At 37.3% G+C, this 1148887-nt stretch overlaps 2 protein-coding genes, 3 long non-coding RNA genes and 3 pseudogenes across 61 annotated transcripts, besides 22 other annotated features; 2 read left to right on the top strand and 6 right to left on the bottom strand.

Annotated features, from left to right (window-relative positions):
* Positions 15317–15891: an enhancer, noted in NCBI's record as "H3K4me1 hESC enhancer chr12:23627863-23628437 (GRCh37/hg19 assembly coordinates)". NCBI's record gives its function as "activates a minimal SCP1, AML or CMV promoter by ChIP-STARR-seq in primed H9 embryonic stem cells {active_cell/tissue: H9 hESC(primed)}" and the evidence as "EXISTENCE:reporter gene assay evidence [ECO:0000049][PMID:30033119]".
* Positions 15892–16466: an enhancer, noted in NCBI's record as "H3K4me1 hESC enhancer chr12:23627288-23627862 (GRCh37/hg19 assembly coordinates)". NCBI's record gives its function as "activates a minimal SCP1, AML or CMV promoter by ChIP-STARR-seq in primed H9 embryonic stem cells {active_cell/tissue: H9 hESC(primed)}" and the evidence as "EXISTENCE:reporter gene assay evidence [ECO:0000049][PMID:30033119]".
* Positions 269411–269705: a silencer, noted in NCBI's record as "tiled region #9485; HepG2 Repressive non-DNase unmatched - State 13:Ctcf, and K562 Repressive non-DNase unmatched - State 13:Ctcf". NCBI's record gives its function as "represses a minimal TATA promoter and a strong SV40 promoter by Sharpr-MPRA in HepG2 and K562 cells {active_cell/tissue: HepG2 | K562}" and the evidence as "EXISTENCE:reporter gene assay evidence [ECO:0000049][PMID:27701403]".
* On the bottom strand, positions 299233–790961 carry LINC02955 (long intergenic non-protein coding RNA 2955). 17 transcript variants are annotated; one of them, NR_187515.1, is made up of 13 exons: positions 790726–790961; positions 629596–629751; positions 602776–602856; positions 521355–521457; positions 519726–519984; positions 518352–518444; positions 444619–444712; positions 436666–436829; positions 433523–433654; positions 432923–433040; positions 323742–323781; positions 305226–305346; positions 299739–302693 (listed from the first exon to the last, which is right to left on the bottom strand). It is a non-coding gene; the product is annotated as a long intergenic non-protein coding RNA 2955 (long non-coding RNA). The 17 variants fall into 17 exon arrangements; NR_187508.1 differs by lacking the exons at positions 299739–302693; positions 305226–305346; positions 323742–323781 and adding exons at positions 316695–317431; positions 621407–621499; positions 703100–703260 and having other exon boundaries at positions 436497–436829; NR_187514.1 differs by lacking the exons at positions 323742–323781; positions 444619–444712 and adding an exon at positions 621407–621499 and having other exon boundaries at positions 436497–436829.
* Positions 351238–351438: a silencer, noted in NCBI's record as "peak1605 fragment used in MPRA reporter construct". NCBI's record gives its function as "represses an SCP1 promoter by STARR-seq MPRAs in K562 erythroleukemia cells {active_cell/tissue: K562}" and the evidence as "EXISTENCE:reporter gene assay evidence [ECO:0000049][PMID:32103011]".
* Positions 429010–432272: an enhancer, noted in NCBI's record as "VISTA enhancer hs1603". NCBI's record gives its function as "enhancer in: limb[7/7] | branchial arch[5/7] | nose[7/7]" and the evidence as "EXISTENCE:transgenic organism evidence [ECO:0001131][PMID:17130149]".
* Positions 464676–465425: an enhancer, noted in NCBI's record as "OCT4-NANOG hESC enhancer chr12:23178329-23179078 (GRCh37/hg19 assembly coordinates)". NCBI's record gives its function as "activates a minimal SCP1, AML or CMV promoter by ChIP-STARR-seq in naive H9 embryonic stem cells {active_cell/tissue: H9 hESC(naive)}" and the evidence as "EXISTENCE:reporter gene assay evidence [ECO:0000049][PMID:30033119]".
* Positions 643599–643799: a silencer, noted in NCBI's record as "peak1603 fragment used in MPRA reporter construct". NCBI's record gives its function as "represses an SCP1 promoter by STARR-seq MPRAs in K562 erythroleukemia cells {active_cell/tissue: K562}" and the evidence as "EXISTENCE:reporter gene assay evidence [ECO:0000049][PMID:32103011]".
* Positions 687579–687779: a silencer, noted in NCBI's record as "peak1602 fragment used in MPRA reporter construct". NCBI's record gives its function as "represses an SCP1 promoter by STARR-seq MPRAs in K562 erythroleukemia cells {active_cell/tissue: K562}" and the evidence as "EXISTENCE:reporter gene assay evidence [ECO:0000049][PMID:32103011]".
* On the bottom strand, positions 768351–768591 carry RPS27P22 (ribosomal protein S27 pseudogene 22; annotated as a pseudogene).
* Positions 790764–791305: an enhancer, noted in NCBI's record as "OCT4-NANOG hESC enhancer chr12:22852449-22852990 (GRCh37/hg19 assembly coordinates)". NCBI's record gives its function as "activates a minimal SCP1, AML or CMV promoter by ChIP-STARR-seq in primed H9 embryonic stem cells {active_cell/tissue: H9 hESC(primed)}" and the evidence as "EXISTENCE:reporter gene assay evidence [ECO:0000049][PMID:30033119]".
* On the bottom strand, positions 800155–865649 carry ETNK1 (ethanolamine kinase 1). Of its 6 annotated transcripts, NM_018638.5 has the most exons (8): positions 865234–865649; positions 846798–847057; positions 831666–831806; positions 829615–829757; positions 819465–819548; positions 817160–817320; positions 806264–806337; positions 800155–805938 (listed from the first exon to the last, which is right to left on the bottom strand). In NM_018638.5, exons 1-8 carry the CDS (start codon positions 865387–865389, stop codon positions 805866–805868), a joined length of 1092 nt encoding a protein of 363 aa, NP_061108.3. In that variant the 5' UTR covers positions 865390–865649; the 3' UTR covers positions 800155–805865. The 6 variants fall into 6 exon arrangements, with proteins under 6 accessions (NP_061108.3, XP_016875069.2, XP_047285056.1 ...); XM_017019580.2 differs by lacking the exons at positions 800155–805938; positions 806264–806337 and adding an exon at positions 806346–812551; XM_047429100.1 differs by lacking the exons at positions 800155–805938; positions 806264–806337; positions 817160–817320; positions 819465–819548 and adding an exon at positions 822120–822222.
* Positions 864526–865215: an enhancer, noted in NCBI's record as "NANOG-H3K27ac hESC enhancer chr12:22778539-22779228 (GRCh37/hg19 assembly coordinates)". NCBI's record gives its function as "activates a minimal SCP1, AML or CMV promoter by ChIP-STARR-seq in naive H9 embryonic stem cells {active_cell/tissue: H9 hESC(naive)}" and the evidence as "EXISTENCE:reporter gene assay evidence [ECO:0000049][PMID:30033119]".
* Positions 865235–865404: an enhancer, noted in NCBI's record as "active region_6100". NCBI's record gives its function as "activates an Ori minimal core promoter by ATAC-STARR-seq in GM12878 lymphoblastoid cells {active_cell/tissue: GM12878}" and the evidence as "EXISTENCE:reporter gene assay evidence [ECO:0000049][PMID:35858748]".
* On the top strand, positions 865774–901813 carry ETNK1-DT (ETNK1 divergent transcript). 2 transcript variants are annotated; one of them, NR_135030.1, is made up of 4 exons: positions 865774–866147; positions 881066–881237; positions 899896–900013; positions 901736–901813. It is a non-coding gene; the product is annotated as an ETNK1 divergent transcript (long non-coding RNA). The 2 variants fall into 2 exon arrangements; NR_135031.1 differs by lacking the exons at positions 899896–900013; positions 901736–901813 and having other exon boundaries at positions 865774–866139; positions 881066–881253.
* Positions 865935–866004: an enhancer, noted in NCBI's record as "active region_6099". NCBI's record gives its function as "activates an Ori minimal core promoter by ATAC-STARR-seq in GM12878 lymphoblastoid cells {active_cell/tissue: GM12878}" and the evidence as "EXISTENCE:reporter gene assay evidence [ECO:0000049][PMID:35858748]".
* On the bottom strand, positions 893730–894819 carry LOC112268094 (small integral membrane protein 30-like; annotated as a pseudogene).
* On the bottom strand, positions 899423–912543 carry C2CD5-AS1 (C2CD5 antisense RNA 1). Its single transcript, XR_001749044.2, has 3 exons — positions 912388–912543; positions 905153–905214; positions 899423–899745 (listed from the first exon to the last, which is right to left on the bottom strand). It is a non-coding gene; the product is annotated as a C2CD5 antisense RNA 1 (long non-coding RNA).
* Positions 906719–906919: a silencer, noted in NCBI's record as "peak1598 fragment used in MPRA reporter construct". NCBI's record gives its function as "represses an SCP1 promoter by STARR-seq MPRAs in K562 erythroleukemia cells {active_cell/tissue: K562}" and the evidence as "EXISTENCE:reporter gene assay evidence [ECO:0000049][PMID:32103011]".
* Positions 907159–907359: a silencer, noted in NCBI's record as "peak1597 fragment used in MPRA reporter construct". NCBI's record gives its function as "represses an SCP1 promoter by STARR-seq MPRAs in K562 erythroleukemia cells {active_cell/tissue: K562}" and the evidence as "EXISTENCE:reporter gene assay evidence [ECO:0000049][PMID:32103011]".
* Positions 915715–916853, bottom strand: LRRC34P1 (leucine rich repeat containing 34 pseudogene 1; annotated as a pseudogene).
* Positions 927891–928185: a silencer, noted in NCBI's record as "tiled region #5250; HepG2 Repressive non-DNase unmatched - State 21:Repr". NCBI's record gives its function as "represses a minimal TATA promoter and a strong SV40 promoter by Sharpr-MPRA in HepG2 cells {active_cell/tissue: HepG2}" and the evidence as "EXISTENCE:reporter gene assay evidence [ECO:0000049][PMID:27701403]".
* Positions 946148–946377: an enhancer, noted in NCBI's record as "active region_6098". NCBI's record gives its function as "activates an Ori minimal core promoter by ATAC-STARR-seq in GM12878 lymphoblastoid cells {active_cell/tissue: GM12878}" and the evidence as "EXISTENCE:reporter gene assay evidence [ECO:0000049][PMID:35858748]".
* C2CD5 (C2 calcium dependent domain containing 5) lies at positions 946278–1042237 on the top strand. 35 transcript variants are annotated; one of them, XM_017020265.2, is made up of 31 exons: positions 946278–946500; positions 946641–946759; positions 955476–955562; positions 962928–963099; positions 965115–965210; positions 966193–966348; positions 967196–967394; positions 972683–972834; positions 975670–975861; positions 977441–977526; positions 984001–984109; positions 988016–988081; positions 989003–989025; positions 993193–993241; positions 997483–997597; positions 1000602–1000697; positions 1005932–1006123; positions 1008077–1008263; positions 1012343–1012507; positions 1015929–1016069; positions 1018013–1018076; positions 1018473–1018534; positions 1018755–1018853; positions 1019332–1019421; positions 1019909–1019996; positions 1021025–1021111; positions 1031278–1031328; positions 1032265–1032336; positions 1033659–1033849; positions 1036778–1036924; positions 1040929–1042237. In XM_017020265.2, the coding sequence occupies exons 2-31, from the start codon at positions 946670–946672 to the stop codon at positions 1041058–1041060; spliced, it is 3456 nt and encodes a 1151-aa protein (XP_016875754.1). In that variant the 5' UTR covers positions 946278–946500; positions 946641–946669; the 3' UTR covers positions 1041061–1042237. The 35 variants fall into 35 exon arrangements, 34 of the variants coding, with proteins under 34 accessions (XP_016875754.1, XP_016875753.1, XP_016875759.1 ...); XM_017020264.2 differs by having other exon boundaries at positions 1032235–1032336; XM_017020270.2 differs by lacking the exon at positions 975670–975861 and having other exon boundaries at positions 1032235–1032336.
* Positions 946518–946637: a silencer, noted in NCBI's record as "silent region_4289". NCBI's record gives its function as "represses an Ori minimal core promoter by ATAC-STARR-seq in GM12878 lymphoblastoid cells {active_cell/tissue: GM12878}" and the evidence as "EXISTENCE:reporter gene assay evidence [ECO:0000049][PMID:35858748]".
* Positions 947518–948037: an enhancer, noted in NCBI's record as "NANOG-H3K4me1 hESC enhancer chr12:22695717-22696236 (GRCh37/hg19 assembly coordinates)". NCBI's record gives its function as "activates a minimal SCP1, AML or CMV promoter by ChIP-STARR-seq in primed H9 embryonic stem cells {active_cell/tissue: H9 hESC(primed)}" and the evidence as "EXISTENCE:reporter gene assay evidence [ECO:0000049][PMID:30033119]".
* Positions 984591–984885: a silencer, noted in NCBI's record as "tiled region #11196; HepG2 Repressive DNase matched - State 9:DNaseU, and K562 Repressive non-DNase unmatched - State 24:Quies". NCBI's record gives its function as "represses a minimal TATA promoter and a strong SV40 promoter by Sharpr-MPRA in HepG2 and K562 cells {active_cell/tissue: HepG2 | K562}" and the evidence as "EXISTENCE:reporter gene assay evidence [ECO:0000049][PMID:27701403]".
* Positions 1052942–1053549: an enhancer, noted in NCBI's record as "H3K27ac-H3K4me1 hESC enhancer chr12:22590205-22590812 (GRCh37/hg19 assembly coordinates)". NCBI's record gives its function as "activates a minimal SCP1, AML or CMV promoter by ChIP-STARR-seq in naive H9 embryonic stem cells {active_cell/tissue: H9 hESC(naive)}" and the evidence as "EXISTENCE:reporter gene assay evidence [ECO:0000049][PMID:30033119]".
* Positions 1053550–1054157: an enhancer, noted in NCBI's record as "H3K27ac-H3K4me1 hESC enhancer chr12:22589597-22590204 (GRCh37/hg19 assembly coordinates)". NCBI's record gives its function as "activates a minimal SCP1, AML or CMV promoter by ChIP-STARR-seq in primed H9 embryonic stem cells {active_cell/tissue: H9 hESC(primed)}" and the evidence as "EXISTENCE:reporter gene assay evidence [ECO:0000049][PMID:30033119]".
* Positions 1080932–1081011: a silencer, noted in NCBI's record as "silent region_4288". NCBI's record gives its function as "represses an Ori minimal core promoter by ATAC-STARR-seq in GM12878 lymphoblastoid cells {active_cell/tissue: GM12878}" and the evidence as "EXISTENCE:reporter gene assay evidence [ECO:0000049][PMID:35858748]".

Genomic DNA, 1148887 nt, shown 5'->3' with positions numbered 1-1148887 from the left:
AGGAGGAATCTGTGACTTGCTTCTAATCAGTAAAATACTGCAAAGGTGACAGCAAGTATGTTTAATGAGCATGTTATTATGTTACTTAAGATTGTAAACTGGTCTTGCTAGAAGACTCTGTCTCCCTTGCTGGCTGTACTGAAGGCAGCTGTAATGTCTTGAGTTGACCATGTAAAGCAGTGGTCCCCAATCTTTTTGGCACTAGGGATAGGTTTCATGGAAGACAATTTATCCATGGACCAGGGATGCAGAGATGGTTTCAGGATGATTCAAGTATATTACATTTATTGTGCACTTTATTTACATTATTATTACATTGTAATGTATAATGAAATAATTGTACAACTCACCATATGTAGATTCAGTGGGAGCCCTGAGCTTGTTTTCCTGCAATTAGACAGTCCCATCTGGGGGTGATGGGAGACAGTGACAGATCATCAGGCATTAGATTCTCATAAGGAATACACAACCTAGATCTCTTGCATGTGCAGTTCACAACAGGGTTTGCACTTCTATGTGAATCTAATGCCACAATTGATGTGACAGGAGGCGGAGCTCAGGTAGTAATGTGAGTGATGGGGAACTGCTATAAATACAGATGAAGCTTTGCTTGCTACAGTGCCACTCATCTCCTGCTGTGAAGCCTGGTTCCTAACAGGCCATGGACCAGTACCAGTCTGTGGCCCGAGGGTTGGGGACCCCTAATGTAGAAGGCCAAATGGCAAGGCATGATGGGCAGCCTCTGACCAACAGCTGGTAAGACACTGAGGACTTCAAGGCCCTGCAAGGAACTGAACTCTGCCAACACCACACAATTTGGAAGTGGATTCTTCCCTAGTCAAGCTTCAGATGAGACCACATGCCCAGCCAACACCTTTCTTGGCTGCAACTTTGTGAGACTCTGAAATAGAGAACCTTACTAAGCTCAACCTGAATACCTACATGTAGAAACTGTGAGAATAAATACGTGCAGGTGTTTTTGTTTGTTTGTTTGTTTGTTTTGAGATAGAGTCTTGCTCTGTCACCCAGGCTGGAGTGCAGTGGCATGTTTTTGGCTCGCTGCAACCTCCGCCTCCTGGGTTCAAGCAATTTTCCTACCTCAGCCTCCTGAGTAGCTGGGATTACCGGCGCCCACCACCATGTCTGACTAATTTTGGTATTTTTAATAGAGACTGGGTTTTGCCACGTTGGCCAGTCTGATCTTGCACTCCTGACCTCAGGTGATCCACCTGCCTCTACCTCCCAAAGTGCTGGAATTACAGGTGTGAGCCACCGTGCCTGGCCAATATGTGTAGTTTTAAGTACTAAGCTTGTGACAATATTGTTATACAGGAATAGATTACCTTAAAGAGGAAATTAATATTTAGAGTGTCTAAATTAACGGACTTCATGAAGTCGAAGAAACACCTCACCAACCTGCCAATGTTTGTTCTTATAGTCATTCTTCATGAGAGAAAGAACTTACTTTTTCTCAGCTTCTCAGAATTTTCTAGAACCCAAGTGGATAAGTGCCACTGTTGGAGATAATCAAGTGATTACATTTCTCATGACATCTGGATGCAATAATGTTTGATAGCTATCAGAGAAGCTACTGAGTCAAGCCACTTGCTAAACATGCAGCACTACAAAAAGAGGAATGAGAAACCAGGTATTTCACAAAGGTTCTCTTCATGAGGCAGTCACTTACCATAGACTAGAAAATGCTTTTGAGAAGATGGACAGAGTAATTCCAGAAAAGGTTCCTGACAAATTGTTTGTTTGAGTGGTCTCAAATTTTACAACGAATAAATCACCACTCAACCACACACACTATTTTATTTCTTCTCCAGACATATTTTAGCCTGATACATGAATATGAGTTAAATTATTCGGAAAATCTTTGAGTGTGCAGCTCTAGGTATTTGAAAATATTCAAAAGAAGGTTTCACAACTTTTAAAGGGCATTATGGTCATTTTTGCTAAATAAAAATGAGCCCTCAAGAAAATACTATTTTCGGGTGACAAAGTGATAATGAAAGAAATGTGCTTAAAATGGACAACAAATATGCCTTTCAAACTGGAATGATTAAATAAAGATATGCCTGTGGAAGTGATTGAAACTAGAGAAGTGCTGAAATTCAGGGCTGTGCTCAGAACATCTAAATAGCTTTAGCAATGTCTGCCAGGAAAATCAAACTTCATTTAAAAATTTTTCTTAGAATTTCTTCATGTCAGTGACATTCTGTGTGTGAGGGCTCCGTTAGCATACAATCTAACAGAAGCTGTGTACAGCTGATTGGGGAAAGAATACCATGGTTTACTCTGGTATTTTAAAATGTGCTATCCTCTCCTTGTGTTCTGAATATTTCTGTTCATGGAAATGTGATTTTTTTTTAACAAGAGCATTTCTTTATGACATTTTAGATCTTAGACATTCAATTTGCCCTACTAAGCCCAAGCAAAGGGCTTTTAAAAGAGGAAAGTGAAAATAGACTGTAGCTCCGGAGTCATGTGACTGGAAGTGGTTTCTCACCTTGACATTTTTCTTTGACAATGAAAGAAAAGAATGAGTGGGTCACAATTACTTCCTGAACATAAAGGCGAAAAGAATGATGGGGAAAAAATATGTTCATGTGTGAGACATTCACATTTGTAGTCTCTTTAATGGTGTAGATGTGTAGTATTACTTTTATCATTCAGAGTTTGGGTTTGATCAAGGGCTGACTGCATATATGACAGTGGTCCCAGAAGATTTTATACCAGATTTTTACTGTACCTTTTCTATGTTTAGCTATGTTTAGATACACACCATTGTGTCCCAGTTGCCTACAGTATTCAGTGCAGTAACACACTGTACAGGTTTGTAGCCCAGGAACAATGGACTCTAGGTTTGTGCCCATCTTACACCACCTAGGTTTGTGTAAGCCCACTCTAGGATATTCCCACAATGACAAAACACCTGATGATGCACTTCTCAGTTCATGTCCCCATCGATAAGTGACACATGACTGTAGTTAACTTTTTATAGTTCTATTTTTCCCTGAGACATCAAATGATGAATTAAACAGAGTTTGATCAGTTCCTGGATTTGCCTGGATACGGCATGTCTTCTTTACAATGTGATAGGAGATGTTCACTTCCTCAGAAATTCTCAAAGGACTTTTATAGTGATCTCCTTGACTTGTTTTGTCAAACTCCAAGAGAAGGGCAATGGGAAAAAATGACAAGAAAAATCTTAATATTGGTTTAAATATTTTTGAAAAAATAAAAACCTAGATGTTAGACCCTTATACATTTGGAAGAAAATAAAATTGGATTGTCTTACACGGTATGGGCCAATGTTCTGCCAACCTGTTTGTTTGGATTAACTCAATTTTGCTACTCATACCCACAGTTTTATCACTTCCTCTAACATGAATAATATCCTGGTAGATTAAAGATTTAAACTTTATCAGTATAATAAAGTTACATATAAAAATGTGAGAGATTATGTGCACAATCTCTTGGGTGAGGGGTGTAGAATTTTTTAACCAAGATGGCATATACCAAAAGCAGTAAGAGAAAAGGTAGATATTTTAATATGTAAAACTACTGTTTTTACAGGAAAAAGTACTGCAAACACAATAAAGAGAAAATTATAGATTTGAAAAAGATATTTGCAATTTAGAAATTAATAACTGTCACAAAACTTTTACAAACTGGTAAGAAGGCAAAAACTATTCACTTAAAAAGTGGGCAAAGAATATGAAGTAACAATTGATAGAGAAGCAAACCCAACTGGCCAGCAAACATCTGAAAAGATGTTCAAATTTACTTGCTGGAAAGACGAATGTGAATTATAGTTAAAAAATGAGATATCACTGTAAAACTATCACAGTACCTGAAGTTAAAAACCTATGTTCATCCAACAAACACATGAGGAATTGCAGTCTTTTTAGAAAGCAAATGGGCATTATCTAGTAAAATAAACACACACACACACACACACACACACGTATATACACACATACACGTATTGATAAAGAATGTCTGCTGCTCTCTAAAAATGTATGTTTCCTCTTCTTACTGGGCATGTGGTTAGATTGCAATTTCTGGTCTCACTTTACAGATATATCCAATGACTGTGAGCAGGATTGTTGTGGCAGGATTGGTGTGTGCTTCTTCCAGGCCCAGCCCATCTAAACCTCCCATACTTGGTATATGCTCCTCTGTTCTCTTTTCTCCTTCCAGCTGCCTAGGCTGGTGAGTGAGGGAGCCCCTGAAGATGGCAGAGCCTGAGTTATCCCACCCAGCCTACTCTGTCACATGCTTTGACCTGGTAATTCGTCTCTTGGGCATCTATCTTAAGGAATGAAAAGCACCAGTGTATATGGAAATATGTACAAGGATAATTATTCCAGCATTATTCATAGTTGTTAGAATTTAAAAAAACTGGAAACAAATGGAATGACTGTGAATAGGGATAGACTGAATAAATTATGGTAAATCCACACTTTAGAATATTTTGTAGTCATTAAAAAGAGTAAGTTAGGATCACACCATTTGACTTGAATGGATTTTCAAGAACTTTTGTTGAAAGGGAAGAATGAGATGTAAGAAGGGTATTTATTGTGTGTATTAGGCTACTCAGGCTGCCATAACAAAATACCACAGACTAGATGGCTTAAACCATAGAAATTTATTTTCTCACAGTTGTGGAGGTGGGAAGTCTGTGATTAGGCTCCCATTATGGCTGGTTTCTGGGGAAGGCTCTCCTCCTGTCTAATAGATAATATGGTTTGGATTTGTGTTCCTGCCCAAATCTCATGTCAAATTGTAATCCCCAGTGTTGAAGGAGGGTCCTAGTGGGAGGTGATTGGATCATGGAGGAGGATTTTCCTCTTGCTGTTTTTGTGATAGTGAGTGACTTCTCATGAGATCCGGTTGTTTAAAAGTGGGTAGCACCTCCACATTCTCTCTCTTCCTCCTGCTGCAGCCGTGTAAGACATGACTCCTTCCTCTTCACCTTCTGCCATGATTGTAAGTTTCCTGAGGCCTCCCTAGCCCTGCTTCCTGCACAGCCTGTGGAATTGTGAGCCAATTAAACCTCTTTTCTTCATAAATTACCCAGTCTCGGGTAGTTCTTTATAGCAATGGGAGAATGAACTAATACCGACGGCTACCTTCTCATTGTGTCCTCACATGGCAGACAGTGAGAAAAAGATCTCTTTCTTTCCTTGTTTTTTTTTTTTTTTTTTTTTTTTTTTTTGAGACGGAGTCTTGCTCTGTCATCCAGGCTAGAGTGCAGTGGCACGATCTTGCCTCAGTGCAACCTCCACCTCCCTGGTTAGGTCAAGCAATTCCTCTGCCTCAGCCTCCCGAGTAGCTGGGATTACAGGTGCATGCCACTGTGCCCGGCTAATTTTTTTGTGTATTTTTAGTAGAGACAGGGTTTCACTGCCGAAGAGGGTGGATTGCCTGGGCTCAGGAGTTCTTTCCCTTCTTATAAGGAGATAGTCCTATCAAATTAGAGTGCCACCCTTATGACCTCATTTAACATTAAGTATCTCCTAAAGGCTCCATCTCTAGCTATCATCACTTTGGTAGTTAGGGCTTCAGCATATGAGCTGGGGGTTGGTAGGAGGGGACGACATTCAGTCAGTAGCAATATCAAAGACCAAAACACCTTAGATAAGTGCATATGCTCATATATACATATATTCATTTAATATAATTACAAATGAATGGAAAAATATATCTATATACTCAGTTATAAATTGGTTTCCTTGTGTTAGTGTTGGGGGGATGGAGGTAAAGTGGCAATATTAGAATAAGAGAGAAGGAGCTTTTGCTTAACACCCATTAAGTAAAAATGTAAATAAAAATTAAAGAGAACATACAAAAAAGATAATGTAAATTTATAATTGAGGGATTTTTATATGTAAAATCAGTAACAAAGTTAGATCATACATGTGTACACTTATAAAATAGTTCTCTCTGTGCTGCCTGAGAACCCTTTCCTCTCTTCCTCACTATCCCTCTATTTAATTGTCTTAAGATCTGTACAGGGAGTTACTTCTTGGCATTGCCATTTTATTTGCTTAATCACTGACTTGCAGAAATTGCCCTTATACATAAATAAATGAAAAGAACCAGTAGAAGAAACACAAGTATATAAGATTGAAAATTCTATACGCTTCCCATGTTCTCACCTGAAGGGATGAAGTAAGAATATTAAGCTTCAGTTTTGTGGAGGATATTCTTCATCTCAAAAGACACCTGAGTACGTAAGTAAGCAAGCATTTGCCAAGAAGAGATATAATTCTGTGATATACAAATTATTCACCAAGACAAAGAGCTTAGGGCAAGAGGTAGTAAATGGGGTTGAGGTTTTTTTTATTTTGTTTGTTTCATTTGGGCATATGCCCAGACAGTATAGGTCAAAGGTTTAATGACTCTGGATGCAACTTTGAGCAGCTTACTTGAGACACTGGAGTGTCCTTCATAAGAAATTTTGTCCACTGCTGCTCCGCAATTAAACAAAATTTCTCTAGCACAGAGAGGGAAGATAACCTTACTGAGCTCAGACTTTACTAGCAATACAAAAGCCTCAAAGATCCACAGAAGCTAAGGATGGTAGCCAATTTATCACCAATGACATACCGAATATTTTCTTTTCTATTACATTTTTAGGGACAGTGCAAGCTAGAAACAAAATCATGTGCTTGTCTTCACAATTTTTATCTTCCACCTTGGTCCACCTTTCCAAAAATTATAGGGCCCTGTTTATCTGGTTCTAGAAATATTGTTTGTTGCAGGGTTAATTGGGAACTATGTTAGGAGGAAAATTCCTGCTCCTTCTTCCTTTTCACAAGTAACTCTAGTGGTCAAATTAATTTGATTATTGATCCTGTTAAGGTAATGATGTGGTTATTAAGCACTTTTCTATGCCAGTTGGACATTCGAGGACCTACTCGTTAATAAAAAGTGTAGATTATATGATACTTTCGGATGTGCTGTAAGTTTGTAATTTTTACAGTAATGTGCCTGGAACATTATATGGAGTCAATAAGTTAGTCAAATGGCGTCTAGTAGCTGTGCAATCTTGGTCAAATTACATATTTTCCTAAGTCTCAATGTCCTCATACATAAAAGAAATATTGATAAATTCTCCCTCTTTAGGTCATTGGGAAGAGTGTATTAATATATGGAAAATACAAGGAATTATGCATTACAATAATAAAGAATAACAAAAACAACATTTTGGAAGGGCATTACTTTACATTTTTAACTCTAGGTATCAGAATCCTGAGTGAAATTTATTGTCCACTAGTAAAAAGAAGTGCTATTCTTTTTTTGTTTTTCATTTTTATTTTTGATACAGAGGGTACATGTGCAGGTTTTGTTACCTGGGTATATTGAGTGATGCTGAGATTTGGGTTAAGAATCAACCCATCACTCATTTCTATTGTTGCCATCTTTATATCCAGATGTATCCAATGCTTAGCTCCCACTTATAAGTGAGAACGTGTGTTATTTGGTTTTCTGTTCCTGGGTTCATTCACTTAGAATTATGGCCTCCAGCTGCATCTATGTTACTGCAAAGGACATAATTTCATTCTTTCTGTGGCTGTGTAGTATTCCATGGTGCACATTTTCTTTGTCTAATCCTCTGTTGATAGGCAGCTAGGTTGAGTCCATGTCTTTGCTGTTGTGAACAGTGCAGCGATGAACTTATGAGTGCATGTGTAGTTTTGGTAGAACCATTTGTTTTCTTTTGGATATATACCCAGTAATGGAATTGCTAGGCCAAATGGTAGTTCCCTTTTAGGTTCTTTGAGAAATCTCCAAACTGCTTTCCTCAGTGCTGAACTAATTTACATTTTCACCAACAATATTTAAGCATTCCCTTTCCTCCATAGCCATGCCAGCATCTGTTGATTTTGACCTTTTCATAGCAGCCATGCTGACTGGTATGAGATGGTATCTCATTATGACTTTGATTTGCATTTCTCTGATGATTAGTGATGTCAAGCATTTTTTCATGTTTGTTTGGTTGCTTGTGTGATTTCTTTTGAGAAGTGTCTGTTCATGTATTTGCCCATTTTTTGATGGGGTTATTTATTTATTTTTCTTGTTGATTTAAGTTCCTTTTAGATGACTCTGTATATTAGATCTTTGTCAGACACATAGTTTATGAATACTTCATCCCATTGTGTGGGTTATCTGTTTATTCTGTTGATAATTTCTTTTGCCGTGCAGAAGTTCTTTAGATTAATTAGGTCCCACTTGTCATTATTTGTTTTAGTTGCAATTGCTTTTGAGGGCTTAATCATAAATTGTTTTCCAAGGCTGATGTCCAGAATGGTGTTTCCTAGGCTTTCTTCTAGGATTCTTATAGCTTGAGGTCTTACATTTAAATCTTTAATCCATCTTGGTGAATTGTTTTATATGGTGAAAGGTAGGGGTCCAGTTTCATTCTTCTGCATATGGTTAGCCAGTTATCCCAGCAACATTTATTGAACAGGGAGTTCTTTCCCCATTGCTTATTGTTGTTGACTTTCTTAAAGATCACATGGCTGTAGAAATACAGCTTTATTTCTGGGTTCTGTAACCTATTCCATTGGTCTATGTGCCTGTTTTGGTACCAGTAGTACCATGCAGTTTTGGTTACTGTAGTCCGATAGTATAATTTGAAGTCAAGTAATGTGATGCCTCTGACTTTTTTTGCTTAAGCTGTTGGGATTTTTTCTGGTTCCACATGAATTTTATAATAGTTTTTTACAATTGTGTGAAAAAAATGACATTGGTAGTTTGAAAGGAATAGCATTGAATCTATATATTGCTTTAAGTAGTATGGTCATTTTAATGATATTGATTCTTCCAATTCATAAGCATGAATGTTTTTCCATTTGTTTGTGTCATCCGTGATTTATTTTAGCAGTATTTTGTAGTTTCCTTTGTAGAGATCTTTCACCTTCTTGATTAGCTATATTCCTAGGTATTTTATGATTATTTTTTGGCTATTGTAAATGAGATTGCATTCTTGATTTCATCCTCACCTTGAAGATTATTGGTATGTAGAAACGCTTGTGATTTGTGTACATTGATTTTGGATCCTGAAACTTTACTAACATTGTTTATCAGTTCCAGGGGCTTTTTGGCAGTCTTTAAGGTTTTCTGGGTGTAGGATCATATATCTATGAAGAAAGATAGTTTAACTTCTTTTCCTATTTGGATGCCTTTTATTTTTTTTCTCTTGCCTGATTGCTCTGGCTAGCACTTCCAGTACTAAGTTGAATAGGAGTGGTGAGAGTGGGCATCCTTGTCTTGTTCCAGTTCTCAAGGGGAACACTTCCAATTTTTCCTTGTTTAGTATGATTTTGGCTGTGTGTTTGCCATAGATGGCTCTTATTCTGAGCTATGTTCCTTTGATTCCTAGTTTATTGAAGATTTTTATCATGAAAGGACTTTGAATTTTATGAAAAGCTTTTTCTGAATCTTTTGAGATGATCATATGGTTTTTGTTAATTCTGTTTATGTGGTGAATCATATTTATTGATTTGTGTATGTTGAACCAACCTTGCATCCTAGGAATGAAGCCTACATAATTGTGGTGAATTAACATATTTATGTGCTGTTGAATTCAGTTTGCTAGAATTCTGTCGAGGATTTTTGAATCTATGTTCATCAGGGATACTGGCCTGAAGTTTTCCTTTTTCAATGTGTTTTTACCAGGTTTGGGTATGGCGGTGCTGCTGGTTCATGGAATGAGTTAAGAAGGAGTCTCTCTTCCTTGGTTTTATCAAATAGTTTCAGTTATATTGGTACCAGCTCTTCTTTGCATGTCTGGTAAAACTTGGTTGTTAATCCATGCACTCCAGGGCTTTTTTGGTTGATAGGATTTTTATTACTGATTCAATATCAGAACTTGTTATTGGTCTGTTCAGGGTTTCAATTCCTTCCTGATTCAATCTTGGGAGATTGTGTTTTTTGAGGAATTTATCCATTTCCTCTTGAATTTCCAGTTTATGTGAGTAGAGGTGTGTGTTTATAACAGTCTCTGAGGATCTTTTGTGTATTTCTGTGGATTGGTTGCGATGTCACTTTTGTAATTTCTGATTGGGCTTATTTGGATCTTCATTTATTTTTTCTTTGTTAATCTAGCTAGTGGCTTATTGACCTTGTTTATCCTTTCAAAACATCAACTTTTGGTTTTCACTGATACGATACTTAGTATGGATTTTTGAGTCTGCATTTCATTCAGTTCCGTCCTGATTTTAGTCATTTCTTTTCTTCTGCTAGCTTTATAGTTGGTTTGTTCTTGTTTTGCTAGTTGATTTAGGTACGATGTCAGATCATTAATTTGAGATCTTTCTGACTTTTTGAAGTAGCATCTAATACTATAAACTTTTCTCTTAACACTGATTTGCTACATCTGAGAGATTTCAAGAGGTTATATCTCTGTTTTCATTTATTTTAAGGATATTTTTATTTCTGCCTTAATTTCATTGTTTACCCAAAAGTTATTCAGGAGCAAGTTGTTTAACTTTCATGTAGCTGTGTGATTTTGAGAGATCTTCTTGGTATTGATTTCCATTTCTATTCAACTGTGTTCTGAAAGTATGGTTGGTGGGATTTCAAGTTTTAAAAAAATTATTGAGACTTACTTAATGGCTAAGCATATGCTCAATCTTGAAGTATGTTCTGTATGAATGTATATTCTGTGGTTGATGGGTGGAGTATTCTGTAGATGTCTATTAGGGCGAAGTGGTCAAGCATCTAGTTTAAATGCAGAAACTCTTTGTTAGTTTCTGCCTTGATGACCTGTCTAATGCTGACAGTGGGATGTTGAAATCCCCCACTACTTATTACATTTTTATTTTTGTGGGTACATAGGAGGTGTACATATTTTTGGGTACATGAGATATTTTGATATAGGTGTGCAATGTGTAATAATCACATCATGTAAAATCAGGTATCAATTCGCTCAAGCATTTATCTTTTGTGTTACAAACAACCCAATTATAATTTTTTAGTTGTTTAAAATGTACAGTTAAATTATTATTGACTAGAGTCACCCTGTTGTGCTATCAAATACTACGTCTTCTTCATTCTTTCAAATTATTTTTTGTACCAATTAACCATTCCCATTTCCCCTGCCATTGCCCCACTACCCTACCCAGCCTCCAGTAATCATCCTTCTACTCTCTGTCTCCATTAGTTCAATTGTTTTGATTTTTAGATCTCACAAGTGAGAACATCCAATGTTCACCTTTCTGTGCCTGGGTTATTTCAATTAACATAATGGATCCAGTTCCATCAGTGTTGTTGTAAATGACACAATCTCATTTTTTATGGCTGCATAGTACTCCATTGTATATAGGTACTACATTTTATTTATTCATTCATTGATTAACAGGTAACTTCCAAATTTTGGCTATTGTGAATAGTATTGCATGAAATATGAAAGTGTAGGTATATCTTTCATATACCAGCTTCCTTTCTTTTGGGTATGTACTCAGCAGTGAGATTGCTGGATCTTATGGTAGGTCACTTTTTAGTTTTTTGAGAAACCTCCAAATTGTTCTCCATAGTGGTTGTACTAATTTACATTCCCAAAAACAGTGTGTAAGAATTACCTTTTCTCCACATCCTCACCAGCATTTGTTATTACCTGTCTTTTGGATAAAAGCCATTTTAACTGGGGTGAGATGATAACTCATTGTAGTTTTGATTTTCATTTCTCTGATGATCAATGATGTTGAGCACCTTTCATGTGCATGTTTATCATTTCTATGTCTTCAAATCTCTTGCCCATTTCTTAATCAGGTTACTAGATTTTTTTTTTCCTGTAGAGTTGTTTGAGCTCCTGATGTATTCTGGTTATTAATCTCTTCTCAGTTTGTTAGGTTGTAAATATTTTCTCTCATTCTGTGGGTTGTCTCTTCACTTTATTGTTTCTTTTGCAGGTTTTTTTTAACTTGATGTGATCTCATTTGTCCATCTTTGCTTCAGTTGCCTGTGCTTGTAGGATAGTACTCAGGAAATTTTTCTCATCCCATATCCTGTAGAACTTTCCCAATGGTTTCTGTAGTAGTTTCATAGTTTGAGGTCTTTGAATGAACTCATTAATGCATTTTGATTTAATTTTTATATATGCTGAGAGATAGGGGATCTATTTTTATGCCTCTGTTTATGGATATTCAGTTTTCCTAGCCTCATTTATTGAAGAGACTCTCTTTTCCCTAGCACTTGGCAACTTTGTCAAAAATGAGTTTGCTGTAGGTGTGTGGATTTGTTTCTGGGTTTTCTATTCTGTTCCATTGGTTTATGTGTCTGTTTTTTATCCCAGGACCATGCTGTTTTGGTTACTGTAGCTCTGTGGTATAATTTGAAGTCAGGTAATGCGATTCCTCCAGTTTTATTCTTTTTGCTTAGGATAGATGTGGCTATTCTAAGTCTTTTGTGGCTCCAGATAAATTTTAGGGTTATTTTTTCTATTTCTGTGAAGAATGCCATTGGTATTTTGATAGAGATTGCATTGAATTGGTAGATTGCTCAGGGTAGTACAGACATTTTTAACAATATTGATTCCTCCAATCCGTGGACATGGAATATCTTTCCATTTTTGATGACTTCTTTAATATATTTCATCAATGCTTTAAGTTTTCATTGCAGAGATCTTTCACTTCTTTAATTCCCAAGTATTTAATTTTGTCTGCAGCTATTGTAAATGGAATTGCTTTTTTGGCTTCTTTTTCATTTTGCTCTCTGTTGGCATATAGAAATGCTACTGATTTTTGTATGTTGATTTTATATCCTGTCACTTTAGTCAATTTGTTTATCAGTTCTAATAGTTTTCTGATGTAGTCTTTAGGATTTCCAAATATAAGATCATATCATCTGCAAATAAGGAAAATAGACTTCTTCCTTTCCAATTTGTATGCCCTTTATTTTGTTCTCTTGTCAGATTTCTCTAGCTAGGACTTCAGGTACTATTTTGAATAACACTGGTGAAAGTAGACATGCTTGTCATATTTCAGATCTTAGAGGAAAGGCCTTCAATTTTTCCTCATTCAGTATGATCCTAGCTGTGGGTCTGTTGTATATGGCTTCTATTATGTTGAGGAGTGTTCCTTCTATATCCAGTTTTTTAAAGTTTTTTATTTTTTAATCATGAAATGATGTTAAATTTTGTCAAATGCTTTTCCAGCATCAATTAAAATAGTCACATAATTTTTGTCCTTCATTCTGTTCCTATGATGTATCCTGTCGATTGATACGTGTGTGTTGAACCATCCTGGCATCCCAGGGATAAATTCCACTTGGTCATGATGATGAATAATACTTCTAATGTGTTTTTGAATTCAGTTTGCTAGTATTTTGTTGAGGATATTTGCATCAATTTCATCAAGGATATTGGCATGTATTTTTATTTTTTTGATGTGTCTTTGTCTGGTTTTGGTATTAGGGTAATATTGGCCTTCTAGAATGAGTTTGAAATTATTCCTGTTCCTCTGTTTTTTGCAATAGTTTGAGTAGGATTGGTGTTAGTTCTTGTTTAAGTGTTTGGTAGAATTCAGCAGAGAAGCCGTCAGGTCCAAGGTTTTTCCTTACTGGGAGACTTTTTATTCCTGTTTCAATCTCATTACCTGGTCTGTTCGGGTTTTGGATTTCTTTTTGGTTCAATTTTGGTAGATTGTATGTATCTAGAAATTTGTCCATTCTACATTTTCCATTGTATTGACGTATAGTTGCTTATAGTAGCCACTAATGATCCTTTGAGTATCAGTTGTAATGTCTACTACTTTATCTCTGATTTTATTTATTTGGTCCTCTCTTTTTTTCTCAGTCTTGTTAAAGGTTTGTCAATTTTGTTTAATTTCCAAAAACCAAAGTTTTGTTTCATTTATCTTTTGGACTGTTTTATTGATTTCAATTTAATTTATTTCTGCTCTGATCTTTATTATTTATTTTCATCTTCTGAAGTCCTCCACTACTATTGTGTAGCTGCCTAAGTCTTTTTGTAGGTCTTGAAGCACTTGTTTTAAGATTATGTGTGGTCCAATGTTGGGTGTGTATATATTTAGGATAGTTAAGTCTTCTTGTTAAATTAAACCCTTTATCATTATGTAATGCCTTTTTTTGTCTTTTTTGATCATTGTTGATTTAAAGTCTGTTTTGTCTGAAATTAGAATAGCAATTCCTTATCTTTTGTTTTCCATTTGCTTGGTAGATTTTTCTCCATCTCTTTATTTTGAGCTTATGGGTATCATTGCATGTGAGATAGGTCTCTCGAAGATAGCATAAAGTTGGGTCTTACTTCTTTATCAAACTTGCCACTCTGAGCCTTTTAAATGGGGGCATTTAGCCCATTTATATTCAGGGCTAATATTAATATGTACTAATATTGATATGTACTACAAATATTGATATTTACGTCCAAGGCTAATATTGATATGTACTGCCATTGTGTTGTTTGCTGGGTGTTACGCAGACTTGATTGTGTAATTGCTTTATAGTGTCAGCTGAACTGTCTATGTTTTTAAGTGTGGTTTTGTGTTGGCCACTAACAGTCTTTCATTTCTATGCTTAGCACTCCTTTAAGGATCTGTTGTAAGGCAGGTCTGGTGCTTAAAAATTCCCTTAGCATTTACTTGTCAGAAAAGGATCTTCCTTCTCCTTTACTTACGAAGCTTAAAGCTTAGTTTGACTGGATATAAAGTTTTTGTTTGAATTTTTTTTTTTTTTTTTTTTTTTTAAGAATGCTGAATATAGGCCTGTAATCTCTTCTGGCTTGGAGGGTTTCTGCTGAAAGCTCTTCTGTTAGCCTGATGGGGTTCCCTTTGTAGGTGACCCACCCATTCTCTCTAGCTGCTTTTAATATTTTTTCTTTCTGAGTGAACTTGGAAAATCTGATGGCTATGTGTCTTGGGGATGGTCTTCTTATGCAGTATCTCATAGGGGTTCTTTGCATTTCCTGAATTTGAATGTCAACCTCTCTAGCAAGGTTGGGGACATTTTCATGGACGATATCCTCAAATGTTTTCCATGTTGCTCTCTACCCTTTCTCTCTCTTTCAGGGCCACCAATGAGTCATAAGCTTTAGTCTCCTTAGATAATCCCTTATTTCTTGGTGGTTTTGCTCTTTCTTTTTTATTCTGTTCTCTTTATTTTTATGTGACTGTGTTAATTTGAAGAACTGGTCTTTAAGCTCTGAAATTTTTTTCCTCAGTTTGGCCTATTCTGCTGTTAATACTTGCAATTGTATTATGAAGTTCTTGTAGTCAGTTTTTCAGCTCTATGAGATCAGTTAGGTTCTTTCTTAAAATGGCTATTTCATCTTCAAGCTCCTGTATTGGTTTGTTGGATTTCTTAGATTCTTTTGGATTGGGTTTAGACTTTCTCCTGAATCTCAGTGATCTTTATTCAATTTGGATCCTGAATCCTATGTCTGTCATTTCGGCCATTTCAGCCTGTTTAAGGATAATTGCTGGGGAGCTAGGGCAGTTGTTTGGAGGTAAAAAGATACTCTGGAATTTTGAGTTGCCAGGGTTTTTTGCTTTTATATTCTTTTATGCCCTTGGGGGTTTAACTATGGTAAAAGTTGGGTTTACCAGCTGCATTTCTGGAAAATTTTAGAGGCCCAAGTCTCAGCTCAGCACTTCTGGGCTGCATGCTCTAACCCTGGGGGACTGATACCAGGCCCAAGGCTTTGTTTTCTGGCCCTTCATGGTTAAGCACCTGCTGTGCTGGAGGGGCTGAGGTGCTACTGGTCTGCTGGCAACAACAGTCTGCTGGAGGGTGTGGGCCAAAGTGCTTCGTCAGGGTGCCGGCAGTTGGGTCTGTGCTTGCACTTACGTGCCAACTGTGGTGGTGTGCAGTGGGATGCATGCGTGTTGATGAGGGTGGGGCATAAGCAGGGGTGAGGCAGGGGTGTCCACACACATGTGCATACATCAGCAGAGTGGCAGTGATGTAGGTTGCATGAGTGTGCCAGTGGAGGCATGGCTGTGGCGTCAGTATGTGTGGCTATGCCATCAGCAGTTGCTGCGTGGTGGAGTGTGCACATGTCATCAGGGCCAGGATGCTGGTGGGGCTGAGGTGGCGCCCTCCACATGGGGGTGGGTGGCAGTCTCTGTGTGCATAGGTGTGCCAGCAGTGACAGTGTGCCAAGGTGCACATGTGCTGGTGGGCCCAGGACAGCATGTCCACACAAGTAAGTGCTGGCAGTGGCAGCAGTGTGGCAGCATGTGTGCGTGTCAGTGGGAGGTAGAGCTCAGGGTGCAGGTGCATGCTGGTGGGGGCAAGATAGCTGTGTCCACAAGCTTGCACTGGCAGAAATTTTCTTGAATTTTTCCTCAAATATGTTTTCTAGTTTGTTTGCCTTTTGTCATTCTCTCTCATAAATGCCAATCATTCATAGGTTTCATCACTTTACATAATCCTATATTTCTCAAAGGTTTGTTCACTAAAAAAATTTATTTTTCTTTATTTTTGTCTGGCTCAGTTAGTTCAAAAGACTGTTTTTCAAGCTCTGAATTTTTTTGTTTTTGTTTTTGTTTTTTTTTTGAGCCAGAGCCTCACTTTGTTGCCCAGGCTGGAGTGCAGTGGTACAATCTTGGTTCTGGCTCACTGCAAGCTCTGCCTTCTGGGTTCACACAATTCTTGTGCCTCAGCCTCCTGAATAGCTGGGATCATACGACCACACTCCACTAATTTTTGTGTTTTTAGTAGAGATGGGATTTCGCCATGTTGGCCAGGCTGGTCTTGAACTCCTGACCTCAGGTAGTCCACCCACCTTGGCCTCCCAAAGTACTGGGATTACAGGCGTGAGCCACTGTGCCTGGCCTGAAATTTTTTATTCTGCTTGGTCCAGTGTATTGATAAAGGTTTTGATTGTATTTTTGAAATTCCTTGAGTTTTTTTGTGTCTTTTTTTTTTTTTTAATTTCAGAAGCTCTGATTGATTTCTTTTAAGTTGTTTATCTCTTCGTTCATTTCCTGTATTGCTTTAGATGTTTTTGTGTGTTGATTTTCAACCTTGTCTTGGATTTCATTGTACTTTCTAGCAATCCATGAATTGAAATCTTTATCTGTCATTTCTGAATTTCCATTTTAGTTAGGAACCAGTGCTAGAGAGCTAGTGCAATCATTTATTGGTTTCATTATGTTTATATTTTTCATGGTGCCTGAATTTTTGCACTGGTTTCTTATCATCTGAAGATGCTGGCACTTCCAATTTTTGTAATTATTTTTGTGCAGGTAGGACTTTTTTGTTCTCGTTCTCTATAATATTGCGGGGTTTTGTTTTTCTTTTTCCCATTTTTTCTTTCCTGCCTTCATAGGGGGTACAACTGAAGGAATGCTGGGTAGGGTCTTTTGGTTTTGCTCTTATAGCCCTATGCACTTTTTTCAGTAGGTTTCATATTGGGCTGTGAAGTTTGACATACAAATCTGTAGTTGATAGCCAGCACTAGGTAAGAGTGGGCTATAGCCAATGCGGCTGTGTTTATACTTAATCCTTGTTTACCTGGCAGTAGCTCTCTGTTGCCTCAGGCAATGGACTGATTTCTGGAATGTGCAGTGGTCTGAGCTCCCTTCTGACCCCTGGGGAGCCAGGAACCATGAAGCGCAGGGCTAGACTAGGCAGGTCGACCTACAGGTCCACTGATGGCAGACATATGCACCAGCAATGAAGGAGTATCCCGTGGGTGACCATCAAGTGCCCAGAGGTTTGCCTAGGCATGCAAATGGGAAACCTCCTCATCCCCAAGTTCTCTGTAAAGGGGCTGCTGTCTGTTCTCTGTCGTAAACTCCTAATCCAAGAGAGTGGGTGCTCCAGATAGCTGGAGATCTGCCTGGGCATGGAGCAGAGAGGGCTGCCCTACACCAGGAGCTCTGCATAAGAGGGTGGGGTGACTCAGGCTGTTGATCCAGGTGATCTGGTGCTCTGAATGCCTGGAGATCTGCCTGGGTGTGGAGGAAAAAGGGCTCCCCTACACCACAATCTATGTCCAGGAGTGGTGGAGTGACTCAGGCTCTTGAAGCAGACGAGTAGGTGCTCCGAATGCCTGGAGATTTGCCTGGGCGTGAAGCAGAAAAGGCCTCCCTGCACCAGGATCTCTGCACAGGAAGGGTGAGATGAATCAGGTTGCTGATCCAGGTGCTCAAGTGCTCTAATTACCTGGAGATCTTCCTGGGTGTGGAGCGGAGGCACCCCAATCCCCCTTCATCATGATCTATGTCCAGGAAGGGTGGGGCAGCTGAGGCTGCTGTCCAGGCAAGCAGGTAATTCAAATACCTAGATTTCTGCCTGGGGCTGGAGTGAAGTGGGCCTAGCTGCACCACAATATCAGGGCGGGGCAGGGGAGGGCACCTAGTTGTGGCACATGCAGATTAGTTCCATGTTGTTCAGCTGGCCCTGGCTGCAAGTCTCTCCACCCAGCAGAAACTTCAGCTGTAGCAGCTCTACTGCCACCCCAGGCTTGTGACAGGAAAGACTGCAATTCAGCAGTGACTGCTGAGGTGCTTTTTACAGTTCTGGCTGTGAAGGTTCCTACCCTACCCCAGAACAGGTGTTCCAGTGTCTGGCCCAACGCTAAAATACCTGCACAGCCACGCTGCCAAGTTGTCAAAGAATGGCTGACTTTGCATGCATCTGGATTAAAAATGGTATCTTGCTCTTGGTCCTGGGTCTGGGAAAATGTCTGCAACTTTTCTTGATTTCTTTCTCTCACAGCATCTCCAAGCTTCTCCCCATGTTATCTCCAGTGCTTGGGAGTAACAAAGGTCTGGGTTGTTTGGGTCCCCAGTGGAAAGGAGAGTGACAGAGGGAGGTTCTTTGCCTTTTTCACTTACTGGGGCTTCACTCACTTTTATCAGCTGTATGCCATCACAACGGCTGTTTGCCGGCAATTCTCCTCTCTGGGATCTGGGGTGTCCTTCACAATTCCAGTGGACTCTCATTTTCCTTCTTGAAATAAAGCACACAGAGTTGATCTTTATGTACTATCTTGCTATTTCCAAGTGGCTGAGGCACACTAAAAGCCTCTAGTCTGCCATCTTGGGGGAAAAAACTCTTATTGATTTTAGCATGTACTTTTAGCGTGTCTCATTTCTGGCTTAAAACATTCTTACCTCCCTTTTTCCCCTTCAGTCACTTCACTTTTATTTGCACTATAATATTAAACTATATATATCTTTGTAAATCATTTTAAATTAAATAAAGATTGGATACCTAAACATATATACAAACATCCTCAATTACCATGTTAGGTCATAGGCAGATTTATATGTTCCAGATATTACCAATCTTCTAATAACATTTCCCAAAATATGTTGGGCAGAGTATTAAATGGGCCTTCTAAATATAGAGTTCTGAGATTTTAAAACTTGGGAAAGTATCTGATTAAACAAAATCCAACAATTTCTTCACTACAGTTCTTTTCAGAGCCTTTACATGCTATGATGAGCTATATACAGTCAGGGACACAGAGGACAGCATTATTCAAACTTAGTTTTTGCTTTTTCAGAATTTTATTGAAAAACATGGATTGTTTGAGAATAACTGAATGCATACTTCTTCTCATTTCCTTTCCAAGAGTGATATGAGAGTGAGCACCTGGGTCACTGTTGGTCAGGGATTTCACAGAATATAAAAACCAGGCTCACTGTGCTTAGGAAAGTCCTGCCATGGGGAAAGGGCCTACATCAAACCATGTCCATTGTCTCCTCAAAATATTTACCAGATTTTGAGGTTGCAGAGTGCAATGCTAGAGAGCTGGGCTAGGAAATTGAATGACAGAACTAAATTTCCTCAAATACTTTATAATGAATGAGATAAAGGTCCATCATCCTCTAAATCAAAAGCCCAAGAAAGCCATGCCCTCAAAACAGGGGGACACCCAAGATAGATTCAGTTTTACCAAAATGGCAATGCTGCCAGGTCCAGCTGAATCCCTGATTGAGGTAATCAGCCTCTCACTCTATTTGTTTAAAAGAAAAAAAGGGTAATATCTCTGGACAAAATAACATTTCTATGTTTATTTTATAGATAATGACAAAATTGAATAAAAATTCACTAAACAGGCCAGGCCTGGTGGCTCACACCTGTGATCCCAGCACTTTGGGAGGCTGAGGCAGGTGAATCACCTGAGGTCAGGAGTTCGAGACAGGCCTGGCTAACATGGTGAAACCCAGCTCTACTAAAAATAGAAAAATTAGCCAGGCATGGTTACAGGTGCCTATAGTCCTAGCTACTTGGGTGGCTGAGACAGGAGAATTGCTTGCACCTGGGAGGTGGAGGTTGCAGTGAGCCGAGATTGCCACTGCACTCCAGCCTGGGCGACAGAGAGATTCCGTCCCAAAAAAAAAAAATTACTAAACATTACAAGAGAAAACAGTAATAAAAACAACAAAATGATGAGTAAGAGAAAACACAGACAACAAATGATTAAATTATTAAAATCTGCACTTTAAAAAAATTTTTTACTTAAAGTGCCAGGACACATGTGCAGAACGTGCAGGTTTGTTACATAGGTATACGTGTGCCATGGTGGTTTGCTGCACCTATTGACCCACCCTCTAAGTTCCCTCCCCTCACCCCCCGTCCTCCCAACAGGCCCCGGTGTGTGTTGTTCCCCTCCCTGTGTCCATGTGTTCTCATTGTTCAACACCCACTTATGAGTGAAAAGGTGGGGTTTGGTTTTCTGTTCTTGTGTTAGTTTGCTGAGGATGATGGCTTCCAGCTTCATCCATGTCTCTGCAAAGGACATGATCTCATTCTTTTTTATGGCTGCATAGTATTCCATGGTGTATAGGTACCACATTTTCTTTATCCAGTCTATCATTGATGGGCATATGGGTTGGTTCCATGTCTTTGCTATTGTAAATAGTGCTGCAATAAACATATGTATGCATGTGTTTTTATAGTGGAATGATTTAACTTCGTTTGGGTATATACCCAGTAATGGAATTGCTGGGTCAGATGGTATTTCTAGATCTAGAACTATCTAGATCCTTGAATAATCGCCATACTGTATTCCACAATGGTTGAACTAATTTACATTCCCATCAACAGTGTGGAAGTGTTCCTATTTCTCCACAGCCTCACCAGCATCTATTGTTTCCTGACTTTTCAATAATTGCCATTCTGACTGGCATAAGACGGTATCTCATTGTAGTTTTGATTTGCATTTCTCTGATGATCAGTGATGTTGAGCTTTTTTTCATATGTTTGTTGGCTGCATAAATGTCTTCTTTTGAGAAGTGCCTGTTCATATCCTTTGCCTACTTATTGATGGGATTGTTTGCTTTTTTTCTTGTAAATTTTTTAAGTTCCTTGTAAATTCTGGATATTAGACCTTTGTCAGATGGGTAGATTGCAAAAATTTTCTCCCCTTCTGTAAGTTGCTTGTTCACTCTGATGACAGTTTCTTTTGCTGTGCAGAAGCTCTTTAGTTTAATTATATCTCATTTGTCAATTCTGGCTTTTGTTGCAATTGCTTTTGGCATTTTTGTCTTGAAGTCTTTGACCATGCCTATGTCTTGAATGGTATTGCCTAGTTTTCTTCTAGGGTTTTTTTATGGTTTCAGGTTATACATTTAAGTTTTTAATCCTTGAGTTAATTTTTGTATAAGGTGTAAGGAAGGGGTCCAGTTTCAGTTTTCTTTATATGGCTAGCCAGTTTTTCCAACATCACTTACTGAATACTTGCTCCTTTCCCCATTGCTTGTTTTTGTCTGGTTTGTCAAAGATCAGATGGTTGTAGATGTGTGGTGTTATTTCTGAGACCTCTGTTCTGCTCCATTGGTCCATATGTCTTTTTTGGTAGCAGTACCATGCTGTTTTGGTTACTGTAGCCTTGTAGTATAGTTTGAAGCCAGGTAGTGTGATGCCTCCAGTTTTGTTCTTTTTGCTTAGGGTTGTCTTGGCTATATGGGGTCTTTGATTCCATATGAAATTTAAAATAGTTTTTTTCTAATTCTGTGAAGAATGTTAATGGTAGTTTGATGGGAATAGCATTGAATCTTTGAATTACTTTGGGCAGTATGGCCATTTTCCTGACATTGATTCTTCCTATACATGAGGATGGAATGTTTTTCCATTTGTTTGTGTTGTGTCTTATTTCCTTGAGTGGTGATTTGTAATTCTCCTTGAAGAGGTCCTTCACATCCCTTGTTAGCTGTATTATTAGGTGTTTTATTCTCTTTGTAGCGATGGCGAATGGGAATTCATTCATGATTTGGCTCTATGTTTGCCTATTATTGGTGTAAAGGAATGCTTGTGATTTTTGCACATTGATTTTGTATCCTGAGACTCATCTGAAGTCATTTATCAGTTCAAGAAGTTTCTCGGCTGAGATGATGGGGTTTTGTAAGTATAAAATCATGTTCTCTGCAAACAGAGACAACTTCACTTCCTCTCTTCCTATTTGAATAATCTTTATTTCTTTCTCTTGCCTGATTCCCCTGGCCAGAACTTCCAGTTCTATGTTGAATAGGAACGGTGAGAGAGGGCATCCTTGTCTTGTACTGGTTTTCGAAGGGAATGCTTCCAGCTTTAGCCCATTCAGTATGATTGGCTGTGGGTTTGTCATAAATAGCTCTTATTATTTTAAGATGTGTTCCATCAATACCTAGTTTATTGAGAGTTTTTAACATGAAGAGATGTTGAATTTTATCAAAGGCCTTTTCTGTATCTATTGAGATAATCATGTGGTTTTTGTCTTTGGTTCTGTTTATGTGATGAATTACGTTTATTGATTTATGTATGTTGAATGAGGCTTGCATCCCATGGATGAAGCTGACTTGATTGTGGTGTATACGTTTTTTGATGTGCTGCTTAATTTGGTTTGCCAGTGTTTTGTTGAGGATTTCCATGTTGATGTTCAGAGATATTGGCCGGAAGGTTTTTTTGTTGTTGTGTCTCATTCTGGTTTTGGTATCATGATGATGCTCACCTCATAAAATGAGGTACAGATGCATCCCTCCTTTTCAATGTTTGCAATATTTTCGGAAGGAATGGTACTACCTCCTCTTTGTATTTCTGATAAAATTCAGCAGTGAATCCCTCTGATTTTGGTTGGTAGGCTATTAATTACTGCCTTAATTTCAGAGCTTGTTATTGGCCTATTCAGGGATTCAACTTTTTTCTGGTTTAGTCTTGGTAGGGTGTATGTGTCCAGGAATTTATCCATTTCTTCTAGATTTTCTGGTTTATTTGCATAGAGGTGTTTATAGTATTTTCTAATGGTAGTTTGTATTTTTGTGAGGTCAGTGGTGGTATCTCCTTTATCATTTTTTATTGTGTCTTTTTGATTCTTCTCTCTTTTATTCTTTATTAGTCTGGCTAGCAGTCTATCTATTTTGTTATTTTTTTTAAAAAAAACAGCTCCTGGATTCATTGATTTTTTTGGAGGGTTTCTTTGTGTCTCTATCTCCTTCAGTTCTTCTCTGATCTTAGTTATTTCTTGTCTTCTGCTAGTTTTTGAATTAGTTTGCCCTTGCCTCACTAGCTCTTATAATTATGGTGTTAGGGTGTTGATTTGAGATCTTTCTAGCTTTCTGGTGTGGGCATTTAGTGCTACAAATTTCCCTCTTAACACTGCTTTAGCTGTGTCCCAGAGATTCTGGTATGTTGTCTCTTTGTTCTCATTGGTTTCAAAGAACTTCTTGATAGCTGCCTTAATTTCATTATTTACCCAGGAGTCACTCGGGAGCAGGTTGTTCAATTTCCATGAAATTGTGTGGTTTTGGTGAGTTGAGTGAGTTTCTTAATCCTTAGTTCTAATTTGATTGCACTGTGGTCTGAGAGATTATTTGTCATGATTTCAGTTATTTTGCATTTGCTCAGGAGTGTTTTACTTCCAATTATGTGGTCTATTTTAGAATAAGTGTCATGTGGCACTGAGAAGAATGTATATTCTGTTGATTTGGGGTAGAGAGTTCTGTAGACATCTAGTAGGTCCACTTGATCCAGATCTGAATTCAAGTCCTGAATATTCTTGTTAATTTTCTGTCTCATTGATCTAATACTGACAGTGAGGTGTTAAAGTCTCCCACTATTATTGTGTGGTAGTCTAAGTCTCTTTGTAGGGCTCTAAGAACTAGTTTTATGAATCTGGGTGCTCCTGTATTGGGTGCATATATATACAGAATAGTTAGCTCTGCTTGTTAAATTGCTCCCTTTATCATTATGTTGGGCCCTTCTTTGTCTTTTTTGATCTTTGTTGGTTTAAAGTCTGTTTTGTCAGAGACTAGGATGGCAACCCCTGCTGTTTTTTGCTTTCCATTTGCTTGGTAAATTTTCCTCCATCCCTTTATTTTGAACCTGTGTGTGTCTTTGCACGTGAGATGGGTCTCTTGAATACAGCACACTGATGGGTCTTGACTCCTTATTCAATTTGCCAGTCTGTGTCTTTTAATTGGGGGCATTTAGCCCATTTACATTTAAGGTCAGTATTGTTATGTGGAAGTTTAATCCTGTCATCATGATGCTATTTGGTTATTTTGCACAACGGTTGATGCAGTTTCTTCATGGTGTCATTGGCTTTTATATTTTGCTGTGTTTTTGCAGGGCTGATAACAGTTTTTCCTTTCCATATTTAGTACTTCTTTCAGGAGCTCTTGCAGGACAGGCCTGGTGGTAACAAAATCCCTCAGCATTTGCTTGTCTGGAAAGGATTTTATTTTTCCTTTGCTTATGAAGCTTAGTTTGGCTGGATATGAAATTCTGGGTTGGAAATGATTTTCTTTAAGAATGTTGAATACTGGCCCCCAATCTCTCCTGGCTTGTAGAGTTTCTGCTGAGAGGTTTGTTGTTAGTCTGATGGGCTTCCCTTTGTATGTGACCTGGCGTTTCTCTCTGGCTGCCCTTAACAGTTTTTCCTTGATTTCACCCTTGGAGAATCTGATGATTATATGTCTTGGGTTTGATCTTCTCATTGAGTATCTTAATGATATTCTTTTATTTCCTGAATTTGCATGTTGGCCTGTCTTGCTAGGTTGGGGAAGTTCTCCTGGATACTATCCTGAAGTGTGTTTTCCAGCTCGTTTCCATTCCCCTGTCTCCTTCCAGTACTCCAATCAATCATAGGTTGAGTCTTTTTATAAAGTCCCATATTTTGTGGAGGTTTTGTTCATTCCTTTTTATTCTTTTTTCTCTATTCTTGTCTGCATGTCTTATTTCAGTAAGGTGGTCTTCAAACTCTGATACCCTGTCTTCTGCTTCATCAATTTGGCGGTTGATACTTGTGTATGCTTCACCAAGTTCTTGTGCTGTGTTTTTCACCTCTTTCAGGTCATTTATATTCCTCTCTAAACTGATTGTTCTAGTTAGCACTTTCTTCTAACCTCTTATCAAAGTTCTTAGCTTCTTTGCTTTGGGTTAGAACATGCTCCTTTAGCTCGTCAGAGGTAGTTTTTTGTAACCCTCTTCTGAAGCCTACTTCTGTCAATTTGTCCATCTGATCCTCTGGTTCTTTGCCCTTGATGGAGAGATGTGATCATTTGGAGGAGAAGAAGCACTCTGGCCTTCTGGGTTTTCACCATTTTTCCATTGATTCTTTCTCATCTTTGTGAATTTGTCTAGTTTCTGTCTTTGAGGTTACTGACCCTTGGATGGGGTTTTTGTGGGGACCTTTTTGTTGTTGTTGTTGTTGTTGATGCTGTTGTTGTCACTTTCTGCTTGTTTTTCTTTCGATAGTCAGGTCCATCTTCTGTAAGGTTGCTGTAGTTTTCTGGGGGTTCACTTCAGTCCCTATTCATCTGATTTGCTCCTGTGCCTGGAGATGTCACTCAGGGAGGCTGGAGACCAGCAAAGATGGATGCTTGCTTCTTCTTGTGGGACCTCTGACCTCAAGGGGCACCAACCTGATGCCAGTAGGATTACTCCTATATAGGGTGTTTGACAACCCCTGTTGCAGGGCCTCACCCAGTTGGGTGGCACAGGGAACAGGACCCATTTAATGAAGTACTTTGTCCCTTGGTGGAGACGGTGTGTTTTGCTGGGGGGAAACCCACTCATCTGGGCTGCCCAGATTCCTCAGAACTACCAGGAGGAGAGGCTAGGGCTGCTGGTCCACAGAGACTGTGGCTACCCCTCCCACTAGGGACTCAGGCTCAGGGAGATCTGAATTCTGTCCTGGCTGGAGTTATTGGAGATCCTGTAGGGAAGCCCCGCCCAATAAGGAAGGATGGGTCAGAGTTAGACCTGAAGAGCCACCCTGGCTGCAGACGGCCAAAGCCGGTGTGTTGGGCTGTGGGGACAAGTCTTGGGACAAAGCCATCCAGCCTCCCTGCCTCCAGCAGGGGAAAATTGCAGCCTGGAGCTATAGAAGTTGGTGCTGCCCTTCCCCCCATTTAGGGAGCTTAGTGTATTAGGCAGTTGCCAGTCCCATTGCTGACTGCTGCCCCTCCCACAAGGAGTTCAAAAGCTTAGACAGCAGGCAGTCCAGGCAGTGCTGGTCACCCCTCCCCCCAGGAGTTCACTGGGCTTAAGCAGATTCCAGCTGAGAGGCTACAAGAATCTCCAGGTTCCCAGTTTGGGGTGCTAGTACCCAGTGGCTTGGGTTCGCAACTGGGATCTTCTGATCCATGGCTTGCATAGTTCCATGGAAAAAACACAGTTTCCCTGGCTGGGTAGTGTGCTCACTCACCGCCTCCCTTGGCTGGGGGGAGGGGGTTCCCCTTTCCCATGTGACTCTCAGGTGGGCCGCCACATCACACTGCTCTTCCTTGTGTCCATGGGTCACACCAGCCTTCTAGTCAATTCTGATGACAGAACCTGGATACCTTGGTTGCTGGTGAAGGATTCACATGCTTATTATGTTTTTTTTTGTTGGTTTTTTTTTGTTTTTTTGCTGGGAGTCTCCAAAGGGCACTCCTTCTAGTTAGCCATCTTGGCCCCACTCTCATTTTAGCCATTTTAAATTGTGCAGTTCAGTGGTGTTAAGTACATTCACATTGTTACACAACCATCATCACCATTCATCTCCAAAACATTTTTCATCTGGCAAAACTGAAACTCTGCACCTATTAAGCAATAACTCCCCATTTCCAGCTCTCCTCAAATTCGGTCAGCTACCACTCTACTTTCTGTCTCTATGAATTCAACCCCTCTAAGTCCTCATATAAGTGAAATCATACAATATTTGTCCTTTCATGACAGGCTTATTTCACTTATAATGTTTTAAAGGGTGAATGTTAATGGTACATCGATTATATCTCAATAAAGAAAAACAAATGAGCATAAGAGATATGTTGGACATCCTTAATAGTTCTAATGTATATATAATTGAAGATTCAGGAGAAGGAGAGTGGTGCAGAAACATAATTTATGGGGATAAAGAACACATCAACTGACAGATTTCAGAATCGCAGAGAGCCCCAGTTCAGAATAAACACAAAGAAAACCCTATGCACAATGGAGTAAAACTTCTGTAAAGCAAAGATTAGGAGAAACTCTAAACAAATCACATTAACTTCAAAGTAGCAATAAGACTGACAGCTGATTTTTCAGCAGAAATAATAAAAATCAGAGGACAATAGGGTGATATTTTTAAGAGCTGTGAAGGCTGTTTAATAACTATTTTTAAAATGAAAATGAAATAAATATATTTTCAAACAAACACAGAAAATGGTCAACAGCAGACTTAAAATGTAAAAACTAAAAACAAAATTAAACAAACAAAAACTAGAACCCTTCAGGAACAATAAAATTGATCCCAGATAGATACATTGAAATGCAGGAAGGATTGGATGAAAACTAGATGAGATAAGTATGTGGATAATTAGAAATGGATATTGGCTGTTCCAAACAACAGTAATAACATCTTATAGTATTTAAAAAGGTATGCACTGCTAAAATGCAAGAGAATAAAAATACAAAAAATAGGAGGGGATCAACAGACAAAAAAAGTTAGAAGGTTCTACATGTTTAGTAAAGTGGTAAAAGTAGTAATTTTAATTATTTCCATTCAAACCATAAATGTGTGTTGTAATCTCTATGATAATCAGGAAACGTATAGCTAACAATAAGTAGTCTAAATTACAAATTAGAATGTATAACTTACAAGTTAATAGATGCAAATAATGAATACACATTTTTTGTCAAGTAATCAAAAAAGAAGAATGAATGAACAAGAAATACAGGTGGCGTATCCCTTACCTAAAATGCTTGGAACCAGAAGTATTTTGATTTTTTCAGGTTCTAGAACATTTGCATTATACTTACTGGTGCAGTATCCCAAATCCGAAATCTTAAATGCCCCAGTGAACATTTCCTTTGCATATTTTAATGTTAGCTCTCAAAAAGTTTCAGATTTTGGGACATTTTGATTTTCAGATTTTTGGATTAGGGATACTCAATCTATAATATAAAAGAGATGTAGGAAATTATATTAAATATAAGTATATACACCAAGTAAAATAGGAAACATCTTAACTGACTGATATTAGAGAGGATTGTACTCAGAATTTCAGAATACTGAGGAAAATAAAGGAATTAGAGAGACTCAAGGGAAAATGGAGATACTGGGAAAGTCTGAGAGGTACTTTAGCAAATGACATGGGTCAGTACTCATACATACTTACTCTCTCAATAGTACATATAGATGAATAAACTTATACTCATCCAAAAATATCAAGCCTCAATTAAACATCGAAAAATAGTAAGTTTGGCGGGGGAGTTTAATATTTAAATACTTACAGTCTTATCTATCAGTTATTTAAATTATGTTTATTTGACATTAATTTTAGTGATAATGATAATGATAGTTTTTTAGTGATAATGATAATGATAGTTTTTTGTTTTATCAAATATCAATATTAGGTAAATATAATTTTCATGTGTTCTTATATGGGTGTGTATGTATATATATGTATATACAATTACATATAATATATACAACTTACAATAAATATTTTTATAAATATAGTTATATATAACAACAGTTTAGTTTATTAATATTAACCAATATATTATCATAAGATTCCATATATTTATATATAGTGTACATATTAGAATATATATTATATAGTATATATTATATAATAAACATATGTATGCTCTACATTTACTATGTTATATATTCTAATATATACTATATACAAATGTATAGTATCACATATTGGTTAATAGTAATATATACTATATAATATATATTTATATGATATAGTAAATTTTTATTAGACTATATTATATATAAAACTCATAATATATTGGTTCATAATAATTATAAACTATGCTTTTATTATTATTATTTTTAGAGCACCTTTAATGAGATATAATTCACATACCATACAATTCACTGTTTCAAAGCATACAATTCAGTGGTTTTAAGTATAATGACAGGGTTGTGTAAGTAACATTACTACCTAATTTTTAAGCATGATTAGCACAGTCAAAAGAAGTCTTGTACCCATCAAAAGAATCTTTTCTTTCTCTCTTTAAGGAAAACTTCTGAAACTTTTAGTAGAACCCTATAACAGAAAAAGGATTTACTTTTTATTGCTATGGTCACTCTTTTATTTTAAATAATATGTATGTAGAGTGCAATGAAGCATCCTGATTAACCTATGATTTGGGAAATTCTCAAGAATTATCAGGAATTCAGACTTCTCTTTCTCCAATGCTGAAGATTGCTGCCTGTTGGGAATATGGAAATCCTATCTAGAGTAAAGCAACATGGAGCAGAGCATCCAGTATACCTGAGATGCACATAAAGCAGGAGTCAGGGGAAAACTTTGTTGAGCCATTAAGATCTAAGTTTGCTTGTAACCAGATTAACTAAGCATTACAGTTAGATTGCATGAAAATATAAAACAATAGCTCAACTAACAAAACTGCAGTGGAGAAAGTGAGAGATAGCTCTTATTAGCTGAGAAAGGAAGAAATATAATATTGAAACATAAACTTTTTCATTATTATTTTTAAATACTGTATTAGCTAATGATTTCCACTGTAAGCATCAGAGGCCAACTAGATTAAGGAAAAAAAAAATGAATGGGTAAATGGAAAGATAATAGAGTCGGTTACAAAATCAAAGGAAATAAAGAAGAAGAACCAGAAGGACAGGAATTTAAAGAGCTTTGAGAAACTAGACAGTCAGAATTAATGAATAGTTTCTTAGGAGTGCCACACTCATATTGAACCAGCTTTGACTACTTTCTGTCTTAGTGGAAGATTCAAATATCTGGGAGAATGCATTGATTTGCCCTGACACCCTTACCCATTCTTTTTTCAGTAACTCTTGCAGATTCATTTCAATTAGTTTTCTTGAAAAATTTAAGTAATTTTCAGGAAAATTATATGTGTAGTACAAACTCATTATTAAAAACATAAAACCTTATTTACAGTAGAGAAACCTGACAAACACTACTATCTCAGGCAGGTGATCAGGGTCAATATCCACAGTGATAAATCATGTTGAGAGCATGCACCCTTGATATGATGTGATGAAAGTGGCACTTTACCTCAGTGTTCTTCTTCCTGAAAACCCATAACCCCCGTCGAATCATAAGAAAAATATCAGACAAGTCCCAGTACAGGATATTCTATAAAATACCTGATAAGTATTTCTCAAAACTGTCACGGTCATCAGAAAGAAAAAAAGTCTGAGAAACTGTCAAAACCAAGAGGAGCCGAAGAGACACAACACCTAAATGTAATGTGGTATCCTGAATGAGATCCTAAAACAGAAAAGGATGTTAAGAAAACACGAAGTAAATATGAATAAAGTATGGGCTTTGGCTAATAATAATGTAATGTATCAACATTGGTATTGTGATAAGTGTACCACACTAATCCGAGATGTTAATAATAGAGGAAACTGGGTGCAGGGTACATGGAAACTCTCTGCTCTGTCTTTACACATTTTTTGTAAATCTAAAAACATTCAAACAATGAAAGCTTATTTTTAAAAATCTTATTTCAGTCACTTTATCATCCTATCTATATCTCTCCATTGAGGATGTCTAAAAATGTGTTCACCAACTTCCTCTGTATTGATAATCCCCAAGTAGTTATTTTTAGTTCCGATTCTTCCCTGATACACACACACACACACACACACACACACACATTATATAAGCATGCATTTGCGTATGTATATATTGCTAAACAAACATCTTGATCTGGTCATCTTTTAGGCATATAAAACTCAATATATCTCTTGGTAAGAAATACTTATTGACGATGTTGTGATAATGTGCTGTAGGAGCATGCTTTTAATGTCCTATAATACTTTGTTTGATGAATGCCTACAGGGCAACTATTATATGGCAGGCACTGCTGTACATACCACAGACTTATAGGTGAAGAAGATATACACATGTCCTGTTGTTAAGGAGTTTAGGATATGCTGAGAGAGGCACATGTTAACAAATAATAGCACTATGAGCTCTGCAATAAAGCTAAATTTGTTTATGTGCTGTGCCTTGCACTTACCTTTATTGTAGCAGCTGTCACACTTTATCTCACTTATGAAGTCACATATTTATCATTCCAACTACACTTACTTATTGAGGATAGCAGATCCTCAATAAAAGTTTGTGGAAACATCTGGTCATCTGGTTCACTTCTCATTCGTTGAATGATTAAATGAATGAGAAGACTGGACTCATTTACGGATTCATGTTTATGACACCAAGGGATATATGGACAAGTAAAAAGCATACAGTCAGTTTTGATTCTATTCCAGGCTCCCTTTTGGCCTGATTCTGACTCTACTAGGTCTTAGTTTCTCCTTAGCAAAGGCTATGGTAACGAACTATTCCAGTTTGCCAAGGACTCTCCTTGTTTTAGCATTGAATGTTTGCATTCTCAAAATAATAATAATAATAATAATAATAATAATAATGATAATAAAAGCCAAGTCTTGAATAAACCTGGATGGTTGATTGCTCTAGAAAAGCCCTACAAAAATTCTGGAGCCTATTTCCCTTCTTTCTTATTCAAGAAGGTATAAAAAGAAATTTTGATTGCGTAGATGTTGATAAAAACCACTCACTCAGCATTTACTGTGTTGATCTCTTTGTGGGCTTCACCTTGTTTAACCCTCACAACAACACTATGAGGTAAAAATTATTATCATTGCCACTTCACAGATGATGAAAAAAGCACAGAATATTAAATCACGGAACTGAATTTCAAACCCAGGGTTGTCAAAAGCTTGCATTAAGCTCTTAGCCTTCATGTTTACATACAGTGAAATGGCAAGTCATGTTCTTACTGAGTTTTTTTCCAACACTCTGAAACTTCCAAGTCTACCCCAAGTCAACTACATTTTTAAAAAGTACCACCTCCCCCCTAAAAAAGTTGGTCCATGTAAACCCTGTATATCTGCCGTGAGAAGTTAGTTTTCTCAAAATAAATACATATAAGGTCTTTTTAGTCTGGTTGTACTGAATTAATCAATTTGGAGAAAAACTGAGCATTGCACTTCTATGGAGAATTTTTTGGTTTGCTTGTATGGCTTACAATTAGCTTACTTCTGTGAGATGTTTCTGGTTAGAGTTTCTCTCTCCAAGAATCTGACTTAAACATTTATAGTCCATCAGCTTCCATGGATTTTGGTGAGCTTTTTCAGACAGGTTAGTAATGTCAAGTTTGGCAAGTACTTTGGCTTTTCAGTCTGTTTTGTTTGAAAATCAATTTACACTCTTTGCAAACTTGTGACAGCATAAATCAGGCAACTGAGTTCACTATTAAAATAAAATGGGGACTTGTTTCATTTTGCTGAGGAGATGGGCAGAACACTTTCTACTAATTTCAAACATATTCCTGTCATACCATGGCAATTTGACAAACCTACTGTTCTACTGTTCTTAATTCACTAGATGAACAAAAACAGAAACAGAGGCAAGAGAGGTTAGATTATCTGTCCAGGGCAGCACACGGGAAGGCAGGAATGGAAGCAAATTAAGAACTCACAGGTCTTAAATACACCAGCCATTCTGGGCCGCTGAACGTCTCTCCCTTAGCACCCCTGATAGCTGATGTTCAGAAATGGTGGCCTCCATTATCCTAACTAACCTCTTCAGAAAGTCTTCTAATTGAGGTATCTTCTCATTGAAGATGGTGTGGAGAAAGTGGAGCCTTCAATCAAACCTCCAAAACAGTTCGGTGCCATAAAACTAATTTAAAATGGAATAGACTGGGCACGGTGGCTCTCGCCTGTAATCCCAGCACTTTGGGAGGCTGAGGGAGGCGGATCACGAGATCAGGGGTTCAAAACCAGCCTGACCAACATGATGAAACCCCGTGTCTACTAAAAATACAAAAAAATTAGCTGGGCATGGTGGCGTGTGCCTGTAATCCCAGCTACTCAGGAGGCTGAGGCAAAGAGAATTGCTTGAACCTGGGAGGCGGAGGTTGCAGTGAGCTGAGATGGTGTGCACTCCAGCCTGGGCGACAGACCATCTCAAAACAAACAAACAAACAATAAAATGGAATAAAGTGGAAAATAAAAGAGCTGGTTACAATTACACCATTTAGGCCTTAGATAGGAAGTAATTCTAGTGATTGAGAAACTACTGATGCAATGTGGCTTAAACGGGAAACAGGGCAAAATGGAGTTAAAGTGCAGCATTTTCCACATCTGTACTGGAAACGCTGATAGTAGACTTAAGAAAATAATTCACTATAGGAAACTAACAATCACAAAAAATATTTATCGTACTCTCCAGTTTTACATGCAAATTTTAACTTTGTGTCATCTCTGCTAAATACATACATTCTGAAACATTCAGCCATTTGCTTCTCAGTACTCTGATAAAAATGATTATTCTGACTTTTATTCCTCAGCTGCTTAGCTGGACTTCCCCAAAGTAGGCCTTGTGTTTTTCAACACAGTAGACTAAATTTCTGACAGTATTTAATAATTTACCCCATTCTCAAATATCTGGAAAATCTCATAAATTTTGTATGTAATACTTTTTCTTTCTATTTTGTTTGTGTTTCAAACTATCTGCATCCTCATCCTGCAGGATTGTAAGGTGAACTTCTCTATTGGGAAAACTACTTAACTTTGAGCTAAAGTAGAGGGCAACTTGGTCCAAAAACAGGATCAGCTGAGTGTGGACACTTACTTACTTACAGCATGATCCTAAATCACTGTGACTCTCTTCTCCAAAATGAAAACCATTGGCTTAAAAGAAGGTTAATCTAACATTCACGGCTACCCCAGTGACTGGCTGGTACTGACTCTCCTGCCTGTCCAAATCATTGTGAGAAACTGTAACTGAACTCATGTTATCTATAGGTCAATGTGGTGGCAGATATATGGTAGTGACCCCAATAAATTAGTAGAAATCAAAAGCATTCTAAATTAAAACAGATGAAATTTAATAAATTACAATGACGTTTAGTTTTCAGAACAATGCTTTCCCATTCTTGTAACCATTCAGAAAAGGGTTAATTTGTGTTCTCCTCTTCAGACCACAGCCTCATTCTAAGAGGCAGAGTAACTGAGACAGTGAGAGAAACTCAAAAGCAAGAAAATGTCTTTGTAATTTAACAAAAAGGTAAACCTGGAGTGGCATTGTTGGGGAACATTTTAAGATATTACCATGTTTTCTAAACTTGAAGTCCCATAGAACATTACCTAGATGTAGGGAATGTGTATAGATGGCCCCCAACTTACCAATGGTGTAACTTGATTTTTCACCTTTATGGAAGTTTATGTTTATGTTTAACTTTTTATTTATTTTATTTTATTTTATTTTATTTTTTTGAAACAGAGTGTCACTTTGTCACCCAGACTGGAGTGCAGTGGCACGATCTTGGCTTACTGCAAACTCTGCCTCCTGGTTCAAGTGATTCTCCTGCCTCAGCCTTTCCAGTAGCTGGGATTACAGGCACGCACCAGCATGCCCAGCTAAATTTTTGTATTTTTAGTAGAGATGGGGTTTCACCATGTCGGCCAGGCTGGTCTTGAACTCCTCACCTCAGGTGATCCACCCGCGTCGGCCTCCCAAAGTGCTGGGATTACAGGCGTGAGCCACTGCACCCAGACTGTTTATGTTTAACTTTAAACAAAAGTTCAACTTTATGAAAGGTTATGTTTTGAGGATAATTCTATCATTAGTCAAAGAGCATCTTGACTTACAATGGTTTGACTGAATGATTTTTTAACTTTAGGTTTTACTGGGATATTACATGCATTTCAACTAGCGATATTTTTATTTTTTACTTAAAGTGGGCTTATCAGGACATAACAAAATGGTAAACTGAGAAGCATCTGTATAAAGTTTCTGTCAGTCCCCACATTTTTGAAAATAATATTCTAAGATAATTTTCCACATTGTCATTTCTTCTTCAATTTTGAGGCCAAGACCTCATCTTTCTACCTCCTATGTAGGCGAGGCATAGTCACATGACCCAGATTTCAACAAGCAGATGAAACAAAGGCAATGACTTCGCTGCAGCAAAGAGCAATGTGAGGAATGAGGCAAGTTCAGCAACCATCCTGTTGATGACATGTGTAGAAGAACATGGGACAGGGACATTGAGCTCTCAGATATAGCAGGGACAGAGATCCTAGCAGTAACTTTTCAAGGCTGTGTGATCATATTCCCAGGGAAGGGCTAAGCTTTCCCTGTGAAAGTGATGTGCCTACAAGCAGTCTTGTGGCATAATTTGGAATTTTTTTCCAGATAGTGTAGTTTCTGAGCCTAATTTGCTGGCCCTTGTGGTGATTATGTAAACTTCAGAGTAATTTGTTTACAGCTTTAACTAGCTGGAGTTGATTCTGTTGTTTACAATTAAGTTACAATTTCAGAAGTTGCATCAGAAGTGCCTACTGCACTCAAAAAACCTTCCAAGAAATAGGAATCCGTGGTTGACTCTTGGGTCTTATTGGTTTTGCAAACAAAACACAAGCTTAATCCACTTAATCCACTTGCTATATAGTGATAGGAGCCTGGGCAGTTCATGGCAAAAAGTGGCAAAACACTTAACAACATCATAGCTGCATTCATCCGGAATTCAGTATCCACGGAGGGAAAATCACCACGCCCTAAAACATTATCAAGGACAGGAGGATATGAAGGCTGTGGAATGGGAAGCATCTTTCAAAATGCACGGGAGACTAAGAAAGAATGACTAATTCAAACTACGAAATTCTAGGCTCAAGGTACAATCAGATTAAGTGAATGCTCAAAAAAAAAATTCCTTTCACTAATACATTAGGAAAAGGCTATCATTTTCTGTCGTTGAATTTCCCTTGTATACAAGGAGAGACTCATCAGTAATAGTACCATAAATAAACTGATTGATGCCCATAATACCTCTCAGCCTGAGCTACAACTTTGCAGTAGAAATTATTTTTACAGTACTTGTCTGCCTCAGTCTAACCAGAACTAAATTGTTCACAAAATTAAGCTTTGTTTCAGGCTTGATATCTTCTACTTCATTTTTTTCTTAAAACCTATTTCACATTATTCAAATAGGCAGAATGAAGACGTGCAAACTTATTTCTTCATGAACTAAAAACTTAACAATCTGATGAGAGAAGAAGTATTTCAATTAAATAGGTGTCTGCTTTGGTAAGTACCAAATGGCCAAGCTGATTCCTTTTTTTTTTTTTTTTTCTTTGAGACGGAGTCTCGCTCTGTCGCCCTGGCTGGAGTGCAGTGGCGCGATTTCCGCTCACTGCAAGCTCCGCCTCCTGGGTTCACGACATTCTCCTGCCTCAGCCTCTCCAGTAGCTGGGACTTCAGGCTCCCGCCACTACGCCCGGCTAATTTTTGTATTTTTAGTAGAGACGGGGTTTCACCGTGCTAGCCAGGATGGTCTCGATCTCCTGACCTTGTGATCCGCCCACCTCGGCCTCCCAAAGTGCTGGGATTACAGGTGTGAGCCACCGCGCCCTGCTGCTGATTCATTTTTAAGAAAATGCTAAAGTGACCTGATAGTCTGAACTGACAATATGGACCAAACATTGGCTTATTTCCCAAACACTTAGTTATTTTCAAATCTTCAAATGAACATTTTTTTCAAGCACTAAATATGTGTTCTCATTTTGTGTTTCTGCTTTGTGTCTATGTCTAAGCTTTTAGAAAGGAAAATGCTTTTACCCCAATAAAATAGCATAGTCATTTATTAGGGTTCAAAGAGAAAAGTGCTAAAAAGTGGCAATGATCTATTTATCTGAACCTGAGGCCTTGTGGTGTTCTCAAGTTTCTATACTAGTTATAAAAGAAATTAATCTACATGATGTAATTTTACACTCTATTTATATCATTATTCTTTATACAACATAAACATAGAACTCAGTGATGTTATTACATGTCATAAATGTCATCATAATTTGTCTTTACACATCATAAATATCTTAGTTTGTGACATTATTACACCTTCGGGTGTCTCTTTCCATATTTATGGTAATTACATCAAAGTATTTACTATAATTATGTCATTTGATGAAATTACAGTAATTACTTCAAAAAATGATAGCCCACGACTAATGAATTAAAATAGCATGGAAATTCACATTAAAAATGACATTAAAATAATGCTAAGGATCTGAGATAACTCACAAGAGCAAGAACATTCATTACTGAGTTTTTAACCTTCAAACTTGATTCTACAGGTTTTTCCCTTATTGAAAAATGTATCTTTGTTGAAGATTGGGAAATGCTTTGTAACGGCACAGAAAACCATAGAGACATTTGAAAAAAACGGAAAGCCCAGTTGCCAGCCTTATTTTTGGCAATGTGGCAAAACAAAAATATGACTTAAAAAGCAACTCATAGAAGATAATTCAAATCCTCCTCAATTCATATTCCCATTCATTCTCTTTCTCTTGTTTGGAGTCTGTCAAAAACAGGCTTATCTAAACTAAATTATATGTATTAGGTAACAGACTGGGCCCATATCGGACTAATGAGGGACTTGTTTTTCAAGTTGAAATTCGTATTCATATATCACAAGACATGGAACTGCAAAGCACCAAGGAATCGTTTTATTCAGCCTCCAGATAGATTACTCTAAACAATGGCTTACAAATGGCTGTCTCTATTTTTAGCAGTCTCCATGGAACAAGACTTTCACAGCATCCCTGGAAAGCCTATTTCAAGGTTTACCTTTCATTATTGTGAAGTACGTATATCAGTGAATAAACCAAAAATCTATATCCTTATGGAGCTTATGTAGAAAGAAAATGAATAAAATTGGAACTCAAGAGAAAAACAAATCCAAAATAAATAGTTATACAATATTTTAGCATGTACTACATCCTATAGTATGCTAAGGTAGATACGAAGTAGGATAGAGAATGCCAGGAAAGGTTGAGGACCATAGAGTTGAAAAATTTAATAAGCATGCAGCTTCTAAATAGGTCTGACTGCAAAAGTGACATCAGAGCAAAGATTCAATAGGGAAGGGGCCGGGGCATATTTGCAGGAAGATCACTGTAGGAGAGAAGAGCTATGGAAGGGTGTTGAGCAAGAGGCTGTGAGGTGTGTTGGAAGGCCAAGGAATCCTGTATAATGAAACAGGAAGGGAGCTAGGAATAAGAGATGGATTCAGTAAGGTGGAGGTAGAGGTTGCTTTTAGACATGTTAAGATTGTTATTGGACATCCAGGTAGGTATGTAAAATAGGCAGCTAGTTATTCATGTTTAGGGATGCAAATTTGGGTTTCATCAGCACAGAGATGCTATTTCAGGCCATGAGATCCACGAGATGGGGCAAAATTGCTTACGGAGAGAGGGCAGATGGATTGGAGAAGGGCAAGGCCAGTGGCCTGGGGATTCGCAACAGTAATTGCTCCAGGAGAAGAGCAAGAGCCAGCAGAGACAGCTGAAATAGAGTCCCCAGGTAGAAAAATAGGAGAGCAGTGTTCTGACTGATAGCCCAATAAAGGCAGCATTTAGAGGGGGAAAGACTGATCAACAGGGTCAAATATTTGGGTAAGGCAACTACAATAAGGACTAAAGCGGATCATTGGACATACACTGAAATAGAACATTCTATTCTCCCTGATCTAGACACCCATATGCTGATTATTCATCCTTTGAATCCTAATTCACCATCCTACTAAACAAAAGTAATGGCAGGTATAAAAAGCTTTATATTTCACAAAGCCTTTTTATATATATTAGCTCATTACATTCTTACAGCAACCTTGGTAAGTGTGGACAATGAAATTGAAATGCCGAAATGTTTAAATGACTCATCAAGTCTCAATTCTACGTCTTTAGACTTGAATTCTTTCCAGCGTAGACACTTCAGAAAACGTCCCATGAAAGTTTCTCCTACTCTTCCAGACTCATCACTCTCTCTGCTGTCTCTGACTCCCTATGTCTGTCCTGACTTTCTATATCAGGGATTCCCAAGGTGTGAAACTGTCACCCTAGAGCCACCACATCCTCTCAGGAGATCAGCAACATCAAAACCATTTTTATAATCATAACAAAACCTTGTTTGCCTTTTTCTCTCTCATTCTTTCATGAAAATAGTGTGGAGATTTCCAGAGGCTACATGACATACAGTATTGCAACAGAATCAATGCAGAAGCAAATGTGAGAATTCAGCTTACTTCTGTTAAGTTGGACATTAAAGAGATTTGAAATAATGTCTATGTGACTCTTACTTTTGGTTTTGACAAATATAGCTTTTTGTCCTCAAAATAAAACATTACTATTAGCCTGTATTGATTTTTAATTATTTTGAGTGAATTAATTCTTTAAAATTTTTATTTGAACTGAATATGGCAAATATCAATAGATATACCTACCAAAAAGAAAGTCCTAAGGGATCATCAATAATTGTGATAACCACTGTCTATATTACTTGGGTCCATGCCACTCCTCTTTATATTATCTTGCGTAATAATTGGTGTTTTTTTTAAGTTTCCTTTTATATATTCCTTATTTGTCCTCCTAGATTATTAGCTCTTTAAATTGTAGGGACTATCATTTTTATTTTTATTTTTTGGCTTCCCCTAGGAATATTCCTACTTCTAGGTAGTTAAGCAATTTCCAATTAACATGTAATGATATTTTATAGACTGGTTGATTTCATAACTTTCTTTACTGGTTAGTTAAAAGACAATAGCAACAACTTTCTGGTTGTAACTTTATTGCTCCTGGAGTTACTTCTCTTAGGGATTCATTTATTTAACACATATTTATGGAGCACATGTTGCATAAAAGGCTCTATGGAAAATACCAGCGAGATAGATGAGACCACAGCTCCCACCTTCAAGGTATTTGTGACTCACTAGGAAAGATAAGATGGGGCATCTTACTATAAGAGCTGGTATGTCCTTGATTCTAAGAACGCACTTCTCCTTGCCCCACATATTCTAACATCTGTATAATCAAAATGAGTCTTATAACTGATGTTGGCATAGTTTAAGTGGCAAAATCTCTTTTCTTCCTTAGAAGTACATAACATAGGGTATATTGTACAATCACTTGAGTCATTGATGTGATGAAATATGATAAAAACCAATCAAATGTGGAAAGTTTAATATGACAAGTACTCAAAGAAAACAAAACAAACGCGTAGAAGAATTTTGGGAAAGGAAATCTACACATCCAGGTAACTGTGCAACTATTTTCCTCTTGGCTATTTCTTCACAGACTGCATTTATGTTAAATTTAATATCATTTTATTTCACTTCTCTACATTACTCTTAAAATATGGAGCCTCTAAACCAACATTTCTTACTGAACTTGTAACAAAACTTTTTTTTTATTATACTTTAAGTTTTAGGGTACATGTGCACAACATGCAGGTTTGTTACATATGTATACATGTGTTATGTTGGTGTGCTGCACCCATTAACTCGTCATTTAACATTAGGTATATCTCCTAATGCTATCCCTCCCCCCTCCCCCCACCCCACAACAGGCCCCAATGTGTGATGTTCCCCTTCCTGTGTCCATGTGTTCTCATTGTTCAATTCCCACCTATGAGTGAGAACATGGGGTGTTTGGGTTTTTGTCCCTGCAATAGTTGGCTGAGAATGATGGTTTCCAGCTTCATCCATGTGCCTACAAAGGACATGAACTCATCCTTTCTTATGGCTGCATAGTATTCCATGGTGTATATGTGCCACATTTTCTTAATCCAGTCTATCATTGTTGGACATTTGGGTTGGTTCCAAGTCTTTGCTATTGTGAATAGTGCTGCAATAAATATACGTGTGCATGTGTCTTTATAGCAGCATGTTTTATAATCCTTTGGGTATATACCCAGTAATGGGATTGCTGGGTCAAATGGTATTTCTAGTTCTAGATCCCTGAGGAATCGCCACACTGACTTCCACAATGGTTGAACTAGTTTACAGTCCCACTAACAGTGTAAAATGTTCCTATTTCTCCATATCCTCTCCAGCACCTGTTGTTTCCTGACTTTTTAATGATCACCATTCTAATTGGTGTGAGATGGTATCTCATTGTGGTTTTGATTTGCATTTCTCTGATGGCCAGTGATGATGAGCATTTTTTCATGTGTCTATTGGCTGCATAAATGTCTTCTTTTGAGAATTGTCTGTTCATATCCTTCGCCCACTTTTTGATGGGGTTGTTTTTTTCTTGTCAATTTGTTTGAGTTCATTGTAGATTCTGGATATTAGCCCTTTGTCAGATGAGTAGCTTGCAAAAATTTTCTCCCATTCTGTAGGTTGCCTGTTCACGCTGATGATATCTTTTTTTTTTGCTGTGCCAGAAGCTCTTTAGTTTAATTAGATCCCATTTGTCAATTTTGGCTTTTGTTGCCATTGCTTTTGGTGTTTTAGACATGAAGTCCTTGCCCATGCCTATGTCCTGAATGGTATTGCCTAGGTTTTCTTCTAGGGTTTTTATGGTTTTAGGTCTAACATGTAAGTCTTTAATCCATCTTGAATTAATTTTTGTCTAAGGTGTAAGGAAGGGATCCAGTTTCAGCTTTCTACATAGGGCTAGCCAGTTTTCCCAGCACCATTTATTAAATAGGGAATCCTTTCCCCATTTCTTGCTTTTCTCAGGTTTGTCAAAGTTCAGATAGCTGTAGATATGTGGCATTATTTCTGAGAGCTCTGTTCTGTTCCATTGGTCTATATCTCTGTTTTGGTAGCAGTACCATGCTGTTTTGGTTACTGTGGCCTTGTAGTATAGTTTGAAGTCAGGTAGCATGATGCCTCCAGCTTTGTTCTTTTGGCTTAGGATTGACATGCTGATGCAGGCTCTTTTTTGGTTCCATACGAACTTTAAAGTAGTTTTTTCCAATTCTGTGAAGAAAGTCATTGGTAGCTTGATGGGGATGGCATTGAATTAGGAAAAGAGGAAGTCAAATTGTCCCTGTTTGCAGATGACATGATTGTATATCTAGAAAACCCCATCATCTCAGTCCAAAATCTCCTTAAGCTGATAGGCAACTTCAGCAAAGTCTCAGGATACAAAATCAGTGTGCAAAAATCACAAGCATTCTTATACACCAATAACAAACAAACAGAGAGCCAAATCATGAGTGAACTCCCATTCACAGTTGCTTCAAAGAGAATAAAATACCTAGGAATCCAACTTACGAGGGACATGAAGGACCTCTTCAAGGAGAACTACAAACCACTGCCCAATGAAATAAAAGAGGATACAAACAAAGGGAAGAACATTCCATGCTCATGGGTAGGAAGAATCAATATCGTGAAAATGGCCACACTGCCCAAGGTAATTTATAGATTCAATGCCTTCCCCATCAAAACTTCTGATAGCTGAACAATAAGAAAGAATCACCTGCCACAGGCCCTTAAGAATCTGTCTGAAGAAAGTTTCCTTTATAGCCCAACTTGGTGTATGGAAGAAAGGACCTAAAGTCCTCATATTTGGAGAGTATGTTAAAATAAAAATGACTGAAAATTGGATCTTTCTTACTTTTTCTACCGTATTCTTTCTGCACAGTTCCTACTAAGATCCCACCTAATTTACCATGTGAATTTATGTCTAGAAAGTGAACTTAGGGATATAAAGTTACTATTTTTAGCTCTCAATTCACTAATTAGTTGGAGCTACTTCGTTTGAACACCAACTATTTATGACCATAAATGAGGTTGGATTCTTTCTCTACTCATTTCTGGGAGAGAGAGAAAAAATACAGGAATTCAATCTCATATTAGTTAGATCTCATATTTGTGAACATAACAAGCTCATGGTAAGTATAAATCCAGTCTACTGTCTCCTGCCATCCAAACTAAGATTCACTAGTAGGCCCTGCAGAAAATTAAATAGTCATTTCCACTTACTATATTGTTGAATTAAATACCTAAACATTTAGATAAGTTGGTAAGACTTGAAACCATAACAAAAATGAAAAGAAAAACGAAACAAAACATTTTATTTATTAGAAAATTACATTTGTCAGAACAAAATAACCTGTCCTTTGGCTATAAGCCTGGTTTTAAAATGTGTCATCTTTCAGATATATTATTCTGTGAATGTTGTGAGTGAGGTAATCGTTGCAATAACCTTTTCTATTTTGGGGTTAACAAAAAGAAAAACGAACATGGCAAATTTTCATTATTTCTGTTTCTGGCTTTTTGAGATGAGGTAAGGGAATATAAAGGTTTACAAAAAACATGATTTTTTTTGGTTCAATATCTGCCTAAACATGTTTTATATTTGCTGTATTGTCCAAATTATGCACCTTAATGCTGCTCCATGGTTTCATGTTTGTTTCTACATGATCGTTGCATTTGTAATCATATCTTGGAAGGAGTGGTTAGCTTGAAAGGATTAGAAGTGAGATATGGAATCTGGTCCCCTTAGGTCATTTGTTTGTATCCAGCTGAAGTCAGCAGTGGCTAAAATTCATTACCATCTGGCAGTTTTTCCATGGCCTCTGTGACAGAACTTGTGGTCCTAGTCTAGTACATACTAGACAGATGTCCAGGTCATAAAAATCACAACGATACTTGGCATTGTGTCACCCCCTTGTTGACAGTACCATCAGACAGGCCAGAGATCGAAGTGGAATAAAGAATGAGCTGTCTTCATCCCATCCAGTGGTCCGTTGGCAAACAGATACTCAGTCCTTATGTATTCTGTGTGAGGAAAAAAGCTTTTGGCTATACTCAAAGGAAATGAAAAGAATTCTAATCAATACAGCATCTCCCAGCACAATATGGTTAGGTGTTCTGACTTATCTCCCTGCACAAACACAAAATTAGATGAAGTGGCTAAACTTTTCGAATCTTTCCTTTTGATGGAAAATGAGAGTTCATGTATTTATGTTGTCTTAAGGTTTTCAAACTACTGTATGATCGTAAACACAGTTTGTAAACTTGAGCTAGCCATGTACACTGTACTTTTTAAATAGCTCTGTATATGCCATTCTGACCACATCTTCTACCTTCCCTAAGATCCCAAACATTTCCCTATTATAGACATATGTTCTGACATAGATATTTATAAAAATCTCTTATATTTTCAGCCTCTTCTCTGAATAATCCCTTTACTATCTTGCCCTAATCACAATCTGCTGGTTCTAACAAAAATGCTCCCTTTTAGTTTTCTCTAGTAGTGGCTGGCTTTCCTTCCACTGGCCATTTTGCAGTCATTATTCTCCTGTCTTTGTGATTTCAATATCTCCATGGACAATCCATTTTAAACAAGTTCTACCCTCTCAGCTATTGGCTTCCTCACCTTCACTGATCTTGTTCTCCATTAACCTCAGCCACCCACTCCCAAGGTCTCACCCTCATCCAAGTCATCACCACTAATTGCAGGATTTCCAGCTGCTCAGTTTAAATTATTATACTCTCTGACTGTTATCTACTATAATTCCCTTTCACATTGTCTTATTTCCTTAATTCTTTACCAAACCAGAACCTCCAATCCATTGGCCCTACTGCCTTTGCAGTGTCTTATCACTTCATTTTTATCCACATATTTCTCCCAACTATGCTCAGATTGTGTGGTCCCTCCTTATCCATTATTATTACATTCCCTTGCATGAATCTCTACTTTCTTTTCTTTCCCCCTCGGTATAATACACCTGGTAAAAAACCAACTTGTTCAACTCCAATTCCCCTCCTGCTATGTGCTTACATTCAAGGGGTGGAATGTGGCAATCACAGTCAAACATCTATAATGTCTGGCCTCAAATTGAATTTGTGACCACAAACTGCAAATGGGCCCTTGATAGTGCCTGCCAATGTCATCATGTTTTCTTAGTTATTTTTCTATTCACTTCACTCCCTCACTGTCCAGGTGACTATTGTATACCTAAAAATTTTATTATTCCATCCTCCTCCACACTCTCAGCTCAGAAGCATGTTTCATATTCCATTGATAAAAACAGAAGCAACCAGGAGAGAACTTCCACATTTTCCCATTAACTGATAGATGAAATTATCTGCCTCTCTCTTGCAGATTTGTTTCTATATGAGTGTTGCCTTTGTAATAATATCTTGGAAGGAGTGGTTGGCTTGAAAGGATTAGAAGTGAGATATGGAATCTGGTTGCCTTAGGTTATTTATACCATCAACTTCTCCAGCTTTACTAGATTGTTCCATTAGTGTTCTATACACCATAATATATCTGATCTTTTAAAAATTACAAAAACACAGCCTTAACCACATAATTTTCTCCAGTTTCTGCAGCATTTCTCTGCTTCTCTGTGTGATAAAAGTCCTTACAGGATTGGGCAATGTTTGTTTTCTTAGTTTTCTCTGCCCTCTCCTTTTCTCTCCTGAACTTAGTCCAACCATTTCACTCAAAGAACTCTGTTAAGATAAATTTATCAACATATTCTGGGGGGGTTTTCAATCCTAATTTCATTCAACCTCTCAGTGTCATTTAATGGAGTTGATAATTTATTTATCTTCAAAATGCTTTTGAAACATTAAAAGAGAGAGAACTACCAGTGCTCTACTCTCTTTGTGTCAGCCTCTTATCTGACTGGCTGCTCTCTCTAGAACTTCATTTATTGTAATATTGTTCATCTATCACAAGAAATAAGGTATTAATATATGCTATAACATAGATGAACATTGAAAACATTATACTGAGTGAAATAAGTAATCAATCAGTTAATGCACATTTGGATTGTTTCCGATATTTGGCAAATATAAATGTTACTATGAACATTCAGATACAAGCTTTTGTGTAGATACATGTTTTCATTTGTCTTGAGTGCATACATGGAGTGAAATTGATAGATCATATGGTAACTATGTTCAATCTTTTGAGGAACTGCTGTTTTGTTTTTTAAAACGGCTGCACCATTTTATATTATCACCAGCGTATATGAGAGTCCAGTTTCTCCACATCCTCACCAATATCTATTATTATGTCTTTTTTATTATAGCCATCCTATTGGGAATCAAGTGATGTCTCATTGTGGTTTTTACTTGTGTTTCTATGATGGCTAATAATATACATCTTTTCTTGTGTTTATTGGCCATTTGTATATTTTCATTGGAAAAATGTTTCTACTCAGATCCTTGGTCCATTTTAAACATTGGGTTATCTTTTCGTTATTAAATTGTAAAAGTTCCTTTTATATTCTAGAGACAAGACTCTCATCAGATACATGATTTGCAAATATTCTCACATTCTGTAGATCATCTCTTTTATGATAAAGTCCTTTGACACAAAGAAGTTTTCAATTTTGAAGGTGTTCGGTTTATACGTGTTTTCTTTAGTTGCTTGTGTATTTGGGAACCTATCTAAGGAATTATTGCCTAATCCAAGGTCATGAAGATTTACTTTAATGTTTCTTCTAAGAGTTTTACAGTTTTAGGTCGTTGATCCATTCTAAGTTAATTTTTGTGTACCATGTGAAGTAGAGGGTCCAATATTACTCTTTTACATGTGGTATTCAATTGTCCTATCATCTTTTGTTAAGACTATTATTATCCATTTGTCTTAGAATCCTAGTTAAAAAAAATCAATTAATAGTAAATGCAGGGTTTATATCTGAACTGTCCATTCCATTGATTTATATGTTTGTCCTCATGCGGGTACCACACTGTCTTGATTCCTGTAGCTTTGTAGTAAATTTGAAAATTGTGAATTCTGAGTATCCCTGCTGTTTACTTTTTATTTCAAGGTTATTGTGGCTATGTTTGGTCGCTTGAATATCAACATGAAGTTTAGAACCAGCTTTTTTTTTTTTTTTTTTTTTTGCAAATAATAGAGATTGAAAAATAAGAACAATAGCTGTCTGAGAGGAGAGGAGAAAAATATGGGACAAATAATAGGATCTGCATAATTCATTATTCACACTACCTGGAAAGCAATACAGACATAATCTGTATGTAGAAACAAAAGAAGAAACAATCTGTTACCTTTCTGTTGATGCTTTTCAATAAAATGAGAACATCTCAATTGAAGTCTAAATGCATCAAATTGTTTAAGTCTCAAGATTATCAGTTTTATCACAGGAGATACCTTGTATAAAGTATGTAAAACCAAAGATCATACAAGAAATAAAATATTTAAAATGAGAATACTCGTGGCAGGAAAACAGATATCTCATGGATTTTAGCAAGATTTCTATGATGAGTAATAAGGAGACATAAAAATCAGACCTGCCTACCACATTTAACATCAATCATTTAAAGGATCTTTATGTAATCTTGCATTTCATTACCTTTCATAAGAATAACATTATTTAGAAGGCAAACAATTTGCTTGATGAGTTTTTAAAAATCATAAGTAGGTGCATTTTGGAGCTAGAAGTTTTGACAACTATTGCTGCAGTTGGCCCATGATCTATCTCTTCCATCTCTAATTTGTTATATAATCTCTATTCTTGATTATGATGCTTTGTAGACAGGAAATCTGTCTTTCATCTTGGATCTATAGTGTCTGACCCATTGCCAGGTGAGTAGCAGGTGATCAATAAATGCTTATTGAATAAGTGAATGAAACATAATATTCTCTTATAAGTAAGACAGATGAAAATATAACTAGTTGTGCTCCATCAGTTTTATTTTGAACTAGGCAAGGTGAAATGAACATGTATATATAATCTGAGTAGCTGAGGGGAGAGATCATAGCTTCATTTCATTCTCAGCCATCTTGCTATACATTTCAGAGTCAGAGGTTAAAATGGCAAGGCGTGAGTGGCAAGGTGACATAGAGCAGTTACACTGCATGTAGTCAAATGTTTTCTATTGCAGATCTTAGCAGTTGTCACTCCTTTCACATTTCAATTTCCTAACTATAATAAGGCTACAAATGTGCAATCTTCCAATTCAGATGAGGCTGAGTTTTTATTCATGTAATCGCAACCCAAGTTATCATGAATTAAGTTATGTGCCATTCAAGAATGTGATGTTCACATTTACGAAAGAATTAATATGTGCAGCTACATTGCCTTTAACAAATTATTATTAGGCAGGGATATGAAATGCATTGGTAAGAAACACTTAACAGATGATACTATGACAATGTGCTATTAAGCATATTACTGTAATGTCAATATTATTAAACCTATGTGCCCAGCTAATCCATGAATATAAATTACTTTTGTATCAGTCACACTTTATTATTTATTAGGATTACTGTAATAGCTGTAACTATTCCATTGAGACAACCTCAGGGCATGTCTCCCTCAAAGCTGCAGCTTAGAGAACCATTGAATTCAGATCTTATCTAACAGTGAGTCCCTTAAGTACCGTTTCTCCAAATCGTTTTGTTGAATCAGATGTGACTAAAAGATGTGATTGTTTTCCACTGAAAATTAAGATAGCCTCCATAGCTATTACTAAAATTTGTTGAGGCCTCCAAGCTACCTGGCACTTAACCAAGTGCTTTTCATATATTGTTAAAAGTTACTTCCCAAATTCTGTAATATATTATCCCCAAATACAGAAGGAAAAATTTATGGTTAAGAGAGATTAGAAAGTAAACATCTAAAGTGTCAATGCTTTAGTGCAAATACCTGGGTCCAAACTCAGTTGTCTTTGTTACCAGTCAGAGATTTTTAAATAGGACTGAATTATGTAAATAAGCCATTAAAATTTGGAACAATTGAAATTCTCTTATTTGAGTCCACTGCCAGCAGATGATATATATTTTTGTTCCTCCCTTTGCAAATAGAGATGGCACCTTATTAAAAAAATTGGGGTAATAAGTGTACAATAATTTAAAAAGGTTTCTCAAAAAATCACTGCTTTTTCTAAAGTACACTTGGATATTTGGTTTTATTATCCCCATTAGAAAGAATCCACTGAAATGCACAAGACTATTTACTTCAACTTTCAGCCCTTCTTACACCCAGTCTAATGCTTAGTTTATGTTTTGAGATTTGAGGATAACTCTTTATTTGGATAGCCTTCTATTTTCCAATATTACCTTTACAATAATTTTTGCCCACTGTTATATATTTTAGCTAATTATATAAATATGTATATGTGTACATATAAAACTTTACACTTATTTGTACCACTCTCAAATACGGAAGGTGAAAACAGCATAGGATGTAGCAGTGCATAGGGTTAAGGAAAAGAGCATTTCCTGAGACAAGAAGTGACTCCAGGGTCTGCATGTCTGTTGATCTTCCATATTCTGCTAAATGAAGCAATAGGCATTGCAGCTGAAACTCTGACTACTTCTTCACAAATTTGCCATCTTCTTAAAAACAAATGCTGTATCTAAGCCTCCTTAGCAGTCACGCATATCCCAAATACCACCACAATCCTTTAGTATTTAGATTTGTTTATATCCTGAACAAGATACAAGCTGCAGGTTTCCTGGAAAGGATGTTAAATCAACAGTTGGCCATTTCTGTCTTCCTCTTCCTATTTCTTTCTCATGGAAATCTGCATGTTGTTGCATTATTCTGTTCTAAAGATGAAATCCAGGGATGAACTCAGGACACTAATCCAGAAATGACTAAAATCTATTGGACATTATTGTCCTGTCCTCATTCATATTAATATTTTTTGCTTTTTTTTTTTTTAACCCAGCTCTTTACTGATTTAACGGTTTAAACTAAGTTCTACAGGAGCACAGAGGGTGGAGAGACTACATTGGTCTGTGAAGTTCAGTGAAGGTTCCACGGAGGATGTGGCAATTGGAGCTGAATTTGGAGTTAGAGAACTGTGAGCTCGTTTCATCTATGCAACAGACAGAATGCCAAATATGTCATGTTATGCTTTGGGAATTGTGCAGAACACCCTCTATTACAACTACTTAAGAGCTGTTGCTAGAAATCACTGTTCAGTTTCACAGTTTTCATCCATTTAGATCAGGTCCTTACCGTCAGGGTGCCTTATGTTTTCTGGCTTAAAAAAAATATTGTTGAATGTTAATATCTCTCTCACAGGGTTAAAATTTCAATCAGATTTTAATAGATCCCAAATTAACCTAAATTAGGGCATCATGATTGTCAAGATTTTAATATTCTTAATTGCTGAGCTGAATGTTTATCACATTTAGCAGCAAATAAGTAGTGCTAAAATCAATGAGATGAAATAGTTACATATGAGTTTTTTATTTAATTATTTTACTTTAAGTTCCGGGATACAAGTGCTGAATGTGTAAGTTTGTTACATAGGTATACATGTGCGGTGGTTTGCTGCACCTATCAATCCATCATCTAGGTTTTAAGCCCCCCATGCATCAGCCATTTGTCCTAATGCTCTCCTTCCCCTTGCCACCCACCACCCGACTGGTCCTGGTGCATGTTGTTCTCCTCCCTGTGTCCATGTGTTGCCATCATTCAACTCCTACTTATGAGTGAGAACATGTTATGTTTGGTTTTCTGTTCCTGTGTTAGTTTGACGAGGACAATGGATTCCAGCTTGATCCATGTCCCTGCAAAGGACGTAATTTCATTCCTTTTTATGGCTACATAGTATTCCATGGTATATATGTACCACATTTTCTTTATCTGATCTATCACTGATGGGCATTTGGGTTGGTTCCATGTCTTTGCTATCGTAAATAGTGCTGCAACAAACATACATGTGCTTGTGTCTTTATAGTAGAATGATTTACATTCCTTTGGGCATATACCAGGTGATGGGATGACTGGGTCAAATGTTATTTCTGGTTCTATATCCTTGAGGAATCACCAAACTGCCTTCTGCTATGGTTGAACTAATTTACACTCCCACCAACAGTGTAAAAGCATTCCTATTTCTTCACAGCCTCACCAGCATCTATTGTTCCTTGACTTTTTAATAATTGCCATTCTGACTGGCATGAGATAGTATCTCATTGTGTTTTGATTTGCATATATCTAATGATCAGTAATGTTGAGCTTTTTTTCATATTTGTTGGCAGCATGAATGTCTTCCTTTGAGAACTGTCTGTTCGTATACTTTGCCCACTTTTTGATGTTTTTTTTTTCTTGTAGATTTAAGTTCCTTGTAGATTCTGGATATTAGACCTTTGTCAGATGGGTAGATTGCAAAAATTTTCTCCCATTCTGTAGGTTGCCTGTTCACACTGATGATAGTTTCTTTTGCTGTGCAGAAGCTCTGAAGTTTAATTAGATCCCATTTGTTAATTTTGGCTTTTGTTGCAATTGCTTTTGGCATTTTTGCCATGATGTCTTTGACCATGCCTATGTCCTGAATGGTATTGCCTAGGTTTTCTTCTAGGGTTTTTATGGTTTTGGGTTATACATTTAAGTCTTTAATCCATCTTGAGTTAATTTTTGTATAAGGTGTAAGGAAGGGGTCCAGTTTCAGTTTTCTTCATATGGCTAGCCAGTTTTCCCAGCACCATTTACTGAATAGGGAATCCTTTCCTCATTGTGTTTTTGTCCAGTTTGTTGAAGACCAGATGGTTGTAGATGTGTGGTGTTATTTCTGGGGTCTCTGTTTTGTTGCATTTGTCTATATGTCTGTTTTGGTACCAGTACCATGCTGTTTTGATTACTGTAGCCTGGTAGTATAGTTTGAAGTCAGGTAACATGATGCCTCCAGGTTTGTTCTTTTTGCTTAGGATTGTCTTGGCTATATGGGCTCTTTTTTTTGGTTCCATGTGAAATTTAAAATAGTTTTTTTTCTAATTCTATGAAGAATGTCAGTGTTAGTTTGCTGGGAATAGCACTGAATCTATAAATTACTTTGGCAGTATGGCCATTTTCATGATATTAATTCTTCCTATCCATGAGGATGGAATGTTTTTCCATTTGTTTGTGTCCTCCCTTATTTCCTTGAGCAGTGGTTTGTAGTTCTCCTCGAAGAGGTCCTTCACATCCCTTGTTAGCTGTATTCTTAGGTATTTTATTCTTTTTATAGCAATTGAGAATGGGAGTTCATTCATGATTTGGCTCTTTGCTTCTCTGTTGTTGGTGTATAGGAGTGGTTGTGATTTCTGCACATTGATTTTGTATCCTGAGCCATTGCTGAAGTTGCTTATGAGCTTAAGTTTTTGGGCTGAGATGATGGGGTTTTCGAAATATAGAATCATGTCGTCCTGCAAACAGAGACAATTTGACTTCCTCTCTTCCTATTTGAATACGCTTTATTTCTTTCTCTTGCTGAATTGCCCTGGCCAGAATTTCCAATACTATGTTGAATAGGAGTGGTGAGAGAGGGCATCCTTATCTTGTGCTGGTTTTCAAAGGGAATACTTCCAGCTTTTGCCCATTCGGTATGATGGCTGTGGGTTTGTCATAAATAGCTCTTATTATTTTTAGATATGTTATATGAATACCTAGTATATTGAGAGTTTTTAGCATGAAGTGGTGTTGAATTTTATCAAAGGCCTTTTCTGCATCTATTGAGATAATCATGTGGTTTTTATCATTGGTTCTGTTTATGTGATGGATTACATTTATTGATTTGCATATGTTGAACCAGCCTTGCATCTCAGGGATGAAGCTGACTTGATTGTGGTGGATAAGCTTTTTGATAAGCTGCTGGATTTGGTTTACCAGTATTTTATTGAGGATTTTCACATTGATGTTCATCAGGGATATTGGCCTGAAGTTTTCTTGTTTTGTTGTGTCTCTGCCAGGTTTTGGTATCAGGATGGTGCTGGCCTTATAAAATGAGTTAGGGATGAGTCCCTTCTTTTCAATTGCTTGGAATAGTTTCAGAAGGAATGGTACCAGCTCCTCTTTTTATCTCTGGTAGAATTCAGCTGTGAATCCGTCTGGTCCTGGGCTTTTTTTGGTTGGTAGGCTATTAATTACTGCCTCAATTTCAGAACTTGTTATTGGTCTATTCAGGGATTCAACTTCTTTCTGGTTTAGTCTTAGGAGAAATTTATCCATTTCTTTTAGATTTTCTAGTTAATTTATGTAGAGATGTTTATAATATTCTCTGATGGTAGTTTGCATTTAGGTGGGATCAGTGGTGATAGCCTCTTTGTCATTTTTTGTCACATATTAATTTATATTTACTTGAGATAGGCATTTTTCAAGGATTTAAATTTTATTTATATTATTTAACCTCTGTTACAAAGTATAGAAATTCAGTCTTTTAGATATTCATTCAACATTTTTCATTATTAATTCATTTAACAAATACCTGTTGAATGGTCTACTCTAAATTGGTTATGTTAGGGTCTTTATTAAGTGCTAGGAAAAGAAAAATTCACAAATCATAGTCTCAATGAAATCTGCTTTCGTTATAAACTAACGGCCTTTTGCAGTTGAGAACTGCTATTTTTTCTTTTAATCTTACTCAGGTCTGACTTTTAAGAACATATGCACTTATCTGGAAATTGAAACAATATTATCTAGTATATCCGAGGAATCTTGAAATTTTAAAATATTTCACATTTGAAGCACGTAGTAGTTTCATAAGCGTCTAGCACTTTAAAATTTATTATTATTGCACTACTTCTATTATTACTATATTACTATTGTTTGTACTATCTCTAAGTTGCCTGTCTGATGCTTGAATTTCCTAGATCCTGGATCCAGAAAAATTAAAATCATATGAGAGGGTTGATATACAAGAAAATTCAAAAGTAGAGTTAGCAAAAGTGGTTTTTAAAAAATTGCTGCAAATTTTGCTGCAAGTTTGAATACAGTCTTGGAATTCTTTGGGTAATATGGCAAAAAATTATCTCAGCTAAATGAAATAAAATATCCATTTTGTATATGATTTTTACCAACAGGTTAGTAGGAACTGGTCAATTTAATTAATGTAGTTATATCTATTGCCTGAGCAAACATGGTCTTACTCAAGCTGAAATGTAAATTTGAGATCTTTCTCCTGTCACACTTGATGGGGTTTGGCTGTGTCCCCACCCACATCTCACCTTTAATTGTAATAATCCCCACAGGCCAAAGGCAGGTCCAGGTGGAAATAGTTGAATCATGGCGGGGGTTTCCCCCATACTGTTCTCGTGGTTGTGAATAAGTCTCACAAGATCTGATGGTTTTATAAATGGAAGTTCCCCTACACAAGCTCCCTTGCCTGCCACCATGTAAGACATGTCTTGCTTCCCGTTCAGCCATTATTGTGAGGCCTCCCCAGCCATGTGGAACTGTGAGTCAACTAAACCTCTTTCCTTTATAAATTACCCAGTCTTGGGTATGTATTTATTAGCAATGTGAGAACAGACTAATATAACACTTATTCTTCCTTTGGTTATAGTATTAATGAGGTTATTGAGTAAATTGGATTAGATAGAGGCCAACCAAAAAGCAACTTCATTTTTTCATACCACTGCATTTCTTTCATGGTATTCTAAGTCTTTTCTCAATCCTGTGATATTCTGGGTTTATCCCAAATCCTTTATCTTCATTTTCAAACATAAACAAATTATCTAATTTTCTATTAAATCTTCAATCTCTCATCAAATTCAAACTTATTTCTTCTCACAGCTCAGCCTGAGAAATCTTATTTTCCCCACCTTGACTTCCTACTCATCACCTCCATTCACTGTGTAGTCTCAGGGTTCTTCTGGGAATGGAATGGTATCTTAGTCTATTTAGGTGCTATTGCAAAATATCATAAACTGAGTGGCTTATAAAAACAGACATTTATTTCTCACAATTCTGGAGGCTGGGAAGTCCAAGATCAAGGCAGACTGGGTATCTGGTGGGGCTCAACCTTCTGGCATATAGATGGCACTTTTTTGCTCTGTCTTCCCATGGTGAAAGGGACTCGCTAGCTTCTAACCCTCTGGGGTCTCTTTTATAAAGACACTAATCTCAATCATGAGGGCAGAACTCTTCCAAAGGCCTCACTTCCTAATACCATCACCTTGGGGATTAAGATTTCAACCAACAAATTTTGGGAAAACATAAGCTTTCAGTCCACTGAAATGGGGAGAAGAAAATAGGTGAGGGTAGATACAAAGATACTGCTTGACTGGTAAATGTGCAGTCTGGCATAGGAACACTTGTCTAAATGCTGATCCTTCCTATAATGAGTTCCTCAGAGATTTGTCCACTAAGAACTTTGGCTTCAATGCACTAGCTCCTTATGCCTCTTACCCAAACCCTGGAGTCTTTAAGTCCACTTTTCCCTGTTTAAGGTTTTGCACAGTTTCTTCCAAGACAATTCAGAATCATATCCCTTCATCAGAGTTTTCATTTGGCCCCAGGGAAGCACACCTTTCCTCCACCACAGATGAGATTGAGGTGCATTCTTCTGAATATTCTATAATAAAAAAGACCCAGCCAGCTTTTTACATTTAGACTGTTTTTCAGACGTAAGTCAGATACTAGTTCCCAAATCTCTCATATTTATAAAACATTGTAGTAGGTACCAGTAAGATTCTCTTGACATCTTCTTTCTCCCCTATCCTTATGTACTCTGAAAATGAGTGATGGCTAAGTGTTGCCTGATATTTTGGGGGTCATCTCTTACAAAGTTCTATAAGGATGTTCTGACACATTTTTTTATTGTGAAAAGGTACTAATATCCTTTGTTCTCAGATTTGGGGATCTCAGCCAATATAGAGACAAAAATAACCATTCCTTTTGACATCAGAATAAACAGAAAAATTTATGTTACTTTCCCCTTTGTTTAACTATTCCCTTGAGAACAGAAGTCATGTTTTATGCAGCATTGTAGCTATTATAGCAGAGAGCACAGTGCATTGCATATCTTACATACTCAATATGTACTGAATGAAGGTATAGTTAGGAGTAGCTTTACTACTTCCCTCTTCTACCAAAACACAGCCAGGGAACTTTTCATTATTAGATGCAGTCAGGTTCCTTGCTGGCAAGAAAGAGATGGCATATTCAAAGAGTTTAACTAAAGAGTGGTAAATGAAGGAATTATTTGTGTGGGCCAAGACTAAGGAAGCCAAGGAGATAAAACACCTTAGAGATTAGCAACAGTGGGAAGTCATTGCCACCCTTAGGTCTGAGAGAGTAAGGGGAAGGAATGATGTTCCTAAACCATGAAGGATGCTGGAGCTGTGTAAGACAAAGGGTCTGATGGGATCCAAGGTCAAAGCAGAAGGTTGTCACTGTCAGGACAGTGGCAAGGCAGGAAGAGCGTATGGGCATGAACCCAGGGTGATAAATACTCAACTTCTGTCTCCTCCCATCCTCCATTTTCCTGTGAGTTCCTGCCATTGGCTGAATCCAACTGGAAGCCAGATGGCAAGAGGACTTGAGCAATGTAGCTCTGGAGGTCAGCCCTGTGGGATGGAGAGGAAGGCAGAGAAATGCACATAATGAATCATAGAAAAGGGTAGGTGGCAGGGAACAACAGCAGGCTACTACAGTTGGAAAAATCAAACTAGTATATTTAAGCCATTAGGAGAAATACTACATAGCACGTAGTTCTCATTTATAGTCAAAACACTCCTTCTGTGGTCTACTTCATTTTCATGACAGAGTAAACACCTTTTGAATAAAAATCTCGGATTTTAACTTTGATTTTTGTTTGCTTATTTATATGCTTTCTTACTTCAAAACACGTTTATAACAATTTACAATGATATTTAGATAAAAGGACAATCTACAAAGTACGTAACATGGTGAGATGAACTAAGATTAATGCTAAAGGAAAATATGGGTAGAAATGTTGGATTAATTGAAGTTAATTCACAGAATGTGGGCCATATTGTAAACCACAAATTTGGTTCTATGATTTCTTGAGTCAGTTCTGAAAATATTTCTCTCACATAATATTTATTGAATATGATGTTTTTTAGATGCTAGAAATATGGCAGTGAGCAAGAAACAAGGTAATGCGGAATTTATATTTTCATGAGAAATAAGAAAAGAAAACAAACATGTAACTTGAGAATGAGGTAAATGTTATGGAGAAAATATACCAGGATAATGAGACAGAGTGACTAGGGCAACTCCAGGTAGTGTGCGTGAGATAAAAACCTCTTTGAGAAATAGTATTTATGCTGAAACTTCAATGATAAGAAAATAATCATGGTGAAGGGGAGTGGGAGCAAATAATGGACTATGAAAATATCTGAACCGGCTAAATCTCACTAGTAACTATCACATTATTCCTAAAGGAAAATATCTTCAAGGTTTCAAACAGTAAATACTTGCAGAATATTTGGAGGTCAAAACTTCCTGTTTACACAGACAGAACCTCCTATTTTATTCACTGTTGGATATGCTGCTTCTTTTTTATAACCATCCTAGATACTTTAATTTTCACCTCTGATCAATTCAACAAAACTTTATTTAACAATTGCCATGTGTCCAAATATATAAAGTGTATTTAGTTACAAGAGTTGCCATCACAGAATATCACAAACTAGGTGGCTTAAACAACAGAAATTTATGTACCCACAGTTCTGGAGGCTAGAAGACCAAGATCAAGGTGTTGTCAGGGTTGGTTTCTGGTGAAGCCTTTCTTTCTGGCTTGCAGATTGCCACCTTCTCATTGTGTCTTCATATGGCCTTTTCTCTGTACTTGCTTGGACAGAGGGAGAGCTCCCTGGTTTCTCTTCTTCTTTTTGCAATGACATCAATTCTATTGGATTAGGGCTCTACACTTATGACCTCATTTAACCTTGCCTCATTAAAGGCCCTATCTCCAAACCCTGTCATATTGGGGGTTAGGGCTTCAACATAAATTTGAGGGTGGGAGATAAAATTCAGTCCATAACAATCACAAATAACTGGTATGTAAGGACTTAAAATAGTATAAAAGAAAATATTTTAAAAAAAATCAGGTTTCAGATGGATTGACACAAACCAAACATTCTAAAGGAAAGCTTAATGAAGGTTTGAGTTTTTTTTCAAGAGACTTTTATAGAGAAAAGGCAACATAATCTGAAAGTCTTCAAATGTCCTGTTTGGGGGACTTTGAATCTGTTTACTGAGTGAAAATAAGTGTCAAAATTGTTTCCTTCATTGGGCTGCCATTTTTTATTATGATGGAACATATACATTGGAAAATCACAAAGAAAGCATGCATGTGATCCATCTACCTGATAAAATGTTTAACTCACTAGTAAATTAATGCAAATTAAAAGAAGAAATTCTGTGGCTTTAACATCAAATTATAGCCCAAATCCAATCATTTGTCACCACCTGCATTGCTCCCAGCTGGGCGAAACTATCATCGTCTCTTGCATAGCTTATTACAATAGGTCACCTACTGGTCATCCTGCTCTGCCCTTGCTCCACTTCAGTCGGAGTGGTTTCTGTACAACATAAGCCATTTCACTCTTTTGTTCAAACTCTCTAATGGCATCCCATTTCACTCAGAAAGAAAAGCCAATTTCCCTACAAGTATCCTCAAGTTCCTCTACCATCCCTCATTACGTGCCTGAACTCATCTTGAAGAAAAGCATCCTAACCCTATTGTGTATGACACCCAAGCTGGAACCTCAGCTTTACATTTAATAGGCTAGCAGGCTCTGGTGATGTGGTTTTCTGTAGGACAAATGTACCCCATAGTTGTGTACACATTGTTATTCTTCTTTCAATGTAAAATGAGTCTTTTGGTCAAAGGATATATTATAAAGGAACCCATGATGATAGATGAGTTATTGGATAACAGTACAGCTGGTAGTGGTGCTAGTGGTAGGCAGGAAAAACAAACCCACAAACAGACTCATGTCAATTTCACCAATGAACCAAACCTGGGTTTCTTCCATCTTCTGGCAACTGATCACAGGAAATTCCCCATCAGGCAATAAATGTGAGCAGAGGAAGAGGAATAAATGTAACGTAGACAGATGACATAAGGTTTGGGTCATGTAATTTACCTGTGTCCAATCTTAATATATACCTTTGCTCCTGTGTCTCATGCAAATGTATGACTTGTAGGTTTGACAATGCCTAGCTCATGATGAGCGTATCTGGTTGCACGGTCGTTCAATGTTTCATGGTTATGTTCATATTCTCTACTGCGACCCAGTGCCATCCAAGAGATGCTTTTTGAATGGTTAATTGTTCTTTGTTACAGACACATGGCCTTGCTAGACAATGGGTTCAGGAATCCACTGGGCCTACTGTAGGATGGATCTGAGCCAAAAGTCCATTTTTCACTTGACTGCCGTAATTCCGCACTCTGATGGGCCAGTGGAACCCAGTGAGATTTGGAGTCCCAAGGGTTTAGCATCATTTCATATATATAGGGTAGTAATCCTTGAAAAGTTTAGGTATTTTCTCCCTTTTTTCCCATGCATGGCTGCCCTAGAAAATGAACACAGGTCCCTTTGGTTAGGCTAGGAGGAATGTTTCCGTGTAAATTTTTGGCAGTGTAATAGGATGCTTCCTCAAAGAGAACCACTTCATTCAGTCTGTGGATTGATTCTAGCTGGCAAGAGCATTGTGGGCTGTGACTCACTTTGCTTTTAGAAATCAAGTAAGACTTTAGTAGAATGTCCATTTATACCAGTTGCAGGGTCACCATGATCATTTAATCATTAACAAAGGTTTCTGTAGGTCAAGCCATTCAGATTATTGCTGCAGCCTGGCTGTACATCTCAGTAATTATCCACACCTTGTCACTGGCAATTAAGTATTCCACTTGACCTCTATTATTCCAGGATTCCATCTGTCTTGTTAGAATCAGGGAGCTATTTTCAGTAGTAATGTTTCCCGGCAGCATTCCTGACTTACAGAGTTTATCAGACATCTTGGTGCTCCCTTTACCTATGCATTTCTCAGGGTTTTGGTGAAAAAAGAGTTCTCTAGATTCACTAGAAAAAATAGATAGGGGGAAGGTAAGTGGACCACACATAGTAAGTTTCACTCCAGCCCCTCCCTTGCCTTTTGGATTTTGGCAGGGGTCAGCAAACACTTTCATTAAAGGGCCACATAAGAAAAATTCGGCACTGTGGGTAATATGATCTGTGTCATAACTACCCACCTCTGTGGTTTTGGTATGGAAGTTGCCAAAGACAATACATAAAATAGCAAGTATAGCTGTGTGGCAATAAAACTCTATTTACTAAAACAGTTTGCAGGCTGGATTTGGTCCATGAATTACATTTTGTTGATCTGTGTCCATTCTACAGTATACAAAGGAAGTTCGGGCATTTATACTTCATTTATTGTTGGGTACTGTGGGTTCAGGTTTATGTTAGTCATTCAAGTAAATTGATAAAATTACTATCATCCCCCTTTGAATTACCAATCTCTGGTTAATGTACCAATAACAATAAATTCAACCAGATCAAATATCACATTATTTGTCATTCTGTTCTATCATCTTTAGAACCTACACACACACACACACACACAGACACACACACACACACACACACACACACACACACGTATTCCTCAGGAATAATTGGCAAAATCTTGAAATTCTCTTGGTGTCTGTGGTATCACCTCCTGTTCACACTTTGTACTTCTGATCTAATTAGATCTGAGTCTAGAGACATTGAGAAGCAGGAGAGATGGGTCATAGGAAGGACCAGCAGTTATTTTCAAAGCCACACCTTCATAAGAAGTCATTACAGGTCTTTAGGCAAGGGGAGGTTAGATTCAGATAGTGGAACAGGGGCTGCTTCTGCCAGGAAGGGAAGCTCAGAGGAATTTGTGAGTTCAACTCTTTAAACTTCACCGAAAACTGTTCAGATGTCACCATCCCAGTTTTTAGGGCCTCTTCATCTAGCGAAATGGTAGCTGAGTTTGGCTCTCTCCGTTAAAAACCCCAAAGGGAAGTAGATAATATACGGAGCAGAGTTAACACACACTTTCTTCCCTGGCTTATGGTACCATCTGAGCCTCACTGTGACATCCAGCACCTTCCAACTGTAGTGATTATATCATATAACATTCAATGGTAGATCATCATCTAACTGCATTTTTAAATTGAGACATTGACACATTCATATGTGTTGTGTATATATATATAACATATATATGCATGAAATATTTATATGTGTATATATATAACATGAAAGAATAAAGCATATTTTCAATATTGCATTGTTTTCCCTTCTTATTTGAGAAAGAGAAAGAACAGAAAATCCTGGATTTTAAAATTTGCTGTAGAATAGATCCTTTTCCAAATTCAATTTTTAACATTCTTGCTTTTTAAATATTGAGCTTTCTAGTAGATATTAACTGTATCATTCTTCAGTTATTTGAGTTGAGACTTTACCTTACTTTTTTCCTCACTGATATACCACAGTAAATTTCTCTAACTAGGTCTTCTTCCAGTCAGACAACTTCCATTCAGATATCTGTTTGGAAATGTTTATAGATTTATAATTGTCCTTTGTGGTCCTTCCTGTGATTAACAATGGTATTGTTTTATATGAAGATGGTTGTGGTGTTGGGCTGCATAACAGGCCGTAATTAAAGGCCCTTCCTATAACCATGCTCTTTGCTATGTGATTTTGCAGATCTTCCCACAATTTTTCTGCTATGGCCAGTTGAATGGGGTAGCAGTGAGGGGTATGCAAATTGCATGACCAGACCTTAAGATACCTTGACTGTTTCTACTTGTCCTCTTGTGCTGTCTGCCATTGACATGAGAGGAGTTTCCTCTCATTAGCTGCTGCCTTGTCAACACGAATTCAAGCATAAACACACGCGAAGCAAATCTAAGCAGAAACCCCAGCAGGTAACCACGCCCAACTTGAATGAGAGGCACCCAGCCGAGCCCAGCCTGGGTCAATAAACTTCCTCCCTACCCACAGATATATTACCTTCAAAAATGTCTATACTAATATGCCACTGAGATTTTTGTTTGTTTGTTATGTAGCTTTGTTCTGGCAGTACCTAGCTGATACAACGGTAATACATAGAGATTTTGCAGCAACTCATGATCCAGCTCCTTTGCATTAGTTTTTTATCATACAAAAAATGATTTCATATACATTTATCAATACAAATACAGCAGAACATTATCTGGCATACAACATGTTTTAAATTTATTTTTTTCTTGAGGTCAGTTTTTCTGAGTAAAAATCTTGGCTATAGTTGTTTACAATAATTTCATTTTTGGATTTGTTTACAATAATTTTGCTTTTGGATTAAATTGCATCAATAGTATCCATTTAGTATTCCAATAATTCAAATAAAAATTGCATTCTTGCTTTAAAAGTTTGTTCTTCTTTATTTAGCCTGAAAGTTTTTAGACCATTGACATTTAAAACAAAGTTGGCTCAATGTAACTATTCAATTGTATTGATAGAGTTCTCACAGTTTTTACTGTTTAAATTAATGTGAAGTAATAACAATTCTTTTCAATTAAGACCCTAGTAACCATGTCCATCATCTTTCAAATATCCTTTTCTGGGTTCTAAAGGAGTTTGCTTTATTCAATTAGTAGAAGGGTGATTATTTCACACAATAAAGACATCTTCCATGCAATACAGTTGGTGGTGAGTAGTTTGCCTGATTTTTCAAGGAAGTTGTTTTGTCAACATTGTACTAGAATCTAGGAGTGTGAAATTGTGGTTTCTATAGAGTATAAACAAGTCTCATAGCTTGAAAATCAAGTAAATTAATTTTAGTTCTTCACTTAAACTACTGCTGAGAAGTACTTCATTTCCCAATTCTTCCTTCTCTAAATAGATTAAGGGTTACATGAAAGTCAAGTTGTGCTCATTTGTTCTTCCTCTAGAGAGATTTCACCTGACTGCTTATTTCAGTTTCTTCTTAACACAATTGGTTTCTCTCCTTCTCTACTGTCCCTCTCTCCCTGCCTCCCTGACTTCTGTTGTTGCTATTCTCCCTTTATTTATTTCTTCCTATCTTCATTCTTTTGATTGACCAAAATTGAAGACAAACAATCTTAATATTCCTGATCTTTTAAAAAAGAAAACAAGGCAAAGAAACAACTCTTCAGAATAAAACAACATAATAACTCAATCTTAGGGGATTATTATAAAATTAGGACATGAATCTTCCTTGTACTCCCTCTGATTCAACTCATGGTGCCCATATTGTGCTAACCTCTCAATTGATTTGGCATTCAAGAAGTCCTTATTGGTCCGTAAATTATGTGTTTTTGAGTGAAGCTCTGATTTATGGAGAAGAAGCTTCATAAAAGAGGAGAAGAATGACTATACTGAATGACATTTATGGAAGAACTTGATTATCATAAACTTCAGGTTGACTTTCATAAAGATGAAAATCATTCTCTTCAAGAATGACTCAGATTCATTGATCACTTTTGTTGTGCCAGACACTGGACAAATATACAAAAATTATTAGTTACTCTAATTTAGTTAATGAGGAACCTAAGGAACAAAAAATTTAGGTATCTTGTTAAGTCACAGAGTCAGGAAGTAGTGGAGATGGGATTAAAACCTAGGTCTTCCTGAATGTGAAGTCTGCGTCTTTATGTTCTCTTCTGTTTAGACCTATAAAGTTGAAATTACCAAAAAGACTCCATTCAAATCAGAAGAATCTCTTTTAAAATTATCCAACCACCAGCACAGACACATACATGAAGCAAGTTAAAATTTTTAGCAGAGACGGTAAACATAAAAAACGTTTATGAGAAGAATTTGTGATGCACAAGTGACACTCAGAATATTTGAAAATATATATATGACTTTTAGCCTCAAATCTTTTACATGCAGCCTTAAAGATTTTGACAGTGCTAATAGATATTTGGAAGGAATCTATTCATATTGCCCTCCCTTCTAATGGAAATAAACATGTTGTGCATCTCTGTCTCAAATTGGATTAGAAAAATAAATGTAGTAAGCCAGATATCCCAGGAATTGTACAAAGAAAGAGGATCTCATATCCCAACCTTTGTGGGCTCACCTTAGAAAGAAGAAAGTATGGATGAGCAACGGCTTCTCCAACTCCAAATGATCAAACACATTAATTGAGCACTTAAGACACACAGAGCATTAGCTTAGGAAAAGGGGTTGATACGGAAGGCTGATGAGACAGGAGAAGTGCAATCTATTTGGAGAGAAAGATATTAACACGGTATGAAAGTTGTCGAAAGATGATACATGGTCATTTTGCAAAAGTATTAGAAAAAATATGTTCTATAATAACTGAGAAACTAGAGAAAGACCTTTTCAGTAGATGTGGTAAGGAAAACGAAGGATCAGCAAAAATAAAACGACTCAGCCTGGGGCAACTAAGGCAGGCCAGTAGAAGAAAAAGGTAACAATTACTCTTGAAGATAGTACTGCAACATAATGTATGTAGTATATGACAGCCAGATAGGATGAGATATAGTAAGCCACGGTTCTACAGTGGATGTTGTGAAATAATAATACTGTACATAGCACTTATTTAACTTTTATTATGTGCCAGGCACTTTTATGACACCTTGCTACTCTAAGTGTGATTCACAGATGAACACCTTCAGCATTATCTAGAGCTTGTTAAAAAATGCAGAATTTCAGTCCTCCCCCTAGACTTACTGAAAGAGAATTTGCATTTCAACATGATTCCCAAGTGATTTGTAAAGAACATTAAAATTTGAGAAGCACTGTATCAGAATGCTTTACTTGGTTCACTCTTACAACAATATGGGAAGGTACTATTATTAGCCTCATTTTATAGATGAGAGAACTGAGGCACAGAGGACACAAAGAAGTTGGATTAATTAAATGCCTGTAGTTAGTCAGTGGCAGAGTAGGATTCAAACCCATGCACCCAGAGCACCTGCCTTTCCTGACTACATTATTCAGTTCCCTTGATCAGCGCACTGGGCACAGAAACTCAAGAGCAATTGCCAGTTGGATACAACCAAATATTATCCTTCAGTAGCAATTACATTTCTTCTTTTAATTCAGGACTATGGGAAAATTTCAGGGTCTCCACTCAGAATAGAGGTAGCCAGAGTTTGAAATGAGAACTAAATTCTGTCACTTATTCAGAACATCTAAAAGGAAATAAATACATAGCTGATTGTAAATAATAGATGGTGTAGTTCTGTTTAATTTCTCCTCAGGAAGTGGTGGATGTGGCATAAAGGTGAGTGTAGCTAAAGCAAGTGTCTTCTCTTAGGGTGTAAGTTTGAAATGTCCCCTGGGCCTCCTCTTTGTTTCCATGTCTGTGGAGCGATTATTGCATTTTGTTACTGGAGTTAGAATTCCAACCACAGAGAACTCTTAGTCTTCCCATCTGCAATTGTTTAAAATTCAAATTCTGAATTCAGATTATAGATTTTTAATTATACTTACATTTAAGTGACAGGCTTCCATTTTAAGTACAGTTGATCCTTGAACACTGTGGGGATTAGGGGTGCCAACCCCCCATGCCATCAAAAATCCACATGTAACTTTTCACTCCCCCCAAATCTAACTATTAGTAGCCTACTGTTGATAGGAAGCCTCTCAGATAACATAAACAGTCAGTTAACACATGTTTTTTATGCTATATGTATTATATGCTGTATTCTTGTAATAAGGGAGCTAGAGGAAACAAAATGTTATTAAGAAAATCATAAGGAAGAGAAAACACATTCACAGTACTATACTGTATATATGATACCTTAAGTTTACATCATCAGTTTACAAGATGAATTGTCCTTCTCAAATGGCGGGCAACTGCAGCTGCAGACCTCAATCTATGGTACATATCAAGCAATTCAACTGTTTCTTGTAATGTCATGACTTTTTTCTGCTTCTTGGGAATATTTCCAGCATCATTAGTGGCACTTCGTATGGGTCCCACCATGGTGTTATTCAAGGTTTACTGTTTTGCACCGAACACAATGAAAAATACTCGAGAACCACGAGAGATCACTTTTTACTGTGACACGCAATTTACTGCAGAGACAACTGCTTACTCAGAGATGATTAGCGTCACAGCATGGCTTAAGCGGACACTGGCAACACTTGAGCTCACCACCATAGTAACAAGAGGTGGCTACAAAGTTATTCCAGTAGTACATTATGTGTACTACCGTTCATTTAATGCAGTTACAATTTCATAATATATCTTTACATTTGTTTACATTTCTCTCGATTGCAAATGGCACCATTACAGTGTGTGTTTAGGTATGTAAGTTTTGGTACATTTTAACTTTTTATAATAGATTTGTGTGTGTTTTATGGTAGCAAATGATGAGACTGGAAGCTACATATATTTTATATATTCATGACATACTCGACATTTTCTTATTTTAAAAAAATATTTCTAGGCTATGTAGTTCATCTGTGAGTTTTTTCAAACTGTCTCAAATCTCTAAAATTTTTTCCAACATATTTATTGAAAAAGTCTGTGTATAAGTGGATCCATGTAGTTCAAACCTATGTTGTTCAAGGGTCAACTGTACATTCTGCAAATTCCTGTTGCCTCTTTTTTTTTTTTTTTGGTGTGAGGGAGGACCGCTCACACCGTCTGTGTGGTGCCATAGCTTTCTTTACCATCTCTTTGAAAAGCTTTCACTGATTTGCTTGGTCTGTTCATGATGTTATTGATTCTAACTCTGGATCTTCGGGTGAGGAAAAATTTCCATGTTGAAATGTAACTGAAAAGTTTCCCCAAGAGGGTAGAGAATCTTGGAGTAAATGATAATTTCTGGGCATCTCAATTTATTGTCCATCTTGCCTTCTTGTAACCCCCTATGGAGCTTTAAAATTAACCATTCTGCCAGCTATCATATAGCCTGCATATGTTCAAAGTGACTTTAGCAAACAGCAAGACAGGTTATCTTTTGAGTAATGTTTGTAGATACTACTAAGGTTGTCAAACTACCAACGACTGTTTTACTATCTATCCTGAAAATAATCTTGTGAAACTAGGTTTAAGAGGAATAAAAATCTACCATCTTAATACTCAAATAAAATTAGGATGGTCCTCATGTGTATCCCATATGAAGGTTTAAATAAATAACATAGAAAACCAGCTAAAATTTTTGTAAACACATTCTTTTCAACACTGTGAAATAAGTCATTGGCAAATTAACAGAACTACCTTCACTTTTCTGTGGATATGGACAACACTGTTTCATTTTTTTTACAGAAAGAGAATGTTGAGTGCTGTAGAGTAAAGCTAGAAATTTCAAGAGCTATATTTTTGAGCCTAAGAAATATCACATTTGTAAAATGTGAGAAGAAAAGATAAGAGGCAAACTCTACTTACACTGTTGTACAGTGAAAATGCATGGCAGTTGAAGGAGACAGGTCGAGATTCTAATCATGACAATGTTACTATGACTTGATCTTTTTTGTGTGCTCTGAGATAAATTCCCTGTTGTGCTCTGTACTTCAAGAAGCTGTTATCTGCAAACTAAAATTCAGCTAAGATCCACCACTGTGGTGGGAAATTTGGGGGCAGGAAGCAGGATGACAGGGCACGTCTTCCCCTTTCTGCTGGATCACCAAAGGGGCTGCATCTCTTCCAGGATCCCAGGACTCCGGATATACCTTTCCAGTGAGGTTCCTGGCGGACAGCTTCTGAGCTCTAGGAATGCCACCGCCTCCTTTTGGATGGTAGCAACTTCCTTCTGTTGCTAACCTTGGGGTTGTCTTACTATACCCTCTTTGGCACTTAGCACTTCTAACATCCTTTTAACTGGTGCTTTGTATCAAATGCCCTCTACCGAATTACTGGTGGTCAGTTCTGTTTTCCCAGTTAGATCTGATGTATACAAAATCTCTTTGAATCCCAGTTTCCTCATCTACAGAATTAAATAATGCCTTTCTTTGATGTTTGTCATAGCGACTATAGAAAACATACATATCATTTGCGAGGCCCCAGCCAAATGCAGGTTTTTATACTGAAAATGTTATTAAAATAAAACCATTCTCATTTGTTTATGTTTTTCAAAACCTGCTTCAATGTCATAATGGCAGGGCTGAGTAGTTTCTAAAGAGACCATATAGCTTGTAATGCCTAAAATACTTGCTATTTGGCCCTTTTCAGAAAAAGTATGCTGACTCCTGGCATAGTTTTGTTTCATAATGAGTGTTCCCTAATTGGTAGCTTCCATTGTTCTCTTACATTGTATATTTCTAGTTATAAGTCTTCATTATGATGCTGCATAGGGAATTATCCTAGAGGTGGCATTAAAGAGCTGCTGTCTGTTAGAATTGGGAGGGGAAGTTAGAGATGATCTTTCTTTCCCCCATTTTCAATTGATTCCTGTGGTTTATTTCCACATTCAGAGTCTTTGACAGTAAATCAAACTCAATAAACAGAAGAGTAGCTTAACATGGGTGATCCGTGTAATAGGTAAAGAAAGCTTACATTATTGAAACAACTATCTCAACTGTGTATGAAGTGCTGAAGTGTCACAAAAAAAGTACATTTTAAGTTCTCACTTGTGTGTGTGCTGCAGTACTCCCCTGGGCTATATGACCCTGCAGGCAATACAGCCAATAAAAACTCAATGGAAGAAAAAGTGCTTAACCTACTCTCATAGATAAAGCCAAAGTGAACTTTAGTTTGGAGAGAATTGGCAGGTTAATTAAGAAGTCTGTTGATAATTATGTTAAGAGCACTGACTGATGTATAATTCATCTTGATGTTACTTGACATATAGATGTAACTGATGTTTGTGTGAGAAGTTTAAAATTAGGTATGTGGAAAATTTGCTGTACACCTTGTTACAAGATCAATGGGTTCATATGCCCACTGTGCAATAACAGACCAGTACAGCAAGACCTCAGGGTTTGCAGAGGAGAAACAGGTTAAGGATCACAGGGCAGCCAAACGAGGAGATGGGAGGGACCCTTGAAATCGATCTCTCCTAGGAGATCCGGGCTAGGATCGCTAAGGGGATCATGGAAGGCAAGGGGCTGGAAAACTGGGGTCGTTGCTTGGTTAGGGTAAGAAGGATGAAATCATTAGGACGTAGAAACTGCATTCTTTGGTGAGTCAGCTCCTCTTTGGGTCCTTCAGATCAGTTGATGTGAGTGGTATGCAGGACCTGAAAGAATAGCTCAAAGGGCAAACAACATTTCACAATGCTTAAGCTATTATCTATAGGGTGGTTAGGGGAACTCTAATCATATGACAGGGTCTACATGATTCTGAGGTGCTAGGCAGCAAACCACTCTGAGGTAGCAGGTCAGAGAGCCGGCTGACCTCATGATGAATGATAAATGTGCTCAGGCTGGGCATATTTTCATTTCTCCCCTCTCTTCTTCCCTGTTAATCTTATAAAATTCACAGGGATGCGTTTAGCCTCTGCCAGTGACTTTTCCCCAAAAGTTGAGTGCGACCTGTCATAATTGGAAGATGTATATATAAATTCAACTCTAAGACATTTTATAAGGATGCAGTTGATAAAGCATGAGAAGATTGCCTTAACTCTCCAAAGTTTATTTTTCTAATTATAAAATTGGAATTATATAACGTTGCATGGCATTTATGAGGAGTAAACAAGTAAAAAAAGTAAAATGTTTAGCTTAGAACCTAGAACACAGCCAATTAGAAAACTGTACTGTAGTTTCATTCCCTGTTTCTTCAGGCCACAAATAACAGCCAGTTGATTCTCATTTAAAACATTATCTTGTTCTAATTGATTAATATCAAACATTGTGTTCTAAATAAGAGAGAATCATGCTTCATATTTCTTTGAATATCTGACTGATGGAAGTCCAAGCATAAAGGCATGGGACAATGGGTTGGTATTAGGACAAAATGGCAATCTAATGACAGCTTTTGCATACTTACAAGTCATAATATGTTTTGAATGAAGAAATAGTAACATTATAAAAGATGTGGTTGGGCACAGTCGCTCACGCCTGTAATTCCAGCATAGGGAGGCCGAGGCGCGTGGATCACCTGAGGTCAGGAGTTCAAGACTAACCTAACCAACATGGTGAAACCCTGTCTCCACTTAAAATAGAAAAATTAGCCAGATGTATTGGCACACGCCTGTAATCCCAGCTACTCAGTAGGCTGAGACAGGAGAATCGCTTGAACCCAGGAGGCGGAGGTTGCAGTGAGCTGAGATTGTGCCATTGCAATCCAGCCTGGGTGACAGAGCGAGACTCCTTCTCAAAAAAAAAAAAAAAAATGACCTCAGTAGAACACATTGATAAGTTTTTAGAAGGAATAGAGTGAAGAGTAAATATTTTGAATTCATGTCATCATAATGCTCATTAGAAAAAAAAGTTGTTCTAATATGTAAAGGAAACTACTAAGTAGCCTTAACTCATTTCTATTATGATTATTATGTTTATATATATTATTATAAATATAGATATAATATATATTATAATGTTTCCTATAAAGAAACTTAGTGCCTATAGACAAGGTTCAGGCATTCACACACACACACACACACACACGAATCTAAAATTGTTGAAATATTTTGTTAAGACTCAAGAATATCACTTTAAAATGATGGCAATGAAACGATATGGTTTTATTATCAGCCCAGTGAATGATTTCAGATCACTCAAAATATTGCATACTGAATTTAGTGGTTTTAAAGGTACTCTTGTGTGTGAAAAAAGTCCTTACTATATAGACAAGTTAAAAAATCAATATCATGAACATCTAAAACTCAGAAAAAAAATGCATGAAGGATTTACTCCATTTGCCAGAAAATGCTGATGCCAACGGATAACCCCACAGACTTATTATAGATACATTCATACTGTGCTACTTATAGCATATCTTGATCAAAGGACACCCACGTTAGGTCAAAATGAATGACTGGCCAGATGAAGAACAACTAAGAAAATATTTTTCATTTTAGTGACTGAAGAGCCAGTGTGATGACTACAACAATGAGATTAAACCTACATTAATTTGGTATCATATTTTAGGCTAGTTGGAAAACAGGTTGCTTAAAAACCAAATATTCTGAGTATTGTGGATCTAGACTTAATTTCAGGGAATTAATTGGGAGCTGCCTGAATTTTTAAAATCTGATCACCTGTAACCAGAACGTTTCAGCTGGAATATCACATTTCAGAATTTCTCAGTTCTCATCACAAGTATCAAGTGAATACAGTGAAGAGAAAGGCAGCAGAAAGTATATTCAAAAGTCTCAGTGGTGCAAATTAAAAAATCAAGCATTGGCGCAATGGCTCACGCCTGTAATCCCAGCACTTTGGGAGGCTGAGGTAGGTCGATCACTTGAGCTCAGGAGTTCAAGACCAGCCTGGACAACATGGTGAAACGCTGTCTCTACTGAAAATACAAAAAATTAGCCAAGCGTGGTGGTGGGCACCTGTAACCCCAGCTACTTGGGAGGCTGAGGCAGGAGAATCGCTGGATCCTGGTGGGTGGAGGCTACAGTGAGCTGAGATTGTGCCACTGCACTCCAGCCTGGGCAAGAGAGAGAGATTCCATCTCAAAAAATAAATAAATAAATAAATAAAAATCAAGCATTACATGTTACTTAGCATAAACATTTAACATTGTATACTCAAAAGCTATGCAAATTTTGTATCAATGCTTCTGAGTTCATCTGATCAAACTTCTGCCCTCCAATGTCTTAATATCTTATTTTTCTCTTACAAACAGTAGTAAAAGATGCCTTACTACTTTAGTTATCTTAAAAGTGAGAGTCAGTTTCCATGTAGTTGAGTAGTTTTGAGTGAGTTTCTTAGTCCTGAGTTCTAGTTTGATTGCACTGTGGTCTGAGAGATAGTTTGTTATAATTTCTGTTCTTTTACATTTGCTGAGGAGAGCTTTACTTCCAACTGTGTGGTCAATTTTGGAATAGGTGTGGTGTGGTGCTGAAAAAAATGTATATTCTGTTGATTTGGGGTGGAGAGTTCTGTAGATGTCTATTAGGTCCGCTTGGTGCAGAGCTGAGTTCAATTCCTGGGTATCCTTGTTGACTTTCTGTCTCGTTGATCTGTCTAATGTTGACAGTGGGGTGTTAAAGTCTCCCATTATTAATGTGTGGGAGTCTAAGTCTCTTTGTAGGTCACTCAGGACTTGCTTTATGAATCTGGGTGCTCCTGTATTGGGTGCATATATATTTAGGATAGTTAGCTCTTCTTGTTGAATTAATCCCTTTACCATTATGTAATGGCCTTTGTCTCTTTTGATCTTTGTTGGTTTAAAGTCTGTTTTATCAGAGACTAGGATTGCAACCCCTGCCTTTTTTTGTTTTCCATTTGCTTGGTAGATCTTCCTCTATCCTTTTATTTTGAGCCTATGTTTGTTGCTGCATGTGAGACGGGTTTCCTGAATACAACACACTGATGGGTCTTGACTCTTTATCCAATTTGCCAGTCTGTGTCTTTTAATTGGAGCATTTAGTTCATTTACATTTAAAGTTAATATTGTTATGTATGAATTTAAACCTGTCATTATGATGCTAGTTGGTTATTTTGCTCGTTAGTTGATGCAGTTTCTTCCTAGTCTCGATGGTCTTTACATTTTGGTATGATTTTGCAGCGGCTGGTACCGGTTGTTCCTTTCCATGTTTAGTGCTTCTTTCAGGAGCTCTTTTAGGGCAGGCCTGGTGGTGACAAAATCTCTCAGCATTTGCTTGTCTGTAAAGTATTTTATTTCTCCTTCACTTATGAAGCCTAGTTTGGCTGGATATGAAATTCTGGGTTGAAAATTCTTTTCTTTAAGAATGTTGAATATTGGCCCCCACTCTCTTCTGGCTTGTAGAGTTTCTGCCCAGTGTCCTTTGTAGGGACATGGATGAAACTGGAAATCATCATTCTCAGTAAACTATCGCAAGAACAAAAAACCAAACACCTCATATTCTCACTCATAGGTGAGAACTGAACAATGGGAACACATGGACACAGGAGGGGGAACATCACACTCTGGGGACTGTTGTGGGGTGGGGGGAGGGGGGAGGGATAGCATTGGGAGATATACCTAATGCTAGATGACAAGTTAATGGGTGCAGTGCACCAGCATGTCACATGTATACATAGGTAACTAAACTGCACATTGTGCACATGTACCCTAAAACTTAAAGTATAATAATAAAAAAAAAAAGTGAAAGTCGCCGGGTGCGGTGGCTCATGCCTTTAATCCCAGCACTTCGGGAGGCCGAGGCGGGCAGATCACGAGCTCAGGAGATCGAGACCACGATGAAACCCCGTCTCTACTAAAAATACAAAAAATTAGCTGGGCGCAGTGGCGGGCGCCTGTAGTCCCAGTAACTCGGGAGGCTGAGGCAGGAGAATGGCGTGAACCTGTGAGGCGGAGCTTTCACTCCAGCCTGGGCGACAGAGCGAGACTCCATCTCAAAAAAAAAAAAAAAAAAAAAAAAGTGACAGTCATTGAAAAGTAATGACTTGGAATTTTCATCCAATAAGCTTGAAAAATTAGCAAAACAATAAGTCAATTTTGTATTTCTGCTTCATGAAAAAAAGGAATTCCACTTCCCAGAGGAAGGTATAGAAATACTGTTCATCATAATTATGACTGTGTTACTAAAAATTGAAGCATAAACACATTTAGTGCAAAATGTAAATATTGCAACTAAGTGGGTTGGGCACCTGGGTCTCATCTGGATTTCCCTAAAACCAGCTATAGTACTCAGGTAAACACAGGTGTAGGTCTTTTCAAACTTGCAGTATGCTATTCTAAAATTATATGCTAACTCATCTTGTAATGGACACTTTAATTAACAGCTGCACAAGCTTCAAAAATTAACTAAAATGCGGTAACTTTTGGCAGTAAATGAGGAAGTTTGTATATACACACACATGCACACATATATGTAAAATAAAAATATATACCTGAAAATAAAACCTTTTTTAAAAAATATGGTAATAGACATATAGAAGCAGATAAACCTAAATGAAATGGAGAGGTAGCAGGGTATTTTTGGAAGGAAAATATATTCTAGATAACGGTAAAAAGAAGTGGTAAAATATAGAAATACAAAGTGCCTTCTTTGTTTACTTATTCAGAAAGGATGCCTGTCTAAAATCAAGATGCCTATTAGCTAAGAGGAGAGTGAGCAATTTATGCTATCAGGAACCTTCTTCTTTTATAGCCCACTGACTTCCGAGGTTCTTAGCACACATGTACTCTCCACAATTAGCTTTTCCTGGGGCCCATTGCATATAAAAATGTGTAAGGATTTGAAAAGCCACCATGAGATAGGAATGGGGTTTCTCATCTGAGGCTTCTAACTGGCCTCATGAGACACAATTTATCACTCAGGACATGATCTAGAAAAATCAAGGGTAGGCCAACATTTTAATACTAATCACTGCAGATAAGGGCAATACAAATTTGGGGATGATTGATGTTGAAATTTCATAAGAAACAATGAGAAATTAAAACAGAATTTAGTAAAACTTTTTGCATGGTAGATGCCATTTAAAGAAATAACTACTTCTTATTTAAACAGTGGGAGGGGCTCAGAAGAAAGAGCTTGAACAGAAATGCAGATGACAGTTTGAAAAGCATGCTTGCAGTGAGTCAGCATTCCTCCATATCTCTACATCTTCCCAGCTCAGGTCAGCCTTCTATACAGTGGGTACATATTTTTTATGGTTAGTAACAAAAGTTGGCAGTTTTAATGGGCTGGGGCTCCTGTGACACTTGGCAGGGAGCAAGGTGTTAGAGAGATCACTACTCTAAGAATACTGCACGTTAAAAACAAGTTTCCCAAGACATTTCAGCCTATGAGTTTTATTGTTGTTGTTGTTGTTTTCTGAGATGAAGTCTTGCATTGTCACCCGGGCTGGAGTGCAGTGATGCAATCTCGGCTCACTGCAACTTCTGCCTCCTGGGTTCAAGTGATTCTCCTGCCTCAGCCTCCCGAGTAGCTGGGATTACAGGCGCCAGCCACCGTGCTCGGCAATTTTTTTTTTTTTTTGTATTTTTAATAGAGATGGGGTTTTCACTATGTTGGCCAGGGTGGTCTCAAACTCTTGACCTTGTGATCCACCCACCTCAGCCTCCCAAAGTGCTGGGACTACAGGAGTGAGCCGCCATGTCCAGCTGCCTATGAATTTTATAGTAAATGTAAAACGTAAACTGCTGTTGTGAGTGAAAGTTAATGAACAACTTCTTCATCCACCTCCAAAATTCTCATTCATTCAGTTATATCTGACAGGACTTCAAGGTGTCTCAGATGTACTCAGAAATAATCCTTGAATCTTCCCAGAATCTGGACCCCGTTCTAATATCTGCTACTTACAATGCTATTTGAGAATGATACAGAGTCACTTCATACTTCTCCCTGTGGCAAAGGTATGAGCTAATACAATCATCATTTATGGTACCAAATAACCCAGAATTTCCTATGCCGTCATTGAACTGAAGCCATTCTGTCTTTCACCCAGAAGTGGGAAGAACTTTGTCTGGCACACACCAGAGAAGTACTGCTTATGACGCCAAGATAAACAAATGTTCGTTATGAAAATAGCTCCTTTGGCTTCAGTCTACAGCCTATTTCTCATGGGGCCCAACTACAGTGCTAGGGGAGGACCAGAGATTTGACATCTTGCAGCATTCTCTGGATATATATATATCTCAAAGGTCCACTATCCCATCATTTCATCAAACATATCAGCTATGATAGAAATCTCTTAGCTTACTGGGACCCTGGCTGCCAGTATTTGACTGAAGTAAACTGATGATTTGTGGCAAGTCCTTTTGGATTTTTACTCATACTGCAGTCAGATGCGTCTCTTGCCTTTATGACTTTGTCCAGCATCAATTTTTATTTCTAGGTAACTTGCTAAAATGAATTATTCTTATGGTTTAATATTAGTCCTTCTCTCCCAACCCCATTCCAAAGCTAAGTGTAATTGTCTTAAATTCACACCTCTTGCCACTCTTCTTAACAGGAAAGGTGGTCTATTTCCTGTTGAAACAACATGGTAGCATTTTTTTATTCAATAAAATTGGCAGTATCTCATAAAATACATTCATGTAAGGAATAAAGATTTGTATTCTAGTCATTCCTCCATCAGCGACGGGTCCTGTGACCTTTGGAAAGTTCCTTAATTATCCCGATTTGATTCTATAAAATGTACATTGTGATAGGCATTACTTAATGATGTCACAGGAAATAGAGTGATACTCCAGGAAAACTTTGTAAATATATCTATTTAAAAGATAGATATATAGAGCGATATATACATGTCAAATCTGTAATATTTTAAATAATTTTTAGATTTAATATTTTAAATTAAATGATTACCTTTCAAATTGCAGGCTTCCCATTCACAAAGACTTCGTCTTTAACAGAATGCTCTTACCTTATTTGAAAATATAGATTTTATCATTCTTAAGTATGTCAAAGTTTGTTTATGAACAGATAAGTCTTGCATGCCCCATAGACTATAATCAAAAAACAAAACACTTGCAGTAGGTTGGTATTGAAACCTGCTGTTCTCTTTCCCGGTTTTTCCTATTTAGTTCAAATGTTCAACTGTTTAGCAGGCTGAGATAACTTAATCAATGAAGCTCTTATTTTTGGCATTCTCAGATTCCAAATTAAAATTACATTATATTTTTTTGGGAAAACCCCCCACCAGTACCATCTGTGAATTGAATGGTGTCATTACATCAAAGTACTGCAATTAGAACAATAGGGTAAAATTAATGCCAATGTTAAGTACAGATGTGCCAAATATGATGGGTAGTTGATACACAATTCAAATTGACAACCACGTGCAATGTGGAAAGTATCCAGGCATAACCCCAGATCCAGTTGGCCAATGGATGTCATGATTGCCTCACAGAGAACATATTTAAAAGAGATTTATTTGGCAGTAAGAAAAAGTTAGTTTCAAAAGACCATAGTCTATCCTTGGTTACTCATGCAAAGCTCTCATTATCTTAGGATAAAAATGGGCCCAAAGAAGATAATCCAAAGAGTATACAACATTCCATAACCATGAAACAAAATTCCCATTTTTTTCTGTTTAGGAATAGAATATTCGGTATTTGCATTACATGGTAGATCAGATGGCATTATTAGTTGAATAGTGCTGCTTTTCCACTTTTGTAGCTGAGTCAAGCTATTAGCTTTATCATGCGATGGGGGTTTCTTAGTATATGTTTATAGCATAGTACATTTTAATATTTAGGTTCACCATCTGTAAAACCAGATTTTTAAAATGAATGATCATAGACTAGAATTCCTTTCAGTTTGGTATCTTCTGATGTTTGGGATGAATTTTAATGCTGAAAGAGTGGTTTTATGCAGATAATCATAAGCTGTTTAATTGCCATCATTTCATGTTGGTGTATTTGAAAAAATGTGGTATTAAAAGGAGAGATATGAGTGGTTTAATGTGTAAAAGTATCGATGAGTCATTGGCAGCTATCTCTATTAGCACTTCAACTACAATTTTTTATGTGAACGTAATTTTGCTACTCAACCTAGAAATTTTTAGCAACAAATTTAAAACAAACATTTTTTTGGGTGAATAGGCATAATTAACCTCTAAGCCTCATAGCAGCAGCTTTTATTTAAGCAAATACGTTTCAAAAATGAGACAATATTTATAAAGCTAGAATAGCAGTTGCTAGGTCAACAATTATGTGGAGATATGAACTGATGTGTTTCTGTTCATGAAGGCTATCTTGAACTGAGGTCATGGTGATATTTTTCTGTAGAACAAAAAAATTGCAGTTCAAGAATGATGGCACATCCATGTTCTTTTCCGAAATTCTACATTTCCACATTCTTTTCCTTCATTATTGCTCAATTTTCTGAATCTTAAGATTTAAAGTGGAGAAGGGAACATGCCAAGAGGCATAAATTCTTATATCGTTTCACCACTTGTCATTATGAATCCAGAAATTTACCAAAAGTCACTTTATAAGTAGTAGTAGCATTTATCATAATATTTCCCCCAGTTAAATACTCTTATCTAAATGACAAAAAGACTAGGTTAATTTATAGTAACTTAGAACAATATGTACTTACTGAGAATGTAATATATACAAGGGGCTACAGATGAAACATTATTGAATAAACAACTCTTAGTGTGATTATCATCTTAAAAGAGATCCAGATAATGGAAGGCAAAGCAAAAATGAAACAAATGATATGAGAAGTGTAAGAATATTTAATAAGGGGAAGTAACTTAGATTATAGGCATCAGGATCCCCTCCAGAGCAGGGGGTAGTTTTGGGCTGAGTTGATGGAGACTCCAGGTGGAGCAAACACCATGAACAAATGTAGGAAAAAATCTAGGGAGTAAGAATCATTTGTTTACTCTACACGGTGAGAAATGAGAATGACTTGGACTAGGATGGCAGAGGTGATGGTGAGTTGGGGTATGACTCCAGAAATAGTTGGATTGTAGAGGTTCAAGAATTGGCTAATTATTAGAATGTGAGGGATGAGAAAAGGTTGACTACAATTTTAAGTAGAATGTGGATGAAACATCAGGAGCAAATGTTAAGAAGCATAATTTGTATCAGCTCTGCAGGTCCCGGAGAATCTTGAATACCCACCCTGTTTTGGCTTAAGCTAAATATATATATATATATATATATATATACGGTTCAGGTTAGTTGGAAGGATTCTGCAGAAATGACCTTGAGGGCAACAAGAACTGTAGACATGGACAATGTCAAGAATACATTCTTCTCCGTCTCCTCTGACTCTTTACTGGCTTCATTCTCTAGGACAGCTTATCCATCTATCAATGAGTTTCAAGCTTACAACCATGCAGTGCTATGATTAAGGAGGAAAAAAAATCCTTAATCAAAAGTTAAAGTTAATCCTTAACTTTTCCTCAAATTCTATTTGAAAATTTCAGGAAAAGACACTCTGTGGCCCAGCTGAATCACATGACCATACCTGGACCACTTACTGTAAGCCACCATGAATCATGTCTTTATTCCTTTGGCCAATGGGCAGCCTACCTCCCTCTGCAGGAGCACCCATTTGGTAGGAAGGAGCATTTTCCAGAATAATAGAATGAGGGTGGAAAGGGAGAACAAGTAAAACAATAACTATTCATTAAGCCAGACTTAAGACTGATGTATTTTATATATAGGTAAATAAATACATGAAACATACATAAATGTAAACATATTAAATATGTGTATATATACACATTATATAAATGTTTATATCCCTGTTATAATCTTTGCTCTTCCTACTTAAAGATAATCCCTCTAGTAGATCACATTTTCATTCATTGACTTGAAGACATTGATCCAGCAATCCCCTTTCTCTGTCCTATGCCAACAGTTTTTCCCTGTCTGTGGTATCTTTCCCATCAGCACACATACATGCTATTGTTCTTCCATCATAAAAATAAACTTTCTCTTAACTCCATTTTCCCCATTAGCTATTACTCTTTTTCTCTGCTACTCTCTTGAAACCAGCATCTTTACTCTGACTTCAATTTCTTTTCTTTTCTTTTTTTTTTTTTGAGACGGAGTCTCTCTTTTTTGCCCAGATTGGAGTGCAGTGGCGCGATCTCGGCTCACTGCAACCTCTGCCTCCCAGATTCACACCATTCTCCTGCCTCAGCCTCCTGAGTAGCTGAGACTATAGGCACCCACCACCACGCCTGGCAAATTTTTTGTATTTTTAGTAGAGATGGGGTTTCACCGTGTTAGCCAGGATTGTCTCAATCTCCTGACCCCGTGATCTGTCCACCTCGGCCTCCCAAAGTACTGGGATTACAGACGTGAGCCACCGCGCCCAGCCCAATTTCTTTCATTTTATTCTCTCTTAAGCCCACTCCACCAGACTTCTGTCCTCAGCACTTTACCAATAGAACAGACTTACAGATTTTATCAATTACATTCATGTTAACTAATTCTTGAACCCCATTTTATATGACTTATCAGCAACATTTACTACATACAATCATTCCCTCCTTGCTACTTTTTTTTTTTGTCTTGCTAGTTGAATTTTCTTCTCCTTTGGTCTCTCCTTAGTTTTCCTTGAGCTTCTTGCTGATCATTGATGACTTACTGTTGGAGGCACGATGGCTCCAACCTTGGCCCTTTCTTTTTCACATTGCCTACTCCAAATCCCTATGCAGACATCCAAGATAGCTCAATTTAATATGCATGAAACTTAACTTTTTCATATCCATCCCAAAACCTACTGGTACACTGTGATGGGCTGAATTGTATCTCTCCTGCCCACATAAATTCATATGTTTAAGTCTTAACCCCCAGCACCTCAGAGTGTGACTGCATTTGGAGATAGGGCCCTTTAATGAAGTAATTACAGTAAAATGAGATTATACAGGTAAGCCCTGATTCAATTTTTTTTTTTTTTTTTTTTTTTTTTTTGAGATGGAGTCTGGCTCTGTCGCTCAGGCTGGAGTGCAGTGGCGCGATCGCGGCTCACTGGAAGCTCCGCCTCCCAGGTTCACACCATTCTCCTGCCTCAGCCTCCCGAGCAGCTGGGACTACAGGTGCCCACCACCACGCCTGGCTAATTTTTTCGTATTTTTAGTAGAGATGGGGTTTCACTGTGTTAGCCAGGATGGGCTCGATCTCCTGACCTTGTGATCTGCCCGTCTTGGCCTCCCAAAGTGCTGGGATTACAGGCGTGAGCCACCATGCCCGGTCAGCCCTGATTCAATCTGACCGGTGTCCTCATAAGGCCAGGTGTGGCGGCTCACACCTCTAATCTCAGCACTTTGGAAGGCTGAGGCAGGCAGATCACTTGAGGCCAGGAATTCAAAACCAGCCTGGCCAACATGGCAAAACCCCATCTCTACTAAAAACACACACACACAAAATTAGCCAGGCGTGGTTATGTGCGCCTGTAGTCCCAGCTACTTGGGAGGCTGAGGCATGAGAATTGCTTGAACCTGGGAGGCAGAGATTGCAGTGTCAAGACTCCATCTCAAAAAAAAAAAAAAAAGAAAAGACAGGTGCTAGACATCAGTGGACACAGAGGAATGTCCATATGAGAACACAGCAAGAAGGCTGCTGTCTGCAAGCCAAGGGGAGAGGCCTCAAAAGAAACTAAACCTGCCAACACCTTGATCTTGATCTTGAACTTCTAGCCTCCAGAACTGTGAAAAAACAATTTATATTGTTAAAGCCACCCAGTCTGTGGTATTTTGTTATGGCAACTCTAGCAGATTATTATACACACAGTCTTCCCCAAGTCAGTTCACTACAGTTTCATCCTTCTTTTGCCCATGCTCAAATCTATAGAGTTATCCTGGGTTTTTCTTCTTCTTGCATCCTGTGTTCATCCATTCAGAAATCCTGTGGTCTCTAAATTCAGAATAGAATCTACTTTTCACCACCTCTTATACTACCCACCTTGCTGCAGATCATCATCATCTCTTGCCTTGATTACTGCAGCAGCTCTTTAACTGCTTATCCTGATTTCATCTTTTCCCCTCTCCCCACCCCTATCCTCCCACAGTCTATTCTTCATACCTCAGCTGGACTGATACTTTAAAAAGTAAGCAAAAAATGTCAACTCTCTGCTCAACAGCTCCCCATTTCACTCAGAGTAAAAGCCAAAATTCTTACACTTGCCTTCAGGGCCCTAGAATACCTCTGACCACCTCTCATGCCATTTCTGACTTCATTTTCTCCAACTTTCTCTTTGACTCACTCGGCTCCATCTATACTGAAGGCTTTCTGCCTTAGGGCTTTGCACAAAGTGTTGCACCTGCTAAAATCCTTATCCTCCAAAATGTTTTATACTTGCTCATTTCCTTTAAGTCTTTGCTCAAATGCCACCTCTAAAGTCCTCCCAGGCTGTGTTATTTAAAATGAATATCCCCTCTAATGCCTGTACTGCTGACCTTCTTTACCACCATCTGACATGCTATGTAATTTTGTAACATAATATTTTAAAATCTGTTTTGTTGTATTCCTCCTCTAGAAAGTAAAATCCACAAAGGTAATGATTTTTCATCTGTTCTGTTCATTCATGTGCCAATTGCCTTGAATGCCTGCCACATAGTAGGTGATCACCAAATCTTTGTGGAATAAATAAATGAATGGAATATAAGGTATAAACAAATGTTAATGAAACAACACCCAGCTTGAGAAATAAAATATTACTAAAACTTTGAAGCCCTCCATATACTTTCCACATTCGCCTTTCCTCAAACAGAAGCAGTATTTCTTACCATTCCTTTGAATATCCTCATAGTTACACTATATACAAAGGTATCCCTATAAGATACAGTTTTTAGTTTTGTGTGCATTTTAAATTGAAAACATGTAACTGTACTTGCTCTTTTCCCCAATATTATGTTTCAGGATTCAGGATTTTTGCAAAATGAGCAGATGATAGCTGCTCTTGCCAAAGGGGAAAAATGGGTATAACTATGTGAAATAATTGATATGTTAATCTGTCTCACTATAGTAACCATTTTGCTATATATGTATCTTAAAAAATCATGTTGCATACCTTAAATATACACCATAAAATTCATTAAAACAATAAAAAGTACTAGCCTCTCATTTGCAACATACATTGCAAATGTTTTCTTCCAGTGTGTCATTTGCCTTTTGAATTTGCTAATGGTGATATTTATCATTCATAAGAATTCTATTTTTAGACATTTGAATTTACCAATATGATAGTACAAATAGATTTTGAGTCACAGTTTGAAAGCCTTCTCTCTCTCATCAGGTTCCAAAGCAATTCATCCACTTTTTCTACTTGTATACTTTTACTTTGTATATTCAGACCTCTCATGAGAGATTTAGACTTAGATTTAGAGTTTATTTTTCTATGTAGTGTGAGGCATGAATCCAATTTCATCCTTGTGCAAGAGGCTGTCCAGTTGCAGACTATTAAAACTTCTATCCTTGTCCCAGATGATCTGATAATTTTTAATATGGTACTAGATATATAAAAGAAGTCACCTTTTATTATCTGTAGCTCCTTGATGACTGTTGCTATGTCCATATTAGTATTCCAAAACACAGTATTACATATTTAACCTTTTCTTTTTTTAGAGTCCACATATAATTGAGATTATGCAATATTTTTCTTTCTGTGTCTGGCATTTTTCACTCAGCATAATGTACTCTATTCATGATCTATTTGTGTTGTGGCAAGTGGTAGGATCTCCTTTTTAAGGCCGAATAATATACCCTTGTATATATACCACCATTTCTTTATCCATTCACCACTGATAAATCGTTAAATTGTTTCCATATCTTAGCTATTGGGAATAATACTTCAATGAACATGGGAGTGTGGATATCTTTATGGGGTGATGATTTCTTGGGTATATACCCAGAAGAGGGATTACGGGTCATATAGTAATTCTGTTTTTAGTTTCTCTAGGAACCTCCACAGTGTTTTCCATAATGGCTGTACAAATCGACATTCCCACCAGCAGCGTACAAGGGTTTCCTTTTCCTCACACCCTCGCCAACGTTTACAATAGCCACCCTAACAGATGTGAGGTGATAACTCATTGTGGTTTTGATTTGCTTTTTCCTAATTATGAGTGATGTTGGACAATTTTTAATATACCTGCTGGCTATTTTTATGTCATCTTTGGATAAATCTCTATTCAGATCTTCTACATATTATTTAACTAGGTTGTATATTTTCTTGCTGTTAAGTTGTATACGTTCTTTATAAATCTTGGGTATTAACCGCCGATTAGATACATGGTTTGCAAATATTTTTTCCCAAGCTTTAGGTTACCTTTTATTTTGTTGTTTCTTTCCCTTGCTGTCCCGAAGCTTTTTAGTTTGATGTAGTCTCATTTATTTACTTTTGTTTTTGCAGCCTGAGCTTTTGGTGTGATAACAAGAAATTATTGCCACGGCCAGTATCAAGGAGCTTTCCCCTGTGTTTCCTTCTGTGAGTTCTACAGTTGTAAGTCTGACGTTTAGGTCTTCAATTCATTTTGAGTCAATTTTTGTGTATGGTGTAAAATAAGGGTCCAGTTTCATTCTTTTGCATATGAAAATCTAATTTTCCCAGTACCATTTATTGAAGAGATCATCCTCTCCTCATTGTGTCTTCATGTTGACCTTGCTAAAAATTAGTTAACTATATGTGTTTAGGTTTATTTCTGGGCTCTCTATTTTGTTCCAGTAGCCTATATGTCTGTTTTTATGTCAGTACCATGCTGTTGTGATTACTATAGATTTGTAATAGAATTTTAAATATGGAAGCGTGATGCCTCTAATTCCTTTTATTTCAGAATTGCTCTGGCTATTTGGGGTATTTTGTGGTTCCACATGAATTTTTGGATTGTTTGTTTTATTTCTGTGAAGAATGCCACTGGGATTTTGATAGGATTTGGTTTCAATCTATATACTGCTTTGGGTAGCATGGATATTTTAATGATATTAATTCTTCTGATCCATGAGTATAGTATATCTTTCTGTTTATTTGTGCTATCTTCAATTTCTTTCATTAACAATTTATACTTTTTAGTGTACAGATTTTTTACCTCCTTGGTTAAATTTATTCTTGAGTATGTTTTAATGCTATCCTTAATAGGATTGTTTTCTTGATTTATTTTTTTTTTTGGCTAGGTCATTTTTTGTGTATAGAAATGCCATAAATTTTTGTGTTTTGAATTGATGTCTTGCAACTTTACTGAATCATTTATTAGGTCTAACAGGTTTTTTTTTTTGGTGAAATCTTTCATGGTTTCTACATATAAGATTATGTCATCTGCAAATAGAAATATTTTCCAATTTGGATATCTTTTATTTCTATGTTGATTGAAGTGCTGAGAGTGGGCATCCTTGCCCTATACTAGATCTTAGAGGAAAAGCTTTGAGTTTCCCCTCATTGCTTATAACGTTAGCTGTGTATTTTTCATAAATGGACTTTATTAGGTTGAGAAACTTTCTTTCTGTATCTAAACTATTAAGAGTTTTCAGGAAGAACAGATGAACTTTAAATTTTGTCAAATGCTTTTCCGCCTTGATATGATAATGTGGTTTTTGTTTTTCAGTCTGTTAATATGATGTATGACATTGATTGATCTGCATGTATTAAACTAGACTTGCATGCGAGGGATAAATCCCCTTTATCATGTTGTATAATATTTTTGATATGATGTTAAATTTGATTTTCTATTATTTTATTGAGGATTTTTGCATCAATATTTATCAGAAATACTGGCCTATAGTTTCTTTTCTTGTGGTGTCGATGTCTGACTTGTAACACATTGACAAGACCAAGTACCATCTTGATACCTGTTAGGAAGTACTCCTACCAGCTCTAGTTTTTGGAAGAGTTTAAGAAGTATTGGTATTAATTCTTTGAAAATTTGGTAGAATTCAGCCATCAAGCCACCTAGTCTGGCCCTTTTGTTTTTGGGAGGTTTCTATTTACTATTTTAATTTCTTTGTTATAGATCTGTTCAGACTTTCTATTTCTTCTTGATTCAAGCTTGGTATGCTAGATTTCTTTAGAAATTTATCCATTTCCTTTTTTATGAAATTTGTTGTCATATATTTGTTCATAATAGTTCCTTGTGATCCTTTTTATTTCTAAGGCATCTGTTGTAATGTCTCTACTTTCATTTCTAATTTTATATGTATGAGTCTTCCTTCTTTGTTTTTCAGTCTAGCAAAGGGTTTTTTGATTTTGTTTTTTTTTTTTAAATCAACTCCTATTTTTACTGATCTTTTCTATGGTTTTTATAGTTTCTATTTCTGTTTTAAACTTTATTATGTCCTTCCTTCTGCTAACTTTGGGTTTAGTTTATTCTTCTTTTTCTAGTTCCTTGTGATGTAATGTTAGGCTATTTATTTGGGGTTTTTCTTCTTTTTTAAGGTAGGCATTTATTGCTATAAACCTCCCTCTTAAAACTGCTTTTGCCACATCCCATGGATTTTGGTATGCTGTGTTTCCATTGCTGTTTCTTTCAAAATATTTCTAAATTTTTATTATTTCTTTGACTCATTGATTGTTTAGGAGACTGTTGTTTAATTTTCACATACTTGTGAATTTTTCAATATTTCTCCAAAATTCTAGTTTTATATCATTGTAATTGAAAACAATACTTAATATGATTTGGATCTTCTTAAATTTGTTAAGACTTGTTTTGTAGCCTACTATATGGTCTATCCTGGAAAATATTACACATGCACTAGAGAAGAATGTGTATTCTGCTGGTGTTGAGTGAAAACTTCTGTATGTATCTGTTAGGTCCATTTTGCCTAAAGTGCATTTCAATTCCAGCATTTCCTTATTAACTTTCTGTCTTATTGATTGTTTGGGAAGTGGAGTATTGATGTTTCCTACTATTATTCTATTATTGTATTGCTATCTATTTTTCCCTTCATGTCCATTAAACTTTGCCATATATATATATATATATATATATATATATATATATATATATATATACATACACACACACACACACACACACACATACATATATGCTCTGATGTTAGGTGCATATATATTTACAACTGTTATGTCCCTTTTGATGAATTGAGCACTTTATCATTAAGTAGTGACCCTTTTTTTGTCTCTTGTGACAGTTTTTGACTTGAAGTCTATTTTATCTCATATAAGTCTAGCCACCTCTGCTCACTTTTGATTACTATTTGCATGGAATAGTTTCCTCCATCCCTTCACTTTCAGCTTATGTATGTCCTTAAATCTAAAATGAGTCTCTTGTAGGCAGCATATAGTTGGATCTTATTTTCTATTTATTCAGCCACTCTATGTCTTTTTCTTGGATAGTTTAATCTATTTACATTCAAAGTAATTATTGATGGGTAAGGATTTACTACTGCTATTTTGTTAATTATTTTAATACTATTTTTACCTATCAGTTTGGCAAAAATTTAAGACTGGCCACACACTCTGTTATTGAGTTTGTGGACAAACAGGAACTTTTATACAGTACCTAAGGAAATGCAATGAAATATGATACCTATAAAATGGAATTTGGTAATATCTAAAAAAGCTCCATTCCTACCTACACTTTTTTCAGTAAACTCTGAATAATTACCTTGAAGGGATCATGTTAATATGAAAAAATGTACAAGGTATTCACTGAACTACTGCAGAATTATTGCATTATATGTAATAGCAAAATTTTGGAAACAATTGAAGGTCTATCTATAGGAGATTGCTTGAATAAACTATGGTATATCTACCCAATGGCATATATCTACCCAATAATAATAAAGAATCAGTAATATCTCTAGAAACTGACATACAGTGATTTCCAGGATATATTTTTAAGTTAGAAAAGCAACATACAAAAGAATATGTATAGTATAGCATATTATACACTTACATAATATGTACTTTATATATTTAGAATATATAAAAAAGTGATAATAAAATTCTATGTGTGTGTATGTGTTTGTGTGTGTTTGTGCTTATTTTCTCTACTTCCTTCTACACCTATTATAGGAAGGAAGGCAAATAAGCTTATGCATGCACAAAAAGAAACACAGAAAACAAGGATAATCCAAAAAAGAAAAAGAAACGGATTGTGTACAAGGGTTAGACAGGGATGAGATAGAAGGATTATGGGAGGGAGCAACACTTGAAGTATACTCTTTTTTATACTTTTCACATGGAAACCATATTAACATTCTGCAGATCCAAGATGTTTAAATCAACAAGGATAAACAACTTCCTAAAAATGAGTACAAACAGAAAAAACCTAACTATACATAACATAGATTAACTATACCTAGTAAAATTAGTTGTTTTTAGTGGTGTTGGTATAGCAATCCTGAAATGATTTTTAATTATTGTGGGAATCAGGAATTTTATAAATATTTTGATATTGTCAGAAACCAGGGTTCTTACTGTTAGTAAAGAGAGATACCAATAAGGAATTAGGGAGTGCAAGAAAGAATTTTGTGATGTAGAATTGTAATTATGGTTAGTAATATGAATCCATGATGCATCAGTGATACACATATTTATGCTTTATGATCTATGCATAACTCAAATGTGTATACATGCATGCAACTCTCTCTATATATGTGTGTGCGTGTGTATTATATTAGTTCTGTCCATTGAAAGGCTTGGAAATAATAACACCTCAGTAGCAATGCACTTATTTAACATTCAAATCTTGGTTTCTAAAGGAACACTAAATGAACAAGGGAATGTTATAAAAATGATTCATTACAGGGCTAAAAAAGAACAAGAACAAGCTGAGCTTGAAACACCTTATTTTACCAGAAAGCAAGAAGATTCTGAGAAACTAAGGAGGGACATGTTAAAACGACATGGGGGCCAGCTTCACGGGACCCTAACTGGACAAACTTGGGTCAGTTTGAGCAGCAAAATGATTAAAATCAGTAATTGATTATGACACATTGAATTTTTTAAAATTTTAATTAAAAAACTAATAAACATAGGAAGGGGGAAAAGATTAGTGGGAAAGATTGGTTTTGTGATAGAATGTCAATCAATAAATGTTGAAGGAATATAGTTAGGAAATCACTATTTACAATAGAATAATCAATTCAGGGAGGAATCACCAATGCATGATGGAACAATGGGAGGATGTATTTTGGAGAACAGGATGTTTTTAAACAGTTTCAAGTATTTCCCAACTATCATATATTAACTACAAAGTGAAATAAACATACCTTTATGATGGAAAAATTTGATGGATACCACCTTAAACCAAGTGATGAAATGCAACAACAGTAATAGGACAAACTTACACCCTGAGACTCTTGTGGTGACATCATGAGAAGGAACAACATTGCTCAGGTGGAATTTATTCCCAAAATGCATAACCTAAAGCTAATCATGAGCAAACAGATGAACCCAAATTATATGAAACTTTGTAAAATGCCACCATTATATCATAAAAGAAAAGAAGAAGAGTTAATGTTTGTGGAAGAGTTACTGTTGAAGATAGAAATTCGGACATCTCAGGGCCTCAAATAAACTTTATTTCAAATAGGCTCAGAACTCTGGAGATTTTAACTAAGAAAACTAATGCATGGTTATAGCATCCAGAGCAGGGAGTTGACCCAGGAATTGTTTGTTCTTTTTTCTCTCCTCCTTTCATCACTACTCTTTTCCTTATTTTGTTATGTTTGAGCAGTTACAGTGCTAAGGTCACCCAAATAAATACATGGTTAAAAAAATAAATTTCTAGGAGTTGACGGCAAAGTTTGCTTTCAAATCCCCAAGCTACTTCACTTCTACATGCCTTATTTTGTTTTAATCTATAAAACGGGGATAATTATAGTATTTACCTTTCAAGGGTTATAAGGATTAAGAGAGTTAATAAGCATTTAAGAAAAACAGGAGGGGCATATTATAAGTATTCAATAAGTCATAGCTATCATTAAAGAACCCAGAGAATTTATTGTTCAAGATAATTTTGACAGTGAAAGAGCAACATGAATAATTTTGCTGGAATAATAGGTGTGAACAAGACTGCTTCAGGCAAAGCAGGATATAAGACCATCCCACCTATTACTTTTTAAATTTAATTAATTCATTAATTATTTGAAATAGGATGTTGCCCTGTTCCCCAGGCTGGAGTGCAATGGTGCAGTCATGGCTCACTGCAGCTGCCTTAGACTCCTGGACTCAAGTGATCTTCCCATCTCAGCCTCCCAAATAGCCAGAACTATAGGTGTGTGCCATCACACCTAGCTGTTTTTTTTATTTTCTATTTTTTGTAGAGATGAGGTCTTGCTATATTGCCCAGGCTGGTTTCAAGCTCCTGGCCTCAAGTGATCCTTCTGCCTCAGTCTCTCAAAGTGCCAGAATTACAAGTGTGAGTCACCGTGCATAGCCCCAGCTATTATTATGCATTTCAAAATAATAATTATTCTGTTTAGTGAGACTTTATGTTTGTGGTACTGAATAAAAATATTACTGTTATAATATTATTTAATTCCATTAAAATATATTTAAGGAAATGTTTGTTATCCGTATACTTTAGATAGAGAAACCAAGTGATAGAAATTTTAATTGTCATTCCGTGGTCACACATCTAGAAAAGGCAAAACTGAGAAAGAAAAGAGGCTGTCTCTGATTTCAAGATCCATGCTCTTAAGGAATGTTCTGTATACTTGCCCCACTCACAGAAATCCACAATCTCATCACATTGATGCATGAAATACATAAAGGTCTCTTCACTCTGGATCATCTTGTCTAGCCTTAATATTTATGTATTAATATTAATATTAAATATCAATTTGATATTGATGTACAGGAACATAGGGTGTTTTTCTTAAATGTTTGATCCCTGCTTCCAACCACTCATAGTACCCCCTAATGAGTAATGGTATCTGATTGGGCACAAAATTATATGTAATGATATTTTTTAAACACTGTGATAAGAAGGCAGTGTAACACAGTAGGCTGGGGTCAGAATAGCCTCAGTGAATGTCTGCATTCCACCATTTGTTATCTGTAGAATTTTGGGCTCGACTTCATCTCAGTATATAAGTTTATGTGTTTAGGTTTGAGAAGATAGAGGGAAGGTGGCAAACTTGATGATGGTAGGGCTTAGGGTATAGAATTCTCATCATTCAAAACACCATTAGCACTGAATTTATATTCTTAATGGAGCAACCTGTAAGTCCCCAGGGCAATCTAAGAAGCTGTATTTTGCCTCCTTCCTCATAAGGTTTAGAGCTTCCATAAACGAATGCCCCATTTGCATTATTGCTCCCTCGTTCTTTCCTTCCCTTAACATCAACCTATTTTTAAAAGGCCATCTTTTCTTCTGCACCCTATTTTTCCCCTCAGATCTCTGATACTATGGTGTGTATGCTTCTTCTATGAGTAATACACCAAATACTGAAATAATGGGTGATTTAACTAATATCCTATAATGCAATATCCATTAGTGCAATACAAAATAATATTATGAGATTTTATTAGCTCATATTAGTAAACACAGATTGCATTAAAGCTGTTCCTGTTTTATTTTTGAAATGCTTGGATACGATAGACTAATATAAAATATCCGAATTATGCTGTTCTGAAACTGTAAAGTTGAGTTTCCTGCTGAGCAGGTTATGTTAAATCTTTTCCTTTTTCTTTATTCTCATGAAGGATAAGGAAATGGTGGCTACAGGGTTTCTCTTTGTTCACCTTCCCTGCTGCATAGGAAACAGTTTAAGAGCACTTCCCAGGAAACTGTTTCTGACCTCCTGTCCCTTGCTTTCTACCAGATACTAGTAACAACATCAAATGCCACTTCTTAGCATTAAAAATTAGATATTATCTAACATTAGACTCTACATAGCACAAGGTAAAGGGGCTTTTTGGCAGATAGCCAGGTAATTAGCTCAATGCAGACCAAATAGGACCATTCAAAGCCTCATTGGAGAGTCCTGTCTCTAAGTCTCCCTCTCATCCTTGCTATAGGAAAACCTGTCAAAAGATGAATTTAATATTTCCACTTTAAGTATTCCTCTTTTGAATTTTTACAACCCCCTACAAGTATGCCAGCTCTTTCATTTAACACAGCCATTATCACACCAAGGTGAAGTCTACCTAGGGAAAAAAAAACCCCACTAAAAATAATAATGACGTATCTATGTTTTCCTGTGTTAATAATTTTGAGGATAAGAATAGAGTGACACCAAATGACCATTTCTGAAATCTAGTAGTCAATATGCTTTTCTTCTATTAAGCAAGGGAAGGGATCAGGTGTTGGCAATAGAATCAAATTTGGTAAGTCTGGAATATTACAATTTTTACTTTGTGAGTAATGGATTTTTAATGTCTGTAAATAGGGTATGAAGTGTTTTAAAGGTTTGTTAAAATAATCATGAATGTTTCAGTGACACTTGTCGATTATAGATCATAGAAAAACATTTTAAAACAACGGCAGGCTACTTCTCGAGCATAAACAGGATTCTTCTATCAGAAACATTATGCAATAACGTAAAAAGGGATCATCCACCAATAACACACAAACATAGACAAAATTCTCTAGCAACCATCTCCAGTTAGCATGTCCTCTTGCTATGCTAATGATTTAACCCTTTGAATTGCTGCACTCTCTCTCTTTAGAAATAAATTTCTCAGGTAAACTCTTACAGTTATTGCCTCTGTTTACTCACCATAGAATTTCTCCTCAGTCCAGTGAAATACAAATTTTGTCCACAGCCTTTTGTAAAACTCTTCCTTTTAGGTTTATTTATGACCACCTAATATAGGTTAACTATTTGGGGGTTCTGATGGAGGTAAGAAGAGGGAGAATTGCAGTGTTTTCCTGGTCAATGGTTCATCCTCTCAGACTTGCTAGATGCTATGGCTTGGGGGTTCCCCATCTAACCTCTTCTGGGAACTCCTAATTGGGTGGACAAAATGCTGGAAGACAGATTCAACCAGGTGAGAGAAATGAAGGAGGCGTGGCAAACAGAAAGCAGCTGCCTAGAGATCCATTCCCCACATCAAGATCCTCAGGGGAGAAAAAAAGTTTTTATATGGTTTTCAGTAGTCATAATTACCAAGGAAGAAACTGTAACTGATTTATGGCTGCTTTCTGGTGCTTTTTTTTTTTTATAATGTATCATTTTCCCAATTATTTTTCTTCTAAAAATTTGGAGACATGATCTCCCCTCACCATAATTATGTCTTTTAATGTCTAAATATAATAATTTTCCTTGACCTCCTCTTTAGAAGTTACTCCACATCTTTTAACTTTATTGGCTAACACTATTTCCCCTTTGAAATACTCTTATAAGATATTTGTATTTACACGATCTCTCATTTGTTCTGGTCCTTTTCTGGTACAGCAAACTTGTTTCTCCTCTTCCCCTCTCTTTGCGTATATTCCTCTCTTCACGGTGTAATTTTATATTTTCTTTTCTGATTCTTTCATTGGAAAATAATAACTTTCAGTCTGAGTGCAACATTAAAACCAATCCTCATCAAATCTTGGACACATATTACGTGATTGAATGTCTCTCTGGCTATAACAGCCAATAATACCTTTTACTTTTAATCTTTCGTGTCCATATTGTTTGTGCTATACAATGTAAAAGCAATACAAGAGATTACAAGGCTATTAAACAAGTCAGGCTGCAAGCCTGTTATATTCAAATAGAACAAATTAGCTCATATTTCCCAATAAGCTTGGGGATATATTAGCAAGCCCAAATTTTCCTTAAGAGTTTGCAGTAGACAATAAGAGAACTGCATATTTGTAAAGAGATAAAGAGGTGTATAACTAAATAATCATTGAAATAAACATGATTAATTGATTTATTTGTATAAAATTAAAGTCTTTATTTTTAAGGATGACATCACTGATGGCAATCATTAGATAGATTTTGTTGCGACAATACATAGAATCTTGGGCTTGCTAGAGCATGGGTTTGGTCCAATGTGGTTTTTATTTTTATTTTTTTGTATTCTTATAAGCTTTAATTTCCCATTGAAAGGAAGTTGTAACTCTTTTTCTCTGAAGTTCTATTTGTGCATGAATAATTGAGGGAGGAATTTTTAGATTTTATAACAATTTTCATTTATCTATATATTTTGCAATTATTTTAAATTATTAAAACAATTCTTGTACATGTTTTGCATTAAAAGGGAAAAAAAGCTAAAATAAGGATATGTATAACAATTGACCTGAGGACTTACATGCTCCTAAAAACAAAAAATATCTCAGTTGAAACAGGCTGATCTTACTGCTCAGTAATCATGTCTTCCCATAGAAGCATATTTCAGTAGCTAATAACTGGATCCTTTTGGCATATTCATTTTACAGTGGTGTAAATGACAAGCTTTCATTTTGCTGCAGTTGATCACACTGCCTCGAACTGTGTTTCATTTTATAGGAACATAGCAGTATGAGTGGAACGCTTTTGATTCTACAGTCTGTGGAATGGGACAGCCAGCACCTCGTCATGCTATTTATTGAAACATGGCCATTCCTAATCCTGAAATCTTAAATTTATAGGATCTTAAAAACATACAATGTAATTTCTTTTCTTTGCTGGAACTTTGCTCACAAATAGACATTTTTTAAAGGCAGTTAGAGCATGGTACTTGATAAAGTCCCTTGAATCTTTAATAGCAAAAGAGGAAGCCAAAAGTTATGTCTCCACGGAAAAAAGCTGCACTGTTCAACAGTGAAGCATAGACAATGGTATTATGCATCCCTTTTTATTTTTCCGTAATATTTTCCTTGAACTGTTCACTCATTATTTTAATTGAAGGCATTCTTTCTCAGAGCTGAGGTTGTTGCAAATGAATCAGAGCAGCTTAACTTGTCAAAACATTTAGGGATCTGGATGAAATAATTAAAAATTATATGGAAACCTACTATGTGGGCAAATGCCAAACAATATCACATGGAGATATTATAATCAAAGAGTTGGCAAAATAAAGACCTAACATGTCAACAAAATTCTGTATCTGATGTCTTGATTCCAGAAGAGGAAAATGCTAGACAGACACAAAAAGATAACCTAAGTTTGGGAATTTATAAGTAAGAAAAAAATTGTTAATGTAACCCATCGAAAGTTTAGGCAAAATATTATTTGACTAAAGAGAAGGCTAATCCAGGAGTTTAACAGCGTAGGGATTTCATGACAGAACTGCCCATAGTCTTTTCACTAATGTGTATGACTCCTCTCTTTCTTCTACCCCAAGCTCTGCCACTTAAGGTGCAAAATAAAGGGTGAAAACATTTGGCATGTATGTTAACCCTTCATGTAGGCCATGACATGGAACATTACCATCTTCAATGTTCTTGAAAGAATCAAATGTCAATCCCTCAGGGTATCTAGGGCATCAATAAATGGAATTAACTCAAATTGCTTTATTTAAAATGGTTTCTGTACATTCTTTCTCAGTTGATAACTTGCTCTTCAGATTGGCCGTCATCTGATCTCATTCTGCTTTCTGCTTAATCATAGATATAATCAAAATGTGTCCCTATTTAACATTTTAAAAACCTTTACTCAGATTTTTTAAAAGACTACAATCACATAAAGAAAATTCCACGTAACCATGGATCCCTGTGTCTCATCTTAAGCAGATAAACCAGATTCAAATAGTTCAAAGTGAGTCAACAAATATGAATCTTCAATCTCAAAAAAAGCAAACAGATGCATCATTTTGACCCTGAGGTTGTTTTTAGTTATATTTTTCAGTGACTACCATAGTTTCAGAGTTGAGAATCAGTGCTAAGATCCTGATCTTTTAACCTTCCTGTATTGTCTTAATCTTACCTATCTTTAAGAGATTAATAAATATTAATTATCCCTTATTCTAGATTCAGACATTTTCATTGCTGCCACCTGGAAAGAATACTTTTGAAGTAGAAACATAGGCTAACAGGTCTGCTTTCAGTTAAAAATAGAATGTCAACCTCTGAACTCTCTCTAAATCACAGAACATAATTCCTAGAAATTACGATCCAACTTTCTCATAAAACTAACATTCATACTTTGAAATACGTATCCTCCACCCTGTCTTGGTGTAATGGCCTCATATATACAGAGAACTGTAAATTTTTCAGGCCGTCAACATCTGACATAAAATTTCAAAAATATTTATGGACTACTTCAGACAAAATAAAGAAATAATTAGTAATATATTGAACAACTTTCTAGACACCAAGCTTGACACCCAGCCTAGACTTGTCATTCTGGGAGTGTCTACCCACTAGTGTCATTCAATAGCACAACCCAAGAAAACCACAATCATGATTTTTAAAATCAACTTCATGGATTTTTTTAAACGATCTTTTTATATGTAGTTTTTTTTTTTTAAACTCTAAGTTCTAGGGTACATGTGCACAACATGCAGCTTTGTTACATATGTATATACGTGCTATGTTGGTGTGCTGCACCCATTAACTCATCATTTACATTAGGTATATCTCCTAATGCTATCCCTCCCCCTTCCCCCCACCCCATGACAGGCCTCAGTGTGTGATGTTGCCCACCCTGTGTCCAAGTGTCTCATTGTTCATTTCCCACCTATGAGTGAGAACATGCAGTGTCTGGTTTTCTGTCCTCGCAATAGTTTGCTCAGAATAATGGTTTCCAGCTTCATCCATGTGCCTACAAAGGACATGAACTCATCATTTTTTATGGCTGCATAGTATTCCATGGTGTATATGTACCACATTTTTTTAATCCAGTCTATCAATGATGGACATTTGGGTTGGTTCCAAGTCTTTGCTGTTGTGAATAGTGCCGCAATAAACATACGTGTGCATGTGTCTTTATAGCAGCATAATTTATAATCCTTTGGGTATATACCCAGTAATGGGATGGCTGGGTCAAATGGTATTTCTAGTTCTAGATCCTTGAGGAATTGCCACACTGTCTTGCACAATGGTTGCACTAATTTACACTCCCATCAACAGTGTAAAAACATTCCCATTTCTCCACATCCTCTCCAGCATATGTTGTTTCCTGACTTTCTAATGATTGCCATTCTAACAGGCATGAGATGGTATCTTACTGTGGTTTTGATTTGCATTTCTCTGATGGCCAGTGATGATGAGCATATTTTTATGTGTCTGTTGGCTGCATAAATGTCTTCTTTTGAGAAGTGTCTGTTCATATCCTTCGCCCACTTTTTGATAGGGTTGGTTTTTTCTTGTAAATTTGTTGGAGTTCATTGTAGATTCTGGATATTAGCCCTTTGTCAGATGGATAGATTGTAAAAATTTTCTCCCATTCTGTAGGTTGCCTGTTCACTCTGATGGTAGTTTCTTTTGCTGTGCCGAAGCTCTTTAGTTTAATTAGATCCCATTTGTCAATTTTGGCTTTTGTTGCCATTGCTTTTGGTATTTTAGACATGAAGTCCTTGCCCATGCCTATGTCCTGAATGGTATTGCCTAGGTTTTCCTCTAGGGTTTTTATGGTTTTAGGTCTAACATGTAAGTCTTTAATCCATCTTGAATTAATTTTTGTCTAAGGTATAAGGAAGGGATCCAGTTTCAGCTTTCTACATATGGCTAGCCAGTTTTCACAGCACTATTTATTAAATAGGGAATCCTTTCTCTATTTCTTGTTTTTGTCAGGTTTGTCAAAGATCAGATGGTTGTAGATGTGTGGTATTCTTTCTGAGGGCTCTGTTCTGTTCCATTGGTCTATATCTCTGTTTTGGCAGCAGTGCCATGCTGCTTTGGTTACTGTAGCCTTGTAGTATAGTTTGAAGTCAGGTAGTGTGATGCCTCCAGCTTTGTTCTTTTGGCTTAGAATTGTCTTGGCAATGTGGGCTCTTTTTTTGTTCCATATGAAGTTTAAAGTAGTTTTTTCCAATTCTGTGGAGAAAGTCATTGGTAGCTTGATGGGGATGGCATTGAATCTATAAATTACCTTGGGCAGTATGGCCATTTTCACGATATTGATTCTTCCTACCCATGAGCATGGAATGTTCTTCCATTTGTTTGTATCCTCTTTTATTTAGTTGAGCAGTGGTTTGTAGTTCTCCTTGAAGAGGTCCTTCACATCCATTGTAAGTTTCATTCCTAGGTATTTTATTCTCTTTGAAGCAATTGTGAATGGGAGTTCACTCATGATGTGGCTCTCTGTTTGTCTGTTATTGGTGTATAAGAATGCTTGTGATTTTTGCACACTGATTTTTTTATCCTGAGACTTTGCTGAATTTGTTTATCAGCTTAAGGAGATTTTGGGCTGAGATGATGGGGTTTTCTAAATATACAATCATGTCATCTGCAAAAAGGGACAATTTGATTTCCTCCTTTCCTAATTGCATACGCTTTATTTCTTTCTCCTGCCTGATTACCCTGGCCAGAACTTCCAACACTCTGTTGAATAGGAGTGGTGAGAGAGGTCATCCCTGTCTTGTGCTAGTTTTCAAAGGGAATGCTTTCAGTTTTTGCCCATTCAGTATGTTGTTGGCTGTGGGTTTGTCATAAATAGGTCTTACTATTTTGAGATACGTTCCATCAATACCTAGTTTATTGAGAATTTTTAGCATGAAGGGCTGCTGAATTTTGTTGAAGGCCTTTTCTGCATCTATTGAGATAATCATGTGGTTTTTGTCTTTGGTTCTATTTATATGATGGATTATGTTTATTGATTTGCATATGTTGAACCAGCCTTCCATCACAGGGATGAAGCCAACTTGATCTTGGTGGATAAGCTTTTTGATGTGCTGCTGGATTAGGTTTGCTAGTATTTTATTGAGGATTTTTGCATCGATGTTCATCAGGGACATTGGTCAAAAATTCTCCTTTTTTGTTTTGTCTCTGCCTCGCTTTGGTATCAGGATGATGCTGGCCTCATAAAGTGAGTTAGGGAGGATTCCCTCTTTTTCTATTGATTGGAATAGTTTCAGAAGGAATAGTATTAGCTCCTTTTTGTACCTCTGGTAGAATTTGGCTGTGAATCTGTCTGGTCCTGGACTTTTTTTGCTTGGTAGGCTATGAATTATTGCCTCAATTTCAGAGACTGTTATTGGTCTAATCAGGGATTCAACTTCCTCCTGGTTTAGTCTTGGGAGGGTGTATGTGTCCAGGATTTTATCCATTTCTTCTAGATTTTCTAGTTTATTTGCATAAAGGTGTTTATAATATTCTCTGATAGTAGTTTGTATTTCTGTGGGATCGGTGGTGATATCCCCTTTATCATATCTTATTGCGTCTATTTGATTCTTCTCTCTTTTCTTCTATATTAGTCTTGCTAGCGGTCTATCAATTTTGTTGATCTTTCTAAAAAAACTAGCTCCTGGATTCATTGATTTTTGAAGGATTTTTGTGTCTCTATCTCCTTCAGTTCTGCTCTGATCTTAGTTATTTCTTGCCTTCTGCTAGTTTTGAATGTGTTTGCTCTTGCTTCTCTAGTTCTTTTAATTGTAATGTTAGGGTGTCCATGTTAGACCTTTCCTGCCTTCTCTTGTGGGCATTCAATGTTATAAATTTCCCTCTACACATTGCTTTAAATGTGTCCCAGAGATTCTGGTATGTTGTGTCTTTGTTCTTGTTGGTTTCAGAGAACATCTTTATTTCTGCCTTCATTTTGTTATGTACTCAGTAGTCATTCAGGAGCAGGTTGTTCAGTTTCCATGTAGTTGAGCGGTTTTGAGTGAGTTTCTTAATCCTGAGCTCTAGTTTGGTTGCACTGTGGTCTGAGAGACAGTTTGTTGTAATTTCTGTTCTTTTACATTTGCTGAGGAGTGCTTTACTTCCAACTATGTGGTCAATTTTGGAATAAATGTGATGTGGTGCTGAGTAGAATGTATATTCTGTTGATTTTGGGTGGATAGTTCTGTAGATGTCTGTTAGGTCCGCTTGGTGCAGAACTGAGTTCAATTCCTAGATATCCTTGTTAACTTTCTGTCTCATTGATCTGTCTAATGTTGACAGTGGGGTGTTAAAGTCTCCCATTATTATTGTGTGGGAGTCTAAGTCTCTTTGTAGGTCTCTAAGGACTTGCTTTATGAATCTGGGTGCTCCTGTATTGGGCGCATATATATTTAGGATAGTTAGCTCTCCTTGTTGAATTGATCCCTTTACCATTATCTAATGGCCTTCTTTGTCTCTTTTGATCTTTGTTGGTTTAAAGTCTGTTTTATCAGAGACTAGGATTGCAACCCCTGCTGTTTTGTTGTTGTTGTTTTCCATTTGCTTGGTAGATCTTCTTCCATCCCTTTATTTTGAGCCTATGTTTGTTGCTGCATGTGAGATGGGTCTCCTGAATACAGCACACTGATGGGTCTTGACTCTTTATCCAATTTGCCAGTCTGTGTCTTTTAACTGGAGCATTAGCCCATTTACCTTTAAGGTTAATATTGTTATGTGTGAATTTGAGCCTGTCATTATGATGTTAGCTGGTTATTTTGCTTGTTAGTTGATGCAGTTTCTTCCTAGCCTCGATGGTCTTTACAATTTGCTATGTTTTTGCAGTGGCTGGTATCAGTTGTTCCTTTCCATGTTTGGTGCTTCCTTCAGGAGCTCTTGTAAGGCATGCCTGGGTTGTCAAAATCTCTCAGCATTTGCTTGTCTGTAAAGTATTTTATTTCTCCTTCACTTATGAAGCTTAGTTTGGCTGGATATGAAACTCTGGCTTGAAAATTCTTTTCTTTAAGAATGTTGAGGCCGGGCGCGGTGGCTCACGCCTGTAATCCCAGCACTTTGGGAGGCCGAGGCGGGCGGATCACGAGGTCAGGAGATCGAGACCATCCCGGCTAAAACGGTGAAACCCCGTCTCTACTAAAAATACAAAAAATTAGCCGGGCGTAGTGGCGGGCGCCTGTAGTCCCAGCTACTTGGGAGGCTGAGGCAGGAGAATGGCGTGAACCCGGGAGGCGGAGCTTGCAGTGAGCTGAGATCCCGCCACTGCACTCCAGCCTGGGCGACAGAGCGAGACTCCGTCTCAAAAAAAAAAAAAAAAAAAAAAAAAAAAAGAATGTTGAATATTGGCCCCCACTCTCTTCTGGCTTGTAGAGTTTCTGCCGAGAGATCCACTGTTAGTCTCATGGGCTTCCCTTTGTGGGTAACCCGACCTTTCTCTCTGGCTGCCCTTAACAGTTTTTCCTTCATTTCAACTTTGGTGAATCTGACAATTATGTGTCTTGGAGTTGCTCTTCTCGAGGAGTATCTTTGTGGGGTTCTCTGTATTTCCTCAATTTGAATGTTGGCCTGCCTTGCTAGATTGAGGAAGTTCTCCTGGATAATATCCTGCAGAGCGTTTTCCAACTTGGTTCCATTCTCCCTGTCACTTTCAGGTACACCAATCAGATGTAGATTTGGTCTTTTCACATAGTCCCATATTTCTTGGAGGCTTTGTTCGTTTCTTGTTACTCTTTTTTCTTTAAACTTCTCTTCTCACTTCATTTCATTCATTTGATCTTCAATCACCTAAACCCTTTCTTCTACTTGATTGAATCAGCTACTGAAACTTATGCGTGCGTCATGTAGTTCTCATGCCATGGTTTTCAGCTCCATCAGGTCACTTAAGGTCTTCTCTATGCTGTTTATTCTAATTAGCCATTCTTCTAATCTGTTTTCAAGGTTTTTAGCTTCTTTGTGATGGGTTCGAACATCCTCCTTTAGCTTGGAGAAGTTTGTTATTATCGATCGTCTGAAGCCTTCTTCTCTCAACTTGTCAATGTCATTCTCCGTCCAGCTTTGTTCCATTGCTGGTGAGGAGCTGTGTTCCTTTGGAGGAGAAGAGATTCTCCCCATCTTTGTGGTTTTATCTACCTTTGGTCTTTGATGATGGTGACATACAGATGGGGTTTTGGTGTGGGTGTCCTTTCTGTTTGTTATTTTTCCTTCTAACAGTCAGGACCCTCAGCTGCAGGTCTGTTGGAGTTTGCCGGAGGTCCACTCCAGACCTTGTTTGCCTGGGTATCACCAGCAGAGGCTGCAGAACAGCAAATATTGCAGAACAGCAAATATTGCAGAACAGCAAATGTTGCTGCCTGATCCTTCCTCTGGAAGCTTTGTCTCAGAGGGGCACCTGGCTATATGAGGTGTCGGTCGGCCTTTACTGGGAGGTGTCTCCCAGTTAGCTACTCGGGAGTCAGGGACCCACTTGAGGAGGCAGTCTCTCCATTCTCAGATCTCAAACTCTGTGCTGGGAGAACCACTGCTCTCTTCAAAGCTGTCAGACACAGTTGTTTAAGTCTGCAGAAGTTTCTGCTGCCTTTTGTTCAGCTATGCCCTGCCCCCCAAGGTGGAGTCTACAGAGGCAGGCAGGCCTCCTTGAGCTGCGGTGGGCTCCACCCAGTTCAAGCTTCCTGGCTGCTTTGTTTACCTACTCAAGCCTCAGCAATGGTGGATGCCCTTCCCCCAGGCTTGCTGCCACCTTGCAGTTCGATCTCAGACTTCTGTGCTAGCAGTTAGCAAGGCTCCGTAGGCGTGGGACCCTCCGAGCCAAATGCAGGATATAATCTCCTTGTGTGCCATTTGCTAAGACCATTGGAAAAGCGCAGTATTAGGGTGAGAGTGTCCCGATTTTTCAGGTACCGTCTGTCACGGCTTCCCTTGGCTAGGAAAGGGAATTCCCTGACCCCTTGAGTTTCCCGGATGAGGCGATGGCCCGCCCTACTTCGGCTCACACTCTGTGTACTGCACCCACTGTGTGACAAGCCCCAGTTAGATGAACCTGGTACCTCAGTTGGAAATGCAGAAATCACCCGTCTTCTGCATCATTCATACTGGGAGCTGTAGACTGGAGCTATTCCTATTTGACCATCTTGGAAATGGTTAAATGATTTTTAAAATTTCTTTTTCTCTCTCTTCTTTTAAATTCAGAGGTACATGTGTAAGTTTGTTACGTAGGTAAACTTGTGTCATGGGGGTTTGTTGTACAGATTATTTTATCAACCAGGTATTAAGCATAGTACTCATTAGTTATTTTACCTGATCCTCTCCCTCCTCCCTTTCTCCACCCTCTGATAAGCCCTAGTGTGTTTTTTTCCCTTCTATGTGTCCATGTGTTCTCATCATTTTGCTCCTGCTTACAAGTAGGAACATGAGGTATATGGTTTTCTGTTCCTGTGTTTGTTTGCTAAGGATAATGTCCTCCAGCTCCATCCATGTCCCTGCAAAGGACATGATCTCATTCGTTTTTATGGCTGTTTAGTATTCCGTGGTGTATATGTACTACATTTTCTTTATCCAGTCTATCAATGATGGGCATTTAGGTTGATTTCATGTCTTTGCTATTGCAAATAGTGCTGCAATGAACATACACATCATGTGTCTTTACAGTATATCTATTACTATATAAAGCATAGCATTGTTTTCTATGATTTAAAATTATATATAAATGGTCTCACACTGCCTATAGACTGTTGTGAATCTAGTTCCTTGATTTTTCCACTGATGTATATTTTACATTGTTGGTTTCCACAATATGTTTAGCCATTTTACTATTGGTAAATTAGAGTTATTTCTAGAATCTTGCTATTTCACACAGTGCTACAACATTCTTTTACATGACTCTGGTGTCCATTTGTAGGAATTTCTTTAGGGTGTAAAACCAGCAGAGGAATTGCTGTGCCATCCGTAGCTTATTAACAGTGAATTGTTTTCCAAAATTGTGCTAATTTTTATTCCTACCAGCAGTACATAGATGTTCCATTTGCTTCATATCTTTGCCAAAACTTTATTTTATTAGAATTTTTATTTCTTGGCTGATTTGGTAGTGAGAAATGTTTTGATTGTGATTTTAAATTGTATTTCCAAGATTACTCATAAGGGTCATATTTTTCACATTTTTATTTTGGTTTGTTTATTGTGGTATAATTTGCATACAGTAAAATTCACCCTTTTTAGATTTCTTAAGATTTTAGTGGCAATTTGGGCTTTCTTTTTCATGATGTGCCTGCCCATAACTTTTGTTCATTTTTCTATTGAGTTGTCTGTCTTTTTCTTAAGGTTTTACAGAAGTTCTTAATGCATTGGGAGAATTCTTAGTAGACTGTTGTAATACAGATATCCTATAATGTATCTTAAAATTTATAATTTTATCATTCATAGATAAGTCTTTATTCCAGCTGGAAATGCTGGTTGTATATGGTGTGAGGTATAGGTCCACTTTCTTTTCCATCACTGATAGCAAATGTCCCCACAACATTTATTGAAAATGCCATTCTTTCTCAACCAGTCTGTATGTGATTTAGAGCATATTGAAATTTTTCATATTTGTTTGATTCTGCTTCTGAGCTCTTCCTTGTTTTGGTGAATTTGTTATGTCTACTCCAATACCACACTGACCTATTATAACTTCAAAATAATTCTTGATATATGAAAAAAAAGACCCCACTTTGTTCTTAAGGAGGACCACCAACAAAGATTGTGGAGATTTTGGTGCAGTTGTATTGAATCTATGTTGTCAGCAAAATTTTAAAATTTCTCCATAGAGATATCTCTAGTTATCTGTTGTTGATGTAACAAATCATCCCAAAACTTATTGACTTAAAAACAATAAAAATCATCTTATTGCCCCTTATGGTTTCTGTGGTTGGGGTTCACCTGGCAGTTCTGGCTCAAGATCTTTCAAATGGTTGCAGTGAGATGGTGGCTGAAGCTGGATGGGGTAAAGATGATGGGGAAGGGGGAATGTCCAGCAGCTGAAAGATAGCCAGACATCTCACTTCATGCAGTTACAGGGCCTCTCCCTGTGGTCTCTCCACACAGGTTGGGTAGGGATTTCCTTGCAGCAAGGTGTACTGAGTTCTAAGAGCCAGCATCCTAAGAGACTGGAAATGGAAGTGCCAGTTTCTTTGAGACCTGCATTTGGAAACTGGCATAGTGTCACTTTCATCAGATTCTGATGGTCAAGCAGTTGCAGAGCCCAGATTCAAGGAAGGGGGCATAGATCCCACTTCAGGATGGGAAGGTTGTCAATTTTGCAATCATATTTTAAAACTGTGCAACTTTTATTAGATGGATTCTGAGAAAGATTTTTTAATGTTTTTTCCAAGTGGTGTCTGGTTTACAGATTGCATTTTCTAATGTTTGGTTGCTGATATATAGAAATAGTGTTAAGTTATATGTCTCACCATATTGCTAACCTCTCATTAATTCTTATAATGTCTTTTGATTATTTTTTATTTCTATGTACAAAACCATGTCATCTCTACATAATGACTCTCTATTTCTATTTTTTCCATGTGTGGCTTCTTTTATTTATTGTTCGTGCCTTATTGTGCCACCTATGCCTCTAATTCAATGTTAATAAAATTGAGGAAAGCAAGAACTCTTGGCCCTAAGTTTGAAAGTAATGATTACACCCCTTTGCAATGTAATGTGAGGATTGCTTTGTTATTGGTAGTTATTTTCTTTCATGTTAAGAAATTATTTTGTATTTCTAATTTGCTGTTTAACTAACAATAATACTTAATAGGTGTTGAATTTTGTCTAATTTTTAAAAATAGAATGAAGTGATTATATGGCTTTTCTTTTTTAATCTGGTAAATTTTTAATGTTAAATCAATGTTGCATTCCCAAAATATGACTTGTTAGGTCATGAGTTATGATTTTTGTACATTGCCATATTTTTGCTAATAGTTTCTTTAGCACGTTTTTCATCTATAATTATTTGTTAGTCTCATAATTTTCCTCTCTTATAATGTCTTTGTCAAAATTTATTATTAAGGTTATGCTGAGTTCCTGAAATGAGATGGGAATTATGCTACTTTTCTGTACTTTAGTATAGTTTATAGTATAGATTAGAATTACTTGTTCCTTAACTGTTCAGTAGAACTCATTTTTTTACAAAAAATCTGAGCCTGGTACTTTTCTGTTTTTTTGTGTGTGAAAATATTTTATTTTTTTATTTGGCTTAACATTTATACAGCTATTCAGGTTTTCTAACTTTCCTTAAAATAGTTTTGGTAAGTTATTTCCTTTTTTCCCCTCCTTTCCCTGCTTTCCACCTAATGTTAAATAAGCAAAATAAAAAACTTAAATTTCTTAATTTCCCTTAAATAATTGTTAGTTTTTAAGAATCATTTAAATAACATTAAGCTTTCTTTTGTATAATGTTTTACTTCTAAAAAGCAAGTGATTTTAGGAAAGGTCTTCCATTCATTATCACTATTAGTTCTTTTTAAATCTTATCCAAAGAGAAAAAATAAGGAACCATACAGAAGGTTGAAGCTCCCCTCCCTCCAAAAATCAAGTGTTTCAGTTCATTTTAAAAGGATAATCATTAGATTTTTTTAAAAGGTTAGCCTTGATTTAGGGCAATGAATAAATGCAGAGACATGTCCAGCTCAGTGAGCAAAGCAGAACCATCTTTTTTTTTTTCCCAAAACTACACAGTATACATGACTCCACTCACATCTTAAGAGATTCTGATGTACTCCCCATTCTGTTGAAAACCAGTCTCTAGTGACTCATCATTTTGATAGGAGTTATTTATTCCTCTGTTTTATTGAAACAAAAAAGCGGATAGATAAACTATTATAAATTATCAATGCTATCTCAGAATTGGTGTCCTAATCTACTGTTTAAATCAGAGCAGAAACATTTATTGGCATGATTATTTTGGTTCCAATTTAAATAGAAGCAACTCTCGATGCCTTTCAAACTTGTTACATAATGTGGGAATCTTTCCTATAATATTCCTGATGAATATTGAGCCAGTCTAGTCCTGTCCATCTTTCCATTCATGAAATATGTTATGGATACAGTCAATTCTAGTGTTCTAATGTAGATAACATTCTCTTTTCTTTCTTTTTAAAAATTTGTACAAATTGAAGGGATACAAGTGCAGTCTTATTACATGGATATATCGCTTAGTGGTAAAATCTGGGCTTTTGTTGTATCCATCACCTGAATAATATACTTCTACCCATTAAGTAATTTCTCATCCTTCACTCCCCTTGCACCTTCCTACCCTTCGGAGTCTCCAATGTCTATCATTCCACACTCTATGCTCATGTGTGTGCATTATTTAGCTCCCACTTATAAGTAAGAATATGTGGTACTGGACTGTGTGGCAGAGTTGTTTAGCTTAAGATAATGGCCTCCAGTTTCATCCATGTTGCTACAAAAGGCATGATTTCACTCTTTTTATAGCTAAATAGTATTCCATTGTGTATATACACCACATTTTCTTTATCTGAACATCCATTGATAGACACTTACATTGATTCCATATCTTTGGTATTGTGAATAGTGCTACTTTAAACGTATAAGTGCAGGTGTCTTTTTGATAGAATGATTCCTTTCCCTTTGGGTAGATACCCAGTAGTGTGATTGCTGGATTGAATGGTAGTTCCATTTTTAGTTATTTGAGAAATCTCCGTACTGTTTTCCATAAAGGGTGTACTAATATACATGCACTGTTAACTTTTAGAATTTCTTCAAAACTTCCTCTTAAAAAAATTTTTAATTTACAATAATAATTGTATATATTTATGGGGTACGATGTAATGTTTTGATATATGTATACATTGTGGAATGATCAAACTAGTTAACATATCCATCACCTCATCTACTTATTTTTTTGTAGTGAGAACATTTGAAAACTATACTTTTAGCAATTTTGAAATATACAATGTTATTATTAACTATGATCATCATGCAGTGCAACAGATCACTAAAACTTATTCCTCCAGTCTAACTGAAATTTTGTACCCTTTGACCAACATGCCCACTTTCCTCATCCCCTTGACCCCAGCCTCTGGTAACCACCATTCTACTCCCCATATCTATGATAGAATACACTTTTGCAAAGCTTTTAATCATTGATCCATTTCATTGTAATCTATTTCCCACACTTAGACCAAGAATTATCTTCTCTAAATTAGAGATGTCTAGCTCCTACAATCACATTTTGCACATTAGTGTACTACTCCCTTCACTATCATTGTTGCTTTCTTCTGACTATACTTAATTATCCTGCCCTTATAATGACAGTAATAAGAACAGGACACATCCTCCTTGCCCTAGAGTACTATCCGTTTCCACCTGGAAAAATTTAAGACTCAATTCTTCCTCCCTTGTCCCTCCCTTCCACCCTCTCTTCCTCTCTTTGCTCCCTCTCTGAAGTGATCATTGAGAACTATGTCCCAGTCATTGTTCTAGAATGAGTTACTGCACAAAATGTTCTTGTCATTATGGTGTTTACATTCTAGCAGCCTGTGATTTAAAACCACAAACAAAAGCTATTGCATATTATGGGAGATAAAAAATTCTATGGAATAAAAACAAAGCAAGGTAAAAAGGCTAGGTGTTTGATATTTATAGTAGTTTCTATTATTGCTTTAACAAATCACACAAGCTTGGTATCTTAAAAGAACAGAAATTTATTCTTACACATTGCTGGAGGCCGGAAGTCTGAAATCAAGTTTTCAGTAGGACCACACTCACACCCGAAGCTCTAGGGCTAGAAACTGTTCCTTAGCTCTTCCAGCTTCTGGTAGTTGTTGGCATTCTTTGACTTGAGGCCGCATTAGTTCAGTCTTTGTCTTCGTCTTCATATCACCATGTTCTCTGTTGTGAGTCTAATTTCTCTTTGCCTCTCTCTTATAAAAACACTTGTGATGGCATTTAAGGCCCACTGGTATAATCCAGTATAATCCAAAATCAAGATCCTTGAGTTAATCACACTTTCAAAGACCCTTTTTCTAAATAAGGTGATATTCACAGGTTCCAGGGATTAAGATATGGCCATATCCTGGGGGGCCATTATCAGCCAACCACAGTATGTATGTTTTATCCAAGCAATGAGTATTAGCATTACTGGTAAAGGTGGTGTTTTACCAAAAACTAGAATAAAGAGAGGAATTGAGCCATAAAAACGGTTTTAGGAAGAGGACACTTGGCAGAAAAAAAAATAGTCAATGCAGAGGCTCTGAGGCGAGGAACTGTTTGTTGGCTTGAGAGACCACAAAAAGCCTAGAAAGACTGGAGTAGAATTAGAGGGAAGGAGAGTATTAGGTGATGAATAAAAATAGGTAGCAGGAGAGTCTGCTTGTGTATGTTCTCCCTGGTTGCTGTATGGATCTTGGCTGTTACTCCGAATGACATGGAAGACATTGGAGGATTCTGACCAGCAGAGTGAAAATGTATGACTATGTTTGTTTGTTGTAGTGATGATATAGTGTGGATGTTTATCCTGCGAAATTTCATGTTGAACTGTAATCCCCAATCCTGGAGGTGTGACCTGGTGGGAGGTGATTGGATCATGGGGGTGGATTTCTCATTAATAGTTGAGCACCATCCCTTTGGTGTTGTCCTCATGACAGTGAGTGAATTCTCCCTAGGTCTTGTTGTTTAAAAAATGTGTGGCATTCCCTCTCACTCTCTCTTGCTCCCTGCTCTTGCCATGTGACATGCCTGCTCCCACTTTGCCTTCTGCCATGATTGTAAGCAGACCAAGGCCTCACCAGAAGATGAGCAATGCCAATGTCATGCTCTGTGTACATCCTGCAGAATTGCGAGTTAATTAAACCTATTTTCTTTATAAATTTCCCAGCCTTAGGTATTTCTTTATAGCAACACAAGAACCAGCCTAACACACATGGTTTGTTTATTTAGTTATTTTATTTTAGATTCAAGGGGTATATGTGGAGATTTGTTACATGGGTAATGCTGAGATTTTGGCTTCAGGTGAACTCATCACTCAAGTAGTGAATGTAGTACCCAATAGGTAGTATTTCAACCCTTGCCTCCCTTCCATACTCTCCCCTTTTGGAGTTCCCAGTGTCTCTTATTTTTTATCTTTATATCTATATGTACCCATTGTTTAGTTCCCACTTATAAGTGAAAATATGCAGTGTTTGACTTTCTATGAGTTATTTCACTTATGATAATTACCTCTGGTTGCATACAAATTGCTGCAAAAGACATGATTTCATTATTGTTTATGGCTGTATAGTATTTAATGCTGCATATAAACCACATTTTCTTTATGCATTCAACCACTGATGGACACTTAGGTTAATTCCATGATTTTGCTATTGTGAATAGTGCTGTAATAAACATACAAGTATATTTTTGGTATAATTATTTCCTTTCCTTTGGGTAGATACCCAGTAGAAGGATTGCTGGGTTGAATGGTAGTTCTATTTATAGTTCTTGGAAACATCTCCGTACTGTTTTCCATAGAGGCTGAATTAATTTACATTCCCACCAACAGGGTATAAATGTTCCCTTTTCTTGGTATCCTCATCAACATCTGTTATTTTTAAAAATTTTGATAATAGCCATTTTTGACTCGTGTGATTGGTATCTCACTGCATTCTCTGATGACTGGTGATATTGAGCATTCATTCTTTTTTGTTTGTTGCCCACTTGTATGTCTTGTTTTAGAAGTGTCTGTTCATGTCCTTTGCCCACATTTAAATGAGGTTATTTTTTTTTCTTGTTGATTTGCTTAAGTACATTATTGATTCTGGATATGAGTCCTTAGTTGGATGCATAGTTGGCAAATATTTTATCTCATTCTGTAGGTTGTTTGTTTACTCATTGATTTTTTTTTTTTCTGTGCAGAAGCTCTTTAGTTTAATGAAGTCCCATTTGTCTATTTTCTTTTTTGCCGTGTTTGCTTTTGAGGAGTTGGTCATGGACTTTGCCTAGGCCAATAATCCAGAAGAGTTTTTCCTCTAATATTTTCATAGTTTCTTGCCTTACATTTAGATCTTTAACTCATCTTGAATTAATTTTTATATATGGTGAGAAATAAGAGTCCCATTTCATTCTTCCGCATATAGCTAATTTTCCCAGCACTATTTATGGAATAGGGTGTCCTTTCCCCAGTATATATTTGTGTTGACTTTGCCAAAGGTCAGTTAGTGGTAGGTGTGTGGATTTATTTCTGGGTTACCTATTCTGTTCCATTGATCTATGTGTCTATTTTTGTACCACTAGCATGCTGTTGTGGTTACTATAGACGTAAGAGGTATGGTTTGAAGTCAGGTAATGTGATGCCTCTGGCTTTGTTCTTTTTGCTTAGGATTCCTTTGGCTATTTGGGCTACTTTCTGGTTTTAAATGAATTTTAGAATTGTCTTTCTAATTCGGTAAAAAATGAAGTTGGCAACTTCATAGGAATTGTGTTGAATCTGTAGATTGCTTTTGGCAGTATAGTCATTTTAACAATATTGATTCTTCTTATCCATGAGCATGAGATGCTTATCTGTTTGTTCATGTCATCTACAATTTGCTTCATCAGTGTTTTGTAGTTCTCCTTATAGAAGTCTTTCACCTCCCTAGTTAAATATATTTCTAGGTATTTTAATATTTTAGGCTATTGTAAATGGGAATAAGTACTTGATTTAGTTCTCAGCTTGAACATTGTTGATGTATAGAAATGCAACTAATTTTCATGCATTATTTTGTATCCTGAAACTTTACTGATTCAGGATTTATCAGATTTAGGAATTTTTTGGAGGAATCTTTAGAGTTTTCTAAGTATTAGATCATATATCTGCAAACAGAGATAATTTAACATTACTCTTCTCTAATAGATGTCTTTTATTTCTAATTTGGATGCCTTTTATTCAACTCTTTTGCCTGATTACTCTGTTTTTTTGTTGTTGTTGTTGTTTTTTTTTTTTTTTTTTTTTTTGAGACAGAGTCTCACTCTGTCCCCCAGGCTGGAATGCAGTGGTGCAATCTCGGCTCACTGCAACCTCTTCCTCCTGGGTTCAAACAATTCTCGTGACTCAGCCTCCCAAGTAGCTAGGATTACAGGTGACTGTCACCATGCCCGGCTGACTTTTTTTTTTTAGTAGAGACAGGGTTTCACCATGTTGGCCAGGCTGGTCTCAAACTCCTGACCTCAGGTGTTCTACCTGCCTTGGCCTTCCAAAGTGCTGGGATTATAGGTATTAGCCACTGTGTCTGGCCTTAATTCTTAGGGGAAATGCTTCTAACTTGTGCTGTTCAGTATGATGTTGGCTGTGGGTTTGTTGCAGATAGCTCTTATTATCTTGAGGTGTGTTCCTTCAATGCCTAGATTTTTGAGGCTCCTTAGCATGAAGGAATGTTGGATTTTATCAAATGCTTTTTCTGCATCTGCTGAGATGATCACATTATTTTCATTTTTAATTATCTTTACTTGTTGAATCATATTTATTGATTTGCATATGTTGAACCAACCTTGCATTCTTGGTATAAAATCCATGTAATTTTGATGAATTACCTTTTTCATGTTCTACTGTGTTTGATTTTCTAGTAGTTTTTGAGAATTTTTGTGTCTATGTTCGTCAGGGATATTGGCCTATTGATATTCATTTTGTGTGTGTGTGTCCTTGACAGATTTTGGTATCAGAATGAACTGGTTTTATAGAATAAGTTAGGTTGCAATAGGTTCAATAAGATTGGTAACAGCTCTTCTTTGTGTGTCTGGTAGAATTCAGCTGTGAATCCGTCTGCGCCTGGACTTTTTTTGGTTGATAGATTTTTTTATTAGTGATTGAATTTTATAACTAATTATGGGTCTGTTCAATATTTCAATTTCTTCCTGGTCTAATCTTTAGAGGTTGTATGTTTCCAGACATTTATCCATTTCCTCTAGGCTTTATAGATTGTGCACAGAGGTGTTCATAGTAAGTCTCTGAGGAACTTTTGTATTCTATGGTATCAGTTTTCATGTCATCTTTATTATTTCTAATTTTGCTTATTTGAATCTTCTCTTTCTCTCTTGGCTAATCTACCTAAGTCTACTTTGTTAATCTTTTCAAAGAACTAACCTTTTGTTTCATTCAACTATTGTATGACTTTTTAAAATCTCAATTTCATTTAATTCTGCTCTGATCCTTGTTATTTCTTTTCTTCTGCTAGCTTTGGGTTTGATTTGTTCTTGTTTTTCTAGTTCTTTCAGGTGTGATGTTAGGTTGTTAACTTGAAATCTTTCTACATTGTAAGATGTAGGCCTTTGATGCTATAAACTTTCCTCTTAACACTGCTTTTACTGTATCCTAGAGATATTGGTATGCTGTCTCTATTTTCATTTGTTTCAAATTTATTTTGATGTCTGCCTTAATTTCATTATTTACCCAAAAGTCATTCAGGAGCAAGTTGTTTTATTTCTATGTACTTGTGTGCTTTGAGAGTTCCTCTTGGTATTGATTTCTAATTTTATTCTGCTGTTGTCTCAGAAAATACTTGATATGATTTCAGGTTTTTTTAATTTATTGAGATTTGCTTTGTGACCAAACATATGGTCAATTCTGAACAATGTGCTATGCACAGATGAGAAAAAGTGTTTATTCTGTGATTGTTGGGTGGAATGTTCTGTAGATGTCTATTAGGTTCATTTGTTCAAGAGTCTAATTTAAGTCCAGAGTTTCTTTGTTAGTTTTCTGTCTCAATAATCTGTTTAGTACAGTCAGTTGGATGTTGAAGTTTCCCACTATTATTGTATGTTTATTTTCTTAAGTCTAATAGTATTAGTTTTATAAACCTGTGTGACCTGGTGTTGGGTGCATAGGTGGGTTTCTTGAAGGCAGCAGATGGTTGGGTCTTGCTTTTTTAAAATCCCATTTTCCAGCCAGTGTCTTGTAAGTGGAGGATTTAGACTGTTTATGTTCAAATTAATATTGACGTATAAGGTTTTGTTCCTGTCATGTTGTTAGCTAGTTGCTTTGTTGTCTCAATTGTGTAATTGCTTCATAGGATCTGTGAACTTTGAACTTAAGTATGCTTTTATGGTAGCAAGTATTGTCCTTTCAATTCCATCTTTAGAATGCCATTGAGCATTTCTTATAGGTCTGGTCTAGTGGTGACAGATTCTCTTAGCATTTGCTTATCTGGGAAAGACTTTATTGCTCCTTTGTTTATGAAACTTATTCTGGCAGTATACAAAATTCTTGGCTGGCATTTTTTTTTTCTTTAAGAAGGCTAAAATTGGGCCCCTAATCTTTTCTGGCTTATAAGGTTTCTGCTGAAAAGTCTGCTGTTAGTCTGGTGGGTTTATCTCTATAGGTGATTTAATCCTTTTCTTTAGCTGCCTTTAAGATTTTTTTTTAGCATTTACCTTGGATAGTCTGATGACTATATTGCTTTGGTGATGTTTGTCTTGTAAAGTATCTCACAGGTGTTCTCTCAGTTTCTTGTATCTGGATATCTACTTCTAGGAAGATTAGATAAATTTTCCTGAATCATTCCCTCAAATATGTTTTCCAAGTTGATTACTTTTTCTTCTCTCTCAGGAATGCTTATTAGTCACAGGTTTGGTTGCTGTACATAATCCCATATTTCTTGAAGACTTTGTTCATTTTGTAAAATTATTTTTTCTTAATTTTTGTCTGACTATGTTAATTCAAAAGACCAGCATTCAAGCTCTAAAATTCTTTCTTCTGCTTGGTCATGTCTATTATTAAAGACTTTAATGATATTTTTACATTCATTCAGTTAATTTTTTAACTCCCAAAGTTCTAGCTTTTTTTTTAAATATAGCTTTCTCATTTTCATAACCTGAATCATTTTTCTGTGTTTGTTTTTTGTGTGGTGGTTTTCATCTTTCTCTTGAATTTAATTGAGCTTCATTGCAATTCATACTTTGAATTATTTATGTGCCATTTCAGAATTTTCATTTTGGTTAGGGTTCATTGGTAGAGAGTGAACGCAGTCTCTGTTGGTGTCAAAACACTTTGTCTTTATTGCCAGAGTTCTTGAACTTATTCTATCTCATCTGAAGGAGCTGTTGCTTCTTATATTTGCATATGCTATAATTTGAAAAGGCCTTTTAAATTTTTTTAATTATTTGTTTCCTTGAGTGTATGAGTGTGGATTATGCTGTCATTTGACTTCATTTCTGGGTTCTTTCAACGGGCTGAGGCTCTGTGTCGGTTTTTTCGTTGTTGAGGTAGCCTTTGTGCGGCTGCCTTCTCAAATGCTGCTTTTTAAAAAGTGATATGTTGGTTATATGTGCTGACACACTATCTTCTGCAGTGCTAAGAGTGTGGAGGTCTCAGGAAGCTTATCTCATATACTAGTGCTATGTCCTGACAGCAGGTTTACTATTTGGTGGTGCAAATCAATCTCCTATCCAGTAGGTGGTGCTTAAGAATAAGAGCCGGCTCACTTTCAGGTGCCCATTAATGAGTGGAGCTGCCTGCTCTGTTCGTGGATAGGGGTGGGAATGAGGAATCATGTTAGGGTGGCTGAGGTCTCAGGGGTAGGGTAATGGTGGGGGCTGCACCAGTTCCTCAACCTAGGCAGGCAGGACTGGAATCCACTTCCCTATTGCCCCTGATGCAGGGTCATGATCTTCAATTCATGTAGATGTCCCTTGACTCCCAGTCAAGGCTGAGGACTGTGGAAACACTCCTCTAGCTGGACCACCAAAATGGGTTTGGGGCAGAGCCTCTCCCCTTAGTCCAGAGCAGACAGCTCTGCAGTTTGTCTGCCCTATGTTGCTGGGACACTGCTGTTGTGTGTGAGGAGAGGGAGATGAGCCCATTCTTTGTGGAAGCCCATGTGGCATGGGCTCACTTTCAACAGGGTGCAGCTGCAGAATAAAATGATGAAAAGGCTGTCTCTAAGTGCTCATGCACTGGCTTCCAGTCAGGGGAGCCTCTTCTCCATCCACAACAGGGTTAGGTGGAGGGGAAAATAATCCTCTCCTCACATGTGTTCCTGGCCACTGGTGCTGACTGCTTCAGTGATTGGTGCCACACCTACATTTCCATTGTCTCAGGGCGGGCTTTGGTGGACTGTGCTCCTCCCTCCCCTAGGGGAAGTTCATGTCAAGGGCTCGATTTTGGGGAATGCTGCAGCTGCAGGGACCTGGCAGGGCCCTACCAGTCCCCTGTTGTTGCCAAAGCAGAGTGAGTTGTGGGGTAAGTTTGTGGGCACGCTGGTGATGCAGTGACCTAAGGGCTGAGGTTCACTGGGCAGGGCAGTTGTTCAGAAAGGATGCAGGTCCAGTATGGTGTCTTCTATTTTGGTTCAGGCCTGAGAGGAGTATGAGCATACCTGTGTGAGCTGGCCACCTGGTTTCCTGTTTCCAGGAAGTTTTAAAATTGCAACCAACAGTGGTGCTCAGGATCACAAGGACAGAGTGGCATGCTGACACTTTGGATGTCAGCAAATTGTCATAGGGGGAGTGGAGCAGAGAAGCACCCCACCTACCATTTCCATATGGTTCTGGGTTCCTCGAGGGTCAATCTCTGCCAAACTTGCTACTTTCCTTTTCTGTAACCCAGCTTCTTCCCATGGGCTCTGACAGGTCCTGGCTCTCTTTCCTCAGCTTTCCATTTGAATCATTGCCATTCACCTGTAACTTGATCTTTCTGAGGAGATTTGGCATCTGAAGTCCCTGGTCAACCATCTTGAAAAAAAGGGTAATTTTATTTTTTAAATTGACAAATAATATATATATATATTTATATATTTATCATGTAAAACATGATGTGTTGACATATGTATACATTGTGAAATGGTCCAATTGAACTAATTAACATATGTTTTCTTACATGCTCCGTTTTTGTGATGAGAACACTTAAAATCTCTCTTAGTGATTTGCAAAATAAAATACCTTATTATTAACTATAGTCACCATGTTGTACAATAAATCTCTTGAATTTATTACTTCTGTCTACTTGAAATTTTGAATCCTTGACCAATATCTCCCCAACCACCACCCCTCCCTGGTAGCCACCATTCTACTCTCTAAACAGACATTTCTCAAAAGAAGACATAAAAATGGCCAACCAGGTTATGAAAAGTGCTCACCATCACTAATCATCAGGGGAGTGCAGATTAAAACCACAATGAGAGATCACTTCACCTTTGTTAGACTAAAGATAAGATAAAGATAAAGACTAAAGATAATACATGTTGGCAAGAATGTGGAGAAAAGGGAATACCCGCACACTGTTAGTAGGATTGTAAATTGGCATAGCTATAATCGAAAACAGTATGGAGGTTCCTCAAAAAATTGAAAATAGAACTATCATATGATCCAGCGATCCCACTACTAGGAATAAATCTAGATGAAATGAAATCAGCCTGTTGAGAGATATCTACACTCCCATGTTTATTGCAGTATTATTTATAATAGCTAATATATAGAATCAACCTATGTGTCCATCAGTGGACAAACGGAGAAAGAAATGTGGTATGTATACAAAAGGGAATACTATTCAGCCTTTAAAAAGAAGGAAACCTGTCATTTGCAACTACATGGAAGAACCTGGAGGACATGGTGGTTTGACTGTTTTAAAGGATCACTCTGGTTGTTGTTTTGGGAATAGACTGAATGGGGGCAATAGTGGAAGTGGTGAGGCAGGTTAGGAGACTATTGTAATAGTACGTGTGAGAGAGGGTGATGACTTGGATCATCTATGATAAGCCTTTTACCCCCAAAGGCAAATGTTTCTCTTCCCTTATTACATCCCCACCAAACAATATTATAAAATTATTCACTTATTTTTTCTCCACTGAGCAGGCACTATGGCTAACTTATATTTTCATATTCCCTTCAGTACAAAATCTAGTCATTTCACATCACTGAAAATAATATTTCTAAAACATTAGTCAGCTAACATAACCCCCCTTCTTTAAAACCCTCTGTTTCCTCATTGCACTAAAAATAAAGCTCAGATTCTTAATTATAAGAAGGAAAATTATATGGTTTCTGCCTAGCTCTTCAAATCATCTCCATCAGTGACTCTTCTAGCTCACTACACTCCCATCAAAATGGTTCTCTTTGTCTTCCTGAAACATGCCAAGCTGGTTCCCACATTAAAAAAAAAAAAAATGAACCAAGGTGGTTCCCACATTAAAAAAAAAAAATTGCCCAGAATGCTCATTCCTAGGTCTTCATTTCCTATCTTATCACTCATTCTCAACTTAAAAGTCATCTTCTTAGAGAGTCTTTTCTTGACCATATTATATAGCTTCCCAGTTATTACATCACATCCCCCAGCTTTATTCTCAGCTTTTATGACCACATTAAGGTTTCTGGTTTAATTATTTATTTATTGCTTATCTCTTGTCTCACCCTCACCCACCAGAATGCAAACTCCATGAATGAAGGAATTATTGAATTTTGTTAAATGCCAATCCCTCATATTTAGAAAAATTCCTGAAACCTATGATCTACCAATACATGTTCGCTAAGTGAAAGAATAAATTAATGATTAAAGATCAAATGCTTAATACATGCCAGATATTTTGTTAACTACTTTATGTAGATTGTTTTAGTTATTTCTCAAGACTCTCCTGGGCCTAGACTCTAGACTCTGCTCATTTCTTTAGTTGTAACTCTTGCAACTCTTCCCTCCTTCATGCAACTCCTACCTTTCCCTTGGCCCCTGACATTCCTTCCCTAACTGCCATTTTCAGTAAGACTATATTTACCTTAGTTTGTAAATACGCTATGATTTTTTTTTTCAGTTTTGTGCTTTTGGGCCATCTATTAAAATGAATTTCTTTCTTTTTTTTTACTGAACACACGTCTAGCTATCCTTGGAGTTCAAACGTGAAATTATCTCTTTCACACAGTCAGCTATTAAACACATGCTAGGTTCCAAGTAATGGAGAAGCAATGGCATACAAAATAGGTGTGACCTTATTCTTTTAGAGCCTGAAATTGCATGGAGGAGACTGAACAGAAAAACCTCTCAAATAGACATGGAGTTTCAAACTTTAAAACTTGGCCTCAAGAAAAGACAAAGGGTGCCAGAATCTAACATACACCAGGCAGTCTAAAAAAGTTTCTTAGAAGGAGGAGTCTTTTCAGCAGAAATCCCTTCTTAAAGGCTAGTTGGGTTCTCTTCTCTGTGTTGTTGTAGCACAAAGTGGTTAACACCATCACAGTCTTATTGAGGTTTTAAAATTGTCTACTTATTTGAGCAACCAGAAACAATGTCTTATTCATTGTTTATTGTAAGAATTATCACAGGTCCCATTCCAAATTATGTGGGTATCTAATAAATATCTGTTGAGAAATGTATTGAATAAATAAAAGCCCATTGCATAATAGGAAAGCAATATTTCTTGAATGAATGATTGAACACAATTCTCCACATACGAGTTTGAGGATCATGTAGAGTGAGATTAATTCACGTTAACTGGACCCTCTAGTACTAATGCAACCTGAAAACATATCAGCCCTTTATAGTGGCCATATCACATTACAGTAATAAAGTTTTAAACAGGTAAACAATCATGTTATCATTCTGCAATACTTATATGGGAATTGATATCAACTGACATATATCTATGAATAATCTTGTATTCTAGTTTCAAAACATAATTTGGATTATAAAACGGCTGAATTTCACTTAAAATTTCATAGATTTTTGTATTTCTCACATCAATTTTTATATTGTTTAAAATATTTTTCATGCTTAATTTGCCTCTTCATTTGTGTAATGCTAATGGGCTGTTATTGACTAGTGTCTCCAGTTCAGTTCATCGCATACTGGGCAGTATTCATAAAACGCTCCTTATATGCCAGCTGAAATTGGTAGTGGTTTGAAGGCAGAGAGCCAAATTCATCAAAAGGATAATGGCTAAATATATTTTGTTTTGTTTTCTGAATTTTAATGACTGAATGGAAGACTTATTCATTATTTATCTATTTTTGAATTTTATCAAATAGTTCTAGTGGTAATTACCCTATCTCTGTATTTATAGAAAAGTGGCACATTATCAACATAATAGCCTGATTCCATATTTATGAAGTATCTGTTAAAATTATAAATATAGATACATGGAACGATGTGATTAATGCCAGGGAAAGCCACTTATAGGTTAAAAATGGGGGAAAAAAACTACAACTAGCTAGCACCTTTGATGAAATTAGTATTCTGTACTTGAGTTCCATTTGGGGAAAAAAATCTATTATTCTCCTTTAAAAACACAATGTATTTTAAAGGGAAATGTACATTTTTTCTTATTAATCAACAATATGAAGGCAAAAAATACAGTAAATATTTCATTATATTCTACATTGCAGTTTAAATTACATTGGACCCATGATTTATTACCCCTTTGGTATAAAAAAGGCTAAAGTAAACTGTGGGTACAGATGTCAATGATTTCACATATCTACATTTTTAGTTATCATAGTTATGAAAATTTTTATTATATTTACCATTTTGTAGAGAAACACCAAACAAACCCTATTTTTATAGAGAAGGAATTTGACAAATGAAAAAAAAATAAAGGCAAATCAACTTTTAAAAGACAATAATTTAGAAATATGGAATGTAGAATAATAAATTTATAAGATTTTTTCTGCATTAGATATAAAATTATATAAATTATGACTTTACATTAGTAAATATTTACAAATTAGAAATTGAGAAATTTGCAAAAAAATCTATATTTTTTTACTTAGGTTCAATAGACTTGGGTAGCTTGCGAGTCTCTCAACTCTATTTTTTTAATAACGCTATATAGCATGTATATATATTTAGTGTGTGTGTATATATATTATGTGTGTGTGTCTGAGTGTATATATTATGTGTATTGTGTTTTTTCTACTGATTAGAAGTAGAGTGAGTTGGAAGTGAGTTTCCCTTTCCCAAAAAAATGAATAGAATTGTACTTCACTTAAACTCCTAGCTAGGGTTTGCCATATAGGCTTTTTGAATAAGGCAGACTGGGCTTCCATCAAATTCAATGGGTTGAACTCCTGATAATTTTTTCTACTCGGTGATCATTTGTGAAGGCATGCTACTTGTTCACCAGAAGAGCAAGAACCACCGAATCCCTGCAAGTTGACATCTTCTACATACAGAACTTCAAAAATTCAACAAAAAGAAGTTGAGATTAAGTGAACCTTCACCATTAAGTAAATTTTGAACAGTTACTCAAATATAATTTTACAGGACAAATACCAGTAACTATCAATCCCTAACTACTAGAGTATCAACAGAACATCTCTTAGTTCAGCACAGTCTGGGTAGTGTCTGTGGGGATTCTGGTTTGAACCCTTTTCATTTCTTTGCTTTGTTTAGTTTCATATACTGATCTACTTCTGTGTCCTGTGATATGCATATCCTAAGCTAATGATAACCCTGTGTCACAGCTGATATACTCATTGAAGAGTGCTTATGATAAAAAACTTTTTAGATTAAATTTTAAAAGGCTCACAAGCTTACAAAAAGTTGCAAATATAGTGCAAAGATAAGTGTTTTTCCTGGAATCATTGAAGAATAAATTTTTGACCTATGCCCCATTGCCCCTGAAACATTAGTGTGTATTTCCTACGAATAAGGACATTCTCTTACATAACCACAATATAACCATCAAAATCAGGAAATTAACACTGATGAATTACTGCCATTTAATCCTCAGACCTCATTCAAAATTTTCCAGTTGTCCTCATAATGTCTTTTATAACAAAAGAATTCAATGTACAATCTTGAGTTGGATTTCTTTTTCTTACCTCTTTAATTCCCTTCATTTTGGAATAGTTTGTCAGTTTTAACTTTCATGGCCTTGATACTTTCAAAGATGACAGGCTGGGTATCTTGTGGAATATCTCTCAAATTGGGTTAGTCTGGTGTTTTCTCATGATTAGGAATGGATTATGCATCTTTGACAAAAAGAATCACAAAATGATGCTCTTCTGTTTTTATTGCATCTTATCTAAGGGTGCATGATTTTGACAGGCCCACTCTTCATATTTATCTAGATCACTTGTTTAAAGCACTGCCTGCCAGCTTTCCCTACTTTAAAGTTACTCTTCTCCTTTTTAGACAATAAGCATTTTTATGGGAACTCTGAAGTGCTGTAACATAGCTTGTTTCTCATCAAATATTAAATTTATTATTTTTGTATTTCATTCGTTCATATATAATTGTTTGAACTCATGGTTTCCAAATTTGTTCAATGAGTTATAATTTGTTATAAGTGTTATTTATTTTAATGTTAAATTATCCCAGATTTGATCAATGGCAATCCTTTCAAGCTGCCCTCCACATCCTTTTTGACATGTTTTTAATCATTTTACAAATAGTTCCTTGATTTCCAGCGCAAAAAGCTATTCCAGACTAATCTTATACTTCCTTTGCTGCAGTCCCGGACTCAACTCTTTCTCCAAAGATCCTTGGTCCTTGTGGTGCAGAATGCTATTTAGAAGCCAAGATCTGGGAGATAAATGTGTTTACTATTACTGAGATGTGCTGCTCCCAAGTCTTCTCAGTGGACAAAGTTAGAGATATATGTATGTATATGTATTTATGGCTATACATACATACTTAGACATAAACTTCTGTGTCTTTTTCTCTTTGTCTCTATTTCTATCCTATGCATTCATAAAGATACTTCTAATTCTAATAAAAAAACCACTTATTCTAGCATCTTGCTTTCAATACTTATAATCTGTTTTCCAAACATGAAAAATCTGATCCCATTATCATTCATATATTTACTTTTTCTGGGATATGTAATAGGTCATTTATTATTAATACAACGTGTGTTAATAATAAATAACCTATTGGTTGATACTATAAATATAAAACCAAAATATACCAGTATAATATTTATACTATAATGTAATAATAAATAACATATTGGTTATATATTTATATTATTTATTATATATGTATTATGTTCACATTGTTATATATGTTATTATATATTTATATTATTTATGATATGAATAATATATTATTAAATAAATAATACTATATTATTATGTAAATAATATGTTATAAATAATACAAAATAAATATAATATAGTAATTGTCATAACACAAGTATCAATTACTCTGTTTTCATGCTCTAACTAATCAGGAACAAAAATATCAAAATGACTGCTCTTTTTTGAACAAAGCGTGATTTATCTTAATGAGTAACTTCCTCTGCTCATTCTGTCTATCACTGAAGTGGAGCTTCTCATGGGGTTTCAAGGGGATGGTTACTTGATGTTCACTACATACACACATTTAGAAATAGTCATTAAAAACATTGCTCACAGTTTGAATAGCAATTCAGAAAAACATTTATATATATTCTGTATCAAAGACTCACATTGACCTAAGCCTAAGAGATTTCAGCTACATGTAACCACACAGATATCCAAGGGTAATATCATCAGCTTACTTCAGCCCACATCTGTGCTGCTTCACTATTTCTTGGGATGGAGTTCATATGAGGCAGGACAGATATTCAGCCCTTAGGTAAAGTAGCTGCTACAAAGGAAGGCCATTCACATGTGAAAGCATCAGTTGTGGCATACTTCATTTCACACAGGCAAAAACAACTTAGTAAATGCTCACATTGGCACTACTTTCTCTAGAAACATACTCATGTGATGGGAGAACTGTAGCGGAATCTCCACAGTCTGAAGCTCCATCCTCAGATCTGCTCCAGGTCTCTGCTATGGGTGCTTTGTCTGGGAGGCATTTTGCTCCCTCTGACCACATTGCAAACCACATTTGGGTCTCTGTCTTCTTTTGGAAAAAATGTGTACCTCTCTGATTATCTTTAGCAACCCTGACTTTAGTAGGAAAACCCTCAGAAATGTGTTTCTTTTATTTATTAATTTATTTAACAAATCTTTATTAAGCATCTACTATGTGCTACACACTGAGAATGGTGCTAAGGATACAAATGTGGGCTGCCTGACACAGTCTCCATCTTCACAGTCTACTGAAGAATATAAACAATGAATGGGCTGAACCTAAATTATCCCAGATAGCTTTACCCTGTGAATACAAATGTAAATCATGTTAGCATTAAATGATCAGATTTCCCACTGCCCCTGCAGACCCATCTTCCATTCCTGTCCACCCTGCTCTGTTCCCTGGAGGTTGACCCATATAGAATAAGTTGACAGTTTCCATTCCCTCTGATTTCTGCTTCTCTTACATCCACACCTTTGTAAATACCACCTTTATAAATAACCCTCTGTGCACTACCCTATTTGAGTGTGCCATCTGTTTCCTGTCGGGACCTTGACAATCGCACAAGATAGACCTTTCCTATGGGTCTCATAAGAAACCATCTCACACATCTTCAAGAACATATTCATGCCCCTCGGGCTAATCTCCTCCTCCCAGCCTCCCTTTGGCATTTCTAGTGTCTGTTGCGTATTTGGAGCATCTGCTTTCTCCCACTAGTGTCCTACCACTTCGGTAACCATCACTCCACCGAGACCATTCAAGACCTGTGAAACACTCCAGGCGCCAAACCAGCGTGCATGACCTTCAGTGAGGACTGACTCACCCAGGAGGCATGGCACCTAGGGGCCCATAATACCATTAGGGGCCCAGGAACATCCTTTCTCTTTTTTAAATCAGAAGAAAAAAGTGAACTATTAGGTTAAAGAAAATGCTTTATTATGTAATATTGATATATTTGTCTTTATGTCAACACAGTCATACATATATTTCTTGATCTCTCTCTCTCTGTCTCTGTGTGTGTGCGTGTGTGTGTGTGTGTGTGTGTGTGTGAGGGGGCCCATGAAAACAAAAGTGCCTAGAGCCCACAAAAGCCATAAAGCTACCTACCATGCCTTCAGTTCTCAAAACCTGTGTATGAATCCTGTAAGGGAACTGGATGCTAATACCAACTTCTCATAATATCCTACTCAAACATTCATGCACCCTTATTTTCTCATTCTTTAGCAGAAAAACACTGTGTTCAACTCAAACATAAAGATATCTTACAGGGCTACCGATCATTGTTCATCCAATTTACCCAGCCAAGTCTGAATGACTTTAGACTCAGGCCAAAACCACGTCTACTACATAGCACCTGCAATATTGTATGAAAGGAGCTGGAAGATTGAAGTTCACAAGTGTTCTGGGATCACCTTATCCAAAGTCTGGGAGAATGGGAAGGGCTGGCAGAGGTAGCATCCAAGTTGAGACCTGTGATATGGGTAGACTATGGATTAGAGAGGAGAGCTGAGGCAGAGGGAAGGGAGTGTTTAAAGGCGCTACAGTGAGTCAGAGAAGGTGATTTGGGAGTGTGGAGTAGGAGGTAGGGGGAGTGGTGGGGTTGAATAGGTAGGGCCAACTCATAAAAGGCCTTAGAAAGAGTTTGTACATTAACCTGAGTGAAATTGTGGAGCTAGGTAATTTTTCATTTTAGAAAGTCATCTCTGGATGCATTCTGGGGAAGCTAGAGAACCAAGAAAAATGGGGCAAGAGTGGGCATGGAGAGGGTCAACTCTGCATCGCTGTAAGTGAATATAAGTTGATTGTCTAAACTCAGCAATGGTACAATTACCTGATATTTAGTATAGGAAATCAGCAGACGTATGTTAATGAATTTTAAAAAATTGAGTGAGAGGAGAGTTTTATTCCTCCCAGACTTATTAAGAGGTCTCTTAGAGACCCCAGAGAAGAAACAGGTTTAGAGGCTGGTAAAGCACAGAGTGGGGAAGAGGAGCACTTCATTTCACCCAGGCAATGATTTTCTACTGATAAGCATTAACTTCTTCAATAAATAGATATTTTTGTGTACCTACCACATTCTAGGCAATCAGGATGTAATAAAGAATCAAGGCAGACAGGATTTATGCTATTTAGAATTTGTGGTATAGTGAGAGACATACACCTTAATCAAATCTAAAACATCAACTACAGGTTATGCAAGGTGGGTACATAGAGCTCTATGACAAAGTACTACAGGTGTGAAAATAAGTAATTCAGAATCAAAGCTGTTGTATCTTTAAATTATTTTGAGCCTTAAAGAAATATAATTAAGAAACTTGAGTGATGTGACAGGCAGCTATAACCTAGAGAACTGTAACCTTATTTCCACTGATTATAGACTAGTGTTTTCTTTACCTACATTGTTTTTTAAGATGTTGTGAAAGACTAATCGATGCCAGAGAAGACTTCTTCTCTCTTAACTGTTGATCTTCCTTGCAGATTAACTTCCCTCTTACTTCCCTTATACAAAGACCCCACAACTAATCACATTGTCTAAGATGGAGTGTTAAATATACTCTGTTAAATTGTAACAAAAAAAAAAAAAAGAGAAAACAAGCTGTAACTAATGAAGTTGCTGTAATTCATGAACTAGCCTTATTTGGAAATGTGTTATTCTGTTAAATTTCTTTGTTTTCTGCCTATATAAGCAAGACCTTAACTTTTCAGCTTCTGAGCACTGACCTCATTCCTTTGGAGTCTGTGTTACCCAGATGTGTATATCAGCTTTGTGCTTCAGTAAATTATTTTAAATTGGGTTCTAATTCTTCTGATGATTTCAGATTGACCCAGGGGACTTGCAATAGTTAAAGATGCAATGGAAGATTTACTTAGTTCAGTAGTGGTTGAACTGACCTATGAAAATCATATGTGTTAGCAAGGCAAAGAGTGGGTAGATCTTTCCAAACAGATGGAACATTTTGTATAAAGGTTTGGTGGAAAGATAGAATACACTGCCTTCATGAAACTGTATGACAGTCAATGTGGCAGGCTCACAGAGGCTGGGGGAAACTTAAGACAGGATGAAGCTAGAAAGGTATACAGAAGCAAGAACACACAGAACCTAGACAAGTTAGTGTATCCAAAGTCACAGTACACAGTAAACTTTGTTCTGCAAGTTTGTCTTAAGCACTGGCAAGGGTGAGGATGAACCAACTTGAATTTTTTTTTTTTTTTTTTTTTTTTTGAGATGGAGTCTCGCTCTGTCACCCAGGCTGGAGTGCAGTGGTATGATCTCAACTCACTGCGAGCTCCGCCTCCTGGGTTCACGCCATTCTCCTGCCCCGGCCTCCCAAGTAGCTGGGACTACAGGCGTCTGCCACCACGCCCGGCTAATTTTTTTTGTATTTTTAGTAGAGGCGGGGTTTCACTGTGTTAGCCAGGATGGTCTCAATCTCCTGACCTCATGATCCGCCCACCTCTGCCTCCCAAAGTGCTAGGATTACAGGCATGAGCCACCATGCCTGGCCACCAGCTTGCATTTTTAGAGCTTCTTCTGACTTCGGGATAAAGAATAAACATATGAGGGTTGAAGAGTTGAGAGTGGAGATCCATTAGTAGGCTATTGCAGAAGTCCAGGCAATGTATTTATCTGACGGGTTCTTCCTGCCCACTGCACAGGCAAAGTCAATTCACTGAGACCCTGGCATTGCAGTAGAGAAAGTTTTATTGACACGAAGCTGACCCACATAGAAGAACTGGAGTTATCACTCAAATCACTCTCCCTGGACAGTCAAAGGTTAGGGTTTTTATGGACAATTTGGTGGGGGCTAGGGAATGAGTGCTACTGACTGGTCAGAGATGAAATCGGAGGGATGTAGAAAATTGTCCCCATGCACCAAGTCAGCCTCTGGGTGGTGACACAGGATGAGTTGAGCCATGAGTCATGAGTCCAGGTGGGGTCAGTCCAAAAAACATCTCAAAAAGCCCATCTTAGGTTCTGCAATAGCAATGTTATCTATAGAAGCGATTGGGGAAGTCACAAATCTTGTGACCTCTGGCCACATGACTCCTGAGTAGTAAATGATAATAGAAGCTACACCTACATCTTTGTAGAGCTCAGGCCCCTCCCATAATCCTATTCTTGAGAACTTTGATTAGTCTTACAAAAGTGGCTTTTGGTCCCTGAGCAAAGATGGGGTGAGTTTTAAGGAGGAACTCTTATCACCCTTGCTTTCACGTTAAACTATCAACTAAATTCCCCCCAAAGTTAACTTGGTCTATGCCCAGGAATGACCAAGGACAGCTTGGAGATCAGAAGCAAGATAGAGTCAGATTTCTCATCCTGTCATCATTTTACAAAGGTGGTTTCAGCAAGAGGTGATAACAGCTTTAACTGTGATGGTGGTGGAGGTGGAGGAATGTTGACAGATTTGAGAGATCTTTAGGAAGTAAAATAAGCAGGAATTAGTGATGAATTGTTTATGGGTGATGAGGGCCAGGAAAGTATCAGTGCTGATATCTGGAATTTATGGGACTGACATGCACTGAGACATGGAATGCTGGGAGGAGGCCTGACGGACATAAGTAGCAATGGGAGGTTGGGAGACTGAGGAGGGTATGTTCCATCTTAGGCAGATTGAGTTGGAAGTGACTTTTTGAATTAGAGTGAAGATCTCTGTCTACTGTGCTGCTTATTATGTGCTAGTTATACAACACTTGTGACCTAGTACTTCATCAGAATATTGCTCCTTTGAGGACATATTCCATGCTTTTCTCAGTCATAAGGGGGTGATTCATAATTTTTCAGATACTTGGAACTGTAGGTCTTGGTGACAAATAAAGTCAGCTTGCCACGGGGTACTTGCAATAATTTCACTCTGTAAGAATAAGTGATAACTTCTTCCCTGCTCAGGCCCTGTATCCTAGCATTAGCTCAATTCAACTCTCATCCAGTATCTCTGAGGAACGAAGTCTTTTGTTACTCCAAAGGTAATGTGCCCTCTGTTCATGGAACTTACATTCAACATTTATGAACACCTGGAGGGCTTCCCAAGGCACTTCTGATACATTCCCCACCCTTTGTGATTTGGCCCTGCCTGTCCCTCCAGCCTCTCCACCATCTACTCCCCTCGCTCAATCGGTTTTAGCTGCTTGGACCTATTTCCAATTCCTTTCACAAGCTCATTCCTGCCTCGAGACCTTCACACAGGCTTTTTCTCACTCTTTTCTTGGCTACCCTCTCCTCATCCTTCAGATTCCAGCTTATATGCCACATTCTCAGAGATATCTTTCCTGCCACCCACACCCCCCATCTAAATTAGCTATTCTATCCATTCCTTATTCTCTTTCTTGTGCTCTGCTCTTTTCTATAAAAGTACATATCACAGACAGTAATTGTATATTCATTTGTGTTTGTCTAGTGTCTGTCTCCCCAACTTAATTATAATCTATATGACAGCAGAAGCCATGTCTGATATGTTCTTCAGTACTAACACTGTGTATATCAGTCATGTTTATTCAGAAGATGAATGAATGAATGAAAACTATAGTGCTGGCTGGGCGCGGTGGCTCATGCCTGTAATCTCAGCACTTCTGGAGGCCGAGGTGGGCAGATCACAGGGTCAGGAGATCGAGACCATCCTGGCTAAGACGCCAAAACCCCGTCTCTACTAAAAATACAAAAAATTAGCTGGGCATGGTGGCAGGTGCCTGTAGTCCCAGCTACTCGGGAGGCTGAGCCAGGAGAATTGCTTAAACCCGGGAGGCAGAGGTTGCAGTGAGCCGAGATTGTGTCACTGAAATCCAGCCTGGGCAACAGAGCGAGACTCCTTTTTTTTTTTCAAATATTAAAATTTTAAATATTAAAAAAAGAGAGAGAGAGAATGGTATAGTGCCTCTGCTACGCAAGCACTAATCAAGACAGAAAGATGCGAGACAGAAAGATACGACCCCTATGCTGGATGTCCAGTAGGGGGAGGTAAATTCAGTCCTGATGTAGCATGGCAGGTGGTCTTGTGGACATATATGTACAAAGTGGTAGTGAAGCATAGAGTCACTACACACCGACTTGCCCTGTGAGTAATGGTAAAGGCTCCATAAAAAGACAGATTTTGATTTGGGTCTTTAAAGATAAAGAGTTTATTGGGAGGAGTAGGAGAGGGCAGGTAGACAGAGATTACAGTCTGTGCAAAGGTGAGAAGTTGTGAAGAGCCATGATGCTTTTGGGGCAACAGTGAAATGTCTGGCCTGTCGGAACATAGGGTAGAAGGAAGGGGATAGAGATAAGCTTTGTAAGGGATGTTGGAACAGTTTGGAAAGCCTACGCTGTTTTGTTTAGGTTTCATCCAACAGGGAATGGCAAATCATTGGAGATTTGTAAGCCAGGGAATAAGGTGAGGCCTCTGTCTCAGTAAAAGGACTCTGCCAGCGAGCGTGTGTGTGGTGGTGGAAGGCGGGGGGGTGGTTGGCGGGGAGAGGGGGTGATGCCTGATGTCAGGAAAGTGGGAGAGGAATCGGTAGCCCACATGGGAGATGACACCACTGACATGGAGGCAGTAACAGTGGAGAAAGACAACAGAGGATGGATTTTTGAGGGATCTTTAGGACTTGGACTATAATACTCTCTGAAGTCACTTTCAGCCCTAAAATTTGATGATCCCTTTATTCACTCTTTTTTGGCTTTAGAGTTTGGACCAAATATATTAGTAAAATGTTTCTGTTTTCCTAAATATAAACTCAGATAATTTATCTCTATTAGATGAAAACACAACTGAACTACGCATTATACAGAAGATTTTATGGTTTCCCTGGGATGAGGCCAGAAATGTCATGAGAAAGCACTCTGACTGGGTCACTTGGGATAGGGTTGTGAAGTGGACAATTTACGCTGAGCCTCAGATCGAAGCATCCTCATAACCCTCTTCTGCTGTCTCCTCATGACTTGGCTTTAGATGAATATGTGGCAAGAAAAAAAAATGTTCCACACTTAATTTGGGGCAGTAGGAGGAATGGACATTTCTGTATTCTTCTGTTTTCGTTGTAATGAATGTGTATTTTTGACATATAAATTTAGTGGAGTTTAATAGCAAGCAATGGATGAATTTAGATATAGTAGACTTATGGACTGCCAGAAGGCTAGGATGGAGGAGAAGGTAATATAAACTAAATGGTAGCTTACATTAAGCCTGGATGAAATTGGGAACCACAAACAGAGGGCAGCTCTGAGGAATGTTTAAGGAAGTTAAGCAATCTTTGAGTGAAACGAAAGCTCATGAATTTGGGGAAACCATATAGATAAGTGATTATTAAGTCTTTGTGAAGTTCTTTCCTGATTGTCTTTGATATATATCATCAGGAGACACCAAAGATGGAAGAAATTATTTCCTTGTCCTAAGGGAGGGTCCTACTGTCAAACGGCAGCCAGAAGACAAGAAGAGAGAGAGTGTGACAAGCCACACTGTAACCATTCAGTGGCTGCAAGGAAAATTTCCTTATCCTTGCCAATGTGGTATTTTTCTTTTGGCAGTGAAAAATTGTGGAAAAAAATATGCAAAGCCATAACAAGCAATTTGAAAAAGTTGGGGGAAGGGGATTATTCGCATGCTTTAAATAGTAATTTGTTGATTTATTTCACTCTCAGGAGAAGAAACATTTCCAAGAATAGTTTCCCTTATTTCCAGAAAAGCCTTTATATATACTTCAAGTGTCTCAGGAACCTTATCTTACACCCCCAACACAAACATTGTATTAAAAATAGTTTCAAAACTATTTCTTAGTTCAAGTTTGTAGCACATGATCCTTGCTTAACATTCTTCAGTTTTCTGCAATGGTTTTAACTAAAATAGATACAAAGTAACAGATTAATTGTGTTACTGAGAGTCTGACCTCAGCATCATGGCCTTCTGAATAATTTTAACCTAGGCCATATGTCCAGTTCCTTCAGCTAATTAATTATTAGCTACTCATTGCTAGCAGTTTCTACACTTGATTCTAGTGCCAGCTCCCCTGGGCTGAGTCATTTAACGTGAACATCTTAGTCTTCCTCATCTGTGAAACAGAATTTATATTATACCCCTCCATATAATTAATAAGTTAACTAAAGCAAAATGTGGTTTTCTTTTTTCTTTTTTTTTTTTGACAGAGTCTCTCTCTGTAACCAGGCTAGAGTGCAATGGCGTGATCTCAGCTCACTGCAACCTTTGCCTCCTGGGTTCAAGCAATTCTCCTGCCTCAGCCTCCCAAGTAGCTGGGACTACAGGTGCGCACCACCATGCCCAGCTAATTTTTGTATTTTTAGTGGAGATGGGGTTTCACCATGTTGGCCAGGATGGTCCATCTCTTGACCTCATGATCCACCCGCCTTGGCCTCCCAAAGTGCTGGGATATGTGTGTGTGTGTGTGTGCACACGCGTGAATGTTTGTGTGTGTGATGATTGGCTACAAAGTATTTTTAAGATGGCCAGTTGATTCTTTTCCTAAAGTCATGCTCCTAGAGCTACACTATTAACTGAAAAATTTTATGAATTATCTCTTACACAATCTAAGTGTGTCTATTATACTTTCCAAAAAAATTCATGTCTTTACAATAATGAAGTTGAAATTCAAATCTTCTCATCCTTTTGGGAGCTGTTGAGGTCACTGTTCCTAGAACAACATCATAATTAAGAACAAGGCTTCTCTGCTTAGTTCTGTGACATTAGGCAGTTTATAACCTCTCTGTGTCTTATTTTCTTCATTTAAAAAGTGGGGATAATCATAGTACCTTCTTCGTTGTATGGTTATTACTTACTGATTAGTGGATGTTTTTGGGAAGAGGAGTCAAGAATGATTTCCAGTTTCCAGACAAGGATGACTAGGAGTGTGAGGTGCCATCAATTGAAATAGGGACTATGGGGGTAAGAGCAGATATAAAAGTAAGATCGCAGTTAAAAATGTGCTCATTTGAGATGCCTGCCAATTCCATCAGACATCAAAGATGTTCAATGTGGATTTGAAAATAAGCTTAAGACTTTATGGGTTTTGGAGATCATTTTCATGAAATAATGTATTGAACAGCTCAGGGAACTTTGAACTATTAAAGGTGGACTTTAACATAGTCCAATGTCTTAGTTTGACACTTGAGGAAACAATTATTTAGGTTACACTATTTGTGATAAAGTAGTGTGGTCTCTTCTCCTTGAATCTGCAACTCACAGTAATGAATAGTATTTGGCAAAAGTGACACTGTGCTACTTCCAGGCCTAAGCTTTAAGATGACCTGGAAACTTCTGCTTTTGTGCTCTTGGAATCCCTTAACCCCATTTAGAAGTCTGGCTACGCTGTAAAAGAGATCAAATGAAGATGCCACAAAGAGAGGGAGTTGTTATGACACATCACAGAGAGAGACAGCATCCAGCTGACCCAGTGTCCCAACCCCAGGTGACCCCCCTGATAAATGCAGCACGTAGGTTATCACCCTCCAGACTGGGCTCAGCTAAGTGTTGCCAACCCACAGAATCATAAGAAATTTAATTTTTTAAAGCCCTTAAGATTAAGGGTAATTTGTTACATAGCACTAGTTAATCAAAACAGTGGAGGAATCAGGACAAAAATCCATGTCTTCTGAGCTCTAGAACATAGGTCATCTAGGGCAAGGAACTCATACTGTTTATTCTTTATATATATATATATATTTTATTATACTTTAAGTTCTAGGGTACATGTGCACAATGTGCAGGTTTCTTACATATGTATACGTGTGCCATGTTGGTGTGCTGCACCCATTAACTCGTCATAGTATTCCATGGTGTATATGTGCCACATCATTTTCTTATTCTTTAATAAAAACTTAATGCAGAATGAATAACTGGGCTTATTTGACCTCAGTTTTCTCAACTGCACAATTTGCATAATAATTAACTTATTGACTAAAATGTACTGTATATCCTGGATTTAATGACTGCTGTCATTTAGCCATGAGACAGATCTAGCCATCTATCCATCCATCCATCTGTCCATCCATCCATCCATCCATCCATATCCATTTCACCTATATATTATCTACCCATTTCTATTTTTTTGGCCATCTATTTTTTGGCCAATGAACTAGACTGCAATTCTATATCAAACGTCTGTTTTACTCTGTGGCTTTCTGGCCCATGAGTAAGTATAGGAGAGTTGAGATGGAAAATGCAAAGTTTTGCCATTATTATCTTAATTTTAAGTCTTTACAATTTTCATAAGGGAAATATCAATGACACCAATGTTACTTTCACCGCTGAGTGTCTAAAACTTTTACTGAATTTTAACTGGTCAAGAAACATGGTTGCTTGAGAAAAATCACCAGAATTTCAAGACAATAGTCAAAATCTTCTGAAAATAAACTACTGTTCAAGTAAGTGGAGTTCAGATAATGACAACATGTCATCTCCTAAGGAGGCAATGTTTATGTGGCATGCGTCTTGGAGGTAAATCATTTTTCTCTTTTTAGTTTTATTTTTTTCAATATACAGTCCTATATGTTTGGGGTTTCAGCATTAGATATTACGGTAAAGCGGCAGGGATCTTATTCATTTCTATATTAGAATTATATTTGTTTGGGAACTGTTCAGGAGTCGGTCTCATGGCATCTGACAGCTTGACGAGGCTTGTTGCCATGGAAAACGTTGATGTTATATAAATATATTCCTAGGTCATGAGTTGCCATGTATTTTTTGGACATTGGCGCTAAGGGGGAAATGACTAAACATATTTTTTAGGAAGGAAGAATGACATAGTAAACAAACAATAATAACAAATAATAAATATATGTGTATTCAGTAAACTGGTGCTCTGTTTTCTTAAGCATTAGACTTGTGTTCTAACAAGCCTTTTAGCTATAAAAGCTCATTTATTGCAAAGGCTTTTTCCCCCCTAAAATATTCTTATTACCAGTCATTTTGCAATATTAATGGTTCCACTATTAATAGACTGAGAGACAAGGGAGCTATTATTCTTGCTCTCTATCTGTTATTCCATTAAGTAAGACTGCCAACCTCTGACTGTTAGCAGCTCTATAATGAACCATGTGCTCGAGCCACGGGGTATATCCTAAGTAAAAGTTTTCCTCACATGTTGTTTTTGGTGCATACTATGACTAGACAGGAAAAAGGTACAACAACAAGATGCAAGGGGAGACACTCCATTCAGGTTAGGATCTAAAATAGTCATTTTCTTTGGATTTGACGAGAGGTGAAGAAGTGTTGGGGAAATGATGTGGAAAGTCATGGGTGAATTTCTCTGTAATTTGTCCCCCCTCATGACTGATGCCCTTTGTGAGAGCTCCAACGGTACCTACAATCTGACATACACAAGTCTGTTATCCATTCTTGCTTTCTCTAACACACTATCATTTATTCAACCTGTAAGGAGACCTGCCAGATTCTTATGCTTGGGCAAACACTGACTATCTTAGGAGTCGGTGTTAGCTTCCTGTGTTGGGATGCTGCCTTCACTATTACCACTGTGGCCTCTGCTGTTGTTCACCGTCTGAGTCAATGACGGATGTTACACACCTCTTCATGCCAAAACAGAGAGTGTGCATGACCCTGATTTGTAAGAAAGCCATCTTTCTCTAAGTGAATAAAAAGTGGCTTTTTACCACAGACTCTAGATCTGTTGTGAGATAAGCCACAAAGGGTTTTCACTAAACCCAAGTACTCACATTTGCAAATTATGTACTTTAAAAAATGAATTTACAGAAATCCAGTTTATTCTTTAATAATACCACTTGTATTCACTTGAATTATGCTGGGTTTTCTTGAATGGGAAGAAATATCCAGCTATCAATTACCCTGGATATTGTGCCACATACAAAGATTGTGCTGAACTAGGCAATGTCATCTCATGTATAGAAAGAAAAATAAACAAGCATAGAGGGCATACTGATAGAGAAACATGATCTTATTTTATTTTTTGTTTGATTTTCATCATTGCAGATTACTTTTACAAACTTCGTCTCCTTTGTTTCTCTCCTAAATCCTGCAAGGTGTGTAGATAAGTAACGTTTTACCCATTTTACAGAAAGGAAAATGGAGATTTAGTAGTTTGCTCAAGTCACACATCTGTAAGTGACAGAGGTATGCTTCCCACTAAATAGTGGAATCTTGCTAGCAATGTGTATAGGTTTAATATAGACAGAATTTGCTTTGACATGCTTTCTCTATGCTCAGCTAGGACTTATTTTCATTAAGAAATTTTCAAGCAAGGATGGAGCCAGGAGAGGAATAACTGGGTGGAAACTAACTTCTCCATGGCTTCTTTGGCTCCATCGCCTACTGTGGAAATTGATCCAGGTAGAAGGTTGCCTATTTTGGCAACCTTTGCCCACTGCGGAGGTTGATCTCTTTGGGTGAGATGTCCTGTTGTTTTTCTCTCTACATGCTTGAAGCTTTCATTGCACTGGAAACTAAAGAGACAGAAATAGGAGGGATTTGATGACTTTCAAACTAAGGAAAGCAACTCATTTTCTTTTTAAACACAGCCTTCTGACTAATTTTTGCTGTAATTTATCCTAGTAATTTTGTCTGCAAGAAGATGAAGCAGAAGTAAATTTTGCTTGAATTACCTCTGTTCTCTAATTTACTTCACAGATAAATGTAAACCATGAGGAAGTAAAAAAGTAAGTCCACATATACAAGTAAATTTGAATTTTTCTTCAAAATTTTTACCTCATTTAACATTAATGTTCTTATTTTTTCATTTTTAAAAATAAAAGATGTATTTTAATTTAAAAAATAGAGCTCCAGTTTATGTTTTTAGAGAACCTCAAGTATACCTTAACTTTTGTGCCTAAGAATGGTGATAAATTATAATAAAATCTGAACTTAAAATGTGATTAAACATGTTCAGTCATTCTATTTCGTATATTACAATTCTTCGGATATTCAGTTTCCCTTTTCTTTAAAAATACAAACAAAATGCAGTCATTGATTAAGCATATTTCAAGCATTTTCAAATAAGTAATTTCATTTATTCTAGAGAGCTAATTATTAGGTAGTGAATAGGACTAAGTATAAATAATCTAGCTTTTCTCCTTTCAGGCATATGGTAGGTTTGTGTTTCCCCACCCCTTTGACGTTAGATACAGCCATGTGACTTGCTTTAACTAATGAAATCTGAGTAAAAGGACATATATCACTTCCAGACAGGAACATTTAATCACCAGAGCAACTTTTCTGCTGCTGCAGCAATCATGAAAGCATGGGAATATACCATCCATAATTCTGGCTCCTTGAGTGACTACCATGAAGAATCATTATGTTTTAGTAATTATTTGTTACTGCAACATAGCCTACCCCATCTTGACTGATACAGCTCTTTAAAGATGAGGAAACAAAGACTAAGAGAAATGAAGTGACTCATTCAAAATAACATAACAAAGTTGTAAACCAAGTTTTCTGATTCTTCTATCCTGAATTTGCAAACTCAACCCAGGATAATTTGGTTCCCCAAGAACCTCAAAATTAAGCAAAACCTGATTTAATGCACATGTGTTATATATGTTCACATACAAAATAATTGGGTCTTTTGATTGAATTGAAAGTGTGTATTAATTAAAAGAAGATTCAGCTTGGGTATTAAAATGAGCAAAGACTTAATCTACTAATAGAAGTCATTTCATATATAAACAAAATTGCAGTGTTGAAGCTTTCTAAATATCAGGAACAGTGAGCTCTCTGGGTTACTTAACCTGCTAAATTTCTTATTCAGTCACTAGATGACTCCAAATAGGTACCTCCACCTAAATACTTAATATGAGAGATTGGGAAGAGAAAAGCAGCCAAGACATTTCTTAGCATATTCTGTGACTGCATGAGACTTCTAACATAATTGTAAGAAGCTTAGAAAATTCACTTGCCATTTACACTAATACCCATAGATCCCTGTCATCTGGACATACTGATCTATGTTTAAGTGAAAATGTACTTCGCAAACAGGCTTTCAGTTGAAATATATTTTTGCAAGATTTCATGACTTGGCAGCCTAATTTCTTTTTTTATGCTAAAGAGATTTTTTTTTTAAAAAAATTAGTTTAATATCTTGGCCACTTCAAAGTCACACAAATTTCACACTCAGTTTTCACTTTGTGCTCGCCGTTACTGATGGTATTTTAATACCCCTTGTTTAACTATTTTTTATGTCATTTGCTTTTTGTTTTTTTTTTTGGCAGACTGTGTCCCATTTCCTTTCAGCTTTAACCAATGCCAATTACTTTATTTCTTTACCTGATGTTTTGCTCACTTCCTCTATAAGCTAATCTTTCAGGATTTATGGGATATATATGATTTCTTGTTCAAAATAGTCTTAGGAGCAACAGAACTCAAATTCCACAGGAAACAGGAAACATTTTTTATAATATCCATTATATGTTTAAGTAGCAGAGTGGTCATAACTCACTTAAATCTTCAATTCCTCAGTTTCTCCACCTAGTAAATATGGACTACTGCCATCTTCTTCATTTAAACTCAAGGACTATTTTGGAAGAAAATGAAATTGTGTTTCTAAATCTCTTCTAGTCTTGTTAAAAGAACCATATATACTTAAGACATATGAATCAGACCTGTACACATTTGGGACAATGACATTTTAAACAATGATGCTGTCACATTTGGAATGAGCTATCATGTTCAAAGTTCAATGGAGCTTTCAAATATTAAGGTAAATCACAAGTTGATTTCACATACGACCTATATCATTTTAGACATTATGTCTAAAAATCCAGATATTCTAATTTTAAAAAATCAGAGCCAAAAAAGAAACTTGATTATCTGATTTAAGTATCAGATTATTTGCCATTTCTGGAAATATTCTTGACATTAATAAAATAGCTCACAGCTCTTCCTATTCTTACTGTATTTCAATTTCCATTCTGATGTTTATGTATTTCATTTATTGTGCTCTCTCTCAACAACCATGTGAACTTGGCACCGTACTTATCATCTTCATTTTATGCATTAAGAAACAAAGCCATAAGAAGTTAATCAACTGGTTCAAGGTTACAGAGCTAGTCATTGGCAGAGCTCAGATATGAATCCAGAAAGTCTAATTCCAGACCCACATCTATAACTGCTGCTACACACATTTGTCATTATTGGTGAAATCATTATGGGAAACTTATGGAAAGATTCTAGATTACTGGACAAAATCTAAAGCACCATGGAAGGTTTTTGACTTCAGAAGTTTCAACAATATTACCCCTCCAGAGTAGAGAAATGAGGAAGTACCTAAATTGGGTCAGAGAGAAAGGGATTACCATAATGTTGGGAAATCCCTGAACGACATCAAATGATGTAGTTGAAACTGGATGCATTTGGTCTTGTGATGAGATTAGAAAAAATATTACGGTTGGGTTAAAACATTTTAAAAGCTATTCTGTGATAAAGGAGGCTGACTCTGGATTGATCCAAAGACACAAATAAGGGCTTTTAGTAAAACTTATGGTGTGGAGACAGATTTGGAATTAGTCTGTTGCAACCATTTATATGAACACCTTATCATGGGTAGCTTCTCTGGAGTGCTGTTCACAAACAGGATACTAGATAAAAACCTATTATCAGAAGTCTTGTCTGTAATCCCAGCACTTTGGCAGGCCAAGGCGGGAGGATTTCTTGAGTTCAGGAGTTAGAGACCAGCCTGGACAACATAGGGAGACCCCATGTCTACTAAAATTAAAAAGAAAAATAGCCAGATGTGGTAGTACACCCTTGTAAAATCTCAGCTACTCAGGGGGCTGAGAAGGGATGATCACTTGAGCCTGGGAGATGCAGGCTGCAGTGAACCAAGACCACACCACTGCACTCCAGCCTGGGCAACAGAACAAGATCCTGTCTCTAAAAAAAGTACAATAAATAAATAAAAAATAAGAAGTCTCTCTGATTTATTTTGGAAGGAAAATAGTGTCTGTATTAGTTGTTGGAGGCAACTTTAAAAGGAATCAGTATAACACTGGCAATGGGAAGAAGACAGAGCTTTATCAGGGAGTTTTCCCTGATAATCAGAGTTTATCAGGGAGATTTGCATGGAACTCAACCCATCAAGCACCCTTAGCATGTGCACTAGGAAGAGTGCTCGATGAACTGTCACTCCTTCTAATTCAGGTAACATTGTTGGAGGTGTTCTCAATTACAATGCATGAGGAAGTTTGACTAATGGCTTAAAATAAAAGAGCACATGTCAGCCCATATCTGTCTATTTCATTGAAGCAAACAGGCATAACTTCTTTGGACATCTATATCTATATCTTTGTTCTTCTCCCCAGTCCGCCAATTGTCTAATCATCTGAAAATGTAAAGTGCTTAGGCTGGGAAACCTATTCAGTCAAGGATTCTGTGTTCACAGTTGAATTCCCAGCACTAGCACAGAACTCCACATCTAATAGGTCCTCAATAAATAATTGCTGAATGGATCACAGTAAATGCAATAGGTAGTCATTTCTAGGAATTATGTAAAAATGTTCAGCCAGAATAAATTGAGTTTATTAAAGTTTCAGGACCTCTGGAAGTATTTTAAATCTTTCCTGTCATTTCATGTTTTGACGCCAAAGACTTGAGTTCCAAACTTAAGGAAATTGAAGATAAGTGGTCTAGAGAGTGCCAGTTAAAACAGCAGAGCTACCCGTCTATTCTAAAGAGTTTCTCTTTTACAGTTAGACCTGAACTTAGCTGTTTTTCCAGAAAGCCCTAATTTCATAAAAGGAGGTTTGCACGGCAACTTAAACAGATTATGGCAATGCTAGTTAACAGACTTCTGGATTTAACAGCTTTCTAAAAAATTAAGAACACAGAACCAGACAGCCTGCAAGGATACCACTGCAAAAACTTCCATTGTATCTAAACAATTGAATGTCAATGCCAATAACAGATTCCTTCTGGGTTCCATTCCTTCCCAACCAAAAGGAAACCATTTATTCACACTGTAATGTGTCCTTCATTTGAAACATTCTAAGTTGTATAATGTCTTGCAGATGATGTTGTCGAGAAAGGTTTCTGACCCTGAACAACTCCTGACCAACTTGGGTTATTCTGCATTTATTCTGTTGCTTTCTCACAACACTTGATATGTCCCTAGCCTCTGAATAAAGGATGTATACAATAGAACCAAGCCAAGTGCAGTAAAGGGAAGTGAAAGGCTACAACTGGTAGCAAAACTACTAATGGTATGACTGGCTTGTTTTCAGGATGTTCTCTTCTTATTTTCTTTCCTCCATGATTTTGAACATGATAAGTTTTAGAAAATGAATTATATGTCTTATTCATATGAAAGCAGGGTCACTATAAACAAAAGTAGTATATGCTTTAACTCATATTATTTCTGCCTCGAATGTTACAAATAAGAAAATGCTAAAAAATGACGCCAATGCTTTAAATACTACCAGGTATATAGTTACATCAATTGCAAACTGACCACCAAATGGTGATGTCCTTGCTGTGGGAACATTCAGGACTGGGGAGCAGTCGTTCTAGCAATGCTGCATACATATGCCACCACATTAAAAAACCGAAAGAAAAATTAAGTGAAGGAACTAGGTCAGTTTAGACCTCCTATGATCTACCTCACATACTGTGAAAGGGACAGAATGTCCCCATTAAACACAGAGACTCTTCATTTCCTTGAAGATAAACAGATTAATTAGTCAACAACTAATTATCAAACTATCAGACACATAAATGCATAGCACTATACTAAATCTAGGCAAGCCATGCGAAGATAAATGCCTTCATTTGCCTTAAAATTAACCCCATGGCTCTAATAATGTAATTTTACAGAATACATAAACCCAAATCAGTGATTGATTTTCAGGCATGTGAATTTGAAAGCTTTGATTGAAAATGTTCTAAACATTTTTAATCGCTTTTCCTTTCTACCCATAACAGTAAAACTGAAAATAAGCATTTACACAACCTGGCCAAATATTTAGATAAAGAATGAGTTCGTAACCAGCAATATCTTAAAATGTGTTTGAGTTATTCTATATGCTATTTAAATAGTTAAACTGTCAGCCTGGGATTTTGTATATATTCCTCATTAGGTTGCCTCAAAGACCCCAGGGTAGGTATATCTGCATTTTAAAATTTTGTATTTTTCCATGGTTTATATATCCCATAAAATGCCTTGAGAATTTTATGAGGGATGTTACATTAATATGTGTTATTATAAATATGATTTAAATATCTAAAGCATTGCAGAGTGATTACTGTTCAGTAAGGCAGTGTGCATAAAAGGGTTATCTCCACACTGTGCTTACGTTTCTACAGTATAATATAATGAATTGTTCAATATAGTTTGCATGCTATTTGTCTCTGTTTCTTCCTAGGCTCTAGGGAAGCTGATGTGCAACCCTCTAACAAGGCGATCATAAATTGCAGAACAATAAACAGCCCTGGAGATTTTTAGATAGTATGTGGTTAGCATGCAATCCATCTTGGCAAACTTGATTTAATAGCTCAAAGGAGCATCTCTGACAATGCTCAACATTGTTTTAAACTGCTGCTAAATCAATTAGTGTATTGGAGAATCCTAATGTCTCTGCCTCTCTCATCGCCCATCCCAAGAATTCTGGCTGGTTATTTTGTAGAGAAAAAGATTTAGGGAGCCACTGCATGGATGCACTTGGGTTCCCTGGAAAACATTAGAGATAATCCTGCATGAAAGGAGGGGTAAGCCAACCTCCTAACCTCCTTAAATCATCAAGATCGATGTGGGCGTCATCTTCAAAATTCATTTCAATTTTTCTGAATTACCACAACTGTAGCCAAGAAGGATAAATTACATAAAAAGTAACTATTATTCTAAAATCAGGACTATGAGGTTAAGTACCAAAAAAAAAAAATAGTCTTAAGAGACAAGTTTGTTTGCTTTATTTATGCATTTCCTTTCCTATTCAAAACATTTATAGATATTATCTAATCCTCCTACATTTATTAACATGTAACTTAAAAAACAAAAGTTAAAAACCAGCAGTAGACAAACCTCTCCTAATAGAAAGAGGTATCAACAATTTCTTAGCTTGTGATAGATTATTCAATCGTTTTCTAACTGCACTGAACGCAATCATTAACATAACAATTGTTATGTGAGGAGAAAGAGCATGACTTCTCTCCAAATTTTACAATATGCCCTCCTTTCCTTGTATTTTTCCTCATTAATTTATTGAAAACCATTCTCAGGCAATTCCCTGTCTTTCTTTTCATTTCTTGTTACAGTGCAATAGTCTTGCTTTTTCAAGACTCACAGAGCCAGGTAGTTCCTGCTTCCTGCAGGGTTGAATCACAGACTGTGTGGAAGTGAAGCCTCCTGCCGCATCCTTCTACCACACTAAAGTTCTTTCCTTTTAGGACAAGTTCACTCAACTTATGTAACCAGGACGAGTTGACTGAATTAAGAAACAAAGCGAAATGAAAATGAAGTTAAATGAAACAGAGGATTAGTCAAACTAATTGTGTTTGTTTTTGTTTTAAACAATGCTAAGTAATTTTTTTACCTGATTTTTAAAAAATTGGTAGCCTTTTATGGTGATGTATAAACACAACGAATGTTTTCCTCAGCCCAAGGTTAGTTTCCATTGGCAAACAAAAAAGTTCATGATTTTAAGCCTCTATTATTTCCTTCAAAGATGCATAGGGTATGATTTTTCTGGAAGTAATCTAAATTTCATATTAACTCCCATATGAAATAAGAAGCCCTACCATATCAGCTTCTATATTTTATGGGAAGCCACAGAATAAAGGCTTCACACCTGCCCTCCAAATAATTGAATGAATATTTAAATAGCCTGATTCATAATTTTGAGCCAGGATGAAGCTCATTTTTCTAATCCATAAGTTCGCTGGACAATGTTATATTTCAGTTTCTTTATAAGGTTATTTCCAAACAAAGTGAGACATAATTGAATAATTTCTCAATTACTTATATCTCTTGCTTCATTCTATTGCTCCTTTTTGGGGTCATTAGTATGTTTGAATAATAAATTACAGTATAAATGAGTGTAATTTTCCTGTGTTTTGAAAATTTCTCTCATATGCATATTTATCTCATTTGCATATTTGTTTGGTTCCCACTACAACGCTAGTGATGAGGTTCAGGACATAGTACCCCAGTATATGGCACCCTTGGCATTTGGGAAAGTAGCAGAAGTAATAAGATCACTCTTACTTTCCCTTCACACCTCTTCCCTAAGGCAAGGTCGTAAGACCCTAACTCAGAGGTGCCCTTCCTATGGAGGAAAAGAACATCCTTATCTCAGAAGACACAAGGACACAGGAAAGAATCTGAACAAATAAGGTTTTCTAAGTTACCCAGAGTTAATTACTGTTAAATTATACTTTTAAAAAATCCATTCATACTTCTCAATGCCTATCCACTTCATCAAACTCAGTATAAACGGATCCAAGTTTACCTGTTTCTTTGGGTCTTCATTTCTGAAGGCTCTTGTGTCACATAAGACATATTAAATAAATGTGTCTGCTTTTCTCTTGTTAATCTGTCTCTTGTTATAGGGGCATCAGGTATGAACCTAGTGAAGGGTGAGAAAAAGAAGTCTTTTCCTCCCCTATACCATAATGAAATTTGGCAGATATTATTCTCATTTTATGTAACTAATAGTGAAGGCACTAAGTGGAAACACACCCAAAAAATGGGGGAAAAGCCAATGCCAAAATCAGGCAATTTAAATATTTTAATAACTTTTGTAGTGTTTTGACTGGAAAAGAGACTTATGGTAAAAATTAAAAGAATGTTTTGATATTAGGTGTCATTTAAAAATTGTTCAGGAGTTCTTTCTCACATTTTCTCTCTTTGTCTTCTTAGGTATCAATGAAACTTTGCCTAAGTCCATAGTGGTGCTAGCCAAATGCAGCTGTATTTAGTTTAGCAGTCCTTAATATGAGAAGAGATTCTGATCACAGAGTTGGTGTCCGTAAATCCTATTCACATATTGTCTTTGATGGAACCTAAGTAGCATTTTCTTTGCGGCCAAACCTTTCGGTGATTTTAAAATCTAACAGAACTTGTCGCATAGCAGGGGCTCAATAGTTAGTGAGTGTTTCATTGGTTATCATAGAAACCACTCTTGTTCAAAACATGAACTCCCAAGATCTACAGGGGGAAATGACATGGCAGAGCTCCTTCCTGTCATTTCTTTTTTTCAATGATCCTATCCAAGTGTCATTTCTACAATTTTCTCCTTTCACGTCATTCAGATGTTTCTGTATCATCCTGTGTTTTTAGGTAATCAGAGGTGTATGGTTCAGTGTGAAGGTTATTCTGGTTCACCATTATTATTGTTTCCTAAAGCTGTTGGCTACCATATGACCGTTTCTTTTCTTGTTATTATCTTTATCAGTGTAAGTAGCTGTGCCAAGGAGAGGAGAGAAAATTAATTCTCTGGGAGAATCTAGGAAGACTTTAAAAGACAGGCAGCTTTTGAGTTTGGTGTTGAATGATGGTATTAGGTTGAGGCAGAACTTGAATACAAAGCAAAGACATCTGATTTTCTTCCATAAGGGAAAAGAGTCATCATTTTTAAAGGCAGAGAATGACAAGATCCAAAACCCTGATTCATAATTTTTAAGTTGTTCTTTAATTACTTTTTTTTTCTTTTTTTTTTTTTTGAGATGGAGTTTTGCTCTTGTTGCCCAGGCTGGAGCACAGTGGCGCAATCTTGGCTCACTGCAACCTCCACCTCCTGGGTTCAAATGATTCTCCCACCTCAGCCTCCTGAGTAGCTAGGGTTACAGGCATCTGCCATCATGCCCCACTAATTTTTTGTATTTTTAGTAGAGATGGGGTTTCACCATGTTGCCCAGGCTGGTCTCGAACTCCTGACCTCAGTTGATCCACCCACCTTGGCCTTCCAAAATGTTGGGATTACAGGCGTCAGCCACAGCACCAGGGCAATTACTTTCTATGTTAAAACTTCCTCCAACAATTTGATATTTAGATTATGATCTCTTATAATCTCATAACAAAATTTTGGATTCCTTGACTTATCTTTCAAGTAAAAACTAGAACTTAAAAGTCAAAGTATCCTAAAGATGCTTTAAAAAACAAGGTCATCAAAACACATTTGATATTAATCATATTTACTTTAAATAAATAATATTTTTAGGCAGGGCACGGTGGCTCAAGCCTGTAATCCCAGCACTTGGGGAGGCCTAGGCGGGTGGATTACGAGGTCAGGAGATCGAGGCCATCCTGGCTAACATGGTGAAACCCCGTCTCTACTAAAAATACAAAAAATCAGCGCAGTGTGGTGGCGGGCACCTGTAGTCCCAGCTACTCGGGAGGCTGAGGCAGGAGAATTGCTTGAATCCAGGAGGAGGAGGAGGTTGCAATGAGCTGAGATTGAGCCACTGCACTCCAGCCTACGTGACAGAGCAAGACTCTGCCTCTAAATAAATAAATAAAATGAAATTTTAAATTAAGTTATGTTCATCTACCCCCACACAGAGACCCTTCACAATTTAAATGCCCTTTGCAGGTACTTAACACTCTCCTCAAGATGAATTCTGCTAATTATTTTATTCCTACCTGAAATATTTTCTTACTATATATTAGGTTCCACACACTGTGCTGGTAGTGGAGGATCAAATATAGAACATGCATGACTTCTGCCTTCAATGATTATAATTCTCAATGAGATTGTTCCCAAAATGAAAATTCTCAAAGACAAGAAACATGTCTCGTGTATCTCTATACCCCAAATAATTATGAGTACTGGCAAGTTACATAACTTCTCTCAGTCTCATGTTGATTTCATGGGGTTATTTTGAGGATTAAATGAGTTAGTGTATCTAAATTCATCATAAACACTATTTATTGTACAAAGTAGGTGTTTTATTGATATTTAGTGAATGCATGACTGATCGATTAGAAGCCTTTCTGCTTTGCACTTTTCAGATTGATACTTAACTTTTTATTGAATTTCTTTTATAATAAAAGCAATTTTGTAATCTCACATTTTATTGACACTGAAATGTGAATTTGTTACAGTCATTGCATGTTAACTTGGCTTGAAAGTAGTAATGTTGACTTCATAAAATAATACTTTGTGGCTTTATCTCTGCTTGCCACTTTTATACTCCAGCAAGAAAATGACGATAAGTTACATTACAGTAAAGGTGACTGTCTCTTCTATTTTTTATTTGCTTGAATTCTGCTTGCAGCAGGAATTTGATGCCATATGGAGGTATGCTTCCTTGCTGTCAGTATATGGACCTGTGGTGTTATACAAAACTCTCTTTTCCTCATTAAGGGCATGCAAAAGTCTAAAAATAAATCTTACGCTATTTCATCCTTCACTTTTTAGCAAACCTCTGGGGACAATCAGCAGCCAGCCAGTTTCTCATGGTTAGGTGAAGAAAGTGAAGCTAAGGTGCTCAGAGAAGAAAGCACGATGTCAGAAACTCACGCCTACAAGATTGGAATCAAAGCCAGAGGAAGGGGAAAAACTTGTTAGTACGGTTTTAAGCCTCAAGTTTTACATTATGGGTTAGTTCTGGAGGAATCTTTACCTCCAAACTCCAGGAGCAGTAAGATAGCTAGACGTAGTCAACTGGACTGGTTGCTATTTAAGAAATTGGACTAGCAGCAAAAGCAATACGCAAGAAGTGGTGAGGATTGCCAAGTCTTCACCTTCCTCAAGGCCCAACATCCATGTAGAAAGTGTGACTTCTTGAAAGAGTAGCCCTCTTTATGTTTTTGATTTCATGGGCACTGATACTCTTGCCCCAAGTATCTGCTCACTTGTCTTGCAACATGCTTAAAGTCTCCGTGGTACATATTCTGCTATTATTATGATGGTCAGGTCATCTGAGAGGAAGAACATCAGATAAAACTGTTATGAACCACTCAAATGTTAAAGTCAGTTAATTGATCAGTTTACTTTACTTTTCCTACTGGAGACAAGGGATTTAGACATGAAACTGCCAAGTTTTGATAGAGGGAGATTTCATTGAGAAAGATGAGAGCAAAATCTGGATCACTGGGCTGCCCACAAAGAATACTATAATAGTGAGCAGTAAAAGGGAAGTGTGTGCACAGAAAGAGCAATGGAGGATGCTGAAGACCAACTTCACCACTTCACCAAATTGCCCAGAGGCTTCCTCTACGCTGTGTTTCAAATGATCAATTTCAAGTGATCATGAAACTATATTATCTCAGGACTGTAGTTTGAAACACTTAATGGTCAATGTCTTTGTCTGTTTGGGCCATAACAAAATACCTTACATGGTAGTTCACAAATAATAGGAATTTATTTCTCATAGTTCTGGTAGCTGGGATGTCCAAGATCAAGGTGCAAGCAGATTCGTTGCCCAGTGAAGGCTCGCTGTTTCATAGATGGCACTTGTTGCTGCTTCCTCACATGGAAGAAGGAGCTAAACTTGCTCCCAGAAGCCCTTTTATAAGGGCGCTAATCCCATCCACGAGTGTAGAGCACTTATTACCAAATCACTTCCCAAAGGCCTATCTCTTAATATTATTACCTTGGGGGTTAAGCTCTAACATATGAATTTTGGAGGGACAGTAACATTCAGGCTATAGCAGTCAGCAAATTAATTACAGAATTCTTAACTCTGTGGGATAGCTCATGTCTTTATTGTCATCCAGATAAAAAGACTATATTCCAAAACAGAAATATTGAGCATCTATCTCTTAAAATGATACTCAAGAAATATAATCATTTGCTTTCTTCCCAGCTGAGTCCTGAGAAGTCTTGTTTACTTTTTCATTAGAAAATATGAGAAAAATCCGTAAGTAATGACACTTTATTAAGGAGAATTCTGTCACAATTTACATTAGGCTCTGGTAGAGTTGATAAAAGTCAGTGTTTTTATTGTAGAAGAAATACATTGTTTAACCTTAGAAGATACAAAACTTGCCATCCTTTTGGACTAAGTTTTATCAGATGAGCTGAGCTGTAGGCTGTCTTGAAAATAATATATATTTCTGAGCCTTTTTTTAAGACAAGAGTCTACAGATATTGTGAATTCAATCAAATAATATATCTGCGTACAGCCTTTGACTATCCTAGACACAAGAATTCCAGATATCTTTTCCTGTATTCTCAATTTCCATTTAAAAATCCGTATGGTCATAATCTCAAGAAATATGGATGGATAGGTGGATATAGATATAGATTTTTTTCCTACATATATACATTTTTTCTCTAAAATGCCTATTCCTTGATCTGATTCAACTGGTACCACAGAGGGCTGAGATCCCTAGACATATGTGGAATATTTTTAATGTTTTGTTAAATTTGAAATATGTCTGTGTTTCCACTCTTTCTTTCAGACTGTTTGATCTTTCAACTATATGAGACATCTTGTTAGAGTTAAGATTTTAGAAAATGCTTTTTCCCCATTCCAATTTTAAACTAACACAAATCCATTTATTCAAAGAAGTTTTATTGAATACAGAAATTGAAAAGAATACTTATAAAACAGCATTATGAAATAAGAGAAGGAACATTAAACTGTTAACTTTATTGATTGACTATGTAAAGCATTCTAAGCTCACTGAGAGAGAAGTGCTGAGGGGCGAAGTTCATTGCAGGGCAATTAAACAGAAATTTCATGCAATGTGAGCTCAGCTTTCAACACAGTATTAAAGGGCTTCAGGAATCATACATTGCACCTTGTACTCAATATATGAAAGACATAAATATATACATTTGCAAAGATAAAAAAGCAATACTTTTAAATGAAGTCTAATATTTTGTTGTTGTTGTTGTTGTTGTTGTTGAGACGGAGTTTCACTCTTGTTGCCCAGGCTGGAGTGCAATGGTGCAATCTCGGCTCATACCAACCTCTGCCTCCTGGGTTCAAGCAATTCTCCTGCTTCAGCCTCCTGACTAGCTGGGATTACAGGCATGTGCCACCACGCCTGGCTAATTTTGTATTTTTAGTAGAAACGGAGTTTCTCCATGTTGGTCAGGCTGGTCTTGAACTCCTGACCTCAGGTGATCTGCCTGCCTTGGCCTCCCAAAGTGCTGGGATTACAGGCGTGAGCCACCGCACCTGGCTGAAGTCTAATATTTTCTTTAGAATTTCCTGTTAGAGGTCTCAAGAAAGAGTTATAAGATTCACAAATATAAAATACAGGTATATATCATGAACACTTTATAGATTCCTGGTTAAAGGCATATTGCAATCTCTTTTATTAATTGTCACAATTATAGCTAAATTGTTTGTAAGAAATAGGTTGATAATAGATTTACTAAAAGAAAAAGACCTATAGAAAACAATGAACATGCCAAGTTCTTACACAGTAACACACAATTATAGGCACAGAAGGCAACATAGGATATAGGGTATGTAAATATAATAAGACTCTGTGGTTTGGTAGGAAGCTTGAAATATTGCTGCAAAGACAAGATAAATACATGAAACATTCAGATAATTGTTCAAGGTTTAAGACTAAGTTTACACATGGAGTGGGAACTGTATTCCAACAAAAAACATCCTATTATAGATCATTCTTTTCCTCTTTTATTTTGACTTTATTTAATGGCATATACTTAGTTGTTGCATATTTCCTTGCATTTTTTTCTCTCCCTGTAGCCTTTCTCACTTACATATTCAGGGGTTTACAGTCTCCCTCCCCTTTCTCCCCTTTAGTTACATGTGGTATCTGCAGATGCAGCCCACACTGTTCTCTCTATGAACATCCACTGATAGACAGGTGCAGAGATTGATCACGGCTCCGTAACAGTGCTGGAAATGGCCGCCAGTTGTGAAGAAGAATAACAACTGGCAGCCATTCTGATTGGTGCTGGCACTGAATCTTTCTTATGGGATCCAAATGCCTTGAGAACCAAATGTTCCTGGGATTCAGGCTTTCTGCAGCCAACAAAGCTTAGGTCAAAAAGCTAATTGGCTACTTGAAACTTTACTTAGACATCTTTAAGAGAAACAAAAGGGTTGTTTCTGTTAACTCACAGAACCTATATATGCATATGCCAGGAGCGATGGCTAAACAGATAGATGATGAAAAGCCAAACGCTTCTTTGAAAGAGCTTTTCTTTCAAGGTAAGGTGAAAGTATGTGAAATAACAATGCAAAATATATTTTCTATAGAAACTTGTACCAAACTGTTATTTCTTACATTCACCATGTAATTATGTCTTTGGTGATATAAAATCTTCTGCATTGTAATTGTTCAAAGCTGAATGGTTCAAGGGAAAGAAAGTAAGGAAGGAAGAAAAGAAGGAAAGAAGGAAGCAACCAAGCTCCTTTGCTGAGGAGCATTTTGTATAATTCAAATGGAATTGCAATTCCCCACCAATAAAACACCATGTTCTAAACCTTCTATATCATAGCCTAACGTGAAACATTGGCCTTCTTTCTCCTTTGCCCCTCACTCAAATGCCAGAGCCACTGTAGGGCATGGCACAAAGAGGGAAACAGTGCTGTGGCATTCTGATTAGACTCTAACAAAAAAAATTTTCCTAAACACTCTTTCACTAGTGGACAGTTCAATAAAAGAGGGAACTGGGAAGACAGAACCTCCTGCACACTGTCATTAATGAACATCCAGTCGACATTGACCTCTGTGTAGTGCTGTGCTGGATACCATACAGAGCAGTTCACAGACATGCTCCCTGCTGCTCTTTAAAGTTTGCAATTGAAAACAGATGACAATAGGCTGAGGAAACTGATAACAAGCCACTGTTAGATTATATGCTGAATTAAAGCATACAGCAAACAGAAAGGAAAAAATTAAGGGTTATCATGTACAATAGGTTAGGATATAAAGAGTTGCTCTATGCCATTAATTGAGAAGAAGCTTTATTTTTATTTAATGAGAAAAAAAGTCATACCATGGAGGTAGAGCCTGAAGAGGTCTTTATGTAAAAGTATCAGATGAGTGATGTTGGCAAACTAGGAGAAGGAGAGTGCACCAGTGGTGGGGATCATAGACTTACCAGGTCAAGCATTGTGTGAAGGGGTAGTGGACAAACTGACATTGGCCAAGTGGAGGGCATGGCCTGAAGCCCAGGGGGAGAAAAGAGACTATAGCTATATGCCACTTTATTGAAAATGAAAGCCCAGTCTGTGTTTGTTTGCTCCAGCATTTTATTATACTGGAACATGAATGAATATATCTATAGTGTAGGTTATTTCCTGCCTTGAAGCTAGGTGGCTGTCGGGTGCTGATTTGCCATTTCGCCTCTGGGTAGCATAGGTAAGGGAGAAAGTAGGTCCTTGGCAGGTGCTGTGAACCAAATTTGACCACTTTTTTCTGACTATGCTTCAGTGCTAAGCTATGGAGTCTGAAGACAGGAATATCTGGAGTGATAAAGAATTTTAAAACTGCAGGAGGAAGGAAAAGGACATTTCTAAATTTTATTTCCCACTTTGATTACCGTTAACAAATAATAATTTGTAGTTAACAATTTGTAGCTTTAATTAATGCTTTATTTCTGTGTATGAATATAAATGTTTCTTATGAATTGATTCCTATTTATTTTCAATGTTACATGATTTAAGAGAGTGTGAATTTTTGTTTTTACAAAGAACACCTCTTCTCCAGGTAACCTGACCTATTAGCCAACCATTATGAATAATATCCTGCTATTTTAAGATAGCTCAATTTGACCCTTAATATGGCACCCTTAAATAAATAAAACCCAAATGCATAATAGTGGGAAGCTATTTGCCTTATTTGTCTCGCCCTGAACCCTTTGGTAGTACAGTGTAATCGTTTTGTAAAAGTCTCTTTCCTTAAAAACCGTGACGTCCTATGAGTATGTGGTCCAGACAAGAACAACAAAAGAAAGGTTAAAGGAATTGTTACTATTTGACCTGGCAAAGAGAATATTACAGACCAACAACAAAGACCAGCCTGTATCTAATCAAGAAAAGATGGTTGATTTGTATATGTAAACACTAGTTAGACCAAAGGGAGAACTCTTCAAATGGGAATGTACTATTGAGGAGATTTTGGAGTTGTAACAATGGATATCTTTAAAACTGGATGAACGAACAGCTAATGCAGAAATCTACCTGTCTACGGAGGCCAGAGCTTGATTCAGACCATTGCAAGCCTGTTACTTGATGCTCCTTCCTTGCCTAATGCTATAAGTAAAATACGTAAAATAAGTAAAATGAAAAAATGAGGTGTTGCTGTAAATCTTTATTGGTGAACTTTCATTCATTGTTTTAAAGAATGAGGGGAGTAAAAAGGTCATCCTCTTTTGACTCAAATCTGATATTATCTCTTATCTTCTTTGACAAATTCAGATTCACTTTCTTTTTATCAGAATTTTCTTGGGAAACTTCAGAGATAATAAAGAACTGTTTATTTGGATCACTACTCATATATTTTCTCATTATTGTGTTTCTTTCACTTGGTTAGTACAGGTTTTTTTATCAATATAAACAGGACCTTTTTTTAAGATTTCCATTTTCATAGTGTCATTACTGACACTGACAGCTGCCTAGCAGTCATGTGAAATATATAATCGCCTAAGGAAGAACATTCCATGACCAATTCCTTCTCTTTTATATTAAAAAGAAGTTTGACAGGCTTGCTAAGCCCCAGGCTTCTGAACTTTATGGCAGTTCAGAAATTCTTTTTATTTTCTAGATATTGTATTCATATATTTTTCTACATATATCAAATGATTTTCTGTGGAATAAGTTTAGTAATACATTTCTTTCTGCCTTGTCTCAGACATTGCCTTTTGTTTTTGTTCTAGATGTTTCTCTACAGCACCTCTCACAGGTCCAAAGACAAATAATAATTCATATTACTTAATATGTTCCTAGTAACAGAATACCTCTCTCTCCAAGTTTCAAATACTATCTAATCTTCTTTCTAAATTTTGAGGTTGAATTTAATGTAGAGTTTTAATGTGTATTTTTTAAAGATGAATTGTTGCACACACACTTTTTGTTGTGTTTGTTATTGATGCTTCATTTTTTTTCCGCTGGTTGCTACAAAGAGTTGTCCTTCAGTGTACACCTCCATTGACATTCCTCTACATCTCCTGTCTGTATCCCCTCTATCTAATCAAAAACTTTTATTCAGGTCTGAAAAGGAAATTCCTGAACTTCTTACGAAGCCATCCTTATTTTTCTTTTCTCAAGGACACATCGCTCTGATTCCTTTAACATTTTCTAATTGCTCATTTTAACAGCCCTGCTCAGTTTTGTTATGATCTTTTGGACCTTCTCCAAGTTATCTGTTAAGCATGACATTCCTTTTTCTTTGCAAACTGGTAAGGTGGAGACGATATTATATCATGACAGAGAGTGATGCCCTAAGGAATAAAACCTTAAGGAGAGTTAGAGAATCGAGGGCTGAGATATTATTACAGGATGTTCAACTTATATCAGACTTCATCTCAGTTGTGAACTTCAGGCTACTGTCATTTTTAGTTACCTTCTTTATGCCTTTGCACATTTTCCCTAGCCACAGCAAACTTGGAGTAAAAATGGAATAGAGAGGAATATTTTGATGGCTCTTTGTTTTACAACCCTCCAATTATTACAGGTCTTCAAGGCCCTGCCGTGTACCCTCCCCCCACTCATTCCTTGGGGTCCTAAGGAGATGTCTGACATATATCCATGAACAAATTGACACAGCTGTTCTTCACTTTCTCCACTAAATATCAATAGGTAAATATGCATATTGTCACTCTCGCTATTGCTGGTTCCTATGATCAGGAGAAATGAGGTTGTTTCAGAGTGTCAAAGCTGCCACTCTCTGGCTAGCCTCTGAAATGACATCGCTGTGCTGAGGGCCTCCCTGAGGAGGTCCCACTGCTGCCACCATGGGTGGTGCCTTCCAGGGCCTCCTAGAAATTGTCTAGTGGAGCTTATGGTGGCTCCAGAATATCCCCGTAGGAGCTATCTGGGCACACCTATTGAGGAGAAGTGGCAACTTGGGAATTTGCTCTGAGGCTTTGCATGTATTTATTTACATCCAGATAGCATGTTTCCTTGCATGCCTTTGGAGGAGAAAGAGTTGATGGATACAAGTGGGTGGGGGGATCTGAGACTCTGCAGCCTCCATCCCAGTGTGCTTAGGGAGCTGGTGGAGCTGCAGGACTAATTCAGGGCTGCAATCAATCCCAGAGCATTGTATTTAGGTTATGAAATGATCTCTAGACACTAACCCATTCCTCGGTGCTCTTTGGCAAACGTTGGTTCCTCCAAACTCACTCCATTCCTAGAAACTCAGGAGTCAGGACTGTCATTCTCAGTGGCAGATTCCTCTTGGCAATGGCATGTAGTTTGTCTCCCAAGGGTCACCTTAGTAAGAATTTGTCTGTGCTGCTCTCACCCTTTTTTGTGTTCATATGGAATCTGAAGGTTGGTGGGAAGTGGAGGGAGATGACAGAGAAGTAATGGCAGTCTGGGGAGTTCAGTTTGAGGAGAAACTATGTTCCTCCAGACATGACTGTGAAAACCAAAGCATCAGTATGGCAAACCCCCTGTGCAGCTGGGCCTGATGAGACTCTTGGAAAGAATGGACAGCACATGCAGTGATGAGAGCACAATGGTCTTTTTTCCTCTGAAGACATTGCCAGCCATATTATGGCTAACAAGATAGAGAACAGGAGAATTACCTAAAGAGGTTTTGAGTTGGGGGGCTGGATAAAAAGTTTTGCTTTTTTTAAGATACCTTATTACTCAAATTATTTCTTGTTCTCAATCTCTTAGTTTGTAATTTAGTTTTATCTTTTACTAGTTTTATCCATTGTAAACCATTGTTAATGTGTATGCTTTTAAACCTTTCCCCCAAGATTTTATAGTTTGTTTGATTTTGCTCTAGAATAAAATTGTGATTTTACCCATTATATTATTTTCATTTAGCTTATTTTATTCCTCAACTTACAAATGTTAACTACTCTTCTCGTATCCCATTTTATTTCTTTACCTCGCCTTTCTAACTTTTATTTTATGGTGTCAACTTTGTTTTAATCATCTTTATTTTTTACCTAGTTTATTCTTTTTTGTTTAGGTATGTATCTTCTCTTTTAAAATTATTTTTACGTTGGTTTTATAAGAAACCAGGAAGGAGACATGGTCATGGAGGCAAAGAGAAAAGTCATCAAAAGCAGGGAGACTCTGAGAACAGCAGCACTACTGTAGTCCCTTAATGGTTTCCAAATCCCTTTTAATGTTGAATCCACTAAAACTTTAACTTGAGTGACTCAAGAGACCACCAAGTTTTAGATTTCCTCCCAGGATAATGCTAATATTACCTGCTCTAACAGCACATTTGAACGGCTGAAATGGCGTTCTTTTCTCAGCTCCTTTATGAAGGGAAATGTTATTTAAAATCCACAGTCTCTGTCATGTTTGATTGTAGACATTGTGCAAACCTCCAGGGCGGAGCTGGACAAAGTTACATAAAGCAGAGGGAGGCAAGTAAGAGATCCCTTTCAGGCAAAAAAACATCAACAAAATATACCTAGTTTGATTTTTAACCAGGACTTAAGTTGTCTTTACATTTTCTTTAAAACACTCAGAAAGGTGACATTGTGGTGGCTTATTGATGAGTATGTCACAAGGAGTTACTAAGGGTCAAGAAAAGGTAACATGCATTTTGGTTTTTTGGCTGCTATTTAGAAAGAATAAAGCATATTCCCATCAAAAAGAAGATCACAACATTGTTTTGTTGTAAAGATCTGAATATTAAAATAAACAAATAAGTAAATAAGTAAAACTCAATTAAACTTAGAAAAAGAAACGTCCAAGCAGGGGAGTTGGAGGAAATGGAAATGTCCTGAGGGAGAGGAAAGGGCTCTCTCTGCAAGTCCCTGAAAATGGCAAGGGTGGAAAAGGTCTTCTCTGGTGGCAAGATCCTTGTCTGTCATGTCCTGCACTTTTTGCACATCCATGCCTCATGTGCTTTTGAAATTATGAATGAGATGTGGAATGCTTGGGAAAATAGACCTAAATGCTGTAGCCCAGATAAAAACAGCAACTGGTTACTCAAGGATCTGTTCAAAATCCAAGAGACACAGAAAGCAATTTTCTTGGGCATGACTGCTAATGAATACTGTATTGTATAATATGCTGTGTTGTATTTAAAATATATCTTGATTTGTCTTCATGGCTTATGTATCATTATGACTTTCTAAATTTAATGATGTTCATCTGTACTTAATTCCCTGAATTTCGTCTTATTTGAAACAGAAAATTATCCCTTTAGTGGTACTGACAGCATTCCTTCCCCACATTTAATTCTGCGTTAGGATACTATCCTAAATCTTTTCCCTAGTGAAGCCCCAGATTTTCAGGTTTCTCTTATCAATATCGAGCTCCATTTTCTCCAGAAGGAAAAGAAAAAGCATTGTGCTTGAAGTTATTAAAGCATTAACTTGAACAAGAAAAAATTAAAAGCAAGCTAAAAAACACGAATAGGATGATTATATAAATTATGAGCAATTGGCAGTATGGAATATCTTACGACCAAATTATGCTAAAGCTGTATAATAAAAAAAATTATTATTTGGGTAGAAAGCAATGTGTACAACTTATTTTCTTTTTGCAGAAAACTCATTAACTAACCAATAACCCACCCCATCTGGAAACTAAAAAGCATATTTATATATAATTTATTGATTAAAAAGAAAACCTACATAGAAATTATAAACATTTACAATTGAATGACCATAGAAACACCATATACAAACCTTCTTAATAAATTAAACATATTAAAAATAAACAAGTTACATGGTCAACTCCTGAAACTGCTAGAAGGAAAATAAAATAAATCCAAATGAAAGAGGAGATAAATATAAGACAGAAATAATGAAATAGGACACAAAAGCCAATTATGGTAATCAATACATTCAAAAATTTTTTCTTTACAAAAACTAACAAAGTAGACAAGACAATAGAAAAACTAATCAAGAGCAGAAAGCAATCATAACATCGGGAATGGAAAAGGAATCTAGATAAAATGAAAAATAAAATAGATATAAATTAATTTTAAAAAGTCTTGAATGAACCAATTACAGTAAGAGAAAGTAAAATGGTGATGTCATCATCCTGCAATAGATGTAATGCGAAGGTAACAGACACATAGACCAATGAACAGACTGGAGAACCCAGGTAACAGACACATAGACCAATGAACAGACTGGAGAACCCAGAAACAAATCCACACACCTACTGTGAACTCATTTTTGACAAAGCTAACAAGAACAGACATTGGGCAAAGGACAGTCTCCTCAATAAGTGGTGCTGGGAAAACTGGATATCCATATGCAGAAGAATGAAACTGGACCCCTAACTCTTGCCATATACAAAAATCAAATCAAAGCCGATTAAAGACTTAAATCTAAGATGTCGAACTGTGAAACTATTACAATAAAACATTGGGGAAACTCTCTAGGACATTGGTCCGGGCAAAAATATCATAAGTAATACTCCCCAAGCTCAGGCAACCAAAGCAAAAATGGACAAATGGGATCACAACAAGTTTAAAAGCTTCCACACTTAAAGGAAACAGTCAACGAAGTGCAGAGACAACCCACAAAATGGGAGAAAATATTTGCAAAGTACCCATCAGAGAAGGGATTAATAACCAAAATATATAAGAAGCTCAAACAACTCTACAGGAAAAAAAAATCTAATAATCTGATTAAAAATGGGCAAAAAATTTGAGTACACATTTCTCAAAAGAAGACATACAAATGGCAAACAGGTATATGAAACAGTGCTCAACATCACTGATCATCAGAGAAATGCAAGTCAGTTCTACAATGAGATACCATCTCACCACAGTAAAAATGGCTTTTATCCAAAAGACAAGCAATAACAAATGCTGGTGAGGAGGTGGAGAAAAGAGAACCCTCATATGCTGTTTGTGGTAATGTAAATTAGTGCAACCCCTGTGGAGAACAATTTGGAGGTTCCTCAAAAAACTAAAAATAGAGCTACCATATGATCCAACAATCCCACTGCTGGGTATGTATCCAAAAGAAAGGAAATCAGTATATTGAAGAGATATCTGCACTCCCATGTTTGTTGCAGTACTATTCACAATAGCCAAGATTTGGAATAAACCTAAATGTCCATCAACAGATAATTGGATAAAGAAAATGTGGTACATATACATAATGGTGTACTATTTAGCCATTAAAAAATGAGATCTGGTCATTTGCAACAACAGGGATGGAACTAGAGGTCATTATGTTACGTGAAATAAGTCAGACACAAAAAGACAAACTTCGCATTGTCTCACTTATTTGTAGGTGCTAGAAATCAAAACAATTGATCTCATGGAGATAGAAAGTAGAAGGATGGTTACCAAAGGCTGGGAAGGGCAGTTGTGGAATGTGGTTTTGGAAAAGAAAGTATGAATAAGACCTAGTATTTGATAGCACAATAGGGTGATTATAGTCAATAATAATTTAATTGTACATTTAAAAATAAAAAGAATAGCTGGATTATTTATAATACAAAGGATAAATGCTTCAGGGGATGGATACCCCATTTTTCATGATATGATTATTGCTTATTGCATGTCTGTATCAATGTATCTAATCTACCCCTATAAACATATACACCTACTATGTATCCACAAAAATTTAAAGAAAAAGATACAAGGCAAAGGTGATTTTACAGGAGAGGTCTACTAAATCATCAAGAAACAGGAATTCCTGCTTTTTATATCTGTTTCAGAATATGAAAAATGATGCCATGTTATAGAACTAACTTTTTGAAGTTAGCATTGTTTAGATACAAAACCAGACAAAAACTTCACAGAAAAGGCCAGCTGAGGGATAATTTCATCTAGAAAGCTAAATGTAAAATTATATATGTTAAATTAATGCAGTAGTTCATTACAGGAATAATGCATTATGATCAAATTTTGGCTCATCTCTGGAAAGCAAAGATAGTTCAACATCAGAATACCTATCAGTGTAAAACATTGTACTTAATTATTAACAGATTTTGGGGCATCAAAACTCACATTGAGCTATAGAATTTTGCCTGAAACAAATGAAAATGTTCCACAGTTGTCCTGGAGCAAGATCTGAAATAAATCTCCATTTTTCTGTAGGCCAAAAGAGATTGGGCCTGCATGTTACAGTTTGGAGATAACTGGAGAACCTGGTGGTCGGCGAGCAGCTGATTACTGCTGTGTAAAGACTGTCAGTGTAACACAAGGGCTCTGATTTTTGCTTTCAATATGGGAGTCTTAAGAAGAGACACAACTTAAAGCAGTTTTAAGATATTTGGTGTATTATCCTTTTTCACAAGCCTACAGCAAGCCTTGTTTACATTCTCCCTTTGGTCTGAGTTATATTCTGGGAAACTTTAAGATCACTGCTTCTTCTCCATGGTCAGAGTGGGACCATCGCCACGGAGCAGAGAAGGGCTTAGCAGGGCACCCATCATCCCATGAAGGTCAGGGTCAGTGTCCACAACTTGACATTGAGACGAAAAGCCTGGAGTGAAATAAACTGAGGGAGACAATTTGAGAGTGATGATTACAGCAAATAGATCAGTGGGGAAATAAAACAATAAATTATATATAAAAAGAATGGGTAATCTCATTCTTCGGCACAATCTGAAAACTCCAGAAGATGTGAATTGCTCATTTCCTCCAAAGCTCTAATATATCCAGAGGTTTTTTTATTTTCTAGAATTTCACTTTTGTTTCCCATGTACATTGTATTTTTCTCAGTTTCATTTATTAGAATTATAATCTGATATTTTTAGACACAATAAACACTATTCATTGTTGCATTTAATTCTCTCACTATACTTAGGGCTTTTTTTTTCTATTATACATATTAGAGCTGAGGACACTGAAATTTGGATAAAGGGACTTTCCAAGGTAACTAGGAGAGCCATGATTTGAACCGTTGCTTATCTGGATCTGAAACTATATCCTTAATCAGTAAGCTATATTGCCTGTTCCCTATCTTTTTGATGTTAAAAATTATAATTGATAGCTTTCTCATTGACTACTACTTCCTGCTCTCCTCAGCAATGCTTGATTAGTATCAGAAATGAAAATTTTTGCCTATAGGAAGGCTGTGAAATGGGCATAATTTTAATTTGCATTAATCTGTTGTATCAATCAATGTTCAGTGCAGAAAAAAAGAAGACTTTCTAGGTATACTGATTAGGAAGAGATTTCAGACAGAAATTGAGAACTTACAAAATTATTGTAAGAGTTGAGGGGCAGCCTTCAGGCTAGCTCTTCAGGAGTAATTTCAGAGCAAAGAACTGCCCTTCTGGAAGAATTACCAATTCTGACGCTATTGCTGGAGATCATGAGTTGAAATCACATATTTCATAGCTGCCAACCAGTGACCAGAAAGCCATAGTCAAGAAATTCTTCCTAGTGCTGCATCAGCTGCAAATACTTCTCAAAGCACAGGTAGCTGCAGAATGGACGTTTGAACCCTGCTGCAGGCAAGATCCTGTTTCTTTCCACCTTGCTTGCCTGGGTCAACAGCTGAAATGGACTGGGAAAATGGCTTCCTTTTCATTTTGCCTTGTGAATTTCTCTTGAGTCCACCTAACAGACAGGACCTAATCTGTATCTAGAATCCTCACAGCTAGAAGGTCTAGAAATCTGTTTTTATTTTTCTCTCCTTCTCCAATTAAGAAGGGAAGAATGGATATAGAATGAGTCAATCCACACCACCCATTTCACCTGCTGAACACTGAAGCTGCGGGCCTTCCAAATGTTTGTTGGGCTCATGGTTTTTTCACTCCTGTGAATTAAATAGTCATATCCTTTGCCAATTTTCTTCTTTGGCAGATTACTTTTTTCCTTATGTTTTGCAGTCATTTATTTATTTATTCTGAACACCAATTTTTGTTGGTTGTATGGACTGTATTTATCTTCTTTCAGTCTGTGGCTTTTATGTGTCTCTGTGTATTTGTGTCATAAAGTAACATTTATTGTAACGTCATTACAATTTGCTCTTTAATGCCTTTTTCAAAAGTTATTCTCTATGCTGAAGTCATAAACAAAGTCTTTGCATTTTCTTCTGAATGTTTTAAAGTTTTACTTTTCCCATTTATACTTTCCTCTATCTAGAATGTATTTCTGAGGCTTGGAAGAAAAAATATAATTTTAATTTTCTACAATGACAATTAACTCTGCACAATTTCACCATCTATTGGGTATTCCATCCTTTTCCTCTTATTGTGAACCATATTCCCTTCTACATTTGGGGCTCTTCCACAGCCCTTTAATATAGTCTAATTATCTTTTTTCTAATATCTACCACAATGCCACATAGTTTTAATTACCAGAGTTTTATACTATATTTTTATGACTCTTAGTGCCAACTTCTTATTCTTTTTCTTTTAAATTACTGGCTCTTCTTGAGCCTTTATTAGTCCATAAGAATTTTCCAATCAGTAAACTCCCATTCAAAACATTGGGGATTGTATTAACTGTACAGATTAATTTGGAGACAATTTACACTGTTAAAATATTGAGTATTCACATCCTCATTCATGAGCCACTTTATTTAGGTGAATCTTCTTTTATGTTTTTAAATAGATATTCTAAATTTCTACATGAAGGTCTTGTATATATTTTGTGAAACTTATTCCTGGGTGCATTACAGCTTTTGTGTGATTTTTGAATCTAAACATCTTATGTGATTAATTTTTATACTTGTTTGTTAATGAGGTATAGGAACACCATTAATCCTACAAGCTTGCTAAACTTTGCATTTGTTCTTATAGATTCACTTGGCCTTTTTTTTCTTTAGAAACTCATAGCATCTGAGAACCCTGAGAATTTAGTTTATCCCTTTCCAATCCTTACACCTCTTATTTCTTGTCTAGTGTGCTAAGAAGTCCAGCACAATGTTGAATAGCAAGTGCTCTCTGAGTGAGGGACAAGCTGGATTCAGGGCCAGCTGGTTCTCACCAGGGGTGCTAATCTGTAAGGGTGCTAAAACTTCAGTGGAATAAATCAAATATGCGGTGCCAAAAAAACTCAGGTTTCCACAAGCAATTCCTTATATTATTGGCAAAATGAATATTGGTCCTGCTCCCGCCAAAGTGGTGCTGCCCTGAGTGAAAATTAAAAACAAAAAAGAAACACCAACACCGAAGTCTTTGCCAGCCAACTTTGAAACTGGCTAGTAGACAATCACCTGAACTTGGCAGTAACCAGCAGCTAAAATTCTGAAACACAATTGTGGCTGCACGGTGCTATTTACTGAGTACAAGTGATTTTTCTTATTATTTAAATTTTAAACACTTTACTATGTTGCTTCCCAAAACATACCTGGTTTAGAAAAGAAATTTGGAGGTGAAATGTAAACCTCAAAAATCAGAAAACATTTTGCCTTTTTACTTCAGTCATTGCAATATATTAGTAAGCAAATGTATATGTGAATTCAATAATTATTAATAGAAAATTGGTACCTCTCCATCTTCACTGAATACATTGGAATGAATATTGCTTAAAGATTATTTTGAAAGGGCCACAAATTATTAGTTTGCTTCCTTTGGGTCCTGAGTGAGGATCTGATAATTACTCCATGAAAAAAATATCTGCGCATGACACTTCTTTGGGAATGTCTTGATTTCCTAAATTCACTCTTTTTGAGAAAGTAAAAATTATCAGAAAATTAGGCATAATTGTGTACACACATACATACATGCAGACAAACTCAAATACATTATATAGGCGTAGAGCAGCAGAGGTTATGGACATGAGACCATCTGCCTGTTGAAAAGGTATTTTTATGTATTTTGACACATCCTTGATTTTCCTTCCTCCTTTAATTCACAGCCAAAACTTTATATTATTTTGGTCTTTGCTTTTGAAGTTTTTGAATCTATGACACTATCTCACAATTTAGCCCTGCCGCTCACTCACTCATATTTCATTTTTGCTTAAAGTTTTCCTTTTTGCCTTTTTGCATCTCCGTGTCACACTGTACTCTCTTTTGGTCTTTGTTAGGTTTTTTTTCCCCCTTTTTTTCTATCACTCACTCTGTGGCAGCTGAGAAGTACTACAAGAGAGGGAGGACAGAGATACTGAACAAGGCTGTGTATATGTGTGGAGGGAGAGAGGAATTGGAAGACTAATGAGACTTTCCTGAAAATAAAGAAAGCTCGTGTGTATCAGTTACCAACTAGGTCTGAGATATATATAATAGGTCAGAGTTTTAGAGTTTGCTTCTGTGTAGGTTGCTAAGTAATAAGTATATATTTTTCAATTATAGACCCAAAAAGAGTTTTAAAACCCTGTGTTTATTAAAGATGAAAGTAAAGTATTAACAATTAGAATAAGTATGAAAAACGATGAAAAGTAAACAAATAGTAGATGAAATCCCCAGTTGAGCATAATATATACATGGAATCATTTTATTCCTAAGAGAGCAAATATTTATCATCTGACTCCACTCCAACATTTATTTGAATAACTGACACAGCCCCCTACCTCCCATGATGTTTGGAGATACATATTTGTTCAGAGGACCTTATTGGAACACTCCCAGCTGTTTTTGAATATTCACGCCAAAAGTAATCACTTCCCAACTGCCCTACATTTCTCCGTTGATATAATCTCAAGGGTGGAAACAGACGCAGAAACCGAAGTGCTACCCACTGTACTGCTTTCTGCAGGAGCTTGTGTTCTAATAGAGAGATTCAGACATCAAAACAAGCCACTGCAGTGCAGTCACAGTGCTATGAGATAAAAAAAGAACACGGTGTAGTAAGTACGCAAGAGGGAGTGGACAGTTCCATCTGGAGGAGGACGATGATCAGGAAGAGCTCCTAGTGGAGGGGTCACCCAGCACAGCACAGGAGGTTTGGGAGTCCGGCGAGATTTTGAAATCCCAGGAGACCTTAGAACAATTCTGCAGTCTGGGGTATGGGATGAAGGGCTACACGATAGGAAGTGAACCTGGACAGGTAGATAGGCAGAGCTCATTTAAGAGCCTTATGACTTGTTAAGGAATTTGGAATTTTTCCTGTGTGAAATTAGAAGCCCTTGGAGGCTGGTGAAGGAGAAATTCGGGACACCTAGATTCTCGTACTGTCATCAATATACTTGATGACTTTAGAAGAGTTGCCTGACTGTGGTTTTCACTTCCTACTTATGAAAAGAGAGGTAACAGAATCTATGAACTCTTTACCAATTTTCATCCATGCTATGATAAGAGATATCATTTTTTGAATGTTTATGATATATCAGACACTTATTTGCTTTGTCTCATTTAAACCTTACAGTAACCCTATGAGATAGATATGACTACACCCATTTATAAACAAGAGATTAAGAATATATATATATATATATACAGCCCAGGCTTGACTTGAACTCCTGTGCTGAAGCGATGCTCCTGCCTCAGCCTCCTGAGTAGCTGGGACTACAGGCATGAACCTACACAACCAGCTAGGATTGAATAATATTAATTTACACATCCAATAAGTGAGGAACCTTGTTTTGAAGCCCTATCTGGTGTTTTCCCAAAGCCAATGAGGTTTTAATAGTTTTTTTTTTGCATCTCTTTAATTCTAAAAATTTTAATAAAATGTGAGAAGAAATAAAAATGATAAAAATGGTATTTGAACGACGGTGGCCAATTAATAATTGTCTGTCTTCTAGAAAAGAGAAAAAATTTGTTGTAAATGCAGTATATCAGCAATGATTCCTTTTAAGTATAAGGAGACATTTTAGACAGGAGAGCTATTAGCCATGGTTAAGGTCTGTATTAGTCTGTTTTCATGCTGCTGATGAAGACATACCTGAGACTAGGAAGAAAATAGGTTTAACTGGAGTTACAGTTCCACATGGCTGGGGAGACTTCAGAATCATGGCAGGAGGTGAAAGGCACTTCTTACATGGTGGTGGCAAGAGAAGAGAGGAAGATGCAAAAGTGGAAACCCCTGATAAAACCGTCAGATCTTGTGAGACTTATTCACTACCATGAGAACAGTATGGGGGAAACTGCCCCCATGATTCAAATTATCTCCCACTGGGTCCCTCCCACAACACATGGGAATTATAGGAGTACAATTCAAGATGAGATGTGGGTGGGGACACATAGCCAAAACCATATCAAGGTCATAGGCATATTTTCCCTAGATTTCTTCCTTAAGTAGAGTCTCACCTGTTTGATTATTTCAGGTGTTGTTCTGACCAGATGTACGCAGTTCAATTTGGACAGAGACTCAAATTTCTTTTTGATTGATGATCTAATCTGGAAACATCTCCTTAAAACCAGATATGCTGCCTAAAAGGAAGGAATAGAATGGGTTTATTATTCTTAAATAATCATAATACTATAACATATACTGTAGGAAATATTTTACATTAAAAACACAGAAGTTGTGGGGAGCAGTGGCTCACGCCTGTAATCCCAGCATTTTGGGAGGCTGAGGCGGGTGGATCATCTGAGGTTGGGAGTTCGAGACCAGACTGTCCAACATTGAGAAATCCTGTCTCTACTAACAATACAAAATTAGCCAGGTGTGGTGGCTCCTGCCTGTAATTCCAGCTACTCAGGAGGCTGAGGCAGGAGAATCGCTTGGACGTGGGAGGTGATGCTTGCAGTGAGCTGAGATCATGCCATTGAACTCCAGCCTGGGCAACAAGAGTGAAACTCTGTCTCAACAAACAAACAAACAAACAAAAAAACCCACACACAAAAAAACCCCAAAAAAAACCCCACAGAAGTCAGTTGTTTTGAATTAGTTTATGAAACTATCACTTAAATTATGTATATGGTAGAAGTATGTGTCTATGGGTACATATATATCTTACACATATATGTGCTTGAAGAAAGAGACCTCTGAAAATTCAAACTTACAATATTGATAAATTAAGAATTTATTTACAGCAATGTTTCTGAACCTTTAAAAACATTTTCACCTTTAGATAAAACTGCACTTTCCATACACACACCTCCCAATACTCTAATCTAAGAGTGTTTTCTTTGTAAAAGAGTCCAAATGTGCTTTCTGATCAGTAAGATATTGATGTTTTGTTTTATTTATTTATTTATTTATTTTTGAGACAGAGTCTCACTCTGTTGTCCAGGCTGGAGTGCAGTGGCCTGATCTTGCATCACTGCGACCTCTGCCTCCCAGATTCAAGCAATTCCCCCTGCCTCAGCCTCCTAAGTAGCTGGGATCACAGGTGCGCACCACCACACCTGGCTAATTTTTGTATTTTTAGCAGAGATGGTGTTTCACCATGCTGGCCAGGCTGGTCTTGAACTGCTGACCTTGAGTGATCCACTTGCCTTGGCCTCCCAAAGTGCTGGGATTACAGGTGTGAGCCACTACACCTAGCTGATAACTCATTCTATATAGTTTTCTTGTTTTATAGGAACAATAGTATTTTTTCCAATATAAAATTATAAAATACAATGTGTTTTTAAAATTACCCTTTATTTGTCAACCTCTTATATAAATTCTGATATGCTATTACTGTGTAATCTCTTACTGAATCTCAGACTTAAGTATTAATATATGCTAGGGTGCTTCCACACAATCTCTACCCACTTTGTAGGGAAGGTGGGTGAGGATATGAAAGAAAAACATAAAGCTAGAATGTGAAGAGTACCTCTGCAGTAACTAGACATGGATATTTCTTTGAAATTGTGATATGCTCCACAACAATGAAGTTAGTAGTTAACTTTTTAAGCTGTCTCACCTGTCCCCAGTCTTGTGGGTTTCCTCTGTTTAATTTATGAGCTGCTTTTTGAACACATACCTAAACAACTTTGCTAGATTTCATTTGAATTCTACTTGTACGCTCCAGCCAGGTTAATTAAAACATAATTGAAATTCTATTAGAAAGGTCTTCATCATTCCCACTCAGAGGCAAGCATGACTGTGAGAATCTTCTACAGTGTTGCTCAGCTGGCATTTCAGATGCATCCATTGCTCCTGAAAAGTGTCTTTGAGAAAACAATATTCCATAAATGAAAGTGAAATACTAGCTTCTCCATTATTACAAAATCAAATTATTTAATGTCTAATTACCCTCTTAAATACAGTTACACATTTGTAAATTGCCATAAATGAAAAAATGAATGATAACACTTGAAATTTGGTCACCAAAGTTACTAGGGATTTGGTTGATTTCGTTTTCCCTGTGCCTCAGCACCAGCTACCAAATATCTCACTCATCGGGTGGCCACCAAAGCATAGAACATCCTAATAAAAAATGTTAGTGGAGTTACTAAGTTATTACTATTCCTATTGCTCCCCCTCTTCTCTCTTCTGCTTTTCTTTCCTCTACTTCTCAAACAGGCACATTGTTTGAGAATATTAATGTTTATAATACCATTAAGACACTTTCAAAGCCAACTGAAATAGCAAAACCCACAGAAAAGTGAGCTATTCACAATGCACATGCAGTAGCAACGGTGATTATTATAAATACAATAAAAATGTACTCATTAAATGGTATTGAGTTCTTACTTTTTTTTCAGGGTTTGAAAGAAAATTCCCTTTGATGAATTAGTAAAGTGAAGAAAGTCAACTGAGCCCTTATTTTGACCTCCTTGCCTCCCTCTGTGAGTTCATATCTCTTTCCCTGTGTGCAAATACCTATCAGATTAGTATTTCCAGCTAGGAACTTTGTGTCTTCCCTTGGATGTCAAAGGAATCATACTCTTTCAATATTTTTAATAGCTTTATTGAGATATAATTCACATATTATGCAATTGATCCACCGAAAGACACAACTCATTGCTTTTTAGTAAGTTCACAGCATTATGCAACCATCACCACAATCTAATTTTACACTTTCTTCTTCCCCGAAAGAAATCAATTAGCAGTCACTTCCTACCCCCAGCCCCCTAGCCTCAGGAAACCACTAATCTGCTTTCTGTCTCCATATAGATTTGTCTATTCTGGTCATTTTATATAAGTTGAATCATACAATATTTGATCTTTTGTGATAGGCTTCTTTCACTTAGGACAATTTTTTTTTAAGATCCATCCATGTTGTAATACGTATCAGTACTTCATTTACGTTTGTGGTTGAATAATATTTCTTTATATGGACATGGCACATTTTGTTGATCTGTTCACTAGTTGGTGAAAATTTGGGTTGTCTCTACCTTTTGGCTATTATGAACAATGCTGCTGTGAACATTCATGTACAATTTTTTTGTGTGTAGATATATGTTTTCATTTCTCATGGGTAAATATAGGGAAATTGACTCATTAGATGGGATTGAGTAGGACATTCGAGGCATTGTCATATGGTAACTCTATGTTTAATATGTTAAGGAATTGCCAAACTCTTTTGCACAGTGGCAGAATCATTTTACATTCCTACCAGTAATGTGTGAGGGTTCCAAGCCCTTCACATCTTTCCCAAAACTTGTTATGAAAATGCTTGTTTGTATTTTTTATTATAGCTGTCCTAGTTGTTGTGAGGTAGAATCTCACTGTGGTTTTGATTTGCATATTCTTAATGACTAACGTTGAACATCCTTTGATGTGCTTATTTTTCATTTGGATATTTGCTTTGGAAATATATCTATTCAAATTTTTGGCCCTTTATTTGTTTTAAAATATTTGTATTAATAGAAAATTAGAGCCAGGTACAGTGGCATGTCTGTAATCCCAGCTACTCTGGAGACTGAGGTGGGAGACTCCCTTGAGATCAGGAATTTGAGACCAGCCTGGGTAACATAGCGGGATACCGTCTCTAAAAAATGTCAAAAATAAAAAATTAGCTGGGCATGGTGGCGTGCGCCTGTAGTTCCAGCTGTGAGGGAGGATCACTTGAGCCCAGTAGTTCAAGCCATAATTGTAACACTGCATTTCAGCCTCCATCCTGGGTATCAAAGAAATACCTCATGGAAGGAAGGAAGGAAGGAAAGAAGGAAGGAAAGAAGGAAGGAAGGAAGGAAGGAAGGAAGGAAGGAAGGAAGGAAAGGAGGGAGGGAGGGAGGGATGGAGGAAGGGAGGAAGGAGAGAGAGAGAGGGAGGAGAAGGAGAAGAAGAGAAGAGAAGAGAAAAGGGAGGGAGGGAGGGAGGAAGGAAGGAAAGAAGGAAGGAAGGGAGGGAGGGAGGGGGAAAGGAGAGAGAGAGAGGGAGAAGGAGGAGGAGAAGAAGAGAAGAGAAGAGAAAAGGAAGGGAGGTAGGAAGGAAGGAAGGAGTGTAGCAAGGCCTATAGATCAGGAGATGACTGCCGTTGAAAAGACAGCTCATTACAGTTGAAAGAGAGGAGGCATGCGACACCACATGGGGCCAGATGAAGAAGCACCAGGGTCAGTGATGAGGAAGAGAGGAGAAAGGAGGGAACTGAGGGCAAGGCCTTTACTGTGGTTTCTGCAGGAAGTTAACTGGTGAAGAAGGGCAAGCAGGCTAGTTTGGCTAATTTTAATAATTTCAGTGAGCTATGGGGTATAGAGGCTATCCCTAGTTGTCTGTTACCTGGCCCTGGGCCACTATACATCAAGGCAGGTGTATAGTGGCCCAGAAGGTGAGAATTTTATAAAGGAGGTGGTTGGGTTGTGGACTCCTGATTGATTGGTTTACATCTGAAAAGCACATCCCTGGGAGGAGGAGCCAACCTGGGAGGAGATGGGGGAGATGAGGAAGGCAGGTGACTTAGGCATATTATCAAGTTGTCCAGAGCAAGGTGTGCCCAGCACACACATGTAGGGCAGATGTTAAAGCATGAAACTAGAAACTAGTTGAACTAGAAACTAGAAACTAGCATGAAGCTAGAAACATAGTTGATACATTTCTAAATTGGATTTTCTTTTTATTGTTGAGTTTTGTGTTCTTTGCATGCTCTGGATATATGTGTTATCATAGATCTAACTTATAAATATTTTTTCTTATTCTGTGAGCAGCATTTTTCTCTTTGTTGATAGTATAGTTTTCAGTGAAAGGGTTTTAATTTTGATGTAATACAATATCTCTTATTCTTTATTTTGTCACTTGTGTTTTTGGTATCATATCTAAGAGACCATTGCCTAACCCAAAGTCACAACAATTTTTAAAAAATTATTATTTTTTAAAATTATTCTGGGTATATAGTAGGTGTATATATGGGGTACATGGGATGTTTTGATAGAGAAATGCAATGTGAAATGAGCACATCATGAAGAATATGGTATCCATTCTCTGAAGCATTTATCCTTTGAGTTACAAACAATCCAATTATACTCTTTAAAGTTATTTTAAAATATACAATTAAGTATTGTTAATATAGTTACCCTACTGTGCTATCAAATAGTAGGTCTTGGCTGGGCTCAGTGGCCCTTGTCTATACTGCTAGCACTTTGGGAGGCCAAAGCGGGTGGATCACTTGAGGCGAGGAGTTTGAAACCAGTTTGGCCAACATGGCGAAATCCTGTCCCTACTAAAAGTATAAAGATTAACCGGGTGTGATGGTGCACGCCTCCCACCTACTCAGGAGGCTGAGGCATGACAATTGCTTGAACCTGGGAGGTGGAGGTTGCAGTGAGCAGAGATTGCACCACTGCACTTCGGCCTGGATGACAGAGTGACACTCTGTCTCAAAAAAAAAAAAAAAAAAAAAAAAGGCCTGGCGCGGTGGCTCACGCCTGGAATCCCAGCACTTTGGGAGGCCAAGACGGGCGGATCACGAGGTCAGGAGATGGAGACCATCCTGGCTAACATGGTGAAACCCCTTCTCTACTAAAAAAAAAAAAACACAAAAAAAATTAGCCGGGCGTGGTGGTGGGCGCCTGTAGTCCCAGCTACTCAGGAGGCTGAGGTAGGAGAATGGCGTGAACCCGGGAGGCGGAGCTTGCAGTGATCCGAGATCGCGCCACTGCACTCCAGCCTGAGCAACAGAGCGACACTCTGTCTCAAAAAACAAACAAACAACAAAAAAAGTAGGTCTTATTCATTCTTTCTATTTTTTTCTTTTTGTACCCATTAACTACCCTCACCTCCCCACAACCTGCCGCTACTCTTCCCAGCCTTTGGTAACCATCCTTCTACTCTGTATGACCATGAGTTGAATTGTTTTAGTTTTTAGATCCCATAAATAAGTGAGAATATGAAATCTTTGTCTTTCTGTGCCTGGCTTATTTCACTTAACATAGTGATCTTCAGTTCCATCCATGTTGTTGAAAATGACTGGATCTCATTCTTTTTTTATGGCTGAATAGTACTCCATTGTGTATTTTCCATTCATTTGTTAATGGGCATACTTAGCTCTTTTGTTTGAGTTTTGCAGTTTTAGCTCTTACATTTGGGTCTATGATTCATTCTGAGTTTGGAATAGTGTATGGTATGAGGTAGGAGTTGAAATTAGTTCTTTGGCATGTGGATATCCAGTTTTTTCAGCAACATTTGTTGAAAAGTCTGTCCTTTTTGCATTGATGGTGTTGACACTCATGTCAAAAATCAATTAACTGTATATGGAAAGGCTAATTTCTAGGCTCTATATTCTATTCCATTGGTTGATATGTCTGTCATTATGCCAGTAGCATACTGTTTTGATTAGCTTGCAGTAAGTTTTGAAATCAGGAAGTGTGAGTTATCCAATTTTGTGCATCATTTTTAAGTCTGCTTTGGCAATTCTGGGTTCTTTGTAAGTTTATATGAATTCTGGGATCATGCTGTTAATTACCACAAAAAAATGAGCTGGGATTATGATAGGGATTACATTGAATCTGTAGATAGACTTAGAGATGTCTAAGATGTCTATCTGTAAATAGACTTACAGATGTCTTTTCATTTATTGTATTTTCTTTAATTTCTTTCAAAAATATTTTTAAGGAATAAACCAGGCACAGAAAGACAAACATTGCATGTTCTCACTTATTTGTGGGATCTAAAAATCAAAACAATAGAATTAATGGTAATAGAGAGTAGAAAGATGGTTACCAGAGGCTGGGAAGGGTACTGGAGGGCTCAGGGACAGATGGGGATGGTTCATGGGTACAAAAAAAATAGTTAGAAAGAATGAATAAGATCTACTATTTGATAGCACAACAGGGTGACTAGTCAATAATAATTGTACATTTTAAAATAACTTTAAAGAGTGTAATTGGATTGTTTGTAACTCAAAGGATAAATGCTTGAGGGGACAGATACCCCATTCTCCATGATGTGCTTATTTCACATTGCATTCCTGTATCAAAACATTTCATGTACCCCATAAATATATACACCCACTATGTATCCATAAAAATGAAAAATAAAAAATTGTTTGAATCATACAAGTCTTATACATTTAAAAAATTTATACTTAAGTATTTTATTCTTTTTGATGCTATTATAAATGGAATTTTTAAAAATTTCATGTTTGAAATGTGAATTTCTAGAGTATAAGATAAGCAATTGATTTTTGTATGTTGATCTTGTAAATTTGTTTGTTATTCCTAATAGTCTTCTACTAAATTCCTCAGGATTTTCTATGGATAAGATTATGTCACCTGCAAAGAGACATTGTTTTACCTCCTTTCTGATCTGGTTCCTTTTATTTCTTTTTTTTACCTATTTGCCCTGCATGGAGCCTACAGCAAAATATTGAATAGAAGTATTAAGAGCAGACGTTCTTGTCTTGTTCCAGATTTTAGGAGAAAGTTTCAGTTTTTCATCATTAAGTATGATGTTAGCTGTGTTTTGTTTTTATATGCCCTTTATCAGGTTAAGGAAGATTTCTATTCCTAGTTTCTTGAGGCTTTTAATTGTAGAAGAGTGTTGAATTTTGTCAAATGCTTTTTCAGCATCTACTGAGGTGACTAGTTGTTATTGTTCCTTATTCTATTGTTATGGTGTATTAACGTCAATTGATTTTTATATATTAAACCAACCATGAATTCCTAGAAAAAAAATCCCACTTAGTCATGGAATATAATTCTTTTCATATATTGTTGAATTTGGTTTGCTAGTATTTTTTAAAGGATTTTTGTGTTTATATTCATAAAAATACTCGTTTATAGTTTTCTCATGATGTTTTTGTCTGGTTTTGGTATCACGTTAATGCAGGTTTTATTTAGAGTCAAGAGGTGTTCCCTGCTCTCTGTTTTCTGGAAGAGTTTGTAAAGAACTGGCATAAATCATTCTTTAAATGTTTGATAGAATTCACCAGCAAAACCATTTGGTTCTGGGCTTTTCTTTGTGGGAAAATTTTTTGATTGCTAATTTAATGTGTTTACTTGTCATAGGTGTATTTAGGTTCTCCTTTTCTTCTTGATTTAATTTCAGCATCTGTATCTTCTCAGGACTTTGTCTGTTTCATCTAAGTTATCTAGTTTCTTGGCATACAGTTGTTCATAATATTCTCTTATAATCCTGTTTATTTTTATAGAGATTGTACTGTTGTCCCTTTTGTCATTCTTGATTTTACTGATTTGAGTATTTTCTCTTTTATTTTTCTTGGTTAACATAGCTAAAGATTTTCAGATTTTTTTGATTGTTCTAAAATACAAAGTTTTGGTGGGTTTTGATATCCGCTATTTGTTTTCTATTCTGTACTTCATTTGTTTTCACTCTATCCTTTATTTTATTTACTTTAGGTGTGTTTGCTTTGCTTTTTTTTTTTTGTTTCTGAAAGTAGAGTATTGCAATATCATTTAAGATCTTTCTTCTTGATTATTATGGGCATTTGAAGTTTTAAATTTCTCTCTAAGCACCAGTGGTAGCTGCATTCCATAGACTTTGATACACTGTGTTTTTATTTTTATTCATATCAATGTATTTTCTAATTTCTCTTTTGTCTTTGACTAATGTATGATTTAGGATGGTGTTGTTTAATTTCCACATATCTGTAAATTCCCCAAAATTTCCTTCTGTTATTGCCTTATAATTTTATTCTATTCTGGTTGGAAAAAATTTGTTTATGTTTTCAATACTTTTAAATTTATCGGCTTTTAAAAATGACCTACCATATGGTCTATCCTGGAAAATATTTTATGTGCAATTAAGAAGACTGTATGTTCTGCTGTTGTTAGGTGGAGTAGTCTATAAAACTGGTAGATCTAATTGCTTTATAGTTGTTCACGTCTTCTATTTTCTTGTTGATCTTCTGCTAGTTATTTTAACTTTTATTAAAAGTTGAGTATTGAAGTCCTCAACTGTTTTTGTTTAAATTTTTTTTTTCTTTTTTTGAGATGAAGGCTCACTCTGTCACCCAGGCTGGAGTTCAGTGGCGCAATCTCCACTCACTACAACCTCTGCCTCCTGGGTTCAAGCAATTCTCCCACCTCAGTCCCCCGAGGAGCTGGGATTACAGGCATGCGCCACCATGCATCATGAATGGGCATGAATAGGCCCTGGGGTGGTAGCTTGCTTCTAGTTTTCCTGGTTGCCCCTTGTGGCATGAAACCTAAGCAAGCTAGGTAGGGGCAGATGTGAATCCAGTATTCTCGGCCTGTCACATCTGGAAAAGGACTTCCACCCTACAAGTGGAGACTGAGTGGGGAAAAGGAGACCTAGTCCTCTACTATACTTACCTGGAACAGACCTTTTGTAACACAGAGCTGAGGGTCTGAAGCGTGAGAAATACTGTTGGCCTGACACTCCCAGGGTAAAACCGTAGCTCCAGAATGACAGATGAAAGGGCGGGGAGTCCTATCTTCATGATTACAACCTGCTGAAGTCGAATGCCTGGGGTAGAGCTTTCTTAGCACAGAACTGGAAGAGGGGTGTCAAAACAGCAACTATGGCTCAGATGCCAAGATTTTTGCTTTTCTCGTTGAGAAGTAGATTTTCTTGAATAACTTTTTCTCTATTCATTTTATGTTCTTATGACAATCTCCAGGGGCTGTTACACACTTATTTTTTTGTAATTTTCAGCAGTTAAATGGTCATTCTGGATAGAGGCTCTGAGGACCTTTGTATTCTCATATTAGAAATCCTGCCTTCTCCAGTATTTCCTATCTCTTTAAGTAGATATTGCAGGTGAAAACCACAATGAGATATTATCTCACACTAGTTAGAATGGCTTTTATCAAAAAGACTAACAATAACAAGTGTTGGCAAGAGTGTGGAGAAAAAGGAACCCTTGGACATTGTTGGTGGGAATGGTAACTAATACACCCATTATGAAAAACATGGAGGTTTCTCAAAAAATTAAAAATAATATGACTATATTATTCAGAAATCCTACTATTAGGTATATATCCAAAGGAAATTAAATTAGTATGTTAAAAAGATACCTGCATTTCCATGCTTATTGCAACACTATTCACAATAGCCAAGATATGGACTCAACCTTAGTGTCCATCAACAGATGAATGGATGAAGAAAATGTGGTACATATACACAATGAAGTACTGTATACCCTTAAAAAAAGAAGAAAATCCTTTCACTTGCAACAACATGAATGAAACAAAAGGACATTAGGTTAAGTGAAATAATCTGGGCACAGAAAGACAAATACATCATGATCTCACTTATATATGAATCTAAATAAGTTGAACCTGTAGAAGCAGAGAGTAGAATGGTGATTACCAGAGGCTGGAGTGAGGGGTGGAATTGGGGAAATGTTGATCAAAGGATGTAAAATTTCTGTTAGGAGGAATAAGGTCAAGAGATCTTTTGTACACAATGGTGACTATAGCTAATAATAGTGTACTACATACTTATAAACTGCTAAAAGAATTGATTTTAAATATTCTTACCACAAAATAATGATACGTATGTGAGGTAATGGATATGCTAATTAGTTTGATTTAGCCATTCCACAATGTATACATATATTCACGTATCAAAACATGTTGTATAACATAAATATACACAGTTTTTATTTGTAAATTAGAGAAAAATGTGTTTATATGTCTATTCCATCAAGTAAAACATTGATTTAGCACCTGCTATATGCCATGCACTATACTTGGGACCAGTGGGTAAGAAAAATATTAATAAAATAATTAATGCTATTGAGAGTAAATTCTATGAACAAGAGATTGGAAAATACAAAACTTGTAATAGAGGAAGATGAGAGAAATCTTCTCTGAAAAAATAATAATTCCACAGGAATCTGAAGGAAGAATAGGAAACAACTAAGATAATAGCACGCAAGCTAGGTGGGGGAAGAGATTTCGATACAATGTAAACCATATCTCAAAATCTCCAAATAAGAGAGAGCATGGTGTATTCAAAGAGTGAAAGAAGGATGTATTAAGGGCTTTGAGAGTAGGGGTACCCTGATAGACAATTAGGATGGAGATGTAAGGAGGAATCAGACCATATAGAGCCATTGAAATAATGTTAAAGAATTTTTGTTCTTGTAAAAATAGGAGGAAGCTATAAAAATATTTCAAGACATTTTAAATTTACATAGAGTAGAATGCACTCTGTGGTGTACAATTCCATGAGTTTTGAGCAGTGCAGTTATGTATCCACCACCACACTCAAGAAACAAAACATTAACCTTTTTATCACATCCCAAATTTCTTTTTTTTCCCCCTTTTGTGTTAAACACACCCTCCACTCCCACAGTCTGGCAACCACTAGCTTGCTCTTTGTCTTTATAGTTTTGTCTTTTTCCAAATGTCGTATAAATTATCTGATGCAGCATGTAACTTTTAGGATCTGGCTTCTTTCACTCAGCATCATGCCCTTGAGATCTATTAAAGTTGTAGCATGTTTCAACAGTCTGTTCATTTTTATCGATGAGGTGTATTTCATTGTATAAATATACCAAAGTTTATCCATTCAGTCGTTGAAGGATATTTTAGATTGCTTCTAGTTTCCTATTATTATTAATAAAGCTGCTATACACATTCACGTATAGGTTTGTATGTGAAAAATGTCTTTATTTCTCTTGGATAAATACCTACTGGTAGTAGCATTGGGGTTATAAGTTAAGTGTGTGTTTAGCCTTAAAACAAATTAATTTTCAAATTTCCATGCCATTTTGTGTGCCCACCAGCAATAAGAGAGTTCCAATTAAATTCCAAGTGTTCATTTCTAGTGTGTAGGAATATGATTGACTTTTGTATATTGACCTTGTAGGCAGTGACCTTACTAAATTCACTTATTTGTTCTAAAAACATTTACTGGAATTGGAATTTTTCTATGAGACAATTATGCCTCTTCTATAAGAAATGGTTTTATTTATTCTTCCAATAAATATGCCTTTTATTTCTTTTTCTTGCCTTATTGCACTAGTTAAGGCTTCAAATACAATGGTGAAAAGAAGTAGTGACAGAGGTATTGTTGCTATCTTCCAGATTTGGAGTGGAGGGGAGTATTTCATTTCATTATATTTCACTGTTAAATACTATGCTAGCTGTAGGAATTTTGTAGAGGCTCCTAATCATAGTAAGGATATTCTTTTCTATTGTAGATTTTAAAAGATATTTTATAATGGACGCCAAATTGTGTCAAATACCTTTACAATTGAGATGCCAGTATTGTTTTCATTATTCAGTCTTTTAATAAAGCAAATTGAGTTGGTTTATTTTTGAATACCAAGCTGACCATGAATTTCCTGAATACAGTCATTTGGTAATGCACATATGTACAACATATTATCTTTTTAATATATTGCTGGTCTCGGTTTGCTAATGTTTTGTTAAAGATTTTTGCATTGATGTTCATGAAATTTATTGTTCTACGCTTTTGGTTTTTTGAAATATTTTTGCCCTGTTTGGTCTCCAAGCCCTGTTTGGGATGCTTGTCTCTTAAAATGATGTATGAACTGTTCCCACCTCCTAGTTTCTGGAAGTGGCTGTGTATATTTGGTACAATTTCTTTTTGAAATATCGGTAGTTTTACCAGAAAAACCATCAGGACCAGGAGTTTTACTTTTTGGAATGTACTTGACTAAGAACTTAATTGCTTTAATATACATAGGTTTGCTTTAAATACACAGATTCCAAACATAATTGTGGATCTGTTGATATTTTTTTCAGCTTTATCCATTTTTGCTTCATATATTCTAAAACTGTTTTTATGTGATTACACTTTCGAATTGTTACACCTTCCTAGAGAATCAAACCTTTATTATTATCAACTTAGTCTATGTATTTCTTTTCCACTAGGTTTTTGTAGTTTGTGTATTTAAGAAATGGATCCATTTTGTCTATGTTGTCAAACTTATGGGTATACAATTATTCATAGTATTCTTTTATTATTTTCTGATGTCGGTTGGGTCTGCAGTGATCTTCTCTTTTTTAATTTCTCATAGTGGTAGTTTGTGTCTTCTCTATTTTTGCTTAGTTAAGCTGGTGAGTGGTTTATTAATTTAGTAGGTTTTTTTTTTTCAAAGAGCTAGCTCTTGGTTTTATTGATTTTTTTCCTGTGATTCTATTTTCAGTTTCACTGATTTCTCTTCTCAGTGATTTAATTTACTTCTTTCTGATTGTTTTGGCTTAATTTGCTCTTCGTTGTCTAATTTCTTAAGGTAAATCTTAGATTACTATTTTGAGACTTATCTTCTTTTCTAATATAAGAATTTAAGATTTAATTTAAGATTGTGTTTTTCTCTAAGCGTTGCTTTTGCTGCATCACACAAAGTTGGTATGTTCTATTTTCATTTTCTTTCAGTTGATAATGGTTTTTTATTTGACTTGAGCATTCCTCCTTGACCCATTGATTATTTAGAAGTATGTTGTTCAATTTTCTTTTACTTTGAATTTTCTAGATATCTTTCTTTTATTGATTTCTATTAATATCTTTTATTGATATCTGTCTTTTATTTCAATTTCTGTTACTATCAGAGAATATACTCTGTTTAAATTTGTTTTATGACCTAGAGTCTATTCTGTCTTTGAACACATATGCTGCTATTGTTGGGTAGAGTGCTCTACAAATGTCAAATAGTTAATAATGGTTGATAGTGCATTTCAGGTCTTCTGTATCCTTATTCACTCATTGTCTTCTTTTTCCATCAATCACTGAGAGAGAAATGTTGAAGATTCCAAACATAGTTGTGGGTTTGTCTGTAGTTTTTTCAGCTTAATCCATTTTTGCTTCATATATTTTGAAACTATGTTTTTGTATGATTACACATTTCAATTGTTATACCTTCCTAGAGAATTGACTCCTTTATTATTATCAACTGGCCCTATTAATTCCAGGTAATATTTATTATTCGAAAGTTCACTTTGTCTAATATTATCACAGCTATGTAGAGTTTGCATGGTATATCTTTTTCATCCTTTTATTTTTAATATAACTATGCCTTTAAAGTGGGTTGAACTTTTTTTTGTCAAATCTGATCTATCTCTGTTATTTACTTAGTGTGTTTATACCATTTACGTTTGTTATAATCTGCCATATAGCAAGCTTTCTTGTTCCATCTGTTCTTTGCTTTGTCCCTTATTATTTGCCTTCTTTTAGATTACTTGGGTATTTTTTGTGATTCCATTTCTCTCCACTATTGGCTTACTATTTACACTCCTCAAACTACTTTTTTAGTCATTTCTTTAGATTTTATAATCTACATCTTTATCATTCTACCTTAAAATAATATTATACTGATTCATAAGTAGATTAAGGACCTTACAACTTTATATTACCAATTTATCCCCCCCATTCTTTGTGCTATTTTTGTCATGCATTTTACCTCTACATATGCAATAAACACATAATACACTGCCATTATTTTTGCTTTAGATGGTCTATGATATATTAGGGGAATTAAAACAATAAAAATTAAATTTTATATTTACCTATATTTATTTTACTTCCAACACTCTTTATTTCTTTGTGTAGAAAAAAATTATTATATGTATCTTGCCTAGAGAACTTCATTAAGAGGTCTGATGGCAAACAATTCTCCCAGTTTTTGTTTTTTAGCTAATGATGTCTTAATTGTTCATTTTTTTTAATATTTTCATTGGCTATAGAATTTTTAGTTGGCATGATATTTCATTCAGTACTTTAAAGCTGTCATTCTGTTATCTACCAGTTTGTATAATTTCTGATGAGAAGTCTTCTATTTTCTTATTTTTGTTTCTCTGTACATAATGTATCTTCCCCACCCCAATCCTTGCCGCTGTCAAGATTTTATTCTGTCTTTAGTTTTCAACAGTTTAAATACAATATGCCTAGATTTTTTTGTTTGTGTTGTTCCCTGGGGTTTTTGTGTCTGTAGTTTGGTGTCTGCCATTGATTTTGAGAAATTCTCAGGCATTATTTTCTCAAGGAATTCTGTTGTCTTAATCTCTGTAGTTTTTCTGTGATTCCAATTTGATATTGTGCTGAAGTTATGGAATGTTTTGTTCCTTTTCCCTTCACTCCTCTCTATTTGCAAACAACATGATTCTCTATACCTGAGTGATTTTATTCTCAGATAATTTGACTTCCTTGTGTTTAACTTCAGATAAATTCAATTGATTTATCTTCAGACCTCTGATCTTTCTTTGTCTGTATTGAATCTACCTGTGGACTCATTGGGAGCATTCTTCATCTGTCTTATTGTATAAAAACAGAATTATAGCATTTCATTGGATCCTTTCTTATAGTTTATACCTCTATGGTAAAATAATTTATCTCATCTTGTTTGTTTTCTACCTTTTTCATTAGGGCATTTCAAATATTAACTATAGTTATTTCAAGTTACCTGTCATGATAGTTTCAACATTTGTCATACCTGAGTATGATTCAAATCAGATATTGCTTTGTCTGTTGTTGTTGTGTTGCCTTTCCTTAATTTTTTGTAGGGCTCTCAGTGTTTAGTTGAAACATGTACATACATCATATTTAGGACAGCAGAGTCTGAGGTTTCATGGCTGGGACTAGGTATGCGTTTCCTTGTTCTAGGTCTTTAGTGTGAGATTTTGAGTCTACTTTTTGAGTTGAGCCGGATGTAGATACATTGCTACTACAGTTATTTTAAGTGCACCACAGACTTCAAATACCTCCAACATTACTTTGTATTTAAGTGGGAGCTGATTTGCTAGAGAGTTTTTCTCAGTATCTGTTCCAACCTGAGTTGTAGCTCTCTACTTTGTTCTATTACTCTGAGAGGATCTCTCTTTGTGTTCTTGCCCCTCTTAAACCACTACCCTGTAGTTACTTCTTACTCTAAACCCATTAATCTGGTGGTAAGAGACAGTGTGGTGTTATTCACTGTTTTTCTCAGTAAGCCTCATGGCAAGTGCTCTCTGTCCCTGGGCTTAAGGTTTGTGGCCTTCTCAGTGCTCCTGCCCTTTTGCAGCCTTACTTCTTGGCACAGTATATATTCCTGCCCCTATCCCAGGTAGAGGGTTTGCTTCTGTTACTCTCTCCCAGCTGCATAATTTACATTACCACCAGCAGCGCATAAACCTTTCCTTTTCTCTGCGACTTCACCAGCATCTGTTAATTTTTGACTTTTTAATAATAGCTATTCTGACTGTCATAATGAGATGGTATCTCATTGCAGTTTTGATTTGCATTTCTCTAACGATTAGTGATGCTGAGCATTTTTTCATATGCTGGTTGGCCACTAGTTATCCCAGCACTTTTACTGAATAGGCAGTCCTTTTCCCCGTTGCTTGTTTTTCTCAACTTTGTCAGAGATCAGATAGTTTAGGAGTGTGGCATTATTTCTGAGCTTTCTATTCTGTTCCATTGGTCTATGTGTCTGTTTTTGTATGAGTGCCATATTGTTTTAGTTACTGTAGCTTTCTAGTCTAGTTTGAACTCAGGTAACGTGATGCCTCCAGCTTTGTTCTTTTGCTTAAGATTGCTTGGGCTATTTGTGTTCTTTTTGGTTTCATATGTATTTTATAATAGTTTTTTCTATTTCTGTCAAGAATGTCTTTGGTAGTTTAATAGGAATAGCATTGAATCTATAAATTTTGGGGGGCTATATGGCCATTATAACAATACTGATTCTTCCTATCCATGAGCATGGAATGTTTTTCCATTTGTTTGTGTCATCTCTGATTTCTTTCATAGACAGTTTATAATTCTCATTGTAGAGATTTTTTACCTCCCTGAGTAGCTGTATGCCTAGATATTTTATTCTTTTTTGACTGTTGTGAATGAAATTGCATTCTTAATTTGGATTTCAGCTTGGACATTATTGGTATACAGAAATGCCACTGATTTTGTACATTAATTTTGTATTCTGAAACTTTGCTGAAGTAGTTTATCAGATCTAGGAGCAGTTGCACAGAGACTATGGGGTTTTCTAGGTATAGAATCATGTCTTTTGCCAACAGAGATAGTTTGATTTCCTCTCTTCTTATTTGTCTTTTATTTCTTTCTCTTGCTTGATTGCTCTGGCCAGGACTTCCAGTACTATGTTAAATAGGAGTGGTGAGAGTAGGCATCATTGTCTTGTTCTGGTTCTGAAGGGGAATGCTTTCAGCTTTTGCCCATTCAGTATTGCCCATTCAGTATGATGGTGGCTGAGCTTTCTCCTATGTCTTAACATTTTTAGCTGAATTATTCTTACCAGTGCTCTGTGTTGGCACATGCTCTCTTTGCAAGCACCTGTATTCCTTAGATTCAGGCTAGTGGTTTACTCTGTGATTTTTGCTCAATATGTGGTTAAAAAAAATCATGTGATTTTGCAGATTATCCTGTTTTTTTAAGATTAGAAGATATTTTCTTTCTAGCATTTTCCATCCTAAACAGAAGCAGAAAATGTATATTGTAGCGCATAATTTTTTTTTTTTTTTGAGATAGAGTGCTGCTGTCACCCAGGTTGGAGTGCAGTGGCACGACCTTGGCTTACTGCAACCTCCGTCCCCCGGGTTCAAGCGACTCTCGTGCCTCAGCCTCCAGAGTAGCTGGGACTATAAGCATGCTTCACCATGCCCAGCTAATTTTTGTATGTTTAGTAGAGATGGGGTTTCACCATGTTGGCCAAGCTGGTCTTGAACTCTTGATCTCAAGTGATCCACCTGCCTTGGCCTCCCAAAGAGCTGGGACCACGGGTGGGAGCCACTGTGCCGGCCTGTAGTGAATTATTTTAATGTTGCAGTGTGGAGAATAAATATTGCATAGCTAGAATGAATGGAGAGAAACTAGGCAGTATGTCTTTAATACTCCAGTGGTAATTTGATAATTATGTAGGCTAAGGTGGTGATGATTAAGACAAAGATGTTTGATTACAGATTGGATGTGTAAAGGAGTATCTTTGCTCATCTTGCTATAACAAAACCATAGACTGGGCAGTTTAAACAACAAGCATTTATTTCACACAGTTCCAGAGGTTGGGTGAATGTGGAAAGTTCAAGATTAAGGTGCCAACATATTTGAATCTGGTAAGGGCCTGTTTTCTCGTGTACAAAAGTTAATTATTGCTTTCTTGCTGTATCCTTATATGGCAGAGCCAAGAGAGATGGATCCCCTGTCCTTTTTCTCTTTGTATAAGGGCCTTAATCCCATCATGAGGGCCCTGCCCTCATGACCTAATCTAAGTCTAATTACTTCCCAAAAGTCCCTGCTCTAAATACCACCATAATGAGGAGGGATTAGGGTTTCAACATAAGAATTGGGGGTGGGGATCACAAGCATGCAGTCCATCACCAGGAGGAGGATGGAGACAATTGTTCAAAATTACTCCTGTTTCTTTTCTATAAGCCAAAATAATGGAAAGACAGGGGCCAGTGAAAGAGGACTGATTTTCAAAGGAGGAGGATGAGTCTGATTTTATACACATGGGATTGGGGTGCCTTTGAAGAAGTCAATTGGAAACCTTGAGTAGACTGTAGCATATAATAATCTAGAGTTCAAAGGAAATGTGAGACATTCAGAAATAAAATTGTAAAAGTATGACCTTATAGGTCATAATAAAAGCAATGGTCCATTGAAGTCATAAAAAACAGTATAAAATGAGAAGAAAAGTGGGCTTAGGACAGAGATTTAAGGAAATCCTTTAAGGAAAGTCCCATGTGTTCTCAACACTCCTGTCGTATTAACTCTCTTTCAGTTCATGGACTGTGGCATACAGTTTCCCTTTTCTAGGCTTTTGCAAAGGTTTTCTCTTCCTGAATTGTTTTTAATCTTCATCAACTTCCTTTTCCCATTTTCAAACATTTTCCCTAACTTCGCAGGGCTTCAGTGATTAATTTAAAGTTTTATTTCCTACTAGGATGCCTTTCCTCACTTTCTCCAAGTCAATTTGTCCCCCCCTAGAATAGTTTAGTTCCTCAGTACATGCTTCTAGCCTATACTTCTCCTTCATGACCTTTGCACCTTAATTTCTTGTTCAGCATTTATCTGTTCTCGACCATAAGCTTCATGAGTGCATGGATTATGTCTGTCTTTCTCATCAGTTAATTTGTAGTACTTGACCAGGGCCTGGTTCATAATGTGAATTCAATAAGTATTTGAATGAGTGAGTTGCTATCTGAGCAGGTTTTGTCCTCTTATTGATTACCTGAAATAGTGTGCCAGGGCTCATCTGAGACTGACATAATAATACTGAATAATTCCTGAACAATTATAGTGGAAGTTGAGATGATATCCTTTAGCTGTTGGTCTTAATGAGTTAAGGAAGAGAAAAATAACTAAAAATTGGGAGATAGAGAAGGAAACAAGGAATAGCATAGGCTGATTCTATGATCTTCTGCTTAAATGACAACCAGAATTTAGATAGTGAGGAAGTTAGATATGGAATAAGGAATGAAGTCCTTCCTCTTCATTTCCCGCTGCTTAACACTAATCTTCTCAACTCTTTCTTATTAAAAGTCTATATTCTGGAGAAGAAGAGGAAAGAAATCTGAAGGTAGTTGGATATATTAGCTATATTTTTTATTCATTTAATCTAATTATGTTCATCATAATTGGTGCTTCTGATTGGAGCCAGGAATTATTAAGGGCTTGTTTTTGTCCATACAGCTGTTAGTCCTGTGTCACACCCCTTCCTTTTTACTAATAAGGTAACAGGGAAGAATGTAAAATACTAAAGTAATAAGGTATGACAAGGTGTGTAATTATTGTACAATAACCTTTTCTCAAGGAGCAAAGAAATATACTGAGCAAAGAGCAAGATACTTGGAAATCTTAGCTGTGCAGTCATTATAACCTAGCTGTGCAGCAGGTATATCATTTTTGTGAAGATTTAAAAAATTATAACAAATTGTTAGGAAAGAAAAACATTGGGAAGAATTGTAAAGAAAATGCCAACTTTTGAAATAAGTTTTACTAATTTTAACTTCATTCTAGTTAATGTTGCAGTAGATGATAATTCCCTTGCCTGTTGGAGACTAGTTTTTTTTTTTTTAAGTCTTCCAAAATTAGGTGAAATGTTGTAACAGAACAACTAATAGTTGAAATGATGGTTTATGAAAAGTGCTTATTAAACAAAATAGAAATAAAAAGTTAAAAATTTTGAGACACCACCATTCAAATTTCTTAGAGCAGAAATTGAACAGCTCATAAGGCTGTCAGTAAGAAACATAAAGAACTCTGAATTAATCTAAATATGACTTTCTGGCTTTGTATCTATATTTAACAGAATGTAGGTGGTTTAGTGGGGGAGGCAGTCTATGAGCATTAGTTGATCTTTAGGCTAATATTGTCTTTTTGTACCCTAGAGAATGTTATTCCTGCTATGAGTCTTTTAGCATTTTCTTCAGATTCAAACATTTTAGAATTTTAAGAGAATCTTTTACTGAGTGAATGGTGAAACTTTCTATAATTGCTAATGTTCTAAGGATAGGATTCTGTCTCCTGTATCTTCCCATTCCCTAAACCCTAAGACAATATTGTATAAATTGTAAGACCACAAAAACTACTTGGTGAAGCAATTAAATATGCTGAGATATAATTATTTGGAGTAGTTTTTAGTGTATTATGACATGTCAGAACAGAAACGAAAAGTTTGGTAAGTTTTCTAAATAAAATTAGGATAAGCCAGACAAAATGAGATTAGATCTTGAAAGTTAGTGAGAATTTAGGGCTGTTGATAGCTTCTATAAAATATATAGACCATTGGCACCTATGAATAGCTATTTTTACCACAAATTTGCTATGAAAATGACTGACTAGTGAAATGTAGATTCTTAGTCAGGTGCAGTGGCCAGTCTGGGCAACATAGTGACCCTGTCTCTAAAGAAGAAAGAAAAAAAAAGGAAGGAAGGAAGGAAGGGAGGAAGGGAGGGATGGAGGGATGGAGGGAAAGAGAAAGAAAGAAATGCAGATTCTTGAATGCAGCAAAGTTCAGATATATAAAGAAAAAATTATGATAAATTACATGCAGATGGCATAATTTTGGGAAAAATTTTTGTTGAGTAATCATCTGAGATGTGAATATTCTCATGTTCTGGTCCCATTTTTAGAGTATTTCTACATATAAACTGAAGACCCAGCCAGATTATTAGTCACTAGCCAGAAATCACTGTAGACCTACTGAGAAGATTCTAGGGTCATACTGAATGGGGCTGTAATACCACAGCAGTCCACTTCAGCTTGTGCTAACTTATCAAGAAAAGCCATTATACTAGGCTTGAGATTTTCTTCATGCCCAGTCAACTGATCATAGGAAATTCTCCATAAAGCCATAGGAATTAAGAAAGGGGAAGCAACGTAGCACTAGAAAAACCAAAGGCTCATGTAACTAACTTTGGCCTTCTGGCCAGCCAGCTTATAACTGTTTCTGTGGATGCTATTTCCATTTGACTGCTACTGTGTGTGTCCAACTTTACAGTCGAAAGTAGTGATAACACCCAGTTCATGATTGCAGCTTGTCAATACCTATGAAGGATCTAAGACTTTATCCTAACTGCAAGCTAAGAGGTTAGACTGCCACAGTTTCACAGGAGGGAGACACGAGACTCCTGGATCAGAGACAAAGGACTTTATGACTCATGGCAAGCAGGGAGCGTAAACTTCATGTTTGTATCAATTTCTTTTGCCCCGAAGTCCCAGGGGATCAATATGGAAGTAGACCCAGATGGTTCCTGCATGCACAGTGGGTTTGTGTTTTAAGGAGGTAAACAAATTAATGTCTGGATTCCACTAAAGAAGTACAATCCTAAGGGTACTCACAGTGTTTCTGGAAGGAAAGTGCTTACAGGTGTTGGGACACTCAGAGAGAGATTAATCAATGACACAGGCTCACAGTGCGTTGTACGTGGCCTCTTTTCTGGCTGGTGAGCCTTATGGTTCTTAGTTCATTGTGAATAATTGGGTCTAGTACTTGTTGGAGGAGCTGCCTGAGGAGGAATCCTATTCATCCATGCCATCAGCTAGGTGTCATTTACCTACCACAGTAAATAAGGAGTGGAGAAGACATCCAGAGCTGTTGACTCATGCTTTGTGTGGGAGGTGATGGAACCCAGGCCATTCCCTGCTGCGTCTGATAAACTTCATGGTCCAGGTACAGGCAGTGACATTCAAGTCATGGTTAAAGCCATCTGGCTGGGAGTGGCATGCCAGCATGCAGTTCATTTTAAGGCACTGGTGTTGTCCCTTTGGAGGAAGATGCTGAAAGCATTAATGTCCCTCCCTTTCTCACACTTTCCAGTGTGTAAGGAGGCCCATCTTCAGGTGCCAGCATATTGTTATCCCTCCCTTACCACAAAATCAGTGTGTCCCATTTCAGTAGCTATAAGTTCTCCTTTTCCCCAGTCATGCTTTACCCAGACTCCTCATCTGGAAGGGTCAGGTCCCAGACGTACCAGGGCATTTTTTAAAATCAAATTACCCAGAATTAAGCTTGATTTCCATAGGCTCTCTTCTGGATAAATTTCTACCTGGAGGATGGGCCCACCAGGCTCACCTGGATTTCTTGTTGGGAAATATAAAGAATGCATCATTTGCAGTCATGCTCAAGATGGAATTCTGAATTTTCAAAATACATCTGTAAGACCTCCCGCCTCTCTCATTCTGGTTATCACCCTGCAAGCAGCTGAAAAGAGATTAGCTGTTTCTGGGAACAGCTGCATCCAATGACCAAACTGCATTGCTAAGGTGCATGGATTAGGGGAACCGGAACTAAGGGAGGTAGCTTTTGTGATAAAAAGCTGCATTATTATTTGATGGCAAATGGTTTGGAAAGCCGAAGATATGTCACAGATTTATTTCAGGGCCTACAGTGGTGCATCTGGAGTCAGCTAATCAGTAGCCTGAAAAAAATGTCAACATTGGTAAACCAGACCCAGGAATTTAGGAGAATCTTTGAAAATCAGGGCCTTATTGAACCAGTAGCTTAGTTTCACGTTGAGGAACAGGAGATAAAGTTTCTCCCAGAAGGATAGCTGTCACGTTTTCATGTAAAACTGAGTTGCTGCTACAGCCAGGCAGGGTACATTCTTAAATATACCATTCCCATTTGACAAGTTCTTCTCAGCCCTGTCTACCTCATTAGTTATTGACTCCAAATTAACCCACTCCAAATGGAACGTCAAGCCAGAGAATCGCAAGGCTTTCGTGGCCAGGAATAAAGTTTTAACACAAGCTCAGTAGCAAGCTAGTAGCTGCTTTTCACAATGTGTGCACCTTGTAGACTTATCTGGAATCTAAAGCCACAAATTTAAAGCGACAAGAGCTGCCTCCAGGGGGAGTCTTCCTCCCTTTGCTAAAGGCTGTATTTGGTAAAATCATCAGTTCCAGAGACTTGTACCCTCTCCAGTACCTAGTTGGTCCAACAAGGTGCTGCACCTCCTTTTTGGTGGTGAGACACCAAAGAAACAACAGTTGTTCCTTGACCAATGATTGAATTGAGCTTTATGAATCCATCCTCATAGCTCCAAAAGGCTTTACTTGGCAATGCCAAGTTTTCTCAGAGTTTATCAGCCATCACTTTTGGTAGAGGTGTGGTGCACATCTTAGTCAGGGTTACTGAGACTGGGACTTCTGATTTGACAAAAGGTCTCCATCTCTATAGTGAACATTTTGGATATCCGAAGGAAGAGATAATATTCATATTCAATCCTGAAGCCTTCCGGTGACAAATGGCAATGGAATTTGTCCCCACTACCAGTTCTCTATCTGCAGCTTTTCCCAGACTGGGATAATCTGCCTTGGCACTAATGTGACAAGGAAGTACAGCAAGGAACACATCAATTAGTGGAAACAAAAACAAAACCAATACTTTGAAGTGGCTGAAGGGCCCACTCAGCAGGTCTTGTTAGCTTCTCTCCCTCATCAGGATCCCTGCTCAAACCGCATCAGTAGGGTCCAGGCTCCATTACTCTGTTCTCACACTGCTATAAAGAACTACCAGAGACTGGGTAATTTATAAAGAAAAGAGGTTTAATTAACTCACAGTTCCACAGGCTGTACAGGAAGCATGGCTGGGGAGGCCTCAGGAAACTTTCAATCATGGCGGAAGCTGGAGAGGAGGCAAGTGTGTCTTACATGGCTGGAGCAGGAGGAAAAGAATGAAGAGGGAGGAGCTACACACTTTTTTTAAACAAACAGATCTCATGAAAACTCACTCACTATCATGAGAAAAGCATGGGGGACACCGGCCACATAATCCAATCACCTCCCACCAGGTCCCTCCTCCAACATTGGGGATTACAATTCAACATGAGATTTGGGCAGGGACGCAAATCCAAACAATATCACAGGTACACTTTCTCCCCTGGGTCTGTGTAGGATGTTCCCCAGCACATTCAGGAAGTAGCTATAGTTGGGGTCACGTGAGAGTGAAGGAATGGGATCACAGAAAGAGAGAGAGCGAGAGAGAGAGAGAGAGAGAGAGAGAGAGAGACAGAGAAAGAGAGATCCTCCAAAAGAGTAAGCAAGCAAGGCACTCTGGTTTTGAGTGACTGTATCATGGCTCAACCCAGTGAAATGCTAATGCTTCTGTTCCACCTAAAACTTTGAGCTTTAAGCTTTAGAAACCCCTTACTCTTTCTCTTGATACCTGGAGGAGAATGAACAGCAAACGTACCATTCAGGCAGCTTGTTACTATCCTACATCCTGGCCCTCAGTCTTGCTGAATAGTAAGGCAGAGCAGCAGATCCTCTGTGTCCCATCTAACTCACCGCTTGAGTGAAAGCATTCACTATTGGATGCTGGGAAGACATCCCATACTCCCTAACCCTGCTCACAAAAGCCCCTTGTCGTTTTCTCTTGTGGAAAGCCAGGTCTCTGTCAGCATCCCATCCTTGTCACCAAAACTTTCAAGAACTTTCAAGGGTCTGAGATTTTACCCTTCTGACAAGCTAACAAAGTAGCCTGCCATCATTTTCATAGATGTTGCCAGAAGACACAAAATTCCTGTGTTAGAGACAAAGAACTCTATTACTCAGGGCAGAGTAGGTAGACAAAACTGCATATCTGTATTGGTTCCCTTTTCCTTCAAAGTCCCAGAGGGCCCAGATGGATCACACACAATGGGTTTGTATAATAGCCGAGGAAGCCTGCACTTAGGAAACACAAATTTTTTTTTTTTTTCCAGAGACAGGGTCTTGCTCTGTCACCCAAGCTGGAGTACAGTGGCATGATTTATCATAGTTCACTGTAATCTCCAACTTCTGGGCTCAAGAGATACCCCTGCCTCAGCCTCCCAAGCAGCTAGGACTACAAGTGCACACCACCTGCCAGCTAATTTACTTCTTATAGAGGCAGAGTCTTGCTATGTTGGTCAGGCTGGTCTTGAACTCCTGGCCTCAAGCAATCTTCCCACCTGTGCCCCAAAAAGTGCTGGGATTACAGGTGTGAGCTACCACACCCAGCTGAAACCCCAATCTTTAAAAGGGGCCGCTAGCAAACTTGCACAAACTTTGCATCAGAGGGCCACATAATCTCTATCTTCCAAGACTGTTTCCCCTGAAAACATCCTTAGAGAGAGTTCAAAACATAGACCTGAAAATGAGATGTGCAGAAACATGAGAGACCCGTGGAGAATTGTCTTCCAAAACGTTTTCACCTGATATTCCATAGTTATGGATTCAGTCTCCATGAGAGTCCAGTAGCAAGCCAAACTATTAGCTGTTTCCCAAAAGGAGAATAAAGATGAAGGCTTTGTTCCAAAACCTTAAAGAATTCTGCTGTAATTCGACATGGGCTTGTTATAAGCCCCATATAACCTGCCTTAGACCTGTGGGAGGCAGAATAGTGCCCCGCCCCTCAAACAAACATGCCCATGTCATAATCCCTGGAGCCTTCAAATATATAACCTTACATGGCCAAGGGAAATTAAGGTTGTGGATAGAATTAAGGTTGTTCATCAGCTGACTTCTACACTTCCATTTCCTTCCTTTTCCATGTCTGACATTTGAAGGGCACTGTAGTATTATTGGAGAAATACGGACTTTGGATAGAACAAACAAGGGTTTGAATTCTGATTTGAACAAGATATTTAATCTGAGTCTCAATTTAGAGCAAGGATGAGAAGACTTACATCACGGAAATGTAATACTTAGATACTATTACCAGGGTGGAAGCTCAAGAGATGCTAATTTCCAACTTCCTGCCCTTGAACTAGATAATCTTTAATGTATATTTGAACTTGAATAACTTAGTATTTGCATTAATTTGCAAAGATGACAATAAAGTAACGCAAACTGAGTGGCTTAACAAAAGAAATTTATTATCTCATACAGTTCTAGAGGCTAGAAGTCTGAGATCAAGATGGCAGCAAGGTTAGTTTCTTTTGAATACTGTGAGGGAGAAATTTGTTCCATACTTCTTGCTTATCTTATACTGGTTTGCAGACAATCTTTAGTGTTTCTTGGTTTATAAAAGCATCACTCTGATCTCTGCTTTCATCTTCACATGGCGTTCTCTCTGTGTGCATGTCTGTGTCTAAATTTCCCTTTTTTATAAGAAGGTCAGTCATACTGGATTAGGGTCCAGCCTATTTCAGTAAGACTTCGTATAACTAATTCCATCTGCAACAACCGCATTTCCAAATAAAGTCACATTCTGAGGTACTCACATTCCAGGGTTAGTACTCGAAGGTATGAATTTTGAGAGAACACGATTCAACCCATAAAAGTATTTTAAGCCATCTCTGCTAGTGACAGCTTTTTGTAAAATTAGGGATTTAATGCTAATATTGGTTAATCTGATATCATTTTCTTCCACTAAAGAGTGCAGGTTTGTCAGGTTGTCAGGTAGTAATTTCTTGTATAACAATCTACATGAGATATTTAATGAAAGCAATTACTGAAATATTTCTTTAGTTAAACATCATTTAATTCTCTTCCCACAACATAGCAGTATAGCCAGAAGAGGTCAAATCGTTATCAATGAAAGAATCTCTGTAATTCAGGGAGCTTCAGTACTTCTTATTATCAGACTAACTCAAACTATGTTGTTTGATTTTCACATTATTATAGCATATTTTTGTGGGCTCTGATTAATAGTGATAAATAATACATGTGCTATGTATTGATTTCCATTTGTTATGTGGCTTTGTAGGCAGCCTTACTTTAAAGTTAGTATTAGAAAGCATTCAACCTTGTGTTTGAAGAGAGTACTGGCAATAACAGTGTTCTGGAGACCCCTATACAAGATGTAGAATCCATTTAATTTTCTGACTCTCTCTTCTTCACTTTTCTGTCATTACAGTCATTTGTTTAAAAAAGTTGTTGAGAAACTACTGTGTGTGAAACACAATACAGTGCCAGGCACTACGCATGCAAAGCCCTGCTATTAAAGATAACAGGGTTTAGTAACACAGTTTGCCTTAGTCGGCTTGGGCTGCTATAACAAAATACCATAGGCTGGGTGGCTTACAGTAAATTTATTTCTCACAGCTATGGAGGCTGGGAAGTATAAGATCAAGGTGCTGGCAAAATTCATTGGTGAGGGCCTCCTTTCTTGTTCACAGATGGCTTTTTTGTTGCTATGTTCTAACATGGCAGAAGGGAATAAGGAGCTTTCTTTTATAGGGCACTGATCTCATTCATGAGGGCTTCACCACTATGAGCTAATCACTCCCCAAAGGTCCCTCCTTCTAATACCATCACCTTGGAGGTTACAATTTCAACATATGTATTTTGAGAAGATACACACATTCAGACCATAGTATAATCAAAATTCAATAATTATAAGACACTTTCATCTCTGATCAAGGCGAAGTAACAGGAATTTACCCTTCTGCTGAAACAACTTTCCAAAAAGGTCGAAATATATAAAAGACACTTTTTAAAAAGACATCTAACATCAGACAACAAAAGTCTCTGAGACGTGAGAAGATCTCTGAGACATAAGGAATATGTAAGACGAGCCATATGTGACAGCCCCAGCTTACTGCCTGGAGGAAGTTTCCAGGCCATGGTGCAGGGAGGAGGAACCCAGTCAGAGCCCAGTGGATCCCTTGAGTTTAGGTTAGTGCTGAGGGTTCAGGGAGACCAAACAGCTGGAGTTCTCATGGTAGACTATAAGAAAGAAAATTACTGCACAGAGAAAGGGCCCTGGAGATTTAAGAGAGTTCTCTTCCAGTCTTCAACCCAGTACTGATTAGCATATGTATCTGAGGGAACCATTCAAGGTCAAGAAAAGAACCACTTGAAAGTATTAGAAGAAATAATATTTGGAGTTCACACAGGATTGAGAATGATTTGTTTTCCCACCAGCCAGAGTGAAGAACTTCATCATTCACAGAACATTAGGTAGACTACTCAGTAGTGGCTCAAAATTAGTCCAAAAGGCTGCTCTAATCCAGGATAACAAAACTTATAACCAAGACCCAAATAGATCAAACTCTTTCTAAGTAACTTAGGGGTGCCTCAGAACAAAGCTCAAACTATTTATAAGAATACAGAAATACCCATACCCAACAAGATTAAATTCACAATGTCCAGCATCCAATCAGGTATCATCAGGCATACAAAGAAGCTAGAAAGTAGGACCCACAGTGAGAAAAATCCTATAATATGAATTACTATAATGTTAGATATTGCTATGGTCTGATCTCATTCATGAGGGCTTCACCACTATGAGCTAATCACTCCCTCTGTCTGTGTCCCTCCACCCCCCAAAGTGATGGTATTAGGTAGTGGTGCCTTTGAGAATTGATTAGATCATGAGGGTGGGGCCCTCATGAATTGGATTAGTGACCTTATAAAAGAGGCTCAGGGAAGCCTGTTTGCTCCTTCTGGCATGTGAGGACACAGCTAGAAGTTACCATCTATGAGGATCAGGCCCTCAGTAGACATCAAATCTGCTAGCACCTTGATCTTGGACTTCCTAGCCTCCAGAACTGTGAGCAATAAATTTCTGTTGCTTATATACTACCCAGTCAATGGTGCATTTGTTACAGCAGCCTAAAGGGACTAAAATAGTAATATTCATAAGAAATTATGGGAATGCAGCAGAAAAGACAGTTAACTCTGCTTGGTGAGTATGGGTGAGGCAGATACTCAAAGGCTTCCTGGAGGAGATGAGAGTTAATGTAAAAATTGCAGAATGAGTAGGTGTTAGTCAGGCGAAGGTAAGAGAAAAGGCATTTGTGACAGAGACCACAGAATGTACCATGGCATAGAGGCCTGGAATTATAGATTCTATTTGACTAAACAACATATCAGTGGTTCAGTCTGGCTGAAAGTAAGGAAGAGAATGAGAAAGATTAGGAGAGCTGTGTGGGCATCAAGACTTAAAGTGTGCCATGTTGGCAAATTTTTTTTCTGTAAAGGTTCAGATAGTAAATATTTTAGGCATTATGAACCACATATAATCTTGTTGGACACTCTTTTCTGTGGCCTTTGGGCTGTAGATTGCAGGTTCTTTTTGTAAGTGACGGGGCATGACTGAATTATTTTTAAAGGAAGAAACCATTTAGGTTTGCATTTCAGATAGATCACTTTGCCTAATGTGTGGAGGATGCATTTGAGGCGATATGGCAGGGAGACCATTTAGGGAACTGTTGTGTTAGCACAGTTGAGAGATAAAAGGGTGCCTGGCTGTGTGAGTCTGAAACTCTGGAGAGAAGGCAAGGTTGGAATTAGAGATTTGGGAGTTATCGTTATATATTTTAGTTTAAATCTCAAGCTTGGATAAAATCATACAAGGAGGGTATGCTGAGAGAGAATACCCTCCTTACATGATTTTATTCTCTTCAATAAAGAGAATTCCTCATTGAAAGAATAATATGTGCTTGATACATTCACTTGTTAGCTCATTTATCCTTAATATAACTCTGTATAGATTGATTTGATGATTAGTCCCATTTTACAGATGAGGAATCTAAAGGTCTGAGAAGTTAAGCAGCTTACCCAAAACTACAAAAGAGAAAGTCTGAATTGGAACGGAAAGCCAGTTCATGTGGTTGTAAGGGTCCTGTTCTACTGTTCATCGCTGTCTTTAAGACATAGAGTGGGTGGTCTTCAGCTACCCCTTTGGTGTGCTCGTCTCCTCACTGCATGTGTCTCACAGCACTTTGCCTTCACCCCTTTTCTGGTGGTCCGGGGAATTGTTGAAGTTGCTCACAAAAAACAGAGGCACTGCGTTGCTGCAGAGCGCCTATTATGTTGCCATTTCCGAAGAATACACCTTGCTTCTTTGCAACCAATTTTGCCTCCAAGTCCTTGCATTTAAACCAACACAACTGCCCTGCCACAAATCCTTCCAAACTTAAAATTTCGTATAGTTCATACACACAGAATTCAAATGATCCTTGAGACACTATCCTGTAGTGAGGAATTTCTAAAAGTCAGTCCTAGCACTGCAACTGTTCGCAAAGAGAAACTGGCCAATATTCATAATTCTTCAAACATATGGTAAGGCAGAGCATATTTTAAATATCAAGAACATTTACTTGAGACCTTCCCACATGGTTTCAAAATTTTATTTGGGGATTGGACACGCATCAAAACATGTATTTACCTGACAGATCGTGGCCTGCCTAAGCCTTTGTGATGCATACGTTTTTCGTGCCATGATATTGAATATACATATTAATTAAATTTTGCATCTATTTCTGCACCAAAACTGAGAATGGCTTTGATAGATATGCAGTACTTCACTAAAGTAACTCTAGCATACTTCTCTTAACACAAGTTTCCCCTTTTTATTTGTTTAGTATAAAAAACAAACACTGAGCATATGGAAGGAAAACAGGGACTGCTGAAAACTTTGAAAAATATTTTGTGTAGGTTTCATTTTGGTTACACAGGACTTAATGTTTTGAAGGATTTAGTGCAAATTTTTCTCCATTCCTAGGAAATTTGCTGATATGAGAAAAGGAGAATTGTGTGAGTCCTTGAACAAACACAAGCTTTGAGGAGAAAGGCACATTGTGGACGGGAGCTCCATTTGACTCATAGGCTGCTGGGGGCAGAGAGGAGGGCACATTTCACAGAATTAGACTAGTCTTCTAGAAAAGCTTGGGAAGACCCTAAATCTTTTATTTCCCAATATTTTACCCTGATTCCAGCAGATCTGATCTTCTAAAATTAGGAAGTTGAATAAAAATACTTAAGAGAAATGTTTTTTGAGTTAATTAGGATTAAATCTCTATACCGGAAATCTTTAGTAACATGAATCATGAAACAGTAAAATGATATAAATATGATAGGAACATGATATCAGTTTAAAAACAAAACTTTTGGAATGCCACAGATTGCTTTAGAAGGATGTAGCTCCAATTTTCTGAATTCCTGGCTTTTCCTCATTCCTATTTCTTCCACGTGTCCTGTGTGATTTCTTTCATATTGTCCCTTTGTTTCCACAAAGCCATCTTTCTCTGTTCAAAGTAGCTAAAATTTCATTTTTCACAAAAAAAAATCTACTTTGATTACAGGGAAGGAGGGGTATACAGAGATGGGAAAATGAAAATATTCTCTTTTCCTAGCAAAGTCACAAACATCTGACCATTCTTTGGCTTTAATTTCATATAAAATGAAATGTAAAGCATCCCCAGACATCTTGTTATACCTGGCTACACCCTCTTCAGACTTCTCTAGGAATGTGACTTATTGATAAATATTCCTGTAATATTAAATCCATAAACAAATGTATTCCTTTTCATTAATGTATCTAAGAGAAAGTGATCTTTTCTTCTATGTAAAATTAAATATATTTGTTACATGTGGAGACATATACACACTCACATACACACACATATTATTTTGCTATTTTTAAATGTTGAATTAAAAAATTCCTTTTTTCAACGGCAAACATAATAACATATTTTGTCTTTAGAACTGTGTTGTTTCTATGAAACATGAGATCTCTTGAGGATTTATAAGCTTTGAGAAATATGAATATAATAAGAGGCCCGTGTCCCTGACATCTCATGAACACCCACCGCTTGTTTTTAAAATAGTAAATGCAAAAACACATTCTAATTAATAGCTATAATCCTCTTACTTGAAAGATTTATCATGTTGACTCTGTTGCAAGTGTACCACCTTATAGATCAGAAATTTCGAGTGAAGTAAAGATTTGCTCTACAAATAAAAGAAGATATGGCTGCATATAAATCTGGGTGTGTGCATAATTGAAAGAGCTATAGAACCGAAAATGGGGAGGGAACAAACGATTCCGGGAATTGATGCCCATTGAATCTCTGCCCATTTCTAAAAAAGAGCCTTGAAAAAAACATATCCTGGCAAAATATTGGTTTCCATTACTTTTCATTTTCTCTTGCCAGGATCAGAACCAGATGTTCTGTAATATAGCAAAGTCTGTTCTATTGGCATTTTTGGTTGTATTAACTTCAGGAACTACTGGAAATTTTATGTGAGAAGATTCACAGGTGATTATCATCCAAATTTTCTGAGACTTCAGGGGTTTTGATGGGGTTGGAGAAGAGATGGCATACAGCATAAGTGTCCAAATATCTTGTGTTCTCTTCTTGATATGCTCATATTCATAATGAAACACATATGCTCATATAACTTATCTTACAACATATGGTACAATATAATTGAAGAAAGTCTATGCAATTATTTCACCCCTCCTAAAAAAGAAAACAGTTCTGCATTATTAATAAAAACGAGTCGGGACTTAGGGTGTGTGCTAGAGATACAGATTTTAAATATAGCCTACCAAAATATCCTCTAAGTTTAAGTGGAAATAAGAATGAAACATTGTCCAACTAGGTTGCAGTTTGGGTAGGTATTGTTTCCTCTTTGTGCCCTCTTACCTCTAACCTGACCACAAAGTAAGCAATTTCAAAACTGGCAACTAAAGCATGTAGAACTTGAACTTATGTGGGTGATCCTATTTAAAATTAGATCCATGACTTTCACCCTTTACAAATTTTGTTGTATCAGTTAATGCTGGGAATGTCCCTTCAAATGCAATATTGTATTAAAACCTCTTTTCCCCTCCCTTCACGCTACATTTGATGAGTTGATCAAAGCACTTGCATTTAATACCATGTGTAGGATTGTATTCTGGCAATAACTACCAGAATCTGGCTATGGAAAGAGGCTTACTACCCACCCGTGAGGATCTTGTCACGATGGTCTAGCTATTGACATGGTGTTGACTGTGTGAGTGGGTTGCAATTAAATATGCTTATGTTTTTAATTTTAGAATGGCTAGTAGGCAAAGCAGCAAAAGGCAAGTGCATTGGCAAAGAAAAACAGGAAAATGTAGATAATAATATTTTGCTTTATAGTGAAATAACCTTTCTGAAGAGGCTCCCAATTCTTCATTTTATTCACTACCTCAATGGCTGTAATATAGCAATACCTCAATACCTCAGTAGAAACACACAGAGCAAGTCTATCAATAAAGGTAGGAAGTGAAGGTGGCTACTAGAGTGTCAAACTTCCCATACACATACACTATACACACACACACATACACCATACACACACACACACACACACACACACACACGAGGCCTTATGAGTGGGTTTTCAGTATAACGTTTCATATAATGTAGGAAGAATGAGGATCAGAAAAGGTTTTCAGTGAAGCCAAACAGGCTATGTCCAGATGTTCAGAGAGTCCCTAGCCACAAGCCTGGGAGGCTGAGCTGGAGTCCTGACATTTTTCAAAAGCCTTTTCAGTAGAAGTGCACCCAGGTCAACTTGAAATATTAGGCCAATGTTCCCCTCAAACATATTAAACCTGTCAGCTATCAAAAGACTCAGCAATGCAAATTCTCTTTATACTATCTTTTTTCTTAATATCTAACAGTGAGCAATACCATAGTTATTACCTCAAGTCTTAGCAGGAATTAGTTGGTAGCATACTGACAGAAAGAGAGAAACATACATGTGCGAAGTCCTGGGTGCCTGAGCGTTGGAATTTTAGGGAACAGAATGATAGAATAGAAAAGGGAGATGCTGAGCTAGGGCAAAGTGTTTAGGGTAGGGATCTATCTGTTTCATAATTTTCCCTGAAATTGGCTTTGACAATGAGACTCCAAATTAAATTTAGACATGTTACAGCTTGCCAATTCCATGGACAATGTTTTGTTTTTCTTTATTTTCATTGCTCAGAGATGAATAACAATTGTGTGTTATTGTTCTAATTCCTCAAATGGGAAATCACCTTTGGAAAGAGGCTGCCTTCCTTCCAAAAGTTGGGTTTTGGAATCTCTGGAATCACCTAGAGATATTTTTCTTAGAAGGTTGGCAAAGTGTCCCACTGCCAGGGGAAAGGGTTTGTTATCATATCTGCCAGAGTATAAAATACAATTACCCCCTCTGTACCAGTATGCTTCAAGCTGCTCCCAGACAGCTGGTCAGAGTTGATTTCAGTTACTATTCCGCCCCTCTCCTTCTCAGATAAAAGAGACTATCAAGCCTTGATGAAGCCATGGGGCTTTTAGGAAAGGGCTTCTTGGCTTTCTGACATTCCCCTGGGGTGGTGAAAGAGTGTGTAAAAAGAGCCAGCCTGGATGACAGCAGGAGCGCAGTCCTTAAAAATATTAAAATTTAAATTGAAATATGTCAAATCAGGTGTGTCTTATATTAAATAGATATGATGACCAGACAACCTATGCTCTGTGGGTTTAAAGAAAATCAGCCCACTCTCTGTAGGTGTGAACACTGCAAAGGGAAGAGGGTGATAATTCTGCTTCAGAAAGACATCAAATACTGGAACAAATCATGTCCCCATGCTAGCTAAGCACTCTGGGAGCCAGTCGGGTTTAGGATTCAAAGAGTTGAACACTAATTGTTGCAACCTAAGAGCTACCCAAGCTGACTCAGATAATTACAATTATTCTCCCTGCTTTAGAGCCATGGCAGGAGGGCCAGATATGTGGACCAAAGGAACATCATTGGTGGGTGGCCTAGTGCCATCTGTCAAATGTGACAGATACCACGTGGCAGCACAAAGCAATAGCAGGAGCACACAGGTGAGACTCCATGTTCTGTCTCTCTCTTTGTATTGCATAAGCCCTAAGGTCAACAGAAGATTCAGGGGAAGAGAGAAACAGATATTCTGGCTAACATGCTACATGTGATATTAGAGCAATTTATTGGAAAAAAAAATACCTATGGCTATGGCTATATTTGCTTACTTGGGTTTGTGGAGAAGTTTATACTAATTATATTCATTAAACACTCTCTCAGCACTTATATTACACAAAGGAAACCTTAGGCTGGGAGAAACTCAATAGTTTGGGATAATTATTGATCAAATATTACACAGCAGTTTAGCCCCATGGCCCCATGCCACAAATAAGAATCCAGTTCTGATGTCTCTTCCAGTGCTCTATTCATTACAAAAGACATTTCCTAATATTTAACAATCTTGATACTTCCCTTTGATGATTGCTGACTTCCTTCATCTCTTATTTATCCACTTATCTAATCAACAAATATTTGCTGAGGAACTATTATGTTTCAAACCTCTCCTAAATGCCAGGAATACAGTTGGCAAAAATATAATTTCCCTGTCCCTATAGAGCTTTGTTTTTAATGAGCTTTTTATTTTATTATTTTTTGTTTGTTTGAGATGGAGTCTTGCTCTGTCAGCCAGGCTGGAGTGCAGTGGTGCGATCTCGGCTAACTGCAAACTCCGCCTCCCGGGTTCACGCCATTCTCCTGCGTCAGCCTCCCTAGTAGCTGGGACTACAGGCGCCCGCCACCACGCCCGGCTAATTTTTTGTATTTTTAGTAAAGACAGGGATTCGCCGTGTTAGCCAGGATGGTCTCAATCTCCCGACCTCGTGATCCGCCCGCCTCGGCCTCCCAAAGTGCTGGGATTACAGGCGTGAGCTACCGCACCCAGTGGCTTAAAAAAAAAAAAAAAAAAAAAAAATGTTCTTCACATGCAGATTCAGGTTAAGAGAAATTTTAAAAAGTTAAGAATGCTTAAGCCATGTTAAAAGCTGTGGCAAGTAGAACATCTCAAAACCTCAACAATTTGGGCATGGCCAATGAAGTCTACCTCCTGAATATTATTTGATCAAATACTCCACCCCCACATAGGACATTATCTATGGAATCACATTCTGATTTGTAGTGGATAAGAAATTATTTGTAGACGAACATGGAGTCTGGTTAATGTTAGCTTGAAGCAAAACTGTAATGTGAGCAAAGACTGCTTTTTGTGTTTATCCTTTGTCTTCTGTGTTCTCTGATTTTTTCCTCAAATAGTAGAAGCATCTCTTTACCCTGGGAATGCAGCTTCACTCCTCAATCTTTCCCTCTCTTCTATGTCTCAAGCCTACATCCTCTTCAGAGGGAGATATAAATATATGATGAGAGTTTTAAGTGCTCTAACCCAAGTGATTTACCAGAAACCAGAGCATTAAGATGAATAAATCCCTAGCAGAATTTAAAACCGACTACTTGTAAATTTGGAATGTCAAGCATGGTTTGGCAGGAGGTAGAGCATAGGGAAGCATTGGAATGGTATTTGATCTTCTAGGCATCTCTTGAGTGCTTTAGTTTGGGAGAGAATCGTTGATGCCATTTTGGATATTATTATAGTACTTCTGATGACATTGATACCAAGTTACGAAATATAAATTTTGATTAATAAATTGAAAATCTTTTAAGGTATAAATTATTATCATTTTGGCTATTGCCTATTACCAAACCATTAGTTGATAGTTGTAAATAGATTTAGAAATTGTCAACAATACAGTCATGTAATTTTTTTATTAGTCATGTAATTTTACATAGCTTAAGTGCATAATTCATAAGCACTACATTTTTCTAAAAACCTGAAAACATGGACATATAAAAATTGACCTCAGCCCTAGCTCTAAATGCAGATCCTCACAAATTCCAATTTAAGAAAACCTACAGAGACCATTAAAAAAAATAAAAACTCACAAACCAACACTGATGTAGAAGAAAGACAATATATGCCAGAATCCCACCAGTGGAAGGCAGACGAGTTTGATTTGGAAAAATATCTTACCCAAGCTTTGCTTTTCAATGGATCCTGCCTATAAAAAAACTAAGAAAGTATGCTGTATTTCACATTATCTGAGAGAGACCCACAGCCTATGCCAAATCAACTCTGCTCATAAGGTGCTGCTTTTGAGGGAAGCCTGAAGACTGTTCCTGTCCATATTATTCAAGCCTAGCTATTCACATCCACTCAGGTTTAGCAAATTACAAAAGCCAAAAAGGCAGTAAGTTGAAAATAAGCTTTCTTTGCCGCTTAAGAGGTATAGTTCTTACAAGTAAAGTGCATTAGGTCAAACAGAGATAAAATGGAGGCTGAAGCACTGCCAGCTTAGTAGTGTAGCATTTTATATGCTCCACTGGTTATTAAACAGTATGTTAATGCCTACCAAAAGCAGAGAATTATATAGGTTCTGTGCAAGTCAACTTGAATCTAGCTAAGAAAAATCATAGGAGAAAATTGATCATCTACCAACTTCAAGTAGTAGTCCAGATTCATATTCATTAGTGAATATTAAGTCTGAAGATATCTCACCTAATTTGAATAAGATCACAGTAAAAAAAAAAAATTAGCTTTAGAAAATGGTGTTTATAAACAATGGAGTAAGAAACCCTCAAAAGAAATCTCTAAAAATGGATCTACTTTGGAAATCAGAAAAGATATTTCAGAAGACAAATTGGAACATTCAATAAAATTTAAAGATAAGGCTACTATAATGCTTTTAAACCATTAAGAGAAAAAATCTAAAATAAGTCAATAGAATAGACTATAAACAGATACAAATAAGAAATACCTCTAAGAAACAAATATGCAGCTTCTCGAGGTAGTAAAATACAAAACTGACAAAGCAGAAAATTTAATTAGTCATTTAGTGTGCAGACTTGCAAATTACCCTACAGCTTAGGAGCTTCAAACACATCTTTTACACTTATGCCTTTATTTTTGTATTTATTATCTTTTATTATGTTTTTATTTATGGTTTAATTTTAATTTAATTTTATTATTACATATAATAAAATCCAAGAGAGATTTGGACAACAGATAATAAAATAAAAATGTAAGTTTAAGAGAAGCATTTGAAGAAGGAGTAAGAAGTGTTGGTCAAAATCAATGACATAACTTGAGAAAATATTCTGAACTAAAAAATACTCATGTTAGCAAATGTATAGGTTTCCCACTTTCTATGCTAAATAACTAGAAGAAGAAGAAATATTTGAAATATGAAGATTATGAAAATCTCCTCAAGCCCTGTGAATATATCACAGGGCATGTGACTTTCCCTTCATAGTACTAACCAAGGGTAATGAAGACATCTGAGTAGATACTTCTGTAGTATAAGAGGACATAAAGTTTCTCTTTCACATATGAAGAAAATATATTCTTAGATATGTAACGACATTGAAAATAAACTGCCTTTCATATATTTGAAATTGAAGGCCTAAAAATCCAGAATTAAGGTTAAATAAAAAAATTCAAGGACATGCAATAAGAAACACATTAAAAATACTCATTTTAAATGATTATTTCACATATAGCTTTAAAATTAAATGTTATGTCAAAATCATTCTGAAAGCAATGAGTGTAATATGTACATTTTAATAAATGATAATCTTATTCTAATATTCGTGTACATGAACAAAGAGAAGTGCATGACTCTAAGCTCAGATGGCAGCAGAATTATGTTTGATTATGTATTTTAAATAAAGAGAAATAAAAAGTTATGAATTCAGTTTATGTTCAGCTGAATGGAGAATTCTAGTTAATGTTTTCTTGAGAAACAAGATAACCTGCAAATGACATAAAATTTATAAATCTTAAAATAAGACTTTTAAAAGATACAGAGAAAATAATGCATTTAATGACTATAGAAGTAGCAAACAAAAATAAAAATATATATGACACAGCAAAATAAATATGTCAATAATAATAAATACACATAACCCATATTTCTTTATGAAGGTAAAATAGATTCTTAAACTCATTGACTAAGATGATATGCATTGTGTTTATAAGCAATTCACCAATATCTAGTGAAATAAAGATTAAAAGTGAAAAGATTGAAAGACTTATACAAATATAAAGTAAAAGGAGGTCATAAAGAATAATTTTTAAAATGTATTGAATCAAAGATTATTTCATATTGATTAAAGTGCACAGTGAAAACAAAACTGACATATAGGACTGTGTTCGGAATTGGTGGGTTCTTGGTCTCACTGACTTCAAGAATGAAGCTGCGGACCCTCGTGGTGTTACAGTTCTTAAAGGTGGGGTGTCTGGAGTTTGTTCCTTCTGATTTTTGGATGTGTTCGGAGTTTCTTCCTTCTGGTGGGTTCGTGGTCTCGCTGGCTCAGGAGTGAAGCTGCAGACCTTCGCGGTGAGTGTTACAGCTCTTAAGGCGGCACATCTGGAGTTGTTCCTTCCTCCCGGTGGGTTCCTGGTCTCGCTGGCTTCAGGAGTGAAGCTGCAGACCTTCGCAGTGAGTGTTACAGCTCAAAAAGGCAGTGTGGACCCAAAGAGTGAGCAGCAATAAGATTTACTGCAAAGAAAGAAAGAACAAAATTTCCACAGCGTGGAAGAAGACCAGAGCGGGTTGCCACTGCAACCTGCTTTTATTCTCTTATCTGGCCCCACCCACATCCTGCTGATTGGTAGAGCCGAGTTGTCTGTTTTGACAGGGCGCTGATTGGTGCATTTACAATCCCTGAGCTAGACACAAAGGTTCTCCACGTCCCCACCAGACTCAGGAGACCAGCTGGCGTCGTCACCCAGTGGATCCCGCACCGGGGCTGCAGGTGGAGCTGCCTGCCAGTCCCGCGCCGTGGGTCTGCACTCCTCAGCCCTTGGGTGGTCGATGGGACTGGGCGCCCTGGAGCAGGGGGCGGCGCTCGTCGAGGAGGCTCCGGCCGCACAGGAGCCCACGGCGGGGGCGGGGGAGGCTCAGGCATGGCGGGCTGCAGGTACCGAGCCCTGCCCCGCGGGAAGGCAGCTAAGGCCCGGCGAGAAATCGAGCGCAGCGCCGGTGGGCCGGCACTGCTGGGGGACCCAGTATACCCTCAGCAGCCGCTGGCCCGGGTGCTAAGCCCCTGCCGGCCGGCTGTTCTGAGTGCAAGGCCCGCCAAGCCCACGCCCACCCGGAACTCGCGCTGGCCTACAAGCACCGCGCGCAGCCCCGGTTCCCGCCGGCGCCTCTCCCTCCACACCTCCCCGCAAGCTGAGGGGGCCGGCTCCGGCCTTGGCCAGCCCAGAAAGGGGCTCCCACAGTGCAGCGTAGGGCTGAAGGGCTCCTCAAGTGCCACCAAAGTAGGAGCCCAGGCAGAGGAGGCGCCGAGAGCGAGCGAGGGCTGTGAGGACTGCCAGCACGCTGTCACCTCTCATTACTAAACTCAGCAAGAAACTTTTAGTTATATGAAGATAATATAAAATTACTAAAGGCCATGAAACAAGACTTTATTAGACAGTTCTACCACATTCCCGATAAAAAAAAAAGACTCACTAATGTATAAAATATAAAATCTCTCAACATTATGTATTTTATAAAAATAACAACTTAAATTCTTAATATTTATTTATTTATTTATGAGACGATGTCTTACTCTGTCACCCAGGCTGGAGTGCAGTGGCACAATCACAACTCAATCAGTCTCAACCTCCCATGCCCAAGTGATCCTCCCACCTCAGCCTCCTGAGTAGTTGGGACCACAGGCATGCACCACCACACCTGGCTAACTATGTTTTATTTTTTGTAGACACAGAGTCTGCCTATGTTGTCCAAACGCCTTGAACTCCTGGGCTCAAGAAATTCTCCCATCTCGGTATCCCAAAGTGCTGGCATGAGCCACCATGCCTGGCCAAATCCTTAATTTTCAAAACTTAAAATGCTCCATCATTCCTCATTAAGCAGATGAATATAAAAACATTTTTCAGAAAAGATGACTAATGGAACAAGATTTACTCTACCAAATACTAAAATATACTATATACTACAAGCAATTATAATGAAAATAGAATGAAGATAAAACACCTGAATGTTAGACTAGCTTTTTTCTAATTCTGTGAAGAATGGTGTTGGTAGCTTGATAGGAATAGCGTCAAATCTGTAAATTGCTTTGGACAATGTGGTTATTTTAACAATATTGATTCTTCCTATCCATGAGCATGGAATGTTTTCCCGTTTATTTGAGTCATCTCTGATTTATTTCAGGAGCGTTTTGTAGTTCTCCTTGTAGAGACCTTCCACCTATTTGGTTAGCTATATTCCTAGGCATTTCATTTTATTTGTGGCTATTGTAAATGGGATTGTGTTCTTGATTTGACTCTCAGCCTGGTTGTTATTGGTGTCTAGAAATGCTGCTGATTTTTGTACACAGATTTTGTATTCTGAAATCTTGCTAAAATTGTTTGTCAGCTCTAGCAGCCTTTTGGTAGAATCTTTAGGGTTTCCTAAGTACAGAATAATCATCAGTGAAGAGAGATAGTTTGACTTCTTCTTTTCCTATTTCAGTGCCTACTATTTGATTGCTCTGGCTAGGATGACTCATACTATGTTGAATAGGAGTGGTAAGAGTGAGCATCCTTGCCTTGTTCCCAGTTCTCAAAGGGAATGCTTTTGGCCTTTGCCTGTTTAATGTGATGTTGGCTATGGGTTTGTCACAGATGGCTCTTATTATTTTGAGGTATGTTCCTTTGATTCCTACTCTGTTGATAATTTGTATCATGAAGGGATGTTGGAATTTATCAAAAGCTGTTTCTGCATCTCTTGAGGTGATCATATGGTTTTTGCTTTTATGTCTGTTTTTGTGGTGAATCACACTTATTAATTTGCACGTGTTGAACAAAACTTGCATCCCAGGAATAAAATCTACTTGATTGTGGGGTGAATTAAGTTTTTGATATGCTGCTGGATTTGGTTTGCTAGTATTTTGTTGAGAATTTTTGCCTCTATGTTCATCATGGACGTTGACCTGAAGGTTTCTTATTTGTTGTGTCTCCACCAGATTTTGGTAGTAGGCTGATGCTGGTTTATAGGAGGAGAAGTAGCTCTTCCTCGATTTTTTGAAATAGCTTCAGCAGGATTGATACCAGTTCTTCTTTGTATGTCTGATAGAATTTGGCTGTGAGTCAATCTGGTCCAGCCTACATAGCCAAAGCAATCCTAAGCAAAAAGAACAAAGCTAGAGGCATCACACTATCTGGCTTCAAACTATGTTGTAAGGCAAAAGCAATCAAAACAGCATGGTACTGATACAAAAACAGACACATAGACCAATGGACCAGAATAGAAAACTCAGAAATAAAGTCTCACATCTACAACCATCTGATCTTCAACAAGGCCAAAAGAAACAAACAATGACAAAAGGACTCTCTATTCAATAAGTGGTGCTGGGATAACTGACTAGCCATATGCAGAATGAAGCAAGACCCTTGCTTTTCATGATACACAAAAATTAACTCAAGATGGATTGAAAATTTAAACATAAGACCTCAAACTATAAAAATACTAGAAGAAAACCAAGAAAATCACTCTTTGACATTGGCCTTGGCAATGAATTTTTGACTAAGCCTGTAATAACAATTGCAACAAAAACAGAAATTGACAAATAGGACCTACTTTAGTTTAAATTAAAGAGCTTCTGCCATCAAAAGAAGCCATCAACAGAGTAAACAGATAAGATACAGAATGGGAGAAAATATTCACAACCTATGCATCCAACAAAGGTCTAATAACAACAATCTATAAAGAACTTAAACAAAACAACATGGAAAAGCAAGTAACCCCATCAAAAAATGGGCAAAGAACATAAAGAGACATTTCTCAAAAGAAGACATATAAGCGGCAAGTAAACATAAAAAACGCTTGTCACTAATCATCAGAGAAATGTAAACCAAAACCATAATGAGATAACATCTCATACCAGTCAAATGACTATTACTAAAAAGTCAAAACAAACAAACAAACAAAAAGAAAACAGAAGCCAGTGAGGATACAGAGAAAAGGGAACACTTATATACTGTTGGTGGGGATGTACATTAATTCAGCCACTGTGGAAAGCAGTTGGGGATTTCTCATAGAACTTAAAACAGAGCTACCATTCAACCCAGCAATCTCAGTACTGTGTATATACCCAAAGGAAAATTGATCATTATACCAAAAAGACACCTGCAGTTGTGCATTCATTGCCATGCTATTCACAATAGCAAAGACATGGAATCAATCTAGGTGCTTAACAGTGGTGGATTGGATGAAGAAAATGTGGTACATACACACCATGGAATACTATACAGCCATAAAAAAGAATGAAGTCATGTCATTTGCAGCAGAAACATGGATGCAGCTGGAGGCCATTATCCTAAGTGAATTAACATAGGAACAGAAAAATCAATACCACATCTTCTCACTTATAAGTGGGAGTTAAATTCTGAGCACACATGGACAAAAACATGGGAAAAACAGGCACTGCAAACTACTAAAGTGGGGAGGAAGGGTGGCATGGGTTGAAAAACTACCTGTTGGGTACTATGCTCACTACCTGGGTGCAATATACCCATGTAACAATCCTGTACATGTACCCTGGTATCTATAATAAAAGTTGAAAAAAGGAATAAAACAATATGCAGATCAGTGGAAATGAATAGAAATCCATCAAAAATTCCATAAATATATGTCATAATATATATGAAATAAAATAACATTTTAAGTCAGCAGATAATAAATGAATTATTTGACAAATTTCTCTAAAATAATTAGGTGTTTGGAAAAAAAACATATTTTGGATTCATCACTTACCACAAACAAAAATAAATCCCAGATTAATTATTGTTAAAGAATAAAGTCAAAAAACATATTAGATGAAAATGGATCTAATTATAGCAAAGGAAAGATCTTATTAAGCATAAAAACAAGGAAATAAACAGAATCAAAGGAAATGTTGCTAGGGAATGAAAATATTGTATGTATTGTTACATCAAATATAAACATAGTTTATTTTAAAATCATAAATTTTAAAAGTCAAATTAAAAGCTGGAACGCAATGTCTATCATGTATGAGAACCAAGAGTGAATATTGGTAATATTGAAAGGGTTCTCAAAATTAATAAAGAAAAGGAAAACAACTGCCCATAAATGAGTAACAAATATGAAGAAATTACTCACAAGTAGCTAACACAAATAATAAAAATGTTCAAATTTACAAGCAAGGTAAATATTTTTAACTTATAAGACAGACATTTTGTCTATTCAATTAATAATTTTTTAAAATTAAAAGCCCTCAGGATTAGAGAGTACAAATTATATTAGACTACTGATATAAATTGATATAACCATTAGGACTGCTGTAAAATATATATCAAGATATATAAAACTATTCATACCCACTGACTAACATTCCACTTCTAAGAATATATCCCAATTAAACAATGAGGAATTTTCCTGAAGTATGTATACAAGGAAGTTAGACTAGGAGTAATGTATTGATTAAATAAATCATCATATACTCGTAAGATGAATTTAATGCACTCATTAAAAATATTTATTCGTAGATGACAGAATATTATATGAAAAAATAATATAGGTCATCCTTATGTAATGTTAAATTGCATATATCATAGATGCTTTATTTTTATTGTGTAGTTATGTTACTATTAGCTAATTCAGCAAATATTTGTTGAGTACCTACAATGAAGTAGATAGTGATTTAGACACTGAAGATACAACAATAAGCAAAACCCAACAAGACAAAAATTCCTGGCCTCGCGGAACAATTATGTGTTCAATTTGATACAATGCATAATACTAGAAGGCAATATAGGCAAATATTAAGTCATTTCTGGATGGTGAGATTATGGATAGTTTTCAAAAATATTTTTACATTTTAGTTCTCTCTCATAAACATATATTACTATCATACTAAAAACATTAAAATTATTTCTAAATCAGATTTCTTATTAAAGATGTATTTCAATAGAACTTTTTAATGTTAATATACTATTAAACTGTTTTTATGATGTTGAAAATGTACCTTGTGTTCATGATCCAAAATTAAAACTAGAAGCATCATTTTAATTGTGGTTATCTAATTAAAATTCTAAAAAGGGGCATTTCTGTAGTCCACTATTTCTAGAAATATCCTCCTTATGTGTGCCAGTGAAATTTACCAGCATGCCAGGTATTTTGGAGGCACTTCTGATACCCTAATTCCAATTATTTTAAATAATATTATTTTGTTTGTAATGCATCTCTTTCCTCTTGCATTGAGGTTCTGTCTGACACTAGCAGAAACAAATTGCAAAACAACACAACAAAGGTTTTCCTCACAGCTGCTTCAACCAGATGGTAGATTTGAGCTTCTGGAAACATATTAGAAAAGCCTATTCCCATATAAAATCTATCTCAAGTTTAGACATCTCTAAGTCCCTTGCAAGACATAGAAGACTAAAGTACTTTCCTATACAGTGATTTCCATCTTCTTACTATCAACTGTTATGACCTCATAGGTTATCTCTGGCTCCCTTATCATCATATATGTATTATATAACACCATAAACTAAAGACATTTACTAGGTAATTCTGTTTTTACCTTTTGGACTCCTTACATTTTATGATTCCTTTTCAGACAATCATTATAATTTATGATAACTCTTTCCTCAATGAGATGAGAGATGCCCTCTCTTCTGGACACTAATCTCTAGATTTTCTTCCATATGGACAACCAGAAAATAGAATAATAAAATCACTTGCTTATAAAATGACATTTATTACCACAATGTAGCAGTGGCTATTACAAGCTTTTAAAATTTTTTAAATGTAAAAGTACATATGATTTGTGTCCCTGAGTTGGCAATTTACTATACCTAAACCAGTGAGCGAAGCATTGCCATCTCTGTGTTGGATGTCTAGATAGCAAGCCCAGAACCTGATTTCCTCCCAATTAGGGAATAATTTCAGTTAGGTTACTGCCTAAACCATCACCCTAAAGACCAGCTCCAATCATGTAATTTTATTGCACAAAAATTTTAGTGGCTCTCTACTGTCTACAGAATGAGGCACAAACTCGTTGGTCCAGCATTTAAGAAGCTACACAATAAGGTCAAGCTGTTTTCTAGTTTTATATTCTTTTAGCCCATAAACCCCAGGGTTTCATAAAATATTCATGGTTCACATTTTGAGAATGACTCTGTCAAAATAAAACTTAGTAGACAACTTGATTATCATTTAAATTCTGTTTCACCTCCAAACTTTACTTAGTTCACATTATTCTATTTTCTTTCTTCAAGACTCGGCCTTAATTCTTATTATTTATTGAAGTCTTTCTTGCCAAAGCTGAGAAGGATTATTTTTAACCTTTGATTCCACATGGATAATACGCTGGGAAGGTAACTGGATTTGGAAACTGGAAGCTATTTGCATAATTTGGGCAAGCCTCCTAACTTTCCAGAAAACTCCATTTTCTCATCTGTAAAATGGGCCATTCATTCATTCAGAAAGGTTTTATTGACTATTTTTATATGTTAACCACTTTTTAAAGAACCAAAGTTCTATAAATGACTATTTTCAACCTCCACCATACTATGTGCTGTCAGGGAGCACCAGAGAGTCTGAAGCTCCCTGGCTTTGAACAGTTGAAGCAGCGTTTCTCAAAGTGCGGACGGGAAGAGCAGTAGTAACATCACCTGGGAATTTGTCAGAAATGAAAATCCTCAGACCTCACACAAGACTGGCTGATTCAGACATTCTGGAAGTTAGAACTAGCAATATAGGCATTAACAAACCTTCTAGGTGATTCTGATGCAAGAAAAATTTGAGAAATACTATATTGGAGAAAAGCTAGAATGAAGTCTCACTCACTTAAAACACTATCAGGAGCTATTCCCCTAATTCACCTGTCTCTGTCTCCTCTGGTAGCCCAAATGTGTTAATTATCATAACCCTGGCACTCTCAGTCCTGTGCGGTTCTCTCTCTCATCTGAGCCTTAGCTTTATCCTGCCCTTTAAATATTTTCAATATACCCTAATCCATTGAGCTCACTGCTTTTTGTCTGGGTGTCGGCTGCTTCCTGTGTTGTACTCTATACAGAACTAGAGTATTAAATTAATCGTATTAATCATATTTTTGGTTTCTTATCATCATTGTTCTGCAAAAGTTTCTTCTTTTGCTTCATTTAATTTCATTTATGTTAGTTCCAGTTCCATTTTCTCATCTCCTCCTAGGCAATTTCTGTAATGAATTTCCTATTTATCTTTGACTATATACACAGTCACACATTGTAGTAACAACTGGAATACATCCTAAGAAATGTGTCATTAGGTGATTTTGTCATTGTGTGAACATCATAGCTTGTACTTACACAAACTAAGAAAGTATAGCTTACCACACACCTAGGCTAAATGGTATAGCCTATTGCTTCTAGGCTATATACCTGTACAGCATATTACAGTACTGAATACTGTAAGTAATTGTAACTATTTGTATATCTAAACACATCTAAAAATAGAAAAGGTACAGCAAAAATGCGCTATAAAATGGGTCCGCAACCCCTGGACTATGGACCAGTACCAGTCTGTGAGTTGTTAGGAGGGACCTGGCCACACAACAAGAGGTGAGTGGCAGGCAAGGAGGGAAGCTGAGCTCTGCCACCTGTCACATCAGCAGTGGCATTAAATTTTTCATAGGAGCAGGAACTCTATTGTGAACTGCTCATGCAAGGGATCTAGGTTGCATGCTCCTTATGAGAATCTAAGGCCTGATGATCTGTCACTGTCTCACATCACCCCCAGATGGGACCGTCTAGTTGCAGGAAAATAAGCTCAGGGGTCACACTGATTCTACATTATGGTGAGTATGTAATAATAATAATAGAAATAAAGCCCACAATAAATGTAATGAGCTTGAATCATCCTGAAACCATGCTCCCCATGGGCCTCCCACTCAATCCATGGAAAAATGTTTGTATTCATCTGTTTTCATGCTGCTGATAAAGTCATACCTAAGACTGGGTAATTTATTTTAAAAAAAAAAAGAGGTTTAATGGACTCACAGTTCCATGTGGCTGGGGAGACCTCACAATCGTGATGGAAGGGGAAAGGCATGTCTTACAAGGCATGTCTGATTCTTAAGTGAGAATGAAAACCAAGCAAAAGGGGAAACTTCATATAAAACCATCAGATCTCATGAGATTTATTCACTACTGTGAGAACAGTATGGGGGAAACCATTCCCATGATTCAGTTTTCTCCCACTGGATCCCTCCCACAACACATGGAAATTATGGAGGCTACAATTCAGGATGATATTTGGGTGGGGACACAGCCAAACCATTTCAATGGTCTTCCACAAAATGGTTCCCTGGGGCCAAAAAGGTATAGAAGATAAACAATGGTACACCTATATAGGGCACTTGCCATGAATGGAGCTTGCAGGACTGGAAGCTGCTCTGGGTGACTCAGTGAGTGAGTGGTGAGTGAATGAATATGAAGGCCTAGGACACACCTACTGTAGACTTTATAAACACTGTACATTTAGGCTACACTAAATTTATAAAAAATATTTTTATTTTCTTAGCAATAAATAAACCTTCACTTACTGTAACTTTTTTACTTTATAACCTTTTCAGTTTTTTTAAACTTTTTGACTCTTTTGTAGTAACACTTAGCTTAAAACATAAACACATTGTACAACAGTACACAGTTTCTTTATATTCATATTCTATAAACTTTCTTCTATTTTTAATTTTTGTTATTACTTTTTAAACTTTTTTGTTAAAAACAAAGACACAATCACACACATTAGCCTAAGAGGCCTACACAGGGTCAGGATCATCAATATCACTGTCTTCCACCTCCACATCTGGTCTCACTGGATGATCTTCAGGAGCAATAACATGCATGGAGCTGTCATCTCCTATGATAACAACGCCTGCTTCTGGAACCCACCTCCCGAAGAACCTGCTTGAGGCTGTTTTACAGTTAACTTTTTCTTTGTAAGTAGAAGGAGTACACTCCAAAATAGTGATCAAAAGTATAGTATAGTAAATATACAAACTAGTAATGAAGTATTTTATTACCATTATCAAGTATTATGTACTGTACATAATTACATGTGCTATTCTTTTATATGACTGGCAGTGCAGTAGGTTTGTTTACACCAGCATCACTGCAAACATGTGAGTAATGTGTGGTGCTACAATGCTATGATGGCTGTGACATCACTAGGCAATAGGATTTTTTCAATTCCACTGTAATCTCAAGGGAACACCATGATATATATGGTCCATAGTTGACTGAGAAGTTGTTATGTGGTGCATCACTGTATTTTAGTTTATGTGCCTAGAACTGTATTTTATACTGTGTTCCATTTATTATTGTTCTCGTTCAGCTTATGTCTATGTGTTTGTCTGTGTTGGTCTGTTCTTGTTAATTGCTTCTAACTGATTGATGACATTTGATTGTGTGCATCCACTCCATTTTAGCTGTATCTTCTACCAATGGTGAACTACTAATGTGCCTCCAATTCTCTGCTAATGAAAACAAATCTTTGGTGAATAGATTTGAACAAGCCTTTATATAGACCTATGAGGGAGGATTGCTAGGTCAAGAGTTTACACATTCTTAGTTTGACTAAGGACTGCTAGATTGTCCTCTGTGATAACTGCACCATCTACATTCTTCCTAAGAAATGATGAGTGTGGCTGTTTTCCCACATCTTCACCAACATACGGAATTATGAAACTTATTAGGCTTGAAATTAATGGTGGTTGGTGGTTATAAATTGTTACTTTGATTTACTTTACCTTTTTCTGATTACTAATGGTATTTAATAGCTCATGTGTGTTAGCTATTTATCTTTTCATAAATCAACCGTTCATCAACTTGTCAATTTTGACATTAGATTTTCTTTTTTCCTATTGAATTTTAAGAGTTCCTTATATATCCTAGATATCACTAACTTTTCCATTTTATAAACTAAAAATATCTCTCCCAATATTTGACTTGCCTGTAAGCTTTATCTATACTGCTTTTCAATACATAAAGGATTTTAATTGTGGTATAAGAAACTCTCAATTTCTAAACTTTTTTCTTTGTCCTTGTATGTTTCTCATTTACTTTTAATTTTATCTGGAATTCATTATTTTTAAATGTGGTATGGGATAGGGATGTGTATATTGTGAGCTAGTTTCTCAACACCACCTGCTAAATATTCTTTCTCTACTGAGTTTTGGTGCCAATTGTATGTGCCTGTAAATATATGTGTATCTGTTATATTGTCTACATATAAATTGTTCTTTGTCTCTATTTTCTTCCATTATATATTTAATACAAGTATATTTCTCATTATTATAGCCTATAGCATACTCTAACTAATCTGGAGAGACAGGTATCCCCTCTTTGATCCCATTTTTAACATTTGAAATGGTTAGGATATTTGTCCCTGCCCAAATCTCATGTTGAACTGTAATCCCCAGTGCAGGAGGCGGGGCCTGGTGGGAGGTTTTTTTTGTCATGGGGGTAGATCTGTCATGGCTTGGGTTCTATCTTCACCATAGTAAGTTCTTGTGAGATCTGGTCGTTTAAAAATGTGTGGCACCTCCCCCACCTCCAATTCTCTCTCTCCTGCTCCTACTTTCACCATGTGATGTGTCTACCTCCCCTTTGCCTTCTGCCATGATTGGAAGCTTCCTGAGGTCTCCCCGGAAGCAGATGCCACTATGCTTCCAGAACAGCCTGTACAACCATGAGTCAATTAAACTTTTCTTATAAATTGCCCAACCTCAGGTATTTCTTTATAGCAATGCAAGAATGGCATAATACAGCTTTTATAAGCTTATGTGGCCCTTAATATTTCTTACGAGTTAAAAATACATTGATCACATTTTTATAAAATGCCGTCTGGGATTTTGATTGACATTATATTCAGTTTATTAATCAATTTGGAGAAAATTGAAGTTTTCATAATATTAAAGCTTTCCATACAAAAGAATAGAGTATCTCATTGTGTTCAGTCTTCCTTAATAGAGTTTTAAATCCCAAACATAGAGATCTAATTTATTCTTTCTGATATTAAATTCCTAAGATTGTACTTTTTTGCTATTTTGAATATTATTTTCAGTTTATCACATATTTGGATGATCCTTGCTGGTGTAGAAAGATATTTATATAATAATAGTTGGTGTCCAAATTTTCTTTTTCTTATGTAGATAATCACATAATAAAAATGGAAGGTTTAACCTCTTCTTTTCAAATTCTTATACTTCTTACTACATTTTTATGTCTTATATTATTGGCCAGCCCTCTTGGATCGTATTAAATACTAGGGGTAATGTTAGCATCCTATCTATTTCCTGTCCTAAAGGAAATATGCTTAAAATTTTCGATTAACATTATTCACTCAAGGTTTTTGTACATGAACTTTATCAAGGTAAAGATGTTATTTTCTATCCTTAGTTTGATATTTTCAAATCATAAATAGGTAATGCAACTTATTCAATGTCTGTTTAATAATTATTGAAATAACTATGTGGTGGTTATGCTGTATTATGTTGATACATTATGTGATATTGAAGCATCCTCATGCACTTGGGATAACCAAGAAATATATAAAAGCCAACTTAGTAATGTGTTTCTTTTATAGTTAGTGTATTTTAAAAATTAAATTTCATAATTCTTTGCCAAATTCAAGTTTGCTGAGATATTCTCCTATGTTTTCTTCCAGGATTTATATAGTCTTAGCACTTATAATTAGATTTAATGTATTTTAAAATTCATTTATAATTCACATACCATAAGATCTGTCCTTTTAAAGTGTACAATTCCATGGATTTTAGTATATTCACAATGTTGTGCACAATCGTCAATATGTAATTCCATAACATTTTTATCACCCCGAAAAGAAACCCAACACCAATTAGCATTCATGCTCATTCTTTCTCCCCTAAGCCTCTGGCAACCTCTAATGTACTTTCTGTCTATGGATTTCCCAATTCTGGACATTTAATATAAATGGATCACTAATTATTTGGCATTTTGTGGTTGGTTTCTTTGGTTTAGCATAATGTTTTCAAGTTTCATTAATGTTGTAGGGTGTATCTATATCATTCCTTTCTATGGTAAATAATATTCTACCATACAGATATATCATGTTATGGGTTTATTCATTCATCAATTGATGAACACTTGGTTCGTTTCCACTTTTTGGCTCTGATGAATCATGTTGCTATGAACATTTATGTGTAAGTTTTGTGTGAATATATGTTTTCAATTCTCTTGGGTATATACTTAGGAGTAGAATTGCTGTATCACAATTAACTCTGTGTTTAGTTTTTCTGAAGAACAGCCAAATTGTTTTACAAAGAAGCTGCACCATTTTACACTCCCATCAGTAATGTATGAGGCTCACAAGTTTTTTCCCTTAACACTTGTTATTATCTGTCTTCATTATAGCTATTAAGTGGGTATGAAGTGATATCTTTCTGTGGTTTCAATTTATATTTTTCTAAAGACTGATGATATTGAGCATCTTGTCATGTTCTTGCTGGTCAATTGTATTTCTTCTTTGGAGAAATATTATTCAAGGTCTAAAATCAAGGAATAGTCTTCCAACTTTATTATTCTTTGCAAAATTCTTTTGGCCATTCCAGGTACTTTTTATTTCCATATACATTTTAGAAACAGTTTGTTAATTCCTACAAATAAAATACCTGCTGGGATTTTGTTTGATATTATGCTGAATTATTAATCAATTTTGTAAGATTTGACATCTTAGCAATCTTGAGTGCTCCATTCCATGAATATGGTATATTTCTGCATTTATTTAGATATTAATTTCTCTTAGTAACATTTTGTAGTTTTTAACACATAGATCAGGTACATTTTTGCCAAACTTACCCCTGAGTATTTCAGATGTTTTATGCTATTGTAAATGGTATGTTTTTGTTTCAATTTATGATTGCTTGAATTTAGAGCTACAATCAATTTTAATAAATTAATATTTTATTCTGCAACTCTGCTAAATTCACTTGTTAGTTTTAGTAGATCTTCTGTAGATTTTGTACAATCATGTTGTTTTTTGGTAAAAAGTTTTTCCCTCTCTACATAATGTGCCTTTTTTTCCCCTATCTCTGGCTGCTTACTAATATCTTTTTATTATTATTTTAAGCAATTTGATTAAAATATGACTTTTGTGTGTGTATGTGTGCATGCCAAGTTTGTGTATTTTAATGTTTATTTTATTTATGGTTCATTGACTTCTTGGATCTGTTGTTTATAACTCTCAAATTTATAATTTTTTAGTATTATGTTTCAATTATTTTTTTCTCTTTTCTTCTGCATCATTTCTTTCTGGGATCTCAATTGCAAGTGTATTAATTTTCTTGTGTTTGCTTGATTTTGTCCTGCAGGTCACTGGTTATATTTTTAGGCTCCTTTTCACTGCGTGCTTTATTTTGGATAGTTTCTATTGCTACATCTTCAAGTTCACTGACATCTTTTTCTGCTTTCTCTGCTCTGTTGTCAATCTCATTCTATTACACAGTTTTTACATTACAGATCTTTCATCTTTATCCTTTCATATTTATGCTTTCTTAAGCATATGGAACATACTAATGATAGTTGTCTCAGTGACTTTGTATACTACTCCATTATCAGTGTCAGTTTCTATTTATGGAGATTTTTTCCCCTGCCTGTCAGTCATATATTTCTGCTTATTTGCCTACCTAACAATTTTTATTGTAAAATTTACATTTGTAGGTACTATATATAGTTATTATTTTAAAGAGTGGTGGACAATGTTCTGGCACATGAGTTATATCTACATTGGGTGGCAGGAGAATCAATTATTCCAACCATATCCCAGCCTAGGTGTTGTCTACTGACTTACAGTAGTTCATCCTTGAGTTTTGTGAAGTTTCTCCCCTTATACACTCAGATCATTATTAAGCACAAAAATAAAAGAGACATCTGTCTGGATCTCCAGAGCTCTATATTTGTATAGCTTTCTTTTCTCTGATCTGTTTCACTCATTCAAACCACATCAACCTCCCTGAACTTTGATCTCTGTCTTTCTAATTGACAGAGACTACAAAACTCTTGATTGGGTTTTCTCCCTCCTCTGCAACCTGGAAACTACCTTCAGGAAGTGAGTTGAAACAATTGTTCACCTCATTTATTTCCTTTTTCCTAAGTAATCATAGTCTCTGACTGCTCTTCAATGTTTGAAAAGAATTGTATCAGATATTCTTCTGTTTCCTAATTTTTATGGGAGGGATGTTAAATCCCAAACACTTTATACCATATGGCTAGAAGTAGAAATCTCTTCTCTCTGTGTTTACTTTCCTTCCTATTCAACTCAGACTTCATGGACCATAGTACATCATTATAGTCACTTCTTGTAAAATCTCTCTTTATCTCCTATAATCACCTGGCTTCTGTCTCAGCTCTACCTACTCACCATCTCTTTTATGTCTTCACCTAATTAGATTAATGTTTCTGAAGAATGTTATACAACTTGGTAAACTAATATTATATTAAATTTATAATTACAAGTCTTAAGTGGCCATCTAACTCCACCCAGAAATTTTACTGCTGCCCTCAATTTTGTCCTCCTTATTCAATCAGATGACCATTTTATAATTCTCCTCTACCTTTAAAAACTCCTATGCCCTCCAATATCCCTTCCAAATCCATTTTAGTTGATCTCCTCATCTTATAGTTTTCCTACATATTAATAAATTAGAAACAGTCTGACAGACACCCCCTCAGTTTTTCATCACTAAAGCTAAAATTCAACCTACATTCTTATTCATTTTTCACCCCCGTAACAAGTGATGATAGGTTCCTTATCTTTAAAAGGCTGGCCTTTTCAGCAAATCTCATCCCCTCTTGCCTTTACAAAAACTTTGACTATGTTTTCACTCTTTCCCATATTATTAGTGTCTCCATCTTATTGGTTCATACATGTGAAGAGAAGACAAAGCTACCTCTACTTCCCATCTTTTAAAAATTTTCCTTGACCCCACAAATCTCTCTGCAGCTATTTCTCCATTTTTGTCTACTCTTCTATACAGCAAAATGTCTTCAAAATCTGGTCTATACAAGTTGGTTACACTTTACCCCCTGTGATTTCCACTTTAGCTTATTCAAGTCAGGCTCCCATCTCCACAATTCCACCAACTGTATTTTTCAAGTCATTATCTACTTCTTTACTCAAACCCAAATCCAGAGTTTTCCTTAATTTCTTCATTTTTTTTCCATTCTTCATATCCAGTTTTTCAGAAAGTGCTGTTGATTTTACATATGAAAACCACCTCAAATCCATACAATTTCAATCTGTCATCAGTACTGCCATCCCAGGCCCCAGTATTATTGCATGCCTTTCTTGCTGCAACAGATAAGCTCTGAACTGATGTCATTTCTTCTATCATTGTTTCTCCAAATCCATTCTTAACGTAGTACTCATGGTGGTTTATACAACACAAAATTATACAACTGTATCATGCAGTTTCCTTAGATCGACCCTCTTAACATGGCTTGTAGCGTCATATATAAGCTGACCTAATGTCATCTTTCTACTCCATCTTCTACAATGGTCTTCCACAGTCACTATTCTTTAGATACGGGACTTTCTTTACTTGGAAGAGCTCTTTTCTGCCTTAGCAACTGTATACAATTAATGATCCTCTGCACATTTTCCTCTTCCCCAGAACTTCACATAGCTGCCTCCTTGCCAGGACTCTAATCTGTAGGTCCTCAGGATGGGCTCCCCTCCATCACCCATCTGTGTGAATCTCCACCTGCATCGTTATTTTCTATCACAGTTGTCCATTTATTTCCTTCACAGAACCTATTTCTAGATGCACCTTCATTTTCATTTCCTGCTCCTTATCTCCTGCTCCCACTTGGATGTATTTTCCTTGAGAGCAGGGACATTGTTTTAGCAGTGCCTAGCACACAACATGTACTCAGGAAATATTAGTTGAATACTGAATTGTAGACCTGCTGCATAATGATGCCAGCTACAAATACTTCACAAGATTGTTGTGAAAAAACTTTGCAAGATCTAAAGAGAAGAGTAGATCAGAATTATTAAGCATTTACTCTGTATTAAGAAAAATACTAAACGCTGTCGATAGATTATTATTTAACTTTATCCTTATAGCTACTTTTATGTATGAATATCCCATTTATATTATATATTATTGTCCCATTTTCAGATAAAAACAAGGTTCAGATGAGTTTATTGCCTTCTCTACTTTCAGATAGTAAGTAGCCAAGCTGGATTTGACTCCCAAGTCCACTCTTTTTTATCTACGTTAGTCATCAGAAACATCTTACAAATTAGTTATTATTTCCTCTGTGTTCTTACTGCACTTATAATATTTTTAATGTTCTAAATACTTGAGCAAATTATCCTGTCCCAAAATAATAAACTTTATTTAGTAGTGGCTTACACTTTCTTATCTTTTTAATTTTGCAGTTCTATCACATTGTCTGGCATACAGAAAATTACTCCATAACATTCTGTGATCTTAAGTGAATTGTAGGCTGTTAACCTTTTGGATAAAGTGCTTACCCTATTTTTTAGTCTGATGTTTGCCTGAGGGTAATGTTCTTGTTAAAAAACTGACCAAGTTCAAAGGATTGATGTATTTTACTGTTGTATTTATTATATTTCTCAGCCCTGGAGATTATCTAAGTGAAGTCACTTGAAAAATTCACTTCAAAGAGAACTCCACACTTGAATATGCATCACAGAAGACAAAGTAAAATAAGAATTCGGTCTCTCAGGGAATGAAGAAAATCAAGAAGTTATTGGCCTTATGGTTGGCAGTTCCTGGTTAAAAAAAAAAAAAGCATTATCTATTCCCAGATTTTTGAAAAGGAATAAGTGGATTTTTTTCAGCCTTAAAGATTTGCTGCTATGTCCAATGTACAAGAGAATGAGAATATCTCCTAATACCAAAACATCCCATTTTAAATTGTGGCATATGATTTAGAAACAGTTTCTAAATCCATAGTTTAACCCAACAATATTCTTGTGAGATATAGCTATATTTCATTAGAAAGACTAAAATCTGAAAGAGTTGATTTCCATAAATCTACCTCTACCATACTAGATTTTAATTTTAAGATTTTGCAAAAAATATTTTTAATAACTTCTAACTATCAACAATGATTAAGAAGTCTTGAAAGTGAACTCCTAGTTTCTAAACTCTTTCTTGCTCATACATTATACATTCTTTCTTTGTGTTTATCTCACTATATGATTTTGTCATCAGTTTCATACTTTATGTTGTATTACATCATTGCATGGATGTATCAAGAGCATTAAATGTATAAAATTATGAGAAAATTAGGTGAGTCAAACTGAACAATTTAAACCTTTAAAGCTTGAGGCAAAATAAATTTATCTTACAGAAATATTAGCAATTCATTCCACAATTCAAGCATTTTTCATAGATATTTTCCCCTGAATATCTTACCTCAATATACATAACAATTACTTATGATCAGCTTCAATATTATCAAAAAGGAAATAATATCAAATATAAACACATTAGTTTTTATGTAATTTATAATTTTTACTGTCCCACTAAGCAAACTGTTTAGTTTAGTCAAACTTTTGTTTTATTTTGTTTTTTGGTACCAAGACTTTCTCGATGAAGGAAGCAGTGTGTCAATTCGCTTTGTGATACAAGCTCTTAATCTGATTGATAACTCCAGACTGTTTTCCTGCTATTACAACGGTGCCATTAGAACATAATTCTACACAAAAATCAAACTCCAAACTTCATTTGTTGATAATGCAATCCTTCCTAGTATTAGACAATTCAAATATTGTTGTTTATCCACAATAAATGTGAACAAAATTCATCCTTCATATTATCATCATGTTCAGACTACACATATACTAAAAGAATTGTCATGTTAGAAATACGTATGTATTCATCAAATTGCAAGAAAAAAATACTTGGGTAGCTTATTTTTTCTATGAGTTGGTTTTCCAATTCGTTAGCTAATTCCTGAATTTGCTGAGACTATATCATGGGGGAGTGATATTTGAGCTACCTCATATGCGACAGATCTGCCCAACAATTCTAAGTAAACACGTTTAATGCAGACTTTCGTTAATGTCTTGACATTTATCTGTGATTTTTTTGTTACTTTTAGTTACCTAAAGTCTTCCTTTACAAGAAATATAATATATTCTATGCAACAGTGACATCTGATTCCTCTGGCTTTTGAAATCAATAATCTTTCCTTTGAAGAATTCTTTTGGCTTTGGACTTATCTTTTTATGTATTCTTAAAATGCAAATACTGCTTATATTATAATGGTTCCATTGTTTCAGTAGCCACTGTATCTTTGCAGTAGGTTTTAACCCTTCAACATCAATTGTGGTTGCAAAATTGAACTCAACATATGATTTATACTTCCAAATGAAATAAATATGAACTCTTTGGGTCTTTATGTATTTAAAATCGTGTTCACAATTATCATGTGATTTATCACTAGTAATACAACTGTCAAAAATGTATCTTTGTTTTTTAAACAAGGAATTTCCAAGCCTGGCCAACACAGGGAGACCACATCCCTACAAAGAGATGATAAGAAAATAAAAAAAAAATTAGCCTGGCATGGTGGTGCACACCTGTAGTCCCAGCTCCTTGGGAGGCTGAGGCAGGAGGATCACTTGAGCCCAGGAGGCTGTGCTATGATGGTACCACTGCACCTCCAGCCTAGACAACAGAGTGAGACCATATCTCAAAAAAAAATAAGAAGAAGAAGAAAGAAAGAAATTTCCAGTGAAGCATGTTTTGCCATCTGCAAATTAAAAATAAATAATATAAAGTTATACTTTATTAATTTTGCAAATAAAACTACAAATTGAAAAGCAATTTTTGCTAAAAATTTTTAAATGAATGCTAAAAGTTACAAAAACAAATGAATGCATTTTAAAGACTTTTACGCTTAATAGTTAATTGTGAAGGTGATCTTAATGTATTAGTGGTTTTTTTTAAATTATACTTTAAGTTTTAGGGTACATGTGCACAACATGCAGGTTTGTTACATATGTATACATGTGCCATGTTGGTGTGCTGCACCCATTAACTCATCATTTACATCAGGTATATCTCCTAATGCTACCCCTCCCCCTTCCCCCCACTCGACAACAGGCCCCAGTGTGTGATGTTCCCCTTCCTGTGTCCAAGTGTTCTCATTGTTCAATTCCCACCTATGAGTGAGAACATGTGGGGTTTGGTTTTTTGTCCTTGTGATAGTTCACTGAGAATGATGGTTTCCATCTTCATCCATGTCCCTACAAAGGACATGAACTCATCCTTTTTTATGGCTGCATAGTATTCCATGGTGTATATGTGCCACATTTTCTTAATCCAGTCTATCATTGTTGGACATTTGGGTTGGTTCCAAGTCTGCTATTGTGAATATTGCCACAGTAAACATATATATGCATGTGTCTTTATAGGAGCATGATTTATAATCCTTTGGGTATATACCCAGTAATGGGATGGCTGGGTCAAATGGTATTGCTAGTTCTAGATCCCTGAGGAATCGCCACACTGACTTCCACAATGGTTGAACTAGTTTACATTCCCACCAACAGTGTAAAAGTGTTCCTATTTCTCCACATCCTCTCCAGCACCTGTTGTTTCCTGACTTTTTAATGATTGCCATTCTAACTGGTGTGAGATGGTATCTCATTGTGGTTTTGATTTGCATTTCTCTCATGGCCAGTGATAATGAGCATTTTTTCATGTGTCTGTTGGCTGCATAAATGTCTTCTTTTGAGAAGTGTCTGTTCATCTCCTTTGCCCACTTTTTGATGGGGTTGTTTGTTTTTTTTTCTTGTCAATTTGTTTGAGTTCATTGTAGATTCTGGATATTAGCCCTTTGTCAGATGAGTAGATTGCAAAAATTTTCTCCCATTCTGTAGGTTGCCTGTTCACTCTGATGGTAGTTTCTTTTGCTGTGCAGAAGCTGTTTAATTAGATCCCATCTGTCAGTTTTGGCTTTTGTTGCCACTGCTTTTGGTGTTTTAGACATGAAGTCCTTGTCCATGCCTATGACCTGAATGGTATTGCCTAGGTTTTCTTCTAGGGTTTTTATGGTTTTAGGTCTAACATTTAAGTCTTTAATCCATCTTGAATTAATTTTTGTATGAGGTGTAAGGAAGGGATCCAGTTTCAGCTTTCTACATATGGCTAGCCAGTTTTCCCAGCACCATTTATTAAATAGGGAATCCTTTCCCCATTGCTTGTTTTTGTCAGGTTTGTCAAAGATCAGATGGTTGTAGATGTGTGGTATTATTTCTGAGGGCTCTGTTCTGTTCCATTGGTCTATATCTCTGTTTTGGTACCAGTACCATGCTGTTTTGGTTACTGTAGCCTTGTAGTATAGTTTGAAGTCAGGTAGCGTGATGCCTCCAGCTTTGTTCTTTTGGCTTAGGATTGACTCGGCAATGCAGGCTCTTTTTGTTCCATATGAACTTTAAAGTAGTTTTTTCCAATTCTGTGAAGAAAGTCATTGGTAGCTTGATGGGGATGGCATTGAATCTGTAAATTACCTTGGGCATTATGGCCATTTTCACGATGTTGATTCTTTCTTTCTTCCTACCCATGAGCATGGAATGTTCTTCCATTTGTTTGTATCCTCTTTTATTTAGTTGAGCAGTGGTTTGTAGTTCTCCTTGAAGAGGTCCTTCACATCCTTGTAAGTTGGATTCCTAGGTATTTTATTCTCTTTGAAGCAATTGTGAATGGGAGTTCACTCATGATTTGGCTCTCTGTTTGTCTGTTATTGGTGTATAAGAATGCTTGTGATTTTTGCACATTGAATCTGTATCCTGAGACTTTGCTGAAGTTGCTTATCAGCTTAAGGAGATTTTGGGGTGAGATGATGAGGTTTTCTAGATATACAATCATGTCATCTGCAAACAGGGACGATTTGACTGCCTCTTTTCCTAATTGAATACCCTTTATTTCCTTCTCCTGCCTGATTGCCCTGGCCAGAACTTCCAACATTATGTTGAATAGGAGTGGTGAGAGAGGGCATCCCTGTCTTGTGCCAGTTTTCAAAGGGAATGCTTTCAGTTTTTGCCCATTCAGTATGATATCGGCTGTGGGTTTGTCATAAATAGCTCTTACTATGTTGAGATATGTTCCATCAATACCTAGTTTATTGAGAGTTTTTAGTATGAAGGGCTGCTGAATTTTGTCGAAGGCCTTTTCTGCATCTATTGAGATAATCATGGTGGATAAGCTTTTTGATGTGTTGCTGGATTCAGTTTGCCAGTATTTTATTGAGGATTTTTGCATCGATATTCATCAGGGATATTGGTCTAAAATTCTCTTCTCGTTGTGTCTCTGCCAGGCTTTGGTATCAGGATGATGCTGGCCTCATAAACTGAGTTAAGGAGGATTCCCTCTTTTTCTATTGATTGGAATAGTTTCAGAAGGAATGGTAGCAGCTCCTACTTGTACCTCTGGTAGAATTTGGCTGTGAATCTGTCTGGTCCTGGACTTTTTTTTGGTTGGTAAGCTATTAATTATTGCCTCAATTTCAGAGCCTGTTATTGGTCTATTCAGAGATTCAGCTTCTTCCTGGTTTAGTCTTGGGAGGGTGTATGTTTCCAGGAATTTATCCATTTCTTCTAGATTTTCTAGTTTATTTGTGTAGAGTTGTTTATAGTATTCTCTGATGGTAGTTTGTATTTCTGTGGGATCGGTGGTGATATCCCCTTTATCATTTTTTATTGTGTCTATTTGATTCTTCTCTCTTTTCTTCTTTATTAGTCTTGCTAGCAGTCTATCAATTTTGTTGATCTTTTCAAAAAACCAGCTCCTGGATTCAGTGATTTTTTTGAAGGGTTTTTTGTGTCTCTATCTCCACCAGTTCTGTTCTGATCTTAGTTATTTCTTGCCTTCTGCTAGCTTCTGAATGTGTTTGCTCTTGCTTCTCTAGTTCTTTTGATTGTGACGGTATGGTGTCAATTTTAGATCTTTCCTGCTTTCTCTTGTGGGCATTTAGTGCCATAAATTTCCCTCTACACGCTGCTTTAAATGTGTCCCAGAGATTCTGGTATGTTGTGTCTTTGTTCTCGTTGGTTTCAAAGAACATCTTTATTTCTGCTTTCATTTCATTATATACCCAGTAGTCATTCAGGAGCAGGTAGTTCAGTTTCCATGTAGTTTAGTGGTTTTGTGTGAATTTCTTAATCCTGAGTTCTAGTTTGATTGCACTGTGGTCTGAGAGACAGTTTGTTATAATTTCTGTTCTTTTAAATTTGCTGAGGAGTGCTTTACTTCCAACTATGTGGTCAGTTTTGGAGTAAGTGCGGTGTGGTGCCGAGAAGAATGTATATTCTGTTGATTTGGGGTGGAGAGTTCTGTAGATGTCTATTAGTTCCACTTGGTGCAGAGCCGAGTTCAGTTCCTGGATATCCTTGTTAACTTTCTGTCTCGTTGATCTGTCTAATGTTGATAGTGGGGTGTTAAAGTCTCCCATTATTATTGTGTGGGAGTCTAAGTCTCTTTGTAGGTCTCTAAAGGGTTGCTTTATGAATCTGGGTGCTTCTGTATTGGGTGCATATATATTTAGGATAGTTAGCTCTTCTTGTTGAATTGATCCCTTTACCATTATGTAATGGCCTTCTTTGTCTCTTTTGATCTTTGTTGGTTTAAAGTCTATGTATTAGTGTTTTAACGTGGTACTACTGTGCATGACACACACATCTTTTTCCACATGTGGCTTACCACATGAGTTCAACAATATACATACAACATTGTCTATTTCCCATACAATGAAACAAGCCCACTAATCAGGTGCTTTAATGTCAGGACAACATCACATTTCCATAAAAGTTTCTGAGCATTAGAATTTCTGTACTTTTCACAGACTGGTAATAAATAGTTCCCAAATCAGAGCTGGGGAAGCTGGTTTAGTTCCTGTCTTTGGGCTGTGAGTTTGGGTACAATTGTATAGTATTTGGGGGTACTGTCTAGTATTGCTTCTTCATGCACACAGTATCATTAGATTCAAACATGCAAAAATTGTTGTAGTCTCTAATTGTATTATATATGTTTTGCATCCTTGCATTTACACTCACTGCTTTCTCCCCGGGAAGCTTCTTCTACCCCTAATCACGTACCTAACACCTGTTTCTCCTTCAGTCCTTGCTTCTAACATCATCTTATCCAAAAACACATCCATTAATCTGAATTCTTTACGCCTCCTCTATGGTCTATAGTGCGTCATAATCTTTACTGTGTAGTGTAAGCAAGGACTCACTTGTTGCTATCAGTCATGGCCTCAGGTGATTTTCTGAATGCTAAGTGTGATCAATTGCTATGACTCAAGATCAATGTGATAAGCTGGAAAATGAAAAAGGATTATGGTATGTAAAGGAAAAGAGTACAATAAAAAAGAAAATATGCAAATGCCTCACATATAGTTAGGAGAAGTATGGTTTTTTTGAAACTTTTGTTTGGGTTAAACACAAATATTTGTTTGCTACATAAGATGTACTTCTTTCTGGGAGTTATTGTCAAAAAAGCTTGAAAGCCACAGCACCAGATTATAAGCGCTTCTCTATCTTGTCTCCTCAGTCCGCAGCAACACTGCTAGCATGTTGTAAACAATGAGATGTTTGTTGAATGACTAAGTATAAAACCTTCCAAGTTAATTAAGTTAGAAAAGTTTTCTTTCATTTACTAAATTCTAGTATTTTAAAAAGAAGTTATTATTAAATTATAATTACAATGTAGTGTTTTTGAAATCATTATAGTGCTTAAGATTAATGCTTGCATGTTCATCTCTTGAAACTTTAAATTTTCTCTAACACATCTTTCCTATATTTAGGAAAGAGATGCCTTAGTTATCAATTTTTGGTCAAACATCATGGAAATTGATAACTCAGAAAGATTAATATATTTTTTCCACTCAAAGGCTCTTGTCTAAAAATTAGCACAAGTATTTTATTAAGAGTTATGCTTAGCATCAGTGATTTTGCACCTCCCTTCCCCATATACACACACAAAGTACAGTTCAGTGCTGTTCTTGCTAACATTTAATTGCTATTTCAATGTAATTATCATAACCCTGTTAACTCCAGGCCTAGGTGGAAAGTTAATTTCAACACACTCTGAATTTCATCCTTAGACCTTTCTGTGGCATGTGGATGCTTCTGGATTCCTATGCTTATGGAACAGTGAAATGTGCGGGAAAGAGCCCACTATCATATGTGGAGCATGCAGGTCTCTAGGCTCTGCTCTTAATCTAACTGGCTTATTAACCTGATTATATGTGGTTAATCTCCTAGCATATTAGTTTCTTCAAATGAAAGGTGCTCCCCAGTTCCAACTCAAGCTCTGATGTTGTGGGAATCAGGCAAGACAATTTCTGAGGTGCCTTCTATCTTGCATTTAAAAATCCTGCTTTTGTTTTAATCTCTAGTGGAAAACATCTTTCTCTAATTGGAGTTTCCAATAAGACATTGTTTGTTTGTTCGTTTTCCTAATGTATTTTTAAATTTTCTTTTTCCTACTCATGTGCAAAAATATAGTGATTGCTAGCATTGAATATCTCCGTATTTCTTCCTCAATAATGTGTTTTTCTTCACCTGATAACCTTTCCATCTTTTTTAAAAAATAAAATTATCTTTAAGTATTCATTCTTCTATTAAGCATTTGGTTTACACCACTGGCTACCAGTGTGACCAAACCTTAGAAACGACTGAGGAATTTTCTAAAATATTGGTGGCTAAACCCCATTCAAAGACAATTATTTGAGACTAGAGGTCAGACTTGGGCATGAGTATGAATTCCACAGATGATTCTAATTTTGGTTGAGGTTGAAAACTTTACACTAATATATATTGGTCTCTTTAGAAACTCACAGGATTACTTATCAACCTTTCTAAATATATATTATTTTTCTAACAACTTTAGCTAAAAGTACAGTGTGTGAGCTATAGGTTAAGAAAATGTTTAATGGGAAAACAGATTTACAGTATCTCAGCCATAGTGTATTTTTATGAAAAGTACCCATGATAAATATGTGAATATGAGAGAAAACGGTTATCCCAATTTTTCCTGGGATAAACAGAAGTAAAGTATCTCCTGGTTATTGGGTAAAATAACTAAAGGATTAGGTAGAACCAATCAAAGGTAAAAAATAAGTTGCCAAGCACCTAATTGCAGGTAATAATCTTCTTCATTTCAGTGTGCCATCCTCTTTTCGATTTGCTACATGGTTGTCCCTAGAAATTTTCAAACAGCTCTTGATGATGGCAATTGCGAACCTTCCATCTCCTTTTCTGCTCTATCTCAATGTCAGCATGTGCCATATTGTTTAAGTGAAAAACAGGACCTTCTTTGGTGGCATTTAGAGAAGAGCTAATGCGTTAATCTTGGACATACTCTATATCCAGGTGACACATTCAAGAAGACATGGTGAGCATGACTTCCCATGAAAACATCAGTGGCTGAGAACCTAGTGAGCAGGACGTGAGAGACACCCACATCCTAAACTAGCATTATTTCTTTAGGAATAGGTTAGTCAAACTGTTTCTTACTTTTAATTAACCAGTAAAGGAACTTAAATATATACATTTTCAATGCTTTTCCATGTTGTGAATGGCCTTTAGAATAAGAATGCCTGTTTTTCCTTTTTAAATAACTTCCAAAATCTAATCTACATGTAAATTTGTCTTTCAGTTGAAGATCTTAAGGGCCACTATTTAGCCAAAATGGCATTTTCATATGGGAAAATCTTGATATTCTTTCAGAAAGTTTGGTTTGGGTGTCATTAGTACTCTCAGAGAACAGTACTGTGGAAATTATAGCAGTGCTAAGTGAGCGTGACTATACATTCAGATCAATATGTGACGGTGATAGAAAATGCAGAGCATACCTAATCCAGCTAACTATGCCCCTGACAGATGCAGTGTGAGCACTGTGTCATTGGTGCCTTTCCTTTCTTTATTCGCATTATCCATCAGGACAGCCCATGAGGAAATGCCTGGAAACTGTGGAGCTCTCTGTAATAAGCCACAACACTAACGAGGCATAACAAATTTAGCAAGTATCGTGTATAATCTTGATCTCTCATTGACACTATTACCCATATAGATTACACATTGCCATTTGTTACCTGCTTAATGCAGATGAAACGAGAGGGTGTAGCTGAGTTACTTCTTTCAGAATTAAACATTTTAAAATAAATTGACATCCTCTGAGACAAAAACTCAGTAATTCTGCCCTCTGTTTTTGCTGCTGTAGCCTATCAGCAGGGTTGGCTGGCTGTTTTTACAGAAGGTCAGCCAGATTTTGTCTTTCTCACAGTTTCAGTTTCCTCCTGGGATTGGGGGCCTAATATATTTCTGTAACACGCCAACTGAACCCAAGATAAACAAGTGCCCAGAGAAACATGGCCCTAGTATATGCTTCTCTGCAGTTCAAAAATTTAGAAATCAGATGTCTGCAGTGATCCTTGTCTGTAGGAATTATTGAGCCTCAGCTGAGAGGAGATTTTGGTGAGGCCCTGTGTCAATGATGAGATGTCTGATATAAACTAATAATAATTTGTAAACAATCTATGCATAATACTATCTCATAGAAGATTTTTAAAAATGTAAATTCATTACTTTTCAGATGACCCCTTTTCAGATGACCTCCTTTTCAGAAAGAGCCAAAGGTTACTTCCATTTTACAGATAAATGCATTTTCTAGACAGAAAAGTCATTACAGGAAAAGAAGGGAAGTGTGTTTACTCTGATTTAGCTTTGAGATTTCCTGCAAGTGGGGAGACAATCATGAGTATGCATACGTACAAAATACATACAGAAAAGTCAAGAGATAAGAAAGATGTACAAGGTCTCTTGTTTCTCTTATTCTAACAAAATTTTTGGAATGAATTTTATGTTTATTTCTGCTAAGTTTTTCTCCACCGAGAAATCTGTGCTGGCTACAGTATTTCATGTAAATTCAGACTCAAGAATGACAAAATTATAACTCATATTTTCATTCCCTCCAAATCCTAAATTTTTAAAATAAAAAATAAATATTTTAGTTAATTGCAAGTTAAGTCTACTTGATCATATTAGATTAAACAAACTGAAAGGGGTTAGACTAGGATAAGGTACCAAAAAAAATAGTGTTCACATAAATTATAATTAAACATGTATGGAGTTTCCCATAAAGGGCAGTGGCCATACACCCAGCAAAAATAAATGCCTGTAACTCAGAACTTTTGCTACGTTTTCACTACCAAATACTGATGTGCTCCAGTGAAAATTCTCATTTAGGAGTTCTGGGTGTTCGGGGTGGAGTGAGAGGAAGGGAAGACAGGGCAGAGATTTACAAACATAATGTTGCCCACATCCCAGTTTTACTTGGTACTAGTCCCAATTTCATAGGTTGAAATTTTCATCTTCATTATGTTGCTGGGCCTATACTTTCTATGTAATTTTCCCTTCTTTTCTCTATTGCCTCTTTCTGTGTTTGTGTATTTCTCTTTAATATTGACAGCTGTTGTTTGCAGTGGTCTTTGGAATTACAAGTCTTATATTCTCCCAGGTTAATGGTGTAACGGAGAAAAGCAAGTCTGTAGAAAACTAGCATTTATAAATTTTCCTTAGCCTATGTGCAAGATTGTTAATAGATTAGTAGTATTGATCATTTTTCTGTGATCCTGTAATGTAAATTATTAAAGATTGAAACAGATAAATTGTTTTGTCAAGTACTGCATTATATAATATCTAAAATCAACTAACTGGAGAGTGACACGGAGGGCTGCCCTCAGGTTTCAGGGCAGAATGGTTAGAGTGGTTGGATTTTTAAGGTCAAAATTGTTCTTGAATGGTATCAATTCTAATTTAATTGCAAAAGCATGAAGAAAGAATGAAAACAAAAATTTTCTTTAGTGTTTTGAAATACATTGGTTGATAGAGTTACCTTTGTAGAAATGAAGATTCAATGGTGTGTAACTGCAGCTGCCTTTCAAGGAGCAGTATCACAGGTGCAAGACTTATTTTCCCGTCAATAAGGTGGCAAATAATTGTTGGGGGCCTACTATGTGCAAGGATCTGGAATAGTTACTCTAATTAATTCAGAGAATGAGATGAATTGCATGAGCATCTAGTGACAGAGGCTGGTGTAGGTAGAGATCTTAATAAGTTTGAAAAACAGAGTGAGTCTTAGCTAAAAACACATTTCATAGTCTGTTTTTCTTTTTCTCAGAATATAGCATTTTGTAATTATAGTGGTTTGTTAAGCACTTGAGTGTATGTTATGTGTGCGCTCCTAGGAAGAAAGCAGACTCAATTAATAGAGTAAACAAATATAAGTGGAAATTTTGAAAGCCTCAAACATTTAAATTAAGTCAAGCCTGACCTTTATTTAAGGTTTATCATCTACTTCCTAGTTGTTTTTATATGTCTATTAAGCAATGTTTCATTGAATATCTTATCACTTAGACATGTCGGATAGAATAATTTGCCTGCTAGCTATGAATGGACAAACTTGCAGATCTAATTGTTTGCTTTGGTATTAACAAAACATTATTGCATTCTGACTAAGAAATATGCTTACTCCATCAATTTGACTGTGAAATAAGCATTCACTCTCAAGACTTTAGACTTTACTTGGGTTTTTAAAAACTGAGCCAACAGAAATTCAGCTAAAGTTGTTTCAATAGACATGTTATTTAAAATTTTTATATTCCAAATGTTTATCAGAATCTTATTAAGTCTTCATTGTTTTTTAAATGGATGAATGTTACTTTTCATGAAACAAATAGGCATATGATTTAAAATGTAGCAGTCTACTATAATTGAACGTATTAATTTTTTTGAAATAAAAGTACTATTTTTAAAAAGAAACTAGACTGCTCTCTGAAAAAAAAAAGTCTTAACAATATATAACTAATGTATTCTTCTTTGAATTAGACATTAACAGAAGTAATAATAAAAATGTTATTTAGAAACAGGCAATTCTCAGGTTTCAGATTGAGTTCTATTGAAATCAATTTCACTTTAACTTTTTTGTGAACTATGTAAGTAGAATATTCTGAAGAATTATCTGAAAAACTACTAGAGAATTTACTTAAAAATAGATTTGAATTAGGCTGAAATCCAGAATTAAAACACACACACACACAACAGTTTGAACACATTGAAACCAGTTTCAGTTTACATTCTAAAAATGCATCATGATTTATTTCAGCTCAATTCCACAGGCAACCATTGAGTGCATACTACTGTATAGTAGTTTATAAATGGTTCATTTTAGAACTTTTAAAAATATTTTGCATTCCTTTGTCTTAATTAAGTAAAAGGCTGTATATTCACATCTTGGAATCCAAGAACAACACTGTTATTGTTATAAGTACTATTTCAATATATTTAATAGATTCATAATTCCCAATTTACTTATTTTAAATAGGACTTGGTGCAACAAAATTCTAGTACACTTATAAAATGTTGTCACTCTTTTGTGCTTTAGTGGAGAAAGCATTTGGCTTGGCATCAGAAATGCTGGAATCTTGACCAGATTCTATAATTCTGTGACTTCAGGTTGGGCCCTATAGCTGGTAAAGAGCTTGTTAGGCCCTGTGGGGCTGGAAGAGCAAGGTCCAAACGAGGAATGTTTTCACGCCTGAGTGCTCTATACTGTGCTGTTCTCTACTGGCTTCTTGTATGCTGGGCGATTCAAAGGTAATGAGGTACACCTGGCTAGGATGAGGGGTCTCTAGCACATCTTCAGATGACTCTAAGTACAGGAGTACTAGAGTCCTACGAATATGAAGCTGGGCTTGGAGGGTAAATTTCAGGTTCCAGAGGTCTGATGAGATTTCCACGCAGGCAGACCTATCATCCTCAAGGTGGCCTACTGCTGAGGATTGTCTGGAAGGAACCCAAATGTTATACCTTCCCCAGTCATTGGATGCTATTGCTGATCTCTCTGTGTATCATAACTGTGCTGACTTCTTTTTATAGTCGTTAAGGAGGAGAATCTTTTTAGATTCATCTCATTGTTTGTGTGTCTGTTTCTAATTTCTTCATCAGTCTGAAGTTTTTGTTATTGATGTTTGCCAAGACAGTAGTTCTACAATGACCCTTGAATATGCCTTTTACTTTTCATAGTCCATACATTTGGCCTCTTCCCCTTTATAAATATAATTGGAACTTGTGGTCTCTAGATTGCCTTTCAACTCTAATATTCTATTGCTCTCCAAGTGGAAAATCCATATTTGTAGAGAAATAAGTTGTATTCTCTATATCCTAACCCAGAGTTCATGCTGTATCTCTCTTGTGATGAAAAGTCCTAGGCTGCCATTGATTTCTAGAAATGTGTGGGTGTTTTATATTGTCCCTAAGTATCATGCTAGGATCTGGGAGCACCTTGGCCAGATAACAGACTCTAATATCTGGGCTGAACCTATGGGTTGACCTTTGCTTTCTCTCCCAGTATATATTACTAGATTGATGTTCATTCTGGAGGGAGTGCCCTTTCAAACTAGGAATGCCAATATTATAAAGTAGCAAATATATATATATTTAGTATAATAGGGTTTTGTGATCTGGTACACAGAAGACTCTTTTTGCTTTATTTGCCCTCTGTGTTTTTTCTCTAATCATGGAGAAAGAACGTGTTCTGAGGAAGAGCAAGAACTGTGTCAGCAGGGATAAAGTTGAATCAGGAGGACACACAGAATCAGCCTGGGCTTGGAAAAAAAATAGAAAATTGCTAGTATGTTAAATGAAGAAATTTAGTACATGATCTTGGTTATGTAGATGTTGTAACATTGGAGGAGCAAAACATGGAAGATGGAGTAATCTAGAAATTAGTAACCACTTTTAGATAGGGAAACACAAAGGAAGACATGAGGTTACCAAAACCTGGGAGTGTGGAAAAGGGGCTGATGCTTCTGGCACGGGGACCCTGATGAGGGGCTACTATGACAGGGCTGGGGAAATGGGAGAGAAGCATCAGGAACTGGAATGGTGGAAAAGACCAGGGATATAGCCACTTCCAGGGATCACCAGAAGAAAGAAAAACAAGAGAGGTAAAAAATAAGAACAATTGCTCCTCTTCTCACAACTGCTGATTTTCCATGAGTGGCTTCTATTAGTAAAACCTAGGAGACAGTGCACTAGCAAAGGAACCTGGAAATGCAGTTTTTGCATTTTTAGCTCCAGCATTACAAAGTTGTGTAAATTAAATGAGTGTATGCATGTAGAATGCTTACCACAAAATACCTAGTCCACAGATTGGATGTATCTCCAATGCAGGAATCAGTATGATGAAATATGTGTTTTCAATCAATTTTAGCTTCTTGTCCAGGTTGGATTTGTAGAGTTGCTTAAGGAAGACCTAGCAGAGCAAGGTCAGATTTCAGACAGTATCTTTGGAACTATCAGATATGCACCATATTGGTCCTCTCCACCTCCCTTACCTGAGGGCTTCAGGCCTTCAAAACTCTGCTTCTCATCTAAGAGGAGCAATGACTTCTGATTGGTCTGTTCCTTGTCAGTCATGTGTGGGATGGGAAACATCACATTAATGAATTTGCTCATTGGAGCAATCCCTCCACCTTTCATCTTTCTTCCCTTTCCTAACTTAAATCTTTGTGTACCTGTACATGTGTGTGAGCGTCTTCATTTCCAGCCACCACAGGACTCCTGAGTGTCTCCACATGACATTTAGAATGTCTTTGTCCTCATCGCACACACATTCACTAGGCACAAGAGATTTCAAGGCATAATTATGCAATGGTTTCTTAATATTTCATGAAGTCTATCCAGTACATGTGTATATTTAAACAACTTAAAATTAACACTCATCCTTTAATACAGAGCAAATAAATACAAGCAGTCAAGCACATCTGGAGGATGAGTGTTCCCTTGCATCATTTCATTCCTTTTCAGGGACAAGTCCATGTAGTTATAAATTCCCTCAGAAAACTGAATCCCTTTTTTATATTTTAACCAGGGGCAAAGATCAGAATTCCTACTAGAGGGAAAGAAGTTAAAGTAAACAAAACTAGTTCTAGAAAATACTGTGGCCAACATGATGAAACCCCGTCTCTACTGAAAATACAAAAATTAGCCGGGCGTGGTGGTGCGCATCTGTAATCCCAGCTATTCTGGAGGCTGAGGCAGGAAAATCGCTTGAACCCAGGAGGCAGAGGTTGCAGGGAGCCAAGATTGCGCCACTGCACTCCAGCCTGGGTAACAGAGTGAGACTGTCTCAAAAAAAAAAGAAAGAAAGAAAGAGAAAAGAAAACAAGAAAGAAAAAGAAAGAAAATATTGTGGCCACATCTAATTATTAGATATAATATCTAATAATTAGATATTATATTTTTCTAATGGTTGTTGAAGGAACTCAGGTTGGCTGTGCTTAGTTTCTCCATTTTATAAAGTCACCATTGTATTAGATTTTGAATGGGAAGGTGTAACCACTTAGTCTAAATAAAATTATCAGATCACTACTAATAATTTTATTCTTGAAAATATATTCATGGAAAGGAAATAGCTGTGCATCCTTGGTGTGAGAACCTCTCTAAAGTCTCATTTGCTTCACCTGCTCTGTCTGGAATCTGGCATTGCTGGCCAGTTCCTCACTGTCTCCCTGGCTGCAGTTGCCAGTAGACAAACACTTCCTGCCCGGCCATTAGACTCACTTTGGTGTTCTTCTCCATGGTGAGTCTGACTCAGCCTGACCTTGTAGATTGCTGGCCCCAGTTCACTTGACCTCAAGAACCTCCTTGCTCACTCCTGCCTTGCACGACTCCTTGGCTTCTAGACCCTCCACTTCCCCTGACTCACTTCTAGCTGCAAAATCCTTAGCGCCCGGCCAGGTTTCCAGGCACTGACCTCTGGCAGATCTGGATGTTTAACCAGCAGCCTGTCTGGCTCTGCCTTAAACTTCTACCTGACTCCAACAGATTTCTTCAAAAACATTTTAAGTTAGCGTTCAAGTGCTAAAGAATGGGACAAATGCAAGTCACCAGTGTCAATGGCTGGCTGGTTGCTTGGGGACAAAAGAACTCACAGGATAGCTTTGCCTGGTAACTTCATAACTTCACTGAGGTCCATGGACAGCCAATGAAACATATCATTTATCACGAGAAGTCACACTTATATTCTCATTTAAATCTGTAGTGCCATCCCGCATCTCTAGTTCCATTTTTCTCTGCATTTTCCTTATTTAGGTTAAGTACTTGTTTATCTCTTTTACTGGTCTTTTAAATAACGTGTTGTGGTATTTACTTACCTGTTTTTTTCTTATATATACTTATCTGTATATCAGTATATACTTATCTGTATATCAGTATATACTTATCTGTTATGATAATAAATTAATTTCATTAATTTTGTTGTTAATTTTATCTTCCTTTTTCTCAGTTATTTAGTAACTTCCTATTTCTCTTAGTTATTTAGAACATAGACTTTGTAACCAGACTGACTGCCCAGGCTATAAACTTGGCTCTGCTGATTACTAGGCATGTAATCTTGGATGAGTTGTTTAATCCCTCATGACTCAGTTTCCTCACCTATGAAACAGAAACAATGATAAACTTACCTCATCAAGTTGACACTCATGGCTACTTTGAAATTATAATAATTATTAGAACCCACCACCAGAAATTGTTAATGCCATCATTATAAAGCATGTATATTATGTTATTACAAATTTATTTTATACATATGCTGATAATCATAATTCAATTTTTTATAATTCTTTGTAATTTATTTTATGTATCTACATTTATTTTGAGATGAGCTTTGTAGGATTCACCAATCTGCCAGAAGTTTCCGTGGCACAAACAAAGTTAACAATTCCCTGCCTTACAGAATGGCAGAGCAGCAGGTTGAGAGGAACTTAGATTCTGGGATTATTCCTTAGAATGCCCTTCATTGTCTTCTCTCCTCTGGAGTATTACAAGAGAGAAATAAATTTCTCTCTTTGGGGCTATTGTACTTTGAGGTATAGCATCAAAACACGTACTCTAACACCCTAAGCCTCAAACTTTCATGCATGCAGATATCTTATTGCACTTTGAAAGTGAAAGCTGTTGGGGCTGTGTTTGATATTTTTGGGTTGCATTCCTCCCTGACCCCTCCACCTCTGACCGGTAGACATTATTCCACCACCTTCTAACATTCAGTGTTTCAGATGAGAAGTACAATGCCAGTGCAATGTTTCTTTCCTTTGTAAGTAATTTCTTTATTTTTTTCCAGAAGCTCGTAACAATTTTCTCGTAGTGTTCAGACTCTAAGACTTTTACAGTTGAATATATTTTATTATCTACTCCTCCTGGAATATAAAGAGCCTTGTCTGCAAACATGCTTTTCATGTCCTTTAGATAATTTTCTTTTATATGTTTATTAACTACTGATATGGTTTCACTCTGTGTCCCCATCCAAATCTCATCTTGTAGCTCCCATAATTCCCATGTGTTGTGGGAGGGACCCAGTGAGAGAGGATTGAATTGTGAGGGCAGAGCTTTCCCGTGCTGTTCTTGGGTTTGTGAATGGGTCTCATGAGATCCAATGGTTTTAAAAATAGGAGTTTTCCTGCACAAGCTCTCTCTCTCTTGCCTGCTGCCATGTGAGACGTGCCTTTCACCTCCCGCCATGATCGTGAGGCCTCCCCAGCGATGTGGAACTGTAAGTCCAATAAACCTCTTCCTTTTGTAAATTTCCCTGTCTCAGGTATGTCTTTATCAGCAGCATGAAAACGGACTAATACAACTATTGTCCTTTATCTTTTTTCTTTTAAAGAATTCAATCATTTTCATGTTAAGTTTCCTAAATGTATCTTGTATTTACCTTAGTTTTTTTTCTCAAATGGCTTTTAACTCTATTTTTACTTGTATTTGAGATATTTCTTGTACTTATTTGGGTCTCAAAACTGACCATCCTCTATTTCAGTTTATCTATAGACCATTTTCAGCTTGAATATCATTTTTCTTTTCCCTCTGGGAACTCTTCTTATTTTGTTTTTCCTGTACTTGACATCTTAATTCTCATTTCATACATCAACTATAATGTATATAGTTGAAAGAAATGGAAAGCATGCATGACAGAGGAATGATTTAGGCAGAAAGGAATTGTAAAAAAGGAAACAAATGAAAAGGCTAGGAATAAAAACAATATCAGAGGGGAAAAAATTCCTCTATGGGTAGATCAGCAGACTGGACACAGCAGAAAAAAGAATCAGTGGACTGGAAGTTAGCTTAATAGAAATTATCTAAACTGAAATACAAGGAAGCAAAAGAGTAAAGGGAAAAACAGCCCATAGCATTCAAAGTCTGTGGAAAAAAATTATATAGTTTAACTCGTATCTAATTGGAAAGCCAGAAATAGAAGAGAGGAAATGGGGCAGAAAAAATATGTGAAGAGATAATGACCAAAAATTTCCAAAATTAATGAAAGACAATAAGTCATAGATCTAAGAATCTCAGATAACCCAAAGCAGGAAAAATACCAAGGAACACACACACACACACATACACTTCCCAGTTAAATAGCTAAGATTTGAAGATAAAAAAAAAATCTTGAGGGTAACAAAGAAAGAAATGTTACTTGTATGAGTCAATCATAAAATTACAACTGAATTGTCTTCAACATGCAATAAAAGCCAGAAGACAATATAAACAGTGTGTTAAATGGCTGAAATACACACACACACAAACACACACGCAGCACCCCCACCATTACCACCACCACCAACAACAACAAATAACATGTCACCTAGAATTTTATTTTTTTTTATTTTATTTTTTTTTTTTTTTGAGACGGAGTCTCGCTCTGTCGCCCAGGCTGGAGTGCGTGGCGCGATCTCGGCTCGCTGCAAGCTCCGCCTCCCGGGTTCACGCCATTCTCCTGCCTCAGCCTCCCGAGTAGCTGGGACTACAGGCGCCCGCTACCACGCCCGGCTAATTTTTTGTATTTTTAGTAGAGACGGGGTTTCACCGTGTTAGCCAGGATGGTCTCGATCTCCTGACCTCGTGATCCGCCCGCCTCGGCCTCCCAAAGTGCTGGGATTACAGGTGTGAGCCACTGCGCCCGGCCTCTTTTTTTTTTTTTTTGGTGGAGTTTCGCTCTTGTTGCCCAGGCTGAAGTGCAACGGTGCGATCTTGGTTCGCTGCAACCTCCGCCTCCCGAGTTCAAGTGATCCTCCTGTCTCAGCCTTCTGAGCAGCTGGGATTACAGGCATGCACCACCACGCCTGGCTAACTAACTTTGTATTTTTAGTAGAGATGGGGTTTCTCCATCTCGGTCAGGCTGGTCTTGAACTTCTGACCTCAGGTGATCCCCCCAACTTGGCCTCCCAAAGTGCTGGGATTACAGGGGTGAGCCACCACACCTGGCTGCTAGAATTCTATTCTTTAAAGTACCCTTCAATATTAAAAAAGAAATAAATGCATTTCAGGCAGACAAAAACTGACAATTTATCCCCAGCAAACCTATACTATAATAAATTCATAAAGGAGTTTTATATCCAAAAAGGACATACTATCAGATAGAAACTTGATTCTAAAGAAAGGAATGGAGAAACCCAAACAAAAGTGATCAGCCAGTAAGCATAAAACATCTTTTTTTTTTTTTTTTTTTTTTTTTTTTTTTTGAGACGGAGTCTCACTCCGTCACCCAGGCTGGAGTACAATGGTGCAATCTAGGCTCACTGCAACCTCTGCCTCCCAGGTTCAAGTGATTCTCCTGCCTCAGCCTCCCGAGTAGCTGGGATTACAGGCGCCCGCCACCATGCCCGGCTAATTTTTGTGTTTTTAGTAGAGACAGGGTTTCACTAGGTTGGCCAGGCTGTTCTCGAACTCCTGACCTCAGGTGATCCACCTGCCTCGGCCTCCCAAAGTGCTGGGATTACAGGCATGAGCCACCGTGCCCGGCCAAAATATCTTTTAAAAAGTTACCCTTTCTTTTATACATAAACATAATTAAATCTCCTTTAAAATCTGTTGGTTATTTAAAGTAAAAATAATAAAATGTGAGCATGAGTTTTGCGGTAAACATAGAACTAAAATGACAAGAACAAAAAATGGGAGCACAGTAATATACATATGTGTATATTGTTATAATGTTCTCACTTTTTATGACACAAAATATTTTTTGAGTATAGAATGTGGTAAGTTGAAGATGTATATTGCAATAAATAAGCTGACAACTAAAAAATTAGCACAAAGAGACATAAATAGAAATCTATTGGAAGAGGTTACATGAATAATAAAATATATTTAATTCACCCCTAGCAAAAAAAAAAAAAAAAAAGACAGAGACAGAGAAAAAGGGAAAAAGAGAGCAGAGAAGACAAAGAAAAATGAAACATAAATACAATAAACTTGAAAAATGATATATTAATTACAGCAAATGTAAATGGACCAAACATTTAAAAGAAAAACATTGTCTGAATAAGAAAGCAAGTGAAATGCATATGCATCCAAAGACAAGGTTCCTGCATATATAAGGGGAACATTTTTAGGGAATTTAGGTGAAACTTCAACAATAATTGGAAACTTTAGCTAGCTCTCTCTGTAATAAAACAAGCAAATAGACAAAATTTAGAAAGACACAAAAGATTTAAACTACACTCTCACCCAAGTTGACCTGATTGATATTTATGGAACCATACACCCAACACAAGCAGAATACATATTTTTCTAAAGTGCAAATGAAATATTGGCTCAGATAGACTACATGCTGTGTCATAAAACAAGTCTTAATATATTTCAAAGGACTAAAATTATACAGAATATGTTTGTGAACCACATGATGCTAAACAAGAAACCAGTAGTTATAAGATTAGTATATTTTTTTGTATTTTAAGAAATGGGGTTCTTGCTCTGCTGTCCAGGCTGGAATGCAGTGGCATGATCATGGCTCACTGCAGCCTTGAATTCCTGGATGTGAGCAATTCTCCAACTTTAGCCTCTAGAGTAGCTAGGACTACAAATGTGCATAACTGAGCCCAGCTAATTTTTTTTTTCCCTGTAGAGACAGGGACTTAGCTTTGTTACTCAGGCTGGTCTTGAACTCCTGGCCTCAATTGATTCTCCTGCTTCAGTCTCTCAAAGCACTAAGATTATAGGCATGAGCCACTGCACTTGGTCAAGTAATACTTTTAATTAACCTATGAATCAAAGAAAAAATCTTAAGGGAAATTAGAAAAAAATTATAAACTCTAAAATACTGAAAACAAAAATATAAATATATGTGGCATGCAGAAGAAGCAATCATTAGAAGAAAATCTACATTAAAATTATATATTTTATTTAAATATTATTTACAAATAAATGTCATAGATATGTATTAGAAATTTGTGTTAGAAAAGAGGAAAAAGGTAAAACTAATGACCTTACTTTCACCTGAATAATTTAGAAAGCAAAGAACACATTAAACATAAGGTAAATATAAGAAAGAGAATAATAAAAAAGTGGAATTCAATGAAATTGAAGAGAAAAAACAATAGAGAATATAAACAAGGCAAGAATGTGATTCTTTGACAAAGTTAATCAAAATAATAAACCCTAGCAGGACTGATCAAGAAAACTAAGAAAATATCAGAAATAAAATATGGAATATTACCACAGATCCTAAAGATGTTGAAAGGATAATGATGAGACACTGTAAACAACTTAATGCCAAGAAGTGTTATTGTTTAGGAAAAATAGACAAATTCCTTGAAAGATATAAGTTACCAAAACTGACTAAGATAAAATAGAAAATCTAAATAGCATTTTATTACTTTAAAAAAATGAAATTTGTAATTAAATAATTTTCCACATATAAAATTTCAGGTCCATATGGTTTCCTTGGTTATTTTTATCAATGAAGAAGAAATTTTAGCGAATGAATCCAATCAAAATACACAAAGATAATGTATTACGATCAATTTGAGTTTTTCTCAGGAATCCAGGATTAATTCAACATCTGACAAACAGTACATTTAACCACGTTAGCAAATAAAAAAGAAAAAAATGATTATTCTAATAGAGACAGAAGCTAACATTTAACAATCTACTATATGCATAAAATTATCAGCAAATTGAGAATAGAAGATAAACTTTATTGTACTCAGAATGTTAAGAATACTCAATTAAATAACAAAAAAGGCAAACAAACCCAATACAACTTGGTAAAAGACTCAAAAAGATACCTGGGAAAAGAATATATGCAAATTGCTAATAAGTACATGAAAAAGTGCTCGATATATTTACTCATTAAGACAATGCAAATTAAATTAAGGTAACATGAGATACCTACCCATGTATCTACCAGAATGGCAACTTATTTAATCACAGAGTGAAAACACCAAATTTTGCAGAGGATGTAGAACAGCTGAAACTCTTATAAGTTGGTTGTGGAAATGTAAAATAATACCACCATTTAAAAAACTGTCAGTTTCTAAAAAAGTTAAATTCACATCTATCCTATGGTTCAGCAATTTTACTCCTATGTATAGATTCAAGGGAAATGAAAACATTTATCTACCATAAGCTTCATACAAAAAAAGTTCACATCAGTTTTATTTATCATAAACCCAAAACTAGAAACAATCTTGATTTCCTTCAATAGGATAATGGATAAATTCTTTTATGTATACAATAAGATACTCAGTAATAAAAAGAAATAATCTACTAATACATGCAACAACGTGGGTAAAACTCAAAAGTACTATGCTCAGTGATAGAAATCAAACACAAAATATGCATCCTGTATTACTGCACTTATATGAAATTCTGGAATAGATAAAACTAACCCATAGTGATAAAAATCACAATAATAGTTGCTTTGTCATAGGGAATTCATGCACAGGAGAACCAGAGAACTTTTGGGGGTTATAAAAATGTTTTTATATTGATATATGTCGTGTCTTTATCTGTTTTTTCTGCTGTAACAGAATACCTAAGATGGGGTGATCTATAATAAACAGAAATCTACTGGCTTATGTTTCTGGAAGCTGGGAAGTCCAAGATCAAGGGGCTGGAGTCTGATGAGCATCTTCTTGCTATATTATCTTGTGGTGAAAGGGCAAAGAGACAGGCAGAGAAGGAGAGAGAAAGAGAAAGAGGGAGAGAGAGAGATGGGGTCTGGACTTGGCTTTTTATAATGAATTCACTCCCTCAATAACAGCCTTAATCCATTTATGAGGGTGGAACCCTCATGGCTAATCACCTCTTGAAGCTCCCACCCCTTAGCATCATTGAACTGGGGATTAAGTTTTCAACACATCCTTTCAGGGTAGCACATTCAAACAACAGCATTCCACCCTGACCCCCCAAATTCATGTCCTTTTCACATTCAAAATACATTTATTGCATCCCAATAGCCCCAATTAACTTATTTTATCAGCAACTCAAAAGTCCAAAGTCCATAGTATCATCTAAATCAGATGTGGGTGAGACTCAAGGCACAATTCACTCTGAAGTAAATTCCCTTCCTCTGTGAGCATGTGAAATCAAAATGAGTTATTTACTTCCAAAATACAATTGTGGGACACGCGTCAGATCAATATTGCCATTCCAAAGTGAGAAATAGGAGGGAGAAAGGAGTAGCAGGCCCCAAGTAATTCCGTAACCAGCAGTGCAGACAACATTAAATCTTAAGACTTCGAAATAATATTTCACTCCATTACCACCTCCTGGACACACTGAGGGGACAGTTTGGCCCCTATGTCCCCAGATAGCCCCACCCTTATGGTGTTGTTGGGCTCAGCCCATGCAACAGCTCTCATGGGTTGGAATCTCAGGCCTGCAACCCTCCTAACCTGATTTTACACACTGGTACCTTTACAGTTTGGGGGTCTTGGAAGAGGGCCCATCTCTGGGGTTCCATTAAGCATTACCTTGTGGTAGTCCTTACCCCACAGGTCTGCTTGGCATTTCCCTAGTAGGGGCTCTCTGTTGTGCCTCTACCTGTGACAAGTCTCTGCCTGGGTCCCCAGGTTGTCAGCAACATCCTTTGAAATCTAGGTGGAGGAAGTCATGCTCCCACAACTCTTGCATTCTGTACACCTGCAGAATTAGCACCAAATTGATGCCATGGCTTGTACCTTCTGGAGGAGTAGTTGAGCTGTACCTGGGCCCTCTTGAGTCATGACTGGGCAGCTAAAGAGCACTGTACCAGAATGTGGCAACAGAGATTGTCAGTGGCCCTGGGTCGTGAGCCCCAAGCTTCTGAGGGTGCCCTAGACCTTTCTTTAGACATATTTCCTTCCCCATGCCTTAGCATTCTGGGACTGTGATGGTAAGGGTGGCATAGGTAATCTTTGAAGTGCCTTCAGGGTTATTCTTCCATTGTCCTGCCGAATAACCTCTGGCTTCCTTCTATGCATACTAATTTCCTTATCGAATGGTTGTGCCAATCCCTTGGTTTCCTCTTCTTAAAATGCTTCGTCATTCTCTACCATTCTTCCAGGCTGAAAATCCTTCAAATCCCTGAGTTCTGTTTCTCTTTTAATTATAAATTCCATCTTTAAATAATTTCTTCTCATGTTTTACTATATACAGTTAAAAGAAGCAATGTAGCACACTGGATGCTTTGCTGCTTAGATATTTCTTCCAAAAGATACCCCCTTAAATTATACCTTCCACAAAGCCCTTGGTCAAGAACACAGTTCAGCCAGGTTCTTTGCTACTTTATAAGAAGAATAGTCTTTCCTCCAGTTTTCAACACCTTGTTCCTCATTTCCATGGAAATTTTGTTAATTGCCTTTACCATCCATATTTCTACCATAATTCTGATCATGATAAATAATCTCTAAGAAGTTTCAGACTTTCCCTGCAGCTTTCCTTTTCTTCCAAGCCCTCACCAGAATTTCCCTTAATTCTCTATTCATAGTAATACAGTCTTTTTCCAGCCAACTCCTCCAAACTCTTCCAGTCTCTGGCCATTACCCAGTCCCAAAGCCATGTCCACATTTTTAAGTATTTTTTTTTATAGCTACACCCACTCTCCAGTACCAATTTTCTGTCTTAGTTTGTTTTGTGTTGCTGTAACAGAATACCACATACTGAGTACTTTATAATTAGTAAAGATTTGTTGGCTATGGTTCTGGAGGCTGGTAAGTCCAAGATCAAGGGACCGGTATCTAGTAAGGACGATCTTGCTATGTTATCCCATGGAGGAAGGACAAAGAGAAGGTAAGAGAGAGAGAAGAAGGTCAAACTCAGCCTTTTATATCAAAGTGGTAACAGTGTTCATTCATGAGGGTGAAGCCTTCATGACCTAATCACTTCTTAAAGGTCCCATCCCTTAGCATTACTGTACTAAGTTTCCAACACATGCTTTTTGGGGACACAGTCAAACCATAGCAGATGTTAGTATTCATTATATGTAATTTATGCATCAATTTAAAAATGACTATTAATTGCCTACTATGTGAAATGCACTGTTCTAAGTGCTGCTGGAGAAACACCATTAAAGACAGTAAAAGAGATCCTTGGTTTGGTAAAGGAAAACAACAAATAAAAATATAGCTACTGGACATTAATAAATACAATTACTGGCATATATAACTGGGATGATGAGTAGTATTTATTTTGATATAATGAGCACCTGGGAAATGTTGCCTGGTAAGGTAACAAGTGAGCTGAGTTCTGAAGAACGTCAAGGAGCAATCCATGGGATGTGCTGAATGAAGGACATTCTAGGCAGCGGCCCTAAAGTGCTTGGCTCATTTCAAAAACAGAAGAGAGGTTAATGTATCAGCAAAATATTGAGATAAAGAGAAAGTTGTATGGGCTTATGGAGATCTAGGTAGGTATCAGAGTCACCGGGCCTTTGGGGCCATAATAAATAGTGTAGATTTAATCAACATGGCCAGCACTTCTGTTTCTCATAGAATGGTAAGCACCAGATTTGCTTTCTTAAATTAAACAGCTATTCAACCAAGAAGCAAGTATGAAACAATAGGTTTCAACATTAGATAATATGCAATATAAGACTGCATTTCCTGGAAAAAAAGTAGAAAAAAAGGAGGTGAGCTGTATGATTTTCCAAGCTTATTGCCTAGAAGCAGTTTCCACTACAAGAAGCAGAAACTAAACAGACACTGTCAGTCTTCCCGAGAAGGAGACAGAAATTAGTTTGGGGAGACCAACTGGGTGGAGTATTTTTGGCACAGAGTATCACAAAGGAGATGGCTACACTAAGAGAAACCAGCATAGACTGGAAGAGAGAGACTTCCTCAAATCTTTGGTTGTGTGCTAATCTCTGTATAGCAAGGAAAAACTGTCTTAAATCAAGGAAAGAACTGCCAGAAGGGAATAGATCAGACAATTTATGCAGCTCACACAGGATGGGATGAATTTGTGCCAGGCTTAAAAGAACTCATAATGCACAGACAATATTATAGAGTCTTCTGAAGGACAGCCTCTTAGTTAAAGCACTTAAGTTAGTCCAAGATAAAGGCTGCTTTGGAATCACTTTAACAAAGCTTGAAAACAAACCTCAAAAGTATTAAACTTATTCCAAACAAATTAATTGAATACCATAAAAAATTTCAATCTCTATAAAGAACAACATTCAAACCCACCACCTAATAAATAAAATACAATGTCTGGCATCCAATAAAAATTGCTAGACAGGACAAGAGGCCAGAAATTATAAACTATTATCAGGCAGAAAAATCAATAAATAGAAACTCAGAAATGACACAGATAAAAGGATTTAGCAGAAAAAAACATTAAAACACTGATTATAAATATGCTAAATATACTCAAGATGGTAGAGAAAATAAATGAACATGATGGGGGTGGACATGTAAAATAGATTTAAAAACCAAATGGAATGTCTAGAATTAAAATAATGTATTTCAAATAAAAAATAGACCAGATGGAATTAACAGATTAGGCACCACAGAAGAAAATACCTGTGAACTTGTAAGCATAAGAATAAAAACTTGTCAAAATGAAGCACAGACAGACAAGTACTCAGTAAATGAAAAGAGAATAAGTGACATGTAGGACAGCATCAAACAGTGCAACGTAAGTATGGGAAAGAGAGACCCAGAATGTGAGGTGAAAAGGGGAGGACGGAGAGAAACAGAAAAGAAAAATCATATTTGAAATGTTTTCAAACTTGATAAAAACTAAATTTTAGATAAAGAAAATTAATAAAACCAAAGTAAAGAAAACCACACAAATACACATCATCATAACATTTCAGAAAACCAGGGATTGAGTAAAACACCTTAAAGCAGACAAAGAACATAATACATTCAAATGATGAAAGATAAAAATGACAGTAGTTTTTTCTGACAGCATCTATGCAAAATAAAGAAAATAAGGCAACATCTTTTTAAAGAAGTCAAAAGTCAGAAATAGCCAAAAGAAAGAAAAAATAGTCTACAATTCTATCTACACCCAGTAAAATAATCTTTATAATTTAAGAGTAAATAATCACTCATCTAGGGAAAAAGAGAAACTGAGATAATTTGAATTAGAGGTATTTTAAGGAAAGTTCTTCATGCAAAAGAAAATATTAGCAGATAGAAACTAGGGTTTCACAAAGAAATTCTAAGCACCATAATAGTAAATATGTAGGAAAATTGAACAGAATAATATTGAGTACTTAAAAAAGTTTTTAAAAAGATAATTTATTGTTTAAACCAAAACGAATAACAATGTGTGTGGCCCTGATAATGTATCTATCTATCTATAGAAATTAATGTAGGACAATCCCCTCCACTCCTGCTTTGCCACACACACACACACACACATACACACACACACACACACACACACACACACACACACACACAAGGGAGAAAATGAAAATACAAATGAAATGGTATAACATCTGAAAGGAGATTGTGACATATTAAAAATACATATTCTAAACCCTGCAGCAATAACTAAAAAGTAAGTAAACAAAGCATTTATTTAGTAAACCAATTATGGAGATAAAATGAAGTCAAAAAAGTACTCAAATATCAATAGAGGAAAAGGAAAATAAAGAACAGATAGTACAAATAGAAAACAACAAGATGACAAGTTTAAACCTAGAAACAATATTAATTAAATTACATTTTAACCATCTAAACACTCTACCAAAACAGCATAGATGATTAGATTGGATTTGAAAAAGAAAAAAAAAAAAAAGCAAGACCCAGCTATATGCTGTATACAAGAAACTGGTTTTAAATATCAAACCACAGATAGGCAAGAAGTAAAATAATAGAGAAAGATATACTATACTACCCCTAATAGAAAGAAATGTAGAGCAGCTATATTAATCACAAAGTAGGTTTCAGGACAAAGATTATGTCCAGAGTTAAGGAGGAACATTCCATTATGATAAAGAAGCCATTCATCAAGAGAACAAAATTATCCTAAATATTTACTCACCAAATAACAGAGCTGAAACATATAGAAGATAAAACTAACAGGATAAAAAGAAAAAATAAATCCAAAATAAGAGTTGGGCATTTCAACATGCTTTCTCAGTATTTGATAGAACAATTATACAGTATATCAGGAATGATAAGACAACTTGAGCAACACTTTAAAGCACTCTAAACTGATTTATAGTTATAGACCAATCCAATTCAACAGCAGCAAAATACACATTCTTTTCAAGTACTCATGGACTATTAATTAAAGTAGATAACATTGTGGGCAATGTAATATGCCCCGATAAATTTAAAGTATGTTCAGTGACCACCATAGAATTATACCAGAAATCAATAACAAAAAAAATCTGTACAATCCTCAAATACTTAGAAATTTTAAAAAAGCATTTTAAAGAACTCAAAGGTAAAATAACAAGTAAAATTAGAAATACTAATACTAAATGAAAATACGATCTCTCAAACTTCTAATATGTAGCATAGAAGTCATTTCATAACATTAAATGTTTATATTAAAAATAATTATATAAATTAGAAACAAGAAAGAAACAAATATAAAGTTATCAGAATTAAGGAAATAATATAGGCAACAACGGAAGTCAAAGAAATATAGAAAAGCAATAGAAAAAATTAAATAAGCCAGGTTTTTAAAAAGACCAATAACATGGATGAACCTCTAGCCATACTGATCAGGAAGAGAAGTGTAAAGGCATAAATTACCAGTTACAGAAATGACTGTGGGGACATAACTGGAAGACCTGCAGACATTGCAAGTAATAAGGAAATATAATGAATAATGTTGTACCACCAAGTTAGACCACCTAGGACAGACATCTTGAAAGATATCTGTCTTTCAAGAACACTCAAGAAGAATTAGATCACCTAAATAGTCCCACATCTATTGAATTTGTAATTATAAATTTCACAAATGTTTACAGGCTCAGATGGCTTTCCTAATGAATCCTACTAAATGTTTAAGGAAGTAATACCAGTTATATACAAACTCTTTCAGAAAATAGAAGAGCAGGGGTCATTTCCTAGTACATTTTATGATGCTAGGATTACCTCGATAAAATAACCAGGCAGAACAATCTCAAGAAAACCATAGAACAATAGCCCTTATTAACATAGACTCCAAAATTCATAACATAATTTTACCCAATTGAATGCAACAATATATATATTAAAGGATAATACAACATTATTGAATTGGGTTTAACTCAAGAATGGAAGGCTGATTTAACATCTGGAAATCACTGAATACAGCCCACCTATTAGCAAACTTTTAGTTTTTAACAATATGAAACAAGTCCCTCAATGGATGAAAAAAAATATATTAGACAAAACATTGTACTCAATCACATTAGAAATTCTCTGCATACTAGGAATAGAAGGAAATTTCCTTGACCTAATAAAGGTCATCTAAGAAAGCCAGCTATTGTTATATTTAATTAGGAAGATTGGATATGATCTCTTTGAAATTGAACAAAATGGCAAGAGAAAACATTTACCACCTGGAGAAGCTGGAAATGAGACAACAGCTTTATTTTTGAACCCAGCAAGTTGTGGCTCATTTGTGATATACTTAACAGTTTTGGGGGTGTTGTTCTTGGTTTTGGTTTTGCTTTTAGTTCATCTCTCTCCTGTTTCATTTTATTATGGGCAGCTAGAGAAGCTGGGAGGCAACTTTCACACTCTGGAAACCTCTTTAGCTAAATTATCTAACTCATTGGGTACATTTCTATTTTTTATATTACTGTAAGCAACAGTGCTGTTAAAAGTTTTGCTGCTATGTAGCAAGTATCTTTCCATCAGCATCCAATAATCAATCTCCTCACTTTCCTTTATTCCCTCACCAGCAGCCTCCTCAAGGCCCTTCTAGCATCTGCCTATGGTTTAGTCCCAAAGCCAATGCCCATGTTTCAGTTATTGTTACATTAGCACCCCCGTTTAAGGTATCCAAATCATTCTAGTTATCTACTGCTGTGTAATAAGTTATTCCAAATTTCATGGTGTAAAACAAGTTATTCATCATCATCATCATCATTGTGATTTTATGGTTTTAAGGGTTGACCGAACTAAGCTAGACAGATCTTACCAGGATCTCACATGTAACTGAAATCAGATGGTGGCTGAATCTGGAGTCATCTCAGAGACTTCTTCACTTATGTCTAGTTGTTGATGCTAGCTGTTAGCTGGGACCTCAGTGGGGACTGTAATCAAACAACCACAGCTGACCTCTCCATGCGACTTGGCCTTCACAGCACAGAGAGTAGTTTTCAAACACAAAAGCTCCAAGAGTGAGCCAGAAGGAATCTGTATCAACTTTTCTACCATAGCCTGGGAAATCGTGCAGTGTCACTCCTTTCTACATTCCATTCTTTAGAAGCAGGTCTCTTATGGCCACTTATATTCAAAGGGAGAGGAATTCGGCTCCACCTCTTGATAGAAGGAGTGTGAAAGAGTTTGAGGACATGTTTTAAATCAACCACTTTTCAGCATAAATTAGAAAGATACCAACAGAAAAACAACAGGAACCCAGAGATTGCACATATGCTCCTGCAAATTCCTGAGTACTCCACTGCATCTGTTGCTACAAATCTGGGATCCAGATTAGAACTGAGGACACCATTGCATTAGGGGGACACTGTAAGACTTCCTCTTGGCTCTATTTCCTATCCCTGTTCCACTTTAGGTCTGTGTACTATCTGTCTCGCTGCATCCTGCATCTCCCAACTCTGTGTCTGGGGCCTCTTAACAATTTTTCTACCCTCACAATCAAAAGGTACCTCTTGCTGTAGTTTCTGTGATTCCCTTGGTCCTTGGATAAGAGAAAGCAAAGCATCTCTAGTGCTAAGGATTTACGTCAAGTTTGCCTTCTTTCTTGCCCCTCTCTGATCCTGAATATTTATTTTCCTTGTTTCCACGTGTCTAGGCCCAGCTTCGTGCCTTGGCTACAAGAAACAGGTACTTGTCTTCTCTCTCATTTTTTCCCTGTGTTCCTTCCTGCCAGCTGCAATTGTTTTAAAGACGGAAGTGTCCATTTGATCCCTTTTCTTCACGCCTGGGACTCTATCTGCTACTGTCAACATGCCCTTTTCCTGTGCTCTGCCCACCTGCCAGGGAGCCAGGTACTGCTCACCTCTGGCCCTCCTATATGCACCACCTGCCCACCTGGACCTCCAGCTTCTACCTGTCGCCAAGTCCCCTGGACGGCAGGTTCTGCCATCTTTTTGGACTTCCCCAGCTGCTGGGACCTCCTCCAAGAGACTGTTGATACTCCAAGTCTGGCCCTCTCTCCCACTGTGTCTAGTTTCTAGTTCTGATGTGTCCCAAAGAGCATCTCACTTTCGCTCTAGCTGCCATTGCCTCTTCCTTTTCGCTCCTATGATCATGCCCCATTAGAAAAAAAAAATCATAGTGTTAGAATCAAACCGACTTTGCTGTTTCAGTTAGAAACTTGATGGTAATTAGCTCTATTTAGCCATTACATAATGTGTACATATATCAAAATATCATGTTGTAGGTTATAAATATATATATATTTGGTTGTCAATTAAAAAATAAATTAACTAATTAAAAAACTTATATGGCCTCAAACTCCCTCGCCTTCTCTATTGCTTCATTTCTAAGAAAACTGTCTGCTCAGACTTTCCTTGACTGGTTTCTGGCCTTTATTTCCTTTGTCTTTCTTTGGTTACCAAGACCTGCAAGCTCCACACACCTGGCCCAGACCCAGGGTTTCAAATCCTGGCTGCTCTCACAATTTAGTAGTGATCTGGTCCTCAATAATCAGACTTCATCTTGCACACTCAGCTTTCCAGCCCCTTTCTAACCAGTATCACTAGTTGCTGGCCACTTCTGTCTGGGTTTTCTTATTCTATCTGGAGATGATATGAGCAAGATAATTTACTTCTGTAGTATAAACTCTATTTATGCTATTTGTACATAATTTAGATTTGCAATGCATGAGACAATATAACATTTGCTAAATTTTCCTTGACCTCTACTCCACTTAATGGAAACTTGAGAATTTGATTCTAGATTATTATATGTTGTTTTTGTTTCCATAAGACTGCTCAAAGCTGGCATGAATTTTTGATGGGGAGAATAATATAGTTAGCATGTTTATAAATTAACAGTCAAGGAGGTGTACAAACCCGAAATTATTCCCATAGGAAGCAAGTTGCTGGCTCTGACATCGCTTCTCTTTCTTAGCTTGCCAGAAACAGATGTTTACAGTTCTCTCATTTGGGGAATATATCCAGAAGGATGAATATTACCCTTGAGAAGTACAATATACTGTACATGACTTCTTATAAGCAAAGAAGTAGTTTATTTAAGCTTAGAAAAAGTACATGCTGACAACCTGTGCAAAGAAAGGAAAGAATGCCATAAAGCAATCTAAAAGCTTAGCCAGGACTCAACTTCATGGAATTTTTCGAGGCCGGTTGAAAGGGGCAATTGAAATAGTGCTTAGAGTGCCGCAGATGGAATTAGACCTAAAAGACCAAAGTCCTTTCGACACAAAGCCAGTACTTTCTGAAAAGTGAAAAATATCAGTCATCCAGCTGTCTGTTTTGCCCACATTTCACAAAGGAATCCAGTTTTTTTTAACAAATAAAAAACTTTAATTAAGCTGTTTCACTTGAAACGTATTTACAAGGAGCTTCTCATATGCAAAACACTATAGACGCTATGTTTGCATATATGCATAAAAATGGTATATGACAGTTCCTATTTTCAAGGACTTCAAAATATAAATTGCTAGATTCTGAAACATAAGTCTGAAAAATAAGATGTCTGAAAATGAAATTAGTTTGGTTAATTTCTCTACTGCTGCCAGAAAATCTAGCCTACATTTTAATTGAAAGGCATTCTTAGAATAGATAGCTTTTTTTTTTTTCTTTTAAGGTAGCATTCCTGATTTTGCTGGGGGTTGGATATCTGACATGCAACTCACAGAAATGTGTCTGCATTGTTGAATGAATGGAGCCACGCACATATCGGGAAAGAAATGGAACAGCTCAGAGGTTCCAATAGGTAGGGAAAGAGTCGAAGCCACCAGAGCCCAGTGGTATGCAGCAGGCCGAGATGGGATGACTCCCTTTGAACAAAAATGTCATGCTGACCTGGCGGAGAAGATGCCAGGATGTAAACTCTGCAAGTGGTATCTGGCAGCTGCTATCAAAAGGACAGAGTCAATATACAATCAGAGTGACCTGAAACCGCCAATCACACACCACTGTCTTCAGGGACACGAAGCTCCAGCATTTTCAGTATGCAATACTGTCCTTCTCTGCTCATCAAACAAGAAATACTTGGGAATCCTGGTGTCAGTGGGTGTCTTCACATAACCAGTTCAGGCACACTGAGCTGCTGGCCTGTGTGGCTTTGATGCCTGTGGACAGAGGACTATCAAAATAGTCCTACCTAGCATTTGGACTTGACACTTGATGGTCATTAAGACATGTGTCATATTTGTTCCAAATATATAATACACTGAAAGTTCAAGACCCTCTTCTGACCAGAAGTTTTGACAACTTTATTGCTTTACAGTGAATTGGCTGAGTTAAGAATATGATCTGCCTAATATTTTCAGCTGCCAATGATTTAGTTCAGGGTCACCTCAGAGTCAATACTGTTGATCATGCTTGTCAAAATATCTGAGAGAAGAAAAGCCACATTTTATAAAATCATGAGTATGGTCTCACCCAGTAATTCTATATCTGTGACTGTATCGAGAAAGTTTGTGAAAACAGCATTTATGATAGCTAAAAGTGATATAAAATCTAAATGGTTATACAAACTAGGAGTGCTGTATTGAGGAAAGTTTTACAAAAATAAGAACTGTATTTTCAGAAAGAGATTTTCACCATATAATGTTGAACCATAAATGCAGATCACAAAGTTGTATTTATTCAACAAATATTTATTGAATGCCAGCCATGTCGTTGTTCCAGGTCAAGGAGTACTACCGGGGACGAAACCAAAACCCAAAAACCAAAAAGCTCTTCCGTTGTGGATATTACATTCCATGAGGAATATAATGTATTTTATAATGTTCTTTCAACTATATAAACAAACAAAATAAGCAAGCAGAGAAAAGAAACTGAAAGGAAATTGTAGTAGACGCTCCATCCGTATCCCTCAGATCTCTTCACCATTTCTGTGCACACCATCCCCAGTGTGCTTTCCCTCCCAAAGCCAGCACCTGTGTCTCTGTTGAAAGTCTTCTGCCAGGCTGGCTGCAGACCCTGCTTTGCCAGAAGTGCCTGGGAATGTAGGTGCCTCAGGGGTAGCTTTTAACCAATGACTGATGGAAACATGGTGTAAATATTCCATCTCCCTTGTCCAGACTGGGACATCGCTCTCTGTCCTGTGGATTGAGCCAACGTTACCCTCTGTACAACCTTGTTCGCTATCCTACCTTTGCTTCTGGGAAGTTAAACTAAGACTATTATATGACACTAGATGACACATTAATAATAAGCATAGCTTACATTTATGGAGGGCCTCTTATGTTTCAGATTTTAACATAAATTATCTCTCTTAATTTTCACAGCAACATTTTGAGGTAATTACTATTATTATCCTACTAGTATAGAAGAATATAAGACTGTGTGCATTTTCTTTTTCTCCCTTATGTTTCTATGTCCTTTCCAAATTTCTACCTTTATAAGCATAGGGCCCATGAACACTCACTTTCTGGAGTGCTGGGTTTAGTAGCTGCACCTGTGATACACTTTGGGTAGCTTTAGAGCATTACTACTCTTATATTTGAATGCAATTATCTGCCCATCAACAAATGGTAAGTTGATTACATCATCACCAAGGATGGCTATAAATCTCTGTTAATAAATTCCCTTGTGGAAGTGAACAAAAATGTAAGGGTTCAGCTGGATTTCTGCTATTGCCTCTGAAATTGGCTTTATTATCTGAGAGTTTTCATTCAGCCTAATTTAATCTTTCAAAGCCACTTTAGTTTAAAATATTATCTTTTTACGTATTCTTCTGATTTTTCTTCAAAATGTCCAAATTAATTTATTTAAGTTAATGATGAATCACTCTGGTCTTAATGTCACACTTGCATTAAGTGTTGTTAGAAAATAATTGCATTGTCATAACATGTTTACTTACCCAATCATCATTTGTCAAAGCTCATCACAGACCATTTTCTTAACCATAATCTCTACGGCTCTTTACCCCTTCCATAGGACCAAAAGGCAGAAAGGCCTACAAGTGAAATCGAACCACTCATGTGTTAATGAATATGGTTTATTTGTGATGATTTAAGAGCACAGTCATCTAGGAAAGTGATTCTCTACACATCTCACAGTAGAAGTGGTGGACTTGAGCCAGGGCAACACTCTTTTTGTTAGGGCCTAAATCTGTGTGGGTAGACATTCCTAACGTTCTATATTACTTGGATTTTGGTCTCATGGAAAAGAAACCAAATCTTAATAACTTGGGCAAAGCGAGCATTTAAAGAATGGTGAAATCTATGGAAATTTTAAACTGCCAAGCCAAAGGGATAGGAGGGATGTGTCTGGGCCTCAGGAATGCACCTTGGCCAGAAATAAAATCTACAAGAGGATCCTGCATTCCTAAAAATAGTCTTGACTTGGGTTATGGTATTTTCTTTTAACATATCTATATCTTTATTTTTAAACTGCATTTCTGACAAGCAGTATTTAGTTTAGTTTTGCTTTATTATCCATTAAGACAGCTTCTTCTTTTTAACCATTCTTCTTTTTACATGATTTATATTTAAAATAACATCAAATTGCCTGGTTTTAAAATCTACCATTCTGCTATTTATTTTCTAGTTTTCTACCTATTCTTTGTTGCTTTTTACATCCTTTCCTAGCCCCTCTCTTTTTACTTAATTATTTTTAGTGTTCCATTCTATCTTCTCCATGGTTTTGATTGCTATATCATTTTAGTTTATTTCCAGTGGTCTCTTCTGAGTTTATAATATGTATCTTTAACATCACAATCTATCTTTGAAGAATATTAATACTGTTTTACCGAAAAGCCTTGCTTTCATTTTTCTTCCCTCTCATCTTTTGTGCTATTGTGGTCATATAGTTGACATCTGTGAGTGTTACAAACCCTAAAACACATTATTATTATTGCTTTATGTAGTCAATTATCTTTGAAAGACATTTAAATTGAGAAAAATCTCTTTTATATTTACTCGTGTATTTATTAATTCTATTTCCCTGTACATATCTTTCTGTTGATTTAAATTTCCATCTGGTTTCATTTTCCTTCAGCATGAAGAATTTTCTTTAATATTTCTCTCAGTGCAGATCTACTGGCCATTGACTCTCTCAACTTTTTTTAAGTGAACAGCTATGTATTTTACTTTCATATAATTTGAGGTTGATGATTACCTTTTTCCTACACACGAAACTTCTCAGTCTATTGTCCTCTGGCCTGCATTGTTTTCAAGGTGTCATTCTTTTTTTTTGAGACGGAGTCTCCCTCTGTCGCCCATGCTGGAGTGCAGTGGCGCAATCTCAGCTCACTGCAATCTCCGCCTCCCGAGTTCACGCCATTCTCCTGCCTCAGCCTCCCGATTAGCTGGGACTGCAGGCGCCCGGCACCACACCCTGCTAATTTTGTTTTGTATTTTCAGTAGAGATGGGGTTTCACCGTGTTAGCCAGGATGGTCTCGATCTCCTGACCTCGTGATCCACCCGCCTCTGCCTCCCATAGTTCTGGGATTACAGGCGTGAGCCAGCGCACCCAGCTTTAAGGAGTCATTCTTATCTTCATTGCTTTGTATGCAATGTTGCCTTTTTTCCCCTCTGTCTTCTTTTATAATTTTCTCAATATCATTGGTTTACATCAATTTGATTCTGACATACCTTGAGGTGGTTTTCTTTGTTTATCCTGCTACATATTTGCTGGGTATCCAGAATCTGTTGCTTTATAGTTTTCATCAAAATTGGAAACTTTTCAGCGATTATTTTTTCAAATATGTTACAGCCTCTAACCACCCCTTTTAAAGATACGGTTACATAGTAACATATATATTAGGCTATCTACTGTTGTGTCAGGGTCACTGATTTCTGTTCATTTTGTGTGTGTGTGTGTGTGTGTGTGTGTGTGTGTGCATGCACCTACCCTTTCTCTGTTTCTCTATGCTTCAACAGGATAGTTTCTAATATATGTGTTCGAGTTCATTGTTCTTTTCTTCTGTAGTAGTCAATGCACTCTTAAGTCCATTCAGTGAATTTTTAATTCTCAATGTTGTATATTTAAACTAGAGAATTCCCATTTGGTAATTTTTATTGCTTTAATTTGGCCTCTCATTAATAGTTTTTTTTTAAATCCTTAGCATTTTTATAGCTGTTTTAAAATTCTTATCTCTTAATCCCATTGTGTCTCATCCCTGACATTTCCATGCCTGTTTCTGTTTATTTATTTATTTTAATCTAGGGTCACAGTTTCCTGCTTCCTCATGTGTCTAGAAATTTTAAATTTTTGTTTGGTGTCTAAATTTTTTTTTAAAGGCATTGGCATTTATTTTGGCAAACAAGTTATTTTTAGATCCACTTACGCATCTGAGGCTTAGGTGTAAGCTTTGCCAGGATGAGTCCAGAGTAGCCTTCACTCTAGAGATAGTTTATCCATGCAACGAAGGTGTGACATTCTGGTGCCTCTGTTCAAGGCCTTGGGTTTTCAACAAGATCTCATCACCTTGGCTTGTCAGAATACAGGCTGCCATTCTCTGCTTGGGATCCATCTCCTTTCACCATGGTCTTGGAGTTCTTCCAGGAAAAACTTGATCACCTTATTTGTTTTCTTACTCTCCAGGATCAGAATCTCATTCTGTCCTTTGTCTAATTTTGGCAAATGAATGTTTTCTAAATATTGTTTCATTTTCCAGTTGTATATGATGAGAGATTGTCTGGTGTCATCTATTCCAATGTGGCCTGAAGCACAAGTCCCACCGTAAGATATTTTAGCAAAGGAAAAACATGACTAAGTACAGTAACATTATTGGCAAAGATCACTATCTGAGACACTTAGACTGTAGATTCAAAGAGGTTAGAATAAAGAAGGAACATTAATTAAGAAATGTCATTAATCAAGAAAAGAGATGTGATCTAAGGCATCAAAAACAGAGAAAGGTTGAAAATCAGGAGATCAAAGTCAGCAATGCTTTAGGTAATTATTCATTGAATTCCTTTATTAATAAATATTATTTATTGCCTGCTACATAAAAAGCATTTACTTGTTTATTCAATCATCAATCACTTACTAACCTCTTATGTGCTAAGCATTGTGATACACATGAGAAATACTGTCTGCCCCACAATGCTCACTCTGGAGAGCAGTGCTATCACACAGAACGTTCTTCAGTGTCAGAAAGAGTAGCCACTATCCATAAGAGAATAGTATAACTGAGAAACTATGTTTTCGATTTTAATAAATTCAAATTCAAATTCAAATTCACATAAATGCTGAGTATTGCAAGTGGCAACCACACTGGACTTTGAGCAGTTCTAGGGGGATACTAACACATACAGAGACACATATTCACAAACACACACACGATTATAATTAATTCTATTACTACTAAATGCAGAGTTTCTTAGGTTCCTATCAGAATCCAACACAGAACATCTAATCCTTTTGAGATTAAGGAGGGGAGGAACATGAAGAAGTTGTTTGCATTTTAGTTGAGTTTTGAAAGAAAGTAATTTTTGCCATTACTGCAATAGCAAAACCCACAATTACTTGTGTACCAACCTGATAGTAAATATGCTATTAAGTGCCATAAAAATATATTTTCTTTGACAAGAATTTTTTGAAGACCTAGAAATGCTACGATTCAGAAATGCTAAGTCAGTTTCTGAATCCCAAGAAGCCTAACTCAAAAGTTATCTCATGGGTCAGAACTTTATCCTTCTTAAAATTTGAGTCCTTCTTTATATGACCAAACTACTCTCTGGGAGTCGGTCTGCAGGACTGGCATATGGGCCTATTAACACCATGTATCCTTGGCATAGACTTATAGGTAACATCTTATCAAGGACTGCAGCAGAGGTGATGTGTTGTAAGTAGAGAGTCAGATTAAATACACTTTTTTTCTTTTCTTTTTCTTTTTTTTCTTTTTTGAGACAAGGTCTCGCTCTGTTGCTTAGGCTGGAGTGCAGTGGTATGAACATGGTACACTGCAGCTTCAACCTCCTGGGATCAAGTGATCCTCCCACCTCGGCCTGCTGGCCTCCTGAGTACCTGGGACCACAGGTGTGTGCCAACATGTCTGAGAAATTTTTAAATTTTTTATGGAGATAAGATCTCACTATGTTGCCCAGGTGGGTCTTGAACTCCTGGGCTCAAGCAATCCTCCTGTCTTAGCCTCCCAAAGTGCTGGGATTCCAGGCATGAGCCATGGTGTCCAGCCTCAGATTAAAAACCCTTATTCGGCTGGCTGTGGTGGCGCATGCCTGGAATCCCAGCACTTTGGGAGGCTGAGGCAGGCAGATCACCTGAGGTCAGGAGTTCGAGACCAGCCTGACCATCACAGAGAAACCCCGTCTCTACTAAAAATACAAAAATAAGCTGGGTGTGGTGGCATGCACCTGTAATCCCAGCTACTTGGGAGGCTGAGGCATGAGAATCACTTGAACCTGGGAGGCAGAGGTTGCAGTGAGCCGAGATGGTGCCACTGCACTCCAGCCTGGGGTAGGGGATAGAGCAAGACTCTGTCTCAAAAAAAAAAAAAAAAAAAAAAAGCCCTTATTCCAAAGGTAGATTCTCCTTGTCTTTGACACTATTACTAGGTTACTTTCATTGGGATTGTAAAATAACTTTATATAGGTCATCTAGGAGAAGTGTATTTTCAGGGTGTTGTCTTAGAAGCTAAAAATAAAATTAGATTAGCGGTAATTAGTGAAGTGGGTGTAATTTCATACGTTTGGCTGTGATCATTTCCTAAAGTGGTTTTCTCTTGATTTGACTTTCCAGTGCATTGTATTCCCTTGTTGAAAGAAAATATGCATTGTGTACCCCCTACAAAGGCAATTTTAAGGGAAGTACAGTAAACATAAACTAATGTAATGATGGGCTACATAGAATGCTCTGTTTACATGAAAGAAACCACTAAAAATACTCTTCATGGTAACAATGTGAAAGTAGTAATATTGTAGTCCTAAACAATTCCAAGCTATTATTTTATTTTGCATGATGTTGTTGGCAGAATCTAGTCTCAATAATTACTTCTTTAAGAAGAGGGAAAAAAACAGTTTAATGCACTCCAATGCAGACTCTAAAAATATCAGAGAAACAAGTATACAAGGATCAGCCTATTAATAGCTTGAAACACTGTCAGCTGGTGGGATGGGACACACACATTTTTTTTTTTTATAGTGAGCCGAAGTCTAGATTTTACTTTGGAGATATATACTTTGAATCTGCAGCACACTTAAAGGTGAGAAAAGGCTGTTAATGATTAAAATCCCTTGTTTCACAACACCCTGCAGGAGACATTAATTCTTCCAAGAGATGTTACAAAAACTCTCGAAATTCTCAGATGCTGATTGATTCAATTATAATTAATTTGAGACATTAAATTAAGATGAGGCAATTTTACAAGATTGGTAAGAATTATACACAAACTAAATTATGATTTGCTATTACAATCACAAAAACCTATGAATCCTTGAACTAAGCATTAACACGAGTTTGTCTAAATGTAGTAGGAAATGACAGTTCAGCAAATACGGCACAATTCTGAGGAAGCCCCCTTCAGCGGCTCTAGAAAGTGGTTTAACTGGCATCTTTTATATTTCACTCAGACCCACAATACATTCAGGGAAAATATGTAATGAGAGACTATTTCCTTGACACTTTCATTGCAACATTGGAAAACTCCAAACCCCATAAATAGGACATTATGAGTGAGATGGTTAGTAGACATTTACTGATGTTTATGATGGTAACACAAATGACTTAATAGAAGGGTAGGTGAGACTCAGGTGTCTGCACCATAAACAGAGGTCAATTGACCATTTGTCCATGGATGAATTGGGAGAAAGATACTAAAGTGTGTAACAACTCAGCAAACCTCTATAAGTTATGTAGCATCTGCGAATTCCTTTGTTCACTTTCTGTAATTTCTTAAGAACATGTATTTTGTTTTTCTTTCTTAGTGAGATATAGCTTACGTAAAGTATATAAACCTTACTTGTGCAATTCAAAGAATTTTTTACATTTGTATATATCCATATGCCCACCATCCAAACTGAAACATAGAACATATTCAGAATCTATGCCAACTTCTAGGATTCCCAGTTGATAACACCATTATTCTGATATCTGGCACTGTAGATTTGTTTAATCTGCTTTGGAACTTTATGTAAATGAAACAATGCATGATATACTGTTCAGTGTTTTGAGTTTTTCACTCAACATAAATCCTAAGAGATTCATCTTGTTGGTGCATGGATTCACTAATTTTCACCATTGTACAGTATTACTTTGTATAAATATAGCATAATGTATTTACATGTTGTATTTTTAATGAACATTTGCGTTGTTGCCAGATTTTTGATATCCTTAGTAATGCTGCCATAAGCAATCTTCTGTGTATCTTTTGGTAAACATAAATGTTTATTTTTCTGGGATACATATGTAGGAGTGGAATTCTGGGATATAAAGTCACATATATTTAGTTTTAGTAGACTGTCAAATGGTTTTCCAAAGTAGCTATACCAACTTACACTGACACCAAGTAATGTATGAAGGTCCCAGTTGTTTCACATTCTCACCAGTACTTGGTATTGTCAGTTGTAATTTTTAAATTTTAGCCCTTCAGGTTGAGGCGCATTGGTATTGTACTAAAATTTTACTTTGCGTTTCTCTGCTAGCTAATAATGCTGAACATCTTTACATGTGCTCATTTTCCATTCGATATTTTCATTTGCAAAGTTTCTGTTCACATCTTTTGCTCAATTTTTAAAATGGACAAAACAACAACAAAAACACTGACCGTAAAAGAAAAGATTGATAACATACTTCTATTAAAATTATGAACTTTCTTCATTAAAGACAATGTTAAGAGTGTGAAAAGGTGAGTCAGATAAGATAAGAACTGTGTATATTTGAAATTTGATTAGGGTTAAACATGTTTTCACTTTCCATGGGTGATAAAGACAGGACTGTGTGTGCTACTTTCCCAGTGCTGCACGTGGTGCTTGGCATAGAGTATATGTTGAATGAATATCTGTGAATAAATGCATGGATGTGTGAGTAAATGAATAAAGGGGATGACCTTATTTAAAGGTATATAGAAGAACACCCTCTAATGCACTGTTTGCTTTTCCTAAGGTTAAGAGAAAGTTCAATCTTAGCGAGAACGGGACTCTGAATGTGACTTAATAGCAATGCGAGAGTTGGCCGAAATGAAAACCAGTCCCTAGAGCTAATGTACAAGTTCCAGTTGAGTGAAGTCTGTCTCCCCAATAATCTTTTATTGATGCCCTGGGTCACAATAGATATTCAACCTAAGATACTCTCGTGGCATTATGGCAGTGGGTACAGACTACCTGAGGGCTTCCTAGTCTACTGGAAAGAGAATAACGCTGAAGTCTAATACCTGGACACTGCTACAAATAGGCAACAAATAATTAACTTTCCAGTTTTGATTTCAGTTTCCCCAGTTGTAAAATAACAGGGATCATCTATGGGCTCTCTGGACCCTACTTGCTCTGACATTCTGTCCCTTGAGAGCTCAGGGAAAACAGCTTTTATGGGAGAAACAGTACTAGTCATCCCTGGAGGTCAAGATGACCTGAGCAATGTACTCTGCCCAAGTCCCAGAAGGCTCACATTCCCTTTATACTTGATCCAAAAAGGCAGTCTTTTAAGCTGTCCCAGCACCTAACTACTCTCTTCTGTAGGCTGAGATGAAAAAAACTCCAGACTTCTTTGGAAAGGGAGCCTAAACCCGAAACAACAATGCTCCTTGGATACAAGTAACATTTTCTTCTAGAAATAGAAAATGTCCTGTAGCTTAGTTATAATTTCTACAATCTGTTCTGCCAAATTTTTTTTTGGTTTGTAGAACTGCTATTCGGAGTTCTTTTGGCCAAAATAAAAATCTAACGTGTTTGTATTAGCCTGATAATTTTCATGGGATGCCCCATTTAAGAACTGATAAAAAGGTTATGATAGAAATCTTGTATCTTTTTATAAAGAAGCTAATTCTAATTATTCACTTATTGAAAAACAATCTATACACTACTTTCTATTTAAAAATATGTATTAAAATAATTCATCATGCCATAAACATATTTTCTTCGTTCTCACTTGAAAATAAATCTTTATTTTAAACAGCAGTTATCCTAGAAGATGTGATGTGGAATAGAACATGTAAATTAATTTGCCTCTAAAAAATTAGTTCCTCTGTTATCACTCACCAAATTTAGTAGTAGAAGAGATCCACTGGCCTGCATGATAAACAAATTTAGTTTCCCTGCTAGGAGACAGGGAAGATATATGAATGGCATTCCAGTAACCAACCAAAAGCAAGATAGTAACAGCCCGGCTTATGCAAAAAGCATTTGTGTATCTCACTTCAAATGTGACTAATAGCAATCGAAGTAGCTCCATCACGAGACGGAAGTAGAAGAATTGATGCCCAGTCCCTAAGATTTGTTTTGTTTTGTTTTGTTTTTAAAAGGCAGTCAAAAATTGTGTCATGCTCTGCTCACAGTCTTAAATAAAAAAGATCTTACGTTCTTGGGTGAGCTCCGTAGAAATGACGCCACACTCAAATAAGAGGGGACTTGAAAATATTTATGGAAAATAGAATTAAAAGATAAAAATAAAAAATATAAACTTTATTTCTTAACATAAGCTTCATCAAGGTCAAGACACTTTTGCAAGTTATAATTTAGTCCATCTCTAAAGAACTGAGGGTGCTAGGAATTTAACTATGCCAATGTAGTCTTTTCACTATAGTATTTACTGAAGAACAATTTATGCCTTTTAAAGATTTTTCAAAATTAGGAAACAAAAAATAGCCAGAGGGAGCTAAATCAGGACTGGAAGGTGGATGCCTAATAATTTCCCATAGAAACTCACAAAATTGCCCTTGTTTGATGGGAAGCACGAGCAGGCACCCTGTCATGGTGCAGAAGGACTCTGGTGAAGCTTTCCAGGGGCTTTACTGCTAAAACTTTGGTTAACTTTCTCAAAACATTCTCATAATAAGCAGATGTTACTGTTCTTTGGTCCGGCAGAACATCAATAGGTGACATGCCTTGAGCATCCCCAAAAACCTCTTGCCATGGACTTTGCTCTTGAATGGTTTGCCTTTGCTTTGACTGGACCATTTCCACCTCTTGGTAGCCATTGCTTTGATTCTGCTTTGTCTCCAGGATTGTACTGGTAAAGCCAAGTTTCATCTCCTGTTAAATCTTTGAAGAAATGCTTCAGGACATTGATCCCACTTGTTTGCAGTTTCTGTTGAAAGCCCTGCTCTTGTCTGCAGCTCATCTGGGTGCAACCATTTTGACACACATCCAGGGGAAAGTTGGCTCAACTTTACTTTTTCAGTTAGAATAGTGAATGCTGAGCCAACTGAGATGTCTATGGTGTTGACTATTATTTCTGCCATTAATCACCAGTCCTCTTCAATTAGGGCTTGGACAAGATTAATATTTTGCTTCCAAATTGATATACATGGTCTTCTGGTGTGGGCTTCATCTTCAACATCATCTGGTCCCTTCTTAAAATGAGTTATCCATTTGTAAACTGCTGTTTTCTTTGAAGTATTGTTCTGATAAGCTTTTTCTAAAGCATCAATGATTTCACCATTCTTCCACCCAAGTATCATCATAAATGTGATGTTTGTTCTTGCTTCAAGATAAATCATGTTGCTTTGATATGGAGCCTTTTCAAACTATGTCTTATCCTTTTTAGTGCCTGAAACTAGCTACTGTTTAGACATGTTATAACAAATTACTATGAGTTTATTTTTGTGCCAAAACATTTTGAGATTCACACAGTTTTTTCATAATACACCTTTTCCATGGATTCCTGAAGACCCCCTGATACACTTGCCTTAAAACATCATCTTTAAACCCAGATAATGTTAATAATGATAGACAACATTTGCCAAGAACTGAACCAAGTATTTTTTAAAACCTTACTTATTATTTTCAAACCATCCTACCATATAGGTCTGTATTATCCCCAGTTTATAGATGAAGATGCCAAGGCATGGAAGGTTAAGAAATTTACTCAACATCAACAAGGAATAAAGTCTAAATATGAACAGAGGTAGTCCAACTTTTAGCTATTTCATCTATGCTACATCTGAAGAGATCCTGATAGGCTCTCTGGTGCAACAAAAATGCCTGAAAACTCTTTGCTATATTGCAAATTGTGAGGTGGAGTCTAATTTTCCTCCTCTACAATCTAGGTGGGCCTTGTTAACTTTCTTTACCAATAGAATGTGGTGGAAATGCATTCAGGGACTTCTGAGGCCAGGTGATAGAAAGCCATGTAGTTTGTACCTGGGTCACTTGGAGCTCTCACTGTCTGGATTCTGTCTCCCAGAGCCTACTGCCACACTTTGAGAAGCCCAAATCACATGGAGTGGCCATCGGAAGGTACTCCTGCAACATCCCCAGCTCATCTACCAGATGATGGCTAGTGTGAGACATTTGAGTGAGCTACGTGAAACATCTATTAATAACTTAGCTGAGCCTTCAGATGCCTGCGGTCCTGGCTGTAACCACATGACATGCCCTCAAGCAAGAGACACCAAACTGAGCAGACAACTCAAGCAACCATGAGAGATAAAAATATCTGTTTGGTGCCACAAAGTATTAGGGTGGTTTATTACATAGCAAAAGATAAATGAAAGAGTCTTGTGTTTATAAATGAATTTTATGTTAAAAGAATATTTAAAAATTGACTGAAACTCAGAATACATCTCCCCATTGTAACAATGTTATGAATAGTTGTAAGGTTCCTAGACCAGTTCACAAAAGTCTATTTAGCTCACAATGTAGCTTAAATTGGCAATGAAAATAGTAACAAACAATATTGTTATTAATACAAGACTAGGAATTAAACTAAACAGATTAAAAATATGAGAAAAATTAGAAGCAGTTTGAAAACATTTTACATTAAATGTATGTATTTGAAGGGAAAAGAATTTAATTATAAGAGATAATTTCCTTTTGACAGGTATCTTTTAAGATGTCTATAAATTAATGGCATCTCCCTTCATTAGGCTGAATCTAACTACAAAATTTATGGTTTTTCTCAAACTCATATCAACCATAATTAGGGGTATAAAAGGGCTGTGTATTAAAAATAAGCAGAGAGATAAAAGAAAATGTTTTTATTGTTGCTTAATAACAATGAGAGACAAAAGGGAAGAATTGGAAGAAAGAGAATGCAGTGGGCATTTATAGTTTTTGTCACATACCTCTTACCAGGAAAGAACTACCCTGACTTTCCTTTGAGAATTATCTTTTCCTCCAATCTGAACTCCCATTATGTGGTTTTAGAGGGCATCACATTTACTTTCTGGGAGCCCCGAAGGGACCTCATAAATCAGCCTGTTCCCACCCATGACCAATAAAGGTGGCTGAGCCAAAGTTGGACCATTTCAGGCCAGTGAAAGGAGGCTGAGCATGAAAACCAAGCAGTGAGATTGTGAATTCTGCAGCTGTTGCAGCCATCATGTAATGGAGAAGGAGAGCCAAAGACAGAAAACAGCACAATGCAGAGAACAGAACCACATCAAGCTGAGATACAGAGAGAATCATGTCTGGCTGACAGTGAGATTCTGCCTCAAGTAGTATCTAAAAGGGTTCCCTACCACTGGACTCCCCATTATGTTAGCTCATAAATTCTATTTTGCTTTAAACCAGTTTAGGTTGAGTTGTTTGACACTTGCAGCTGAACATGTTCTGACTCATTGTATTCCTTATGGTAAATAATGCCAGCTACTTTAAGAGACAACTTTCCCAAATTCACTGGCTTTACGGTAAATGTTTGTTTTCTCATTCATATCTCAGTCTGATGCCAGTTGTTGGGAGGGCTCAGCTCCAGGTAGTCCTTAAAAGACTGGGCTTTTTTTTTTTTTTTTTTAATGTCTTGACCTCTTCCAGGTTCTTGTAGTTTCCTCCATGTAGGTAGTAGATGGATAAAGAAGATAAAGAAGATTTGACTGTGGAAAATTTTTATGGGCCAGGCCTGGGAGTGTTGCATTTCACTTTCTCTCATACTCAGAGATTAGAACTCAGTCCCATCAAACTGCAGGAACGTCTAGGAAATACAATCCAGTTACGTACCAGGAAATGAAAAAAGACAGATATTCATGGGCACTCACAGTACCTGCCACAGTCTAAACTCCCGGTCACAAAATATCTTTTAGCTCCCTTCTGCTCATACACTAACCACACTCATCCCTCTGTAAAAGGACACAGCCATGTCATTCTGTCTGGGGCCTCCTGGTGGTGCTGCCTTACCTCTGTCAAGCCTGAATACGACTTGGCTGCTTTGATTTGATTACCTGTGAATTAAAAAGACATGTAATCTAGCTTCTCTTTTTCCACACAAACCTTATTTATAAGATGGGAAGGGGGGCAAGAAAGCAACAATAAAAAGTCCTATTCAGGGAGTGAAAAAATGGAAAGCATTTTTAAATTCTACTGGGCACACATTAGAGAAATTTATTTGATTAGACCCTGATTCTGCTCTTTGAGAAGAACTTCCTTGTCAATTTCTTTCCCCTGGCCTCTGATTCACCTTCCCTGAAGTTGTTCCTTGTCTGTCATCCTCCATGGTCTCGTCTAAAGAGGGGATTGAGAAGCATCCTATTTGTGAGGATGTACCACCAGTCAGTATCTCACTGGAAAACAGATGGTATGCTCAAATTAGGATAATTTAAGGGGGATTTACTTATAACAGGACTATGTACAAGAGGGGTGGGAAGGGGAAGGGAAGCAACAAGGATAACCCATGCTTAGTAACTGTTGAGTTTTTGACATCCCTAGATCCTAGAGTATGAGAGAAGAGAGTGATTAGCAGAATCCAGAAAAAAAGAGTCTCTTGTAGAGAAGCTCATTCTGCAAGAAGTGTTGGCCCTTAGGAATGATGGACATCCAGCCTAAGACAGCCTTGCCAGTAGGGAACCAGGGGAACAAGCCACTTAACTTCTCTTGCTTTCTTCCAGTCTCTTGGTAGGAGTGATTACTCCTTGGTGGCTGCCGTTCTGTTTTCTTCCTCCTCTTGCTTCTCTCACAATATCTTGCTCTATGAGGGCATACGGGAAGCAGAAAAGAGGAATCTTATATGATTCCTCTTTTGGAGGAATCATGCATGATGGTGTGCGTGGCAATTCTACTTTTAATTCTGAAAAATATTATAGATTAATCTTAGAATAAAGAGATTGTCTAAATATAAAATGTAAAGAAACATGAATTAAAAAGGAAAAACAGATGTAGCATTCCAGAATTGACTATGTGATGAAAATATGGTGTGAAGTTAGGTGTTCAAATAGAGAAGCTGAGAGTTTACAGACAGGGCCTTCTTTGAGATACATTGATTTGACCAACTAATTGTTTTAATCATGCTTCTCTTTTGTTAGTTTCACATAGTTCATGTCACATCTAACCTCTCACAAAAAAGACACAGATTATGATTCATCTACTTCCAATTAGCATATTTATTTCTGCTAGCTGAAACACTTCTGACACCCTGTGAAAAGGAAATTCTTGAAAAATTTTTGCACATAGCAAGTCTGTCCACTTGGAAACACATTTGCGTACTTTATATTTTTATATGTTTTTCAGTTTAAAGTGCTTTACACATATAATTTCAATTAATCTTCCAACACTATAACATAGTTAGTGTTATTTCTATTTGCACTAAAATGAAAGTGAGGCTTGGAGTGGTTAAGTTACCAACCCAAGGTTTCAGGAAGGGGATTATGGCTCCAGGCCTTCCCCTGCACTTGTATCTCCTGATATCAAACTTTGCAGCACAAACTTGTCTCATTGTCCAGAATGCATGATGCCTCGTAACATCCAGAAATGTCTCCGGAATTGGGATATCAGCCTGCCCCAGACCACACTATTAGCATTAGATCTGCTCACATTTGCCAGTCTTAATTCTTACTTCTATGGAGGCTGCTAGACCTGCTTCTTGGGTCTCTCTGTCAGCAGGCAAAGAAACAAATCAATTGTCACTTCTTTAGTGCCATGCACATGGTACTCTTTCATTAACTGCCATTAAATTGAACTTAAAATTCCCACGGAAAAGTTAGCACAGGGCCACATTTTTACAAAGAGCATCTCTCTCTTTCTCTTGCTTATGTTTATCCTGATCATAGAATTCCTCAAAAAACTTTTTCACTCCCATCGTGTAAAGGATAGTCCACAATTTTTAGCTTTATATTCAGTACTCTGAAAAATCTCATTGAAACCTTTCTTTTCAACTTCAATTTTTACCACCTCTGGGAACATCTTATTTTCTACTCTGGCCAAATATCTTCCAACCATATCATAGAAAAGAAATCTAAGTCCATGATTCCAGAATTTTGCTTATTCCCATGCCTCCTGCAGGAATATCCTCCCCTCTGAACTCAACCAGAATGCCTCAGTTTCTCCAGGGACTAAGGACAGTTATTTTCTCTCCTTGTATCAGAGTTCAGCCTAGGAAGCAGAGACCATCCCAGATACTTTCAGCAGAAATGGATTCAATTCAGGGAAATAGTCAGAAGAGCTGGAAGATCAGGAGGTTGCCTCTCAGTTATGGATTGTAAGGTCACACCATTTTAGTTGCAGTCTAGCAGTGAGGAAGTTACTGCTATAGGAGCTTCTTGTCGTCACCAAGCTGGTGACTATGCGTTCAAACGCAAAGTAAAGACTATTTTGATCAAATCAGTGAATAAGTGCCATAATCTTTTGCAGATTTAATTGTGAACCAGTGAATTTGAGAGAACATCTAACTTCAATTTGATTCTTTATATTTAAAAATAGTTTACTAACAAAAGTAATGCATTCTAAGTGGAGAAAATACTCAAACAATACAAAAATTTATCCTTAAGGACCTCCCCAACTGAAGTCCACATCCCTGAGGTAACCATGGTGCATAACTGGCTTCCAGCTTTCAAACCTTATTATGGAAATGTACTACAAATACACACACACACACAACCCTGCCCCCAACACACACACACACACACACACACAGACAGTACTTCCGCCCCCAAACAGGATCATATTATAAACATGACATTGACAATTGTATTTTCCACTTCACTGCATATGACCTCTATTTCTTTCCGTGTATATTTTAAGGGCAGTGTAGTATTCCATTCTGTGTGGTGTTTTACATTCAGTTTCTCATTTTTGTATTATAATTCACAGTTTGCAAAGCATCTTCATATTCATCATGTCATGGCTGAAAGCTTTGGTCAAACGAATCTGTGCTCAATGCAATAAAAAAGAAGGACTCAACAATCACTTTTCACATTAGTCCTCTATATACATATGACCTAAGAACCCAGAGGGGACTTACTGGCGTGGTCTGGATTTGTTGGTATTTTAAAACATTTTTTTGAGTGACTCAATCAGCAAGAGAGCAAATGGAAATAAGGTTTCAATTTGTTTCTTCTTCTGCTGTGATCCCATTGAGTTCCTGAGCACCAGTGTTGAAGGGTAGATTGAATTAGGCAGCCTAAGTTTGACCAGAAGACTAAATTTCCCTTGGTGACTTCATCTGAGCTGTGACACTTTCCCCGATTTCATAGGGAACTCCTTGGAGACTGAGAGTGAGTTGAAAAGCTGGCTCAGTGTTTGCTGAGAGTAAATCTACTTTATGAGGCAGCTATATGGGGGAGGGGAATGTTATTTTAACACCTCTCCTACTCAGTGCTCTAGTGGAATGCTCAAGGTCCCAGCCTCTTTTTGTGCTACTTAAGCAGCAAATGATTTTTTACACTAGGAAGACTCAACTCCTTTAGAAAAGAATATTCTTTGTATTGCTATACCCTTTACTAGAGATTCTTAAGATCCTTCCGGATGCAAAATGCAGAGTTGTCTATTCAGTACCATTTGACCATCTCTCAGATACCCTGGTGTTTAGTTTCAAGCCATTCATCATGGCTTGAAATGCAACATAAGAGGAGGCAAAAGTCCTAAAAGGTCTTTGTCACACTTGAAAAACACACACAGAATACCTGAAGGGGCCCTCTCTATCTTCTGTCTTCTCTTGCTTTCTCTCATTGGCCCAATAGCAAGCAGTAGTGATACACAACTCTGACCCTCCCAAACCTCATGTCTTTCTCATATTGTCAGAGGCATTTAAACTAGAGCAACTCCATCTTGAATAGGGTCTGGGTGAAATGATGCTGACACCTACTGGGCTGCATTCTCAGGAGGTGAGGTATTCTTGGTGCCTAAGGGATGAGATAGGAGATTAGCACAAGACACAAGTCACAAAGAACCCACTGATAAAACAGGATGCAATAAAGAAGCCAGCCAAAACCCTCCAAATCCAACATGGTGATGAAAGCAACCTCTGGTCATCCTCACTGCTCATTATTTATTAATTATAATGCATTAGCATGCTAGAAGACACTTGCACCAGGGCCATGACAGTTTACAAACGCTATGTCCAGAAGTTACCCTATGAGGTCTGAAAAGGGGAAGAACCCTCAGTTCTGGGAATTACCCACCCCTTTCCCAGAAAACTCGTGAATAATCCACTCCTTATTTAACATATGATCAAGAAATAACCATAAAAATAGCCAACCAGTAGCCTTTGGGGCTGCTTTGCCTGTGGAGTAGCCGTTCTTTTATTCCTTTACTTTCTTAAAAACTTGCTTTTACTTTACTCTGTGGACTCGTCTTGAATTATTTCTCACATGAGATCCAAGAACCCCCTGTTGGGGTCTGTATTGGGACCCTTTTCTGGTAACAGCATTGAAAAATACAATCATGACTTCCCAATGGCCATCCAAAGTCTTGATTCATTGCAGTGTTAATTCAAAAATCTAAAGGCTGAGTCCAAAACCTCATCTGAGACTCTTCTCCTTCTACCTATGAATCTGCAAAATTAAAAACAAGTTAGTTATTTCTGAAATAAAATGGGGGTATAGCCATTGGGTAAACATTCTTATTCCTAGAGGGAGAAATCAGAAAAAAGAAAGGGGCTACAAGACCCATACAAGTTCAAAACCCAGCAGAGCATCCACTAAATCTTAAAGCTCTGAAATAATCTCCTTTGACTCAATGTCCCATACCCAGGGCACACTGCTGCAAGGGGTGGGCTCCCAAGGCCCTGGGCAGCTCTGCTCTTGTGGCTTTGCAGGTATCAGCCCCATGGCTGCTCCTGTGTGTTGGAGTTGAATGCCTGCAACTTTTCCAGGCACCAGGTAAAAGCTACAGGTGGATCTACCATTCCGGGGTCTGGAGGATGGTGGCACTATCTCACAGCTCCACTAGGCAGTGTCCCATTGGGAACTCTGTGTGGGGGCTCCAATTACACATTTCCCCTTGGCACTGCCTTAGTAGAAGTTCTCTGGGAGGACTCTGCCCTTGTAGCGGGCTATTGCCTGGGCACTCACGCTTTCTCATATAGCCTCTGAAATCTAAGCAGAAGCTACCAAGCATTCTTCACTCTCGAACTCTGCACACTCACAGGCTTAACACCACATGGAAATCACCAAGGCTATGGCTGGAGCCCTCTGGAGCAGTCGCCTGAGCTGTATCTTGTCTCCTTTGAGCTGAGGCTGGAGCTGAAGTGGCCAGGATGTGGGGAGTAGTGTGTGAGGCTGGGCAGGGCAGGGCAGCAGGGCCCTGGGCCTGGCCCACAAAACCATTTTTCCCTCCTAGGTCTCTGGGCTTGTGATGGGAGGGGCTGCAGTGAAGTTCTCTGAAATGCCTTTGAAGTCTTTTTCCAGGTGTATTGTATATTAGCACCTGGCTTCCTTTCAGTTATGCAAATATCTCTAGCAAATGGTTGCTCCATAGCCAGCTTGAATTCCTCTCCCAAAAAAAGCTTTATCTTTCTCTGCCACATGACCAGGGTGCAAATTGTCCAAACTTTTATGCTCTGCTTTCCTTTTAAATATAAATTCCAACATTAAGTCATTTCTTTGCTCCAGCATCTGAGGCTAGGTTGTTAGAAGCAGCCAGGCCACATCTTGAATGCTTTACTGCTTAGAAATTGATTCCACCAGATACCTTAAATCATCACTATGAAGTTCAACCTTCTGCAAATCCCTAGAGCAGGAACACAATGCAGCCAACTTCTTTTGCTAAGGCATAACAAGCGTGACCTTTGCTCTAGCTCCCAATAAATTCCTCATTTCTATTTGAGGCCCCATCAGTCTGGCCTTCACTCTCCTTATTTCTATCAGCATTTTGGTCACAACCACTTAACAAGTCTCTAAGAAGTTCCAAACTTTTCCTTGTGTTCTTGTCATCTTCTGAGCGCTCCAAACTCCTCCAACCTCTGCCTATTACTCAGTTCCAAAGGCACTTCCACATTTTCAGGTATCTTTATAGCAATGCCCCACTTCTCATTACCAATTTTCTGTATTATGCTGTTCCTGCATTGCACAGAACACCTGACAATGGGTAATTTGTAAGAAAAGAGATTTAATTACCTCACAGTTCTGTGGGCATTACAAGATGCATGGTGCTGGCATCTGCTCAGCTTCTGGGGAGGCCTCAGGAAGCTTACAATCACGATACAAGGTGAAGGGGGAACAGGCATGTCACATTAGAACAGGAGCCAGAAAAGGGGAGAGCAAGGTGCCATATACTTATTAACAGTCAGATCTTGTAAGAAGTCACTCACTATTGTGAGGATTAGTACCAAGAGGATGGTGCCAAACTGTTGAGAAATCACTCCGATAATTCAATCGCCTCCCACCGGGTTCCTCCTCCAATACTGGAGATTATAATTGAACATGAAATTTGGGTGGGAACAAATATACAAACTTTATCAACAATGGGGAAAGGGCTCCCTATTCAATAAATGGTCCTGGGATACCTGGCTAGCTATATGCAGAAGATTGAAACTGGAGTCCCTACCTTATATCATATACAAAAATCAACTCCAGGTAGATTAAAGACTTAAATGTAGCCAGGCATGGTGGCTCACACCTGTAATCCCAGCACTTTGGGAGGCCAAGGCAGGTGGATTACCTGAGGTCAGGAGTTCAAGACCAGCCTGGCTGACATAGAGAAACCCCGTCTCTACTAAAAATACAAAAAAAAATTAACCAGGCATGGTGGCAAGTGCCTATAATCCCAGCTACTCGGGAGGCTGGGTCAGGAGAATCACTTGAACTGAGGGGGCAGAGGTTGCAGCGAGCCGAGATTGCGCCATTCACTCCAGCCTGGGCAAAAGAGTGAAACTCCGTCTAAAAAAAAAGAAAAAAAAAAAAGACTTAAATGTAAAACCTAAAATTATAAAACTCTGGATGATAACCTAGGAAATACCATTCTGGACATAGCCATGGCAAAGATTTTATGATGAAGATGCCAAATGCAATTGCAACAAAAACAAACATTGATAAATGAGACCTAATTAAACTAAAGAGCTTCTGCACAGCAAAAGAAACTATCAACAGAGTAAACAGACAACCTATAGAATGGCAGAAAAATATTTGTGAGCTATGTATCCCACAAAGACCTGATATCCAGGATCTATAAGGAAATTAAACAAATTAAAAAGCAAGAACCAAACAACCCAATTAAAAAGTGGGCAAGGACATGAACAGACACTTTTCAAAAGAAAACATACATACTGCCAACAAGCAAATGAAAAAATGCTCAACATCACTAATCATTAGAGAAATGCAAATGAAAACCAAAATGAGATACCATCTCATACCAGTTAAGAGTGGCTATTGCTAAAAAGTCAGAAAATAACGATGCTTGTGAGGTTGTGGCGAAAAGGCAATGCTTGTACACTGCTTGTGGGAATAAAAATTAGTTCAGCTGTTGCGGAAAGAAGTTTGGTGATTTCTCAAAGAACTTAAAACAGAACTACCATTCCACTCAGCAATCTCATTATTTGGTGTATACCCAAAGGAATATAAATCATTCTGCCATAAAGACATATGCATGCATGGGTTCATTGCAGCACTATTCACAATAGCAAAGAACTGCAACCAACCTAAACGCCCCTCAATGGTAGACTGGATAAAGAGGATGTGGTACGTACACCGCATGGAATACTATGCAGCCATAAAAAAGAACAAGATCATGTCCTTTGCAGGGACATGGATGGAGCTGGAGGCCACTATCCTAAGGGAATTATCATGGTAACAGAAAACCAAATATTGCATATTCTCATTTATAAGTGGGAGCTAAACATTGAATACACGTGGACAAAAAGAAAGGAACAATAGACACGGGGGCCTACTTGAGGGTAGAGGGTTGGAGGAGCATTAGGATAAAAAAACTACCTAATGGGTACAATGCTTATTATCTGGGTGACAAAATAATCTGTACACCAAACCCCTGTGACACACAATTTACCTATATAACAAAACTGCATATGTACCCCTCAACCTAAAATAAAAGTTTAAAAAAAGGAGGAAGGCAGGAAATTTTGTGCGGTCAAAAATGCTCAGAGAACATTCTAGGCCTTTCACATGGGAAGAAGGGCCAGACAAAGGAAGTGAATGAACATCAAAAGAAGGGTGGAAGGAGAAGAATATGAACTGTGGTGGCAGCTTTGATGATGGCTTCACAATCCCCAAAGACTATCTGTGTGCGGGCGTGTTATATCCATGTTGGAAATGGCAGAATTGTGTGTGAAGCACTCTTTCTAGTAACATTGTAACATCTCAGGATGACAGGACTTGAATTGTTTCACTTTGACTAAATGTGCAGAAGAGAAGGCTGCCTGGAGACTATTGTATTACACACAGCAGTGAGGATGGCTTGTGCAGAAAGGTAGGAAGTGTGATAGATGAGAAAAGCACTAGTGGCATTTTGCCAGCTCGCGATAAGTATCTGGTACATCTGCGGCATCACCAAGAGGTCTCTGATTTAGCAAAAGCATCATAAAGATATTCGGTGTCATAAAAGTAACACTTTATTTAACCTTCCTGTACAAACTTTAGGAGCATTAATCTGTCACAGTAGGCTCTATCTTGTACATGTAAATGGATGAGACTCTGTAATCAAATCCTAAATGTGTATTTGTAGCAATACGGCTTTTCAGAAGAATGTATGATGGGAAGCAACAGACGGAGCAGGGGACAATTAAAGAGACAGCACCATGCTCCGCGAGACCTTTTACTCCCTGAATGGAGTTTCCCAGGACTGCACTGATTTCTGAATTTTCTTCTTTATTTACCAGCTAGCATAACTTTATTGGGACCCCACAAGGCCTCTCCTACTCTATCGCCTGCAATGGAGACTCATTTAGGCAGAGAGAAACCTTGCAAGGATGTGATTCAAGGAGCATTCTAATTTCCTTTCAATACCAGCTCCAATTATGGATTGCAGATCTGCGTTCAAAATAGTTTGAGTCTGAGAACGGTCCTAAAGAGAAAATGCTTTGTGATTCTTAGACTTGAAAAGGGCAGGCCGCGGCGTCAGGTCTTGGGATTTTTGTTCAGTGCTGTTCCCACCCAGATTGTCCCAGAGGGTCATTTGCAGATGTTGCCAGGCCCACTGGATATTTGGCAGTCTGTTTGGAGCTTATGATTTATTGAGACTTAAATTTCAGTGACTAGAAACAAATTCCTCTTGACCAAAACCAAAAATCTTAGATTGCTTTTGTATAACATATTCATTGTCAGGGGTTGGGGCAGAGGAGAAAGGAAAAGTTTTAGATTTGGCTTCAGATCAGAAGGAAAAGAATGCATTAAACGATATTGATGTGAATAATATCAGCACATTTTCTTTTTAAAAATCTTTGTAAGATTTGCATATGTATTTATTGTGCAAAGCATATGCATCTTGCCTGGAATATATTTCATTGTGTAGCATATGGTTCCTTTCAGCAAAGGATCTTAAATGACTTTAACAGAAAGAGCTCTTCCTTTCATTCACTCCCAGAGAGAAAGGTGCTATTTAAGAGGCAATAACTCTTTCCTAAGGGCTCCACTTAGGCCCTTAGTAACCAACTTGTAACTTGCACGCCCATCAGTTTTTCTCCCTTCACTCTCTCTTGGCAGAGCAGGCTAGACTTAACTGCCCTAGGCAACCCAGACCCTGCAAATTCATAATAGAAAGCAGAAGCATCTCTTACTCACAGTCCTAGAGGTGGGGCTCCTGAAGGGAAATCCAAAGGAATTAGAACCTGGGATAGCATTATCCAATAGAACTATAATGTGAACCCCAAATGGAAGCTGCATATGTAGCCTGGAATTTTCTAGTAGCCATATTTTTTAAAAAGCAGAAAGAAACAAGGAAAATTAATTTTAATAATACATTTTATGCAATCCACAATATTAATATAATTTTAACATGTAATCTGTAAAAATTATTGAGATATTTTACATGCTTTTTTGGTCTTCTAAATCCAGCATGTATTTTATTCCTATAGCACATCCTGCTATGGACTAGCTACATTTGACGTTCTCAGTGGCCACACATGACTAGTGGCTACTGTATTGCATAGCACAGTTCTATGGAGGATACTAAGAGTGAGCCAGAGAATTCTATCCGAATGAATATTATTTTACAGGACAAAAGGCAAATATCAGGGACTGCGATGATGATGATAGCTGACAGTTACTATTTATGTTACTTTTTTTTTTCAATTTACTACTTCTATTACACTTACCTTTGTGGGTTATTTATTTTACATGCATTTATTCAATTCTCAAAAAACACTAAAAGTAGGCAATGTTATTATTTCCTTTTAAAAATGGAGAAGCTGAGGCACAGACATAGATACTGAAAGAGTGTGGAAGAACCTTGCAGATGACAGCGAGGGGCAGCAGGTGGCGGCGACAGGTGAACAGGGGGACTATCTAAACTCATGTGAGCAGCGGATGGTTCTGTGTTTTCATGTGTGCATGGTGTTGAGTTGGTTGGAAAGTTGGGTCCATTGCATTAGCTCTGCTCTACTACATGGCCCCTGAGCCATTGTGAAATTAATGCATTTCCCTAGGCAACTAACCTTCAGCCAAAAAGGTAAGTTGGAAGAGAAACTGAAGATAAAAAGTTTTGAGAACAAGTTTCTACAAACGAAAACTATATTTGGAGGTAACATCCTCCATCCTTAGTCTGGAGTATAAACATTCTGTGACAATCTGTGTCAAGGCTACTGGTGGGCAACTTTCCCCCACAAACCTTTGATATGCATTATGGCTCCTGGGTTTGTGCCCTTAACAACACTACATTGGTACCGCTCAATCAGTGATATTATAACAATATATGTGCTCATCTTCAGGCTGCTCTAGTCTAGGAAAATAAAGATTACCCAAAATGAGTACGGCAAAGACCTCAAGTGGCCCCATGCAGAGGGTAGATAGAATTTATGCCATCTAATTTTAACACAATGCGACAGAAGTATATCTAAGACCCATAGCAGTAGAGAAGAGGAAGACTGGGAGAAAGCTGGGGTGGGAGAGGAGCTGTGCTGGGGAACAAACAAGGCAGGGGTTAACAAGGAGCAGTAATCCCAAGGAAATTGTGAAGTTCTCCCTGAGGCAAAGTGGGAGAGGTGGCCCAGAGATGTTGTCCTCCTTACTCATCTTATAAATTGTGCTGACAGCACACCAGCACTTTTTAACTGAGCAACACAAACACACATCCAGTCAAAAACTGAGTCATTTGGCATTCACAACATGTTTATGTGCCAAAACATGCCTGACCAGCATTACTCTTTTGCACACCAAAATATAATGTATATTCGCTCTAAGAAGCAATAAAGAGCGGTAAAGTTTTTTTTTTCTTCTTCTCCTTCTCCTTCTCTTTCTTCTTTCAATGGCAGCACTCTGGCTCCTCACCCAACACTCTGTGCAATTTATATGTGGGAAAGATTGGAAAGGTCATGTGACATCAGTCTGGCCCACACGTTGCAAGGGGAATCTGCTGGCAAATTGCAGACTGTTGATCCTGCAAAACTAATTGAGATGGGAACACTCTCCTGTGAGAAGATGTCCTTTTGTTTTTACAATGCCATTTAGGGGTATGACACGAATATCCCAAAGTACACATTTAGGAAAGTGAATTTGAAATTCAATAGAGAAGAAGAGGGAGAAACAGGTAGAGGAAAGGGAAAGACAGCATGCCATTTCTCGAGATGTGACTCTTAGCACCTTTTTTCCCTTCCCAGGAAGTACTGAGTATTGATAACAATTGTGAAGACTGTGAGGTCTTTCAGTATTTTGGAGAATATTTCACAAAGCAAATTTTAGTCATGTAAAATGGGTAAACAGGGTATGAAATGTATTAACACATTTGGCGAATTCTGCAAATATATTTTTACACAATTAGCTTAATTATTTAGATACATATTAAACCTTGCTTGCCTCGAGCAATTTAACATGGAATATAATTTCACATATTATCACAAGAAAAACACATTTATAGAAAATCTGTGTCTCTCCTTTCCTGATCACACTTCCACTTATCATTATTTGAGATATAAATAGATAGTTTACATTTCAGGGATGATGAACACTGTAGATTTCCAGAGAAACTGTCTCCTAACCCAGTGAACAAGCGGCCCCCTGAATTTTGGTCTGTTCATTTGTTGCACTGAAATAGACCTTGTTACCACTCCATCAGTGATATAACAATATCCAAAACAGGGTATCATATCTCATTCAGAAATGAAAAGATTTGTTTTAATTTATTTTGGAGGGATGTTAAAGTGAAGAGCAGACAGAACTAATTCAAAAAAGAATTGCAAAGGAGGCGGGGATAATTGTAGTTCTGCATATGTGCGTGATTTTAAGGCAGTAGTCATTACTTCTACTTTGAAAATCCTGCTCCATAGCCATTGTTTATTGTCATTGCATTCATATTTTCAATGAACTGTGTGTAGTAGAACTTCCTGAAGGTGCAAATTATTTTCGGAAGTCCCTTGTTTCAGTCATCTTCCCAACAGAAAAAAAAAAGAGAGTATTAATGATAGAAATACTTGATGTGTGCATGGTGATTAAAAGATTTTTAAAGAGCTTCCACATACATTATTTTATTATGAAACAGCTTGATGATCTAGGCAGTGTTTAGTATTGGCAATTTGCATTTGGAAAAACTCCATTTTACAAAGGGAGAAAATAAATCATAGAAATAACTTGCCATAGTCACTTCAACTGTGACCACACAGACAGAAGTATTTTTATCTAATATGTTTTTGGCATTTTACTATATGACAAGCAATAGCATTTTGAAGCAAAGGGGAATACACACACACACACACACACACACACACACACACACATCTTCCAAAAATTATCTTTAAAATTCCCAGTTATGTAGATTTGATCTCCAAAGCAATCACTTTTTTTTCCATATTATGTAATTTAAGAGCTTCTGGGGGTGGTAAAACAAGGAAGTTCTCTGAGGATAGGGATGGCCAAAGGGAACAGCAGCATGGTGGCCTCCCAAGCTGAGGCCACTGTGAATCTAAACAGCAGCCTGGTAGCCTTAAAAGGTTTCATTTGGGGGTAGAAGCCAATCGCACAGGTAGAAAGACCCCTTGACTCCATTTGTGTTACTTTTCATTTAGAACCAAACTAAATGGGATGAGAACAATGTCTCTGCAGTGACTCTGGGTATGCAGCTAGCAATGACTCAAGGAGTCAAAGCAGGACTCTGTTAGATAATAGAGAATCTGAAAGAGGCTTGGAGCCGTCAGGATGAAGAAATTTACCTCACAGACTTGTTCTCAGCCCAGGTTGGCGTTCATGTCAGTTTAAATCCTTTTTCACTCAATAGCTGAGCCTTGAGAAGGGGCTTTAGCTGCCAATCTGACTGAGAGTTGACATCTCAATTAGAAAAGCTTCTGTTCGGTGATGATCCAGGAGTGGAGGAAAGAGGAAGCCAACGACCTTCAGACACCCAGAAAAGGCGAGCCCAGTGCTCCAGGGAGGACGAATCATTGCAGCCAACCCTTAACATTCTCGTTTCTAATGCACTCATTTCCTACAAACCTGAGAACCCATGACTTGAGGTCTTTGTAAAATTGTTAAAGCCCAATTTTAAGTCTTGCTTATTTGGAGGAAAAAGTTCCTTAGTCAGTAAATGAGCCTTGCTGACAACCCAGGAGCCACCTTTCACTATGGTTTAGTTTCTCTCTCCTCCTCACCCAGGGATAGTATCTCAGAGGAAGAATTAGAAAAAAAAAAAATCTCTCTTTGTGAAAAATGACACGTGTGTGTGTGTGTGTGTGTGTGTGTGTGTGTGTGTGTTGGGGGTGGGTGGGGGCGTGGAGGTAGAGCCTGTAATGCTCTAGATATTCTATTTGCTCTCTTGCAGTTAGGTGGGGTCATGTGACTGATCCAGTGGAATGTGTGTGTAGAAATATGTCACTTCTGGCTGCAGCATGAAAAGCTTCAGGTGGGATTCTCAGTTCCCTTCCCCTGCAATGGCAGCTGAGGAAGGCCTGTGTTTCAGAGGTACATCTACAGGATGGTTAAACCTCCGTCAGGCTGGTTCCCTGAATGACCACGTGGAGCTGAGCCTCTTACTAACTCACACTGAATATGTCCCATAAGGGGGAATAAGTCTATGCAGTGTTAAATCGCTATGATTTTAACACTGTTACCTCAGCGTACCCTTGACTTTCTTAGCTAACACAACAGGAGAGCTAAAACGTCAGTAAGATTCTTAAAGCAATTAAATTTTGTAATGAAGACCCATTTTTATTAGGAGCCTATAAAAATACATCTATAGTAGCGGATTTGAGGTTTGGCCTTTTCTGTTGCTGCTCCTGATGTAAAGTACTCAGCAATGAAGAGACAAGCTGAAATGATATGTTCATTAGCAGTGCCTTCTGGGAGACTCACAACATCTGATTGGTTGCCAAGTTTGGTATTTTAATTACTCAACATATCAGAAATCTGTCCCTTCTTTCCAATTCTACTAGCATTGGGTTAAAGTCACCTTGCCTTGTTGAGGCAGTGGCACTCACTCTGGCTACCCTCTAATCCACGGGCCTCATTTCAGCCCAAGTTCTCTTCACTCATCTCTCAGAACTCATTCAAAAGTTCCCATTGCACTCCAAATACAGTGCAAAATACTGAATATGGTCCCAAAGGCCCTATGTAATCAGATGATAGGAATGAGAGGCAGGAAGATCGTCCCATTTAACCTACCCCAAGGTCCCAAATGGACTCGTAGGGCAAATTTGTCTGCAGTTTAGCTGGCTGTTGGAGGACTTAACTCTAGGTTCAAAACAGAATGTTTGGCAAAGAGCTATTTGGTATCTACCAATACCTATTTCCAAAACCGAGGATGGGGGAAGTAGGAGGAGATAAAGACATGGTTGTGACAAAATGGATTAGCATTAATTTAGGTCTCATGCCTCCAAAAACTTTAGCCATTTTCTCAAAGTAATTTTCCAACAACTCATTTGGATCTTGTAACTTCCGTCTTTTAAGACTGTCTGCTAGTCCTTCTGTATCATTTGAGGCTTTGCGTGACGTAGCCCAGGCATTCCTCTTGTTCCCCTAAATGCACCACGGTCGTTCACAACTTCAAGCCTTTATATGTGCATTTGGGGTATGGGGAACTAGAAGACTACTTCTCCCTATTTATTTTCTACTACCTTCATCACTTCCAAGGCCCAACTCCAATGTTACCTTCTTGTGAACATTTCCCTAACTCCCAGAGTTAATCGAGCTCTCACGGTAACCAGTTACTAGTTCAGCACCAGAATTGACCATGTTGTGTTATCATTGACAGCATTATCCCTTTGTCATATCATTATCATCATGTGTTACATCATATCATATTATATCATTTTATGTTTCTCTTTTCCTAGACTGTAAGCTGCATGAAGATAGAAACTCCATATTGTCTAGCTCAGTATCTTTCTCTCTTCCTCAAACCCACAGATCAGTTCTAACATTGAATACACATCATAAACTCTCAGAAGAAAATGCTCCTTCACCTACCTTCCTTTTGGAGATTGTTAGAAGAGAAAGTATAACCTATTGATATATATATATTTTTTTCCTTTTTCTTTTAACTGTTATCCTGAATGATTACAACACAAAGCATATTAATAGACGTCACTTACAAATGACTTATTCCTAGAAAAAAATAATCTGATTACTTCACTCAAGGTGCTGTTTCTGGGGTTCTCCAAGATCCTTGAATGCCAGGAAGAGTCCAAGGACAAAGTGCTGCTGGGTACCAATCTGAGCAATAAAAATGGTGCATCTGCCATCTAGTGGTCATCACGTGTAAATGCACCTGGACTTGAGCAAAAGAAGTCTCAAGGGACATCCCATAGTGAACAGAAAGTAAAACTAATACCTGTAAAACTAATGCTAATAAAAGTAATAAATACCTGTGAACATGGATGGGCCTCCTACTGTGTTCTAGACACTGTGTTAAGGGTTTGATACGGACTATATTATTTCATATTCAAGACAATCATGTGAAGTACACCCTATCTTTATACCCATTTTAGAGATAAAAAGTTTGAGGCACTGGAAAGTTAAGGCTTCTGATCCAGCTAGCCTGACATCAGAACCCACATCCTTAAAAACTGAATTATAATATGTGGTGGTCAACTGAGCTGAACTCTTCAAGAACATCAATTTCTGTGTTAAAAGATGTAGTAATTATTAAAATGTGTTTACAATTTTAGAGTTGGAAAAATATGTTCACAATGTCTTATACCTTTACAACAGCTCCATTATCAGTATCCTTATGTTACAGATGGAGGAACTCTCTTAAGATAAATGAAATAATTGTTTAAAGTCTCCAAGCCAGTAATTGATAGATCAAGTGGATTCAAACTTGAGTTTTAATCTAAACTCCATATTGTATCTGCTACATTACTTTTCACATATAGTGATTGAAAAATATTACAAAATGTTTTCATAAGCTTTTTTTATTTAAATACATTTTTATTATTCAAGTGTTCGGTGCTCCAGTCTCCTGAAGGCTAAGTAAATCTGGGGCTTGAAGAAGAGCCGGGGACTAGCAAAGCACAAACAGCACTGAGTCACAAATTCTCTTATCTCCCCTCTGCTGTGCTAAGCCCCCTATCTGCCAGAACACTCCATCTCACCACAAATCGAACAACCAGCACCAGATTCCAGACCCAAAGAGCAGCCTCTCGCTCTCTCAGCTTGGCTCACTTATCCAGTTTAAAATATGATGTTTTAGTTTTCTTGAGAACCACCAAATCACTGATTACCACTTCTTCCCAATGTTCCAATCCTCTTTGAAAATCTACTTACACAATGGTATGGTCAGTCAGTGAAGAAGCTGAGTAGCTCCTGTGCCTATTGATGCTCAGATCAGGACACTATGTCACTTTAGAACACAAATCTCAGCTTCTAGTTATAGGATCTGTTCTTTCCCTTCATTGAAATGCTTTCTCTGTTCATTTTGGCCACACTTCACTTTCCCATCCATTGTCTTTTCAATACATCTTATTCCTTCTTTAAAATATTTATTAAGATCCAATTATGGAGTCCCTAACCTCAGGAAGGTTGCAATCTAGTAGAATGATATATAAAAATGAAATTAATAGACAATGCCAGGTGCATTGACACTCACCTATAACCCCAGCTACTCAAGAGACTGAGGCAGGAAGATCGCTTGAGCTGAAGTGCTCAAGACCAGCCTGAGGAACATAACGAAATCCCCATCTCTAAAAATTAATTAATTAATAGACAAGATAATTATAGATTGTGCTAAGTCACAAGAAGGAAATAAACAGCTGATGTGATGAAGAGTTAATAGTGCAGGGAAGAACCTGTATTTCTGGGCATTTGAGCTGAAACCTGAATGCATAAAGAGGAAGGGAAGTAGGGTGAAGCACAACAAGTGGGATTGGCTCCTTGAGCCCAGCTCAGATTTACTTTGTAGTCCATGAGAACACATCCTTACAAAGATTTACACATCCCTGACCCTTGGGTTTTGTGCATCATGCTTCCATGTAAGCTCCTTAAACCCCTATTTTCTAAGTTCTTCCTATTTACTCCTCTCTTGACAGCCTCAGTGTGGTGGGGATAGATTAAGAGGAAAGCAGCAGGCAGATTTTTGTGGTGAGAGAAAGGAAACAGAAAGGGGGCAAAAATATCTGAAAAAACGATTGTGGATAGACAATGGATATGAATATAGATGGCTCAGGGCAGATATGAGTTCTATGATCACAATAATGGGAAGTAAAATGCTCCAGAGAATAAGAATTTTGAATGATAAAAAACTTGCTGTTCTCTTAGCACATGGGTGACTTTAAATTACTTGCATTTTGTGACATCAGATGAGAATTAAACTTTTAAATATTTTGTTGCCCACAGATATCATCCTTCATCACAGCAGTGACAAGTGTGTGGGTTGTTCTTTGGTGAGGTGCATAGAGTCTCAATTATCATCCCTTGATAGAGAATGGATTATGTGGAGAAGGATTCAAAGTGTCTCTGTAAAATAATTGTCTTAGTCAGTAATTTTGCGCTCTGTGTGTTTTCCAGTTTCTTTCTAATCCCGCTCAAGAGATACAAACAAACATTTTTAAAAGACCAAAATATACTCATTTTTCTTTATTCTTCTTAGGCTAGCAGAGTCAGAAAATCCTTCACAGAAGAGACAAGCTAGATTATATTCAACCTCACGCACCATCAACACAGTTGTCAGCCATGTAGCATGTTCATTACAGTGACGGTAGAAGAAGCAAAGTGAACACAGCTGGATCTTCAGATCCCAGGTCGAGTCTGCAGGGCTGGCTGTTAGAAACATCATCTTTTCATTTATACACTGAGAAAATTTGATCTGGAAGTCATTGAGGGAGAATATGGAAGCCCCATGATGTCACTCTTATTGAGTGACTTTTCTATTTCTGAGCTTTGGTTCAACACAACTGGCAATATAAGCAAAATGATTATTAAAATAATATTTATAGACATACAATTACATAAGTTGGGAATTTTATAGCAGATATATTTCTTTCAGATAATTTATACTTCTGACACTTTTTTCAAAATAATTAATTCCACACTTAAAAAATGTTATATATTCTTTCCTCTTCATTACCACCAAAAAAACCTCAATGTTTTTCTTTTATGGAAAACCACTGTAGCTAAGCAAAACTCATCATGAAATAAATGAAATTATTACTTATAATAACAGCAGTAAAAACAATTACTTTAGTTGTTTGTCTTTTATGGATCTTTGGTTAAGGATTGAATTTTATTGTGTTTGTTTTTAAATGCCATATTTAGAATTATTTTGTTTGAGATCTTAAACAAGTGGACCTTTGTTTCTGTTCCAGAAGTTATTGAAAAGCAAGCCAAAGTATTCCATATGCTTCTTTTTTACTTAACTACTTAATTAAACCATTCTACTGAAAAAAAAGATGATCGTTTCATTCATTCTTTACTAGCTACTGAATTAATTGATTCTCTTCATAGAGGACATGAAGTTGAGGTTTTGAGGCTAGTTTTCTGGAAAAAGAATAAATATAATATCTGCATATATGTGTCTTTCCCTCTTTCTCACATCATTCTCTTCCTTCCATAATAGAAAGTTACAGGGAGCTGGCACTGACCTGGTAACATCACAAAACACACTTTTTATATTCTGGAAAACTAGATCAAAGTAAGAGTGTCTTTGGATTGCTTCTTGGATTCTGTAAATCTTTCAAGACTCCATTTGATGAAGTCGCCTTTTCGTCTCATCTAATTCCCAGTTTTATACAATGGAAACATTCTTCAATCAATAGATTCTAAAACACCCTTGCTCACTTCTCATACAACAGGCCAACTCACTGAATCTTTCACCTTGAGCTGCTATATCCAATTCAGCCATTTCATTAAAAGACAAAATTTCTTGAGCATATTTCTAATCTCCTGACCCACTCTATTATTTTTTTCTTCATTGAGTTTCTGTATTTGTGCAAGTCATTATGAACCTTAATTAGGACATTAAAATCCTCCACAATGATTCTCTTTTTGTCACTGGAATAGAAGAGCTATCTCTTGCCACTTCCCCCACACTGTCCTTTAAAATACTTAAAGGCACAAAATCGCATGCTCAGCTTATGCAATGTTCTTTATCTTTGCTGAATCATTATATAAGGGGCCAAATCTTCATATACTGTAAACTGTAAAACAGCTACAATATTTGGTAGGTCTACTTGCGTCAGTTGTCTATTTTAGAAGTTTGAAATGAAGATGCTTTAAAATACTCAGCCATGCATTGCCAAAAAATTAAGAAAACAGACTCAGAGAAGAAATGTACTGCATCTGACAAGATAAGATATGTGTCCCTTTTGATTTCCATCAGGTCTAGCCAGCCAGTCTGTCTGTCCATGTGTTTTTTACTGCCTGAGGCCAGCCAGTTACTTACCCTAGGAGTGCTTGGCACTCTCTCTCTCTCTTTCTTTCTCTCTGTCTCTTAAATCTCTGTCCCTCAGCAAGTCAACAAAACTCATGCTCAGAGTTTTTGGAATCTGTCTCCCAAGTCATCACCGAATGGTCCAGATGATGCTGCTATCCAGAAATTCAGGAGAATTAATGTTTCATGTGTGAACTCTGACCTATGGGTCAGGAGCTGGGGAGCTGGGTAGTGATTCTCTGTTGTTTATCCAGTTTGTGAACTGCCCTGAGGCTTTGACATATAGTCTGTCCAGAGAAGTATCATGTGTGCTGCTGAGCAGACGTTCCCGCTAAGTAATCTTCTGGGTCTCTGAGTTTCATCTAGAAGTGGAGGCTGAGCATAATGCACCACATCACATTGCTTCCCATTCTTTCTGCATCCTTGCCTCGGTCTCACCCTTGCTTCCTTGGATTTGTGGCTCCCAATAAGGCATCAGCACTTAACCCTTGACTCAGGCTCTGCTTTTTAGGGAGCCTAGGCAAAAGCAAATCCAACACAAGCAAGAGACTTATTTATCTTTGTCAAGTTGAGAGTCTGTAAAAATTACTGAGAAATCTCCAATGGCACACTTACCTTGTATTTATGAGTTTCAGAGTTTGAATGAATACTCCCATTGATAGGTGAGGGTCCTAACGTAAATTATCTAGTGCCTGATTGTATTTAATATTCACATTTGGAATGTTATGAGATCTTTGCTTTTGTTTATAGTTTTAACCATACCTTGTATGAACATGATCACGAGAAGAAACAGAAAAGCCCAAAAGAAGGGACATATTCTAAAATGTAACCAAATACACTCTTCAGAAATATTAGGCCAAGGAAGATAAAGAAAGGCTGAGGGGCCATTTCTAATTTAAGAATGCTGAAAAGAGATGAAATCTAAATGCAATGCATGCTCCTTGATTGGATCCCGGAGCAGGGGAAACACTATGAAGGATAACGTTGGAACCACCAGTTAAATTTCAGTGTGAACTGTGGATTCTATAGTATAGTTGTATTAATGTTCAGTGATACACAAAGATTGGGTAGAACAGGCCTCAGGAAAGTCAAAGGATTGAAGAAAGAACAGACTGTGTTGATGTTTATTACCTAGGCTAACATCAATGGCTATAGCAAACACAAAATTTTCAGTGGTTTACAAAATAAGTTTATTTCTTTCTCATGAAACAACCCATGTAACTGCTTTTGACCGATGGGCAGCTTTCCTCCCTATGGTGATTCATAATGGTATTTTGAGGCCTGCGATACTTCTACATTCCGGTAGTGATTACATGCATGAATTTAGGGTGGACTGTCTATTATTCAAACCTTGGCTCCAACTTTTTAGTTCCATGACCTTTGGCAAGTTACTTCACCTTTTTAAGCTACAATGTTCCCATCTATAAATGCAAAAAATGCTGGCCTTGCAGAGTTTTAAATTTTTTTTTAAATGGTAATAGAGTTCTGATCTTGGTACTTCTCTAAGTACAAGTGATGCAAATAGTAGGCAAACCCTCACTGAATCCCAGTAATACTAATAGAGTTCTGATCTTGCTATTTCACTAAGTACAAGTGATGCAAATATTAGGTAAACCCTCACTGAATCCCAGCACTGAACCCCAGTACTGAATCCCAGTACCACTACTTATTCACCCAGGGATTCTTAATCCTTCTCACCAGTCAAAATTAAACGATGGCTCTTAACACTAAATGGCTTAATATATAAAGTGATTAGCTCAGTGAGTGCAACATAGAAAACATTTAACAAGTGTTTGTGTAAGTTTTCTCTTTCTGCTTTAACAAATTACCATAGATTTAGTGACTGAAAATGAAGTGAATTTATTCTCTCACAGTTCCAGGGGTCAAAAGTCCAAGGTCAATCTCACTGGGCTAAGGTCAGAATATCAGCAGCTGATTCCTTCTGGAGGTTTAGGGGAAAATCTGTTTCCTTGCCTTTTCCAGGTTCTAAAGGCAGCCTGCATTCCTTGGCTTGTGGTCCCTTCTTCCCTCTTCAAAGTCATCAGCATACTTCTCTCATCTCTGACCTCTGCTTCTGTTGTCTCATCTTCTCTCGCTAACTGTTACTTTCTTGCCTCCATCTTATAAGGAATATTGTGATTGAATTAGGCCCATCCATAGAATGCAGGGTAACTTCCCTGTCTCAGATTCTTTAATCACAGGTGCAAAGTCACTTTTGCCATGTAAGGTTACATATTCAAAGGTTCTGGGGATTAGGATGTAGATATCCTTGAGGTCCATTATTCAGTCTACCATACTGTTAGCAGTACTATTCGTATAATCAGAAGTGATTCCAAATTAAAAGAGAATAATACATACATGTGACTAGGACAATCTCTAGTACTCAGTAAGAACTCGATAGGGCTTAGATTCTTCATCTCTTAAAAAAAATTTATAACCTCTGGTGCTCAAAGTGACCATCTTGGCTCCCCTAGATAAAATAAGAAGAATCAAAATAACTATTATCCAGAAACTTTAATTCAAAAGAATTAAAAAAGCAAATAAAGATAGCTGGCGTATCTGTGTTGGTATAAAAATTCTGAAGATAATTGAGATTTTAAAAAATGTTGGTTGGTTATTTTTTGAGAAATCCGCATTTCTTGCCTTAGTCTATTTTGTGGCGAAGACCTAGCTCAAGTCTCCTTTCTGTTTTCTTATAGTGTAGATAGGACTATTACCTTCATTGTTTTTTTCTGATGTGCAATGAGCCTGCTACAAGATGTTAGAAGACCATGAGCCTTACAGGCCCTAAACAGAGCTCACCCTTGCGCTTGCACAGCAGGACTAGACATTTTTAGAAACTTCCATGAACAGGGAAGGATCTGCACTTAAAGAATAATAATTTTTTAAAGAGCCAAATCGCTCAGCTGAACCTGCAGATGATCTGACTTTTAGTTACTTTCAGGTATATTTTATGACATTAGAAACAAGAGAACATGTGTTATCTGGCCTGGGGGGAAAGCAGCACCCCTAAATTCTAATAGTTTCTTTTACCAATCCAAAGGAAATCTCTTAAGACTTTAAAAGGTTGGGTTAACAACACTGAAAATATTTTTATTTTTCACACTCCTCTGCTTTTCTTGGTTCCATCTGGGACCAGAAGCCAGCACGTTGAAATACCAGGAGAAAGGCAGTCCTCAAACATTTCCAGCCTGACGAGAGGCAGGAAATAGCAGAAAGCTCAGAAGGGCAGCTTTTCTTTTCTGCCTACAAGATTTCCAGGCTAATTTAATATGTTAAGTTTGCATAGGTATTACTGGATGTGACTTGGGAATACCCAGGTTTTGAAACCTATTAGGGGTTTTGTGTCACAAAAATGAATTATTTATCTTTATTGTCATTGTGTTATTAATGTTTAATGTCAACGCACTATTTTAATTTAAGTAACAACTTTTATGTGGGAATTCTGACATCTTCAGATAACATGACTATGGCAATTATTTGCTCTCAAAAGGTCTCATTAAGAGATCAGTGTTGAGATGGAAAGTTATGATTTTGCTTAAAAAGCAAACATGATGTTGGTTTCAGTTCACTGACAAACGGAGCTAAGTCTTTATTTAGTTATATGAATAAATGCAAGAAAAAGTAGGAGGAGTACCGATTGTTTTAAAAAAACCAAAATGATTTAGCAAAGAATGTAAAAAATATCTCAATATTTTCCGCACATAAGTAAACTCACCAGCTCCAAGTTCTCCAAATATGGCTCCAGCATGCTTTGGAGGAGCGAGAGCCAACTCTCATGAGTCAACAAAATAAAAATACCTTCAGGGAATGATTTAATAGCTACTTCCCATTCCTGGTTGTAATAGAATAGGCCTAATCTATTTATTTTTTTAATCTGCAAGACATTGTAAAACTGGGACTTTGTTTGATGCTTGAACCTTTTCACACACTCACATCGAGAAATGTGAGAGACTCCAGGGAAGAGAATAATCTGCAGCAGCAGCTCTTGGTCATAAGGGATTTCAAGATCATGGAGATCAATAAGACTGAGCTCTCACACTTTTCCAAAACAGTCCCAGAAGCACAATGGATTTAATCCATACTAAGCATGCATTGATGTGAAATTTGTTTGCACTAGGTTTTTTAGATCATTAACATGCTGAAGACGGGGCCTGTGTCTGTAACGTGTCCTACGTAGCACCTCCGGTAGGTTCTAGTCACCATACAGCATTTGTGGGGAAGCCAGTCCTAGGTACCAGAAACTGGGGCCTGTTAGATTAGAATAATGACTCCCTAGCTATTTTTGATGAAATAAATGATTTACATGTTTCATCATCAAAAATGTATTGACTTTTGACAATATGCCGTGGACTATACCATGCTATAGATACTCGGTGATCTCTGTCTTTATGGAGCTTACGGTATCCTGACAGAATACAGACAATAAGTGGGTTAATGGACAAAAATGAAATCACAAATTTATAGAAATGCTGAAAAAGAAAGGAATAGGATGGAAACTAAGAGGAAGAATCAGGAAAATCCAATTGCTTTTCAATGTGCAATCTGAATCCACTCAAAGAACAGAGGACCAGCGCTCCAAAAAAGCATGTGCTATAGCCATAGTGTGTGAACAGCCAGATCTGCCTTCAGTCCATTGACAAGAGGAACAGCAAGAATGTTGTTCTAGCAATCCCTAGGTATTTTATTGCAATCTATCCACCTGACAAAGGGCCGATACCCAGAATCTACAAGGAACTGAAACAAAGTTACAAGAAAAAAACAAACAACCCCATCAAAAAGTGGGCAAAGGCTATGAACAGACATTTCTCAAAAGTAGACATTTATGCAGCCAACAAACATATGAAAAAAAGCTCATCATCACTGATCATTAGAGAAATGGAAATCAAAACCACAAGGAGATACCATCTCATGCCAGTTAGAATGGCGATCATTAAAAAGTCAGGAAGCAACAGATGCTGGAGAGGATGTGGAGAAATAGGAACGCTTTTGCACTGTTGGTGGGAGTGTAAATTAGTTCAACCATTGTGGAAGACAGTGTGGCGATTCCTCAAGGATCTAGAACCAGAAACGGCATTTGACACAGCAATTCCATTACTTATAACCGAGAGGATTACAAATCATTCTGCTCTAAAGACACATGCACACATATGTTTATTGCAGTACCATTTACAATAGCAAAGACTTGGAACCAACCCAAATGCCCATCAATGATAGACTGGATAAAGAAAATGTGGCACCTATACACCATGGAATACTATGCAGCCATAAAAAGGAATGAGTTCATGTCCTTTGCAGGGACATGGATGAAGCTAGAAACCATCATTCTCAGCAAACTAACATAGGAACAGATAACCAAACATGGCATCTTCTCACTCATAATTGTGCGTTGAACAATGAGAACACATGGACACAGGGAGGGGCCTGTTGGGGGGTGGGGGGCTAGGGGAGGGATAGCATTAGGAGAAATATCTAATGTAGATGATGGGTTGATGGGTGCAGCAAACCACCACCATGGCACGTGTATACCTATGTAACAAACCTGCACATTCTGCACATGTATCACAGAACTTAAAATATAATAAATAAATAAATAAAAGAAAAATGTGTTATCCATCTTCTGACCTGAACCTCTTTGGCTTCTCCAAGGACAACTGTGGGGCCTCTTACCTCAGCCTTGCTATGACTCATTCTCTTCCTCATCTCTCCCACCAGCACCCGGGCCTTGGGGAAAAGACAAGCTAAGTGTTCCAACTAGCACTAGATACCTTCCCCACTGTCCCAACCATATGGCCTCCCAAGTCCATGCTTGTGGGGTGCTATGTTTTCTCATCATTTCTAAGTCTTCTCATAATTTCAAAAGGCATAGGTGCCCTTTGCAAGTTGTAGGAGTCATGAAGTTTCCATGCCCAGCACCCCCTTGTTCACCCGGAGTGCATGTTCTCAATTCATTTACCTTCTCATTGAAATTGCATTGGTAACCAGGGCGAAAACAAGGCCAAACTCAGGCAGGACAGTGGTGAAGAAGTTGATGAGGGAGGCTCAAGGAACATTGGGACTATGCCCCAAAGCTGCGAGTATATGGGGTTCACAGGTAAGATGAAGAGAACAAAAGATGAAATTGTGATAAGGATGAGCTTGGGTTTTCAGCCAAATGAGGGAATGAAATTAGATTTTTGAACTTCTACCTCTCTTGCCAATGCATTATTTTTTGTAAACTTGCTTCAGTTACCTAGGCTAGGATTTCTAGGATAGAAGTGCTGAAAAGAAACACTTACTTAAAACTGTTATGGGAAAACACTTCATACAACTCTGGAATTTAATTTTTAATAATATTAAAGCAATAATTAAAAATAACATTAGTGATCAACTTTGAATTTTTACTTGCCATCCTCATTTTAGGGCCAAATTTTACTTGTAAGGCAATAAATTGAATTAGGATTAATATGCAATATTAGGGAACCACCTGCCTTGTTCAGACATGGGAAATAAGCAATTACAACTTAATTGTAACGCGTGTTTAAAAAGTTGGCACCAAAGAAGGAAGGAGAAAAATCTTTAAGAAATCACCCTTGTTCAATCTTCTGATCTCAGTTAAGTTCTTTTTTTTATTGACCACACCCCAAAAGTACTAAAGTGTTTCTCAAAAGAGGGTAGCCAAGCTAGTTAGTGACCTCACCCATCCACAAGAGTTGGCTGAATTCTTTCCCTTGTATATGGTTCCTTTGTGAAAAATATTTATAGTTATGCCTTCTAAGGCTTAGAAATAACCAGCTATTTCTGCCTTTATGCAGAATTCTTGTAAATATTTATATGCTTTAATGTCTCAGTTTTAGGTCCTGAATGATTGATATGAGGGCCTTATCAGTACAAAAGATTTGTATTTTTTAGATGGTTGTTCATTTTCTAACTATGGGAAAAGGATACACAGTCTTATTCTTCATGTACATCATTCCTAGAATCCCCTGAAAGAAAAGAGTTTAATCTGATGATCTTCTAGTTCCATTATATTTGCTTGTTTGTTTGTTTGTTTTTGCCATTGAGGGTTTTTATATTTAGCTTTGTTTTGTAGGCAGGTAGTTATTAAGGCTGTGTCAATAATGGCAAAGCAATCACTCTCTATTTAACTAGCTTGTCCACTCAAAGCTGGAGTTACCAAGATAAATAACGCATAGACCCTTCCCTTAACACACTTATGACTAGTGGGAAGGGAGGCGATGAAGCTCAGATTCTGTGAGTGAAATGGAGGGTAACAGAGAAAGTTTCCCAGACTGCATGGTCCTTGGCCAGAGTTCCAATGGATGAATAGGGATTTAACAGGCAGAACCAAAAAAGAGGGAAGGTCTTTCCAAGGGGAACAAATAGCATCATAAAGGCATGGAGGAATAAAAGAACATGGCAGGTTTAAGCAAATGAAAGAGTAGAGTGGAAATGAAGGATGGAGTCTGTATGGGGAAATAGCTAGAGATAAGTGGGCAGGTCATGGCATTTGCATGACTCGGCTAAGAAGCTTGGGGATTTCTTTGAAGCCACTGAAGAGTCATAAAAGGACTTCAGGTGGAAGAACAATATGGTCAGAGTTCTATGTTAGGAGGATGTTCTGGTGGCAATGTGGAGGAGGGATTGGAGCAGGTCAATAAGACACCGACATTTTTCAGGCACATATTGAGCTAGGCTGGAGGGAAGTGTTTCAGGCTGGAGCCAAGGCCAGGACACCGGGAACGGAGAGAAAAAGTGCTTTGGGATCTGTGGGATCTGGTGACTGGCTGGATGTGGAATAGAGGGAGTCAGAGGAACCCAAGGTGCCTCCCAGAAGATAGGGAGTGGCCTTGGATGTAGAAGAGCATGGAGCAATTTTTCACGGGTGCGATCTGTGTTATGGCCAAAGAAGGTAATCAGAGGAAAATGCCCAAACTCCTCCTTGCCAGTTTACAGTAATCACCAAAAGGCAGTGTGGGCTGGCTGGGGTACAGGCACTTGCCTTAGTGTATTTTGTGTGTGCAGGGTAAGGATTGACAACACAGACTCAGGATCCAGATTGTCTGAATTCACATTCTACATTTGCCACTTGCTGACTATATGACTTTGGGCAAGTTACTTGACCCATCCATACCTCAGTTTCCTCCTCCACAAAGTGAGATGATAATAACACCAACTTCCTAATGTGGTGGTAAGGACTGAATAATTTAAATATTTCACTTAGATGAGTGATTGGCAGGAAGACAATTTTTCATTGAACATGATTATTATTATTGTTATCACGTGTATTAGCTAATTTAAACCTCAAAAAACCTATAGACATAGGTACTGTTATCTCTATTTTTCAAAGAAGGAAATTGGGGCACAAAGAAATGGTAGCACTAGGAGATCAAACCAAGCAGCCAGACTCAGGTGCTTTTACTGTTAACTTCTTCACCATAGTTCTCTGTATACTGTTTTGGGAGTCAAGCTCAAGGACATGCACTAACTACAAGGTAGAAGCAGGGAAAGTTATGAGTGGTGGGGGAAGGAAGAAGAGGCAGGGAGAGGTGTTAGTGGTAGGCGAAGGAGGTAGAGGCGGGGAGAGGTATGAGTGGTAGGGGAAGGAGGAAGAGGCAGGGAGAAGTGGGAGTGGTAGGGGAAGGAGGTCCCAGCACTTGGCATTTTAATCAAAGCGATGCCTGAGCTTGACACACTGCTGGAAGCGCTGCCACCATAACCAGCATGTCACCTTGCTGATTTCATGACAGGCACTCATTCCTTCTCAGGCAGGAGACAAATATCACCAGTGCTCCTATCTTCAACCATTTGGCTGATTCCTACTTTCCCACACCTTTTTCTACCACTGCCCAGACAAAAGAAATGCCCATCAGACCACGGCTATAAATGAGCTTAATATGTCCCACTTTCAGTGCTGTTTTCTCTGTCTACATAAATAAAATCCTTTGCTAAATTTGGAGTTTTCAAACTATTTTTATGGAAAAAGGCAGTTTAGTGTAACGGTTAAAAATGTTTAGCTTGGGTATCAGAAAGATCTGTTTGGCTTTGCTAACAACTAGTCAAATTTAGCAAATAAGTGTCAGACACTCAGTTAAATTTGATTTTTCAAATAAATAATGGGTACTTTTTTTTTAGTATATCAATATACTGTCAGTCCACATCCTTAGATTCAACCAACCATGGATTAAAAACATTAGGAAAAAAATTAAAAATTATAAAATATGAATACAACAATAAAAAAGACAAACAAAAAGACAGTGTAGCAACTATTTACATTGCATTTTCATTGGATTTGGTATTACAGTAACCTAGAGATTACATAAAGTATACAGGAGGATGTGCATAGGTTATATGCAAATACTATGCCCTTTTATATCAGGGACTTAAGCATCCCTGGATTTTGATATCTGCAGGGCTCCTGGAACCAATCCCCACAGATATGAAGAGATGACTATATTTAGTATATTTCCTGGGACAGACTTTCCTAAAAAAATTATCCATTGTTTATCTGGAATTCAAATTTAACTGGGCATTTTGCAATTTATCTGGAAACCTTATAAGGAATTTAATTTTTTGGTGCCTCCATTTTCTCACCTATAACATATAAGGCTAAGAAAAGATAAAATAATAACTATGATTGAGATTTGCTGTAAAAATTAAATGAGATAATGTGTGTTAAGTGCATAGGAAATGCTCAATATGTATTCATTGTTGTTATTTTTATACTGTACAGGGATTATGATAAGCTGGTAAAGTATGAGGTAATCTTTCAGCACTGATGCTTTCAACAACATTTTTAAAAGCTTTACCATTGGAAACGAGGTACGTTCCATCCCATATATCTTCATGCATCTGAAAAAATAGAAATATAAATACAACTTGATTTTTCTATCTGCTTTTCTTTAGGAGAAACTGGGTAAATAGCTCTTATTTCCCAACATAATTTTCATATTTTCTCCTAACTCTTTTGCCCATAAGCTACCTGCCAAGCTAACTTTATAACGAAGAAGAGGTTCCAGGCACTGAGGCCTTTATCATTAAAGATAAAGTGGAAGCAACATGAGGTAGTGCTCATTAATCTTTCCTTATTTCCTTGGGAAGAATTTGGCAAAAACAGATTCTACAAACTCAGCCAGCCATCTTTGAAGGCTATTTGCCCTGGGCCAATTATATATTACACGATAAGCATACCCAATAATTAACTAATGAACTGGTTTATTTGGGAAACGATCAGAAGTGTCAGGGATTGAAGAACATTTAGATTGCCTCTATGAGTTATGCTGAAGCAACATCTGCTTGTTTTTTCTTCAATCAACGTGCACCCTGTAGGGTCCCAAATTCAAAAATGATTACATTTCATGTCATTTATGTGCCTTACAGTTTGACAAATTTAACTTGTAAGAATAAGTGATTCCATGTTCAATTTACGTTGATCCCATTTTCATCCAAACATCCAAAGAGAGAGAACCATTATAGATTGATAAAAGCTGCTGATTGATCTATTGATTTCCAGACCTTAAATCTCCTAGGGAAGTCTTTGTAAAGTTCGTGTTCATAAAATTCTTGTTCTGCCACAAAAGCTTCCAGTGGATTGTGTTTCTCAACTACAAGGAAAATCATCAGGGACAAACCCAGAAAATGTTTCTTTAGTATACACTAGGCAGGAGGGCCTTCCAAATTCAGTCTCAATCTGGTTTCTTCAAAGGTTTATTTTTATTTCATTTTTGAAAACTTTTAATTTGAAGAGGGGGGAAAAAGCCCTTTAAAGCATAACAACCCGCAGTGATGTAAGTGCCTTTCTGTCTCATATATAATCATGTCTGTTTGGACGTGCTGGGTGTCATGTCCAGGGCTATGGTGCCACATTGAGAACAATATTGAACTAAATAGTTTTGACAGAACAGCCAGACCTTTTCTTGGGGCTCCTGCTATATTGCATATCTGCTTCTTTGTACACAACAGGGTGGGCGACTGATGGAAAGCAGAGAGTTCAATTGTGGTTAGAGTCTGCAAAAGAACCATCAATGGAAACTCTTTACTGATTTGCACTATCGCCTGGGAGACAGAGTACAGATGACTGTATTTTCCAGGTTATCAGCTATAGGAAAAAGCAAAATCAGTTTTCTGAAATATGTACTCTGCTACAATAAATGTTGTGAGTTCTATGCATGCAGATAAATGTCAGCCTACGTGGGTAGGCTGAAAGAACTTTGTTAACCTCAGCTCCTCTTTTCCATTGCTTTATGGAGAGTAGTTTATGGGTATTGGGTTGCGTGAGTGAACTCAAGGTGGGTTTGTCTCTAGGCAGAGAGTTGTGCATATTTATTGGCAAGGACTTTGTCTTTCTGATTGTATGATTTACTGGGATAATTTATTGAGATTTTAACTCAATAATATTAAGCGTTAGTGCCACCCTCCCAGACCCCTGCTTCCATCCCAGAGGGTAGCTCAGCTTGTAATTCTGCGTGTCCCACGGTAGACCTGAGAGGCTTTGCTGTTTTCAGAGGTGAGTTGACCAAAATAATGGAGGGACACAGAGAATGGAAAGGTAAAATCTACCAAAACTGGTTGATATTTTCCAGAAGGAAAAAAAAAAAAAGAGGATGCATTCTAGGGCCTTCATGAGTGATGGAAAGATCTGTATCAGGCTCCCAAGCAGAACTGAGACAGATACACATTTGATGGTTCGGTAGGTGGATGCTGACAGGACCTCTCTCTGAGAACAGTGTTCACTGAGCTTCAGTGAAGGATCACGGTGCCTGTGCTTGGCACAAAGGGAATGGGAATTGAGAACTGCTATCTCCTATGTATACCTAGTCTCCAAGGCTTTGCCTGGCTTCTCTGGTCTGGGTTGTTACTGCTCCTTCTATTTAACCTGTGTTCCTTTCTGCCTTTGGAATTTGGGACCATATTCTCTTCCAGGTAGGCTTTTCAGCTCCTGTCAGTACACTCTTTCAGGAACAACTAGGTACTGTACAAATTTCTCAAGCAAGGTAACTGGTCCTTTACTATTTATATGCCTTTTTAAAACTGCAAAAGGGTTTTAACAATTATTACTCCTCTTTTCTCTCTATTTAAATAGAACGTTTGACATAGAAGGAACCGCCAAGCTTACCTTGTATTGGCCATGCGAGTTCACTCAATGACCACATGTGCTTACTGAATTACTACAACAGGCTGAAGACTGAATCCCATTCCACTGATAGTAGCATTTATCTTTCTCCAAAGGTTATTCTGATTTTGTCACCTTTCTCAGGACTCATTGTCACTAGAAAAATTGGAATCTCTCTATTCTGTGTTTCAGGTCTTCCTAACATCCATAGTGGCTAAAAACTTCTAATTTGGAGGTTGCAAGTTGGCAGATCATGGCTAAGTTCAGTCAGTAGCTATTTTTTATCTGGCATGGTTGTTATTGAAATTTGAATAGCATTTAAATTTTTTTAAACCAGAAGATTTTTAATAAAAATCTTGATTTTTCTTTTGGAGAAAAAAATCAGATAATGTGGCATCATTAGGCACACATGCCCACTGGATCCATCTTCCAGAGCTGGATGATGAACGTGACCTGAGCTGAACGTACTACACATCTTTCCGCTCCCTTGCCTCCCTGCCCAGGTCTACTTCTCTTTTTAGCATTTGTTGCATGGCCCTTGTAGGCATACTTGTTTACAATCTCCTTAAACTAAACCAAAACAAATGGGTAAATTGGAATCAGGGGTAAAGTTCAAGGGCAGCAAAAAATCAAACTTTCAAGCAAAGACCATGACAAGTTTAGATACTAGTTGGAGCTAAAAAACATGCATCATAATCTAAGCAGAAGAAGATGCAGCAATGGATAAATATACTAGTCTATTGCTAGGACATCAAATTGCCCTAAAATGTACTGACTAAAATTGACAACAATCAGTTTTTATCTCCCAATGTCTATGGGTCAAGAATATGAGAGTGGCTTGGCTGCTCAGTTCTGGCTTGGGGTGTCTCCTGAGGTTGCAGTCAGATGGTAGCAGGGGATGGCATCCTCTCATAGGGTCTGGAGCACAAGGAGATTCAATTCCCTGAGATGAGACAGTCAGGGCTCCTGGAACGTGAATCTCTGGCTCTATGCCATCTCTCCACATGGTCTCCCCAGCAGGGCCATCAGAAGCCATGTATCCTAAGGGAGAGACACAAACGGAAGAAGTTACTGTTGCCCTACCTTACGGGTTGGAGCAGACAGAAGCCCCCACTCAGATTTGGAGGGAACATGGCCCCCACCTCTTGGTGGGAGGGGCAGCAGTCACACTGTAAATAGAGCCTGTAGGACGAGAGTTGTATGCTAGCATGTCCGTCTTCGGAAAATGCAGTTTGCCACAAACAGAAATGAGAGATAGGGTCAGGAACTAAGAAATTCTGAATGATGTAAAAGCAAATAAAAATTTTGGTTTCCTGAGAAGAACAAGAATAGAAGATAATGTCTGGAGACTGGAATATCTGCTTGCATGTGTTGGCTTTGTTGTCCACTTGACCATAGCCCAAAGGTTAACTTGGGCATACTCAGGCCACTTAGCATCACCAGGTTCTGAAACTTTCACCTGCCCACCCTGGACAGTTTCATTTGCTATTACCTAGTTTTCCACTTCAACTAAACAAGTGGCCTTACTGTCTCTTGTGCATAGCTGGTCTTGAAGGTTCTGCCTGGCTCCTCTGATCTGGGCTGCTCTTGCTCCTTTTATTCCATCTATGCTCCTTTCTGCCTTCAGACTTTGGGACACATCGTCCTTTAGGCAGCCTTTTCAGCTTCTGTTGGAACGCTCCTTTAGGGACCACCACATACTGTACAGACTTCTTAAGCACAGTAACAGGCCTTTTCCTATTTATATGCCTTTTTTAAACTGTGAAAAGGTTTTAACAATTATTATTCCTCTTGCCTCTCTATTTAAATAGAGTTTCTGATACAGAAGGAACCTCTATTTTCTCCTTTTGAGTGGGGAAACAGAAGCCAAGATAGGTAAGGAGCCTGTCCAGGCTTCCATAGCTAGAAGCTGGAGGAGAGGGTCACAGCCTGCACCTCCTGACTTGTGGTTTGGAGCTCTTTCTGTTCCCTAGGGGTCAACATGGGTGAGTAGCCTAAAGGCCTGTACAAGGCTGGTCAATAAACAAGAAGCACTGTGTATTTGGCTGGCACACAGTGTTTTGTTTTGTTTTGTTTTTAAGTAAGTAGGGCACACACTTGACAGTTATCTGCAGACTCCACTAATCTACCACCAAATCCCTTCTCATATTTCACTACCTGTGTGGCCTCTGAAGGCATTTGAAGGCATCCCCCCTCCCCATCCCCTTTACATCTTCCTAAAGGGAATAATTTTACTCAATAGAAATAGATGGCTCTTGTTGATCCTCTACATGCTCTGTACAAACTTTTATATGTACTAACATATTTATATGTACTAACAACTTATATGTACTAACTCACTTAATACTCACAACATCTCTACTTTTATCCCCATTCTAAAGATGAGTAAACCGAGACACAGAGTGGTTAAGTAATTTGTCTACATTCTAACATGTGGTAAAGACTGAGAGCTGGAATTTGATTCCAAGCACCTTTACAACAGAGCTCATAATGTCAACCACTCTGCTGAAGAAAGTCTAGATAGACAAAATGCGGTAATAATAAATTTGGGTGGATCTAATTTGCTAGAGTAGTCATTATATTTTCAAATTTATAAAATCTATCTATAGGTTTATATTTGAAAGAGCAGGATAGTAGAGCATTCATGTCCTAATGTAGCTCATTTTCAACATGAAATATTGTCCATGTGTCGTGAAAGGTGAATTTCACTACTTTAAAAATGCCAGCCATCTGGGTCTGATATTTCATGCTAAAACTCAAAACTTTAAGCATTTTTAACCAAGTCACCATCTTAATCTTTATTTTAGTCTCCAAATGTTTTTGTGGCGAGTGTAAAGATGAATGGAATTCAAAAGTGGCCATTAAGACTACTACTGCATGATGGAAACTACAGCCTACTATATAAATCTAAATCCCTCCATAAATTTAAGAAAAGATTTACTGTTCAAAAATAAAAATATAAATCATTCTCATTTTCTAAATCATTGCTGCTGATGATCGTACCCAGCATGGTGAGAGATCACTATATTATTCTGGATGTAGTACTATGTTTAAATTTACCAAGGAGTCTCAACTGCCCACGGGATTTACTACTTCATGTACTTGCCAAGATAGAAGGTATTTCTGCATAATTCCTGCAGCTGAACATTATTGATGCTCTAAATGCATGGAACATTTAATATGTGTAGCACGTCCAGCAAGATCAGTTATTGAAATGAATTATAATTTTTATACCGAACCATTGAAGGCCCAATTAGAAAATTGATCACTTTTGAGGAAACTGTCTCCTTAATCTTTCTTATTTACAGTACAGGATTCAGCAGCAGGAGAAATTCACAGTAGGGTCAGATTGTGGTGGGTCTTGAAAGCCAGACTAAAAGCATTTGAACCCTTACAGATAACAGGGATCATTTAAGGCGTTTTGAACAAAGTGAGTGAAGTGATCAAAGAAATGTTTGGGGAAGGTTAATCTGGCAGTGATGTGTAGAATGTTCTCCATCATGTGGTGACAAGAAAATGGACGTGTGGACAGAAAACTGTGAATTAACTCATGTCAGCGTCTGAAGAACATACCAAGTTTAGCAGTTACCAATCCAGACTAGCCCCAGGTCCATGCTCTGATCACCTTTGAGTCATAAGCTTTGGAACTCCAAGCCGTTACTGACTGATGGAATTTGTAGACTTCTTTGGAGGCCTGGGGAGAAAGAAGGGGAAGGAAACCATGATATGGTCAGAGGCACACCTGTGGGTTACAGGAATTGGCATGAAGGAGGACTAGTGAGGCAGTGTAAGTCTGACTTCATTGATGACCTTTTTTCTGGATCCTTGGACTATTCTCATTTCCTGTTTCCCTGAGTTGCTCTAATTTTTTCTAGTTTCAACCCTTTTTCTGTACCCTCTGCGGCAGATGCCCAGCCCTCTGGGAAGTTTTGATAGCTTTATACACTGGTACAGCCTGGGCAGGTGTCTATTCTACCTATTGCTGACTGTGTAGGCAGGCATTTCTCAAAATAATCCACTACTTATATCTCAAGACATAAGATAAGCCATTTTCCGCAATGTCATAATGCACAATAGTGGACAAATCACTAATTCAAAACATTTTCCTAGCAAGTTTGGATAATAATATTTCCTTATTATTTGCTGTAATATTAATTATTATTACTATTCTTATTATTTGAGTAATAATTTTCTATTGTTTCAGAAAATTCAATAGAACATGGAAATGATTCCACATTAAAAATTCCATGATTTTGGCCGGGGGTGGTCACTCACGCCTGTAATCCCAGCACTTTGGGAGGCTGAGATGGGACGATCTCAAGGTCAGGAGATCGAGACCAGCCTGGCTAACACGGTGAAACCCCGTCTCTACTAAAAAATACAAAAAATTAGCCATGCGTGGTGGTGGATGCCTGTAATCCCAGCTACTCGAGAGGCTGAGGCAGGAGAATGCCATGAACCCGGGAGGTGGAGCTTGCAGTGAGCCGAGATCATGCTACTGCACTCCAGCCTGGGTGACAGAGCGAGACTCCGTCTCAAAAAAAAAAAAAAAAAAAAAAAAAAATCCATGATTTTATTCCTTATTGTATAGCATGGAGATGTTTCTGTCTATCTGTCTAAAATCAGGGGTGAGGAAGCTTTTTTTTTTTTTTTTTTTTTTGTAGAGATAAGAGGTCTCACTATGTTGACCTGGCTGCTTTCCAACTCCTGGCCTCAAGTGATCCTCCGGCCTCAACCTCCCAAAGGGCTGGGCTTCTAGGCATGAACCACTGAGCCTAGCCTGGGGTGAGAAAACTTTTGGCCTCAGGACAGTCCCACCTTGAGATTTCGACTGTACCCCAGCTCTGCATGGCCTACATACAGACTTGAATAACCTGGCTACAAAATAAACAGGCTGGGCAGCTGAGATCTCAGACTAACATGTCTCTCTCTCTCTCTCTCTTCACTTTGCTTTCTCTGAACTTCCCCTCCTTGTTTACTCATTTAACAAATGAATTGTTAAATAACATTGAGCATCTATGGTATACCAGGTATTGCACCATGTGTTTGGAACACAGCAGTGAAAAAGGCAGCAAAATCCCTGCCTTATTGAGCTCGTAATCCAGAGGGGGTGGCAGATATTGAACAGATAAACAGCTGGATACAGAATTAGAAATTATGACAAGTGCCTTGAAAGATAACAAAGGGGATGGGTAAGAGAGATATCCAAGGTATACCTACTTGAGATCAATTGGTCAGAGAAAACCTCTCTGAAGAAGTAGGTTTACACTGGAACCCCCAAAATTAATGAAAACTAGTTGGGTAAGAGGTTGAGGGGGAAAGACTTTACTGACAGAGGGAATAGAAGGTGCAAAGAACCTGAGGAGGGAAAGAGATGCTGCTAAGTGCAAATAACTCAGTGACTGGCTCTCTCTCTCACCCTTCATTATTTCTATTTTCCCTTATTACCTAAATATTACATTTTTTCTATCTAGTTTCTTTGTTACTGATATTTCCCCATAAATTAAGGATTGTATAAAACACAAACATTTTTAGGGAACTGGGGTCAGATCCAACTTGTGTTTGCTATTTAGAAGCTAGGCAACACTTCTTGGAGGTCATCTGTATGATATAGGGCCAATGAAGGAGAGGGTAATCCTGTGATTGCAAGTTTATTTCAGAACCTCACAGGAAAAGAACCCATTCATTCATGAACACAGAGATCTACTGATACATTTGATGAACAGAGAGTCTCCATAGAAGCCGTGTTGCAAAGAGATCAATGGAAACAAAAGGAGAGAGAGATGAACTGGACACTGAAATGCAGAACCTGAATACTAGAGACAATTGTTGTTTATGTAAAGTATTAATCTCTATGAGAAATTGCTTTAAATCAGTGTCTGCAATGCCTCATTGCCCTGGGAATACAGAGTCCGTTTCAGAAATTGCTAGTTTCCTACCCTCTCTGTCTGCCTTTGTATAAAACCCCAATTTTGCTTGGAGTGGTCTTGTACAAGACTAAATTTCCCAGCTTCTTTTGCAGCTGGATGTGACAATGTGACTAAATTCTGGCCAAATGGAAATGTTACACAAACTTTCCTGAATAATCCTTCAGGAAATTGACTTAGCCAGGGAGCCTGTCTCTTTTGCCCTTTCCTCAGCTTCTTTCTTGCTGCCTGGAATGTAGCTATGATAGCTGGAGTTCTAGCAGTTATGTTAGGTCATGAGGTGACTTTGGAATAAAAATTCCATGTCAAGAAAGTGGAATAGAAGGAAGAAGCTTTGAGCCAGATAATAAAACCTCTATAGTACACCTTTGCTACCTATTTTGAGATTTCTTTTATATGAACAAAAAATATACTTCCATGTTACAGAAGATAATGTGTGATGTGGTTTGTTTTATGCATGAAGCATAGTTTCTAAAATGTGCAGCCAAACGTAACTTGACTCAAAAATCGTATGTTTGTTTCAGTTACCTATGTGAACAACCATAATTTATTATTATTGTTGTTATTGTTATTTATTTATTTATTTTTCTGAGACTGAGTCTTGCTCTATCACCCAGGCTGGAGTGCAATACCGTGATCTCAGCTCATTGCAACCACCGCCTCCCGGGTTCAAGTGATTCCCGTGCCTCAGCCTCTTGAGTAGCTGGGACTACAGGCACGTGTCACCACGCCCGGCTGATTTTTGTATTTTTAGTAGAGACGGTGTTTCACCGTGTTAGCCAAGATGGTCTCTATCTCCTGACTTCGTGAGCCGCCTGCCTCGGCCTCCCAAAGTGCTGGGATTACAGGTGTGAGCCACAGCGCAAGGACCATAATTTATTACTTTTCATGATTCCTTGGATCAGGAATTTGGGCAAGACACAGCTGGATAGTTCTTTGGCTTCACAGATGGCGGCTGGAGTCATTGTGTAGATGCATGTATCTGAGAGCTTGGCTAGGGTTGAGACATCCGTGATGGCCTTTAGATCTCAGAAAACTCTGCCCACGTGAACTCTAAGCATTTACTAGTTTTTGCTGAACTTCCTTCCAGTATGTTCACTGAGTCCCAAGAAGAAGCAAAAGAGAGCTGCTAAGTTTCTTAAGCCTGTGTTCGGAAGTCCCAGAACATCAATTTTATCACGTTCTATTGGTCAAAACACATCACAAGTCCAGAGCATATTCAAGAGGAGGAAAATACAGTTCATCTCTGTTATGAGCAGCTTGCATGAACAAGAATGGCAGTAATAATTGGTGACCATATTTGGGGACTCTTTACCAAATCAGTTAAAAGAACACTATGGCACCGGCCATTTGAGCCCCTCTGCTCCCAAACCACCCCCTGAAAGCTGGATAGAAAATGGAAAACCTATCAGGAGAACACTATGAGTTTGGTAATAACAAAGCTACAAGATATTACAGAGAGAGAAAGGAGGTCACTACCACCAACAGTGTGGTCCAGGATGTTTGCTGGTGACATCATTGTGGAACAAGAGACAGCAGTGGATGATGAAAACAGCTAGACGAAAATATTCCAGAGTTGCAGAGATTGGTTTGATTTATATATGAGAGCATTCTCCTCTCTTTCTCTTACTCACATTTTGGACCTCAGCACAGACTCTTGAAGAGACTTAAGGGTTTCCTTCCTCTATTTGAAAGATGATCAGGGACACCTAGTGATATAAGCTGTTAAGGTGACCTTCCTAAGTTGCACCAGCTGCTAATGTCCAAGGGACATTTACATTGCATAAAAATTTACTATTTGCATATTCTTACTTCTTAATTTAAAAGAAAATTTATTTATGTATTTTTATATGTATACCTATACATATGAAAATTCTGAAAGAATATATAAAAAATTTTAATGGTTACTATAACTGGGTTATGAAATTAATGAATGAATTTGTCTTCTCTGCTTATTATCAATAAATTTTATATTATTCTATAATGAACATGTATTATTTGCATAATTTTAAAGTTTATTTTTACTAAAATATAAAATTATCTCATATTTCTTTTAAGGAAAAATATAAAGTTACTTTTCGCTTACAAGTGGCCTTTAATTGATCATTTTTGCAGCAAATTTGTAGTCATCCTTGCTAGAAAGTGTCCTGGCTTGCTTCAGATCTGCTTAGTATAATCGTAATAATATTCCTGCTCAGAGATTCACAGTCCCGTAATATACATCCTAGGTGTTTCAATGCCAAAGATTAAAGAAATTTCAAAGGCACAACCAGAAGGTTGAATTATTGAAATGCTAATGAAGACATGTCCTCAGAGAAAATCGCAGGGAGTCTTCACAGTTTTTAAGGCTTCATCTGAAAGACCTTTGCAGAATAAACATGGTGTTCAATTTATGTTTCTCAAAAGGTCTACTGGAATTTGAACTGCTCCTCCCAGAGAGTAGAGTATTTTAAAAGCAGAAGTTCGAGCATTAACCAGTATAATTTCCATTTGGCATCTACATGATCCATATGTCCAAAATAAGAATTTTTATTTAATTCCAAAACAAATTAATTCACTTAATTAGTCTGTAGGTGTATAGGCTGTTGAACGGAGTGGGTTGGCTCTGGGCAGAAGGAATAATATACTGCTAGGAAATGTTGCAACATATTTACACAAAATGTCGGCATTTCTATGTTTGAAAAGATGGTGCTTTTAAAAGATATCACCTCCCAAGGAAGTTAAGTCTTTGTATGCTTACTATCAATCTCTTAAATGTCTCTGTGGCAAAGGTGATTATAATCATCTCCTCTGTTATAAAAGCCTGTGGACAACAACCAGACATAAATAGCCCAAATGACCGTAAAGTTACCTCTAGATATATTTCTAATATTACATATATATGTATAGGTATATGAGTTTATATGTGTTTGTGTGTGTGTGTCTACAGACAGATGGAAGGAAGTATGGATAGATGAATAGATTAGGTAGATAGGTTGATAGATATAGATATATACATACATACATAGATAAATAGATATTACAGATAAATAGATATAGATATTCTATATACAGTATGCATAAATGTACACAGGCTTTTAAGAAACACATTCATCAGGCAAAAAAATACCACCCATAACTTTAATTAAAATGTCTCCCTATAGATTAAAAATAATGCAGATTTTTCATGTTCTGTTATCAGTTTGACCTCTAAAATTGCTTGAATGCCATGGTGTAACAATCAGAGAAAAATTCAACCTTTTGTGTGACTTTGTGTCACTCCTGGAACACCAGAGAAGAGAGATCAAATACTTTGACCCTCATGACTGATAGTTTTCAAGTATAATTAAATGATTTTCTAAAAAACATCGTCCTGATTAGAAATGTGAACATGGCAGCGTAATTCACATGTAGCATGCTTGGGCATTTACATATTGTCACACACCCATGACTATACTGTAGGCTACAATAAATTCTACAGTGGTAATTTCTTGAAACACTAGAAGGGGAAAATGTGAGAAATAATAATGAAATGAGAATCCTATTAGCCACCAAAAGGAAAATAAGAGCTAGTATAAATGCAACGCATAGCACTTCTAATAGTTTGCCGTATTTTTGGCTATCTTAATGACCATGCTACATAAAATTGGTGTATGGCCTATCATTTATGTGGTTGAACCCATTTTTTCCTCAAACTTTTAGACCAAAGAGCATCCCAAAGTTAGAACTTAAATGACATTGGGTTATTGACAAGATTTTCTCACCCAGCACAAACTCAGAAAACCCATTCCTGGTCTTGCTGAATGAGTAGGTTCCATGATTTTGTTCTTAGTTCTGTTACGGTTACATTACTGTGATAAACAAGTAGCTATTAGAGGAAACTGACAACACAGTATGCACAAAAACTCTGTTGGTAAGATTCTTTAATCTAAATTTATAGATCCAATATATGTTTCCAGGACAACTAAAGTTTAATGGCAGGGTGACCATGGACATAATAACAACTAAGTTCTGACAGCTTGATATTTTGAGTTTTAAGGCATTATATTTCAGAGAAGACAAATATTGTTATTTCAGCATATGGAGAACATGAAACAATAAGATTCCAAGCCTTATCCAAAGTCTCATGCAAATCTAACACGTGGGCAATTTCTCCAGTTCCCCACTTATTGATTCTTTCATTCACCCATTAAGAAAAACATATATTGAGCTCTGAGCTAGGCAGGCAGGAACTACAGTGAACCAAGTGAAGGGTACAATGATATAGAAAACAAAGTCTCTACACTACAGCTTTCCACAACTAGTGCAAGCAACCATGCAGTAAGTACTGTGATGTGTGTGTGTGTATGTGTGTGTGCACGTTTGGACAGCCAGAGGAAGGAACAACCTAAATTTGCCTGAAAGAGCTTGGAATGGCCTGAGTAGTGGCATTTGAAATGAGATTTATGATGAGTAGGAGTTCACCAAAGAAAGGTAAAAGAAGGGCATTATAGGTGGAGAAACAGCAGAAACATGAAAGTTTGAAAGAAAATAGAATGAGGAGAACAATTAGCAAACGGTGCCTAGGGATAAAGGTAAATAACATAGAATTAGAAATGAACTACTTAAATGTTTTTGGACCCAATTGGTATAGAGTAATTTAAAAGTTGATAGCAAGATGTAATTTGATGCTTCATTATAAAGACTACTGCACATCACAGAGCTTTTCACTCCTTGTAAGGTGGGTAGATGGGCTATAGATAGATATGCTGAGATGTTAATCTCCTCACCCCTCCTTGGGTCAGCCAGGAAAGCCTGGGTTGTCACCTCTGCTGAACTTCAGGTCCATCATCTCTGGTCAAAGACAGTCTCTTTCATTTTCCAAGGTACATTATAAAAATATCATCATTTTCTATACCTGTCATGAGGTGGAATGGGTTGTGAATCATTGGCATACCAAGCTACGGAGTACATATTCTAAGCAATAGGGAACCCCCTGAAAAATATTAAACAGGAACGTGGTGGCAGGAGTTCTTGGAGACTGAAAGCTGACCTCAGAGCCTACTGGAGTAGCCCATAAAAAAGAGAGTGTCAATCTCAACTACCTCTCAAAGGAGTCACTCTTGAGTTCCCTTCATGGCATTCTATTGAACAGAACTCACGTGTGGCAAGGCTTAGCTTAGAGACACAGAGACCCTGGAATGTCAGAGGAGGACTGATTTTTGTAAAGAGGCCTCTGGCCAGAATGGAAGAGAATATTTAGGTCTAACAATCAGGCACTGGTTCCCAAAATTACTACTTTGAGCAAAGAAGGTGAAACTAAGTCTCTTCCTACCTTTTCAGGTTACAGCACATTTCAAAACATAAGCTTCCTAAGGACTAAGAGCCCCACAGGCATATGGTTCAGCCTGTGATCCAATTAATTGTCCATGAGAAGAAACAGTTTTGACGGAGACTAGAATGTAAACTCCATGACAGTAAGAAGTTGGTGTGTCTGGTGCACTGGTCCTCATTGCCTAGACTAGCTCCTGATGCTTTTAGGCACTAAATAGATGTTTGTTGAATGAGGGAGTGACCCTATAATGTTGGTTGTTGACATGCAAATATCCTCTGGCTAAATTCCTGGGAAATGTGTTTGTTTTTCTACAGAAAGGACTATAACTCAAAATATAGGCAACCTGGAATATGTATGGCAATTTTTATTTTCTATACCTACACATATACATACATTTGCATCTATGTATATATAGAGAGGGAGACAGACACAGATGGAGAGAGATTGATTTAATTTACTTAGGCTCAATACTACTTATTGAGATGAATGATAGAACTCTATCCTACTTCAGCATTGCTCAGCACTGATGGCAGAGGCTGCATCTGAAGATGAGGCTGGGAATGAAAACGGCAGCTAAGGAGTGGCTAAAGGACTGGCAGAAATGATGAGATCCAGGAGATACAGAATCAGCAGGGCCTTTGGCATCAGCCAAGCCACACAACACATTTTCAAGGTACATTGTAAGCTATTGGCATCCTCAAGTTAGGAGAGGCCTTGGGGAAGGGGAGGAAAGTAGGAATCCAGGAATAACAATGCAATAATGGGTGAGGACTCAGAAAATTGTAATTATCCTCATACTCATGGTACTCTCTGAGACTGCTGGCATGGTTTAGGGAAACAAGGGTTATACATGCATTCACAGTGATTTGAATCTGCTATACTCCAGCTGTACCAACACAGAGCCAGTGAAATGGACCACAGTATGGAAAATATAGTGTGTGATTTACTTCTGTCAACTTGTAAAGCTGAGACAGATTTCTGCAGCTGCATTGGACAAGCTGCGATCCATTGAGCTCATTAAGATGTCAATGACCAATCACAGGGACTGTGTTTTTCAGCAACCCACTTGGGAAGTATCCCCCTTCTCGCTGTGGGCCCATAAAACGTGGGGGTTTCTAGATGAGGTGCACAACTCTATCCACAATCCTGAAGTGTAGAACCTTCTGAAGTCCGTTAAAACAAATTTTTTTGAACAAATTTGGTGATTGAACAGATGTATGTCCACTCCCAATTTTTATCTCACTTATTGCGAATAGCCATACGTTTTGCTGCTCAAATTTAATGGTGGGGTGCTGCCCCAGGAAATGCTGGAAGTATTGCATAGTGTATGGGAAATGCTCCAAATTGCCTTTCTAAAACCCTAAACCTTTTGAGTTCTGAAGCCCATCTGGCCTTTGGAGCTTTAGATAAGGGATTGTGTACCTGTGTTTTATTTTTCTCCCATAGAGACAGTCTTGTTTTGCGTTTAGAAGCATTTTGTAGTAATTATTCTTTCTATTAACCCTCTCTAAACAGAGAGTTGTGTTTCCACTTTTAAACTCACTTGTAATCGCACATTTCCATGCCAATTCAAAATAAAAAAAATAAGTTATTGTAGATAATACCAAGTGGTTAATATATGCTAGACCCCTGTGCTAAAACCTTTAGAATTGTTTTCTCTTAGTGACAATGTAACAGGGCCTAGGCCCTGGCATCCTAGTAGAACTACCATGAATACATCCTTACATTCTTCTTGGTTCCTCGCTGACCACAGTCACTGAATCTTCTCTGGACCTCTGCCTTAGTATTGCTGACTAGCTCCAACAGCTTCTACAGAGGGTCCAACCTGACTCTATGGCATTCCTGAGCCTCTCACAGCACCTTGTCCTTTCCCTTCATAGCATTTATCACATTCACAATTGTATTTTATTGCTCTGTTTAATGCCATTCTCCCCACACCCTTGCCCCATATTAAATCCCCACAGGTGTGGGCTGTATCTAGTTTAGTCACCATGGTGTCTGGTGTATAATAACTGGTTTCAGTTGATTATTGCCACATAATAACACACCACCCCCAAATGTAGTGGCTTAAAATATATTGTTTTCACCATTCTGTGGGTTGCTGGGCAGCTCCTCTTCTGCCTTCACTTGATTTCACTTATTCAGCCAGATGGTCGTCTGGGCGGGGAAATCCAAGATGGTCTCACTTACATGTCTGGCAGTCAGTGTTGGATGCTGCCTAGGTTGGCTTCCTTTCGTGAAGGTTTCAAGAGAGCAACAGAGGAAGTGTCAGGGCCTCTTGTGGCCCAGGATTAAAAACTCATGCCCTGTCCCTTCTACCACATTCTACTGGTCAAATAAGTCACAATGCCAGTCAAGATTGAAAGGGATATAGACATATATCCTGTCTTTGGATGAAAGGAGAAGCCAAAGGGCATGCATATTGGGATGGGTGGAATTTGTGGCTATCAAACCACAAATTTACCACACTCCATTTTCTGGCCACAAATTAATCATTTTTGCACATGGAAAGTACGCTTACTCCTATCACAATAATTGCAAAAGTTTTATCCCAGGTATTGCATCAGGCTGGAAATCCACAAGTTTGAGCTTCCCCTCTGGTCCAGATACAAAGGAGGTTTCTCTGTGGAGCTCCTTGGCTTTCATGATCCAGAGTTCTGTGAACCAAAACTACAAGGCTTTTACCCTCTTTTATTCAAATATCTAAGATGAAATGGTGAGACAAAGAAAAAATAACCACAATGAATAATCCTCTTTTTTAAAAAGAGAAAGGACTGGGAGCACATAGCAATCAATGGTCTGAAGCAATTGTGAAATCCAAACAGGTACATGTCCAGGGACAGGGAATGTTCCCTGATTAGGGCCTATTTCTTATCTCTTGGAGTGGCTCTCTAATTAATTTTGTTTTTTGGATTTTGGGTCCACACTCTGGATGGTTTGCTTAGCCTCCGAGAGATCCTTCTTTTTCTGTAAGAAAGAAATAGCCCATGACTGCATCTAAGTAGTTTTCTCAACTCACTTTTTGTCTGTAGGAAATTGATGGCATGGAGTCTTCTTGAACTGTCTCTGTCCCTTTTAATCCAAATCAATATAGTTCCTTTAAAATTCCTTATGGGATTTCTATGGATCAGATTAAATTCTACTCTGTTAGATGACAGCCAGGCTTACTATTCTTGTCAAGGTAGGCCTCTCTCTAATTTGGATGATGGGCCTATTTGAGTGATGGGTCTGGATTCATAGACAATCATTTGTTTAGATGAGAGGTCTACTAAATACTCTATAAGAAATCATTCTGGGTTATTTTGTTAGGGCCTAACAGCCACATCCTTCTATTTGATCTTACCATTGAGGCCACATTTTATTGACTGTCTTCTGGAATTAAATTTTTACCTATATTAAAATTTTCTTTGATAATCTTTTTCAATCCAGCTCATCCTGGGTTTTCTATATTTTCTCTAAATTCTGCTTGCAAATTGAAAAGTTGCTTTTTTAATTAATCTCTCTTCCCACATAATATGGTTTTGGTATGTCCCCGCCCAAATCTCATCTTCAATTGTAGTTTCCATAATCCCCACGTGTTATGGGGGAGGGACCAGGTGGAGATAATTGAATGATGGGGGCAGCTTCCCCCATCCTGTTCTCATGATACTGACTTCGTTCTCACAAGATCTGATGGTTTTATAAGGGATTTTCCCCTTCACTGGTCATTCATTCTCCTTCCTGCTGCCATGTGAAGAAGGATGTGTTTGCTTCCCCTTCCACCACGATTGTAAGTTTCCTGAGGCCTCATGTGTCAATTAAACCTCTTTCCTTTATAAATTATTCAGTCTCAGGTATGTCTTTATTAGCAGCATCAGAATGGACAAATACAGCACACTTTATTATACACAGCTATACAAAGTTGATTCACATTTGTTGCATGCATCCTGGAAATCTCCCAGCCAGATCCGTGAGTTTAAGAAAAGTTTCTACTTTCCAGGTTGCAGCAGGCAACATTTTGCTGATTCTTTGGCCACTATATAACAAGGGTGGCCCTTTCTCCACCCTCCAATAGAAATTTCCTTATTAACTTCCCAGTATCTACTAATCATTGTTTCACTGCCTCTTTAGCTACCAATCACTCCCATCACCAAAGCCAACAGTATATGTTTTAGATTTTTATTATGACAGCACCTGACCTCTATGCACCAATTTCTGTTTTAGTTAACAATTTCAATGTAACAAACCACCCACCAACCCAGTGGCTTAAAAAACAATGATTTCTTATTTCCTGTACAGTTCTTCAGGCAGGCTGGGATATTCATCTGCTGGTTTCATATGCTGGAGGGTCGTCTAGCCGAGAGGTTCAACATGGCTTTATTCACATATCTGACCACTGATATTGCCTGTTGGCTGGGGAATCTTCATTCTCCTTTATGTAGCTTCTCATCCTCAGTAGGCCAGACTGGCTTTCTTTAATGATGATCTCAGGGCATCATTATAAGACTGCAAAGACAGAATCTCCAAGACATCTTGAGTCCCAGGCTCTGGAACTTGTAAAATGTCACTTACGCCATATTCTGTTGGTGAAAGAGAGTCACAACATCGGTCCCTATTCAAGGGAGTGAAGGAACATATCTAATTCTGGATGGGAGGAACAGCAAAGTCACAATGCAAAAGGATATCCTTACTGGAATGGAAGGAATTTGTAATCATTAAAGAACCTACCAGAGTAAATATCTATCAGATGCGTTCATGTTTGATTTTTATCTGGGATTTGAACTTGACCTTAGTCTTCGACCTCTACTGCTTGACTCTGGCTGTAACTCCATGGTAGTGTATTAGTGATCTACTCTGATATCAAACTCAAAATATGAGATTTCCCAATGACCGTTTATTCTCTAATTTCCCCACTTGCTCAAACCTTGTCAACAATGCAGCCTTGAATGTCCCACTTTTGTTGGTCTCTATGTCATACCCTAGTCCAATCTGATGAAGAGATAGTCCTGGTTTTGAGTCTTGGATTTACCATTAAGTCATCGTGTGACCTTGAACAGGTTATTTAAATTATTTTAAATATTTGCCTTATGATATTTGTAGGACTAAATAGTATAATGTATTAAAGTTAGTAGGTTAATGAATGTCAGGTTTCTTCTTTCTTCTGTGTCACTAGATAGTAAAGGATATCCAATACAAGATTAAACTATTGATTTGTGGGCAATGGCTGGCCTTTGAAAGTATGTAAACTAGGAATTTATAATAATATAAGGGGTCAGGGTATTAAATTCTCAGCAACATGTGACTTCTACATTATAGTATGTTTTTCTACATTCTTCTATGTTTTATATATATAGTTTCTGGTATTGTAAAGTATATTAATATAGCCCCCATACAGTGATGGACTATCCAATTAACCTTTAAAGATATGTTTTGGACACCAGTAAATTAGGGCATTGAACAAAAACTAAAAATTTTGATATTTGATTTTCAAAAAAGACATTGAAATAGTCACTAAATGAAAATTCAAAACTTTATCAGAATTTACTACATATATTTCTTTTTAATTTTATGTTGTTTTTACTTTTAAATATATGACACAGAAGGTATTATTGTCTTCTTGATGCTTTGTGCCTCTGATCCAGCCTTTCTCTCATGTACCACATAAAATTGGAGGCTCAGAATAGTGATGCTAAAAATGAAATGGAGACTAAATATAAAACACATTTCATAATAGGAATAAATGATGGGTCTCGGTGGCTGGTATATTATAAAGATTAATGGCAAGGGAAAAGTTGAAGATCTCACTACAACCATCATTCAGCTTCATGTCACCCAAATCACACACGATAGGTCAAATAAATTAAATAGCTTGAACCATATTTACATACACTATTTTACAATGTATTGAATGTTGAGCTCTCTCTCCTCTGAATTCTTCATATTTTAGCATGAAGTCTTTTATAAACTATATATATAAACTTTTATATTCTATTTCATCATCTGATATTTGAAGGAAATTCCAAATAAATTTTTTTTAAATACTGCTGTGAATGATGCAATTGTCCCAATCTGCCACATTTCCCCACTTCACTAATAGCCTCTATCACCTTCTGCCACCAACCCTCCATGAGGCCAGAAAAGACTGAGTTACAGCGGGCGGGGATTGAGTGTTACAAGATCAGGATTAGGAGGAGCCTGGCAGATGGAGGTGGCAATAGCAGTGTCAGGAAGCAATGAAGGCAAAGACCTGGGAAAACAACAAAATCTGGAGCAAGCACATATAAACATTGAGTCCTGAGAATTGCAGTAGGGATGACGCTGGGATCACAGAGTTGGGAGTTTGCAGGCAGGTAGAAGCATGATCAAAGTAAAACAGGTTTAAGAAGCGAGGTTGGCCCAGGTAATTTTTGGTTCATATATGTAGTTCCCTTTTATAGCAGAGGGGTAGAGCATGGTGGGTCAGACCTTCAAAACACTCCAGGTGAACCCAGAATAGAAATTCAGTAGATACATTTTTTCTCCTACCATGCTTAACGTTGTATGGCTCTAGGCTTTGAGGACATAATAAAATTTCTGTGTTACCCTTTAAGATGCTTTTACCTTAGTAAGACTCCGGGGTCAGCCCTGACCTCACAGGAAAATTAAATGTCTTTGTGGTTACTTATTTGACACTTTAGACGTATGTCCGTAAAGGCAGTGGGAAGAAGCTAGTTCCTTAGACAGTCATGACTCAAGTGAACTTAACTATATGGCAGAAGTAAGACTCAAGTTTTAAGATCTGCAATGAAGCCCTCTAGCAAATTCTATAAAATGAAAAATAATCAACTATAAGCCAGGTGCCTCTAGAATGGTATGGATAAGACATTCGGTTTGGCTTTCTATAAGGTACTTTATCCGAGTGAAATACACCAGCTTGGTCTTCCAGTTTGAGCTGAATATATTCTGTCAAACAATGGCGTCCTCACCTAAGAGTAATATCATCAAAGTGGTGTTTTTCTTTTACACATTTTTGAGGCCAGGAACCCTTTCGACGGTGTTTTTAATGCCCCAGAACTCCAAAACCTATGGGATCTGGAGCTAATGGAGCAGATACAAATGAAACATGTCCTCTGTGACCATACTTTTCTTTCAAAAACCCTAGAGATTTGAAACATGGTTTGAAAACCAGTGGACTAAGACAATGAATCCCTTCTTTTCTCTTGAGATGTAGGTTTAGCTCCAGTGTAGGGATCCAAGGGAGATAGTGTCAACTGGCCTTTCAATGTTTACTGCAAGTTTTCTGTTTTTCCAAAGGCAGATGAGTTTACTGAAAAGGCATGAAGTGACAATGTCTAAACACCACCAAGGTGCTTAATCTTCTGGGCCCTCCTCTGGTAAATTATATGCTATTGAAATTAAAGTGCTATGAGAGCTGAAACATGCATAAATACACACGTTTTTCCCAGGAGTGACAAACTTCTATGTTATCTGTCTTTTTTAAAAAAACACCTGATCATTATTTCATTCTTCTTCAGATAGTGCATTTATGAATGTATCTTTTGGGATGCAGGTGGTATTCTGAGTCATCTAAAAAATAATTCATGTAGCACAGACAAATTTTTTCTCTGGCATGAAGCTCAGCCTTGGATTCCAACAGTAATTCAACAGTAATAATCCAGCATAAGAGTTTTTAAGTGGGCCACAGAAACCTCCTCTTAGTAATTGCTACTCTTCCTCTTCTATGCCTTGAATAGGAGAGCATGAGAAGGACCCACACTTTGCAATTTGAGGCAATGAATGTGTATATCCTATTTAACTCTGAATCTAAAACACTATTATACATTGTTTTCCTAGGGCTTCATATCCAGATAGATTAGCACTTTTTAATTGATCTTATGAAACTCAACAAAAGCTATTATGCTTGTTTAAAAAAAAAAGAAAAAGAAAATCCTCTAGTGAACATGTAATAGTGAATTCTAGAAAGCCAGATAATTTCTTTGCTTAATAATAGTTTTCTTTCCTCTTGGCTGCAGATTCTCATAACTAGCACCATGCCAAACATTCGAAGATTGGATTATGGCCTGTCGTACTTGATTATTTTTGTCAGCATGCTGACCCGGGTGCCCTTTTCTTGTGTTGTTCCTTCTGTTTCCATTTTTCATGTCATCCAGCTTTTCATCTTGTCAATCAGCTTTTGACTTCCTGATTAAAGTGTCTGTCACAGGAGCAGCCTGGTCTCCAGTCAGTTGTTTAATTTGTTCCTCATGGCATCCAATTGAGTTATTCATCTGGCCCAGCTGTTCACAAGTGCTTCCAGCATCACTTTTTCATGTGTTTGGGTTTAACCTCTATATCTATGTACAACAGTGTGAATTGTTCCATTCATACTGTTGACTGTGGATTGCTTCACCTTCCTAATGCCTTGATGCTACCAGGCTGGCTGCTACACTGTGGCCAAACGGACAGAGAAGCAATATTTCAATCTGATGTTATGGTAACAAGTACAACTAAACAGACTAGTTTTCAAGAATTATAGCAGGCCCTCTTTTTAACAATTAGGACGATGTAATGGAAACTCTAGACTGTTCAGATTTAGATCCACCCAAAAATAATGTTGATGGTGCTTGGCAGAGGAAAGAAAACATTCATCTGCCAACATTGCGGATATCGCCATGAATGCTCCAGGATCTATTTGTTGCATTAGGTGACATGAGATACTCTCTTGGCCTGAATTGATGCAGATATCCAACTGGAAAAATGAAATTAAGTAAATCTGCTGAGTTTGCAATGCTAAAACTTGTCTTCCAGTGGTTAGATGATTTATATTATGCAACATTCAAGAAGCCACATAATGCAACAGGAAACTGGAGGAAAAGAAAACTAGAGTACATTTCCCCACTCTTCCCTTTTAGCCACTCAAACCTAATCAATTCAAAATTCCAGTAGATTGTTTATGAGTGAGCCATTCCTTCCTGCTATTCCTATCATGTTTCTCCTTTACCTCCTACAAACTTGAAATGGTAATTCCATTACAGCAGTCATGAAAATAGCCAGAGACCAAGTGCCTAGGACTCAAAAGAATGTAGAATGATGAGTCTAATGAAAATCAGACAGCAAACTGAACACAACTTCACAACCTACCTCCCATTTTGGTTTGATTTCGTGGGAATGTTTGTTAAGAATCCAGTTGCTCCTCAAAGAATATGCATTCATTTCCTTAGGTTATTAATGAAAGATATATTAAAGCAATGTAGAAATCCTGAAGAGAGGAAAAACGTTTGTAGCCTATCTGGGGAAGGCTATTATTGTCAATTAAGCAGAAAAAAGTAAAATAATTTTGCTGATTATTGGTTTTTACTATTTTTAACTTTCTCTGCAAAGTATGATACATATACTAATTCATATTACTAACAATAATACTGAAACTTATTTATAGAAGTTTAATATATTTCACTTTTTAATTAGAAAAACTTTAAATTTTTACTTCAACTGGTAAAAATAATAAAATATTTGGTGGTCATAAATCATGAAGAATAATGTAGCTTAAAGTCTGTATTCCTGGTTTTGTTCTGGTCAATAGGCCTCCCAGTGTAGGTTTTCCATGAGGCATTTCTGAGGAGAATAGTTTTTTCAATTTCTTCCTTGTGAGGTTTTGCTTGTTACCTTGGGTGGATTCACTTTTCCAATTTTTACCAAATTCACATCTTTGAAGGAATATCCCCCATGAGTCTTTCCATTATTATCCTCAGTGAGGTGAATACAGTGAATCTGTACTCAATCTTCATTCCATACTGCTCCTTGTGTGCCTTTCTGTGCTGCAGAAGCTATGAAGTTAAAAACCACTTTTGCTTGACTCCTTTGCAGCTAGGACTCCAGATATGCTTTGGGTTTATCACATCAGCTATACTTGTGAAAGATTTGGAAACTGAAATTGAGGCAAAAGTCACTATTTTACCATTTCTGTTTACCACGTTGGCAAGCACAGTCCTGGAAATACTGAGTTTTGCTGTAGTAGTGCTAGCAGATATTCCTGATGTCCTAAGGCAAGGTGAGGGACAATTACTACATGCTGAGAAAGCATGATTATGAAGCCAACAGGTGTGGATGCAATGCCCTGACCTGAATCATACCTAAAAAGTGTGCCTCTGGAGTGTACAGTCAAGGTGGTGGATTCCTGGTTCCCTGTTTCTGATTGTGGCTCCCTGGGGAGCCAGTTCTATGTTACTGATCTGTGAGTTGTTCCTGGGTTCTAACACGGAGCCTGCTCTTCTAGTTAGTCTACTGGTTTGCAAACTCCTAATTCCCAGTATTAAATCCCCTTCTTATTTAAGTGATTTTTAAACTGAAAATACATCCTGATTGATGCCATTTCTTTCCACATTTTCTGAAATCCCTTGCGTTATGATCAGTGGCATAGTGCAAAGAGTAGATGCTTTGGAGTCATATAATTATTAGATACATGACCTAGGATATATTTATGAACTTATATGAGTCTCAGTTCTCTATTTTTACAAAATGAGTAATAATACTTCAATGCTCAGTTGATAACAAGGATAACATAAGATATGCCAAGTGCCTGGAACACTGATTTAAACACTCAACAAATGTCAGCATCCTTGTTTAAATTTGAAAGTTTCTGACATAGTATTTCCCACTAAGCTAATCAAGGATTGCATACAGTGAAGAAGACAAAAGCTATGGGACAATATTGTTATTGTTTTAAAAGCACATTCCTGTGTCAATCTGCAGCCAATGAACCAATGACTTGTGATAACCTGTACTGTGTTTTACACAGGGAACTGAAACCACTGAGATTTCAGGTTGCTATACTCAACTTTTTGGAAAATCAAATAAAATACATTTTTATATGTATTCTTTGGGAGTAAAGAGTACCAGGTGTTACATACGTACATGCTTAACACCATGAAAAAAAGAAGAGATGATCTTCAACCTGAGAAAGAGAAAGATAAAGATTATAGTAGAATTTGAACCCTACCTCCTTACCCAAACTTAGGGACATTTTTCAGTTAGTAACTCAATAAGACTGCACTCCTAATCTTTTGGACAAAATAATTGGATTTTCAGTTGTCATTTCCCTTCAGAAGGAATCTATCCTAGCTGCATGATGCGCTAAGTATTCCAGAACCTTCCTCAATCTTTCTAAATAGATATATGAGGAAAAATACATAGACACACACACACACACACACAAACTCACACATACAAACACAAAGAAATACCTGGATGTTAGAAGTAAAAATGAATCTAAAATCCAGCAAGTGCCTGTGTTAGAAGATACTGTTGTGTGGCTCACGCCTGTAATCCCAGCACTTTGGGAGGCCGAGTCAGGCTGATCACCTGAGGTCAGGAGCTCGAGACCAGCCTGGCCAATATGGTGAAACCCTGTCTCTACTAAAAATCCAAAAAAAAAAAAAAAAAAAGATACTGTTGTGACCTGGAGTTTAATACCTAGAGGATTAACTTTAAAACTCAGTAAATGTCATGAAAAGAGATGGCACTTTGGGCATATTTGAGTAGGAAGGTAGAAATGAGAATCTTATAAGCCCAAAAAATCAAGGGTTTCATCTTAGTGACAATAGATACTGGAAATGCATACCCATTGGCCCAGGGAAATGGCAAGGAACCTTGCCTCTGTATAGGAATATGAGCCAAAAAAAAAAAAAATACTACTACCATGAAAAATTGATAAGAGGAGCCATGAGCAAATGGAGCTTGATTCTGCGCAATTTGGAGGGGCATGGAAACCCCTTCAAACCAGGAAGTATGCGGAAAAAAATCAGTCCCAGACATCTTGTGTAAATAAATGCAAATTCAAAACTCCTTTGGAGAAACTCTCTCTCCCTATCTCTCTCGCTCTCCTTTTCTCTCTGTCTCTCTGTCTCTCTCTCTCTCTCTCTCTCTCTCTCTCTCTCTCACACACACACACACACAAAATCCTTATTTCTGATGACCTCACAATCAAATATTTTTAAGAATATACACAGGAACAATCCTGCATCAGCAAGATTAAATAAACATAATCCCCAAATTTAAGATTACAAAAAAATCTGAAAAATATATAAAAGTAAATATGTTTAAAGTGATAACAAAAGGAATAAAACCATAAAGCAAGAATAAAACACTATCAAAAAGCAAATTAAAAAGCAGCAATGACACTAAGAAATAATATATTTATAGTTTTGAAATTTAAAACTCAATGGACAGGTTAAAAAGCAGATCAGTTACAAGCCAAAAAATTATTAAAATAGAAAGATAAGATAAACAGGCACCAAATATAATTTCTGCGACAGATTAGAGATAATGGTAGCAGAACACTTTCAGAAAAAATGTTGAGACCTTTTCTAAATGACATATATCTTCAGATTCAACAATCATGACGATTGAAGAGAAGAACAATGGTAATTCCCATCTCTACAAGATGCTGGAATGCTCTGCCCGTATTCCCCTGATCTCCCACTCCCATATTAGCTCCAGGTGTGACTTCATTCCCAAATCCAGCACCTGCAACTTTCTGGCAGAGTGCCATCCTCAGGTTGTGGGAGCCTAAATACCTTTGTTCATGAAGAATCAGAGTACCTGGAAATTCACATTCTATTCCTTTAAGGGCAGCCTTTAACTTATTGCTGATGGTTCAGCATATAGGAATAGGATATCCACCATGCACCCTGATTGAGACAGCTCTGAAGTATGACCAAAACTGATTCCAGTGGGAAAAATTTCCTGAGTTAATGAGACTAAGTTATCCTGTCTGGAACTTTGCTAGAAGTCACAGTGTTGCTTGGCGTCTATCCACTTCTTGTCTTGTTATTTTATTTCCCTATTGATTTTTCCTGGGATCACTCCTTTAAAAAAAGACAGAATACTACTACACAAATCCATACCCCTATATCTGCTTCTGGGAAACCCAATCTAAATACAGTCTAGACACATTGTAATAAAAATGCAAAACTTTAAAGACAAAGATAACATCATCGTGAACAATTATATTTTTCAAATTATCTACACAGAAACAAGTAGACTAAGAGCAGACTTTTTCCAAAAAAAATCCAAACAAAGGAATAATATCCACAAATAACAAAATCTCCAGCCTAGAGTTTAATACCCAGCTAAACTAAGAGTAGGGGTAAAATACAACTATTTCCCTAAGAAAAAGAATGATAGGGTATGTAAATAACAATTAATTATAGAAAGAAATGCTAACTACATTTTTAATGAAAAATTGGTAAACAAGAAAAGAGAAGAATCTAAGAAACAATACATAGCAAAAAATATAGGAAGCATGTAGGTCAAGTTAAATATAATTAACCACATATAATTAATAATAATTATTAATTGAACACATACAAAAAGATATAAAACTAAACTTCTATAGAAAATTATAATCTAAGATTCTAGGAATGGAGTTGGAGTGGGTATAATGTGCGATGATTGTGATGCACTTAAAACATTCTAAGATTCTGGTATTGATTAGGAGAAGGAGAAAGCTATTGATTAGCCTTAGACTCTCTAGGTCAAGTGTAGAAATTAAAATTCAAAAACTGCTGTGGGAATAGAAAAAGAATGGATATTTAACATATAAATCAATACAGAAGAAAGGGTAATAAAATAAAATCTGATCAATTCAATGTAAAGCAAGAAGAGAATTCAATAAAATAGCAAGGAAAATCATAGAAAATAGAAAAAGTAAATACAGTTGTAAAACTGTATTTAGGTGTGTTAGAAATAATAATAAAGGTAATTATTGGTGGATTAACCAATCCAGGCAAAATAAAAGAGGGTCCCCAGAAAGTCAGGTGTTTTAAAAACCTAACTGATTTTTTTTTTACTGAGTCACACCTAAATCATAATACAGCAAGGCTGAAAGAAAGAACAGAAATAATCACAAGTAAGTAATATTTAAAAAGCCTAGAATAGTCACAACATTTGTATAAAACAAAACATATTTTGAAAAATAATTACTGATAATTAAGAAGATTACTTCCTAATTATCAAGGAAAGATTTCCTAGGACTACATAATCCTAAATTTCTATAATCCTTACAAAGAAATGTCAAAATATGTAATGTAATGATATCAAAAATCACAGGGAAAATTAACAAGTCACATAGTGTTCAAATTTAACAGACCTCTCTCATTAATAAATCAAGAAGATAAAAAAGTACTAAGAATATTAAATACACCAATTAACAGTTTTAGTCTAAAGAACACGTATAGAATCCTATTACAAAATTAGAGAATATAACTTAAAATATACTTAAAGTTAGAGACTATTCTTTGTTTTTAAGTATACACGGAGCTATATGAAAATTGGATGCAAAGATACAGAAACCAAATCACTCCATGAAGTAACAAAATTGGTAAAATATAGACTTCATTCTTTTAATGTAATTAAGATAAATTGAGATGTATTCTAAAAAATAACCTTTCAAGGAAGAAAAAGATTATAATGGAATATCATACACAATCATATATCAACAAATTAGGTAGCTTAAATGAGATGGACAAATTCTTAGAAAGACATGAACTATTGAAATTGACTCATGGAGAAATTAAATATATGAAAAGTACTATAACAAATGAAGAGAGTAGGTGGGGTAGCCGTAGTGGCTCATGCCTGTAATCCCAGCACTTTGGAAAGCTGAGGCCGGCGGATCACTTGAAACCAGGAGTTCGAGCCTGGCCAACATGGTGAAACCCTGTCTCTATAAAAATACAAAAATTAGCTGAGCTTGGTGGTGCACCTGTAATCCCAGTGAGTCAGGCGAATCACTGGAACCCCGGAGGCAGAGGTTGCAGTGAGCCGAGATGGTACCACTGCACTCCAGCCTAGGCGACAGAATGAGGCTCTGTCTCAAACAAAAAACAAAACAAGTTAAGGGATTAGAGATTTAAATAATAAACAAAATTCCCTCAAAGAAAAGCCCAAGAATAGCTTTGCTGGTGAATTCTAAAAACACTCAAAGAAAAATTAACACTGATACTTCACAAACTCTTAGAAAAATAGAAGAGAAGCGATCACTTTCCACCTTATTCTATGAGGCCAGTATTTACGTGTTACAGAAACCAGAAAAAAACTACCTACAAAAAGAAAACTTTAGACCAATATCTTTTAAAATTATAGATTAAAAAAATCCTAAACAAAATACTATCAAACTGAATCCAGCAACATATAAAAAGAATTATATAACATCACCAAGTGGGATTTATCACAGGAATGAAAGGTTAGTTGAACATACAAAAATCTGTCTGAATACTGTGGTGTCATAATAACAGAATAAAGGACAAAAAACCCACATGATTGTCTCAATAATCATGCTTTTAGTTGCATAAAAGCAATTGAAAAGATCCAATATCCTTTCATGATAAAAACAAACAAACAAACAACAAAAAAACTAGGGGTAGAATGGAACCTCCGCAACATAAATGCTCCTCAACAAAGCACTTATGAAAAACCTACAATTAATAAAAATTAATGATGAAAGGATAAAAGCATTCTAAGATCAGGAATTAAGACAATGTTATCCACTTGTGTCACTCCTCTTTACTATCATGCTGGGGATTAAGCCAGAGCAATTAGGTAAGAAAAGGAAGTAAAATGTGTCCAGATTAGAAAGGAAGTTAAACTATCTCTGTTTGCAGATGACACAATCTTGTATATAGAAAATTCTAAAAGTTCAATAAAAATATGAGAACTAATAGTCAAGTTTAGCAAGGTTGCAAGATACAAAATCAATATGCATACATCAATTTTATTTCTATACACTAGCAATTAGCAAGCTGAAAATGAAACTTTAAAAATTCTATTGCATAAAAAAAAAATTCTATTGCATTAGTGCCATGGTTTGGATATGATCTGTTTGGCCTCACCAACTCTCATGTTGAAATTTGATCCCTAATGTTGGAGATGGGCCTGGGTGTTTCAGGATGTTTGGGTCACGGGGGCAGACTGCTCACTAATAGCTTGGTGCCATTCTCACAGAAATGAGTTCTCACTTCTAGTTCTGCCCAGAAGAACTGGTTATTGAAAAGAACCTGGCACCTGCTCCACTTCTCTCTCTCTTACTTTGTTTCTTGCCATGTTATCTCTGTACATTCTGATTTCCCTTTACCTTCCACCAGGAGTGGAAGCAGTCTGGGGCCCTCATCAGGAGCTGCCATGCTTTTTGCACAGCCTGCAGAACCATGAGCCCTGAGCCAAAGAAACCTCTTTTTTTTCCTTCAATACATTATCCAGCCTCAGGTATTCCTTTATAGCAACACAAGTGGACTAAGACAATTAACATCAAAAAGAATAAGATACTTAGAAATAAATTTTTAAAAGAAGTATAAGCCTTTACACTAAAAAAAATTGTTGAAAGAAATAAAAGAAGACAAGTAAGTCGAAAGACATTCTATTTTAATGGATTGAGAAACTAAATTTTTTTAAGATGGTAATATGCTTCAAAATGATCAACTGATTCAAAACATTCACTATTAGCATTCTAGTTGCTTTTTTTGCAGAACTTGACATGGTGAACCTAAAATTTATATTAACATGCAAGAGAATCAGAATAACCAAAATAGTCTTGAAGAAGAATACAGTTAGAAAGCTCACACTTCCTGATTTCAAAGTTATTACAAAGCTGCAATAATCAAGACAATGTGGTACTGGCATTAGAATAGACATTTAAACTAATGGAAATGGACAGAGTCTAGAAAGAAACCCTTGCATATATGGTCAACTGAATTTGACAAGGGTGTTGAAACTAATCAATGGGGGAAAGGATTTTTTTTTTTTTTTTTTGAGACAGAGTCTTGCTCTGTTGCCAGGCTGGAGTGCAGTGGCACGATCTCGGCTCACTGCAACCTCTGCCTCCTGGGTTCAAGCAATTCCCCTGCCTCGGCCTCCTGAGCAGCTGGGACTACAGGCATGCACCACCACACCAGGCTAATTTCTTTGTATTTTTAGTAGAGACAGGGTTTCACCATGTTGGCCAGGATGGTCTCAACCTCATGACCTTGTGATCTGCCCACTTTGGCCTCCAAAAGTGCTAGGATTATAGGCATGAGTCATCACGCCCAACCAATTTTTTTTTTAACAAAGAGATATTTATATGCAAAAGAATGAAATTGAACTCCTACCTCACACCACATACAAAAATTAACAAAAGATGGATCAAACACCTCAATGTAAGAACTAAACTATAAAACTCATAGAAAAGCACATAGTTAAAAATCTTCTTGACCTTGTATTTGGCAATGGTTTCTTAAATATGACACCTGAAGCACAAATACCCAAAAAGGAAAAAAAATAGGTAAGTTGGACTTTATCAAAATCAACAAATGTTGTGCTTCAAAAGACAACATTAAGAAAATAAAAAAGACAACCATGGAATGAAAGAAACTCATTATCTGATGAGACAGATTAAGATAATGTAAAGAAATAAAAAAAAATTAAAATCTGAGAAATTTGAATAAATATTTTTCAGAAAAAGATATATAAATGGCCGATAAGCACACAAAAAGACACACAACATCATTTGTCATTAGGAAAACTAAAACTGTGATGAAATACCACTTCATACTCACTGGAGTGGCTGTAATTTTTAAAATAGACAATAAAAAGTGTTAGCAAGTGTATTAGTCCATTTTCATACTGCCATGAAGAAATATCTCAGACTGGGTAATTTATACAGAAAAAGAAGTTTAATGGACTCACAGTTCTACATGGCTGGGGAGGCCTCACAGTCATGGTGGAAGGCAAAGGAGGAGTAAAGACATGTCTTACATGACGGCAGGCAAGACAGCATGTGCAGGGGAATTGCCCTTTGTAAAACCATTGGATCTCATTAGACTTATTCACTATCATGAGAACAGCACAGGAAAAACCGCCCTCATGATTCAATTACTTTTCACCAGGTCCTTCCCATGACACGTGGGGATTATGGGAGCTACAATTCAAGATGAGATTTGGGTGGGGACACAACCAAACCATATGAGCAAGCATGTGGAGAAACTGCAAACTTCATACATTGCTGGCAAGAATGTATAATATTGAGTCACTTTGGAAAATAATTTGACAGGTCTTCAAAAAGATGAACATGGAATTACCATATGACAGCAATTCCATTCAATGCCCAAGAGATTGGAGACATATTTTCACACAAGAACATATATATAAATGTTTAGAGCAGCATTATATATACAGCCCCAAAGTGGAAATAACACAGATGCCTATCAACTGATGAATAAATAAATGCTGTATATCCCTACAATGGAATATTATTCAGCCATAAAAAGGAATGACATACTGATACATGCTACACTGTGGATGAACCTTGTGAACATTGTGCAAAGTGAAAGTTGCTAGACACAAAATGCCATATAATGTATGATTTCACTTATATAAAATTAAAGATAAGCAATTCTATAGAAATGGAAAGTTAGTGGTTTCCTGGGACTAGGGGGAGGGAAAAATGTAAAATGACTGTTAATGGGTACACAGTTTATTTTTAGAGTGATAAAATTTTTCTGGAATTAAATATTGGTGAGTTGCACAACCTCATGAATATACTAAAAATCACTGAATAGTACATTTTGAAAGAGTGAATTTTATGATATGTTTATATCTTAATTTAAAAATTGTAAAAATGAGAAAACTATATATTATTCAAAAATTTAAAATAATTTATGGATCAAATTAAAATAATCATGGAAATTTAAATATGCTTAGAATTAAGCAACAATGTTTTCACTTAAAGAATACAGCTTAACTGTATTTATAAAAAAAATATAGCCTTCAAGGAAAATATTAGAAGAGACTGAAAATTAATGAGCTAAGCATTCAACTAGACAGGCTGCAAGCCCAAAGAAAGGAAAAAGGAAACAAATAGTGAGGATGGAAAAAAAGAAGTAGAAATCAAAGAAACAAAAGTAAAACAAATAAAACAACAAAAAATAAAATCCAAATGCTGCTTTTGGGGGAATAATTAATAAAATAAGAACTCTTTTCCCAAAACTGATTTAAAAAAGAAATACTTGGGAGGCTGAGGCAAGAGAATCTCTTGAACCCAGGAGGTGGAGGTTGCAGTGAGCCAAGATTGCGCTATTTCACTTCAGCCTGGGCAACAAGAGCGAAACTCCATCTCAAAAAAAAAAAAAAAAAGAAAGAAAGAAAGAAAGGAAGAAAGAAAAAGAAAATACACATATTAGTCCCGAGAAAAGAAATATTTTAAAAAGATTGAAAAATTCCCAATATTTTAAAAAATAATAAGAGCATACGATGAATGTCTTTATGGAATAAGTTTATAAAAACATTAAATAAATTGAAAATTGCATAGAAAATTATAATTTATAATAATTGACTCAAAAAATTAATAGAAACCTTGGGTAACCCTATAACTAGAAAAAAATGAATAAAGGTATTTTTGTTTGTTTTTAAAATCTACTTACAGAAGCAGATACAAAATTAAATTGTTATATCATAGCCATGAACACAGTAACTGGTACCAGGCTTTCTCACCTAATAAACAACTAGAAAACAACCTTTCTCATTGACTGGGCAATGGTCATTTCAGGATTGTATTCATGAAAGAAGTGAAACAAAGTTAGTTCAGCCTAGAGATGGTCTACACTAGACGTGACTAGCATCATGTTATCAATACAGTAGCCTAGCATGATACTCTCTGTAATGTCAAGATGTTGAAGTCCCTGAGGATTATATTGTGAAAAGGTGATACAGTTAATACAGCGCTTGGTCAAAACTACAAATATGCTCTGTTTTCTTTCCTAGAAGAAAACAAACTATTTTTTATCCGCTTTTGTGGTGAGCATTAGAAATCACCCATTCAGTTTGTTTGTATCCTCTTTTATTTCATTGAGCAGTGGTTTGTAGTTCTCCTTGAAGAGGTCTTTCACGTCCCTTGTAAGTTGCATTCCTAGGTATTTTATTCTCTTTGAAGCAATTGTGAATGGGAGTTCACTCATGATTTGGCTCTCTGTTTGTCTGTTATTGGTGTATAAGAATGCTTGTGATTTTTGCACATTGATTTTGTATCCTGAGACTTTGCTGAAGTTGCCTATCAGCTTAAGGAGATATTGGGCTGAGACGATGGGGTTTTCTAGATATACAATCATGTCATCTGCAAACAGGGATAATTTGACTTCCTCTTTTCCTAATTGAAAACCCTTTATTTCCTTCTCCTGCCTGATTGCCCTGGCCAGAACTTCCAACAATATGTTGAACATTCTATGCTCATGGGTAGGAAGAATCAATATCATGAAAATGGCCATACTGCCCAAGGTAATTTATACATTCAATGCCATCCCCATCAAGCTACCAATGACTTTCTTTACAGAATTGGAAAAAACTACTTTAAAGTTCATATGGAACCAAAAAAGAGCCCGCATTGCCAAGTCAATCCTAAGCCAAAAGAACAAAGCTGGAGGCATCATGCTACCTGACTTCAAACTATACTACAAGGCTATAGTAACCAAAACAGTGTGGTACTGGTACCAAAACAGAGATATAGACCAATGGAACAGAACAGAGCCCTCAGAAATAATGCCGCATATCTGCAACCATCTGATCTTTGACAAACCTGACAAAAACAAGAAATGAGGCAAGGATTCTGTATTTAATAAATGGCACTGGGAAAACTGGCTAGCCATATGTAGAAAGCTGAAACTGGATCCCTTCCTTACACCTTACACAAAAATTAATTCAAGATGGATTAAAGACTTAAATGTTAGACCTGAAACCATAAAAACCCTAGAAGAAAACCTAGGTAATACCATTCGGGACATAGGCATGGGCAAGGACTTCATGTCTAAAACACCAAAAGCAATGGTAACAAAAGCCAGAATTGACAAATGGGATCTAATTAAACTAAAGAGCTTCTGCACACCAAAAGAAATTACCATCAGAGTGAACAGGCAACCTACAGAATGGGAGAAAATTTTTGCAATCTACTCATCTGACAAAGGGCTAATATCCAGAATCTACAATGAACTCAAATTGACAAGAAAAAAAACAACCCCATCAAAAAGTGGGCAAAACTTATGAACAGACAATTCTCAAAAGACGACATTTATGCAGTCAAAAGACACATAAAAAATGCTGATCATCACTGGCCATCAGAGAAATGCAAATCAAAACCACAATGAGATACCATCTCACACCAGTTAGAATGGCAATCATTAAAAAGTCAGGAAACAACAGGTGCTGGGGAGGATGTGGAGAAATAGGAACATTTTTACACTGTTGATGGGACTGTAAACTAGTTCAACCATTGTGGAAGTCAGTGTGGCGATTCCTCAGGGATCTAGAACTAGAAATACCATTTGACCCAGCCATCTCATTACTGGATATATACCCAAAGGATTACAAATCATGCTGCTATAAAGACACATGCACACGTATGTTTATTGGGGCACTATTCACAATAGCAAAGACTTGGAACCAAGCCACATGTCCAACAATGATAGACTGGATTAAGAAAATGTGGCACATATACACCATGGAATACTATGCAGCCATAAAAAAATGATGAGTTCATGTTCTTTGTAGGGACATGGATGAAGCTGGAAACCATCATTCTCAGCAAACTATCACAAGGACAGAAAAACAAACACCCCATGTTCTCACTCATAGGTGGGAATTGAACAATGAGAACACATGGACACAGGAAGGGGAACATCACACACCAGGGCCTGTTGTGGGGGTGGGGGGAAGGGGGAGGGATAGCATTAGGAGATATAGCTAATGTTAAATGATGAGTTAATGGATGCAGCACAGCAACATGGCACATGTAAACATATGTAACTAACCTGCACTTTGTGCACGTGTACCCTAAAACTTAAAGTATAATAATAAAAAAAAAAGAAATTACCCATTCAGGGGACAGGGGTGGTAGCTCATGCCTGTAATCCTAGCACTTTGGGAGCCAAGGCAGGCAGATAACTTTAGGTCAGGAGTTCGAGACCAGCCTGGCCAATATGGTGAAACCCCATCTCTACTAAAAATACAAAAACTAGCCAGGTGTGGTGGCGGGCGCCTTGTAGTCCCAGCTACTCAGGAGGCTGTGGCAGGAGAATTGCTTGCACTCAGGAGGTGGAGGTTGCAGTGAGCCAAGATCACACTACTTCTCTCCAGCCTGGACAACAGAGTGAGACTCTGTCTCAAAAAAAAAAAAAAAAAAATTACCCATTCACCAGATCAGTCGCTGCACACAAAGCTGCAGAGGCTGAAGAGATCTACTTAGGAAAGATACAACCTTAGTCCAGCAGCTAGAATTGTAGCTACATTTGACTAAGTTTATGATAGTACATTTTCATGTACAATGATTTATAAGATTTTTGCCAGAGCCATACTGGTGGATTAAATAAGGAAATGATAGGCACCACCACTACTACATCCTTTGTCTTTTAAGGTGGCATTAAACTCTGACATTCCACCCAGGATGTCATATTGCTTCTAATTTATCATCTTGGCGAAGGTGAGTGGGGCCATCTGTGAGCTTCCACTTGGCCTTCCTCATAAGCACCACGCGCTAACCAACTGCACCACTGGAGCCACTCCACTTGGCTTTTCCTACCATAATAGCTGTTATTCCATAAGCCAAGGAATGATGTTAGGGTTCTGCTGGAAAGATATAGGGTGTGAACATATTGTGCTCTCGGAGACTGGGGAAATGATCATAGGATGGGACCATGGACCCAATGGAGCAGCATGAGGTACACTCAGGCCAGATTCTACTTATCACTCAGTTTCTGTATCTACCCTATTAATCAGCAACACCAGGGTGCCATTTTGGGCTCCATGGTATCAGTGTTAGGTCATACAATGTGTGAGAAATCATAATTTTCCATTGTGGTGGCTGATAGCTGTCATCCCAGATGCCTTTTAATTTTTACTTTTTGGCTTATATATATTAAGCCATTCCCTCATTGTGTGACCCTCTATCTTGCCCCCAGGAACAAAATAGTGTGTTAGCCATTGCCACAAATCCCAGAGGGCCTAAGCAACTTGGCTACCTTTTTGGCTTTCCTACTTGTTATGATAATTATGGCCATTTGCCTCTAAAAGTTAAGTGCCACCACCTGGCCTCAGCAGCCACAGACTGTCTCATCCCCTGAGTGGAGTGGAGCGAAGTGGAGTTCTAGAGCAGCATCTGCTGTTATTAACTCTAGCCTACAGAGGACAGTCACACCTGAGATTGTCAACAATATTTGTGTCACATTCACTAGCACAGCAAGGATCCTCAGGCTCCTCCTGGGGAACATCCTACTGGGAGTCCTTTAAGAATTGTTGGAATACATCTCAGAAGTGTCCTACCAAACAGTAAATAAGTTTGGTGTATTTTCTACAATTCCCATCTTCCATTAGTTACAAAATAATGGAAAGTAGGGCCTGGAAGAGATATTTGTATACCACGTTCATAGCAGCATTACTGACATTATCTAAAACATGAAAGCAACCCAGTGTCCATTAAAGAATAAATGGATGACAGCATTGGAATATTACAATGGAATATTATTAGACAAAGTAATACAATGGAATATTGCTCAGCCTTAAAAAGAAGAAAATTCTGCAATATATTACATATATGAATCTTGAGAACATTATGCTAAGTGAAATAAGCCAGTCACAAAAAAGATAAATACTGTATGATTCCACTTATGTGAGATACTAAGAGTAATCAAAAATCATAGAGACAAAAAGTAGAATAATGGTTTCCAGGGTTGGGGTGGCGGGGAAATGGGAAGTTAGTGTTTAATGGATGTAGAGTTTTTTTTACAAGGTGGAAAAAGTCATGGAGATGGCTGGTGGTGATGGTTGCACATTGAATTGTACAATTAAAAGTGGTTAAGATAGTAAATTTTATATTATGTGTATTCTACCAAACATAAAAGAAAGGAAAACAATACATATGCTTGAATCCAACCCAAGGAAAATCAGCTTCAGTAGCTCTGGGGCAGATTCCTAGAATTTTTTTAAAAGTTCATTGAGTGATTTCAATTCATATTCAGTTTTGGGAACCACTAACTTAATATACATTTCTTTATCTAAGAAATGTAAGCTATATCCTAGTTTTTGGTTCTGTGAGCAGAAGTTAAGCCATTCACTTTTAAACATTTTTACTAAGTTATAACATAATGACATGTCTTTATTTTTGAAGCAATGAAGAAATATTTTGGATTTTCTGTGAAATCATTGTTGAATACACTGTCAATTGTGTTATTCATTATCATTTATAAACTATATCTTATAAGAAATTACATTCAGGCCAGGCATGGTAGCTCATGCCTGTAATCCCAGCACTTTGGGAGGCTGAGGCAGGTGGATTACCTGAGGACAGGAGTTCAAGACCAGCCTAGCCAACATGGCAAAACCCTGTCTCAACTAAAAATACTAACATTAGCCGGGTGTGATGTCGGGTGCCTGCAATTCCAACTACTTGGGAGGCTGAGGCAGGAGAATTGCTTGAACCCAGGAGATGGAGGTTGCAGTGAGATGAGATTGTGCTATTGCACTCCAGCCCGGACAACACTGTGAGACCCTGTCTCAAAAAAAAAAAGAAAAAAGAAAAAAAAATTACATTCATACTTTAGTGCCAAGAAAAAAATCTGTCCTTCTGAATAACAGGTATCTTTCCTTTTGTCAGTTTATATTTATTATGTAAGTAATTATGCATACATGTTTGCTTCAGGAAAAAACTCAGAATGAAATTTAATACTTCTGTTTTTTAAAAATTCATTATTCTTATTTTAATAGCTTTAACATACATGTATCTTTTAACAAAAGCCACCTCAAATATTTTATAAAACCAAATTTGATGTGAATAAATGATTATGATGATGATGATGGCAGCTGCCATTTTGAGGGCTTTTACAATGTGACTGTATAAACTTAATAATTTTTAAAAATTTAATACTCAGCTCAACCTCATAAGGCAGAAATTATTGTTGTTTTACAGAAAGTAAGTTAATTAACAATATAGCTTTTCTTCACTGATGAAGAAAATGATAAATATCAAAAAAGGGAGAACTTACAAATGTAGACAATACATTTCTTCCCTCTGAGTCCATCTAGCAACTTCTACTAGTTCATAGTGTATGGTATTTTTATGGTTCCAGTTCTCAACTGTACACTTTTTAAACACAGGAGATAAGCAATGCATCAAAGATTTCCTCTAGTTTAGGGAGGTGGTCTAAGTCTTAAAATTAAAGGACATTTTTAGAGGTCCCTTCTACTTGTTCAGTTCTACTTGTTGATGCATCCATGTCATAAAACCATATGTCTTGAGGAACAAATTTATTCTAGGATGTGCCAGAATAGAACTGAAGCAGGCCTGAAGGACTGGATCTGGACATCTTGGGTAGTGGTACCCTTCTGATTTTCTGATTTTCCCATATGTATAGGACGTATTCAACAATTTTCTGGGACTGTTTGTAGTTACTTCTGCTTCGTGATGAGACAGGCATATAAGCAGAGCTTTCAGAACATTCAGGAGGGCTAGGAGGTTATAAAAATTCTTGGCAGATCAGCAAACAAGATTTTTGCAAAGAGCTTGAAAGTATCTTCTCCTCTTCAAATGGTATCATTGGCAGCTGAGCACTTCTGGAGGAATCTGAGGGCCACAGAATTTTGCCTGATTGGCCTGGAGTCAGATCTGGATCCTTGTACTGGGCAACCATCTATGGGAGGAAGTTGTGTTACCCTACCTACTTTATTTTATTTATTTATTTATTTTTGCCATTGTAAACCATTTTATTAAAATATTAATCCTGCTGTTCCTGCAATTCCTAAAACAAATTAAACAAAATAATTAGCCTGAAAAAATTTTTTAACATTCTCAGTAAAACTACTTGAAATAAGTCATAAAATTATGAGGCATTTTCCTGTCCTTATTTAAAAAATCTTCCTAGAGAAAATGGCAAGTAGCTCTGGCATCTAATATATATATTTTTTTATATATGTATAATTTTTTTTAATTTTATTATTATACTTTAAGTTTTAGGGTACATGTGTACAACGTGCAGGTTTGTTACATATGTATACATGTTCCATGTTGGTGTGCTGCACCCATTAACTCATCATTTGGCATTAGGTATATCTCCTAATGCTATCCCTCCCCCCTCCCCCCACCCCACAACAGTACCCGGTGTGTGATATTCCCCTTCCTGTGTGCATGTGTTCTCATTGTTCAATTCCCACCTATGAGTGAGAACATGCGGTGTTTGGTTTTTTGTCCTTGCAATAGTTTGCTGAGAAAGATGGTTTCCAGTTTCATCCATGTCCCTACAAAGGACATGAACTCATTATTTTTTATGGCTGCATAGTATTCCATGGTGTATATGTGCCACATTTTCTTAATCCAGTCTATCATTGTTGGACATTTAGGTTGGTTCCAAGTCTCTGCTATTGTGAATAGTGCTGCTATAAACATACGTGTGCATGTGTCTTTATAGCAGCATGATTTATAATCCTTTGGGTATATATCCAGTAATGGGATGGCTGGGTCAAATGGTATTTCTAGTTCTAGATCCCTGAGGAATCGCCACACTGACTTCCACAATGGTTGAACTAGTTTACAGTCCCACCAACAGTGTAAAAGTGTTCCTATTTCTCCACATCCTCTCCAGCACCTGTTGTTTCCTGACTTTTTAATGATTGCCATTCTAACTGGTGTGAGATGATATCTCATTGTGGTTTTGATTTGCATTTCTCTGATGGCCAGTGATGATGTGCATTTTTTCATGTGTTTTTTGGCTGCATAAATGTCTTCTTTTGAGAAGTGTCTGTTCATATCCTTTGCCCACTTTTTGATGGGGTTGTTTGTTTTTTTCTTGTCAATTTGTTTGAGTTCATTGTAGATTCTGGATATTAGCCCTTTGTCAGATGAGTAGATTGCAAACATTTTCTCCCATTCTGTAGGTTCCCTGTTCACTCTGATGGTAATTTCTTTTGCTATGCAGAAGCTCTTTAGTTTAATTAGATCCCATTTGTCAATTTTGGCTTCTGTTGCCATTGCTTTTGGTGTTTTAGACATGAAGTCCTTGCCCATGCCTATGTCCTCAATGGTATTGCCTAAGTTTTCTTCTAGGGTTTATAAGGTTTTAGGTCTAACATTTAAGTCTTTAATCCATCTTGAATTAATTTTTCTATGAGGTGTAAGGAAGGGATCCAGTTTCAGCTTTCTACATATGGCTAGCCCGTTTTCCCAGAACCATTTATTAAATAGGGAATCCTTTCCCCATTTCTTGTTTTTGTCAGGTTTGTCAAAGATCAGATAGTTGTAGATATGTGGCATTATTTCTGAGAACTCTGTTCTGTTCCATTGGTCCGTATCTCTGTTTTGGTACCAGTACCATGCTGTTTTGGTTACTGTAGCCTTGTAGCATAGTTTGAAGTCAGGTAGCATGATGCCTCCAGCTTTGTTCTTTTGGCTTAGGATTGACTTGGTGATGCGGGCTCTTTTTTGGTTCCATATGAACTTTGAAGTAGTTTTTTCCAATTCTGTGAAGAAAGTCATTGGTAGCTTGATGGAGATGGCATTGAATCTATAAATTACCTTGGGCAGTATGGCCATTTTCATGATATTGATTCTTCCTATTCATGAGCATGGAATATTCTTTCATTTCTTTGTATCCTCTTTTATTTCATTGAGCAGTGGTTTGTAGATCTCCTTGAAGAGGTCCTTCACATCCCTTGTAAGTTGGATTCCTAGGTATTTTATTCTCTTTGAAGCAATTGTGAATGGGAGTTCACTCATGATTTGGCTCTCTGTTTGTCTGTTATTGGTGTATAAGAATGTTTGTGATTTTTGTACATTGATTTTTGTATCCTGAGACTTTGCTGAAGTTGCTTATCAGCTTGAGGAGATTTTGGGCTGAAACGATGGGGTTTTCTAGATATACAATCATGTCATCTGCAAACAGGAACAATTTGACTTCCTCTTTTCCTAATTGAATACCCTTTATTTCCTTCTCCTGCCTAATTGCCCTGGCCAGAACTTCCAACACTCTGTTGAATAGGAGTGGTGAGAGAGGGCATCCCTGTCTTGTGCCAGTTTTCAAAGGGAATGCTTCCAGTTTTTGCCCATTCAGTATGATATTGGCTGTGGGTTTGTCATAGCTAGCTCTTATTATTTTGAGATACGTCCCATCAATACCTAATTTATTGAGAGTTTTTAGCATGAAGGACTGTTGAATTTTGTCAAAGGCCTTTTCTGCATCTATTGAGATAATCATGTGGTTTTTGTCTTTGGTTCTGTTTATATGTTGGATTACATTTATTGATATGCGTATGTTGAACCAGCCTTGCATCCCAGGGATGAAGCCCACTTGATCGTGGTGGATAAGCTATTTGATGTGCTGCTGGATTCAGTTTGCCAGTATTTTATTGAGGATTTTTGCATCGATGTTCATCAAGGATATTGGTCTAAAATTCTCTTTTTTGGTTGTGTCTCTGCCAGGCTTTGGTGTCAGGATGATGCTGGCCTCATAAAATGAGTTAGGGAGGATTCCCTCTTTTTCTATTGATTGGAATAGTTTCAGAAGGAATGGTAGCAGCTCCTCCTTGTACCTGTGGTAGAATTCAGCTGTGAATCCATCTGGTCTTGGACTTTTTTTGGTTGGTAAGCTATTGAGTATTGCCTCAATTTCAGAGCCAGTTACTGGTCTATTCAGAGATTCAACTTTTTCCTGGTTTAGTCTTGGGAAGATGTATGTGTTGAGGAATTTATCCATTTCTTCTAGATTTTCTAGTTTATTTGCATAGAGGTGTTTATAGTATTCTCTGATGGTAGTTTGTATTTCTGTGGGATCGGTGGTTATATCCCCTTTATCGTTTTTTATTGCGTCTATTTGATTCTTCTCTGTTCTTCTTTATTAGTCTTGCTAGCAGTCTATCAATTTTGTTATCTTTTCAGAAAACCAGCTCCTGGATTCATTAATTTTTTGAAGGGTTTTTTGTGTATCTATTTCCTTCAGTTCTGCTCTGATTTTAATTATTTCTTGCCTTCTGCTAGCTTTTGAATGTGTTTGCTCTTGCTTTTCTAGCTTTTTTAATTGTGATGTTAGGGTGTCAATTTTGGATCTTTCCTGCTTTCTCTTGTGGGCATTTAGTGCTATAAATTTCCCTCTACACACTGCTTTGAATGTGTCCCAGAGATTCTGGTATGTTGTGTCTTTGTTCTCGTTGGTTTCAAAGAACATCTTTATTTCTGCCTTCATTTCGTTATGTACCCAGTAATCATTCAGGAGCAGGTTGTTCAGTTTCCATGTAGTTGAGCGGTTTTGAGTGAGTTTCTTAATCCTGAGTTCTAGTTTGATTGCACTGTGGTCTGAGAGACAGTTTGTTATAATTTCTATTCTTTTACATTTGCTGAGGAGTGCTTTACTTCCAACTATGTGGTCAATTTTGGAGCAGTGTGGTGTGGTGCTGAAAATAATGTATATTCTGTTGATTTGGGGTGGAGAGTTCTGTAGATGTCTATTAGGTCCACTTGGTGCAGAGCTGAGTTCTATTCCTGGGTATCCTTGTTAACTTTCTGTCTCGTTGATCTGTCTAATGTTGACAGTGGGGTGTTAAAGTCTCCCATTATTATTCTGTGGGAGTCTAAGTCTCTTTGTAGGTCTCTCAGGACTTGCTTTATGAATCTGGGTGCTCCTGTATTGGGTGCATATATATTTAGGATAGTTAGCTCTTCTTGTTGAATTGATCCCTTTACCATTATGTAATGGCCTTCTTTGTCTCTTTTGATCTTTGTTGATTTAAAGTCTGCTTTATCAGAGACTAGGATTGCAACCCCTGCCTTTTTTTTTGTTTGTTTTCCATTTGCTTGGTAGATCTTCCTCCATCATTTTATTTTGAGCCTATCTGTGTCTCTGCATGTGAGATGGGTTTCCTGAATACAGCACACTGATGGGTCTTGACTCTTTATCCAATTTGCCAGTCTGTGTCTTTTAATTGGAGCATTTAGCCCATTTACATTTAAAGTTAATATTGTTATATGTGAATTTGATCCTGCCATTATGATGTTAGCTGGTTATTTTGCTCATTAGTTGATGCAGTTTCTTCCTAGCCTTGAAGGTCTTTACAATTTGGCATGTTTTTGCAGTGGCTGGTACCGGTTGTACCTTTCCATGTTTAGTGCTTCCTTCAGGAGCTTTTTTAGGGCAGGCTAGGTGGTGACAAAATCTCTCAGCATTTGCTTGTCTGTAAAGTATTTTATTTCTCCTTCACTTATGAAGCTTAGTTTGGCTGGATATGGGATTCTGGATTGAAAATTCTTTTCTTTAAGAATGTTGAATATTGGTCCCCACTCTCTTCTGGCTTGTAGAGTTTCTGCCGAGAGATCAGCTCTTCGTCTGATGGGCTTCCCTTTGTGGGTAACCCGACCTTTCTCTCTGGCTGCCCTTAACATTTTTTCCTTCATTTCCACTTTGGTGAATCTGACAATTATGTGTCTTGGAGTTGCTCTTCTCGAGGAGTATCTTTGTGGCGGTCTCTGTATTTCCTGAATTTGAATGTTGGCCTGCCTTGCTAGATTGGGGATGTTCTCCTGGATAATATCCTGCAGAGTGTTTTCCAACTTGGTTCCATTCTCCCCATCACTTTCAGGTACACCAATTAGACATAGATTTGGTCTTTTCACATAGTCCCATATTTCTTGAAGGCTTTGTTTATTTCTTTTTATTCTTTTTTCTCTAAACTTCTCTTCTCACGTGATTTCATTCATTTCATCTTCCATCGCTGATATCCTTTCTTCCAGTTGATCGCATTGGCTACTGAGGCTTCTGCATTCGTCACGTAGCTCTCATGCCTTGGTCTTCAGCTCCATCAGGTCCTTTAAGGACTTCTCTGCATTGGTTATTCTAGTTATCCATTCATCTTATTTTTTTTCAAAGCTTTTAACTTCTTTGCCATTGGTTTGAATTTCCTCCTGTAGCTTGGAGTAGTTTGATCATCTGAAGCCTTCTTCTCTCAACTCGTCAAAGTCATTCTCCGTCCAGCTTTGTTCTGTTGCTGGTGAGGAGCTGCATTTCTTTGGAGGAGGAGAGGCGCTCTGATTTTTAGAGTTTCCAGTTTTTCTGCTCTGCTTTTTTCCCATCTTTGTGGTTTTATCTACCTTTGATCTTTGATGATGGTGATGTACAGATGGGTTTTTGGTGTGGATGTCCTTTCTGTTTGTTAGTTTTCCTTCTAACAGACAGGACCCTCAGCTGCAGGTCTGTTGGAGTTTGCTAGAGGTCCACTCCAGACCCTGTTTGCCCCGGTATCAGCAGCGGTGGCTGCAGAACAGCGGATCTTGGTGAACTGCAGATGCTGCTGCCTGATCTTTCCTCTGGAAGTTTTGTCTCAGAGGAGTAGCCAGCCATGTGAGGTGTCAGTCTGCCCCTACTGGGGGGGTGCCTCCCAGTTAGGCTACTCAGGGGTTAGGGACCCACTTGAGGAGGCAGTCTGCCCGTTCTCAGATCTAAAGCTGCATGCTGGGAGAACCACTACTCTCTTCAAAGCTGTCAGAGAGGGACATTTAAGTCTGCAGAGGTGACTGCTGTCTTTTTGTTTGTCTGTGCCCTGCCCCCAGAGGTGGCGCCTACAGAGGCAGGCAGGCCTCCTTGAGCTGTGGTGGGCTCCGCCCAGTTCGAGCTTCTCTGCCACTTTGTTTACCTAATCAAATAACTACCTCGGCAATGCCGGGCGCCCCTCCCCCAGCCTCGCTGCCACCTTGCAGTTTCATCTTGGACTACTGTGCTAGCAATGAGCGAGACTCCGTGGGCGGAGGACCCTCTGAGCCAGGTGCGGATTATAATCTCCTGGTGTGCCGTTTTTTAAGCCCATTGGAAAAGCGCAGTATTAGGGTGGGAGTGACCCGATTTTCCAGGTGCCATCTGTCACCGCTTTCTTTGACTAGGAACAGGAATTCCCTGACCCCTTGTGCTTCCCCGGTGAGGCGATGCCTCGCCCTCCTTCGGCTCGCACACAGTGGACTGCACCCACTGTCCTGCAACTACTGTCTGGCACTCCCCAGTGAGATGAACCTGGTAACTCAGTTGGAAATGCAGAAATCATCCATCTTCTGTGTCGCTCACGCTGGGAGCTGTAGACTGGAGCTGTTCCTATTCGGCCATCTTGGTTCCTCCCTCTACCCTACCTATTTTAAAGCAAGTCTACCCTTTGCCTTGTCCATCAGTGCCTTTACCTCCATCACATCACCATGATGGTTTGACAACCATTCAAAGGGCTACCAAGAAATCAGACGTAAACTCTCTCACTACAGAACTTACTCATCTGAGAGTGTTTGTGAGGAGTCTTAACAGCAAATGAACGGTTGTAAACAACTTTTTGACCATGTTATGAAATGTGACATGGAAGACAGAAATCACTCCTTGTCTCCTCTTTTTCTTCTTTCAGGATGGATCAGAACAGTGCAACTGAACCAAAGTTGCTCCTCGGCTTTCTTATCATATTCTCAGCAGCAAGACTCCATGTGCCCCCTTTCTTTCACTTATTCACACCATTACCAAATATTTATTGAGTACCTACTGTGTGTCAAACTGCCAGCTCATCTTCACACACTCCATGTGCTGTCAGGCTCATACGCTCTGCTCATGTTGTCACCCTTTTTCTGAAATGCGCTTCCTACACCCTTCTTTCTCCATTGGGTTCTTTCTCATCCTTTAATGCCATCTAAAAGTATTCCTTGCTCAAGGCTTCCCAAACCCCTCTAGGCAGTTGGGTTTCCCATTCCTTGTGCTAGAAGAGATCACTTCACAATCTTAGTACAAACCTTATCACACATGTTCTCATTAGACTGTGAGTTCCAGGAAAAAAGGGTAGTGACTTCTTTGTGCCATTCATTGAACTTGGTAGAACTTTATGAGTATATAGCCCCATATATTTTTTCAAGGATAAGTCAATATATGAATGAGAGCTAGGTGATATTTTTCATGCATTGGAGTTTTACATGGAACTTTAGACAATTCACTGAATTACCTTTTTAGCTTCAGGCTCCTTTGTACAATTAATTAATCATACTTAATTCCTCTCTTTTTCCATAACATGTCGTAATGCTTTAAAATTTTAAGTACAGAACCCTAGAAGTGTGTTACTGTTGCTGTTCGATTCATTGCCACCTTGCAATTGACTTTGTGGCCTTAGTGGAAATGAATATTAGATTCACTAATTTGGATAACAAGGGACAGTAACAATAGAGTCTATGTACTGTGCATCATGTTTATTATGTGCTGAACTTCCTCACTGCCTTCTAATTAAGCAAGAACTGTTTTTGGTGAAATTACAGGACAACAAGACAAACTGAAGGAATTGCAGAAGTGAGAGATGAGAAAATAGTGACATCCTGACAAACTGATTTTGAGGTTAGGAAGAGACATAGGGTGATATCTGGGAAGGAATAGGGCCAGACTCAGCATGGTAAGAAGCCAATGGGGGACACAAGAATAAGGATGTTCATGGCAGCACCACGTGTAATAACAAAAAGAATATGGGGAAGATACATTGGCATATTCAATAACATAATGTATGGAAGAAAACTACAATGTACTATTATAGAACTATGTGTATCGACATGAATATATTTCACAACATAATATTGAATTTAAAAATCAGACACAGCATGAGATTATTTATTTACAAAAATAAAACTCACAAAGTAGTGCTAGGAGTTGGAAAAGAGAGGGGACAACTGGGATTGAGAAAGGGAATAAAGTGTATTTGTTTTACAATTTTTATATATTTTGTTTTTTAAGGTATAAATCAGAGAAAACATTAGAAAATATTAACAATGTGTTAACTCTGAGATGTGGTAACTGTACAATTGGTTTTGTACAATCAGTTTTGTTTTTTAATATTCTGCATTTTTAAAGCAAAAAATTTAATAATCCCCAAAAGTCAATGGAAAGAACCCATTTGAAAGAGTGAGACATTGAATTGACAGAAGTGAGAAAGACAAAATGCAGGTTTCTCAAAAGCAGGAAAGAAATGGGATGCAGGCAGCAAAAGAAACTATCATCAGAGTGAACAGGCAACCTACAGAATGGGAGAAAATTTTTGCAGTCTATCCATCTGACAAGGTCTGATATCCAGAATCTACAAGGAACTTAAACAAATTTACAAGAAAAAAAAAAACAACCCTATCAAAAAGCGGGTGAAGGACATGAACAGACACTTCTCAAAAGAAGACTTTTATGTGGCCAATAAACATATGAACAAAAGCTTACCATCATCACTGGTCATTAGATAAATGGAAATCAAAACCAAAATGAGATATCATCTCACGCCAGTTAGGATGGCAATCATTAAAAAGTCTGGAAACAACAGATGCTGGCATGGATGTGGAGAAATAGGAAGGCTTTTACACTGTTGGTAGGAATGTAAATTAGTTCAACCATTGTGGAAGACTGTGTGGTGATTCCTCAAGGATCTAGAACCAGAAATACTATTTGACCCAGCAATCCCATTACTGGGTATATACCCAAAGGATTATAAATCATTCTACTATAAAGACACATGAACACATATGTTTATTGCAACACTATTCACAAGAGCAACGACTTGGAAACAACCCAAATGCCCATCAGTGATAGACTGGATAAAGAAAATGTGGCACCTATACACCATGGAATACTATGCAGCCATAAAAAAGGATGAGTTCATGTCCTTTGCAGGGACATGGATGAAGCTGGAAACCATCATTCTCAGCAAAGTAATACAGGAACAGAAAACCAAACACCGCATATTCTCACTCTGAACAATGAGAACACATGGACACAGGGAGGGGAACATCACACACCAGGGCCTGTTAGGGGTTGGGGGAAAGGGGAAGGAGAGCCTTAGGACAAATGCCTAATGCATGTGGGGCTTAAAACCTAGATGATAGGTGCAGCAAACCACCATGGCACATGTATACCTATGTAACAAACCTACACGTTCAGCACATGTATCCCAGAATTTAAAGTAAAATTTAAATAAAAATGGGATGCAGGAAGAATAGTGAAATTATGAACCTTAAAAGAAGATTAGGAACAGATGAGGCAGACTTGGTAAAATCTAAATTGATTTTAGAAAGATGAGGACCTTCCCACCTGGAAATAAGTGGCAGGAAATAAGGGAAATAAAGTTGAGAAATACAGATAATGTTTTTAAAAATAATTTGAAGGAGTAAGTGTGAGTTCAACTAAAGAAATATTGCAAGACTGCCAAGCAATGGAGTTTCCTTTTTGGTGAACCTGAATTTCTGGTGAAACTTGTCTGTCCTATTGTGTGAATTTTTCTAGCAGTTTCCAGCTGCCAGGGTACAGGTCCAGAGAAAGGAGGTTCATCTTTTCTAAGGAGTTTCTAGATGCAACAAAAACACAGAGGGGCAAGTAAATCCACATCTTAGGGTATATTGTTACTTCATGATGTATAAGGGAATCTAACCTGCATAAGAACAAAATTAATAAAAGAAGAACTTATTACTTAGAAGAAAGCAGAAGATACATGAGGCTGATGATCTCATCGAAGTCATAGAGAAATGATGATTGCAATAACTGAAGTAATGGTTTAAATTAGTAATTTGAGAAGTAGAACAGTTATAAATGATGACATGAGTTAGCAATTGGGGCCAAAGGGGGAGATAGCTAAAGTATGGTGGAAAAGAAGGTCATTGAGGTGAGAACTTCAAGGATTTGAAGAGGCTATTGGGTAAGAAGCAACATTAACGCAAATATCTTACTTTTTAAATACATACTTTTTTTTTTTAAATAGAGATGAGCGTCTCGCTATGTTGACCAGCCTGGGCTCAAACTCCTGGTCTCAAGTGATCTTCCCATCTCTGCCTCCCAAAGTCCTGGGATTACAGGTGTGAGCCACCACACCGGGACCATTCATGCACATATCTAAACCATCCCCCTTGAAGACAGGATTTGGTTTCTCTTTCACTGTAGAAATTATAGCTCTTTCCTTTCTCTACTTCTAATTAATCTGTCACTGTTGACATATTATCTGTGTTTCTTATTGTTTTTAAAGAGGAACTGTTTGGTTCAGTCAGTCATCATCCAGTTTGAGGTTCCCTGTTGTGAGCCTTAGAACCATCATGGCCTAGGTGACAGGCTAGTCTACAGAGGTTGTCTTTAAGTTATCTCTTGTCTAGTATGTCAGATAAGATTATAAAGACCATGAAGACTTGTGCAAACTCTTCAGAAAAAAGTTGTGTGTGCAACGAATGTGATAAGCATTGTCGGGGCAGACCTGGGGAGGATTATATCACATGCCATTTCTCCCTATACATTCATGTGTATATACTTTAATTCATCCAAGCAAAATTCAATGAAAATAACTTTTAACTTCTTCCCAAGGTACTCACCAATACCTGTCCACTGGAAAACCCAAAGGGGAAGGAGAACAAGCAGAGGGCACTTTGAGCCAGCAGGGCTTAGGAATTGCCAGTCAGCAATTACACAAAGCAAGAACATGCTCCTTTCAAAGGTGTCCAGGATGCAGGAACTGTGGGAGCATTAAGGAGTAGAGGGGTAGGGCCTGGTAGAACAAGGACAGCTATGTGCAGCTGGCCAGAGCTATGGTTAGATGCCCAGTGGCACTTATTCTGGGTATTAGGCACTTACCTATATGCATGACTGATTTGACTAATATAAAAAGCTCTGCCTTATTTTTGCACCTTAAAGGCCATGAAAAAAGAGGCAAAATAAATCCAAAATAAATGAATAAAATCAATATTTTTTGCTGGAAAATATGAGTGAACTATACAGTAAAGCCTCACAATGTTTCCATCTGCTAGGTAAATGAATCAAGAATAGTTTTACATTCATAATTACAGAGGGAAAGTGTGAAAGACCCTTATTCCTTTTTTCCCTTCTCTTAAAAAATGGTGAATAGGGCCTTTAATACTCAATCTTAAATGAATGTTGTATATTTTGGCCTGGTGTCAAAATGTTAACAGAACTTGTACTATGGTCTTCTAAGGGGAAAAAACAAATAGTTTAACACTGAGGTATTTTGAAGCAGGTGCTCTGGACAATTAGAGAACTTTGTGGCTTTTGAAGGCACCCTTCCAAGAACTAGAAATCTGAAAAATGAATACCACACTGTCACTTTGATAAAATATTTGGTTTTTGGTTCTATTGGGGAAAGAAACCAGAGCTCAAAGAACACAGAAAAAAGTAATGCTTGGTAAGGTGTAATGTGTGAGACACTTCTTGAAAGCTGCCAATAGCCCCTGAAAAAATAGTACACACTCCTCAGTTATGTAGATTAAACAAGAAAACACCAGTAGTTTAGCCACTTGTCAAGTTTCAACTTAACTTATTATCATCATGATATGAATAGGAATGTATAAAATTCTCAGTTTGGGGTAGATGACGCTATGGTTAAAACTGGAATTTTGTAATATAAAGCAAGGGGGAAACAGGTATAAGATAACAAGTGGCAAATGACACAGGATTAAAGAAAAATGAGAAAAGAAGGGGAGAATAAATGAAAATCAAATTGAAGAGGGAGGAACTAGAAAAACTGTAGGACAAAGTGTAAATGAAAGAAAATAGAGCCGGGCGCGGCGGCTCACGCCTGTAATCCCAGCACTTTGGAAGGCCAAGGCGTGCGGATCACGAGGTCAGGAGCTCGAGACCATCCTGGCTAACACAGTGAAACCCCGTCTCTACTAAAAATACAAAAAATTAGCCGGGCGTGGTGGTGGGCGCCTGTAGTCCCAGCTACTCAGGAGGCTGAGGCAGGAGAATGGCGCGAACCCGGGAGGCGGAGCTTGCAGTGAGCCAAGATCGCGCCGCTGCACTCCAGCCTGGGCGACAGAGCGTGACTCCGTCTCAAAAAAAAAAAAAAAAAAAGAAAGAAAGAAAATAGAAGAATCACTTGGATTGCTTAACAAAATCCACGTTCTAGACCTAGATATTCTCAACAGAAGGTGGCCTATTATTGGCAATAAATAGTGTTTTCAAGTATTCCTGAGATGTTAGGGGACTCACTGCTTTAAACATCAATCAGTTTTATTATCCCTAAATTGAAACAATAACTTCTCCTCTGCATATTGTGCATGATTAGTAAGGCACTGCATTAGTCTGCCAAAAAGATACTGCCCAAGACTGGGTAATTTATAAAAGAAAGAAGTTGAATTGACTCACAGTTCTGCATGGCTGGGGAGGCCTAAGGAAACTTACAATCATGGTGGAAGGCAAATATCTTCTTCACAAAGCAGCAGGAAAGAAATAGGAGAGCAGGGGAAACTGCCACTTATAAAACCATCAGATCTCATGAGAACTCACTCACTGTCATGAGGACAGCATGAGGGAAACCCGCCCCCATGATCCAATCACCTCCCAGTGGTGGAAGGGGAAGCAGGCATGTCTTACGTGGCAGCAGGTAAGAGAGAGACAGAAAGAGAGAATGAGAGCATGAAAGTGCAGGGGAGAGGCCAGACACTTATCCAACAACCAGATCCCGTGAGAACTTCCTCACTATCATGAGAATAGCATGGGGGAAACCACGCCCATGATCCAATCACCTCTCACCAGGTCCCTCTCTGGACACTGGACATGTAGGCATTACAGTGTGAGATGAGATTTGGGTGGGGACACAGAGCCAAACCATATCAGTCTTTCATGAGGAAATGATTGTTAAAGCACCACACAGATATAAAGTGTATATTTTTTATGAAGCACAGAATTCTGTGAAGGGAAGCACCAAGTAAACAATGCACGGTGCACTCCGGGGAAAGCTCTGAGCTGTGATTCATTCTCAGAATGAGGGAAATAATGACCTCAGCCTATGCACACTTCCTTATGAATTTAGAAGATGACACGGTTATACTAGTAATTCATACAACCGAAATACCTTACTGTAGCCTAAGAAATTCTTGGCCCTATGGGTACATAGATTATCCTAAACTGGATAGATAATTATACAAATATCTGTATCCATGGCAGTATAGATAAAGCTTTTAAAATAGGTCACTGAACTCATTGAACTTTCAATAACTAGTATAACCAGAGTAGAATTGTTAAAAAAATTGGATTGGAAATTTCAGTGTTTATGCTCTTGACTCAAAATCGGGGGGCAGATAATAAATTCATTGCTAAAATTCATTTGGAAGTTACAGTTTAAATATATTTTCCCAGCCATATGCACTTTACTATTTTTTATTACTTTCGAATTCTTGTGAAGCTTTCTCGAGCGATTTCATTTGGTATCTTATTCCCTGTTTCAATTAAGCATTTGCATATTTATCTTCATTATCATATAATTATATTATATAACATTTATAAGTTTAACTTTTCTCTATGAAACTCAAAGCAGTTAATGAGTTTTGTATCATTTATCTTCCTCCCACAACATTGAATTAAGAAATCAGAAAGCATCATAGCTTCCATTTTACTGATCAGTGGTCAGCTTACTTCTTTCTCAAATCCTAATCTGGGCTCTATGATACCCAAGCTCTTATTTTCCAGGACCAGTGGTTCTTAACCCTGACCTCACTTAATCACCTGGTGAGCTTTTGGAAAGTAGCTCACAAGCCACGGCCTTTGTCCAACCTTAGACCAATTGAATCAGGACCTGTGAAGGTGAGGGCTGAACATCAGTAAGCTTTTTAAGTTCCTTATGTGAGCCTAGAGAACAGTCAAGGTTCAGAACTGTTGCTCTAAAGCAGTGCCTTTAAAACTTTAATATGGTTTGCAATCCTAAGAGGATATTGTAAAAATGCTGATTCTTATCCAGTAGGTCTGGGTGGCCCCTGAGTTTCTGCACTTCCAGCACACTCCCAGGTGATGCTAATGCATCAGAACACAGAAAATTATTTGAGTGACATTTTTCTCAATTCTTGTGACAACTAGGACCACTCTCAATGCATGGGAAAGAAGTTTACGCATCACATACAATGGACTTCTTAGGATATTAGGGCCAAAATTCTTACAAAATCAGAGTTGAGAAAAGCTGCTTTCTATTTGTGGATACAAATGGAATTTTACAGATTATTCAGCACCTTTCATATTTTGACAGCACATCTTGGTCATTTTTACCTTTATAACTTCCAGTAATTAACTTGCTAAGCTGGAATTTTCCAGACTCACAGGGCATCAATACTTCATCCACTTCCATACTTGCAGCCCCTCATTTACCCAAATACTGTTCACTTCTCAGATCCCTGAAATACAGCCTCTGTCCCATGACTTCACTGAAATCATCCCCTCCAAGATCAGCAACAACCTTTCTGACTAAATAAAATAAACCCTTTTAGCTTCATCATTTTATTTGGCTTCCTTTTCATACTATGAACTACCTCATATTTGAAAGCCCTTCTTCCTTTCTTAGTTTCTGTGCTGCAGAAATCCATTCCTATCTCTCAGATCACTCTTTCTTTCTCTGGCATTTATTCCTCTTTCTTTCTCCCACTGTCTACCTCTTAAATATTGGCAATCTTTTGGGGTTTTACTGTTGTCTTCTCACTTGACTCACTGTTCCTAAGGTGTCTTGCCTAATCTCATGGTCTTCTTCAATGTGCTAGTGACTTTCAAGTCCGTGTCTCCAACCTGGAGTAATTTCTAGACCCAATTTCGGTTGTTTGCTACATCTGTTGGCTTGAATATCAAATTCTTCATTACCCAATTTCAACTCATATCAACATCCCCAACTCTCTTCCTTGGATTCTCTATAGGTAACATTGTAAGCCCTAAAAATAAAAAATAACTGAGAAACAAGAGAGAGGTAGTGACATAAATGTCACTAAAGTCAAGTCCTAGCAGGAAGATAATACCTCATGAATTTCTCAAAGACCAGATTCTGCCCTTACAGGTTCAGAAGCCTTATTTTATAGGAACTGCCTCACCATAACCAACATCATCAAACCCATACATCAAATCTGTAAGCCAAATTATTTTAATAAATTGCAGATCTCATATTCCCCTCAATATGACCAGGACAGGCTCTTTCCCTATAGAAATACCTACATGAAAAGTCACATTATAGTTAAATGTTTGCCCAATAAGCATGGAATCAGTGCAAGGGAGTTGAATAATTTAAATATATAATAGAATCAGGCTAAGACTCAGTACTTCATTTATGAAGTACTTTAGGAAGTTATACATTATAATTCTTAAAGTTTGTCATACAATAACCCCTCACCCAGGAAGCTGCTCAGACCGGCCTTGGTGACACTTCTTTTCTTGCTTTTCAGCATTGGTCAACACCCCTCCACCTCCACCTCCACACAAACTGCCTACTAACTGGCACAGTGATCGATGTGTTCTTGTTTTCAATCTGTATTTAAATGCCAGCTGCAGTAACTTGCTTATCCCTCACATTTTCTCACTAGGATGGCTGCTATAGTATCTATCTGGCCCCTCAATGTCACTGATCATTAAAGAAATGCAAATCAAAGGCACAATGAGATGCCATCTCACACCAGTAAGAATGGCTATTATCAAAAAGTTAAAAAGTGACCAATGCTGGCAAGGTTGTGGACAAAAGGGAACACTTATACACTGTTGGTGGAAGTGTAAATTAGTGCAACCATTGTGGAAAGCAGTATGGCTATTCCTCAAAGAGCTAAAAGCAGAGAGCTACCATTCAACACAGCAATCTCATTACTGGGGAAATACCCAGAGGAATAGAAAGCTTTCTACCATAAAGATATATGCACATCAATGTTGATTGCAGCACTATTCACAATAGCAAAGACATGGAGTCAGCCTTAAAGCCCATCAGTGACAGACTGGATAAAGAAAATGTAGTACATGTACACCATAGAATACTATGCAGCCATAAAAAAAGAAAAGGATCATGTCTTTTGTGGGAACATGGATAGAGCTGGAGGCTACTATCCTTAGCAAACTAATTCAGGAACAGAACACCAAATACAGCATGTTCTCACTTTTAAGTGGGAGCCAAATGATAAGAGCTTAGGAACACAAAGAAAGAAACAACAGACACTGGGGTCTACTTGTTGGGGGGATGGTAGGAGAAGGGAGAAGTACAGAAAAGTATATTCATAAGAATGCTTAAGTCACCAAGAATGATCAGCCAGGAGCCAACACAGTCAATAAGTGAAGTCCAGTGACATTCCTCTCCCCTCTAACAGCCACACTCTCACGCTCTCTCTTGCCTCTCTAACTTTGAATGCATCTTTCCCTCTGTGGATATCCTTTTACTCCCTACTTCCCTTGGGTGACTCCTGATCACACTCCAGGACTCAGCTTATTGGTTAGCTCCTCGGGGAAATCTGGAAAGTATGGCAGCCTCCTGCCATGAGTTAGGTGTACTTCTAATGCACTGTCTTCATATCTACTGTAAACATATTTCTTTGCATTTAGAAACTTTTTCTTTGCATTTAGGAACTTTTTAATGATTTCTTACTTATGCATCCCTCTCATTTATGTGTTGATTTTGTAGCCTCCATGAATGCACCCACCACATGTCTAATTTGCCTTTGCATACGTAGCAGCTAATGTAGCTGGCATATAATTGCTGACATAGGTTTTCCACTCCCCGAGGTGGCCTCAGTTGTCCTTGGAAGTTATTACAGGAAGAGCAGTCAAGGCAGCAGCCTACCCCAGTTTAGAACCACCAATAAGAAGATAAATGTCATCAGCCACCCCTGGAGCATGTCCATGCAATGGCAATAACTGATTTGATAGTGACCAAGCCAACCAGAGACACAACAGGCTTGCGTCTTCTTTCTTTGTTAATGCCCTAATGCTGGTTGTTTTTCCTCCAAGTGTTTGTAAATAATATTATATTCTTGTATTTGAATCTATGCAAGAGCTAAATGTACTTCTCATTATCTATCTCTAATGTCAGTTTGTATGAGCTTTTCTTCATTCTCCTTAAACATATAAGGAGACTACTTTTCAACAGAGATCTATGTTACTCTGTATATACCTAAGACTACTTTTATATTTTATTTTACTCTCCATAAATAATCAACATTAATACATATTGATTCCTGAAGCGATTATAATTTTGAAGAATTCATGCTCCTTGAGTGGTTGAGTAGTAGATGGACACTCAACCTAAGCAAACAAAAACATGCCAATAAACATGTACTCCCAGATCAATGACCCAATCTCATCAGTAAGATTCACTTGTCATTTTTCTTTCTCCTTCTGCTAGATATAAACTCATTGGAGACAGGATTCCATCTTATGTTTTTGGCACACTTACCTCCAAATATAGTGCCTCTTAGAGTGTACTCTCAATGTTAGTTGAATGAATAGATCAGTGAATAAATTACAGTGAGAAACAGCCTCTCTGATACAGCTCCCATATGCAATATTGAGGGACACCATCTATAAATTTATGGTAATTAACAAATACTCTCACATATCTGCCATGTTCATATTCTAAAGTTTAGACCAATGGACATTTTTGTAAAATAAGAACCCTCACTCAAAGGTAAAAATATTACCACTTAGAAATCTCAAAGAAATTTTTTTCTCTGTATATCAGTACAGAAATATGAGACTATTATATGACAGTCATTAGATACAAATAATTTACAAGGAAATGATTTTAAAAACCCAATTTCAAATAAAATTATAAGCAATATCTATTCAGAGCTTTTAAGAATACGCCTCTATCTATCTCTCTTTTGCACTCCTTGTGTTGACAAGGCACACAATGTGGTTGGATCATGTAGATTAATAACCAATGCAAGTGCTGACCCATGTTTCTTTGGTTAAAATATAGATAAGTTGTTGGAGAGAATTTCAAAAAACAAGAGTTTTGAAAATGTTCACTTAAACATAATATCTCACATTTTTCTAGGCTCTAGTTATATTTTTTTACAACACTATCTTAAATGGATTGTATTGACTTATGTGGCTGTTAAATAAATGTCACATATCTTCATTTTAGGCATAACTATTTTAAAGGATGAGTGATGTACAGATATACTCTAAGACAGAGTGTTGAGAAGTTGATTCTTTGGAATGAAAGTTGTACACAGTCATTTAAGTTCTGAAAATTCCCTGTTGAATTTTCTTTTCAGATCATTTTAATAATACTTTATATCATGATCAAATAAAAAGTTATCTCTAATATGTTTAAATCCCTAATGTATTACTCTGTTCTCATGCTGCTAATATAGATATACCCAAGACTGGCTTGTTTATAAATAAAACTGGTTTAGTAGACTAGACTCACTGTTCCACATGGCTGGGGAGGCCTCACAATCATAGTGGAAGGCAAAGAAGAAGCAAAGGCATGTCTTAAATGGCAGCAGGCAAGAGAGCTTGTACAGGGGAATCCCCATTTATAAAGCCATCAGCTCTCCTGAGACTTACTCACTATCACGAGACCAGCACAGGACAGACCCATTCCCCATGATGTAATTACCTCCCACCAGGTCCCTCCCATGACATGTGGGAATTATGGGAGCTACAATTCAAGATGAGATTCTGCTGGGAATACAGCCAAACCATATCATCTAATTTATTCTAGCACTCAATTTCATTATTGGATTTGAACATTTTAAGGAAAGGATTTAAAAAATTCTGAAAAGATCTCAATACTGCTTCCACAATTAAGGCCTACACCACCCTAACCAAAATTATTGAACTATCTTCTTCACTACAGCCAATTCTTTACCCATTTTCTTCTTCCTGATACATTTACTGAGAAAAAAAGTGACAATAGCCATTAATTATTTTATTTAACAAATATTTGTTTTTTATATGCCAAACACAGTTCTAGACCCTGGTGATACAACAAATAAGAAAAACAAAAATGGTTAAAATTACTGCTCACATGGAGTTCATGTTTTAATAGAAATATTTAGAAAGAAAAATAAGCCAATATAAATACAGTATCAGTAATAAAAGTGCCAAGAGGAAAATAAGGCAGTATAAGAAAATAGAAAATGATGGCGATGGCCTCTCTGAGGGAGTGAAATTTGATTACATACCTCAATAAATTAAAGAAACAAGGTATGTGAATATCTGGGAAGAGTGTTTCAGCAAAGGGAACCACACTACAAAGGTTTAAGGCAGGAACATGTTTGATATCTTCCAGGAAGAGCCAGAAATTCAATGAGGCTAGAGAAGTCTGAGCAGGGGAAAAGTGGTAAGCAGCAGGTCAGAGACAGCCAGAGGACAGATAAGGAATGGCCCCAAGGGCCACTGTGGTAGGACTTTGAATTTTACCCCAAGTGTGAGAGGAACCCCTTGGACGATAGACTAGAGGAGTGACACTACATGATTTTGGTTTAAAAAGGCTTACTCTGGCTGCTGCGTGAAGATTGGACCATTGGGGGTTGAAGGGAGAAAAGCAGAGACACTAGTTGGAAGGCCACTGCAGTAGTCCATGTGAGAACAATTGCACCTTGATGAAGGTAGGTTTGTTAGTTTTCAGAGAAATGAAACCAATAGGCTAGAGAGATTAGATAGATAGATAGATAGATAGATAGATAGATAGATAGATAGATAGATAAAGAGGGCATTAATTATGGGAATTGGCTCATGCAATTATGGAGGCTGAGAAGTCCCACAAAATACCACTTGCAAACTGGAGAATTAGAATACCAGTGTTATAATTCATTCTGAATCTGAGAGCCTGAGAACCAGTGAGCTGATGGTATAAGTCCTAGAGTCCAAAAGCCAGAGAAACTGGAATTCTAATGTCCTAGGTCAGGAGAAGATAGATGTCCCAGCTCATGAAAAGAGTGAATTTGCACTTTCTTAACCTCTTAGTTCTATGCAAGCCCTCAGAATTGGATGATACCCACCTACATTGGTGAGGGAAGCTCTCCTTTCCTCAGTCCACTGATTAAAATGCTAATTGCTTCCAGAAACACCCACACAGACATACCCAGAAATAGTGTTTTACCAGGCATTTGGATATCTCTTAATCTAGTCAAGTCAATACCTAAAATCATGCATCTCAGTGGGAGAAACATAAGTGGTTAGAGGTGATCTAATCTCCACGTGTATTCTCAAAATTTCCAATAGATTGGATATGGTGTATGAATGAGAGGGGTGAAAGATAACTTTGCCTAGGCAATTGATGGTTCTTTTTACTGAGGAGGGAAGCACTGGTGTACGAGCAGGTTTCCAGGTGAGAATAGAGCAGGACAATTTGAAGACTTATCAGCTGATATAAAACTGATGAGTGACATCATGTCACTGATTCAAAAAGCACTATGAACCTTAAGCAAGACATGTACAAAGAAAATCACTTTTGAGTCCATCACAGCAGAAAGAAAAACCTTAAAATTAGGTGAAATGGGTAAAAAAGATTATCTTCAAAAGAACAATATTTAAACTGACTGCTGTCTTTTCAATAAAAACAATTAAAGCCAAAAGGCCATGTAATAGTTTCTCCAAAATCCAGCAAAAATATCTTTGCCATCCTAAAATTTTATACCGAGCAAAAATATTATTTGGGAATAAAGGTAAAATAAATATATTTCCAAGTAAAACAAACCTAACAGAATTTGGCACCAGAAGAACCACACTGTAGAATATCTTCAGAGAAAAAGAAAATGATCCCAGAAGAAAGTCTGAAGATGAAAATAAAAAGAACCTAGAAATCAACAAAAAAAGTAAAGCTAAATAAAATGGATATTAACTGTAAAATAAACAATAATAATGTCCTAGGCAGTTTAATGTACATAGAATTTTTTTTAAGTGACAATGTCATTAAAGTCAGAAAGATAATAATTAAGGTATTTTTAATTTTTGAGTGATCTGGGAAAAGGTTAATAGTATCAAACAACAATATATTTTAATAAGAAAAAGATGCACCTTATAATGGGGTAACCATAAAAATATAGTACAAGAATACATAGCTTCCAACCTAAATGAGGAGGGAGGAATGGAATCATAAAAATGTATAATCATTCCAAATATAGGCAAGCAAGAAAAATGAAAGAAGAAAAATATGAAAGAGTTGGACAATCAGAAAGCAAAAATATAAATATTTAAATGAAATATAAATGAACTAAATACTCCAAATAAAAAGCAAAGATCTCAGACAATTTTTGAAAATACAGCTTGAAAGATAGACTTCCAAAATGTAAGTATACAGGTAGAAGCAGAAAGAAAACGAATACTCCTGTAACTATTAACGAAATTGAATCCACAGTGTGAAACTGATCATAAGAAAAATTCCAGACCTAATGAAATCACCTGTGATTCTGCTAAATGTTTAAGGAAGGAGTAATGTCAAATGTACCCAAACTCTTTCAGTGAACAGAAAAACTGAGAATACTTCCGATTTGTTTTATGAGGCCAATATAAATTTGATATCAGAAATCTAATTAGTATATTATTAGAAAGGAAAATTGCAGTCAATTTCACTCATGAACATAAATGAAGCAATACTAAACAAATACTACCAAACAAATATAATAATGGGTAAAGAGAAAAACAAAACTGGACAAAGAGTTTATTCTAGGAAGGAAAATTTCATTTAACATTAAAATTCAATATTTCACCGTATTAACAAAATAGAGGAGCTACAAAATGCATTCATGGGAAAGCGCTTGCAAAATAAGAGGAAAAACATCTTTCTTAACTTGACAGAAATATCTACAAATGTTTAGAGCAAATGTTACACTTGATATTTGCTGAAAACCTTCCGTCTGAGATTGGAAAATTCAGCATGGTTGACATTTTGAAAACTCTCCCTCTGAAATTAGGAAAAAGACAAGGATATGTCCTTATTACCTTTTTTTTATGCCATGCAGTAAGACATGAAAAAAATAACTTTAATAGAAGAAAAAATATTTTATTTTTTTCAGGTGTGATGACTGAATATATACAAAATTCAAATAAATCTACAGATAATTATTTAGAAACAGAAGGTTAGCTTAATAAGGTTGCTGAACTGAAGGTAGTCAGCAAATGACATTTTAAAGATACCATTTACAATAAAGTCCACAAAATAAAATATCTAGGAATAAATCTAAAAGATGTGTAAAACTCTCAAGGCATAATTTCACAAAATATTGTTGAAAGAAATTAAAGAAAACATACATGTTCACTGACTAGAAGATTCAATTGATTATAAATTTGATACAGTCCCATTAAAAATCTCAAGAAGTTCGACTCTGCATGCTGTGTGTGTGTGTGTGTGTGTGTGTGTGATTTGACAAGTTGATTCTCACATGTATGTAAATTGAAAAAGAATAGAGATTAAACACTATTGAAAAAGAAAAACATAATGGGAAAACTTCCCCTACTAGATGTCAATTTAAAGCTAGAGTAATTAAGACAATGTGGTATTTGTGCAAGAATAGATGGATCAATAGAACAGATTAGAAATCTATGCATATATTTACTATTAATTTATGAAAAAAGTACAGGCAGAGCAGTGAGAGGAAGATAAAAAGTGTGACTGGGACAATACGATTGCCAAATAGACAAAAAACAATGCTGAACATCAATTCCTGCACACGTTATCTGCAAAAATCAAATCCAAGTAGATTATAGGTCTAAATATGAAAGGAAATTAATAAAGTTTCTTGAAGGCAATCTAAAAAAGGATTTGTATTCCTTTACTGTTGTAAAATAATTTTTAAACAGGATGCACAAAATATTACTAACCATAAAGGAAAAGATTGTTAACTGAGATTATAGTAAGAGTAGAACTTTTGTTCACAAAAAGACACCAATACCAAGAGATAAATAAAACCACAAAATGGGAAAAGGTATTTATAACACATAACTTACAAGCTTAGGTCTAGAATATATGAAGAATGTACACAGATTGATCAGACAAAAAATACAGTGGAAAAATTGGCAAGAGGTTTGAACAGTGTTTTACAAAAGAAGATATGAAAATGACCATAACCTTTTCTCTTTAGAGCTATTACAAAATATTTGAGAGGTTTGCCAAAAAAAAAAAAAAAAATTGCAGGAAAAGGAGTAAAGCTTCATCATTCTTATTTTAATAAAAGAATAATAAATACTTGGCCCTTTCATCTTTGTTTTAGAAAAGGAATAAATAATTATTACATCCTTTACCTTCCAAGTTTTTCCCTCCACCTCACCATTTACCCTTTTACAGTTCTGCTTTCTGAGTTTTTAAAAAGTGTTTGAGTACTTTCTTGAGACTTGACACACATTTTATCCCTTATGTTGAGCTATTGCTCTTAGTTCACTGTAATTACCAAAATGCATAACTACAGCCAAAGTTTTTCAGAGTTAATTTTCTTCAACCTCTTTTTCTTGGGCTTCCTAGAAAAGATGGAAAAAGTGAGAGGAAGGTGAGAGCTTGTGGATAAGCCTAATTCTTATTCTGTCCTAGTGATGTCTGAGCTGTTAATCTTGTCTTTTCTTTTAATCTAGGTAATGATAATGGGTTCTTTTTCAATATTGTTTGAGCTTCATTAACATGTATGTTGTCTGCTGTAATTTCTTTTTCATTCAAGCAGTACTTTGAAGCTAACTTTATAAGGCTCTCTCCTGCTCCAGGCCAAACTTTGACTTCCCTTTTTATTCGCAGATTTTTTTTTTTCTCCATTTGTCCCCTGCGCTTTGTTTTATATCTCATTGCAGCTCCTGGTTCTTTCATTTGCTGCTCTAGCACTATTTCTTCCTAATCACCCATATTTTGGGTTTCATGTTTGACCTTTCAATATCCCATTGTCAATTCATGCTTATGAAAACTTTGTAGTGGATTTTAACAACTGTAATCCTCAATTACATATTTATTCACTTAATATTTTTGAGTGCATATCTTGTGGCTGGTACTGTCCTACGACCATCTTGCTCATCATCTGCATTGCCCAGTGCCCCTACCACACCAGAATAAAGGATTTGGGGATGTGGGCACTGGTATCACCTTCACTGGGTACCTGGCACCCAAGCTGAACCCGTTTTACCCCCTCCACACCATCCCCCAAAGCTGCTTTCATACCCACAAATGCCCGCATTGTCCCACATTCTCTAAAAATAGAACAGCAAAGTTTGGGGATCTCTCTAGAACTTATTCCATAGTACATCCTGCTGTGATCTAGTTTCTGCATCCCTCTTGCTAAAAGGCTGAGAGCATGAGGTTTTCACATATCATTCAGCCAATCATCTGCCTTTAAGTTTTCTAGATAAAGCTTGCTTTGTGCTTGCATCATATACGAAGGGTGTTTGCCCTCACCTACAACTCCACAACATGGAACATAACAACAACAACAAGAAAAAACACCTGCCTGTCTTCGTGGAACCTCAGTGAGTTAGAGATATTATGCAAGTTGAGATCAAATTTATTTTAGGTTCTCAAATATTATTTTTATTTTTAATTTTTGCCTAATAAACTGGTCCAGAAACTTTTAGTTCATTGACATTCTTGGTCCCCTTAACAACTTGACTGTTCCATGGCCATAAATGGCATCTCCTGCCAAGTCATCCACCTGTGCACCTATAGGTTAAGAAAGTAAATAGATAGCAAGTTAAGAAAGTAATGGATTAGTTCCCATTCACAAAACCATTGAAGTATAAAATATCCTCAGCTGATAGTGTCAGTACCATTATCTCCTTACATAGGAAGCAGAAGCTAGTATTTGCCTCACTAAGATTTCCTTTTTGCTTTCCTACCTAATTTAAAGGAATTATAAATGAGAAGAGGCAAAAGGGGTTCTGAAACTTCAATAGAGAGAAACTGATAAATTTATATTTATTATCAGGCTACTGTTTTCAAGTATAACCTACAAATTAAAATCATAAACATAGAATGGATGTGATTAAAGATAAGTAAACATCTCTGGAGGAAGTAAGGTATTGATTCAATCATGTATTTATTCATTGATCATTTCTTAGACACAAATTTCAGAGAGGATCACATGTATAAGGCAAAGTCGAAGGACTTGGGATAGGGCAGAGTGAAGAAGTGGTGCTGGGGAGTAATGTAAAGGTCAATGCGACATGTTACTTGTTCTCAGAGAGGTCATGGGTTAAGCTGAAGTGCAGAGAGGCAGCATATTATTCATATTATAATATGATAAATGCTATAATAGAACATGTAGTACATGTTTCCACCTCTAGGACACTCCTTTTGGGTGTGGCCCCTCTCAGGTAAACAGGAAAACATAGTAACAATAAACATCAGTATAGATTATAAGTTCATAAAGTAAGATGTTGACTGCAACACCATAAGCATAGCTTTGGGTGGTAAGTGTTAGAGACATTTGCCATAAAGCCCATGACTAGACAAGTAAGTCTCTGCCAGCCTACTCCCATTATGGTTGGCCCTATTCTCATCATGGAACAACCTGCAACCACAAAACAGTACTGGTCCTTCTCTCAGTTTCTTGTATGCACAGTCTGAACTATTAGCACTGGAAGATTCCCCATCTGGTAAGTGGTTGGTCTTGCCTATCCAGGTGTAGGAGCAGAAAAACTCCACCTCCATCCTCTTAGGGTCCTGGAATTAAATTGACATTGTAACAGATTAACAGGAGAAAAGCATAGTACAAGTCTTATGTGGCACAGAAGCCCTCATAAGGAAATGAAGACACAAAGAAGCAGTTAAGGTCAGTTACTTATACACTCAACTGGATGAATAATAGCTGTGAAGAAGCAACTAAATTATGTGGGGAGGCTTAAAAGATAAGAGTTATTTCTAACAAGATCTGCACAGAATTCTCTTGGTTTCGTCTTCTTGTCCTTGAGGATAAGGATGCTGCATCTTTCTGGTATAGAGAGGGTGTCTTTCACATGGCAATTCTATCTTCTGCTTTTAAGAAACATCACAAGGGTCAAAGTGATCTTTTTGCACGTGCTATGTTTCGAGTGTCTGTAACTTAAACAGTCAATATGCCAGAACAGCATATTTTAACCCCTTAACAGGCATGAAAGATATTATGTTAGATTTATTCATGTCTATCTAATACCCTTTCTCTACTGTCAAAGTTAAAATCTCCTAAAGATTGTGTTTACAAGTCTACAGAGTCAACAGGAGGAATGTGGAGAATTCCAGCTCTGCTAACAGTATTTCAATGGTGAAAAATAATCTGTTAAACATTCTAAGAGAATACAGAATGCGGGTTCTTGAGGGCATGGCTCTAATCACAGGTAAATACATAAAGGATGTTAGAAAAAGATTATTTATCATAAAAGGTACTGTCCAAAGGAACATAAGAGAGAGCGAGAAAAGTCTACCTCACAAGACGTACAGAGGCAGAATTACCTGGAAGCTAATGAAACAACTTTATGAACTCTCTCTTACATGGAACCCTCCAGGAACTTGAGAAGGGCCCTGGCAATGTGTCTCCTTCATCAAATTTAAAACGTGCCAAATTATGATGTTTTAGCAGCAATTGTTTAAGACTGCTGTGTTTTTCTTTTACAACTGCATCCTTCATACATTTTCTCCATCTTTTGAGTGGCTCCGGAGTGGTTTCAGAAATTTGGGGGATCTGCCTAATGAGATGTTGAGCTAGAGATAGTGGATTAGGTTTGTAAGGTTCACGAGCACTTCTGTGCATATCTAAGTCACTACTAGCCATCCCAGTATTGGAATAGTTCAAGAATACTGCTGGGAGTGTTGCTCACCCAATATTGTGGGCAAATGTATTGCAGAACACGTATGCAGGGTTCATTCCCTTAATCTCATTGGAGAAAACAATACCTCGATACTGCTTGAAGATTTTGACCACTTTGATATTTTAGCAGTTCTGGTTTCTTTGGGTTCTTCTTACATTGAGCTGCTTCTAAACACACATACCAATTTGAGGTTTTAAATGCTTATATTCTTAAGTGTAAAGATGTGGTCTACCCTGATAAAGATGTTTAAGCTATGAGACGATGGGTAAAATGCCATTTTAGAGGCTCTAAAATATATTGAGAAGACTTGAAAAAGAACACCAAATACAAAATAGTGTGTAATGTTTATTTTAAAAGTTCATGAAGCTTGAATACAACATTTTAACTGTAATACTAAAAAGGAGTTTGTAATATTTCCATCAAATAAGTGAGAAATTACAGACTCCTAATCAGCGTACATGTGAAATATACCTTCTTTCTCTTGAACTGAGAGACAATTCAGGTAAAATAATTAATGGCATATGAAGTAAAATGATAAATATAAGTAATAAAATCAATAGAAATTATTCTAATATAAAAAAGTAAATGTTAAGACAAAATTTTTAAAATCATTTCAAGGGCAATAACTCCTTAAGAGAAAGACAAATTTTGAACAGAAGTAATGGGTAGATTCTTGAATGTTTGCTAGTCCAGTTAATGAAGTGGTATGAATTACATAAACATATTTTAAAATATGGAAATTTTTTGTTGCTTTGATATGAAGTGCCAGCATCGATAGATTTATCGTAAAAATTATAATATGTCTAATAAACAAATTATCAAAAACAAACTGATAAATGAATGCCTTCAATTCAGAGTATCTGAAATTAGTTACTACTTGAGAAACCCTGAACTGCCCTGAAGATTTGAGGCTAACTTGTGAAAGAAACTTGGTAGAAGTTTTGACAAATAGGACCTCAGTCTTTAAAATATATTAGATAACACCAAATACTGGTTGTGAAGCCAAAAGGAATTTTTCTAATCTTTAAATAAAACAAACACAAACTCAAGTTCAATCAATAATCGTAAAGATTATCTTTTTTCTCTATATAATAATATTACAAAAATACCATGATATAAAATGCTATTAAAGAGTATATAGCACAAAAATAAGAAACAAAGTATTATACAGGTATATTAGGCAGTTAATATATTTTTTTGTGTGTTGGTGATGTTTGAGGTATTGCCAGCTCTTAAAACTTGTGATTTTTTTCTAAATGTGTTTTTCATTCAAAATAAATATGCATTATTTTAGCAAATTTTATATGTGTAATTATGTATTCTACTTGTTAAAGAAGGCCCTGTCCCTCCAAATGACATAAGCTTCAAGCTTTGCCAAACCTTGCTCTGCCCCTGATGTGGTATGCATTTAATATAAGCTGAAACTCAGTTCCATTTCTAAGCCTGGCAAACAGTAGTCGTTATAAGAGAGGAAACATGTCACTTTGTAAATGAGGTGACCCTGAGTTAAATCCTAAAAGATAAAACAGAACTTCCTAGTTTTGGTGGTTCTCAAACTTAAGTGTGCATTGAGATCACCTAGAGGGCTTTGTATAATAGAGTGCTGGACCCCGCCCGCAGAGTTTCTGATTCTGTAGGTTTGGAGTGAGGCCCAGGAATTTTCTAACAGGTTTCTAACAGGCTCCCGGGTAATGGCTATACTGTTGATCTGGGAACCATGCTTTGAGAACCACAGCCACAGTCATTTGTCTGAGCTTCTCCTATCTGAGCCAGCCCCTCCACTTAGGTATTTGGGCCCACGGTCTCCCACTCACTGGAGGCTCCAAGAAGTCTCCCCACTCTCACAGCACCAGTTCCTGTATCTTTCCTGGATAATTTCCACTGGTTTATAGTCATCCCAAGATGAAATCTAACAAGCATTTGTCAGTTCTCATGTCACATGGCCTACAAGCAAAGCCTTTGACATCCTTCATTTCTCTCTCTTTCTAGAAACTTTTGGCTCCTACAATACCACAAGCCCTTAGTTTTACTCCTAACTGAATGGTCACTCACTGTCTTCTTTGCTAGTTTCCTCCTCCTTCTGATCCCTAAAGTATGGAGTGTCCTAGGACTCCATTCTTAAATCTCTTCTCTATGTGCTCTTTCTTCATTGGTGAGGCAATTCAATAATTTAGATGCCATCTTTTTCAAACTCCCAAATTAATACCCCCAGCCCACAATTCATCTGATATTTAAAGGTGTATATACAAATACTCACTTAATATCTCCATTATCAAAGTTAAAACATCACAAACTGAACTCCTTCCCTCTAAGTATTTTTCACCTGCTCTCTTTTTCATATCAAGAGGCAACTCCATCCTTCCATGTGTATAGGTTAAAAAAAATGCAGGGTGCTCTTCTTTCATACCTTACACTTCTGCAAAACACATCCAGAATCCAACTACTTCCACCTCCCTGGCCATGAGCCCAGTCCAAGCCACCTTTGCCTCTCTCCTGGAGTACTGCAGGAGCCTCCTGCCTGGTCTCTGCTGTTCTTAACAAAGCAATCAAAGTGATCTTTCAAAAAAAAAAAAAAATGTATATTTGACCATGTTATTTTCCTGCTCAAAACCCATCAATGTTTTTCAATTTCACTCAGCATAAAAGCCAAATTACTTTGATTTTAAGGCCCCATACAATAGCCCCTCACACCTCCAGCCTCATAATACATTACTTCTCTCACATCATCTTCTACTGATTTTTTCCTCCCTCATTTGCTTGTAGCCCCTCCTGCCTGCCTGCTGTTCCCTCTGCCTGTATTGCTCTTCCCACACGGCCCACTCCCCCATTTCCTTCATGTTATTCCTCAAATGTCCTCTCAACATTGAAACCTTACCTGCCTATCCAATTTAAATTTGCAAGCCACTTTCCCAGCATGTTCTGTCTGCTTACCTTGCTTTATTTTCTTCCCAGTATGCATAACATGCTAATACACTCAATAATTTACTTACTTACTGTATTACCTCTCTCCTCTTACTAAAATACCAGCTCCCTTGCTGCAGGGATTTTTATCTGTTTGTTCAGTGATGCATCTTTACGTACAGAAACGATAACAGTGCCAGAGACATAGAGGGACATAAACATCAATGATATCTGTGGAATGAGTGAATGATCAGACAATTCTAGATATGGAAAACAGCATATTACCTTAGAATATATGTTATAAAGCATAGTATATTAAGTGCATAGGAAGAAGCTCAATATCACTAAGGCATACTGAATGTGATGCTGAAATTAGAGGAAGCCAGAAGTCAGGAGCCATGTAAATCTGGAGGTACCAAGGGGGAATAAACAGAGCATACAGGAATTTGTGGATGGATATAGAGAGTGTCACTGGATCTCCATGGGGAGCTGGCCCCATAGTATATGGCTGGATCGACCACAGAGGAAGGTGTAGGGCTTGGTGCATGTCATGGAGCAGAGTTAAACAAAAGAGGCTGTAAACACATGCAAGGACAAAGTCCTGAGTGTGGGCCAGTAAGACTCAAGGGCCTGCTGCCTGGATAGCTTCAAATCACCAACTGTTGCAGATTATCCCTTCATTAGAAATCAATACAACAGCTCCAGCCTCCAGTGTCCATACTGTGAGGAACCCGGCATCCTCTCAGTTGCTCCATAAACACTCAGGAGGCTGGAGTTCAGTCATGGTGCCCATTACCGATGTTTTAATTCTTGTCTGGCATCCCTGCCCCTGTCCTCTTCTCCGTGTAACTCAATTTTGCCTTCATTTTCTCAAAGGATAGCTCACCAAAGGCTGGTGAACCAAGGCAGGTATTTACTGAAAGTTTAGACCTAGCAGATGGGATTAGTGTATAGAACAAAGAGACAACTTAAAATTAAATGTAAGACACTACTCTTTTTTTTTTTTTTTTTTTTTTTTTTGAGACGGAGTCTGGCTCTGTCACCCAGGCTGGAGTGCAGTGGCGGGATCTCGGCTCACTGCAAGCTCCGCCTCCCGGGTTCACGCCATTCTCCTGCCTCAGCCTCCCAAGTAGCTGGGACTACAGGCGCCCGCCACTACGCCCGGCTAATTTTTTGTATTTTTAGTAGAGACGGGGTTTCACCGTTTTAGCCGGGATGGTCTCGATCTCCTGACCTCGTGATCCGCCCGCCTCGGCCTCCCAAAGTGCTGGGATTACAGGCGTGAGCCACCGTGCCCGGCCAAGACACTACTCTTTTAGTTTTTTCAAGCCATCTCCAGCCATAGAAAATTGCCTGGTGATTGTACACAACATACATGTAAACATATATAACACACACACACACACACACACACACACACACACACACACATATATATATATATTAGTTATTAAGTTAATTCTGGCTGAAGGGAGAATGGATTTTAGGGAAATGAGACTGAAGGCAGGCGTACTATTTTGGATAAGCATCGCAAAGGCAAAAGCCTATGGGACCAGGAAGGTAATATAGATGAATGAAGGAGACCAGAAAGGGACTGAGGCAAAAAAGAGAGCACACATGCTTCATGTAACGGAAGCAGCCACCAAGTCAATAATAGCGTCAAAGGCTATCATGGTCGGCACTTGCTCCTAGAGTTAGGCAGCACAAAGCATTCTCTACCTTATTTGGATAACTACTTCCAGCTGATTGTTGCCATGGGAAAATACAGGTCCAACGTTTCCAGATCCTCCAATTTTTCAGTGTTTTAGGACAGCTGAGTATTGGCCATTTTATTGAACTCTCCTATTTTTAAACAAAGGCAACAAATTCCATTTTTGCTAAGCTCTCAACATTAGTTCTCAAACAAAATATTTCTTCCAGCTGGATTTGACCTTCTGGCCATTGGTTTGCTATCCCTTAGCTGGGACCTACATGCAGCTATCCAGGTGACAGATGATGGTGGCTAGACATGAGCTGTGATGGTGGGAATAGAGCACAGGGACATGGTGACCTACTAAGGAAGCCACAGCAGCTCCTGAATTCCCACAAGGAGCTGGGGCACCCCAAAGAAGACTCCAATTCTTAATATAACACTGGGAAAGGAGGTGTAATAGTGAACACTGTGGCAGGAAGCAATGCTGCCGTGGCTGAAACTTTCATTGGCCACCAAGCACTACTATTAAGCAGGGGTGCTCATAATATGCCCATGTGTTTTCCTACCATCCAAGGGTACGAGTGCACTAACGCACAACCAAAGAAATGCCAGTCTGTATAGCTCATTTCTCACAGTGGCCATGGTGGATCCAGCACCTTCTAGACACTCAGCTCCAATTTATTCTCATTCTATATTCACCAGGCAAGCAATTTTATTATCTGAATTTGGTTTCCCAAGAAGATTTTGATATGAAAAACTTGTGCTAATCAACTCACAAGGGGACTTCAAGATCACAATTCACATTTGATGAACTGTCATTCTGATTTATTTGTCATCTTATTTTAAATTTAACATGAGAAAGTGAAAGAAATTGAGTTCCTCTTTATGCAAGTCTAGTAGTCAATAGTACGGACTCTGTGTTCACACTGCCTGGATTACAATACCAGCTTTTCGATTCACTAGCTGAGTGACCTCAGGCAAATTTCATAACTTCTCTTTGCCTTAATTTCCTTATGTGTATAAGGTAAAATAATAGTACTTACCACATGGAAATCTTAGGAGAAAATGAATCAACATACGTAAAGTGTCTAGAATAGCACCTAGCATAGTATCACTATAAAATGTTAGCTATTCTGATGATTATCCTTGATTCAACCATAATATACTTATTAAAGACCCAGATTCTAGAGTCAGACTGGCTGAAGTTGTGTTATAGCTTTGTAGATAATTAACTTTGGGCAAGGAATATAGCCTTCTTATGTCTCAGTTGCCTCTGCTATAAAATAGATTTAACCATTGCAGCTACCTCCTAGGGTTGTTTATATTTAGAGCTTCTAAATATATATTCTATATTCCATAGAATATTCTACATTCCATAAATTCCACATATATTTAGAAGCTGTAAGAATAGTGATGGGTCCACAGTGAGTACTAGCTACTGTCTTGTTTCACACACATTTGTTGAATATGTACAAATTACTATTAATACAAAATGGATTAAATGTAACTTCTGTTTTTAAGAAGGATAATAAATAGTGTGACATAAGTGTTTTAATTTGAAAGGCCAGGCAGGGTGGCTCACTCTTGTAATCCCAGCACTTTGGGAGGTTGAAGCAGAGGAATCGCTTGAGGTCAGGAGTGTAAGACCAACCTGGGCAAAATAGCATCTCTATGGGAAAAAAAAAGAAAAAGAAAGAAGAAGAAAGAAAAGAAAGGAAGGAAGGAAGGAAGGACTGGGTGAAAGTACTGCCTAGGGTATAAACATTATGAAGTTTTAGTGTTGAAATTTATTTTAATAGCCCCTCAGAGTGGTCCTAAAATGGACCAAAAAAAAAAAAAGAAGCTGAACAGTTCAATGAATAAATTGCCAATCTTGTATTTTTAGTCATTTAATAAAGTGAATCATACCAACTTATAGCAGTGAAAATCTACAACTAATGCAGCTACAAATGCTGAGATTAAAGCAAGTCTATTCTAAATACCTTTTGTAACTGTCTATCTGGAAAATTAAGGAGTTGCCCTGAAGAGGACTCAGCTCTAACCAGAATTCTTAGTGAGTTCCTTAATGTGTGGACATGGTGATTTCTTCACCTATAAAGTGGAGTTGATGAAACTTATATGCCCTACATGCTGCAAAGGATTGTTGCAAGGGGCAAAAAAGATAATGAGTATATAAGTACAGTTTAAACATTGGAAGCATTGTATGTGATAAGGCATTATCATTATATATAAGAGCACATCATCCTTCAGGAAATCATCCCTGAAAATCAAAATTTCCTGAGCTGTGGGCCCATTGATTGCCTAAGATGGCTTATTATTATATTATTCTTATATTTGAGTTAACTCTGAAAAACAGATCATGGAGAGTAAGTTCTGCTATCTAAAGGATCATGTTAAACCTTTTTAGGTTGGGCCTTTTTGTGACAACACCTCAAAGTAATAAATTTTCCCCAAATTGGTTTTCTGTAGACCTGGCTAATTTTTTCTCTGTAAATTGTATTGAAGTAACATTAAAATGTCTTCCAAAACCAGATTATATATATGCATACACACACAAACACACACATATACAGTAATACTCATCAAATTCAGTAGGATGAGACATTATTTATCAGGACTTTCACAAAAGCCCCTCTTGATCTGTGTTCCTGTTGAATTTTGTCCATTAATATCACATTGATCCAAGACTTTTATCCAATACACCTATATATATGTTTCCTCTATTTTTATAAAGTTTGAATATTAAATCTCCCACAACTAGACAATGTCTCCAGAACATCCTCTTTTTGTACAATTAACTATTATCCTTATTTTTCCCGCTTTCAATTTTAATAGATTATTTCATACCATATTTGTTTTACATTTTACCAATAATATCAAGCTGACTACTGAACAGCTGACATAATCTATTTGGTAAAGTTAGAATAGATTTGTCTGGCTTTTTAATATGATTTCCACAATATGGATATATTGCTATAATAATTTTTTACATACTGATATGGATGTTTAATAGAATTGACAATAATATACTATGAAAGGAAAATGTTCAATGTTATTATTAAATGGTTAGGCAGTTTTACCTATATACCACAATTTTTTTTGCTTCATAAAATCTGGTTTTTATTTTTATACCACTAATTTGTAGAAAGACAATATTCACTCTGATATCATTCTTTTTCCATGATAAAGGTGCTACAGTTTTTTAAAGTGTAGTGATATGCAAAGTATGAGAAATACATATTATAAATGTGGTATTAACAACTAAATACTTTAAAACTATTTGTAAGCACTTTAATAAAACTATACTTTATTAAATGTCTAATACCTTCCTACATTATTTTAGATACTGTTAATTCCTTCAGCAACCCTACAAAGTAAATATGGTAATTCCAATTTTGCATGTAACTCATTGATACTCTAAGCTACATTGTTATTAATATCACTGTTTATAGATGAGGAAACTAAGGATTCATGAAGATTAGTTATTTTCCCAAGGCAGTGTGGTCAGCCCAGGGTAGCTCTGGATTCAAAGGACTCCTAGTCATTCATGCTCTGAGTAGGGGTATTACAATTTTATTACTCAATTAGCAACCACTTATTATGAACTTATGGCATCTAGAATCCCTGGTGCCCCAGGTTTATTTCCAGAAAAAGAAAATTGCATTCTTTGAATTCTTGGAAAACCCACTTACATTGTAACAAACTTATACTTCTATAGGAATATGTGCACACACACACACAAACACATGCACACACACACACACACATTCCCCTTCTAACTTCTTAAATCTGCAACACGTAAGAAAGCTCAACTCCATCTAGTGCTTTGTAGCCAAAGCAAAGTTTGAATGATCTTCCCAGATTTTTGATATTAGCCCTGATCTATGTGCCCACATCATTCCATTACCAGAAAAATCTCTGTCACAGATGTGGCTACAGGAAAGATGAGGTTATGATGCTAATTGGAATACAGATGTTCAGTGGATAAAAAGTCTGCTGATGTGAACTGGATGCAGATAAAGAAAAGTCTAACTGTGCCTCACTCTACTAATTAGCTCCTCAAAGACCATTGGAGGTAAGATGAAGAAGCCTACTCAGCTATTTGTCTACGTTGGCTAATAAGAAGCATTTGTAAAAGGTTAATAGAAAGGTTAATAGAGAGGTTAGTGAAGGTCTTTCATCATCAATTCAGAATAAAGTCCATAATATTAACTTTTTCTCAGGTTTTTTTAGACTTTCTATTATAGGTACACATATAATATAGATAAAAAATCACAACTTGATGGTAAAATATTATTTTAGAAACTAACATTAAGTTCCCACATTATCTGTAGCTATTCTAATTGTCATGACATTAAATATTTAAATGCCATTGAAATAATAAATTTTCTTCTTTTTAAATTGTGGCTTTTTAATTGAAAGAAAAATGTACAAAGACATTAGGATATTTTATCAATGGCTATCCAACTTCATTGGAAGTTTAGAGCCTTAGTTCTTATTTCTAACTTTCCTCAGCTCTGGAAGGTGTAGATTTTCTTGGCAACAGTTGCTGTGTAAAATATTCTGAGATAGAATTTTTTATCATAATTAATAATAGATGAAAATTTCTGAGTTTTTGATGTTCTAAACTCTATGCTGTTTGATTTATGTTGTCTTTATAGTTGTTTTTCTAGTAATTCTCAGTCTCTTCCTGTTGATATAAGGGTTAGTCATCTTTTTCTTCTAGATGGATCTGATAAATTTGTGCTTTTTTTCCATATCTTTATGTGTTACTTCTGTATATATTTTAATAACACAACCAATTCTACCACAGTGAGACTGAACTATAAGTTTGCTAAGTTTCAAATGGAATTTTTAGCATGTCAATAGAGAACCACCAAAGCATTCTTACTTGTACGCATCCTTGTAATATAAACACTATAGTGAGGCATCACGACTTTCAAGATCTAGTTCCAAAACAGACACCCATTCTTGTGACAATTACCAAAACTAATCTACAAACCTCGTTAATTGTAAAGGGTTTAGCACAAGTGCTTGCACAATATTATCACTACATTATCCTTTTTATCTATTTAATTCTTGGTTGTTATTCGGGACCATTAAAAATAAAAATAACAAGTTTAGATAAAGTTTCAATTCATACAATGCGGATAGGAATTTATAAAAAGCTTTTTCATCCAGAGCAGTCAGAGAGAATGTGATCCCTTAAATGTCCTGTTGTTGTTGTTGTTTTCTGTAGTGTTTCTCTCTTTCTGGAAATATAGGCTCTCTAAAAGTCAGCAACAATATAGGATTTTACATGTACTCCCTTCCCTTTGTCTTCTCTCTTGCTGATGTCTGCAATCTGCCAATTTGCACCTCGGCAATGAGATAACCTTATTGTTTTGATGTCCAATTATCAATTTGCACCTATAAAGACATGCAATGTGTGTCACATTTATTGTCGCGCTTCTGTGCATTTCTGTGGAGATGGATAACTCTCTGATTAGAGCATATGGAATTGCAGTTAAGGCAGAGTTTAGGTTTTTTTCAGCCATCTACGTCTCAACTTATTAACACTGCAAATTTTGTTAAATACTTTGATAAAAACGATCATGAGTCATAGTTGAGTATACTTATTCTTATGAAACCTAGCATGACTGACTACCTTTATTTTCATCATTATAACCTAATAAATAGCCACTTATTTTTCTTCTGATAACCTCAAGCAATAACATTCTTTTGTAAATTTGGCCTTGTAAAAACTATGCTTGGGTGGTCTATGATTACTGCTATGTAGTCAGGCAATTCTCAGTTAGTAATTCTTTTTCAGGGATTAGAAATATGTTCAGTGAGAAAATAGGTTCTTTGTAAATCACTGCATTTCTGCATTTTTTTTAGGAAATAAAAAATTATGCCCACTTTAAATTGACTTATTTCCATTCTCAAAATGTGATCAGCATTTTCCTAGAAACCTGAATTGGCAAGTATTCACTACAGTTCCTGATACGCAACTGCGCTTCTTTGAAATTGTTGCCTGCCCTACCAACAGTTATTTTCACATTAGTATTTTGGGTTTGAGTGCCTTTCAGGGAATGCTCTGTCAGTCTTGAAAATCAACATAGTTACATAGATCAAGCCCATAAAGAGGTAAAATGCAATGTTTCCATTCTTCCTCATTGAAAGAGAATGGGACCTTAAGTAGTAGATGAGGGCAGAAAACTCTGAGTAAACTGCAATTAATTTTAAGGAAAGCAGAGGCCCAACTTTGAAAAACAACATAAGCCTTTTCAAAAAATATATGTCAAGATCTCCCTATGAGGAAGTAAATTGTGAATTGTGTGTGTATGTGTGTGTGGGTGTGAGTGTGTGCTTAAATTTACCAGGAAAAAAAGTAAACCCGATAAAGTGCAAAATACAGGCCAGTATCTTGAGTCTGAGCAAATAATTGACAGTTTATCTAAGATTTACTGCGAAGCCAATATAAATCAGTAAATGCTAATATTAAGAAACATAGTTCCCTGATATGGTTCAACTGTCAAATTATTGCATTTGAGCTTTAATTTTTCATTTATTAAATATATTTTTATACATTTATCCTGTACTTGTACCCTATCCCTTAGCCATCAGGAGCTTTTAAAAAGAGAATAATATGAAAGTTTGCAAATAAAAATACTTAAATATTTTGTAAATGCTCATCCTGAAGGCCCTCTAGGTACGATTGGAGATTAATTTATTGAAAAATGTAAGAGGACATAGTAAAGATTAGAAACTTTATCAGACTGTGAAAGGGGCATGAGCTTTGTGTGAGGATGTGTCCCAGGGCACCACTAACAGCATGATCCCGATGACTCTTTCCCACCCTGAGGCTCTAAACTGGGGCTGAACCTGAATGGCGAGTTCTCATTCTCAAGTTCTGCTATTTTGTGGGATCACAGCATACACAGAGGAAACGCGATCTGGTTAGTGACCAAAAGTATGCATCAAAATACCATTTCAGCAAGTTGATTACTCATCTTTCCAGGAGAGCCCTCCTTCAGTTTCTCAAACCTCATCTCTTTAGATTTCCCATCACCTTGGTCAAGACCAAAGAAGAGTTCAATCATCCTAAGCCCCTGTGCTTTTACTCACACCTTCCCCAAAACCAGTATAGGGTTCATTCCTCTTTAAGAAACCAGCTATAATTTCACCAACCCCAGGAAGCATGTGTACTAGGGTATTAAATGCAACTCTTTTGCTTCTGAAGATTTCAGCAGAGGCTTCAAAGACCACTGTAACAGCCTGTGTTCTCATAAAGCAGAACAGCAGGCTGAGGACTTATGTGATGTCTCTTTATTAGGGAGCTGGAGTGAGGAACAAGGGCGGTGAAGCAGGGAAGGAGAAAGCGAGGATGCAAGATTGACCACTGCTGAATCCAACTGCTTGCTTCATCTTTGAGGATCATCTAAGAAGCTGTACAAGCTGCACCTTGGGATAGTCTGTCCTCAAGGGAAAGATGAAGAATAGGAAAGAAATTTATCCACCAGTTCCCATCTCCCACTGGTCAAAATTTTGTCACATGGGGCAAGAAATCCCCTGTACTTCTGGGTGGTATGTGCATGAGTTTTGATGAGCTCAACACATGGTTTCTCACAGCTCCATGTCAATAAGGAAGGACCAGCACTTGGTGTGAGTCTGAGCTTAGGCAATGGGAGCCTGCTCCTGCATGAAGTCCCTCAGAATCCGTGCGAGGCTAAGAGGATCTGAAGTTGTATATAAGAGGTGTGTGTTACAATTGAGAATATAACACTAGGACCCAAATAGTCCTACATTCTAAACCAAGGTGCTAGACCACATACATAGGACATACTAAGGGATTGTTAAATTATTTCTGCTGAAACTTGCCCACTACCTGTCTTCAAATTAGACAGAGGAATGTGAAAAATTCACTGGGAGAGGTAAAATACTTGGGAGTAAGAAATTCCTTGGAGAATTGTTCAATGTGCAATTATTCAGTCCACCCTACCCCACTCTCCCATCATGGGGAAGAGGAGAGGTTACATCCCTTCACCTCAAGCTTAGTAAGATGTGATGAATAGAATATGAAGAAGTTGGGGAGTGGCTCTAACTTATCCCAGAGTATTCTGAAGACATGAGGCTGTGACTGAAGCTGTCCCTCCTCGTGGCTGTTCCAAGAAAGGGAGAGTTTCATGAAGAGTTGGCTGCTTCTCCACCTAAGGTAAGGCAAGAAAGTTCATCTCCCATGGGCTGAATGCAGACTCTATGGAAGAAGATCAGACTGTGCTGTCTTCAAAGAGACTCATCCTAGAAGTCTCTCTGAATGAGACGAGTGACTCCAGCCTAGAGTGGTTCTGAGAAACTAGCAAGCAGAAGGGAAAAAAATCATAAGCCACCATCAAAGAGGAGAGGTCTAAGAGAGATCCAGTTAAAGAGACTGGGCTAGCTCATATGCCTTCGCCACGGCCAGTGAGACGTTTCCTCACCTCTAACACTGCTTCCAACCTTGGATGGGATCAAACAGCAGGGGATAGGAGATATATATATATATATGTATACATATGTGTATATATACATGTATATATATACACATATGTATATGGATATATAAATACATGTATGTATACACATATATACATAACGATACTTAAATATTTTGTAAATGCTCGTCCTGAAGGCCCTCTAGGTATGATTGGAGATTAATTTATTGAAAAATGTATATACTTGTATATATACATATACACATATATATACATACATATATATATGTATATATGTATACAGAGAGAGAAAGAAGAAAAAGAGAGCAGAGAGGAAAGAAGGAAAGAAAAGGAGAAACAAGGAGAAAGGAAAAGAGAGGAGAGGAGAGGAAAGGAAGAAAAAGAAGAAAGAAGGAAAGAAAGAGGAAGGAAGGAGAAAGAAAAAAGAGAAAGAGAAAGAAAGGAAAAAAGGAAAGAAAAAGAAGAAAGAAAAAGAAAGAAAGAAGAAAGAAGAAGGGAGGGAGGGAAGGAGAGGGAGAGAGGGAGGGAGGGAGAGAGGGAAGGAGGGAGAGGGAGGGAGAAACTTTGCCTCCTACTGTAGTCTGTCAGAGAAGAAGCTTTCAGTTGGATAAAAGACAAAAGACTTAAGACTTTTCCGGATGGAAATTCTTAATTACTGCAATAAGTCCTCATGACTACAAGGGACGAGAAAAATCTATGGAGCTGCCCAAGATTTCGACAAACAGTGGGAAAAATAACAAGTCCAGAACACAGGATTTGAAAGAGCAGAGAATCACACACACATGCGCGCGCGCACACACACACACACACTTTTTTCCTACACTTGCTCTCTACACAATCAAGCTTCTTCAGTAACATGTTTAAATCACATGCAACCCATTTGGTCGTTCTATCCAGGGCTATGGGCTTTCTTGCTCTATTCCCCTTCTTTTACTCTGAATCTGCTTTGTTGCTCTGCATTTCACCTCCATTTCATCTTTAAACTAGATTGCACACTTCCTAGAGGCTCTCGTACCTCGCTTCCCATAGCATCTTCCCAAACCGTAGTGTCATATTCTCCTCAGTACTGTGGCGGGGCACTTGCTGATATGAGTGTCTCACCATTTATTTTCTTTCATTTATCTGTTTTCTCATCACCTACCTGCCCCCAGTGTCAAAGCCCAGAGATTCTTCATGTTACACTTTGTTAATAGTTTCTGAGAATTGCATAGGATCAAAGAAAGAAACTCACTGATTATTTTTCTACTTAAAAATGGTGGCTGAAATGGCTAACGAGCATACTTTATATTATGAAGTAATCATCCAATACAGCTAACAGCTAACGTTTATTGAGAAATGCTCATGTTCTAGGAATCACACTAAATGCTGTACATGTACTATCTCATTTAATTCTGAGAGCAAACCTTTGTAGTGGATATTATTAATAATTTCATCCAATTTCAATGATGAGACTCAAAGAGCTTTGGAGACTTGTCAAATATCAGAGAAATAACAGAGATGTAAATCTGAGTCCAGAGCCTGAGATCTTAACCACTAGGGTCTACTGGTTTCTTAGTGACCATAAATTTTAGAGCATGGAACTTGGTAAAAACAGGAATGATGTATGCTTTCCACTGTGTATCAGAGGTCTACCCTGGGACGCAGTAAAACTAAAAGTTTCTTGACACTGTGGTCCAGATCTTACCAACCCATATGAGAAATTTAGCCTAATGTTGAGAAAAATCTTCCAGGCATGAAGGAGAGCTTGATGTCAGTTGTATGACCAAAAACAACCCTCTTGGCCCTGTCCATCCAAGCTCTACTGGGGATTTCATTTATTTTATAGTATGTGTGCTTACCATATTTAAACCATTTGTGAAGTAGGTGTGTGGAAAGACTTCTTATTCTCATTTAATCAATCAATGAGGAAACAGAAACAAAAATATTAACAGCCACAGCAAAGGGCACAGCCTCAGGTTCCAAATTTCTGAGTTTCTCATGTTTGGCCTTTTTGAATATTGAGCAAGAAATTGCCACTTCTCTATGTGACCTAATTGTATAAAAACATATGCAAAAATTAAATGGTTCTCTAATTTAGCTAAGCATAAAAGATACCCCATGACCTGTAGAATACTATAAAAGGCTTCCTTAAACACATTATTCAATTAATTCAGGATATACGCATGAGGCCTCCACAACAAGTGAGACATTGTAAATTGGATATTGAGGGAAGGTAAACACAGGACAGAAGAAAATCACTCAGAGTAAGACTTTGGAGGATGCTCTGGCTTATTTATTTATTTATTTATTATTTATTTATTTATTTATTTATTTATTTCAGATTGACCCAGCCTACTCCTCACCCAGCATCACTATGCTTAGAAATGTGTAGTTTATTTACATATACTTCTATGTTAGGAAATGTATAAAGCAATGCAGAAGCAAACTGTCCCTGCCTTCAGGAGCTTTCAACGTAGGGTAATTTATATGGCATATGCCTCCTGTCTCTTCCATTTAACATAAATATTTAAAACAGTTGAATTGGATAAATTATTTTGTGTACTTGTTACTCATTTATATTTTGCTAATACCTTTCTGTAAAACAACCTTAATCCAAACCGCTATTATTGAGTATAGCATATAGAATGCTGTCCAAAATTTATGTTCTAAGCATAAATGTATGTTGCTTGATTTAAATATTTGTATTGTCTCCTAAGCTAATTTTTTAAATATTAAAATATGTGTTACTTTGAGGAAAAACTTGTATGCATTACCTAAAAATATCATTGAACCAAGACCTAAATAATTTGACTATAGTAATACCATTTTTCTAAAGATGATTTTCTTTAGTATCTAAACCTATAAATGTCCTTGCTCTATTAGCTCTCTTTTAAGAGAAACTGGCAGAAGTTGAAATTTTAGTGCATGAGAAAAATTTAAATATGCATTTCTGATAATTGCTCATATTTTAAATTTAATACATGGAGTAGTTAGAAACACAAAAATTGGTCAATTAAAAAAGTGAATGCTCTTTGAAGTTCCTTTGTAAAAAAGATAGCCAATATTTCTGAAGAATTTAACCTGAAGTTATCTTCATTAAAGGCCAAAGACTTATTCATAATACTTAGTATTCTTGTTTCCTCTTTATCTTTAAAAAAATATCCTGGAGAAAGGAAGCATGTCGGGACCACGGAAAAGGACAGAAAACTTGGCAGAGAAGGAACACACAGCTCACTGGCACAGCTCTGAGGAGCATGTGGGCCACAGAGAGAGAGGTCACTTAAGAGAGTTGCGTCATATATAAAGACAGCATGAAAGAAAGCTGACAGGGATAGAGGGGAGACCAAGCAAGCTTTAAAAAATATTTAGTGTCTTTTTCTGTTTGAAATAGGGTGTGCCAAAGTCAAGAATTCTTAATTTCATTGTAATCAGGTTATATGCTACAGAGAGCTCATCGGAATTGGGGAATAAATTTAGCAAACAAGAATCAGCATAAAATGGATAAGCTTTGCCATATGCAGCAATAACTCATCTAGAAATTTCAATCCTGAATTGCTGATAAGAGCAGGGGATTCCCCATTTCTAACTGTTAAGGTTCCAAGATGTCATCTATAACCTGTCAAGATGACCCTGTCGGCAAGACAGGATAGACTTCTGGCAGGACAGTTACAGGTCCTGGGACGCTGGCCTCAGTGGTGGTAGAGTGATGACCATCCTCCGGGTTTCACTTGCAATGACCTTTTCTGCTTCAACAACAGACAGGTGGATATTTTGGTCAATCTCTTTGGTATCTAACCAAATTGCAATCGACATGTACAAGCAATTCGGCTATAGCAAATACAGAACAGTCATAGAGTATGTCTGGGTCAACAACAGAGAGCCCGATGGAGACGCTTACAATGTGAGGAAAGCGACTTCCAGAGACACTGACAAGAAATCCATTGCCTCATCCTGTGCGCCCTGAAGACGTTGAATAACCGTGGGCAGTGTTCTAGGCAGATGCTTCAGGTATTTTATAGGCCATATTATTTTCATTGGATTGTCTTAGAATTTTATTAGGAGAAAAGTAATCATTTAGGTACTAAAGACTTCAAGAAAATATAGGTTATAAACTTATTTAAAATCTCATTATTTCCAATCAGCAATATTATACCTACTAAAACTGTTCACTGTAATAAAATTCAATCCAAAAAGGGTGTAGGTCAGAAGGAAGCATTCCACTATCATGGTTTTTCATATTCACTACATGCTAAGGAAAAAAACACTTGCTCCTATCTCTTCCTAAATTCTGTGCCTGAAAACCACGGCATACATATTTTTTAAAATTTTGTATTGAACTGTTAACTGGAGCTTTAAAAGCGTATATGCAATGCATAAATCTAAGACGTATAATAAAATACATTAGCTCCAAAAAAAGACATGACTAAAATGTTAAAGTAAAGAAAGCCACAATCTGCATAACGATGATATAACATCTTTGGCATGAATGAACACTGCTTTGGATGACAAATAAAATGGATAATTTTGTATTAAGAATTTTCCCTCTTTTTTTAGGGAAGAATGTGCTCATGACATTTACTTGATCAATCCTGGTTCTTTAAGCAGAAATATTTTAGAAGTGAGAAAAACAACTTCATATAGACTTCTATCCTCACGGCGGCAATGACAGTTCGCCTGTTCTAGTCACCAATGAGCTCAATCTTGCCAAATCAATTATATGTCCTAACCTTACTTGGACTATCAGCAGCATTCAACTTCCTCCCCCTTGAGGCATGCTCTTTCCTAAGATACTATGACACTCCACTCTAGTTTTTTTTCCACCTCACTGGCTGTTTCATTTCATTTTCCTTTGCTGACTACTGCTCAACTTCTAAATGCCAGGATTCCCTGTGACTTGATACTTTGTCTTTTTTTTTTTCTATATCTACGTATTCTTTCTATGTGTTCTCACTCAGATCCATGGTTTTAAACATATCTATTTTCAGATGACACTCAATATTACATTTTTATGCTGAATTAAAGGTGTATATATCCAACTGTCTGACATTTCCACTTAGATTGGTAATATGTATTTCAAAGTTAACACAGCTGATAACAAACTTTTCATGTCCCAATCTGCTCCATCTCAGCAAAAAGAATCCTCATTCATCAAGGTGGTCAAGTAATAAACTAAAGCATGTCCTTGATTTTTCTCTCTGTGTTACACAGATACAGTCTGTTAGTTTAATTCCAAAGCACATCTTAGTCTGTCCACTTCTCTCAACTCAAACAATGCCACAGTCTGACACCACGTGGACTACTGAATTGGCCTCCATAATTAATCCCTACTTCCCCTCTGCCTCCCTTCATTTCTTTGAGATATTTCAAATGTAAACCAGATAACATCTCTTCTCTGCTGAACTCTTTACTGCCTTCCTATTGTAGTCAGAATGAAAACCCAGGACTAACCTTGGCATCCAGGACCCTGGTCCCAGTGAAATTCCAAGACTTTATTTTGACTTACTCTCCCTCTCCCTCACCAGAGGTGGCCTTTCCTGCTTTCAAACATGCTTAGCTGTTGCCTGATTTCTGGATTGTGCACTAGCTGTCCTCTCTCCCAGTAGCTCTATGTCTTCAGATGTTCACATGTTCAATTTCCTTATATCATTTAGCTCTCCTCTCCAATCTACTTCCTCCAAGAGGCCTTTCCTGACAACCCAGTCTGAAGTGGTCTTTTCCCCATCTGAGTCTCTCTTATCACATTATGTTCTGTTGTCTGCTCAACATTTATCATAATCTGAAATCATCTTGTTCATTTATTTAATTGCTTATTTTCCATCTCCCTCTCTATGTCATAAGCTCCAGAAAAGTAAGGTCCTTTTGTTTTTTGGGTTTTTTTTTGTTTTCTGTTTTTTTGAGATGGAGTCTCACTCTGTTACCCAGACTGGAGAGCAGTGGCATGATCTTGGCTCACTGCAACCTTTGCTCTCCGTGTTCAAGCGATTCTCTTGCCTCAGCCTCCCAAGTAGCTGGGATTACAGGCACCCACTACCATGCCCAGATAACTTTTGTATTTTTAGTAGAGATGGGGTTTCACCATGTTGGCCAGGATGGTTTAGAACTCCTGACCTCAGGCAGAGTAAGGTCCTTTTCCATCTTGTACACAGTTGTATCTCTCCTGGAAGAAAATCTGACATAGTATAAAATATATCTAATTAGTTACTTAACAAATTATCTAGAATCACATATGTATATACATAACTATATATTATATGTAAGTATATTGTAAGCATATATTTATATATTATAGCAAATAATATATAAATATACTTTTAATGTGTGTGTATATATATATATACACACATATACACACACACACACACACACACATATATATATATATATATATATATATATATACACACACACACACACGCACATACATATAGAATCTACTATACTGGATGGGCACAATGGCTCACACCTGTAATCCCAGCACTTTGGGAGGCCAAAAGAGGGAGGATTGCTTGAGGCCAGGAGTCTGAGACCAGCCTGGGGAACATACTGAGACCCCATCTCTACAACAATTTTTTTAAATTTTAAATTAAATTTGTTTAAATTGTTTTTAAAATTAAAAAAAAATTTATCCTCACACAACCTTCCAGGAAGTGTTATGAAGAAAATGTTATTAAGTTTACATATATATCAAGTTTAAAGAGGAGAACACCAAAATCAGAGCAATTAGAGGTTTTGAAGTTTGCTTGTGAATGTATGTTGAGATTTAAACTCTCATTTTCAAAAAAGATTATTCTACAATGTCCTCTTAGAAAATTAAGCAAAATCTAGACTTTTTTTTGTTTTGGTTTAATACTAGCTTAGGGAAAGTTAATCTGGGTGGCATATCCCTTCAGTCTCGTAATCTCTAGGTGGTCAAATAACTGTGCATTTCTGGGCCTGCTACATCGCGTCTAGACTCTAGATGCATCCTAACCCCTCTTCAAAACTGGCATTCCTAGAGGCCTGATCGCCACAGTCAGCCAGGCTCTCACAAGTAATGTTCTCAAAATTTCATTGGCTTTATCTCTAGTTGCCTCTCTGTAGCCCAGAAATCATGACAAATCTGGAACAATGAAGATCAGCCTGAGCATGTGAGAGATCCTCTAAACCCCCAAGAAAAAGACATCAATACAAGAAAGTTTAACTCTTTAGCAACAGAAAACAGCAATATGTCATATCAGTGGTCCTTTAAGCAATGGTAATGATCAGAGACAGATACCTTCATTCCAGGGCTGCTTTACCTTTAGACAGTGTCAAAATAATTTAGAGGTGGGAGGAGATCATCAGGAAGGGACCCTATCCTGTTACAATGCCTAGTACAGATTACTTGAGAGTGTAGGTTCTGAAAAATTGCTGGGAAACATAGGTGGTATTTATATTTTAAAGCCCTTGAAGTAAATAACTTTTTATTTTATGTATCTTTTACAATATCTAATAGAGTGCCATGTTTACATGGAATCCCTAATTTGTGTTTTAAAAAGACAAGGAAGTTGAGCATGGTGGTTCATGCCTATAATCCCAGCACTTTGAGAGGCTGAGGCAGGAGGATTGCTTGAGGTCAGGAGTTTGAGACCAGCCTGGGGAACATAATGAGACCCCAACTCTACAAGAAAATTTAAAAATTAAAGTGTGGTGGCACATGTCTGTAGTCCCAGCTACTCAAGAGGCTGAGGTAGGAGGATCACTTGAGCCTAGAAGGTTGAGGCTGAAGTGAGCCATGATCCTAAGCACTGCACTCCAGCCTAGGCGACAGAGCAAAACTCCTTCAAAAAAAAAAAAAAGTGAGTACAAAATGGATTTGTTGTCATAACTGATATAGAATCTCATTTTTAACTTTAATTACTGGACCAAATAAAATTATTGGCTAGAATAAAAGGGGTTAGAGAGGAAAAGAGAATGGAGAATCGCATGGCCAAAAATGTACAATGCAAGGTTCAGGCAAAGAGCAATGGAAGTCAGTGGTAATTTTTAAAAAAATATTGTAATGACAAAAACTCAAGATTTTTTATTGTTTAAATATTTTTAGAGACAGGGTCTAGCTCTGTCACCTAGGCTGAGTGCAGCAGCATGATCATAGCTCACTGCAGCCTCCAACTCCAGTGCTCATGCAATCCTCTGGCCTCAGCCTCCTGAGTAGGTAGGACTACAGGTGTGCACTACCATGGCCTGGCTAATTTTATTTTATTTTATTTTTTGTAGAGACAGGGTCTTGCTGTATTGCCCAGGCTGGTCTTGAACTCCTGGCCACAGAGATCCTCCCTCTTTGGCCTCCCAAAGTGCTGGGATTACAGGCATGAGCCACTGTGTCCAGCCAAAAGTGTTTTCAAAAGTGAATCAATAAGCTTCATTCTCGGATTCTCATAGCCAGAGCATGCACATATATTACTTTCAAATAGTAACAGAAGCTTTGGTGAGCAAGTGAAGTTTTTCAGTGTTTAGTTATGGATTTGCAAGCACTCTGTTATTAGGCTGATAAAGCATTTCCCATAAAAATGACAACACAATTATGTACAGTTAGACAAAACTTACTTTTGCTTAGAACTTAATGATATAATGAATACCAATAGTAATAAATATATTATGTACCATTAAAAACAATGAATCATAAGTACTTTAAAAATAAAACCTTGATATACACACAAAGATATTTACATGGTATAATTCACTTTTATATTAATTTTTATTTTTACCAAGGACAATTCAATGAGCTCAACACTGACACAGAAATGCAGGTAAATCCTATTTTTACTCTATTGTTAATTTATTCCAGTGATTAAGTCATGCCTTTTGCTTAAGTAAAGCACTGAATTAGCTCTTTTAGGCCACTAAAAGATGAAATAGAGAACTGAGGCAGAGTCTCTAAATAATACCTGATGAGTGAGTGATTACTAAATACTATTAACTCTTAACTCTTATCAGCAGAATGTGATCCCAATTCACCAGAAAAATCAGATGCAGTGTATTCTTGAGAAAAGCACAATCCAGTCGTATCTCGATTTCCAAGGAAATTGACACAGTAGCCCTATCTTTCTTTAGTATTGATATCAGAATCTTGGGGTCAGGATTAATTGAGATGGAATCTTAATGTTTTGTTATGTGATAATGCTATGCAAAATACAGAACAGAGAACTTTGACAAGACCCCCTTGATGAATGAATTACTGTCTCATTGGTTTTAAATATTTGTATGAAAAACATAAGATCCATGAGCTGAAGGAGCTGGGGAGGATAAAGTCATAATCAAAACAAATTGTGTACTGCAATTCGAGTCCCATTCCTCTAAGTTCCAGTGGCTAGGAAAACAGACCAGGGAGGAGAGTATCTCATCAATCAGACGATGGGACTTGTGCAGTGCCCTTCATGTAGGCTGATCACAAGACGTTTAACTTTAAGACAACTCACTTTCCTGACTACAACAGAAGGGAGGCAGAATAAAACAAATTAGTTGAAGACTCAAAAACGCCAAGGGCCCTATTAAGTGTAAAAAGCTAATAGGGTATGTGCTTATATCCACAAGTGTGTGCATGTGTCTCAGAGAGCAGAAGTGTAAAAAGAAATTAGCAGCTCAAGCTGCTTTAGCAAGACCATACAGAGTTTTCTTGATTCATAAAACCTGACTTACGAGCAAATCTCCCACAAAACTAAGCAGCTTTAAAAGAGTTCAGATGGAAAGACAACATGGTTGCTTAGATGCAGACAATACCTTTTTTTTACATCATCAAAGCAATTCATGTTATGTTTTGATGCTATATTAATGGAATACTGAAAAACCAGAAGTAAAACAAACCTTCCATGTATAAGTATTTTGTGCATTTGGAGAACAGATGAGTTAGAAGGGGAAGTGCATTTTAGTAGCAAGATCGAATGAAAACTTGGTGACTATATGCAATTCTATCTTCTCCATTATCTTCTCCTTATTAGTACTTCATTAGTCTAGTCTCCTTTTTTTTCTTTAAAAGAATACACTGTAATAAAAGGCATCCCATGATTCCATGGATATGTAATTGAAATCACTAATAGCAGCAGTTGCTGAAACTATATCTAAAAGCTAGGCTTCAATGTTAGTGTTCCATGTTAGTGTCATCAAAACATAACCCTCTGGAAGCCCTGTTATGAAAGAAAAAGGGCTAGGTCCTTTGACAGATGTGTTTCTCTTCTGTTAAATAAATAAAATACATATATAAAAAATAAAAACACATTACATTTTTCATTACAAATAATGTTTTGAAATTCTACTTTTTATAGAGTGAGAAGTCACAAAGTGAGAGGTATTTGGGGATCTGTTTTAATTAATAAGAGAAAGGGAAGGTTGTAACCTAGAAGGCTAAGATTATAGGCCAATGTGACAAATAAATGGTCAGTAAGAATTTATCAGTGATTTTTATGCCTCCACCATTATGGAAATGCCACTATCATCATTCCACACCCAAGCCTCTGGCCAAGATTAACCAGTCGAAAAATAAAATAAAATAAAATCTATGGTGAGAAGGATGCAGGCCTGAGAGGCTTCCTCAGAATTCTCAGGCCATTTTCCTACCCCCATATTGTATACTATAGACTCTCACAGTGATCATCTGTGACAAGAAAGTTCCATTTCATCATTTAAGGAAGTAGCTTATGTCTTAATAACTGTCTTGGTTGTTTATACAAACTGCCAGCAATTGTGAAGATGCACCATTGCACTATCACAGATTGTTGAAGCCCACAGCTATGCAAATTGTTCTTAATAGTCATAATAATGTTTAAGATTTATAAGGCATTTAAATTAGGTAGGCACCACTACATTCTCCATTTTGCAGACAAGGAGCCAAAAACTAAGAGGTTAAATTACATTCTAAGGTCATAACTTTTATAGTGAGTGAGCTGCAATTTGAACTCACATACATTTTATTCTAAAATTCCTCTTTTTAACTGCTCTTCCAAGTTTGAGTAATTGAATTATTTATTAAATTGAGCATAACTTACCACGTGACAATTAAAACAATGTAAAGACAAACATGAAGAAGAGACTCAATTTTTAAAACTCTCATTTATTTTGCTATGAGGCTGTCTGCTTCTCTAGGTTTAACCCATTGTAAATCAGCTTCATGTCAGAAACCTTCCAGCAGCTTGTTCTCAACTCTCAAAAGCAGATGCCTCCTTGACAATAATCTGATCCCTGAAATCTTGTTAACTGAACAAGAAGAAAAGCATGATTTTTATCTACCTGGCTTTCTCTCCTTGTTAATGATGCCCATGCCTTTCCTCCCATCTCCCTGCAAGAGGCACTCAGCTATCCATGAGGAACATGGGGGAAAGAAAAAGCAGGGCACCAACTCTTGACTGTGATGTTCGTCCTTCCACTATATCTGCCCAATTGCAGAAGATTTTTCCCCTACTCTTTAGAAATGAAGTAAAGGAATCTGCTTCCCTCTGCAATCACCTGTATACATGACATACTCATTATATTGTTTTAGAGGTGCCTTAGGTTACCATTTGAAGGCATTGTTTTAAAGAAATAAGGTTAAAACTTTGAACTGAAATTCAACATGTTTTTAACCAGTTTTGTATCTGTAAACTTAAACTTTTCTCCTGAAGGTCATTCAATAAAACTTCTTTAAAACACACACACACAAAAACTATACATTTGTAATAGCCTGAATATTTGGAGCTGCTGAAGGTTATCATCAGCTCCTCTCCAAATAACTACCATGAAGGTGAGTTTCAAGATGTGAAATTTGCATGTGAAACATGCGAGTCACAACAATATACATGTAGGCCACCATGGCTCTTTTGGAACATAGTTTTTTGTTGGCATCTCCCAAAAGTAAAAATTTTAGATGCAGAAGATCCTTGCCTGTGGAGATTTGCCATTCATGATTCTGAGTATTCATGAGTATTCCCAAAGGCCTCATAATATGTAATCATTTGTGCTTTCTGTTGAGGCAGCATTTCAGTCAGGGTAAGCTGTTTTGCCTAACTCATAACTGAGTCCTGCCAACCTCCCAGCTTCAGCGTCCCGTCATGCTGGTCATATTCTCTACTAATTCCTGGGAACCATTACTGCAATTAAAGTAACATCCAAAGCTCTTAAATGGCTTACAAGTCACTATATGATCTGCCCCTTTCCACCCCACCCAAATTTCTGGCCTCATTTCAAACTACCCTTCTCTCTTATTTCTCTGCAGTAACACTGGTCTCCTTACTAAACAAACACAGAAAGTGCATCCCAAGGCAGGGCCTTTGCCCTGATTAGTTCCTTTGCGTGGAATACTCTTTCTTCCTCCTGGTGTCTACCTGCTTGGTGCACTCCCTCAGTTCTAGTGGGTGTCTCTCTTGATATGTTATCAGAGAAGCCTCTTTTTGACCTATTCCATCAATGATCAGCCCCTACACCGGAGCTTCTTTACTCCCTACCTTGCTGCATTGTCCTTTGTGGTATTTATCACTCTCTAAAACCTCTCTTCACTTGCTTATTGTCTCTTTGAACCCTCCATTCCCATACCACACTGTTCTTCCTGCTTCCTGCTTCTTGGTCTGCTGGGGCATCCTCATTTCTGACCCTTACCAAGTATCCTTGCAAAGCTGGCCTCTGAGCCTCAAGGAGCCCCAGGATATCCTTGTAGTAAATTCCTTTCTTCTTAAGTTAGTCATAGTCTAACCACAATCAATCAGCATATGCTAAGAATCTTAAACTGACATACCAGATCTCTGTTTTCTTGTCCCTAAAATAAAAGGGGATTGTTTGTTTACATTTCAAAGACCCTTTTGCCACAAGAGAATCTTTTCAAAATTGAGCTTTCTGATTCTTAGGAGAAAACTACAATCCCTTTGGAAGGTGAATTGAAGTCATTTTCTACTTACAATTACATCTCATGATTTAAAAAAAAAATAATAGTGGTTATGATACCAAAAGAAAATAGCAAATGAGTCAATTATTACCTGACATTGAAGTCCTGCTAAAAGGACAGTCTGAAAATGACGGTCCCCTCCGTGCAGGCTGCAGTAGGGGCACCTGGCACCTGGCAATCCCACCTGCACTACGGCAACCCCATCTCAGTGAGTTACTGTGAGGGATGTGCAGTCCCACGTGTTATGGTGCTGCACCCCCAACTCCACCCTGAACTGTTAAGGCTACTTTTGATAATCTTCTCCAGCTGCCTCAAGGCAGGAACATCAAAAGGGCACATCAAAGCTCCCAGTCACAGTGGAGAGGAGCCCTGAGAACTGGTGGCGCTTTTTTCTTCAGGCTTCACAACAAATACAAGTCTTCAGGCCTTCCCCCAAGGAGAAGAGAGTAATTTTTTAAAATTCTAGGCTGCCTGCCCTGAGGGAGGAGAGAGACACCATCAATGCAGGTAGGGATAAAGCCAGTCACCTCTTCCAATCAGATTATTTCTGAGAGTTGGAGGGCTGTACTAAGAAAAAAAAAAAACAAAAAAACCACAGACACACACACACACACACACACACAAAGTTTGATCTGTGCTTCACTGGTGTGTGTGTTTTAAAATGCAAATAGCAAAAGCTGAAAACGATGAAGTGAGCACGTGCTGTCTCACTGACATGCAAGACAGGCAATTAATGAAACTCTGGGCCACAGTATCAGCTGCCTGCTGACTTCTGCAATTGAATTAAAACTATCATAAGAATAATACAAGGACTTGCCCTTGTCCTTCTTGTCTATGTGTTTATTTAATTTTCTGTCCAACTGACTCTCAAATAAATTGGAAACAGCTGCCATTTTTTGATTCAGTAGCTCCATTACCCCCTTGTGACATCATTCTGGGCACGAACACCAACAATAGGTCATTATGTAGCAATTACTTTATTGATTTATGGAAGTTTTTAAGCTCCATCAGGAATATGCACATTCAAGGGGAAAAAAAGACCATTTCTGTGCTCTTGGTAAGGAGAAAACTGAACTGCGGCGGCTGGAATACCGTTGCTCAGATGGGACCTTCCGCACAAAGGAAAATATGGGGATAATTCTTGTTTTGCTGATTTTCTTTAAGTAAAAGAGAAATGGGGAAAGACTATAAAGTTTAAAAGTTATAGTACCCATAATTGAATGAAGTAAGTAACTAAGTAAATAGATGACTCAAGTCCTGCTGTTATGTAATAAGAGGACTTCAGTGGTATAATAGATGTTACTTAAAACAAATTAACAGTGTTCAAACTCCCAGGATGAAAGAACTTTCTGAGCTTATGGGTAACATTTTAGAAATATTGCTGCATAAAAACATTCTTTCTTTCTCAATTTAAATGGCTATTATAAGACTTCACATTTAAGGTAAATGCCTGTCCGCATCAATCTCTGGATCACACTTTTAACTGCTCGTCAGTTCCTGATCAGGCTGTTTACCTGGACCCCTACATACAAATAAGCAACACTTTCCTCTCTTGTAAACAGCTGATTTCATTTTGGGAAATTTGATCTAGTATTTAAAAAATAAAACTCCTGTTTATAATGTGCCCCCTGGGTAGTAAGTGAACTTAGAAGGATTCTAACCTGAGGAGGTGGGCAGCAGTCTGTCTACATTTTGAGGAAAATGGTTTGCTTTCCTCAAATTCTTCCGGCAATTCTTTCAACTTTCACATTTAGGAAGAGTGACTTACTATATTTGCTTGAAATCTTTGTTTGAGGTTTGTTGGCTCCTACTGCAGGTCAAGAGTTTAATATCCTGGGCCAGGCACGGTGGCTCACGCCTGTAATCCCAGCACTTTGGGAGGCCAAGGTGGTTGGATCACAAGGTCAGGAGTTCAAGACCAGACTGGCCAAGATGGTGAAACCCTGTCTTTAATAAAAATACAAAAATTAGCCAGGAGTGGTGGTGGGCGCCTGTAAACCCAGCAACTCGGGAGGCTGAGGCAGAGAATTGCTTGAACCCAGGAGGCAGAGGTTACAGTGAGCCAAGATCGCGCCACTGCACTGCAGCCTGGGTGACAAAAGTGAGACTCCGTCTCAAAAAAAAAAAAAAAAAAAGAATTTAATATTCTGGCTTTTCTGTCAGTTGCCTGGTAGGGGAACCATCCTCAGCCCAACATCTGACTTGGTTCCTGAAAGGAAGGACGACTGTGGAAGAGACAGACCCATGGAAACACATGGTTGCTGTAGCTCATTCTCGATCAGCAGCCCCAGAGCAGGCAAGGATGCTACCACTGGCACATGATGAGCATGAACTTCTGCAGATTCTTCTAGCTCTGATCAGATCCTAAAAGGGACATTTTAGAAAATAAAAGTAGAAGTTGATTCTGCTTAGGAAATCCATCTTCTTAGCTCATAGCTAAGACAAATTTTAGGAGTCCTGATCATTTGCAAGTCTTGAAACTTATATTCGAAAGATAACAAAAAGGGCCTTGGGGAGACAGTCTCCCTTCTATTCTGATTCTGCAAACACTGAGGGTCTTCCAGGTGGAGAGTACAACCTGCGGAAAAGGGTATCTAGTAAATGCTGAAACTGGGTCCTGCCCCAAGGAAGATACTTTGGGAAAAGTAATAGAAAGCAAAGGCATGGCTCCTGACTTCTGGGGGCTTACCGTGCAGCTGAACCCTTCGATGGCAGTTTTAAAACAACAAAGGAGACTCTAGGTAATATGAAAAAAAAATTTGTACTTTACATGAGGGGACCTAGGTTAAAATCACAATGATGCTATTAATAAGATAAGATGTGAGACCTTGGCTAAGTCACAACTTTCCTGGGACTCTATTTCTCTCAGTTGTGAACCGAAGAAAGTGGGCTGGATAATATTCAGATTCCTTTCAGTCCTCACAAATCCCATAATCATCCTGATGAATTATATATCACACAATTTCTTGCCTGAGTTCATATGCCATAACTTATTACTACATTCCATCTAATACTTGAAAAGAGTAAATGAGTCATTGTTGGTTTATAATTCCAAAGAAAAAGAATAGTTGACCTTGTTGCTTATGCTCAACACCTTTCACACATCTGAATGTACCAATTCTTGCATTTCATCACCAGATAGGCCAAATCCATTAACTCTATAGCAGGAAAATATTTGCCATCATGGTAAAAAGCACATGTTATCACAAAGCTTTGTGTATTAAAATATCATTTTTGAACCACCAAATTTTGCTTCCTTGATAAATGGTCTTCAGAGTAACACTTATAAACTGTAAGTATTAGGAGGATATAAAGGGAACATTTTATTTGAGATGATACAATTATTGACATCTTTTTGAAAGAGGTAAATATGAAGCCAGATCTTGAAGAAAGTTATATATACGGCAGCAGGATGACAGAGAAAAAGGGAAGACATTCCATGGTTCTAGAAGAGCAATGACAAAGAGTACATACAGTGAGGAAGACTGCATTTTGTGAGGTGGAATGGATAACTCCATTGGAGATAAATGAAGTTGTATGTACGTGATGTTTAATAAATGCAAGTTGAGATACCATTAGGATAGATAAAAGGCATCTACTTACTCCTTAAGGGAAATAGTTGATTCAAGTAATGTTTAAAGAAGTCTGTTTTGTTAGTTGTGTGGTGAGTAGCCTAAAGAATATAGAAATTAGAAACAAATAATATAACCAAGAGCTACTTAACATAGTCAAGGAATGAAGTGATACAGCATCAGACTAGGATAATGACTACAGAAATGGAAAAAAGTGGTTGAAATCCAAAAAACCCAGCAAGAAAGAATTAATGACTTATGAGAACTGATTTGATACGGGAAGCCAAATAAGAAAAAAAAAGAAGTAGGAAAAAATTAACTACCAGATTAATGTCCCAGAGAATTAACCGGACAGTTGAGTCATTGGAAATGGAATATAGAAGGAAAAAGTTTATTTCATTAAATTCAGAGCATAAGTGTCCCACTGAAAGTATAACTAAATGAAAACATCTAGCTAATAACTAGCTATAGAAGACTGGTGAAAGGTCAGGGTTTGTGCATCATTCTTTCATTCAGTAAATATTTATTAAATATTTATCAGATGCTTTTTATGAGCCAGGCACTGTGCTTGATGCCAGGAATAATGGATAACTGGCATAATCCCTGCACTCCAGAAATTTTGTCTAGTTGAGAGACAGAAAATTACCTAGCTACTTATAACATCTTATAATCAGAATATAGCATCTTGTAACCAGAACTATAAGATATATAATCAACAATATTCAATATGAGCCAGGAGGAGATGCCCATAGTCCAGATGACTATGTGATGTGGAAAAGAAATTTGCGATACTGCCTGGAAGGAAATTCCTTACTTGACTTAAAGGACAAGTCAGAAGGAAAATAATATAGAGAGTATAACGTATGCATAGCTATTAGCTGGATAAATAAAAAATATTTATAAGAAAACAAGGGAGTACATTATTATCACTTCAATTAAAAATTGTACTAGATATTCTATCCTGTGAAATAAGGAATGTAAAAGAAATAAAGTACATAAAGATTGTAAAATAAAAGTAAAGCTATCATTCACAGGGAATACAATTCTGTGTAGCATAAACTAAAAGACTACATACAAAATATTAAAACTACTAAGTCAATGTAGCAAGTTTACTACATTAAAAGTCAAGGCACATAATTAATTATGTTTATATACTTGTAGCAAAAATTGGAAAATAAAAATTCTTAAAACAGTATTGTTTAAAATTGCAAAAAAAGTCAACTATGTAAGAATAAATGTAATAAAAGTTGTGCAAGCCATTTACATTGAAAGCTATAAAACAATGCTGAGATAAATTCAAGACCCAAATAATGAAGAATATACCATGTTCATGGATTAGAGGAATCAATATTTTAAATATGACAATTCTTTTCAAATTGATCTACAGATTGAATGTAATCACAATCAAAATTCCAGTGAGATTTTGCAGAAATTGCTAAGCTGATTCTACGATTTACATGGAAAATGACAGTAGTCTTGAAGAAGAAGAATAAATCTTGCTCTACGAGATCACAAGACTTCTATGTATCTAAAGTAATTAGGACACTGTACAACACTAGAACACTGGAACAAAATAGAAAGCCAGGGAACAGACCCACACATATGCAATCAACTGATATATGGCAAAGGTGTCACTGCAATTCAGTGGGAAAAAGACGGTCTTTTCAATAAATAATGTTGTGTCAACTTACCTACATTTAAAAGGATGAACTTTAAATGATTTTTCATACCATACACCAAAATTAATTTCAGATTCATCATAGATCTAAATTTCAAATGAAAACAGAAGTTCTACAGGAAAACATAAGAGATAATCTTTATAAACTTATGCTTAAGATTTCTTAAATGGGGCATTAGAACACAAGTCATATATGAAAAGATGAAAAAGGTTCATGTTACTAAAATTAAAAATTTCTATATATTCAACAAAGAACTCATATCTAAAATATATAAAGAACTTCAATTTTTTAAAAAAGCTAGACAAACCATTTTTTAAATGTAGAAAGACTTAAATAGCTACTTCAGAAAAAAGGATATCCAAATGGCCTACAAACATATGCAATATGCTCAACATTGTTATTCCTTAGGGAAGTACACATTAAACTAAAATTAGACATCACTATATGCCCCCTAAAAAGACTACAATAAAGACTGATATTGTCAAATATTGGAAAGTAAGTGGAACTTTCATACCTTGTCAGTGAAAGATGAAATTGGTATATCCACTGGAAATATTTTTGGCAATATCTACTAAAGCTAAACATTTTCATACCCTATGACTCAGAAATTCCATTCCTAAGTATGTGCCCAGCTGAAATTATTACTTATATCACCAGAAGGCAAGAATGTTCATAACAGCCTTATTCATAAGAGCAAGAAACTGGAAGTAATCTACAGATTCGTCAACAATCGATTGGAAATGTCCATCAACAATAGAATGGATAAATAGATGGTGCTATGTTCATACAATGAAATAATATTTAGCAAGTGAATAAAAATAAACTACTGGTACACACAGGAAAATCAATAAATTTCAAAGACATAATTTTGAGCAAGAGAAGCCAGACATACTGCATGATTCCATTTATAGGAAGTTCAAAAATAAGCATAACTCGTCTTTTCAACAAGTTGTGCTAGAACAATTGGGTATCCATATGCAAAAAAGAAAACACAGAAGAAATTCTTTGTGACCCTAGAATAGGCAAAGGTTTTTTTAGACATGACACCAAAAGCACAATCAATGAAAGAAAAAATTGATAAATTGGACTTTACCAAATTACAAACTTCTGCTCTTCAAAAGGCATTGTTAACAGAATACAAGAGAAGCCACCGACTGGAAGAAAATTTTTGCAAATCCTGTATCTGATGATTTATATTCAGAATACCTGAAGAACCCTCAAAAGTCAATAATAAGAAAATTTCTAAAAATGAGTGAAGAATTTGAACAGATATTTCACTAAAGAAGATATATGGATAGCAAATAAGCACATAAAAAGATGCTAACATTGTTAGTCATAAGAAAAAAACAATCCAAGTAAAACCAGAAGAAAACCCATCTATTAAAATAGCAAAAATTTTAAAAAATCAAATACAATAAGCATTGACAAAGATGTGGAGAAATAGAAATTTTCATATACTGCTAATAGAAATGGAATAGTACAACCACTTTGAAAAAGTTTGGCAGATTCAGAAGGAATGGTACCAGCTCCTTCTTGTACCTCTCGTAGAATTTGGCTGTTAATCTGTCTGGTCCTGGACTTTTTTTGGTTGGTAAGCTATTAATTATTGCCTCAATTTCAGAGCCTGTTATTGGTCTATTCAGAGATTCAACTTCTTCCTGGTTTAGTCTTGGGAGGGTGTATGTGTCGAGGAATTTATCCATCTCTTCTAGATTTTCTAGTTTATTTGGGTAGAGGCGTTTATAGTATTCTCTGATGGTAGTTTGTATTTCTGTGGGATCGGTGGTGATACCCCCTTTATCATTTTTTTTTGTGACTAGTTGATTCTTCCCTCTTTTCTTCTTTATTAGTCTTGCTAGCAGTCTATCAATTTTGTTGATCTTTTCAAAAAACCAGCTCCTGGATTCATTGATTTTTTGAAGGGTTTTTTGTGTCTCTATCTCCTTCAGTTCTGCTCTGATCTTAGTTATTTCTTGCCTTCTGCTAGCTTTTGAATGTCTTTGCTCTTGCTTCTCTAGTTCTTTTAATTGTGATGTAAGGGTGTCCATTTTAGATCTTTCCTGCTTTCTCTTGTGGGCATTTAGTGCCATAAATTTCCCTCTACACACTGCTTTAAATGTGTCCCAGAGATTCTGGTATGTTGTGTCTTTGTTCTCGTTGGTTTCAAAGAACATCTTTATTTCTGCCTTCATTTCGTTATATACCTAGGAGTTAGGGAGGATTCCCTCTTTTTCTATTGATTGTAATACTTTCAGAGGAGCACTCAGATTCATAAAGCAAGTCCTTATGAATCCTTAGAGACCTACGAAGAGACTTAGACTCCCACACAATAATAATGGGAGACTTTAATACCCAACTGTCAACATTAGAGAGATCAGTGAGACAGGTTGTTCAGTTTCCATGTAGTTGAGCGGTTTTGAGTGAGTTTCTTAATCCTGAGTTCTAGTTTGATTGCACTGTGGTCTGAGAGATAGTTTGTTATAATTTCTGTTCTTTTACGTTTGCTGAGGAGTGCTTTACTTCCAACTATGTGGTTAATTTTGGAATAGGTGTGGTGTGGTGCTGAGAAGAATGTATAATCTCTTGATTCGGGGTGGAGAGGTCCATAGATGTCTACTAGGTCTGCTTGGTGCAGAGCTGAATTCAATTCCTGGATATTGTTGTTAACTTTCTGTCTCATTGATCTCTCTAATGTTGACAGTGGGGTGTTAAAGTCTCCCATTATTATTGTGTGGGAGTCTAAGTCTCTTTGTATGTCTCTAAGGATTCATAAGGACTTGCTTTATGAATCTGAGTGCTCCTCTGAAGCTATTCCAATCAATAGAAAAAGAGGGAATCCTCCCTAACTCATTTGATGAGGCCAGCATCATCCTGATACAAAAGCCTGGCAGAGACACAACAAAAAAAGAGAATTTTAGACCAATATCCCTGGATCGATGCAAAAATCCTCAATAAAATACTGGCAAACAGAATCCAGCAGCACATCAAAAAGCTTATCCACCATGATCAAGTGGGCTTCATCCCTGGGATGCAAGGCTGGTTCAACATACACAAATCAATAAACGTAATCCAGCATATAAACAGAACCAAAGACAAAAACCACATAATTATCTCAATAGATGCCGAAAAGGCCTTTGACAAAATTCAACAGCACTTCATGCTAAAAACTCTCAATAAATTAGGTATCGATGGGACATATCTCAAAATAATAAGAGCTATTTATGACAAACCCACAGCCAATATCATACTGAATGGGCAAAAACTGGAAGCATTCCCTTTGAAAACTGGCACAAGACAGGGATGCCCTCTCTCACCACTCCTATTCAACATAGTGTTGGAAGTTCTGGCCAGGGCAATCAGGCAGGAGAAGGAAATAAAGCATATTCAATTAGGAAAAGAGGAAGTCAAATTGTCCCTGTTTGCAGATGACATGATTGTATATCTAGAAAACCCCATCATCTCAGCCCAAAATCTTCTTAAGCTGATAAGTAACTTCAGCAAAGTCTCAGGGTACAAAATCAATGTGCAAAAATCATAAGCATTCTTATACACCAATAACAGACAAACAGAGAGCTACGTCATGAGTGAACTCCCATTCACAATTGCTTCAAAGAGAATAAAATACCTAGGAATCCAACTTACAAAGGATGTGAAGGACCTTTTCAAGGAGAACTACAAAACACTGCTCAACGAAATAAAAGAGGACACAAACAAATGGAAGAACATTCCATGCTCATGGATAGGAAAAATCAATATCATGAAAATGGCCATACTGCCCCAGGTAATTTATAGATTCAATGCCATCCTCATCAAGCTACCAATGACTTTCTTCACAGAATTGGAAAAAACTACTTTAAAGTTCATATGAGACCAAAAAAAGAGCCTGCATTGCCAAGTCAATTCTAAGCCAAAAGAACAAAGCTGGAGGCATCACGCTACCTGACTTCAAACTATACTACAAGGCTACAGTAACAAAAACAGCGTGGTACTGGTACCAAAACAGAGATATAGACCAATGGAACAGAACAGAGCCCTCAGAAATAATACCACACATCTACAACTATCTGATCTTTGACAAACCTGACAAAAATGAGAAATGGGGAAAGAATTCCCTATTTAACAAATGGTGCTGGGAAAACTGGCTTGCCATATGTAGAAAGCTGAAACTGGATCCCTTCCTTACACCTCATACAAAAATTAAGTCAAGATGGATTAAAGACTTAAATGTTAGACCTAAAACCATAAAAACCCTAGAAGAAAACCTAGGCAATACCATTCAGGACATAGGCATGTGCAAGGACTTCATGTCTAAAACACCAAAAGCAATGGCAACAAAAGCCAAAATTGACAAATGGGATCTAATTAAACTAAAGGGCTTCTGCACAGCAAAAGAAACTACCATCAGAGTGAACAGGCAACCTACAGAATGAGAGAAAATTTTTACAATCTACCCATCTGACAAAGGGCTAATATCCAGAATCTACAAAGAACTCAAACAAATTTACAAGAAAAAAAACAAACCCATTAACAAGTGGGCAAAGGATATGAACAGACACTTCTCAAAAGAAGACGTTTATGCAGCCAACAGACGCATGAAAAAATGCTCATCATCACTGGCCATCAGAGAAATGCAAATCAAAACCACAATGAGCTATCATCTCACACCAGTTAGAATGGCTATCATTAAAAAGTCAGAAAACAACAGGTGCTGGAAAGGATGTGGAGAAATAGGAACACTTTTACACTGTTGGTGGGACTGTAAACTAGTTCATCCATTGTGGAAGACAGTGTGGCAATTCCCTAGGGATCTAGAACTAGAAATACCATTTGACCCAGCCATCCCATTACTGGGTACATACCCAAAGGAATATAAATCATGCTGCTATAAAAACACATGCACTCGTATGTTTATTGCAGCACTACTCACAATAGCAAAGACTTGGAACCAACCCAAATGTCCAACAATGATAGACTGGATTAAGAAAATGTGGCACATATACACCATGGAATACTATGCAGCCATAAAAAAGGATGAGTTCATGTCCTTTGTAGGGACATGGATGAAGCTGGAAACCATCATTCTCAGCAAACTATCTCAAGGACAAAAAACCAAACACTGCATGTTCTCACTCACAGGTGGGAATTGAACAATGAGAACACTTGGACAGAGGAAGGGGAATATCACACACCAGGGCCTGTTGTGGGGTGGGGGGGAGGATGGAGGGATAGCATTAGGAGATATACCTAATGTAAATGATGAGTTAATGGGTGCAGCACACCAACATGGCACATGTATACATATGTAACAAACCTGCACATTGTGCACATGTACCCTAGAACTTAAAGTATAATTATAAAAAAAAAAAAAGAAAAAGTTTGGCAGATTATATAAAAAGTTAAACGTAGTATATACTCAAGCCATTCTTCTCTTAGATATTTACCATGAGTAATAAAAGTATATGTTATGTTCACTGCAGCTTCATTTGCAATAGCCCAACACTGGAATCAACTCCAATATAAATGGGTGAATGGGTTAAAAAAAATTGTGGTATATCCATACAGTGGAAGCCTACTCAGCAATAAAAGGAATAAAGTAGAGATACATACTGTATAATAGATGGATCACAAGATAATTTTATGAATGGAGAAATCAAGTAAAATAAAAGACAAACTGTATGATTCTATTTATATAAAATTCAGCAAAGTGCAAACAATGGCTGGTAGGGTGCATAGTCTGTAAGTATGTGCCCCAGAGTAAAGAAGCTTGGGAGGGAGGAATTATAAAGAGGCCTGTGGGAACTTTTGGGAGTGATGGATATGCTCATTATTGTGATTGTGTTGATGTTTTCACAAGTGTATATATGTCAAAACATCAAACTGTATACTTTGAAACATTTATTAGTTACCAATAATGTCTTTTAAAAGCAATTAATTTTTTTTAAAATAGGCCAAATTAATACTCAGGGTAATACAGTCATGTGTCACTTAGTGATCGGGATACATAAGGAATGTGTCCTTAGGCAATTTTTTTCATTATGCAAATATCATAGTGGACTAATACAAACCTAGATGGTATAACCCACAACACACCTAGGCTGTATGGAGTAGCTTACTGCTCCTAGGCTACAAACCTGTACAGCATGTTACTGCACTGAATACTGTAGGCAATTGGAAGAAAAGTCACTAGGCAATAGGAATTTTTCAAGTCCATTATAATCTACTGAGACCACTGTTGTATATGTAATTTGTTGTTGACCAAAACATTGCACATGATTATATTTTCTCAGAAGAGAGCCTTCTGATGTAATAGAAAGTCTTCCATAGTTTGATGGGTTGTCTACAAACACACAGACACACACAAATTAAGCTCTATACTTCAGATTTTTGCATTTTGCTGTATTTAGGTTGCATTTTACTCTATTAAAACCTTTTTTTTAAAGTAATTAAAAGAACTAAAACAGTGAATATGGAGGAGAGAGCCTAGAACCATGACTAACTGTCAGGAGACATAAACAAAGAAAAGAAGAAATTGACAGAGTAGGATATACAAAAAGATGCAAAAACAAATTTTTTAAAAAACAGGAGGAGCAAACCTGGGGAGCAACAGTTGGATTTTACTCCAGCAACGTAAATGAACCCATCATGACCACATGAAAAAGCTGGCACTGTTGTCTATACTCCAGTCATAAGATTACTCCAGGATACATTTTGTTAACTTTTCTTTCACTCTGCATTGCCATGCTTTATTATTTTTTTTAAAATCCCTTCTCCTTTTCTAACTAACTCTTCTGGATTAAACACTAAACTTGTTTTCTTTGGGTTTGGTCCTGTTGCATGGAGTCTATCTCCCCTGCACAGGATTCTGGTCTTTATCTTGCGTGTTCATGCAGTAATACCTATAGAAAGGGTGATCTCTTCCACACAGCTTACCATATTTCTATAAGACACTCCTCAGATGGGATTGGTGTGATCTCTTACCTGCCACTTACTGACCATTGTGTGGGATAGCAGGAGTAACAGGTGAAGGGAAAAGGGAGCAAGAAAGGACAGTACATTAAAAATAAGAAGCAGCTAAAATAGCTGTGAATAAAGGAGTAAGAACATTTGACAACCGGTCATTAGATTTGCCTCAGGGCCTTGGAATAATCTAGAAGAAACCAGGAGCACAAAAGGATAGATTACAAAATATTATGGTAAAATAGGATGATAAGCACAAATATTCAATGCAATTATGTAAGAAACTCATACATTTTGGAAATATTTATAGAGAAAGCAGAATTAGGTGAAGGATTTTTATTTAAACATGTAAAGGTCATGAATAGGAAGAAGAGAATATTTGAGAAGGAGTTAGTATAATTTTTCCTCTAGGTTTCCAGGAAATAAATTAGGAAAAGAAGGGGGTTTATGCCTCATTTCAACCCCACCCAATTTAACTCCCAGCATAAAACTAAGAGAAACAATTTTTGTGTCTTCCAGCTTTGTTTTCACTGTACAAACCTATGGGTGTGTGTGTGTGTGTGTGTGTGTGTGTGTGTGTGTGTGTGTGTGTGTGTTGGAAGGTGTCCAGATAAGCTTTGTTGCCATGAAACTTGAGAAAGAAAGGAGGTGATATGGGCTAGAGATAGCCACGTTGAGGGTGAACAATCTCAAAGCTGCTAGAGAGCAAGTCAATGTTCTGAATATTGAGTACAAAGCAGGTAACAGGGATTTTGTGGTTCAAAGCAATTGACCTCTTAGTTAATACAGAAGAAACCAAGAGCTCAAGGCACATAGTACTGGAAGTTTAGATGCTCACTGAGAGAGGAATCCCCAAAGTGAGCAATATTGTAGCACCTCGATACTCTGCACTCTGACTTCTTTTAAACTTTGTGTTGAGTGGGTCATGCTGAGCCCACAGGTGCATGGGAGGCAATGGCTGCCAAAGGGAGAATAAAGAATCATGGAAAGTTGTTACATTATTTCATATATTTCATTCTTGGTTACCTTCCAATCAAAATTATCAGCTCTTCAAAGATGGATAAAATGATATAATATGATTGAAGGCTTTAAAATTACAAGGTTAAAAAGTCATCACACATTTTAATTGGAGCAGATGTGAAATGCCCTTTTCTAAAGGTAAAAAATTCATATATAAACATCACTCTGATGCCCAAGTCAAAAAGACAACCTAAGATTCCAATCCAAGAATTCTGATTAAGGTTATATATATATATATATATATATATATATATATATATATATACACACACACACACACACACACACACACACACACATATACACACACCTATATGATATCTATAACACATATATATGTGTATATATGTATATCAAGCATGCTGGTGAATCTAGTAATTCCTATACCATAAATTCAAGGCAAGAAGAAAGAAGCTGCAGGAGAGCAAAGAAGACAAGGAAAAGCTATATATTCTAGTTGAGATGGTCTTCAAGGATTCTCTACACCCCAGAAAAAATCTGAATCCCAGTATTTACTCCTTTGTGTAGTCCCCCTCTCCTTGAACCCAGGTTGGCCCTGTGACTCATTTTTGACCAATACAATATGGCAAAAGTAAGCTTCTAATACTGTATTACAAGTCAAGTCTTGTTGATTTGGCTTGAGTCCCCTAAAACTCTAACCTTTGAGATGCTTTCTTTCAGAATCCAGCCACCAAGCCATGTGCATAGTCTGTATGTATGTGCCCCAGTCAACAACTTCATCTAATCTCTCAGATGAAAGCCAGTATCAACTGCAATCCACTTGAATGAACCAGCTCAGAAATTCCAGTCCAATCTTAACTCCCACATAACATCAACATCTAATGTCATGTGGAACACAAGAACTGCCCAGTTGAGTCTAGTTAACGTACAGAATTGTGAGACATAATAAAATCGTTGTTTAAGCCACTAAGGTTTGAAAAATGGTTAATGAAAATGAAAATGATTGCAAGAATAAACAATCAAAATGACTTATCAATTTCTTAATGTGATGATGTACTAGTTAAATATTACTGTGTAACAAATCACCACAAAACTTAGTGATTTTAAAAAGTAAGTTATCAAACTTTTTCTTAAAGGGACAGATAGTAAATATTTTAGACTCTGTGGACCATAAAGTCTCTGTCCCAACTAATCAACTCTGCCATTGTAGGGTGAAAGCAGCCATAGACAATACATAGACAAATGGGTATGGCTGTGTTCCAATAAAACTTTATTTACAAAAACTGGCAGCTGGCTTATGGGCTCATAGTTTGTCAACCTCTCTTTAAAAAAATAAGCATATTATTGCTCACAATTCTATAGGTCAGATGGGTGGTTCTGCTGATTTGAGCCAGTGTTAACTGATCTCAGCTTGGTTCATTCATGCATCTGCCATTAGCTGGCAGGTTAACAGGGGGCTGGCTGGTCTATGATGGCCTCACTTACATCTGGTGTTTTGCTGGCTGCCAGCTGGAGCTATAGGGGTGACTGGGCCACATGTCTCTTATCATTCATCAGGCTAGCCCAGGCTTATTCACATAGTGGTGGCAGAGTTCCAAGAGAATGAGTAAAAGCACACAGACCTTTTGAGGGCTAGACTCAGAATTGGCACATTTTCACTTCTATCCTGTTCTGTGGACCGAGGTATGAGTAAGTCATAAGATCAACCCAAATTCAAGTAATGGGGAAACAGACTCAACCCCTTGATGGAGGAGCTATAAAGTCATCATGCAAAGGGCACGGATATAGGAAGGTGTGAAGAATTGTGGAACTTTGTGCAAATCTTGAGCCTATTAGTATGTGAGTTGAAGAGCTAGCATTCTAAATGGGAGTTGTTCCATTTCATTTTATAAGTAAAGACAAGGAAGCCCAGGTAAAGGAATTGACTCACCCAAGTCATTGTTGTTAGGTCAGCTCTGGAGACGGAAGAATAACTCGCTAATTGTGTCAGGAGGTTGTGGTTTCCTGATTCCTTAGAATGTCCATACGGGAACTTCAGGGTTTCCTAGCACAACTGTAAGAAGTTTCTCTTCTACACACAACCCTTCTCAGATGCTCTCCATACCACAGTCTTCAATTACAGTAAAGAAATATGATGATTAATATTGAGTGTCAACATTATTGGATTGAAGGATGCAAAGTATTGTTCCTGGTTGTGTACCTGTGAGGGTGTTTCCAAAGGAGATTAACATTTGAGTCAGTGGACTGGGAGAGGCAGATCCACTGTCAGTCTGGGTGGGCACCATCTATCTGATCAGCTGGGAGTGCAGCTAGAATAAAGCAGGCAGGAAACAGCGGAAAAGCAGACTTGCTGAGTCTTCTGGCCTCCATCTTTCTCCCCTACTGGATGCTTCCTGTCCTGGAACATCAGACTCCAAGTTCCTCAGCTTTTGGACTCTTGGACTTACACCAGTGCTGTGCAAGGGGCTCTGAAGCCTTCGGCCACAGACTGAAGGCTGTACTGTCAGCTTCCCCCTACTTTTGAGGTTTTGGGACTCAGACTGGTTTCCTTGCTCCTCAGCTTGCAGATGGCCTATCATGGGACTTCACCTTGTGATCATGGTGCACATATATTCTCCTAATAAACTCCTCTTCACATATATATCTATCCTATTACTTTTGCCCCCTTAGAGAACCCTGATACAAGGAACAATGAAGATGATAAATATTTATTATCTACTCAGATCCCTAAGAAAAATTCCTTATATCCAGAAATTCCCTCCTTATTATACTCTAAGAATCTTAATGCCTAACTTAGCATATCTTCAACCTAATACGTCTCCAGACATCTGCATCACTTGGCCACATGCCATAAATACGGAGTGGCCTGGTGATAATAGGTCCAGTGAGAATGACTCTTACTCAAACAGTTAAGCCACAGACTTGCTGTAAACATACTTAGAATGAGGTGGCTACAGGCTACAAATTACTCACCAGCTGCCACAGTTTTGGGCAACATCCCTACTAGTCAGTTCATAACCCACAGGGACTTATGAGAGAATGTTCAAGCTAAAACCTTCCCTCCTATTTTCAATTGCTATGCTGTTGGAAAAACAGTAGAATTATCTTTCCCACCCTGATTTAATGGTTTCTCGTAATGATACTGCCCTGTATTAAGTTCAATCTCCTATTCACCATTTAATAGCTTACAAAAATAAAATTTTCCATCCTGCCTTACCCTATGGACAGTGCTGACTTAAGCCAGAGCATATGTTAAAAGAAGCTCATCCCTGACTCCAGGAACCTAAAATTTGTCCTAAAATGTGATCTATACCCAACTTGGCTGCATTTAATTAAGCTAATAAGTTGTTCTAATGTTTTGTTTATGTTCTTATGGCTCAGAAAACTCTAAAATGCCTTTGTGGCTTACTTGTAAAGTAGCATTCTAGTATTTTTGTCTCTACCTCAAACACCTCTTATGTAATTCAAAACTTTCAAGAGTCAATCCCTAATTCAATATTAGGCACCAAAGCGTCTCCTAAACATAACCTGAAACTAATTCCCATGCCATGCTAATAAACTGAGCTATAAGACTCCAACGTATGTAATTTTCTGAAATTAGACTCCAGTCATTCATCATTTCTTTATGACTTCAATGGTGATGCTCTAGCATCACGATTCACCTTCTGTTCTCTCCACACACAACAACCCACACAGTAATTGCCGAAGCCTATGATTCTACCTTCTTCACTTCTCAGCAACAGTTTTCTTCTTTCCACTACCTTTACCCCTACTTAAATGAACCTCTGGTCTAGGCAATCTCTGCGCCCCTGCTCGTGGCTCTTCTTTATAATAAAATATCTTCTTTCACCATCTACTTCTACCAAAGTCGCACTCACACTGCAATATCACTTGCTTTTGTTTCCCTGACCAAATCTGATTTCTCCATTTATAAAACCTGTATCTTCTTATGCTTCAATTACAATAGAATTATTGTCCATATATTTTGTATGATCATTATTTATATATTTGTTGTAGAATGTCCTCTTTCTCTACAGGAAGCTAATTTTCATCTAACTTAAGGTATGCCTTTAGCATTTTGACATCGACGTTTAACTTTCTAAAGCAAGATCTGTAAGGGGCCCCACTGTAATGCTTCATCCTTTCTGTTGATATAGCAGCAGTTTTACCAAACACAGCAATAAAAGCCTCATGGGGAATTAGAACCCACATTTCCACAATCATGTAGGAAGTGTAAACGCAAAATTGTTAATAGCCTCCCCAGAGTTTAAGCTCTTGTTATGATGCCTTCCATGATTTCACCATGGTTTAAGAGTAATGAAATATCTCAATTCAGATTTGAAAGCACGAAATACAAAATAAGGGTGATTTAGTCATCTCTTTCAAAGCCTGGTTTTGTTAGCTGTACAAGTTTCTTTAATATGTAACCTGATTACAAGACAGCATGAAAATTCATTTCTAAGTTAGGTAGTATTACTATGCATACATTATATAAAAGCATTATATAATGCTTTTAAAGCAACTCTTTGCACAGAAATATCAAGTGCTATATCTATTGTTTTACATCTCTTTTTTTTCTGCAGTGTAAGATAGGACTTTTTTGACCAATTCATTAAATTCTTTAATAAAAATGTTTTATTTGGTCAGCCAAATTACTACACATTTTTCTGAACTTCTGATATCTTTACATGTGCAGAGATGAGAGGCAGGAGAAACTCAGTGGTCTCATAGTATTCTCAAAATAGAAACATTATAATTAGAGTAATTAACTTCTAGAACAGCAATATCTAAACAAAATCCAAACAAAGTTTGTGCACATGCCTTTGGTTACATATTTTTGTGCTTGACAAATGTTTACTTAAAAAAAAAAACTTTGTTCCCAAATAGTGACTAAAATCAAGTGTACAGGTTTGATGTGCATGACATAATTAGGTTTGTTCCATGCCATAGTTGCTTTCATTTATTGAGTGCTTACTCTGGGCCAGTCATCATGATATGCTCTTTCTACATTTATCTCAAAAATTCTAAATCTGATTCTCTACTAGCATTTCTTCTCTCAGAAAACGGCATCACCATCTGTCCAGTTAGGCAGGCAAGAAACGGCCTTGTTGCCTCCCCACTCAAAACCCTTATATTCAATTCACACGTTCTGTGAATTTTACCTGTTCAGTATATCTAGAGTTCGTCCACATCTCTCGTTTCACTGCCATCCTCCTATTTCAGACCGAGATCATCTCCACCTCAACCTACAGAAAGTGCCTATTAACTAGTTTTCCAGCATTTACTCTGGGGTTCCTCTTATCCACTCAACACCCTGAAGTGTCTGCTCAAGTCTTTGCCTGTCAAGTAGGGTAGTTTGTCTTTTTATTGTTGAGTTAAAGAAGTTTGTGTTTGTTCTGGATACAAGTGTCCTTTTCAAAATGTACAGCCAGTTTCTGGCACACAATAGGAATTCAATCTTTCTTGTCGAATAGAGGAGTAAATGAACCCCTTAGAGCACATATCGTTCCAGTTTATGGCCAAAGAAACAGATTCTCAGAGAGGTTGAGTTACTTGCACAAGGTCACCCAACTAATGAATTGAAGAGCCAAGATGTGAAACCAGGTCTATATGATCTAAAAAACTGAACTCGTTCCACTGCGCTATTCTGATTCCCAGTTCACTGTCACAAAAACATTCCTTTAAGTTTATTGAACTATTTTACAAATACGTATCTTTGCTAACTGCTGAATGGGGAAAGGGGGAAATGTCAAGAGAGTGTAAATGAATAGAGACACAGATGCTATCAGTAATAGAAAAGTTATGCAAAGCTTATATCTTATTGTGATTAGATCCGCAGCTCTATCATCCATCTATCTATCCATCCATCCATCCATATCTATTTACCTACCTACTTACGTACCTATTAAAATATACCTACCAATCAATCAACCACTTTATAATCTATCTATCTAAAAGGAGAACTATTTATTTATAAAGTGTATGGTCTAAGGAATATCCCATTTATCTTGATAAAAGAATCTATTATTATTAGAGATAAATAAATAAAAGATAGATAAAATAGATAAATAGATAGATAAATAGATAAATAGATAAAATAGATAAATAGATAAAAGAATCTATTATTATTAAAAGAATCTATTATTAAGCATATGTATCAGGAATAGTTCTTTCTTTTTTTTTTTTTTTTTTTTTTTTTGACAGAGTCTCGCTCTGTTGCCAGGCTGGAGTGCCATGGCGCGATCTCGGCTCACTGCAAACTGCCTCCCAGATTCAAGCAATTCTCCTGCCTCAGCCTCTGGAGTAGTTGGGATTACAGGCACCTGCCACCACGCCCAGCTAATTTTTCTATTTTTAGTAGAGACGGGTTTTCACCTTGTTGGCCAGGATGGTCCTGATCTCTTGACTTCATGATCCGTCCACCTCGGCCTCCCAAAGTGCTGGGATTACAGGCGTGAGCCACCACATCCAGCAGGAATAGTTAATTTTTACAGTTCATTTTTTTTTTTTGTAAAATTTGCCTTTGGAAAATGCATACATTTTAAGTGTTCAATAAGATAAGTTTGACAACTGCATGCAGACATATAACACACCTCACTATCAAGGTAAAGAATATTTCCATCACCTAGAAATTTCCTTCATCCTCTACCCAGTCAATTTAACCCACCCCAGAGGCAACTATTTTTCTTACTTTTTCTATCATAGTTAGTTTTGTTTGTTCTAGAATTTCATATTAATGAAATCATAGCATATATGCTTTTGTGTCTGGCTTATTTATCTAGAACTAATGTCCTTGAGATACATCATATTGTTATATTTATCTGTCATTTATTCATATGTATAGATTAGTAGTATTCCATTACATTTAATGTTGTAGAAAAAATATACCACAACAATTTTGTCCATTCACCTTTTGTTTGAAATTTGGGTTATTTCTGGCTTGAAGATATTAGGAATAAAGCTGTTATGAATCATTTGAACAAGTAGTTTCATGGACATATGTTTTTCATTTCTTTTGGCTTAATGCCTAGGAGTAGAATTCTAGGTCACAGGGGAAGTGTAGGTTTAACTTTATCAGAAATTGACAAAATTTCTTCCAAAGTAGTTGTACCATTTTTCACACCTCCTAACAATGTATGAGAATTCTGCGTGCTCTATATTCTAACCAATATTTTATGTCGTTAGTATTTTCCATTTCAGCCATTCTAGGAGTAAATAGTGGAATCTCATTTAGCTTGTAGTTTGCATTTCCTCAATGATTAAAGATGCTGAGTACTTTTTCATGTGTATATTGGCTATTTGTATATCTTCCTTTGTGAAGTGTCTGTCCAAGCCTTTGCCAATTTTTAAATAGGAGAGTTTATCTTTTCATTAATGAGTTCTAGGAGCTCATTATATATTCTGAATACAGGTCTTTGTCAGATATATGTTTTATGAATATTTTTGTGGCTTGACTAATCTTGTTTTTTAATAGAGACTTTTGCTGAGTAGATTTTAATTAAGTATAATTTTCAGTTTTTTTCTTTATGATGATTGCTTTATGTGTCTTGTCTAAGAAATCTTTGCTCATTGCCAAGTTTCAAAAATATTCTTCTATGTTTTCTTCCAGAAGCTTTTTAATTTTATCTCTAACATTTAGTTCTATGAGACATCTCAAATTAGCATTTGTGTATTATGAGATAGAAATCAAAGTTAATTATTTTCCATACATTTTTCAGTTTTTCATTGGTTGAAATGACTTTTCTTTCCCACTTTTTTCTTTAGCACCTTTGCCAAAAATGAATTGGATCTTTTTCTGGACTCTCTATTCTATTTTATAAATCTATTTTAACATCCTTGTACCAGTCCCATACTATCTTAATTAATGTAGCTTTATAGTAATTCCTTAAGCCAGGTAATGTATTTCTTGTTTTGTTTTGTTTTGTTTTTGAGACAGAGTCTCGCTCTGTTGCCCAGGCTGGAGAGCAATGGCGCTATCTCGGATCACTGCAACCTCCGCCTCTCAGGTTCCAGAGATTTTCCTGCCTCAGCCTCCCAAGTAGCTGGGACTACAGGTGTGCACCACCAAGCCCAGCTAATTTTTGTATTTTTTTTTAGTAGAAACGATGTTTCACCATGGTGGCCAGGATGGTCTCTATCTCCTGACCTCATAAGCTGCTCGCCTTGGCCTGCCAAAGTGCTGGGATTACAGGTTATCTTTTTTTTTTTTAAGATTGTTTTTATTTTTCTGGGAGCTTTGATTTCCTTATACATTTTATAAATATCTTGTCCATTTTTGTTATAAAGCATACTGGCATTGCAGTCAATCTACAGTTTAATTTGGGGGAGAATAGACAACTTACTACTATTAAGTGTTGCAATTAATGGACATGGTATAGCTCTCTATTTGGATTATCTTAAATTTATATTAGAATTTTTATTATATTTTATTGTAGAGGTCACGCACATTTTTTGTTTTATTTTTTCCTAAGTATTAGTGTTTTCAACAATACGGTAAATGGAGTTTTTAAAAAGCTTGTGTTCTTATTATTTGCTGTTAGTATTTAAGAACTATAATTGAATTTCGAATATTGACTTTGTGCTTTGCAGTCTTGGGAAATGTACTTAATATTTCTAGTAATTGCTCTGTAAACTCTTGAGGATTTTCTAAGTAGACAATTGTGTCTTCTGCAAAGAGGGACAATTTTACTTCTTTCTTTTCAACATTTATACTATTTCTTTCTCTTGACTTATAGGACTAGCTATGACTTCCAGTTTCATGCTGAATATAAATGATGATAGCAGTAATCCTTGCATTGTTATTCATCGAAGGTGAAAAGCATCTAGTCTTTAGCAATTAAATATGTTAGCTGTGGATTCCACATAGATGCTCTTTTACAGGTTGAGGAAGTTCTGTTTCTAGTTTGCTGGATATTTTATTACAAGCGAATATTTATTTTTATCAAATATCTTTTTCAACAAACATTGAAATAATTATATGGTTTTGTCATTTATTCTGTTAATATGGTGAAGTACATCCATTGCTTTCTCTATGTTAAACCTTGCATTGCTGAAATAAGCCCCCTTTGGTCTTAACATATTGTCTCCTGTACACATTGCTTGATCCTATTTACTATGTTTTGCAAGAATTTTTGCATTTATGTTCTTGAATAGTGTTTATTTTCCTTTCCGATAATATCTTTTTCAGGTTTTGTTATAAAGATTATGCTGGCCTCATCAAATAAAAACTTAGTGTAACCATTGTATTATTTATTCATTTAGTGAAACCATCTGGGTCTAAAGTTTTCTTCATAGAAAATTTTAGATAACACATTGAGTTTCTTCCATGGATATAGTGTTAATTGGAATTTTCTATTTCATCTTGTGTCATTTTTGGTATGTTGTGTTTTTCAAGAAATTTGTCTATTTCATCTACACTGTCAAAATGATTTGTCTTAACATTGCTCCTAATATTCCTATATTTTCTTCCACATCTTTAGGACCTATACTGAAATTATCCTCTTTTATGATTAATATTAATAATGTATGTGTGTTTTTTCTCTTTCTTGATCTATCTTGCTGATATTTATCAATTACATCAATATTTTCAAAAAAAAAATGTGATCCTTCAACTGATTTCTGCTTTTCTTATTATCTTCTTATCTTGCTCACTTTTTTAAATGGTAAAAACTTAGGAAATTAAAATTGCTTTCAAAGCACTATTATTTTTCAAAATAAGCATTTAAGAGAGGAGCCAAGATGGCCGAATAGGAACAGCTCCTGTCTACAGCTCCCAGCGTGAGCGACGCAGAAGACGGGTGATTTCTGCATTTCCATCTGAGGTACCAGGTTCATCTCACTTGGGAGTGGCAGACAGTGGGCGCAGGTCAGTGGGTGCGCGCACCGTGCGTGAGCCAAAGCAGGGCGAGGCATTGCCTCACTTGGAAAGCACAAGGGGTCAGGGAGTTCCCTTTCCGAGTCAAAGAAAGGGGTGACAGACGCACCTGGAAAATCGGGTCACTCCCACCCAAATACTGCGCTTTTCCGACCAGCTTCAAAAAACGGCACACCACGAGATTATATCCCGCACCTGGCTCTGAGGGTCCTACGCCCACGGAGTCTCGCTGATTGCTAGCACAGCAGTCTGAGATCAAACTGCAAGTTGGCAGCGAGGCTGGGGGAGGGGCGCCCGCCATTGCCCAGGCTTGCTTAGGTAAACAAAGCAGCCAGGAAGCTCCAACTGGGTGGAGCCCACCACAGCTCAAGGAGGCCTGCCTGCCTCTGTAGGCTCCACCTCTGGGGGCAGGGCACAGACAAACAAAAAGACAGCAGTAACCTCTGCAGACTTAAATGTCCCTGTCTGATAGCTTTGAAGAGAGCAGTGGTTCTCCCAGCACGCAGCTGGAGATCTGAGAACGGGCAGACTGCCTCCTCAAGTGGGTCTCTGACCCCCGAGCAGCCTAACTGGGAGGCACCCCCCAGCAGGAGAACACTGACACCTCACACGGCAGGGTATTCCAACAGACCTGCAGCTGAGGGTCCTGTCTGTTAGAAGGAAAACTAACAAACAGAAAGGACATCCACACCAAAACCCATCTGTACATCACCATCATCAAAGACCAAAAGTAGATAAAACCACAAAGATGGGGAAAAAACAGAACAGAAAAACTGGAAACTCTAAAACGCAGAGCACCTCTCCTCCTCCAAAGGAACGCAGTTCCTCACCAGCAACGGAACAAAGCTGGATGGAGAATGACTTTGACGAGCTGAGAGAAGAAGCCTTCAGACGATCAAATTACTCTGCGCTACGGGAGGACATTCAAACCAAAGGCAAAGAAGTTGAAAACTTTGAAAAAAATTTAGAAGAATGTATAACTAGAATAACCAATACAGAGAAGTGCTTAAAGGAGCTGATGGGGCTGAAAACCAAGGCTCGAGAACTACGTGAGGAATGCAGAAGCCTCAGGAGCCGATGCGATCAACTGGAAGAAAGGGTATCAGCAATGGAAGATGAAATGAATGAAATGAAGCGAGAAGGGAAGTTTAGAGAAAAAAGAATAAAAAGAAATGAGCAAAGCCTCCAAGAAATATGGGACTATGTGAAAAGACCAAATCTATGTCTGATTGGTGTACCTGAAAGTGACGGGGAGAATGGAACCAAGTTGGAAAACACTCTGCAGGATATTATCCAGGAGAATTTCCCCAATCTAGCAAGGCAGGCCAACGTTCAGATTCAGGAAATACAGAGAACGCCACAAAGATACTCCTCGAGAAGAGCAACTCCAAGACACATAATTGTCAGATTCACCAAAGTTGAAATGAAGGAAAAAATGTTAAGGGCAGCCAGAGAGAAAGGTCGGGTTACCCACAAAGGGAAGCCCATCAGACTAACAGCGGATCTCTCGGCAGAAACGCTACAAGCCAGAAGAGAGTGGGGGCCAATATTCAACATTCTTAAAGAAAAGAATTTTCAACCCAGAATCTCATATCCAGCCAAACTAAGCTTCATAAGCGAAGGAGAAATAAAATACTTTACAGACAAGCAAATGCTGAGAGATTTTGTCACCACCAGGCCTGCCCTAAAAGAGCTCCTGAAGGAAGCACTAAACATGGAAAGGAACAACCAGTACCAGCCGCTGCAAAATCATGCCAAAATGTAAAGACCATTGAGACTAGGAAGAAACTACATCAACTAACCAGCAAAAGAACCAGCTAACATCATAATGACAGGCTCAAATTCACACATAACAATATTAACTTTAAATGTCAATGGACTAAATGCTCCAATTAAAAGACACAGACTGGCAAATTGGATAAAGAGTCAAGACCCATCAGTGTGCTGTATTCAGGAAACCCATCTCATGTGCAGAGACACACATAGGCTAAAAATAAAAGGATGGAGGAAGATCTACCAAGCAAATGGAAAACAAAAAAAGGCAGGGGTTGCAATCCTAGTCTCTGATAAAACAGACTTTAAACCAACAAAGATCAAAAGAGACAAAGAAGGCCATTACATAATGGTAAAGGGATTAATTCAACAAGAAGAGCTAACTATCCTAAATATATATGCACCCAATACAGGAGCACCCAGATTCATAAAGCAAGTCCTGAGTGACCTACAAAGAGACTTAGACTCCCACACATTAATAATGGGAGACTTTAACACCCCACTGTCAACATTAGACAGATCAACGAGACAGAAAGTCAACAAGGACACCCAGGAATTGAACCCAGCTCTGCACCAAGCGGACCTAATAGACATCTACAGAACTCTCCACCCCAAATCAACAGAATATACATTTTTTTCAGCACTGCACCACACCAATTCCAAAATTGACCACATACTTGGAAGTAAAGCTCTCCTCAGAAAATGTAAAAGAACAGAGATTATAACAAACTATCTCTCAGACCACAGTGCAATCAAACTAGAACTCAGGATTAAGAATCTCACTCAAAACCGCTCAACTACATGGAAGCTGAACAACCTGCTCCTGAATGACGACTGGGTACATAACGAAATGAAGGCAGAAATAAAGATGTTCTTTGAAACCAACGAGAACAAAGACACAACATACCAGAATCTCTGGGACGCATTCAAAGCAGTGTGTAGAGGGAAATTTATAGCACTAAATGCCCACAAGAGAAAGCAGGAAAGATCCAAAATTGACACCCTAACATCACAATTGAAAGAACTAGAAAAGCAAGAGCAAACACATTCAAAAGCTAGCAGAAGGCAAGAAATAACTAAAATCAGAGCAGAACTGAAGGAAATAGAGACACAAAAAACCCTTCAAAAAATTAATGAATCCAGGAGCTGGTTTTTTGAAAGGATCAACAAAATTGATAGACTGCTAGCAAGACTAATAAAGAAAAAAAGAGAGAAGAATCAAATAGACGAAATAAAAAATGATAAAGGGGATATCACCACCGATCCCACAGAAATACAAACTACCATCGGAGAATACTACAAACATCTCTACGCAAATAAACTAGAAAATCTAGAAGAAATGGATAAATTCCTCGACACATACACTCTCCCAAGACTAAACCAGGAAGAAGATGAATCTCTGAATAGACCAATAACAGGATCTGAAATTGTGGCAATAATCAATAGCTTACCAACGAAAAAGAGTCCAGGACCAGATGGATTCACAGCCGTATTCTACCAGAGGTATAAGGAGGAGCTGGTACCATTCCTTCTGAAACTATTCCAATCAATAGAAAAAGAGGGAATCCTCCCTAACTCATTTTATGAGGCCAGCGTCATTCTGATACCAAAGCCAGGCAGAGACACAACCAAAAAAGAGAATTTTAGACCAATATCCTTGATGAACATCGATACAAAAATCCTCAATAAAATACTGGCAAAACGAATCCAGCAGCACATCAAAAAGCTTATCCACCATGATCAAGTGGCCTTCATCCCTGGGATGCAAGGCTGGTTCAATATATGCAAATCAATAAATGTAATCCAGCATATAAACAGAGCCAAAGACAAAAACCACATGATTATCTCAATAGATGCAGTAAAAGCCTTTGACAAAATTCAACAACGCTTCATGCTAAAAACTCTCAATAAATTAGGTATTGATGGGATGTATTTCAAAATAATAAGAGCTATCTATGACAAATCCACAGCCAATATCATATTGAATGGGCAAAAACTGGAAGCATTCCCTTTGAAAACTGGCACAAGACAGGGATGCCCTCTCTCACCACTCCTATTCAACATAGTGTTGGAAGTTCTGGCCAGGGCAATTAGGCAGGAGAAGGAAATAAAGGGTATTCAATTAGGAAAAGAGGAAGTCAAATTGTCCCTCTTTGCAGACGACATGATTGTATATCTAGAAAACCCCATTGTCTCAGCCCAAAATCTCCTTAAGCTGATAAGCAACTTCAGCAGAGTCTCAGGATACAAAATCAATGTACAAAAATCACAAGTATTCTTATACACCAACAACAGACAAACAGAGAGCCAAATCATGAGTGAACTCCCATTCACAATTGCTTCAAAGAGAATAAAATACCTAGGAATCCAACTTACAAGGGAAGTGAAGGACCTCTTCAAGGAGATCTACAAACCACTGCTCAAGGAAATAAAAGAGGATACAAACAAATGGAAGAACATTCCATGCTCATGGGTAGGAAGAATCAATATCGTGAAAATAGCCATACTGCCCAAGGTAATTTATAGATTCAATGCCATCCCCATCAAGCTACCAATGACTTTCTTCACAGAATTGGAAAAAACTACTTTAAAGTTCATATGGAACCAAAAAAGAGCCCGCATCGCCAAGTCAATCCTAAGCCAAAAGAACAAAGCTGGGGGCATCACACCCTGACTTCAAACTATACTACAAGGCTACAGTCACCAAAACAGCATGGTACTGGTACCAAAACAGAGATATAGATCAATGGAACAGAACAGAGCCCTCAGAAATAACGCCGCATATCTACAACTATCTCATCTTTGACAAACCTGAGAAAAACAAGCAATGGGGAAAGGATTCCCTATTTAATAAATGGTGCTGGGAAAACTGGCTAGCCATATGTAGAAAGCTGAAACTGGATCCCTTCCTTACACCTTAGACAAAAATCAATTCAAGATGGATTAAAGACTTAAATATTAGACCTAAAACCATAAAAACCCTAGAAGAAAACCTAGGCATTACCATTGAGGACATAGGAATGGGCAAGGACTTCATGTCTAAAACACCAAAAGCAATGGCAACAAAAGCCAGAATTGACAAATGGGATCTAATTAAACTAAAGAGCTTCTGCACAGCAAAAGAAACTACCATCAGAGTGAACAGGCAACCTACAGAATGGGAGAAAATTTTCGCAACCTACTCATCTGACAAAGGGCTAATATCCAGAATCTAAAATGAACTCAAACATATTTACAAGAAAAAAACAAACAACCCCATCAAAAAGTGGGCGAAGGACATGAACAGACACTTCTCAAAAGAAGACATTTATGCAGCCAAAAAACACATGAAAAAATGCTCATCATCACAGGCCATCAGAGAAATGCAAATCAATACCACAATGAGATACCATCTCACACCAGTTAGAATGGTGATCATTCAAAAGTCAGGAAACAACAGGTGCTGGAGAGGATGTGGAGAAATAGGAACACTTTTACACTGTTGGTGGGACTGTAAACTAGTTCAACCATTGTGGAAGTCAGTGTGGCGATTCCTCAGGGATCTGGAACTGGAAATACCATTTGACCCAGCCATCCCATTACTGGGTATATACCCAAAGGACTATAAATCATGCTGCTATAAAGACACATGCACACGTATGTTTACTGCGGCATTATTCACAATAGCAAAGACTTGGAACCAACCCAAATGTCCAACAATGATAGACTGGATTAAGAAAATGTGGCACATATACACCATGGAATACTATGCAGCCATAAAAAATGATGAGTTCATGTCCTTTGTAGGGACATGGATGAAATTGGAAATCATCATTCTCAGTAAACCATCGCAAGAACAAAAAACCAAACACCGCATATTCTCACTCATAGGTGGGAATTGAACAATGAGATCACATGGACACAGGAAGGGGAACATCACGCTCTGGGGACTGTTGTGGGGTGGTGGGAGGGGGGAGGTATAGCACTGGGAGATATACCTAATGCTAGATGACGAGTTAGTGGGTGCAGCGCACCAGCATGGCACATGTATACATATGTAACTAACCTGCACAATGTGCACATGTACCCTAAAACTTAAAGTATAATAAAAAAAATAAGCATTTAAAATTATAAATGTTTCTTTACATACTGCTTTAGTTCCATACCACAAATTTTGATATGTTGTGTTTTCATGATTGCTCAGTTTTAGTATTTCTCATTTTCCCTGTAATTTCTTCTTTGACCTATAAGTTATTTACAAGTAGATTGTTTAATTTACAAGTTTTGGGACTTCTCTTATACCAAGCTATTGTTGACATTTAATTTAATTCCACTGTTGCTCAAAGATTTTAGTTTGTTGAAATGTACTGAGATTTATTTTATGTTGTTGAGTATTGTATTAAATAAATGTCAAGCAGGTTAAGGTAGTTGATAGTGTTGTTCAGATATTCTTTACTATTTTCTTGTCTACTTTTACTATCAATTATTGAGAGTAGGATATTGAAATTTTCAACTATGATTGTGAATTTGTCTGTTTTCCCTTTTGTTCTATAAATTCATGCTTCACATAGTTTGACACGCTATTAGGAACATATGCATCTACAATTGCTCTGTCTTCCTGATGAATTGAAATTGATCTTTTAGTCATTAGGAAATTTCTGTCATGTCAATGAGGCGCTATTTTTTTTTCAGTCTTTTTTCTCTCTGTTCTTCAGATTAGATAATTTCTAACAATATACCTTCAAATTCACTGTCCCTTACTGCCATTTTAAATGTGCTGTTAAGCCTACCTAGGGATTTTTTTTTTACTTTCTTTTTTTACTTCTTTTATTGTATATATTTTAGTTGTACAACATGTTTTGATATATATGGTGAAATGGTTGTAAGAGTCAAGCAAATGAACATATCCATCATCTCCTATAGTTACCCTTAGTTACCCCTTTTTGGTGGCAAGAGCACCTAAAATCTACTCTCTTAGCAAAAATCACAAATACAATAAAATTTCATTAACTGTAGTCCTCATGATGTACATCAGATCTCTAGACTTGTTCATGCTACATATCTGCTACTTTGTATTCTTTGACCTACATCTCCCCATTTTCTCTGTCTCACTCTCTCACCCCCGGTAACAACAATTTTATTTCCTATTTCCACTTATTGTACTTTTTTAAAAAGATTCCACATATACGTAAAATCATACAGTTTGTTTTTCTGTGTATGGTGCATGTTGGTGTGCGTGTGAGTGTATCACAATTTCTTTATCCATTCATCCATTGATGGACACTTTGGTTGTTTCCATATCTTGGCTATAGGAAATAATGCTGCAAATTAACTTGAGAGTGCAGATATCTTTATAAGGTAGTGATTTCAGTTTCTTTATCTACTCAGAAGAGGGACTGCTCAGCCCAGTAATTTTTTTCTTTTAAATTTCAATTATCATGTTTTCAGTTCTAGAATTTTCTTTTGATTAACTTTTCATAGTTCCTAATTCTCTGCTGAGATTTCCTTTCTGTTCATTAATTATAATCACACTTTACATTTAGTCCTTAAACACATTGATAATAGCTATTTTAAAGGCCTTGTCTACTAATTCAAATATCTAGATCATCATAGGATTTGTTTATAATGACTGATATTTCTTTTGACTGTGGGCCACTATTTCGTGTTTCTTTGCATGTCTAGTAATTGTTTTATCATTGTGAATGATATGTAGTGGAGAGTCTGGATTATGTGATCTTTCTTTAAGGGATGTTGAATTTCTTCTGAAAGGCAATTAAATTATTGGCAGAAACTTTTGGTCTATTAGGTTTGATTTTATTTTTTGTTATGGCAGATTTATTCCAATTTTAAGCTTAGTCCTGGCACATGCTCCTTACTCTAGGGTATGGAGTCTCAACTGAACATCTAAGTCTTTTAGCAAAGTCTTTTTATGTTGGCTGGGCTGAAACCCCCAAATCTCCCATCAATGTATCAGGAAATCTCTGCTGGGACTCTTGGCAACTTGTCTTGTGCACATGCATCTCAATCATTTGCCAACAACATGCAGTAAACTCCTCCATAGACTTTTAGGCACCTTCATCTGTGAAGCTTTTGCCTTTCAGGTACCTTGCTCAGCAAATTTCAGGAACTGAGATAGCCTAAAATTCCAATCTCCTTCTCTGCAAAGTGAGACTGCTACTCTACTTAAGTTCCATAAGCCTGCTCTGTGGCAGGACAGTGCCTGTAGGAAAAGCTGCGGGTGATCATAACCATTTCTAGACCTCATCTCATATTTTTTTTTATTTTTTCTCAAAAATTACAATCTTGGGCCAGGTGCGGTGACTCATGCTTGTAATCCCAGCACTTTGGGAGGCCGAGGCGGGTGGATCACAAAGTCAGGAGGTCAAGACCAGCCTGGCAAATATAGTGAAACCCCATCTCTACTAAAAAATACAAAAATTAGCTGGGCGTGGTGGCGGGCGCCTGTAGTCCCAGCTACTCGGGAGGCTGAGGCAGGAGAATCACTGGAACCTGGGAAGCAGAGGTTGCAGTGAGCCAAGATCACACCACTGCACTCCAGCCTGGACGACAGAGCAAGACTCTGTCTAAAAAAAAAAAAAAAAAAAAAAAAAGAAAAGAAATTACAATCTTGAACTACCTGTTGTTCAATTCCTAAAAATATTTGCCATATTTATTTTGCCTAGTGTTGTTCTTTTTGGTATGAGAGCAAGTCCAGTTTCATTCTCTCAAGATTGCAAGGGGAAGATGCCAAAGTATAACCCTTTAAAATACATACAATTCACTATTTGTTACACATTATTCTATTAGCTGCACGTTTCTCTTAACCGCTGCTTCAGCAAATATACAGTAAACTGAAAACTGAAATTACAGATGGTATACTGAGACATTTTCTTGTTAACAAAGTGTGCTTCAGTCTATACAAACGCAAAATGTACAAGTTGGAGGAAAAAAAAAAAAAAAAAAAGCTATGTGTGTTTCCTGGACCTAAAGATTCACGGCAGGAAGGAAAGATTGGAAGAGTTGGCCCAGACAACAATTCTACTATCTTAAGTGGTAAAACCAAAACTAAATTCTAGGACATACTTCAGAATATGTCTGTATAGATAGGAGAACATTGTCCTGGCACATGTGACCTTAAAGTTAATTATGGGAATAACAACCAACCCTCCAAACAAGGAGCGTGTGCTACCTTTGAGGCAGTTTAATTGAGGACCAGGCTTTTGAGAAGAGTCAGACAAATTTATATGTTTTCTCCAGCCGAAATTTCAGATTGCTTTCTCCATGAAAAGAGAAAGAACAAAGTATCCTCTAACAAAAGATTTTCCCAGAGGCATCACAAAACCTAGATATTCATGATAATCCAACTATGATTCTTGATAATCTAAGTATACGTTAGAGGCCCAAATGTATGCAAAAGATAAAACAAAAGGAAATAGAATATTAATAATTTTGCAAAAGTTAGAGAAAAATATCCTAAGAAAAGGGTAAATGTTGATTATAAAGAGCAATTGCTGAGTTTCAAGTAGTAATATAGGGGTAACTATTTAAGCATCATAAGAAAATGTGAAGGAGGAGGAGAAGGAAGAAGAGAAAGGAGGAGGAGGAGGAGGAAGGGTTCTCTATCCCTAGTTTGTATATAATGGCTACTGTTCTAAGCTTTTCACCTGGATTCATTAATTTAGTCCTCCCTGCAACTCTACAAACAGGCGTTGTTAAAGAGGCTAGCTGACCGCCAAAGGATCCTATTTCCCCTCCTTAGTGTAGAGTTACTGCTGGAGGCAGCTGCCCAGCTAGGACGACATTTCCCTGCTCCCTTATATCTAGGAATGGGATGTGCATTGTGCTTGTGCATGAGGTGTGATGTGTGTCGTTTACAGGCTGTAGCTGTGTGTATCAGTTCTTCTTTTCCCACAGCGTCATTCCCCTTCCTCAGTAAATTTGGAGGCCACATGTGAAGATGATGTAACCAGAATATGGAAGCAACATGGCTCCTAAACCACTAATTACAGAGGATATACTCAGATAGGAATACTTATGTTGAACAAGTGCCAGATTTTATTTTGTCAGGCCATTGAGAATGTGGGATTTATCAGTTATATCCACTAGCATTACCTTAATAAATAGAACAATAAGGTGACAAATCAAATATTTTATCTCCATTTTATAAAGAAACTGAGGCACAGGGAGAAAATACCATCAGTAGTAGAATAAGGAAATTTTCTATTTCATTTAATTCTGCAATTAATATAATTTTCCAAAGCACAGTCAAGAGAAATAGTGAACTCTAACCAGTGATCTGACTTTTCATTGAATATAGAAGTTAATAAAGTCTATTGTCCTCTATATAAATTGTTAAAAAACATGTTGGTTCATTGGAACAATTACAACAAAAATGATTGCGTAATACAATGATTAGCTCAGTAATGATGTCTATAATTTTAGAATTAACATTACAAGTTTCTTTGTGTGTGAAATCAGATGTGTGGGTTGGAATGACTCAGGTTGGGGTAGAAAGGCTGAGCTAGTGGCAAAAGAGGAGCCTAACTCACAAGCTTGGGCTGAATGAGCCCAAACAGAGTTCAGGCACTGGCTTTGAAATCATTCTTACAATTTTGTCCAAGGGCCAAAAACAGTGATTAGAACCTGTATATAAATATGCCTCTATTCTAGGCTTTTTGGTACTGTTTCTCTTTCTATATTAAATATTAAACACAAAAGAAACTTAGAATATGTTAGCAAAGAGTAAAGACGTCGAGGACAATGTGTTCTAGTTTACAATGAAATGCAGATTTCCCATTAAAAAAAACAAATATTTCATTTCCAATTAAACAGGTTAATACTTAAGAGAAAGAATCCCACTAAAAAAAGCATCTAGTCCAAACTATTCTCGAGTACTCTGTCCATTGCACTTTGTTGATTATTTATTAAATACATTTTTATGCACTTTAATTCTTTGCTACCCTGTCCCATATTGTTCTCCTACAGTAGGTTTTTACACATCTAAACGTGATTTTGCCTTCCACAGTATGTGTTTTACTTATGCTTATTCTTATTTTAAAATAAATCAATGTTTGTAGATGTGATTTTATTAAATAATTGTGCCACTAAAATTTACTGGGAATTTGGTCATTTAGTTCCCTGTCCTTATCCCATGGGTTTTTTGTTGTTGTTGTTTTTTTTTCAAAGTGTCTCTTATCTTTTAAGCTGATGGCTGGACAGAAATCTCTGTGAAGACTCAAGTTTTCACTAGTCATTGTTATTGATTTTTGTGGTTGTTTTGTTTTGATTTTGTTTTTGTTTTTTGAGATAGGATCATGTTCTGTTGCCCAGGCTGGAATGCAGTGTGGTGCTGCAACCATAGTTTACTGCAGCCTCAGACTCCTGGGCTCAAGCAATTCTTCCACTTCAGCCTTCCAAGTAGCTGGGATTACAGGCACCCTCCACTGCAGCAATCTGCCTTTGCTACTATTTCAGTACTAACATGGTTATAAGTTCCCATTTCCCACCAATGTTGCTCTAAGCTTTAATTTTTTGGACATATACAAATAATCATATAATTTGGGAAAAAGACAAAAAGCTATTTAAAGGACATACAACAGAAGAATAGCATAGGTACCTAATATCCAAGTAATTCCCAAATGTCATTTCTGAGAGTTTCTTAAGGCAAAAGATCACTGAGGCCTTGAGACCTGGGGGAACTATGTAATCCAAATTGGCAGAAAGAAAAGTATCTCAGAAGAGAAGACGATTATATTTTATGATTTCATTCAACAAATAAGATATTGCTCTTAGGTGTCAAGACCTGTCGTAAGATCTGGGGAAACAGATTGTGCCCTGCAAAATATGCTCAGTCGGTGGGACATCAGTGGGCACATTTTCTAATCTTGCCAGAGCTCTTGGTGTTAGAAGAAGCCTTGATTAAGACAGATATGGTCCTGCCTTCAAGTAGGTTGGAGGAAAGGAGATAGATATTACATCAATAAATAAATAAAACAATATAAAGGCACAAATTGTGGCAAGTGCTGTGAAGGAAATATACAGGGTGCTAAGAAAGAATTACAGGGGCCAAGTGAAGGTTTCCTAATGTTCCTCATCGCTTCTCTGGTGAAGTGATATTCAGGCTGAAACCCAGTGGAGGAAAGGGAATGTGGCAACATGGAAACGGGAGGTGTAGTGGACAGCCCAAGCAGAGGAAACACCCTGCATCAAGTTTCTCAAGCTGGAAAGAACCCCATGACAAAGAACGTGAAAGAAGACCAGAGTGACCTCAGTGTCTATCGGGTTAGTCCAAAACTGGCAATAAAAGTACAACATTTTTGGCAGAGCCCTAATGTCAAGTATATTACTCTTCCATTTTAACATCAACTCTTCCAACTTCTCATTTTCTGTTAATCCTTGGCTAGGTCACATTTTTCTTAGAAGCACTTGGAGGCAATGTGTTTTGTGAGTGGGGGCACCGGTTCACAAATTCTGTCTTATTGCAGATTGGAAAGCCCTCTAAAAACAACGCAAACTCAAGCATAGCAGGAGCCCCTGCTTAAGAGCGTAACCTTGAGTACCCTGCAGCTCACAAAGTCTGAGGTCCAACAGAGGCCTAATATGCAAGAAACCTCAGAGGCATATGAGAAAGATTTTCCTTTCTAACGGCAGAAAGAGTTGAAGAGGTCAAGTTTGGTCCATTGAGATCATAAGGAAAGGGTAATATTGAAGTCTACCAAGGCAGGTCCTACTAACATCGTCCCATAGTTTCACTTTCCTCACTGGAGACTGTGCCTGTGGAGAGGCCTGCGGTAGGGAGATGGCTAAAATAAAATAAAAAAGCCGTAACAAAAACTCCACTTAAGATATAAGAAGAGTCACGGGAAACTCAAAAGTCCACATTTCCTTCTTTAATGTTACCATCGAAGTCATGGGAGCAGAAAAATATGGGCGTATATTACCATGGCCACTTGGATTGGAGGCAGCTATAGGCAAATGATAAGGACAATAAATGAATAAGCACCTATAATGTGCTAGGCACTGTTCCAGGCTCTAGGTGTAAAATTGATACAGTCCCTGCCCTTACAAGATAGGAGAGAGCCACTAATCAATAATTATGTCAATACATAAATACAAATTGTGACAAATCCTATAAAAGAACTATGTAAAGTATCAGGTAATCCTGTTAGTTGTGTGGCTTTGGGCATGTTGCTTAGTCTCTATGGGCTGCAGTTGTTTAATTCTCTTTGTCTTTCTGTTATGGTAATTAAATAAGATAATGCATATAGACCACCTACCATGCACTTGGTGTGTAATAGACTCAGTTAATGGAATCTATTAATAATATTTGGGAAGAATATGAGGAGTCAGCAATTATTCAAGTTGTGGCTGATTTAGAGGATTGTTCTTTTGAACCTTGTTACTGTGATCCTTTCGTGACCCAACCTCATTTTTGTCTGGGGAAACGTAGATTGCCCTGATATTAAGGGTGCAGTAGCTCTCAAATTTTTCTTTATATAACCCCGTGGTTCCCCCACCATGGAGCACTAGAAATGGATACAAATCCAGATTTTGGACAACTGTGGGTATTCTACAACTTCTCAAGGTAACAAACTAAAATTTGATAACTTAGGTTGCGTTTCAAGTCTACATCGAATGGTCTGTTAGCAAATTGCATACTCACTTCCTGAAAGTATTTGGAATTACAAAACTAATCTTACTGGAACAAGGTATTGAAAACACATTTAAACTGAATATTGAGATGCTTTTAAACGGATATACTGTGGGGTTTTACCACATGCATTATTTGGGAAATGGAAAATTGTCAACACTTTTTTAGTCTGTCTTGTGGGAATTCACCCAGCCTCATACTGTGCCTATCACTTCTCATTAAACAAGTGAAAGAAACCCTATACCTTTATAAATTGTGCATTATTCTTCAAACAGATGTGGTAGCCTTGAACTAGCTTTAAGCTATCTTCAAAATATAAATCACAAAAAGTAGAATGTGAGTGCAATATATTATTCACAACACATTGAATGTGAGAACACCTCCAACTTCTCTAACCCAAATCAAAGACTAATAACATAAATATTTCCACAAAACAGCTGCATTGTAAGAAACAGGCTAGTGAACTAGCTAGTTTAGAAGAAGAGAATGGCCTTAGCCATGAGTCCTACCACAAAATGCCTACTTCAGTTTCTGGCACATAGAATATGCTCTGTTCTTCTTGCTCCATTATTCCTTGCACTCTAATGACAAATCCAAATGTCTATACAGGTTTTACTTATGTACCTGGCTTTGTTGAACTACCCATCCTTATATCCCTGCATTCTTCAGATAATTGAAACATTGACTTTGAAACTGATTTTGGGGGCGGTGGAGTAAGGAGCATTTTTTTAAATGTAAAAGTATATCCTGTTTTTAAAAAAAAAAAATGGTAGTTTGAATATTATTTGAATCTTTCTTCGTGAATCAGGCCATTTTTATGAATATCATATCCTGAACTGTGCAGTACCTTTGGGGATCATCAATTTTCTTATCTGTGCTCTACCCAAGAATTCTGGAAATCTATTATGCAAAATGCTATTTCCTTATGAACCACTGCATTTTTAAACATAAACATACCAGTTAGGTTTTTTTTTTTTATTCATAAGGCTATAGGTAATGCCTATTCATATGCAGACTATGACTAGATAAAATAATTTGAGCCAATGATGAAGTACCTGGGTGAGATGAAGTACCAACCATATCACCAAATGTTCTCTATAATATTAAGGGAAAAAAATGCCTATCCTATTTTTGGATATAAATCCAAGGAACAATGTCTTCCCTCTTCCCACTTCTATTTGGTGATCATTAATCTCATTCATTTACTATCTTCCAATGTTAGACCATTCAGAGATGCTCATTAGATAGGTAATTTATCCAGTGCACATGAAATCCTTGAAGGCCAGCTGCCATATCGGAGCCAACAAATAAATAAAACAGTTATCCAACTAGCACAAACTTTATCAACCCACAGAATTATTTTCCTAACTTCCCAGCCTCTTGAGCTACACAGGCAATTCTTTTTTCTTGTAATATAACAGAAGAAGAAACAGAGAAAGAGAGAAAATAACCAAAACCAAACAAGTTAAAAATTCTCCCCTACAACAAATTGGTCTCAAACACATAAGCAAGTAGTTTGCAAAACTGTCAATGGTTTTTTTTTTTTCTGTTATTTTGTTTTCTTTTGTATTTATATCTTTAATAAGCGTTGCTGCAAAAATTGTACAGGCTACTTTCTCTTTTAGAACTCTTTGGTTACCTAGGGCATCTGCATAAAACATAAGAGGGTATTTAGTTTTCACTCATGTTGAGTGGCAGCAGAACTTATTCTAACAGCTACACTTTGCAGAGCAGTTGCAGAAAATAATTACCAGGTCAAGCAGACCCTTTATCCTCAGAAACCAGCCATCCAAAGTCCCACTGAAAGATCTAAAACTTTTTAACTTTCATTCTGAATAGTCCCTTTGGATGCAAACCTTCTTAAAGTACACTATGAAGAGTCAGTTCTAAGAGGCCTTCCAGTTATGAAGTGAATGAGGCAAATTATGACTCCTAAGCTTATATTTCTCTGTTAGATATTATCTCATATCCTTACATAAAGTCTGATTTATACAAATTGGCTCACTTTCTGAGGATTTGCTTTTATTTTTAATGCAGCTTTTCAGTCAAACTTCACTTTCGGTGGAAACACATTTTTGATAGCCAGGGCTGAACATAAAATTCCATTATTTAAGTGGCAAAGAGTTGGTAAGTCAAGTCCACGAGGCCTGTGGTAGTAGCTTACTCTGTTTGTGGTTTCTACTTTGTTAGACTCTGTGGAGCCATGAATCTATCTTGTCCTTAAAAAACTGAAAGAGGGGGCTTTTAAAATGAATGTAATGCTTAATTTATGTGCCCCAGGAGCAGCATATGAGGGCTTCTGGACTGATTAGACCCAGATGTTGGTAACAATGTTAGTGTTATGGACCAACTGCAGGTGTGGGAATAGATCCCCTTCCCTGGGACCCTCAGCAATCAGACCAGTGGTTTCTTCTGGCTCTCAGTTTGGAGTTTTCAATTAACACTACAATGGTATTGTTGTTCTCCAATATTAGATCGTATGTCACGTAAATGAAGCTGAATATACAGTTAAACTTGACAAGGTGATTTAGGCCAAGAATACATGTGTTCAGTATTATAACTTGATTGAGGTTAAATAATAATAATAAAAAAGCCCTGACATGCTATAAAGTTTTTATTATTTGGCTTATCAGTAGATTTTCACATTATACTTTCATAAAACAGAATGTCATTTATAGCAGGGCGAGACGCTTATGAAAAGGGAGACACAAACCTGCTTATAAGTGACTGAAATGATTAATGCCAGATTGGAGGCTTTTATAGAGTCAGTATGGCAATTGGAAGTTCTCTGTGTGCTTTTTTATTTGCTTACTTCTATTTTCCAAAATTCTGTCTTAGTTCTTTATCCTCTCCCTTAACGTGAGTGATCAGTACCTACATAATCACCCCCATTGGTGAGAGCAGCAGTGTTTGGGATGGTTCTGAAATATTATTTGGCTAAAGCAATGAATCCAGCTCATCAATGACCAGGACCATATTCCACTGTCCTATGGGTGTCATGATGCTTTGGAGAGTAACCCAGCTCACTAAAATGTATTATGATAGCTGTCATAACTTTGAATTAGACTCTAAGCTTCTCAGGGCAGGAACCTTATCTGTTCAACGTGTTTATAAGTGCCACAGAACTGATTGATTGTCCCATTAATAAATACCAATAAAAACAACTTCAGAGGTCCATTTTGTACTTCATTCGTAGAACATTTATAATGCTCATTAATGTTGATGGACCATGCACAGCACAGAGCTCTCCCATTTTACTTATGCCTTCGTTTGTTGCTGCAATCTCTTAGAGACCAGACCACGTTGTAAGTCAGCTCAGTAAAATGTACGTTGTTGTGCCAGCACCTAGGGAAAGCTTTACGTCCTACAAATGCATGCATTACAAATTCAAAGAAAGACAAGGCTCATTTTTTTTTCCGAGAGCACTAATAAGCTAAAGCTGATGGACTAATTCTTTACGACCAAATGCCATGACAACTCGAAGCAACTTCTTTCAATGAATGATAAATAACTGTAAAAATGAAGTTAGTTCTGAGATTTAAACCTAACCTCTCTGTCAAGATCAGAAATGGTGAACAGTATTCCTCTCTTTTTTATCACAGCCTATATTTTGGTACACATAGTGTTTCCTCTTTAAATTTATGAATTTTTTCACTATAGCTAGGAACATTGATCCCTGGTATAATTACAAAGTCTGTGGCAAATTACTAGTGAGTCTCAGTTTACTTATCTGCAAAATGATCATAACGTAAGATGGAATGAATGAGCTAGTAATCTCTGAGGAAAAAGTCAAGCGTTCTTTGTGCATGAAATCTTTCAAGACACTAAGAATACTCAGTCAGTCCAGCATTTAGTCAGCAAATATTGAGGGTCTATAATGTGCAAGGTGCAGTGTAGGACACTTAGATACAAAGATGAAGGATGCACAGTCCTTTCCTCAAGGAAAGACAGATCCTAAACCTAAGTGCCACAAAACAATTCAACAACAAAATTAAGAAATGAATCAAACACCTATGACTGTATGATTTTTAAGGCTGCCCTATTTGTTCTTAATACAAAAAAGACTATAAATTGAAGCATTTACATTGTGGAAAAATGTGATTCAAGTAATGTAGTGAAGGCCACTGTCAGCACTGATTAAAACAAATGAAAAGGTTTGACATGGCAAGTGAAGATGTTAGGTCACTGACATAAAAGAAATTCTTATTCTTTACTGTTCCAGGACATTCTAAGTATACTTGTCATTAATTTTTATCTAGATATTCCTCTCTAGCTTTTCCTAGAGTCCCACCAAATGTTTATAATCTATAGAGCACTACATAACTGTCCCCATGTGCAATGATAAAATGCAGCCCATTGATTTTTCTGCCAAGTAGGTAGAAGAGTTACGAATTCAGTTATTTCATATTATATGACCCCCACATTACAGTAATGTACTCCTTCCCCACCTCCAATGGTGTCCAAAAGCATGAAGAAAATGAGAAGTAATGATGTTAGTGACTTAAATTACCATTCCAAAAATAATTCATTGTGTCACCTAACTTTCCAGGGCAGTTTCCAGAAGCTACCACATTCACTATAGTGCAAAGCGGAAGCATAGCAAGTAAACATTTTTGCTACAAAGAAATCAAATGGTACACTGGTTTAAGATAGTCTCTATTATTTTCAAACCACTTTCAAACAAACAATAAACAATGACTGTCTATGAGAAACATCAATATGCAACTAAGGAACTACTTATATCATAGACATTTCATTGGAATCTTAGTATATTTAACAACACTTCAACAAACTATTCCAGTATTACTCATGACTCTATAAGGAAAGGTACTATTCATCCTGCATCACTGATGAGAAAACTGAGGACAAATTGGCAGTGCAACTTATATATCGCCACATCGATCTTAAATTGACTAAGAAAGCAATCAGAATTGTAAATGCCCCACATTCAACATTTAATTCACTGTTGCAAACACTTTGTGAGCCTCAGAGTAAGCCATCGTGCTATGTACTTATAGAGTAGGAGATAAACATGAAGAAAATCTTGTCTACTTTAGGGAACTCAACAAAAAAAATTACTCTAGACATCTAAATGTTAACAAGATTTGGGGAACTCTGATAACATGTGAGGCATCTTGGGCCGTCTGTTCTTCATGATAGGAATCTCTATGATATGCTGAGCCCAAGGTCTACCCACGTATTACCTGCAGTGTTCCAAGGTGAGCTGTCTTCAGTCAGTCACACAAATGGTTCTAATGAGCTGGTGCTGCCCACCCTGTGGTAAGAAAAGGACTCTTGTCTAAAGCCACAGTCATCAAGTACCTGTTTAAGAAAAGCAAGTCAGCATTTTGGATCTTTATTATCATGAACAGAACTTTTGGGCCCATGATAAAGTCCAAATTCAGTCTTTTACCTTATTTGAAATATAAAAAGACAACCTATTTCATGAGCTATATATATCAAAAGTGCAAGCAAACAATCACAATTTCTTTAAAGGGATTTACAGATATTATTTATTCTTCCCCAGAATAGATATGCAAAAAGGGGTGACAAAAACAAGACTTGCATTATAAAAAGGAAGTCATCACACTTTATTAGCTGCATCCGTTCCCATAAGAAGGAAAAAGTGACCACTTGTTGGTATCTAGAGTCTCAAGCACTGTAACGAGTTTTCTTCAAGATTCCCCAAGAGTAGGGAAATAATTTATTCTTAAAACTTTTAAACCATTGATCCATTCTTCTGCTTTCTAATGGATCTCATATTGCATCTCACTGGTGAAAAAATTCTCTATACTCAATCTTACCTTTCTTAGATGGTAGTAGGTGAGGAAAAGAAGAATGAACTGTCTGAGAAGTTGCGGCTGTTCTGTCCTGGTAAGTACAGGAAGAAGAGTGGATGGACAATCCTCCAACAAGTAGAGCACATCCATATAGCCCTGAATATGCAAAAAGGAGCATTAAATAACACAAAAATATGGGCTGATGGTAATTGAAAAATAAGTAGATATGAGCAAAAAAACATTGGGCTTCTGCCAAAGACGATCTACAAAGAGGTCACTCTACATCCATAGATTATAAGAAGGAACTTCCCAGCTCTTTCATATTTAGAATTAGAGAAGTCCAGTAAATACGGTTTGCACACACTTGGAAAGAATTCAACATTAAGGTTGTTGAAGTATTGTGCAGGTGTGCAGATCTTTGAGAATTTCTTGCATATACATGTATGTGTATGTAAAAATTATGAAAACAGATATTTCTGGGAGAATACAGAAGAAATACAAACACTGGGCTCCTGGGAAATAAGACTAAACAATTGAGTTGAGGGAGTAAAACATTCACTTAGAAAAAATACTCCTGTGCTATTTAATTTTTTTTTTTTTTTTGATACAGGGTTTCACTCTGTCACCCAGGCTGGAGTACAGTAGTGCAAACATGGCTGACTGCAGCCTTGACCTCTCTGACTCAGGTGATCCTCCCGCCTCAGCCTCCCAAGTAGCTGGGACTACAGGTGTGCACCACCACCCTTGTCTAATTTTTGTATTTTTTTGTAGAGACGGGTTTTTGCCATGTTGCCCAGGCTGGTTTCAAATTCCTGGGCTCAAGCAATCCTCCTGTCTTGGCCTCCCTAAGTTCTGAGAATACAAGTGTGAGCCACCGTGCCTGGCCTGTTTGATAATACTACATTTACATATCTAAAAAAATAAATAATTACCAAATTTGATTAAAACTAATTGTGCCTGAAGACAAAAAAAAATAGAGACAAATAACACAAGGAAGTCTACCTCTGAGCCTTGAAACTAGCTTTAATTAGGGTCTTGGACACATGGAAGGATTTTGCCCATATGATCAGAAGGGTATATCTCTTTAAAATAGGAGAATAATCAATACTGGTTTTTCCATCCCCAGCTTCCATCCTTCTGTATATGCAAGCAAATATATCCAAATAAGTATTTGGATTCTGTACTATAAGTATAATAGTACTTATTAATACAATATTGTTTTAAGATTAAATCAAAGAAACAATTTGCAGAAGTTTTCATCAGAAATTGTCTTTAAAATCTTTTGTTTTGTCTTCTCCTCTTCCTTTGGTTGATTTCTCTTCTTTGTCCCACCTATTTTGATGTTTGTTCCCATCCTTGCCATGCTTATTTTCTCAGTCCACACCTCCTTCCTGGGCAATCTAACTCATTTCATGTCTTCAGCTAGTCTCACATATGTCAATGACTCCTAAATCTATAACTCTTACCCCCAAATTCTCTCCTGAACACAGGATGCAACTTCTCTCAGTTAATTGACTACCTCAACTTTGATTTCCTGCATCATATTTAGTACACCTAAAACTGAACTCATATCTTTTCCTATTTCTAGCAGCGCCATTAGTAACATTGTCATTTCCCAGTCAGATTTAACATCATTATCTAATTCTTCCTCTCTCATTTACCCTTAACATCCAATTCTGTCAACACAATCTCTAAAATGTCTCACAAGAAAAACAAAATAAAGCCCCGTCTTTGTAACTGCTTTAGTCCTGTCTTGTCTATCTCTTGCAACAGATTTTTTTTAACTATCACCCTGATCTTTAATGCTCTTCTCTTAACTTTTTCTTCCTCAATGCCACTAGATATTGAAACTCTCTGTTAAACAATCTTCAAAGGCTCCTCACATCCTAGAGGATTGTCATAGATCCACCCTCTCTATGCTGGCTTATCTCCATAATTCTGTGTTTTAGCCAAACAGAACTTCTTGCTTTTTCCTTAGACTATGTCATTCACTTTCATGCCTTTGCATCTTTCATCTTCAGCTTCTTCAGCCAGAAATACGACGTGTTCCATAGGGTCACATGAGGTGATATCTTTTTCTAGGCTTCACCTTCCTTCTCCCACCTGGGGGCAGTGCTGTGTCGGAGGTGGGAGAAAGAGCCAAGAAAGTGAAGAAAGGACCTATTGTCAACTCATTGCCAGGAAGTGTTTTGTCAAACAATGCTTAAAACGTGTTAGACACCATGACAATTGTTAGTCAAAAAGTTGAATAAAAGTCACAGGTGTTTCTGAGGATTATCCAGCATAGAGGAGAAAAAGACATAAAGTTGGAAAATAAACTGTCATCTCTTTTGCATCAGTAGAGCTGAGAAATAATGACGCTGGTCTCTGGAGACTCTGAGATGCCATCATTTTATACATCTTACTCACATACGGATAATTAAATGTAATTGTCTGATGACAAGAGAGGGATTGTCCTTTGTAGCTAATGCATTCTTATGAGTAAATAAAACGCTAACCAAATGTTAAAGTAAGCATTCAGATATAAATAAACTACAAAGAAACAGAAATAAATTATACTTAAATAGAGTGAATTGGACACATGGAGTATACCCATTGTAAACTCACCCCAAAAAATACTGCTAAGCCAAGCCAGTCCAAGCTCATTTATCCTAAAAAGCATGTGGTACAAGTGCACAGCACTCAACAATAATACTTCAAGAACCTGAGCAAATATATGTTGCTTCTCAGCAAAACCTTTCTGTATTAATGCTTCCCTGGAGATAAATTTTGTCTCTAAAAAATATTAGAAAAAGAAAATATTGTTTGGCCCACTATGTTTTCAAGTCAGTGAGTATGGGTAACTAAAAGGATGAAACAACAGAATAAAAAAGCATTTTATTTTTGAAGGCAAATCAAATAGGTGTGCATCTTAAACAAGAAGCAACAATACCTTTAAATTTGTGAAATAGCCTGCATTGGAAACATCCTACCATCACTACCACCACATGCTACATACCTTTGAGAAGTCTGCAAATAGGTGTCTACCTTCAGAGATCTATGATGAAAAGAACTCCTTTTGGTGACCAATATTCTTTATCTGTTTGCATCTACCATCCAGGTGTTGCGGGTCCCACAGAACTCCTGGATGAAAGCCACTCAGAATATTCCTTATAATTTCCTCTTGCCTTTGAAAGCCAAGATGAAAGTGGGAGCAGTCAGGATGATCCAGCTGAACATCCAGAAGGAGAAGGCTTGGACTCTGCTTCATGTACACTTCAACTCCTATCTTGCTTATTTCACTCACCAGTCATCTCCTCCTGTGGCACTGCTCACAGCTCTCCGGGCTGCACTATAGGGTGATGGAAAAATATCATGTTAGTCTCTGTATTAGTCCGTTTTCATGCTGCTGATAAAGAGATAACCAAGACTGAGTAATTTATAAATAAAAAGAAGTTTAATGGACTCACAGTTCCACATGGCTAGGGAGGCCTCATAATCATGGCAGAAGGCAAAAAGCACATCTTACATGGTGGCAGACAAGAGAGAATGAAAGCCAAGCAAAAGGGGAGACCCCTTATAAAACCATCAGATCTCATGAGACTTATTCACTACCACGAGAACAGTATGGGGGAAACCACCCCCATGATCCAATTATCTCCCACCAGGTCCCTCCCACAACACATGGGAATTATGGGAGCTACTATTCAAGATGAGATTTGGGTGGGACACATAGCCAAACCCATATCAGTCTCCCTTCTCTCTGCCATACTTCAGGCTCACATCCCCACTCCTACCCAAGTCCAAGCTAAAGACTGTCGAGAAACACAATGTTTAATGGTTGGAAACCAATTCACTATGGAAGACTGATTGCAAATGTTGCCCCAGTTTTCCAGACTCCTAATTGTGACTTTGCAGCTACACTCTTCAACTTTTTTGTAGCTACTTCCCCTCTCCTTGCATCTGGGCTGCCCTTGTGACTTATTTTGACAAAAAGGGTCAGTGAAACTGACACTGTCATAGTACAGAGCCTAGGCCTCAAGTATCCTTGCTTGCCTTCTCTCTTTCTTAGAAGCCTGGTACTGCCATGAACATAAACCCAGCTGACCTGCTTGCAGATGAGAGACTGTAAAGAAAAAGGCTGACTCAGTCCAGTCGTCCAAGCCTAGGCCCCAGACATGTGAGAAAGCCCAGCAGAATCAATAAACCTGCCTTGTATGTGACTTGTGAGCCAGAATGCAACTCTCCTCTCCACCCAAAGACTCATGAGCTAAGTAAATGCTTACTGTTTTATACTGGGTTGTGTGTTATGGTTGCTCGTTACAGTGCATATTGTGGGAGTAGATAGCAGATACACTCTTTTGCTGAGAGAATATGCTGACCTGGAGCCATCAGTAGAAACACTGTTACACTGGCATAGACCCCCTAAATTATCTGTGAGAGCAACAGCAGAACTCTAGTAATAATAGCCATACACAAATCAAAGATAAGCCCAAGAACCCAGAGCTAGGTCCTGGGGCAGAGACCAGTAAGGCAGGAGTTAAGCCCAGATATCAGGGTTTAAGGCCAGGAGTTGATGATAGGAGCCACAAGCAGCAGACCAGGCAGAGTAAAATAATTCACCCAGTCAAGAATTATATCACAGCTTGAATCAATAGGGGAGGAGTCAGGATTCAAGCCTGTGGTATAAGTCAGGAAAAAGGATCCGTCTAGGGCTAAGGAAGGCAGTTAACATAGTCAAGAACCCCAGGAGTTCTTCAGTTGCAGCAACTAGTATAATGCCTACACATCCCAACCACCCAACAAATGTGTTGAATGAATGAATGAATGGCTGCAGTAAACTTATGACTTAAAGCTAAGTAATCCAAGCACTAGCATTGAGAAATTGATAAAAGGTTGATCCACAGGGACAATGAATGGTACAGAGCTTTTGGAAAGTGAACTCTTATAATTAGAATGTTTATAATCATTTATTTTGTAAAGGTGACTTTCTATCCCTGGACCTTTCATACAAGAGGCATTTAATAATGTTTATTGAATTGTATTGTAGGGTATAATGGTGTAAAAATGTTCACTTCATTTATTTTAGATATCATGATATGATTATGAGGGGTTATCCAAACTATTACCACCGCCATCACCTTCTTGGAGCAAGTGCAGTTTCTTGATACTTAATGTATTTGTGTTCAACTGAACTAGGATCATAAAATCAGAGCAGATATCCCAAGGAAGCTACTCACAGTCTCCCTTCAGGTTTGCCTTCAACAAAGCCCCACACTTAAAAGTATCGCCAAAGATTATCAAGAGGCCCTAGTTCCAGAAGTGGAGGTGAACAGAACCTGAACTTGTTGCTTGTTCTTAAATGGACATTCACCAGGTGGCACAGAGTGACTTTATCTGGATACTGGACAGACATGATTTCATGAATTTTGCACTTCCAAAATGCTAAAATACTATATTATCCACACAATTGAAAAGTAGAATTGAATACGCTCATCGATAAGATTTCAAAGACTATCATTAAGGGATATGCCAGCTGAAGTTTCCTTTACACAAAGGGCAGTGAGGGGCTGTCTTCTGCTGGTGTTAGTAATTATCCAGCTTTGATGAGTAATAATACAAACAAGAAGGCCAATTACAGTCCTGGGATCATCAGTTGTAGAACTTATGATCCTCTGTGATAGGCTTCCTTTATTGATTAACTTTTTTCATGCAGTAGTCAAGGACCCGGGGAAGCCTTTTCACAATAGCTTTTTGTTAGTATTAAATCTGCCTTTTTCAGTGACATAAAATGGAAAGTTTAACAATACGGGTTTCAAGTAAAAGAATCAGCATTTCTGAACAATAATGCTGATAAAACACCTATCATTTTGTTTTGTTATTTTCTCCAACTTACTATGGATAACAAAATTAGTTCACCCAGGAAAAACACTATCAGGGTTCCATAGACATCTAAACTTCTAATTATATGCAACATCCTAAACATCAACCTCTAGAACATCTGGATATATAAAAATGTGGTATGGACTTTATGTTCATTGGATAATTTTAAAACAATCACCTAGTATAAATTTCACTACTCATTTTCTCTCTGGGTAGTTTTAGGAATGATTCTGTGTTTATTGTTTCTTGTAATACTATTTGTGTGTGTGTGTGTGTGAGAGAGAGAGAGAGAGAGTACTTAAAGCCTCACACATACTACATTCTGTAGCACTTTAGAAGCATCTCCAATTACTAAATTACTTTTTATAGAAATTAAGAAAAATCTTTTTACCATTTCCTCTGTATTTTGCTATAATCCAGCAAGGATTAAAAATACTTATTTAGACTCTCTTACTAAACTGTTTTAATAAGTGAAGTTATATTAGAATGCCTTGACTTTTCAAAAACAGACTAGCAAGTTTGTTTGAAAACCCATTCTTAACCATATTTGATTATTATTCTTTCCCAACTTAAAATCCCAAAGTGTAAAATTACTCAAAGTGGAGGAAAGTTAACAGGAGTATGGGTCTATATCTGTATTTTTCAAATTTTTGATTCATGTCAGGAAATCTGAAAATTGCTTCATCAGATTTTCATAAAAAGGAAATAATTCTGCCAAAATTGTAGCATTATGATATAAATATGGGTATTGACAACTTGCGGGGGACTCTTTGAACATCAATCTAATTAATTACTTATCTTCTTGTCATAGCAATCACTTACTCTTAGGTGCCCTAAGGCAGAATTGCTGGGAGGGTTGGACGGTGGAGAAAGCTAATAGTCAGAAGATTAAATGTAGCATGAATTTATGGAGGTGAATGATAGCACTTAAATGTGCCTAACCCCAAAATGTGAAATATTCTGAGCTTCTGATGACACATCACTAAATCGAGACATAAAGTTCTGATCTAATTATGGACTTGACTTTGAACCTAGACAGAAAGTGATAGAGAGGCAGTGATAGAAAGAAGATATGATGGGAGTGGGTTGAAGAACTGGGAAAGGAATGTACAGATAAATCTAAAGGCAAGAAAATACATATGCATCATAGTAAAGTACCCTTTCAACCCAAAATTATAGCAAGAAATAACATTATCTGATTTTAAATTTTACCCATATTAGAGTTCTCTAGTGAAATAGAACCAATAGGATAGACAAACAGATTGGCAGAAAGACAGATAGATAGGTAAAGAGGGTTTTTATTATAGGAATTGACTCGTAATCATAGAGACCGAGAAGTCCCACAATATGCTACCTGCAAGCTGAGAACCAGGGAAGCCAGTGATGTAATTCATCTGAGTCCAAAGGCCTGAGAACCTGTAGGACCACTGGAGTCTGAAGGCCCAAGAACCTGGAGTTCTTATCTCCAAGGGTAGGAGAAAAAGGATGCCCTACATCTCAAAAAGAGAAAGCAAATTCCCCCTTCCTTCTCATTTTTGTTCAATCTGGGCTCTCAACATATTGGATGATGCTTGCCTACATGAGTGAGAATGGATCATTTTTACTGAGTCTACTGATTCAAATGCTAATCTCTAAAAATGCTACCCACCCCTCACAGAAATGTTTTACCAGCTAAGTACCCCTTAACCCAGTCAAGTGGACACCTAAAATTAACAATCACAACCAGTTACCCCTACTTCCACCCATGCCGACCAGTATTTTGTTATGGTAAGAGTAAATTGAATGCAAGTGGGCAGGATGAAAGGGCAAAGCTAGCAACTTTGATAGCGCCCACAGTAGTTAAGAACACTCTGCTCAATTCAATTCGGTAATTAACTTATTAGTGTCTATCTTGTGTTTGGTGCTGTGCTTGGTACATAGAGACAAAGTTAAATGCCACAAGGCCCTTGACCTCAAGGAATCTGTAGTCTAGTGAGGGAGAGACACATTTAAACAAATAAACAAATGTCCATGTGATACAAGCAATATTAGAATCACAGAAGTGAAACAGACAAAGGAATGAGTCATTCTGTCTAGAAGGGAAAGAAAACAGGAAGTACCTCCTAAGCAAGGTTTTGAAGAATGAATATAAGTTCAAAGACAAAATAGGAAGGGACTGCTAAACAGATGGAACAGCATATGCAAAAATACAGACACAAGGAGCAGCGGGGTGTGAGAAGCAAGGCAGGTGGAAATTTTGAGTTCATTACATAGAGAGAGATAAGAATTGTGATGTGACCAGCCTTGAATTCTATGCCAAAGAACTTGCTTGGATTTTATCCTGTAGATAATACCCAAAATGGGAGGAGCTGAAACCTGGAATCAACAGGGTCAGTTTTGCCTTTTAGAAACAATGCCCACTACAGGAAGATGGACTGAAAAGTTGTAAAAATAGAAGCATAGAGACCCATAGGAGTCTCTGGTACAGGAAAACCTCCTTAAGTTCTCTTTCACGAATTGTGATTATCTAAGTGGAGAACTTTCTCCTTTTTAGAAAACAAGAAAAGGCTTACAAGGCAACTCATTTTGAGACCAATTTTTCAGATATGTATGCCTTTTAAAGATTTGGATCTGCAAGAAAAAAGGAAAATGGTTATTTTTAAACATAAAGTGATTGTGACACTTAGAGGCATCATTTATGGTCACTATTGCCTGGCATATGATGGGCACTAAATATTTATCTAATTAATTAATTAATATAATTGCCCTTTATATTGGGTCTTTTTTATCTTATTCACAAATCATCCTTGGCAATTTGACATTTTAAATAAAAACAGAGTTAGCTTAAAATACTTAAAAATAATCAAACTGAATTTATTTAAATTTTTTCTATAAATCAGACTTTTATTTAGTCAGGCTGCCCTTTACCCCAATTAATCCAAATCAGTGAGCTTTTACTGTAATTGAAAGTTGTGCGTACTTGCCATTTCCGCTGACCCTCTAAGAGCCTGTAATGGCAATTGGAAAATTTCCAAGGTGCTGGTACCTTTAGTTTCTCCTTTGCTCTTCTTACAGACAATAGAAGTTTGCATTGTCAAATGTAAATCTTCTCTGAAAACACCCCCTCATATCCTCAACACCTCCTTTAGAAATTTTGCTATTTCTTAACACTGATTTTACCTAACAAATCCTTAAATGGATTTTATGTAAGCTGCTTCTATTTACCATCTCCATTCATTTCAACCACTAGCCACGGGGCCTGAGACCTGAGTCAGCCTCAGCCTACCTCTCCCTCACTGATGCCATCAGGTGTCAAACCTTGTTCAATCGGCTACTGAAAAGCCTCTCAAATCGGTTGTTGCTACTCTAATTCTCCCCTCACTTCCTAACTTCAAGCTCTCACTATTTCTTGCCCAGACTGATATAATAAACCTCTTTCTAAAGGCTTCCCACCTCCAAATGTCATGGCCCTCCAATCCATCCAGAACCAATGCCCACTCTGATTCTTCTCTCACATGCACATCTGATTGGCTCTCCACTATTCCCAAGCCGGAATCCAAGCTTTTTAGCATGACCTAAATGGCCTTTTACCATGTCATCCCCAAACTCTTGTTGCCTATTTTCACACCTTTGTTACTTTTGCACATATTTTCCCCACCGTGTCAAATTATTCTCCGCCTAGCACCCTTCTTCAACCAGCAAACTCACATGCATCCTTTGAAGATAAGCTTAAGGGAAAAGGAACTGTTATATAGTTGTTAGGAGCATGAGCATCAGTGCACTTAAACCTAGGTGTGAATCTAGAACTGACTCCAGCTGCATCCCAGCTCTACCACCTCCCGGCTTTAGGACCTGTGGCAAATTACTCAGTCTTCCTGAGCCTCTGTGTCCTCTGTAAAAGGAGAAACATTAAACAGAGCATTGTTGTGAGAACTAAATCAGTCTTTGAGGTGCTCAGTCCAGTGCCTATAACGTAGCAACTGTGCAATAAAGAATGGCTATTAGTATTTTACAATTTCATCTCTTCTATGAAGTTCTCTTCCAGCCAACATCATTTCCTTAAGATATAATTGATTCTCATCGTGTGCTCTCAGAGTGTTTCGTTTCTACTTCTGTGGCACTTACCTTATTGTAGAATGCTTATTTCTTTAATAATAATCATGGCTAAACACTTATTCAGTACTTTCAATGTGTGTCACTTTTGTAAGCCCCCTACATGTATTATCAAATTGGACCCTCAAAAACTCCATGAGGGAGGTATGATTATGAAATGTATATTAGTGATGAGGAAACTGAAGCCAAAAAGGATAAGCCACTGGCCCAATGTTACTCTGCCAGGTGGCAGAACCAGAAATTGAAACCAGGCAGCCTTGCTCAAAACATATTCCTTTAACTACTATTGACATGGGAATATAAGCTCCTTGAGTACAGAAACTGTCCCTCACATCTCTATGTCATTAGTACATGCACAACTTCTACAGACAAGAGAGGTTCATTATGAGCATCTGAAGAGCTCTCAGAACAGAATGTCTGGCTGCCTCTGACCCAAGACATACTGAAAACCCAGCCGCAAAGGTCATCCATTCAAACTTGGTTTGTTCTTCTGTTTCCATCTACAAACTCAATTCCTCTGCTTTGGTCCAAGGGAAGTTCAGGGAATCTTATAATATTAAATGTGGTCCAGAGTCCTGCCGTCTACAAAGGAGGCAGTGAAGGGAGACTTCTGTGAGTTGAGAAGTTACTTCTAAAGATATGGACTATACCCAGTGAGCATTCAGGCCTTACATGTGTTTTATCACTTGGATGAATACAAAATTGTAATTGACAAGTTAGTCTCAAAGAATGCTGTGCTACTGCAGAGAATATTTTCCTCCTTGGTAATTTTCCAAATTTAAGAAAAGAGCATTCTGGGGCATTACCTTCATATTTACATTCAGAGAGATGGGTATAAACAACCAATTTTTTAAAAAATTATTCAGTGGGAAATAGCACGCTCGTGAAATGTTAAGTTTTTACCACCTAAAATTATATTACATTTGATATGGGAATAGGATGGTATATAAAAGCCCAGATACACATTTCATCATTTCATCATCTATTTCAGCTAGTTGTGCTCCTACCTCCATTTATAAAGTAGGCAAATATAAAATTATCCAGGATTGCTCTGTGTAGTTAGAAAAAAAATTGTGAGCCTGTATATTTGGGGCAAAATTTGTATCTGTGTTGTGAGCATCACTCAATGAATCTCTAGTTTAAACACACAATGCCTGCACACTTGCCTGAGCTCTTGCTGGGTCTGAGGTCGTATCATCAGCATGTACACATCCAGAGCATTTCATGAACTGTATGATGTCGGCAGGTCATTAATAAAAACTGAAAAAGTAAAAAGCCCCATAATTAGCTCCGGAGGTAACTTTGAATGTAACATTTTCACCTCAGATTCAACACCATTAAACAAAACGACTGGGGTTTATTCACTAATGTAGCCTGAGAACCATTCCACTGTAGTTAAACTTTGCCAAATTGAGGGACACTCAAATAGCAATATGTTGTGATTCATCGAATCAAAGGCCACAGACAAATCAATAGAGATAGTTGCTGCATAAAAAATGATAATGAACAAATGTAACAATATCACCAAGGTTACCTTGAGAAAAGCAAAGAAGTGGTTTAAAACCATCACTAAAAATAGGGTCAATATATCAGGCTTGAATGAAAAGCTCATTAAGTTTTTAGCAGATTTAGGAAAAACTAAAATAAGGTAAATAAGTAATCACTGGGAGAAAATTATTTATCAAGGTATAATATAAGGGTCTGGTCTTTTAATAGTATAAGCAACCTGAAATGCAACAGACCCGCTAGCAACAGGTTAAGAAGGGCTTAACATGGCCATTATGAAGAAAATTCTGAGGAACAGAAACCTATTGCAACAAATCACTGAGTCAATACAAATACACATTTAAAATCTTGAAGGCACATATTCGTCAAACGACAGATAAAGAAATACAGGATGTGAATTAGTCTAATTCTTTTCTTATTTTAACTCTATTTGATTATTTATCTTTGAACAAAACCCAACCCCTTGAATAGATTATGATGCTTATCTGAATTTCTCAAGTGCCTCTTTGGACAATTTGTTAGCATAAAGAAGGCAGTAACAAGTTATCAATAAGCAACTCTTGTTGCTTATTCAAATAAAAAGCATTACACTGATGTACACTTAAGTTGGTGCTTTAGACAGTTGGTGGGAAACACAGCCATCATATTTTTTCCAGTGGTAAAAGTCTAAAATCACAAAGCTAGAAGCTGCCTTTAAGATTGTTTAGTCCAGGCCTACCATCAATCGCTTTCATCTTTTATAGTACCCATTTCTCAATATGTTTAAATATTAAATATCCAATAATGTGCTTTTCATATTTACTGTTTTAATGAGTGAGTTTCAGTAAGTATTTCTAAACATTATTTTAACAGTAACAACAATGGCAAATTTTACCCAATATTTAAACATTTTTTTAAACTACAAAAATCACTGTATGAAAAGCAACTATATCATAAGCGAAATAAACATCTTAAAAAAAATAAAGAATGAACTTAAGGTTCTTCAAGAATCTGAACGTTAAATTCTTAGAAAAAGGCCACAAGCCGTTAGATTAATATCTTCTCAGTTGTGAGAGTATCCTTTTCATGTAAAATAAAAAATATCAGTAATTTGCTTTGTGTTTGAGCAATACAGAATAAAAAATAATTTCCTACCTTAAAAAAGTGAATACTAGAATGCTTTGATTTTGAGCTGCTAAAACAATATGTAGCTTTTGGAAATAATTATTTTATTTAATACACATACAAATATGAATTTCTCAACTTTTTTACCTCAGAATCTCAGTTCTATAATCACATTGGTATAGTTTTAGGGAATTCATAGCCCTAAACAGTCCTAAACAGAAAAAAGAAATGTAAAGACCTTCACAGCAAGAATAGACGTGTTTATTTAAAATCTCAAAATAAAAGTTCTATAAATGTTATGAATCTGAATGATGATCCAAACGATGACCATAGTGAAAAGTTACAATTCCAGTTTATGGCATGGTTTCTATTCATCACCATAGAATCTGGGATGGTAAGCTTCCTTTTGTGTCGATAAACAAAGGTTACCTAATAGCTTCCAAATTATTGGTAGTTTTTAATAGAGCCCAATTTAGAAAAGAAACCCTTTCATGAGGACCTTTTTATTTTAACCTACGAAATCCAAACAAGATGCAAGGACAGTAAGAGAAACAGACAAGTTTGTTACAGTGTAGTAAACAAAGACAATGCTCTTGCACATGATTAGCCAACCAACCCTTGACCTGAGCAGGACCACCTGAGCACACAGTTTATTGAACTTACTAAATTTTGCCTTTGAAACGAATGCTTTTAAAGGACGGACTCCTAACCCATATTGCAGAGGTTCACAAGCTGGATGGCAAGCTTGACGGTGGTGGTTCTTAATCATTAGAGAGACACAGACCCCTTTGACTACCTAGTAAAAGCCTCAGAACCACTCTCCTAAACATAAACATGCAAATCCACATTTTTGCACACTATTTCAGGGGTCAAGGACCACCCCACTTCACCCACTGATCTGGGCTCTAGGCTGAGTCAGCAAAATTTGAAAACTTTCTTTTTCAGCTGAATATTTATTCTAACTACCATGGCACTTGAATGACATTTTAAATGTGTACTGGTTTTCATCAACATGATTTCCTTCATTCCACTTTATTTGCTAAATACAAAAAGAAATGATGGTGCCAGGTATTTTGGTAAAGGTTCTATGTACAATGACACATAAGCATTATTCTATAGATGTGACTTTTTTAAAAATGCACCTTCCCTGGCATTGCAAATACATAATCTCATGGAAATAAAGAGAATCGTGAGCAGAAAGAGAGTTTGGTAAATTTCACTTAATACCTCAGGTCTTGCAGATATGAAGAAATTGGTGTAAATTTTAGAGTATGGGCTGACTATCTATATTAGTCTGTCTAGGCATAAAATGTTTTCAGTTTAGCTAGAAAACTCCTGTAGTAAACCATAATGTCACTATAAAGAAGACCCTTTTCCTGAGTTTCCAAGTTTTCTAAGCCAAATTATAATAGTTGCATCTACATCAGTAAGGTTTATATAATCCTCTCTCTAACTTGTGGATTCCAACATCCACAAGAAAAGGGTAGGCAAACAATCTTTCACATCCAGTTCCATCTGTGTGAAGATTAGATAACCAGCAGTAGAAGCTACCAAAATCTCTGGACTGAGAATTATTGAGGACATCATTCTAGCACTAATGTCATTCCTGCATAGATGCATTACTTCCAACAATCAACCAAAAATTACCTATTGTTTCTGTGCTAGACACTGTGCTTAAGAATAAGTTGATACCAATAAAACAATTAGAACAGTCTATATTCATTGTTAGTACTCAACAAATGTTAACTATTATTATAATCATTAATGTTTTTATGGTTGTACAAATTCAAATAGCTTCTGCACTCAACGAGCTGTATTCTAGTAAGACATTTAAGATAGGGCATGGTAAGATTATGAGGGAAGTACAGTCATCCTTCCATATCCACGGGGGTTTTGTTTCAGGACCCCCCAGGGATACCAAAATCTGTGATTGTTCAAGTCTCTTATGTAAAATGGCATAGTATGTGCATGTAGCTTATGTATATCCTTCTGCATGCTTTAAATCATCTCTAGATTACTTGTAGCTAATACATTGTAAATGCTATGTAAATAGTTGTTACACTGTATTGTTTTCTTAAAATTTGTATTATTTATTATTCTATTGTAAGTTTTAATTGTTTTTTTCCAAATGTTTTTGATTTGAGGTTGGTTGAACCTGTGAGATGCAAAATCCATGGATGGAGAGGGCCGCAGAAACCAAGAGGTGGGCTGTGGAAGTCATTCTAGTGAGTCAGGGAGCGTTTTTCAGGAAAAAAAAAAAAATAGTGGCTAGCTCAGCAAATCAGAAGGAAAGTGTAGCCATCTAGGTAGCCAATTATAAATGCAAAGCAAGAAACAGCATATATTTGGGTAACCAATGGTTAGAGCAAAGACTACACGTGGAAGTTTTGGACTACAGGTAGAAGATGGGCCGGAAAGGAATGAAGAGGCAGATTATGGCAGGTTGTTAGGTGCTTGTGACAGGTTGTTAGGTTACTGTGAATGCTGTGGAGAGTTATTTTAAAGACTTTCACACAGCAGAGTCCTCCTGCTATTAGCTGTGTAACTCATTCATTCACTTAACCTTTTTAGGTTTTGGTTTACTTACGTGAGGAAAATGGTTGCTCAGGTCTCTTCCAGCTTCCTTTTTTTTTTTTTTTTTTTTTTTTTTTGATGATCCCTTTGTTCTTGTATCAAGAATTACCAAAATGAATGGAAGATTCAAAAGATTTTGTTTCACAGAATCACATATCATTACAGAGAGACATTTGTATGACTTTTGAACTTTATAATTAGCTTTTCTAAGTAAATAAATCACTGTTTGATTTTGGCTTATGCCCTTTGCTCTATAAAAAACAAAAACAAGCTTCCAAAAATTCCAGATATCTCCTTCAAAATAATGATCAAAATGCATTTGGAAGCCTACTTAGAATTTACGTAAGATATTTTTCTAATGGTAATTTGAAAAAGGAGGAAAAACCACAAATTATTGCTCAATCATTAACACAGTCAGGTACCACTCCAGTGGCTGATATTCAATCAGCCGATTAAAATCATCTAGTCAGTTACCTTATGATTTTCCAATTTTATAGTCAGATCAGTTGGAGATGTAATTAATACATATCTAAATTATCGACATTGTTAGTTTTGCAGTGTCTCACTAAAATTCTAATTTTGATTGACAAGTATGAAATTTAAGTTTTCTTTCCACAACCTGAGTATTTCTATTGTTTTGTTGAAATTATAATAGTTTCCTCTGTGCTGCATCCATGACTCAAGCAAACACACGGCACCTGATGAAACTGATATATATATATCACCTTCCTCTACATTCTTCCCTTGACCGTTTTTTCTCACTTGAAAAACAGAGCGAATCAACCCAAACCAGAAAAATTATTAGGTTTTTATGGAAGTGTAACATAGGTAGAAAATGTGAGTCATAACATGATACTGCAAAAAAGAAAGTTTAGAAGCAAATGAAAAGAAAATAAATGTCAATTTGATAATTCCTCTTTTCTGTGTATCTGTAAGTAAAACTTTGTTGTTCCCTAAGGCCTAACTGTTAATCTATTGCTGCTCTAACTTCATCCTCTAATTCCCAATTCACTATATTGAAAGGATCTATTTCAAGAATCAAGTTTGAGTGGATTTTGTATTGTATTGGAATATCTTCTCCCCTTTCTCCACCTTTCAATGAAAGTCAAAAGCTTTGTGGCCAAATGAAGTAGGCTTAGGTTGTTTACCTTCACTTTTCCCATTGTTTCAGACTTCTAGCACATTCTTTCATTCTATCTTCTCTACTATAACACTCTGTTTTCATCACTTGGCTTTCTGCCAAGCTCTCCAACTATGCCTTTCTCAAAATTGCTGTCTTTTTGGAAGACTTTAATCACAAGTTGAATCTAAATATAAATGCTACACTGTAAGCCCCTTTATCTAGTAAATGTCACCAACTTTCTCATTTTATTTAATGCTCCAGTATTTTGGCTTCATTTATATTAAACTATCAGTAGGCAAAGACTAAGTCCATCTTGGGATATTCAGAATTGCTGGTCTGGCTTCTCACAATGCTGAGCTCCCAAGCAGATTGGGAAGAAGATTGCAGGTCATGCTCACCCCCATCCTCAACCCATCACATATCAAGGATCTTTCTAAGCTCATGCCCAGATGCTCAAGTTTGCACCCCAGCCTCCTCAGACCATGATGCCAGCAGCTACACCCTCCACTACCAGATGGGCAGTGTGGATATGGAGTGCCCGCTCTACACCGAGTTCTAGCTCAAACTAGATTCTTGTTTGGAAATATGTTTTCCCCAAAGTTCTTTATGTCCTTTATGTGGTTTGTTTTCAAGAAGATAAAAATGTGCTTAAGTAAACCCAGAGCAGCCCAAATGGGATTCCTGGAGAACCAATCCCTGGATATTTTTGCCACCTTCCTCTGTGGCTTCCTATGAGGACCACTTTCAGGATTATGCACAGATGCTATAAGGATAGAAAACCTCTCCTCTGGTAGTTTATGTGAGTCTATTACTCTAAAAAGTAAGGACATATCCCATAAACCACTCACTGCCAAGGTACAGTCCCTCATCTCTTTGGTCCTTATCACCTCTGCCCTCTTAGGACTTGCCTGGCTGATAACAGACTTGTGTACATGTTTTGTGTCTCCTTGAGGGCACAAGGTTTCTGTCTTAGGCAGCTTTCTGTTCTCTGCAGTTTCTTCCAGTGGTACGTAATATACTTTAGTTGCTCATTACATTTGTTTAAAAGAAATATACAGAAAACTGAACACTAATAGAAAGAGTATGTGCTTCCTGTTTGAAATATGGGTCATCCATGGAAATAAAAACCTTAAGGAAAGAAAATTTCATTATCATTGGGGAATGCTTCTCACATGAAAAAGGAACCAGAGGGCAAGGGAGCACCCACGTTAAATTACAATGGGCAGGAAATGATGCTGTATCACTGGGCTAAGACCTAAGGTAAGGGGCATATTTAATCCTGAGGATAAATGTTTCTCAGCTTCCATCCAAATCTAGAATGTTACTATATTTCCCTTCCTTACTTGCTCTCCCTTTTTTAAGTCCTTCAGCCTGACCTGAAACTTAAATATACCGAATGAAAGCAAAGTCAGCAGCCGGATTGCCTGGGGCCATGAGCAAGCCAAAAGTACTCTCTCCTTTTCTCAACACCTGCTGCTGAAAGGAATTAATAAAAATGGCAGCCCTTCACCTAATGTCATAATCATAAGATCATAATATATCAGGCAATGGGTCTGTGTCATAGCAAATACATCAAGAGCCATAGCTACATAAAACCAAAATAAATTAGGGGCCACAACAAATGCAAAACAAATGTAAACAAGATATAACAGATGTTCATTAATATTACTGAAAGATAAATAAGAACTCTTGTACTATCCTGGCTGATACGGTTTGGCTGTGTGTCCCACCCAATTCTTATATCAAATTGTAATCCCCATGTGTCAGAGGAGGGACCTGGTGGGAGGTGATTGGATCCTAGGGGCGGATTTCCCCCCATGCTGTTTTGGTGATAGTGACTGAGTTCTCATGAGATCTGATGGTTTGAAAGCATGGCACTTCCCCCTCACTCTCTCTCTCCTGCCACCTTGTGAAGAAGGTGCTTGCTTCTCCTTCACCTGCTGCCATGATTGTAAGTTAAGTTTTCTGAGGCGTTTCCAGCCATGTGGAACTGTGAATCAATTAAAGTTATTTTCTTAATAAATTACCTAGTCTCAAGTAGTTCTTTACAGCAGAGTGAAACAAACTAATACACTGGCTTAAATTAAAAAACTGAAAGCCAGGCAATTTAATAATATAATCTGTACTTTAAAAACATCCATTAAACCACATTTACTTTGGGAGGCTGAGGTGGGTGGATCACGAGGTCAGGAGTTCAAGACCAGCCTGGCCAAGATGGTGAAACCCCGTCTCTACAAAAAATTAAAAAAATAATAATGATTAGCTGGGTGTGGTGGTGGGTGCCTGCAGTTCCAGCTACTGGGAGACTGAGGCAGAGAATTGCTTGAGCCCGGGAGACAGAGGTTGCAATGAGCCAAGATTGCACCACCGCACTCCAGCCTGGGTGACAGAGTGAGACTCCATCTCAAAAAAAAAAAAAAAAAAAAAAAAAAAAACCCACACATTTATTATTCATTAAAATTAAAATGGTGATAAAAGTGCTTGCAGGTATGGAGTTGGGGGCTCTTACTTGTCTATATTTTCTTTAACTTACCTCTTCTTGCTCTGAAATCTCTATTCCTGGTAATGATGGGGGAAATGGAAATAACAGCATCCTTAAATTTGACAACTAAAGGTATTTTAGTTTCTTGTGAGGGTCTCCTTTCCCTGCCTTTCTCTTCTATGTTCCCGCCTCTCCTGTTCACCTAGTAGAAAGGGTGTTTGAGTGAATGGATATTTCCATTGAGTTGAACCTGAGTTCTTCTTCCCTCTGTGATTTATTCTATGTTAGTTCTTAAACATTGGTTCTCAATATCTAAAGAGAAGTTCTTTTAGAGTTTAAAACATCCCTTTGTCTTGTTGGCAAAGTTGCCTTTTGAGACAATTGGGCCAAAACAAAATCAACTTAGGACATTGATCAAGCTCAATTACTATCCTTTTAGTCCTAGGTAGTATCCATTTTCTCTTGAAGCAGTAAATGGGCAACAAGGCAATGTATTTTATGAGAAATTTAAAAAAGATGTGGATTTTTTAATGGATAAATGGTAAGTGGGAGACTGGAAAACACAATGAAGATGGAAAAGAAGAAAAATAAAAAATGAAAGCTGAAAGAAATAGAAGAAAAAGATGAACACTGGAAAGGAAACAGACACCAAGGAAGGAGATAGAAAGAGAGGAGCAAACTTAGGAAGGAAGGAGGGAGAACAAAAGAAGGCCAGAAGATGGGTCCTAAAACACTGATGTGTTCCCACTCTTCAGAAAACTGCTCTCCTTGCACTGTTCACATTGAGGCTAGAGTGCTCTTTCCATTAAGCAAGTCATAGTGTGGCCCTTGCGCTGCAGGCCTGTAGTGGCTTCTGTGGCTCACAGGGTCCACTTGACTCTCCACAGAGTTCTGCAGAGCCATGCCATTACCGGTCTATGCACCACATACGGAAGCCACCTTGATGACACACATTCCCTCTCCACTTAATCCCTCACCCTACTGAACTGTTGTATGTTTTGTTACCAATTCCCGCTTCCCCTTTTTCTCCCTGAATAACTCTTAGTCATCCTTAAAGGCTCTGTTTAAATGGCTTCTGACTCTCTCTTCATTCGTTTATATGCCCTTATGACAACCTATGCATACTTCTTTTTTTTATTATTGATACATAATATTTATACATATTTATGGGGTACATGTGATATTCTGTTATATGCACTGACTGTGTCATAACCAAGTCAGGGTATTTGAGATGTCCAATGCCTTGAGTACTTATCATTTCTATATGCTGGGATTATTTCAAGTCCTCTTTTCCAGCTGTTTTGAAATATACAATGTATTTGTTGTTAACTACAGTTACCCAACTCTGCTATCAAATATTAGAACATATTCCTTCCATCTAGTTGTGTTTCTACCCATGAATCAGCCTCTCTTTATCTCCCCCACCCACCCACCCATCCTGGCCTCTCTTTATCCCCCTCAACCTCTCTATCCCCACCCACCCACCCTTCCTGGCCTCTATCATTCTACTTTCTAACTTCATGAGATCAGCTTTTTAAGCTTCCACATATGAGTGAGAACACGCAATATTTGTCTTTTTGAGCATGGCTTATTTCATTTCACATAATGACCTCCAGTTCTATTCATGTTGCTGCAAATGACATGATTTCATTCTTTTTGTGGTTAAATAATATTCCATGGATATTTCTTGTAGTTATAAATCTGCTTGTCTGTCAAACCCACACAACTAGGCTGGAGTCACTTTATTCTGTTTAGCTCCTCAGTGCCTCACTCAATGACTTATACACATACACTAGGTACTAAAAACTTGATATGTAATTTTTAAATAAGCTTATTTTAATTAGTTTTCTTTTCCCTTAAATATCCTTAAGAATTGGCCCTACTAGCCTGGGCAGCAAAGTGAGACCTCATCTCTACAAAAATAAATTTTTAAATTAGCATCATAGTGGTGCTCACCTATAGTCCCAGCTACTAAGGAAGCTGAGACAGGAGGATCACTTGAGCCCAGGACTTTGAGGGTACTGTAAGCTATAATTGCACCACTGCATGCCAGCTTTGGCAACATCAAGACCCCATCTTAACAACAACAACAACAACAACAAAAGCTGGCCCTACTGCACTATGATAGTAGTTAAAGACAGGAATAGGCCCAGTAGCAACTACCCTGCTACTGGGCCTAATCCTTTAATCCTTTTCTTTTTCTACCATCCTGATTACTGTCATTCATTGACTCTCGTCTTTTTGGCTCTGATCCCACATCTCATGCAGGTCCAGGCTGACACACAGTACTAGTCATTTTCTTGCATTGGACCTGAAATAGAGTTGTAGCATTCTATGCTTAGGCTTCACTCTTTAAATTACAGACATTTTGACATACAAATACTTTCTGCCTCATCTACAAAACTGTACCTTTCATTGCTACAACCATTTTTTAGTGTGCCTACGAATCATTTACATGCACTGTACACTTTCATCATCAAAACCTCTCTTTATGTAAAATGAGTCTCAACCAGAGGCGCCTGCACATTTCCGGGGAAAATGTTTCAAAATCTTAAGAAGAAAAGGTAAGGTACATATATTTTGCAAATGCCTCTGCTATGGGCTGAATGTTTGTGTCTCACCAAATTCATATGTTGAAAAACTCTAGTTCCTACTGTGGTGGCATTTGGTGAAGGGGCCTTTTGGAGGTAATTAGATAATGAGGGTACTCTCATGATGCCCATATAAGAAGAGACAAGACAGTTTGCTTCCTCTCTCTCTTTCTCTTCACATTATGAGAATACAACAAAAAGATGGCCAGGAGGAAGGCCTCCATCAAGAACCTAATCAGGCCAGTACCATGATCTTGGACTTCCAGCCTCTAGAACTGTGAGAAACAAATATTTGTTGTTTAAGCCACTCAGTCTATGATATTCTGTTATAGGAGCCCAAACTGACTATGTCAGTGCCTCTAAAAGTATAGACCCAGCAGGTTAGAACCACTGACCAATAGGATGACAACCAGAGTAATGCAGAATAAAGCCAGCCTTCAGTTCAAAGCTAGGTATAGGCTGGATGGAACCTGATGCTGATACTTATTTAAAAGTTGCTAGTACCCAGGAAAAGCGTACTGAGTTGAAAATAAAAACCCATTGCCTAAACTGGGACCCTTCAAAAGGTGCCACTTTTTTAGAAAACAGAACAACCAAAAGTCCTTAGATTTTGCTGGCTGTCATGTGATTGAAAAAGCAAGGGATATAGTATCAGGAGACACTAATTTCCATAGGGCAAATCAGTAGAAGTGCTAGCAGTTCAAGAGGTCCAACATCTCTGTGAATAAGACCACAGTCTAAAACTTCTATGTCTACAAATATACCATGCAGTTTCAACAACAAGGAGGAAAAAATATATCCCTGGCTATGAGTGAACAAAAATACAGTCTCTGCTCTCTATGTTCATTTTCTGTATCTTACCATCAAAAGTGCGCATATTCCCCAACTTCAAGTCACAGTAGCTATCTTCTTAATATAAAATAATGCCTTGCAAAAAGTTACTCTTCTACTTCTTTGGCTCACTACATGTGAGTCAAACTTACCTCAACACATCTAAGACAAATTTTAGAAAGGAAAGGAAAGGGAAGGGAAAGTGAAATGAAAAGGGAAGGGGAAAGGAAATGGAAAAAAGAAAAAGGAAAGGAAAGGAAAGGAAAGGAGAGGAAAGGAAGAAGGAGGGAGGGAGAGGGAGAGAGAGAGAGAAGAAAGAAAGAAAAAAGAAAGAAAGAAAGAAAGAAAGAAAGAAAGAAAGAAAGAAAGAAAGAAAGAGAAAGAAAGAAAAAGAAAGAAAGAAAGGAAAGAAAGAAAGAAGGAAGGAAGGAAAGAAAGAAAGAAAGAGAAAGAAAAGAAGAAGAACAAGAAGAAGAAGAAGGAGAAGAAGGAGAAGAAGAAGAGGAGGAAGAAAGGAAGGAAGGGAAAGAAAGAAAAAAGAAAAAAGAAAGAAAGAGAAAGAAAGGAAAAGAAGAAGAAGAGGAAGAAGGAATGAAGGAAGGAAGGGAAAGAAAGAAAGAACGAAAGAGAAAGAAAGAAAAAGGAGGGAGGGAAGGAGGGAAGGAAGGAAAAGAAAGGGAAGAAGAAAAAAGAGGGAGGAGAAAAGGAGGGAAAAAAGAAAAACAACTATTAGATAGTACTCAATAGTTTAACAGAGGAGGAGGAAGAGGAAGAGGAGAAAAGAGCATTTTGGAGTCCTAAATTTTATCAAAGATTTCCCCATCTCTTTTATATGAAGATTTTCAGAACAGAATAGTCATTCTCAGATAGTCTCCCTCTGCTAGTAGGTTCCCTATTCTGCCGTGAAGGAAGTCACCTGTCTTCTGATCTGGGAGTTATTCCAGATGAATCTGGAGTGATCTCCAGACTAGGATTGTCAGATAAACTACAGGGCATCCTGTTCAATATTAATTTCAAATGAACAGTGAATGTTTATTTAGTATAAGTATATACTATGTAATATTTGGGACATACTTATATTTTTAAAAATCTGTTGTTTATCTGAAAGTCAGATGTAACTGGGGATCTTGTGGGGATTTTACTAAATCTAGCATCCCTACTCCAGACAGTCTGTGGATTTTGGACAACTCAGCCAAATCACAGCTCAACACTTAGACAAAATTCATGCCAGCCCTAATATCTTTCAGATACATAAGACTATTCTCTATTTGGCCACTGATCCAGCTTGGGCTTTCCTGTGATAAATATTGCAAACTATTGCTCATCACGGAGAAAGCTTCATCCCAACCGGTCTTTAAAATTTGCGCACACCATTGGAGTCTACTTTTCATTATACATGGTTTGAGAGGAATGCTGGGACCACTTCTGTAGGAAAGATACAGAAGCTCATGATTCCTATTCCCAGGAGCTGAAACTACCTACACCAACAAAACAGCAAACTCAAAACTTTTCTAGGCAAGTCTTGTGCTTTTAAATAGCTACCCTGTGACTTCAAAATCCTGTGAATTCTGGGCTCCTCTTCAGAGATGGCACCTCAGGTCAAACAAAAGCCAATGAGAGAAAGAGAGAGAGAGAGGACTTGGGAGGAGGGACTGCACTTGCTCTCTGCTTCTTCTCCTTTGACAGGGAGTGTCATGAGCCAAGGACAGCTGCCTAACCATTATTACATTCCTTGGTCCCAAAGAAAGAGACTCCTGTCTCCCTCCTGGAGCTACAGGTGCCAAATGGAATGTTGAGCCAGAGAAGCACTAAAAGGAGGAGGACCAGAATCAAACAGCAGGACAAGGAAATCAGAAAACTGAGTGGGGACAAAAGCAGGGAATATGTTCAACAAGTAATCTGCGGTCTTAGGATGATTACACCCAGCAGGTGTCTCTCCCCAGTGTGTCTTTTGCATCCTCCAAACATGGCAGCGCAAGGAAGAAACAGTTAAGGATCCAAGGATGGAGCAAACAGGGGCCTGGATTATGCTTGATGTCACCTAAATGTTTGCCTCATCACAGGCTTATCCCAGCTTTAAAGATACAGGAAAGGAGCTCACTTCAGAAGCAGTCTTGTCAGGATTTTGTCATGGAATATCCTTGTGTATTTGAAAATGAGCTTAAACTTCCTCCTGGATTACTAATTTTCTAATCTTCTCCCCAAACTAAATCCTATTTCCTAAGCCTTATATATAAACATTTTTGTTATTCTCCCCTGAGCTGTTTAATTCCACCGTGGACAGAAGCCTTATCAGATACTGGGAAGCTGCTGTTGTGCAGAGAACACTGGGTTCACCAGCCCAGCCCTGATTCTAGCCAGGGTGTCGCGTCCAGGGTTCCCAGTGCACCAACTCTGCCCTGCCCCTTGCTTGCTGTATTATCTGATGTCAATCACTTAACTCCTTCCAGCTTCAGTTTCTCATCTAAAAGCAAGAATACCATCACCACCACTAATAATAACAAAATTCACATTACTAACCATAACCTGTCAATAATAACAGTAATAAAAGAACAACAGTCTTGCCTTCAAATAGCAGATAAGAAATTCTCGACCTGAAGGAAAATAATTTCTAGTAGATTAGATATAAAAGAAAATGACCAATGCCCACGGCTTTCTGTCCTAACAATATTGACCCAAGGTCCATTAAGGGAACCTTCGGGGAGTCCCAGCCTTGGGAGGATAGTTGAAGGAGGAGACTTGGACATGTGCAGTCCGTTACATTAAGGGCCCTTTAATAAGTTGCTTTATGAGCGATTGATGTTGGCCTTTGACTTTGAACTACTGCCAGACATTTCTTAGGTCCTCTTGTTAATATATTTAAAAAAAAAAAAAAAGAAAAAAGAAAAGCACCATTCTACTAACCTACATTTTATTAAATTTTGTGCTTTAAAAACTTTTTAAAATTATATTTTTGTCAATATTTTTCTCTTGTATAGCTTCTGCCTTTTCCTCTACTGTTTTCTTTGCTTAATGGTTAGAAGGTGTTTTTCATTAAAAAAATACAATTTTCATTCATACTTTAACAACTTAATTGTACTTATCATTACCCATTTTATTGATCATATAATTCTTTTGACTTTGTTATGTATTCCAGTTTTTTATTTAAACTGAAGTCCTTCAAGTTTTAGTTATTAGCTATTTTCATGTCTTTTATATTGTATCTCCCTTATTTTTAATCTCCAGAGTTCTTCCCTAAGATTTGACTATATTCTTCTTTCGGAATTTTTTTTTTTTTTTTTTTGAGAGGGAGTCCCACTCTGTTGCCCAGGCTGGAGTGCAGTGGTGCATTCTCAGCTCACTGCAACCTCTGACTCCTTGGTTCAAGAGATTATCTTGCCTCAGCCTCCCGAGCAGCTGGGATTACAGGTGCCCACCACCATGCCCAGCTAATGTTTTTGTATTTTTAGTAGAGACGGAGTTTTACTATGTTGTCCAGGCTGGTCTCAAACTCCTGATCTCAGGTGATCCACCCACCTTGGCCTCCCAAAGTGCTGGGATTACAGGCGTGAGCCACCGCGCCTGGCCCTCCTTTTGGATTTTTAAAATTCACCCCCCGCCCAAAAAAAAAAAAAAAAAAAAAAAAACCCACGAGAAGGACATGTCGCTGAGATAAAGTGGACACCTGTGAAGCTAATTTAAATCCCAGATTCAAGAGACTGAATTTCTCTTTTTTTCTAGTTAAACCAACAGTGATACTTTTAAGCTCCCCATTATCGTTTCTTCCAGAGTTCAACTTCGGACTTTAAAACCTTCAGGCTAAGTAAACTAGTAGATCCGCAGACTAAAGTCTCCCGGATGACAAATCTTCCCTTAGTGGCAACGCAGCTGACCTGCTGGCACGGTATTGTCTTCTCATATTATGCTTTTAAGGGAATCCTTGGGTAAATCTCTGCCTGGGGACTAAATCTCCAAGCTCCTGACAGGCAATGATTTTTCCCTCCTTAGGAAACACAGACTGTAGCCATTTTTCCAACTGCAGTCACTGTATCCATCCCCGTAAAATACCTGCACTGAGAGAAAATAAATAACATGTGAAAATCACCAGCTTAAATATAAATTTCTCTAATCTGCTGAAAAAGGACTTGGCCCTTTTGTTTGAGGTCAAACGAGACTTTGCCTGAAAGTAGGACTTAAAGGAGACATTTTATTTTTAAAAGACCAATTGGCTGGAGCGGGGAGGATTGAGATCAAGTCACGCTCTTTGCTCACTGAATGGTGGCCCCATATTTCCCTTCAGGGGCTCGGCTGTAGACATGGCACCACTCTATCCTCATTCACCCTTAGTTATGGCTGAGCCATGCCAGGGAGACAGGGAGGTTCCCATCATCAGACAACAGGGCTTGAGCACACTGATGGAGTAACAAATATTACATCTTAGCAATGCACACAACCAAGAAGAAGAGGACATAAACCCTTTTACTATCTTTTTCACTTTGGATCTGAAAATACATTTTTCTATATATGATTTAAAGATCCTAAACACTACCTAGCCCAGAGAAGGAAATTTCCCTAATTTTTAAAAATCCTAAATTCTTTTTAATTTCTTTATAAGGTTATATATGACCTAATCACCATAAGTTCTACAATACAAGCCCAAGCACACCAACTAAATAAAGGCTGCAGAGAATGGAATCTCCTATCAAAACAGGAACACTCGATATTATAACTTAGTTTTAATCTTAAATCAACCAAAACACCCTGAACCTTCCAATAATACCTATTAAAAGAAGCTACATTAGCAAGTCTTTAGTTCAGCTAAAAGATCATTTTGTATCACCCTGCTTTCCTCATAACTAGTTTTTTTAAAATGATCAATTCCTTTCAGGATGTAGATTTCCCCGCAACCCCCTTTCTTTATCATAAGAGATAAGAAAATTGTGTCAAAGCCAGAGATTATACTCAAGAAGACTTTTAGAACTGAGAAAAATACAAATAAAGTAATCAGAACCCTAAGTTGGTAATCCAGGCACGCTTAGAATTATAGGCACCAGAAGAATGGAGCACTTTGATCATGTATCTTTAGAAGTCTCAACTTGCTATAGAAAGAATTATCTAACTCACTGGTAAACAGGCTCTTCTTCCCTGTAACCATTTCACTCATATATTCTTGGGGATTGAATTGCGTCCCCAAAAAAGATAAGTCCCACCTCCCGGTATTTCTGAATGTGAGCTTATTTGGAAATAGGGCTTCTGCAGATGTAATCAAGTTAAAATGAAGTCACTAGGGTGGACCCTAATCCAAAATGACAGGTGTTCTTACAGGAAGAGAAGAAACAGAGACAGACTCACAGGGAGAGCACATGGGATGACAGAGACAGAGATAGGAGTGCAGAAGCAGCAAGCCAAGGAAGTTCTGGATTGACATTGATGCCCCCACCAGATGCCAGGGAGAGGCAAGGAGGGACTTTACCCAGATCTCAGTGAGTGCAAGGCCCTGCTGACAGCTTGGTTTTGGACTTCTGGCCTCCAGAACTGTGAAACAGTACATTCCTGTTGTTTTCAGTCACATAGTTGGTGGCACTTTGTTATAGCAGCCCTAGAAAATGAATATACCTGCCTAAGAGAAAATAACTTTGAAGGCAGATTTAAATTCTTCATAAGTGAATTGATTATACATGGATTAAGGCTTTACAAATATTATACTATCACCAACTAAAACTCTCATTCATTCTGACCTGAGGTCCACCACGGACAGCTCACCTTTCTGCTCCGACACCTGAATGCTTGCAGTCTGACAGTCACAATGCTCAACAGTTGACACGTATTGTTCCACCTAATCCTTACAGTAGCACTCTAAGATATGCATTATTTTCCCTGTTTTGCAGGTTTAAAAAAAAATGAGGGTTGGAGAGGTTAAACAAGTAACTTGCCCCAGGTCATAAAGCCAGTAAGTAGAGAACTGTGATTTAAATCAGGTCTGTTTGATATTCATTTCCAGACTCTTAGCCATAATGCTTATTGATTTTACTTCACACTTTGTCCAACAATCTTTAACCTCTTCAAATCTTCTTTTCTGTTCATGATATAGAAGATCACTTTAAACTAAAGATGAGGAGGAAACAATAATCATCTGATGGGGCATTTCTTCAAACTTTGTGATCCCCTTTAAAAAATACTAGCACAGAACTTCGGATATTCTCTATGTTTCTGTCTGTCTGTCTCTCTCCCTCTCTCACATCCTGTATGACCCCATCATCCCATCCCTTTCTCAGACTAAATACCACCCACCTGTCTTCCAAGTGTTATCTTAAATGTTATTTATTTGGTGATATTTCCTTGATGTCACATTCTAGCAGGGGACAATAATATTGCAACCTCACAGCATCCTATATTTCTCTTCTGTGGCAGATATCATGATTAAAATGACATAATTATTTTGATAGCAGGATTGACCTGCTAACAGGTCTAAGGACTGTTGGCATGACTCGCATGGAAGCCTGTGTAGCTGACTATTGTAGTACCATTGCTCTAAGATTGGAAAATATGTAGGCTTAGGCTGCCTCAGCTTGGGGAAGCTGTGAATGATCAATAAGGAATGTGCTCATGCCCTAGCGTGCTCTCAGTGCTGTCCTCTGCCATCACATCATACATTTATAAAAAGGAAATGGCTCTATTGAAGGGTCCTAATCACATCCAGATCACATCGTGTGTAGAGCTGCTCTTGTCTTAGGTATGGAAGCCTTTTCTTGGCGGGAGGTAACTTGTACTAGAAGATCTGATGTGACCCTCCCTCTCACTCAGTCTTTTGAGGAACATGCAAGTTTCTGTCTCTGTGATTGGAGGTTGTTGACATTCTTTCCCTCTGCTCTAAGTCTGCCTATGCTGATTTCCTCCTGAATTCTGCAGAGAAGTAAATCTTCTTTAATTCCCCCAGGTGATCTTAGCTGTGTAAAATAAATTACTGCATTTCCCAAGACTTAGTAAAGCATGAGATATTTCTTTCAATAATTAAAATTGCTCTTTTAGAGTGAAGGAGAATGAAGAGTTAAATATGAACATTAATCTTCTAACTTTTTTCAGGAACTCTGAAAAACTTTAACTGTAACAAAAATGGATGACAGAAAACAAATTCCTTCCCTAAGCATTTGGCCTATATGTATAAAGTAGTGCTGACGGAGGAAAATGTGGCTGATCCTGTTAATCCCACTAAATGACACAGAAAATATCTCATTTCACTTCATTTTCAGTTAGTTATATATCTTCGTTTATATGTCTCTTCTGACAAGGAGCACAGACATTGTTTAGGTGTCACTTCTTAAATTCACAGCTTTTTTCTTTTCCTCTAAATATTCCATGCATCCAACATTTGGCATAAGGTTTTGTTCTTGTTTTTGTTTTTAACCCAGAGATCTAAATGCTAGAATTGGCAATGATACTGCCAAAGATCCATTTTACAAATTTCAGGCTGGTGGCCCACAGGCTGCATCCAGTCTGCAGCTGTATGTAATTTAAGCTGTTACTATTTTTTTATAAAAATGTTTTAATTTGTCAGGTTTTGCTGAAATATTACTGCATAATAACCCCACATCTCCATTACTTAGAAACATCTATTTCTTATTCACAGGTTTGCTTATTGGCTGGGGCTCTGCTGGGCTCAACAGGAATGCACTGGCATCTGCTGGGATTGACTGAACTTGGATCCAAGCTGCGGGTCAGGTTCCAGTCTGCTGTGTCTCCTCCATCTGGGGCTGCAGAAAAAGCCTCTCTCAAGGTAAATGCAGGAGCATAAGAAACATGGAAAATAAAAGGCACTTCTTAAAGCCACAGGTCATTTTTTTTCCTCACATTTCACTGGGCAATCCAAATTACATGGCCAAATCCAAAACCAATGAGGCAAGCAATGTCTACTCTATTCGTTCTACTGGGAAGGCCTAAAGAGTTACATGGCAAAAGGGTGTCAATGTAGAAATCTACTACAGGAGGAATAAAGCATTGAGAACAATGACCCAAACTGACACAGTTGCTAACATTTAAAAATTGGGAAAGTTTCCACGAAAATCAGAAATTCCAGCTTTTCTTATAAATTTAGAAAATTTAGTAATATGAGCCCAGAGCTCAAAATATAATCTATATGTATTAGTCAGGGTTTCCCAGAGAAACAGAACCAACAGGATATATATATAGAGATTTCTCTCCCTCTCTCTCTCTCTCTCACACACACACACACACACACACACACACACACACACACACACACACACGTGAGAAAGGAAGCAAATTCACCCTTCCTCCACATTTTTGTTCTATTCAGGCCCTCAATGGATTGAATAAGGCCCAACCACATTGGTGAGGATGATCTCCTTTACTCAGCCTATTGATTCAAATGCCAATCTCTTCCAGAAATACCCTAACAGACACATCCAGAAATAATATTTTACCAGCTATCTGGGCATCCCTTAGCCCGGTCTTGTTGGTGCATAAAATTAACCAACCCAAATTCACCACTTATCAACTTAGCATCCATACATATCTCTTTGAACCATGGTTAAATTTCCAAATAAAGAAAATAATATGGTCGTAATTTCACCTAATATGATAGAACTGTTCTGCATACAGCTGAAACACACTAACCCTTTTCCCAGAAGAGGAGGTAAGGTCCTTGAATAATGTTTACTGGCATCCCATAACTTACATACTATTAGGTAAAATTAACAATACTTAAATACTGATATAAAGTCAATACATCTTATGTTACATAATAAGGAAATAAAAATATTTGCTTAATATATGTATATATATATATAAACAAATATTTTCAGAAGAAAATAGGAAGGAAATACTTATGACATTTGCAGTCTCATTTTGGTATCTGGTCATGTAGTCATAGCTGATATTTGTAACTACTTTTTTCTTCTATTAATTCTGTATTCTCTCTGCCTTCAGCAAGCACTTCAGCTGGTCACACTATCCTATTTTCAAAAAAAGACCTATAGAAATAGGACCCCCAAAAGAAGACAAAGCAGCTTGATTCTTTGAATCAAAATCTATGAATCAATAATCATCTGCACTAGCAGTCACTCATAGTCTAATGGAAGCCCACTGTGTCCCTGTGTCTGTGTTCAAATCCCAGCTCACCACTTACTACTTGTATAACCTTGGGCAAGTCACTTAATCTCTCTGAACTTCCATTTCTTCATCTCATAGAGTTTTAGTGAAGACTAATTGAGATAATATACATAAAAGCTGTTCCATGAATTGAAACATACCACACAGATGTTGCTTGTCATTATTAGCAGGGCTCACCTAGTGAAACTCAAATTACTATTTAAGGAAATGACCAATTTGCATAGCCACCTGGATTTTTACTGTCAACGACTTTGACTGGGATTCAAATGCTTTAACAGCAGGGTTATTTCATTCACTGAAGATCCAGCTGGTGAAGCAGTTTGGGATATGCACTAAAAGATGCTTGGAAATACCTGCTGGTCTTTCAGCTATTGTGCTATAAAACCAGGTAGGAGAATCCTTTTATCATTTCCACAGCTGAATATGCTTTAAACCCCCTAACAGAGCCAAAATTGTCAGACCAAATTCCACTTGTGATGAAATCCAACCAGGTTAACATGTCCTTTCCTTGTTAACCACCTAGGCTTTTCTGGATGAAATCCTGCAGCCCTAAAACAGGCAAAACTTGACTTAACTTCAAGGAAAGTTTTGGATTTCAATGGACTTTTGAAGTCCCTTCAAAAGAGTTAAGGACTTCAATGACAGGTTTGCCTATACAGAGGACCACAGAGGCAGGCCATTTGTAGAAATTCAGTTCATCTAGGAGCAGAAGTTGTCTGGTGAAAATTGGTTCAGTAAGGAGGGGCTAAGTGAGGCATGTAAGTTCAAACTCAGTAGAATGAAAATGAGTCAATTTCAGATGATCGAACTTTGTTGCTTTGTATTTTTCCTCTTGAGTTTATAAAAGCAAGTCTTTTATATTTACTGTCCTGAAGGCCAATCCATTTGATGATTGTAGTAAATTAGAACCAACATATACTATACGAAATTTAGGAAATGCCTAGCACATAATACATTATCTATATATATTTATTCAATTATTTAATTAACAAGCAAGTATTTTAAAGATTGCCACAAAGGCTATGAATTCGGACTTTTATTCGTGAATAAAGAACTTCAATTTATATTAAGTGCATTCTTCGACACCAGGTAAGCTAAACTGGCAATTTTTCAAACAGATTTTATTACATAATATTTTGCAAATCAAGCTAATAATAATTGCATTTTGGGAATCTTTATCCCAAAACATTTCTCGCAGGGCACATTGTACTGTAGCTAAATCATTTTTACTGTTAAATTTATTGTTTTCTAAGCTGCAAGAAGTGTCAAATGGTGCCACAGGAAGTTAAGTATAGCAAATGTATTTAACCGGAGCTTACTGCAGAAGAGATTCCATCAAGTAACAGTAATAGATTTATAGATAGATAGATAGATAGATAGATAGATAGAATTGACACTCCATAATGAGAATTTTCTTATTGGAAAATGTGATTCCTGAATATGTATTGGGATTTCCTAGAGTCCTTTCAACTTGGAAGAGAGGAACTCTATCAGGTATGAACAAAAGAATATTCTCCTTAGCTAAGAAAGGTCTTACTATACCAATCCATCTCTGCTAGAGATTATTAAACTGTTTTCAGCTGGAAGTTGTTAAATAAGATTTAGCAATGGTTAAAATGCGAATTCTAAAACACACTTTTTTTTCCAGAAAAAAAAGAATATTGTATTCTTTGCTGAATTCTAATACTTCTTTTGAATCTAAGGGTTTTATTTAGTCCACAGATTAAGATCTTAGTGTAAATATAATAAAAATACTTTAAAGGTTAGGTATCAACAAGGTGTCAGTGTGCATAAGGATGAAGTATTCCAGTCATAATTAAATTTCAAATCTAATTATAATTTGAGGCATCCTTTTAATTACATTGCAATATTTTCTTTTCCTAGGAAGACGAGTGGTATAGCATCTTTTATCTGTAATTTTCATTTAATTAAAAATGTAAATAAATCAAACCCCCTTCTTAAAAATATTTACTTTGCACATAAAAAAGAGGATTTATAAAGTTGGGTTTTGTCTACTTAATCATATTTACTTCGAGCCATAAACATATGATGTATGAATATATAGGCACAAAGGTCTAAATTGTCCTTAATATTATGAAGCAGGAAAAAAAAAAAAAGGTTGCTAGTAATTATCTTTCTTGCCAGTGAGAATTCTTATGCCACTTCTGGCAAAATCCTACTAATCCTTCAAAGCCAAGTTCAAATGTCACCTCCTTTGTGTGAAGCCTTCCCTAACTCCCAGAGCCAAATTCAGAGATAGGCTACTGAGCCACAGCCAGCGACTTAAATCCGTAAGGGTCACTAAAACATCCCTGGAATTTTATAAACCTCTGAAGAAAAGAGCCTTCATCAGAGTTCCCTCAGAAAGAGGACTGCACATAGTTAGAAAGTTCTAGTGGAGCCACTTGGGGAGCTAAACTACCCCACCCTGTGCCCCCAATCAGCAGATATGAGTATCAGGAATCACTAACCTGCCTCCTAAGGACCCAGCTCCTTGGCAGGCTTTGGTTTTCTCCCGTGGGACAGACAAGCTTACAACCAAATGGGATTCTTGGACAGTAGATGAGAAACTGAGAACAAGCTTGAGTATTTCTCTCTTGTCCTACCCCCCAACCCCAGTAATCTGCTCTCTAAATTAATGTCAAATAAACACTTGCAAACCCCACCTCGTCCCATTTTCTTACACTACTTCTGATGACATCAGACCCTAGACTAGGAAAAAAGAAATGTGAAAACGTGGAAGGATAAGACACAGGAAGCAGCTGAGAAGATCTGCGAATGGCAGGCCAGGCGTGGTGGCTCACGCCTGTAATCCCAGCACTTTGGGAGGCCGAGGTGGGTGGATCACGAGGTCAGGAGTTTGAGACCAGCCTGGCCAACATAGTGACACCCTGTCTCTATTAAAAATACAAAAATTAGCCAGGTGCAGTGGCAGGCGTCTCTAATCCCAGCTACTCAGGAGGCTGAGGCAGGAGAATTGCTTGAAACTGGGAAGTGGAGGTTGCAGTGAACTGAGATCACACCACTGCACTTCAGCCTGCGCAACAGAGCAAGACTCCTTATTGGGGGGAAAAAAAAGATCCGTGAATGGCAAAACCTATGGTGTGGGTGGGAGGAATTTTAGAATGGAGAGAGAGTTGGAAACTTAGGAGAGGGTAATCAGAGAGGGGGAACTTGAAATTGAGATAACAGAGGTTGTAGTTATTGTGAATAATGAGGTTTTGACAAAGGAACCAAAGAGTAGAGGATAAGGTCATTCGAGGAGAGGAGTCCCAGAGAAATAAGGCACATGAAGGATTGTCCTCAAGAATAATAAAATCCAGCAGGCACAGTGGTTCATGTCTGTAATCCCAGAACTTTGGGAGGCCAAGGCAGGAGAATCTCTTGAGCCCAGGAGTTCGAGACCAGCCTGGGCAACAAAGCGAGACCTTGTCTCTAGAAAAAATTTTAAAAATTAGCTGGGCATGGGAGCGCATGCCTGTAGTCCCAGCTACTCGGGAGGCTGAGGTGGGAGGATCACTCAAGCCTGGGAGGCTGAGGCTGCAATGAGCTATGATTGCACCACTGCACTCCAGCTCGGGTGACAAAGTGAGACCATGTCCCAAAAAATAATAATATAAAAAGAATAATAAAATCACCAAAAATTATGAAAGACAATGTTGGAGACAGTGATAGCCAGAAACTCAACTGTTCAAGGAATTAGAGCGAGTGGCTCCAGGTGCCTCCTTGCCTACAGCAAAGAGGAGGTAGTAGGTGGTTTATGGTTTGATGACTTGGACTCAAAGCTGAGGTTTATAAGCAGAAATAAGAGAAAATGCCTAGAAGTACCAATGAGAAGCAAGAAGGGCATCTATCCTACATTCACACAATAATGAGAGAGGAAAAAACAGGGATCAATTGAAAGGGGAAGCAGTGTCTTCAATAGAGAACCAGCTTTTCCAGCTAGTGAAGTGAATGACAGGGATCTGATCAGAAGTAAAAGGACGGTTAAAAGACGAGGTGGAGCATATAACGGATTTCTGCTGAAGGGTGATCCAAGAGGCAGAGTGGAAGGGTTGCAGGTATGGGAGAGAGATAGGAAATGGGATCGTGGAAAAAGATGTGCACAGCTATATGGGCAGTGTAAGAGTGGAGTTCTATCACCTCACCATGTTGGGCTTTTTGAGGTAATGAAATAAATAGGATTAAAGAATAAAATTAGATCAGTCCTATGGTCCCAAGACTGATGGTGGTGATGAGACTCCAGTTGGGCAGGAAGAGGGCACATGGATTTGCCATGATCTATAGACTCTTAGGGCCCTTCCAGTTTAGAACCCATGACAAGGCAGTTTCAGCCAGAACACGCAGATCTCCATGGCACCCTCTGTTGACTCCTGGAGCACTCAGAACTTCTGGGACCTCTTGTCATGCTTATAAAAGGGCATCTAGAGAATGGGGAAGGTGGACCTTATCTTGAGCACCTGAGACTCTTAATTCCTGCTATATCATGATTTTGTTCCTTTAAAAAATAGAGATTCATTGAATTTGTTGAGGATAAGAATGATAAAATTCTCAAGTTGTATTTTAGGAAAATCCAGTAGCTTTTAAAGTTGGTCTCAGAGGGCTAGTGGGCAATGGTGATGGGTAGCTTCTAAGGATTCATCCTGGAATGAATATCTTCTGATCATCCATGGCCCAGATGCTGTCCCTGAATTTTCAAAGGGCTATCAGTAATCAGAAGATATTCTCTCTCCAGTGTGAAACCTTAGAGTCTCCAGAGTTTATTTTATTAAGAGGTCATTATTTCTTTAAAGGGAGCCATAATAAAAACCACTAGACTCACTGATCTCTCTGTGAGAACACTCTTTCCTTAGAAATATTTCCTCAGCCCCATCAAGTCATTGATCACAGGTTACTTTCTCAGCAAACATTCCTGGACCACCCTATTTGAAAGTAATACCTGCTTTATTTTGCTCCATGATATACTCTGAATGTTTTTTCTTTCCTAATCTCATGTTGAAATGTAATCCCCAATGTTAGAGGCAGGGCCTGGTGGGAGGTGTTTTGGTCATGGGGGTGGATGCCCCATGAATGGCTTGGTGCTGCCCTCGCAATAGTGAGTGAGTTCTCATTAGATCTGGTTGTTTAAAAGTGTGAGAATGACACTCCCCCCAACCTCTCTCTTTAGCTCCTGCTCTTGCCATGTGATGCACCTGCTCCCTCTTGGCCTTCTGTCATGATTATAATCTCCCTAAGGTCCTCATCAGAAGCAGCAGAAGCAGATGCTGGAGCCATGCTTATACAGCCTGCATAACCATGAGCCAATTCAAACTCTTTTCTTTATAAATTACCCAGTACATTAGTCTGGTTTCATAATGCTATAAAGATACTACCTGAGACTTGGTAATTTATAAGGAAAAGAGGTTTAATTAACTCATAGTTCCACGCAACTGGGGAGGCCTCAGGAAACTTACAATCATGGCAGAAGGCAAAGCAGGCACCTTCTTCACAAGGTGGCAGGAGAGAGAAACACGTGAAGGAGGAACTGTCAAACTCCTGTAAAACCAGCAGATTTCATGGGAACTCACTCACTAGAACAGCATGGGGAAACTGCCGCCATGATCCAATCAGCTCCCTCCCTCCACATGTGGGGATTACAGGTCCCTCCCTCAACATGTGAGGATTACAATTCGAGATGAGATTTGAGTGAGGCCACAGAGCCAAACCATTTCACCCAGCCTCAGGCATTTCTTTATAGCAACAAAAGAATGGCCTAGTACACTCCATAACATAACTTTATAGCTCATTTATTTCTTTTGTGGCAGTCCTGCCATCCCCATCCCCAAGCTAGAAGAAAAACTCTATGGAGGCAAGGATGTTTGCCAAATGACATCACTATTCATAGTGCTTAGTAGCCTGATTTTTTACTTAACTTATAGAAAACTACTTTCCATGGAAGAAAACAATGGAATACAATGATTGTTCAATAAATACTTATTAAATAAATCTGGCTTCATCTCTATTTTTTCAGCCTCATGCTCCTCTCCACATCAAATGATTCAACCACAACAGACCAGTGAGAGCTTTTTATTTGCTGTGCCCTGCCATGTCTTCACACTTTTCCTCAAGTAATTCCCTCCACCTGCACTGCACCTTTCCCATATTCCCCATTTACAGAACTTCTGTTCATCTTTCAAACCCCTATTTAAATACTACCTCCTTTGTTACGGTTATATTTGATATTAGAATCCTGATATCAGTACTGAGAACAGTATTCTGATACCACTAATCAAAATAGATTTTCTTCCTCAGTGCTTCCAAAATACTTTATTTATATGTCTATTTATTATATTTTTGTTCTGTTCATTATTATAGCTAGTCATTCATCTGTCTGTATCTCCAACTAGAATTTATAAGCCCCTTGAAGTTAATGATTATATCCTAATCATGATTATATTTCCAAAGGGCTTATCACAATGTCTGACATATAATCACACAATAAATGCTGGATTGGACTGGACTGAATTACTTTCTTACTTTGAGTTGCCTATGTAATCACCTCAGCCATGGTCTTCATTCTTATTCCATGATCCTGGTTCTGGCATTAATTAGTTCATCACTTATATAGAGGCTGTATTAAAGGAAACATGTGAACAATAACTTAAAAATTGTTCTATGTATTTTGTGACCTTAGAGCTCCCTCACTATCTGACTCTTCTGGATATGATAACAGCTGGGTCATGCTTGGATTCAGAAAGGGAGCTCATGTTTCTCCATGCCTCCACTGAGAATGGGAAAATATGAGAACAATTACATGTTATGGTGTGTGCAAAGAACTGGGTGGGTGGGGAGGGGTGGTTGTAGTTTCACTAAGGCATAAATGGTTAAAAGTTTGATCACATTTTAGCTGATCTCACTGTGGTTTTCCAGATTTTTTTACATTTTTACAAAACAGAAGAAATAAAAGAGTTAGAAGTAGAGTTTGTACTTTGAATTGAGATTGCGGAAATTACAGCAAGTAAGAGGATTCTTGATGTCCTGCAGCCCATAAATAACTATACCTCCTGGAGTTTCGTCTTAGACACCAAGCTAGAGTAAAAAACTTCAGGTTCAGGTTCTGAAAAAAAAAAACTCTCTGCTTTCTTTCCTTCTTTTATACAATCCACAAACTTGTATTAAGCCCATTATGCTCTAATTTTGCACAAGGAAGCTCTATGGTCACAAAAGCAAACAAAACAAAGTCCCTTCTTTTAAAGGAAAGTAAATGATTGGTGCCATGATTCAACCATATAGAGAAAATAGAAAAAAGATACATCTAACCCACATTTGCTGAACATCTGCTGTATACTAGGTCCACTCATAAATGAGATAGTCCTTGTCCCCAAGCTTATAATTCAGTGGGGAAAATAGTTTAATGCCATTCTATATGGAATGATAAGAACATATTCTGTAAGTGCACTACTCTTATTTGTGGGGGACATGGAGGGGTTGAGGGATGGGTGAGGAGAACAATTCTACCTGGTTTGGGAAGAAAGAGAGGCATGCGCATTTATAAGTTCAGATATGATGTAGGGTTTAAGTTCAGGTCAGAAAATGAAGAATTTACTGTGTACTTCAAGACAACAGTTACCCAAGCCTGCAAAAGTCACTGTGTGAAAAGGTCTCCCCCCAATCTTTAAGGAGTATCACAGAAATACTCTTGGAAAAGATTGCAGAAAATATCTTTAAAGTACAAGCACCTAGAGGGGGACATCCCAATTAAGAGGTGATAGGAATACTTTCTGAGGGTCCCAGAAATTTTCATTTGGGCCAGTGAAATATTTTTAAATCTGAGGGTTTCACAAAGGATTGACAAGCTTTATTATGCTAAACAGGGCAGTTTACAAAAGCACTATCATTCCAAGTTATCTTCTAGATTTTTTATGGTTTCAGGTCTTAGATTTAAGTCCTTGATCAATCTTGAGTTGATTTTTGTGTAAGGTGACAGAAAAGGATCTAGTTTCATTCTTCTACATGTGGCTTGCCAATTATCGCAGCACCATTTGCTGAATAGAGTGTCCTTTCCCCACTTTATGTTTTTGTTTGCTTTGTCAAAGATGAGTTGACTGTTAAGTATTTGGCTTTATTTCTGGGTTCTCTGTTCTGTTCCATTGGTCTATATGCCTATTTTTATACCAGTATCATGCTGTTTTGGTGACTATGGCCTTATAGTATAGTTTGAGGTCAGGTAATGTGATGCTTCCAGATTTGTTCCTTTTGCTTAGGCTTGCTTTGACTATGTGGGCTATTTTTTTGTTCCATATGAATTTTAGGATTTTTTATCTAGTTCTATGAAGAATGATGGTGTTATTTTGATGTGAATTGCATTGAATTTGTAGATTCCCTTTGGCAGTATGGTCATTTTCACAATGTTGATTCCACCCATCCACGAGCAGGGGATGTGTTTCCATTTGTTTGTTCTATCTATGATTTCTTTCAGCAGTGTTTTGTAGTTTTCTTTTGTGGAGGTCTTTCACCTCCTTCGTTAAGTATATTCCTAAGTATTTTAGGACATTGGCTATTTTTAGACATTGGCTTAGGCAAAAACTTCATTACCAAGAACCCAAAAACAAATGCAACAAAAACAAAAATAAATAGATGGGACTTAATTAAACTAAAAAACTTCTGCACAGCAAAAGAAATAATGAGCAGAGTAAACAGACAACCCACAGAGTGATAGAAAATCTTCATAATCTGTATGTCTGACAAAGGACTGATATCCAGAATCTACAAGGAACTCAAACAAATCAGCAAGAAAAAAAAATCCCATCAGAAAGTGGGTTAAGGACATGAATAGATAATTCTCAAAAGAAGATATACAAATGGCCAACAAATATATGAAAAAATGTTCACCATCACTAATGATCAGGGAAATGCAATACAAAACCACAATGCAGTATCACTTTACTCCTGCAAGAATGGTCATAATCAAGAAATCAAAAAATAATAGATATTGGCATAGATGTAGTGAAAATGGAATACTTTTACACTGTTGGTGGAAATGTAAACTAGTACAACCACTATGGAAAATAGTGTGGAGATTCCTTTAAGAACTAAAAGGACACCTCTGATTTGATCCAGCAATCCTACTCCTGGGTATTGACCCAGAGGAAAAAAAAGTCATTATACAAAAAAAGATACTTGGATACACGTTTATCGCAATACAATTTGTAATTGCAAAAATATGAAACCAGCCCAAATGCCCATCAGTCAACAAGTGGATAAAGAAAGTCATATATATATACATATATATATATATACACATATATATATACATATATATATATACACATATATATACACACACACACACATATATATGTGTGAATATATTATATGTCCATTATATATATGAATATATTATATATCCATTATATATATGAATATATTATATATCCATTATATATATGAATATATTATATATCCATTATATATATGAATATATTATATATCCATTATATATATGAATATATTATATATCTATTATATATATGAATATATTATATATTATATATGAATATATTATATATCTATTATATATATGAATATATTATATATCTATTATATATGAATATATTATATATCTATTATATATATGAATATATTATATATCTATTATATATGAATATATTATATATCTATTATATATATGAATATATTATATATCTATTATATATGAATATATTATATATCTATTATATATATGAATATATTATATATCTATTATATATGTATATATCTATTATATATATGAATATATTAGATATCTATCATATATATGAATATATTATATATCTATCATATATATGAATATATTATATATCTATCATATATATGAATATATTATATATCTATCATATATATGAATATATTATATATCTATCATATATATGAATATATTATATATCTATTATATATCTATTATATATTACATATAATAGAATACTACTATATACTATATACTATAATGTATAGTAGTATACATTATATACTATATACTATAATGTATAGTGGTATACATTATATACCACTATATATATAATGGAATACTACTCAGCCATAAAAAAGAACAAAATAACGGCATTTGCAGCAACCTGGATGTAATTGGAGACCATTATTCTAAGTGAAGTAATTCAGGAATGGAAGACAAAATATCGTATGTTCTCCCTCATAAGTTGGAGCTAAGCTATGAAGATGCAAAGGCATAAGAATGATACAATGGACTTTCGGGACTCAGGGGAAAGGGTGGGAAGGGAGTGAGGGATAAAAGACTACAGACTGGATACTGTGTACACTGCTCAGGTGATATGTGCACCAAAACCTCAGAAATCACCACTGAAGAACTTACTCATGTAACCAAAATAAATTTTTTTAAAAAAGCACTATGCTCTAGCACTACAATGAGCTCATAAAGTAAAACTATTTTTAAAATCTTTTTTATGTATAATGTAAATAGTTGATATCAGCCAGGCACAGTGGTTTACACCTATAATCCTAGAGATTTAGGAGACTGAGGCAGGAGTATCACTTGAGTCCAGCAGTTCAAGATCAGCCTGGGCAACACAGTGAGACCTCCTTCTCTCCGAAAAAATTAAAAACATAGCTGGATGTGGTGGCATGTGCCTGTGGTCCTAGCTACTTGGGAGGCTGAGAGGGTAGGACTGCTTCAGCCCAAGAGGTCAAGGCTGCAATGACTCATGATCACTCCACTGCATTCCAGCCTGGGCAACAGAGCAAGACCCTCTCTCTCTCAAAAAAATAAATAAATAAATATAAATTAAAATAAACAAAAAAGAAAAGAAAGAAAACAAAGCAGAGGGAGTTTGGTTGAGGTAAAATCAGATTTTAATTCAAGACATAATCAATTTGAGGCTTACAAGGAATATTTGCCTAAAATGTTGGGTTTTTTAAGAATAAAAATTGGCCTATGTATTGTTGGGAAACAATTCTCCATGGTTCCCTCATGTTTTGGCATGCCTTATAAGCAAAGAGCTGACTTCTGTTAGTTCCAGACTATTTTTTAAGGAAGTGTGTATATTAAGTAGCCTTAGAAGAGAGAGAATGTCTCCCTCTAGAGTGAAGAGCAGAATCTTATAAAAGATTTAGTTTCCCTACATCCAACATTCCTCTCATGTAACACAACCCATTAATTGTTCAGATATCATCTGACCCTCTTTACATTACCCTGTGGAAACTGGGAATCAGTGTAAAAATGCTGATACTCTGGCCACTTACAGCCATTGCAGTAAGTAATAAACTGTCCTATGTCTCTGACCCAGGAGTCCCATGTCTTCAACCAGCATCCACGAAACTGTAGCAAGTTAACATCTTAACTTGCAAGTACAGTAAAATCTTACACCCTTCACAGTTCTTGACATTTATCTTTAAAATATTGCAACATTTTAATTGATGTAAATCATTTTACTTTTATCAGTTTCAGAGACCTCACCACATTAAGGTCTTAACAATTAACTGATGGTTTCTAATATTTTTCAGACTCCTAACAGGATTAATGCACTAATTCTGACAGTTAAAGGAAATGATTGTCAATATTACCTGAAAGGAAAAATCAAGAAACCACTCATACATACATGGTTGGTTCACTATTACAGTTATTTGACATTTAAAACACTGTTTTGTATATGGGCTCAGTAAAATGTGAATCGAATCTAATTGGTAAAAATGGGATCAAATATTAACTGAATCTCTTTAGAATTCTAGGATCCACATTATAATATGAATCAATGGTATAATAGAAGTCCAAAGAAATTAAGTAACAAAAAGAGCCCTGTGGTAGACGGAATAATGATCCCCCTTGACCCAAAGATGGTCTGAATATTTATGTCCCTCCAAAATTCACATGTTGACATTGAATCTCCAATATGTTGGTATTAAGAGGTACCCCACCTCTTTGGGAGATGACTAGGTCATGAGGGTGGAGCCCTCGTGAATGGAATTAATGCACCTGTCAAATAAGTCTGAGGAAATGTGTTTGCCCCTTTTGCCCTTCACCATGTCAGGATGCAGCAAAAAGGCAACATCTACAAAGCAAAGAGTCCTCACCAGCCACCAAATCTGCTGGCACCTTGATCTTGGCCTTCCCAGCCTTCAGAACTGTAGGCAATAAATTTCTGTTGTTTATAAATTATCCAGTCTCAGGTATTTTGTTATAGCAGCCCAAATGGACTAGGAGAGATGCCCATATTTCAATCTCAAGAACCTGTGAATATGCTATCTTGCATGGCAGAAGAGACTTTACAGATATGACTAATTTAAGGATCTTGAGATTGGGAGATTATCTTGAATTATCTGCGTGGGCCCAATGTAATCATAAGAGTCCTTATAAGGAAAAGAGGGAAGCAAGAGAGTTGGAGTCATAGGAGGAGATATGATGACGAGGCAAGTTCAGAGAGAGAGAGAGAGAGAGAGAGACAGAGAGAGAGAGAGATAGAGAGAGAGAGAGATTTAGATTTGAAGATGCTACACTGCTTGCCAAAGCTGAAGAATACTGATGGCCTCTAGAAGCTAGAAACTACAAAGAAATAGATTCTTCTCAAAGATCAGATAGTTGTAGGTGTGCAGTCTTATTTCTGGGCTCTCTATTCTGTTCCATTGGCCCATCTGTCTGTTTTTGTACCAGTACCATGCTGTGTTGGTTACCACAGCCCTGTAGTATAGTTTGAAGTCAGCTAGCATGATGTCTCCAGCTTTGTTTTTTGTTTTTCATTTTTGTTTAGGATTGCCTTGGCTATTTGGGCTCTTTTTTGGCTGCCTATGAATTTTAAAATAGTTTTATCTGGTTCTGTGAAGAATCTCAATGGTAGTTTAATAGGGATAGCAGTGAATCTATAAATTGCTTTGGGCAACCTGACAAAAACAATGGGGAAAGGATTCCCTATTCAATAAATGGTGCTGGGATAACTGGCTAGCCGTATGTAGAAGATTAAAACTGGACCCCTTCCTTACACCATATACAAAAATTAGCTCAAGATGGATTACTTAAATGTGAAACCCAAAGTTATGAAAATCCTGGAAGATGGTCTAAGCAATACCACTCAGGACATAGGCACAGGAAAAGATTTCATGGTAAAGATTCCAAAAGCAATGCAACAAAAGCGAAAACTGGCAAATGGGATCTAATTAAACTAAAGAGCTTCTGCACAGCATAAGAAACTATCAACAGAGTAAACAGAGATAACCTACAGAACAGGAGAAAATATGTGCAAACTTTTCATCTGACAAAGGTCTAATATCTAACATCTATAAGGAACTTGAACAAATTTATGAGAGAAAAACAAATAATCCCATTAAAAAGTGGGCAAAGGACGTAAGAGACACTTCCAAAACTAGGCACACATGCGGCCAACAATCATATGAAAAAAAGCTCAACATCACTGATCATTAGAGAAATGCACATCAAAACCACAATGAGACACCTTTTCACACCAGTCAGAATGGCTATTATTGTAAAGTCAAAAAATAACAGAGGCTGGCAAGGTTGTGGAAAAAAAGGAACGCTTACACACTGTTGGTGCAAGTGTAAATTAGTTCAACCATTGTGGAAGACAGTGTGGGAATTCCTCAGGGACCTAAAGATAGAAACACCATTGACCCAGCAATCCCATTACTGGGTATGTACAAAAAGGAATATAAATCATTTTATTATAAAGACATATGCATGCATATGTTCATTGCTGCACTATTCACAACAGCAAAAACATGGAAACAACCTAACTGCCCTGTCAATAATAGAGTGGATAAAGAAAATGTGGTACATATACACCATGGAATACTATGCAGCCATAAAAAAGAATGAGATCAAGTCCTTTGCAGGGACATGAATGGAGCTGGAGGCCATTATCCTTGGCAAACTAATGCAGTAACAGAAAACCAAATACTGCATGTTCTTGCTTATATGTGGGAGCTAAATGATGAGAACATATTGGCACATAGAGGGGAACAAGACACACTGATGCCTATCAGAGGATGGAGGATGGAAGGAGGGAGAAGATCAGGAAAAATAACTAGTGGGTACTATGCTTAACACCTGGGTGATGAAATAATCTGTACAACAAACCCCCATGACACAAGTTTACCTATGTAACAAAACTGTACATGTACCCCTGAACTTAAAATAAAAGTTTAAAATAAAAGAAATGGATTCTTCTTTTCAGCTTCCATCTAGAAGGAATGCAGACCTGCCGACACCTTCATTTTAGCACTTCTGACCTTCATAAATGTAAGAAAACTACTACATTCTTGATGATTTGTCACAGCATCAATAGAAAATGAAAACAGCTCTCAAAGCATCCCATTACAGCAAATCACTTATACAGCAAATAACCAAGAAACCTAACTTTCTTGGTTATTTTTTATGGTTATATCGCTTTCTATTTCTAAGCTATGCCCTCAGGCTACACTAGGCTGAAATGAATTCCCCTTCTTATACTTGAATTTTCTTAGTAAGAGATAAATCGCTTTCAGAAAAGTGAGAGGAGGAGGAGTTGAAGGGGAAGGAGATGGAATTGCCTTAAGCAGTAAAAGAAAAAAGACCATCCCTGAAACTTTCATAGTTAAAAATAATAATAAACAAAGCAAAACTAAATAATAACACCAATTTCCAAGGACCAACGACAGACCTACAAGAATAAAATAAATGAAATAAATGTATCTGTACCATGGTTGAAGAGAGATACAGACTCCCCAGTTCCCCTAAAAATCTGCTTTTCTAAGTTACCCATCTTAGAATGGCTCCAACCAATTTGTCCAATCAATCTCTCCTGGAGAAAGGAGGTCTTAATATAAGTAGAAACTGAGGTCTAGCCAGGAAACACATACTGGGTGTATTAATGCACATGAATCTATTATTTATATTGACCACAGGGATAAGAAGACAAAGTTCTTTGTAGAAATTCAACTCACATGTTGTGATCTGTCCAACTCTCCACTGAAAGGAACCAGGTCTATAAAAAGAGTGCAGACATGACTCTTCCGGATAGAATACAGGACAATGACAGAATTGGGATCTGAGAATGACGTTGAAGGGAAAATGTGAAGTAATTCTTATGCTGACATAGTTTTATAAAGTGTCTGTGGTATCCGATGAAGGCTTAAAGGCAGAGCTTAGAGCTGGCCTGAGCTGCCTCTGAATGGTAACTTAGCCCAGTACTGGAGCTGTTAGTATGAATGCACTAATAAGCATTTTCAGCACATGCTGCTGGCCATTCCTGTGCTACCTGTCCAGGCAATCCCCAGATTTCAGCTCCTCCCACTTAGGCTGCCCTGAAAGTGCCCTATTGGGAAGCCACTGTCCCTGTTTGCCAGCATGCACCACCAACATCTCAGGAGTGCCTTTTAGCTCCAGTTATCCCACTGGGCCCTTTGCTTTCCTCCTTGGAAATGGTCAATGCTCACATAGTTTCTGCCCTTCTTGGTTTCAAAGTGTGGTGCTCATTTCAATATTTGACACTCCCAGTGGAGCCCAGAAAGGTAACCTAGTTCAATTTAACAACAACCACTTACTCTGTGCCAGGCACATACTAGACATGGAGACTAAAGCATGCTCTTTGCTCTTAAGGAATTGACAGCTGCATTATATTTCAACCCTTTCTGGATCATGCATCCCCTGTCCCATAAATTGGAAGGCAAGGTAACTAACTATAGCTCCTCTTCCCATACTCCTGCACAGGAAGCAGTTTATCTTCCCTTAAGTTATGTGGTGGAGAGAATTTCTCCAGCCTCCTTGAATTTTGCACATTCCATGACTCACCCATGGGACCAATCTCTGTGGGGTCTACCTGATTTCACTGTGCAAACTTTTTTTTTTTTTTTTTTTTAGACAGAGTCTTGCTCTGCCCCCCAGGCTGGCGTGCAGTGGCGCGATCTCAGCTCACTGCAATCTCTGCCTCCCGGGTTCAAGTGATTCTTCTGCCTCAGTTTCCCGAGTAGCTGGGACTACAGGTGCGCACCACCACGCCCAGCTAATTTTTGTATTTTTAATAGAGACGGGGTTTCATCATGTAGGTCAGGCTGGTCTCGAACTCCTGACCTCAGGCAATCCGCACACCTCGGCCTCCCAAAGTGCTGAGATTATAGGCTTGAGCCACCACACCCGGCCACAAACATTCTTTTTTATTTTTATTTTTTTATTTTTATTTATATATATTTATTACACTTTAAGTTCTAGGGTACGTGTGCACAACGTGCAGGTTTGTTACATATGTATACATGTGCCATATTGGTGTGCTGCACCCAATAACTCATCATTTACATTACGTATATCTCCTAATGCTATCCTTCACCCCTCCCCCCACCCCACAACAGGCCTCGGTGTGTGATGTTCCCACTCCTGTGTCCAAGTGTTTTCATTGTTCAATTCCCACCTATGAGTCAGAACATGTGGTGCACAAACATTCTTTTATTATACAGTTTCTCTTTTTGGGGAAGGTGGAAAGTGTGAAATCATATTCTCCACTTCGCCTTAATCAGATTTCACTCTTACCCTAGGCTTCTGGGTCTAGTGAGTAGTATCCAGTTCTCCATTTTTCCCAGGGATAGCAACACGAGAGGCTGTCACAAAATCTCTGGCATTTTTATTTTCTTTGAGTCAAAATAGGTATACCACCATTGTCTTTAGTCCTAGAAATCTGCATTGCCAAATTTGTCCATGACAGTTTTCAAAGAGCTTGCAAGTATATTAAAGGCAAATCTGAGTGCCCTGCCCCTACAAAAAAGCGAAAATTTCTAACCAAACTAGCCCATTCGTAGAAAAAAGCACTTATATTTTTGCCAGAATCATAGACTCCAAACCTTTCCAAAACAAGTGGAGGGGTCATTTCACGTCCTGTTTGGGATTTGACATACTCGCAACAAGCAGTTAGTTACACCTGTGCCTGAGGGTTTTTCTAGCCTTTGTCTTCTAAAACCCCTGAAGTATTCTTTCTTCAGTTGGCACCTTATTTTTGCACATGAAGGGTTTTGGATCGGAAAGACCACGATGGAAGCACTCAGTGGTAGTGTTCTTTTTCTAACTTGGCATGCGTAGCTACCATTCCTCTCAATTCTCATGAAAACACACATGATTCCGTGGTACTTCCCCCTCTCAGTGTATAGTACCGTCCTCCAGGCCTCTCAGAGAGGAGCCCAGGACTTTCCTACACTAATTGTCTCCCAGCCAGTTGCTGCCTTTCCTACAGCAGCCCAAGTCAGACTTTGTTGCAGCCTGCGAATATTTTCCACTCCAGTGTGTGATGCCAAAATCATTCCACGAGGTCTGCTCCAAGTTTTCCTGTCAAGATAAGCTTCCAGCCTGATGTAGAGTGGATTAGCATACAGCATCAAGACCAGACTCATAATCTTATAAAACTGGCAGCACAGCTTCCTAAGTCAAACAATGAAATGGATATACTCTTTTAAATTGAAAGGTAGAACATATTTTCAGAAAAGTGTATCTATTTCTGTAAAACAGACTTATTTGAAGATTTCCAGAACTTAGTTAAAACATTTAAAAAAGTGATCATTTTATGTGCCCAAAAATATAGTAAATCCTGTGTTATATAAGGTTACTAAGCAGCAGCAACATTTGCAAATTTGCCCTTTGTCCATCAGATCTTATTTATTTCTACTGCTTCTTCACAAACATTTAGAAAATAGATGTCTACATGCCAAGGTCCTTCTGTTAGTATGCAGTATTTTAGTAATAACCAAGAAGAATCATACTGGGTTAGAACAACCTAGAAAAATAGGACTGATTTTGACAATAATGCTAAGGGACCATTGTGGCATAAGGTAAATATCTTCCATAAAAGCAAGCTATGGATCAACAAATGTTTATGGTCAACCTGCTAAACAAATTTTTTCATTTCTGAATCCTCAGTGTCTAGTACTATGCCTGGAAAAGAGCATGTTTATTTATTGACTGAAAAAAAAATGAATAAATGAATGAACACACCCAATTTCCCTAAAGCTGTTAATTTACCCATTCATACTTGAGCATATTGACTCTTGAAGACATTCCAATTCCTTGGATCACAAGTTCTCTATGTTGATTACTCTTATGAAACCACTCTAAATCTATGTTTCAAAACCTGTTGAGTCTTCTTTCTGTTTAAATTATATTGTTTGGTGGTTTGTCTTGTTTTTTTTTAAGTAGATACACATAAGGGCTTCCAGAAAACAATCCTGGCAGAAGTTGAGATATTAGAGTCTCCAAGCTCTATGAAAGGAAGCATTTGAGTTGGTAAGAAAACTAGGAATGGCTCAGCTCTCAATATCTGTATCATCTCCTCCAGGGAGCCTTGTAGAGCATCTACCACTTTTTTCCCCTCCCTCTCACTCTTGCCTTAAGTGTCCCCTCTTAAAGCTCCCTAAATTCTTGTGCATAGTATCACCATCTTGTAATTATCTCCCTTCCCTAGACTGTGGATTCAGTACAGGCTATGACTGGGAATTTTTCCTGGTACCCTCAGTTCCTGGCATAGATCCTGGCGTGTAGTGAGTGCTCAGTTAGTATTTGAACAAATGAATGAAGTAGTGAACCATGGCATTAAATTTACCTGAGACATTTGTTCTTCTAGAGGCTGGAAAACACTTCAGAGTGGGAGGGGTACTTTCTCGTGTTTGGAGAAAAGATCAAAGGATTTCAGCCAGAGAAGAGGCCTCCATATGGTTTTTATTGTCATCTTCCATCTTTCTTTTTTTCTCCCACTTATTAAAAAGAGAGAGGGAGTCCAAAATAATCTGGGAGACTGGCAGACTGCAAAAAGACTATGAAGCCACATTTTGTAGGGCCTTCTGGCGATCCCTGTCAACCCAGGCAAAGCTGGCCCCAGGGCCAGAAGCCCTCAGTTCCTCAATGTATGGTAGGAGAGCTTGTGTCTTGCAGGGCATTTCAGGAGCTACTTGGAGGCTGCCCTATCAACCCTGCTTTCTCTTCCTGCTAGTTCTACAGCCCAGCATGCAGCAGGGCTCAAAATGCTTTCTTGCTATGTGGGCTTTCCGGCTAAGTTTACACTTACCACTCACTCTGCTGACTCTCATTATGGATTCTACCTGAGTGTTTGCCAACCTCCTGTCCTAGCCTCTCTCTTATTTTGTCCGTCTGCCTTGTCCCTTTATTCCTTGACGAGAGTTTGACACACATCCTGACCTTGAACTGGATCCATCCCTTCCTGCTCCAAAGATTTCTTCTACCTGAAGAATCTGACAGAAGTCACTAATCAAAGCTGAGAGTAAGTAATCAGACAAAGCTCTGTGCATTGAGCAGGGATTGAAGATCATAATGGTAACTAGCCCAGCAACTAGAAGAATAACCAGGGCAGTAGGGAATCTAGAAAACAAGCAGGGAGAGTATGCTGTGGGGAATTAAAAGCTCAAACAAAGAATTAGAATTACAGAGAGCCAGGAGGCCAAAGAGCATGGGAAAGGGCTGCAGGGTTACAGCAACAAGACTTGTTTCTGCACGAATTCATTGCCTCTGCCAAGTGAGTTTGTATTCATGTCCTATTAGTGAAAGGGAAAGAATCCAGAAGTAGGACTGTATATGGTTTTGAATTAGGACTCTCTACCCTTAGCCCTTTGTTGGACTAAGCCTCGCTACCTCAGTTTCTTCTTCTACAAAATAGAGCTAATAACAGTACCTACACTGGAAAGTTTTTTTGGAGCATTATATGAGATAATACTAGGAAAATCACTGACATATTTTCATTCAGCAGAAAGTGCCCAATGAATATTAACTGTCATTATTATTACACTGAAGAAGACAGTTTTTAATGTGATTAGCATGGGGCATGCTGATAAAGGTTAAGGTTTTAGGATCCCTTTAGAAATTAAAAGAGCCAGCAGAATGACTTTTGCTGATAGGTAGCTTTGAAATGTAAAAATATTGAGTGTAAAAATTAATTATTTTTGTTAGGAATTTTTATAGCTTTATTGAGGCATAGTTGGCATACAATAAATTTTGCATTTTTAAAGGGTGTAACTTGATGGTTTTTGACATATGCCTACACTCATAGAGCCATCACCACAATCAAGATAATGAACATATCCATCACCCCCAAAACTTTTATCATTCCCCTTTATAATCCCTCTCTCCCACTCCTGTTTCCAACCCCCACCCTGCCATCATCCTCAGGCAACCACTGATCTGCTTTCTGTCACTATAGATTAGTTTACATTTTCTTAGATGTTATATACATGGAATCGCACAGTATTACTTTTTTTGAGGGGTTGGGGGAGGTCTGGCATCATTCACTCAATGCAATTATTTTGAAATTAATCTTCATTGTTGTTTGTTGTCAACAGCTCATTCCTTTTAATTGCTGAGTAGTATTCCATTGTATAACATGATTTGTTTACCCATTCATCTGCTTATGGAGATTTGGGTTGTTTCCAGTTTGGAGCTATTACAAATAAAGCACCAGTAAACATTCATGTGCAAGTCTTTGTGTGGACCTGGACTTTCATTTCTCCCGGGTAAATATTCTAGGACTAAAATGGCTAGGTCATAAGTGCATGTTTAACTTTTTAAGACACTGCCAAACTGTTTTCCAAAATGGTTGTGCCATTTACATATTTAACAGCCAAAGACTATCTTTGCAATTATTTTTATAAGGGTATGAAACAGCTTTCGTTCTTGTCTCTGTCTGCAGCTGAGATTGCTGGCTAAGTCCCACCTTTTTTTGGAAACTTAACCTTATTTGTTTTGTTTCTCTAGGAGAAGAAACTTCTTATAATGTAAATTTATAAAATTAAACAAATCAAATGATAAAAGTAAGTATCATAACAACTATTGGATAAGTCACATTTATTGGTTTCACCTCAATCTCTTTTAAGAGTCAATAGGAGATTCCTGAATCTAACAGTTCACCATGTGATAAATAAATCACCTATAAGCTCTCTTTACATACACAGCTTTCGAGCCTATCGCCCTGGGTCATTGTCACCCTCTCACACTGGAGTCATAATATAGTACCAAGTCCATCAGTCATATCTACAAGGTCTAAGGACACCCATTCCGTATTCTTATTCTCAACTCCCAGCTTTCACCTGTCTGGGTGCCACGTGTGACTGCCCAAAATGTTACACAACAAGAATGGAAGAAATTTTCATGTGAGTCTCAAAAAAAAAAAAAAAAAGTTTAGATTGCTAGCACACAGTATTTTGTTTATTTGTTTGAGACAAAGTCCCCTTGTGTCACCCAGGCTGGAATGCAATGGTGCGATCACGGGCTCACTGCAGCCTTGAACTCCTGGGCTCAAGCAATCCTTCCCCCTCCACCTCCCAAGTACCTAGGACTAGAGTATGTGATACAATGCCTGGTTAAACTTTTTTGTAGAGATGGGTGTCTCACTATGTTGCCCTGGCTGACCTTGAACTCCTGGCCTCAAGCCATCCTCCCAACCCAGCCTCCCAAGTGCTGGGATTATAGGCATGATCCATCACACCCAGCCAGCAAGCACACAGTATTGTTCAAAATAATTTTTCATCTTAATTCCAAAAGGTTATAAGTCTCTGTTTTAAGAACCTGGTTTGGAGAGAGAGAGAAAAAAAACAAACAGTGCCAAATAGATGTTCTAATAATAGAACCATCAATCCTACTGCATTTTTGGTTGTCAACTGCTCGTTTAAATCAAATTCCACTCCCTCCACATCCTTCTCCCACACCTAAATCCCAATTCTGTCTCTGTATCTCTCTTTTTTTCTCATATGCATGAGAACTCTGGTTTCCTACCTAAAAAAATAAGAGGACATTTGCTTATAAACAAAGGCCAGGAAAGTTGAAGAGGAAAATGGAAGATAAGAGCCTATCAAAAGAGTTTTAGCACCTTTGGTTAGAGGAGTGAAGGCCAGAAGCTATTCAAGCTTGGGGCACTTGGTAGAATTCTGAGTATAAGCCAGGTTACTTCAGGTCCAGGGCATATATATGTGCACAGATTTGACTCATTGTCAGACATGAAAATAAACATGCTGTTACCCCGAGGATGGGACACGGGAAACTTTCAGAAGTTGCTCCCTGGGCATGTACATTGGCCTACATAGCAAAAAAGGGACTTCACCAAGCAACTTTGCAGGCAGTGGATGTGGGTTGTGGCAGCAACAGTGTCAACAGTGGTAAAAAGAGCACCTAACATCTAGTAAGCTCTACTCTGTATTTGGTATCATGCTAGCTGTCTTATAAATATTATTTCATTGTATCTTCAAAATCAGCATATTGTTCCAGGTTTCACAGATGATGAAATGAAAGCTCAAGATGGCTAAGTAACTTGCATAGGCCATACAGCTGGTACGTGTTGGAGCCAGGATTGAGTGCAGTCAGTCTGCCTCTAGAACCCATGGTCCCAGGGAAAGGTGGACAGCCTGGGGAGGGGAGTGGATTCATGTGGCACTGAAGCTGGCAGGCAGTTGCATAAGAAGGTTTGTGGCCTCCTTTGGAAACTCTCAGGAACAAGGAGGGGGTACTCTGAAGAAAGAGGGGAATGTCCCACTATTATGCAGATGTGGGCTATCCAACCTGGCAAGCATCAATTCTAACAGAAAGTTTTAGATATATGCTAAGGTCTGAATGTCTGTGTTACCCCAAATTTCATATGTTAAAACCAAATCACCAATGTGATGGTGCTAGAGGTGGCACCTGTAGGAGGTGATTAGGTCATGAGGGTGGAACACTCACGATTGGGATTAGTGTTCTTATAGAAGAGACCTCAGAAAGCTGCCTTTTCCCTTCTACCAGGTGAGGAAACACCAAGAACGTGCCATCTATGAACCCTCACCAGACACTGAATCTGCCAGAGCTTTGATCTTGCATTTCGCAGCCTCCAGAACTGTGAGAAACAAATTTGTGTTATTTATAAGCCACCGGGCCTCGGGTATTTTGTTATAATGGTCTGAACCAACTAAGATACCATAGAACAGTGTCCATTGGGGTTTATACCTTATGAAACCATGTCACAATTTTTAAAGATGTTTGAGGTGGAAGGCTCAGCTCAGTCAGTTATCAATGTCCCAGAAAACAGACATGCAAATGTATGAATCTCAGGTAGGCTAGCACAGGAGGGGCACTGGCTGAAGTGCAGTAACTGTGAGCATGTTCACGCGCAGTTGATTGAAGAAGGCAGCTACCTGAGCCTGTCTGAACTGAAGGCAAGGCGAGACAGGAGTTATCAAAAGCTCATTTCCTGAAAAGGATCTCTTTAACCATAGGAGTCACTACCTCCCCGAGAGATTTGAAGGTTTGGGTGGCTACAGATTACTTTGAGGCCCGCAAAGAAATCTGCCTCTGGCCTGAGAGTTTTTCCAGCTTCAAGTCCCGACTTCAGGCTCAAGGAGGAAGCAGGCAATTAGGCTCTGCCAAGACCCAGGACTGAGCCCCTTGCACTCCCCAGTGCTTGCCCTCACTGGTCCTGCTCTCGGCTGGGAATGCCCCCGCCCCCTTGTCTACCCAGCGGGCACCGGCTCACTTTTGAACACACAATTAAGCACCTTCTCGGAAAAGCCTCTCTGACACTCTCCTTTGTGCCCCACTATCCCCAGCCCCTGGTTCCCTTAGAGCTCCTCTAACAATGGAGTGGATTAATTTGTTCTCAAGCCTGCCTCCTCACTCTAGGCAGAAAGTTTCTTAAAGGCAGGCAAGAACCCTGTATTTTTCATCTCCAGCTCAGCACAGGATGCATTTCTTTTTTCTTCTTTTCAGAATGAAGGATGACAATAGGAGTAGGTAGAAACTTCAATAAAGAAGATCTGGCTTGTTAGACATCTTCAGCTCTTTTCTGATTTTCTGTACCTTTCCCTAGGCCAGAATTGCTCCTCCCTAACTACAGGGTTTATTTAGGAAAACTGGTAATAATATATGACAGATGGACATTGTCCTCAGAACATCTTCTGCAAGCCCTGGGCCTCAGAGGCACCCAATTGACAGCTCCCATGATGGATGAGATTGCTGGAAAAGGAGGGGCTAGCCAGAGCTGGCAGGGTTGGAGTTAATGCAAAGGGACCAGGACCAATGGGAAATTTAGGGATGTCAGAACAGGGATCATCACTGCAGTCCCCATCCCTGTCTAATATGCCATGAAACAGGCAAGAGCCATGTTCAGAGATGATTTCAAATTTGAGATATAAAGATAAGGTTCTCTTGAAAATAAAAGTGGGTGCCATAGCATTGTCATTGTGATCACCAAGAGCTTGGACATTGTTCTGACACGAAGACATATCTTTCAAGAACAACTTTCTTCATCTCTTTCTTAAGGATAGGGTGACGGAGGTGGCACAAAAGAGGATTTGTTTTGGAATATTTATCCTGGCATCTTTTAATTTTGTTCTGTCCGCTTTGCCAGAGCCCTGTCCATGGTAGTAAGAGCTGTAACTTCCTAATCATTCAATTTGTATGTCCATTACAGCCTAGGCCACCTCTGTGCAGCTTCTAGCTTTTAGAAATATTTAATAAAATGTAAAATACAGTGAAAACAAAACTAATGTTAATTATATTTAAGATTTTCTTTTAAAGAGAGTATAGGTCTTCCTAAGGCTTAATTATACCTAAAAAAGATTTTGTTGTGAAGGGGGTGGGGGAAGTTAATTCACTATATTGATTCCTCAGAGACATCCCTTGAGCTATAAATTGACATTAATTATTCATGGCCCAAAGAGGTTCTATACTAGGAGAAAATTTTTCCGTTAAGACCTAACTCACTAGCTCAACATTTTAAAAAGTTGATGCCTGGGTTATCAGAGGTACAAATGTGTCCTAATCGTGGCAGCTTGGGGGTGAGTCAGGCATGAGGGAAAATAGAGTGCAATTGACTATAAAGAGAGAAACAAACCAGCAAAAATCCCTCTTTTGCCTACATTATTTACGGAGAGAATCATTATCATTATCACCATCCAGATAAAAAGACTCTTGGCTGAGACCCCAAGATCATCTTCCTCGATAATAAAGGACTTTGTTCCCTCTCCTCAGACATCTTTTGTGCCCACCCTTCTTGTTTTCATTATTTCCCTACTAGGACAAATGTGCTTACAAAAATATTGCCCAATCTGGTTCCTCTGTAGGGAATTGACCACAGGTTGTGGACCATGGAATGACATACTACTTTATCATCCAATCAAACAAAAAATAATAAACAGGAGGAACTAGCTACGAGGTCTTGAAAGCATAGACCTCATAGCCAGCTCTGCCTTTGATGTTTCACTTTTTTATTCAATACTGATGTGGTGTTGTTCTTAGCCTATGACCTGCATGCGGTCCCCTGCAGATGGTGGAGATCTGAGGGCCATTGTTGTAGAGCGTGTTCATTAGATATGAAAAAAGAGACTGTGAATGAATGAAACAAAATGTCAAATCCCTTCAGATTCTTTAAGAATAAAAGCAAACACACCAGATACTGAATACTGCTAGGTTTTATATGTGTTAGGGACCTGAATTAATGTTATCTATTAATGTATTCTATCAAAGGGGGAAAAAATCTGGGAACTGATCACCAAATTAAGTTTTTTATGATGTTTGCCAAATCTAGGTGATACTGTTACATCCTTTTAAAATAAAATGCCATGTGTGCCATGTGCAGAGTATATACCAAGGCCTCCTCATGTGACTTTGAAAGGAGATGAAATTCCTCAACAGATGGAAGAAGAATGGATGCCACAGACAGAGATAATCCATATGCTAGAGAATGTTGCTAAATAGCTCACTTCATGAAATGGAAAGGTCAGTTGTTTGGATGAAAATTCACATTTAGCAGGCCCGTCTCTGAGTTTATGTCTTCCTTCATTTATTCTCTCAGATGTTTATAGAGTGCCTGTTATCTGCCAACACTGTACTCTGCCCTGTAGTTACAGCAACGAGGAAGAATGCATTCCTACCCTCAAGAAGATGACAGTCTAGTCTGGTTCTAACCGCTCATCACACCGTTGTCACCCTGATTATCTAGTTCCTCAAAGAGTGAGGAAGAAAGCATACCTATTGAGGGTGTACAATAAAGCCTGACCCTAAAAGAACCTGTAGCCTCCATTAGTTAGAGTGTGCCAAAAATAGGTAGTGTACAGTAATTTTGTTAAGTAAGGTTTTTTGTTTGTTTGCTTTTAATTACATATAAGGTAGGATTGTTAAATGGTGCAGCCACTTTGAAAAGCAGTTTAGCATTTCCTCAAAATGTTTAACATATAATTGCCATGTGATCCAGGAATTCTATTCCCAGGTGTATATGCTCCAGAAAATTAAAAAAGAACCTAGGTCTACACAAAAACATGTCCATGAATGTTCGTAGCAGCATTATTCATAATAGCACAAAAGCGAAAACAACCCAAATGCCCATCAACCGATGAATGGATAGATGAAATGAAGTTCATCTACACAGTAGAAAATTATTTGGCCATTAAAATGGAATGAAGTACTGATACCTGCTACAACCTGGATGAAATATAAAACATCATTATGCTCAGTGAAAGAAGCCTGACACAAAGGACACATATTATATGATTCTATTTGTATGAAGTGTCAAAAATGGGCAAATCCACAGAAACGAAAAGTAGCTTACTAGTTTCCAGGGATTGGAGCAAGGGAGACACAGTGGGGATTACCCATGGGCATGGGATCTCCTTTTGAAGTAATGATGAGATGAGAGAGATCCCTGACCCCTCCATGAGGCTTGCGATGGGGAGTGGCTCATTTTGTCTGGCCACTGAGCTCAAGCCCCTTGCAGGAGGGGGAGCATGCAGATGAGCGGGTGCAGGAGCCTGGGTGAGTACCTTTAGGCACCGGCAGGAATAAACCCCATACCAGCCCTCAGCAGAGTCTACCAGTTGCCTGCAACCTCTGAAACCCCAGAGGGCATGGGTTACAAACAATATTGTTTTAGCATTTGCCATCTGCAGACAGCTCAGTGTTGGCCAGCTCAGTGAAGAATCAGGGAGACATACACCCTGCCTTCTTGGTACCCAGGTTCTTGTCTGGCATCCAGGAAGAATCAGTTCACACGGACTTGAAAGATGGTGAACGTGGAGGTTTTATTGAGTGATGGAGGTGGTGCTCAGCAGGATGGGGAGCTGGAAAGGGGATGGAGTGGGAAGATAATCTTCCCCAGCAGTTTGGCTATCCCTGGCTGCTCTCTAACCATCCAGCTTCCTCTTCGATGTTCAGACGCTTCTTCTCTTCTCTCCTTTTCTGCTGTGCCACTCTGCTGCTCTGTCGCTCTTCTGCTCATGGAACCTGGGGTTTGGGGTTCTTATGGGCACGGGACAGGTGGTGGGGTGGGCCAGAGTGGTCTTGAAAAAGGCAACATTTGGACACAAAAACAAGAATTCCTGTTCTCATTTAGGGTCGTGGGTCCAGGCTTGAAGGTGGAGCCCTCACCAGGGATCCTGCCTTTCTGCCTCCTGTATGTATCAATGAGATGTTCTAAAATTAGATATTGGCAATATCTACACAGCTCAATGAAGACTTTTTTAAAAAGCACTGAATTGTGCACTTTAAAGGATGAATTTTTTGTGATATGTGAATTATATCTCAATAAAGCTCTTATACAAAATAAATAAGCCTGACCCTTGCTTTTAAGACTGAATGCTATTCCTTCCTTAATTCCTTCATTCACCTTCTACATGACTGCCCCTCTCCAATGCCCGACTGATCAGGAAGCTTACTCCTGTGCCCTTCACTTCTTCCCCTCTCCCATCCATAAGAAGTAGCCTAGCAGCTGGGCGTGGTGGCTCACACCTGTAATCCCAGCACTTTGGGAGGCTGAGGTGGATGGATCACCTGAGGTCAGGAGTTCGAGACCAGCCTGCCCAACATGGCGAAACCCCGTCTCTACTAAAAATACAAAAAATTAGCTGGGCACGGTGGCAGGCGCCTATAATCCCAGCTACTCAGGAGGCTGAGACAGGAGAATCGCTTGAACCCAGGAGGCGGAGATTGCGGTGAGCTGAGATCGCACCACTGCATTCCAGGCTGGGCGACAAGAGCGAAATTCCATCTCAAAAAAAAAGAAATATCCTAGCTTTTTTTGTGAAAAATAATTGGGAGAATGTGTAGAGAGTGACTAGGGGCAGAGAGTGGTCCGGGAAAGGGTGAAGCAGAGAGGAATAAAAGATGAGTGCCACATACCACAGCCCAGGGACCAGCTGGAGGCAGACTTGAGTGGGGATGAGAGCATGCATTGCTCTGGAACACCAGCAGCAGGGGAGAGATGTGGACGAGAAAATGAAGGAGTGCCTTCAAAATACAGCTGTGGGTTATAACTTAAATTCCACCCAACATTATCTGAGAGATGCAATAACAACTGGAGTAACCTTCTCACTCCTTTTTTTTTCTTTACCACATCATGTGGGGACCAAAGGTGTTTAAGTTAATAGTTCTTACTCTCACTTTTCAGTTGAAATATAAAAGGCTCAGAGAAATGGGAAGATTGATAGGGTTACATAGCTATTTAGGTAAAGGATTCAGGTTGGAATCTGGATCTCCAAACTCAAAGTCTTAGACTTTTTTCACTAACAGCAGAGACTTGGGAATCAAACTGCTTGTATCTGAATCACAGCCCTGCCACTTACTAACTGTGCCTCAGTTTCCCCAATTATAGTCCCTGCCTCAGAGGATATTTATAAGGACTAAGTGGGTTAATATACAAAAAAAATTTAGAACAGCTAAACACTCCATAAATGTTAAGTAGCAGCTGCAATAGAAGTAATAATTGATAGTAATAGTAATAATAGTGATAGAAATAATGGTAGTAGTAATATTAGTAGAAACTATTTGTTCAAAAAAAAATTTACAAGGATGGTTCTGGCTCCATATACATAGGAATAGTAAATGCCACTTAGGCCCACTATAGATACATTGTCCTTTTAAAAAATAATTCATCTCCCTTTGGAAACTGCAGGAACACGTAAACTCCTCAGCCATTGTATCAGAACTGTCTCAAGGAAACCAGGAAAAAGGTCTCTTTAAAACTCCTCCATGCTGGTTGTAGTGGCTCACACCTGTAATCCCAACACTTTGGGAGGCCGAGGTGGGTGGATCACCTGAGGTCAGGAGTTTGAGACCAGCCTGACCAACATGGTGAAACCCTGTCTCCACTAAAAACACAAAATTAGCCAGGCATGGTGGTGCATGCCTGTAATCCCAGCTACTAGACAGGCTGAAGCAGGAGGATCACTTGAACCCGGGAGGCAGAGGTTGCAGTGAGCCAAGATCGCGCCATTGTAAAAATAAATAAATAAATAAAAACCTCCTCTTGACAGAATATATGAGGGGCTCAGTGGTTTGGTTATGTGAAACATAATTTCCTATTCTGCTTTCCTGAATAGGATGATGATTATGTAACCCAGGATTTGGGGTATGCACAGTGAAAAATTATCCACTTATAACTGCACTTTGAGTCCTTGTTTCCAAACCTTCCAGGAAGAAGCTCAGCCCTTGAAAAACAAAAATGGGTTGGATTCGGAGATATCTGAGTTGGAGATGAACTTTGACAAACTTCCTTTCTTACCATACTAAAATCCCTGCCCTGGGAGGAGCTTATTGTTTTCTATACATGCAATGTATGTAGAAGCGTAGTCAGCAACTGCGTCTAAAGTGTCTTTACTCCACCTCTATGTATAATGACCAACGAAAGCCCTGGTTCCAACCTTGTTCAGGGAGGCGCTGCTTTGGGAACCATCCCGTGTCCTCCTTACTCCTTACTTGTTGCAAGTAATCAAATCCCCTTATTAAATCCTTTTTGGTTGTGGTTATTGGACTGACACCTCTGAAGCAATTGAACTCACTCATTTTGTGGGTAACAATAAGAATTGGTGATCTTGATACATGTGAAAAGCAACACACTTTGTATTAATTTTCTCCTAGAAAAAAAAAAAAAAAGAGGGAATTTGCCCCCTTGTTGGAAACCAGGACCCATAGCCAGAGCAAGTCTTACACTGACCAGACTCCCAGGATGGTAAATAACACAAAGAGAAAGCTGTTACTCATCCATCTCTTCCAGCATATGTGTCCCCCAGTTCGAAAAGGTATAAATTATTCCCTTCTTACAATGGCTGCCATCCACAGGCCCTCTGGGAGTAGGGCTCAGACACTACTCCACACCAGCCAATTTCATACACACCATCGCTTAATCCTCACACTGCTATCACATAGGCATTGCTTATTCACACTGTAACGTGGAGGAAACTGAGGCTGAAAAAAGCATAAGTGCCTACACCAAGGTCAAAAGCCATACTTGGATTTGTCTAAGATCACAAAGCTGGAAAGTGGCACAGAGTTCAAAACCTGACTCTTATTCAGGCCTCTGAGATACATCATAGCTTCCAAGGATGGAAGTAGAGGCTGGAGCTGGACTCCTACAAAAGTACAAAGATATCATATCATTAGCCTCCAAGCCATCAGAGCTACCCCGAGCTCTGGTCTTTTTGCTAGCCTTCATCAAGTCAATTCTTCACTCTAAACTCTAGGCCTAAAACATCTCTCCCAGGTTAACAATATTTCCCTGCACCCAACCCGTTATTTTACAAGCTATTTGATTAACTAATTTGAGTTTTACACCCTCCTCACATTCCCATCTGGGTAGCATATGTTCATTCAGTTACTGAACATTTATTGAACAAGATCATGTAGAAACATCTTTGCTAGGTATCGATAATATAAAGAATAAAAATGGATAAAGCAAGATCCCTATCCTAATGGTATTTACAATCTGGTAAGGAAAAAAAGATGAACAGAAATGATTACAGCAGAAAGCACGAAGTGCTGAGTTCCTAAGGAGCATGACAAATATAAAAGCATGTGAACAGTGACCTTTCTGGAAAGAATGCTACTCTAACATTTTAAGGCTCAGAGTCAGGGACACCCACAGATCAAGTCGAAAGCAAGTCAATAAAAAGTCAATAAAAATCTGCAATTATGCAAAAAAGGCAGGACAGACTCACAAAATCTACTGAACGTGTGCAAGGCACATTGCTATGGGAGCTGCCACTCTTTCCAGAGATAGAGCTTTTCTGGGGAAAAAAAGGAAACATACAAAAAAATAGAGCTTGATATTGATCTAGCAACACGGGCCATCCAGGAACAGCAGGCTATTTTATTCTAAAAATCTATAATACAATCAATTCCTGATGAAGATTTTATTATTCTTATAGAGATAATTTAGCATTTCTATAGCCATACCAACCAACTAATTTTCACTTACTCAATTTAAAAAGAGAAGTCAACTATAGATGTCTAAAGAATAAAGAATGTAGAGATGAAGCTGAGGTGCTTTTGAACCTTTGTACTGCTCTTTTGTTATGAAAGCATATTGCTCCAGTGCCTAAATTTCATCTTTCCTTTTTTAACCTACCACACTTGAAAAAGTCTATAGAAATGTGAATCTATTTCCATGATCGTGAAGTATTTTTGTTTAGGCCAATTAGGGGAAACTGATGAAGGACATTAGATACAATGATGCAGGCGTAATCACTGAATTATGGATCTCTTCTTCTACCTGCTAATTCATTCCTGCTGATAGTCAGGGTTCTCCAGGTCTTAACTTTTTTTCAGGTCCCAATTACTCAATGTAAACAAATGAAGAGGAAGTGTGGGTATTCAATGTGATTCATTTGAACAGAAGGTAGGAAACATTAGTATCGATGTATTCCAGGACTTGCAAGCAAAGCACAACTAAATTTAGCAGCCAGTGATATTGATTTGATTAAAAATGGTTTAAGACTTGTAAATGTCACTGGAATTTAGCAAAATGAATATTATTAAATCCTTCTGGTGATGGGGAAAACTAACAAAGGGATTTGCAGTGGTTTCTGTAATTAATTGCTCTGTCATGATTTATATTAACTTACAGTACAACTCCATTAGCTCAGACCTGTCATCTCTGCTCAAGGAACCACCAAGTAATCACTAGCACATTAAAGAATAAATTAGTTTTTGGCTTGGAGCCTAGTTGTAGAATGTTTCATTTGTGTCTGCTGTAGACATATGTACCTAATAAAGTTGGGACGAATGAGTTAAAGTACATATATATCAATGCCAGCGGGTTATATTTGAGAGACAATATGCTCAGCATTGTTCATTAGGTCTAATGAATCATGGTATTTCAGCTACATCACCTTGTGTTTAGCAAATGCCTTCAGGTAAGCTGAGATGCAAAAGATTCCTTGAAAACAGGTATGTCTCCAGAGAGTTTACCCTCTTAGCAGTCTGTGGTCTGTGGTTGTAATAATAGCTTCATGTGGTTTTTGTTAACACTTCATTACCCTAAAGTGGGATAAATTATCCTCCTGCTTCTGCCCTACGTGCAAAGGCAGAGCCAAAGCCTTAGCTACTACTACTTACCATAGATTATGAGGATTTGTAAGGTTCTATCAAATCATCTTTGACTTTGATAGTGGGATGACGCCTTAAGCAGTGCTTGATAGAGAACTGTTTTACATTTCAAAGAAAGCTACAATTGCCTTGGGGGTTTGTAAACTAAAACTTGAACCACTTCCTTTCCATTTCAGGCCAAGGAAAGCTCAGTTGGCACTCCCAAGATGATAACTGACACAGAGAAGAGGACCTGTGGGCAATGTCCTATGGAGGCTGTGCACAAGAAAGCTTGTGGCCCCAAGAGTTCACCAAATCTGCAAGGCTCCAAGGGCAAAGTCATTTCAGCTCAAAATCTCTGGGCACTACCCAGACGTTCATAATTTGTCCTGGATCATTTCTGCAATTTGAATCATCAGATGTCAGCAACTCCTTCACAGATGCTATGCCTGCAGTGCAAGGAGCTTGCTACACAGGGGCTTCTCCTGCCTGGCTGAATAGAGTGACAAATGTCCAAAATGCAGAAAGATTGCAGCCTTAGCCAGCTGGAAAATGCATACATTATTGAGGATAAAATATGTAGAGTGTGAGTCAATTTGTGAAATATGGGGAAGCTTATTTTTGCTCTTCTAATATGCTAAGTGATTAGATTGCATATTTGCAATGATTGGTGCTGATGGCTTTGTATTTAATTGGGGGAAAATCTGGAAACACCCCCAAAATAATTCCATTTGTTTCCTGCGTATTATTACATAGTTCTGACTTCATTTTAAGTAACTAACCATCTTAAAAAGAAACATTTGCTCCTGAAATAAAAGAAATTCTAAAAAAAAAAAAAAAAAAAAGACAGTAGCAGGGGAGGAAGTGAAGAGAGACAAGACATCAGAAAGGAGGGGGATGATGATAGGGAATATGGTAACAGAGACGCAATGGTTCAAGGAGAATATACGAGGATTTTGTAAAATAGAAAAAATATTTCTAAATATCGGTTTCAGCTAAACAATAAGCAAAGAAGGAAATAAAACTAGGCTTTCTGTGAAGTTTTTCCGTTTATTCATGTTGTTATGATGCCCTAACTAAAATCATCCCAAATATGGGGACAAGATTTAAAATAATGTCTGTGAAATAACTTCTCAGCTCCATAGTGTCATGTTTATTTTTACGGAGTATTTTTCATGATTTACCTTTGATCCTAATATATCAGCAATTAGATACAAAAATATGTCCCAAACTAGACTTCGATAGTAATAGTAGCCAGCATTTAATATTTGTTCAGCAGTGAGTGAATCATTTCATCAAAATAAGAATAAAGTGCAAAGAGGGGAAGCCAAGAAGAAAAAAATAAAATCAATTAATCAGCCAAAATAATTAGATTGGCTGATTACTTTTTATGAAATTGCCCCTTTGTTTTTTGGTCTCTCTTATTTTCAGTTGCTCTTGGAGCAAAGCCTCTGCGCTCAGAGAATTCGCAGGCTGGTGGGCAGATAGAATTAAGAGGGACTACGTGGAACACAAAGAGAATCTTTTCCTTAGGCGGTGCTTTGTGATTCCTGCCCTTTTGTTTATGTGTTTCCCAAAGGATTTGGAAATATCAAATATAGATTCTAAATCTATTAGAACAGTAGATTCCCTATGCACACACAAAAAGAAGCACATGCAGATCAAACATCCGCATTTTTCTAATCTTTCCTTGATGGCTAACATAGAAGCAACTAGATTATCCAGTTATAAAAATAGGGGTGATTCAGAAAGCATTAACAATTCCCATTTTCATAGTCTTTTGTTTTGAGCCAACTAATAATCCAGAAAGATAAATTAAAGTATCTTTATCTTTTTTTTTCTTGTTTCTCGCATCTGTTGGCCAGTTTTTGTGTGTGTGTGTGCTTGACAACTTCAAACAAATTATATAGCTTTCTCCCTTTTTTTCCCTCCACTTTGAGCTCTGGCAGAAGTTTCACATGCCGGGTTGAGCCCCAAGTCCTTCAGTAAAGCAAATGTTTCATTTTCAGCAGAGCCAACATATTCCATTCAGACTCATTTCTTTCACTTCTAGATATAAAGAGCAGCTGTGTCTCCCTAGTTGCTAAAGAAGATCCTATGTACAAAGTTAACAAAACACAGCTCGGACAATGGATTTGATCTCTACAGCAGGGAAGCCGTACTTTTCAAATTCATCTCTTTCTGGCTCCAACAAATTACAGGTCCCTGAAAAGATCTGGTGACCCTTTTTAAGTGTGCTTGTTGAACAAGCTCAGAGGTGACCATATGATTTAGTGCAGCATGTTAACACTTTGCAAAGCACTATGGTCCAGGATAGACCATCTATGGAGTACAGGCTCCCTCAGTTGGTGGCATTAGGGGATCCATTAACTCTGCACAAACTGTTTATTCAACCACTTTCTACTGATTGATGGAACTGTTTACCTCTCCACAGACAGGACTCCATGCTAATATATGGGTACCTCCTTTGACTCCCCACAAGATGCTCTTTTACCTTCTCAAAATGGTGTTGTTTAAACATTTGTTCTCCATTTATTTGATGGGACTGGGCAAGGCATACTTTTATTAGCAAACTTAAATAGTCCTGTATTTACACACTTGGAAGACATATTCAAGCATTTGGAATACAAATAAGAAACAGGTCATTCTTCTGGAAAAGCACTGTGCTATATATCAAGTATATTTCATGTTTTCCTGTGCAGCTTGTGGTCTCAGAGTTAGTGGTGAAGTCCATGCAACTTGCATATGTACCTCACCAAAGATATTCCACAAATTTAGGTCAAGGCTAGAAAAAAAGGTATCACTTGAGTACATAGCAGAAACAGTACTGATTCTATCTTTTTTTTTTTTTTTCCAATAAGGAACTGTGTATGGAAATACAAATTGAAGGGTGCTGTGTTTCTGATTGAGTGCACTGATTTTTTTTAACAGTCTCTTAAACAGTGGTGCTCTGACCAGCTGGTTGGGCAACCCAGTCCTTAATCTAGCTCTGCCCTTCTGCCTTCAAATCCAACCAAAGTTGCTCATCTTCTCCTGTGTTGGACTTTTCCTGACTAGCAGAAAAGGCACATTCCTCCCTCTTGAAGAAATAATTCCTGTTGCATAATTATTTCCACATCTTACCATCCGTAGATATATGTTTTTAATTATTTTTGAGAACTCACAAGAGATTGGATTCTGAGGTCTCTATTCTCTCTCTGTTCCTAGCCTAGGCTCTTGAATTCTATGTAAGAACCCTCTGGACATAAAATAAAGATTAATTACAATGATAATTCAATAAAGACTAAATTAGAATATTGTGACAAACAAAGGTCCTACCTCTATTCCATCTTTACTCACATTCCTACATGTTCTGTGAAGCCATATTTACATGTCTGATAATTATATGCTGGCTAAGATGATGCCCAAAAGTGGCATCTAGTTGACATGAAATTTGACTCAGGTGGTGTAATGCCAGGGAAAATGTTTGCCCCCTTTTAGGATTTAAAAAGAATCTATTCATGAGGATTATTTATGATCTGCACAATGAAAAATTGGTGCCCTTTGTCTAGAATTAATAGTAATTTGATGGCCTTAGACTCAGAAAATGTCAAATCAAACAGGAGCTGTTTCAAAATACTGATTCATGAAGGCAGGTAATACATTTACTTATATAATAACAAAATAAAATTCAGAAAAGACTCTAAGTGTCCATATTTAACTAATTAATCCTATAGAGAGCTTGACATGAATCAAAAAGAAAAAGTGCAAGAGTGGAATGTTCTGATTTAATAAGCATATTAGAGTGCACTCTCTCTCGCTATCTCTTTCTTTGTTCTATGAAGAAGCTGTATATGGTAAATATAAAAGATCCATTGTCTGGATCCATTTAGACAAAGGGCTGAGAAAAACAAAGTCATGAGTTTAAAATTTACGCAGGTCAATCAGCTTCTTCAGCTCCCATGACTCAGAAGGTGCCCTTACCCCAGAGGATCAAAGTATGGCCTATTGGCCAAATAAGAATGTCAATAGAAGAATATGAGTGAATCAGCACAACAGTGTTTATTCCCACATTTTACCTTAAATCAATATATGATTTTAATTCTTTTTATGAGCCCATAACTAAAAGGAGAAAAACACCTTTAAAGCACATGTCCTCTAACAATGATAAGTCCTACATTAAATCCAAAGACAACAAACATACAGGGAGGGATTTGGTGTAACTTGGCATAGACTTTGGTGTTTATTCAACGTAAGACTGTAGCTACATGACTTTGGTCATGTTACAGTCTCCCAAAGCTAAAATAGAAATTATAATACCTCCTAGTGTTTTTAAAGAATTATTCAATAAGGAGTAATTAGAGGTACAGGTATAGATTTAAATTCTATTTTTAAAGGGAATACATTGGAGATGCTCTCAACACAAGGCTTCGTGTCTGTCTTTCTTGTTGCTCCATTGAGTTAATTCTCCATATAAACAAACAGCAAGGTGATTCTTGCCTACAATTTCATTTTGTCTATTAATGTTTGGAAGAGTATTTTTGTTATGCACTACTTCAAAGACATAAAATATCAAATACAGGGTATTACAGCAGGTACATATCTTCCTGATAATGACTCCTCACTTCAAGTCAGTCATTTGCTGTTTGGGATAACTGCCTACCTAGGGTCATTTTTGAACTTTAATCAAAAAACTTCTCCCACATAATTTTACTAGGATGACTAAAGCTTCCAGAATTATAACCATTCATCAACTACACAAAAGATTTCTTAAGCAGCTAAAATGCTCTAGGGAATAGAGATTTGATAATAAATGACATGGTTTGTTCCTGCCTTCAAGGACTGTACAATCTAGTGATAGAGACAGACATATAAATTGCTATGCATTATACAAGGCAGAATAAACATGGTTTATAATAGAAGAAAGAGCTAAATGCTATTGAGTCACAGACTGTAGAGGGATGAATGATAAAAGAAAGTTCAGGAAAGGTTTCCCAGAAGAGGCAAAATGTGGACTTCAATAGTGAGTAGAACTTTAAAAGTCAAAGAAAGGGATTTCTACAATGAGCAAAGATCTAGGGCATCAGTCACAGCCAGCAACTTGGTATGGTGACAATAAAACCTGAATGGATAGATGCCAGGGTCAGTGAGGCAGGTCATTAGGTTAATAAGAAAGGGTGCTGGGCCCCATGCTAAGGAGCCAAGAATCCAAGGAGTAAATGTAATCAAAAAGTTTTGCAGAGGAGTCATAGAAACAAATCTACATTTTCAAAAGAAAACTCTTTAGCATAGAGCTGAATTGGAGAGGAAAGAGCTTGGAAGAATAGGGAATGTTAGGTGTGAATACCTAGAAAAAGAGACAAGCCAGTGAAGCTGGGAATTATGGTGTGCATTAGCAGGTAGAAATTAAGAACTCTTAGCAATTTGGTTGGCTGTGGGCTGGAGAAGCTGAAGGGTGGAGTGATTCAGGGATTCCAGCCTGAATGTGGCCATTACCCAGGGAAACTGAAAAGGAAGAGCAGGTTTGGGAAAAGGGAAATCACCAAGGTTGGCTTTAGACATTGAAGACAAAAGGATAGAAGAAAAAGAAAGAGGAAGAAAAGGAAAGAGAAAGGAGGAGGACAGAAAGAAAAGGAAAATAGCAAAACAAAGATAGATTAAACAGAGAAGGAGACTCATGTCCCAAAACAGAGTCAGTGTTTCAAAAAGCCAAATTCTTTGATATCATAAAGAGAGGAAAACCAGGTGATTTAATTCATCAATTGTATTTAATTTGTCAATTATAGGATTTATCACACTTTCTTGCAGTTTTATTGATCCATCACTAAACTACTTAAATTTCAGATTACTCATTCAAAACTATAATGTAATGGGTCAACTATAAATGCATTCATTCATTTATTTATCCAACAAATATTAATTGAGTGTCTACTATACGCCAGGCACTGTTGTAGTAAATCAAAAATCTTTGCTTTCACAGATTCTATCATTCTATCAAATGGGATTTTGAATCCTTTGAAAAGCAAGTTCCTGGAAAATAGAGTTGTCAAATTAAGGCCTTATTTCTCATTTTCACATGAAAGGAAATGAGACGCACTCATTAATATTTACAATGTAAGTTCAGGGACAAGAGATTTTATGGCTGCAGGAATCTTCAATCCTTTTAAGGAATGTTGTCTTTTGTCAGTCATGGCTCTGTGCCTCGCCTTCACAGTCTCTGTACTCATTCATGAAAAATGAGATCATTTAGATTAAAATGAGTGGTTTGCAACTGGCTGCTCATTAGGATCATCGGGGGAGTTTGAAACAAACAGGCACCGGACCCCACCCCAGACCAGTTAAAGCAGAAATCTTTGGGGGTGGGGAGTTCTTATTTCAAACCTCTCCCAGGTGATTCTAATGGTCATTGCCATGGTTGAGAACCACCAGTTGGACTATAAATTCTTAGTTTCACAGAAAGGAGAAGAGAGACCCACACCCCTACCTACCATGTTCTATAATTCCACAGCTCTACATGACTAATTTTCAGCCTGTTAGGTTTGGATACACTCTTTCTTTGAAGGTGCACTTCATTTTACATTAGTGAGCTGTTCATTCCTAGAAGGCAACATGAGCAATACAAGCTGAAGTGGAGAGCTGGAAATTCTCCAGGAATTTTGGATAATTGTACAGCCAAACTGGTATAAATCAGAATAAAAGTACATCACACATCTACTGACAATATATATATTTTGTTAACCCTTTAAAAATGAGGAAATACAGATTTTTAATCGTTAAATATTTGAAGAAGCCATTTACCTAAATATTTGTTTGGCAGGAGAACATCTTCAAATAAATATTATTGATGACCTAGTGCAAGAATAATATTTCCTAAATGTCTACCTATGCAGTTGACTATTGCATTTCCTTAATAATTTATTTGCTTTTACTTCAGTTAATACTGGGTGGATCTTTCCAGAAAGAACTGCCCTCTTTAAGTTTTTAACTGAAACCCCATTCAGAAGCCTCACCACTGAAAACTAATTTTTGGGGAAGATGTAACAGACAAGGTGGCCTTGGCCTTAATAAATGTGGAATTCTGTAGAATCCAAAGTAAAACTAAGTTTTCCTGATCATAACTCCAAGTTGATTATGTTACTTTGCAATTCATATAAAAAGTCTTCTTTTATTCTTCTTTCAAATTGCCCTCACCGTCATAGGGTCCTAAGAACTCAGTGCCTCAAATGGTTTGATTAAAATTGATTGTTAAAAGTTGAGATCAGAGATTCCTCTTTATGCATTCACTCCTGGCTTCAGTGGCTTCTTGGCTTTACAGGAGGCTCATTAATAGACCAGCTTGCCCAGTTTGTCATCTATTTCATTATGCAAAATATATACTTTTCAATTACTTTTCCTGTGTGGAAATCACTTAACTCCAACCTGATATAATGATTTCTTTGGGTTTCTTCTCAACCTCTGAATGGCACAGCTTTCCTAAAATCTCAACTGGGGGTAGAATACTTGGAAACCCTGATGGGAATTAATTTTAATGCAATGATCTTTATGTGCCCATTAAAATAGGAGTGAAATAGCTTGCAAAGCTGACCACTGGGCAAACCTAGTGTTGACCTCAAAGGAAGAAAAAAAATGTTTAAAGCTTTCTGATCATTTTGTTTAATCTATGTAACGTGGACTGTAAAGAAACTATGCCTAAAATAAAGCTTTGGTTTGCAACACTAATTTTATTTCAGTTCTGTGAATAAAGTGGAAAAAGTTAGAATGGGGATCTTCTTATCTTCTGATAGTCTTATCTAAAGTTAAATATTTTACAACAGTAGTAATCACACACACATACACACACACGCACGTACACACACACACAGACACACACGGAGCCAGAATGGTTACTATAACAGGTATTTGGTGGACAACTTTGCACTCACATTCAAAATATAGTTCTTTTATTTACCATATTTTCCTTTTTCTATACAAGAATCCAGATGCCCCAAAAGTTGCCCAAACATAGGTCTTTCTGGCTGTCTTCTAGGTAGACCCTGATGCATTTACATGCCCACAACGCTTCTTACCAGGCCCCCATAATATATGGTTATATCAACCTGGATATCTTGGTCCACCTGACTCAAAGTATTTTACTTCTCAAAACCTTAGTGCATGATACTTTTTTTTTTTTTTTTTTTTTTGAGATGGAGTCTTGCCTTGTTGCCAGGCTGGAGTGCAGTGGCCCGATCTCGGCTCATTGCAACCTCCACCTCCTGGGTTCAAGCAATTCTTCTGCCCCAGCCTCCTGAGTAGCTGGGACTACAGGCACATGTCACCACGCCCAGCTAATTTTTGTATTTTTAGTAGAGATGGGGTTCCACCATGTTGGCCAGGATGGTCTTGATGTCTTGATCTCATGATCCGCCCACCTCAGCCGCCCACATAATACATATTTTAAAAAGTACTAACACCTACGAAAATTATCTAGGTATTAAGAGGGGGCACGAAAAATGAGTCTAAAGATGTTCTTTTATTGCCATGATTCTTCAAAACGGGCAGGCAGTGCTGGCCCAAATGATACCTTTGTGAGATTTAAGGTAAACTGCAGCTTCCTCAAGACTCTTTACTGTTATCTGCCTCAAAATTGTTGCCAATCAATACATAAAATCTATCATACTATAAATGTGAATAATGTCCCCCAGAGGTAATATGCAACTTGCACAACTGTACATAGCTGCCCTGGGGAAGGAATTCTAAAAAGAAAAAACTGCTTCTAATTTTGCTTCTCTGGGGGTTTATCCTAATTCAATCAGGTACCAGAAAGGAGCGACTTTTATTACACAGTATGTATGAGAAATTGATTATATATATATATATAGTATGTGTGTGTGTATATATATATATTCATCAGGAAGAAATCATACTTCTGAATTTTTTGATTTGGCACTTATGACATAAAAGGACTAGGGTATATTTAAAGCAGTTCTTTGCAAGCCAGTAATAACCCAGAAAAATCTACCCTTATACTCCACATTGTCTGAATTGAAACTTGTTTGACAGCAGAATTGACCAAACCAAGGAGGGTTTGAAGTGCAGAAAATAAATGTGCAGGAGAAGGAAAATTAAGCTTGGAAGCCTCCAGGAGCAAAAATCTGAAAAACTCAAGCTTGGCAAGTATGATCAAGGGATTGCAATGGGAAGGCCAGGCAGGCTATGAGTGTCACAGCAAATGCAGAAAGGATCATCTCAGAGACTTCTGGAATTAGGCAGAAGGCAGAGAGGCAGAAGGTAAAGAGCTTTGACACTATACATACATCATTCAAATCCTGTATCTGCCTCTTACTCCCTGAGTCGCTTAGAGAAAATAACTTAATTTCTCTGATTTCAGATTCTCCTCTAAAAAAATAGAAATAAAAGTATCTAACCTTCAGGGATACTCAAACTAGGCAAGCAGCAAATTCCCTGTACCTTTCTGCTTTGCTATGTGAAGTATAACAAATAATTAAACAGATCTAATGTGTGCGTTTATATATCTGATGTTCATAGTTTATAAAGAAAGTGACATTATTTAAAATAAATGCTTGTCACTAAACCAACTTCATACTTCCCGTGCCTATTCTTGCTTCTTATAAAAAATTCACTTGACACTAGCTATTTTTTAAGTACATGGATTAGAGTATTTGACAAAATGTAAGGATATCCACAATAGAAATATTTCCCAGTAATTTACTAATTATATTTAAAACTGAATTACATCCATTTAGTGCTTTTCCTGTCATAGCAGACCAGTGTGCATCGGCAAATTTACTGACATAAAGTCACTGTGATCTTACATAAAGAAACAAGGATGTCAAAAATATCCTACAGTTGCAAATGATAAAATAGGCAATGTCTGGAAATGAGAATGCTATTACCAAAAGTGCCTCATCAGTTACCAGAGGAAGCTGGCAGTATGCAGAATGCAATGACTTCACTGTGATTGACTATGACACATAAAAGCTGTCAGAACCAGCACCTACCCAGGGATTAACCCTTTACTTTTCCAGCAAATTACTGATGGCACCTCTAAGCAGAATGAAGCTTTGCCTTGCATTGATCTGGCTGGATAATCCAGAAGATCTTAGCTGGGACAAGTCTGGAGGAAAAGTAGAAACCAAGTGTTTTATCAAACCCATTTCACATTATCTCTGGGTAATTGGCACAGAGAATGTGCAAAATGGTTTGCCAAATCTGTCTGAGATCGAGGCTTTACCCAAATGATAGACTCCTATTACTCTGAGCTAAACAATAATGTTCCTAAATGTACAGATGTTTAGAAGGATATAATTAAAAATCTGCAAAAAAATTTTCAAACCCCAGTACATTAGAGACATTTTGCTGGGATTTGTATAGGATTTAAAGAAAAATATTTAGTGCCCTGCCTTCAGAAACAAATTTTATACAAGCAAACCAACACTTAAATGTATAATCAAGGAAAGAGAATCATCAGTCAGTTTAGGGTAAGCTATGCTGCCTACACTCTTCAGCTGACTTTTTATAAAAGGCCCTAAGAAAGTGCTTTCCAGACCAGCTAGAGAGAAAAGAGGGTGTGTCAGTCAGCTCTCGCTTTAAAATACATTAAATCCAAGTGGCTTAAAACAACGACCATTCATTATTTCTCATAAGTCTATGTGTTGACCAGGTGCCTGGATCATTTATTTTATTTTTGTCTTTGCTTATAAGTCTGAATTTGAAGCAGGATATTTCCCTGACCCCTTGGAGTGACCCCTGACAGGGGTGCCTCATTTACCCAGCTGCAGCTTTCAACTCCTCCGAGGAGGGAGAGTGTGAGCAAATGAGGCAGGAACTGGAGTGTGTGAATACCCCGGAACCAGCTGGCTGTTTTGGAGCTGGCGGGAGTGAACACTCTACTCACTCAAACCCGCTAGGCTCCGTCCCTCGTGGGAGGGAGCGTGCAGGTGAGCGGGTGCAGGAGCTGGGGCCAGTGCTTTCGGGCGCCGGCAGGAGCAAACTCTGTGTGGGCCCAGTGGCAGCATCTGGGGGTGCCCACAACCCCTGAAACCCCAGAGGGTGTGTTACAGGGCTCTTTTAGTGTTAACATATTTTAAGTGTTAACAGCTCAGTGGGCCCTTTTGTATCCGCATTTGTAGCTCCCGAGCTCTTGTCTGGCGTCTAGGAAAAATTAAGTCACACGAAAAATTGAAGGATGGTAAATGTGGGAGATTTTCTTGCCGATGAAAGTGGCTCTCAGCGAGAAGGGGAGTTGAAAAAGGGATCGGGCGGGAAAGTAGTCTTCCCCTGAAGTCTGGTCATCTCCGGCCAGATTCTTCTCCAAAGTTACACCATCAAGCTGTCCCTCCAAAGTCAAGTCACTTCTCTTCAACGTCCAGCTGCTTCTCTCTGCTGGCTTAGTCTGGGGTCTTTATAGGCACAGAATGGGGGCAGGGTGGGCCATGGGTGGTTTAGAAAAAGGCAACATTTGAGCCGGTAAACAGGGATGTCAGTTCTCACTTTGAGCTGTGGTCTCAGGCTTTTCGGCTTGAGGGCAGGGACCTGGGGACCCACCCCTGTGCGCCTAGAATTTGCCAGGGACCCACCCCTGTGTGCCTAGAATTTCTCTGCTTCCTGACACTATCAAATTGACAGGTCAGCTAAGGACTGATTGGTCTAGGCTAACTCAGTGAACTGGCTGGAATGGCTCAATTCTGTCTCAGGTGGTCTCTCCTCACTCGGCAGGCTATCCCACAGAGAAGGGGTACCATACAGAAAGATGTGTGCAAGGCCTCTTGAAACTTGGGCTTGATACCGGCATAGGGATACATCCACTGTATTCTATTACTAAAGCAAGTCACAAAGTCAGTCCAGATTTAAAGGGTGAGGAAGAGGCTCTGCCTCTTGATGGCAGCAGCTGCAAAGTCAACATTGTAAAATATGTGGAAACAGGGAAGGGGTAAGAACTGGAGTTCTTTTCACAATCTATCACAGTCTGCTCTCTGGCCACAGTTATTCGTATTCTTCCCATATGTTAAATATACCCACTCCCTCATGTCAATGAAACACCTGCTCACTGAGTTGTCTATTAACTTATACTAAGATCACTTTTTAAGCTTACATTCCAAGAAGCATAATAACATCTGGCACAACAAATAAGTTGGTTTAGGAAGAACTCTGCATGCATATGGAGCTAACTATTCATAGCCCCTAAGTTTGATCTGTCAGTGAATAATATTTGCCAAGGAAAAAATAAAGGACGAAAAAGCAACACAACCATGGCCAGCAGTCATAGTCCTGTTTTTTTGTTTTTGTTTTTAAATATATAAGTTTTGGAAGACGATAGAGAATCTATATACGTATACATTCCCAGTCCATCCAGTCCATGGAGGAATCAACAAGCTTCCAGGTAACCTTTTGGGAGTGGCTAGGGAACTAAACTATAAATGATCTTTGCTGATTTGTCCTTTCATGTCACTGAAACACTTGGCAAATAATAAAATTATTTTACAATAGTAATTTAACACAAATTGGAAGATTGTGTTTCAGTCACAGAAGTATAAATGTGGCTAGCTTAAGCAAGTTTAATTTTCTGCCCAAGCATTTGGCCACCCAGAGACATGTAATGAAAAGCAATTGAACTTGCTTCTGTAAAACTATTTACTCCCTTCAGTTGCAGGGTTTATGGACCCATTGTTCAATAGTTCTCTCTTGGATTTCAACACATTCTTGATTGGTTGCTAAGTAAAAATATAAAGAATGCCAAAAAGTATACTAGATATTTGGACAGATTAGTTGATAAAGTACCATAATTATGTAATCAACAATTAAAAGACCAACTTGGACATTTAAAAGGCCAAGAGCCCAAGTTTTTGTTTGTGCTTATCATTCCAGTACGTGCTTGGAAAAATGCACACCAACAAATGTGGGCAGCCAATTTAAATCTTTCAAATTGTGCCACCACTGTATTTTCCCTGTCTAGAATGCACTAAAATGTAATCCATTCTAATGCAATTTAATAAAATATATATCATAGAGGAGAGCTACTACTTATTCCAGGTTTATATGCAAATTTATGGCTGTTGAAAATGAACTTTCAGAAACATTACTGAGAAGGTAGTGAGAGGAGCTACTACGTAAGACATAATTTGTTGGACTCAAAGTTTAGCTATATTAATTCCAAGTCCTAGGAAGTCTCTGGGAAGTAGAATCAACAATCAACAAAACTTTTGTCACACAATATAACAGCTGTGGAAGATTGGCATAGTAATAATCCTTAATGAATGATACCTCCTTCATCTAGACCCTTGTATCATTCCCTCCCACACTGCTTCTGAGCTTGGCCATGGGTCTTGCTTTGGCCGATGGAACATTGGCCAAATGACATAACCAAAGACTTGAAAAGTGCCTGTGCACTAGGGCTTGTTCCCTGGTAATGCAGGCATCACGTGAAAATGCCTGAGTTAGCCTGCTAAAGACAGATGAGAAAAGCTCGGATGAGAAAAGAGGCAGCAACAATTGCTAGGCATGCAGTGAGGCCATTTAGACCATTCAGCTCCAGTTGAGCCGTCAGATGACTGTAGTCACATGAGTGACCCCAGCCAGAGTTACAAAAGAACTGCCCAGCTGTACTTAGCCAATGTGATTAATATATAGAATTGTGAACAAATATAATGGTTGTTGTTTATGTGACTATATTTGGTGTGGTTTGTAACAAAGGAGAGAGAACTGATACAGCAGCAAAGTGTCACGTCCTCCCTTTGTTCTCTTAAGGTCTGATCATGCCTTTGCTCATATCCTGCCAGTTTCTTCAGCTTCCTAGACTGGTTCATCCATCCTCTGTCATGTCTGTCCTTAGTCTCTGAGCTGCTATCAATTCAATTCAATCCAATTCAACATGACTTTTTTGAGCACCCATTCTTTCTTCAGCCTTCTATTAAGTTACTAAAAATAATATCAGTTTCACATTCACTAAATGAGCTTCTATTCTGGGATAGCCCCTTTGTGCAAATATGTGTTGGATAAAACAAGTATTACACAGTTAGGTTATTTGAAAAACAGTTGATTTTTACGAGACTTATAGCCTATCAAGGGAGCTTAATATGAAAGTGAGTGTTGGAGAACAGGATATGCAGTGAGTGCACGAATGCATAACTGAGGGTGGTGGGACTGAGAGAAGGATGGTTGGAAGGAAAATGAAGAATCTGCAAGACAGCCATGGGAAACAATCAATAGCGACAAATGTCATTCCTTTGCTTTATGTCTCCAGAAGTCCTCCTTCCTGACCTCTCTTCTTTATACCTTCTTTTTCTTCAAAGCGCGTTCTAAATATCATGCAGCTTTGGCATAAATAGAAAAGTGTGTAAAATATATTAATTTTTAAAAAAATGCTCACAAGAAAAAGCACAGTAGTCCACTGGCATCTCCCCTACCGTAGTGTTTATATCCTCATTAGCCACAAAATCTGGTTGAAAGTGCAACAAAAATAAAGTGGTGGGTGAGGATGAGACACATGGCTGGACATGCTTTCAACAGCAGGCATCTGGCCAGCCACGTCAACAAATGTGGTCCACATGGCACAGAGTAGTGTGGTAGGAATGGGCCATGTAGTAAAGAGAGGAGAAAGAGCCAGTCCTCTCCCAATGTACAGGCTGCCCCCAAACAGATACCCTTCTACTTAGTCAGCACCACCACATTACTCAATTCCAGGCGGACTCACCTGGAACTTTGCCATGTGGCAGCTCTATTCTGCCTTAGGAATGAAAATTTAAACATGTTTCTTATATTTTATGCCTATCTCTTTGCTTGACTGGCCATGTCTATCTAGTAACTATGCAGAAAGATGCTGCTTCTAGGTAGAACCTAACTTACATTGGGTCTTGGACCACAGCACAATAATTTGGGATGACAGAGGGCATTGCCATTTTGGAGATGGGGCAACAGAAACATGCCACCAAATTTTATTGGGCTTCTATATATCTAGGCAAGGAGAGCCACAATCACCAAAATCAATGCAGGCCATGGTTAGATTGTCTCAGCACAGCAAATGAAGGACACTTTGTTTAGAAATTCTCAAGTGAAATGAAAAAAAATTTACAATTCAAAACACAGTATCTTAATCACATTTATTTTCTCTTTTTTTCTTTTTCTTTCTTTTTTCTTTTTTTCTTTTTTTAATTTATTTTTATTTTTTTGAGATAGGGTATCCCTCTATCGCCCAGGCTGGAGCACACTGGTGGGCTCACTGCAGCCTCAACCTCCTAGGCTCAAGCGACCCTCCCACCTCAGCCTCCTGAGTAGCTTTTGGCAGAAAAGTATGAAGATATTCCCAAGTAGTTCTTCCTTTATGCAAGAATAAACAAGAAGTAATTTTATTCAAGAAAATTTATGAATCGAATGATAAATCAAAATCTATAATGAACTCTACCACTATGCTGTGTCTAAAAGAAAACTAAACCCACATGTGTTTATGAACCAAAATTATGTCAAAAATCACTTTAATTTAAAAATGGTTTACCTTCCCTAATTTCATTTTTTATTTGCTATACTTCACCTTTCTCTTTAACTCCATTGTTACAGTGAAGATTTTCTAGTAATACTTTGCATACATTTTGCCCGTTATAGTTAGGCAAACGATTTATGAAGTATTTTCTTATTTAATAGACACAGACCTGTTAGGACCCGTTAGATATTCAACACATTTTTCGGAGGAGGAAACTGAGAGTTGGTCCATTTCATTGATTTGGCCACACCCATGGGGAAAACGGTGGGCATGGGTCCCTGTCCAGGCTAGATTCCTGCTCTTCCTTTTGCACCATGCCTCTGCCCTGGAAAAATCACCAGGTTTTTCCCCAGCCTGGTGATAGGACTGCTTCATGTAACAGAAGCAGACAATGTTTGCCCACAGGTATTGTCTTTAGAGGTTATCTTTTCATTTGCTCAAGTTCTATTTGTGTTGTTTCTACTATTTGTACTTACTGCAGTCTGTTTCTCCATCTTATAAATAAGTTGTATTTGAAATGCTCAGGTATGGAGACCTTTGTAAGAGAAAGACCTTTGTGGCTTATGTCAAACTTGACATGTAAACCGTTGTGGAATATCTTTTCACTTTAGTATTTTATGATTTTTCTGGAAATTGAATAAATCAGCAATTCTAGTGTCTAAAAGAAATATGTGAAGAGAATGTGCTTTTTATCATTATAACTGTATCCAAAATTCCCAGAATGGAAACTTGAAAATTACCTTAAAACATAGTTTGGGATTACATATTTGAATTACTTTTTTAAAATGTCCTATTTTAAAAGAAATTAACATATTTAAAAGAAAAAATTCCTATAAAGTTCTCTTTATATTTAAAAATACATTTTTTCCATAAAACTAGTGGTTTTTATAGGTCATCACAGTATTAAATAAAAATAGTTGGGCAATAGTAAAAGTCTAAATTATCAAAGAATTTGGATTAAAAGATCAAAACAACATTTCTACACTTAAAGAAATTATTTTCCTTTAAGAAAGTTTTTGCTTACCTATTCATAATATGGAATTAAAGTATATATTTCTTATCCAACATACAATTATATGTGTTAGAATGATTAAGTATGTTATATCTAATATAACTATTAAGTATTCTCCTTGTACTCTTTGTTATCCTTTAGAGATTTTAAATCCATAGTAATATTTAAATCACAAAATCAAGCTAAAGATGTAACATGAAGATATTTTCATATACAAACTTGATTTGGATTATGTCACTTAAGCCCTATTTAATACTAATATGTGACATTCTCATAGTACTTTATCACTTACAAAGTACTCTTTTTTTAAAAAAGCTCGTTTTTAATTTAAAATCAAAACAAATATTTAATTCCAAATTATTATTTTTTCTTCTTGGTGAAAAAATGTACACAGAAACATTTGAACTGTCTTCAGCAGAGGTGACAGCTAAATGAAGACAGCAGAGAAAAGAAATGAAAACGAAAACAGAGATCATAAAAGAAAGAAAGAATACTTTTAAAAGATGGAGAAATAAGGAAAGAGGTTTAATGTAAACGTGATACAGTCATGTTGATTTAACTCATACATAAGTACACCAGGCAAAAAAAATGGCCACATAAATGTGCTGGGTAAACTTTAAGAATCCAGAAAGGAGCCATTCATTGCTCTGTAACCTCAGCGGCAAGCTAAAATTATTTCCTAAATAACAGATTTCCAGTCTTGCTGAATTATTGTGTAACTGAGGGGCAATAACTTTAACCTAATCTCTCCCTTGGCTATCTGTAAAATGAACAACATGAACCAGATCCAGGTAATCTTAGATGCCATTTTCAGAAAATTCAATCTTGGAAACTTTTCTATGGAAAATCGAGCCACCCAACAATTCAGGTTTTGGGAGTTTTAATTAACAAAGTGGTTAACATCTAAAGAACAAGAGAAAATAGTATGTTAATTTAGAAGTTTAAAGAGCATATGTTATTTTCTTTTTCAGGCCCCATTATCATGAAGAGGTAAGTTAAGTTTGGCCAGATATTTTTGAGAACTGCTATTGCTAGAAAAGTTTAACTCAGATGTCACATAAAAGTTTCTCTTGTGAAATACTGAGATTTCCAAATAATGCTTACATTTTCTAACAAAGTCATAAGTCAATTTTAAAATTTGCTTGTCTCTTAACTGGAGCAAGGAGTGGAAAATGACAAATTCATATTGCTTCTTATATGCATTCATTCATACATGTGCTTAGTAAGTATTTTACCTAACTCAGTTATGTAGATTTGGCCAATGGAGCTTGTTTCTTTTAGTATTTATCCAGTTTCAAATTTAATACAACCTACCATTATGATTTCAGCAGTTGATGGTAATTTTGTCAGGCATTACAATTCTTATGTGAGAATTCTTATGAAAATAAACTAGATATAGATTTAGATAAGTTCAGGTTATGCTTATTGATATATAGGACTTGACAATCTAATCAATATTTTTTCTCTGTAAAGATTTCAACTTGTTTTATAGATCCATATTGATACATTGTAGTTTTTAAATAATGCTTCAAAAAGCTGAAGAAAGTGAAAAAAATTGTTTTGATCATATGTCTTTTAATATGAGATTTAAAAATTAGAGTTCTTTAACCTGGTAACAAGTTTGCAATTTAGGTGACTAAGTTTGAGCCATCCTTTAAAGAACTGGGTAAGTGTTAAAATTTTCAACCCCTAAGTCTAGTTCTAGTTCAAGAAAGTAAATTGGGCACACACTGTGGCCAATTATATTCCCTGAGAATATATTGTCGTATAACCTAGAAGTTTTTTTTGAAAAATGAAACAATGGAGAAACACTATACCCAAGACTGTCCTGTCTTCAAATCTGCAGAGAAGGTGGATGCTGAGCTGTTGAAATAATAGACAGACCCTAGGTTCAGAATTGCAAAAATTCTGTGGAGGGAAGGAGTTATAAATAAGGCGAAACATTGAGAATGAATTGAAGGCATCTTTATTGCATCAGGCAATTGGCATTTACTCCTAGGCCAAAAAAAAAAAAACAAAAAAAAAAGGTTATTGGGAGTGGGGAGGGCAGGGTGGGTAAGGGGTCCTGAAAATAAGTGGTAGAAAATGCCAGAAGAAAGCTGAGGATTCAAGTGAAGATATTCATTCTTGGAGTAGCTGTAGTTCTAGAATTTGGAGAGTCCTTAACTTGTCAATAAGAGCTTTTGCCCACTCATTCTAAAGTGAAGTCTTCTAAAGGACATGACTCACCCCATTCCACTAAAGGACATGACTCACCCCATTCCACTGTACTTCACATAGAATCACCAGTTATTAGAGGGACTTAATGGGAAAAATATCTTACATATAGAACAGTAGAGGAAACCCACACCATTCTATATATAGTATTTCTTCTTAAAATATAAGTGGGCAAAACAAGATATTTGAGAAGAATTAGTAGCATGGAAGAAAAAGACTAAGATGAACAGAGGTAATTCAGGGAATGGAAGAAAACATACAACACCTAGCAAATAGATGGAAGAGATGTTACATCCATGAAACAAGAATGGTTTGCAATAAAAAAGGTTTCATCAGAGACCACGGCAGAACTCTCAGAAATGAAAACTAACTGGAGAAATTTAAAATTTTAATTAGAAAATTAATACAGTTAAGAAAATATTACAGAATGTAGAACAAAGAAACAAACAGAAAACAAATTAGTGAAAAAAATTACACACACATACACACACGCACACACTTATCTATCTCTCTATATATATCTAGTTCAGTACTTGCAATATAGGCATCCTAGAGAGAAACAATGGACAAAGTAGAAGGAAAAATGATCAAGGAACTAATAAAGGAGATGTTCCCAGACTAAATGCAGTCATAAGTCTGCAGTTGGAGTTTGCTTACTAAGTGTCCAGCACATTAAATAATAAAAGGCTCACAACCTAAACAGATTTTTGAGAAATTTGAACATCCAAATGAAAAAAAATAGAAAATCCTAAGTCTTTCAGAGACAATAAGTAACTACAAAGGAAGAAAAATATGATAAGCATTAGACTTTCAGCAGCAACATGGAGGCTAGAAGGCAATGAAGCAATGACTTTAAAATTCCAAAGGAAAATTATTTCCAACCTAGAATTCCATACCCAACTAAAATTTCAGTCAAGTATGAGGGGAAATTATAGACATTTACATATATGCATGGGCTTACAAAATTTAAACCCTTTCATCTTTCTCAGAAAGTTAGCTGAACATATACTTCTGTGTAGTAAAGAGGTAAGCTATAGATTCATCCCAGAATAGTAGACAAATCCTGAGGAATGGCAATACAGCATGTTGTAGAGTGAAACCCTGCCAAAGGAGAGTAGGAGGAGAAAGGATAAGCTTCATAAAATGAAAAGAGTAGCTCTCAGATAAAAACAATTAATAAGAGCATAGATAAACTTCAGGATTCAAACAAAGTAAATTATGCAGAAATGATCAATCAAAACTTCATGAAATGTCAGAATGTTTTTATCAGAAACTCTCAGACTAAATATTAAGCAAACAAAAATGTGGCTTAATGCAGGGGTCCCCAGGCCCCCTGCCCACACAGCGGTGGGCAAGCATTACTGCCTGATCTCCACCTCCTGTAAATCAGCAGTGGCATTACATTCTTATAGGAGCACAAACCCTGTTGTGAACTGGGCATGTGAGGGATCTAGGTTGCACGCTTCTTGTGAGAATCTAATGCCTGACGATCTGAGGTGGAATAGTTTCATTCCAAAATCATCCTCCTCACCACCCCACCCCCACCCTCATCTGTGGAAAAATTATCTTCCATGAAACTGGTCTCTGGTGCCAAAAAGGTTGGAGATGGCTGATCTAATTGATTACAAGAAAAGAAAATTCACTTCATCTTGATGCTAGAAATATTCTCCTACTGGCTTGGGACATTGGACCTGAGCTGGCCCAAGAGGGAATAATATTTACAAACTTACAGATAATATATATATAAGTATATATATTATACATTATATTAATATATATAATTATTTTATGCATGTATATATTTAACTATTCGTTTTTAAATTTTTAGGTGAACATAGAAAAGCCTGGAATAAGATTCTTGGCTATGATTACGGGATAAACTGTAAACATTACCTACCCCGAGAATATAAAAATAAAAGTGCAGCTGACAGAATATGGGACGTGGCAGGTCGGGGCAAAATTACTCCCATCATTAAGTTTGGAGAGTGAGGAAATATTGTCAAAATTTAGTGAAACAAGAAATAGAAGTTTAAAGTTATAAATATAACAAACAGAAGAATATAAGTACATAATGATATATAATGAAAATGTGATTAACAAACATTGAGAACAGGAGTGACAGAAGTCAACATGCAGTGAGCTACATATGCACCTTTCACAGAAGGTGTTCAATAATGTGGCATAAGGTTGATGAATCTAGAAATTTTAAAAAGTAAAAAAAAATATTATCTAGAGATATGAAGATAATCAATAGGGAACTTAAAAATGAAAATGGTTGACTTTGCCTTTGTGCAAGCAGCATGGGGAAAGCTGTGAGTGTTGTTTTGAATTGTATGTCCTCTGACAAATACTATATGCTATTTGTTAAAGAAACATTTGTTACTTTGATAAAACTATTCCTTTCAAAAATAAATAAATAATTTTAAATCATCAAGATCTTGCTTAGACATGAAAAAGAACAGTCGACACAATATAATTCTGGACTGCTTCATCTACTGGAGAAAATGATCATAGCTGCCATTTCCTGGGCACCTATTTTATGTGAGGCAGGATGCTGGGTACTTTCTATACTGCAGATCACAACAAGGTACAAATTGGAATGCTTACCTCAAAGATGTGGAAACTGAGCTTCAGGGAATTTAAATAACTGGTCTGAAGTCATAAAGCAGTTGAGTGGTAGATCCAAACCCATTCCAAAGCCTAAAAATATTTAAAAACCAAATGATAGAGGTCATATTAAGTGGTCCCTAAAAGTATATTTCAAGTCTGATATTCTCTGATTCCAAAGCAAAATAAGATAACATTCTACTCAATTTTTTCACGTTAACCTAAAAATCAATACAGAAACCCAATATAATGTGGGTAACTAGACAGTTTCATTTTCAGGGGTTGCGTATGAGGGCCAAAAGGTTTATTATCTAGCACAAGTGCCGGAATGTTCACTTGCAGGCCCTTCGTACATCTGGTGTGCCTGCGTCATATTACACATACTTTATTTGATTAATGTTTTCTTGAGCCTACAACATTTCTGCATGCAAAAATATTACACTGTTACAGGAAAACAGTAAATCAAACAAAAAAGGGGTCCCTTTATCAAAGCCTAGTTTATGTTTATTTTAAGAGTGTTCAAAAATCCACTCCATGCGGTTACGTTTTACGGCTCGTGAAAACAAGCTCCAAATTTACAGATATTTCATAACATTCCTATCAGCATATAAGAGCTTCTTTCACAGCTGGCACAGAGTGTCCTTTCTTCTGTCTCTTCTAAATCGGTAGGAAGCTCCTTAGATCTCCTTTTGCGAACATTTTCTCTCCTGGCAGTGGGGAATCACAAAGGGGACGCTATTGATCTGGCGCTGAAGGGAAAATTTCCACACGATGAGATAGCTAACATAAGTACAAGTTCAGGCAGGAAACCAATGATTTTATTAATTATTGCTGGTCATGTCATTATAAAAAATACTCAGGCTAGAAGGAAAAATACAGAATGTTAGTATGAGTGTGTGTGTGTGTGTGTGTGTGTATGAGAGAGAGGAGAGAGAGGAGAAAGAAGGGACGGGAGATGGGAATGAATGCCATCCTGTAGACACCCCACCAGCACTCACCAGAGGAAATCAAGTTGCCGCCAGTTTGGCTGGGGTTCAGCGCCATCTGCATAGTATTTAAAAGTGAGAGCCAAACTCTGAGCTATTTTATTGGAGTTAGTAAGGAAGCTCTCCAATCTATATCTGAAACTCAACCGTTCCAGCTTCTGAGCATCACTAAAAAGAGCTTATGGAGGTCAAGGAACTTAAAAACAGCACGAGGAGCCGCTTTGCAGTCCATATAAAACTAGGAATCAGGAGCCTGGGCATTTGCAGAGACCATTTGGTCTCTAATGAATGGTGGGAAAATCCTGAGATGGCTCTTGGGTAGAAGATTGTGAGATAGAGGACAATAATAGTACAGTATTAATAGGTAAACTAGACACAGAGTACTTACTCTGGGCCAGGCAGGGTTTTGAGGTTTTTACATTCATTAATTCATTCAATATCGATGGTAACTTCATGGAGTATTATTATTATTGTCTGTACTTTTGCTGAAGAATCTTCCAGGATGAGTTCCTACATTAGGAATTCTCTTCCTAATGTGATTTTTAATTTTTGTTCCCTCAGAATCTAAGACTGTACTTGTTTTTTGTTTCCAAGTGACTCAGAAGTATGCAAATTTGATTCTCAGTTTCTTTCAATATCCATGAAGCCTTTTAAGAAAAACACAGATTTGAACGGATTAATAAGATTTATTGACAGATATAGTTAATAGTAATAATAGCTATTTATTGAATGCTTTCTAGTGCCAAACTCTCCTTTCCATATAATAAATTAAATTAATCCTTATAACAAACCTATAAAGTAAATGCTGTTATGACACCCATTTATAAATGAGGAAACTAAGTTACAAAGTATTAGGTAATCTACCCAAGAACACAAAGCTAGTAAGAGGCAGGAATTAACCCAAGGCAACTGACTCTAGGTTCTATTCTATTGTTCTGATATCTATTGCTACCCCCCCAAAACTTAGTGGCTAAATCCAACACTTTGTTATTATTTTTTTCTCAGTTCTGCAGAATAACTTGGCTCAGTGAGTGGCCTCACTGGGGTCTCTCAAGAAATTATAATCACATGGCAGCGAGGGCTGGAATCAAATGAAGACAAAACTGGGCTGGATGTCTAAAATGCCCTTTCACTCACAAGCCTGCACCTTATCAAAGACGGCTGGAACTGTTGGGAGTTGGTTAGCCCTCTCCCTCTCTCCCCATGTGGCCTCTCAGTGTAGGTAGCTTGGACTTCCTCACAGTATCATGGTCTCAGGTTAGTCAGATATCTTACATATCCCATGGTTTTCCCCATGTGAGCAATCCAAAAGACCCAAGACACTGTAGCAAAGTTTCTATTCACTTAGCTTTGGAGGGATGCAGCATCACTTCCATTGCATTCTATTAGTTGAAAACAAGTCACAGAATCAGCCCAGATTCAAGAAGAAGGGATTTCACAACAACAGTGTAAATACTGGGAAGCAAGATTCACTGGGGGCTCATCTTTGCAGACCAGTACCATAGCTCTTAGCTACATTTATTTGCTGCTTATTCTGCAAACTGGAGAACTGGAGTTTTGGTTTTAGTTTGAACGAGGCAAAACAATGCTACTGAAAATAAGTACGTAGGAAATCCTTTCCAAAACAATAATCTTTTTCCACTAGAAAAATCTGCAGAGGTGGCACTGAGTTGGCCTCAAGTCGGCCTCAAGATGATAACAACGAGAGGAATTATAAAAATGTCTGGAAAGACTCTAAGCCTCATTAGGTAAGATAAAAATTAGCATTTTTTCTAACTCCTTCACTCTTTGGAGCAAAGTTTAAAGTCTCCCTAGAATGCAGGCATTTTCCTATTGAGTTCTTGTCCTGGCTCTGCTGCTAATTAGCCTTGACCAAGTCACTCAACTTCCCAGCAACAGTTTCCTCTTCCTTTAAAAGCCAATTATAAGTATTTTCCATCATGGAATTGATGGGAGGATCAAATGAGATTAGGTACATAAAAGTGATTTGAAAAGTAAAAAGCAAAGAACTTCTTACTATTGGATCTTGCTATTAGCAGATTATTGGTTTGAAGGATGTATCCTCTCTTAGGCAGTAAACTCTGGGTATCAGGGACTGTCTTGTGCAACGTCCTCATTGCCTAGAACAGAGAAGAGCCCATAGTTAAGGAGAGCGTATACTTTATCATCCAAGTAGGAATACTTTTAAGGGTGAAGAGGACATTTTTAATAATTGTGCTATAGAACAGAAGGTATAAAACAGATGTATGGAATCCTATCCTAGTAGACAATAAACATTTGTTGAATATAAATATTATTTGTATTACTTATTTTTATTTTTGTATCTTCCTCATTGTAAATTTCTTGTCATTCTCTCTTATCTCATCCTTCCTTCACTCTCATCCAAGTTTATCTTTATTTCCAAAGTCAGAAGTGAAAGTTGATCCCATATCTACTAGCAAGGTGGCCCTTTCATTAATAGATTTTCACTACTCTGAATGTCAACCTACCTTCCAGAAATTAGAGTGACATTTTATTAACGCCATATGTAATTTTTTTAGCACCTATTACATGGCAAGCTCTGTCATAGCTGGCAGTGGGGGAAGCAATGGCCAAGACAAGCAAGATTCCTGCCTTCGGAGAACCTACGTTCATGTGAAGGAAGACAGACGATATACATATAAAGATAATGATCTCAGATTCTCCGTGTTGTAAAAGGCAATAAAACAGGAAGATTTGGTAGTCAGTGATGCAGGTTTTAGAAAAGGCAATCTACAGAAAGGAGGCATTTCAGCTGACATCTGAATGAGTGAAAGATCTAGGTATTTGAAGGGCAGAGGAAAGTGTTCAAAACAGAGAAAGCAGAAAATACACAGGCCTAAGGGTGGATGAGCTGGACAGTGCACTGAGGAAAGGAGAGCTCATGTGGCCAGAACCTAGGAAACCAAGGGGAGAGGTACAATTCTGATTGGAGAGCACTGGCTTTGAATTCACATAGACCTCTCTTAGACCTCCTTATTCCTATGGTATTACCAATTACACTCTCCAAGCCTACTTTTTAGAATTAATGTGAGGATTAAACAAAATGAAACCTCCTACACAGTGTAGATGTCATACAAATGAAGAATGCCAAAGAGTTTCAAAATTATCTTAAGTTTCTCAAATGAACGCTCCTGAACTAATTCATAAAGGGCTGTATTCGTAAACCACTAATCCAAGGACTAGGTGTAAAAAATAAAACTAATATCATCTATAAGGAATTGGGGGTTATATTTTTACATTTTTCTTGATGGTTATTGAAAACTTATGTATGTGGTCGATCTGAATACAGATTAGCAGAATACAAATTCGAATAAGCTAGCAATCATTTGTGGGAAACTCCTCTTGCACCCTAGGCCTGGTGCCCTTTTCCCATTTCCTAATCCCCTTGTCTCAGTGTTCCTTACACATACTATTAATTTTCCCAGTAATATAACCAGATCTCAGGCATTAGGTTCCCCATCTTCTTGTTAACCCTTACCACATCCTACTCCATCTCTTTCATATAATAAAATACTGCTGTTTCTAAAGAAACCTCAAGCTAGTCAGTCCATACTGAAAGGGATTAAGCTTTCTAGTTAGAACTTGGCCTTTTTGTCTTGTCCTGCACTGCACCTGTTGTGCAGGTGCCATTCCAGCCGCTCTCCACTGAAATGGACAGTGTATGAAGTTCTTTGTGCAACTCTGCAGGTGCATTAATTATAGACTACCTGGATGCATCTAGAACACTTGGCAGTAGCAAGACTGCAGTTAATGTTCTGTTAAACAATGTTTCCAATGGTGTATATTGTGGAGAATTATAAGAGACAGTCAGATAATGGCTTACTGTAATCCAGGAGCCATCTGATCACCTCAATTGCATCCCTACTCAATTTTGTTGCAAAATAAATCTTTTTCTTTGATAATGAGTCTTCAAAATTGATAATAGGTATCTGCATTGGAATAAGGAATGAGAGAGTAATATTTACTGCCACAAAAATAGTTTCTAGTCAGGGAAATTCATTAGCATTACTGAAATGTTGGCTCTTGTATGTGAATGAATGTGCCCTAGTTCTTCTCTGAAGCCAGGAATCCCAAAGGCATTTTCTTACTTTGATTTGAAATGTGGAAAAACTCAGTACTGCCAAAGATTGCATTTTTTTAAAAAGGTGAATCTGAGTGGATTTTCCACCAAGTGCATAAGAAACCAAAGCAATTTGAATAACCTGTATTGAAAATTTAAAAGCACTCATGTGGAAGAGTCAGCATGCAGATCTCTCATTTGAAAAAGAATAAAGGTAATTAAATCATCCTTTTTTAGTTAGTCCAAAGAATACCCACTAAGATGAAACCAGTTTGTCAGCTCATTAGGTAAAGTACATAAAGGCAGCCAAAATCATCTTAGCTCCCTGGAAGCTCAGAGAGCTTCAGGGAATGGACCAACCAATATAGAAAGATTGGTCAGGTATGTGTCCTCTTACCCAGGGAGAAGAGCATCTCCACCAGAGGAATGGCCTATTTCCCTAGTCTTTCAACTAGATAAGAAAATGTTTTTGAGAGCAATTCTTTGACTCAGGGAGGTAGGTGCAGGTGATGGCAGGGAGGGGCTGGAGGTTTTCTTATTAGAAGGAAAAGAAACTTGAGACATCACGCTGTTGAAACTCACTATTTTCAGAGAAGGCAAGTTTTCAGTTACTCATGTTCAATCATCTTGTAATAACACTGAAGAGATATCAAGAAAGTAGTCCTAAAAGAAAGTTATTTAAGGCTAAGTTTGGGCAGCTCCTTCAGTTACATTGGGCCATTAGTGCCTAATGATAGAAGCTGTCTTGAATATAAAAAGGGATAAAGCAGAAAAAACAAGAAAGGAACTCTGAGAAAGAACCAGACATAAGTCAATACTTCAATTTCATACTTCACTAGTTCCTCTGCTTTTCTTTGTTTCCTCTTGTTCTTCCATGTTTACCTCTTCCAAAAAAAATACAGCCCAAATCTCACCAGAAAAAAAGCTAACTTTCATGTCTCTCAGTAATTTTATTTAAAATACCATCACTACAGACTAGGAAAGGCTATTTAAAGGAAATAGCATAACGGTATTCCATTTACCTCTGGAATCATGAAATCAAATATAAGAAAACCATTTTTCTTAAAGTTAAAACCTTGAAGTTTCCATGGAAAACCAAGATCATATTCCCTAATCATCAACATCTATGTTGTATCCCAGGCTCAGTCTCAAATTTATTGAGTCCCATGTGTACAGTATGGGATACCTCCACTGTGATCCCTTCAAAACTGGCATTTATACTGAACCTATAACCTCCTCTTCAGATTTCTTCTTATGGCACACACAGATACGCAGATTCTCACACTTCTACCTCCGAGATCATTTTGGAGCTACCACTACTCTCCTTCACAAATAATTCAATCCCATATACTTTACTAAATATGTATTGAACTCTATTAAGTGCCTGAGAAATAAAGCTAAATAAAAGAACAATCCTACCTTCCAGAGACTCAGAGTGTGGTGTGAAAGAAAGACACATATGCAAGTGACTACAACACAAGTTGGACTAGGATCAGCTCTAGCGTAGACATGCAGAATGAAATGACTGAGGAGTAGAGTTTCAACAGGCAGAATGTGAGGGAAAGCATTCGAAGCAACTGTGACAACATGAGTACAAGCACAGCGTGAGAGACTAGTGAGTATATTCAAGGAAATGAAAGCGCTCGGTACATGGCGTGCCTGGTGGAATTTGGTGAGAAGAGGCTGGAGAGCTAATCCACGCCCTCTGTCCATCAGAGCACAGGTCACACCAAATGTGATTCTTCCTTACCCTGCGTTCTTTTAACAAATTTGTTCCTATTCATGTTGCCAGGAGAAGATTTTTCAGTCCGTTCATCTCTTCATGTTTGATCTGCCTGATTACATTGTAAATCCTTAAGGAAAGAAATCGTGTCTCTTTCCATGTACACCAAACAAAAGCAAGTACCATGCACAAAAAGCATGCCTCACTTCTTGGAGATTCTACTGGAGATACTTGGCGTATTCCTCCAGAGCCCAGGGTTTTTAAGGCAATTTTCTTCACATGTGAAGACTTCAGTAGAGAAGAAAACATCCTTAGGAAGTATCATGAGTTACCAACACGGGGGCAAGGGAGAGGAATCAAATTTTTGCTATTTAGAAGCAGGCCTGGAAGTGTATAATATTCATGATTCCCTGATTATTACAAGATGGGAAAAATCATAGAATGCTAAACAAGAAAAAAAAGAAACCTCCTACTGCCTATTTAAACAACCATCTCAAGCTAGATACAATAGATTATGAAAATCAAACTTCAAGATCTAAAATCATCAGCCCGAAACATCTTATTCTCTTTTTATCTCCTCCCTATAACAATATTTCACAGTTCAAGTTTTGTCATCACTTGTCCTTTTTACAATCTTTTTCACAATTTTAAAGAATGTAACATGCGTTCTGTAGAAGAAAAAAAAAGACAGGATTGCACCAGATTTACTCTGACCTTTTTAAGGTTCCAAATTTAGTTAGTTAGCCATTTCTATCCTCCTAGCTTTTCAGAAGCTCATGTGTTAGAACTAAAAATGGCAAACCTCTCCAAATTACCAGCATTTAAAAGGTTAAACAGTTTATTTTTATCCCACTAGCAGAGCATGAAAGCTCCAGTGTGTTCAGACTTGCTATGACAAAGATCACAGCAAGAATCCAGAAATTATCTGTTTTTAACCCTTTGCATTTACAATCCTCAGATCTCACTCTGGGGATTTTCTTCCCAAATTTTGCAAGCTGTTAGACGGTGGCTCTCAGAATCAGTCAGTTAAAGTCCTGTGGTGCAAGGCTACTACCTTTCTTCCTCAGAGTTGATCATCTTGGTCCGTAGGAGTCCAGAGTGCAGAATTCGAAGACTCCTAAGTATGGAACTCTCACTGCAGCATATGGACTCCACCCTCTGGGCTACTTCAAGGAACATCTGATTTTTCTATGTAGGGCAGTTTTCCCTCATATGAACATTCTGATTTAGGTAGATAGATTGCTTTTTTCATGGCCAGAAATAAACATTTTCAACGATATTGAGTGAAGCAAGAACCAGACTCACATACCTTTTGTATAAGGAGACACAATTTCATAGAAAAAAAAAAACCGGAACTTTGGAAATAAATACCATTTACAAGATACATATTTTGCTTCTCTCTCTCTCTCTGATTAATTCTTACAATTGCTTTTTTAAATTCACCATTTTAGGGCACACAGGCAAAAAGCGAGAACCCCAACAGTAATAGCAGAGGCTTTGCCTTGTTACCTATGAATTACACTTGTGTAAGACTTCTTGTTAAAGATAAATGGGGGTCACCAGGGGGAAGGCTTGGCAAAGGAAGGGAAATTCATCTACAGGTGCTCCTCGACTTCGGATGGGCCTGCAATCCTGATACAGTACTTAACAGCCTTGTTTCTTGATTCCCTTCCACCTGAGTACTTTCAATTTTCTACCAAAATAGCCATGGCTTGTCTTTTCCTACCCATTTCAAAACCTGCTTTCAGAGCACATAAATGGGTGGCATAATTTTCAAGCATGAGAAAAGTGAACTACCCACTCTCACAAAACAAAGAAAGCCTGCTGGGCTGTTAAAAAATGAAAGAATTAAAACAGAGTTTTTTGTTTCTGATATGAGAACGCTTGGTCTGACCTTCGGAGGCACGGCTTAGGCTTTTGTGACCTACACTCTGAAAGCCAAACTAGAAAGCAGAGTTAGGATGTGTAGTTAAAATATAGGTATTAGATAAAGAAATTCACGACTTATGCAAAACTGATTCTCTCTGGGGTCCTAAAAACTACGCCTCTATTCTCAGAAAACGAAAATGTAAGTGATAATAATGTGTTACATTCCTTGAATATATCAGCCGTACAAAACCACTGCTAGCCTAGGTTTTAAAAAATGTATTTGCTCTCTTCAAGGAATCTTTCTGCATAATATAAAAGTTCTCTTTTTTGCCACCTTTTTGGACACAGGGACGATGAAAACGCAGAGGAGTCAAATCTTATGCAGAGTTAAGTTCTAAATTCAGCATGTAAGGTGAAAATTACGTAGTCGAAATTACCCTTGAAAATCCCTCAAATTATCCATAAAGTAGAGTATACATATTTTTGTATATACAACATTATACAGTAATTTTTATTCATGCTAAATTATGGGAACTTCAACACTGGATTAATGGAAGGAATAAAAAAGAAAATCTATGCAACTCTCTGGACATTCAAAATATTCTATAAGAAAAGATAGAGCATTGTAAATCTTCTTTTTGCTTGCTTGATTTGCTCTATATCTCCTTAATATTTATCTTCTATAACTCTAATACATGTTAATAGATTTTTTGTGTGTGCGGGGATTATACCAAGTTAGTAGAGCCAAATCCTACCCCAAAACATATGTATGGAGGCTTGATATCATCGCCTGTGATCAATTATGATTTTATAATCCTAATAATTCTATAAAATGTATTCAAATCCATTACATTATCTGACTCTTATTAAGTAATGGGGACAGGTATGAGCATTGTCGATTGTAGATGAAGAGAAGATGACCTGGAGTTTAAGCTGCTTGTTCAAGGGCAGGCTGCTCATTAAGGGCAGAACAGGGGATTAAAACCAGATTATCTCGTTCCCAGTTTAGTGCCACAGCTAAAGGATCAGAAGAAGGCAATTGACACAGAAACAATGTACCTTCATTTGGGAGACTGTAGGGTATTAAAAAAAGGAAAAAAGTCAAGAGGAAGGAAGGAAAAGCAAAGCCTGTTGTGGTTACCCACTTTAAGATCCATCTTTTGGAGGAAAAAAGTATTTATGAATTAACAAAGACAAAATAAAAAAATACGGGTGATTTATAAGGATTCTAGGATAAAAGAGGAAATAAAATCCCAGTAATCTGGCAACGTTTGGAACATCAGTTATCTAGAAAGACTTACACTGACACCAACCACAGCTGAAATACTTTTTGCACGCACCCTTAAAAACTTTGCAAACTATATCAAGGGAAAAAAAGAAAAAGAAGGAGAATAAAGAAAAGAAGGAATAGAAGAAAAACACAGAGATATATCCTCAGGGATAACCCACTGAGAGCCTATACCCTTCTCTCAACTACTGTCTTCTCTCAACTACTCCTTACCCCAACACTCACATGCAAACATGCAATAATCATCTACATTTATGTTGAGGAAGTGTGGAGAAAAGGGAATTCCACTTTTACAGTATTGAATAAAAATTGACATGATTACATAAGCATCCAAGGGGTTGGTGTTCTATAGGAAGGTTCTGTTTTAAAGGTGGATGAGAGAAAGGACTGCTCTTTGGTATTGAGGAAATCCATTCTGATTTTATCCAGGTTTCCATTTTGCTTTAATCTAATGAGAAAATAGTCTATGCTGGTAGTAACCAAAGGAGTTTTTTTTTTTTCCAGATTAGGATTACCTTGCCCATTTTCTTGAATTTGATGCAGATATTCTCATTTCAGTTTCCATAACAAAATAAAAAACCCGTAACAAAATAAAAAACCCAAATTCTTCTTGGAATAATGGTACAAAATGATTTATTTTGCTAAAAATAAGAAAATTATTTTATCATCCAAATAAACAAATGCATTATAATTACTATGAATCTGGACTTGAGGGGATCCAGTGAATCACACAAGGAAATGTTAACCACTTATATTTGGAAGGAGGTAAAGAATGTGTTGTTTAAACAGAGTGCTACAATTCCTGTTAGTAAGAAACTTGAAGGAAAGAAAACATGGATGAGAATGCTGAAAACAGAGGAGGAGAGAAGAATCAGCAAGAGGGAATTCTAAGAGGAAGTGGCCAGTGAAAATTTTACTATGGTGGAGCTACTGAAGAACATTTTAAGAATGAAATTTTCTAATGTTAATTGTTATCATTTAAATTGCTTCTTTGATTTAAAGCTTCCCACTCTCTCTCCCCATTCCAATATGTGTATGTATGACCCTGTGTGTGTGTATGTGTGTGTGTGTGTGTACTATATGGTAGTTAAAGTCTATTATCTTTACAAATGTTTTGTATAAAAGAGATTTTGGTGAAATCAGTGAGTTTCTCATTTTTGTTTTCTAAGAGTGAAGATAAAGGGAAACAGAGAAGCAGAGGCCACAGTTTGCACTCATTCCTTCATTTAATCAGAAAATAGTAATTGCATACTTGCTATTCTAGGCAAGGAGGATGGAAACACAAGTTTCCTTTCCTCAGAGGGCTTAGATTCTAGAAAGTAAGAGAGCTAACAATAAATCAAAATATAAAATAATGCCAGGAAATACTAAGAAAGATAAAAATATTTTTAAAGCAACTAGATAAAAAATGATATGTTACATACCAAGGAACAATAAGTATTTCCACTGACTTCTCATCTGCAAAAGATAAATTCAGAGGCAACAGAACAATACCTCTAAAGTGCTAAAAAAGAGTAATTGTCACTTCAAAATTTTATATCACAAAACTATCTTTCAAAAATAAGCGTGAAATATAAACTTTTTCAGATTTAGAAAAAGCTGAGCAAATTCACTGCTGGGAGATCTACATTAAAGGAAGTTCTTCAAACCAAAGGAAAATGAGACCAGATATAAAGCAAAATCTATAGAAACGAATGAAGAGCAACAAAAATGGTAATTAAGTACGTAAATTAAAGACTTTATTTTCTTCTTGAAATTTTCTTAAATGACCATTGAATTTTTTAAACAAAACTATGGTGATAAAAGTGGTTAGAGAGCAGTGGCATCTTATGTAGAGGGATAGTGATACAAATGTTTTCTATCTTGATCTAGGTAGGATTATAGAGTGTATATATAAGTTAAAAATTCATCAAATTTATGCAAGTTATACCTCATTTACTGCATGTAATTCCTCTTCAGTAAAGTATTATTAGAATAAAAGACCATAAGGACACAGAAAGATTTAAAGTTCAGTGATAGAAAAAGATATAACAGGAATATATAATAAAAGAAAGCAGTGTGGCTGTGTTAATATTAGTCTAAATGGTCTTTAAGGAAAAATTATTATAGCTAAAAAAGATACGTATATAATAATAAAATATGTAATGCACCAAGAAGATTTTAAAACGTAACCTCACAATATAAAGCAAAAATGAACAGAACTATGAAATAAAAACAGAAAAATCTACCTCCAACACAAGATACTTCAACATATCTTTCTCAGGAATTAATAGATAAACAGAAACAATTTTAATAAGTTGTATAAGATGTAAACAATAGGCCAGGCATGGTGGCTCACACCTGTAATCCCAGCATTTTGGGAGGCTGAGGTGGGAGGATCACCTGAGGTGGGAGGTTTGAGACCAGCCTGATCAACATGGAGAAACCCCGTCTCTACTAAAAATACAAATTAGCCACGTGTGACGGTGCATGCCTGTAATCGCAGCTACTCGGGAGGCTGAGGCAGGAGAATAGCTTGAACCCAGAAGGCAGAGGTTACAGTAAGCCTGAGCCAAGGTCATGCCATTGCACTCCAGCCTGGGCAACAAGAGCGAAACTCCATCTCAATTAAAAAAAAAAAAATGTAAACAATAAAATTAATAAGCTTGATCTAAAGGGCATATGTAGACTATTCAACACAACAATTAGAAATTGTATTAGTCCATTTTCATACTGCTTAAAAGAACTGCTCGATACTGGGTAATTTATAATGGCAAGAGGTTTAATTGACTCACAGTTCAGCACGGCTGGGGAGGCCTCAAGAAACTTACCGTCATGGCAGAAGATGAAGGGAAAACAAGGCACCTTCTCCACAAGGTGGCAAGAAGAAGTGCCGAGTGAACAGGAAAGAACCCCTTACAAAACCATCAGATCTTGTGAGAACTCACTCACTATCCCATGAACAGCATGAGGAAAACCACCCCTATGATTCAATTACCTCCACCTGGTCTCTCCCATGACATGTGGGGATTATGGGGATTATAATCCAAGATGAGATTTGGGTGGGGACACAAAGCCTAACCATATCAGAGAAGCACTTTTGTTTTTCAGGTGCAAAGGGTACATATACAACAATTGACTATGTGTCGGGCTATAATTATAAGAAGCCTCAACCAATTCCACTGATTGCAACATAATTACATTTAAAAGTCAGTCATCTAAACCCTAGTAGTTAAGGAATCTTAAAAAACACATTTCTAAAGTACTCATGTATCAATAATAATAATAATAATGGAAATAAAGGAATCAAATTTGAGACTTTTGCCATCAATTAGACCAAAGAATGGTGTGATTGTTAAAAAAGAAAGTGGAATTCACTAAGGCGTTCGTTTTTGTCTGAAGATGGGCGATATAATGGTGTGTTTGTGTAATGATGAGGGGAAGCATCCTCAGAATGCAGGGAGAAATGATGATGCTGGTAGGGTAATGGGAAAGGCAGAGTCCTTAATCCTTAAAGTATTGTTAGGATAAAAAACCATAACGACACAGGAAGACTTCACTTTAAGGCAAAGTGAAATGGAATAGAATTCAGCCTGCAGGTGGAGAGGTTTCCCTTAGCATCCATCCATTCAAACAGGAAGAAAGGCAGAGGCTTTGGGAACACATATGGGTAGATGGGGACATTTAGCAGGGAACAGATTAGAAGTGATCCTCTGATTTTTAAAAATATTTTCTCAGTAAAATAAGCAGCAAGGCGATCAGCTTGTAGTGAACAGTAGAGAAGGGATTTTGGAGGCTTGAGGCGAAAGAACAATGTGTGTGATCTTTGTCTTGGAGAGTGGGATAAGAAATTGGCCAGGGAAATACAGTGAGGCAACTATAAGAGCCCTCTTGATTTTATTACTCATAAATTTAAAGGGAATCCAGTCAGCCAGCCAGTCTGTTTCTTTCTCTAGCTGTGATAAACTGTTCTGCTGCATTGCGAAGTGTGCAGTGACCTGGACATATGCCCAAAGGATGGGATTTTGTCAAGGGAGGAAGGAGGAGAAATAAACCAGCAAGAGAGAGGACAGAAAGGATCACAAAGATGAACAGAGTCTAAACTGGGTAAAAGGAATGTAAGATACAAGGAAGGAAATCAGTAGTGTAACAGCAATTGGGTCAAATGTGATATGAATGTATATGTCCACCAGTCCATTTCAGAAGTCTTTGGAGATTTTTTTTAATCTCTTCAGGTCATGAAAATAGGTATTCTAGTTTATTTTCACCATATTTCAAGAAGCAAGGGTGTCACACTTGGCATCTAAAATGGAAGGTTTTAAGCCACATTACGTATTTTATCAAATGTGATTTTCAGAACCTTAATAAATTAGAGTTAAAATCCCTAGTGAGCAAGAACTGTTGTTTATCTTGATCACCGCCATATTTTTAGCTCTTAGTCAGGTTCCTGGCCCAGCACGTGCTTCATAAGTATGTATTCAATATATTAATTAATCCCAAATTTACAGATTAAGAGATGAAAGTCAGAATGGTTACAGAACTTTTCCAAGGTCCAAGAGATGAAAATAAATGAAGCCACTCTAGGACTCAGTCTTACGACTCTTAGACCAGCTCCCTTTCCACTTGCTGGTGCTACTCTCAGATTATACAAGACTGAGAGGAGGGTGGAGAATTGCCCTAAAGAAACCAGCTTACCCTCCTACCTTATCCCTATGTACTCCTTGCACTGTCTAGCTAAAGCACGAGGCATCTGAGGGACTGGGGTAGACTTGAAGGGGAAAACACAGCAGATGATCTGACACAGCTGCGTCATAAAGTGATGGCTTTCAAAACTTTTAAACTGTGATCCACTAATTGCATATACATATTACATCACAACCCAGCACAAGTATTTGCATACACACATACACACTGAAAAAAGTTTTCTGAAGTAATACTTACCCTGACTTTTGGCTACTAACCCTTACTTATGAGAGACAAACTCTGATATTTTCTGTCCTGTTCTATTATTTCTATATTATTCCATTCTTTTAAAAATGGTAGTAGCAACCAACATATGATTTCACAACCTTAGCAGGCAGCAATCTAACATATGAAAAATACTATATAGAATGATTTATGTAAGTCCATGCCTTTCTTTTCTCCTGCTTTCCAAGTTGAAGGAGTGGTCTCAACAGTTTTTTACAGACTATAAGATAGCTCATAGTCATCATCATGATGCAGTAATTCGACATTTGTAAAATACTTTGTCATCTTCTGAATGCTGACTCCCACTTTCTTTTCCATACAACACCCCTAGCCCTGTGATTTAGGCAGAGAGATGCATTATCCATATTTTATAGCTTAGGAAAATAAAGTTCAAAGATGCTAAGTAACTTGACCACAGTCACACAGTCAGTTAGCAGCGGACCTGTAACTGGTAACTGACTGTTCTGCCCCCAAACCAGTACTCTTTTAACTGTGTCTCTATCACTGAAACCCAAATTGTAACATAAGGAACACTGAATTCTACCAGATTTCCCGATAAAGTAAAAAGTGGGTAAAACAAATTCAAAAAGGAACTTGGCTAAAAGTCAAAGGAGTCAGGAGAGGCCTGCCCTAAGGCATCTGGGAGGCCAAGTAAATGCAATGCTCTGTGGACAAAGGGATATCTTAACGTTTATGTATATGAATACATGCAAGGTGGCTAGTTTATTACCAAGATCTTTTAAACCTGTAAGTGCTTATCCTTACTTGTTGCCTAATTTATGTGGGACTGGCATTCAGACTTAAAATGAATCTCTTTTACTAAATATAAAGTTAATAGATGTTTTCAACAATAAAACATGAAAAAGAAAAGAGCTATTCAAAAAAAATCTTGCCATTCTATTTTTTTAAAAATCATATCTTCATCTTCCTTGGCATCCTGAGAAATATTCCCTCAGGAAATTAAAAATCATCCACCATTGTATGCTTATCTTACCACCCTGTGACAATTACAGAAGCGTTAAGATTCAAAAGACAAAGGCTTAACTGTTTTTAGAGATAAATTTATTACCTGTTAGAATATAGACTGTTTCTTGTATTCATATACACCTTTCAGATCCTAGGTAAAATAGACGGTGATAACAAAATAAGCCCCAACTTAGACTGAAGAATCGCAGAATATGAACAAGCACTGGTTCCAGATAAAGAACAAAAGGAAGCACATGTGTTTTCCTCACAACATTGTCTGATGTTGCTAGAAAGCTCACACACAACAGGAATACATTTTAGGAGTTCTTTACATTGCCAACCTTGGTGAAGCAACTTCTCTTTAAGATTTATCAAGCATAAAGTTAGGCCGCTTCTATAAAGGATAAAATGCTCTGGAAATGCAGATCAAAAGGTTGTCTTAAGGAAGGTTTTAAGAATGCTCATTGGAAGCCAATGGATGGGTCAGAACTTGGAAACTACATTGAAAGAATCTTGAATCTGCAATTTTAGGAAACACTTTCAAGGTGACATAAGGACAGCCCTTTGGAATTGATTTTAGAAAATGAAAAGCAGGTTTGGTGCCTCCATATGGGAAACCAAAGATTTAATTGGAAAAGAACTTAACATTGTCTGCTACATTATAGTGGTTCTTTTGTTATGTAGTGTTTTTATTATTTTTAACTACTCTCTTTGTATAATCTTGTCCTGTGTTTACTCTACACTTTCCTTTTGTTTTCTTGTCAACACACTGACTACAGACAAGACTATTATTTTAGCTTACTCAGTGGCTCTTAACATTGTTCATTGAGAAGATCACATCACATCTTCACACAGATGTTGGCAACATGTTTTGCCTGAAAAACGCAAACTGATTTTATTTTTTCATTATACAGTTCAGTTCATTTATTTTGTAAGTGAACTCAAATGTCCTTTTAAAAATCTGAAAGTTTTGAAATATAAGATGATGTGAGTATGCCAGTTTTTTGTTTGTTTGTTTTGTTTTGTTTTGTTTTGTTTTGTTTTGTTTTGTTTTGTTTTGTTTTGTTTGAGATGGGGTCTCACTGTGTCGCCCAGACTGGAGTGCAGTGGCGCGATCTCGGCTCACTGCAAGCTCCGCCTTCCGGGTTCTCGCCATTCTCCTGCCTCAGCCTCCCGAGTAGCTGGGACTACAGGCGCCCGCCACCACACCCGGCTAACTTTTTGTATTTTTTTTAGTAGAGACAGGGTTTCACCATGTTGGCCAGCATGGTCTCGATCTCCTGATGTCGTAATCTGCCCGTCTCAGCCTCCCAAAGTGCTGGGATTACAGGCGTGAGCCACCGAGCCCAGCCATAGTATGCCAGTTTTAAATGTCCTTTATTAAGGTTAGGAAAGAGACATAAATATCCATGATACTATTAAGATATACAAGCCATTTTCTAAGATTAGGAAATACTCTACATAGACTCCCCCTACCCATTCTTCCTTCCTTCCTTCTTTCTCTCTCTCTCTCTTTCTTTTCCTTCTTTCTTTCTTTTTCTTTCTTTCCTCTTCTTTTTTTTGACAGAGTCTCGCTCTGTCACCCAGGCTGGAGTGCAATGGCAGGATCTTGGCCCACTGCAACCTCCGCCTCCCAAGTTCAAGCAATTCTCTTGTCTCGGCCTCCCAAGTAGCTGGGACTACAGGCGCATGCCACCACACACGGTTAATTTTTGTATTTTTAGTAGAGACAGGGTTTCCCCATATTGGTCAGGCTGGTCTGGAACTCCTGATTTCAGGTGATCCACCCGCCTTGACCTCCCAAAGTGCTAGGATTACAGGCATAAGCCACCGTATTTTTTTTTGTTTTTTTTTTTGAGACAGGGTATTACCTTCTCACCAAGGCTGGAGTACAGTGGCACAATCTTGTCTCACTGCAGCCTTGACCTCTTGGGCTGAAGCGATCCTCCCACCTCAGCCTCCCAAGTAGCTGGGACCACAGGCATGTGCCACCACATCTGCCTAATTTTTGTATTTTTTGTACAGAAAATTTTTTGTATACCATATTGCCTAAGCTGGTCTCAAACTCCTGGGCTCAGGTGATCCAACCATCTTGACCGCCCAAAGTGCTGGGATTACAGGTATGAGCCACCTCACCCGGCCTGCATTCCACTTTCAATTACTAAGCCCCCACCGTGAAAACTGTTATACCATGTGGAAACCTCAAAGAGTTTTTATTTCTAGTCCATGTGCTTCAGGGCAGGTTCCCTGTCTGTTTCAGAAGTGACTGTAGCACTGCCCTGTGAACCCTGATTGGTTCAAAGTTGGGCATGTGACACAGCAAGGCCAATCTGAGGGATTTTTGCTCTGCAGAACTTTTGTGGGGATGGTTAGGAAAAGGACATTCTTTCTTTTTTGTCTGAGATAAAAGTGGTTCTAGACCTTACAGGTACCATCTCTACCAATGCATGAAGAGAGTCTGCCTGAGAAGGAAGCCAACTTGGAAAAAAACAAAGCCAGAGTTGGAAAGAGCAGCGCCCTAATGATAGCATTTCACCTCCTATTAATGGATCCAGCTATGCTGGAAGCTGGATGTAGACTTTGAGTTCCTTGCTTTTTGTTTGTTTGTTTGTTTGTTTGTTTGTTTTGAGACAGAGTCTCACTCTGTTGCCCAGGCTGGAGTGCAGTGGCACGATCTCAGCTCATGGCAACCTCCACCTCCCAGGTTCAAGCGATTCTCCTGCCTCAGCCCTTTTATATGCTCTGGATTCCTGTCACTTGCAAACAAAATGTCTCTGGCAAATGTTATAGATAGCCAAAAAGGTTAAGCATTGCCTTTCATTCTATGCCACCTTCACAGAAAGTGATTGAAAATAATAATGTGATTTTTTTTTTTTTTTCGCTCCCACTGGCCCTTTGGGCTTCCTTTTCCCTACTCTGGGTCTCCTCTTGGCCCCATACCAACTGCCCTTCTACAGTTCTCTGTGCACCAGTCTCCTCTTATCCTAATCAGAACCTGCTCATAAATGGAACTCTGATAGAAATCATTTATATTTTAGTGTAAACATATTCACTAACAACCCTCTTAGGAGTATTTGCATGTTAAGATTGATCTCCAATTATAGAGCAAAAGTCATATTAGGGCATTGCATATGATCCTATTTTATTTCTGTGACACAAATACCTAATCCCCAGGGCTATAAATCTCAGGTCACATTTTGCTCTGTTATCTTCTTCATCTTCAAGAATCTAATATCAAGTCATAATTTTTAAAAGTTCATTTGCATTATCTTTTAAACTTGCCTTTTTATCTCATTCAACTTCTTAACATTTAAGCCCTAGAGAATTTATTCTTATAGTTAATCTCCCCACCTTGCCTCCTTCTTATTTATCCTATTATCAAAATAATAATTCTCAATCATTCTCAAAGCGTCATATCAATGGAAGAGGTGGCCCATCTGGAGTGACCACTGCCAAGATGCTGGCTGCAGTGGGGAGGCACGGCCAGAGCTCTGTGTGCTCCACAGAGCGGGCAGGAGCCTCTGCCCTCTTGGGCGCAGCTACAGCCACTCAAGCCATGGCTGTGGACCCAGACATCACTGCATTATCAGGGGCCCAGGAAGGATCCCCCTGCCCCTGCAGGCTTGGAAGTGCCTGCTCCTGCTGCCTGGCCTCTCCCCACTCCCGGCACCCACTCCAATCTTAGTGCAAAATTGAGGCCGAGCCCAGGTGCTATAGCAACCCAGCCAGGTGTGTGCATGCACAGGGCAGTGCTGACACACTAGCTTCCTGACACCTTGGCTGCCTCCAGACTTTAGGTGCCAATAAGCACTGGAAGGAGGCCCAGGGGGTGCTGAGAGCAGCTCGACACTGACCTGCAAGCACCCCTTGGCATGAACAGCCTGGACACCATGAACAGTGGCAGGAGACAGACAGGCTCAAGAGCAAAAAGACAGGGCCCTGGTGAAGTCCTGCCTTCAAGCTGGGGGTAGGCCTGAAACCTGCGGGCCAGGCTGCCCATCCCACAGATCACAGTAAGAACTTATGGTGCTTTTTCCAGGTGCACCCATGGCCTCCCATGGACCAAACAGCACCCACTTCCTCCCCTCTGAAGCCCATAAAAACCCCAGACTCAGCCAGCCTCGAGCACTTGGGACGACCAGCTGTGGAAAGGAGCTACTCACTCTAGGGTCTCCTTTCTGCTAAGAGCTGAACACTCAATGGGAAGACCTGCCTGCGGAGAGGAGCTAAGCACTCCAGGGTCTCCTCTCTGCTGAGAGCTGAACACTTGTTGGGACACCTTGCCTGTAGCTCCCTCCTGGGTCTCCTCTGAGCTGTTCTGTTGTTTGATAAAGCTCCTCTTCACCTTGCTCATCCTCAACATGTCCACATACCTCATTCTTCCTGGATACAGGACAAGAACTCAGGACCTGCCAAGTGGTGGGGCTAAAGGAGCTATAACACAAACAGGGCTGAAACACACCCCTTGCTTGCCACATTGCGGGTGACAAGAAGGAGAGAAGAGAGAAGGAGGGAAGAGCTGTGGCCCTTCAGGGAGCCCAGACCTAGGAGATTCCTGATACAGGCCTGTGACACCCTCTTTGGAGCTCTGCAGTTCCTGGTGTCTCCAAGCTTCTGGCCACCACCATGTTCCCCAGTGCCAGCTGTGGAAGCTGCCTGCTTACAGTACACCTGGTCCAGCTGCAGTCTTGCAGGGAGCAGACACCTATGCCGGCTCCTGGATGCCCAAGCAAAACTTGGGCAAAGGTGCCACTGGCCACAGAGGTTTCCAGCCAAAAAAGCAATACTCCAAGAGTCCCATGACAGTATTAACAGTGATCTCATCTTCCCAGTTACACAGGCCTAGAAACTAGGATGAAGCACTCATTCTTTTGTCATTCCTTGCATTTAGCTGGGTACCAAGTCCCGTCCAGTCTACCTACATAAGGTCATCTCTAAGTACGTTCATTGGAGGGGCTGACAGATGAGAAGATAATTTAAAAAAAAGAAATGTGAATGATCCTTAGCCATATAAAATCATACTCAGCTTCATTAATAATAAAAATGTATATTAAAATTGCACCATTACGACCTACTAGAATGGCTATATTCACATACACACACACAACAGAAAATCACAAGTGTTGACAAAGATGTGGAGAAATTGAAATTGCTGTTGGGAATGTAAAATGGTACAGCAGCTGCGGAAAACCATTTGGCAGTTCCTCAAAAAGTTAAACATAGAATCACCATATGGCCCAGCAATTCTACTCCTTTTGGGTATGATATATACCCATAAGAATTGAAAACACGAACTAGACATTTGTACGCCTATGTTCATAGCTGCATTATTTACAATAGCCAAAAGGTGTAAACAACCCAAGTATTCATGAACAGATGAATGAATAAACGAAATGTGGCACATAGAATACATACAATAGATTATTATTCAGTGATGAAAGGAAAGAAGGTCTGATACAACATGGATGGACCTTAAAAACATTAAGCTAAGTGAAATAAGCCAGTCACAAAAGGGCAAATACTGATTGCACTTACACAAAATATCTAGAATAGGCAAATTCATAGACCCAGAAAATAAAGTGGAGATTAACAGGTACAGGGGAGGGAAGATTTATAAATTATCGTTTAATAGTTACAGAGTCTCTATTTGCAGTGATAGAAAAGATTTGGAAACTGATAGTGGTGATGGTTACATAACACTGTGAATGTACTTAATGACACTGAATCGCATACTTAAAAATACTTAAAATGCATATTTTATGTTATATATATTTTATCACATGTTTTGAATTATGCTATGACAGTTCTCTGCTGTTAAATTGGTGAAGGTCTAACAGTTTGACACTATAGTTTTGTTGTTGAAGCCACATGGAAATTGGTAGTCCACACAATGCCAGTAGGGATGTAAAAAGGCTACAACTCTGATATAGGAGAATGTTTAAATATCTAGCAAAAATGTCAGATGCCCAAGGTGGCTCATGTCAGCACTATTTATAACAGCAAAAGACTGGAAACAAGCCCTGAATGGCCATGAATAGGGAATGTAGTTGACTCTTGGGTTCCTAAACTTTCTTGATTCACAGGATTCTTAATGAGTCAGTACTTTTTTTTTCTTTTTAATGGCACACTTTGACCAAAAGAAATACTTAACAGTTTTGTTTATTAAGTAGCTGGACCCAAACAACTTAATAAATATTTCTCTCTTAACATCTTAGTAGCTATTTGAAAAAAATACACATAAGTTGAAATAAAAGACAATATTTCTATTTCATTGTTAAATAACCAGAATTACTTAGCAAGACGGTGTGTGTACCGTTTGTGTACTACACAATTTCTTTTTTTTTTTTTTTTTTGAGACGGAGTCTCGCTCTGTCGCCCAGGCTGGAGTGCAGTGGCGGGATCTCGGCTCACTGCAAGCTCCGCCTCCCGGGTTCACGCCATTCTCCTGCCTCAGCCTCCCAAGTAGCTGGGACTACAGGCGCCCGCCACTACGCCCGGCTAATTTTTTGTATTTTTAGTAGAGACGACACAATTTCTTAAACCTTGAACTCAGATTAAATCCCACCTGATTTTTATGCCACATTGATTTTCATGTATTACTTGCTTTCTGTCCTAGTAACAACCAAAAACCCAGCTTTGGAAAGATAAGACACCATCAGAGGGAAGAAAGCACAAACTAATGTTGAAACAGTGATTTACCTAAAGCTAATTGTTTGTTCAGCTCCTGACAAATATTAAAAATTACTGCATTTCTCTAAAGAATTTGAAATACCCCACATTGCCCCTGAGAATTTGCTGTGGTACTCCGGGGATCAATAAAAGGTACATCCACCCAAAGGAGTCACATATGGCTTTCACAGGTGTGAGGGATATCTTTATGTTCTCCTATAAGATAGTCTTCAGTATATGTTGTTAAATAAGTAAGGTGAGAAGAAAAAGTATATCAAGCATATTAGCAAAAGGAAGTAAAGTTATGAATATAAATGCATCTTTCTTATATTTAAGAAATGGAAGGAGAAGCCATAAAACTGTTTCTAATATTTACCTATAGACACAGGAAGGTAACAGAGTAGAGAGATCTGAAATAAAAATTAGACTTTTCTAAATATACCTTGTTTTGCACATTTGACTTAGGAAGCTTACACATATTTTATATAATTATAAAACAATTTTTGGAAGCAGTCTCTAAAAATAGAAAGCTAAATGAAGCAAATGATCTTAACTGCCTATTGATTTTGTGACATTATCAAACAGAGTAACTATTTCATGTGATTTTAAAATACAAAAATTAAAAACTAGTGGGAAGTTCCTCAAGATAATAAGAACTGCAAAAACATATTAAGCTGTTGTCAGTAATCACATTATTGATGATTGTGTTGGTATTGTTATCCTGAGACTATTTTGTGTATATTATGGGTTTGAATAATTATGTCGATGTCATTAAGAACTAGGATTCTTAATACGAAAGAAAGTGGATACAGATTTAAGCTATTTGAGAATAAACAAAAGGTCTCTAGCCCTACAGTTGTCTTGGAAGAACCAATATGAACTCATTATATATTTTGTTCTGAAATATACATACAATTCTTTACCTCCGTAGCATCATCCAGCATTAGTCTTGCCCTACAGAGGTAAGCAAATATAACACCTTGACTAGTTCTTTCTTTTCCACTTTGATGAAAACAGTGTTTTCTGGGCCCTCTTGAGAAACAGTTAACTAGTAGGTTCTCTATATTTTATATAATAAATCCACTCTAGCATCCCCACTTCTATTAGTCTTTTACCTCTTTCTCAATTCTCAGTCAAGATAGTTTCAGCATCTCAGTCTCATTTACTGTAAGCAAATTTTGTTCCAAGCTTCAAGGAATCATCCCAGCAGTATATTAGGATTCGTTCCAGGTATACTAGTCAGAACACTAAGTCCTGAGTCACAGAAGGGTGTTCATATATCAATGCACCCTCCCTTATCCAGCTTTACATTCTGTCCCTCTATTACAGCACTGTGAAGTGTATTCCAAGGCACTTTACCTTGGTTTCTGCAAGTATATATTAGCCAGGTCCTGCAGGTTTTTCAGTGACTAAACCCTTTCCTTCCATAGCAGGGACAATAATTTTCAATAAGGCCAAGCCAAGACCTTACCTTAGTTATTGGTTCAAACTAATATTGGAATGTAAAGGCAGATCCTAGGAGGATGAGTGTTATTTTCTAAGGCTACTGCCTTAGATGAGGACTTTGCATGGTCTCCAGGCAGAAAGAAGCATCTATCTTCTAGAAATTAGGAGTAGGTGAGTGGGTCAACAGAATTGTTCGAAAGGGTAAGGAAAATCTGAGATTTAGAGGTTTTTTAGGCACATCCACCCAAATATCCCTCTTCCTTCTTAAATTCTCATCTCTTCCCTAAGGGAGCAAACTTTACTATAAAAGACGGCTGGGGCTGTAAATATAACCTTCCTTCTAACTTCATTAATCTCACAATAAGGTGCTGGCTTAATTTTCAGAACTGTCTGCCCTCTTACTTCAGAATGTGAGACTCTCTTTGAATGCCACCCTAGAAGCCTTCTGACTTTCACAATGTACCCGATGTTGATAGTTGGCTAATCAGAACCAGTCATTTTCTTTCTTTGACACATTGGTGACACTCAACAGCAACCAACCACATTTATATTTTTTTATAATTACGATTGCCCTCATATTTGTCAACTAACAGAAAAATTGTATAAGCAGTGCATTTCCTTCCATATATTCTCAAGACAACTAACCAAAGGTAATTGTGATGTTACAGAATATCAAGCACTATCATTACCTATTTTCATCAGAGATGTGAATTATCACCATGTGGTCAACAGTGATGCAATTCTAGAATTCCACTTCCATTATCAACTGTCTTAGTTAGTCTTCCCCGGAAGCAGACATTCGTGAAAGGATATAAGTGCAAGCATTTTATTTTTGAAGTGATCCTAAGAAATATCAGTAAAGTGGGGATATAAGATATGAAAGAGAAGGAAAACATTAAAATGTGCATTATCAAGCAATTTACAACTGTGGGCAACTATAGCTTAATCCCACTGGGAATCACTGAGAAATGGTGTAGAATCATGCCTCAGAGTATTCTCCTGAGGGCCAAGGGTTCTGTCATTCATTAGTTATGGGCTGCATAAAGAGAAGTGAAGCACATTTATTTCCCAGAATTTTTATCCTGCCCACAAAGGCTCCTGTGACCAGAGATAGTCCCAAGTCAAAGAAGTATAGAGGCTGGCACTTGGAAGCCACCAATCATGAACTGAATCTGTAAGGGAATAAGAATACGAGTGGGGCATTTCTAGGTCTATTTCTTTTTCTCACCTACAAAGCATCCATGACCACTCTCTATTCCTTAAGACAGAGAGTTCTCCACACTAGTAGTTTTTCTCAGGCTGGTTTCAAGCTCTCATTAACCTGTCAAGTCTTTCCTTATCATTTCAGTTACAATTAGTTCACCTGTTCTCCACCTTCCCATACCTGTTACCACAGAATTTTGTTTATATCTCTATCTCATAACTTTGCACATTTCGTACAGTAATAGAATTACTTGAAAATATCTATGTTGCCCACTAGATTTTAGCTATTTGAAAGCAAGGTCTAAATTATACTATCATTTCAAAACTTCGTAAAACCAAAATAATACTTAAAATAGTCTTATTTAATAAGCAGCAATTAAATTTTTCCATTCATTCATTCAACAAATATTTATTTAGTGTCTTCTATGTATCAGTCCTAATGCTAACCCACCTGAGATATAATGAAAATCCAGAACGACATGGAAGCCACTCTCTCCCCCACCAAGAGACTTCAGTTTTTCTCCTATTACATACTACAGTAAGTCCAGAAATTTTTGGCCTTTTATGATGTGTATTACGTCTTTTATTTTACTACTTTTGCCACACTTTACCCTCTCCCATGTAATTATAATAATTGGTAATATGTATTGTACACATACTCCTCTTACCTCCATCCACCTAAACTCTTGAGCTAAGTAATTGCAATAAATTGTATCTCCCTTTGACATTGTGTTTATGTTTTTTATTGAGAGCATCTTAAACATTGGCTTTCTCTATTTTGAGCTATAGAAAAAAATTCTTAGCAATGGTGAAGTTTTGATATTAAAAATTTCACTCCCTCATTATCTTTCTTTGATGTTCTATATGTCTATGCAAAAACATTTAAACTTCTCTTTGAAATACAGACAGAAAAAAAATTAGCACAATCACAATGAGTAACCTCTTTCTTCCTTCACTTCAGATAAATTTTCGTTCAGATATTGCTCTAATTTCCTTAGGTTAAATAATAGGTCACGGCGGTGGGGCTAAAATGTTATTAGAGAAATAAAAAGCTAAGTGTTCTCAGGAAAAGAATGATTTTGACATGTAATCAAATGGAAAGCAAAGTACTTTACTTGTAAGGAGCAATGATAAAATTAAAAGAAAAAGTGTAAAGTGAAGGGCAATAAAAAATTTTGCAAGAAGAAATTTATATTTTATTTTAAAAACTTAAAACATATAGCTTAGCAGAAGTTATTAATGATTTTTAAAGCCCTTCCTAATATAATTTATAATATTATTTAATTAATTATCAAGTTCTAAATTGTATTGCTCAATGAGGCAGCCTCTATATCATATATATATTAAAACTTTGTTAAGTATTCTTAAGATTCTATTGTAATGCCTGATATGGAATTGACAGTATTTAAATGATTCTGGCCTGCAGCTCATAATCCCAGGCTGTGCATTCATTAAATCTGAAAAGAGGCAGGGAATGATTGATTTTGGATAGGAACCATCTAGAAGAATTAGCAGGTTGGCCCAGGAGTTCTGTTTGGTGCCTTTGAAGAGTGACACGACACCTTTTCCTAGGTAAGAAGTGTTTCAGCATACGGTGTCTACAAACCCACATGCACTCTCTTGGTTAAAGAAGAAAACAGCCTTTAATCACCTAAGCTTTCCAAATGGAAATTATCTTACTGTCTTATCTATCAATGCCATATTATTTATTTCTTATTCTTGGGCTTCTGTGTAACACAAGTGCTATGCCATATTTAGTATTTCAGGTTGGAAATGTGAAGTGATGCGTAAACACTGTACTTAGTTTGTGAGATGATTACAGGATACTGTGACTTGTAAAGGGTTCTCAGAAATAAGTAAGTCCATGAGTTGAGTTGAAGGCTTAAAGATAAAAGAATGACAACCAATGAAATTGTCTGCATTTTCTGAGGACGTGGCTTTCTGGTGAGATAATATTGGATTCTGAAGCTTCTCTTACTCACAATGAAGTACACTTGAAACTGGCTTTAAAGATTCATTTTGTAGGCTTAAAAATCTACCTTTAGGAAAAGTGGGACTAGCAGGTCACCTAGTGTAGAAAAAGAAAGAAAGGAAAAAATATATATTCACTCTTCCTGTGAGAATTCCTTGCCTAAAACGTAATATGAAGAGAGAGTTTGCTTTCCTTTTCTTCCTAAAATGACCATAAAGTGGTAGTGACCTCAGGAGTCTGTGTGTGGCCCATTTGATGTGGTTTGGGCCTAAGGAAAAGCTAAAGGCTAAATGTATTTTAAGTGGGCTAAAACCAAGATAAACACATCCCTGAGGTCATTATTTCCATTAGTTGACAGTGCATATACAATATTTTTTTTTTTTTTTTTTTTTTTTTTTTTTTTTTTTTGAGATGGAGTCTCGCTCTGTCGCCCAGGCTGGAGTGCAGTGGCGGGATCTCGGCTCACTGCAAGCTCCGCCTCCCGGGTTCACGCCATTCTCCTGCCTCAGCCTCCCGAGTAGCTGGGACTACAGGCGCCCGCCACTACGCCCGGCTAATTTTTTGTATTTTTAGTAGAGGCGGGGTTTCACCGTTTTAGCCGGGATGGTCTCGATCTCCTGACCTCGTGATCCGCCCGCCTCGGCCTCCCAAAGTGCTGGGATTACAGGCGTGAGCCACCGCGCCCGGCCGTGCATATACAATATTAAAAGCATTGTAAAAACATTATACATTTTTCCAGTGTTTTACTTTTGAAGGTCATTTATCCACACCCAGTTTCTAAACACTGACTCAAAGTAAAAGTAACTTTCATTTCACTGGGGAAGCAATGTTTAAACAAACAAGCAAACAAACAAATTTAAAAACTATGGTTTACACATTAGAATAGCAGGCTAATCATAGTGCACATTACATCTATCAAACACACAGAGAAGTTTTTAACAGTTTTTAGCAGATTGTATAGTTATTGCTCTCTATACAATGTATCCCACTTATTTCTAAAATCAATTTCATGAGGCAGGCTCAGTGCTCAATATAAAAAATAACTGCAGGATGGGTGCGATGGCTCATACCTGTAATCCCAGCACTTTGGGAGGCCAAGGCAGGCTGATCAGCTGAGGTCAGGAGTTTGAAACCAGCCTGGCCAACATGGTGAAACCCCGCCTCTACTAAAAATACACACAAAAAAATTAGCCAGGCGTGGTGGCGCATGCCTGTAATCCCAGCTACTTGGGAGGCTGAGGCACAAGAATCAGTTGAAACCGGGAGGCAGAGGTTGCAGTGAGCTGAGATTGCGCCATTGCATTCCAGCCTGAGCCACAGAGTGAGACTCCATCTAAAACAAAACAAAACAAAAAACTGTAGGGTTTCTCATTTTTATTTTATTCACGTCTCAAATTAGTTTGAGTTAAAAAGAATTTTACATTATGATTTTAGTGTGGTCCTTTAAAAATCAACAGACACTGGCCAGCCATGTGTAAATACAGTTGTGGAAGCTGATTCTACAAGTCTAAAAGCTGTAATCCCATTATACACATAAGATTTATTTGATATCTCTAACTCAACAATAAAGATGGGTCAAACATAACTATTTATCCCTTTGTGAGGATTTCCTGTATCAGGGAGTATATTTTCATATAACTCAACATCTCTGTGCCACATGTACAGTTGTAAAGATTTAAATGGTTCACGTGACTGAAATGGAGCCTAATAACCTTATCAATCACCTTTTCTTTTTGAGCGACTAGAGACCTGTTTAAACTTATCTATTAGGCATTTCCTGTTTGTGTTTTCTAAGAAATTTAAGAAGACTGTATTGATTTTGATGACATTTATTGTATTTCTAATATACTTAAGCTAGTTATATTTGTGACTAAACGTGCCATTTTTCAGAAAATGAAGGGCAACTTTTCTTCAAGTTACTTATGTGTACATCAGAATGGCTAAAAAAATAAGGACTGGAATACCGAATATTGGCAAAGATAAAGAACAATTGATGTATTCATATACTGCTAGTAGGAATGTAAAATATTACAGCCACTGTGATAAACTATTCAACAGTTTTCACTAAAGGTAAATATATGCCACAGTGTGACACAGCAGTTTTACTGCTAGGTTTATTCCTAACAGAAATGAGTACACGTTTAGAAAAGGACATTTACAGAAAAGTTTATAGGAGCTCTCTACTTAATATCCACAAACTAGAAACAACCCAATGTCCCTCAATAGTCGAATGGATACACCCAAGAACCAGGTGGGGGACATGTCTATCTGTGACCCCAATAACAGACCCACTGACCTCAGTTCCAACTGCAGACCCTGAAGCAGCCCTTTGACCTTGCCCCAGCCCTGCTCTACCTCATTCCAGGAGCAGTTCTACCTGCCCAGGAATCTAGCAAGAGCCATGCCCTTCGTGCCCCAACAGGTCCACTGACGTTGGACCTGAGTGTGGACCTGAAACAGCCCAGTGACCTAGCTCCAGCTCCACTCTACAGCAGTCCTAGAGGCAATCCTCCTAGCCAGGAAACTGCCCAAGGACCTGGTGGAAACCCATCCAGGGACCCATGGGAAACCACACAGATTTATACCTCGCCATCTGCAAACCTGATTGCAGACCCAGCAGCAACCCTATGACCGAGCTCCAGCCCTGCTTGATCACAATCTCAGAGGCAGGCTCATCTACCTGGTAACCTGATGAGAATCATGCCCAACTATGACCCCAATTATAGGCCTACCACAGACCCTACTGTGGACCTGGCAGCAGCCACACGGCCTAGCTCCAGCCCTGCTCAACTGTGATCCCAGAGACAGTACCGTTTGTCAAGGGACCTGGCAGGAGAAGGACTTTACCTGCTTAAACCAGTCTGTAAACACTGGAAGAGGAGTTTTTCACCTTCATATGCACAGACACCAATACAAGGCTACATGGATCATAAAGCAGCAGGAAAACATCACATCACCAAAGGAAACTAACAAAGCTCTATATATCTGTTTGTTCTCACATTGCTATAAAAAAATACCTGAGACTGGGTAATTTATAAAGAAAATAGGTTTAATTGGCTCGTGGTTCTATAGGCTGTACAGGAAGCATGGCAGCTTCTGCTTCTGGAGGCCTCAGGAAATGTACAATCATGACAGAAGGCAAAAAGAGAGTGAGACGTCTCACATGGCCAGAGCAGGAGGAAGGAGTAGGGAGGTGCCACACACCTTTAAACAACCAGATCTTATGAGAACTCACTATCACCATGACAACACCAAGAGGGATGGTGTTAAACCATGAGAAAACATGATCCAATCACCTCCCACCAGACCCCACCTCCAACCTTGGGGATTATAATTCAACATGAGGTATGCGTGGGGAAACAGATCCAAACCAAATTTCTCTAGAAACCTACCCTAAAGAAATTGAGATTCCTAAACTGCTTGACAAATAATTTAAAATAATCTTCTTAAAGAGCTCAATGAGGTTATCAGACAACACAGACAAGTTAACACATCAGAGAAACAATACATGAACAAAATGAGGTTTATTAATAAAGAAATAGAAACCATAAAAAAGAACTAAATGGAAACTCTGAAGCCAAAGAATACAATGACTAAACTGAAAAACTCAACAGAGCTTCAACAACAAATCAATCATGTAGAAGAAAGAATCAGTGAATTCAAAGATAGGCCATTTGAAATTAACCAAAGCAACAGAAGAAAAAAGAGTAAAAGAGTGAACTCATGGGACTTACGGGATGCAAGCAACCAAACCAATATGCAAATTATAGGAGTTCCAGAAGGAGACAAGAGAGAGAGAAAGGGCATAAAGCCTATTTACAGAAATAATGGTCAAAGCTTTCTAACTCAAAAGATAAAAATAGATATCTTGATTCAAAGCCCCGAAATAGACTGTGCTCAAAGAGGCCTACAAGGAGACAGATTCTAATTAAATTGTCAAAGATCAAAACCAAAGTGCATTTTGAAAGCCAAAAAGAAAAGCAACTTGTCACAAGGAAGCCATTATGGACTATAAGCAGATTTTTTTTTAGCAGAAACCTTGCAGGCAAGGAGAGAGTAGGATGATGTATTCAAAGTACTGGGAGAAATCTTCCAACCAAGAATACTTTACCTGTAACATACCCTTTAAGAATGAAAGAAAAATAAAGACTTTCTCAGACAAAAAAAAAAAAAAACTGAGAAAGTCATCACCACCAGAACCATGTTACAAAAAGTGCTAAAGGGAGCCTTCAAATAGAAATAAAAAGATGTTAAACAACAACATGAAAGCATATGAAACTATAAATTTCACCCTAAAGGTAAATGTAAAAACAGAATATTGTAATACTGTAATGGTGACATGTAAATCACTTTAAACACTAGTATATAAATTTGAAGACAAAAGTAGGATTAATTCCAACCACAGAGATTTATTAAAGAAAACAAAATGTTTAAAGTAAAATCTGACATCAATTACATAATGGAGGTGAACTGTAAACTGCAGAGTATTCCTATGAAGTTAACATTAAGTTGTCATTAGCTTAAAACAGTATGTTTTGGGAAGCCAACACAGGCGAATCACCTGAGATCGGGAGTTCGAGACCAGCCTGACCAACATGGAGAAACCCCATCTCTACTAAAAATACAAAATTAGCTGGGCTTGGTGGCACACGCCTGTAATCCCAGCTACTCGGGAGGCTGAGGCAGGAGAATCGCTTGAACCCAGGAGGCAGAGGCTGCAGTGAGTTGAGATCGTACCATTGCACTCTACCCTGGGCAACAAGAGTGAAACTCCGTCTCAAAACATAAAAACAAAAACAAAAAAAGCAGCATGCTATTACAGTTGTCTGTTCTTTGACAAGGGTGCAAAGAACACACAAAGGGGCCAAAATAGGTTCTTAAATAAGTGGTGTTGGGAAAACTGGATATCCACATGCACAAGACTACAATTAGAACCTTATCTAACACCATATAAAAAAAGTAACTCAAAATAGAAAGTAGTATGGAGGTTCCTCCAAAAATTAAAGACAGAGTTATCATATGATCCAGCAATCCCACTACTGAGTATATATCCAAGGGCAGTTAAATCAGTATCTAGAAGAGATATCTCCACTCCCATGTTCATTTAAGCATTATTCACAATAGCCAAGATAAGGAAACAAACAAAATGTGATCTACAGCTCACTAAATAAATAAAATGTGATATAAAGATCGAGAAAGATACACACCATGAAATATTACTCAGCCCTTAAAAAAGGAGGAAATCAGTTACCCAGGAGGCTGAGGCAGGAGAATCGCTTGAACCCGGGAGGTGGAGCTTGCAATGAGCCAAGATTGTGCTGCTGCTGCACTCCAGCCTGGTGACAGAGCGAAACTTTCTCAAAAAAAAAAAAAACAAGAAGAAGAAATCCTGTGATTTGCAACAACACAGAAGAACCTGGATGATATTATGTGAAGTGAGTAAGCCAGACACAGAAAGATAAGTACTACATTACATCACTTACATGGTGTCTCAATCCATTTTCTCTTACTATAACAGAATACCACAGACTGGGTAGTTTGTAAAGAAAATAAATCTATTTCTTACAGTTCTGGAGGCTACAAAGTCCAAGGTTGAGGGCCACATCTGGTGAGGGCCTTCTTACTGCCTTATAACATGGCAGACGGCAAGAGTATGCCAGCTCAGTTGTCTCTTGCTCTTTTTATAAAGCCACTAGGTTCCATTATGGGTGCCCTAACCTGATGCCTTTTCTAATTCTAATTACACGCCAAAGGCTCCACCTTCAAATGTCATCAACAGATGAATTTGGGAATTAAGTCTGCAACCCATGAAATTTGGGGTACACATTCAAACCTTAGTATTCTACCCCCGCTTCCAAAGTTTATGTTTTTATCACATGCAAAATACACATATTTCATCCTAATAGTCCTAAAGTCTTAACTTGCTCCAGCGCCGACTCAAAAGTCCAAAGTCCAGAGTCTCATCTAAATCAGATACGGATGAGACTTATGACACAATTCATCCCATGGCAAATTTTCTACATCTGTGATCCTGTGAAATCAAAATAAGTTATCTACTTCCAAGCTACTTCCAAAATATGATGGTGAGTCAGGCTTAGAATAGACATTCCCATTCCAAAAGAGGTAAATAGGAAAGAAGAAAGGAGTAACAGGCCTCAAGTAAGTTCAAAACCCAGCAGAAGAGAAATTAAATCTTAAGACTCCAGAATAATCTTTCACTCCACGTGCTGCCAGCTCAGGGGTTGGGACCCCAGGGCATCAGACAGCCCTACTCCCAAGGCTTTTCTGGGTTTAGCCCATGTGGCTGCCCTCAAAGGTTAGAGTTGCACACTGGTGCCTAAAGCTTTCCCAGGTGGGCATTGCATGCAGATGGCTGTACAGTTCTGAAGTCCCAAGGCAGCTCCACCTCTGACCCCACATTTCTGCCTGGCATTGGCCTGGTGGAGGCTACCAGCAGTGACTCTGCCTCTGTAACAAGTCTCTGCCTAGGCTCCCAGGCTTTTTAATATTCACTCTGAAATCTAGGTGGAAGTCACCGTGGCTCCATAGCTCTTGCATTCTGCTCCTCTGCAGAATTAGCACCATATGGACCCCTCTGAGGCTTACCGCTTGTGCCCTCTGGAGCAGCAGCATGAACCACATCTGGGCCTGCTTGAACTATGATGTGGTGCCACCACAATATGCAGCTTGTACCTTTTGGAGCCACAGGTCAAGCTGCACCTGGGGCCATGTAAGCCACAGCTAGAGCAACCAAGGAGCACCGCATCAGGATCCAGGGTACAGAGTCCTGAGTCAGCCCTGAGCAGCAAGCTTATACAGTGTGCCCAGGCCCATCCTGTGAAACCATTCTGCTCTACTAGGCCTATGACAGGAAGAGATGCTTTAAATATATCTGAATTGCTTTCAGGATCTTCTCTTGTTGTCCTGATGAACAGCCTCTGACTCCTTTCTATTAGCACTAGTCTGTTTAACAAATGGTTGCTTTGCCACACTCAAACACTTATTCATTCTTTATGTGGCCAGGCTGTAAATTTTCCAAATTTTTACTGTCTGCTTCTCTTTTATTTATAAATTGTGCATTTCAGCCATCCCTTTGCTCCTGAACCTCACTGTAGGAGGCCAGAAGTAACCATCCAGCATCTTGAATGGTTTGCTGCTTAGAAACTTCTTCCACCAGATACCGTAGCTCATTCTCAAGCCTTTCACAAAACCCTTGAGCGTAGACACAATGCAGCCAAGTTCTTTGTTACTTTATAACAAAGATGGCCTTTCTTCCAGGTTCTAATACTTTGATCTTTATTTCCACCCAAGACCTCATCAGAATAGCCTTTACTGTCCACATTTCTGTCAGCATTCTGGTCATAACTGCTTACAAAATCACTAAAAACTCTAGACTTTCCTTAGTGTTCTTTTCTTCTTTTAAGCCCTCATCACAATCACCCTAATGCTCCTTTCACAATAATACAGGCTTTTTCTAGCCTGCTCCTCCAAATTCTTCCAGCCTCTACCTATCACCCATTTCCAAAGCTGTGTCCACATTTTCAAGTATGTGTTATTAGCAACAGCCCCACTTCTTGATGCCAATTTTCTTTCTTAGTCCATTTTCTGCTACTGTAACAGAGTACCACAAACTGGGTAATGTTTAAAGAAAAAAATCTTTCTTACAGTTTGGGAAGCTGAGAAGTCCAAAGTTGAGGGGCTACATCTGGTGAGGGCCTTCTTAACATGGTTAAGGGGTTACATCTGGTGAGGGGCTACATCTGGTGAGGGCCTCTCATAACATGGCAGAGGGCAACACATGGCAAGAGAGCAAAAGCATGCCAGCTCAGGTCTCTCTTCTCCTTACAAAACAACCAGTACCATAATAGGGGCCCAATGTTGACTACATTATCTAAGCCTAATTACCTCCCAAAGGCCCCACCTCCAAAAACTATCAACATACGAATTTGAGGATTAAGTTTCTAACATGATATTTGGAGAACACATTCAAACCAAAGCATATGGGGAATCTAACATAGTTGAAATTATAGAAGGATAAGTAGAATGGTGATTTCCAAGGCATTGGAGTGTTTGGAGAAAATGAAAAAATACTGATCAAAAGGCCCGACGTTTCAATTATGCAAGATGAATAAGTTCTGGAGATCACCATGTATATCATGGTCACTACAGTAATCACTACTGTATTTGTAGAGTCATGGATTCCCCACCCAGGTGACTTAAGGGTGTAAGTCCACTGCTTGGACCCCGAAGACTGGATGGTGAGCCAAGGCCTTGGTGCCCAGCTGAGGAGCAGGTGTCCCTGAGCACTCACACATCCTGGAGCACACCTGGGAACATACCAGGAAAAACAGTATCATTGCATGCAGTATGCAAAGAGCCAGAAAATCAGCTTATACACAACTTAGAGATGGGTGGTGGGGCAGAGCTACAAAGCTGTCCTGTTGCCACCCAAGGGTGCCCTGCACGAGTCCTAATAAACACATGTACTCTCCAATTTGGACTTGTCTGAGTCGTTCTTCGGTCTCTTGGCTCCTTCCCAGTTTGGAGGGATGTTTCTCTATACAGTGCCTGATTTCTCCTGTAACAGTATTATATACTAGAAATTTGCCAAAAGCATAGGTCCTAAATGTTTATAACACAAAATAAAAGTTTAAGGTGAGTTTGTGAGATTACAATAAGTTAACTAGTTTGATTGTGGTGATCGCTTCAAAGTGTATATGAAGAGCAAAACATCAAGTTGTACAACTTAAATATATATAATTTCTATTTGTAAATTATGCACAACCAAGTCAAAAAAACTAAACTGAAGATCTACCTTTTTTTGAACAGAGAATATAGTGGTCTCCCCTTATCCACCGATTCACATGCCATGGTTTCAGTTACCCTTAGTCAACTGCAGTCTGAAAATATTAAATGGAAATTCCAGAAATAAGCAATTCATAAGTTTTAAGTTGCACGCCATTTTGAGTTGTATGATGAACTCTTATGCCCGCTACGTCCTGCCTGGGACATGAATCATCTCTTTATCAAGCATCTCTACATTGTACACACTACCTGCCATTCCTCTAAACATTTCCAAACCTCAGAAATCACCATTCAACACTCTTCTTCTATGAGTTCAACTATTTCATTTAGTTGCAGTCTCATTATCAGATTGACTGATGTGATAGCACAGTGTTTGTGTTCAGTTAACCCTCATTTTACTTAATTGTTTTGTTTTATTATTGTTGTTGATCTCTTAGTGTGCCTAATTTACAAATTGAACATTATTACAGGTAAGTGTATATAGAAAAAAAACACAGAATATATAGGGTTTCATACTATCCACAGTTTCAGGCATTCACTGGGGGTCTGGAATGAATCCTTTGCACACAAATAAGTTACTGTAGTAGAATGGATAAATAAATTATAGTATATTAATCCAATTGAATACTACACAGCAATTCTCCCTACTAATCCTATTAGTTCTGTATTTCTGGAGAACCCTGAGTCATACACCATCTGACTCTAAAATCTGTTAAATCCAACACCCATTTCAGAGATTGTGAAACTGGGAGTCTTAAGTAACTTGCCTCGGGCAAACCACCAGTACATTTGGACTCAGCCTGTGCTCTCTCCACTAGGCTACGTTTTCTCTCAGCTTCCTCATGGAGCAAGCACCATGCCCCATGCGTCCCTGTACTGCCCCTCAAACACACTGCATACTGCTCTGAACATAACGGAGCAGCAAAGAACATTAGAGCTGGTGGGCAATCTCAAAACAGAGTAGAAATCTCTCATTTTGCACATGTGAATACCGAAGCGAAGCTACGTAGCAAGAGCCAGCCCCAACGCACATCTCTCCCGAAACCACGATCTGCATTCTTTTTCCTTTCTTCCTCTACCCAATAAATGTTTGTTTATTTTGTCCTATTCCAGATCTGAAGAGAAGAGAAACGTGAGGGAAGAACAGGCGGTGGCAGCCAGAAGAGAGTGGGTGGAACAGTCCCTGCAACTCTTCAGAGAAAAGAAAGGGGCGCTGGCCCAGGCCCAAGAAGTGTCCCTGGGGGCCGATGTCGGCAGGAATCCCCGCATCTCCACATGCGGAACTGAGAGAAGTGCCTGGCAGATTCAATCATACAGTGACTCAAATGTCACAGCATGACTATAGAGAAAGAATAATAGTGGAAGCATCCCGGCCAATTTTCAACAGAAGGGCTCAGGATAAGGAAGCTTAAGAAAATTGCCGAAGAGAATGATAATGACAATAATAAAAACAAATAGCTACCATTTATTGAGCACTTATGTGTCTGGCGCTGTGCTACACACTTTACATATCAACCTGATGAAGTACAGTTATTATCCCCATTTTATGAGGAGGAAACTGAGGCGTGGCAAGGCTGAGGAAGTTGCCCAAGGACACACAGCTTGTGAGGTTAAGTCTGGGTACCTTAGCATATAATCACAAGGGCAGGCGTTTCGTATTTAAGGCTGTAGTGAGTGCTTGGAGTACGTCACCTCCTTTCCTTCTCACAGAAGCCCTGCTAAGTGTGTATTAGTCTTTTCATTTTATAGGCGAGGTAAATAAAGCTCAGAGAAACTAACAGTTCAAGGTCACACAGTGAATGAGTAGCAGGGCAAGATTCCACCTCCAGCTGGTTTTATTTTGAAGCCAATCATAAGCGTGGAAATAACTGCCACAAAAAAGTTAACATACATACCTGGCTACTGGAATAAAATTTTAGTGGAATTTGTCCATTTGATGTATTACTCATAACTAAATCCCAGTGACTCTGATAAGCTGCCTGCAACCCAGGGCCTAAGGTAACTGAAACAAGAGACGCATGAGTTTTATTTAGCCATTTTTCCTCTGAATGTCAAACCACCTCTCTCCACAACCCTCACCATCCTAAGTGACAACAGCAGACACTTGTGTAATCATCAGCACTCTTAGAATAAAGGCATTCATTCTTTCCTATAAGATCTTGATCTAACCCAAAACCACTTTTGATAAGCAAAAAAAAAAAAAGATATAATAAAATATAGAAGATACACACAGCAAGAACCAGGAAGAATTTCTCCTTCTGGAAAATTATAGAAATTATCCTAATAAAGATCCAGTTCTATGACCCCAAAGACTTCTGCTCAACTAGTGTTAACATCTTTCATGTATAAACGATTCAACAAAAAGGAAATATTAATAAATATGGCTCTTAAATATCTAAACAAATGCTCCTCCTCAATCATAAAAAGAAAAGGGCAAATTAAAAGCACATAGCAAGATTAACTTTAACCATAAAGTAGTGGCAAAGTTGTGGGGGGGTGGAAATCACTCTTATGAAATGGTAGGAGTATATAATTGATATGACTCCAGGGGAGGGCAACTTTGCAGCATTTATCAAACATAAAATGCATGTACCATTTGATCCAGTCATCCACTCCTAAGAATTTATCCCACAGATTTACTTACACAAGTACAAAATGACCTGTTTACAAAGTTATTTATTGCAGCACTGGTTTTAATAGCAAAATATGTGAATCAATGTAAATGTCCGTCAGTAAGGTACTGTTCACAAATCATGGTTCAGCTGTGTAATGGAACACTGCACACCACAGAAGCAATGAGAAACTCTTTACATACTGAGATTGTACAGATTCTGACATCTATTATTAAGTAAAATATGCAAGGTACAAGACAGTGAATGCTGTATTCTATAATACAATATGTATAAAAGGTTAGGGGGATAATAAAATACGCACTCATAGATGAATAAAATACATTTGAAAGATATATAAGAAAGTGCCAACATGCATTGGCCTTAGGGAAAGGAAGCTGTTATTTGGGGAACAGAGGTGGAAGGGAGATGCATCTATCCCCTGTACTATATGAATTGTTTTTCCAGCTTTACTGAGGTAAAATTGACAAATAAAAATTGTATATATTTAAGGTGTACAACTTGGTGTTTTGATATCCAAACACTATACCTTTAAAAATTTTAACCATGTGATTGTATCTCCTATTCCAAACATTAATAAGTTAAATTAAATTAAAATAAATTATTATTTTAAACTTGCTTTCCCCACAGTGGGTAAGGTGCAGAATAAACAAAGAGTAGGAAAAGATAAGTTTCTTGATAAATTTCTGAGTTGCTGTAAACATTTAAACGTTTTAATTTTTAAAAATCCAATAAAGATTAAGAAGGCAATTTTTTTCATAATTCCTAACAGAATTTTTTGACTATTAAAAGAAAACATAGACTATTGTGCCCCTACGTTTTCAAAAAAAGCTGAACCAACTATACTTCTTTTTCCCTTAAGAATGGATTTTCCTTATTTTCCATTTGGTAAATATTTAGAAGGGTTGTTTTGCTTTTTTCAGCCCCCTAGAGTAACTTAAAGCCCAGCTCAATACCTCCTCAGCAAAATAGTGATGCTTGGTTCCAAACTTGAGATGTGACTAGAGGTTTCAATGCTCCCATTTGTGGCTTTGTACATGACGGTGTCCTGAAATTTGGTCACCCTGACCATGTTCTGATCATTCCCCTTCTTAGAAAATGCATCACAGAAATTTCTATATTTTCTCTGTCATTTGGGAACATGGCTCCAGAAAGCTTTTTAATTCTTTAAATGTTTCCAAATGTTAATTGAAGAGCACAACAGCTGTACCAAGTCATAAGTAGCATATCTTCAAGACACTCTATCCTTCATGAAGTGACATTTCCAACACTTCCAGGAAAGTATGAATAGATAGAAACTACATGGCTACTAAATCAATAAACAAATAGGCGTTTTTTGATATGTGATTATAATGTACACAAAACATAAGAAGCTTCCCATTAGAAATGAACCTGGTAGAATAAAGACTGAGTTAGTGGCCAATAACACTACTATCCTAGCTGAGTTGCATGGAGGAAGTATGTCCTAGCTCGTGAGGGCTGCTATAACAAACCACTATAAACAGGGTGGCTTATAAACAACAAATACTTACTTATCACAGTTCTGAAGGCTGGGAAGTTCAAGATCAAGGGGCCAGGAGATTCAACGTCTGGTGAGGGCCTGTTTTCTGTTCATAGATGGCACCTTCTTGCTGTGTCCTCACATGGGGAAAGGAGCAAGGCAGCTCTCTGGGGCCTCTTGTATAAGGGCACCAATCCTACTCATGAGGGCTCTATCCTTATGACCTAATTACCTCCCAAAGACCCCACCTCCTCACACCATCACATTGATGATTAGGTTTCACATATGAATTTTGGGGGGACACATCCAGACCATAGCAAGGTATAAACAGAAGTTAAAGAAGCTTCAGCTTCTGCTAATGTATAAATACATGAAACAGAAACAAATCTAGACATGTTCATATTTTGGTCCCATACACAGACTAAATATTCTTTAAACTAAATATTAAAGGGTACTAAATGGGACAGGAGAGCAGCACACAAAACCTATTAGAAAATGGCTCTTGAGCATTGTATTAAAAGCTACTTAGAACTAAGAAGAGTAATGAAAAGATAAAACCACCTCACAGGTGTCGTGGTGGAAGTGCATCTGTAGTTAGCAGTGAAACGGAAACCGTGGTGGTCCCCAACACTGGTACTGCAGCCCTACCCAACTATCCAAATGGCTAGTAGGAAATCAGATAAAATGTTTTTTTAACTAAATATGTATTGTGTCACTACAGGATATAGATCTTTTATATTCAAAGTGTAGTCCATAGAGCAGCAGTACTAGTATCACCTGGTAGGATGTTAGAAATATAGAATCCTAGTCCACCCTCAGACTACAAACTTAGAATCTGCATTTTAACAAGATCCCTAGCTTGTGATTCACATACACATTAAAATTTGAGAAGCACTGGTATAGAGTATGAACACAAAAGGCAGACAGATCTACACTGAAATCATAGCTCCGGCACTTAGCTTTGTAAATGAGCAAATTATGGAACCTCCTGAAGCTCCAACTTCCTCATTTTAAAAATGGAAATTATAATAGTTGGCTTATATGCGTTATGACAACTAAATGGGAGCACATATAAAAAACATCAAGCAGAACACTAGGCACCAAGCAGGTGTTCCTTGAACATTAACTCTCTTCCTCTACACCCCTTCCCATTTTAAAAGAAAAAAAATTTTTTTTACCATACAAAAATTGTAAAGTTTAGAAATTCTTAAATCCCCTACAATATTATTGACAACTAACTTTAGGCTTCAACCCACATCTAAGCTAAATGTCTTTGACTGATTCCATTAATACAGCCTGGAGTTTATTACACAGCCATCATGGAATATATTCCAGGTTGCACTATATATATATATATATATATATATATATATGAATTAGCCAAGCACAGTGGCACTTGCCTGTAATCCCAGCTACTCAAGAGGCTCAGGCACAAGAATCGCTTGAGCCTGGGAGGTGGAGGTGGAAGTGAGCTGAGATTGAGCCATTGCACTCCAGCCTGGGCGACAGAGGGAAACTCTTTCTCAAAAATAAATAAATAAATAAAATAAAAATTAAAAATATATATGGAAACAATAACATAAGTGAATCATTAATATTACAAAATAATTCAGATTGCAGGTCCTGTTGACTTATTTTCATATACACAGAACAGTCATATGTCGAATTTAGGAGCAAGTTTGTATATACATACTTTTTATCTCCCAGTCACATAATCAAGTGCAACTGTTACTATAACTATATATATTTATCTTGAGTGACTGTAAATAGTAACATTAAAATAATAATAATGGAATAATTGTATTGTACACCTACTCCGATATCAGGAATTGAGCTAGGCTATTTATATATTTGCAGGAAAACAGTAAAAAGAAATGTGGAGTCTTAATTAGGGAAGGGGAGTTCGGCTGGCAGGACTGAGGAAGGCAAAAAGAAAGCAGCTAAGCTGTAAGTCTGCCTTTCTTCATGATCCAGAACACATAGCCCTCCTGCGCATATAACTCACAATCTTCCTGCACCCAGCTATTAGCAGTCCCTCGGCTGATAGGAAAACGCAAGTTAGTTCACCGCAACCTTGGCATTATGAGTACTGCACAAAGCCGTCTTCAGCAAACAGCACGAGAACCATCCTATAAAATCCCCAGCAAGCACCTGTCTCTTTGCAGTTAGCTCCTCTCTTGCTAACCTTCCTGTTGCTTCCTTGCAAGGTATTTTCCTACTTTCTCTAATAAATCTGCCTTTCTTTCCTTACTGTCTTGTAACAGTAAGTAAAGAAAGAATGGTAAGAGTTCCAAGACAGTAAATGAAGAAAGGCAGATTTATTAGAGAAAGAACAAAAAGTTCTTTTCCAAGAAGAACTGTCTTGAAAAATTCTTTTACTGCCTGTGCCACCAGGCCAGATATTTGCTAATCACTTGAGACAAGAAACACTACAACGTGTTGTGACATTTTGAAAGGCACCTTGGTGGGAAAAGTGTGAAGTTGTTGAGGAGATTGAAAACGTCTTTCTTCACAGTAAAAATGACACTAGCATAAGTAACTGGCTGTCTTCCCATCTACCCCTTCCCCCAATCCAGTCCTGGAGATGCCATCAGAAAGTGACCAGCTTGAGGCTGGAGAGGAAATAACAACCCAGGAGGAAAAAACAAACCTAGAAGAGTTTGGCACTGCTAACCAGGAGCCCAGGAGCGCAAGAGGCTTCTAGGAGTACCCACTGTTTGAAACCACATGTCGTGACTGGGCCATTGCCTGTCCAGTCACAAATGAATTTTGAAAGGATCAGGAATAGCAGCCAGCCCAGCAGCACTGGACATGTAAGCAACCAAGTAGGAGCAGTGACCAACAGATTCACCAGGCCCTGAGATTTCTCCTCCTCAACCAAAGGGGGCAAGGTGATTACAGCTGAGCAAGACAACTCTTAAGAAAAAAAAAATGCCAGGGTGTAGGCTCTCAATCTTGAGGAAATTCTGCCCGAACCCACGGCAGGTACATAAACTCACGCTAGGCTTTAGCCAGAAGAAGAGGGGAACACCTCTAAGGAGTATGGGCTCCAGAGAAAATTGTGGGTCTGTCTTAGAGGAATAACAGCTAAGAAAGACAAGGAACGAAGTAGACAACCCATGCAAAAGAAAGAAAAAGGAATGGACCAGGCTGAAGAAGAATTTAAATAATCTTAATAAATAGTCTTGAGGAGATAAGGAAAGATTTACAAATCAAAGCTAAAACTAGAAGACATAAAGAAGAACTAGCTGGACAGACTACGCAAAATATAACAATTAAGATAAAATGAGGCCAGGCGTGGTGGCTCATGCCTGTAATCCCAGCACTTTGGGAGGCCAAGGCCGGCGGATCACCTGAGGTCAGGAGTTTGAGACCAGCTGGCCAACATGGTGAAACCCCAACTCTACTAAAAATACAAAAATTAGCCAGGTGTGGTAGCACATGCCTGTAAGCCCAGCTACTCAGGAGGCTGAGGCAGGAGAATCACTTGAACCTGGGAGGTGGAGGTTGCAATGAGCTGAGATTGCGCCACTGCACTTCAGCCTGGGCAACACAGTGAGACCCTGTCTTAAAAAAAAAAAAAAAAAGATAAAATTAGCTTAATAGCGGGATGAACACAAAGTAACATACTGCTGAGAAAAATCAGCATAAACAATATACCCACCTAGCAATGTATAAACCACCCAGGAATCTGAGAAGTAAATATCAAACTTTGTACTCAATGATTTTAAGATGCCCCTTTTAGGAACTAAAAGGTGACTCCAAAATAAGCAATTGTATGGAAGAGCCAAATAACACATTATTTTTGTTTTGTTTTGTTTTGTTTTTTTGAGGTGGAGTCTGGCTGTGTCACCCAGGCTGGAGAGCAGTGGCAGGATCTCGGCTCACTGCAACCTCCATCTCCCAGGTTCAAGCGATTCTCCGCCTCAGCCTTCCGAGTACCTGGGATTACAGGAGCCTGCCACCACGCCCCGGATAATTTTTGTATTTTTAGTAGAGACGGGGTTTCACTATGTTGGCCAGGCTGGTCTTGAACTCCTGAGCTCGTGATCCGCCCACCTCAGCCTCCCAAAGTGCTGGGATTACAGGCATGAGCCATCGCGCCCGGCCTACCATTAATTCATAATTTATTGATATATATAAATCTTTATAACCTCAAAATAATGCCACTCTTTTAAAACACACACGAATATTTACAAAATTAAATGTACCAGGTCACAAAGGAAGTCCCAACAAATTGCACAGAATCAACATCGTGGAGGGTATGTTTTCTGATCATGATGCAGTAAAACTTAAAATCAACCCCAAATGGCAGATTTTTAAATCTCATACATCCAAAAACAAAATATTATGCTGCTGAACAATCATTACATTTACAGAAAAATTAATTACAAGAAGGATTATAAAATATTTTGAATGAAATAGTAATAAAACATCAAACATTTGGTATGCAATTAAAGTAGTACTTCAAAGAAAAGTTACAGCCTTAAATGCATTTATCAGAAACCATGAAAACAAATTAGCAAAGCATTCAACTCAAAATAAAACCAGAAAAAGAATAACAAGTAAACAGACTCATATAGAAAGGAAATAATAAAGATAAAAATCAGTGAAATAGATCATTTTAAAAAATAGTGAAGTTCCTCATAAATATATATACTATGTATTCACAAAAATTAAAAATTAAAAAGTAAAGTTTAATAAAATCAAAAGCTGATTGTTTGACAGGATTAATAAGATACATTTCTGATAAAACTGTTAAAAAAAAAAGCAAAATGCAGGATGAAAGGGGGAAATAACACAAACACAATAGATTTTTTAAAATACAACAACAAAATAATGAATTCAGAAAACTGACAAAAGGGAATTTCTGGGAATGTATAAGATGCCAAAAGTGGCACTAGAAATATATTTTTAAACTTGAATTTAAGTTCAAAGGAGCTTATCTTAGACAAAGCTTAAAAAAGTGACAGATTAGGAGAAGATATTTGCAATGTCAAAATCAATGAGGAAATTCTATTTAGAACACCTAAGGAACTTGAGCAAGCAACAAGAAAAATACAAGAAACCCAGTAGAAAAAATAGGCAGAGGAAATGAAGTGTTGATAATTCACAGGAGAGAAACCAAATAGTTAATAATACTTGATGTTTCTGGAATTTTTAAAAACCCCACATAAATTACACAAATTAAAACAATGGTTTACTTTTATAACACTTTATACCCTTCAAATTGCTGAAAAAAAAGAGAAAGTCAGAAATTGCTAAATGGAAGCAGACTTTTGGGGAAAAAGGAACCTGCATGTGCTGCTGCTGGGACTGTAGCTTGGCAAAGTCATTCTGGAAAGGAATTTGGCAATATTTTCTGAAAGTAAGTATGCGTATTCTAAGATCTAGAAATCCTATTACTGAATACATATAGGCCCAAGAAAACCCAGGCATATTTCCACAAAGGTATATGTACAAGAATGCAGCCTCTTTGTGCAAGTGCGTTGTTAAGATACCACTCAGATGTCCACAGTGACATTTGGTGGATGAATATCATGAAACTAGAAATGCATACAGTAATATGAACTGATAATAAACATATATTGTTCACACATGCAAGAAATAAAAGCAGCTCTATAGTACTAGAGTATTTAAGTACAGTTGACCCTTGAATGATGCAGAGGTTGGAAGTGCTGGTCCAGCATAGTCGAAAATCTGCATGTAACTTTTGACTCACCAAAAACTTAACTACCAATAGCCTACTGTTGACCAGAAGCCTTATTGATAACAATTAGCATGTATTTTGTGTGTTACATGTATTAGATACAGTGTTCTTATAATAAAGTAAGCTACAGAAAATAAAATGCTATTAAGAAAATCATAAGAAAAATATATTTAATATTCATTAAGTGGCAGTGGATCATTATAATAGTCTTCATTCTCATTCTCTTTGGGTTGAGTAGGCTGAGGAAGAAGAGGCACAGGAGGGGCTGGTCTTGTCTCAAGAGTGGAAAAGCTGGGAGAAAATCCGCATATAGGTGGGCCTGTAGTTCAAATCTGTGTTGTTCAAGGGTCAACTGTACATTTGAAAACATTCACAGAAATAAATACAATTATTTTTCAGGGTACATACATATCTAAGTGCATATATCGAACCCATTACACTGGGTGCCTTAAGTAGGGAGTGAGGGAAATGGAGGTGAGCAGCAATACATTGGAAAACATGCAGGTGTAGAGAGAGAGATGGCAATGGGATACAAAGGCAATCAGGTTTCCTGGTCAGCGTGAATCCTGCTTGTGCTCTGCATGTGAACCATGGGTTTCAAATGAGGCAAGATAAGCAGACTCTGGCCAGAGACATGAGCAGTTTACAAATCCTGAGAAATTGAACAGTAATACAAAAACCAAAAAGGAAACCCCTTGGGGATGAAGGATGAACACTGGCTATTGTAAACTAGATGAAAAAACCGGTGTGATATAATAAAAAATAAATATTTGGCCTTTGTCCCCAGTTCCTGGCACAGAGCTCATAAAACCCTTTGAATCTCCTAAGTGATAAGAGTGTCTTTTGTATGCTAATGAGGTGACTCCTGGCTGGGCCCCTGGAAAGCTTCAGGGTGGGGGATAGTCACCAGAAAAACCCAGCCATCATTATGGAGTTGGAACTTGCACCCCTCTCCCCACCTCTGGGGAGGGAAAAGAGGCAGGAGATTGAGTTCAATCACCAATGGCAGTGATTTAATCAATCATGCATAAGTAAGGAGACCTCCGGGAAAACTTTCAAGCAAAAAGTCTGAACACCTTCCAAGCTGGTGAACACACTGATGTTCTGGGAAGATGGTGCGCCTGATGAGAGCGTGGAAGCGCTGAGCCACCCAACCCACCCCACACCTTGCCCTATGCATTGCTTCTGTTTGGCTGTTCCTGAGTTACATTCTTTATAATAAACCAGTAAACATACATAAAATGTTTCCCTGAGTCCTGTGAGTTGTTCTAGTAAGTTATTGAATATCCTATTTGTAGCCATTTGGTTGGAAGTACCAGTGACCGGAGACTTGCAATTGGCATCTAAAGTGGGAAGGGTTGTTTGGGACCGAGGGCTCTGACACTAACTCCAGGTAGATGGTGTCAGAATTGAATTGTTTGACACCCACTTGGTGTCAGAGTATTAGAGAAGGGGTGCCAGGACCAGCCAGATCGGTAATGGCTTGGCTAATTGAAGGATTTACCAATTTCCTATAATAATCACCAAATTAAAATAGTTCAATCAATTCAATTTATCTTAATCAAATGTATGATGAAACTCTAGGTTTAAAGAGATAATACATGTAGAAGATCTCTACCAGTCCTAAATTTGTCACATAAAGGTGTAGCACACCAAAGTGAAATAATCCTAAAATTCTATCAACCAAAAGAGTCAATCTCAGTAAAATATTAGAAGAGATTTATTCTGAGCAATGGCCAATATAAATGACCAATGGCCTGTGACACAGCCCCCAGGAGATGCTGAGAACATGTACCCAAGGTGGTTGGGCTACAGCTTGGTTTTATATGTTTTAGAGAGATATAAGACATCAATTCATACATGTAAGATGTACATTGGTTCAGTCCAGAAAGGTGGGACAACTGGAAGCAGGGCCTCCAGGTCATAGACGGATTCAAAGATTTTCTGATTGGCAGCTGGTTGAAAGAGTTTTATCTAAAGACCTGGAATCAATAGAAAGAAATGTCTAGGTAAAGATAAGGGGTTGTGGAGGCCAAGGTTTTATCATGCAGATGAAGCCTCCAGGTGGCAGACTTCAGAGCTCTTATCAGACCTAAAAAGTGCCAGACTCAGTTAATTCTCTCCTGAACCTGGGAAAAGGCCTGGAAAGGAAATGGGATTCTCTACAGAATGTAGATTTTCCCCCACAAAAGACAAGTCAGCTTCATCCTTCAAATTGCCGCCAGGGCTATATTCATTTATTCAGTTTTGCAGGGCCCTCTCAAAATATGTCAAAGAAATATATATGGGGCTAAAATACTTCTTTCAGGGCCTGCTATCGGTCATGTGATGCTGTAGTAGAGTTAGGCTAGAATTTGGTGTCTCATTGCTATAAAAAGTCTGTTTTGTTGGTCTTAAGATCTCTATTTTAATGTTAAAGCTGTTCAACTGTGCTTGAATTCCAAAGGGAGGAGGGTATGGTCAAAGAGGGGAGGCATGTCCAACCCTCACTTTTTATCATGGTCTGAACTAGTTTTTCCAGGTTTACTTTGGAATGCCCTTGCCCAAAGGAAGGGCCTGTCAGTCAGTTAGGAGGCTTCGAATTTTATTTTTCATGTACAATTCTAATTCCCTTTTTTTTTTTTGGCAGCAACAAGAGGCACAAGAGTTACTCATTAAGTACTATGTGCTCTCCAAATTAGTTTGCACTGGATTGGACTGGACAGGATTTTCTTCTGACCAGGAAGTTCACTAACACTGTTCCATCTGCATATTTTTTAATGGGATACAGAAATAGCAAATATTAGCTGGTCTAATGCTGTTAGAGCAGTTTGTTTTCTTTTGTTTTTAGTCAAACTCCTTTCATGACAGCAAAATCGCCTCTCTACATCTCAACATGGAAAACCTAGTCTTGGCCAAGATTTGTGCATTTACTTAATGACCAGGTGGGCTGAAGCCTGCTTTTCCAACAATAAACATTTGTGGGCTTCCATCAGAACTATAAAGAGTCTTTATATACCTAGAAGTTATGTCCTCTTGTAACTCCATGGAAATTCAGTCATGAGGAAAAGAAAATAAATATTCTACACAAGGTATAAAATGCAGGCCACCAACACAGGTGTGAAAAATGCAACTTTCTTTATTATTGTGTAATGATTTAATTACTAGTTTGGGCTCCCAGTTCTCCAAAGTTCAGTGGGGGTCTGATACAAGGGTTAGGCGTTGAGAAGGGGGTAGGTGATTCTTAATGTTGCTTGCTCTCACATTCATGTTCTGAGCCACCAAGGGCCCATCGGGTTGATAGGATACGCTGAGTTATCAGCACATGCAAACCGTTATACTGAACCAAATGTCTCCATTAGGTCCAGATGTGCTCACTGCTATTTCCATGTTACTCTAGAAGACATAGAATCGTTCTGCTGGAGCCCAGGGATCTCAGTGCTGCAAACTGTTACGGCATCTAATCTAGGGACTTGTCCTCCTCCCCAGAATGCCAACCTATCAAACAGACCACAGGGCTCCTATCTTTAGGACACTGCATAATTCCGTTCTGCTCACTTCTCCTCCACCAACCTAAAAGAATGTCCTCTGCTCGAGGATCAAGGGAGCCTGCTCTCCCTCAAGTGTTGCTTCCTGTCAACACTTTACCTATGCCCAGACCTCCACTAGTCTGAGAAAGGGAAATCAGCAAGAACCTTTTTGTTGTTTTCCAATCTGTCATAAACTTTCCCTAAGTTAGTACAGAAGATCTTGCTTGAAGGGAGCAGGGAAAGGGTTAGCTAGAGAAAAGGGAAGAGGGAAAAAGGTGAATTTCCAAGAGAATAAATATAAGCTTCCCTCTCGAAAATTTTATTCCACAACATTATTACCACTTCTCTCTAGATAATTCACTATATTTCATGTTCAAAATAGCAACATGCTTAAATAAGCACTTAATAGACAATAATGATCAAAAGGAAGAGCAGGCATGTCACAGAATATTGAATTTAAGTCAGTGATTTGATAAGGATTAGGCATGGAATCCTTTGCATTCCAAACCACATCACTGGCAGTTAATTTACATTTTGAAATGTATACCTGAGAGCACTAGATTCAGCTGTCAATATCTAAAATAAGGTTGCTGCTTTTGAAACACCACAGATGAAGGAATTACACTAAAACTTCTACCTAATGTATTATCAGTGGGACAGAAATATGAAGAAGCCTGGTACTAAGCCTAGTTCCAAGCTGACAAAAGTGTACAGACTCAAGATAGAGAGTGCTGGTTAGGACTCATTCCTGTGTGACCAGCAGAACTCTACCTCATATTGGCTGAAACCCTAGGAAAATTTGTTTTTCATGTGACTGAAGCATGTAGGGCCAGCGCAGTCTTCAGAGGTGGTTTGATCCTAAAAATCATAATGTCAACATAGCTGAGGCCTTGCATTCTCTGAGGGTCCCTTGCCTCTGCCCTTCTCCTTGTGTCAGCTTCATCCTTCAAATTGCCACCAGGGCTATAGTCGTTTATTCAACAAATAGGTATTAAATATCTTTGCGATGGTCTGAATGTGTCCCCCCACAAACCCAGCATTCACATGTTGAAATCTAATCTTCAGTTTGATGGTGTTATGAGGCAGGGCCCTTCAGAGGTGTTCAAGTCAGGAGGCTGGAGCCCTCAGGGATGGGATGAGTGCCATATAAAAGGATTTGAGAGGAAAAGTCCATTCCTTCTATTTCTTCCACCATGTGAGAATGTACTGTTTTTCCACTCCAGGGAACCAGCAACAAGGAACTAAGGAACCACCTTGAAACAGAGAGCAACCCTCATCAGACACCGACCCTGCTGGCATCTTGATCTTGAGCTTCTCAGCTTCCAAAATGGCGAGAAACAAAATTTTTTTCTTAATGAATTACTCAGTCTCAGCATTTTGTTATAATGGCGTGAAAGGAATAGGACACTCTCTAATATGTCAGGCATTGTTCTGTTTTGTGAATACAGAAGGGAACTAGTGAGATAAAGCATACATTCTAGTAGGAACGACATGCCATATATACAGAGGAAACAGATATAAAACATGGCGTTAGTTCAATAAGCACTTAGAAAAAAATAAAAGCAAAAGAGAGTAACAGGAATGCTGCTCTATCCAAGATGATCAGCCCTCTCCGAGGAAGAAACATTACATCTGAGTCCTAATTATAGTGTGGGGGCTGGCCATGATAATACTTACAGGAAAAGAGCTCCCAAGCAGTAGGAACAGCCACTGCAAGGACTCTAGGGAAGGAGTGTTTGTGGCGTGCTGGAGGAAGAGTGAGAGGGCCAGTAGAGTTGAAGTCCTCTGAGCAAGAGGGATAGCAGTGTGAGATGAAGAAAGAGTGGAAGCTATGAAACAATGGTAGGGATTCAGAGACCATGCTACAAAGATGGGATATTAGTTTAAGGCTCCCAAGAAGTATTGGAGGATGTGAGCAGGGGTTATCTGACATGTTTTAAAAGGACCATTACACTGTGTGCAGAATAATCTGTAGGGGTGAAAGAGCAGAAGTAGGGAGTAAAAACAGCAGGTGTGGTGGTTGGATAGGGTCCCCCAAAAATATATGTTCAAGTCCTAACCTCTGGCACCTGTGAATGTGACTTTATTTGGAAAAAAAAATTCTTTACAAATATAATTAAGAATCTCAAAATGAGATTATCCTGGACTTAGGGTGGGCCCTAAATCCAATGACAGGTGTCTTCTGAGAGAAAGGCAGGGAGAGATTTGGCACATAGGAACACAGAGAAGCAAGTCAGGTGAAGACAGAGGCAGAGATTGGAGTTACGCTGCCACAAGCCAAGAAACATCTGGGCCATTCAAAGCTGCAAGAGGCAAGGAAGAATTCTCCCCTCACACTTTGGGAGAGAGCATGGTCCTTCTGACACCTTGATTTCTAATTTCTGGCCTCCAGAACTGTGAAAGAATACATTTCTTTTGTTTTAAGCCACTTGCATAATCCCTAGGAAACCAGTACAGGAGCTAGCACAGGATCCAGACAAGAAATGCTAGTGGCTCAGACAAGGATGCAAGTAGTGCAGATGATGAGATATGGTTGATGGGGTTTACAATTTGAGGGTGAAGCTGAAAAAGAATAGTTTCCTAGAACTAATAAGATTTGTTATTCTACTGTCTTTCAGGAAAAGAGAGAGGCTCTCTTCTCACCATCATCAAGCGATCTGCCCCTCTTGAAGGCAGCCCACAAATCTCAGGAAAAATGGACCCCATCTCTCAGTCTGGGGTAGATCCAAGTCATTCCCAGACAAAATTTCCCACTAATATGCTGCAGAAATGGGCACTTCAAGTGCTGAGTTACTGACCTCCTCAGCCCTCGCGATGGCCAGGAGAACCAGGTCGGTGGTAATTCCCAGGATTAGTCACTTTTAGCCCCAAACCTTCTTCCCCCATCCTTGCCCTACAGTGCCATCAGATATTCTCATTTCAAATGTGTGCCGTGATTCCAAAAAGAAAATGGGACTGTGATTATCTGTTTCGTGGCTATGCAAATGGTCTCTGTTTCTCAACATGAACAAAGAAATGTGCTCCTGCTTCTACTGATAGCCACCTTGTGACCCAAAGAAGCCAGCCAAAGATAAGTGGCCCTGGAGAATGATACAGAAATAGAACCGGAGCCCTGATCATACCATTGGCCTTCAGCCCACACTTTTCTCTGGACTTTGAGCTACATGAGCTAACAAATTGCCCTGTTTTAAACTGGTTTGAATTATGGTTTCAGTTCCTTGCACCTCAAAGCATCCTGACAATCTAGTACCTGTCTCAGAACCATAGAGGCACAAGGGACAGATTCACTCTAACTGGCTTAGTCTCATCAGGGGCCACTTCTGGAACTGGAAAGGGGTCAGTCTCAATCAAATCACATGGCTAAAATGTCCAGCTACAGTGTGAATTAAATTTCAGATCTTTTAAATGATACATTACTTTATCAATTTTTTCAGTTAGTGGAGAAAATCACAGGCTTGAAAAAAGTGCTTACTATGGCAGGTCCACAAAAATATTGGGAGCAAGAGAGCTAACACAATTTTATTATCCAAATTCTTATCATCTAAGGAATGAATTTAGGTGATCACTTTAGGTATGTGAGCACCAGATCCATCAAAATATAATACACAGACTGAGTGCCTTCATTTTAACAGTTGTTTCCCTGGCTATTAACCTGAGAGATGACAATCAAGTCAGTAGAGGAACTGTTTCATGGCAAAACAAACCAACCAACAAATACAGAGCTACCAGCAGCATACTTGATATAATCCAATGCGACCTCCATCCTCAAGTCACTTATTCCTGTTCAGACACAGAATGAGGTTTAGGGGCTTATGACTCAAAAGCACCATAGATACTACTCTGCTCTGGGAAGGAAGATCTAGCAGAAGTCACAAACTGGCCATTCACAGACAAATTCAGCCCACAGACATGACTTGTTTCATATGCACAGTGCATATTATTAAAATTATCATTATTATTGAGCCTACACTAAAAAACAGATTTCACATAAAAATATAGATTTCTGGTTTCTCTTTAAAAACTGAAAGCTCATTTGTAATTGAATCCATATTCCCATATGGTAACAATGGCTAGAGTGAGCATACAAGCTCAATTTTGCTATACTCCCAACCAATCCCTGTTATCTCTCAATAAGTCCTCATCTACATTTTCTTTTTAACCCATGTAGGCATTTGTGTTTGTGACCCTGGTCTTGAGGCTGCTGGGAAGTTGCAACTACTGTATGTCTCTGTGATTTTGAAAGACATTTGCTTATACTGCCAGAGCTTCTACCACATTTGGTCAATGTTGTCACTATCACGGTTACCCCGATCTCCTTTTCTTTCCTCTTACCTCAGATGGATTGAATCTTTGCAACATAAGAATTCTTACTGATACATTGAAGAAAATAGGTTCTATGAGTTTCCATGAGGATAAGCATTGGAGCAGAAGCTGCACCAAAATGTCACTCTAGGGCTGTGATAAGGAGAAATCCATCCCAGCCTCAATGGGAAACATGTGCCTATTCACACTGGTTCTGCCCAAGACCTAGTGCTAGGGATATGGTTTCCTTCCCTAGATCAAAACAGATCCTAGAATGGAAATTAGCACCATTGACAAGGGGGAGCAGAGAAAGAATCCAAAAAGATAAAACAAAAATATGCAATACATTGAAGGACTAAAGTAGGTCCTTCCCAATTTTCCATAGCGGTTTTCCTTCCTTAACAAATAGACAGGTTTCATCTTGGTAGGGGAGCCATCCTTAGGCTGGAAAATTTGATTTCCCCTCTTCCTGGGGGGCTCAGGCTACAGCTTTCACTTTATTCTTTTATTAATCTTGACATGAAATTCCATAAGAAGTCAAAGCCAGTTATCATTACCCTTTTGCAAAATGAGAACTCAGGGACACAGCAGTCAATTGGCTCACCCATGATCTTATGTTGTAGCAAGAGAGGCCATGTTGGAACTGAGTTCTGCAGAATTCTATTCCATTGCTCTTTCCACTGAAGCATGCCATGTTCACTCACTCCACCTCCCTCTTTAAATGGAACTTCTGTACTGCTAGTGTGGCTTTGTATTTAAGTAGTGACATTCAAGGGAAAAGAACATGAAATTCTATGATTTTTATTGATATGCAATAATTGAATTTATGTGTGAGGTATATGTAATATTTTGATATATGCATATAATGTGTAATAATCAAATCAGTGTAATTGGGATATTCATCACCTCAAACATGTATCATTTTTCTGTGTTAGGAACATTCTAAATCTTCTCTCTTAGCTATTTTGAAATATACAATACATTATTTTTTAAGGAAAGAGTGATAAAATCTTGGCTTCTTTCTAAATGTTCTTGATGCTGTAATAAAACACTAAAGTATATGGATGTGCCATCCTTAATATAGGAAAATAATGCTCCTAAAACATTTTATGGGAACAAGTGCTTTAAGTTACATTTTTATTGGTACTATCAAATTTGTCTTGGCTTAGCCACTTTATTCCACCTTATTCAGAGGCAATGACATGCCAGAGTTTAAGAGAAATTTCAGGTGCAAAGCCACAGTACTAGCTCCGTTAACGTAATGATTGAATGGACTAAATTGATCAGTTACCAATATAGCATTGAGTAAATTTTTTAGCAAATATGAGTTAGAACAGGGAGCAAAAATCTATATATTTAAGTTTAAGGAGTAAAAGAATAAGAAAAGAAAAACAGTTACCCACACCAACATTTGTTCAGAACTGTGATGCAATTACTACCTGACTACTAGAATGATGGCTGCATGGACCACAGAAAGAAGAAAGGCCACTGATAGAGGACTGAATCAAGGTCTTAGATTTCAATTATATCTCAGTAATACTGTCATGTATACTGAGTGGAGGGCATTGGCTAGAAATGACTACTAGGCTAAAGATTAATTGTAATTCAAAAAATTTTCCACAGAATTAACAAACTATCCAATTTTAGCTATGATTTCTAAGACAGTTTCCTTCTGTGACACCACATTCAAAGATCCATAAAGCAGCCTTTTTTGGATTTATTTCACATTCCTCTAGCAGATCCCACAGTGTTCAAAGGAGCCACAGCCAGAATTGGCACAGTGGTTTGCAGTATTTTCCTTGTATCTGAGGAGAAACAGGTTGTAAAGGACTAATCAAATGCTGTCCTTGCAAGAGCAGGGGACGGAAACGCGGGGAAGGAAGGCACTTCCTGCCAGTCTTCACTCCCCCTCCACTGGCCCTCATGCACCTGCAGTGACCCCCAAACCCCAGAGGCTGAAATCAACATGGAGAGAATCCAATTAATATTTGTGAGTAGACAAAGTAAAATCTTAATAAAATATAAGAGCAACCTGGATTCGTGCTTTTTAGTGGGGAAAAAATCATTAGGATAATTGACTAATATATGACAAGCTGCAGCTGGTTTGCCTCCTGCTGGGTCCTGGGTTTGCCTCGTGCAGAGAAAACCCCAAGAACTCATTCAAATATGTCACTCATCCCTCTTGTGACAGCTTTCACTAAATAGTTGGGGTAGAGAGGCTCTGAATGGGGCTTTTATTTTTCCCCTCAAGTCATTCTGCATTTGCAAGATCGAGTTGTTTTCAAGTAAGTGGATTTTAACTTTTTAGTAAAAGTCCTAGAGAGCTGTCCCCTGGGAGGAATGAAACTTCCCTGGAATTAGCCTAGTGACTGAAAAGGTGCTAGCCAATCCTTTTCACACCTGTTTAGATACATGGTGATCTCCAGGGAGCAGAAAGGCTAGGGGTGAGAAGACGAGCTCAGGGTGTCCCCATAACCACGGCTGAAATTTGGTGGGTGCCTGATAGAAAACAAAGACTAAGATGGGATTGAAAGGCATGGAGTTGACTATATACATTAAAGGAATAAAGAAAAGACCACAGAGAAGAAAAACACTAGGGAATTAGAGACCGTATTAGACTGGGTAATTTACAAACAAAAGAAATTTAATTGACTCACACTTCCACATGGCTGGGGAGGCCTCAGAAAACTTACAGTCATGGCATAAGGCAGAAAGGAGGCAAGGCATGTCTTCACAAGGTGGCAAGAGAGGAGATTGCAGCGGGAAACTGCCAAACATTTTTAAAAACCATCGGATCTCGTGAGAACTCACTCACTATGACGAGAACAGCACAGGGGAAACTGCCACCACAATCCAATCACCTCCCACCAAGTCCCTCCCTTGACTCTTGGGGATTACAACTCGGATTACAATTCAAGATGAGATTTGGGTGAGGACACAGACCCAAACCATATCAGAAACCCTGTGTAACTTCAGCTAAAATACCAAAGATTGCCCATTCTCCACTGAGACATGAAATTTAGAAGATTAAATGCATTTATGGAGGAAGAGCAAGAAAAAAATCCCACTGTGCATGACTAGCAGTGAGGGACTGAAGTGTGAGAGGTAAGCCTAAAGGGTTTCCATCCAGTGTACCTTCATGTGCTGAATTGGAAGAGCTAGGGGTGTCCCACAACAGTGGAAACTTCTTTAAAATGTCCTCTCCATCACAGACTGATACTTTATTTTTCCTGTCTCCCAGGCTGGAGTGGAGTGGCGTAATCTCGGCTCACTGCAACCTCCACCTCCCAGGTTCAAGCAATTCTCCCGACTCAGCCTCCTGAGTAGCTGGGATTACAGGTGTGTATCACCTCACCTGGCTAATTTTTTGTATTTTTAGTAGAGACGGGGTTTCAACATGTTGGCCAGGCTGGTCTCAAACTCCTGACCTCAGGTGATCCGCTGGCCTCGGCCTCCCAAAATGCTGAGATTACAGGTGTGAGCCACCACGCCTGGACACAAACTGATACTTTTATAAAATAAATTGAAAATGAATTATTAGGAAAATAACTGCATACTGAGATGCTGTGGCAATTCCAGATTGCTATAAGATTGTGATATTCTTACTCTTGATTTCTTTACTGTCTCATTACAGAGCAGTAACCTATAGTTGAAAGGTGGGCACTCGTTTGTGGACCAGACTTTGACCAATACTGGCTTGCTCCACAGAGACTCTGATCACAAAGGACTACACATTCACTTCATCCTTCAACTTGGCAGATGGAAGCTTCCATGGCATGACCCCTTTAAAGCAAGAAATTTGGAGTCCCAGCTTCTCCAGAAAAGCCTGGGCACTGAAAATAGAGGTAAAGCTTTAAATATGGGGAGAGCGGTGGTGCAGAAAATAAGACAGTTAGAAATTTGTTAAAATAGAAAGGATACCGTGAAAAATAATCAAATGACCAAAGATGCCCGGAGAGGTGCTAGGGAGGGCAGGCAAGAAGCGTAAATCAAAGGTGAGTAGAGAGAAGAGTACCCATAAGAGCAATTTCAGGGGCAGGAGGCAGATGGCCATCGAAATTGCCTAGGTGGTGGTTCTGCCTAGATCCTGCCCTTAAGCCATAGTCTGAGCCTCCATGATTCAGAGCAGGGCAGCGTTGCTCAAGGCTCAGCAGAAGTGAGAAAACCACCCTCACTGCCTGCCTGGAAGCTGAAAAGGCGGCTCTGTGCATCACATCTACCCATGAAGGTACCCATCATTGCGCTGTATCTCCTGATATCTTGAGTCACATCTTGTCTCTTAATTTTACTTATGTGCTTTGGAAGCTTCACAGTTTCTCCATTTATTAAATCTTCTTTCGGCTTCTTCCCAGAAGCTCCTCTTTAAAAACACATAAACAGTTCCATGTGAAAATTTGCTGTTGTTGATTTATAATTCATTCTGGAAGAGCAGCTTTTAAAAAGACAGAGGGAATTAAGCTGAGAGTAGGCTTGAGATGTATGCGCCTCCCTTGGCTTTTGAATTAGATGTGTTTAATGGGAACATGGACACTAGGGCTGAGCGTAGTGGAAAAATCTATTGGCCCTGCTGATACTAAACATTCCAGCTGCGAATGGAATTCATTTTGGAGTACATAAAGCGAATGAACCTGGACAGGCTTTGAAGCACTGTTGAAAAGATGTGGCCTCTCCCTACCTTCATCAGTCCACCGGGTAGCTCTTCTGTTGAAACACTGCTCTCTCAAAGAGAAGCTCAAATCCCAGAGCCCTTCATTGTAGCCACTGGTGGAAAGTAATTTTGAAGTTTTCATTATAGTCCGTATTGAGGACCAATACTCCCCCCAAACACTGACAGTCGGGGCTTTCCACCTGCTTAGCAGGTGATGCTTCTGCTGCTCCATTAGCCCCAGGTGAAGAATGGATACCTGTAAGGACTCCCAGAACTCAAAAACTTGAGAGAGGGAAGGAGGCTGCATTGCTCCTTCAGCTCGATTGTTTTAAGTGGTATTAACAAAACTACCAAAGCAAAAAAAGAGAAAGTTTTTGCAGAATTCTGTTGGGAGAGTGGAAGTTGAGCTGGAGACAAGAAGGTGAAAGGAATGTTTAGAAAGTAACTTTAGACAGTCTGTTTCAGCAATTGCCCTTTGATTAGAGTAAAAATACTTCCAACTGCTATGCATGAAGCAGCTTCTGACAAGTTTATTTAAAAGAGATTCAAAATGATGTTAGAAGACAAAATCAGTATCTAGAAGAAAAAGAACAGCTTCTATAATAGGGTCATGCTTTCATATCTTTAGTTGAGAACAAATGCCCCAAAGGATGGCACTCCTGGTTCATGCAGTCTAGTATTCTGTGTTTGAAAGTGACCCCTAGGGATGTACCTGGAAGAGCTTGGATGTGCTGTTTAAGGTCACCCTACAAGGGCAGAGCAATCCCAGCTTCTCCAGCGAGCCTCAGTCATCGAGAAAAGCATGCACAACCTAGCAGAGTTCGTGTATTTCTCTGCCCGTTACCATCTCTTGGTGTTTCACACAGTGAAAAGATTGGTTTCTGCTCTGGGTAGTAATTCTGGTTCTCACCTGCTTATTTTTTAATGTTTTGAGATTTAATAAACAACTCGATTTTTTATCTTGCACATCCATTTCCAGACTTATAAATTTAAATCATGTCTCCTTCAAATCTTCAACTCCCCAGGGGGGAAAAGCAGTCTTTTTAATTCTTCCACACATTACATCTGTCTTCTCATTTTAGGTGCCTTTCTATGGAAATTCACTGGCTGCAGTACTCAGAAATTAAATATACACTTCAGCATCATAACCATACCTCTTATTAGCAGTATAGTCTTAGGCAGTTCTAATTTTAGAGACAGAGTTGAAAACTTCCTCACACTGCATTGGATCTGCATTTCCTATAAGCAACTTAATGTTTCTCCTGAACCCATCACTCTCTGGTGTAGTAAAAGAAAACACACACACACAGATGCACACGCACACACATACACCCCACAGTGCCTTCTACTATATGCAGCTTCACATAGTATCTCTTTTAATTCTGAAAACATTATGTGGGGCACATACCACATTTTGTTTATACATTCATCAGTTGTTAGACATTTAGGTTGCTCCAAATTTGCGGCTATTATACAAAATGCTGCTATGAACAGCATACAAGCTTTTATGTAGATGTGTGTTTTTATTTCTCTTAAGTAGATAGCTGGAAGTAGGATGGCTGGATCATATGGTAAATTTATGTTTAACATTTTGAGGTATTTTAACTCTTTATCAAAGTGGGTGAACCATTTTACACACCCACCAGCAATGTATAAGGATTTCAATTTCTCTTAACTACTTGTCAACATTTGTTATTTTCTGTCTTTTATTATAGCCATTCCAGTAAGTGTGAGGTGACACCTCATGATTTTGATTTGCATTTCCCTAATGATTAATGATGTTGAACATCTTTTTATGAGCTTATCAGACACTTGTGTATCTTTGAAGAAATGTCTATTCAAATCCTTTGCCCATTTTAATATTAGTTTACTTGTCTTTTTATTTTCATTTTTATTATGTTTAATTACCAAATCATAATTGTATTACATTTATAGCATACAATGTGATGTTTTGATATATGTATACAATCTGAAGTAAGTAAATCAAGCTAATCAACACAGCTAGCACCTTGCTTGACATTTTTTGTGGTGATACATTGGAAATTTACAATACATTGTTATTGACTATAGTCACACTGCTGTGCAATAGAGCTCAAAATTTATTCTTCCTGTCCAGCTGAAACTTTGCGCCCTTTGTCCAGTAACTTTGCACCCCCTCGTTCTCCCAAAGCCCATCCTCTGGTCACAACCATTTTCTCTCCACTTCTATAAATTTAACTTTTTTAGATTCCATACATAAGTGAGATCATGAGGTATTGGTCTTTCTGTGCTTGGCTTATTTCACTTGACATAATATGCTCTAGATTCATCTGTGTTGTCCCAAATGACAGAATTTCATTCTTCTTGAAGGCTGAATATTTTATTGTGTATATATACTACATTTTCTTTACCCATTCATCTGTTGATTGACACTTAGGTTGATTCCATATCTTGGCTATTGTTAATAATGCTACAGTGAACATGGAAGGGCAGATATCTCTTCAAAATACTGATTTGGATACTTTTCAATGTATCTCCTCAAGTGGGATTGCTGGATTATATAACTATTTTTAGTTTTTTGAGGAAGCTCCATACCATTTTCCATAATGGCTGTACTAATTAATATTCTTACCAATAGTGTATCAGTGTTCCCTTTTCTCCACATCCTCCCCAACTCTTGTTAACTTTCATCTTTGCAATAAGAGCCATTCTAATAGATGTGAGATATCTCGTTGTGGTTTTAATTTGTATTTCCTTAATGATTAGTATTTCTGAGCATTTTTTCATGAACCTGTTTGTCCATCTGAATGTCTTTTGAGAAGTGTCTGTTCAAGTCATTTGCTTATCATTTAATCAGGTTATTTGTTTTCTTGCTATTGAGTTGAGTTCCTTATATATTTAGATATTAACCCTTTATCAGATGTATGGTTTACAAATACGTTTTTCCCACTCTGTGGTTGTCTCTTCACCTTGGTAATTGTTTCTTTTGCTGTGCAGAAGCTTTTCAGTTTGATACAATCCCATTTGTCTATTTTCACTGTTGTTGCCTGAGCTTTCAGGATGATATTCAAAAATCCTTGCCCAGACCAATAGCATGGAGCTTTTCCCCTGTTTTCTACTAGTAGTTTACAGTTTCAGGTCTTACATTTAAGTCTTTAATCCATTTTGAGTTATTTTGTACATGGTATAATATAGGGTCCAATTTTATTTTTCTGCATGTGGATAACCATTTTTCCCAGCATCATTTATGTGAGATTGTAATTGCCCCATTATGTGTTCTTGGCACCTTTGTCAAAAACCAATTGATTGTAAATGTGTGGGTTTATTTCTGGGCCTTCTGTCTTGTTAAACTGGTTGATTTGTCTGTTTTTACACCAGTACCATGCTGTTTTCATTATAATTGCTTTATAATATATTTTGAAGTCAGGTAGTATGATGTTGCCCGCTTTATTCCTTTTGCTCAAGATTGTTTCAGCTATTTGGTGTCTTTGTGATTCCATATGCATTTAAGGTTTTTTTTTTCTGTTTGTGTAAAGTGTGAAAAATTTCCAGTGTCATTGTGAAAAAATAACAAAGTGAAAAATGACATTGGAAATTGCATTGAACCTGTAGATTGCTTTGGGTAGCATGGAAATTTTAACAATATTAATTCTTCCAATGCATGAACACAAGATATCATTTCATTTATTTGTATTTTCATCAAATTTTTTAGTGTTTTATAATTTTCAGTACATCTTTCACCTCCTTAGTTAAATTTGCACCTAATTATTTTATTTTTGTTGTTTCTATTAAAAAATGGGATTGTTTTCTTAATTTTCTTTTCAAATAGCTTGTTATTAAGTGCATAGTAATGCTACTGTTTTTTTATGTTGATATTGTATCCTGCAACTTTACTGAATTTGCTTATCAATTCTAGTAGATTTTGAGATTAGGATTTTCTATATATAAGATCACATCGTCATCAAACAAGTTTTCTTCTTTCCCATTAGGATGGCTTTTCTTTCTGTTGCCTAATTGCTCTGGCTAGGACTTCCAGAACTATGTTGAAAAGAGGTGGTAGGAATGGGCATGGTTGTCTTTGTTCCTAATCTTAGAGGAAAAGCTTTCAACTTTTCACTGTTGAATATGACGTTAGCTACAGGTTTGTTATATATGGCTTTATTTTGTTAAGGTACATTACCTCTATATCTGTTGTCTTGAAAAATTTAATCACGAAAGGGAGTTGGATGTTGTCAAATGTCTTTTCTGCATCTATTGAGATGATCATTTTTTTCTTCATTTTATTAACATGGTGAATCACATTTATTGACTTGCATATGTTGAACCATCCTTGCATCCTAGGAATAAATCCCACTTGATTACAGTTAATCATTTTTTTAAGGTGTCATTGAATTTAGTTTGCTAGTATTTTGGTAAGCATTTTTGCATCTGTCTTCATCAATTATATTGACCTATAATTTTCCTTTCTTGTAGTGTCCTTTCCTAGCTTTGATATCAGGCTAATGTTGGCCTCATAAAATGTGTTTAGAAAATGCCAAAGCCAAGTATGTATCCATAATAATTTAAAATTTCAAAAAATTAAAGAAAATCAAAATAAAATGAGTTTGAAAATATTCCCTCTTCTTCAGTTTTCTGGAAAGGTTTGAGAACTATTGGTATTAGTTTTCCAAATGTTTGGTAGAACTCAGCTGCGAAGCTGAATTCTTTGATGGCAGACTATTACTGATTCAATCTCTTTATTCATTATTAGTCTGCTTAGGTGTTTTATTTCTTCATGATTCAGCTTTGGTGGGTTGTACAGGTGTAGAAATGTATCCATTTCTTCTAGATTATCCATTTTTGGTGTCTAAATGTTTACAATAGTTTCCTATAAACCTTTGTATTTCTGTGGTATCAGTTGTAATATCTCTACTTTCATTCTAATTTTATTTATGTGTTATTTTTTCCTAGTTAGGTTAGCTAAGGGTTTGTCTATTTTATCTTTTATCTAAATGAACTCTTAGTTGTGTTGGTTTCTATTGCTTTTCTAGACTCTATTTCATTTAGAAATAGAGTCTGTGATCTTTGTTATTTCCTTCTTCCTACTAATTTTGGGCTAAATTTGGTATTCTTATTCTTTTTCTGGTTCCTTGAAGTATAACATTAGATTTTTTATTTGCGGTTTTTATTCTTTTTTGATATTGGCATTTATTGCTATAAATTTCCTTCTTAGGAATGCTTTTGATGCATCCCATAAGTTTTGGCATGCTGCGCTTTCATTTTTGTTTGTCTTGAGGTATTATTTATTTCCTTTTTCATTTTTTCTTTGACTCATTGGTTATGTAGAAGCATGTTATTTAATCTCCATATTTGTAAATTTTCCAAGATTTCTCCTGTTATAGATTTCTAGTTTCATGACATGTGATCAGAAAATATACATGATATAATTTCAGTCCTTTTAAATTTGTTAAGACTTGATTTGTGGTCTAACAATCTAGCCTGAAGAATGTCCTATCTGCACTTGAGAAGAAAATGTATTCTGTTGCTGTTGAATTGAATGTTCTATATATATCTGTTAGGTTCATTTGATCTAAAGTATAATTCAAGTCCAGTGTTTCTTATTGATTTTTTTCTAGATGATCTGTCCATTGTTACAAATGGAGTACTGAGGTGCCCAACTATTACTGTATTGCAATCTATCTCTCCTTTCAGAGCATTTAATAATTTATATACTTAGGTCCTCCAATGTCAGGGTATGTATTTATTTACAATTGTTGTTTCTTCTTGATGATTGATCCCTTTATCATTACATAATGGCCTTCTTTATCTCTTTTTATAGTTTTTTTTTTACTTAAAATCTATTTTATCTGATATAAGTATAGCTATCACTGCTCTCTTTTGGTTTTCAGTTTCATGGAATATCTTTTTTTATCCCTTCACTTTTAGTCTATGTGTATCCTTACTAGTGAAGTGAGTCTCTTGTAGGCAGCATATGGTTGGAGCTTCTGGGTTTTTTTTTTTGTTGTTTTTTTTTTCCTTTTTTTTTTTAAATCCATTCAGCCACTCTATGTCTTTTGACTGAATTTAATCCATTTAGATTCAAGGTAATTATTGATAGGTAAGAACTTGCTACTGCCATTGTGTAATTTGTTCTCTGGTTGTTTTGTAGATTCTTTGTTTTTTCTTCCTCTCACTGTCTTATAGTCTGATGGTTTCTGTGGTGATCTGCTTTAAATCTTTTTTATATTTTATGCATCTACCATAGGTTTTTGCTTTGTGGTTAACATGAGGCTTATATAAAACATCTTAAGGTTGGGTGCAGTGGCTCACACTTGTAATCCCAGCACTTTGGGAGGCCAAGGCGAGTGGATCACTAGGTCAGGAGATTGAGACCATCCTGGCTAACACAGTGAAACCCCGTCTCTACTAAAAATAAAAAAATTAGCCAGGCATGGTGGCATGCACCTGTAATCCCAGCTACTCGGGAGGCTGAGGCAGGAGAATCAGTTGAACCTGGGAGGCAGAGGTTGCAGTGAACCGAGATCATGCCACTGCACTCCAGACTGGGCGACAGAGCAGTGAGACTCTGTCTCCAAAAAAAAAAAATAAATAAAAATAAAATAAAATCTTAAACTTCAAATAGGTTATTTTAAGCTGTTAACAACTTAACTTTAATTGCAAACAGAACTCTACACTTTCACTCCTTCCCCCCACCTTTTATGCTTTACTGTCAAAATTTACTTTTTTATCATTTGTATTTCTTAACAATTTATTTTTGTTTTACTTATAATTGACACATAATAACTATACTATATGCCTAGTACAGTGAGCTGTTTCAATACATGCATATATTGTATGACGATTATATCAGGGTAATTAGCATATCTATCACTTTAAACATTTATAATTTATTTGTGGTGATGGCTTTCAAAATCCTCTCTCTTAGCTATCTTGAAATATGCAATACATTACTATTATCTATAGTTGCCCTATTGTGCAACAGAACACCATAACTTATTCTTTCTGTCAAACTATAACTTCACATTTGTTGACCAACCTCTTTCCATTCTTCCCTCCTCCGTACCCTCACCAGCCTCTGGTAACCACTATTCTACTCTTTACTTCTATGAGATCAACTTTCCTAAATTCTATGTATGAATGAGAATTGGCACTATTTATCTTTTTGTGCCTGGCTTATTTCACTTAATATAATGTCATCCAGGTTCATTCATGTAACTGCAAATTACAGGATTTCATTCTGTTTTATGGCTGAATAGTATTCCAATGTACAGTTGCCCTTTAAACCACATTTGAACTGTGCAGAGACAGTTATACAAGGATCTTCTTTTGCCTCTGCCATCCTGAAATCACAGCAAGACCAACCCCTCCTCTTATTTCTCCTCCTCAGCCTACTCAAGATGAAGAAGATGAGGATGAAGACCTTTCACTTAGTGAATAAATATATTTTCTCTCTCTTATAGATTTCTTAATAAGATTTTATATTATCTAGCTTGATTCATTCTAAGAATACAGTATATAATACATATAACATATAAAATATGTGTTAATTGACTGTGTATCTTATCAGTAAGGCTTCTAGTCAAGAGTAGGCTATTAGTAGTTAAGTTTTGGAGGAGTCAAAAGCTATATACAAATTTTTCTACTGCATAAGGAGTCAGTACCGCTAATTCCCCCCATGTGGTTCAATGGTCAATTGCATATATATATAATATATTCTAGCCCAGTCCAATGTAATGAAGCATTTCCCCTATGTTTTCTTCTAGTACTTTCATAGTTTTGGGTCTTACATTTAAGTCTTTAATCAATTTAGAGGTGTTTTTTTTTGTATATTCTGACAGATAGGGGTCTAGTTTCATTATTCTGCATGTGAATATTCAGTTTTCCTAGCATCATACTTAACAATTTATTATAACTACAGTTGTTTTTAATAGTTTTATCTTTTTAACCCTAGTAGTAAAAATAAAATTGTTATACACACAATGTTTATAGTTTTAAAGTATTCTGAATATGACTATGTATTCCATATGCCATTTAGTTTTTTTCTTTTTTTTTTTTTTTTTTTTGAGACGGAGTCTCACTAGAGCGCAGTGGTGGGATCTCGGCTCACTGCAAGCTCTGCCTACCGGGTTCCCGCCATTCTCCTGCCTCAGCCTCCCGAGTAGCTGGGACTACAGGCACCCACCACCACGCCCGGCTAATTTTTTTTGTATTTTTAGTAGAGACGGGGTTTCACCATGTTAGCCAGGATGGTCTTGATCTCCTGACCTCGTGATCCACCCGCCTTGGCCTCCCAGAGGGCTGGGATTACAGGCATGAGCCACCGCGCCTGGCCTGTTTTTTTTATTTTCGTTTGTTTTACATTATTAGTTATCAGCTGCTCATTTCAACTTAATAAACTTCCTTAGCAATTCCTGTTGTATGGGCCTAATGGTGATGAATTGTCTTAGCTTTTGATTATCTGGGTGTTTTTATTTGTCCCTCATTTTTGAATGACAGCTTTGCCAGGCAAAGTATTCTTTGATGCTTGGTTTCTTTCCTTCAGCACTTTGAATCTATCATCCCATTCTCTCCTGGCCTCCAGTGTTTCTGCTAAGAAATCCTCTGATATTGGGACTTCTTTAAATGTGATTGTGTTTCTTATCTATTGCTGCTTTCAGTATTCTTTCTTTGTCTTTGTCTTTTGATAATTTCATCACGATGTATCCTTTTGAATTTCTCTGAGTTGAATTTGATTGGAGACCTCTGAACTTTCTGTACCTGGATGTTATCATCTTTTTCTGGTATTTTTTCTCTGTTGTTTCAGTGACTCTTAATATGCATCGGTTAGTTCTGTTGATGTTGTCTCGTAATTCCCATGAGACCTTTTCTTTTTTTATTCTTTTTCTTCTTTTGACCCCTCTGACTAAATAATTTTAAATATCCCATCTTCTAGTTCACTGATGCTTTCTTCTGCTTGATCAGGTCTGCTCTTGAATCTATTAAATTTTGCAGTTCAATGATTGTATTCTTTGCCTCTAACATTTCTATTTAGGTTTTTAATTGTTTTTATTTCTTTGTCAAACTTCTCTTTTTGTTAAAGAATTGTTTTGCAATTTTATTTAATTTTCTATCTGCATTTTCCTATAGTTCCCTGAACTTCTTTAAGAGGATTATTTTGAATAGTTTGTCAGTCATTTCATAGATCTCCTTTTCTTTAGAGTCTGTTATTAGAGGTTTATTAGTTTCTTTTGGTGGTGCCGTATTGTCCTAATTTTTTATTATTGTGTCCTTGTGTTGTTGTCTGCATATTTGAGGAAACAGACAACTCTTCTAGCCTTTGGTAGCAGTGGACATTCACTATGTAGTCTAGCCTGTGATTCTAATTGAGCCAGTTGGTGGCAAACCCAGACAGACAGACTTTGCTGTGGTGTTCTCTAATTGGGATGAGCTGTTAACTATGTTCTGGGTCAAGTGGAAATGCAGGCTGTTCTCCATAGTCTGGTGAAATCACAGGCTGAACTCTTGCAGTGAGGCAGAGCTACTATCTAGGATCTGCTATCACCCCTGATCAGGCTATGTTGTAGGTTTTCTTCCCTGGGCAACCAGTACTATCATTTGAGATCTGTAGTTTGGTAGGGCCATGTGCTGGACTCCAAGGCAGAGCCAGATCTCTGGGATTGCTACTCAACCACTCAGGGTGGGTAGGGCGGAGGCTATGCTCCACAGATACAAGGAGGGCTTGCTTCCTTTTCTAGGTAACCTTAAGCAGATCATCAAGGCTTGATATTTTAGCCACTTGGCCACTGAGTTTGGGCAGGGCCAGATGCTTCCTCCAAAGCTAATCACCACTTTCCCCCTGTTTTCCAGGCTAGGGAAGGGTTGAGGAGCTCACTGGGGCTTGGCTGGGTTGAAGCTTGGCAACTGAGACCAAGCAATACCAGAGGCTCCTTGTGCAAATAATCACTGACTTGCCCCTATCTTATGGCCTGGGGAAGTTTCAAGGAGAGCGCTAGGGCTGGGTGTAGTAGCAGTCAAGGATTCCAGCCTAGGAGAACCATCAGCCGTGCTTCCTGCAACACAATATTGTTGGCTAGCCTCTCTGATGGTATGCCTCCAACTGGCTGGAATGCCGAGCAACTGCCAATATCCTTACATTAGTTTCTGTGAGCACCATCCTTGTACTTTGATTCTAACTGACCCCAGGTGATCTAGTGCTGCCTGTACCACCAATGTTTCCTATGTGTGTGGCAGGGAGACAAGAGAGTACCTCCTGAGAAGGGTCCCAGACTGGTAGGGAAGCTGAATGTTCACCTTCAACTCTCTTCTTCTGTAAAAACAGTGGAGTCTCAGCAAACTGCTGTGCTGGATTGAGGGAGGGGCAGTATGGTCTAAGTGAAATTAAAGTTGCTCCTCTTAACCTTTATGTGCTGCTGTTCTCAGTTCTGTGGTCTATGGAGGTATCCCAGCCTCACTCCTGAGTTCTAAGATATTCACTAGGGTATTCTTGTCTGTGGATAGTTTCTAGCTGGATTTCTGTTGGGGGAAGTGGAACTGGAGAATTCCTATTCCACCACCTTGCTGAAACAGCCCCTGACTTCTTATTGTTTAGCTGTAATAATTTTTTTTTTTTTTTTTTTTTTGAAATGGAGTTTCGCTCTTGTTGCCCAGGCTGAGTGCAATGGCATGGTCTCAGCTCACTGCAACCTCTGCCTCCCAGGTTCAAGTGATTCTCCTGTCTCAGCCTCCCAAGTAGCTGGAATTACAGGTACCCAACATCACGCCTGGCTAGATTTTGTTTTTTTAGTAGAGATGGGGTTTCATCATGCTGGCCAGGCTGGTCTCCAACTCTTGACCTCAGGTGACCCACCCACCTTGTCCTCCCAAAGTGTTGGAATTATGGGTGTGAGCCACCACGCCTAGACAAAAATTCTTTAATTTTTTTTATTATACTTTAAGTTCTAGGGTACATGTGCACAACGTGCAGGTTTGTTGCTTACGTAGACATATGCCATGTTGGTGTGCTGCACCCACTAACTTGTCATTTAGCATTAGGTATATATCCTAATATCCCTCCCCCAACTATCCCTCCCCCCTCCCCCCACTATCCCTCCCCCCTCCCCCTACTCCACAACAAGCCATGGTGTGTGATGTTCCCCTTCCTGTGTCCAAGTGTTCTCATTGTTCAATTCCCACCTATCAGTGAGAACATGTGGTGTTTGGTTTTTTGTCCTTGCAACAGTTTGCTGAGAATGATGGTTTCCAGATTCATCCATGTCCCTACAAAGGACATGAACTTATGCTTTTTTATGGCTGCATAGTATTCCATGGTGTCTAGGTGCCACATTTTCTTAATCCAGTCTATCATTGATGGACATTTGGGTTGGTTCCAAGTCTTTGCTATTGTGAATAGTGCCGCAATAAATATACATGTGCCTGTGTCTTTATAGCAGCATGATTTATAATCCTTTGGGTATATACCCAGTAATGGGATGACTCGGTCAAATGGTATTTCTAGTTCTAGATCCTTGAGGAATGGCCACACTATCTTCCACAATGGTTGAACTAGTTTACAGTCCAACCAACAGTGTAAAAGTGATCCTATTTCTCTACAACCTCTCCAGCACCTGTTGTTTCCTGACTTTTTAATGATCGCCATTCTAACTGGTGTGAGATGGTATCTCATTGTGGTTTTGATTTACATTTCTCTGATGGCCAGTGACGATGAGCATTTTTTCATGTGTCTGTTGGCTGCATAAATGTCTTCTTTTGAGAAGTGTCTGTTCATATCCTTTGCTCACTTGTTGATGGGGATGTCTGTTTTTTTCTTGTCAATTTGTTTGAGTTCTTTGTAGGTTCTGGATATTAGCCCTTTGTCAGATGAGTAGATTGCAAAAATGTTCTCCCATTCTGTAGGTTGCCTGTTCACTCTGATGATAGTTTCTTTTGCTGTGCAGAAGCTCTTTAGTTTAATTAGATCCCATTTGTCAATTTTGGCTTTTGTTGCCATTGCTTTTGGTGTTTTAGACATGAAGTCCTTGCCCATGCCTATGTCCTGAATGGTATTGCCTAGGTTTCCTTCTAGGGTTTTTATGGTTTTAGGTCTAACATTGAAGTCTTTAATCCATCTTGAATTAATTTTTGTATAAGGTGTAAGGAAGGGATCCAGTTTCAGCTTTCACATATGGCAAGCCAGTTTTCCCAGCACCATTTATCAAATAGGGAATCCTTTCCCCATTGCTTGTTTTTCTCAGGTTTGTCAAAGATCAGATAGTTGTAGATGTGTGGTATTATTTCTGAGGGCTCTGTTCTGTTCCATTGGTCTATATCTCTGTTTTGGTACCAGTACCATGCTGTTTTGGTTACTATAGCCTTGTAGTATAGTTTGAAGTCAGGTAGCATGATGCCTCCAGCTTTGTTCTTTCGGCTTAGGATTGACTTGGCAATGCGGGCTCTTTTTTGGTTCCATATGAACTTTAAAGTAGTTTTTTTCCAATTCTGTGAAGGAAGTCATTGGTAGCTTGCCTAGCCAATAATTCTTTATATATTCTGGATATAAGTCTCTTATCAGATATATAATATGCAAATATTTTCTTTCATTACATTGATCGTCTTTTCACTTTCTTGATGGTATTCCTTGAAGCAAAAGTGTTTTAAATTTTAATGAGGTCCAAATTATCATTCTTCCCTTTTATCACCTGTGCTTTTGGTATCACATCAAAGAAATTATTACCTAACCCAAGATTATGAAGATGTATTCCTGTATGTTTGTCTAAGGTCTTTATCATTTTAGCTCTTACATTTAAGTCTGTGGCCCACTCTGAATTAATGTTTATGTATGGTATAAGGTAGGGGTCGAAATTTGTGCTTTTGCATGTAGATATTCAGTTGTCCCAACACCATTTGTTTAAAACACTCTTCTTTTTCCCCATTAAATTGTATTGGCCTTTACCTATAATATTTTGTAATGGTAAATTTGAAAGACCATAAAAAATGCTGCTTATGAGTGTGGTTTATTTTTAGGATAACCAAAAAATAGAAATTTATTTATATTATAGTATATATGTACACCTAAAATGTTTTCATAGAATACATATATACATATATGCATACTATGCAAACTAAGATGATAAAAGAGCCCTTGTTAGAAATGCTATTTCCAGTGGTTGGTGTGGATGGGAGAGCTATTAAGAAATTATCTGAAATACTAAAAGAAAATTTGCTATCAATGCCAGGAGGCCAGATTACAGAGAAAATGGAAGACCCACACATTGATGGAGGAAGACAAGACCCCCATCTTTGGTAAGAGTTTAACAGCTAGAATGGATAGATCAAGACCTATCAGTTAATAATTCAGCCTACATTCAACTGAGAGAATACAAACCTTAAGTATGCCAACACATACAGATCAGTCTCACTGATGATGCTCAAGTGTTTCATTCATTCACCTCTGAGCGTAGGAAAACTGTACAGGTTTGTAATATTAGCTATCAGAATTGGAATTTATTACTTCAAGAACCAGCTAAAACAGGCATAAGTTCCCTCCTTTACACAGCTTCCTTTTCTGGTGTTAATTTTCTGAACAAATAGAGCTGGAGAGAGGAATGAGTAATCTTTTAAAGACTTCTTTTGTCCTTGTTCTTTAAGTAGCCTTGGTACAAAACTCTCAGTTAAAAAGGAAAAAATTAAGAAGTTTAATTAGGGTTTTTGAAATCCAAATGCAAAATAATCCTTAGGAGTATTATCTCACCCTTGTCTGCATTAAAATTCATCTGCCACTTGTCAGCCCACTTAAACAACCTTTTAAGATCTTTCTGTCATCTCCATCTGCTTGGCACTTCTAGTTTTACAACTTCTGCAAACACGGAAACTTCACAATTTTGGGATCCCAGTAAAGTTTTTCATTAAGAGTAGTCCTACCAATAATGAGACGAACTGATTGAGTACTGGATTGGAAGTAGGGAGGGAGTATAAGTGACATTTGGGGGGACAGTTGGGAACGTTGTAATATGGCCTATTAACTATAATTTTATTTATCCTAAATATCTTGATTTTGATAATTATGTTGCACTTATGTAGGAAACTATCTTTGTTCTTAAATAAATGCTAAAGTACTTAAGAGTGAAATATGTCTGTAACTTACTTTAAAATGGTTCAGCAAAAATAGATTGAATACACACAAACAAATATCAAAAGTGCTGCGAATGTGTAAAATATTTCATTTGAAATTGACATTGTTTCACACCTAAAATAGTTGTATATCAACAATTGTATATGGTTCAACCTAATAGAGAAAGACTATATGAGTGAATCTAAATCTGGGTTTCTGAACTTCAGGACTATTGACATTGTTTTAATTCTTTGTTGTAGGGGGAGGCTGTTCTGTGAATTGTAGGATATTTGTTGGCACTCATGGCCTCTGCCGACCAGATGCAAGTAGCATCCTCAATTGTGACAACCAAAAATGTCTCCAGACATTGCTGAATGTCCCCTGGGAGGCAAAATCACCCCTAGTTGAGAACCACTGATATAGAGAAATATATAAGGACATATAAAGGAAGAGTACTTTTCTTTCAACTTTTCTGTAGAGTTAAAATTCTTCCAAAAATAAAGAGTTAGAAAATAATAATAAATGAAGTCATATATAATATGATTTACATATTAATAGTGAGAGAGGAGCAGGAAGAAACTGGTGCGGCAGGAAGTTAGGGTGGATCCTCAATTGAATTCTTTCAAACAAAAGAACAGCCTGCAGGCACAGATAGGGGAACTTGCACAGGGGGGCTTGCCTAAGACATGCCTGTAGCGTCACAGATAAGAAAGGCTACACAGGTGACTTACCCAGACATGCTTGCAATGTCTGGGTAAGTCAAAAAATTCCATCCCCTGACACATGCGCAGTAAGAAGAAGAAAGCAATATGAAGTAACTCAAGCCAAGGGCCAGCATGTACATTACGAGGACAAGGTGGAGCTACCAGAAATTTACACCTTATGCAAATGAGACACAGAGCCCTCATGGGTTTCTTATAAAAGCCTTTGCATTAAACTGTAAAAACAGCAACCCTCTTCTGCACCCCCACTCCATGGCAGAGAGTTTTCTTCTTTCACTTATTAAACTTTTGCTCCAACCTCACACTTTTTTGTTCACGCTTCTTAATTCTCTTGGTCATGAGACAAAGAATTCCAGATGATACCTTACAATGAGGGACTGCTACATTGTGGTGCATTGGCAGGACTATAACAGTAGTATTATAGTTGCTGTTAATTAATAATTTATAAAACTAGATCTGGCACCAAATTTTGATGAATTTTATGTTTTTTACACTTTTGAGACATCGAAGTCCTTGAAAAACTTAATTCATACACTCCTCCAGTACTTTCACTTGACTCTGCACCCCACAAGGAAACCCTTCACTGGGCTTCTATTCACCTGAATTATACAGAATACAACATAACAGAAAGGGAATGACTATTTATTGAATACTTGCCATAGAGCAGATGTCACTTGATGCCTGTCACTTATTAGAATTATTATAAAATGTGATTTCACTTGTATACATCTAAGGAAATAAACTTACAGAAACTGAGCAACCTGATCATGGTGACATGACTTATAAGAAGTCAAGAATTGGAACATGAGACTGGAACTCAGGACTCTCTAACTTCAAAGTCCATGTTATTTCATAATTTCAAGGAAAGATATTGACCTCTGGCCTGTCTCTGATTTAATAAAAATAAAAATGCCTGTTGTATCCAAACAGGTTAAATTGGATATTAGACATCCTCATTTTTCAAATTCTTACTTTAATTCTACTTTATGGTTTGGTCAATTCTTTTTTCCCCTCAGTGTCCCTTCATTTCTCTTCATTCTTTCTTACTACTACCATTCTTCTTGATTTTTTCATGGAAGCCTTCTCTCTCTCTCTCTCTCTTCTCACCCCCGCCCCCCACTTTTTCCCTCTTTGCCTTTTTCCTCTTTACATCATGTTCTCAAGGTAGTTATAATATTCTGAAACTTCCACCAAAAAACACAAACTAAAAAAAAAAAAAAAAAAATTCTCCTTAAGAGGAATGCTGGTGTTAGTTGCTAAGACTTTTTGACTTTATGAACATGTTTTCTTTCAATTCTTTTGTAACTTTAAAATGTTTCAAAATAAAAAGGAAAATAATTATGCCTTACACATAGTAAGCACTTATAAATGTTAGATGTCTCACTGTTGTTTTTGTTCTTAACTCAGAGTATCCAATTTTCCAACAGGAGTTTCTTCAAACATGAAGAAAAGCAAATGTAATACATATTTTGTAATTATACAATTAAGTGTTCAATTTGGCTTCTATTTGGTATGGTAATTTTTCTATTTTGGCATATAATTTGGAAATTGGTTTATCCTTTAGATTCTATTCCACAAAAAGTAAACTAGGATTTTAAAAATATTCGTCCATTGAAGATCCAAGATCATATTTCAGAAAATGTCTTTTTTCTCTTTCACTATTTTTGAATCACTCATGTCATTCAACCTGCCTCTTCTCCCTCCCCATTTCTTTCCACACACACTGTTACATATATTTACCAAGACATTAAAAATGGTGTGAGTTTTAGGAAAAGACGGCAAAGAGAAAACAAAACAGAAGCTGTTTCCTTACTTGCTTTGAACTTCAAGCAATATGAAGGCCCTTTGGAGAGGATATAAGACTTAGGAGAGAACTATCCAGGGCTCCAAAAGCAATGGCCAGGGGAAAAGATAGTTCTATCTTTGGATGGGAGAAACCCCTTCAATCCTGGACATCAAGTTTTTTTTTTAGAAGGTCTGAAATTTGTATAACATTTTCTCATGTTTGTATTTAAAACTGACCAGAATGATTAGAAGTTCCAAAGGGGCATTTCTTTCTAATGATATGTACACACAGATGCATTTATCAGACCAGAAAAGGCAGAAAAGTGTCTTAAAGAATAAGGTAGTATCACAGCTTAGGCAGGGTAGGAAAGCCGGGGTGGTGTAAGGAGAGAAGAAAGTGTGTGCCAAGAGAACTGGGCATGTGAGAGAGACAAGAAAATTGGAATAGAAGTGGGGAGCATGCAATGGAGTAAATATCCAAAAGCATGATGAAAAAACCTTACTTCACTTTTTTGTCTTTGGAAGGAGTGCTTTGTTAGATTTCTCTCATTTGGAAAGCTCTACCTTAAATCGACCTCAAATAGACAAAATGTTTTTACCTCATGTTACGGTATCCCAATGTGTTAGTGACTCCTCTTTGCAAATCACACTATTCCAGTCTACAGTGTCCTCCTGGACTCTGATGAATCAAAGCAATGATGAATAGTTGGAATTTCTGCCTGAATGAAGTTTTATACTTCATAGGTTTTCTGAACATCATCAAGAAAAAATATGAAGAAGAGGAAGAAAAAAGTAGCTGAATGCCAAGAACATCCCCAAAGTAAACAGCAATTCTCTTTAAATAGGGAGAAAACAGTATTTTACTGCTCAAAGCTCTAGGTAGCTTCCTTCTTTAGGGAAAGATATTTGAGCTGTAAAATATCTGCCCTGGCAACAAATTCATGAATCACAACAATTACCTGTTTCTTTTGGATATTGGATTTGCTAATTATCCACCAAAGTTTAGATTAGACAGCTGCTACCTGACTTCGTTTAGTATCTAATATGGAATGCTTTTGGCAGTGAATTGGTTTCTCTTTTCCCACCAGGAAAATGGAAAATGAATTGGAAGACTTTACTAAGAATTAGTAAAGTATTAAAAGCAACAACAACAACAAAAACCCTGTAGCTCTAGGTGTTTGAATCTAGGATTAACTGTTGAGGGTTTAATCGCTGGGTCAATGGAGAGTGCTGCTATAAGTGGACGATTAGTAGAAGGTAGATTAAAGATGGAAGAACTTATTAGTAAGAACTAGAAATGCTTGCAGATTAAAAGAATAGCTTGTATGTTTTAGCAAAATCTGCATTTAATTTTGGCATGTATCTGAAAGGAGACATCTGGAACTTGGATGATGGTGTTGAAATTACCAGTAGCATTAGTTTTAACCCTTAAATCAAAGGAAAAATGCATTGTATTCCAGAAATCTGGGTAAAACTGTAGATAAAAATATGACATGATCCACTTAATATGCCAGTGTAAAAGTGTATGCAAGTGTACTATAATTTTCTAATTTTAGTTTTGGGTTCTATTTTTACCCATTAATTAACACAATGAATACATGCTTTCATTTTCTATAAAATTTATTATTTGTGATGTATGGAAGTACCAAATATAAAAGCTAAGTTTTCTACTTGTCTTTTACTTAAGTAATTATCAGCTAGGAAAAGCCATCTAACTTGGAAATTTGAGTCAGCAAATGCCCAATAGGCTGTGTAAAAATTAGCTACTTAAATGTTTTGAAAATCCAGAAAATATTTAGCATAATTCAACTGGACAAATCACATAAAAAAAGTGAGACTGGGGGAGGGAGTTCACAAAACAACTGTGGGAGAATAATTACTCTAGGTGTGTGTCAGTTATGAAATTTCACTGATTAGTGGAAAAATGTTGATTTCCCCTAACCTTTAGCAGAAAAAAAAAGTCTTGTCCATGGATGCCCAAATAACCAGTTAATTTACTTCTTAGAAGTGAATTCTTGCATGAAAAAAAGAAACACACTCTTTGTTGCAAAAGCTCTGCCACCATAAGGATAATTGAACAAAAGCAAAGTAGAGGCTACAACAGTAATTGTGTTCCAGCAACTATATACAAACTGGCAAAACGACGAAAACACCAAATCAAGATTTTCTAAATGGCCCTTTCTTTCTCCTTCCCTCCCTGTCTTCTTAACTTCCTAACTTCTTTACTTCTTTCATTCCTTTCTTCTTGACTTAAGTACATTCATCCTTCTTCTATTTTTTGACATTTTAAAAGTTAATTTCATAGTTTATTTAAATCTCAGAAAACAATTTTCAACCAACTATAGAATTTGAATGCTTTAGCGTTTAAATACTCCCTCCTTATCATTTCATAATTGAAGAAACTGAGGGCCAGAGAGGGTCCCATTCCACAGCTTGTTGCAAAGCAATGCTGACTTACATTATAATTACTGCTGAGCAGTTTTATTTTATTTCTAAAAACTTTTTATTTATACATGTATACACTTTAAACTTTTATTTGATGTCTTCCAGCAAGTTTACACTTTTTCTAACAAAATCAACAATATAAGGATAATTTAAGTGAAGACATTATCTTTCCTCTCCACCCTACTCTATTCTCCATTCCACCTATGTCAGGTTTCCAACTGATTACAAATCCAATAGATTTGTATGGACTCCTTGCAAAACTTTCTTGTTATTTATAACCATCTACCTATCTATAGATAGATATCTATAATAGATAGATGATAGATAGATAGATAGATAGATAATAGATACACACACATACAGCATAAATAGACATCTACAGGGTATTTGTTTATATTTTCTGTTTACACTCCAGTATTGAATCATAATATATATACTTTACACTCTTTTCTCTGCTGTTTGCCTTTTTCACTTGACAGCTCTACAAATATATGTGTTTCATACATTCTAAAAATTTATGCATATACATAAATATGTGATTTTATATTAAGGGGTAAAATCATACATATTGGGGAGTTGTCAAAGCAGTATTTTTTTGTTCAATACTTCTCTCTTTCATTTTTTCTTTTTTGTTGTTTGCCTCTCACTACCCACTCCTGCTCTACTCTGAGGTCATCTATTTTAATATAACCACAGACATATATACATCTATTTTGTGGATTTCTACTTCTTATATCACACACACACACACACACACACACACTTAATTTGCCAGAAAATCAGTTCTCTTGATTCCCCACTGTTAAAGTATAATTCTCGAAAAATTAACAGCAGGGCTCTCATACAAATTTAGAATGAGCACAAATCAAAGATTTATTTAATTCATTAATGAGGGAACCAGCAAGATAGTAAAGCTGCATCAAACACAGAATTGAAGAAATAAAGATTTATACAGTCAGTTAGGAAAGGGATGTTAAAATTAACTTGCCAAGTTGGACATACCAGTTAGTATCCTGCCAGGCAATACATCCATAACCTTTGGGATCTTCTCTACCTGGCAGAAATCATTTGCTTCTAATGGACCAAAAGCTACAAGTTAACAATTAACTTCGCAGTTTCTGTGTTCTAATCAATAGTAAATAGTAAGTAAAACAAACATACTTCATCTTGCCTGGGCCTATTAGGCAACGCTCCAGTGATATTGAAAGGACATGCAATCATGTTTTTGTCTTGTTTCCTGGTTTTTAATAATTTTTCTTCAATCCAGGCTAATATCAGTAGACTATCAAACTGTGCCAAGCTCAAGTCACACTCTAAATAAATTTAGAGCCTCATCAGAATGACCACTTTATGTTCTTTTTCCTCCTTAGTTATGATGACACCCTAGACTTGTCTTTTGGGCCATTTAATTATGTATAAGCTAAACTATTGCTGGTTTCCTTTAAGACCATGGGCTCTTCTGTCATCCTTAGTGGACATGAAAAGTAATTGCTCTAAATCTTTCATATAAAAAGCCTTCATATAACTGATGAATTTATTATTACTGCAAATAAATTTAATAGTTGTAATAATCTAAAAACATGAGTGTTAATTAGCACTTCTCACTAACCAGCATAAAAGAACTTTGTAATATGAGGTTTACATTTCAAAGTTGTACTATCTTACTTCATTTTTGTAGCAAGAAATGAATATTCAGACTCTATTAACATATAAACCTAGTGGTTATGTTCATTGTCTTTCTTTGTTGCACTAGAAGGATAAAATCAACTATTTCTTCTTACTTCACTGTTTGTAAGGTAATTTGTAGGTTGAGTGGTAGTTTTTAGATTGATAATAATTTGGCCTTTGTGTTCAATGTACATTAACAGTCTATTGTGAAAAATTAGAAGAGATGCCAGTTTAAGGTAAGAGAGGTAGGGAAGAAGGACCTCAGACTGGAAAGGAATTAAAAACCATAGTTCCCTTTACCCCTGTCTGTGGCTACTCTCAGAGGAAATGGGCAGCCCCCAGAGCAAAGAATAGTATAGTTTGCCTAGAAAGGTAAGACCCATGCACTAAATTGCCCAGCTTTGGGAAAGTTTCTCTTACCTGTAAAACAGCAGATGCAGAAGACCCCCCACCAGCTTCAAGTGACTGCTAGCTATTTGAACAATATCTGTGGCTACTATAATAGACTAGAAATCAGAGACACTTTTCTTAGGTTCTAGGTATGTTATAAGCCCTCTGAATTCTGATGATACTCTTGAAGACAGAGGGAAAAAGGTAGAAAGAGATAGCAAGAGGAAAGACAAGGAAATGAAGAGGGTTCAAATAATAACTGAGATAGAATGTCTTATCTACCTGACAGGATCAGGTATCAAATTAATCAATTAGGCTGTGTTAAATTAAGAAACTGATATTTTTCAGTAGCATTTCTATACATCAATAATGTCCAAGCTGAGAGCAAAAGCAAGAATGCAGTCCCACTTACAAAAGCCAACAAGAAAATAAAATACCTAGGAATACATTTAACCAAGGAGGTGATAGATCTCTACAAGGAGAGCTAAAAACACTGCTGAAAGAAATCATAGATGACACAAACTAATGAAAAAATGTTCCTTGCTCATGGATTGGAATAATCAATATTTTTTAAATGGTCATACTGCTCAAAGCAAGCTACAGATTCAACTCAATTACTACCAAAATATTGTCATTTTTAACAGAACTTGAAAAAACTATTCTAAAATTCACATGGAACCAAAAAAGGAGCTTGAATACCCAAAACAATCTTAAGCAAAAAGAAAAAAGTCAAAGGCATTGCATTACCCAAATTCAAACTGTACCATACGGCTACTGTAACCAAAACAACATGGTACTTGTACAAAAAAACAGTTACAGAGACCAATGGAACAGAATAGAAAACCCAGAAGAAGAAAAAAGCCACACACCTGTAGCCATCTAATCTTTGACAAAGTAGATAAAAATAAGCAATAGGGAAAGGACTTCCTATTCAGTAAGTGATGAGCTACCTGGCTAGCCATGTGCAGAAGAATAAAACTGGACCCCTACCTTTCTCTGTATGGAAAAATTAACTCAAGATGGATTAAAGATCTAAATGTAAGACCTCAAGCTATGAGAATCCTAAAAGAAAACCTAGGAAACATCATTTGGGACATCAGCCTTGGGAAGGAATTTATGACTATGTCCTCAACAGCAATTGCAAAAAAACAAAAATTGACAAGTAGGACCTAATTAAACTAAAGAGTTTCCACACAGCAAAAGAAACTATCAACAAAGTAAGCAGACACCCTACAGAGTGGGAAAAAATATTCACACACTTTGCATCCAACGAAGGGCTAATATCCGGAATCTATAAAGACATTAAACAACACAAAAATCAAAAAACAAATAACCCCATTAAAAAATGAGCAAAGGACATGAACAGGCACTTCTCAAAAGAAGACATACAGATGGCCAACAAGCATGCAAAAATACTCAACATCACTAATTATCAGGGAAATATAAATTATAACCACAATAAGATACCATCTCACACCAGTCAGAATGGCTATTAATAAAAAGTCAAAAAACAACAGATGCTGGCAAGGCTGCAGAGCAAAGGAAATGCTTATACACTGTTGGTAGGGATGTAAATTAGTTCATCCACTGTGGAAAGCACTTTGGAGATTTCTCAAAGAACTTAAAACAGAACTATCATTAGATCCTGCAATTTCACTGCTACATGTATAGCCACAAAAATAATAAATCATTCTACCAAAAAGACACATGTGTTTGTATGCTCATTGCAGCACTATTCACAATAGCAAAGATATGGAATCAAGCTAGGTGCCCATCAATGGTGGATTGCATAAAGAAAATGTGGTACATATACACCATGGAGTATATGCAGCCATAAAAAGAATAAAATCATGTCATTTGCAGTAACATGGATGGAACTGTAGGCCATTATCCTAAGAAAATTAACACAGGAAGAGAATACTGCATGTTCTCACTTATAAGGGAGAGCTAAACATTGGGTACTCATGAACATAAAGATGGGAACAGTAGACACTGGGGACAACAAGACAGGGGAAGAAGGAAGGGAGGTAAGGGTTGAAAAATGAACTGTTGGATATTATGGTCAGTGCCTGAATGATGGGATCATTTGTACCCCAAACCTCAGCATTGTGCAATATAACCATGTAACAAACCTGCACATGTACCCCCTGAATCTAAAATGAAAGTTTGAATTATTTTTCTTTAAAAGAATAAAATGCAAAAATAAAGGAAAGCGATGTTTTTTTTGCACACCTGAGTTTATGTACTGTGATTTAGATCTGCCCCTTTTTATCCAGGTGAGGATGCTGGATCCCAATATTGAACCCCCATAGTCATCTAAAACCAATCAGTGCCAACCTCAGCATTTGATTGTTTGGTCCCAAATTCTTTCTTTAAGAAATCTTTCTGTAGTGAGATAAATGAGTCTTACTTCTCTAAGACCTATTACAGAGAGTAGGGAGGAGTGTTGAAGGAAGCAGCAGGATCGAGTGAAATAGCACCAGATTAGAAGTCAGGAGACTAGAACATTTATACTGTCACGAATGCTACATGTAAATTTGGAAAAATGACAACCTGCTTATTTTCGTCCACAAAATATCTTTTCTGCTTTTAGAGTTATATGTTTCTCTGTCCCTCACGCTAATAACTGGACTGTCTCTAATTATTGAGCATAGATCCTCAGGCTTTCCTCAAGATACTGGATCTGACCACCAGTTGGAGAACACCCCACCACCACCAACATCACCACAGCAACTTTTGTACTACCCCCAGAGGAGTCTCAGAGTTTTAAATTGCTCACCAGAATTGGGGAAGAGTGGTTAGACAGGCTTTCCTAGAACTGTAATAAAGTCCCTACTCTTTCATAGTCCCCAAATGCTCCAATATTAGAAGAGGATAATTCTGCTTACATTTCTTAAAGCCTCTTTACTTATAATTGTAAGAGACTCAAGTTGTTTGAGAAAGCTTCTGCTAGCTGGAACAGAAAGAAAGGTCAGAATAATATACATGAAAATCATAAAAATATAATCATTAAAAATTGTGGAGGACTCATCAAATGCCACCAATGTATTGAGAGCTTATAAGCATTATTTTATCTAATTTTCAAAGAAACTCTATAAAGCACATTCTTTTACCAACCCTACTTTACAAAAGAGAAAGCTAAAAGGAGGTGAGGGTGAAAACCTGTATTCATGGCTCATAACTGGCAACTGTAAGAGGCAGGCCTCAAACAGTTTTATTTTAGGCCATTTTCTGTTAAAGTACGTAGCCCAATGGGGTAAGTATAGGTGGACTTAAATAGAAGTGAATGTAAAGGAGGTTCTGGAAAACACAGAATAGCTCATTCAATAGTTGGCAACATAAATTACAAGTGATAGGATAAAAACTATAAATATTTATAGAACTCTCATCCTTCTAAGAAGAATAGATGCTTAAGAAGGCCTATTATTTGTTCAGATCTACATCATCCTCCATAAAATGATCATTCCCAATAGTAAAGATAGTGTTTAGTGATGTATATAAGAAACGTACAGTCAGACACACTGAAACAACATTGTTCTGTTTAAAGGCAACATTGAGGGAGAAAGAGCTCAATTACTCGAGTGCAAAAAAGAAAACTTAGCTGAACAGAAATGCCTGCTAGGTAATATTATTAAATTTCTGGGTAATGTGATGTGGATCTTTGTCTCTGCCTATCTATGAAACATGCAAAATTAATTTTATTGGCCAATACATTTGTAGTTGGGATTTATTTTGATATGTGACAACAAATAACTGAGTTTTCCTCAAAGGGGAAGGGAGTGAGATCAAAGATGAGCCAAAGATGTCCCTCATTACATGCAGATTATAACATAATAGAACAAATTAAGATAAGAGATCAAAGACATCTTAACACCATAAGCAGACTGACTTAATGAGACAGAAGTGTCAAATACTTCTACAGAAAGAACTATTAAAGTTCACAAATCATTTAAATAAATGGAGACATATACCATGTTCATGGATAAAATGATTTAACATAGAAAACATTTCAATTCTCCTAAAATAAATCTATCTAAAATCATCCCTACAGGATATTTTAAATAGAAATTCTGTTGTTTTAAAGAATTTAACAAATTCTATATTTTAAAATATGAATTAATTTTTATAGTCAATTCAACATTTAAAAAAAGAAAAAAGTGTCTTAGTCCATCTTGTGCTACTATAACAGAATACCATAGACTTGGTAATTTATAAACAATAGAAATTTATTTCTCATGAATCTGGAGGCTGGAAAGTCCAATATCACAGGAGGTGCTGGCATCTGGTGAGGGCCGTCTTGCTGCATCATCCCATAGTGGAAGGCAAAAGGGCAAGAGAGGGAAAAGGGGGAGAGAGAGTACACAGGAGATTGAACTCACAGCCTCAAGCCCTTTTATAATCAACATTAATTCATTTATGAGGGTGGAGCCCTCATAAATGAGCCCTCTGCAACAGTATTGAGAGGTGGGGTATAGTGGGAGGTATTTAAGTTTCCAATATACTTTTTGGGGGACATATTTAAACCATAGCATAAGGTTTGGAAATTTTCCCTGCCAGATACTAAAACAAGTGTGTCTAAAATTTACAGTGACAAAAACAAGGTGATAATTTACAGCAACACAAAAATACAACAATGAAAACAAATATAGAACATAGACACAGGACTATATGGGAATTTGAAACATGGTTAAAATGACAACATCAAATTGTGAGGAAAGCCAAGTTGTAGATGGCACTGGAAAAAAAAAATCTCACTATATAGAGAAAAATAAAGCTAGGCTTCTATCCTGGCCTCGCATACAAGAAGAACTTCAAATGAGTTAAAGATCTAAATGAAAAGGTGAAAAAGCCAACAGAATAAAGTGTAGAAAAATACCTCCATGATGTATTAATTTTCTATTGGTGCTATTAAAATGCACAACAAACCTAGTGGCTTAAACAATACAAATTTATTTTCTTATAGTTATATGTAGTAGAAGTTAATCACAGGTCTTACCTGGCTAAGATCAACATTTTGGAAGACTGTATTTCTTTCTAAGTGCTTTACAGAAGAATGTGTTTCCATGTCTTTTCCAACTTCTAGGCACCACTCACCTTCCTTGGTTTGTGACCTCTTCCCTCCATCTTCAAAGCTGGCAATGTAGCATCTTTCTGCCTTTGCTTCTGTTTTCTCATCTAGATTACAGAGTCAAGATAAATATTCACAAGTCAGTTGTATTTTTATATGGTAGCCATGAACCTTTTGGAAATAAAATTAAGAAAGCATTCAATTAATATTAGCATCAAAAAGAATAAAATCCTTAGAAATAAATCTAACAAAATATGTCTTGGACCTGTAAACTATAAAACATCATTTAAAAAAATGTAAGAAGACATAAGCCAGGCATGGTGGTATGTACCTATAGCCACAGCTACTTAGGAGGCTGAGGCAGGAGCATTGCAAGTTTAGCAAGTTTTAATAAAAATTTAAAACACCCAGAAATTAAAGATGAAACATAAATAGAAAGATGTACCATATCCCAAGTTTGTGGTTGAAAATGTAATATTGCTAAGGTGGTAATGTTCTTCAAATAACTAAAATAATCTAGAAAAAAAGAAAAAATTAGAGAAGTCACACTTCCTAAATCCAGAACTTACTCTAAAGCTACAGTAATCAATTGTGTGATACTGGCATAAGAATAGATATATAGTTAAATGGTAGAGAACTGAAAATCCAAAAGTAAACCCTCATACTTATGGTCAACTGATTTTCAACAAAAGCACCAAGACTACTCAATGGGAAAAAAAAAATAGTCTTTTCAAATAATGGGACTGAGACTATGGGATATCTACATGCAAAAGAGTTAAATTGGATTCTTACCTCCCACCATACCCAAAAATTAACTCCACATAGATTACAAACCTAAAAGTAAGATCTAAAACTATAAGACTCTTAAAGATACATAGGGTTAAATCTTTGTAACATTGAATTGGTCAATGGTCTTTTAGATATAATACCAAAAGTTTTGAAATTATACCAATTTTCTAAAATTTCTTTCAGGAAAGAAGGAGAGGAAATATTAGTAGTTCCTAACTCATTCTATGAAGCCAGAATTACTCTAATACCAAAACCAAGACAGTACAGGAAAATAAGACTATAAAACAATATCTGTTATGAACATAGATACAAAAGTCTTCAACAAAACATTGGCAAATCAAATCCAACAATATATAAAACAAATTAAACACCACAACAAAGTTGTATTTATCCCAGGTATGCAAAATTTGTTTGACATTCAAAAATTAACGTAATCCATCATATCAACAGGCTAAGAAAAGAACTCACATGATCTTATCAATAGATGCAGAAAAATCATTTGACAAAATCCAACACCCATTTATAATTAAAATTCTCAATAATTTAGAGATTAGAGGAAATGCCTCAACTTTAAAAAATCTACAGAAACCTGCAACTAACATCATACTTAATGGTAAGAAATTTTCCCACTAAGATCAGAAGTAAGGCAAGGATGTCCCTGGTTACTTTATTTCAACATTTTACTGCAGTTCCTAACTAATGCAGCAAGACAAGAAAAAAAATAGAAGGCAGACAGATGGGGAAGGAAGAAATAAAACTTTGTTCACAGGTGACTTGATTACTATGTCGAAAATTTGAAAGAATCGACCCCCCCCCTCACCCCACCAAAAAAAAACCCTGCTGGAACTAATAAGCAATTATAGCAAGATTGCAAGATACATGAAAAAATACAAAAGTCCACTGCTTTCCTAAATACCAGCAATGAACAAGTAAATTTGAAATTAAAAGCACACTACTGTTTATGTTAGCACTTCCAAAAATGTAATATTTAGATATAAATTTAACAAAATATCTACAATATCGATGTAGGGAAAACTGCAAAATTCTGATTAATGGAACTGAAGAACTAAGTAAATGGAGAGATGTTCTATGTTCATGGATAAGAAGATTCAATATTGTCAAGATGTCAGTTCTTCCCAACTTGATCTATAGATTCAATACAATCCTGATCAAAATCCCAGAAAGGTATTTTGTAGATATCAACAAACTGATTCTAAAGCTTATATGGAGAATCAGAGAACTCAGAATAGCCAACACAATGCTAGAGAAGTACAAAGTCAGAGAATCAACACTACCTGAGTTCAAGACTTACTCTAAATCTGCAGTAGTTAAGACAGTGTGGTATTAGTAAAGGAACAGACAAATAAATCAATGGAACAGAATAGAGAGTACAGAAAGAGGCCCACATAAATAAGGCCAACTGATCTTTGACAAAGGAGAAAAGGCAATGAAATGGAAAAAAAAAAAAGTGATCTTTTCAACAAGTGATGCTGGAACAACTGGACATCCACATGCGAAGAAATGGATCTAGACAGACCTTACACCCTTCACAAAAATGAACTCAAAATGAATCATGGACTTAAATGTAAAATTCAAAGCTATAAAACTCCTAGAAAGAAACATAGGAGAAAACCTAGATGCCCTTGTGTATGGTAATGACTTTTTAGAAACAACACCAAAAGGCATAATCTATAAAAGAATTAATTGACAAGGTGGACTTCATGGAAATTAAATTTTCTGCTCTATGAAAGAAAATGTCTAGAGAACAAGACAAACCACACAATGGGAGAAAATATTTGCAAAAGATACTTCTGACAAAGGACTGTTAACCAAAATATATGAGGAACTCTTAAAACTCAACAAGAAGAAAACAAACAAACCACTTGAAAAATGGGACAAATGCCTTAACAGATACCTTAAGGGTACAGAGTTTCTTTTTGGAGTTCTCAAGTTAGATAATGTTAATAGTCGCACAACTTTATAAATATACTTAAAAATGTTGAATTGTACACTTTAAAAATGTAAATTTATGGTATGTGAATTACACTTCAGTAAAGCCACAATTTTAAAAGATCCATTAGACAAAAAGTTATGGAACCTGGTTTCTAACTAATTAAGTGCTATCATATTTTTATAACATGACTTCAGACAAGTTTTTACACTTTCTGGCCTTGGTCTCCTCACCTGTACAATAAAAAGCCCTTTCATTTCAGAAATTTATGGTTCTATACCTCTAGCACTTTCTTCATGAAACAGTCCTTTGCTGATCTGAAAGTGACCACTCCCTGCTTTGAACTCTAACGCCATTAACTGGCTTATATGACTATTACTTGTGCTTCACCTTATCTCCTCTCCTAGAAATGTGAGCCAGTTGAGGAAAGACATGAAACTGTCTTGTACATGATGGGGATTCAGTGAGTTTTTACATGACTAGATACATGAATTTATATTTAGTACACATTGTATGGAATTAAGCAGAGAAATCAACAATTTTTAAAAATTTTCATTCCACCAATATAAATTTCCCTAAATTTGACAAGATTTTATGTTAATTTTTGACATAATAAAATTGTAAACTTTGTAGAGTTTGAACCACCATATTAACTCTCGTTATACAGATGAGCTTCTCTGCTATTCCAAAATAAATTGTGTATTATACCATGGCAGCTTCACTGATGTTGCTACTAAACATGATGAAAATAATCCAAAATGAAAAGAAATAAAATATTCGAACCAGTGTTACTTAATTGTAAATAATCAAGGTTTTAGTATTCTAGTAGGTGTCCTGAACTACATTGCTTTTAAGCAATAAAATCTTCCAAAAAGAGAACTCAGTAAAGTACACTATTATTAAATCTGCATTGAGAGTTTAGGCTACTGTTTTCCTGCAATTATTGAGTTTGCAAATTCTTAAAAAATAGAAAATTATACAGGCCTTGTTGCCATATATATAACTTTCCATAGTGTGTGTTTGACAAGCTGAAATTTTTAGACAAAGAAGAACGTTGTGTATAAATGTAATCAACTGCTTTCTCTTTTTTTCTTTAAATATAAAAGATAATTGTCTGAAAACTAATCTTCAATTTTGAGTTCCTTCCTCCACTGATGAACTAAGTAATTTAACCAAAAACATTTATCTCTCATTAATAACAATACAAAGGGAAAAATTATGAAAAATTAGTCCTAACTTGCTATTATTCAACTATAACCTCATAATCCTACTACATTCCCGTTTATTGTGCATAATTACCAGTTCAGAACAAATGAATCCATTCCTAATTGTACAGTTTAGAAAAATTATTTGTAATTGATAACAAATTAAGGCAGCATCAAAATACTTAAGAACCTATGCAAAATTAAATTCTGGGTAGATAACTGGTAACATCTGAGAACATTTTTTATTCTACACTACATTTTGCACAGAATGTACTTGAAAATCATGTTTTACGTTATTAGAGATGCATTCAGTTACGTACCTACACGTCTCAAGTGTATTGAGGTAAAGTTTCTATATAGAATTATTATTCTTCATTTTGGACATGATGCCTTCTATATTGTTATTATAATTTTCAATTTAATGAATATTAACTATTCTGCTGGTGTAGATAATAATAACACACACACAAAAATAAGATTTATTGAGTGCTTACTATAGCACTAAGCACAATACTAAATTCTTTATAGTCTTATCTTAATCAACCTTAAGAGCAATTCAATGAAGTGGTAGTTTACTCCTTTACATGAGAATTTTGGCCAGGCATTGTGGCTCATGCCTGTAATCCCAGCACTTTGAGAGGCCGAGGTTAGCAGATCACTTGAGGCTAAGAGTTCGAGACCAGCCTGGCCAACATGGCAAAACCCCGTCTCTACTAAAAATACAAAAATTAGCCAGGCATGGTGGTGTGCACCTGTAATCCCAGCTACTTGGGAGGCTGAGGCACAAGAATAACTTGAACCCGGGAGGCGGAGGTTGCAGTGAGCCAAGATTGCACCACTGCACTCCAGCCTGGGCAACAGAGGAAGACTCTGTTTCAAAAAAAAAAAAAAAGAGAGAGAAAAATTAAGAATTAATGACATGAAGTAATTTGCCTAAAATCACACAGTTAACAAGTGTTTCATTTCCAAAATAGACAGTTTGTAGGTATATAGATTTTTAAAAACACCCAGATATCCTCAAAGAACTTGCCATGTAAGGAAACTGTCAGAGAAGGGACCAAGTAACAAACATGAACTATAAGTGAAGATTCACAGTTGAATACGGAACTAATTAACGTAAAGGTCGCAATTTAAAATATTAGTGTTACAGTATGGGCTGTGTATGAGAGTGTTCTCCAGAGAAACAAAATGAATAGAATGCATATATACATATTTGTTTATAGAGAGATTTATTTTAAGGAATTGGCCCATACTACTACGGAGACCCAGGGAAGAATTGATTTAGTACAAGTACGGAAGCCATCTGCTGGCAGAATTCCTTCTTGCACAGAAGATGTTAGTCTTGTAGTCTTGATTCTGTTATAGACCTTTAACTGATTGGATGAGGCCCACCCACATTATGAAGGGCAATCTGCTTTACTCAAAGGTCACTGCTTTAAATATTAATCTTATCCAAAAACACCCTCACAGAAATTTCCAGAATAAGGTCTGACCAAATATCTGGGAAAAGCAGTCCAGCCAAGTTGACACATAAAATTAACCATAAGGGGGTGCTTTAAAAATATACAAAAACTCATATCCTAAACATCCTGCCCTGTGGTGGTAAGTCCTAGAGATTTGTCTTCCCCAACAGAGCTAACTCCCTTGAGTTGAGGACTGCATTATATTTAGTTTTTTATTCGCAGGGTCTATCACAATGGGACAGGGTTGGCAGGGGAATATAGAAAGTTTTCAGGAACTCTTGTCGAATGGAATTAAATAGGCTTGGCTTGAACTGAATTTAATTGAATCTAGTTTCTGGTCTTTTAAAATCTCTAAAAAAACAAGTATGTCCAGAATAATTTAATGCCATAGATAAGCCCAGAGGTTTAGGAACTCATAACTCTGTCGACTTCCTTGGTTGCTCAATTTGTGGCAAAAGTTATGTATTAATTTTACATTGCTACATAACAAATTATTACAAATTTAGCAGCTTATTATCTCACAGCTTCTGCAAATCAGGATTCCAAGTAGCAGTGTAGGGTGCTCTGCGTCAGTGTCTCTCACAAGGCTACCATGAGCCAGGGCTGGAATTTCAACAGAGGATTGACTGGAGAAGAATCTTCCTCTAAGTTCATGTAGCTTTTAGCAGATTCACTTTCTTGCAGGCTGTTAGACTGACAGCCTCAGCTCTTTCCTGGCCATTTGTCAGGGCTGCCTTTAGCTCCTTACCAGGTAGGTCTCTTCCTATGGTGGTTTTCTTTATGAAAAGTAGCAAGAGAAACTCAATATGGAAGGGCTACTAGCAATGTACATGTTACAATCTTATAGAATCATGGAAATGACATCACATCACCTTTGCCATATTCTGTTGGTTAGCAGCAAGTCACACATCCCACTGATAGCAACAGGAAACAGCCAAATGCCTGGGCAGATAGGGGCGGGTACCTGGTGAAACCCCACCTCCAAGCTGAAGACACTTTAAAGCCTGAAAGCCAAATTACAAGTTAAATCCTTGTACTGGATCGAGAACTTGTCCTCCTGTTTGGCGCACTTTTCTCTAATTGATCCCCACCCTTCACCTATCTTACACATATCTACCCTTTCCTAATTGGTTTTCTGCACCATCATGCCCACCTTTGAGTGGTGTCGTCACTTTAACCTTTTCCGTATACTCACAAACCAATTGGCATACACTCACACTCCCCATCCTGTACCTATAAAGACCCCAGACTCAGTTGGTGGAGTAGGGGAGACAGCCTGACTGCGAGAGAGAGACAACCTGACTTCAGGGAAAATGACTTGCCCTTCCCATCCCCTCTCCAGTTAGAGCCATTTTCATCACTCAGTACAATTCTCTGCCTTCACCATCCTTCAATCGTCCACATGACCTCATGCTTCTTGGATGCTGGACAAGAGCTCGGGGCTCACCAAATGTAGGTACCCAGAAAAGGCTGTCACACTGGCCCTTTGCCCTGGCCAACGGAGGGCAGCCACCCCACATAACAAGGCAAGGGGCCAAGTGAGCTGCTAACACACTGCTGTCCACTGGAGTGCAGGTAGCAGAACTAAAAGAGCACTATAAGACCCCCTCTGGGGCTTCAGGGTCACAGGCACCCTGTGAGGCCTCGGGGTCACAGGCATCCTGGGGTCCGCTGCATTCCCCTCAAGGCAACATGTCTGGTCTGGTCATGGGCCCCACACAGAGCTTGCTCCTGTGTCAATGCCCAGAGCAGCCAGCTGGATCCCGTACTCACTCACTCACTTGCTCCCTCCTGCAAGGGGCTAAGCACAGTGGGCCAAGTAGATGGGGTGCCCTGCCGTGAGTTCGGTGAATGGGGGTGAGAAAAATACCGCATCACCACTAACATTCAAAGGGAGAGGACTACACAACAGCATGAATACTAGGAGGTGGGAATAACTGGGGCTTTCTTGGAGTCTGTTCACCACAAGTCACTTCTCAGGATTAGACTTTGAGTTGGTTTTTCAGCAATCTCAGGGCTGCCACAAAAGGAGATTATGATTACTTTTTAGGGCAGACATAAAAGCTTTCAGGTCCTTCAAGGGCACCTAAATGAATCACTTCCCAGGGGTTGTCAGTCCAGAGATGAGACCAGCTGAGCAGGAGAAAAACAGAGCATGATTCAGCTACCTCATTCCTATTGTCAGGTGGAGTCCTGAGCTTTTCCCTACACCCAGACACCATCTGGCAAAGAAAGATCAGCCTCAATCAAGAATTGAACACTCAATTTTCTGAAGATTTAATTGAAAGAAATTGTGTAAACTAGACAAAAATTATTTAGTATTATTTAGCAAGTTAAAGGTTTGAGTGATCAGTTAGCGTGTTTATGTGGCATATGTGTGCCACCTATGTGCATGCGTTTCACTTACTACTCTGCTCCTCTTACTATGTTGGAAGTTACTCAGGAGGGAGATTAGCTTGGTTACAGGAAATAAAGACCGAGTGCAGTGTGAGTGAATGTTCAACTCTGTAAAATTAGAACAGTCTGTAACTCTAAATAATTAAGTAGTCACCTATACACCAGTAGACTGCCACTCTACTAAACTCCCAATCCATTTTTATATGGAAAGGCAGGCAAAAAGGATTATGATTATGTCTCTTAAAGACCAACACTAAATGTTTGCATTACCTAGGAGTGGGCTGGGGATTTGTCTCCCACAGGCATACAGTACAAGATTAATAAAAATAATAGCTAGCATTTATTGGATATTTACGATACAAGGAAATGGTCTTTCTGTTTTTTCCCAAATTTTAGTTTGAAATTTCTATAGAATATTCTATATTTCTATAGGATATTCTATATTTCTATAGAATATTCTATATTTCTATAGAATATTCTATATTTCTATAGAATATTTGAAAAAATGGCACAATGAACTTACAATGAACTTATATACACTGCTCACATTGATTTCCCAGTTATTAACATCCTACTGTATTTGTATTATACATATGTGTGTGTGTGCATACAAAGTATGTATTTGTATTTAAAGTATATATATATCTTAACATATGTATAATTGGTCGAACTATTTGAAAGTAGGTTTCAGACATTTTGAACTTTTTATATTTATTGCAATGAGTTGTCCAAGTTTTCAAAGCTGGCCAGTTAAAGTGCTGGGCCTGAAACCCTTGACAGTCAAATTTGGAGTCTACAGTCTATTCTGATTCAGTTAGTGGAAGGTGAGAGAAGTGCTGATAGTGGGCTAGATATGCATAGTCAGCATATCTAGCATAGCAGCACCAGAGAGCTAAGGGGTGAGGGGTTGGGGGAGGGAAGAGGAATTAAAGATCATAGAGAAGGGAGTGGCAAGAGAGGAGAATTTTTATGAGGGGAGATGATTATCAAATGAGGAGTGCCACTAAGACAAAAATCTCCCACTTTTCCTTTTATCTGGGGTGAAAAATATTTATTTTGGACTTGATACTGTAGAATATAAACCTCCAAAGGGCAGAGAGTAGGTTCTGTTTGCTTTGAGTCTAGCACTGTATTGCATACAGTCAGATACTTAGACACTTAGTCACTGCTACTGATGTTAATGGGCACAGATTTCTGAATCATTGAGTTCTCCAGTCATTAGAATTACACTTAATGTTATATGAACACTATGCCAATCCTCATGAAGGTGTTTTAAATTTATCCCTTTAAGTGTCATGAATATAGCCCTTGGGATCTGTAATACAGGAACGATTACAGAGGATCCATTTTACAACATGAATATACATTAACCCTTGTTCATCATAGCTGAAAAAGCAGTCCCAAAGTGTTATTTAAAAATTATAAGATTCCTTAAAGATTATGTATACAAGATTATATCAAAGAGTTATTCATTATGTTTAAGATCAAGAAACTAACTCCATCACTGTAATCAACACTTGACATAGCTATTGTATGTCTATAATGTGATCGGAGAACTCAAATCATTCTTGAAAAAAAAATAGTTGAGGGAAGAAAACAAAAGCAATCCTCTGGGTTTGCCTAATAATTAATAAAAAGTAAATAAAAATAAGTTAGGACTGCACGTTCTATTTACCTACTTGCCTCTGAAGGCAAGTTTCAATTTTTTTTTTTTTTTTTTGGTTCTTATTTATTTATTTTTACTTTAAGTTCTGGGATACATGTGCAGAACGTGCAGGTTTGTTACATAGGTATATGTGTGCCATGGTGGTTTGCTGTACCTATCAAACCATCACCTAAGTTTTAAGCCCTGCATGCATTAGCAATTTATTCTGATGCTCTCCCTCCCTTCGCCCTCCTCTCCGATAGGCCCTGACGTGTGTTGTTCCCCTCCCTGTGTCCATGTGTTCTCATTGTTCAATTCCCACTTGTGAGTGAGAACATGCGGTGTTTGGTTTTCTGTTCCTGTGTTAGTTTGCTGAGGATGATGGCTTCCAGCTTCAATCATGTCCCTGCATGATCCCATTCCTTTTTGTGGCTGCATAGTATTCGATGTGCCACATTTTCTTTATCCAGTCTATCATTGATGGGCATTTGGGTTGGCTCCATGTCTTTGCTATTGTGAATAGTGTTGCAACAAACATATGTGTGCATATATCTTTATAATAGAATGATTTATATTCCTTTGGGTATATACCCAGTAATGGGATTGCTGGGTCAAATGGTAGGTCTGCTTCTAGATCCTTGGGGAATCGCCATAGTGTCTTCCACAATGGTTGAACTAATTTACATTCCTACCAACAATGTAAAAGCACTCCTATTTCTCCACAGCCTCGCCAGCATCTGCTGTTTCTTGACTTCTTAATAATCGTGATTCTGACTGACATGAGGTGGTATCTCATTGTGGTTTTTATTTGCATTTCTCTAATGATCAGTGATGAGCTTTTTTTCCATATGTTTGTTGGTTGCATAAAAGTTTCAATTCTTTTATTCATTTGGGTAGTGGCTTGCAAACTTTCGTCCCGAAAACTTACAGTGAAAAATATATTTTGCATATACATAAAAACAAATTTTAAAAACACTTATGTTTTTGTGTATTATATTTGTGTATATGATTTAGAAAGCTCTTCCCCCATCCCATTAATACAGTACTTTTCAATCTGATTAACAGCTCTTTAGTGGGTCACAAAATCAACTGAGTTTAATCAACATTTTAAAAAACAAAAAAGAAAAGAAAAAATATTCAGAGTGCATTACGAGGAATATAGGGTAAGAACTGTTTCATGAAAATTTTGTTTCAGTTTTGCATGTATGTAGATATATGTTTTGGACATTAAGTTATCTGTATATTTCACTGAGGATTTTAGTCAAAAATGTTCAACAGGCCGAGCACAGTGGCTCACGCTTGTAATCCCAACAGTTTGGGAGGCCAAGGCAGTTGGACCACCTGAGGTCAGGAGTTCAAGACCAGCCTGGCCAACAGGGTGAAACCCTGCCTCTACTAAAAATATAAAAATTAGCCGGAGGTGGTGGCACACACCTATAATCCCAGTTACTCCGAGAGGCTGAGGCAGGAGATTCACTTGAACTTAGGAGGTGGAGGTGGCAGTGAGCCGAGATCATGCCATTGCACTCCAGCCTGGGCAACAGAACAAGACTTCATCTCAAAAAAAAAAAAAAAAACAATGTTCAACAGTTCACTATTTTATGGCAATTGCACATTGAAAAACATTGCAGTCTATGGGGGCACAAATAACTCCCCTTATCTTTAAAAATATTTTATTGTAGTATTCATAGTGTTGGAAGTTTTCATTATGTCACATCTCAGTTTCTTACCCTCGAGCTCAGAGAAAATGAGTTTGAGAAGTGTGACTCAACAATGTGAAGCTACACACAGGGCCATGTTGAAGTATGGAAAAAATAAATTCTGAATCATGATTCTCCACTCATCCTTAGACCATTGGCACAGAAAAGATAGAGACAATATAGCAAATACCACAGAAGCAACACCACTTGTGGCTTACACTTGTAAAGAACTACTTATGAGGGAGGATCCAAAAATGGCGGATAGGAGGCAAGACTAACTTGCAGCTCCCACTGGGAAAGACAAGGCAACATGTGGAGACCCACATTGTAAACTTTTGCTCCAAGAACTACTGCAGGAATATACCAGGAAAGCCGAGAGAACCCACAGACCCTTTGAAGGAGGTGGATTGCTGCTGCAGGATGGCCGAAGAACTGTGAGTCCATTTGCTTTCTCAGTAGGGAGGCTTGTTGCCTAGGGCAAGTTCTCAGCCCTCCTCACTGGCTGCCTGGAAACAAATTCGGTGCTGTTGTGGGGGTACGGTCAGAGTGACACTGGCCTTTCAACTATGTGGAAGTTGGGTGAGGCCTGTGGCTGCCGGCTTTTTCCCACTTCCCTGGTGACCTGTATGACTGCAGCAGAGGCAGCCATAATCCCCCTGGGAACATAACTCCATTGGCCTGGGAAACACATACCCATCCCCGACAGCAGCCGCAGCAAGACCTGCCCATGGAGAGTCTGAGCTCAGACACACCTAACCCTCCCCAACCTGGGGTCTTTCTCTACCCCACCCCCCAACTGAAGACAAAGGACATAATCTCTTGGGAGCTCTATGGCCCTACGTACCACCTGACCCTGGGCAAGCTGGTATCTTCCCTCTACTACTGCAGCTGATGCGCTCTTGAGACCGCCACACCTCCTGGCTGGAGGCCAACCAACAGAAAACCATCGCACTTAACAAAAACACAACCAAGGACCCTCACAGAGTCCACTTCACTCCTCTGCTACCTCCACCAGAGGAGGTGCTGGTATCCGTGGCAGAGAGACCTAAAGACTGATCACATCACAAGACTCTTTAGACACTCCGCAGTACCAGCCCAGAACCCAGTAGCTCTCATGAGCAGCTAGATTCAGAAGAGAAATAATAATCACTGCAGTTCAGCTCTCAGGAAGCCTCATCCCTAGGGGAAAGAAGAGAGTACCCAATCAAGAAAGCACCCTGTGAGACAAAAGAATCTGAACAGCAGCTCTTGAGTCCCAGATCTTCCCTCTGACATAGTCTACCCAAATGAGAAGGAACCAGAAAAACTACCTATGGGGATTGAAATATTAATATATACTAAATATACTAATACTAATTCAAAAACTTGTATTTAAATTTAAATTAGTATTTAAACACTAGATTTAAATTAAATTAGTATTAGTAATAATTAGTATTAGTATTTAAGTGAATATTTAAAATACTAACTAGTATTTACATTTAAATACTAATACTAATTTAAATACTAAATATACTAATAAGAAAATATTACCTATTTCTATATTTGACTCAAATACCATAACTAAGCAACATTAATTCTCTCAAATTTGAGATCAGAAATGTCTGTTCTCAGGAATAGGAAAAATATTTCCTTTTTACTTATAAATTTAGCCTACTTTCACTAGCAACAAGTTTCTATGATGATAGTCGTTGTAGACATCTGGAGACAAAGATCTGCAGAAAAATATAACCTGAGAATATGGTCCAAGGGAGGAGAGCCTGACAATTGGAAAAACTTAATAATGAAAGATAAATAAAATTTTTTAATCCTGTTATTAACAAGGCATTTTTATATGCCTATTCCCTGAATGTGTCAGTACTTTGAGATGGAAGTTTGAAACAATAGGAAGAAGTTTTTAGTGAGGTAAAAGTTTGAATTGACTCCTTAAGATCATTTTGAGAATTTTTTTTAAGAGTAGGGATTGATAAAGTAAAACCAAACTGAAAATAGCAATTCACATTGAAATAGTTGACAGCAGCTAAACCAAGAGATAAGTAGTGCATTGAATTAAGAGGTCAGATTAGATTACATAATGACTTTGTTCCTTTTCTAATAATAAGGACTTAAAAATAATCCTTGATAATTGACATGGTACATCAGTCAGTTGTTGTCAGTAAGCAAAACATACATGAAAGCATCTCTTGGGGCCGGGCACGGTGGCTCACGCCTGTAATCCCAGCACTTTGGGAGGCCAAGGCCGGCGGATCACAAGGTCAGGAGATCGGGACCATCCTGGCTAACATGGTGAAACCCCGTCTCTACTAAAAATACAAAAAATCAGCCGGGCATGGTGGTGGGCGCCTGTAGTCCCAGCTATTCGGGAGGCTGAGGCAGGAGAATGGCCCGAACCCGGGAGGTGGAGCTTGCAGTGAGCTGAGATCGCGCCACTGCATTCCAGCCTGGGAGATAGAGCGAGACTCCGTCTATAAAAAAATAAATAAATAAATAAATAAGAAAGAAAGAAAGTAGCTCTTGGCTTTTGTATTCAAAGCCAAAGCTAAGAATGAATTTTGGCACTGGGTAGTACTGCGAGTCAACTTTCCGAACAGCATTTTCACCAGCTGAATCATAGAGTGGAATATGCATTCAGTCTTGAAAAGACAGTCCCATTAGTATTCCTACCCCAGAACACCTAACTTTGGGCTATAACTGCACAGGAGAAGGGTGTAGAGAAAGAAGGAGGAGGGGGAGAGATAGGGCAAAAGTTTCAAAGAACCAGCCAGTGCCTTGACACACAACTTTGTACATGGTAAAATAAAAGACAAAATTTAACTGAGGACCTACTAAGAGAGTATAATAAGGAGATCTATTGCCCAAAAATTATTGCCAGCTTTTGTTTTCTGTTTTAAACACAACTATAAAACAAGATGTTGAGTTGCCAAGCTTCGTCCCTCAGTATCCATATACAGAAATAATGAAAGAGAATGGGAATTCCAAAGGGTTGCCCTTCCCATGATTAAAATATATTTTTCCATATTTCTCAATATCTATGCTCCAATTAAGTTTGTATCAAGAAGGAAGGTCCTCCTAGAACCTTCCACTTAATCTCCAATTACCTGTTAGCTATAGATGTTTTACTTGTTAATGATGGTTTAGTATTTAAAGATGATGCTTTCTTGCATTAACTGAAGAGAGCTTAAAAGCATAGCAATAGTATGAGAATTTCTCTAAAACCTAGGGGAGGGAAAAGGAGAAAAGCTACTACAGTCATCATTCTCTCCAAATGTCTTGTCTATTGAAAGCAGTATGATAGAAGAAGTAGAGAGGAAAGGGGAAGGGGAAAGATAGGGCAAAAATTTCAAAGAACCAGCCAGTGCTCTGAGACAGAAGATTTTTTTTGCTCATGGTTAAAAAAAACAACAACACTTCACTAATGAGCTGATAGGTTATTTTTTAGTTATTTTCTTTTGATCTAAATAACATTATTTTTCTTATTAGGATTTAATTGATTAAGCATGAAGATATTAGCAAGTTACTTCTGTTTTAATTAGGTATTAAGCAGCTTGATCATTTTTAGAGTGACAAGCTGTAGTGTTCACTCATCCATGAAGAAAAATTGCATTATAGTGTTCAAACTACTTAAATGGGAGTGGTGAATATTATTTAAATATTTTGTGTAGAGGAAAAATATTTAACTACAAAATAATAATCTGCTATTATATAAAGTTTAATCTCCTGTAATGGAATCACTTGTAATAGAATAGGCAAATAATTCTCCATGTCACCCCAGCTGAAGAAGAGGTGAAAACATGACCTAACCCTGTCTAATGAGATGGCCTCTTCTGGGACTCTGATACTTGACCAAAAACAGAAGAAACCATTGGATATAATTCATTCATCTCAAAAGGGCATCAAGACCAGACTGTTCCTGAGGTTCTTACACCCTCATACCTTTTAGGAGTTCATCCCCCAAAAAGATGTCAGGCCACCAGGAAGCCACAGCCATTACTAGAGTAAACAGATATAGACTGTCCCTCAGAGAAAAACATGGTTTCGCTGAAGCCACAGGAGTCTGCTGCATTCCTGTATAGGAACATTTGGAAAATGCAAAGAAGGGAACATCCCCGTGGGAAACCCTCAGTAAAGAAGAAGAGCCCCAGACTCCCATCCTTCAGTAAGACAATTCTGGGATGCATTCTGTTTGCTTCTCTGAAATGCTAGCTAAATAAAGCCACAAATGCCTACATCAGCAACCACAATATTACATCCTTACATTTGTTATTCCTCCTTCTCTGGCTCACTCTAACCATTCTCTCACTCTTGCCTCCTGGGAGCACCTCCCTAACTAACTATCCTGTCTCAGACTCTGCTTTGAGTGAAAACCAAACTGAAACATCTCTATATTTTATTTAATTATCACAACAGTCTTGTGGGGTGGTGTTATTTTCCACATCGTAGAGGCTGAGAGGTTCATTTGTCCATTCAATTAGTGAAATAGAGGGGGCTTGAACTCCAATCTTTCTGATTCTAAAACCCATGTTCTAACCATCATGCAAAACTATCCAAACACTACCAGATGAATGACAATAAGAGTTGGACATATTACTATATAAATGATATTTAATGTGTTTTGTTTACTACTTATACATGTTCCTTTGGGTGATGGCACAAAAAAAATTCACCAATCATTTCATTTCACTAAATGAAAGGACAAAGCCATGACTAAGAAGGAGATTAATCAGATGCTCAGCTTTTTCTCCTCTTTCAATTAAAATCTGTTTTCAAATTGCCTATGAAGACATATCATAGTGTTTATTTGTTGTTGTTGTTATTGTGTATTACAGCAGACAATTGTTGTTTTTGTCTTTCCAGCTTCCATTCTACCTTCTTTTAGTGAATACACACAAATTTTCTTTGGAAAATTCTGTTCCATTTTCCATACATGTACTTTAAGTGGCACGGATCCAAAGCCTGGCCAGTGACAGCTAAGAGACTCAGTTTCCGAGGTTTGGGGTTTTGTTGTTGTTTTCTTTTCTTTTTTCTTTTCCTTTTTTTTCTTTTTTTGAACCACTAGTTAAGACTGGAACAGCTGAGGGCCACAATGAAGGGCAAATCTGACTGCAAATAAAATTAAGTATGAGGGAAAAGATGATGGAGACGGAGGTAAACTTTTTAAATTCTAGATTGAGATAAGCAACTTCATACTTTTTTTTCTAAATTCAGTTTAATTGGACTTTTGTTGCTTATAACTCTTTTCCATTTTATTCTCCATGACCAGTCTTCTAAAATCTCAGGCTAAATATGATTTTTAAAATCACCTGGTAAAGCCACCTAGGTAAAATTTGGATGCTCAGTTCTTGTTCCAGTGTCTGCCTTCCAGTAACAACGAGTTCACAACCTCTAAACAAAGATTATCCTTAAGGTGCTTGAGAGTTTTAAAAATCCTAGTGAAATCTTTGAGTGTCAAGCCATGAAAGGAACAAACAAAAATAATATATACTAAATCCCTTAATTATAGAGTACATTAATATAGGTTGTTTTATACCATGTTGGCCAGGTGAGCCTTACTGGGAAGATGAGATTTAAAGGAACACTTAAAAAAGGGCTAAGGAACTAGCCAGGAAGATACCTAGAGAATTGAGTTACTTCATACACAGAGAGCAGCTAGAGCAAATGCCCAAGTTGAGTAAGTACCTGGCATGTTCTAGGAATTGCCAGGAGACCACCATGGCTGGAACTGAATGAATCAGGATGAGAGTAGTAGGAGATGAGGCCCAAGAGCTAGAGGACTGGTGTATATTATGCAAATGTAAAAGTCATGTATTAATTAGCTATTGCTGTATAACAAACGATCCCACACTTTAGCAGCTTTCTTTTTTTAATATAATGTCAACTTTAGATTCAGGGGTACATGTGCAGGTTTATTACATGGGTATATTTCACAATGCTGAGGCTTTGGGTGTGAATGATCTCATCACCCAGGTAGTGGGCATAGTACCCAATTGGTTGTTTTTCAGCCTTTGTTCCCCTCCCCCTCTCCCCACTCCAGTGGCCCCCAGTGTCCACTGTTGCCATCTTTATGTCCATATGTCCCTAATGTTTAGCTCCCACTGATAAGTGAGAACATGCTGTATTTGGTTTTCTCTTCCATCTTCACTTAGGATGATGGCCTCCAGCTACATTCATATTACTGCAAAGGACATGATTTTATTCTTTTTTATGTCTTTTAGAAAGCTTAAATAGTAGTAAATATTTATTATCTCACACAATTCCTAAGGTTTCAGAATTTGGAAGGGGCTTACTGGTGGTTCTAGCTCAGGGTCTCCCATGAGGATGCAGTTGTAATATTGACTGTGGGGGAAGTTATTTGGAGATTTGACTGGGGCTGGAGGATCTCCTTCTAGGATGGTTCATTCACATGGTTCTTGTCAGAGGGCTTCAGTTCCTTGCTATTTGGACAGGTCCATGGGGCTGCTTGAGTATTCTCACAAAATGTACATGGTTTTCTCTGAAAAACTGATCCAAGAAAAAGAGGCCAATGATATAACGTACTTTGCAATCCAGCCTCAGAAGGCACACATTATCATTTCTTCAATATCCAATTATTTACACAGGTAAGGGCCATTCAATGTGCAAGGAAATTACATATCAAGTTCCAGGGGTCTGGGATCATTGAAGACCATATTAGAAACTGGCTACCCCAGGTCATAATAGGAATATCGGTTTTACTATGAGAAAAGTGGGGAGTCATTACAAGGTTTTACATAGAACAGTGATACAATCTTACTTTTATTTTAAAAGAATTACTCTGGCTGCTCTTTTTGTTTTGTTTTTGGAGCATAATTTTATCGCTTGTATTTATTTTTAAGCAGTAGAATTTGACTATGTCAAACACACTGAAGCATGGGAATTATACAGTTCACTGCTTAGAAAGGTGTTGAACCAATACTGTCATTATCCCACACAGATAAAGAAGAAAAAACCAGGAGGATAATCCTGCTTTCCAAGGCAGTGGAAAATGGTCATTTCTAACATTTGGGTTGGATTTTCCATAATGGCTACTCCTACTGAAATTAATTGTAACAACTTATTGAGCATTTACTGAGTTTGTAGGTACTAGATTGAAAAGAAAAAAAAAAGATCCCTGTCATTAAATATATATATATAATATTTACTCTTCCATATATAAAATATATATATTATATATAATAATATATTATTATATAATATATAATATTATATATATTTTATATATATTATATTATATTATATATATAAAATATATATAATATATTATATTATATTATATATAAAATATATAGTATTATGTAATATATATTATATAATATATATGAAATATATATATTATATATATTATTTACATATTATTATATAATATATATTACATATTATATATAAATATATATTATTTATATATTATATTATATTTATATATAATATATATAAATATAATATATATAAATATTATATATATATATTATATATGGCTGGGGTCAGTGGCTCATACCTGTAATACCAGCACTTTGGGAGGTTGAGGCAGGAGGATCACTTGAAGCCAGGAGTTCGAGACCAGTCTGGGCAACATGGTGAAACGCCGTCTCTACCAAAAATACAAAAAATTAGCCAGGTGTTGTGGTGCACACCTGTAGTCCTGGCTACTTGGAAAGCTGAGGTGGGAGGACTGCTTGAGCCTGGGAGGTTCAGGCTGCAGTGAGCTGAGACTGTGCCACTGCACTCCAGCCTGGGTTACAGAGTGAGACTCTGTCTCAAACAAAAACAAAACCCGTAAAATTATAATATATAACATAACTGTGTAACCAATATGCAAAATTAAACAAAGAAATGAAAACAAAAGAAAGTGTTTAGTGATACGGTAAGTACAATTGAGGGAGGCAGCTGGAGGTGAGCGGCTGCATTGGGTTCAAAGTGTTCAATGGTATGGAATGAAGCTCTCAGCAGCCCTCGCTAGACCCAGACTCCTCCTTGCCATAGTCTTCTCTTGGGGCACTGCATCCTGGGTCCACATTTCTCCAGCTACTAGGGTCCTGGATGCTATTTGGGGGGGCTAGAGTTTAGGAAACAGGGCAGTAGCATGAGATATATCAGAAAGCCAACTAATCGAGGTAAATGATGACAGTAATCTGGTGGTAGCAGTAGAAAGAAGAGGTTAGATCATGGATATTTTTGAAGGTTGAGCACAGAATTTCATTTTATGTGGGGTCTGAAAGACTTAAAAGAATCAAACACAAAATTTTGATGAAGCATCTGGAAAGATGGAGTTGCCATCAGCTGAGAAGGGAAAGCAGTTAGTAAAGCACTTAGGTGGGGCAGGAGGAAGGCGAGTTGAGGAGTTCAGTCTTAGAAAACTGAGTGTGATGTGTCTGATAGATGTTTGACCAGAGTAGTCTAGAATTTGAGACAGAGGTTTTTTCCATAGCACTATAAACACATGTATATATAATATTTCAAGCCATGAGGCTGAATAAGATCACCAAGAGAGTGACAGTGGAACAAAAAGAAAGGAGTTCCAAGGGCTGAGCCATGGGGCTCCCCATGAAAAGAGGAAGGAGAAGAGAAAGAACCAAAATGGAAACCCAGAAAGAGCTTTCAGTAAAGTAGGAAGAAATCCAAGAAAGTGTGGTGCCTGGAATAGGAGTGAAGAAAATAAGAAAGATGGGTGATTCAAATGCTATTGATAGGCTAAGATTAAAGCAGAGATTTCATCATGATGCATGGTGATCCAGGTGAGCTTCAGGGAAGCAGATTTGCTGGAGCGATGTGGGCAAAGGCCTGATTGAAGTGGGTTAAAGAGAGAATACGGAGGGACAAATTGGAGATCTGACTATGGATAAATTTTTTAAGCAGTTTGCTGCAAATAGAAGCAACAAAATGGGGCAGCAAGCTGGTGGGAAAAGATAGATCAAGAGAAAGTTTTTTACTTTGAGAGAAGTAACATCATTTTTGTGTGATGATACAGTGGAGAAGATGGATAATATAATATAGAAAGGGAGAATTTCTCAAGCAATCCAGTGAGAGAAGATGAGTTCTAGCGCACAGCAGAGGGGTTGACTTGAGATAGGGACATGGATTGTCCACCCATTACCATGACCTCCTACTCAGCAGGAGGTCAAAGTGTGCAGGGGCAGGTGCAGCAGATGGATTGAAGTGGTGATGATAATCTCTGTAGATCCTCCTGTGAATGTTCCAATTTTCTTATTGGGATTTGAAAAGAGAAAAGTATTTTAAATCCTTATCAAGGGTGTGGGAGAATGAATTTTTAAAAACATCTAGTATGATTGCCTTGCAGAATTAAGGGCCCACTTCTAATTTAAAGTCTGTGTGGCTGTGAGTTTTTCTCCAGACAGTTTTAGCTTCAGGGTTGCAGACACAGAGTAGGCAGAGAGTTGGATTTAACCAGGATTGTGGATCTGCCAAGTGAGTGAGACAATGAGGCAGGAGCATGGGAATGGAGGGTGTTTTCAAGGGAGTGACTACAACAATTAACCATAAAATTTAATCTGGAAGAATGTGAGGTCAATAAAAAGAAGGTAAAATGAAAAGATCAGAGGTCCTATTAGGGTCAAGGGACTGTTGAGGCCCTAATACTAGAGAGAGTGGACTGAAAAGGTAAGACACAGCGGTCAGAGAGTAGAATGTTTGAAATATCGGTTATGAAGGGGTCCGGGGTATGACCACAAAATAGTACCTAATAAGGTGAAAGACAAGATCTGTGGAAGAGGGATAGTTAAGGAACTCAAGGCCAAAGTGTAGAAAGATCATATGTACATCCATTGAAATCTACAATAATTAAGGCGGGGATATTAGTAGAGAGACTGAACTTGAGTCTTCTATCACCAAGAAATCAAAGGAAAGATCCCAGGAATCCATAACTGGCAGCAACGATGAGGGGAAGGGTTGACATCATGTGATAGCCTAAGATTCGTGGTTGGTTGTTTTTAGGAAGGAGGTAGAGAGAAAGGTCTGAAAGCAGCAATGAGGACACAGGACAACGTCTACCCCACCTTCAGGTCTTTGGTATAGAGCTGGGAGGAAAAGCAGCCACCATTAGAGAGGCTGTTGGGAAAATGTGACCTTGGGGAGGAGTCGACTTCTCCTTAGAGCAAAAAGGTGAAAGAGGATGAAGCTATGGGGGATTTTGCCTTCAACAGACTCTGAATTCAGAGAGCACAGTAGATGAGTTTTAGGACTTGGGGAGGAGTGAACTGAATAAGGCAGTGGTTTTTCACTGGGACCACAAACATCAACATCACTTGGGAACATGTTAGAAAAAATTCACATCCTCAGGCCTGACTTCATGCCTACAGAATGAGAAACGAATTCTGGCCCAGCAAACTGTTTTTTTAACAAACCCTTCAGGTGATTCAGATAAACACTAAAGCCTGAGAACCACTGAGCTAGGGAGCTCTTGGGACTTAAAGGATAGGAGAGGAGGGTGACCTGGGAGGTTTTGTAGTAGCTGACATAATCATGGAGAGAGGACATATGAGATTATTCCTGGATTCCAGGCAGATAGTTGGGACCAGTCCATGAGTGCTGGGGAAAGGAAGAGAATAGGGAAGAATAGGTTTCTGGGAGTCTGTCTTCACCCTTGAAGGCCTAGAGGGTCATAGATACAGAATTTCCTCCCGTCTTTTCTTAAAGGGTTTCTATTTGTGCATATTCTCACCATACTGAGCTTACCTGCTCCAGTATCTCTCTCTTCCTTCTTTCCATTTTTCTTGATCAATGATTCTGTTGTTGTTATAAGTAACAGAAAGCCATTGCAAGCAGCTTCAATCAATAAAGGAGATGTATGCTATGGGCATAAAGACCCTGAGGTAGAAAGCCCAGCGGTGCCCATGTGTGCATGTGTGCGTGTGTGCGTGTGTGCGCATGTGTGTGTGTGCATGTGTTCGTGTGTGTGCATGTGTGTGTGCGTGTGTGTGTGAGAGAGAGGGAAGGAGAGAGACTACATGGCTTCCACTACATACTCTTTTTTTCTCTCTGGGCATCCTTATGCTGTGCTTTCCTATGCTCATGCTTGACTGATAACACTCTCATGAGCTAATGAACATTCCTGCATCTGAGTTGCAGATTGCCAGGACAGCCTGGGTTAGGTAAGTACCTGATCAGCTATGGCTTGAGATGTGGTGTCAAAAAATGCAGACATGGCTGCCAGGGGCCACAGCGTGAGCAGGGTTAGGAGGGGTCATTTGTCAAAGGAGTGTGGCAGGCTAGGCAGCCACTGGAAACATGCTTACAACTGATACTTTGGTCTAAATTAAGGAGTTAACATAATTTAGGTGGATAAATACCTGGTAACTTTTTTTTCAAATGGTAAGTGGGATAGCACTTTGGCTAAGCATTGCTTTTCTAATAGTTTTAAACACTGATTTAATAATTTGGGAGAGAAAAGTTCCTTTTTGTAAGATAAAAGGTACCATTTATCTGAAATTGTAACATACATATTTAATAGACTAAAGTATTTTCTCTCATTGACTTAAATAAGCTAGGCCTATCATTCTGGGTATTTATAAGGCTGGTGTGTGTGCGTGCATGCACAGGTATATATTTTACATTGCTATATGTATGCTTCACCAACTTTATCTGCATGTCATAGAACTTCTGCAAGGTAGATTAGAGTGTATTTCATACTTCCAGCATCATCACACAGACAACTTTCCCAAGGAAATCCTCCAAAAATGAATTTTAATTAAGTAAGCCTTTCTTCTTCTCAGGCTCCCAAAATATTTAATTCAATCAAATTTTCTGAATTTCAGAAACACTTTTTATTCTTTTACCAATTATTTCTGGGTATATTTTACAAAAATTCCTTTACAAATATTTCTGAGACAAAAGAAAGGCATGGAGGCCCAGTATGGCTGAAGACAAATGATAAAGCAGACTCAAAACATGATATGAAAACTAAGCTTAGAAGAGAATCTCTATATGATCAATTGCCTACATCTGTGTTTAAGATCTTTTTTCCTTCCTTGTCTCTCCCTCTCTGTGTTCTCACTGGGTCTGTCCAAATGCCATACTCCCTTTTTTTTTTCCCCTGATTCACTTTCATTACTTGTGATGATATTTTCTCTTTTATGTGTCTGGAAAATATTTGAACAGCATTTGTAATGTGAGGCATGCTCATGTTTTTCCGGGTGAAACGTCCGAGACAACAGTCCAATATGTTTATGCAGAACAGATATTGGATGTTCCACAGATTTTTAAAAATACAAATGTACTGCCCTCATTTTTTATCTTAACTTATCCTTTTCATGAGATATTTGAAGAAAATAAAAACAGAAATAAAAGCTTCAAAACAACAGTCCAGTCGTGTGGTGGATTTTTTTTTTCAAATTGATCGTGTGTCATTGCCTCGATGAGGCCAGAGAGAGTGAAGTGCATAGGTGTTTCTGATATTTTCATAATGTTCTGGATTTGGATAACATTTCTTTATCCTGTTTATTGGGAAAATACTTGGACTCAGGTTATTTAAGTTATTTTTTGTGATAATATTACTAAAGGGGGTAAATGCCATGGGGAATTTCTTAATTCATGGTCATTTTCATTTTCAGTATATTTGTTGTTCTCTCATAGAGGCGCAGTGAGGTGAAGAATTTATTCTGATTTGCAAAGACCTGAATTTTCCTATCATTTATGCAAATAGATGAGGTTGAGGGCAAGCCCTTTGGATCAATCATGCTTTACAAACACAAACTTTGAGAATCTAATGCTAAAACAAAGGCTTGCTATTTGAAAGTTTTAAGTGACTGTATTTCTTGGTAACCCCCTCTTCACACACCTACACACAAACTAACACAGTGAGTTTCCTTTCAGACTTTGCCATCATTATAGTTACATCACTTGTATTGTCTGTCCATTCTGGACATGGCAGATCTGATACTACATGAAGTCAAAATCAATTAAGGCTTATTGTGCTGTCAGTTGATATTTTCTTTATGCAAGACTTCTTTAAAACCACGAAGCCAGGAATGAATGTTGAATTGAATGTGTGTATTTTGCATAATCACACTATTTGCCACTAACATAAGCTCTTCATACAGAAAGAATTCACAGGATGTAAGTCTCCCATGCATTGAAGTGTATCTATAGGAAGAGGGACAAATTTGCAAACAAGAGGAGAGAAAGAGAGAGAGAGAAAGAATAGGTATCAAATTTTGAGTGTAAATATTTTACAGTAATGCTTTAAATAGGATAAAGATATTATAAATCCAGGTAGTATCATTGTAGCAGAAAAACAAAAACAAAAATGAAGAGCAGAAATAGGCAGAGATAGACAGAAACCCAGTGGATAGAAGTATTTCATTCCCTCAGAGGCTTAGAGAGAGGGGTAAGGGAGAAGTAGACATAAAGAAGTAGGAAGGGGAGGATGTGAAAAAGAGAGGGAGCCTCCATTTCATGAATGGGAGGGTGGGGTTCTTCCCTGCCCTTCCAGATCTTCAGGAAATTGAGAAAAGAAAGGAAACCAGATGGCCCTTTCCCTCACCCTCCACATCCATCATCAAATCCCATCAGATCCATTGGAGAATACTGTTCATGCCTGCCTCCTTTGCCCCACTTTGTGCCCACAATGCCAGTCCTCCCTGGCCACAGGGTAGCTCTCCGCCAACTCATCACCTCCACCCTGGATTCCTGCAGGCATCTCCCAGCTAGGCTGTCGGTCCTACCACCCCAGTCTGTTCTGCACCTAGAAGCACCACTCGTTTTCCAAAAACAACATCTAATCTTGCCATCTCCATCTTTTGTCTTCGAAGTAATATTCACATTCCTTATCCTAGCTTAGAAAACTCTTTCCATTTTTTCCATGCCCACCTCTCCAGCCTCCCTCTTCTGTTGGAGTAAGGGGAGGCAGGAGAGTTATATCTTTATCCATAGTTCTGATACTAGTTGCATCTCCTGGATCACACCACACTCTCCTCAAATTTCTGTACCTACCTACTCACTGCTCCTACAGCCCAGCATAGTCTCCCTGACTTCCCCTCCACCTTCTACCCCTACGTGTCACTTAGTTCAGACAACTCCCTGAAGTCCTAGTCCCCAGATGCACTTTAACTTGTCAGAGGAAAAAGAGGATCCATTGAAGAACTTCTTATGGGCAGAATAAAAATGGAAGTATTTTGAAGTCCACCCCTACATGTAGACATTCTCCTTGTCTGGCTCACTCTTTTCCTCTTTTGGATCAATTGCATTTACAGAAGAAGGCATTTGAGTAGACCTCAACCCATGAGGGGATAAGCATCCAGGTGGCTTTCTGCCATTGCCCCCACCAGACACCAGCCAGTTGCCCAGGGTTCAGTCAGCATTTCCTGATGACTTGGAGCAGTTTACCCCATGGAGCGTCTCAGGGACTAAGAGCACAGACCTCCACCCTCAGCCTGACAATCTGTCTCCGTGTTGAAAAACAGTTCAAGGTAGCACTTGAGACCAAACGTGTCATTTTTCTTGTCAAAATGAAAGCTGTAAATTTTAAACCTAATGCTTAATGTATCCAGATATTGAACACAGGGACTTTTATCCTCAGCTTAATGGTCTGTCTAAAAACATCAAAAAAGATTACTTAAAAACTCTGGGCCTCAGAGGTCCTATAAAATTACATGAAGCACCACCACCCCCCACCACCATCTCCTCCAAGTTTTAAAAAATGTATTGAAAAACACTTGTGCAATAGATGAACTCCTTTTTTCTTAGCCTCAGATGTTAAGACTATGTACTTGATTGCTGGGGGGTGGTTAAGAAAAGCAATAGGATAAGATGAAATTTTATTAGATTACAATCTAAAATATTAATAGCATTCATGCTCCTGGGAAAGGATGGCTAACTTTATCCAGCATATTCTTGAACAGGAAAACGTAAACGTATGGCTTTCTCTCTCTAATATCATGCAACAATAAAGAAGAGCAGCATTTTTTAATTTTTTAAAAATATCAGATATTCGTAGAGACCTGATTGGAATGGAAAAACAGAAGAAGGCACATGAAAGAAGTAGAGAGATAGATGCAATTATTTTCTCCAATAAAAGGAGACTCGAATTAAGAGGTAAAGGGGAATTGCAAGATTTTAGGGATGAGGAAGTTATAACACTGGACCCTAGGAGTCTTGTCAAAAACTCAATCACAAGTACACATTAATCTGAGACCTTAAAAATCCACCCATAGCCAGAGTATCCATGGTCAGTTATGTGGCACAGTTTGCTTCCCAAGTCTTACTGCCATCACTGCAAAAAATTTTTGTTGGCACAAACAGAAATCCTCATTTCCTCTGGGCTATAAAAAAAGTGGTGTTTAGTTTTGTTGTTTAGTTTTGCTTACAATCATTATTTTTCTATCCAGAGAAAATTGTGAACCAGGAAGTTTAGAGGATCAAGAGTCCTTTCAGCTGTGATATGAAATCTGACTTGATTCTGTACACTGGTGCCTATTCTAGAGAACAGAGTTGCTAATTAGGGGGACACGATGTTTGGGAAAATGACAAGCTTCCAAGTGCCTCCTGAATTCAAAATTTCCAACATCTTTAAAGCACTATAGATTCACAGATGGTAATAGTATCATTTGCTTTACTCGCCTTAAGAGTGCTCTCTGATGTATCTGTTTCTGACATAAAAACAACTCTATTATAGGTCCCACATTTAAGAGTCTTAATTTAATGCCCTAACATTTTGGTGCATGTCTGGCTTACCTGCAGCAGCCTCATTAAGAATGACTCCCGGGCGAACGCAGCATCTAATGGGTTAATGAGGCTGGGCAGCCTCAGCCTGCTAGCAGCTGCTTAAGCAGCAGGCTGGGGAAAGCTCTGTTGATTTTCATTCTTCACTGCTGAGTGATGAAGGGCAACCTATATGAGAGAAATCTAGTCAGGCCACAACCTGTACTCACATACAAAAAAAAAAAAAATGTAATTCAATTCATGCCCCAGGTCAACAATTCCTCCATGATCTCTGATATAAGGGTAAGGTCAATGCATTTACAGTACATATGGGGCTAAAATCAGGAGATTTGGGAGTTTAGCCACTATTTTGATTATCATATGCTGTGGAAAATCAGGACTCTAGGAGCTGATCTAGAATCCAAATAGGTCTTTGAGCAGTGATGTATATCCCAATTAATGCTATTGACACCTTCAGCAATGATATTTCTTAGCTGATTATTTTGGATCTCTGAACTCATTTTGGAATACAGATTCCCAAATTCTATTCCTAACTAAATACAGTGCTCTACTGCCTAACAAAAATATATTCAAAGATGAAGAAATTTTAATGTTTCATATTGAATAAATTGAAGTATAAAATAAATTTGATATTTTAATTAAATAAATTGAAATGAGTCCTTCAAATAGTGTTCCTTTGTTCATTTGATACACCTGAAACATCTCCTTTGGTTTGGCTTCACTGGGTAAAAGAATCTCCTGGAGAGCTTGTTAAAACACAGATTCCTGGCCAGGTGCAGTGGCTCACGCCTGTAATCCCAGCATTTGTGAGGCTGAGGCAGGACGATCACTTGAGCCCAGGAGAGGCTTGAGCAACACAGAGAGACCCCGTCTCTACAAATAAAAAATTAGCCAGGCATGGTGGCGCATGCCTGTGGTCCCAGCTACTTAGGAGGCTGAGGTAGGAGGATCACTTGAGCCTGGGAAGTTGAGGCTGCAGTGAGCTATGATCGTGCCACTGCACTTCAGCCCAGGTGACAGAGAGAGACCCCATCTCAAAAAACAAAACACAGATTCCTGAGATCCACCTCCAGAGTTTCTTACTTAGTGAGTTTGGGTGTGGTCTGAGTGCTTACATTTCTAAAGAGCTCCCAGCCCATACCTGCTACAAGTCCACAGACCACACTTTGAGAAGCACTGTTCTAGGCTCCCACTTTCTTAATGTTCTTCTTGCAATGTGTCCTTTGCTGGGTTTTCCTTTTCCTCATGACATCTGACTTGGCATGCACTAAGGCTCCACACCTGTTCTCCCTTTCCTCCCAAGTTATCTCACTCAGTCCCATGACACTATGTGATATCACTAAACCGATAAAACCTGATTTTGTCCCTAAATTCATGATTGTATATTTACAGTCATCCCTCGTCTGCAGACAATACCTTCCAAGACCCCCAGTGGATACCTGAAACCAGTGCCAAACCCTGCATATACTACATTTTTTCCTATATGTACAATAAAGTTTAATTTATAAATTAGGCACAATAAGAGATTAATGACAATAATTAATAAAATAGAACAATTACAACAATATACTGTAAGAGAAGTTATGTGAATATGGTCTCTCTATCTCTCAAAATATCTTATTGTACTGTGCTGTGGATAACTGGAACCACAAAAAGTAAAACCGTGGATAATGGAGGACTACTGTACTTGCCTCTCAATATCTCCTGATTCTTCCTTAAACTCCCAAAACTGATCCTCTCCAGTGTTCCCCAACTCAGCAAATAGCACGAGCACTTAGGAAGTTGCTCAGGCCAAATCCTTAGTCATCCTTAACTCCTCCCTTCTTCTCATCCCCTCCAACCCATCAGCAAGTCTTGTTGGCTCTCCTTCAAAATATAGCCAGAATCTGGCCGTGTCTCCCTAGCTACACTGGCAAAGCCACCATTATCTCTTGCCTGGATTATTGTAATCATTTCCCAGATGAGCTCCTGATTAGTTCCCTTATCTCCCACCTCGCTACCTTTACAGAGCAAACAGCAGTTCTTTAAGGTGTAAGTCAGTTCTCTTCACTTGTCTCCGTTAAGCCCTCTCCAGATAACTTAGAACAAACAGCTGGAGTTCTTACGCTATCTCATAAAGGTCTACGTCATCTGACCACGTTCCCTCGTACTTTTCCCACCTCATATGGCAGAAGTTTCCCCTCACTCACACGCTCTAACCACACTCACCTCTCTGTTCTTCTTTTCCCACACCAAGCCTGTCCCTGCCACAGGGCTTTACACATGCTGTTTCCTCTGCCTGAAATCCTCCTTCCCTGGTTAGCTACAGGGGCCAGCTTAATCCCTTTTTCCAGGTTTCTGCTCAGATGCCTACCAAAGGTGCTTCTCTCTAAATGAGCACACAACCCAAATCTGTATGCTCTTTCAGAGAAAGCCCCTTATGGTAGACATCTGAGAACCCCATTCTCTAACCCTCTTGACCTGTTTCACCTTTGTTGCCTCAGCACATCTCACCCCTGATGACTTATTTTATATGTATTTGTTCATTGTCTGCCTCCCTTCACCAGAATGCGTGCTCCAGGGAAGGAAGAAACTTTTTTTCTCTCCACTTCTATATTCCCAGTGCAAGAAATAGTACCCGGCCTGTTGCAGGAGCTTGATATATATTCAGTGACTAAATAAATAAACTGATTGAAAAATGAACATTTCAGTTCGTCAAAAGAATTATTTTTTTTCCTCTCTAGATTTGATCAGTTATTTTATTTAGCCTTAGTCACTTTTAGATGCAACATTTTTACAGTATTTACTTCAAGGGAATTATATGGATAATTTGCATGAGTAAAAATTATCCAAAATACTAGTCACACAAGTTTTCAACAAAATTCTAAAAGACTATTTTACTCCATCCCCATTTCACCACACCCAATTTTTGCTTGAGCCCATGGTCCCCAGAAGCATTAGCCTGAGAAACAGTCTTTTCGAGTTACCCTCGGCACAGAAAAAGCTGCTGAGTCTATGGATCAAATTGATTGGCCACAGGTGGTCACAATGTTGGACAAAGAATGTACATTTTTAAACACTGGTAACTGCATAGAGTAATACTGCCTGTTTGAAATGCCACTGCAGCTGATTAATGCAGCTCAAGAGTTCTCGCTGTTGATAAATAGAAGAGATGGTGAAAGTCTGAGAGTTAGGTAAAGGAACCAGTATTAAAATAGCTTTGGAAAAATACACGGCAATACACAGCTACCATTCATCCCTTGCAGTGAAGAACTGTATCAGGGCTCAAAGTGACTCCTCTCACTAACTTTCCACCCCACTCCATTTAGTTTAACTGGATTTAGGTTTAAATGCTTTATACTCTGAATTCGACTGTCTTTGAGCTTTTTAAAGAGTAATGACATTGATAGTCGAACCTATGGACCATGTTGCATGTTTTCTCATGTTATTTGTTGGACTGAAGCTTGCAATGAAAAGCAACTATTAAAAAAATAAATGTGTGTGGAGATTAGAGTCCACATTTTGAAATGTCAGTAAATACAGTATTTATATGACAGATCATAATGACTTGTAAAAGGCAGCCATATGTGTATCAAGCTCTCAGTCTTCCTAATGTTTTTTTCTTAAAAAGAATATTTTATTTTTAAATCTGAAGAACACGACACTAAATGAATACTATCTTCCAATTTTTTTGAGGAATTCAGAGTATGATCAGAGGTCCTCAGCCCATGGACTTATCCTTTTCAAAGAGAAACTGGGGAGACATGTCCAGCTTGTGCACTCCTGGCATATCACAACATTTAGAGCAATAGATTTTAAAAAAGGAAATCAAGGATAGAACATTAGAGTCAGCTCCTCAGTCTTTAATGTACTGTTTCACTACTTAACCGTGCCTAAAGGTAGTCTGCTGGTGTACTTTTACAAATAGCACCATTAACAGAATTTTACATGCTTAGGTCACTTTACTTTGATCCCAAAGAAGTCTTAAAACATTGTACAAACAACAGACTGGAGGCTACATCCCTGAAAGCCACTTCTGGGGAGGAGAGGTGGTCCCTGACATAGCAACAGAACATGCGGGACAGTTTCAAACAAAGAACAAAGGCAAACGAGGGTCCTTCTGAAAACCGCCAAGGATGTTAAGTGTTTTCAGAGAGTGAAATCAAATACAACAGCATAAGGCCAGTGGAGAATTTTTCTAGGAGATAGAACCTTTGCTTAAAGTGATTAAGTACTTACTGGTCATCATAGACCTCCAAATTTCACATTCCCATATACATAAACTGAATCTCCAAATGCACTGAAATTATATCTCAGGCATAAGCTTTCTTTTGTTCTCATGCCAGTTTGTAAGAGATCTTTACATGAACAAAAGCTTCTGTCTTTACAATAACCATCTTTCTTTAGAAAAGGCATGCAATATACTTTTGGGATGCCAAATCGCACAATAGAGAAAACCAAATAATTCCAGTGAGGTTTGATGAGCCCTCAGAAAATCCTACAACAATTCTAGTCACCTGTCAATCAGGAAGTAGCTCATAAAGAATTGTGTGGCATTGCTACGGTCTATTACCTGTGATATTCCTTTTGGTTCACTTGAGATTTTTTTAAAAATACATAATGAATGCATTCAATAATTGTTTGAATTGCTGCTGTGCATCTGTCATAAATGGTTTATGGATAACCATCAATTGGTTCTGCTCATCAGTCTAACAAGTTCAATGTACTACTCAGAGCAAAGGATGACTATTTATTTAACAGCTCTTGGCAGGAAAATTTGTTGCATGCCACAACTTTACAAAGAACATTAAAATCAATGACAATTTATAAACCAAAGGCTGGGAATTATGCTTTGGATTCCCATAATTCATCAGAATAAAGCTGTCAGATACCTTTTATTATAAATTAATAGCATGTTGTCTAAGAGCACCATGGCACAGATGTTTTGCCAGTTCAGTACTGACATCTAGTGGACAATAAAAAATATTTCCCCATCTTTTCTTAACTCGATTTTCCTTCTTTCCCAAAAGATGTTTGTTGTTGCTTCATTAGTCAGATTTTTGTCGTGCAAGAAAATATATTTGAGTTGAAGTTTTGTGTATTTGTATTTGAGCCAACAAATATGTCACAGGTTTGAACTTTTACTAATAAACATTGGCAACGTGTGCTTAACGTAATTCAAAAACTACTCAGCTAGCCACACCTTTTTTTAAAAAAAAAAATCTTCTTCTATATTTTAAATATATTAGTACTTGTTATATTTGGGGACTTAATTTTTTCCAAATCTTTACTACTAAATCAACTATACTATATTAAAGTAACAAACTTTTAACTCTAATATTCTCATAAAGAAATAGAAATATAGTTCCAAGATAAGCATTTACTTAGCCTGCATTCGATTAAAATCTAGGATCAATTTACTTTTTGTGAACTTGTATCTTCAATTTGATGCAACTTATGAATAACCAATATAGTGCAAAGAAATGACTTACTTAAATGCATCGTTTGTGATCTTGCTTTCTTAAACAGTACTTTCAGGCTGATCTACACAATAGCATTCCATGGTCATTAACACATTCAAAAGCTGAGAAACATCCTACTGTGCACTGGCAACCTCTCAGGCACATGGTCTTGGCAAGAGTCCCACCCTGGAACATGCTAGGATTTTTTAATGCTCCAAGTAACGGACAAATCTGAGGCTTTCCAAGCTTTCCAGAATATCACCTGATCTGAACTCATGCTGGATATGATTTTCTAGGGAGCTAAGGAGGCTAAGATGTGCATTCTTTTCAGAGTCTTTTGGTATTTAGAGTACCTGAAAGTGAAGCAAGGAGAAATGAAACTAGAGTTTATGATGTACCTGCTCTTGTATCTGGCACTGTGATCGGCACTTTACATGAGAAATTAATAGAGTACAGGTCAGGGATGAAAATTAGCGTTCCAATTTTATACACCTTAAAAGGAACATGAATACACGCTCTAGTGCTGGCATCAAGCTGAAATTTCTAGGAGACAGAATGGTATCTCTTTATAACTTGATTGTTACTAGAAGACAACTGGAGAAACTCACCTAAAATCATAATCTGCACCATTCCACTCTACCAAACTATAAAATGGTGAGAATGGTATTTGAAACCACCTTGCAAATTTTGTGAAATTCTATATACTCTATTTTAGGCTACTTTGAAAGCCGTGCATTACAATTATTTCAGAAGACCTATGTGATTATTATGAAGGTGAATAAACAGAACATAATATCCTCCCATGATAAAGAGAAAGCAACTCTTTATAGTTCTTTATATGAAAGGGGGGTGAACCTGCTCAAAGCATAAACCCACAATTTTTATACAATAATATGAAAAGAACTGTTTCAAAGTTTTCATGGTTTTCTCATGTAACAAACTCTACAATCCTAGTCCCTACCTCCAAATTATTATTGGAACATCTTTCTCAATAAGCTTTTCCAAGTCATTAAAATAAAGACAATGCATGAATAAGGACAACTGAATAGCATTTCATCAACTAACATGGCTTCTCAATGGGTAGTTTTTTACATTACTAAAAGACAAATTAGGCTGCCTTCTGCTATCATAAATAACCAGTTCTTTTAATAAAAGAACTATTATCATACATTAGTCTTTGGCCAACATTTCCTTATTTTTAAAATAATTTTAACTCTCTAGTTATTCCAAATCCTATTTTCATCTTAGCTATTGACCTACTCAAACTATCTCTCAGGAACATTTGAAAGATCCTCATTGATGGAGAAATCCCTAAATGCTTAAGTACACCTGCCACAGTCAGACCTGGAGGCTAGAATATGAAAGCACTGGACCATGTATCAAATACAGGTCGAGAAGCTCAGGGTGGATTTTTTAAGTGAAGAAGAAAAAGCTTAAGTTGAACTAAAGAAGAAAGAAAGAGAAGAAAGAAGAAAGAAAGAAAGAAAAAGGAAGGAAGGAGAGAAAGAAAGAGGGAGGAAGGAAGGAAGGAGAAAGAAAGAATGAAAGAAAGAAACAAAGAAAGAAAGAAAGAGGGAGGGAGAGAGGAAGGAAGGAAGGAAGGAAGAAAGAAAGAAAGAAAGAAAAGAAAGAAAGAAAGAAAGAAAGAAAGAAAGAAAGAAAGAAAGAAAGAAAGAAGAAAGAAAACAAACCACTTATTTGGAAAGCATAACAATAAAAAGGGACCTATAGGTCTTGAAGGAAAGATCATGAGCAAGAGACTCAAAGCTGAACCCTAATCCCAGGACAAGTCACTCACTGTCCTTTTCTATACCCGCTGCTGTTCAGGCAAGTCAGGACCAAAAACATAGCAGGAAAACCGTAGACCCGCATGGGCACCTCCTCCTGATCCACACAGGATAAAGTTCTTAGTCATAACAAGTTTTGTTAAAGCCTTCTCCCCATTCCTATTATTTTAGGTTGTGATTGAAGTAGATAGAATCATCATGCATTAGATCTGGAAGGGACCTCAAAGAACACTAGTCTAACCTCAATCGCAGACAAAAAAAAAAAAGCCTCAGAAAGATTAGGGGTGTTGGAGGCCAGTAACATGACAACTGAGTTCCATAATGCTGTGGGGTATGGGGCTACCAGGGTTGAGACCGTAGGAAGCCATCAAGTCCAGAAGGACTCAGGCCAAAGGGATAAGTTAGGGCTAGGAATAAAGACTGGACGATAGCCACAGGGAAGTGTGACGACAGACAGGGAAGGCCTGTCCCAGAAGTATGTGGTCAGGCAGAGGTGAGATCCCTGAATAAGGAAAGCATCCAGGAGCAAGGACTCATCCAGGCACCAAATTCCAGACCAGACTTTATTTCAGAATTCAAATAGCATGTGAGAAGTCAAGGTAGGCAGCACAAAAATAAGGACAGCAGAGCAAGGCAGATGGATAAGAACCCAGAGATCCACAAAAGGAAAAAATACATTCAAGCACACAATCAAAGCAAGACTTAGCCCCACTTCCTGCTACCTGAAAAGCACTTCAGAAAACAAAGGTAACTCCGACCCAGGCTGAGAGATTTTATAAAGTTCTATGGAAATAGGATTCAATCCCAGCCCAGCTGAATTGGCAGGTGTGGGTGGTAATTGGAGGACCTGGACAAGGCGATGAGTACAGTACATAGGTATTAAATGACTAGAATGTCAGGAGGGCAGATGCTAACAGAGCCCAGCTTAGTCTAATATACTATAAGTATTGGAAACCTCAAATTAATAAGGTGTGCAATTTATACATACACACAAGTTTGTGTTTGCACACACATGCGAAAACTACAACTTGATAATCTGGGAACATTTCATGTTCAGTTCTTCTTATTTCCTCTCCCTTCAACTTTCAGTCATTTTATTGCTTGTTAATAGTCTTTCCACCACCAATCCCCAGTGCACTTTAAAATTATTTTCCTGGGTAAAATCACATCTTCTATTTATTTTTCAACTTTGTTTATAAAAATGTCTAATTTAAGGTGTCATTTGCTGAAGAGCCAGGGTACATATTTATTTAATAAATGTTTATGCTTTTTTGAGTCTGTCTTAGTACTCTGTGTCCAACGGGGGACTCCAGAAAAGCACGTGTGGTGCATTCAAATCAGTCTGTGATCCAGCTGAGAATTTTGAATCTAAAGATTGAAATTTTACCTGACCACATCAGACACCATCTTTTTACTGAATATTAAAAAATTGAGTAAACTTCTAATTAAATGGGTTAGTTTAAATGATGAAAAACAAAATTAAACTTGTAGGGATTTTTAACTGAATGATTTCAGGTTAATTAGTGATTAGCAGCAGAAAGGAAACTGTGTGGTTTATTAAAAAATGTATTTAATCAATGATTTATAGTTAATTAACTTCACTTAAATCTCTCCTTCAATCTGTCACAAATATTTCTATCTTTGAATTTCTTAATAAAAAGACAAACTATTATTTGGAGAAATGGGTGGAGGTGGGGAGACAATTGAGAACTCCAATAGCTTTCTATGTATTCTTTTTGATATTTTATCTGCAAAGTTTTCATAGTTACACAAGAACCACATGTTGATGTTGTGTGATAATCCCAAGCAGAGATATCAATTACTGTAACTGATGAAATAACTAAATATCAACAGTAAAAGGACCTCCAAGATGGCAAAAAAGAACATCACAAAGGGGGGAAAATGAGTTGCTGGCCAATATGTAAACAAGAATTTGATTCTGTTTATTTCTTCCTTCCTTCAGATATGTTGAAGAATTTCTTTGTACCTTATACCTGTCATGGTCCAATTTAATATCTTTCTGCTTTTTAGAAGGTGTTTTATGTAATCCATTGGAATATTTCCAGGAGAAGAGTGAGAGGGAGACAAAAGAAAAGTGGGGAGAAAGACAGAAGAGAATGAAAGAGAGAAAGACACAGAGAGAGAGAGAGACAGAGAGAGAAAGAAGAGAAAAAGATGGGGAAAGAAAGAGAGAGAGAGAGAGAAAGAAAAAAGGAAGGAAGGGACAAGAAAGAAAAGGAGAGAGAGAGAGGGAGGGAAGGAAGGAGGGAGGGAAGGAAGGGAGGAAGGAAGGAGAGGAAGAAAGAAAGAATGAGAAAGAGAGAGATAGGAAGGAAGGAAGGGAGGAAGGAAGGAGAGGAAGAAAGAAAGAATGAGAAAGAAAGAAAGAGAGATAGGAAGGAAGGAAGAAAGGAAGGAAGGAAGGAAATGATTCACAGGAACATAAGGCTTAATATATAACAATGCCCTTGGCAAAAGTTTTGCAACGCTCCACTCCTGGCTTAACTTCTGTTTATTTTTGTAATAGTAAATGTTATCAAAGTAGCGATCCTTGAGAAAGAAGACCTATATTTTGCTCCAACGTCAGTATGTCAAAGACAGAACAGTACAAATTTCCCTGAAGTCTTGTGTTTATTTTCATCCCTGACTTGATCTTTTTTCAGAGACTACAAAGCCAATCAAAAGAATTTCTGAAACTCAATAACAAAAGGCTTATCATTTTACAAATTGTCAAGGCCTCTCCTGTGGCACACCACAGCAGAGGTGTTGCTCAGGCACATTTTCACAAACTGTGAAATAAAGGAAAATTATTGGGAAGATGAGAATTTGAGCCCCGTATCTGGTTGTCACGTGTTGCATCAACCCAAAGAATCTGCCAATGATAGAAACAGGACACAGAGAAACTCTAGGCAGACAGGGGCAGGTCCCTGGCAAAATCCCACCTTCAAGCTGAAAAGCCTGAAACCCAGTGGCCCAAAGTGAGAACTTCCATCCGTGTGTGCCCGCTCTCTCTCCTGATTGGTTCTTTCTGAATAGTGTCTTTACCAATCAAATGTTGCCTTTTCCAAAACTACCTGTGGCCCACCCCTGCCCACTATCCTGTGCCTATAAAGACCCCAGACTCAGCCAGTAGAGAGGAGAAGCACCTGGACATCAGGGAGAAGTGACCTGACTTCAGAGATGATGGCTGGACATCAGAATGAGGCAACTTGACTTTGGAAGAGAGGGAGACAGGTGGCTTGACTTCAGGAGAGAGCAATCTGCCATTCCCATCCCCTTTCCAACTCCCTTCTCTGCTGAAAGCCACTTTGATCACTCAATAAAGTTCTCCACATTCAGCATCTTTCAATTCATCTGCATGACCTCATTCCTTTTGGGCACCAGGCAAGAACTCAGGATGCACCAAGTATGGGTACCCAAAAAGGCTGTCTCACTGGCCCTTTGCCCTTGCTGGTGGAGGGCAACTGCCCCATGTGAGGAGGCAAAGAGCCCACTAAGCTGATAACACTCTGCTGTCTGTGGACAGTGGAGCTAAGAGAGCATTGTAACACACCCTCTGGAGCCTTGGGGTCATAAGCACCCCCAACCGGGACACTGCCACAGGGGCTGCATGGAGTTTGCTCCTGCTGGCACTAAAGCAGCCGGCCGGTTCCTGCACTTGCTCACTCTGGTTCCCACACTCATTCGTTCACACGCTGCCTCCTGCAAGGGGTTGAACAGGGTGGGCTGAGTAAACAGGCCACCCCTGTCGCGAATCTCACAACGGGGTCAAAAAAATATCCTGCATTACCAAGTCTCCTTCTGTTTTTAGGACAGAGAGAGCATCTCCCACTTCACTTGGCACTCAGTTATTACTACAGACCCTCACACAAGTAGCAACTCAAAATGAATAAGCTTCCTCAGACTCTTGGGTTGCTTAAGAAGTGTCCTAACCTTTGCCCTTCACTCTATGAAATCTAAATGTGAAAATCTCCAGGCTATCCTTACATCTCACCTCTAAAATGTACCCACCGTCAGCAGTGTGCTGTGTTGATGCCTGTGTTTCTGGGTTAGTTTGTGTGATTTGCATGTACTTAACCTGGAGATGCCTGTCTACCTCAGCATTGCCCAGGGTCATCTCAGAGAGCAGGAACTGGATCTTTATTCAGATATAGCTTGTTTTTTTTTTTTAAATCTAGCATGTAAAATTTCCAACCAAGATAAATCTGTTCACCAGAAGACGTCTTGGAGATCATTTTGTTTTAATTCCTAATTTTACAGATTCATTCATTCATTCATCTAACAAATACTTATTAATCCCAGAATTTCCCAAAGATTTTAATGATTTAGTCAGAGAAACTAAACATGTTGCTCTGTGTAGCACAGAAATTTAAAGGGTGAAATTTTCCTAAATTATCATCCTGTTATTTAATTTCAATGTTGAGAAGTCATTATTGGTATTTCCAGATGTATCAAAGTAAATGTTGGATATGTTCATTTTTAGTTCCCCAATCTCAGTCACTAAGAAGCCTCCCTCCATTCTTTCTCCTTTTTTTCTAAGCTCATCAGAGTCCCTATTCCTAATCTTTTTTATTTAGTGGCAAAATAAATATGGAATCAATCATATAAACCAAGAGCAGCAAACTTTTACCTAAAGGGCCAGAAATTTTTGGCTTGCAGACAACATAATCTTCATCTCAACTCCTCAACTCTGACATTGAACTGGAAAGCAGCCATAGACAATAAGTTAATTAAGAGGTTATGATTGTGTTCCAATAAAACTTTACTTACAAAACTGGTTGAGGATCAGACTTAGTCCATGGATTGTACTTCACTGGCTCCTGATACAGACTATTACCTAGGAGTGATTACCAGCTAACTCACCATCTTTACCAGAAGATGAATTGCCTTTCCCCCTATTGTAATTCCCATCTCTTGATGAAATCTCTTAGGACAGTGCTCTTCAATAGAAATTTCTGCTGAGATAGAAATATTCTATATCTCTCCTGTCCAATATAATCACCACTAGCCCACGTGGCTACTGGACACTTGAAATGTGGCTAGTGTGATTGAAAAATGTTGATAAATTTTAAATTTTATTAACTTTTTATTAAGTGGCCGCATGTGGTCAATGGCTACCATGCTGAACAGTGCACCCTTAAGGAGTAATTAAGTCCATCAGGCACTATATTAGACAGATCCAAAATACTGGGAGGTTTACTGTCCCCTCAAATCACAATGTATAAGTAGGTATACGTATGACCAGCCTTGGGAATTTCAAATGCATTCTTCTTTTTACAAAATAACTCTTCTAGATAAGTTTCCCAGTATAAAAGTCTGATTCCATTTATTTTTATTTATAAACAATCTTTTGGGAGTCCATCAGTTGGATTAAATATGCAACATTTTTATTTGTTTTTATATAGCCTTGTATTAAATTTGAGTTAATAAAAAATTGTACCTACAATTTTAAGAGTTGAGGATATATCTTGCAGTGTGCCCACTACCTGTCTGAAAATACAGACACAAAAACAAATCAGTATACTACAATGTCATAAGTTCCCTAGTAAAGTATGCATTTCATTAATAGGAACACAGAATAACTAAACTTCTTGAGGATGGCTGAATCCGAGAAGACTAAAAAGAGGAGGAGGTATTTGAGTTGGGTGTTGACCAGGAATAGGGAGGAAAAGCATTTCAGGAGAAGGGAATAGCATTAGCAAAGTCACGTAAGTGGGTAGTGACTTCCAGTTTGGGGGAATGATGAGTAATCTGGTATGACCAGAACACAGGGAGGCAGGGCAGCAATGTCCAGAGATAAATTCAGAAAAATAGGTTAAATTCAAATTGAAAAGGTCATTGTATGTGTGGAAAATCTCTTGCAGGCACTAAGGAATCATCATAGGTTTTAGAACTCAGGGAATGGGGGTGACAGTTAAGATCTTTGTTGTAACTCTGGCTGCTGTGTGGAAGACAGTTTGGAAAGACTACATGTAGAAAGAATGTGCAAATAAAAGCTTTGTATTAATTTTTAATGCTGAAGATAAAAAAGATTAAGAAGATCATACATCACTGGATTAATGGCCATGAATGTTACTCCAAAACTTGTTAAAGCATTTATCAGGGGTCAAAGCTGTAGGTCATCAGACTAAATTTCATCCATAGATGTGTACTGTTTGTTTTACAACTTTCTTTTAATATTTTGATTTGGCTGCCAATATTTATATGTAAGAGGATTTTACATGAAAATCCAGATTTCTCTTTAGAGTGTGCATTTCCTTTGAAAAATCAAAAGATTGGATTACACTGGGCCTGCATTCTGTCCTGGCAACAATCAGCTGTTGCTGGGTAGCACCCATTGCACTCCTGACAGAGCAGCAACCCTTGCTTTCCTTGGTTCCCACTACTTCCTATTATTTGACTTCTAGTCAGTTTCACTCATTTGTGACAACTGACTGTCCCTGAAGGCATTTGAGTTTTTTACCCCAATTCCAGACAGCAGGTCTAAAATTTCATTCAGTTTTATAAACATCCTCTATAAATAGTATCTTCAACAATGCCCACTATATTTTTATTCTAACAACAATGGGACTTTAAAATGTTGCTTTCTTGAAAATATTCAACATTTTCAACCTTTTTGTTAACTTAGGCATACCCATTCTTCTTGAATAGCTTCATCTCAAAAATTTAGAAGAAAGAAACAATAAAATGAAGAACCAGCAAATCTCTATTAGACCTGAGCCTTAAGCAGTTCTGTTGTTTCTTCTGTTGGAGCCTGTGCAGTCAGCATGTCTTAGGCCAACTTGTTTTCCCAAGATGATTTGTCCTACATATCTATGTGTGCCATCTTCCCTGTGCTAGCCAGAAAGGCCTCTAACTATTTTAAACATCTGGTCAACTCATCGTTTTGAGATAACACCTCTAGTTGGAAATTAGAGGTTTTTATCTGCTTGTCATCAATAAGGATGTGAATAATTAGCAACATTGGTGTAGGTTAAATTGGAGTTAATTTTAACCTAGAGAAATTGTATTACACCAAGCCCTTGACTGTGTAGATGCTGTAGATTTGTCAGCCTGCTACATGCCAAATAATATGTTCATATATGACAGTCAATGGCTGGTGACATTTTCTTCTTGGTTTGTAAAACTGTGAGTGTTCCTGTGGGTTTTTTGTCCTATTACTATTATACAAAATATTGGGTGAGTGAAATGTGTTTCTTCTGTGTTTGTATAAAGCCTCTAGGACCTTACACAGAGCAATATAAAACCACACTTGCTTTATAGGAAGTGTATATTCATCTTAATTTTCATAAAGTGGGAAGGAGATGAAACTGTAAAACCATGAATAATTTTCATTGTGATTATATGACCACAGGGACAAGATGGCAAGGATGGTTTATGAGGAACCATTTTCTCCTGTCTTTTACTAAGTGTTTAGAATTCCCCACTCTTCTAGTATTAAGTGGTGGGGGTGGGGGTTGGGGGGTTGGGAGGACAGGGAGCACGGGGTATAAATTGTCTTATTGTATGGATTCCTTGCCTGGAATCACAAGAGATCACAACAGTTAAATGCTAGACCTTACCCTTAGGCCAAATTTTGGGAGAGATGAGTCTCTCCAGCCCCTCAGTTCTATCAATACCTTCACAATGCACTTAAGAAAACCCCACAGAGCTGTTGAGTCCAGGAGGCCTGGTGTTAAGAGAGCTGCCTCCACTCTAGGCTCACAACTGTGATTCTCTGTGGCTCTCTCTGAGCTGCTGAGACTCAGCAGACCTTAGGAAGAAGTTCATCTTTCTAGCTGGTGGTAAAAATTACCCCTTCGTCAGATTGACTAGCTAAGCTAGGACACCCAGTCATATGCTAAGGCTAAAATTCTTGCCAAGGCAAGTAGCCAAAGAGGAAAAAAAAAATGTCAGGACGCTAAAAGGTCAGGGCTGCATCCTTGAGCCATAAGCCTAATCCCACAGGCCTAATTCTACCTAGGAGCCTTAGAATTTTCTAGGGTAACTGTCACATCTACATTGCCAAAGGCACATGCCTTCCATGTGTGATAAGTTCTTTTTCACTCCGAAGTGGGGAAAAAACAGCCAGGCACAAGGGCTAATACCTGTAGTCCCAGGTACTTAGAAGGGTGAGGCAGAAGGATCACTTGAGCCAAGGAGTTCAAATCTAGCTTGGGAAAAACAGTGAGATCCCACCTTGAAAAGAAAGAAGAAGAAGAAAGAAGAAGAAAAGAAGAAGAGGAAGAGGAAGTGGAAGAAGGAGGAGAAGAAGAGGAGGAGGAGGAGGAAGAGGAAGAGGGAGAAGGAGAAGAAGAAGAAGAAGGCGGCAGTGGCAAAAGAGGAAGAGGAAGAAAAAGAAAGAGGAGGAGGAGGAAGAGGAGAGGAAGGAGGAGGAGGAGGAGAAGGAAAGAAAGAAGGAAGGAAGGAAGGAAGGGAGATCCTGAAGAAGAAGAGGAAGAGGAAAGAAGGAAGAAGGAAGGAGAAAGAAGAAGATCCTCCCACTGTCCACAATATCTATGCTTAAGAATCTTAGCGTTGCCTAAGCAACTTCACTGTCTCTGTTCACAGGGAGCCCACAGAAGACATTGCTTTGGGGCTATTTTCATGAATCAGGACAATTTCATGTCCCATTTTGACTCGAGAGACATTTGAGTATAGGTACTTTACATTGGCCATGTTGAAGTAGATCATAAAAAAGTACCTAAACATAGTAGCTCTTGATCCTGTTCAATATACATCACTTCCTCTGCCCCCAACCCATCTATTATGGAAGACTTTTACTTTGTTCATTTCAGTGTTATATGGGTTTTAGGAGCGCATACAGTTTAAACTCCCTTAGACAATGTCCACTCAGCAAACTTGCCAAATGAATGAATATTCTCCATACCCTTTCTAAACCTTCCTGGCTGATGCCCATAGCATCCAAATGCTTAGATCAGCAGGCTTTCCACATGCTTACCAAAAGTTTACTCCATTTGTCTCCCCACCTGTTAAGCCAATTGTACTTTTCTTAATTATATAAGTTAATAAAATATTTAAATACGAGCATGAAGAGAAAGCGGGCTATTTCTATGAAACTAAGTTGAATATTTGGAAAGACTTCATAAAGCCAAGTTGAAAAAAATTAGCTAAATTAGGTGAAATGAGATCATAAAAATTTAGAAGGTTTCCATATTTGTTCATGAAAAATTTCAATTTCTTCCTCCACTTTAAATGCAATGAAACTGCATTTTGGAATTATGAATATCCTTTAGGAAAGAAACACCAAACAGAACTCCAATCAGCAAATTCACACTCAATGAAAAGCCTTGCTTTTGTATGAAAAGATTAATGAATGAATGTACATTTGTGTATTTTAAGTTAAAAAGTTTACGATATGCATGTTATCACTTTTATGATCCTGGCTTTCACCACATTTTTCAATTTATCAACCAACCTCAAGTCTCAGCTACACTAGATAAGAGGACTTCTAATATATTATATTCATAATAATTTTATTTTAAATAAAGGTTTTAAAAGTTCTTTATAACTATGTTAGCCTTTCAGAGGATATCAATCCCCTTACCCATAATCATCCTTGTGAAAGAGTTTCATTATATTAAATATAACATACATTACTAGGAGTGCTAAAAAAAAAAAGTGTTGAAAACTTGAGAGACTTTCTTGGGTTATTAGGAAGTAAGAAAAAATAATCACACAATGGCTCCAAAATTATATCTTCAACATCCTAAACTTTCAAAGGTTAATCTGAGAATTTGAAGTATAGATCATTCAAGATACAAGTTAATTCTCTTAAACTAACAGGCATTTGGCTTATAGGGATGGCTGGCCCTTCCTGAAATGCACTTCACGTGCATTTTAAATGCCTCGCGATGCTGAGGACTTGGCCTATTTACCACCACATTCCTTGTCCTTCACTCTCATCATATTCTCACCCCACACTTCAGACAGAGACTCAAGAAAAAGGTTGTCTCCTTATATGTTACTCTGTAACTTTTTTTTCTTATCATTTTAACCATTTGTAAGTATACAATTCAGCATTATTCACAATATTGTATAACCAGTACCATCTAGTTCCAGAATTGTCATCCCAAACAGAAACACTGTACCCACTAAAAATAACTCCCCCTCTTTCCATTTCCCCCAGCTCCTGGTAACCACCATTCAACTTTTTGTCTCTGTGAATGTTCCTATTCTAAGTATATTCATGGACTCATACAATATTTATCCTTTTATGTCTGCCTTATTTCACTTAGCATAATGTTTTCAAGGTTCACCCATGTTGTAACACATGCTAGGACATCATTCCTTTTTATGGCTGAATAATATTCCATTGTATGTATATGCCACATTTTGTTTATCCATTCATCTATTGATGGATTCTTGGGTTGTTGTTTTGTCACATTTTAAGAGTTGAAAGTTTTTTAGTTTGTTGTATTTGGGGGCAAAGTCAAATTGTCATCAAAACGTTTATACTAAAAAAAAAAGAAAAAATCCCAGGTAGGAGTGGCTGAGTCAAAGCAGCCAGAGCCAGAGCCACAGACACAGACCCGATGATGCACAGTGTGTTATGAGCTGCGTTGCTGTCCTCCAAGTTTATATGCTGAACTCATAACCCCCAGTACCTCAGAATGTAACTATATTTGGATATAGTGTTTTTAAATAGATGATTAAGTTAAACTGAGGTCATTAGGGTGAGCCCTAACCTAATATGACTAGTTTCCTTATAAGAAGAGGAGATTATGGCACAGAGAAGGACAGAGAGAAGACCATGTGAGGACACAGTGAAAAGTGGACCATTTACAAGGCAAGAGGAGAGACCTCACCTCAGAAGAAACCAATCCCACCAACACCTTGAACTCAGACTTCCAGCATCCAGAATTGTGAGAAAATAAATTTCTATTATTTAAGCCACCCAGTCTGTGATAAATTGTGGCAGCTCTAGCAAATTAATGCACCATGTCTCCCAAATTTGACCAGTATGACTCTGCACCACCAAGACCTTGAAGGCTATTGGCAGTGAAATGTTGTTTCTCCATGAGGCCTTTCCAGATCCCTTCCATCAAGAAGACTTTTTTCTCTTCCTTCATTCTGCAGTACCAGACACACATAAGGATCTCTGAGCTCAGCGAGTTTACATTCTAGACAAGGATAGCAAATGAGTGGTGGAGATAGATGAAAAACAATAAGCACAATAGCCAAGTATATTATATTACATGTTAGAAGATGATGAGTGTCATGGGAAAATTAGAAGAGAATAAGGGGGAGTGTTAATGTGGAATGCAGAACAATCACAATTTTAAACAGACAAGCCAGGGTAAGTTTGAGAAAATGGCATTGGAGAAAAAACATCAAAGAGATGAGGAAGTGATCAGTGAAGATATTTGGAAGACTAGAAATCCAGGTAGAAAGAGCAGCCAATGGAAACGCCCTGAAAGCAGAGCATGCCATAAAATATTCGAGGAACTGGAGGAAGCTTGGTGGCTTGAACAGCATGAGCCATTAGAATAGCAGAAAGAGGCTGGGCATGGTGGCTCCTGACTGTAAGCCCAGTACCTTTGAAGGCCTAGGTGGGAGGATTGCTTGAGGGCAGGAGTTCAAGAGTTCCAGCTACTCAGGAGGCTGAGGTGGGAGGACTGCTTGAGTCCCGGAGTTGGAGACTATAGTGAGCTATGATGGTGGCACTGCACTCCATCCTGGATAATAGTGACAGGGAGAGACCTTGTCTCTTAAAAAAAAAAAAAAAAAAAAGGAAAGAAGAAGGAGAAGGAGGAGGAGGAGGAAGAGGAGGAGGAGGAGGTGGAGAAGGAGAAGGAGGAGGAGGGAAAAAGAGAAGGAGGAGGAGGGAAAAAGAGAAGGAGGAGGAGGGAAAAAGAGAAGGAGGAGGAGGGAAAAAGAGAAGGAGGAGGAGAAGAAAGGAGAAGGAGGAGAAAACAAAGAGGAAACAGGACTGTGTAGAGCATTTTAAGGACTTTGGCTTTTATTGTGAGTAAAATGGGAAGCTATTGCAAGGTTTTGCGCACGAGTGACATGATCTGATGAAGAGTTTTACATGGATCACCCTAGATGCTACGTTGTAAGGTGGATGGGCAAGAAAATAAATGAGGAGATCAGCTGAAAGGCTACTACAATAATCTAGGCAAGAAATTTTGGTGGCCAGGCGCAGTGGCTCACGCCTGTAATCCCAGAACTTTGGGAGGCCAAGGCAGGTGGATCACCTGAGGTCAGGAGTTCAAGACCAGCCTAGCCAACATGGTGAAATGCTGTCTCTACTAAAAATACAAAAATTAGCCAGGTGTAGTGGTGCATGCCTGTAATCCCAGCTACTCAGGAGGCTGGAGCAAGAGAATCGCTTGAACCCAGGAGGCAGAGGTTGCAGTGGCCCAAGATTGTGCCACAGCACTCCAGCCTGGGTGACAGAGCAAGACTCTGCCTCAAAAAGAAAGAAATGTTGGTGTTAGGGTGGTGTACAAGGGCAGTAGCAGCAATGGTGAAAAGAGGTGCAATTCTATATATAACTTGAAGGGAGACCCAATAGAATTTAATGATTTGATGTAGAATGTAAGAAAATCGAGAGTAGTCAAGAATGACTCCAAGGTTTTGGACTGAGTATATCCAAGGACTGAGGTGGCCATTACTTGGGTTAGGCAAGAGTGCAGGTGGTACAGGTTTAGAAGGTGTGGCATGGGAGTGGAGGTATTAGGAGTTCAATTGTACAAGTTAAAATGTCTATTAAAAACCCAAGTGGAAATGTTAAATAGGCCATTGGATACAGTGATCTTGATTTCAGGAGAGGGAATAGAAGAATTAATATGTCAGTCTTTAGCTTAAGATAATATTTAAAGTCATGGGACCAGAGGAAACCACCAAGTAAATGGGTCCAGACAGAGAATGGAAAACCTCCAAGGGCTAATCCCTTAGGTACTCCAATTTTGAGACACTGCCTTTGCCCTTTCCTCTGGCTTGATCCCAGTTATAATTATCTCTAATAAATTGTACATTTACCACAATCTGTCTTACATGAATACTTGTCTATACTATACCTTCCCTACTAGATTATAAACTCTCAGAGTTCAGAGACATCTAAATATCTTCTTGTGCTTAGAATAGCAACATTACATAGAATAGGTGTCAAATGAATATTTGCTGAATTTAGCTTTTATTTCTTTTTCTCTCCCTCTCACAACACACACATATACTTGTGTACACACACACAGACACACACACACACACACGAGGCTGCAACACTCCCTGACTATGCAACTTTGGACAGCTTATTTAACCATTTTATTCTATTTTCTTCTTTTGTTCAACACATGTTATGAAGATTAAATGAGACACTAAATATGAATACATGGTAGCTAGTCAGTAAAATATAACCACCTTCTCCTATTTCAGCTCCTATTTGGAGCTGACTTTAATTTCATTAATACATATTTTTTAAAAAATCTATGGGCAAAAAAAGGGAAGAAATCAGCAAATAAGCAGTGTTTTCCAAGGTGTGGCCATCTCTTTCAAAAGCTCCTGGTCAAATGTTTTGGAAACACTGAACACCATATTGGCCTCAATAAAATTCATAGTGCTTGTTAGGATAAAACCTCCCAGTCATTAGAGAAGAAATTGTTCATCCCAGGATATTTCAAACCATTCAGGCATATAATATCTATTAACATTCTGAGAACATTTTGACCAGAGTAGCCTTAAGGAATCGTCTAGGCTTGATGATCCTCATGTACATAAAGCAAGTTGTTCCTCAGTATCTGTGGAGGATTGGTGGTGGGACTCCTCCTCCCCTCATGGTTACCAAAATCCATGATGCTTAAGTCCCTAATATAAAATGGCATAATATTTACATATAAGTTACACACATTGTTCCACATACTTTAAATCATCCCGAGATTACTTACAAAATTGAATACAATGTAAATGCTATGTAAACACATACTATACAGTATTGTTTAGGGAATAATGACAAAAAAAATCTGTACATGTTCAGCACAGACACAATCATCCTTTTTTAAAATATTTTCTATCCACAGTTGGTTAAATCCACATATGTGGAACCCAAGGATATGGAGAGCCAACTCCTTTTTTTTTTTTGAGATGGAGTTTCACTCTTGTTGCCCAGGCTGGAGTGCAATGGCGCGACAAAGAGCCAACTCTTATCTCTTCCTGTGTCTTCTCCTATTTCTGTTAGGGATGGTGTCAAAGATGACATGGGGTGGGGATGCCACCAAGTGATGACTCAAAGATGATGCTTCCTAGGTTATCTGGGGTGGTCCTGATTTTATAATCTGAACCTTGATCAGATTTTTTGTGAGACCATAAGTTTCAAAAACATGGTCATTGTAGCACATATATCTCAATCAATGAAGCAGGTGCAAAATACACCTAATCTGAAAAGACTTTATGAGTAAATGGTAGCAATCTTTGCAGCTACTGACCGTTGTTTCTGGTTTTGATTGTTGCATGCATACTTAACTTCCTTTCTCTAAGCTTTATTTGTCTTCAGCTAGAAAACAGGACTTCAGAGTCCTATTTAATTCCTTTATACCTTTTACTCTCTGAATAGATTCTCTAAGAAGGTCTAATATTCTCAAGGTTATACAAACACATAAACTTTGGAGTATTTTATTTAAAAGCACACTATTTCTGTTAGCACAGTATATATATATTTTTTGAGACAGAGTCTTCACTCTGTCGCCCAGGCTGGAGTGCAGTGGCATGATCTTGGCTCACTGCAAGCTCCGCCTCCTGGGTTCATGCCATTCTCCTGCCTCAGCCTCCCGAGTATCTAGGACTACAGGTGCCCGCCACCACGCCCGGCTAATTTTTTGTATTTTTTAGTAGAGACGGGGTTTCACCGTGTTAGCCAGGATGGTCTCGATCTCCTGACCTTTTGATCCGCCCACCTCAGCCTCCCAAAGTGCTGGGATTACAGGCATGAGCCACCACACCCAGCCAGCATAGTATTTTCTATAGCTGAATAAGTGGGAAGTTTTCTGCAGTAAAAACCACAACAATCTTTCCACAATCCATTAGTTAAAAAGCTAGCTCTTTCCTGATTACAATGAGCTATGATCGCACCACTGCACTTCAGCCTGGGCAACAGAACAAGACCCTGTCTCAATAAATAAATAAATAAACAAGAGATTTAAAAAAACAAAGTTATCCTCATCTCTTCCCATTTAGAGAAGACGAGACTTAGCAGAGAAGAATGGTAGAAGGTCAACAGAACAGTTTGCTAAATCCCAGAAAAAACAGTTGTAAAAAGATAGGTACTTTTTTGTGGGTGATAGGGTATCTCTGAAATAGAGGGCAAGATGAGGAACACTACTGAAATTTTTAAATTAAAATAATAACAGAAAATCTGAGAGCTATAAGGTACTTTACAGATAAGCTCACTCCATCTCCTCACTTTGTAATGAGCATAAGTTGAGGACAATGAGGTAAGTGTAAAATGTCCAAAGACAACTAGTTATAGGTTAGGCACGGTGGCTCATGCCTATAATCCCAGCACTCTGGGAAGCCAAAGTGGGTGAATCATTTTAGGTCAGAAGTTCGAGATCAGCTTGAGCAATGTGGTGAAACCCCATCTCTACCAAAAAACACACAAAATTAACCAGGCACGGTGGCGCATGCCTGTAGTCCCAGCTACTCGGGAGGCTGTGGCAGGAGAACTGCTTGAACCCGGGAGGTGGAGGTTTCAGTGAGTTCACATGGTGCCACTGCACTCCAGCCTGGGTGATAGAGTGAGACCCTGTCTCCAAAAAAAAAAAATTTTTTAAGACATCTAGTTAGAAATATTCTGGATTATCTTTTGTCAACCCAATGTCATCTTTTCATCAACCCAGGCTATCTACCAATGCAGGGCTATCTTTTCTAGTATAAGTCAGTACAGAAAGATAATTTGCCACTCTGGTTTAAAGGTAATTTTTAAGAGTGTGTGTGTGTGTGTGTGTGTGTGTGTGTGTGTGTGTGTGTGTGTGTACACATTAGACCCGTTAAAGCATGAGTATATCTGGGAAGAACAATGTATTTTTAAAGGCATTATTTGACATTAAGGCAGTATATACATTTATCTTGATTATTAAGAGTGGACTTGGGTATATTAGGTATATCACCTTCTTGATTAATTTGAACTGGACATGGCCTAAATACCTAAAAATCTAAATAATTCAGGGAGATATCTAGGAATATTTCCACTGTTAAGGACAGAGACTGATTGGAATAACACCACTTCAACATGAGGAGTACTCTGCCCAAAGGAAGGGGCTAGAGACTTGGTTCAGTTGTGAATCGGTCTTTTCTGTTCTATAAACTATAAAAACAAACACACGAAAGGAAAGGATTTGGATTTAGATAAAAGAATTTATAACACTAAACTCCCCATGGCACAGTAGCATAAAAGTTAAGACCAAGAGTTGGAATTAGACCAGCGTGGATTTGAATCTTGATTCTGATACCTAACTGAAACCTTAGAAAATCTACTGACTGGCTCTAAACTTCACTTACCTCCACTGCGGAACAGGGATTATAATCTCTACTTTTAAGGGTCCTTTTGAGAATTAAGACAATGAATACAAAGTGCTAATCACAAGACCAGGCAGATAACAAGTACTTAGTAAGTGGGAGCTATATGACTAGCAAGGGGCTTGTATCAGTCAGGGCCCACTGCACAAGCCACGAGTACATATAATCTCCTACTGGTTGTTTCTCCAGTGGACTCTGATGTGTATGTGTGTGTATAAAAGATTTATTGCAAGGAATTAGCTATGTGATTTGTAGGAGCTGGCTAGGCAAGTCAGAAATCCACAGCGTTGGTCATCAAGAAAGGCAGGCTAGAAACTTCCAGGCTGAACCAGATAGTGTACTCCATAGGCAGAATATCTTTTTCCTCAGGGAAACCGCAGTTCTATTTTTTTTTTTTTTTTTTTTTTTTTTTTGAGACAGAGTCTTACTCTGTCTCAAAAGCTGGAGTGCAGTGGTGCAATCTCTGCTCACTGCAACCTTCACCTCCCAGGTTCAAGCGATTCTCCTGCCTCAGCCTCCCGAGTAGCTGGGATTACAGGCACCCACCACGATGCCTGGCTAATTTTTTTGTATTTTTAGTAGAGACGGGGTTTCTCCATGTTGGCCAGGCTGGTCTTGAACTCCTGACCTCAGGTGATCCGCCCGCCTCAGCTTCCCAAAGTGCTGGGATTACAGGCATGAGCCACCACTCCCGGCCTCTCAGTTCTATTTTTAAAGCCTTTTATCTAATTAGCTCAGGCCACCCAAATTATCTAAGATAATCTTTACATAAAGCCAACTGATTACGGACTTTAATCACATCCACAAAATACCCTCACTGAAACTCTTAGATTAACATTTGATTGAATAAAACTGAATATTATCACCCAGCCATGTTGACACATAAAACTGAGCATCACAAGGTTAAATGAAAATGAACAATCCACTGATATTAAAAACTGTAAGTTATCTATTCCAGAACGTTATTTATGTGACATTTACTGAACCCTACTGAAGAACAGGCACTGTGGCAGCTAAAGGTTACAAAAATGAATCACCCTCCTCCGAATAAGCACAGTTTAGTTGGAGAGACAAATATATAAACTCTCCTAATAAACTATGGCAAGCTCGGCATGATGGTGCATTCCTGTAGTCACAGCTACTCAGGAGGCTGAATTGGGAGGATTACTTGAGCCTAGGAGTTCCAGGTTGCGAGCTATGATCACACCACTGCACTCCAGCCTGGGTGACAGAATGAGACCTCACCTCAAAAAAATTGTTTTTAATTAGTACATTTTTATGTTTATAACCAATTTGTTTCTTGTTTTGTAAATTGCCTATCCTATCTTTGTTTATAAGGTTGAGTGCATACACCTATCAGCTGATTGTTAAAGCAGGATCTTTGATAATATTTACTTATTTAAAAGTTGCATTAACGTATCTCAATCAATAGCTAACATCTCATTAAACACACTTAAGAAATAGTTGATTGTTAATGATAGTGGATGTAAATTAATATTTTAAATAGACTTCTACATACTTTCAAATGTATTAGGCTAACTTTTGTCAACTCTGATTACACCATTTTTCTTACCTGAAAAAGAATTTGAACTATGAGTGGAAGTTTTAAACTGTACCATTGTCTAGTTGCTCATTTGTATTTGTATTATTTACATCACCTTCAATCTATGGTTTCTTTGTACAAATCTTTTGAAAGCACTTGTCCATTTTGTGAGGAGTGATCAATATAACCAGGCACGTATAAGCTGTGATGCTTCACAATATGCTTACAGAAAACAAACAAGCCCACACCAGTCAACCGTTTATGTTTGGAATTTCCTTTCTTTCTTCGAGTTATCTCAGGTACTACATGTAACACATAGCTGTCTGACACGCAGACTGGGTCAAGGCACCACTGTCCAATCATCTACTGTATTTCGCCTAATTAAAGAAGCCATTTACAACAGTATATGTATGCATGACTAAGAAATGAAGAATAATGCCAATTTGATTATAGAACGATGGATTCTTAGCACTTAGAATTTCTGTCTTACATTGATTGAAAGATCTGTTATACATATATAAGAAGGAAAATACAAAGAAAATAAATAAGCAATCCAGAAACATTCAGCTTCTGACCCTTTGCATAACTTTTAGACCTAGTGTCATCAGTGTTCATGTTTTTCTATACAATATCCTACTCCATTCCATCATGAGTGTTGGTCATACAGCATATTTTGAGAGAGTGCTTCTGAGTACTCTTCCAAGCTGCATACCATCATTCTGCAAGTTTCTATATGCATGTGCAGGTAGCAACAACTTTGTCAGAAACACTGCCTGGACAACAATAATCATAAGACACAGACCAATTATAGAAACCTTGGAAGAAAAGAAAACAAGCGCATCACAAAAAGTTTAGTAAAGTGTAATGTTCTTCTTATTTTTTATTTAAAAAATGAGGCCGGGCGCGGTGGCTCATGCCTGTTATCCCAGCACTTTGGGAGGCCAAGGCGGGCGGATCACGAGGTCAGCAGATCGAGACCATCCTGGCTAACATGGTGAAACCCCGTCTCCACTAAAAATACAAAAAAATATTAGCCGGGCACTGTGGCGGGTGCCTGTAGTCCCAGCTACTCGGGAGGCTAAGGCAGGAGAATGCCGTAAACCCGGGAGGCGGAGCTTACAGTAAGCCAAGATAGCGCCGCTGCACTCCAAAAAAAAAAAAAAAAAAAAAAAGAATGTAAGTAGAAGTTTTAATCTTTTCTGTCTATTTGGCTTATTTTGGAGACAATGGATTTCCAAAATAAGTTCAAACCTTTTGGCAACCTGAACTTAATCTGACTTTCCAAATTCATTTCCCTATATCCTCCACCTACCCTATGTTTTCATTACACCAAATAATTCCTTGTTCTTTAAACAGGCTGAGCATTTTCTACTTTTGTGCTTCTCCACATAAATGGCATTCTTCTTTTTAATTACCCATGTTCTTCTCCTGATAAACTCTTTTTTTTGTTTGTTTGTTTTTGAGACGGAGTCTTGCTCTGTCGCCCAGGCTGGAGTGCAGTGGCACGATCTGGGCTCACTGCAAGCTCCGCCTCCCAGGCTCATGCCATTCTCCTGCCTCAGCCTCCCAAGCAGCTGGGACTACAGGCGCCTGCCACCACGCCCGACTAATTTTTTTTTTTTTTTTTTTTTTTTGTATTTTTAGTAGAGACAGGGTTTCACCGTGTTAGCCAGGATGGTCTCGATCTCCTGACCTCGTGATCTGCCCGCCTCGACCTCCCAAAGTGCTGGGATTACAGGCATGAGCCACTGTGCCCGGCCCTTCTCCTGATAAACTCTTACTCATCCTTCCAAGGTCTGCCCCTCTAAAAGCATTCCAATACCTCTCACTCTTAGGTAGAATTAGTCACTCTTTTGTCATTGGGCCCATATAACTTTTTACATATCTCAATGCCATAACTTTTTCTTCTGTTTCATAGTAATTTTTTGCACCTATCTTTTTCAAAGCTAGGCAATGGACTCCTTGGAATTTCATTGCCAAGGTAGGCAATGAAGAGGAGAAAACATATGTGAACCCCATTTGTATCCCCAGTAGCAAAAAGACAGTACATTGTAGTTGCTCAACAAATGATCATTGTCACTACTAAATTATTTAATTAATTTTGTTAAGAAATAACATGGATCCCCAGTAGATTAAAAAGCATCCAACATCATTTTCCTAAAATTCAAAAACCATTATTTTTCATCTATAGCCTTAGAATGTTCAGAACTACTACCAGTAACAGATGGATGGAAAACTGGATAAGAATGTCTCAATATCTTGCTGAGTTCAGTAATTAATTCAACTCACATTTATTGAAAACTTACTTTGTGCCACTCACAGAGGTAAGTAAAATAGTATCAAACCAGAAAGAGCCTATTTTTTGGCATAAGAGAGATTTTAAATGGATTTAAGATAAAACTCATAAATTTTTGTAAATATATTTGTCTTAGTCCATCTGGGCTATAACAAAATACCTTTGGGTAATTTATAAACAGCATATATTTATTGCTCACAGTTCTGGAGACTGGGAAGTGGAAGATCAAGGTGCTGGCAGATTTGGTGTCTGGCGAGGGCTCCTTTTCTGCCTCATAGATAGAGCCTTGTTGCTGTATCCTGACATGGCAAAGGGGCAAAAGGGCTCCCTCAAGCCTCTTTCTTTTTTTTTTTTTTTTTTTTGAGATAGAGTCTAGCTCTGTCACTCAGGCTGGAGTGCAGTCATGCGATTTCGGCTCACTGCAACCTCCGCCTCCTGGGTTCAAGCTATTCTCCTGCCTCAGCCTCCCAAGTAGCTGGGACTATACGTGCCTGCCACCATGCCTGGCTAATTTTTGTATTTTTAGTAGAGAGGGGGTTTCACCATATTGGCCAGGCTGGTCTCGAACTCCTGACCTTGTGATCCGCCTGCATCAGCCTCTCAAAGTGCTGGGATTATAGGCAAGAGCCACCATGCCCGGCCAAGCCTTTTTTTATAAGGGCACTAACCCCATATATGGAGGTGGAGCCCTCATGACCTCGTCACCTCCCAAAAGCCCTATCTCTTAATACCATCACCTTGGGGGTTAGTTTTCAATATATGAGTTTTGCAGAGGACACAAACATTCAAACCACAAGAATATTTAAAATACGTATTGTATAAAAACCCAATCCTTATCTCATAATATTTTGCATCACTTACTTCGCTTAATCACACTAGTCCTGGCTGTTCACTTCACAAAACAAACATCCACCTCAAACTCTCACACCAGAGCCTTTAAGCTTTCAGCTTACCCTGCCTGGGATGCTCTATTCTCAGATTCTCACATGCCTGATTCCCTCACTTTATTCAAAAAGAATGTCCCCCACCCATCATTTTGCATCCCTTTACTCTGCTTTATTTTTCTTCATAGCACTTATTCCTACCAGCCATAAAATTAGATATCTATTTGCTTATTGTTTTCATTGACTATATTTCCAACTAGTATGTAAAGTCAATATGGACAGGAACATTGTTTTGCTTGCTGCCATGTTACTAGCACCTAAAACTGTAGATGCTCAACAAGTAAAGAAACGTGTGTCTCTTTAGCTCCAAATGGAAGAGAGGTTTTAAGCCAGTAATTCATAAATTATGCTTTTGAAAAAAATTTGAAGAAAACTTGCCTGATCCTCCCACTGATTGGCTGAATTTATTATTTCCAAGGTGAATATAACACAGTTCTGACACCTTTTCCCATACCTGTTAGTAATATAATATTCATTAAATACCATGAAGTCCGATGATTAATAAACCAGAAGAATTTTAATGAACTAACACTTGGTATTCAGGTATTTAATTTATTTCCAGAAGGTGATTACTTTAACAGTTCTGTACATCAGAGTGTATTGGGAGAACAGAGATAGGTATCCACTTTAATCTATCCATCTTAAGCAATTCTGCGGTCTTTTCAAAATGATACTCATTTAAATTTCAATTAATAAGATACTAGGTCTGTTTAAATGAGTCCCTTGAAAAAGATTGGCCCCCAAATATGGCTTATTTGACATATCTACCTTGATTCTAAGGATGACTTCCAGTTTCAAATTAAAGTCATGAGGCACAGTTAGGCTGAAAAGGGGGCAATAAATTTCAAATCAAAATAACTGGGAAACTTCCTTTGATTCCCAACATAACCTTGGGCAAATCATCTAATTACTTATTCTCAGTCTTTTGGTTCATCAATGTGAATAACAATACATACTGCCAGCATAGTTGTAGAAATTAGAAGAAATAGTGCATTTAAAAAAAATTAAAAAACATGCCAAGCACAATGGCTCACACCTATAATCCTATAATCCCAGCACTTTGGGAAGCTGAGGTGGGTGAATTTCTTGAGCCCAACAGTTCGAGACAAGCCTGGGCAACATGAAGAAACCTTATCTATACAAAATATACAAAAATCAGCTGGGTATGAAGCATGCATCTGTGGTCCCAGCTACTTGAGGAGCTGAAGTGGGAGGATTGCTTGAGCCCAGGAGGTGGAGGCTGCAGTGAGCTGAGATCACACCCCTGCACTCCAGCCTGGATGACAGAGCAAGACCCTGTCTCAAAAATACAAACAACAACAACAACAAAACACTTTGAAATCTATAGAGTGCAAATAAACACTAGGATGATATCAGTATGATACTAGTGATAGAGGCAAGAGACAGCCAAATGCCTGGGCAAATAGGGAAAGGCCCCCCAGGGAATCTCTGACCTGCCCCACAAGTATATACACCAGATGTCTTTGTACAGATAAGGGAACCTTCACGGGGTCTTGCCCAGGCATGCCCACAATGGACTGGAGACCCACATGCATTGGGGGAACAGGGTGGAGCCACTAAGAACTCACACCTTATGCAGGGAAGGAGTCTGGCCTCTTCTGCTCATGTGTGGTTTTCAATTTGTGAGGTGGAAACCTGCATGCAGTATACCTCTTTCTGTTGAGAGCTTTCCTTTCACTACATAAATTCCATCCTCCTCACCTTTCAATGTATCTGCATGCTGAATTTTTCCCAGTTGTGAGACAAGGACCTGAAAATCCTGTGTCACTAACAATAATAATAATAGGTTTTTCCTCTCCATTATTGATTGAGAATTCAAATCTGTATTAGTCTGTTCTCATGCTGCTAAGACATACCCGAGACTGAGTACTTTATAAAGAAAAGAGGTTTAATTGACTCACAGTTCCACATGGCTGAGGAGGCCTCACAATCATGGTGGAAGGCAAAGGGGAAGCAAGGCATGTCTTACATGGCAGCAGGCAAGAGAGAGCTTATGCAGGGGAACTCCCCCTTATGAAACTATCAGATCTCGTGAGACTTACTCACTACCATGAGAACAGTATGGGGGAAGACTCACCCCCATAATTCAGTTACCTCTCACCTGGGCCTTCCCACAACACGTGGGAATGATAAGAGCTACAATTCAAGATGAGATTTGGATGGGGACACAGTCAGACCATATCATTCCATGCCTGGCCCCTCGCAAATCTCATGTCCTCACATTTCAAAACCAATCATGTCTTCCCAACAGTCTCCCAAAGACTTAATTCATTTCAGCATTAACTCAAAAGTCCATGGTCCAAAGTCTCATCTGAGACAAGGCAATTCCCTTCTGCCTATGAGTCTGTAAAATCAAAAACGAGTTAGTTACTCTCTAGATACAATGGAGGTATATGCCTTGGGTAAATACCCCCATTGCAAATGGGACAAATTGTCCAAAACAAATGGGCTACAGTCCCCAGGCAAGTCCAAATCCAATAGGGCAGTCATTAAACCTTAAAGTTCTAAATGATCTCCTTTGACTTCATGTCTCACAACCAGGTCATACTGATGCAAGAGGTGGGCTCCCATGGCCTTGGGCAGCTTCTCCCCTGTGGCTTTGCAGAGTGCAGCTCCCCTCCTGGCTGCTTTCACAGGCTGGTGTTGAGTGTCTGTGGCTTTTCCAGGCACATGGTGCAAGCTGTTGGTGGATTTACCATTCTGGGGCCTGGAGGATGGTGGCCCTCTTCTCATAGCTCTGCTAGGCAGTGCCCTAGTGGGGACTTCGTGTGGGGGCTCTAACCCCACATTGCCCTTCCACACGCCCTAGCAAAAGTTCTCCATGAGGGCCCTGCCCTGCAGCAAACTTCTGCTTGGACATCCAGGCATTTTTATACATCCTCTGAAATCTAGGCAGAGCTTCCCAAACCTCAGTTCTTGAATTCTGTGCACCCACAGACCCAATGCCACATGTAAGCCACCAAGGTTTGTGGCTTGCACCCTCTGAAGCAACAGCCTGAGCTGTACTTTGCCCATTTTAGCCATGGCTAGAGCTGAAATAGCTGGGATGCAGGGCACCATGTTTGGAGGCTGCATAAAGCAGGGGGGTCCTAGGCCCAGCCCAAATAACCATTTTTCCCTCTTAGGCCTATAGGCCTGTGATGGGAGGGACTGCCATGAAGGTCTCTGACATGCCCTAGCGACATTTTCCCCATTGTCTTGGCTATTTACATTTGGCTCCTCATTACTTACACAAATTTCTGCAGGCAGCTTAAATTTCTCTCCAGAAAATGGGTTTTTCTTTTCTACTGCATTGTCAGGCTGCAAATTTTCCAAAGTTTTATGCTCTGTCACCTCTTGAATGTTTTGGTGCTTAGAAATTTCTTCCACCAGATACCCCAAATCATCTCTCTCAAGTTCAAGGTTCCACAGATCTCTAGGGCAGGGGCAAAATTCTGCCAGTCTCTTTGCATAGCAAGTGGCCTTTACTCCAATTCCCAACAAGTTCCTCATCTCCATCTGAGACCACCTCAGCCTGGATTTTATTGTCCATATCACTGTCAGCATTTTGGTCAAAGCCATTCAACAAGTCTCTAGGAAGTTTCAAACTTTCCCACATCTTCCTGTCTTCTGAGCCCTCCAAGTCTCTATGAAGTTCCAAACTTCCCCACATTTTCCTATCTTCTTCTGATCCCTCTGAACTCTTCCAACCTCTGCCTGTTACCCAGTTCCAAAGTCACTTCCACATTTTCACATATCTTTAGAGCAGTGCCCCACTACCTGGTACGAATTTACTGTATTAGTCCATTCTCACACTGCTAATAAAGACATACCTGAGACTGGGTAATTAATAAAGGAAAGAGGTTTAATGGACTCACAGGTCCACATGGCTGGAGAGGCCACACAATCATGGCGGAAGGTGAAGGGGAAATAAGCCACATCTTACATGGCAGCAGGAAAGAGAGAGCTTGTGCAGGGGAACCCCCATTTATAAAACCATCAGCTCTTGTGAGACTTATTCACTACCATGAGAACAGTATGGGGGAAGACCCACCTCCATGATTCAATTACCTCCCACCATGTCCCTCCCACGACACGTGGGAATTACTGGAGCTACCATTCAAGATGAGATTTGGGTAGGGACACAGCCAAATCATATCAAAATCCTAACGGTTTGTTGGATATTGTCCATTCAACAAGTGAGAACATGCTTTGCTTTAGAAAAAATATATATTTTAAAATAACCCACAAAAATAAGTAGACAAAAATCTCCTATGCTGCTTCCAAACCACTTTCGAAAGTAACTACTGTCTTGTGCTGCTTAACAACAGTGATATCTTCTGAGAAATGTGTTGTGTCACTGTGCAAACATTATAGAGTGTATTTACCCAAACCTAGTCATTTCACTAGTATGGTGACAATTTTAGTGGTATAGCCTACTGCACACCTAGGCTTTCTGGTATAGCCCATTACTGTGATTACTATAGTACATATTGTCTGTCGTTGACTGAAACGTCATTATGTAGCACATGACTGCACTAAAACTGCCACCAGACTACTGAAATGACTAATCTGGATTAAAATAGTGATTTAAAATAAACAAACATTCATCCTTGAAATCTCAGAAAGAGAAAACTCCATTCACACAAGTATATAATCAAAGAATGTTCCTCAAAGGGGAAAAGCATTTGGGGACTGTCTAATTCTTATCCTAAAAACATCTAAACAGCTTCCTGGATAACATCTAGTCCCTCAAACTGAACCATCAACCCCTACATTATCTTTTATCTCAACATTATATAAGGCAAGAGAATGAAAGAAAATATCGCTAAAAGCAGCACGTTTACATCCATCACAGAATGATCATGCTACTTCCCTTATAGCCCAGAGTACATTTAATGTAATTGAAAGGAGAGGAAAATGGTTTTCTCTTCCATATTAAAAGGAATAAGGTGCTTTTTTCCTTTTCTTTTCAAAAACATGACAGAGGGAGCCTTCTACTTCTTTCCAAGACAGAAGAACAAGAACCAGATTTACCCTCCTGCTGCAAACAACTAAAAAGCAGACAAAATATATAAAGCAATGGTTTCTGTCAACAAAAAGAGTCAAACTGTAAAATATTTGAAGAGATTTATTCTGAGCTAAATATGAGAGACCATGGCTCATGACACAGCCCTCAGGAGTTCCTGAGAACGTGTGCCTGAGGTGGTAAGGGCACAGCCTGGTTCATACAGTTTTGGGAGACGTGAGACATCAACCAATACATTTAAGATGTACGTTGGTTTGGTTCAGAAAGACGGGACAACTCAAAGCGGAGGCTTCCATGTTATAGGTAGATTTTAAAATTTTCCAGTTGACAACTTGTTGAGTTTACCTGAAGACCTGGGATCAATAGAAAGGAAATGTTTAGGTTAAAATAAAAGGTTGTAGAGACCAAGTTTTATTGTGCAGAGGAAACTCTCAGATAGTGGACTTCAGAAGGAGTAGGTTGTAAAATGTTTCTTATCAGACTGAAAAGGGTGCCTAGCTCTTAGTTGATTATCTCCTGGGTCTGGAAAAAAAAGGGAAAGGGAAATAAAAGGGGGGGAAAAGGAGATTCTCTATAGAATGCAGATTTTTCCCACAAGAGACAACCTTGCAGGGCAGTTTCAAGATACAGCAAGGAAATATATTTGGGGCTAAAATGTTTTTATTTCTTCCCTTATTTATTATGTGATGTTATGCCAGAGTCAGGTTAGAAAGCAGACCACACTATATAGGGTTAAAATAGAAACTCCTCTGATGAGATTTTATGGTTTGTAGGGCATGACTCCTCAGGCCCCTTAGGTAGGAATTTGGACAAGAGAAGACAATCAGAGTTTAGTCCTCATTTCCATAACATTGTATATTAATTAACGAAGGACAGAGATCCCTGAAAGATAAGAAATAAAGTGAGCTCTACGATTGTTTCCATGTATTTTCTTTTCTTTTTTTTTTTTTTTTTTTTTTTTTTTTTTGAGACTGAGTCTCACACTATCGCCCAGACTGGAATGCAGTCGTGAAATCTGAGCTCACCGCAACCTCTGCCTCCTGGGTTCAAGCAATTATCCTGTCTCAGTCTCTCGAGTAGCTGGGACTACAGGAACGTGCCACCAGGCCCAGCTAATTTTTTGTATTTTTAGTAGAGATGGGGTTTCACCATGTTGGTCAGGCTGGTCTCAAACTTCTGACCTCGTGATTCACCCACCTCGGCCTCCCAAAGTGCTGGGATTACAGGAGTGAGCCACCGCACCCAGCCTTCAGTGTATTTTCTCAAGGGACTTTCTAGGCCACAACACAGAGAAAGGGAACACAAAAAAAGCTTAGTAATTAGCCTGAGCTGAGGAGACCTTACTGAAAGCCAAGAGAGGCCAAGACAGCTAAAGTCCCCTGGGCAGAGCCTTAGAGAAGAGAGAGTTACGCGATAAGAGGACCTCGAAAATCTGCAGAAGATCCTTCTCAAGACTACAGCTAAGTACTGATCAGAACATGAGTGTGAGGTCTGGTGAGATGAACCACCTGGAAGAATTAAAAGGAACAATCCTAGGACCTAACTAAGAACAGAAAATAGTCCCTGTTCTCACTAGCCAGAGTGGAAAACCTTCTAATTCAGAAACAACAGATAGAGGCCTCAGAAAGATTTGCCTCAGTTATGGGACAAAATTAACCCTAGATTAAATGCAGCCTTGCCACCTAAATAAAAGTTCAAGAGCAAAACCGAAGAGGATCAAATTGTTTCCAAGTAACTTAACTACATCCCAGTAAAGGCATAAAAGTATTGTAGGGAGACAAATGGAACAGAATAGAGAGCCCAGAAATAAAGCTGCACACCTAAAATCATCTAATTTTCTATACAGCCAACAAAAACAAGCAATGGGGAAAGGACTCCCTATTCAATAAACAGTGCTGTGATAACTGGCTAGCCATATGCAGAAGAATGAAATGGACCTGTACATTTCACCATAAACAAAAATTAACTCAAAATGGATTAAAGATCTAAATGTAAGACCTCAAACCATAAAAATCCTATGAGAAAACCTAGGAAATACTATTCTGGATATTGGCCTTGGCAAGCAATTTAAGTCCTCAAAAAAAATTGCAACAAAAACAAAAATTGACATGTGGGACCTAGTAAAACTAAGCTTCTGCACAGCAAAAGAAGCTATCAGCAGACTAAATAGGCAACCCATAGAACAGGAAAAAAATAACATTCACAAACTACACATCTAACAAAAGTCTAATATCCAGAATATATGAGGAACTTAAACGACTCACTACACAAGCAACAACCCTATTAAAAAGGGGGCAAAGGACATGAACAGATATTTCTCAAAAAAAAAAAAAAAGATACACAAGCATCCAACAAACATATGAAAGAATGCTCAACATCATTAATCAGAGAAATGCAAATCAAAACCACCAGGAGATACCATCTCACACCAGTCGGAATGAGTATTGTTAAAAAGACAAAAAACAATAGATGCTAGTAAGGCTGCGGAGAAAAGAAAATGCTTATTCACTGCTGGTGGGAATGTAAGTTAGTTCAGCCCCTGTGGTAAGCAGTTTGAAGATGTCTCAGAATAGTAAAAACTTAACTACCATTCAACCCAGCAATCCCATTACTGGCTATATACTCAAAGGAAAGTAAATCAGTCTACAGAAAAAACCCCACATGCACTAATACGTTCACTGTAGTGCTACTCATAATAGCAAAAATATGGAATCAACCTAGGTGCCCATCAATGGTGGATTAGATAAAATGTGGTACATATACATATCTATGCCAAGGAATATTATGCAGCCACAAAAAGAATGAAATGTCTTATTCTGCAACACAGATGCAGCTGGAGGCTATTATCCTACGTGAATTAATGCAGGAACAGAAAACAAAATATAGCACGTTCTTACTTACAAGTGGAAGCTAAATATTCAGTACTCGAACATAAAGATGGGAACAGTATACATTGGGAACTACTAGAAGGGAGAGAGAAAGAGGCAAGGGCTGAAAAACTACCTATTAGTTATAATGATCACTACCTAGGTGATGGGATCATTCATACTTCAAACCTCAGCATTACTTAAGATGCCCATATAACAAACTGGCACATATACCCCCTGAATCTAAAACAAAAGTTGAAATTATTAAGAAACAAAAATTTTACATACCATAGGATACAAAAAGTATACAGAACTCAAGAAAGTGGTATTCTCAATGTCTAACACCCAAATAAAAATTACTAAGCATGCAAATAAGGAAATATGACCTACAAAAAGGATAAAAATAAATGAACTAATAAAAAAAAAGAAACAACACGGATGAGATAATTAGTAAATAAGATCATTAAAATGATTATGATACATATTTAAGAAGCTAGAAGAAAGATGATAAATTAAACAGAGACATAATTTATATTAAAATACCCAAATCAAACTTATAAAAATCAAAACTACCAAGTATGAGATTTAAAAAAAAAAAATGCAATGGCCTGGGTAAACTGATATTTAGTCAATGCAGATAAAATGATAGTGAACTTAAAAACAGAAAAAGAAACTATCTAAAATAGTTTAACTATTTAGATAGCTTTACTGTCTAAAATAGTAAAAACTCAAAAAAATATTTTTAACCACATGTAACAAGATAAAGATAAAATTTTACAAGAAGCCAATGAAAAAGACACATTTGTACAGAAAAACAAAAATAGGGATAACAGCAGATCACTTGTTGAAAACAATGCAAGCAAAAAAAGAGATGAACAACATCTTTAAAATACAGAAAGGAAAAAACTTATACTGGAAATCTTGGCCTAGCAACAATATCTTTCAAGAATAAAGCAAAATAAAGACCTTTTAGACAGACAGCAAGTGAAAGAATTCATCAGCAGCAGACCTGCACAACAATAAGAGTTAAAAAGAATTTCTTCAGGCAGAGGAAAGATGATACCAGATGGACATCTACATCTAGACAAAGAAATAAATGATACTGGAAATGGTAAATATCTGGATAAATAGAAAATAATTTTTTTATTCAAATCCCTTTTTAAAATTATTGACCATTTAAAAGTAAAACAATGTAGTATGGGATTTATGACCCATGTATATATGACACATGTGAATTATATGACAGCAATAAAGTATACGACAACAACAAAGTCAGGAGGGGGAAGCTGAAAGTACCCTGTTGGGCATTCCTACACTATACATAGTACATTATCGCTTGAAGGTAGACAGCAATGAGTTAATGATAAATTAGAGATGCACACAATACACCCTAGAGCAATCACTAAAATAACACAAAGAAGCATTGTAGTTAATAAGCCAATAAAGGAAATGAAATGGAATAATAAAAATAATTCAAAAGAAGGCAGAATTTGTTTAAGGGAACAAAAAAGAGGATACTTAGAAAAAAAAATAACAAAGTGGTAGGTAGATTTAAACTCAACATAACTAACAATCCCATTCAATGTAAATGGTCTGAACACCCCAATTAAAGGCAGAAGTTGTTGAATTGGATTTTAAAAAGCAAGACACAGCTACATCTTACATGTAAGAAACAAATATAACATATAAAAACACAAATAGTTTATAAAATGAAGGGATGAGGAAAGATAAACCAACCAAAAGAAATCTGGAGTTGCTATTTAAATATCAGAAAAAGTATATTTTGGAACAATTCATATTACTGAGGATAAAAAAGGTCATTTTACAGTGATTAAAGAGGTTAACTATCAAGAAGACATAACAATTCGAAATACATATGCACATAATGACAGAGCTGTAAGATACACAAATCAAAAACTGGAAGAGCTACAAAGAGGAATAGTCAAATCCACAATTATAATGAGAAATTTCAACAAACTCAATCAATAATTGACAGAAAATCAGCAGCTATGTAGACCACTTGAACAACCTTATCAATCAGCTTGACATGATTGACATTTATAGAACACTCCATTCAACAATAGCATAATACATGTTCTTTTAAAATTATTAACACATTTTATGTTAAATGATAAGAGGATAAGAGAAAAAAGAAAACAAAAATGTTAGGTTAATATATACATATATTCAAACATGTTAATATCAAAATAAGGAAGAAATACAAATATTACAGCTCTTCTTTCTGTAACAGGGCACATCGTTATAGCTGTATATTTATAATGACCTTCTTTCTCCACCCATTCTGTATTCCCTTTGCCTTCTGCAAGCATCTCAGGTTGCCTACTGGGTCTAGGCCCACAACAATTAAACCATAACAGCCCAATTGAGTCGTGTCTGAATTAGGTTATTGCAGCTTCCCATTAACCTATTCACAGGACACAGGAATGCTAAAAGAAACTAGAGAATCCCCTAAATTTTATACACGCTCCTCCTTACCCGCATTGTGTAATAGCGACCCACATTCCACTTAATAGTTAGGATCAATCACCTCAACCATTACAGTGAACTCCCTCCTTGCCTGTTGATTCAGATGCATGAGAATCCCAAAGTGGCCCGGTGGCAGTTTCAAATTCCAGTTCAATGGAGTCATTGTTTTGTTCCACTTGGAAATATTTTCCTTTGGAGCTAAGACCTCAGCAGAGCCTATGGTTGCAGGGACAGGAAGCAAACATTTCATGAATAGACCACTAGTGGTTATAGTAAAGAGGGCCACCCCTACTTCTACTCCTTGATCCCTGGACCTGTGAATTCTGGCTATGGGAGGGAACAGTACCATATATGGGACACTGATTTAGTGCACATACCACATCCTGGAGAACATTGTTCTAGCACTGCAAGGTATTGTCATCTAGCTGACACCTTAAGTCTTCAAAAGTCCATTCCACTATTTTTTTAAGCCAGCTGCTTCAGGATGATGGTGAATGCGCCAAGATCAGTGAATTTCATGATTATGAACCTATTGGCATACTCTATTTACTGTGAAAACAAATTTCTTGGTCAGAAATGATGCCAAATATCACGCTACCTGACTTCAAACTATACTACAAGGCTACAATAACCAAAACAGCATGGTACTGGTACCAAAACAGAGATATAGATCAATGGAACAGAACAGAGCCCTCAGAAACAATGCTGCATATCGACAACCATCTGATCTTTGACAAAACTGACAAAAACAAGAAATGGGGAAAGGATTCCCTATTTAATAAATGGTGCTGGGAAAACTGGCTAGCCATATGTAGAAAGCTGAAACTGGATCCCTTCCTTACACCTCATACAAAAATTAATTCAAGATGGATTAAAGACTTCAATGTTAGACCTAAAACCATAAAAACCCTAGAAGAAAACCTAGGCAATAACATTCAGGACATAGGCATGGACAAGGACTTCATGTCTAAAACACCAAAAGCAATGGCAACAAAAGCCAAAATTGACAAATGGGATCTAATTCAACTGAAGAGCTTCTGCACAGCAAAAGAAACTACCATCAGAGTGAACAAGCAACCTACAAAATGGGAGAAAATTTTCGCAACCTACTCATCTGACAAAGGGCTAATATCCAGAATCTACAATGAACTCAAACAAATTTACAAGAAAAAAACAACCCCATCAAAAAGTGGGCAAAGGACATGAACAGACACTTCTCAAAAGAAGACATTTATGCAGCCAAAAAACACATGAAAAAATGTTCATCATCACTGGCCATCAGAGAAATGCAAATCAAAACCACAATGAGATACCATCTCACACCAGTTAGAATGGCGATCATTCAAAAGTCAGGAAACAACAGGTGCTGGAGAGGATGTGGAGAAATAGAAACACTTTTACACTGTTGGTGGGACTGTAAACTAGTTCAACCATTGTGGAAGTCAGTGTGGCGATTCCTCAGGGATCTAGAACTAGAAATACCATTTGACCCAGCAATCCCATTACTGGGTATATACCCAAATGACTATAAATCATGCTGCTATAAAGACACATGCACACATATGTTTATTGCGGCACTATTCACAATAGCAAAGACTTGGAACCAACCCAAAGGTCCAACAATGATAGACTGGATTAAGAAAATGTGGCATATATACACCATGGAATACTATGCAACCATAAAAAATGAAGAGTTCATGTCCTTTGTAGGGACATGGATGAATCTGGAAACCATCATTCTCAGCAAACTATCGCAAGGACAAAAAACCAAACACCGCATGTTCTCACTGATAGGTGGGACTTGAACAATGAGAACACATGGACACAGAAAGGGGAACATCACACTCTGGGGACTGTTGTGGGGTGGGGGGAGGGGGGAGGGATAGCATTAGGAGATACACCTAATGCTAAATGACGAGTTAATAGGTGCAACACACCAACATGGCACATGTATACATATGTAACAAACCTGCACATTGTGCACATGTACCCTAAAACTTAAAGTATAATAATAATGAAATTTTAAAAAATTAAAAAAATAAAAAATAAAAGAGGAAGAGACTGGTGGAAAGGAAAAAAAAAAAAGAAATGATTCCAAATAGAATCCCATGACAGTGGATAAGACATTCTGTAAGTCTTCAGATGGTAGATTGGCAGAGCCTTTGTGGACAGGGAAGGAGAATCAACATTCAAGTAAATGTTGATACTAGTAAAAGCAAAGCACTGCCCCTTTCATGCTGGAAGTGGTCCAACATAATCAACCTGCCACTGAGTAACTGGATGATGACCCCAGAGATGGTGCCATATTAAGGGCCCAGTGTTGATCTCTGCAATAGCAGACTGGGCACTTAGCAGTGGCTATATCCACATTACCCCTGGTGAGTGGAAGTTTTGTCACTGAGCCCCATAACCCCCACTCCTGCCACCATGGCCACTTTGTTCATGAGTCCATTGGGCAATGATGAGAGTGGCTGTGGAAAGCGGCTGACTGGGATACACAGAACTGGTCATCCTAGACATCTGATTATTAAAATGCTCCTCTGCTGAGGTCACCCTTTAAGATGTAAATATCTTCACATTCTGGGCCGATTCAGAGGGATCTATCCACATACCTCTTCTCAGACCTTCTTATTAATTTTCCAATTATGTTTGAGTCCCTGCTGATCCAGCCAAACCATTGGCCACAGGCCAAGAACCAGTATATAATCTCATATCTGGCTATGTCTCTTCCCAAATAAAATGAACAACCAGGTACACTGCTCAGAGTTCTACCCACTGAGGGATTTCCCTTCACCACTATCCTTCAGGACTGCCCCAGAGTGTGTTTATAGTGCTGCAACCATCCACTCTCCATTGGTGCTTAGACAGTATGCAATCAGGCTGGAGGTTTTTTTCCCCCTCAATCGGTTGATTATAGAGAATTATCTGTGAGAGTGTAGATGTGGGCTAAAATGTAGCAGGAGTAGAAGCCATGGGAATTTGAGCACTTGTGCCTTTGAGGCCTGCTTGAGTCAAACTGCATATATCACTTCCATTCAATAATGGAGCTCTACTGTGCACACTCAGCTTCATGGCTTGGTGGGTTAGAGGATATGCAGTTCAGGGTACCTAAGGACGCACAGTGATTTGGTGGCCCATGATTTGAGGTCATATGACAGTGTCGCAGATACCAAGGAGACTTAGGAAGTGAGTTTAAACCTTAGAAAGACAGGACTTATAAGCTAAGACATTTCCCAAACATCAGAAGAATGTTCCAAAAGTGGCTAACCAAAAAATCATGACAAATATCTACCATAACCTATTCCTTGACTTCCCAACATCAGTTACACTCTTCTTCCATACGTAAATATAACAATATCATTACAACAACAATAAAGTGTTCTCAACTATCATTAAACAACTATCTTTACATAAGAGAAAATGCCCTTACCCTCTGCCCAAAGACAGGGCCAACTAAAAAAATCATTTGTTCCTGCATCGTAGTATCTAATCCTCCTTTAGTATCATTGCAATTCCAACCATGACATTTTGCAAATTATAAGTTAAACTGCTAAGTTAACAACAACCAAAATATACTACATAAATAAATACATGAAAATCAGCAAATGAAAAATTAATTAAAATGCATACATGAAACAGCAGAGAAAATATGAAGAGACTACTTCCAAGTTCTCATTGCAAGTCTATGCTGGCATTTGTGAATTCTGTATCAGTTGAGTATGGCTACAATAATGCTGCATAGCAAATAACCACGACATTTTAGCAGCATTTATTTATTTAGTTCATGAGTCTACTGGTCAATTAAAGTCAGCTGGCCTAGGCTGAACCCAACTGGGCAATTTTGCTGCTTTCAGCTGGACTTGCTCACATGTCTGTGGCTAGCTAGGAGTTGGCTGCTCTAGGCTGTGCTTAGCTGGGGTTGGCAATGCTTCGTGTGTGGGTCCCCCTTGGGCTAGGCCAGCCCCAGCATATTCTTTTCATACGTATGACCAAAGTGCAAGAATACAAGTGGAAACCTGTGAGATCTCCTACGGCCTAGGCTTGGAATTTGTACATTATAACTTCCAACTCATTCTATTGGCAAAAGCAAGACACACGGCCAGATCTAAAATCAAGGGGAAAAAGGCATGATGGAAGAAAGGCTGCAGAATCAGGGCCAATAATGCACACTACCAAAGCTTTTTTCTTCTACTATCCACTCTATGTTTCCTTTGCTCTTAGCCAGCACCTCAGCAGTTTGGGGGTTTTGCCTGCTTGGGTGATACAAACATCACCTCTGAGGGGCCTGAGCCCTTTGTGGTCCTACACATATGAGAGTCCTATAAATTCCTCTTCACTTTTCCCAGTGGACTTGGCTTCCCTTTTATGGAGTTTTTATTACATCAGGTGATCTGACCACCTCGGCCTCCCAAAGTGCTGGGATTACAGGCATGAGCCACCACGCCTGGCCTAAATTTCCAATATTTAATGTCTGCAATGACACTAAGACACAAAGGACCCAAGAAAGAGTGAGAGGCAGCAAGAAAATTGGGAAAATCTAGGTTCAGGAGACAAAACAATATTTCAAAAAGAAGTAGGTGATCAAAAGACAGATAAGATAAATACTGAAAAACTACCCTTTGGATGTAGCTGCATGAAGGCTTTTGATGACTTAATAAGAGCCGTTTCCGTGGAGTAATGGTGAGGTAGCCAGAAAAATTATATGTAATGATTTACATCACAGTTCATGAATATAAATCATGAATCCTGCGTAGGATCGAAGATTTCAAGCCAGAATGATTTTTGGAGCACTTTGAATCTACCCCCTTTATCTTATAGATGTGAAAACCAAGACTTCATCCGTTTTCAGTTTCAGGGTAAGTCAATGGAACAATCAAGAGAAATAAAAGTGCTCTGCTCTCACCCCTGTGCTCCTTATTTTATGATGTATGATCTTATTTGGGGATATGCAGTTCTAGGTATAGATCATTGCTTTCATTTCAATGGAATTATCCATATTATTTCCATTTCAATAAACTAATAAAGAGCTTGAACTAAGCCAATAATTTGAAAATTTCATCAATAAATGAAAAAATAAAAGATTTCTGAGCACCCTTCAGTATCAAAGAAAATTAAACCTACACCTCTCCCTGACACAATAAAGAATTTAAAATAGTTTATTTTCTAAAAGATACTAGAAAATAAAAATAGATTAAAAATACTAACAAAATAAATATACTAGAAAGTCACGCTGTGTCAGGCTGGGTCATATGGGACTAGAAGGCAGGTATTAAATTCTACTGAGTTCCTATAATAAGGACTCAGATTGAACTCTGAGCTTTTGATTTATATTCATGGTTCATGAAAAAATAGAAATGTCAGCTCTTTTGCGGGCACAGCCCTTCCCATTAGATGCACCAGGCTCCTAGTTTTGCATGCCTCCTAGGCATGCCCAGTGCACATCCCATAGGCACCAGTGGGCTCTGAGGTGCTCAGTTCACCCACCCAGCACCTGCCTAAGAGCCCTTTAGCTCTCCTCATTCTCCCTTGACTTACAGCTACATAGAGTTAGGGATTCTGGTGGGATTCAGTGGCAAAGCTGCCTTTCATTTCCAACGCCTGCCATTCTTTCACATGCAGGTCACCCCAGTCCCTTCTTTCTCCTGGTTCCATCCCTTTCTTACAAACTTTCTTCAAAGTTGTCGTATATGGTTTTCACCTTTGTCACATTTCCAGTGTTGATACCATGTGTTTACTATATATTTTCCTTTAGACATTAGACTGGGAATCTAGGAAAATATATATATATATATATATATATATATATTTGTATTATGCATTATTTATCTTTCTACATAAATATGTAAATTGTTTATATATTACATATTTTATATATAAGGCAGCTTAAGTATATTCATATAAATACTCTATATGATATCTAAGTATATGTTATATATATAAATACTCAAGCTGCCTTATACCTGGAAACCTTAGAAGTTTAAATTTTTTCAATAGACAAAACTATCAAGGGCTTTGTGATTCCTGCCATTTCTCTCAAGTTTAGAAATGTCTCCACTGAGAGACAGAAAATGTATTTCCTTCTCACTTTTTCTATTGATATCATGATAACGCTTTTTCAAATGGTTTAACAATTATGTGGGATGAGAGGAAATTTGTAAGTTTTTAGGGAAGGTTATATCTAGGGAAGAAATCAGGTTATGAAAAGAAAGTGGAAAAACATTATCATTCAAAAACCCAAATATGGACAATTTATTATTACATAAAACTAAACATTTGTGTCCCCTGTGGTCAAAATGCATTCATAAAATTTCTGCAGAAATAATAAATATAGAAAAATAAATAGGCATTATTCAACTTTGGCTTCTCTAGTTACCTGGCAATTAACGTCATTGCTTACTTCACATATTTTGTGGTAAAGACAACCATTAGCTTGCAAACTCACAGCTGGCAACATGGACACTCAATCATGTTGTGGCGCTGGCATCGTTATTATTTCTGAATATAAACTAATGCTTTGATCCATCCTTTGAATGCAAGCAGAAACTCTTTTCTTTGAAGAAAGGCAGTCTTAACTTACAGGTATGAAAATGACACAGAAAAACCTGAAATAACACTATTCTAACTAAGCCAGATTTATATTCTGCTACTTTCTGCTTTAATGAGAACAAGGCAAGTAGTCCAAGTGGCTAACATTCATCGAGGCTTCCTATGGGCTAGGCTCTGCAAAAGGTGATTTTTACACATTAACTTTCCTAATGTTTTTATACTAGCATGAGTCAAATGCTGTTGGTCACTCCATTTTATGGCTTAGAAAACCAAGGCTTAGATAGGTTGCCTGAGATACGTTTCGTGAATATTCTTGCATCAAATATAGCATTGAATTCGCATGACATAGGAAGAGGTCCTGCATAATTGTAAACAGTGTCTCCACTACGACCCCCTCCCAGGACTATTTATCTCTTTCATGATACTGTCACACACATACTCTTTTATAAGCTCTCCGATCTGCTCAATAGTGAAGAAAGTGATTCACTTCAGCAAAACAAACCCATGTGGCTATTTTTTATCAAAAATGATCTATTTCATTGTGTGTTGGATAGTAAGATTCACACAATATATGGCATAGAATAAGTTCTCCTTAATTTTATGTGTTAAAATAGAAATTATTTAGCATTTTTACATTATACTTCAATGTTGGCTTTAAAGACATTTTTAATCTCAGTATTCTGCAATAAGACATCTTTTGCAATGAATATTAATACACTTGTTTCATGTAAATGTAATATATACATTCCTGCTTCTTTAAAATGAAAAAGCAGTCTCAAGGATGCTAAGACATATGTTTTAAATGAAATTCATGCTAGTGTTCTTGGTATTTTATTTTAACATGCTCCCTAAACCTTCCCTGCCACTACCATCACCTGATCAGAGATTCTTCATTTTCAGTGTCCTCTCTGACTACCCCACTTCCTGACAGTTTGCCAGATTCTCACAGACTTCCAGAATTGACAAAATACACTGTGAAAAAATGTCTTAACAATGTGCAAAGTTTTTCATGTATTTTATTGAAATATGTGCATATTACTTACAATATCGCTTAATAAGACATAAAACTGGAAAGTGTTCAAAAGTTAAAGCCCAGGCTGCTGTCATCATCTTCGTTCTTGTGAACTTAAATTACTTTTGTTGAAGAGGAAATAAAAAGGAAAGTAAATGTGGAGTTTACAAAGTATCCATCCTGGAGGCTAAAAAAAAAGTAAGGCAGACTTCAAAATCAACCCAAACTACAGATTCAGTCACCCAGTCAAGCTGACCATACCCTTCTCTTTTACACTTGGGCCAGCTGCAAGGGTCGGTAGTCCCAGCACTGAAGAGAGAAAAAAAGCAACTCACTTCTGCTGCGCAGGATCAGAGATTTCAAGCAAGAATGAATTTTGGAGCACTTTGAATCTACCCCCTTTATCTTATAGATGTGAAAACCAAGACTTCATCCGTTTTCAGTTTCAGGGTAAGTCAATGGAACAATCAAGAGAAATAAAAGTGCTCTGCTCTCACCCCTGTGCTCCTTATTTTATGATGTATGACCTTATTTGGGGACATGCAGTTCTAGGTATAGATCATTGCTTTCATTTCAATGGAATTATCCATATTATTTCCATTTCAATAAACTAATAAAGATCTTAAACTAAGCCAATAATTTGAAATTTTCATCAATAAATGAAAAAATAAAAGACTTCTGAGCACCTGTCAGTATTAAAGAAAATTAAACCTATACCCCTCCCTGACACAATAAAGAATTTAAAAGTTTATTTTCTAAAAGATACTAGAAAATAAAAATAGATTAAAAATACTAACAAAATAAATATACTAGAAAGTCACGCTGTGTCAGGCTGGGTCATATGGGACTAGAAGGCAGGTATTAAATTCTGCGGAGTTCCTATAATAAGGACTCAGATTGAACTCTGAGCTTTTGGGTGGCTACAAAAAAAAAGGGAAATGCAATTATATGAGTCTTGTCCTTTAAAAAACAAAACTCTTTCTAAAACTTGATTAAAAATAAAAATCTTTATTTGTGGATTTCACTAGTATTAAGTATCCTTCGCAAATAGGTTAAAATTATTTGCAAGAAAATTTTACTATAGCCAACTTAATCCATTACAAAGATCTGAGCCAATTAAATGACATAGGGACTCTGGTAGAATGGCCCTTTTCAGTGAATATCTTTGAAAAAAATCTGACTTATTTCCTCATTCTTTTTTTTCTAAAATGAGAATTCTGATTTCTTGTTTATTTTTTAGATCATTTATTCCCTTCATATTCAAAAGGCTATTTAGAGATTATATATATGCATACATAGATATACATACATACATATAGCACATATATCAGAATCATAGATTTTTAGAGTTGAACTGAATCATACATATTTTAAGTTTGACTCATTTGTTTTACAGATATAAAAATCCTTCCTCAAAAAGGTATACTTTTTTACCCATTGCCTCAAAATTAATTCATTTCCAGGCATCTAGGAAATGTCTTTCCTCTCTCTTAGTGTCACAAAACTTTGGAGACTCAGGCTCAGACATTATGACAACTGTTATTTCACTGTTCTACAAACTATATTAATGTAATTGCTGAACAGTCACCCCGAATATTGCCAAAAACATAGTACAGTGCTGTTTTCAACATACTATTAATGGCCATTTCAATGCATACATTTTTTTCTAAGAGACCAAATGACACATGACAGTTTGAACATGTGTCCGATTTAATGACCACTCTTATCTACCTTTTTAGTACAATCATCAACAAGGTACTTATTTTTAAATAAAAAGATAACAAATTCTGGTACTCTAACTGCCAGCACTCATACCATGTAAATAAAGTATATCAGCTTTATTAGGGTCCTCAGTTGCAAACACACTCTTGAGGAGGAATGTATTAAGAAGATCTTGAGTACCTCTCAAAATTGCCATGAAAGTGCAATTTTGGAAGAGGGAGAGAAACAAAGGATTTCCAAAAACAGCTCAGAGTGACATCACTAAACCAGTCTGGTGAGGACACAGATGCGCCACCCCACACATTAGTCACCACAGCATGTGCCGCCACCAACAAAAGAGCCCGACATTGATGATGCTGCTGTGGCCCTGCCACACTGCCCGCTGGACACTGGTGTGGCTTCCTCTGCTGCCACCACCAGCAACATGAGTTCCCTACTTCATTGCATCACCTATGCCCAATTCAAAGTTCAAAGCAAGTACATCCGAACAGCAATTCAATTGTCCTATACCTCAGCAGCAAAGAAGACTAAGAAAGCAAGTAAGTGGCAATTTTGAATTCCACAGTAAGAGGCGGGATATACCTTCCACCAAGATTCTGGATTTTTTTTTTCTTTTAAAGATGGAGTCTTGCTCTGTCCCCCAGGCTGGAGTGCAGTGGCGCACAACCATAGCTCGCTGCAGCCTGGACCTCCTACACTCAAGCGATCCTCTCGCCTCAGCCTCCTAGAGTAGCTGGGACTACAGGCGTGTGCCACAATGCCCAGCTAACTTGTTTATTTTTGTTTTTTGTAGAGTCAGAGTCTTGCTATGTTGCCCAGGCAGGTCTTGAACCCCTGGGCTCAAGCAATCCTCCTGCCTCAGGAGTGCTGAGATTACAGTCATGAGCCACCAAAGTGCTGGGATTACAGTCATGAGCCACCAGCCCTGCTGCACCACCAAGATTCCTCCTAAGATATGGGGTTCAAATGCACATGGCTCCTGGTCCCCATAAGCAAATACTTTCATTCACTGTTCTGATTTTATTAACAGCAACATTGTTAATAGCATTAACAGCAATGTTGTTACTTCATAGTGATCAGCCTTGAAGAAGAGCTAGTGAATAAATGACTTTGTAAGTCACTCTTTAACCTGAAAAAATAAAAATAAAAATAAACTGTAGATTAATTCATCTTATCCAGATTTGGACTCTGCTGTGATGACAAATTTTCTCCATGAAGGAAAAAAACCTTCCAAACAGAAAATGTCTGACCAGTATCTACTAGTTGCTAAGTTAGCATACATTTTTGTGGTAAAAAAAACAATTTTATTTTCTCCCCATTTTATTACAAAGTTGTCCTAAAAGATGAAATTCGAGTAATTTTCAAAATCTATTTCTTACTGAACACACTGAGGAACATCCTCCTCTGAAGAAAAATATTTTTTCTCTAAGCAATCCAATCACTTCAGGCATGTCAAGGGTCCACAATCCAGGGATGGGCTGCCCCAGACCTAGGTTTGCCCATTTCATCAATATCATGTTTACTAAAAACTAGCATCTTCTTGAAAATTTTCTGGACAGCCATCTGGACAGCTATCTGGACAGCCCACACAGGCTTGAGCAAGAATTTAATCTCGTAGGTATAATACATTCCTCAAGATTTAATTCAAATAAGAACATTTTTATGTCACACTCAAACTATAGAGATATGAAAGTTTAGAAATTCCAAATTTGGTAATTACACAGAAAACAAACTTTGTTAGCAATCGCTGGGACAGAATTTCACTCCGCTTTCTTGAATAATTTTCAAGAAGGCTTCTTATATACCCTCCTATGAAAGAAATATCATTTCTCTATTTAAAAGCGATTTCTCTAAAGTGCCCAAGTACAGATGGGGTCAAGTGGCTTCATCTTTGTGATGTGGAACTGACTGAAATGAAGAAAAGAACTGAGTAACATTTGAATGGTACAATTTAATTACCAAACTTCAGCCTTTATTTTGACAAGTTGATCTCTCTTTTTAATAAATGTAACTGGCATTTAAAGATATGTCCATGATGGCAAATTATGTGACTGGGGTTTTTAGGAAATGTTTTCCAATTTGGCAATAAGGAAATATGAGAGAATTTAAATATCATAAAAATACTAGTGAGCACTCATTCAGGTGCTTTTTTTTTCAGACACGAAATTGGGGGTGAAGGCCTTTATTAGAATCAGAGACTGCAAACATTTATTATAATGTTAATCCTATATCGCTTTTGATTTTGTGTGTGTGTGTGTGTGTGTGTGTGTGTGTGAGACCTTGCCCAATTTATTCAACTTATTTGGTGATTTTTATAATATTCTATGATATCACCACATTTTTCTGATATCTTTAGAAACTCAGTGAAATTTTACTAGAGTACTAGTTATAGAGTGATTTGAGAGCTTTCATTTCAATGTAAAATTTTGTTAGAACGTTTATTTATTCATTTAGGTTTTTTGATTGAATAAACCCTAAAACATGTTTACCTAGAAAAAATGTAGGACTCCCTTAAACATGTTTCCCTAGAAAAAATGTAGAACTCTAAGGCCTTCTGAATTAACTGAAAGCAATTTTTTCCAAGAACATTTAATAGTCTCCATTTCTTTTTGAGGAATTATACTGCCATGAGCATTTTTGTGATGTTTCATCCACTGAAGTAAAAACTTATGGCAGTTTAATTCCCCAAATAAAAGGGGCTGCTGTAAACATAACTGAGTTATCAGGAAGCAGATGGTTTTAATTATCTACATAAAAAGCTATTTATATTGGGAATTTGAAAAAACAATCTAGAAACAATACTCACTGTAGAAACATACATTTAATTAATTTGGGCTTTAAAAAGGAATGACGAGTGATTATTATGTGTTACTTAAAAGTCAAATCGACATTAAAGGCTAGTTATGGAAAACTTGAGTGCCTCTGAGACAAGCCTTAAAGAACTGCATTGCATATGTAATTGTACATTTGATCTCTTACAAATAAATTCAGAGGAAGAGGATTATTTTAAAATCAGCACAAGCTCACTTGCATGATAAAATAATAGCCTGTGCTTGATCCAGGAAGTAAGCTCATACTATAGACTCTACAAAGCATACCAAATTTTGTATCTAGGAACACTCATTGGGACTTCAGAACCAAGGGCAATTCATGCTGGATAATTTTTATTTTTCCTCCCCGAAAGATTCTTTTTTATTTTTTTTTTTTAAGCTAGGAAACAGCGTAGGGTAGTAGTTAAGAGCAAACAACCCTCAGGTACAGGGTTGCCAAGTTTAGCAATAAAAATACAGGACATTGAGTTAGATTTGAAATTCAGTATAAGTTCCATGCAATACTGAGACATACTTATACTTGAAAATTATTTGTTGTTTATCTGAAATTCAAATTTAACTGAGTGTTCTATATTTAATCTGGCAACCCTGTCTAGGTGCCAATCCTGTCTCAGTCACTTACTAGCTACATGAATTTGGGCAGGTTATTTAATGCCTCTGTACCTGGGTTTTCTCATCAGTATAATGAGGATAATAATGGCACCTAACTTACAGGTTTGTTTGACAATTAAATGAGTTAATGTTTATAGAGTGCTTAGAATTGTACTTGGCATGTAGTGAGTACTATATATTTTGTTAAAAAACATTACTCCTTCCTGGAAGAAAAAAATCAGTCAAAAAGAACAGCTTTAGAGCCCATGTGAAAAGGTCTTTTGCCTTACTATTTCTGAAAATACCTACGTGTTAATTACAGATCCATGTGACTCAGTTCCTTCAGTTACTATTGATGCACAGACATTAGGGAAATTACCCCCCAGCCCCTCAGGATTACATAGCCCCAGACTACTCAAGTATTCGCCTATGCAGAACAGCCACTTTTATCCGGAACTGGATACAAGTGCAAATATAACTCAAAAGGCAGGGGGAAAAATCCTTAGCTGGAGCAGTCAAGCTACATGGGCATTCACTAAGAGTCTGTAGTTCTCCCTGGTGATGACTCTTTTCTGTTCAACCTCCAATCAAAAAGCTATCTACCATTCCCTCTCCCAAAAAGAATGAAATTTTGTCAACTGCTGCAATTGAAGCATGAAGGAACACACAAGTAGAACACCAGGCAATGGTGGGAGTGGGGGCAAACTCAGTGCTCTAACAAAGAGCAGAGTAATTAATCAGGGGAATATGCAAATAGCATTAGGAGACTTGGGACAGGAGGGGCAGTGGTGAAGGTGGAGAAAACCCACTTAAAATTCTAAGGACCAGACTTGGTTCTTAAAGGGAATTTTCAGCAGTATTTTCTAAAATTCCAAACAACCTTAAGGATCCTATATTCACTTCCTAGGGCTACGTGACAAACTACCACAAACTACGTGGCTTGAAAATCATAGAAATTACTTGTCTTGCAGTTGTGAAACCCAGGAGTTCAAAATCAAGAGGCTGGCAATTTTGGTTCCTTCTGGAAACACTGAGGGAGGATCTTGCCAGCGATATTAGTCCATTTTCACACTGCTATAAAGATACTACCCAAGTCTGGGTCTTTTATAAGCAAAGGAGGTTTAATTGACTCACAGTTCTGCATGGCTGGGGAGGCCTCAGGAAACTTGCAATCATGGCAGAAGGTGAAGGAGAAACAAATGATATGGACAGGAGGCAGGGAAATACTGGGTAGAAGAGGGAGGATCCCCGGCAAAGGCTCCACCCTCAAGCCTGGAAACCGTGGCCCTAAATGAGAACAATTATCCGTGTTTTCTAACCTGAATGTTGATTTTTCCAAAACCACCCTGGCCCACCACACTCCGACATCCTGTACCCATAAAAATCCCAAACTCCACTGGCAGAGGAGCAGAGCAGTGTGGCAGAGAAGGACAGAAGAGAAGAAGCGTCTGAACATCTAAGAGACAACTGGATGGTCAGAAAGGAGTTCGGCTCTTTCTGAGAAAGATGATTTTCCCACTCCATCCTGTTTCCAGTTCCCCATCCCACTGAGAGCCACCTCCATCACTCAAAACCTCCACATTCACCATCCTTCAAGTCCATGTGACCTGATTCTTCCTGGGCATTAGACAAAGACCCAAGTACCAAAAGGGCAGGGTGTAAAGGGCTGTCACCCTGACTCTCCACTGAGCTGATTAACACTTAGCTGTTGTGGACAGCAACTGCTAAAAGAGCATTAATTGTAACACACCCCTGGATGCTACAATGGGGCTGAAGCCTAGAAGCCCTCGCCCTGGCCCTACCACCCACTTGCCTGCATGCTCCCCCTCCTGCAAGGGCTTTGAACACGGAGGCCAGGTAAGCAAGCCACACCCCTGTTGTAAGTCATGCGAAGGGGTCCAGGGTCCTCTCGCATCTCACAAGGATCTTCTTCATATGGCAGCAGGAGAAAGAAGTGCAGGTGGGTGAAATGTCAGACACTTATAAAACCACCACATCTCCTGAGAACTCACTCACTATCAGGAGAACAGCATGGGGGAAACTGACCCCATGATCCAATCTAAACACATGGGGACTACAATTCGAGATGAGATTTGGGTGAGGACACAGCCAAACCATATCACAAGCAACTGACGTTCTTTGGCCAATAGATGCATCACTCTAATCTTTGTCTCTGCCTTCACATGGCCTTCTTTCTTGTGTTTCTGTGGCTTCTTTTCTGTTTCTAATAAAGACACCCATCATTGGATTTAGGGCCCAACCTAATTCAGGATGATCTCTTCTCAAGATCCTTAACAATTACATTTGCAAAATCCCTTATTCCAAATAGGGTTACAGTGTGATGTTTCTGGTAGACACACCATTTGGCAGGTGGGGGAACACCATTCAATCCACTAAGTACCTCAAAACAAGTAACTGACAGTTCAGAGTAGGCTAGCTTAGAATAGAGCAAAATAGAATATGAAGAAGAAAATCAGTGGAACTTAGACAAAACAAAATGAGAAGGAGTTTAGCATAGACCTGAATGGAGACCTACCTCTTAGAAATACTAGATTAAGTGTTTTCATCACTTATTTAATAAAGAGAAATTAGAGACTGATATTTAAAATTTATTATCACAGGCAATTTGCCAAATACCATTTGTAATACACCTTATAAAGTTCATTTTTAGTCATTTTCAACAAATTGTTTTTTATTATCTTCAAAATTACCCAGCTTTCCCCAGTTCTACCAGAGATGGTTGTAAAATAAATAATGACAAGACTGTGGTTCCCACAGTCAGAACTAGGCTAGTAGAATAATTCAGGAAAAAAAAACTGCCTAGACTTCCAAGTTTGCTACATGCTACCTAAGGGCATTTTGGAAATAGCCTGAGGTCTCCTATAATCTAGTGATTTTAACTTGCATCTTTAAGAATCTATTAGCTGCCAGGTTCTAAACCAGGAGAGTTTTTAATATTGTATATAACTCTCACAGCCACACTATAATGGAGGTGTCATCTATGTTTTATAAATGACAAAATCAGGATATGAACCTAGGTCTTTCTAACAACTAAATTCATACTGTTCCACTTCATCTTAATCCTTCCTACAAGGTTGAAGAGTATATTTTGAACATGGAAACCCCCTCCAGTTAAGCGGACCCATTTTCCTTCTTTGTATCTTTGCAACATGTAGCATAGTGCTAGATACTTCCTATGCTTTGTATAAATGGGCAATGACTTGTTGAGTGGAAAGTGAAACATCCTGCGACAAACCTGGGCTGGAGAACTAGGCTGAATCCAATTCATTATATAGTACTAAGAAACTAGTTACCCACTTCTGCAAATGTCTGGGAAGTTCAATTAGATAGAATGATGAAATTTTCACAGTAAATACCTACAGTCTGGTCAGACAACCTACAAGGGCTAAAACTTCTGACTCAGAAAAGTATCTTTTCCTAAAAATGCAAAGGAAGTAACAAGAAGACAGCTGTGTTGATTCAGTTTAAGTAACAAGGCCATGCTGTTTCGAATACCATTTAAAGGTAGACCATATGAAACTCAGTATTTATACATTGCAATGCAGACTTTGTGGTTATTAAAAAAAAGTACCATGATTCTTTGCTTGAATTTAACAGATTAGTCTCCACCCATCCATCAAAATAATGATTTAAATGAACTCTTGGTTATTCAAAGGCAATTTATCCCATTTACCTAGACCCTTTGCTTCTCCTGCTTATTAATCATAATGATAACTGTGAATTCCTGATCAAAGTGTAGAAGGGACATGGGGATATAAATGAACTTCAAGTGAAATAATGTAGATACTTATTAGCAGTTAATATGAAAAGTTTGCTAGAGAAAAAAAAATTACTGCCACAAAATAAAACATTAATCAAAAGTTTGTTTCGTGTTTTAATTTCCAAGTGGTGTGTATCTGTGATCTCTCTGTCCCTCAATACTCAATACTCTACCATACAAAGAATTAGAAGAGCAGGCCGGGCACAATGGCTTATGCCTGTAATCCCAGCGCTTTGGGAGGCTGAGGTGGGAGGATCACGTGAGCCCACTTCAAGACCAGGCGGGGCAACATGGTGAAACCCCATCTCTACAAAAAAATTAGCCAGGCATGATGGCACATGCCTGTAGTCCCAGATACTTAGGAGGCTGAGGTGAGAGGATCCCTTGAGCCTGGGAGGCAGAGGTTGCAGTGAGCCATAACTGTGCCAGTGCACTTCATCCTGGATGAAAGAGTGAGACTCTGTCACCAAAAAAAAAAAAAAAATTAGAAGAGCAATTCATTTTTGCTCTTACTAGCCACATTGATGAGTAACATCAGGGACTTCATTATTACGTATGTCTCAAAATGTTGAAAGTCTGTGATAAAATCTAAAGAATATGTTCTGTCCTGTTTTAGCTGCAAAAGTACAATTCTGAAATGATAAAATTATCCTATGGAAGAATGGTTAAGAGTTTTGCCTCCTATAATTTACCATGAACCCAATCGATTATATTTCTAAAGCAGGGATTGCTAGAATTTAGAAAGATTTGGTGCAGATTTTGATTATATTCATTTTGATATGTTTGTAGTGGAGCTTCGAGGGAATTGGAAGAGAATTACATTAAGCAGCAAGGAGTTGTGAAGCTGTGTCGCCCACCAAAATGAATAAGGGGTCTTTGGTTCTCATGGCCAGTGGAAGAGGTGAGAGAGGTGGAAGTGGGTGCGAGCACACTGTAATGGGAAAGGAGGAGATGGAGCCTAGTGCCAAGAACTAGCTCGTGTCACTTGAAAACCAATTCTTTGATCCTCTTGAGTTGTCAGCGACACCTGATATATGCTCATTCACTCATTCATTCAGCAAGTAGCTATTGCCTCCATAGTCTGTATTTGTATTTGGACACTTTCCAGTTGTTGAGGCCTCTTGTAGTCATAAAAACATGGTAAAATCAACACAAGTAAGGGCATGTTGAATAACAAACACTAGGAACATTGTGTATATTTATCAATGGTAGATTAGTTAAATTATCTTTAATCTATACAGTGGAATACTATAAAGCCTCTGATACAGAAGGGCTGGGCTCCCAGCTAAACCCCACCCTTAAGCCTGGAACTGCAGCTCTAAGTGAAAACCGCTGATTCCATTTTTCTGCCCATATGTTGCCTTTTTGGCCTGCTATGCCCCTATCCTGTGCCCATAAAAAGACTTCAGCTGGCAGAGCAACACAAGCAACTGAGCATCAGGGATAAAAGCAGCTGGACATCAGGGATACAAGCTGCTGAGTGGTGGGGATTTAAGCAGCTGAGTGGCGAGCACAGAAGCAACTGAGCATCAGAGACTATGGATAGACACAGCTAACTTCAGATGGTGCGGCTTCAGGGAAAGATCACCTTCTTCCTGCACCATCCCCTTTCCAACTCCCTATCCTGCTGAGAGCCACTTCCATCACCCAGTTAAACCCTCCACATACACTACCCTTCAATTCGTTTGTGTGATCTGATTCTTCCTGGATGCCAGACAAGAACCTTAGTGCCAAGAAGGCAGGGGCGGCTACCATGACCCTCCACTGAGCTGGTTGGCATTTGGCCATCCTCGGACAGCAGAGCTGAAAGAGCAATGGTTGTAACACATTTGGATGTTGCTGTGGGGCCTACACAGGGCCTGCTCCCGCCAAAGAGGAGCGACTGGCCAGTTCCAGCATTCATTTGCCCCGGTTCCTGCACTCACTTGCTCACACGCTCCCCCTTGTGAGGAGTGGCCAGCAGCAGGCTGAGTGAGATGAGCCACTCCAGTTCCTGCCCACCAAGGGGGTCAAGGTCAAGGGAACAATCTTGTCTCACTTTTAAAGGATTCAATAAAAGATATCTCATAAGGAAAAATTATGACATATTATAAATTTTTATAATTTTATAATTGGGAGATGTACCTAATGCTAGATGACGAGTTAGTGGGTGCAGCGCACCAGCATGGCACATGTATACATATGTAACTAACCTGCACATTGTGCACATGTACCCTAAAACTTAAAGTATAATAATTAAAAAAATTATAAAACAGTAAAACATACTTTAAAAAATATATAATATATAAATACATAGTTTTTTAAGTACTGAAAAAGACATACTTAAAATTCCAAGGATGTTTACCCTTGGGGTGGTAGAATTCCAGAAAAGTTTTGCATTCTAAACATTTGTGACAGGCAGAATAAGGCCCCCCAACCACCAAGATGTCCATGCCCTAATCCCCAGATTTTGTAAATATGTTACTTTACATGGCAAAAGGGACTTTGTAGATGTTATTAAGTATCTTGAGATGGGCAGTTTATCTTGGAGTCTGGGTGGGCCCAATGTCATCGTGAGGATCTTTTAAGAGGAAGGCACAAGGGTCAAACTCAGAAAAGAGGGTGTGAGGACAGAAGCAGACAACAGAGAAGGTCATGAGCCAAGAAATGTGGGCAGCCCCTAGAGACTGAAAAAGACAAGGAACAAATTCTCTCCTAGAGCCTCTAGATGGAACACTGCCTTGACTTCAGTTTCGTAAGACTTATTTTGGACTTCTGATATCCAAAACTGTAAGATAATACTCTAGTGTTGTTTTAAGCCACTATGCTTGTGGTAATTGTTACAGCAGCAATAGGAACCACTACAGCATTCCACATGAACTTTATATGTTTTAACAAAGCACCAATAATTTTTAAACGTATATCCCAAGTGACTTTATTTTCATTCGTCCTGTTATGACCAAGGTAGGGTTTATAGTACTTTCCAAGAAGCTAATCAGAAAGCCTTTAAAGCTTCCAGATCTCTAAACCCCCCACTGGAACTATGGTGTGAACTAGGTCTTAAGTCAGATGCCTCCACAGCACATGTTATACTTAACTCTTTCATACTTAACTCTTTCATAATAGTATTGTATTAAATGAAAGGCTACCAAAAGAAACAGAAGTCTTGCCATGAACATTAAGGCAATCACGAAGCACCTTGTATGCTATTTCATGGTATGCCTATTTGCTCTCTGCCCACACCCCACCCATTCAGCCCCGCTCCCAGTTTCATTGAGTTCTAATAAGCAATAGCATTTTTCTACCATTTAACTGTCAGGTTTTTGTTGTTCTGTTTTGTTTTGTTAGGGGAAGGACTTTTTATAAGTCCAAGTATCTTTTGCTTTGCAATTAGATATCTTTGTCTAATTCATGTTGTCTGCCTTTTTATATTTCTATCTAATACAAACTATTAAGCCATAAACCAATACTAGACACAAATTCCAGGTATTTATAAGGGGTAGAATTGTGTCTTTAAGGAGTTGACAATCTATCGGAAAAACCAAAAAAAGACACATGGTGCTTTGAAGTAAGGTAGAGATAAGCAAACAGGCCAATTCCTAACCACAATCCTAGGAGATCTGAGAAGGGACACTGGAGAAAGTGATAACCAAGTTCTACAACCAACAGAGCCTGAGATGTATCGATTGATCTAACTGGGTAAAATATAGCTGGAACAATTCTCAAATTCCTGCTGTCACCAATAATAACACAACTAACATTGGCTCAGAAATTCACAGTTGATGAAGCATGTCTCAAATATGGTGGAGGTTAAGTGAGACCACATCTCTTGTTGTTTTCCCTATTGAACACTTACGAAAAGGAGCAGATAAGTTAAATGAGCTGCCCAGGAAAATACAGATGTAGCTAAGTAAATCTATTCCATCACCAAATTCCCCCATTGTCAAGCTACTTCTAAGGAAAGAGACACAACTAATGCATCATTAGAAACTAAATTATGACTTAAAAACAAATACATATCTCTAAAAAGAAATCACCAAAAAATGGTATTCAGTTGCTTGCCAATAAACACCATAGCCATCTGACAAAACTATCTGAAAATGAGCAGTAGAAAACTAGATTCAGTAATATTAAATTTAATTAATACCAAATTGTAACTGCTTTCCCAATGAAAGCTAAAATCAAAATGACAAAAAATTTGAAGCTAAATTATTTTCAACAATTATCTTGAATCAGATGCTGTTACTGCCGCCTCCAATTTTCACTGATTGCCAATTCCAAGAAAAAAAATGGTAATTTTTTGTAAGTTTTGAGAAATTTTAATTTAATGAAACACAAAATCATGATCTCCAAAACCAAGTCATAAGTTATTTGGGATAATATTTCAATATAATATCTATATGGAACTATTACATATCAGTTTCAGCTGAGAATTCCAACTATTTTCAAATTCCAAAGTGAGGGACAAGACCAGCATACAAAAAAGATGGCCAAAAACCTGTTTGCAACTTTTAGCCTTTTACTTATAACATAGTTATATTAAGAAAAACTATTCAAAAGTTGGAAATGCAGCAAAAAGGTGACCGTGTGCTTTTTCAAAGTCATGCAGAACCATGGCCTATCAATACCACCTAAGGGTTACCTGATGCTCTAAAGTAGAAGTCAGCAAGCTATTTCTGCAAAGGGTCTTATAGTAAATATTTGAGGCTTTGCAAGATATGGTCTCTATCTCAACTACTCTGTCACTGCAGTGTGAAACAGTTATAGGCAATCAAAGAATGGGAGTGGCTGTGTTCCAATAAAACTTTATTTGCAAAAATAGGCCTGGTTTCATTCAGCCTGCAGGCTGTAGTTTGCCTACCCTTGCTCTAGAGCAAGATACCTTTTCTCTTTACCTTAGCTTGGGGCCGGGAATCTGTGACACATTAGATACCCAGTTGAAGATGATTAATAAATTACAAATTATTTTTGTTCAGTAGAGATGAAAATGATTTCTGCCTGATAGAAAAAAATAATGCCAAAAGATACCATTTCATTGCTCCATAAGACATTAGCCAGTTTTGTATCTAACTTTTCTATCTTGTTTCAGCATTCTTTCTTTCACCAACCTTATTATACTTACATGCTTCGGTATCTCTTATCCTCAACTGAACCATCCCTCATTTTCATCACTCAGTTATGAGTAACATAAATCTTTGGCATGTGCTCACTGCATATTTGTATGAGAATTAGGCTTTTAACATTTTTGAAAAGTGTATTTCGACGGTATAAAAGGGTAAAGTAGGAACCTGGAGAAGGATTTCTTTGAAGAAAGCTAGCTTGTGAGTCATACCATGCACCTCCTTGGGGAAGGTGCCTAAGTTTGCTCCTCCTCTCAAGCCTAAGGAATAGGCTTCATAGGATCCCTTGGAGTTTTGATGTGTGTCTCTGACAGCATGGGGAATACTCTGGGATGTAAACTCTAAAGGGTGAATGGCTGTGGCTTGCTGGTGGCTCCACTGTTGGAATAAAGAGAGTGAGCAGCACTGGGGGTGCCCTTTACATTCAAGGTTTGTCAGGCAATACATGCTTGAGTATTTCCTGCTTTCCATACATGGGCTGTGCAAGGGGAGCTATCTTGGAGTTGTCTCAGAGTCTGCTAAACCAAGTCGTCTGGAGGCACAGGGCACCACTATATACCTAGGGGCTAAGCAAGGAGTTAGCAAGGAGCCAGCCAGAGTCAAGGGTTTGGGAGGGGAGAGGGTAATTCCCAAAGAACTCATAAAAAGCATCCTAAGAGAAACCTCAGATGGTGTTGACTCTGCCAACAATTGTATGTCAAGTCAAACCTTTCTGCTGCCTGTGGCTACTCATTTTCCTGCTGCAATTCTAAGACAGTCCAGAAATCAGCCTAGTAAGTGGAATAGAACCTCTAGGCAGAAATAGAAAAGAAACTGACCATGCTATTCTAACTACAGGAAGCCAAGTCTCAGACACAAAGTGTGATAGAGGGAAATTTCAATAAAATTACACATTTTGATTATGACACTGAACTGACAGTATCAATTACTAAACTGAGAATACAGTGACCAGAACAACTTTTATTGCCAACAGTGACCAGAAAGAATGTCACTTGTCCTAGAGAGCAGATTTGCCAGGCAATGAGGCAAAGGAATTGAGCGGTTTTCTGATGACATCCACTTGCCCCAGCACTTCTGATGTGTATTAATTAGCCCAAGAGGGAAGTGAAAGGGGAAGGTGAAAATCTAGCTTTCCTCTGGGAAAAAAAAATAACAAATATTCAAGACTTCTCATTTAGAAGGCACTTTTTGCTACACCTGGGGATCAGGAAGGGAGAATTTCGCCTATATAATATGCCAATAGGGAAAGGGAACAATTGGAAAACAAAATATGTTTAGAGTGATGCATTTGTGTGGAAGATTTCATCTGAGTATTTTTCTTCACTAAAGAAATGTTCTCAACCTATTGATTTGTATGATCACTCACGCTGTTCCTACACATTCATTTTAAACCTAAATTCATGATTTTTAAAGTACATATTCATCGGAAAGGCCATTTTACAACTCTTAGATTTGCTTTATTTTCTGGTAAGTGATAGATACAGAGCAGTGGTTCTCAACTAAGGGAGATTTTGCCACACAGGGGACACTTGGCAATATCGGGATATTTTATTAGTTGTCATAACTGTAGTGATACTACGGGCACATAGTGGGTAGAGGCCAGGGATGCTGTTAACCATCCTAAAATGGACAGCTCAGTCCTCCACAACTAAGCCATATCTGGCACACAAGGTCAATAGTACCAAAGTCGAAAAGCCTGAATATAAACTGGTCTTCCAGGGAGGGTTTGTTTAGTTGTTTTGAGGCATAGAAATAAGATACAGCCATACCCTCCTGTTAGTTGTAAATTACAATATAAGCTAAAGTAAAATTTTAGAGTCTTAAAATGTTTAGTCTAAATCTAATTTTTAAATTTTTATTTCAGGCTAGGTTTCATTTAAGGTGTATGCTTATATCCTCAGTCTTTTGTTAAACAAATATGTTACAAACGTCCCATTGTTTATCTGGATCTAATCCTTAGTTTTCTTTATCTGCCCCATTTTTATCCCCTACTGTTCTGAGAATTTATATGCTGCCAACTGCATAAATGCTTTTCACATGTTCATCACATGCTTATTTTTCAAGCAACTTCTCAGAGAAGATGTTCCCGTACAGATACTCTCCTTTCCACTGTTTACTGCCTTTCTATATAAATAACAGATTGCAGTAGTGATATCACTGGATCTGGTAGGGGGGAAAAACACCAATAATAATGTTTTTCTTTTCAGTCAATCTATTAGCAGTATGTGCGCCTTTCCCATGAGCCATTTTTGCTAACCATTATCAGAGCTACTCACCATCAAAATCATCTTTGCTTTTAAAAATAACCCTCTTTCCTTCAGCATGTTGGCTGTCATTTATTAGGTTGGAAAACTGATTTTTGCTTTTGATATATGGATTTTGCCTTATGCTTTCCTGTGTTTGTGATAGAGTAAAACTCATTCCGGTCTCTGGTATGTCACCACATTCTCTCGTTTCATAGAATTGAGAATGAACAATAGCAGTGATATAGAGAGACACAGACAGACCTAGACATAGACATAGACATAGACGTAGACATAGACATAGACATAGACATAAATATAGATATAGATCTTAGAAAATCTCTCAGATTTTAATTCCAGAATTTCAAATCCCCTTTATTTTAAAACCTAAGTGTATATGAGAGAGAATAATTCCATTTTTTTCTGACTTAATTCAAGACATAAAATCATGGATATCCAAGAAGCCAGTAGAGCTTATTTTTATAAACCTTATCTATTTCTTGGAATCTAAATGTCGTAGGGCTGAGTGGGCCTCTTACTTGAAAAGATTCATGTTCCCTTCTAGAGAGAAGGCCATATGGTCCAATTCTGCTGAGCAGCATAAGTAATTACTTAAGACAAGACTTGCCTTTAAGGTCAACTAGACAATGTCTAGCGTTAACTTCCTTTTTTTTTTTGAGGCTGGTGGGTAGACAGCCATGAATGCCTTTTTTTCTCTCCTCACACTTGTGCTGACCAACCTTCTTCCTCTCCCCTTCCTCCTACCTTCCCTCTGGTTGCTGTAACACTTATTTTATTTATTAGTTAAATTATTTTAACTTTGAGTTGCATTTATTCAATATTCATTCAAGTTAGTTTTATATTCTGTTTAATGATTTTTACCCCAACCTCCAAGTGTGTGGTGGGTGCTACTGTTCATAGTGAACAGGGTTTGGTCCCTTAGTGAGAGCAATAAATCTGAGACGAATAGCAAGAAACAGACACAGATAATGAAACACTCCACTCACCCAGGATTCATCAACTGCTTCTATTTCTGCTGTTGGCATATGCCTTGCTACTCATCCGCTATAGATTGCAAAGCAAGACGTTGCATTTCTATACTCCAGTTTTTCTTAACATTTAGAGATTTTGAGTCTTGTGTAGAAGGAACACAGTTTAATTAAATCATTTGTATCTAGTCTCATATGTTGTATGTGAAATCTCTCTCACCCTTCCAACTCCTATTTTCTGTTCAGTTACTTATGATTGATTAGTGCTCACTTGCCTCTTTATTTATAGGCATTGGCTTTCCATTTAATATTTCTTAGTGCACTTATTTTTTTTAACTGCTGCTGCTCTGATTTTTTGGCATACACACTAGTGCCTTCTGGACTGTGCTAAGCTTTGACAAGACTGAAGAGGAGGCCCGACTGAATTTGTCTAGTACAGCTAGCACTCCACTCAAAATAACTTTTCCTTTAAAAAATCTATTTTTACTGGTTCAAGCCTCATCTAATCTTTCAATCATAAGGTTGAGCCTTGCATTTTATTTTAAAGTACAAGGGGTAACATTTAAGACATTAATAAATAGAAAAAAAATCATTTTTAATTCTGTACATTTAACATAGATTAATTTGATAAAATTAAATCTGTTGTTTGACTCTACTGAGCTAATCAGCTTTGTAGGCCAAAAATATCAAACACTTGGCCTTTTCCAGTAAAATATCTCATAGTAAAATCTCTTTTCCCTTTGCCAATTCTTGAACTCCATACATGACATGGAGCACTATTTCCAATCGTAAATGAATAATCATGTAAGAAATGATCTAGTTTGTCATAAGACAACTTACGCTAGAACTTACTCTAACGCAATTGCCCGTCCAGTGTGCCTGTCTACAACCAATGCTAAATTAGCACCCTCTGAGTGATTTGCTTTTTTAGGGAAATAGGATTAACAAAGGAAATTGAAATTATTAAGGGATATGAAGGAAAATTTTTTAATTGGTCCAAGTTTGCCTGTGGCCCACTGGACCACATCGTCATCTCCTGATGGGGTCTGAATTCATTATGTTTTCTGAGACTGTGGAAAATTAATAATAAGAGGAAATGGGAAGTGGCAAAACTAAACTAATTCAAGAAAAATAACTGATTATCTGTAGCTTCCCATGACTGTGGAAAGATTACAACTATTGATTCAAAAGACAAATTAAGTTTATTTTATTTTACTTTTGAGTAGATAATAAATGTACCTGGTTATAAAGTAAAACATTAAAAACAATGCAGTAAAAGGCCTCACTCCCACCCCTGCTTTTATCTGCCCTGTTCACCACCTGCCACCTCCAAAGGTAACCCGTTTTATTAGTTTCTTGCGTATCTGTTCAGAGTTTCTTTATGCAATTATAATCAAATGTAAATATATATTCATATTCTTCCCATTTATATTCACATTCTTCCCACTGTCTTATACAAAATATAGAATATGAAATATACTCTTTCAGTTCTTTTTTGTTTTTACCACCCAATAGAAGGGAAAAACTTTCCATCTCAGTATATAGGGAATTTCTTTTTCTTTTTTAGAGCTACCTTGTATTACATTGTAGGGGAAGGACCACCATTTGTTTAATCAGTCTTCTATTGATGGACAGTTAGGTTATTATCAACCTTTTGTATTAGAAACAAGGTTACAACAAATAAGCTTTCCTATAACTCATTATTTGTGTTTGCAGTTTTATGTATAGGATAAATTTCATAAGCAAAATTTCTGGGTCCAAGGGAAAATGCATTTATAATTTTGATAGGTAATACTAAATTGTATTTTATAGTTATTGTGCCATTTTAAACCAATAAGTAAAAAAAAAAATGCTTTTCAGTTTAATTTGCATTTGTCTTATTCTGAGCGAGTTTGAACATTTTTTACGTCTTAAAGGCCAAGTTCTATTTCCTTTCCTGTGAAGAGTCTGTTCATATTATTTATCCACTTTAAGAAAACACATCTAGTCTTTTTCTTATCAACTTCTAGGATCTCTGCAAATATTAGGGAGATTAATTTTTTAATTCATAATAAAAATTATAAGAGTTGCAAATCTTATTGTAAATTTTAAGCTGATTTTTTCCCAATGTGTTATTCATCTTTTAATTTGCTTATGATAGTTTTTATCTATAGTAGTTTTTATATACAGATTATATACAGATATCTGTATATAATCAAACTTATATATGTATAATCAAAAACTACATATATAAACTATATAGAATGATATATAAACTATATATATATATATATATACAGTAATGTGGTCAAATTTATCAGTTTCTTCTTTTATGATTTCTGAATTCTTAATCATATTAGAAATGCTTCCCTACTCCAAAGCTAAAAAGTAATTCACCCATTTTTTTCTTCTACTGTATTACTTTTATGGTTTCATATATTACATTTATACCTTTAATACATTTGAAGTTTTTCACAATATACTATGTGAGCTATGGATTAAACTTTATTTTTTCCCAGTAAACTATCTTATCATCCCAATATCGATATTGTTTAATGAAACTTACTCCTTCTTCTCCCCATTGATTAGAGATCCACACAAATGTTTAAAAAAACAAATAAATATATTTGTAAGATTCAGTCAATAAAAGGCTAGTTTGTAGCTAAGTGCTTCAATCATATTACCATACATCATGCTTTCAATTCTCTCTTGCTTGAAACTCCCTAGATAAAAATGAACATTTTTTAAAGTTAATTTTGGCCCAGTCTATAGCATATAAAGGAAATTACTAAATACACAGAAATATTTTTTATTTATTTATTTATTTATTTTTAGAGACAGGGTCTTGCTCTGTCACCCAGGCTGGAGTGCAGTGGCACAGTCATAGCTCACTGCAGCCTCAAATTCCTGAGATCAAGCAATCCTCCCACCTCAGCCTTCTGAGTAGCTGGGACTACAGGCACGAGCCACCAAGCCCAGCAAATGTTTTATGTTTTGTAGAGATGGGGTCTCACTATGTTGCCCAAGCTGGTCTCTAACTCCTGGCTTCAAGTAATTCTCCCACCTCAGCCTCCCAAAACACTGGGATTACAAGTGTGAGCCACAGGGCCCAGCCAGAATACTTCTTTATTGTTTCCTGGCAATAGTTTTATGAGGATCATTCCAACAAAAATATGATTAGAGATGACTATTTAAAAATATGTAATAACAATAGACAGCCATTAAGTGTCCACTAATAACCAGATAATTGATTAGGCAATTTTGTATATTTTGTCACTTAACTCTCACAATAACCCCAAAAAGTTTATTATATCCATTGCGCAATCAAAAAACAACTGAGGCTCAGTAAGTACCTAACAGAATCAAGATTTTAACTTAGTTCTGCCTTTCCTGCAAACCCATGTTCTCTACTGATACTCATTCTCTCTCTCTTTCTGTCTCATTCTCTCTCTCTTCTTCCCTCTATGTGTGTCTATATAGACACACACATGTGTATATATATATATACAGACACACACACGTAAATATCAATACAAATATTTTATATATGGTTTTACATATATATATATATTCCACAGGCAAACTATAATAAAAATACATACTTATTGAGTGTCTATATGTGCTAGGCATTATGTTAAGCACTTTGCATATTTAACTCAATTGATCTTTTTTTTTTTTTTTTTCTTTTGAGATGGAGTTTTGCTCTTGTTGCCCAGGCTGGAGTGCAATGGCACAATCTCGGCTCACTGCAACCTCCACCTCCTGGGTTCAAGCAATTCTCCTGCCTCAGCCTCCCAAGAAGCTGGGATTACAGGCATACGCCACCATACCCAGCTAATTTTTTATGTTTAGTAGAGATGGGATTTCGCGCTTTTTGTCAGGCTGGTCTGGAACTCCTGACCTCATGTGATCAACCCACCTCGGCCCCTTTTTTCTTTTTCTCTCTTTTTTTTTTTTTTTGAGACGGTGTCTTACTCTGTCACCTAGCCTGGAGTGCAGTGATGCAATCTTGGCTCACTGCAGCCTTGACCTTCTGGGCTCAAGCCATCTTTCCACCTCAGCCTCCCAAGAAGCTAGGACTATAGCTGTGCGCCACCACGCCCAGCTAATTTTGTTTTTATTTTTTGTAGAGACAAGGTCTCACTATGTTGCCAAGGCTGGTCTAGAACTCCTGGACTCAAGTGATCCTCCCACCTCAGCCTCCCAAAGTGCTGAGGTTACAGGCGTGAGCCACAACACCTGGCATGATCCTCATTTAGAAAAAAAAGGAAAGAAAAATTCTATTAACCTCATTTCCCAGATGGGAAACTGAGCAAAGAAAGGATAATTTTCCCAAAGTCACACAAGTAATAACAGGTGGTAGCAGAATTTGAGCCCAGATGACATAGCTCAGTGCCCTTGCCCTTACAGTACTTTATTATACTATGTCATTGTGCACACGGTTAGCAATAAACATCATTAATGGGTTAAAGTTGATCCAATATTAATGAGTCTTCAATTAACCAAAATACTCAGAGACTGGGGCCAATAGACTGATCCCCCAAGTGTTACATGGATATTCCACTCTTCCTACAAACTCTTTTATTTTTAGCATCTTGACCTAGTAAACACAGAACACAGAAAATAATTTGATCTTCCTTTATGATGAAATATCCTGAGGCGATGTGCTTCTTTCACATGGCATGCCTGTATCAAAACATCCCAGTTACCCTATAAATATATACACTTACTATGTACCCACAAAAATTTTTTAAAAACTAAAAGTAAATTGAAAATAAATAAATAAATATCCTATGGAAATATCAGGTCATCCTTAAAGCTGTACTACAACTACTCATCTGTTTCCTCCTCTCCAAGGCTTTCTTAACCAACTCCCTCTTTCTGCCACCCTCTCAGCAACTGCCTCCACTATGCTCCAGCCTGAGTTTGAATATACCTCTGTAACCAGTCTTGACACTTAACATTACTCTCTTGTTTCCACTCAATCTCCCTGCTTCTCCCTCACACCCTTTCTCACCTCCACTTCCATCCTCGCTTTCACTTAAAGGTACTGTCTATTCATACCTATGTCCAGACACAAGCCTGGCAAACGAGTCACCACACATAAGTGTTTCATTCAATAACACCTTAAATGATTTCCCATTTCCCTTTCTACACATCAGCCTATCTCCTAGAATGAGTCATTTTCTTCTTCCTACCAGCTCCTAGCCCCACCCCTTAGCCAGATGTGTCCTATAATCAGATTATTCTATGCTTCACGATTATCCTTCCCTCGTTGAATAAAATGCTTAGATCCTTAGTGCTCTGACCTCAGCCAAATAGCCCTGAGGAAAAGTAAATCAACAGAAACTGTTAGTGAACACTCAACAGCCCAAAGTGTTGGTTCTCCAGATGAAATCAAATTTTAAAAGAGACAAAGCTAAACCAAAGAAATAAACTGCTAATAAAACATTGTGGGTATTTTGGTAGAGAAGGAAGACATTTTCCTGAGGCTCCTTAACTATCTCCTGCACAAGTACCTGTTCTTCACATACCTATTAAGAACATAGGTATATATAAGAAATTTAACAAAAAGCAAACTAAGCTCTAGATCATATTTTAAATATGTGGGTTTTATTTGCTTTTGCTACAGTCCTCATTTCCTATTATCCTCTTTCTATTTTAAAGCCAAGTTCAGAAAGTTTTTAACAAATTGAGGGTTCAGATTACGATCAATTTTGGGTATAAGTATTCATCATCCAATCTCACTGCTTCCTTTTTAGTTTATGAAACCCTGCTGAGAGTTTTACCAATCTACATAGGCTGCGTTGTGGCTAATTACATTTTTGTCTTCATTTATACCATAGGAAGAGCTGAAAATATCATTAATTCCTGAACATAAGAATTTTTATGGCATATTAAATCACTGTTGCAATCCATTTGATTCACCATATTAACAAACTAAAAAATAAAAACCATATGGTCTTCTCAATATATTCAGAAAAGCATTGACAAATCCTACGTACATTCCTGATATATATATATTAAAAAAAAACTTTCAGCAAACTAGGAATAAAATAGAACTGTCTAAACCCGATAACAGGCATCTACAAAAAAACCTACAGCTAACATCATACTTAATGGTTATATTCATTTTTTAGGGCTGCCATATTACAATACTACAGACTGGGTGGCTTAAACAACAAAAATTAATTTTCTCACAGTTCTGAAGGCTGGAAGTCCAAGATCAAGGTCTAAGATTATGGCTAGTTTCATTCTGAGGCTTCTTTCCTTGACTTGCAGATGGCTCTCTTCTCTCTCTGTCTTCACATTGTCTTTCCTCTGCACTTACACATACCTAGGTCCTAATGTCTTCTTATAAAGACCCCAGTTATATTGGATTAGGGCCCACCCATGTCCTAATTTTACCTTATTTGCATTCTTAAGAGCTCTCTCTGCAAATAGTCACATCTTGAGGTACTGGAGGTTAGGACTTAAATATGAATTTGGTGAGGGGGAACAAAACTCATCCCATAACGATGGTAAAAGACAATGCTTTCCCTTAAGGTCAGGACAAGGCAAGAATATTTGCTCTCACTACTTTATTCAACATTGTACTAGAGGTTCTAGTCATTTCAGTAAGGCAGGAAAAAATAAATAGAAGATATTTAAATAGGAAAGGAAAATTCAAATGAATGTATATGTACCGCCAATGAACAATCAAAAAATACAATTTAGGATTGTATTTTTAAAATATAAAAATACAATTTTGAAACTTAAAAAATACAATTTATACCAGGATCAAAAGCCATGAAATACTTAGGAATAAATCTCATACAATTTGTGCAAGATCTGTACAATGAAAACAAGAAAACATTGCTAAGGGAACTTAAAGAAAACCCAAATAAATGGCTATAAATTTTTTATTGATTAGAGACCACTATTGTCAGGATGTCAACTCCCATTAAATTAATCTATAGATTCAACTCAATCCCAATGAGAACTCAGCTGGCTTTTCCGTAGAAACTGACAAACTGATTCTGAAAATGCAAAGTGCCTAGAGTAGCCAAAATAAATTGAAAAGGAAGAACAAAGTTGACTAAATAATTCTGATTTCAAGACATAAAAACAAAGCTGTCTTTATTTACTAAAGATACTTAAATAGACCAATGAAACAGAACAAAAAACCATGATTACTTCTACCCATATGTGGACAACTGATTTTTGAGAAAATGCAAAGGCAATTCAGCAAAGACAAGATCGTCTTTCAACAAATGGTACCATTTTCAACAAACAGAACATTAAGAGAAATAAATTTTAATTCAAATCTCATATAATATACAAAAATAAACTCAAAATGAATTATAGACCTAAATGTAAAATCAAAAACCACAAACCTTCTTTAAAAAAATGAAAATCTTTGTGACTTTGGATTAGGCAAAGATTTCTTAGATACAAAAAAATATAGATATGACTATCCATAAAAAGAAACATTAATAAACTATAATTTATCAAAATTAGAAATGCATGCACCTCAAAAACATTTCTTAAACAATTAAAAGACGAGCCACAGCCTGGAGAAAAACACTGTAAATCCCATTGCCAACAAAAGACTTGTATCCAAAGAACTCTCAAAACTCAATTTTTAAAAAATCCAATTTAAAAATGGTCAAAAGACAGAAATAAATCCACATATATATGGGGTTAGGACTTAAATATGTGAATTTGGCAAAGGGGAACAAAACTCATCCCATAACACTGGTAAAAGACAATGCTTTCCCTTAAGGTCAAGACAAGGTAAGAATGTTTGATCTCTGACAAGGATGCTAATAATACACAATGAAGAGAGAATATGTCTTCAACAAGTGGGTTTGGGAAAACGGAATAGACATATGCAAAGGAATGAAATCGTACCCTTATCTAACACCATACACAAAAATCAACCTCAGACTGCATTAAAGACAAATATAAGACAAGAGATCGTAAAACTTAGAAGAAAATGAAGGGAAAAGTTTTATAATATTGGTCTTGACAATGGTTTCATGAATATGACATCAGAAGCACAGGCAACAAAAACAAAAAAAACAAGCAGGACTGTATCATACTAAACAGCTTCTGTATAGCAAAGGAAATAATCAACAAAGTGAAAAGGCAACCTGTGGATAAGGGGTTAATATCCAGGCTATATAAGGAATGCCTACAACTCAATAGTAAAAAAAATAAAATAAAATAATCCAATTTAAAAATGGAACTTGAATAGACATCTCCAAAGAAGACATACAAATGACCAGCAGGTATACGAAAAAACACTCAACATCACTGCTAATGGGAATGTGAAATGGTACAGCTGCATACATCCATGTAAAGATTTGTACATGGATGTTCATACAGCTTTAACTATAATGGCCATAAGCTGGAAACAACTCAAATTCCCACTAATAGGTAAATAGACAGATAAATCGTGGTATATCCAGACAATGGAATACTATTCAGCAATACAAAGGAATGAACTATTGATACAGATGACATAAATGAATCTCAAAATAATTATGCTGTTAAAGAAATCATAACGACAAAAAAGAGTATACTGTATCATTCCACTTAAAGAAAACTCTGTAAAATGCAAATTAACCTATAGTGGCAGAAAGCAGATCAGTGGTTGCCTAAGGGGGTCAGAGGAAGGAATTACTAAGGGGCACAAGGAAACTTTTGGAAGTAATGGAATGTTCTATGGTGAAGATTTCACAGGTGCATACATATAACTAATCAAATTGCATTCACTAAATAGGTGCAGTTTATTGTATGCCAATCACACCTCAATAATGAAAAAAATTCACAGGGAACAGCTCACTCTCCAAATATTTCCCAAATTCTGATTTTCACCAAAGTTCACTCTGCCTTTGCTTTTGCTGTTCTCTCAGGTTAAGAAGCTCTCTCTCCTTTCCTATACTTATTCCTGTCATCTCACCTGTCTATCAAAAGTCTTCTTGCTCCCCAAAGTCTCAGTCAAGCTCAAGGAAAATGCCATCTCCTTCAAAAAGCTCTTCCCACTATTCTATGTCTACCTGAGTTGCTCCTGTCCTTATAATCTCATCTGGTTATTTCATTTTGTCTTCGTAATACAGATAACTTTTTTTTTTTTTTTTTTTTTTTTGAGACAGGATCTAGCTCTGTTTTCCAGGCTGGAGTGCAGTGGCATGATCTCAGCTCACTGCAAACTCCATCTCACAGGCTCCAGCAATCCTCCAGCCTCAGCCTCCGGAGTAGCTGGGACTACAAGCATGCCACCACACTTGGCTAATTTTTGTATTTTTTGTAGAGAAGGGATCTCCCTGTGTTGCCCAGGATGGCAACTGGGCTCAAGTGGTCCACCCGCCTCAGCCTCTCAAAGTACTGGGATTACAGGCATGAGCCACAGTGCCCGGCCCAGTTAATTTTTACGTACTCATCATCCCCATCACACCAAAAGTTCCTTGAGAGAGAGGCTGTTACTTTTTTGTTGCTAATTCTACCTACGGCCTAGCAGAGCTTTTGGTTATTGAAGTACTCTGTAACTGCTTCAAGGGTGAATAGCTCCACGGAAGGAAGAAACAGAAAATAACATATTCCATTCCCTTAGCTCAAGTTTTCTTCTGAAAGGCAACCTCTATTCTAATACTCCAGTTCGTGCAGATGTGCTGAACAGCACTCATGTGTTATCTACACAAGGAGCTCATTTTAAACACGTCTCCCTGGAGATAACCTCTTAACCCAAAGGAACGATTCTTGTGGTAGACGTTTAAGACATTCTGGCAGGCTGGTGGGGAAAATAGCATTAAGAAAAATAAGACCTTACAAAATGCCCTCGCATGATCCTGAGCTGGAAGTCCGCCCTCAGAACAGTGGTACAGGAAGTGATCGCTCACTAGCTGAGCCAATAGATTTTTTCCAAGTTCCCCAGTGATCCCTAGGGAGTAGCTGTGAGACTTGAAGAATCTGTGTTGCCTCCTGTGTTACCTGAAAATAAGAGATTTCTGTTGTAATTTTTTTTAATAGATGAGAAAACCAAGGGACAAAGGGATCCAGAGGTGACAAAATTTACAGGCAAAACAGATGTTAAGTATTCTAACTCTCCTGAGCCCAGGCCAGAATCTCTTACAGAGTTTTTTAGAAAATGTTTCTTTACTATTTTATTAAACACTGGAAAAATATTTGACATCCTACCAAAGCTTTTGTGGTTTAAAAAGCAGTACTAAGAGTTTGGGGACACAGATTGCTTATTTGGATATAATAGAGAGTACAATCATATTTTCATCAGTGTGTAGTTTAAGAGCTATTTCTTTTTTTTAATAGGCTGATATAACCTAATTCAAAGGAAATAGAATGTGCGTTTAACGTAGTAGCAACTAAACAGGCTTCACAGACTGTGGGAAAGACCTTTGAGGTTGAAGTTAAGAAATGTTAACTTCTCGACCGCTCATAAACCCTGACAGCATAACAGATTATGTACATTTTTTGCTAGATTGTAAAACCCATGAATGTAAGGATCTCTTATTTCCTGATTTAGCCTTATTCATTTATTCATTTATCATATATTCTCTCTGTGTGTTTTATATATGAAAGACTGTTTTGCACCTGGGACATAATGACAACTGAAGTCTCCTTCTCTAACTGAGCTTACATTCTGGTAGGAAAAGATAACCAATCAAATACACATAGCAGAGAGTGACAAACACTCTTCAGAGATTTAAACTAGGGCATTGTAATTGAGAGTTATCAGCTGGCCACTAGTTGGATGATCAGGAAAGCACTGTTTGAAGAAGTAACATCTAAGATAAGAACTGAATGACAAGGAGAAACCGGTCATGCCATGAGCCAAAAGTAATGGCTCTAGACAAAAGTAATGGCCTGCTAAGGCACAGAGGAGACTGGCATGTTCTAGGAAAAGAAATATAGTGTAGCTAGAGCCTAGATGTGGAACAGAGGAGCAAGGGACAATGAGAAAGAAGAGGTACAAAGGAGCCAAGCAAGGAGGGGTTTGTAAGAAAGAATAAGGTGCTCGGATTTTATTCCAAGTGTAACAGGAAGTTAGTGGAGGGTCTGGGCATTAGAGTTGCATGATCTGATTTATCATTTTTAATGATAATTAATGATCCCTCTAGCTACCACCTGGAAAGTGGGCTATTGGGGAGGCAAGAGTAGAGGGAAAGAGATCAGTTAGGATAATATTGCAGTAGTCTAGGAAAGAATGAATAGGGACTACTATTGGACTAGTGTAATAGTAGCAGCAATAAAGAGAAATGGATAAAATCAAGACATGTTTTGTAGGTAGAACTAACTATGCGATTGGAAGGATTCAAGACATGTTTTGTAGGTAGAACTAACTAAGCGATTGGAAGGATTCAAGAATAATGCCTAGAGTTTTAGCCTGACTAACATTTACTATGACTTAATATGTGCTTTTTTTAAATCGCTGCTTAAATTTTAATTTACTTAACCTCATTAGATCTAGAATTTTAGATACTTTATGATCCAATATCTTGCAAAGGATAACACCAAATCCATACCAAGTAGTTAAGAAACTTGTTAGACTAGTTAGTGAGAGTTGGTATTATAACATGGATTTCCTTGACTTCCCATCCACTGCTCTTTTAGTGACACTATGCTAAATAGAACAAAGCCGTAGGAAGTATTATTCCTACTACCTAAGGGCAACAAGACCAGATCAGCAATGTTGTGATGAACAGTCCCTTTCCCCAAGTGTACACGGAGAGCCAGACACATGCAAGATGGTACACACCTCCACCTGACATATCTAATCAATCATAAGACTTGTTCATTTTATCTCATAAACAATATTTCTAAACCCTAGTCCAAACTCCCAGTTCTTCCATTTCACACTTACCTCTTCCAGTCCATTCCCACCAACATGCAGGCTAATTTTTTTTTTTTTTTTAAGTTTTCTCAGGTCATTTAGAAGGGTCATGTTCCTTCCTGCTCAGGGAGACATGTGCTAACCTCTCTGAAACCTCGCCCCTTGCCAACCCACTCTTCTTCACTTGGGCCTATTTAATTCACATTCTGCTTTTGAAGCATTGCTCAAATTTTGCTTCCTCAAAGAAATGTTTTTTTGTCACCACCACCCCCAAGTAGGTCAGATATTTCTGTTATTTATAGATCACTTTTAATTTTTATAGAACTTAAATTGTGCAACTGGCATTTAATATCCGTCTTTCCTGGTAGTTGAATGCCTGTCACCCCTGCTAGAATGTAAGTTCAAGGACAATTTGTACCATATTTGTCTTGTTTACCTCCATGTCTGCAATTTCTATAAAATGTCTGATATGTCATAGGTAATTAATGAATATTAATGAATTAAATAAATCAATGTATATGTTCTTTTTGGCTGTAGACAAGATATATCTCATGTATAGTTTATGTTACTAAAAAGTTCTATAAATGCTAATTACACACAAACAGGAATGTCACATTTGACAGGAAATCAAATAATTGAAAGATAATAAATATGCTTAACCTCCACAGAAGGGGAAAACATGAACGAGAAACAGGGAAAACTTGGGTGAGTTCAAATTTAATCAAAATTACCTGAACATTTACACAAGTATTTACTTTTGCTTTTAGACACATTATCTCACAAATGCCTTCCAACCTAAAATAGCTCACCCCATCACCCATGGCAACCCCTCTCTATCCAACAACTCTGCTTTATTTGTCTTCACAGTACTTAATTCTGACACACTAGTATATTAACCATTTACTATTGTCTGTCTTTCCCTCTATAATATAAGCTCCACAAGGGCAGGGACTTTATATGATTTAAAACTATATCCCCACTAGAACCTGACACATGGGAGGTGCACAATAAATATTTGTTGAATGAAGGAGTAATATTGAGTTATCTCAACAACCAAGCCAAATAGAGATTATTTCCATTCACAGTTGACAAAACAGATTGTCTAAAAACATGAATTACTACTTGCTCAAAATCGTGCAATTTGTAAGTGATGAAGCCCTGATTCAAACTCAGGGTTTTATGGTCCCCAGTACAGGTCCCTGCTCACAGAGTAGAACACACAGTTCCTAAAAAGGCCTAAAGCAGGAGGAGAATCATTACTAATTCAGAATGAGTTTACTTATTCAGAGGTTTCTGATTGGGAAGGCCCAGATGTGGGTGAAATACTTGCACATAGTTTTTAGCCTTCACTGAGAGGCTGAGTCTGGACAGTCAACCAGCAAGACATTGCTTCTTGGTATCATAAACAGATTTGATGGTTAGGGAGAAGAGTCCATTGGAAACTTGGGTTGAGATGGTGGAACTAGAGATTGGGGAGGAAATAGGAAATAGTCAAGGAAAAGGCTTCAAAGAAACATGATGCCTTATGAATATCCCACCAGTACCTGACCTATTCCCTGAGATACTGCCCCAGTCTTTGCCACTATTATTTCTCACCTGGGAAGAGTTTTTCAGAAACTGGGCCCAGAAACAACCTGCATCAGAAACAGAAGTGATGAATCACAAACTTTGGGGTGGAACCTATAAATATACCTTGTTAACAGCACCTTGGTTGATTTTTGTGCATATGAAAGTTTGATCACCACTAACTTAAAAATTAGGATTATTACCATGTTGACATGATACCTAGATATGTTAAAGAGCATAAAAGATGGTGCCCATGTAAATACTCCCAGCCCAGGGCCAATGTGGTTTAGAAAAAGAAAATTATTGAATAGGTATATCTGGTTATAATTTTTGTTTCTGCACAGCTAAACACAATCAAGGTAATACTCTCTGAAATATTTGCTTTGATTTTTTTCCTCTTCAGTCATCATGAAATTTCCTACAGAAACATTCAGTAGAAACAAATCTTCAAATAACCGTGAGCTGATTATCTACAGTGTTAATGATAACAAATAAACCTGTGAGCTCACTAATTAGTAAGTAATTGGAAGAAAATTGTATCTTTAATTTTTGTGCCTTCTTTGTGTTTTCCATTTGATTTTGTGGTTTACTGGGGATGCTGGGTGACATTCCTGGGCAGGGTCTTCACACAAACTCTACAGAATTATATGTGAAAACAACAGTACCTTCCTCCTGGAGTTTCTCTGAGAACCAAGTGCAATAACATAGAAAAAGTACCCAGCCCATTGCCTTTAAGCACTGTAGAAACTCAACAAATGTGAGCTGTGATGACTGCATTTCAATTTCTAAGAGACACATGCATGTCCACATAAAAAAGAGAGGAGGCAAATCTTTTGAGGTTTCCATTTTCATTCTTACAAATATATTTCAAACTAAATATATTATATTATATTTGAGCTAAATATAATTAAATGTGTTCTCACACATATATTCTTTTTTTTAATTTATTTTATTTTATTTATTTATTTTTTTGAGACAGAGTCTCACTCTGTCTCACCCAGGCTGGAGTGCAGCGGTGTGATCTCGGCTCCCTGCAGCCTCCACCCCACCCAGGTTCAAGTGATTCTCCTGTCTCAGCCTCCCGAGTAGCTGGGATTACGGCATGTGCCACCACACCCGGCTAATTTAGTATTTTTAGTAAAGAAGGGCTTTCACTATGTTGGCCAGGCTGATCTGGAACTCCCGGCCTCAGGTGATCCACCCGCCTCGGCCTCCCAAAGTTCTGGGATTACAGGCAGGAGCCACAGCACCCGGCCTCACAGATCTATTCTAAACTAGTTTATAGTCTCAGTTGTTTACCACTCCATTCCTCTCCTTTATTATTACACAAATAATCACGGCCATATCACCAATGTTACGATAGCCATAGAACATGTTGTCTTAGCAACTCACCCTCCAGGGAATAAAGCTGTGGTCTGGAAGTCACAGCCTGCTGTTGACCCCACATCCCACTTGGCTTCTCTTTCCTGAGATGGTGCAGCCATGTCTTCAGGCAAGTGACATAGTCAGGCTCCTTTCTTTGCCCAGATGTCAAGCATACATCCGTGGAGTAATTATTCATTAATTTTCAGAAAAGAGCATTCAACTCTCAGGTATTTTCCAGAAAGTTAATCTTAAACTCTTTATCACAACCTAATTTTCAATTATAATACTGTAGGAGGCTTGCCTAAAGGATGAGCTGTCTGTCTGCTTCTCAAAACACTCTAATTTTCACCCTTAAATGAAACCACGTACTCAAAGGACTACTCACCTGGATATTTAGGCCTCCTGTATAGCTCTTTCGTGGCGCATCTTTCAGATCATGCCACAGTGTAAGACACAGCACCACAGAATGCATGTGTGTGCCATGAGCAGGTTCATGGCCACCATTTTCTAGGGTGTCACTTGCACGAAGACTTACAGAAGACAATTTCCTCCCATGCCCTCAGCTACTGGATGGCTCAAGAACAGAACTTCTAAAATCCTAAAAATGCAATCTCCAACCAGAAAGCCTAGCTTCCCAGACGAAATCTTCTCTTCACTTTGAGTCTCTCATGGAGCAAGCAGGCAGAGAAGGACCTGTTCAACTATGCGGTTCATCTGTTCTCACTTTTGCTCCATTTCATGTGTGTTAATTAAAACTGGAAATAGGTTTTGTGCCAACATTACAATACAAATGGAAACAGTTGCCTTTTGGAAAGATCATTTTGGTCTAAAAAGTAGAAGTTTACCCCTAAAACTTGTCTTAAATATTTTGAAGTTGGGAAGCTATGTTTTCTGAAGGAAAACCTGTAAAGAAAAGTAACTGTGTTGGTCAAGCCTCCTATTTGTAAGCATCAGGCACTAACCTTGACTTATTTAAGTGGAAAGGAGATTTTTTAAAAGGATATTGGGCATTCACAGATAAGAAAACTGGAGAATCAAGCCTGGGAGCCTATCAGTCCAAAACAGAATCCAAAATCCTAAAACCACTGCTGCCACTGGGAATTCCCATATATGCCTCAAAAGTCCAAACTACAGACTGCCACCCTGACCCGTGGCAGAGCATCTATCTCCCTTAGACCTGGGCTGCCATCTGTCTACTTCTCACCCACCCTCAATGCTACTCCCAACAGCCTGCAGATGGCAACACTGCCAGACATTACTGATACCAGGCACTGAACCAGGACACACATTAATGCTCTCCCACCGCCCACCTTTAGGAACAGGATGCAATTGCCCTCCCTATCATCACTTCTCTCAGACTAGAATCTGGACAGTTTCTTCTCCTCTTCATCGGCTTCCCACACAAATCTGGGCAGAAGTGTGTGTGCATGGTGGAAATTTTAGGTCATGTGCTCATTACTCTTCCTGCAAGGACCATTGGAAATGAGACTATCTGACATACCCAACTGTATAATAAGAAGGAGTTTCTGCCTCATAATGTGGGAAATTTCCAGATATTGGAAAGGAAGTTGAGATTGTAGGTAGCCAAAAAGATTAAACAACTATTTACTACAACAATTGATCTTCTCTTCTTTAGAAATATAAAGTGTCCCTTGAGACTAGGTGCAGTGGCTCAGGCCTGTAATCCCAGCACTTTAGGAGGCCAAGGCAGGCAGATCACTTGAGGTCAGGAGTTCTAGACTACCCTGGCCAACATGGTGAAATGCCATCTCTACTAAAAATACAAAAATTAACTGGGTGTGGTGGTGCGTGCCTGTAATTCCAGCTACTCAGGAGGCTGAGTCAGGAGAACCACTTGACTCTGGGAGGCGGAGGTTGCAGTGAGCTGAGATAGTGCCACTGCACTCCAGCCTGGGCAAGAGAGTGAGATTCCATCTCAAAAATAAAATAAAATAAAATAAAATAAAATAAAATAAAATAAAATAAAATAAAATAAAATAAAACATCCCTTGAATATGAGACATACCAGTGGACATAGGAAATCTTTTTGAATCAAAATCTTCTAAGAAGGGTGATTTCTTTTTCCTGTCTTCTACGGCCCTGCTAAAACTGTAAGCACAGAGATGGACAAAGTGAAGATTTCCAGTTTTTTACAAAGGAAAAGCCCAGCTCCTCATGTCTCCTGACTTAGCTCACAATAACTTCATTCTTGCTCCTTCCGTTTTTGCATCCAGTGATATTTTCTCAGAGGATGTGCCAAAAGATGTATTCTGGATAGACACTGAAATGTATTCTGAATACACCACAGCTAGAGAACCTTCCTGGGCACATGATAGCTTAGTAAAAGAAGAAAATCTAAAACTTTACATTATGATGAATAATTATTTATTACAGATAAAAGAATATTTCAAACATTGTACGACAGTATTTATGGGTCCTAACCATAAATCCTAGATGGCACTTTTCTCAGCATTGTTTCAACAGGTTCTCCTAGTTCCTTGGAAGTTAGCCCTACATCTGCCTAACATTTTCTTTTAACTTCAAATTCTCAATGATCTATTATGCACTATATGGGCAATTAATAAATACTCATTGACTGGATATAAGGCCTGTATCACTGTTTTCAAAAAGTCAACAAAAAGGAGCCATGAGCAGTCACTTTGGAGAAATATGCTTCTCTCTCCCCTTTATGGGTATTTGCCCCCCTGCCTTTTTTGAAATTTACCCAGTTATGACACATTATATTAATTAATAATGAATCTACTGAGTATTTTGTAAATGATTTACTCATAAATGAATTTCTATTGAAATTAGAGGGAGAACTGTATTTTAAGGTATTGTATTAATGATACAGTCAGGACGCAGGGATATAACGGGTAGAAAAGGGCAGTTGCCTGGCAAAGTACCCACCCTCAAGCCTGGAAACCCACAGCCCTACATGGGAACAGGCATTCCTATTTTCACACCAAAACGTTGCATTTGGCCTGCCATGCCCCCCTATCCTGTACCCATATAAATCCCAAACCCCAGGCTCCATGAGCAGAAGAGCAGAGGTGTAGAAGAGTGGCACAGCAGAGAGAGAGAGAAGAGAAGGAGTGTCTGGATGTCGAGAGGAGTTTGGCTGGGGATGGTCAGAGAGGAGATCGGCTGTGGGATGGCCAAACTCTAGGGGAAGATCATCTTCCCACTCCATCCCCTTTCCAGTTCCCCATCCATCCCTTTGACAGTCACCTCTATCCAGCAATAAAATCACTGCATTTACTATCCTTCAATTTGTCTGTGTGATCTGTTTCTTCCTGGACAATGGACAGGAATCCAGGTACCAAGAGGACACTGAGCTGGTTAACACTTAAGCCGTCTGCAGACAGCAGAGCTAAAGGAGCACTGTAACATGCTCACTGGGGCTTCGGGAGTCACAGACACCCACCCCTAGACACTACTGTGGGGCCAGAGCCCAAAAGCACTCATCCCAGCTCACGCACCTGCCTGTCTGCATGCTTCCTCTCCCATGAGGGTTTTGAGCACAGCAGCCAAACAGACAAGCCACACCCCTGTCACATGTCCTGAGAGGGGGGTCAGGGAACTCTCCCATTTCATTAAATATCATGTTTGATATAGTTTTAAAACAAAAGAAAGTCATGAATTCGTTTTGGGTCAATGCAGAATACAAGTGCGTAAAATTAATGTGATGAATATCCGAATGCTTCCCTCACCTCACCCTCCTTACAAGGAGTAGGTGCAAGGTCCTTTGAGTCTTAGGAAACAGGTGAGCAAGGCAGGCAGGAAGAAGCTAGAGTCCAAGGGGCACGAAAGCAGAAAGCACATGGGAGATGCCAAGGGAGTCAGGATGGGGTCAGATTAAAAAGAGTCAGCAGAATTTGGAGTCAATATGTAAAGACAAAATAAAGAAACTAGGACCAGGAAATGGAAAACAAAATTGTGCAGAAATCAAGAATGTTCAAACACACAAAAAAAAAAGTGAAGAGAAGGAAGGGAATCCCACCCAGTTGCCTAGAGCATTGGTTCTCAAATTTGGATGAATATCGGGATCAATTGGAGGTCTAATAAAATACAGAAAGGCCATCTCCAAAAGACAAAGAAGCTGGCCCTGGAAGTAGGAGAGGATCTGGGCCTTCATATTTTTTACCAAGTTCCTCAGGTGATTCTGATACCAATCAAAGTTTGAGAAACACTAGCCTAGGATGTCAGCTACCGGAAGGAGAGAGAGAACTCTGAAACATTTTAATGACTTGTGTGAGAAATCATATTCCTCTAAAACAATGTGTTGGATTTTCTACTTCACAAAAGCATTTTAGGATAGGCAATTACCTCCCTCGCTGCAGGGCTTTAGGTGTGAGGAGGAGAAACACATTTTTCTAAAATGGGGATGGAAACACAAGTTAAATGTTGCATATCATGCCTTCACTGTATTGTCATTAGCCTCAGGGTCTAGTAAAGGAAAAAAATTGTCATTTCCTCTTGACTCTTCAATTCAGTATTTGGCCACAGCAGACTTCATATAAACATGCTATTGTGGGCATCAGCCCCCAAGCAAGTAAGCCGCTACCTCTGGCAGATCTTAGCCCCACACTGTGTAAGAACAAGGCCTGTGCATGCAGCCAGTTTCTCAAGTGTATTCTTCAGGCAGGTGCTGCTCTCTCCCCTCACCTGTGCCTCTGGCCCTTTCATGTCCATGGTTCTAGTTCTGCCTAACTTCTTACTGCCTCTATCATGTTAATCAAATAATGGATTAGTTAAAATAAAAATCAAACAAAACAAAGCATGAGAAAACTTATTTAAAATGCATGGCATTCGTGTTTAGAAATGTGCTTTATGCTACCAGTATGATTTTGGTTGACATATGGCCAGGAGATATTCCTTACAGTTTTGTGTCATTTTGCTGAGTAGAGTAGCTTTGTAGAAGAAAAGGGCCAATCCAACCCTTGATGTATTACCAGAAACTGGGGTGTGTCTATGTATATGGAAGAGAGAGGAAAATTCTGTCATCAGGGTGCTTGTGATGGATGAGTTGCGTTAGGTATTACTCCCATAAATTACAAATGCTCAATCTGCTATCTTCTGTCAGTCAAGATAAATTGGGGGTCTTGCCCATAATTGACATGACTGCTGACTCTCACAGCTAAAATCTGTTCATTTCCTGCAAAGAGGAATCTTAAAGTTTTATACCCCCATTCTTTAAGACAACTGACTTTTGAACTGATCACATCAGAAACATCTAGTAAATGCTTGATGCATTCATTAAACCTGTTTGCATGCCTGTGTGAAGCCCTGGGTATTCAGAGATTTTTTTAAAAGACATGCCTGTCTCCCCCAAAAACTCACAGTCTAGTAGAAAACTCAGACACGATTTTAAAAAGGCTGGCCTACTTCTCCCCGATAACCTCCAGAACTCTGTCTCAGGAATCCCTTAACACTGCGATGCTCTTCTGTAGGCTTTAAAAAAATAAAAATCTATTTTTACTACTTGCTTGTCTTTTTCTTTTCAAGTCAAATTCCTTTGAGATTCCTTTCTAAAGTGTACCCAAGAACATTTTAATTCTGAGATCGAAATTTAAAAATGCAATGGCATTTTTCTTAAAGTGCTAGAGATAATAGCTAGTTCTAGGTACTTCAAAATCCAAAGACCTCAAAAACATCCTCGGGGATTTAAAATGTTATATTGAAGAAACCACACCTAAGTTTAAACAAAAGGCTTACCAAGAGCCAGAGCTGCACAGCTATCTGTTACAAAGAGAGACAGAATATTGAAGGAAAAGAAGATGGGCCTTAAAGCAAAGAGAACTGAGGCTGAATTTAAACTCTAAACTTTTTTGCTATGTGATGTTAGGGCAAGTTGCTGAAGGTTCCAAAATTTCATTTCCTAGTGTTTAAGTGTACATAAAAACTGCTTTACCCTGTGGCTATAAGGACTAGAAAAATGTTTGTGATGTGCCTCACACGTAAGGGTACTTTATAAATGGTAGCTATACTTGCATTATTCCTAGCTCAATTACTTCTAGAAATTAAGTTATTAACTACAACTTGGGTAATTACACACCAATAAAACAACTACTTTAAAAATCTGGTTAATAATGATAGCCTGGGATAAAATAGTTTCGTTTTTCAGATACATAGGCTTTCCTCTCCCATATACTTAAAAATACACAATTAAGGACCTAACTCGATTCCTCCTGGAAGATTCCCAGTCATACTGAGCCTGTCCTAGAAGATGAATGAACCAAGTCTGTCACTCAGTGCCTCACTGGTGACTCTCTGGCTTCCTCAGCCCCTTGCCTCCCTTCCGCTTCCCCTTCCCCTTCCTCTGCCTCTTACCACATGTGTTTTCTATGTTTTTCTCCTCTTTAATACTTTCACCATGAAGGACTGTTTGCAAAATTAAGGTTCCTTCATTATCTATTTTTGGTTTTCCAAATTCCCCTTACATTATCATGTGTTGACTAAAACTGCTGAAAGTCGCTGATGATGGACATACTCTGTATCACAAGACAAAGCTGAGTGCCCAGTGAACAGTGAAAATATAATTCTTCCAGTTTGGGGTCCTCGAGCACCCATGAACTCATTCTAAATAAGTCATAAATATAAATAGCTTTATGATCAGTTTACTCATAATAAAGCTGAAAGGTTAAATAAAGCATCAAAGTTAATTGTTTCTGATTAGAAATATATCAACTGAGTCAGCCATCATGAATTCTCTCATGATGGTCAGCAGTTTTGAATGGCACTTTTTCTTTCTTTCTCTCTCTCTCTCTCTCACTCTCTCTCTCTCTATATATACACACATATATATACATATATGCATATATACATACACACACACATACACATATATACATATATACACATATATATACATATATACATATATACACATATATATACATATATACATACATATATAACTAAAAATAATGGGAAACTTTTAACAACAGTTTCTAAGACAATGTTTCAAAATAAGAAATCTATGAGAGAAAAATAAAGTCTATTTTTTGTTGGCAAAATTTTGGAAAACATTAGTTTATCTTGTTTATCTAGGAGTTAGAATTTTATTAAACCATAACACTTTCTCAGTAACCCTCCCCATTGCCAAAATTCCACATCTCTGGAGGAAGGATCATATGGCCTATGATTTCTTGGCTGAGCCCTTTTACTTGTACTTGGTAACATCAGACATTCTCCACGCCTCTCATTGGCTAAGTCATTAACCACTATTGTTCAATGCTTGATCAATAAGGAGAACTAAAAGAATTAATATATTTTGTAAATTAAACTCATTCTTGTGTTTTCCAGGACTGTATAATGTTTTTTAAAAAATCAATTAGCAAAACTCATTCATTAAATATATTTACAGAAGGCCTCAAGAGCTACAGTAAAAAAAAAAAAAAAAGAAAGAAAAGGAAAAAAAAAAGAAGATACTGCCCTAAAGCATTCTAAGGCCTGTTAATATCCACATACCCTTTTGTAAACAAAGCTAATTATCACAACAAACAAGTTTTAATTTATTTTATTTATTTATGTGTCTCTTTTAATTGCATTTCCTTTCCACGACTCACACCTTTCTAGCACTGTATGGTAAGATAAACTATAAGCCTGTCTGCCAAGAGTAAATGCTTGCTGGACAATTGCTGAGGAGTTTCTTCTACCAACATAAATACGATGCCATTTTCTGTTGGTAAAATAGATTCTTGACTTGAGCCACCAATCATTTGATCTCTCTGAAGGAAGAAGTAATGAAAGAGACAAGGAAAGTCTGAATATAATTATGTTTAAGAAGTAAACCTGGGAGGAGAAGGAAGGACCTGTGAGAGAAAGCAATTGTTTTCATCTTAGAATATGTTACAGCCAGCGATGGGAAGACCAGAGCTCTAAGAAAATAGATTTTTAAAGATTAGTTGGGTAGGATTCCTTAGACAGAAACTCTGAGAAGGGAGATGGCTCAAGAGGGAAGAAAAACTCACAGAAATACAATTCTGACAACACAATGTCAAACAATCCTACTGAGGAAAAGAAAGAAAAAGACATGGCAATCAAATGTAGGTGAGCTGCAGACAAGTGTCATGGAACTAAAAAAAAAAAAAAAAAACACCACCACCAAAAAAAAAAAAAAAAAACAAAAAAAAAACCAGAGTCTAGTAGGCTAAAAACAAGAATAAGAAAAAGCTTTCAAAAATGCTATCAATCAACAAAAAGGGCTTTTTTTTTTCATTTTGAAGGAGATGAAGGCAATAAAAAGAAGGGGTACATGGCTTGAAGCTGCTGAAAGTGAAGAAATGATAAAGCCTAGGATATCAGTTCCTGTTTTGTTTGTATCTTCTGTAAAGAGAAATGCCAGAAAACCCCAAAAGGCAAGAATGAACCTCAAAGGTAGAATTAAAGAACAAGATGGGGCAGAATCATGCTCAAAAATGGCAGCCAACTATATTAAACAAGCAAAGTGCTCCTGACCAGGTGAATTCCATCTCAGGCTTCTGAAAGAAATCACAAAACGAAGTGGCTAAACCCATGAGAATTTGCATTGAGGAAAACTGGAGAAAAGGAAAGGCATTAGAAGGTAGAGACAAGCTAAGGTTGAGTTAATATACTTAAAAGATGAGAAGCAGGAGAGTGTGGGTTTCATTAATTAAACTCTTTTAAATTCTGTGTTGATTGTGGGCAAGGCAGGAATTGAGAAAATCAAATGAGATCAATATGGAGCCAGCATGGATGTGGGATGAACAATTCAAGCCAGACCTAACTCATTTTCTCTTTTGATAAAATTACTAGAGCGGGAGACAAGGAAAATGCTGAAGACATATGTGTCTGAATTTCAGTTAGGCATTTGACAGGCTCTCTTATTTTACCCTTGCAGGGAGTAGTTCCCAAAATGGTATCTGCAAAGAACAGACTTCCATAGGATATTCATAGGTATGTAAGGAGTGTACACAAATACATTTGGAAAATATGAGTTAAACAAAATATATTTTTTTTCAGTATTTTGAAGAGTAATATACTGTATATGATAACATGCATTGTAGCTCTCCAAGAAGAGAATATAGTGTGCACCATCTCCCAAACTTTTTCTAATATAGCACCTATTTCTGCTTAGGTAAATCTATTAATATCATCTTGAAATGAAATTTGGAAAATGCTTTATTGGAACAAGAAATATGTGCTGAATAAAATCAACAGTAGAAAGTGTATTGATTATTAGATCCACCATACCCATGAACAGAGTTCTGACTTGGAGAGGTCTGCAATGGGGTGACACAAAGTTCCGTCCTTAATGGTGCCCTTAACATCAGCATCATTGACTTGTCTGAAAAATGGGTGTCTATTTTCAAAACTATGTATACTATAAAATGGAAAGAGGTCATCAATATGTCATCTTATAGAATCAAAATCCAAAATGATTTCAATTGGATGCAACCATAAGTTGTTTATAAGTTGAATAATACATGTAAAATTCTACATACAGTTGAGGGGAGGTACAAATGCAAAATGAGGGTAGGTTGAGGGAGAAGAAAAGTTAGTAGCAGTGACCCGTATGTGCAAAAAATTCAGATCTGGGGGAAAATCTCATTATAAATCAACAGTACAATGTAGCTACAAAAAAAAGTCCTAATATGCTCTTAGACATTAATCGAATTATAGAATATGGGACAGTGGAAGCAATAGGCTATATCTGCTCTGCTAACTGTGTTCTGCCTTAAGGGCCATTCTTCAAAGACACACTAGCAAGCTGGATAGGATGGTCACCAGTAGAGTGAAGGGGCATGAAATTGTGTCACGAAGCCTTAAGAAATGAGGCAGAAACTAAGACTGCTTAGTCTACAGGGGGTGCACTGAGAAGGCACAATAGTGGTCTTCAGATATTTGGAGGATTGTCCTGTGGAAGGAGAAATAAACTTCTACAGAACAGAGCTGGGTTGAGTGAAGGCTCCAGGAAGTATGGCTTTGCCTGAACTGATGCTCACAGAGTTGTTTGAAGCTGGGCTGCCACTGACATTTGTGAATTGCCTGTTGCTGGTGTGTCCCAACAGAAGTGTGACAAATGCTTAATGGAAATATAGTAGAGGGGACTCATAAGAGAGAATGTAGGGACAAGAGTGACTTTATTTTAAATGCTAATCCACCATGTGACCCCAAGTCCGGGAATGTCTCCAAGATGTCTAGCTGATGTATTACTCTTATGTAGAAACACCTATTCGCTGTAAGTTTTGCCTTTTCTCCAAAACAGTACTTGATGTTGCATACATCATAGGCTACAGCCACCTCCACATTCCTTCCAGAGCATGTATACTTCTTCCCCAAGATAGAAGCTCTCAGTCAGGGGTCAGGGAGGTTACAGTGTAAAAATATACCTGTTTTGGCCGGGCACGGTGGCTCACGCCTGTAATCCCAGCACTTTGGAAGGCTGAGGCGGGTGGATCATGAGGTCAGGAGATCGAGACCATCCTGGCTAACACAGTGAAACCCCGTCTCTACTAAAAATACAAAAAATTAGCCGGGCGTGGTGGTGGGTGCCTGTAGTCCCAGCTACTCGGGAGGCTGAGGCAGGAGAATGGCGTGAACCTGGGAGGCAGAGCTTGCAGTGAGCTGAGATCACCACTGCACTCCAGACTGGGAGAGAGAGTGAGACTCTGTCTCAAAAAAAAAAAAAAAAAAAAAAAAAAAATATATATATATATATATATATGTATATATATACCTGTCTTACAGTCACCCAAGGCTATGCTTCTGTCTATAAGTTCCCCTATATTGCCCTATACCACCAAAGTGGATTTATCTGCCTCATCCTTTGGTTTCCAGGTTCCTTCTGTGTTTGTGAGCCACTTTGCATATATGGCCTTTTCGTGGAACAGAGAGAAGTGGACTATATGGCTTTTAGCATTTTTTTTTAATCTTAAGATTTATAGTTTGGGCTATAGACAAAGGCATGGTGGTCCTCACTTGATGACCCAGAGTTGTTGGAGAGAATGAAGAAGTCAAAACCAAGTCCAGAATCTGTACACTAGAACAAAACTCAAGGGAAAAGTAGGACCTAAAATCTTAGTCTCTTGGCCCTAGTCTCTGGCCTGAGGGCAGCCAGGCCACTCTAAAAGAAAGATGGTGCCACAGCTTTATGTCAGGGTACCAGATCTTAAACCCTATCAAAGAGTTTGAGTTTGAGGCTGTTGACCTGCCATGTCTATTGCCGACACCAGAACTAGCCCAGTAAGTGAAACAAAACTGAGTCTCTGGGGATGTATGGGTTAGGAGAGGTACTGAATCTTCCCAACAGTGAGAAAAAAAGGGGTAGCAGACGCTTGAGAAAAAGTCCATTACCTTATGATGGATCTTGGACCTTGCAGAAGATTATCTCTAATGTTACAATTTTAAATTAAACAGCAGAGATTTTATTTCAACATTAGACTTAAAATGGAAAAAAAAATGGTTCCCTATTTGGGTACAAAAATAAATTCACATATGAATTTATTTTAAAAATCATGGATCAGCCAACTATAAAAGAGAATAAGTGGATTGAACTTGAGGAGATGACTACACCATGGAGAACTGCATTAAAATTCAAAATAGCCAAGAAAAGCTAAATTATATAACACACAAAAATAAGAAAAACCATAATAGCAAAAGTAATAAATAATAATAATGATAGCAAGCACTCTGCAGCAGGCACTTTTCTGCGAAGTAGATATGGTGGTAAACTTTTACTCCCACAACAACCCTAATGTAGCTACGATTATTATCCTCATTTCTACAGTGGGAAATCTGAGAAATAGAAAGGCAAAGTAACCACAGTAAATACAACCAAAGGGTCATATCCCTAAGCAAAAAATATAAAAAGCACAAATTCAAAATGGGGCACATATTTAAAAAGAAAAAGATAAAGAATGCTAGAACCCCGAGATTTGCAGGGTACAGAAAAGCAGCATCTCCTATGCTGATGGTAGGAGTATAAACTGATATAGCATTTCTGGAAAGGAATTTGGCAATAGCTATAAGAAGCCTTAAAAATAACCATTTTCTTCTTCAATCCAGTAATTCCACTACTGGAAATTCTCCTAAAGAAAAAAAGAAAATAACTGTGAACAAAGAATTCTCTATAAGATCATGCATTGTGTCATTGCTTATAATGAGAAGCAAATTGTTTCAGTAAAATATGAAAGCTAGAAATACCAAAATGCAATATATTGATGCAGCCAATATATTTACACACATGTAACAATACTCCCAATATTTTCTGAGTGAAACACAAAGCAAATTTGTTCTGAAAAAAATCTGAAGATGCATGTTTCAAAATATAAAGATGAATGATATAGTTTATCTGAATAGTGAGACTGTCAGTCAACATTATTTTCTTTTTTTGGAGTTTTCTGTGTTTTCAGATATTGTGACAAAGGGCCAGTTACAGGAGAAGTGACATAACACTGTGATTAAGTGTGGTCTCTGGAGCCAACACATTAGGGTTCAAATCTCAGCTCTACTGTTACTCTCTGGGTGACTTTGAGTAATTTACTTAATTTTCTTATCCGTAAAATGGGAATTAAAAACCGTCATAGAGTTGATGTGGAAATTAAATGAATTAATAGATGTAAAGCACTTAGAACAGCACCTGGACCCTGGTAAACATTAAAAAGAATTGGTAACTAGTTTTACTGCTTATAATATTAAACAAATTCACAACAATAACAAAAATTTGTCATCGACCAGTTTTTACAGAATATAAAATCCACAACTTTTAACCTGTACATTTATGAATTTTCAGAGAAAAGAAAAAAACAACATTCCACTTCAAATAAGAAATCCACTATGTTACCAAGAGATGATGTAGGTGGTCACACACACAGTCATTTTTGTCTCAGAGAGCACCTGTTTGTTGTGTCTGTGTCTGGTATTGAGGTATTTTATAGTCATACAGCTATTATTAGCCGTATCATTTCCAGTCAAAAAGCAGCAACTTTAAAGTATAGTTCTAAGAAGTACATGATTATGATGGAAGGGAACACAGAAAATTATTTTTAAAAGTTAAAGTAGTGAAAAGATGATGAAGTGGTACATTAGCAGGTGAGAGGAACCATTGGGTCATAAGAAAAATTATTTAGGTAAAAGAACAAATCATGTGACATTTGAAAAATGCCAGATCTATTTGATTAACAGACATTAGCAGCAGATGATAACAGATTTGGATACAGAAAACAGGCAGGAAATTTTGAAGACATGGCCAGAAGAGGAGCATCAAAGCTTGGTGTCAGGCAACCCAATTCATCAAGATTGGTTATTTGAGAATTTAAATGTTAAGTGTGGTAAGCATGCTGCAGATTAGACCTTTGTTACAAACCATGAATGAATCTGTTGGTCAAGGCCTCCTTTGAATCAGTCCAATTTCCTATGGAGTGGAAATACGGTAGCAATTTCACCAGAAGCACTAAGGAGGTCCCCCACCATGCTTACGGAGAGTCAGAGAGGGAGTTTTAACGGTCTCAATAGATTTGCAGTGGAGACAAAACTATCTATTTTGAGAAAAAGTGTCTGATAGACTGCCTACCAATAGGGAGAATTGCATGCCTTGTTTCAAATCTTCAAACATATTTTGTGAGAATGTGCTGAGAAAAATGCAAGTTTAAGCCCCTCTCAAGAATATTACTATGGCCTTTCTGTTCATTATAAAGTTAGTCCAAAAGCCTATGTTATACTTTTCATGTGGTATTGTGTCATTCTGATTTATGTGCAAATGGACTTAGGAAAAATTTTTTATAAGTAAAGAGGCTTCTGTTCTTAGCTTCAGTGAGGTCCCCAGAAAACTTGGAAAAAGGAAAAATAAAAACCACCCAATGAAGACATCATGCACAGATATGCAAAGTCACCTGAAGGAGGTAGCAAGTTTCCTGGGACAGCAAGACCAAATATAAATACATTAATTGTTTTAACTCATCCAAACAAAGAACAAATTAAGCAAAAGGAGTGCTCATCCAAGATGGAAGTGTGGAAAATATTAATAGAAGAATTATTGAGGCAAAGGCTGGCAGTTTATCCTGGTGTTGTCCAGGAGAGAGGAGATAAGGCTAATGGATTTTGAACATGCTAGCCTTGTAGCTAAGGCCAACTCTAATGGAAAGATGGATACATCTTATTATGTCAGGCTGATTCCATTAAACATGCAATTCATCTAACTCTTCTTATTCTATGTATTCAATCAATAAGCAACCTTCAGATTATGAGCTGGCTTCCTATGTAGATATCCCTACAGAGACATAATGCTATGTTGATGAAGCACATGATAAACATTCTGGTCCTTGTAAGCATAATTTCATATTGTATACAATTAAATTGGCTGAGTATTATTTTGCTTTCTGTCTAACTTGACAACAGAGAAAATCCATATTGATCCATACATCTGAGGTCATTTTTCATTGAAATTTGAAAAACTGGCATTATTTTAGACATCAGTCTTCCTAAAGTTGGTTAATATGAGTCAGCTCCTAAGAGATGGATCTTCTCTTGTTATACAGACAACGCAAGACTGATGAGCTGACTTTGGGCCCAGGTAACTAAGGCCACCATGCAATCCCTGCTGACCTACCCTGATATCACTGTTAGCAGCAGGCAAGTATTCTACGTTTCTACAAGGAGTAATTCAAGAATTCTCTCTGTACTCAGTGGTGGTCCTCTTGGGCTCCACCAGAAGACTCATACATTGGAGAGGAACCAGAGGAAAGCAACACATATGATCTACAAATTAACTAGGTGTTTTAATGCTAGAAAATACAAAACTGAGAGGAACAAATAAGAAATAGTCAGAGCCATGTGACTCCAGAAAAGAGTGGCCCTAGCCATAGCTGACTGAAGACGGTAGAATCCAATTACTGTGTCTTTTTAAACACGGTCCATACTTGGGCACTGGTGTAGGAACACTGAGAATCTGACTGAATTTATTAAGATACCCTGCCTAAAATATAATACCACTTGTTGTCCATGATTGTTATCGATCACATGGATGCAACTGTGCCAAGTTATACAATGCTATCATTCATTTTGAATTCACTGCAGAAACTGTATAAGTATCTGTCCCAGAGTAATTTGAATGACTTCATCTACACGTGGAGATCTTTCTTCCTCTCCTCCAATTCATCCAGACTCCATTTCTGATATGTTAACTAACAAGAACAATTGATCTTATCAAGTCAGATTTTTTTCACTATAAGAATCCAAGTAACCAAAAAAGCTCCTCAAGAGGTTCACAGAAAGGAAGTAGTTAAATGATAAAAATGTGAAACGTTATGCAGCAAGCTGTGTACAATTAACTAGAATTCAAATATACACCTTGTTCCAATCCAAGCCATTTATCAGATAAAAATAGTCTGCTACAAGAATGTCATGATTAATGAGGTGAGACTCCAGCTAATTACTGTTTCCTCCAGAAGTAATTAGGTTGGCATTGCTAATCAAGACGAATGAACACTCTGACCCGCTTTTTTAAATGTAAAACTATGAGCCGCTACTGCAATAACATCATTTAGTTCAGGCAATGTAGTCTTTATTAGGCTTGTAGTTTGATTAAATTCTTTTGTTACACCAGGCTTTCCACACATGAACAGATGAATGCTGTGATGTTCAAAGAGTTTTTCACCCTTAATTAAAGACTGAAAAGCCTTGTTCAATTCACAGGGCAATACATAGGACAGCTCTAAATTGATAGCTTTTAAGTCGAGAATAAGGGAAGGATTCTTAGGGCTTGCCCAGCTGTGAGAGGTCTCCTCCTCCTACTATAATTCCACTTATTACGTGGGAGAAATGAATGTGAAATACTTTCATTATATTTTATTAAACAGCTTTTTCATTTCATCGCAGCCTCTTTTACGGAGCACAATGCGTATATCTGTACTTCCTTATTTTTTAATGCAATTAATATAAGGGAGTGGGGAGTAGAGTGGATTCAATACCACTAATAGAACAAACCGCAGTGTGGAACACAGGTTTCGGTGAAAGCAGGCAGAGTACGTGTTGCTGATTCCCGCAGTTCACGTTAAAAGTGACTAACGTTTCATACTAATGGTTATGGTGAAGGAAAAAAATATTTTTTTTCAAGATATGATTCTATTTCATTCTCTGTCGAGCAAAGGGGCTAATTTGATTAGCGGCTAAATTTATATCAGTAAACTCTGAAGATGATCACTTATGAATCTTTCACACACACAAAAAAAGTCAATATCTTCACCCCTAAATTTGTTAGCTAGAGGCTAAAATCAGGTCTTGGCAAACTCATCACTTCCGCACACTTAATAGGTTTCTTCATCCGCCTCCCCTTTCTTCACTCCTTCACCGATTTCCATTTTCTGTTTCCTCATATTTTTCTATAGTTATTCCAAAAGGGTAGGATTATCCTCTCCACCCTTCCTCTGCCAGTTGGTTTATATTTCCACTTGCCAGGTTGGGAAATCCTATTTTTATATCTTCTACTTAATTATATTCCCAGTCTAGAATGTGCTGTCTCCTCTTTGATTGATATGCTTGGACCTCCTGCTGCTTTGTTTTTCTCTGCGATTTTGTATACAGGAGGATAAAATAATCTTAAATTTTGACACCTCGTCTAGGTCTAGAAGTCAGTTTCTTTTTCGGGGTTTTTTTACTTGTAGAATTTCATAAATGGCTTTTAGCATTAGCCATCTCCATTTTTTTTTTTTTTAAATCCTGTCGTCATTTAGAAAGATCTGAATACGGCTGACCTCCAGGCCCGACACTGCGTGTTCTCCTGAACTCCTTTTAACAAGCAGCAGAAGCCAGCCCTGCTAAGCCCCATGCCTGACAGAGACACAGAGATGGAAAATGGGCCACAAAGCCTCTTTGTTCAAACAGAAAACCCAGACACCAAAGCTCACGAGTACCAGGATAGGTAAATGCAACAGGACATGCCCCACTGCTCGAGGGTAATTGTCAGGGTGTCATTAGACACGACACTTCATTCTCTTTCCTAATTTTCCAGTTGGGTTTTGAATTTGTCATAGTTCCGTGTCATTTACTTTACTCCATCGTTATTCTACACCAGGCTGCCTTCCTTAAATGTGGCTCCCCTCGCGTCGACGGGGAGCGTTAGATTTTGTCCTAGGATCTTGTATTAAATAGCTCCCAAGCTTTTTTAGACTTGTCTCTCGGGTTCTCTCTTTTCCTTGGTGCCTGTCTGTTTAGCACAAGGATAGCTCCTGTTCTGCCTGATAAACCCAAGCTGGTATCTTGTGCTTTCTGCCATGTGTTATTTAATTAAAACATGTAGTTCTTTCTTGGTCTTCTAAATAGTTCTGGCACCATAATAGTGACTGAGACTGGGGGCAGCAGTAGGACTTAATATAGGGCTCTTGACCTTGATCTAGCCTTTTACAGTTTTATAAATTTTGTTTGTTTTATTATATAGTCTCAACTCCTGGTAAGAATTAAGAATAAGCTCTTTGAGTTCAGATAAAGTACCATGGACTTCTAATATACATTCCTAAGTCTACATTCTTATTTGACTGAATTATACTTCCTAAAAAAGAAGAAAAAAAAAACCTCAAAAAAAATTTCTATGACAAGTTATAAAGAAGATAGTATCTTTTAAGTTGGACTCCATCATGATATTCGTTGAGTTTATACAGGAAAAATGAAGATAAATACTAAACATTTAGCAGAATATCTAACAATAAAGTCATTCACAATAGTAGCCCTCTTCTTTTATTCTTTTTCAATAACACACAGTTTAATTGAATTACTCCAATTTTTCTCTAATTCTACACTTCACTTGTTTGTTTTACAGATATTGCATGGAAAATAAAAGTTAATCTAATCCCTCCCAGCCTCTAATCTAAACCCTCTCAGGCCCCCTGTTCATTTGTTTCCTAAATTACAGTCTCTCTGTGTTTCTAACCCAAGGCTGTATCTTTGTGATTCAATTTCCTAATGATAAAGCAGGATTTTTTTAAACCTTGCTTTTACTAAATTCATAAGAATTACATGAATAATAATAGTAAATAATAGTAGCTGATCCTGAGAGTCATGACCTTGAGGAGTGAGCAGTAAAGAAAATTCTATTAAGGTAGCAGCAAGAAATTTAGAAAGTCTGAATCCTTTCTGGGGGTAAACTACAGATGGACAAACAGTGGTTTCTTGAGTAAAATAGGAGAGTGAGAAAGCCAGGACTTTGTACAACACCAACCTACCAGGGCCAAGACACGAACCCAGCCAACAGCAGGGGCTCCAGCAGTCAAGCAAGGCAAATGTCCAGAAAGAGTGGCAAATTCCGTCTTGATTTAGGAAACTGTCAGCACAAGGTTGCAACAGATGGTAGCAAGGTCCCAGCACAGAGACATGGAATCCAAAAGACCATTGATATTTGGAAGTTCCAAGTGCAGCCATTTCTCATGTAAGACCATCTATCTATTTAAGTTGTAGTCACTGGGAGGGAGGAAAGAAGTCCATACACAGCAAAAACAGCAATAGCCTTATGACCCTTATTACCTTCCTGAGGTTCTAAAGCAGGACCCAGAACCTCCGGAAGAGGCTGTAAGATAAGATTTAAAAGAAAAAAAAAAAAGCATTAGCCTAGGCCTGGGCACTGAAACACACAGGAGAAAAGCAAATTGCATACAAAAATTAGCTGGGCATGGTGTTGGGTGCCTATAATCCTAGCTACTCGGGAGGCTGAGGCAAAAGAATCGCTTGAGCCTGGGAGGCAAAGGTTGCAGCGAGCTGAGATTGCACCATTGCACTCCAGCCTGCCTGACAAGAGCGAGACTCTGTCTCAAAAAAAAAAAATTGCAGGAGGATCTCTGGGGCCAACTGGTCTGCAGAGATATAATCAACAACCACTCAACAGCCATTTAATAAGTACACAATGTACACTGCAAAAACTAGGGTTTCAGCCATCATAGAGTTCACAGATGAGTGAAGAAAACCAGAAAAGTCACTAGCTAAAGTACGAAAAGTGCTATAATATAATATTATGGAATAGTCACTAGCCTAGTCTGAGCTGTGGAGGGGAGGGTGTCAGGAAGAACCTCCCTAGAGAAACTCATGTTTAAGCTAAGGCCAGACCCAGGATCTTTTCTGCTGTAAAGGAGAACCCGGGAACAATGCAGGAGACCCGGATTCAACACTAGAGCATCCACAGCTACACCTACCACATCCGAGAAAAAAAAAAGCATACATAGAGGAAATCAGGAAAATACATTACTTATTAATTACTAGCTATGGATTAGGTCCTAAACAAGTGCATGGAAACCTTGATCCTGGTGAACTGATGTAAGCAGAGAGGAATACTTTTTCTTGGATAATAATAAGTCTAAGCAATCTAGATTAACATTTGCCAAAGTATATTCTATGGATCACTAGTCTTACAGAATAATCCATATCAAAAAGGATCATATGGGCAAGTGCCTTTGGAAAACTTTGAATACTGTTACCATCTCTCAGAGAATCATGAATCATACTTTATATGTTTATTTTATTTAAATTATTAAATAATTACATCGGTTATTACATATATGTATATAGTTATGTAAATGTCTGTATCAATTCATGTAAATAAGTATATATTGATTATATATATTCAAGGCACCAAAGATTTACTGTTAAGAAATGTGTTTGAATTTTATGACCATAGTATTTCCCAAACTTACTTAACCATAGAACTCATTTTTGTGTAATAATCTTTACTGTGTCTTGGAATTAGTGTATCTTACTTCATGAAACAATGTTTTAGACTTGGTGTCAGAAAACTTATTTTGTAAAGGACCTGTCTTAATCTGTTGATGCTGCAAAAAAAAAATACCACAAACTGGATTACTTAGCAAAAACAAACATTGTGTTTATTTCTCACAGTTCTGGAGACAGGGAAGTCCAAGGTCAAGGAGCTGACAGATTTGGAGTCTGGTGAGAGCCCACTTCCTCATAGACAGTGCCCCCCTTCCCCACTGGCTATGTCTTCACATGGTAGAAGGGGTGAGGGGTTTCTCTGGGGTCCCTTTTATCAGGGCACTAATGCCATTCATGAGGTCTCAGCCCCCAAGACCTAATCACCTCACAAAGGCCACAGCTCCTAATATCATCACCTTGAGGATTAAGATTTTCACATAGGAATGTTGGGGGGAAACAAACATTTAGACTATAGCATGGCCAGATAGTAAACATTGACAGTTTTGCAGACTGTACAATTTATATCACAATCAACTCTACTGTTGTAGCACAAAATCATTCATAAACAATATGTGAGTGAAGGGCAATGACTGCTTTCTAATAAAACTTTAGTTACAAAAACAAATATTAGGCCACATTTGGCTCATGGGTCAGAATCCAAACCCTGGCCTAGACAAGGAGACATCATCATTGGTCTTATACCAGCGTTTACCCTTAATCTCTTGGTGACTGGGATGCTAAGGTACAGTAATAGCCAACCTGAGTAGAGATGACATTAGGCCTATTCTACCTAGAAAGGCGAATCCAAAAAGAGGAGCTTAAGAGTGGAGAAATGAGAAAGGTCAAGAGATTACACCAAACAAAAACAAAAGGTTTTTATTTATTTCCTGAACACATGGATACCTCCATCGCTTTGCACCATGGACTAATCATATCTTTGGCCACATCTCTTGTCAGCACTTTCTTGGGTAGAGTGAGTGGGAAACATTTGAGGTCCCTTGGAGTAAACATGCATAAATGCTTGAAGAGAAATTGAGGAAAGCCAAGACTGGGGGATAAGAGCAGAGGTGAGGGTTGTCACAGCTGCCTCTCTTCACTATTCCTTCTCCATATCTTCAAGTAGTCAATAATCTGGGTCTGCCGTAACTATAGGGTGATAAGGCAGCTTTATGCTTTTTGATATTTTCCAAATTTCCCCCATAGTCCAAAATTCTACCTTTTTAGAATTAGAGATGGGGTCTTGCCATGTTGCCCAGGCTAGTCTTGAACTCCTGGCCTTGAGTGATCCCTCCGCCTCACCCTTCCAAAGTGTTGAGATCACAGTCATGAGCCACCATTCCTGGCCCAAAATTCTACCTTTAGAGATATTAAGTGAGAAACATAGTAAAGACATTGAAACCAAACAAACCTAGTAAAAATGAACGTTACCTAAAACAAGTACAGCACCTTCCTATTAGTTGATTGGAACAGATACATTCATCCTATTAGCAAGACGATTTGGAGTCTCAATGCGATAAGGTTCAAATTAAATTTCCTTGTGGTAAAGCACAGAGATGACTAGCTATATGTATGAAGTTCAGCATGAGGCTGTTGACCTCATTATCACCTCTCGGCCCTCACCTCTACCCACATCCCAACCTTCCTTTACCTTTTTCTTCTTTTTGGTGTTTAATACAGAGTTTTTGCGGTAATTACCTTCTAAACACAAGTATCCCTCAGTACGGCACACTTATTGGGAGATGTCAAGGAGGGATGAAAGCTAGGGAATAGGAGCCTTTGGGGAAGGGTCAGTAAAGAGAGAAAAGCTTTGGAAAGGGCCCCCTTACACAAAGCTGAAAGCATTATTAGACTAAGTTCTACAACATTGATTGAGCTTAATCTTGCCATTTTATCACTTAGAAGGATTTTCACTCACATGTTAAGGAGGCAATAAAGGGAACGTCTCTCTAGGCTTAATTCCCATCAGTGAATTAATAATGGAAATCTTATAGGAAAATGATATGTCTTCTCGGAATCCAGAAAATAAAAAACAATGAATGCTAGGAATAGTCAGATATGTACTGTCTATGGTCTATCTTTTTGGATTCTCCTTTCTGGGTAGAATAGGCCTAAGGTCATCTCTATTCAGGTTGGCTACCACTCTACCCTCAGACCACCAGAAACACACTTGCGGGTAAACAAAGTTGAGTTTATTGACATATTACAATTCAGGAGAACACACACCATAGAAGACCGTGGGGCATCTCAGTAAGAAGGTGTTTGAGTGTGTTATAGAATTTGAGCTTGTCATAGGTGCTTTTGGGGAGGATTCAAGGAAGTGAGGCTTTTCTCTGAATTCAATTCTCTCAGTACATAAAGGTAATTCTTGTGATTGGGTACCTTAATAATTTGAATCTATAAGGTGAAAAGAACAGAGTGAGTCTAAAGTTGTGATTCAAAAAGAAGCAGTTGTCACTCATACTAGCCAGAATTAAGAGATGTTTGGGCATTTTTGTGACTTTGGAAAATGCTCATGTTTTTGCTATGTTTGGACATGATTGCGGAGTGGTCTTATTTTTGGCTTGATCCATCACGGTCACAGAGTAGAGGTGTCTAATGTTACTGTTCTCTAGGGTTGTTTACATTTCACAAGAGAACACTGTGGCCTAGCTGAGAGTGCCAGGTCAATTCCGAGCTGCTTTTTCCTTTCTCAGTACAGCATACTTGAGAAAAGCAGATTTGAGAAATGTCAGAAGAATGATAAATGTGATTCAATAGGCATAAGGACTAAAGGGAAAATTGTTTGAAAGAAATGAGAAGTTCTAAAACATGCAAGTTAGGCTAAGAGGGATCCATTAGCAGAGTGCAGCTCTGCCAAGATCTGAGCCAGGAGGAAGAATCTTCATGCAAATAGATCAGGGAAAGTAGCTCTCTGACAGGGAGTGAAGTCAAAGCAGTGAAGATTGCAGGCAGGAGAGTGAAAGAAAACAAGGTATGTCCATGTTGAAAGGGGAAATTAGGAAGTAATTACAGCTACAGAGCTGTTGCAGCTTCATGTTTACTATGGCCTGATCTGCTTTGCCAGGTTGAGAACGGGTGATACTAAATAGTATCATGAAGTAGTGGAACGTCTGAGTTGAAGGGGAATTATGTTCCATTTTTTCCCCTCCAGATCTATCCGCCATCCTTATCTGCTCCACAGGAGGCTGACACTCCAAGCCATGTCCACAGATTTCCTTGCCTTCTGGCTTCCAGTGTGATTTGGTCAATGGGAGTCGCCAGCAGGAGATAAGAGGAAGGGAGGAAAATGAAATGGGGTGTTGATTTCCCTGGATTCCTCATTGCTGGGTCGTTGTGCTGTTCAGCCCTTTAGAAAAGGCCACATTTCCTGCCAAGCAGTCTTTTCCATACCATCTCCCTCTGGGCTTAGTGTTCATTCCATCCCTTGCCTCTCTAGACCTAGGAATAATAACAGCCTGCTGCTATTGCTAACTTTGAGGTCCTACACCTTTCCTGCTCCTTTCCTAAATGGTTGTGAGAGTTTCCTTATTAATCTCTTCTCCTTTATCTAGTTGAGCATACCATCTACTCCTGCGGTATTCTGACTGACACTAAAGTAATGTAGTCCAGCATTCCTCCCAAACTAAAAAGCTCTCCAGGGAGAGGATGTCACCACATTGGGTGACAGGCTATTCTGTTTCTTCTCATAGGTTCTTGCCAGCCAACATTATTTTTTTGTTTTTTCACTTGCATAAGTTCTTTAAAACTTGGAGCATTTAGGCGCTCTTATGCTACTTTGGATTTAAGACACTCCTTTCCTCCCTCATTGATTTTTACCTGACATTGCATTACCTAACTTTCATGTTTTAGACTTCTCATCTTTTTCAAACAACTTTCTTTTTAGTCCTCACACCTATTGAATCACACCTATATTTCTTCTGGTATTTCTCAAATCTTTCATAGGGCAGGAATCTTCATTTTGTTCTTCTTTTTTAAATTTGATGTAGCCATTTGTTAACTTTATTATACATCTTAGGATGTGTTTCGCAAGTTTCTCAAAAATTCAGTCAGAGTCTAGCATTAAGTTTGTAGATTAACTGGGGGAGAATTGACACCTTTACTTTGATAAATTCTCTCATCCACCAATTATGAAATATTGTTCCATGTACTGTTCCATGTCTTTAATAAGATTACAAAATTATTTATACTAAATTATTATGTATTCTTGAGAGTTTGATTCCTAGATATAGCATAGACTTTGTTGTGATGTGTATGTTATCTTATATTCTGTAACATTTTTAGTTGATTTTTGCTAAGGTAGAGAAACACTACTGATTTTCCCTTAGATCTTTTATCTGGTAAATTTGCTGAATTGTTATTAGCATTATTTCTAGTAGCATTTTTTGTTGGTCCTGTTGGATTTTCTATGAAGATCATCGTATCATATGCAAATAATAATTTCCTTTCAAATCTTATATAGCATACATTTTTGTTGTCTTATCACATTAAACATGACTTCCAAAAACATGTTACACAGTTGTAGTGATACTGGTTATCTTTGTCTTGTTCTTGACCTTAATGGACATGTAGCTAAATTTTCTCCTCTATAAATAATATTTTTAAAGGTTTTCAGTATATATTACTCATAAAGCTAAGAAAATATCTTCCATTACTGGTTTATAAGATTTCTAAAAATTACATATTGATACTGAACATAGTTAAATGCTTTTTCTGCATCTATTAAGATAAAATTTTTCTTCTTTGTTTCATATAGCTGGTAAATTATGCTGATTGTTTTTCTGTTGCTAAATCATCCTGGCATTCCTGGGATAAAATATTAATAATGAATCATTAGATTCAACTAGCTAGTATATTATTTAGGATTTTTACATCTATGTGCATACACTAAATGGGTGTGTGTATATATATACACATACACACATACACATATATATATAAAACTATGTATATATATATATACACACATACATACACCGTGTATATATATACATATACACACACACACACACATATACACACACACCATATCTCTATATGTAGTGAGTGAGAGTACTTCACTATGCAGTTTTGAGATTAAGGTTATTCTAGTTATGTAAAGGAAGCATGGCAGCTCTAAATTGTTTTCTGTTATGGAGCAATAAGAGAGAGATTATCAGATACTTAAAATTTTGATAAAACTTATCTGAAAAATTGTCTGAGCCAGAGGATTTTGAGAGAGAAGATACATGATTTCCATTTCAATTTTCCAGTTATTTACTTTTTCTTGTTATTTCATTTTTGTCATCTTATATTTTTTCAGAAATGTATCTACATTGTCATCAAATTTATTGGCATATACTCACATTTTTTAAATCCCATATCTAGAACAATGTCTTCATTTTTATTTATTTATTTGCACTTTCACTTTAATTTTCTTGATTAGTCTTGCCAAAGACTTATGTATCTTTTCATAGAAAAACTTTTTGAGTTCTATTACTGTCTATTTATTGTCATCTATTTCATTGATTTCTGTCATTATGCTTTTTATTCTTTTTCCTTTGGGCCTTTTATATTAGTATCTTTTGAACTTCTTGAGCTGAGTGTTTAGCTCAGTGTAAAAACAGTATAAGTACTTTAACTGTTATACACATTATATCATGTAATTTTTCACTATTCTCCCATTCTTTTTAAATTTACTTAATATTTTATGTTTACTATAATGGTTTTTATAGCAATACTGGTTTCTAGAATTAAGTGATTAAGTGATTGTTTTTTTTAAAGAGATGGAGTCTCGCTATGTTGTCCAGGCTGGTCTTGAACTCCTGGGCTTCAGCAATCCTCCCATCTCTACCTCCCAAAGTGCTAGGATTACAGGTGTGAGCTACCACACCTGGCCCAGCTTTAGGAGATTTTAAAGTTATCATTTTATTATTGGCTGGTAGACTGAAGATATGGTCAGCATGATCTTGATTCTTTAGAATTTATTAGAACTTCCTTTACAAGTCACAGTTTTTGTGTATGTTTCTTGCATTCTTTTTAAATGTGTATATTTCCTAAGCCAGGCACAGTGGCTCACACCCGTAATCCCAGCACTTTGGAAGGCTTACGGGGGTGAATCACCTGAGGTTGGGAGTTCAAGACCAGCCTGGTCAACATGATGAATCCTGGTCTCTAATAAAAATACAAAAATTAGCTGGGTGTGGTGGTGCACACCTGCAATCCCAGATACTCGGGAGACTGAAGCATGAGAATTGGTTGAACTGGAGGTTGAATAACAGCAGATAAAGAATGACTTGCTGCCCCGCAAGCATTTCCTCCTGCTCTTTCCAGCATGAGAACTGGTTGAATTGGAGAGTGCAGTGAGCTGAGAGAGCAGCACTGCACTCCAGCCTAGACAACAGTGAGACTCTGTCTCCAAAAAAAAGTGTATATTTCCTGCTATTGAAGAAATCTATGTTGACATATAGATTTACAGTATATAAATAATATATGACATCTATAAAACTTTATATCCAGTAATACATTTTATGTATAGGTTTAAGCAAATTAATTATACTATTCAAACGTTCTACAAAGTTTTGTTATCTCTTTGATTTATTGTTTTCTAAGAAAAGTGAATTAAAATTCCAATCATGATTATTAAGCCATTTATCTCACCTCATATATCTGTCATTGCTTTGTATATTTTGAACCTATATTGTTAAATATATGTGTGTGTGTGTGTGTGTGTGTGTTTATTATATCTTTTTATCTGTTTACCTTTTTTGCCATGTATAATGTCTCTCTTCATTCTTTATGACTTTGGCCTGATATTAAAATCATTTCTAGTTCATATTTACCTAGCAAATATTTTCATTTCTTTAAAATTTCTGTCTTATAGACAATATATTATTGTATTTTAATATATTATAAGATATTCCTGCTATCTCATTTCATATTTTCTATTCACTTATTTATACCTTTTCCCCTGCTTTTCTATCTCCTATTCAGGAAATCAAAATTTCTTCTACTGAAGAAAATTTTAAGAATTTTGTTTGGATTCTCTGGCAGATGCCTCTATCTTAGTAAGGCCCATATTCATGTCCATTTGTCCCTATCAATATACTAAATATCTAATACTTCAGAATATTTTCCTGCAAAAGGAAAAAGTATTTTTATCACACTCCCTGTCTTAGTCTGTTTGGGCTTTTATAACAAAGTACCACAGACTGGGTGGCTTATAAAAAACAGAAGTTTATTTCTTACAGTTCTGGTAGCTGGAAATCTGAGATCACGGTGCTGGCAGGGTTGGGTTCTGGTGAGGGCCTCTTCCATTTGCAGACTGCCCACTTCCCCTTGTATCTTCACATGGGAGAGTGAGCTAGCTCTCTGGCTTCTTCTTCTTCTTTTCTTCTTCTTCTTCTTCTTCTTCTTCTTCTTTTTTTATTCTTCTTCTTCCTCTTCCTCCTCCTCTTCTTTTTTTTTTTTTCTTTTTGAGACAGAGTCTTACTCTGTCACCCAGGCTGGTGTGCAGTAGCGTGATCTTGACTCACTGCAATCTCCACCTCTTGGGTTCAAGCAATTCTCCTGCCTCAGCCTCCCGAGTAACTGGGATTACAAGCGCCCACCACCACGCCCAGCTAATTTTTGTATTTTTAGTAGAGACGAGTGTTCGCCATGTTGGCCAGGCTGGTCTCGAACTCCTGACCTCAGGTGATCCACCCGCCTCGGCCTCCCAAAGTGCTGGGATTACGGGCGTGGGCCACCACGCCTGGCCTGGCCTCTTCTTATAAAGGCACTAATCCCATTCTTGAGGGCTCTATCCTTACAAACTAATTATCTCTAAAAAGCCCCTCCTCCAAACACCATCACATTGAGAATTAAGTTTCAACAAACAAATTTAGGGGGATGGGGAACACGAATATTCAATTCATAATACTCTCCCTGTAGTTGCTGTACCCTACCTCCCATCTGTGGCCATGTTGGTATATACTATAGTTTAGTTCTGAATTATAATAATACACTTCTGCTTCTTTATGAGGAGACCTTTCTTGTTTGGATCATAATAAGCTTTCCTACATTATTTATAACCTGTACTTCTTGTATCAATTAAGCATCCTCTTGGATTTATTTCTCTTCTTCCTGGGCACTTCTTCCAAGAAAATTTTCAAATATGGTCTTTATGTGTCAAAACTCTAAGACCATGTCATAACCGAAAATATTTGTATTGGGATTCTCCATTGAAAAGATAGTTTAACCTAATATAAAACTATACTTTAAACAGACTTTGGAATTAGAGATCTGGGTTTTCATCCCCATTCTACCACTGTCTGTATTACATTGAGCAAGTTGCTTAACATCGTGAGCCTCACTTTTCTCATCTGTAGTGAAAGAATGCTGATATCTACTCTGCAGCATTGCCAGGGCAATTGGTGATGTGTGCAAAGTAGTTAGAATGTAGCAGGTACTCAATAAATGGTAGCCACTAGAAAACATAAAACATTATAGTTTGAAGTTATTTTCCTTTAACATGTTGGCATTATTACTCCATTGTCTTTTTGCCTCCGGTATTGCTAATGAGAAGTTTAATTTCAATCTGATTTAATTTTGTGAATCAACTCTTTATATCTAGAAGCTTTCAGAATTTTCTCTTTGATGTTCTTAAATTTCCCATCTCTAGGTGTGAGATTTTTCTTATTTTTCCTATTTGGTACCCCATAAACTCTTTAATATAACTATTACTCATTGTTATGGAGTAAATGTGTCCCTCAGATTTCATCTGTTGGAAACTTAATCCCCAATGTGGCAATATTGAAAGGTGGGATCTTAAAGAGGTAATTGGATCACAAGAGCTCTGCCTTCATGAATGGATTAATCCACTTGTGGATTAATGGTTTAAGGATTAATGGATTAATAGGTTATCATGGGTGTGAAACTGGTGGCTTTATAAGGAGAGGAAGAGAAACCTGAGTAAGCAAGTACCGTATTCAGCCCCTTTGTCATGTGACACCCTGCACTGCCTCAGGACTCTGTACAGAGTCCCCACAAGGAAGATGACTCTCATCAGACACCAAGCAATGCCCCTGGACTTCCCAGGCTCCAGAACTGTAAGAAATATATTTTCTTTTTATCTTTTTAACTTTTATTTTAGGTTCAGGGGTACATGTGCAGGTTTGTTATGTAGGTAAACTCATGTCACAGTGGGGTTGTTGTACAGATTATTTCATCACCCACGTATTAAGTCGAGTACTCAAGAGTTATTTTTTCTGGTCCTCTCCCTCCTCCCACCCTCCACTCTCAAGTAGACTCCAGTGTCTGTTGTTCCCTTCTTTATGTTCATGAGCTCTCATTGTTTAGCTCTTTCTTATAAACGAGAACATGCAGTATTTGGTTTTCTGTTCCTGTGTTAGTTTGCTAAAGATAATAGCCTCCAGCTCCATCCATGTTTCCACAAAAGACATGATCTCATTCTTTTTTGTGGCTGCATAGTATTCCATAGTGTATATGTACCAAATTTTTTTTTATCCAATCTGTCATTGATGAATATTTAGGTTGATTCCATGTCTTTGCTATTGTGAATAGTGCTGCAATGAACATTCATGTGCATATGTCATTTCTTTATATATTACCCAGTTTCAGGTGTTCTGTTATAGGCAACAGAAAATAAATTAAGACATTCATCTTTACCTAATTCTGGAAAATTCTTGGTTATTATTTTTTGTTTCCTCACCTCTATTATACTTTTTTCTATCTTTTTGAGACCACGCCATGGATATACTTGCACTTCTTATTTATCCTTCTTACCATTATTTTTTCTTTTTTTTTTAATTTTTTATTAATTCTTTGTGTCTTCTGCAAAATATTCTTAGACTTGTTTTATGGTTTACTAGTTTATTCTTTGCCTATGCCTATAACCTCCATGCTACTTATCCCTCACTGAAATTCTTGATTTTGTTATAATTTTTATACTCACTCTTTCCATTTGGCTTTTCATTATAACTGCTCCTTCATGTTTCATATAACCAAAATTCTCTCATCTCTTTGAGGACACGTATTATATTTATTCTAAACTCTGTATCTGTTTCATTAGTTCTGATCTACCTATTATAGACAGCCTAGTTTGTTGTCTCTCTTTAGGCATGTTGTACTTCTCAGCTATCTGGCTACTGCTGCCAATTGAAGCTTATCTTCCCCTAAAAGAATTATCAGGCCCGGTGTGGTGGCTCATGCCTGTAATCCCAGCACTTTGGGAGGCCGAGGCGAGCAGATCACCTGAGGTCGGGAGTTCGAGACCAGCCTGACCAACATGGAGAAACCCCATCTCTACTAAAAATACAAAATTTTTAGTATTTTTTTATTACAGTCATAGTGGTGCATGCCTGTAATCCCAGCTACTCGGGAGGCTGAGGCAGGAGAATCGCTTGAACCTGGGAGGCAAAGGTTGGGGTGAGCCGAGATCACGCCACTGCACTCCAGCCTGGGCAACAAGGGCAAAACTCTATCTCCAAAAAGAGCTGAGATCGTGCCATTGCACTCCAGCCTGGACAATAAGACTGAAACGCCATCTCCAAAAAAAAAAAAAAGAATTATTAATCTTAGCTGAAATATGCAAAGCTCACACACAGCTTCTGCTCTCTTCATAGGTTTATGAGGTGTAATCAACTCTAGGCCTGGGAGCCCAGGGTCTTCCCCAGTCCTTTTTATTGCCCTCTTTCCTGCTGACCCTGTTCCTTGGGGGATATTCTTATTCCTCTAACTTTGAATCTGCTCTCTTCAGAGGACGTTTCTTCCTCGACATATTGGCATAACTTGGGGCATGAAGGGGTATGGAAAGAGCAGGAGGACATGCTTGGGGGGCAGCAAGTCATTCTTTATCTGCTGTTATTTGCTCCTCACTCAGGTCAGTCTCTGGAATTGCCCTTCTGTTGCCACAAAAGCCCTCAAGGCACTAGGCTGGCTCTACCATTTTCTCTCTTCCACAGTTACGTGTGAGCAAACGTTAATCCATCCAGGGCAATATATCCAGAAGGAAAAGTATACAACTCAGAAGTTCTCTCCCAACTCATTTCCCAGTTCAGTTCAGTCACACACACACACACACACACACACACACACACCTTCCCTCTTTTTTTTTTTTTTGAGACGGAGTCTCGTTCTGTCGCCAGGCTGGAGTGCAGTGGCACAATTTCGGCTCACTACAACCTCTCCACCTCCCAGGTTCAAGCAATTCTCCTGCCTCAGCCTCCTGAGTAGCTGGGACTACAGGCGCCCGCCACCACGCCTGGCTAATTTTTTGTATTTTTAGTCGAGACGGGGTTTCACCATGTTAAGTGTTTATTTTTTTGTTTGTTTGATTTTTGAGACAGAGTCTCGCTATGTCACCCAGGCTGGAGGTGCACTGTCGCCATCTCAGTGCACTGCAACCTCCACCTCCTGGGTTCAAGCGATTCTCCTGCCTCAGTCTCTTGAGTAGCTGGGACTGGGCTAATTTTTGTATTTTTAGTAGAGACAGGGTTTCACCATCTTGGCCAGGTTGGTCTCAAACTCCTGACCTCAAGTGATCCACCCGCCTTGGCCTCCCTTAACGCTAGGATTAGACACAAGCCACCACGCTGGGCCTCTTCTTGAATGTTTCTTATAGTCATTACTTTATGTATCTGGACACTGTTTCTTCCTTATGTGGCTCTCTAGGTTTAAATTCTGGGGGGAGAGAGCAAGACATGTTGGTTCACTATCTTGTCAGAAATTTATCTGTATTTTTCTACCACATTAAAGATGTTTCCCAGTCTAAAAAATAAATGAAAAATCTGAATCTAAGTTTATAATTTGCCCAAAAATGTATTTCTACAAGTGTCAACATATCACACATAATAAATGGATACATGTCCCAGCCTATTAGCCATGGGAGATGGGGAGAGAGAAGCTATCCAAACAAATATAGGGCTCAACCCTCAAAAAGGGAATCAAACCCAGCTTTGGGGTTTAGGTTTTATGTTTCATGACATAGAAGATAATCACCATAGAGGGTTTTCTCAATATCGTGTTCAACCTCTCAGCCTATATATTCTCTAGATGTAGACTCAGAAGTCCATCTTAGACGTGTTTTGAGCAATGTCCAGTGAGCAAGTGGTAACAAAGAGGAAGCCATACTCAAGATCACCTAAGAACCAAACAGCAGTTTGGAACCACACAAAATGTAAGCCTCCTTATCTCTAGTGTGTGAGAAAATCGGTTTATTTAAGAGTTGAGAAAAAAATTTACTTTTCCACCTTCCAAAAGAGAGGACAATTTTTATGAGGGCTTATATTAAATATTAATTGCTATGCAACAAATTACTCCAAAACTTAGCAGCTTAGAAAACAAAAATCTATTATTTCATACTTTCTATGGTTCAGGAATTCAGTAGCAGCTTAGCTGAGTGGTATGGTAAAGTCTTTGGTGAAAATTCAAGAAAATATGTCAGTAGGAACTGTAATTATCTGAAAGCTTGACTGGAGCTGGAGTATCTCCTTCTAAGATGACTGACTTATATGGCTGTGGGCTAGAAGCCTCAGTTCCTTACTAGCTGTTGACAAGAGGCTTCCATTTCTCACTGTTTAGGCTGCTTGAGTGTCCTCACAACATGGTTTCTGACTTCTCTCAGAACAAGTGATTTAAGATAGAGTAAGGAGGAAGCTAAATGTCTTCTATGATCTCACCTTATTTGCTCTATACCATTACTTCCACCATATTCAATTTGTTATAAGCAAGTTGCTATGTCCAGCCCACCCACAAGAGGAGAAGAATTTACCTTCATTTCTTGGAGTGAAAGAAGTGTCAAAGAATTTGGGAACATTTCCAAAAATCACCAATGAAATTTTGAATAGTACAAATAAATAATGGGTCTCCCTTAACCGACATAAGCCTCAACCAAATTAAGCCTTATCCAGTTCTGGGACTTTCTTTGTAAATTAATTTAACAAAGGATTTCAAAGATGTAAAAACATTTCATGATGTAGCAAATGAATGTTATTTAAACATTTCTCTAATAAGCCTTTGTAAGACTGAGAAACACTGGCTAATGTTATTAGGATTCAAAGAAGTTAGAACTGTTTGAAAAAATTATCCAAAACTTGGAAATAAGGCAAAATATGCCAGAATTACTTTTCAATGTTATACTGGAGCATTATCTAACACTGAGGTCCCACACCCCCAGGCCACAGACCAGTACCTGTCCATGGCCTGTTAGGAACCAAGACACATAGCAGGAGGTGAGTGGCAGGTAAGCACGAAGCTTCATCTGTGTTTATAGCCGCTCCCCATCACTCCCATTAGTCCCTGAGCTCTGCCTCCTGTCAGATCAGTGGCAGCATTAAACTCTCATAGGACTGTGAAACCTGTCATAAACTGTGCATGCAAGGGATCTAGGTTGCACGCTCAAATTTTTCCACGGATGTTGGGGGAGGACCACGAAAAAATTGTCAGTGGAAAAATTGTTTTCCACAAAATCAATTCTTGGTGCTGGAAAGGTTGGGGACCACTGGTCTAATAGGTCTTCCCAAGGTTTGTTTAATTTTCTAGGGAAATATATCTTTGTTTGACTGATTATTTAGTGTTCATTACAGCCCCAAGGCTCTATGAAGATAAATGTTTATTTGCAGATTTTTGTCTTAAGTGATGATTTCTCTCCAATAGAAAAAATGATCCTAACTCTTATAATTTTATAGCTGCATAAGCCATAACTTTCTCAATTTAATAAGTTTATTTCATCACACTATTCATGGGTGACTATATAAATCTTTGTCCCTCAAATTATTCTTTAGACCAGCTTTACCTTCCAGCTGCATACCTCATTCATGAGGTAAATGAATCTTTGACATCTTACTTTATATTTGTATGAGAATAATGCCATGTTTATAATTTTTTGAAAAGTATACTTTAATAATTTCATTTTATTTTTATTTTTTGAAACAGGGTCTTGCTGTATCATGCAGGCTGCACTGCAGTGGCACAAACACAACTCATTGCAGCCTTGACTTTCCAGGCTCCAGCAATCCTCCCACCTCAGCCTCCAGAGTAGCTGGGACCACAGGCATATGCCACCACACTCAGCTAATTTGTGTATTTTTGGTAGAGACGAGGTTTCTCCGTGTTGCCCAGGCTAGTCTTGAACTCTTGACCTTAATCAATCTACCCACCTCAGCCTCCCAAAGTGCTGGGATTACAGGCATGAACCCCTGGGCCCAGCTTTGTGGGGGTTTTCCCACTAAGATAGACTTGTCTGCTACAGTCTATTCTAATGTATTGTCCAAGAAGTACACATTATAAGCTGTTTCCTCCTGAGAACATCTTTATGGAGATCTTGGAGTGAATCTTAAGGGCAATATAACTTTTCCTTCATTGAATCTCTGTTTTTTATTCTTCTGATTTTATGTTTTTATTTTTGTTTTTTGTTCTTGGCCAATTCTGGTTGCTGTTGTTGTCTGTATTTCATCTAATTTATGGTTTTAGCCATGACTTTTTCTGCCATCAAGGCCAGGGATTATTAGTAAATAATGAATCCTTAGGTAGTATATGGAACACCCTGTGTACACATGAGTCTGGTCTATACATGGCTGATAAGTTATTACCCATTGGAACAAACGACCACTGGAAATCTGATTTTATGGTATGACTATTTGACAACGTTATTCAATATAATGACAACTCATTCTTGGCCAGATAAGAGATGAAAGATCATCTACATTGTTCCACTTTTGGGTTTGTTGCTTTGGCTTTTTGTGAGCTTAACCTAGTTAGGTAAAACTTTATGCCCACTGGAAAAGAGAAAATTTGTTTGAGGTTACCAGTAAATTTTATTTTTCTGTTTACTTTAGACCTTTGTCTGTAGTTGTAGAATTGAAGCAGCAAGCTCTCCGTGTGTCTCTGTGTCAATAATTGAGAAAGGCATTTCCTTTTTATTGTGTGTGCATGAAATATTTCCTACCTCTGGAGGGTATTAATACATTAAGCTATAAAACCTCTTAAATTAAAGAAGCTCTGTTCTGCTTGGTTCATAGAGAACAATAAGAACCACATAAATTTAATGTTTACAGAATTCTTATAAAATAAAGAAACTGAACTTCTAGTCCTGAGTGTGTTAGCCTTTAAAAAACAAAAACAAAACCTTTTACAGAAACTGCCAACTCAGAAGCATTTTTATAGAAGCATCCAAGTTCATGTAATAAATGTGAATATCATTGGACAAATCAAAATGAATTTTCATGATTTTGCTTAAAAAGAGCTTTGCATCTTTTTCCTAATTTTATCAATGTGGAGTATAATAAAAAAATACTTTTTTAACTGTATTTGCTGCTCACTAAGAAACTAGGAATCTGAAGTTCCTAGACTTTTTAACTGCTTTATAAGTTCAGATAAGCCACTATTCCTCTCATACATTTTTTAATTGAGGAAAATATAAAATTATATGTTCGGTGAAATAGAATTATAATTCTGATAAGCATTTTATATCAAGAGTTATTATGTCCCGTACTGTGTCAGTTAAAACTGATTTTCCAAGATCATTTTTTAAGTTTTAGACAAAAATACTAATAATAAATTGAGTTAATTGATGGAAAATTCTTGTATATCTTCAGTTTCTAAGTACGCATAGTTTTAATACACAGTATGTACTTTTGTTTCTTATTTTTACACATTTTAGGGAATCTATGCCTCTGAGCTCTGTCAACAAATGTATTCATTTGCGCTACTTTAAGAAGGTATAAAAGGGAGTGTGTAGCTGTAGAGGTTGCATGTACTCACGTATTTTGTAGTTTGCCATAGTGCTTGTATATAACAGACAGTTGACATTTACCTACCTTCAATGTTGTTCTGATGAATAGGAGTTAGTTGCTTTGTTAATGCTGAGTTGTTGATGCTATACTAGAATAATATGCATAAGAAATGCATAAGAAACGCATAAGAAAATGAGATGTGTGTGTGAGAGAGAGATTTTTTTTTCAAAAGAAAAGGAAAATGGTTTTGTTTTGAAGTGTCTTGTTTGAGAATTTGGAAGAAATTAATGAAAGACAAAACTTAAATGGATATAGAAAGTTGTAGAAGGCTATGGAAAGTCAATGTTATTTGCTTTGGTTTTGAATACCTGCAAAAAATGTCTAAAAAGAAATGCAAAAACAGCATTGCACCAGTACAAAAATAAACACACAGATCAACGGAACAGGCCAGAGAACTCAGAAGTAAAGCCACACACCTGCAACCAACTGATCTGCCACAAAGTCGACAAAAATAAACAATGAGGAAAAGACACCCTAGTCAATAAATGGTATTGGGAAAACTAGCTAGCCATATCCAGAAGAATGAAACTGGACTCCTACCTGTCACTGAACACAAAAATTAACTCGAGATAGGTTAAAGACTTAAGTTTAAGACCTGAAATTATAAAAAAATCCTAGAACAAACCCTAGGCAAAACTATTCTGGACACTGGCCTAGGCAAGGAATTTATGACTAAGACAGCCAATGCAAATGCAACAAAATTTAAAATAGGCAAATAGGGCTTAATTAAATTAAAGAGCTTCTGCCAGCAAAATAAACAATCAACAGAGTAAACAGACAACCTACAGAATGGGAGAAAATATTTGCAAGCTATGCCTCTGATAAAGAACTAATATTCAGAATCTATTAAAAAATCAATAAAAAACAACCCCATTAAAAAGTAGACAAACGAAATTAACAGACACTTCTCAGCAGACATACACAAGGCCAACAAACATGAAAAAATGCTCAACATCACTAATCATCAGAAAAACGCAAATTAGAACCACAATGAGATACCATCTCACCAGTCAGAATGGCTATCACTAAGAAGTCAAAAAATAGCAGATGTTGGCAAGGATGAAGAGAAAAGGAAACACACTTATACACTGTTGGTGGGAATATAAATTAGTTCAACCACTGTGGAAAACAGTATGGAGATTTCTCAAAGAACTAAAATTAGAACCACCACGGACCCCAGCAAACCCACTACTGGGTATCTACCCAAAGGAAAAGAAATCATTTTATGAAAAAGACATCTGCACTCATATGCTTATCACAGCCCTATTCACAATATCAAAATCATGTCCATCAACAGTGGATTGGATAAATAAAATGTGGTATATATGCACCATACATATGTATACGTATACACAGCCATTAAAAAAAGAATGAAATCATGTGCTTTTCAACAACATGAATGAAGCTGAAGGTCATTATCCTAAGTGAAATAATGCAGAAACAGAAAACCAAATACCAAATGTTTTTGCTTTTAAGTGAGAGCTCAACATTGGGTACACATGGACATAATGATGGAAATAATAGACACAGGGGAATCCAAAATGGGGAGAAGAAGGAGAGAGGTTAGGGTTGAAAAACTACCTATTGGGTACCATGTTCACTATTTGGGCAATGGGTTCACTAGAGGACCAAACCCCACCGTTACACAATATACCCATGCAACAAATCTGCACATGTACACCCCGAATCTATAGTTTTAAAAAATTAAAAAGAAGAAATGCAATATGTAAAAAGAAAATCAGCAAAGTTTGCTTAGTTTGATATACTAACTCCAAATATAATGCTTTAATGAAAGGCTAAGAATTAGGTTTCTCACTTTGAAAATGAAAAATTATTCTTAGAGTAATTTGTCTGCTCTTAATAAGAGATAGTAAAAAAAGTATTCTTCATGTTTTCTGTTATCTGCCCAGGTAACAGGATTCTGTATCTCACCAAAATAACTTTATCTACTTTGTGCTGAATTTTTATGCCCTTAACTATTTTTTACAAACAGAATCAGCAAACTTAGAAGACAGACAACAGAAATTAGTCAATGTGAAGCAGTAAGAGAATAAAAGATTGGGAAAAAAAGTAAACAAAGCCTCAAGAACTTGTAGAACAATATCGAATTGTATAAATATGTGTAACTGGAGACCCAGAGGTGACCAGATAGAAGTTAATTCTCTCAATACCACATGGCTCTAGATTTGTTGACTATACTCCAAAGAGGCCTATGTATGAAAATTCTCATATCTTGCTGCATCAATATAAATGAACAGGGACAAAACACAATGTAACTAACCTCTCATGTGATCAAGAATAATCTTCAGGTATTATTTATTATTGGGACAAAGGAGGATTGTTAAGAAAAATTATCCAAAACTTGAAAATAAAGCAAAAGAATGACCCCTAATCTTCTCACTGTCACAACATAGCATTCTCTAATAGGCCCACCCAAAACCTATTTATTCTCTGCAAGAATGTATTTGTGCTTGACTTACTATTTGCCATTGATTATAACCCACGTGAAGTTACATGCTAACTTACAGATTTATATTCAGCAGAAACACAAATGATTTGTTTGATGCATGTTCATTTTGTACTTATATAAGTTATATTTTTTATCTTTTGAAATATATTATTTTTGAAAGATGAAATGCCTGAAATTCAATTTTTGAAAAGTCAAATGACCACATATGAAGCTTTGATTATAAGCAGAAATTGACACCAACTCTTCTCCAAGGAGTAATTTTGTGTGTTTGTTTTTAGGGGATGAACTATATAACCTTAGACAATTTCATGTAGTAGCTGATTTCATGAGGCAAATAAAGCCTAGATGTATGGGATTAAATGCTCCTTTATAAATCATTAAAACCATCCTAAAATCAATTCAAAAATTGACCAGAAGCCATTGCACTTTGCTCCAAAGAGAAATAACATGCTGAGTAAGCAACACAAATGCTACTCACTCTTTTCCAAACTGAAGTGACCTGCTGGGTCAGCACGGTGCCAGCTAAAACTCTAGCCAACAAAGGCAGTAAAAGTCAAAGAAGGCAAAAACTACTGAAGAGAAGCCAAAATATTGGAAATTTCATTGAGTGCTGTGTTAGTAACTATATCAGTATTCAGTTCTGGGAAAAGCAAAATGGTGGAATAAGATCATATACAAAATGGTATAAGATCATATACAAAAAACTATCTTGAAATACATGCTAGGAAGTGATCTCGAGACTAGGGGAGATGCCATAAATTCCCATAAGATAAGAAAATCAGGTTTTTTGTATTATCTGATATTGATCAAGAGACCTAAACTCAAATCAGTTACAGATTTTGACTTCAAAGAACTGCAGCAGCCCTGGCAACAGAAGCAGCAGCATCTTCCCATGGAAGATTTAGCCTCTTTGCACTACTCTTTCCAAATCATTTCCTGATTCACCAGAACCAGCTCTTTTATGCTCATGTAAACACACTAAGGTCCTGATGTAATGTTATCCTTGGAGCCCATGCCCTGTGATGCTAGTGTCAATTATATTTTACAAAACATAACCTTCTGGTATCTCCAAAACCTAAACAAGCTTGGCTGCATTTAATAAACATGTTCAATCATTCCTTTTCTCCCTACCCCACAACAGAAACAAAACCAAAACAAGAAAAATTCCAGAATATGCCCTGTAATAATGGCAGAAGCATTGCTAATTGAAGATGAGATACATACATAGAAAGTCATCTGAGAAAATGGAACACAAATGCTCTCTTAAAATCCAATTTTTAAAAAATTGTTGATTTGCCTTTCCAATTGGGCCTGAGAATACTACTTCTAGAGGCTTGTGCCAGCAATGCAACAACAGCATTGAAATGGAAAAGAAGTGGAAAGAGGGTAACATTTCAAGTCAGATTTTTTTCTCACAGAATACATGGATTCTGGGAGAAAAGTGAAAGACGTGAAGAGAGAAATATAGCATTAATTAGAGGGCATAGCTTTGTACAGCTTGAAATACAATTTTGTGATTTTTTTTGTTTGAGTGTTTTGTTTTGTTTTCATAAGCCTGCTACACCGTGAGCTCTGTGGGGATACTATTCTTATATCCCCAATTTGCAGCACTTGTAGTACCTGGAATACAGTAGGCACTTGCTGAAAACATGATAAAATTAACTAACACATGTACTATTTAAAAGTATAGTGATAATTACCCCCACTATAAATCATGGTATCATTATAAATCATGATTACCATTATAAATCAGATTTCAGTTAAGGCTTGATATGAAGAAGTGTTTCAGGCCAGACCTTCTCAAACTTTAACGTTCTAATGTTCATACAAATTACAAATCATCTGCATATCATGTTACAATGAAGATTATGACTCAGTAGTCTAAGTTGGACACAAATTCATAGGTGATGCTAATACTGCTGGTTCATGGACCATGTTTTGAGAGCCAAGATTCTGGACAACCCAATGGTTTATGACAACAGAGGAGACTCCAGAGCGGGGAGTTGATGTGTAGAAGTCTTGGGGCAAGTGACTAGCAAGGAAGGAGGAAAGCTTGGGTCACACAGGCATCAGTGGGGGGCAGGGTGATTAACCATTCAAGGAGCATGTCCATGTTCCCTTTCTCTTTTCACTCCAGAAAGTGAAAGCCTTTGCTTCTGTCAAAAAAAAAAAAAAAAAAAAAGTTTCAGTAATCAGTGAGCAAAGCAGGAGAAATATGTAGGGAACAGGGCTGTCTTCTTACCCGTGATGTCATGTTATAGCCATCCTCATAGCTTTATGAGGCTGGATGAGATGCCTCCCTTCTGGCACCTTCTTGAGGATCCTCATGTCCTAGAGGAGAGAGACCTTGGCTACAACCACAGGAGACCAACTCCCCAAGAACTCAGGAGTTTGAAAGAGACTGTTCAAGCATCACAGATTGAGGCATCACAGATCGCACCAATTGGCTGCCCCTTTCTCTCTCCCTCACTCTACCCACTCCTTAAGGCTAATCCCTCCCCCTCTGCTCCAAGACTTGCAAACACTGCAGACACAAAGATGGTTCCTACTTCGCCTGGCCCCTCCCCTGTGCCTGGGTTCATCATTCTTCACCATGGCCGTCATACCAATGAAGCTCAAGATGCTGTCAAATAGATTGCCCCTTTTTGAAAATATTGATTGTTTCAGGGTCAGAGTGACTGAATCTATTCAAGTAGGCTACTGGCCCAGAGGTTAGGTAAATCTCTCATTTTAGCCCCTAAAATTATCTTTTGAGCTCAAATTTACACAAACACAAAAAACGTAAAGACCGGAGTTCAAGGTATGGGCCGGGGACGGGGAGGGTCGGGTGAGGCACGCAGAAACTGTGGCTATGTCCAGTTTCTCACTCTTCACCAGAGATGTGATGTTTAATTGCTTCATGTCTCCCCTTTTCCTACAGTAGCTCAGATTGTCAGTGACAGCTCCAGGGCTTGGGCCACAAGCCTCAGGTGCCAATCAAGAGGTAGGTAGAAAGATGGGAGGCGGAAAGCAGGATGCACTTGCCACTGAGCTGCCACCCTCAGGGCAACCCTGAGGCACAGCAGCTCCAGGGAGCGTTATAAACATAGAATGCAATGTGAAAGGTGTCCCTGGAGCTGTGCGACTCTACAGTCTGGGAAGGGACCTTTGAGAGAAGAGGACCCACAGGAGAGGACTGCAGGAGGCAGAATGCAGGAAGGCCAAAAAGGGCAAGTGGATTCCAGCTCATTTTGATCTAGAATGTTTATCTTTAAGGACGGGCATGGTTGCTCAGGCCTGTAATCCCAGCACTTTGGGAGACCGAGGCGGGCGGATCACTGGAGGCCCAGAGTTCAAGACGAGCCTGGCCAACATGATGAAACCTCGTCTCTACTAAAAATACAAAAATTAGCCGGCTGCAGCGGTGCATGCCTGTAATCCCAGCTACTCAGGAGGCTGAGGCAGGAGAATCGCTTGAGCCGGAGAGGCAGAGGTTGCCAGGAGCTGAGATCACACCACTGCTCTCCAGCCTGGGCGACAGAGTGAGACTCCATCTCAAAAGAAAAAAAAAGAAAAGAAAAAAAAAAGGAAAAGAAAAGAATATTTATCTTTAAATCTTTATGGGTATATAGACAATAACAATGAAGATGAAAACATATTGCCTCAGGAAAATATCGATGCTATTCATTAACTGCTAGAGAACGAATGAGGTTATCCATCTGGCTCTGTAAAAACCACTGAAATGATTGTCTCATGTTGTAAGCTTCTAAGCATTTCCCCAATTATCCTGCTTTATAATAAGGAGCATTCATAACATTAAATGAGTCAAGTTACCTTGCTGGGAGTCTTATTTTATTACAACAATAACCTATAGAATATGTAGTTGGTATGTTGCTGTTAGAAAAAAAAGTTAATTGGGAAGCCATTAGGCTGAGACAGCTCCAATGCCTTGGGTTCTTATAGGAGCAAACCAAATCAAACTCCAGTGTAAACAGTAAAACAACACTTAAGCTGAACTAACCAGAAACTGCCAACTAACCTCCAACTAGGGACTTTCCACTTTCACCAATAAATGTATTTTCTTTGTCTTGGTTTGGCAAACACCTTGTAAAAGTTTTCTCTCTTGCCCACCTCCACCCCCCCAGTGGAACACTGAACTGTTCACGGTCTGGCACTGCTCGGTTGGTAAGTCACTGAATGCTCAAATAAACCTGTTAAAATTTTAATGTGCCTACATTTATTTTTTAACATCTCCATACCGGAACTTAGCAAATCCAGAGGAAAAAATATTTTCAGCATCAACAAGAAATGCATGACAAGATGGATGCATAATTACCGAAGAGAAAAACTATGAGTGATAGATGAGTTTTAAAAGGAACAAAAGACCAATGATGACTGACTAGTGTAATCTCAACGAAAATTAGCAATATTAAATGCACACTCAGTGCCATTGTGCTTCGTCTCTTTTAATCTTCAACAATCCTATAAGATTGGTGCAATTATTTTCCCCATTTTATCCCTAAGTAAAGCATAAACAGGATAAGTAACTTGTTCGAGGCCATACAACTTGAAGGGGAAGAACTGGAATTCAAATCTGAGCTTTGTCTGCAGAGCCCAAGCTTTTGCCACTAAGATGTAGACTCCCTAGCACCAGCAAGCAACATTTATTCCTCGATACCTGATGCTGAGTGTTTCATATCCATCATCTAAACTATTAATATAAATAAATGGTCATGCTCAGTTCTACTTCAGCCAGTCTGAAAAAACAACATCAAGAAGCCTAGATGGGAAGCCGAAGCGGGCAGATCACAAGGTTAGGAGATTGAGACCATCCTGGCTAACACGGTGAAACCCCGTCTCTACTAAAAATACAAAAAATTAGCCGGGCGTGATGGCGGGCACCTGTAGTCCCAGCTACTGGGGAGGCTGAGGCAGGAGAATGGTGTGAACCCAGGAGGCGGAGCTTGCAGTGAGACGAGATCGCGCCACTGCACTCCAGCCTGGGCGACAGAGCGAGACTCCATTTAAAAAAAAAAAAAAAAAAAGCCTAGAAACAGGAAGGATTTCTTAAGGTTTACTCAGGATAGTCCAGGGTAGACAGCACTCTGGCCAAATGGTGTGAGCCGTCCAAACCGCTTGGTCTCAGAGAGGGATGTTTCAGATCAAGGCCATTCAACCAACCCCTCTTGCTCTAATACCATAATTACCAAGTTTCCTGGTCATGGTCTTATTTCTTTTTGTGTTTATTTGTTTTTGTTTGTTTTGAGATGGAGTTTCGCTCTTGTTGCCCAGGCTGGAGTGCAAACGGCAACCTCCGCCTCCCGGGTTCAAGCAATTCTCCTGCCTTAGCCTCCCGAGTAGCTGGAATTAAGGCACTCGCCACCATGCCCGGCTAATGTTTTGTATTTTCAGTAGAGACAGGGTTTTACCACATTGGTCAAACTGGTCTTGAACTCCTGACCTAGGTGATCCACCTTCCTCTGCCTCCCAAAATCCTGGGATTACAGTAGTAAGCCACCGCACCTGGCCCATGGCCTTATTTTTTATGTTTTCTTTTTTTCCCTACAAGAAAGGAATGAAGGAACCATTGGCATCACTTCATAGCTTTCTCAGAATAAATTAATAAATTGGCAACTGGCTTATACATCAGTGTTTTGTGAGTTGGAATAAATCAAGTCTGTTCATATGACTAAGCTGTCAAAGTTGAGTTATTCGACCTAAAATGTGGTAACCACACCAAAGTATTGCCATCCTGAGACTCTGTTGGGAAGGTGGCTGACCTCCTCACCTCTCTAGATGACATAGCTATTATGTGTCTAACTAAATATATGTGTGTTCATTTTTTTCATGCATTGTTTTCCCAAGCCAACACAATTTTTAAAACTCAGGAAGCACATCTTTTGACTATGGGCTAGATGCCATTAATGCTAAAGTACACAATTCAACAAAAAGATAAAGAAAAAGGTGGAAAAGGAGGAGAAATAACCACTGATTAATTACCAATGGGAGTGCTATTTGGGAAAAAGGACCCTGAACAAAAATTATTTGTTTTCAACTGAAGATGTTGAATAGAAATACAAACCAAAGTGATGGAAAATCAACTAAATAAAGGCCTTAGAGAAAGTCAGAAGTTCTTTGGTCTATTCCTAATTTCTAGAAAATGCTTTTACAAATGGTCAGGCAACTGAGCATCTGAGATCTAATTGTGTCACGTCAAACAAACTAGTTTGATGTTCTCCTTTTAGAAGAGCAGATGGAGTAGTCAAAAGACTATGAGAAACCCCTTAAGAAAGATGTGACAGTCTGAGGGACAGACTTAAATTAATGTTTAAAAAAATATAAATGCTTTGATGAATTAGAAAGGATTTTTCAACCCAGATCTAAATGAGATTTTCATCATTCTTTAAACAATGCCAAAGTAACTTTCTGATTTTAAAGAAGAAAAAAGTACAAAAATTTAAGAATTTAAACGAAAATTAATTCCAAGAAAGAGTTCATTAAGAATGCATCATGAAGGAAAACATTCTAAATCATTTTCTTCTACTGAAAATTTCTTAAGAATATAGAGAAGTGCAAAGAATGATATTATAAACACATATATATCTACTATACAGTTTTAATAAATGCTAACATTTTGTGATACTTTTTTGAGAGAAATAAAACCTTCCACATATAAAGTTCCTTCTATTTCCCATACTAGTCCAATTCTCCTGCTTTCTCCCCAGAAAAAAAAAAAAACGTTACTATGTGTTTTGATGTACACTGCATCTACTATATATGTAGTATAAAAATATGTAGTATTATATACACATAGTATATATATGAAGTATATGTGGTATTAAAATACAGATTGGGAATACACAAAACTTGTATATCTCATGCAACTCATGTATCTCATATCTTTTAAAATATATTCTTAAAATTGCTTCTAACAATGAGATATTTCAAAGGAAACTTTTCAGAGACAGTTGATATGACTAAAAACCAGTGACCATTTCTACTTGGAAAATAATTAGAATCCAAATGAAATTTAGAGCAAGGAATTTATTATAGTGAATTCTGAAATCTATTTTATAAATTCTGAGAAGATAGTATGAATGGGAAAGGATTTCTAAGGTGGTGAGGTGATTAAAAATGCTACCAAGAAGCCCACATTTCATAAACTTAAAACTAGAGATGAAGCAAGTCCAAAATAGATGTCAAAGGTGAACCCAGATACTGTAAAAGATTATGATGGTACATTGAATTCTCTTCCATCCATGTGAAGCTACTCCCTGGCAATAACTTACACAGGTTCAGAAATTACATTAACTCTTCAAACCTCCAGGGTACTGTTGAGTAAGTTATTATCTGATGTACTAAATTTTCTTAGCTCCTAAATTACTCTCAGAACTTCATTTATTCCCTGGGCTCAGGTTATGGCTTCCAGAAACCATATAGTCTCCTGATCACTCAAGAGTTCCTGTGACTCCCAATAGTGCTAATCAATTTATTGACAAATAATTTAGGCCACTTGGAAAATCCAACTAAACAAGTGGAAGTCACTCTTAGGCCACTGTGTTCACCTGCTTAAAGACAAAAGAGTGGAAAAGGGTCAATCTGAAATATTCAGATTAAAGACAGAACCTATTGACCATGTGGCTAGTCCAAATGGCCATTATGATTGGCAAGCAAAGCCAATTAAATAAAGAATGGTTCACTTATTGGTTTTATGTAGTCAGAGTTTTAGTAAGTAATAAGCCCTCTATAAGTCTGGCTCTTGGTCAGACTTCAGGGATTATTAACAGTCCCTTGGTAATTTTATTAAAAAGAGAGGTATTGATCCTAGTATTCCAGCCAAATTCTAATTTAGGGATTTATAGTCTACCCTTCCCAAATTCCCTCAGATTAAGTGGCCTACTCCCAAAGGACAACCACCCTGAGCTAATATGCTTCTCCCAACCACAAGCTTCCCTTGCGGGAAATCTCCCCAAAATAAACTCTCTCTGGTCTAACTCAACAACACAGAAGTCTTCATGGATTTGAATAAGCCTCTTCAACTATCATACACTCAACAATATAAATCTACATATTTTAAGCCTTTTTAGTAAGAGATGTGTCTTTAGTTAGTCCATTGGCAGGATCAAATGAACAGAACATTGACAGATGTTCATTTACAGCTGTCTAATTTCTCTATAGACCATTCCAGTTGTGATAGAGAGAAGGGGAAGTATAGGGAGCAAAGCTGTTGAGTTTCGACTCCTTCTGGAAGAAGGGGTAATAAATAATTAGCCTTGCTGCTACTCCCCTTGGAAACAGACATTAGCCTTACTGGTCCAGAAGTGGAGGTTAGAAAACACCAAACAATTTCATTATTTTACCTAACTCAGAAATATGATCTTTACGTTTTTCCTAAGAACATCGTGGGTAGATACTCTTTACGGGGGTGCAGACCAACATGACATCAAGTGGCTGGGCCAGTAAGGTAAATACATGTAGTGGACTACCAGTCTCCATTAAAACTTGGAATGGGAAGCCATGGAGTAGATAATTTTTCAGTCATCCTCAGTCTTACAAGTGTGTAATAGGAAACTAAATAGTTGGATATTTGTTTGACTCCATTTGAAAAATCAGTCAATTCAGTGAGGAAAAATGAGTTGAGGCTATGGGTTGACATCACATAGGCATTAATAGATTGACAGGGTTTTGGTTTTTCATATGCTTGTTTTGGTGTCAACACATAGCTCAAGAGATCTACAAAATCTAGGGGGAGATTTATTTGGTAATAGAGTTAGAGGCATTACTGTCATAGAAAACAACAAAAATGACCATAGCTCAGAATGCATTAATGCCGTTTCTACGCATTTAAATTACAGCATATTTGGCTGTGAAAAAATAAATACATCTAGTAAACACATAAGCTTGTATTTAGGGTCTAAATAATAATCTTTTCTAACCAATTCTGACACTCAATAGCACCTTTGAATATAATTTTATGCAATTTAATTTTTTATTTATAAAACTGTTTCCAGGTGTGATTATTATTCATCCATCACAAAATATATTTTTAAAAACAAAAAATTGGGCAAGGACTTCATGTCCAAAACACCAAAAGCAATGGCAACAAAAGCCAAAATTGACAAATGCGATCTAATTAAACTAAAGAGCTTCTGCACAGCAAAAGAAACTACCATCAGAGTGAACAGGCAACCTACAACATGGGAGAAAATTTTCGCAACCTACTCATCTGACAAAGGGCTAATATCCAGAATCTACAATGAACTCAAACAAATTTACAAGAAAAAAACAAACAACCCCATCAAAAAGTGGGCAAAGGACATGAACAGACACTTCTCAAAAGAAGACATTTATGCAGCCAAAAAACACATGAAAAAATGCTCATCATCACTGGCCATCAGAGAAATGCAAATCAAAACCACTATGAGATATCATCTCACACCAGTTAGAATGGCAATCATTAAAAAGTCAGGAAACAACAGGTGCCGGAGAGGATGTGGAGAAATAGGAACACTTTTACACTGTTGGTGGGACTGTAAACTAGTTCAACCATTGTGGAAGTCAGTGTGGCGATTCCTCAGGGATCTAGAACTAGAAATACCATTTGACCCAGCCATCCCAATACTGGGTATATACCCAAATGACTATAAATCATGCTGCTATAAAGACACACGCACACGTATGTTTATTGCGGCATTATTCACAATAGCAAAGACTTGGAACCAACCCAAATGTCCAACAATGATAGACTGGATTAAGAAAATGTGGCACATGTACACCATGGAATACTATGCAGCCATAAAAAATGATGAGTTCATGTCCTTTGTAGGGACATGGATGAAATTGGAAACCATCATTCTCAGTAAACTATCGCAAGAACAAAAAACCAAACACCGCATATTCTCACTCATAGGTGGGAATTGAACAATGAGATCACATGGACACAGGAAGGGGAATATCACACTCTGGGGACTGTGGTGGGGTCGGGGGAGGGGGGAGGGATAGCATTGGGAGATATACCTAATGCTAGATGACACGTTAGTGGGTGCAGCGCACCAGCATGGCACATGTATACATATGTAACTAACCTGCACAATGTGCACATGTACCCTAAAACTTAAAGTATAATTAAAAAAAAAAAAAAACATTAAAAAAATAAAAAAAAAATGACAGCATTCACTTCAAAATTTATGTATGCTGGTAGAATATTCTAATTATACAACAAAGTAATTTTGTTCATGTAATTTTTTTGATATTAGTTTACACTGCAGATGTTTGCAAAGTTAAAATAAATTAAAACTCCAAAGTTCAGGTATTTTCCATTAGCACTATTCACTATTTTCTTATGGATTATAACTATGTAGCTTAAGGTGATGTTTGTTCATTCTTCAAGTCTTTTTCTTAATCTGCCTAACCAAACGCCCCAAGCACAAGGAGAAACATCATCTTTGCAGGAGTATTGTTACCAGAGCCAACTGTGACAGCAGAGTATGAAAGAGTTATTTCAAAAATAGACTCCTAAAGTTGAGAAACTCATGAAAATTGAAGACAGGCTTCATTTATTTGTGATTCTGGCAACAAAAGTACAACAAATTACCCCCAGTACTAAAGAACTCCAGAAAGGTATTCCACTTTAGGTAGAAATACTATTGCAATCATTCATTCATTCATTGAATTAATTTGTTGAGCACCTACTAGATGACAGGTACTGCACTGTGGTGGTAGGGATCCAAGAATGAACAGGACGGGTCTTTGCTCTTGTCTAGTGGGGTAGACGGATACACAAGAAATTTGCTTGTGGTGATTAAGATTGCATGTTGAAGATGACTTTCTCCTGGGAACGATGGTTATTCAGGAAAAACATTAGTCAGGCCTGCCTCAGAGGAAGATGGTCATGTTTAAGAATGACAAAGAGCAAAAAGTCTAGTTTCAGAGCTCCAGTGCGGCAGCCTGACAGCATTAGAGACTGCCAGCAGAAACTCTGTGGTTTCCAGCTTAAAAGTTACCTCCTACCCCGTGCATTATGAATGCCCAAAGACAATGCCATCTATAGGACACTGCCTGACTATGGAGTATGGTGACATTTTCTGCCGACTGCATTGTTTATTTTCCCTTTCTCATAATTAAGCCGTTTTCTAATCCTATAAGGTAATAATATTTGCAAATGGAGAACACCTGGCTATCCAATATGATGAATTTTCCAGGCTTCTGGGGAAAGAGTTGTTCAAGCCAAAAGAAATCTCACACACCCCCAGAAGTAACTCGAGCCCTTCATAATATGAATACATGGGTGCAGAGGTTAAATGTATATTTAAAGCAGAGAAACCATGAATATCGCGTCTCTGTATGTATGTGTGTGTGTGTGTGTGTGTGTACGTGTAATCATAGAATTCTAAGCTTGTAGGGTGTGCTTTATATCTATATCATATGTTATCCAGATACCAGTTGTATATTATAAACTGCATATGCAATACCATATGGACACCATAAAATATCACATGTGTTGTCAAGATAATTTTATATTTAGTGCATGATTAAAATGTCCTATATTATATACCTATCTTTTCTGTGTGTACATAGATTTGTCTAACAAATTGCCTTCATTACCAAATTCAGATATAAATCAAAGTTAAAGTCGCTGTACTTAAATTTAATAAAAAGCAATATGGAAACGTGAATACAGTTTGTTTTTTCTTCACTAGATTTTTCTGCCATGCAGCATTTAACACTGGTGCAGCTGTCAATACCCATTCATCTGCTATCGGGCAGCTTTTTCCTTTCACTCACTGTGACATTTTTAAAGTGGCAAAAAAAAAAAAGCTTAAAACAGCATATTTGTCACTTTTTTCTTTCTGGTGACCTTTTAAGCACTAGGGAAAATTACTCTGTATGTACTAAACCCTTTAATCATTACACATACATTTCACAATAGTCCTTTATATAGGGGTATCATTTAATTAAATTTAAGGAATTTACATTGTACATGCTGCTGTTCATTTAATTATTCAAAAATTTAAACATTAGAAAACCTCATAGCTTTTAGCTATGACAACCATGTAATGCAACTGTAATTTATATTAAGACTCATTTTTATAAGTGGAATTTCAGAAATAACTTGTGCATACCCTCAGCTTCCAGCTTCTAAATTCTGATAAATAGCTACATGAAATATACTTATTCAGTAAATAAAAAATATGTGTTGCTAGTGAGTCATGACAAGGAAGGTTTTGAGAGGGAAGATGTAAGATTGAGTCTCAACTCTATTTTGGATCACTGTGTGACCTTGAGGGAGTTGCTGAATATCTCTGATTTGCACCCGGGATCTCATCATGTGCAAAATAAGATACTGATAGCCACCTCTCTCCAGCATAGTGTGATTGTGAGGAACAAATTAGCAAATATTTGTATATGTGCTCTGAAATCTACAAAAAAATGAAGAGGAATATGATTTTTAGTTCAAAAACACAAATATTCTGTTTTCTAGAAATGGTGGAGAAATTAGAAATTCTTAAAACATGCCAGAAAGAAATATTTAAAACAAACTAAAATAACAACATTAGCAACATATTATTTAGTTACTGTCCTTTCTAAAACTAGAAACGGAAATACTGCTGTACCTGCTATAGAATGGCTTTAAAAATTGCAAAAGGTAATAATTCTGGATTGCCTATTTTGTCTCAGTTTTAGTTTCATTACTTTGATATAATTGGCATATCTTTAAAAATGACCAGGTCTTTTTCCTCCTACCCTGTAAACTCTGTGGCCTGGCATAGTAGAAAGTGGATGAAGTTTACTTCAGCAGCCCTAGAACAGAGTGATCTCCTTCGCCATTTACAGGTTGGTCACCAAGAGTAACTTAGCTTCACAAAGCATCAGGTTTCTCATCTCTACAAAACAGAACATCATGTCTACCACAGAAGGTTTTTTTGTGGGTCATAAATTGTGTACCAGCAATATGCTCGTACACAACAACCTCTTGATGAATGGTATTTATTACTGCTGTTCTGGCAAGAAATCTCTTGGCACACTTTACTATAAAAGCAACCCAGAGACCTTATGGATTCTGTCGTGCAGCAAGCATCCAGGCAGAGGTCAAGATGCAGGTGGTCCTCTTCTTCCAAGAAGTCCTCTTGGATCCCTCCTCATTTGTCTTTGACATGCTGGGAAAGCAAGGGCCTATCATGTCCATAGGTAAAATGAAGTTACATTCCAAGCCCTCCCCTTGAGGCAAAGGATCCTGGTGTCTTTCTTTCCCCCACTTCCCAGTCTTCTCATATAGACAAATTAGGGGTGGGCAATGGGCTCAGGTCGTGCCTGGTGGTCATAGGCCTGTTCTAATAGAGTACACTAAGCATCATAATAAAGATGACTACACAGATCACTTGAAACCATTCAAGTCGGTGAGTTTTGGAATAGAAACTTGGATTGAGTCAGAAAGAATGAATGAAATTCTCCAGGCTGACAGGAGGGAGGAGAAAGATTCCTCAAACAAAGACAATAGCATGCTCAAACCTAAACAAATGAATGGCATGGGTGGCCTGGTCACTGTGGCTGACACATGGCTTGAAGGCCGATGAAGATCAACAGTGATTGTCATATGTGCCATTCTGAGAAGTCTGGGTTTCATTCTCTATTCAGCTAGGACCCAGTGATGTTTTCAGTGAGGAAATAACACTCCCTGACTTGTGTTTTAGGAAGATCACTTTAACATTTATGTGGAGAATGGACTGGGATGATAAAAGACTGTACAGTAAGGAATTGTACAATGAAGGTAGACTTTGGAATAGTCAAGCAAGAAAGAGTGTGAGCCTGAACTAAGGTAGCATTGGTATAAACAAGAGAAGGCAAAATTAGGAAATAGAACCAACAGAACTTAAATGAATGACCCTGAGGAATAAGGAGAAGAGAGAGGTTGAGGATTTTCTGAGTAGTCTGAGCAGATAGTAAACCAATTAAATATAATAACATTATATGTATTTCAAAAGGAAAATATTCAAACACAATTACGTCCAAAGACTTAAGGAAGCAGTCACGTGCTTGCATTTATTTGTAATAAATCTTTGCATTTAAGAGACAATTTATATTTGACATTTTTAAACAAAGGGTAATTAATAACTATATTCCTATTACTTAAAATCACCTTGAATGTGTAACAGCTACCAATGCTGGGTCATCTTATTGGCAATGATATGCTTTTCCAAACTGGGGGATAACCCTTAAACATGATGTCATGCTCAATAATGTTCTCAACAAAGTGTCAGGTAGTTTCCCTTCAGTTTACACGGCAGCTGCATTCTTAAAAAATTTCATGTATGTTTAGGCGGTACAAGGGCCTATCATGTCCATAGGTAAAATGAAGTTATATTGCAAGCTTAGAAAATTGTAAGTGGCTTTTTTCACCTGCAAGAATGGCTGGGGGGAACATTTGAAGTTGTACAGAACACAGGACATTTCTTTGTGTGAGACTGTCCTATGCTCCACAAGATCCTTAGCATTCCTGCCTTCTCGCATGCTATTGTTAATAGCCAAGCCATTGTGAAACCTAAAATCACTGGGATGATTAAACATCTTCCCAGTGAATTTCCAAAACATTCTTAGGGAATGGTATCACACTGACCCCACTGAAAACTAGAGTGCTTGGGGAAAGTTCCAGAGAAAACACCACAGTTTCCTCTTTTCTTAGCAGCTGGGGAGACCATTTTAGCTCCGGAAAAAAAAAAAAAATCAACTCTTTAAAAAGAACTTTGATCCTGCTAGTTGAGAAATCTTCTTTGGTATGACTCAAACTGTACAAGACACACTGATGGCCAATCAAAAAGGATGAGAAGGAAAAAGACAGTATCACATCCATGCTTTCATTTTTAAAGTTTCATTTCTATCTCTGAGAGCTTGTGTTACCTTAGGCAATTCATGAACCGTAACAGGCATTTCTTCATGCCCTGAGTGTCCAGGGTAGAGCTGGGAGCAAGATATAGAGAATGGCTCTATCCTTTACTTAATGGGTGGGCCTCGCCCGCTGGTTTGTTGGATCCAGTATTGCTCTGGAGCCAGCTTTCACCAGCTTTTGAGAGCCAACCTAAATCTTCAGGAATTTTGTGAGCCAACTGACAATATGTTGGAAGCTTAAAATTGGCCATAGCAATAATATTTAAACCATGGAAATTGGCAAACACTAAAAATCAGGGCTCTCCCCACTCCCCAGAGCCAGTTGTTAAACATTTACCAGTATACTACTGGTTGAAGCACTCCCCCATCCTGTAAGAAAGGGAGAGGTCGTCACCGGGGAGGCATTTTACAAATGCCCATAATCCTCTATGTTCTGTCAGCCTCATAGGCTGCTCATTATACCCTCATGCTTGGTAATAATGCTACAGTAATGTTACTTAGGGACATGCCGATGCTATTTTTCTGAAGCACCTATGCAAGCGTCTCATGGGTGGGCAGTCCCTGTGCTGGGCACTGACAGACAGCCAAAATGGCTCGCCCTAAATAGACACCTCTGGAAAATCCTAACATCCCCATCTGTGAAGGAATGCATTTCATTCCTCCCCTCCTAATCTTCTTACGGTAGCTAATCTTTAGTCAAAGCTTCAGCTTAGACATAAACACTAATTCACTCACTCTTCAATCAATCTGCCACTATGGCAAGACCAAGCTTGGGGAAAAGCCACAGTAGCCTCAAAAGCAACTTGAAACTGACAAATCCCTTAGCTTCAGTTTCTGGGCCAAAAAGAGTTAAGAGTTTGTCAGCTTCAAGTCACTAGAGGCTTTAGAAGTCAGTCAAATCTGCCGACTCAACACATTTTGCTTTAAATAGGAAAGATGCCAACTGAAGCTGAATGGTAAAAGATTTCCAGGGACTGGTAAAACTAAGGAGAAGGGAGGAGAAAAGAATATGTAGTGATAGTAATAATTCCTTTTTCAAACAATGTAACAGTACTTTTACTAGATATTTCTTCTCCTTTTTCCATTATGTCCTCTGCGTTAAGTATTATTTTGGCCATTTTAACAAGTGGCAAAATTAGAATGGTCAGATAAATTTCCCCATGCATTTGGGGAAATTGGAACTGAAATCCTGGTCTGCTGATATCTTCCTCTCAATCGTTCTTACTCTAGATATGTGTTTCCCATTTGGTAACAGGAAGATAACATAACTAAAACATCCCTTGAGCCACATCCGTACTTAGGCTTTTATGCACATGAATCTGTTTAAAAAAATAGTTGAAAATAGTCAGATATCCATTTAGTTCAAGTGAATTCTAGCATTAAAAATATATATAATCTGTGATAACGTCATATGCCATTATCTCCTTGTATGCTTTTTTCTTTTTCCAGCTTTACTGAGGTATAATAAAATAGGCATACTATAAACACAGTAGGTATACAATCTGATGTTTTGATATATGTAAAACCCATAAAATAATTACCACATTTAAGAGAGTCAATACAGTCATCCCTCAGTATCATTGGGGGATTGGTTCCAGAATCTCCCTCAGGTATCAAAGTCCTCAAATGCTCTACTCCCTTATATAAAATGCTGTAGTATTTGTGTATAACCTATGCACATCCTCCCATATACTTTAAATCATCTCTGGATTACTCATAATACCTGATACAATGTAAATACTATATAAATAATTGTTAGGCTATGTTGTTTAGGGAATAATGACGAAAAAGGTCTGTGCATGTTAAATATGGACACAAATTTTTTCCAAATATTTTTAATCCACAGTTGGTTGAATTCACTGATGCAGAATTCACGGATGTGGAGGGGCAACTGTATGTTCCACACATCCAAAATTCCTCACGTCCTTGGTAATTCCTCTCGTCTACCCCTTCCCACACATTCACCCCAGGAAACAACTGATCTACCTTCTGTCAATGAAATAAATTTTCATTTTTAATGTTTTATAAGCATAGACTTATACAATATGTACTCTATGTCTGACCTCTTTCATTCAGCATAATAATCTCAAGATATCGCCATGTTGTTGTATTACCAATAGTTCCTCCCATTGTGTTGCTGAGTAGCATCTCATTATATGAACATGACACAATTTGCTTATTCATTCACTTATTGTTAGGCTTTTGATTTTTTTCCAGTCTGAGGCTATTGTGAACAATCATGCCAAAGGGTATCTATTGACATATGATTTTAATACCTCACAGTGGAATGGCTAGGTCTTCTGAGAAGGTATGTTTACCTTTTTAAGAAACTGCCAAGCATTTCCAAGCTGGCTATGCCAATTTACATTCCCAACACCATAGTATGAGAATTCCCATTCCTTCACATTCTGGTCAACACTTGGTATATCAATCTTTTTAATTTTAGCAGTGCTAACAAATGTGCAGTGGTATCTCATTATGGTTTTAATTAGTATTGCCCTAATGAATAATGATATGAAGCATCTGTTCATGTGCTTGTTTCAAATCCACATATCTTCTTTGGTTAAGTCTATCTGCTGCCCATTTTTTGTTGTGTTATTTTTATATTATTGACTTTTGAGAGTTCTATGTATATAATGGATACATGTTCTCTAGCAGATATATTCTTTGCAAATATTTTCTTTCAGTCTCTGGCTTGTCTTTGCATTCTCTTAATATCCTTTGGCAAGCAGAAGTTTTTAATTTTGATGAGATCTAATTTATCCATCTTTTTGTTTTATAGACCAAACCTTTGGTGTCATATCTAAGAAATCTTTGCCTAACCAAGGTCACAAAGATTTTATTTATGTTTTCTTTTACAAGTTTTAGAGTTTTAGGCTTTACATTTAGGTTTATGATTCAATTTGGGATTCTGAGTTAATTTTTATATATAGTTTAAGGTTTGGATTGATGTTTGTTTGGTTTCTTTTGCATGTAGATGTCCGATTGTTCCAGCACCATTTGTTGAAAAGACTATGCTTTCGCCACTGAATTGTCTCTGCACCTTTGTCAAAAATCAGTTGTCCATGTATATGTGGGTCTTTTTCTGTACTGTGTTCTGTTTCATTGACCTATTTGTCTATCCTTATGTCTTTACCATTGTCTTAGTTAGCTCGGGCTGCCATAACAAAATACCATAGACTGTGTGGCTTAAACAAGAAAAAGTTATTTGCTTACATTTCTGGAGGCCAGAAGTCTGAGACAAGGATGCCAGCATGGTCAGTTTCTGGTGAAGTCTCTTTTCCTGAGTTGGAGACAGCCTAGCTTCTCATGGTATTCTCACATGGCAGAGAGAGAAAGAACAAGCTCTCTGGTGCCTCTTCTTATAAGGGCACTAATCTCATCATAGGACCCCACCCTTTGGGCCTCAACATGTAAATGGGGGTGTGGGGGTGGGGACACAAACATTCAGTCCATAAAACCATAGTATTCATGCCCTGAGAGTCTGAGGGTAGAATAAGAAGAAGGAAAGATGTAGTAATAGTGATAATTTCTACTTCAACAGTGCTTTTACTAGATATTCCATCTCCATAACTGATTACTTTATAATAAATCTCGACATCAGGTGATATTAGCCTTCCAATTTCTTCATGTTGACTATTCTAGGTCCTCTGCCTTTCCACATGAATTTTAGAATCAGCTTGTCAATTTTGACCCAAAAAGAGACCTGCTAAGCTTTAATTGGATTTGTATTAAATCTTTAGATCAATTTGAAGAGAATGACAATTGAATTGTATTTCTATATGTGTAAGAAACACTCAAAAATTAAAAATACCACATGTAATACCACCGAAACTATGAAATACTTAAAAATAAATCTGATAAAAGATGTGAAAGACTTGTACCCGAAAACCACAAAACATTGCTGAGAGAATTACAGAAAACCCTAATAACTGGAGAGCTATATCTTGTTCACATGTCAGAAGACTCAATATTGGAATGATTTCTTCTTCCCTTTAATAATGGAAGCTGCTGCATTTTTATTTTTCTTGGAGATAGGTGAGGCCATTTGACTCTGATCTGCCTAAAAGAATCTCAGCAAAAAAGTGTGCATTATCTCCAGATCATATCTTTTTCTGTTTTTCTTTTCCCATGGGCTGGTCCAGATGAGGACAGCACCATAGGGTAGTGCATTTTCAAGTGTACTTCCCTGACCAGCAGCAACAGCTTCCCCCGAAAACTTGAGAATGCAAATTCTCAAGCCCCACCCCTGAACTGTTCAGTCAGGAACTCTGGAGTTGGGACCCAGCACTGTGTTTTAAAAGAAAAACCCTCCAGGTGATCCAGGCACAGACTGCAAAGTATCAGTTGGAACATGGTTGGCTGAATATGTTTTTCGAGCAGTCACCTACTCTCCCAGGACTCTCTCCACGCTCTTATATGATGGAGAAATAAACTTGTCTTGCTTGAGACTTTGTAATTTTTGTCACCTCATCTATCTCTAATTATACCTCCATTGTGCCTGTCTGTAATATTATCCTGACCTTGTATAGACAAGTTTCTTTCAGGACATACGGTTTATCTCAAAGATAGTATCAAGATTACCACTACATGTCAAGGTTAGTATTTGCCTATACTGAGGGACACATCATAATAATTGGTAGTACCTTTCCTATATAACTTGTGATGTTTTGATAAGTTGGATGAACAATAAAGCGACATAATGTGCTATATTCAAAGAGATAATTTTATAAATTGTCATATATGTTAGTCTTAAAAATTATGAGACTTACATATTTTCCCTTTTTGCATAATTTTCTTTTTCTCTAACTTTGAGGAGAAAATATGGGATTTTTTTTCCTCTCCAAACTATTTACTTTTTCTAATCTGCTCCCATCATGTAGGTACTTTAGTTGTCAATAGCAGCCAGAATTACCCTGAAGACTTGTTTAAGGGAACTGAAAAGGTATAAACAGCCCTAGTGCTGAAAGTAAGAAAAATAATATCTTAGATAATATTCACAGTTGACTGTTCTTCAAACAAGAAAAAAGGGAAAGAATTATGACCTGGAAAAAATCAGTTATTTTATATATAAAATTATATATAACATAAAATATATGTTATTTTATATACAAAATTATATATAACAAAATATATATTATTTTATACTTCTTATATAATCTGATCTATATAGCTCAAAATACATGTGTGCATGTGTATTTTACACATATATATAGTAAAAGTACAGTGCAATAACTCTTGGAAATTTTTCAATGGTTCATCATGAAACACTTCTTACAGTGTTTCAATAAGCCTGTCTAAGTTGACTTGAGTACTTCCTGGTGATAGGAAAATTCAAGTGTTCACAGCTCATTCAATATTCTACTTATTTGCTAAGCACCTCCTCTGTATCAGACAGCCTCTTCAATTTTTGAACAGCCATAATTGATTAAAAGTTCTAACCCACATTAAGATGAAATCCTCCTGTAAATAGCTTCAACAGAGCTTCTTGCAGAAACACACTGTGCTAGGAGCTGGGGATAGAGACACAACTGCCTTCAGGGAACTCACGGTATCCTGGAGGTAGGGACAGAGGGTCTGATGACAGAATTAATAAATGCCAATGTATGGATGTACAGAATGCTTTGAGAAACTGGAGGAGGATGCCCTAAAAGATGAATAGGAATCAAAAGAGAAACAACATTCCAGGTACCAGGAAGAGTATGGATACAGGCACAGAAGCATAGAAGAGAAGGACATTTAGGAAACCTCTAGTAGCTCTGTATGTCCAAAATTAAAGTTGTGGAGTAGATGCTAAGACTGGCAAAAATCTGTAAGACACATATTAAGAAGCGACTTGTACATCACAATGAGGGGCTCAGACTTTATTCCCCAGGCAATGGGGAGTCAGTAGAAAATATTATGTGAACAAGTGACATGATTCGCTTTCTGACTTGAAAAATTATTCTGAGTGAAGTAAAGAGAATGAATCAGAGAAAAGAGAAAACATAAGAAAGAACAAGAGGATACCTGTAAACAGTGTATGAGTTTCTTCCCCACTCTTCCTCCTGCCCTCTCTCTGTTCCCTCCTCCTGCAAGAGAAAATATGTCTAGGCTAAGGTAGCAGAAGTGAGGATGTGGATGAATCAACAGATCCGAGAGATATGAAATAAGATTCTCATCAGTATTTAGTAATCAACTCAGTATGGGCAGTGAAGGAGAAGGTTGTAGTTCTGTCCCCTGGAGCATCGCAAAAGTCTTTCCTATGACAACCCTTCAGTCATTTAAGAATAATTATCACCTTCTTTCCTTCACCCCTCAAACAAACCAATTCTTGTCCTTCAACCTGGGTACAATAAAATGCCATTCCCCAGTCCCCCTATCTCCCAGTGTCTAAGTGGGTATAGAAGGTACGTTATCTAAAATTTCTCAACAACCTACTCAAAACTCAAGAAGTAGATAAATGTATTTCTCTCTAGCCTATAAGAATTCACACCAGCCAAAAGATCTCCCTCACTGTTCAGTTGTCAAAAAAATATATTAATGCTTCTAAATCAAGAACAAAAATAAAGTCACTCAAAAATAAAGTTTAACATTTCATATTTTTGGCACTTAAAATATTCTTCTATTTGTGCTTTCCTAACATGAGCATATGACTTGCAAAGCAAAGTAGCCATAAATCAGGCTACTCTAACACCCTCTTCACAGACATTTGTCAGGAAAAATAATTAGTATACTGGCTAAGAGAACACTAATAAAGCAGTGCATTGCATTTCATTTGGTCCTTATTCAACAACTGCAAAGAGTTCCAAAGAAAAAGACAAAGAAAATTAGAATTATTATTCTCCTACACCCAGCTTTCCTGATGGAGCATATTTCTTGATGCTGGCAAAACTCCTGGACCTAATCTTTATTTTTTAACCTATTGATCCTTTTCCATTTAGTGACAGACTTGTTCTGCTACAAGGGATGGGTTTCCAAATTGGCCTGAGGGAGGCATGTGGGTTAGAAACAATATTGTCATTGGCCTAGTTTTGGCAGGATTGGTGGAAAGTCAGACAACTGTTATGTTTTGGAGTTGCGGGCTAATAGTGCCCTCTGTTTTCCATTTTTGCTCCCATCCACAGAATTACCAGATGGCCAAAAAGCCACTAGAACAGAAGTAATATTCCAATACAGTGGAAAAAGACCAATCCAGTAAACACTCTAACATCCATCCAGTGACTTAAAATAGCAATCTAAATGTTCTAAAGATGAAGGGGGAAAAAATAGAAAACAGCAAAAACTCTTTACGCCTGACTCCTTTCACCTGAATACATGGTCTTTTCAGAGCAATAAATTTACCGCAGATTCCAGCACCCTCAAAATGTCCCACCCATCTTCCCAAATGCCCAACTTGTAGCCCAGTTGGCCACAATTGTTCAAAAGATTTAGAAGACATTTCCTAAACTTCCCAGAGATTCTCAGTCAGTGGATCCAGGATGGAGCATAGTTATCTGTAATTCCTTTTAAATACAGAATATGCTTATCAAGATGGTTCCTATTCATCTTGATAGAGGGTGATTTAATGCTGCTTCCTCCTGAAGGAACATTCTTCTGTAAGGCTTGCTTTTTCTCCTGTAGGCTGGCAGAGAACAGTGGAGCCACCAACACATAAAACTACTGTTTGTGCCTGGCTAAAGACCCTGGCGATTTTATAGCATCCTGGGTATTTCATATCCATGAAGTGCCTGGGGCTCTGCATCAGGCACTCCTTGTGTTTCCTCTTCTGGAGAGGGATAAAAGAGGTCTTTTGTGAGAGGCATGTTCTCATGGATATGTAGTCACCACCAGAAAGGGAAATACGTCATTTAAAAAAAATCTTTCCAAGTGATTCTGATGGTCACATTGGGGAACTATTTAAAGGAATCTTTAATGGTCTATCTGTAGGAGAAATTTTCAAATGAGGTGCTGGTGCTAGAAATGGAAGTCATTGGTTGGGTAACTTTTCAATTTTCATACATCCTCCGCTCCTACCTCCAAGTTTCTTCCGTGCTTTCTGCTGGAGAGGGAATATAGTACACGGGGTGAGTAGGAATTGAAAAACACTGTCTTTGGAATGGAGAGTCAGGGAACTGCCTGGAGAGAAACGAAGCAAAACAAAACAAAATGCTCTCGCTCTGATAGTGTGAACTAGTTGGGTGCAAATATAAAACAACTGTTATCAACACCCACCTCAACCCTGGTTCATTCTATGGGGCAAGTTCTTCCTCTGCTCCTGGAAGAAATTCTGAGAAGGTGAAACTGGTTTTTCCTGGCATTTTCAGATAATAAAATCATTTTGCCTGAAAGAGTCTCATGTTACAATTAAAAGTCAAGTCAAAAACCATAGAGTTTAAAGTTAAAATTTCTCTCCTCTCCGACTGGGGATCTCCTCCCCCAGTTTGGGCCTGCACCTTCAACCTCTTCTTAGTTTCCCCTCCTGCTTCTCCATCTCTTCTCCCTCACTCAATAAGCGTCCTTCCCCCATGCAAGATTGAAGGTGGGACTAGGGGCCGGGGTAGGAAAGGAAGAGAGGTAAGGTTACAGAGAGAAAGGTCTTACCTGACCAATATTGATGCAACCTGACCCTCTTTCCCCCTGGCTGGTTAATTCTTGCTCATGAGATGCATTAAGCGTTCTTTGAAGAGCTCCTGTCATCGCTGGAGATGTCTCACCTACAGAACTAGGTGGATTCATTTCCTCTAGCTGGTGATTCACAATTCCCTGAGCACCTGACTTTCACTGTACACCTTCAGCCTTTTCTATTGAGGTCTCCTTGCCTTCCCTCTATCAGATACATGGGCAGGGCTTAGGGCAGTTTAAGGATGGCTTTCTCTCTCACTTGTTGCTCACATTTGATCCATGAAAAAGACTCACGTGTCATTCCCTGTCGCACCAACAAAGCAGGAAGCTTTGGCCAGAGCATCTTGCTTTTAGGTGCTTTAACCATGTGTCAGATACCAGTCCACTGTATCCCCCAAACAGCAGGGAATCCTATCAGAAACCTCAATTTATCCCTGGGAAGCCTATTTTGCTTGACTTTAGGTGAGGAGGAAGCCTCTTCCTCTTACTCCATAGCCATGAAGGCAGGGTATCAGCAGCATACTAAAAACTCTAAGATTTTTTCTTTAATCTCCAATCAGTATCTTTTGATCTCTTCCATTTCTTTCACAGATTGAATATAGGTGATCTGCAAAATCAGTTTATAGCACCATCTTCTCAAAATGTTACATGGTGCAACTATTATCTGGAGGCCTTAGATGAAACAGGGATTTGGAGAGTCCCATTTTACATTTTGATGGCTAAAGCCCTAGTCCTTTGGACTGTCACACCAAGACGGTCAATGGATTTCCATTAGAGGATCTGAACATGCCCTGTATTCCAGTTGGCTCTTTGACATTCAAAGTCTGGGCAGACTGGCAGGCCCCATTTGCCAAGGAGCAATTACTTCTGTAGTAATTAGGTCTGAAATCATGTTGCCTGTTTGAATCAAAAGCAGTTTTCTGCACAACGTAACATTCAACCAGTGCAGACACGGAAGAGTAAATAAACAACCCATGTTTCTTCAACCAGGCACAGCACTGAATTTTACAGCAGTTAAAGATTCTAAGGGTATTAAAGATTACAAGAATGTAATCATACCAATACCAAAGAGATTTGTTAATTAAAGCCAAAATCTGGAAGTATAAGCTGAAGTTATTATTGTTTATATTATAATAGAAAAGAAAAAGAGGGACAAAGAAGGAAAAAGAGAAGAAATCTTAAATGGTAAACTGAAAAACAAAATCATAAAAATGTAAATATATCGAGGATTCTAAAAATCAACTAGTTTAATACCTTCATCTTACATAAAATAATAACAATAGTAACAAAAAACCCTACTGCGCATTTGCTATGTTTTAAGCACTTCATAATAATGTTATCTCATTTAATCATCATATATGAAAGGCTGTGGTAGATTAGATTATTGCTCTCGGGTCTTCACTCACTGCCTTCTGCCATGTAACTTTCTGATGCACTGTAGTGGGCAGAGTACATTTCTCCACCCCATTGATATTGGGCTTGACCACGTGACTAGCATTGATCAATGAGATGTTAACACATGTCACACAAATACAAGAGTAAAGTCTGTTTTCTAATTTTGTAAATTGTGTAATTTGACTTGTCATCTTGCATTCCTGAGATTGGTGCTGGACAAGGACAATGAAGAAACATACGGAGCAAACCTAAACTCAACCTGGAGCCTAGAGCCAAGGCTCACCAATGACATCCTGAAGCAGATCTACCCCAAAACACTTGCAGGCCTATGAACCAAGAAAACTAACGCTTGTGGTAAGCCACTGAGTTCTGGACAGTTTGGTATACGGCATTATTTTAGCAATGGCTGACTAATACGAAGGTCTAGACAAAGAGAAAGAATGTCTGCTTATCACCAAGGCTGAAATAAATTTTAAAATCCTCATATTCCCAGTTTTCTTTCATACTGCTTATTTGTCTCAGTTTAGATACCTTAGCTCTAACCTGTGCTCATTGCTGGAAGTTAAGGATTTTATTTGAAGAAGATTTCTAAGAGTAACTCACAGAAGCTCTGAATTACTAAAAGAGCTAAAAGTTTACACACACTCACAAACACAAACACACACACACGAACCTTTTTGTGGGTGCTTGCTTCATCTGAGATGTAAAGACAAACAAATGGACATCTATAATAGGTCAGCTTCAGGATGAACAATGTTAAGCTGACAAGGGTTTTTTATGCAGAATGTACCATCAACTCCCAGGACTAGAAGCATATAAAAACCTAGGCATTGGCCGGGTGCGGTGGCTCACTGCTGTAATCCCAGCACTTTGGGAGGCCAAGGCAGGCGGATCACGAGGTCAGGAAATCGAGACCATCCTGGCTAACAAGATGAAACCCCGTATCTACTAAAAATACAAAAAATTATCCAGTCGTGGTGGCAGGCGCCTGTAGTCCCAGCTACTCGGGAGGCTGAGGCAGGAGAATGGCGTGAATCCGGGAGGCAGAGCTTGCAGTGAGCCGAGATCACGCCATTGCACTCCAGCCTGGGCAACAGAGTGAGACTCCGTCTCAAAAAATAAAAACAATAAAAAATAAATAAATAAATAAATCCTAGACATCAATCAATGGGTGTTTATTGAGTGCTTACACAATATTAGGCTGAGGGAAAGGTGGCACTTGGGAGTGGGGGTTTGAGGAGTGGCTAAAAATGAAAATATGACAGAGACCTTCCTCTGAGAAGTTTTATTCTCATTCTAAGAGGAACTTATAGTTTCAAACTCCAAACACTCAGATATGCATGGGAACTCATAATCTGTTTCAAAAATAAATGTCAAATTTGCTAACAAACAAAAACATCTACCCCCCCACCGGCAAAAATAAATTCTACGGCAAACATTTACTCAATGCGAAAAAAGTAAAAGTATTAACTTTAAAATTAGAACTAAGACAAAAATGCCTGCTATCACTTTTTATGTTCACTTTATACAAGATATCAGAGCCAGTAAAGTAACAAAGAAAAAAGAAGTCAAAAGTGTGATAACAGGGCCGGGCGCAGTGGCTCACACCTGTAATCCCAGCACTTTGGGAGGCCAAGGCGAGCGCATTTTCTGAGGTCAGGAGTTCGAGACCAGCCTGACCAACATGGTGAAACCCCGTCTCTACTAAAAATACAAAATTAGCCAGGCATGGTGGCACATGCCTGTAATTCCAGCTACTCAGGAGGCTGAGGCAGGTAAATCGCTTGAAATTGGGAGGCGGAGGATGCAGTGAGCCAAGATCATGCCATTGCACTCCAGCCTGGGAAACAGAGCAAAACTCTGTCTCAAAAAAAAAAAAAAAAAAAACAAGTGTGATAACTGGAAAAGAAAAACCAACAACAACTATTATTTACAGACTATATGGCTGTATATATAGAAAACTAGAAAGAATATATAATGTTGGAACCATAAAAAATTTTAAATGGCCTGGTATAAGATTATTGGTGTGAAGATCAATATTAAAAAGGCAACTGCATTTTATTTTTTTATTAAGTTTTTAAAAAACTTTTACTTTAGGTTAAGGGCTACATTAACAGGTTTCTTATATAGGTAAACTTGTGTCATGGGGATTTGGTGTACAGATTATTTTATTACCCAGGTAAGAAGTACAATTATAGTTTTATATACCAGAAATAGACCTTTAGAATGTATAACTTTTAGGGCCAGGTGTGGTGACTTATGTGTGTAATCCCAGCACTCTAGGAGGCCAAGGCAGGCAGATCAGTTGAGGCCAGGAGTTCAAGAACAGCCTGGCCAACATGGTGAAACACTGTCTCTACTAAAAATATAAAAATTAGACAGGTGCGCTGGCATACTCCTGTAGTCCCAGCTACTCAGGAGGCTGAGGCGTGATAATTGCTTGAGCCTGGGAGGTGGAGGTTGCAGGGAGCTGAGATCACACCACTGTACTCCAGCCTGGATAATAGACTATGAATCCATCTCAAAAATATAATATATAAATAACTTTTTAAAATACCACTTAAAATCCAACAATAAAAGAAAGTTGTGTGAATAAACTTAACAAAAGCTTCCCAAGATTTCTATGAAGAAAAACACAATACCTTACTGGAAGGTATGAAAGATAACTTACATAAATTAGAGACATACCATGTTCATGAATTATATGAATAGGTATGTATTATAACAATGTCAATTACCCCTAATTATTCTATACATTCAATTTAATTTCAGTCACAGTCCAATAAGGTTTTTAAGGGACATTAAAAGCTAATTTAAAAAATCTCATGTAGAATTAATGGACAGATAGAAAGATGGATATTTATGTGACAAGGAAAAATAATAAAATGTGAATTATAGAATCTAGGTGGTGGGTTCATGAGTGTTTGTTTACTGTAAAATCCTTTTAACTCTACTTTTGGACTTTTAATAGCAAAATGTTTCGGTGGGGTGAAAATCATTTGGAAAAGCCAATAGCTAAGAAAAGCCCAGATGCTCCTAAAAAGGAAGAACAAAGTGCTTTACCACATGGGAAAACTTTGAGTGAAAGTTATTAAGACAGTGTGGTATTGGTGTGAGAACAGACAACTGAATCAACAGAATATGATACAGACCAGGCGTCTATAAAAACCTAATTTATATCAGATCCTACATTAGAGATCACTGGAAAAAGGATAGACTATTCAGTAAATGGTGTGAGGAAAATTGGTTATCCATATGGAAAAGAAAACATTGAAGACAAAACTTTAAAACTAAAGAAAACGGTAAGGGAATGTCTTTTAAATATCTTTATAAAATAGTTTTTAATAGCAAAAAGGTATAACTCATAAAGGAAAAGACTGATCAATTTTATTACATTAAAATTTAAAACTGCTATTCAACAAAAGATGGCATCAAGAGAGTAAAAGGTTATCCTGCAATCTGGAAAGAATTATTTTCAACTCATATAACTGAAAACAGATTAATATCCATATTTTATAAAGTACTCTTATAAATCCTTGAGAAAAAGACAAACAACCCTCCAGCAAAAAATGGGCAAGTGCAGAAGGATGAAAGGATGAAAAATCTAAAAAGCCTATCCAGGAGGAAAGAAATACACAAACTCCGTTAGGAAAATTAACATTTTTAGTGGTCCTCAACCTTAAAAGAATCAAGCTAAAACAAAAGTGGCACGTGCTTATGATATACTGTGGTAAATTTGCAAATCTCCAATAAATTATAATCTAGAAGCTTACAAACCACACAGGACTTCATGAAGACTTATTTATTACTCTACCAAAAAAAAAGTATGAATTATGGCTAGGTATGCCTTTCTGTCCTCGGAAAGACAAGGAGACAAAATCCTAACCAAATGTCCTTTTTTTCTCCCTGCCCTCCTTTCGTCTTTCCTTCCTTCCTTTCTTTTTTCCTTCATCCCTCTGCTCCTTCCTTTTCATTTTCCTTCTCTCCTCCTTCTATCCTTTCTCTCTGTCCTTCTGTACTAGTTTTCTAATACTGCATAACAAATTACAAAAAAACTTATCTGGGTGCAGTGGTGCACATCTTTAGTCCCAGCTACTCAGAAGGCTGATGTGGGAGGATCGTTACAGCCCAGGAGTTTGAGGCCAGCCTGGGCAACATAGAAAGACCCCATCCCTAAAAACACAGTAACAACAAAAACCCTTAACAATACAAAACAAAATTTGTATTTCACAAGGTCCGTGAGTCAGGAGGCCAGTACAGATTAACTGGGCCCTCTGTTCAGGGTCTCACCAAGCTGAAAGTAAGCTGTCAGCCAGTGCTCTGATCTCATCTGTGACCCAGAGTTCCCTTCCCAACTTATTCAGATTGTTGTCAGAGTTTAGTTCCTTTCATCGATAGGACTAAGGGTCCAATATACTTGTTTGGTGTTGGCTAGGAGTAACTCTCAGCTCCTAGAGACTGCCCTCAGGTCCTAACCCTCCTACAAGGTGCAGCTTACTTCCTCAAAGACAGCAGGAGAATCTTTCTCATGCTTCAAATCTCTAACTTCATTTAAGAGCTCACCTGATTAGGTCAGGCCCTCCTAGGATATCCCTTTTGATTAACACACATTCCACTGACTAGATACCTTAATTAAGCCAGAAACCACAACTTACTTAAAATGCCTGCAGCATAAAGTGACAGGTGGCCATGAGTAGGAGAAAGCTAGAGAAATAAAGGCAGAATCACAGAGGACTTTACAAACCACATATGGAATGTGACCTTCATCCCAGCAACAGTTAGAAACCAATGAAGGGCTCGAAGGTTTTTAAGAACAAAAATGTCAGAATCAAATGGTCAGATCTGCACTTTAGAAAGATGGCTCCTAGGGGGCAGTAAGAAGGAGAAAGAGGGAGGTTCCACTTGAACATGTATTTGTGGGATGGAAGGGGAGCATGCGACAAAAATAACTCTGGAAGTTGCCCTCCAGATACTATGCCATGCCCTTAGAAATTCTTTAATTTGAAAAACAATTGCTGGGCATCTATTCTACACCCAGAGACAAAGCTTATAACCAGAAAAACAATCATATGTCTGTCTTCTCCTAACATGCCACAAAAGTACATGCATGGCTTTTGAAAAAATAGTTGAGAGAGGGCAAAGGTCAATATGCAGAAGGGAATAAAATTTAGGGGAGAAGGTTAGCACACCAAAATGTATACTGTATCTTCACTTATGGTTTCCACTTAGGATAAAATATTCTTAAATTTTTTTGAAGTCAAAGGGGTACAAGAGACTTGGTCAGTTACAAAGACATTGGGTCCACAGGATAAAATTGTTTAGGGGAAGAACCAACATTCCAGAGAGTGAGACTCAGCAAAACTTTTCACATGGATCATCTGCATTATTTTAAGTAGTAAACTAAGAGCCAGAAGAGGTCAAAATGAGGGAGTGAACCGTACGCAGCAGGGTTTGCAGAAAAAGGTCTCCTGATGAAGGGAAGACAGACTATAGCTCTGCAGAGAGGAGGGGCAAATCCTAGTAATGAATTTATCTCTATACGCGGCGTTCGATTCTTTCTCATTTGATTTGTCAAAGGGCTTAGGGGTTATCTTGTGATTGGAGAGCCCCGCATGTATAATAAATTGCTAACTTCATCTCTTGACTGACTTGTAAATCTTGAATCTTTTCAGGGATTAACTACTTGCTAAATTCATTTATCAAAATTAAAACTAGGTTTTCAGAATGTTGCCCTCCAAATCCCAAGAAACTACGAAAGATTAACCTTTTGCAGAGTCTTCCAGGCTGCGCACCAGTGGGTGACATCAACACAAGTGATTAATAGTAGGTATCTAAGGTCTGGGGGAGATGCTGACAGACATTCCCCCCACATGATGGCATAAGTCAGCTACTAATCAACCTAAGAAAACACACACCCTGATACTCTTCATACTAATGAAGCATTTCCGATTAGTATTTAGAACATCCATAGGAATTCTGTTTTGCACTAGAACCAGAGGTTTTAACAAGTGTGTCAAACCTCCTTAATGTTGTAAAACAGAATTCATTAACTCAGCCATTTTTAGTCATTCTAGATGCATCAGGAGCAGTGGCAGCATTAAACCACAAATCCAGAGTTGTAGCTATTCTGTGATGCTGTTTTGAAAACAGAGCTTTCGCTAACATTTTTTATACCAGGGATCCTTGCACCATTTGAGCCATATACAACCCATGTGCTCATCACAAAGAAGCGCACCCCTCTCTGTTGTCTTTCTCCCTTGTCTATTTACAGCCTGTCGTGTCATCTTCAGGCCTTAGAAGCATTTCATCCAAATATCCACATTCACGCAAAATGTTCCAACACCTTCCCAGTACAATCCTTGACATTTTCTCTTCCCTCCCTGAGTGGCACATGCTGTGAACCTGCTCCTTCTTGCATCTGAAATGGCAGCTGCGCTAGTTAATGGTCCCCTCAGAGCCTCTACCTCCATTATTCCTCTAAAACAAACTCTTTGTCCCAGTTCATAACAGCCATGATGATGCCCTAAAGAAAGTGACACTGAGACTTTGACTCCCACTAAAGGGTACAGGTTAGGCCGGGCGCGGTGGCTCACGCCTGTAATCCCAGCACTTTGGGAGGCCGAGGCGGGCGGATCACGAGGTCAGGAGATCGAGACCATCCCGGCTAAAACGGTGAAACCCCGTCTCTACTAAAAATACAAAAAATTAGCCGGGCGTAGTGGCGGGCGCCTGTAGTCCCAGCTACTTGGGAGGCTGAGGCAGGAGAATGGCGTGAACCCGGGAGGCGGAGCTTGCAGTGAGCCGAGATCCCCGCCACTGCACTCCAGCCTGGGCGACAGAGCGAGACTCCGTCTCAAAAAAAAAAAAAAAAAAGGGTACAGGTTAGACCCAGATGGAGGTATAAAATGGCATGAGGCCCAGGCATGATGACTCACGCCTGTAATCCCAGAATTTTGGGAGGCTGAGGCGGGCAGATCACCTGAGGTCAGGAGTTCAAGACCAACCTGGCTATCATGGTGGTCTCTACTAAAAATACAAAAATTAGCTGGGCATGGTGGTGCATGTCTGTAATCCCAGCTACTTGGGAGGCTGAGGCAGGAGAATCGCTTGAACCCAGAAGGTGGAGGTTGCAGTCAGCTGAGATCGTGCCATTGCATTCCAGCCTGGGTGACAAGAGGGAAACTCCGTCTCAAAAAATAAAAAGTAAAATAAAATAAAAATAAAATGGCATGGGCCATTTTATTTAATACAATATCAAAGTATTCCCAGATTCCCTTAACTGTACTTCATGGAATTACTCCCTCTGAATTTTCTAAACCAGTGGTGAGCAATCTTTTCTTTTTCCCTTGGGGACTACTAGCTTACAGGACAATCATTTAACAGGAGATCCTAAGAATACAGGTCATACTAATTCCATTCATTTTATAAGCATCTGATAAAGCCAGGATTACTGAGCATTTATGGCTACCATGCACCGTGTGAAGCAATTTATATACATTATTTCTACCAGTCTTTACAACAATTCTCTGAGATATATTCAATTACCAACATCCATTTAAACATGAGGAGACTGAGGCACTACAGCGTAAGTAACCTGCCCAAAGCTAGCGAGTGCCAAGAGCGGGTCAGACCCTGGGCTGCCTGGCCCCAAAGCCTGGGCTGTCCTCACTGATGACTGCCTTCTCTTTCACCAACGGTGAAGCCCACAGTAGGCCCTGGAGTCACGTGGATGACGAGTCACATGGATGCATAAGATAATATTTCTGCTCCACCACCACCTGGGGCTTATATTCCAATAAAAACAGGTTAAAACTTATTACAGAGCTAAGAACAGAGTTATAGTCCAGCATGGAGGATGCAGATATGAACTAGCCTAGAAGACTGAAGAAATATTCCCCAGAGGAGTGACCTTCAAGCCGTGAACATGATAAGAGAGTATTCAAAGCAGAACAGGCGCCATCCTAAAGCACACTGTTAGAAAAGGGCACGTGCTAGGAAAGGCAAGAAGCTTGACCTGACTGTAATAGCGGCAATAGAGGCAGGAAGAGGAAAGGAAGGAAGAGGAGGAGAGTGACAGGAAAAGGTTAGGTTAGGCCCTAGTGGCAATGCTTAAGAGTCTAAATATTATTTTTCAGGTAAGGACACACAGTGTTTCTGAGCAAAAGCATTGCATTATGAAGCCTGACTTTGGGGGGTTTTTAAAGGAATACTAACCACGTGGAAGTGTGGTAGAGAGAAAGGCCAGAAGCAGAGACACCTGTTTGGAGTCCAGGACAACAGTGAAAGCAGGTGGAAAGGAAACACCAGACAAGGTACATGTCAAAGTGTCTCCAATGGACTTATCACCATAGTTTATACCATGTACTTATTTATTGATTTGTTTATTTTCTGTCTCCCACAAAATTATATGTTCCATGAGAGTAGGGATTTTTGCTGAATTCTTAGCGCTGAGGACATTGCCTTACAGAACCTCCATAAATGAAGTAAACTAAAAGGAGTTTAGGGGTTGGTTGGATTTAATACACGAGAGAGTGGAGTGACTGACAGATTGCTATAAAATTTCTAGCCTGGGAAACTGGATGGATCATGACAGAGATCAAGAATACAAGACAGAAAGGTTTTGAAGTATCTACAGGATTCCAGATTGACATATGTGGAAAGCTGTTGGAAGTTTGGGACTGGAGCACAAGAGAAAGGTGGAGACTGGTTTCAGAGATTTTGGGATCATCAGTATAGAATTAGAGATGGTGCTGAAGCTATGGAAGCAGAAAAAAAAAAACAGAGCCTATGAGGAGAACAGGGGAGAGGAGCAGAAAAACTATGAGCAAACAGAACATTTATGAGATAGGAGAAGCCAGAAAAAGAAACAAGGAAGAAATAATGAGAAAGATAAAAGAACTGGGAGAGAAGGGTGTTCCTGAAAACACCAGAGGAAAGCATCCTGAAAAGCAGAACCCAATGCATTTGGGGACAATCAGATGTGCTATTGACTATACATAGGTAAAAGAGAAAGAAGATAGAAAATAGACCATCTGTATTTAGAAACCAGATGATCATTACAATCTTTATAGAGGACATTGTGGGGCATGGAGGGGAGGACTCAATGTGAATTGCTGAAAGTTACAGAGAAGGCAGGAATAGGGCTACCACCAGCTCACTAACCCATTTGTGCAAATTAGAGAAAAACACCCCTTCCTGGCAGAGGCACAAAGGCACAGAGGCTGACAGGTGGAGCACCCCTTCCTCTTGAGCTGAGTTCCTTTGTGCAGAGTGTAGCCTGCCCAACATCATGCAGTGGCCCTTGCCGGGATTTAGACAAGGAATTCGTTTAAAATAGTGAGACCAGAATGCCAGGACCAGTGAAGAAGTCAATCTGAGATAATGAGAAAAGATGGAGTGTGGTGCAGGAGGAGATAGAAAAATAAAATGCACCTCAGAGTTTAAAAAGCATGGTAAATGTTTGAAACAGAAAAATATAAAATTTATTAGAGGCAAGAAAAATGATGATCTAACCCATATTGATAGTTCACCTGAGGCTAAATACTAGTGCCACAAATTGTACAGGTATATAGTTTTTTTTTTTTCTGCAACGTTCAGAAGCCCAGCAACAGGAACAAAGAAAGCAAGTTGTTAGCTTCATCTTAAGTTTTTTTGGAAAATTACAAAATGCTTCACTACCCATTTTAAAAGTTGACAGCAATCAGAAAAATCCAGACAGAAGGAAACTACAGAAAAATAACTGTTCCCTTAACAAATAAATTGCAAGTTGAAAAAAAGAGACAGAAAGTGGAAACCTGTAGAATAAAAAATATTAAGAGAAAAACCAACCAACCACAAATTGAACTTTATTTGAATGCTGATTCTGATAGACACATTATAAAATTATTTTTAATTGACATTAAGGGGCAGTTGGAAATTGGAACTTTAACTGGATTTTGTGATACTAAGAAATTGTTACTAGTTTTAGGAGCAATACTGGCATCATGATTAGGTTCAAGAGTCCTCACGAATGATAGACATATACAGATATATTTATAGATGGACTTGTTACTGAACTAGAACTTGCTTTCAAATAAAATAGGAAGCAGGAAAGTGAGTGGAATACAGGTGAAATAAGAGGGGCCATGAACTTATGACCTTGAATCTGGATGACTGACCTATGGTGAAGGCTGTGATTGGCTCCTATGATAGGTTCATAAGATTTACTATACTATTCTGTGCACTTTCATGTAGGTTTTAATTTTTCTATAATAAATTCTGTTGAATGTAGTGACAAAACTAAATTCTACTCAGTGAATAATGGAAAAATTCCACTAGTTCTAGTGATGGCCAGTTAAGGAGATAACATAAGAAGTGACGGAGAGAAAAAATTTCAAAAGAGGGATACATAAATTAGAAAACAGCAGAAAAATGTAAAAGACAAAATACAGAGAGAGAAAGCCATAAACACGAACAGAAAAAGAGGGCACTATCAGAGTGAAAGCAACACGAATTTAAAGACTCAAAAACAGACGTGAAATTACATTACCACCTTGTGGTCTTTTAGGATATTGCCCCTAAATACTCAAAGGATGATGTTTTTTCACACCTGTAGGCATTTGTGGGGGTATCGTCCCTATGCTTGAGCCAGGTGTAATTTAGTTAAAGGCCATATCTAAGCTTCAGATTGGAGATTTCTCATTTGTGATATAAACTTTTTTGACTCTTCTAATATTTTCAGACTCTATCCCCACTTGTTACAAGGTCTCAATATTTCTATGCTTCATTGTCCCAAATTTCTCCCTTTATATATTCAGGGTTAGCTTCCAATTTGGTATTTCAAGACTTTATTAACAAATTCTTATTCACCTTGTGCCAATACTTAATGATTTCTTCTTCTTTTTTTTTTTTTTTTTTTTTGAGATGGAGTCTTGCTCTGTCAGCAGGCTGGAGTGCAGTGGCGTGATCTCCACTCACTGCAACCTTCGCCTCCCAGGTTCAAGCGATTTTCCTGCCTCAGCCTCCCAAGCAGCTAGGACTACAGGTGCCCACCACCACGCGGTGGCTCACGTCTCTAATCCCAGCACTTTGGGAGGCGGAGGCGGGCGGATCATGAAGTCAAGAGATCAAGACCATCCTGGTCAACATGGTGAAACCCTGTCTCTACTAAAAATTCTTAATAATTTCTTGCCTTTGGTTTTATAGTATTTTTTCTCAAGATGAGGTCTTGCCCTGTCACCCTTTACCATTATATCTCCTGCCTGACTGATCTTATAATAATTTCTGACTCTTATATTTTTGAGCATTCTACTCACCTTTCTTGTACCTTCTCAACTCCATAGCAGTTACTTTTCTTACAGCATGTGACAAAGCAGCATAATATATTCATATAATGTGGCACTGTAAGACAGGAAAGGATTGGACTGTCGAACCAAAAGGAATCTATGGCTGTAACGGCCCCGCTATTCAGCCACATGACCCAAGCCAGGACATTCTATCTCTCTTATACGCAACAGTCCAAGTAGCCCAAATGCTGTTACCATTCTCCCATATTATCTTTTAAATTCACCCTCCTGTCCTCTCCTCCTGTGTGAGCCCCTGCAGTCCTCATCTCTGGCATGGATTGATGCACTAGACTCCTAGCTAGCCCCCCTATTTCCAGTCCAGAGCCCCTCCAACTGACCCTCCACACTGCACCAGTGACTTCTCCAAAATGCACATGGGATCATGTGACTTTCCGCTTAATATCTTCCAGCACTTCTTAACAACCACAAGAATACTAAATGCTAACAGCCAACTTCTTAATAATACAACTCCTGCTGCTTTCTAGGATCATTCACTGCTGTTCCCCCAACTTACACAGGCTGCTGCAGTCAAACCCGGCCTTGCTGTTCCCAACTAGGCCACTGCATACTCCATAATTCCTTGCATTGGTACAAGCTGTATCCCTGTCTGAAAACCCACTTTTATGCCAGGTTAACTCCCAATCTTGATTAGTCTTAATTCAGACTTAACACTCATGACTCGGCTCACTCCCCGACTGAGTATTCCCACAGCATTCCCACACTATTACACTTAACTCCCTGTATTGTAATGATGCATTTACTGGTCTCTCTATAACCCCCTACCCCCAGCTCCCCAAAACTCCAATGCAGGGTAGAGACTGAACTGTGCCGTATTTATTTCAGAAGTCCCAGAACCAAGCACAGTGCCCAGTAAGGCATGGGTATATAAGGAAAATTGGCTGCCTTCTACTCTGCAGCTGTTTGTAGGAATTTGATCTCCACAAGATACAGGTGCCCAGAGCTTTAATGAAGAAAAGGTGATACCTGACCGGGCGCGGTGGCTCACACCTGTAATCCCAACACTTTGAGAGGCCTAGGCAGGCAGATCAACATAAGACCAGGAGTTTGAGACCAGCCTGGCTAACATGGTAAAACCCCATCTCTACTAAAAATACAAAAAATTAGCTGGGTGTGGTGGTGCACACCTATAATCCCAGCTACTAGGTAGGCTGAGGCATGAGAATTGCTTGGGCCTGGAAGGCAGAGGTTACAGTGAGCCGAGATTGTGCCACTGCACTCCAGCCTGGGTGAAAGAGCAAGACTCTGTCTCAAAAAAAAAAAAAAAAAAAAAAAAGGAAAAAAAGAAGGAGATACGGTTTGTGGCTTAGCACACTGGGCAGGTATTTCTTAATGATGATTAGCTACTGTTAGCAAGGGTTCTCAAAGTTCAGGTAAGAGTAAAAATTTAAGTCTTTCAGAAGTAAGTACAACAAAATATATCAGAAACATGCATATCATTTGACCCATAATTACACTTGTAGGAAGTGAAATTGACATTGAGCACAAAGATTTGAATATAATACTGTTTTTCACAGCAGTGTTAATATGACGGGAAAAAAAAGAAAACTAAAAACCTAAAATGTCCAGAATAGTCACTTACCAAAGTTAATCATGGTATAACATATAATAAAACCCAGGCAGCTATTAAAAATGAAATGAACATTTTTCTGAAAAGCAAAACAAATGTTGTTACAAAACAACTGTGGTCAGTTTTTTAGTGTGCATCTGTATGTGCATGTGGGTTCATTTCTGTCATGGCCTAATGCAATAAACTTATGTACGTACATGACATTCACAGACAAACAGATAGCCAGCATAATGAAAGGCTGGAAAATACTTAGACCAAAATGAAAATAGGGTTATAAATAATTTAATTTTTGGTTTCTCTGTAGTTTCTGATTTTTCTCCAGTGAACAAGTATCACTTTTGTGATAATAAGGGGGAGAGGGAGGTAATAAAGGTTACATTTTTAAGAGAAGAAGAAGAAGAAAAGAAAGGAGGCTGCTAAGTTCCTAAGGCCATCAAGCAAGGAGACTATAGGAAGCTCACCTGAATTTAAAAAAGCATCTGAATCTTAATAACAGAAAGACCTATGGAGTTTTACAGAAGGTTAAGCCAATTGGTTACGTGTGCCTTAGTGTCAAGTCCTCAAATCAATATGTACTTGAGGTCAATGTCAGTGAATGGAAATTATTTGGAGAGGAGGGAGGTAGGGGAAAGAGGTGATATCTGTCAATATTATGGGTCAGACTATTCACATAACCCTTCTTCCTTTTGTTGCCCCACCCCACCCCACCCCACCATTAGACCTCCACTCTTACTACAGGGACTTGGAGAATACTAAAGACTTCCCTTCTTCATGGAGAAAAGAAGGATATCTGTGGAAGTAGCACAAGAAGAATACCTATGCCATACGCCCACCCCTCTATCTGGATCTACATCTCCAGCCTTGGACTTCCCTCCCCTAACTAGAGGACAGATTAATTCTTTCCAAGTGCTTAGAAGTTTGCGTTTAGATTTCATCAAAAATTTTCCACTGATTGATTTACAAATCAAATATTTAACACAAAGAACCTCTGGTCTCATTAGAATAAATATAAATAAATATAAAATAGTTGTGTGGAGAATTATTTTGTTCAGACCAAAAAAAATCACTAAAACCTTAATAGATGAAAGCTGAAGATAAACAAATGGAGACACCAAGAGTACACTGAGTTTTCATGAACTTCAGCTATGATGTTGAAAAGGGTGCAGGTAATGGAAAATATTTATTGTTATCACGTTTGTTTTAAGAAGAGACATTTGCATTTCCCGTCTTATGGGGAACATTATTAAGAGGAAAATAATTGAACAAGAGAGGACACAAAGGAAGTCACTAGTATTGAATGGGATAAAGAGCATTTTTACTTCTGAGGCTGAAGAAAAGTAAATGAGGAGGATCCATAATATTTTTAGTTTTGAGGATGGAATGCAGTGGGACATTTTAATTGTTTGTGAAATTAGAGGCAAGATCAAATGCTAGGCAAAGAGGGGTACAAGGGTCAGACAGTGGTTTTAGAAGTATCACATGTTTTTGGGAAAAACGCAGCAGATAATGTCTTCTTGGGAAATATGTGTTGTCCCAGGTGATGTTCTCTGGGAAGCAGAGACTGAAAAGGAGTAGAGAGTACAAAAGTTCATCAGGGAGTAACACCTATGAAGAGGAATTGTGTCTTAGGAGGGGCTCAGTTTGCTTTCTATTGTTAGCTGGTCAGAGCTTCAGAGGCAGCAGATGAGGCTTGGTAGGTAGGAACTCAAATAGAGCCTACAAAGAGCCTCCATCCCTGCTAACGTGACCACTTCATTCATGTGCTCATCATGTTAGCCCTAGGGTGGCCACTGATGAAAGCTGGCTAATATGAAATGGCCAAGCCATTTTGTCTACTTAGTTGTTTAGTGGCTCGTCCATGGTGGATTCCATGTTTGGGGCATGTTAGTGTATGACAGAAAGATCCTTAAACTTCGTGCCTACTCCCATATGTCTAACTCTATGTCTCTCTCCCAGATCTTGTCACTAATCTTCACATCTTCTTTCCTTCCATCTCTGACCAGCTCATCATTGCCCATGAGTCCTTGTATAGCATAACCTCCTTCCACACAAACTGGATAACCTAATAAACCACCCAAAACTCTGTCCACTAGGAATATTTTCCTTCACTACTGTCTTTCAAGACCATCCTGAGTGGAGCAGTAATTCAGCTGCTATCCACATCCAGCTTACACTCGTATGAAGCCACCTGTTTATAAAGCACGCCCAGGCTTTCTCCTTTACCTTCAGCTGGTCACGTAAGACCTCCCATATATAAAATTGGGGAGGGGTGATGGTGCCAATACGATGAACAGCATAGAGGGATGGGTTAACCACCCATTCAACCTGCTTTTATCTTCTATCCTGTTCATGTCTAGTCCCCGGTTTCCTATTTTAAATTTAAAATGAATTGCCACTGGGCCCATCTGAGTTTTTAATCTGGTAGGACCAGCAGAATCCAGATCATGATGGCCAGTTCAAAATGCATAATAACTGGGGGCCCATAATCAAGTGCTCCATCTCTTGATTATTTGGGGTCCAGTAGCATACCAACAGCTATTTTTCAGAAGGCAATTAATTCTATGCTGCAGATGGCAACACTACTCCAAAACCTAAGGGGCCTGATTTGACATTCCTCCACTGGGAGAAATTCCGTATTACATCTTTTTCCACCATTGACATCGCCAACATCATAGGGTCTACCAACCATATCGTTTAAGTGTCCAGGCTACTTTCACCACAGGCTTGACTTGTTGAAAAGTTCTTATCAGCTCTAAGCCCCACTCAAATCTGACAGTCTTCCATATCATCAACAATATGGGGTGAAACAGTATTCCTAGGTGTAGGATATGTTGCCTCTGCAATTCAAAGAGATTTCCTACACACTATGATTTCTTCTTTGTAGGCAAAGATGCACAATAAAACATTTTGTCTTTTACTTTGGAGGGGGGTGTCCCAGCATGATCTTTACCACTGAACCCCTAATTATTTTAAGTCACAGGTCCCTAAATCTGCTTAAGGATTATCACACATGTGTTTTGCCAAGGCCTTTAGCATGTTAGCTACCTCTTGTTCATCCTGCCGGATCAGCAGGATGTCACTGATGTAATGGATTGGCATGATGATTTCTTGGGTATCCAGATGGTTTAGATCTATCTGGACTATATTATGGCACATCATGATGATGTTAACAAAGCCTTGGCATATGGTTGACTCCCCATGCAGTTTAGTGGGTCAAAACGGAGAAATGAGAACCGAAACTCACGAGGGCCTTGGTCTAGTCTTGGGGCATCCCACCTGGATGGCAGTTCCAATCTCAGCTGGTCACAGTACCATAAAGAGACTTTTAAAATTACCTAGATGGTACAGCAAAGCATGGGGACCACTGCGGGGGCTCTATGTGCTCACATCTAATGATGATAATAGTCTCCATAATTCTCAACTGGTCAAACTCCCTAGGCTGTTACTTCAAGCTTGTTGATTGTGTTGATAATCATGACCCCTCATTTCTGGCAGTTAAGCACCACCATCTGGCCTCTATGCTTCAGAGCACTATCATTTCCAATGCTACCCATGAGAAACGTTCTGTGATAGCCTCTCCTACCTACAGCACTGGCTTACAGAGAACTGTCACTGAACCTCTTGGCTGGTGGCTCTTTCATCAGCTTATTCCTGATGGCCATGGTGAATGATGTGTCCTCTGTGCCTCCCTATAAAACATAACCTTCTGATGTGTCTTCTGGCCTTATATATACAATATTATATGTTCAGCCTGTCCACTGTTCTCAATCCTTTACTGTAATATCTTTTACTAATGTATGTCATAGCAATTCGGGAATTTCGGCCTCATTCATGTGGGCCATCATTTTTTGCCCTTGTAGCAAGTTTGCATCATCCCCTGAAGCCCTTATCAGAATGTTACATTGCATATCCCAACAGAGTACCATCAAGTCAATAAATTCATTGTAAGTTACCAAAGAGACCAGCTCTGTTATTTAGTTTTCAATTGTTTGCTAATTGACCTCAGCTTTTCTTTATCTACAGATTATCAATGCAACTTATAACAACAATTCAATTATCTTTATATTTATCATTCCCCTTATTCATTTCAAATTCCTGAATAATCACACTACACCAATGGATTTCAATCCACTAGCACACCATCCTAGTTCATCATTAGTGAAAGTAGGTCACGTGTTGCTTAACCATGAGGATATGTACTGAGAAATGCATTGTTAGGCAATCTCATTGTGTGCACATCATAAAGTGTAACTACAGAAACCTAGATGATACAGCCTACTACATACCTAGGCTGTGTAGTACAGCCTATTGCTCTTAGATTACAAACATGTACAGCTGGTTACTATACTGAATACTGTAGACAATTGGAACACAGTGGTATCTGCGTATATAAATATACCTAAACATTAAAAACCTACAGTAAATATATAGTACAAAAGATACAAAGTAATACACCTGTATAAGGTACTTTCCATGAATGGAGGTTTCAGGACTGGAAGTCGTTCTGGGTGTCAGTGAATGAGTGGTGAGTGAATATGAAGGCCTACGCCATTACTGTATACTGCTGTAGACTTTATAAACACTGTAGAGTTAGGCTACACTAGATGTATTTTAAAATATTTTTCTTTCTTCAATCATAAATTAACTTTAGCCTAGTGTAACTTTTTTACTGAATAAACTTTTTTAACTTTTTGACTCTTTTATAATACTTAAATAAATCGTATTGTGCAACTGTACACAAATATTTTTTCTTTCTATCCTTATTCTATATGCTTTTTACAATTTAAAAATTTTTTTAAAACTTGTTTGTTAAAAACTAAAACACAAACACACACATTAGCCTAGGCCAACACAGGGTCAAGATTATCCAGACTAAGCCATATGAATTTTTCAGCTCCATTATCATCTTATGGGACCACCATTATATACGTTGTCCATCATTAACCAAAACATTGTTATGTGGTACATTCCTTATGAAATAATGATAACAGATATATTTAGTAACATTATACAATGATAATAAAAAATTATATCCCAGTAAAATTATAACTTACGTCCATTAGGAGATATATGATGAGGACATACATTATTGTTTGTGGTGTCGAAAAGTTACAGGCAACCTGAGTGTCCATCACTGGGAGAAAGGATACGTGAAATGTTTTCGATGGAAACTAAATGATTGTGCAGCTATCAGAAACACCTTAGAAATACAGATTCACAGAGCTACAAAAAGTAATCTTGAAAATATAGTGCTTGGTGAAAAAAGTGAGAATAAGAATGCAATAACTAATGTTATGTGAATTTAAATGGCCATAAAACTATACACATATTGTAAAACTATATTCAAATTGCAAAATATATACAATAAGATGGCTGCTTATTAGGAGCAGTGGAACAAGAGTGGAAGGCATGGGTAAAAGGGAAATGAATAAATAAATGAGAGCAAACTGACTAGGAGTGCTTTGCAAGGACAAACAATGTTAACATGGCTTTAACAGAAGAGTATGATTAACTCAGCTCCGTATTAATGAAGTCCATTGCTCTTAAAGGTGCAGTCTACAATGGAGACTCTGGAATTGGGGAGCATTGTAGTGCCCAACCTGGTTTTTACTAACTCTGTTTTTAGACTCCCTTTCCTTTAATCACCTAGCCTTGTTTCCACCTGAATTGACACTCCCTTAGCTAACAGAGCCAGACAGACTCCACTTGGCTCTTTCACTGGCAGCCCCTTCCTCAAGGACGTAACTTGTGCAAGCTGACTCCCAGCACATCCAAGAATGCAATTAACTGATAAGATACTGTGGCAAGCTATATCCGCAGTTCCCAGGAATTCGTCCGATTGATAACGCCCAAAGCCCCGGGTCTATCACCTTGTAATAGTCTTAAAGCCCCTGCACCTGGAACTGTTTACTTTCCTGTAACCATTTATCCTTTTAACTTTTTGACTACTTTACTTCTGTAAAATTGTTTCAACTAGACCCTCCCCACCGCCCAACCCGCCCCCTTCCTAAACCAAGGTATAAAAGTTAATCAAGCCCCTTCCTTCCTCGGGGCCGAGAGAATTTTGAGCGTTAGCCGTCTCTCGGTCGCCGGCTAATAAAGGACTATTAATTCGTCTCAAAGTGTGGCATTTTTCTAACTCGCTCAGGTACAACAGCATCAACTAGCAAAATTGTCACGGGGCAGGGCCAGCCCCAGAGGCAGGAGTGGTTGGATATATCCAAGTCTAAGAATTGGCTGGATATTGGTGAGAGAAAAATGGTAATGGCCAGTAGTTAAAGATGCTGGCAGGAGGACCTGAGGTGACATGCCAGAGTCTAGCCTACATAATAATAGGCCAAAGGGGGGATATTTGGACAGAAATGAATGCGGTCCAAAGTCTGGAGATTTTACGAGGTAAAAGAAAAGGTGAAGTGAAAGGAAAAAAAAAATGAAAAAAGCTGGATGAATAGAAAAGCATAGCCAAAGATTGATATTAGTTTTTACACTTCAGTGGTGATGCATTTTTCAGGTCAGGAGTTAGGCACAGATTATGACTATCCACATGGGATGTTGATATAAAATGGAAATGAATAATACTAAAATTTGAAGAGGCCCAGGCGCTTTCAGCCTGAGTTGCTGGAAGGGTCATTCTCAAGTAAGCTGCCTGTGGTGATAGCAGCAGTAGGAGACTGGGATTCAGAGATACTAAAGCTCTTCATGAGGAAGAAAGAGCAACCAGAATAGGAAATGACCAATAGGAAAGACAAGTTGGGTGTTACATGGCCATGTCTCATGAACTCCGCATAGGGCAAGTGTTTATTGGCAAGAGATAGCAGTGGGAGGCTAAGAAAATATCCACAAGCCTCAGCCCTAGATAAATGATTAATGAAAGAATGAACAGCCTTTGGGGACTGTGACTAAGTGGTATCCTCAGGAGAAACACTGTTCTCAGCTAAAGCAAGAAAGGGAAGTACTTTGTAAAATATTTTTATACTGCATCCCTAAACACCACCCTCAACATACACACATTTCCCTCAGGTACTTACAATAGAGAAGTCCAAAAACTGTCCACATAGCTACCACCTCTGCTCAGGCTGCCATAACGAAATACCATGGGCTGGGTGGCTTCCACAACACAAATTTTCTTACAGTTCCGGAGCCCAGGAGTCCATGATCAAGGCGCCAGCCAATTTGGTTTCTGGTGAGGGCTCTCTTCCTGGCTTGTAAACAACTACCTTCCTGTTGTATAGTCACATGGTCTTCCCTCAGTGGGGAAGCGTGTAGGCGAAGCTCTCAGGTGTCTCTCTTTATACAGACGCTAATCCTAGCAGGGCGAAGCTCTCAGGTGTCTCTCTTTATACAGACGCTAATCCTAGCAGGGCGAAGCTCTCAGGTGTCTCTCTTTATACAGACGCTAATCCTAGCAGGGCGAAGCTCTCAGGTGTCTCTCTTTATACAGACGCTAATCCTAGCAGGGCGAAGCTCTCAGGTGTCTCTTTTTATACAGACGCTAATCCTATCAGGGCCCCACCCTAAGGACCTCATCCAACCTTAATTGCTTCCTAAGAGGCCCCCATCTCCAAGTACAGCCACAAGGAGGGTTTGGCCTTCAACATTTGAACTTGGAAGGGGGACACAAACATTCAGTCCATTATACCATCAAAAAGCTAAGTGAAAATGACCCTTACTCAGGAAAAGCCTATATAAGATTTCAGAGAGAAAAAACTACAGGAAATAAAATTCAAAGCCTGAGACCTCCAAAGTTCTTTCCTTAAGGTAGGCAGTGTTCCGATACAGCACAGCCACAGCGACAGTCAGCTCCTGTATCTTCTGAGTGAGTTGAAATTTTAAGTAGGGTGCACAAAGGGAAAGAAGTGATATACCACAGTAATAGAAAAATATTAGAAGATCTCAATTTGTATATTAAAAATTTTTAGAAGGATTTTTGTCAGAGGTGTTTGAACCAGAGTGACTCCATCTTGAATAGGGGCTGGGTAAAACAAGGCTGAGATCTACTGGGCTACATTCCCAGAAGGTTAGGCATTCTTAGTCACAGGATGAGTTAGGAGGTCAGCACAAGATACAGTTCACAAAAACCTTGCTGATAAAACACCAAGCGAAAAGGCAGCCAGCTAAAACCCACCAAAACCAAGATGGCAACAAAAGTGACCTCTGGTCATCCTCACTGCTCACTATACGCTAATTATAATGTATTAGCACACTAAGAGATACTCCCACCAGTGCCAAGACAGTTTACAAATGCCATGGCAATGTCCAGAAGTTATCGCCTATGGTCTAAAAGTAAGAGGAACCCTCACTTGTGGTAATTACCCACCTCTTTCCCAGAAAACTCATGAATAATCCATCCCTTGTTTAGCATATCTGTATACTCAGTCGAGCAGCCTATACCACTGCTCTGCCTGTGAAATAACCATTCTTTATTCTCTTACTTTCTTAATAAACTTGCTTTCACTTTATAGACTCACCTCAAATTCCTTCTTGTGTGAGGTCCAAGAACCCTCTTGGGCTCTGGATTGGGATCCATTTCTGGCAACATTTTGGATACCATATCTTAGCATTTTAGAAATAGAAAAGACTCTAGGGCTAATCTTATTTAATCTGATCATTTTATAAATGAGAATATGAAGCCCAGAAAACCCATGGTCATTAATGGGACTTCTTGCCACCTGAACAGGGCCTTTCTACTATGTAATACTTTACCTCTACTTTCTGTCTCCAGTGAGATACTCAGGGTTGACAAGGATAAACAAGAGAAAAACTAAATTCCATTCAACCTTTACAAAGACTGGTGCAATTAGCAACCCCCCTCTCATCCTTCATTTGTATTGCAAAGGTAAATGAGCTGATATTGTCAATACAATTGCCAGGTAATTTAAGACAAAGAATTCTCCTCCTCTAACCAAGGAAGGAAATTCACTGGCAAATGTGGTCAAATGGTTACATTTTCTTTCCAGTTAATGAATTTTCTGTTTTAGAATATTTCAAAGCTGTAACTCAGAAATATTTTTTAGCAAGATTGCTTTAGGTTCTTGTTAGGGATGTCACCAAGACAGACTTTTACAAGGCACCTACACAGCCTTCTGTTTCCATGTGGAAAAGAAAAAAGAAAACCTGCAAGAAGCACAATAACATTTTAAGTTCTTTCCAAGTGTTACAAAACTAGAAAAAAAAGAGAACAGTTTTAGTTAGCTTCTTGAAATGTGGTGAGAAGATTAAAATGGCAATCCTTATCAACTAATTACCAAATATATATTTTTATGTCTAAATAATTTTTCAACTATTAAGATTCATAATATAGTCGAGAAAACCAACTAGAGAAATTGCAGTAGAAACCAGAATGTTTGATTCATGATGTTGTGTTGAATTAAAATAACACAGTAAAAATACCTGATATGTCAAAGAAGAGTTTTAGGCTGATTCTTCTTTTGTGATAATCTCATTGACAGAAGGGGTCAGCGGAGATAAAGCAATGCAACTGCCAAATCTTAATGACAGCCATTTTTAAAAATAAAGTTTTGGTATCAAAAGTCAATAATGCTTGGCTTGGGTTTTATTGACTTCCATGCAATAGTCTGAGAAAAACAATTATAGGCTTTGGCTGAAACTCATCTAGAGAGATAAAATCGTTTAATGCTTGTTTCAATGTTATGGACACACATTTTTAAGACTATACACTGGTGGGACTTCAAAAGCTGCTGGGATGCTAGATTCTAAGAAGACTGAATTCTAGTCACCTCTAGGAAATCAATGGCAGTTTACAAAGTATTTAAATACTTCCCCCCTCAATTCAGGCTCAACTAAATAAATTAAAACCAAACCATGTAGAAACATGTGGTTAAAAAAAATGAATTCACAACTTCCAAAGTAATGAAGTATAGGTTCTTCAATGCAGATTTGAGAGCATCATATCAACTCAGAAAAAAATTACTCTGGACAATTATTTCCAGTTTTTATCTCTTTCCAAAATCAAATCCTGCCTTCATGGCTTTGTGGAATGTGTTCCTAGAGCGCTGCACTGAGACAGGGGATGGGGGCAAAAGAGACAGCTGACGAAGCAGAAAGATGGCTTTCTGAAAGTCTTACCTCCAAAACAGTTTTTAAAAGTTTTAACAGAGTAAGAGTTAACCTGGTCAAGAGGATTAGAAGAAAAGTATGAACAACAACAAAAAAAATTGAATTTAATATATATAATTGTAGAGGTAAGAATGAAACAAGGATAGGGACACTGTTTGACTGTATGGAAATGTCATATGTTCTAACATTCAAAGAATGTTAATTAAATAAAATGGGAGAAAAAAAGAGAGAGAGAGAAGCAGAGTAACATCACCGACTGTTCAATAAATAAGTTGGAGTCAGAGGATAGAATTTAAAACTGACAGGCAAGACAGGAAAAGCGAAATAAGAGAAAAGGACCCTATAAAAATTATATAAAGAAAACCACTACAACAAAAATACAAACCTTCCTGAATACAAATAGCAAAATAACAAAAAAGACAAACTAGATACAGAAAAAATAACAAATATCAACAATACATAGTAATTTTAACACAGACTAATATCGCCAGAGTTGAGTCCAAACATATCAGTCATACAAAAAATATGAATGGGTACATTAACATGAAAAGATTTTCAAATTGACTCACAGGGTAAAATTCAATTATATGTTGTATATAAGAGACACATTAAAACAGTAACTCAAAAAAGTTAAAGGGATGAACAAATATAAACCAGGCAATTAGAAATAAGAATGGAGGGTTATGATCCTAATGTCAAAGTAGAATTCAGACCAAAAAGTATTAAATGAGATGAAGAGTGAAACCTTACAATGGTAAAATCCACAATTTACAATGAACATCTAACTATTATGTATATTTATGCACCAAATAACACAGCAACAACCTATATGAAGTAAAAACTACAAGAGATACAAGGTGAAATTGACAGAATCACATAACGATCAGGAACTTCAACATATCAAACTTTAACATATTATAGGGACAAAAAAATGAGAATGACATTTCCCAAATTTCGTAAGACATAAACTTATAGATTCACATGGTTCAAAACCCAAGCAAGATAATAAATATAAAGTAAATTGCACCAAAGCATACCATAATCAAATTGCTGAAAACCAAATGAAAAAAGAAAATCTTGAAAGTAGTCACTAAAAAATAACACACTATATACAGTGACATTCATTTGAATGATCAACTGCTCATCAGAAACAATGGGGGTCAGAATAGTGTTTTTAGAAAATACAAGAATTGAGGAATAAAGGAAATTTATGTGTACAATTTGCTCTCAAATAATTCCCAAAATTATAGATGTAGAGAGAAAATGATAAAACAAAGCAAATACTTATTGGAGGACATGGGAAAAAATAGGAGTTCACTAAATGATTCTTGTGACTTTTCTGTATATTTGAAATGAGTTCAAAATAAAGTTACAAACATGGATGAAAAAGTATAGAGGCATGTGTGTGTATATTAGTCTACACATATTTTCTAAATGTCCACTGATGGAATGTAGAAGTAGCAAGAACTCAGACCGGGCGCAATGGCTCATGCCTGTAATCCCAGCACTTTGGGAAGCTGAGGCAGGTGGATCACAAAGTCAAGAGATCGGGACCATCCCGGCCAACAGGATGAAACCCCATCTCTTCTAAAAATACAAAAATTAGCTGGGCGTGCTGGCGTACGCCTGGACTCCCAGCTACTCAGGAGGCTGAGGCAGGAGAATCGCTTGAACCTGGGAGGTGGGGGATGCAGTGAGCTGAGATCACACCACTGCACTCCAGGCTTGTGACAGAGCAAGACTGCATCTCAAAAAAAAAAAAAAAAAAGGAAGTAGGAAGAACTCAGTAGTAATAAGCACACCTGGCACCCAGTCTTGGTTTCTAAATACCATTCTCTAATAAATAGAAAAAAAAAAAAAGAGAGATCAGAACTCCTTGAAGAAACAGTTGAATTGAGGGTTGGGGCAGGGAAGGTACAAGATGAGCCTGAAACACCTCATGTTGTTAGAAAAAGAAGTGCTCAAAAAATTATGTAGGCTTACACTGCAAGTGCTAGAGGTTAAGAAATAATAAATACATAAAAATAATTATGTAGGTGAAGTGGCTACATTGTCTGGGGTAAATACCTGGGGTTTGTCATCTCCTGCCATGAAAATTTCGGACACAGACACACACAAGGACGTTAGGAGCAGAGGTTTAATAGGCAGAAGAAAGAGAAAGGAAAACAGCTGTCTAGTGAGAGAGAAGGGACTTTGGAGAGGAAAAGGCCAGCCAGCCACCCATGTCCGGATTTTATAGACTGGCTTGAGGAAGCAGTGTCTGATTTATGTAGGGCTAACAGATTGGGCTAATAGATTGGTTCCATCATATTGCCTGGGAATGCTGGACGCCCCACCCTAAGCTTATTACGCAAATGAATTTTCCCCTTGGCCGGCACCATCTTATCTGCTCCTTACTGTACACGTGGCTGGCAAAGAAGGGAAGACCTGCTGCCATTCTGAACATGATTTGAACGTGATTGGCACAACTGCCGGCATCTATGTCCACAGCTCAATTTTACAGGCTGCTCTTTGTTAGAAGGGAAAATGATTTGGGGCTGCTTTCCTCTTCTTTTTTTTTTTTTTTTTTTTTTTTTGGAGATGGAGTCTTGCTCTGTTGCCCAAGCTGGAGAGCAGTGGCCCAATCTCAGCTCACTGCAACTTCCACCTCCTGGATTCAAGCCATTCTCCTGCCTCAGCCTCCCGAATAGCTAGAACTACAAACACACACTGCCACGCGTGGCTAATTTTTTTTGTATTTTAGTAGACACAGGGTTTCACCGTGTTACCCAGGCTGGTCTCGAACTCCTGAGCTCAGGCAATCCACCCACCTTGGCCTCCCAAAGTGCTAGGATTACAGGCGTGAGCCACCTAGTTAAAAGGAAAACCTTACTGAGGACTTCCATACCTTCACTATCTGCATCAGTAATTTCTTCTCAATTCCTGTACCATAGGCATGTTGAAAGGATACACAAGCCAAGTTGAAAAAGTTCCCAATTGCCAAAACGAAAAACTTGAGCAACAAAATTATTTTTTGGTCAACAACTTGGCCAGAAAAATCATTGTAGTGGATTATAGGCCAGTGAATTAAGTATCTGAGTCCTTACTGATATAGTTAAATAAATAAGTGTAAAAAAAAGGTATCACTCCTCATTCCAGCAAAATTCCCATTTCCAAATGTAGAAGAGGGAAATGGAAAATCAATGTTAGACAAACACGTAACTGTTGCAAACAAAACCCACCAATGGATGCTAAAATTAATGGCAAAAGATTTGCATAGTTTCAAAGTATCCCCCCCAACACACACACACACAGGATATTAATTAAAAGGGAAAAACGGGGGAAAAAGAGGGATGGGGGAGAGGCAGAATTGGGAGGAATCCAGCAGTTACCACTTTAATCAAATGATTAAAGTTTACAAAAACTAGTAATTTGTATAGTAACACCTTATACACTCTCATATTGAGAGGTGACAGCATGCTGGCAGCCCTAGCTCGCTCTCGGCACCTCCTTGGCCTCAGTGCCCACTCTGGCCGCGCTTGAGGAGCCCTTCAGGCCGCCGCTGCACTGTGGGAGCCCCTCTCTGGGCTGGCCAGAGCCGGCTCCCTCTGCTTGCCGGGAGGTGTGGAAGCAGAGGCACTGGTGGGAACCCAGGCTGCGTGTGGCCCACGTGGCCCTCACGGGCCAGCGCGAGTTCCAGATGGGCATGGGCTCGGCGGGCCCCGCACTCCGAGCCGCCGGCCAGCGCCGCCAGCCCTGGGCAGTGAGGAGCTTAGCACCCGGGCCAGCAGCTGCAGAGGGTGTGCTGGGTCCCCCAGCACTGCCAGCCTGCCCACGCCACGCTCAAATTCTCGCCGGGCCTCCAGCCACCTCTCCGCAGGGCAGGGCTCGGGACCTCCAGTCCACCACGCCCAAGCCTCCCCCACCCCAAACCCCGTGGGCTCCCGCGCAGACCGAGCCTCCCCGACAGGCACCGCCCCCTGCTCAGCAGTGTCCAGTCCCATCCACCGCCCAAGGGCTGAGGAGTGTGGGTGCGTGCCATAGGACTGGCGGGCAACTCTGCAGGCAGCCCCAGCGCGGCATCCACTAGGCAAAGCCAGCTGGGCTCCTGAGTTGTGTGGGGACTTGGAGAACTTTTATGCCTAGCTCAAGGTTTGTAAATGCACCAATCGGCACTCTGTGTCTAGCTCAAAGTTTGTAAACACACCAATCAGTGCTATGTGTCTAGCCAATCTAGTAGGGACTTGGACAACTTTTGTGTCTAGCTAAAGGATTGTAAATGCATCAATCAGCACTGTGTCTAGCTCAAGGTTTGTAAACACACCAATCAGCACCCTGTCAAAACGGACCAATCACCTCTGTAAAATGGGCCAATCAGCTCTCTGTAAAATGGACCAGTCAGCAGGATGTGGGTGGAGTCAGATAAGGGAATAAAAGCAGGCTGCCTGAGCCAGCAACCACAACCCACTTGGGTCTCCTTCCACACTGTGGAAGGTTTGTTCTTTCACTCTTTGCAATAAATCTTGCTGCTGCTCACTCTTTGGGTATGCACTGCATTTATGAGCTGTGACACTCATCAGGAAGGTCTGCTGCTTCACTCCTGAAGCCGGTGAGACCAGGAACTCACCAGAAGGAAGGAACTCCAAACACGTCTGAACATCAGAAGGAACAAACTCCGGACACACCATCTTTAAGAACTGTAACACTCACTGCAAAGGTGCGTGGCTTCATTCTTGAAGTCAGTGAGACCAAGAACCCACCAATTTCGGACACAATGTGACACATTCTAAACAAGCACATCAATTATGTGGAATTCTTAAAAACACACACAAATGTAATCATAGTGGGTAAAGGGAGAAACAAATATGAATGAGAGAGGCAAGGAAAAATTCTAGTTAGAAGCTGGAGGTATAACTTGGCCTTTTGGCTAAGATCAAGTGTAGAAATTGGAGGTAACAGTATGAACTCACAATCTCCAAAAAAGAGATTTGTATATAAATGTGTGTGTGCGTGCTTTCTTGCTCTGCCAGCCAAAAGAACCTAGGATGGATCAGTAATATCTCAGGAGCCAATAAGCACACCAAGTTCTCAGATCTTAGTTTCTAAACACCATTCCTCCTAAATGGAACCTCTAGGTTCTTTGGAGAAATGGCTGATTCCAGGGCTGAGGCAGAAAAGGTACAAGATGAGTCTAGAATGTCTTCTTTTGCCAGGAAGTAAGCGCTCAAAACATGTTGGGAACATAGCAAAAGGAACCAGATTTGAGGGGCTCCCTCAAGACCAATCTCAGACAATTTTAACAATGACATGAATAAATATAGTATTAATAGCAGATTATAATCCACTGAATAAAACAGAAATCTACGAGTCTATACTTAAAATACAAACAGATGATAGATGATTGATAGGTAGGTAGGTAGGTAGGTAGTTAGATGCCAATAAGAGGACAATTCCTTTCAGTAAAATGCTGAGAAAAGGAGAACATAGCAATATTTTTAAAACACCATTTTACAATCATCGTAATAAAGACTGGATTGGGTAAGAATCATCAAGTATTGCTAAATCAGGGGAGGAAAACAGTGGATGTTTGTAGGGGAACAAAATACTCAATCTAAAGCACCTTCCCACAGACTGCCTATTTGTTGCAAGGGGGAAATATACAGTGAAGACACAGAACAATACTTCAACCAAGTGATCAAAATTAACATCAACAAGTTCCTCATCTCACATGTGATACCTTAACAAGAACACATCACTTGTTAAGGTATCATCTGTGAGATGAGGAACTTGTTGATGTTATCCCCAGTTGGGGATACATAACTGCAAGCTAATCATCAGAAAGTCTCAGACAAACCCAAACTGGAAAACATTCTACCAAAAACCACACACACAAACACAAATTAATGACTATTTTTGTTATGGACAACTGATCTTCATGGCAAATAAACATTTCCTGAAGGCAGAGATCATCTATCACACTATCTGATAATTTTAAGAGTTTGTTGTTTAAATGGATAATCCCTGCCTAGACCATAAGATGCTAAGTCTCAGACAGTGTCTTTATTCCTCTATGTTTCCCAACTCTGGTTCCAAAGAATAGTGAAGACACAAAGCATAATAGTTAGAAGAATAATGAATTTTTAAACTAGGTAAACAGAAATGTTTATAAGTTATGTAATATTCCATAGTCTCATCTCAACCAAATTTTTCCAAAAGTAAACATTTTTTCAAAACTTTTTAATGTATATAAAACTAAAAAAACAGAAAACAAAAAACTAGAATTCAAAGAATCACTCCACATATACATTTATACACTAACTTTGGAAAGTCTTGTGTTTGCAGATATTCACAAGGAAAACCTCAAAAATAAGTTGAAGTAACAATAAAATTTATGAATACACTGTAGTTAGAACTCAACTTTATTGTTACAACGAATTTTTATTTACAGAATATAAATCTCTTCAAAAAGATACATTCCTTCATTTAATCAATGGTAAAAAGCCTTATTAACAGAAATAAAGCCTAAACATCACTTATATTTGAACTGAAAGACAAACAGCTTCATTAAAAGTTTATGAACACATAGTGAAAATGTATTTTTACTTAACCAGTTACATGAATGAGGCTGTTTTTAATTTTCTTCACTGCCAACCTCATTTTATCCACAGAACAAATTTTATTTAAATTAACAGTAGTAAAAATGTAAAACTTAAATTTTGAACATGAAAATATGAAACAAGAAAACAGGAAGTATCTTCATTATCAAACAGATTAACAAATTCTCAGACAGATATTTTCTGAGGCATAGCAAAACACCTACATCAAAAGTTGCATTCATTTAAGAGGTATCAATACATTTTCAGTGCTGAGACTATTTGTAGCACTTACATTATATACAAAGCAGCATTATACTACTATGGTTCACATTTGATAAACACGAATTTAAGCTTTATGCCACAATTTCCCAATTCAACATAAAGCTAACGCAATGACAGTTACCCAATTTCATTCTTTTTCTTCTGAAACTGAATAAGGAAATTATCATTTAAGCACATGGAATAATGGCCATGTCTTTTTCCTTTTAATAACAGTATATTTTAAAACTCAAATACTTCATATCATGGAAATTTGACCAAGCTGTACAAAGGCTCCTAAATACAGTACAGTCAAAAAGTTTCCTCTTTGCAGACTCAATTTATAGTCAATTTAGTACAGATAAATATAGGAAACTACTTCAGATTATTGGACAAATAAGAATTTCAGTGTGTCACTACCTATAATTAAGTAGCAGCACACCACAACCACAGCAAGTAAACACTAATCTCCTCTACTGCCTTTTTGGGGTCTTTTCCAGTCACAGGAGCTAATTTACAGGGATACCACTGGGTTTCAACCAATCTCTGAAAGTTCCTTTATTATGAGTTTTGAAATTTAACTAATGCATCACCTACAATTCTGTTGGCTAGTTTTTTTCTTACTCTTCACTAATTAGTTTTAAATACAATATGTAATGTTTTCAAATTTTTATAAACATAGGTGTTGTACTAAAATGATTAATGGCATTTGAAATACAACAAATGGGTAAGATGTTAACCAAAACAATGGGATTAAGAGTATTTTAGAAAGCGATTTTTTGTTAACTAGAAAAGCTACAGGATTCACAATGAATACAGATACAATATTTTTAACCCTGCTCTTTTATTACATCAGTAGTATAGTAAGTGCATAAAGTATAGAAGAGAAAGAAAATTTCAGGAGAGAAACTTACAAAAAACTTGAAGTTTGATGCGTCAAACACAAAATAGTTTAAAACAGTTTACAGTTCTTATAAGCACTATCATAATTTTTTCTACCCAAATAATTCAGGTCTTCATTCCATTTCAAACTGCAATCCAGAAATGAAGATTTTCAGTGTAAAAACTGTTCAGAGAAATCTAATTCATTATGTAATACATCTTATTAATTTCAGTTTTCAAGTATTCAAGTAATGCATACCCAAGTATTTTCTGTTACAGCAACACATTTACAGACTAAGCCTCAAACATGGGGAAAAATTCATTTAAAATAATTGATACACTTTTCTGTCCAACGACATCAAACCCAAGACATGACACTGGAATCACACAAGTGGTATATAAAAGTTAAAAATTTTAAAATAAGGTGGTTCAATATAAATAATGTCTTCTTTTCAAAAAGAACTGAAAACAGGTTATCTTAATACATAACTAAATTCCCAGTAAAAGGACATTCTGGAATCTAATGGACTAAAGAAAAACCAGAGCAAATCAATTTTGAAAGATGAAGCTGCTTTACCACATACTTAAAATGATTTTTCCTCTGTGCATAATAATTACTAGCATTTGTCTTCTGCATAAAGTCGCACAGGTTACTGTCAACAAGTTTCCTAGCATAAAGCATCGCTAACTTTGTCTATCAACTGAATGACTGATTGATTAAAAGCTTAAGTCTGTATCACTTTGGAATGCTTATTAAAAACAATTTAAAGCAGAAAATTGAAATGACAGTATTTTCACTTATATTATGAAGACAGAAATTCGTAAAATGGTACAGAAGGCTTCTGTGTAATGTAAAAAAGAAATATTTGTATAATTTTAAAAGTGGAGGGTTCTAACTTTTAATTGAGAGTGGGGGAAACTTTTTTTCTTTAAATCTGGAAGCTGTAGTAACATATTTATGAAGTTAAATATTTTTAGTTCAGCAAAAATGGAAATAATTGTCATTACAAGATTACTTAAGTCTTTTCTGTCTTTTATGATCCTATCATGATCAACTTTAAATTTAGAGAAGTCATTTGAGATATGCTTAAGTTGAACTAAAGACTTATTATTTGTCTAATTTCTGTATATATGGAAATTAGATTCACATTGGGATATCTAAAATTTCAAGGTTTTTTTGTAGAAAAAAATTAACAACCCTAAAAATAGGAAATTATTAAATTACATTTTTAATTTCCTTTAGCTTGGAATCATGACTCAAAGAACGGAGCTCTATTAATATAACAGTGTATAAATTCACTGCTTCCAGGAATCTAACCTCACAAAACCTAACGGCTAACTAAAAAATAAAGAAAAGTCTTATTAAGCACTGAGAGGCTAAATAAATGAGTACTGACATTAACCAAAGCCGACAAACCCTATTTCCAGTTCCTGTGATCTCACTGTGTAGCCACAACTGTTGGCTATTTTTACTCTAAAACCAACAAGCTGAATCATTTCCTTACAGAAAAATTTCTACAAAAGGGAAGAGAATGCAAAACAATACACAGTCTCATATGCAAGATACAGTTCACACTAATTTACAAATTTTTATTTACATTTTTTATATACATTCCAGGCAGACCTACTTGATGAGTTTTGTGCTCATATTGATCTCAGATGATCGTGTGTACTGTATGATTTACTACCACATCTCTTTGATTTCCAGAAAATGGTGGTAGCATGGGGTTAGGAGGAAAAGAAATCACTGGTCAGGTGAGATCATACAAGTATGAAGGGGAAAAAAGGAAAAAAAATTGCGGAATTTGGCTTGTTAAAGCATCCAGGCCACTATGGTCTATTGACTAACATTGAATATACATGAATGCCACTTCTTACAGCCATTTTCATATTTACAAAATGAGCTTACTACTAGTTGAGTTATTAGGTAAGGCATTCAAGTTCCTTAGCTTAACATAAAAAGGCAACAGACATCTTAGCACACCACAGGACAGATTTTAGAGGGATGATTTCAGAGCACTTTGAGATTTACCCTCCTTTAGAATCCCTTACATGGTCGATATAAAAGGGAAGCAATTCTGAATCCTATTACTAGCCTGCACCATGATCCCAAAAACCTATACAGGAAGTAGGAGCATCACAACAACCAAAATCTAGCCAGAATGGGGAAAATAGATTAGATATCTTATTTTGTTCCCAAGATCCACTGCATAGTCCCAGAGCTAAAGTGAGAGCCTTTATTCCTGGTTACATTCACTTCCCTATGAATCTCTCCAAAAAACCTACAATAGTGTGACAGCTAGTAGCTATGCACAGTCTATCAGCAATGGCTCAGTGAACCTCTATTCAAAATAGTTTGAAGTAAGAATATGGAGTAAGGTAGAAAAATTATCTTCTCTCCTCCCACAGTTCTACAAGATATATACTGTTGCACTTTAGAAGGCAGAAAGCAAAAAAAAAAAAAAAAAAAAAAAAAAAATTAAGAGTATTACACATTCTTTATCTGTTTTATGAAAATGTTCTAACCACAGACAAAAATTCCACCAAAAACAATTTTTCAAGTTCACACTAACATTATAAAAAGCTACTAGTTGTTTAATTGGTTCCATTCACTTAACTAGGCAAAGTTCTATTGATCTTACAGTAATATGGTTTATAAAAACAAAAGTGAACATTTATAACATTGGGGAGGTAGAAACCAAATCTGGTCTAACACTGTTACAGATACAAACATACTTTAAGATTATATTTATGTAACTAGAATTTACCATTTAAAATGGCCTGTGTTTCTATTTACTTTATTAGCTTCAAAAATCTTGAGATAATCCAAGTATTTTAAAGCATTTGTCTGAGAATATTAAGTCATTTGGAATACATTAGACTCCTCAGAAGATTTCTCAGAGGATAAATTTGTAGTTGCATATTTTGAATATGCAGATCCAGTAAGCCAACTTTGTACATGGGCACTTATGTGACCGAAGTGCAAAGCTTGTCAGACTAATTTTCTAAGTAAAGTTAACCATGACTGCTCAACTACACAGAGCAGACTTCAAAACCTGAAGCCTATTTATCTATCTGAAAGATCTAACTTCTTTCCATACAATAATTACCTCCCTCTTACCACCAGACAAAATTAAAAATACAGTTAAACAAAAACAAGAGAAATAAACAAAAGCCCTCCTGCCATGACTATTTATGCTTAATTCACATTTTGTCATTTGTCAGATTTTAAGTGTACAAGATCAATGCCCTAAGTGTTCCTTATTTAATTATATAACTGCCTCAACATATAACGCTGAACTTACATGTATCAAGTAATCATTTGCTATCAGTCTAAAAACATAGAATCAAACTAAAACATGAAACTAAAATGTGAGGAATGAAACATGAAACTGAAATGTAAGGAATGACTCTGGATAGGTAAAAAATAATTAACCTAAACAATATTTTCTTATTTCTACATATGATAAATTTTGTGTATTTGTTTCAAAAATTAGCAATACTAGTGACTATTTAATAATCAAAAACATAAAGCATCTCTAGAAGTAAAAGGAAATTTTTGGTTAGAAACAATTTGATACTATAAAATTTTTAAAACTGAAAATAGTAACGACCATATTTAGCATTTGAAAACATTATTTAATACAGATTTTGGTAACATTAACTAATACTTATTCCAAGATTATATGGTAAATATTTATATTTATACTGCCAGACTACATAGAGAAACAGGGATTTAATTCTAAGTTATATTACCCCAAAAAGAAATACTTTCTAATATTGAATTCAACAAGATGTACCACCAACAGAGACAGTGAATGTATTTCACCTTCCTAAACAGCTATTTTTATATGAAAATCCTAAATTATCTACATCAGTCAATGACTGGCATTTCAAGAGTAAATGATTCATTTTACTTACAATGCATCAAGATAAAAAGGTTACACTGAACAACTAGAATGTTTACTGAAATTAATCTTATTAAAGTAAAACTTAAAAAACTTATTTGGGACATTTTCATTGCTTACACTCAACGAACGTGAAACAGAGAAAAACAGTCACAGAATCGTGCTAAGTTTATAATAAATAATTCACATACAACATAGGTTAAATTATCAAAGAAATTAAACTGACATCTTTATACCTTTTGCAGATTTAACACATTTCTAATCCACCACATACGGATAGCAGTAGGTATATTTCTTGACATCATTCAGTCTATTTCAAAAATAGATTTGATTGTTTAGAGGCATAATTTATAAAGCAAGATAACCAAATTAAACAACAGAATTTTAACTAATATTGGCTTTTTGGGATTTCTTAAGAAAAGATTCACAAGCATTGCTCAGCTACTGGAGAATAATTAAATCTCTTCTTTACTCAGGCACTTTTAATGCAGTAACCTCAGGCTTCATTTTAAAGTACTGGTTAAAACGAACAATTGCATACCTAGTGAGAAAAGAGAACAACAAAAAAATTAGTCAAAGCTGAAAAACTTGGTCCTTCCCTTATTTTCACTCAGTCCTCTAAGCTGGTTTTCTTAAAGTTTAAGATTTTCAAAGGACATATTTTTAGTTTATTGCACCACCTACTGGACACTTTTCTAATCCTGCGAGCACTTAACAGCTTATAGCAATTTCTTCACAGACCAATTACTAAGTGTATACAACTTTTATAATTGATTGCAAATAACTACAATATTCCCTGTGAATTCTTAATGTTAATCCAAACAAAAGCAGAGACCAATGTAATCATATAATAAAATTTAACTTACCCAAGGAAATCAAACTCAATAGTGGAGTATTTGGCTTGAATCAAAGCCCACAATCCCCAAAAGAAATGAGAAGCCTTAAAAGAAGGAAAGAAAAATCAAAAATTATGATAATGAATTTCTCTGTAAAACACATATGAATTGCTAATTCTATCCTCTAAATCAACTCCATGCACCACACTTTCTTGCTGTTCTTTTTATATAAAGCGTCTAAAACCTAGATCCTACTGACGTCTGCACCCACTAGATGGCTACAGATCACTTTCGTCAACACCAAAGGAGATTATGGTAAATTATAATCACTTGAAAAATAGAGGCCAGTTCCTGTGATGTGCTTTTTTATAAAGCAAAGTTTACCATCAGCACTGATAGATGTTAGTGTTTTTAATGGTTATAATTGCTAACAGGCTTACACATTATTATATCAAAGGCCTTTGTTTCTTGACATACAAATATAAACACAAAAGAAAATCCAAATCTCACAAGCAATAAATATATTTAAATGTGAAAAATGTTCTAGGGGTGACAAACATCTGAAAATGATCTTACTGGCTTAATTCTGCATAACAGACCACAACATAAAGTAACACAACTTATGTCAGGAAAAATATGGGTTTTGGACTTACAGGGAAATTAGCATGTAATTAGTAACTGTAAAATAATTATGTGTGCTTTACAATCTATTTTCAGTTAAACAGGGTAATATTTTAAAATCTGAACAAGATTTCACTTCCCAAGAAATACTATATTCTAACTAGAAATATTCTAAGTAGAAACAGTATTAAAGACAAGGTTTTTGTTTCAGCTAAATTCATTACAGCAACAGTAACAAAGGGGCTCTAACAAAAAAGTATTCAACAGCCATGACCTTGGTATTTAAAAATACCAAGCAGCACAGTATACCAAAAAGAATTCTTAATTTGAATTACAAGATGTAGAGGTTCCAGTCCAGGCTCTATCTCTGAGTACCTTTGCAACCTTTAATAAGTCACAAACTTTAGTGTCAGATCTATCATTTACGAGATGGGAATATTAGCCATTCTGTATTCTACACAGGATTGTTTTAAAGACTAAAGGATATAATACATGTAAAAAAAATTTTTCAACCTAAAGATCTCTATTTAAAAAGCACTCTGCACTTTGTTTTTGGCTTCCTCAAAAAAATACCACTAACTATTCAGCTATTCAGGAGGCTGGTGATCACTAGAGCTCAGGAGTTCAAGGCTGCAGTGAGGAGCATGCCACTGCACTCCAGCTTGGGCAACACAGTGAGACACTGTCTCTTAAAAAAAAAAAAAGAACAGGAATATAATTTCTTTCCTGATATAGAGATAGAAAAGAATAAACAATGTAGCAAAGACTAAACAACTAAAGTCACTTGCACATGAAGCATAAAAGTTAAAAAAACAAGCTGGGCTCTGGCGTGTGGCTTTAAGCACTTCACGTGGTGCGTTTATTTCCTCATCTGTAAAATGTAGGTCATAATAGTACCTATAGCTGGCATATAACAAATATTCAATAGAATGCTAGCTATTCTTACTATATGAAACCAGAATGATTAAAAATGATAAAGATTTTCAAAAATGGTCTTCTATCTAAAAAAGTATATCAGGTATTGAGAAATGAAATTATGAAATTAGAGGACTTCCTTCTTTTCAAAGTCTACATCAGAGGTTCTTAAAGTGGTCGATGAACCCATGGGAGTTTTCGGAGGCCCAAAATTACTTTCATAATTATACTGATATGTTACTTGCCTTTTTGACTATGTTAACATTTGCACCAATGGTTCAAAAGCAGTGAGGGTGAAACTACTGTTACCTTAAGTCAAGGCAGTGGTAGCAAATCACACTAGTGTAATAGTCTTATTCTTCACCATCACACAATAACAGTAAAAAGCCAATGTCACTAAAGAATGTCCTTTGTGAAGCCATTAAAACTATTAATTTTATTAAATCTCTACCCTGGAGTACGTGCTCTAGTATTCTGTGGGAGGAAATAGGCAGTACATATAAAGCACGTCTACTGCATATCCAAAGTACAATGGATGTCTCAGGAAAAACACCTAGGTAACTGACTTTTGAGTTGAATTTGCACATTTTTAATGGGACACAATTTTTACTTGAAAAAAATGACTAATATACAAACTAGAGTTATCAAACTAGAGTTATCAGACTTGAGTATTTGGCAGACATTTTCTCAACTATAAAAAAGATAACTTGCCATTTCAGTGAAAATAACTGACAATATTTGTTGCCAATGATAAAATTCAAGTTTTCACCCTAAAATTAGAACATGAGAAAAGTTTTATGTGATTCTGTGAGCTTAACAGCTTCTCAATATAGTACTATAAGTTTTTCTGATGACACTGGTGGTGATATCAACATATGTGATCTTTAGCTATCTTATAATGAGATGTGTCAACATTTGGAAGATCTATACAACTCAATGAATCAATTATTTTCCAAATAACTAATAAGTTAAAATTACAAAATCACATACAGGTAAAAGAATCATTCAATCTGCAAGATAAACCAGTAGATTTTAATGTAATAGAGTAAAAAATTAATTGATACATTCAGATTATTCATGGCAACTAACCTTTAAGAAACTATCACTTGTTGAGCTTTGGTCTAGTATCAAAAAAGAATATCCACAATTATCTGAAAAGGCAAAATACTCCTCTTTTCCAACATGCATGTGTGAAACTTTTTTTCATATACTTGAAATGAAACAATCCATCACAAAAGATGTAATGCAGAAGCAGATACGGGAATCCTGCTGTATTCCATTAAACCAGACATTAAAGAAATTTGCAGAAGTGTAAAATAATGCCAGTCTTCTCACTAAATTGTTTTTTGTTTTGAAAAATAGTATTCTATTTATGGCATTTGCGTTAATGTAATGAGTTTATTTTAAATATATATATATACTTAAATGTTTGAATTTTGACTTCTAATATGTTAAATACTGTTAATTATTTCACAAAAACAAAAGCTTGTAGAGGTCTTCAAAAACATTTTAAGTATGAAGGGGTCCTAAGATTGAAAAATTTGAGAACCACTAGTCTAAATTGCCTTGCATATTTTACGCTGATATAAAATCACCTATAGATGGTATCCTAATCTCTTCTTCCTACTAAATTTGCTCTGTAGTGGAAAAGACTGAGAAATCAAGAGTCATTCTGCATTTTAAAAACATACCAACTTAGCTCTTCTCACCATTGTCAAGCAGAGATGGTAACTATATTTCTCAATCAGTTTTTATTCATATACTTATATAAATTAACTAAACGATTCTACACTAGAGAAGCATTATCCATAAAACCTCACTGAAATCTCATTTGTGTAGGCAACCATTTTTATAGGGGGAAAAGTGATAAATTAATATATAACAGTAGATTCTAAATGGATGAGAAACAAAGGCAGAAAACAGCCCATTCATCATTTGCATCCCCCCAAAATACAAGTACATCCAAAAAAATAATAAATTCTGTAACTATACTATCTCTTTCACATTTGGAAGTTATGGATATGTAAGTCTCTCTGTTAAAGGGTATTTTAATTTCTAGACTACTTACCCCTGTTGCAAAGAAATATTCAAAGCTTTATATGGTAAATAAATAACTAAAATAAATCCCCAGTGTGCATATAATGGAGGGGGGGGCGGGGGAAGAAAAGCTCCACAAAGCCATTACGTATACTCTGTTTGGTTTTATAACCCATATACCTACTTTTGTTTGCCACCATCTCAACATTAAACAATCAATGACAAGTGAAATGTTATAATCTTTAGAAGTCTGTATCATGGCCTGAGCAATCAACATTTACTAACCATTTATACTATTTCAAAACATGTATACCCTGATCTTATCATTCAGACCTGCTTTTCTTTTTATCAAAGCAGCTTCATAAACTATCTAAGGAGGAAACAGCACTTAAGACACATCCATAAGGAATAAGAGAAATCTGCCAAGAGATGCAGGGTAAAAGGCATTCCAGGTAGAAGGAATAAGCTTCTAAGTACACAGACATGCAACATCATGGAGTATGCCCGCACAAAATGACTCTGCTAGAGCAGAAGTAGGACGTGTGAAGTAGTGGGAAATAAGAGTTTGCAGATGCTGTCATTTGGATTTCATTCTGTAGGTCACAGGGAGCCATAAAATAGAAAAGTGACACAATCTAATTAATTAAATTCTAATTACTAGAAAGGATCACTTTTTTAATATACAGAATAAATGAAAGACAGGAAAAACAAAACAACAACAAAAAAAACTGAAGGCAAAGAGACCAGTAAAGGCTAATGTTGGCAAGAGATTCAGTCCTCAATCAAAGGTAAAAAATAAAAGGAGAAGGTGCTGAAATCAAGAACATTTTAGGAACCAAGAACAGAACTTGGAAGGGGTAGACCCAAATCAGAACACTAGGGAATACTGTTAACATGTAAGAGGGCTGGGAGAAGAGGAGGAAAGAGGAGCCAGATTAAGAGACTGAGCAAGACAGTACAAAAAGAGAATTTGTCACACAGCTTTAAAATGATGTATGTATTCCTCCACCCTTCAAGAATATGGCCAGGTGAGGTGGCTCACACCTGTAATCCCAACACTCGGGGAGGCCGAGGTGGGTGGATCATTTGAGGTCAGGAGTTCGAAACCAGCCTAGCCGATATGGTGAAACCCCGTCTTTACCAAAAATACAAAAATTAGCTGGGTGTGGCGGCAAACGCCTGTACTCCTAGCTACTGAGGCCAGAGAACTGCTTGAATCCAGGAGGCAGAGGTTGCAGTGAGCCAAGATTGTGCCACTGCACTCAAGGCTGGGCGATAGAGTGAGACTCCATATCAAAAAAAAAAAAAAAACAAAAAACCAAGAACAAAAAACACGAATATGAGAACTATCAGATCGCATATGTAAAATGCAACTACTCCCACTCCCTAGGAGAATGCGAAGTCTTATCGGACCCTATGATGGTTAATGTTAGGTGTCAACTTGATTGGATCGAGGGTTGCCTAGTTGGCTAGGAAAGTATTGTTTCTGGGTGTGTCTGTGAGGGTGTTGCCAGAGGAGACTGACATTTGAGTCTGTGGACTGGGAGAGGAAGACCCACCCTCAATGTCGGCTGGTATCATCCAATTGGCTGCCAGCACGGCAAAAACAAAGCAGGCAGAAGAAGGTAGGATAACTTTGCTTGCTGGGTTTTCTGGCTTCCTTCTTTTTCCCCATGTTGGATGCTTCCTCCTGCCCTTGGACTTCAGAATCCAAGTTCTTCAGCATTTGGACACTTGGACTTAAACGCCAGTGGTTTGCCAGGGGGCTCTTGGGCCTTTGGCCACAGACTGAAGGCAGCACTGTCGGCTCTTCTGGTTTTGAGACTTTCAAACTTGTACTGCGCCACTACTGGCTTCTTTCTTCCTCAGCGTGCAGACGGCCTACTGTGAGACTTCAACTTGTGATCAGGTGAGCCAATTCTCCCTAATAAACTTCCTTCCACTTATACATATATCCCATTAGTTCTGTCCCTCTGGAGAATGCCAATACAAACTCCATATGTGAGTACTTGGGGTGAACTCCTTCCCCTCTTGGGAATGTTACATTACACTTTCTCAGACCCCATGTGAGTAACTGACCTTAACTAGTGGACTTCAAAATACATATAAACATAACAGTTTGACATTCTGAACACTTAGTCTGTGACAGGCTACACTCTGTCAGTTACTTCTCCAAAAGCAGAGTTCAGGCCTCTACAGGCCTTGGAGCTTTGAAGTCTTGTCATGACAACATTAACGTCCAACTTCTTGTGTCCAGGAACTTCAAGTGTCTTCATGGATCTCTCCTATGTTGGTCAAGCCCAAGAAACTAATCGTAAAAAGCTCAATCCTCTCCTGCTTTCATCCGAATTGGACTAGACTTTTAACAATTTGGAACTCACTCATTATATAGTTAATGTACCTCATCTATTGAGTATATTCCCTGTGAGATTTGTTCAGGTTGTTCTTCCTCTCTTTAAGCATTGTGAACCTAAGGGGAAAAAACTATCTTTGTATGGCAATAAAGTGTGTAATTCATGAAACCAGACTTTGATCATTTCCTTATTTTCACCATACATAAAACTATCACAAAAGTCAACAAGAGAACATTTTTTAAATCAATGGTAAATACTGTCAAATGCTACTGACAGATCAAGTAAGATAAGGACTGAAAAATTTACATTGGACTTGGCAATTATGTCATGATTGGTAAGCCTTACCTGATTTTCTTTTTACAGCAGTGAGGGAAAAGGCAGATTGCAGTGTCTGAGAAACGCATGAAGGATAAAGGAGTAAGATTCAGGGTTTCCTTTTATTTCACATTGCAATCACAATTATTGATTCATTCAAATGCTTGAGATGCGAGAGGCACATACTTAATAAACAGTCGGAGGAAATTAAGAGTTGGTAAGAGAGGAAGGTAAACGGCTAGCTAAAAAGAAGATATAGAAAGTCTTGGAAAAGAAAAGAAGATATGTCAAAAGAAGATAGCAACAGAGGCCCTGATGCAAGAAAGTTGTGACATCCCAGAAGGGCAGGAAAAGCACACAACAGACGATCAGCAAATTCTGATAAAATAAGAACAGGAATCGAAACAAAAACTGACTTGATAAATAAAGGGCTTTTCAAAATCTCCTTAAGCTGAAAAGCAACTTCAGCAAAGTCTCAGGAAAAAAAAATCAATTTACAAAAATCACAAGCATTCCCATACACCAATAACAGACAAACAGAGAGCCAAATCATGAGTGAACTCCCATTCACAATTGCTGCGAAGAGAATTAAATGCCCAGGAATACAACGTACAAGGGATGTGAAAGACCTCTTCAAGGAGAACTACAAAACCACTGATCAAGGAAATAAGAGGACATGCACAAATGGAAAAACATTCCATGCTCATAGATACGAAGAATAAATATTGTGAAAATGGCAATACTGCCCAAAGTAACTTACAGATTCAATGCTATTCCCATCAAGCTTCCATTGACTTTCTTCACAGAATTACAGAAAACTACTTTAAATTTCATATGGAACCAAAAAAGACCCTGCATAGCCAAGACAATCCTAAGCAAAAAGAACAAAGCTGGAGGCATCATGCTACCTGACTTCAAACTATACTACAAGGCTACAGTAATCAAAACAGCATGGTACTGGTACCAAAACAGATATATAGATCAATGGAACAGAACAGAGGTCTCAGAAATAACACCACACATCTACAACCATCTGATCTTTGACAAATCTGAGAAAAACAAGCAATGGGGAAAAAATTCCCTCTTTAATAAATGGTGTTGGGAAAACTGGCTAGCCATATGCAGAAAACTGAAACTGGACCCCTTCCTTACACCTCATACAAAAATTAACTCAAGATGGATTAAAGACTTAAACATAAGACCTAAAACCATAAAAACCCTAGAAGAAAACCTAGGCAATACCATTCAGGACACAGGCATGGGCAAAGACTTCATGACTACAAACACCAAAAGCAATGGCAACCAAAGCCAAAGTATACAAATGGGATCTAATTAAACTAAAGAGCTTCTGCACAGCAAAAGAAACTATCGTCAGAGTGAACAGGCAACCCACAGAATGGGAGAAAATTTTTGCAATCCATCCATGTGACAAAGGGCTAATATCCAGAATCTACAAAAAACTTAAACAAATTTACAAGAAAAAAAAAACCCATCAAAACGTAGGCAAAGGATATGAACAGACACTTCTCAAAAGAAGACATTTATACGGTCAACAAACATATGAAAAAAAGCTCATCATCACTAGTCATTAGAGAAATGCAAATCAAAACCACAATGAGATAGATACCATTTCACGCCAGTTAGAATGGTGATCATTAAAAAGTCAGGAAACAATAGATGCCGGAGAGGATGTGGAGAAACAGAAACGCTTTTATACTCTTGGTGGGAGTGTAAATTAGTTCAACCATTGTGGAAGACAGTGTGGCAATTCCTCAAGAATCCACAACCAGAAATACCATTTGACCCAGGAATCCCATTACTGGGTATATACCCAAAGGATTATAAATCATTCTACTATAAAGACACATGCACACGTATGTTTACTGAGGCACTATTCACAATAGCAAAGACCTGGAACCAACCCAAATGCCCATCAATGATAGATTGGATAAAGAAAATGTGGCACATATACACCATGGAATACTAAACAGCCATCAAAAACGATGAGTTCATGTCCTTTGCAGGAACATGGATGAAGCTGGAAACCATCATTCTCAGCAAACTAACACAGGACAGAAAACCAAACACCACATTTTCTCACTCATAAGTGGGAGTTGAATAATGAGAGCACATGGACACAGGGAGGGGAACATCACACACCGGGGCCTGTCAGTGGGTAGGGGGCTAGGGAAGGGACAGCATTAGAAGAAATACCTAATGTGCATGACAGGTTGATGGGTGCAGCAAACCACCATGGCACATGTATACCTATGTAACAAACCTGCAGGTTCTGCACATGTACCCCAGAACTTAAAGTATAATAATAAAAAATTTTTTTAATTGAAATAAATAACGGGCTTTTAATGTTTCTTAATGAGGAAGAACTAGAAATTGGTATCAGAATCTCAGAGTATAACACTTACTATATGCCCTATGGAAAAACTTAGTATATGTAAGTTCAGAGGACATATTAAATTATTCAGAAATGTTATTAAAAAGGTACTGAAGTTTTATGTCTATCAATTGTCCTTTATCTTTTTTTAATCAGACCTTCTACTGAATGTATGACATTTATTAATATATCTGTTGTTCATTTCATGAAGATATTCTTTTTCATTTTGAATCAGAGTAAGTAAGTTTCCTTCTAATTCCAATTTACCAATAATTTTACAGCAAAACGGGTGTTATGGCTGGGTATAGGGCTTATGCCTGTAGTCCCAATACCCTGGGAGGCTGAGGCTGGAGAACTGCTTGAGGCCAGGAGTCCAAGACCAGCCTGAGCAACATAGCAAGACCTTGTCTCTCCAAAAAGTTTTAAAAAATCAGCCAGGCATGGTGGCATGCGCCTGTAGTCCTAGCTACTTGGGAGGCTGAGTTGGGAGAACCCCTTGTGCTCAGGAGTTTGAGGCTGCAGTGAGCTATGATCGTACCACTGCATTCCAGCCTGCGTGACAGAGCAAGACCTTGTATCTAATAAAAAAATAGGTCTGGCATGATGGCTCATACCTATAAATTCCCAGCACTTTGGGAGGCTGAGCCGGGAAGAATCACTTAGGCCCAGGAGTTCAAGACCAGCCTGGGCAATATAGAGAGACCTCATCTCCACAGAAAAATTAAAAAAATTAGCCAGGCATGGTGGCGCTTGCTACTCAGAAGGCTCAAGTGGGAGGACTGCTTAAGCCCGGGAGGTTGAGGCTGCAATGAGCTGTGATCACATCACTATACTCCAGGCCTGGATGACAAAGCAAAGACTGTCTCAAAATAAAAATAAAAGTAAATATTAAAATAAAATCAATTTCAAAAGAAATGAGTGTTAACTTTTACCACCAAAAGAGTTATTCTGTACATCTTATTTGGCCTTCTAAATTATAAGCATTTTGAAAGAGTGCATTTTTTTTATTCTTCCAATCTACTGACCTAGAATAACAGTAAGTACTTAGTATCTGATTGATGAATATTTATAAACAATTGATCAAATCAGAAGCAAAGGTATTTTTCAATGCCATGTACAGATACAGTCACAGTATCCCCCAAAAATCTTAAATGTCATCAAAAGTTTGCAAGGAAATCCAAATCAGCTTTCTAATAGCAAACAGTGGGATTGATGGTTAAGAATTGATGAGCTATGTGTACTTTACCTGGAAATTAACTAATTCAATGCATAAATGGAATATTAGGCTGAATCTGAAATTCATTAAATCACCTAATGAGAAAGAAAACCCTACATTCTCTAAGATCATGCTTAAATACAATAAATAGAAAAGCAGGCATCCTAGGACCAGCTGTAGAGCATGTCATTAATTGAACCAGTAACTGTACTGAAAATAGATAGAAGAACAGCAGGTAAAGGAACATTTCAGGACACCTTCTTACTTGGGATGTATTCTGAGTAACTCTGGGCATATGGTACTTTTAAGACTATAAAAATGGCATACCCATATACCACTAGGGTCTATCTGTAGAGACAACACAACAAATATTTCCCATGTCAACTATACAAAATTATATTAAAACCAAAAAGCAGCAGCTAAAATAGCTTTGGCTTATTATTCCATTTAATTATCTAACACCTTAGTTGAAAGATCATTCTAATGTATCATATTATTCTCAAAAGATAATGAGCTCATTTTTAAAATATAAATGCATGTAAAGAGAAGTAGGTCTTAATAATAAAGCTTTAAGACACCAATAAAGCTGGAAATAACTGCTTATCAAATGAAGGTCAAGAAGACAAAACACTGGATAAGTCATAAAAAACATAATCCTACAGGTTCTTCCAACCTACTTTTATCACATAAGATCTAACCATAAAATGTGTTGTGGAAAAGCTCCTCTCCTGTAAAATTTGACTTTGATGTAAAGAAAGGAATAGACTAAGAAATTGTTTTATGCATCAATCTTAACCCTGATAAGAATCTACTCATTAAACAAATAATTACTGAGTACCTATCATATGGCCAGGCATTGTTCTAGGGGATGGGGATATAGCAGGAAATGAAACAAAATTTTTGTCCTTAAAACTAATGCAATGGGGTAATGCATACTGTAAATGGTCATGTATTTACATTATTTTGAACAAAAATTCACAAAACTTAAAATAGGAAATTGTCTAAGATGACGAAAATTTAGAAGCATTTTCAATTACAGTAAGAACCTTTCATTAATTGTGTACATTTAAACTTACCAATGCAAACTGATTGACTTGAATGAAGAGTATTTCTACCTCCTTTTCAGTAACTTCAGTCCCAAAGCCCTTAAATTCTTTGTAGGCTTCAAGGTAAGCACGCAGCCACTGACTCTGTAGTTCTCTATCTGGATACAGACTATAGTCTACATCACTCACACCTTTAGAAGAAAAAAAACTACACTCAAAAATTTTAAAACATAAACTCTTCTGCATACCTTAATAATCCCTAAAACCACCATTTTTTCATAAAAAATGAAAAGTTCCATTTTGGCTGGAATACTGCATGTTAAGTAAAAAGCATTTATTAAAATAATAAACCAATCATTCTGTATTTCAGCTTAAACACTAAGGCACATTACTGTTGATCACCAAATCAATTCTCATAGCTTCAATTTTTCCTCAAAGTTTATAGCTTGAACCAGCTGCATCACAAACCCAAACTATGCATTTTAGGAAGCAACCCAGGAAATTCTTAAGCATGCTGACATTTGGAGCACTACCTCAAAGTGTGGCTATAAAACTTTTCAAACCATGACTCATGGTAAGAATACTTTTTTTTTTGGAGACGGAATCTCGTTCAGTCACCCAGGCTGGAGTGCAGTGGCATGATTTCGGCTCACTGCAACCAAGAATACATTTTTTTTGAGACCTTATACATAGAACCAGCTGATACTACATTTCACAAAACAGTATTTATCCCAACAACATTTTCCAACTCTGAGATTTTGTTTCTCTTTTCCATTCCTTGCAAACAAAAAAGTCATTACCCCACAAATTTAACTTCATGATCTATAGTTTGGAAAATACTAACCTAGAAGACAAAGTTCATACTATCTTGCCATCCAAGGTTCTTTAGAAGTTGGTCTAAATCTACCTCACTAGTCCTATAACTCTGTAGTCTCCTTCATGAATTCTATATCCTATAAAAGTAAGTAGTTCATCTTAAAGTTTTTTCCCCTTTCCTTCTCTTTAGTTTGCACATCCAAATTCTACCTAACTCACAAGGTTTAGCTCACTTTTTTTGTCCACAAAATCATTAGAAGATCACTGGAGTTTTCTATTTCATATCCACGGCAGTGGCCGTCTATATTACTAACATGTTAATATTTTATTATATGCACAGCTAGTTCCCCTTCCATAGATGAGATACGTAAAAATATGTACAGCTTATATGTATATGATAAGCTTGGTAGTCCAAAATAACTGGAAACATCAAATTAAAATTTTTTCCCAGAGTATTTCCCAGTCTGGTAATCTGAAGTATATAAAAATATATAAATATATAAACTTACACAAATATAAATTCAACAATAAAAAATTCCTACTAGGTATAAACCATTCTGGGGTATGTTCTAATCTTTAGTTTTTAGAGCATTTCGTGTTTCTAAATAAAGAGTGATAAAATGGATTTTAAATTCTTCCCACTTACATTTAAAAAACTAGTAATTTTAACTTAAGTAATTATAAATTAATAGGGGTAAAAATGACCAACTTTTCAATATTCATAGACAAAGTCAAAAAAGGTTATTGAACTTTTTAGTGAACTAATATTCCAAAAGCCCCAGTTTACAATGGAAACAGCAAAGGCTTTTTAAATGCTTAAAAATTAGCTTCAAATCTTAGTTCTCTGTATTTTACTGTGACCTTGGTGAGTTTCTTTCTTGATATGTAAACTGCGAGTATTACCTTGTAGGGCTGCTGTGGAGAAAAAAATGAGGTAAGATTTATGAAGCACCTTATGCTATGTCTGATCTCAACAGAAGCCACAATCATTATTTTTCTCCTATCTATTACTTTTTTTTTTTTTTTTTTTTTTAATGAGATGGAGTCTTGCTCTATCGCCCAGGCTGGAGTGCAGTAGCGCGATCTCGGCTCACTGCAAACTCTGCCTCCCGGGTTCACGCCATTCTCCTGCCTCAGCCTCCCAAGTAGCTGGGACTACAGGCGCCCACCACCACGCCCGGCTAAATTTTTTGTATTTTTAGTAGAAACGGGGTTTCACCGTGTTAGCCAGGATGGTCTCAATCTCCTGACCTCGTGATCCGCCCACCTCGGCCTCCCAAAGTGCTGGGATTACAGGCGTGAGCCACCGCGCCCGGCCACCTATTACTTTCTGATAGCAATTAAGGAAGAAATTTTGGTCATCTCTGCTTTCTTCCAGTGATAAACAAAAGCAAAGAAAAACGGTCAACAACACGTGGGAAAATGTTCCCCCTGCTCACGGTTTATCTACTTTAAAAAAAGAATGAAATATTCTGAAAATATCGTTTCAAAGCTAAATAAGTTACTCCATTAGTTATACCTGCAAATTCATTGAAATGATTTCCAATATCATATGCCAGGTAGTTGTATCCAGAATATTCATAATCAATGAACTGTACATCACCTATGTGAGACACAAAAACAAAGACATTAAGAAATCACATATAAGATCAGAAAATCCCTATGCTATTTGTAATTAAATAGCTTCCAATATTTTGTCTCATTGTACGTGCTTGATTACATGCACTTGTGAGACAATACAGGGTAAGGGGCTGTGAATTTTATGGCAATGAGCTTTACAAAATTCAAATTATGTCTCTTGGTCAACAGCTTCTTTATAAACACTAATGTCCACTTTTTTAAAGAAAAATGAAAAGACAGTCATTCTCCAAGTTTAAGCAAAAGCAAAATAAATCCTTTGCCACATGGGGGCATCAGTTACTTAAAAATTCAAGTTTAATTAGAAACATAATTTTTATCTTTGGAAATTACTAATAATCTGTGTAATTTTAACAAAAACTTTATGATACTCCAACAGTAAACTGACAAGCTTATCTACATATGGAAATAAAATATAAACTTTTAAAGACCTGAATTCTGTAAATCTTGCAATAATGCTATACTTGCTGAGCAATGTAAGATCACTAACAAGAAGTTAGTTGCTATCATATGCTTACATTTTCCTGTAATACTACCTAACCAAGGTTTCCATATCTGAGCAGCATTACGGTGCAATAAGGTGGTGGTTTTATCTTACAAAAAGCAAAAGTATGGTTTCTTTTAACGTTTATAAACGTGAGAAATTTTCACATAAGCTAAATAGATGCCTATTCTAAATTACTGCTACATATATAGGCATGTCATTATAACTCTCCAAAGATAATCTAGTTCTTTCATACTACTACTCAGGAACTTTTAACTTTTGAGTAATGAATATTATAAAGGATTTGCCTTAACAAAGATATAGGTCCTATATTCGAGAGAAAAAGCAAAAAAGAGAGAGAGAAACCTTAAAAAAAAAAAAAATCAATGTGGGTCACTGTCTTCACCAGGGATCACAAACTCAAAGGCTTACAGGGGCGTGGAGTTAAAAATGGATATATGAACAGAGATGGCTGTAAGAATATAGAAAATGTTTAACACCTGCATAGTTACACTGTCTTTTAATCATCAGGCTTAGGTAGGAGAACAAATTCCCGGTCTTTACACATTGTTATTTATTTCCCAAATAAAAACAGCTTTTGAATTATAATATGTTGATATACATTTGTAAGTTTAATTTTGGGAAGTATTTGATCATATTCAAACACAAAGAAAAACAAAATTACGTGACAAAAAATGTCATGGCAAATAGTGTTTTACATAAAAGCAAAAATGTTTTTAATATAATTGTATTTAATATATAATTCTAAACTTATTTAAATAAGTCACATCTAGAATAAGTGAGAATAATCAATGTTATAACCCAGTTATAAAAATGTAATGTGTATTATTATAATAAATATAAGATTTAAAAATATTGGTGACAATAAATCACGGCAATTCAACTACCTCAAGTATTATATATTTTTTTTCTCTTTTTGTTTTTTGTAGAGACGGGGTCTTGCTATGTTGCCCAAGCTGGTATGGAACTCCTGGCCTGAAGTGATCCTCCTGCCTTGTATACTTGAATTCACAGAACATTATTCCACAAAAAGTTTTAAGAGTTAACCAAATCATTTTACTAAACTGCAGAATGGGAAGTAGAAACATGTTTTAAAGTTTCTTTTCTAGGAATCATTGGGAGTAGGAGAGTGAAGACAACCATCATGATAAAATACTCACAGGCATGAAAATAAAATGAAATAAAACCATGAAGAAATCTCATTTTCAAAAATAATGACCAGGGAAATTACAAATGTCATGAAAAGGAGATACTAAGTAGTAAACTGTGATCCAAATTAAAATATGCCTACAGAGAAAAAAAAATATGTAAATAATGCATGGGGGGGAAGGATGAATGGAAATAAACCAAAATGTTTAAACTATTAACAGGTGATAGACAAGTGACTTTTTTCTTTTATTTTTTTATTTTAAAATTTATGTACAATAAGTAATAGAAATAAATTAAAGGAAAAAAGTTATTTTAAAAGAGAAGATGAATTCCCTATACAAAACTATCAGTAAAAAGACTAAAACACAATGATTTCAGAGATACCTATCCACCAGCCTTCAGAAACTCAGGATACAAGATTCACTAAGTTGTACAACTGAGCTAACCTAACAGTTTTAATATATAATTTTTTAAATCTGCAGCTGTTGATAGCTTTAGCTCCTTAAAAACAAATTCTTGTAGAGCTCATATTAACTGTTACATGCCAATAAAAATACACAGCCCAGTCCTGAAGCTTACTTTTGCCACATAAACATAAGCTTCAATTTCAATTTTCAAAATTATATTTAGAATTTGGCAAATACAGTTAAAATGGCAGGTAAAACATCCCTGCTTGTAGAGTAAATACAATTTAATTAAAGCATAGCACATTTTAACAAAAGTTAAAATCTGTTTCACTATGAAAATTTTAGCAATGACTTTTTGTAGTAACATTAATTAATTAAAACTAGCCTTTATTTTTAAATGCTATGTTGAGTTTATAAATAATGAAATTTTAAAAATAAGAAAATGAAGCTAACAAGATACAGATGAGGCTGTTACCAGGCTCCGTGCATGTGAACAAGTGATGCGATAAACCTCCAGTCAGTGCGTTTAAGAAGCACGGGGTGCGCCGCCACATGGCAGCAACAATGGCATACCTAATCTGTAGCAGATGAAGAAAATTTGGCAAACTCACATTGTACAAGACACAAAGCTTAAAAGGAAAAAAATTTAAAAAAAAAATCTGCATTAACTATTCTTTTTCAAACTATTGCAAACAAAGTGGAACTCAACCTTAAATTTAATCTTCTGCAACAAAGTAAAATTTAAAAAGCCAACTTCCCTTAGTTAGGGTGCCAGAAAAATCAAATTACTGGAAAATGCTTTCCTAACAACAGAAAATATACTTTTTCCTTCTATAAATTTAACTTCTGATTTCTAAAATTTCGCTTTATTTAAACGAATATCCACATCAGCATTAATAATTAACTAGCTCATATAGCATGATCATCATCTCAGTTCTTTAAGACATGAATTTTTAATTGGGGTTTCAAGGATGAAAAGACAACTAGAATATTCCCTAAAATTTTATGTGTATGTGCACTTTCTTAGGAAGAGATTCTCAATTTTTCAGATTCTCAAGGGACCCCTGACCTTTAAAAAGTAAAGAACTACTACTTTAAGGGCTAGGTGTGTTATTTTATTTATCTTTATGTAATTATCACAATGACAAGCACAAAGTAAAGTATATGATTAATGGATAAAACTACAATTTGAATTTTCCAAACCTACATTTTGTCTTTTATTACTTTATTTCTTGCATATCTTTATCAGCGTAATCAAATCCCGACACTACTGGTTAAACTGTTCAAATCTTAGTATACTAAAAATACTCTGCCAATTTTTAAAGTACTTTAAAACTAAAAAATAATAATGTATTACCCAAGGCTATATAATTATCACATGACATGTTTGTCTGAATTCCTTTATTTTGTTGTTAGGAGAAAGGAATAAAAATGAAAAGCAAAATAGTCAATATGAGAACCTGAAAAATCTTTCCAACTCACCCTACTTGCTCTGCAATGTTAGGCAGGTTCGAAGAGAACGATACGAAAAGTAACTATAATCCTACTAATGTTAGCAAAATGTTTTCTATTTTATACAGAAAAAGACAGGGAGTATTCTAGTCTGAAACACTTTCCCTTTAATCTTCACGCTGGTGTCCTGTAGTACTCTGTACCCCTTCACCAGAGCACTCATCATTCTAAATGTAAGTATCTGTTCAGTGATTGGACTCCTCCACTACAAGATACACAGCCTCCTGGAGGGGCACTAGGGTCCCTTCCCTCTTTTATCCTGCAATCCACAGAGCAATCCCTAGGACACAGGAAATATTTAAATGCTAGTAGAAAAAATGAAGTTTGCAGAAAATGCTGACACACAATAACACGTTTGCTGGGGGAGGGGAAAAGACAAAAAAGCATGAAAAACTAAAGAAAAAAGTGTGGTGTTTCTGACATTTTTATTCAAGTACAAGACTGAACACAGTGGGCCAGAATGAATGAATGAAAAAACAAACAAACTAGTACCTATATTAGGTCACTCTTTCTTCATAACTTCAGGTTTTTACAGTTCATTTAAGTTTTTTATTATCTGACTTACAGATATTTTATTTTCTGCTAACTAGTGGTTGAGAATACAAATTAAAACAGAGTTAAAAATTAAACTACATTTAAAAACACCACCCTAGAAAACATAGTTTACCAAACACAAAAATCAATTTGTATTTATTTAAATTTTTTAAAAGTACCAATGAAAAAACTCTTCTCAGTCATTAAAACATGAGTAACATGACAACTACAAAGCTTTCTCAGGAGTAATAATAGAATGGATAAGATTTAGAGCCAAACAAGTGACTATGGGGACTCACCCATTTTCTATTTATATTGTATAGAACTCTTAAAACAAAGCAAAATAAAACAAAACCTGATTTACTCTTTAATTCCCAGAAAAAGCTTTCCTTTTCTTCCACTCATTTGTATTTCCTTAAACAGCTGTAAATCAGCTTCTTGTATTGTGCTGACAGAGAAAATAAACAGTGATTGCCATTACTGAAATTTAAAGTTAAATATTAGGTATTTACATGAGCTTTTATGAAGAAATGGGGACAGCAGGAGAAATGAAAGTCACCAAAAGTCATGAGACCAATAAACATTCTGAGAGAACATCAAGACATGAGATAGAAATCTCAACAGCTTTAGTAATTTCTTGATGTCAGTAGTTAAATGATTAGTTGAAATTAAAATATTAGATTTGAAGTTAGTCATAGGCAATATTACAATTTATTCTGCTTAATATAAAGTCTATTAAATTAATGATTGATTTAAAAGATGACTGATAATTCCTATAGTTCTGGAGCAAGAACTGCTGCTTTTGGTTTCCTTATTATATATCAAATTCTATCACCATATCATTAAGTATTCTTTTCTTACCTTTTCAGGATGTCATTTCACTGAAGGCAAGGAATGGGCCGCTGCTTACCAATCACCTAATTCCTGGCACTAACTTTTCAAAAATCTTGACAGCTACCATCAACTTCAGAAAGGAAGCTCACTCTTCTCCCATGTCCTGAGTCCTGTCAACTGACATGGTGAGAGCAGGTAGAGGCAAAATTTCTTCCCGTGATGCCTATCTGTTCCAATAACATTCGCATGTAAAAATGCCTACAAACTGCAGGGTGCTCATAGTATGTGTGCCTTGTGTGTAAATATGTTATGTATACATATGCTCATATATATATATACACACATTTGTAATTCTAAATTAATCTCTCAAGTTATAGTTAAGATAGAAACTGAAAGTTGCACTTAAACTGAATTGTCACATCATATCTATCTGTTAATTAAGTCCTATAACTACCTACTAGTAGTTATAGGACTTAACTACCTACTATCTAGCCTATAGTAACCATTTTTCATTTTTTCAGAATCAGGTATATTTTGTAAAACAAATGCTATAAACATAATACAGGGTTGGCAAACCATGTACCTTCAGCTCAAATCCAATCCACCACCTATTTTTGGAAATAAAGTTTTATTTGAACACAGCTCACTCATGTATTGTCTATGGCTGTGTTCATGCCTCAACACACAGCTGAAATGTTGCAATGGAGACTATCCAGCCCACAATGCCTAAAAGTTGTACTACATAGCCCCTTACAGAAAATGTTTGCCAACCCCTATGTTAGTATAATAGCTACAACTAAGAGCTGCTAAGTCCTTGGTCCAGTGCTATATATTTTATATGCATGATCTAAAATCTTGTCAGCATCCATCTGAAGTAGATATTGTCTCTAAGTTACAAATAAAGCAAACTAAAGTTCTAGACTATCAATAGTACAAAAACTGCCTCAGAATCTGTTAAACATAAAATTTCTAAGCCTATCTATAAAAATTATTTTGTAATTGGTCATGGGTGGGGCCAAGAAATCCAAATTTTTTCCCAAGTACCATAGGTGATTCTGATGTAAACTGTCAAGAACAGTCTGTGTTTACATAAAGACATAAAGAGATAAAACGATATGTCTAATACTACTTATTTCTGTAAGTAACTGGGTAGGGATCTAAACTCGAATGTGTTTAGTTCCAAAATCTATACTCTTTCTGACTTCTCTTGATAGTAACTAAGCTATAAATATATCTGCTTTTAAGAGTTAGAGATTTTCTAGTACAAAATCTAAGTTACTATGGTTTAAACATATATGTAGAGACATCAAGATAATCCAGTATAAATTTAAGAAGTTTGCCTAAAATTTGTACTTCTGAGAAATTAAGGGTCTGAAACATACTGCAGACAAATACTGAGCTTGATGATTCCAAGGCCAGTCCCCTGGCTTTCATCTTATTACGTTTTATCTATTGGTATCTCAAAGTTGGGTACACAATAATGAAACCTGGAGCTCAAGTCATATGAATGACTTAAGAAGTAATAAAAAATCAAACATGTTTGTGAATATGCAGCTTAATCATTTATTCTATATGGAAATTATCTTAATCTCAAAAGACTCAACATGGCATTTATATGCTATAATAAGGCAACTAAAGAAGGTAAATAACTGCAGTCTGTATCTTTAATTAACCTTTTCAAAATTGCTGCCATAAGTGTTAATGCTATGCTACAATCTCAAATATATAAAATTTCTTCCTGTGATGTCTACCAGTTCCAATAACATTCACATGTAAAAATGCCTACAAATTGCAGGGTGCTCATAGTATGTGTGCCTTGTGTATAAATATGTTACTTATACATATACCCATATACATACACATTTTAATTCTAAATTAATCTAAATTAATCTCTCAAGTTATAGTTAAGATAGAAACTAAAAGTTCCACTTTTAGTGAACTGAATCGTCATGTCATATCTGTTAATTAAGTCCTATATCTACTAGTTAGATGCTTGCATTTAATATGCAAACATACCTACTAGTTATATTATATGCATATTATATTATTTGCATATTAAATGCAAACATATAACTAGTTTGCATATTACATTTACTCAATATTGACTATTTTTGACTATTAAATTTATTAAATAATATAATTCATACTTTTTAAGTATAAGGCATGGCATCTTCTACTTATAGTAAACACTCAAACATGTCATATAGTTAAATTACCTTAAAACCATTAGCTCCCAATTTGAAACGTAACACTAAAGACTAGGTTAAGTAAGCTTCTTGTCATACTTTAGTTTTAGATTTTTATTTGAACATTCTAACCATATTTCTTAATGCTTATGTTTGAAGTAATCACATAGAAATTACTCTTTTAAACGGATACTATGGGATCAAAACCAGCCTTCCTAATGAACATTATAAAACCACGTAAGGAGAGAGAAAAAAAAAACAGAACATTTCTGTAACTAAGACACATACATAACCACAAAGACAAAGAAAAAACAAATGATACAAACTAGACTTCAATAAAAAAGGCAAATTCTAAAAAATGTATCAAAATAGTTCATCTGTACAGCTGTAAAATTTTTCTGTGAAAGGAAAATTAGACACAAAAGTATAATTCAAGTAACTTGGCACAAAAACAAATGACAACCTTGCATTCTTAAAGCCAAACTGAATAAAGATTTTATGTGAAAACATGGGAACTTTTCACATAACTGATCAATAGTTTAGAGATAAGTGACCACTTAAATAAAAAAGTGAAAATGTATTTTTTAACACCCAAGACAAAGTAATCTGATTTTTTTGGTCCCTTATTTTTTGGTTTTATAAACAAGTTTTGTTCTGTGAAATGAATATGCAAAAGAAACTTACAAAAATAAAAATATGAAAGTTTAAAATTATATTCTAAAGGAAATAACAGATTCTCTTTGATCAACTTGCAGTTAAAAATAAAGCTGAGTGTCCACTTCAAATGTAAGATGAAGTCCCTCACTTGAAATTCCATTATATAAAATGTGTTATTAGGTCCTGCACTGAATTTACAAGCTCATACACTGCTTTAATGCGTAACTAATGCTCTAGTCTCACAAATGGCATTGAGATTTGGTTACCAGTATATAATGTAGTGCATACGTACTATGATAATTATATATAACAGACAATAAGACATTAAAGGACACTGTCAAGTACTTAATGTTTTAGGGTATGCTCGAAATTTTAAAAATGATTCCACACAAGCATTTCAAGATGATTCAAAACAAAAATGTTAGCTCAGTATGTTTTTGAAAAATAGAATCTCTAATCAACATTGAAATATCAAACAAAAAATTCTCAAATATATTTTTGGCAATATGTGCTTAAGCCTACCACTCTTGACAGTGTACCTTTGGTTTTCTTAAAGTGAAAGTCAGCTATATCTATCAACCTTTGTATTTGAATAGTCCCGCTTTACACTCTAAGAAGGGTCATAAACAGTAATTTAATATAATTATGACCATGCTAATGTGAATTCTTAGGCTTTACTATATTTACAACAGCACAATTTTGATTCAAAATCAGCTCTTCCAACTGTAATAACTATCTTCAAAAACTGGTTTCCAGGCCAGGCACAGTGGCTCACGCCAGTAATCCCAGCACTTTAGGAGGCCAAGGCAGGAGGATCACTTGAGGCCACAAATTCAAAACCAGCCTGGGCAACAGAGCAAGATTCCATCTCCACAAAAACAAATTTTGAAATTAGTCAGGTATGATGGCATGTACCTGTAGTCCCAGCTACTCAGGGGACTGGGGCAGGAGGACTGCTTGAGCCCAAGAGTTGAAGGCTGCAGTGAGCCATGATTACACCACTGCATTCCAGGCCTGGGTGACATACTGAGATCCAGTCACTTAAAAAAAAAAAAAAAAAGGAAAGGCCAGGCTCAGTGGCTCACACCTGTAATCCCAGCGCTTTGGGAGGCCGAGGTGGGCGGATCACCTGGGGTCAGGAGTTCGAGACCAGCCTGGCCAACATGGTGAAACTCTATCTCTTCTAAAAAAAAAAAAAAAAAAAAAAAAATACAAAAATTAGCCGGGCATGGTGATGTGCACCTGTAATCCCAACTATTCAGGAGGCTGAGGCAGGAGAATCACTTGAACTTGGGAGGCGGAAGTTACAGTGAGCTGAGATTATGCCATTGCACTCCAGCCTGGGTGACAAGAGTGAAACTCCATCTCAAAAAAGGAAAAAAAAAGGGGGGGGGGGTGCGGGGAACTAGTTTCCTATAAAATGAAAACAGTTTCAAAAACATTTTTTAAGTTAGTAAGACTCCTTCAACCAAAATTTTATTTTTAAATTTCAATTTAGCATTGAAGGGCATCTATCATTTAGCAACCAAACCTCAAACCACTTCACCCAGTAATATAATACAACCGAGTGGTTCTTAAATATGAAAACAGAAATTGAATACAGTGTACAAATATAAACACAAAAACATTTCACCAAAAAGTATCAGTCTACCTCAAAAAATGTTGAAATTATCTACCAAGGTTTCTTGATTACTTTAGTAGATATAAATTTGAGCAACTACAAATAATATCTCCTCCATCTGTAGCTCTCTCCTTAGTATCAAAATATCTAACAAATCAACAATAACTAGATAATGAGAAACCTGGAGACACATTTGTTTTTAATACTGTTGTCCTTCCCAACACTGTGAGAAAATTTTTCTATTTATAAAGCAGTTTAATGTCAATATGTTGATTTTCCACATCCCCCATTACAAGCAGGTACATGTTCAACTCATGAATAACCAAATAAGTTTTGCAATTAAATTTATAAACAAATCATTTCATCATTTTATACCTAAAAATCCCATGGAAATCACAAACTGTTTCTAACCAATTCTAAAAAACATATTTTATACAAATATAAAAAGAATATATATCCTAAATTTCACAGTTACCATAACTTGATAAACTAAAAGAAAATCTTTAAAGGTTTCATGCACGCTCTTACTCCTTGCATTTGAATTTATTTTGTTGATATAGAGATAAAATGACCATTAAGAACATAAAAGAAATCAATTTTACTTACTGCTAAGGTCAAATACCTACCTTGTTTCTCATTGTAGATTATATTCTTACACAATAGGTCATTATGGCAAAGCACAACAGGTGAGCCCAGGTTGGAAAGAATCTCCTTCATCCAAGTCATCTCTTCCTGGAGAATCTGAGAGCTTGGGATATCACTTAGGAACCTTTTAGTTTTAAAAGAAGAGTTATATCTTGTGTGACATTTTTTTCAAGTTTGATTAAGGATTAAAATCTATTTTGAATAAATCCCTTCAATTTAATCGCACATACTGCTGAATTCAAACAACAGACCAATTATTCTATTTCAAAAGTTAGAATAAAGAAAACCTATATAGTAAGTTTAGACATGAATAGAAGAAACTGAGCAGCAATTAAAATGTAGGACAAAAGTTAAAAAACTCACTAAAAACTTGGGTTTCTAAGTAATATATATAGGTAATAGTTAACAATTACTAAGTACTATTCTAAGTAATTTACATTTATGTCAATTTTATAGATGACAAAACTAAGACACAAAGCATTTAATAAATAGAGGTTTAAGTATATTATTTAAAGTTACAAAAATTATTTTAAAAATTAAAAATACATATTTCAAGGTTGAAAGGGTGAATGCAATATAAATCTAAATTCTCAGAAAAGTCAAAAGATTACTGTCTACAGTTGATAAAAAATAAAGTTATCCTTATATAATCCAGTTATGTTAAAAACAGAACTATTATAGAAATTGCCACAGAGTAGTGAGACTGTGAAGGGTGGGAGGCAACATGGTAAGCTGGACTAGAAATCGCGACTTTTTGTCCTATCCTCATCTATACTGATTATTATCTATACTTGTATTAATTTGATTAAAAAATCAAGGAAACAAAATTGGGCTACTACCACTAATTCCTCAATAGCACCAATCAGGCTTACAAAACGGCTATACTCCTTCACTCCTTCCCTTAATACTTTAAGTCATGACCTCTTGATTCTTTCTCCAAAGTCTCTCAAATTACTCCCTGCTTCTCCATTAACAGTATAATACAGATTCTTTTTACATTACTTAATTTGCCTGTTCAGGTGGTTTCTACCTATATTTTCTCCACTACTGTATTCTTCTCTACATACAACTTCCACAAGTAATCCTCATAATGCTCTTTTCAAAATGGTATGACTGGTCAAAACTGCGGTGTTTTTTTTTTTTTTTTTTTTTAAAGGTAGTGTCGAATGAAAATTGTGGGATTCGAAGGATTATAAAACTTAAATCATGAACAAACAAAATGGAATAAAAGAAATACAAAATGTATTTAATATTTTAATTGTGTTTTATGTTCTAGTTGTATTATTTTCTATTGGGGCAAGGGTTTTCTTCCTATTATTTACCACAGCACACCTCCAGCTTTTCCAAAGAATCATTAACCTCAAGGATTTAAAGTATACCTTGGAGAGCCTAGGGAAAAAATATAACTCAAATAACCTTCTTTGAATAACAATAGTAATTTTTAAAACAGCAGCTACCTCAACACTTAAGTGATGACCAGGCACTGTTTTAAAGAACTTTACATATACTATCTCAATCCTCACAAAAACTCTATATGGTTAATATACTACTACTGTAATTTCCATTTTATAGATAAGGAAACAGTTAGGTTAAGTTCCCTAGTTGAATGAGTTACACAACAGAAATGTTAACTAGCAGGACTAAGATTTAATCTCAGTTTGGCTCCAGGCTCTTGTGCTCTTATTCTATATAATACTAGACTTGCCTCTCAACCCTGCAGTATCTTAAAAAGTCAAGAAAAATCTTGCTTCACCATTACCACCTAACTCTTTATTTTTAAGTGGTGTTCCCCTACTTCCACCTCTGCCCCTTGCTGTTGTAGGGCATATTTTTTGGGAGGGGACACTGAGGGGGATGGAGAGGCAGTTATTTCTGTAGTGCTATCTGACAGCCAAAGAATCAATGCTTACTTTACTTCAATGCAAAGAAAGAAAACCAGATTTTATACAATGAAACTTTACAATTACCTTTGAAACCCTATCATAGAGCAAAGCAATGTAAAACATAATTTCAAATGTAAAAATAATTTTACCTTTTATTAATGTCTTCATCTGCAAATCCTGTGGGAATGAGAGAGAAATACTTTCCCATCTTTAGCCAAAGATTAGATTTGGGGATCCAGCCATTGTGTGCATGAATAGCATGGATTTTAGCAAGCTGACGAGCTATTAGCCTGTTTAAAACAAAACCGCATAAAAAGAAAAACTTAAGTATCATAAAGGTCATGTCTCCTGACAAAGATTCTTGATGAAACTTTAGTCAGTCTCCCGAATCTTCTTGTAGACCTACCTGTGCTCTCTCTTGTAAAAACCAGTTTTAGCAAGAACCCTACTGAGTCAGTTTAGCAAGAGTATCCCCACCCTTGATATCTGATCAGGTTCCTTATCCTTCACCATTCCCCAAATTAATTACTCTGATTACTCTGGCCATCTTCAGCAAGAATCATTAGGTTGTTTTACCCAGAAACCCCTTACTTTGATGTTACTCTTAATTTTCCATCCGCCAACCCCGACCCTGCTCCTTGGGTATACATTCCCACTTGCCCATGCTGTATTTGGAGTTGGGCCCAGTCTCTCTTCTCCAATTCCAAAATCCCACAGCTGTGGCCCCTATACCTATATCTCAATGATTCTGAAGAAAGTCAGCCTTATCATGCTTTAACAAGTATCACTGAGTAATTTTTTCTTTAACAGTTATGGTGCTGTGACTCAGAATCAGATTCATCACTGGACCCAGGACCCTATGTTTGCACCTTTGAATTCACGTCTGACTGATTAATGGGGATCCACTGGTGAGTCAGATTCCTGAACCACTGAACATACACTGAAGCTGGCAAGAATTCTGATACTTAAGATTTTGAGTGTACTCTCTGAAACTAGATTGGAGTCCCACGCTTCTTTTGATAGGTACCTCCTAGGCTGGAGGTCCTTCTTTCTCTCTCTCTTTGAGGCCCCTCTGTTCTCTCCATTGGATCCTGCTTCTCCCATGTGAACTTCTCTGTCCCCTGAAATCCCTCTTTTTGAACCTTGACTCTACCAGATCTGTCTACCTAGTTCTTGTTAGCATGATTTTCCTAAGGAACTTCAAAACAAATTACACAGGCTTAGGTACTAACGAAATTCTGATTTAACTGGCCTGGTGTGCAGCCAGGACACTGAGATATTTAAAACCTTCCCAAGTGATTTTAATATGCAAAAACATTTGAAAGCCACTTAAGTAAGGCCCACAGAGAATCTAGTATTGTATCAATCATTAAATAACACATTTTTATTATTATGTTTCTATACTATTGTGAATATTCTTGTTTTTATCTCATTCCTAGTAACTAAAGAGTCCTTATTTTCTTTTGGAGAAACTTCTATCACTCTTACTTTTAGTTCATGTCATTACTACAGAGCTGATCTCAATCCTAACTGCATCACTCACTTCAGTAGTAAGTGAACATATGACCCTGACTTGCTCAGAGCATTCTATCATTCAGGCCACAGTGACTGGTTCAGCACATATTACCCAAGCTAAGCCAGAGACTTAATCCTAATTTTATTGAAGCTATCAACTTTGTTTGAAGCTATTAGAAAATTAGGAAAATTTTCCCCCTGGGGTGGTTAAACCGGTTAGAGAAACCTACTGATTATCATTATGGATAGTCCTAAGGAAAGTTTGTGAGAAAAAAAAAAAGGTAAAAGAATAAACAGAATAAAGTGATATTCCTAATGACATTGTTACAGTCCCTGGATTTACCCCATGTTTGAACTCAGTATTCTCAATTACAAGTACCAATAAATTCTTTCTCCTTTATGCCACTGTAAATTGTCAAATTATCATCCTCAAGCAACAGTATTAGCCTCATCTTTAATCTAATACATTAAAATATTAAAATCCATAACCTTTTTATATATGTGTACTTTGGTTCATACCTCTCAAACAAATGAGTAAATAAACATTTATTTTTATAAACTAAATCATTTTGAATGACCTTCCCTAAGACCATACACTCATGTCCACAAGAATACAGAAAACAAATCTATTTTTATGTTAGTCTCATATATAGGCAGAAAGCTAAGCCCAAATGAACTGTGGTACTTAAGCACCAGGCAACTTGATGGAAAGGCCAGGTGGTGATAAAATCAAAACAAAGGAAAGTGCAAATGCATGCATGTACACGCATGCACACACAGACACACACACACTGTAAGCCAGTTAAAACTGGTTTTAAAACTTCAGAGAAGAGGAGGAAACAAAAAGCTTGAAGAAAGATACAATCTGTGTTACATGAAACACAAGGGGCAATCTATGTCAACAGAATATTATATCTTAGAAATATTTACTGAAATGAAACAGATGATTTAGGAGGGCGTCACAGATATTTAACTCTAACAGATTTTATTTGCTGTGGTTTTTTTAAATAAATGAAAAATAATATCATTTCTAATAGTTTTACCCCAGGGTTTATAAGAGACCCTGATTTGGGGTCTCTTACAAAACGTAATTTTCCCCTTTGCAAAGGGGACACACGTGCTGGAACTGTCAGAACTCCATGACTTCTCGTCTGCTCCATGCTGGATTCAGAACAGGTGTGAAGAGAGGCAAATGTCTGGGAGAGCAGAAGGCCCATGTCACTGGAGGGCTCGGCACAGTAGTTCTGCTTTCAGTGAATAAGCAAAACTCAGGGAAGTAGTCATCCAAGTGCTGCAGTTATTTGGAAATGTTTTCCAAACAGTCTCTTTAGAACTAAGCCGTTTCTGCTCTTCTGATCTGAAACAATCAGTGTAAGTTTACTGAGATCAGAAGACAAGGAGGCCCTGCACATCACACGGATAAAGTCAGACAACTATAATACTTTTGCTGCCTCAAGTTGTTTTTTAAATAAAGTATTTTGAAGTTCATGAGAATCATGCTGCAATATGGTCATTCCAGAGCAAATATATATTTCAAGATGAATCTAAAGCAGTTTTTAAATTACCTGAATTTTCTGTGTATTAAAAAAATGTAATCTTAGAAGCTGTCCAGTTACTCAGCTTATAGTAACTGAAATGACAATTCTACTGTAAATACTTAAAAAATGAATAAAACAGTATGGCCACAACTCCAAGGGGCATTTACAGGTTAATGAAATTTGTTGAACATCAATAGCTGCTAGAAGAGAAAGTATTAACTAATTTTGAAAGTCTTGCCTTTTCTAGCAAGAAGGTAGCTAACGAGCTAAGCTAGGATTTGAACTGATAATGTGATGCAAAGGCCAAGTTGTATCACTATAGAACACCCCTATAACGCTGCACAAAATTAGTTGGGTTTTCATTGTGACTTTGCCACTGTATTTGCATTATGAACTTAAACAAATAATTCATCTGGTTTTTGGGTTCCTTACAAGGAATCAAAATATTTGGCCTGTTATATAGTTTTGAAGTTATCTTTCAGATCTAATGTCATATGTCCCCAAACACCAGGAAAAAAAATTAACATCTACAAAAAATTTGATCTATTTAAACTTTAAAATTCAATAATGACAATATGAACTTCACATACAGATTCATATACAAATATCCTATAGGCTGGGCATGGTGGCTCATGCCTGTAATCCCAGCACTTTGGAAGGCCGAGGCAGGTAGATCACCTGAGGTCAGGAGTTCAAGACCAGCCTGGCCAACATGGCAAAACCCTGTCTCTACTAAAAGTACAAAAAGTAGCCTGGTGTGGTGATACGTGCCTGTAATCCCAGCTGCTCAGGAGGCTGAGGCAGAAGAATTGCTTGAACCCAGGCGGCGGAGGTTGCAGTGAGCTGATATCATGCCACTGCACTCCAGCCTGGGCAACAAGAGCGAGACTCCGTCTCGAAAAAAAAAAAAAAAAAAAAAAAACAAACAAACCCCAAATATCCTATAGACTAACTTGCCATTTCACACTAACTTCCTACAAGTTGGCCGGGCGCAGTGGCTCACGCCTGTAATCCCAACACTTTGGGAGGCCAAGGTGGATGAATCACCTGAGGTAAGGAGTTCGAGACCAACCTGGCCAACATGGTGAAACCCCGTCTCTACTAAAAATAGAAAAAATTAGCCGGATGTGGTGGCAGGCACCTGTAATCCCAGCTACTAGAGAGGCTGAGGCAGGAGAATCGCTTGAACCCAAGGGGGAGGTTCAGTGAGCTGAGATCTCACCAATTGTACTCCAACGTGGGTAACAAGAGTGAAACTACGTTTCAAAAACAAAAACTTCCTACAAGTTACAATAGAAAGATTGAATGCACACAAGTCATGGAGTGACAGAGGTAAAATTTTTCCAAGTATAGTGATTTTTATTAAAAATGTATCAAATACAATTATTCCTTTGAACAAATTTCTAAAATTACAGCTAAAATGAGAATTACTTTTATATAATTTTAAAACATCTGCCACATAAGATGATATATTGTTAATTAAAATGTTAGCATCTTCCTATACAATTCAAAATAGAATAGCAATAATAATAATAAAGATTGCTTTATTAATACAATTGATAAATACAACCACTAAGATATCCTTCAAGGGACAAAGACTGTCTTATTCTTTGATCTGTTCTTGTGGTCAGAACTTAGAGGAGGTACTTAACAGGTATATTCTAAATTAGAGTCAGTTATCTTAGCAACAGACCTGGAATACATTTAGAAATTCACCATAAGACCAGAGAAGTCTTCCACTATTAGGTTTATTGTCAGGTGGATTAAAATCTATTTTGGATTTTTAATAATCTCATGTACTAATAATTGTAACAAAAGTAATGTTTTCTTATACAAAAACCAAATGAGCATCCATTTAAAATACTGCCTATTCTTTGATAATAAAGCCACATCATCTTCTTCTCACACTCCAGAATTCAAGCCAGTATCTACAGGTCTCAGAATTACTGGTCTTTTTTATCTTTTATATAACAAAATTAACATGTAAAGTGTCTTAGTCCTTTCAGGCTGCTTTAACAAAAATGCCATAAACAAGGTAGCTTATAAATGACATAAATTTCTTTCTCATAGTTATGTTCCTTACAGATGGCACCTTCTTGCTGCATTTTCACATGGTAGAAGGGGCAAGTAAATTTCTTTGGGCCTCTTTTATAAGGGCATTAATGCCATTCATGAGAGCTCTACCCCATGACTAATATTGCCAAAGGGACACACCTCTTAATACTATTTCATTGGAATCAGGTCTCAACAAAAGGTTTTTGAGGGAACACAAATATTCAGATCATAGCAGAAAGGAAGGAAGTTGATTTACAACACAAATCTTCTCATGGAAATAAGTACACTTCAATTGTAACCATGGCAGCCACCTATATACTTAAAAACTAGGCTCTGTGAAGAGATTTAAAAAATTAACTATGGCCTAATCACAAGTTCCATACTCATCTAAAATTTTTTATAAATAAGGACTGAACAAAGCATGAAATTTGTAAAGAATGATTTTAAGAAAATTTACAGTTTTTACTAAAAATCAAATTCAGCAGTTGCAGAACAGAAAATCAATACGCAAAAATCAGTTGCACTTTTACACTAACAATGAACAATCTAGAAAGGAAATTAAGAAAACAATTCCATTTACGATAGCATCGAAAAGAAATAAATACTCAGGAATAACCGTAATTGAGGAGGTGAAAGACTTGTAAACTGAAAATAATAAAACACTGCTGAAAAAAATTAAATACACAAATAAACAGAAAGACACCCCATGTTCATGGATTGGAAAACAATATTGTTAATATGTCAATACCACCAAAAGTGATCCACAGATTCAGTGCAATCCCTACCAAAATCCCAAAGGCAATTTTTGCAGAAAAAGAAAAAGCTATCCTAAAATTCATGGACTCTCAAGGGACCCGAGTAGCTAAAATAACATTGAAAAAGAAGAGTAAAGTTGGAAGTCTTTCACTTCCTGATTTCAAAACTTATTACACAAAGCCACTGTAATCAAAACATTATGGTGCTGTCACAAAGAAAAACATACAGATAAATGGAATAGAGCAGAGAACCCAAAAACAAACCCACAATTATACAAACAGTATTCAACAAGGGTGCCAAGAACCTTAAATGAGGAAAGGACAACAACGGGAAAAGAAGAACAATGAGGAAAGGACAACAAAATGTACTGGGAAAACTAGATATCCACATCCAAAAGAATGAAGCTGGACCCTTTCCTTACACCATATATGAAAACTAACTCAAGATGGACCAAAGATCTAAATGTAAGAACTAAAACTATTAAAACTCTCATGAGAAAACATAGGGGGAAACCTTCATCACACTGGATACTTGGCAATGATTTCTTGGATATGACACCAAAAGCACAGGCAACAAAAGTAAAAATAAACTCTACCGCATCAAAATTAAAAACTACGCACCAAAGGACACAATCAACAGACTGAAAAAGAAACCTGCAGAATGAGATAAAATATTTGGAAATCATATATTTAACAAGGAGTTAATATTCAGAACATATAACAAACTCCCACAACTCAACAACAAAAATTACAACCCCATGAGAAAATAGGCAAAGGACTTGAATAGGTGTTTCTCTAGAAAAAGTAAACAAATGGTCAATAAGCATATGTTCAACATTACTACTCATTAGGCAAACGCAAATCAAAAGCACAATGTGATACCACCTCATATCCATTAGAATGGTTACTACAAAAATAAAATAACTATTGGTAAGAATGTAAAGAAACTGGTGCCCTTGTGCACTGTTGATGGGAATATAAAATGGTGCAGCTATTACAGAAAACAGTATGGTGGTTCCTCAAATAATTAAAACCAGAATTACCATTATGATCTAGCAATTCCACTTCTGGGCATTCACCCGAAAGAACTGAAAGCAGGGTATCAAAAACATATTTACATATCCATGTTCACAGCAACATTATTCACAATAGCCAAAAGTGACTATTGCCCAAGTATACATCCATGGATGAATAAACAAAACGTAGTATATAAATACAAAGGAATATTATTAAGCCTTGAAAGAAAATGAAAATTCTGACACATGCTATACAACATAAATGAACCTTGAAGTGTTCATGCTAAGTGAAATAAGCCAGTCACAAAAAGACAAACATTACATGATTCCACTAACATGATGTACCTAAGTAGTCAAATTCCTAGGGATAGAAAGTAGATGACGGTTGCCAGGGGCTGGAGGAAGGAAAGAAGATTTGTTGTTTAAAAAGCATAGAATTGGCCAGGCGTGGTGGCTCACGCCTGTAATCCCAGCATTTTGGGAGGCCGAGGTGGGCAGATCACCTGAGGTCTGGAGTTCGAGACCAGCCTGGCCAACATGGTGAAACCCGTCTCTACTAAAAAATACAAAACTCGGCAGGGCGAGGTGGTGGGCACCTATAGTCCCAGCTACTCGAGAGGCTGATGCAGGAGAATCACTTGAACCTGGGAGGCAGAGATTGCACTTGAACCTGGGAGGCACCACTGCACACCAGGCTGGGCGACATGGCGAGACTCTGTCTCAAAAAAAAAAAAAAAAAAAAGGGATAGAATTGTAGTTTTACATTATAAAAAAAAAATATGTTAGGAAATTAGTTGCACAACCATGTGAATGCAATAACACTATTGAGCTGTATTTTTTAAAAAATGGTTAAGATGGTGACAACTGGAGCCAGAAAGAAATGATTTAGGCAGATAGTGAGGGTAAAGGAGTTCTCGGTAAGGACTCCCTTTTAATAGAAAGCAGCCCCCAAATCACTTCTAACAAAGAGCAGCCTGAAAATTCAAGCTGCAGACATAGATAAGCAAGCTAGAAGCTTGCATGAGTGAATGCCAGCAGCTGTGCCAGTAGAAAAGGGCTACCTGGAAGTCAGGTATGTTCACAACGGAGCCTTCATCTTCCCTTTTCTTTGTCACCATGTGTCTAGTAAAAGAGGCAGGCAACATGGCACTGGCCAAGTAGAGAACCATCTGCATAATAAAAGATTAAAGTGGGGCCACCAGCTTCTACATGCTTTATGCAAAAGGCACGCCTGGTCCGACCAATCTTCCGTGCCCTCTGCAAATCAAACACTGCCTCCTCAAGTTAATCTATAAAACCCTGTACATTACACCACAGAACTGGCAACCCATTTTCTCTGGGACCCCTCTCTGCACAGAGAGCTCTTCTCTTTCTTTTGCCTATTAAACTTCCACTCTTAACCTCACTCTGGTTGTCTGTATCCTAGTTTTCTGTAGTTGTGGAACAACCAACCTCAGGTATTACCCCAGATAAAAATGCTGCTTCAATGGTAAATTTTATGTAGCATTTACCATAATCAAATTTTTTCAGAACAACTATAAACAAATCAAATTTTTATTAACTAAATAAAATGCTCATTGAAAAAGAATTCTTAAAAACACTTTAATCAAGTATACCTCAATTGTTTTCTGCTAGCAAATATTATATACAACAGAAAATGCTACATTTTTATATTTCCTATTTATTTAAAAGATTATTTTTAAATGTTTATTTTTTATATAATATATTTGCTGACACAAAACACAAGCAAATCAAATCCAACAATATATAAAAAGAAATTATACACTGTGACCAAGTGGGATTATCTCAGGTATACAAGGCTGGTTCAATATTTGAAAATTCATTAATGTAATCCAATACATTAACAGACTAAAAAAGAAAAATCACATGAACCTATCGACATGTGCAGAAAAAGCATTTTGCAAAATCTAGCACTCATTATCATAAAAACTCAGCAAACTAGGAATAAAGAGAGAGTATCTTCAATCTGATAAAGAATATCTACAAAAAAAACTACAGCTAACATCCTACTTAATGACACGTAATTTGAAGATTTCCCACTAAGATCAGGAATAAAGAAAGAACATCACTTTTCACCAATCCTTTTTAACACTGTACTGAAAGTCCTAGCTAACACATTAAGACAAGAAAAAAAATAAGAGGTAAGAAAAAAAAAAAACTGTCTTTGTTCATAGATAACATGATTTTCTATGGAGAAAATCCAAAAGAATGGACCAAAAAAACCTCGCGGAATGAGCAATTATAGCAAGCTTGCAGGATTAAAAAAATATGAAAGTCAATTGCTTTCCTACATACCAGTAATGAATATGTGAAAATTGAAAATAAAATGCACTCCTTTTACAGTAACACCCCCAAAAATACAATACTTAGGTATAAATCTAACAAACTATGTACAAGATTTATATGAGGAAGACTATAAAACTCTGATAAAAGAAACCAAATAACTAAATAAGAGATATTCCATGTTCACGGATAAAAAGACTCAATACTGCCAAGATGTCAGTTCTTCCCAATTTGATATACAGATTCAGTGCAATTCCTATCAAAATCCCAGCAAGTTATTTTGTGATATTGAAAAACTGATTCTAAAGTTTACATGTATACTGTATCCCAAATATACACAATTATTATTTGTCAATTAAAAATAAATTCTTAAAAAGTCCATTTTAAAATGTAAAAACTAAAGTTTATAAGGAGAAGCAAAAGGCCCAGAATAGCCAACACAATATTGAAAGACAAGAACAAGTTGGAGGACTAACACTACCTGATTTCAAGACTTACCATAAAGCTATAGCAATTAAGGTAGTGTGATATCTGCAAAAGATTAGACAAACAGATGAAGAAACAGAATAGAGAACCCAGAAACAGACCCATATAAATACAGTCAACTGATTTTTGAAAAGGAGCATAGGAAATATAATGGAGAAAAGATAGACTTTTCAATAAATTGTGCTGAACAACTGGACCTTCACGTGCAAAAACATGAATCTAGACATAGACCTTACACTCTTCATTAAAATTCTGTCAAAATGGATTACAGACCTAAATGTAAAATCCAAAACTAAAATTCCATGAGAAGATAACATAGGAGAAAATGTAGATGACCCTGGATTTGGCAATGACTTTTTAAAAATGACACCAAAGGCATGATCCATGAAAGGAAGAACAGATAAGCTGGACTTCATTAAAATTAAAACTTTCTACTCTGCAAAAGACACTGTCAAGAGAATAAAAAGATAAAGCACAGATTGGAAGAAAATATTTGCAAAACCCATATCCAATAATGGATTATTATCCAAAATACACAAATAGCTCTTAAAATTCAGCAATAAGAACACAAACAACCCAATTTAAAAATGGACCAAATACCTTATCAGACATTTCATCAAAGATACACAGATGAGTAAATAAGCATATGAAAAGATATTCCATATCACATATCAGGGAAATGCAAACAAAAACAGTAAGATACCACTATATATCTATTAGAATGGCCAAAATCCAAAACACTTATAACACCCAATGCTGGTGAGGATGTGGAGCAACAGCAACTCTCATTCATTGCTAGTGGAAATGTAAAATAGCACAGCCATTCTGGGAAACAGTTCGGCGGTTTATTACAAAACTAAATATACTCTTACCATACAATCCAGCAATCATGCTCGTCAGCATTTACCCAAAGGAGTTAAAAATTTGTATGTCTACATTAAAATTTGCACAGGGATTCTTATAGCAGCTTAATTCATAATTGCTAAAACTTGGAAGCAACCAAAATGTCCTTCAGTAGTTGAATGAACAAAATAGATTTGGTGCATATCCAATGAAACATTATTCAGAACCCTAAAAAGAAATCTGCCAATAAGCCATAAAAAGACATGGAAGAAACAAATGCATATTACTAAGTCAAAGAAGCCAATCTAATGAGGCTACTTAATTAAATGACTCCAAATATATGACATTCTGAAAAAGGCAAAACTGTGGAAGCAGTAAAAAGATCAGTGGTTGCCACTGGTTAAGGGGAAAAGAGGGATGAATAGGCAGAGCACAGAGGATTTTTTTAGAGCAGTGAAACTCCTCTGTATGATACTACTAACAGTGGATACATGCATTATATATTTGCCCAAACCCACAGAATGTACATCACCAAGAGTGTACGCTAATGTAAACTGTGGACTTTGGGTGATAATGGTGCATCAATATAGGTTTATGTATTATAACAAAAGTACCACTCTGATATTGATAATGGGGGAGGTTGTCTGTGGAGGAAGGAGGGGATCTGGGAAATCTCTGTACCTTCCCCTCAGTTTTGCTGTGAATCAAAAATGCACTAAAAAACTAAAATCTTTAAAAGGAAAATCTCTTCATTCAGATAACTTAGCATTATTTAATAATCATTAATTTATGTTTTGTATATATAAGAAGGTAATTAAAAATCATTTAAAAGATATCTGATTTTCACTATCATATATTGGTCCTTCTCCTACCTTGTCTCAGTAAGCGAGGTTTTACTACAGTAACATCAAGTCAAACGCTGCTTTAAAATTCCATACTCGTTAAAGCCAAATGTTTCAAACCCTCAAGGCTTCAGAGAATTCCTCAAATATTCACTAACACTAATTGTTACTTCTCTTGAAAGCTTTTAAAAAATTAAATGTATTCTAACAATAACAAAAATATTTTGAAACGAAAAATAATCTTTAATCTTACCATCCCATAGTATTTCATTTTTATATATCCCCTTTGAGTTTTTGCATGAGCAAATTACTGCCTAATTGTAGCCACAGTTAAGCTATTTTTTAAGCTGATTTTTTCCTGTTGCCCTGCATCAGCCATTTTGCATGTATTAGACAATAGTCAAAAAGTTACATTTCAACAGTAGCATAATTCTCCTTTGTGTTGAGGTACCTTAGTTATATCTGAATATAAGAGACTTTTAATTGTTGCTGCCAGAAATACAGCATATAACTTTCTTTTGAGTTATTATATATTGTCCTTTTGATTTCCAAAAGAAAACACTACCAACTGTACATGCACACAACCCACAAGGTGCCAGTTCCACTACGGTACCCTCAGTATGCTCTTTGATAAACTTGCAACAATTGATTTGAAACTGCATTTCTTCCATTATGTCTGTTACTGGATGGTTTGTCATTAAACTTCAGCCAGGTTCTTGACAAGAGGCAAATTTCTAAGAAATATCTGATAAGAAATTTGAAAAAATTTCTAAACACTTTTGAATTTTAAAAAATTTTCTGAAGGTGTCCGTAATAACTGATTGCTACAAAAAAGCTCAAATAAAACAGAGAATGATAAATTTCCATAAGTGGAATTACCCGTCAGGCACTATAGCTCATTGTCTTTACCTATACCATTCCTCACCTCCTACAGGCTACCTTGTCCTTCAAAGTTCAGTTCAAATGTGATCACAGTGAAACATACTAATTTCCTATGTATGCCCAAAATCAACTACCTGTACTTTCTCTGAAAGCCTTTTCTGTTCTTCTTTGTACAATATTTAGGTTATTTTTCCCTCAAGGTTACTGTGTCACAAACTGTAAATTACTAAGACAGCAAGGACAGTTTAGATTCTTCTTCCTCCCCCAGACTAGTCCAAACATAAACATAAGCCTTTTACATTCAAATGAGATACCTTCGTCATAATCATAATATAAGCATACAGCTATGGTTGAATGAGCCAATTCAAGAAAGTACTGTGGACTTTGATCTAAAGCGCTCATCAACATTTACTGATCAATCAGTCCAGATCACTGCATGCATATTATTAGGCTGACCTAACAATCAATAGTGTCTTAAAAGTTTATTATTATATTCAAACATTAAAGCTCATAAGGATTAATCAAAATGTGACAACTAACCCCAAATTGTCAGTAAGTCCCTATTAAATTAACAAATCAAAGATTCTTTTTAACCACAGAATATAAAATTCATTTAAAAGGGGCTAAATAAGCACATCATCCCAAATTTACATCTTTAACCTCTTCTTGGGGCTCCAGACCATGGTCTACTGATCTGCTTACTTGGTATTTTAGAAGTATTTCACCGTACATATTTGAAAAAAATAAAACCACACTCCTATTTAAAATCATGTGTAACTCAGACGTTTTGTTAATCAAAACTTGCCTTTCCCTCCCTTAGCTTTTCTTTTCATATTTTCTGTTTTATAGTGACTAAGACCTGCTTAACAATAAGAAATGCCATAGGAATTAGAATACAGTCTGAAATAAATTTAACAGCGAAACAAATTAAATAGCAAATGTTACTATTCATAATGCCAACTAACAATATCCTATCATACAGGGTTCTTCAGTGTCATCTTCTTTTGCTTACTTTCTCGGCCTCCACTCTGCTTCTCCTCTGCAAAACTGTGGGGCAATTCAATGTATCACTTATTACAAGCCAGCTGTCAAAGAATTCAGAGTATTGATGTTTGGTTTCTAACACAGTATATTCTTTTTATGAAATGTGTATATGCCTACATTAGTATCACTTATACATATTCTGAGTAAATCTAGGAAGGGGGGTGATGAAAAGAAGTTGGTTAATGGGTATGAACGTACAGTTAAATCAGAGGAATAAGTTCTAGCATTCAATAATACAGCAAGGAAATTATAGTTAACAATAATTTATTGTATATTTCAAAATAGCTAGAAAAGAAGAACTGTAATGTCCCAACCCAAAAAAAAATGTCTGAGATGATAGATACACCAATTACTCTAACTTGATCATTATACAGTGTATACATGTATCAAAATATCACATGTACCACAAAAATATGTACAACTATGATATATCAATAAAAAATATATTTTTAAAAAGATCTAAGTAGAGAAAAAATAAACAAAGGCTTTGGCATTTGGGAAAGAAATAATAAGTAAGTAGATCTAACCAAAAAGTATAGAAAAGGATATTTTTACTGAAAACATGTTTATAACATTGTATCAAATACCAAAGTCAGCCTTGACAAACCTTCACTGTTCTTGATCAAAAACTATAATTATTTTACTGTTTCTATTTGAGGTTACTGAAATAGATCAATCATGTTTTACTCTCTGCTTTAGTTACAAGGAAACTCATGTGGCCCTTCTCTAGGAACTTCATGAAATATGTTTTTGTATATATACAAAACCAGCTTTGGGGGGATCCAATCTATGCATCTATTAATTTTTAATGCTGTTATATAGGTATTTGTCAACCATTGTGAACAAGATTGAGGATTTATAAATACATGCAAGCCTAAAGACCACAAAACAATTGACACACAGTAAACACAAATGTATTAATCAGAATCTTTTAATACATCTAAAGACTAGACTCATGTAAAAGAAGAAAATATATGTGATGGCTAAAAACTAGGGTTTGAACAGATTTCTATGACAAAATATTTTAATATATTATTTGATACAGGTTTACAATAGATAAGTGTTACTGGTACATTCCATTTTTGTCAGTGTATTAACTTAGCAATTCTTAACCTATGATCCAGGGAGCCCCGGGCCATCCGAAATCCTTTCAGGAGCTTTGTAAAGTTGAAACTATTTTCACAAGACGTTATTTACCTTTCTCATTCTCACTCTTTCACAAGTGTACAGTGTACCTTTCAAGAGGTTATATGATATGTGATAATTTCATCACAATGATAGCTAACAGGACATGTACTTGATATTCTTGTATTCTAAAAAATTTGTTTTAATATCTAATATGGTAAATATTGATAAACATTAATCAAATATTAAAACAAAGAGCCCAAAGAGCTATAAAGAGGTCTTGAGACCAAAATGGTTGCAAACTGCTGGTCTAACCTATGAATGCTGTTTTCAAATCCAGACCATTTTCTAGAGTTTTCAAGAGCAGAAAGAGAATTTTTAAAGCTGGCAATTTTGGAAAAATGATCAAGCATATATGACATTATTCTTTATAGAAAACATAATATATTAAATTAAATAATGAACAACGTAAAGAACAAAGAATTGTTAACCAAATTAATAAAATTTTAATAGGCAAGAACTCTGAAAACATGAACAATTAAGTAATAAGCAATCGGCAGTAAGAAATGTATAACACTTCAACTCAAACACTAACTAGAAAAAACTAAGCAGAAGCCTTGACCCTCTGCAGCCGGTTAATCCAAAACATCTTGTAGTTTTTCCTTTGCAAAGAGTCAACGATGATAAACTGCAAATATAAAGAAATTTACTTCTATCTTTTTAGGGAAAACAAGAACAAAAACAAAAACCCTAGCTAAAGAAAGTTTCTAAGTTAACCAAATAGTTGCTCAAACAAAGACAATTTTAAAAAATATTTCCTTAATGCACTTAAATGCCCTATTTTTCAAAAGGAAAAATTCAGAAAAGAAAATGTACCTGAAAATGGCTGGGTTGCAGACATGCTTTGGATCCAGTGCTTCTCCTTGTATAAATTCATAGCATAGTCCATTATTGAAGGTACAGTAGAGTTGTGGTGCACACCCATGAGCCTGCAACACTCGAAAACTCTTTACTTCCTCATCTCGATCGACTAATAACTCAGTCTTATTGCCATAAATTCTCACCAGGACTACATCCTCCATGGTGTTTCCCACGTAACAGCCAATAAGTTTATTTGTGATTCCATCTGTGAAGAGCTGCCAAAAATTTTTTTTAAAAATGGGAAAAAAAGCAATTATCTATCTTTAGAGAACAGGAGATAAATTGAAAATCATGAGTTAAATACTAATTAAAGAAAACACCAACTTCTTCACATAAAAGAACCATCTTTGAATACAATTTTATCTAACATCTATAATTTTAATTCTATATTTAAACAAAGAGAACCACTAATGTTAACATGTTGCCCTTAATTCATATAACATGCCTTCCTTGATCCAAAGTGTTAATTATACATTCTGTCTTCAATATTTCTATATAACTTTCTTGATACCTGCCATTTCTCACAGTCTGCCTTGTATCACAATCTTTGCACATTTGTGTGTATGTGTGTGTGTACACATACAGGGAATGTACACATACAGGGAATCTCTCCTATGTCCAACAGATTGGAAAGTCTCTGAGAATGGGAACACTGCCCTATTCCTAGTATGGTTCATTACTTATAGAAGTCCTTAACAACATTCATAGATTTGTTAATAAATATACAAATATAATCTACCATAATTTACATTATGGCAAATCTCCAACTTACTAAAAACTCAATTTTATATATTAATTTTAAAGATTATCTAACAAAACATGCATTAAACATTGTGTTATACACTCAGAGTATAACAGTTTTGACTATTATAATTTAACCACTATGGCTACAAACAAAAACGCAACCTTACAGGAAGAAAAAAGAGGTAAGTAGAGATTTCTATGGTATTTTTTAAATAAGACTTTTGGGGCTTGTCAAGACCTTTAAGTCAAGTACTTCAAATCCTTTTTTAGATTTGAGCACAGACGGTGTATTTCAAAAGGAAACAGGTAATTAGCAATACTAGTTATAAAAGTCTATTAAAAATTGTAATTTTCATTTTCCTCTGTATTAATCTGACACTAGAACTAACACTTCACTTCTATTATAATTCAGAACTTTTGAAGGCTCCCAAGTGGAACAAAGGAAGAAAAGAGAAAAGCGAAAGCAAGAATTCAGAACATTTTTTTCATGTCAATGGGGCAAGAATAGAAAAAAAGAACAGAAGTTTTAAAAGTATGTATATACATTTAACTAATGCTTAAGAAAGAGGGTAAATATTTCTATCTCAATTAGATTGATATGATATTAAATGACATATGAAAAAAGATGTGAAAGTATTTACTAAAACTATTAATAATATACAACTAACCAGTGTTTATATAATGGTTTTTATTATATATAGGGCTTAGCTGTTACCTTTATTCACATAATGCAGTAAAACTTCATGAACTAGTATAAAGGGACTTATTTTGAATATCCCCATTTTTTAAAAATGTGCATACTAGTGTTGCCTTCCACCTAGATTTCAAAAAGACTGTATGAAAGACACTGTCAGGAAGAATATATACTTAAAATGACTATTTTTTATCATAATCATAATTTTATTAAAATCTGCATTGAAAAACATGTTATTTCTTATCACAATGCCACTATCAATTCACACATGCTGTTCTGTAACTTCTTCATATGTCATAGATAAAATATTTCAAATACGGTAATAAAGATTGAGAAACCTTTTAACATTCTGAAATGCTTATAATGAAAGAAACTCTAGGCTCCTCAAACTCCAGAAATCATCATCTCCATTTTCTGAATCTTCACAGCAAACAGTAGGTACTTAATACTTAAACACTAGAACTCGTATAGCTACCAACATTAATGTCTTCATCTAGCTTATAAAAATTGCATTCTCTTATTATCCCTAAATTGACCATGCTATATTATACATTTATTTGTACAAACATAAAAAGATGTGTGCATTTAAGGGCTAGAGACAGATATGATTACTCAATACAAATTACTGAACACTAATTAAACATTTATGAAGAAGACACAGTGTCACAACTCCAATGACACTAGCCCTAACTTTCTGTATTGCACAACAGCTACATAACTGGAAAGAAACCGCTAGAATAAAAAGATATGTGAATAATATAATCTCGCATTTATCAAAATATTTTATGTATAAATATTTATTTGTCTACAAAGATACTAGGTAGTTTAAATCTTGTTTCTTTATTTTCTTGTTTCTCCATAAGTAATTTAACCTTTTTTCTTTTGACTTAGGTATGTTTACTAACTTGTAGTTTTACAGCAATGAACCTGGTTTACTAGTGGAAAAATTAGTAGCAAAACAACGGCCTGGCACTCACTAGGCCTTGAAGTCATGCTGAACATAAACTGTTTTACAGAACATCAACATTCAACATTAGATAGGGTTACTCTGTGATCATAATGGGTCAAGAAAACAACAAAACCACTCTGTAATCATGTCTGAAGGTAGAAAAAAATAGGAACTTTGTCCAAATGACAAAAATTACCAAATACCTCCTTATCCTGGCTAATATGAGTGACTGCTGCTCTTTTCCAGTCAAACTTTGGGCCTGCTTCATTTCTTCAGCGTTCTAGGTACGATTAAGATGCCCATAAGTCATAGATTTGTCCCACCTCCTTCCTGACACCATCCAATCCAGAGAATACCGTTACCTCGAACCCTCCCCCAAATCACCAGACAAATCCCCACCATTCTCAATGTAGTTCTCCCTTACTGCAGTGAGTAATAAACCCAACTTCTTCAGCTACAGGTGAGTTTCTACTGGTCTCTGGCTGGAGAACAATGACTTCAGTTTAAAGATGTACAGGTAATACTTCTTACCTTTGCATTGTTCCCACCTCATACATAAACCACAAGTAACTCAATGTGCTGAATCATCTAAAATATACTATTAAAATACACTATACACACTCTAGCTATATATACTATATTAAATATATACTAGAAATATAAAATTCCACCTCAGTAGAGTTGAGACAAAATATAAATCTTAGTGAGCTCCTTTTAATGGGGTTTATCCTGCACTATTTGTCAAGTATTTCAGATAGTAGTAGCTGACAGGATGAGCTACAGAGCCAGAGTTTGAGTTTGAATCCCAGCTCTGCTACATACAAACCGAGTAACCTTAGGCAAGTCACCAACCCTCTGTGTCTCTCTATCTCATATATAAAATCAGTACATTAGAACCTACTTCTTGCATTGTTCTGAAGATTAGTAAGTTGATACACATAAAAGTACTTAGAACAGTGCTTGGCACACCGTAAGCTCGTAAATGTAGCCAATGATACATTTAAATTTCAATAAAAAACAGCAAAGTAATGATGAAATTATAAAATAATAATTAAGACTAAAATATATGTTAAAACAATATTTAAAAACAACAATTTCAATATGTCTCTAAAAGTAGCTTAAATCCAAATAGCTAAATGTTAAATATCATTTCTGGGCAAATTCTCTTTCACATCTTAAAAAAAAAAAAAAAAAGGCTTTCAATTTAGTTAGAAATGCCATTCAACGTTACTCTCTCAAGTTAGTACTACCCTATATGCGTTTGGTTTTGCATGACGAATTATATCCTGTTAAACTTTAATCCCTAAAATGTATACTACTAAGCTAGTAAATTTAGCTACTAATCACTTCTAATCTTTAGTTTAAATATTAACAGCTTTTAAATACTAGGGAAATTAATAATGGATTCTCAATTTGTTCTCTGCCTTACCTCATCACATAATTTTTAAAAACAACATCTATATTGGTTAAAAATACAATTTAAACTTACCCTTTAACAAATTCCAACAACCCAAGGGTCTACTTTTTAATTGCTTAATATTGATGAAGTTATCACTGTTACTCTGAAAATTGGCAATTAAAATAGAATTAAGCATTTATCCTACATTTTCTACAAACTGTATTTCATAATATCCAAACCGATCTAATTAATGAGAGAAAGTTATCTACCAAAGAATTCCCGTTGACAAATGTGGAGGATACAACAGAAAAAGTATTCAGGAAACAATCTTCAATGAATAAAACCATTAGATGAAAGATTGATAGGTAATTTTATAATGGTAGGAGTCATCTGTCACCTCCTGATTTCACGAAACAACCTGACATGTTATACCTTCTGATGTGATGCAATATGAAATACACTGCACTACCTATGATTTGAAATCTAATCAAGGTTCTAGATCTTCCTCTTTTTTTTTTTGAGAGTCTCAGTCTTTTGCCCAGGTTGGAGTGAAGTGGCACGATCTCGGCTCACTGCAACCTCCGCCCCCCAGGTTCAAGTGACTCTCCTGCCTCAGCCTCCCAAGTAGCTGGGATTACAGGTGCCTGCCACTATGTCTGGCTAATTTTTGTATTTTTAGTAGAGATGGGGTTTCGCCATGTTGGCCAGGCTGGTCTAGAGCTCCTGATCTCAGGTGATCCACCCGCCTCGGCCTCCCAAAGTGCTAGGATTACATGTGTGAGCCACAGCGCCCGGCCAGATCTTCCTATTCTTAAGAAAATATAGGGGTTAAAGAAACACCACATGGCTGGCCATGGTGGCTCATGCCTATAATCCCAACCCTTTGGGAGCCAGGAGGATCACTTGGGGTCAGGAGTTCAAGACAACCCTGGCCAACGTGGTAAAACCCCACTTCTCTAAAAAAATAAATTAATTAATTAAAAATTAAAAAACACCACAAAGAAGAACAACAAAAAATATACAAATCCAGAATGTAGGTCTTTCTACACAAACGCCCCACCAATAAATAGTCAATAGCATACAGTCTAGTTTAAAGAGGCTTATGAAACATACAAACGCATGGATCTAGTTTGTTTCCTAACTCAAACAAATACGTATAAAAATACTTTTTGAGGTAAAATTTTATTATGAACTGACTATTAAACAGTACTTAGACATTACTGCTAATTTTGCTCAGTGTTCTAATGGTGCTGTGATCACGCAAAAAAAATAACTTTTTATGTTTACAAATTTATACTGAAATACACAAAGACAAAGACAAGGTCTGACTGAGATTTGCTTTAAAATACTTTAAAGGGGTTAAAAAATGAAGCAAATACGGATTCTGGATAATATATGAATATTTTATTCTCTCAATTTGGGTATGTTACAAAATTATAATTTTTAACTTGCATGATACAACTAATCAAAGCATAAGTGAGGAACTCTAGAGCTTCTATTAGAGAATTACAAAACATAAAAGCATCAATGAGAAATCCTAGAGCCTCTATTAGAGAATTATATAATATAATATAGCACAAGTATGTAAGATTCACTTGCTAGCAGATTCCAAAACAAATAAATGATAAAACTTAAAGACAGGCCAAGCGTGATGGCTCATGCCTGTGATCCCAGCACTTTGGGAGGCCGAAGCAGGTGGATCACTTGAGGTCAGGAGTTCGAGACCAGCCTGGTCAATATGGTGAAACACTGTCTCTACTAAAAATACAAAAATTAGCTGGGTGTGGTGTTTCATGCCTGTAATTCCAGCTACTAGGGAGGCTGAGGCAGGAGAATCATTTAAACCCTGGAGGCAAAGGTTGCGGTGAGCCAAGATCGCTCCACTGCACTCCAGCCTGGGAGACAAAGTGAGACTCCGTCTCAAAAAAAAAAAAAACCCCACCTTAAAGACAGGTTAAAAAGGGGGAAAAAAGTTAAAAGGTCCAAGTGTTTTGAGATGGAAAAACAGATTATGTGGCCATGTATCCCACCCACTTCTAGAGGCCAACTTCTTTCTCCTTCCCTTCTCTGCCAAATTTCTTGCAAGAGAATTTTGTATTCAATTATTTCCACTTCCAAACCTACCATATGCTTTTTTTTTGTAATTTTTATTTTTATCAATCAACAATAGACCTCCCCCTAAACTACCTTTCAACTCTCATGTTATTTAATTCCTTATTTTTAAATACCATTCTTAAACTGCTTTTCTGTAAAGTCTACACATTATCTGAGACTTCTTATAAGACTGAGCTTTCTTATTTCCTTCACACATAAACACTCTCTCTCTCTCGCTCTGTCACTTCTCCTATCTTCCTTTACCCAATATAAGTATATAAGATTTTTTATTTTATCAATTTTCAATTACACTATTTTGTACACATCCTTCCAAACCCCAAAATGAGATATACTGTAAATTTCCTTTCCTGGATAGTTTGTTTCCTCTGTAACTAATAACTGGCTTATTTTCTCATTTGCTTACTTTTTTATATACCTATTTGTACTCTCTATATTAGTGACTTTCAAATTGGGCTATAAAGCCCTCAAGGAATGGGAATAGGAATCCAAGTCAGCAAAAAAGCTCTGCTATATCCCCAACACATACAAAGGCACATGTGCACATATACTACACTACCACCATCTTGCCCTCATTTATTTCACATACACATGACACTTGGGGATAAGATTTTACTTGAACAAAGAATTCTAACCCTGTAGAAAAGGTTGAAAATCACTGATAAAAATCATCTAATGGGCCACTTTCACTCTTGGCCAAGGCAAAGTAATGGGGACAGGATTTTACCCTTTTACTTGAAACAACCCCTCTCCCACAAATAAAAACCAGACAAAACATATGAAATGACAATTTTTAAGACAATGGACTTTAGAGAGAACAGTGATCCCTGAGAGATGGGAAACAAACAACGTGAACTCTATGACTGCCCCGGCTTAATGTCTTGAGAGAATTCTCAGGTCCCAGCAAAGGGAAAGAGAATCCAGATGGAGCTTGTGTGGACTTCATTAATTGAGATAAACTGAGCATCGGAGGATATCAAAACAGCTAGAGTATGCAGGACAGAGTATTAAAGCGGAAAGACAGGGAGACAGACAGGAGAGAGCACTCTAGAGGATCTGCAAATGGTCCCACTGTATCCCCTTGGTATCCGAGGGGGATTCGGTGCAGGATCCCACCCCCGCAACAATGCCAAAATCTACAAATGCTCAAGCCTGTTATATTTTGATTTAAATTTTTTTGTTCATATTATTTTACACGTTCTGAAAGCCTGTTGTATAGAATGATGTAGTATTTGCACATAACCTATTTATATTCTGCCATATACTTTAAATCATCACTAGATTACTTCTAATACCTAATACAATGTAGATGTTATGTAAATAGTTGTTATACTGTATTAAGGAATAATGACAAGAAAAAATATCTGCACATGTTCAGTACAGAAACAACCATCTTTTTTTTCTCTTAATATTTTCAATCTGCAGTTGCTTGAATCCATGGATGCAGAAGTCATGGATATGAAAGGACAACTCTATATGCTGCTTACAAAAGACATAGAGAAGGAAGCTGAGGTAGCTATCTCATATCAAATAAAATAGACCTTAATGAAATATTACTAAAGATAAGGAGGGACATTTTATAATGACTAAGGGATTGATCCACCAAGAAGATATAAAAATTCTAAATGTGCATGTATCCAACAATACAGCTTCAAAAGATATAGAGCAAAAACTTACAGAATTAAACAAATCCCATAATAAATGTTGGAAATTTGAGCACACCATTCAGGACCTCATTTTTAATTTTTTTAATGCTTATAGATGACACTATTTTTTTCCAAGACCTCATTTTTTTTTAGCAGAGAAAAATCATTATGTAGTAAGAGCTCTAAACAACAAAATTAAAAATTCAACTTAACTGACATACACAGAACACTACACTCAACAACAGAATATTCTTTTTCTTACCTTTTTTTGAGAGAGGGTCCCACTCTGTTCACCCAGGCTGCAGTGCAGTGACACAATCACAGCTCACTGCAGCCTCAACCTCCCAGGCTGAAGCAATCCTCCCACCTCAGCCACCCGAGTAGCTGGGACTAAGGCATGCATCACCACTAACTTTTTGCATTTTTTTTGTAGAGACAGGGTTGGCCAGACTAATCTTGAATTCCTGGAATCAAACAGTCTGCCCACCTCAGGCTCCCAAAGTGCTGGGCTGTGCCTGGCCAAGAACATACATTCTTTTCAAGACTACACAAAACATTACCAAAATTGACTATGGGCTTCATTATAAAGCAAGCCTCAACAAATATCAAAGGATGAAAATCACTTAGAGTATCATCTCAAACTACAGTGGATATGAGCTAGATAGCAATAACACACACACCAAATAAAACCGGTTAAGATAATAAATTTTTATGTTTTTATAACAATTTTTTTAAAAAATTAAATATGCATCAACTCATTGGAAATGAATCAAATACATATGTAAAATGAGTGAGATAAAGAAAAAACCACCACAATGGCAATTAGAAAACATTTTGAACTGAATGATAATAAACACATATTGTCAAGCAAGTGGTATCTGTCACCTAATATCAGGAGTAGAAGTCTTAGAACTTCTGTTCATTGTATCTTGGTATCATAGTCACCAAAGAAAACACGATGCACAGTCAAGCACTGCATGGAACAACGCTTTACTTACACAGAGAGGAGACAAAGCAAGATCAGCTTCAGTAATAGGTGTTGGTATCCCATGGTGAGCAAGTTCCTCCCAGCAGCTGATGCCAACAACTGGTCTACACACACCCTTCTTGGGCTACAGCAGACCAACCCTGTCCCTCCATCCCCTTCCCAATGGGGAGATACTGAAGGTGAGCCAGGTGACATATGACACACATACTGAAGCAGAGCAAAGGAGGACACACTGAGTGTAAAACAGGGAAAAATATTTCACACAGAGTGACAGGTCCAGCACAGGCTGTGAGGACTCTATCGCTTGGTAAGAAAGTGTTTCAGGCCCAAGGCCCATTTTTATTTGGTGAGAAGGGGTGGAAAGGCTGTGTGCATGAGACCGCCTTTTCCAACACATGTCAAGACTTGTGGGTACTTACAAAGACATGTAATGAATAATAGAAATTTAAAAGGCAAAAAATTAGTGCTTCCAGCTCAAGAAGCTAGAAAAATAACAGCCAATCAACCTTCAAAAAACGATTAGGAAGGAAATAATGAAGGACAAAACTATCAATAAAATAGAAAAACTCAACAGTCAAAAATTATTATTTGGGCCAGATGTGATGGCTTATGCCTGTAATCCCAACACTTTGGGAGGCCAAGGTGAGCAGATTACTTGAACTCAGGAGTTCAAGACCAGCCTGGGCAACATGATGAAATCCCATCTGTACAAATAAATAAATAAATAAATACAAAAATTAGCCGGGCATGGGGCGAGCACATGGTCGAGGCTGTAGTGGGCCATGATCGCACCACTGCACTCAATCCTGGGCAACAGAGTGAGACCCAGCCTCAAAACAAACAAAAATTGTTCTTTGAAAAGATTAATACAGTTGATAACTTCTTAGCAAAATGTATGAAGACAATAAAGCAACACAAATGATAAAGAAATGAACTTCACTACAGACCTTAAACATGTATTATTAAAAGCAACTCTTCCAAAAATAGAAAAAGAAGAAACACCTCTGAACTTGGTACCAAAACTTGTCAAGGACACTATAAGAAAGGAAAATTACAAACCAATCTCTTTCATAAGCAGAGCTGCAAAAATCCTAATCAAAATATTAGCAATTGATACAGTAATAAAAAAGAGACTATATACAACCAAATAGGGTTTTCTCCAGGAATGCAAAGGTTACTTAGCATTCAAATTTTTTTTCAATCAAAGTAATTCACCTCAATAAGAGAAAAATTAAGAAAAATCTTATAATCATCATGAAATGCAGAAAAAACATTTGGCCAAATTCATCATTCATGATGAAAATACTTAACAAACTAAGAATAAAAAGAAACTTGCTTAATCTGGTAGAGTCATTAAAGAAAATCTATAGCATATATCATACCTAACAATAAATTATTGAAAATGTTCTCCTTAAGACTGGGAAATAAAAATGACCACTATCACCTTTTATCTTCTTTTTCAAGTGTGTTAGAGAGGTCCTTACTAGTGCAGTAAGACAAAAAGACAGAAGGGGAGACAGCAATATGTATTATTTTCAGATTATACATAGAGAAAATACAAAATAATCTACATAAAAACCTTTAGAGTGTGTGAAAAAAATTCAGTATAAAGCAATTAATTATAATCCTATATACCAACAATAAAGTAATTTTTTAAATGATACCCTTTACAATAATATCAAAAAGCGTCAACACCTAGGGATAAATCAAATAAAACACGTGAGATCTCCACAGTGAAAACTTCAAAAGTTTGAGAGAAATTAAAAATTTATTTTAAGATTCAATATTGTTAAAAGAATTCACTTCTCCCCAAATTTATCTACTGATTCCACAAAATATAATCAAAATCCTATCCAGTTTCTTTTGTGGGAATCCCAAAATTGAGTCTACAACTTATATGGCAACTTAAAAAGTCAAGAATAGTCACGGCAATCTTAAAAACGAACAAAGCTGGAGTCCTACACCAAAGCCTATAATAACTACATCAAATACCAAGTCCTGTAGCAATGATTGAGAGTAATCCACACAGAGTGGTACTGCTACAGTAACGGACAAAACAGACCAAAAGAAAAGAACAGGCCGGGTGCGGTGGCTTGCGCCTGTAATCCCAGCACTTTGGGAGGCCAAGGCAGGTGGATTGCTTGAGGCCAGGAGTTCAAGACCAGCCTGGCCAACGTGGTGAAAGAAAAAAATAAAGACAGACAATAGCAATTATTGGTAAAGATATACCATAAGTGAAACTCTCACATAATGCTGTTAGGAATATAAACCGGGACAATCACTTCAGAAAACTGAAAGTGTCTAACAAAGCTGAAAATACACAACTAGATGACTCAGAAATTCTACTTCTAGGTATCCACTTAACAGAAATGGATATTCGTGTTCAAAAAAAGTATAATTGTAAGAAGCATAATTTGTGATAGCCAAAACATGAAAACAACCTAGGTGTCCATTAACAGTAGGAGACATATAAATTGAGGTATATTCTTAAAATGGAATGCTAGTCGGTCATGGAAAAGAACTACAACTATATACACATGAATAAATCTCTCAAAATCTGGGCATACGCCAAACCAAAATTTTAAAAAAACACATATTTCATATGATGCCATTAAATAAAATTCAAAAAGAGGCAAAACACTGATACAAGGCACAGTGGCTCACACCTGTAATCCCAGCACTTTGGGAGGCTGAGGCAAGAGGATCACTTGAAGCCAGGAGTTTAAGACCAGCCTGGTAACACAGCAAGACCACATCACTACAAAAAATTTAAAAATTAGGCAGGCATGCACCTTTAGTCTCAGGTACTCTGGACGCTGATGTAGAAGGGATCGCGTGAGCTCAGGAGTACAAGGCTGCAGTGAGCTATGATAGCATCACTGCACTCTAGCCTGGATAACAGTATGAGACCCCATCTCTTAAAAAAAAAAGTAAAAATTTAAAAAATAATAAATAATAACTAAGTCACATTATGTTTAACATGATCATCAAATATTAGGTTTGTGACTATCAAAAATTATAGTCAATACCATTCAAACATGGGAAAATGTTTATAAAGGGCTAGTGAAAAAAAGAATATAAAATTATACGTATGATTGCAACTATGTAAAATATGTTTAGGAGAAGTAGAAGGTAATAAAAATAAAACGGTTGTGAATAGAATATTGATGATAGGAAATTGATTTTTTTCTCCTATTCAGTTTTAATATAATATTGTGGTACAACCTTTTAGTAAAACTAAATTATTTCATGTTCATACGGTTTCCTGTACAAAGACCTTCATGCACTTATTATTTTCTCAGAGTACTTATTTTCAAAACAGAATTAATTCAAAACATTCTATTTTGTTAATTAGAAAAAAAAAAAATCTGCTATTAAGATTACCACTAGAGGGAGGGAGAGATCAAGACTATGAAGGAAAATGAAGACACTTGGTTGCTGGAAATTAATTTTCTTTTCCTGGGTTGGGGTGGGTATATGTTTTACAACAATTTATGATTCATCCATTTTTCTATATGTTTGCTGTTTTTCACAATTTTTAAAAGAATGTTAAAAATGTATTTATAGCCAATCTGGTATATCAAAGAGTAAAATAACTCCTTAGAAAACAAAATAAAGAGAAATAGAACCTCTGATTTCTTAAAGGTCTTCTACTACTTCCCTATCTTTGTCATCCACTCCTTCCCCTACAAAAAACACCTTAATCTTCTTTCTTCCCTAACCTGTAATCAATTGACAAGTCCTGCACATTTATTTTCTGAAATGTGAAATCTGTACCTTATTTCCATCTCATCTGTCCTAATCTGGGCCCCAGCACCTCTTGTCTGGACTAACACAACAGTCTCTCTCAAATTATTTTCTCAAACTTTTTAAATGCAATACACAGGAAGAAATATATTTATCATTTGATATAATATGTACATAGACACTTTTACATAAAACTAAAGCACACTTCACAAAAGAATACTTACCACCGGGCGCAGTGGCTCACACCTGTAATCCCAGCACTTTGGGAGGTTGAGGAAGGTGGATCACCTGAGGTCGGGAGTTTGAGACCAGCCTGACCAACATGAAGAAACCCCGTCTCTACTAAAAACACAAAAATTAGCCAGGCGTGGTGGCAGGCGCCTGTAATCCCAGCTACTCTGGAGGCTGAGGCAGGAGAATCGCTTGAACCTGGGAGGCAGAGGTTGCGGTGAGCCGAGATCACGCCATTGCACTCCAGCCTGGGCAACAAGAGCGAAACTCCATCTCAAAAAAAAAAAAAAGAGTACTTACCTTACTACTTGCAAGGCTCTGTCTGATGTAACCTCTACCATAACTTATTCTAACTCATCTTTTTAAACTGTAATGGTCTCAAGACACTATATTGATTTGGCATCCTATTAATGTATGGTAACCACTAGTTTCAAAACCAATGTCCTGAGTGATCATTATTTCCCAATTTAAAACATTTCCCTCAAACAACCCTTCTCTACATTGTTGCCTGTCACTTCTCTAATACATGATATAATTTACCTGCTTAAAAATATCCAGGCCAGGTGCGGTGGCTCATGCCTGTAATCCCAGTATTTTGGGAGGCCGAGGTGGGTGGATCACTTGAGGTCAGGCATTCGAGACCAGCCTGGCCAACATGGTGAAACCCCGACTCTACTAAAAATACAAAAATTAGCTGAGCATGGTGGCGCACATCTGTAATCCAAGCTACTTGGGTGGCTGAGGCACGAGAATCACTTGAACCTGGGAAACGGAGGTTGCAGTGAGCTGAGATCACACCACTGCACTCCAGCCTGGGCTACAGCGAGACTCTGTCTCAAAAAAAATAAAATAAAATAAAATAAAATACAAAAAGAAAAATATCCAGTGGCTTCCCATGATGTCCTAAATGATGAGTAAGCTACTCAAAGTCTAGCTTCATTGCCTTTGTGAGATAGTTTTCCTTGCTCAGAAATGTTTCCCTTTTCAATCTGATCTCATCTACCCTTCAAAGCTTAGCTCAGGTACCCCCACCTCTATGAAGCCTTCTGTCCTACGTTCTTCTATGCCTACCTTGTGCTACAGTTAGTTGTACAAGGACTCTTACTGAAAACTAGCATTACAGCTAGTACAAAAAACACATGTCAGAATTACTGAATTTTAGGAGCTCACAATTCTCTCAGTTGGGATGGGAGAATTGGAAATGAGAGGTGGAAGAACGTAGTACCAAAACATGCGATGCGTAATTGTAGGTATTTCATTGAATTCTCATGACTACTTTCCAAGGTAATACCATTTTATAGAGACTTTAAAACTTGCCAAAGGTTATAAATGGCTGGAAATAATATTCAAAAACCATCCTCTTTCCACATTATGCTCAGTCCCCAAAAAGATGTGACGCAGTTTGTGTAGTCCAAGTTACATGGCTATTATACAGGAAAACAAACTAGCACTTTAGGCTCCTGTCTTCATAGTCACATCTTAATAAAATACATGGGAGCCTAACAAATATTTCATGTTTTTGATGGGCGTCTATTAAACATTATATACTTTATTATTCTAAAATGCTGAAGACAGGGAGGGAATAGGAAACAGAAAACTGGATGTAATCACTAACATTAAAAGTTACACTGAATATAAACCATGACTCCTTATTTGTATCTACAGGACTCAAGATTTCCTATAATCTTAGGGAAAGTAAACTAATATATTGTTTACTTTTTTAATATATTAAAAAATTAGCCGTAACTTACTACATTAGCTTACCTAAGACTTTTCAGAAGCTACTGCTTAAAGGAACAAACTCATCTTTTTAAAAACAGAAAAGAAAATCAATTATTATATCAGAACACTAGTGGAGACATAACTTAACACAGCAATTGTATAGATCTGGCTTTTTCTTCTTCCTTTAAGGCAAAGACCAATATAAAATATCAACTATCAATATTAAGAGGAGTTACAGGTTTTTAATAGATTATTTAGGTAACTACCTCCAACACTGTTAGAAAGAGGAAGGATATGAAAACTGCTGTGTAGCTACACAACCTAACACAAAGATTAATTTCCATGATAGAATACATATGCTTAAAAAAATGATGAAAAGATTTTTTAAAATATGCATTCAATAACAGGCAAAAACCTGTAGTAAAGCAGAAAGAACAGTACATTTTTTAAACTTCTTGGGTAATCTTTGCATGTGAACTAAATTTGAATGTTCATTCCATAAACATTACGTTGTTATAATTTTCTTATTTGTCTTCCCCATCGGACTAGGAATTTCAAAGAGCAAATATTTGTTTTTTGATTCAAGTATCCAATATATAGTAGGTGCTCAGCAGCAATAATAATTATCATGAAAGACAGCATTTATTTTACCCTCACAATAACCCATTGAGGTAGGGACAACTACTGGATCAATTTTACAGCTCAGGATACTGAGACAGGAAGTTTAATGATTTGACCAGAGTAACAAAGCTAGTAAAGTATAGAATCTGGACTCAAAACTAGCACTGTGTTCAAACCCCATGCTCTTGAGCACTGTAACACACTGTTATTGAAAAGCTAAGTTGCTATAAGGTACCATATAGCAAGCAATCTCATTTAGACCCAACAAAGGAATAAATATATTAGTTTTGTAATGTTAAATAATAATTACGGTATTAATTCCTACCTATGAAGCCTTTGCCATTATCTACTATAAGTCCCAAGTAATGGAAAAATTCATAGTGACAAGTTAGTGAGAAAAACAACGTTGCTTAATACTGCAAACAGAAAGACCCTGAGACAACATAACTGGAATATTCCAAACACTAATTCATCAGCTCTTCAGAAAATGAAAAACAATTTTAAGAGTCCGTTGAGAATTATTATGGACCTGAGATCTGACTTGATTCTTTATTCCTTTATACGATGACTCTCCAAAGAAAAGTATAAAAATTAAAAATCAAAATCTTCAAATAAGTTAAACAGTTGTTACACAACAAAAGTAACTCGTGAAGGAAAGCTTAAGTAATCCCTTTTTCCTAAAATGGTGTCACATATGAAAAAAGTAATGCAAATTTATGTTCAAGGGAACTTTAAAGCAGAATCTTTTTATGAGCCAAAGCTTTTAAGAAATTAATTTTATACAGAAGCACCTTCCCTGCCTAAATCATAATATACAAACAAAACTCTTGGTCATAGAACAATAATTCATAAGATGGTTTATCATCTCAGATCTGCCATTTGTAAACGGCAAATTCAGTTTCATTAACTATATGATACATATTAACAGTACCGTCTACATCTACCTCACAGGATAGTTGGGAGAATGCATGTGAAAGTGCTTTATAAACAGTAAAGGATTATTAAATACAAAGCACTGTGGCTGTATTGTTGTTTTAGATTTACTCTGCCTATTCTGCTACTATACTCCGAAAACCTCACCATCTCCTTTATAATTTATTCTTTTAATCTAGTAAGAACAGGAATTCTGTCTAAAATGAGATATATTTACTCCATGTACCCACAAATTCTGAGCAAAGACTGGGCCTTCTATCATTTTGACTCTAGTAAGTCTTTTTTAGCTTGTTTTTTTCTTTTTATTTTCTGATATGCTCTGGATAGTTCAGCTTGCAGGAATAATCAATCACCAGATAAGTATTACTACAGTAAGTTTCTAAAGTACATTTAAAGTATATCTTAAACATACAAAAATGTTAGAAAAAAACTGAGAAAAAAACAGGCTACATTACTGATACTCGACTGCTCTAAAATTACATTATACTCTGTCGACTATATAATACATACTTCCTCTGAAATGTGAGGTATGATTCTTATCTATTTCAAGGGAAATACAGTAAAATCTCAAAAGAAAATATTTCCTTTGAGATTTACTAAAGAAATTCTGAACCATTATGAAAGTAGTGTTTGCAATGACCTAGAATGCAAGGAGCCAGATCTACTGAGTTGAAAGGTGAATAATCATCAATTCAGCTTAGCAGATGCTTTTAGGACAGCTTCTAGACCAAAGCTTTGCTTGCACATGGAGGGAATGTATTTCTAACTAATAATCATCTTAGGGAAAAATAAATGGTAGTATTTACCTGCACTTACAAATATTAAAAATTCGGATTATAAACCCAAAGGTCTTTAGGTTAAAAGTTGCTACAAGAAACCAAGATTTAAACACACGTAGTTACTTTCCAACAAGCAAAAACAGTTTAATGTCACTACATTTTGCCCTTTTTTACCTACATCCTGGCTTACTTCACTGAGTTTCACCTAAAATGATAGTGCCTACCTAATATGGTTGTTCGGGCGACTAAGATAAAAAAAAAATAATTTAACTAACCCCACAGTAGCTATTATTACTATTCTACAGACAAATACATCAAAGGAAATTCCAGTCTTCAAAGCTTTAAACTTTAAAGTCACTGCTTAAAAGTAACTGATCTGCCAACACTAGAGTTTACCAGGAAGTAGCACTTTTTAATTAATAATGTTTTATGTATAAGTGACTGCCAGAAAACAAATCATCTTAATAAATTTTAGAGTCTTATATAATAAAATACAAACAAATTGATAAACTAAACAAGTACTGAATTTCAATTTGGAAGACACATTTCCTTTAAAGGAAATATATTTTTTAAATGACATAAAAATCACTTTGGATTCACTATTTCCTATATTCTCGGCTAACAAATACTCCCTTAAATTTCAAAATTTGTTGTCTAACAAGTTTCTTCTCCAAAACATACGGGTCCTTTAAAATAATCTGCTTAAAAACTCTTCTAGGTAATAAGAACTGAAACTAACACATGAAAACCCAAGTGTCAGGAACTGTTCTGGGCCCTAGGCACTGCTCATGTTTTATTCATCTTTGTGTGGGTGGCTGGCTAGTTTAGCGAAGAATTTAGCAAATAAATCAACAAATATTGGTGAATAAATTAGTCATCAAAACGAGGCAGATGATTTGGCTAATTCAAATGAATGTTCTTACATTATTGCTCAGATTTAGAACAAATCCCAAATATCCCAATCTTGAAAATTACTGTTTTTTTTTGTTTGCAAGGGAAAAGGAGAAAAAGAGATCTATTTTTGTATCTAGTTCCTGAAACTAAAGCTAAAAACAGATTAGTATTCAAAAAAAATCACGTAGTGGAAATCATAACTTCCAACTTATTAGAAAACTCCTAGAGTCTCAGGGATTTTTTTCCTCCCAATTTTTTCTCTATCAACACGGTGTCTCATGAAAAGGAAACAGTCACAAGCCACTGCTCCTTCTAGTATCAGGTATTAATTTCAGTAAGACGACTTTAATAATTCAGAAATATCGACTCAAACAAAACAATGTGTGTGGTGCTGCCTAAGAACCGACCTAGCGATGCATGGTCGTGGTCATTACTTTGGGAATTGAGTACGCTAGGGTTTGGGAAGACAAAACGCAGTGTGAGGCATCAATGAAAGCACATCGCAGGGGGAGGGGAGAGGAAGGAAAGATCAGAGAGGATTAATGACTGCATTACTGGTGGGAGGGGAGGAGGTAGACGAGGACCCCGTGCAAGGGGAGTGGAAAGGTTCATTTTGCAGTGACCGTGGACTGGGGAGTGGGAGGAGGGGCAACTATCAGCAGGAATCTCCCCCCGTGGATGGGTCCGTCACTTACGCAGCGGCTTCTAGAAAGAGAAAATGTGCCTCAGGTCAATCTCAAAGAGCAACTGCGACGGGAAGGGGGAGTGACCCTCCTAGGTGTGAGGGGAAATACAGGGTCACTTCCCAATAGACTTAAGGAGATGTTGCCCTAGGTCCTCCTCGGTCATCGTGGGACAGAGGCGATTGTGGTGAGGACCCCCAGAGCCGCGTGAGGGGCATAAGAGACCCAGAGCTGAGGTGTGGGCGTTACCTGCAGGGTCACCTCCTGGGGGTCCCAGTGAGGCCGCAGGTGTTGCAGGAGGCTCAGGGCCCCCTCCCGGCAGCGATGCTCCTCCTGATCCTGAACGGTGACGTTCAGCTTGGGCACCTCCGGGGAGCCGGGAGGGACGTGGATGTAATTGGCCATGGCCCAGGCGACGGCGGAGACTACCACCACGACGACGGCGACGGCGACCACGAGAACGGCGGGCGCCGACAGACTGGTGGATCCTTCCGTCCCGGGGCGCCCTCGCGGGAGGGCTGGGGGCGCTGGGACGGGCGGGCGAGCGGCAGGAGAACGTCTGGAGGCGGCACTGTTGCCGATCCGGGTCTGGACAGCAGCTGAACTGAGCCCGGCCCGCTCTCGGAGAAAATTCCTGTTGTCGGAGCTGGACCGCGGGCGGCCGCAGAGCATGCCGGGGCTGGCCTGACGCTGGCGTCACGCGCGGGGCGGGTCCTGCGCTGCGTCAGGGTGCCGAGGCGGGGTTTCTCGCCTCCGGTCACAATGGGACCTCTGTACCGCGCTGGGCTTGTTGGCCTGCGATTAGCACACACCCATCCCTGGGAACTGCTAGTCTGGAAAGCGGGGCTGCTTCTCCGGGATGAGCCCGAGCCCTGCCAAGCCCCTCAAGGCATTGAAGCTTTAGCTCACCTTATCCGAATGGTCATTGGGCATCTGGACTTGAGTTAACGACTGAATTTTTCTGGGAAGCAAGGGACACGTTCTAAAATAACCCCAGGATCACTCTCCGAACTTGGCCTGAGTCTAGGCAAGCAGTGTTACTCGGTCGCCTTGATCTTGGAGCTGCTGTGTACTGGGGACCTCATACTAGTTGGGTTAACTATATTCCCATTAGCAGTACGCGGGATCGCAGTACTCGGGACAAGCTGAGTTCAGGTATTTGGGTAAGACAACTGCAACACTTCAGAGGTTATTTGTGGAGTAAGATGTTCGACCATACAGTGAATAATTCGAAGCTAGGGAGAACAGATTAGAGTCTGGTATGAAGAAGAAAGGGAAGGAAAGGAATAGTTTTGAAGCTCAGCGCTAGAACGACTCGATGTCCATGCCAGGGTACCCCGAGTGGGCCTTGAAATCTTGCGTCTCAGTGCCTTACAGGGAATGGTAGAAACTGGAAAATCTACAAGTAAAGTATTGGGACCTCCTAATTTTCCTTTTAGATGGAGGAAAACGGGCTGGGATTCCCTGCAGCACTTAGCACACGGTGAATACGTTTGTTAGTAGTAAATAAAACCCTTAACTGGACTGAGTTTAATTAACATTCAAAATGTTTAATTACTTCACTAGCATTAAGTTTACATCCTGATTGTTCAGAAAGAACCTACTTACCTTTGTAATTAACAAAATAATTACTTCACCGATAACGGTAAACTTCCTAAACTAAAAAGAGGGGTGGAAATGGAGCTTTATAATACAGCAAAGAAGTTGATTTAACATTTTTCAAATTTAGTGGTTTTTTTGTTTGTTTTTTGTTTCTGTTTTTTTTTGTTTTGTTTTTGAGACGGAGCCTCACTCTGTCGCCCAGGCTGGAGTGCAATGGCGCGATCTTGGCCCACTGCAACCTCCGCCTCCCGGGTTTAAGGGATTCTCCTGCTTCAGCCTCTCGAGTAGCTGGGATTACCGGCGCGTGCCACCACGCCCAGCAAATTTTTGTATCTTTAGTAGAGATGGGTTTCACCATGTTGGCCAGGCTGGTCTCGAACTCCTGACCTCAGGTGATCCACCCACCTCGGCCTCGCAAAGTGCTGGGATTACAGGCGTGAGCCACCGCGCCCTGCCAGATTTAGGCATAATTTTCTACAAGAAACATTAGAGTGTGTGTTCCTTCCACTTTGGGGAGAAATCATAAATATACTACTACTTTCACATTTCAGATAGTATCTCTTGTATTTTTGTATAAATTGTATTTTTTATTAAGCAGTTGACATTTTAAGAATTTTAAAACTATGTAACTGTAAAACAATTTAATTGAAAATTATGTTGCAAACTGCACTAGTTTGTAATGGTAAATAAGAGTCCATTAACAAGTAGAAGAAAAGAAAAAAAAACTATTAGGTACCTGAGAACAAAAGTAACCGAAAATGTACAGGATCCATGGATAAAATTAATGGAGAAATGAACCATATTCATAAATGAGAAAAGATTAATGTAAAGGCCTCAATTTTCCCTGAACTAATCAGTACATATAATGCAATTCCAGTTAAAATCTCAAAAGGGTTTTTTTACTGAACTTGTTAAAATGACATTGAAATTCATATCAAAACTTAAGGTCCAAGAAAAGCGCTGTAATTGGGGAGAGGAGGATAGGGACAGGTAAGATCAGGGAATATATTGGGAGGACCAACCCTACCAGGATGTATTATATATTGGTTTAGGTATGGGCAAATAAACTACTAGAACATAATAAAGTCCCAGAACAAAACCTACACACATATGAGAACTTTGTATATAACAAAAGTAGCATTAAAAATTAGTGAGAAAGTCCAGACTGATCAATGAACCGTAGTGATACAATTGCTTTTTGTATGAGAAAAAAATTTTGATCCCTCCCTCTTATTATGCATAAAAATTAATTTGGGGAAGATTAGAAACCTAAATGTTAAAAGCAAAACTTTAAAAATGTGCAAGAAATATCAGTTCTTATCAACCTGATCTACTGATTCAATTCTAATCACCTCAAGTTATGTTGTGGATATCAGCAAACCAGTTCTAATGTTTACATGCAAAGCCACAAGAGCCAGAATAGCCAATACAATATTAAAGAAAAACAAAGTGAGAAAACAGACAGACTTGAAGACAGTATAGCTGGGTGCAGTGGCTCATGCCTGTAATCCCAGCACTTTGGGAAGCTGAGGCAGGAGGTTCGCTTGAGCCCAGGAGTTTAAGGCCAGCCTGGGCAACACAGTGAGACCTCATCTCTCCAAAAAAAAAATTAGCCAGGTGTGGTGGTGCACACCTGTAGTCACAGCTACTCCGAGGCTGAGACAGGAGGATTGCCTGAGCCCAAGAGATTGAGGCTGCAGTGAGCCATGATCAAGTTACTGCACTCAAGCTTGGGCAACAGAATTAGACCTTGCCTAAAAAAAGAAAAAAAAATAGTATATGTTCCAATAATCAAGACAGTGTAGTATTGAAGCCAAGGCGAGTGAATCACTTGGGGTCAGTAGTTTGAGACCAGCCTGGCCAACATGGTGAAACCCTGTTTCTACTAAAAATATAAAAATCAGCTGGGCGTGGTGGCAGGCACCTGTAATCCCAGCTACTCGGGAGGCTGAGGCCGGAGAATCACTTGAACCTGGGAGGCGGAGGTTGCAATGAACCAAGATCACACTACTGCACTTCAGCCTGGGTAATAGAGTGAGACTCTGTCTCAAAACCAAAAAAAAAAGACAGTGTAGTACAGTGTAGTATTCTCAAAAGAATAGAGAAATAGATCTATGGAACAAAATAGAGTCCAGAAATAGATCCACACAAATATAGTCAACTAATATTTAATATTTAACAAAGGAAAAAGGCAATTCAAATTTTCAATAAATGGTGCTGGAACAACTGGAGATACACTTGCAAAAAAAAAAAAAAAAAAGAAGAAGAAGAATCCAGACACAGATCTTACACCTTTCACAAAAAGTAATTTAAAATGGATCATAGACATAAATATAAAACACAAAACTATACAATTCTTAGAAAGCAACATAACAGAACATCTAGGTGACTCTGGGTTTGGCAGATACTTTTCAGATGCAGCACCAAAAGCACAACCCATGAAAGAAAACTGTTAAGTTGTACTTCATTAAAATTAAAAACTTTTGCTCTGCAAAAGATAGTTAAGATAATGTAAAGACAAGCCACAGACTGGAAAAAATGTTTGCAAAACATATTCAATAGAAGACTTCTATTCAAACTATACAGAGAACTCCTTAAACTTAACAATAGAAAAACCCAATTTTAAAATGGGCAAATGATCGGAACAGATATCTCATCAAGAAGATATACAGATGGCACAAAAGCATGTGAAAACATATTCAACATCTAAACAATGAGATACCATCACATATCTATTGGAACAGCTGAAATCCAAAACACAACCAGCCAAATGCTATGAAGATGTGAGGAGGAACTATCATCACTGGTAGGATGCAAAATGGTACAGCCACTTTGGAAGACAGTCTGGCAGATTCTTACAGAGTTAAACATAGCCTTACCATACAATCTAGCAATCATGTTCCTTGGTATCTACCCAGATGACTTGAAAACTTACATCCACACAGAAACTTGCACACTAATGTTTCTAGCACCTTTATTCATAACTGTCAAAAATTGGAAGCAACCAAGAAAATAGGTGAATGTACAATAAAAACTGCTACATCCATAAAATGGAACATTATTGAATGATGAAAAGAAATGAAGGACCAAGTCACAAGAAGGGAAGAATGGAGCATAGGAGATTTTTAGGGCAATGAAACTATTCTGTATGATATTATAATGGTGGATACATGACATTATAAATTGGTCAAAACTCACGGAACTATGCAATACAAAGAGTGAACCTTAATATAAACTATGGACTTTAGTTCATATTTGTATTTTTGTCAATCCACATACTGCCTTGCAGTAGTAGCTAATAAATGTAAATTAATAAAAAAGTCAGAAAATATAGGATCAGATCTCTATGATTGCAAGTTAAAGAAGGATTCCTAAACAGACTCATAAAGCACACACTATGAGGGAAAAGGACTGATAAATTTGAAAACATTAAAATTTGAAACCTCATGACCAAAAATACCATGAAGATAAATGACAAGCCATAAAAAGATCAGATATTTGCAATGTGTATGATCAAAAAGTATTTATACTCAGGATACTACTAATAAATAAGAAAGTTAAACCACCCAGTAGAATAACTGGCAAACAAATAGCAGTTTGAAGAAAAGGAAACCCAAATAGCCAATAAACTTTTGAAACTATACCTCCCTAATTGTAATGTCTAATAATTAAGATAATATAAATTAAAATAATGAGATACCATTTCACACCATTAGATTGGAAAAAATTTTGAAGTCTGATAATGCCAAGTGTACATTTCTTGTGGAGAAGTAAATTTATTTGTAAAAACTTTGGAAAACAATTTTGCAGGTTTTTATCAAGTTAAAGGTAGACATCCTTTACCACCCAGCAGTTTCAATTCCAGGTACATGCAAAAATCCCATACCATGTACTTGATAAAGTGTGTACAAGAATGTTCACTGCTGTCTTGCTCCTTGTGTTGCTAAAAACTGGCAGCAACCTAACTGTCCCACAATATGAAAATGATTGGATGGATGGACAGTTAGATCAATAGATCATTAGATGTTAGATAGATAGGAATATATTATAACAGAATAAAGATGGAAAATGGAGCATATGCATCTACTTATGCATCTATTCAGGAGCCAACAGGGACCCTAGAAGTCAAAATTCAAGCAATAGTTCTGGAAACCCAACAGCCCTTCTGGTTAGTTGAGTTCTCTGTGTCTTCTCTCCACCTGTTTTTACCTCTCTTCTGTTTCTGATTGCCTAGTTTTGCTTCCTCATGATTTCTGCCTACTGGCTTCTTTTCACGTGTCTTCCTATTATTTAGATCTTACTAAAAAGTTGTTCCCTGGAGGGGCATTTCCATCCATCACTTCCCTTATCACAACAACCTGTTTTTATTTTTTATATATCATGAAACAACGTGAGTTACCTTGAAATCAATGTATTCACTTTTTTTTTTCAGCAAAGCAGCAAAAGTTTATTAAGCATAGTAACACTCTCAGAGAGGGGAGAGTGCGCTGACCTCTGTGAAATGAGATCAGCTAAAATCAGTGTATTTTTTATTTACCTTTTTAGTGTCCCTCTTATGTATTGGAATGTTACCGCCAGGAAAGCAGAGCCACAGCTTGTCTATTGCCACATTTCCACTGCCTACAATAGTGCCTAGAACATAAAAGATAATAAATAAATGCTTAAGCCCACCTAAGTAGTTCTGAAACTCTGCCAGTGTCACATAAGAATAGCCCTCAGCCAGGGGCTGTATCCACTTAACTCATTATGCTGAAATCACCTGCCTGATTATTTCCTAGACCACTGGCCAGCCCACTAGTTATCTTTGAGTCTGGAAAAAAATCTTAGCTACAGGGTGTCAGTAAAATATTCCAGCAACTTGCAACACACGTCAAGAGAATATAACATAGCTATGAAGATGTAACATTATTTTGAAGTATCCAACACATTTAATAGTCCCTTTCCCATACTTCACATGGCATTGGGACCCTCCAATACCTGGAATGTCCTGTCTCCTATGTCTGCTTCTTACACCCTCACTCATCCTTCAAAGCTTAACTCTCCAGCAGTCTTCTTCATGGAGCTTATCTGGATTTTCCTAGTCCAAATTTACTTCTCCCTTTTATGTATCTGTTAAAACACCTACAAAATTCTGCCTTATGACACCCACATTGTGTATTTAAGTCATAATGATTATACCACATATAAAAGACTAGAAAAGCTGTTTCTGACTTGTTACATAATGAGCATTTGTATGAGGGAATGAAAGGATCACTAAATATAAACCCGGGGGTGCTCTGGTTGTTACATGACAAGGGTCTGAATTCAGACCCCAAGAGAGGGTTCTTGGATCTCATGCAAGAAAGAATTCAGGGCGAGTCTGCAGTGCAAAGTGAAAGGAAGTTTATTAAGAAAGTAAAAGAAAAAAAGAACAGCTACTCCATAGACAGAGCAGCCTGGGGGCTGCAGATTGCCTATTTTTATGGTTATTTCTTGATGATATGCTAAACAAGGGGTGGATTATTCATGCCTCCTCTTTTTAGACCACATAGGGTAACTTCCTGACATTGTCATAGAATTTGTAAACTGTCGTGGTGCTGGTGGGAGTGTAGCAGTGAGGACGACCAGATGTCACTCTCGTCACCATTTTGGTTTTGGTGGGTTTGGGCTGGCTCCTTTACTTCAACCTGTTTAATTAGCCATCCCTCTTGTTTCTTCTAAGCAGCAGCCAGAGATCACTGGTTGGTTTACAGGAATAAGCAGGGTTGGCCTAAATTGCAGAAGCAAAAACAACTGATGAGACTAGAATTTAATAGCAAGTATACCATAGTTATTGAAACATAATCTCTGTCTCCAGTTTCCCATTTTTACTAAAGACAAATTATGGTAAGACCAATTTGCTTTATTAAACTTGGCCTGATTATTTGTATAAACTGCAGCAAGAATCATTATTTACCATATAGGCTTTTTAACTGGCTTTGATAGAACTTTGTTCCATAAGGAATCTCAGATAAGACTTTTTTAGAGCCAAGTCCTGCCATGGGTTTGTACCCTCAATATGTGATTTAAGTAAATTTCTTTCCTCTTGGGGTCCCAAGAAAACTTGGGCCTTCTGGGCCTAAGAGAAAGTGACATTCTTTACTTACCACAGGTCAGAAACCCTGTACAAGGGACTGTGTAGGCAAGGTATGAGGCCAGTTCCCCAAAGGGCTTTTATTGGCTTTAAAAGTCAAGTTTGACTCCTTAAAGGAAAGCACACCATTCCAGTTAAAGCCTTGGTAAAATAACCAATTTCTCCAATTGTGTCCTGTTGCAAAAGAAAACTGATTCTTATTGCACTTATGCAAATAACCACATTGCTGTAAGTTCAGAAAGCTCACAAATAGTCTCCAAATTCTAGAGAAATCAGGTAGAGAAACAAATATGCTCCAAATGTTATTCACAGCAGTATAGGTTACTCGATTGCTACAAGCTGTAAATAGCTCAAAAGAAAAGTTTTCTTGACCCTGAAAAACAAAACAAAGGATCAGCAATGTTTTAAGCAAAAAGTCACAAAGATTACTTCTGTTTTTTATTGATTCTGGTTATTTAGTTAACTCCTGTTTTGCTTGATATTCACGAACACTTTAGCTCTCTGACAGTTCTGAAAGGTGTTTCCTCTATTCTAATGTCACAATTTTCAAAGTTATCAGAAACCTGCATTTAAGAATACCTGTTAGAGTTCTATAGCTGATTATAAACCACCATCTAAAGAGGGTTAAAACAAGACAAAAATTGTCTGTGGATGACAAAAACATCTTAGGACAGCTACAGTCAAAACCACGATTGACAAAGAAATTTTGGTTACCTCTGTGGCACACAATGATTTTATGTAACAATATAACTACTCATAACATACACTAAGCCATATTAGAATTATAGAAGTTTCCCATAATTTTGGAACATATGCTAATAACACATTTACAGCCCAAAGGAAACCAAACACCATTTCATATTTGATAATGCTTCCTATATAACTTTTATACCAAATAAGCCAAATGTCACTGTTTCATTAGTGCATTATTGACTTCAAACCAAATTCTTAATGAAACCTTATCAATAAATGTATTTAATTTTAATCAGTTTGACCATAGGTAAAATTTTCATAAACCTTTTACAACCCTTTACAATTTTTGTTAAAGAGCAGATCATAAGGAGGTTCTTGCTTTAAGAAAAACCTGTTGGGCCAGGCAAAGTGACTCACGCCTGTAATCCCAGCACTTTGGGAGGCTGAGGTGAGTGGATCGCCTGAGGTCAGGAGTTTGAGACCAGCCCGACTTACATGATGAAACCCCATCTCTATTAAAAATACAAAAATTAGCTGGACATGGTGGTATGCACCTGTAAACCCAGCTACTTGGGAGGCTGACACAGGAGAATCACTTGAACCCGGGAAGCTGAGGTTGCAGTGAGCCTACATTACACCACTGCACTCCAGCCTGGGCAACAGATCGAGACTCTGCCTCAAAAAAAAAAAAAAAAAAAAGGAAACTCTGTTGTGCTTTTATTCCAATGGTTAATTTGCAGAAAAACTGAATAATACCCCTTTTACTTTAGCCAGTGTCCACACAGAATCTTTTTTGCAGGTTAAGTTTTCATAAACCATCAGAATTTTTTTTCTTTCTTAAACAATCCTTTAACACTTTAATGTAGGCAGAAAAAAATCCACCTTCCCATGACTTCTTATACTCTTTCACCAAAAACACATTTTACTTTCTTTACACACCTTCCATGTAAAATTGTTTCTTTGTAGTTTTAATTACATGTTATAATGTTAACGTTCTGCAATTTCTATTTTTGGTGAAAACTTTGGTAAATCTGAGATTTTAATTATGTATTAAGTGTGGATCCTAGCCTAAGAGACACCAGGCAGAAGTGCATGTAAGAGCTGACTCTCCAGCATAGCTAGGGGGTGTGGCTGATTCTACATGTCTCCAGGCCTTGCCTTACTTAAGCAGGCAAGTTTTACAGTAAGAGTCATGGTGGCATTGTATGAAGCATTTAGAATGCCTAACAACCTTTGAATTGTACATTTCTTGCATAAATTCCTTTCACAAATCCTTTCATGACTTCCACAGACCATCTGAGACATTCTTGGGCTTTCTGACTTGCCCTAAACATCAATAGTCATTTTACTTTAAGACAAGAATTTACCATACAAGATCCTTTCTCATATAAAATCTCTTTTTTTAATAATCTTCTTTGTATAGCTAGGGGGTATGGCGAATTCCACATGTCCCCAGGCCTTATCTAGAATCTAATGGCTTTAAGATAGATAAATTGAACAATTTTCAAGCAGTTTATGACCTTAAAGCATTTACTAAATTTAATATCTGACCTGCATAACTTAGACCAAATGTCTTTATTTACCAATAATTTTTTAAACTATCTTGGCCAGGCACAGTGGCTCACGCCTGTAATCCCAGCACTTTGGGAGGCCAAGGCGGGTGGATCACAAGGTCTGGAGTTCGAGACCATCCTGGCCAACATGGTGAAACTCCATCTCTACTAAAAATACAAAAAATGAGCTGGGCGTGGTGGCACGCACCTGTAGTCCCAGCTACTTGGGAGGCTGAGGCAGGAGAATCACTTGAACCCAGGAGGCGGAGGTTGCAGTGAGCCCAGATTGCACCACTGCACTCCAGCCTGGTGACAGAGCGAGACTCCATCTTAAAAAAAAACAAAAACAAAAAACGATCTTTAGTTCCCAAAGATTACTTAAGTCACATGACTAAAACTCATTATACTTTTTTACTTTTCTAATAAAATATTAAGCTCTTATTATTTTTAAACTAATTAAAGCTGTTTCATATGTAAATATCAAACACATAACACATATAAACACATAGACAGACAGAAGATAAAGGATCATCCCCTAGGCCAGGAATTGAACCCTAAACCCAGGCCACCATTGTGAAAAGAGAAAGCATGGCCACATGGTTACAAGGTCAAGTTCCCAAGGGCATAACTGACCAGAGAGAAACTTTATCCAGTTTACACACACACACACACACACACACACACACACACACACAGAGGGAGAAGCTAGAAATCTGATTGGTAAGAAATTCTTATCCTTTTGCTGGCCTGCCAGGCTTCTGGATTCCCTTTCCCTGAGCAGCCCTAGTGACCCAGCTGGCTGTACACAGCCCTAGGGGCCAAGCCACAACACAAAGGAAAATTATCTTTTTCTGTTCTGGCCAGAGCAAAATACATGTGACAAAACGTAGACATTAGCCACTCTGCTTAACACCCACTATTAAATTCAAAAGGCTTAAACTTGCCCCTGGTTGGGCCCCGTCATGAGGTTAATCCAACCTCTGACCAGGAGTTTCAACATGTGGTCTCTGGGCAAGATGGTCACCCTGAATAATAGAGAAGATAAGAAAGAGAAAGGAGAGAAAGAAAAGCATTGCCTGTGGCAGGGTGGGGAAGGCAAAATTATCAAGGAGGCCAGAGAAAGACTCACCCATTGCATCGACACTGAAAAGTTCTAGTGGCTGCTGCCGGTCAAGCAGGGATCTTTTCCAGCAATCCTATCAGTTTTCAAGTTTCGCCTTTTAGGGACGAAAATGCTCCACATGTCACACAATCCTCTACATGCCTAATCCCATCACCCACAGGCCTCAAAGAAGAGTGCAAGGCAGATTAATCCAAAGAGAACAGCAGTTAACAACCCGTAGTGCCAAACCTGTTCTTAGCCAAGAGGGATTTTATCAAGAGGGGCTTCTAATCCCCTAAATCTTAGAAGGCCTCTAATCCCCTTCTAAGTTGGGCCTCTAACCCAATGCCAGTCAAGGATCCTTGCCTTTTATGAAGAGGGGCCTCTAACCTACTCTGCCTTAGGAGAGACTCTAACTCCCCCAAGTTGGGCCTTGAACAAGCCCATTCTTTATCTGGGTACCCCACCACTTACCCAAAATCATCCAATCAGTGCTGCAGTCTATTTCCTTTGGGTTGGGGGGGTGTTTAGTAATGTCCCTTCAAGATTCACCAGAAATATTCTACAGGACCCCAACACTTACCCAAAGGTAGCTGTTGGGTCAGGGATTCTGTACTATAGTCCCTCCTGTGGTCACTAGAAATATGTTACAGGACAGGAGTCTGGATTCAGGCCCCAAAAGAGGGTTCTTGGATCTTATGCAAGAAAGAATTCAGAGTGAGTCTGCAGTGTAAAGTGAAAGCAAGTTTATTAAGAAAGTAAAGGAATTAAAGAACAGCTACTCCATAGACAGAGCAGCGGGGCTGCTGGTTGCCCATTTTTATGGTTATTTCTTGATGATATGCTAAACAAAGGGTGGATTATTCATGCCTCCCTTTTTTAGACCATATAGGGTAACATCCTGATGTTGCCATGGCATTTGTAAACCGCTATGGTGCTGATGGGAGGGTGGCAGTGAGGAAGACCAGAGGTCACTCTCGTCACCATTTTGGTTTTGGTGGGTTTAGGCTGGCTCCTTTACTGCAACCTGTTTGTCAGCAAGGTCTTTATGATCTGTATTTTGTGCCGACCTCCTATTTCATCCTGTGACTTAGAATGCCTTAACCATCTGGGAATGCAGCCTAGCAGGTTTCAGCCTCATTTTACCTAGCTCCTATTCAAGATGGAGTTACTCTGGTTCACATGCCTCTCACATGGTCATAAATGTTTTAATTATAATGGGATTAGATTTAGTTACCAGAGTGTTGCGGGAAGTCAGGGACCCCAAATGGAGGGACCAGCTGGAGCTGCAGCAGAGGAACATAAATTGTGAAGATTTCATTTTAATATGGACATTTATCAGTTCCCAAATAATACTTTTATAATTTCTTATGCCTGTCTTTAATCTCTTAATCCTGTTATCTTCATAAGCCGAGGATGTATGTTACCTCAGGACCACTGTGATAATTGTATTAACTGTACAAATTGATTGTACAACATGTGTGTTTGAATAATATGAAATCAGTGCACCTTGAAAAAGAACAGAATAACAGCAATTTTTAGGGAACAAGGGAAGACAACCATAAGGTCTGACTGCCTGCGGGGTTGGGCAAAAAGAGCCATATTTTTCTTCTTGCAGAGAGCCTATAAACAGACGTGCAAGTAAGAGAGATATCGCTAAATTATTTTCCTAGCAAGGAATATTAATACCCTGGGAAAGGAATGCCTTCCTTGGGGGAGGTCTATAAATGGCTGCTCTGGGAATGTCTGTCTTGTGTAGTTGAGATAAGGACTGAGATATGCCCTGGTCTCCTGCAGAACCCTCAGGCTTACTAGGGTGGGGAAAAACGTGGCCCTGGTAAATTTGTGGTCAGGCTGGTTCTCTGCTCTCGAACCCTGTTTTCTGTTGTTTAAGATGTTTATCAAGACAATATATGCACCGCTGAACATAGACCCTTATCAGTAGTTCTGCTTTTGCCCTTTGCCTTGAGATCTTTGTTGGACCCTTATCAGTAGTTCTGCTTATGCCTTTTGTCCTGTTCCCTCAAAAGCATGTGATCTTTGTTAGACCCTTATTAGTAGTTCTGCTTTTTGTCCTTTGAAGCATGTGACCTTTGTACCTACTCCCTGTTCTTACACCCCCTCCCCTTTTGAAACCCTTAATAAAAATGTGCTGGTTTGAGGCTCAGGTGGGCATCACGGTCCTACCGATATGTGATGTCACTCCTGGTGGCCCAGCTGCAAAATTCCTCTCTTTATACTGTCTCTATTTCTCAGCCGGCCGACACTTATGGAAAATAGAAAGAACATACATTGAAATATTGGGGGCGGCTTCCCCCAATACAGAGTAACAACATAAAGAATTTGCAGAAGAAAATATTCTGTGAAACAAGATCATGTAGGCAAGTCTAACAGCTAGATCATCCACCAAATTGCAGACGTGTTTAAAATGAAATCACTCTCGCACACCTCATGGAAAATCAGTTAATTCATGTCATTGTAGAGTGAACTGAATATTAAGGAATTCAAAACATCTGTGATACCAGACTTCAAGGACATGCAAGCTCTGCCCTACCCCCCCATGAAAACAAGGGAAAAAGAAGGCTGCTAAGGGCTAAGATTTTTAGAGATGCTACGTCGAAATGAGGCTGCCACTATTCTGCACTTTTCAAATTTAAGATAGACTAAGGGATCTGGTCATCTATAAAACTGCTGCAGCAACCACATTAATCATCTAAGAAAGGCTTACTACTTATATGTGTGCTCAGTTGTAGCACCTAATATTTAACTCTGTACAACCTGCCTCTTGGTTCTTGTTCTATCTTGTCTCTTTTTGTATTTCTAGAATCAGAAATTATAAATTATAGAGTTATAAACTATAACTCTATTTCATACATAAGATTATCTCAAGAGCTGGAATTCTATCATTTTCCCCTTTATATCCTTAGCAGTCTTAAGACTGTGTTTACATATTGTAAATTACAACTGTGGGTTTAATTGAACAAAGAAACATACCAAACTGTCCCTAATTTTCATCATCTAAAATATATAAGAAGAAAAATTGTAAACATCATTATATGAGTAATGAAAGAGGATGTACCTTACAAATGTTAGATCACATCTTTAAGCTATAAATTGTGAGGTCAGCACAGGAATAAAGAGCTCAATACAAAAAGAAAGATTCAAGGATATAGGGGTATGTAGTATGCAAAAAAGGCAATATTTTAACTCAGTAGGGGAAAGTTATTAAAAAATAATATTGAGGCTGGGCACAGTGGCTCACATCTGTAATCCAAACACTTTGAAAGGCTGAGCAAGGGAGGATCACTTGAGCCCAGGAGTTTGAGACCAGCCTGGGCAACAGAGTAAGACCCCGTCTCTACAAAAAATAAATAAATAAATTAGCTGAATGTGGCCATGGTGCAAACCTAGAGTCCCAGCTACACAGGAGGCTGAGCTGGGAGGATTGCTTGAACCCAGGAGGTTGAAGCTGCAGTGAGCCAGCACCATGCCAGCCTGGGTGAGAGAGCAAGACCCTTTTTTAAAATAATAATGATAATGATAGATTACTTTTCACAGATTTTGGTAAAGTTGGTTTAGTAATCAATGTTATTTAAGTTGTAGTAATAAAAAATTCACAAGTGCTGATAAATACTTCATCATAATTATATAAATATCAAATATATGCATATATATTTGCATATACAAATGCAAACATATATAATATTCTAAATATATATTTATACATATTTACATATTATACATACATAATATATAAATATGTGCATATATATTTTATATTATGTATGTATATAATATATAAATATGTGCATATATAAATGTAGGCATTTATATTATAAATATATATTTATGTATATAACAAATATACATGTATCTCAGTAACAAATACATCACTCTAAAGATGAAAAAATAGATACTTAGCTTGCTTAAATCCTGGAGGTTTCTTAATCCATTTTTCCCCAGGGCTTAGGTGATGATTGGCATTTAGTAGCCACTTAATAATTAATTGTTGAATGATAAAACAGGTGACAGACTAAATATGTTCTGCATTATGGTTTAAAATTTTTTTTTCAGACTCTACACTGAATTGAATAATCAGCCTTTATTGTTTTACTGCCATTCCAACTTTCCCCCAAATGAATGTAATTACCAATTCCTAAGTTAAACTTTTAATATCGTTATACCTATTTGGTTCTTCATAAGGAATATTTAAACAAATATTTTGATATTTTGAAGAAAGGATTTCAGAACAGTTATGTGTACCCACAAACTACAAAAGGCTAATGCTTACTACTTGTGTGACTGCAGTATATGAAAGACACACAAGAATCATTTTCTCCCCCTTCAGATTCTACTTGGCTTTGCTCCAAAGGATGCAATGGTTTTAAGACTTTCTTCCTCTTTAGAGATGTGGTGAAGGGGATTAAAAGGATGAGCTTTGTAGTTAGACAGTCCTGCTGTCGAATTTGAGCAACTTATTTCATCTCTTTTAACCTCAGTTTCCTCATCTCTGTTGTTATCACTGCAAAACCGTTGCAAAATAGTGATAACAACAGCGATGCAGAGAAGATTTAAATAAATGATTGTCAAGTCTTTGAAATAATGCCTGGTGCTAGTAAGGGCTCAGATATGTTTTGGCCAATATTATTAAATATTTATCTGGATTAAATAAAATGGTACGTAATAGCTATTATTGCATGAGTTATGTTATTATTAATAAATAGTAGAAGGAGGTAAAAGACATTCTTAACTTAATCCAGGGAAATTGTTCCAATGTTTAAACCTTAGTTAGTTCAGAACCCAGAACTTCAAAATCTAGAACTGAGTTAAAACTTTGGGGTCTGCCTAATCCAATGATGTTTTTCTTTTCTTTCCTTGGGGTAAGTTTATCAGAGGCTAGAGGGGAATATGCTGGGGAAAAAGTAAAGAGAATATCAAGGACCTACTTTCTCTGGTCCTTTGTTATCTACTAAGTCTGCTCATGTTACTCTCCTTTTTTTCCCATTGTATATTTTAAAGCTGCTATGAGTAACACGATCTGGAAAGACAGCGCTAGCAAGGAATGAGGAGTGATACAGTGACTGGAGGCTAAGAGATAATGTCTGCAAGTCACCTAAAACCATTGCAGACACAGGGAGATTGATGGATTTGGAGGACTTCTGGTTGTGAAGACTCTGACGATTGCTAAAGAGTTAAGTGAAATACTAGCGTGGTTTTTTTGTGTGTGTTTTTTGTTTGTTTGTTTGTTTGTTTGTTTATAAAAACAGGCAGAATGTAGCCCTATTAATTGTAAACTGGCAAGATAAACCAGGATGCCAGTAACCACTAGACGACAGATTGTCAAGAAATCCAGTAATAACCATCCACAAGAGTTTAAAGTACAGTGAGGCAAAATCCTGATGGCTTTAAAAGAATAAAGCCTACTGTACCAATTAGTAAACTTTTATGATAGTGTTAGACCATTAGTGATAATGAGGAAACATTGGATTTAATATATTTGAACTGTGGTAAGATGTGATTCTTTCTTTTTGTCAACACATTAAAACCATATGGTTTAGAATCCAGTATTATAAATTAGAAAATTGACTGGAAATCTATCCAACTGGTTCACAGTGCTATTGCTGCTGAAATTTACTAAATGGGTCTATTTAAGGATCAGTCCAAGGGATTTTTAATATACTTATAGGAGACAAGGATGAGACATTTTACAAAAAAAACAGTAGGAGTTTCTACCCACTCATACACCTCTGAGTCAGTGTTTAGAAACAGTTAATTGCCAAACTGAGGTACACCTTCTTGACCCAAAACCGTATGTCTGAAACAAATATGTAAGAGGTGTCCAAACACAGACCTTCAGATGGAAAAAATAAAAAGGAAGGTGGGGAAGGGGAAGAGGCAGAGTGGTAGAAAAACCTAAATAATATAAGATGTCCTAATTAACTATAAAAGGAATACAAAACTTATGTATTTAGATAGATACAAATTGCCTCCTTTAATGTTAGTTATCTCATGAGTTTATCACAAAATAATAAATGATAAAAGCAGTACACATGACAAATCATAAAAAACCAAAATTATCAACCTGAGGGTGAAAAGAAGGACCAAATATTATGAAGCAAATGAATTCTTCTAAGTAAAAACTGAGTCAAAAGGAAATTTAAAATATATTGTATTAGGCCATTCTTGCATTACTATAAAGAAATACTTGAGCTTGGGTAATTTATAAATAAATGAGATTTCATTGGCTCACAGTTATGTAGGCTTTACAGGAAGCATGGTGCTGGCATCTGCTCAGCTTCTAGGGAGGCCTCACCAAGCTTACAATCATGGTGGAAGGTGGAGGGGGACCAGGCACATCACATGGTGAAAGCAGGTGAAAGTGAGAAAGAGAGTAGAGTGAGGAGGTGCCACACACTTTTAAATGACCAGATCTCGAGTGAATTTAAAGCAAGAACTGACCTATCACCAATGGGATGGCCTAAGCTTTTCATGAGGGATCCATTCCCATGGTCCAAACACCTGCCACCAGGCCTCACCTCCAGCACTGGAGATTATATTTCAACATGAGATTTAGCTGGGGACAAATATCCAAACTATGCATATATTAATACTATTTTCAAATTTATTGATAAGAAAAGTATATACAAAAACGGGCTACTGCTAAATCAGAAATTTTTTTATTATCAGAATAGGGCAAGAGAAAATAAGCACTGTGTTTAACATTTAAAAAAATATCAGGGCTGGGTGCAGTGGCTCATGCCTATGATCGTAGCATTTTGGGAGGCCGAGGAGGTGAGCGGATGACCTGAGCTCAGGAGTTCGAGACCAGCCTGGGCAATGTGGCAAAACCCCGTCTCCACAAAAAATACAAAAATTAGCCAGATATGGTGGCTTGCACCTGTAGTCCCAGCTACTTGGGAGACTGAGGTGGGAGGATTGTTTGAGCCTGGGAGGTAGAGGTTGCAGTTTGCTGGGATAGCACCACTGCACTGTGTCTCAAAAACAAAAACAAAAACCTGCAGGGAGGGGAAATGGGAAGAGCAGTCTCCAGAAAATCAATCTCTCAGCTTAGCCAAGGCTACCTCAGCTATAATAGAATATGCAAATATAAATGGGATTCTGTTGTGCCACCAATAACCAGTTTGGGGGAAAATATTTTTTCAAAAAAAAAAAAAAGATTGCATAGGCATATGCAGCATAAAGAGTAAGTTACTCAGGAATAAAGATGTGCAAGAACTTTTTCTTCTTTGGTATATGCTCATTTTTTAAATTATAAAATATTAAAATGTAAAAAGAAACAAATAGTGTCTTTTTTCTACTCAGCAATAATTACAAATAACATTAGCTCCACATGGTTTCGTTAAAAATAATTTAATCCAAATGGTGATTAGTCTAAATGACAAAGTGGTCAAAACCCATTCTCAGTAATTAACTTTTACACATGATGCTCCATTTACCAATTTCTCAATCATTATGCATCTTTAATAATTTTTGTCTGTTTTGGAATTTTTCAGATGGTTTTCCTGTTTTTCTTAAGTATTTTCAGCTAATTCTATAGGTCTGAGCTACATGAACACTGAAATTTTAAAAATAACCTAAATACTAAGTGGGAAACAAGAAATTTGTGTTACCCAGGCCCCATAAACTTAGGCAGTCAATAAATTAAAATGTAGTCACAAAAAGTATCCATTGAAATGAAAAACAAAATAAGGTGATCAAACCGTACATATGTGTTTTCAAGTTAAAAAACTAAAATTAAAAAATACATATGTATGCACATATATATCTATATTTATGCCCAGAAAGGGATTTGGGAAGGTAGAAGTCATTGTTAGACATAAACAACATAAATCAGTATTTTTATTGTAAATTGGCAAATTATCATTGTATATATTTATGAGGTACAAAGTGATATTATGTCATATATATATACAATGTGGAATGATTAAATCAAGCTAATTAACACATCCATCACCTCAAATACATATCATTTTTTGTGATGAGAACATTCACAATTTACTCTCTTAGCAACTTTTAAAATCTTTTTTATTTATATTTATTTACTTATTTATTTATTTATTATACTTTAAGTTCTGGGATACATGTGGACAACATGCAGGTTTGTTACATAGGTATAAACGTGCCATGGTGGTTTGCTGCACCCATCAACCCATCATCTACATTAGGTATTTCTCCTAATGCTATCCCTCCCCTAGCCCCCCACCCCGACAGGCCCTGGTGTGTGATGTTCCCCTCCCTGTGTCCATATGTTCTCATTGTTCGACTCCCACTTATTATTAACTATGGTCATCATGCTGTGCAATAATCTCAAAAAACATATTTCTCCTAACAGAAACTTATTACCTTTTAACCAACATCCCCCCTATCCCCAGCCTTTGATAGCCACCATTCTACTCTCTACTTTTATAAGGGTTCAATTGTTTTTTTGTTTATTTGGTTGGTTTTCTTTTTCTTCTTTTTTTTTTTTTTTGAGAAAAGGAAGGAAGGAAGGAAGGAGAGAAGGAAGGAGGAAGGAAGGAAGGGAGGGAGGGAGGGAGGGAGGAAGTCTTACTCTGTCACCCAGGCTGGAGTGCAGTGGCACGATCTCAGCTCACTGCAGCCTCTACCTCTTGGGTTCATGCAATTCTCCTGCCTCAGCCTCCTGAGTAGCTGCGACAACAGATTCATGCCACCACGCCTGGCTATATAAGTATTTGATTGTTTTACATTCCACATTAGGTGAGTTCATGTGTTTTTCTGTGCCTGGCTTAGTACACGTAGCATAATGTCCTCCAGGTTTATCCATGTTGTCTCAAATGACAGAATTTCCTCTTTTTTAATGCTGAATATTATTTTACTGTGAATATATACCACGTTTTCTTTATCCATTTATCCATTGATGTACACTTAGGTTGATCCCATAACTTGGCTATTGCAAATAATGCTCTAATGAACATGGTAGCACAGACATCTCTTCAACATACTGATTTCATCTCCTTTGCTTATATACCAAAAGTGGCATTGCTAGATTATATGGTAATTGTATTTTTAGTTTTTTGCAGAATCTCCATACAGTTTTCCATAATGGCTATATTAAGTTACATCCCCATCAACAGTGTAAAAGGGTTTACTTTTCTTCAAATCCTCACCAAAATTTATCTTTTATCTTTTTTGATAATAGCCATTCTGACAAGTATGAGGTGATAGTTGTTTGTGGTATTAAACTGCATTTCCCTAATGAGTAGTGATGTTGAGCATTTTTTCATATATCTGTTGGTCATTTGTATGTCTTCTTTTGAGAAATGTTTATTCAAGTTTTTTGCCCATTTTCTTTTCTTTTCTTTTTCTCTCTCTTATTTTTTTTTTTTTAGACAGAGTCTCAGTCTGTTGCCCAGGCTGGAGTGCAGTGGCACAATCTTGGCTCACTGCAACCTCCACCTCCCAGGTTCAAGCAATTCTCCTATCTCAGCCTCCTGAGTAGCTGGGATTACAGGCATGCGCCACCATGCCTGGCTAATTTTTGTATTTTTAGTAGAGATGGGGTTTTGCCATGTTAGCCAGGCTGGTCTTGAACTCCTGACCTCAGGTGATCTGCCTGCCTTGGCCTCCCAGAGTGCTGGGATTAAAGGCATAAGCCACCACGCTTGGCCCACCCATTTTTCAATCAGGTTATTTGTTTTATTCTTAATGAATTTTCTGAGTTCCTTATACATTTTGGGTGTTAATCTCTTATCAGACGTATGTCTTGTTTTTGGCCACTTGTACATCTTCTTTGAGAAGTATTTGTTCATGTCTTTTGCCCATTTTTTGGTGAGGTCATTTGTTTTTTGCTTGTTGAATTGTTTAAGTTCCTTATAGATTCTGAATATTAGACCTACGTGGATGCATAGTTTGTGAATATTTTCTCCCATTCTGTAGGTTGCCTGTTTACTCTCTTGTTAGTTTCTTTAGCTATGCAGAAGCTGTTTAATTTAACTAGGTCCCACTTATCAATTTTTGTTTTTGTTGCAAGTGCTTTTGAGGTCCTAGTCATAAATTCTTTCCAAAGACCAATGTCTAGAATGGTGTTTCCTAGGTTTTCTTCTAGAATTCTTATAGTTTGAGGTATTATATTTAAATTTTTAATACAAGCCTGGTGCAGTGGCTCATGCTTGTAATCCCAGCATTTTGGGAGGCTGAAGTAGGTGGATCACTTGAGCCCAGCAGTTCAAGACCAGTGTGGGCACTATGGTGAAACTCTGTCTCTACAAAAAATTAAAATATTAGCCGGGCCTGGTGGCATGTGCCTGTAATCCCAGCTACATGGGAGGCTGAGGCAGGAGGATCACCTGAGCCCAGGGAGGTCAAGGCTGCAGTGACCTATAAACCTGGCACTGCACCCCAGCCTGGATGACAGAGTGACTCTCTGTCTCAAAAAACAAACAAAACAAAACAAAACAGAAGTCTTTAATCCATCTTGAGTTAATTTATACATCTGTTGAAAGATAGGGGTCTAGTTTCATTCTGCATGTGGCTAGCCAGCTATGCCAGCACCATTTATTGAATAGGGTGTCATTTCCCCAGTGCTTATTTTTGTCAACTTTGTCAAAGATTAGATGGCTGTAGTGTGCAGCTTTATTTCTGGGTTCTCTATGCTGTTTCATTGGTCTATGTGTCTGGTTTGGTACCATGCTGTTTTGGTGACTGTGGCCTTATCATATAGTTTGCAGTCAGGTAACATGATGCCTCCACTTGTGTTCTTTTTACTTAAGATTGCTTTGGGTATTGGGCTTTTTTTGGATCCATTTACATTTCAGAATAGTTTTTATATGTCTGTGAAAAATGATATTGCTAGTTTGATAGCAATGGCATTAAATCTGTAGATTGCTTTGAGCAGTATGGCCACTTGAACAATATTGATTCTTTCAATCCATGAGCATGGAATGTTTTTCCATTAGTGTCATCTGTGATATTGTTTAGCAGTGTTTCATAGTTCTCCTTGTAGAGATCTTCCACTTATTTGGTTAGATTTATTCCTAGGTATTGTTTTGTGTAGCTATTGTAAATGGGAATGCATTCCTGATTTGGCTGTCAGTTTTAACATTAATGGTATGCAGAAATGCTACTGATTTTTGTACATTGATTTTGTATCCTGAAACTTTATTGTAGCGCTGGGCTTTTCTTTGATGGGAGACTTTTTATTACTGATTCAATCTCTTTCCTCATTATTGTTCGATGCAGATTTTCTATTTCTTCAAGATTCACTCTTGGTAAGTTGTATATGTCGAGGAATCTATCCATTTCTTCTAGGTTATCCAGTTTGTTAGCATATAGTTGTTCAAAGTAATCTCTTATGATTATTTTTATTTCTGTGGTATCAGTTGTCATGTCTCTCATTTCTGATTTTATTTGAGTTTTCTTCTCTTTTTTTCTTAGTATAACTACACTTTTATCAATTTTATGTTTTTAATAAGCCAACTCTTAGTATTGTTTATATTTTTCAATTTTTTTCTAGTCTCTATTTTATTTATTTACCCTCTAATCATTGTTATTTCTTTCCTTCTGCTCACCTTGGACTCAGTTTTTTCTTCTTTTTCCTAATTCCTTGTAGCATAACATTAGATTATTTATTTGAGAACTTCCTCTTTTTTGAAATAGGCATTTATTGCTATAAATTTCCCTCTTAGAATTGCTTTTGCTACATCCTGTAAGTTTTGGTATATTATGTTTCCATTTTCATTTAACTCAAGATAATTTTTAATTTCCCATTTGATTTCTTCTTTGACCCATTTGTTGTTCAGGAGCATGTTATTTAATTTCCACATATTTCTGAATTTTCAAAACTTCTGTTATTTAATTTTTAGTTTCATACCATCGTGGTCAGAGAAGTTACTTGATATGTTTCAATCCTCTTAAATTTGTTCAGACTTGTTTTGTGGTCTAACATATAATTTATCCTAGAGAATGTTACGTGTGTTCTTGAGAAGACTGTGTATTCTGTTGTTGTTGGATGAAATGCTCTGTATATGTCTCTTAGGTCTACTTGATCTAAAGTGTAGTGCAAGTCCAGTGTTTCCTTATTAATTTTTTATGTGGATGATCTGTTCATTATTGATAGTAGGACTTGAAGGCCCCTATTATTATTATATTGCAATCTATCTATTCCTTCAGATTTTTAAATGTTTGCTTTATATATTTAGGGACTCCAATGTTGGGTGAATATAGATTTACAATTGTTATATTCTCTTGATGAATTGGCCCCTTTATAATTATATAATGACCTTCTTTGTCTCTTTTTACAGTTTTTTAAATTTAAAGTCTGTTTTATCTGATATAAATATAGCTACCCCTGTTGTCTTTTGGTTTCCATTTGCATGGAATATCTTTTTCCATCTCTTTACTGTCAGTCTATTTGTGTCCTGAAAAGTGAAGTGAGTCTCTTCTAGGCAGTATATAGTTGGGTCCTGTTTTTTTTTAATCCATTCAACTACTCTGTCTTTTATTGGAGAATGTAATCCACTTACATTTGTCTTAGTTTATTTTGCACTGCTATAACAGAATACCACAGACTATGTAATTTATAATGAACAGAAATGTATTGGCTCATGGTTCTGGAGGCTGGGAAGTCCAAGATCAAGGGATCGGCATCTGATAAAGGCCTACTTGCATCCTAACACAGTAGAAGGCATCACATGGATGATAGAAAGAACAAGAGGATGCCAAACTCATCCTTTTATAAGGAACTCACTCCTGTGACAATGGCATTAACTCATTCATTAGGACAGAGCCCTATGACCCAAATACCTCCCTATAGGCCTGCACCTCCCAACACCTCCACGTTGGAGGTCAAGTTTCCAACATATGAACTTCAGGTGGCACAGTCAAACCGTGGCAACATTCAAAGTAATTATTGATAGATAACAGCTTACTAATGCCATTTTTTAATTTATTTTCTGGTTGTTTGTAGAGACTGTATTTCTTTCTTCCTCTCTTGCTGTCTTACTTTGTGGTTTCATGATTTTCTGTAGTAGTATGCTTTGAATCCTTTCTATTTACATTCAGGGATCCCCATGAGGTGAGACTGAAATGGGCTTCCTGGACAGCTTCTTGGAATGCTAAGGAAACTGGATATTCACTTCTTAACTCCTTTCAAGACCACAAAAATCAGCATAAGGCTAACATCATTGTTTAAAACGTATTTAGATATAAAGAATTTGAGAGAAAAAAGTCAGATAATCAATATGTGAAAACTAATAACCAGGAATATTAAGGTTTGAACAATTTTTTTCAAAATATTTATTTACTTGGCCGTGGTGGCACATACCTGTAATCCCAGATACTCAGGAGGCTGAGGCAGGAGAATCACTTGAACACAGGAGGTGGAAGTTGCAGTGTGCTGAGATTGTGCCACTGCACTCCAGACTGGGCAACAGAGCAAGTCTCCTTCTCAAAAAAGAAAAATATATCTATATATGTATATATACATTTACACATATTTATTTGCTATATGTAACATACAAACATAAAATACATATGAATTTATGGATTTACTTATATATAATTTTACACACATGTATATCTTACATCATTTTTATCATATTGTATATCAGGTTTTGTATAATGCTTTCTTCATTCACATTATATGCATTTTTTCATGTCACTAAAATTCACAGAAAGCATAATTTTGTTGGCTACATATTATTGTCATACAACATTTATTTATTTATTTATTTATTTATTTATTTATTTATTTATTATATAGACTGTGGTTAAAAAGCACAGAACATGAAATTTACCCTTTTAACCAATTTTTAAGTGTATTGTTATCTATACAAACACCATGGATCCAGTCAGCCAATTGGGCTTGCTTAGCTGGCTTTTGAATGGGAGTTTAAGGCTGGCTTAGCAGGTAGGTAAAGTTAAGCTGGTGTAATGATCACTCACACTCAGTTTTCACATTGTAAAATATGAATAATATTACTAACTAGCTCATCAGATTATTAACTAGATTAAATACAATGTATAAATCACTTAACACAAAAGCACAGAGTACCTACTCAGTACACGTTTCCTTTTATTAATAGTATTGGTCAGTTTATGTCAATCTGAACTATTAATACCAGTGGGGACCTTCAGATATTTAGAGAGTTAGATCACTTAAATTAATTTTGCATCAATAAAAATAAAATATTTTGTTTTCACTAACTAGCACCATGTTTTCACCTTTTTAAAATGTGATACATCCAAATGAAATCTATTTGTGTGTGTGTGTGTGTGTGCTATCATTTGACTTACATCACACAGTGTCTGACACAAAGTAATAAATCTTTCTTGAATGAACAGTATTGTATGGTTATAAAGCGGCTACCACATCCTACGAATTGTGAAATGTTATATTCTGAGTTCGCACAAGACATACATCACTGAAAGCCTTGGTTGATAATGGTAGATAAAAGTCTTAATGGCTTCATTGACTTCCCATAAACAAATAATGAAGTTCATAGTCTATAGTTCATTATACCTGTGCTGAAGGAGACTCCACCATATTTATCTGTGAAGAGCTCTAACTAGGAGTGAAGGAAGGAGTTTCCCTTCCCATTTCAAGTTCCTCGGACCACAAGCTGGCTAACATTGATGGGGAAGGGACACTCGTGCACAGAAGTAGGTAAAACTAGGCACTGGGCACAGTGGCTCACGCCCCTGTAATCCCAGCACTTTCAGAGGCCGAGATGGGTGGATCACCTGAGGTCAGGAGTTCAAGACCAGCCTGGTCAACATAGTGAAACCTCGTCTCTACTAAAAATACAAAAAATTAGCTGGCATGGTGGTGGGCATCTGTAATCCCAGCTACCCAGGAGGCTGAGGCAGGAGAATCACTTGAACCTGGGAGGTGGAGGTTACAGTGAGCCGAGATCGCGCCACTGCACTCCAGCCTGGGCAATAAGAGCAAAACTCTGTCTCAGAAAATTAAAAAAAAAATAAAAAAATAAAAAGTACATCAAACTAGGCTGAATTTTAAATAACTGAATGTGACTGAAAATCTATGGGATTTTCCTGAGGTATCATTAAGAGATGAGTCAGGGGGATTTGATAAAACAGAGTTGAAGTCACTTAGAAAAAAGTTTTACCTTTATACCCTAAGGTAGAAAAGTTGCTTATTAAGCTCATTATGCATATTTTGCATAAAAGTTTTGAAGACTTTTAAAAACTTTTAGAGTCCATGGCCATACCACCTGAGTGTACTCGATCACATCTGGAAAAATTTAGAGCCATTAAAGAGTTTAAGAACCTTAAAACCAAGAAAGAATTAATGTTACTTATGACATACGATACTTAAGAAGAAAATAATTTACAATACATGTAAATCACCTGATATTAACATTAAAAACAATGTAATGAATACGTAGTGTAATAAAATTTTTATATTTTCATTAAATTTTATCATGCTAGAAATATCACTTGTGAATTGTGCTTAATAATTTATAACAAAGACAGCAGGATATCTGAAGGATGTCCCTCCTTCAGTTTGCTGCTTGACAAAAACTTATACTTTTATTTCCAGATCAGTACAAATGCCACCTCTAGGAATGTTATAAATAATGTACTTCTATATCACATTGTATTATAATTATCTGTTTATTTTTTTCCCATTACTAGATACGTGTTCTTCAAAAATAAGAAGATATCTTATTTGTTTTTGTATTCCCTACCTGGTATAATGCCTGACGTGTAGTAGTCAGTTAATAAGTGACTGAGTTATTTAATGAATAAGTCATATATAGAGTCATGCGTTGCTTAACAATCGGATATATTCTGAGAAATTCACTGGTAGGTGATTTCACAACTGTGCAAACATCATAGACACAAACCTCCATGGTCTATCCTACCATACACCTAGGCTGTATGGTATAGCTTAATGCTCCTAGGCTACAAACCTGAACAGCATGTTTTTGTACTGGATATGTAGGCAGTTGTAACACAATGGCAGGTATTTGTGCATCTAAATATGAAAAAGGTACAATTTTTAAAAGGAATAATAATCTTATGGGACCACTATCATATATGCAATCTGTCATTGACCAAACATTGTTATGTGGGGCATGGCTGTATTTCTTATCATTAGAGTTGAAATTAAGTTTTGAATAACTAGAATATTTTGGGAAAGTCATTGATGTTCATGAGCATGAGGTGCTCAATGTACTAGGTTAGTATGACCTTTTCTCATAAGGTTACAGGAGATTTACTGGCAGAGCTGATAATTGACTTTATTGCTCACCAAATTGCTGACTCTAACATAGGTATTAAAAATTATGAAAAACATCTAAATTGTTGGCTTTTTAAAGATCACTCTGTTTACTTCAGGCTGTGATGCATTTATTACTATGAAGTCAAAGAACAGTTCTAAGAGATCTTAATTTCCCAGTAACATGATAGTGAGCTGGCTGGTGGAATACGACCTAAGGCTTGCAATTCTACACGAGTGTTTAGCTTCCTCAAGTAACTCATTAACTGTTTGTCTTACTAAGCAAAGTGCAGGATGATTCTGAAATAACTAAATAGACTAATAAATGTTTTTGCAACAGGGAAATCTTTCACACTTTTATGCTGTTATTAAAATAGATACTCTACTGTGTGTGAGCTGTCTTAATTCACTGAGACACTGCCTCAAATTTTTTGCTTGGTGTGTTTCTTTTTTAACTTCAAATATGGTGCAGACACAGTTGTAAAGTCCTCATTTCAACTTTGCAAGTCTTTGTGCATTATTTCTCAAAACAATGGAATTTTCTACTTAGCACATACTCAAATGCATGCAAGGAAATATTCTTCTAAGAGGTAAATATAGTAATACAGTGATTAATTTTTTTAAAAGATTCTATTTAAAAAGCAAACTTAATATTGTTTGGTTTATATTCTTATATGGAATGATATACCTTTTAAATTCTAAACTAGAGTGACATCGGTATTAATTTGGCTATTATCCTAGTTTTACAAGCCTCGCTACAGGTATTTTCATATCTGTAGACTTGAGTAAAGGGTCTGATATAAGGCCGGGTGCAGTGACTCATGCCTGTAATCCCAGCACTTTGGGAGACTAAGGGGGGCTGATCGCCTGAGGTCAGGAGTTCGAGACCAGTCTGGCCAACATGGTGAAACCCTGTCTCTACTAAAAATACAAAAAAATTAGCCGGGTGTAGTGGCATGTGCCTGTAATCCCAGGCACATGCTTGGGAGGCTGAGGCAGGAGAATTGGTTGAACCAAGGAGGTGGAAGTTGCAGTGAGCTGAGATCTCGCCACTGCACTCCAGCCTAGGCAACAGAGCAAGACTCCATCTCAAAAAAAAAAAAAAAGTGTCTGATATAAAGATACAATTTCTTCAAATGAAGATGAAATATTTTCAGAAGTAGTTCTAAGTGAAAACTCAGTTTAGCAACAATCTAGACATTTATGTTTGTCTTGTTCATCTTTTGTTTCCTAGCACGTAAATTAATCTACCAAAAAAGAGCCTGAACTAATTGTCTTACAATTAAAGAGTACTTAAACTAAACGGTAATTAAAGGATTTTATTTTTTTAACATAATGGGTTTATATTTAATATACTACTTCTCATCAGGAGGATGTTACTCAGTTAATATAAAGTTTTTTTTAAACATTAACTCTCTTTTCCATGTCAATGTCTTTAAATCTTTTCTGCATTTCAGTATTAGATACACTGAACACATTTTTCTAATTTTTTTTCCCCCAGAGATAAAAAGTTCCCCTTTTTGGCTGACTATTTGATATCTAAATACAATATCAACTTGGGAGATAACAAAACAAAAATTTAATAAAAATATGGAGAAAAGACTCTGAAATGATTCAGGACGCAGTGATTACAAGTGAACAGTGGTGATTTCCTAGAATTTTGGGCAAGAACTTCCTTCTTTCTATTTTATGTGCTTTGAAATTCTAAAAGTATGAACTATTATGAAAATTTCAGCCATCTTACTTCTTTGACCTCCTTTTTGACCAGCAAATACAAATCATAGGCTGCATTTTTCAGTGCATTATTTGTTGTAAAGAACTCTTCTTTTTCCATATATATACATATATCTGTTTGTTCTCATTTCATGGAAACAATGAAGAATGTAAAACTCCCCTATTTACTGATTCTTGAAAACTTTCAGACACCAAAGCTCAGGTTTAGCCTCAATAGCACAAAGGTTTTCAGGCTGAGGTTTGATTCAGTAGGCCCTTCAAAGTCACATGTGTCCATATCTTTCTAGTGCAAATACCTGCAAGTAAGCACAAATGCCTGTAATGCTGAGAACCACACCTGACAAGAGATCGATTACATCACTGGCTTCTTCTGCTTCAACAACAGGCAGCATCAAAACTGTGACATGAGAACTAAGGATAACTATGTTGAAACTGAGGCCATGCTGTTGAAATCTTGAGGGCTGAAGGTTCCAAAGAAATGATATACATAGAATTCTATCAGACTTGAAATTTTCCTTTTCTAGAGCTCCGGATGCTGAGACTAAGAGGTTCCACATGAGGCTGCTTTCCAGGAAGCAGTCATTACAGGAATCAAAGCATTTTCTTTCTTTTTGATACATTACTATCTTTTCTATACACAGATGATAAGAGTACAGAAAAATGTTATTTCTGTTATTTAGTAATGATTGTAATTTAAAACAAATCCTTAGTTTGCACTAAAACAAACATCTCGATCAAGAAAAGTAATGGTTTCACTGAATTCAGTTCAAATCAAATATTTATAGAATTGTTATTAACTTTTTTTTTAATTTTTTTTGAGACAGGGTCTCACTCTGTCACCCAGGCTAGAGGGCGGTGGTGTGATCTTGGCTCACTGCAACCTCTGCCTCCTGGGTTAAAGTTATTCTCTTGCCTCAAGCTTCCTGAGTAGCTGGGACCACAGCCATGCACCATCACGCCTGGCTAATTTTTGTGTTTTTAGAAGAGACAAGGTTTCACCATGTTGGTCAAGCTGGTCTCAAACTCCTGCCCTCAAGTGATTCACCCACCTCAGCCTCCCAAAGTGCTGGGATTACAGGCGTGAGCCACTGTGCCCGGCCTGTTATTAATTTATAATGTCACTAAAATAAATACAACAGAATAAGACTTTTAATGAGGGTGTGGAGGAATATAACCAGAAAATCTAACCTGTATCTGTGCCTCCTGGCCAGTAACCCTTTGGGAATTCTGTATGGAGAACAGGTCAGGTGGGAAAGATGTCTGGGGCTGGCCCTTGGTAAGAGGCTGCGGCTAGGAGGAAAGGCTCAGGTTTGGGAGCCCAGAGCCTTCCCTGGCTCTGATCTCTGACTTCCAGAGCCCCAGCTGCTGGCCGATTCTAGAATATCCTACTTGATATGATTAAAAGGCCTAGGAGAGCTCGGGGCCCTCAGTGGCAAAACAACAATGTCCAACCCTTGGTCTCCTCTCTTTCCACCTTCGGTTAAACAGCATCCCAGTTAGTTTTTCCCACCAGTGGTGCTATTGAGGTTTTTAAAATATTGCCTCCATTTAGCAAGGAGAGAAATAATAACTAAGAAATATACCCTTAAAAAATATTTATTTCTTTTTCTAAAAATACGGGAGTCAAGATTCCATTCACGGAAGAAAGACAAGGCCAACCCCACACCCTCAGAAAGGTCCACCTGGTTTGTCATTGCAATATTTTTCATTTTTTTGGTTATTATTTCATTTCAATTCCATCCTTCTATTCTTCTTAATCTATATCCATAGACCAAGGGGTAAACAGATACTCGGATAACTGCCAAAAAAAATTAATTACTAATATATAATTAACATTTATTGAACATTATACCAGCCAGTGTTTTACTTTATAAATATCATTAATTGTGCAGCGCACCAGCATGGCACATGTATACATATGTAACTAACCTGCACAATGTGCACATGTACCCTAAAACTTAAAGTATAATAATAAAAAAATATATATATCATTAATTTTCTTTCTTTATTTTTTATTATTTTTTATTTTATCAAAGTGGGGTTTCACCCTTGTTACCCACGCTGGAGTGCAGTGGCACAGTCTCAGCTCACTGCAACCTCTGCCTCCTAGGTTCAAGTGATTCTCCTGCCTCAGCCTCCCAAGTAGCTGGAATTACAGGAATGCACCACCGTGCCTAGCTAATTTTTTTTTTTTTTTTGTATTTTTAGTAGAGACGGGGTTTCACCATGTTGGCCAGGCTGGTCTCAAACTCTTGGCCTTAGGTGATCCGCCCGCCTGAGCCTCCCGAAGTGTTGGAATTACAGGCATGAGCCACCGCGCCTGGCCCAAATATCATTAATTTTCACAAGCACTATATGAAAGAAAACCATGATTCAGTACGTAGTTCTCTTCAAGGAAAGAAGAACTGCTTACTAAAACTGAGCAATATTAGGTAATTGTGTGAATCCATTCCTAAAGGGCATTTCCTCTACAATGGACAATTATTTTCAGTTGTAGTTGTACGAATGATATATAATGCCACAGCTGAGATCCTGCTGTTCCGAGAAAGTTAAGAGTGTGTCCAGAGAAACTTGAGCAGGTTAGTGAAGCATTCAAAAATGCTGTTGCTTGTGGAAAGGTTAAAATCACTATGACACTTTAGCATAGAGAAGAGACTACTTAGGCAGCTATCTTCAGATATTTGAAGGGCATTTTGTACAGAACAGATTGGATCTTATTTTTGTATTGCTGCCAGGCACAAATAAGATACATGAAATGGGGCAGGGAGACTTTGTGAGTCAATGAGTTCTCTTTGCATTGCTAAAAGTGCTCAAGATTATCATTATCAGGGTAGAGCTTGTTTTTATTCTTTTTAAGTTTATTCCAAAACAAATACAAAACAACTTTACCAAAAAATGAGAGGAAAGAAATAAAGCAGGAAGGTAAAGCAGGAAGATAGGCAGAAAGGAAAGAAGATAGAAAAGAGAGAGAGCTTGGTAAAAACATAAGGGATGATCTGTTAAAGATTTTTTTCAAGAAGTAAGTGGAAAGTAAATTTAAGATGAGTCACTGGTTTCCTAAGAGAATAGGAAGGTTTATCCAATGTATGCTCTGGTAAATATATCAAACATGAAAAAAAATTACATAAAAAAGACCCTAAGATACAAAATAGTCAATGTTGATGGTACATATGATGGATATTGTCATATCTTTTTGATAGGATTATGTACGTTGATACATTTCAACAAACAATAATTTGACAAAATAAAACATTTATAACTTCCGCATCATAATTCTACTTCTGTGAATCTATCCTAGTGAAAAAAAACTTAAGAAGCTGTGAGCATAAGTATATTCATCACAGTGTTTTTTAAATAGTAGAAAATTTGAAATAATATAAATCCAATTATAGAGGAATAGTACATTAACTGCAGTACGTTCAATGAATAGAATGTTATGTTGCCATCAAAAAGATGTTGTCAGCTGGGTGCGCTGGCTCACACCTGTAATCCTAGCACTTTGGGAGGCCGAGGCGGGCAGATTGCCTGAGCTCAGGAGTTCGAGACCATCCTGGGCAACACGGTGAAACCCCGTCTCTACTAAAATACAAAAAATTAGCTGGGCGTGGTGATGTGCGCCTGTAGTCACAGCTGCTCAGGACGCTGAGGCAGGAGAATCACTTGACCCTGGGAGGTGAAGGTTACAGTGGGCCAAGATCGCCCCCACTGCACTCCGGCCTGGGCGACAGAGCAAGACCGAGACTCCGTCTCCAAAAAAAAAGGATGTTGTCAAAGAATGTGTGTCAGCAGGGGGCTAAGGCAGAAAGATTGCTTGAACCCAGGAGTTGGAAGCTGCAGTGAGCTATGATCACATCACTGAACTCCAGCCTGAGTATACATAGGCAAAACATTTTTAAAAGGACTTGTAATAATTTACTTGGCTCTCTTCTAAAATTGTGAATAAATTCCATTCATATACCTCAGTAACATTTCCCACATTTTCCTCTTCTTTTCAATTCTCTGCAACCCCACATTATTCTGGAGCCTCTTACTTATAAACCACAATCCAATATTCCCCTTTCCCCTTTTCTCAGCTGCTTTCTTTCTCTCTATCCCCCTCTATCAGTTATTTTTTTTAAGTTATCCCAGATCAATTTAGCTTTTCTCTCCCCACCTTCACCCCTTCCCAATTTTGAATTCTGCATCTCAAAAGTCCATCACTACAGCCTGGCAGAAGATGAGCCTTCTCTGGGGGAAAGGAGGCAGAGGCTGGAATGAAACACACAAAGTCAGCATTCTGTCTGGTAGAGGGAAGGTCATCTCCGCATTAATAATTTTTTATCCTGTTTAGTTATAAACAAGTTAACAAAATTTAAGATACCAAATATTGAAACTTGGTACTCAAGTATTATTGTCAAACTGGTTTTGATTCAAATATATATACTCCCACCAGAAATACATTAAAATATCCACAATATATACCTTCATCAGCATTGGGCATTTTATTTCTTAGTCTCCTTTTTCAGGTAAAACTAAGAAAAATTATGTTAAAATACTGATAAATACACAATTATAATATTAGCATAAGTGGTAGTGCTGACATGTAAAGGACTAGAAAGGTCTCCCAGACAGAAGGGCCAGGATTTTACTATAAAAATAAAATTTACTTGGAACTATGTCTTAGGACCCTGCCAATTTCTTGCTGAGTTAAGACGTATGATTTACATAAATCCTGGTTACACTGAGGGGCAAAAGAGATAAGAAGTAGCCAGTTGTTAATGGGGAATATGTCAAGAGGAAGGAAAACAGAAGTAAAGGCTGTAAGAATACTTAAAATGCTTCCTTGTTTTTGAATTTTTAAAAATTTCCATTTCTAAACATAATTGATTTTACTAGAGCCCTGCTGCTGTCTTTGATTAAATGAGAAAAGATTAATTGCTAGACTCTGCACCCCACTAGATGCTTCCTGTAATATCCTGTTTTCTGTTAACTACTTAATCAATAATTTAATTAAAAATCAGTAGAATTACAAGTATGTAGGATAAAGTCACATGAGGTCCTGGAGGGGCTTTAAAATACTTTAGCAACAAAAAGAAAGAAAATAAGGGTAGCTAAAGCCCATATGACAAAATTCCAATAATTTTCAAATCTGGGTGGTACATGTATGAGGTTTCATTATGCTAGTCTTTCTGTAATACTTTTGTAAATGTTTAATATTTTTTGTAATATTTAAATCAGTAATATGATGAAGGCAATTTTGAGCTGTTTTTAAAAATAAAGTTTCTAAAACTAAAGTTTTCTATCAACAACATTATTTTTATATTACATCTTGATTTATCGATTTATGTAGAATAAATATAGATGAAAAAATATAGATGAGTTCTTGACATATAAAAAAAGTCTAACTATCCAAGGATGAAAAAATATGCATACGATAAAGATCAGATTCAAGAAATTTTAACATTAGATCTTAAGAAGTAACACCAACTTGCACTTCTTATTACAAGCAAAGAATCCAACGTGCCTTTGAATTGTTTCCAAGATTCTTCACTTGTTCTTTTCCATCTTCTGCCCCACTTTTCTTGGTCTTGTACCTCAGTCTTGGATTTAGGCTTAAACATCCTTTTTCTTCACTCTATTGTTCTCTTGTTGTTTTATTTGAATGGAAAAATGGAAAATAAGCTATGTAGGATTCAAGATAAAACAGCTCTTGCATCAAAAATATTCTTAGAAGAACTGGGACCAATACCAGGAATGGTGGTAACTAAAGAGAGAAGGGAAAAGAACTAACATGTTTTGATTGCCAAGGCAGTATCATGGACATATATGAATAGCAGGGTAAGACATTTTAAAATATTGATTAAAAGAAGCTTATTATTATTTTTCCTTTTTTTTTTTTTTTTTTTTTTGGCAGTGTCTCAATCTATCGCCCAAGCTGGACTGCAGTGGTGCAATCATGGCCCACTGCAGCCACAACTTCCTGGGTTCAAGTGATCATCCCACCTCAGCCTCCTGAGTAGCTGAGACCACAGGTTCGCACCACCACGCCGACTAATTTTTTAATTTTTTTGTAGAGACAGGGTCTCATTATGTTGCCCAGGATGGTCTCAAACTCCCAAGCTCCAGCAATCCTCCCACCTTGGCCTTCCAAAGTGTTGGGATTACAGGCATGAGCCACTGCGCCCGGCCTATTATTTATTTCTTGAAGAGTCACTAGAGTGGCCCAATTCTTTATGCAAATGTAAGACAAGCAGGGTTCTTTGCCCTGTAATGAGGGTATAGCAAATATCTTCTATGACTCCATTGAGTCAGTCACTCACTGTGATTCTGGGAATGTGAGGCTGACTACTGGCACAAAGGTAGATCAATTTGCATGAGGAACCCAGGGCCTTCTGGGAAGGGAAAAAAATCCTAAATATTTTCTCTGGGATACACTACTCCCTCTTTCTCTGAGATGTGAAATTAGAGAATACTACTGAGCTAGAGAATGTAGGCTTTATTCATCCAAGAGCCAGTGGTAGGGACAGGCAGCATGTCTCCTGAGATTAATATAGAGAAAGGTGTTATCTGAACAGGTAACCCCAACCCTTGGCACTCAAATAATAAAATAATATAGAAGCAAGTAGAATAATAAATATACTTTTTTCCACGTAAAGAGTTAAATAATAAATATATTTGTACTTTTTTCCACATAAAGAGTTAGTTGAGGCCGAGCATGGGGGTTCATGCCTGTAATCCTAGCACTTCAGGAGGCTGAGGAGGGTAGATTGCTTGAGCCCAGGAGTTCAAGACCAGCCTGTACAACATAGGAGACCTTGTCTCTACAAAAGAAAAAAAATTTTATCCTTCCCAAGAACAAAACACAATTGTCACCTCACATTGGATTTTCCCCTCCCTAACCTTCCATTTCATGGAAATTTAGCTCTAAATTATTCTCTGTATGCCATACTTCTACTTCTTAGGAAAATTACCTATGTGTAAAATAGTGTTGTTTGCACTTAAAAAAATAATAATTTGGAGTTAGTAGAAGTGAATAAAGCAACAGGCATTCAAATCCCATACTGTCATACTGTCAGCTCCATGGCCAGACTTCCTCATCCTAAATCCTGACTTTGTTTACCCTTACCTTTTTTTTTTTTTTTTTTGAGACGGAGTCTCACTCTGTCACCAGGCTGGAGTGCAGTGAGGCGATCTTGGCTCACTGCAACCTCTGCCTCCCAGGTTCAAAGGATTCTCCTGTTTCAGCCACTCGAGTAGCTGGGACTACAGGTGCGCACCACCACTCCCAACTAACTTTTGTATTTTTAGTACAGGCGGGGTTTCACCACGTTGATCTCTTGACCTGGTGATCTGCCCGCCTTGGCCTCCCAAAGTGCTGGGATAATAGGCATGAGCCACCGTGCCTGGCCACCTTCTTATCTGAATGGTTCTCACCCTTGATTTCCCACCTCAAGTTCTATTTTCCTCTTGAAATCTCACCAGCCATCTCACTCCACAGAGATGTTTTTCTGCTTCTGAATTCTTGTTATATTTACCACTCATTTTCATATACTCCCCTATGGCTATATTTTAAGTATATAAACTAAAATTTGAGTTGGAATTTATTTGAAAGCAGTGACAACATTCTGGATCTTTCTGAACTCTTCCAAGGGGTTAATGTGGTGTTCCACATGTAAGCTGAACATTAGACTGAAATGCTAATAATTTTCTGAGAACATATGAGTTCTTCTCCTACCTCTTTTGGCTCTGTTTAGCTTAGTAACAGTCATGGACAACAGCATGCGAATCTTAGAGCTGTTATTGGTCGACCTAGCAACCATGCGGTTCCCAAGGATACAAACTCTGAAGACACACCCTTTTGGTATGGTAATGAATGAAGCTAAAGAGGTAACTGAAAACAAATGTCAATATTAGAACTAGTGTATAATTAACTGTGGCTTTATGGTCTCTGTAGGAGCCACTATTACCCTCTCTAAATCAAACATTTTGCTTTAGTCACATGAGACAAACGTCTTAAACTTTTAAAAAATGAAATAATGAGAACATGTAGAGGAGTATCAAGAATAATATAAAAACTAACCATGTACACATAAGTCAGTTTTAACCAATATTATCATTCAGCCATTTTTCCTAAGAAATGAAACATTATGGAACTTGAGCCTTCCGGCGGGCATGGTGGCTTATGCTTGTAATCCCAACATTCTGGGAGGCTGAGACAGGCAGATCACTGGAAGTCAGGAGTTCGAGACCAGCCTGGCCAACATGGTGAAACCCCATCTCTACTGAAAATATAAAAATTAGTCAGGCATGGTGGTGCACACATGTAGTCCCAGCTACTCAGGAGGCTGAGGAACAAGAATGGCTTGAACCCAGGAGGAAGAGGCTGCAGGGAAATGAGATATTGCCACTGCACTCCAGTCTGGGTGACAGAGTGAGACCCCTTCTCTGAAAAAAAAAAAAAAAAAAAAAAAAAAAGAATTTGAGCCTTCCCAAATCGTTTTCCTTCCTCTTTCTCCAGCCTAAAGCTGATATGTTTAATTTCCCATTCATGTTTGTTTTTTTAACCATATATGTATATACTAACACTATGTAGTACTATTTTGCATATTTACAAATGTTACACAATTGTTATTTTAAAAATAGTAATCTACAAACTGCTTTTTTATTAACGATTAAAATTTCATTAAAAATTAAATCAGTTTCTTAATTTTTTATTGTCTCCTTTGATGATCTTTCATTATTTTCTATCCTTATTATTTTTCTTCCTATTTTCTTTGGCTTTGCTCTCTTATTTTTTTTTTTTTTGTAAATGTTCTATTAATATGTGTGATTGAAAAAAATATACATCTTTTCTACATTAGTTTACCTTAAGAAATATATGGAAAGCCTGGTCAACATAGTGAGATCCTATCTCTACAACAAATTTCAAAATTAGCTGTGTGTGATGGTGTGTGCCTGCAGGCTTAGCCACTCAGGAGGCTAAGGCAGGAGGATTGCTTGAGCCCAGAAACAAGAGGCTGCAGTGAACCATGATCACACCACTGCACTCCAGCCTGGGTGACAGAGACTGTCTTCCTGCGCCCCCACAACCCCGGCAAAAAAAAAAAGAAGAAATACACAGGACATAGGTTTACTATTAAATCTAAAATGAGGCCAGGCATTGAGGCTCACACCTATAGTCCCAACACGTTGGGTGACCGAGGCAGAAGAATTGCTTGAGGCCAGGGGTTTGAGGCCAGCCTGGGAACCCTATCTCTATAGTTAAAAACACGCACGCACTCGGGCGAGAGAGAGAGAGCGAGAGAGAAATGATACATTTGCAATTTTGATATCTATGTGATTAAATGGCAGGAGAAATAAACAATTGTAGAAGTTTAAGGAAAAGATTATCTTACAGATTATTCTATATCAATATTTACAGAAAATTTTTTCAGCTACATTGAATACCTTTTTTACTTTTTTTTTTTTTTTTTTTTTTTTTTTGAGTTAGAGTTTCGCTCTTGTTGCCCAGGCTGGAGTGAAATGGCGCAACCTCGACTCACGCAAACTTCCGCCTCCCAGGATCAAGGGATTTTCCTGCCTCAGCCTCCTCCCAAGTAGCTGGGATTACAGGCACCCGCCACCATGCCCAGCTAATTTTTTGTATTTTCAGTAGAGACAGGGTTTCACTATTTTGGTCAGGCTGGTCTCGAACTCCCGACCTCAGGTGATCCACCCACCTTGGCCTCCCAAAGTGCTGAGATTACAGGTGTAAGCCACTTGGCCTGGCCTTTTTACTTTTAAGATAATCTATTTTTCCTTTCACTATGACGGGTCTAAGTGTAGATTACTTTATTTTAAACTTCAGTGTACACTATGATTTTCAAGATTTATGACATTTTTTAATTCTAGAATATCCTATTTATTATCTGTTCAAATAGTAGATCTCATCATACAATTTCTTCTCTTTTTTTCCTTTGTTTTAAAGGGTACAAATGAACATCCAGATAAAGAGGTCCTGAACTTCTGCCAATACTGTAGGTATCTTTAGGTATGTGGATGCTTAATAAGCACACTGAGATGATCTAAGAATGGAGAGCAAACTTCTTTTTTTCTTTTAATTAAAGAACTTTTCTTACGCCAGGTACAGTGGCTCATGCCTGTAATCCCAGCACTTTGGGAGGCTGAGGTGGGTGAATCACTTGAGGCCAGGAGTTCGAGACCAGCCTGGGCAACATGGTGAAACCCTGCCTCTATGAAAAAAATAAAAATCAGCCAGGTGTGGTGGTTCACACCTGTAGTCCCAGCTACTCATGAGACTAAGGTGGGTAGATCAGTTGAGCCCAGGAGGCTTTTTTAGAGACAGGATCTCCCTCTGTCACCCAGGCTGGAGTGCAGTGGTGGGATCATAGCTCACTGCAGCCTCAAACCTCTGGGCTCAAGCAATCCTCCTGCCTCAGCCTCCTGATTACCTAGGACTACAGGTGCATGCTACCACGCCCAGCTAATTTTCAAATTTTTGGTAGAGACAGGGTATTGCTATGTTTACAAGGCTTCCTGTATATTTCTTAAGGTAAACTGTTGTAGAAAAGATACTCCACCAAATAATGACTTAAAATGTAAGTATTTAGTTTTCTCATATGTAATCCTGAGGTTATTGGACCAAGTTTTCTGGCTGGTTCTGCTCTACATGGTCATTAATTGGCCCTGATTTTTTCCATCCTGTCTCTTCATCATTGCCTAGGTCAAGAATTCTTAGTCATTTTTGGCCGGGCACAGTGGCTCACGCCTGTAATCCCAGCACTTTGGGAGGCCAAAGCAGGCGGATCACCTGAGGTCAGGAGTTCGTGACCAGCCTCAACATGGTCTCTACTAAAAATACAAAATTAGCCAGGCGTGGTGGTGCATGCCTGTAATCCCAGCTACTCGGGAGGCTGAGGCAGGAGAATTGCTTGAACCTGGGAGGCGGAGGTTGCAGTGAGCCGAGATCGCGCCATTGCACTCCAGCCTGGGCAACAAGAACGAAACTCCGTCTCAAAAAAAAAATAATAATCCTTAGTCATTTTTGTGCTGTGGACTCCGTTGGCCCTCTAGTTAAGTGTACGGACTCCCAGAATAACTTTTAATGCATAAAATGAAATACATTGGAATCAAAAGAACGATGAATAATAGCCATTGTGTGATTTGATTACCTTCTATGATTCGCCATCTTTAGTTGTTGTTTAATCTCTACTTTTTGGGAGAGTTTGATCTTCTGCAACAGAAAACAGACAGAAATTGCTACTGGGTGTGGAGTTCAGTCATAACAAAAACTTAAAAATACACAGCAATGGCTTTTGGACTAGCTGGTGGACAGAGAATGGAAGGATGCAAGGAGACTGTTGGAGGAGGCTGGAAAAGCTGTGAGGATTGTGTAAATAAAGACTGGAGAAATAGCAAAAACAGCATTAGAGGAGGCTGGAGAGGCAATGAGGCAATTATTGGAAACTAGAAAAGGGGAACCCAGAGTATGCAGTAGCAGAAAAATTATCAAGCTTGTAATCTGTAGAAACTGATTTAAGCATGATTTATCCAACAGCTATTTATTGAAAATCTATGATGTGCCAGACACTGTGATAGGAGCTAAGAGACGTTAGCGTTGCAAGAAAACTTAATTTTACCAGTTAACAATTTTCATAATATTTTTGTAAATATTGGTAGCTTCTAGTAATTAAATGTAGTTGGGGTCCACCTCCCTCCCCAAATTTCCAAAAGCCTTGATATCAGTGTATTGTTAAGTGGTATCTTATAATAAACGTAAGTCATAGACCAAATTCTAACAAATATATTCACTAGAATATCATTTTAATATACACAGAAATTATAGTCCTTCCATGACAAAATATAGCATAATTCTATTAAGAATTACATAGTAAAGGTCGAGGGCAGTGGCTCAAGCCTGTAATCCCAGCACTTTGGGAGGCCAAGGTGAGCGGATCATGAGGTCAAGAGATCTAGACCATCCTGGCCAACATGATGAAAACTCGTCTCTACTAAAAATACAAAAATTAGCTTCGCGTGGTGGTGCTCGCCTATAGTCCCAGCCACTTGGGAGCCTTAGGCAGGAGAATTGTTTGAACCTGGGAGGCAGAGGTTGCAGTGAGCTGAGATCGTGCCACTGCACTCCAGCCTGGCGACAGAGTGAGACTCCATCTCAAAAAAAAAAAAAAAGAAATAGTAAGATGATGAAGCAGACAAAAATCATAGTATTAATATTTTTGCAGTAGGTTTGAGAATAAGTTGTTTGTTGTTGATATATTTTACCATTTTATGTTTTAAGAAGTTTGGTATATTTAATATCTTACAGATTACTTTTATGATTCCAATATAAAATGTCTCATTTATTCAGACTTGCAATTTCAAGTTGAAAGGTATAAGGCAATGTTATTAATTTTATAAACGGTATTTTAACCCCTAAAATAAGTTGAGATTCAATATTAATATGTATACATATTTAATTTGCCAGATTTATAAGTCATATACATTCTTGGGAAATTTTGTCAAATGGACAATTTAAACATTTAACTAAAATTGTAAATGAAACCAAATGTAAATCAAAGTCCTCATAAAAGTAACTGTTAAAATTTGTCAGATTTATAAATTAATAATTTGATTCATAACTTAAAAGCTTAAGAAGGAATAGGTTTTTGAATTTGTAACATTAATAAATCAAATATGAATTTAATAACCTCAAGTAATATTTCCCTAAGTCATTCTCAAGAACATCAAAATATTGTCCTTGACAAAAACGAATCAAGCTCATCAGTGTTAAGTAACAGTGCAGTGTTACCGAAAAGGGATCTCGATCCAGACCCTAAGAGAGTGTTCTTGGATCTCACACAAGAGAGAATTCAGGGCGAGTCCAGAGTAAAGTGAAAGTGAGTTTATTAAGAAGTAAAGGAATAGTAAGAATGGTTACTACATAGACAGAGCAGGGCATTCAAGAGCAGACAAAGCAAGAGGAGGAACACATCCACCTTAGGTAGAGGCTTGTTTATATATAATATAAAAAGAAAAAAATGGGGAACACACCAATGGGGAGATGTGCTGTCCTACAAGGGCGTGTAACAACGGATTGTTAATCTTTGTGTAACTACTGTCTTCTGCAGTAATATATTAAACTAAGAATGCTTTTGTTCTTAAGATATGGGACTCAGGACATTTCCCAAGTTTGTTATTTTCTGTGTCTGTTAAGTCCTGAGTCTGTTCGGTAAACATTATTAACTTGTTTCCTTAACTGTACATATCCTATTGACTAAGAATGCCTAACCTGGGAATGCTGCCCAGTAGGTCTCAGCCTCATGTTACCCAGCCCTTATTCAAGATGGAGTCACTCTGGTTCAAATGCCTTTGACAACAGCTTTCATTGAAAAGGAATACAATACTATCGTGTGTGTGTGTGTGTGTGTGTGTGTGTGTGTGTGTGTATGTGTGTGTGTGTGTTCTTTGGCCTTGTTTTTCTATTTAATTTAATAGCTAAAATTTACAATTCTAAAATTTAATTTGAGTGTTTAAGCATTTTAAGTAATACACTGCTAAAGAGAGAGGGTTTGTTTTTTTTTTTCATTTTTCAGTATTGCACTTCAAGAATTGTCCAAAAGTGACCCAGAGAACTCACTGTAGGCTTCTCAGACAATTAACAGCTCCCTCTCCCAGTGGATAGGGATGCAATGAACTTAGCTATCCACAAGCTGGTGGTTTCTTATTCCCTAGCAGGAAGGTTACAATTTCCCATGGGCCCCAAGATCTTCAGGAAGGAGTGGATCTAGGATTTTCTGGGGCCTAAAGTTTATATATGTCTCTTTTTGCTGATCCTTCTTTTTTTTTTGACAGTCTTGATCTGTTGTCCAGCCTGGGGTACAGTGGTGTGATCTTGGCTCACTGCAACCTCTGCCTCCTAGGCTCAAGTCATTCTCCTGCCTCAGCCTCCCAAGTAACTGGCACTACAGGTGTGCACCACCACGCCCGGCTAATTTTTTTGTATTTTTAGTAGAGATGCGGTTTCACCATGTTGGCCAGGCTGGTCTCGAACTCCTGACCTCAAGTGATCTGGCTGCCTTGGCCTCCCAAAATGCTGGGATTACAGGCATGAGCCACCATGCCCAGCCTGACCCTTCATTTTTTATTTCTCAGATAAATCTTATTCCTTAATCCATACCAGGTGACACAGTAGAATTTATCTTTGCCTCCTTCATCTTAAGTGCTACTATTTGTGTGTTGATTCAGTGCTATTAATTTACCTCCGTTTCACATGTAGCTATGGGGGAAATTAATTTGAAATTTTATTCTGGACAAATGCAATGGAACAGTAAGATATAACTCTGTAGTCACAATTATGTGGAAGTGGAATGTAAGAAAGATTAGAAAAATATTTAAAATTAGAAAATTTCATTCCTATCAGCAAATTATGACAGATCTAAAAAATCTTAGGAATGAAAGTGTCTATTGCTACAAATTATGTGTTTTTACATTATACGATTGAGCAACATAGGCTTAAACTTCCCAGGTCCAATTATATATGGATTTTCTTCCACTTCTGCCACCTCTAAGACAGCAAGACCAACCCCTCCTCTTCCACCTACTCCTTACTCAATGTGAACACAACCAAGTTGAAGACTTTAATGATGATCAACTTCTACTTAATATTATACATAGTAAACATATTTTCTCTTTCTTATGATTTTCTTCATTTTTTTCTCTATCTTACTTTATTGTAAGAATACATTGTATAATACATATAACATGCAAAAAATGTGTTAATTAACTGTTTATGTTATCAATAAGGCTTCTGGCCAACAGTAGGCTACTAGTAGTTCAGTTTCAGGGGAGTTATACATGGATTTTCAACTGCAAGTGGGGTCAATGCACCAACTCACACTTTTCAAGAGTCAACGGTATAGCCTCCCCCTTTTTTTTGATGGAGTCTTGCTCAGTCACCCTGGCTGGAGTGCAGTGGCATGTACTCGGTTCATTGCAACCTTTGCCTCCCGGGTTCAAGCAACTCTCTAGCCTCACAGCCGCGGCCTCCTGAGTAGCTGGGATTATAGGCACCTGCCACCACGCCTGGCTAATTTTTGTGTTTTTTAGTAGAGATGGGGTTTTGCCTTGTTGGTTAGGCTGGTCTCGAACTCCTGACCTCAGGTTATCCTCTCGCCTCGGCCTCCCAAGTCTGAGATTACAGGTGTGAGCCATTGTGCCCGGCCTGGTATAGCCCTTTTGCACTTATGCAATTAACTTGCCTTTATTATTGAATACAAGATCGTAGCTGAGACTACAGGCATGTGCCACCATATTCAGCTAATTTTTATATTTTTAGTAGAGATGGAGTTTCACTATGTTGGCCAGGCTGGTCGGGAACTCCTGACCTCAAGTGATTACCTACCTCGGTCTCCCAAAGTGCTGAGATTACAGGCATGAGCCACTGTGCTCAGCCCTCTGTCTCTTATATAGTGTGACTGGTGCTTTTGTGAAGAATATGTTTTTTACTAACATGGTGTTTTAACATATTTTTCATAACATTTCTCTTTTTGAGGGCTGCATTTAATTATTTAATTTAGAGTTGTTGACTTCATCAACTGCACCTTTTCTAGACAATGTATAATCATATAATATGTACTCTTTTGTGTCTGGTCTTTTGTTCAGCAAAATTTTTTTGTGATTCATCCATATTGAGACGTGCATCCATAATTCCCTTTTATTTCTGAATAGTGTTACTTTGAAAGACTATGTCACACTACAGTTTGTTTATCCATTTACCTACTAATGGACATGTGGGTTGGATCCAGTTTCTAGCTATTATGAATAAAATAGCTACACATATTCTGATTCAAGTACTTTAGCAGTGGTGAAAATATTCCAAATCTTCAAAGTGATGGGCATTACATAACTACATACATTTATAATATCTCATATAACTGTGTACCTAAAAGGGATGATTTTTACTGGGTGTAAATTTTACATTAATAAACTTGACTTTAATAATATATGCATATGTATGTGTGTGTGTCTATCTAAAAGAAGCATACCACTAAGGAAAAAACGGTGGCTACCAAATTAAGAAACTTATGAGGCATAAACGCACTTGGAATTGGTTGCAATACATACATAATTGATAATTGTGTACAAACAAGTTGCTATATTCTGCCAATAGAAATATGTAGTTATCAAAAAATTGTGGTTATGTCTGGGTGTGGTGGCTCATGCCTGTAATCCTAGCACTTTGGGAGGCCAAGGCAGGAGGATCACTTCAGCTTAGAAGTTTGAAACCAATGTGAGCAACATAGTGAGACACTGTCTCTATTTCTATTTTTTTATTGTAGTTATAAAAGATAAATATCTGTATTTATCTGTCCACCTATCTATCTATCCATCTCTCTCTCTATCTATCCATTCAGAAAAACTGACTACACAACTTTTGTTATCGGGAGGCAGAGGCAGGAGAATCACTTGAACCAGGGAGGTGGAGGTTGCAGTGCATCGAGATCGCGCCATTGCACTCCAGCCTGGGCGATAGAGTCAGACTTAATCTCAAAAAAAAAAAAAACTATTGTTATAAAGTTGATATTGGGCCAGGTGCAGTGAGTCATGCCTATAATCCCAGCCGAGGCTGGAGGATCACCTGAGGCCAGGAGTTCGAGACCAGACTAGGCAACACGGTGAAATCCCATCTCTACTAAAAATACAAAAATTAGCCAGGCATGGTGACACATGCCTGTAGTCCTAGCTACTTGGGAGGCTGAGGCACGAGAATTGCTTGAACCTGGGAGGCAGAGGTTACAGTGAGCTGAGATCGCACCAGTGCACTACAGCCTGGGTGACGGAGCAAGATCAAAAAAAATAAAGCTGATATTGAATACAGCAACCAAAAACTTTAGCATTACAGTATGTACTTTCTCTTTGTTCTCAAATATCAATAAGATTTTTAAAATGAGCCTTTTAATAATTATTTTGTGAACCAATCTAAGTGTTTTACAATGGTATTGAAATTTTGCAAACTAGTACTCTCTATTTGGGTTTAATTTTGTTCAAAATCAGTTGCAAAATTTAATTAAAACATTGGAGCATCAAAAGACTTCAGCTTTTTAAGTTTTAGCAAATTCTGATTATTAAAACTAAGCTTTCAAACAGGAAGACATTAAAATTACCTCTATGAAAGCAAAGAAAAAATAGAACATTTAACGAGAATGTAAAATTAACAAAAATTGAATTCCATCATAATAGATTCATTCTTTGAATATATTTTATAACGGAAAGAGTGAAATTGATAAATCCAATAATTTTGCTGCAGCTACATTTGATAAATATTCTTACAAACCCTAGAGACAACTTAAGATGGTTTATCTTGAAAAAAAATCTTTTTTAAAAAAAGATACTATGGACCAGGCACGGTGGCTCACGCCTGTAATCCCCAGCACTTTGGAAGGCCAAGGCAAGAGGATTGCTTGAGGCCAGAAATCTGACACCAGCCTGGGCAACATAGTGAGACCCCATCTCTACACACACATACACACACACACAAAAGATAATATGAATGGAGGTTAAAAATCTTTACTTCTGAAAATATTTGAGCCCAAAGTATTTTACATATCAATAAAAAATAAAATTTATAATATCTTCCATTTAGCAGAATTTTCTCTGAATTTCCCAAGTACCTCAGAATCTGTAGAAAGAATATTTTCTGTATTAAAAATATTATGGTCTAGAAGAACAAATTTGTAGGACTTACTGATTTCAAGACTTACTATAAAGATACAAAAATTAAGAAAGTATGTATTGGCATGCACACTTTCTTAATTTTTGTAGCTTTATAGTAAATCTTGGCATTCATTATATGAATATATGGAATATGCATAGAATAAATATGTATGTATATGGAGTATATATAGAATATATATGATATATGACATGTGCATATATACACATATATATAGAATATACACATATATATTCTATATATACTCCATATATGGTATGCATATATATACATATATTCTATATATATTCCATATATTTATATAACTTATATATTTTTATATATGGAATATAGATGTAAGCAGAATAAAAGGCAGAAATAGAACTATACACATACATGGCCAATTGATTTTCGACAAAGATACCAAGGTATTTCAATGTGAAAGGAATAATCTTTTTCAACAAATGATACTGGAAGAACTGGTTATTCAGAAGTTCTATAGTTTGGATATGGGTTGTTTGTCCCCAGCAAATCTCATGTTGAAATTTGATCCCCAAGGTTGGAGGTGGCCTAATGGGAAGTACTTGAGTCATGGGGCAGATCCCTCATGAATAGATTAGTGCTCTTCCTTGGGGGTAAGTGAGTTCTCACTCTATTAATTCCTAAGAAAGCTGGTTCTTAAAGAGAGCCTGGTACCTTATCCCTCTCTCTCTTTCCTCCTCTCTTTCTATGTGATCTCCGCAACACCAGCTCCCTTTCACCTTCCGCCATGAATGGAAGTAGCCTGAGGTCCACACCAGATGCAGATGTTGGTGCCATGTTTCTTGTACAGCCTGTAGAACCATAAGCAAAATAAACCTCTTTTCTTTATAAATTTCCCAGTCTCAGGTATTTCTTCACAGGAACACAAAACAGATTAAGACAAGAGGGAAAAAAAATGAAGCTTAATCCTTAATCTTCATTTCACAAAACTTAACTTGAAATGGGTCACAGAACTAAATGTAAATGTTAAAAGTTATAAAAATTTGTGACCTTGACATAGGTAAAGATTTCTTAGATAGAACATAAAAAGCATGTGCTATAAAAGAAATAAATGAATACATAGGACTTTATCAAAATGAGAACTCTTGCTCTGAAAAATACAACCATGAAAATGAAAGGTGAGTCACAGAGAAAATATTTGTCGTACATGTATATACTGATAAAGAGCTTATATACAAAACTCTTACAATTCACAAAGACAAAGAAACCAGTTCTTAAAACTGAGCAAAAAGCCAGGCATGGCAGCACATGCCTGTAGTCCCAGCTGCTCAGCAGGCTGAGGTTGGGGGATTGCTTAAGGCTAGGAGTCTGAGGCTGTAGTGCACTATCCTCACACCTGTGAATAACTACTGCACTCCAGCCTGGGCAATATAGTAAGACTCCAGCTTTAAGAAAAAAAAAAACCTGAGCAAAAGATCTGAAAGGACACTTTACAAAAGAAAATATATGAATAGCAAAAAAAGAAAACAAAAAAAGTCCATTATCTTAAGTCATCATGGAAATGCAAATTTAAATCACAATAAGATACCACTGCCCATCCATTAGAGTGGCTAATATTAAAAAGACTGATAACATCAAATGTTGGGGAGAACGTGAATCTACTAGGACTCATGGATTGCTGATGAGAATGCAAATGGTATGGGAATTTTGGAAAATAGTTTAACAATTTCTTATAAAGTTAAACATATAGTTCAACCCAGCAATTCCACTCCTAGGTTTATCCAAAGGAAATGGAAACACATATCCACGTAAGAATTTAAATCTGAGTATTTATAGCAACTTTATTTATAATAGCCCCAAACTGAATCCAACCCAAATGTCTATCAATAGGTGAATGGACAAACAAATTTGTTTCTTTTTATTAAGCAGTATGCCATTGTGTGGATGTAGCATATATATATATATATATATTTTTTTTTTTTTTCATTCACAAGCCAAAGAACATTTTGGTTATTTCCAATTTGGGCCTACTATAAATAAAGGTGCTATAAATATTCATGCAGAAATCTTTGTATGAATATAAGTTTTCATTTATTTTGGGTAATCACATAGGACTGGGATTGCTGGGTTAATGGTATATTTAGCTTTATAAGAAACTGCCAAACTGTTTTCCAAAATGGTTGTATTATTTGGATCTCCATTAGCAATGTATGGGAGTTCTAGTTGCTCTGTATTTTAGCCAGCATTTTATATTTTCATTTTTTTGTTTTGTTTTTTTTAATTTTAGGTGTTGTTATGAACTCAATTGTGTCCTCCTCAAAATACATATGCTGAAATCTTAACCCTCAATGTGACTGTATTTAGAGATAGGGCCTTTCAGGAGGTAATTTAGGTTAAATGACATCACATGGGTGGGGCTGTAATCCAACAGAACTGGCATCTTTATAAGAGGAAGAAACACCAGGAATTCACGTGCACAGAGGAAAGGCCACGTGAGGCCACAGCAAGAAGGCACCACCTGTAAGCCAGGAAAAGAGGCCTCCCTAGAAACCAACATACTGGTTCTTAATTTTGGACTTCCAGCCTCCAGAAATGTGAGAAAATAAATTCCTGTTGCAGTCCATTCTGTGATATTCTGTTGTGATAGCCAAGCAGACTAGTACAGATTGTATAGTGTTATCTCACTGTGGTTTTCATTTGTACTTCTCTAGTGATTAATGATATTGAATATCTTTTCATGTGCTTATTTGCATCTTTAGCTCTTTTTATGAAGTATGTGTCTGCACAAAATTCATAACTCTGTGCACCAAAACCAATTCTAAGTACACTTTGCTCCACAGATTTCTTAATTCATTAGGATCATTGTCTTTACCATGATTCTGTGACTCACCAGCGTCTGTGTTTGGATGAATAATTTTTGCAAAAATTATGTTTCAGTGCTGAAAGCTTTCTTTTTCCCACAATGGACAGTTATACAAACTTTAATATAGTGATTACCTTTTATACATTTGATAAAAGTAACTTGTTTTAATTTATGAAAGAAAAATTTAATAAGCTATAAAAATCTCTGTGAAAGCAATAAGACAAATGTATAAAAATGATTTTATTTAGCTGAGTGTGGTGGCACGTGCCTGTAATCCCAGCTACTCAAGAGACCAAGGGAGGAGAATCGCTTGAACCCTGGAGGCAGAGGTTTCAGTGAGTCAAGATTGTGCCACTGTACTCCAGCCTGGGCAACAGAGCGAGACTCCATCTCAAAAAAAAAAAAATGATTTTATATCTTCTTTTTCCTAGGTGTTGACTTACTGGAACAGGAGCAAAATCTGCATTAGATGAGAGACTCTAAACTTCTCCATAAGTTGGAGTTCAATAATAATGTTTTTTAAGGTCATTGGAGACTTCTGTGAGCATCCATCCACCACAAATAACTCCACATCTGGGTTATCTGCTTTTGTTTATTTATTTATTTATTTGTGAGACAGAGTCTCACTCTGTCGCCCAGGTGGAGTATAGTGGTGTGATCTCAGCTCACTTCAACCTCCGCCTCCTGGGTTCAAGCAATTCTTGTGCCTCAGCCTCCCGAGTAGGTGGGACTACAGGTGTGTGCCACCATGACCAGCTAATTTTTGTATTTTCAGTAGAGACAGAGTTTCCCCATATTGGCCAGGCTGGTCTCGAACTCCTGGCCTCAAGTGATCTGCCTGTCTCGGCCTCCCAAAGTGCTGGGATTACAGGCATGAACCAGTTCACCTGGCCTATTGTCTGTTTTTAGATGGCCTATTTGAATTATGTCTGAACATGATACACCTGTAGCCTCATCAAATTTGTTTTTGTTTTGTTTTGTTTTTGAGACAGGGTCTCACGTTGCTCAGTCTGGAGTGCAGTGGCACCATCGCAGCTCACTTCCAGCCTTGACCTCCCTGGGCTCAGGTGATCCTACCACCTCAGCCACCCAAGTAGGACTACAGGCACACACTACCATGGCCAGCTAATTTTTGCAATCTTTTTGTAGAGATGGGGTCTTGCTATGTTGCCCAGGCTAAATTTGTTTCTCCAAATGTAGATATTAGAAAATGTGGGATTCGTTTTCATTGATTGTGAAAGTGCAAGTCCTTCTCTATGTTGTTGCTGACTACTGACAATGCTTTAAAATGCCCATTGTGTAAAGTAAGAATTTCTTGGAGATACTTAGCTCCTGCATTTTCTATTCTGTTAAAAGAAAAATCTACTGCTTCTAGGGTAATATTGCTTTTACATGAGCTAGATACATAATTCCATCCTGAGATATTTGATTGCAGCTGACATCAAGGTAGCATAGGCTACTGTTAAGATACATTGAATAACATATAATTGTTGTATACTACAGTTTTTTATATTATGCTTACACATGTGTAGTTGAACAAGGCAGTTATTTTCTTTCAACATATGGCCTACGTGGGCTGTGGACTCTTTCTGTTTGCCATACTGCATAGGTCAGTTTAGGTTTATTCCCTTAATTGCTTTGTTTTGAGTTAGTATCGTAGCAAATGCTATCACACTTTGCATTCCCAGATCACAGTAACCCAGACCTACTTTCTCTAAGGATGAATTAATTTGCAGCATTGCAGCAAAAAATATTCCACTCTTATTTTTAATCTTGTTTCCAGTCATTCTTAGGTATTTCAGAGTTGTGTTCTCATTTAGTGCTTTGCCAATCAATTCTCCACCTTGGCTGGGAGCAGTGGCTCATGCCTGTAATGCCAGCACTTTGTGAGGCCGAGGCAGGTGGATCACCTAAGGTCAGGAGTTCAATACCAGCCTGGCCAGCATGGTGAAACCCTGTCTCTACTGAAAATACAAAAATTAGCCAGGGATGGTGGTGCATGCCTGTAATCCCAGCTACTCGAGAGGCTAAGGAAGGAGAATTGCTTGAACCCGGGAGGTGGAGGTTGCAGTGATCCAAGATTATACCGCTACAGTCCAGCCTGGGCAACAGAGCAAATCTCTGTTAAAAAAAAAAAAGAGAAAGAAAAATTCTCCTCCTTCAGGCCCAGTATCATCAAACATAAGGTTTAAGTAAATGAGATTAAGTTATTTCTGAAGTAGTTTTACACTATAATATGTGCCAACATCACTTATGAGGTTATATCTAACATCCAAACTCAATATATAACTGATTATTTAAAAAAAAAAAAAAAAAAGAACTGAGATTGTGCAGTAGCACTATCATAGTTCATTGAAGCCTTGAACCCCTGGGCTCAAGTGATCCTCCTGCCTTGGCCTCCCAAATTTCTGAGATTACGGGCATGAGCCACTGCACCCAGGCTAGTTAACTATTTAAAATTCTAGAAAGAGGCCAGGTGCGGTGGCTCAAGCCTGTAATCCCAGCACTTTGGGAGGCTGAGGCAGGCAGAACATGAGGTCAGGGGATCGAGACCATCCTGGTGAACATGGTGAAACCCCTTCTCTACTGAAAATACAAAAAATTAGCCGGTTGTGGTGGCAGGTGCCTGTAGTCCCAGCTACTTGGGAGGCTGAAGCAGGAGAATGGTGTGAACCTGGGAGGCAGAGCTTGCAGTGAGCCGAGATCACGCCACTGCACTCTAGCCTGGGTGACAAAGTGAGACTCTGTCTCAAAAAAAAAAAAAATTTTAGAATGAATCCAAAAATCTTCACCTGTTACTCTTTTTACTGTCAATAAGTAATTATTAACAGCAATGTTTAATGTGTTTCCTTCTTCTAGTTACGCCCACTGGGGCCAATGCCAGAGCTGTGGCCAGAATGGGGGCCAGAGGGGATGAACCAGCCAGGGCAGAGGCAGCATCCTACCAGCTGCTCCACGTACTCCTCTCACCCCACAGGCTGCAGCAGCTGTGCCACCATTCAATGCTAAAAGTTTTGTTGTTGTTGTTGTTGTTTTATTTTTGTTTGTTTGTTTGAGACAGGGTCTTGCTCTGCAGCCCAGGCTGGAGTGCAGTAGCATGACCACGGCTCACTGTAGCCTCAACCTCCCCAGTTCAAGTGATCCTCCCAGCTCAGCCTCCCAAGTAGCTGGGACTATAAGTGCACACCACCATTCCTAATTTTTTAATTTTTTGTAGAGATGAGGTCTCACTGTGTTGTCTAGGTTGGTCTTGAATTTCTGGGCTCAAGTGATCCTCCCACCTTGGCCTCCCAAAGTACTGGGATTATAGGCGTGAGCCACCACACCCAGCCCTGAAAGATTTTTAAACGGAATTTACAAAAGCCTTTACAATAATGTTAGATATTTCACTTTAGGCAGAATAATGGCCTTCCAAAAGATTTGTTTTGATTCTAAAAATTGGATGAAGAAACTCTATTACTGAAATTAACTGATATTCTATTTTAAGTATCTGATAACACTGGAAAAAAAAACAGCCACCATTTAACTGTTTGCAAAGCCTTTCCTTCTGCTAATGGAGCCAACACCTTAATGCTTCACTTTTCATAAGTGCACAAAAGAAGTTTCAATAAAAATGGGCAAAATTAATTGAAACATTGATCTAATCCAAAGGTGTGCTTCACAAAGTGATATGTAAATAGGCTTTATACATCTTCATATTTTAAATTTTTGTCTCTGGGTACAGTCTTTTAAAATTAAGTATTCACTTTTAAAGTAGAAGCCAATGTTTCTTTAACTGATTTGTTTATTTTGGATTTTCAGTAGTCAGTGATATTACTATGGTCCCTATGGTGGATGTAAATAGTGGCAAACATGCTGTTCAAATAACACGTCCATCATTAATGTTCTTAAGAAATGGAAACGCAGTAATTTTTTCATTAAACACATATGTTATGGGTCAAATTGTGCCCCACCCCACCCCAACAAATTTGTATATTAAAGTCCTAGCACCAGTATTGCAGAATATGATCTTATTTGGGAATAGGGTCATTTTAGGCTTAATTAGTTAAGATGAGGTAATACTGGAGTAGAGTGCCCCTCTAATCCAATGTGACCGTGTCCTTACAAAAAGTAATTATGTGACGGTGTCCTTACAAAAAGGGAGAAATTTGGACACAGACATGAACACAAGGGAAATGCCATGTTAAAATAATGGCAGAGAATTGGGATGATAGTTTTGCAAGCCATGGAATGCCAAAGTTTGCCAGCAATTCACCAGAAGCTAGGGTAGAGGCATGGAACAGATTCTCTTTCATAGCCCTCAGAAGGAACCAATCCCACTGACACCTTGATTTTGGACTTCCAGCCTTCAGAACTGTGAGACAATGAATTTATGTTCTTTAAGCCACCCACATTGTGGGTACTTTGTTACAGCAACCTTAACAGACTAATACAATTGCTTACATTATTTTTAAGCTCATTATTGCTAAAAAGGCTTATTATAAAATAAAAATGCATTACCACTCAATAGTATAACTAAGCCATTTTATATGTGAATTGTGCAATGAATGACAAAACATAGTACTAAAAATTCCTGGCCAGGTGTGGTGGCTCACGCCTGTGATACCAGCACTTTGGGAGGCTGAGGTGGGCAGATCACCTCAGGTCAGGAGTTCAAGACCAGCCTGACCAAGATGGAGAAATCCCATCTCTACTAAAAATACAAAATTAGCTGGGTGTGGTCATGCATGCCTGTAGTCCCAGCTACTCTGGAGGCTGAGGCAGGAGAATCACTTGACCCCGGGAGGCGGAGGTTGCAATGAGCCCAGATCGCAGCATTGCACTTCAGCCTGGGCAACAAGAGTGAAACTTCGTTTCAAAAAAAAAAAAAAGTTCCCAGACTTCTCAATATACTTTTATAGTAGGACTGTGCCACCTTTATTCCCTGCATGTATCTCATGTACTTCTAACCAATGTACTTCCAACCAACAATTTATTATATTTCTCACTCATCTCCAGGGACTGGCAGACTGGTGGATATGTGCATCTTGCAAGCTAAAACACATGCCAGGCACAGGTCATGGCACAACTGGCTGATAAACTAAGTGGCTGGAAGGAACAGCTGTGTTAATTAATTACTTCACTCACTGCCACCTGAGACCAACTTCAGCTGATCCTTGCTGCTCATGTCCAAGTGAACTTTTCTATATTCACAGATTCCCTGAATGGGTATCTTCAAAATGGAGCATAAGTTATTTTATGTCTGGAAAGGGCTGGGGAAAGACTGATAACCTGATCACATTTAAGATTTAACATGCGCGTAGCTGAAGTCTCTGTTTGGTGCACTTACATCTCTCATACTACTAGAAGACACCGTGACAGAAGCTGGAAGTATAAAGTGAAGGCTTACCAAAATCATCTCAGATTATTAAAATGCATCTATTGCATTATTATATTTTATTTAAAATGATAATCATATTTTATTTAAAATGAAAAATCCAGGAAGATGCTAAAGTGAGCGGGCAGTAGGATATGTGGTCATTTTTTTTTTTTTAGACACAGTCTCACTCTGTCACCCAGGCTGGAGTGCAGTGGTGCAATCATGGCTCACTGCAGTCTTGATCTCCCAGGCTCAGGTGATCCTCCCACCTCAGCCTCCCAAGTAGCTGGGACTACAAGTGCGTGTCACCACAGCCAGCTAATTTTTGTATTTTTTGTAGATACAGTGTTTTGTCATGTTGCTCAGGCTGGTCTTGAACTCCTGGGCTCAAGCCATTTGCCCACCTCAGCCTCCCAAAGTGCTGGGATAACAGATGTGAGCCACTGCGTCCCACCTGTGGTCACCTATTTCATAAGGCTTTATGGTAGATTGTTTCCATAATCGTTCCAAGTGAAGTATGCTACCTTGTATACATACCAGTGGTATACCTAGTACATTTGACCCACAGTACAATTTTTTTAACCAAAATTTATTGGTAATGCAAAATAAACCATCATTCTCTTTAGGCTCTATAAAGATATGAGTCCCCTGTTACTGACTTTGCCTAAAATACAGCAAGCTTTTCTAATTTATAGGCTCAAATTGGTTGTTTTCTTTTTTTTTCTCTCAGCCACATTTTCCTCAGTTACATCTTTCATTTTCGTTTCTGTTCCCATTGTTCTCATTTGCTCCTCAGGCAATCCTATACTTATTAAATTTGATTTTTTTTTACTCTTCTCCATCTTTATCATCTCCTTTCTCATTATTTTAAGCTGTTTTTGTGGCTTTTTCTTTTTTTAGAAAATTTTCAGATCTGCCCTCTCCATCACAAATCCCATTTTCTTAGTACTTATTCTGTTCTTTACTACTTTCAAAGTAAACTTACAAATCACAAATATAAAAGATACTTAGGTCCCACCCCCAGATATTCCAATTTAATACTCTGGAGTGTGGCCCAAGCAGGTTTTTTTTAAATTGTGGTAAAATATACATGGCATACAATTTGTCATTTTAGCCTCTTTTAAGTGTGCAATTCAGTGTCATTAAATACATTTACATTGTTGGCAACCATCACCAGCATCTATTTCCAGAAATTTTTTCATCTTCCAAGCAGATAATTTTTAACAACTCCCTCTTTGACATGAAAAAATTATTCTCAGAAATAATCATAAAATAAAATGAATCATAATAATGATCAGAAAAGAAATATAGTAAAAATGTTCTTCTATTCAACTTTTATACAATACTGCCAGTAAAAAATAAAGAGCAAATATACACTAAAAAGCACATTGACTTATTTAATGGCTTTTCTGTCTGCCTAACCATTTGAACTTTGACTCTTTGGCTCAAGCAATCCTCCTACCTCAGCCTCCCAAAGTGCTGGGATTACAGGCATGAGTCACTGTGCCCAGCCTGATTTCTAATTTAGAATCTACTGTATAAATTCAGGAATAGGTAGTGCTATGGGGATTGGAGACAGGATCCAAGGGAGCTCAAATTATTCATAAATGTTGAAAATGTAATTTTGCAACCAACACAGGTAGCTGAGTCTATGTGTGTTGGAGGCAACTATATAATTGGAAATTCTCTGAATTAGCTACCATGTAGAATAAAACGTTTATTTAAAAAGTAATAAAAATGTGGCTAGGTGAGTGATGAAAACAACTCTCAGTGGAGAGGGGAGCTGGAAAGGGGATGGGAAGGGCAGGTCGCTCTCCCCTGAGGTTAAGTTACCTCTTAACCTCACGCCTGGTGGCTCACACCTGTAATCCTAGCACTTTGGGAGGCTGAGGCAGGCAGATCACTTGAGGTCAGGAGTTCAAAACCAGCCTGTCCAACGTGGTAAAACCCCATCTCTACTAAAAATACAAAACATTAGTGGGGCATGCTGGTGAGTGCCTGTAATCCCAGCTACTTGGGAGGCTGAGGCTGGAGAATCCCTTGAAACCAGGAGGCAGAGATTGCAGTGAGCCAAGATCAAACCACTGCAATCCAGCCTGGGCAACAGAGCGAGACTCCATCTCATAAAAAATAATAATCATAAAATAAAATAAAATGTAATAGTATCTGTAACAATTACTAAAACTAAACCAACAAAATAATTTTTCAGGAAGGAGTATGCTATCATTGCCATTATCTAGAATTAATGGCTCACTGTGCTAATAAAAATCAAAGTAATTTTTAGTAGGTTTTAGTACTGTTTCAAGATTCTCAATGGACAATACATCTGCTTAGTGCCTGCTCTTAAGATAGGCTGCTCTCATGGTCCCACCTTTGGCACATCACTGGTCCATACTTTGTTAGACCCCTCCCACTGATCCAATGATAGAGGCTGGAGGAAGAGAAATTCTAGGCAGACAGGGGCGGGTCTCTGGCAAAACCTCACCTTCCAGGTGAAAAGCCTGAAACCCAGCACCCAAAGTGAGAACTTGCATCCCTGTGTGCCTGCTCTTTCCCTCCCTATTGGTTCTTTCTGAATAATGTCTTTCTACCAATCAAATATTGCCTGTTCCAAAGCTATCTACGGCCTTCCCCACCGCATCCTGTGTCTGTAAAGACTCCAGACTCAGCTGGCAGAGGAGAGAAGTGGCTGGATGTTGGGAAGAAGCAAGTTGACCTCAGAGAAAGCAGCTGGATGTCAGAAAGAGGCAATTTGACTTCCGAAGAGAGAGACAGAGAGGTGACTTAACCTCAGGGGAGAGCAACCTGCCCTTGAGACAGAGAGGTGACTTAACCTCAGGGGAGAGCAACCTGCCCTTCCCATCCCCTTTCCAGCTCCCCTCTCCGCTGAGAGTTGCTTTCATCACTGAATAAAATTCTCCACATTCACCATGCTTCAGTTCGTCTGTATGACCTCATTCCTTTTGAGCACCAGAAAAGAATTCGGGATGCACTAAGCACAGGTACCCAAAAAAAGCTGTCATACTGGCCCTTTGCCCTCACTGGTGGAGGGAAGCTGCCCCATGTGACACTGCTGTTTGCAGACAGCAGAGCTAAGGGAGCATTGTAACACACCCTCTGGGGCCTTGGAGTCATAGGCACCCCAACCTGGATGCTGCCGTGGGGCCTGCATGGAGTTTGCTCCTGCTGGTTCCCACACTTGCTCACTTGAGCACTCCCTCCCCTGAGGAGTGGAGCACAGTAGACCCGAGAGAGTGGAGTTTGCTCCTTACGGCACCTAAGTTCTCCCACCTGTGAGGGGTTGAGCAGGGTGGGCTGAGTTAAAGGGGCACTTCTGTCGCAAGTCCTACAAAGGGGTCAAGAAAATATCCTGCAGCACCACAGTGACTCCAGGCTTGGCACTGTGATTTGCTTTGCCCTCTCTTACACCCTTGAGGTTGCCATATAAAAAAGCCTGAGCTAGTAGGCTTCATGCTGGAGTCATTTGGCCCAACCAACAGCAGCACTAACCGCCAGGCACGTAACTGCATTTTTCAGAAAATCTAGCCCCAGTCAAGCTACCTCACGATTTCAGTCACATGAGTAATTCCCAGCAATACCAATAGAAGAATATCTCATCTGAGTCCAGCTCGAGTTGCGTTGGCCCATAAAATTATTAGCAAATAAAATGGATGATGTTTCAAGGCACTATGTTTTGGGGTTGATTTTTGTGCAGCAATAGGTAATTAATATACCATTGTAAGAAGTTTGGTTTTTATTTTGAGTGAGATGGGAAGACATTCGAATATTTCGAGCCAGAGTGACATGATCTGACCTTTCAAGAAGATTACTCTGGTTGCTATGTTGGAAAAAAAACCACAACAACATAGGTAGCCAAAGAAAGAAGGAGGGAGACAATTTAGCAAGGTGATACAGTAAGCTAGTTGAGACATGATGGTGGCAGTCGGGTAGTAGCAGTGCAGATGATGAGAAATGGTCAGAATCTGGGTTCTAAATTATGAGAAAGTTTGTTGATAGATTTAATGTGAGGTGAAAGAAAGAGAATCAAGAAGTCTCAAGGATTTTTTGGCCAGATGATGACATGAGAAAAAGGGCAAAACTAGTAAGCTGGGGGAGGACAATAACATCAGGGATTCTGTTCAGGAATGTTAAGTTAGAAATACCTATAGACATCCAGTCTGCAGGACAATGATTCTTGATTTATATATGAGATATAAACTTCAGAGTTGTGAGCATAGAAATAAGATTGAAAGCCATGAGTCTAGATGGAATTTTCTAGGGATTTAGAGCAAATTGAGAAGATCCAATAACTAAATTCTGAGACAGACACTTCAATGTTTAGAGCAGCTGTTCTCAAAGTATGATCTGTGGTCCCATGGGGTTCCCTAAGACTCTTATATGGAAACCTGGAGGTCAAAACTACATTTTCATAATCATACAAAGATATTATCTGCCTTTTTTTTTTCTTTTTTTACTGTGTTGACAATCGCACTGAAATACAAAAACAATGGTGGGTAAATTGCTGTCACTTCAGCATAAATCAAAGACAGTGGTACTAAACTCAATTAGAAGTTATTATATGCTTCACCACTGTTGCTCTTGTAGTTAAAATGAAATGCCAACTATTGTTCTCGTAGTTTAAAATGAAAATGTAAGAATGCCTCTGAGGAGAGAGTAACCATTCCTGATGATCCTTTATTACACATCTATTTATTAACAATGTTCAGTGTAAAAACATGGAAACTTCTCATAAAGTACTTCTGGTCCAAAGTAAAATACTTTGATTGGCTCAAGGAAAGACACTTGTGCCATTGTTTGAATTGAAGGCTGGATGACTTTCTTTATGAAACACATTTTTTTATCTGAAAATCAACTAACAGAAAAATTAGGTTTATTCAAACTTGGGTTTTTGGCAGACATTTTCTTGAAAATAAACCAAGTAGGCCGGGTGCGGTGGCTCACGCCTGTAATCCCAGCACTTTGGGAGGCCGAGGTGGGTGGATCACGAGGTCAGGAGATTGAGACCATCCTGGCTAACATAGTGAAACCCTGTCTCTACTAAAAATACAAAAAAATTAGCCGGGCGCGGTGGCGGGTGCCTGTAGTCCCAGCTACTCGGGAGGCTGAGGCAGGAGAATGGCGGGAACCCAGGAGGCGGAGCTTGCCGTGAGCCGAGATCGCGCCACTGCGCTCCAGGCTGGGTGACAGAGAGAGATTCCGTCTCAAAAAAAAAAAAAAAAAAAAAAAAAAAAGAAAGAAAATAACCAAGTGACCTTGTCACTTTAAGGAAAACAACTGACTGTATTTGTTGCCAGTGATAACATTTAAACTTTCAAGCAAAAATTTTGGAAGATTTGCCTCTGTAAGCTTGACAGCTTCCCAATATTGTCAGGTGAGATCAGTAGTGATATTAGGAAATGTGATTTTTTGATATTATATAATGAGATGTGTCAACATTTGAAAAATCTGCATAATTCAGGGAACTAATATTTTCTAATTGACCAATGCATAATGTTACAAAATCATGAATGGGTAAAAAAGCCATTTAAAGTGCAGGATAGACAATAGATTTTCACATAACTGAGTACAAAAAGTTTACTGATACAGCTTTAGATTGCACTTTACAAGTGACCTTCAAGAAACTACCACTTGGAGTTCAAGTACAAAATCAAAGGGGGACATCCAAAATTATTTCAAAAGACTATTAAAATACTCTTCCTTTTTCCAAATATATTACCTAAGTTAGGTCAGATTTTCTTCATATCCTTCAACCCAAACAATGCATTAGAATAGATTGAATTAGAAGGAGAAATGACACTCCAGCTGTCTTCTTTTAAACTAGAATAGGAGTGGGCAAACCTTTTCCATGAAAGTCCAAATAGTTGATATTTTAGGATTTGCCTGCCATATAGTCTCTCTTTGTCACAAATATGCAACTCTTTCATTGTAGTGAGAAAGCTGCCACAAATACTGTGTAAGTTAATGAACATGGTTGTATTCCAATAAATATTTATAAAAACAAGCAGTGGTCTGAATTTGTCCAATAGGCTGTAGTTTGCAGAACCTAGCCCCACACTAGACAGTAAATACATTTTCAAAACTATAAAACAATACCAGTTTTCTCACTAATTTGTTTTGAAAAACAGTTTTTTTCATAAAAATTGTACATAGGTTTTGAAAATGTAGCTATTTTTTCATAAAAATTGTATTTCTGTTAACATGTAGTGGGTTTCTAATTATCATACTTAAACAAATTAATCAATAATTCTTTTCAAGTCTCAACTTTAATTTCTGATACAATCATAACTGATAGATAAAAGCCACATAACCAAAAGCTCTTTGAGAGCTTTAATAATTTTTAAGAATGTAAATGGGGCCTTGATACCAAAAAGTTTGAAAACTACTGGTTTATAGGCAGGAGACATGAGAAGAAATGAGTAAATGAGACAATGGAGGAGTGGCCCATTGAGGAAGGCAGACAACTGGAAATGGGATATCCTGGAAACCAAGTGAACAAATTGTTTCAAGGAGGAGAGTGTGAGACTAACTGTGTCAACTGATAATAGCATCATCAAAATGCTAATGGTAAGGAGGACCAGGTCCAGTGGCTCACACCTGTAATTCCAGCACTTTGGGAGGCCGAGGAGGGAGGATCGCTTGAGCCCGGGAGTTCGAGACCAGCCTGAGAAACATAGCAAGACCTTATCTCTGTAAAAAATAAAAAAACTAGCTTGGTGCTGTGGCACACCCCTGTGGACCCAGCTACTTGGGAGGCTGAGATGGGAGGATCACTTGAGCCCAGAAGGTCAAAGCTGCAGTGAGCCATAATTGTACCACTTCACTCCAGATACTGGTCTCAAAAAAATGCTAATGATAAGGAACCAATAGACAGGGAAATGTTAAGCTTCAAGAGACAGAAGGGCTAATCACTCACTGTAGGACACTGGAGAAGAGGAAGGCATCCAGGGCACTTGTCTTTGTCCATTTGGGTTGGGGAGGCCTTTGCTGAGGGTGAGAAGACCTCATCTACTGGCAAAGAGGACTAATCAGAATTTAGGGACTCAAGGTCCCCAGGTTCATCAGGGTCTACCCACATGTCCCCATTCCAACTTATAGGATTTCATTCTTTCCCAGTTGGTGCCTATACTTTGACAGTAGATACCCTACACTATAGGAAATAAGGCTGTCCTTTATGGCACACCTAGAAGCTCTTAGGTTATTTATGCTGTGCTTGACCTGGGAATTTAAATTCCTGAGCTCATCATTTTCTTTCATTACTTTATCCAGTGGCATTAGTAGCAACCAATCAACATCATTATATTTTTCAGTTTTACAAAAATATTTGAAACTATCATATACAGAGTTACTCACCTCCTTGCCTCTTATAAGGGGTTGATTAGGAATATCCAATGCAGATATTTTGCATATTTCTATAAACAATTCACAGCATGGACTATTAGTGCTTTCTTTACTACGGGAAATGAGATCCTGAGCATTTTTAGATCTAATCAGATTAAAGAGCCAGTTCCAGAACCCCAAAACCAATTCAGAAAACTCATTTAAAAAATTCTGTTCCTCTAGAATCACTCTTGTTACCAAAATCTGTATTAGTTAAGGTTCTCTAGAGAATTACAACTAATAAGATACATAGAAAGATAGATATATGAGAGGATTTATTACGGGAATTGGCTCATGTGATTATGGAGGACAAGAATTAGAATGATACGCTGTTTTGCAAGCTGGAGAACCAAGAAAGCTAATAGTGTAATTCAGTCTGAATCTCAAAGCCTGAGAATCAGGGGAGCCAATGCTGTAACTCTCAGTTCAAAAGCCTGAAAGCCAGGGACAAGTAGTGTATGTGTATAGGCGTTGCTGGTGTGAGTCCTGAGAGCCTGGAACTCTGGTATTCCAAGGCAGGGGATGATGGTTGTTTTGGCTACACAAGAAAGTGAGAATTTGCCTTTTCTTTGCCTTTTTGTTCCATCTGGGCACTCAAGGGATTGGATGGTGCCTGCCTACATTGGCAAGGGTGGATTATCTTTACTGAGTCTACTGAGCCGAATGCTAATCTCTTCTGGAAACACCTTCAGAGACACACCCAGAAATGTTTTATCAGCTATTTGTGTTATCACTTAACCCAGTCAACTTGACACATACAATGAACTGTCAAGGCACTGGTTGAAGAAATTGCTTTAAATGAGTGAAAAGTTCCCACTTCTGAAACAAGAGGTAGTAAATAAAGGATGAAGGCAGCTGTGGGCAAATTTATAGGTGCAGGAGCAGGAAACTAAGAGTGTTAATCTGATGGTTTCTATTTTCACTTTGAAGTAGGACTGAAGCATCTTTTGAAATGAGGGGGTGAAGTGTTTCGGAGGCTTAGAAGAGTAGGAAAAGTGAAAGGCTGAAGAAATGAGGAGAGAGAGCTGATGAGGAAAATTAGAGGGTTTCCAGGTAATGTTGACTTTTCAGGAGGGGTTAGAAATTGTGACTGTATTGTGGCACCAATCTATATGATTGATGGATTTTCTCTAGCAAATATTTAACAGCCCAGGTATTAGTACAGAGAAAGTAGACAATAAACCTGCTAGACCAGGAGTAGGCAAACTTTTCCTATAAAGAGCCAGATAGTACATATTTTAGGATTTGCAGGCTGTACAGTTTCAATCACAGCTATTCAACTCTGCCTTTGTAGTATAAAATCAGCCACAGATAATATATAAACAAATGAGCATGGCTGTGTTCCAGTAACACTTATGTTCACTGAAATCTGAATTTAACACGTTTCATGTCACAAAACATTACTCGTCCTTTGATTTTTTTTCAACTGTTTAAAAACAAAAAATTCTTAGCTTGTGGGCCATACAAAAATTGGCAGCAGGTTGATTTGGTCTGTGGGGTCCGTAGTTTGTAAACCTCTGCCCTAAACTATGTGGCAAATTAGAGAAAGGTACATGCTCAGGACAGATCTACCCCAGGACTCTGAGCAAAGCTTTAGTTTTTTCCCATTTGTCCCCTTTGCTGGGTGCTTTTGTGCAGTGCACAGACTGCTCTTATGCTTTCAGATTTGGGGGACTATCAGACCCCCAAATGATGGTTGTTTCGGATACAGCATGGAAAGTGAGGATATCGGCACAAAAATGGCTGAAAAGACGGGTCACTTTAGTGTTATCTGAATAGGGGTGGGAGGTAAGGTGGAAAGGTGCTGATAGACATCCAGTCAAGGGGATCAAGGGCCATTAAGTATTTTTTTTTCTTTTTTGAGACAGAGTCTTGCTGTTGGCTCTTGTCGCCCAGGCTGGAGTGCAATGGTGAGATCTCGGCTCACTGCAACCTCTGCCTACTGGGTTCAAGCAATTCTCCTGCCTCAGCCTCCAGAGTAGCTGGGATTACAGGTGCCTGCCGCCATGCCCGGCAAATTTTTGTATTTTTAGTAGAAACAGGGTTTCACCATGTTGGCCAGGCTGGCCTCAAGCTCCTGACCTCGGGTGATCCGCCCACCTCAGCCTCCCAAAGTGCTGGGATTACAGGCCACTGCGCCCAGCCCTATTAAGTATTTATGAGCTCAAGGAACCAATATAATAGGAATGATTGAGGGAAGAGTTGGAACATTAAAGTTCTAGAGAGGTATGTTGGAATGTATGAACTAAGAGTGAAAGAGTTTAGGTAATTTTACGATGTAGTGTGTGGCACATCCAAGGGGACAAAGTCTTTGATGAGAAAGAGAAAATGGCCACGTTGTCAGTAAGTGACAGCACCAACAGAGATTAGAGGTTGACACAGCTGATGTCGTGAACATAAAGAAACAATGAGAGTAAAAATGTAATGATCTGGAAATGGTTCAGGGACAAAGGGAAGATCAGTCACTCTAACTCATGCCTGACATTCTCTTGTCCTCTCCCTTCCAAAAATTAGCTCCCAATTTGCTTCTATACCCCAAGAATTTAGGTCCTTTAAGATCCTTTTCTTTCCTCCCAAAGAACTGGTCAGGAACTGGGAAGAAAACATTAGTGAAGAAATTTAGAGGTTAACATATAAGAAATAGAAAAGCTGGGGATGTGTATAAGTAGCAGGTTTTGCTTCATTGTAGTTACATATTTCAACTTCTGACTAGAATCTCCACTTGAATGAATCAGAGGCTTCTTAAGCTCAATATGTGCAAAATAGAACTGAATTTCCTCCTTGACATATTCTGCCTATGCTGCCAGGTAAACTCCTGCCTGCTTTTGTGTAACTCTCTCAGTAAAAGATATTACCAGACCCTCCCCTCACCCGATTCCTTCCATAGGTTTCCTTAGTCTGTCCAACTATCTTCATACCCAGGGCTACCCCTCTGCTTTAGGCTCTCATCATCTCTGACTTGGATTATTAGAACATCCTTTCAGTGAACTCCCTAATAACCCTGCTTTATTTAAATTTTCATAAGTTGTTCATCATGGTTTTTTTGCATTAATTTGATTTTGTAAAATATTGCATTAAAATTTCATTTATCTTGATTCCCAAATATTTTGGTGCCTCCTTAAGGTGTGCACAAAAAGCAAGTGCTGTCCTCATTTCACTCTTGTCCTCGCCCTTCTCCTACCTCCAGTCTTGTCTCCCTCAATCTGTTTTCCATTTAGCCAGGCAGCCAGTCAACTAAAATACGTAAGTAATCATGCCACATTCCTGCTTAAAATTCATCAAAGTATTCCCCTCAGGTTAATTCCACAAGACCTCACCAGATCAATCTTGTTCTGGTCCCTGCTTTCTATTTCAACCTCTATTCTGGATTTCCTCTTTTTCCTCTATTTGTCATTGCCATGGCTAACATCATGTACTGACACAGAATGAACACATAATGTTCTTAGAGCTTTACATGTATTACTTTATTCTATATGATGAGGTGATACAGATACTATTATATTATTTCTGTATTATTTTATAGCCAAAGATACTGCTATAAAGAGTTACCTGAGGTTGGGAATTTATTTTAGAAAGAAGTTTATTTGGCCTACGATTCTGCAGGCTGTACAAGCATGGCGTCAACATCTGCACAGCTTCTAGTGAGGCCTCAGGAAGCTCACAATCATGGTGGAAGGCAGAGCGGGAGCTGGCATACCACATGGCAAGAGAGGGAGCAAGAGAGAGAGAGAGATGCGTGTCGTGCCATGTTCTTTTAAACAATCAGCTCTCGTGTGAACTCATAGAGAACTCAGTCATTACCATGAGGACAGCACCAAGACATTCATGAGGGATCTGCTCCCATAACCCAAATTCCTCCCCCTAGGTCCACCTCCAACATTAGGGATCACACTTCAGCATGAGATTTGGAGTGGACACACATCCAAACCACGTCAGTCACTAAGCTATAAAGTTTCATAGTTCCCTTCCCCTAGGTCTTTATATGCTTTTCTACATTTCCCCTCCTTGGAAAACTCTCCAATATCCTGCTGTGGTTACTTCCTGCAGTAGGTTGATTAGTGGCTCTCCTAAGGCATTCACATCCCAATCCCTGGAACCTGTTACCTAACGTGGTAAAATGATTTTGCAGTTGTGATCAGGTTCAGAATTTGAGATAGGAAATTATCCTTGTATTATCTGAATGGGCCCAATGTAATTACAAAGGCCCTTCCAAGAGTGAGGCAGGGAGATCAGAGTGAGAGAGAAGATATGATGATGGAAGCAGAGAGGTTAGAGTGATGCCATTGCTGGTAGGGGGCCATGAGGAATGTAGGCAGCCTCTGAAAGTCAGAAAAGGCAAAGAACAGACTATTGCTTACAGCCTCCAGAGAGAATGCAGCCCTGCTAACACCTTGATCTTGGACTTTCAATGTCCAGTACTGCAAGCTAATACATTTGTGTTATTGTAAGCCATTAAATTTCTGGTAATTTGTTACAGTAGCAATGGGAAACTAATACACTTCCTCTGGAATGCCTTTCCTGGTCCCCTCAAATTATGTTAGATGCTCTTCCCAAATGTTCCCACAACTTCCTGTCCTTGCCTCTCACCCAGCACTTGCCGTATTGCATTGCATTTCCTGGTTGTGAGCCCATCTCTACCTCTAGATGGTAAGTTCCTTTGACTGGGATCTTGTTCTTTTGTATCCTGAGAACTTTACTTAAAAGATACACAACTGGAGCTCAACAGACATTTGTTGAGTGAATAAATGAATGTGATTCCTCAGTCAAAGAGGGTTCGGATTATGTGTTTATACTACAATTATGTTTAAAATGACGATTATTAAGTTTAAAATGCAACCAAATTTGCCTTCCTGTTAAGAAAAAATAAAAATATAGAGGACACAGAGTGGGCTTTTTTCTAAGTATCCCATGAACACTGCAGGGGGAAGCAGTTACCTTGACGATAATGAGAAACCTGCTTTCTTCAGAGAAGCAAATGAAGCAATAAAACAAGAGAGGGTAAAGTAATTAAGAAATGCTGGGCCGGGCACGGTGGCTCACGCCCGTAATCCCAGCACTTTAGGAGGCCGAGGAGGATTACCTGCGGTCAGGAGTTCAAGAGCAGCCTGGCCAACGTGGTGACACCCTGTCTCTACTAAAAATACAAAAATTAGCTGGGTGTGGTAGTGCACACCTGTAATCCCAGCTATTCGGGGGGGGGGGGGGGGCGCTGAGGTAGAATAAAAATATAAAGGACAGAGAGTGGGCTTTTTTCTAAGTATCCCATGAACACTGCAGGGGGAAGCAGTTTCCTTGACGATAATGAGAAACCTGCTTTCTTCAGAGAAGCAAATGAAGCAATAAAACAAGAGAGGGTAAAATAATTAAGAAATGCTGGGCCAGACACGGTGGCTCACGCCTGTAATCCCAGCACTTTCGGAGGCCAAGGCAGATTACCTGTGGTCAGGAGTTCAAGACCAGCCTGGCCAACGTGGTGACACCCTGTCTCTACTAAAAATGCAAAAATTAGCTGGGTGTGGTGGTGCCCGCCTGTAATCCCAGCTATTCGGGGAGGCGCTGAGGTAGAATAAAAATATAAAGGAAAGAGAGTGGGCTTTTTTCTAAGTATCCCATAAACACTGCAGGGGGAAGCAGTTACCTTGACGATAATGAGAAACCTGCTTTCTTCAGAGAAGCAAATGAAGCAATAAAACAAGAGAGGGTAAAGTAATTAAGAAATGCTGGGCCGGGCACGGTGACTCAGGCCTGTAATCCCAGCACTTTAGGAGGCCGAGGTGGATTACCTGTGGTCAGGAGTTCAAGACCAGCCTGGCCAACGTGGTGACACCCTGTCTCTACTAAAAATACAAAAATTAGCTGGGTGTGGTGGTGCACGCCTGTAATCCCAGCTATTCGGTGGGGGGCTGAGGTAGGAGAATTGCTTGAACCTGGGAGGCGGAGGTTGCAGTGAGCTGAGATCACACCACTGCACTCCAGCCTGGGCAACAGAGTGAGACTCTGTTTCAAAAAAAAGAAAAAGAAGAAAAGAAAATCTGAAGTTTAACATAGGCTTATACATTTTTTACATAGTAAGACACATACTTAGAAATGACATATGTGCCAGCTACAAGAAGTTTTTATTCACGACAGTGGTGAATTGAGTGGGACTGTGCTTGGCTTGCTACTGTTGAATATGACTCAAACACAAGTCAGGAACACATGACATTTTATTCCTATTTTCCTTTTGTTGTGAGTCTTTGTAATGCTCTATGTCTTAGTCCATTCAGCTGATATAACAAAATATCATAAACTGGGTAACTTATAAATGATAAATATTTATTTCTCATGGTTCTGGAGGCTGGGAAGTATAAGCTGAAGGCACTGGCAGATTTGATGTCTGGTGAGGGCCTGCTTCCTGGTTCACAGAATGACACCTTCTCACTGTGCGCATGAGGTGGAAGGGCAAGACAGCTGTTGGGGGCCTCTTTTATAGGGGTACTAATCCCATTCATGAGGGTTCCATCCTCACAACACCACAATGGCCCCATCTCTTAATATTATCACATCAGAGATTAGGTTTCAACATATGATTTTTGGGGGGACACGTTCAGACCACAGCACCTAATTTAACAGTGTAATTTCAGTATGTTGATTCTCAAAGGGAGAAGTCATTACAGAATCACCTGTTTCTCTCCCATCCTATACCTCACCAACTGTTTTAATAGTCTGGCATGGTGTTACTGGGTCATCTGCTCAGGGTATTACAAGGCTTAGACCAGGTGTTAGTCAGACTGAGTTTTTATCTGGTGGTTCTGGAGAAAAAAATCTGCTTCCAAGTTCAGTGGTACAGTTAGCACAATTCAGTCCCTTGTGGTTGTGGAACTGAGGTCCCATTTCCTTCCTGGCTATCAGCTAGGAATTTCTCTCAGCAACTAGAGGCTGCTTTTAGGTACTCTTCCTGGGGCCACAATTGTCACTTTACAACACAGATGCTATGCCTAAAAACTTAACAATAAATATTATCAAATATCCAGGTAAGATTAAAATTTCCCTGATTGTCTCAGAAATGGTCTTGCAGTTTGTTAACAGAAGGATCCAATCAGGATTCAAACATTGCCTTTGGTTGAATTATGTCTTAAATCTTTTAAAATATAAAACATTTCTCCAGTTCTTTATTTTTCTTGCAATGTATTTGTTGAAGAAACACGAATTTGTTTACAGAATTGTCTTTATTTTAGATCTTCCTGATTGCATCCCAATGCTGTTATTTAACATGCTCCTCTGTCTACTGTATTTTTTATAAAATTGGCAAATAGGTATGAGGTTTGATTCAACTCAGTTTCAATTTTATTTAAAGCAGGAATATGTCATGGGAAGTATTGTTTGCACTATTGCATCAAATCAGGAGACACATAAGGTTGGTTCTCTTTCTGTGATGTCAGCAAGAATTAATCACCATTGCCTGGACCCAAGATTTCATTATGAGTTGCAGACAGGTGATATTTTAATTTTACCAATTCTTCTTCATTTATTAACTACAATATTTCTTATAGACAAACTTTCTCGCATCAACTATTCCCTTAGGTTACCCTGAGGTGCAGTTCTTCCAGGAAGGGCAAGATAAACACTTGATTCATTCTTTTTGTTGTTTCTGTTTTTAGAATAACATATTGGTTTCCCAGCATTCTCCAAAAGAATCAATAAGTTTGTTGGTCATTTCTTTTTTTTTGAGATGGAGTCTCGCTCTGTCGCCCAGGCTAGAGTGCAGTGGCGTGATCTCAGCTCACTGCAAGCTCTGCCTCCTGGGTTCACGCCATTCTCCTGCCTCAGCCTCCAGAGTAGCTGGGACTACAGGCGCCTGCCACCATGCTTGGCTAATTTTTTTGTATTTTTAGTAGAGATGGGGTTTCACCGTGTTAGTCAGGATTGTCTCAATCTCCTGACCTCGTGATCCACCTGCCTCGGCCTCCCAAAGTGCTGGGATTATAGGTGTGACCCACTGTACCTGGCCTGTTGGTCATTTCTTGTTGCAGGAAGTCAGGGACCCTGAATGGAGGGACCTGCTGGAGCTGGTCTCTTAATCCTGTTATCTTTGTAAGCTGAGGATATATGTCACCTCAGGACCACTGTGATAATTGTGTTAACTGTACAAATTGATTGTAAAACATGTGTGTTTGAACAATAAGAAATCAGTGCACCTTGAAAAAGAACAGAATAACAGCAATTTTTAAGGAACAAGGGAATGTCTTCATAAGTCACCCCACCATAAGGTCTGACTGCCTGTGGGGTCGGGCAAAAAGAGCCATATTTTTCTTCTTGCAGAGAGCCTACAAGTGGACGTGCAAGTAGGGAAGATATCACTAAATTATTTCCCTAGCAAGGAATATTAATATTAATACCCTGGGAAAGGAATGCATTCCTGGGGGGAGGTCTATAAATGGCCGCTATGGGAATGTCTGTCTTGTGCAGTTGAGATAAGGACTGAGATATGCCCTGGTCTCCTGCAGTACCCTCAGGCTTACTAGGGTGGAGAAAAACTCCGCCGTGGTAAATTTGTGGTCAGACCTGTTCTCTGCTCTTGAACCCTGTTTTCTGTTGTTTAAGATGTTTATCAAGACAATACATGCACCGCTGAACATAGATACTTATCAGTAGTTCTGCTTTTGCCCTTTGCCTTGAGATGTTTGTTGGACCCTTATCAGTAGTTCTGCTTTTGCCCTTTGCCTTGAGATCTTTGTTGGACCCTTATCAGTAGTTCTGCTTTTGCCCTTTGTCCTGTTCCCTCAGAAGCATGTGATCTTTGTTAGACCCTTATTAGTAGTTCTGCTTTTTGCCCTTTGAAGCATGTGATCTTTGTACCTACTCCCTGTTCTTACACCCCCTCCCCTTTTGAAATCCTTAATAAAAACTTGCTGGTTTTGAGGCTCAGGCGGGCATCATGGTCCTACCAATATGTGATGTCACCCCAGCAGCCCAGCTGTAAAATTCCTCTCTTTGTACTGTCTCTCTTTATTTCTCAGCCAGCTGACACCTACAGAAAATAGAAAGAACCTACATTGAAATATTGGGGGCAGGTTCCCCTGATAATTTCTGTAGTAGTAGTTGTTGTTAATATCATTATGAACTCTGGATTATTGCAAATTTGATGTGTTCCAATTAATTGCAGGTATTGATCTTCTTGATGCTCAAATCGCTCCATCTCTGGCTACTGGGAGCCTCTTTTATTGGCTCCTGTGTTCCTTTGTTGTGATCCTATCAGTCTTGGATAGATTTCTTGCTTTCCAGTATGATCAACTCATCTTGATTTGTCTTCCTATTAGCCTTTTCTCTATAGACATGTCTTGGTTCTTTTAAGTAGGAAATAGCATTTAGAGTAAAGGCCACAATCTCAGCACTGGGTGAATTCATTGTTACTGCTTGGTAAATATTTATAAGACATTTCCATGAATACAGTTAGAAAAAAACTTAAATAAATAAATAAATAAAACATCATGCCTGTAATCCCAGCACTTTGGGATGCCAAGGCAGGAGGATTGCTTGAGCCCAGGAATTCCATACCAGCCTGGGCAACATGGTAGGACCCCATCTCTATAAAAAAATTTTTTTTTAAGTTAGCTGGGTGTGGTGGTGTGTGTCTGTTGTTCCAGCTACTTGGGAGGCTGAGCTGGGAGGATCACTTGAACCCAGAAGGTTGAGGCTGCAGTGAGCTGTGATTGCATCACTGCGCTACTGCACTCCAGCCTGGGTGACATGGCAAGACCGGCCTCAAAAGGAAAAAAAAGAAAAAGAAAAGAGAAAATATATTATAAATTCATACTATTCATAAGGTTATTTCTAACTATAAATTAGGATGACTATATTCATTTAATTTTTATATGGTATCTCTTTTTTTCCAACCCTGAAAATCTTGGTTCCTGAAGAGATTGAAATAATTGTGTGAACACTCTTTCTCTATACGTAAACATACATACATATATATATAATTACAGATATATAATACTGGTATTATTACTAGCAATATGATCACAAAATAGTTTAAGATTTTTTTTGTAGTTACTTTTGTCCTTAGGCCATTTCCCACTAGGGATGTTTAGATAAATTCCTATATTGTAAAAGAACTTAAAATACTTCTTTTCTGTGTGGTTAATTTTCCATATCTCTACCTTGTTATTTCATTTTGTTTTCAATTAAAATTTTATTTTGGTTTATTTTACTTTATAAAGATGTATTAGTCTGTTCTTGCATTGCTATAAAGAACTATCTGAGCCTAGGTAATTTATAAAGAGGTTTAGTTGGCTCATGGTTATGCAGGCTGTACAGGAAGCATGGCTGGGGAAACTTGCAATCATGGCAGAAGGCAAAGAGAAAGGAGGCACGCCTCACATGATCAGGAAGGAGAAAGACAGCGATAAGGGGTGGGGGTGCCACACGCTTTTAAACAACCAGATCTCATGAGAAATCACTATCATGAGATCAGCAAGGGGGAAAGCTGCCCCCATGATCCGATCACCTCTCACCAGATCCCTCCTCCAATACCGGGGATTACAATTCATCATGAGATTTGGGCAGGGACACAAATCCAAACCATATCAAATGATATAAATCACTTACATGCCTCCAAAGCTGATACTATCAAACAAGGTACATTCAGAAAAGTTTAGCTTCATTACTTTTTTACTCACTCTGTCCTCTCTTCCCCCCATAGGTAACCATTTTTGTTTATCCTCCATTTAAAAATAATATATACAAATAGATTTCTCTGTATTATATTTGCACTCCTTTCTTAGATAAAAGATGCTTTTTTTTCCAAAACATGCTTGTTTTTTAATGTTTACCTAGTAAACCCTGGCGATTACACCACAGTCATATGTAGATATTTATTTTATGGCTGAATATTATTCAAATATGCAAAATCACAGTTTATTCAACCAATCTTTTTATGGTAGTCATATGCATTGTTCCTAGCCTTTTCGTTATGTCAAAGAGTACTGCCATTAATATCCCTGTGCACACAACTTTTTGTGTTTTTGCTGGTGTTTCTTTGGGATAGATTCCTGGGAGTAGAATTATTGGGTCAAGCACAAATCCATACCTAATTGTGCTAGATATTGGCAAATTCTCCTCTATAGGGGTTGTATCATTTTGCATGCTGGGCTGAAATATATGAGGGTGTGTATTTATCCACAGCCGTTTCAATAGAGTACGTTGTCAAACATTTGGATTTGTAACTAATATGCAAAAAATTTACATTATAATATAAATTTGCATCTCTTTTATTATGGCATCTGTTTACATGGTAAAGGACCATTTGACTTTCTTTTTCTGTGACTCATCTGTTTTTAGTTCTTGTCTATTTTTCAAAAGGATTTTTAGCTCTTTTAGAAGCTCTTTATATCAGTCCTTTATATATTAATTCTTTTTTCTGTGGTATAAGTTCCAAATATTATGAGGAACACATGCAATTTTTCATTTTTTCATCTAGCTATCCAGTTATCCCAACGTCAATGATTAAGAAATGGAATATGGTTTTTATGCAATTGAAATTAAGACCAGTGTAGTTGGAATAGGGCAGTTGGAGAGTCATGTGAAATAAATATAGTAAAGTAGGTAGGGACCAGATCATAGAGTCTTGTGGTCTACCCTGGAAATTTTGGTTTTTATCTTAATAGCAGTAGACAACCACTGAAGAGTTTCAAGCTAGGTAGAATGTGTCAGGGGATGTTTGAGCAAACCTCCCTTAGCTAGGGATGGTAGGTTTATTTGCTCAAATAGGAATCAAGACATTGATGACCTGGTAACCAAACCACAAGGGGTAGAAGTAATGACTAAAGTCCCAGGGTATGAATCTTTAGTATTAAACATACTAAAGCCCCAATAGCTTTAGTATTAGAAGACCTGTATTGACTTATCTCATTCTAATATGTTTCCCATAAGTATTGCTACTTAAGGTTAAAATTTCAACTTCACCTCATCTGAACTGCAGTAGCTGCCTGTATGATGGTACCTGTAATGTGTGAAGAAGCTACTCCCTCTGTGGGAAGCAACACAACCTATAGCAAGTTTAGAATTCTCTTATGCAGCTGTCTGGAACAAACTGGATAGGTGCCATATCGCGTGGGCTGTATACGGACACTAGTCATGGACTCAGCTCACTTTTGCTCTTCCCATCAATTGCAGTAATTTGTAACTGCCCACTTGTCAGCACTCCTTTAAATAACACTAGTGCATAGCGAGTTCAGCTGGAGAGCCACGGTATCCTAGTCTTTACAGATTTAGCAAATAAATCTAGCTTTACTTTTCAAGGTACATTGGATATGTTATCAGATTGCTCCTCTAACAACAGGGAAAGACTGGAAGTTAACAAGTGGGTTGGGAAATTACCTGTCAATTTAATTAATCTAATTAATGTTACAGATAGTGCCTCTGTGAACATAATGGCTTATAGGACTATAAAAACTCTGATTATTAATGCCATCTAATTGGCAAAGGGAAAGGGGTGTGAATAAAAGAAAATATGTAGTGTTGGATTAAAATTTTGGGGTTAAAATTTTTAAGAGTCAGGAGTAGAACCTGGATCCCATGAACTGAGGTGAACTGGGACCTCCTTAAGTTTGTAGATAATGTTAAATTAAAATGGAACGATCTAGCACTAGGTGACAAGCTAATACAAGGTGGAGAAGCCATAGAGTTTAATTTTAATTTTATTTTTAATTTTTTTGAGACAGTCTCACTCTGTTGCCCAGGCTGGAGTGCAGTGGCACAATCTCAGCTAACTGCAGCCTCTACCTCCTGAGCTCAAATGATTCTAATGCCTCAACCTCCCAAGTAGCTGGGATTACAGGCGCCTACCCCCATGCCTGGCTAATTTTTGTATTTTCAGTAAAGACAGGGTTTCACCATGTTGGTCAAGATGGTCTCAAACCCCTCATCTCAAGCAATCCACCTGCTGTGGACTCCCAAAGTACTGGGATTACAGGAGTGAGCCACCGCACCCAGCCTAGAGTTTAATTTTAAACAAACCCAACAAAGCAAAAATAAAATAAAAAAAATCCACAGCTGACCGAACTGTCTCTTGAAGTTCTGAACACATAAAACATTTTTTTATAACAAAAAGGTCTGACAAGAATAAGGTCTTATTCTAATAAGACTAATATAAAGGTCTGATCTTTCCTAAAAAATTCTCCTAAAACAGAGGGACAAATTTGCTATATAAAAAGCTGACTTGGGTCACTTTGTGCTGAAAGGATTAGAGAAGAGCAAGAGTGATCCAGTCTTCCAGGTGATAGATAATGGTGGAAAATAGATGAATTCGACAGATCTGTAGGAATTATAAACAATAGGGGCTGGGCGCAGTGGCTCATGCCTGTAATCCTAGCACTTTGGGAGGCCTAGGTGGGTGGATCACCTGCGGTCAGGAGTTCAAGACCAGCCTGGCCAATATGGTGAAACCCCATCTCCACTAAAAATACAAAAATTAGCTGGGCATGGTGGTACACGCCCGTAATCCCAGCTACTCGGGAGGCTGAGGCAGGAGAATCACTTGAACCCAGGAGACGGAGGTTGCAGTGACCTGAGATTGCTTGCCACTGCACTCCAGCCTGGGCGACCAAGCGAGACTCTGTCTCAAACAAACAAACAAATAAACAAAAAAAGGGAATTGGTGATTAATTTGGTCAGGGTTGAGGAAGAATCAAAGGCAAGGGTCAGTTCAGACTAGAGTTTCCACAAAGCCCTTATGTAGACACAAATGGAAAACCTGCAGGCTTTGCAGTACCAGCATGAATAAGGGGAACTTGTCCTGGTGCTAACACAATAAGGAAGTGTCTGCCTATTTATATCTCAGTACCATGACTCATTGAGTGCATTGATAGGCACTGATAAAAAGCAGTGTGGGCTGGCTGTGGTGGCTCACACCTGTAATCCCAGCACTTTGGGAGGCCAAGCTGGGTGGATCACCTGAGGTCAGGAGTTCGAGATCAGCTTGACCAACATGGTGAAACCCCCATCTCTACTAAAAATACAAAAATAAGCTGGGTGTGGTGGCAGGTGCCTGTAATCCCAGCTACTCGAGAGGCTGAGTCAGGACAATCACTTGAACCTGGGAGGCGGAGGCGGCAGTGAGCAGAGATCACACCATTGCACTCCAGCCTGGGCAACAAGAGCAAAACTCCCAAAAAAAGCAATGTGTTCCACTGCAATAATCTTCCAATTTAGAGAATATTTTACTTGATGCAGTCCTTATGCCCATGGTACATTAAGTATGGTATGGTACCTTATGCCCATGGTACATTAAGATACAAGGGAACTAATAAGATGATGAGTTTACCTAGATGCCTACTTATCTCATTTTTACTCCTTAATCAAAGCAAAAGTGAGCCACATGGTGGCTCACACCTGCAATCCTAGCACTTTGGGAGGATGAGGCAGGCAGATCACTTGAGCCCAAGAGTTCGAGATCAGCCTGGGCAACATGGGGAGACCTCATCTCTACTAAAATATAAAAATTAGCCAGATGTGGTGGTGTGCGCCTGCAGTCCCAGCTATTCAGGAGGCTAAGGTTGGAGGATCACCTGAGCCTGGGAGGTTGAGGCTGTGGTGAACTGTGATCTTGCCACCGCACTGTAGCCTGGGTAACAGAGTGGGACCCTGGCCCAAAGGAAAAAAAAAAATCAAAGCAAAAGTAACTGAACTGAGCCCAAGTTGTCATTTGTATAATTATACTTGTAATCCCAGCCCACTTTCAAACTTAAATCAGTGAGTTTCTGGCTTGAGCAATTGACTATGTAGTTGGCATTGCTGTTTAGTAGAAGACTACCAGGTCTTTTGTTGTTGTTGTTGTCATTCTCGTTGTTGTAGTTATGGGAAAGGTAAAGAAAATCAGGTCAGTTTTGGACATCTTGACTTTTGAGGTCACTTTTGGACATCTTGACTTTTGAGGTCACTTTGATACTCCAAATGGAAATAGTAACTTGGCAGTTGCATATATGGGTCAAGATCCCAGAAGCGAGTTACAGACTAAAGATAACGATTTGAGAGTCCCTGACTAAACAGATGGAAATTAAAATTGTGAGCTTGGATGAGATCACCTAGGGAGACAGTACAGTTGGAAGAGAATAGAGACAAAAACTGAACCTGAGAAAAACACATATTTAATAGTTAAGGACAATGAGTAGGCTGAGAAGACAGATGTATAAACCAGAATAGGTAAGAGAAGCTTGGTTTCTGAATACCAAGAGGAAGATTATTTTAAGGACAGCGTGGTCAACAGCATCAAATGCTACTGAGAGTCACGTAAATAAAAAACTGAAGCCAGGCATGGTGGCACGTGCCTGTAGTCTCAGCAACTTGGGAGCCTGAGGCAGAAGGACTGCATGAACCCAAGGGTTTGAGACCAGTCTGGGCAACACAGCAAGACCCCATCTCAAAAATAAAAACTTAAAACTAAAAAAAGTGTTCATTGCATTTAGCAACCAGAGGTTATTGATGGCATTAGTGAAAGCTGTTTTTGTAGAGTGGTGGTGGCTAAACCCAGATATTAATAGTTTTTGGAGCGCTTAGGAAGTGAGGAGAGGGCACCAAGTACTGACAACCCTTGAGTAATTTAACCTGAAAGAATGGGAAAGATTAACAGGAACATTTTAGGAAGCCAGGAAAGAAGAGCAATCTAAGTAGTAATAGCAAGTGTTAACTGTTAATTTAATTCCACAATAATTTGTTGATCACATGAAGGGCACAGGACAAAGAACTGAGAATTGAGAGATGAGTGAGAAGCAATCCATTCCCTCAGAGTGCTCATGGTTTAGTGGGGGTTGGGGGGGAGAGAGATGGATAAATAATTATTGCATGGAAAGTATAATAACAAATGTATTAGATTTAGTAGTAGCATAGGTGGGAGTGAAGAGCATATTTATTAGGAAGGAGATTAGAGAAGATGTAGAAGTGACTTTTGTAAAAGGCAAAAGATTTATACACTCTAAAGAGAAACCAGAGTATTGACTTTTGAACTGAGTTATGAATTCATAGCTATTTGGTAGGATGACTATGAGAGAGATACTCCAGGAAGAAGGAAAAGTATAGTTTATTAGAAAACTACATGTAATCTTCAAAGACGTGAGTTCTTGGAATCACATTGTCTAGATTTAAAACCTGCCTCTATCATTAGAAGCTTTGTGACCTTGGGTAATCACCAGAGCTTTGAAAAGCCATAATTTTCTCATTTATAAAATGAAGGCTGATAATTCCTACCTCAGGATTTTAGGGAGCCTTAACAGCTGTGAAACGCTGAATTCAGTAGCTGGTGTGCGGCAAACCATCAATACACGTTAATTCTTGTTATTGATAATTTAAAATGCAAAAAGAGTGTCAGGGTATGAAGCTAAACAAGGTAATCAGGAGTCACATCATGGTAGATTTGTCAGAAAGTTAGCACTGTTCCCAGCATTAATGAAAACAAACGAGAACAATTATTAGGAAACAGTTCAACTGAAGTCAGGCTTAAATCTACTAAAAATAGTTTTCAGGAAGCATCTTAATTATAATCTCTTGTTGATGAAGCCTAAGGCAACAAGTACGTACAAGTACCTCAAAGTCTACTAATTAGGAGGCTGAGATTGCTAACCTCTAATTGTGCAATTTGCAACTTTTTACATTTTGGAACACAATGCATTATTTTCCATTAATATTGGTGCTAAACTTCAATTTTCTAATATTTTTTCTTTATACATTTCATATTTTAAAAAATGAGTTGGTAATACGGTAATACTTCGATTTCACCACAAAAACGACTTCAACTCTACCACCCAAAACAACAAAAAACACTGATCATGCCGGGCAAGATGGCTCATGCCTGTAATCCCACCACTTTGTGAGGTCAAGGCAGGAGGATGGCTTAAACCAGGATTGAGACCAGCCTGGGCAATACAGGGAGACTCCATCTCTTCAAAAAATTTAAAAAACTAGCGGTGCATGGTGGTATGTGCTTGTAGTCCCAGGAACTTGGGGGGCTGAGGTGGGAGGATCGCTTGGCCCAGAAGATTGAGGCTGTAGTGAGCTATGATCATGTCACTGCACTCCAGTGTGGGACACAGAGTGAGTCCCTGTCTCTAAATAAATAAATAAATAAAAAACGTTGATCACATAGTGTAGCCAACCTTCAGAATTCTGGCAAGGGTATTTTAAGGGCAGAGTCAGACTCCAGAAAAAGCTGCAGGTGGACCTAAGGAAATTCGCATGGGATCTATGACCCCTATTCCTTTGACATAGTTTGAATTGATAAAAGTTTCTCTAGTCCAAAAAGCAAGCGATTTTTTTAGATTTTTATTTTGAGGAAGTCGTTTTCTCTGTAGGAGTTCAATTTCTCACTTATGTGAACAATATTCCTGCCATAGAAGGAATTTTTGTCATGAAAAGATAATTCGGGATCACTACTGTTTGGAGTATTTACTCTATTGAGTATTTTCGAAGTTAAAAAGATCATACGGATATCTTCACTTAGGAATGAAATGTTACAATCTTTGAGCCGGCATGAACTCTGATTTTGTTGATACTGGGTATACTGTCAATGCTGATTTTGATATTTGGTAAGGACTGATTTATTTACATCTTGTGTGTGCCTCAATTTCCCTAATATGGTCTGAGCCTGTAGATAACACCTTACTTTATTTATAGTTGGGTCAATTCTTCAAGATGTTTAACGCTCTCCATGTTTATTTCTTGTGGTTGACTATACTTTCCATGGTAGGAAGTCCTGAACTTCTGCTACTACTGTAGGTCTTATCTTTAGGCTTGTGGATGCTTAATAAGAACACTGAGATGATCTAAGAGTGCAGGACATTTAATTAAAAAAAAATTTTTTTTAAGAGACAGAGTTTTGCTCTGTTGCCCAGGTTGGGGTGCAGTGGTGAGATGGCAGCTCACTGCAGCCTCAAACTCCTGGGCTCAAGCAATTCTCCCAGATTCTCCCACCTCAGCTTCCTAGGTAGCTGAGACCACAGACGAGCCACCGGCCCAGCTAATTTTTGCATTTCTTGTAAAGAAGGGGTCTTACTGTGTTGCCTCGTCTCCATGAGGCTGGTCTCGAACTCCTGGACTCAATCGATCCTCCCACCTCAGCCTCCCACAGTGCTGGGATTACAAATCTGAGCCACCACACCTACCAGCAGAAACTTTTTTTCAAGAGGAGACTTTGGATTTCAAGGTGACCTCCCCCACCCCGCCCACAGTAATATCTGTGACCCAGTGCACAACACAAGTGCCTATGACTGAATAAAATATTTCACTAAATATTTATTTCACTATTCGAGATGTGCCTGGTATCTCTATTTCTTTCTTTCTTTTTTTTCTTTTTTTGGAGACAGAGGAGTGATCTCGGCTCACTGCAACCTCCGCCTCGCAGGTTCAAGCGATTTTCCTGCCTCAGCCTCCTGAGTAGCTGGAATTAGAGGCGCTCGCCACGACGCCCAGCTAATTTTTGTATTTTTAGTAGAGACGGGGTTTCGCCATGTTGTCCAGGCTGGTCTTGAACTCCTGACCTCAGGTGATCCGCCCGCCTCGGCCACCCAAAGTGCTGGGATTACAGACGTGAGCCACTGTGCCTGGCCATCTAACTCTATTTCACAGAAAACTGGAACCACCACACGCACCTGTACCCCTTCCAAGTAGAAACCAGCTAATTTGGTTTTACGAATCACTAAAGGCCGACTGAAAACGCTCTTCTAGCAGTCTTCGCTGCTACTCCATCTATCACAGCCCATCCGAAAAGCGGCGGTAGCAGCTGGGAAGGCCGCGGCCGGAGGCTGTCACAGAGCAGCACTCGCGCTTCGGCCCGCAAGATGGAGCGTTTCCCTCCAGGGAAGCAGCGCCGCACCTATCCACAGCCCCCACTCGGTGGATGATGCAGGACTCGGCCCATTTCCCTGCCCTCCAGCTTTCTCAACGTCAGCCCCGCCCCCTTATCTTTCCTCGGCGAGTTTAGTTTCGCCCCGCCAAGTGGGCAGAGCGCCGAACGATCGATGCTTTCTTCCGCGCCCCGAGAGCCGCCATTTTTGAGAGCGGGGGAGGAGAGACAAGCAGGGGCGGCAGAGGCTCAACGGGATGCTGACTGGGTTTTGCTTTTCGTCCCAGCCTTGTGGGGCCGGGACGGAAGAACCCATCAAAGCCCTTCCTCCCGCCGCCTCTCCGGAATGAGGTCTCAGCACCCGCGCGGGACAGCACCCTTCCTCCTGCGACAGTGAGTGGCGACCCGTGGCGCGACTGCCGGGCGCCCGCGCGCGCCCCCGCGCGCTCCTTCGCTGTCAGTTACCCCGCGCGCCTCCGCCCCTCTCCCGCCGGCCCCGCGCTCGGCGCAGACTCGTTTGTTTGTTTCTGCAGGAGCCCAAGAAGAGGCCGAAACCGAGACCATGCCAGGGAAGCTGAAGGTGAAAATCGTGGCCGGGCGCCATTTGCCAGTGATGGACCGTGCTAGTGACCTGACTGATGCCTTCGTGGAGGTTGGTGCAGGGTCCTGCCCCTCAAAACACAGGGAGCGCCAAGCCCTGTGAAGGATCTACCCACCTCGCCCCCAGCCCCTCAGCCTATTCCCCCCTCGACTGCCCTCCCTTCGGCCGTGGTTGTCCAGCTCTCCCACGAGGGATGACCGCCGAGACCTCAGTGTGTGCGATGGGTGCACGGCTTGCAGGCGTCCGCGGCACAGTCCGCTGCGCGGGGAGGCTTGTACTGTTGTGCATGCGGGGGTGACCCTGATGTCAGGACTCATTAACAGGCCACCTGCCACTCAGGAGATCCCAAGGCGTGGCCGCGCAGCCACCGACACACTCACACACATACACACACACACACACAAATGCCGGAATGACTCTGATGTCAGGACTCATTAACAGGCCACCTGCCACTCAGGAGATCCCAAGGTGTGGCCCCGCAGCCACTGAAACACACACACACACAGGCACACACACACCCTTGGAAGGGGTGGCCAGAGTGCTGGACATCATGTTTAAGAAGGTGCATGAAGCCCTTTATGGGCACTTGGAGTCCCACAGTGCGAGGAAATCCACTCTCATGCCTAACATTTTGTGAATCTGCCATGCACGTTCTAAAACACAACTGCAACACTTCCTGCTCTTGTATAGGCTGGTAGGTCTGATGAGGTGTTTCAGGGTAATTTAGCGCCTTGAGGTAGGAAGTCATTTAATTGCCATGGACTTAAATTGCAAAATTGCTTTTTAAGTCTAATGATTAGTTTAAAAGTCATGCAAATTAGTAAAGGCCTACGGCCGGAAGGTAATAACCCAGAGTCTGAAAGAAGCCAAGTAAAGATTGTAATAAAAATTGGCGTGATGAGCCAGAGCATTAGAGCAGCAATCATTTGGGCTATTAGTGCTTAGAATTGATGGATAGATATATCATAATATATAGCTCGATTTCATCTCAATATTCCTGATGTTTCCTAAATGTTCTCTAACCGAATAATTACAGTTCACTGCCTCCCCTGCCCATTGTCATGGTGATTCTTAATCACTTCATTTGAGAAAGTTCTTGAGTGCTCTTGTGCCAGATGTTAGGTGATAGGAATCCACAAATAACTAAAACATAGTGTTTGCTTTCCGGTAGTTCAGACATTGACCCACACAGCCTATTTAATAACTAATAGGTAACGTGTTGAATTTAATAATTGCCAGATCTGTACTAAGTACTTTTAAATTCTTAGTTTTCACAACAGTCCTGCTATAGGAGTATTGTTATTGTCCCATGTTACAGTGGATGTAACTGAGGCCCAGGAAGGGTAAATAATTTGCTTAAGGTTACATAGCTTGCAAACCTCCACAGCCTGACAGTTTGTTCTCTTAACCACTCTGCTAATACGGCCTCACCAAAGTGATGAGTATTGTATTAGAATATGGAAAGAATTCTGTCTCTGAAGGTTGAGAAAGGCTTCTTGTGAAAGTGACATTTGAAGTGGGCCTTGAAGGACACCCAGGATTTTACCAGGCAAAGGGAACATCAAAGGCAAAGGCATAGACTGGGATATATAGTATGTTCAGGAAACTGCCTTAGTTTAGTACGTGTCTGGAGGAAAGGGTATGAGATATGTGGGTAGTGGAGCTTGTTAGGGATGAGGCTGGAAAGCCCCATTTTCTATAAAACCTCATTTTCTGTAATATTTATAAGGAGCGACAAGGAAGCTGAATGCAGGTCACTGCAGCCTCCAACTCCTGGCCTCAAGCCATCCTCCTGCCTCTCCCGCTTCGGCCTCCCAAAGTGCTGGGATTATGGGCCTGAGCCACCACGCCTGGCCAGGGGAGTTTTTTAAGCAGAAATAAAATAAGATCATGTTTGTATTAGTTTGTTTCTTTATAGGATGGCCTGAATGGGGATGCTATTGATGGACTAGACAGATGGGAAGTGTGGCAGGGAGATCAGTTAAGAAGGTGGTAAAATTATCCAGGTAATATGTGGGAATGGGAATAGGAATGGATTTGAACAGAAAGATTTGTGGGACATTTCTTAGGTTAAAATAGTCAGGCCTTGATAACTAGGTGGATTTTGCTGGTGAGGAAGGGGGCTGATTCAGGGGTTACTTATTACTTCCTTCTTTGAACAAATTGAGTGTCTGCCGTTTGCCAGGCTCTGGGCTAGTTACTGGTCTAGCCGATGTATATACATGGTGAATAAGACAGACTTGGTTCCTTCTCTTAATTCAGCTTATATTTTAGTGGGAGAGACAGATGTTTAAAAGGTAAATAAATTATTAAATATATAGTTACAAGTTGGGATGGGTGCCATGAAAGGGAACAATAGAAAGAGAACAACAGGGAACACCTACTTTAGGTTGAGTAATCAGGGGAGGCCCCTGAGAAAAGTGTTTGTCAAAACCAAGATCTGCTGGATGAGAAGGAGCCTGCTGCTGAGGGAGCATATTTGTGTGTGTAGGGGAGTGGGTGGACAGAAGGTAACCCGGAGATCTCATGTAGAGATTTGGTGTGTTTTAAGAAGTGAAGGAAAATGCGTGTGGCTGGCACGTAGTCAGTGAAGGGAAGAGTAGTATAAGATAAAGTTGGAGAGTTAATCAAAGAACCAGTCTTGCAAGGACTAAGGCCATGATTAAGAGTTTGAATTTTACCCTAAATTCATTGAGAAGCCCTTGTTAAGATGAGCACTGTTATATGGAGAATGGATTGAAGGGGAAAGAGTAGAAATCAGGCAGTTAGGAGATTCTATAATAGTTCAAATAACAGGTAATGTTATCCAAGGTGATGGATTTGGTAATGCGGACAAGTGGATGAATTCCAGGTATATTTTGAAGATAGATTAAAAGATGACTCCTAGCTTTCTGAAGTATTGGGTTTTCTGATACTCCAGGGGGATGGTAAAGATTGAGGAGGATCATTTTCCATTTGAGCATGTTAGGTTTGTGATGTCTTTAGGGTCTTTAATTGGAGATGTTAAGGAAGTGATTTATGACTATGGCATTCAAAAAAAAGAGGTCTGAGTTAAAAATGAGCACACAAGCCAGTGTTTCTCAACTGTGAGACCCAGGACTCCCTTTAGATAGCTGGTATTTTGGAATCTACCCTTTCTATCCTGGCATGATATTTTTTAGTTAATATATCCTTACAATTAAAAAATCAGTACCACGGTTTAACTATAACAAATAGAAGTATTTGTTTTTGTTGTTATCATTATTATTTTTTTGAGATAGAGTCTTGCTCTTTCACCCAGGCTGGAGTGTAGTGGCACGATCTTGGCTCACTGCAACTTCCGTCACCTGGGTTCAAGCGATTGTCCTGCCTCAGCCTCCAGAGTAGCTGGGATTACAGGTGCTTGCCTCCGCGCCCAGCTAATTTTTGTATTTTTAGTAGCGACGGGGTTTCGCCATGTTGGCCAGGCTGGTCTTGAACTCCTGACCTCAGGTGATCCACCTGCCTTGGTCTCCCAAAGTGCTGGGATTACAGATGTGAGCCACCGCGCCTGGCCTGTTGTTATTATTTTAATATGGAAGTACTTTTTCATGACCATAATAGAAAACATGAAGTAATCAGATGAATCAATGAATTCAGCCTTTGTATGTATTAGACACTGTACTGGATGCTGGGGATATAGCAATAAATTTAAAAAAACTTCATTCACGGAACTTACATTTTAGTGGGAGGAGAGAGTTCATAAATAAGGTAAGTAAGTAAAAGATACAGTATGCTGGATGGTCTAGTTTTCTCTAGATTTTAGCATATACCAAAAATTACTTAAGAATAATATATGGAGAAAATAAAGCTGGGACACAGAATAGGGAGTGCCTCGCCTATGTTAAAACCACGTGAATGTGACTGCTTCTCAAACAGAGTGAGACAGTTGTGTAGTTTTGGCATCTCAGATCTTCATTGCCATTGGTTATCTGATTTTTCAAAATAGTCAACTCATGGGAAAAAGCAGAGTTGCCTCTTGATTTACATGATGGTTGTAGTTCTTGACAATTATGTACATTGAAACCCGATTGTAATACTTCTATCTGTAAAACTGAGGTTCTAGGTAGGGTTTTTTTTCTCTTTTTTTTTTTTTTTTTTGAGACGGAGCTTCGCTCTTGTTGCCCAGGTTGGAGTGCAATGGCGTGATCTCAGCTCACTGTAAACTCTGCCTCTCAGGTTCAAGCGATTCTCCTGCCTCAGCCTCCTGAGTAGCTGGGACTACCAGTGCACCACCATGCCTGGCTAATTTTTTGTATTTTTGTAGAGACAGGGTTTCACCATGTTGCCCAGACTGGTCTTGAACACCTGACCTCAGGTGATCCACCCACATTGGCCTCCCAAAGTGCGGGGATTACAGGCATGAGCCACCACACCTGGTCTTCTAGGTAGGTTTCTTACCCATGTGATTATCTAGTGGCACATTTGAAAATCATGACATGGTAAAAGTCTTCATTGTTGGGAACTCTCTTGCATTGAAGAATACCTGGCATCTCTGGCCCTTCCTCACTTAATGCAATTACTATTTTCCCCAAAACCACTGCTAGAAATGTCTAAAGCTTCTTTAGGAGTTGGAGTTGGTTCTGTCTTTTTTGCAAAGCTTTAGGAGTTGGTTCTGTCTTTTTTGCAAACCTGTGACTTAGGGGAAGGGAGAGAAACAGGATGAATCCTTGAAAAAACTTGATATTAAGAGGTTTATTAGAAGAGGAGGACTAGAGGAAGGAAACTGAGATTGTGAGCCAGTGGGTGGGAGAAAAATGGGGAACATAATGTCTTAGAAGGCAAGAGAGGAAGTTTCTAGAAAGAGGAAGGAAGCTCAATTGTCAGATGTCACTGAGGTCAAGTAAGAAGACAGAAAAATTATTGGATTGGACAACATGGGGGTTGTGACAAGAGGCATGATGAGGGTGGAATCCCATCCTGTAGTGATTTAAAGAGAAAGTACATGGGAAGTGAGGAAGTAGAAAGAGTATGAATAGGCAACTGTTTCAAGATGTATGGCTATGAAGGGGGGAGGAAAAATACTGTGGTGTTTGAGAAGTAGTTTTAGTACTTAAAAAATAAATGAAAAGATACAGAACCTATTTGTGTGCTAATAGGAATAATCCAGTAGAAAGGGGAAAAATTAATGCAGGAAAAGGGGGATAATGAAGGATTACAATATAATAAAGGGATAAATGCTTGATACAGACTTAAGTTCATAGAAGAGGGAGATAATGAAGCGTGGGCTTGTCATGAGAAACCTTTATCCTGGGCCTGGAGGATGGTAAAATTTACAAAGGCAGAGAGAAAAAGGAAGAAAAAATTTTCAGGTGACTAGGACAAACTTGATAAAAGCAAAAGAACAGAGTATGTATTGATGTAATTGAATGTATTTCAATTGAATGAATTTCATTCATATGTGATTGAAAGGAAGATTCTTGTTGAATAGAAGTGGGAAATAAATCTGGCTAGGAAAGGGGGATACAGATTACTGAGTAGTCCAAAAATTAGGAGGAGAGGTCAATACAGTTGAAGCTGTCTTAACAACCTCCGTTAAGTGACTCATTGCAATCCTCAGCGTTCTGCATCCTTCCATAAAGCGTATTCGTAAATACTCCTCTGGGTAAGACTACTCTCCAGTGTGTCTGGAGTTTCCCATCAGTTGGCTGATATACTTTACCAAGAGGCAGTTGTGTTTATTCCCAAATCTGCTTATGTCAACTGTATTTCTTACTATATTTTATTTAAACCTTATATAAATGAGTGAATGTAAAGACATGGAAATGGTTACTAAAAATAGCTCTTGAATTAGGTGGAGAAAAGACTGTAAAAAATAGAGGATTCTTTGTTCGTACTTTTTAAAGCAACCCAAACTGGAAATCAGAGATGAATGTGGCTTATGCAAAAAAAGATGACTAAACAGTTGACTTTTACACAAAGAAGAGGTCTTAGCCTTACATTAAAAGACAGGAATGAATGTTTGTTTATATGTTTTATCTTAAAATGTTTACAGTTTGTATTATTTTTAGTGATCCTCTAATTTAACCAAGTTATTTGATTAACTGATCAAGTATTGGTCCTGGTTGCATTGATTGAGAGAATTTCCACTATATATGACGTCAGGAGTGTAGGGACCCAGTGAAGACCAAATAATTCTTCAAGACGAGTAGTCTTGCAGGAATCTCTAGAGTAAGATGGGGTTCTGTACAAGCGAAGTATTAATGGAAATATATCTGAATGTTAATGTGTGTTACCAATTGTTTGGCTAAACTACATTGTCATCTTGTGTTTTTCTAGGAACCTTTGAGGGAACAGGGAGAGGAAAGTAAATATTTAATGAATATTTCCTATGTGCAGACATTTTGCTAGGTCTCTACATGTGTTATATCATGTAATGCTCACTTACAATCCCACTTTTCAGAGGAGGAAGCCAATTTAAATAACAGGTTAATAACTTTCTCAAGGTAATTTAGCTAATGAGTAGGTAAAGAGAATGCTTTACTTTACTGGGGGAAATCTCCATTAAAATCCCTGATGTTCTTTAACAGAGTTATAAGGCATTCATTTAATTGCTGAGTAATAAAATGTCCTTTTAATTAAATTAAGACTAAGTGAACCGAGATTCTTCTGTACTAGAGTGGAAATCATCCAATGTTGGCAAAATACACACTCCAGCCTTTTTCTTTTTGTTTCTTGTCCTTTATTTGTTTTCTTGTTTGAAAGACTGGGTCTTGCTCTGTTGCCCAGGCCTGAATGCAGCAGCCTTGAACTCCTGGCTTCAAGCTCCTCTTGCCTTAGCTTCTTGAGTAGCAGGGACTCCAGGCACGCACCACCCTGCCTGGCTGATGACTTTTCCTTTTTTCTAAAGTCTTTTTTGTTTGTTTAAAGCAGTTTGTGGACTATCGGATCTTTATTTAGAATGAACAGTTGCACAACAACAAAAAGGCACAGTATAGCACAACTGTTATAGTGGGACAAAACTGTAGAGTGCTCTAAACTTGTCACTTAAAAAATCATGTACTACTTTTGGCAGTTGAGCCAAAACCCTTAAGTATATTGCTTTTGAATGATTTTGAATGTTTTTATAAATCCTAACAGTATTTTACTTCATATAAAGCAGCTTTAGATAAATTAAACAATAAGTATTTCCATCATGCCTTGAATATTTAAATGGAATGAAAATTAAATTAGTAATTAAACAAGAACCTCTATTCTTCCTTTTTCCTCATTAAGTTTCATTTCTTTATCATTGTGATTAAAAAAATTATGCAAGTAATACTTGAATGCTCCCCATTAAAAAAGATTGAAACACTCAAATATAACTCGAAAACCCCTTACTTTCTTCTTACACCACTGTACTCTATTTCCTACACCCTATCAGTCCCTTCTTCAGAGATAATTGCTGTCAGTTCTTTGGCTTATGTTAATCTATTCTTCATCCTCTTAACAAATACTTGTATATCTATATCACATTTTTAGAAACAAATATAATCATACTTTATATATTCTGCTACTTGTTTTTTCAGTTATTGTGTAATATCTTCTAGTGACAGTACATATAGTCGACTCCATTATTTATAGGGCACATGATTTGTTCAGTCACTTTCCTGCTGAATGACTATATTTTTGGTGGGGAGGGCTTATGTGAAAGTACTTCTGTAGGTTAAATTCCTGGTAGCAAACCTAGGATTCTGTAATTTGAATGAAAATAAAGTTATTGCCATTTTTATTTTAATTTTTGATGTTTTTGAATTTTAAAATAATGCATTTAAAATAGGTAGTATTATGCATGGTTCAAAATTCAAAAGGTACAAAGTGAGTCAGCTTCTCTTTCACAGCCTCTCCTTTAACCAACCTCTTCTGCTGTTTGTAGTGGCCATTGTTACTATTTCTTGTATATACTTCTAGAAATAATGTGCGCATATACAGACATATAACTATTATATGAATTCTGTCTTTTTTTTTTTTGTGCTGAAGAATGCCATATATCTGCAGTAGAAAGATGTATCTTGGAAGTTGTTCCTTACCAGTGCATGGAGAACTGCTTTATTCTATTTAGTGCTACATTGTGTTGCTTTACCATAAATTTAATTAGTTCCATATTGACAGATATTTAACTTGTTTCCAAGCTTTTGCTACAGTAATGCTGCTGATATATGCCATTGTGTACCTCTGTGGGATAAATTCTAAGAAGTAGAATTGCTAGCTTAAAAGGGATTTAAGGCATTTAAAATTTTGATGTGTTTTCAAAGTCTCTGTAGAGATTGTTCTACAACTCCTACCAGCAAAGCATGACAGTACCGCACCAATTCTGTTTTCAAATCTTTTGGTCTTTGCCAGCCTGATAAGTAAAAATATTTTAGTTTGCATTTCTCTTAGTATGAATGAGGTTGATCATCTTTTGATGTGGTTAAAGACAGCTGTATTTCCATTTCTGTGACTTACCTGATCATATCCTTTGCCTATTTTTTCTATTGGGTTGTTGATCTTTTATTGCTCTCTATATGCTCTTTAGAAACGGAGGAAGTTAGTTCTTTGTGATGTGTGGAGCTGGTCAAGCAGAGCAATGGGTGATTGCTTGTTGTGGGTATTATTATTAGTCTACAATCTTACCTGGATCCATCTGTACCTTCTTCCCTTTGTCCCAGAGGATAATAGTCTTTTGTCCCCTTTATGGTTTATCCTTCTATTGGTTGGCTGACATTAAAATTTACTTTTATTCACATTTTTGATATTCATATGTGAATAATTTCTTATTTGTTTTTAGGTAAAATTTGGTAATACCACCTTTAAAACAGATGTGTACCTTAAGTCACTCAACCCTCAGTGGAACTCGGAGTGGTTTAAATTTGAGGTAAGTTTTTAAATGTCAGCATTTTTGAGTGTATTTTTTTGAGGTGACTCTTTTCCCTCAGGAATAATGAGAACCTTTTATTTCAGGCATAGTAGTATTTCTACATCACAAAAATATTTTCTTTTCTGCTTACCTAGGAATATTGAGTCTAAAAAAAGTTGTATTACATTTAAGAAAATACAGTATATGATAACACATTAACAAAAGAAGTCTTCAGATGTATTATATTATTATTATTGTAGTTTTCTCTAGATTTTAGCACATACCAAAAATTACTTAAGAATAATATATGGATTAAAATAAATTTTTAAAAATTGTAGTACTATATATTGTGAATATTGCCATTTAAATCATTTGTAAGTGTACAGTTTGGTAGCATTAATTACATTCACAGTGTTTTGCTACCATCACCGCTATTTCCAGAACTTTTTCTTTATCCTAAATGGAAATTGTGTACTCACTAACCAATAACTTCCCATTCCCTCCTCTCCCTAGACTCTGGTGACCTCTAATCTACTTTCTGTCTCTTTGAATTTGCTTATGCTAGATATTTCATATAAATGGAGTCATATAATACTTGTCCTGTTGTATCTGCTTTCTTTTACTCAGCATAATGTTTTCAGGGTTCATCCACACTGTAACATGTATCAGAATTTTATTCCTTCTTATGGCTGAATAATAACCCATTGTATGTGTATGCCACATTTTATTTTCTAATTGAGTTATTTTTATTGAGTTGTAAAAGTTCTTTATATATTCTGAATATTAACTTATTATCAGATATATAATTTGCAAATATTTTCACTCATTCAATAGGTTGTCTTTTTACTTTCTTGATAATTTTCTTTGATGCGCAAAAGTTTTAAATTTTGATGAAGTCCAATATATTTATTTTTGTTTTGGTGTGAAATCAAAGAATCCATTGTCAACTCTAAGGTCATGAAGATTACCCCTATGTTTTTTTGTAAGAGTTTTATGGTTTTAATTCCTATATGTAGGTCATGGATTCATTTGGAGTTAATTTTTATAATGGAGTGCAGTAAGAGGCCAACTTCATTCCTTTCTTTTAATAGACAGAGTCTTGCTTTGTTGCCCAGGCTGGAGTGCAATGGTGCGATCTTGGCTCACTGCAACCTCCGCCTGCTGGGTTCAAGCGATTCTCCTGCCTCAGCCTCCCTAGTAGCTGGGATTACAGGCATGCGCCATCATGCCTGGCTAATTTTTTTGTATTTTTAGTAGAGATGGGGTTTTGCCCTGTTGGCCCGGCTGGTCTCAAACTCCTGACCTCAAGTGATCTGCCTGCCTTGGCCTCCCAAAGTGCTAGGATTACAGGCGTTAGCCACCACACGTGGCCCCAACTTCATTCATGTATGTAGAAATTCATGCATGTAGAAATTCAGTTGTTTGGGCACATTTGTTGAAGAGACTGTTCTTTTACCATTGATTGGTAGTCCACATAGAGACAGGAGGTGGTTATGTTCAAATGGCTCATGGCCTGGTGATCTGAGGGGACTTCTCCAAAAGGAGAGCCTCCCATCTCCTCACCCAGGTCTCTTTTCATTCCTCCCTTCTTCCCACTTGTGCTTCCTTCCTTGAGGCCCTTGAATGTAGAGGTCCCTATCACTCATGTTCTCCTCTTGTGCTCTTCTTAGGAAGTCCGTTGTGTTACTGTTAGGATGTCTGTTTTATGTTGCGCCCAGCCACCTCCCTGCAGTTTCTGCCCTCTTTCTCTCTACATCTGTTTATTTTTTCATGGGTTGATTTGGTCTGTCGGCATGCCCCAATCCTCCAGGAGATTATAGGGACTGTACTAGGCTTTGAGAACAACAAGATGACATACAAAAGGAGATACAGTTCTCATTTACAGACTGCTTATTATAGCCCAGACGCTGGTGAAGTGCTTTACATGTGTTAACCTCATTCAATTCTCACAATGCCGTGAAGGCACCTTTTATTTTAAGATGACTCAGAAGTCCAACCCAGAGCTAGCTAAGTGGTAGAGTGAGGTTTCAAACCGAAGACTGCCTGACTCCAAAGCTATTACCAGACCACCACACCTCCATCTTACATTCTCCCATTCTACCCACCACCCCCCCTTCCCAAGTTAAACATCTTTGTCATTTATTGTTCCCTGTGCCAGCAATGTTTTCCCTGCTTTTTTTGTTCTTCTTCACTGCTATGTCCTCAACGCCCAGAAGAGCGTGTAATAGACTCTCGGTAAATATTTACCACACATATTGCCCATTTCTCTGATACCACTTCCTTCACCCCTCAGCTGGAACTGAAATTTTCTTCTTTGGAATTTTCATTGGACTACTTAAGAACCTTGTGAGGACCAATTTGGTTTTTCTTCCCCTGCTATTTCATGCTGGCCCTTATATTGGGCAGCATTGTGGCTGCTGTGCCTTTTCTGAGGCCTATTTCATAACCATTATGGAGCCTGGGTAAAGTTTAGCTCTTGCAGGGTAAGGTGTCATTCTTCAGTGAAAGAGAACAAGGGAAGGAAAGTATTGATTTGCTTGAAAGATGCTTTGATCATGCTGGGGAACCTGCCAAACTGATACCTGAAGATGGAAGAAATGACACTACGATTTTTAGGCGCTGCTTTGCTTATGGTTTATATTAGGACCGTGATCTTTCTTTTAGTGTTGGAAGGCACATTCTGTAGTGGTTGGGATACTGCATAGCTGCCCTCTATTGGAAAAGCTTAAAGGTCTGGATTAAGAGAAAACAAATTCTATTTCTGGTGCCTGCTAATTTGCAGATGACCTCAGACAGCCTTACCATTTGGAGCCTCTGTTTTTTTTCAAACATGAATTCTTTCCAGAGTAGTATTGAGGTGGCTATGAAGCATGTTGCTGTATGTTAATATGAGTTGCACTAGTCAAAAAAAAGAGAATAATATATGTAAACTTTTTTTTTTTTTTGAGACGGAGTTTCACTCCCGTTGCCCAGGCTGGAGGGCAATGGTGGGATCTTGGCTCACTGCAACCTCTGCCTCTCAGGTTCAAGCGATTCTCCTGCCTCAGCCTCTTGAGTAGCTGGGAGTACAGTCATGCGCCACCACACCTGGCTAATTTTGTATTTTTAGTAGAGACAGGGTTTCTCCATGTTGGTCAAGCTGTTCTCAAACTCGCGACCTCAGGTGATCCACCCACCTTGGCCTCCCAAAGTGCTGGGATTACAGGCGTAATGCCCGGCCTGGGAATAATATTTTTAAATCACTCAGCATTTTGGATAGACATTCAGCGTTTGGCAGAAAGTGGGTTTAAATATTAGCATTTTGGGGTATATCTTCTGTTCTTTCGTTAATGTATAGTTTAATTAGTCTGAGTGGTGTAGGTGTGCTAAAAAAATAGAACTGCAGTTTGAAAAGCTTTTGTTGCTAAAATTAAATCTCAGTTTGTATAAGAAAGGTGTACCTCGTCTGTAGACTCAGCATTTATGGACAGTGACAGCTTTTATTTATTATCTCTGTGGAATATAACTGTGTTTCTCAAAATTACGACCTCATCAGAGTAGCTTGGCTGTGTCTCAGTCTTCTGTCAAAAGGACTCAGTTATAGAAACAGTTATTCTTAACCTCCCAGTAGCTTTTACCCAAAGGTTTTCAAGCAAATGGATCTCTCTAAGGAAGGTAATTTCTAGTTTCTGTAAACTCCTCCTCTTTTAAAATGGACTTCCATGTTATCTGCTAGAACATTGAACTGGAAGTCAGTAAATTGTTTAGGACTTTACCTTTGAGGCAAGTTAAAAAAAATCAGTTGGACATAGATGTAAGGATTTATTTCCGCACTCTCAACTCCATTCCATTGGTCTGTATGTCTGTCTTTATACTATTACCATACTGTTTTGATTACTATAGCTTTGTAGTGAGTTTTGCAATCAGGAAGTGAGAGTCCTACAAATTCATATTTTTAGTTGATATTTTCATGGTGAAATATTTTGATTCTCTTCTCATTTTCTTTTGTGTATATGTACAAATTTTTCTTTTAGCTGCTTCTAAAATGCCACTATCTATTTTGAAAGACCCGTTGCACATGTATTGAGTCTATTGTGGCATTTTAAACTACATTATTAAGGTAAAGGTGTGGAATATATGTGTCAAAAAATAATCAGAGTAACTTCCTTACATGATTTCAGATGGATTTAGAATTAGAGTCTATCTTCATTACCCAGGCAAAACACTGGGATGTTTATATAGTTTATTTTGATAGCCTTTCCCCCCCAACTATAACCTAGAAATGGTTAAAAACGAATAGTTTTCATTACATTGTTATTGGAATGGTGGGAGGAGGCAAGCTTCATGTGTCAGAGTAATTTTCATGATACTAGGAAATATTAAAAAATGATATTTCATTTTAATGATGATGGTAATAAACTGGTATTTTTTAAAGCTAGTGAGTACTCAAGCAGCTTACTTAACAATATGAAAAATAATATATTTATTTTCTGAAATAAGGGATTTACCAGGCAGTTCCCTTAAAATTTCTTAAGTTAGTGGCTGGGTGCAGTGGCTCACAGCTATAATCTTGGGACTTTGGGAAGCCGAGGCAGGCGAATCACCTGAGATCCAGGGTTCAAGACCAGCCTGGGCAACAGAGTGAAACCCCGTCTCTACTAAAATACAAAAATTAGCCGGGTGTGGTGGTGTGAACCTGTAATCCCAGCTATGTGGGAGGCCGAGGCCCAAGAATCGCTTGAACCTGGGAGGCAGAGGTTGCAGTGAGTCGAGATCACGCCATTGCACTCCAGCCTGGGTGACAGAGTGAGACTCCGTCTTAAAAAAAAAAAAAAATTTAGTAAGTTACTGTTTTGACTAGTCTTCCCGAATAATATATATGCTGTGAAAAATGTACTTAAAACTTTGTGTTTATAGTTAACATTGATTATGTAGTACTTTTTTTAACCCTGTTTATCAGTTGTTAATTGCATTCAGTTATATATATATATTCAGTTTTAAATATATATACACACACAGTTGTGTATATATATATACACAGTTGTATGTATACATATACACATAGTTGTATATATACAGTTATATATATACTGTATATATATACACAGTTGTATATATAGTTGTTATGTATACAGTTGTGTATAATATATATACACTGTGTGTGTGTGTGTGTGTGTGTGTGTGTATATATATATATATATATATATATATATATATATAGCACTCAAATACATGTCTTAAGCAAAATAGATGTTTTTCTCTTATGTGAAAGAAATGTCGTGCCAGGCAGTGTAAGGGTAGTGTGGTTGCTCCACGCAGTCATTTGGGACTCCATCATCTATACATAGCCTGTGGTTTCTCTTAAAGTGATTCAAGGTCCTTTTGGCTCCAGTTTAGCACCTGGAGTTCCAGTGAGCACATGAGTGTTCCAGGCTGGCAGAAGGAGCTAGAGTGAAGGGGAGTCCAGGAGGAGGAGCTGATGAGTTAACATAACAGTTTCAGATGAGCAAGCCTTCTTTAACAAGTTTGCCCCCTCCCTACCAAGCTCTCTGTAATGATTTATGCTTGTATCACATTTAGTTGCAAGGGAGGCTAAGAAATGCAGTCTTTTGGCAGTGCATATTGCTAATTTAAACATTTAAAACATTTCTCAGAAAGTCTTAATTTATAATATTTTGCGATTCCAGATAGGCTTCATTTACTGTACTAAATATTCTTAATTCATTATGATTAATTCTTGATTTTCCCTGTTATTCATCTTGTTAGCTATCTATGTATGTATCACAAGCTATTTTTAGTCACTTAGTTGTTAGTATAGCACCCCCTAATGTCAGGGAAGGGATACCTTAGTGTACCATGAGAAAAAATAATACTCAGAGGTGAATGTACAGGTGGTTAAATAAGTATATACAGAGAGTATTTTTAATGGAGTTAGAAATTGGGGGGAATGTCTTAGAGTAATGGTTAATGGTTTGGTTTATGATTCTTTCTCTTCTGTTAAATGTATACATAACAATAGTAGTGGAGAGAATGCCATTGGATGACAGATGATTTGGAATGGATTGGGATTCAAAATGATCATTTTATTTTAACATTTCATTATGGAAAATTTCAAGCATGCACAAAGATAGATTAGTATATTGAACCTCACCCACCTTTAACAGCTGTCTACGTTCTACTGTTCTTGTTTTGCCTTTTTAACTCCTGCCCACCCCGGTTTTCCTTGTGGGGATATTTTAAGGCAAATTTGAGATGTTATATGATTTCATCTGTGAATTCCAAATTATATACCTCTTATAAAGGAGGACCCCTTATAAATAAACAAAACCTTAGATCACATTATCACACTAATGATATCAATAATTCCTTAATATTCTTTAATTTTTAAAATAATCTTCAGAGGCTGGATTATTAGCTTAACATCAACAATAAATTAAATAGGGGATAGGGAAAGGCATAAATGTTTCATATCCAAGTTTAAAAAACCAACCAGAGTATAAGGGTTGCAGAGCTATCACTTGACCAAAGCATATGTAAGAATGATACAGAGATTTTAGCCAACCACAGACTCAGTCTTAATAGTATGGTATGTCTGATGTAAAGAAGAACATCCATGGACTGCATTTTAAAAGTATAATTTTCTAATTATAGAAAATAATAATCCTTTGGTATTCTGTCCCAATCTTAATAGTGTCTATAATATGTTCCCTTCTGGCCACTATATTTGATGAAGGGGACTGGTAAATTAGATAATGGCATGATATCCAGAAGGTGGCAGCCAAAATAGTGAGTACGTCTTCCATGAGGAAATCATTTTGCACTGTTCTCCATTGTAAATGCCTCTGTTTGGCACAGTGTTTGGCATATGATAACAACTCGATAATGACTAAATAAAAGGAGAGAGGGTAGATGTTTATATCATGAACTTAATTTGTGAACTTAGGTTGTTTTTTCTTACACATAATGTTAATTTTGCTTATGGTTCTGTTCTCTGAAATCGCCCTTAGAAATTGTGGTGTCATTGTGCTCAATTAGCATTCTTCTCTCTATAGATACTACATGAACTCTAATATGACATTCCTTAGGCATTTTTGCTATGTATCATAGGCAAAGTTGTAAAACACAGGATAATATGTAAAAAAAATTGAGATTTAAATTTTTTTGTTGTTAGTCATCCCAGTCTTGTGCTGAGAGATAAACTTTTTTTCTTTAGAAAGATGGGATATTGTGTAGGAAAAGGAGCTATATCTTTTTGTGTGTTAATTCTTTTCTTTACTTTGGTGCTTAGAAATCTGTAAGATTTTATTTGCAGATGTGTCATCCTTTTCATTTGATATAGGTATACATTTGTGGTAATTAAGATTTAAAAACTATATGAGTTTTAATTTTAAGGTATACTTGTAGGTGGATGATGAAGACTTACAAGATGAACCTTTACAGATCACAGTTCTTGACCATGATACTTACAGTGCAAATGATGCCATTGGTAAAGTGTACATTGATATTGATCCTTTACTGTATAGTGAAGCTGCAACAGTCATCTCAGGATGGTTTCCAATTTATGACACCATACATGGTAAGGAATAATAAGAAAGTATTATAAATAACAATCTTAATCTTTTTTATTTGTCCTTAAAGACATTTGTGCTATATTTGCTGGTTTAAAATATGTATCTTTAGGCTAGGTGCGGTGGCTCATGCCTGTAATCCCAGCACTTTGGGAGGCTGAGGCGGGTGGATCACCTGAGGTCGGGAGTTCGAGACCAGCCTGATCAACATGGAGAAACCCCGTCTCTACTAAAAATACAAAATTAGCTGGGCATGGTGGTGCATGCCTGTAATCCCAGCTACTTGGGAGGGTGAGGCAGGAGAATCACTTGAACCCGGGAGGCGGAGGTTGTGGTGAGCTGAGATCGTGTCCTGTGCAACAAGAGTGAAACTCTAGCTCAAAAAAAAAAAAAAAAAATATATATATATATGTATATAATATATCTTAAGATGATGCCTTTTTAAAAATAAATAATAGTAAATTATTGTTAGTAAAATTGTTGCTTCTCTCAACATAATTTGAGATAATGCTTGCTAAATTTGTATAGTATAGTAAGTAAATGCATGATTTAAAACTGATCTAGTATTGATACTGTGTTTCTAAAACACATTTTCAAACTGATTAATAATGATTTTTGTACTTAAAAGTTACTTAAAAGTTTTTTGTTGCCTGAAGCAGGGCCTCCCGGGCAGTTGCGATTGCAGGCACATGCCATTGCAGGCACATGCCATGACACCTGGCTGATTTTTAAATTTTTTGTAGAGACACGGTTTTGCCATATTGGCTAGGCTGGCCTTAACTCTAGAGCTCAAGTGATCTGCCTGCCTCAGCTTCCCAGAGTGCTGGGATTTGCTTTCTTAATATTTTAGTAGGTAAATTATTGAGTCAGTTTTCTTAAGTCTTCCACCATAAGTATGAATTTGACATGAAGTCAGGACAGTCAAGTGAAAATATTTAGTAAATGTTTAGAGATAAGATCTGGGTCATTCTTATTTATCAGAGCATGTTTTGAAAACCCTTATTCTTGGAATTTTTTATTTACTTAATTTTTTTCTCGCTGTGTTGCCCAGGCTGGTCTCAAACCCCTGAGCTCAAGCTGTCCTCCTGCCTTGCCTCCCAAAGCACTGAGATTACAGGCATGAGCCACTACTCCTGGCTTGGAATTTTTTAGTTAGCTTGCTTTAACTTATATTCATTGAAAAGAATAAAACTTCTTTTGTTTTAAATCAGATTCTTGCATTGTTAAGAATATATAATCTGGGATCATAAAGATCTGAATTTTAATCCTGGATCTGCCACTTAACAGCTATTGACACTGTAAATTACTTAATTTTTATTAAAAATTTCTTCCTTTGTAAAATGGGGATGATACTACCTTATTGGGTTGATGTGACTGCTCTGAGATACTACCTGTAAAGTGTTTAGTACATCGTGTATCAGTGCTCAGCAAATGTTGTCACCATAATCATTATCATCATCATCAATTCAAATGGGACTCCTTTCTAATTAGTCTTGGGTCAAAGTGGAGACTTGTGAAAATGAAAATTATTCATATTCTAATGCATACGTGTTGTGCTTCAGAAAATATACAGAAACTACTGAAAAAGAAAATAACTAGGAAACAAAGCTGGCATTACTATTATGATCAACACATTACAGATGCACCTTGATTTGTGATGGCGTTATATCCAGATAAACTCATCCCAAGTTGAAAATGCATTTAATATATCTAATCAACCAAACATTATAGCTTAGCCTAGCCTATCTCAAATGTGCACCGAACACTTATATTAGCCTACAGTTGGACAGAATCAACTAAAACAAAGACTATTTTTTAAATAAAGTATTGAACATCTCATGTAATTCATTGAATTCTGGACTGAAAGTGAAAATCAGAATGGTTTTGCACCATGGTAAAGTTCAAAAAATTGTGAGTTAAATCATTGTATTTTAAAATCATTATTTAGCATTAATTTGCTTCATTATTTAATTGTACATTACTTTCTTAAGGTAGAAACTTGATTTTCTTTTTAAATTTATAGGTATCCGTGGGGAAATCAATGTAGTTGTCAAAGTAGACCTCTTCAATGATTTAAATCGATTTAGGCAGTCATCATGTGGAGTCAAATTCTTTTGCAGTAAGTAAATACATTCTATTACTCAACAGGAAATGTAATAACTGTTAAATATGAGAAATCAAGTTAACATTTCAGAAGGCAAGTAGAAAAGCTATTGTACTTGGTTTTAATGCCAAAGAGAAAATTGTTAATTTTCTAGAATAGTTACAGTAGTTCTGATTTGAGTATAAATGATATCTAGTTTTTGAAAATTTATAGAAATTTTTATTAGAAAAATCCAGTGACATTTCACTGTAGTATAGGACACTAAAAGAAAGGAGCAGAACACTACGGCTAAGCACTATGGTGCTGTCCCAAAATACACAGGCTTTTATGGGTATTGGGTCTAGGGAACTCCATGAAATATATGGGTCTGAAATGGGCAGATCTTGGTGATCACAGCCCGCCTGCAGTAGTAGGATTGAAATCCCTAAGTAGTTGACTTAGCTTCAGTGCACCAATGTTTATTTTAAGAGACTAATTTGGTACAGATGTATTCAGGTTCTCTCTCTCCTTTTTGAATCTGAACTTGACTCCTCAGGTTATGTCAGAAAGGTAATGGTTTGATTTTTGAAACTGCTATGTGGTGTACAGAAGTACTTTTACAAAGGGCTTTGAATAATTAAAGATTTAAAAAAATTCATTATCTGCTTTCTACCTATTTATATAATAATTAGCTAGCTGACTTAAATTTTGATTTTTTAAACTTTGTATTGAATTCTGTTTAAGGTCTTCTATAGCTGTTTTCCAAATTATACAAATGCAGTTTATATTTACTTTGCTTACATGAGAAAGGTGAGAGCCTCCATGAAAGACAATAATTATTTCTAAAAATGAAATAGATCTTAGAAGACTGGAAGTATTATTATAATTACATTGAAAATATTACAGTAAAAGATGTTCTTGTATTATGTATCTAAAGGTCAGAAAATTGAGATGTACATTTTTTAAAAATTGAGTTTTACCTTTTGATAAACAGAAGCATAATAATTTGTTTTAACAGCAACGTCTATTCCAAAATGCTATAGAGCTGTGATAATTCATGGATTTGTAGAAGAACTTGTGGTCAATGAAGACCCAGAATATCAGTGGATTGATCGAATTCGCACACCAAGGGCATCAAATGAGGCCAGACAGAGACTCATTTCGTTAATGTCAGGTATTTAAAAAAAATAACTTTATTACTGACTGATTTAGTACTCTCTTAAATTTTTTGCTTTCCTTTGACATGCTACCTCAACTTTACAATGAAGGCTATGAATTATAAGTGACTGCATGCCTTCCCCTGGGCCAGTCTTCCTGAACACACTTGCATTGCCCTCTTTTAACAAGTGGAAATGCAAATCAGAAGCTTGTAGTAAAAGGAAATTGTGTTGATGAGGTAGTGTAGTGGAAAGAGCGCTGAGCAAGGGGCGTTCAGGAAGGAACCCTGAGTGGGAACCTGGATTCTAGTTTTCCTTCATCTACCATTTATTTGTCAGAGCTTAAGCAAATCACCTTCTTCTGTCTCTCATACTTTCTGTTCAGATGTTGCCTTTTCACAGTTCCTCCCTAGGTACTGTAGTTCCCTCTATCCTTTTGACCACTTTCCCTGCCACTCTGACCTCATTCCCTTTTTAAATTTTTCTTTGAAAAACTTGTTTACTGTTTTATTTAAAATTTACATTTATATTAAGAGTTATATGTGTATATGTGTGAATATATATTCATACATGTATTTCACACAAAGTATCAATGTTATATTTATATAGCAAATATATTTGTTTTTATTCTATATATTTGTGCTGTATAAGTATATATTATATTTTATAATTATGCTATATTGTAATAGAATTATGTTCTGTATTCTGTAGAGGCTAAACCAGATTATCTTTTAAGTTTCCTTCAAGTTCTGAAAATCTGTGATTTTCTTGGTCTTTTTTTTTTTTTTTACCACTACCATGTCCAGTCTTATAGTATGTAATGTAAAGCTACAAAGCAAGAATGAGATTTCCCATGTTTTGTAGGTGAGCTGCAGAGGAAGATTGGCTTGAAAGTACTTGAAATGAGAGGAAATGCAGTTGTGGGGTACTTACAGTGTTTCGATCTGGAGGGCGAGTCTGGGTTAGTGGTGCGAGCCATAGGAACGGCGTGTACTCTGGATAAATTAAGTAGCCCAGCAGCATTCCTTCCTGCATGTAATTCCCCATCCAAAGAAATGAAGGAGTAAGTATGAATCAATGAAATTGTTCTTGCTAAGATTTTTATCTTTTATCTATGCTTTTTCATTTGATTTGAAACATTTTAGTAGGGTTGTTCAACATTTTCTCTGTGATGATTTTTATTGGTGATGACTGTCAAAATTTAAAACTTAAAAATATTTAAATATTCCTAATATTTTATTTATACCGTCTTATTTATTTTTATTTTTATTTTTTGTGACAGGGTCTTGCTCTGTTGCCCAGGCTGGAGTTCAGTGGCACAGTCTTGGCTCACTGCAGCCTTGACCTTCTAGGCTCAGGTGATCCTCCCACCTCAGCCGCCTGAGTAGCTGGGACTACAGGGGCAGGCCACCACGCCCAGCTAACTTTTGTATTTTTAGTAGAGATGGGGTTTTGTCATGTTGCCTAGCCTGGTCTCAAACTCCTGGGCTCAAGTGATCTACCTGCCTTGACCTCCCAAAATGCTGGGATTTACAGGTGTGAGCCACTGTGCCCTGCCTATGCCATCTTAATATGAAACAAATTAAGTAATATAAAATTAAACTTATTCCAGATATTTAGACACTGCATATATAAAGCATAAAATGAATATTCAAGCATTGTGTGGCATTTTATTTTCTGAGGAATACTTAAAACCCTCTACCAGATAATCCAATTATACTTATTAATGGCCACATAGTATATAAAGCAGGAAAAATTGATTTGTGCAGAAGTGTTAAACTCAAATGTCTAGAGGCCAGGGAGTTTATATGAATAAACTAACTGAGTGTAATTAAATAGAGTATACTGCTGCTTGTAAAGCCAAGGTTGGCAAACTTTTTCTGGGAAAGGCCAATACTTTAGGGTCTGCCCATACAATCTCTTGTCTTTATTTACAAAAAAAGGAGTTTGCTGATCCCTATTCTAAAGAAATTTAGAGTCATGCATTTTAGAAAATCTATGTGTGATCCTGCAAAACACTTCTGTTGGCTTGATTTGGCCTGTGTGTGTCATCATTGTGTCAGAGGCAGAGATTTTCAACATGATGGTGGTCATGACTGTCATCACAGAGTGTTTGGAACAAGATTTTTCAGTCATAATGATTAGGGTGCTAGGTCCTGTTGGGGACTAAAAACGCTGACTATCCCGCACAGCAAGGGACAACCCTATACAATGAAGACTTGTTTCATCCTAAATGCCTTTAGTACTTCGGTTGAAGACCACTCATCTAGAGATTCTTCTAAGTCAAGGGTTGGCAAACTTTTTCTGTGAATGACCAAATGGTACAGGTAAATGATTTAGTTTTTGCTGATGCTACTTCATAACTGCCATTGTAGCACAAAAGCAAACATAAACAGTATGCAAGTGAATACAGTGTGACTGTGTTCAAATAAAACTTACTTACAAAACAGATGGTAGGACAGATTCGGACTGCAGTCTGTAGTTTGTGGACTCCTGTCCTAGATAATCAGGGAGTCAGAGTTGTATAGTCAGGAAACCTAAAATGTTTCCCAGTTCAGTAGTCAGGAGGGGTTGAATAGAAAGGTATCATAGTATGAAAAAACATGTTTTTTCACCATCTTTTTTAAAGTGAAATTTTCATCTTTATCCTAAGTGCATTCTTTTTGTTAGCCATTTTATTTCTGCTGGCCATTAGTCATTTGGGTTGAATTTTATTCATAAGAGGAAGCACAGTGTTACATACTGCTTAATTTTATTTGGAAACACATTGGCAAATGAAATAATTGTTTTAAATAAATCGAAGAATGAATTTGCTTTATATTCCATTTAAAATATCTCCTAGAAAGATAAGAATTGCCAGCTGCCAGCAGTAGAGTCAGATTGCAGGTTTAGCTTTTTGAGGTATTCAGATTTTTTTCCCTCTCTCTGTAGCAAATTTAAGTAAATATTTACTAGCAAATTAAAGTGCAAGTTTAAGCAAATTTAAGTAAGTTACCTAGTGGAAGGAGAATGACAAAGCTATATTACCTGTTGGTTCCTTAGAATGAAATACAGAGAGCAAGGGGATATGTTTTGCATGCATTCAGGAAGAGTTCTATTAGTGTAAATCTTCTGGGATTGTATACGTTTTCTCCTTTTCTAATCTTGTTGTAGCCTCATGATGGACGTAAGTTCCTTCCTTAGGATTTTCTAAAAGGCATCTTACTAATTAAGTCAAGTTATTTTTTAAAAACCCTCAATACTCAGGCTGTTTTATTTCAACTGGCTTCATTGTATTTTTTGAGAATGAAGCAATTTGGGTTCTATTTCAAAGCCTATTTTATGATTCAGCTGATTATAACTATTCTGGTATTTAATTATGTAATATTGTTGATTCTAGACAGGAATTTGATAAAAGGTGGTTTAGATTATGTTATTGACTGACTGGAAAGGAATATTAATATTATAAATACCACAGGTTATTATGAGGCATCCTTTCATGCAGAGAGACTGATCGAATCAGAAAACTCCAAGAGTACATTATGGTGATGTTCCAGTGTATTTGAATTTTAATTTGATGCCATAGTTTGAACATTTTACACTGTTCATTTTAGTTTTTTCATTTTATTTTACCTACATTAATGGTGTGTTCTACTTCCTAAGTTTTTTTCTTTTTGATGTTTAGTGTCATGCACACTATAAATCCCTTTGGTGTTTTCCAGCTTAACTCTCTTGACAATAGAAAGTGCTTTTAAGTATGAGTTATTGCTTCTTTACTTAAAAAAAGTACTACGAGACAAATTCTCCTGTGTATACTACTGATTATAATAAATATAGCATTGTTTATTTTTAAGTCTTGGATTTTTTAATTCTTTTTGAGAATTCTTATACTTTTTCTCACTTCAGTGGAGAAATAAAAACAAAAACAAAACCTTACTCATTTTTTGGTGTAAAAGTAGATCACCAATGAATTGTTTGATTTTTATCCATTATAGTAAATACCTTTTAATTTCTATTAGCAACAAACGTAGAAACAGTTCTCCTATTGCAAAATCAGTAATATTTTCATAAAGTAGTCTGTAGACCTTAGGAAGGACTATTATGATCAGTTAGTGATAGCTCATGTTAGAACCTTGACAAATTGTGAATTGGGGAATGTTCCTGGGCAGTCAGTAATATAGCAATGGAAAAGAAAGAAAAGATCAGGTAAAGTTGGGCTCTTTGCCTGCCTTTAATTTGCGTTCTAAAAAATGGGGATGATAGTTTTTCAGAGTGTACTCACATATGATTCATATGATTCTGTTTCCCTCATTGTGTGTAAGCAAAGGCATTGCACAGTGAAATAATTGCTGATATTAAATTCAGGATTCTTATTTATGTAGTATACCTTTTTACAACATTCAATGTAATCCTTTTAGCCAAATTTTTTCTTAAAAATTTCAAATCTTATATATCAATATATACTTGTATAACTGCTCTAAGTATACACACACATAGATATGGTTTATTATAGGATATATGTTGATATCTTATAAAATTTTGATTTGGAATATAGTTTATATGATATATTCTGTATGAGAGCCAAAGTTATTGACATTGTTTTATGAAGATGTCTTTAAAAGCAAGGTCCCCTTGTTTTGTTTCCAGTGTAACCTGATTTTAAGCTATATATTTGGTGTATTGAAATACTGGAATATGTTTATCTGCGTATATCCAATCAGTTCACTCATTTCTCTTTGTGCCATCATCTCTCATATTCTTAAATACCCCTATCTTAGTAGCCTAGACAGTTATTTAACTTTCTTTATAGAAAATATAATTAATTATATCAGCAATTCATATCTCAGTTTCAAAGGTAATATAAGAACTTTATATTTGACTTTTTACTTTTATGGGCGTCCCTCCCCATAAATAGTGCATAGTAAGTTCTATTGTGATGAAAATAATGACAAATATGTTAAGGAAACTTAAAATACAGATCTTAGTCTTGTTCTCATTTAATTTCATTGACTATTCTGCTTGCTATTTTCTTATTCACAATTAATAAATTAATCACAATTAATTTATTAATCGGATACTTTAAAACTATGTATCCTAACAAATTAATATTTAGCTATTTTTCAATTTCAACTTGTTTTTTGCATGCTAGGGATTAAAAAAATAAGTTCTCTTCCCTGACTAAAGCTCCTTTGAAATTATTTTAACATAACTCTGCAATCTGTTGTATGTATTGTTTTCTTTTCTTCCACTTTGACCACAAATTCCCTCAGGTCTCCGCTGGTTCATCCTCCAAGCCATGGATGCCGCTCGACTCACAACAGCCCAATTCACACTGCTACTGGCTCACGACTTACTCAGAACTTCTCTGTGTCTGTTCCCACTCTCATCTATACTGGTACGAGACTGCTCAGACTCCAGAGCTGGGGAGATGCAGGCCACGGGCAGAGTGGCTGCAGAGGCAGGCAGGCAGGTAGTGTAGGCAGGTACCATAAATCTTTGCTTCATCCTTTTCTTACTCGAAGTCCAGCTGCAGTGAGGAACTTCTGTATTTAGCTGCCACAGAGTCTCTAACTATATGGAAGTGAAGGTATTCTTCCAGCTTCCAAAGTCTCTTCCACAGATCCTCAAATAATGCTATTTTGTATGTGTGTACTGTGAATTTTGTGGCGAATCCTCCCATATATATTTTTATAATTATTTCTGCATTTGTTTAAAAATAAAATTGATGATTAGATTCTAAATGAAATAGCTGCCAAAGCTTCCAATTTGCTTATTTTCTTTATATACAAAACCTATTACAGTAGGTCCTATTTCATTCTGTGGAAGAGAGCTATTGGAGAACAGGTAAGCAACTATTCTGCATTAAATGCAATGTTTCTGTGTAGCTGTATTCATTTTTCTCTCTGCTGTGTTTTTAGCTGTGGCACTCTTGCTGCTATAGGATAAGGAAACATTTTTTTCTTTTGAGGATATCTGTGTGTGTGCAAATATAAAAACAATTATGAATATTTACACACACCATTTGTAGTTACCATTTTTCTTTTGTAACTTACAGCATTGTTTATTTGAAAATATTTTGTCATATATTCTTTTTATTTCTCCTTTTGATATTTTTTATCCCCTTAGTCTGTCATTTCATGCTTTTTTGCTTTTTCACTTGGCTTATTAACTGTTTCAATGCAGATAATATTTATCTGGAGAGTGATGAATGGTTAAACAGCAATTGGTTGTCTTTGGCCTCATTCCCAGCTCCACACGTAAGAAATGACTGCTGGCCCTGCCCCAATTCTTTCCTGGTGTTTGGATCATGCTGCCACCTGTCAAGTCCTTTGGCACATGATTACTTAATATTTCTCCACCTTCTTCTGGCAGGATTCCCTTCAATGAAGATCCCAATCCCAATACTCACTCATCAGGACCCTCAACCCCTCTGAAAAACCAAACTTATTCCTTTTCACCTTCCAAGTCCTACAGTCGACAGTCCTCTTCTTCTGACACAGATTTGAGTTTGACACCCAAAACTGGTAAGGCGCTTCCACCCACCTTTTATTTTTTCTTTTTTAAAAATTTGTTTCTATTTCTTATTAGCTTTCCATCCAAATCTTTCCTCTTGTTTTTGGCACTTAAGTTAAAAAGAAAATGTGAATACTGACCATTTTCAGTTACTGCAATTAAAATATGAAAATTTTGTATAATTCAGAAATTATCTTGTTTACATTTCATTGATTTAATCATAGTGTAGATATCAAAGTCCACGATTTATTTTGGCATGTAGACATTTTTCATTTTATGCTCGAATTAAAAGGAATAACATCTTAAAACATTTTGACTAAAAAGTAACACTAGTGGCTTGCAATCAATTGCATACAAGCATTTTTGAATTTATTATTTCTGCCTATTAGTGAATATAATTCTAAGATTTTATTATGAAAAAACTTTAAACCACTGAAATGGTTATATTAGAGTACATCTATCTATTTATTAACTGGGTATTTAAAATGTTTGGTTTTACTAGTCTTTCTAGGTTAGAAAATAGCATTTTTACTTATTCTTAAATTTTTCTGTTCATTAAATTTGTATTTTCTATTGTATTTTGATGAATGATTTCTGGGTTTTTATGAATATGTTTTATGATAAAAAGTTGATGAAAAATCAGATTAGTTCTTTATACCTTAGAATAGAATTAACTTATTTAAATCATTAAATTATTATTGTTTAGAAAAATTTAAAATAAATTTAAAAACTTAATAGTGATGAAATTTTTATAAATAGTATTTTTGTCTGACAGTTTTCCCATCAGATGATTAAAACATAGTTCTTATTTGTTATTTTTAGTTAATATTTTTAGTAGCCCTATATGTATGTTAGAAAAGAAATTTATAAAACAATCCTAGATTTTGTGAAAACAAGGAAAAGAAGTCTAAATCCAAAGCAGTGCTACTTCTAAGGAAAGATCATTTTTTAAAAAGCCTATAGATTTAATTTCTGTTTTTATAAATGAAGTCGTAAAATATAAAGATAATTATAAACACCTGTTTTCTTGAAGATAACAGCTTCATCTTTCTAGATAATTGTGAATAATGTCTACAAATAATGTAGTTATTTGACAGTAATGGATGCTTTGGAATTTGGCACCTTACGAGGTTTATGCCATAAAAATGGAACCATCCAGATTGTAGTGAAAAAAGATTTTTTTTTTCAGATAAAGAGTAAGAGGCTCTGGCCTTAAAATTCATGACAATCAAGACAAGAAAGACTTACATTACTATTTGAGTAATAAGTTTAAAAAAATATTTTTGAGACTTTGGTCCACAGACTGCATATTCCAGGCCTTTATTTATTTATTGTTATTATTATTATTATTTTATTTTTTTTGCCATACCACAGATAAAGTTTGGAAAGCATTTCCTTGGTCTTTCTGTTTCTTGTTTCTTGTTTCTTTTTTTTTTAATTTACCAAAAAGGCCAAGCCTAAAGAAGATTGTCAAGGAATAAATATCAATGAACTTGTCATATTTTATCTTCTGGCTCCAAATTTTTAGTTTAAAAAAATTTATTCTCAAATGGGGTGTTATTCTCATGTATTCCTATATTTATAAGCTACCTCTAAATAATTTTTTTCCTAAAATTATTTATTACTTCAATAGTTTATTTATATAATATTAGCAGTTTTCAGCCCCTTGGCCTTATATTATGAGTCCCTAAATATCTCTAAATTGTCCTGAGGAGCACTCCTATTTCTCATGGAGACTTCAAATGGCAAAATTGTGATTGTTATAAAAATTCTAAAACTATAATTTCAGCCTGTATTTCATGATTTTCTGCCTTCTGATTTACCTATATCAGAATCAGTGTCTTGAGAAATAATGGACAGAGATAAGCTGATTATAATTTATTTGGGAATCCAAAAGTAGAATAAAGTTAATAACATTTAGACTGAGAAAGTTGTTTTTTTTTTTTTCTGTTTGTAGTTAAAGCTACATTATCTGTATTTCTGGTAGGTCTCTTTTAAAAAATTTTATATTTCTGTAGATACTAATTTTTGACATTTACAAGGTTTTATTTTTATATTTTTTCCCAAGTATTTAACTAATAGTGGAATTTTAGATTTACTAGTGTTAGAATATTGATTTGACACCTGATTTTAGCTAATTTTTTTTAGCCAGTCTTTTAACTATGTATAGTTTTTATAGAGGGTATTTGACCCTTAGGGTACTCACGTCTCTGTAAATGCAAATAATACTATGATCAGAGTAAAGTATTAAACATTTTAGAGGAAAAAGAAAAGTATTAATATATATCTCAAAACTGGACAGAAGTTAATATTAAAATTAATACTGACAACTGTTTACCTAATCCAGTACTGAGTATTTTTTATGGATATTCAATTAAAGTGCCCATTGATGCTATCTTTTAGTTAGTAACATTTGAAGTACTGCACCTTTATAACTTTAAATAAGTGTTTATATTTTAGGCAGCAAGTCTGGCTCTAAAAATTTGAAAATGGGGTACATTTGAATCTTACAAATTCTTAAGCCAAAAAGGGCAGGCAAGTTAAGTATTTTGAAGACATTAATTAAAAGTTATTAGAATCACATAAAATCCTAAGTTAGTGATTTAAAAAATTTTAATGAATGTGAAGTTTGTAAAGGTTTTGTTAAGTTTTAGACTATGCCTGTTATTTTCATTACGTGGGATAGATGGTCTTGCTAGTGACTTCTCATTTGCTTAGTGTAATTTGTCTGTACATTTTAAAGTTCATTTTTATTGTTATATTTTGCCTCATCATTGCTTTCCTTAGCCTGCATTTTCTGATCATCTTCTGAATCTGCATCTTTTCTCTGCTACTTTCCTCCACAGCACCTTACCCACAGGGACCTAGGATTTACCTGTGTCCCAGCTCCCCCTCTCTCTCTTGTGGTTCCCTTCATCTTAAAAAGTCCTGTCTCCTCCTCTCGGAATCTAGCCTTACCCCTCATCATTCTAGCCTTGTCAGCCCAGTTCTGAGGAAAAGTGTTTCTTTCAGTGAAGAGCTGTTCCTGGCTGCTTCTGGTAGGATCACATTATGTCAGCTTTTTAATCCCTTTATTTTTCATGCTGTAAAAAATTATTGGGTATTTTATACAAGATGCCTTTCTATTATTTTTCTTACTGGTAGTCAGAGTTAAATAATTGGAATTATAAGGATATAATTGAGGATTACTTGATGGCTAATCATGAATATTCTGCCAAATTATTTTATATATTAAAAAATTATATAAGGACATAGATCTGGGTATTTCTAATATTATTAGATTCTTATTACTACAGTTTCTGTTTTAGATGCTTTACTTTCTTTCCCTTCATACCAACTCCATTCACATTGGACCTGTGTCATCATGTTGCTAAACCATATGATTACATTAGTAAATTATTCTGTTTGAATCAGTTTAAGTCTCATTTTGGTGATATTCTTTTATTATCTTTTTTTCTGTCTGTTGCATTAATTATTAAATTTTTCTGCTCTATTTTCTGATATTTCAATTATCACTACAAATTTACATTTTATTTTCTGGCTTTTAATATGCTTCGTATAAAGATCTTAGTTTCATTTCTATGTTTAGTATTGTATAGTCTCTAAAAATAATGTTCAGATTACTATAAGAAAAACCATTTTTTTGTTTTTAGGAACAGAATGGGACTATACATATGCTAACCTTTGTTTCCTTATCCAAGAACAGCTAAAAATGTAAAAGTTAATTAGTTCCTTTTTAAGTCGTTGTGGTAAATTTGGCTGTATGCATCTTACGTTTTGAAAGGGATGGGATTAACTCTAGTCTGTAGAGCACTGGCTTCTTACCTGTCCCCTGCTTTCTATGATTGTTTGACCATAGTTGATCTACTGGCATGGTCAGAACAATAAAATAAGGTAGGGAAAGAAATTTAAAATTAAGCCGTAAAAAATACATGTAAGAGCTTGGGAAAGATAATTCTTTCATTCATAACTATGTACATTTGTGATGTGTCTATTACATGTCTGTGGTTTTTTGTTTACTTAAAAAAAGTTTATGTTGATTTTTGTGAATGAGCGTTGACATGTATGAAATTAATACTGTTTTGTCATGATATGTTTAGAAATGGGAAGTTATAAGAAAATAGATTTGACTATATTTCAGACTCACCTGAATTTTATGTTTTCTAGAGAATTTTGGAATATTTTCAGTGAGCACAAGTAGTGCTTTTGTCTCTATATTTACATTTAATCAGACATTTTATATTTCTCATTTGTTAGTATTCTTAAATTGTTAGCATAGTAATTGTTATTATCTTGATTATTTTAATTAAAAGACTCAGCTTTTAAAATGGAATATTATGCAAAGATTCATCACCTTTACATACTTTTTCTTATAATTTTCTGAAAAAATTAAGTCCAAAACTAGCTGGGGTCAGTAGGGCTCTGACATGTTGCATCTAAAGAAAACTGTGAATAAAAGTAGAGTAAAATATGTGCTTTATTTGTCATCCCCAGTGCTTTAAATGTTTCGATCATTTTATCACATTTCAACTCATGATGTTTATGAAGATGAATGCAATTAAACTTTGTTTCTATAGTTGCTTTTTTGGTTGTTATTTATGTACTGATGTTCTGTAGGAATGGGAAGTGGTAGTGCTGGAAAAGAAGGGGGGCCCTTTAAAGCTCTTTTAAGACAACAGACTCAATCAGCGTTGGAACAGAGGGTAAGATTCACTTGATATTCTTTGTTCTTACACTGTTAATATGACTTTGTTATCTTATGCTTCCATGTACTTGCATGTTTTCATGAACTGTTTTGGTTACATATCTATAATATTGCAGTTTTGAAGTCCAAAATGGATTTAAGGTGTCAAAGTAATTTGTTTATGGATAATTACTGTTGATTTGGAATAATTACGTAATAATAATTTTTGTCTTGTTTAATCTTTTATCAGAAATACTATTTTTGATAATACCTATTGAATGCTGAAGTAATTTTCCATTACGTTTATCATTGGAAAGGAGATGGTAAACATTTTGCAGAAAAAAAATTCCAGTAGCATTTTATTATATTAAAAATAATTCCTTAGAATATAAATATATTTATTTGCTGAGATTACTTTTATCATTGACCAATCTCTTAGGAATAAGAAATGTACAGATTCTATATTTCTAAAGATTAATATAAATAATGTGGTTATTCAGTATAATGCATCTATTTCAGTTATTGTAAGTTTGAGATTTAGCTATATTTGTTCATTGGGAAAATAAGCAGTTACAGTTTTTGGATGATTTCTCTCTCTCTCTTTTTTTTTTTTAAATAAACTTCATTGCTAAGGGAGGATCGCCTCATAGGTTCTGTAGAAGGCGGGTATGTTTCTGAAAAATGTGTGAGAGCCTATTTCTTGTATTGATAGCTTTCTAGTTTTAATCTTGGTCATTTAAATTTTATTTAATCTTAGCAAATGTTGACAGCGTTTTTCTTTTCGTAATGCAAAGTTTTTTTTTTATTTAATAGCACTGTGAGACTCATGTTCTTTTTTCTACTAACTAATATGGTGCATGTTATATATGTCATGTCAGTAATTTTAAGACATAGTTCTATAGCTTTCATTATGTCTGATTTGGAAGCTATAAGCATTTACAGAATTTTCTTTTACATGTTCTATATTACACTAGCATTTGGGGGAAAAAAGGTGAAAGAGTAAATACCTGTAAAAAGGATACATTTCATAAAACTAAAGTATTTCTCCTCTAGAGGTTGGTACGATTTATTTTCTAGACTTTTCCCTCCTTATGCTGACAGTATCTGTGTATGCACTGTTTACCTAGAGAAGGCTGAAGAGAGCAGAGCTGAACTAAGCAATGATGAGGCTTTAGCTCATTTTTTGCTTCATGCTCTATCAAGCAGCAGTTACCTTCCAACTACTCTCGCACCTTGCAGGCAAACCTACAACTGCCACCAAAAGGCCCACCTAAACATTCAAATCAGCTATTAAAACCAAATATAATAAAAGACTGAAAACGTTGAAGAGGGTCAGAGTGAAGCTGTGTGTGTGTGTCCACTTACCATTTTTTTTAGGCCAGAATGCTCTTTTTCCCTGTCCCATTATTATGTTCTCTACAGAGTTTTTCACAAGAGGAATATGCTTGCTTATAATGAAATTACCATTCTGGAATTCACATCAACAGAAAAATGTGGGTTCCCTTGAAATTCGATATAATAAGATTTTACTTGTATGTTGTGCCTGTGACTTTATTGTCTGTACCAAGAATCTTTAAAAACCATCTCACTTTAAGGGAAAAAAATATTAAGCAGTGAAAACCATTTTGAATTAGTTTGGATAAAATTTGTGTTTTCAGATATGCATTTAAACATTCTTAAAATTTTGGACACATTTACACATTGGACATAGATTACTAAATAAACTTCATGGAATTAACAGTAAAGGTGTAGAGAACTATAGTTTTCATTTACAACCTTGTCAGTCCTGAGTTGGCAGTACATCTATATCGCCTGTCCTCGAAGTAGCAGTTACTTAAGTTTATGAGAGTACTTCTCTACCTTGTGTACAAAGTAAGCAGCCAAAGCATTATCATCTTTGGCTTTCCTATTCACTTGCGACTGCCATTAGTATGGTTTCTGTTTTGGGAAAAGCAAGAAGTATGAAGAATTCTCTCCATATGTGTTCAGATATGACTTAATTCTGCTAATCTGAACACTAGATTATGTCACTGACATGATCTACTTATATGATGTTTTATATTCCTTTCTTTAATATTCGTTTCTATCCCTTTGGTAAACCACCCTTAATAAATTATATGGCCTTTTTTTTTTTTTTTTCTTGAGGAAAGAGAAACTTTATTTGCCCAATCTCTTTTACGGATTATTCAAGTAGTAGTTGTCAAAATTGAAAGTGTTATTCTTTACTCCACAGAAGCATTGCTAGGTTTTCGGGAGATGAGAAATAGAGATAAAAGTTTTATTTAGATTTAAGTTCCACCTATGAATTTTTTGATGTAAAGTAAATAGATATTTAATTAATTAATTAGGAGAGAGCCTCTCTCTATGATGCCCAGGCTGGTTTCGAACTCCTGGGCTCAAGTGATCCTCCCATCTCAGCCTTTTAGAGTGCTGGGGTTAGAGGCATGAGCCACTGTGCTCAGCCAGATTTGTTTTTCAATAAGACTTTTATTTTACCTGTGAGAAAATATGGAAGTACTTTTTTAGTTCCTTCAGTCAAGAAACCTAGTGAACTTAGTTTAACCTAGTATTTCGCAAGTACATTTTACCATAGAACTTTCCTTTTAAAATACCTGTTAGTGAGGAACACATTTTGGGAAACATTGATATAAGGTAAACTCTTGAAGAATTTTGATCTTTTTAGAAGTGGGAGTAAAATTGTACAATAAACCATGGCAGAAATCTGTTATGGATTTTATATCTAGAAAGTTTAGTCTTTTGCAATAATAAAAAGAGTATTTGATTTAAAGAATAAACTATTTAAATAGCTCCTAAGAAAAATCCTATTTAAATCTCTTTTTAAAAGAATACTCCCATTGTGCTCTGATGATTTTTCAACTAACCTGTCTTTGAGCACACACTATTAAATATTTTTATGCTGCCTGCCCTTGGCTTATGTCAAAGCATCAGCATGTAACTTTATCTAGGTACCACAGGGAAAGCTACTTTAAATATGAAGACTTCTGGAGAAAATTTCTTCTGCAGTTCCTGAAATTCACATCTAGACATTGAAAGCGGGATGTGCTTGTGCTGATCTTAAGGAAGCTATTCTCTTTTTTTTTTTCATTGAGATGAAGTTCTGTTCTTCTTGCCCAGGGTGGAGGGCAATGGCATGATCTCAGCTCACTGCAACCTCCGCCTCCAGGGTTCAAGCAATTCTCCTGCCTCAGCCTCCTGAGTAGCTGGGATTACAGGCGTCCGCCACTACAACTGGCTAATTTTTGTATTTTTAGTAGAGACGGGGTTTCAGTATGTTGACCAGGCTGGTCTTGAACTCCTAACCTCAGGTGATCCACCTACCTCAGCCTCCCAAAGTGCTGGGATTACAGGCGTGAGCCACTGTGCCCGGCAGAAGCTATTCTTTTAAACAGAAGAAAAATCTATAAATTCATCAGGTGTAATAAAATCAAATCCTTAACTCTAAATGACAGTGAAACCAGATGATAAAGTTTGTTGCTTATAAAGAATCTAGGAATAAAAGGCCCTTTTGACTTCAGTTTTTCATATAAAAAATGGAGATAATAGTACTTCCCTCATATGGGAAAGGTTATACAGCACAAGCTACAGGGCCTGGCACATAGAAGTACTTGACAGTAGTTGCTAGTTATGGTGGTGATGATAGGTACTTAACAATCTGCTATAGATTTCAGCAGTAGCTCTTCTCATGAGAGAATTGTATGAAGACGGAGTTTTGGTTAAATAACAATGACATTTTTATTTATTATAGGTTAAATTTTGTGTTTTAGAGTGAATTGGTGTGCCGATTAGGTGAACTGGGGACATGTGAGGTGGAGAGTGGGTCGTGGCCTCAATGGGCAGCCATCGCCCTGTGTGTTTCTTTCTGACCAGCTCTAGTACAATGCTTGCCCTCGTTTCTTTATCCCAAACAAAGAACTTTGGGGAGAAGGGTAAAGAACCCTGAATTGAGAAGTCATTTAGGTTCATTTATTCATACTTATGTAAAATCTTATATGAAAATATTTTCTAATACATAATTTACCTATTTCTTTAGAAGGAAAAAGGAAGTACTATCTTCCATTTAGCTTACAAAAATGTTATTTTCAGTATCTCTTGTCTAGATATTTAAAAGATTTAAGGCTGGGCGCGGTGGCTCACGCCTGTAATCCCAGCACTTTGGGAGGCCGAGGCGGGTGGATCATGAGGTCAGGAGATCGAGACCATCCTGGCTAACAAGGTGAAACCCCGTCTCTACTAAAAAAATACAAAAAATTAGCCGGGCGCGGTGGCGGGCGCCTGTAGTCCCAGCTACTCGGGAGGCTGAGGCAGGAGAATGGCGTGAACCCGGGAAGCGGAGCTTGCAGTGAGCCGAGATTGCGCCACTGCAGTCCGCAGTCTGGCCTGGGCGACAGAGCGAGACTCCGTCTCAAAAAAAAAAAAAAAAGATTTAAGTATAAAGATTACATATAAAGTGATTTTTTATTCTGTGAGACCACCACATGCCTCAGATATTTTGAGGAAATATTAAAATTTAAGTGATCCTAACACTGAAAAAAAAATCTGAAAGACCTAACTACATTATTAATAATATAAGCTTACCTATACGTTTCTCATTTAAAACTCACATTTACAAAGTTCAAATGTACTTGCTCAGTGATTACCGAACTGTTTTCCCAACTTCTTTCTTAATACTTATATTGTGTAATTACCCCGTGTGTGCTGTGCCTAACAATAAATCCATTCGAATATTTTTATGACTCAAAACTTCATTTACATTCAAATTTCCTAATAATAAATATGAATTCATTATGAGGTAATCCTCTAGTTTGTACAATTTTTATTAGATTTCCAGGAACAAAACTTAGAGGACAGAAAAAGAAGTTTAAATGGAAATAAGGATGCATTTTGACTAAACATATTATAATACATTTATTATAAGTGACGTACTCTCCTTCCATCCTCTTCCTTATTTTCCCTCTACCTTTCTGCTGGGCTATACCTAACCACTTCCATAGACCAGTTTTTTACTCTTTTCTTACATAGCATAGATTTTTCTTTCTCTTGTTTAAAGATTACTTCTAAATTTGAACTGAATTTATTTCTAAATAAATTTTAGAAACTTTTTTATACTCAACCTTCATGGGTTACTGAGGTGCACAGGACTGATAGCTTTTGTGCAAAATGATTCCAAGTTGCCGTGCTTTGTGATCATGCTTTTGTGAGTTTGTATTCTCCATGCTTGAAGCAGCCAGTGAATAATTCTTGCTGCTTTTAATAAGCCTGCTTCTGGTGGTATTCTGTATCTCTTTACCAGCTTTTATTTGTTGCATTTAATCTGAGGTGGTCTTGAAAATGAGATCATGATAAATTTTAGAGTTGTTTCTTTTTAAGATAAAAATTTATAACTACTATAATATAGTATGAATATGATCTGTGGGAGTCTCCTATGAATAAAGTATATGAGCTTTAGAGCTTGAGACCGTAACAGTTCTTTTGACCGTTGAGAGCCCTGTTTTGCTTATTTTTCTCAATTATGCTCAATTATGTTCTAAATAGCTGAGGCTACTGGTAAGTGATTCCAGTTAAGTGAGCTACATTAATCTTGCAGCCAGACAGGTCAAACATCAAGTTTTCCTTACTTGCATCCAATTTGTGTAATGTGAGGGGCCTCCATGTTTTCACAGGAGCTCCGTTTTCTTATTGGGTCCTATTTCAATGAATTTCCTTTCTTGGCTTTTTCATTTGTCTTTTTTGTGTTTCTCTTTGTCTCTAAGTTGATGAATTTTATTCTTTAAGAGAGAAGGATAGAATAAAGCTTGCAAGAACTTGTGGAATTTTATTGCCTTCCTAGCTGTTATCTATGTACCTTTCAACTTTCCTTAATGTACCTTTATGCACTTGTATTTGTTCCTGCCACATTGGTGTTGATAGAGTAACCTCACACAATGATTCTCTACCCATCTCAACTTGATATTTGCCACTATCCTCTTTCTCTTAACCCACACTGCTTATCCTCTCACTTATCCTCCTTTGGTCCCACTTTCATTTAGATCCCTTGGCCCCAGGTTTTTAGAGTCTTTACCAGTGTCTTATACTGGGTGTTCATGTGAAGGGGGTGTCTAAACCACTGATAGATAAAGGGGAAGAGGGATAGGGCAGTTCCCTCATCTCATTGAGAAGTTCCATCAGAGTTGGAGATTCAGAGGAAGGAAGAGTGTGTTTCAAATATCTTAAATTGAAGGAACACTTTTTTTTTCTTCATTGAGAACTGATGAAATGGGTCTTTGGATTCTGTATAACATTGTATATATGGGGAAATGGATTTGAAACTCTAAACATTTAATTAAACTTTTAATTACAAAGCATGTGTGATGTGTAATGGGTGGCCTTTTATTTCAAGGGATGTAATACAGTTGCTATGGCAAGCTTTTTAATAAGCAAATTTTTTACACTCTACACACGATAAGTTGTATTTTTCCCTTATTCTTTCCACTAGGAATTTCCATTTTTTACCTTGACGGCATTTCCTCCTGGATTCCTTGTACACGTTGGGGGTGTAGTTAGTGCACGTTCTGTGAAGCTTTTGGATCGTATCCACAATCCTGGTATGTTCTTAAAAAGTTTCAATGTTTCCTTTATTTAAATTGTGGTTATTAAAATTGATTTTTATGATTTTTTTAAAGCCAAATCTAACTGAAAAGAGAAATGAAAAGAAAGTATAAACTAGCACGTTACTTTAATATATTTGTAGTCATCTTAATTATAAATAAACTAAGTGTATTTTAGTTACTTTTCTGTAAAAAACCAATTGATTTATTTTTGGTCACAATATCACTTTAAGGAAATCCTTAAATAACTTTTCTTTGACCCAGGGGAGATAAACATTTTTATAAATTGACCATTATGGCCATTAGTTTAAGATGTTAGTTCTTTTCATTAGCAGTAGCTTTTTATAGATTACTTATTTTCCTTGTTCTTAAAACAGGTATTTTTAAAAATGTAATTGTAAAGCTGGGCACAGTAGCATGTGCCTGTTGTCCCAGCTACTCAGGAGGCCGGGGCAAGGAGGATCGCTTGAGCCCAGGGCAACATAGCCAGACTTGGGCAACAACCTGGGCAACACAACAAGACCTATGTAAACACTGTGGGTGTCATAGGAACAGATAGGTAGCAGAGGGAACCAAACCAGTCCATGGGTCAAAGACCCTCTTGCTGAGCAGGCTACTGGAGCTGTCATTTCTTAGAGCTCATTGTGTAACTTGAACACACTGGGACTGTCTTTGACCACGGCCACCTGTCCCCTCCAGTCTACCCAGGCAGCACTCAGGAGACACAGAACCCAGATCCCAGCACTGTGCTGGGATTCCACTCTGTCATTGGTGGAATCCAGCATGGGCAACAAAGTAATTGTAGGCGTTGTCTAGAGTAGCTAAGAATTGAAAAACAGATGAGCAAACTAACATCTGGTCCTTCAGTTTCTTTTATGTAGCTATTTGTTATGTTTAAGCAAACGAGTAAGAATAGTAGCTTACTTCTTTAAAACATAGGACCATAATTATAAAAGCGAGTAGGCATCAAAGTCCCACTGGATTCAGGCCCTTTGATCAGAAATCCTCTGGTGATTTTTCTACGTCTAAAATAAGCATGATGAATAGTGGGAACTTTCCATATGGAATGTGTTCTTGCATCTCTCATTGACTAGATGCTCAATCAACATACATTAAACCTGAAGTTATATTAGTATTCTTATTTGGTGTATAGACGTATATATTTTTGAAAATTTTAAATTGTCACATCCAGTGACCTCTTTGTGAGGCTTGTATTGACAGCTATAAAAAGAAGGGTGGCCGGACACAGTGGCTCATGCCTGTAAAATACTAAAAATACAAAAATCAGCTGAGCGTGGTGGCAGGCACCTGTAATCCCAGCTACTTGGGAAGCTGAGGCAGAGAATTGCTTGAACCCGGGAGGTGGAGGTTGCAGTGAGCCGAGATTGTGCCACTACACTCCAGCCTGGGCGACAAGAGCGAAACTCTGTCTCAAAAAAAAAAAAAAAAAAAAGAAAGAAAGAAGGGTAAAAATGCTTTGAAGTTATTGGACCAAAATATTGTAGATAATGACTATTTTTGAGGATACAGAGCATTACTATTTTTTAAAATTTTTTTAAAGTTTAATTTATGCCCTGTAGTTTGATGTCATTTGAGTTTATTTCAGAGAAGAAGACTAGAATTCTCTGGACCCTGAATGAGATTTCAGAAAAACAGTGCGAGTCAGGATTATTTAACTCTAAAACTGGGCAAATGCATCTTCTAAGCACTGGTTTTCTCTTTTTTTCCCCTTCTTTAGTTTTTTTTCCCCCCGTTTCTTATTTTTGTGGTCAATATAAGATGTTTTCTCCATTGTAGTATTTGTGTACAGTACTTAAGAAAAATTCAGACTGATGCCAGTTTAATGTATTGGGATCTTGAAGACTATGCCAAATTCTATATCTTTGTGTTAAGGAACTTGAATTATTTGGAAAATGCAAGGAAATACTGAGTTAAAATACCTGACATCACCCTTGTGACCCAAGGCTAGTTACCTGTGTTTCTATGGACCATTGACTCAAATATTTTAATAGATGGCACCCACTGATCTGATAGTTCGAAACATGGTTTCAGGAGTATATTTAATTACTAGATGTCTTCTGCTTACTGAAAAACATTTTGGGCTGGGCACGGAGGCTCACGCCTGTAATCCCAACACTTTGGGAAGCCAGTTTGAGGCGGGTGGATCATCTGAGGTCAGGAGTTTTGAGACCAGCCTGACCAACAAGGTGAAACCCTGTCTCTACTAAAAATACAAAAATTAGCTGGGCCTGGTGGCAGGCGCCTGTAGTCCCAGCTACTCGGGAGGCTGAGACAGGAGAATTGCTTGAAACCGGGAGGCGGAGGTTGTAGTGAGCTGAGATCGTGCCACTGCACTCCAGCCTGGGCAACAGAATGAGACTCCTTCTCAAAAAAAAAAAAAAAGAAAAAAAAACATTTTGATTTTATTTTGTTGCTTCCATGTACTCTGAGTAAGCTATAGAGTCTGGGAGAACAGGTGAAGTTTACTTAAATAAGTTTAAGTAGAGAGTTGTATTTAAAATGTCACTACTTAAAAAAAAAAACGAACTGCATTTTGGGGTTTATTTTATGTGCCAGTTCATGCTAATTGTGCAAGAAATGTAAGAATCCAGGCCCAGGGAAGAAAAGAATGATTCCTATTACAGAATGTGTTTTGTGTATTGTAACTACCAGCTCACCCATTCTCTGCCTTTCCTCCCAGTTTAGAGTATTTTCTCAGCTCACATTTAGAAATTCTCAGTTATTAATGGATTATTTCCCAAAAGGTCATGGACATATACATATAAGTGCTTTCAATGGCGTATGAGTTATATTTTCATTTTGTTTTATTTTTAGTTAAATATGTGTAATTATTCTAATGGTTCTAATATTATTTTGATTTAAAGTATCACATTCTGACTGGGCACGGTTGCTTACACCTGTAATCCCAACATTTTGGGAGGCCAAGGCGGGCAGATCGCATGAGCTCAGGGGTTTGAGACCGGCCTGGGCAGCATGGTGAAACCCTCTCTCTACCAAAAATACAAAAACTATCCGGGCCTGGTGGTACATTGTCTGTGGTCCTAGCTACTTGGGAGGCTGAGGCAGGAGGATCACTTGGACCCTAGAGATGGAGGTTGCAGTAAGCCGAGATCATGCCACTGCACTCCAGCCTAGGTGACAGAGGGAGACTCCATCTCAAAAAATAAAATAAAATGTCACATTCTTCGGATTGTTTTATGTATTATTACGCACTAAAAAGGAACATTTTCTTGAGAACATTTACTGATCTCCAGGCCTCTTAAGTAATTATTTATGAAGAAATTTTAATATATTGAAGAAAAGCTGAATGTTGAAACAAAACAAAACTCTAGATTAACATCTACCGTAATGATGATGTTTTAATTTTGTGACACTGAGTTCCTCTGCTGAGGGAGACTTAACGATGGATTGAGATGCATGTGCTAATGTTAAAAATGTTGTGTTTGCATTCTCAAATGAGTTTTGCAGCTATTTTTTGACCGGTGAATATGGGAAATTTTTGTTTCATTCTCACTATAGAAGGGAAAAAATCTTATTTTAAAACCACTACCACCTGCTAACTATGGATTATTATTTTGGAGGCTTTTTTAAAGAACATCCTCCTTTGGTAAATATTGAGCAAACGGGTGACTACAACAAGGGAAAGAATGGGGTGGTTTTAAAAATCAAGGTAATTAAATAATTAGATTAGTTAATGTTAGATTACTATAGCATGCTCCTTTCCCCCTTTCTATTTCTACTTCTTATTAACTCTGCTGTCTATGTCTTTCCAGTTCCTGTCGAGTGGTGTTGTCAATTGCGTTCTTGTTTGTAGTGTTTTTTGTTTTATTCCTACTATTCTGCACCTAAAACTGATCTACTAATTTGCTGTTTTGAACTCAGCCTTTGTCGGAATTATGGGTAACACAAGATCTTACAAACTGCTAGACTGGAATAGTTTCAATTCAGGTATTTTAATGGTCATTCAGTACTACATATGCTGACAAAAATTATGGCAGCTCAGTGAAGTTTTTAGAAATGTTCTAGATGAAGTAGGTTTAAGGTCAATTCAGTTATACAGATAATATTCTGTGCTACGTATGTAATAACTCTTGTAATTTCAATGGAAATACAAATATAAAAATGTGTTAACTAAAATGAATTAATGAAAGCCATAGAAATACCATAAATTATCAATGACTTTTCTTAGGTGATTAACTTCAGAATGATCATTTAAAATTATATTTATTACATTTTGGATGGTTTTCTATATCAGGTAAATGATGTAGGCATTAGCTTTAAGATTAAGCAAATATTTGTTAAATATAAGTAATGTTTCATAAATCTAAAAATAAAGTATATTTAAATGCACATTTAGATTTGAATAGATTTAGTGTTCTATAGGCTACTGTAAAAGTGTAACTGTTAGCATTTTTATTTATAATTCTAGAAGTGTTCCAAAATTAGATAACTAAGAATAGACTTTTTGGGGATTAACAGCTTTCTTAAACTTTCCTCCTTCCCTTTCCACATGTGAATATAATTTTTAAAAAGTAATTTTACATATGAATGTAGTTTGTAGCTTTTAAATAAACAGACTACGATAGTGAGCTTTACAGCTGATGATGTGTTTTAGAGTCAAAAGTAATTAATTTTTTTTTTTGATAAAAACATAATGTACATTTCTAATTGTTTATATTATATTTTTTAGAATGAAATAATACAACCATTTTGATTCAGTGTCAGAAGCTGGTATGTTGCCTAAAGAAATTTTTCAGTTATTTGTCTCAGAAAGTATATCTTACAGAAAAGCAAAGACGCCACGGGGCTCAGAATTTTAGATAATATCTCATAATCTTTTCAATATTGTAAACTTTTTTTTGTTCTTAGGAGTTCAAGATGTAAGTTTTGATGTAAGTAATGCATGTTTGACTATGAAGTAAATCATGTTCATCATGTAGATTTACCTAAATTCAGTCTGGTAAACCATATGATAAGTCCAACATTTACAGATGTAGATTGATATCAATCGGTAAATCCATAGGGAAATTTCCTATCCAAGTTTTTACCAGCCTGCTGTCATTGATTAGAATTGAAATGATCATTTGTTAGTGTAATATTTTGTAATTGTTTTTTAGTGAGAAATTGAAAAATACTTTCCTAGGTTGATTTCTTAAGAAATTTTAAAACATAGGCAGATTAGTATAGTGGAAAGATATATAGAAAAAGGACATTGAGAGCATATTGACCATTAATAATATAAGGAACTGAAATCTTGTCAGGGCAAAGATGTTTAGGGTGAGATGTGTGTTGGTCAAATGATAGAACAGTCTTGGAAATGGAAATGGCAGTAATTAAATCTTATAGACATAGTAAGGACGTTGTCCCACGTAAGCAGAATTACGGTTTGGCAAAGAAAAACATGGTTGAGGAAGCAGTATATCTTGCCATCATTTAAAATAATGTCACGTTGGAAGTGTGTGAAGAAAAAAGGTAGATATAAGTTATAGAATGTTAAAAGAACATAAATGATGACACCTTGTAGTATGCTTTTGATTAATTAGAATCTTTCTGGTAAGACTTAGTATATCTTCAGAAACAACTGATTTTCATACTTGTTTAGGAAAAATAACTTGATAATTCTGAAGAAAAATTTGATATAGGTAAATATATGCAAATCATTTATGTATTCTTATCTGTAAATTGAGAATATTTAGCCATTGCTCTCATATGTAGAAAATCAAGAACTAACCATGTTAGGAAAAGAATTGTTGATACCATTTTTATTAGGGCTAGAATTGCTCATTTACACTGTATTTCCTGGCTGCTTTGTACCATGTATTATATGAAGCATTATCATTTTAATAACAGACTTCCAAGAAAAAGAAAAATATATACCACCATATTAAATATACTTATTAATTATTAGACATTCTTATTTCAGAAACATTAAAATATGGAAAGTTATAGGAAAATGTTATTATACAGTAATGTATAAAATATGACAGATCATGCAAGCTTATATCAGAATTTATTTTGTGCCACGCAATTTGCTAGGTCTAGGGTGGAAAGATTGCCAGTCCCCCTGCCTTCATGAAGCTCATATTCTTGGAGGATAGACAGACATTAAATAATTTACTGTGTGGTATGGTGTGATACAAGATAAAGAGTTAAAGAAGAAGGCTTGATTAACTCTGTATGAGAGAAACTTATAGAAGTGGTAATTCTTGAGCTCAGATTTGAAGGATAGATGGGAGAATCACATAGATTTGTATTTTGGTGTTTTTGGACCCATGTTTATGCATACTTTGAGTGTGGTTCTCAAACTTCTAGCATTTACAAAACAATGTCCTAGCCAGTACTCATTTGATGATGTTTACATAGTTACTTCATGCTTACTACGTTGCTTGCCACAGAGTACAAAATATCTTGGTTAGTTTAGCTTTTTTTTTTTTTCTGTCTCCTTTTCTCCTGCTTTGCTGCCTTAGTTTGTGTTAACTACAGCGTTAGAATTTTTTGTTTTGGAGATGGAATCTTGCTCTGTCACCCAGGCTGGAGTTCAGTGGCGTGATCTCAGCTCACTGCAACCTCCGCCTCCCAGGTTCAAGTGATTTTCATGCCTCAGCCTCCCAAGTAGCTGGGATTACAGGCACGTGCCACCATGCCTGGCTAATTATTTTTTTGTAGAGATGGGGTTTCACCATGTTGGCCAGGCTGATCTCGAACTTCTGACCTCAAGGGATCCATCTGCCTCAGCCTCCCAAAGTGTGGGGATTACGGGCGTGAGCCACTGCACCCAGACCTAGAAATGTTTTTATAGAGCAGGAAGAAGGGAACTCAATATTAGAATTTATTTTTAAAATGTTACCTTTACTTATCATGCTGCTTATGTTTCTGGCTTGGTAACAGACTTTGAGAAATGCCAGGCAGGTGAGTGTTGCTGCTAGGAAGCAGATTGCAGCATTTACAAATCTTATGTGTGACATTCTAGGATTGGAAGTGCATAAGAATTAGGGTAGCCCATGGGCACATTTGCATTAGATCATTGACTATAGGGTGGAGAATGGGCTTAAAGGCAATAAGACTAGAGACAGGGAGACCAGTTAGCAGACTGTGTGGTAACCTTGGCTACATAGGTAACCTAGGTTTTGGTGGTGATAGGAGAGCTACACTGATCAAGAACTTATTACATGCCACGTACTCTTTTAAGTGCTTTATAATAGTAGACCATTTAATCCTCAAAACAGATCTCTGAGGTCGACTCTAATCCTGTTTTGTAGGTGAGCAAAGTGAAACAGTAGTTTTCCAAAGGTGAATAGTTAGAAAGTGGCTAAGCCACAATTTGTACCTGAGTACTCTGGCTTCAGAACCTGTACTCTTAACTATAAATTAATGAGATATTTTGAGTATAATAACAGCAGGACCTAGTAACTACTGAAATGTGGCAAATGAAGCATGCTCTTGTCTGCTTTCAAGACAAGAGAAAGAAAGGGGAATTATCCCACATACCTACAGTTCTAAAATTCTACATAGCAATTGAGTTCTACCCTTTGGAAACTCAAGTTTATTTGAGTGTTGAGATGGGAAAATATTTAAAGAGCAAGTTTTAATAGTCCTAACTCATTTTTCAAATGAGTATGATCTTTTATTTTTTTCCCTTGAGTTACCACTAGAAGTATTTCTGAGTAGCTCACATACATAATTTTTAAATCAGTGATAATCTTGATAGTTGCGGATAATTTACTATTTTTTCCTCTGTAGAGATTGCATGTCAGCTTAGATTTTTTTTCAGGAAGTGGCAAGAAGAAGTAAAGAAGTTATATAGCGTGGTATCAAAATGTAATTGTTTATTAGTGGGAGATAGCTTCTGGACGTAGACAAAATTTGTGAGTTGATATTTTAAGTCCTGAGTTAGTAAAACAAGTGTTTAACACCAGATAGCCTTTTGTTGGTTTTTGAGAAAATTTTTAAAAGGGTTTTTAAACAAATTTTATTTTAGACAGATTATAGATCTTAGGACATATTATACTTAAGTTTTTCTCAATCATAAACTTTTACTAGTGATAAGCAAGCTTTGGATTAATAGTTCAAAATTAGAAAATATTAGTCTTTTTTGTTTGCCATCAGAATTATAGTTGTTTAGAAAATTCATTTAGTTTAGGAGCAAAAGTGAGTAGTTATGTCCTATAAAAATAAGTATAATTACTTTACAAAATATTTAATGGTAACAAAATGTGGGTCAGCTGATTATATAGGGATATATTTATAGAATGTACAGATCAGTCTGCTCATCTGAATGAACTTTTTTGTTTTTTTTAGTTTAAGTTTCAATTCAGTCACGTTTTTATTCAGTGGATGTTTGTGGAGTGCCTACCATGTGTTGCACACTGTGTTGGGTACTGGAAACATAATTGTTAAGCCAGGCAGACGTCCTGTACACACCCAGTCTAGGGTAATTCTTACACTATTTTGGTGTGTGCATATGTGTGTATTAGTTAAATGGAGATAGGTGGTAGGCTCTCTTGGAACTTTAATTTTACTGATAATCTCAGCAATTATCATTTTCCCTGAGAGATACTTATGAGCAGATGTGCAAACTATACCTAAAGTACTTATACAGCTTTTGGTTTTCAGTATTTTAATAAGGTTTTCAGGAAGTAGATAAATAAGAGTTCAAGATGCAAGATGGCATAAATACAGCATGCGTGATATGTGAGCTTTTCTATATTACCAGTAATTTTAGAGTAATGAAAATCCAGTTACATTGTGTGTGTGTGTGTGTGTGTGTGTGTGTGTGTGTATGTGTGTGCATGCGTGTATGTAGTGAAATTTCACAATTATGGAGTAGATTGCACATTTGACTTTCTAAATTTACAGATAGTAAAGACTCCAGTTTGGTCAAACATGGATTATATCTTAGTTTCATCCTAACATCACAAATGACTAGGTCTTGACGTTTGCTCTGTATTTGCACATGACTTCCTCTATAATGAGAATCTTCTTCCTAGTCTACTGATCCCCACCCAGTTTGAGATTATATACTCCTTTGAACCTGAACTCTCTAATTTCTTTTTCATTAGGGGAAATTTATCTTCTTCAAGAGGTTAGCAGTTGGAATGTTACTTTCAGGTATTTGGGAATATAGCTTTTTATACTGTCCGTTAACATGATAGATTATCATTGTATTAACCTTTATTTGATCCAACCTAACATTTTATCTCCTTTTGTTGATTTATAAATTAGATTGAATAACTGTCCATTTTAAAAATAATTTTTATTTTTAAACAATATTTGTTTGTATTTATGGGGTACATGTTTTATTTTGTTACATGCATAGAATAATGATCAAATCAGGGTATTTGGAGTATCCATCACCTTGAGTATTTATGATTTCTAAGTGTTGGGAACATTTCAAGTTCTCTCGGGTAGCTGTTTTGACATATACAGTACAGTGTTGGTAACTATAGTCACTCTGCTTTAAAACATTAGAATAATTTCTTTTTTCTTCTAACCGTATTAAAAGAATCTGCAAGGCAGAGTTATTCTCTCCCAGAGCTATATAAAAATGAACTGAACTTAACATTTCAGGTAGTTGGTATTTCTTAATTGCCAAGTGTATGATAGCCTAAAATCTCAAAGAGGTTGAGTTTAATAAGAGCATATTATGTTGAGTTGTTCACATTGTTATTTTCTGATATATAAACTGCCGTTTTAGAATTTTACCAGTTTCACCTGCACTTCAGAAACAAAATGTTAAAAAGATGGCAAGATATCGAGCTGTGGCCATGCTCTAGGAATGTAACGTAGTAAAAATTAATGAATTCTGATGTCAACCTAAGTGTGCTGACATTACCCCTAAAAGAGACATCAGTGAGGATTGATTTAGTGCTCAGTTCATGCCTGCAATTAAAAGGATATATTAAAAGATTTGCGATATTATCTACAAAGAGTTTTGACCCACAGAAGAAAAACATAAAATAGTATAAAATATAACTTGTATATTAAACTTATATATAAAATATATAATTTGTATATAAAAATATATTAATTTGTATATAATTAAATTTTAAATTTTCCTAAAATAATAACTTTTATAATTGTAAATAATTCTGTAGATTATCAGAAGAAATGTGTTTAAGGTGAAGAGGTTTGTTTCTTAACATCTTTGAAATGTTTATTTAATGTTTATTAAATGACCTCACATCTCAGCTGTATATCCTTCAGATAACTAAATTGTATCATTTCATGTGTCACATACATAGTTGCCACAAAATTTTAAGCTAGACTCTGTTTGCATTTATGTTAGTATAGTATCCTCAATTTTGTACTTTTTAGGATGAATAAAATAATTCCAATTCATTAGTGTGTTTCTTATAGGAAAACACAATACATTCCTATAAGACTGTAGTTATCAGTTTTTAAACCTTAAACATTCTATTATAGGGATTAAATACTGTGATATCTCTGAATTTTTATTGGTAATAGGATAGGCTGAATCATAATTACTGCTTGAAGATTCTCTAGGTCATGTCTGGCATGAGTATAAAATAAGCTTTGGAGATAAATTTAACTTTTCTTTACTGTTAAACAAATTAATCTTAATTTTGTTTTAATTAAATGCCCCCTAAATTTAGTAGCCAAAAATTTTTCCTTTAGTCTCTTGCTTACAGTTGTAGATAATTGTTAATATAATTACCAGTTTGTGATTAAGTGCTCCCTACTGTATGCTTGCCTTGCTTTCACCTAGAATCTAGGGCCATTACTTTCTTGTAACCATTTCAGTGAGCTGCCATAGTTTTCAGTCTGTACTGTCACCTGATCCAAGCATGCGCCAAAATATCCACTGTTTCTGGCTCCTGTATGCTGAATCTGCTTTGCAAACCCTTCGTTCTTTGAGCTTTTGCTTTAGCCAAAAACCAAATTTAAGAAGTTTTCTGGAGTGTGGACATATGCCATTTGCTTCCTTAGCTCCCATGTTATGTAACTCTTTAGCTTTGTATTAAACTTGTAAATACTTATTAAATACAATAATGGCATCCTCATGTGCAATTGTGTGGCTCATGTGTTAAAATAAAGGCTGCTTGTGAATTTGTCAGAAGAATATGAATGCTCCACTTGCGCTGCATTCAGCTTTTTTTTTTTTGTTCGTTTGTTTTTTGAATCAGCCACTTATTCTTTCATAGTGTTTGGTTTAATTATTTGATTATTTTATGTGTTATACTAAGGTAAGTTTAACGTAAATGAACTTTGTATTCTATGTGGTATCTCATAGGAATTGTTATAACATACTTTCCCATTTAGACATGTTGGCGTTTTAAAAATAAATATATGTAGAACTTAAGTAGCTTCCTCCATTTTTTATTAATTTCTAAAACACTGTTTATGGATTACTTTCTGTAAAATTCATTTTTAAAACAGTAAAGCCACCATGTATTACTTGTGGTACAGATGAAGAAGGCAAACCCAATGTGAGAAAAATCTTATAAAAACATAGTACATAATTATTTGCTTTAGAAAATAATATTTTAAACTTCTAGAATGGTTTAAAAAGTAAACAGTAGGTTTTATTAGTGAGTTTAAGAAAAGTTAGAATTTTATTTCATGCAATTTTTTGGGAAAATAGGTATTTTCTAAACTGAAATACATTTCTATGGTTGTGACAATTATTTTCTCAGAATCATAGTCATTTAATAGATTAGAGCAACCACTTGAATAATAGTTCATCTTATGATAGAAAAATTCTCTTTTAGGAAAGGATGATGTTAAATGGATGTTCAGATTGGTCCGTAAGTGTGTATGTCTTAGAAAAAAGAGAGTATGGATTTGAAAGTGTATTTTTGCTGTTACTATATACATTTCATTTGGGAATATGAAGAAATTCTTTAACACAAGTAGTATTTGTGTAAAATAGGTTCACTTAATTGTTCACACATTTCTTAATTTATAACATTGATTGCTAATACCATATTGTAGTCTTTTCTATTTCTCTTCCTTATTTTATCTTCTACTTTGATGTCTTTCTCAGTTTCCTGAATTCTGCATTTCTTTCTTCTGAAAGAAAGTTTTAAGGTAGCTTTGTCTTGGAACCAAAACTTTAATTCAAGAACTGGCTGGCATCATTTGTAGTTCTGGCTTTTATCTCCTTATTTCTCCCTTTTGCTGATCCTCCTCCCTGTGGAGGAGACAAAAATTTCATCATAGGAATGTGAGCTATAACACGCCTCTTAACCTTTCTTTACTTTGCTGTCTTCACTATTTTACTAGTGAGTATAATTCTACTTATTCTACTAATTTTGAAAAACATATTTTGAAAATTGGATATATACTGCAATTCAAAAATAGAAACTTTGGATTTTTTGGTTTTTAGATTTAATAGTGGCTTTTATATGGAAAAATTACAATGAGAGCTTAGCATTCTATCTAGAGTTGATTTTTTTTTCTATCTCAAGTTATTCCCAAATGAGAATTGGCCACAAAAAGAAATAAATTATGATATGCTAATTATAGACTTTCTGTTTTTAACACATTGTACATAAAATGTTACTATAATTTGCAGCTGCTGTCACCAGTAGTTTGCAGCTAAATGCAAGTGATTAGGAAATATGTATGACAGATGCTTCATTTATAGTGCTCCATTACAAGCAATATTGGACTTCTCTGGTAATAAAATAGAATTCTGTGACTCTAAATCATTTTTTAAAATTACAGACCAATACATGGAGTGTTATATCTGAAATTTTTCCTTATATACATTACCAAATTATTTGTGTTAATATTTTAAGTGTGCTTGCTTTCTTTCTTTTTTTTTTTAAATTAGTCTCTAATTTCTTGTATTTTGCCTAAAGACCCACATCTCTGTAGAAGGATGGCTTACAGATGGCTTTCTCTCTTTTAACATTGACAAATCTTTGCCTTGGAAAGAACCCACAATATAGTGAGTTATAAAAATAGGTACCAAGAAATGAAATCAGAATTAAAGTTAAATTTATGGATATAACACATAAGGTGTTCACTCAGTGAGGTGAGATGTAGAATATCCTCTTAGTCTAATTCTAAAATTCTAATCATAGCTAAGATTAGAATTTGGAAACTCTGGGTCTACATTTAAAATTATATCTAATCATATATTCCTATAGATATCTGTTAAAGTAATAAAGCAAATACAGATAGGTGGTTTGTTTTCCAGCAATTGAGTTTAAAAGGTTAAATCTTATGCCTTTTGAGAAGTAGCATTTTAAAGATGGGAAGTTTAAAAATCCATTATAGAATAAAACTTCTTTACTTCCCATAGTATGTTTATTTTAAACATTTCATGTTCATATATATAATGTGCTATTGAGTAATAAACTGATTTAAAATTTATTTTTCAGATGAACCAGAAACTCGAGATGCATGGTGGGCAGAAATCAGACAAGAAATAAAATCACATGCTAAAGCATTAGGCTGTCATGCTGTAGTGGGCTACAGTGAATCAACTAGCATCTGGTAAATGATAATAACAACTTGATTTTCCAGACACTAATTTAGACTGCCATCTGAAAGGGGAAAAGCTTCATGCAAATAAAAGAAAAGAGAATAGCGAAGTGTTCAGGAGCATGGGCCTTGGAGTACATTAGATTAAGGTTTATATGCCGTCTTTGCCAGTTAGTGACTGTGTAACTTTGAGAAAGTTATTTAACTCTTCTGAGCCTCAATTTGTACATTAAAATGGAGATAATACCACAGATCAATTAATCATTTACATCAGTGATTAAATGAGAATATAATACTGGCACACAGCAAATATTAACTCTAGGCTTCCTTTAGTATGTAACTGTATCAACTTCTTCCACTGGAACCTTTGGAACCCTTGATCTACTGTAAACGAATTGCAATGTGTCTTTAAAGTTTGTCCATAAACTCATTCTGCCTCCTTTTACCTACTGTAATGTAACGTTTCTTGCTAACAAATCATTCTTCCTAATACTGACAAATTAGGAAGGGGCTTTCATACACTTGGTTCTCAATTCCTTTTTCTCCTTCCCTTCATTTGAACAATCTCCTCCTTTAAAGTACATGCCACGCTACTGTTCCATTATCTACTTCCAAAGCATTCGTCTGCCTTTCTTAGTTACTTCGCTGCTCTCTCCTCCAGTTACATATGATTATGTTCATCCTAGCAGCTGGCATTATAGTTTCTTATTCTCAAGTCGTCTGACCCCACTTAACTTTCAACCATATTTTGGACCTCAGTATCACTTGAAACTGTTCCGCCTTAAAATTTTGAAACTATAAAATTTTACTCTCAGATCACAACTTAACGTTTTTCTACCAATATCATTTGCTCTTTTATATCTAGTTTGTTTTGACCCTTACCTTAACCAGTTGTTTTCTCAGCTCCTTACTTAGTTTCTGGCTTTTTTTGTTCTTTTGCCATCCTTGAACCCTACTTTCAGCCCTTCAGAAGTTTACAGTTGATATCATCTAGAAACTGTTTAACCTTCTGTTATCTTATTTTTCTACCATCTATTCTTAGGTAATTCTTACTGTTAGATCCTCTGCTCTTGTGGTGATCCTTATTGTTAGGGAAAAAGAATTAAACTGTAGTAAATGTGGTCATTACAGAGCCATATTATTTAATCTTCTGTGGGCTTTTCTTTTCCTTTGCAGATCATGTGTTATACTCCTAGACTGTTTATTCCCATAGTAGCGGTTCTACTCTTGTTAACTACTAACTTTGTCAAGCTTATCTTGCCTTACTCCCTAGTTGTCTTGCCACATTGATGGTTTTAATGTCATAAACTTTGAGGCCTTAGAAAAATGTTTTTTGTTGTTGTCGTTTTTTTTTTTGTTTTTTGAGATAGAGTTTCACTCTTTCACTCAGGCTGGAGTGCAATGGTGTGATTTTGGCTCACTGCAACCTCCACCTCCCGGGTTCAAGTGATTCTCCCACCTTAGCCTCCTTAGTAGCTGGGATTACAGGTGCCTGCCTTCCTGTCTGGCTAATTTTCATATTTTTAGTAGAGATGGGGTTTCGCCATGTTGGTCAGGCTGATCTCGAACTCCTGACCTCGTGATCTGTCCACCTCGGCCTCCCAAAGTGCTGGGATTACAGGCGTAAGCCACCACACCCGGCCAGAGATATGGTTTTAGAAGGCATAGTTCTTGGTATCACATTTACATTCTACTGGATAATTATGATGTAAAATAAATTTTAAGATTGAGATATAGGATGCTTTGGGATCCTAGAGGGCTGAAAGCTCAAAGTAGAATTGGAAGAAAATGTCAATGAAGTAACTGATGCTTGAGTTGGATTTTGGGGGATGAATATGAATTATATAAATAAAAAGAAGAGGCATAAGGAGAGGTTTCAAAGCTTACAAGATGCATTCAACACTTAAAAGAGTAGCAAAAAAAAGAAGGCCACAGGATGTAGACTCAGGATGGCTGATGATAGGTCACAGATGGAGGAGTCTGCAAATGAGTTCAGTTAATTTACCTAGAAGTTTGAGTTCATCTGACAGATGTCATCTGACAGAGGTCCTTTCTAGACCTCAAAAACATCTGTGTATTTAAATTTTAACTAATCTTTTCTGTTCCAGCCCATGCTACTTTCTGTTACTGGATTAAACTCTCTGAAATGCACTTCTGCTCTTATAACTTCTTGATTCGAAGACATCAGTGGTTTCATGTTATTCCTTCTGACATCCTTAATTCCTACCTACACTTTAAGCCTGGTCTTCCTTTATTTTATTTACAGTTCAAGTGACTGTTCCTCCCTTGTTCTCTTAGGCTTCTGTTTTATTTTATTTCTGGGTTTTATTTATACCTGGTTTTCAGCAGTTCATCCCTAGGTTGCTACTTTTCTCATTTGTTTAGGTGATCTCATTCAATAATTATGTTGATTGTTTAATTTTTTAGCTTTCAAATTGGGTGACATATAATAATTTAAAAATTATTTTGAATATCAGTTTTCTGTTATATGATGATGTAGTTTAAGCTTCATTTAGTATATTTTGTATATTGTTTCAGAAACCTTTATAATGATTTAAATTTAGATTAAGCTATATAAATCACCTATATAGAGATATTTACATAGTTGTGCTTTTAGAATAATTTTAATAAAACTTCATATACATTTAAAGAGTATTTTAATATAGTTTCATTGATTAATGCTAGATTCAGCAATACAATTTATTACTGCTTATATTTTGAAACATTTCATTCTTTCAGCCTTGCCATATTTTAAATGAAGTTATTGTCTTTAATATTAATACTTTTATCTTTTTTCAGTTTTTAATTTATGAAGAATTCTTTCCCTCCATTCAAATAAAGTTACTTCTGTTTTCTAGGCTAGGTTTAGGAGGTAAACCTCGTAAATATTATTTAATATTGAGTAGAGTCTAACTTGAACTTAAATTGTCACTGTTATAATTATTTTGATATTTAGCATTTCCCAAAGTTATACGGTCTGAAAAATGTTAACTTGTTTGTGTTTTTTCCTTTATAGTGAAGAGGTCTGCATTTTATCTGCATCTGGCACAGCGGCTGTACTGAATCCTAGATTTCTGCAGGATGGCACCGTGGAAGGCTGTTTGGAACAGAGGTTGTCATGGCAGCCTGGCTTATTTTCTATAAGGGCAGAGAAGGGAGAGGTCGACTTTTTTTCTGAGAGTTGGGATAATTCTTCTCCGTAGGGTGGCTTACAGGGGTACAGTGTAGAAATCAGGACCAAGCACTTCACTAATTTTTAACTAACCCGTAGTAACAGAGGAGTATTGGATTCTGCACTATATGGCACACATTATTGTTTCTAGTGTCTTGATAAGTGACATGTATGATTACCAGTTGAAGAATTTCAGGTGTCCATTTTTTTTTGCTTTGTCATGATATAGAAATAATCTTTGGATCTTTCTCTTCCTTTCATTTCCCTGTGTCTCACCTCCAAAAACAGAAAGAGGTTATGAAACAATTTTTATAAAAAACAATTCTTAATTTACAAAATAGTAAAAGTACTGCATTTTATCAAGATTATCTGTAGATATAATATATATGGTCCTTCCGTGTCCATAGGGAATTGGTTCCAGGACCCCTTGCAGATACCAAAACCTGCAGATGCTCAAGTCCCTTATATAAAATGGTATAGTATTTGCATGTAACCTATGCACATTCTCCCCTATACTTTAAATAATCTCTAGATTATTTATAATACCTGATATAATACCTGTTCATCATTTCATTTTCATGGATTCAGTGTAATGCTGAGCATGTGGCAAATTCAAGTTTTGCTTTTTGGAATTTTGTGGGATTTTTTATTGTTTTCCTATTTTCAACCTGTGATTGGTTGAATCCATACATGCCAAACCCATGGATACGGAAGGGTGACTGTATATTTAAATATATATATATATACACATATATAAACTATTAGTTTGGTACCAGAGTCTACCTGGATAATACAGATTTTAATTACCCCTTATGCCACAGTGTGCCTATTTACTTCCCCCCTCCCCAGTATTAATATATTAAGTATATATTAAGAAAGGAAGCAAAGGCCAAGTGCGGTGGCTCACGCCTGTAATCCTAGCACTTTGTGAGGCTGAGGTGGGTGGATCACTTGAGGTCAGGAGTTTGAGACCAGCCTGGCCAACATGGTGAAACCCCGTCTCCACTAAAAATACAAAAATTAGCCTGGTGTGATGGTGGGCGCCTCTAATCCCAGCTACTCAGGAGGCTAAGGCAGAAGAATTGATTGCTTGAGCCTGGGAGGTGGAGGTTGCAGTGAGCCAAGATGGCACCACTGTTCTCTAACCTGGGCAACAGAGTGAGACTCTATTTAAAAAAAAAAAAAAAGCAAAAAAATTCTGTATCTTGTCAAGTTTAGTATAAACTTGCACGCATTTATAACTAAGATATTCTAGTTCTGGTATTCACTAGAGGAACTTGGTCAGTTTCTTTTGTCAGTATTAAAATGGATATTGACTATTATGAATTCCAGAGCCTTAAAGGTCATTGTAAATAGGAAAGTGAAGGTGGGGCATTTTGAAGCACAGTAAATAATTAGAATATTCTATTGAGGAAACTCTCTTTGTCAGTGAGTTGTACCAGTGATACAATATAGTTCTTACACGTCTGTAGATTTCATTCTTAAGTTGATAGGAAGCCTAATTTAACAAATGACCTTTTTCATGTAGCTTGGTTTTTTTCTGTATTGTGGCTTGGACGAATACAATAAATTCTCTTATATAGTAGTTCAATACAATAGGTGCCACCCCTAGTTGTAAAAAAAAAAAGAAAAAAACAAGGAAAATGCCTTTTCTTTCTGCTATAAAAATTATTACTGCTTATTAGAAAAAATTTGGAGAGTTCCTATATCAAATGATGCTAGATTGCCATCCTTTTCAAATTCTTATATGCTTTGTAAGATTTCCTACGTCTTGCCTTGAAGTCAGCTGTCATTTTTCATGCTAATTCACTATGCTGCCTATAGAAATTCTTATCCTCATTTGTTTGCTATTTCTTTGTTTTTTTTTAATTATACTTTAAGTTTTAGGGTACATGTGCACAACGTGCAGGTTTGTTACATATGTATACCTGTGCCATGTTGATGTGCTGCACCCATTAACTCGTCATTTAACATTAGGTTTATCTCCTAATGCTATCCCTCCCCCCTCCCCCTACCCCACAACAGGCCCTGATGTGTGATGTTCCCCTTCCTGTGTCCATGTGTTCTCATTCCCACCTATGAGTGAGAACGTGCAGTGTTTGGTTTTTTGTCCTTGTGATAGTTTGCTGAGAATGATGGTTTCCAGCTTCATCCATGTCCCTACAAAGGACATGAACTCATCCTTTTTTATGGCTGCATAGTATTCCATGGTGTCTAGGTGCCACATTTTCTTAATCCATTCTATCATTGTTGGACATTTGGGTTGGTTCCAAGTGTTTGCTATTGTGAATAGTGCCGCAATAAACATACGTGTGCATGTGTCTTTATAGCAGCATGATTTATAATCCTTTGGGTATATACCCAGTAATGGGATGGCTGGGTCAAATGGTATTTCTAGTTCTAGATCCCTGAGGAATTGCCACACTGACTTCCACAATGGTTGAACTAGTTTACATTCCCACCAACAGTGTAAAAGTGTTCCTATTTCTCCACATCCTCTCCAGCACCTGTTGTTTCCTGACTTTTTAATGATCACCATTCTAACTGGTGTGGTATGGTATCTCATCGTGGTTTTGATTTGCATTTCTCTGATGGCCAGTGATGATGAGCATTTTTTCATGTGTCTTTTGGCTGCATAAATGTCTTCTTTTGAGAAATGTCTGTTCATATCCTTCACCTACTTTTTGATGGAGTTGTTTTTTTCTTGTAAATTTGTTTGAGTTCATTGTAGATTCTGGATATTAGCCCTTTGTCAGATGGATAGATTGCAAAAATTTTCTCCCATTCTGTAGGTTGCCTGTTCACTCTGATGGTAGTTTCTTTTGCTGTGCAGAAGCTCTTTAGTTGAATTAGATCCCATTTGTCAATTTTGGCTTTTGTTGCCATTGCTTTTGGTGTTTTAGACATGAAGTCCTTGTCCATGCCTATGTCCTGAATGGTATTGCCTAGGTTTTCTTCTAGGGTTTTTATGGTTTTAGGTCTAACATTTAAGTCTTTAATCCATCTTAAATTAATTTTTGTATAAGGTGTAAGGAAGGGATCCAATTTCAGCTTTCTACATATGGCTAGCCGGTTTTCCCAGCAGCATTTATTAAATAGGGAATCCTTTCCCCATTTCTTGTTTTTGTCAGGTTTGTCAAAAATCAGATAGTTGTAGATGCGTGGCATTATTTCTGAGGGCTCTGTTGTCTCTTTATCACAATATTGAGTAATAATTGCCATTCACAAGTTAATTCTGCAGTTTAAGGAAGGCTTAAATTTTGCATCTTTTTCTTACACTACACACTCTAGTTCTACCAACATTCTCGGCATTTCCTTAAAATGTCATTTAAGAAATATTCTATTAAAAACAATAAATTAAATGAGCTTCTGTCTTTAAACCAAACTGTCAGTGATTCTAAAATCATCAGCCATTCATTTGTATAGGATGTTAGAGAGCAGATGTTTAATTATATTGAGTATTTTCCTGAAAGGAAAATAAAATAACCTAAATGCACAGGTTATACCTGTGGTTGAAAAAATGCAATGTGCTAGTCCTCAGCAGTTGTATTTATTTGAAGTCATGACTGATAGCTAATGCCTTGTCTTGGCTTATAAGAAGTTGGTTTAAAATGAATTCATTAGTTTTCCCTTATGTAGAAATACTGGTTCTGCTAATGCTCTGGCACTGATATGGGGAAAGGAAACTGGATTAGGATTAAAGCTTCACCTCTAGACTTTCCTGAACAAACTAGAGTGCAGATCAGTCAGGAACCAACGATACGAGAGCAGTGTAGTAGCTGGGAATGAGTGACCACAGTGAACGGGCTGAAGTAGAGCTGTCCCTTAAGCAAAAGCTTCAGAGTGTGCTTTGCAGTGTTTTTTTTTTTTTTTTTTCCATTCAAGCCTGGTTTTAAAAAGACAGGATAAGTAGCAGGTCAAAACTAGGGATCCTAAGTACAGGATTCTCACTTTATTAAGTAACCCATCCCATAGAGAAATTTGAATATAAGATGTGTATTAGGAAAACCAGGACTTAACAGGACTTAAGTATAATAACTTTGGTTATTTTAGAAATGTTTTGATAGCTATCTGCATTTGACTCGTATAATGCTTAGTTGCAAAGTACTTGTTTTCTTCATTAAATTTTTAAAATGAATCAAAAAAAAATTTGGAGAATGTAGGAGAGTAGAAGGAAGAGAAGATTCCTTATGATCTCACTATTCAGGGATAATCCCTGTGTACATTTCATATTTTAAATGCTTTCATAAATTTTAATACTTTTATTTTTATGCCTTATGTATACCACTAATATTGAAATTTGTGTGAGCTGTTTAGTTAAAAATTGCTTCAGTTTTCATCCTTTTGTACCCTCTTATAACACATTGGCTTTGGATTCAAACAAACTGAAATTCAAACATGAGGCCTGCTACTTAGTGCTTAGTATGACTTTATGAAATAGATGTTTTGGTTTTTCAAAAAAGTTAAAACTATCATAGGAAATTAGAAATCTTAGAGTATGCCTGTTTTTGACTTACTATTTTTCTTTTTTAATACTTTTTTACATTAAATTAAAAAATTATTACACTTGGATTTTTTTTAATTTTGGGGGGTACCTAGTAGCTGTATATATTTATAGGGTACATGAAAATGTACAATTAAATTATCAATTATAGTCACCTTGTTGTGCTATCAAACGCTAGGTCTTATTCATTCTTTCTATTTTTTTGTACCCATTAGCCATCCCCACCTTCCCTCCAGCCTGCCACTACCCTTCCCAGCCTCTGGTAACCAAAATATTTTTTTCTTTGGGAATTTTTTTTGTGGTTATATTTGTCAACCAGTGGGAAAATGTCATCATTATCATCTAACCATTTTTTAAAAATGTTGTATCCCAGAGAAAAAACTTTGGGGTGATAGTGATGTTTGTCAGGTGGTAAGTCATCAAACAAATAAATTGGTGCAAAATGACTTTGCAATTGGTAAGTCTTTTCTCTCATAGGAAAAATGTATGGTTCTGATTTCATGGTCATTTTCAATTCTTATCAGCCTTAGTGGTACTTTTGTAGCCTACAGCAGTAGAAGTTGGATAGTTCGTATACAAGTACTGTGTATGTAATATCAGTTACATAATTATTTTTGAAAAAATTGGTACATTTTTAAAGAATATCTTATTTTTTTATTTATTTATATAGGCTTGAAGAAAATTTGCCTACACGTTGTGGATTTTGTCATATACCATATGATGAACTGAATATGCCATTTCCAGCTCATCTCACATATTGCTATAACTGCAGGAAACAAAAAGTTCCTGATGTTCTGTTTACAACTATAGACCTCCCAACAGATGCAACAGTTATTGGAAAAGGTTGTCTTATTCAAGCAAGGTATGTTTGTGAAAACAACACTCGGTGTCCCTGAAAAAGTATGAGATAGGGAGCCGTAAACCTATTTTTAAGTGTCAGCTTTACTGTTTCCTACCTGTTTGATCCTGCACAAACTGGACAATTCTGCTGGAACTTTGTATTTTATTGCATGTAAAAAAAAAACCCTCTGTGTAAAACTCAAATAAGTTTGTGTACAAAAGCAGTTTTTAACTTTAAATTCTACACAAATATTTGTCATTTTGGGAATTATTAACCTGCCAAAGGCTAGGGATGTGACTAAGTATAGATTGCTTCAATTACATTCAATATGTAACACATTTTAGAAGTTGACTCTCTTTTTTTCTTTTAAAGAACAGTGCCATGAAGTGTTTCTTTTACTGCTTTAATTAGCTGGTAAGAGTTCCTTTTAAAATGCACTGGAGTAGGAAATCCTAATTGGGGAACTCATGACAACAGCTGCCAGGTTACCAAATCCATCAGGTACTTCTGTCCTCATCTTAGTTCTGACATCTCAGCAATAGTGACACCATTAATTATTTTCGCCTTGAAATTCCTTTGACTTCATGATGCTACACCTTCTATGTTTTCCTACCTTTATGTATAATCTTCATCCTCCTTGATGACTTCTCATTTCTTGATCCTTGAGAGCCATGGGTTTGGACCCTCTGCCCAAAGCTCTCTCCTTAGTTGAACTCATCAACTTATATAGATCTATGTGTCTGTGACTCCCAGATTTGTAACTCTAGTCCGGAACTTTCTTTTGAGCTTTAGACTTATACCTGTCTACTTCATACCCCATTTTGATAAGCCATAGGCATCTCATACGCGTTCCACATTGAACTGCTGATTTTCTTCACTTTTCTTATTAGCCTTTTCTGTTTTAATGAATGGTACCTTTCTCTATCCAGTTCTTCATGCCAAATTTGGTATTCTTTGGCACTGTCCTCTTTCTCAACCTCCCCACATCAAATTTATTACAAAGTCCGTTGATTTTTCTTCTAAAATGTATTTCTAATCCATTTATTTTTTTCCCTCTTGAATCTTAGACCTTCCATTTGGGATTGTTTTCCTTTTGCCTTAAATGTACGCTTTAGTATTTCTTTTGATGGTCTGCTGGTGGTGAGCTATTTTTTTTGTCTGTCTGAAAAATGTGTTTATTTTACTTTTATCTTAAAAAATATTTTGGGCTGGCAGCTATTTCTTTACAGCACATTGAAGTACTCTTTCACCACTGTCTTCTGGCTTTCATTGCTACTGTTGAGAAATAATCTATTAGTCTAATTACTGTCCCTTTGAATGTAGCCTATGTGGCACGAAGTAGATGCTCAAGTGACTTTTGTATTTTTTTTAATGACTAACATTTTCTTCTGCTTTCCATTTATATTGAACACATGCAGTTATAAAACCTAAGATTTTAAATGATATTCTCTAGTGATTTTGGTCATTATTTCATTTTTAGAGATTTTAAGATTTTTTATTTTTCTTTATTGAAATATGATTCTTTAAAATATTTAATTTTTGTGGGTAAACAGGTGTATGTATTTATAGGGTACATGAGCTACTTTGATACAGGCATGTAATACATAATAATCACATCATGGAAGATGGGGTATCCATCCCCTCACGCATTTATCCTTTGTGTTAGAAACAGTCCTGTTATACTCTTTTAGTTATTTTAACTTGTACAATTATTATTGACTGTAGATACCCTGTTGTGCTATCAAATACTAGGTCTTATTCATTCTTCCTATTTTTTTGTACCTGTTATGAAATAGGATTTTTAGTGCAAGTTTATACAATGACAAAAAGCAGAACAGATTATTGATATAACTCAGTAAGCCCATTAGAAACAAGTAAATGTTTTATTCAGCACACTTTTAGCAAGTTTTAAAATTTGGACATTTTTAAAGGTGGTACCAAGAATACTGTTCACTGACTTATTTTCCTTTACAGGTTATGTCGCTTAAAAAAGAAAGCACAGGCAGAAGCAAATGCTACAGCTATCAGTAATCTCTTGCCATTTATGGAATATGAAGTGCATACTCAGCTAATGAATAAACTAAAACTCAAAGGAATGAATGCTTTGTTTGGACTAAGAATTCAGATCACAGTGGGTGAAAATATGTTGATGGGCTTAGCGGTAAGTTTAGATGTTTTTGGTTTTGTTTTATGATTTCCTTAATTATAGTAGATTCTATGTTATGTGATTCAAATAGTCTTTTCAAAGGCTTATCTAAAGACTTTGACATTAAGACCTTTATGGGACGAGGACATTTTAAGAAGTGAAAAATCTGGTGATAGGTTTTCACATATTTTAAAGGGACTGTGATCACAACTTTAATAATTCTATTTCTAAAAATTATCATTTGTCGCTTGCTTAATAAGTTGGCCACAGTTTTTCTGGACTTTATTATTGTTTACATATTGCTAAAACAGGGTTCCTCCATCTCAGTACTAGGGCAGGATACCTCTTTGTTGCAGGGAACTGAGTTGTGCATTGTAGGACGCTTAGCAGCATCCATGGCAATTCCCCACTATAAGCTAGTAGCATCCCCCCAGTTGTGACACACAAGAATGTCTTCAGAAATTGCCAAATGTCCCTTGGTGAGTGGAGCAAAATTACCCCAGGATGTGGATTAATCTTTAGTTTTGATGGAGAAGATAAAGCAAAACATGTGAGACACTATTGGACAGACAATTAAACTTTATCATAAATGTGCACCTGTGGCCAGTGGTAGACTGTGTAATAAAATACAGGTGTTTCTGGCCAGGTGCGTTGGCTCACACCCATAATTCCAACACTTTGGGCAGCTGAGGTGGGAGGATCACTTGAGCCCAGAAGTTAGACCAGCCCGGGTGAGACCACTGTCTCTATAAAAAAAAAAAAAAAAAAAAAAATACACCAGGTGTGCTGGCAGGAAGCTTAAGTGGGAGGATTAATTGAGTCCTGGGAGGTTGAGGCTGCAGTGAACCCTGATCACATCACTGCACTCCAACCGAGGCGACAGAGTGAGGCTCTGTCTCAAAAAAAAAAAAAAAAAAAAAAAGGTGTGTTTCTTAAGTGCCGATGAAATATGAGACAAGAAAAAGCTGTGTCTCAGCTTAATGTTCATTTTGGCTTGTTAGCAAATAAATTCTGACTGGAAAGATGTTAATGAGGAAAGCCAGTGCTGCTTCTATAAGTAGTGTAGGACTCAGAGAACCAGGTGCCTGCAAAAAGTGTATTGATCATATGGAATCTGATGAACCACGTTTATGGAAATTCTCTCATTTTCTAGGTACTTTGCTAACCAGCATTTTGGCTGTGTTATTGGCAGTTTTCAAATTTGAATTCTCTTGCCATCTTTTTGAGAGTGCATAGACATTTAATTTTAAGAAATTTATAGAATTGGACTTTTTTGTCTCTATACATTTGTAGGTCAGATGCACATTTGTTTCCTGTTTCATCTTTCTTTAAGAGCAAAAATGTAAAGTTTTGTATGTAGAGGATAATTGTATGATGATGATAAACTAATTAGGTATTACAGTTTTCTAACGACAGAAATTTGTAATAATTAGGTAACTTGGTTCATATTAAAATATTTGATACATAGGCCGGGCATGGTGACTCATGCCTGTAATCCCAGCACTTTGAGAGGCTGAGGTGGGCAGATCGTTCAAGCCCAGGAGTCTGAGACCAGTCTGGGCAACAGGGCGAAACCCCATCTCTACTAAAAATACAAAAATTACCCAGGCGTGGCTGCTTGTGCCTGTAGTCCCAGCAACTTGGGAGGCTGAGATGGGAGAATCAGCTGAGCCTGGGAGCTTGAGGCTGCAGTGAGCCGTGATTGTGCCACTGCACTCCAGCCTGGCTGACAGAGCGAGAGACCCTGTCTTTAAAAAAAAAAAAAAAATTTCTTTTATACTTAGAGTAACTTGGGGAAAAGTGGTTATTTTAATTCAGTGGTCTAAAAATTTGTATGCCTAGTGAGGACATTACATAAATGTATAATTTGTGCTTGATGCAAGACTGTAATGATTGGTGGGTGCCTATGCATGTCAATTAAGAGCTGGATTCAAATTGAGGGGTTTAAAAAACATTTTGCTAGCTATAACAAACGTTTTTGATGGTTGAGCCCCAGGAAACTAGTTTATGACACTGATGTAATTCAAGACTTGCCTCAAATATTGCTTTTCTGATTCATACTAATCTTTTCTTTCCTTCTTGATCACTAGTGCTGTTAACTACCACTGTTTGACATTTCATCTTTGTGCTTTGTTATAGTTTGTGCACTTAAATCCTAAGTTCTCAAGAGTAGCTTCTTTCTTAGGTGATCTCTGATGAGTGCCGACGAGGTGTCTGGCACTGTGCTATTCTAGAAGGAATGTGATATTATCTTCACTTTACAGGAGGAGAAACTGTGTGCTGTGATAGGTTGAGACTGTAAAGTGATGTGGTTACATGTGTTAGAAATGGATTTCAAATCAGGCCTCTCTGATGCCAGAGTCTGTGTTCTCAGCTGTTCAGGGCTGTTGCTTCGTTAATGAGTGGAGCTAAAACACATTAGAGGTGGTGGACTAAGGCTTCATATGGCATAGAGAAGGGGGTTCCCTGGTTGAATATTAGAGATTGGGTCATGTATACAGTGATGGACACTAATGAACAAACCAGGAGTAAGCACTCTTGAGGAACAATTTTATCTACTATGCAGATTTCTTCATCAATCCCTTTTTAGGATTGGTGTTCACAAAATTGGCAGTTGATTAATTTAAAAAATAATAATAACAAATATCTAGAGTTAAAAGAATTCTTTTCTGTTTCCCATTCCACTCCTTTGATGTTAACAATTTGATGTTTATGCTTCTATTTTTTTTGCTTTGCTTATATTAGCATATTTACACATAAGTGCTCATAAGGATATATATAAATGTTACCTTGTTTTGTATTTCCCATGATAGTTTTCCAGTACTAATGAAATATAGTACTGTTTCAGAGTCAGATATTAAATAGTAATTTAATTAGATATTTAAAATAAATCTGTATCTAATAAACACTTTTCTCTGCTAATTAGGAAGGTAGGGCAATATAGTGAAATGCGTTTGGGTTTTAGAGTGAGAAACACTCAGTTCAGATCGTTTGTCCACATTTATTGACTTGGCTTGAGAAAGTTCCCTGTCCTTTCTGAATTTCAGTCTCTTGCCTTGCAAAAGTTTCCTCTTCACTTTTGCCACCTTTAAAGATAGAGCATCTGCTCATTCATGAAAAATTTATTTTTTAGCAACCTTTAATTTTTTTTTTGCTATTTTTAATTCTAATTATATATTTTTTTAAATTATGAGGTAGGTCCGGGCCCAGTGACTCAGGCCCGTAATCCCAGCACTTTAGGAGGCCAAGGCAGGCGGATCAATTGAGGTCAGGAGTTGGAGACCAGCCTGGCCAACATGATGAAAACCCATCTCTACTAAAAATACAAAAATTAGCTGAGTGTGGTGGTGGGCACCTGTAATCCTAGCTACTCAGGAGGCTGAGGCAGAAGAATCGCTTGAACCCAGGAGTTGGAGGTTGCAGTGAGCCGAGATCACGCCACTACACTCCAGCCTGGGTGAAAGCGTGGGACTTCGTCTCAAAAAAAAAAAAATTGTGAGGTAGAAACATAAAAAATATAATTGGGTATGCAGTGAAAAGTAAATCCGCATTTCGTAACTGTCTCCCACCTACCCAGGGTCCTCCCCAAAAGAAACCAACGCTTATTACCAGTTGTTTTTGTGTGCCTTTCCAGAGATGTCCTATGTATACCCTGATGCTGATTATATTCTTCCTAATGAGCAAAGATCACATTCTTGTTTTTTTTTCCCTTTTTTTCTTTTTTTTGAGACAGAGTCTTGCTCTGTTGCCCAGGCTGGAGTGCAGAGGCATGATCCTGACTCACTGCAACCTCTGCCTCCCGGGTTCAAGTGATTGTCCTGCCTCACCCTCCTGAGTAGCAGGGATTATGGGCACACACCACTACACCTGGCTAATTTTTGTATTTTTAGGAGAGACGGGGTTTCACCTTGTTGGCCAGGCTGGTCTCAAACTCCTGACCTCAAGTGATCTGCCCGCCTTGGCCTCCCAAAGTACTGGGATTACAGGTGTGAGCCACTGCACCCAGCTGTTGACCACATTCTTAAATATGAAAACTTAAGGACTGTTATTCTGTAGATATTTTTTCTGATTATTTCCCCATTATTTTTTACAAGTCTGCCACAGGTGTGTATTTAGCAGCTTTACCAACTCCTGGTGGTATTCAGATTGCTGGGAAGACTCCTAATGATGGCTCATATGAACAACACATCTCTCATATGCAGAAGAAGATAAATGACACAATTGCTAAAAACAAAGAGTTATATGAAATCAATCCTCCAGTAAGTAAAACAAACCTACATTGTGAATGTATCAGTTATTGTTTATTAGTATATTTTTAGGTTATCTTATTGAGGACACAAGATTTTTTTTTCACTGTTTAGCTCTCCTTATTACTCATTCTTTCACCTCCCTTTATGTCTTTGCTCAACTGTCTCCTTTTCGGGTAAGCCTACTCTAACGATCCTATTTAAAAATTGTGACTTCATTTTTGCCACTTCCTATGACTTTTCCCTCTTTTATTGTTTTCTATAGCTCTTATCTTTGTGAGTGTGTGTGTGTGTGAGTGTGTGTGTGTGTGTGAGTGTGTGTGTTTTGTTGGTCTTTTGCCTGTTAGTACTGGTAGAATGAAGCTTCATGAGGGCTTTGTTTCTATTGCCTAGAAAAGTTCCTATTGGTGGTAGTCTCTTAGTATTTGTTGAATGATGAAATAAATGGTTTAAAATGTTCTTTGTTAGTAAAAAGAGATTCTTATTGGTGGTAAAAATGTGAAAGAATATAGTTTTTCAGTTACAGTTTCTTTTTTTACAAATTTGCTCCCAGTCATTTCCTTTAATCAGTCTTTTTACCAACTTTGCAATAAGTATCACAATGCTGCCTCCTCTGTGGATGACTGATGGCAAGAGTCTGAATTGAAAGAAAAATGGGTTGGAATTAGAATGAAACTATTTGTTTTTATGAGTCTCTGATAATGAAAGACTTTCACAAAAGGAAAGTATAACATTCACACGTATACATATGTAACAAACCTGCACATTGTGCACATGTACCCTAAAACTTAAAGTATAATTAAAAAAATAAAAAAAGAAAGTATAACATTATTGCTTTTATTATTTTAAACGTCTTATCTAATTTTGGCTGGTCTTCTGGAACAGTGTGTCTGGATTGTTGCGTCACATGTATAGCTTTCATCATATTATTCTAGCATAGTTGTTAATTTGGGAGGAATTTTAAGGTTATGACCTACAGCTGCACTATTCATTATTCACTGTGGTAGCCGCTGGCCACATGTGACTTTTGAGGACTTGTGACTAGTCTGAATTGAAATGTGTAGTAAGTATAAAATATACACTGGATTTTAAAGATTTACTGTGAAAAAGTAGTGTAAAATATGAATATTTTTGTATTGATTTTGTGTCAAAAATTTAATATTTTGGATATACTGAATGAAATAAAATGTTTTATTAAAATGGATTTTATCTGTTTCTTTTTACTTTATTATGTATGTGGCTTGCTTTATATTTCTATTGAACAATACTGACTTAGGGCTTCTTTAAAATGAATGCAAATGTTGATGTGTTAACATATTCATATTTGAAAAATAGACTTTGTAAAAGTTCTCTGTGCACCACTCTACTGACTGCTTATTTTTATAGTACATTATTTTTATTTGGTAGTTATATTTTGATATTTGAACATCTGTTTATAGTATGCCACTTGGGAAAAATGATTTGTAAAGCTTTGTGTTAGGGTTTCATATATTCTTCATTTATTATTTCTAATGATATGAGCTGAACTTTTTTACTTACTTAATAGTGTTTCTCACCTCTGTAAATCCATCCTGACCTCTAACAGGAAGAATGGACTCTTCCTCCATTGTGTACTTGTTGTACCTGTATGTACTTGTATAGAAACTGTTACATATTATTGTACTTAGTTTTTATATATCTGTCTTCCTTTACTATAATGTAAGCCCTTTGGAGACAGGGATGTGTTTAAATAAGACTATGAATTAAGTTACTTCATCCATTCAGTACTTATTGAGCTGCTACTATGTGTCATACAGTTTACATTTGGAAGGAGGGAGTAAATCTATTATGATTTTAAAAATTTTAACATATATGAATTTCATGTGTTGAGGATGACTGTATTTTCACAACAGTACTCATCAGTTTATGCATCTTCTAATATGTCTTTCCTTATTGTAGATACTGACTACATTATAGTCTTTTAGCATAATCTCTCAGCATTTTTTTTGACAGAGTCAGTGTACAAGGTTGATTACCAGGCCACTATACACATTACAGTGTTGTGTTATGTCCACCCTGAATATGTAGATCAGAGTGTTCCTTCTCTTAGGATGATAGCCCTCACTGAAATAAATGCTGCTGTTTAAATTTTTTGTCAATACATTAAAAAATGTTTCTAATACAAAGGTGTAGTACCACTTAAGCTTTATGGAGATAATCAAAGGTATCAAAATAAGATGCACATCTCTCAGAATAACAGTACTAGTGATGAAATTTCAGTATGAATCTAGAACATATTAAATACCAGACAGTTATATTTGTTAAGTCTGTGGCATTGTGAACAAAGGCATAACAGAATTTAAAACTATTGTAAAATTATAAAAAGTAGTGTGGTATCTAGTGGGAATAACGTTGCACTGTGTGTCAAAAGACTGACCTAGACTGGCTCTACACTTGCTAGTTTTCCAAATTTAGGCAGACTACTAATTTACTTCTGAATTACAGCTCTTTTCCATTTTGTAGTTATTATAATGTTAACTTTATAGAGGGCAGATTAATTTGGAGTACAAATAAGATAAATTGATGTGAAAGTGCTCCATAGATCATTACATTATGAAATTGTGCAGTGGTAGTCTTTTATCTAAGGTGCATACTACCAATGAACATTTAAAACTATATATTTTTGAAAAATTTTATGTACAATTTCCTTGTTTATTAAAAAGACAATTCTGTTGCATCAGCAATAGGCTATGGCTTTTGCTTTTGCGTTCACGTATTCATATTCTTCCAGCATTCCTTGTGGCCGACAGACACTTAGAACCCCTAGTGATCTTTGGCTATGTAACAGCAAAAAGCTCACTAAGCCATACAGTATTGCACCATACACTGACCTTAAAAAGATCATTATTGTAAGTACCAATGTTTATTTAGCTTAATAAATTGAATAGCAAATATGTGCATAGTATAAGTATATATGTATTCATACTCATACATTGATCATATTTCACATTTTGCTATATGGAGCTTTGAAAGTGGATAAGAAAATATATAAAAGATTAGAATTCTTTCTAGGAACATAAGTCTTTAAATTTTTAAGGCCTATTAGGACTTTTATAATGCTGAATAGAAAATATGCACACACAGCAGTACTGGATTTCAGAGCTGTAAGGACTGCCAATTCCATACACATTGTAGTGTCCTGTGTGTACACTAGATGTCAGTTTTATCTTGTTATGTCTGTGACAGTTATATATATTTTTCTGATTCGTGTATCATTAAGGCTGCCATATCTGCTATAAAAGTTTAGTTTTAAAGGTTATACTTAAGTACGGACTTCACTGAGTATATTTTACAGGCTTTTTCTCCACAGGTAGGTGTCTACTAATATAAAGATGTAAAATTTAAACTGGAAAAGACAATCTCATATGATATAAAACAATTATATTTCTTTTAGGAGATATCTGAAGAGATTATAGGATCACCCATCCCAGAACCTAGGCAACGCTCAAGACTTCTAAGATCTCAATCAGAAAGCTCGGATGAAGTTACAGAATTAGACCTTTCACATGGGAAAAAAGATGCTTTTGTTTTGGAGGTAATGTGGCATTGGACTAATTTCTTAAAGGTTTTGGAAGCTAAGATACACATTTTTTCACGTGCTAAATTAATATGATACTTTTATATCATTACAACTGTTATAAATATTTAAAAAGTTATTATATAAAAATACAACAAACTTGAAAATAACAGAACTTGGTAACATATGTTTGTTCAATACCAGGTCACTGATACAATAATGCAGATGGTTCTGAAAAAGTTAATGTATGGGTTGAAATAATGATAGAATAGTATTAAACCTTTGAAGTTATTTTTGTAAACTTGAATGAATTTAAATGAAGTGCCATTCTTTAACTTACTATAATTATTACCTTTTTTGTATATTACTGTAGTTATAACATTTTTTAGTATAATCACTGTGAATTCTGAGTGTAGTATTTTCTTACTGAATTCAAAAGGTATAATTGATCCATCTTTATAAAAAGATACTAAGAACACTTTAGTAACTTTCCCAGAGAGTAAATGTCACATGAAAAGTTTATGGAGACTCCTTCCTCACAGATCTGCTTCCTCTGCACTCCCCTGTAGAATGGTTAGCTCCCAAAGAGATAGATTTTTCTTTTTCATATTGAAGGAAAGGAAAATAAATGATTAAGATGTAAGTTGAGAGAGAGAAAAATCAGATGCTTTGATCTTGGTGTAGCAGGAAGCTGGTGGTAGAATTGTGTTGGGATGGGATTGGAGGTTTAAAGAGTCAGGAACGGTGCCAGTGGCTGTAACAAGGATCTATGAGAGACGCACAGGCCTAACCAAGGTGAGAGTGTCAGTTTGTAGAAAACTCAACTTATATGGTTATTTGCCCCCCACTTTTTCCCCACATTTCTCTACAGTCTGAGAATGGAAAATATGTCATGGAAAATATCTCAGGTCAAGGAGGTTAAAAGTTCCAGGGTACTATTTACAGCAATGCTACTCAAAGTGTGATGTGCCTACTTGTGGCGTCAGCTCTACCTGGGAGCTTGTAAGAAATGCAAATTCTTGGGCCCCTACCTCAGACCTAGTAGATGAGAATTTCAAGGTGGAGCCCAGGAATCTGTTTAACAAACTTTCCAGGTGATGCCAAACATTACCTGAAGTTTGATCTAGGGCATTATTGATAAGTCTGATCTTGGGATCCTGGCTAAGTAGAGAGGCACATGAGAACAAAGTGCTTCAAACATGGGCAGAGGACAGAGGGCAAGTGGAATATCCAGTAAGAGAGGACAAAGAGACAGGACTGTAGTTGGAGAATGCTCGAGATCCTGGGTGTGGAACGTTTTGGGGAATAATGGGTTGAGGTATGGCTGTGACTGTGGGTAGCCACGTGAAGTGGAAGTGAAAGTGGTTCTTGAAGTCCTGAGGGTGATGTGGGAAGAAGCTTAGCGAGTCTGCAGGTTAGGACTTAGAAACTGAGGTGCAGATGAATGTCAGCGCCTGTCCAGCTGGATAGTTTCCCTATTTATTATTCACAGTGGAATATGGTGATGTAAGAAGAATAGAATTTAGACCTATTTATTTTATTAAAAAAATAGAGTTTAGACCTATTATTAGATATGTCTTTAAATTTATCTGTACCTAATTCCATTGTAAAGGAGTTCTGCATTTAGTGAAAGGATCTCATTACACTTTATTAATTTAAACAAATTAGAATAATGATTGCTTATGATGTCTTTGTCTTTAGAAACATATTCTCATAAAGGCTTGAGAAAGAGCTAGTTTTCTTTTTTAACTTAGTGTACTTTGTACGTAAAATATTTCACTTGGAAGTATTTGTGGTTATTACTGTGGAGAAATTTACTGATATTAGAATTTTTTTCTTGTTACATATTTTTACTTAGGAAAAATGACTCTGCCTTTTCTTGACTCTATTAATAGTTCTTTTAAAACGTGAAATAATTATGCATTTACTACTTATAAAATAGTTTTAATCTCTATTTTAAGATTGATGACACAGATGCCATGGAAGATGTCCATTCTCTACTTACTGATGTTCCTCCTCCTTCAGGTGAACAAAAAAGTTATCTTTGAGATGAAACTAGTTTTACATATAAATGTTTTAGCTCATAATTGTTACAGTACTAATTTTACTTTAAAAGAAGGACTTATCACAGTGTCACAGCTTGTCATGTACTTTGCTACTCCAAGGTAGAAAACATACCTTAAAAATACTTATGTTAGAACTTAGGTGGAAGTGATTTTTAGTCCTTTTATATTTATACACGGAAAAAAAAACCTGTGATAATTTATTAGGATGGTTTAAAGTCTCCTGCAGGTATAGTTTTAGAAGAAAAAAAATGAAGGGTGTTATAGTTAGAACTTCATATAATAATTGAAAAATGTCATTTAACACAAAAATCAATGAAATATTATCATATATTTTGATTACAATTTATTTTGACAGGCTTTTATAGTTGTAATACAGAAATTATGCCCGGTATAAATAATTGGACCTCTGAAATACAGGTAAACCTTTTTTTCTTAATTTTAAGCACATAACACATAAGTTATTTTAGTAAGTTCCATTTAAATATTTGTCTTTTTTTTTTTACCTCCTTATTGCAATTAAAATACCATCCTTATTCTACTACATTAGTTAGTATTGTTCATTATTTGGCAATTTATCAACTGTTAAAATATTTAGTTAAAAATAATAAAATGACATGTTATGTCACCCCACATTTAGATGTTCACTTCAGTAAGAGTAATCAGATTAAGCAGCCTCAACCTGACTAATCAAGCTCTCAATAAGAACTTTAATGATCTCTGTGAAAATTTGCTCAAGGTAGGAACCTTCTGACTAAATTTTATTTCATGCGTCTATAATAATGAAATTTTAAGTGTCTATATTGCTGTATTGTCTGTAATACCTTACACAGTTGTGGGCTGAATCATTCTTACCTACTTACCTTACCTCTATCAGCGGGTGAGATACTAAAGTTGTCCTCTCCCCCTTACTATATCAAATTATAAAAGAAATAGTTTTAGTTAATAGCTTTAACTTCCATAAAAATCTAGTGTATATGTGTATATTTAAAAAAACTTACTATATTATTTTTTGTGACTTATTGACGATTAAATCTTATTGTCTACTTAAATATTAAAAAGTATATCGTTAGTGTAAAAATACACAAAACAAAAGTGGACCAGTTTTGTTTTATTTTTAACTCTCCATTTGCTATAATATAATGTACATTAAAAAAATCAGCTTTTAAAAATTTTTAAATAAAAAAGTGACATTACTAATATTTTCTATTGTGTAGAGCCTGTACTTTAAACTACGATCTATGATCCCCTGCTGCCTTTGCCATGTAAATTTTACAGTATCTCTGCCTGAAGATGAATTAATTCAGGTAATTAAGATTTAGTCCATTATTAGTCTTTATCTGATCTGTTTTATTATTTTCATTATCTGTTTATCATAATTTTGCCGTAATTAAATAAACATATACTAGTTTACCTCACAATATTAAAAAATATATGTTAGTATGCATTAGGCCATGTGTGTTTCTTTTTCTGAACTTTAGTTATCTGAGGGGGTAAGCACACGTATGCTTCAGCATGTATACAGTAGGATCTGTACCCATCATGTGGGATTTCACCAGTTCCCATTTTTTAGAGAAGGTTCTTGAGCTCTTTCTGGAATATCTAGATTTAGGTATAACTGTTTGGTATAGTTGTAGTTTGTGTATGATTTGAATTTATACATAATTCTGGTTGAGGATTTTAACCAGAAAAGGTATTTGGTGTAGGTTGTTCCGTGGTACTGAAAAAAATATGTAAGAAACTTAGTTTTGGCAGTGATTATTTTGCTAACCATTATTGTTTTTATAATTCTAGGTTACAGTCACGGCAGTCGCAATCACTTTTGACAAAAATCAGGCTTTACAAACCACAAAAACCCCTGTTGAAAAGTCATTGCAAAGAGGTAAATCTTTACTGAATAGGAAGTTCAGTTTGTGTTTGTCTGTGTTATGGTTCAGTGATAAAATATACAGGACAGGTGGATTCAATAAATTACTTATTTCTTGAAGAATATTTGCTGCTTTTTCTGTTCATCTTTATGAAGATAACTGTGTGGATAAGCGTATGGCTGACTTGATATTTTTCACACGCGACTGGGTGGTATTTGACTGATGTTTACATAGAGAATGCTGCTGGTTTTTTAGACTTAAATTATAGCCTATTAATTCTGCAGTAATATAAGGGTTTCTATACTAAGATCTCTGGCAAGGTCTTCAAGGCATCTGAGGACCTACTGATGTAGTAAGCACAATTGTGTGCCTGTGTATTATTTTCAGGACAAGTTCCATAGTGTTCAACAGATTCACAAAGGTGGCCTTAATCCAGTAAAATTTAGGAAGTAGTCTTAATATATATTCTGAAGAAATCCAAATTATTGGAAACTGTGTGTTCTGAAAAACACATAATGGGGGATACTATACTTTCTTGTATAGTTTGAATGATTTACTGGCTAAATGAAATATTCCTGATTAGTCCTAAACTTTTAAAAGTTGATTACATTCTACATGTATAGCATTGATAAGATTTGAGCAGTGAGTTAATGTCAGGTAGATGTATTAAATGATTATGTGTTCAGATATTTATCAAAGAAGACATGTAACCGGTTTAAGTATCACAAAAGCTAGTAATGGACAAAGTATAGGATATTAATTATTGTCTAGCATTTATTATTTGCAAAGCACTGTGCTAAGTGAGTTACAGATATTAATCTCTTAAAGCTTCACAAGAGTCATACCAGGGAAGATAGCACCAGTCTCAGCATCATGCAGATGAATGGTTTCCATGGGAGAAATCAAGGAGAAAATGACCAGAATAAATTGGGGTGGGGAGATGGAGCTGAGAATATGTATATGTATGTTGTCACAGATTCTTAATTTTAAAAAATTAATAATAGATCATTACTAAATAACTGATATTTTCTTGCCTTTCTAGCCTCAACAGATAATGAAGAACTTTTACAATTTCCACTGGAACTGTGTTCAGATTCACTTCCTTCTCATCCTTTTCCACCAGCTAAAGGTTGGTTAAGTGAGGGAAAAAGCAAACACAAATCCTGGTTTCTAGTTCCTTTCACTGCTTCTTCATTATAGGAAATCTTACTAACCTTGAGGTGAAAATTTATCCTTCATTCCCTCATTATATGTTTCTTCATATTCATAAAGGGGAGAAATTAATGTTCCTTTTATTTTAATTTCTGAAGTAATTTCATTCTAAGTTATTAAGGTAATTTTTCCTATGATATTCTATTCTCATACCTTAATGTATTAAAGCTTTATTTTCAAAGGTTTGGATTTCCCACTGTAACTATTCACACATAGAATACTTGATATTTTATATTATATTTGGTAAGTTTTTTCCAGCAACAATTAAACCTTCACAAAAAGTTTTGGATTTTCATGCACAACAGAATGCTTTTTTTTTTCCAGAAGATACATGAAGAGGTTTTGAGTGGGAGTAGTACAAGTGAGAAAGCGATGAGCTTCCTGTCTTTGCTGTGGCAATAATTGAAGAACATTGTTATGTACTTATATAAGACACTGCCATGTTTTTTTTCCAGTGCAAATTGATAGCTCCTTAATTTAATAGCAATAAATCTATTTTGATCTGCATAATCTTTGGGGAAAAGTGGGAGGTATTGTTTTCCATTTCTCATCTGATTTTAGTATGATTTTTATTACAAAAAAATTTAAAATTACTATGCCTTATTTTGTAGCATTATGTATTAGATAAATGTAGTATGTGTTTTTCACTAAATTTATTTTGAGAAATGATAGTTATTTGAAATGAGCTATTCAACTTTTATGTCTTATAATACAATGGATATTATTTTATGATTCCTACTTGTTATTTGATACCAAATTATGTATAATACAGAATAGTTTTATATTCACTTTACATATATGTCAATAGAATCTTTATTAAATCAGTACAAAGTCTGTTTATATAGATAAATAGATCTTGTCTCATATTTCAAAGACGAAAAATAAGCTGCTTCCAGATTCTGAACTTTGTAACGTAGTAACTGTGGTCCTTTTTCCTTTTTGTGATCACCCAAAATTCTGATTTAGAACTCCATAGAGAATTGTAGCATATCTCAATGTCCTTGAAAGAATAGAGAGGAAAAATCAAATTCAAAGGTAATGTGAGTTCAGATTTATGAATTAAATACAGCTTCCAGGCAGAAAGCAGAACTGTCAAGAGTCTTCTTTGGGCCGGGCCTGTTGGCTCATACCTGTAATCCCAGCACTTTGAGAGGCTGAGGCGAGAAGATCGCTTGAATCCAGGAGCTTAAGACCAGCCTGGGCAACACAGTGAGACCCCAGCTCTACAAAAAATAAATAATGAGCTGCATGTGGTGGTGTGCACCTGTGATCCTAGCTCCGTGGGAGGCTGAGGTGGGAGGATTGCTTGATCCCAGGAGGTTAAGGCTACAGTGAGCTGTGATTGTGCCACTGCACTCCAGCCCAGGCGATAGGGGGAGACCCTCTCTCAAAAAGAAGAAAAGTCTTTCTTGAATTCACTATACAGCAAGTTTTTTTTTCTTTAACATCTACTTTATACAGAAATTTGTATTTATTCAGGGTTAGTTCCAAATCACTTCTAGGTATAATTTCATTTATCCTTATCCTGCAATAGGGGCCAAAAAAAAAAAAAAAAGCCCTAAAACCTAATCGACAAAGGTTTGATTGATTGTTATTCTGTAGGAAAAGGTATTTGTGGACTTGGGGTCCCTGTTAGCTCTGTTTTACTATGTTGTTAATACCTACTGAATTCTGCAGAAGATTAGATTTCAGCTCTCTAAGTTTGCCTTGTCTATAAGGACAACTTTCCACTTCTGCAATAGCTTTCAAAATGTTTTCAAAGGAATTATAACTGGTGCTTATGTGATCGTTACTATACGGTATCCAAATGATATTTTGTGGACTAAAAAACAAGAAAATAAGAATTTGAGTAGAGTAAGTCCTATTTGAACAGTACCTAAAATATTTGCAGCTCATTTTAGGGAGAATTGAGAGGGACCGTGAGGTAGGTTGGAAAAGCAACTGACCTGTTTTCTCAGTTCTGCTATGGATTAGGCATGAGAACTTGGACCAATTGCTTAACCTCTTTGAGCCTCAGTTCGTCCTTTGTAAAATGTGAAAAGATTCTCTCTAACCTTTAAAATTCGTTGGGTTTCTATAGTTTATGGTTCTTCAATTATTAACATATTCCCATTTTGAAAAGTAAATCAAAAGCTAAATTAGACCCCAAGGTCACACTGAGCGTCTGTATTTAATTTAAGTGTGTTCAGCTGGGCGCGGTGACTCATATCTGTAATCGTAGCACTTTGGGAGGCCGAAGCAGGCGGATTGCTTGAGCCTAGGAGTCTCTTCTCTACAAAAAATACAAAAAATTAGTCATGCATGGTGGTGTGCCTGTGGTCCCAGCTACTCAGGAAGCCGGGTGGTAGAATCACCTGAGCCCAGGGAGGTTGAGGCTACAGTAAGCTGTGATCATGCCACTGCACTCCAGCCTGGGCGACAGAGTGACGCTGTCTCAAAAAAAACAGAATAAAAAATGATTTCAAATAACTTTTAATCAATTAAACCAATAATTTTAATTTTAAATTCTGCTCCTCTGAACCATAGAGGTTTGTCAGAGGTACCTCTTGGCCTGCCAGGAGGCAAAGTGAAAGGGAGCAGAGAAGGATGGGATTGAGGGTAGGTCTCTGGATCCCCTACTTTTCTGAAACAGCAGCTTTGATTCCATGTTTTTATATATCCATCTTCTGTATGTGATTTCACTTGAAGAAAGGGTCTCAAAGAGTTTGAAAACCATTGATTGATTATGCCACCCTTTATTGTCATCATCATCATCAGACCATCACATCTAATACGAATATATGTAAAACTTTCTATACTAAGTGCTTAACTGTGAAACCTATGTGCTTTTCCTTGAATACTGCATTTAAAATAATCAGTAAACACTTAAAAGTGTATCTGTACCTTTCTGCCAATATTTCTGTAGTTTTGTAAATTGTGGTTTGTGTTGCGTGCTTATTTATTGTCTTGTGCTTCAAGTCTTTTCAGGAGGACATGGGCTAAATACAATTTTTAAAGCTATCTCAAAATGTTTTGGAAAATTTGAGGGTAAGATAGGTTTTGAAAAGGTCTGAAAAATATAATAGAGTCTTAAAAATGGAGTAATTGCGTGTTGTAACATGAAAGAAGGCAATGTCTGGAAAAATTCAAAAATAGCAATTTAGCGGAAATAGGAAGAGAGGAAGGTAAGAGTGTTAGGGATAAATGCTCAAAAGATTTCTCTGTTTTTTTAAAATATGCAACCATAAGAGGCTTAAAAGTCAGTTACTAATACTGATAAATAAAAGTATAGTTTTTTAATCATTTTGTTAAGTTAAATAAGGTGATAGCTTTTTTTTTTTTACTTTCAGTAACTTTGAATTCCAGTGTATATTTCATGTTTTTAATCACAAATAGGATGATTGTTAAAATTTTTTATTTCCTTTTATATTGACTAGGGGATTAGTTTCAAGAGCTAAGCATAGTATGTTTATTAATATTTCCATCTTTTTACTTGTAGATAAACCTTTCATTGTCTTTTTGTGTTATTGAAAATGGGTGAATGTCATGTAAAGAAATGTTGCTTCAATAACATGTATCTTAATTCACAGTGTAGAGTAAGCCTGGGCCTGAATTGTCCATCCATGTTCAATTTTTTCTTTCCATCGTTTATTATATTTGGTTTTGTTTTTAAAGGTAGCAGAGTAGTTTGATGTATGTCTCAAATTTATGGTTGATTTGGTGTTACCTTGCTGGTTGTCTTGATTTTTCTGATTTGATATATTAACTGGTGCTGAGCCTAAATAATTTATTTAAGGATAGATGATATGGTATCAACATAAATTATTTATGTTTATTCAAGAGTGTGTTATGAGAAAAATGATAGCTATAGCAAATTTTTAATACAATTTTCATGTGTTTTTCTCATCATTGATATCCAAACCTGAGTTTTTCTCTGAAATGATTTTCAAGAGACTTTAAAAATAATGTGTGTATCTATATAGAAAAAAAGAATGAGCAAAATGGGGGGGAATCTGGGTTGAGGTCTGGGAGAAGAGTAAAAAAAATCAGCGAGATTCTTCTCATAGATTTCAGTTTATCTCAAGAATTTTATACATGTAATTTTTATAAAAGGTTAGCATATTACTTCAGAGAAATATCTAAAGGCTTACATCTTGAGCTATTAGTTGCTGTATTGTAGGGCTTAAGAACTTATATTAGACAAGTGTGTATAAATCATATACTACTTTAAATATATTTCAAGTTCTTAAAAAATATTACCTAAGGTAGGATAATAGTTTTCATTAAAACACTGATCATTTAAAAATTAAAAAGGTTTAATTAAGTCAATTTTAGTTTTAAATACCGTTGAGTGAAACTGTATAGAAGACTCTTTTTTTTTAATACCCACCTTGTTTCCTGCTTTCCTTTTGCTTTTACTAGAGTATTTCCTCGTGTTCAGTGGCATACGCTATAGGCTGGCAGGAATACTCTATTCATTACATTAGCTGCTGACTGCTGTGGCAAGCATAGGTTAAATATAAAAACAAGTTGGCTTATACCCACAATACATTGTACTTCAAAATTAGGTGTCTACGTCAGAAGTTTTTTATTGTAGGCTAGAAGAGTTACTTTTTCTTTGTTAAACCAAATTAGATTTTTTTTCTTTTTAGAGACAGTCTCATTCACAGATTTGATTTTAAAATAGTTTAACTGTTTGAATTTAATGTCTTGCTAACATTATTTTAAAATAGCAATTAGAAGTGTACATTTGTAAAAAATACAGAAGTTATCTTTTACTTTTCCTGCCAACTAACGGTTTGAATTCTTATGACTATATATAATTCCTTATACTAATTAAAAGCATTTTATATATTAATAGTCCATTGCATGTCTGTTATTACTATTTTTTAAAAAATATATTTTGTCACTATGACCAAGTGGCAGCAACAATAAAAAACAGTTAAAATTCTTGATGTTATTGGAGGCCAAATAATCAATGGCAAGTTTTAAAAGGAAAGAGACGCTCAGGGGAAGAGAATGCAAAAAACAGAAACTAACTAGAGGAAAATGTGTGAAAAACTCATCCCAGAAATGGGAAGGAAGGAAGGACGGAAGGCAAGAGAATTGATGGAGAAGTAGGAATAAAGAATCTTTATCTCTGTGGCTTCTTCAAGGCAGCTTGAGGACAGTGAAATCCACAGTTAGAGGAAGAGGGAGTAAAAAGCAAAGGAAAATTGCATTGAGTTACTGACAGAAAACGGATTATTTGGAAGAGAAGCTATAAAAGATAGGAGTGAGAGGGAGATTGCATGCTTGGAAATGGAAGCAGGAAAATGTAAGAAGGGGATTGAAGAAGAAAGACAAGTGGTTTAGAATGTCGTACACCTTTAATTAGAAACTTAAATGACCCAAATAGGGAAGTTAATTGTCTTTGTTATCTAATATATGTACTACCTAGGTATCACAGTTGAATTTTTCCCTTATAAACTGTCCAAATTGAAGCTAGTTCTGTCTTTCTGTGTGCCTTAGTAATTTACAACTGTAATATGGCAGTTTCCTTATCAATTCATCAATATTTGAGTATCGTTATAGATCAGGTTTATACTGAATGTTTAGATATATCATTTGTCTACCCCAGTCATGAAGTTAGATTTTATACTTATAAAGCATAACTAATCAATGCATTATCAATTGATGGAAATTCCTAAAGAAACATAAAACCCAGTTTTGATCATAATAAAACTGAGAATGTTTAAATAGGAAAATAAAACATAAATTATAATGACTCCCAACTGCATATATTTTAATCTGCCAGAGAATCATTTCCAAATTTGTAGGAAGTTTTTTAGTTTTAGTAATTCTTAAAAGACATTCAGATAAGATTTTCTCAAATATTTTTTAATTATTTAGAGCAAAGATGATCTGCAAATTCTAATGATATAAAGTGAATAGATAGTCAAAAGAGGTACTGATCAGTGTAGAAATTTATTCCTGTATTTATCTTAGTTTGTTTGGTACTACTGTGACAAAACACTTGAGACCGTGTAATTTATAAAGAACAGGCATTTATTGACTCAGTTCTGGAGGTTGGAAGTCCCATATCAAGGAACCAGCATCTGGCAGGGGCCTTCTTGCTGTGTTATCACAGGGCAGAAGGGCAAAAAGAGAGCAAGAGGAGATCAAATCTCCCTTTTTATAATGGCACCAATCCCACCCATAAGGGTGGAGACCTGGCCTAATCAGGCCTTAAATGTCCTACTTTTTTTTTTTTTTGAGACAAGAGTCTCCCTCTGTTGCCAAGGCTGGAATGCAGAGGCACGATCTTGGGTCACTGCAACCTTTGCCTCCCAGGTTCAAGTGATTCTCCAGCCTCAGCCTCCCAAGTAGCTGGGGTTGCAGGCGCCTGCCACCATGCCTGGCTAATTTTTTTTTGTATTTTTAGTAGAGACGGGGTTTCACCATATTGGTCAGGCTGGTCTCGAACTCCTGACCTCAAGTGATCCGCCTGCCTTGGCCTCCCAAAGTGCTGAGATTACAGGTGTGAGCCACCGCACCTGGCCTTTTTTTTTCTCTCTCTCTTTGAGACAGGGTCTTACTCTGTCCCCCAGGCTGGAGTGCAGTGCTGCGATCTTGGCTCACTGCAGCCTTTAGCTCCTGGGTTCAAGCGATCCTCCCGCCTCAGCCTCCTGAGTAGCTGGGACCACTAACACCCCCTTGCCTGGTTAATGTTTATCTTTTTTTGTAGTGATGGGGTTTCAACATGTTGCCCAGGCTGGTCTCGAGCTCCTGAGCTCAACTGACCCGCCCACTTAGGTTTCCCAAAGTGCTGAGATTACAGGTGTGAACCACTGCCCCTGGCCAGAATGTCCTACTTCTTAGTACTGTTACAATGGCAGTTAAATTTCAGTGAGTTTTGGAGGGGACCTACATTCAAATAATCGCTGCAGCTAACGAATACCTTTGCCATTGGTTACGACAAGTTATTTAGAAGAATGGAAAAGTCTCAGACTTTAGACGTACTGGAGAATGTCTGTTTGAGGGAGGAAGAATCCTTTTTGTCGTTAATATGCTCATTTCCACTGAGCTGATTTTAACCTGGGTTAGTTTCCCTCCCACACCACTACACACAGGGCTTGTTAAATATTGCTAGAGTGCACTAGGGGAATTATAAAACCATAGCCCTGTATTGCTTTGCTAAGTTTCTAGGGTCATTTATTTGGGGCTTGCAGGGTTATCACTTAATGGTGACTTTTAAAAAAATGCAAAATAATCTTCTTCTTGCATTAAGTGGGAAACCAAATTATAATAGAAGCAGACTGTTGTGTGGCTTAATTGAGACTGTTTGCAGCTAGAAGGGGGATCTTGACATGAAAAGCATTTGTTTCAGACTCTTCCATATAGATCTACAAATGGCACACAAGTGAGCACAACTCAGCAAAGCCTGAAAGACTTTTAAGGAGATTTCTACCCTTGAATAATGAACTATGTTGTTTTTAATTTAGTATTAGTCTAGAGACTGCATGTTGTTTTATTTCTTTTAAACTGGAACTCCCAGTTGGTCAGTGAGCCAGACTGCATGTATCTGCAGTACCTTCTCTTTTGAAAAGCTTATCACCTGGGAAGCCAAACTCTGATCAGGAGGAGCAGAGGGCCTGGGAGTCTGAGGTCATCAGACATTTGAGGTATTCAAACCAGTCCAGGTGCTGATGTCTATCTGCTGCTGGGACCAGCTGGCCTTGGGCCTCTTGGGCCTTTTTTTTCTAGGAGAAAAATTAAGATAGCAAGCATGTTAAAAGATGAACCTGCTCTCCCTAAGTGAAATCAAAAATCTCCCTTAAAAACTTGGGTTTTTCAGATTTTTTTCAGATGCATTCGTATTTGAGGGCAGGGAATAAACATTTTCCCTCCCTTTTTTCCCTCTTCATCCTTTATATAAATTTTACTGGGTAAAAGTAATACATGTATATCGTGAAAAATTTGAATATTACAAAAATCATGTAGTCCAGAATAAAGCTCTCTTCTCCATTTCCTTCCCCAAGAGGCAACTACTTTTAGCAGTTTACTGTCTGTCTTTCAAAGATACTCTATTCATCCTTTTTAAAAAACACAAGTATTTTACATATCATTGTGTACCTTGTTTTTTCCACTTGATGTTAGAGATGGGAACAGATATTTAATACATACTCAGGTAAGCTCTTTCTGTGTACATTTGCCATTAAAATATATGCAGTTCCTACTAGGGAATTCCATATTACTCAGATAATATCAAGGTATAGAAAAGATTTTCGTTTTAGTGATTTTTCAGAAATTTTTAAGCCGTTCCTCTTTCCCCTGCAGTTTAAAAAAATGCACAGAATTCCTAATGCCAGCTATATGTTCTGTAATTCTACACCAACCAAATCTATACTGCACAAGACATATGAGAGCCTCAGGACTCTCTTGGGATATGTAAGTTAGGGGTAGGACAGTTGGTGTCCCAGTCTCTCCATTGAGTCTGTTTCTGTGCTGAGTGTCCCTACAGATGTGGTAAGCCTCTGAATGTCAGGTCTGTGCTGGTCTTTCTTTAGGTCCCATCTCCTCCTAGACTTCCAAAGTCTCTCAAGATCCTGAATCAGGAGGACTTTTCCTATCTAGATCTCCAGTCAGTGAGCATGATGGTCAGGGCATGTCCACAGTGTGGTATCCTCATAGGCCATTCGTGGACCCCACCTGGTGATCCCTTTTATTCATCAGCTCTGTATATGTTACAGGATTAGCTAGTGGTCAGTTGCTTTATGAAAACTGTGGGCCAGGTTTGGTGGCTCATACCTGCAATCCCACCACTTTGGGAGACCAAGGCAGGCGGATTACCTGAGGTCAGGAGTTCAAGACCAGCCTGGCCAATATGGTGAAACCCATCTCTACAAAAAATACAAAAAAATTAGTCGGGCGTGGTGGTGGGTGCCTGTAATCCCAGCTACTTGGGAGGCTGAGGCAGGAGAATCACTTGAAGCTGGCAGGTGGAGGTTGCAGTGAGCTGATACCGTGCCACTACACTCCAGCCTGGGCAACAAGACGAAAACTCCGTCTCAAAAAAAAAAATTGTGTTGGTGGGGTGTGGTGAGATACTTGCATTGTATTTTCAATTAGCAGCAACATTCTATGGTAGAAACATTCTGTACAAATAATGTTTTGAAAAGTTTTTTTATTAATTTAAGAATGTTACCAAAAAATCAACACACTAAGTAGAAATGAAAAAACATATTTATCTATCTATACTTAAACTATACTATACTAAGCCAACCGAATTATTCTCAGTGCTTTTCATGAGTTATTTCTAAATTGGCAGGACTATTCTTTTAGTTGTAAAATTCTTTCAAACAAAAATTTAAATATTCTAATGTGGGTAGAACATGAGCATTAAAAATAGGTTATGAAGTTTTTTTATAGTGCTATTTAAATTTGTACAATACCTTAAATACCTGTAATAAAAAATATCAGGGAAAATTCTGGATGCTACTGTCAGGTTACTGGAAAGGGAGTGATACTGGCTTGGGATTCCTGGTTACCTCTGTGATCACTCATTTTTTAGTTTCACAAAGTCTTGATACCACCAGAGGGAGCTGTTGATATCGAAGTCTTCGAATGAAGAAGTTGGTGGTGAGAGTTAAGACTAGGGAGCAGCTTATGCTGATCTGTGAAGCATAATCATTATCTTGTCTGTAATTTGTAATCTTATAGACTCTTCCCCACAGCAAACATTTTCCTTCCATGTTTCATTTCAGATATTCTTCCCAACACATTGACCCTTTTCTCTGCCTAGTCTCACATCCTGCTTTCATCATACTCACATTCGTTACTATGTTTATATTTTCTTGTGACTATAAAGTTTCTGAAACTCTTTTTGTGTTACAGTAAGCAAGTAGTCTCCTTTGGCATGGTATTTATGAACTGAGCTAGTTTTCATTTATCAATAGAAACTGCATTTTAAACCTAGATGCTTTTATTTGGTTTGCTTTTGCAATGAAGCCATAAAGATTTCCTCCTATTCTTCTGGCTTATAGAGGTATTAACAAATAACAAAGAAGAGGTACTGGCTTGTACTTAGCATCTGAGCTAATGTTGTTCATATTGTCTTATTAGAACACCTGGAGAGTGCAAGTTCTAACTCAGGTATACCAGCTGCACAGAGAGGTGAGTTTGTCTAATTAAGCAAATAGTCACCAAAGGTGTAAAATTCTAGTTTGGTGGTGCATAAAATTATAGACATTGAAGAAAATGCACTGGACAATATGGAATAGACACCAAAATCTGGCTTTTTTTTTTTTGTAGGTAGAATATGTTCTTTTAAAAGCATCAATTAAACTAATATTTAAATTTTTTAGTATGTTAATGGTTTCCCAGTTTCTAAGCATAAAATTTTAGCTCCTTAAAATTTTTTTTCCAGCTTAGCAGTAGTAAAAGTTATTGTTTTTAAAAGGGGGAACTTGTGAGGCTCACACCTGCCCTGACCCCATATTATCAGAGGCTTTGTTGCCCAAAATCAGACATGGAAACAAAACATTAACAAAAATGGCCCTTTGGTTTTCCTCTTACTGATTGTAGAAAGAAGATACTTTAATAACAGATAAGTCAACTACTAACTTTTAAAAATATATTCTTCAACATTTGATTCTCTTTTTTTAAAATTTTAGGGTAAAACTAGGGAAATGAATTATTCACAAAGCTTTGATTATAAAATAAAATAGAAACAACTGAAATATTGTAAATTAAGAAGAATAGGAAATAAAGTTAGTTAAAGCACAGTATGTGGTCCTTTCATTGATATTTATGTTAGACCCCACTCAGGCTCTCCCTAGGAGACCACACAACTATGACATCACCAGAAATGCTCAGCCTGCTAACTGAGAACTTGGTTTTGGACAAATCAGTGTCTAAAGCTTGACTCTTTACTATCTCTCTTATCTGACTTGAAAAGGACCATTCTTTTTCTGAGTTACAGTTAAATTACATCATCGAAAGGAGTGTTAAGACGAGTAAGAGACATCATCCATATTTTTTTCTTTGTTTTTTTCTTTTGTTTTCTGTCTGTGTTTTCAGCAACGTCAGTTGATTACAGTTCCTTTGCAGACAGATGCAGCAGCTGGATAGAGCTCATTAAACTGAAAGCTCAGACCATAAGGCGTGGATCAATTAAGACAAGTAGGCGGATGTTTCTACCACATTATGATAATCTGAGAAACATATCCCTGATTTCCCAGTGGTGAAAGCTAGACCTTACTACCCAGTAATAACATTGCCAATCCATCATGTATTAGAGTGTGAAAGCTGCAGACTGTAACGGTCATTTAGGAAAAGCTTTTGAAAGGCCTTTAGATTTATTAGTTTTACCTATAGAATTGTGTTTTTAAAATTTTCCTTTTTGTGCAGGTATTCTTAAAAGTATATAAATAGATATTATATCATTCTAATTGGAAGTAAATTGCCAACTCTCTTATTGAAAAGACATTCTTCCAGGACCCAAGGTACTATTTAGTATGTGGCATCTGTCGGTTTATTAAGTGTGATATGCAGAGGGCTAAACTAATAAAGAATTTATGGTGAGAAAGTAGTTATTACCTTACTGCTAGAATCAGAATCATTACTTATATGTTATCTTATGCCATGTGTTTTGGTAAATTTTGAGGTAAATATATTTGAGTGAAAGAGCTTACCGTACATTAAAAGGGGGAAAAAACTACATTTCACAGGAAATAATATAGGATGTGAAACCAGCCAGATCTGGTTCTGAATCCTAGAAGTGCCATTTTAATAGCTATGAGACCTTGGGCAAGTTACTTAACTTCTCTAACCTTCCATTTCCTCATGCATGAAATGGGGATGATGATGATAACCTGTGTTTTTGGGTGGTTGTAAGGATTAGATATATATATATATGTCTGGCTTATGGCAGTTATTTAATAAGTGGTAGCTATTATTTTTTTACTTTATAAACAACCAACTTTTAGCTAGCAGAGGTCGTTAAGCTTTTAAAATTATGAGTTGGTTTTCAAAAAGGTTTGGAAAAAACCAGTATCTTACAACTAGATAACATAAGGTTTATCTACAAGTTGACAATGATGAAGTCGTCTGAAAAAGATGGAAAAATTGCACTGGGAAATAGAACAACTTTCACACTCTCCTTGTAATAATTTGTTCCTACAGCAGATAATTTTAATGCTCAGCCGCTTTTTCTTTTTCTTCACTTTATAACCAATCATTGTGTGTGTAGCTATACTGCATCAACATTTTCTTTTGCAGGAATGCCATTTTTCTTCCAAAAGAATTCCATTCCAGCATTTCCTCTCATGTTTTTCTGTCTCTCTTTTTTAATTGCATGCAGTGCATGATAATTTCTTTTCTTTCATGACATGGCTTAGCCTCACAGACAGCTGAATGTTGTCACCACTTATTTGGAAACCTCAGGGAATAATTGTGTTACCAGCGTCTGTTCTGAATGTTTTCTCATTTTTCTCCAATTTTAGCCATGACAGTTGAAAAAGCAAGTCCAGTGGGTGATGGAAATTTCCGGAATCGTTCTGCTCCACCTTGTGCAAATTCCACAGTTGGGGTTGTTAAGATGACACCTCTTTCTTTTATTCCTGGAGCAAAAATAACTAAGTATCTTGGGATAATTAACATGTTTTTTATTCGAGAGACTACTTCTCTTCGGGAGGTAATTTTATAGAAGTTATTTCATTTTTTAAAAAATTTTCTCTGAAGATTTAGTAACAAAACTAAGTTTCAAATTGTTATTTTTTGCCAAAAACTTACAAATATTTATTTATATTTTAATTATCTGGATTGAGTCTAGAGTTTATTTCATTTAGCAGCGAGGATTATCACAAGAATTGTGTTAGTTTTAAACCTATTTATTGTTAGAAATCTTAGAACCTTATCATATAGTAAATAAAACAAATATCTGTGTTCAAATAGAAGTTTAAAATAGCCCTGAAAGAACAGCTTCGTTTCCTCAGTAATTTAGCAATTTTTGACAGATCACATTTAGAAATAGTAGAGGACTGTATTACAGATACATGTCTAAGGAGATACTTTATGTAATTTAGCTCTGCTGTTTCTTCCTCCTGAGAAAGGAATGAAGCTGCTCATTTTTTACTCTCTCAGTTAGTGTATGAGGATGACATTTCTTCAGTCTTACCTCACACTGAGTATCATTAAACTTTAATTTGGTTTTTAAATAACAAGTTGTAATATTTTACTTGATGTGGGAAAAGTTCAGAATCAGAGTCAGCCTGTTATATCTTTTATAACACAGGAATTTAAACTTAAAAAAATTACGTTGTGTCATATGTTAAGGAACAGGGGCTACCAAGCAAATTAATATGGTGAATAGGGAAATTTTTTAGTTACTGAGGTGTGACATCCAATAACCTTTTCAAATTTTACTTCAGCTGCAGTTTGTATTTTTAAAAAGTATATTCATTATAAAGATGACTTAGCTGTGCCCTTCTTCACCAGCAGTATTTCTATACTTTCTTAGGAATAACAGCCTGCACACTGTCTTTAATATCATACTCACCATCCTGCGCCTAGCACAGTAGCTGGCATGGAATAAACACAATATGTTTTTGTGCAAATAAATGAATAGCTTCTGACAGATTATTTAATTAATTAGATGGATGTTTTCTTTAAGGTAAATTAGGCCAGGCACAGTGGCTCACGCCTATATTCTCACCACTTTGGGAGGCTGAGGCGGGTAGATTGCTTGAGGCCAGCAGTTTGAGACCAGCCTGACCAACATGACGAAACCCCTTCTCTACTATAAATACAAAAATTAGCCGGGCATGGTGGCACATGCCTGTAATCCTAGCTACTCAGGAGGCTGAGGCACGAGAATTGCTTGAACCTGAGAGGTGGAGGTTGCAGTGAGCCGAGATTGCGCCATTGCACTCCAGCCTGGGTGACAGAGTGAGACTCTATCCTTCCCCCCAAAAAAGATAAATTAGTTTTTATATCACTCTTAATTACGTTAAGATGAAAAATAAACTATGAAGATATTCTCAAAAGCCTTTGGATAGAGAATTAAAATAGATGATACTTCTACATCCATTTAAATTTGACAAAGATTTGGTGCGAAAAGCTGGCATATATTATGAATTAACCTTTTCTACTTGCTCTTGGTAGCACATGGATATTACACTATTTTGAATCCATAAAATTGTATTTCCTAAGCCTTCTTGACTACTTAAGCTCCCATACCTCAAAATGTTGCTTCTTAGTAGGTTTTCCTTCAACAGAAACTTATAATAATAATTGTGTAGCACCATATCCCAAATGTGTTAATTGCCTGAGTCGTTTTCTTACAGTTAATTAATATTTTTAAAATTAATCCTCTGTAGCTACTGTGTCATCAGAATTTTTTGATTTAATAAACAGGAAATTGATAAAACTCAAAAAATATACTGAACTATGATTGAGTTGGAGGCAGGCTGAAGCAACTCCCTTAATTCCCTAACTACAAAAAGAGATATCTTTATACAACTATATGTAGGATCCTCAGGCTTTTCAGAAGGATGTGACCCAATAAAATGGTTTTCTAATACTGCAGTCATTTTTCCCCTTCACTTCCAGTTTAAAGTTGGAAATTTCCTCCTAGACTGTAAATAAGTCCAATAGAATTTGTGGAAACCTAGGTTGAAAAGCATTTCAAGCTATTGACTAGCCTTTGATTTCTGTTTTGCTTGTTTTTCAATATGGGAAAAGTACCCTGAACTACTGGATTTTATTTCCTTACAATTATATATGGAATTCTTATTATATGCACCTGTTGAACTAGATGTTAGCATATAGTTGTATGCAAAACAGATACAGTCCCTGACCTAATGGAATTTACAGTCTAGTAGAACTGGAGCACGGTGGACATTAACAAATAATCATATAATTAGTATCTAATTACTAGGGAGAGTAAGTAATATAAAGAAATTGAACAGAGGCTATCAGAGTATATAATGGACTTCAACTTAGAGTTCACAGTCAGAGAAGGTATCTCGGAAGACATTATATGTAAGTTGGGACCAAGGAGTGAATGAGTTGTTCTCTGAAAAAAAAAAAAAAAATGAAAAGTCTGCAGGAGCAACATGTGCCAGTGAGCCTGAGGTAGGAAGAGTGCTTGTGCATTTGAGAAACTGAAAAAAAGGCAAGTTTGATTGGAACATGGTTCAGGTTCAGAATGAGAGATATAGATAACAGGTAAGTTTTATCGTTTAGGCTTATCATCAATTTGTTTAAATGATGATGAGCATGATATGATGGAGATGTTGAAGGTGGAGGCACAATTTGAATTCTTGCCTTGCCATTTACTTACTAGCTAATTTGATCATAGCTAGTCATGGGCAAATTACAAATTCTCCGGGCTTCAGTTTTATCATCTGTAAAGTAAAGGTAGTAAATCCTTGCCTGGACATGTGTTCAGTCAATGTTTGTTCATTCATGCAGTAAATCCCCATTGTGAGGGAAGTTTAAGTTATTTGGTATATTAAGATAATTTAGGATGTTTTAATATATATTCTTTGACATTTTGTGTGCATTCCTATATCCATACACATGTATATATAGTATGATTTTCCTGTGCACTATTATTTAGGAAGGAGGAGTCAGTGGTTTTCTCCATGCTTTTATTGCTGAAGTGTTTGCAATGGTGAGAGCTCATGTTGCTGCATTAGGAGGGAATGCTGTTGTCTCCTACATAATGAAGCAGTGTGTCTTCATGGAGAATCCAAATAAAAACCAGGTAAGATGCAGTTAAAAATTCCTGATTGGCGGGAACCTGAGAATTTCTTCCATGGCTTCCTACCCCTAACCCCCTCCAAAAGAGAATTGCTCTTTAGAGCCCTTTGAGTCTAGATGCGTAAGATATTTTAATGAGTTTATTCATAACCATGGTCATACATAGTCACAAGTCAATACATGCTATTTCGACATCTCAGGTAACTAGGGTATTATTCTTAATCACATCTGGAATTTGTGCTCCTGAGTTACTGTTTCCACCCTCTTGTTGGTAGGTGTTTAGAATACAGTGATAGCTAACTGAGGAGAGCTAAAGATATCCTTTAGTTTGGACTATGATGCTGTCCAGTTTCAGCTGCCTTACTAATGAAGAGTATATCATAGTAAGGCCATAGTAAGGCTTGCTTATTTCTAGTAAGTAGTGTTATTCTCTTAATGGGGATGAAAGCAGTTAGTTTAAATCTTAAAATAAATTTCTAAATTTTGTGTTAAGATAATTCACTTAAAATTGTTAAAATTTTTTAAAAATTAATCAACTATACTAAATAGTATGAAATGCCATAAAGGCAGTTCTTCCCAACCTGCTTCTCTTGGCACACATCAAAAATCCTATTTCTGTGGTCCACTGGTACACTGTGATGAATGCATGAAGCTGTATGTGGCTGCTGGTAATTGGCCCTGCGTTTCTGACCCAAGTGACTCCCCTAAGAGCAGAGGGGATCAATATCTTGGCAGACACAGAGCTTAAGAAGCTCTAATATAGACTAATTACTTATCATTTAAGCAGGAGTAAGAATGAATAGATGTGTATATGTATATATATTTTTTGCCCCTACCTGTACATCTAGATAATTGTAACCAAAGACAAATCATTTAAATTCTTAGTATCATTTTTTCATTAGTAAAATTATCTTATAGTGAAAGTGAGTTGCTGTCATAAATATATAAGCAGTTTGAAAAGACATTATGGAAATGCAAAATTGTTTTAGCTTTATTTAAGAGATAGGGTCCTGCCATGTTACCCAGGCTGGACTTGAACTCCTGAGCTCAAGCGATCTTCCCACCTCAGCTTCCCTAGTGGCTGGGACTACTGGCACATGCCACCACACCTGACTGGTTTTAGTTTTATTTTGAAATCATGAAGTTTAATCAGTTTCTTCAGAAGGGTACTTCATTTACTAAGTTCTTTTCAGGTTTTCTTGATAGTTTATACATTTTTGTAACTCACGGTATACTAAACTTCATTAACATGTTGAAGAAACATAGTGATAAACAAAACTATGAGACAACCTTCTGATAAATTTTGGCAATGGCTAAGGCACGTTAGAGGGGGAAGGGAAGCTATGAAACATCCTAGGAGGGTTTTTGGTAGATAATTGGGGCATATCTAAAAGCTCAGTGAGGCTACTGCAGTTCTGGATTCGCAGCTAGCTTATTGATAAGATTTGGCGTGAAGGAGATTGTGTGGAGTGGTCAAAAGGGGTACATGGGGAGAAGAAAGATTGAGAAAGGAACAGTGAGAAAGGCGGGAGGGAAACCAGGAGGGCTGCGAACTACCTCTACACGGATCGTTTGAAAGTAGAAGTAGAGTGGAAACCAGGCACATCCTGAGCAGGAGTATTTGATATCACTTGATATTATCTGGTCGTAAAGAACGCATCTATTAGATCTTGAAATTATATTCAACTGGATACTTCTTTGTAATAATTTATTTGATATAAGAGGATTTTCCCTACTTTAAGAATCCTTTTTTGCTTAATTACTTTGTATTTGAGATTGAGATTTGTAGTTTTGGGTTTTTCCCAGTGTTAAATTTATACAACTTGTTCACTGACTTAACTAGCACCTTAACAAGTGCCTCAAAATCAGCTTATCCAGAACAGAACTTATCTCTATGCCTCAGTTTTCTCATCTATAACATTGGGATAAAAATTGGGGAAATCATGAGTTAATATATGTAATGTGCTTAGTGCTGGTGGATTGTAAGCACTGTAAAAGTTGTTACTATTATCTTTTAAATGTTTGTCTTCAATGATTTCTTACAAGACAAAGTCATGCTTCTTAATATGTCATACAAGGTCTTCCACATTCTCAAGTCTTCTACCTTTTCAGACTCATCTGTTGCCCCCCTCACCTCTCCTAACATGCCCAAGAGGTAGATTGCATTGTTTGGTTTTCCAAATGAACTGTGCTTTTTTTTTTTCTTTTTTCATTTCTAGTACTTTGTAGTGTTGATATTAACTCCATTTTGTAGGTGAAAAAAACTGAGGGCTAAAAAACTTAAGTTTGGTATGAGGCTATAAGTAGAAAAGCTAGAATATACCCAGATTTTCCACCACCAGTCGTCTTCCTCTGTACCCAAATAATAACTGTCAATGGCTGATTACCACTGATGTGTACACATCATATCAGGTGCCATGATTTATGTCATTAGCTTTTTCCCCCACTTTTATGTGAGATCTTGCATATACACAAAAAGTGTAGAGAATTGCACACAGACATTCTTACACGTGACCCTCAGCTTAAGAAATAAAATATTAAAAATATGGTTGAAGCCTCAGTGGGCCTGTTTTCTCTTTATAATGAATGAACCATCTTAATTTTGTTGTCATTCCTATGCATGCCTTTATATCTTAAAAAAATTAATTGTAGTTTTATTTTGTATCTAAAATGTTTTAATATATTTTTGAATAGGTAGTACATGATTCAAAATTCAAAAAGGTATGAATGGAAAAGTCTCTCCTTGTCTGCTGTTCCAGCCAGTCACTTTTCTTCCCCACATGCAACCAAATTTTTCATTTTTTTTTTTATGGTAACTTCTAGAGATGTAACACTCCAGAGTGTGTAACCAGAGAGATTTTATACATACAAGCAAATATATATAAATATATATTCTTTTATCTCCCAGTTTAATATAAGTGGTAGCTTTACAGTACATATTGCTCCTCAGCTGTCTCTTTCACCTGCTTTTTCTTGGCAACATTTTCATTTCAGGACATAAAGACTACCTTTATTGTTTGTTACAACCACATAACACTCCATGGTATAGGTCGATCGGAATTTCTTTAATTAGTCCCCTGCTGATAAATATTTAGGTTATTTTCAGTAAATGTTGTGCTAATACATACAGTGCTACAAAAACAATGTGATGCATAAGTGATTAGCACAAGTGTGAGCATCTCTGTAGGGAAAATTTCTTAAAACAGAATTGCTAGGTCAAAGTAGTACCTTTGTAATTTTCATAGAGATTTCCAAAGTTCCCCTTCATTGAGATATTTTGCATATTCTTTATATAAATATAGAAGGATATATATAATTATGTAAATGATTTTATATTGTATATATCATTTTGCAAATTGTTCTTAATTTATCATAAGATTTACCCATATTGATTGAGCTTTAGGTCATTTTTCACTTCCATATAGTATTTCAGGCATGAATATTCCACAGTTTATTTTCATTTCCCTTTTGATGGGCATTTAGTTTGTTTCTAGGATTTTGCTAAACATGATGCAGTGAAAAGTTACTTATTAATCTTTGTTGCATACATGTCCAAGATTTCTCTAGGGAACACATATACATGGAATTAATGGGTCAGGGAGTGTGTTCTTTTTCTGCTTTAGGAGACGGTTCTTTTCAGGATGGTTGCACTTCCTGTTGCAGTGTTAAGTGTGTTGCTCTTGTCCCATGTCTTTGTTAACACTTGGTAACATCCAACTTTTACATTTTTTTGCCAGTATATATGAAGTGGTGTCTCGTTGTCATTTTAACTGTATATCTCTAATAGCGGGCTTGAATATGTTTTCATATGTTCACAGGAGCTCCTTGAGTTTTCTTTCCTGTGAATTGCCCTCTTACCCTTTTCTCATTTTTCTGTTGGATTGCCTATCTTTATCCTAATGATTTAGAAGCCTGTGTTTTTTGGCTGTACAGCACTGCCCCTTATGTAACAGAAGAGTATGAATGTGTTGAGTATAACTGAACCTGTCCTGTTTGTTGTTCTTATAGGCACAGTGTCTTATAAATGTAAGTGGTGATGCAGTGGTTTTTGTTCGTGAATCTGACTTAGAAGTGGTGTCATCTCAGCAACCTACTACCAACTGCCAGTCATCATGTACTGAAGGCGAAGTTACAACCTGAGGAAAATTAGGAAAAAAGAGCTCAACTAAATGAAATTCATCAATCTCTGTTATTTTGTCATTAATTATCTTCTTAGACTTAAAATTGAACTTGAGATAAATAAGGAAGAATTGAGTAGATTTGATTTGCCTGGAGTCTTTTGGAGGCATGAGAATTTTCTAATCTTGACATTTTGTTTGCCTGTTCTAGACAGGCCCTGTGGGGTCTTGACCCTTCAGTAAGTTAAGATAAATTTTTAAAAGAACCGTAGCAAAGATGGAACCTTTGTAATTTATGTTGATTTTAATAAAATCATAATTTAAAAAATGAAATGGGAAGATTGTCAGGAAATTAGGATAGCTACTCTAGTATAATTTAGAAAAACTAAGCAAGAGATTCTCCAGTTGCTAGTGAGTAAGCACTCTGATTTGAGAAATGTGTGGGGACAATGGAGAAAAGTTTTCAGAAAACTGCTATGTAGATTTCTGAATGTGTTGTATTTTGCTGAGGAATTCGGTAACAACTGAAAGGGAAAAGTGCTTCAGCCATCTTTTGAAAACAAGTTAAAATTCTGGAACTTGTATCTGTAATACATCCTAACTCTTGTAAAAGAAAATAATTTATCATAGCTGGTGTCCTTTCATTGAAAGTTGTAATACTGTCTCTAAGGAGGGAGGAAAAGATTATTATATAATTTTATAACTGGCAACATTTGAGTTAGTATTGACTTTGTCTAAAAGAGGCTTGACTTCAACTGGGATAAAAATGTCAGTGAATTTTGTTAAAGTAGTAAAAATGCAGTTGACTTAGTAGGAACATAAAATTATTTCCTAATAAGATAATATTGCACTCCTACCAAATAAACAGGATTTTAGTAATATCTGAGGGATTGTTGATGGTGAGTTAGACTGTATTTGGCATAGAATTTGGAAATGTAACTTGAATGTAAATATGCTGCAAAATGTTGAATGTATACATAGAAAGACTTTTTCTGTCGACGCCAAATGCCCGTTGTAAATGAACCTTAAATATTACATTCCTCCTTTGCACAATAATATTTCTTTATAACACTTATGATTTTTTCCCCCAGGACAACAAACTGCCCTTAAGAGTCATTTCCTTGTTATCACAGGTGTCAATATTTTTCTGTATTTTGTTTATAATTTTATTTTTTAAATAAAAAGTGTATAAAAATAAACTGGAATATTCCTAAATCTCTTTTTTACCTCCATCATATACTACTGTCAGTTTTCTGAATCACTTTCTATCTGATCATCTCCATTCATTTCTTCAGTCAACAAACATCTATTGAGCACCTATTAAATGTAAGGCCTTGGCCTTAATTTTGGAAGGGGTGTGTGTTTGTAATTTTGGCTCTTTCATTGTTTCAGGGTAGGTAGGTATTCATTCAACAACTGTTTATTGAATGCCTGCTAGATGGCAGGGCACAGTTTTAGGCAGTGAACGAAACACACAAAAGTTCTCCCTCATAGAGCTTACAGTCAGTGTCTGCATAGGTAAATAATTTGTAAGATGTGGTAATGTAGTATTTTAATAATTGCTAATATTTATTGAATGCTTACTATGGGCAGCCAGTCTAATAAAGATGTTTTTGTATTAAGTCTTTTAATCCTTATGGAAACCTTATTGTTAAGCACCAGTTTATAGTTGAGGAAGCTGAATTGAGAGTTTATGTGATTTGCCCCAAAGACACAGTAAATAGTGGAGTCAAGATTCAAGCACAGGCAATTTGGCTCTAAAACCTACACTAGTAAGTGAGAAAATGTGAGTGTAGCTTGGAATAGAGGTACTTCCCAAAGGAGACAATGTTTTAGCTCAGTCAGGAAAAGTAGTTCACTGGAATTGGGTATTCCCAGTTTATTCATCCATGCATCCATTCGTCCAGCCGTTTGTCCATCCAGCAGCTGTTACGTGATTGCATAGTGTGCTCCAGAGTCTTTCTAGGCAAAGGAATAATAACAGCCATTGCTAATTGGCTGTTTTGTGCCATGTCCTGTGTACATAACGATATTGCTAATAATTCATAAAACAAGCCAGGTGGGATTATCTCTATTTTAGTATGAACAATTGTATACTCATGGTGAGACCCAGACTGATTTCTGTCAAAGCTGGAGTTTCCTTAACCACCCAAACTTGCTGCCTATTTACTCACATGGGACTGTTTGCTCCTGTGGGCTACCTTTGAAGCACAATCATCTGGACCAAGATTGGTTCCTTCCAGAAAGGCTAATGTTAACCTACACCCCAAGAGCTGCTGCTCTTTCACTATGCGTACATTACCCCTGAAACATGAGCATCTGGAATGGACATGCTGGGACTTACTCTTGGAAATAGGCCAGTTTACAGCATTTACAGCAGGCTTAACATGCCCTTCATCTTTCATCACTGCTTCTAGGGGCAACGACTCAATTTAAACGAACTCACTGTCGCACTTCCTCCACCTCCTTCTCTCCCATGATGCATTGTCATCTGGCTTTTATCACCTGTTCTGCCCTTGAATTTGAACATGCCAAAGATATAAGTATTGGATTGCAGTCTTGCAGTATTATTTGGTGAGTTTTTTTTTAATGCATACAGCTTTTTCATAAGTGCATAAATGGGATTATATAAACAATGTTTAGAGTAGTTTTCTTTTTTACCCTTTTGCCTGGTTTGCTCTTCTTCCCTATCACATCCCTTCCAATCCATGTTAATAACCTAGTGTGTGTCCTTACATATTTTGAAAAATCTGTTAGATATAATTTAAATTCAACAAAATTCATCTATTTTAAGTGTATAGTTTGAGGTTGGCAAATATATTCCATCATGTAGCCAAGATATGGAACGTTTCCATCACCAATAAAGTTCCCTGGTGTCCCTCTGCAGTCAGTCTACTCCCCCTTCCATGTCAGTGGGATCTTGTGCTCAGCAACTTTCATTTGGCATAATGCTTTTTGAGATGCGTCTATGCATGGACAACATTTTTGGCCAGTAGGAATAATAGAGCTATTTTGCATTTGAGTTTGCACTTTTTTTGTGAAAATGAAAATTTCTGTCCTATGGGGTTGACTTTTTCTTGTTAATATTTAATCTGCTGTGTGTGACAATTTCCCCCCTATTTTGTTGTCTATCTTTACAGTAACTTTTCACAATATCTATACTTTTTGTTATGGACAGTGTGACCATCTTTCCTTTTTTTTAGCTTCTTAGTTAAATTGACCTCTATTCTCTCTTTGATTTTTTTTTTGGTGTGGGGGGGCTGTCCTTAAGCTTCATCAATTTTCATACATCTTGAATTGCTCTTTTGTTAGTATGTCTCCATCAGTAAAAATTTACTATTTCTTATTTCCATAAATGTTGTTACTACTTAGCCGGTTTAGCTTGAATCGGAAGTCTGGGAGATCAAAACCTATCCTCTTCCCAATACGCCACCTAATCTCATGGCACCAGTGCATAAAGACGTGGAAGCATAAAAATGTGTGTTGTGTGGAAGCAACACATTTATTTACAAACCTTTTTTTTCTTTTTCCCTCAGAGGAGGGTCATTTTCAGAGTACTTTTGGTAATCCGATCTAAGCTTTGGACCTTTTTGTCCCCCAAAATAAGCATATACATGAACTTTTGCATACTACTTCAGGAGGTTTATTGAAACCACTTATTTGACCCCAGGCTGAATAAGGAACCACGCTGAAGAAAATGTTAGGAATGGTTGGATAAATAGTATCCTAGGAAGCTTGGCTTCTTTCTAATAGAAAAGTCAAGGCACTATAAAGACTCTCAATCTCTCTCTCTCTCTACATATATATATATAATTAAATATAAATATATTTATAATATAAATCAATATATTATTTATATATAATATAAATAGTTAATAGATTAATTATTAATATATATTATATATATTATATATATAATATATAATATATATTTAATATATATAACATTTAATATATATAACATATTTCTATATAATTAGATATATTTATATATAAATTATATATTAATATACCTATATTGATATCTGAATTTATATAAAGTAGATATATAATTATATATAATTTTTTGACTTTTTTTAATAGCCAAAGATTGCAGATATTAATCTTGTACAACAGTTGTTTTAAATTATATATACATTGTGGAATGACTAGATTGAGCTAATTAGCATATGCATTACCTCACTTTTTTCTTTTGTGGTGGGACCACTGAGAATCTACTTCTCTTAGCAATTTTCAAGAACACAATACATTATTAACTGTAGTCACCATGTTGTACAATAGACTCCTTGAACTTATTCCTCCTATTTAATTGAAGTTTTGTATCCTTTGACCAACATCTCCTAAGGCCTCACCTCTGGCAACCACCATTTTACTATCTACTTCTATGAGTTCAACTTTTTTAGATTTCACATATACTATGTAAGATCATGTGGTATTTGTCATTCTTGCCTGGCTTATTTTACTTAACATTGTGTCTTCCAGGTTCATTCATGTTGTTGAAAATGGCAGAATTTCCTTCTTTTTAAAGACTGAAGAGCATCCCATTGTGTATAGATACCATATTTTCTCTATCCACTTATCTGTTTGTGGACACTTAGGTTGATTTCATAACTTGGCTATTGTGAAAAACGCTGTAATGAACATGAGAGTGCAGATACCTCTTTGACATACTGATTTCATATCCCTTGGAAACATGCAGAGTAGTGGGATTGCTGGATCGTATGGTAGTACTATTTTCAATTTTTTGGGAAGCCTCCAGACTCTTTTCCATAATGGCTGTACTAATTTATATTCTTATCAACAGCGTGCAAGGTTCCCTTTTCTCCACGTACTCTCCAACAAAGACTATATTTTTACATATAAAAAATAAAAACATAAAAATGGTTCCTCTGCTTTTTGAAAGTAAGACTGTTGTTGTCTATAAAAATCCTTTTAAATATTTGTTCATTGGAGTTTTTTTTAAAGACTATATTTTTAAATATTAACAAACCTCAAAATGTCTATGGTAAGCAGAATAATGGGCCTTCAAAGATGTCCCCAACTTAATCCCCTGTGAATATATTACCTGACATGTTAAAAACTTTGCAAATGTGATCAAGGTCAAGGCTTGAGATGGATAAATTATCCTGGTTTATCTGGGAGGGTCCTAGAATCTAACCACATGAATCCTTTAAAATGGAAACAGAGGATATAAGAGGTCAGAGAGACTCTATGTGAGTAGGACTTGACTCAACACTGCTGACTTTGAGGCAGGGGAAGAAATGTGGGCTGGGCGCGGTGGCTAACGTCTGTAATCCCAGCACTTCGGGAGGCCGAGGCGGGCGGATCAACTTGAGGTCAGAAGTTCGAGACCAGCCTGGCCAGCATGGTGAAACCCCGTCTCCACTAAAAATACAAAAATTAGCCGGGCATGGTGGTAGGCGCCTGTAATCCCAGCTATTTGGGAGGCTGAGGCATGAGAATGGCTGAGGCAGAAGTTGCAGTGAACCGAGATTGTGCCACTGCACTCCAGCCTGGGCGATAGAGGGAGACTCAGTCTCAAAATTAAAATAAAATAAGATAAAAAATAAAAAATAAAAATGTGTGTGACCTCTAGACTCTGGGAATAACTCTCAGCCGACAACAGCCAGAAACCATCTCAGTTCCACAATACAAGAAACTGAATTATGCCAGAAATTCAAATGAACAAGGAAGTGTGTTCTCCCCTAGGGTTTCCAGAAAGGAACAGTCCCGCCAATGACTTGATTTTAGCCTGGTGAGACCCATGTCAGTTCTGACCTACTGAACTGTAAGGTAATAAGTTTGTGTTGTTGAAACCACTAAGGTTGCGGTAGCAACAGAAAACGAATACAAATTCCTATACAAGTTCAACTATAGAGATACATAAAGTATAAAATTACCGTACAGCTGTGCTATTTGTGATAATAACATCTAATAGAAAATGCTTCACAAATTCAAGATACACGCACTGTCATCTCTCTTATTTTTCCTAACAATTTTGTGTATACCCATATGAATAATTAGCGGAAGTCCAGACTCTCCTGCCTGTAAGCGCTTCTCTACTTCTGGAATCGTCCAACAACTCCAGGGCTCAATGAAGTCCCCAAAGGGTTAACGGCTTCCACATCCAAGCGGCTACAGTGCAGGAATCTTCTCGGTTCACTGTTGTGTCTGCTTCTTATAATCACACGGTGGCGCTGTTGGAATGAGTTCCACACAGAACAGGGAAGTAGCTCCTCTCCCCAGGTGATGATGCGGTACTAACCAAGACTCCTGCACAGGCTTCCAGGGGTCTTTAGGCCATGCCTAATTCAGCCAAGAAAGTCTGCTCAGGTTCAGTTCCCAGTGCTCAACCCTCTAGTTCTCATTCACAGCTGACTCCCAGTGGACCAGGAAGCCCCAGGGGCTCCTTATCATAACTGGTTCTGGGGTCTGTCACTTCATAGCGATATCCTCAAGTGCTTCCCACGGACCTTTCCCTTATTCCCCAAAGGGAATCATGCCAGGAAATTCCAAAGTATTCGTACATATCCTTCTAAAGGGAGTTTAGCAATGTCAGGATGATTTTCTGGTAATAGAGGACTTGCTGATACCTCTCATTACAGTTAATCTTTTAGAGCATAATTCAACTTTTAAAAGGATCTTTATATGGCAAAATGTATTATTTTTTCATGTTTATTTATTTTTATTTTTATTATTTTATTTTTCCATAAGTTATTGGGGTGCATGTGGTGTTTGGTTACATGAGTAAGTTCTTTAGTGGTGATTTGTGAGATTTTGGTGCACCTATCACCTGAGCAGTATACACTGCACCATATCTGTAGTCTTTTATCCCTCCCCCTCCTTCCACTCTTCCCCCCAAGTCTCCAAAGTCCATTGTATCATTCTTATGCCTTTGTGTCTCATAGCTTAGCTCCCACATATCAGTGAGAACATATGATGTTTGGGTTTCCAATCCTGAGTTACTTCACTTAGAATAATAGTGTCCAATCTCATCCAGGTCACTGCAAGTGCTGTTAATTCATTCCTCTTTATGGCTGAGTAGTATTCCATCATATATATATATATATTATGGATATATATATATATTATGGATATATATATATATATCACAGTTTATCCACTAGATTGATGGGCATTTGGGTTGGTTCTACGATTTTGCAATTGTGAATTGTGCTGCTATAAACATGCGTGTGCAAGTATCTTTTTCAAATAATGACTTCTTTTCCTCTGGGTAGATACCCAGTAGTAAGATTGCTGGATCAAATGGTAGTTCTACATTTAGTTCATTAAGGAATCTCCACACTGTTTTCCATAGTGGCTGTACTAGTTTACAGTCCCACCAGCAGTGTAGAAGTGTTCCCTGATCACCACATCCATGCCAACATCTACTGTTTTTTGATTTTTGATTATGGCCATTTCCCTGGGAGTAAGGTGATATCGCATTGTGGTTTTGATTTGCAATTCCCTGATCATGAGTGAAGTTGAGCATTTTTTCATATGTTTGTTGGCCATTTGTATATTTTTTCTTACTGATTTGTTTGAGTTTGTTGTAGATTCTGGATGTTAGTCCTTTGTCAGATGTATAGATTGTGAAGACTTTCTCCCACTCTGTGGATTGTCTGTTTACTCTGCTGACTGTTCCTTTTGCCATGGAAAAGCTCTTTAATTAGGTCCTAGCTATTTATCTTTGTTTTTATTGCATTTGCTTTTGGGTTTTTGGTCATGAAATCCTTGCCTAAGCCAACGTCTAGAAGGGTTTTTCCAATGTTGTCTTCTAGAATTTTTAGTTTCAGGTCTTAGGTTTAAGTCCTTAATCCATCTTAAGTTGATTTTTGTATGAGGTGAGAGATGAGGATGCAGTTTAATTCTCCTACATGTGGCTAGCCAATTATCCCAGCACCATTTGCTGAAAAGAGTGTCCTTTCCCCACTTTATGGTTTTGTTTGCTTTGTCGAAGATCAGTTGGCTGGAAGTATTTGGGTTTATTTCTGGTTCTCTACTCAGTTCCATTGGTCTATGTGCCTATATTTTTTACCAGCACCACACTCTTTTAGTGACTATGGTCTTATAGTATAGTTTGAAATCAGGTAGTGTGATGCCTCCAGACTTGTTCTTTTTGCTTAGTCTTGCTTTGGCTATGCAGGCTCTTTTTTGGTTCCATATGAATTTTAGAATTATTTTTTCTAACTCTGTGAAGAATGATGGTGGTATTTTGATGGGGATTGTGTTTAATTTGTGGATTACTTTGGCAGAATGGTCATTTTTACAATATTGATTCTACCCATCCATGAGCATGGGATGCGTTTCCATTTGTTTGTATTGTCTGTGATTTCTTTCAGCAATATTTTGTAGTTTTTCTTGTAGAGGTCTTTCGACTCCTTTGTTAAGTATATTCCTAAGTATTTTATTTTATTTGCGGCTACTGTAAAGGGGGTTGAGTTCTTGATTTGATTCTCCGCTTGGTTGCTGTTGCTGTGTAGAAGAGCTATTGATTTGCGTGCATTAATCTTGTATCTGGGAATTTTGTTGAATGCTTTTATCAGTTCTAGGAGCTTTCTGGAAGAGTTCCTGGGGTTTTCAAGGTAAACGATCATATCATCAGCAAATGGGGACAGTTTGACTTTCCTCTTTACTGATTTGGATGCCCTTTATTTCTTTCTCTTGTCTGATTTCTCTGGCTAGGACTTCCAATACTATGTTGAAGAGGAGTGGTGAGAGTGGGCATCCTTGTCTCATTCCTGTTCTCAGAGGGAGTGCTTTCAATTTTTCCCCATTCAGTATTATGTTGGCTGTGGGTTTGTCATAGATGGATTTTATTACATTAAGGTATGTCCCTTGTATGTTGATTTTGCTGAGAATTTTAATCATAAAGCATGCTGGATTTTGTCTAATGCTTTTTCTGTATCTACTGAGACGATCATGTGATTTTTGTTTTTACTTCTGTTTAGGTGGTGTATCGTATTTGTTGACTTGTGTATGTTAAACCGTCCCTGCATCTCTGGTATGAAACCCAGTTGATCATGGTGGATTATCTTTTTGATATGTTGTTGGATTTGGTTAGCTAGTATTTTATTAAGGATTTTAGCATCTAACTTCATCAAGGATATCTGTCTGTAGTTTTCTTTCGTGGTTGTGTCCTTTCCTGGTTTTGGTATTAGGGTGATGCTGGCTTCATAGAATGAATTAGGGAGGGTTCCTTCTTTATCTTGTGGAATAGTGTCAAAAGGATTGGTACCAATTCTTCTTTGAATGTCTGGTAGAATTCTTCTGTGAATCCATCTGGTCCTGAACATTTTTTTGTTGGTAATTTTAAAATCACTGTTTCAGTCTCACTGCTTGTTATTGGTCTGCTCAGGGTATCTAATTCTTCCTGATTTAAGCTAGGAGAGTTGTATTTTTCTGGGAATTTATCCATCTCGTCTAGGTTTTCTAGTTTATGTGCGTAAAGTTGTTCATAGTAGCCCTGAATGATCTTTTGTATTTCAGTGGTGTCAGTTGTAATATCTCCTGCTTCATTTCTTAGTGAGGTTATTTGAATTTTCTCTCCTTTTCTTGGTTAATCTTACTAATGGTCTATCAATTTTATTTATCTTTTCAAAGAACCAGCTTTTTGCTTCATTTATTGTTTGTATTTTTTTGTTTGTTTCAGTTTCACTTGGTTCTGCTCTGATCTTGGTTATTTCCTTTATTCTGCTGGGTTTGGGTTTGGTTTTGTTCTTGTTTCTCTAGTCCCTTGAGGTGTGACCTTAGATTGTCTGTTTGTGCCCTTTCAGACTTTTTGATATAGTTGTTTAGGGCTATGAACCTCTTATCATTGCCTTAACTGTATCCCAGAGGTTTTTGATAGGTTGTGTCATTCTTGTCATTCAGTTTGAATAATTTTTTAATTTCAATCTTGATTTTGTTTTTGACCCAATGCTCATTCAGGAGCAGGTTATTTAATTCCCATGTATTTGCGTGGTTTTGAAGGTTCCTTTTGGAGTTGATTTCCAGTTTTATTCCACTGTGGTCTAAGAGAGTGCTTGATATAATTTCAATTTTTTTAAATTTATTGAGGCTCATTTTATGGCCTATCATAGGGTCTGTCTTGGAGAAAGTTCCATGTGCTGTTGAATAGAATGTGTGTTCTGAGGTTGTTGGATGAAATGTTCTGTATATTTCTGTTAAATCCATTTGTTCCATGGTATAGTTTAAATCCATTGTTTCTTTGTTGACTTTCTGACTTGATGACCTGTCTAATGCTGCCAGTGAAGTATTGAAGTCCCCCACTATTATTTTATTGCTATCTATCTCATTTCTTAGGTCTGTTAGTAATTGTTTCATAAATTTGGGATCTCAGGTGTTCGATGCATATATGTTTAGGATTGTGATATTTTCCTGTTGGACAAGGCCTTTTATCAATATATAATGTTTCTCTGTGTCTCTTTTAACCGCTGTTGCTTTAAAGTTTGTTTTATCTGATATAAGAATAGCTACCACTGCTCACTTTTGGTGTCCATTTGCATGAAATGCCTTTTTCCACCCCTTTATTTTAAGTTTATGTGAGTCCTTATCTGTTAGGTGAGTTTTTTGAAGGCAGCAGATGGTTGGTGAGCTCTTATCCATTCTGTGGCTCTCTATTTTTTAAGTGGGGCACTTAGGCATTTACATTCAACGTTAATATTGAAATGTTAGGTACCATTGCACTGATCATGCTCTTTGTTGCCTATGTACTTTGTTTTGTTTTTTGTTTTTGCTTTTTTAACTTATATTTTTGTTTTATAGGTCCTGTGTGACTTATGCTTTAAAGAGGTCCTGTTTTGATGTGTTTCTAGGATTTGTTTCAGGATTTAGAGCTCCTTTTAGCAATTCTTACAGTGGTTGCTTGGTAATGGCAAATTCTCTCAGCATTTGTTTATCTGAAAATGACTGTATCTTTCCTTCATATCATGCTTAGTTTCACTGGATACAAAGTTTTTGGCTGATAATTGTTTCGTTTGAGTAGGCTGAAGATAGGGCCTCAATTCCTTCTAGCTTGTAGGGTTTCTGCTGAGAAATCTGCTGTTAATCTGATGGGTTTTCCTTCATAGGTTACCTGGTGCTTCTGTCTCACAGCTCTTAAGATTCTTTCCTTCATCTTAACTTTGTATAACCTGAGGACAATGTGCCTGGGTGAAGATCTTTTTGCGGTGAATTTCCCAGGTGTTCTTTGTGCTTCTTGTATTTGCATGTCTAGGTCTCTAGCAAGGCTGGGGAAGTTTTCCTTGATTATTCCCCCAAATATTGTTTTCCAAGCTTCTAGAATTGTCTTCTTCCTCAGGAACACCGATTATTCTTAGGTTTTGTCATTTAACACAATCCCAGATTTCTTGGAGGCTTTGTTCATATTTTCTAATTCTTTTTTCTTTGTCTTTGTAGAAGTGGGTTAATTTGAAGACCTTGTCTTCGAGCTCTGAATTTTTTTCTTCCACTTGTTCAGTTCTATTGCTGAGACTTTCCAGAGCATTTTGCATTCCTGAAGTGTATCCAAAGTTTCCTGAATTTTTGATTTTTTGTTTAAGTTATCTATTTCCTTGGATATTTCTCCCTTCTCTTCTTGTATCATTTTTTGGATTTCGTTGCATTGGCCTTTGCCTTTCTCTGGCCCCTCCCTGATTAGCTCAATAACTAACCTCCTGAATTCTTTTCAAGATAAATAAGAGATTTCGTCTTGGTTTGGATCTATTGCTGGTGAACTAGTGTGATTTTTGAGGGGGTATTGATGAGCCTTGTTTTGTCATATTACCAGGGTTGGTTTTCTGGCTCCTTCTCATTTGAGTAGGTTCTGTCAGAGTCTAGGGCTGAAAGATGTTGTTTGGATTTTTTTGTCCCATGGAGTGTTCTGTTGGTGTAGTACTCTCCCACTTTTCCTGTGGTTGTGGCTCCCTGTGAGCTGAACTGCAGTGATCGTTGTCTCTCTTCTGGGTCTAGGCATTCAGAGAGTCTACCCAGCTCTGGGCTGGTACTAGGGGTTGTCTGCACAGAGTCCTGTGATGCGAACCATCTATGAGTTTCTCAGCCATGGATACCAGTGCCTGTTCCAGTGGAGGTGGCAGAGGGTGCAATGTACTTTGTGGGGGCCCTTAGCTTTGGTGGTTTAATGCTCTATTTTTGTGCTGGTTGGCCTCCTGCCAGGAGGTGGCACTTTCCAGAAAGCATCAACTGTAGTAGTGTGGAGAGGGGCCAGTGATGGGTGGGGCCCAAGAACTCCCAAAATTATATGCCCTTTGTCTTCCACTACCAGGGTGGGTAGGGAAGGACCAGCAGGTGGGGGTGGGGCTAGGTGTGTCTGGGCTCAGACTCTCCTTGGACGGGTCTTGCTGTGGCTGCTGTGGGGCATGGGGTGAGATTCCCAGATCACTGGAGTTGTGTACCTAGGAGGATTATGGCTGCTTCTGTTGAGTCATGCAGGTTGTCAGGGAAGTGGGAGAAAGCCGGCAGTCACAGACCTCACCCAGCTCTCACACAAACCAAAGGGCCAGTCTCACTCCCACCGTGCCTACCACAACAGTCCGAGTCTGTTTCCAGGTGCAGGGCGAGACAGGCTTGAAAACTTGCCCGAGGCTTTCTGTCTCCTAGCCGCGAAAGAAAAGAGCTTTAGTTCTTCCCCTGCCTGTGAAGTCTGCAAGCCAGATTTGTACCCTCCCCCAAGTTCTGACTAGGAGGTTTCTCACCTCGTTCAAATTGTTACAAAGTTCAGCCAGGGAATTCCTTCTCCCTGTGGAGTTTTACCCTCTGCTCTTCTGGCCACCCTCCTGATGGATCCCTGCGGTGCCAGGCAGGAATGGGCAGCTTGGGGACCCACTGAGCCCCCAGGGCCTTTCTGCTGCTTTCTCTACCCCTGTATTTTGTTTGGCTCGGCTCTCTAACTTGACTCAGCTCCAGGTAAAGTTGGAAACTTCTCCCACAAACAGACCTTCAGCTTCTCCAGTGGGGGTGTGTGTTCAGAAGAGGAGGGTCTCCCTTTCCAACTTCCACAGTTGGGGCACTCACAGTATTTAGGGTGTCTCCCAGGTCCCGCAGGAGCCGTTCGCTTCCTTCAGAGGGTCTGTGGCTCCTCTCAGGATTGCTGGTTTGTTCTTACAGCCAATCTGGAGCTAAAATTCACAGTGCAAGCATCTGTATGTTGCTCTCTCCGGAGCTGCAATCTAGTCCAGCCTCCCATCTGCCATGATCCCTACAGGCTAAAATTTATTAATCTTTTAAGTATTTAACTTTGTATGACTGTTGGCTTCTGTTTTAACAAATTCTTCCTTGCCACAAAGTCAAAATTTATTGGAGTATATTGAGGTCTAGTTATATGCGAAAAATTTTACCTGTTTTGTGTGTGGAATTCCATAAATTTTGAAAAGCACTTGTAGTTGTGTAACCATCATTGTAAACAAGATCTAGAACATTTCCATCACCCGAAAAAGTTTCTTCCTGCCCCTATGTAATGAATCCCCTCTACCAGCACCCAAACCCTGAAACTGCTGATCTGTTTTTTGTTCCCAAGTTTACCTTTGCAAGAATGTTATATAAATGGAATAATTCAGAATGTTTCCTTTTGAGTCCAGCTTCTCTCACTTAGCATGATATATTTGAGATTCGTCTGTATTGTTCCATGTATTAACACTTCATTCCCCCCTTTATTTCTGAGTAGTGTTCTATCATATGGATGCAACACAATATGTTTATCCATTCACCAACTGGTGTCCACTGGGTTGTTTCTAGTATTTGGAGATTATTAATAAAACCCTACAAACTTTCATGTACAGGTCTTCTTGTGAGCATAAGTTTCCATTTCTTTTGGATCAATACCTAAGGGAAGGATTGCTTATCATATGTGTCAAATGATAAGTATATGTTTAATGATATGAAATTGCCAAACTGCTTTCCAAAGTAGCTGTACCATTTTGCATTCCCACTCACAATGTATGAGGGTTCTTTTTGCGTTGCATCCTCACCAGTGCTTGGTATTCTCAGTTTGGTTTTAGCTACTCTAGTAGGTGTATCTCACTGTGATTTAAATTTACATTTTCCTAATGACTAATAATATTATGAGTAATTTTTCACATGCTCGTTTGCTATCTACATTTCTTCCTTGGTGATATGTCTGTTCAAGTCTTTTGATCATTTTTGTATTTTAAATTGATTTTTGATTGAGTTCCTCATATATTCTGTGTATCAGCGGTTTCTTATTTAAATAACATATGTGTTTTGTGGACATTTTCTTTCAATCTGTGACTTGTCTTTGCATTCTTTTAACATTATCTTTTAAGGAACAGAAGTTTTTAATTTTGATGAAGTGATGAAGTCCAATTTATCATTTTTTAATTTTGTGGTTCATGCTTTTTGTGTTCCACCTAAGAAATGTTTGCCTAATGCAGATCACAAAGATTATCTGGAAGTTTCAGAGTTTTTGGCTCTACATTTAGGTGTGTGATCATTTCAAATTACACTTTTATATGGTGTCAGGTTTGGTCAAGGTTGGTTTGTTTGTTTTTGCATATAATGTTCAACTGCTCCAGCACTATTTGTTGAAATGACTAGCTTTTCTTCATTGAATTGATTTGACATCTTTGTTGAAAATTGTTTGGTCACATATATATGAATTTATTTCTGGAGTCTGTCATGTGTTCCGCTGATCTGCAAGTCTGCTCCTTTTCCAATACTGCACTTCTTGATTCCTGAAACTTATAGTTAGTCGGCAAATAAAGGAATGTAAACCCTCCAACTTTGTTCACATTTTTTCAAATAAACCTTTTGGCTATTCTAGTTTTTTGTTTGTTTTTTTCCTCCATAAAATTAGAATAGGTCTTACAATTTTTATTTAAAACAAGCCCCAAGCTGATATTTTTGATTGAAATTGTGTTGAATCTATAGACCAGTTGAGAGAGCATTGACAGCTTAACAATATTGAGTCTTCCAATTCATAAACATTGTATTGCCCTCTGTTTATTTGATTCTCTCATCAATGTTTTAGAGTTTTTAGCACGCAAATCTTATTCATCTTTGGGGGCATTATATTGATTTCAGATTTATTTTGGTCTTATTATAATGGTACTGTTTTAGTTTTAATTTTAATTTCCAGAAATTATTTATTTTTAGTATATACAAATATAATTGATTTTTTACATCGATCTTATATCCTGCAGCCATTTATTAATTTTAGTATCTTTTTGTAGAATCATTTCCAGGTTTCTATCAGTGGAGTTACCCATTGTCATGATAACAAATAGTAATAGTTTTATTTCTTTCTTTTCAATCTGGATGATTTTTACTTCTTTTTCTTGTTTCTTATTAAATTGGCCATATTAATAATTATTTTAGTAAATTATTAAGTACAATGTATAGTGGTAAGAGTGGACATCCTAGCCTTGTTCCAGCTCTTAGGGGGAAGGCATTTAGTATTTCACCGTTAACTGTGATGTTATCTGCATGGTTTTCTAAAATGCTCTTTAAATTTTGTCAAATGTTTATTCTGCATCTATCAATGTGATTACATGGATTTTCTTCTTTAGTTTGTTGACATCATGAATTACACTTATTGATTTTTAGAAACTAAACCAAATGTTCCCTCTTCTTCTACTTTACAGAAGAGTTTATCTACAATTGATGCTGTTTGATCCATAAATGTGTGATAGAATTTGCCAGCAAAGGTATCCAACACTTGAGTTATCTTTGTTGGCAGGTCTTTAACTATGAATTAAATCTATTAATAAATATAGGGCTATTTAGGTTATCCTTTTCTTTTTGTTTAAACTTTGGCAGTTTGTGTCTTTCAAGGAATTTGTCCCTTTTTTCCTCAATTGTTGACTTTATTGGCATAGAGTTATTCGTAATATTATCTTCTTATTTTTTTTTAATATCTGTAGAATCTGTAGTGATATGTCTGCTATTATTCCAGATATTGGTAATTTGTGTCTTCCTTTTTTTTTTTCCTCAATCACGTCAGTTTGGATAGAAGTTCATTTCATCTATTGATCTTTTCAAAGTACTGACTTTTGATGTCATTGATGTTTTTCCCTATTTTTCTCGGTTTTGGTTTTGTTTCTGCTCTTTTTTTAAAATTAAAAATATATTTAGGAGGTACAAGTGCAGACTTCTTACATGTATCCATTGCATAATGGTGAAGTCTGGGCTTTTAGTGTACCAATTACCAAACAGTGAACATTGTACCCAATAGGTAATTTTTCACCCCTCACTCCTCTTCCTACCTCCCACATTTTGTAGTTCCCAATATCTATTATTCCACTGTCTATGTCCATGTGTACCCATTGTCTAGCTCCCATTTATAAGTGAGAGCATGCAGCATGTGACTTTCTGTTTCTGAGTTATTTCACTTAGGACAATGGCCTCCAGTTCCATCCATGTTGCTGCAAAAGACATGATTTCATTCTTTTTTATTGCTGAGTAGTATCCCATGTGTGTGTGTATGTGTGTGTGTGTATATATATATATATATATATATACACACACACATAAATATATCTCCATGGTGTGTGTATGTGTGTATATATATGTGTGTGTGTATATATATATATATATATATATATATACACACACACACCATGGAGATATATATATGTGTACATATGTATATATATATATATTTACATATATATACACACATATTCACACACCCTGGAGATACACACACACACACACACACCATGGAATACTACTCAGCAATAAAAAAGATATATATATCATATATCTCTATATATATCTATATATCTCTATATATATCTATATATATCTATATATCTCTATATATATCTATATATCTCTATATCTCTATATATCTATATATCTATCTCTATATATCTATATATATCTATATATCTATATCTATATATCTATATATATCTATATATCTATATATCTATATATCTCTATATATCTCTATATATCTATATATCTATATATCTCTATATATCTATATATCTATATATCTATATATCTCTATATATCTATATCTATCTATATATCTATATCTATCTATATCTATCTATATATCTATATATATCTATATATCTATATATATCTATATATCATATATATCTATATATATCTATATATCATATATATCTATATATATCTATATATCATATATATCTATATATCATATATATCTACATATCATATATATCTATATATATCATATATATCTACATATATCATATATATCTATATATCATATATATCTATATATCATATATTTATATATATCATATATCTATATATATTTATATATATCATATATCTATATATATTTATATATATCATATATCTATATATTTATATATATCATATATCTATATATATTTTTATATATCATATATCTATATATATTTTTATATATCATATCTATATATATCACATTTACTTTATCCAATCCTCCACTGATGGACACTAAGGTTGATTCCATCTCTTTGCTATTGTGAATAACTGCTGTGATAAACATGAGTGCGGTGTATTTTTGAATAATGATTTATTTCCCTTTGCATATATACCCCGTAGTGGGATTGCTGGATTGAATGGTAGTTTTATTTTAAGTTCTTTGAGAAATCTCCATACTACTTTCCATAAAGGTTGTACTAATTTACATTACCACCAACAGTGTACAAGCATTCTTTTTTTCTCCACATCCTCACCAACATATGTTGTTTTTAGACTTTTTAATAGTAGCATTCTGAGTGATGTAAGATGATATCTCATTGTGATTTTAATTTGTATTTCTCTGACCATTAGTGAGGTTGAGCAGTTTCGTATGTTTGTTGGCTGGGTAATATTGGCCTCATTGAATGAATTAGGGAGAATTCCCTTCTCAATTTTTTGGAATAGTTTCAGGAAGGTTGGTATTAGCTCTTCTTTGTATGTTTTGTGGAATTAAGCTGTGAATCCCTCTGGTCCTGGGATTTATTTGGTTGGGAGTTTTTTTTCTTTTATTACTGATTCAGTTTTGCTACTCATTATTGGTCTGTTTAGGAGTTTCATTTCTTCATGGTAAAATCTCAGGAGGTTGTGTGTTTTCAGGGATTTACCCATTTCCATGAAGTTTTCTAAAGTATGCCTACTCTTATCTTTATTATTTCCGTTTTCTAAATGCCTTTAGTTTAATTTGCTCTTTTTTAAAGTTTCTCAAAGTGGAAGCCTAGAGCATTTATTTAAGGCTTTTCTTCTTCTCTAATGTAAGCATTTAATGTAATACATTCCCCTTTATATACTGCTTTTACTAGAGCCACACTTTTTGATACTGTTTTCTTTTTTAATTAATTCAAAATATTTTATATTTTCCCTTGTAACTTTCACTTTGACACATGGGTATTTAAAAGGGTGATGTTTAATTTCCAAATATTTAGGTACTTTCCAGATATATTTCTGTTGTTGATTTTTAGTTTCATTTTTGTTCGGAGGACATACTTTTTATGACTTCAACTCTTTTAAATTTATTAAGACTTACTTTATGGCCTGGAATATAACCTATCTTATTGGATTTTCCATATGCATTTAGAAAAATGTTTATACTCCTTTTGTTGGGTGGCATTTTCTATAAATGGTAATTAGGTTAAGTTAGTTGATAGTGTTGTTTAAGTCTTCCATAGTCTTACTAATTTTTTCTTTTTTTTTGAGACAGAGTCTTGCTCTATCACCCAGGCTGGAGTGCAGTGGCATGATCTTGGCTTACTGCAAACTCTGCCTCCTGGGTTCAGGTGATTCTCATGCCTCAGCCTCCCCGAGTAGCTGAGACTACAGGTGTGGGCAATCACATTTGGCTAATTTTTGTATTTTTAGTAGAGACAGGGTTTCGCCACATTGCCCAGGTTGGTCTGAAACTCCTGGGCTCAAGCCATCTGCCAGCCTCGGCCTCCCAAAGTGCTGAGATTACAGGAGTGAGCCACCGCGCCTGCCCAGTCTTACTCATTTTGTTTCCACTTGTTCTCTTGACACTGAGAGAGGAGTATAGAAGTCTGGAGAATAGTGGTAGTTTAGCCTATTTCACTTTTTCGTTCTATTAATTTTTTGCTTCGTTTATTTAGAAGCTCTGTTGTTAGATGCATATACATTTAGAATTATGATATCTTCTTGGTGAATTGAACCTTCTATTATTATGCTGTGTCCCTCTTTATCCCTGTTAATATTCCTTTTATAGAAGTCTACTTTGTGTGAAATTAGTATAGCCACTTTAGCTTTTTTGTAGAAAAAACAATTTATCTTTTTTTTAAAAAAAAACTTTCTTCTTTTTAGCCAATGTATATTTTTATATTTAAACTTGGTTTTCTTATAGACTGCATATGGTTGGTTTCTTTTGTTTTTTCTAATCTGACAATCTTTGTTTTATAAATAACCTAAAACAAAGGTTTTAAGTAACCTAAAACAAAGATTGTCAGATTAGAAAAACATTTATTTTAGTGTAATTATTGATAGAATTATATTAAACCTATATTTTAATGTAATTTAAACCATTTATTTTAATGTAGTTATTAATAGGATTATATTAAAACCTACCATCTTGCTAGTTATTTGCTATTTGTTCCATATGTTCTTAGTTTCTTTTTATCCTTTCTTTCTGTCTGCTTTCAAATCAATTGCATATTTTTTTTTCTGATTTTATTTTATCTCCACTATTGGCTTATAAGTTATGTCTCTTCTTAAGCAAGTTTTAATGGTTGTTCTAAGCTTTTCAACATATACTTTTAATTTATCACAGTCTACCTTAAAATAATATTACAGTACTTTGTACTTAAAATAAGCTAGCAGAATTAGTTTGTGTTTGTAGAATATTCTCTGAATGATTTCAATCAACTTTATTATTTACTTTTTACATTCTTCTTCCTTTAGATTTTATTAGTGTTTTTGATTCTAGCTTCATGGGATGAATGCTTAGTGTATTTATTGTCAGTCTCGGTTTCTAATAAGTATATTTGAAGTTATAAATTCACCTACAATTTCCCTACTAGCATTCCAAAAGTTTTTTGTTTTTAACTTTTATTTTAAGTTCGGGGTATAAGTGAACGTTTGTTACGTAGGTAAACTTGTGTCATGGGGTGTTGTTGTACAGATTATTTCATCACCCAGGTGTTAAGCCTAGTACCCATTCATTGTTTTTCCTGATCCTCTCCCTCCTCCCCTTCTCCATCCTCTGAAAGGCCCCACTGTGTGTTGTTCCCCTCTATGTGTCCATGTGTTCTCATCATTTAGGTCCCACTTATAAATGAGAACATGCGGTATTTGGTTTTCTGTTCATGTGTTAGTTTGCTAAGGATAATGACCTACAGTTCCATCCATGTCCCTGCAAAGGACATGATCTTGCTCTTTTTTATGGCTGCATTGTATTCCATGGTGTATATGTACCACATTTTCTTTTTTCAGTCTATTATTGATGGGCATTTAAGTTTATTTCATGTCTTTCCTATTGTGAATAGTGCTGCAATAAACATATGTGTGCATGTGTCTTTATAACAGAATAATTTATATTCCTTTGGGTATATACAAAGTAATGGGATTGCTGGGTCAAATGATATTTCTGTCTTTAGGTGATTGGGGAATCACCACACTGTCTTCCACAATGGCTGAGCTAATTTACACTCCCACCAACAGTGTATAATTGTTCCTTTTTCTCCACAACCTCGTCAGCATCTGTTATTTTTTGACTTTTTAATAGTAACCATTCTGACTGGTGTGAGATGGTATCTCATTGTGGTTTTGATTTCCATTTCTCTAATGATCAGTGATGTTGAGCTTTTTTTCATATGATTGTTGGCCGCATGTATATCTTCTTTGGAAAAGTGTCTGTTCATGTCCTTTGCTGACTTTTTAATGGAGTTTTTTTTTCTTGTAAATTTGTTTAAGTTTCTTATAGATGCTGAATATTAGACCTTTGTTGGGTGCATAGTTTGCAAAATTTTTCTCCCATTCTGTAGGTTGTCTTTTGGCTCTGTTGATAGTTTCTTTTGCTGTGCAGAAGCTCTTTAGTTTAATTAGATCCTGTTTGTCAATTTTTGCTTTTGTTGAAATTGCTTTTGGCATCTTTGTCATGACATCTTTGCCCATGCCTATGTCCTGAGTGATATTGCCTACGTTGTCTTTCAGGGTTTTTATAGTTTTGGGTTTTACATTTAAGTCTTTATTCCATCTTGGGTTAATTTTTTATATGGTGTAAAAGGGGTCCGGTTTCAATCTCCTGCATGTGGCTAGCCAGTTATCCCAGCACCACTTATTGAATAGGAAGTCCTTTCCTCATTGCTTGTTTTTGTCAGGCTTGCCAAAGATCAGATAGTTGTAGTGTGCAGTTTTATTTCTAGGTTCTCCATTCTGTTCCATTGGTCTATGTGTCTGTTCTTGTACCAGTACTATGCTGTTTTTGTTACTGCAGCCCTGTAGTGTAGTTTGAAGTCATGTGGCATGATACTTCCAGCTTTGTTCTTTTTGCTTAGGATTGACTTGGCTACTGGGGCTCTTTTTTGGTTCCATATGAATTTTAAAATATTTTTTTCTATTTCTATGAAGAATGTCAATGTCAATGGTAGTTTAATGGAAATAGCATTGAATCTATAAATTGCGTTGGGCAGTATGGCCGTTTTAATAATATTGATTCTTCCTATCCATGAGCATGGAATGTTTTTCCATTTGTTTGTGTCCTCTCTGATTTCTTTGAGCAGTGTTTTGTAGTTCTCCTTGTAGAGATCTTTCACCTCCCTAGTTAGCTGTATTCTTAGGTATTTTATTATTTTTTTGTGACAGTTGTTTATAAGAATTCATTCGTGATTTAGTTCTCTGCTTGGCTGTTGTTGGTGTATAGGAATAGCATTCCAAAAGTTTTATGCAGTGCTTTTATTTTTTTAACTCTGAATACTTATAATTATCATGATGATTTCTTGATTAACCTATGAATTATTTAGATGTGTATTTCCAGTCTCCAAATGTATAGTTTATTTTTTCCACTTAGTTGTTTTTCTAATTAATTTGCATAATGATAGATATTGTTATCTAAATAATTTTTTTTGAAAATTGCTGAAAATTTCCTGGTTGTTTGCCTTTTTAATTTGTAATTTCATGTGTGCTTGAAAAGAAAATGCATTGTTTATTTGTTACATGCAAAGTTATATATCTTTATCATCTATCGTCTATCATCATGTATCTATAAAATCAAACTTATTAACTATAATTAAATTTTCTATATTTTTATCAATATTTTTGTCAATATGCTCTATCAATTTCTGAGAAATGTGAATGTGGTATATTAATTTTATTGATGGTGTAGGGAAGGGGAAAAAACTTTTTTCTTTGTGTTCAGTGGCTGGGGCCCTACAAATTAGACTGGCAAACCAGTATAATTTTCTGCTGTTAAATACGTTAACAGCAGAAAAAGTTTGTTATTGCATATGCATATACAGGCCATTATAGAAAATTAAAGACACCAAAGAAGTGATAGGCCTGAGGGCTTATATACTTTTTTTAACAAAGAATGATAAATTGTGGAAATGTGACAAGAGAGAGGAAAGGGAAATTTATGCTAGGAGAGGTAAATTGTGGGAAAGTGATTTGGAAATACATGGGGAAAGTAATGGAAAACAAAGGTTATTTTAGTGAGATTTGTTTCAGACTGATCTTGGTGTTGACTTTCTACCTTCTCGTGACTGCAAAACTCCCTCAAGAGTGGAGATATATGGTAGTCCTGATTTCTCAAAGTTGCTGCTTTAGTCAGATAAGAAAAGCCTTGAAAAGGGTTCTATCTGTATCTGTTGGTTCTCATTTGCCTCCAACCCAAAATATTCCTTATACCAAAGTGGCACATTTTGGGGTGGCATATTCTGATTCTCTTCAGTGGCCCCAATTAAATGTCTCTATAAAACCATGTGTTTAGCAATGCTACATTGCAGCTCCTGCCATCAAGATGTGGCATCAGTTTCCCCACGTGTTGAGTTTGGGCTGGCCTTCTACCTTGCATTAAACAATAGAATACATAGAAGTGATGATGTGCCCACTCTGAGCCTGGATCACAGAGGTATTGTGGGTGCTTTTGCTTTCTCTCTGGAACCTCTATTATGCCATGCCAGTCAGCCTTGTCTAGTCTGCTAGAAGGTAAGAAACTTTGTGGAGCAGAGGTAAGACATCCCAGTTGTGCCTATCTTATATTTGAATTAGTTAACTGATGATTAGATGCTATGAATAAGAATAAATGATAATTATCTTCAGGCAGTGAGTTTGGGGGTGATTTTTTTAATGAAGCAATAGCTAACTGATGTATAGCATAAAGATTTTCCACTGTAGTTATGCAGTTGTCAATTTGTCTTTATAATTCTGGCATGTTTACTTTCTATATTTTGAGACCACAACTTTAGATGCATGTAACTTTATAATTTTGATATCATCTTTGTTGTTTATATCCTTTAGCAATGTAAGTATGTATTTCACTAATGTTAAATGTGTTCCCATTAATGCATTTAAAAAATCACATTTTTATTTTGAGCAGTTCTATTATAAGCATTAACATACCAGTTTCCTTTGGAATAATTTTTTGCCTGGTACACTTTTTCTCCAACTAATTATATTTACATTCTCTATGGTGTTTTGTTCTGGTTGTGCCTCTTATATTTTGTCCACCATTTCTTTTTGTCTTTTTTTTCTTTTTCTGTTTTCTGTTGAACTAAGTTCTACTTTTGTTTTTCTCTTTCATCATTTGAAAATTGAGGTTTCAAGAAACGAATATGTAATATCATGCTTTTCCACCTGCGTGTTCTGAAGCAACTGAGAGATGAATAAGAGGGTAAGGCAGATAAAAATGTCAAATGCCACCTTTATTATTAACAAAGACTTGGAGAATCTGACTTTAAGTCTATTATCCCTGAGTTTGGCAGACTTACCTAGTCACTAGCAGTGGTGAGAAATTGCAGGACTCCTTAGGGAGGAGCAGAGCAGAGCAGAGCAGAATCTACATTCTCTGCTGGCAAGCAGATGCCAAGAAGAGAAAGGAGATCAGAAGAGTCTGGGCTAAATATTCAGCTGCTTCTCCCAAACCACCATGTAGAGAAGCCATTTTGTCTCCATCAGGGAAGAGGGAGAAGGGGTGGCCTGAGAGCCCAGAAGTACTACTTTAATAAAAATCCCACCTAGAAACATGAGTGGGGGCATAAGTGTTCCATGAAAATATGTCATGTGTTCTTTATCTATTCTTTCAGTGATTACTTCACATTTTAAATATATTGTATTAGGTTCCTGTGGTTGCTGTAACAAATGACCACAAATTTGGTTCTTTTAATCAAAGCACATTTATGCTTTTATATTCTGGATGCCAGAAAACTGAAAGCAGTTTCACTGGACCAGGATTGGGTGTCAGCAGGTCTGTGGTCTTTCCAGATGCTCTAGGGGGTGTGAATCTATTTCCTTTCCAGTTTCTAGAGCATCATTCCTTGCATGCCTTGGCTCGCTGTCCCTCCCTCCGTCTTCAAAACCAGAAGCTTAGCATCTTGCCTCAGATGTGTAATCACATTGCCCGTCTTTACTGTAATCAAATCTCCTTCTTCTTCCCTCTCATGTGGATACTTGTTATTACATTTAGGGTCCATCCAGATAATCTAGGGTAATCCCTCCATCTCTTAATTTCATCAATTATTGGTCTGTTTAGGAGTTTCATTTCTTCATGGTAAAATCTCAGGAGGTTGTGTGTTTTCAGGGATTTACCCATTTCCATGAAGTTTTCTAAAGTATGCCTACTCTTATCTTTATTATTTCCGTTTTCTAAATGCCTTTAGTTTAATTTGCTCTTTTTTAAAGTTTCTCAAAGTGGAAGCCTAGAGCATTTATTTAAGGCTTTTCTTCTTCTCTAATGTAAGCATTTAATGTAATACATTCCCCTTTATATACTGCTTTTACTAGAGCCACACTTTTTGATACTGTTTTCTTTTTTAATTAATTCAAAATATTTTATATTTTCCCTTGTAACTTTCACTTTGACACATGGGTATTTAAAAGGGTGATGTTTAATTTCCAAATATTTAGGTACTTTCCAGATATATTTCTGTTGTTGATTTTTAGTTTCATTTTTGTTCGGAGGACATACTTTTTATGACTTCAACTCTTTTAAATTTATTAAGACTTACTTTATGGCCTGGAATATAACCTATCTTATTGGATTTTCCATATGCATTTAGAAAAATGTTTATACTCCTTTTGTTGGGTGGCATTTTCTATAAATGGTAATTAGGTTAAGTTAGTTGATAGTGTTGTTTAAGTCTTCCATAGTCTTACTAATTTTTTCTTTTTTTTTGAGACAGAGTCTTGCTCTATCACCCAGGCTGGAGTGCAGTGGCATGATCTTGGCTTACTGCAAACTCTGCCTCCTGGGTTCAGGTGATTCTCATGCCTCAGCCTCCCCGAGTAGCTGAGACTACAGGTGTGGGCAATCACATTTGGCTAATTTTTGTATTTTTAGTAGAGACAGGGTTTCGCCACATTGCCCAGGTTGGTCTCAAACTCCTGGGCTCAAGCCATCTGCCAGCCTCGGCCTCCCAAAGTGCTGAGATTACAGGAGTGAGCCACCGCGCCTGCCCAGTCTTACTCATTTTGTTTCCACTTGTTCTCTTGACACTGAGAGAGGAGTATAGAAGTCTGGAGAATAGTGGTAGTTTAGCCTATTTCACTTTTTCGTTCTATTAATTTTTTGCTTCGTTTATTTAGAAGCTCTGTTGTTAGATGCATATACATTTAGAATTATGATATCTTCTTGGTGAATTGAACCTTCTATTATTATGCTGTGTCCCTCTTTATCCCTGTTAATATTCCTTTTATAGAAGTCTACTTTGTGTGAAATTAGTATAGCCACTTTAGCTTTTTTGTAGAAAAAACAATTTATCTTTTTTTTAAAAAAAAACTTTCTTCTTTTTAGCCAATGTATATTTTTATATTTAAACTTGGTTTTCTTATAGACTGCATATGGTTGGTTTCTTTTGTTTTTTCTAATCTGACAATCTTTGTTTTATAAATAACCTAAAACAAAGGTTTTAAGTAACCTAAAACAAAGATTGTCAGATTAGAAAAACATTTATTTTAGTGTAATTATTGATAGAATTATATTAAACCTATATTTTAATGTAATTTAAACCATTTATTTTAATGTAGTTATTAATAGGATTATATTAAAACCTACCATCTTGCTAGTTATTTGCTATTTGTTCCATATGTTCTTAGTTTCTTTTTATCCTTTCTTTCTGTCTGCTTTCAAATCAATTGCATATTTTTTTTTCTGATTTTATTTTATCTCCACTATTGGCTTATAAGTTATGTCTCTTCTTAAGCAAGTTTTAATGGTTGTTCTAAGCTTTTCAACATATACTTTTAATTTATCACAGTCTACCTTAAAATAATATTACAGTACTTTGTACTTAAAATAAGCTAGCAGAATTAGTTTGTGTTTGTAGAATATTCTCTGAATGATTTCAATCAACTTTATTATTTACTTTTTACATTCTTCTTCCTTTAGATTTTATTAGTGTTTTGGATTCTAGCTTCATGGGATGAATGCTTAGTGTATTTATTGTCAGTCTCGGTTTCTAATAAGTATATTTGAAGTTATAAATTCACCTACAATTTCCCTACTAGCATTCCAAAAGTTTTTTGTTTTTAACTTTTATTTTAAGTTCGGGGTATAAGTGAACGTTTGTTACGTAGGTAAACTTGTGTCATGGGGTGTTGTTGTACAGATTATTTCATCACCCAGGTGTTAAGCCTAGTACCCATTCATTGTTTTTCCTGATCCTCTCCCTCCTCCCCTTCTCCATCCTCTGAAAGGCCCCACTGTGTGTTGTTCCCCTCTATGTGTCCATGTGTTCTCATCATTTAGGTCCCACTTATAAATGAGAACATGCGGTATTTGGTTTTCTGTTCATGTGTTAGTTTGCTAAGGATAATGACCTACAGTTCCATCCATGTCCCTGCAAAGGACATGATCTTGCTCTTTCTTATGGCTGCCTTGTATTCCATGGTGTATATGTACCACATTTTCTTTTTTCAGTCTATTATTGATGGGCATTTAAGTTTATTTCATGTCTTTCCTATTGTGAATAGTGCTGCAATAAACATATGTGTGCATGTGTCTTTATAACAGAATAATTTATATTCCTTTGGGTATATACAAAGTAATGGGATTGCTGGGTCAAATGATATTTCTGTCTTTAGGTGATTGGGGAATCACCACACTGTCTTCCACAATGGCTGAGCTAATTTACACTCCCACCAACAGTGTATAATTGTTCCTTTTTCTCCACAACCTCGTCAGCATCTGTTATTTTTTGACTTTTTAATAGTAACCATTCTGACTGGTGTGAGATGGTATCTCATTGTGGTTTTGATTTCCATTTCTCTAATGATCAGTGATGTTGAGCTTTTTTTCATATGATTGTTGGCCGCATGTATATCTTCTTTGGAAAAGTGTCTGTTCATGTCCTTTGCTGACTTTTTAATGGAGTTTTTTTTTCTTGTAAATTTGTTTAAGTTTCTTATAGATGCTGGATATTAGACCTTTGTTGGGTGCATAGTTTGCAAAATTTTTCTCCCATTCTGTAGGTTGTCTTTTGGCTCTGTTGATAGTTTCTTTTGCTGTGCAGAAGCTCTTTAGTTTAATTAGATCCTGTTTGTCAATTTTTGCTTTTGTTGAAATTGCTTTTGGCATCTTTGTCATGACATCTTTGCCCATGCCTATGTCCTGAGTGATATTGCCTACGTTGTCTTTCAGGGTTTTTATAGTTTTGGGTTTTACATTTAAGTCTTTATTCCATCTTGGGTTAATTTTTTATATGGTGTAAAAGGGGTCCGGTTTCAATCTCCTGCATGTGGCTAGCCAGTTATCCCAGCACCACTTATTGAATAGGAAGTCCTTTCCTCATTGCTTGTTTTTGTCAGGCTTGCCAAAGATCAGATAGTTGTAGTGTGCAGTTTTATTTCTAGGTTCTCCATTCTGTTCCATTGGTCTATGTGTCTGTTCTTGTACCAGTACTATGCTGTTTTTGTTACTGCAGCCCTGTAGTGTAGTTTGAAGTCATGTGGCATGATACTTCCAGCTTTGTTCTTTTTGCTTAGGATTGACTTGGCTACTGGGGCTCTTTTTTGGTTCCATATGAATTTTAAAATATTTTTTTCTATTTCTATGAAGAATGTCAATGTCAATGGTAGTTTAATGGAAATAGCATTGAATCTATAAATTGCGTTGGGCAGTATGGCCGTTTTAATAATATTGATTCTTCCTATCCATGAGCATGGAATGTTTTTCCATTTGTTTGTGTCCTCTCTGATTTCTTTGAGCAGTGTTTTGTAGTTCTCCTTGTAGAGATCTTTCACCTCCCTAGTTAGCTGTATTCTTAGGTATTTTATTATTTTTTTGTGACAGTTGTTTATAAGAATTCATTCGTGATTTAGTTCTCTGCTTGGCTGTTGTTGGTGTATAGGAATAGCATTCCAAAAGTTTTATGCAGTGCTTTTATTTTTTTAACTCTGAATACTTATAATTATCATGATGATTTCTTGATTAACCTATGAATTATTTAGATGTGTATTTCCAGTCTCCAAATGTATAGTTTATTTTTTCCACTTAGTTGTTTTTCTAATTAATTTGCATAATGATAGATATTGTTATCTAAATAATTTTTTTTGAAAATTGCTGAAAATTTCCTGGTTGTTTGCCTTTTTAATTTGTAATTTCATGTGTGCTTGAAAAGAAAATGCATTGTTTATTTGTTACATGCAAAGTTATATATCTTTATCATCTATCGTCTATCATCATGTATCTATAAAATCAAACTTATTAACTATAATTAAATTTTCTATATTTTTATCAATATTTTTGTCAATATGCTCTATCAATTTCTGAGAAATGTGAATGTGGTATATTAATTTTATTGATGGTGTAGGGAAGGGGAAAAAACTTTTTTCTTTGTGTTCAGTGGCTGGGGCCCTACAAATTAGACTGGCAAACCAGTATAATTTTCTGCTGTTAAATACGTTAACAGCAGAAAAAGTTTGTTATTGCATATGCATATACAGGCCATTATAGAAAATTAAAGACACCAAAGAAGTGATAGGCCTGAGGGCTTATATACTTTTTTTAACAAAGAATGATAAATTGTGGAAATGTGACAAGAGAGAGGAAAGGGAAATTTATGCTAGGAGAGGTAAATTGTGGGAAAGTGATTTGGAAATACATGGGGAAAGTAATGGAAAACAAAGGTTATTTTAGTGAGATTTGTTTCAGACTGATCTTGGTGTTGACTTTCTACCTTCTCGTGACTGCAAAACTCCCTCAAGAGTGGAGATATATGGTAGTCCTGATTTCTCAAAGTTGCTGCTTTAGTCAGATAAGAAAAGCCTTGAAAAGGGTTCTATCTGTATCTGTTGGTTCTCATTTGCCTCCAACCCAAAATATTCCTTATACCAAAGTGGCACATTTTGGGGTGGCATATTCTGATTCTCTTCAGTGGCCCCAATTAAATGTCTCTATAAAACCATGTGTTTAGCAATGCTACATTGCAGCTCCTGCCATCAAGATGTGGCATCAGTTTCCCCACGTGTTGAGTTTGGGCTGGCCTTCTACCTTGCATTAAACAATAGAATACATAGAAGTGATGATGTGCCCACTCTGAGCCTGGATCACAGAGGTATTGTGGGTGCTTTTGCTTTCTCTCTGGAACCTCTATTATGCCATGCCAGTCAGCCTTGTCTAGTCTGCTAGAAGGTAAGAAACTTTGTGGAGCAGAGGTAAGACATCCCAGTTGTGCCTATCTTATATTTGAATTAGTTAACTGATGATTAGATGCTATGAATAAGAATAAATGATAATTATCTTCAGGCAGTGAGTTTGGGGGTGATTTTTTTAATGAAGCAATAGCTAACTGATGTATAGCATAAAGATTTTCCACTGTAGTTATGCAGTTGTCAATTTGTCTTTATAATTCTGGCATGTTTACTTTCTATATTTTGAGACCACAACTTTAGATGCATGTAACTTTATAATTTTGATATCATCTTTGTTGTTTATATCCTTTAGCAATGTAAGTATGTATTTCACTAATGTTAAATGTGTTCCCATTAATGCATTTAAAAAATCACATTTTTATTTTGAGCAGTTCTATTATAAGCATTAACATACCAGTTTCCTTTGGAATAATTTTTTGCCTGGTACACTTTTTCTCCAACTAATTATATTTACATTCTCTATGGTGTTTTGTTCTGGTTGTGCCTCTTATATTTTGTCCACCATTTCTTTTTGTCTTTTTTTTCTTTTTCTGTTTTCTGTTGAACTAAGTTCTACTTTTGTTTTTCTCTTTCATCATTTGAAAATTGAGGTTTCAAGAAACGAATATGTAATATCATGCTTTTCCACCTGCGTGTTCTGAAGCAACTGAGAGATGAATAAGAGGGTAAGGCAGATAAAAATGTCAAATGCCACCTTTATTATTAACAAAGACTTGGAGAATCTGACTTTAAGTCTATTATCCCTGAGTTTGGCAGACTTACCTAGTCACTAGCAGTGGTGAGAAATTGCAGGACTCCTTAGGGAGGAGCAGAGCAGAGCAGAGCAGAATCTACATTCTCTGCTGGCAAGCAGATGCCAAGAAGAGAAAGGAGATCAGAAGAGTCTGGGCTAAATATTCAGCTGCTTCTCCCAAACCACCATGTAGAGAAGCCATTTTGTCTCCATCAGGGAAGAGGGAGAAGGGGTGGCCTGAGAGCCCAGAAGTACTACTTTAATAAAAATCCCACCTAGAAACATGAGTGGGGGCATAAGTGTTCCATGAAAATATGTCATGTGTTCTTTATCTATTCTTTCAGTGATTACTTCACATTTTAAATATATTGTATTAGGTTCCTGTGGTTGCTGTAACAAATGACCACAAATTTGGTTCTTTTAATCAAAGCACATTTATGCTTTTATATTCTGGATGCCAGAAAACTGAAAGCAGTTTCACTGGACCAGGATTGGGTGTCAGCAGGTCTGTGGTCTTTCCAGATGCTCTAGGGGGTGTGAATCTATTTCCTTTCCAGTTTCTAGAGCATCATTCCTTGCATGCCTTGGCTCGCTGTCCCTCCCTCCATCTTCAAAACCAGAAGCTTAGCATCTTGCCTCAGATGTGTAATCACATTGCCCGTCTTTACTGTGATCAAATCTCCTTCTTCTTCCCTCTCATGTGGATACTTGTTATTACATTTAGGGTCCATCCAGATAATCTAGGGTAATCCCTCCATCTCTTAATTTCATCACATCTGCAAAATCCTTTGCCATATAAATGTAAAATTCACAAGTTCTGGAGATTAGAACATAGATATCTCTGGGGGGGTCATTATTCAGTTTATCTTGTATATAAAATTATACATTTTTAAGGTGTACAACATGATACTTCTATATACATATCTTGATATATACATACATGGTGAAATGATAACTACAGTGAAGCAAACTAACATATCTGTCATCTCATATAATTATCTTTTTTCTTCCTGTAGTAAACATATCTAAACTCTACTCTTTTGGCAAATCACTGGTATACAATACATTATTACTAACTATAGTTCTCATGTATATTAGTTCTCTAGCCTTATTCATCCTATATAACTACAATTTTGTTCCTTTTGACCCACATCTTCCCATTTATTTTTAATATTTTGTCTAACAAGTTTTGTCTCTCTAACAACTTAGACTGTCTCTGTCTTCCCCCCAAATAGACAAACCCTTAATATTAAGTAAATACAAAATAACTACTATCAATTAAGAAACATTTCCACAATCCTAATTTAAATATACATCCACTTCTTGAATTTGATAATGTGTTTGTCAAATGATTCAGAATATTTGATAAGGTTGTCTATATATTTCTCCTTGCTAAACACTGGAATCATTTTATTATGTTTCATCAACTCTTATCTGGGGAATTTAATTATATAAATTCAAAAAAGTATACAAAAAAAGTGAACTGTCACAGTAAAAAAAGATATGGTATATCTGAAGACTTGCCTGCAGTATCAATACAGTGCTTTTATTGTGATGGCTTTTGAAATAGATTCAAGTATAAATGGTTAATTGGAAAACTTGATATTTCCAGTAGTGACGTTTTCTTGACAGGAAATTATTTGAGATTGTTCAAGGGAATTGATGAAGTCCCTAGAGAAGATGACATGTGAAGTTCAGAATGAGTAATGACCCCGCGTCTATAATGATTAGAAAAGTTTTTCTCCTCCTTTTGTATTGCAGTCAGTCACAAGCAATATTTTATTCTCATGGATAAGATTTTCAAAGAAACTGCTAGAAATCAGGTTGAGGGAACAGGATAAATTCTTTTTGGTATAAGGCTGCAGGTAACTATTCCATATTCTATGAGAAATAAGCACACACACACATATGTTTTAACAGTAGAGTAGCCTCATTTAGTTATTCTTGTCTGCCTTAGGTGATCATTTTCTAGGCTTATTTAGAGGAACTGGTCTATTTACAGATGTCATTCCTATCTCCTTATCACTGTCTGAAATTGAGGAAAAAAATATTTCTACTTTTACCTCTTCATACTCAGTTATGTTGGATGGACTTCCTCAGAATTTAAATTGGTCAGTGTCTAATTCTCCACTTTGAAATAAAGTACTCAGTCATTATTACTTCCAGCATAGAATCAGAAATACTTAGTGGTCTGTGAGGTTTTACTCCACACATTGGCACAAATACCTCATTTACTGAAGTGGTTAGAATGAGAGAGAAATAACAGCTGAAACCTCAATTTGTATGAGTGGAAGAAGATTAGGAGAGACTGGGCTCAGTAGATTGATTGCTGTTTGTCCCCTTGGGCATTTTTCAGAAAAGCCTTTCATATTTATTCTTACCATGTTCCAGAGGCACAAATAAAGGATCTCCACTTAATGGGTTCCAAGTACAGACCATTTTCCTTGATTAGAGACACACTGCAATGGACACAGGCACCACTTTACCTTCAGATTTTAGTTATTCAACAGTTAATAACCTGTTCACCGTTGGTTTTACATATTGCCTCAGTTGATCTTGGTGTATTAAGAAGAATTCGACCACTACCAGCACAGAGATTGGTATGTAACAAGAGTGCAGTAAATATTTATAACATGTGATAATGTAAATAAAAGTTTTCTTTTTTTAAAAAATCGAAATGCTATTATTTAGGGTTCAAGGTAGACTTTAAGCATAAAGCTGTTTAAGCTAAAAACCAGTTAATTCTCTTAATGTTTGTCTCTAATGGGCTGTTACCATTTTAAGATCATCCTATTTGAGTTTGCATTACATTGTTTCTGTGTATGTGTTGGGGAGGGTGTTTTGATATTTTATTATCCTTTGCTCCCAATGTTTTAGAATCTTTTAAAATTATATCATTTCTCTTTTAAATATTATTCCTTCTGGAGGCTTCTTTTTTAGAATTACAACCTGATATTTTGAAACTAGGGTCACTGGCCAAGAATCTTTTAACTAATCCCTTCATAAACTTTCTAGTTTTAAATACCTGCTATTTAAACAGCAATCAACCAGAAAAAGAATTCCAATGAGTCAATTATCCCTTGGCCCAACCCCAAGTTGATACATTCTTCAATTCCAGTGTTGGCTTTGTCTAATCATCTAAAACTTTGGCAAAAGTTTTGAAGAGTAAGAAAGTTGACATTAAGCATTTATGGGTTTTTTTGTTTGCATTTCACAAGAATTTTTGATTCATTCTCCCTGTGTCATTTATCAGATCAGAAGTTGGATGTGTTTTGTTGCCTAAAATACTACCCATGTACGACAGTTACATTTCCACTTCAGATGACCAGATGAAAGAGTAGTTTCCTTCAAAGCCCACATTCATTTTGGAATGGGAATTATACCACGAGTGAGATAAGAAACTGTAAATAGGCTTTGGCACAATGATTGTACTCTCAGGCGCCAAGTTTTCTTGGCAAGAATTCTGGTATTCAGGAGACTCTTGTAGTTCTGGCTCTTCCACTCATCTGGTATTATGACTTCTTCAGTTTAAAGTCACCTTTTCCAGAAGATGAGAACCTTGACAATGCAAGTAGCCACCCAGTCACTCTCTTTCACATCCCCTGATTTTAATTCTCTACATAGCCCTTATTGCTCATTACTGGGTATTTTTCTTGTTTGTTTCTTTTGATTATCTTCCTAGAATCTAAACTTTAGGGACTTTACATAGGAATATACCATGTCTCATTGAATCTAAGGTGACATCAATGGTGAGATGCATCATTATGTTGGGGATGTAAGACTGCAATCACAGCTCATTGCAGCCTTGTTATCCTGGGCTCAAGCAATCCTTCCTCCTTAGCCTCCTGAGTAGCTGGGACTACAGGTGCATACTACAACACCTGCGCCCAGCTAAATTTTGTATTTTTCTAGAGATGAGGTTTGGCCATGTTGCCCAGGCTGTTCTTGAACTCTTATGCTCAAGCGATCTGCTCACCTCGGCTTACCAAAGTGCTGGGATTATAGGCGTGAGACACTATGCCCAGCCTCTTCAGCATTTTCAAAGAAAAGTTGCCAATATATGGTATTTTCAACATGATATAATTGTTTGTGGCATCAAGAGTATTGGTGAAGCTGAATTTCTGAAAATATTACTCCATTATTGTCTTTGAGATTTTCTTCCCAGATGGTGACATTCATTCTTTTAAGTTTTGATGCTTATGGGCCATCAGTGCCTGGCAGACAGCAACTGTAAGACTCACCCTAATTTGAGATGTGGAAATGTGAAAAACTGAACATCTTAAAATTCAAAAAATAAGGGTTATAGGTACTGATATGGTTTAGCTCTGTGTCCCCACTCAAACCTCATGTCCAGTTGTAATCCCCACGTGTTCAACGAGGGGCCTAGTGGGAGGTGACTGAATCATGGAGGTAGACTTTCCCCTTGCTATTCTCATGATAGTGAGTAAGTTCTCAGGAGACCTGGTTGTTTGAAAGTGGGTAGCACCTCCCCCTTCCCTCTCTTCCTCCTGTTCTACCCATGTAGGATGTGCCAGCTTCCCCTTTGCCTTCTGTCATGATTGTAAGTTTCCTGAGGCCTCCCCCAGCCATGCTTTCTGTACAGCCTGTGGAACCCTGAACCAATTAAACCTCTTTTCTTTATAAATTACCCAGTCTCAGGTAGTTTCAGGTACTTCTTTTTTTTTTTTTTTTTTTTTTTTGAGACGGAGTTTTACCTTGTCACCCAGGCTGGAGTGCAGTGGTGTGATCTCGGCTCACTGCAACCTCTGCCTTGCTGGTTCAAGCTATTCTCCTGCCTCAGCCTCCTGCGTAGCTGGGATTACAGGCACCTGCCACCATGCCTGGCTAATTTTGTATTTTTAGTAGATACGGGGTTTCACTATGTTGGCCAGGCTGGTCTCGAACTCCTGACCTCAGGTAATCCACCCTCCTTAGCCTCCCAAAGTCCTGGGATTACAGGTGTGAGCCACTGCACCTGGACTCAGGTAGTTCTTTACAGCAATGTGAGAATGGACTAAAACAGGTACTCAATAAATAAATAATTTTCAAATACTTGAATATATGACTTTTGTCAAATCTATGTGTCCTTGGGCAAGCCAGTTTATTCCTTAAGCTATATTTTTCCCATTCAGAAAATTAAGAGGTTGGCCTAGAAGTCCTCTAAGAGCCCTTTTTGCTAAAAAAAAAAAAAAAAAAAAAAAAAAGAACGTGCTTCGTAAATGGCTGGAGTTCATAAATGTAAGGATGTATAATTTTAGTGAACTATTAAAAGTATTCTGTCCAATCTGGTCTTCAAGGATTTAAATTTCCAGGTCAAACAAATAAGAATACCACCCAGCTGTTCTATTAGACAATTGATGAGGTGACGATTGAAGAGTGAGGATTCTTGCCACCCTTAGCTGACCCCTTTCTCTCTCCCTGGCTGCAGCTGGTTAGTATACAGTGCACAGAACACGGCCATTAGAGAGAGATACAAACAATGAGAGGCTTTACACATAGGAAGAAAGGTATTCTTAGCCTCAATATGGCCCAGTTCCCAGGATGTGGGGAAAGGATAACCTCTGGACTCTTTGCCAAGGTGAGAGGCTCCAATTAGAAAGCAGGCCTCTGGTTGCAGCCATGGTGGACTCTCAGGTGGCCCAACGGGCAGATGTTGAAAAACCTTGTTTGCCAACTAGGATCTATCTGTGCTCAGCCACAGGGTCCTATATCTCCAAAAGTGGCTGAATGGCCACTTTCTAAATGACTATTCATAGAATTGCTCCTTTATTTTTATTTATTTATTTTTTGAGATGCACTCTCGCTCTGTAGCCCAGGCTGGAATGCAGTGGCGTGATCTCGTCTCACTGCAACCTCCACCTACCAAGCTCGAACAAGCCTCCCACCTCTGCCTCCAGAGTAGCTGGGACTACAGATGCCTGTCATCATGCTTGGCTAATTTTTGTATTTTTAGTAGAGACGGGGTTTCACCATGTTGGCCAGGCTAGTCTCAAACTGCTGACCTCAAGTGATCCGACTGCCTTGGCCTCCCAGATTGCTAGGATTACAGGCGTAAGCAACCACCCCTGACCAGAATTCCTCCTTTATAAAGCCTCAAGTCAATGTCTAAAAAATTGGGGGGGCAATTCCATGATTCACCAGATAACCCATATAGATGCATACTATCTATCTAAAAATACCCATTTTTACGCCAATTAATCTTTGGGGCCTTCAGTTTGCTATACGTCTACCTGTACTGTGTTTCAGGAGGCTCTATCTTGGATACAGTGACCTTCTGCACATCAGTGAAAGGACTGAAACTAGAAGAAGCAAAATTGGGATCCATGTCTACTTTGCTTCCCATATGTTATTCTGTTACCTCAAGTATCTGACTCCATTGTAGTTAATTGCTTCCTGTTTCTTTCCCTAGGTTATGAGATCCTCCACAGAGAACTGAGTAAGAACAATGATGTACATTATTAACTAAAATTATCACATCTTGCTTTATTATTTATTTGTTTTTTTAACCATCCTAGAATAGATAATGTATTGTAGTTTGTTGCCTCGGGAAAGATTTGATTTTGGTTACGTGACACAGAGAGAAGCCGGCTTAAACTTCCCTTGGATTCTTTCTATACTTGGCTTGGTTCTAAAGAGCCACACAGCTGTGGGAATCTTGCAAGCATAATTTCAATTCTACTTTCAGGTCAGAATCAAAGAAGGATTAGAAAGGAGTCCATTTCAAACTTTATAGACCACTTCAGGAATACTTATTCTATCCTACCAGTTCTGAATGTATTAAATTTATTAAAAACTGCTAAGTTCCCTGCCTAATTTTTTGTTAATATTATAATCAAATGTGCTTAGTTATTGGTGTCTCTGCAACCACTGAAAATGCCATGCACTTATGAACAGAATATATTTTCTCATTTGAAATGGCAAAGCCCCAGAGGTTCTAATAGCCACCCTCTTCCAGATACATTATTCATTGTAAACTAGCTTTCTAGAATCCTAGATTATGGAGAACTAAGTATCTTTTATATTTTAAACCACGTGTATGCTAATGTATATAATGAGCGTTTCAAACAATCTTTTTGCTCCTGGTCAACTTTTTTTTTTTTTTTTTTTTTTTTTAAATAATAAAGGCGGCCGGGCGTGGAGGCTCACGCCTGTAATCCCAGCACTTTGGCAGGCCAAGGCGGGTGGGTCAGCTGAGGTCAGGAGTTTGAGACCAGCCTGGCCAATATGGCGAAACCCTGTCTCTACTAAAAATACAAAAATTAGCTGGGTGTGGTGGCACATGCCTGTAATCCCAGCTATTCAGGAGGCGGAGGCACGAGAATCGCTTGAACAAGGAGGTGGAGGTTGCAGTGAGCCGAGATTGCCTCACTGCACTCCAGCCAGGGTGACAGAGCGAGACTCTATCTCAAAATAGTAATAATAATAATAATAATAATAATAATATAGGCACTGAACATTTTCGAAAAAGCTTAAGAAATAAGAAAAACAAGTTAGGGAAGTTTAACTGACAAAGCATTTAACACAATTCATTATAAGATGAATGACAAACAAGTAAAATGGAACATGAATAAGAGATTTATTTAGTGCATCAACTGTTAAAATGCAAGTCTTTATGGCTTATGCTTCTGTATAGACGCTAGGCCCGAAATGGAGGTCTATTTCCCACTTAAGAGCATGAAAAACACCACTTATCAACTGCAGGGAACAGTTTTGAGATTAGATGCTAGGCATCGCACAAATGGAAGCTTTTCAAAACACAACATACAGAATTACATGTTGGGAGGGGGTTCAGGAGGTCACCCAGATCAGTCGTCTCTCTATTAAATTTGTCCCTTGTTAAAATTTTTAGGGAAGGATATTCCAAAACCGGTCTGAGGTTTAAGTGTCCAAAGACCATGAGAAATCTTAAAATTTTATCACACATTGACTATAGAGAAAAGTTTTTAAAAAGTCCACAACAAAGCAGATACAATTGTATAGAAACATCTAGATAATAGAGCTCCCCAGATCAAGCCCCCTCTATTAACCCCACCACCCCGTGTTTTCTCATTACATTTAGACTGAAATTAAAATCCTGCAAGATCCTATAGGAATTAGCCCCTGACTCCTTCTCTGACCTCAGCATCTTCCACTCTCTCCCAGTGTCCCGGTTTCCTCTGTTTCAAACACTGTACGGTAGCAATAATGTGTCTCTTGTTCATCACTGCACATCTACAAAATATCTTCACAGCAACACCTAGATTGGTATTTGGTTGGATATCCCTCATGTTTTAACTGTTTAATAAATATTTCTACAAATCTACAAAAGAGTAAAAAGTTATATATATATTTGTATGGATATATATGTGTATAATTATTTTAATAGTGGTGTTTTATCTGCTTCAAAGTTCGTTTATATGTTTTTTCCCTTTCAGCTCTATCTTGTTACCTAGTTTCTTGAAACTCCCATATGCTTGCTATTAGATTACTAGGACACTAGCAACGGATAGAAGTCATTGACAAAATAGATGAATCACTCAGTGTGGCTTGGTACTGGCATTGAAAAAATAGATTGGCACAGCAATAGATGGGAAGAATGTGTTTATTGCTGTAGGAAAATACCTGGAAATACCAGTTTCTCCAGTCAGAGAAGTCAGACTCCAAGTGAGTATTTCACCACAGTCTTTCTAGAAGCAAGGTAATACAAGTATACAGATGCAAAATGGAATGACTCAGCTAGCCAAGATTCAATTAGCGTTAAAGCATAGAAGCCGCATTTAGGGGAAACTGTGAATGATAGACAACAGCTCCAAATCAGAGCAAAATGATATGTCCTTAGACCGAAAAGTTTCTTGTCTTTTTTTTTTTTTTTTTTTTTTTGATCCAGAGTGTCGCTCTGTCGCCCAGGCTGGAGTGCAGTGGCGCGATCTCGGCTCACTGCAAGCTCGGCCTCCCAGATTCACGACATTCTCCTGCCTCAGCCTCCCGAGTAGATGGGACTACAGGCACCCGCCACCACGCCTCGCTAATTTTTTGTATTTTTAGTAGAGACGGGGTTTCACCGTGTTAGCCAGGGTGGTCTCGGATCTCCTGACCTCGTGATCTGCCCGCCTCGGCCTCCCAAAGTGCTGTGATTACAGGCGTGAGCCACCGCGCCCAGCCAGTTTCTTGTCTTTCTAAGCCTCATTTGAGCCAGGGTAGTGATAGCACTTTCCATCATGGCACCACCTTAGGAGAGCAGAAACTCCGGGCTAATGTGCCACCGACAGAAAGAATAGTCAACATGTGCATTCAGATTCTGTTCATGCTACTGCTTTGAACCAAAGTCATTTTCTAGGTTGAATGAAAACGACCTTACCTGCCTCGTCCTAGCTCTAATTCCAGCAAATGCCACAAGCGGAGTATTGGCCACCCAGGCTGAGCTCGCTCACTCAGCTCTGAGCATTCTCTCCCCAACTTGTGATATAACAAAACACAGACAGTGTCTATACTCATTTCACATATCTCTGAGGTTTAGGTGTGAAATGCAACGGTTTGGTTTCAAAGCCCAGATCACTGTTTGCAGAGTGTGACGGAACTGTGAGCAGCTGGAGGGTGATACATCCATCTCCCCACCAAGTCTCTATCAACAAGCGTTTAAAGGAGATACTGGCCTAGCTCACAACAGACTAATCTCCCATGATTTATTGTGCGGCAGACTGTTTTTTCCAAAATTGACAACACGATATTTTCAGCCCCACATAGTTTTCAAGAACGTCACCTTTGCCTACCAAGAAGTGGAATAGGGCACTTCCACTTGAAATTGAAAATAGAACAGAAAATAAAGGAAAGAAATGTTGCACAACTTCTGAGGCTAGGTCCTAGTAGATAATAGAGTCAGTTTCTCTCTCTCTCTCTCTCTCCACACTCACCTTGGAAAGCTATCCATCATGTTTTCAAGAAGCTCAAGCTGGCTTATGTGAAGAGAACACATAAAGCGGCTGTCAGCCCCAGCGACGGTCTCAGCACACAGCAGCCTTGCTGTCAGACGTGAGAGAGTGAATTTCAGCTGATTCCAGCCCTCAGTCGGCTATGCAGCTATTGGGAACTAATACAGATTTCATGCTTTTTGCTCATTAACTTTCATTCTGGCGGGTTGCCATAGCCAGATTCTACAGAATTTGCTTTGGGCTTTTGCCTGTGTCATGCACTCCTCTGGAGATGCTCTTTTCCTTTTCTTCCAAGCAAATACAAATTCTTCATTTTGACTTCTTAACAGAACTCAAAAATATATTCTGTAAGGACTGGTGCTATTCTCCATATTCTGCATATCCCTACACACAGTGAACTCTTTTATACTGGACTTATTTGCATTCATGTGTGTTTTGTTTTTCTTTCTCTTTGCTTTTTCCCACAGGGCCACGTCTTGAATTTTTAATTAGACTGCTAATGACTGGAATTCATAGGAGGGGTAGTGTGGTGGTGGTGGGGTAAGTCTTTGGTTCAAGGCCCAGCCTGCTCAGGTCCTTGTACTGGTTCTACCACTTACTGGCAGTGTGCCTGGGAACAAGCTACTTCCAAGATACTTAATGTCTCTAGAGGTCAAGGTTGTAGCAGAGAAACAGAAAGGTAGGACGTGTGTGTAGTCCAAAATCTGTAGGACAGCCTGGCAGGCCTGTAATGCAACCCACAGGCAAAATGTCTTCTTCCTCAGGAAAATCTCAACTGATTGGATAAGGTCCACTCACATTACGGAGAATGATTTTCTTAATGTCAACTGATTACAGATGTTTAAGCACATCTACAAAATACCTTCTTAGGAACACCTAGACTGGCATTTGATTGAATAGCTAGGTACTATAGCCTAGCTTAGTTGACTTATAAAACTCATAAATACCCATCACAGTATCTCTGTGACTAAATTTCCTCATTTGTAAAACGGGACAATTATAGTACACGGTGACTATCCCTTACCTGAAATGCTTGGGACCAGATGTGTTTCAGATTTGGGATTATTTTTGGATTTTGAGATATTTGCATATACATTAAGAGATATTTTGGGGATGGAACCCAAGTCTAAACATAAAATTCATGTATGTTTCATATACACCTTATATGTACAGCCTGAAGATAATTTTATAAAATATTTAAAAATAATTTTGTGCACAAAAACAAAGTTTTATTTTTTTATTTTTATTTTTATTCTTTGTTTTTGAGACAGGGTCTCACTCTGCCACCCAGGCTGGAGTTGCAGTGGTGCGATCATGGCTCACTGCAGCCTCAACTTCCCCAGCTCCAGCGATCCTCTCACCTTAGCCTCCTCAGTTTGGGACTACAGGCATGCGCCACCATGCCTCACTGATTTTTTTGCGTTTTTGGTAGAGACAGGATTTTGCCATGTTGCCCAGACTGGTCTCAAGCTCCTGAGCTCGAGCAATCCACCCACCTCAGCCTCCCAAAGTGCTGGGATTACAGGTGTGAACTACCATGCCCGGTCAAAACACAATTTTGTTTTGACCCATTACATGAAGTCAGGTGTAGAATTTTTCACTTGTGGTGTCATGTCAGTTTTCAGAAAGTTTCAGATTTTAGAGCATTTTGGATTTTGGATTTTCAGATTAGGGATGCTCAACCTGTAGCACTTTATAAGTATAAAGTATACTAGCCATATATGACAGTGACTGCCACATATTAAGTGCTATGTAAGTGTTGGTTATTACTATTACTTCTTTGTATGAGTACATAGTACCCTAAAATACTTTCAGTTTTCCTAATTAAGTCTTATTAGGACTGTTTCTTTAAAGAATGCTACTTCTGTTTTGCCGTAAGAATCTTGACAGACGAGTGCGTAGAATTAATCCAACCCTGGTTTCCAAAAGTCATAACACATTCTTCTTTTATGTCATATGTTTACAAGAACTTTTTACAGAAAGAGCTCTTGAGAGCAGCTGAACCTGTATTGCCATAATAAGAGGATTAGCCATAAAGGACATAAAGAGATACATGTTTCTAGCCACTCCTTGTTAAGGAGCTGTTGGTAACCTCTAATCAATGAGCAAGGAAACTGGTTCTGGTCTGATTCAGATTCTTCTTCCTATTTCTAGGTTTCCTCTCAAGTGTGTCACAGAATATCGGGATGGCTACCTCTTGAATCAAGGCCTTATTACCAAGCCCTAATCTTTATTAATATATGTATTTAAGTACAAATATAAATACTAAGTCTTTGTCAGTTGATTTCTATGGAAGACTTTGCTTCACCCCAACTTGCACTAATAAATCTAGGCTTCTTGCTTTCAAGGGAAGCCAAGATGGTGGCATGATGTCAATACTGTAGTTTAGTGCTTCTCTCTGGCACTTGGGAAATTTGTCTTATATTTCTGTTCTTCCCAGCAGCTACTGTCTCCTTAGATGCAAGAATGAGATGAAGGCTTATAGCCCAACTGTTGGCAGCAATAAGAACTTCCTCATTGTGGTACAAACTGAAATGAATCCTTTATTGAGTTTGCCATGCCACATTCTCTGTTCTGTACTCACACCACTGTTGACATTCTTAACTGGAGCCTCATGGTATATTAATGTTTACTGGATCATCTTTAATGATGAAACCAAAAGCAAAAAATGAGAAAAACACCAGCTATGACTTCAGTGTTTCTGCATTAAATATAATACAGACATGCAACTTTTTCTACCTGTGTTTACAAGCAACGTAAGCTCCTATGATTCCTGTTAAGAACTTGCCAGTAAGAAAAATAACTTAATATGATGGCTAGCTGTTTAATATCTCATAAATATTGAGCAAGGATAATTGTTAAAAACAAATAAATAGATGTAAGTAAAATAAAAGTATATAAATAAAATTTTCAACAGTAATTATATCTACTTAAAAATAGTTACCCAAATGTTTTCAGTAACTTATACCTCTGAAGTTATATTAAGTGAAATGATGGATATTCATTCACTATCCAGATCATTTCCAAATAATATAAAATATAAAAACATTAATTGCTAAACATAGTTTATTTACTTTTGGCTTTGAAGGAGTTCAGAATACACCATCCCCAAAATATGCTGCACTGGCATATTAACTATTTTGAATCAAAGGCACGTGAAAAATAACATATGTAAAAACAAAAACACTCTGATTTGCCTTCTATTTCTTTTTTTTATTATTATATTTTAAGTTCTAGGGTACATGTGCACAACGTGCAGTTTTGTTACATATGTATAGTTGTGCCATGCTGGTGTGCTGCACCCATTAACTCGTCATTTATATTAGGTATATCTCCTAATGCTATCCATCCCCCAATCCCCCCACCCCATGACAGTCCCCAGTGTGTGATGTCCCCACCCTGTGTCCAAGTGTTCTCATTGTTCAATTCCCACCTATGAGTGAGAACATGCGGTGTTTGGTCTTCTGCCCTTGCGATAGTTTGCTGAGAATGATGGTTTCCAGCTTCATCCATGTCCCTACAAAAGACATGAACTCATCCTTTTTTATGGCTGCATAGTATTCCATGGTGTATATGTGCCACATTTTCTTAATCCAGTCTATCATTGTTGGACATTTGGGTTGGTTCCAAGTCTTTGCTATTGTGAATAGTGCCGCAATAAACATATATGTGCATGTGTCTTTATAGCAGCACGATTTATAATCCTTTGGGTATATACCCAGTAATGGGATGGCTGGGTCAAATGGTATTTCTAGTTCTAGATCCCTGAGGAATCGCCACACTGACTTCCACAATGGTTGAACTAGTTTACAGTCCCACTAACAGTGTAAAAGTGTTCCTATTTCTCCACATCCTCTCCAGCACCTGTTGTTTCCTGACTTTTTAATGATCACCATTCTAACTGGTGTGAGATGATATCTCATCGTGGTTTTGATTTGCATTTCTCTGATGGCCAGTGATGATGAGCATTTTTTCATGTGTCTGCTGGCTGCATAAATGTCTTCTGTTGAGAAGTGTCTGTTCATATCCTTTGCCCACTTTTGATGGGGTTGTTTGATTTTTTCTTATAAATTTGTTTAAGTTCTTTGTAGATTCTGGATATTAGCCATTTGTCAGATGGATAGATTGCAAAAATTTTCTCCCATTCTGTAGGTTGCCTGTTCACTCTGATGGTGGTTGCTTTTGCTGTGCAGAAGCTCTTTAGTTGAATTAGATCCCATTTGTCAATTTTGGCTTTTGTTGCCATTGCTTTTGGTGTTTTAGACATGAAGTCCTCGCCCATGCCTATGTCCCGAATGGTATTGCGTAGGTTTTCTTCTAGGGTTTTTATGGTTTTAGGTCTAACATTGAGGTCTTTAATCCATCTTGAATTAATTTTTGTATAAGGTGTAAGGAAGGGATCCAGTTTCAGCTTTCTACATAGGGCTAGCCAGTTTTCCCAGTACCATTTATTAAATAGGGAATCCTTTCCCCATTTTTTGTTTTTGTCAGGCTTGTCAAAGATCAGATGGTTGTAGATGTGTGGTATTATTTCTGAGAGCTCTGTTCTGTTCCATTGGTCTATATCTCTGTTTTGGTACCAGTACCATGCTGTTTTGGTTACTGTAGCCTTGTAGCATAGTTTGAAGCCAGGTAGCATGATGCCTCCAACTTTGTTCTTTTGGCTTAGGATTGTCTTGGCAATGCAGGCTCTTTTTTGGTTCCATATGAACTTTAAAGTAGTTTTTTCCAATTCTGTGAAGAAAGTCATTGATTCTTACTATCCATGATCATGGAATATTCTTCCATTTTTTTGTGTCCTCTTTTATTTTGTTGAGCAGTGGTTTGTAGTTCTCCTTGAAGAGGTCCTTCACACCCCTTGTAAGTTAGATTCCTAGGTATTTTATTCTCTTTGAAGCAATTGTGAATGGGAGTTCACTCATGATTTGGCTCTCTGTTTGTCTGTTATTGGTGTATAGGAATGCTTGTGATTTTTGCATATCAATTTTGTATCCTGAGACTTTGCTGCAGTTGCTTATCAGCTTAAGGAGATTTTGGGCTGAGACAATGGGGCTTTCTAAATATACAATCATGTCGTCTGCAAAAGGGAACAATTTGACTTCCTCTTTTCCTAATTGAATGCCCTTTATTTCTTTCTCCTGCCTGATTGCCCTGGCCAGAACTTCCAACACTATGTTGAATAGGAGTGGTGAGAGAGGGCATCCCTGTCTTGTGCCAGTTTTCAAAGGAATGCTTCCAGTTTTTGCCCATTCAGTATGATACTGGCCATGGGTTTGTCATAAATAGCTCTTATTATTTTGAGATACATCCCATCAATACCTAGTTTATTGAGAGTTTTTAGCATGAAAGGCTGTTGAATTTTGTCAAAGGCCTTTTCTGCATCTATTGAGATAATCATGGGGTTTTTGTCTTTGGTTCTGTTTATGTGATGGATTACATTTATTGATTTGCATACGTTGAACCGGCCTTGCATCCCAGGGATGACGCCAACTTGATCGTGGTGGATAAGCTTTTTGATGTGCTGCTGGATTCAGTTTGCCAGTATTTTATTGAGGATTTTTGCATCAATATTCATCATGGAAATTGGTCTAAAATTCCTTTTCTTTGTTGTGTCTCTGCCAGGCTTTAGTATCAGGATGATGCTGGCCTCATAAAATGAGTTAGGGCAGATTCCCTGTTTTTCTATTGATTGGAATACTTTCAGAAGGAATGGTACCAGCTCCTCTTTGTACCTCTGGTGGAATTCGGCTGTGAATCCATCTGGTGCTGGACTTTTTTTGGTTGGTAAGCTATTAATTATTGCCTCAATTTGAGTGCCTGTTATTGGTCTATTCAGGGATTCAACTTCTTCCTGGTTTAGTATTGGGAGGGTGTATGTGTCCAGGAATTTATCCATTTCTTCTCGATTTTCTAGTTTATTTGCTTAGAGGTGTTTATAGTATTCTCTGATGGTAGTTTGTATTTCTGTGGGATCAGTGGTGATACCCCTTTATCATTTTTTTATTGTGTCTATTTGATTCTTCTCTCTTTTCTTCTTTATTAGTCTTACTAGCAGTCTATCAATTTTGTTGATCCTTTCAAAAAACCAGCTCCTGGATTCATTGATTTTTTGAAGGGTTTTTTTGTGTCTCTATCTCCTTCTGTTCTGCTCTGATCTTAGTTATTTCTTGCCTTCTGCTAGCTTTTGAATGTGTTTGCTCTTGCTTCTCTAGTTCTTTAAATTGTGATGTTATGGTGTCCGTTTTTGATCTTTCCTGCTTTCTCTTGTGGACATTTAGTGCCATAAATTTCCCTCTATACACTTCTTTAGCTGAGTCCCAGAGATTCTGGTATGTTGTGTCTTTGTTCTCATTGGTTTCAAAGAACATCTTTATTTCTGCCTTCATTTCATTATGTGCCCAGTAGTCATTCAGGAGCCGGTTGTTCAGTTTCCATGTAGTTGAGTGGTTTTGAGTGAGTTTCTTAATCTTGAGTTCTAGTTTGATTGCACTGTGGTCTGAGAGACAGTTTGTTATAATTTCTGTTCTTTTACATTTGCTGAGGAGTCCTTTACTTCCAACTATATGGTCAATTTTGGAATAACTGTGATGTGGTGCTGAGAAAAATGTATATTCTGTTGATTTGGGGTGGAGAGTTCTGTAAATGTCTATTTGGTCCACTTGGTGCAAAGCTGAGTTCAATTCCTGGATATCCTTGTTAACTTTCTGTCTTGTTGATTTGTCTAATGTCGACAGTGGAGTGTTAAAGTCTCCCATTATTATTGTGTGGGAGTCTAAGTCTCTTTGTAGGTCTCTAAGGACTTGCTTTATGAATCTGGGTGCTCCTGTATTGGGTGCATATATATTTAGGATAGTTAGCTCTTCTTGTTGTATTGCTCCCTTTACCATTATGTAATGGCCTTCTTTGTCTCTTTTGATCTTTGTTGGTTTAAAGTCTGTTTTATCAGAGACTAGGATTGCACCCCCTCATTTTTTTTGTTTTCCATTTGTTTGGTAGATCTTCCTCCATCCCTTTATTTTGAGCCTATGTGTGTCTCTGCGTGTGAGATGGGTCTCCTGAGTACAACAGACTAATGGGTCTTGACTCTTTATCCAATTTGCCAGTCTGTGTCTTTTAATTGGAGCATTTAGCCCATTTACATTTTAGGTTAATATTGTCATGTGTGAATTTAATCCTGGCATCATGATGTTAGCTGGTTATTTTGCTCATTAGTTGATGCAGTTTCTTCGTAGCATCAATGGTCTTTACAATTTGGCATGTTTTTCCAGTGGCTGGTACCAGTTGTTCCTTTCCATGTTTAGTGCTTCCTTCAGGAGTTCTTTTAGGGCAGGCCTGATGGTGACAAAATCTCTCAGCATTTGCTTGTCTGTAAAGTATTTTATTTCTCCTTCACTTATGAAGCTTAGTTGGGCTGGATATGAAATTCTGGGTTGAAAATTCTTTTCTTTAAGAATGTTGAATATTGGTCCCCACTCTCTTCTGGCTTGTAGAGTTTCTGCTGAGAGATCCGCTGTTAGTCTGATGGGCTTCCCTTTGAGGGTAACCCGACCTTTCTCTCTAGCTGCCTTTAACATTTTTTCCTTTGTTTCAACCTTGGTTAATCTGATAATTATGTGTCTTGGATTTGCTCTTCTCGAGGAGTATCTTTGTGGTGTTCTCTGTATTTCCTGAATTTGAATGTTGGCCTGCTTTACTAGGCCTGCTTTACTAGGTTCTCCTGGATAATATCCTGAAGAGTGTTTTCCAACTTGGTTCTATTCTCCCTGTCACTTTCAGGTGCACCAATCAGAAGTAGATTTGGTCTTTTCACATAGTCCCATATTTCTTGGAGGCTTTGTTCGTTTCTTTTTACTCTTTTTTCTCTAAACTTCTCTTCTCGCTTCATTTGATCTTCAATCACTGATACCCTTTCTTCCACTTGATCGAATTGGCTACTGAAGCTTGTGCATGCGTCACATAGTTCTCATGCCATGGTTTTCAGCTCCATTAGGTCATTTAAGGTCTTCTGTATGCTGCTTATTCTCGTTAGCCATTCGTCTAATCTTTTTTCAAGGTTTTTAGCTTCTTTGCAATGGGTTCAAACATCCTCCTTTAGCTCGGAGAAGTTTGTTATTCCCGATTGTCTGAAGCCTTCTTCTCTCAACTCGTCAATGTCATTCTCCATCCAGCTTTGTTCCATTGTTTGTGAGGAGCTGCATTCCTTTGGTGGAGAAGAGGCGCTGTGATTTTTAGAATTTTCAGCTTTTCTGCTCTGGCTTCTCCCCATCTTTGTGGTTTTATCTACATTTGGTCTTTGATGACGGTGATGTACAGATGGGATTTTGGTGTCGATGTCCTTTCTGTTTGTTAGTTTTCCTTCTAACAGTCAGGACCCTCACCTGCAGGTCTGTTGGAGTTTGCTGGAGTTCCACTCCAGACCCTGTTTGCCTGGGTATCACCAGCGGAGGCTGCAGAACAACAAATATTGTGGAACGGCAAATGTTGCTTCCTGATCCTTCCTCTGGAAGCTTCGTCTTAGAGGGGCACCCAGGTGTATGAGGTGTCAGTTGGCCCCTACTGGGAGGTGCCTCCCGGTTAGGCTACTTGAGGGTCAGGGACCCACTTGAGGAGGCAGTCTATCCATTCTCAGATCTCAAACTCTGTGCTAGGAGAACCACTAGTCTCTTCAAAGCTGTCAGACAGAGACATTTAAGCCTGCAGAAGTTTCTGCTGCCTTTTGTTCCGCTATGCCCTGCCCCCAGAGGTGGTGTGTACAGAGGCAGGCAGGCCTCCTGGAGCTGTGGTGGGCTCCACCCAGTTCGAGCTTCCCAGCTGCTTTGTTTACCTACTCAAGCCTCAGCAATGGTGGACGCCCATCCCCCAGCCTTGCTGCCACCTTGCAGTTCGATCTTAGACTGCTGTGCTAGCAGTGAGCGAGGCTCTGTGGGCGTGGGACCCTCCCAGCCAGCCAGGTGCGGGATATAATCTCCTGGTGTGCCATTTGCTAAGACCATTGGAAAAGCACAGTATTAGAGTGGGAGTGTCCCGATTTTCCAGGTACCATCTGTCACAGCTTCCCTTGGCCAGGAAAAGGAATTCCCTGACCCCTTGCACTTCCTGGGTGAGGCGATGCCCGCCCTGCTTTGGCTTACACTCCGTGGGCTGCATCCATTGTCCTGCACCCACTGTTTGACAAGCCCCAGTGAGATGAACCCGGTACCTCAGTTGAAAAGGCAGAAATCACCCATCTTCTGCATCGCTCACACTGGGAGCTATAGACTGGAGTTGTTTCTATTTGGCCATCTTGGAACCTCTCCCTTCTAATTCTTAAAAGCAGAAGATAAAATTTCCACATGAAAGATGTTCTCCCCTTATAAGAAGGGAAGTAACATTCTTGTCAAGAATGCAAAGTTGAGGCAAAGGGAAATCTGTACAAACAAAAATTTGTTTCTCAGTCTCAGCTGAAAACTCTAAGAGGATAGAAATAAAATTTTGCCTACTCTGCAGCTTCTTATTACAGACACTAAAGATATTTGAGTTTGTAAGTAAACGTGCTACATTTAAAAATTGTACGATGCTTTCTCATAGTTATGAAATGGCATACTTCCTCATTTTTGCTGAAAATTAAGTTTACTAAGAGCTAAGAATTAATTAATATATGTAATTAAGGACACTAGAAATAATAAGAAAAACGAATTAATATAAATTAGACAAGGAAAGTAAGGTTTATTTTTGGTAAGATAAGTTATAAAGTATAAGGATGTGTTTTTTGCTGAGAAAAAGAAAATTATTGTTCTATTTTAGAGTTTAAAGCTTGTTTCAAATGAAAAAGAGGGAAATGAAGGACAAAAACTAAATGGACATAGAAATTGGGGTGGGGGGAGAGAGAGAAAGAGAAAGAGATAATATGAAGAGAGATAATCTTATGTAGTTAGGCTGGCTGAAATGAAATGAATTTATTATAATGGTTTAAAAATGAGGCTTAGTATCAAAAGTATGTTGAGACAAAATTAGATTTTGGTCTTATTTTTGTTAAAAGAACAAAGCTTTCTTAGGTTATTGGTGTATTCCTGGTAAGTGACTATGAAAGGTTTCTCTTTACCTCCTAAGTGATTTGCCTAAAAACAAAAGGATTTTGGTCTTATCAAAATACTTTCCTTTGCTTCATGTTGTCTTGATCATGTCTGACAACTTAAGAAAACAGACTTCTCTGTTAAAAGAGCTGAGGTTTTTGTCAACTATATAACTTTCTGTATTTGTCTTTGAAATCATTAATTCTTATTTTGGTTACAGGGATAACTAAGTATTGTTTCAAGTGTCCCATTTAATCAAGTGTTTAAAATCTTTTGACATTTTTGACTATTTCACCTTCCCCAAACCAAATCTTAAATACAATCTGCTTGACCTCAACCTAATTTTGAGATTTTCCAGAGGGCTGCTGGAGAAACACAAAGGATTAATATCTAGTCTTATCAGAAAGAGATGTTAAAATAATTAGGTTTATTTGGTATGTTAAATTGTATGGGAAGCATTGTTAAATAAGAAGTGATGATAAACCTTCTTTAGATTATATTTATGTGGATATAGGTATTCCAAAAATTATATAGAGTTGTTAGAAATTTTTTAATTTTCTTATTGTCTGTATAATCAGTTATAATCCTGGTTATTACCTTAAAATGTTATATGTCACAGAAATAACCATATTTCCTCATCAATTTCATTTATATAAATGCTTATCATCATCTTTAACTGTGGTCATTTTAAGTATTTTGTCATTCAAAAATAGTTATTTTTTTACTCTGATGGTTTTTCTAGAAGTTTTTGCAAGTAGCTATGTTACAAAATTGCAAAATTCTGACAGGTTTCTGATAGCTTTAAAATCATACTACTAGGGTTGTTCCTAGCCTTGCAGGTCCACAAGCTGGGGCTGGATGACTTGATATGCATTTCAGAGAAATCACCACAGCAGCTCATATGTTGACAACCTTTTTGCCTGCTGTGTGGGCCATGCAGAAAGTTAACCAGAATGCCCAATGGCATCACCAGAGACATTCAAACTGCAAACCAGGAAAATCTATTATATTGAAACTGCCGTATTAGAAAAAAAATGCTGTTTACACATTAATAAGCCAGGAATTGTAGCCCAAAATCTTAAAGATCTAAAAGATCAGATCCAGATATTCACCAGATTGGGGAAGGACAATCAACTGATCTAATTTGTTAAATCTTGGCTATTGGGGACCTTGGATTTGGGATATTTTTAAAGGCTTGCCATTATCCTCCTATGATTTATAGTCATAATATCCTTCTGTGCTGTCATCTTTCAAGAGTTTTAAATGCTTGTCAGCAGCCACTAACTCAGCAGATGATCTCCATGAAGACTGAATGAAAACACTACAAGAACAAGAATCATCAAAAGAGCCTATCAAGATTCTAGTTTGTAACCAACAGATGTCTACAGAAAGAAAACATGTAAATACTGAGGTAATGGCGAATAATTGGTCACACTCAGTTCAACTGAGAGAATGACCAAAGGGAAGAATTGTTAAAGAAAAGTAAAAATGGAGACCATGGTTTTGATGTACTTCAAGGCCAACCATAACCACATAGCCAAAACTTGAGCCATTCTGAAATGACCTAAGTTTTCACTGAAATGCCAGCTCTAATCATAAGCAAAACACAAAATGTATGCTTTTGTCTTTGTCAGCATGATTCAATAAAATTAAGCCAACCAGCTATAGACAAATCAGCTTAAATAGCTCTGCTTGCCTGAAAAACAGAATGTTAGTATATAACAGCCAATCATGAAAAAGATCAAAATAATCTCTCATCTGTGCTTCATAAGCTGCACTGCAATTGTGTGTGGGAGGGGGCTTCATACCACTTTAGTTTGATGTGTCCCGATTGCATTCTATACTTTCTCTTATTGTATGACAATATGCTTTCAACTTTTTCCTAACTTGTCTGGGCGCGGTGACTCACACCTAGTGGCTTGCCCCAGCACTTTGGGAGGCCGAGGTGGGCAGGTCACTTGAGGACAGGAGTTTGAGACCAGCCTGGCCAACATGGTGAAACCCCATCTCTACTAAAAATACAAAAATTAGCCAGGCATGGTGGCGTGTGTCCTTAGTCCCAACTACTTGGGAGGCTGAGGCAGGAGATTCTCTTGGACCTGGGAGGTGGAGGTTGCAGTGAGCCGAGATTGCACCACTACGCTCCATCACAAAACAGAGCAAAATGAAACAAAACAAAATGAAACAAAACACAACACCTTTTTCCTAACTTGATCTGTTTTTATTTTAATTTTTTTGACACTGTCATATGTCCCAAAAAACAGTAAGAGCAAGATATTAATGATGCCACTCCAGGGATATGCAAGGGAGGTGGCTGCCTGAGAGTTGAGGGAGGCACATGGATGAGGTTGGAGGGTTCCAAGAGCACCTGAAATTCCCTTGAGTCAATGGCATTTAGGACATCTGTAATTCTTTTCAAAGGAAGATGCACATTGGTTTCTGTTCTCCTTTATGTCATTGGAAACTGCTAAAATAGAAATTATTGTAACTGTTCAGCAGATGTGGGAAAAAAATCTTCTGGCTGCCTTTTACTGGCTAAATACAAAGTAATGTCTTGCTGATACTCCTTGTGGAAACTGATGTACTTTGATATATGCATTTTTGAAGTTATAAAAATGAGGAGGTGAAAAAATATAAGTGAAACAAGATAACTTCCTGACTATTGAATATATTTCCATTCTTAAAAGCAAAACTTTTGTTTTGCTCACTCTATGTGAATACTTCCTGTGACAAGAAACTTAGTACTTACAGGCAGCTTATCCTCTTTTAAAAACTGCCACTCTAAGTATCAGAATAATGATATTAGGTAATTTCCAGAAAGTGTTTTTATACTAACCACAAAATATTTCTCATGGTTTAAAACCTCTGTCTGATAGAGGTATAGGCAGGATGTTATTTCAGATCTTTAAGCTGATATTAAACTCCGAATTTAAAGAAGTCCTCATTTCCTTCCTCTCTCCCTACTCTTATGGCTGGCCCTGGTGGTCACTGACTCACTAACTGCTCCTTCTCCATGCCCACCTGAGACTGGACCTAAATTCTAGGGACATACTTTATTGAGTCATGTACACATTGAAACTACACTACCAAGTCATTGCATAAAGAAATTCTTCATGTAGAATATTTAGAATAGCAAACCTCTATGATTGTATGTCATAATTTTCTACTTGACACTGTTAGTATTTCTGATCTTAAGAGCCAGACTTCTAGTACAAAGAGTAGGCTTCTTCCAGAAATCCCATGGTAAAATTGTACTGCTAAACAAGAAAACATGTCATTGCAATTGTAATATTAGAAAAAGCAAGTTAAAATTCTAATAAGACAAAAGATTTTTTTTTAAACCATAAAATAGCTTCATTGAAGATCTCAGGGTGGCTATAAGACAATGGATACTACTCAACACTTATCTGTGAAAAAAGTGCCAGAGAAGCAATTACTGGAAGTCAATTGTGTAATATTGGATTTGAATGTCATCCAAGGTGTCAGCACTTGCTTAGAAGGAGAGTCATTATAGTCTCTCAAAACACAAGGTAATATTTGACACAAGTAGTATTCAAAGAATGTATGTGAGAAGGAAACAATATATTTAGCAGTTTTTCTTCAAGTTGGAATGTGTAAAAAATATGCATTTAAAATAGTAAAGTGATATATCTTCCCCTTCTTTAAATCATGATGTCTTGAGATTTTCAACCTAATGAACTGAAGAGTTGCAGTGTTCAAAGTAATCTCAGAACAAGCTATGTATTGCACAAATGCATTTAGGACTCTTGTCAAAGTGGGCTTTTGAGAGGCAAGGTTTGTTGAGAGAGAAAAGATTTGTACATTTTCAAGCTCCTAAAAGATTGAAGGTCTGAACTTCAGTTACTCTAGAGATCACAGGAAGAAGAAGAATACAGGCTGTAACGTAGGAAGGCTACTGTTTATTAGGGAAGAAGGACAGATCATGGGGGAATAAAAAGGAAAGAAAAAAGACATGGTAAGATCTGTGACTTCTTTCCTCTTCATTTCAGGCTGAGCCTTGAGGATAAGGTGTTAAAAACTATTGGAAATGCAAGGACACAAGCAGCAGAGTAAAAAAGCAACCTACAGAATGGGAAAGAACATTTGCAAATCATATATGTGATAGGGAGTTAGTATCTAGAATATATAAAATTCTGCAACTCAACAAAAACAAAGTTCTGGAGATTGGTTGTGCAATATTGTGAATACAGTTTACACTACTGGACTGTAAAATGGTTAAGATATTAAACTTTATATTATATGTAAACACAATTTTTTAAAAAGTCAGCACCACAATAAAAACAATCAAAATATGGTTTAGTTATATGGCAGAAGTGTAAAAGCAATTGCAAGAAAAGCAAAAATTAACAGGTGGGACCTAATTAAACTAAAGAGCTTCTTCACAGCAAAAGAAACTATCAACAGAGCCAAAAGACAATCTACAGAACAGGAGAAGATATTCACGAACTATGCATGTGACAAAGGTTTCACATCCAGACTGTATAAGGAACTTAAACAATTCAACAAGCAAAAAACAAGTAACCCCATAAAAAAGTGGGCAAAGGACATGAACAGACACTTCTCAAAAGAAGACATACAAGCAGTCGACAAACATATGAAAAAAAGCTCAACATCACTAATCATCCGAGACACACAAGTCAAAACCACAATGAGATGCCATCTCAAACCAGTCAGAATGGCTATTATTAAAAAGTAAAGGAAAACAGATGTTGGTGAGGCTGCAGAGAAAAGGGAATGCTTATAACTGTTAGTGATAATGTAAAGTAGTTCAGCCACTATGAAAAGCAGTTTGGAGATTTGTCAAAAAAATTAAAACAGAACCACCATTTGACCCAGCAATGTCATTACTGGGTATATATCCAAAGTAAAAGAAATTGTTTTACCCAAAAGACACATGCACTTGTATGTTCATCGCAGTGCTGTTAGCAATGACATGGAATCAACCTTAGTGCCCATTAATGGTGGACTGGATAAGGAAAATGTGGTACATATACACTATGGAATACTATACAGCCATTTAAAAGAAGGAACTCACGTCCTTTGCAGTAACATGGATGCAGCTGGAGGCCATTATCCTAAGAAAATTAATACAGAAACAGAAAGCCAAATACCACATGTTCTCACTTATAAATGGGAGCTAAACATTGGGTACACGTGGACCTAACGATGGGAATGATAGACATTGGGAACTACTACAGGGGGTTAGAGGGAAAGGGGCAAGGGTTGAAAAACTACCTATTAGGTATTATGCTCACTACCTGGCTGATGGGATCAGTCATACCCCAAACCTCAGCATCATGCAATATACCTATGTAACAAACCTGCATGTGTACCCCGAATCTAAAATAAAAGTTGAAATATGAGAGAAGTGGACTGTCCCAACTGATAAACATAGTAAATAAATACTAATACAATCATTTCCTTTATTCACTGTGAAAATAACAAGTGCTAAAATATTGTTATAATGTGTCACGAAAAAGTAGTAACAGTACAGCGTTCTGAAACATCAAGGGCAAGCTAACAAGATTATTATATTTCTTCTCCAGGAACTACTATGGGGAGTTTTACTGCTTAATGCTGAGCAAGGAAAACTTTTTAAAGACTGTTTCCTATAAAAGATAGTGTGAGTTAAGTTGTCACTAGGTCCCTATGGTATAAAAGTTACTTTATCTCATATCAAAAGTAAAACGGACCAGTTGCAGTGGCTCACACCTGTAATCCCAGCACTTTGGAACGAGGAGTCAGGAAGATCAGTTGAGGCCAGGAGTTCAAGACCAGCCTGGGCAACATAGTGAGAATATGGTATATAATGTAAAAGTTACTTTATCTCATATCAAAAGTAAAAACAGGGGCCAGGTGCAGTGGCTCATACCTGTAACCCCAACACTTTGGGAGGTAGAGTCAGGATCCCTTGAGGCCAGGAGTTCAGGACTAGGGCAACATAGCAAGACCCTGTAGCTACAACAAAAAAAAAAAGTTAGCCAAGCATGGTGGCACATACCTGTAGTCCCAGTTAGTTGGGAGGCTGAGGAGGGAGGATCGCTTGAGCTCAGGAGTTTGAGGCTGCAGTGAGCTATGATTGCACCACTGCACTCCATCCTGGGAGACAGCAAGACTCCATCTCCAAAAAAAAAAAATAAAAATAAAAATAAAAATAAAATAAAACAATAGTTTACATTTCAAGAAATGATATTTAACATTTTCCTCCACTGATATGAGTGACAGATGTCTTCTGTGCTTATAATGATTGACTATCTATCTTTCATTTTAAAGATGATTCTACTGAACTGCCACCTGCAGGATAAGCCATTTGAGTGGTTTTCCAGTAACAGACATGGATTCATACACACCTACCGGTCCTTTTTTAAAAATTAAAATAAATCTTGTTTAAGAACAAATTGCATAATGTAGCCTGAAAATGGAAAATTTTGTTACACTAGGGTATTGAACACACAACTTTGACCTCGTTAGTGGTCCATTGGCACCATTCTTTACTCAAAAGTGAAACCCTGTTACAGATTCTAGGTCCCTGTCACCGTAAGTATGTTCTTAATCAATTTTCTGCTTTCATGGCTTCTGTAAGGGGTGCATTCTAACTCCATCACACTGAGTTGTATTTCTGTTCAAATAAAAAGGCTTAATTTATTCTTTTTCTCCTAGAATTTAGCGTTCTGGGGTTCTGTGTTTTCTAAAAATAGGAATTTCCTATTTGTATTTCTGGATAATTTAATTTACAACTATCCAACCAACTTCAAAGACTGATACCTGCTGTGGCAAAACTAATGACTATCCATAATGATATATGGATAGATGCTATTTCCTAAATTCATTTGTTGATGTTTTCCAAACAGACTTATTGTCTATTAAGTCTTCCATCACCATCTGGTATAATTAAGAATGGCAAAACATGCCTCTTGCAGCACAAAATTCATTTCATGGCAAACAATGAAGATGAGCAATCCATGATATGACCCAAGATTCCGAACGTAAAGTCTTCTTCAGCCAGCTGAGAGCAGGTAAGTGAAGAGCCCCTGCCATCTGTACTTGATTCTCCTTCCCCACTCACTCATTGCCCCGGAACATAGGGCAACAGCTGGCATTGGCTACAACTGAAACTGAAGCATCAGTTAGCAACAGTATCAACCCAGCCTAAAACTATGTCAACTTCCAGATGTTGACTTCAGACTTCATTCTTTTTTTTTTTTTTTTTTTTTTTTTTTTTTTTTTTTTTTTTTTGAGACGGAGTCTTGCTCTGTCGCCCAGGCTGGAGTGCAGTGGCGCGATCTCAGCCCACTGGAAGCTCCGCCTCCTGGGTTCCCGCCATTCTCCTGCCTCAGCCTCCCGAGTAGCTGGGACTACAGGCGCCCGCCACCACGCCAGGCTAATTTTTTGTATTTTTAGTAGAGACGGGGTTTCACCGTGTTAGCCAGGATGGTCTCGATCTCCTGACCTCGTGATCCGCCCGCCTCGGCCTCCCAAAGTGCTGGGATTACAGGCGTGAGCCACCGCGCCCGGCCCAGACTTCATTCTTAATTTGCCAGAATTTTTGTTTCCTTGTTTTTTATTCATGCTTGTTTTTCTCAGTAACTCTGTTCTCCCTTTTCTTTCTCCCTGGCATCTGACAAATCACCATTTTCTAATTTTTTTTTACCTCGTTTAATGTAACACACAGGATAAAAAACATTGAAACATTTAAAAATTATAAAGTATATAAAGCAAAGTTTGAAATTATACAACAGAAGTAAAAACTGTTAATAGGTTCTTTTGTTTTCTTGGATATACACGTTCTATCCATATTACAATGTAAATAATACATATAAATTTTTGTTTTACACAGATGAAATCATATTCCACATACTATTTTGGATATTTTTCCTACTTAAAATGTGTTTCAACATATTTCCATAGCAGTATATACAATCTCCCTCCATTAAAACAATTATTTTAATAGGTTTTTGGGGAACAGGTGGTGTCTGGTTACATGAATATGTTTTTTAGTAGGATTTCTGATATTTTGGCGCACCCATCACCCAAGCAGTGTACACTATACCCAACGTGTAGTCTTATATCCCTCACTCCCCTACCCTTTCTCTCGAGGCCCCCAAATCCATTGTATCATTCTTATGCCTTTGAGTCCTCATAGCTTAGCTCCCACATATCAGTGAGAACATATGATGTTTGGTTTTCCATTCCTGAGTCACTTCACCTAGAATAATGGTCCCCAGTTCCATCCAGGTTGCTGCAAATGCCGTTATTTTCTTCCTTTTTATGGTTGTCACTCCATTTTTTTTTATACAACAAGGAAGGATCGTTTATTATGCTATGAACAAGAAGTCCAGAGGAGGTTAATTCAAAGGTGCAACAATATCATCAAATACCCCACTCTTTCCCACTGAATATGGCTGTCACTGACACGTTGGCTTTCTCCTCACGGTTACAAAATGGCTGCAGGATAGCAGGGATCGTATTCTGACAGGCCAAAAAGCACAATATTAAAAGAGGGGCTGTCTTTGTCTCTTTAAGAGTTGAAGAAACCTTTGCAGAGGGCCTCCAGTGAGCTTCCCTTCACACGTCATTGGCCAGATCACACACATGCCCATATCTAACCCAACAAAAAGGCAAAGAGATCAGGCCCACAATGATTACCTAAGACCACTTAGGATGTACGCTGGGGAGGACCTGGAAATAGGGTCATTCCTTCAGTTGCATGGGAGGAGGGGAAGAAAATAAGACCTCTGCTAATAATAAAGACTGGGAATATGGTGGTTGTGTAGGCATAGTTAGGTTTTTTTTTGAGACGGAGTCTCGCTCTGTCGCCCAGGCTTGAGTGCAGTGGCGGGATCTCAGCCCACTGCAAGCTCCGCCTCCCGGGTTCCCGCCATTCTCCTGCCTCAGCCTCCCGAGTAGCTGGGACTACAGGCGCCCGCCACCACGCCAGGCTAATTTTTTGTATTTTTAGTAGAGACGGGGTTTCACCGTGTTAGTCAGGATGTTCTTGATCTCCTGACCTCGTGATCCGCCCACCTCGGCCTCCCAAAGTGTTGGGATTACAGGCGTGAGCCACCACGCCTGGCCGTTAATTATGTTTTTAATCTTCTTTTTCAAAATCATCTCAGTTATCCTTCATTTATTTTCTTCATCTAAATTTGAGAATATCTTTATCATTCTCTTTTATAGTCCATTGAAATAATGAAGAATCTATAGTCTGTGTGTATCTGTGTATGAGGGAAAATATTTTTACAGTTTTATGTTTTTCAACCATGTACATGGTTAAATCTGCATTATTAAGTTTTATTTAGGTCCTCAATAGAGTTTAAAATAGCTCTTTATAAAAGTCTACATATTCTGTTAGGTTAATTCCTAGGAATTTTGTAGTTTTATGGCTGTTGTTAAGGGGATGGTATTTTCTCTCCAGTTTGCCCTCTATCTTTTTTTTTTTTTTTTTTTTTTTTTTTTTTGAGACAGAGCCTCGCTCTGTGCCCAGGCTGGAGTGCAGGGGTGTGATCTCGGGTCACTGCAACCTCCGCCTCCCAGGTTCAAGCGATTCTCCTGCCTCAGCCTCCTGAGTAGCTAGGACTACAAGGCACGAGCCACCACTCCTGGCTAATTTTTGTATTTCTAGTAGAGATGGGTTTCACAGTGTTGGCCAGGCTGGTCTCGAACTCTGGACCTCAGGTGATCTGCCCACCTCGGCCTCCCGAAGTGCTGGGATTACAGGCATGAGCCACCGCACCCAGCCTATCTTTCTTCTTAAGAAAATATATTTTTTCCTTCAATCACAACCTGTTTTTCTTTATTTTGTTTTTATTTTTCTTCTGTTTCTGTTCTGATAGTAAGTCAATCACACTAGTTTCAAGTCTATGTGTGCTGTTTATGTGTGTGTTTGTGAATGTCCATATATTACTACTTTACTGAATTTTAAAAACCAAGATAGTAAATTTTATACACTCTGCTTTGCTTTCTAAAATTTCTCAGTTCTTAGTTATTTTATGCTTACTTCTATTGTTTCTAAATATATTCCCAATTTCCCCCATGCAGCATCTTCTTTTCCTAAGTCTTTTTTATATTTTCAAGTGATCATTTACTCCCCTTCTTCCTCTTTTATTATGTTATCATATACTCCCTCCTCTCCATTTTCAGTAGAGAGTTTTACTTTCTGATAATTTATTTCTATTATGATTTATTGGACCATAGTTCCGTTAGAAACATATTTCCTTATTTCTAAACATGAATTATCTTCTAGTTATATTTTTGTTACTGACTTCTGGGTTAATTGAATTATAGTCATAGTATATCATCTGTATGACCTTAAACCTTTGAAATTATCTGAGAGTTGTTTTGAGGCCAAGTCATGATCAGTTTTTGTAATTGGTTTATGTGTATTTCAAAGAATGTGATTTGAAGTTTGTAGGTTATGCTACTTAAATATCTCATAGTCTTTTTTTGCTTTATTTTATTAGGTACTGAGGTAGATTTGTTAAAAAATGTTTCATTTTTATTGTGAATGTGTTAACTTTCTCTTATAGTTATGTAAAATTTTGCTTTATATATTTTGTATTAATGTAAATAGGAATAAATACATTTTAAATTGTTATATTTTCTAATATATTAAACTTTTTATTTTTTAACCTTTTTTTTAAGAGTTGGGGGTCTCACACTGTCACCCAGGCTGAGTGTAGTGGTGTGATTTAGCTCACTGGAGCCTCTAAGTCCTGGGCTTAAGCGATCCTCCTGCCTCAGCCTCCTCAGTACTGGAACTACAGGGACATGCCACCACACCAGGCAAATTTTTTATTTTTTATTTTTATAGAGACATTTGCCCATTTTTTCTCTAGGTCTTTCAGTAGAAAATTGTACAGAAGTGGTGAGAATGGACAATCTTTTCTTGTTCATGATCAGGGGGAAGGCATTTAGTCATTCAACATTAATTATGATATTAGCTATGCAATTTTTATATATGGGCTTTATTAGGCTGATAACTTTTTTAATATTCCTGGTTTACTGGGTGTTTTTATTAGGAAGAGTGTTGGATTTTTTCAAATGAGTTTTCTGTGTCTATTGAAATGATTATCTGGTTTTTGTAATAGGATATTATACATTGATTTTCAGATGTTAACCATCTTGAATTATTTCTCAGATAAATGCCACTTGGTCATGTTGTATAATCTTTTTAAAAATCACCTTTATTGAGGTAAAGTTATATATAAATAACTGCACATATTTAACGTGTAGAATTGATGAGTTTGGACATATGCAAACACCCATAATATCCTCACCACAATCAAGGTAATAGACATATTTAACACCTCCCAGAGTTTTTTGTATTCCTTTGGTTTTTTCTGAGGAGGGGTGCACCATATCATTTTATTAAGTATAGGCACTGTGTTATAAGCAGATCTCTAGAATTTATTCATCTAGCATAACTGAAACTATATCCTTTGAATAGCAACTCCAAATTTCTCCTGTCTCCAGCCTCTAGCAACCATCATTGTATTCTCTACTTCTATAAGTTTGACTATTTTAAGTACTTAATGCAAGTGAAATCATGCAATATTTGTCCTGTTCCACTTAGCATAGTCTCCTCCAGGTTCATTATGTTGTTGCAAATGGCAGAATTTCCTTACTTTTTAAGGCTGACTAATATTCCATTGTATGTATATACCACATTTTCTTTATCCATTCATCTGTTGATGGATACTTAGGCTGTTTCCATGTCTTGGTTATTATGAATTGAGCTGAAATGAACATGAGAAATGCAGACATCTCTTTGAGATTCTGATTTCAATTCTTTTGTATATATTCCCAGAAGTGAGATTATTGGATCATATGGTAGTTCTATTTTTAGTTTTTTGAGGAATCTTCATACTGTTTTCCATAGCTGCCACACTGGTTTATATTCCAACCAACACTTATGTTCCAGTTTCTGCACAACTTTGCCAATACCTTTTTTTTTTCCCAAGTAATAGCCATCCTAACAGGTGTGAAGTGGTAACTCATTATAGTTTTGATTTGCATTTTATATAATGCTTTTTATATGTTGCTGGATTCAATTTGGTAGTATTTTATTGAGGAATTTTGCATCTATATTCATAATGACTTTTGTTTTTTTGAGACAGGGTCTCATTCTGTTGCCCAGGCGGGAGTGCAATGGCATGATCTTGGCTCACTGCAACCTCCGCCTCCCAGGTTGAAGCGATTCTTGTGCCTCAGCCTCCCAAGTAGCTGGGACTACAGGCATGCGCCACCACACCCAGCTAATTTTTGTATTTTTAGTAGAGACAGGGTTTCACCATGTTTGACGGGCTGCTCTTGAACTCCTGGCCTCAAGTGATCAGCCTGCCTTGGCCTCCGAAAATGCTGGGATTACAGGCATGAGCCGCTGGGCCTGGCCCATAATGACATATTGTTCTGTAGTTTTCTTTTCTTGTGATGTATTTGTCTGGTTGTTGGCCTCATAGAAGGAATTGGGAAGTGTTATTTCCTGTTCTATTTTTTTGAATGAGTTTGTGAAGAATTGGTGTTAATTCTTCTTTAGTTGTTTGGTAGAATTCATCATTGAATCTATTTGGTACTTGACTTGTGTGTGTATGTTGGGGGTGGGGAGATTTTTGATCACTAATAAAATCTTTTTACGTGTGATATGCTTATTCAAGTGTTTTTCGCTCCTTGAATCTGTTTTAGTAGCTTATGTCTTTCTAGGAATTTGTCTGTTTCATCAAGGTTATCTAATTTGTTGGCATATAATTGTTTACAGTATCCTTTTTGGAATTGTTTTTATTTCTGTGAGATCATTAATGATGTCTCTGTTTCCATTCCTAATTTTATTAAGTTGAAACTTCTTTCTTTCTTTTTTTTGTATCAGTTTAGCTAAAGATGTGTCCATTTTGTTAAGCTTTAAAAAAAATCCCAACTTTTGGTTTTGTTGATTTTTTTTTCTATTCTCTATTTCACTTATTTCTACTTTAATCTTTATTATTTTCTTCCATCTCCTTGTTTTCAGTTTAGTTAGCCCTTCTTTTTCTAGTCTGAAGGTGTACAGTTAGGCTATTAAGATTTTTCTTCCTTTTCTAATGTAGATGTTTATAGCTAGTGATTTCCCTCTAAGCACTGCTTTCATTGCATCCCATAATTTTTGGAATATTTTTGTTTCTATTTATTTAGTAACATTTTTTAGTTTTCCTTTTAGTTTACATTTATTTTTGGAACCACTGGTTACTTAGTAGTGTGTTTAATATACACTTTCCTGTGTGAATTCTCCAAATTTCTTTCTGTTATTGATTCCTAGTTTTATTTCACTGTGGCCAGAGAATATACTTCGTATGGTTTAAATATTTTAAAAGGTACTGAAGGGTGTTTTATGGTCTAACAGATGGTCTAAGGTGGAAAATGTTCCACATACCCTTGAAACAATGTGTATTCTTCTGTTGTTGAGTAGAATGTTCTATAGATGTTCAGTTAGGGCTAGTTGGTGTACAGTGTTCAAATCTTGTACTTCCTTGTTTGTCTGCTGCCTTGTTCTGTCTAGTATCAAGAATGGCATACTAGGAAAGGAAAACTGGAAAGTAAGGGTGCAGGAAGCTCTTCCATTTATTTCTTGGAAAACCATTTAAACTATCTTTAAACTGTGCATGTATATCTTGAAAAAAAACTTTAAAAATTATAATTTCGTATTTTAGTTAACAAAGTATTTTAACTGATACTACTGCCATCCTGAGAAGTAGGCAAAATGAGTATTACTCCTATTTTATAGGTAACACACATGCGTCTTAAATATTTGAGGACCTACTATAAAACAATCACTTTCACCTCTTTTAGATGATTATTGTGCTATTTACCTCCCAGTCTCTAAATAACTTGCTTGTCTTACTACTAGATATGTAATAGGAGCATGGACTGTGGAGTTAGATTGCCTAGATTTGATCTTTCTTGTCATTTACTAGTTTTATGTAACATTGGGCTATTTATCCTCTTTATGGTTCAATTTTCTCATTAAAAAAATGATGACAATAGTAGTTACCTCATGGGGTTGATACAAGAATTAAATGAATTTGGAAATTCCCTAGAACTTTGTCTAACTCACATGCCCTATGTAAGTATTTGTTAAATAAAATACACCTTTCATTTGTTTTTGTCTTTATTAACTTCCTGGAAAAAAAAAGAATGGCATACTAAAGCCTCTAATTATTATTATTGAATTGTCTATTTTTTCTTCAGTTCTGTCACTTTTTGTTTCATGTACTTTCGGGATCTGGTGTTAGCTGCGTATATATTTCTAAACATTTTCCAAAATGTTGAAATATATATATTTGTTCATTTCATGAATGAATAATGAATCTTGCTGATGGTTTAGTTCCTTTATCATTATAAAATATCCTTTTTTTCAAGTAATAATTTTTGTTTAAAGTTTGTTTTGTCTGAAATTAGTGTAGCCACTTCAGCTTTCCTTTACTTACTATTAGCATACTGTATTTTTCTTTTTTTTTTTATTCTCAACCTATTGTCTCTTGAATGTCAAATGTGTTTGGTAGACAGCTTATGACAGGATTATGCTTTTAAAATGTATTCTGCCAATCTGCCTTTTGACTGCTGGGTTTAGTCCATTTACATTTAATGCAATTATTGATAATGTATGATTTACATCTGGAATTTTGCCATTTGTTTTCTTTTTTTTTATTATACTTTAAGTTCCGGGATACATGTGCAGAACATGCAGGTTTGTTACATAGGTATACACATGCTTGGTGGTTTGCTGCACACATCAACCCGTCATCTACATTAGGTATTTCTCCTAATGCTTTCCCTCCCGTCGCCCCCTAGCCCCCAACAGGCCCTGGTGTGTGATGTTCCCCTCCCTGAGCCCATGCGTTCTCATTGTTCAACTCCCACTTACAAGTGAGAACATGCGGTGTTTGGTTTTCTGTTCTTGTGTTAGTTTGCTGAGAATGATGGTTTCCAGCTTCACCCACGTCCCTGCAAAGGACATGAACTCATCCTTTTTTATGGCTGCATAGTATTCCATGACATATATGTGCCACATTTCCTTTATCCAATCTATCATTGATGGGCATTTGGGTTGGTTTCAAGTCTTTGTTATTGTGAATAGTACTGCAATAAACATATGTGTGCGTGTGTCTTTATAGTAGAATTATTTATAATTCTTTGGGTATATACCCAGTAATGGGATTGCTGGGTCAAATGGTATTTCTGGTTCTAGATCCTTGAGGAACTGCCACACTGTCTTCCACAATGGTTGAATTAATTTATACTCCCACCAACAGTGTAAAAGCGTTCCTATTTCTCCACATCCTCTCCAGCATCTGTTTTCTGTCTTTTTAATGATTGCCATTCTAACTGGCATTGAGATGGTATCTCATTGTGGTTGTGATTTGCATTTCTCTAATGACCAGTGATGAGCTTTTTTTCATATGTTTGTTGGATGCATAAATGTCTTCTTTTGAGAAGTGTCTGTTCATATCCTTTGCCCACTTTTTGATGGGGTTGTTTGTTTTTTTTGTTGTAAATTTAAGTTCTTTGTAGACTCTGGATATTAGCCCTTTGTCAGATGGATAGATTGCAAAAATTTTCTCCCATTGCGTAGGTTGCCTGTTCACTCATCAGAGTGAACAGCCATTTGTTTTCTATACATCTTGTGTCTTTGTCTATTTCTCCATTTCCCCTTTCTTTGGAGTTAAATTGATATCTTGCAGTATAAAGTTTTAATTCCCTTCTTTCTTTTAATATTTTAAAAACTAAATGATTCAAATATTTATGTTTATACATATAATACATATTATAGATAAGTATAAATATATTTATCTATTTAAATTATTTTCTTAGTGGTTGTCCTGGAAATTACAAGTAACACCTTCACTTAAAACAATCTAGTTTATATTAGTAACAACTTAATTTCAATTGTATATAAAACTTTCTGGGTCAACTTCCAATGTAGTTCTCTTTCCTCACTGACCTTTTGTGCTATGATTGTCATAGAAATTACATCTTTTTCATTATAAATCCTTCAACACAGTTTTATAACTAGTGCCTTATGCAGTTGTCTTTGAAATCAGTGAGAGAAGAAAAGAGTTACGAACAATAATACACTTATGATATCTTTTATATTATCAAATATAGTTACTTTTACTGATGCTTTTTATTTTTTCACATGGACTTGAGTAACTACTATCTAGTGTCCTTTCATTTCAGCTAGAAAGTTTCCTTTTTGTGTTTCTTTTTTTTTTTTTTTTTTTGAGACAGAGTCTTGCTCTGTCACCCAGGCTGGAGTGCAGTGGCGCAATTTCAGCTCACTGCAAGTTCTGCCTCCTGGGTTCACCCTGGGTTCATGCCTTTCTCCTGCCTCAGCCTCCCAAGTAGCTGGGACTACAGGTGCCCGCCACCACACCGGCTAATTTTTTGTATTTTTAGTAGAGATGGGGTTTCACCATGTTAGCCAGGATGGTCTTGATCTCCTGACTTCTTGATCCACCCGCCTCGGCTTCCCAAAGTGCTGGGATTACAGGCGTGAGCCACCGCGTCCGGCCCCTCCTTTTTATTTCTTGCAGGGCGGGTCTGCCAGTAATGGATTGTCTCCATTTTTGTTTATCTGGGAATGTCTTAATTTTTTATTTGTTTTGATAGATAGTTTCGGAGAATATAGAATTCTTAGTCAAAAGTCTATTTCTTTAGCACGTTGAATAAATTGTCTCACTGCCTCCTGGCTTCATGATTTGTGATGAGACATCATCAGATGTGTGAATTTGTTAAACATTATTTTAAAAATATTCTTTCTTCCCCCTTTTCTCTCCTTCTGATATTTCCATTATGTGTATGCTGCTATGCTTGATGGTTTCCCACAGTTCTCTGAGGTTTTGTTCACTTTTCTTTATTATTTTTTCTTTTGGTTTCTAAGATTAGAGACTTGCAGTCAACCTAGGTTTAAGTTTTGGTGGCTCTTTCTTGTGTCATTTCAAATCAGCTGTTGTGTTCCTCCAGTGAATTGTTATTTCAATTAATTTTTTTAACTCCAAAATTTCCCTGTGGTTCTTTTTTGAAATAATTTCTATCTCTTAAATGATATTCTCTACTTGGTGGGACATTTTATCAAAATTCTCTTTAATTCTTTAGACATGGTTACTGCAATTTCTTTGATAATATAATAGTAGTTGATTGAAAGTCTTTCTCTAGTTTAGTGTCCGGGCATACTGAAGGAACATTTCTATTGCCTTCCCCCCAGCACTCCCACCACCACCATGTATGGGCCATAATTTTCTGTTTTGTTGCTTGTCTCATAATTTTTTGTATAAAACTGGATATTTAAAATAATACCATGTTACAACCCTGGAAATTGCATCTCCCCTTTGTACCAACCCCGTGTCAGTTGTTGTAGCTGTTTGTTGATGTTGTTATTGCTGTTGTTTGTTTGGTCGTATAGTGACTTTCCTGGACCAATTTTTTGAACTCTGTATTCTTTGTAGTGTGTAGTCTCTAAAATCTCTTTTATGTTAACTTACCAATCAGGTAATAATTCAACACTATTTCCTCAAATGTCTTAAACCAGTAAGTACACCAGTCTTTGCTAAGAATCTCTCAGAGTGTGTTGGAACATGTTGTCAGTCCTTAGCAAGCAAGTAGTTCACAACTCTGCCTTAACCTTCTCTTCTTGCTTGCACAGAGCCTTAAGATCTGCCAAAGGTAAGAGATCAGGGCCTTGTCAGGTCTTCCTTGGCACATGCACGTTGCCTTCTAGATTCCCAGAAATTTGTCAGAGCTTTTCAATGACCCCACGGACATCTCATTCCCCACTCTTCCTTTTGAATTTCGTGGTAGCTTCTTGTTACTATCCCCAACTTTTATCACTGCTTCATGCAACTGTAGTGTTAAATAACTACTGTTGAGTGTTTTTAAGACAATAGCCTAAGGTAGTTACACAGACCAAGCTCTGAGAAAGAAACTTTTCAGGGAGCTTACAGACTGGTCAAATACTGACAATTCTCTGAGTATGGAGTTTTTGGGGTGGTCCAAACCTGTTCTGTCCCCTCCAGGGATGCTAGGTTGTGGTTTTCACAGCTATGACATTTTTGAGGCTGTTGGCTTTCAAGGCTACTGGAGAACTAGAGAAGGCAGATGAGACCAGAGCAAGTTAAAACATCACAGGGCTCACTGTAATATTATAACTAAAATTCAACTGTTTTTCTTTAATAAATGCTCCTGGATTGTGGCAAGCCATCAATTTCCAGCATTCTTAAAAATAAAGATTATAGATCTTTATTCCGTAATTTTGGAAGTGCTTTCTCCTCCATGTTTCAAAATTGTTCAAAAAACACATTTTTCATTTATTTTTCTCATTGTGCATCTTTCTGGATGGTTGGTTCCCTCTGACTCATTTTACATCTCACCAATTGTCCTTTTAACTTTGTCTCATGTGCTATTAAAACTTTCCAATGACTTTTTATTTCAATGACCATGTTTCTTTGAATCAATATTGCCATAGATTGTGGCCTTTCAGCTGAAAGGAAGTAATAGTCAGAAAATAAATGCATGTTATATTTATGAAATTTGGTATTACATTCTTCAACAGGATAAGTTTTATTTGTACCATTTTCAAATCTGCTGGTCATTCTTTATAGTTTTCTGATTCCTATAGATACTTCCAAATTAGTCTTTTATTTTTTAGGCATAGCAAGTATGGAATTATATTTCTGTCAATTCCAATATATCATCTCTTTTCATGTCTATTCCTGCTGCCTGCTATTTCTGCTATTTTTGCTCATGCTGCTTTGTTGCCTGCTGTTTTCAGTGGTTTTGGGTTGTGATCCATGCATTTTCCCTCTAAAACTATTTGTGAAAGTTCTTTGATGCCTGGGATAAAGACGAATCCCTACAAAAACGATTTGTTTTTGCATTTGCTGGACTCTAGGCTATACTATAATCGGAGACAATTTTAAACTGAATTCTCAATTGGAATTTTTTTTTTTTTTACACAGTCCAGCAAATGTGATCATGATTTAGTCAGCCATGTGTTCACTTACTTCTGTTTATGGTTTTTCAAGTGTCTCTCCACTTCTCCCCTTTTCTGTTCAACTAAGATAACATTCGTTGTGGTCTGTGGTTGGGCCTATAGAGTGGGTTGGTGGGTTGATATTATTTTTTACATTTTTGAGGCTGAGGGTTTCTTTTTTTTTTTTTTTTTGCAGTCATGAGGCCAACATATATAACCTGATTTAATCAAAAAGAAACATCGGACAAATCCAAAGTGAGGGACACTCTACAAAACTATGGGCACACACTCTTCAGAATTGTGAAGGTCACAAAAGATAAAGAAAGATTAAGAAACTATCCCAGATTAAAGAGTAAGAAGATAAATAAATGCATTGTGTGATCTTTGATAGCATCCTGATCCAGGAAAAGGGGCACATAGGGACAGCTGACAAAATTTAAATACAGTTTATAGATGAATTAGTGGCATTTACTAGTGTTATTTTCTTGATTTTGATCATTTTACTCAATTATGTAAGATTAAACATTTGGAGAAGTTGGGTGAAGAGTGTACAGGAACTCTTCGTACTATTTTTGCTATTCATTTGTAAGTCTAAAATATTTCATCATGAAAACTTTAAAAATATATATTAATATATATATTCCTGTTTACAAGTCTTTCCAAAGGGCTTCTTTGCAGTCCCCGGAACTTGTCAGCATAATCCTCACCAGCTTCTGTAGCCAAAATCTTGGTGGCTTAAAAAAATAAAAATGTATTATTTCATTCATGTCATAGTCAGACATAGGTCAAATGACTCTCTTAGGTGTGTCCCCTCCAAGGCATCTGTCAAGAAGTTGTTAATATTTGGCAAAGGAAACTGAGCTCTTGAGGATGACTTTAAGGGCTGGGTGTGGAAGTGACATTCATAAGTTCTGTACTTATTCTATTGACTAAACTAGACATGTGTCTCCAACATAACTATAAGAAGCAATAGGAAATACAATCTTCCTGTAAGCCAAGAATAAAGAAACAGGATCTGTGAGCACAAAGCCAGTCTCTGTCTTACCTGTCTATGGTGGTCCCACAGCCCTCGAGCAGTGAAAACAAAATTACAAGTCCGCAGGGTTCAGCAAACACTCTCAGAGCAAAATTAGCTTCGGAGCTTTGTTTTCCTCTCTGGGTTTCTGCCTTCTCCTAGATTTAGGCCCAGTAATTGCTTGTCATCTCTTCTCTTCAAGGCCTTTAAAATGATACAACAACATTTAAATGTGTTCAGCATTTATGGTTGTTCTCAGCTGGAGTGATGGTCCAGAAATGCAGCCAGACTGAGTTCCAGAAATGAAAGTCACAAAAAAATTTTTCCGGCTGGTTTCAGTGGCTCACCCCTGTAATTCCAGCCCTTCGGGAGGCCGAGTTGAGAGGATCACGAGATCAAGAGATCGAGACTATCCTGGCCAACATGGTGAAACCCTGTCTCTACTAAAAATACAAAAATTAGCTGGGCGTGGTGGCGCACACCTGTAGTCCCAGCTACTTGGGAGGCTGAGGCAGGAGAATTGCTTGAACGCACTCCTCGCCCTTCTGTGTGTCCCCAAGCCTAATCTTTCCTGGTTGCAGTGAGCCGAGATCATGCCACTGTACTCCATCCTGGTGAAAGAGTGACACTCTGTCTCAAAAAAAAAAAAAAAAATTTTTTTTTTTTTTTACATTGCTTGGGCTTTGTAGGGCTATCACTATACATGTGATTCCCTGGAGCTTAACTCCCCTAAATTAACTATTTGTTTGGAGCCAGTAGGTATTAGATTCTTATTTTGCAAGTCTAAACAGCACATATATGCACTACATAACACTACCTAAGATAACACTACATAAGGTTTAAGTGATCTCACATCTAGGTTTCATACCATCAATTTCCAGAAAGGCCACTTTGTCTTTCTAGGTGAGAGGGGAATGTCTATAGCTTTACCCTTTATCTCTCTGGGGCAGAGATTATCTACTTCTCCATGAAGCTAGTCACGATTACTCATTCAAGCCTGCTTCTGCCTCTCCCACTCTTAGGCATTGCTTTGCTTCTCCAGTTTTTCTCTGACATTCTGTTTTTAAATTGGCTTTGTCTGCTTGGCTGTGGTCAGGGTCTCTGCATGTGCAGGATAGGTACTGGGGAAGTCTACCGGCTTGCTGAAAGTCAGGCACCTCACATCAGCTCTTAGTTTGAGAACCAACCTCTCGCCTCTCACTTGTTTTTCCAGGCTCTTGGAATCCGAGCTTGTGATGCCTGTTGACCAACTCTGATAACAGATTTTTTTTTCTTTTATTAATTTCATCCCTTGGATATATCTCTCTCCTTTCATGAAAGAATGCAAAAAAGGAACAACCAAACCTCAGCTTCTTTCCTAAACAATTCAGAAGCCACAGAAGCTGTGGCCTCCAGCCAAGGTCTCAAATGATCCTAAGCCATGTTATTTTTTTTCCATTGCTTAAAATGTTGGTGACATCTAGGTATGATGCCAGATTGCTTCTATCATAGTTTATCAAGACCATCTCTACCTACACAGATTTATGTCTGAAATAGGAAAGTAAGTTATTTAACACTTAATTGCTTTGTCTCAGTGACATTTTTTAATTTAGTAAAATAGACCTCCCTGCAAATAGTGAGCCTTATAAATGTCTCAAAGACATTTAATCCAAATAAAATTCTATTTTACTTGGCATAGATAATATAGAGGCAGAGCTTTTAAAAATAAATGTTTTGTACGCTTTGGCAATGAAAGTTTTATGAATCTATTGAATATCTAGTTCAACTAGAGAAACATTTTTAAGGCCCTGTCTTTAAACACAGATTTTTCTTTGAATGTAATTTGTTTGTATAAATTTCAGTGATTCAGGCCAGGATTGTCACTAAGAAGAAAGATTTTGGTATGCATTTTAACAGCATTAGTTAAAAATAAGGATTTATGAACCAGTATTGGCACTAAACTATTTTTTTATAATTAGCCCTTTTCTATAACTTTCACATATACAACATGTATTTTTCATTTAATATTTTAAAGTGGAGAGGCTATTTTTTCATGGTAGGAGGAAGTATGCCTTTTTGATCCAGATTGTCTGGTGTGACCTGATGCATTTTCCTCCCCCTCCAGCATGTAGACACCTTGGGGAAGGCTCAGGCATGGCGGGCTGCAGGTCCCGAGCCCTGCCCCGCGGGGAGGCAGCTAAGGCCCGGCGAGAAATCGAGCGCAGCGCCGGTGAGCCGGCACTGCTGGGGGACCCGTAGCACCCTCCGCAGCTGCTGGCCAGGGTGCTAAGCCCCTCACTGCCTAGGGGGCCGGCGGGGCCGGCCGGCCACTCCGAGGGCGGGGCCCGCCAAGCCCACGCCCACCCGGAACTCTAGCTGACCCGCAAGCGCAGCGCGCAGCCGCGGTTCCCAGCCGTGCCTCCCCTTCCACACCTCCCCGCAGGCTGAGGGAGCCGGCTCCGGCCTCGGCCATCCCAGGAAGGGGCTCCCACAGTGCAGCGGCGGGCTGAAGGGCTCCTCAAGCGCAGCCAGAGTGGGCGCCGAGGCCAAGGGGGCGCCGAGGCCGAGGAGGCGCCTAGAGCGAGCGAGGGCTGCCAGGGCTGCCAGCATGCTGTCACCTCTCACAACGATGCTGAGGACCAGTTTGAGCCATCATATGTCAGGTACTCAGAAGAGTGTGTGGTGTACAGTAAGCATTCCAGCAAATGTCAACCATCCCCACGTCTTTGTCACCATCCCCGTGAAGGTCTCTATGTCTCCTTTATTCTAAATGTTATCTCAGTCTGATTTGTTGAGTGTTTTTAATCAGAACTCAATGATATATCTTAGGTTTTATTTTCAACCCTGTACTTTTTTTTTTTTGTATTTATGACATGAGTTAACAGAACGCTTTAGTAAAAGTAACTTTATATTTCTGTCACAGTTTGTTGAAGTCAAGGATAAATTTTGAAAGCTTTTCGCTAGTTTCCGTTCTGATTTTCAGGATTGGATATATAACATGTTAAAAAAGTAACAGCCCTGCCTATCATAGGGAATAGGGAGAATGGTTTCAGTGCTAAGAGAGTAATATATAATAATGCTACCCATCTTCCATTCATTATGCCACGTTCTTTAAAAATGTTACCTCATTCAATCCTCATAGCAACCCTATAGGGCAGGTTCTATTGTTATTATCATTTATAAATGAATAAACTGAGTCAGAGAATGGTTCAACACATTTAATATTTGCCTAAGATGATACCACTATTAAGTGGTAGAACCACAGAAATTAAACCCAGGAAGTCTGGTTCTCAAATATGGACTCTTAAACATGAGTTTTGATGCAGGGGGAGAAGGATTTTATAATGGAGCAATGTGGTCTTCTCTGACCAAGGCGTTCTTTCTGTGGGCCTGCTTTTTTCTTATGACATTATAATTAGAGTGACCTAAATCAGGGGCAGACACCAAATGATACTGTTGTAGGAAAAAAACGGGCTGTTGTCACATGACTAGGAAAAATTAGGCTCGTGGACACACAGAAGGGCGAGGAGTGGAATTTATTGGGTGAAAGAAAAAAAAAAATCAGCAAAGCGAGAGGCGTTCCTGTTAACAGGCCTTCATCTCACAGATTGAATCCCAGGGACAGGAGAGGCCGGGATCCTCCCCGCTGCAAACAACGCGAACTTCCCGAGGTCCCGCCCTGTCCTCCCACTGTGCAGGCTGGTGGGAGATTCTTCCAGAACCCGTTTTTACTTGGCTGTCGCTATATTTTGTAAAACTTATAGTTTTACGGAGGACTTTATCCCCTTACTTTTATTTGTATGTCAAGTAATGTCTGTTTAATCTTTAATCTAGGTATTTCCAAATATTCACAAACTCCTTATGCAACTATAAATAAAAACTTATTAATGTAGCCAATTAAAATTTTGAAATATTTAAACATAGATTTTATTCTTAATATTTCTATAAGTCCAATAGAGTGAATTTTTTTCGTGTTGTAAAGACTCTTAAATATGTCCATAAATGTACCCATAGAAATTTTTTAAAAATAAACAAAATTGTAAATGCACATAAAACAACACAATGATTAATTTTTTTTCATTATACTTAACCAACACTGGTTTCTAAAGTATTGATAGGATGCCTCAAAAGCTAACCTTATCTTTTGACTCTTACAGAGGAAATTGGAACTTGCAAACTAAAGTTTTCTGCTTCACTCTCATTTATCCCCCATTTGAATGCTTTTGTCAGAGTGACAAAAGCATTTTAATACTTTTTTAGTTTTAAAGAAGACATCAAGAATTTTATTGGATTTATTTTATATTATAAATTATCTATCCACTTACCAGGGTGAACTTGTTTTGTACTTCCAGTGCCTTTTAGAGATGAACAATATTACTTGAGCCTAAGGATCCATTTAAGGGTAAATTCAGTTTACTATTATGTTATTAATGTACTATAATGCCAGGTAAAGAAGTAGTAATTATCCAAGTATTTGCATGTATAATTATGCTGGTGTTTCATGCTTAAAGCTTGTTTCCTTTTTTTCTCTCGCTTTTTGGTATTATTTTTTAAGTTTCACAAGAATATTATTATTTCCCTTGTGAAGGGAGGAAGTGAAAACGTTAGAACTGTGGAAGTTTCCACTCTGAAAGAGACAGTGTTCCTCTTCAGAGTTTATGTGGCTACATAAACCAGGGTTCTGCAGCTTGAGTCAGAATCAAATTCCCAATGCTCAGTATTACTGAAGACATTATTCAAGGTCTCCAGTGAGTCTGCTAATTAATCTGGGTGGTCTCTTAACCAACCAAACATGCTTACCTGAAAACTCCAAACATCCCTAATTACAAAAACTACCAGAAACCCCAAACGACTACTTGGTTTAAAAATAGATACAGATAAAGAGGTAGATGTTGAAATATATATATATATATAGATCAGTGTTTCCCAACCTTGGCACTACTGATATTTTGAATTAATTAATTCTTTGTTGTGGAAGATTGTCCTGTGTGTTGTAGAATTTAGCAGCATTCCCGGCCTCCACCTGTTAGATGCCAGTAGCATCCTTCCCCCAGTAATCATGGCCAAAGATGTCTCTGGACATTGCCAAACCTTGAGAACAACATCTCCTTGGTTGAAAATCACTGACACGCATGTCATAATTCAAATATATGCTGTGGTATGGAGAATCAGACCTAAGCAGAAACTTTTAAAAATGCTTCCCTGACCTTGATATTGCTGATGGAGAGGGAGGAGAGGGGTCCCCTTCTCAACACAAAGCTGAAGGCCTTGAGAGAGACCAAAATGGCACCAAGTGTAGTAGAAAGCAGAAAAGCAGACTGCGCTCAGATTTGCAGACTGGTTGTTCTCTGGTTGTTTGGGATGGATAGGGATTGCTAACTTTTAGAGAGAGGTTCCAGAGAACTGCATATATAAACCTTTTATGTTAAATGCTTACATCAGCAGCATGAGGTGAGTGTACTTTTGTGGAAACTTTATGGTAGTCTTTATCTAGCTTATAAATTGATTTCAATGTTGTTTGCAACTTAACATTTATGGAGAAAGTAGTTTTTCTACATTTGAAGGACGTGAGAACCAGCATCAGAGATACTCTTAAAAGGACATTTAGACAATTTCATTTTCTGAGATAGACAGTGATGTTATAAGCTAGAACTAAGGAGAAATAATTGGCAATATTTTTGTAATGAGGGAGACTTTTAGTAATTTGTTTCATTGTGTGAGAAACTTAATTTAACTTACCAAAACAAAGTAACACATAGTTCCCAATTGACTTCAGTTTTGCTTTATAGCTACAACCATGAAAAATTATTCCACATAACAAAGATATAAAAATTTCATACACTGTCTATTTTTTTCATATTTTATTCCCCATTTATCTTTTCTTCCCTTTCTAATCCTGTCTCTCCTCTCTGTTTACACTGTATTCTTCTCTTTTACCCTGCCTTGTACTTTCATTTTTTTCCTCTGTCTAGTCCCTTGCAGTTGGTTTTCTCTTCCCTTTATAGTTTATCAAACAGCCTGCAATGGTCTTACCAAGCTTCTACATAGAGGACAGAATTGGCACAATGTTTTTGTTCTGCAACCTGAAAATTTTTAATCTTCACATCATTTTATTTGCAGATCTATATAGAAAGGGTTTGTACTAGAGAATGATTTCATGCAGAATTAAACTTTATATGGTGGAGACTACTGATTATCCATAAAAGTCTGTTTTCCACTTATGCTATACTCATAGAATTGTGGCTAGATATAAGGCAAAAGCACACTGGGTTGATAAAAACTACATGGAGAGAGAATCTAACAAGATTAAAATTTAATTTATTTAGAAATGTATGTCTGATTATATTTTAATTTTACATATAGTAAAATTTACTATTTAGTGTACCGTTCTTTGAATTGTGAAACATGCATAGAGTCATAGGATCACCACCACCCAATCAAGATACATAACAGTTTCATCATGAAAAGAACATTTCTCAATATCCCTTTGGCATCAAATCACTCTCCAGTCCCAACCTCTGACAACCACTGATCTATCCTCTCTCCCTGTAGTTCTGCCTTTTCCAAAATATTGTATAATTGGAATCATACAGCATGTAGCCTATGGTTTTTTTCACCTAACATGATGTATTTGAGATTTATTTTTGCTTGGTATCCAGTTGAGTATTTTTAAAAATTGCTGAATCATATTCCTTTTTATGGATGGACCAGAGTTTGTTTATCATCCACAAGCTAAAGAGCATTTGTGCTGTTTCCAGTTTCTGGCAGTTATAAATTAAGGTGCTATAAACATCTATGTACAGGTTTTTGTGTGAATATAAATTTGTATTTGTCTTTGATAAATAACTGGGAATGGAATTGCTGAGTCATATAGTAATTAATGTGTAGCTATATGAGAAACTGTCAAACTGTTGTCTTAAGTAACTGTGCCATTTTGCATTTCCATCAGTCATGTATGAGAGTTTTAGTTGTTTTGCATCCTTACCAGCATCTGGTATTGTTAATGGCTTTTAGTAAATGAATAAGTAAATAAATGAATAAATAAAGCTATTCTAATAGGTGTTTAGTGATAACTTCCTGTAGTTTTAAATAATTATTCATAATGAATAATGATAATGTGCATTTGTTCATGTGCTTATTTTCCATTTGTATAATTATTTTGCTAAACTGTCTTAAAATCTTTTGCCTATTTTTTAAACTGTTTTTAATTGTCTTACTGCTGAGTTTTGAGACTTCTTTACTCTTTTTTTAACCTTTTTTTCTTATTATACTTTAAGTTCTGGGATACATGTGCAGAACATGCAGGTTTGTTACACAGGTATATACGTGCCATGGTGGTTTGCTGCACCCATCAACCTGTCATCTACATTAGGTATTTCTCCTAAAGCTATCCCTCCCCTAGCCCCCTCACCTCCCGACAGGCCCCGGTGTGTGATGTTCCCCTCCCTGTGTCCATGTGTTCTCATTGTGCAACTCCCACTTATGAGTGAGAACATGCGGTGTTTGGTTTTCTGCTCCTGTGTTAGTTTGCTGATAATGATGGTTGCCAGTTTCATCCATGTCCCTGCAAAAAACATGAACTCATCTTTTTTATGCTGCATAGTATTCCATGGTATGTATGTGCCACATTTTCTTTATCCAGTCTATCACTGATGGACATTTGGGTTGGTTCCAAGTCTTTGCTATTGTGAACAGTGCTGCAGTAAACATACGTGTGTGCATGTGTCTTTATAGTAGAATGATTTATAATCCTCTGGGTATATACCCAGAAATGCAATTGCCGGGTCAAATGGTATTTCTGGATCTAGATCCTTGAGGAATCGCCATGCTGTCTTCCACAATGGTTGAACTAATTTACACTCCCACCAACAGTGTAAAAGCGTTTCTATTTCTCCACATTCTCTTCAGCATCTGTTGTTTCCTGACTTTTTTATGTCACCATTAAAACTGGCGTGAGATGGTATCTCATTGTGGTTTTGATTTGCATTTCTCTAATGACCAGTGATGATGAGCTTTTTTTCATATGTTTGTTGGCCGCATAAATGTCTTCTTTTGAGAAGTGTCTGTTCATATCCTTTGCACACTTTTTGATGGGGTTGTTTGTTTTTTCTTGTAAGTTGTTTAAGTTCTTTGTAGATTCTGGATATTAGCCCTTTGTCAGATGGATAGATTGCAAAAATTTTCCCATTCTGTAGGTTGCCTGTTCACTCTGATGGTAGTTTTTTTGCTGTGCAGAAGCTCTTTAGTTTAATTAGATCCCATTTATTAATTTTAGCTTTTGTTGCCCATGCTTTTGGTGTTTTAGTCATGAAATCTTTGCCCATGCCTATGTCCTGAATGGTATTGCCTAGGTTTTCTTCTAGGGTTTTTATGGTTTTAGGTCTTATGTTTAAGTCTTTAATTCATCTTGAGTTAATTTTTGTATAAGGTGTAAGGAAGGCGTCTAGTTTCAGTTTTCTGCATAAGGCTAGCCAGCTTTCCCAACACCATTTATTAAATAGGGAATCCTTTCCCTATTGCTTGTTTTTGTCAGGTTTATCAAAGATCAGATGGTTGTAGATGTGTAGCATTATTTCTGAGGCCTCTGTTCTGTTCCATTGGTCTATATATCTGTTTTGGTAATAATACTATGCTGTTTTGGTTACTGTAGCCTTGTAGTATAGTTTGAAGTCAGGTAGCATGATGCCTCCAGCTTTGTTCCTTTTGCTTAGGGCTGTCTTGGCTATACGGGCTCTTTTTGGGTTCCATATGAAATTTAAAGTCGTTTTTTTCTAACTCTGTGAAGAAAGTCAATGGTAGCTTCATGGGGATAGCATTAAATCCATAAATTACTTTAGGCAGTATGGCCATTTTCACAGTATTGATTCTTCCTGTCCATGAGCATGGAATGTCTTTGCATTTGTTTGTGTCCTCTCTTATTTCCTTGAGCGGTGGTTTATAATTCTCCTTGAAGAGGTCTTTCACATCCCTTGTAAGTTGGATTCCTAAGTATTTATTTCTCTTTGAAGCAATTATGAGTGGGAGTTCACTCATGATATGGCTCTCTGTTTGTCTGTTATTGGTGTATAGGAATGCTTGTGATTTTTCCACATTGATTTTGTATCCTGAGACTTTGCTGAAGTTGCTTATCAGCTTAAGGAGATTTTGGGCTGAGATGATGGGGTTTTCTAGATATACAATCATGTCATCTGCAAATAGGGACAATTTGACTTCCTCTTTTCCTAATTGAATACCCTTTATTTCTTTCTCCTGCCTGATTGCCCTGGCCAGAACTTCCAACACTATGTTGAATAGGAGTGGTGAGAGAGGGCATCCTTGTCTTGTGCCAGTTTTCAAAGGGAATGCTTCCAGCTTTTGCCCATTCAGTATGATATTGGCTGTGGGTTTGTCATAAATAACTCTTATTATTTTGAGATATGTTCCATCAGTACCTAGTTTATTGAGAGTTTTTAGCGTGAAAGGCTGTTGAATTTTGTCAAAGGCCTTTTCTGCATCTATTGAGATAATCGTGGTTTTTGTCATTGGTTTTGTTTGTATGATGGATTACGTTTATTGATTTGTGTATGTTGAACGAGCCTTGCATCCCAGGGATGAAGCCAAATTGATTGTGGTGGATAAGCTTTTTGATGTGCTGCTGGATTCGGTTTTCCAGTATTTTACTGCGGGTTTTTGCATCCCTGTTCATCTGGGATATTGGCCTGAAATTTTCTTTTTTTGTTGTGTCTCTGCCAGATGTTGGTATTAGGATGATGCTGGCCTCATAAAATGAGTTTATGGAGGGGCTCTCTTTTTCTATTGTCTGGAATAGTTTCAGAAGGAATGGTACCAGCTCCTCTTTGTACCTCTGGTAGAATTCAGCTGTGAATCCATCTGGTCCTGGGCTTTTTTTCGTTGGCAGGCTGCCTCAATTTCAGAACTTGTTATTGGTCTTTTCAGGGATTCAACTTCTTCCTGGTTTAGTCTTGGGAGGGTGTATGTGTCCAGCAGTTTATCCATTTCTTCTAGATTTTCTAGTTTATTTGCATAGAGGTGTTTATAGTGTTCTCTGATGGTAGTTTGTATTTCTGTGGGATCAGTGGTGATATGCCCTTTATCAGTTTTTATGCATCTATTTGATTCTTCTCTCTTTTCTTCTTTATTAGTCTGGCTAGTGGTCTATCTATTTTGTTGATCTTTTCAAAAATCCAGCTCCTGGATTCATTGATTTTTTGAAGGGTTTTTCGTGTCTCTTATCTACTTCATTTCTGCTCTGATCTTAGTTATTTCTTGTCTTCTGCTAGCTTTCGAATGTGTTTGCTCTTGCTTCTCTAGTTCTTTTAACTGTGATGTTAGGGAGTCGATTTTAGATCTTTCCTGCTTCCCCCTGTGGGCATTTAGTGCTATCAATTTCCCCCTAAACACTGCTTTAGCCGTGTCCCAGAGATTCTGGTATGTTGTGTCTTTGTTCTCACTGGTTTCAAAGAACATCTTTATTTCTGCCTTCATTTCGTTATTTACCCAGTAGTCATTCAGGAGCAGGTTGTTCAGTTTCCATGTAGTTGTGTAGTTTTGAGTGAGTTTCTTAATCTTGAGTTCTAATTTGATTGCAGTGTGGTCTGAGAGGCTATTTGCTATGATTTCTGTTCTTCTGCATTTGCTGAGGAGTGTTTTACTTCAATTATGGGGTCAATTTTATAATTAGTGCAATGTGGTATTGAGAAGAATGTATATTCTGTTGATTTGGGGTGAAGAGTTCTGAAGATGTCTATTAGGTCTGCTTGGTCCAGAGCTAAGTTCAAGTCCTGAATATTTTCTCTCTTGTTGATCTGTCTAATATGGGCAGTGGGGTGTTAAGTTCTTTCACTGTTATTGTGTGGGAGTCTAAGTTTCTTTGCAGGTCTCTAAGAACTTGCTATAGGAATCTGGGTGCTCCTGTATTGGGTGCCTATATATTTAGGATAGTTAGCTCTTCTTGTTGAATTGATCCCTTTAGCATTAGGTGATGCCCTTCTTTGTCTGTTTTGATCTTTGTTGGTTTAAAGTCTGTTTTATCAGAGACTATTATTGCAACCCCCGCTTTTTTTTTCTTTCCATTTGCTCAGTAAATATTCCTTCATCTCTTTATTTTGAGCCTATGTGTGTCTTTGTATGTGAGATGGGTCTCCTGAATACAGCACACCAATGGGTCTTGACTCTATCCAATTTGCCAGTCTGTGTCTTTTAATTGGGGAATTTAGCCCATTTATATTTAAGGTTAATATTGTTATGAGTGAATTTGATCTTGTCATTATGATGCTAGCTGCTTATTTTGCCCTTTAGTTGATTCAGTTTCTTCATAGTGTCTATGGTCTTTACAATTTGGTATGTTTTTGTAGTGGCTGGTACCAGTTTTTCCTTTCCATATTTAGTGCTTCCTTCAGGAGCTCTTGTAAGACAGGCCTGATGGTGACAAAATCTCTCTGCATTTGCTTGTCTGTAAAGGATTTTATTTCTCCTTCACCTATGAAGCTTAGTTTGGCTGGATATGAAATTCTGGGTTGAAAATTCTTTTATTTAAAAATGTTGAATATTGGCGCCCACTCTTTTCTGGCTTCTAAGGTTTCTGCAGAGAGATCCACTGTTAGTCTGATGGGCTTCCCTTTGTGGGTAACCTGACCTTTCTCTCTGGCTGCCCTTAACATTTTTTTCTTCATTTCAACCTTGGTGAATCTGATAATTATGTGTCTTGGGGTGGCTCTTCTTGAGGCGTACCTTTGTGGTGTTCTTTGTATTTCCTGAATTTGAATGTTCGCCTGTCTTGCTAGGCTGGGCAAGTTTTCCTGGGTGATATCCTGAGGAGTACTTTCTAACTTGGTTCCATCCTGCCCGTCACTTTCAGGTACACCAATCAAAGGTAGGTTTGGTCTTTTCACATAGTCCCATATTTCTTGGAGGCTTTGTTCGTTCCTTTTCGTTCTTTTTTCTCTAATCTTGTCTTCATGCTTTATTTCATTAAGTTGATCTTCAATCTCTGGTATCCTTTCTTTTGCTTGATTGATTCAGCTATTGATATTTGTGTATGCTTCACAAAGTTCTGGTGCTGTGTTTTTCAGCTCCATCAGGTCATTTATATTCTTCCCTGAACTGGTTATTCTAGTTGGCAGTTCCTCTAGCCTTTTTTTCAAGATTCTTAGCTTCCTCGCATTGGGTTAGAACATGCTCCTTTAGCTTGAAGGAGTTTGTTGTTACCCACCTTCTGAAGCCTACTGCTGTCAGTTTGTCAAATTCATTCTCTGTCCAGCTTTGTTCTGTTCTCTTGCTGGCAAGGACTTGTGATCCTTTGGAGGAGAAGAGGTGTTCTGCTTTTTGGAATTTTCAGCCTTTTTGCACTGGTTTTTCCTCATCTTCTTGAATTTATCTACCTTTGGTCTTTGATGTTGGTGACCTTCAGATATGGTTTCTGTGTGGACATCCTTTTTGTTGATGTTGATGCTATTCCTTTCTGTTGGTTAGTTTTCCTTCTAACAGTCAGGCCCCTCAGCTGCAGGTCTGCTGGAGTTACTAGAGGTACACTCCAGACCCTGTTTGCCTGGGTATCACCAGCAGAGGCTGCAGAACAGCAATGATTGCTGCCTGTTCCTTCCTCTGGAAGCTTTGTCCCAGAGGGTCACCCACCAGATGCCAGCTGGGGCTCTCTAGTATGAGGTGTCTGTCAACCCCTGCTGGGAGATGTCTCCCAGTCAGGAGGCATGGGGGTCAGGGACCCACTTGAGGAAGCAATCTGTCCCTTAGCAGAGCTCGAGCACTGTGCTGGGAGACTCTTCAGAGCTGGGAGATAGGAATGTTTAAGTCTGCTGAAGCAGTGCCCACAGCCGCCCCTTCCCCCAGGTGCTCTGTCCTGGGGAGATGGTAGTTTTATCTATAGGCCCCTGACTGGGGCTGCTGCCTTACTTTCAGAGATACCCTGCCCAGAGAGGAGAAATCTAGAGAGGCAGTTTGGCTACAGTGGCTTTATGGAGCTTCAGTGGGCTCCACCCAGTTTGAACTTCTTGGTGGCTTTGTTTACGCTGTGAGGGGAAAACAACCTACTCAAGCATCAGTAATGGTGGACGCCCCTCCCCCCACCAAGCTCGAGTGTCCCAGGTCAACTTCAGACTGCTGTGCTTGCAGTGAGAATTTCAAGCCTGTGGATCTTAGCTTGCTGTGCTCTGTGGGCATGGGATCCACTGTGCTGGACCACTTGGCTCCCTGGCTTCAGCTCCCTTTCCAGGGGAGTGAGTGGTTTTGTCTAGCTGGCATTCCAGGCACCTCTGGGGTATGAAAAAAAAAACTCCTGCAGCTAGCTTGATGTCTGCCCAAACAGCCACCCAGTTTTGTGCTTGAAACCCAGGGCTCGGGGGGGCGTAGGCACCTGAGGGAATCTCCTGGTCTGCGGGTTGTGAAGATCATGGGAAAAGTGTAGTATCTGGGCCAGAATGCACCGTTCCTCATGGCACAGTCCCTCATGGCACAGTCCCTCATGGCTTCCCTTGGCTAGGGGAGGGAGTTGTCCAACCCTTTGTGCTTCCTGGATGAGGCAATGCCTCACCCTGCTTTGGCTTGCCCTCTGTGGGCTGCAACCACTGTCTAACCAGTCCTAATGAGATGAGCCGGGTACCTCAGTTGGAAATGCAGAAATCACCCACCTTCTGCATTGATCTCACTGGGAGCTGCAGACCGGAGCTGTTCCTATTTGGCTGTCTTGCCTGTGACCGTTCTTTACTCTTTATACAAGCCCTTTGTCAGTAATAAAATTTGTTGTAAACATTTTTTTCTCAGTTTGTGGCTTTCAGTTCATTTTGAAAGTGTTTTTCAGAGGCTGAAATAATTTAATTTTGCTGGTATTGATTTCATCAACTTTTTAAAAAAATGGCTTGTGCTTTTGATATCATATCCAAGGAATCTTTGCCTAACTCAAGGTCACAAAAATTTTCTCCTTTGTTTTCATCCTAAAGTTGTATGCTATTATATTTTACATTTAGGCTTATGATCCATTCGAGTTAACACCATTTGTTGAAATGACTATTTTTGCTCCATTAAACTTCCATTGTGTCTTTGTAAAAAAAATCATTGCCTATATTTTTGTGAATCTATTTATGGGTTCCCTATTCTGCATCATTATTATATTTGTCCTTTCACCAACACCACACAGTTTTCACTATGTAGCTTTATTTTTGGTCTTGAAATTATGTAATTATAATATGAATCCTCCAACTCTGTTCTTCTTTTTCAAGATTGTTTTGGCTATTCTAGGTCCTTTGCCTTTCCATACAAATTTTAGAATAAGTTTGCTAATATCTCTACAAAGTCCTGCTGGGATTTTGTTTAGAATTGCCTTAAATCTATAGATAAATTTTGAGACAAGTGGCACTCAACAATATTGATTAACACAATCTGTGGTCACATTATCTCTTCATTTGTTTTGGTCTCTTTGGCTTTTTTCATCAGTGTGTAATATTTTTGAGCATACTTATCTTGCACATATCTTGTTAAATGTGTACATATTTCATTTATTTGTATTTCTGATGCTATTTTAAATGGTGCTACCCGCCCCCCACCCAATTTTGGTTTCCACTTGTTTGTTGCTAGAATATAGAAATACAACTAATTTTTATATATTGACCTTGTATCTTGCAACCTTGCTAAATTCATTTATTAGTTTTAGGAGCGTCTTACTAGATTACTTTAGACTTTCTGTGTAGATGGTCATTTATCTGTAAATAGAGATAATTTTATTTGCTCCTGTCCAATCTGTAGGCCATTTATTCTTTTCTTGCTTTATTGCAGTGGCTAGGACTATCAATATGATATTAAATAGGAGAGGTGAAAACAGACATCCTTGCCTCATCAATGATCTTAAGGGAAAGGCTTACATCTTTAATTGTTAACTGTAATGTAGTATATAGGTTATTTTGTTTGTTTGCTTGTTTTTTGTTTCTTTGTAGCTGCCCATTATCAGGGGCAAGGCATTTATTCTTTTATCATTAAGTCTGATGTAGAATGTAGAGATTTTTTAGATGTCCTTGATTAGGCTAATGAAATTTATATACCTAGTCTATATCAGTGGCTATTAAATTTTATAACATGCTTTTTTGCATCTATTGAGATGATTATGTAATATTTTCTGTTGATATTGTAAACCATATTGATTGATATTTTATGTTGAATCAGCTTTGAATTACTGGGAAAATCCCACTTGGTCATGATATATTATCTTTTTAACATATTGCACATGCTGCAAGATTCTATCAGCTAATATTTTGTTGAAAATCTTTGTGTCCATATTCATGAATATTTTTCTATAGTTTTTATTTCTTGCTATATCTATGTCTGATTTGGGTATTGGGTTATGCTGATCTCATAAAATGAATTGAGGAATGTTTTCTTCTCTTCTATTTTCTGGAAAGACATTGTATAGAGTTTATATTATTTCTTTGAAAGTACACCAGAATTTTTCGGTCAAATACTCTGGGAATCGACTTTTCTTGTGGAAACGTTTGTATGTAAAAACTTAATATTTCTTTAATGGAGATATGATTATTTTGTCTATTTCTTTATCAAATTTATCAGCGAATCTTGGTAGTTTCTGTTATTCAAACAATTATTCTGTTTTATCTACATTTTTATATTTGTGGGCATTGAGTACTTGATAGTCTTTTATTAACTTTTCTTTTGGATGGCTTGTTTTTTTTTTTTTTTTTTTGAGATGGAGTCTTGGTCTGTCTCCCAGGCTGGAGTGCAGTGATGTGATCTCGGCTCACTGCAAGCTCCGCCTCCCGGGTTCACACCATTCTCCTGCCTCAGCCTCCCGATTTGCTGGGACTACAGGCGCCCACCACCACACCCATCTAATTTTTGTATATTTTAAGTAGAGGCAGGGTTTCGCCATGTTAGCCAGGATGGTCTCGATCTCCCGATCTCGTGATTTGCCCGCCTCTGCCTCCCAAAGTGATGGGATTACAGGCGTAAGCCACTGCGCCCGGCCTGATTTTTAACATGATGTATTTTATATCATTTTTGGCTTTTTGGCTATCTAGCATGTGTGTGCACCTGTGCGTGTGTTCTAAGGATTGCAATATACCTACTTAACTTTAACAGTCTTCTTTGAGTTAATATTTTGCCATTTCAAGGAAAGCGTAGAAATCTACCCTTTAACTTTTCCTTTTCTGTTACAGTTGTCACATGTTTTACATCTACATAAACTGAAAACCTGCATCAAGAAATGTTACAATTTTTCTTTTTGATGGCTATGTATAAAGAACTTAGGAAGAGAAAAACAATTTTTAAAATATTTACCCAGATATAGACCTACATATGTTGTTCTTCCTTCCTTCCTGAAGTTCCAGAGATCTCTCTGGTATCATTTTTCTTACGCTGGGAAAATGTCTTTTACCATTTGTTTTAGAGCAAGTCTACTGGCAACAAATTCTCTTAGGATCCCTTCATTTGAGAATATGTTTATTTTGTCATTATTCCTGAAGGATATTTTCACTGGACATAGAATTGCGAGTTGACAGTTATTTATTTATTTATTTATTTTTGGCACTTTGAAGATGTTGTCCCACAGTTTTCCGGCCTCCCTAGTTTCTGATGAGAAATCCACAGTCATTCACATTATTTCTCCCTTATATGTAAAGTGGCATTTTTAATGGCTGCTTTCATGGCTTTTCTTAACCCCTGATTTTTAGCAGTTTTATTCCCACATGTCTGGGTTTGGTTTTCCTTGGGTTTCCCTGTGTGGAGTGTGCCAAACTACTTAAATCTGTAGATTTATGCCTTTCCTCAAATCTGGGAAGTTTCAGTGTTATTTCTTCTGATACATTTCCCTTTACTAATTGTTTCTCCTCTTCCTCCGTGATGCTAATGGTACGAATATTAGACCATTTAATATTGTCTCACATGTTCCTAAAGCTCTCTTAATTTTATTTTTAATCTCTTTTTCACTTTGTTTTTCAGATTGAATAATCCCTTAACCAGTGGTCCCCAACCTTTTTGGCACCAGGGACCAGCTTCATGGAAGCCAATTTTTCCATGCAAGGGGTGGGTGGGGGATGATTCAAGGGCATTACATTTATTGTGCACTTTATTTCTATTATTACTATTTTTAATATATAATGAAATAATTATACAACTCACCATAATGTAAAATTAGTGGGAGCCCTGAGCTTGTTTTGCTGAAACTAGATGGTCTCATCTGGAGGTGCTAGGACACAGTGACACATCATCAGGCATTAGATTCTCATAAGGAATGTGAAGCCTAGATCCCTCACATGCTCAGTTCACAATAAGGTTTGCATTCCTATGAGAATCTAATGCCCTTGCTGGTCTGACAGGAGGCGGAGCTCAGGCGGTAATGCTCGCTCATCCTCAGCTCACCTCCTGTTGTGCAGCCTGGTTCCTAACAGGCCACCAGTCTGTGGCCCGGGGCTGGGGACTCCTGCCTTAACCTATCTTCTAATTGTGTCTTCCCTTTTCACCTCCATTCTGCTATTGAACCCATCCACTGATATTTTTATTCCCAATATTGTATTTTTCAATTGTAAGGTTTTGATATCATTTGTTTTTAGTTTCTATTTCTAGCTGAAAGCTTTTATCTTTTGATGCATTTTAAGAATTTCACCTTTGCCTCACAGGATAGTTATAATGGCTGCTCTAATGTATTTTTCTGATAATTCCAATATCTAAGTCATCTCAGGGTTGTCATCTCTTGATTGTCTTTGCCCTTGGTAATTGGGCACATTTTCATAGATTTTGATATTTTGAGTAATTTTAGATTGCATACTGAACATTTTGAATATTATGTCATGTTAAAATTTTCTGGAGTCCTGTTAAATTTTCTGGAGTCCTGTTAAAATTTTCTGGAGAAAGTTGATTATTCTGTTTTAAAAGACAATTCAGCTTTCTCTGGTTATAAGATGAAATAGACAAACTTCTTCCTAGTTCTCCCACCAATTACAGTTAAAAATCCTAAACATTATTTATGAAGCAAACACAGAAGACTTTTGAAGGTAGAGAGATGACAGGCGAGAGACCTGGGACTTGTAGAAACTTTAGCAGAGTTTCTTGTTTCTGTTTTGTTATTGTTGCTATTGATTTACATACCCTGGACTGGGCACTGGAGAAGGGGGCAGTCTGGAAATACCAATGGGCATAGGCCAAAAAATCCCAAAGAAAAGCAATTCTCTCTAGCTAAGGGACCATGAAAGTGGCCGTCTAGAAAGAATGAAATATTTTAGACACTAACTACCCTAATGCAATCATTACAACCCAGAGTAAACTGGCTACATCCCCTTCAGCAAAGGCTGAGTGAGGAAGCTGGACTTCCACCCTCATCTGCCTGTAACGGACCCCTTCCTTCCCCTGTGCTGTCAGTAGAGACCACAGCGCGAGCTTGGACTTCCATCCCCATCTAGCAGTAATGAAAAGGTTCCTCCTTTCTCCTCTCCCACACTGGCCTGGTGTCAGAAAAAAATTGTTTGACCAGAAGATTTAAGTAAGTCCTAGAGTCTCACAGCAACACCTGAAATGTCCGGAATACAATAAAAATCACTCATTATAAGAATCAGAAAAATCTTAACATGAATGAGAAAAGAAAATTAACCAATACCAACGTTGAGTTGATAGAGATGTTGGAACTATCCAAAAGGAAATTTAAAGCAGTCATCATAAAAACATTTCAATAAGCAATTACAAACATGCTTGAAACAAATGGAAAAAGTAGTGTTAAAGAAATACAAAATATAAATAAGGGCGTATTTTTCTGTCCCCTGTCAAGAAAAAGAGGGTTTCTTTTGGAGTTTTTATCTGTGCCTGCTGTGCACTGGGCAAACTTAGATCAAAGTGGGGTGATAAAAGAGGGGAAAAATTAGAAAATTCACTGCTATACTGGTTATTCTTAAAGTTTTGATGTCTCTTCCCACGCTGCCTCCTACTTTTAGAGCTCTCAGGTAGTTGCTCAGTTGCTTTTTGTACCTTGTCCAGAGTTGTAATCAGGTTATAGTAGACTTAATCCTTCCTGGCCAGCATGGAAACATGACAACATTTTGAAGCCAGGGTGGTTGCCTGCCCATCCTAGGTTTGAAGTAGCAGAAGATCTGTGGCAGATTAGCAGGGACAAATATTACTGATGGAGATTGAATGATAAAGCATTGACCTTTGAAGAGTTGGCAAAATGCATTGGGGAGAGAAAATGAGGAAGAAATAGCCAGAAATACTGGTTACAACAGACTGCTTTAGTGAACATTAAATAACTGATTGGGCTGGAGGAGAGGGGTGGGGGAAGCCAGACCCCTTGAAGTTGAAGCCAGTAAAAAAAAAAAAAAAAAAAGAAAAGAAAAAAGAAAAACCAGAAAGATGTGTCAACTTTGCACATTGCCAGGTTGCACCTTGTTATTAGTTGGGAGGAAGAAAAATTACTTTAGCCCAGGTGATCACTCTACCTAAAGGGTCTTGGCAAATTTGTCCCATTTTTATCCCAGACTGGATGAACTTAAATCCACTGATGCAGATGGGAAGTGGAAGAATGTGTTAGACCAGGGTTCTGGGTTTACTCTACCTGTTAAATAAAGCAAAGAAGATTGACTTGAATTCCACTGGGGGATCCAAGACTACATGTTATGTCTAAACAGAACAGCCTTGGGTTGATGCAATTATTGGATTCTGGTGAGCAATAAACCATAACATCTGCTATATAGTGGGAGGAAAATATCAGGAAACCAAAAAAGAGCCTTTTAGGGGCATAGCGATGTTGTCATGGTAAGTCCTAGGGTTATGGTGAAGCCACTGTTTAAAAAGTGAAAAAGAAACAAAACAACAACAAAAACCCAAGACACAAAACATGCATCTGAGTGCATAGTTGGAATAAGTGTCATTGTGAATGGAAGGCTTTGCTGTTGCTGGGACTTCTTCTACCCTTTGCCTGATTTTAATTGAGTATGTTAATTAGGAAATCTTAGAATTGTCCAAACTCTCCTCCATAGTGAATATTAAGCAATACCCAAATCCCAGAAGGATAACAAGAAATTTCCAGCTTTAATTTAAATATATAATAGAGTGGTTTAATCCTATAGTAAGAATGTAGATTGGTGTAGCCTCTATGGATAAACAGTATGGAGATTCCTAAAGAAATTAAAAGTAGAACAACCATATGACCCAGCAATCCCTCTTCTGGTTACATGCCCAAAAGAGATGAAATCACCAACTCATAAAGATATCTGCATTCTCATGTTTATTACAGCATTATTCACAATGCCCATGATAGGGAAACAGTGTAAGTGTCTGCTGATGAGCAAATGGATAAAGATAATCTGATATATATATATCTCAGATATATTTTAAGGCAGAACAGTATTGTATCTCATATATATATATCTCGTATACATATATCTTGTATATATATCTCATCTACATATATCTCTCATATATATCTCAACTACATATATCTCATATATATATCTCATATACATATATCTCATATATATATCTCATCTACATATATCTCATATATATCTCATCTACATATATCTCATATATATCTCATGTACATATATCTCATATATATCTCATACATATATCTCATATATATATCTCATCGACATATATGTCATATATATATCTCATCGACATATATCTCATATATATATCTCATCTACATATATCTCATATATATATCTCATATATATCGCATATATATCTCATCTACATATATATCATATATGTCTCATCTACATATATCTCATATATCTCATCTACATATATCTCATATATATCTCATCTACATATATCTCATATATATCTCATATATATCACATATATATATCTCATCTACATATATCTCATATATATCTCATCTACATATATCTCATATATATCTCATCTACATATCTCATATATATCTCATCTACATATATCTCATATATATCTCATCTACATATATCTCATATATATATCTCATCTACATATATCTCATATATATATCTCATCTACATATCTCATATATATCTCATCTACATATATCTCATATATATATCTCATCTACATATATCATATATATCTCATCTACATATATCATATATATATCTCATCTACATATATCATATACATCTCATCTACATATATCATACATATATCTCATCTACATATATCATATATATCTCATCTACATATAACATATATATATCTCATCTACATATATCTCATATATATCTCATCTACATATATCATATATATATCTCATCTACATATATCTCATATATATCTCATCTACATATATCTCATATATATATCTCATATACATATATCTCATATATATCTCATATACATATATCTCATATATATATCATCTATATATCTCATATATATCTCATCTACATATATCTCATATATATATCTCATATATATATGAGATACAATACTGTTCTGCCTTAAAAAAGGAGATCCTGCCATTTGTCACAACATGGACGGACCTGGAGGACATTATGCTAAGTGAGATAAGCCAGAAACAGAAAGAAATGTATTTAATGATCTCACTTACATATGGAATCTTTTAAAAAAATGTCAAATACATAGAGACAGAGAATAAAACAGTGGTTACTGGGGTGGGGGGATGTGAAGGAAATGGGGTGATGAAGGTCAAAGGATACAAAGTAGCAGATATGTAGGATGAACAAGTCTAGAGATCTAATGTACATGAGGACTGCAGTTAATGAAATTATATCGTATTCGGGATTTCATTAAGCACATTTTAGCTGCTCTTGCCACAAAAAGAAAGTGACCATGTGAGATGATAGATATATTAATCTGCTTCACTGCAGTAACTATTTTACTATTTAAATGTATCCAATAACATCATATTGTAAACCTCAAATATACACAATAGCATTTATTTTAAAAATAATAAAAATTAAAATTAAAATATAGTAGAATGATACTAATTTCCAACAGCTTGCTTTACAACCGTCCTCTCTTGCTTGTGGGAAGAAAAATGGGTGACTCCTGTAAAGTAACTTGTTTATTGTGGCTTAAACCAAGTAGCTCCATTGATAACCCCCATCATGTCAGACATGGGTGAACCTATTTAGGAAACCAATAGGGTAATATGACTGGGATGCTGTGAAAGTCGTGGTGTTTTTTTTTTTCTTTTCTGTCCTAGTCTTAGAAGAAATCAGGCAAAATGTCCCTTTTCAGGGGAATGATTGATATACACTCACCATTCTCTGCTACAAGTAGTTGAATTCTCCAGTATATTTTGACGAGTTGGTGAGGTAAGGTTTAGACTTAATCACAGTCAAATGCAAGTTGATATATGCATTAATGATAACAGGAAAGTTTCCCTGTCAGAGCGGGAAGCCTAGGAGGATCTGAGAACAGTACTGGCATCTATGAGTAGTTGAAGATGGCTAATCTGTGTGGTTAAAATACAGCTCAATCAGTTAAACACTTGAACGTGGCTTGGAGTGAAGGCCGCAAGAGACAGTCCACCGAAGGCAGAGAATAAATGAATGTGTTTGCTAGGCTCTGCTAATAAGAAGGAGACACAAAAATCTGTGGGGCATTTTGGGCTTGGGGGACACCACTCGCTGTTCCTGGGCATCTTGCTAGCTAAAATACATCGAGTGACAAGAAAGAAAAGTGTGAATTTGAAAGATATCCCAAAACAAAAACAGGCTTTGAAGACTTACAGAGAGCTGTAACCCAAAACAGCACTATTTGGGTTGGCCTACTGTACAAATTATTTTGGAGGTTTTTACTATCTAGATAGATATGTGCAGATTGTAGTCTCTTGCCAAAGTTGTTAACACTGTTCTCCTTGCACTAAGCAGTGACTGCTGGAAGAATATTGAATTTGAAGATACTTGATGTCAAGACAAGATATGGCCCCTTTGAGAGACAATTACTGCCCTTTTACTGGGCTTTAGTGGAGATTGTTCCCACCACTCAGGGATTTCAAATAATTCTGAGATCTAAAGTACCTTGATGTCATAGGTAATGTCAGATTCATTCTGATAAGGAAGGAGCAGCTCAACAGAGCTCAGTGTTAAAATAGAAATGATATATTTATAGGAACGCTGCACTTGCTATGGCCCTGAAGACATTGTATCCATAAATATATTGCTACTTTGCTCTTAGGACCAACAACAGGAGCCCCCAAAACTGCCAGCTCTTGGTGCTGAGTGGTTTTAATCATAGGTTTCTCTCCTTGTTAAAGTAAAGTGAGTTTCCTGGTTTACTGATGGAAGCCCTCAAATCAAGGATGCACTGCAGTCTGGATGTTTGCCCCCATTTGATCAGTAGGTCATAAAACCTTGGCTGAAGAAGCAGGGGTAACTTGAGCAACACTCAAAATTGAGGGCAGTATACCCATAGAACAGTAAGAGCTTGGACTTGCCAAGGCCTTGATGTATAGTCAGGCAACACATTCTCCCTCCCTCCTTCTCTGCCTCCCTCCCTCCCTTCTTCCTTCCTTCCTAGATTGTAATTATGAAATCCCTGTAGGAACTTCAAGGATGAATTAAAATGGCCTATGCATATGCCAACCAGAAAAGTGCAGTTGGTGGCTCAGAGGAGGACTGAGATGTAGAGGCTGTCTTGTCCAGCCTCTGGAAATAGCTACTTAGGTACATAAGCCGAGCAGCATTTCAAGTTATGAAATGTTGGATGGAAAAATGATATATTTATTTGCCTCTCATTGAAGCTGGTAATAAGGTGAATGTCAAGAACAAAAGAATCATCTAAAGATCTAAAGATGGCTTTAGGTAAGATTCCCTGAGTTTAGGAGCTGGCATTTAGCTAGGAAATGAATACCTAGGACCCTCACTAGTAGTCCCAGCTGGCTTCATATGGGTCCTCCTGGAGTAGACATGTAATCTGCTTTGGTCTCCTCTTACTTAGTCACCCAAGCAATGGCTAAGAATGTCATTTAAGGTATGCAGCACCAAGTTTGGTCCCTCAAACCACATTTCATTGGACTAAGGTATGCGTTTAGCTGCTGGCAATGTAAAAAACTGAACTAAAAAAATAGTAACGCAGGGACCGGTATCCCTGATCACACACAGTGTAACAGTTTGGATAAGAACTGGGATGAGCAATTAGAATACCTATTAATAAACCTAAGGGGTGATGAGGCATGAAAAGATTGCTGACTCACTTGGGTGAACATGTGTTTCATCCAAGTATATAGGCAGCAAAGGGGAGGAACACCTTTGGACAAGTTTTTGGAATGTGGCATTGGGAAAAAAAGGAATAGGGTTCGATGCCATCACAGCGATTCTGTATTCCTCCTTTCCCACAAAATTTTTTGGTTTTCCTGTATCCAAATGTCTTGGGTCTGGGTTGCCCTTGTGTGTGTGGAAGAGAGAGACAGTATTCAGGACATTTTTAAAATTACTCCAAATTTGACTCAGTGTATTCTTAGCACACAGTGAGCTGGATAGTGAGTTTCTGTCGTATGGCTAACTGAGGCCTGACCATATATGTACTTTATTGTTTAGTAATAGAAGTCCCATTATCCCTAACATTTTTTGTAAACACTACTCTTCTTTCTTGGACAGGGAGAAAAGAGGAACCTCTGGCAAGGCTATGCCTGCTACCTGCCTTATGATTGGGCAGAAACTCCCACCCATGGAAGCTGAAACTAGGTAATAAGTGGAAACAAGTGGAAAGTGTGGGAGATGGGAATGGGGTATTTAACTGGTAACAATGCTAGGAAAGGGAACCATCATTCTTTTCTTGAGACAATATCTCACAGCAGGAAAATAATATTTTTAGCTGTCTCAGATGTGGTGTGGAATCATGGCCAATGCTAGGCAAAGCCCCTAGATTTGTTTTTCCCTGAGGAAAAAGATTGTATTGAATCCATACTATGAGATTCACTCAAAGAATGCACTTGGGAAGTTTAGAGAAAATAGGTTAATTAGCATCCCTTGATGACTCTTGAATATGAGCAGGTCGCATTTGCCATTTAGGTTGTGTTTCGTTGGTTGTATTTATTGTATTTATTCTTTTGTAGTTTTTAGAGAAAATTTTCTTTGAACTGGAGGATACATTGTGATTTTGGCATCTGTAGCTGATACTCTGCATTGCCATGAACCAAGATGACAGCCTGTTAAGGCAACTGTGCATGATGAGAGCTGACTTGCGCATTGCTGCCTGCCTTGTAAGTCAGGGTCTACTTTGCTCATTTGACAATACCAGATGTGAATACAGACAGAGTGCTAGACAAGCTCATCTTGATAGGATTGGGCTTGTGCTCCAGATAGTGAATATTGGCTTGATATGCTTATCATATATCACAGATAATTCATCCCTGGGACTTCAAAAAGGATAATTATGGAAATGTTATGACTTACTCAGAACTGTATCTAAGAGTTGCATAGGCTCAAATAACACAATTCTTGAATTTCACCCACACCACAAATACACAGTGGCAACATTTGTTGTCCCTTAACCAGTACTGGCTGCAATGTGCTAAAAGGGGCTTGTGGGTCTTAGTAATTGGGCTTGGTATGTGGAGACAAGTGGAGATAACAGTCCTTTTGAAGCTTCACCATTGTGATAGACCTGTTAAGTCAGATAAGGACAACTAGAAGGACAGCCATGGGCTTGACAGTTGGTCTGGAAAGATGATAAAGAAACATGCAAATGGATATTGCCCATTACCAAACTGATTGAGAATTAGGCTTGCTAACATCTTTGGATGACATGAGCCTTGGCATATTGCTTACAATAGAATGTGATATACTTGCAGGGAAGTGCCAAGGTATAATGAAGCATCAGGCTGGAAGGATATATTTGGGGGTGGGGAACTATGGCAAGCCTAAACTATGGCGAGGTGTCACTAGTCACTAGATGCCTTTATATCAGTTTCATCACACTCACAGTGCCACAAATTAAAAAGGCATTTATATTCTGTGTGGTACAAATTGGTTGGCTTTTGACAAATTAAGGATCATGGTTTATTATTCAGAATGACAGGCCCTCACTCCAAACTTTCTGAATCAGAATCTGAATTTTAACCAGATTCCCCAGGTGAATCATATGCACATCAAAGTTTGAGAAACACTAAAATAGGCTTTATCTGTCCTTCTCATAATGCAGGATTGCCTCTATTTCTGTCAGTAGAGCTGAAGGAATAATTAGGGACTTTATCTGGTTTTGATATTGTCAAATATACTATATTGTATAAAAGAGATTTTCCAAAAGCCAATTGTCTTAGTCCATTTGCATTGTTATAAAAGAATACCTGAGACTGGGTGATTTATAAAGAAAAAAGATTTATTTGATTCATGGCTTACAGGCTGTACAAGAAGCATGGCACCAGCAGTTGATTCTTGTGAGGCTTGAGGCTGCTTCCACTCAAGGTGGAAGGTGAAAGGAAGCCAACTGTGTGGAGATCACATGGTGAGAGAGAGGAGTGACAGAGAGAGAGAGAGAGAGAGAGAAGAAGAAGAAGAAGGAGGAGGAGGCCATGCTCTTTTTTAACAATCAGTTCTCCAGACAATGAATATTGGCTGGAGAATATTACCCATATATATGTGGGCATATATGTATAATAATAGAATTATGTATATGTATAATCATATACATATTATATATAATATGTAATTATATACATATTATATATAATATGTAATTATATACATATTATATATAATATGTAATTATATACATATTATATATAATATGTAATTATATACATATATTATTATAGATAATGTATAATTATATACATATACTATTATACATCTATAATAGAAATCTATAACTGGAGGAATCTTCAAGATTATCAACTATAATTCTCTGATTTTAGAAGAGAGAAAATGTAGCACAGAAAGATTAGGTGGCTTTGTAATCCACCATGGGTAGAATTTGGTATAGTGTATATATTGACATTTAGAAAAAAAGGAATATATCATGCCAGAGGGAGTGGGCATTTAGTCTCCACTGGGTCTCATAAAACAGATGACCTTACAAAGTATACAGTGAATTTATTTGAACATGGTCCCCATAATAAAACACCCTAGGTCACTGTTATGATTTGAATATGTGTCTACTCTAAAGTTCATGTTGAAATTTAATCCCCAATGTGGCAGTATAAAGATGTGGAGCCTTTAAGAGGTGATCGGGTCATGAGGAATCTGCCCTGCTGAATGGGTTAATTCACTAACGGATTAATGGGTTACTGGCTTAATGGGTTATCATGGGAGTGGGACTGGTGGCTTTATAAGAAGAGGAAGAGAAACCTGAGCCAGCACGCTCACTCCCTCACCATGTGATACCCTGATCCACCTTGGGAAGAGTCTCCACCAACAAGAAGTCCCTCACCAAGGTGGCACCTTAACCTTAGACTTCTCAGCCCTTACAACTGTAAGAAATAAATTTATTTACTATATAAATTGCCCAGTTTCTGGTGTTCTGTTATAAGAAAATGGACTAGGACAGCAACTGAAACAAGATTCAATACAAATTTTCTTCTGGATATTTTTACTGATAGGAGAAAAGATATTTGGGTATGGAGAAGGAGGGAATTTCTTTGCTTTGTTGGGAAGATAGACTTCTTTTGATAATTTTTTCATGTTCCATGGGCACTTTGTATAACATAAAAAGCCTGATTTATGATATGCTAGCAGGAGTTATCGGTAAGTATAGTCACTGAATACAGCTTTATCTCCATTAACACAGAAAAGACTGGCTGGTGCTAGAAAGAATGGAGACAATATGCTTTGTGTGAACTGGGACTCTGTCTGAATTGTCATAGCTGTATCTTTACCCCTACAGTAGTGACTTGGCTTAAAATAGTGGCTTTTTATTTGTATGTGATTGGTGTCTACTCTCGAGTAGCTTAAAATAAAATTGAGATATCAAATCATGTAATTCCAATATGCTGGTAAGAAAACAAAATTAAAATTCAAACCATATTGCAATAGTTTTTGATGCACTGCTAAAAGAGGTTTATAAACAACTGGCATAAAATCACAAGGGGAGAGATGATCAGGACCTGGAATGTTGCAGGAAAAAACAAACATTCATGAAAAGAATGTGATATTGAAAATGGTTCAGATCTGAATAAGCAGAGAAAGTGGAACAGAATTTCAAGTGAAGGAACTTACATGCATGAAGTAAGTCCAAGAAAGCTGAGATGAAGTATAGAATGACTCAGATGCAGGCAACTGGGTGTATGAGGATATAAGGCTGAGAATAAGGGTTGTTGAGATTGTGGTTCATCGTGCCTGCTAGGCTATGGATTTTGACACGTATTTGTAGGCAACTGGTGGTTCTTGTTGAAGTGCAGGACGGCGTGATTAAAGGTGTCTTAGAAAGATAAATATGTCAGTGGTACACAAGAGGGATGAGTTAAAGAACTGCTGGGAAAGATAATGTTAGGAGATAAAAGAAAAACCAGAAGCAGAATTGGAATGGTAGCAAATGGACTAGGAAGGGAAGATTGTCTTCTAAAAACATAACAAAGAAAGAATTGGAAGAACTTAGCAGCACTGATCAGCTGGGAGACATTCACCAATGCTTTATTCTTTCTACCCATAACCTAGGGACCTAGGATTTTCTTAAGGTTAAGACAAATATTTATCATACATAAAATTAATCAATAATATATTCTTTTCCATGTAAAAAGGTCAACACACTTTCATTAAGTAATTTCTGAATGTATGTAGGAAGAATAATACCCTAAGCCAGCAGTCCCCAACCTTTTTAGGATGGATGGTTTCAGGGTGACATTGTTCTACCTCAGATATCAGGCATTGGATTCTCATAAGAAACACGCAACCTAGATCCCTTGCATGCGCAGTTCACAATAGGGCTCGTGCTCCTGTGAGAATCTAACGCAACAGCTCATCTGACAGGAGGCAGAGCTCAGGCAGTAATGCTCACTGCCTGGTGCTGACCTTCTGCTGTGCTGCCGGGTTGCTAACAGGCCATGCATGAACTGGTACTGGTCCACAACCTGGGGGTTGGGGAACCCTGAAGCCCTTTCAGTTCTGTTGCTTAGGGTTACTCCATAAGGAAGCTACCCATTTATAAAAAAGTTTTCTCAAGATATTTCTAGGTAGACCTTAAAAAAGAATAAAATGATGTAAGTTGTTTGACCTCTATATGCCTCAATTGCTCCTTTCAAAAATAGGGATAACAACAAATAGTACATCCTAGGGTTTCATGAGGATTGAATGAGTTTATACAGGTGAAGTGTCAACTTAGTGTCTCAGTAAGTGTTAGCTCTCTCTCCTCCTTCTCTTCTTCCTCTTGTCTTATTTTTAATGTATCTGAAATAGCCTTTTCTGAAGTACTAGAACAATTGCTGCATACTAAAATGGTTGTTTTCTCCTCAAACTATAGTTTGCTAAAAGTAGTTTTGAAATGATTAAATATCAGTACACAAAATTGTCCTTTGATATTCCAACCAGACTCTGACCTTGGATCACCTAAAAAAATGGACCATATGGAAGGAAATATATTCTTTCTTTATACACCATTGATCATGTCTTCTGCCACTCAGTACTCCCTTGCCTTCTATGACACCATACTCTGGATTTTCTTTCCCTCTTGGGCCAATCCTTTTCTAACTCTTTTACACACTTATTCTTTTCCATGGGTCCACCTTTATGTTGGGTATTTATAGCTCAATATTAGGTAGTCTTTCCGCCCTGTGTTTTCCTCCACTAACTCAACAATTTTATCGATGTCATTATCTACAGATGTGTCATTTCCAAATATATATCATACCCAAACCTCTTCTCTGAGTTCCAGGTACAAATACTTCCCTGCCTAGAAGATATATCTACCTGGATGCCTCAAAGGTACCTCAAATTCACATGTCCAAAACCAAACTCAAGTCCTGAGACCCAACTTGCTCCCCTTCTGGTGTTTGCTGTCTTTAAGAATAGCATCTTTTATTATTTTGCCAGAAATCTATGAATTACTCTCAACACCTACGTTTCCCTCATGTCTGTTTTCAAATTTGTCTTCAACTCCCATCAATTTTATTTCCTAAATGATTCTCTAATCCACCCTCTTTTCTTCATCTCTACTGCAAACATCTCAGACTCTAAATGATCTCCCTGAATATACTTTGGCTCTCTTCCTGCTTGTTTTTTTCTATTTAAAGTTTATATTTTTTGTTTTACAAAATGAATAAAAGCACATATTTTAAAAAGCCATGTAGTACTATGAGAACTACTAGGCTTTGAATAGTAAATAAATAGACAAATAAACAAACAAACAAACAAATAGTACTACCTGCCCCATCCCTAATTCCCTATTCCTTTTTAGCTGTTTTAGTTATTTCTTTATCCTATCCTTTTTAGCTGTTTTAGTTATTTCTTTAGGCCATTACTTCAAATTTTGAAATAATGTTCTTATGTTGCCTTTCCTAGATCTTTTTAAAAAATGTGATCTATTATATTGTTTCTAAGGAAGATAGAATTTTGTTGTCTTATACCCTCATATTAACCGACTCTCACCCAATATTATTATATCACATTTTTTGTTAAATTAGTATTTATTGTTTATGTTATTAAGATTATGGATTAAATATATTGAAATGTTTCTTTTCTTTTACAACTTTTTGTTTTATCTGGAGTTAATTATTGCTTTGCTTTTACATTGGCTTAGTTAGTACCTAGAAACCTAGCTAACACAGTGTTCATTCTAAACACACTCAAACTTACCAGGTGGTCTCTCAGCTTAATTTTTTCTTCTGGGAGAACTTCTTTCTCAGGGTCTCTATTCTTCTACTTCAAAAAAGATTGCTTGCTCTTTTTCCTCTGCTTTTCCTCGGCTTCTTTTTCAGCCCTCTCTGGTTTTAACTGAGCATTCTATATGACTCCATTTAATCTTTTCTCTTAGTTTCTCTTCCTGAAAACTTGGTGATGAAACAGGAGAGTTCCCTTATTCTCCTCACAGAACATGCAACAGGTGTATGGCTTGCTCCTTCGGTGACCCCGCTACTCAGACTCCTAGGGGGAGCATGCAGATGGGCAGATGCAGAGGCTGTGGGTAGCACTTTTGGTCTTTTGCCCCATGACAGCATCTAGGGATGGGTATCTGCGACTCCCAAAGCCCAAGTGGGCATGTGTTACAGTGTGCTTTTTCAGCTTTGCTGTCTGCAGACGGCTTGTGTTAATCAGCTCAATAGACCCTCTGCCTTATCAGTTATATGATATGAGATTGCAATATATATTTTTTGAGTTTTTTCAACTCTTATTTTCAACATATATTGTTAACTCTTCTAAGTCTAACTTCAAATAACACTATACATCTTCAAGTGTAGTACAGGTATCTTTGATAACAGAGCATTTCCAATTCCTCCCTCCTGATTCTTATGATATTGCTATCATTCACTTTGCTTATCTGTATGCTATGATCATTCTATATGTTGTTATTACTATCACTCTTAAAAATTATTTTTAGTTGAATTAAAAATAAGAAAAATAAAACATTTTATTATGCCGTAATTAATTTAATTTAATTTAATTTTTTTGAGACAGGCTCTTGCTCTGTCACCCAGGCTAGAGTTCAATGGCATGATGATGGCTCACTGCAGCCTTGACCTCCTGGGCTCAAGCAATTCTCCTGCCTTAGTCTCCTGAGTAGCTGGGACTACAGGCACATGCCATGAGGCCCAGCCAATTTTTAAAAACTTTTTTTAGTAGAGATGAGGACTTATTATGTTGCTCAGGCTTGTCTTGAACTCCTGAGCTCAAGCAATTCTCTCACATTGGCCTCCTAAAGTGCTGGGATTACAGGCATGAGCCACTGAACCTGGCTTGTACCTCAATGTATTCCTTCTCTAATGCTCTTTCTTTTTTTATGTAGCTTGGAGTTTCTCACCTGTATCGCTTCTTTCTTTCTGAAGAACTTTTTTCAATATTTTTTTCAGGGTCAATCTATTGGTGATGAATCAGTTCAGTTTTTGTTGAAGAAAGTATTTATTTATTTATTTATTTTAGTGTTAGAGTGAAATTTATTATTTTGACTACTGCTTCTCAGTTTAAGAGTCTGGATATGAAGTATGTTTTGATGAGTTTCTTGCAGGATAAAATGAAAGTTAGATATCCTAGCAAACATTATTTTCATTAACTCAGAACCAAATTGGATCCATTTATTACATAATTTAAAAAATTACTAATGGCTCTTGTTCTATATAATCATTCCACCTCTTTTTGAATTCTGTTTTCTTAGGAAACTTTATTATTACTTTCAAATGTGATAGCATTCATTACATTCTCAACCTTGAATTATAATCTCTTCCACATCTATGTTCAAATTTAGTTTCTCATTTGTATTACTATATCTTTGAATTTTCTCTCAGTTCGGATTTTTTCTCTCTGAAGGACTTTAAAAATATCTATTTCAGTGGTATTTTCATACAACAAGGTCTTTGATTTATGCATTAATTATTTTTATTTATTTATTTATTTTAATTTTATTATTATTATACTTTAAGTTTTAGGGTACATGTGCACAACATGCAGGTTTGTTACATATGTATACCTGTGCCATGTTGGTGTGCTGCACCCATTAACCCGTCATTTACATTAGGTATATCTCCTAATGCTATCCCTCCCCACTCCCCGCACCCCACAACAGGCCCCAGAGTGTGATGTTCCCCTTCCTGTGTCCATTTGTTCTCATTTTTCAATTCCCACCTATGAGTGAGAATATGCGGTGTTTGGTTTTTTTGTCCTTGCGATAGTTTGCTGAGAATGATGGTTTCCAGTTTCATCCATGTCCCTACAAAGGACATGAACTCATCATTTTTTATGGCTGCATAGTATTCCATGGTGTATATGTGCCACATTTTCTTAATCCAGTCTATCATTGTTGGACATTTGGGTTGGTTCCAAGTCTTTGCTATTGTGAATAGTGCCGCTATAAACATACGTGTGCATGTGTCTTTATAGCAGCACGATTTATAATCCTTTGGGTATATACCCAGTAATGGGATTGCTGGGTCAAATGGTATTTCTAGTTCTAGATCCCTGAGGAATTGCCAGACTGACTTCCACAATGGTTGAACTAGTTTACAGTCCCACCAACAGTGTAAAAGTGTTCCTATTTCTCCACATCCTCTCCAGCACCTGTTGTTTCCTGACTTTTTAATGATCGCCATTCTAACTGGTGTGAGATGGTATCTCATTGTGGTTTTGATTTGCATTTCTCTGATGGCCAGTGATGGTGAGCATTTTTTCATGTGTTTTTTGGCTGCATAAATGTCTTCTTTTGAGAAGTGTCTGTTCATATCCTTCGCCCACTTTTTGATGGGGTTGTTTGTTTTTTGCTTGTAAATTTGTTTGAGTTCATTGTAGATTCTGGATATTAGCCCTTTGTCAGATGAGTAGCTTGCAAAAATTTTCTCCCATTCTGTAGGTTGCCTGTTCACTCTGATGGTAGTTTCTTTTGCTGTGCAGAAGCTCTTTAGTTTAATTAGATCCCATTTGTCCATTTTGGCTTTTGTTGCCATTGCTTTTGGTGTTGTAGACATGAAGTCCTTGCCCATGCCTATGTCCTGAATGGTATTGCCTAGGTTTTCTTCTAGGGTTTTTATGGTTTTAGGTCTAACATGTAAGTCTTTAATCCATCTTGAATTAATTTTTGTCTAAGGTGTAAGGAAGGGATCCAGTTTCAGCTTTCTACATATGGCTAGCCAGTTTTCCCAGCACCATTTATTAAATAGGGAATCCTTTCCCCATTTCTTGTTTTTGTCAGGTTTGTCAAAGATCAGATAGTTGTAGATATGCGGCATTATTTCTGAGGGCTCTGTTCTGTTCCATTGATCTATATCTCTGTTTTGGTACCAGTACCATGCTGTTTTGGTTACTGTAGCCTTGTAGTATAGTTTGAAGTCAGGTAGCTTGATGCCTCCAGCTTTGTTCTTTTGGCTTAGAATTGACCTGGAGGTGCGGGCTCTTTTTTGGTTCCATATGAACTTTAAAGTAGTTTTTTTCCAATTCTGTGAAGAAAGTCATTGGTAGCTTGATGGGGATGGCATTGAATCTATAAATTACCTTGGGCAGTATGGCCATTTTCACAATATTGATTCTTCCTACCCATGAGCATGGAATGTTCTTCCATTTGTTTGTATCCTGTTTTATTTCATTGAGCAGTGGTTTGTAGTTCTCCTTGAAGAGGTCCTTCACATCTCTTGTAAGTTGGATTCCTAGGTATTTTATTCTCTTTGAAGCAATTGTGAATGGGAGTTCACTCATGATTTGGCTCTCTGTTTGTCTGTTATTGGTGTATAAGAATGCTTGTGATTTTTGTACATTGATTTTGTATCCTGAGACTTTGCTGAAGTTGCTTATCAGCTTGAGGAGATTTTGGGCTGAGACGATGGGGTTTTCTACATATACAATCATGTCATCTGCAAACAGGGACAATTTGACTTCCTCTTTTCCTAATTGAATACCCTTTATTTCCTTCTCCTGCCTAATTGCCCTGGCCAGAACTTCCAACACTATGTTGAATAGGAGTGGTGAGAGAGGGCATCCCTGTCTTGTGCCAGTTTTCAAGGGGAATTCTTCCAGTTTTTGCCCATTCAGTATGATATTGGCTGTGGGTTTGTCACAGATAGCTCTTATTATTTTGAGATACATCCTATCAGTACTTAATTTATTGAGAGTTTTTAGCATGAAGAGTTGTTGAATTTTGTCAAAGGCCTTTTCTGCATCTATTGAGATAATCATGTGGTTTTTGTCTTTGGTTCTATTTATATGCAAATCATTTATTGATTTGTGTATGTTGAACCAGCCTTGCATCCCAGGGATGAAGCCCACTTGATCATGGTGGATAAGCTTTTTGATGTGCTGCTGGATTCGGTTTGCCAGTATTTTATTGAGGATTTTTGCATCGATGTTCGTCAAGGATATTGGTCTAAAATTCTCTTTTTTGGTTGTGTCTTTGCCAGGCTTTGGTATCAGGATGATGCTGGCCTCATAAAATGAGTTAGGGAGGATTCCTTCTTTTTCTATTGATTGGAATAGTTTCAGAAGGAATGGTAACAGCTCCTCTTTGTACCTCTGGTAGAATTCAGCTGTGAATCCATCTGGTCCTGGACTTTTTTTGGTTGGTAAGCTATTGATTATTGCCTCAATTTCAGAGCCTGTTATTGGTGTATTCAGAGATTCAACTTCTTCCTGGTTTAGTCTTGGGAGGATGTATGTGTCGAGGAATTTATCCATTTCTTCTAGATTTTCTAGTTTATTTTCATAGAGGTGTTTGTAGTATTCTCTGATCGTAGTTTGCATTTCTGTGGGATCAGTGGTGATATCCCCTTTATCATTTTTTTTTGCGTCTATTTGATTCTTCTCTGTTTTCTTCTTTATTAGTCTTGCTAGTGGTCTATCAATTTTGTTGATCTTTTCAAAAAACCAGCTCCTGGATTCATTAATTTTTTGAAGGGTTTTTTGTGTCTCTATTTCCTTCAGTTCTGCTCGGATCTTAGTTATTTCTTGCCTTCTGCTAGCTTTTGAATGTGTTTGCTCTTGCTTTTCTAGTTCTTTTAAGTGTGATGTTAGGGTGTCAATTTTGGATCTTTCCTGCTTTCTCTTGTGGGCATTTAGTGCTATAAATTTACCTCTACACGCTGCTTTGAATGCGTCCCAGAGATTCTGGTATGTTGTGTCTTTGTTCTCGTTGGTTTCAAAGAACATCTGTATTTCTGCCTTCATTTCATTATGTACCCAGTAGTCATTCAGGAGCAGGTTGTTCAGTTTCCATGTAGTTGAGTGGTTTTGAGTGAGTTTCTTAATCCTGAGTTCTAGTTTGATTGCACTGTGGTCTGAGAGACAGTTTGTTATAATTTCTGTTCTTTTACATTTGCTGAGGGGTGCTTTACTTCCAACTGTGTGGTCAATTTTGGAGTAGGTGTGGTGTGGTGCTGAAAAGAATGTATATTCTGTTGATTTGGGGTCTATAATAGTCATAGGTCTACCTAATAGACCTATGTCTATTAGGTCTGCTTGGTGCAGAGCTGAGTTCAATTCCTGGGTATCCTTGTTAACTTTCTGTCTCGTTGATCTGTCTAATGTTGACAGTGGGGTGTTAAAGTCTCCTACTATTATTGTGTGGGAGTCTAAGTCTCTTTGTAGGTCACTAAGGACTTGCTTTATCAATCTGGGTGCTCCTGTATTGGGTGCATATATATTTAGGATAGTTAGCTCTTCTTGTTGAATTGATCCCTTTACCATTATGTAATGGCCTTCTTTGTCTCTTTTGATCTTTGCTGGTTTAAAGTCTGTTTTATCAGAGACTAGGATTGCAACCCCTGCCTTTTTTTGTTTTCCATTTGTTTGGTAGATCTTCCTCCATCCCTTTATTTTGAGCCTATGTGTGTCTCTGCACGTGACATGGGTTTCCTGAATACAGCACACTGATGGGTCTTGACTCTTTATCCAGTTTGCCAGTCTGTGTCTTTTAATTGGAGCATTTCGTCCATTTACATTTAAAGTTAATATTGTTATGTGTGAATTTGATCCTGTCATTATGATGTTAGCTGGTTGTTTAGCTCGTTAGTTGATGCAGTTTCTTCCTAGCTTTGATGGTCTTTACAATTTGGCACGTTTTTGCAGTGGCTGGTACTGGTTGTTCCTTTCCATGTTTAGTGCCTCCTTCAGGAGCTCTTTTAGGGCAGGCCTGGTGGTGACAGAATCTCTCAGCATTTACTTGTCTGTAAAATATTTTATTTCTCCTTCACTTATGCAGCTTAGTTTGGCTGGATATGAAATTCTGGGTTGAAAATTCTTCCCTTTAAGAATGTTAAATATTGGTCCCCCTCTCTTCTGGCTTGTAGAGTTTCTGCTGAGAGATCAGCTGTTAGTCTGATGGGCTTCCCTTTGTGGGTAACCCGACCTTTCTCTCCAGCTGCCTTTAACATTTTTTCCTTCATTTCAACTTTGGTGAATCTGACCAAATTCTTGATCTTGGAGTTTGCTCTTCTCGAGGAGTATCTTTGTGGCGGTCTCTGTATTTCCTGAATTTGAATGTTGGCCTCTCTTGCTAGATTGGGGAAGTTCTCCTGGATAATATCCTGCAGAGTGTTTTCCAACTTGGTTCCATTCTCCCCGTCACTTTCAGGTACACCAATCAGACATAGATTTGGTCTTTTTACATAGTCCCATATTTCTTGGAGGCTTTGTTCGTTTCTTTTTATTCTTTTTGCTCTAAACTTCTCTTCTCGCTTCATTTCATTCATTTCGTCTTCCATCACTGATACCCTTTCTTCCAGTTGATCACATCAGCTACTGAGGCTTCTGCATTCGTCACATAGCTCTCATGCCTTGGTTTTCAGCTCCATCAGGTCCTTTAAGGACCTCTCTGCATTCGTTATTCTAGTTATCCATTCGTCTAATTTTTTTCAAAGCTTTTAACTTCTTTGCCATTGGTTCGAATT

Source organism: Homo sapiens, chromosome 12 (assembly GCF_000001405.40).
Source record: "Homo sapiens chromosome 12, GRCh38.p14 Primary Assembly".
NCBI lineage: Eukaryota > Metazoa > Chordata > Mammalia > Primates > Hominidae > Homo > Homo sapiens.
Note: the sequence above shows the minus strand (reverse complement) of the source record. Positions and strands in the feature narration are given on the sequence as shown.

What these genes read in the sequence shown, in the direction of transcription:
- C2CD5 (XM_017020264.2), top strand. Translation starts at nt 946,670, where the DNA reads ATGCCAGGGAAGCTGAAGGTGAAAATCGTGGCCGGGCGCCATTTGCCA. An exon ending in GCTGTTCCTGGCTGCTTCTG is followed by an intron (nt 975,862 to 977,440) that starts GTAGGATCACAT and finishes GATGTTCTGTAG; the next exon opens with GAATGGGAAGTGGTAGTGCT. An exon ending in TTCAAGATGTAAGTTTTGAT is followed by an intron (nt 989,026 to 993,192) that starts GTAAGTAATGCA and finishes CTTTTTCATTAG; the next exon opens with GGGAAATTTATCTTCTTCAA.
- ETNK1 (NM_018638.5), bottom strand. Translation starts at nt 865,389, where the DNA reads ATGGCCAATTACATCCACGTCCCTCCCGGCTCCCCGGAGGTGCCCAAG. An exon ending in CCCAGGAGGTGACCCTGCAG is followed by an intron (nt 847,058 to 865,233) that starts GTAACGCCCACA and finishes AATTTTTGGCAG; the next exon opens with CTCTTCACAGATGGAATCAC. An exon ending in TGCAACCCAGCCATTTTCAG is followed by an intron (nt 831,807 to 846,797) that starts GTACATTTTCTT and finishes TGTTTTAAACAG; the next exon opens with GCTAATAGCTCGTCAGCTTG.